The sequence below is a fragment of the Leptodactylus fuscus genome, chromosome 8 (genome assembly GCF_031893055.1).
Source record: "Leptodactylus fuscus isolate aLepFus1 chromosome 8, aLepFus1.hap2, whole genome shotgun sequence".
In the NCBI taxonomy this organism is placed as follows: Eukaryota; Metazoa; Chordata; class Amphibia; order Anura; family Leptodactylidae; genus Leptodactylus; species Leptodactylus fuscus.
Window position 1 is genome coordinate 14316890 of NC_134272.1, and position 1065151 is coordinate 15382040.

A 1065151-nucleotide genomic window follows, 5' to 3' on the forward strand; every position below is an offset into this window, starting at 1 on the left:
AATTTCCTCCCATGTTGAACATTATGTGATGGTTCTTCTCACCAGCAGAGGGTGACTTGAAGTTTTTGGGCCCTAGTAGAACATCTCTACCATGGGGCCATTGAAGAGTACTCTAGTAATGGGCAAACCTTGCAAGATTTGTTGTGCACATATTTGGAAGGTTCACTTGGAAGATTTGGCCGAGAAATGCAATTATTTGGCTGCTAGATTCATGCCAGGAAAACCCAAAAAGTTTTTGAAAAATTTACAATACCCTGTCTACTTACGAATATGTGTTGGCTTAACCAAGCGAGATTGGTCTTGCGCATATTTGTGAGGTTCATCCACCAGATTCATTTCAGACCAAACTTGCTCACTCCAAACCTGGAACTGCTTCAGACCCCAAGGAACAATAAACAGAGGCCAAAAATTTCTGGTGTGGCCAAACAAACTCACCTCTCCTGGGTTCTGTTGCGTCACCATCATCTCTGACCTCTTCAACCTCCCGAAAGACATCAGAGGTATTGAGGGACCACATTCAAGACGTTGGTGTGCCCTGAGGGTACCAAAGAGAAGGTCAGAAGAGAGCCAAAGACGATGGAGCGCCACACCGGATGCCGCGATTGAGCCCAGGAGAGGTGAGTATGACTATTTGTTCACCTCCCCTGGATCTGCACTTATTATACTGCATCTGCTAACAATAGCAGTCCAGATCAAGAAGTTCGGTCTGAAATAAACCTTGATGAACCCACAGAATATAATAGGGGTTTCTGGGTGGTGAACCCCAAAAACTTCAGGTGCAGCCAAACCCAAAATTTTGGGAAAATTTACAACAAACCTAAACTATTTCACTCATCTCAATTTGGAGAAGTACCCTTGGGCCTGCTTAGATACCAGGACCGGGTATTACTGCTACCTCTGCACCCCCCCGAATTCTATACTAATTATAGGCAAAGCCATGTTCCCCCTAATGCCAGTTGTGTCCTTCTATGGGGTCCCCTGGAGGGTGAAGATGAGAAATTTCTCTGTACTCGCTAATAACTTGGCCTGGCGTCCTCTATTAATGTTCAGATAACGGCGGTGGATTTCGACGTGTTTTCCCTCTAAAGCTAATTATGTGTCTCTATGACAGGACGGGCGGCCCGCTCCCTCGCTGATGACATTCTTTTCAAGCTTCTCTCATTTTTATCTTCCACTTCTCCCCATTCTCGCTCCCTCTTTACCGCTGCTTCTTCCTGCCGTAATTTCGCTCTTTTCTTTGTTCCTTATCTTCTCCTCACACGTGTCTCTTACTTTATTCTCTTATTCTGCCAGTGGCGGAAAAAACGAGGAAAAAAATCCTTCTCCACCTTCTGTTTTAACATGATGTAACCTTGGAGGGATTCCTTCAGAGGATAATATTACTGGAAAGGTTGTGGGAAAACCTAGATGACAAGGAGATGTCCAACATTACAGCTCCCATATGAGATGCCACACAGCTTTACCTGACACCAGCCACAGATTTACTATATTACTATTTATTGTATTATACTCCAGAGCTGCGCTCACTATTCTGCTGGTACAGTCACTGTGTACATACATTACATTACTTATCCTGTATTATACTCCAGAGCAGCACTCACTATTCTGCTGGTGCAGTCACTGTGTACATACATTACATTACTTATCCTGTATTATACTCCAGAGCTACGCTCACTATTCTGCTGGTGCAGTCACTGTGTACATACATTACATTACTTATCCTGTATTATACTCCAGAGCTGCGATCACTATTCTGCTGGTACAGTCACTGTGTACATACATTACATTACTTATCCTGTATTATACTCCAGAGCTGCGCTCACTATTCTGCTGTTACAGTCACTGTGTACATACATTACATTACTTATCCTGTAATATACTCCAGAGCTGCGCTCACTATTCTACTGGTGCAGTCACTGTGTACATACATTACATTACTTATCCTGTATTATACTCCAGAGCTGCGCTCACTATTCTACTGTTACAGTCACTGTGTACATACATTACATTACTTATCCTGTATTATACTCCAGAGCTGCACTCACTATTCTGTTAGTACAGTCACTGTGTACATACATTACATTACTTATCCTGTATTATACTCCAGAGCTGCGCTCACTATTCTGCTGGTGCAGTCACTGTGTACATACATTACATTACTTATCCTGTATTATACTCCAGAGCTGCGCTCACTATTCTGCTGGTACAGTCACTGTGTACATACATTACATTACTTATCCTGTAATATACTCCAGAGCTGCGCTCACTATTCTACTGGTGCAGTCACTGTGTACATACATTACATTACTTATCCTGTATTATACTCCAGAGCTACGCTCACTATTCTGCTGGTGCAGTCACTGTGTACATACATTACATTACTTATCCTGTATTATACTCCAGAGCTGCGATCACTATTCTGCTGGTACAGTCACTGTGTACATACATTACATTACTTATCCTGTATTATACTCCAGAGCTGCGCTCACTATTCTGCTGTTACAGTCACTGTGTACATACATTACATTACTTATCCTGTAATATACTCCAGAGCTGCGCTCACTATTCTACTGGTGCAGTCACTGTGTACATACATTACATTACTTATCCTGTATTATACTCCAGAGCTGCGCTCACTATTCTACTGTTACAGTCACTGTGTACATACATTACATTACTTATCCTGTATTATACTCCAGAGCTGGGCTCACTATTCTGCTGGTGCAGTCACTGTGTACATACATTACATTACTTATCCTGTATTATACTCCAGAGCTGCACTCACTATTCTGTTAGTACAGTCACTGTGTACATACATTACATTACTTATCCTGTATTATACTCCAGAGCTGCGCTCACTATTCTGCTGGTGCAGTCACTGTGTACATACATTACATTACTTATCCTGTATTATACTCCAGAGCTGCGCTCACTATTCTGCTGGTACAGTCACTGTGTACATACATTACATTACTTATCCTGTAATATACTCCAGAGCTGCGCTCACTATTCTACTGGTGCAGTCACTGTGTACATACATTACATTACTTATCCTGTATTATACTCCAGAGCTGCGCTCACTATTCTGCTGGTACAGTCACTGTGTACATACATTACATTACTTATCCTGTACTGATCCTGAGTTACATCCTGTATTATACTCCAGAGCTGCGCTCACTATTCTGTTGGTACAGTCACTGTGTACATACATTACATTACTTATCCTGTATTATACTCCAGAGCTGCGCTCACTATTCTGCTGGTGCAGTCACTGTGTACATACATTACATTACTTATCCTGTATTATACTCCAGAGCTGCGCTCACTATTCTGCTGGTGCAGTCACTGTGTGCATACATTAAATTACTTATCCTGTATTATACTCCAGAGCTGCGCTCACTATTCTGCTGGTGCACTCACTGTGTACATACATTACATTACTTATCCTGTATTATACTCCAGAACTGCGCTCACTATTCTGCTGGTACAGTCACTGTGTACATACATTACATTACTTATCCTGTAATATACTCCAGAGCTGCGCTCACTATTCTACTGGTGCAGTCACTGTGTACATACATTACATTACTTATCCTGTATTATACTCCAGAGCTGCGCTCACTATTCTGCTGGTACAGTCACTGTGTACATACATTACATTACTTATCCTGTATTATACTCCAGAGCTGCGCTCACTATTCTGCTGGTACAGTCACTGTGTACATACATTACATTACTTATCCTGTACTGATCCTGAGTTACATCCTGTATTATACTCCAGAGCTGCGCTCACTATTCTGTTGGTACAGTCACTGTGTACATACATTACATTACTTATCCTGTATTATACTCCAGAGCTGCGCTCACTATTCTGCTGGTACAGTCACTGTGTACATACATTACATTACTTATCCTGTAATATACTCCAGAGCTGCGCTCACTATTCTACTGGTGCAGTCACTGTGTACATACATTACATTACTTATCCTGTATTATACTCCAGAGCTGCGCTCACTATTCTGCTGTTGAAGTCAAACTAGATATGGCTGAGAAACATCTAAGCAGTCTCCTTACAATGTATACAGGTATACAGATTGCGTCTCTCTGTATAGGTACCTGATGCTCTGTATTGTATTTCCCCGGAGATAAGCGGCTCATGTGACCAGTAGACGCAGTGAACATTTTCAGTAAATATCTCTGGTGACATTAATTTGATATTTGCCTGTTATTAGGTCTTTTTGGCCGCACGTTGAGTCCTCAGGTTTGATCCGGCATTAATCTTAGTTGGCCTCAATGAATCTTGTCATGTACCTGGTGTGATGGATGAGTTACCGCCATGTGGAGCCTCAGCATACGGACAGAAGAGATAATTACAGAGAGGCGGCGTGTAGTAAATAGAGGCTGCAGGAGAGCGAGGGGGGCAGCAGAGGAAAGGAGAGATTTTTGTCCACAATCTTGATATTTGCAGGAAAGTCCCTTAAATTGGGCATAAAAGTCATACTACTTTGGGTTAAATGTGGCGTTCCTGGTGCTTTGGGCGTTCTTGTGCATTATAGTGTATGTGGGCCACTAAGGGGGCATTATACTGTGTTCTGGGCATTATGATGTGTGGGAGACAGTAAGGGCACTAAGGAGAAGGACATCATACTCTTTTGGCACCACTAAGGGGACGTTAGACTGTGTAAGGGTCTCTTAAAGGGGCTTTATACTGTGTGTTGGACCAGAATAGGGACAAACTGTGCTGGAGGCATCAGACTGTGTGGGGGCCACTAAGGGACATTATATTGTGTAGTGGCCACTAAGGACGCATTATATTGTGTAGTGGCCACTAAGGGCACATTATACTGTGTGGGGGCCACTAAGGGACATTATATTGTGTAGTGGCCACTAAGGACGCATTATACTGTGTGGGGCCACTAAGGGACATTATATTGTGTGGTGGCCACTAAGCGGACATTATGGCGGACCACTAAGGGGTATTATACAGAGTAGCGGACATGGCACCCACTATGAGGTATTATACAGAGTATATTTCCATAGTGCTTGAAGCCTCCTCCTTAGAGAATGATCTATCACTCTCTGGCTTTCTCTGTCTGGCAGCTTCACTGACCTTTCGTCTTGTTATTACACGTAGATCTAACCTGTAAAATGTTGCGCCTCCTTGGGGTGCCCTTTCCTTTTATTACACTGACTAATAATATCAGGTAGAATTGCCGGGCAACATTAAGACCTGCAAAGCTCAGAAGGCGTATGGCGGTGGCTGAGTACGATGTAACAGTACAAGCTATTAATATCAGGTAATGTATCTGGAGTCTTATATTCATCATTCTTAACTTAGGTTTTATAGAATGTGATTAGTCTTTATACACCTTGTCATACACATTATACCGCCTCATATAGACAACTGCTATCTTACATATACGCCAAATATAGACCCATATATAGCTTTGTATGCCACAATACCAACACATGGGACCTGGCATTATATCATATCCTTCTTATAACCACGTTCATTCCTAAAACCATTATTATAATACCATTATATAGTGTAAAAATAATAGTGCCATATAGTATTCCAATATTAGTGCCACATAGTATGCAAATAACACTTCCAATAATGCTACCATACAGTGCCCGTATAATACCATGATACATTATCCAAATAATAGAGCCTTACTTTGCATAAATAATAGTGTCATACACTATGCAAATAACATTTCCAATGATGCCAACACACAGTGCTAAAATAAAACTGTAATACAGTGTCCAAATAGTACTACTAAACATCGTCCAAATAACAAATATAATACTGCCATCCAGTATACAAATACCAGTTCCATTAATGCCACCATACAGTGCCCAAATAATAGTATTTTAAAGTACCCAAATATTATCCAAATAACAGAGCCTTATAGTGTAAAAATAATACCGACATACAGCATTTATAGAACATTTCCATAGATTGAGCAAATAATGCCACCATATAGTTCTTGAATAATACTGCTATACAGTATTACACCATATTTTGAGCAAATAATGGAGCTTTACATTGTACAAACAATCCTATCATACAGTATCTAAATAATGTATCCAAATAACATCACTAAACAGTGTCCAAATGATACCGTTATACAATGACAAAATAATACTGCCATACAGTACTTAGATAATACCGACATATAGTGTCCAAGTGACTAATCAAATATCACCTCCATTCTAGGTGTTCAAATAATACAGCGGGATACAGTGTTCCAATAATACTGCTATACAATGCCAAAGAACACCACCATACCTTACACAGAAGGAACAATTATAGCAGTGCTCTGTAGTGTCTAATGATAAGTGCATTAAATGTCTGAAGAATAGCTCTATACAGCACACAATTAATAGTGCCATACAATGCCCAAATAATAGTGCCGTGCTCCACTGAAATAACAAATGGAGCAGTGCTAAAGTCACTGATGTTGGAGACAATGCCGTAGGGACTACAATTAGGACTTGTCCATGGGCTAGTATGGATGGTGTAGGCCCTGAGTTATATGTTTCTTTAGCTCCGCCCATAATATATAATACCGTAGAACTTGTTCTAGTAAAGCAAAAGGCAACTGCACTGACTCGAAGAGTTAACAACGGCATCAAGGACTTGAATTAGTCACCTAGAAGATATTAGGATCCCATCTGTCCATTGTTCTACTGGGTTTATTTTCATGCACCAACACTCGGCGGCGGCGGGATAACACTGAAGTATATGGCGGTATATGATAATGTGTGGCTTTAAATGTCTAAATAGAAGTGTCAGCAGAGATTAGAAGCTGCGGAGGAGACAGATGAACTTTCCCAATGATGCCACGTATCATCTCGTACACAAGGCTCTCATTTAATCTTACAAGGGGATATGGCTTGTGCCTCGTGGCTCCTCTACTGATGACCAAGGTCTAAACACTCAGGTACTGTTTGTCACAATGGCTATGGCGCCCCTGTTCACAACTCTTCTCCGCAGGTCCTACAACAAAGGAGTTAACCCAAGGACCCTACAAAGAAGATGAGTACTCGTATTACATCCAATGTCATCTGAGGGCCTTCCGTCTTCCATTGACTTGGGGGTCTAGACTTTATGATGAATTACAGTATATAGACAATGGAAGTGCCATCCAAGACAATGCAATGTGTGTGAGCCAAGAAAACATGGTGGCATCTGACTGTAAAGCAGCCAAAGTATTGTGCTGGGATAACCTGTAACTCCTGTAGGGATGTTCTCCCTGGTTCCTCTTAGGACACAACCTCAAAAGACAGTCCACGTGAGGACCATCAAATTATTGGGTAGTCACCAGTCCTGATCTGTAGTCTAGGCAAGTAATGATGAAGCCAGTACTAAAGTGACATCATCAGTTCTGGTGGCCTTTACAATAAGATGGCCCCACATCTGGTGGTGTGACTCTGTATACCAAAGCTTTAAGGTCATCTAACTCTCGGGAGATCAGAAGACCTTGCAATGTTGGGTCTACATTCACTTACGACTACACCATGTATGTGTAACATCTGGGTTGTCCAAACAATTCAGATCTCTGGTGGCTTTGGGGTGTGCACCCAATGTTGGACTGAGGTTCCTTAGGCCCGCCAGATAAAAAGATTTTGGAGGCCCAACCTCCAACCAACCCAAGGTAATAGATCATAGTACCCTTCAAATGTAGGTGGACCATTATTGTATTAGAGCTGAGACCACCAGAGGATATCTGGTACTCTGGTAGGCCAATCCAACACTATGTGACCCACAGATGAATGGTGGGCCAAGCTCACCATGGACCTCAGATGTAAACCATTGTAAAGGATTAAGTTAGACATGGCTGCTTTCCAGATCACTACTCCCATCCTCCCCTCCCCCAGCACTACTCCTATCCTCCCCTCCCCCAGAGCCGCACAGAAGCTTTTAAACATTGCATCCTCTTATATTGATCACTTTGCAATGTTCCTAATCCCATTTTGGCGGCCGGGCCGACTCCTCCGCTCTTTCTTCACCACAAGGTTCATGAATTTCAAATTGCAGAGCAATCTGAGAAATAAAATGATCTTCCCCTCTATGGCTAACCTCAGGCCAGCAAAGGTCAAGGGTTAAAAGGCACATTAGTAAGTATGGAAGCCCGGAGATTAGATTTATATTCATTGGCCGCATATAAGAGTGCTCCCCCCATCCTCACAATGATGAGAGCAGGACTTTCCGGTGATATTAAGTCACTAAGAATGTGAACCCAGAGCATACAAGAGCGGTGCGGGCGCGGATACTATGTGGATTACAATTCACAATACTGTATTAGGGTCAAAGGAGACTCTGACGTCTGTCTGCTGCTTAGAGGAATATACGGCTTGGGAAAACCAACAGTTACGTGGCAGATGGCCCAGATATGGGGTGCACTGGCACAGTTAGCAACCTTCTATGGATAAAAGTCCATTCCGACCAGATAAATTGCTCCAGGAGTCTCAGTTCATCAGGTTCTGGTGCCAGAAAGAGAAAGAGGTCAAACAATTGGTATACCAGCCAATGACTTGGGATCCTGGCGGTGACGAGGGATCCTGCCAGTAACTAGGATTTCTGCCAGTGACGTGGGATTCTGACAGTTATGAGAGATCCTGCTAGTGACTTGGGACCCTGATGGTGACTTGGGATCCTGATGGTGACTTGGGACCCTGACAATTATGAGAGATCCTGCTAGTGACTTGGGATCCTGACAATGACTTGGGCTCCTGACTGTGACTTGGGACCCTGATGGTGACTTGGGATCCTGATGGTGACTAGGGATCCTGCCAGTGACTTGGCATCCTGACAATGTCTTGGGTTCCTGACTGTGACTTGGGGCCCTGATGGTGACTTGGGATCTTAACGGTGACTTGGGATCCTGATGGTGACTTGAGATTCTGACGATGACTTGGGATCCTGGTGGTGACTATGGATCCTACCAGTGACTTGGGATCTTGACAATGACTTGGGCTACTGACAGTGGCTTGGGATCCTATTAGTGACTTGGGACCCTGACAGTGACTTGGGATCCTGACGATGACAAGAAATCCTGCCAGTGACATGGGATCCTGCTGAATATGCCACTAAGAGAATGCAGGTTGTCTGGTATCTGGTGCCCACTCCAATTACACCACACGTGGTTTCTCTGGGCTCAGTTCACCTTCCCCTACGCCAAGGGTGATCAGACTTTGAAATCGTAGAAAGTGGTGATGTCATGGCCAAGGAATAGACTCTATACACACAGGCATGTTGTCACCAGCGTTGACTGAGATGTTTGGCACTACACAGGTTAAGATTAGTTGCTCAGCAGTAGGAAACAGGATCAACTTCAGCGGTACTCTCAATAGGACCAGAAGGCTTCTTGAAAAATTATGGTGCTGGGGTACATACGGTGATTGCCCAATTCTGACAGAGGTTTGCATCCAGCACTCTCAATGACCGATTCACAGGGTCACAATACCCTTTGGGACGGGCTCAGCTCAGGCATTGCACCGCATAGATGGAAAGCTGGAAGGTAACAACGGCGTTCCAAACAGAAGACCCAAAGGTGCAGGAAGGGAAAATCTCACTTTTATATGAGAGTCCATCCCATCTGCCATGACTACAAGTGGTCAGGACGTAGCAATGCAAAGACTGTACACTGGGTAGCACCAATGGCACACGGCCAAGGGACGCAACCAGATGGTGCCCATTTGAAGAGACATTGTGCTACCCTCTTTCTAGAAAAAACAAGACAAAAATGGACGCAATAAAGTGACAGTACAATAAATTACAAAAAAACACAATAAGATGCACAAAGCACTAATATATACACAACACATTTGCACAAGCCAATCTTGGACAAGGACCAAAAATACTCTTCCACCTAAGGCCATTTTCTGGAAGGCGGTGGCTCCTACCATTTTACACAGAGAGGACACTGAAACCACCATTGACAGTAGAAGTTAGCTACTTCCTCCCTCACCGATGTCAGCATTAAACTTCACTTTACAGAATTTTTTTTTTTTTTTCAACTTTTTTGGAATAAAAAAATTATAGGCTTTAGATTCTGGTCGGACTGCTGGGATAAACTTCTAATCCCTTATTCTAGAAACTTAATCCCAGGTATTAAGTGGAAAGGAGACTAGAGACAATTGGGTTAGATGGCCACAGCTTTACTACAAGTGATAGGCGACATGTTGTAGATTGGTAGAAGTCCGAATGATTATAGGAGGCGCCATTCATTTCTATGGGACTATTGGAGAGGGTCAAGTCTCAGTGACTTTCTGCAGATCCATAGAGATGATTGGAGTGGAGTCAAGCCTGTGCGACTAATGCTCTAGTCAGACGGAGTTACATGGGATTGCCATTCTCCCCCACCAATCTACAACAGATGGGAAAACCTTTAACAATTTGTTTCAGGTCGAAAAAGTTCCTCATGAACTGGAAGTGAAATTATTATATACTGGGTTCTCTTCAGACCCCAGTGTACATTAGGTGGAGGCCAATTGGAAGTGTAAAAATATCACCAACCCTCACCTCTTCTGGGCGTCTTAGCCTTGTCCAGTATTTCTTCTGAGTCCTCTTCTGGTCGCTGCTCCCTTTGAACTCAAAACTTTTGGAAAATTTGGGTTGAATCTGATGAATCTGGAAGGGAAATTATATATACCCTTTAGACCAAAGATTATATTAGGTGGAGGTCCATTGGAGGTGTGAACAAATCACCTTCCCTCACCTCTTGCAGGCCTCTTTGCGAAGTTCGGCGCTTCCTCGGGGTCCTCTTCTGGCCTTTGCTCCCATTGAACCCAAAACTTTTGGAAAATTCGGGTTGACTCTGGTTTGATCTTAACCGTTTCACTCATCTCTATTCCCTATTCCAATCATAATGGGCCCCCAAATCTTGAGGGCTCTGACATGCGCCTGGTGGTGATGCCACTACTGAGCTCCTCTCAGGGTTGGACTGGTAAATCATTAGTTTTTGTCTTTAACACTTTATGGCTCCTTTAAGACGTTTTCTTTGGTGCTAAAGCGCTAATGTTTCGTTTTATGGATCATTTGCGTCATGTTAATGGTGGCGGAGCTGGAAGCCACATGACACATCTCGCAATTATAGCAAACAATGAATACATGAAATAATACGTATCTCTGCACCGACGGATTAAAATGTGAACCATTCCCATAATGTTCCTGCAGAATCTCACCGAAGACTGCTCCGTCTCGCAGTCTCGTAATGGACGTCTCAAGAATTATCTCTCGAAATCGGTACTAAGAAGATCTGAGCCTGCAGGGACCTGACTGTAAGAGCTGAAATTGGGAAAAGATTGGGATTTATTTATGTAGAGGTAGAACGGAAACTCTCAGATGACTCTGTCTTATGGCCACGGGGAGGAGGTGGGTCGTCTATGGTCCTTATTGAGCAATGGATCAGTATAACAAGACCTGAAGAAGGTTCTGGTTATATTTATAGGCGAATGGTTAAAGATGACATCAATGGTGCCAATATGGCCAAGAGTGTATGGCACAGGTAAGAGAGGGGCCAGGGAGCACCAAAATGCCCTTATGAAATTGTCAACTGGTAGCCTGTGGTTAGACAAGGAGCGTTTTGTTGCATTTCCTACATCAAAGGCACTGTAGCACTGGAATGGAAGTGAAGTGGACAACTAGTCTTGACCATGACTATGGATGATAAAGAGAAGGTCCTACCACCAGGAACCCTCCTCTGTTAGCCAATGTGTAGAGCTTCTATGTCAAACCAAGCTCATCTTTATATTACATGGTTGGCCATGGTGAGGACATGCAATGAAACCAGTGCCACCACTGAAGTCCTGCCTACCCACATTGACCAATGCCTGCCCATCATTTTGAGTAAAGCTCCAGTTTTACCTACGTCATTCAGCCATTGGCAGACAAGCGTGGCTGGCCACTGATGACAGCTGATCACAAGGCAGTGATGGGGGAACCTTTGGGGATTCATTTCGACCCAAGCATCATAATATTGGCGTGTTCCACGTGACCGGTAAGAAACAGGCCTCCGCTGTGTCACCAGAGCACGTGACATCAGAGAAGACGCCGTAAGAGACTAGAGGTAAGGAAAGGTGAATATGAGGGGTTTTTTATATTTTGTCCGCACCTCCCCCTGAATATGATATTGATTCATGGGTGGTGAACCAATAAAATTTGGGATTCTGCCAAACATGAAATTTTTGGAAAATTCATGGTGAACCTGGTTTGTTACAAGCCGGTATCATCGACCTGTTGTAATGAGACAAGCACTTTAGACACTCTTGACGAAGGATCCAGCAATTGGCTGTGAACTGTAGGAAAACTTGGCAGTAAGAGTTTAGTTTTTCTGCAGCGCCACTACAGGGGAAATGAAATATTACACAGTGTCACTTGATATGAATGAGATTTCTGTATAATACAGGGGGAGAACAGGTCCTCCAGAGTGAGAGATGCCCTTTGAAACCTCTCTCCGTGCTGGCTAAGAGATGAGGACCCTGATCGGAGGACTCTGACCAGAGGACCTTGACTGAAAGATCCTGACTTAGGGTTGAGCGATCGGGTTCGGGAAAGATCGGATTCCCGATCGGCGATCGAGCAAATTTCACAATCAGGATCGGCTGGAAAATTATTGGAAATCGGATTTTAAAATTGATCCTGAAATCTCAAAATCAGCTCAACCCCATCCTGACTAGAGGACCCTGACTGAAAGATCCTGACTGGATGGAGGACCCTAACTGGAGGACCCTGACCAGAGGAAGCTGACCAGAAGACCCTGAGAATAGGACCCTGACCACAAGATCCTGATCGAAGGACCCTGATTAGAGGACAGTGACCAGAAGACCCTGACCAGAGGACCCTGACTGAAAGATCCTGACTGGAAGACCCTAACTGGAGGACCCTGACCAGAGGAATCTGACCAGAAGACCATGACCAGAAGACCCTGAGAATAGGACCCTGACTACAAGATCCTGATCGAAGAACCCTGATTAGAGGACACTGACCAGAAGACTCTGACTGAAAGATCCTGACTGGAAGACCCTAACTGGAGGACCCTGACCAGAGGAACCTGACCAGCAGACCATGACCAGAAGACCATGACCAGAAGACCCTGAGAATAGGACCCTGACCACTAAATCCTGATCGAAGAACCCTGATTAGAGGACACTGACCAGAAGATCCTGACCATAAGCCCCAGACCAGAAGACCCCTCTTCTATTAAATTGCATTTTTGTCATATTTTATCTAGATCCTTCAATGCAAATGCATCTGTCCCAGTATAAATTCCCCTTAGGTCTTTCTTAGGGTTGTTGGTTACCATCTAAAAAGCCACAGATAGCAATAAAATCCTCCCGACAAACTTTTTCGCTCCATTACAAAAAGAAAAAGAAAACCCTGAGCTCAGGAGGTCTCTGAAATCTACTTCAAAAGCGAGTGAATGGCATGAAATATTCAGCATCCGCCTTCACCGGGCTTTAGAAGATGTACATAAACCTGAATCTACTTTTAGATTATGATTATTCCTGTAGCAGGAGGCTTCACTGTACCGGCAGTAGTGCAGCCTGCGCAGCGCAACCTTCTGGGCACGCTCAATACATATTGTATAACTACAACTCCCAACATGTCCTGACAGTCCGCAGGGTTGTATAGATAGTCTTGTACACTTAGTAGCAGCCACTTTGTATGACAGCGGGTTACGTGTCCCGGGAAAGGGGCTATTACTCCAGTCACAGTTCTGATTTATGGTATTGGAAACAGTCAACAAGTATGTAGTGGGCCGATTCTTCATATCATTGTACAGATGTCTTGTCCCTCGATGTAAACCCATACTTGCCAACTCACCTACGAACCACTAGAGCAAGCAGACGCCAAGCAAGCATGGAAAGCTGGGATCGAGGCCCACAGCAAAGATCAAACTTAGATTTCATAATGGGGCCAAGCTTTGCCCCCAAGGCAACAGGGCCTAAAATTTGCCCCCCGAACCCCAGGACGGTTTCCGATCCCCTTGTTTGGTGAGGATGCAATTCCGCTTTAGTAGGATAACTTGAGGGGCTGTGGTCGCACACGGGTGACAACATTGTGATGGGGTGTTCTCGGAGAACAGGGTGGTCACTAGAAGCCATGTCCTCTAAAAGGTTCATCGTCGTTCCCCTTTTATACCATCAAATGTGTTACCCATACCCCCTTTTTAAACTTGACCAGCACAAAAAGTTCCCAAGTCCCATATAAAGTGACCCAAAATATTTGCCTGCTCTGCTAAGAGCCTCATTTTTTGGGAGCAAGTGTCCCATAAGGTGTCTCTTCCCAGTATGAGGAGACTGGTACTATATACAATACGTTATAATTGGGACCTGAAACAAATTTAGCATTGGGGCCCAAGAACTTATACCCTTTCGGGTGGCCACCCAATAGGCAAGGGGAAGGGAACAAGCAAGGCTGGGCCCCCTATCTGTCCGAGGGCCCCAGAACACGGTTTTGTGCTATGATACATATGCCAATGCCGTTGGTCTTTGTAGTGTCCACTATGTAGGTTGGCATCGCCACCTATAGTTATGCACCTGCCAGTGCAGTCTCTGCCATCTCCTAGTACATGACCTTTCACTGATCCCCTGTCCACAGCGAGACGTCACGTTCATGTTCCAGGAACTATATTACCGGGGGTCGGAGATAAGACACTTCCCAAAGTCGCCATCAGGCTGATAAGCCCGCAGCAGCACAATGATGACAAATAGCCACTTAGACTCAGCTCCGCCATACACGTAATGGAACACAATCCCGGCCGGCGGCGGCGGCGGCGACTCTCATCTCCCCCCGCATTACAATAGACCTGAGCCTTTCCTTCCTGGGTATAGTCCTCGCCCTTAGAATGGTGCACGGGGCATGTAGTGCCCAGCAGCACCAGACTGTGCCGTGTAGCAGAGCCGGACAGCGAATCCATATTTCATGTGCGGCTTCTTCGCTCTCATTACTTTGATTAATTGCTATAATGATTCTCATTTTCCCCTAAAAGTCCCAAAATTACTTGCAAATGTAAGTCCTTGAGTCGTCCTCCTGCGCCCGGCCTCTTAATATTCTCTTCAGCCATCCTATTAGTTATATCTATTTCTGGCAAAGCTCTGCTGTTACAGTGGTGGACACCCAGCTTTCCCGGGATCCTGAGTGGCTAATGTTTACTTATGCAGTAATGCATTCCAAGTCCTTTGTATTAATATCCTATAAAGGGGTGTGACACCCCCTAGTGGATGGATTGATTGTTACTCAGCTTTCTTAGAGCCCTGATGCATCAGTAAGATGTATAAGTAGTCTCGGAAAGCTGGGTGAGAGCAGTAATGGTTGTACTGGTTATCATCCAGCTTTCCCTGAACTCGGTATGAGTACAAACTAGGAAAATTTGCATTCAGGAGTCCAGGAAAGCTGAATGACTCCTATGACAGCTAATTTCCTAAAGCATTAATGCACCAGTATAAAAGCAAAGGATGTATTTAGCTTGTCAGGAGTCCAGGAAAGCTTGGTGACAATTTATGTTGAAATTGGTCATGGTGGCTGTTCTGGTAGTCACCCAGCTTTCCTAGCCCCAATAACCCTGGGCTGGGTATAGACCCACTCTTGCCCCTGTCTCAGTAACCCAGGGCTGTCTATAGTCCGGCTCCTGCTGCTGCTACATGAAGTCTTTTCTCTGCTGCGTCTCCCAGGACTGGATGATGATATTATAAAAATGGATCAATGTGAGATGAACGGAGCATGAACCGCGGCAGCGTCTACCGAGAAGATGAAGATGACCCTGCCAGACATTTCTGTGCATCTATTTCAGACTGGAGCTCCACAAACCCTAACCTGCTAACCCTAACTAATAATCCTAATCCAATAACCCTATTATCTTTAGCCTACTAATCCTAAACATACCTTAATCCAGCTAACCCTATTCTTCTACTAACCCTAACTCTACTGATACTAACTCTTAACTACTAATTTTAACCCTACTATTTCTATCCTACTAACCCTAACCTATGAACTTTAACCCTGCTAACCTAACCCTCTATTTACCCTAAACCTACTAACCCTAACCCTGCTACTCTAACCCCATTAGCCCGACTCCTATTAACCCTTAACTACTAATCTTAACCCTACTATCTCTATCTACTATCCCTAAAAATACTAAACCTAACCTACTACCCCTTACCTTAATTTATTCTTCTAATCCTTAACTACTGACCTTAATCCTACTACCTTATCCCTATCCACCTAATCTTAACCTAATACTTACCCTGTTAACCCTAACCCTCTACTAAAGCTATTCCTAATAACCTTTAACTATTTACCTTGATCCCACTATTGTTATCGTACTGTACTTACCCTAACCTACCCACCCTTACCCCAATAACTCTTACCTTCTACTATCCCTAACCCTACTTATCCTTATCCAAATATAACCCTACCAACCCTCACCTATAATCTTGTATTAACAAACCCTAAACCATGAACCCTACTAACTGTGACCCTCCACGAACTCCAACCCTACTAACCTTAAACCACTAACCTTGCTAAGTCTGAAGTAGTAACCCCAATTTACTTTGCCTCTACAATCCCTAACCCTACCAATACTACCCATGTACAAACCATAACCTTACCAATCCTACCCATGTACAAACCATAACCCTACCAATCCTACCCATGTATAATCCCAAACTATACCAATCCTACCCATATACAATCCCAAACCCTACCAATTCTACCCATGTACAAACCATAACCTTACCAATCCTACCCATGTACAAACCATAACCCTACCAATCCTACCCATGTACAATCCCAAACCTTAAAAATCCTTCACATGTACGATCCCAAATCCTACCAATTCTACCCATGTACAAACCATAACCCTACCAATCCTACCCATGTACGATCCCAAATCCTACCCATGTACGATCCCAAATCCTACTCATCTACGATCCCATATCCTACCAATCCTACCCATGTAAAATCCAAAACCCTACCAATCCTACCCATGTACAAACCATAACCCTACCAATCTGAACCATGTACAATCCCAAACCCTACCAATCCTACCCATGTACGATCCCAAATCCTACCAATCCTACCCATGTACGATCCCAAACCCTACCAATCCTACCCATGTACGATCCCAAATCCTACCAATCCTACCCATGTACGATCCCAAACCCTACCCATGCACGATCCCAAACCCTACCAATCCTACCCATGTACGATCCCGAATCCTACCAATCCTACCCATGTACGATCCCAAATCCTACCAATCCTACCAATGTACAATCCTTAACCTTACCAATCATACCCATGTACGATCCCATACCCTACCAATCCTACACATGTACAATCCCAAACCCTACCAATCCTACCCATGTACAAACCATAACCCTACCAACCCTACACATGTACAATCCCAAACCCTACCAACTTTGAACTGCTAACCCTAATTCTAGTATCTCTTACCTAATAACCCCAACTCCACTAATCCTTCCCTACTAATCGTAACCCTCTACCAGTTATAGCCCGAACTACCGTCCCAAGTTGTCCATTGGGATGAGCTATGGCCTCCTTGTGCATTAGGGATCGGTCACATCTGAACAACAAGGTCACGTAATGTCACATACATCGGTATCTAGAATTAAAAAATTTCCGTGAAAGGTAAAAATTGCAGATGCGAAATTGTATATTCAGCCGTCAGGTCAAAACATGGAACTAAATAGTAAAAGCTTCTCTAATAAAACTTGTGCATTATGTTCTTGGTGTGGTCTTCTTCCTTCCAGAAATACTTAAAGAAGGGGTCACGGCGACCCTGAAAGACGTTGCATTATTCACATCTATTACCTATCAGCAGGCCGTCACATGGATTACATTGTGTGATAATTCTGGTCATAAAGTATGTGACTAATGTGACGTGTGTCGGGGTCGGCCTTAGTGACCGCCATTATTCACAGATATATGAGCGCTTTGGTCTGAGTCACTGAGCACAGACATCACAGATATGACATAGGAGTCACATTGACCCCGAAAGACGTAGCACTACGGCCATATTTTACTGCAAGGCCGATCGTATTTCACAGCTTCCCGATTACTACGAAATAATGTCACACTCCCTCCTTGGGTCTCTGATAGGGAGCGGTCTGGTATCTGAATTAGGTTCGAGGTCTGATCTGGTGGGTCGTAATATGTTTTTGAATATTTTTGGGGTTGTAATCTTGGTTATGAATTTATTTAAGGGTCTGATTTGGGAACCTTAATAAATTTTAGGGCATGATATGGGGTCTGAATTCATTTTCCAGTTCCAGTCTTGGGTATGAATTTAGTTAGGGGGTCTGGTTGAATTAATTTAAAGGGATCCTATCATTAAAATGTTTGTTTTTTTTTCTGACTAACACTTAGGAATAGCCTTAAGAAAGTCTATTCTTCTCCTACCTTTCGATGTCTTCTCCGTGCCGCCGTTCGGTTAAAATCCCGGTTTTCTTCAGTATGCAAATGAGTTCTCTCACAGCACCGGGGGCGGGCCCCACCACTCAAACAGCACTAGGGGCGTCCCCAATGCTGCGAGAGAACTCTCCAGCGCCACCTCTATCTTTGCCTGCAAAAAGCCTCTCCCCACATCTTCTTCCGGCGCTGGGGGTCAAACTTCTACGCATGCGCAGTCAGCTCTGCAATTGGGACTCGGGTAAAGCCGACTGCACATGGACGCAGCCATTTTTTTGTGGCCACTTACACGCCTGCTCGCGTAAAAAAATGAGGCCCGATGGCAGAGACGACTGCGCATATGTAGAAGGAAGAAGACGTGGGGAGAGGCCGTTCCAGAAAAAGATGGAGGCGGCACTGTAGATTTTTCTCGAAGCATTGGGGAAGCCCCCAGTGCTGCAAGAGAACTCATTTGCATCCCAATAAAACTGGGATTTCTACCGAACGGCGGCGCGGAGAAGACATCTAAAGGTAGGAGAAGAATAGCCTTTCTTAAGACTATTCCTGTATTGGTCAGAAAAAAAAACAAACACATTTTAATGATAGGATCGCTTTAAGAGAATTGGTTTGGGATCCAAATGAATTTTTGGTTAATTCAGACCCCAGATCCTGTATGCAATCCTTCCAATTTTATGAGTTCCAGTATACAAGAGTGCCCTCTTACCTTTCATGGGGCCCAGCCAGAAGTTTCCCATAGCGCCCCATCCATTCCAGTGACTGTATTGGCGGATGACAACTGAGGAGTTAATCTGCTTTCTTTTAACTAAACCTAACAGGACGCGTTCCATGCGTTGCGGACGAGAATTTCCCTTGTTCCTCCAGCGATGTATTCCTCTCCTATTTATTCCGCCTTGCTGCCTTTCACAATAAATGATCCTTTAAATTTTATGTATTTATGTAAAATTATTTCTACAAGGCGGCTCCTCGCGGATGCCATCCTATTTGCATAGTTACACTGTAAATCCCACATTTGCATTTTGATCTTTCTATAAGGTAGACAGGGGCCGCACGGTGCGATGTTCGGCCCAGGCCTCCCCTTATGGAATTATTTATATTGCCCTCTCGCAGAGTCAAATGCAGATTAACCCCCGCGATGGGCCGTTGGGCGGAGAAGGGAAAAATATTCATTGGTAATGAGATCACACAGAGACTACGGTGGCTCACTTACCTGAGTAACATGCTCACTAATACTATCAATTGACTCAATCTATATCACGTAATAGAAGCTTAAAGGGGAACTCCAGCTCTGGTGATTGAAGTATACCAAAAAATATTCTTTAGCTAAATGGAAACCATCAACAAGTTGGCAATTTGTCCTTGATGGATCTTACTGCGGGTCTTTTGGCGTTCAATGGATTATTCAGCAGGCACCACCTATAGAATGTCCAATTCTGAACCGGAAATATGTGAGGTTTGTCACCCAGGAATCATTATTACTCTTTGGTATCTCTTCAGACCCCAGAGTATAATCGGAGGCCCAGCTCTGATACCCACTTTCCCTTTCCTCTCCTGGGCTCAGGGGTCACGTGGGGCACTTGGACATCATGATGCTTTGACACAAACATCATGACTTTAACATACTGTTTTGGCCTACTGTGTATGATTATCCCCTGATCCTGGTCTATAGTCTCTCACTTTGCCAAATCAGTATCCCTACGCTATGCTGAGGAGGCCCAATAGGCCGAAACAGTGCTGTCCATAGCTGGGAATCTGTTCCCTTTGCAATAGAATTACTAATTTGGCAATTAAATCCGCATCATGATATTAGACTATTTAACTGAGTCCTGCATGATGTTAAGAATGCTGCCCTCTAGAGGGCGGTGTACAGAGTGCACTGTTCTCCTAATTACATCCTGGAGAATAAATTTGCATATTTTTTACCCAAGATCAGGGTAGCAAAGGACCGAGTAACGTAAGAGAAGAAAACACCTATGCCACGTCATCCGGCTCCTCCAGTAACAATATGACTGGCAGCCGCTTGGCACGTATAGCAGCAGAAGTTGGCTGGAGCCTCTAGTAGCCATGACTATATGGAGGGCAGCGGGCCGCAGTTGGCTGGAGCCTCTAGTAGCCATGACTATATGGAGGGCAGCGGGCCACAGTTGGCTGGAGCCTCTAGTAGACATAATATTATGGCGGGAGCAGATAAGATTGTGGCGTATATGGCTCACTCATCAACTCAGTCACAGCAGAATGATGATGACAGTGATACCTTGACTTTAAGCCAGTGCAAAGCACATTAGAAGCGTTCTTCTTCCTCCTCTGTTTCCAATATCTACATCTGCCTAGTAAAAAGGTATAATTTTTTTTGCCCATTTTCTTTATTTTTGGAGGGGGTCTGACACCCTGGACCCTTACCAATCAGGTGATATGAAGAGAACGTGGTGTTTTTGGAGGGGGTCAGACACCCTGGACCCTTACCAATCAGGTGATATGAAGAGAACGTAGTGTTTTGGTGAGTGGCACAGCGCCATACATTGTATACTGGCTGTACTTGGTATCACAGTTTAGCCGTTTCATTTGAATGGGAGCTGAAGAAGGGCCATGTGGCCAATGAATGTGATGTCACATGACTGTAAACCTGGAGCAGCAGATCCACAGGGGTCCCTGAAAGGTTTGCTTATATCTAGTGAGCGCACAGTGGTCAGTGCCTTAACTTCCTGCAATACCAGACATAACCTGTAGACAAGAGTGGCACTGTTTCTGTAGACAATCCTTCTAAGAACATATGAAGCAGTTATTACTAGAAATGGATGCAACAGGTAGGTCTATGGCCCTATGTATTGATCGACACAATGCATAGGTTTGGCCTCTTTATTATTACCCCCCCAAGACATCCCTAATAGAAATCCAAACCACAACCGATTGCTCGCAGCAACAGGAGTCATTTCTATCCAACGCTTTTCACAGAACAATATACCGCTCTTGATGGTTCTTTATTACCGTCATAGATTGTGGATATGGAAACTCATCGGAGGCATAGTTTCCGAATTATACTAATGTTCCTCTATAGACGTCTGGAGGGCCATCAAGGCTCATAGCCATAAAGATGCTTTAGCAGGGACCATGAGGTTAAAAATACACATCGCATCTACTGTAAATACACATGAAATCATGTCATTATTCTTTCATGTTTCCTAATGTGCACTTACTATGTTTAGACTGCGGTATAAACTACTGTACCATATAGTCCAACGACACTGGACTACGAAGGGTCGGCACTGGAGGTATACGGGCCTTGTGTGGTCCGGTGTCTCTCTATGGCCCCCATAGGCATGTCCTTGCTCTCCGCTCCTCATCACAGTTCCTGTTGCAATTAGCAAGGACTGATGACATCATCAGCAGATAATATGGCCTGATGACATCACCACCATTGGAATAGACCGGCTACAGCTCTAACTGTTCTGTTATATTGGTGATTTCTATAACACGGACACCCTGTCTATCCCAGTACGTATACCAAGATCACTACAGGCCTAGGTCGGGATTCTGTAATATCAATTATGAGGCCTGAAGAACTAAGCCCCACCCCCTTGACAGTTTAGACTCTTTGCAGTCAGGTTTGTTATGCGATCCCTTCTTATTTCTCTCGAATGACCTAGGCCTTATGTCGATGTGTATAATATGGGATATACTATATCTAGCCCACTGATGGACATATTGGGTGGATAGGTGAGTTACGTAGCACACTGTAGGGTCTAAACAAATTCACAAAGTTGGAATGTTTTTGGACACTTGCACCTTTACGTCTTGCTGCATTGCTCTCCAGGACTGCTGCGGATATCCTTCCACGGCAGCACAAGTGCCCTGCTAACCCATATCCCATTCACAAGCCACAAATCACTTCTTACATCATAATTATTTCACGTTTAGTATATGAAAACCTTCCCGCCGAGATAAAATTAAGAAATTGCAGAGAATGTCAGGAGTAAATAATAATCAGATTGTGGGAGCAGCAGGGAAATGCTTAGAGAAAGAATAGCAGTCTCCTTACATTAGGAGGATATTAGGAGTTACCGCAGGATTTATGTCCCTGGGATCAGAATATGCGGATTTATGTCTGAAGAAATCCCCAGACGTCTCCCTGTCTCCTCACACACAGAAAACACAAGGGACATGATATAGAGTAGGCGAATAGAGCCAATGGCCATCACTGGGAGAGAGGTCAGGATGGGACAGGCCAGAGGACAAGATAGCTAGGAGCAGTGGAGTAACTAGGAATGGCAGGGCCCCAAGGTGAACATTTAACATGGGGCCCCCAGCCCTCTGACTCCACCGACACTCCCTATTTCCCCGAACAAACCATATTCCTGCACACACAGTATTATGCCCCATAGTGGTCCCTGAACACAGTATTATCCCCAATAGTGGCTCCTGCACATAGTATTATGCCCCATAGTGGCCCCTGCAGACTGTGTTCTGCCCGTAGTTTCCCCTGCACACACTATTATACTCTATAGTGGCCCCTGCACACACTATTATGCCCCATAGTGGCCCCTGCACACAGTATTGTACCCCATAGTGGCCCCTGCACACTGTATTATCCCCAATAGTGGCCCCTGCACACAGTATTATCCCCCATAGTGGCCCCTGCACACACAGTATTATCCCCCATAGTGGCCCCTGCACACAGTATTATGCCCCATAGTGGCCCCTGCACACAGTATTATGCCCCATAGTGGCCCCTGCACACAGTATTATGCCCCATAGTGGCCCCTGCACACAGTATTATGCCCCATAGTGGCCCCTGCACACAGTATTATCCCCCATAGTGGCCCCTGCAGACTGTGTTATGCCCCATAGTTTCCCCTGCACACACTATTATACTCTATAGTGGCCCCTGCACACAGTTTTATGCCCTATAGTGGCCCCTGCACACAGTATTATGCCCCATAGTGGCAACTGCACAAAGTATTATACCCCATTGTGGACACCCATGAACAATTATTATACGCTGGGGTCTTTTCAAAACCCAGAGTATAATGATCGGATACCTGGGGGGGGGGATACAAATAGAGAAAACACTGTTACTTACCTCTCCCTGGCTCCGGCGCTCTCCCTGCTCTCCCCGCTGATTTCAGCCATCTTCAATGTTGGACCAGATGCCACCTGACCCAGGTCCGCATCACAACACATAATGACGCCGGTGAGGTCACCAAACAAGGACAAAGCCTGCCGGAGTGCAGGAGTGGTAAGTAACACTGTTTTTTATGTTCCCTCATCTCCGCTGGCCAATGATCATTATATTCAGAGTTCTGTAAAGACCCCCGAATATATTAATAGCAGTGTTTGTGGGGTTCATGGGCCACGGCCTCACTTACCGATCCCCGGTCCTGTTCACTATACACCCTTTACAATTACTATACCACTTCACGCATACATTTTTGAGCCTGCCGAAGACTCTCGACTCTTGGCCACCATCTTCCTACCAGAGTACGACCTTCTTTAAGTGGTTCTCCACCATAACTTTTCAACTTGACCCAAGTATGGTGAGGTCCGGATTTCGTCCTATTTTTGGACAGTCTAGGACAATATCACTTTTGTTGAGCTTACGATGAAAAGTTTTTGCAGACCAAGTTCGGTATTCTCAGGTCGCTTACAGCTCTGGGGTGACACAAGGCGACCAATCTTGATTTTTAGAGGTTTTATCTCGCTGAGTTCATTCAACCGCCTGTTCCCATCTCTGCAATGTATGTTTTAGTCATTGGCATCTGCAGCACAATGAAATATATATAACAAACAAGCCGAAACCCTGCAACCTCATAGAAAGGAACTCCTGCCATACAATGAGCCCTGCGCCTGGCGAAAACTGAATAACACTCAGAGGATAATCAGCAAATGTAATGGATGTAACCTTTATATGCGGATTCTCCCTATCTCCAAGTTCCCCGGCTTAATACCTCCACCCGGAGGAGCTCAGGAGATGTCATTAGGCACGCTCGGCTCTTCACAAATCTTGCTGACTGAGGTTCTTTACAGAAAATATGTTGTGGTTTTTTTGTTTTTTTTTCGACTACTGAACCTGATATTCACAACACCTGCTATAGAGTCAGCCTGTCACCCCTGTGATTGGAATAAAGGAACCAGCCGGAATATTATTTTGGCTGAGTTCCTGTCAGCTCAGAATTGCTGTCACCTGCTGTTTAACGCAAATTCAGGATTTTCTCTGTCTCTTTTAATACAAGGACTAAGCTTTTCTATGTATCTCTATAGCACTCACTACCTGCAGATAGGAAAGAGAAACAAGTGCTGTATACGCGGAGGTAGAGGTGTATAGATACTAAAATACTAACCACCTTATACAAGAATATAACTACTATAATACTGCCCCTATGTACAAGAATATAATTACTATAATACTACTCCTATGTACAAGAATATAACTACTATAATACTTCTCCCTATGTACAAGAATATAACTACTATAATACTGCTCCTATGTACAAGAATATAACTACTATAATACTTCTCCCTATGTACAAGAATATAACTACTATAATACTGCTCCTATGTACAAGAATATAACTACTATAATACTACTCCTATGTACAAGAATATAACTACTATAATACTACCTCCTATGTACAAGAATATAACTACTATAATACTACTCCTATGTACAAGAATATAACTACTATAATACTGCCTCCTATGTACAAGAATATAACTACTATAATACTACTCCTATGTACAAGAATATAACTACTATAATACTACCTCCTATGTACAAGAATATAACTACTATAATGCTGCCCCCTATGTACAAGAATATAACTACTATAATACTACTCCTATGTACAAGAATATAACTACTATAATACTGCCCCCTATGTACAAGAATATAACTACTATAATACTGCTCCTATGTACAAGAATATAACTACTATAATACTGCTCCTATGTACAAGAATATAACTACTATAATACTTCTCCCTATGTACAAGAATATAACTACTATAATACTGCTCCTATATACAAGAATATAATTACTATAATACTACTCCTATGTACAAGAATATAACTACTATAATACTTCTCCCTATGTACAAGAATATAACTACTATAATACTGCTCCTATGTACAAGAATATAACTACTATAATACTTCTCCCTATGTACAAGAATATAACTACTATAATACTGCTCCTATGTACAAGAATATAACTACTATAATACTACTCCTATGTACAAGAATATACCTACTATAATACTGCCCCCTATGTACAAGAATATAACTACTATAATACTGCTCCTATGTACAAGAATATAACTACTATAATACTGCTCCCTATGTACAAGAATATAACTACTATAATACTGCTCCTATGTACAAGAATATAACTACTATAATACTACCTCCTATGTACAAGAATATAACTACTATAATACTGCTCCTATGTACAAGAATATAACTACTATAATACTACTCCTATGTACAAGAATATAACTACTATAATACTACCTCCTATGTACAAGAATATAACTACTATAATACTACTCCTATGTACAAGAATATAACTACTATAATACTGCCTCCTATGTACAAGAATATAACTACTATAATACTGCTCCTATGTACAAGAATATAACTACTATAATACTGCCCCCTATGTATAAGAATAAAGGACTATACTATTGTCCCTTACTGCTTGGGGACTATCACTACACATCTTGTCTTGCTGCCAGATTGTGTCTTTCAGCTCCTCCGTCTTCTAGTCTTTGTGTTTGTTGAGCCTCTTGTGATAATTCTGGAGCTGGTGGTTTCCTTCACTTTATATTGTTCACTTGTTTATACTTGACAGTGTGGGTAAACATTGGAGATGACAGCTGCTTTCAGTGACTCCTGTGTGGTTTGCACTCGCCCACATGTACACAGAGATGCCGAGTGGATGGTTAGATGAACTGGAATAGACCATCACTCCTCTTCTCCTATTACATTGTTCATTACTTCTGCTCCTTTATTGATGACCTTGTGGACAGAATTTTACATATTAGTTCTCATTCTTAGAGACTTTAGTGTTGCGGTCTATATGTAGCAGAGCTGAGTTTGTCATTTGGCCCATTGTCATCTGCCAATTGTTATAGGGCTGTCGCAGATTTAGGATTGTTGAAGCTTTGACTCACCTTGAGGGTCTACTGGCCCATACCCGCGGCTGGCAGCCTTATCTACCTGCCCTGACTTCCCCGTAGATGGGTCTATTCACTTTACCTGAATGATAATGTTATATTTATAGGTACCTCCGATGTCATATATAAGGGGAAATCGAAAGATCAGATGGGCTCAAATCCAACCGGCTCCACCATTAGGGAATGATGAGATTGTCCCAATATATGTATAATGGCCACTGTAAGAGGGTCCCGTCTTGAAATCCATGACCTCACCTGCTTATTCTTGCTCCATACATCTTCTTCCTAAGGTTTCTGGCATAGGAAGTAGCTGTCTTGAGTTATTTCCAGCCATATTAGCCTTTGCGGCCACAGTTTTCTGTCATTCGGTCACTCAACCTCACCGAGAATACCCCCTCCCTCTCTGACTACAAAGTTGTAGTCAGCTGTATTAAGAGATTTCTACTCTTCCTATACTGCTTATTGTGTAGAGACATTTCTTCTCCTTCCTACATCCTAAGACATTGACCCCAAACCACTTTCAATCAATTCTTGAAGGTCTTTGTCAGACATTTTTGTTCTCATGAGGTCAACTGCTTTCACTCATTCTCTCATGGAATACTCCCCCTCTCTGACTACATCGGTGAAGATGGAAGTAGCTAACTTCTTCTCCTTCCTACATCCTAAGACATTGACCTCAAACCACTTTCAATCAATTCTTGAAGGTCATTGTCAGCCATTTTTGTTCTCAAGGGGTCAACTCCTATCACTCAATCTCTCATGGAATACTCCCCCTCTCTGACTACATCGGTGAAGATGGAAGTAGCTAACTTCTCCTCCTTCCTACATCCTAAGACATTGACCTCAAACCACTTTCAATCAATTCTTGAACTGTCGTTGTCAGCGATTTTCATTTTCATGGGATCAACTCCTTTCACTCGATCTCACATGGAATACACCCCCCCCCCTGACTACATCAGTGAAGATGGAAGTAGCTAACTTCTTCTCCTTCCAAAATTCTAAGATATCGACCCAGATGTAGCTTTCTGTCTAAAGCAGACCCTAAACCCCCAAGAATTATATGTTTCAATCAGAGTTTCCAAAAATAATTATTTCATGCCGCCATGTTAGTCTTAACAGAGCATTTTTGTGTCATTTGGTCACTAAGGGAATCCTCCTCCCTCCTTGTCTCCGTTCTTCCTGGCAGTCGATAACATCATGGCATGGTATACATTGTATATAGATGTCATTGTCAACCATTTTGGCTCTCGATGGACTCATTTCTCTGTCACCCAGCCATACACAGAATACCCCCCCTCCTCTCTGACTACATACAGGTAGTCAGCGCTTCAGTGAGGGATCTCTCCTTTTCCCGTACTGCGTATCGTACAACAATACTTATTGACTCAGAAGCATCAATGAAGATGGAAGTAGCTAACTTCTTCCTACGTTCTAAGAAACCAACTTTTTATAAGACAAACACCAACCCGCGAGGTCTCTTATCAATCTGCTCAATCAAATCTAGATTCCAAAAAATTACCTTAAAATAGATGGTGCCGCCATTACCTACGCGGTAATTTATCTTGGAGCGTGCCTGGTAATTATATAGGATGTTCCTAGGATGGCAGGAGCGGCGCTCATTCTAAATAAAGTCTATTTTTAGCTTGGGAAGCATACATAGAGTCTTAATAAGCTCGGCTCTACGGTCACACAAGTTTATGTTGGCAGGTTAGTCAGAGTCGTGGTGGTAGAGCGGACTCAAGGACGTCAAGTCACCCCAGGTCGCTGGAGAGATAATGATCACGTCCTCCGTCTTTTTATAGATGTGCCTGGAAGAAAATCTAGGAAAAAAGGGAAAAAGAAGTTTTTGCTTTCCTAAGGTGACTTACTGTATATAGCAGAATATACTGTATATTTTCACCTAGCTTTTCCGAAATCTTGAATGGCAAGTTACGGTAAACTATCACTACCCCCTACAGTTATCCCTACTATGAAGGTGTCACTGATAGTCTCTGATATTGACATTCAAAAAGTTGCTAGGTATTAAAAACATGATTACTTATAGGCCTAAAGTCTGTAAGATAGAAGACGTGATGGTTCCAGGTGAAGGTCCTGAAGATGTCCTTGTTGTGTGGGTGACATTGTGGGGTCTTCTCCCACCCATTGTTTAGATTCCTCTTTGTATGTTGAGAAAAATCAGGTCTTATAAGCTAAAATATGTCCAAGGCTGCCGAGACTCATGGACTTTGTGTTGTGTTTGCTTCTTCAAAGATCCTCTGTAGGTTGTTGGGAGTTGACCCAATGGAAAGACAAGTTGGTCAAGTCAGATTATCACTAGGCCCAGAACCCAAACTAGGTGATCACAGGGGAACAAAATGGAGTCGTTCTGAAAGGTTGAAATACTTTAAGCATTTCCCATACTAACAAATCATAAAATATCCTATGACTGACCAAAAATGGAGCCATCTCACACATCTGACCAAGAATGGTGCCATGAATTACACCTGACCATAAAGGGTGCCATGTATTATAATTGTCCAAAACTGGTGCCAAGTCTTACAATTGACTAAATTGTTGCCATGTCCTAGGACTGGCAAGTAATGGCGCCATGTCTTACAACTGGCCAAAAATGGAGCCATATCCTATGACAGACCAAAAACGATGCCATGTCCTATGATGGACTATAATGGGGCCATATCCTATAACAGACCAACAATGGTGCTATGTCCTATGATGGACTATAATGGTGCCAGATCCTATAACAGACCAACAATGGTGCTATGTCCTATGATAGACATTGGACATGTCATGTCTTACAATTGACTAAATTGGTGCCATGTTCTAGGACTGACAAACAATGGCGTCATGTCTTACAACTGGCCACAAATGGTGCCGTATCCTAGAACAGACCAACAATGTTTCCACATCCCATAACAGACCAACAATGGTGCCATATCCTACGACTAACCAAAATGGTGCCATATTACATAACAGACCAACAATGGCGCCATATCCCAACAGAGACCAACAATGGTACCATATCATACAACAGACCAAAAATTATGACTGACGAAAACTGGTGCCATATCTTACACATGACCAAAAATAATACCATGTAGAATAACGGAAACAATATTGCCACATCTTACTATTGCACTTTATTAGGAAAGGGTGGCATGTGGTATGATGGACCAAAACTGGTGCCAGGTCTTGTTACTGAGAAAAAATGGTACCTGACCAAATCCGGCGCCACGTCTTACTCTTGACCAAAAATGGTGCCATGTCTTAAAACTGACCAACACCAGCACCCTATCTTCCAACTGACCAAATTGATGACATGTTCTAGGTCTTTCCAACACTAGTGCCATGTCCTAAGTCTGACTATTACTGGTGCCAGTTCTTGTAGCTGATGTATAGTATGGACAGTTCTCTCTACAGGCATACTGTATAATGGTGCCTTATTCTAACCCATGATGTTTCCAAGAAGGTATTCTACCCTACAACATACCCAAAGTGGCGACAATTACTACAAAATAGTGCCCTGTCCTACAAGGATCCAAAATGGTGCTGATCTTCAGTTCTAACCCCTCTCCCGTGAGGACCATTGTGTACAGAATCCCAAAGATGCCTCAGTATTCAGTAGTAGTAGTATTTTCATCAGCGATGGAGCTACACATTGGCTTCACCTCCAGCGACAGGTCTGAAGGCTAAAAGCCGCGTGATAGATGCTGAGTGGTGTTCATTAACTGCTTTTAGTCCTGAAATTAGCAGAATGTTGATGGTTTTTGTAAAAGCGTGGGGGAGGGGGAAGCCATATCTATGGTCTACCCGGCACTTCCCGACAAGCCGAGTGTTACTGTATTAATGACTTTTTCACATGTCCATTGCTTTTATCTTGTAGCAGAATCAGCCGCAGCCATTGTGATGATTATGTCCTAGAGGCCGGTCTTAAAGGGCAACTCCGCTTACAGCTGTAATGACCATGAATTGCACAAGAACCCTCCCTAAGTGAGCTGGTAAAGGGACTCCATGAAATACATTATGCTAATATCTCTTCTCACATTCTGAATTTCTCTCTTCAGGATCAATTTCTACTCGGGGAGGAGCTTCGGTCTGTGCTCATTGTGGCCCCCTAGCGAGTTAAAACAGTATTTTTTTCTATGAACTACCAATAACAGTGGAGGACGGGGCGTCATTCTAAGTATATTTCTATTCTTGAGGAATTTGTTGTCACTTCACAAGACTATTATATTCTTCATAGGGTCCATGTTGGATAAAACTGTTATTTTGTTGACCTTAAAGTAAATGGGGAAAGTGTTTATAGGGGTACTCTGATAACTGTATATTGGGGTACTCTGGCACTATTTATAGGGGAACTCTGGCACTGTTTATAGGGGAACTCAATAAACTTTTACTCTGTTACTGTTTATGGGTGTGCTGTGGCATTCTTTATAGCAGAACACAGGGACTGTTTTTAGGAGTTCTGCACTGTATATAGGGGTATTTGGTACTCTGGCACTGTCTATAGGTGTGTTTTGACATTGGTTATAGGGGTACTCTGGCACTTTATGTCTTTCTGGACCTGTTTATAGGAGCACTCTGGTACTATTTATAGGGTACTCTGGCACTCCTTATAGATGTTTTCTGGACCTGTTTATAGGGGTTCTTGGGCGCTCTTAATAGGGGTACACTGACACTTTATCGGTGTGTCCTGGCACTGTTTATAGGGGTACTTAGATGCTTTTTATAGGGGTACTCTGACACTTTGTAGGTGTGTTCTGGACCTGTTTATAGGGGTACTTAGATGCTTTTTATAGGGGTACTCTGACACTTTGTAGGTGTGTTCTGGACCTGTTTATAGGGGTACTTAGGCGCTCTTTATAGGGGTACTCTGACACTGTATCGGTGTGTGCTGACACTGTTTATGGGGTACTTAGGCGCTCTTTATAGGGGTACTCTGACACTTTATAGGAGTGTTCTGACACTGTTTATAGGGGTACTTTGGCTCCCTTTATAGCGGTACTCTGACACTTTATCGGTGTGTCCTGACACTGTTTATAGGGGTACTTAGGTTCCCTTTATAGGGGTACTCTGTCACTTTATCGGTGTGTGCTGACACTGTTTATAGGATACTTGGGCACTCTTTATAGGGGTACTCTGACACTTTATCGGTGTGTCCTGACACTGTTTATAGGGGTACTCTGGCACTGATTTTGGAGATACTCTAGTACTGTTAAATAAGGATCACCTCATGTGCGGCCACGTTGATAGAATTTTTACCTTAAAGGGGCGGCCTCTTCCATATATTTCCTCAGATGTAGTGTATACGGTATAATGGCCCATTTACTAATATACTGTGTATGACGTTCAGGGCCGACGTCTGCCCCCCTGGTCCAGAACATGCCGCATTATTGGTATTTTACTACAGCGCCCCCTTCCTCTAGGTGTAGAGGGTTAAACATGTCCTAATGGCCATGTGGGTCTGATAAGTGGAGCTGGTAGTGATCCTGTCATCGGTCGGCGCTGGCCGCCCGCCGTATCTTATATAATATAATTACCCGGCTCTTTATGGCCTCACAAATCATCGGTGGAGCCGGCAGAGAATCTTTATTAAAAAACACAAACACGTCTAATCAAGTATGGCCGCCCCTAACCAAATCCCACGTCAGATCTATTCACTGATCATACTTGACGTGTTGTCTAGCACAGACATGTCTGCAGACTGCTACCCCCCATGTAGCCATATTGGTTGTCACCCAGCTTTCCAGGAATCGGCAAGATAAGGGATATGCTGTACATTGATAAGACTTTGATAATCCTGAATATTTGATAATCCGGCAGCTGTCGGCTCCCATTGATTTTACTGGATATGTCTTTTATATGAAGTGATATGTGACGCTGAGTTTTTGTCACTTTAGATGGATGTCAGACGCAGACGTTGCTGTTCTCTGAGAGCTGATATATCGCCAGATGTGCCGGGATGTCACACCGCCAATCACAGTCAGTCAGATTCTCGCACTTGACAACTTTCTTCCCATGGGGTCCGCATTACATATGTGCCAGAGAACCGGATCTGCTCCTTCAGCTCTGGAAAAAAAAAAAGAAGATAATCCTGACCTTACAGTGTTTGCTTGAAGCAGATGATCCGGGGTCTTGTGGGATCCTGGTCACCGACCCTGTAGATCTGTGCAGAATGAGGATAACATCACCAAAGGGGGTCACAAATTTATCCAGGACATCTCCTTTTAGTACGGGAAGTTTAATGAGTTGTTATCACTGGGGGGAAACTGGTATCAGACAACAGGTTTAATAAAAAATGGGGTAATACTGGTGCGCTGAACGTCAGAATAATAATACCGCTATATACTGCCAAACACTACTTCAGTCCATTGCACAAATAGTACTGACATATACTGCTCAATAATACTGTAATACAATAGCCAAATAAAACCAATATACAGTGGCAAATATTACTTCAGTAGCATAGCCAAGGAATACCGCCAGATAATGCTAACTAATACTTCAATGTGATAGCCAAATGATGCCGCCATACAATAGCAAATAACACATCAATACATTAGTCAACTATAACCACCACATAATGCTAAAAAAAAACTGCTGCAATACATCAGCCAAAAACCAGCACCATATAATGCAAAATAATGCTTCAATATAGTACCTAAATAATACCGCCACTCAATACTAAGTAATACCTCAATACATGGGTCAAATTAAAAAAACCATGCAATGCCAAACTATATTTCATTATATTTGCCATATAATGCTAAATAACACTGCAATGCAGTAGCCAAATAATACCACCACACAATACCAAATAATACTTCAATATACTACCGAGATAATATCACACCATGCCAAGAAATAATTCAACACATGAGTTAAATAACACCACCATCTAAAGACAAATGACAGATAATACCGCCATACGATGCCAAATAATACTTCATTATACTACCAAGATAATATCACACCATGCAAAGTAATACTTCAACACGAGTTAAATAATACCACCATCTAAAGACAAAAGACACTTAAATAATACCGTCATACAATGCCAAATAATACTTAAATATACTACCGTGATAATATCACACCATGCCAAATAATACTTCAACACTTAAGTTAAATAATACCACCATCTAAAGACTAATATCACTTAAATAATACCGCCATACAATGCCAAATAATACTTCAATATACTACCGTGATAATATCACACCATGCCAAGTAATACTTCAACACATAAGTTAAATAATACCACCATCTAAAAACTAATATCACTTAAATAATACCGCCATACAATGCCAAATAATACTTCAATATACTACCGTGATAATATCACACCATGCCAAGTAATACTTCAACAGATAAGTTAAATAATACCACCATCTAAAGACTAATATCACTAAAATAATACCGCCATACAATGCCAAATAATACTTCAATATACTACCGAAGTAATACCATGCAATGCCAAAATGTCCGCCTGGTCTTCGCAGTGCTCCCACCCATATGTTACATGCCTGGACAAGTGTGTGCCGCTTCTCCTGGCAGATGTGAGATGACGCTGCGGGTGTGTGTGAGATATAACACTGGGGATGAATTAGGAACACATGGGACCCCCAGGCGATGTTCCACTTTCCGCTCAGTATAGCCCCCCCCCCCCCTTCCTGTCCAAATTTCAACAATATGTAAAGCGTCTTAATAAAACACATCTCAGTCCCGCCATCCATATAATATAATCTGCAGCTCGCCCGCCGCGCACACGCTGTGACATTCACGAACGGAAAATCCGTGTTTGATCCCACAAGGGAACGTCGGTCTCTATTCTTCCCCCCGTCTAGTAATCTAGTAAGCTCATCACCATGGCTGTCAGGATCCGACAGAAATACAAACTCCAGGCCATATTTAAAGGAATGTTCCAGTTTTATGTAGATAAAAAGAGGAATATTCTAATATCATAAAAAATCCCGCTAATAATGAGTCGCTGTCCTGGCCTGACTGTAATGGTGATCTATGGAGGGTTATTGGGGAAACTATGCGGAGGCTCTAGGACCCTGTTGGCACCTCTGGTTGTCAATGGCAGGACATGTAACGGGCCGACGCCATGGCCGGCGCCATGTGACGCCAAATATCCATCTACTGAGAACATGGAAATGTTTCAGGCAGAGATTTGAGTGTAATGAAGGCGCCACCGGTGTCTAGATGGTGGACATGGGAACTGCAGGAGATGCTTGTGCTGGTTGGTGGATCATACAATCCTCTCTACTGATGATTTGTCTGGGCCGTCCTGTTCACCATATGGTGCCCTCACATAACCACCGCCCCAATACCTCCTAACACCTAGGTAAGAGCTTTATAGATGGCAGAAATTCATCCGACCAACCTGCTTGTCTCCATCCAATGGTGCCCCCTCTCAAAACCTGCCAACTGTGCAAAATGTCTCCAGGCGCATCACAGACATGTCTAGTAGTCACCGATCTGTGCACTACCCAAAAGTAGCCTCTGAGAGCCTTTTTATAGGGCAGCATGAGAAGCACTATTACGCCCTCTTGTGGCAACATACAGTATCTGATCAGACCTCATCTGTAATCATTTTCATATCTGCCTGCGATATAACTGCCGAATACGTTTTGCAGCAATCCGACATTTCCATCTGGGGGCGGTATTTATTTTTTTGTCAATGTGGGTGCTTCAAATTCTGCCTGCAGCCACCACTAGGGGGAGCTTACTAAATACTGGGTTCAATGTATGATCAGTATACAGTGAGCTCCCTCTAGTGGTGATTGTAAGAAGTCAGAATCAATATCATTTGTTACCTCTTTTTCCCTCAGACAAACTGATCCACGTGCCTGAAGGTTACAGCGAGAATATAACATATTTCCCGCCAGAGATCAATGTTAAGGTAAAAGTGTTAGGAGTGTAGCGATCTGGAAGAACACTGCTGTCTATGACAGGCCACAGGGCCACCGCCATCTGTGATCAATACAATGTAATTCTGATATGAGGAGTCCCATCTGTACAATGGTCCTGATGAAGGACATAGATCACACCGAGTCTATGGGGAAGGCAGGAGGACATATTTCTGGGGCTGTTTAATCAGGAAAATGGCGGGTGGGGTACAATACAGATGAAAATACATCTTACACCGAGATCCATAAATCCATAGAGCACGACAGACGGTTCATTAATATGACCTACGGGAATGAGGAGTGGGACTGATCAAGACGGATGGGGGAGGTGCGGCTGAAATATGTACACACATACTGTATATACATACACACGCACATGCATATATACACACATAGATGTACATACAGTATACATACACACATATAAATGCACATACATAGATACCTACGCATATATTGTACATACCTACACGTACAGTATATACATACACACATACATCCCTAGTACATACACACGTAGATGTACATAAGGTATATACATACACAGTCATACATAAATGCACACACATACAGTCCTATGAAAAAGTTTGGGCACCCCTATTAATCTTAATCATTTTTAGTTCTAAATATTTTGGTGTTTGCAACAGCCATTTCAGTTTGATATATCTAATAACTGATGGACACAGTAATATTTCAGGATTGAAATGAGGTTTATTGTACTAACAGAAAATGCGCAATATGCATTAAACCAAAATTTAACCGGTGCAAAAATATGGGCACCTCAACAGAAAAGTGACATTAATATTTAGTAGATCCTCCTTTTGCAAAGATAACAGCCTCTAGTCGCTTCCTGTAGCTTTTAATCAGTTCCTGGATCCTGGATGAAGGTATTTTGGACCATTTCTTTCTACAAAACAGTTCAAGTTCAGTTAAGTTTGATGGTCGCCGAACATGGACAGCCCGCTCTCAAATGATCTGAAAACAAAGATTGTTCAACATAGTTGTTCAGGGGAAGGATACAAAACGTTGTCTCAGAGATTTAACCTGTCAGTTTCCACTGTGAGGAACATAGTAAGGAAATGGAAGACCACAGGGACAGTTCTTGTTAAGCCCAGAAGTGGCAGGCCAAGAAAAATATCAGAAAGGCAGAGAAGAAGAATGGTGAGAACAGTCAAGGACAATCCACAGACCACCTCCAAAGAGCTGCAGCATCATCTTGCTGCAGATGGTGTCACTGTGCATCGGTCAACTATACAGCGCACTTTGCACAAATAGAAGCTGTATGGGAGAGTGATGAGAAAGAAGCCGTTTCTGCACGTACGCCACAAATAGAGTTGCCTGAGGTATGAAAAAGCACATTTGGACAAGGCAGCTTCATTTTGGAAACAAAAATTGAGTTGTTTGGTTATAAAAAAAGGCGTTATGCATGGCGTCCAAAAAGAAACAGCATTCCAAGAAAAACACATGCTACCCACTGTAAAATTTGGTGGAGGTTCCATCATGCTTTGGGGCTGTGTGGCCAATGCCGGCATCGGGAATCTTGTTAAAGTTGAGGGTCGCATGGATTCCACTCAGTATCAGCAGATTCTTGAGAATAATGTTCAAGAATCAGTGACGAAGTTGAAGTTACGCCGGGGATGGATATTTCAGCAAGACAATGATCCAAAACACCGCTCCAAATCCTCAGGCATTCATGCAGAGGAACAATTACAATGTTCTGGAATGGCCATCCCAGTCCCCAGACCTGAATATCATTGAACATCTGTGGGATGATTTGAAGCGGGCTGTCCATGCTCGGCGACCATCTAACTTAACTGAACTTGAATTGTTTGTCCAAAATACCTTTATCCAGGATCCAGGAACTGATTAAAAGCTACAGGAAGCGACTAGTGGCTGTTATCTTTGCAAAAGGAGGATCTACTAAATATTAATGTCACTTTTCTGTTGAGGTGCCCATACTTTTGCACCGGTCAAATTTTGGTTTAATGCATATTGCACATTTTCTGTTAGTACAATAAACCTCATTTCAATCCTGAAATATTACTGTGTCCATCAGTTATTAGATATATCAAACTGAAATGGCTGTTGCAAATACCAAAATATTTAGAACTAAAAATGATTAAGATTAATAGGGGTGCCCAAACTTTTTCATAGGACTGTATATACACACATAGACATACATATAGTATATACATGAACACACATATATACACAGAGGTATATACAGTATATATATATATATACACACACACACACACACACACACACACACATGCACATACATAGATACCAACACATATCAGTTGCATACCTGCACACACATATAGATAAGTACAATGATAGATAGGGAAATATATGCAACAGCTGGGGGCAAAGATTTACACTGTGCAGTTCTAAGCCCTAGAGGGCGCTATCTTACTAACTGCTAAGGATTGAATGTCATCATGAACCAAGTTGATAATCAGTTGATTCACACAGCAGGACTGCAAACTACTGGCAATACTAATTGTCTCCATATTACTGGAACTGCAAAAAGACCTGATGACGTCACAGTCCTGCAACCAATCACATCCAGGGGCGGAGCTTTTTAAATAATTCTGTGTATGGAAGAAGTTGTGCAGGGATGTAAAGAGGTAGCAGTGCTATGTGTAGGGGAAAAGTAGATGTAACAGGGCTGAGTGTGTGTGTGTGTGTGTGTGTGTGTGTGTGTGTGTGTGTGTGTGTGTGTGTGTGTGTGTGAGTTGGAAGAATTACAACCTAGTGTGTGGGAGGAAATGTGGATGTTGCAGTGCTGAGTGTGTTAGAGAAAGGTGAATTTTACAGATGTGTGAGGAGCACCTGAAGGCAGCAGAACTGAATATATGGAGGGAACAGGCTGTATGCAGGGGGAAATATGAAAGTAAGAGTTGTGGGTGTACGGCGGAAGCACAGAGTTAGCAGTGGAGTTTTTGCAGGAAGGAACACATGGGGCAGGAGTGTCGTTTATGTGTGTGTGAAGCATGAAAGTAGAGCTGTGGGGGGAGAACCTGGAAATAGTAGAGCTGTGTGTGTATGTGTGTGAGTGAGAACATGGAGACAGCAGAGCTGTGTGTCAGGGAGAACATGGAAGTAGAATAACTGTATGTGAGAAATAACACAGAGCTGTATGTGTAGCTGAACATGAGAAGAAAGAAGAAGACCTGAGGCAGTATACAGCTGAAAAGCATAATTGAGGATGAATATAGCTGCACTGGGTCATCCCAGCTACAACCAGCTCCCCCTAGTGGTGGCAGCAGGTAAACAGAAATGTATTATTTACCTCTATGGCTGTGTGAGGGATATTAGGGGCTCTTTTTTGCTATAGGTCCATATGAGAACTTGTTATAATGTTCCTAGTGCAAAACTGATTGGAAGTATACAGTATGTAGCTTCTGAATATTGTCTGTGTACAATGAGATGATAGATAGATAGATAGATAAGAGATAGATAGATAGGTAGGAGATAGATAGATAGATAGATAGATAGATAGATAGATAGATAGATAGGTAGGAGATAGATAGATAGATAGATAGATAGATAGATAGATAGATAGATAGATAGGAGAGATAGATAGATAGATAGATAGATAGATAGATAGATAGATAGATGATAGATAGATGATAGATAGATAGATAGATAGATAGATAGATAGATAGGAGATAGATAGATAGATAGATAGATAGGAGATAGATAGATAGATAGATAGATAGATAGATAGATAGATAGGAGATAGATAGATAGATAGATAGATAGATAGATAGATAGGAGAGATAGATAGATAGATAGATAGATAGATAGATAGATAGATAGATGATAGATAGATGATAGATAGATAGATAGATAGATAGATAGATAGATAGATAGATAGATAGATAGATAGGAGATAGATAGATAGATAGATAGATAGGAGATAGATAGATAGATAGATAGATAGATAGATAGATAGGAGATAGATAGATGATAGATAGATAGATAGATAGATAGATAGATAGATAGATAGGAGATAGATAGATAGATAAGAGATAGCTAGATAGATAGACATACAAAGATCTTTGCAGTTTCTAGGGTTGGATTCACACCTGCGCTCGTTGCCCATTTGGGGATTCCATCCCCAATTCCGCTTGAAAAATGTGGAGCGACCAGGTTGATACTTTGTGGACCCCATTTGGTCTATAACCACTTTTTAAGCGGATTGGGTTCTGAGAAGGGAAACCCAAGTGGTGATGTGACCCTAGAGTTGTATGATATATTAGTATAACATAACAGTTTATAATATAAAGCAACTAATATAATATAATAAACATATAAAATACAGGACACAATGAGGAGGCTGAAAGGAAATACCTTACTAGTGAGACGGGGGAGGCTAACGTCACTTATTGATCTTTCTCTAATTGATCACACAAAGAAAGTGTCCGCACCGCTCAGGATTCATCTCCTGTGATCAGGATAATTAGTATTGTCCTTAAATATTCTGTCCATAGTCTCCATGGGTCACCGCAATGATGAATCAAATGCCAGATATAATAGAAGAGACACCAGTGCTACATTACTGAGAACACAGAGACGGTGCAAAATAATACATAGGAGCAGTATTATAGTAGTTATATTCTTGTACATAAGAGGTAGTATTATAGCAGTTATATTCTTGTACATAGGAGTAGTATTATAGTAGTTATATTCTTGTACATAGGAGTAGTATTATAGCAGTTATATTCTTGTACATAGGAGCAGTATTATAGTACTTATATTCTTGTACATAGGAGCAGTATTATAGTAGTTATATTCTTGTACATAGGAGGTAGTATTATAGTAGTTATATTCTTGTACATAGGAGTAGTATTATAGTAGTTATATTCTTGTACACAGGGAGCAGTATTATAGTAGTTATATTCTTGTACATAAGAGCAGTATTATAGTAGTTATATTCTTGTACATAGGAGCAGTATTATAGTAGTTATATTCTTGTACATAGGAGCAGTATTATAGTAGTTATATTCTTGTATATAGGAGTAGTATAATAGTAGTTATATTCTTGTACATAGGAGCAGTATTATAGTAGTTATATTCTTGTACATAGGGGGCAGTATTATAGTAGTTATATTCTTGTACATAGGAGCAGTATTATAGTAGTTATATTCTTGTACATAGGAGCAGTATTATAGTAGTTATATTCTTGTATATAGGAGCAGTATTATAGTAGTTATATTCTTGTACATAGGGGGCAGTATTATAGTAGTTATATTCTTGTACATAGGAGCAGTATTATAGTAGTTATATTCTTATATATAGAAGGTAGTATTATAGTAGTAGTATTCTTGTACATAGGAGCAGTATTATAGTAGTTATATTCTTGTACATAGGGGGCAGTATTATAGTAGTTATATTCTTGTACATAGGGGCAGTATTATAGTAGTTATATTCTTGTACATAGGAGCAGTATTATAGTAGTTATATTCTTGTATATAGGAGCAGTATTATAGTAGTTATATTCTTGTACACAGGGGGCAGTATTATAGTAGTTATATTCTTGTACATAGGAGTAGTACTATAGTAGTTATATTCTTGTACATAGGAGTAGTATTATAGTAGTTATATTCTTGTACATAGGAGCAGTATTATAGTAGTTATAGTCTTGTACATAGGAGCAGTATTATAGTAGTTATATTCTTGTATATAGGAGCAGTATTATAGTAGTTATATTCTTGTACATAGGAGTAGTATTATAGTAGTTATATTCTTGTACATAGGAGTAGTATTATAGTAGTTATATTCTTGTACATAGGAGTAGTATTATAGTAGTTATATTCTTGTACACAGGAGTAGTATTATAGAAGTTATATTCTTGTACATAGGGGCAGTATTATAGTAGTTATATTCTTGTACATAGGAGCAGTATTATAGTAGTTATATTCTTGTACATAGGAGTAGTATTATAGTAGTTATATTCTTGTACATAGGAGCAGTATTATAGTAGTTATATTCTTGTACACAGGAGTAGTATTATAGTAGTTATATTCTTGTATATAGGAGCAGTATTATAGTAGTTATATTCTTGTACATAGAAGGTAGTATTATAGTAGTTATATTCTTGTATATAGGAGTAGTATTATAGTAGTTATATTCTTGTACATAGGGGTAGTATTATAGTAGTTATATTCTTGTACATAGGAGCAGTATTATAGTAGTTTTATTCTTGTACATAGGATAATAATAATAATAATACATTTTATTTCTATAGCGCCAACATATTCCGCAGCGCTGTACAATTTGTAGGGTTCAAATACAGACAGAACGATACATTACAAAGAAAATCATTTCACACAATGGGACTGAGGGCCCTGCTCGCAAGAGCTTACAATCTATGAGGTAGAGGGGGTGACACAAGAGGTAGCAGGGGCGGCATTGCTTATACAGAGGTCAGACACTTTTGTAATCGAGGTGACTGTCATTGCATAAACATAAGACTTTATGAGCCGTCGACAGTCGTGTCCTTTAACATGTGGATGGAGCTTGGACCTATGCAGTTATCATGAGATGACATCATATCATGTGGGGAAATGTGGGAGCGGAGACAGAGGAGGGTTAAGGGTTTACGTTAGACATTGTGATAGGCCTGTCTGAACAGATTATAGTAGTTATTTTCTTGTACATAGGAGCAGTATTATAGTAGTTATATTCTTGTACATAGGAGGTAGTATTATAGTAGTTATTTTCTTGTACATAGGAGTAGTATTATAGTAGTTATATTCTTGTACATAGGAGCAGTAGTATAGTAGTTATATTCTTGTACATAGGAGCAGTATTATAGTAGTTATATTCTTATACATAGGAGTAGTATTATAGTAGTTATATTCTTATACATAGGAGCAGTATTATAGTAGTTATATTCTTGTATATAGGAGTAGTATTATAGTAGTTATATTCTTGTACATAGGAGCAGTATTATAGTAGTTATATTCTTGTACATAGGAGCAGTATTATAGTAGTCATATTCTTGTACATAGGAGCAGTATTATAGTAGTCATATTCTTGTACATAGGAGCAGTATTATAGTAGTCATATTCTTGTACATAGGAACAGTATTATAGTAGTTATATTCTTGTACATAGGAGCAGTATTATAGTAGTTATATTCTTGTACATAGGAGCAGTATTATAGTAGTCATATTCTTGTACATAGGAACAGTATTATAGTAGTTATATTCTTGTACATAGGAGCAGTATTATAGTAGTCATATTCTTGTACATAGGAACAGTATTATAGTAGTTATATTCTTGTACATAGGAGCAGTATTATAGTAGTTATATTCTTGTACATAGGAGCAGTATTATAGTAGTTATATTCTTGTACATAGGAGCAGTATTATAGTAGTTATATTCTTGTACATAGGAGCAGTATTATAGTAGTCATATTCTTGTACATAGGAGCAGTATTATAGTAGTTATATTCTTGTACATAGGAGCAGTATTATAGTAGTTATATTCTTGTACATAGGAGCAGTATTATAGTAGTTATATTCTTGTACATAGGAGCAGTATTATAGTAGTCATATTCTTGTACATAGGAGTAGTATTATAGTAGTTATATTCTTGTACATAGGAGCAGTATTATAGTTGTTATATTTTTGTACATAGGAGTAGTATTATAGTAGTTATATTCTTGTACATAGGAGCAGTATTATAGTAGTTATATTCTTGTACATAGGAATAGTATTATAGTAGTTATATTCTTGTACATAGGAGTAGTATTATAGTAGTTATATTTTTGTACATAGGAGCAGTATTATAGTAGTTATATTTTTGTACATAGGAGCAGTATTATAGTAGTTATATTCTTGTACATAGGAGTAGTATTATAGTAGTTATATTCTTGTACATAGGAGTAGTATTATAGTAGTTATATTTTTGTACATAGGAGTAGTATTATAGTAGTTATATTTTTGTACATAGGAGTAGTATTATAGTAGTTATATTCTTGTACATAGGAATAGTATTATAGTAGTTATATTTTTGTACATAGGAGCAGTATTATAGTAGTTATATTTTTGTACATAGGAGCAGTATTATAGTAGTTATATTTTTGTACATAGGAGTAGTATTATAGTAGTTATATTTTTGTACATAGGAGCAGTATTATAGTTGTTATATACTTTACCGGGGTTACACTGATGTAGCTGATATCTTCAGGGTACTATAGGGCAGTACAATATATATGGCTGATTTTAGTCTCTGATTTCCAGTAATACTTTAGGCTTTAATGTAATCATCAATGATTTGTCTTTTTCCTCGGAGCTGCTCTCAGAATATTTTCCTTTATGACTCTGATGTAAAATACAATCCTATTTTCCTCCACCTGATCACAGAATAGCCTGGCTGACCGGGGGCATCATTATATGTCGCACAGGTTGATAAGTGTCGTCCTCTTGTCAGCGTGTGAGTAAAGTCTAAGAAGGAACCTGCGTCATCCATTCTGGGGTTGGAGAGAGAGTCATACAGCGCTTTAGAAAATATCCATGAATAAAGCCATGATATGTACATGAAGCCGGAGCTATCACTGCGCTCTCTCTCCCCATGTTACCAGCTATACGCCTAGCCTCCTGGTATATCAGGGTCAGGATATAACTACAGTAAATAGCCATAGTGCTATCATTTAGTCACAGAGTCATCCAGGCTGCACAGGAACTGATAGTCTCTGCTGTTTCCTCCCCCTCCCTGACTCCGCCCACTAGGATCACACAGATTCTGTACAACAGTTCTATAGTCTTTCAATAAAGTCGGAGCCTTTTGTGAGCTTTATTTTGTGTGTACGGAATACGTATGACAGGATTTTGTCGCACAGAATATTATATTGTCACACAGATTATATTGTCACAGAATGTTATATTGTCACACAGAATATTATATTGTCACTCAGAATATTATATTGTCACAGAATGTTATATTGTCACACAGAATATTATATTGTCACACAGAATATTATATTGTCACTCAGAATATTATATTGTCACAGAATGTTATATTGTCACACAGAATATTATATTGTCACTCAGAATATTATATTGTCACAGAATGTTATATTGTCACACAGAATGTTATATTGTCACACAGACTATTATTGTGATATAAGGGTTGTTTTCGTTGCTCAGGCTTTTATCCTGTTACACATCTTGTACATTTGCTGATACACAACACATCACATCACAAATTAAATCAGTTTGTCACAAAATAAAATTCAATGAATGAAAAATCAATTCTGTAACCACAAAATAAGTGATGTGCGCAGGTAAATGGTGGGAGTATTTTTGTGTATATGTGATGGATTTTCGTCACTTTGATACGTTTTGTGGTTCTGAAGTATTTTTCTGTATTCAGTTTACAGAGGTCCCTGTGAAGGAGCGGCACAGGGTTACGAAACAGCCCCAATTCTGTGTACAAGCAGATTGGGTTGCTCGGCTGTGACTTCTCAGTTCTTCGCTTTGGTGTGATCCTTGAAGCAATGACACGACTTACTTGTTACTTCATGACTTATTTCTTAATGGCGCCAACTACTGGTCATGAGGAGACGCACAGCCTGTCACTGTCACAGGTTTTGATCAGGCTACTATGTAGATGTAGCAGGGTTGAATTTGTCGTTCGGTTTAGCTGGTTCTGAAGATTGTGTGTATTTTGTAAAGCCATATGACAAATCTTTGCTACCTATAGGTGATGTTTACCTCCGTTATGCTTTACACTGCAGCTCTGCTTGTTCAGATTGGCTTCAGTGTATGTGCACAAGCCCTGCCAATGTATGGGGAGATGGTGTCCGTTACAACAAGGACAGAAAATGGCAGTTCTACACTACAGCCAACTAAGGATCTGGTGCGGAAAAAGAAGTCATCCCCTCCCCCATGAAGATGTCTGTGGCAGCTGGATCCACAATCACTCTGTCTCCTGTCTAAATCAGGCCCGTGGCACACCAGCCACACAGAACCACTCACCTGCTCAAATACTCTGTGCTGCTGTGAGAATGCTGATCGCTTATGCATTATTCTTCCATTTCAATATGCATCTTGCTCTTTGCAGTGACCCTCACTCTAATGGGAAGGGGGGGGGGGGGGGTCATCTGTATTATCTTATTATAGTGGAGTTGTCTATAGTGTACCGCTCCTTTATATACCCTATTATATACCTCCTTAAGGGGCCTTGCAAATAAGTTGCCCCCTCTGTTCTATCAGAGCTACACGGGGCCGCCGGTTTGGCGATTGCCCCAACAAGTCCACCAAAAGGAACTGATTTTGGTGATAGGGTTCCTAAAAGACCCCCTAGAATACAGCATCCATTTCAGATATTCGGGGATTTGCAAGTGACATAGCAAAATCCCGGGGGACAGTGATGATTGAGTTTGGTTGTATTGCCACCTAGTGGACCAAGGTTCGTGAAATGTCACAATGCTATCATAGGGTTAAACCACAGCTATGCTGTAAAACTCATTTCCACGCCGCCGCTGTCTATGAACTTTCCCCAGCATCTGTAATATACATTATACATCCCATTTCCAGCTCTTCCGGCCTGAGCGTTCATGTACAGCCGTGTACTGCGACTCCCATCATCCTATAGCAGTGTAATAACCCCGCTGCCGGATTAGGATCCCATCCAGATGTCACCTTGCAGGCAGCGCAGGGGTTAATGTAAGGAGCTTAGCGGGATGCTGCTGCCTGCGCTTTCACACTGCTGTCCTCCGTCTGCAGACATGTGAGATTCTGTTAATGAGAGCTGCAGCTGCTGGATCGGGAATTAACCTCATCCTGGCCAGCCCGTTGGGTCCGCATTGGGCTGGGGGCTACTAAATATGGGGTGCTGGGCTCCCTCTTGCCAGTTGGGTAATGTGAAACATACAGGAAACAGCAGGGACCTCACCGGCCTTATATGGGACAGATTGACCTTTTTTGGGGCCCTTTGTGTCCACATTGGGCCAGGGGCCAATGTGCAAAAGGGAAGGACTACTAGATATTGGGAGCTGCACTCCCAACCCCTTTCCGGAGAGGTAATGTGAAGCTCCCATTGTGTATCAGGGTCCTTGCTGGTCTCCTTGTATAGGACAGAGTGACATTTTGGGGGACCCCTGAGTCCAGATTGGGCTGGTGGCCAAAGTGCAAAAGCAAGGGGCTACTAAACTTAAGGTGCTGCGCTCCCTATACGTTGCTAGTGGGGTAATGTGAAGATACCAGTATAAACTGGGCTATGGCACAATGTGCAGAAACTAGGGGCTACTAATAATTGGGGGCTGTGCTCCCCAGGTCTTGCTGTAGGGGCCACATGAAGCCCCCAATACATAACATAGACCTCACTGGTCTCCTCCTATAGGTCAGAGTGACCTTTATGGGGCTCTCTGGGGTCAAATTGTGTGTTTTAAAAGCTAGGGGCTACTTAAAATTTGCAGCTGCAATCGCTATCCATTGCCAGAGGGGTAACATGAAGCCCCCAGTGTATAACAAGGACCTCACTGGTCTCCTCAAATGGGACAAAGTGACATTTTGGGGGCCCGGCTAGGGATGTACCACCTCTGTCTATAAGCGCTTCTTGTAAAAGTTGGATGATAACCAAGATGGTGTTCATCCAATGGCATCCACCTTGGAAAGGCAAAGCAAGTGATGACTTCTATGGAGGCTGTGATAGCCATCCGCAGTATCGGATTGGCCCACCAGAGGGCTCAGGGTCTAACACAATAATGGTCCAGCAGAAGACACCCAAATTTGAAGGCTACTATGGGCGATCTCCTAGAATAATTTCATCTGGTGGCCTCAAGGAATGTCAGTCCGATACTGACCACTCAGCTTTCCCAAGAACAGATGCCGTTTGCATAGAGTGATTATTGGGGGCAGGGCAGTTGAGTCGTCGCCATCAGCAGTTGTGTAATTCCCCCGCCATGTGCTGAGCTCGGCTAATGAAGAGACTTCCCGACCTTGTGCGCAGGGATATCTGTCATTATTCCAACCCGCAGAGGTTATCCTCCGAGGATATGAAGCCGCCCCGGGGGGTACCATGTCACTACTTTACCCCTGAGGTCGGGAAGCCGCAGCTGCTGCAGAACCTCACAGGGGACTCACCTGTCAATTAACGCCTTCTCTGCAAGAGTATTTTGGGAATTGTTTGGGTTGCCATCTACAAGCAGTAGGGTGTGTTCACACATGGCAGATTAATGGCATACATAGATGTGGCTTTCAGACTGCCTATGTATCTCCAACAAATCTGCTACATGTGAATAGATGGATGGATAGATAGATAGATAGATAGATAGATAGATAGATAGATAGATAGATAGATAGATAGATATGGGATGGATGGATGGATAGATATGGGATAGTTAGATAGATAGATAGATAGATAGATAGACAGATAGATATGGGATGTATGGATGGATAGATATGGGATAGATAGATAGATAGATAGATAGATAGATAGATAGATAGATAGATATGAGATGTATGGATGGATAGATATGGGATAGATAGATAGATAGATAGATAGATAGATAGATAGATAGATAGATATGAGATCTGCAGTGATCTCACTTCCAGGCTGAATGTGGATTAGATGTGAATTTCAGTATGAAAATCTGCATCAAATACTGGATGTGTGAATAATATGTAGAAATAAATAATTACTATAAATATAATATTAACATACAAAATAATAATAAAACTAATAAAACAATAAATAAAAATATAACTAATAAAACAATATACATAATAATAAATAAAGAATGGCAATAATATATGTGAATAGCAATAAATACAAACAATAGTATAAATAATAATAATAATAATAATAATAATAATAATAATAATAATATGTGATATAATATTAAGAATAATGATATCCATAATAAGAAAGGTCATAATATACTTAATAATAAATTAAAAAATGATGGTAATAGTAATAATAATAATAATAATAATAATAATAATAATAATAATAATAATAATAATATATAAAATCATAATAATAAGGAACAATAAATACAAATATAAATCATAATATACATAATAATACACAAAATTATATTCATTTAATTATTAGTATTTATTAGGACAGAAATAATATACATAAGAATATTAATAAGTAACAATAGAAATACAAATATAAATAAAATAATAAGAATATTAATAATATAATATAATAATACATAAATGCTAAATGTAAATAATTTATAACATAATTAAAAATAAACAGGAATAATAATAAACATAGAACAAGAGAAATGCTAGATAATAATGCTGCTGATGAGGATGATGATATGTGCGATATGTATATGATACATTTATAAGATATGTATGTATTATATGTATGATATGTATATGACATGTATGATATGAATATGATATGTATGATATGATATGTATGATATGATATGTATGATATGAATATGATATGTATGATATATGATATGTATGATATGTATGTTATGATATGTATGATATGATATGATTTGAATATGATATGTATGATATGATATGTATGATACCTGAGGCTCTGGCAGTGCCCCCTCCCCTCACTAGGCACATGCTGTAGGGGTGAGGATTGCAGCTCTGGGGCACATGTGCCTGTTACATGGTGACAGTCTCCAGCTGCCTGCACCTAGGGGATGAGACAATGTAAGGACACGTGTTTTCACCTGAGCCCCCCTGGGGGTGAGAGGCAGCAGTCTGCTTGGGGTGAGGTGGGGGAGGGTCAGCCTTATAGACTAAGCAGGACAGTTGTCACCTCCATGCAGGGATGAGAGGTGTCCTGCTCCTAAAATCTGCCCCTGTCCATCCTCCTCCTCCTCCTCCTCTCCCCCACCTCCCCCTCCTCACTCCTCCTCCCCTCCCTCTCCTCTAGTTGTGCTTTCTCTCCTCCCTCCTGGTACATGAGGACAAGTTTCCTGCTCAGTTCTCTTAAGGCTTTGCTGGGATGAGGAGTGAAGGCTTTCCCTACTGCAAGGAGCTTGAACTCCCAGATCCCCCTGCACCCCCCTCCTGGTAACAGCATCCAAGACCCCCCACCATTATCACCACCACCACCCACCCCCCTTGGATCAAACAGAAGAACCCTTTATTTTTGGATTGTGCTGGATTTACCAACCCTTGGATTCTACCCATCAAGGCACACACCCTGCCCACTGCCCCCCACCTGGCCCCCCACCACCTCTGGATATACACCTGACCTGGAGCTCAGGGGGGGCCTCTTACCCCTTCCTCCAACCTCCTCATTATTACTTTGGGATTTCATGTAAAGTGGAGGTGAGCTATGCTTTTGGGAAGCCAGGAATCCGTTAAATTAAGGTAAGGGGCATGGCTGGCACCCTATGGGCACCGCACTGGGGGGGTCGGTAACTTGTGTATTACTCTCTTCCTTATACCCGGCACCAGAGCCTTTGGGTTACCATCACCATGTGCCATTGAACGAATAGGATGGGGATTTTGTTTAACCCTAATATTGCCAGATGGCACCTGTTTTGGCAAAAGGGGTGGGTTAGCTCTTTTAACCCTTGTGTGACACCTAGGTGTAGGGGTTACCATCATCAACTGCTATGGGACTAGTGAATGGGTACGGTCCTTTAACCCTTGTGGAGCCGAGTGGTACCTGTGTTTGGGTTGCCATCTTAGACCGGGTGAAATACTTTAACTCTTCTGAGGCTGGGTGATACCTAAGTGTTTGGGGTACCATCACTGATAGACAGGTGGGTCAGGTCTATTAACACTTTGGGTGCTGGTGGAGGTGGGTAGGGTCCTTTAACAGTTTCGGAGCTGGGTGGCACCTAAGTATTTGGGTTACCATCATCATGAGAGTTGGATATGGTAGGGGGGTAAGGTCCATTAACACTTTGGGTGCTAGTGGTGGTGGATATGGTACAGGGGGGGGAGTAAGGTCCTTTAACACTTAGGGTGCTGGGTGGCACTTGAGTATTTTGTTTGCCATCAGTGAGGTGGGTAAGGACCATTAACACTTAGGGCACTGGCTGGCACTTGGATGTTTGGGTTACCATCGCCATGTTATATAGAGCGGGAACGTTGGGTAAGCTCTATTAACACTTAGGGTGCTGGATGGGACTCGGGTGTTTGGGTTACCATCAGGATGTCATGTAAAGCTAGAAAGAGGGGTAAGGTCCATTAACACTTAGGGTGCTGGTTGGCATCTAAGTCGGTCACCGTCAGCAAGTCACATAGAACTAGAAAGTGGGTAAGGTCCATTAACACTTAGGGCGCTGGATGGGCACCAACTAAAAAGCTGGGTAAGGTCCATTAACACTTATGACACGGGGTGGGTGAAGTCCTATAGTGTATAGGAGTAGTAAGGTGGAAAAGGTTTTTTTTTTTTTTTTTAACCCTATACAGTCCATGCCTTTCAGATCCAGCAGGCTGGCATGGCTTTTTAACCCTTCCAGTTCTGCCTTGATACAAACGTTGCGTTGGGTAGTGCAGAAGACACAGTGTTGTTGGTGGAGCTGATACATTGTATCTTGTTATTGTAGAGGGAGGGGTGAGGTGGCATTAATTGGTTTATGGAGTCTCATCATTACCAGTAAAGGGTCTGGCAGGGGAGGGGGGGGGGATGGAGGGATTTTATGGAAGGCTTAAGTTAACTTATTTAACATGCACATATGTTATACCCCAGCAAGCCACATCAGGAACCAATTCCCTCTCCCCAGCCCGCTCAAGTCTTCAGCCTGTTTTTCACTTTTCACAAACACATCTCTTCCTAATTTGGGCACAAGCAATCATTATAAGCCTTCATATAACAGGGCAATGGCGAGAGCGGCTGGGAATATATTGTATGTATAATATGTGTCTACTGTACATTGACTGTCTGTAAACTGTATACATTACATCGCTAGCCTGGGCATACTCAGTGCTCTTCAGACAGCATACGCTATATGATCTATAGGGTCATTATAAATATATGACTCTATGATGTACACAGGTATATACATTCTGTATCGCATCTGCCCATAGATCATGTACACATTGTATATGCTGCGCTGTATATTCATATTTCATAAGGATATTCTGTGTATACATTGTACATTGTCTGTGTCTGAGGAAAGATACCGGGTAATATATGGAAGGATTGTATATACATCCCTCATGTGCTGTATACTGTAACAAAGTATATATTCAGTGTCTAGCAGCCCCGGAGTAGGGTATGGGCTCCATATGTTGCGCACATGTCTATACCCTTTAAGTACCACTTGCTATGGGTACCATATGTTCAAGGCTTGTTAAAGGGAATGATTACATTTCTGGAGATGGTAGAAACAAGGGCTTAAGGCTGGTGGTCCTGCCAGGAAGGCATTGGGATGACTATTAGGGAGTGCCCGCTGCCAGACAAAGAGCCTCAGATACTTTTCTTTCCGTCATGCAGATATCATCTTGAATATCCCGAATTGTGGGCACACATGGACATGGCACGGCTCTTACGTAGCGGGTACCCTATTATAACCCCCTCAGCTGTTATTACATTACACCACATCTCCTGATTCTTCTGTCTCAGCCACGGGATCCGTCTCTTCCTCAATAATCTTTCCCATTGTCTTCCTTCTGTCCTTGTCTTATTACCATCCTTGAAATTTATGGTCCTCCTTGCAATCTCCTTTGTCTCATTTATATTTACGGTATTTCATTGACATTTTGTAGCCGTCTACTTCTTCTTGTTAGATTTTATTGGTTGGTCAGCGTTCATTTTGGATGTATTTTAGGATATGCCAGGTTCCTCATAGAAGAACCGTGAAGGCTTCTCATTGGGGATGGGTGGGCCAAGGCTTCTGAGGAACCTTGGCTTGATAGAATTAATGACCCCTCACCTAGACCATGGGGAAGTGATATAAGGTGTGAACTACCTTCACCTTATTCATAATGTCCTGCCTTGACACTAAATTATCAGTAGAATCTGGAAATCTTCTTACTGGACGTGTCCCTCAACCAAAGATGAAGAACACTTCAACATAAAGCAGTCTAAAGTCTTGTTATTCCTTTCGTCTTCTGGAACACCTTGGTGACTTCCAGCTTGGATACCATTGCTGGTTGTCTAAGTAGTCCACTCCCATAAGGCAAATCCGCCTTGGAGATAGGAGCTAGAATGGTGGCCTAATAAGATATGTTCTAGCTGTTCGAGAATTAGAAGATTCTTTGAGACAACCACCCAAAATTGCCTAGGAAAGTGGTCTTCTCGAAGAAAATGGCCAGCTTATGTAATATATGGTTGGAACTGAAAATCTGTGACAACAAATAAGGTCTGGATAAGGGGGTGATCTTCTCGAAGAGGTTCTCTTCTTAAGGGGCTTTCTGTAAGATTAAGAAATGGTCAACAATAATTTGGGTAAAGGAAGACATTGGGATCTTTCCAGGTGACTTGAGGAGATGTTCTTTGGGTGGTTGGTAGAGATGATGTCTTATTGAAGGAACCATCAACATTGACCATTGAAGTGGACAAGTCTGTTGATCATTGTGCTGTCTCCATTCCATTGACCTACCTATAGACCTTAATGTTCTCCTGTGTTCTTCTTCTTCAGGTGCCGTTTGCTATCATGACTGATGGCGAGAGAAGAGAACCTTTCCAGCCGCTGGCCGGAGATGATATCAGGGTTCCTATACCCCCCATGCCACCGGTGGGGGACCCCGGTGAAGAAGAGGATGGGGGAAGTGCAGAGAAATCAGCTCTGGGAAGTTTGGGCTCAGGAGGATCTTCGAGCAGAAGTCGGGAACAAGGTCAGGGCTCTGAAGAAGATGAACAGGTTCCGTACCCAGCGTTGGCTCCCACTGTCTTCTTCTGTCTTAAGCAAACCACCCGTCCACGCAGCTGGTGTCTGAAACTGGTCTGTAACCCATATCCTTTCCTGGGAATTCTGTAACCTTCTCAGCATCCCTCATCCTCTCATGTAGGAGGTGGGACCTGGTAGGAAGGATGATGATGATGGTGTTGGTGGTGAGGATGATGGTGGAGATGATGATGGTAGTGGTGATGATGATGATGATGTATTTTCTAGAATCTGTCTGTTCCAAAGTTGACTTATGTGGATCAAAGTTTATGCTGAAGGAACAGGGTTTCCAACAGGGGGAGCATGCTGACTGCTAAGGGTTTTCACGTTGAAAAACTCATGCAGTAGAGCTGAATTTGTCGTTTAACTCTTTGAAGCCACGTCCTTCTTGTGGTAGATCTCTGGCATAAAATAATACAGTAAATTCTCCAGACATTGAGTTGTACCATATGGCAGATTCATTCCTGCTACATCTAGGAGGATGGGAGTTTATTGTAAATTTACAGTCGGAGGAAAGCAAATAAATTTGGTCTTGATGTGGGAAACCCTGATCCTGTTTGGTTGGAAAAGACGAGAATGCTTTTGGTGACTTCCTTTGGAGAAGGCTTAGCTCTCCACATGGGTTTATGGTTCTTTACATTGCGCTTTGTAATGATGTTTTTGAAAGGATGTGGAACTTGTTCAGATCAGATGGATCGTGTTCTGCATGGGCCGACCTTGTGGAGTCTTTGATGTGAAAGGTCTAGGTTGATATGGCCGGATTTATGAGAAGCCTGAGAAGGCCAGTGACCAAGGATGGCAGAGATTGTGAGGCTCTATCTATCTATCTATCTATCTATCTATCTATCTATCTATCTATCTCACATCTATCTATCTATCTATCTATCTATCTATCTATCTATCTGTCTATCTCATATCTATCTATCTATCTCACATCTATCTATCTATCTATCTATCTATCTATCTATCTCATATCTATCTATCTATCTATCTATCTATCTCATATCTATCTATCTATCTATCTGTCTGTCTCATATCTATCTATCTATCTATCTATCTATCTATCTATCTATCTCATATCTATCTATCATCTATCTATCTGTCTGTCTCATATCTATCTATTTATCTATTTGATATCAATCTCATTATCTATCTATCTATCTATCTATCTATCTATCTATCTATCTCCTATCTATCTATCTATCTATCTATCTATCTATCTATCTATCTATCTGTCTGTCTGTCTGTCTATCCATCTCCTATCTCTATCTCCTATCTATCTATCTATCTCCTATCTATCTATCTATCTCCTATCTATCTATCTATCTATCTATCTATCTATCTATCTATCTATCTATCTATCGTATACAAAGATCTCCTTGTCTCCTCTATCTCATATCCGATATGAATCTTTCCCCTTATGGAGCCATCACATCTAAATATACCTCCCACCTGGCGCCATAATTTCGGCCGTCTTTTTGTTGACGCGGTGCTAAGCTGATCCTATACCTATATTGAATTGCGCTGCACGGGGCAATGTTATTGTCATGCTAAGCATCTGACCTGTGTCTTAACTTTTAGCAATCGATGTTCCTGATATACGTAGCAGAGCTGACATTGTCATTGATTGCGCAACCTAAACCCAATTGACAAACCCAGCTCTGCTACCCTGACGCTTTTCCGTATCCTTTGTGCACGGCAGAAGCATATCTAGCATTCTAGAGATTCTTATCCTCAGCATTGCTGTGGAGACTGAGAGTTTCCCCTCTGTATATAGATATATATAGATGAATGTTGCAACATCATGGCCGTACCACACACAGTCAGCGGGTGACAATAACCAGTCTAACCAGCAATGGCGGGGTATTTTCAATGTGCATCGCCCTGGTAATGACTGGGAGATAATGAATGTCATGTAAACAGCTCGGAGGCTGATAATAATTCTCGGCTAGATGCCTTGTATATAAGAGGCTGCAGGGAGAGACAACTTTTTCCATTATATGAGAGTGATTTAGTAGGAGCGTATCCGAGCGGCTTCCTAATTGTGTTAGCGATGGCTGGCGCTCGCTCAGCACGCTGAGAGGGACGCTGTACGCCATTAACCATGCTGTCTCCTCGGCCCCTTTAAACAGCGTGACATCATTAACTATACGGTGCCCATATCGCCATATTAGGCAATAGCCAGCGCGGGCTGGTGGGGTAAAGGGAAGAGTTTAGTGATACTTTGTAGCGTCTCGTAGAGGCCAGGAAGGAGCAGGCCTCCTGTTTGGTGAGCGGCGCAGGCAGGGATTGTATATAGAGCGCTGTCTTTTATACACATGGATGGACCGTCTGCTTGTCTGCTTCATGAAATCCAGGAAACATTTCTGCTGATTGATGGCCTGTTCTGATCCAGACTTTGCATGCAAAGACCCCATTCCCCCTCTGGGAGAAATCAGATCCTGTTTTCTCCATCCTGTCCTGGCTATGTGTGAAAACGCCGTGTCAGGATCAGGCACGGGTGACTCTGGGAAACAGGCTGGGTGGAGGTGGAGAGGAGATATGTCACGAAAACAATGAGGCCCCTATCACCACGCTACTAAGCACACCTGCCTCCATCCATCCCATGACTATGTATAGCGAGGCTTTGCTCTCCAACATTGCAGGACCTGCAGAGATGACATCCTGTGCAGGTCCTCAACATCTGTTGATAAGGGGAGATAGGATATATGTCACAAAAACAATGAGGCCCCTATCACCGCGCTACTACCCACACCTGCCTCCATCCATCCCATGACTATGTATAGCAAGGCGTTGCTCTCTAACATTGCAGGACCTGCAGAGATGACATCCTGTGCAGGTCCTCCACATCTGTTGATAAGGGGAGCCACATGTAAAAGAGGGCCCTGCTGACCCCATCCTGTTATAGATATAACATGGTCCCTATAACAATGAGGCCCTTATCACTACGCTACTACCCACACCTGCCTCCATCCATCCCATGACTATGTATAGCAAGTCTTTGCTCTCCAACATTGCAGGACCTGCAGAGATGACACCCTGTGCAGGTCCTCAACATCTATTGATAAGGGGAGATATCCTAACCACACCTAAAAGAAGGTCCTGCTCACCCCGTCCCATTATAGATATAACATGAAGTCCCTATAGCAATGAGGCCCCTATCACCACGCTCCTTACCACACCTGCCTCCATCCACCCCATGACTATGTATTCCAAGTCGTTGCTTTCCAGTTTTGCAGGACCTGCAGAGACGACATCTTGTGCAGGTCCTCAACACCTATTGATAAGCGAAATTTTCCTCACCACACCTAAAACAAGGTCCTGCGGACCCCATCCCATTATATAGTCTACCTCTTTGCTGTCTAACATTGCAGGACCTGTAGAGACCCCATCCCTGTGCAGGTTCTCAACACCCATTACGATAAGGGGAATTGCCTGATCTAGAAGGGGCCCCTTATCTCTAGGGTTACTAGAGAAATCAGACTGGAACGCCATGCTAGATTTCGCCCATAACCATTGTGGCTGACAGCAGAGAGTAATAGCCGTCAGTAAAGATGAATTCCTCCATTTACCTTTGCTCAGTAGGTGGTAACAGAGGACAGTAACTTGCTCTGAATAATAGAGCGCATGTCTGATATTAGTTGGGCCTAGTACGTAGCAATTGCTTTTGTTGTCCTCGCCATAGAAGTCAATGCAAGTTGCTCGCAGCGATGATTGGTATTGACTTCTATGACTTGAATATGTATCTTGTGTCTGGCGACCACATTGTAAGGAATATATCATCACTGTGATCCTAGTTATATACAGGGGGTGCAGAATACATCTCCAAAGCTGAGATATGAGGTGCTGTTCGTTACGGTCGCACCCTCTTTAGCTTTTCCAGGACCCGTCCGGATTCTGGGATTTGTTTACCCAAACACCCATGAACCAGGCCTCACCTGCCGGACACGTGTTGGGCTCAGTCTGCCCCGGCCTATGTGTCCAGCTGGTCCTAACAGCGGTCAAGGATCTAAAAAACTCATCCCTAGTAGCTGGAATAATCCCCACCATTCCTGACCGGGAGGGACGGATCTGGTTTCAAAGCAAAAAGATGCAGCTGCCCGGGATGTCTGTGCGAGGGGCAACCACGAGGAGACCACACTGGGGATAGCGGCCAAAGAGACACCATAAACATAGGGAAACTAGGAAACGTCTTCATTACAGGCTTAGAGGAAAGTCCCGGTGTCTTCTCCCCACATACCGAAAGTAAAAAATATTCTGTCTTCAAAAAATGGATTTTCCGTGGGAATAAAAAATGCAGAAAATGAAATTTTCAATGGGTCATCTTCTGTGGAAAGCTTTGAGGAACATATATCGCAAGGCACCATGGCAAGACAAGTGGCCACCAACACTAGGACTGGACCAAAGAGAACTTGTTGTGAAACATTCCTTCACCTTCCTTCTAGAAGTTCGGGCCTTACCTTCTAGGGGGGCCTGCACCTCCTGCTCTTTTAGGGTGATCTGAACCTCTTGTGGTTACAAGAAATTCTATATATTTGCAGTGGCCAGGACAAATAGTTTTAGGTCAGTCTGATCCTCTTGCTGTTTAAGAATAGCCAGAAACTCTTTCTGTTTTAGGGTTAACAGAACCATTAACCATTTTAGGACGGCCTGTACATAACAAGACTTTAGTATGCCATGTTCCTCTTCCTATTTTAGGGGAACAGAACCTCTTTTAGTTATAGGGTCAAGAGAACCTCTCATTGGCCTGGACGTCTTGCTGTTTTAAGGTAGCCAGAACCTCCTTTTGTTTTAGGGTGACCTGGATTTCTCGCTACTTTAGGGTGACCTGTACACCTTGCTCTTTTATGGTGGCCGGTAACTCTTTCTGTTTCAGGGTGGCCTATACAACTTGCTTTTATACGGTGGCCGGTACCTCTCACTGTTTTAGGGTGGCCTGTACACCTTGCTCTTTTACGGTAGCTGGTACCTCTCACTGTTTTAGGGTAACCTGTACACCTTGCTCTTTTACAGTGGCCGGTACCTCTTACTATTTTAGGGTAACCTGTACACCTTGCTCTTTTACAGTGGCCGGTACCTCTTACTATTTTAGGGTGGCCTGTACACCTTGCTCTTTTACAGTGGCCGGTACCTCTCACTGTTTTAGGGTGGCCTGTACACCTTGCTCTTTTATGGTGGCCGGTACCTCTTACTATTTTAGGGTAACCTGTACACCTTGCTCTTTTACAGTGGCCGGTACCTCTCACTGTTTTAGGGTGGCCTGTACACCTTGCTCTTTTACAGTGGCCGGTACCTCTTACTATTTTAGGGTAACCTGTACACCTTGCTCTTTTACAGTGGCCGGTACCTCTCACTGTTTTAGGGTGGCCTGTACACCTTGCTCTTTTATGGTGGCCGGTACCTCTTACTATTTTAGGGTAACCTGTACACCTTGCTCCTTTACGGTGGCCGATACCTCTCACTGTTTTAGGGTGACCTGTACACCTTGCTCTTTTATGGTGGCCGGTACCTCTCACTGTTTTAGGATGACCTATACATCTCGCTCTTTTACAGTAGCCGGTACCGCTTACTGTTTTAGGGTAACCTGTACACCTTGCTCTTTTACAGTGACCAGTACCCCTCACTATTTTAGGGTGACCTGTACATCTCGCTCTTATATGGTAGCAGTTACGTCTTACTGTTTAATGGTAGCCTCTACCTCTTGCTGTTTTAGTGTAGCCAGAACCTCTCTCTGTTTTAAGGTTGCCAAAACTACTTTAAGGTGGTCTGTACCTCTTACTATTTTAGAGTGCCCTGAATTTCTTGTTGTTTTAAGGTGACCTGAACCTCAAAAAGTTTCAGACTGACCTTTACCTCTTGGCCAACCCTTCCTTCATGGGCTACATAGCCGTCTCCATTGGTTTTACTAATAGTCCAGAAATCCAGAAGACTGAGTGGCCTTTAGTATAAAATTGGTTTTGGGACCAGAACGTCGCCATAACATATAGGATTGTCTATAAGGTTGTGTAACTTCCCCTACAATACACTATACAGGGAGCTATGTGACACTCCGTGCCTCGCGCCTCTGCTATTCCTGCGATTTCCAGACAAATTCTAGATATCCCATCTAACGCTTTATAACACACATTTCCCAGACCTTTCTCATTGTCTGCTAGAATACATTACACAGAAGACAGAGGCATCTTGTTTTGCAGCATAAGTGCGGCTGTCAGGTCTGGTTTAGCTTTTGTTCCCGCGTTCAGCGCTGTGGCATTGAGATGACAAAAACACATTGAGTGCTTGAATTGGCATAAGATTGTGTTTTTAAGATCATTTCTCCCTAACTAAGAGGCTTCAATGTGTTTGAAGGTTCTTTTCATTGCAAAGTTTTGCTGCGGAATTTCGAGGCTGTTAAACATTCGGCCACTAGAGGCGCTGTCCCACAGTCTTTACCTGCTAATCCCAATGCATGCAATTGCACTTAAAACTTGTTATGTGAATCCAGCCTTGGAAGAAAACAGCCGTATGGGCAAATGTGTCACCCTGAGGTGTCGCCCACTGCAGCACTTCACTATATAGGGTGACTGTAATGCTGGATAACATGGGTGTTACATCACCATCTGACAGCTGCACACAACAACTCGAAACAATAGTCTGTGCCACAAACACTGCAATATGCTGCAGGCTGTAGTATTGTCAGAGCTGTTGTCCTGGCAGGGGGAACCAGAGGCGCGGACTCATTGTAATATTACAATATGGAGATCGCTGCAAAGGAGAAGCCCCAGTGACAGCAAGGTGGCCACAATCCAGACTTCAACCGAGTTCTGTGACACAGATAGTACTACCTTCCTTTCTTTCTCTATTAATGTGGCACAGATAGTAATGCCTTTTGTAGTAAATAATGTGGCACAGATAGTACTACCTATTGCTGTTAATAATGTGGCAGATAGTACTACCTATTGCTGTAAATAATGTAGGTACAGATAGTACTACCTATTGCTGTAAATAATGTAGATACAGATAGTACTGCCTCTTGCTGTAAATAATGTAAGTACAGATAGTACTGCCTCCTGCTGTAAATAATGAAGGTACAGATAGTACTGCTTCTTGTTGTATATAATGTGGCACAGATAGTACTACCTATTGCTGGAAATAATGTGGTACAGATAGTACTGTCTCTTGCTGTAAGTAATGTAGCACAGATAGTACTGCCTCTTTTTGTATATAATGTGGCACAGATAGTACTGCCTCTTGTTGTATATAATGTGGCACAGATAGTACTGCCTCTTGTTGTATATAATGTGACACAGATAGTACTGTCTCTTGCTGTAAATAATGTAGCACATATAGTACTACCACTTGCTGTAAATAATGTGGTACAGATAGTACTGTCTCTTGCTGTAAGTAATGTAGCACAGATAGTACTGCCTCTTTTTGTATATAATGTGGCACAGATAGTACTGCCTCTTGTTGTATATAATGTGGCACAGATAGTACTGCCTCTTGTTGTATATAATGTGGCACAGATAGTACTTCCTCTTGCTGTAAGTAATGTGGTACAGATAGTACTGCCTCTTGCTGTAAATAATGTAGCACATATAGTACTACCACTTGCTGTAAATAATGTGGTACAGATAGTACTGTCTCTTGCTGCAATTAATGCAGGTACATATAGTACTGCCTCCTTGTATATGACAAAGATAATACTACCTTCCGTTCCTTGCCTATTAATAATGTTGTAAAGATAGTTGCTGTAAATAATGTGACACATATATTACTGCCTCCCTGTATATGACACTGCCCACCTCTGTCCTATGTATATAATCTAGGTACAGATAGTACTTCTTCCTAGCAAATAATAGAGGTAAAGTCCAGATTGTGCTGCCTCCCTGTTTCTCCCATGTAGATGATATTGGTACAGATAGTACTCCTTTGCTGTAAATAATGGAAATACAGTACAGATGGTGCTGCCTCCCTGTTTCTCCCATGTAGATAATATAGGTACAGATAATACTTCTTTCCTATAAATGATGGAGGTAAAGTCCAGATTGTGCTGCCTCCCTGTTTCTCCCATGTAGATAATATAGGTACAGATAATACTTCTTTCCTATAAATGATGGAGGTAAAGTCCAGATTGTGCTGCCTCCCTGTTTCTCCCATGTAGATAATATAGGTACAGATAGTACTTCTTCCCTGTCTTTAAAGAAAAATATGCTTATCGAAAGTCATCATATAACGGGTCACAAGGCGAATAACATCCTCTCATCTCGCCACGCATCTAGTAGTCCATGGGAGGTCTTCAGTAAGTCCCAAGGCAGAGATGTGGAGAGCAGGTCACCATATGTTGTGTTCACAGGTACGCACCATGTGGTGCCGCAGCATTGCGGTGTTATGTCAGGACTCTGTCCATGTTTTTGTAGGTGTCAGGGAGAACGTTGTGCATAAAAATAGAGGCTTTCATATGGGTTGTAGGACCTTTAAGAGGACATCTCTCCAGGTCCCAGTGGGCACTATTAGGATCTGTTCACATCTGTGTTGTGGCTTATAACGGGGTCCATTAGATGATTGCATCTCCCACACAGATGTGAATAGAGCCTTATGATGTGAAATAACATTACATCTAGTCATTAGTTTGGGACCCCATGCGCCATTGCTTTGCACCCCAGGTTTTTGTTTCGTGCAAAAACTTGCACCAATTGCGTGGCTTTTTTGCACCGGTAAATTGGGGCAAAGGTCATATTAAATTCCCCCATTGAGTAGGGTCCTTGGAATATTATTAGTGTAACACTTGTTTGTGCATCTCGCCCTCTGTAGAGCAAACACAATATGAGCCTGGCCCTGATGGATTTGATATTTGCACACTTTCCACCAGCACCCGGCCATTTGCACTGCTCTGATTGTTTGCACACGTGCTTTGTTTGCTCGCTGACATCCCCGGTCCGGCTATTAGGGTGATTTATCGATGCAGATAAAACCCTTTAAACAACTCGAAATACGCATTTAAACTCGGTATCAGTGATGAATGCCGCTGTCTGAGCAAACACAGGCCTAGAACCTTGTACCTAGGATGATGGAAGTGTGAGGCGGACCTGAGGAGCCAAAGGAAAGCGGAGAAAGTGGGTTGATGACTGTAGAGAGTCATCCACTGAGTCATGTGTGCACATAGCATGCACTAGTAGCTTTTACTGCTTTTTTGGGGGGGATTTTGTTGGTTCAGATATAACAGTAGAGTCCCCTGGGTGGTGACTGTCATGGTGAAAGGAGGGCAGACACTTGTAGACTGTATAAGAACGGGTTATAAGAAGTTACTGTGTAAGGTCTCATTTACATGGCGTCTTGTACCCACGATTAAGGATGCAGTCAGACAACCATGATGTGGCCATCAGACCCCGACTCCTCAAATTGCCCAAATGTGAACTGGAAGTAGTCTGGGTGTTGTGTCCTAATGCTCTCCTCTCCTTCTCTTTTCAGTTCCTCCCTTATTTGTCTCATCTACTGATATGGCTCTTCTCTCCTTTCTTTCTATCTATCACTCCTGCCTTAAAAGTTGATCCCATCTTATTCATTGTCTTCAATGTGCCCTTCTTTCTTCTTTGTTCCACTCTCCTTCTCTGCATCCTCCTTTCTTTCACTCTTGCCTTCTCTTCCTCTCTCTACTTTTATGTTTTCCTTCATCACATTTGCAATCCTCCTTTCTGCTTTCTCCACCGTCTTCATCTTTCCTTCTTTCCTTTCATATATTACGCTCTTTTCTTCATTACTCCTCTACCTTTCTTTTTTGGCTCTCTCCTCCTTTTGTACCTGGCTTCTCTCCTCTCCTCTTCTTTCTCCTGTCAGATCATCTCTTTTTTCTCCACTACTCTTCTTTCTTCTCTCCTTTCCTCTTCCCTTCTTTCTTTTATCCTCTCCTTTCCACACTTCTCCACTTCAATTTTTTCCCTTATTCTCTACTCTACCCTTCTTTTTCCTCTTCTCTCCTTTCCTCTTTTGTCCTGACTTCTCCTCTTCCTTTCTTTCTCTTCTTCTTTCTCCTCTCTTCTTCCCTTCTTTCTCCTCTTCCCTTCTTTCTCCTCTTCCCTTCTACCCTTCTTTCTCCTCTTCCCTTCTTTCTCCTCTCTTCTTCCCTTTTTTCTCTTCTCTTCTTCTTTCTCCTCTTCTCTTCTTTCCTCTTTTGTCCTGACTTCTCCTCTTCCTTTATTTCTCTTCTCTTCTTCTTTCTCCTCTCTTTTTCCCTTCTTTCTCCTCTTCCCTTTTTTCCCTTCTTTCTCCTCTTCCCTTCTTTCTCCTCTTCCCTTCTTCCCTTCTTTCTCCTCTTCCCTTCTTTCTCCTCTTCCCTTCTACCCTTCTTTCTCCTCTTCCCTTCTTTCTCCTCTTCCCTTCTTTCTCCTCTTCCCTTCTTTCTCCTTCCCTTTTTTCTCTTCTCTTCTCCTTTCTCCTCTCCCATTCTTTATCCTCTCTTATCCTTCCCTCTCCTCTTCCCTTCTTTCTCCTCTCTTCTTCCCTTCTTTCTCCTCTCTTCTTCCCTTCTTTCTCCTCTCTTCTTCCCTTCTTTCTCCTCTTCCCTTCTTTCTCCGCTCTTCTTCCCTTCTTTCTCCTCTCTTCTTCCCTTTTTCTCTTCTCTTCTTCTTTCTCTTCTCCTCTCCCATTCTTTCTCCTCTCTTCTTCTTTTCTTTCTCTTCTCTTCTTCTTTCTCCTCTCCTCTCTTATCCTTCCCTCTCCTCTCTCCCTCTCCCTGTCGCTCTCTCTCCCAGTCTCTGCTCCGTCCTCGTCCTCCCTTCTTCCCTTCTTTCTCCTCTCTTCTTCTTTCTCCTCTCCTCTCCCATTCTTTCTCCTCTCTTATCCTTCCTCTCTCTCCCTCTCCCTGTCGCTTTCTCTCCCAGTCTCCGCTCCGTCCTCCTTCGTCCCCTCTCCCTTCCTCTCAGGTGGTGAATAATGTTTTGTTAGCTGATTTGTTAAGGCCTTGACATTATGTGCGATTTCTTCACATACAAAGGAAAATTTTCGCCTATCGCTGCTCAGCTACGTAACAAAACCAGGATCAAGGAGACACTTTCTTCCAGCACTAAAAGTTTTTTCTGTAGCTTCTGACATTTCAGATGCCAAAAGGTTCAGTCCTCAAAATACAGAGATTTTTTTTTTTTTGTACAAGGCCGGCTCACCCCTGTCTTTCCTCCCATGTTCAGCTGTAGGGGACACAGAACTCATTCTCCTATAGAACCCTCTCTTAGAATTTAGGTTCTATCCCAGTACTATCCAGTCTTTTAAGGAATCGTTGGTCACGCGTCTTTGGGCCCAAACGGTCAGTGCGACACTTCATCAAACCTCACACCGTACCAATTCTTACATCAAAACAATAAGTGCACATAAGCGACTTCTTACACAACATCCACCCTCGTGTTTCTTATAATATCTGATTTATGAGCGGCCCTTGAACACTAAACCATAGAAATCACTGTTCCGTTGTGTCAAAACTGAGATGAAAGTCTGAAAATAGCAACCATTAAGGAGCCGGCGTTGTATATACCGTGTCAGTCCTGCTGTTATGATATTAGATGTACCTGAGGTTAGAGAGCGACAATAAACCTGTCACGGTGTCATACGACTGGGGGCCCATTAGGACGTTGTTTTTGCCTTATCCCCCAAGCCCACATCTGAGGGACGGGGGTAAGCGGCCCACCTGCACCACAGCTGCTCTAGCACAATCGCAGCTATTTATCTTGGGAAGTCTTCTCCTGGCTGACAAACAAGCGTTTACGGAGCTTTTGACAGAACCTTCAAAACGTGACATCTTTTTTTTTTACCCCTAAATCTCCCAGCACATGGCTACTGATGCAAGACTGCGGAGTAAGGAACAGGCATCAAACTGCTTTTGAAGCGTGGTAAAGGACGATGAAAGAGGAACATTAAAAGGAAATCATGAAATGCTCCCGGTGCTCGGTGGCGTTCTGCATCGGCCTGCTAGAAAAATCATTTGTTAATGCAATTAAACAGAATGGGAAAAGCAAAAATGGAGGCCGCGATCTGTATGCGGAGATGATAGAAAATAGTCTAAATATTTGGGGCGAGTGTGACCACCACAGTGGTGACAACGGCCATGGGGAGCAATGGAAAACAAACCAAAAAGTTATGGGCCAGTCCACACTTTTAGGACACAATGCCTTGGCTGTCAATCTGTAACCAATGGTGGGCCCCCAAGATTCATAGTACGAAAGGGTATCGGCCTTGTGTCCCCAGGACAAGTGAATACCTAGAACTGCTACAAGAGGGGAAGTCCAAATTAGTTTCTCTAGCGCCACTTTTTGAAAGGTAGCGCCCTATAAGTAAAGATGGGGAGAACCAATTTGTAATGAATTATGTTCATTACAAATTTTTTGAAAAAAGTTTGGCCAAACCTGAAATTTTTTGGGTTTTGTCTCAGACGAATCCAACAAGGAAGATTATTATACTCTGGAGCCTGTGATTGGGCATCAGTGGTCACGCTGGGGCATCAATGTCATTGAGTATTGTCTTTAAAGGGTCATGCCCGACTTTCAAGAAGCTTTGTGACATGACTTGGGATGAGTCAAACCAGAAAATCCTTTCCGAGACAACTGTTTAGGGTTCTTGCTCCTCATCGGTGTAGGTCAGGGTATTTGTTGGCTAGGTTGAAGGCAGAAGGGCTACTGTCTTGGCAGATGACCTTTGTAAGTGTACAGAGACTTAAAGGCCACATACATGCTCCGCTAAGAATACAACCTCATGCAAGTGCAGCTTTAGGCAGGATGCCATGTTTAAATCTCTCCTAGTGTGGGCGTGTCCTCTTCCCTGTTAGCTCCACCCACTGTCATTAGAAATGTCAACAGTAATGTACTGGAGTTTTTTAAGACAAGGGCAGGCAATAGGGCCGATGTGGCACTAAAAACCTTATGCGCTGGTTCTCCAGACTATCTGAAGAGTCCCAAGGTTCGATTCCCAGTCCCGATCCCGATTCCATGACCCCCCCCCATGAGATAATAGCTGTATATGTGTTCAGTTTCTAACAACCATGTCTCATAGTTCATTACAAGTAGTGAAAAGTGACGTTCTTGCTTTATTTTATTTGGACACTTGGTGCCAGAGGGAATAAAAAAAATGGACCTGTAAATTCCGTAGTGCGTTGCTTTATGGCCGAGGTGGTTTTATGTGACTGGTGTTTGTTTTGAAGCCAAGGTATATATATATATACAGGAGACGCTGTAAACACTCCATTCCCTGGTTTCGTCCCACCACCCTCCTCCGGCTTTGTGTTTCGCAATCTGTAGCACACAGAGCGGCGGTGAACGGATGGCGTTTAGTCCTCCAGTCTTCATCACCTTCATTATTCAGTGTTCTTGGCACATTACGAGGTTTATGCGATACAGTCGAGCGTGTTCCTTGTAATGTTTGGTGATAACTATGTGTGACTGCTTTTTATTATTTCAGTAAAATGAACAGGTTTTTGCATTGCAGAGGTTATAGGCGTGCACAGCGCGTTACATTTCGGTTTATACACAGTGCTGCGGGTATACAGCATAGACAGCAAAGTACTGGGGGAAATCGGAAGGCCACGTTGCGGAAATGCAGCTTTTTTGTTGTTGCAGATTTTGCTGCGGTTTTTTGAGCCAAAGCCAGGAGTTTTTTTTTTTAATGGGGAGCCCATGGACCGTTTCTATGGCCCCATATACATAACCACGACGTGCACAGGTATATGTGGGAATATGGTCTTGTTCATTGAAAGGTAGGGGTCTGTGGAAAGTCCGATAGATGTCACCCATCTGATTTCCGTTCCATTTTGTCACATGGTCACGTGCCTTTCGGTTTACATTGCCGTCCTCTTATGGGACAGAGGATCTTTGTTAGATGTCAGGGTTCAACCTCAGGCTCTACACCTCTTATATATGGTTTGTCTAAAGGGAGAGCAAATGGGGCATGCATATGGGGCCTCCACCATCTTTATGATCTATAGGGTTAGCATGCCGCCCACTTTTGGTGCCCCTGCGTTTGGAGAATTCAAAGGTTTCTTGACAGCTGAAATAGCGTCCCAAATTTGGTGAAATTTTGTAAATTCCAGCAAATTTGGGAATGTCCTGGGCTAAAATGGGGTTTGCTGTCACCAAAAGTTTCCAATTCCTATCAGTTTAGGAATGGTCTTGGGATTGGGTCTTAAACGTCTCTATTTTACGAGAGTGAATTTTGGTAAATATGGTGGAAATGTTCATGCGTTAAGTCTAAAGGAGTCAATAACATGTTTGTCTTCACAACCCCCATCTCTTGACATCTCTGTGGAGGGGGCTATACACAGTAAGGTTTAGGTCAGGTCCGATTCCAGAGGTCGGAGGGGGATCCCCACTAAATTTGTTGCCCATAAGTCTCCACCTCCTGGCCCTGCCCCTATACCCGCACCATTCTTCTATATTCAATGGATATTGAAGTTACTCTAATATATAGGAACTCCTGCAAATGGCACCTGGATAGAGGTCGTTCTCGGATTTGTACGCCGCCTCTTACATGGCGATCGCCAGCCTGAACCGCTATAGTGTATCTTCCATTTAAATGTCACTCTTTTGACATTTCCATAGTGACTCGTCGTAATGTCAGCAAAGGTCGCAAATCAACAATTTCCGTACAAGTGCCAGCAAGCACCGCGGAGTCTCATCCTGGTAATTAACACGGAGCAACCTCAGCCACCCCGCGCAGACCTTGGTTCATAAACAAAGCGGCCTCCCCGGGGAGTTCAGACACCAGCTGGCTTCTGACTGAGAGAGACGAAAACCTGAAGGATTGTATTCTGTGTGTCAAAGTGAAAATGTAACCAGAGGTGAGACGGAAAAGACAAAAATATCTAATCATATAAGCGTCCATATTGTTTTTAAGGGAGCTTGGCCTGTTTTTGCTCTAGCAACCAATCAGAGACCAGGTTTCATTTTTACAATGTAGGTTAGAAAATGTAAGCCGGACTCTGATTGGCTGATTTCTACACTGCACTGGGAAAATGAAAGTAAAATTTGAAATCGGTTGCTAGGGGCAACTTAGGTGCACTAGGCCCAACTCTAGGCCTGTATAATAGATAGATATGCAGTTCCTTACAGTGTATCTTCAGACATGATGGCAAATACATACCTCCCAACTTTTAAAGAACTGAAAGAGTGAGAAAATGGGCAAATTTAGCCCCGCCCACTTTTGTGTTGACTCCGCCCATTCTCATTAATTTTTCATGAGCCCGCACACAGTATAATCCTCCTACAGTCACCCGTAAATTATATGTCCCCCCTCTATCTCTCCCCCAGTTTCATATACACCCTTCATCTGCCCCCAGTTTCATGTCCTCCCTCCATCTCTGCCCCCAGTTTCATGTCCCCTCCATCTCTGCCCCCAGATTCATGTCCACTCCATCTCTGCTCCAGATTCATATCTTCTCCATCTCTGCCCCCAGTTTCATGTCCCCTCCATCTCTGCCCCCAGTTTCATGTCCCCTCCATCTCTGTCCCCAGATTCATGTCCCCCATCTCTGCCCCCAGATTCATGTCCCCTCCATCTCTGCCCCCAGATTCACGTCCCCTCCATCTCTGCCCCCAGATTCATGTCCTCTCCATCTCTGCCCCCAGATTCATGTCCTCTCCATCTCTGCCCCCAGATTCATGTCCCCCATCTCTGCCCCCAGTTTCATGTCCCCTCCATCTCTGTCCCCAGATTCATGTCCCCCATCTCTGCCCCCAGATTCATGTCCTCTCCATCTCTGCCCTCAGATTCATGTCCCCTCCATCTCTGTCCCCAGATTCATGTCCCCTCCATCTCTGCCCCCAGATTCATGTCTCCACATCTCTGCCCCCAGACTCATGTCCCTCCATCTCTGCCCCCAGATTCATGTCCCCACATCTCTGCCCCCAGTGTCATGCCGTCCTCTCCTTCATCTGCCCCCAGTTTCACGTTCCACCTCAGTGTACACATTAAACTCACCTTCTCCTCACTCCCCCGTCGCTCTCTCCGTGCCTCTCTCTCTCACTCGCACACAGTTGTAGACGCGATGTGACGTCATCATATCGCGTCTACACAGCCAGTAGGTGGCGTTCAGCGGCGAAGCAAGGAGCTGAACTGTGACAACTCCTTGCTTTAACCGTGTATGTGTTCAACTCAGATCTGCGTCCTCAAAGATTTCACCAAATTTTTCGTGACTATTCACGACGAATCCTTAAAACATGGCTCAGCAATCTTCAGTCTGCTAACTGCTGTGAAACTACAACTCCCAGCAGGATTCATTCACTTCTATGGGAGAGTTGACACGGTGGGAGTTGTAGTTTCACAATAATTGGAGTTTCGCACGTTCGCCCCTGCCTCAGAAAAAAATTGTGTGAAAATTGCTTTTACTCCCTACGGATCCAGTTTGCGATAACGGCGACGTTATTAACTCTCGCTGTCACATGATGGAAAATCAGTGACAGATACGTTATCACTCACCAGTTCACAGAAATTTGCACAAAAAGTGTAAGAAGCTGTGACTATATGTTCACTAGGGCTCTGCCATACATCCGGGTCAGCGACTCCGTTAATATGCAAGTCACAGACTGCACAGATAGTCTATAAATGTAAATTAATTGGACAAACATGACCGCGTTAGCCGTAACGGAGGATAACATAGTATATAAAGTACCGCCATTCTACCATGCATAATTACTATAATAAAATATTGCAGTGTCACATCGGATAATAGAATTTAATGACGTTAATATCACTGCGACCCCTCACAATTATTACTGTCCTCTATGTGTCTGATAACCTTCTACAGCTACTAATGTCACTGACAAAACCGCTGAGATAAATATAGGTAATATCCCTTTAAATATTGCAAGCTTATGTTCCTATAATGTGTAGTATTAGATTGTATACTCAAGAAGGGATAACAAGAAAGACATTAACTGCCGTGAAGACCGTAGTGATAAATAGTGCTTAAGAGGTTTATCCTCTACTGAACACTATTATATATATTACATATAGATGCAATCTACTATACTGATCTTCTATTATACTCCAGAGCTGCGCTCACTATTCTACTGGTACAGTCACTGTGTACATACATTACATACATTACATTACTTATCCTATATTATACTCCAGAGCTGCGCTCACTAGTCTGCTGCTACAGTCACTGTGTACATACATTACATTACTAATCCTGAGTTACATCCTGTATTATACTCCAGAGCTGCACTCACTATTCTGCTGGTGCAGTCACTGTGTACATACATTACATTACTAATCCTGAGTTACATCCTGTATTATACTCCAGAGCTGCACTCACTATTCTGCTGGTGCAGTCACTGTGTACATACATTACATTACTTATCCTGTATTATACTCCAGAGCTGCACTCACTATTCTGCTGGTACAGTCACTGTGTACATACATTACTTATCCTGTATTATACTCCAGAGCTGCGCTCACTATTCTGCTGGTACAGTCACTGTGTACATACATTACATTACTTATCCTGTATTATACTCCAGAGCTGCGCTCACTATTCTGCTGGTACAGTCACTGTGTACATACATTACATTACTTATCCTGTATTATACTCCAGAGCTGCGCTCACTATTCTGCTGGTGCAGTCACTGTGTACATACATTACATTACTTATCCTGTACTGATCCTGAGTTACATCCTGTATTATACTCCAGAGCTACATATGGAGTACCGTATTTTACGGACTATAAGGCACACTGGACTATAAGCCGCATTGCCCATGAGCGCCTTATAGTCCGTCTTGGTTCATGTATAAGGCGCACCGGACTATAAGCCGCAGTCCGGTGCGCATTATATCTTATTGAAAGCGGCGGCAGGCAGACTTTGCCAGCGGCCGCTTAACCCCCCGCGTGCCAGCCGCTTCTATTGGAAGCGCTCGGCAGGCGAGGAGGGGCTCTATCAGCAAAATCATGCTGATAGAGCCCAACCGTAAACGTTAGATTAAACTACCCCCCCCCCCCCCCGTTTTAAAATAAAAGCCTGAAACAGAATGTGAAACTTACCGAGCGGTGCAGGGTGGGCGGGCATTCAGGCCTCCTCTTCCTCCGATGTTCCGTCCTCCTCCGGCGCTCGCAAGCTGATAATGGCCAGGGCACATGAGCAGTAGAAGCATTATGATATTGCGCATGCGCCCCGGCCATTATCAGCGAGTGCCGGAGGAGAAGGACGGAACATCGGAGGCAGAGGAGGCCTGAATGCCCGCCCGCCCGCCCTGCACCGCTGGGTAAGTTTCACGTTCTGTTTCAGGCCGGCGTGACAGCAGGGCTGCCGGACACTTCCCATTCATTTCTATGGGAGCCGGCATGCGAGCGCTCCCCATAGAAATGAATGGACTGCTTTTTTCCATTCATTTCTATGGGGAGCGCTCGCATGCCGGCTCCCATAGAAATGAATGGGAAGTGTCTGTCCATTCATTTCTATGGGGAGCGCTCGCATGCCTGCTCCCTTAGAAATGAATAGGAAGTGTCCGGCAGCCCTGCTGTAACGCGGGCGTGTACGGCTGTGATACACGCCGGCGTTCGGTAGTGTGAATGCACCCTTACGGTGCCTTTTATGTATGTATGGAAGCGGCACGCAGTCTTTGCCGCCGCTTCCATCCATATATAAGCCGCACCGGACTATAAGCCGCACTTACGATTTCTGAGGAAATCGTAGGTTTTTATGTGCGCCTTATAGTCCGGAAAATACGGTACATTATATTATATTATATTATATTACTTATCCTTCAGAATAGTGAGTGCAGCTCTGGAGTATAATACAGGATAAGTAATGTAATGTATGTACACAGTGACTGCACCAGCAGAATAGTGAGCGCAGCTCTGGAGTATAATACAGGATAAGTAATGTAATGTATGTACACAGTGACTGCACCAGCAGAATAGTGAGTGCAGCTCTGGAGTATAATACAGGATAAGTAATGTAATGTATGTACACAGTGACTGCACCAGCAGAATAGTGAGTGCAGCTCTGGAGTATAATACAGGATGTAACTCAGGATCAGTACAGGATAAGTAATGTAATGTATGTACACAGTGACTGCACCAGCAGAATAGTGAGTGCAGCTCTGGAGTATAATACAGGATGTAACTCAGGATCAGTACAGGATAAGTAATGTAATGTATGTACACAGTGACTGCACCAGCAGAATAGTGAGTGCAGTTCTGGAGTATAATACAGGATGTAACTCAGGATCAGTACAGGATAAGTAATGTAATGTATGTACACAGTGACTGCACCAGCAGAATAGTGAGTGCAGCTCTGGAGTATAATACAGGATGTAACTCAGGATCAGTACAGGATAAGTAATGTAATATACTGTATGTACACTGTGATACTACGGTATTTTTTATAAATCCAATCTCTATATGAAATCTCACGTCTTCTGTCCTACGTCTCAGAAACACATGATTGTCTCCAAGGTCCCTACGGACAATGAGGAGGCGGTAGGCGGCGATTATTGATGGACATGTAACAGATGTATGTATAAAGACCATGTGTAATTAACTCTGTGTATTCCATTATACGGCTTACACAATCCACTAATCAGTTTAGGTTTTTTGCATTGACCTCCTGTGACGGGCCCGTGACATTTTAACCATAGGCAGTCTTATGTAAATGACCCCTGGCCCCTTTTACAAGGTTTTCTTCCTAGTCGGAGTCCATTGCACATTAGGTACAAATCCCTGAATTCCCCCGGTGGTTGCTATTAATACATTTGCCTCCTAATCCCGGCTAAGCCCTGTTGTGATGAATGGGGAGCTTTATACCCTTTTCAGGCTCATATCCCACAGATCTAATTTTTTCCACTTTAATTGTCAGATTGGAATATGTTAAGGGTACAGGCGGCCCATATTGAGAGGAGGACGCCGGGCAGATGAGATCCCGGTGGGATGCGGCTCATGTGCAGCTTCCCAATGCAGATTTCGTGCTCTTTTGTCTTTATTATCCTGCGTTATCCTATGCAGGTCCTTTACATTTTGTGTATGGTTTGGTCTTTGCATGGACTCTCGGACTTGCTTGAGAAGTCGGATCCGGGTTTGTAGCCTAAAGTGGTGTGTGGGGCAACTGGGAACTGGGCACCAACCAAGTGGGGGCACCAATTTGCCAACTGAGATTCAAGACTTGGACTAGTGGTCAGTCCCTTTTTAGAGCCTATGATAGACCTTCAATGCTTGACTGATGGGGGTCCGACCTCTTGCTTTACTACCTAAACTCATGAAACCTCTTTAATATTCTCAGTTTTAATCTGGCCTTCAAAAGGCGGTGTCTAGAATGACAAAAATTCGACCAGTTTCTATCAAAAACAGCGCCACTCCTGTCCATCAGTTAGGTCTGGTATTGCAGCTCGGCCCCATTCACTTGCACAATACAGATGAGTGGCAATACCTAACACAGCAAACCTTGGACGGGTACTGCACAATTTTTGGGGAAAAAAAAGCAGCCAATTTTTTGAGATCTGGCCCACGATGCTGTCAGCCATTTTGTGGGTGTGGTTACTACTTATACATACGAATGCTCCTGGATTGCCCGAGAGGCTCCCGAAACCTTCAGGACTCCTGGAAGAGAAGGCAAATCTCCCAGGCCCAGTGGGCACCTTGTGGATATGGTGACATTTTTTGCGGCCGGATCACCCCTTTAAGCCCATTGCTCTGATTCATGGATCACTCAGAGCTGCTGCTATTCCCCAGCATGGTTTTTCACCCCCAAAATGGCTGCTGTCAAGGTAACGGCTCCACTTCGTACATACAAAGAGGAAACACTGTACTAATAGAAAGAATAACACATGATACAATCCACGGCCTAATACACATTAGCAGCATTGTCCCGGCCTCCTCCATCCACCACTTACCTAATAATCCCTTTTACATTTCAGCGAGCGAGATTAAGACGAATCTGAAGCGTAAGAACAGCGAGAGGCGATTCTAGCATTAGCGGTGAGGAAGGAAATGGAAGGAACGGAGACTTGATCCTGACGGGCGGGTTTACGGAGTTACGTAAGGGGCGGCTAGAAGTGGCAGGGGCTGAAGGGGTTAAGGAATCAATATAATAAATCATAATCCTAAATGAAATATAGAACAGGCGCGAGGGAAGGTCAGCAACATACGGGAAAAGTGGAGCGGTTGCCCATAGCAAACAGATAGCTCACCGCCGAGGTCTGGAATGTGATGCTTGCTATAGGTAACGGCTCCACTTCCTCCATATTGTCCTGTTTGTCCTCTTATTAGACAATCCTGGGATGGACGTGTCCCCATGTCGTGGACCTCCCAGTGAGCAAAGGACCGAAAGAGGGACAAAATCTAAGGAGTGATGAATTTTTTGAATAAGCCACGCCTCCAACTCCACCCATGTCCATTTCTACCGCCACACAGTATAATGCCCCTGGAATAGTGTCATACATACAGTAAAATGTCCCCCTCTCAGGCCCTCAATGTATAACGCCTCCTTGTGGCTCGTACAGTATAATGTCCACCCTATCGCCCCTAAAGTAATGTCCCTTACTCTGTGGCCTCCGCAGTATAATGCCCCTCTATTGTGTACTTCACAGTATATTGTCCCCTTCATTCAGTGGCGTAACTAGGAATGGCGGGGCCCCATGGCGAACTTTTGACATGGGTCCACCCCCCGACCGACACCGACCGAACCCCTCCTATGCATTCCTGCGTGCTCTATTATCCCCCATAGTGGCCCCTACACACAGTATTATGCCCCATAGTGGCCCCTTTACACAGTATTATCCCCCATAGTGGTCCCTGCACACAGTATTATACCCCATAGTGGCCCCTGCACACAGTATTATCCCCCATAGTGGCCCCTGCACACAGTATTATACCCCATAGTGGCCCCTGCATACAGTATTATGCCCCATAGTGGCCCCTGCACACACTATTATCCCCCATAGTGGCCCCTGCACACAGTATTATACCCCATAGTGGCCCCTGCACACAGTATTATCCCCCATAGTGGCCCCTGCATACAGTATTATGCCCCATAGTGGCCCCTGCACACAGTATTATTTCGCTTAGTAGCTCCTGTACACAGTATTATCCCCCATAGTGGCCCCTGCACATAGTATTATGCCCCATAGTGGCTCCTGCACACAGTATTATGCCCCATAGTTGCCCCTGCACACAGTATTATCCCCCATAGTTGCCCCTGCACACAGTATTATACCCCATAGTAGCCCCTATACACAGTATTATCCCCCATAGTGGCCCCTGCACACATTATTATCCCCCATAGTTGCCCCTGCACACAGTATTATACCCCATAGTAGCCCCTATACACAGTATTATCCCCCATAGTGGCCCCTGCACACAGTATTATACCCCATAGTGGCCCCTGCACACAGTATTATCCCCCATAGTGGCCCCAGCACACAGTATTATCCCCCATAGTGGCCCCTGCACACACTATTATGTCCCACTGTGGACACCCATAAACAATTATTATACTAGGGTCTTTTCAGACCCCAGAGTATAATAATCGGAGGCCCGGGGGAATAAAAACATAAAAAACTACTGTTTCTTACCTGTCCACCGGCTCCTACGCTGTCTTCTCCGCTGCCGTCCTTCTTCAATGACGTCGGAAGTCACATGACCGGGGACGCAGGCCGGGTTCAAGTGACGTCAGAGACGTCAGACAACTAGGAAGTAGGCCTGGCAGGATCGTGGAGAGGTAAGTAACAGTGTTTTTTATGTGTCTTACCTTTCCCGGTCCGCCAATCATTATACTAGGGGGTCCGAAAAGATCCCCGAGTATAATGATAGCAGCGGTAGCGGCTGTCACCGGGCCCCTAATGTCCCGGGCCCCGTGGCAGCTTCCTCTGCTGCTATGGCGGTAGTTACGCCACTGCCTTCATTGTTTCCATTATTGTGTCCCTAAAGTATAATACCCCCCTCCTGTCTGTCCATACGGTACAAATAATACCCCCTTTTCGTGGCTCCCGCAGTATAGATAATGCCTCCTCCCCGTGGCTCACATTGTATAATGTTGGAGAGGACACATATGGCGTTGAAGTAGGGATATACTTCCCGCTTACCGGGACAGCACCCAGAATCCAGGACTGTCCCATTGAATCCAGGACAGTTGGGAGGTTGCTCCTGATATTTCCTAGTTTTTGGTTAGGACTCGCCCCTCTGACATTTAATATGGCTACCCTTCCATGCCGAAACTCCCGTCTAGCCTCCTACTTATTGTCCCTGGTTTATTTTGTCACATGCCAAAAATTCATGTGAAAATTTTTGGAATTGGCCAGTCAAATGGTCCCGGGAATTGAGGCGGATTTCAGTACGGAATCCATGTGTGGTACTCACGTGGACTCCGCATTGATAAACGACCTGTCACTTCTTGACATGGGTTTCGTATCCGCGTGGAAAATCACGCAAATCACCGGGTGGCAGATTTTGGCACAAACTACGCTTTAGAATCTGCGTGAAAAATACTGAGTGTGAACGTAGCCATAGCGTGCCTCGTCTCTCGCCTTCTGGCAGATGCTGGAGAGATTTTTTTCCCGTTTTTCGTTCCTCGCGACGGCGGATGTCTGCACATGTGGAATAATGCTGCGTACATGGAGTTGTGAGTATTGACTGGTTACTAGGGGAACCTCTTAACGAATCTCTGGAGTTCCCTTTTACCTTGTCAGAGACTCAGAATCCTGGCAGGATCCGGGGAACACAAGTTTCGCCGCAATAGAGTTACCATGGCAACCAGTCACTAATACCCAGCCCGGCTCTCCCACGTACAGTCAAATGAAGCTTCTCCGTACATTTTTTTTTTCTAAATTGCGCAGGGATTTCTTTTATTCGGCGCGGGTTATTGTCTTTTTCAGCATTTTTCTGCAGGAAGTCTTCATCGTTATTAACCCTTAAGAAATAAAACCTCACGATGCGTGACCGCGCTGTACCGTGTCGAAGGGGTCAGGGGTCGACAACACAGCGATGTGACCCGCGGCTAATGAATGATCCTATTAGAGTTATACGGTGTGGCGGCTTCATTCATTATAGCGCGGTTACATAATAATAGGACGTGTGTGGCGGCTGTAGATAATAACCTGACTGGTAGAATATTTATCATCTCGGAATCTTGGAGTTTATTATAATCCAGGAGACATTATAGGAGGAGAAGATATGGGGTAGATGATGGGGGGACAGAATTAGGAGCAAATCTGACTGTCGTGAACGCCCTCTGCATCTTACCCCAGAAAACTGTATGGTACTATTACATTATACCGTATACACTGTTATTACAGTGTACTGTATGGTACCATTATTAGATTGTACTGTATACACTATTATTACAGTGTACTCTATGGTACAATCATATTCTATTGTATACACTATTATTACATTATACTGTATACACTATTATTACAGTGTACTGTATGGTACCATTATTAGATTGTACTGTATACACTATTATTACAGTGTACTCTATGGTACAATCATTATATTCTATTGTATACACTATTATTACATTATACTGTATACACTATTATTACAGTGTACTGTATGGTACTATTATTACATTATACTGTATACACTATTATTACACTGTACTGTATGGTACTATTATTATATAATATTGTATACACTATTATTACACTGTACTGTATGGTACTATTATTATATTGTATTGTATACACTATTATTACAGTGTACTGTATGGTACCATTATTAGATTGTACTGTATACACTATTATTACAGTGTACTCTATGGTACAATCATTATATTATTTTGTATACACTATTATTACATTATACTGTATACACTATTAATACAGTGTACTGTATGGTACTATTATTATATTATATTGTATATACTATTATTACAGTGTACTGTATGGTACTATTATTATATTATATTGTATACACTATTATTACAGTGTACTGTATGGTACTATTATTATATTATATTGTATACACTATTATTACAGTGTACTGTATGGTACTATTATTATATTATATTGTATACATTATTATTACAGTGTACTGTATGGTACCATTATTAGATTGTACTGTATACACTATTATTACAGTATACTCTATGGTACAATCATATTCTATTGTATACACTATTATTACATTACACTGTATACACTATTATTACATTACACTGTATACACTATTATTACAGTGTACTGTATGGTACTATTACTATATTATATTGTATATACTATTATTACAGTGTACTGTGTGGCACTATTATTACATTCTACTGTATACACTAGTATGTCAGGGCACTGTGTGTTACTATCATTACATTATACTTTATACATTATTATTACAGTGTATGGTATGGCACAATTATTACATTATACTTTATATACTGTTATCACATGTACTGTATGGCACTATTATTACATTATACTTTATATACTGTTATCACATGTACTGTATGGCACTATTATTACATTATACTGTATACACTATTATCACAGAGTATTGTAGGGCCCTATTATTAAAGTGTGCTATATCATCACATTATAGTATATACACTATAATTACAGTATACTGTATGGCATTATTAAGAGTACGGTATGGCAGTATTATTACAGTGTTCCGTATGGTATTATTTGTACAGCATACTGTTTCATATTATTATTACTGCTTAATGTATGGATGTATCATTACTGTGTTCTCTATGGTGCTATTATTACATTATACTATATGTACTGTTATTGCAGTCTATAGTATGGAACTATAATTACAGTGTTTTGCATTGTACTATTATCACACTGTATGGTACAATTATTGCATCATACTGTATTATTATTATTATTATTATTATTATTATGACACTATTATTATTGTATTTTCTATGGTACTACTATTACAGTGTGCTGCATGACACTATAATTACAGTATTATATGGAACTATTATCACAATAGTCTGTATACTACTATTACAGTGTACTAAATTCTATTATTTAGACAGTGTACTGTATGGTACTATTGTTATAGTGTACTGTATGACATTATTATTAGATTGTACCATATGGTACTATTACTACAATGCACTGTATAGTATATATGCCCCTGTTGTTTGGGGAATATATTACGGTACTCTTATTGCTGTGTCCACATCAGGAATCTGTTACAGATTCATTGCAGAAAACATAGCACTACATGCGGTACTATTTTTCCGGTGAAAATGAATACGCCTTCGCAGAACTCAATAGACTACGGTATATTATATATCAGTGAGGTCTATTGTGCATTATTGGTATTCACCATCCTAAGGATTTGCCAATACATTGAGGTTTTTATTTTAATCACAGGACACAATTCAGATGTGAACAGAGTCCTATATGGGCACTGTATGACGGTACATGTCCTGTATTCTGTTTCTGTATATCCGAAATGACAGCTTTTAAGTTCTGGATATGTCGCATATTCTTACATCCAATATTCTAAAGACATTCCCCAGCACTCACACTGTATATACATACTGTATATATACTGTACAGGTAATAGGAGAACTATCGCTCTCCAGACAATGAGGAGATGTAGGGCGGGATATATCTATCTGTATAATAACCCGCTCTCCACAATCCCTGATGTCACAGGCAGATTAATCTCCGCTGTTGCTGGTTATTAATCTAGGACACGTGAATAATGAGCCATATTCACACAGGGTTGCCTAGGACCGCCAGGTATACCGAGAGAGAGCGGGATCACAACCGATAAGGAGAAGAATCTGATTGGAGGATAATAGATCGCACCGCATAGAAGGACGGCACATGTTTACTTACTTATAGGCCATAATTGTCACCAAAAAGTGTTTGCACGACATTACCCACAGAGAATCAATATTACAGAACACAGCGCGATGTGACATCATATACCGCCTGTTATCACTGAACTTGTTGACTTATATGTCAGCCATGACAAACATGTATCAAACCGCTGAACCACCGCTATCAGCGCCAATACAGACCTGTGGACAGATGTCATCTGTTACTGTATATAGAATAGTGAGCGCAGCTCTGGAGTATAATACAGGATAAGTAATGTAATGTATGTACACAGTGACTGTACCAGCAGAATAGTGAGCGCAGCTCTGGAGTATAATACAGGATGTAACTCAGGATCAGTACAGGATAAGTAATGTAATGTATGTACACAGTGACTGCACCAGCAGAATAGTGAGCGCAGCTCTGGAGTATAATACAGGATAAGTAATGTAATGTATGTACACAGTGACTGTACCAGCAGAATAGTGAGCGCAGCTCTGGAGTATAATACAGGATGTAACTCAGGATCAGTACAGGATAAGTAATGTAATGTATGTACACAGTGACTGCACCAGCAGAATAGTGAGCGCAGCTCTGGAGTATAATACAGGATAAGTAATGTAATGTATGTACACAGTGACTGCACCAGCAGAATAGTGAGCGCAGCTCTGGAGTATAATACAGGATAAGTAATGTAATGTATGTACACAGTGACTGTACCAGCAGAATAGTGAGTGCAGCTCTGGAGTATAATACAGTGTTTTCTTCTTGTTTAGTGCCCATTGGATATATCTATAGGACGTGTAACAGTACACAGTATATCAGACGTGAGCATTATTGTGGACGCTTCATGTACCTTCCTTCATCCTCCCAAGCAAAAAAAATCCGTAGACACTTGCCGTCTGGTACGTCTAGGACGTGGCGAGTTTGTCACCGTAAATCATTGCGATGAGGGGAAGCGCTTATCATATGCAGGAAATCCCAGTGTTTTACGGCTCTCAGACTCATTGTGAGAAATTAATTAACATTGTCAAATCGTTAGCGAGATGTACGATGCCACTTACATCCCTGGAGCCTAAAAAACAGATTTTTTTGGCTTTATTCATTTTTGTGCTAAAACCATTAGTGTTTGTTTCTAGGTGACATGGCATAAGACGAGGAGGATAGTCACAGGGCTTACTATATATTAGGGTGATTTCTCAGGCCGGGCCCTTGGGTCCTGTGGGCCTCTTGGGACCATCGGCGGTAGTTTTTGTGGTGCTGAGGTGTTGCAGCAATTGTTAGTGCAGGTTTTTGATATTTTTGATTTTCGGTACTATGTGGGAAACTTCAACATGGCGGCTCAGTTGTCTGAAGATGATAAAACGTGACCAGTCAGATTAGTCATTTTAGGTGAAACTGACCTCAGATCTGGACATTTGGCCATACAAGGGGTTAAACAAAGATGAGGGAAAACCGTCCTTGCCTCCATGACAGGGAGATGGATGAAACAGATGGTAAAAATTCCCTGAGCACTCGGCCCGAGATGTTTTTATGAGGTCCCAAATGTTTTAGATTGTCCTGGGAAGAGATCCCCGGGGCCGGCCGAGGGTGCGCCACCTCCCATTCAGAAATAGCCACTTTGATGTGACTTTTTGCTATCTTTCTTATTCTGGACTGTGGGAAACCGTCTGAAAGGAAAATGGGGGAACCGCAGAATGAATAATAACCCTGGAGCCGGAGCTGGGATCCCATCGGTGCGGACAGCATTGGGGCTATCGAGCGACGTTCCTATAATTCGGTCCCTGTCATCCGGCTGGATTAGTAGATTTATTATGGACTAAAAGCGGCCATCACCCTACATAGCTCCTGCGGCTGACAGCTATCCCCCCCAGTCGCCTCACTTTCCGAGTGTGCATGTGTCCTCTAAAGAGAGAGGGGACTAAACTGCTTGCAGACACCCTTAGCATCGACTTATCTCCCCTGAAAATAATTGGATCAGGTCTGTCGATATCCAGAAGGCCCAATTTTTCCCTGACATGAGTCAGGACGCCCTCATAGATGTACATTAGAGAGTCGGCCATGTCTGTTGAAGTCGTCGGTTCTACCAACGTTCATCTAACGTGTATAGTCGTCTTAAAGGGGTTATCCATGATTAATAAACATGGTCGCTTTCTTCTCAGGAAGTGACATCACATCCATTGGTCACATGGCTACAGAATTGGACTGAGCTTCAAAATGGCCGTGTGACCAACAAACATGATGTCACCTTTGCGAACTTTGGGGGCATTCACACGGAGTAACGCCGGGTGTGTATCACAGCTGTACACGCCGGCGTTACGGCAGACTGCCGAACACTTCCCATTCACTTCAATGGGAGCGCTCGTAAGAGCGGCGTTTACGAGCGCTCCCATTGAAGTGAATGGGAAGTGTTCGGCAGTCTGCCGTAACGCCGGCGTGTACGGCTGTGATACACGCCCGGTGTTACTCTGTGTGAATGCCCCCTTTCTGTGCAAAGCTCTGCGAGAAGAACCGCGATGCGTTGCCGCTGCAGTTTTTGGAAACGCTTTTTTGCTGCAGGACGCTACGCGGGGCCTTAGACTGTTGTTTTGGATTATTTTCCGGTCTTTCTACCCCAATAACTAATGTTTCTCCACTCTTCTATGACTGTCCCATGTGGAATATTTGGTAATCCTGTACAGACAGATGGTATATAAGATCGTCAAGAGTCGCAGGTACTTGTAGTTCTACAATAGTCGTCACTCTTACAACCATGTTCACACCACATTTTTTTCATATAGTTTTTGACCCATATTCCAAAGTGCCTAATCCTCGATCTGCAATAGATCTGTGACAAAAATCCAGCAATCAGACTTTCTGCTTTTTAAAATACATGCTGGAATATAAACTGTTGTGTGAACAGAGCCCTACATAGACTACACTGTATCCTTTGGTAGAATCTCGGCTTCTTCACAGAATCTCTCCACATCTTCATCTTGGCGCTGATGTGTCGCCAGGGAACCGCAGACAGATTGATAATTCCCCCCCCCCCCCCCCCCTGCCGACCAGCAGCACCCGGGAGCTGACTACAAGAACTGTAACTTGATTTCAAGCTGAAAACTCACTTTGTTGTCAGCAGCATCTTGTAGGAACATGGTAAAGAGTCTCCAGGGCTGTAGAAGGGAAGATGTATGTAACTGGAGGGAGGCGGCAGACGCACAAGACGGGGGTTGTGGATGCTGCAGAGATATTTTATAATTGGTCTCATTAAAATTGTATGCGGTCAAAACATATACAAGACCATAGGAGCGGATTATAGGAGGGGGGGAAAGGAATCCTCAACATTTACGGACTCCCCATCACCCCATCTGTATTGTATTTACTTGGTAGCTGCACCAGCAGAATAGTGAGTGCAGCTCTGGAGTATAATACAGGATAAGTAATGTAATGTATGTACACAGTGACTGTACCAGCAGAATAGTGAGCGCAGCTCTGGAGTATAATACAGGATGTAACTCAGGATCAGTACAGGATAAGTAATGTAATGTATGTACACAGTGACTGCACCAGCAGAATAGTGAGCGCAGGTCTGGAGTATAATACAAGATAAGTAATGTAATGTATGTACACAGTGACTGTACCAGCAGAATAGTGAGCGCAGCTCTGGAGTATAATACAGGATGTAACTCAGGACATGTACAGGATAAGTAATGTAATGTATGTACACAGTGACTGTACCAGCAGAATAGTGAGTGCAGCTCTGGAGTATAATACAGGATAAGTAATGTAATGTATGTACACAGTGACTGCACCAGCAGAATAGTGAGCGCAGCTCTGGAGTATAATACAGGATAAGTAATGTAATGTATGTACACAGTGACTGTACCAGCAGAATAGTGAGCGCAGCTCTGGAGTATAATACAGGATGTAACTCAGGATCAGTACAGGATAAGTAATGTAATGTATGTACACAGTGACTGCACCAGCAGAATAGTGAGTTCAGCTCTAGAGTATAATTCAGGATAAGCTGTGTAATGTATGTATACAGTGATTATACAGTGACTTAGCTTGTTATGTAAATTAGGCCATTGCATGAATTGGAATATGCTGTGTAAGGCTCCACATAGCAGGCTGCAGGCGTTGCAGTAAAAACTGGAATGGTAACACATCATGGTTTTTCTCACAGGGCTTTTAACAGAACTTTCTGCTTCCCCTATACCTATAGGGAACCCGCCGGTGTTTCCATAGTCTATAATTGTCATGCTGCGATATCCAAAACCACATCGTTTTTGGAATTCGCAGCGTTTCCGCTGCACATATTTTTCTGCAATGTATACCGATCCACTTTCCTATGACTGCGTTTACGCCACATTTGCCCCCTGCCTAAAGTTGGGCATTAATAAGCCTGTCATTCTGTGCGATATATAGTACAGTGCAGTATACAGTATATGTGACTACCACAGTTTCCCTTATGACTCTTTCCCATAGCACAGGTGTCGTCTGGCGGCATCGGCGAGGCATGCAGAGAGTTAATAGTTGGACGGTTGCAGCATATGCTGTGTGTGTTCTGCTCTGTGGGATTGCACGGCGGGGGATTCGCTGCCTGTTACATGATTCAAGATGCCTTCGGCCCTGTGAAAAGCTGCAGAATATTCCTTGTTAAATCAGACATTACAAAGGATTCCAGGACTCACCTGGCATTTAAGCGGGGAACGCAACGTAAGAGTGAAATCTGATTGTAAGTGTATAAAGTTGTCAACCGAGAAAATAAATCCCCTTCCTCCATATTCCTCCCCCCCCCTATAAATGTCCCCATTATTTTTGCAGAGTCCACCTTTCTGAACCAGTAAGATGTGTTTCATGTGCATTGGATAGATAGGGATTGTGGTCAGTTGTCTGACAGACAACCCCCAGACAAAGATAGCCGTAGCCTATACTCACTGACTCCGGGCCTACGGACCCTACAGCCGTGTGCGTTGGGCCTACAAGTATGTTCACATGGCAGTAAGAAACATTGGAAAAAGTCCAAAAAATCCCCTGATTTCTGCCCTGGTCCCCCCGACTAATCCAGGTCTGGACACCCGTCATGGTTCAGCAGGATACGCCGGCGACTGTCATTGACTCCCCCTCCTATCAATGGCTCCATAGATACGAGATTGTTGGCGAATCGGCAGGATCTTGAGACAGAAAATTGTAGGCAAGATTTAATGGGGTCGTAGTCATTGTGGAAATTAATGTCCTCTCAGTGGATGACCTTCCTCGTAGAAGACACATGACTGACACCTCACCCGACCTATGGTGTCCCCTCCGCTCATGATGCCCTGAACTTCCTAGAAGATGTGTATTCATGAGATTAATGAAAACCCTATTATCTGCTGCGGACAGATGGCAGATTACCAATGCCGAGTGTGCACTCGCTCTAATTACGGCCTGCCTCTGATACGCAGCTCGGATCATGGCCACCCATTAGTGCCTTGTCATCAATAGGAACCTACAGATTTTTGGGAGCAGAAATAGGGATGGGCTGCATGGATCGTACAGGACGGAGACATGATTTTTGCCCCTCGGTAACTTTTTCCATATTGGGAAGCTTCCCACCGCTCTCTATTATAGGATCACGCTGCTTCTCCTTCTAGAAATGTCAGAAATGAAGATGATTCTCCCTTACATGGCCCGAGAATGATGAGAGTGTTTTTCCTTGTTGGTGTCTTTGGGTCATTCATAGCTAGAGATACATGGGATCTCCTGCTGCGATGGCCGCCGACCCATCGTAATAACTCCCAGCAGGCAATGACAACTTTCAGCAGGCACTGACTACAATTTCTACAATGTCCTGACCACCAGGGGCGTAACTATAAGGGGACACAAATGACTGCTGCACCGAGGACATGCTTGCTGACATTTCAGGGAGGATGGCCAGAAGATCAAGGCCACATGTCTTTTGGGACATGACATGTCCCATTTTTGAGGGGCTTACCACCAACAACTCCTAACATGTCCTGATTGGGCACAAGTCGCAATGAGATTGTTTGGGGAAAAATAGAGAAGAGAAAAATAGAGAAGTCAGAGTCAGTGGATTGGACCGCAGACCCCACAGCAGTATCTATGTAGGACAGCTTGTATCTTAGTAATTTATGATAGCCTGTATCTAGGTAGCTTTAGGATGGCCTGTATCTAATTTTTGGACTACCGATATCTATCTAATATCCGATAACCTTTATCTAGGTAATTTTCAGATGTCTTTTACCTGGACAATTTTAGAATAGTCTGTTTATAGGTAGTTTTAGGACAGCCTATATCTAGGTAGTTTTAGGACAACCTGTATCTAGGTATCTTTAGGACAACCCATATCTAGGTAGTTTTAGGATAGTCTGTATCTAGGTATATTTAGGATAGCCTGTATCTAGGTATATTTAGGATAGCCTGTATCTAGGTAGTTTTAGGACAGCCTATATCTAGGTAGTTTTAGGATAGCCTGTATCTAGGTAGAGTTAGGATAACCCATATCTAGGTATATTTAGGACAGTCTGTATCTAGGTATCTTTAGGACAGCCTATATCTAGGTATATTTAGGATAACCTGTATCCAGGCAGTTTTAGGACAGCCTATATCTAGGTAGTTTTAGGATAGTCTGTATCTAGGTATATTTAGGATAGCCTGTATCTAGGTAGTTTTAGGACAGCCTATATCTAGGTAGTTTTAGGATAACCTGTATCCAGGCAGTTTTAGGACAGCCTATATCTAGGTATCTTTAGGACAACCTATATCTAGGTAGTTTTAGGATAGTCTGTATCTAGGTATATTTAGGATAGTCTATATCTAGGTAGTTTTAGGATAACCTGTATCCAGGCAGTTTTAGGACAGCCTGTTTCCAAGTAGTTTTAGGACAGCCTGTATATAGGTAGTTTTAGGATAACCTGTATCTAGGTATCTTTAGGATAACCTGTATCTAGGTAGTTTTAGAATAGCCTGTATCCAGGTAGTTTTAGAATAGCCTGTATCCAGGTAGTTTTAGGATAGCCTATATCTAGGTAGTTTTAGGACAGGCTGTATATAGGTAGTTTTAGGACAGCCTATATCTAGGTAGTTTTAGGATAACCTGTATCCAGGTAGTTTTAGGACAGCCTGTTTCCAGGTAGTTTTAGGAGTATATTCAGCATAGCTAGGCATTCTGTTATATAGCAGATACGTTCCTGTACCATGTAATACATGTACTCTAATAGTGACCATCCTGACCGGGAGTTACGAGATTGCCAGGCACCTAGAAGCAACACAACCTACAAAACATTCCGGCTTATTAACTGATCAGAAAATGGGCGTGGCTTTCTTAAAGGGACAGTATTAATAAACATTTCAAGTTCTCCAGTTACAATGAAAAGAATGGAACGATATAGCAGAGTATTTGTCGGAGACTTTTGACCTGTTGTAAGAAGGTGAATGTAGATATGTTGGGTAAGTGGAGGAATGTCAGATAATCTGAGGATTTATCAGGTGCTAGAGGAGATTATATGTCAGGCCTAGTCCTGTAATCTCATCCTCAGCTTCTAAATGGCACCTGAATGAGATAAAGTAACTGCGAGTAGTGTAGTCTGGGATCAGCAATGGATTAACTGCGACCTAATCCTGCGAACTTCTCCTCTGTCACTCCATATATGGGGACGCCATGATCTCAGGGCTTTCGGGTCAATGTCCATTAACACCTCCCCCAGCGCCCTGTATCCACAAAAGTGAAAAATTTCCAAAAATACCCATAGTGCTTTGCCTATCAAGGACATCCTAGGACGTGAACGGTGGTATAAAACGCTTCATTTTGGGGGGCCCCAACTATAAATAGGGCGTTTGCCTGATGTGTATTGGATATACTTTTGCGCCTCCAGTTCTATCCATTGTTTGATGTGTAACATCTATTTTCCCGGTCATTAGTTTTCATTTTAAAAACACACAGCGTAATAACACAGCTCATCATCCATTGGCGTCGCTGGATTTTAATCATGTTAAAAATAATAAAAACTCAGCGGGGAGCGCGTCTTAAATGGGAATCTATTACTTAAAAACGGAGATATCATTAAGAGATTAATTTTCTGATGCATACGTGATAGGAATGGCGGAATCCATACAGTATAAAACATTAAAAAATAAATATAATGTGGAAAAAAAATGTATTAAAAAAAACAACAAAAATCCTAATAATGAGATACAGAAATAAGGACGTCTTAAATGGGAATGTATTACTTATGGAGATCTCATTAAGAGATTAATTTTTGTATGTGTAAAGAATGGGACTTGTACACCATAAAATATACCGTATATAGAAATTATAAATAATATTTGAAAAAAGTATAAAAAAACAACAAAAATAAAATAATAAAATACAAAAATAAGAGTGTTTGAAATCCTTACTAATATTCTAAATGTGAATGTTTGTGTGTCTGGATGTTTGTTCCGCAATCACGCCGAAACGGCTGAACAGATAACACCCAAATTGGACACATACCTAGAATGGGTCACGGGTGGGAGGCCAGGGTCATGGGTGAGGTCGGGGGGCGGAGTCAAGGGTGGGGGGTGGAGAAGAGGGGAGGCCGGGGTCGCGGCGGCCGCAGGTCAATGGGAAGGGGGGCAGGTGGAGTGCGTGGGGGGGGGGGGGAGGGGGCTGCGGACAAAGTCGCGGCAATGCTAGTATGAATATATTACTTGACCAAAACATCTTAAGGACTGTAACTACTTCTATACCACATCTATAACAAGTCTATAAGGGGGGTGAATACTTATGTATTGGACCCGTAGTTAGGATTTTTTGGATAAATTAATTTCTCTAAGTCTTCCTTGGATTCCTTCAAAGAACGTTCACCTTCGTCACTTGTCACTTGCTGAGTAAAGAATCCAATAATCTCCCTTTAATGCAGATATTTTTATTTGTAATAAGAACGCCGATGTTTGTTTTCCGCCAGTGACATTTGCGACAATATTTCATTGGGAAATCAAATAATCTGACGCCCGTGGCAGCGAATGAGACAAAGAAGCTCCCGGGGACGTTGTGGTAATTTTGCATGAGATAGAGTTCAGAGGGAGAGAGTGACAGTAGGACGATGAGAGTAGATAGGAAGTGGAGCGGGGGCTACTGGCAATGAGAGCATACGTCTATGTCTTATTGTTAGATGTATGGGAACTCAAGAGCCAAAGCCCTTTTTGGGGGATCGGGGGCTAGAGAGGTGATCCTACTGCTTTTTGATTGTTAGCACGCAGATCACTGTTTATTCACACAATAACATATACATTTAGGCTCAAGTGTTTCAGCCTTGGCCTTCATGTTGTGTTGTTTACCCAAAATGCATGTTTAACTTTAAAGAAAACCATTCGCCTCCTCCACACACTCCAATTATTTGCATCCTTTGACAGGCACCGCAGCACTGATTCCGATGCAGTTGGAATTTTTTCTCTAGCCCCAACCGCTCCTGAGAAATCTGCTGTTTGTTTCAGGTAGGCGGTCCTGGGATGATAGCAGAGAGTCTGGGACCCGCCCACCAGATAGCAGAGACCCTAGGTAACATGTTAGGTGTTGTAACTAACAGCAGATTGCTCAGTAATGGTGTGGGCTACAAAAAAAATTCCAACTGTGTCGGAATCAGTGAAGTGGCGCCTACTGAAGGATGCAAAGAACTGGAGTTGGTGGAGATGGTAAAATGTCCCCTTTAACCCCTTAAGGACCAGGCCATTTTTTGGTTTCGCATTTTCGTTTTTCCCTCCTCACATTTCAAGAGCCATAACTTTTTCATTTTTCAGTTCACAGAGTCACATGATAGCTTATTGTTTGCGGGACAAATTGTACTTTGTAATGGCACCATTCAATATGCTGTGCAATGTACTGGGAAGCTGGAAAAAAATTCAGAATGAGGTGCAATTGGAGAAAAAATGCATTTGCGCCATTTTCTTATGGGTTTAATTTTTACAGCATTCACTGTTTGGTACAAATGACATGTTACCTGTGTTCTACGTGTCAGTACAAACGCGGTGATACCAAATTTATATAGTATTTGAAATTTTTTGATACTTTTAAAAAAATGATAAACTTTGCAAAATAGAAAAAATTTTTTGTGTCATCATGTTCTAACACCTGTAACTTTTTCATATTTCCATGTATGGAGCTGGTTGTGGTGTCTTTTTATGCGGGACAAGATGACGTTTCTATTGATACCATTTGGGGAAAGATCCGATGGTTTGATCACTTTTTATTCAATTTTTTATAGGAGGCAAAGTGTTGAAAAAAACGCTTTTTGGCTGTTTTTATTTTTTTTGCCGCTACGCCGTTCGCAGTACGGGATAAATGTTTTAATATTCTAATAGTTCAGGCATTTTGGAGCGCAGGGATACCTAATATGTTTATGTTTAATGTTCTTTAATTACTTTTATAGCTAATCTAGGGAAAGGGGGGTGATTTGAACTTTTATATTTTTTTTATTTTTTTAATACTTTTAAAAACTTTTTTTTTTCTTCTGTTACATTTATGATCAGACCCCTTAGGTACCTTGAAACCTAGGGAGTCTGATCGCTCATACTATTCACTGCAATACTACAGTATTGCAGTGAATAGGAAAATCGCAGCACTTCTATTAGAGGCTGCCTCTGGCATCGTCTAATAGATCTCGGGCAGAGACAAGCCTGGAAGCCTTCAATAGGCTTCCGGCTGTCAGAGCAACCGATCACCGCCCTCTTGTGACGTTCAGGAGGGCGGCGATCGGCGAAACATGGCGGCGCCCATGCCGCCGGCGCCGTTTACACACTGCGGTCACGTTTGACCGCAGTGTGTAAAGGGTTAACAGCAGCGATCGGCTCGGGCACCGACTGCTGCTGTTAGTGGCAGGTCCTGGCTGTATTATACAGCCGGCATCTGCCGTGTATGGAGCGAGCTCAGCGTGTGAGCTCGCTCTATACATCCCCATGCGACCCATGACGTACAGTTACGTCAAGGGTCGCTAAGGGGTTAACTTTATATGTTTTGATTTCAAGTAATTTTCTGCCATACTATTATTATAGAACACGTTCCTTTTAGGAGAAAGTTGGGGGCAATCTATTTATAATGGGAAAAATTCCCTGTTGTTGCCCGGTGATCCTTCTAGTCGATTGCCCCTGTTTATGGCTTATATAGCAATTCCACAAACTAGTACAATGTTAGGGGCCACACGGTGGCTCAGTGGTTAGCACTGCAGCTTTGCAGCATTGGAGTCCTCGGTTCAAATCCCGCCAAGGGCAAAAAAACATCCACAAGGAGTTTGTATGTTCTCCCCGTGTTTGCATGGATTTTCCATCCCATACTCCAAAAACATACTGATAGGGAAAAATGTACATTGTGAGCTCTATGTGGGGCTCACAATCTACAATAAAAAAAAACAAACAAAAAAAAAACTAGTACAATGTTGTAAGAGCGTATGGAGACATGTTTGGACATTGTCTGCTATGTATGCCTCAGATAAGTTGTGCTTTTCTATACTAGAAAGCCGAGTGCTGACCTGTGGAATTGCTATTTATGCAACTAAATTAATAGACCCAGCAGAGCTGATGCTTTGGATCCATTGGGACTGTTTTTGGCAGCCTGTGGTCACTTAGGACTTCATACTTAGATCCACAAAGAAGGAAGTTCTAATAACATCAGTATAGAAGGGAATTGCTTGAAGGGCAGTTCCATGTTCCAACTATTACGAGCCGTTATACATTTGTGGCCCTTTAAATATTCCAATTGGGGCTTACTTTCTGGCACATGGTGGCAGCCGCAGCGCTGCCAGCTTTTTGTTATGATGTCGGATCCAGGGGTGACAGCTTATTATCTCTGTGTAGATGTTCAGGTGCCAACCAGACCCTGCCAATAAACTGCGCTGTGTAAATAATCCTGACACAGTCAAGGGCACATCTCCTGAGTAAACCTGGCATTTATAAAACCTCCAGACACCGGGGTCCCTACTGATTTTATTACCTTCAAATAAATCTATTTTAATAGACGTCAGAAGAAACAAAAGACGTTGGCGAGGAACTCGGTGCCTCATGCCTCAGTCATGGCAGGAGCTATTAAACCTTTAAGCTATATTTCCCTGCATTCTATGCCTGCACATAACACGTATAGACCATATATCTTCATAGATATCAGTAGAAACAAACAACATTGGTGAGGTACCCGGTGCCTCACGCCTCAGTAATATCAGTGATAAGCCTGCAGGTACATGATATGTGTAGACCATATGTATTCATTTATATCTGTGGAAATGAATGACATTGTTGAGGTGTATGTGTGTTTACAAAGTATGTGTGTTTGGAAGTTTGTGTGTTTGTGTGTTTAGATGTTTGTTCCTCAATCACACCTACACGGGCAAACGGATTTGTTTGAAAATGCGCACATACATACCTTGGGTCCCGGATTGAACGATAGGCTACATGGAATTCCCGTACACCACTGCAATTTACTCCCGTGCCCGGTGTTTCTCACGGTTCAATTCGCTGCAGGACCTGGCACGCTGTAGGACCTGGGATGACGTCATCCCAGCCCTTTCAGCAGCTCACCTGATTGGGTGCCGCTTCTCTATGTGGGCGGAGTTATCGTCTGGCCGCCGTCCACACCAACATGGAGTCTCTGAGAGGTCCGGAGCATCCTGCACAAGGGCCTCTACTTTCGGGCAGTGACAAGTCCATACGCTGCCCCACCTGTGTGGCCTCACCACGGGTAGTACTCTGCCACGGCCGGACAGGTGGTCGCCTGTGCCGCGCTCTGGAACGCCAGTTCGGCCAGCTGTTCTGCAGCGTCTGCCGTCTCTGGACACTACAAGTCGGAAGATCGGTGCACGGGAAGCCCAGGGTGTGGTGAGGACGGGGCCACAGGTTGGTAGGGGGAAAGCGGACACACGGTCGGCATGGTCTGGTGGGGGAAAAAGGGGGCACAGGGTAGGTAAGATGGGGGAAGGGGGCATGGGGTAGGAGGAAAAAGGGGGCACGGAGTAGATAAGAAGGGGGAATGGGGTTAGGGGCCCCGTTCCTGGGGGGCAAAGGGGCATGAGGTGGGAGAAAGGAGTGACCACATGGGAAGCGGGTAGGGAGAAAGGGGGGTGGCGGGTGCCAGGAGGGACAAGAGGTAAACAGTTCCAGCGGGCCGCAGGGTGGGCCCCGAGGGTCCATGGACCCACAGATGTAGGAAGGACCCGCTGCGGACACAAGGCAAAGGAACAAGCCTGCACACCACTCCAGCTGGGTCCCGCAGGGGGTCGGGGTTCTGCGGACGAAGTCGCGGGTAAAAGCTAGTATTACATAAGACATACTATAAATTAATAGAAACCAGTGACATTGCTGAGGACTCCCAGGTCTCTTGTTTCAGTGATTCACGAGTAACATTGAGGGCTGCTGTGTATCTGTGGACAAGTCCAGAAATGCATAAAACCATCAAAAAATCTAGAGTTTACTGCTATTTTTATTCCATTCCCATTAATATATAGTACATTAAAGAAGACCTTTCACCATCTCCACCAATTCCAGTTCTTCTATCCTGTAATAGATGCCCCTCCACTGATTATAGCGCAGTTGGAATTTTTTCTCTAGCCCGCACCGTTCCCAAGCAATGATTGAAGTTAGTTTTGCTGCCTGATGTGCTAACTAGACTCCCTAATGTCAAGCGGGTGCCTTCTCCTTCCTGGGTTACTTCACCCACTTGACATTAGGGAGTCTAGTTAGCACATCAGGCAGCAAAACTATCTTCAATCATTGCTCGGGAACGGTGCGGGCTAGAGAAAAAAATCCAACTGTATCAGAATCAGTGGAGCTATGACTATTAAAGTATGAGCGACTTGAACAGATATCCATAGATGTGAATTCTTTCTCTTAGGTATCTTGTGCCTTATGCCTCACATAAATCACCAAGTAGAATTACCCTGTTTTTTATGTTAGTGAACAAATAATTGTAGATTATATGGATTCATAGAGGTTACTAGAAATAAATAAGGATCCTAGTGATGAGGTACCTGGTACCTCGTGCCTCAATAAGATGAATACAATAATAACATACAATGAATTTTCTGCATATTATGCTAGCAGTGTTCCAGAGTATTGTCCCATATTATAGATGTCAACAGAAGTCAATGATGTTATTGAGGCACATCATGCCTCGCGCCTCAAAGGTTTCCACAAGTTAACAAGTTTATTGGCTATGTTTTTCGGCATGTTGTGTACATGGACAATGTGGTTGAGTGGGCGACCGGTTAAACGTACTTATGAATACTTGTTGCCAACTTGTAACGATAAATGTACCGTTCAGCAAATAATGATGATTAGCGGCTCACACCTGGACGGCCGCGCTAATCCCCCTCCATTTGCCCAGCTGTAAACACTATAAATTGGCTCCAAGTGCCAGCTCTTGAGATTACTTTGCGTCTAATTCCGCTCATAAGCCGCAGCTTTATTCCGGTACATTCGTTCACCGTGACACGCCATTTTCAAAAGGCCAACATCTGCCGCCTCTTATAGGGCTTAAAAAAAAAGCAAAGAACAAAAAGTCCCAAAAAGTCGGTGAGTCTCTTGGAGGATCTTAGGAAAATACTTGACAGTGTTCCCAGATTTTAGGACAGAGACGGAGCCTAATGCGGCGTCTACATTATGATCATTAATGATTATTTCTGTTTCTGAATATGTTCCGCCATCTTGGTTTTCACCCAGCTTTCTCAGGAACAAATATAACTACTCTAGGACCATGGCAACTAGTATAGGACCATGGCAACTAGTCTAGGACCATGGCAACTCTTCTAGGACTAAGGCAACTAGTCTAGGACCATGGCAACTAGTCTAGGACCATAGCAAACTAGTCTAGGACTAAGGCAACTAGTCTAGCACCATAGCAACTAGTCTAGGACCATGGCAACTAGTCTAGAACCATAGCAACTAGTCTAAGACTATGGCAACTAATCTAGGACCATGGCAACTAGCCTAGGACCATAGCAACTAGTCTAGGACTATGGCAACTAGTCTAGCACTATGGCAACTAATCTAGGACCATGGTAACTCGTCTAGGACCATGGCAACTAATCTAGGACTATGACAACTAGTCTAGGACCATGGCAACTAGTCTAGGACTATGGCAACTAGTCTAGCGTCATGGCAACTAGTCTAGGACCATGGCAACTAGTCTAGGACCATGGCAACTAGTCTAGGACCATGGCAACTAATCTAGGACTATGACAACTAGTCTAGGACTATGGCAACTAGTCTAGCGTCATGGCAACTAGTCTAGGACCATGGCAACTAGTCTAGGACCATGGCAACTAGTCTAGGACCATGGCAACTAATCTAGGACTATGACAACTAGTCTAGGACTATGGCAACTAGTCTAGGACTATGGCAACTCGTCTACGACCATAGCAACTAGTCTAGGACTATGGCAACTAGTCTAGCATTATGGCAACTAATCTAGGACTATGGAAACTTGTCTAGGACCATGGCAACTAGTCTTGGACCATGGCAACTAGTCTAGGACCATGGCAACTAGTCTTGGACCATGGCAACTATTCTACAACCATGACAACTAGTCTAGGACCATAGTAACTCGTCTAGGACCATGACAAATAGTCTAGGACCACGGCAACTAGTCTAGGACCGTGGCAACTAATCTAGGACTATGACATCTAGTCTAGGACCATGGCAACTAGTCTAGGACTATAGCAACTAGTCTAGGACCATGGCAACTAGTCTAGGACCATGGCAACTCGTCTAGGACCATGGCCAACCTTACTAGTCCCAAAGGCTCCAGTCTCTGCTTCTGAAAGTCCTGGAAATGTATTCCTATGTCAGGGAGCTCCTACTGATTGACTGCAAAATGTATTCCAACCCCCAGACCTAACTCTGGAGTGCACCCCTAAATAAATTCGGACCCCAGATCAAACCCTTAGATTAAATGAAGATGCAGTGTGGACCCCTAAATTATTCAGACCCTCAGACCTCTCCTGTCTTCTCTTCTTTCCAGAGCCATGGCCAGCACACATGTACAGTACCAGGAACATGCATTCATTATAACAGTTTATACAGTACATAGGGACGCATATGAGCAATATACTGTATGGCGGGTTTCCTGAGCAAGCGGGATAGTGAGTATATGGCAGTCCCCTCCATACATGCCTGCATAAAGGTACACAGAAAGCATCTGGACAGGGCGAAGTTCTCATCGGTGGCCATTTTTGGATCTCTTGGAAAAGCTTTTTTTTTTTTTTTTTTAAAGGATGACGTCAATATTTAAGTTAAGACGACGAGTTTGCGGCGAGGTCTGGAAGTTGTCACGCCGCAGTTGGCCAGATGATTGTGATTTCAAGTTTTCTATACGATCTAAAAATATCACTTTATGGGAAAACCTTCCTGGGAGGAGGGCGGCAGAATTCGTGTCCCGAGTCACATGATCAGTCCTGGAGCCTTGCAAGACGGAACTTATTTCCTGCAATCTCCTCCAGTCACATCCAGAGCTGTTTGACAAATTTTGCTAGTTGCAGTTGGAAACCGACTACAGTTAAGCTCCTCCCACAATGCACTGTGGTAACTAGACGCCAGCAGAATTCTGAAAGCAGCTTTGGAGGTGTATGGAGAAGAAAGTGCAGATTTGGAAGTGTATGGAGAAGAAACCATCATAAACCTAAGAATCAGCATGAGAGCAAAAGACTTATAAACTGACTCAACATCTTTCATTGATTTTTACTGTATGTGACAGTGAGCATAGAGGCTAATATCCAGCTTTCCCTACAGCCTGAATGGCTTGTAAATGAATTAGATTCCTATCTGTTTCCCATTTTGTGTGTCAGTCTTCACTGCAGTCCTGGCATGTTATTCATGAATCAAGATGAGCAATTCCTATAGCTCCTTGTTGATAAGGGATTGCAGTAAAGCAAGGAATTATGAGAAGATGCTGAAAAAAGGGAATCTAAGCAATAATATGAGGTCTCCATCTCCTCCAGGGGGTGACCGTAGCCCATAGATGAACAGCTGGGGATCCTGAGCAATGAACATCACAAACAGCATATGAGCCTTGTCTAATAAACAGCAACATATAACCGCACATCATATAATTGAGTCATGTATAGCTTGGCATGGTGCCCGGCCTATAGATGTATAATGCCAGCATCAGAAATATGGGCTGGAGGCTGAAGGATAGAACACAATAATCTCAATGATCACACCTGCCAGTCAGAGATCTGACCCATCACTGCTGTATGTGAACTGACTATTCAGGGAAGGAGGTGACCGGGCGATGGCGCTCTGTGCATACCCACATCGGGCAACACCAGGCGATTCACAAGAGAACGGACCTGCAGCCAAAATCCAAGGGACCATATGACTCCACATCATCATCCCCCCATATAATAGTTCTGGGTCCCTTTTGTGCCACAGAATCCCTTCCTATTTACCAACTGCAATGATAGGGAGGAAAGTGATACGTTTCTCCTTTCTGACAGTGGCAGGCTGTGTATCATCAATCTTCTCACTCCAGTGCACCAGGGTGCAGGGGGGATACATTTACGATGCACAGACTGCTAGCCAGAAAAGGGGCATCAGAAATGTTTGGGGGGGAGGTGACCTGTGGGCCCCCCTGGTATCTGGGCCCAGAGGCAGATGTAGTCGCTATATTCACACCAGGCCCCCGAAGTCCCTCAAATTCCACCCCGAGCCGGACCCTTTACCGTCTGCACACAGTAGTCATCCATCATGACTGGGGTACACCAGGGTGCGAGCCACCTGTGATCCAGAACTTTTGATCCTCCTCCTGAAAGACTAAATTCTCGTCTGTCTCGGTAATTTCTAAGCAAGCTGCAACTCACAATGCCGGAACAGTTACCTGTCACGCTGAAGTTATTCTGCAGAATGATGGCCCCAGGCTCTATGGAAACCTGTATCCGAGATGTCTACTCCTCTTAACATCTGGAGATGCTTGCCAAACGCGTCAGTGGCAGCTGAGAAACAAAAAATATCTGAGCGCAAAACCCACACAGCAAAATTGTTTACTGGGAAAACGCGATCTCTGCGGTAGATGAAGGGTTTGCGGTTTAAGTCAAGGCTTCCGAGAAGTGTGTCTCGGTTCTTCGCCGTTGTCAAGATCTCTGCTTGCTCTCAGGGGCTGCATTCTCTGAGCAGAACATTTTTCTGAAGGTTTGCTACAGTGTATCAGTCTGGACTGTAGGCTACTTGGCTTACAAAGGGTTGTCTATACTGGATACAATTGTGGCAAGTGTGTAGACAAGGAGCCCAGCATATTACCTCAGCAGATGGTCTTAAAGGGAGTGTGCCACCAGATCACACCATGTCCCTACACCCTGCAGATAGATAGGTTAGGGTCACCTGAATCAAACGGTGTTTTCCCCTTGTGAATCGCAGGCGATAGCTGAACGTTTACCAAATATGTAAAATTCCTTTAAGGGGTTTTCTGGGAGTTAAATATTGATGACCTATCCTTGGAATATCTAATCAGTGGGAATCCATTACCACGGACCCTCACAGATCAGCTGCTTGAAATGGGAGTGGCCCCTGGGTGAGCTCCTCTTTTGCTTCACAGGCCCAAGATGTCATATCCACCTGTGCAGCAGCTCAGTCTAGTGGTTGGGGTTCAGCTGCAATACCAAGCACAGCCACTGTGCATCGTACGGCGCTGTACTTCAAATCAAATCAAATCAAAAAAGCTTCATTGGCACGTCCGAATAGGTATTTGGCATTGCCAAAGCTAGTAAGTGAGCGGTGGGGAGTTGGATTTGGGTGGGTGAGTGGTGGGTATGGGGGGTGGTTTGGGTTATAACAGTCCATGGAGTCTCATCTTCCTCTTCGTTGGTGACCGCTATATGGGGAGGTGGGGTTCGAGTGGGGTGGGGCGGGTGTATTGGGATAAATATAACAGTCCGTGGAGTCTCATCTTCCTCTTAGTTGGTGGCCGCTATATGGGGAGGTGGGGTGGGTGGGTGGTTTGTGGTATAACAGTCCGTGGAGTCTCATCTTCCTCTTGTTTGGTGACAGCTGGACACGTATTGGGCAGCGATCTCCACTCTGGCCTCTTCTTCTCCCAGTAGGATGTTGAGTTTCCTCTTCTCTGTATTCAGTAAAGAGGCCGCAGTGCTCACCCGAACGCTATTGTTTCTTTCAATTGCTGATCGCGGGGGTCCCAGGTGACGTTCCCACTCCAATAAGATATTCATGATGTCATTTGTATTACAATCCTTTTACAATCCTTTAATTTTCAGAAGCTAATACGTTCTGGATTTAGAGATTTTCTAGATTATAGGATTGTCACAGAAGGGAATCAAACAGGCCAAAACTAAAAATGACAAAGAAACAAGATCCGGATCGAATCGGCCTTTCTGGATCACCAAATGCATGTTTTTTAGGGGGAAAAAACCCTAAAAAATATTCCGAATGCAAAAAAATTCCATCAAACCCTCAATAAATAATACATGTAAGTCCGAATTCATAAACCTTCAGCCCGGGCGTGCTTCCCCTTTAAATCCCGTCCTCAGCTGCTCACCCCGCGGGCGATAAACAGTTAAGGCTGGATATAATAATGTTGTCCCGTATAACCCCGCGTGCTTTATTGCTTTCATAATGTCTTGTAAGCATCTCCAGCGGTAAGGCAATAATTAAAAAGCAAAAAAAAAAAATTCCTACGACCCCCTCACCCCCACCCCATGGGCGCCGCAAAGGGTGATCGCTGCCCGGGCACTTGGCAATAAAATGTGTCATTTAGCAGAGCTCGGATTTACCCGTTGTGCGTTTTCAGTCCATGTGACAGTCACATGCTAAGGGGGCGCCGTGTCGCCCATCAACCATCAGTCATGCAAGCGGAGGCTTATGGAAATAATGAGGCCGGCTGCGGGAGTATGGGTAGCAGCTCTGCTCGCTCGCTCCGTCTGCCCGTGCTTGCAGGCGGTGTAAACTGCTTACTCAGGGAGACAACACTCGCAATTGACAGGTAATTGCCCCGAGCCAGATAAAATTGTTTAAATCAGGCCCCGGCCGCGAGGGCGAGGAGACTGCAAAAGTGACACGTAGCGGGGTCACGGCAAAATGCACAGGGGGCATATCCATTATCCTTCACCCGCAACGTGCCCCCTGTCCTTGTCTGACCAAATATTGCATCCGTTAAAGGTCACACAAACACTGCGGCGCTGGGAGTTTTTTTTAAAGGGGAACACCGCGTCCTGAATGATATCTATATATGGTTTTCTGATACTAGAACATAGAGGTAAGTGATAACGTTGTAGTTCCTGCAACCAACACTAGGGGAGCTTAGGAGCATAGTGGATACAGTGGTATTAATGAGTTCTATGTATACAGTGTAAGCTCCCCCTAGGGGTGGCTGCAAGTGACCAGAGTTTGAACATCACATAGCAATTCCTTTAAAGGGTTTTCCTGGATTTCAATATTAGTTCCTGCAACCACCACTAGGTGCATACTATATTATTATTGAGTTCTGTGTATACAGTGTATTCAGTGAGCTCCCCCTAGTGGTGGCTGCAAATAACCAGAATGTGAAAAGGTGGAGAAGTATCATTTAGTTCCCTAAAGGGGTTATCTAGCACTTATAGACTAGTGACCTCTCCTTAGGGTAGGTCACCAATATGTGATCAGCGGGGGTCCAAAACCTCAGCTGGTTGAAGAGGCCGCAACATTTGGGTGATCACTGCACCTCTTTCTTTGAATATCATACATTGTATAGTGGCTGTTCTTGGTATTACAGCTCACTTGCATGGGACTGAGCTGGTGCTGTACCATGTGGCCAATCAATGTGATACTGATAGGTCATTAATATATAAGTCCCTGAAGTCTCCCTTAAAGGCATATTCTGCTCTTGTAAACAGGGTTGCCAACTGTTGTCTAGTCACACAAGTGCGGATCTCTCCATTCACTTCCATAGGGTTTCGGAGAATAGGCCAGCCTCAATTATCCCGCCTCAGCCCCCTTCCGTTTTTCCCACTGACCATCTGAACAAGCCAGGACACAGTGTGTGAGTCTCCTGCAGCTCTGTGAGCGGTGTGGTAAGATCCATCTGCCTGTTAGTATACAGAGCCACATACCTAGGCGCTGTGGAATTTAGACATCCGTAGGACCTATGAACACTCCGCATTCCTCACTAGCAGTGATGTACTATTTGTATATGAATTCGCAACGGAACCAAGAACCGCCTTAACCCTTCCTGTCCCAGACGTCTCGGGAGATGTTGACTCGGTCTCGGCCTTGTTTTTCAATGAACTATTATTCTAGAATCTTCATCCTTTCCGGTTTCGAGTAAATTTAAAGGGAGACTCCATTTATAACAAAAAATTCACTGTTTTAATCTACGCAACGATCCGAGTCATTTTGCCAATTCTTTGCTTTACGGGTTTTGTACCGGTTTTGAGTTATTTCATGTTGATTTCTGCGCTCCTAGCAAAATTCTGCAGGTTGGGTTTGGGAACAGACAACAGTTTAGCTCCGCCCGCCCTGTGTCAGTCTTTACTGTATATCTGGCATTCTATTCATGCATCAAACTGCTCTGAATGAACCGATCTCTCCCAGTTGTTGTAGATTTTATATCACCGTAGTTTTCTTATTTTTGTCACCCTGACCCATATAACGCGAGGGCCGTAAAGAAATACCAGAGACGGAATTTTTTCTTTAAATTTGTGCAAATTTATTAATATACAAGCAATAATCTGCCAGTGACTACTCTGATGCCTCGGGGTGGAGCAGGAGATTTGCATGGTACCTCAGCGTTATTTGTGTCAGGGGGTTAGGGCCCGGAGAAGGAGACGCGTCTCAGGGGCCTAGCGCTGGGAATTATCCGCACCGTGTACGGTATTATAAGCTGTCAATCACGGATTAGCATTTAAATGCAGCATTATACCTGGGAGCTGACAGCAAATCTCTGCTGCCGTATCTGCGGCCCGCTGCCAACACCGTCACAAACCGATCTCCCAGCAAGCAATATTCATACTGGGACCTCCTGCGAAATCTAGGGCACCTGGTGTCACCCTCGGCCGTCACGACGGGGATTTCTTCAGGTGCCTGTCATTTCAGGGAAAGCTGGGTGACAACCCCTAGACGTTCCCTATTTAAATATAGTAAAACCAATATGGCAGCCGTCTTAGAGGCCCCTATATGTTTAGGGGGTTGTCTGTAAATACAGTACAGCAGGATGGGTGCGCTTTATGGCAGGTGTAATCCAGAGTACTGTAGTCATGTAGTCAGACTGACCCTCCCCCAACTGGGAAAATTTGGTCACACATATATACACCCCTCTCTGTCATTGTCCGCCATGGTCTCCAGCAGCGCCGTCATTCAGAGCCCTGGTGGGAGGACCTTTATAATATTATTTAGTGTTTGCAGCAGGGCCGAAAAGTGAGATGACGAAAACAGGAAGTGACAGCGTAAAGTCAAATTCTGATATCTTTGGGTCAGGAATCGGTTGGTGGGATGCGACATTTCCTTGTAGCATCAGAAATCTCTGGCAAGAACACAGATGTGTGAATTGGGCCTTAATCTGCCCAATAGTAGTTAAGTGAAGACCCATTTTTTATAACAAGAGGTATATAGGAAGCAGGTCATGTTAGATGGCGGTATAATCCCGCCTGTCTGGTCTCCAGCAGCACAGTGGAGCTGTCACTCATTATAACTCTGCCTTCTGGTATTAACACAAAAACCTACACTCACCAGCCACTTTATTAGGTACACCATGCTAGTAACGGGTTGGACCCCCTTTTGCCTTCAGAACTGCCTCAATTCTTCGTGGCATAGATACAACAAGGTGCTGGAAGCATTCCTCAGAGATTTTGGTCCATATTGACATGATGGCATCACACAGTTGCCGCAGATTTGTCGGCTGCACATCCATGATGCGAATCTCCCGTTCCACCACATCCCAAAGATGCTCCTCTATTGGATTGAGATCTGGTGACTGTGGAGGCCATTGGAGTACAGTGAACTCATTGTCATGTTCAAGAAACCAATCTGAGATGATTCCAGCTTTATGACATGGCATTGCATTATCCTGCTGAAAGTAGCCATCAGATGTTGGGTACATTGTGGTCATAAAGGGATGGACATGGTCAGCAACAATACTCAGGTAGGCTTTGGCATTGCAACGATGCTCAATTGGTACCAAGGGGCCCAAAGAGTGCCAAGAAAATATTCCCCACACCATGACACCACCACCACCAGCCTGAACCGTTACCGATACAAGGCAGGATGGATCCATGCTTTCATGTTGTTGACGCCAAATTCTGACCCTACCATCCGAATGTCGCAGCAGAAATCGAGACTCATCAGACCAGGCAACGTTTTTCCAATCTTCAATTGTCCAATTTCGATGAGCTTGTGCAAATTGTAGCCTCAGTTTCCTGTTCTTAGCTGAAAGGAGTGGCACCCGGTGTGGTCTTCTGCTGCTGTAGCCCATCTGCCTCAAAGTTCGACGTACTGTGCGGCGTTCAGAGATGCTCTTCTGGCTACCTTGGTTGTAACGGGTGGCTATTTGAGTCACTGTTGCCTTTCTATCAGCTCGAACCAGTCTGGCCATTCTCCTCTGACCTCTGGCATCAACAACGCATTTCCGCCCACAGAACTGCCGCTCACTGGATGTTTTTTCTTTTTCGGACCATTCTCTGTAAACCCTAGAGATGGTTGTGCGTGAAAATCCCAGTAGATCAGCAGTTTCTGAAATACTCAGACCAGCCCTTCTGGCACCAACAACCATGCCACGTTCAAAGGCACTCAAATCACCTTTCTTCCCCATACTGATGCTCGGTTTGAACTGCAGGAGATTGTCTTGACCATGTCTACATGCCTAAATGCACTGAGTTGCCGCCATGTGATTGGCTGATTAGAAATTAAGTGTTAACGAGCAGTTGGACAGGTGTACCTAATAAAGTGGCCGGTGAGTGTATGTCATAACCGTCTTTACAGCAAGGCCAAAAAGAGAGGTGGTCAATATACAAATTGTCAGACTATTGTCAGTGGTGTGATCCTGTCTGTCTCGTCTCCACCAGCACAAGGACATTGTCGTTCAATCATTATACATCTGACCTAGTGGCATGATCTGATGGACATTCAGTCTTTACAGCAGGGCCGAAAAGTGAGATGTACAAAACAGGGAACGTTAGAAATTATCAGTAGTGTAATCCTGCCTATCGAGTCTGACATTGTCATTCAGTTTATTATACTTCTGGCCTACTGGGATGATCTTTGTGTTAACGTTAAGTCTTTACGGCAGGGCCGAAAAGTGAGATGTACAAAACAGGGAATGTTAGACTATTGTCAGTGGTGTAATCCTGCCTATCTGGCCTCTGGAAGCACAAGGACTCTGTCATTCAGTCATTAAACATCTGTTCTAGTTGGATGATCCGATGAACATTCAGTCTTTACGGCAGGGCCGAAAAGTGAGATGTACAAAACAGGGAATATTAGACTATTGTTAGTGGTGTGATCCTGCCTGTCTAGTCTCATGCAGTGCATGGGCATTGTCCTTTGGCCTAATGTTACCACCTTTATGATAACGTTAAATCTTTACAGCATTGCCAAAAAGAGAAATGTACAATCCAGGAATTGTTAGGTTATTGTCACTGGTGTGATCCTGTCGGTCTCGACTCCAGCATTACATGGACATTGTCATTTAGTTATCAGAAAACTGGCCTAATGGTGTAACCTTTGTGATAACATTCAGTCTTTACAGCAGGGCTGAAAAATGAGATGTATAAACCAAGGAATGTTAGATATTATCACGGGTGTGATTCTGCCTATCTAGACACCAGTAGTACATGGATGTTGTCATTCAGTTATTATAAAACTGACTTAATGGGGTATCCCGTGTGATAACATTCAGTCTTTACAGCAGGGCCGAAAAGTGAGCTGTACAACACAAGGAATATTAGACTATTATCATTGGTGTGATCCTGCCGATCTAGTCTCCAGCAGTACATGGATGTTGTCATTCAGTTATTATAAAACTGGCCTAATGGGGTATTCTTTGTGATAACATTCAGTCTTTACGGCAGGGCCGAAAAGTGAGATGTACAAAACAAGGAATGGTAGACTATAATCATTGGTGTGATCCGGCCGATCTACTCTCCAGCAGTACATGGATGTTGTCATTCAGTTATTATAAAACTGGCCTAATGGGGTATCCCGTGTGATAACATTCAGTCTTTACAGCAGGGCCGAAAAGTGAGATGTACAAAACAAGGAATGTTAGACTATTATCATTGGTGTGATCCTGCCAATCTGGTCTCCAGCAGTACATGGGCTTTGTCATTCGGTTTTTAGAAAACTGGTGAAATGGGATGACCTTTGTGATAACATTCAGTCTTTACAGCAGCGCCGAAAAGTGAGCTGTACAAAACAAGGAATGTTATATATTATCAGTAGTGTAATCAGTACATGGACATTGCCATTCAGTCATGTAATACTATTCTATGACTAGGCAGATTTGCCATTCCGGAGTCTCAGAAAGCGGGGTGCCGCCGAGCTTTCAGTGTATTGTTTAGGCTGCGTTACATCCTTGGATAGTTTCCGACATTTCATCTCTCACTTTTCCGGTTGAGGAGAAAGCAAATAAGAAGAAGGATTTTACTGGGAACGTTCTAGAAAGCAGCGGAGCCGCACATCTGACAATCTTGCTCATCTTGACAGACGTGAAATTCTCCTTACAAATTGTGTGGGGATGCGGAGTGCGCAGTGTAGTGGGATAGGGGGATTTCTTTAAAATAATGTCTGGTTGCTAGGCAACTATTGTCATCATCTGGGGAATTTATGTGGAAATTGCAGAGTCGAGAATTTAGGCGAGCGGCGTTATTAACACCCGGTAATATTTATCTAATATTCCTCGCGATGACCACGGGCAGGTGAAAAATTGTGTTAACCCCTCGCCTGCTAGTTTCTAGAGTTGACCTGAAAGGGGTTGTGCCAGGATGTGGATGGAGGATAAGAGTCTTATCGGTGGTCACACTTCGCCATTCACGAGAATGGGTCCCTTGGGGCCCCGTCTAAGCGGATTAGGGGGTCACACAGGTGGGTCTAGGTTCCATTCACCTCTATGGGCCTTCCAAATACCAAAAAACTTTTGGCTATGACTCCTGTTCCCATAATGGGCGAGGGGTCCTAGTGGTCAGACCCTCACCTATCTGGTGGAGACTTGATACACCAATCTTGGCGGCTTTGTTCCAAAAACAGTGCCACACCTGCTCACAGGTTGTGCGTGGTATTGCAGCTGAACTCTTCACCATACTTGCCAGCTCTCTCGAGGATCCCACTAAAGGGGCGACCCCAAGTCACCCATAGAAGTGTGGGAAAATCTGAATTTGCCCTATATATGTAGGATTTGCAAACTATCATTGTGTCAGTGGTGGCAGAATGAAGGCGTTGGGTCTCGCTCCTGTATAGCGCCATCCATGCATGTGTGGCTATGTCTGGTACTGCAGTTCAGCCAATACCAAGCCTGGCTTCATTAATATGAGTGTTGTCATGCAGGCACGACTACTGCCCCTATGTAATTGTAATGGCGGCCATATTGGTTGTCACACAGTTTTTCCACATTAGCGGAGTTTTTTGGTTTTGGCCAGAGGGGGTGACATGTGCTACCGTCTTAGGACATAGCGGAGATGCTCGGTGAGGACAGTACCTTGAAGATTAATCAAGTTGCGAGACTGAAGGGGCCGGAGCCGCGGCGTAGTTAATGGTTTTCAGTGTACAGCAGCTGGTTGTCATTAGAAGAGCGGCAACAACCAGCTGCTGCTTCAGAGCTGTAATCACATGGATGGATCCGGAATTGAGTTCAGTCGCAACCCCCCGATCTTCGCCTACGCTCGCACTACAAGACCCAGCATGATCTACTACTCACCGAGCTGACCATTTACACAGGCATTGCACTGACTATAGTACATTTAAAGGGGTTCTCCAGGACTATCCTCAGGACAGGACATCAATATCTGATTGGTCGGAGTCCCCCATCTGAATGTGGGGACCAAAATGAGCCAGCACCTCATTTATTTTATTGTATAGTTTTAGCGCCACATAGATGGCTGTGGTTGTGCCTGGTATTGCAGTCCAGTTCACTTGATTGGGACTGATCTGTTTTTAGCTGCAGTACCAGTTACCGTCACGACTGGATGGATGGCGCTGTGATGGGTAAACAATGAAAAGTACCAGGTGCTTCCTGGAGCAATGCAGCCCTTTACTTCAGGTGATTGGGGGTAGATTCCATAAATTGGTCCCCCATCGATCAGCTATTTATGGCCTGTCTTAAAGGGGGTCTATAACCAGCACCCAGCATATGGACTTGTCCCTACAGATAGATAGGTTAGGGTCACCTGAATCAAGTGGCGTTTTCCCCTTATGAATCGCTGCCTCCGTTGCCAATATATCGCTGTTTATCCGATATGCAAATGAGCTCTCTAGAGCAATGGCGGCGCCCCTGTTGTTCAAAAAACGAATTTACACCATTGACAAAATAGCGATATCTCGGCAACGGAGGCAGCAATTCACAAGGAGAAACCGCCACTGGATTCAGGTGACCCTAACCTATCTACCTGCAGGGCTGGGTTGATATTCTGGGGTCTGGGGTCACTCCCTTTAAGAATGGTTCCCTTTAACCGTTTATATTCTGAACTGGGATAGCATGTCCAAACCCAAAATACTACAAAATCAGCTCTGCTGTGTTAGAACTCATAGCCTGACGAACGTGGTAAGGAATGGGCCATAGGATAAATGGATGCCTATGCCGAAACCAACTGCAACAAACCCTCAGCTGTAAGGTTTACATAGAGTGCGCAATATATAAATGGAAGGGGCTCTGTGCCTTTAAGGGCAGGTGGTGAAATCTACATAGTCATTATCAGGTAGATCATATGACCGCGCCGCATCTGCTACATATAGGCCATACTGTATGTAGGGACAGCTGACCTCGAATAACCGCCACCGAACACTCAGCTGTCCCGTAGTATCAGGAAATCCAAGACTTACTAATCCTCGGGGTGAGATTTGGATACGGCCCCCCACCTGTCCTTGTAGGTGGGCCTACACCCGTATACCAGGGCAGAAGGGGTCACAGAGTATATACATGGGGTCATTTACAGAGCAGATGGATATAGGGCCCGGCAGCTGAAATACCATCTCGGATCTGTTCTCTCTTCTTGTCTCCATCTTTACGGAACTTGATGATATTGCTCAGGAGTTTAGGAAAGATGGGTGACTCCAGTTCTGTAGGAAATAGGGACTAGTATGCGGGTAAGGGGAGGGCGAGAGTGTTGTCCAAAAGTGGAGTTCACCTTTAAGAATTGGCCGCAAAAATAAAAAATTCCTTTAAATTCTAAAAAAAAAAACCAAAGATACTTCTCGCGTTCCATTAGAGGAAGCGCAGGTACGACTCTCATTATCAGGGAAGATATAAACGCCGGGCAATTACATCGTAGGACGCCACGAGGGGTCCCTGCGCTTGTGTGGTGGTGACAGGTTATGGATTGCCCGTTCCTGCAATATTTGCCGGCAGTGGAGCAGAAATAAAGACCTTCTTCAGGTAAGGATAAGTATAAACAGCAGGAAGTCCAGCGCCCCCTGCAGGTCATACATCTCTGACAGGGAAATTCAATCACCTCGATTTGCAAGATAGTTATGAAAGCTAGGAAAGCGGAGAAGAGGGGGGTGTTTACTTATGCAACGGCGTCAGTTGTCGGATGTAGCAGTGCAGGAAAAAGTGGCGCCATCTAGGGGCCGTTATTAGGAATAGAAACATACCAATGTGGCCACAAACCGATGAAGCAATGCAGAGATAATCATCAAGTGCACTGAGGGCGGGGCCTGATTTGCCAAAATTTCCTCAAGACAGCTGCAAGTGCTCCGACTCTCTTCTAGTATTGCCACCCAATGTCACACTTTAAGCTGTGATTTTGACATTTTCAGCCTCTGACTCTGCCAAGGAAAATTTAATAAATCAGGCTCCGCCCTCAGTGCACTTGCAGACTATGGGCCTTTTCCCACGATGTAACGTGGCGCTCATTCTGATACGTAAACACATGTCAGAGTGAGCGCTTCAAAAAAAGAATCCCATTGACTTCAATGTGTAGCGCGCGTAAGACGGCATCCATTGAAGTCAATGAAATTCTGTTTTGAAGCGCTCACTCTGACACGTGTTTACGTGTCAGAATGAGCACCGCGTTACATCATGGGAACGGGTCCTAATTTGCATTTCCATAAACGGATGATTATCTCGGCATCGCTTCATCAGGTCTCCTTTTCCTGTTGTTAGAGGTTACTCTGTTTTCTATGCTGCCCCCTACTGGAGTAAAATTGCGATATATTTTGCAACTTTTTGAAAAGTTACGTTCAATAAAAAATGGCATAGATCAACTTGCCAAGTTAACCATGACATCTTTCCCATCCACTATTATAAAGTGGACCGAGAGATGTAAAAAGTTGCAAAATTGGGCACAAAATTGCCCCAAAAAGGTTGCAAAAACTTATTTCGCAACTTTTTGAAACCAGAAAATGGGCGTGTGGGGCTTTCAAGGCTGAGGAATTGGCGAGCAGATGAGCTGGCGCTCTAATATCTGCAGATTTGGTGTTTTTTTTAAGCAGATTCCTGAAAGCTGGGACTTCACGCGGCTGCCGATGAATCAAACATGAACAGGTTTTTGGGTGTTATAAACATGGACGCGGGATGGAGGCAGTAGGAAGATTTCCCACGTTTCTCGGCTCGGCGTGCCAGTCTGCGGCAGGGGCGCCAGCACCTTGTACTGTCAAGTGTTGTGCGTCTCTGTCAAGCGGTTTAGAAAGGTAACGAGTAATCATTTCTAATAGGGAAAAGGTCACTGCAACCTGTGGCAGCGTGTTACGGTGCGTAATTGGCTTGTTTGTCTATAAAGTTCATTGTGGTCAGGATTGTCGCCTGGAAACCGGCACAATCCAGTGCTAGAAGTGAAATAGATGTCTGACAGCAGCCTGACATGTCCTTGCATTACACAGAGTTTCCTGTGAGTTAATTCAGAATTGTGTAATACCTCATTTATCCTGCGGAGGTGCTGCAGGGAAATCGAATGCTTGCTGCCTGATATCTCTCACAGTTTACAGCTTAGTTCTGTGGGCATCCTTCAATCTTGCCTCCAGTCTAAGAGAAGAAAAGGGATTTTCCAAAGTGGACAACTCCTTTAAGTGCGAGAATTTAGAATTTTGGTGTTTAAAGGGGTTCTCAATATGGCGTTGAGAAGGAGGCTACTAAGTTGTACCTAAAGAAATTATCTAAGCAGTGCTCAATAGAGTCCTCCAAGTCGCGTGTAAAGTGGATCTCCCGATGGTCCCTGGGTGGTGCTTATAAAGGGTCTCCGGGGTTCTCCAAGTTGTGTTTAATGGGGTTCTTGAGTTTAAAAGAGGCCCCCGAATCACGTTGAGGTTATTTAAGGATTTCTTCTAGTAGTTAGTTCTAGTAGATGATTTTGAAACTGTTCCCAGGGGTGTATAAAGGGGGTCAACAGATGGTGTTTAAAGGGGTTCTCCATGTGGTATTTAAAGGGGCTCTCCATGTTGTGATTAAAGATGCTTTCCAGGAGGTGTTTAAAGGGGCTCTCCATGTGATGTTTAAAGGGACTCCAGGTGGTGTATTTAAAGGGGTGCTCCTGATGGTGTTTAAAAGGGTCCTCTGTGTAAAGGAGCTCCTCAAGAGGTGTTTAAAGGGGCTCTTCATGTGCTGTTTAAAAGGGACTCCAGGTGGAGTATTTAAAGGGGCGCTCAGAGTGGAGTTTAAAAAGGGACTCTCCAGGTAAAAGTTTTTGGCAATGGCGTGTGATCTCCAGCAAAGTCTTTCTGCATGGCCTTATATGTACACAGACCGTAATCTCCTGGTAGTCACCTGTATCATTTCAACAAACTTTATTGATAAACCTTCCCTGTAAACAACGTCACTGACAGCCGATCCAAAATAAACCGGGCCCGAAATGAATAAACAGAAGAGGATGACGTCCGGCCTGGGAGTGGAAGGGTTAAACAGATCGCAGCTGTTTCGGGCCTGCGCCATATTTTACAGCCCCCGGTAACACAACAATGGAGAATGATGAAGCGGCTTCATTTGGTAGCAGCCAGGGGTGTCAGAACACCCCGCCGTCACTTTCATTTGCGTTACATATTTCCCTGGCTCGCCCTCGCTGGCTCCGCATCCCGCGCTGCGCAATTAACTCCGTAAGTGACAAAGGGTCCGGCATAACATAATGTGAACATCGCCAGATAGTACGGCCATGAAATCCCAGCATGCTGAGCGGGACCACTAAGAGTTATCGCTGGAATTCACAGGGCGGCCATGTTACGGGGCAGAGAATTCCTACAGTGTCAGGTTCCCGTCAGGACTTTTTAAGGGAATAGTCGATGTGTGACGAATTTTGAGAATATACCCTAGTTCTAGGAACATCCCTTATGGTGTGTGAGCTCAGGTTGCCTAGCCACCACTTCACTTCCTGCCTGGGTGACCATCGTTCCCATCCTGTAGCTATAGGGACTGCAGTGGTCATAGGAAGTTCTACCTGCTGTGCAGTATACTGCCTCTCCAGGTTACACTGACTTGTTTCAGGCCTGAAAATTGCACAAAAATATAGGATGTAAAACAGACAAGGGGGGAAACCGCGCGGAAATGAGATTATAGATGTTGTCTATGTATGAAGGTGGCAACAGGTTCGTGGAAAATGGAGGGAACTGGAGCGAATAGTCATAAAGGGGGTGGAGTTTGACCAAATTAGTCCCTAAGTTGGTAGTTTGTAGGTGTTTCATGGGAAAAAGAGGGCAGTCCCTCGCGTTTCAGGTCATTCTGGGGCAGGGCTTAAAGGGTAGGTCCATGGATTTGATAGGGGTCATTTGACTACATGGGAATAAGAGGGCCCGCCCCGCATTTTTCAGGCCATCCTGGGGCAGGACTTAGAGGGAATGTCAACGGATTTGATAGGGGTCATCTAACTACGTGGGAATAAGAGGACATTCCCACACTCTTCAGGCCATCCTGGGGCAGGACTTAAAGGGGATGTCTGTGGATTTGATAGAGGTCATTTGACTTCAAGGAAATAAGAGGGCAGTCCCACACTTTTCAGGCCATCCTGGGGCAGAGCTTAAAGGGGATGTCTGTGGATTTGATAGGGGTCATCTAACTACATGGCAAAGGGAGGACATTCCCACGCTCTTCAGGCCATCCTGGGGCAGGGCTTAAAGGGGATGTCCGTGGATTTGAAAGGGGTCATCTAACTTTATGTATATATCTGATAATAACACATCTTAGCCTATTAGGTGCTGCTAGTAGTTTCTTGGGCCCACCCTCCAACAAACCCCTAGGATATAGACCACTCTACTTTCCAAATTTGGGTGCCTTCTTCCGGACCATTATTGTGTTAGAGCCTGGGCCCCACCGGAGGATCCTCAGGTACTCTGGACCAGTACTAGCTGTCCAACAACCCCCATCATCCTCTCCTCCACCCAGTAACATAATGGGACATCTTATGTATTGCTCCAATTTAGAAGCTTCCCCTAAAGCATGTTATTTGCTTCCAGTCTGAACAGTATTCTATCATTATTGGGCGCTGATCATTAAAGGGATCCACGTTATAGATCTATACCTGTGTGTTTCATGGGCACGTTCCCTAGACGGCTGGCATATAGGAATGCGGGCACAATAATGGCAGCAGCCGTGTCAGAACGTATCACAGACTGCGCGATCTGGTGCCCATCTGGTTCTCCTCGCAGCCTCTGAATTATAAATGTCTCTGTGTGTATTTGGCTTTACGAAGATTCTAGATAGCGAAGGCGCGGAAACTGGTAGTGCGGAGACATTCTGGTGTTATGGGCCCCGGGAATTGGGGGGCCCAGGAGCGACTGTGACACTGTTACCATCAAGGACCTGTAGGTGGCGCTGTCTTTTACGATAATACATTAAATGGAATGTCCAGTCTTATATCTTTGGACAATAGGTCACCTTTTATATAGACTTTGCGTTTCGTTTTAACATGGGAAATAAATGTGTTAAAAGAGCCACTGCGTTGAAAACTGCGTCAAAACTGCATTGTGTGAATACAACATTAGGATTCAAAGTGTTATGAATTGCCGGAGATCACCTTGACTTGTCTTTGTCGGTTCTTGCAAAGCAGACAGTCCGCTCATTTACTAAAATAAGTTACAATAATCCGGATCCTCCAAAGAATTGTCTTTTCCGTCTCTTAGTCCAAGTCGTAGAAAATCTTGCCATGATGTCGGCGTAGATTTGGACTCTGCTCCCGACCCCTCTGACCATCGCAGCCAATCCGCTTCAGTCCTGGTTTGTCTAATTACAACTCTGAAGGGAACAACCGCAACCGAAATTAATGAGACTGAGTGATTGCCCACAGCATCGACAGATGTAAACAGCGGCACGTCGTAGTAATCTATACCCGGCGGGACCGCCTCACAGGTCAGAGCGACGGAAGGGTCAGTGTCCTGCCAGACAGAGGGTCCCTGCTTGTGTTATACACTGACCCCACACAGATGGGGAGAGGGCTGGGATTTGTAATGGAGTAGAAGATATCAAAGCACATAAAATAATATTATTATAATAATGTAACCCAAGTATCATACAGCGCGATATACCGCCAGATTTATATAGCATAGATCTCTTACTACTGCCCATAAAATCAAAAGCTTGTTGAATATATTGGCCCATAGGAGGCAGTATTATAGTAGTTATATTCTTGTACATAGGAGTAGTATTATAGTAGTTATATTCTTGTACATAGGAGTAGTATTATAGTAGTTATATTCTTGTACATAGGAGTAGTATTATAGTAGTTATATTCTTGTACATAGGAGGTAGTATTATAGTAGTTATATTCTTGTACATAGGAGTAGTATTATAGTAGTTATATTCTTGTACATAGGAGCAGTATTATAGTAGTTATATTCTTGTACATAGGAGTAGTATTATAGTAGTTATATTCTTGTACATAGGAGTAGTATTATAGTAGTTATATTCTTGTACATAGGAGGTAGTATTATAGTAGTTATATTCTTGTACATAGGAGCAGTATTATAGTAGTTATATTCTTGTACATAGGAGCAGTATTATAGTAGTTATATTCTTGTACATAGGAGCAGTATTATAGTAGTTATATTCTTGTACATAGGAGCAGTATTATAGTAGTTATATTCTTGTACATAGGAGTAGTATTATAGTAGTTATATTCTTGTACATAGGAGTAGTATTATAGTAGTTATATTCTTGTACATAGGAGTAGTATTATAGTAGTTATATTCTTGTACATAGGGGCAGTATTATAGCAGTTATATTCTTGTATATAGGAGTAGTATTATAGTAATTATATTCTTGTACATAGGAGTAGTATTATAGTAGTTATATTCTTGTACATAGGAGCAGTATTATAGTAGTTATATTCTTGTACATAGGAGCAGTATTATAGTAGTTATATTCTTGTACATAGGAGCAGTATTATAGTAGTTATATTCTTGTACATAGGAGTAGTATTATAGTAGTTATATTCTTGTACATAGGAGTAGTATTATAGTAGTTATATTCTTGTACATAGGGGGCAGTATTATAGTAGTTATATTCTTGTACATAGGTGCAGTATTATAGTAGTTATATTCTTGTACATAGGAGCAGTATTATAGTAGTTATATTCTTGTACATAGGAGCAGTATTATAGTAGTTATATTCTTGTACATAGGAGCAGTATTATAGTAGTTATATTCTTGTACATAGGGGCAGTATTATAGTAGTTATATTCTTGTACATAGGAGTAGTATTATAGTAGTTATATTCTTGTACATAGGGGGCAGTATTATAGTAGTTATATTCTTGTACATAGGGGGCAGTATTATAGTAGTTATATTCTTGTACATAGGAGCAGTATTATAGTAGTTATATTCTTGTACATATGAGCAGTATTATAGTAGTTATATTCTTGTACATAGGAGTAGTATTATAGTAGTTATATTCTTGTACATAGGGGCAGTATTATAGTGGTTATTTTCATGTATATAGGGGCAGTATTATAGTAGTTATATACTTCTACATGCTCGGCAGTGTTATAATTCTTTGCATATTCTCGCACGTTATACATAGTTCCTCATTATACAGTTTTACATAAGGTACAGAGAATATAAATTTTAATTTTGATCTAAAAAAAATGAATATAAGACATTTGGCAGACTTTATCGTATGTAAATGTTTTTATTGTTTCGCTCGCTGCGCCATTGAAGTTAATTGCAACTGAGACTGGAATCGCTCTTGACATAAGTGTCACGTGACTTGCAGCAGAATATCATAGTACTCGGAGATGACAGATGCAGATCTTCCTGAAAGAAAGAGAAATAAAGCAAAGAGAAATCATAAAAACAAAATTTCAATGGGGGAGTGTAATAATGAAGCGGCAGATAGCGAGCTTGTAGTTGGCTTTGCACTTGTGAAAACCAATCTGCTTGCAGACTTAGGAAACATGATGTTTTCCTACCGAGGAATAATTGTCAATGGAGGATGGTGAAGAACAGAAGAGGCGGCAGATTGCTGAGCCGGGGAATCAGATGGAACTTTGGAAAGTAGAGCCCAGAAGAGAATAGCAGATAACTGGATGGCGTTCAGATGGGCAAACTTCACTGGAGCAGTGAGAAATTTCTACTTAAAAGGAAGAGTTTGGTGTTTGATGCCAGGCAGATCTGATCCCAAACTGCACAGATCCATTAGCATGCCATTAACCGAGGAGTTTTCCTGTGGATTTGGAAGAATGGAGATGTCTGAATAAGCGCTACTTATCGTATTAGACTGCAAGCGTCACACTTACCCAGGTTATAGGTGACCATACACACTTCATGTTGCCTTAGACTATCAATTTCAATGGGACTAGCTGACCATTGAATGCGTATGAGGTTGTCCTGACAGTCCTATGTGGAATTTGAGTGAGGCATGTTCTCCGGATATAATGGAAAGCTCTCTGAGATCCAACATAGGTATAAGGAGTAGTGAACCTCACATATGACAAGTTCTCTAAGGTTATAATGAGTCGGGGTCTTATGGCTGACATGAATGGGAAACTATCTGAGATACAACATATATAAATAATGAGCACTTGACTTCCTCCCTATAGGATGAGTATAATACCTACTACGCAAGTTTGGAAGGTATCAGAGATCCAACCTTCTTTAGAGCTCACATATGACAAGTTCTCTAAGGTTATAATGAGTTGGGGTCTTACATCTGGCATGAATGGGAAGCTATCTGAGATACAACATGGAAATAATGAGTGGTGGATGTATTCCGTATGTGTATGGGAGATCTAACATGCGTATAATGAGTAGAAGTCCTACTACACAAGTATGGTGAGATATCACAGATCCAACATGGGTATAATGAGTAGAAGACCTACTATAGAAGCTATGTAAGGTCAAGCTTGAGTAAAATGAGCTTGGGGTCTTACTTCTGACATGAATGGGAGACTATCTGAGATACGACATGGAAATAATGAGTTGTTGACTTACTCCTTATGTGTACGGAAGATCTAGCATGGGTATAATGACCTACCAGACAAGTATGGAAGGTATCAGAGATCCGACATGGGTATAATGTGTAGTAGACGTGCTCTAGACACATACGTGAAGCTATCTAAAATAAGTTGGCTCCTACTACTATCATGAATGGGAAGCTATCTCAGATACAACGTGTAAATAATGAGTGGTGGACGTACGGGAGATCTTGCATGGGTATAGTGAGTAGAAGACCTACTACACAAGAATGGAAAAGTATAGGAGATCCTACATGGGTACAATGAATAGGACACCTCACGTTTAGGTGAAACATGAGTATAATGTCGGTGTCGGTGATCCAACATGGTTGTAATAAGTAATAGATCCATGAATTGTAAGCTACCTGAGATCTAGGAGGCTTTACTCTTGATATGTAGGAAGCTACCTGAGATCCAACATGGGTAAAATAGGTGAGGAACATATTCCTGATGTGTAAAGGGAAGCTATCTGGGATCTGAAATGGAAAGAATGGTGAATGATGGATATGGGAAGCTATCTGAGATCTACCATATGTATGGTATATGTTTAGAATTTTCTCCTGAAGATACCTGTGATCCATCCAGCAAGGCTATCACAAGTGGTGGACATATTGTAGACCTTCATAAAAACGTATCTGAGATCCATCATGGTTGGAAGGAGAGGTGGCTTACTCCTTTTGCATATTGGAAGTATATCTAGGTCACGGGTATGAATAATGGGTGATGGACTTACTCCAGACATTCATAACCATCGATCCATAGTGAAGGGATTACTCCAGATATGTATTTGAAGCTAAATTCTACAATGTAAACAACATGGAGGCCAGCCATGGTATCGTATGAGGTAGACTTTCTCAGAGGACTTCTTCCAGATACCCAGAAACCTACATTATTCACATTGAATCCACATGGCTATAGGTATGAGGGTCTTGAAGACGTTAGTAGTTTCTCTGATCAGATGTGGTCAAGGTAGACAAATCTCTGGGACCACATAATAGAAGTGTCTCCTTTTTAGAGTTATTCTGTATTGTTGTCCATGAAAGGTCTTCATAGCTATCACTTACGTGGTCCATCCCTGGTCATAGTTGTAATAAGTGGTGGTAGACCTCATCCAGACATCAACTAAGGAAATCAACTAGATTGAGTCTGAGATGTTGGGTGTTGGACCTTGAGGTCTACAATGTATGAACATGTTTAACAACCTTATAATAGGGAGACCAAGAGCGTGAAACCTCCAAGAACCTTAGGTCTGGCCAAGGCCAGCCATGACGTTCTGTCTACTCAGAATCCATTGCTAAAAACCATGAAGCTGTGATTGTGTTACCTTGTAATAAAAGAGCGCGGTGAAGGAAAAGATGAAGAAAATGATATTGTGTGTCCTGTCATCTCTCCGGTACGGGAAGCGATGATGTTTTACGAGATCATACGATAGACTTCCATCTCCAACATTACATTTTCTCCATCTTGACAGATGGTTCCTACAACCCTATGGAAAATCTCTTCTTGCCCTGCAAACTATTCAATCCGGCAGAATATGTGTGATTAATCTGCCATGTTGTGTTATGATCAGCCGAGCATGTATTAGCATTAGACCCAGTGACACGTCTATGTTACAGTGTGATTTATGTCATACAACATTAGATGTAGAGCGGCTGGTGGATGACAGGAGTTATAGTCTGTGTAGGGTCTGTGTGATTCACAGGTGCCTCATCTCAATAGACACAAATAACAGTCTCCTGGCTGAGAAACGTATCTAGGCCTAGCATGTGTGATCCTGTCTGCTGAGCCAAGTATCTAAGCCTATCATGTGAGATACTGTCTCCTGACCTGAGCCATGTATCTAAGCCTGTAACATGTGATACTGTCTGCTGAGCCAAGTATCTAAGCCTATCATATGTGATACTGTCTGCTGAGCTCTGTATCTAAGCCTATCATGTGTGATACTGTCTACTGAGCCAAGTATCTAAGCCTATCATGTGTGATACCGTCTGCTGAGCCACGTATCTAAGCCTATCATGTGTGATACTGTCTCCTGACCTGAGCCACGTATCTAATCCTATCATGTGTGTTACTGTCTGCTGAGCCAAGTATCTAAGCCTATCATGTGTGATACTGTCTCTTGAGGCACGTATCTAAGCCACGTATCTAAGCCTATCATGTGATATACTGTCTGTTGTACTTGTTCATTCTCTCATGTGTGATATTTTCTCATGTATCTAAGCCTATTATGTTGAATACAGACATAAGGTATCTAAGTATATTGTGTATATGTCTGAGAGTAAAGGCAAGAAGTCTTGGAATCTTCATGAAGGGGTTAAAGGGGTTGTCCAGGATTAGAAAAACATGGCTGCTTTTTTTTCCAAAAATAGCGCCACCGCTGTCTGCAGGGTGTGTGTGGTATTGCAACTTAGTCTTTTTTAGGGCGTAAATTAATAATAAATCTCCCTCATTCATTTCAGTGGAGCAGGGCTGCAATAACGGACACAACCCACAGACAGCTGTGGCGCTCTTAGGCTGCGCTCATGCGGTGCTATTGCTAAGAAAACGTATGCGGTTGTTATTTAATATCACATGCTTTTTTGGGGGGGGCTAAAAGGCAACATGTGAACCCAACCTTCGCACCGTCGATGTCAAGGATCCCGTCTGGCCCCGTGCGGGGGACAGTAATGGGGTAACCACTTTCTCCCCTAAGGTCGGCCATGTTTGGCAGACTGTCCTAGTGGCCCATGGCAACCAATCACAGCGCAGCTTTCATTTTCCCGGAGCAGATTATATCATGGAAGCTGCGCTGTGATTGGTTGCCATGGGCCACTAGGACAGTCTTGCTTTTAGGCCCCATTGTTTTGGTCGCGCAGTGAATATTATCAGAGCAGAGTTCACCGAATTATGGACGTAACGCGCCGCTACCGAGGACGCCACCGCCACCCCGCACTCTTTTAGGGACAGGGCTGAATTCCCACTGACAGGTTCTCATACATTTTCATCACTCTTGTCATTTCTTCTGTGCCGCCTGGACATGTGTCCACGTAAAGACGGGCGAAGGTTAGTCAGGGGTTATACGGCGAGGACCGCGGTGTAAACACCAGGGGGAGACAGCGACGCGTACACTTAACCCCTTCATTACACATCTCGGATAGTTCAGCGCTATGTTCCCTATTGTATATTGGTGTATCTAAGCCTATCATGTGGGATACAGTCACAGAGAAATATACAGTATATTCCCTATCCTGTGATGTTACTCAGGGACAGCGTATCTAAGCTCATGACGTGTGATAATGTCTGTGGTCAATATGGGTTTTAAGTTATTGACCATTTAGTTGGTGTATCTAAACCTAATAGGTGTGATAGTGTCTGCTGAGCCACTGTATCTAAGCTTATCATATGTGATATTATCTGTTCAGCCACAGTATCTAAGCCTATCATATATGACTTGGTGTATGTGATATTGTCTAAATGTATCCAAGCCTATCATGTGTGCTATTATCTCAGTGTATCTAAGCCTATCGTGTGATATTATCTTAATGTATCCAAGCCTATCATGTGTGATATTATCTTAATGTATCCAAGCCTATCATGTGTGATATTGTCTAACTGTATCCAAGCCTATCATTTGTGCTATTATCTCAGTGTATCTAAGCCTATCGTGTGATATCGTTTTAATGTATCCAAGCCTATCGTGTGATATTGTCTAAATGTATCCAAGCCTATCATGTGTGCTATTATCTCAGTGTATCTAAGCCTATCGTGTGATATTATCTCAGTGTATCTAAGCCTATTGTGTGATATTATCTCAATGTATCCAAGCCTATCATGTGTGCTATTATCTCAGTGTATCTAAGCCTATTGTGTGATATTATCTTAATGTATCCAAGCCTATCATGTGTGATATTATCTTAATGTATCCAAGCCTATCATGTGTGATATTGTCTAACTGTATCCAAGCCTATCATTTGTGCTATTATCTCAGTGTATCTAAGCCTATCGTGTGATATTGTATTAATGTATCCAAGCCTATCGTGTGATATTGTCTAAATGTATCCAAGCCTATCATGTGTGCTATTATCTCAGTGTATCCAAGCCTATCATGTGTGCTATTATCTCAGTGTATCTAAGCCTATTGTGTGATATTGTCCAAATGTATCCAAGCCTATCATGTGTGCTATTATCTCAGTGTATCTAAGCCTATTGTGTGATATTATCTCAATGTATCCAAGCCTATCATGTGTGATACAGTTTCCGCTTATCTTATGTGTGACATTTATATCTAAACCCAGCATGGATGCAGTCTGTTCAGCGGTGTATCTAAGCCTATCATACGTCAAGCAGTTTGGTTGTATCTAAGCTTATCCTATGTGATACTATCTCATTGTATCTAAGCCATATACTGTATCGGAGAATCCCCCCACACTACACCCCCCCATGAAGTAATGTTCTGTACATAGTACAGGGTTGGATAACCTTGTCCGCCATGCTTTATACCCCCGTGGACGCTCTTGGCACTGCTACATGCCCAGACATTACGTGAACAGATGCACCTGGTGAAAATTTAATGTACAAATCTGCTTCCCTGCACTACATCCCGGGGACCGCCCGTCGGCCGTAGCTTTCGCCGTTTTTTTTCCTGGCGCTGGTCTGTACTGGTTCCTGCAAAGTTCTAGTCGTACAGATGTAGCAGAGTTGGATTTGTTACCAAACCTTGCAAAGCGCTGACTTTTTGACTATAGTAACATCACCTGTCCTCCCTGCAGGTCGGTGACCAGCCGGGCTCTGCTACATCTGTATGTGTCAGGTTTTGTATACGGTTTGGCGGTGCGGATGGCAGCGCGGTATGTTTGCTCCTTATAAGTTCAGCGCCGGAGGCAGAGCTGACACGCGGGGAATGTGTTCAGACTAAATAGTGATGAAATCCTGCCCTGCTACGCCATTCCCCCGCTCGGTGACACCGCTGCGCCCTGCCGCTCTGCCCAGGGAACCAGCGTTGTTTGTACAAGAGGCCTCGGAGTTTTGCGCACATCCTACACCCACAATGCACCGGGCCGGTCTCATGGGTGTTGTGATGCTTTATGTGTTTTTCCACCATTTCTTAACCCTTTCCGTGCACAGGATGACAAGGACGGTTATCCTGGAACTTTCTAGAAATGATATCTATGGCTACAGGACATATAGCCTATCAAACACAAGCCTATATCTTTCCACTACTCTCTGCTTTTATCGGTGTGTCAGTCTAAACTGCAGTAATTGCATTCTATTCATCTCAGTATACTGGTACTGGTAGTTACAGCAGTTCCAGATCCACAAGTTGTAGACCACAGCTCCTCACTGCAGCAATGGCATCCTGTTCATGGACCAGGTGGCTCAGGATGAGCAGTTATACGATGAAATGAACAGAATCTGCAATTTATGGTTCTGCTGCAATTCTAGTATTTTATTTGTGAAACAGGAAGCTCAGGATGAACAGTAATCTACCAAGAATGTCCCTAGTTTGCAATGGATGGCGTTATAACTGTCTTCTACTGTAGTTCTGACATTCTAATCATGAAACAGGCTGCTCAGGATGAACAGTGGTCTATCTGAAATAGCCGAGTTCGTACTTTTTGGAATTATTACCGCTGTCTATTTGTAGTTCTGGCATCCTATTCATGAACCGGGAGGCTCAGGATGAACAGTGATCTTCACTTTAGCTGAGTCTCTACTGTAGTTCTGGCATTGTATTCATGAAACAGAAGGCTCAGTATGAACAGTGATTTCCACTGTTAGGGTTCACATCTACGTCAGAGTCTTGGTTGTGTATAACCTCACCGTCGTTCGGAACGTTCTGGGATTCTACTCATGAACCAGGGAGCTCAGTATGAACAGTCATTTCCATTTTATCTACCATCATTCTGACATCCTGTTCATGAACCAGGAGGCGCAGGATGAACAGTGATCTTCACTTTAGCTGGCTCTCGACTGTAGATCAGGTATTCTATTTATGAATCAGGAGGCTCAGGATGAACATTAATCCCAAGGAATGATCCTGGATCCTGCAAACTGTGGCAGTGCTGTTCACTGAGGCTCTAGGATTGCATTCATGCACCAGGAAGCCCATGATGAACAGTGATCCCCCCCCCTCCTCCATGTCATAGCTCTGGGTCTTATAGTAAGAGACCCCCAGGCTGCAGCCCACCACCAGTCCCCGATCCCACCAGTCATTCACGACAAAACATTAGAAACTTTTTGGAACTTTTTGACACCGATTTTCGCAGCTTTGCAAAGTCCCCGCCATGTAAAGCGTTCTCTTCTATTGTTATTTAACTGTTTAATTTAGTCAAGGGGGAAAAAATAAAAATGAAAACTTACCTATAAATAATAAAGCGAATCCATGGGATACGGCGCGGGAAATCGCAACGGGGACGGTCGGATTTCTAAAGAAAACGCTGCGCAGTGTAAGGCTAATGCATTTCCCTGAGAGACGGTAATTGTGCATTATATATACATTTATTATACGCACAGCCGAGTGGCGTGTTACTTTACAGCTGTCTGGTTAACGCTTTCTTGCCCGGGGCTGTCTGCCGGCAGCTGTCTCGGCTGGTGGCGTTTCACGGACGGCGCAGGAGCAAGGGGGTTAACGGTCTGCTCGGCGCTGCGGTAGACGGTAATGACTGTGTACGCTCCTCGCATGTCCCTGGTTTTAATTGTTGTTTAGTTAGGCAGACTGCAGGCTGTAATTAGAAGAGAGCGTAAACTTCAAGATCGTGTCAATGTGTCCAGTGCCAGCAGGCTGGTAGAGGTGGTAGCGGGGCAAAGCTGCCAGCTCCCGTCAGAGATTACGCCTTAGAGAGCCGCGACGCACCAGGTGGCTTTATATTCTGGCCCGTACTGTTGCTAGGGCATCCAGCAATCTGAGGAAGAACCAAAAAGCAAGTGGTCTGTATCCCAACAGCATTCCCGCAGGACAGTTGAGGTATTACACAGTGCCTATCAAAAGCAATGAAATGTTTCCTCCAGAGAGAAGGACTCTCCTTGTAATCACTCTCATGTAAGACTAATAAATAACAATATTTCTAGAGCACCCAATGATCTCAGAGGGAACTAGAAAGTTAATGGGCTGAATTCCATCAGCACTCCCACAGGGCAATTAGGGTATTACACAGTTCCTATTGAAAACAATGAAGTGTTGGGTCCTCCAGAAAGAGAGACTCCTTGTATTCGCTCTCAGATCAGACTAATAAATAACCATCTGCTACTCATAGGATGAGAAATGTGGCTGTATCGGTGTCAGTCTATACTGTATGGCTGGCATTCTGTTTATGAACCAGGAGAATAAGGATGGAGTTACTAAACTAAGTGCACCAGACTTCCAAAAGCCCGACCTATGTGCCTTGCATCAAATTTATTACGATAGAGTAATTTTTCAGCCTTGGCCAACAGGGGTGTGGCTTAGCAGAGAGTGGGAGTGGCTTGCCTGGAAAAGGTGACAGTGCCGCATATTCACTACGAGGCTCTGACCAAAATCACATCAAAAAGTGATCATACTTATGTGTTTTAGGCACTTTGATCACATTATTTGGTCAGAGGGCGTGGCTTGGCTGAAAGGGAGTGTAAGTTACTGAAAGGGGGTGGGCCTAAGAGGTGCCAAAAATGCAGCAAAATTCTGCTGCAAAATGCTGGCCTAGAGTAAGCCAAATAGATGAATACAAAATCGGCAGCGCTTCAAAAGCTTCAGCTAAAAAACAGATGGATTTATTCCAAAAAAACAGCAACGTGTCAGTCCTCACATCACAGGGCCGAAACATTGCTTTATTGGAATAAGTCCAACTGTTTTTTTTTTTAATTGAGGCTTTTGGAAGAATGCACCCAAACCCATAAAGGGTTAATACACAGTTCTTTTCTACATAGATAGATAGATAGATAGATATATAGATAGATGATAGATAGATAGATAGATAGATAGATAGATAGATAGATAGATAGGAGATAGATAGATAGATGATCGATAGATAGATAGATAGATAGATAGATAGATAGATAGATAGATAGGAGATAGATAGATAAGAGATAGATAGATAGATAGATAGATAGGAGATAGATAGATAGATAGATAGATAGATAGATAGATAGATAGATAGATAGATAGATAGGAGAAAGATAGATAGATAGATAGATAGATAGATAGATAGGAGATAGATAGATAAGAGATAGATAGATAGATAGATAGATAGATAGATAGATAGATAGATAGATAGATAGATTGGAGATAGATAGATAGATAGATAGATAGGAGATCGATAGATAGATAGATAGATAGATAGATAGGAGATAGATAGATAGATAGATAGATAAGAGATTAGATAGATAGATAGATAGATAGATAGATAGGAGATAGATAGATAGATAGATAGATAGATAGGAGATAGATAGATAGATAGGAGATAGATAGATAGATAGATAGATAGATAGATAGATAAGAGATAGATAGATAGATAGATAGATAGATAGATAGGAGATGGATAGATAGATAGATAGATAGATAGATAGATAGATAGATAGATAGGAGATGGATAGATAGATAGATAGATAGATAGATAGATAGATAGGAGATGGATAGATAGATAGATAGATAGGAGATAGATAGATAGATAGATAGATAGATAGATAGGAGATAGATAGATAGATAGGAGATAGATAGATAGATAGATAGATAGATAGATAGATAGATAGATAGATATTAGATAGATAGATATTAGATAGATAGATAGATAGATAGATAGATAGATAGATAGGAGATAGATAGATAGATAGATAGATAGATAGATAGATAGATTGGAGATAGATAGATAGATAGATAGATAGATAGATAGGAGATAGATAGATAGATAGATAGATAGATAGATAGATTGGAGATAGATAGATAGATAGATAGATAGATAGGAGATCGATAGATAGATAGATAGATAGATAGATAGGAGATAGATAGATAGATAGATAGATAAGAGATTAGATAGATAGATAGATAGATAGGAGATAGATAGATAGATAGATAAGAGATAGATAGATAGATAGATAGGAGATGGATAGATAGATAGATAGATAGATAGATAGATAGGAGATGGATAGATAGATAGATAGGAGATAGATAGATAGATAGGAGATAGATAGATAGATAGATAGATAGATAGATAGATATTAGATAGATAGATATTAGATAGATAGATAGATAGATAGATAGATAGGAGATAGATAGATAGATAGATAGATAGATAGATAGATAGATTGGAGATAGATAGATAGATAGATAGATAGATAGGAGATAGATAGATAGATAGATAGATAGATAGATAGATAGATAGATAGATTGGAGATAGATAGATAGATAGATAGATAGATAGGAGATAGATAGATGGATAGATGGATGTTAGATAGATAGATAGATAGATAGATAGATAGATAGATAGATAGGAGATAGATATGAGATAGATAGATAGATATTAGATAGATAGATAGATAGATAGATAGATAGGAGATAGATAGGTAGATAGATAGATAGATAGATAGATAGGAGATAGATAGATAGATAAGAGATTAGATAGATAGATAGATAGATAGATAGGAGATAGATAGATAGATAGATAAGAGATAGATAGATAGATAGATAGATAGATAGATAGATAGGAGATGGATAGATAGATAGATAGATAGATAGATAGATAGATAGATAGATAGATAGATAGATTGGAGATAGATAGATAGATAGGAGATCGATAGATAGATAGATAGATAGATAGATAGATAGATAGAAGATAGATAGATAGATAAGAGATTAGATAGATAGATAGATAGATAGGAGATAGATAGATAGATAGATAGATAAGAGATAGATAGATAGATAGATAGATAGATAGATAGGAGATGGATAGATAGATAGATAGATAGATAGATAGATAGATAGGAGATGGATAGATAGATAGATAGATAGATAGATAGATAGGAGATGGATAGATAGATAGATAGATAGATAGATAGATAGGAGATAGATAGATAGATAGATAGATAGATAGATAGGAGATAGATAGATAGATAGGAGATAGATAGATAGATAGATAGATAGATATTAGATAGATAGATATTAGATAGATAGATAGATAGATAGATAGATAGATAGATAGATAGGAGATAGATAGATAGATAGATAGATAGATTGGAGATACATAGATAGATAGATAGATAGGAGATAGATAGATAGATAGATAGATAGATAGATTGGAGATAGATAGATAGATAGATAGGAGATAGATAGATGGATAGATGGATGTTAGATAGATAGATAGATAGATAGATAGATAGATAGATAGGAGATCGATAGATAGATAGATAGATAGATAGGAGATAGATAGATAGATAGATAGATAAGAGATTAGATAGATAGATAGATAGATAGATAGATAGGAGATAGATAGATAGATAGATAGATAGATAAGAGATAGATAGATAGATAGATAGATAGATAGATAGATAGGAGATGGATAGATAGATAGATAGATAGATAGATAGATAGGAGATGGATAGATAGATAGATAGATAGATAGATAGATAGGAGATAGATAGATAGATAGATAGATAGATAGATAGGAGATAGATAGATAGATAGGAGATAGATAGATAGATAGATAGATAGATAGATAGATATTAGATAGATAGATATTAGATAGATAGATAGATAGATAGATAGGAGATAGATAGATAGATAGATAGATAGATAGATAGATAGATTGGAGATAGATAGATAGATAGATAGGAGATAGATAGATAGATAGATAGATAGATTGGAGATAGATAGATAGATAGATAGATAGATAGGAGATAGATAGATGGATAGATGGATGTTAGATAGATAGATAGATAGATAGATAGATAGATAGATAGGAGATAGATATGAGATAGATAGATAGATATTAGATAGATAGATAGATAGATAGATAGATAGATAGGAGATAGATAGGTAGATAGATAGATAGATAGATAGGAGATAGATAGATAGATAAGAGATTAGATAGATAGATAGATAGATAGATAGGAGATAGATAGATAGATAGATAAGAGATAGATAGATAGATAGATAGGAGATGGATAGATAGATAGATAGATAGATAGATAGATAGATAGATAGATAGATTGGAGATAGATAGATAGATAGGAGATCGATAGATAGATAGATAGATAGAAGATAGATAGATAGATAAGAGATTAGATAGATAGATAGATAGATAGATAGATAGGAGATAGATAGATAGATAGATAGATAGATAGATAGATAGATAAGAGATAGATAGATAGATAGATAGATAGATAGATAGGAGATGGATAGATAGATAGATAGATAGATAGATAGGAGATGGATAGATAGATAGATAGATAGATAGATAGGAGATGGATAGATAGATAGATAGATAGATAGATAGGAGATAGATAGATAGATAGATAGATAGATAGATAGATAGATAGGAGATAGATAGATAGATAGATAGGAGATAGATAGATAGATAGATAGATAGATATTAGATAGATAGATATTAGATAGATAGATAGATAGATAGATAGATAGATAGATAGGAGATAGATAGATAGATAGATAGATAGATTGGAGATAGATAGATAGATAGATAGATAGATAGGAGATAGATAGATAGATAGATAGATAGATAGATAGATAGATAGATTGGAGATAGATAGATAGATAGATAGATAGGAGATAGATAGATGGATAGATGGATGTTAGATAGATAGATAGATAGATAGATAGATAGATAGATAGATAGATAGGAGATAGATATGAGATAGATAGATAGATATTAGATAGATAGATAGATAGATAGATAGGAGATAGATAGGTAGATAGATAGATAGATAGATAGATAGATAGGAGATAGATAGATAAATAGATAGATAGATAGATAGATATTAGATAGATAGATAGATATTAGATAGATAGATAGATAGATAGGAGATATATAGATAGATAGATAAATAGATAGATAGATAGATAGATAGATAGATAGGAGATAGATAGATAGATAGATAGATAGATAGATAGGAGATAGATAGATAGATAGATAGATAATCAGATAGATAGATAGGAGATAGATAGATAGATAGATAGATAGATAGATAGGAGATAGATAGATAGATAGATAGATAGATAGATAGGAGATAGATAGATAGATAGATGATAGATAGATAGATAGATAGATAGATAGATAGGAGATAGATAGATAGATAGATAGATAGATAGATGATAGATAGATAGATAGATAGATAGATAGATAGATAGATAGATAGGAGATAGATAGATAGATAGATAGATTGGAGATAGATAGATAGATAGATAGATAGGAGATAGATAGATAGATAGATAGATAGATAGATTGGAGATAGATAGATAGATAGATAGGAGATAGATAGATGGATAGATGGATGTTAGATAGATAGATAGATAGATAGATAGATAGATAGATAGATAGATAGGAGATCGATAGATAGATAGATAGATAGATAGATAGGAGATAGATAGATAGATAGATAGATAAGAGATTAGATAGATAGATAGATAGATAGATAGATAGGAGATAGATAGATAGATAGATAGATAGATAGATAAGAGATAGATAGATAGATAGATAGATAGATAGGAGATGGATAGATAGATAGATAGATAGATAGATAGGAGATGGATAGATAGATAGATAGATAGATAGATAGGAGATAGATAGATAGATAGATAGATAGATAGGAGATAGATAGATAGATAGGAGATAGATAGATAGATAGATAGATAGATAGATATTAGATAGATAGATATTAGATAGATAGATAGATAGATAGATAGATAGGAGATAGATAGATAGATAGATAGATAGATAGATAGATAGATTGGAGATAGATAGATAGATAGATAGGAGATAGATAGATAGATAGATAGATAGATAGATTGGAGATAGATAGATAGATAGATAGATAGATAGATAGGAGATAGATAGATGGATAGATGGATGTTAGATAGATAGATAGATAGATAGATAGATAGATAGGAGATAGATATGAGATAGATAGATAGATATTAGATAGATAGATAGATAGATAGATAGATAGATAGGAGATAGATAGGTAGATAGATAGATAGATAGATAGATAGGAGATAGATAGATAGATAAGAGATTAGATAGATAGATAGATAGATAGGAGATAGATAGATAGATAGATAAGAGATAGATAGATAGATAGATAGATAGGAGATGGATAGATAGATAGATAGATAGATAGATAGATAGATAGATAGATTGGAGATAGATAGATAGATAGATAGATAGGAGATCGATAGATAGATAGATAGATAGATAGATAGAAGATAGATAGATAGATAAGAGATTAGATAGATAGATAGATAGATAGATAGATAGGAGATAGATAGATAGATAGATAGATAAGAGATAGATAGATAGATAGATAGATAGATAGATAGATAGATAGGAGATGGATAGATAGATAGATAGATAGATAGATAGATAGGAGATGGATAGATAGATAGATAGATAGATAGGAGATGGATAGATAGATAGATAGATAGATAGATAGATAGATAGATAGGAGATAGATAGATAGATAGATAGATAGGAGATAGATAGATAGATAGGAGATAGATAGATAGATAGATAGATAGATATTAGATAGATAGATATTAGATAGATAGATAGATAGATAGATAGATAGATAGATAGGAGATAGATAGATAGATAGATAGATAGATTGGAGATAGATAGATAGATAGATAGATAGATAGATAGGAGATAGATAGATAGATAGATAGATAGATAGATAGATAGATTGGAGATAGATAGATAGATAGATAGATAGGAGATAGATAGATGGATAGATGGATGTTAGATAGATAGATAGATAGATAGATAGATAGATAGATAGATAGATAGGAGATAGATATGAGATAGATAGATAGATATTAGATAGATAGATAGATAGATAGATAGATAGGAGATAGATAGGTAGATAGATAGATAGATAGATAGATAGATAGGAGATAGATAGATAAATAGATAGATAGCTAGATAGATAGATAGATATTAGATAGATAGATAGATATTAGATAGATAGATAGATAGATAGGAGATATATAGATAGATAGATAAATAGATAGATAGATAGATAGATAGGAGATAGATAGATAGATAGATAGATAGATAGATAGGAGATAGATAGATAGATAGATAATCAGATAGATAGATAGGAGATAGATAGATAGATAGATAGATAGATAGATAGGAGATAGATAGATAGATAGATAGATAGATAGGAGATAGATAGATAGATAGATGATAGATAGATAGATAGATAGATAGATAGGAGATAGATAGATAGATAGATAGATAGATAGATAGATAGATGATAGATAGATAGATAGATAGATAGATAGATAGATAGGAGATATATAGATAGATAGATAGATAGATAGATAGATAGATAGATAGATAGGAGATAGATAGATAGGAGATAGATAGATAGATAGATAGATAGATAGATAGATAGATAGGAGATAGATAGATAGATAGATAGATAGATAGATAGGAGATAGATAGATAGATAGATAGATAGATAGGAGATATATAGATAGATAGATAGATAGATAGATAGATAGATAGGAGATAGATAGATAGATAGATAGATAGATAGGAGATAGATAGATAGATAGATAGATAGGAGATAGATAGATAGATAGATAGATAGATAGATAGGAGATAGATAGATAGATAGATAGATAGATAGATAGATAGATAGATAGATGTTATTATCTCCTGTCCTGTATTATGATCCTGTCCCTCGGTAACAGACTATGAAGCAGATGGGTGACTGACATGGCGGCTGTTTCCCGGGGTGACATTCGCCTTCTCTTCGCACACATGTGTTTGGGTGGACAGTTTTCTCGTCAGGGATCCGCTCTAGTGATGGTGACCCCGCAGCAGATCCCTCACTACCTCTTACACCATAGGATCTAGTGGCGGGATCCTTTATCACCTTATGGGAGAGGTCGTTGACGGCCCCGCTAACAGTTGCTCCTGCGCTGTCTGCCGCCCTCTCAGCACCGTGACAGCGCAGGGAAACCCCTCTACTCGTCTCCTAGAGATCCCCCATAATTGGAACTCCACAAAGACCAGCGTTCCTTTAATCTTGTTCTATCAGCAGCTTGAAACTATGGCAACAAAAGCAGATTAAAGGGGAAAAATGTAATTATTCAAAGCGCGCGTCACACACACAGATTCTCGCCCTTCACAGCCACGACGGAAAGAAAATAACCGGAATAAAAAAGAGATTGTCATTGTTTTTCCTGCTAACATCCTGCTGGTTTTTTCGCTGAGAAAATCTGCTCTGTGATATACTGGTTAACCCTCTCCTTCCTGGGGGAATCTGCGTAATATCAAGACACGGCGGTTTTCATGCAAGGGTTTAACTCTTAAAGGGAACCTCCATGTTTCCACCTCGATCAACCTTCTGGGCCGGTGACTTTCTTAATAATTATTTTTTTGCATTCGCTGCTTTTTTTTTTCTGATACAGAGCACCATATACCTGCATAGACTGCAAGTAAAATGATAAAATTCTTACTACCTGCAGCCACCACTAGAGGGAGCTTACTGCATACTGTGTTATCATTGAGATCTATGTTAGCTCTCCCTACTGGTGACTGCAGGTAGTCATAATTTTATCATTCTTATCTTAGTACAAAGGGTTTGGAGCTCTGTATCTGTATCCTTATTGGGCAAAGCAGTGGCTGCCCATGTCATGTCATCTTCCATGAGGCGACCTGAGGCAATGGTCTCAGGTGGAGACTCATGGATTAAATTGGGGGTCATATGCTGTGGTGGGGCCAGATAAAGGGGGTAATATAACATGTGGGGAGCCAGAAAATGGGAGGAATATAGCAGAAAACGGAGGCCATATACCGTGGGGAAGGGGCAAAGAAAGGAGGCCATATAAAGTATGGGGGTCCAGAAAAAGGACTTTGTATATCTTGTGAGGACCAAAAAAGGGGATGCTCTACTATGTGGGGCCAAATAATGGGATTTTTTGATCTGCCATTGGGGAATGTCCTAATTATGGCCTCCCCATCACGCAAGCAAAGATAGCCAGGTTGGGTATCTTTTTTTAGGGGGTGGGGCACCGTTCTACAGTTGACATGGGTTTTTTTGGATCAGAACCTGAGGCGAAGGCTGCCAAAAACCGGGTGGCCGTGACTGAGAGCTGGTGCACTGCATCAGCATCCAGCCACGCACTCTGCTCCGGATTAGGCCCAATGAATGGTGGATGTGTCTTCAGCCCGAATCGCGAGGCGACTCCGCCTGAAGAATGAGCATGTCGCTTCTTTTTTTTGGGAGCCGGAAGAAATGGCTCCCGGATAAAAGACCTAAGTAGCTCCCATTGATTTCAGTGGGACCTGTCTTTTTGGTCAGGGTTTTGAGGTGAATACAGCCTCAAGACCCTGACCAAAAATCTCTGTGCGAACTCCCCCTTAGGCCGCAGAGAGGCTAGGAACCCCCAGATGTCACCCCCTTTTTAAGAGTTCCAAGTGAGCTGACAAATATGGTTCTAGTTATTGAGCTATGATGTCATCATGTCACAATCCAACCAGTTCAGTGACCAGTAGGACCAGCGAGGACCCGTTGTGACCAGAGGGGCTACTGGTTTTGGATTTTTGAAGACCAGCCATAAGCCAAGCTTGCAAAAACTACAACTCCCAGCATGCCCTGACAGACTATGGCTGTACATCTATAGAATTAATTAAAAGTGAATGTATATCGTGCGATGTCCCAGTTATGTCTGAAGGCAGTTTCTTGAGATTTCCTGGAAAGATTTGCAAGCGTCAAGGTGATAAATAAATAGACGTAGCACTCGGGGATTATCCGCAGTTTTACTCCACAGGAACCAGCGGCCAATCAGGCCGGTGACGTCTCTTATCCTTCCTGCGTCTATTATGTCCTCGGGGATCCTTCCCAGGCAACAGCAATAGCCATTACGTGTCACGCAACACCCACCTCTCTCGTCTTACCTTATAATAATGTCTTGAGGAACCTCTAAGGGACACCCCGGGAAGTGTCTGTACCCCCATGGGAATGCTGGGACGTCATCAGGCCTTGGTGCCTATTCACAATGGACGTGTTTTAACAAATTGCTGCGTAGAACAAAGAGTTAAAAATAGTAGGATTTTGGTAACCTGGCTACTGGTAATGAGGAATTTTCGAGGGACAATGGCTAGGTTGAAGGCACTGGGCCCTTATGATTTGGGAACAGTCCCTCAAGACACCCTGCCACTCTGTATCCAAATAATGGGAACATTTTGGTAAATTTTTCCTAACATTATGGGCCTAATTTTTGAAACAAAATTTTTAAGGAACTTTTGACATTTCATAGGGAATTTTTGATTGATGGGGTGCCCACCGGTGACCAAAGTGAAGGAACAGAAGTGCTTAGTTGGGTGCCCTCAAGTGATGTTGGGGCTCATAAGAATGTCTTATAGTCCATAAATTGCTCACCGATAATGGAAGATGGGGCACAGCTCAGCATTTAGGCAACTTTTTTGTTTTTGCGATAAGTGGGTCCCTTCTCCCGAACCCCATTGATCAAAATTTTTTAATGTGTTTAATATGACACGTCAAAAGTTTTTAGAAAGTTATTGTAGGTATACCCACAAGTCATTGTGTGACCAGGTTTAGATACCACCATAGGCACCTTTACCAAAGATGCCCCCAACCTTGCCCTCGAAGTCTTATAGATGTCTCTGTAACGTGAAGTATGGCCAAATCCTTAGAACACCAAAGGGTGCTGGTCTTACCATTGTGGATGGTGAGGCAAGCTTGGGAGTCCCAGAAAAGTAGAGCCCTTGGCACTCTCAAGGTAGTTAGGACGCTGAGGCCTAAGACTAACAAAATACCCATGTGGGCGAAGAAGTCAACTGAGGAGAAGCCAGACTCCACAAGGAGTCCGGAGTGGTGAACATCACAAGATTGTTTCAATATTTGCAAGGTTCTTCCACAAGTTTCGGCTTAGTCCGGTTCGGAAGTGCTATGGTTATATTCAGGTGACGGCCTAGACCTCTCCTGGGCATCCGGTCTTCTTTCCCAACATTCGCTCTTCACCTCTGGGCTCTTGTGGCCACTTATGACCTCTGAATGTCTCTGACGTCACCAGCCCTAGGATCACCACTGAGGCCTGTGATCGGGCCTCAGCAGTCACGTGGGGTGCGCCGATGTCATGACGCTTTGACCCAGCAGGTGCTGCGATGGAAGGCTGGACACCCAGGAGAAGTGAGGTATGGTGAATAGCAGTGTTTTCTATTTTGTCTGCACCTCCCCTGGTCCTCCGCTTATCATACTTGGAGGAATGAAGAGTTCCCAAAATATAATAAAGATTCGTGGCCGGAGAACCCCAAAAATTTCAGGATTCAATTTTTTTTTTTTTAACAAATTCCGCCCCATTACCTACAAGTTACACCGTAAATGTCTCATCCTCAGACAAATGCCTCAGGCATTGGGCCTTCTTTTTCCACATCGAGCACCGGGAAAGGGGTACCACTTTGATTTTTCGGGCGCCCCCCTTTTTCTACGTAGGCGAGGGTTGCAGAACATAATCAGCCTTACCCTGTGGTGCCCTCACACTTGGCTGCAAACGGTTGGCACGACACATGCTATAGGTGTGTACGATCTCCAGACAGCGGTACAACATAAAAAGGGGCACAGCACGCGGCCCTCGCTGCTGACAGCGGCAACGAAACTAGGTCAAAGTGATTCTTCACTGCCACAATTGCAGTCATTTCCACAAAGTGGCTGTGGGAGACGACTAAATCACAGACTTTTCTGCTGCCGCCTGACATTAACCCAGCACCGGCACACGACGCTGCAAAATACTGTCATTACATCTCCAAATTTTAGGGGTCCCCATAGTAGGTTCACAAAGTTACTCCAAATGTTTCGGCCCATCGTGCTCGTATTCTATTCAACAAATACCTGCTGACGTTGGGAGCTTCGTGTAAATCCGCCATGTCAGTCTTCACCGTAGTTTTGGCATTCTTTTCATGAACCAGGAAGCCCTGGATGAACAGAGCACCTACGAAAAGGCAATGCAGCTCCTATAACTCATCTTAGGGTTTCCTTGTCTTATTATAAGTACGGTCGTCCACTTCAGAGCTGCAGAGGCGTCTCGCTTTTTATACGGCGCCATGCCACTCTCATGTGGGCGCAGCGCTCTCTCTAAAAGTCACTTTGGGCTGTGTCTGTGTGAGACTTTAATTAAACACCCCGTGTTGTATCTATTAACCTTTAGAAGGCGGACACCTGTAGCGGAGCACCAGTGGGCGCAGAATCAGACCGGGCGCGGGCAGGACGGCGGCGCTGACACCATGTATACAATCAAATAACATTACACAGAGTCATGTATCCTGCTATGACCGAGATTGTGGTGACGGTAAAAGCCTTTAGACAGCGCACGCCGACCGCCATCATTTACTCGTAACCTTTCACGGATGCAGCTGGAATTCTTGTAATCCTGCAATATGTTTAAAGGGATAGCGTGCCGCGGATACGGGGAGTTCATGTGTGAGGCCGTCTCAGTGTATCTAAACCAGTCATGGGTGATGTTTAATCCGTGTACCTAAGCCTATTATATGTCATACTGTCTGCTGTGCTATGTATCTAAGCCTGTCTTCTGTGATTCTCTGTGTATCTAAGCCAATTGTGGGTGTATTATATGTCATACTGTCTGCTCTGCTGTGTATCTAAGCCTATCATGTGTCATATCGTCTGCTGCACTCGTGTATCTAAGCCTATCATGTATGATACTATCTGCTGAGCTGTGTATCTAAGCCTACCGTTTGGGACACTGTCTGCTGTACTGGTGTATCTAATTCTATCTTGGATGCTACTGACTACTGGGCCAGTCTATTTAACACTATCATATGTAATACTATCTGCAAAGTTGTGTATCTAAGCCTATCATGTGTGATACTGTCTGCTGATCTGTGTATCTAACCCTGTGATGTGTGATTCTGTCTGCTAAGTTGTGTATCTAAGCCTATCATGTGATACTGTCTGCTGAGCCATGTATCTAAGCCTTTTACATGTAATGCTGTCTGCTAAGTTGTGTATCTAAGCCTTCCATGTGATACTGTCTGCTGTATTGGTATATCTAATCCTCTCTTGTCTGCTACCCCTTTGTAATTTCCCTGTCTGCTGTATCTAAACCAGGTGATACTCTCTGACTGCATTTATTCATATCCTATAGAATATTGTCCCTAAAAAATCGGTGTATCCGAGCTTATCACGTAGATACTGCCCTTTAGGAACAGAATATGTAAACCAATAATGTGTGGTACTGCCTGAGTTCATCTAGTCATATTGTGTGTGATATTCGGTGTATCTAAGCCTTTTATATAACAGTCTGGGTGTTCCAATAGTCCAGTGTCCTGCTGCTGAGACCCCCAGCGATCAGCTGTAATCTGTACCAGAATTCAACAAGTGTTTATTTCCCCAGCAGCACTTCCACAGGTGAGATAGGGTATTACACCATTTCCCTCTAAAGCATGTACAAGCTGGGTCCTCCAGTACTAGGACAGAAGAGCTTGCAATCAGTTTAGTATTCTCTATAACACTACAGACTAGTGGATACCTCGTGTGCCGCCACGTGTGATGAGCATCTACTTGACCGCCTGACAGCTAAGTGGTTAATGGAAGTCGTCCATTGCTGGCAGATAGCGAGGAGCTACAGCTCAGGAGGGATCAGGCGCTGCTGAGTCTCCAGTCTTCAGTGCGGCCCCTGATTACTTCTACCGTGGATCAGCGGCCGCCGCGTCTCCTGAACAGCTGGGACGAGTAATTTAATGTGTTACATTTTTATTGAGAGCTAAACCTACAAACAGCTGAAGTGACGGTCCATAGAGACGACCGGAATCCTGCGAAGACCGGTCACATGGCGCTCCGCAGATGGAGAATTTATAATAGCGATTGTGCCAACCCCGCTCCATATTAATTATCACCGCACTGTCTGTGTATTCCTATTGTTATCTTATTTAGAGACACCACTAGAGATGGGCGCAATGTATACCCACTGATACTGGTATAACGTGGGCGCAGTGATACACCCTATGTATACCCACTTATACTGGTATAACCTGGGCATAGTGATATACCCAATATATACCCAATGATACTGGTATAACCTGGGCACAGTGATACACCCTATGTATACCCACTGATACTGGTATAACCTGGGCGCAGTGATACACCCAATATATACCCAATGATACTGGTATAACCTGGGCACAGTGATACACCCTATGTATATCCACTGATACTGCTATAACCTGGGTGCAGTGATACACCCTATGTATACCCAATGATACTGGTAACACCTGGGCACAGTGATACACCCTATGTATACCCAATGATACTGGTATAACCTGGGCGCAGTGATACACCCAATATATACCCAATGATACTGGTATAACCTGGGCGCAGTGATACACCCAATATATACCCAATGATACTGGTATAACCTGGGCGCAGTGATACACCCTATGTATACCCAATGATACTGGTATAACCTGGGCACAGTGATACACCCTATGTATACCCACTGATACTGGTATAACCTGGGCACAGTGATACACCCTATGTATACCCACTGATACTGGTATAACCTGGGCGCAGTGATACACCCTATGTATACCCAATGATACTGGTATAATCTGGGCGCAGTGATACACCCAATATATACCCAATGTGACTGGTATAACCTGGACACAGTGATATACCCAATGATACTGGTATAACCTGGGCGCAGTGATACACCCTATGTATACCCAATGATACTGGTATAACCTGGGCGCAGTGATACACCCTATGTATACCCAATGATACTGGTATAACCTGGCGCAGTGATACACCCTATGTATACCCACTGATACTGGTATAACCTGGGCACAGTGATACACCCAATATATACCCAATGATACTGGTATAATCTGGGCGCAGTGATACACCCAATGTATACCCCATAATACTGGTACAACCTGGGCGCAGTGATCCACCCTATGCATACCCACTGATACTGGTATAACCTGGGTGCAGTGATACACCCAATATATACCCAATGATACTGGTATAACCTGGGCACAGTGATACACCCTATGTATACCCACTGATACTGGTATAACCTGGGCACAATGATACACCCAACGTATACCCAATGATACTGGTATAACCTGGGCACAATGATACACCCAACGTATACCCAATGATACTGGTATAACCTGGGTGCAGTGATACACCCAATGTATACCCAATGATACTGGTATAACCTGGGCGCAGTGATACACCCTATGTATACCCAATGATACTGGTATAACCTGGCGCAGTGATACACCCTATGTATACCCACTGATACTGGTATAACCTGGGCACAGTGATACACCCAATATATACCCAATGATACTGGTATAATCTGGGCGCAGTGATACACCCAATGTATACCCCATAATACTGGTATAACCTGGGCGCAGTGATCCACCCTATGCATACCCACTGATACTGGTATAACCTGGGCACAGTGATACACCCAATATATACCCAATGATACTGGTATAACCTGGGCACAGTGATACACCCTATGTATACCCACTGATACTGGTATAACCTGGGCACAATGATACACCCAACGTATACCCAATGATACTGGTATAACCTGGGTGCAGTGATACACCCAATGTATACCCAATGATACTTGTATAACCTGGGCACAGTGATACACCTGATGTATACACCATGATACTGGTATAACCTGAGTACAGGTGTGTATAACTATATATCCTGTATATAGTGATATGGACCATGTTGGTATAACCCGGGTTTCTCCTGTATATAATTCTATATGTACAGCTGGTATAACTCATACATCTTCTTGTATATAGTGATATGGACCATGCTGGTATAACCCGGGTATATCCTGTATATAGTTCTATATGTATACTTGGTATATAACTTGCTGTATTAGGCCCGGGTCTTTGTACAATCTGTAAATCTTGCTATATGAGATGTGTAGGTGAGGAGCGTTCCCATCATTCAGTAGTAGATACCACGTCTAATCCCGCAGGATATAAAGCTGTTTTCTGGGGCTTTGTATCCGCTCCCCTCCAGGATAATTCTCTCTATATTCCTGCAATGTGTCTTTGCTTCTTCATCATCCATAAATCTTCAGGATCCATGGCAGCTTTCCTGTGGTCTAGACAGGTGAACTCTGAAGAAACCCCATTCGTCATTCCCAATCTGCTGCAGGACACGGCTTACTAAACTCAGCAGGGACCGCTCATAGGGCCGAGCCAGGGGGATGGGGCGGCAGTGAAGAGGTTAAATGATTGATGGCCGCGCTCCACCTCTATTACATTATAGCCTAGTAGGTGCTGGGATACGTCTCCTGCAAGTTTAACAAGGTCCATGTAACCCATGTGATGGGACCAGTGATTGAGTAGCTACCTGTATATATATATACTCTGGGGAACCCATCCATATGTCATATAAGGGTACATAGCTATCAAAATGGAGGACCCCTTTCTTAGATTCCCACTAGGGACATTTTGAGAGAATGCGACAAAAGTGCGGTATCCAAGTTGTTGACAGATTACCTATAGGTTCCGGCTATGGCCATGTGTGATGCCACATATGAAGTCATTTTGGGTGGTTTCGGCTATTTATTGCAGCTGAGGGATGGTGTGAGGTCATGGCGGCAGTTTCCTGTGTAGGATAAACCAGCGCACGCCGAGGTGGAGGCCGGAAACACAAAGCAGGAGCTCCGAAGACCAAAACAGCCTTCTGTGATCTCTGTATCTCAGGACGGATTCCTGACAACCTGCATCTCATCACGAATGATACACAGCCCAGAGCCATCGTATTAATATCTCAGGAGGAAGAGAACCGGCGCACAGGCTGACCTGCTCCAAATACGCCAAAAACTGCTTAACACCTTCCCTGCCGGATGGGACTCAGGCCACGTCATCTTGTTGGTGCTCCTTGGAACATATCAGCTGGTTGTCACAAAACAAAATGACGGTGATAGACTCAGGGAAATGTATACTGTTTCTTAAGCACAAGTGTGTGGAGGTGATGGAGCCTGATGTAGAGGTGCACTGAGGTGATTGGGCATGGTAGACAGGTGCAATGAGATGATGGAGCATGGTAGACAGGTGCACTGAGGTGATGGAGCATGATAGACAGGTGCAATGAGGTGATGGAGCATGGTAGACAGGTGCACTGAGGTGATGGAGCATGGTATACAGGTGCACTGAGGTGATGGAGCATGATAGACAGGTGCAATGAGGTGATGGAGCATGGTAGACAGGTGCACTGAGGTGATGGAGCATGGTATACAGGTGCACTGAGGTGATGGAGCATGATAGACAGGTGCACGGAGGTGATGGAGCATAGTAGGCAGGTCTACTGAGGTGATGGAGCATGGTAGACAGGTGCACTGAGATGATGAAGCATGGTAGACAGGTGCACTGAGGTGATGGAGCATGATAGACAGGTGCAATGAGGTGATGGAGCATGGTAGACAGGTGCACTGAGGTGATGGAGCATGGTATACAGGTGCACTGAGGTGATGGAGCATGATAGACAGGTGCAATGAGGTGATGGAGCATGGTAGACAGGTGCACTGAGGTGATGGAGCATGGTATACAAGTGCACTGAGGTGATGGAGCATGATAGACAGGTGCACGGAGGTGATGGAGCATAGTAGGCAGGTCTACTGAGGTGATGGAGCATGGTAGACAGGTGCACTGAGATGATGGAGCATGGTAGACAGGTGCAATGAGGTGATGGAGCATGGTAGACAGGTGCACTGAGGTGATGGAGCATGGTATACAGGTGCACTGAGGTGATGGAGCATGATAGACAGGTGCACGGAGGTGATGGAGCATAGTAGGCAGGTCTACTGAGGTGATGGAGCATGGTAGACAGGTGCACTGAGGTGATGGAGCATGGTAGACGGGTGCACTGAGATGATGAAGCATGGTAGACAGGTGCAATGAGATGATGGAGCATGATAGACAGGTGCACTGAGGTGATGGAGCATGGTATACAGGTGCACTGAGGTGATGGAGCATGATAGACAGGTGCAATGAGGTGATGGAGCATGGTAGACAGGTGCACTGAGGTGATGGAGCATGGTATACAGGTGCACTGAGGTGATGGAGCATGATAGACAGGTGCACGGAGGTGATGGAGCATAGTAGACAGGTGCACTGAGATGATGAAGCATGGTAGACAGGTGCACTGAGGTGATGGAGCATGATAGACAGGTGCAATGAGGTGATGGAGCATGGTAGACAGGTGCACTGAGGTGATGGAGCATGGTATACAGGTGCACTGAGGTGATGGAGCATGATAGACAGGTGCAATGAGGTGATGGAGCATGGTAGACAGGTGCACTGAGGTGATGGAGCATGGTATACAAGTGCACTGAGGTGATGGAGCATGATAGACAGGTGCACGGAGGTGATGGAGCATAGTAGGCAGGTCTACTGAGGTGATGGAGCATGGTAGACAGGTGCACTGAGATGATGGAGCATGGTAGACAGGTGCAATGAGGTGATGGAGTATGGTAGACAGGTGCACTGAGGTGATGGAGCATGGTATACAGGTGCACTGAGGTGATGGAGCATGATAGACAGGTGCACGGAGGTGATGGAGCATAGTAGGCAGGTCTACTGAGGTGATGGAGCATGGTAGACAGGTGCACTGAGGTGATGGAGCATGGTAGACGGGTGCACTGAGATGATGAAGCATGGTAGACAGGTGCAATGAGATGATGGAGCATGATAGACAGGTGCAATGAGGTGATGGAGCATGATAGACAGGTGCACTGAGGTGATGGAGCATGATAGACAGGTGCACTGAGATGATGGAGCATGATAGACAGGTGCACTGAGGTGATGGAGCATGATAGACAGGTGCACTGAGGTGATGGAGCATGATAGGTGCACTGAGGTGATGGAACATGGTAGGCAGGTGCACTGAGGTGATGGAACATGGTAGACAGGTGCACTGAGGTGATGGAGCATGATAGACAGGTGCACTGAGGTGATGGAGCATGATAGACAGGTGCACTGAGGTGATGGAGAATGATAGACAGGTGCACTGAGGTGATGGAACATGGTAGACAGGTGCACTGAGGTGATGGAACATGGTAGACAGGTGCACTGAGGTGATGGAACATGGTAGACAGGTGCACTGAGGTGATGGAGCATGATAGACAGGTGCACTGAGGTGATGGAGCATGATAGACAGGTGCACTGAGGTGATGGAGAATGATAGACAGGTGCACTGAGGTGATGGAGCATGATAGACAGGTGCACTGAGGTGATGGAGCATGATAGACAGGTGCACTGAGGTGATGGAGCATGATAGACAGGTGCACTGAGGTGATGGAGAATGATAGACAGGTGCACTGAGGTGATGGAGCATGATAGACAGGTGCACTGAGGTGATGGAGCATGATAGACAGGTGCACTGAGGTGATGGAGCATGATAGACAGGTGCACTGAGGTGATGGAGCATGATAGACAGGTGCACTGAGGTGATGGAGAATGATAGACAGGTGCACTGAGGTGATGGAGCATGATAGACAGGTGCACTGAGGTGATGGAGCATGATAGACAGGTGCACTGAGGTGATGGAGCATGATAGACAGGTGCACTGAGGTGATGGAGAATGATAGACAGGAGCACTGAGGTGATGGAGCATGATAGACAGGTGCACTGAGGTGATGGAACATGGTAGACAGGAGCACTGAGGTGATGGATGGACAGTTGTTTTGGGCTAATATGATCGTACAGGTGGTTGAGATATTGGTATACATGATATACAGGTGCGTTGAGATGATGGTATACAGATGTGTTGGGCTAATAGACTATGATGTACAGCTGTATCTGGAGAGATGGGTGGACCATGATTTTGGGAATACTATATGGTGAACAGATAGAGACCTCTCATACATGTAGTCCTGTCTATCTTTTCCTGGCCCCAAGGACTCTCTGATGTCATGTGATCGCGGGCTGGGTAATGAGACTGCTCCATAAACCACCACTAATGGATCAGAGCGGTACCACCGCCGCCATTACTCCACCTCACCTTGAGCTGTCTCCAGTGCTTGTATCGACTGGTGGAGAAGACGACCATTCCCAGTGACCCTTCTACTAATGGATGGTAAACGAAGACTTTGGGGAGGTCGGGTTATCTAATTGTCTATTGCTGCTGTCTTCACTATATGGTGCTATTATGTGACACTAGCCCATACAATATACTGTATAATACCTACAGGGGCTTGATGGCAATTGCCGTCGTCTCCCTATTAACCCTTCCCTGATCTAATTCATGTAATTTTGCCGTCATGTATATATCCGTCATGTAAGCCTGACGGATATATAATACGGACTAGTATTCTGCCAGAGGGCGCCATATTTTCTTGGATGAAAATACCTCCATGACACACCATACTTAAGTACTGCTATGTTATTTTATGTAGATTCATGAGAAATAAATGTAGGTTCATTGGGGTGCCATATAGCAGCAGTACAGTTTAGGCTCATGAAGGCTCATATTGGTACGGTATGAAGGATCGCATGGGACAGTATGGATATAGGCCCTAAGAGAATCACAGAAGTACAGTAAGGGCCCATGGAGACATATGAGGAGGCCAACGCAGATACAACATTGATCTATGATGGCTCACAAGGGTTCAACTTTGGACCATGATGTCTTAAAGGGGTATAGTGTGGACCCAGTGAGACTCATAGGCGTATTATATGGCCTAGGCCAGTTCACAATGGTACAGTATGGTCTCATGGAGGCACACATGGGTATCATTTAAGCCAATGGAAGGTCTCATGGGTAAACTTATGGAACCAGAAGGACTCATAGAGGGGCACCATAGGAACAGTATGAAGGTCTACAGGGAAGAGTTAAGTAAGGGCCATGATAGTTTACAGGGGTACATCATACTGGGGAACACAGGGGTTCTGGGGAATCATAGGAGTATAATATGATTCCATGGAGGCACTCATGGGTAGAGTATGGGTCTATGAAGGTTCCCATAGGTAGAGTATGGACCCATGGAGGTTTATAGGGGTATTACATGGGCCTATGGTGGATTAAATCCATACAGTATGGGCCATGGAGGCACTTATGGTAGATCATGGGCCTATGGAAGGTCTGATGGGTAAAATATGAACCCATGAAGGATCACAGTTAGGATGTGGACCCATGGAGGCTTACATGAGTATAATATAGTTCCCTAGAGGATGAGAGCAGTACAATATGGTTTCATGGAGGCTTTCAGACTCATGAAGTCTCCCTGGGTACAATGTGGACTCATGGATGCTTATAGGGGTATTAAATGTGCCTATGGAGGATCACAACGGTAGAGTATGGGCCCATGGAGGTACTCATGGATACAGAATTGGCCAATCAAGATAAGGGTACATTAAGGGTCCGTGGAGGTTCACAGCTGTATACTATGAGCCCTTGGAGGCTTCAGGGTACAATGTATACTCTCGGTGACTTATATGGCTATTATATAGGCCCGTGGAAGATTACAACAGCACAATATGGCTCCCTAGAGGAACTCATGGGCACAGTATTGTCCCACCAAGGCTCACAGGGATATATTACATCTCCATGGAGTATTACAGGGTATAATATGGGCCCATGATGGTTTAAAGGATGGACTTTTGGAGACAATATGGGCCTATAGCGACTCACATGTGTAGCGTGTGGGCACATAAATCTAGATGAATGGTCTGAATCGTGTATCTCAGCGTGATCATCTCACTTATACCCGGGATACGCGATTACATTTTCTTCCACTCGCAGTAAATGCCCATCGTCGATACGACATCCATCATTTTTCCTCCTCATGGCCCAGGACACGGCCTCGGTACGCGGCGCCATATAGCGTCCTCGTCTGTAAAGACTCAAATCAATGCTTTCTCCACTTCATTAAAAACACATTGCGATGACACCATTAAGAAGTTATGATTTCTGAGAGCGACTGCGAGCGTCCTCGCTCACTGATGGAGCCTCGTAAACCGCGCCGTAAATAATTTATTGTTATTATTATTGAAAATTCCTGGTAAACTTCACACATCTCGACATCGGATGATTGAACAGCGTAGTAAACAGCCATCTGTGCTCTAAAGCTGCTCAATAAGAAATAAGTGCGAAAAAAAAATTTGCAAAAATTTTCAAAAAAATTGCACTAGGAAGCCAAGCTGAGATACCGGCGGCGCACAAGCGGTTAATGCAGCGGTCGCTTCCATAGGAGACCCATAGGGGAGAGTCACCTTTTTCGTGATGGATGACTGAATGTAGACGTTGGCTCGGGATTGACCAGATGGTGGAAGGAAAAAAAAAAAAAAGACCTCAAAAAAATTAATAATTAAAAGAAAAACATTTCCAGATTTTCTCCAAGGAACAAGGAGTGAATTCTGAATTTGTCTTAAGTGCTCTCCAAATATATTGAGTCTTACAGACGAGATTCGCAGCTTTCTTGCCCAGAACACGACATTTTGCTTTCCTTGTCACATTATTTTTTATTACTTTTTTTTTAATATATATAATATAATCTCTCCTCCTCCTCCTCCTCCTCCTCTTTCTCCTCGTTTTTTCTCGGGGTAAATATCCACAGGAATGTTTTATAATAGGGAGGGGCTAAACCAAGAAAAACTGCAAGGAATCTTTCATATTTATGAAATCTGGAAAAAAAGTGAGATTACCAAAAAATAATTACCAAAAATTCCATGGTAAATATTCCCAGAAAAGCCCCTGCAGGAAAGAAATGGAGTGGCTGTCAATGTTATGGGGGAACCTTGATTGTCACTTTCATGGGGCACTATGGCCGTCATTGTTATAGGAGAACCGTGACTGTCAGTGTTGCTGTCACTGTTGAGGGCATTGTTATGGTCACTGTTCTAAGGTCACTGTGGCTGTCACTGTTGAGGAAGCAGTGGCTGTCATTGTTATGGGGCTACTGTGGCTGTCACTATTTTGGACATTGTAGCTGTCATTGTTATGGGGCACTGTGGCTGTAACTGTTGAGGACACTGTGACTGTCAATGTTATGGAGATAATGTGGCTGTCACTATTAGGCACTGTAGTAGTCAATTTTATGGGACACTGGGACTGTCTCTATTACGGGGTCACTGTGGCTGTCACTGGTGAGGAAGCTGTGGCTGTCACTATTATGGGAGAACTGTGGCTGTCATTGTTATGGGGCTCTGTGGCTGTCACTGTTGAGGACATTGTGGCTGTCACTGTTATGGGGGAACTGTGGCTGTCATTGTTATGGGGCTCCGTGGCTGTCACTGTTGAGGACATTGTGGCTGTCACTTTTATGGGGGAACTGTAGCTGTCATTGTTATGGGGCTATGTGGCTGTCACTGTCGATGAAGCTCTGGCTTTCACTGTTATGGGGGAACTGTGGCTGTCATTGTTATGGGGCTCCGTGGCTGTCACTGTTGAGGAAGCTGTGGCTGTCACTGTTATGGGGGAACTGTGGCTGTCATTGTTATGGGGCTCCGTGGCTGTCACTGTTGAGGACATTGTGGCTGTCACTGTTATGGGGGAACTGTGGCTGTCATTGTTATGGAGCTCCGTGGCTGTCACTGTTGAGGAAGCTGTGGCTGTCACTGTTATGGGGGAACTGTGGCTGTCATTGTTATGGGGCTCCGTGGCTGTCACTGTTGAGGAAGCTGTGGCTGTCACTGTTATGGGGGAACTGTGGCTGTCATTGTTATGGGGCTCCGTGGCTGTCACTGTTGAGGACATTGTGGCTGTCACTGTTATGGGGGAACTGTGGCTGTCATTGTTATGGGGCTCCGTGGCTGTCACTGTTGAGGACATTGTGGCTGTCACTTTTATGGGGAACTGTGGCTGTCATTGTTATGGGGCTCCGTGGCTGTCACTGTTGAGGACATTGTGGCTGTCACTTTTATGGGGAACTGTGGCTGTCATTGTTATGGGGCACCGTGGCTGTCACTGTTGAGGACTATACTTCTGTTGTATATGTAATAAGGACACAATGTCCATAACCCGTTTACTTCCTGCGCTCCAGTTGAGCTGTCACTAGACACCTGTCGGCGGTCACACTCTCTTTCCTTTATACTTGCTCCTGGAATTGCAATAACTGTTGATATTACGGAGTATGAAACGCGTGGTAGACAGTGTGCGCTATGATGCTGCCGCCGCTGCCGGATAATTCCTCTGTAATTACACCTAACGTGCTTCTGGGAAATAAGTTCATATTACAGAAGGAAAGGTTAATATCATGTAGGGCAGGATCCCTGCGAGCACCACACCGCTTCGGAACGCGCTGGGCTCTTAATCACTGTGTACACTACGCAGATACAACTGGTGGTTGTAGTGTATAACAAGGATATTACAGGAGGCTGCTATAAGCTGATGTACTCCAATTCAGCACATTTACCCACTGAACCTATTGAAATTCGTTTCGACAAATAGTCATGGGTTTGTTTGTTTGCTTTGTTTCTGGAGTTTCTTCAGACCCCGGGTTGTAATATGGAGGCCCAGGGGAGGGCGGTAAAATAATAAACACTGATAGTCACCTTTCCTCCCCTGTGCCAGGGCTCCTTTGAGGGCCTCAGCGGTGACATGGGGTGCACTGACATCATGACACTTTAACACAAGTATCATGATATCATTGTGCCCCACGTGACTATTGAGGCCCATGATTGGGCAGTCATCCAGGAAGCCGGAGGAGACCAGACGACCACCAAAGAGGATAGGTCATCGATATCATCTTGATTTGGGGCCCAAAAAACCCTTTAGGCCCAAAACTTTTGAAAAATTTAGAACTAATCCAGTTGACGCAGAAGTAGTCAGCTCATCTCTATCAGCTGTATTCACTAGCTTTGTGATATTATGCTTGGACTTACTGCTGTGATAGGGGCAGAGAGAGCTGCCTGATACATAGTCTGGATACATTTTAGTGAATACGCCATCTTCAGTTTTTTTGTCCTAACGTCCGACAAGAGTTGCCCATTACGTGAGCCCATCTTGATGGACCTCTGGCAGTTCTGAGACACTTGGTCGTCGTCTTCTCTGGAGGAACACATCACTATATCTATTAGTTGTGATTGAAGGCCTAAGCCTCAGTGACAACAATTTCATCAGTCCAGACAGGACTAATCTATAGCCGAGATGTACATCTGTATTGTGAGGATTATGTGCTGTAAGAACCAGGGATATGTCATTATTGATGTTCAGATGGTGACCGCAGAGATTATTTGGAATCGATCAATATGGCTACCGCTGAGTCCAAGATCTATCAGGGGTTTCTACAGTTCAACATCAGTAGGAGGTGGCATGTGTGTACCGAAGATAATATCAGAGAGAAATATCTATCAATGTTTTATGTACCAGAAAAGTAAGGATAGATAGATAGATAGATAGATAGATAGATAGGAGATAGATAGATAGATAGATAGATAGATAGATAGATAGATAGATATGAGATAGATAAATAGATAGATAGGAGATAGATAGATAGATAGATAGATAGATGATAGATAGATAGATAGATAGATAGATAGATAGATAGGAGATAGATAGATAGATAGATAGATAGATAGATAGATAGATAGGAGATAGATAGATAGGAGATAGATAGATAGATAGATAGATGATAGATAGACGGACAGATAGATAGATAGATAGATAGATATGAGATAGATAGATAGATAGATAGATAGGAGATAGATAGATAGATAGATAGATAGATAGGAGATAGATAGATCGATAGATAGGAGATAGATATAAAAAAACATTTAATCTAACTGCTTATTTGATAAAGAAATTTGTTCCCCATTGTTTTAAGATCTCTTACCACTGTCAGTGTCAGTCTTTACTGTCATGCCGACATTCTATTCATGAACCAGGAGGCTCGGGATGAACAGTTCTATACGTAGTAGGGTGTTTGCAGTGTGCTGGAGCGTAATAAATACTAAGGATATAATGAAATTTAATATAAGACTACGCAGTGAGGAAATAATTGGTAAAATTGCGCACAGTGGTAACGTGACCGGCGTTATAAATGCCACAAGACATTAATTCCATTGTTACCGCGGTGGCGGTGGCGGCGGCGGTCGGGTTATTACATCTTAAATATGGCCACATAATTACATTTCCTTGTTGTATGTAAATTGTATGAATCCCATCACGGTTATGGTTCAGGTGCGGCGCGCACGCTACGCTGTCGTGACCCGGTTCTGCGCTCTCGCCCGCATTGTTAGAAACGTCGGCTCAAAAAAACAAATTAAATGTCATAAAATAAATTGATTGTGTATAAAGCGTGTGAGACAAACGAGAGGAAAGCTGGCGGAAAGATCTAGAGAAATGAGACTGAACATGTCACTCATGTCCGGAGCAGGGCCACAGAATCTCGTAGGGGAAAATTGTGGCCAGAGACTGGTGAAAGAAGGGGAACATATATATATATATATATATATATATATATATATATATATATACTGATCATACTCTGTGGTCTGCCTGCATCACATGTGTCACCATATGTAACAGGCGCCAAGACCTTGGTAATTGTACAGCATATTGGGAGATTTTTGCACCAATAACTGAAATGTACTACAGCTGGGAGTGAGAAAACGTGTTACACAAGTATCTATCTATCTATCTATCTATCTATCTATCTATTATCTATCTATCTATCTATCTATCTATCTATCTCCTATCTATCTATCTATTATCTATCTATCTATCTATTATCTATCTATCATCTATCTATCTATTATCTATCTATCTATCTATCTATCTATCTATCTATCTATCTCCTATCTATCTATCTATTAGCTAGCTATCTATCTATCTATTATCTATCATCTATCTATCTATCTATCTATCTATCTATTATCTATCTATCTATCTATCTCCTATCTATCTATCTATCGATCTATCTCCTATCTATCTATCTATCTATCTATCTATCTATCTATCTATCTATCCATCTATCTCCTACATGTACATAGCTAATAACCGGTGTCCATATGAGTATTTCTGTCCTTCCTTCCTGTGGCTAATTGGCCGCTGTTCTGACCTGTCTTTGGCTTCAGACCAGCGCTGCGTATTTAGCATATCCCTTAATGGGGACCGCACAGGCCAAAGGCACAACAAGGATGTGATAGATTGTTCTACTTGACAAGGGCCTGGATCACAGCTTGTGTGACTGATAACTTGTATGGAAGAGATGTAACAGGGCCGGTCTGGACACCACGTGGCATTACAGACCAGTAGATTGTCAGCTCTGCAGGTCAGGACAGTAAACCTTATGTTATAAGCCCCTGATAGATAGATAGATAGATAGATAGATAGATAGATAGATAGATAGATAGATAGGAGATAGATAGATAGATAGATAGATAGATAGGAGATGCATGGATAGATAGATAGATAGATAGATAGATAGATAGATAGATAGATAGATAGGAGATAGATAGATAGATAGATAGATAGATAGATAGATAGGAGATAGATAGATAGGAGATGGATAGATAGGAAATAGATAGATAGATAGATAGATAGATAGATAGATAGATAGATAGATAGATAGGAGATAGATAGATAGATAGATAGATAGATAGATAGGAGATAGATAGATAGATAAATAGATAGGAGATAGATAGATAGATAGATAGATAGATAGGAGATAGATAGATAGGAGATGGATAGATAGGAAATAGATAGATAGATAGATAGATAGATAGATAGATAGATAGGTAGATAGATAGATAGGAGATAGATAGATAGATAGATAGATAGATGATAGATAGATAGATAGATAGATAGGAGATAGATAGATAGATAGGAGATAGGTAGATAGATAGATAGATAGATAGATAGATAGATAGATAGATAGATAGGAGATAGGTAGATAGATAAATAGATAGATAGGAGATAGATAGATAGATAGATAGATAGATAGATAGATAGGAGATAGATAGATAGATAGATAGATAGATAGATAGATTATAGATAGATAGATAGATAGATAGATAGATAGATATTACGATAGATAGATAGATATTACGATAGATAGATAGATAGATAGATAGATAGATAGGAGATAGATAGATAGATAGATAGGAGATAGATAGATAGATAGATAGATAGGAGATAGATAGATAGATAAATAGATAGATAGGAGATAGATAGATAGATAGATAGATAGATAGATAGATAGATAGGAGATAGATAGATAGATAGATTATAGATAGATAGATAGATATTACGATAGATAGATAGATAGATATTACGATAGATAGATAGATAGATAGATAGGAGATAGATAGATAGATAGATAGATAGGAGATAGATAGATAGATAGATAGATAGATAGATAGATAGATAGGAGATAGGTAGATAGATAGATAGATAGATAGGAGATAGGTAGATAGATAGATAGATAGATAGATAGAAGATAGATAGATAGATAGATAGATAGGAGATAGGTAGATAGATAGATAGATAGATAGATAGATAGATAGAAGATAGATAGATAGATAGATAGATAGATAGGAGATAGATAGATAGGAGATAGATAGATAGATAGATAGATAGATAGATAGATAGGAGATAGGTAGATAGATAGATAGATAGATAGATAGATAGGAGATAGATAGATAGATAGGAGATAGGTAGATGGATAGATAGATAGATAGATAGATAGATAGATAGATAGATAGATAGGAGATAGGTAGATAGATAGATAGAAGATAGATAGATAGATAGATAGATAGGAGATAGATAGATAGATAGATAGATAGGAGATAGATAGATAGATAGATAGATAGGAGATAGGTAGATAGATAGATAGATAGATAGATAGATAGATAGATAGAAGATAGATAGATAGATAGATAGATAGATAGATATTACGGTAGATAGATTCAGTTATTACCATTGCTCCCCCTCTGTTATGTCCTGTAATTATGTGTAATGTCTTACTATGTCAGTGAATGTCCCATAGAATGTTCTATAGTAGTCAGTTTTGTATGTGAGATATGATGGACCTGTCAGTGGTGCGGCCGCCTATCGCTCTTATCATGATTAGAGGAGCCATTTCCATATGTAATCAGGAATAAAGTGCTGATATAAGGAGATCATTTCCTGCATTAGCTCACGTGTCAGCCATCGCCATGTGTACGGCCGGAGCTCTTACATATTACTAGCAGGTTGATGTCTGTAGAGTAAGGCCTGGTTCACATCTGCATTTGGTATTCCATTGGGGAGTCTGCTTGGGTACAAACCAAACGGAATACCAAACGCATTGACAAGTGGTGAGCGACGAAAGCACATGGACCCTATAAACTATAATGGGGTCTGTGTGTTTTTCGTGCAGTGTCCGCATTCAAGCAGCACTTTTCTCTCCGCATGCTTCGTGCAGATATCGTGCGGAAAACCCCTGTGGGGTCCGTGTGCTTCCATTGCTCACTGCTTTTTAATGCATTCAGTATTCCATATGGGGGGGATCCCCAAGCAGACTCCCCGAACAGAATACCGAATGCAGATGTGAACCAAGCCAAGCATCTATGATTACAGGCCAATCCCTGCAAGAAGCTGCACTGATACATTGTAACAAACTGATGGTGTTTACAAAGATTTGCTCTTCTATCTATCTATCTATCTATCTATCTATCTATCTATCTATCATCTATCTATCTATCTATCTATCTATCTATCATCTATCTATCTATCTATCTCCTATCTATCTATCTATCTATCTATCTATCTATCTATCTCCTATCTATCTATCTATCTATCTATCTTCTATCTATCTATCTATCTATCTATCTATCTATCTATCTATCTCCTATCTATCTATCTATCTATCTATCTATCTATCTATCTCCTATCTATCTATCTATCTCCTATCCATCCATCTATCTATCTATCTATCTCCTATCTATCTCCTAACTATCTATCTCCTATCTATCTATCTATCTATCTATCTATCTATCTATCTATCTATCTATCTCTTATCTATCTATCTATCTCCTATCCATCCATCTATCTATCTATCTATCTCCTATCTATCTCCTAACTATCTATCTCCTATCTATCTATCTATCTATCTATCTATCTATCTATCTCCTATCTATCTATCTATCTATCTATCTATCTATCTCCTATCTATCTATCTATCTATCTATCTATCTCCTATCTATCTATCTATCTATCTATCTATCTCCTATCTATCTATCTATCTATCTATCTCCTATCTATCTTTCTATCTATCTATCTATCTATCTATCTATCTATCTCCTATCTATCTATCTATCTATCTATCTATCTATCTATCTCTTATCTATCTATCTATCTATCTATCTATCTCTTATCTATCTATCTATCTATCTCCTATCCATCTATCTATCTATCTATCTATCTATCTCCTATCTATCATCTATCTATCTATCTATCTATCTATCTATCTATCTATCTCCTATCTATCTATCTATCTATCTATCTATCTATCTATCTCCTATCTATCATCTATCTATCTATCTATCTATCTATCTCCTATCTATCTATCTATCTATCTATCTATCTATCTATCTATCTATCTATCTATATATCTCCTATCTATCTATCTATCTATCTATCTCTTATCTATCTATCTATCTATCTCTTATCTATCTATCTATCTATCTATTTATCTCCTATCCATCTATCTATCTATCTATCTATCTATCTATCTATCTATCTCCTATCTATTATCTATCTATCTATCTATCTATCTATCTATCTATCTCCTATCTATCTATCTATCTATCTATCTATCTATCTATCTCCTATCTATCTTTCTATCTATCTATCTATCTATCTATCTATCTATCTCCTATCTATCTATCTCCTATCTATCTATCTATCTCCTATCTATCTATCTATCTATCTATCTATCTATCTATCTGTCCGTATATCTATCTATCTATCTATCTATCTATCTATCTATCTCTTATCTATCTATCTATCTATCTATCTATCTATCTATCTATCTCTTATCTATCTATCATCTATCTATCTATCTATCTATCTATCTATCTATCTATCTATCTCCTATCTATTTATCTATCTGTCTGTCTATCTATCTCCTGTCTATCAGCAGGGATGTTGAAGTGATGAGTAGCTGATATAACTAGAGTAGTAATGGTGACCATATTGCAGTCACCCAGCTTTCCTGGGATCAGATGTACCCTAGAAGCAGCTCCGTATACCCTGAGGCCTCCCGAAGACTCTCTGCTCTATAATTATATCCTGGGGATTAGGACAAATTACCAGATTGTAACACAAAGGAAATTAGTAGAACAAATTAAGAAATCTGAAGGTTGTGCAGGACATGGGGGGAGGGGGGGCAGACCTAGTGGGCGCTGAGCAGCCACATTGGGCACTGGTGTCAGTTGGCGTCATGGCCTGGCCCCTGGCACTGACTAGCTGGGATTGTTCTTGTCTTCAGCACCATGGACAGCAGCTCAGAGACAAGGAGCAGAGTGTAAGACAGGAGTCACGTCTGCAGGGGTCTGGGAAAGTTGGGTTACAATATAACCAATATGTCTGCCGCTACAGCTGCTATAGTAGTCGTCACTCAACTTCTCTAGGTTCCTGAATGGTAAATCTGACTGATATATCTAATGCCAGAGCCGAGATTGGCACATGCAGCAGCACTCTCAGCTTGTGTTCAGATGTAGCAGAGCCAGACTGTTCTATGGAGTTTATAGAAGCAGCGGTGCTATTGTGGTGCAGCAGAGCTGAGTTTGTTGTTGAGTTATTGTAGAGCCTGGTTTCTCAGATCAAGAACAGCAGATGTAGCAGAGCCAGGATGCAGCAGATGTAGCAGAGCCAGGATGTAGCAGAGCCAGGATGCAGCAGATGTAGCAGAGCCAGGATACAGCAGATGTAGCAGAGCCAGGATGCAGCAGATGTAGCAGAGCCAGGATGTAGCAGAGCCAGGATGCAGCAGATGTAGCAGAGCCAGGATACAGCAGATGTAGCAGAGCCAGGTTGCAGCAGATGTAGCAGAGCCAGGATGTAGCAGAGCCAGGATGCAGCAGATGTAGCAGAGCCAGGAAGCAGCAGATGTAGCAGAGCCAGGATGCAGCAGATGTAGCAGAGCCAGGATGCAGCAGATGTAGCAGAGCCAGGATGCAGCAGATGTAGCAGAGCCAGGATGCAGCAGATGTAGCAGAGCGCGGATGCAGCAGATGTAGCAGAGCCAGGTTGCAGCAGATGTAGCAGAGCCAGGATGCAGCAGATGTAGCAGAGCCAGGATGTAGCAGAGCCAGGATGCAGCAGATGTAGCAGAGCACGGATGTAGCAGAGCCAGGATTCAGCAGATGTAGCAGAGCGCGGATGCAACAGATGTAGCAGAGCCAGGAAGCAGCAGATGTAGCAGAGCCAGGAAGCAGCAGATGTAGCAGAGCGAGGAAGCAGCAGATGTAGCAGAGCGAGGAAGCAGCAGATGTAGCAGAGCCAGGAAGCAGCAGATGTAGCAGAGCCAGGAAGCAGCAGATGTAGCAGAGCCAGGAAGCAGCAGATGTAGCAGAGCCAGGATGCAGCAGATGTAGCAGAGCCAGGATGCAGCAGATGTAGCAGAGCCAGGAAGCAGCAGATGTAGCATGGCTAGGTTTTGAGTGTATGAACAGATGCGACAGAGCTGAGTGTGCCTGAGCTGAGTTTGTCAAATGTAATGCCTTGGATTTTTCTAATGTAGCAGATGTGATTTTATCAGATGCGCAGAGCTGAGTTTGTTGGATAGCCCCGATGGATGTTTGCTGTGAAAAAAGACAGATTTTTCAGCTTAGTTTATTGATTAAGCACAGCAGAGCTGTATATGTTAGATGCATCAGAGGTAAACTCATCCCATACTTCGTGCACAGAGCTGAGTTTGTCATGATGATATTACAATGTGTGGTTTTACATGGGACTGCAAGTGGCTCATGTAACTGCAAACTCAGCTTTGCTATCTGATGATATATAGTATACTATATTGTCATATGTGGATGCCAGGTGAGACCCCCTAAATATGCCCCCACACACACACACACACACATAGAGGAGAGGCTCCTGCTACACTATTCTGCGCACATCAGCTCTGCTACATCCAGACGCCTCACACTATTATGTAACTGACCCGGTGCACGCCAATTAACTTCCTAAACTCCAGACCCCCAAGCAGATGTGTCGCCCGCTCCGTTATTTCCGCCATGTTTCTCCAGGACTCCTTGTTATCTGGCGGCATTATTATAATAACATGGCGGAAATAAAGGATAATGAGACAGGAGGATGGTGGGGAGAGGAGGGGGCGAATCTGTGGACGGGGGGCATCTGTAACACCGGAGAAGTGCACATGACATCATCTCATTCTTGGGAAATTTAGTCAGTGCCACACAGCTTTCCCAGACTCCTGAATAGAAAAATCTGCCTAATGATGGTGCTCTATGGGAAGAGGTGCTTGTTGATATTTAGTCAAAGGCAGGGTGATATAACTTTTAATTCACTCCACCTTCCTAGAGTCCTGAAGGGCAATTACAATTCTCAGAGAGTTGTCACTCAGCTTTCCCAGACCCCAGAATCAAAAAATCTCCTTAATTTTGCTACTATATGGGAAGATGCATTTGTGCATAATTTAGCATTCAGGACCCCAGAAAGCTCAGGTAAAATTACTTGGCGGTCACTCCACTTTCCCAGAGTCCTGCATTCTCAGAGAGGTGTCATCCAGCTTTCCAAGTCTCCTGAATAGCACATCTGTCTCATTTCACAGCCATATGACAAGATGTATTTGTGTATAACCAGGCACACTTGCCTTTTAAGACTCTAGAAAAGCAGAATGATATTGCCTGTAGATCACTCCTCTTTCCTAAAGTCCTGAATGGTAATCATATCCATCCATTACCATCCCTGGTATAGAGGATATCACTCACCTGTTCTAGACTCTCCATACAACCCTGGATAGAGAATGCTCACTGTTCAGATAATCACATTTCCTTTTCAGGAGCCCGGAAAAGTTGGATAAAACCATATAAGCCACCCACAAAGTGTCATCACCCAGCTTATCCACACCCCTGAATAGCCTCTTTGACTCATTCTACATCTGCACAGTATTAGAGACTGTAATAAGTCACTGATTTGCCATTTGGGAGTTTGGGAAAGCTAGGTGACACTTGACAATTACAGTACTTATAGTTCAGCTGTCATGATGACTTCCATGTTATTCAATACGAATCTGGATGAGCGGCAATACCAGGCACGGCCTGTGCACAAGGGTGGCACTGTTTCTGGATAATGTAGATGTTTTGTATTGTTGTGCAAGCTCTATACTAAACTATAGGATGATGTATATGGGCAGGAACCCCTCGCCCTCTCGCCCCCTCACCGTTGCCGCCTCGCGCCATCTCACGACCAGTGAAGTAATCTATGAAGAGAAACGCGCTCGGTAGGAATCCAAGCTCTGGGACAAATTAAAGCAGATTCTTATCATCAAGGGGCTTATCATGGCCGCCGCGCCGCGTCCTAAAACTTAATTATTGGGATTAAATGCTTCTTTTTAAACTTATCTGCTTCAAACGGCCGGACTTTAATTAAATCTATTGAACTTTTGCGCAGTTCCGTATTATAAGCGGCAATTTATACTCGCGGTTCATACGTCAGCCAAGACCGGGCCAAGATAGAGATTGCATAATCTCCCTCAGAAGTTGGCACAAAAGTAGGTCCGGAACAGAGCGCCGCAATGTACGTGTCATACACATGTGTGTATCTGCAGTCCTGCTCACACAGCGGCACTGTGTTACAATGTATCAGTCGAGAGTGAGAGTGAGCTTGTGCTTTTGAGAGTTTATAATGATACATTGTAACAAACAGACTGGAGAAGACACAATCAGCTGGATCAGTATTACGCTGGGACTTCCCGCTGTGATAGGGGCAGAAAGAGCTGGGTATGAAGGTGAATTCTGTTTGGTTGATGGCTTGAATATGGCCCAGATCTGCCCACTACTCCGGGAATAAGTATAGGCCCAGGAGAGGTGCAATAAAATAAAAATGCTTCCCTCACCTTTGGGTGTCTTCTGCGTGTTCCCTGGTGACTCCGATCCTCTTCTAGACCCTTCTTTGACATTATGGACCTCTGGGAAGATTAGTCCTCAGTAGTCATGTGGAGTGCACCAATGTCATGCTGGTGAGACCCCAGAGTATATTAGTGGTTCATGGGTACAGGGGCTTAGCTATAGGGGTGCAGCAGTAGCCGTCACTATCGGGCCCTGGACCCTGAAGGGGCCCCAAAGGTTCCTCTGCTACCTAAAATATACCACTATTCTACTTGGCACAATATAGGTGGGGGCCGTATTATAGATTGTCCATTGTGGCCCAGAGGCAAACCAAAAATTTGTGCTCGACCAAATCTGAAAATTTGTAATGAACCCGACCCAACTAATCTCTACTAGTTTTTCTAGCTATTTCACAACTACTTCTCCCAGCATGCCCTTGGCAGCCGCAGGATACCACAGACTGTCATCGTTTCATCCAGTGTCCCTTTTTGTGCTGTTTTTGAGTCTTAGAAGTCATATTCCCCTCTGATCAGGATTATGCTGGGACTTCCCGCTGCGGTAGGGTCAGAAGGAGCTGCCAGACATGGGTGGGATTGAAAACTGGACTCTGATTGGTTGAGGCCGTGACTTGTGTGTCAAAATAATGAAAAATGAAATAAAAAATTTACAGCAGAACGCTTGCGCCCGAATCCCCTAGCCATCTCCCCTCTAGCGGCGTCCTATAAGCTGTTTGGGATTTCTGCCACTTGCAGATAAGAGGTAAAGCTTTCCCCCGGCCCCTGCTGCGTCTTCAGCCATCACTTGAGACTCGGCGTCTTAGATGGCTCCTTTGTATTATTCCCTCAGCCGCCATCTACTGCCAATAAACGTCTTTTCTTACGGAGAAATTGCCAGCGCGGCGCGATGTTATCAAGTAGAGATGTCAGCTGTGATTAAATCATGTTCACCTCAGTGTACAAGCGAGACATGAGGGAGACGGAGAGGTAGTCACTGGCGTAAGTCACATTACTGGCCGCCCCTGGATCCCTGCAGCGCCCCCTAGTACTAATGGGGGCATGTACAATTATGCAGGAGATTTGCAGAAATTCCCAGAGTCCTTGTCTGCCCTCAAGTTTCTATAAAATGCTATTCGGGTGATTTGGGAAAGCTGGGTGATCACCAATATGGCCGCCATTAGAGACTCCACAAGGATAGTTACCAAGTTTTCCCTTGACAGATTATGAAGTGTATTTCTCCATAATTATTCCATTCAGAACTCTAGTAAAGCTGAGTGATGTCCCATGCAACCCTTTTAGTGGTCATTCAGCTTTCTAAGCGTCCTGAATGGCAGTATGCAAAGTTACGAAGTAATATGAGGGTGCATTTATGTATTAATGGACCATTCAGATCTCTAGTAAAGCTGGAGTTTCATTAGTAGTCACTCAACTCAGCTGTCTTATAGTCCTGAATGGCAATTTACCTAGCTGTGAAGATAAGTAACTCTAGAAAAGCTGGGTGATGGCCCCTGAGTGGTCACTCAGCTTTCTTAGAGTCCTGAATGACAGATTTGCTTAGTTATGAAGTAATATGGAAATGTATTTCACTAGAGCAAGGCCAGTCATAGCTCTAGAAAAGTTGGGTGAGGCCCACTGCATTCTTAATGGTTGTCACTCAGCTTTCTTCAGTTCCTGAATGGCAGGTTTGTCCAATTATGAACTAGTGTGGAAATGTATTCCTATCAAACGGAGTCATTCACAGCACTAGAAGAGCTGGGTGAGACCCCCTGTGTTCTTAATGTTGATCACTCAGCTTTCCTAGAGTCCTGAATGCCAGCAAAGAAGTATTATTATGGTGTTTTCGTTATTACTAGATCATTCAGAGCTTTAGAAAAGCTGGGTGATATCCTTTGTGTTCTTACTGTTGGCCACTCAGCTTTCTTAGAGTCCTAAATGGCAGGTTTGCCTAGTTCTGAAGCAGTCGGGTGAATTTTTCCATAACTTGGCCAGTCTAGAAAAGCTGGGTGATTTCACCTGCAGCCTCATTGGTGGTGATTCAGCTTTCTCAGGGTCCTGAATGTCTATGTCAGCTAGTTGCATGCATGATCCATTTTTACCCTCCTAAGTGCAGTGTTGATCTACATGCAAAGTTGAGATTGAGCCGATGCATCCGGACTTGTCATGAGTTAAAGGGGATCTCCACCCGAAATAGTTTTTGACTGTATCAAGAGAGTAAATTGGGGTGATCCCTAATTCAGTGACATCCTTGTGGGTCCTTATGGGGTCAGAGACAAACCCGCCTCATCCCTTTTTATCAATCTGTGTAAGCTTTGGGGACACTGGTTCTCATTGAGGAGAGACTGAGCACACATTGCCTCATGGGAAACAGATATGCAAATTAGCTCCACCCCATAACAACTTGAGGCTCCAGAACAAAACTCCCTTCTGCCAAAGATGGACATCTAGGAATGGAGTCAAACTCTGGACCATACCATTGTAGTAAAGGGGTGTTGAGGAATAAACCAACACCGAAAAGGGAGACCTGATATTAATTCTTTTCACGGGTCACCCCTTTAGGGTCAGATCCTTAAAGTAGGAGATTACCTTGGAAAAAAGTGAAATGTTTGGCCACTGGCCGATGGAAAGTAGATATCCGTCACTCCGATGGCGAGGCCGAGGCTCAGTGTATAGACATGCCTGGCTCGCAGTGCAGTATATTAGTGCGGGCGCTTCTGTGCCGGGATCCTGAGCGCTCTTATTAACTGACTCATACGATTACTGCGGCTCCGACTACTGCGGAAACATTGATAGACTTATCTGCCATCTTTATAGGGACAGACATTGGCAAATAAATGGAAGATACTGATGCATGCGGCTTCCTGCGCTTCCTGCGCTCCCTCCGCCGCTTCCTCAATGCAATTGGACACGGGCAGTTTGGATTCTCGCTGGATGGGGGATTAACTCCGACTCTGCCAGTCCCAGTGCCATGCTGATCTAGGCACAAAGTTGGCATTGAGCTGAATGTATCCTCACTTAAAGGGGATGTCTATCCAAAAACTTTTACTTCATCCAGAGACTAAATTGGGGTGACCCATAATATATTTACAGATGTGTAACTGATATAAGTAACTTCTATTATAATACTGCCGTACTATTACAAGGTCAAAACTTTGGAGCTACCGGCCCTTTAATTATATAATGGTCAATGCTCCTTAGGTCAGCAATACGTCCAGGACAATATATTGATCTGACTGTAATTCACCAATACACAGCTAATGATTTACTATTCCCCAAACTATTCATTATCTGCTTCATATATCTGATTCCAATGCTGGGACCTATGGGAGTAATTAGCTCCGCCCCCAACCACTGACATTATTATATAAACGGTACATATAGAATTATATACAGTATATACCCAGGTTATACCAGCGTGGCCCATATCACTATATACAGAAGATATATAATTATATACCAGCTGTACATATATAATTATATACAGTATATTCCCAGGTTATAGCGGCATGGTCCATATCACTATATACAGGAGATATCCTATTAATATTATAAATGTGAAAGTTTGTGGGTTTGCATGTTCGGATGTTTGTTCCTCAATCACGGAAAAACCGCTCCACCGATTTGGCTGAAATTTTCCACAAACATAGTCATTACACCCAATTAAACAATAGGCTACTTTTCGTCACAATAGCGCACATACGTTTTTCCCAGGACCCCCACAAACCCCAAACTCACACCACCATCTCTGCAATCTCACACACTTTGGACCATAGCAAGCCACAAAATTCCTATTGCCCTCTACAGCCTCGCCCCTAACCCCACACAATCTCATACACATATACTTTACCACTTTGCCCCTCCCCTTAACGATTCTCCAGGAGGCTCTCTTTAACGCTCCGGAGCAGCCATGTTTGCCAACCCCCACCGCTCTGACAATCCGCAACACCGCCCACCCATGTCAATACCCCTAGGCGGTCTAATAAATGCAAAAAAAAAAGTTTAAAAAAAGTTAAAAAAATATAAAAAAAAAAATAAAAAGGATTAAAAATTCAAATCACCCCCCTTTCCCTAGAACACATATAAAAGTAGTTAAAAACTGTGAAACACATACATGTTAGGTATCCCCGCGTCCGAAATCGCCCGCTCTACAAAGCTATACAAATATTTTTCCTGTTCGGTAAACGCCGTAGCGGGAAAAATGGTCAAAAGTGCCAAACCGCCATTTTTTCACTGTTTTGATTCTGATAACAATTTGAATAAAAAGTGATCAAAGCAATAACATTTCCCGAAAATGGTAGAATTACAAGGTACACCCAGTCCCGCAAAAAAAGACGCCCTATACATCCCCGTATACACACGTATACAAAAGTTACGGCTGTCGGAATATGGCGACTTTTCAAAAAATAATATTTTAACACAGTTTTGGTTTTTTTTTAAGGGGTCAAAATGTAAATAAAACCCTATAAATTTGGTATCCCCGAAATCTTAATGAAACACAGAATACAGGGGACATGTCATTTTGGTTGCACAGTGAACGCCGTAAAACCAAAGCCCGTAAGAAAGTTGCAGAAATGCATTTTTTCTTCAAATCCACCCCATTCTGATTTTTTTCCCTGCTTCCCAGTACGTTATATAGAATAAATAATGGTGGCATCATGAAGAAAAATTTGTCCCAGGAAAAATTAAGACCTCATATGACTCTGGGAGTGGAGAAATAAAAAAGTTATGGGGTTTAGAAGGAGGGGAGTCAAAAACGACAATCAAAAAATGCCATCGGCGGGAAAGGGTTAACTTCAAATCCCTCTGTCCCAAAGTCACTATATAAAGTTTCTCACAACACCGTATATATAGCCGCTCAAATACAAAGTAACTGCAACACAAAAGTCTCACGTATTCTCTGAATTACAGCAAAAACAAGATACAAAGTTACATTTCATATCCCATACCTTATACACAGTATGAAAACCTTACCCGTGCCTGTATATACCCACTGCTACAATCACCGCAGACGAAGTCGCGGGTACCAGCTAGTATAACTATATACCAGATGTACATATATAATTATATACAGTATATACCCAGGTTATACCAGCATGGTCCATATCACTATATACAAGAGATATATAACTTATACTAGCTGTATATATATAATTATATACAGTATATACCCAGGTTATACCGGCATGGTCCATATCACTATATACAAGAGATATATAACTTATACTAGCTGTATATATATAATTATATACAGTATATACCCAGGTTATACCGGCATGGTCCATATCACTATATACAGGAGATACCCAGGTTATACCGGCATGGTCCCTATCACTCTATACAGGAGATATATAACTATATACTATGTGATGTATGGCCTATTAGTGATGACACAGATAATGGCGGGCCTATATACTTTGGCGTATTCTTCTTTCTCCCAGCGGACGTCTCTCTCACATAATTAATCCTGTCAGATGTTTATTCTCTTTCATCCCGGTCTGGAACTCGGCTTAAATGTCTTTCATGACTAGCGCGGGGCGGCAGACGGATAAAACATTGATATTTCGGCTTTTATACCGACAGGTCGAGATAAGATGGAAAAAAAATTATATAAAGAAAAATGAGGTGAGGAAAGCGCTGGGCCCGGGCAGGATAATGCGGGCGGATGGAGCGGCCGGACCCGGGGGTATCTTGGTTTTGAATAACGATGTGGATCCGCCAGGAGCTGTCAGCGTGCAGATCGGCAGTCAGATAAGGCGGGGGGGACACGTCGTGCGCCTTCTGTATTTACAGAAATATTAAGATGTTCTGTGATTTTATGTTTTTGTGAAACATCAAAGAGCCCATGTTGGCATCTGCTTTCCATTGCTTTTCCAGACACATCATGATGTAGACAAATAGAGTTAACTCTGTCGGGGCACAATCTGGTGAGGCCTAGCGTGTGACAACCAGTGTCGGCAGCCATTTTGTAGGCTGGGCTTAAGGTCAAAGGTTGTGACCTGCACCATGACTAAGTCTCAACCCTCCATAATGATCCCTAAGGCTACAAAGTGGAAACTATAGAGGTTAACTTGAAGCCCCAATCTGGTATCAGGGCCCCCACTTATGCCATTTTGGGTCATATTCTGGGGCCCCACAATCAAGAACGGTCCATAACAACAAGTGGATGTCTCCAAGTCAGCATCATATAGGTCGTCTTTAGCTACACCAGTGGGGTCCATTAGTCATTTGCCAAATTTCCCAAAATAGGCTCCCACACAAAGGGGGCGACGTCTTGGCATCTTGAAAAAGTGGACGAATGTCTCAGGCCTAGTGGAATGCTCCTTAAGTGGACAGGGCACTTTATGTGCCGGGTACTACCCAATAAAAGGGTGCGACCACCACACTTCATGCCAACGTTACAAAAAGAGGGTGTTCTAAACCCCCCAAAAGGGGAGGGGCTATTCACGTTTGGATATGTTTGGGTATCCGCCACACCCAGGAACACGTGGCAAGTAGACCATTAGCATATCAAAATCTGGGCCCTCCTAAGGATCATGAGACAGACCCTCTCACCATGCTCGGACCTTCACACTGTTCGATATCGGCTGTATATCTTATGAATATGTTATCAAAAATATCAATCTAACGCTTGGAAAGCTGGGTGACTATCAATATGGCCGACTTTATCACCCCAACAAAGGTTGTCATTCAATATTTCAAGTTAAGCCAAAGTTTTAGGGATATTTATAATATATAATTTCGGAAAAAATGGATTAAAAAGACATAATTTGACCACCACTAGGGGGAGCTCAAGAGGTTACTGCATACAGTCTATAGACATGCTGTTATGTGACTCTACTTTTATGCAGGGGATATGGAGGTCGGGATCACAAAAACATAGAAAGATATATGAAGAAATTCATCAGGGGAGAATGATGGACGGAAAACCAACACAGGGTTAAACAGTGGAGATTGACTGAAGTCCAGAGTTTATACTGTAGTCCGTGTTCTGTTACACTGGGTGAAATCACGTGGCGGTATAATCGTCCTGTACACACTGTAGAGGTTCTCAAGTGTTTTATAAGCAAAGAAATAGATGGATATATATAAAAAAAAAAAAGTTTTGAAACTTGATGCAGGAACGTTCCCCGCGCTCGCTGGACGTCTGACTCATTGTTATGTGTTGTTTAGACGCAGAATTATTAGAGACTCGCTTCGCCGTCCAAGTGACGTGTTTATAGAAAACAATAGATTCCCAGACAGGATAAAATAAATCAGCTTTATGAATTTTCTGAGAAACACTTTCTCAATCCTCTCCAGTCAGTACATTGGAATTCAGGTGGAAATTTTTGGTTAAATTAATTTTATTAAATCCAGGAAGGAGCACAAAAGATTCTACAAGGTGATGACCGGACTGGAAGAAGCAGCCACTGCGGTGTTATATACTGCCCATAGGGGGCGACAGAAATACTGAGCATAAAAGTACTCATATATACTGCCCCCTGTATTCATTAGAATACAACTATAATACTGCTCCTATGTACAAGAATATAACTACTATAATACTGCCCCTATGTACAAGAATATAACTACTATAATACTGCCCCCTATGTACAAGAATATAACTACTATAATACTGCCCCCTATGTACAAGAATATAACTACTATAATACTACTCCTATGTACAAGAATATAACTACTATAATACTGCCCCCTATGTACAAGAATATAACTACTATAATACTGCCCCTATGTACAAGAATATAACTACTATAATACTGCCCCCTGTGTACAAGAATATAACTACTATAATACTGCCCCTATGTACAAGAATATAACTACTATAATACTGCTCCTATGTACAAGAATATAACTACTATAATACTGCTCCTATGTACAAGAATATAACTACTATAATACTGCTCCCTATGTACAAGAATATAACTACTATAATACTACTCCTATGTACAAGAATATAACTACTATAATACTGCCCCTATGTACAAGAATATAACTACTATAATACTACCTCCTATGTACAAGAATATAACTACTATAATACTGCTCCCTATGTACAAGAATATAACTACTATAATACTACTCCTATGTACAAGAATATAACTACTATAATACTGCCCCTATGTACAAGAATATAACTACTATAATACTGCCCTCTATGTACAAGAATATAACTACTATAATACTACTATGTACAAGAATATAACACTATAATACTGCTCCTATGTACAAGAATATAACTACTATAATACTGCTCCTATGTACAAGAATATAACTACTATAATACTGCCCCTATGTACAAGAATATAACTACTATAATACTGCTCCTATGTACACGAATATAAGTACTATAATACTACCTCCTATGTACAAGAATATAACTACTATAATACTACCTCCTATGTACAAGAATATAACTACTATAATACTGCCCCTATGTACAAGAATATAACTACTATAATACTACCTCCTATGTACAAGAATATAACTACTATAATACTACCTCCTATGTACAAGAATATAACTACTATAATACTACTCCTATGTACAAGAATATAACTACTATAATACTACCCCTATGTACAAGAATATAACTACTATAATACTGCTCCTATGTACAAGAATATAACTACTATAATACTGCTCCTATGTACAAGAATATAACTACTATAATACTGCTCCTATGTACAAGAATATAACTACTATAATACTGCTCCTATGTATAAGAATATAACTACTATAATACTGCTCCTATGTACAAGTATATAACTGCCATATAGCTAGACAGACAGATAGATAGATAGATAGATAGATAGATAGATAGATAGATAGATAGATAACAGATAGTTAGACTGTTTAGTCTGCTATATCTTACATTACCTATGCCTTGTATGATGTTATTCTGCATTATGATTTGGTTATTTCTACCATTTAACCCCTTCAGTCTGGATAGTTATACATCACTTAGTGACTGAGACTTTCTAAACAAGTATGTGCCCCCGCATCTTGAAGGTGAAGGCAGACAAGTCTTTGTATGTAATAGATAAATGCTAATACATTGTAATTCATGCAGATACGGCTCATACATATGTATCACTGGAGGAAGGTGCTCGGCCCTGACCTGCCTGTTGCTCTGAGGGGCCAGAAGTGAGGGCTCCAGAAGAACTTAAGACGTTGACTGTATTCCTACCGGGCACAGAGATCATCCAGAGACGGGCGTATTAACTACCTGGACAAATAATTGTTTACTTCTGATGAATTGCTGATTTATTAGTGTTGATGACTCTTAAAGGGACTTTTCACAAGACTCCAGCATATCAACCCAACCCCGCAGATAAATAGGTTAGGGTCACCTGAGTCAGACAGTGTTTATTCCTTGTGAATCGCTGTCTCCATTGTCAAGATATTACTGTTTTTGGTCCAACAAGGGAGCGGCCATTGCTGCAAGAGCTCATTTGCATATTGACAAAAATTGTAATATCTTGGCAACGGAGGCAACGATTCACAAGGAGAAGCCGCTGATTGGTTCAGGTGACCCTAACCTATCTATCTGCAGGGCCGGCTCAATCTGCTCGGTTTGGTCACACACTCCCTTTAAGGGATTTTCCTCTTTTATCGAACTATTCTTGCAAGAGTTCTGTCATAAATCTCCTGTACTTATAGAGAAATTGCGCCCTGACCCCTTCCATCCTTGCAAGGCCTTACTCCCCCCTTGCTGCAGGGGGAGATAAGCGGCCGCCAAAATCAAACAGTGCTGATTATCTCCTGAAGCAGTTCTTATTCACTGGTATTCCAAACTTGGCGTATCAATCTGATATTTTTCTGGGTTATAGCCGTCAGAGTCCAGTCCATCATGGCCGTTCACGCTTGCAGCGGAATATAGTATCTCAAGCAGTAGACAGACTGGAATAAGACGCCGCGTCCTCCTAGGATATCAGGAAGATGGAGAGTCTTCTTTCTAGCGAGGCAGCCCCATTTATTACCTGTCCGTCATTAGTCATCCCGCTAACAGCTCCTGCCACATGCGGCAGCTGCGCTATAAAGTGAGGCGCTGTTTACCGTGTTTATGTTACCCGCTGCTGGTGCGCGATCTATCCACGGCGCGGTGATGGATTATACACAAGGTGGCAGATTTCCTGCGGCATCAGGGTAGAATCAGCGACCAGACCCGTAACAAGTGATAACTCTATGTGATGTGTCATGGCAGTGTGTGTCTGACCGGGAGGTGGCGTGTCGTGGACAGATGTGACACTAACGCCTCGCCGCTGTCCCCGATCCTTCTAGTCTGTGACATCTATTTGTCTACATACCTGTCCTCACATCAAGTCACTGCCCTGTCCAATATAGATCTGTCCTAGTGATTGTACAGGTCACCTCTCCGAAATAATATTATCTCTGTACTGTGACATCACTGTGTGTATTATCTCTGTACTGTGACATCACTGTGTGTATTATCCTGTACTGTGACATCACTGTGTGTATTATCCCTGTACTGTGACATCACTGTGTGTATTATCTCTGTACTGTGACATCACTGTGTGTATTATCCTGTACTGTGACATCACTGTGTGTATTATCTTGTACTGTGACATCACTGAGTGTATCATCTCTGTACTGTGACATCACTGTGTGTATTATCTCTGTACTGTGACATCACTGTGTGTATTATCCCTGTACTGTGACATCACTGTGTGTATTATCCTGTGCTGTGACAACACTGTGTGTATTATCCTGTACTGTGACATCACTGTGTGTATTATCTCTGTACTGTGACATCACTGTGTGTATTATCTCTGTACCGTGACATCACTGTGTGTATTATCTCTGTACTGTGACATCACTGCGTGTATTATCTCTGTACTGTGACATCACTGTGTGTATTATCCCTGTACTGTGACATCACTGTGTGTATTATCTCTGTACTGTGACATCACTGTGTGTATTATCTCTGTACCGTGACATCACTGCGTGTATTATCCTGTACTGTGACATCACTGCGTGTATTATCTCTGTACTGTGACATCACTGAGTGTATCATCTCTGTACTGTGACATCACTGTGTGTATTATCTCTGTACTGTGACATCACTGTGTGTATTATCCCTGTACTGTGACATCACTGTGTATTATCCTGTACTGTGACATCACTGTGTGTATTATCCCTATACTGTGACATCACTGTGTGTATTATCCCTGTACTGTGACATCACTGTGTGTATTATCTCTGTACTGTGACATCACTGTGTGTATTATCTCTGTACTGTGACATCACTGTGTGTATTATCTCTGTACTGTGACATCACTGTGTGTATTATCCTGTACTGTGACATCACTGTGTGTATTATCTCTGTACTGTGACATCACTGTGTGTATTATCTCTGTACTGTGACATCACTGTGTGTATTATCCTGTACTGTGACATCACTGTGTGTATTATCCTGTACTGTGACATCACTGTGTGTATTATCTCTGTACTGTGACGTCACTGTGTGTATTATCTCTGTACTGTGACATCACTGTGTGTATTATCTCTGTACTGTGACATCACTGTGTGTATTATCTCTGTACTGTGACATCACTGTGTGTATTATCTCTGTACTGTGACATCACTGTGTGTATTATCTCTGTACTGTGACATCACTGTGTGTATTATCTCTGTACTGTGACATCACTGTGTGTATTATCTATGTACTGTGACATCACTGTGTGTATTATCTCTGTACTGTGACATCACTGTGTGTATTATCTCTGTACTGTGACATCACTGTGTGTATTATCTCTGTACTGTGACATCACTGTGTGTATTATCCTGTACTGTGACATCACTGTGTGTATTATCTCTGTACTGTGACATCACTGTGTGTATTACCTCTGTACTGTGACATCACTGTGTATTATCTCTGTACTGTGACATCACTGTGTATTATCCTGTACTGTGACATCACTGTGTGTATTATCCCTGTACTGTGACATCACTGTGTGTATTATCTCTGTACCGTGACATCACTGCGTGTATTATCCTGTACTGTGACATCACTGCGTGTATTATCTCTGTACTGTGACATCACTGAGTGTATCATCTCTGTACTGTGACATCACTGTGTGTATTATCTCTGTACTGTGACATCACTGTGTGTATTATCCCTGTACTGTGACATCACTGTGTATTATCCTGTACTGTGACATCACTGTGTGTATTATCCCTATACTGTGACATCACTGTGTGTATTATCCCTGTACTGTGACATCACTGTGTGTATTATCTCTGTACTGTGACATCACTGTGTGTATTATCTCTGTACTGTGACATCACTGTGTGTATTATCTCTGTACTGTGACATCACTGTGTGTATTATCTCTGTACTGTGACATCACTGTGTGTATTATCTCTGTACTGTGACATCACTGTGTGTATTATCTCTGTACTGTGACATCACTGTGTGTATTATCCTGTACTGTGACATCACTGTGTGTATTATCCTGTACTGTGACATCACTGTGTGTATTATCTCTGTACTGTGACGTCACTGTGTGTATTATCTCTTTACTGTGACATCACTGTGTGTATTATCTCTGTACTGTGACATCACTGTGTGTATTATCTCTGTACTGTGACATCACTGTGTGTATTATCTCTGTACTGTGACATCACTGTGTGTATTATCTCTGTACTGTGACATCACTGTGTGTATTATCTCTGTACTGTGACATCACTGTGTGTATTATCTCTGTACTGTGACATCACTGTGTGTATTATCTCTGTACTGTGACATCACTGTGTGTATTATCTCTGTACTGTGACATCACTGTGTGTATTATCCTGTACTGTGACATCACTGTGTGTATTATCTCTGTACTGTGACATCACTGTGTGTATTACCTCTGTACTGTGACATCACTGTGTATTATCTCTGTACTGTGACATCACTGTGTATTATCCTGTACTGTGACATCACTGTGTGTATTATCCCTGTACTGTGACATCACTGTGTGTATTATCTCTGTACTGTGACATCACTGTGTGTATTATCTCTGTACTGTGACATCACTGTGTGTATTATCTCTGTACTGTGACATCACTGTGTGTATTATCCCTGTACTGTGACATCACTGTGTGTATTATCCCTGTACTGTGACATCACTGTGTGTATTATCTCTGTACTGTGACATCACTGTGTGTATTATCTCTGTACTGTGACATCACTGTGTGTATTATCTTGTACTGTGACATCACTGTGTGTATTATCTCTGTACTGTGACATCACTGTGTGTATTATCTCTGTACTGTGACATCACTGTGTGTATTATCTCTGTACTGTGACATCACTGTGTGTATTATCCTGTACTGTGACATCACTGTGTGTATTATCTCTGTACTGTGACATCACTGTGTGTATTATCTCTGTACTGTGACATCACTGTGTGTATTATCTCTGTACTGTGACATCACTGTGTGTATTATCTCTGTACTGTGACATCACTGTGTGTATTATCTCTGTACTGTGACATCACTGTGTGTATTATCCCTGTACTGTGACATCACTGTGTGTATTATCTCTGTACTGTGACATCACTGTGTGTATTATCTCTGTACTGTGACATCACTGTGTGTATTATCTCTGTACTGTGACATCACTGTGTGTATTATCTCTGTACTGTGACATCACTGTGTGTATTATCCTGTACTGTGACATCACTGTGTGTATTATCTCTGTACTGTGACATCACTGTGTGTATTATCTCTGTACTGTGACATCACTGTGTGTATTATCCTGTACTGTGACATCACTGTGTGTATTATCCTGTACTGTGACATCACTGTGTGTATTATCTCTGTACTGTGACGTCACTGTGTGTATTATCTCTGTACTGTGACATCACTGTGTGTATTATCTCTGTACTGTGACATCACTGTGTGTATTATCTCTGTACTGTGACATCACTGTGTGTATTATCTCTGTACTGTGACATCACTGTGTGTATTATCTCTGTACTGTGACATCACTGTGTGTATTATCTCTGTACTGTGACATCACTGTGTGTATTATCTCTGTACTGTGACATCACTGTGTGTATTATCCCTGTACTGTGACATCACTGTGTGTATTATCCTGTACTGTGACATCACTGTGTGTATTATCTCTGTACTGTGACATCACTGTGTGTATTATCTCTGTACTGTGACATCACTGTGTGTATTATCCTGTACTGTGACATCACTGTGTGTATTATCTCTGTACTGTGACATCACTGTGTGTATTACCTCTGTACTGTGACATCACTGTGTATTATCTCTGTACTGTGACATCACTGTGTATTATCCTGTACTGTGACATCACTGTGTGTATTATCCCTGTACTGTGACATCACTGTGTGTATTATCTCTGTACCGTGACATCACTGCGTGTATTATCCTGTACTGTGACATCACTGCGTGTATTATCTCTGTACTGTGACATCACTGAGTGTATCATCTCTGTACTGTGACATCACTGTGTGTATTATCTCTGTACTGTGACATCACTGTGTGTATTATCCCTGTACTGTGACATCACTGTGTATTATCCTGTACTGTGACATCACTGTGTGTATTATCCCTATACTGTGACATCACTGTGTGTATTATCCCTGTACTGTGACATCACTGTGTGTATTATCTCTGTACTGTGACATCACTGTGTGTATTATCTCTGTACTGTGACATCACTGTGTGTATTATCTCTGTACTGTGACATCACTGTGTGTATTATCTCTGTACTGTGACATCACTGTGTGTATTATCTCTGTACTGTGACATCACTGTGTGTATTATCTCTGTACTGTGACATCACTGTGTGTATTATCCTGTACTGTGACATCACTGTGTGTATTATCCTGTACTGTGACATCACTGTGTGTATTATCTCTGTACTGTGACGTCACTGTGTGTATTATCTCTTTACTGTGACATCACTGTGTGTATTATCTCTGTACTGTGACATCACTGTGTGTATTATCTCTGTACTGTGACATCACTGTGTGTATTATCTCTGTACTGTGACATCACTGTGTGTATTATCTCTGTACTGTGACATCACTGTGTGTATTATCTCTGTACTGTGACATCACTGTGTGTATTATCTCTGTACTGTGACATCACTGTGTGTATTATCTCTGTACTGTGACATCACTGTGTGTATTATCTCTGTACTGTGACATCACTGTGTGTATTATCCTGTACTGTGACATCACTGTGTGTATTATCTCTGTACTGTGACATCACTGTGTGTATTACCTCTGTACTGTGACATCACTGTGTATTATCTCTGTACTGTGACATCACTGTGTATTATCCTGTACTGTGACATCACTGTGTGTATTATCCCTGTACTGTGACATCACTGTGTGTATTATCTCTGTACTGTGACATCACTGTGTGTATTATCTCTGTACTGTGACATCACTGTGTGTATTATCTCTGTACTGTGACATCACTGTGTGTATTATCCCTGTACTGTGACATCACTGTGTGTATTATCCCTGTACTGTGACATCACTGTGTGTATTATCTCTGTACTGTGACATCACTGTGTGTATTATCTCTGTACTGTGACATCACTGTGTGTATTATCTTGTACTGTGACATCACTGTGTGTATTATCTCTGTACTGTGACATCACTGTGTGTATTATCTCTGTACTGTGACATCACTGTGTGTATTATCTCTGTACTGTGACATCACTGTGTGTATTATCCTGTACTGTGACATCACTGTGTGTATTATCTCTGTACTGTGACATCACTGTGTGTATTATCTCTGTACTGTGACATCACTGTGTGTATTATCTCTGTACTGTGACATCACTGTGTGTATTATCTCTGTACTGTGACATCACTGTGTGTATTATCTCTGTACTGTGACATCACTGTGTGTATTATCCCTGTACTGTGACATCACTGTGTGTATTATCTCTGTACTGTGACATCACTGTGTGTATTATCCTGTACTGTGACATCACTGTGTGTATTATCCCTGTACTGTGACATCACTGTGTATTATCTCTGTACTGTGACATCACTGTGTGTATTATCCCTGTACTGTGACATCACTGTGTATTATCTCTGTACTGTGACATCACTGTGTGTATTATCCCTGTACTGTGACATCACTGTGTGTATTATCTCTGTACTGTGACATCACTGTGTGTATTATCTCTGTATTGTGACATCACTGTGTGTATTATCTCTATACAGTGACATCACTGTGTGTATTCTCCCTGTACTATGACATCACTGTGTGCATTATCCCCTTATTGTGACATCACTGTTTGTTATCTCTATACAGTGACATCACTGTGTGTTATGGAGTGGGGCCCTATTATAAGTTTTGGTATGTGGCCCCATAATTACATATTACGCCCCTCTATTATGTCAGTTACCATCTGTAATAGTAAATATGGCGCTGACACAATTTCTAGTGTACTGACTCATTTTCTGGGCACACAACCTTCAGCGACATGGAGGACGGCCTGTAATCTGTATGGAGTAATAACATAAGGTGAAGATGATCCCCGGTCACGCGGCTGGCATTCAGCGACTCACAGGTATGACACGTGAGACCACGGGCAACCTTCTGCAAAGGGCAAGATGGCTGCTGTTATCTAACGTTTGCAGGGCCGGGCACTTAATCACTCCAAGTCTAATTGTCTGTCAGGGAGAGCCCTTTACTCCGGTCCTAAACTCATTTTTCATTTCCCAAAGGAAGGGAAGGAGGAGGAATCCAGCAGCAGGTAGATAGGACGAGGTAACGTATTCTCCTACCAAAGTGACAACCATTTTGTGACTTCCTGAGCCGCCACGGGGACACCCGTTACTTAGCAACTGGACGTCTAGCAGCCAATGTCAGATCATTTCTGGCAATCTGCGGGCCTCTCGCTGCCTCGGTATCTCGCCTTATTTCAAGGAACGACATATGAAGCTTTTTAATATTTCATGGCAAATATTTAGGAAAGGCCTTATGAAAGGCGGCCATTTTATATGTGGGGGAGGGGAGAAGCTGAAGATTTTACTCTTCACGGAGGGTCTGCAGAATTACTCCAGTTCTGTGTGATTAGACCGATATCCCATAGCCCTAATACAATTAACATAGGTGTAAGACCAGTGTCAGTAAGCTGCCTGTAAAGTTGTCATATTCTAAAGCTGCGCACGTAGCCTGGACTTTTCACTGCCTCAAACAACTCCAGTTCTTCCGATCCTTTAATAGGCGCCGCTTCACTGATTCTGTCGTAGTTGGAATTTTTTCTCTAGCCCCCACCATTCCCGAGCAATCAGTACAGTTAGTTTTGCTATCTAGGCTCTCTAAGCTCTAGTGGGTGGTGTTAGGCAGGACTAGGTAAGGGGGCGTGACTTAGAGCTCTGACACTGTCTGCCTTTGATTGGTGCTCTCAGTCACGCCCCCTTACCCAGTCCTGCCTGACTCCAGACACTTGCCATTAGGGAGTTTAGTCAGCATATCAGGCACCAAAACTAACAACAGTCATTGCTCAGGAACGGTGCGGGCTAGAGAAAAAATTCCAACTGCGCCAGAATCAGTAGAGGGCCCCCTATGGAGAACTGATGTGAAGGTGGTAACAGGTCCTGTAGCATGGCTACATTTATCCTATGCCCTATTTGGGTTTGCACCGTCCCCTTGCCTCCATCTTGTTTTCATCCCTTTATGTATACCCCAGATTCTATGATTTGTATTAATATTCCTCATTAGCCGTGCGTATCTTGGTACAATATGTTACGAGCCTCCCTCTTGCTGTATGTGTATGCGGTTCTCTTGGTAAGTTCTGTGGCTGGCGATAGCCTGAGCGGTGTGTGTGTGGGCGTTGTGTGGGCCAAGGACCAGCCGTCAGCTCAGCTGTAGGAGAAGGATTATTGTGACACCGCTCTGAAGTTTCCCAGTATCATCTGCTATTATGACAGGTACAAAAAAAAACGAGAGAAAAAATCAAAGTGCAATGAAACAGGACAAGTCACTCTACTTGGTGGCGCCATGGGCAATTAGCGGGCAACCGGGCACCTACACAGTCCTATACAATATTCATATTCCATATGGCGCAATGGGGCGGAAAATGATAGATAAGATCGTCGAAGGGTGCCCAATTGTATGGCCCTCAGGGGAATATCACAATGCAGAGGATAAGTGGAGTATTAGCACCACCGAGATCGCGGTCACATCCATTTTTGGCAGAGAGCACCTGACAATAGACCCCCATCCTCGTATTCAGCCCCATTAAGATGGCGGCTCGGACGTGCAGGTTATGGCAGGTGCGTCTTTAGTTCTGTGACTTATTACTCTATTTTACCACTGACGCCGAGGAGACAAGAAAAAATGCACGTGGTACCTGCGGATCCAGGCCCTGTCTGAATTCGCTCCTCTCGTGGAAGGAACAAAATGGCCCAAGAACTCCTGAGGCGTCGCAGCGCCATCATCAGCCGGACTTTCTGAAAACCAATTAAAATGATAGATTATAAAGGTGCAGCGGCGAGACGTGCAGGAGCGGGAATATATTCATCAGGATGACAGAATTATGTAACAGGCCCAGGGACGTACACATACAAAAAAAATAACACCTACTATACAAGGGACAGACTATGTTGTCCTCCAAGCCTGGCTTATATATTATATGGTGAAGGAAACAGTCAGCAGTGCAATGATATAGCGGTCACTAGACCCACTATGATAGACGGAATGGAAGGAGACATTGGCCCAGGGGGTCTCTCCTAATAATGGGGCCAGCTGCGGTATTATATGGGCACTGTAATTCTGTATTTACAAGACGGTACTATTAATAAGCACATTTTGTTTGGTACTATATGGCAGTATTATGTGTCCTTTGCATGGCTTATTTATGTAATCCGCAGCACTATTAAGTGGCCACTATAGGGCAGTATTGTTTATTCACTCATTTCCATGAATAATTTAGCCTCATATTACTGTATTGTAGCATTACTACATGTGCATTATATGGACGTTTTATGTATTAATTGAAGACTATTATTAATTAATATTATATTATAATTATTATTATCATTTGACACTATTAAATGAGCTCTCTATGACAGTATTATTTATTCACCGAAAGGCGCTGTTAGTGGGTAATAAGTGGGTACATTATAGTATCATTACATGAGCATGGTGTGGAAGTTTTATGTATTAATTGAAGAGTACTATTAATTAATATTATTATTATTATTATTATTATTATTATCATTTGACACTATTAAATGAGCTCTCTATGACAGTATTATTTATTCACCGAAAGGCGCTGTTAGTGGGTAATCAGTGGGTACGTTATAGTATCATTACATGAGCATGGTGTGGATGTTTTATATAGCTACTACATGGTAAACTACAACACTATATGGATGGTAGTATTATGTATTGAATGAATTATTATTTTAGCACTATATTGCAATATTACATGTGCACTGTGTGGCAGTATTATGTATTAATTCAATGGTACTGTTATGTAAGAATGATGTGATAAAGTTAACTGAGCACTGTATGAGTGTATTTATATACTGAAAGGTGCTATTATGTAAGCACAATATGGCACTAATAAGTGGATACTTCATGGTATTATTACTGGAGCACTGTATCACAGTATTACATATCTACTAAATGGCCATCTAGAACACTATATGGAGGTTTTATTTATTCAATGAATGCCATTATTAATTAAGCTCTATATTGCATTATTACATGTGCACTATATGGCAATACGATGTGTTAATTGGAGGTAGTATTATGTACAAATTATATGGCACTAATAAGTGGGTATCATTACATGATCACTGTATAGCAGTATTATGGACCTGCTTAATGGTGTATGTATGTAAGCAATCTACAACACTATATGGTGATATTATATATTCAGTGCATGTCAGTATTATGTAAGCACTATTCTGTATTATTATCACATGTGCACCTTATGACAGTATTAGGTATTCACTGAATTGCGCTATTATGTAGCATTTTACAACGTTACTAAGTGAGCACCATGAGTTGGTATTATTTATTCACTGGGTGGCAGTAATGTATACGCATTGTATGGCACTATTATATGGATCCTACATGGTATTAATATGTAAACACTGTGTGGTAGTTTTATGTGTCCATTAAATGGGGCATTAAATGGTCAATATATGGTTGGCTGTGCGTATTTTACCGCAATGTGTGGAGGGGATTCGCAGGGACTGTAAAACGTTGCGGCTTTTCTGTGGTCCCGGCCTTAGACTTGTTTTTGCATTTCTCTGCTGGCTGACAACCATTGTGACACTATTATGGCCCCTAAAGAGTAGTCACTGACCCAAGCAGATTGCAATAACGTATAGCAGTGTGTCATTGTATAACTAGGCAGGTTATCCATTCAGGAGTCTGGGAAAGCTGAGTGACAACCACCATGAAAACCAGAAATCCATGGAGAAAGTGAACCGCTCGCCGTTTTCGCCCATAGACGCTACCCCTTTAAGAGAGGCCCATTTTTCACTGGTGGGAACCATCTTGTCACCTCTGATTGACTTGCTTACCTAAGGTTATCGCCCTGCAATTACCCCCGGCACGTAGAGGAGCGCAGGGCGACTTCTCCCTGAAAACTTCCATTCGCGGCTGAGTATTAGTGAAGGCATTTTGAGCGCCTTTTGTATATCTGAAATATAGATTAGTATAAATATTTAAAGTCCTTTGTAAGTTGTTTGGAGCTGACATAGACTGACACGTACCAGAACCGCCCCGCGCCGCCAGCACAACATGCAACCACACTATGGTCCCCTGAGAGCCCGCCAACAGGGGGCACCACGGGAATGGGGACACCTACAAGATTCTGCTGTAGTGCCCCCTTTGTCTGCAGGCTGTGTCTGGTATTGCATGTGTCAGTTCTCACTCCAGGTCAAGGCTGATAGGTTTTTCCTGCACTGATACATTGTAACAACTTATCAGCACAGGGGGAGACTTGTACTGCGGATTGTATAGGCCGGATACATTGTAACAAAACCTCAGCTGTGAGCAATAAGATGTCAACTACAGGACGTGGACAAGAAGGTTCCTACTCACTGACAACAAGCAGAAAGTGACAGAACAGCCCATGAGACAGAGACCAGTGATGTGACAGCCCCGGTCAGGAGGAGATCTCTTACTCTTTATTATCTGACTCTCTCGCCTGCTCTCTTTCTCTGTCTCTCTCTCTTTCTCACTATTTCTCCTTCCATCTCTCTCTATCCCGCTATCCCTCCTCTCTCTCTCCATCTCTCTCTGTCTCCCTGCCTGTCACGCTCTGTCTCTCTCTATCCTGATATCTTTCCTGCTGTTTCTCCCAATGAAGAGACCTCACATGACAGCAGATGACATAATGAAATGTTCTTTAGATTTTCATATTATCAGAAGATCTGTGGACATGGCGGCAGTGTGAACTGCGCTCAGTGTGTTTCATGACCACTAGTAGATTGATCTGTACTCTGTGAGATGGATAGATGGATAGATAGATAGATAGATAGATAGATAGATAGATAGATAGATAGATAGATAGATAGGAGATAGATAGATAGATAGATAGATAGATAGGAGATAGATAGATAGATAGATAGATAGATAGATAGATAGGAGATAGATAGATAGATAGATAGATAGAAGATAGATAGATATATCGATAGATAGATAGATATATCGATAGATAGATAGATAGATAGATAGATAGATAGATAGATAGATAGAAGATAGATATATCGATAGATAGATAGATAGATAGATAGGAGATAGATAGATAGATAGATAGAAGATAGATAGATAGATAGATAGATAGATAGATAGATATATCGATAGATAGATAGGAGATAGATAGATAATAGATAGATAGATAGATAGATAGATAGATAGATAATAGATAGATAGATAGGAGATAGATATAGATAGATAGGAGATAGATAGATAGATAGATAGATAGATAGATAGGAGATAGATAGATAGATAGATAGATAGATAGGAGATAGATAGATAGATAGATAGATAGATAGATAGATAGATAGATAGATAGATAGATAGATAGATAGGAGATAGATATAGATAGATAGGAGATAGATAGATAGATAGATAGATAGATAGATAGGAGATAGATAGATAGATAGATAGATAGATAGATAGATAGATAGATAGGAGATAGATAGATAGATAGATAGATAGATAGATAGATAGATGAGACATACCCATAGATAGATATCAGTGACATTTCTGTAGGCTACGTTATATATTATATCCGCCTTGCTGGGTCCCAATAACCTGTTATAATGAATATTGATCACTGACCAATGATCTGATACAAGTGTTTGGGTCCTGAGATATCAGATAATGGAGCCCGCCAGGTATCATCAGATCTCCCGGTACCGTCATGTGGTCACCTCGTGTCCTCCTCCTCCTTCTATCTTCTGTGCTGCCTTTCTTTTCTTTCCAGGACAGCTGGATACTGGCCCTTACAGCTCCCATGGGGTTGTCACCCAGCTTTCCTACATTCCTGATATTCATGTATTTCAGTGGTTTAATATAATTAATCTATAAATATGAATTATATCCCCCCCCCCAGGTGAGACATGAGTCGGGGGCGGGGCCATAGCAACTTTTTGCATTTCTTGTTCTTTTTACAGGTCATGTGGGGTCAGCTGAGTCACATCATGTCACTGATGACAATTAGAGGGCTCCTATATATCTGATGGGATTCTATTAGATTCTGCTTGGGACCCCCTCCCCCATCCACTTAGTGACCCTTTGGGGATATAATGATCACTCTGCAGTTTTAATACAGTCACAGGGGCCAGATGTTCAGCGCAGTTGTCTCAATGACACCGCGGGCCGCGAATGGTGTCCTGGGGGGAGAGGGCGAGGAGTAATGAGCTACCAGGGAAGGCATGTACTCCAGGAAATGAGCAAATACACCATCACAATAGGAGACACGAATTAAAGGGGAGTTCCATCTGGAGTCTAAGTCATGATCTAGATACATTAGACATTCCTCAGCTACAAGCTAAAGATTCTCCAAACATCAGGACGTGTAAATCACCATTTTTTCTTAGGTAAATGTCTCTCCCATTGTGCCTGAGCCTGGAGCACAGATTTCACATTGTAAGTGCAAGGGGAGGGGCTTATTCCTGAGCTGGTTGTCACCCCACGCTGAGTAATGCAATGCCATAAGGGAAGGTGAAAGAGTCCTCACCATATTACATACAACATGTATGATAGATATGACAGAGGATAGATGGAGAGAAAGATAGATAGATAGATAGATAGATAGATAGATAGATAGATAGATAGATAGATAGATAGATAGGAGATAGATAGATAATAGATAGATAGATAGATAGATAGATAGATAGATAGATAGGAGATAGATAGATAGATAGATAGATAGATAGATAGATAGATAGATAGATAGATAGATAGATAGGAGATAGATTAGATAGCTAGATAGATAGATAGATAGATAGATAGGAGATAGATAGATAGATAGATAGATAGATAGATAGATAGGAGATAGATAGATAATAGATAGATAGATAGATAGGAGATAGATAGATAGATAGATAGATAGGAGATAGATAGATAGATAGATAGATAGATAGATAGATAGATAGATAGATAGGAGATAGATAGATAGATAGATAGATAGATAGATAGATAGGAGATAGATTAGATAGATAGATAGATAGATAGATAGATAGATAGATAGATAGATAGATAGGAGATAGATAGATAATAGATAGATAGATAGATAGATAATAGATAGATAGATAGATAGGAGATAGATAGATAGATAGATAGATAGATAGATAGATAGATAGGAGATAGATTAGATAGATAGATAGATAGATAGATAGGAGATAGATAGATAGATAGATAGATAGATAGGAGATAGATAGATAGATAGGAGATAGATTAGATAGATAGATAGATAGATAGATAGATAGGAGATAGATAGATAGATAGATAGATAGATAGATAGGAGATAGATAGATAGATAGATAGATAGATAGATAGATAGGAGATAGATAGATAGATAGATAGATAGATAGATAGGAGATAGATTAGATAGATAGATAGATAGATAGGAGATAGATTAGATAGATAGATAGATAGATAGATAGATAGATAGATAGATAGATAGATAGGAGATAGATAGATAGATAGATAGATAGGAGATAGATTAGATAGATAGATAGGAGATAGATAGATAGATAGATAGATAGATAGATAGATAGATAGGAGATAGATTAGATAGATAGATAGATAGATAGATAGATAGATAGGAGATAGATTAGATAGATAGATAGATAGATAGATAGATAGATAGATAGATAGGAGATAGATAGATAGATAGATAGATAGATAGATAGATAGATAGGAGATAGATTAGATAGATAGATAGATAGATAGATAGATAGATAGATAGATAGGAGATAGATTAGATAGATAGATAGATAGATAGATAGATAGATAGATAGATAGATAGATGTCTCTCTGACTCTTCTATGTCACTATCCAGTCCTGATCACATATTCTGGGCACTGCATTTACACAACTCACATTAACCCCATGTTTCACCTCCCAGATGTTGGCCATGGTGACGGAACGTTGTATCCATTCTCAACGATCAGGATCATTTCAGTCTGATTTCACACAGTTATTGTGCGGGAATTATTAGTGTCAGCCGGGTGATTCTTGGCAGCGCCGCACATCGTAAAATTCAATTCTTTCAATTTTTTTTTTCTGCAAAGTCAGGTGAAATGGAGTTCACATAGAGTAGACGTGAAATGTACGATGTAGTCACAATTATACCAGTAATGAGACCTGTGACCTTCATATGCTGGAGCCATCTGTAATAATATAGTCTATATACTGGAGGGAACGGACTGGGTATAGTCTGGTCACTAGGGGGGCAGTATTATAGTACTAATATTCTTGTACATAGGAGTAGTATTATAGTGGTTATATTCTTGTACATTGGAGCAGTATTATAGTAGTTATATTCTTGTACATTGGAGCAGTATTATAGTAGTTATATTCTTGTACATAGGAGTAGTATTATAGTAGTTATATTCTTGTACATAGGGGGCAGTATTATAGTAGTTATATTCTTGTACATAGGAGCAGTATTATAGTAGTTATATTCTTGTACATAGGAGCAGTATTATAGTAGTTATATTCTTGTACATAGGAGCAGTATTATAGTAGTTATATTCTTGTACATAGGGGCAGTATTATAGTAGTTATATTCTTGTACATAGGAGCAGTATTATAGTAGTTATATTCTTGTACATAGGAGCAGTATTATAGTAGTTATATTCTTGTACATAGGAGTAGTATTATAGTAGTTATATTCTTGTACATAGAAGTAGTATTATAGTAGTTATATTCTTGTACATAGGGGGTAGTATTATAGTAGTTATATTCTTGTACATAGAGGGCAGTATTATAGTAGTTATATTCTTGTACATAGGAGTAGTATTATAGTAGTTATATTCTTGTACATAGGAGCAGTATTATAGTAGTTATATTCTTGTACATAGGAGTAGTATTATAGTAGTTATATTCGTATAGGTGATCTGGTCTAGTACAGTATAGACATTATATATGTTCTGGTCCCGGTATAATTCCATTACTGCTGCTGGTGACTAAGCCTGATCTTTTGTACAAGTCATTGAAAAACTTTTTTTCCCTCTGAAAACAAGGTGAAAGCGGTTGCAGATAAAAGCCTCCTAAGTGCTGTGTGTTATTGTACAGCTGTATATTTGTAGCTGTTGTCGGTGTTGCGCTCCCTCCTGAATTATACGCTGCAGTCATTCACAGCAGTCAGATCAGGACGCGCAGCAATGGCTTCTCGTGTTATTGGGGAAAATGGACGTTAAGCAGCACAGCAAATAACTAGCGGCCATATGTAACCTTACCAAGAAGAACACCCTCTCCTATGGCCTCTACTATATCTGGTATATGCTGTAGTACAGATGTAGCCGTTGACGTGTCAGTTATCCAGGCTCGGGATCTGATGATATTGTAATGTCGCTATAGGTCTCGGCTCTGTTATGGCTAGATAAACACTATATGACGGTTATATACCCGTACAGAGGGTGACTATTCATGGAAGGTTCACCTGCCTGTTTCTCCTGCTGCTATTATACTTTGGGATCTGTTCACACTCCACAATATAATAAGTGGAAGCCCAGGCGGAGGAGTAATTCTAAATTCCTGGGCCCCTATACAAGATCTGTCATGGCGCCCCTTCCTACCATCTAGAATTATGGGATATCTTAGTCAGAAAAACCTTTTGGCCCTCTCAGTCCAGGTCTTGATAGCCACTGCGACCTCTGCACCCCCTATACTCACACACCTGGGCCCGGGGGGGTATGGGGGTGCAGAAACCATTAGTCTCACCTTGTTTCACCTCTCCTTGTGTCCTTTACGTTGTCCCTTGGAGTCCTCTTCCAGCCTTTACTGGCCTCCTTGGTGACGTCACTGGTCCTTTACATTAAAGTGTCATGTGACCACTAAGGCCCAATCGTAGGCCTCAGCAGTGCTCAGGGTCCAGTGACGTCACCGAGGAGGACAGAAGAGGATGGCAAGAGACTGCCGGACACTGCAAGAGACTGAAACAAGGCGAGTATACACGGGTTTTAGGTTTCTGCACTTGACCTGGGCCCAGTTTTCAGACCCCAGAGTGTCATGGCGGTCCGTGTGCGGTGAACCCCAGAAAAAGAAGCTGAAACTTTTGGAAATTTTTGGTTCATTCAAAACTTGCTTGTTTATCTCACTATACCTTCACTGGTACCAGTGGTCGCCTGATTCAGATTTGGAGCTTAGCTGCAGTAGCAGGGCACGGCCACTATATAGTGTGTGGCGCTGTCTGCTTCTGAGTCACTCAGCAGATCGGTGGGTGCCCATTGTCAGTGAATGGACAGTCACCAGCCATTATCAGCTCATCATGGACAAGCCCTTTAACCCCTTTAGCCCAGGTTGAAGCGGCAGGCTCTTTTATGGCAGATGTAAGGGTTAAACCCGCTGAGTCCCGCCGGTCAATCAATCATGATAAAGCGAAGAGTGCGGTTTTGCTGTCATTGATAAATGTGCCTCCCCGGGCAGATAGATGGAGGCCTTATTATTGTAACGCTCTTCGGCCTCACTAGAGAACTCTTTTATCAGCTTTTGAGTGAATTAAGCCAAATTTCGTGGCCATTCCCTGCCGAGGACGGGCCCGCCGCTCCCTCAAGCATGGTATGAGAACAGGTTCTCTGAAAATGTTATTAAAGGGGGGGCTCCTGGGAATATTAAGCCATGGAAACAATTCGCTCTACAAGCCCGGCCAATCTAAATGCAGTTTGCACAATTGCATCTGTTTCGGTGCGGGGTTAACCTGTTCAGGGAATACGGTGATTGCGCCAGAAGACGGCGGCGGCGGCGTGTTATCACCTGACATGGTTTAGTGCTACAAGTCTGTTTTACTATGGTGTAATGAAGTCTGCAGAATATTCCCCCGGATATCGAGACAATTCCCCTACAAAATGTCTAAAGATTGTTAGTAAAATATAAGCTGATTCTACCAAGGTATAAACATTCTATCATCTATCTAATATATCAATCTGCTGAATCTATCCACTCGTCTACTCAATCCATCTATCTATCTGCTGAATCTCTCTATCTGCTGAATCTCTCTATCTGCTGAATCTATCTATCTATCTATCTATCTATCTATCTATCTATCTATCTATCTATCTGTCTGTCTGTCTGTCTGTCTGTCTGTCTGTCTGTCTGTCTGTCTGTCTGTCTATCTATCTATCTATCTCTCCTATCTATCTATCTATCTATCTATCTATCTATCTATCTATCTATCTCCTATCTATCTATCTATCTATCTATCTATCTATCTTTCTATCTATCTATCTATCTATCTATCTATCTATCTCCTATCTATCTATCTATCTATCTATCTATCTATCTATCTATCTCCTATCTATCATCTATCTATCTATCTATCTCATATCTATCTATCTATCTATCTATCTATCTATCTATCTCCTATCTATCTTTCTATCTATCTCCTATCTATCTATCTATCTATCTATCTATCTATCTATCTATCTCATATCTATCTTTCTATCTATCTATCTCCTATCTATCTATCTATCTATCTATCTCATATCTATCTATCTATCTATCTATCTATCTATCTCCTATCTATCTATCTATCTATCTATCTATCTATCTATCTCCTATCTATCTATCTATCTATCTATCTATCTATCTCATATCTATCTATCTTTCTATCTATCTCCTATCTATCTATCTATCTATCTATCTATCTCATATCTATCTATCTATCTATCTATCTATCTATCTATCTCCTATCTATCTATCTATCTATCTATCTATCTCCTATCTATCTATCTATCTATCTATCTATCTATCTCATATCTATCTATCTCATATCTATCTATCTATCTCCTATCTATCTATCTATCTATCTATCTATCTATCTATCTATCTATCTATCTCCTATCTATCTATCTATCTATCTATCTATCTCCTATCTATCTATCTATCTATCTATCTATCTATCTATCTATCTATCTATCTATCTATCTATCTATCATCTATCTATCTATCTATCTCCTATCTATCTCCTATCTATCTATCTCCTATCTATCTATCTATCTATCTATCTATCTATCTATCTATCTATCTATCTATCTATCTCCTATCTATCTATCTCCTATCTATCTATCTATCTATCTATCTATCTATCTCTCATCTATCTATCTATCTATCTATCTATCTATCTATCTATCTCCTATCTATCTATCTATCTATCTATCTATCTCCTATCTATCTATCTATCTATCATCTATCTATCTATCTATCTATCTATCTATCTCCTATCTATCTATCTATCTATCTATCTATCTATCTATCTATCTATCTCCTATCTATCATCTATCTATCTATCTATCTATCTATCTATCTATCTATCTATCTATCTATCTCCTATCTATCTATCTCCTATCTATCTACCTATCATCTATCTATCTCCTATCTATCTATCTATCTATCTATCTCCTATCTATCATCTATCTATCTATCTATCTATCTATCTCCTATCTTATATATCTTCCAAATATTTAGATAAAAGTGTAAGAATGTGTCACTTTAATCCATAAGCAGTAACGTTTCGCTTCTCCTAAAGAATCTTTCTCACACTTTCTCTGAGTCTAGCTTCACACCTGCACTGACTTTTCTCTGCGCCAGTTTTAGGACAAAACCGGCAGAAATATGACAGCCACCCAGAGGGTCCCATTATAGTTTGGGGTCTGGGGGTGTCTCGAGGTCAACGCAGTTTTAGAGGACGGGCTCTCCGGCATACGTGTCACCCTAGCCTTATGTGGCAACAATAGTTCTGTCTCTCACCAGACTGGTCACCTATAGCAACCAATCACAGTTTAGCTTTCATTTTCTATACAGCCCTGGGGACATAGACCAGGGCCTATGATTGGTTGCTCGGTGCAACACGGACACTTTATCACTGGGACCATTTTGATACACGCGGCCTATGACCTCTCCATTCTACAAGATGGCCGCCATCCGTGGGTTATTTTCCATCTTATTCTTTGATTCTTTTCCCCCAATTCCCCTCCTTTCAGCCACGTCCTTCATTATGGGATTGTATAACAAGGAGTTTAATGTGATTTTTATTAGGTTTTTTTTCCCATCTCCTACCAAGGTCACAGATTAGGCCCTCGAGCCCCGGTTTTCGCTTCCCCCCTTCAGAGACAAGATGATCATTTGGATGATTGATATTTAATCTGAGGTGATAAAACATTCATGTTCCTAATTTTATCCCGACCGCCATGATAGCCGAGATATTATTGTAATTGATTTTCACATTTCATAATGTGGCCCGTAAAGGCGGGGGGGCCCGAGCCGTCAATTTTCCCGTAGTCCCCGGGACTTAATTAGTTCTGTATAAATTAGACATTATAGAGACACGTAAGACATAGATGTTACAGTCATGGCGAAACCTGAAACAACGGGCGCCATTAACCCTCACATTACACAGAAATTAGAAAATGGAGATTTAATTGTTTTTTAGGTGTTTTTGGTTCACTAAGGGACACAACTTACTAGACTTCGATTAGTCATCGCTTGTAGAATTTTTTCTTTCTTTCCAAATTGCGGTAAAAAAAATCACAAATTGCGCATTCAAAAACATTTTCCAAAAAGTTGGCATGGAGGGTACTTTGTAGTACTTTCTAGGGTGAAGATCCGTGAACCAGGTAGACTTTAACATCATGATCGGTACATAACTTTTTTGGGCACCCCAATTACTCATCTTAATTCTTGACAGGTAAATCCATCCAGCTATCCTTAAAGAAAAACTTTCACAAAACTTTCATCGATTTGCACCCTTTAGTAGGCGCCGTTCTACTGATTCTGGCACAGTTGGAATTTTTTCTCTAGCCCCCACCGTTCCTGAGCAATCGATGTGGTTAATTTCAGTACCGTATATGCTTCATTAGGTGGGCGGTCCTGGACTGGAACAGGTAGTCTAAGACTGCCCACCTGTTAGAGACCTGCTCAGCATATTGGGTGCTGAAACTAACACTGATTGCTCGGGAATGGTGGGGGCTAGAGAAAAAATTCCAACTGTTCCAGAATCAGTGGAGCAGCACCTATAAAAGGGTGCCAAGGAGTGGAGGTGGTTGAAGGTCCCCTTTAAGAATTGGACATGTCAAATCCAAGAGGCCCAATCCTTTCTTCCTGTTTTCCACTAGTTGGATAACTTTCATTGAAATCCATTTTTCCTCATCTTTATCTGTTGTCCTTATCCTCAACTACTCGCTAACAATTGTAGTGCTTATGTGGCCCCCAAAGGGGATAAAAACCTCTGATATCCATAATATCATGGTAAAAATGGTACAAAACCATCTTCAGTCTGGTAAATCATGATATCTTACTCCTAACTCCTAGCGTATAGCCTTCACATCTGGCCCACGCTCCTCACTTTATCTAGATATTATAATTGTGTCTTGGTTTCTTTATAATTCCTTCCCTGCACAGCCGCCGACGTCTTTGTCTCAATATGGCGGCACATTTAGCAGGAACGAGACAATGTACCCCGTTTCTTCTCGAGATCTTCGGAATATATTTCCCATTATGCTTTGCTCTCTTTATCTGTGATGTGATAGAACAATGGTGTTCTGTGCGCGGCGGTGTCATGTCCGTCGGAGGAGAGGGCTCGTTACGGGGACAGATGAATGTTACGGCGGCGGCTCGCTCCTCGTACACGCCGCACATGATGTTCTGATTTGAATTTGGGCAGATGAGACACTGTTCAGACTTTGTACGTTTGACACGAGGAGATTGTATTTTCCGAGGAATAATAATGATGTAAAATGGCCGAGAGAGTTCTTGGCTGACAGACGCACAAAATCCGAAGCGCTGCAGACCCCAGATCTGTCACAGGGGAATTAGAGTCTCATTATAGGACGCTACATGTTATGTCGGCACATTCTGCTTAAAGGGCAACTCCATTTACTGACACGTCAATATCAGTGCGGGCCCATGAAGGCTGACATCTGTATATGTACAAGTACATACCGAACATGTCATCTAATAGGGATGGAGCATGTTGTATGAGCAATATAATATCTATCTATCTATCTATCTATCTATCTATCTATCTATCTATCTATCGCCTATCTATCTATCGCCTATCTATCTATCTATCTATCTATCTATCTATCTTTCTGTCTCCTATCTATCTATCTATCTATCTATCTCCTATCTATCTATCTATCTATCTATCTATCTATCATCTATTTATCTATCTATCTATCTATCTATCTATCTATCTATCTATCTCCTATCTATCTATCTATCTATCTATCTATCTATCTATCTATCTATCTATCATCATCTATCTATCTTCTATCTATCTATCTCCTATCTATCTATCTATCTATCTATCTATCTATCTATCTATCTATCTCCTATCTATCTATCTATCTATCTATCTATCTCCTATCTATCTATCTATCTATCTATCTATCTATCTCCTATCTATCTATCTTCTATCTATCTATCTATCTATCTATCTATCTATCTATCATCTATCTATCATCATCTATCTATCATCATCTATCTATCTATCTATCTATCTATCTATCTATCTTCTATCTATCTATCTCCTATCTATCTATCTATCTATCTATCTATCTATCTATCTATCTATCTATCTATCTATCTATAAATCTACCTATCTATCTATCTATCTATCCCATATCTATGTAATCTTCTTTCCATCCTTCCTTTCCTGACTTGCAGATACAACTGTCCGTAGACATTTCCACCCAACCACGTAACTCGCACCTTTCCCTTGATGGCAGATGTTGGGGGACATAAGGATCGGACATGTTGGATTTCAGTTGCCCGATCCTTTGGTTCTTGGGCAGATGCCAGTATAGTGCCTGCCCAGCCAAGTGTGCATGTACCTGGGGGAGTCAGTCGATATCGCTGTCTGCCATTGTCTTCTCTGTATGTCTTCTTACAAGGCGCCATCGCATTTCCTCAAAGTGATTTTCGTCCCTCTGACTGTCACTTTGGTAAGTTCTGTAATGGACGCCTCGTGCGATTACATCCCCGTCTTCCTCTATTCCTCATCCATACCCAGAATGTTCCGCCTTTGTTATATTCCTAAAAGGCGTCTCCCCCTCCCCTTGCAATTAACATGAGGTATGACCCCAATATAACACTGTATAGAAGACTCCGCCATATTTCACCGGAAACACCCTCAGTGCAGATTCGAGGCGAGAATTAATACCGTAGCGCCTACAAATCTCTTTTTTTTATGTTTTCTTTAGAAAAAAAAAATTTTATGGCGCTCTGCGACGGCCAGGGGTGATAATTCTTGGCCCTTATTAGATTCCTAGAAGAATAAGTGGCGTGGTTACAATTTGTGAGTTTTTACAGCAGATAAAATTGGGATTTTAGAAAAGCATTGTGTTAAAGGGGTTGTCTAGGTTTAAACAAAATATGGCTTCTTTCTTACGAAAACAGCGCCACAGCTGTTTACAGGCTGCCTGTAGTATTGCATCTGAGCTCCACTGACTGCATTGGAGTTGATTTGCAATACCAGTCGCAACCATAGACAGGTGTGGCGCTGTTTCTAGAAGAAAGCAAACATGTTCTTCTGATTCTGTAATAGACTATGAGTGGTAGCTAGTAGATATCTGAGTGCTGCTCTGGAGGTGAATGGAGTAAGTAAAGCAAAGTGTATACCATGCTGTTTATAATGGGGGCCCTGATGCTTTGCAATGTAGTATATATATAGCTTGAATCAATGGGCGCTGCAGAGTGTGTGGTGTGAAGTTTAGGGTCAGGTAGAGTTGCCCTTTAAATTTTCCACAGTCACTGACCTTATTGTCTCTGAAGGGGTTGCCAGGGTTAGCAAAATAGGAACAGCGCCGCTCCTGTTCATAGATCGTGACGGATATTGTGGTCTGGCTCCATTGAAGAACCGCAATACCAAACACAACCTATGGACAATGGTGGCGCTGTTTCTAGAAGAAAGCGGCCATATTTTTCTTAACCCCAGACAATCCCTTTGAGGCTGTTTTTATGGAGTCCTAATAAATGTGAACACGCTCCAACTCCAGACCGCAGGGATCACAAGATGTGAAGCACTTCCTTCCTTCCTTCCTTTGAGGTCTCTCTTCACACATTTCATCCTTATTGTTTCCAGAACTTTCCAATGAAGCGTTTAATTTCACCACTGATGGAACGTCTCAGCCCGGCCCTGCTATTAGAGCTGGTGGGCGCCCCGAAGACTATTGGCACCGAGGGGCACAGATGACTGCAGGCACTGCCACCACTTGTACGGTACCCAATGATTTAGGATAGGGATACACCGCGACATGTTACATGACAAGAAGTTACACAGAAGACGCAACGCAGAAAATACAAACCTGCTAGATTTCGGTGGCAGGTTGCTAGTTGCATGACACTTTTTGCCGTGGCCTTTGGTGGGAGTCGCATGTTGCAAATCTCAGCTCTAAAACATTGCGTGACAATAAGTTGCAGACGTTTCAAGCAAATTTTTGGTCGTGCAACTTTTTGTTATGCAACACATATTGCCACATAGCCTTAGGGCCCCTTCACACGGTGTAAGCGCTCGCTTCCCATTGAAATCAATGGGCTCTGCTTTGAAGCGCCGCGCTCGGACACGTGTATACGTGTCTAAATGAGCGGCGCACTTACGTCATATAAAGGGGCCCTGAGTCTTAGATTTTCGGCAGCTGTCATGTTACATGCAGCAACGCAACACCATAGAGAGGCATTGACATTTTTGTCGCAACTGTCTCTGTGTATCTCCAGCCTGAACAAACCTGTTGGAGCTCAGTTTCAGGTTGCGACTTTGCAAGTTGCATACAACTATTTTACCATAGACTTCAGTGGAAGCGACACGCAACTGCGACTCACACGTGACATGTCAGCAACTTGTGTGTGTTTTTAGGCAAGGCTACGTGGTGACTTTGACCGCAACTCCCATCACACCTCCAAATATCTCCATGTGGTCTTGTGACTCCTTCAATAACATGAGTAAATTACATTGCAACAGTGAGAGTGATGCGATCTTTAGTCACAAAATTTGAGCACAGTTGGATTTTTTTTTACGACTAGTCGTTGCAATCGCAGCATTCTCGGCGGCCCCATGTGACTCTTTACACTTACCTTAGTGAAGGAGGACGGCCATTTTTGGTTGTGTAACGGGAGTCGTGAGCTGGGTGGCCATTGGGTTGTCACCCAGCTTTCTCAGGAACAGATCAAACCCAACTGAATCTATTACAAGTGGGAGAATGCACATACGAGCTTAATACACAACAGAATCAAGTACGAGAGAACGCCTTCACTGTAAAGCACAGTGGATACGGTATGACTATGAACCCTATATACGTATAAAGTTACTTCTTTGTCCTGGAACTTTCGTCTTAGTAATTCCACTGCAGATTTTGCTTTTTTTTTTTTTTTTTTTCTGACTCGTGCCACCACGCTGAGGCGTACAGTGAATATCGGCGGCAGCGCACAATATGAGGCCATGCTCCTCCGGGCGACTTCGCAGGAAACAGAATTAGAAATTTAGATTGTGCTGAATGCAAGACGAGGAGTCTGAGAGGAGACATCTGTGCTACATTAGTGAGTGAGGACGTCTCTCGCTGGTGCTGCGCCGCATCGATCTGTTTCCTAGACTCACAGAGAAGCGAAACGTCAGCCATTGTACTACACAGCGCTGAGTCACTGTAACGCGCTATATGTATTTGGGGGATCATTGCTACCTTAAAGGGGGCTTCCTGTCAAGTAAAATCTGTCTTCCTGCAGCCACCACTAGGGGGCCCTTACGGTATACAGACTTCAGCCTTATGCACATGACCATATAGCATCCATTATTACAGATAGTATATGGCCCCATTCATTTCAATGGCCGCATGCATACAGATCCGTGTGGGGCTGTAGAACCGAGTTGCAAAAAATGGAGCAAATCCTATTCCTGTCCGTTTTTGTGACCCAGTCTATCTATTCTATAGATATAGGGCCTCGGGAAAACATGGATGACACGACACATTTCCTACAGATCAGTAGGCGCAACATCACTTTATACAGCTCTCTTTGAACCCAATCCATCTTCCGTAAGTTCTTAAAGGGATATTCCCGCGATGGCGTATTACTAGGATATGCCAGTTAGTGGGCGTCCGACCTCTGAGACCTCCAATGATCATAGGAATTAAGAAGTCACAACATATTTACCAATTTTTGAAGTTTAAGTCCCACCCCTGAACTACATGTGTTTTGGGGGTAGCCACACCCCATTCCCATAATTCCCACCTGTGGACCACCTATAGGCCCGCCCCTGAGCTTGCCCTTAAATTATAGTTGCCAACATTTGCTGGCAGTTGTCCAGGAGGGACAGCACTTTAGGAGTAGCCACACCCCTTTTCTGCTAAGCCCTGCCCATTTTTGATGGTGCACCACACCCCCTTTTTCTGACGGACATTCCATGTCAATGTTTAAAGACGGGAGATTTGCACCTTTTCCAGACGGTCTCCCCTTATTTTGGCAACTTTGGCAAGTATCCTTTAAACCAAGTGGGACTTTTTTAAGCTCCTCCCCATTTCGGGCCTGGACATTCCCAAATTTGGACTCTTTCCAAATATTATGATATGGGCTGTCCCAGCAAACTGGAACTGAAGCCACTTGAGTAGAGTCATGCTATGGTGCCCTAATCCTTGTCGAATTGACCTAGGCCACGCCTACAAGATGGCCGCCTCACCGTACGAAGGTGATAGTTCACTTTAAATACTGTTGCCGGCAGCGATAGCATCTCAGTGCCCCTCAGAAGCCGTTCAGGCTCGTACGGATTGAATCTTGCTGCGGCCGCTGATGTGTTACATGGAGGTGGAAGCCGTTTAGTTCCCTTCGTTAGGTGATAATGAATTTTCTGTCTTGGGAGACAAATGGAGTGGAACGCGGTTTATTCTAATTCCTTTTCTTTCTTTTTCACACGCGATTTGTTGTTATCTGCAGACTATGATATTTGCATGGTGTTAATTGCTTTTTTTTTTTTTTTCGTGCGTTGAGATTGGAAAACTTTCAAGGAAGTTAAAATTGATTCGGTTCTAGGTCACGTCCCGCTAGATGGTGAAGGCTCCGCGTTACGAGGCCTGCGAGGGACAATGTCATTAACATCTCTGATTCCTGGCTTCAAAAATAACGGCTGGTGTGTAGACTTTTTATGGGTTTTCGGAATGTTTTTGTTCTCAATTTGTTATCTAGCAGTGGCCATTAAGGCCATGGGGCACCAACGTTCCTCTTACGTTTGACCATTGGTGGTCTCTTGGGGTCCATCATCTCTGAGATCTTGGCACATCTGTAAGATCATGTGCTGAACACTATGGCCATGTCCATTTTAGAGATTGATGATTGTTCTAAGTTGAAAATCCACCACCAATGGTATTGACTCACAGGTCAATAGATATCCAAGGGTGAAATTCAACTATAATAGAAATATTGGAGGGTCTGGCTACTCGAATGGGCCCATAGGGACTGTGGGCCCGAGCATAGACAAGGGATTCAGTTTACTTGGCTTTCAATGGTTGAGCACCCCAGCGGTTTCATTCTGGAATTGATGGCTCACCCAGTCCATAGAACACCACCATTGGTATCTATTTACAGGTCAATAGATAGCTAAGGGTGGAAATCATCCATAATAGAAGTACATAATGAAAGTTCCTCCTGTGTCTGACCATGGGTGGCCTCTTAGGTCTGTCATCTTGGAGATCTTGAGTTAGGCAAATCTCAAAGATCATGGAATGACCAATGTGGCTGTATGGTTGTCGTAATTGTTGGCCGACCCAACTTAAAGACCACCACCAATGGTATCAACTCATGGTTGCCATAGATATCTAAGGGTGAAATTCAACCATGATAGAAGTATTGGAGAGTATGGCCACCTAATTGGGCCAGTAGGGACTTTCTGTGGGCCAGAACATACACAAGGAATTAAGTTTACTTGGTCTTTGGTTGAGCACCTTAGCTGCTTTATAAATTGGTGGTTGACCAATATCATAGACCGCCATTAATGGTATCTACTCATAAGTCAGTTGATATCTAAAGGTAGAATTCATCCACAACAGAAGAACCATGGAATATGCTTTCTTGATAAAGCCAATAGGGACTTCTTTTGGGCCAGACATCCCTACTAAACACGTGTAATTCGGTTTAGTTGGCCTTTCATGGTTGAGTGTGTTGGCTGTTTTATTCAACAAACTGGTTTTGGCCCAGTTTATAGACTCAAAAGCCAGCAGATATCCATAATAGAAATATTGTAGGGTACGTCTCCTTGGTCAATCCAGTAGGTAATTCTAGTAGGCTGAATTTCCCCATGGTGGGACCATTAAATGATTATTTTACGTCTTATCTTAGGCTAGACATCCTTATGAACACATGGAATTAAGTTAAGTTGGCCTTTGATGGTTGAGTACCTTGGCTGCTTCGTAAATTGGTGGTTGATCTCATGGACCATCATCAATGGTATCTACTTTAAGGGTGGAATTCATCCATAGTAGAAGAACTATAGGGTATGGTGGTTGAGTACCTTGGCTGCTTTGTAAATTGGTGGTTGATCTCAATGACCACCATCAATGGTATCTACTCTAAGGGTGGAATTCATCCATAGTAGAAGAACTATAGGGTATGGTGGTTGAGTAGCTTGGCTGCTTCTTGAATTAATGGTTGATCTCATGGACCTTCATCAATGGTATCTACTTTAAGGGTGGAATTCATCCATAGTAGAAGAACTGTAGGGTATGGTGGTTGAGTACCTTGGCTGCTTCATAAATTGGTGGTTGATCTCAATGACCACCATCAATGGTATCTACTTTAAGGGTGGTATTCATCCATAGTAGAAGAACTATAGGGTATGGTGGTTCAGTAATTTGGCTGCTTTGTAAATTGGTGGTTGATCTCATGGAACACCATCAATGGTATCTACTCTAAGAGTGGAATTCATCCATAGTAGAAGAACTATAGGGTATGCCCATGTGATCAGACCGTAGGTTCTTCGAGTGAGTCAGACATGACTATCAAACACATGGAACTTAGTTTACTTGGTCATTATTGAAATATGTTGCCAAGTAGAGGACACCTGACCGTCTTTTTGTGTTCTCCTTAACTAAACTGAATGAGAATTATCAACGGGGCTCTGGGCTATCCATAAGATCTTGGTCCTCTAGATCCAGGTCTAATGGAAATACAGTATATGGAGAATGGGGGAGGAGGAGAAGGAAACCACCAGTGATGGTCCATTTTGGAACCCTTCCAGATCAGAACTGATGTTGCATGTTTCCATAGGCAGCCTGCAAAATTCTATCTGCAGCTTTGGCTGTGACTAGAGAAGGCAGCGAGAAAAACAACCTTTCATCCTTATGTAGATTTATCTGGTAACACGTTGACGGACGTGAAATTAAACTCTAGCCCTGGAGTTAATAATTCGGAATATGTCAGTACAATATCTATCCATATTTATGTAACGTGTTCCTAGCGTGTTCTCTTACAGAAGGGCCGATAATTTCCGTGAGCCTGGTAATACTGTGTACTTAATCTTAACAATAAAGTTTAATTAACAAGTAATTAAGTTGATGAGCTGTGGCAGCGCCGAGATCGGCAATAATTGTGTTATTGACATTTTAGGCAGCAAAAAAAATCTTTTATTTTCACAGCGCCGGATGCGGGAAAGCGTCGCTTTTGGATTGTGTCGGTGCATTTTTTAATAGCGCGTTGACTCTAATGTCCTCCAGTAATGGGGGGACAGATGCTGTTTACTGCTCACGACTGGAGCGTTATGTAGCGATCATTCCACCGCAAATCTAGTGAAATCTAAGGGCTGGTCCCAAGAGCTTGCACTCTAATCTGTGTCTAAAGGGTAATTCCCCTTTAAATCAGGTTCCCCGACATGGGAGTTCTGGAAGAAGATGATTCTGTCTGCGTAAATTGTAGTTTTCTACAAAAGAAAATTTTGGTAAAACTTTTGCTTCACGGATCCCAACTTGACATGTTCTTCTCTATTCACGCCTAAAGCAAAATTCTGAATGTCAGCTTTATTAGGGAGCGGTGCATTGTGGGAACGTGAATGACGGGTTTATTGTTATAGTTTGACAGAGGGTGGAGCTACACTGCTGTCCGTTTTGCGAAGTTGCAAAAAAATATTTATTGTGTGACTTGCGTGCGAATTTATGATTTGCAAGCAAAGTTGCTGAGTAGTTGTATTCTTATACCGTAAGGATTCCTAGTGAAGATTTTCATCATGATGGGTCCATTTCCAGGTGTAATGATCCCCGCGGCGAAGCCCAGGTGCTGCCAACGGGCTTTGGAAGCGGCCATTTTGAGGTATGAGATAATAACACAGGCCCCGAGGGAAATTACTGCCTGAATTTTTAATTATCCCGTATTACGGGTGACTCCGCTGTGTATACATGGCTGGTACAGTGTTCACCCATTATGGTTATCAATAGAAGAAATGCGACATTTTGTGTATATTTTCACTATAGGGGATATCATCCTATGTGGGGAGTTGTAAGGGGGCATTATACTGTGTGGGGGGGAACTAATGGTGCATGGTGATGTATTGGGGCACTAAGGGGAGGTTATACTGTGGAGGGGGCGCTGTTGGAGCATTATACTGTGTGGAGACACTAAAGGGCCATTATACTGTGTAGGGAACACTAAAGGACCATCAATTATGTTGCGGGAACTGGGGCCCTTGGGGGGCACAACGGTGAGGCGCTAAGGGCAGGCACTATACTGTGTGGGGACACTTAGAGGGCATTATATTGTTTTGGGGCACTAAGCAAGCATCATCATGTGTGGCAGCACTAAGGGGCATTATACTGTGTGTGGGCATCATCATGTGTGGGAGCACTAAGGGGCATTATACTGTGTGGGGGGCATCATCATGTGTAGGAGCACTAAGGGGCATTATACTGTGTGTGGGGATCATAATGTGTGGGAGCACTAAGGGGCATTATACTGTGTGAGGGCATCATCATGTGTGGGAGCAGTAAGGGGCATTATACTGTGTGAGGGCATCATCATGTGTGGGAGCACTAAGGGGCATTATACTGTGTGGGGGGCATCATCATGTGTAGGAGCACTAAGGGGCATTATACTGTGTGTGGGGATCATAATGTGTGGGAGCACTAAGGGGCATTATACTGTGTGGGGGCATCATCATGTGTGGGAGCACTAAGGGGCATTATGCTTCTTGAGGGCACAAAGGGGGCATCAAAGTGGATGGTGGGCGTTAAGTGTTTATCATACTGTGTGTGGGGACACTAAGGGGGCATTATACTTTTTTGGGGCACTAAGGGGCTGTTATGCTGTGTAGGTAACGGTAAGGGGCATCGTAATGTGCGGCAGCACTAAGGGGCATTATACTGCTTGAGGAAACTATGGAGGCATCATACTGTGTGGGGACACCAAGGGGAATTATACAATTTGGGCATGCTTACCAATATTTAGCTTGGGAAAATAGGGACTATTGAACCCCTGCCCCCCGGGACCAAAATTATGGAACCACTCACTTTTCGGCCATTTTAGCCACACCCCTTTTTTGTCTATAATCTAACCAAATTTTTTGGGATTGTTTCAAAAATTTGGGACTATGCGGGAAACTAAAGAGGTACTATACCGTGTGGGGGAACGTAGGGGGCATTATACTATATGGGGAGACTACGTGTGACACAAACAAGGGCACTATTCCTTTCGATATGTGGGGCTGTGTTACAAATGGCACGTAATAGATGGTCGGAGGGTCCTGTTGCAGATTTTGGGGCTCTGTATATATTTGCGGGCGCCAATATTTTTGCAACTTGATTTTTTGGGGCTTATAATTCCATTAAAGGGAAACAACAGAGACCCGAGCCCTCAGTCTGCTATAACATGTCGCGACCCCGACAAAAATCACATTTCAAAAACTTTCCCCGAAAGTTTTTCTTACAGAAATTTGCTCGTCGCACGGAGGGCGAAACAGTTAAATGAAAGCGATAATGTGGCCCGTGAAAAATCCCCTCGTCCTCCTATACAATGAAGACGCGTTCTGCTAATATCATCAAGGCCTTGGCAGAGCCGGGAAGAGGGATCATGGCAACTGAACTTTAATTGATAGCGCACAGTTACCATGGCGACCAAGGCCTGCGCAGGACCGAAGCCACACACACGGTAAACAGATGGAAAGAGGATGAAACAGCAGATGATCAATTCCCCGACATTACCTACAGATGTGAGGCCGCGCACAGCCAGCAGAATTGTAATGATACAAGTTTATGCGGCGCGGACCCCAGCGGAGGCCATTATTACCGCGAATATGGGGGACCGGGTCTGTAGTATCCTGTATGTAAAACATACACTGACATGTTTCCTTTCAACTGGCATCTGATAATCCAGAAAGTGATAATCTAGTAATCTGGGATTTTTAGCATTTATTGAATCTCATCGGTGCCAGGTTTATAAGCGCTTTTCAGGGTTATCAATTGATGACCTATCCATAGGGGGTCTGACATCCAGGACCCCGCTGATCCGCTCGAGACTAGTTTTTGGGTCACTTTAGAAAAGACCATGCACAGCGCCATACATTGTATAGTGGCGGTAGTTGGTACTGACGCTCAGCCCTGTTCACTGTTTTCCAGGATTATCAATTGATAACCTATCCTTAGCGTAGAACATCGCCATGTTCATTGATCACATGACTTGGCAGACCTGTGATCGGACCCTAAGGATAGGTCATCTATTGATAAGCCTGGAAAACCTCTTTCATGTCAGGGAATGGGGCTGAGCTGCAGTACCAAGCACAGCCACTATACATGTTATGGCGCTGTGCTTGGATTTGTATGAAGAGGCTGCAGTGCTTACTCTGACTGATGCTGAGGTCTCTTCAGGGAGCTGATCGGCAGTCTTCAACTTATGGTCTATCAACTTTTGAGTAATTGATCTGTGGGGTCCCAGATATTGAATCCCCCCCCCCCCCCTCCCAGACAATAATAATCTATCCTCAAGATAGATTCATCTCCTGCATCTACGACAGGTAGCAATGAGATGCTTTGTAAACTTTGGAAATCAATGCTAAAATTCTCCCTGCCAGCCCCTGCCACTAGAGGGAGCTCTCTACACACATATTTCTACATAAATAGAAGCAATAGATACCCGTCAGTAGTGACTCCCCCTAGTGTCGGTGCCTATAATGGCAGATCAGCCTGTTTTGCAAGGTGATAGAGAATGGAATAATGTGGAAGGGCGTAAAAAGATTGATATCACCAATATGGCCGCCTGTCTTGTTCATGGCGCCACTTTAGGAACAGACAGCATGTATGACGCCTGATTTCTCCGAGTTTTCACCCACCAGGTCATGTTCTGTCCCGACAAGCAGCATTCATTCAGTGAATAACACGGCCATGTCCGCAACTTCCTTCCGCCATCCTTCTGTAAATGATTATTTGCCAGATGGAAACGGATGTGGATGATGATGATGATGGTGAGGGAAGTGTTCACATCAGACAGACACTCGTTTATCTGATATTTGTGTGGTCTGTGCTGTATTCTACATGTGAGGTGGAGGGTGGAGAGTATTCAGCTCTAACCAGAGGAGCTCACACTCTAATCCCCCTAAGGCCTTGTTCACACACGCACCATGGATTCTGTCCCATTCGTATTGCAGTTATATTTCCTATTCACATAGACTCCAACACAGTTGTGAACCTGATACATACTATATGGGGGGGTTCCCAGAAGTAACATATTGCCCAAAAGTAATTAAAGTGATACCGTGCCTTTAAGAAACATTGACAATTACGGTAAGTCCTCAGATAAAATCTAATATCTCCGCTATACGACATCATTACTTATTACTGTCTGCACATGGTCACAGCACTGAAAATATACCATGACCTTTTTTTTTTTTGCTAAGTGGAAACTGTCAACAAGCAGGATCTCGTATGTATAATCTGAGACTGGGCCTTCTGGACCTGGAACAGAGAATAAACCAGAGCACAAGATACAAGCACAGCGCTGTATAATATAGGGGATATATAGGATATGTAGATACAAATATGGTGATGGTAGATGGATAGATAGATAGATAGATAGATAGATAGATAGATAGATAGATAGATAGATAGATAGATAGATAGAAGATAGATAGATACTGCAGAGCGCCTCCTTGTGTTTGTTTGTGGAGTTACATAGTTATCAGTTGTGATGGTGTGTGACTGGATGTATTGGTGATCTGTACGACTTCCAGCTTCAGTACAAGAATATCTATCTATCTATCTATCTATCTATCTATCTATCTCCTATCTATCTATCTATCTATCTATCTATCTATCTATCTCCTATCTATCTATCTATCTATCTATCTATCTATCTCCTATCTATCTATCTATCTATCTATCTATCTATCTATCTATCTATCTATCTCCTATCTATCTATCTATCTATCTATCTATCTATCATCTATCTATCTATTATCTCATATCTCTCGGCTCAGTCTCATTATTTCTCGCTGCTCTGTTTCTCATTATACTAATGATTTAATCTTCTTTCCTCCATCCCCCTATGGATATTTCGCCTCTCCCATGTGTCCGCTACTTTTCCAGCTATATTTTCCATACAAGTCTCTGTCCTGACACGTCTCATGTAATAACAGAATCCCCCCCCCCCCTTCCCTATCACATGGGACCTTACATGGACATCAGTGAGGTCAATAATTTGAGGTAGAAAAGCTGGGTTGACAACAATCAATATGGCTGCCACTGCAGCTCCGGCACCCACCTTTCCCTGACTATAAAGTGTCAACCTGCCTAGTGATGTTTGTGCTATAGTGTACAAGTGTGATCTGTATCTATCTATGTGATGTTTTATACAAATTTTTCCACAATTTCCATTAATTTTCCTTAACTCGTTTCTCCACGTGGTTTGAGCACGTCAGCATGCTGGTCATTTTGCTGAATTGCGTCACCCTCGGAATGTTCCAGCCCTGTGAAGATGTGGAGTGTTTGTCAGAGAGATGCACAATCCTTGAGGTAAGATCACACTGTATATTTACCTGTAATCCTGAGTTGTATCCTGTATTATACTCCAGAGCTGCGCTCACTATTCTGCTGGTACAGTCACTGTGTACAGACATTACATTACTTATCCTGTATTATACTCCAGAGCTGCGCTCACTATTCTGCTGGTACAGTCACTGTGTACAGACATTACATTACTTATCCTGTATTATACTCCAGAGCTGCACTCACTATTCTGCTGGTACAGTCACTGTGTACATACATTACATTACTTATCCTGTATTATACTCCAGAGCTGCGCTCACTATTCTGCTGGTGCAGTCACTGTGTACATTCATTACATTACTTATCCTGTATTATACTCCAGAACTGCGCTCACTATTCTGCTGGTACAGTCACTGTGTACATACATTACATTACTTATCCTGTATTATACTCCAGAGCTGCGCTCACTATTCTGCTGGTGCAGTCACTGTGTACATACATTACATTACTTATCCTGTATTATACTCCAGAGCTGCGCTCACTATTCTGCTGGTACAGTCACTGTGTACATACATTACATTACTTATCCTGTATTATACTCCAGAGCTGTACTCACTATTCTGTTAGTACAGTCACTGTGTACATACATTACATTACTTATCCTGTATTATACTCCAGAGCTGCGCTCACTATTCTGCTGGTGCAGTCACTGTGTACATTCATTACATTACTTATCCTGTATTATACTCCAGAGCTGTACTCACTATTCTGTTAGTACAGTCACTGTGTACATACATTACATTACTTATCCTGTATTATACTCCAGAGCTGCGCTCACTATTCTGCTGGTGCAGTCACTGTGTACATACATTACATTACTTATCCTGTATTATACTCCAGAGCTGCGCTCGCTATTCTGCTGGTGCAGTCACTGTGTACATACATTACATTACTTATCCTGTATTATACTCCAGAGCTGCGCTCACTATTCTGCTGGTACAGTCACTGTGTACATACATTACATTACTTATCCTGTATTATACTCCAGAGCTGCGCTCACTATTCTGCTGGTACAGTCACTGTGTACATTCATTACATTACTTATCCTGTATACAACATGTATAATCACCTATCTATCTATCTATCTATCTATCTCCTATCTATCTATCTATCTATCTATCTATCTCCTATCTATCTATCTATCTATCTATCATCTCTCTCCTATCTATCTCCTATCTATCTATCTATCTATCTATCTATCTATCTATCTATCTATCTACCTCCTATCTATCTATCTATCTATCTATCTATCTCCTATCTATCTATCTATCTATCTATCTATCTATCTATCTATCTATCTATCTATCTCCTATCTATTATCTATCTATCTATCTCCTATCTATCTATCTATCTATCTATCTATCTATCTATCTATCTATCTCCTATCTATCTATCTATCTATCTACCTCCTATCTATCTATCTATCTATCTATCTATCTATCTATCTATCTCCTATCTATCTCCTATCTATTATCTATCTATCTCCTATCTATCTATCTATCTATCTATCTATCTATCTATCTATCTATCTATCTATCTCCTATCTATTATCTATCTATCTCCTATCTATCTCCTATCTATCTATCTATCTATCTATCTATCTATCTATCTATCTATCTATCTATCTATCTATCTCTCAGGTACACGTCTATGTCCTGTGGTTACACCTGCAGAATGTTCCGCTCTGACATAAATCTTTTGGGATCTTGTTGTATATTTAAATCCTATACAGAAATAGCCGCCTTGTATATTATTAACATCTCACAATCCTCTAGTCACAGCACAAGCAGCCCCGGTGCAGTCCGGACCTCTGGGGGAACAATTAAAGAAGAATAAAAAGTTTAACCTGTTCATCTCCAGTCTCTGCACTTCTATGAGACCACATATAGATGTAGCAGAGCTGACCACGCGTGTTCTCTGCAGTTCTCTGAGATGACGTACAGATGTAGCAGTGCTGACCTCACGCTGCTCCTGTCTTCTCTGCAGTCACATACTGTATGTCCCCTTTACCTTTTACTACCTTGTAAAGTGTCTCTGCAGTACGGTGATATAGTGACGGACATAATCCATATTCTCCTACATTATGGCAGCTCTCTGCGGACTCATATATTAAGGAGGTGACAGGGTCTTCATTTATTGGCGGACCGCGCCACAGAATCACAAGGAATATTCTTCATTGGCGACGCATCATTAAAGGGCAATTAAAGGGGATGTTTGCACGCTTGTAAATAAAGTTGATTGAATCTAGTGCTCCATAAATGGACTCTGCATACACTTACACTTTGTAACAAATCTACCCAGTAGGTTGTCCTCTGCTGCCGATCAGGGCTCTGGATAAGCTGAGTGTGAGATATAATATTGGTTGTCACCCAGCTGTGACTACCCCCAGGTGTATGATTACTTGGAGGTCCCCTTTAAGTGATGTGGGGCTGCAGTGGTATAAATATCAGGGGGCTTTGCCGCTCCTATCAATCTCACAGCTGCCTTGTTTGTGACTGTACGGGCAGCTCTGACTGCTGACTACTGGGGTGCATTGTGTAGTAATTAGACAGCGCCCCCTCACTCTCACTCCTGTTATTGTTTGTAACATGAGGTCAGGTTAAAAAAAACGCCATCCAGCCTTATGTTCCTGTCTGTCGCCTCCAAGTACAGATGTAGCAGAGCTGAATAACTATTCCGCTGTACAGCTTCATGCTCAGCTATGTTGCTCCTGACAAACTCAGTTCTGCTGCATATTATAATCCCAGTTTTCCCTAATCTAACCATTCCAGTTCCACTTCTGCTGTATCCTACAAACTCAGCCCTGCTACACTATCTGACAATCCCAGCTCTGCTAATCTATCAGCTGTTCATTCTGATCATTTCACCTCTGCTACATCTGCATCCTCTGTACCAGACCTTCATAGCACTACTAAAATTGGTCCTGCCATATAGAGCCAGATGTGATCATTATAATTACCCACGTCTAGACCAGATCTACTACCCCGTCCATTTTATCTATAACTATCACAGCTCTGCTACATCTCTAAGGTACATGACAATCCCAGCTCTCCTACACCAGCTTTCTTATATTACACAATTCCAGCTCTGCTGCATCTGACAACCTTATTTCTCTTCTGACAAATCTGCGGTCACTATTATATTTGTATTACACCAAAAAGTCCCGTTTTGCTACCTCTTATATCTACTGTACCTAACAAACCCAGCTCTACTACCTAGTTTTGCTGTAGTGGCAAAACTCAGCTCTGCTTATCAGTCTCACTCCCGCTGCATTTACTATTCTCTGCGCTGATAGGTTTGACAAACTCAGCTCTGCTACAATGACCATCCCATTTCTGATACATTTAACATTCCTAGCTCTGCGATAACAGACAAACTCAGCTCTGCAGATCTGACAGTACTAGTCTCTGTGCTGCCACATGTGACAACCTCAACTCTGCTACTCTGATCAACCAGTCTTTGATGCAGTTAACAGCCCTGGTAATGGAGAATCTCAGCTCTACATATCTGACATTCCAGCTGCATTTAATGTTTTCAGCTCTGCTACACGTGACACTCAGCTCTGCTACACGTGACACACTCAGCTCTGCTACACGTGACACACTCAGCTCTGCTACACGTGACACACTCAGCTCTGCTACACGTGACACACTCAGCTCTGCTACACGTGACACACTCAGCTCTGCTACACATGACACACTCGGCCCTGCTACATGTGACACTCAGCTCTGCTACGCTGACCATCCAATTTCTCATAGATCTATAAATCTTAGTTCTGTTGCTATAGAATAACTCAGCTCTGCATATCTGACAGCGTAATTCCTGCTGCATTTACTCTTCTAAGCTCTGCTACATATGACAAACCCAGCTCTGCTACTCTGACCATCCAATCATTCATATATCTAACAGCCCTAGATCTGCTGTAATGGAAAAACTAAGCTCCGCCTATCTGACAGTCTCATTCTTGCTGCACTTACTATTCTAAGCTCTGCTACACGTGACACACTCAGCTCTGCTACATCTGTACATTTCCTCTACTAATAAAGCGCCCGCATTGTAAATCTATAAATCAGTCCTGTAATCCATTGCGGGGTCCCGGAAGTTCAGCCTCGGCTCTTCGTGTCTACTGACTGGTATTCTGGGGCCAATTAAGTTGTCGTTGCGCTCCTCTTTCCGATTGTTAACACGTTCGCATTTTTCGCCGTTTTCTTGGCTGTCGTCACGCAGTACGACCGAGCTAAATATATTTCTGCTCTGAAAAAAAGAAAAACCAGAGCCGTGTAGGACAAAGGGAGCCGGGACTCCTGGCAGCCGCCTCGACAGTTCACATCACCGCGTGTTTATTGGCAGCCGCTTTAAGGAAGGATTAAAAGTTCACGTAAACAGCGGCAATCGTGGCGAAGAAAACACGGAAATATTGTTATTGTGCCGCATAAGGCCGCTGCCACTGTGCCCTCACATACCGCGCCACGGTTTCCAGTGTTACTATGTGTCAGTGTGTACTGTAATAATATAACCTAGCGGCACTTAAAGGGGAACTCCAGCTAAAATGGGGGGGCAAGTCTCATTGGTCAAGGTGGCGATAGAAAGTTCTAACCCCTTTGGCACCGCACAGAGATTTCCAGTGCTTAAATTGTGTTTTAGCAAAAGCCTCCTATAGATCAGTTCTGGGATATTGGACCAGAGATCTCTAAGGAGTGCCAAAGGGTGCGTTGCAGGCTACAAATCCCTGCTGAGGTTGCTCAACTTAATAGAAATCTCTGAGCAGTGCCAAAGGGTCCTGTTGCTTAATAAAGACCCGTCATTCGGGAAGTTGGTGGTTGTCCCAGATTACACAGAAATGTTACAACCTATTTAGGTCTCTGTAGATACATCAGACCCCTTTGGTACCGCATAGAGATTTCTGTTACTGGAAAACCAAATCAATGGATCTTAGCCCTGAAATCTCTGAGCAGAGCCAAAGGGGTCTGATCTATCTAAAGAGACCTAGATATAGGTGGGAAGATGAGATTTGTGACATGCGTATTCTGTGTCCACCGCTTATTTCCAGAATGATAGATCTCTACAAGACCTTTTAGCATGACTCAGATATTTCTATTACTTAAACAAACCATCAGTCAAATCAATACTAGGAATTCTAGTCTACTAACCCAGAAATCTCTAAGCCATGCCAAAGGGTGTGTGTAAGTGTGCAGTCTGAGGCCGCCTGTGACTTTTACTGAAGGAGCAAACCCTCTTGTCACTACGCAGAGATTTCTGACACTGGAAATGTACACATCATTCTCAGCAAAAGGCATATAAGATCAATGAGTCTTCACCCAGAAATGTCTAAGCAGTGCCAAAGGGGTCTGGTCTATCCATCAAGACCTAGATACAAGTGAGGAAATGTTATTTGTCAAGTGCATCATCGGAGGCCAGCACTAGGAATGCTAGGACTCTATTAAGAGATCAGACCCTTTGGAACTGCATAGAGATTGATCTGAGAGACCCTTGACATGACATCTGGGATGAGGAGATGATCCGTGAAGTGTGTACTCTGGGTCCACCACTCATTTCCAGTATGATACGGCCCTATAAAGAGACAAGACCCTTTGGCACTGCTTGGAGATTTCTATTACATAAATTCGACATACTATCATTCAAGCCAATACCAGTCTATCTAGTCTATTAGCCCAGAAATCTCTAAGCGGTGCAAAAGGGTGTGTTGAAATGTGTAATCTGCACCCCCACTAATATTCTGAATGATACTTTAGTTCTCTGTAGAAGACAAGACCCTTTGGCACTGCCATTGACTTCATTAACCCTTTGCTTAGAATGTTTTGTTGCCTTTTCAATAACAGAAATCTCTTAGCAGTGCCAAAGGGGTTTGAGCTTTTTCTATGAATCCATTGCGGTCACAGATCACATACTTCTCCAGCGGCATCTTTTCACTTGTATATAGCACACTATGGAGAGTCAAACCCTTTGGCACTGTTCAGAGATTTCAGATATGAATGGCCCTAAATACAAGTGAGAAGGCGAAATGTGTGACCTAGGACCCTCAGAACGAAATGGCTCTGTAGGAAGAGCGGACCCTTTGGCACTGCTTAGAGATTTCTGGGGTTGAGCCAAATCCAATGATTCTTTGCTTATAACATTTTACACCAGAAAACTGCATTAGAATAATAATAAATGTGTTAAGTGTTTGAGATCCGAAATCTCTGAGCGGTGCCAAAGGGATCTGATCTATAGAGGCCTAGATGCAAGTGAAAAATGACTTTGTTGAGTGTGTGATTTGGGACCACACTCAATGTCCTGAATGACGGACCTGTTAGGAGATCAGACCCTCTGGCACGGCGTGGAGATTGATCTGAACAACCTTCTGCTTAGAATTTTGAATATTGAATTTCCTGTAACAGAAATCTCTTAGCAGTGCCAAAGGGGTTTGAGCTTTCTATAGAAATCAGTAAACAATCTATGTATATTGGAGATTGTGTTCTGATCCCCCTTCTTTGGGGGAAGCCATTGTCCTTGCACGCCTCACTTCCTGAGCACTGTCTGCTATTTACACCCATAAATTCCTATAGACATTTATGAGACGTCCAGTCACCTCCATCCAAGGTCCGCGCCCGCCCCAGGTATAAAACCAGAAGTTACTGTAACAAGCTGTGACGTATTGATTTCCTATAATTCATACCGCCCTATAGTTATATATAGTGAGTGTGGCCCCCGGCATATAGAGGTCACATGGATACTTAGAATGTTCTTCATTACCCGTATTATCCCGTACGGTTGTGTAGGATTGTGAACCTTATCCGGGGCTCCCGCCATTCTCCGTCCATCCAGAGTGAGTCACTTACAATGTCACCTCATCCCGCTGACTAGCCGCCGGCGATGCTGGGGAATTACGGTATTACTACAGGAGGTAGCGCACCGCCGAGAAAGCCAATTGTAAATCGTCAAGTGGTCGAAACGCAAGTCTGTGAAACGGAGGCATTATAATGTGTAGGAAAAAATCAATGGGAGACTGGCAGCTAAGTATGCAAGGAGGGAAGGGAGTGGGTGGATGGATGGATAGATAGATAGATAGATAGATAGATAGATAGATAGATAGATAGATAGATAGATAGATAGATAGGAGATAGATAGATAGATAGGAGATAGATAGATAGATAGATAGATAGATAGATGATAGATAGATAGATAGATAGATAGATAGATAGATATATAGATATGAGATAAATAGATAGATAGATAGATAGATAGATAGATAGATAGATAGATAGGAGATAGATAGATAGATAGATAGATAGATAGATAAATAGATAGATAGATAGATAGGAGATAGATAGATAGATAGATAGATAGGAGATAGATAGATAGATAGATAGATAGATAGATAAATAGATAGATGATAGATAGATAGATAGATAGATAGATAGATGATAGATAGATAGATAGATAGATAGATAGATAGATAGGAGATAGATTAGATAGGAGATAGATAGATAGATATGAGATAGATAGATAGATAGATAGATAGATAGATAAATAGATAGATGATAGATAGATAGATAGATGATAGATAGATAGATAGATAGATAGATAGATAGATAGATAGATATGAGATAGATAGATAGATAGATAGATAGATAGATAGATAGATAGGAGATAGATTAGATAGATAGATGATAGATAGATAGATAGATAGATAGATAGGAGATAGATAGATAGATAGATAGATAGATAGATGATAGATAGATAGATAGATAGATAGATAGGAGATAGATTAGATAGATAGATAGATAGATAGATAGATAGATAGATAGATAGATGATAGATAGATAGATAGATAGATAGATAGATAGATAGGAGATAGATTAGATAGGAGATAGATAGATAGATAGATAGATAGATATAGACAGACAGAGACAGACAGATAGAAGATAGATAGATAGATAGATAGATAGATAGATAGAATATAGATAGATATGAGAGATAGATAGATAGATAGATAGATAGATAGATATAGACAGACAGACAGATAGAAGATAGATAGATAGATAGATAGATAGATAGATAGAAGATAGATAGATAGATAGATAGATAGATGGATGGATGGATGGATGGATAGATAGATAGATAGATAGATAGATAGATAGATAGATAGATAGATAGATAGAAGGGAGATAGATAGATAGATAGATAGATAGATAGATAGATAGATAGATAGATCGTAATTCTCATGGTTTCTAACAGGAGGACCATCACATTGATGTAATTTGGGTGGTCATAAACTTTTGGCCTCCCGGAGACAACCCCGATAGAAGATGTAAGAGGCACCGCAGCAGTTACTACATGGATTGTAAAGGGGATCTCAGACTACTCACAGGTTCTACTTATTTTCTTCTACACATTCATGTAGAACTTTTCTCGGTCCTTTCATGTTTTGTCCTCCCACCACCAGTACAGAAGATCTCATGAATCCAGCCAACATGGAGTGTGCGTATAGTTCTCTGCCTGCAGTGTGATGGGTGCAGTGGGCCGTGCAGGTGTATCAGTCTCATAGGAAATAACAAAAGTTGGTCTTCTAGAAGTAAATTGAATCAATGGTAATAAGGATTTGTCTTTTTTTCTGCCCCAGGCATTTGATGGCTTCATCTTCGCTTTCTTTGCGGTGGAAATGGTCATTAAGATGATAGCATTGGGCATCTTTGGGCAGAAGTGTTACCTGGGAGACACGTGGAACAGACTGGATTTTTTTATCGTCATGGCTGGGTGAGTAGTAAATTATGTCTGGGGGGCTTAAAGCTACTTCACTGCTATCATGTTGTAAATATCTCCTGGACATGGTGGAAAAAGGGTGATAGGGTCTAAACATAACCATACTCACTAAATATGTCACTGATCAGATTACACTGTGCACGGAAAACGATGACAATTGCCCCGAGCATATATGTAATACAGTTCTAATAACCAAGAGCTAGATATCTTTACTACAACAAAATTACCATAATATTGCACCTATAGGCAAATTAATGTACCAGTATATAACTACTATAATACTGCCCCCTATGTACAAGAATATAACTACTATAATACTGCCCCTATGTACAAGAATATAACTACTATAATACTGCTCCCTATGTATAAGAATATAACTACTATAATACTGCTCTTATATACAAGAATATAACTACTATAATACTACCTCCTATGTACAAGAATATAACTACTATAATACTGCTCCTATGTACAAGAATATAACTACTATAATACTGCCCCCTATGTACAAGAATATAACTACTATAATACTACCCCTTATATACAAGAATATAACTACTATAATACTGCTCCTATGTACAAGAATATAACTACTATAATACTGCCCCCTATGTACAAGAATATAACTACTATAATACTACTCCTATGTACAAGAATATAACTACTATAATACTGCTCCTATGGACAAAAATATAACTACTATAATACTACTCCTATGTACAAGAATATAACTACTATAATACTGCTCCTATGTACAAGAATATAACTACTATAATACTGCTCCTATGTACAAGAATATAACTACTATAATACTGCTCCTATGTACAAGAATATAACTACTATAATACTGCTCCCTATGTACAAGAATATAACTACTATAATACTACCTCCTATGTACAAGAATATAACTACTATAATACTGCTCCTATGTACAAGAATATAACTACTATAATACTGCCCCTATGTACAAGAATATAACTACTATAATACTACCTCCTATGTACAAGAATATAACTACTATAATACTGCCCCTATGTACAAGAATATAACTACTATAATACTACCTCCTATGTATAAGAATATAACTACTATAATACTGCTCCTATGTATAAGAATATAACTACTATAATACTACTCCTATGTATAAGAATATAACTACTATAATACTGCTCCTATGTACAAGAATATAACTACTATACTACTGCTCCTATGTACAAGAATATAACTACTATAATACTACTCCTATGTACAAGAATATAACTACTATAATACTGCCCTATGTACAAGAATATAACTACTATAATACTGCTCCTATGTACAAGAATATAACTACTATAATACTGCTCCTATGTACAAGAATATAACTACTATAATACTGCTCCTATGTACAAGAATATAACTACTATAATACTACTCCTATGTACAAGAATATAACTACTATAATACTGCCCTATGTACAAGAATATATCTACTATAATACTGCTCCTATGTACAAGAATATAACTACTATAATACTGCTCCCTATGTACAAGAATATAACTACTATAATACTACTCCTATGTATAAGAATATAACTACTATAATACTGCGCACCATATAGAATACTACTACTACTATATTATTGCAGTCTATTGAGTATTTTGGGCCGCTCCATATTGGTTTCTATGCCTCTCCCATCATGCTTTGCTGCGGTTTATAGTGTTAATAATCCATTTCATGATGTCTCTGCCGCTCTATTAGCTGACAGTTTCGTCACAGTGGGTAGAACAACAATATCTATAATATCATCTTGTGCTAGTGAGTTGTGACTGTTTGTTGTGTCCTGTCAATGGGAGATGTTAGAAGATTTTGGACTCCTGGAGACCTCTCGCTGTAGCCTCCGCTCGCCGCTCTTCCCCTCTCGTGCGGTGTATCACAGCAGCAGTTTTGGCACAGTTATCCTTTAATATTTCGCCAGCTCTGATGTTTGGCTCTATCAGGCTCTGCGGCCATTCCATCCAATGAGCGGTCTCATAGTTTGTGCTAATTTGTTTGTACGGTTCTCGTCCTCCTTATTGCTGCGGCCTCGCAGCTGCTTAGTCACCGAACCTCCTGTAAAGTCTGTTGTGTTTTTCTTTCTTAATTCCGACAGTAAATTCCAGGGAACGTTCTGATTGCCATAAGAGGACACGATGTCTGTGCCAGGAAGAGAGAGACAGGCAGGGAGAAGAGCGAACCGACCGGGGGAGTTGTTTATTACCGAGCTGCCATCCGGTTATGTAAAAAGCCATTACAAAAAAAATCCAAAAAATGTACAAAAATAGACAAAAACACGTAAAATACACAACAATCCACAAACACATATAAAAATACTCACACAATACACATAAAATGCACAAAATGTAGTAGAAAAACAACCCCCGCTGTGGATAACTATCTACCTAGGACCCAAATGGTCCATTTGTAGGGCTGGAAACCAGATTTGTAAGGATTGCCCAAAAATTGAGAACGACTTCTGTGTGGCCATAGATGCCCCTGTTCTCTACATGTGACGTTTGGGCTTTTGGCTTCCAGCCATAGTTGGCCATGTTGTAGTCACGAGACCTATCAGGCTGTACACAGAGGTTCAGTGTCACAATGAATCCCACCCCCGTGGTGTCCCCAATGGCCACTGCTCGCTTGAATGTGGATGATGAGAGGGCATTATACTCTGTTAGGGTTGAATTGGGGGCATTATACTGGAAGCATGGTAATGTGTGGGTGCGGAGGGCATTATACTATGTGGGGTGTGAGCTGCCTAGGGGTATTATACTTTGTGTGGGGGCATTGTAGTGTGTGGGGGCCAACTTGGTGGTATTATAATTTGTGGGGTCTGGGATGTGGGTAAAGCATTATACTGTGTGAGCATAGTACTGGTGGAAGCCACAATTGGACATTATACTGTGTGTGTGTGTGGGGACTGAAGGTACATTATACCATGTGATGGGCATTATACCATGTGATGGGCATTATACCATGAAGGGGGCATTATATTAGGTGGGCACTGAGCTGGGAGCATGGCATTGTGTGAGCGCTGAGGGCATTATACTATGTGGCGACTGAGCTGGAGGTGGGGTGTGAGTTGCCTAGGGGAATTATACTTTGTGGGGGCTGAGCTGGGGGCATTGTAGTGTGTGGGGGCCAACTTGGTGGTATTATAATTTGTGGGGTCTGGGATGTGGTCTAAGCATTATACTGTGTGGGTATAGTACTGGTGGGAGGTGGACATAATACTGTGTGGGGGGAGGGGGCTGAAAGTACATTATACCATGTGAAGGGCATTATATCATGAAGGTACCACTAGGGGGCATTATATTGTGTAGAGCAACTGAGAGGACAATATACTGTTTATGGGCATTAAGGAGAGCATTATACTATGTGGGGGCACTAAGAGGGCATTATACTGGGCATTATACCTACCAGCCTCCCTACAGTGAACCCCGTCTGGAAAATTCTACATAGGCCCTGGGACACCCATTCTATATACAGTCCTATGAAAAAGTTTGGGCACCCCTATTAATCTTAATCATTTTTAGTTCTAAATATTTTGGTGTTTGCAACAGCCATTTCAGTCTGATATATCTAATAACTGATGGACACAGTAATATTTCAGGATTGAAATGAGGTTTATTGTATTAACAGAAAATGTGCAATATGCATTAAACCAAAATTTGACCGGTGCAAAAGTATGGGCACCTCAACAGAAAAGTGACATTAATATTTAGTAGATCCTCCTTTTGCAGAGATAACAGCCTCTAGTCGCTTCCTGTAGCTTTTAATCAGTTCCTGGATCCTGGATGAAGGTATTTTGGAACATTTCTTTCTACAAAACAATTCAAGTTCAGTTAAGTTTGATGGTCGCCGAGCATGGACAGCCCGCTCTCAAAGTGATCTGAAAACAAAGATTGTTCAACATAGTTGTTCAGGGGAAAGATACAAAAAGTTGTCTCAGAGATTTAACCTGTCAGTTTCCACTGTGAGGAACATAGTAAGGAAATGGAAGACCACAGGGACAGTTCTTGTTAAGCCCAGAAGTGGCAGGCCAAGAAAAATATCAGAAACGCAGAGAAGAAGAATGGTGAGAACAGTCAAGGACAATCCACAGACCACCTCCAAAGAGCTGCAGCATCATCTTGCTGCAGATGGTGTCACTGTGCATCGGTCAACAATACAGCGCACTTTGCACAAGGAGAAGCTGTATGGGAGAGTGATGAGTAAGAAGCCGTTTCTGCAAGCACGCCACAAACAAAGTCGCCTGAGGGATGCAAAAGCACATTAGGACAAGCCAGCTTCATTTTGGAAGAAGGTCCTGTGGACTGATGAAACAAAGATTGAGTTGTTTGGTCATACAAAAAGGCGTTATGCATGGCGTCCAAAAAAACAAACAGCATTCCAAGAAAAACACTTGCTACCCACTGTAAAATTTGGTGGAGGTTCCATCATGCTTTGGGGCTGTGTGGCCAATGCCGGCATCGGGAATCTTGTTAAAGTTGAGGGTCGCATGGATTCCACTCAGTATCAGCAGATTCTTGAGAATAATGTTCAAGAATCAGTGACGAAGTTGAAGTTACGCCGGGGATGGATATTTCAGCAAGACAATGATCCAAAACACCGCTCCAAATCGACTCAGGCATTCATGCAGAGGAACAATTACAATGTTCTGGAATGGCCATCCCAGTCCCCAGACCTGAATATCATTGAACCTCTGTGGGATGATTGGAAGCGGGCTGTCCATGCTCGGCCACCATCAAACTGAACTGAATGCGAATTGTTTTGTAAAGAGGAATGGTCCAAAATCCCTTCATCCAGGATCCAGGAACTGATTAAAAGCTACAGGAAGTGACTAGAGGCTGTTATCTTTGCAAAAGGAGGATCTACTAAATATTAATGTCACTTTTCTGTTGAGGTGCCCATACTTTTGCACCGGTCAAATTTTGGTTTAATGCATATTGCACATTTTCTGTTAGTACAATAAACCTCATTTCAATCCTGAAATATTACTGTGTCCATCAGTTATTAGATATATCAAACTGAAATGGCTGCTGTAAACACCAAAATATTTAGAACTAAAAATGATTAAGATTAATAGGGGTGCCCAAACTTTTTCATAGGACTGTACATGTAGACACTCCCCCGCTTTACCCATTCATCTATCTTTCTGTCTTTCTGTTATCACAATCGCTCCATGTCTTCTGTATCTACTGACATAGTAATGGCCACATGACAATACACACATATATATATATATATATATATATATATATATATATATATATATATATGTATATATACACATTCTATGCAGATATAGCCCAGTTTGAAGGGTTCATATCCTTCTCCCATTTACAGCGCCCTCTTCTGGCTCTGGTTTTTGCTGGTTGCCCTCTATCGGCCATAGCCTGATGCACATAATGGAAATACCTTCTTTGTGGTGGGGCCTCGCCTGTCCAGACGTTGCGTGCACTCGTCACTATTCACACTGCACTTAAACAGAAAAGCAAGTTTCTAATTACTCAGCGAGCGCGGAGCTTGTCCAGCACATTGTGGGGTAATTGCAGATTCTAACAGCTCGAGCGTCAACATAATAAGTGGCTTGTTTTCTGCAATAAGTGGACTTGGAAATAATGCAGCTATTACCGGGATACGCTGATAAGCCGCCAGCACCAGAGCCCTGAATGCGCCGCTTTTCTTTGGCCTATTCACTTGGCTTTCATGAATTCATTACACTGAGCACACTGGCGTTAGGCAGGAGGCCACCGACTGGGAGATACAGGGGCATCTAGGTACCAAGCTGCCATAATCCTATTTAGTCAGTCATTGTAATACTGTATGGACCTGGGGTAACAGAGACGTGGAGACTTCCACTGACTTCCACAAGGCCAAAATACTCATCTCCTGCTGCCTCCAGTACAGAACTCCTGTCCTGGCACTGTCATCCTAACCTTGATATGAATAGCTACATGGTATCTGTCCCTACCTACTCCACTGCTGTGCTCCCTAATAATCTCAGGTCACTGCCTCCCACCAGATCAGCACACTCATCTCCTGCTGCATCACTGCCCCCACTGTCATCCTAGCCTAGCTCCAACTGATTGTAATAGTTTCCTTCTCTTCTACTCTATAGCTTTACTCTTACTGTTGTCACTATCTGGTCACTGCTTCCCACAAAATCAACAGGCCCATCTAATGCTGCTGTCATTGCCTTAGTTAGGAGTTCTATCTCTTCCTCCAGTGTGATCCTAGCCTTGATCTTAATGGTCACAATGTTTTCTATCCCTTCCTATTCCATAACTTCTCTCCCTGCCATTCTCAGGTCACTGCCTGTCACAAGATCAACACACTCATCTCTTGCTGCTATGATCATTGCCCTGGTTAGATTGGTTATATGTAGAGATGAGCGAGTACTGTTCGGATCAGCCGATCCGAACAGCACGCTCGCATAGAAATGAATGGACGTAGCCGGCCAACGTCAAAGCGGAAGTACCAGGTGCTTCCATTCATTTCTATGGAGCGTGCTGTTCGGATCGGCTGATCCGAACAGTACTCGCTCATCTCTAGTTATATGGTGTTCTCTTCTCCCACTATCAGCCTACCTTTGATCTGTAGGGTTACCACCTTTTCTATCCCCCAGCTAGTCCAACTTCACTACTTTCCTTCTGTCCCTTTTATCATTCCCTTGACCTGATTGGTTAGAATGTTCTGTCTCCACCCACTTCACCATTCCTCTCTGCTGACATCATCATTTCCTTGATTTGATTGGTTAGAATGTTCTGTCTCCACCCACTTTACTCCTCCTCCTGCTGACATCATCATTCCCTTGATTTGATTGGTTAGAATGTTCTGTCTCCACCCACTTCACTATTCCTCTCTATGGACGTCATCATTCCCTTTATTTGATTGGTTAGAATGTTCTGACTCCACCCACTTCACTACTCCTCTCTGCTGATGTCATCATTCCCTTGATCTGATTGGTTAGAATATTCTGTCTCCACCCACTTCACTATTCCTCTCTGCTGATGTCATCATTCCCTTGATCTGATTGGTAAGAATGTTCTGACTCCACCCACTTCACTACTTCTCTCCTGCTGACATCATCATTCCCTTGACCTGATTGGTTAGAATGTTCTGACTCCACCCACTTCACTACTCCTTTCTGCTGATGTCATCATTCCCTTGATCTGATTGGTTAGAATGTTCTGACTCCATCCGCTTCACTCCTCCTCTCTGCTGACATCATCATTCCTTTGATCTGATTGGCTATAGTATGATTTAGCTCCTCCTACTGTACACATATACTTTTTGGGCCCAAAGGGTAACAGGGGCCCAACACAACTCAGAGATAGAAGTTTTACATGTCCTGAGCTTCTTTGCCGCATTAAGCCATTGAGGCACAACCTGTAGCCAAAAGTTGGGGAGGGGGATACTGGTTAAGGACTATAAGCCCCCCTGCTACACTTAGGTGACCTTCCCCTTTAAGAATATACGTGCGGCCTCTACACCATGCACTATCTCTACAAGTTTACTGCCACAAAGTAAAGTTTTCTTAAGTCTTCAGAAAAATCTTCTTCCCATATCCCCAGAAATGAGGACACACGGATACCAGGCGAAAAAAAAGAATCACTTCCCCAGAAGAGCGCGCAGAATGGCAATCAGCCGTGAGAGCGAACGCCGCACCGCCGCCGGAGCAGAAAATAACCACAATAGCTTGATTGCTGAGACGTATAGAACAAGGCAGGGAATCAATACAATGCACATCTAGATATATATTGGGAAATAATACCCCTCATTATGTGCGAGCCGCCCGAGTGCCATTCACCGTCATTATACCATTGTCAAGGCAGCAACATATGCTGTAGTGCTGTACAATTACTGCCTGGTGACTGCGGTATGGGATATAGAGAGCATGGGTGGTAGCAAGTGCTTATATCCAGAGGTGTAGACGGGAGCGCCTGGGTCTCTAAAATGTCACAGAACATACCTGCTGATTCTGCTAGGGGGGCACCATGTCTGTCACTGGTATAATGGCAGTATACAGGCTCTGTTATGGGGGAACTGTACGAGCTTTACTATGGAGTAATAGTGCAAGTTCTGATATGGGGGAACTGAGTAGTCTTTTTTATGGGGGAACTGTATTGGCTTTGTTATGGAGTAACAGTGCAGGTTTTGATATGGGGGAACTGTTTTGCATCTGGTTTGGAGGAACTGAACTGACTTTTTTACAGGGGTACTGTGCAGGTTTATGGAGGAACTGTGTAGGCTATGTTATGGGGTACTGTACTGGCTCTGTAATGTAGGGACCATGCAGGATCTGTTATGGAGGAACTGTACTGGCTCTAATATACACATTGTGCTGGCTCTGTTATGGAGGCACTGTGGCTGTCACCGATATGATGCCATTGCAGCGGCTCTGTTATGGAGGCACTGTGGCTGTCACCGATATGATGCCATTGCAGCGGCTCTGTTATGGAGGCACTGTGGCTGTCACCGATATGATGCCATTGTGCTGGCTCTGTTATGGAGGCACTGTGGCTGTCACCGATATGATGCCATTGCAGCGGCTCTGTTATGGAGGCACTGTGGCTGTCACCGATATGATGCCATTGCGCTGGCACTGTTATGGAGGCACTGTTGCTGTCACCGATATGATGCCATTGCGCTGGCTCTGTTATGGAGGCACTGTGGCTGTCACCGATATGATGCCATTGTGCTGGCTCTGTTATGGAGGCACTGTGGCTGTCACCGATATGATGCCATTGCAGCGGCTCTGTTATGGAGGCACTGTGGCTGTCACCGATATGATGCCATTGTGCTGGCTCTGTTATGGAGGCACTGTGGCTGTCACCGATATGATGCCATTGCAGCGGCTCTGTTATGGAGGCACTGTGGCTGTCACCGATATGATGCCATTGTGCTGGCACTGTTATGGAGGCACTGTTGCTGTCACCGATATGATGCCATTGCGCTGGCTCTGTTATGGAGGCACTGTGGCTGTCACCGATATAATGCCATTGCGCTGGCACTGTTATGGAGGCACTGTTGCTGTCACCGATATGATGCCATTGCGCTGGCACTGTTATGGAGGCACTGTTGCTGTCACCGATATGATGCCATTGCGCTGGCTCTGTTATGGAGGCACTGTGGCTGTCACCGATATGATGCCATTGTGCTGGCTCTGTTATGGAGGCACTGTGGCTGTCACCGATATAATGCCATTGCGCTGGCACTGTTATGGAGGCACTGTTGCTGTCACCGATATGATGCCATTGCGCTGGCACTGTTATGGAGGCACTGTTGCTGTCACCGATATGATGCCATTGCGCTGGCTCTGTTATGGAGGCACTGTTGCTGTCACCGATATGATGCCATTGCGCTGGCTCTGTTATGGAGGCACTGTGGCTGTCACCGATATGATGCCATTGCACCGGCTCTGTTATGGAGGCACTGTGGCTGTCACCGATATGATGCCATTGCACCGGCTCTGTTATGGAGGCACTGTGGCTGTCACCGATATGATGCCATTGTGCTGGCACTGTTATGGAGCTGCTGTGGCAGACTTTATTATGAGGCCACTGAAGCTGTCGCTGGTCTGGGGACACTTACTAGACTTGCTATTCGGACATTGTGGTTGGTTGTATTGTGGGGGTGCTGTGTACGTCACTGTTATAAGCCCCCTAGGGCTGCTCTTGTTATGAGGACACTATGACATATAGATAGGTGGTGAGTTACCATATTTAACTGTTTGAGTTCTGTAACCATAATGTGTCTAGATTGCTAGTTATTACGTGAGGTTACTGTACAGGATGACCATTGACCTTTGCTCTCTTCCTCCTAGGATGATGGAATACTCTCTGGACGGACACAACGTCAGCCTGTCTGCCATCCGTACTGTCCGAGTTTTAAGGCCGCTAAGAGCCATTAATAGAGTCCCAAGTAAGTGCAATGTCACTGTTTATATATTTAAAGGGCACTTACCCCTTAAAATACAAGTATCAAAGCTGCTGTGGGCCCAGGGAACAAGGGGCCAGTGCTATATACTATACACCATGTGATATGTATTCACAGCTCTAGGAAATGTAAGTAGTAATGGAACATGGGAAGGGGTTACTACTAGGGCTGCCTGTGGGGATTCTTAAAGGGAATCTCCCCTTTTTACCCCCTGTGTCTGATTAATGTGTTAATATACTTTTATAATAGCTGAAACTCAATTATTCTGATACAGAGCTCCAAATCCCCTGCATAAGACAGTTATTAACATTAAAATGTTTGCTATCTTCAGCCACCACTAGAGGGAGCTTACTGCATACTGTTTATACATTGAACTCTATGATAAAACTGTATGCAGGAAACTCCAGCGGCTCCCCCTAGTGGTGGCCATAGGCAACTATAATTTTTTTCAATAAAATCTATCTTTGCAGGTGAATTTGAGCTCTGACCACTATATAGATTATACTCCACACTATAATATTCTTGTTAAAGGGGATGTCCTCTCATTAGAAAGGACCAAACTGATTACAAGGTGTCCCTCTGGGCCTCTAAAGCTTCAGTGGTCAGCTGTACTACATAGGGTAACTCAACAGTAGGTGTTCAATTTCCCTATAGTGTCCCCACAGGGGAAGTGAAGTATAACACGGATCCCATTGAAATCAGAATGTCTGTGCTGGAAGTTTTAAAGAGGACTTTTCATGTCTTCAGGCACGTCTTGCTTTATATACCACAACGGCTTTCCTGTTATGTGCCCCAGAGCAAGAGATATCAATGCTGTTACCGATATCTCTTCAATGTCAAAAGGGCGTTCTTAACAGTCTTGTCGGTCTCTGAGGAACTCCCTTCCTGACAGCACTATCCATAGCCCTGTACTGTCAGAGGGAGCATTTTTTACCACCCAGCGATGACGCTAAGCTGTGAAGAACGCCCCCCATACTAGTCTATGAATGAGTACAGTCAGGGGGGCGTTCCTCACAGGTTAGCGTCATCGCTATGCAGTAAGGAACGCCCCCTCTGACAGTACAGGGCTATGGACAGTACTGTCAGAAGGGCGTTCCTCACAGCCCAGCAAGACTGTCAGGAACCTGCTTCTGACAGTGAACAGATTTTGGTAACGGCACCGATATATCTCTTGCCCCGGGTCACATAATGGGAAAGTTGACAGTGCGCTGAATTCAGCGCACTGTCGGCGTTCTAGCGGTATATAAAACCGCATATGCCCAGGGACATGAAAGGTCCTCTTTAAGTCCTCCAAAGTGTTGCATGCTCTTTGTAACCTCTTTAAAGGGAGTCTCTCACCAGAACCTGACCCATTTACTCAGACACACAGAAGGATAGGGCAGGGTCTCCTGAATCAGACAGTGTTTCCCCCTTGTAAATCGCTGCCTCTGTTGTCAAGATATCGCTGTTTTTGTCACTTTTCAAGGGAGCTGCCATTTCTCCAAAAAGCTAATTTGCATATGGACAAAACAGCGATATCTCGGCAATGGGAGGAATAATTCTTAAGGGGGAAGCACTGTTTGATTCAGATGATCCTAACCTATCTATCTGCGGGCCTGGATTGATAGGCTGGGTTCTGGTGCCACACTCCCTTTAACAGGATTTAATATGAAGTACAAGTGCACAAGTAGTAGAAGTCTTGGGACTATGAGGTCATCTGCCGCAGAATTAATCAATGCCATTAGAAGAGTAATTAACTTCCACCCAACACTCTATACAGATCAGTCCTCGGGAACAGCTGTACCTTCCCTCAAACCAATTAAAGAAACAGCCCAGTAGGATGGCAGAGTCCAAGTCGCATGAAGGCGCATCATCTGTGGAGGACGGGACCTAATAATGTCCAGATGTGCGGGGCCCTTCTCAGCTGATGAGGAAATGTAATATAAGGAGGAAATAGACTGTAAATAAAAAGCTGTCAATGTGTTTTAGTCACTGGCTAAACCTACACAAGGACTGTAGTCACCACACTGCCACCTACAGGTGGGAAGAGTAAATGTCTACATAACTGGACAATAAATAATGGCACCATAGTGTGGAATACCCGGATATGGCCGCCCCCATGATCAGAGACAGAAAATAGAATTAAAAAAATCAGAAAATGAAAACAGAGAAAAGTGATAGACTTAATAAATATATTTGAAAAAAATTGGTGACACTTTCCCTTTAAATGGACCCAAAGGGTAAAAAAATGGTAGACGTGTCCTTGTGATATGCTCCCTGTATCTCCGGCGTGTAGCCGTGACTTTGACACAGTTTGGAGCGGTAGTAATAAGCCGAGCTGCTGACACGTACAGGTTGAGGGAGCTCTGACATTGTTATAATGTCACTTTGTCTCCGTTCCATTATATCGCTCTCATCCAGCGCGGCGGCGGCGCCCGGTGACAAGGAGACGCCATACACTTCTATCAGGCGTCACCAGCTTCTGTTGTGTTTCCAGGAGCCTTAAGGGGGTAAGAGATTTTATTCAGGAGGACCTAATATATCTATACAGTACACGGACAGCCCATTGATTTGAATGGGCTCCATGTAGTTCTCAGTTTCACCTGCGGGGGTGCTGCAGGGAACTGAAACTGATTCCCTTACCGATTACAGCTGATAAATTCCCGCACAACTATTGTTAATAAGCTCATTTTAAGGGACCCCCTAAAGAGAACCCCCAATGGTGAATTACCAGCCCCACTGGTTCACAAGATGTTGGTGGTAGTCGTCCAGTCCGTGCTGTGTTCCCTTTTATTTCATGTACATAGACGGCCTGTGTCTGCTGTGTCATCACGGCTGATATTAATTGTAATAGGCCATTAACGCTACATATCTTGGCCCGGCGGTGGTGCGCAGCGCAGTACGTCTGTGTGGGGGCGGACGGATTTAGAACAGCTTATACTGTTTATTTTGTGTTTAGTTTATTGAGTGCTCGTCCAACAGAAAGCAGCTATTTGTTTTCTTGGTTTTTCTGTTTGGTCGTCATGGTGCTCAATCCGGGCTAAAAATATTGTTTTTTAGGATGTGCTCCGTGCACAAAAACATTCACCGCTAAATTCAAACCTTTGTCCTCTCCATATAAAGTATGCATGGATGAGTCCCTTAATATGATGGGGGGCAGATTATCAGATATTCTGGATTATGGGAGAAATCTTGTAATTCTGGCACTAGTTTACAGGAGTGGGAGGAGTTTATAGAACTGCTCATCCTGATCTACCTGGTTCACCAATAGTATATCAGTATACAAAGGCCTGAAAAAACAGGTCTGACTGTAGATATAGGCCCTCTAGGACCACCACCTATAAGGGTCCCGAGACCCTCATCCAACAATGCAAAGTTACCGAAGCACATGGACCTTATTAAGGCGAGGAGTCACATATGTTACTCAGCCTGCTGTCTCCTTCTTCCCAGATATTTAGGGTATCCCAAAAAGGCATACCCCTCATTCGTCCCAGTTTTTACGCAGTTTCCTGCAATACGGCAATGATAGGGGAGTGGCTTATGCAACTATACATCAAAGTGGTGCTCGTGGGAGGTTTCTGCACTGAGCAGGGGTGGGGCTTAAAATGTGTCCCAAATAAGAATTCAAGTGTTGAAAAGTAGGCATACTGGGTTAAAGGCCCCCTAATTTTTGGGATGAAGGGAGACCATCACCTTTTAGACATTTTGGGTATATCTTGTAGTCAGATTACTCCTTTAATGCAAAATCAATCCGAACATCACTTCGTTCTGGGGAACGGCAGACGTCGAAAAGAGGAGGAGCCAGCGCCCCAGAAGGAAGTGATGTTCCGTGCCCAGGAGATCCGGACAGAAAGACAGATAAGTATGATGGGGCGGGGGGTGTTAGTATAGGTGACGTTCTGTTCACCTGCAAATAGAAATCTGGAGTTCCCCTTTAAGTGTTGCTATTGCTCGTGCCATGTTCCGCTTTGTATGATGCCGTGTCTTTGTCTTTCTCCGCAGGTATGAGAATACTGGTGACCCTGCTGTTAGATACTCTGCCTATGTTAGGCAACGTCCTTCTCTTGTGTTTCTTTGTGTTTTTCATCTTCGGGATTGTCGGCGTCCAGCTCTGGGCGGGTTTACTCCGAAACCGGTGTTTCATTGACCAAGATATTGCAATGTAAGTCAATTCACCTCATTGTCACTGTATAAGTCAATCCATATTGTTAAAAATTATGGTTGTTGTTTTTTAGTCCCCCAGCTTTTCTATACTCCTGAATGTTAATCTGTCTCAATGTGCTGTGATAAATCCACTACACAGTGTATGGAGCTGTTGGCTTCCTGCTCTGTATACTGCGCTGATCAGTGGAGGTGCCATTAACCATCTGATATCCTAAGACTAGGCCATCAATATCTGGTCTTGGATGACCCCTCATTGTCATGGAGGATTTGATCACTGATCTCTCCGCTCTTGCCGTGTTAGGAGCATCTTCCATGGTGATGGTAAGTCGGAGGTGACAGCTGTCAGCCACATGATAAGGAGCCTAATAGAGTCATACAGTTCCTTCTAAATACATGTAGCAACCACTAATAGCCGTATACCCCTATAGGCTTCTGTAGAAGGATACGCCAGCCCCAGGCGCAATTCTTCCTGACATGTCATCCCGGCACATATCATTCTACAGAAATAGCCGACTTTCACCTCCAGTGGCTGAAAAATAAGAATGGAAAGTGTCTGTAAGAGATTAACATTAGCATTAATCCACTTAGAGCGTTGCGATGGGGAGGCTAATCCATCCTCAATGAGGAGGACTCCGAGAAGAGGCCATTAAGGAGATTATGTGACTGCTCTGTATGCGCCAGCCCGCCCCCCGTCAGAGATAAGGAGGGGACAGAGGGGTAAGAGTGGCCCTAAAGGTCAGAGATATGGGCACCATTATACCCTATATGGCGGCCCTACAGAAAGGCAAAGTGAAAATGTGAGTGAGTGGGTAATAAGAGGCGGACATATCAAGTGTCACTGATATGGCCTTTACTGTAATCTCACTCACAGCAGACCGGGGTCCTGAGAGATCAGCAGAATGTTCTGTCTCAGCTTCACAACTTCTGTCTGAGATATCCTTGTACGACCCCAGCCGTCTACACCGTGGGGTCACCAGGCCATGGCTGACCCTATACTAAAATGTCAGGCCAACCTCCAATTTACTCTGTAACAAAGGAGGAAACTAATGTCACCATACTGCCCAAATAATACATAATAGTGTCATAAAGTACCAACGTAGAGTCTGGATAATAGTGGCCTATGTCATATAGTGTATACACAATAGTACCATACAGTGCCCTCAATATACTGATATACGGTGCCTACGTAATAGCACCATACACTTCTCTCGTAATACTAACCTTTAGTATAGTGCTTACATAATAGTGTTATATCTGCCCTCATAATAGTGCCACGATACCTACCATACATAATACTGCCATATAGTGGTTACATGATAGTATAATACACTACTCTCATAATATTGCCATGTAGTTCTTAGTTAATAGTGCAATAAAGTAACCATATAGCACAACCATCTAGTGAGTCCTACAGTATATGCACAGTATTACCATATAATGCCCTATAATACTGCCAGACAGTGGCTGTAACAAATCATACATCTCTGTTATAATACTGTTATACAGTGCCTGCATTATATAGCCAGTGACTTACGTTGTCAAAATAAAGGTGTCATAATCTGCTCCGTAACAGTGCCACATACCTATATAACACTGCCATACGGTAGCTACAACATAATAGTATTGTACTCTTCTGTTATAAAACTAACATATAGTGCCGACATAATAGTGTCATAGTCTGCCTTCGTATAATAGTGCTATACACCTATATTATAGTGGATATATAATAGTATAATTCATTTCCCCTACAATATAACCATACACTGCCCACATAATAGTGTCATAGTGTACCTTTGTATAATAGTGCTATATAACAGTCATACAGTGGATATATAATAGTATAATACATTCCCCCTACAAAACAACCATACACTGCCTAGATAATAGTCTGCCATCAAAATACTGCAATATACCTAAATATGCCATACAATGGCTACATAATAGTATGATGTGTAACGTGCAGCGCTGCTATATGGCGCCTATATTATACTAACATTCAGTGTCTTTCATATTGTTTCGACATAATAGTGTTATAATCTGCCATCATAATAACAGCACAATACCTACATAGTATTACTATATAGTCACTACATACGGTATGTATTTTATACTGCCATACAGTGTATGGTGTACCTGACTGCATAACACCACCATACATTATACACATACTAATGCCATACAATGGGCACTGATATGTGTTTTTTTGGGTTTTTTTTATGTAGATTGTGAGCCCCACATAGAGCTCACAATGCACATTTTTCCCTATCAGTATGTCTTTGGAATATGGGATGGAAATCCATGCAAACACGGGGAGAACATACAAACTCCTTGCAGATGGTTTTTTGCCCTTGGCGGGATTTGAACACCAGGACTCCAGCGCTGCAAGGCTGCAGTGCTAACCACTAAGCCACCATGTGGCCCCTTACACTAATATGTGTTTTGTGACATAACCCCCCCCTAGGCTGTATTACTACGCTGGTAGATCTGGCCGCTCCGCACCTCTCGGCCAGGCTGGCAGTGCCCGTCTATCTGCTGGGGTTACCGCTTGCCCTTCTCATCTAAACAGTAAGACTTTGCAGATTCCCCGGCTGCTTGTCACCAGAGCCCTGTACACACTGCAGGCAGAGAAATCATTTACATTCCACTTTCCCTCTCAAGCGGCTCAGGATGAAAAACATTTTGGAAAGGTCAGAGAGATGAGTTAAGTTGTGCCATTTAAATGCAGATATACAGAGCTGCGGTGTAATGGGAGCGCGGGGCATCAGATATCGACACCCGCACATCACTCATATAGAAAAGCAGCCGGTACAATGGAAGGAGAATAGAGGAAGCATCTAGGAGCCAGACAGTCTATAGAATCTTAAAGGCGTCCTCCGAAAAATATAATATAAAATCTGCATAAAAGTTGGGTCACTTCGCAAATACATCGTAATACCAATGAAGATTCTATGTTATACTCCAGAGCTGCATTCATAATTCTGCAGCCCCCTGAGGTCACCCTTCCTTAGTGTGTCTAAGCAGACTGGTTCCCCAAAAGGGATTAGGACAGTAGGGCCCCCGCCATCACTAGCTTTTGGCACCGTAACAGGCACCTGCAGAATGTTCAGTGATCGATGTAACCGCTACATCTACTATATTGGTGTTAGTGACCTCGTAGACACCATCCTATAGACAGATATGTCCTGAGGATGGTTCTTCATCATAACCCTCAGTACATGACGGATACGCTTCAGTTTTTCCACTACAGATTGCGGCTGCGCTTGTTGTTCGGCCTTAGATTTCCCACACGGTCGCCTACTCCTGTTACTCATTCAGTGCTAAGCAAAACAGATTCTCCTCAGATCAAGCAAGACAAAAACTATTGAGTCTATGTAAAGGCCAGGCTAGTCCAGGGACATGAATGGAGGCCACTGCCTCCGACAAGGTCAGCACACTCCAGTCCTGCTGCTGTAATCCCTACAACTCACCTCCTGCCGCTGTAATCCCTACAACTCACCTTCTGCTGCTGTAATCCCTACAACTGACCCCCTGCTGCTGTAATCCCTACAACTCACCTCCTGCCGCTGTAATCCCTACAACTCACCTTCTGCTGCTGTAATCCCTACAACTGACCCCCTGCTGCTGTAATCCCTACAACTCACCTCCTGCTGCTGTAATCCCTACAACTCATCTCCTGCTTCTGTAATCCCTACAACTCCCCTCCTGCTGCTGTAATCCCTACAACTCATCTCCTGCTGCTGTAATCCCTACAACTCACCTTCTGCTGCTGTAATCCCTACAACTGACCCCCTGCTGCTGTAATCCCTACAACTCACCTCCTGCTGCTGTAATCCCTACAACTCATCTCCTGCTTCTGTAATCCCTACAACTCCCCTCCTGCTGCTGTAATCCCTACAACTCATCTCCTGCTGCTGTAATCCCTACAACTCACCTCCTGCTTCTGTAATCCCTACAACTCACCTCCTGCTGCTGTAATCCCTACAACTCCCCTCCTGCTGCTGTAATCCCTACAACTCCCCTCCTGCTACTGTAATCTCTACCACTATGTGCTTAGTTACTGAGAGTTCTATCCCTGCCTCCTCTGCAACTTCTCTTCAACATGATTGGCTTCTGAGTGTTTTATCCCCGCCCATTTCTAAATAATCTCCTGCTGTTGGGATACAACTCCCCTCCTGCTGCTGTAATCCCTACAACTCACCTCCTGCTGCTGTAATCTCTACAACTCACCTCCTGCTGCTGTAATCCCTACAACTATGTGCTTAGTTACAGAGAGTTCTATCCCTGCCCCCTCTGCAACTTCTCTTCTACATGATTGGCTTCTGAGTGTTTTATCCCCGCCCATTTCTAAATAATCTCCTGCTGTTGGGATACAACTCACCTCCTGCTGCTGTAATCCCTATAACTCACCTCCTGCTGCTGTAATCCCTATAACTCCCCTCCTGCTGCTGTAATCTCTACAACTCACCTCCTACTGCTGTAATCCCTACCACTATGTGCTTAGTTACAGAGAGTTCTATCCCTGCCCCCTCTGCAACGTCTCTTCAACATGATTGGCTTCTGAGTGTTCTATCCCCGCCCATTACTAAATAATCTCCTGCTGTTGGGATACAACTCCCCTCCTGCTGCTGTAATCCCTACCATAGTCTGATCAGTTACAGTGTTTTATCCCCGCCCCCTCAACAACCCATCTGCCGCTTCATTGGCTACTCAATGTTCAATCCCTGCCCCCACTGCTGACACAGCTAAAGATCTCACCTAAGATCTTATCTCCTATAGACTCCATTCATTCCCTTCCTGTATATAGCTTCCCTGACTTGATGGAGCTAGAGGACACCTATCATTTTAGTGGGTTGTGGCCCTACAGATTCTGTCAGTCTTCTGTATGGCATATCTAAAAGTAAGAATCCCCCTTTATTGCACGTGACTTTCCTCTTCATTACTCTGCATTGCAAAATGTAATACTGGCAGCATCCAAAAATTTACAAAAATTTGCTTTTAAGAAAGTCATAATCCTAAAGGAACTTGAAGATCACGGGGAACCTACTGGTGTGACATAGCCCTATAGGTGTCCCCCCCTCCGGCCATCTTGCTTGGTGCTTGTAATAGTTAAACCTCTCCCCAGCACTGGGAACGCACTCACTTGGGCCGTAAATTATACCGAAATTATTTTGTTTCCTTGTAAGTCAGAAGTTTCTTTATTTTCACGTCCGAGCTTTTCCATTTTGGTGCACAAAGAAGTTTTAGGACAAATCTCGGACTATTTCTGTCTGCGCTGCGCCCACAGATCTGTCTTCTGTATTGTGCCCGGCAATTTCCCTTCAAGCAGACAAACACCTTCTGTTCTCACTCTATCAAATCCCGGAGATTGCCTTAACCCCTTTATAACCTGAAATACCGCCATCACCCTCTACTGGAGTACAAAACTTCACGTCTTCTATCTGCGGAGGATAATGCAGACCGCTGCAGATCTGTGCTACATAGTCGGGTTGTGCTGACCGCAGTAAAGGGGCTCTCTGGGGGCCGAAATATATTAAAAGGAGAACTAGTAGTGGAGGAGAATGGCGCATAGGAAGTAAAAGACATGCCATTGCTGTCCCCATTGTTTACACTGTTGACGGGGCACGAGTGGCAGCTCCGTTACACCATCATCCTATGCAGGGAGACCAGAGTTGTCCTATATTACTACACACACATATATATATATATATATATATATATATATATATATATATATATATATATATATACAGTGCCTACAAGTAGTATTCAACCCCCTGCAGATTTAGCAGGTTTACACATTCGGAATTAACTTGGCATTGTGACATTTGGACTGTAGATCAGCCTGGAAGTGTGAAATGTACTGCAGCAAAAAAGAATGTTATTTCTTTGTTTAATTTTTTTTTAAAATTGTGAAAAGTTTATTCAGAGGGTAATTTATTATTCAACCCCTCAAACCACCAGAATTCTGTTTGGTTCCCCTAAAGTATTAAGAAGTAGTTCAGGCACAAAGAACAATGAGCTTCACATGTTTGGATTAATTATCTCTTTTTCCAGCCTTTTCTGACTATTTAAGACCCTCCCCAAACTTGTGAACAGCACTCATACATGGTCAAGATGGGAAAGACAAAGGAGCATTCCAAGGCCATCAGAGACAAGATCGTGGAGGGTCACAAGGCTGGCAAGGGGTACAAAACCCTTTCCAAGGAGTTGGGCCTACCTGTCTCCACTGTTGGGAGCATCATCCGGAAGTGGAAGGCTTATGGAACTACTGTTAGCCTTCCACGGCCTGGACAGCCTTTGAAAGTTTCCTCCCGTGCTGAGGCCAGGTTTGTCCGAAGAGTCAAGGCTAACCCAAGGACAACAAGGAAGGAGCTCCGAGAAGATCTCATGGCAGTGGGGATATTGGTTTCAGTCAATACCATAAGTAACGTACTCCACCGCAATGGTCTCCGTTCCAGACGAGCCCATAAGGTACCTTTACTTTCAAAGCATCATGTCAAGGCTCGTCTACAGTTTGCTCATGATCACTTGGAGGACTCTGAGACAGACTGGTTCAAGGTTCTCTGGTCTGATGAGACCAAGATCGAGATCTTTGGTGCCAACCACACACGTGACGTTTGGAGACTGGATGGCACTGCATACGACCCCAAGAATACCATCCCTACAGTCAAGCATGGTGGTGGCAGCATCATGCTGTAGGGCTGCTTCTCAGCCAAGGGGCCTGGTCATCTGGTCCGCATCCATGGGAAGATGGATAGCACGGCCTACCTGGAGATTTTGGCCAAGAACCTCCGCTCCTCCATCAAGGATCTTAAGATGGGTCGTCATTTCATCTTCCAACAAGACAACGACCCAAAGCACACAGCCAAGAAAACCAAGGCCTGGTTCAAGAGGGAAAAAATCAAGGTGTTGCAGTGGCCTAGTCAGTCTCCTGACCTTAACCCAATTGAAAACTTGTGGAAGGAGCTCAAGATTAAAGTCCACATGAGACACCCAAAGAACCTAGATAACTTGGAGAAGATCTGCATGGAGGAGTGGGCCAAGATAACTCCCGAGACCTGTGCCGGCCTGATCAGGTCTTATAAAAGACGATTATTAGCTGTAATTGCAAACAAGGGTTATTCCACAAAATTAAACCTGGGGGTTGAATAATAATTGACCCACACTTTTATGTTTAAAATTTATTAAAATTTAACTGAGCAACATAACTTTTTGGTTTATAAGATTTATGCATCTGTTAATAAATCCTGCTCTTGTTTGAAGTTTGAAGGCTCTAACTTATTTGCATCTTATCAAACCTGCTAAATCTGCAGGGGGTTGAATACTACTTGTAGGCACTGTATATATATATATATATATATATATATATATATATATATATATATATGATCTATCTATCTATCTATCTATCTCCTATCTATCTATCTATCTATCTATCTATCTGATATATCTATCTATCTGATATACTGTATATACAGATAAATACACAGCAAAATCCTCAACTAATTCCTCCACAATAGTATATTTACCGTTCTTTGTGTGTATACAGTATCCTTAGGGCAAGTTCACACATTAAGGATTTGACACAGACTTCGGTGCAAACTATCCCGCAAACCATGCCAATTCTGGTCCACACCCTCTGCATGCTGTAACTCTGTTGGGGTATAACACCTGGGACCAGCGCCGCACCTCCCATGAGGGAGCTATGCCACGGCCCCAGGAGGGGCGGCATTTTTTCTTACCTAAGCCAGTCCAGAAAAAGCTGTCCTGGACTGACTTAGCGTCACCGCCTCCGCAGCCCGGCACGGGAAGCGAGTGGTGGATTGGGGAGGCCCTGTGGACGCAGCGCTGCTCCAGCGGCCTCCTCTCACGCTCAGGCAGAGAGCAGGTCCTCTCCCTGCCTGCTCTCTGACTGCTAACGCTGCTCCGCCACGCCCCCTTCGCTCCACCCCGCCTGCTCCTCCCCACCCCCTCCGCTCCGCCCCCTCCTCCCGGGGGGGGGGGGCGGCTTTCTGTTGTCCACCCTGGGCGGCAAAAAAGGTAGGTTCACCCCTGCCTGGGACTCTTGCGGATCAGCTCCCTGAACACTCTTTCTCCATTACAAGCCAAGTGTCGTCACGTTTAACAATCATATGGGATGTTCATAGCTCAGTCCCATTCTAGTGAATAGGCCGAGCTGCCATACCAAGCTGCGAAGGATATCGCCTTGGCACACTTCTCACTTTCCACTCATGCCTCGTGAGTGTGATGAGTTCATAGGATAATACAAAATGAGCTTTATATAACTTGTATGTTTATTAACCCGTGTGGGTTGGTACTAGTCACTAATATATACAGGGAGACCTATCAGTAGATGACAAGCAAATACAGATAAAAGCACAAAACAATACAGAAAATAAAATTCATCACACAAGTACAGCCACTATACAGTGCCTGTTTGTTTATGAAGAGAATGCAGCACTCGCCCCCAACAGCTGATAGGCGAGGGGCCCGGGTGACACCCAATGATCTTCAATTGATGAGAGTCCTTGGCTGACGCATCTTATATGACAGCGTGCCCATACGGGCTTTGTAAGCACCAGGCCTGGGTGTTTCTGCTCCCTTTACGCCCACGACATTAACCCCTCCATATCGGTAGCCGCCTTTCTCGACCATTCCTAAATAGTAAGACATTTTCGATGCCCAATAAGAGCTCAACTTTCGTCTCTTAAACTGTCCTGAAAAAATATTGGTTGCTTTGGGCAACAGACAGCATTACTATGAGACAGCTTTGTAAATGAAGAACTTGGCACCTCTGCCATGTCCTGTGTGAATTACGTCCGGCGAGGACTCCTGCTTCTATTTTTCGGTGTCATGGCTGCTGTTACACTCCCTTCTCTGACCTCCCCTGTGTATATCATCCCACAAAGCCACCATATTTGGGACACATGTTCTCCTCTTCCTAGAAGTTTCCTGTGTGTGGATTGAAGACCACACAGAAGATGGCACAGACAGCGGAGATTGCAAAACAAGGCCGCATACTGTATATGAATATACTAGAGGGACAGAGCGCCCCCTAGGAATACTAGGACCCCCACCTGCGTCTTAAAGGGAGTGTCACCAGAACCCAGCCCTGCAGATGGATAGCTTATGACCACCGAGTCACACAGTGTTTTCCTCTGTTGCTGAGATATCGCTGGTTTTGGCAATATTTGGAGCAATGAGGGCGGTGCCAATGACCTCTATGGAGCAATGGTGACACCATGTGATTCAGGTGACTCTAACCTATCCATCGGTAGAGCTGGGTTAATTTAGTGGGGTCTGGTGACACTCCCTTTAAGGATAATTGATATCACTGCATACCGCCATGTCTCCACCCTTCAGCAGACAACTTGGCCCAAGTCCATACCGCCATCCCTGGACTGGGTAATATTCATAGAACTGACGATGTCTGTGGCATGCTGTGACTTGTGGTTCATTCACAGAAAGAAAGCGCATGAACTATCCTATACAAGGATGTAGGATCGGCTTCTTCGGTTAGGGAGATGTATTTCTACATTGAAATAGTGCGACTCGTCAGAGAAACAACTGTGATAAACACCGGCTGTTACTGGGTTTTCTCTTGATATAAACATGGCTGATATCCCCTAATTTGGAGAAAATCCCTCGAACGATGAAAGGAAAACCTCCTGACAGCGGATTCCTGAGAAATCGAAACGCATCATCTGTGTAACCGGTTCTAGGAAAAAACATCCTACATCTTATTATTAGTATTAGTGTTTGTTTTGCGGTGTCACCACTAGGGGCGCTCATATATTTTCATCCCTTTCCCTCTGTTTTCTTAGTAATATGGAATAGATATTACCATTAACCCTTAAATAAAAGATTATAGCTCAGTGGCTTGAAGGGGAAGATCACAAAACAGTTTGAGTCATTGGGACGTAAGGGGTTAAAGGGGTATACCCATTGCATAAAGCGATAGACTATTGCTAGGCATGGGCGTAACTAGAGGGTGTGCAGAGGGTGCGGTCACACCCAGGCCAAGAAGCCTTAGGGGGCACATAAGGAGTCTCTTCCCAATATGAGGAATCCAATACTATAGATGGCACATTATAGGTGGGGGGGCCTGTTGCAGATTTAGCATTGGGCCGAGAAGCTTCATGTTACACCTCTTTTGCTAGGATATCCCATCTGACTATAAGGACCCCCCACCAATGTAGAGAAAAAGGGGGCTACCAGTTAAAAAGTCACCTGCAGTTCCATGCACATCCAGATGGTGGGAAGTGCCATTGTGCAGGTAACAGTGTAGGGTCCCATTTGATCTCTGGATTGGTTGTGGTCCCAGAGGACCATCATCATTAGACAAAATAGGTGTACCCCTTTAATTATTTGAGCAGTGGTATGAATGAATTCAGTGGGTCTGAAAACCTATGCTGACCTAGTCCTACATTCATAAACACGCCCCCTTTTACTGGCCCCTCCCTCTTTCTGCAGAGCACACCCCTTACGTGATCACAGCACAATCCTCTCTATGTGCGTTTGGACACTGGGGTTGCACCGCGTGACGATGATTTTTCTATGATGAATAACATGGAATCCTATCCACCAAAGAGGTTTGCCAACTCTTCCAGTAATCTTATAGGTCTCCCGTTTTTCTGAACATTCTTGGAGACTTGATGGGTCTCTCTGATCTGGTTGCATTTCTCCTTTAAGTAGGCACCAAAGATTGCCTTGTCGAAAACTTCCTCGAGAAAGTTTCTCCCCCCACCGGGCGCCTCGTCCACGAGAGTGATTAGCTCTACAACAAGTAGGCGCAGAGCTCTATAATCAGAAGCTGCAGGAGCTTATTTCAGGAATAATAACTTTGTATATTGCTTTCTATTGTACAAAGAGTTTCATCCTGATGAGATTGCAGCGTCATTTTCCTTGTAGCGGCATAAACATGAAGCGACTTGTCCATCAGCAGCAAGGAAACTACACAACGGTGCACCGCTTCATCACACCGTGCATGCACCTAAATTACCAGGGATGGTATACAGCAATATAACGGTAAACTCTTGGATGGAAGAGGGGTAGTAGATCCAAAGTTTATCCAAAATCCTAACATCCTGCTTGTCTTCCACAATTTCTGAACACGGAAAATGTCTGACTTTCAGCATAAGTTGAGATTTTACATTGTCCCTAGAGACTGTCACATCAAGACAAGACGCCATAATGCAGAGACCTTGGTGTCCTTCAAGATCCTGAACCGGTGTTTATCTTCTCTGCAAGACTAATAGACAACGTTTTACGGTGTAAAACCAATGGCACAACTACACAATACAATTCCATGCAGAGGGGTGAACCCATGGCAGGACCCGTACTGTGTATTATTTGGGGGGCTGGAAGATTGGACATTAATATTTCCGTAGTCTCAATTGGTTAAATTGACAAAATTGTTCATAGAGTCTAATGTTTGTTGCATTAATATAGATATGTGAATAAGAAAAACTGTAAAAACTAAAAACTTATTTTGGACCGTTTCACAAACCTACTCCAAAATTTGTTAGAGAGTTGAAGAATTTTTCATTAAACAGTGATCAAACTTTATTTACAGAGACATGGAAAACCCCCTCACAATACTGAGGCCTGGACAGGTTTCAGAAAAGGGCCGAGTAAAACTCCACGGGCCTGGGTCCTGTTATTACAGCTTAAATACTTGTATACTCTCTTCTGAGCACATGTGTTAATGTTTTCATTGGAACCAAATGTTTATTATATTCTCTATAAACCAATATACTTCACAGGAAACAGCAATGTGCCCCCCACCAGCTCTGGAATATCAGTCCTCACCGCAAGCTCATGTTCTGATTTATGAAAGACATGAATTCAACACTTTGTTAGAGCGGAAAACAACAAGATCCCCTTCTAGTCTTAGATACTGGATCAATGCCCAACACAGTCCTAGGAAGAACAACACAACAACACCAACTCTAATATAATACTGCTCCCTATGCACAAGAGTATAACTACTATAATACTGCCCCTGTGTACAAGAATATAACTACTATAATACTGCCCCTGTGTACAAGAATATAACTACTATAATACTGCCCCTGTGTACAAGAATATAACTACTATAATACTGCCCCCTATGTATAAGAATATAACTACTATAATACTGCCCCTATGTACAAGAATATAACTACTATAATACTACTCCTATGTACAAGAATATAACTACTATAATACTGCTCCTGTGTACAAGAATATAACTACTATAATACTGCCCCTATGTACAAGAATATAACTACTATAATACTACTCCTATGTACAAGAATATAACTACTATAATACTGCTCCTGTGTACAAGAATATAACTACTATAATCCTGCTCCTATGTACAAGAATATAACTACTGTAATACTGCTCCGATGTACAAGAATGTAACTACTATAATACTGCCCCCTATGTAGAAGAATATAACTACTATAATACTACTCCTATGTACAAGAATATAACTACTATAATACTGCTGCTATATACAAGAATATAACCACTATAATACTGCTCCTATGTACAAGAATATAACTACTATAATACTACCTCCTATGTACAAGAGTATAACTACTATAATACTGCTGCTATGTACAAGAATATAACTACTATAGTACTACCTCCTATGTACAAGAATATAACTACTATAATACTACCTCATATGTACAAGAATATAACTACTATAATACTGCTCATATGTACAAGAATATAACTACTATAATACTGCTCCTATGTACAAGAATATAACTACTATAATACTGCTCCTGTGTACAAGAATATAACTACTATAATACTACCCCTATGTACAAGAATATAACTACTATAATCCTACCCCTATGTACAAGAATATAACTACTATAATACTACTCCTATGTACAAGAATATAACTACTGTAATACTGCTCCGATGTACAAGAATGTAACTACTATAATACTGCCCTATGTACAAGAATATAACTACTATAATACTACCCCTATGTACAAGAATATAACTACTATAATACTACTCCTATGTACAAGAATATAACTACTGTAATACTGCTCCTATGTACAAGAATATAACTACTGTAATACTGCTCCGATGTACAAGAATGTAACTACTATAATACTGCCCTATGTACAAGAATATAACTACTATAATACTACCCCTATGTACAAGAATATAACTACTATAATACTACTCCTATGTACAAGAATATAACTACTATAATCCTGCTCCTATGTACAAGAATATAACTACTGTAATACTGCTCCGATGTACAAGAATGTAACTACTATAATACTGCCCCCTATGTAGAAGAATATAACTACTATAATACTACTCCTATGTACAAGAATATAACTACTATAATACTGCTGCTATGTACAAGAATATAACCACTATAATACTGCTCCTATGTACAAGAATATAACTACTATAATACTACCTCCTATGTACAAGAGTATAACTACTATAATACTGCTGCTATGTACAAGAATATAACTACTATAGTACTACCTCCTATGTACAAGAATATAACTACTATAATACTACCTCCTATGTACAAGAATATAACTACTATAATACTGCTCCTATGTACAAGAATATAACTACTATAATACTGCTCCTATGTACAAGAATATAATTACTATAATACTACTCCTATGTACAAGAATATAACCACTATAATACTGCTCCTATGTACAAGAATTTAACTACTATAATACTGCTCCTATGTACACGAATATAACCACTATAATACTGCTCCTATGTACAAGAATATAACTACTATAATACTGCTCCTATGTACAAGAATATAACTACTATAATACTACCTCCTATGTACAAGAATATAACTACTATAATACTACTCCTATGTACAAGAATATAACCACTATAATACTACCTCCTATGTACAAGAATATAACTACTATAATACTACCTCCTATGTACAAGAATATAACCACTATAATACTGCTCCTATGTACAAGAATATAACTACTATAATACTGCTCCTATGTACAAGAATATAACTACTATAATACTACCTCCTATGTACAAGAATATAACTACTATAATACTACTCCTATGTACAAGAATATAACTACTATAATACTACTCCTATGTACAAGAATATAACTACTATAATACTGCTCCCTATGTACAAGAATATAACTACTATAATACTACCTCCTATGTATAAGAATATAACTACTATAATACTGCTCCTATGTACAAGAATATAACTACTATAATACTGCCCCCTATGTACAAGAATATAACTACTATAATACTACCTCCTATGTATAAGAATATAACTACTATAATACTGCCCCCTATGTACAAGAATATAACTACTATAATACTGCCCCCTATGTACAAGAATATAACTACTATAATACTGCTCCTATGTACAAGAATATAACTACTATAATACTACCTCCTATGTACAAGAATATAACTACTATAATACTACTCCTATGTACAAGAATATAACTACTATAATACCGTCCCTGTGTGCTCTCTGTCCTAGGTTGGTCCTGGGTATCTGACAAATGAGGGAGTGTATGACAATAGCTGAGCTGTGTAGCATTGTGTCCTTGTGTTATTAGGAACACATTGGAGCCGGTTTCTCTCCAGGACACACATTATATTAATAGTGATGAGTAATTATTCTTATTCCCGGTTTTGTTGGTTTTCGGGGGTGGAGGTTCCATCTTAGTCAGACCTTGGAGTTCTGGATGAGTTTACGCTAATATTCATTTTTTTCCAGTGACCATAGTATTAATATGAAGCAGTATAAGATATATGTGACACTTATAAGCGATATACGTTGTATTGCGAGATGTGTTACACACTACCGTCACATGACCTTCCTCTGTGCTGCTGTGGACCAGATATTGTCATGAGTAGACCACAACCTTAGCAGCTATGGAGAGCCTCATCTTGAGGTCATCCAACCAGGGCCCCCTATTTAGGTTGGGAAGCCCCCATACACATTGGAGTATGGCTAATCCCACTGATTTCGGGGGGATTCAGCTGACTAGCTTACATGTATGACTCACTTTAAGGTCTTGTATGATTTGTTTCAGTAAGGCACTGAAAGGGTGAATTGAGTCAGCGGGGCTGCATGGGTGGGCCGCCATAGTATCTGCTGTCCTTCACCGGGAGGCGTTCTCCGGGCAAAGATCCATCATGTCTGAAATAAAAGAAAAAAAGAAAATTAAAAGGACTCAAAAATTTGTTTCAGTTGCCGAGACGGCCCTTGTGGGGTTTTCTTCCTTATTAGGTTACACCTCTGGCTACAATCTATCACAAAATCACTAGGTCCTGTATTTAATGGGAACGTCTTTGATGGATTGGGATGGACCGTAGCCGATTTGGCAGAAAGAAGCCCGAGAGGGAAAATCCTATGTCTCCCGCTCTTATTTATGTGTGTCCTGCCCTAATCTGCCTCACCTCAAAGGGGACGGGTGTAGTGCGAGCGCACGCTCACCGCAACTGTACATGGGCTCTGGAATATCTCACGAAACTCATGGAGATGCTGCATTAAAGGATTTTCCAGAATCTCCAAATTTTTCTGCTGTTCTGATAGTTTGTTACAGTGTATCGGTGTAGGAACGCAACTGGTGGAGCATTATTAGACCGGAAACCCTCCATTGCAAGAGGTAGCCATTCACTGACAGCAAGCAGAGGTAATGAAAGTGGTGAGGAATTGAAACACATAGCTATAACATTGCTTAAAGGGAGTGTGTCATAGACCCCCATCATATCACGCCAGCCCCACAGATAGATAGGTTAGGGTCACCTGAGTCAAACAGTGTTTTCCCCTTGTGAATCGCTGCCTCTGTTCCCGAGCTATTGCAGCTTTTGGGGCATGATGGGCGCCGCCATTTCTCCAAATCGCTCATTTGCATATTGACAAAACAGCAATATCTTGGGAACCAAAGCACCGACTGAAAAAGTAAAAACACTGTTCGATTCAGGTGACCCTAACCTATGTATCTGGCGGGGGTTAATATGCTGGTTCTGGTGACACATTCCCTTTAAAAGGCTTAGAAAAACATGGCTGCCCACAGTGCAACACTCCTCTATACAGTGTATGTAATCTCAAAAACAAAAGGGGACACCGAGCCAACCGTAGTGTGATAACTTCTAGATAGGCAAATGTTCAAATGATGAAAAAGGCTCACCTTGGAGGGTTGTGGATAATATCACAACACTTTTTGTACATGCATATGTAAAATTCCTTCTCCTAGGTCGAGGCAGCAAAGTTCCTGACACCTCGCAGGTGTAATATTGTGTGGTATAAGGACCAATGGCTCAGATTTCTTCTGAATCCGAAATTAAGGAACTGCGCTCTCTTATTTTAGTGGTTAAAAGTACACGATTTTATTGACTTCAGACAAACTTTCACACAACGCGTTTCGGGCGTTACACTACGCCCTTCCTCAGGTGTATTAGTTTCCGTGACCGCTGGGCTGGTTACTGGGCTGTCCAGCTGAGACGCACATGTGGGTTTTGTTTCATACTGAATGGAAACGACACATCCCCTTAATTGGTTGCATGCTCATTGTGGAATTTTTATGAACAATTTGGGAGGGAGACAAATATTTCTGGGATTTTTTTTTTGTCCCTGTGTCACTGTTGTTAATAGATTGGATCTGCTCTACTGGTTTCCAGTTATTCTAGAGTGTCAGATCCCATGATCATGGCTTGGTCGGCCTCACGCCCATGCTACATGGCGACTCAGGAGTACAGCGCCGGACAGTTGTGCTTCTCAGTTAATCTAGCGTAACTTTAGCCTATTTATGCAACCATCTTGCAACTTTTACATCCAATCTAATTGTTGTGAGAGTGTCATGTTGTGTATATTCTGAAGTTACAGGGCGCCCATGCTACATGGCTACTAGTAGATGTACAACACTAGATGATTGTGCTTCTCAAGTCACTTAATGCTACTTTTCCAGAGTTAAAGAAAGTAACTTTATCCTATATGCACAACCATCCTGCAACGTTATCCATCCAACTTGACTGTTACACTGCTGCATAGCAACTTCATATGTATGATTCTGGATGGTTGCACATCTCTATTCACTAGATGCTCCTTTTCATAGTTGAAGTAGGGTAACTTTCTCCAATTTTCACAGCCATCCTGCCACTTTTACTATTCATCCTGTATACTGTGATGTAGTATCACATTGTGTATACAGTCTTTTGAAGTTACTTGGCTCATGCTGCATGGCAATTCCAGGCATCTATTCGACACAGTTGTGCTTCTCCAGTCACTACATGAAACTTTATCCCATTTGCGCAACCATCCTGCAACTTTTTCCATCCAACCTGACTGTTGTGCCATAGTGCCACATTGCAATTCCAGAAGTACATCTCTGGATGATTGCACTTCTCCGGTCACTTGATGCTACTGTTGAAGAGTTACAGAGAGTAACTTTATCCTATTTTCACAACCATCCTGAGACTTTTACAACCCAACCTGACTTGTGACATAGCATTAGATTGTGTCTACAGTATTTTGAAGTTACTGGGGTTCCATGCTGTGTGGCCATTTCAAATGTACTGGATGTCTGGATGGTTGCACTTCTGTAGTCACTTGATGCTACTTTTGTACAGTTGAAGCAGCTCACCTGTGTCCTATCTGCTCAACCATACTGCAACTTTTACCATCCAATCTGATTGTTGCACCAAGTACTTACACTGTATATCATGTATTATGAAGTTACTTGCGGTGTAATGCTACATGACAATTCCAGACATATGACTTTTGACTTGCAAAGTAGACCAACTTTATCCTTTTTGCACAACCATCCTGCAACTTTTACCATGCAACCTGTTATGTGAAGTTACTTATGCCCATACTACAAAGCAATTTCAGATGTAGAACATCACACAATTACACTTCTCCAGTTACTTGTATCTACTGTTGCACAGTTGAAGCAACACAACTTTATCCTATTTGCACAACCATACCGTCCTGCAACTTTTACCATCCCATCTGACTGTCGCACCATAGTGTTACTGTGTATTGTATATATTAGAGCTGTGTTAATAAAACCATAATGACGCAGGGCATATAGATTTGCATGAAAAGGGATGTCTCTTGTTTGGAGGTAGTCGTAGTCAGAAGGGGCGGGGCTTAAAATGAGAAAATCTGATGGTCCTAAACCTATGAATACTTCTTGTTTTTTTGTCTCCGCAGCAATTACAATCTCACCTCCCTGAGGCCGTATTATCAGGTGGATGATACCGAGGATAACCCGTACATCTGCTCATCTCACCGAGACAATGGGATGTTGAAGTGCCAGGACATTCCCCCCAAAATCGACTGCTCCAATTTCAATTTCCCAGAATTCGGCAGCAGGAACAACTGTGACCTAAACCAGTACTACAACGTATGCAAACCCGGAGATCTGAATCCTCACAAAGGGGCCATTAATTTTGATAACATTGGCTACGCCTGGATAGCCATTTTTCAGGTGAGTCTGTATTTTTGGAGATGGGGGCCAATTTAGGAAGGTTAGGGCCCCAATGGAATTGTAGTCAGGGACTAGTACCGTTATAGCCCAGATAACACATTCACTTCATTAATGCAACTATTGCAGCCATGGGCCCAAGGGTGTTGCCACTAGGGGGCATTAGATGGTACCATATCAGTATGGGATCGGTAAGAAGACGCCTTTAGGGTTGCTTTTTAGATTTCAGTCTTCGTCTTGCCCGCTGTCACTTCTGATTCCTTTACACTCTCCCGTCAGATACGTCCTAATCGCATTTCACTCATCCCTAACGCGTTTTACATGAATTGTCGCAATTTCGTGCTCCTTCATTTAATTACTCATAACTGTGTTGTATATTCCGTGCGGATCTCTTCAGTCATAACGAAAAGACACATTCCCCGAAGAATACAGATATACTGCGGGGGTTCTTAAAGGGACAATAGAGTCTTAAAGGGTACAGTTTTTTGTAACACTAAAGGGTTTTTCCAAAATTTACATATTTCTGACCTATCCTACACCTGAGACCCCCTGTGATTATCTGACTGAAGAGACCGCAGTGATCAGGTAAGTCCTGCTGCCTCTTTACTGAACACCAGGCACAGCGCTGTATATCGTATAGCGGCTTGTATTCACTTGAATGAGACTGATACATTGTAACAATATAATATTGGAAAAATATCAAAAACTACTCATTTACATAAGACCGAACAAACTTTTCTTAAAGGGGTTGTCCTATAAACAATACTGCCTAGCCACATAAAAGGTCATAGTTGTCTGATGGTGGCATTGAGCCCTCCCCCTCCCTCCTCCCTCTGACCCGACTACAGAAAACGCAACCTACTGAGAAGCTTACTGCATACTGCTTATACATTAAACACAATAGAACAGTAAGTTCCTGAGCTCCCTCTAGTGGTGGCTGCAGGAACTAGAATTTCATCATTTAACTCTACGTCTACGCAGGGGATTTGGAGCTCTGTATCAGAAAATCAAATCTGTGACCACCTTGAAGATATAAGGAAATAAATCAGCACAGAATATTCCACCTGGAGTTAAAAAGTAGGCGATCCCTTTAAGGAGTCTTAGCAGAGATAAGCGTGTTAAGTACATGTTGTGTTTTGAGCCGCTGTGTCTGTGCTGGGCTGTAGGGTTGAGGATGGCGGCGTGTTGCTGTTCGGAGCCCCTGGACGCGTTTCAGCTTCTCTTTCCATATGGTTGTGAATAAAGAAGAATGTTATAGCTCTGGGTGTAAATGCAGATAATACCGCCACCGAGAGAACCAGAGATTGACAGCGCAGATCAAACCGCCAGGAAATTGACTGCTCAGTGTTATGTGGAGACACGGCCGCTCTTACCCTGCTGAAATTTATAGTTGTGCAAATTCAGAGGGAGCGGGAGCCATTTATCATTATGGGTAATGAATAGTCCTGAGCCCGCCGCCCTCATACACCGCACAGGGGTCTGCACTACCCAACAAGCACGGCTTAAAAAAAAAATCTCAAAAATTTCACATTTTTTGAGATTTTGCTTGGTCTGAGAAATCTGGGTGACAAGCAAAATGACCACTGTTGCGGCTTTCCTGAAATCCTGAATGGCAAGTCTGCCCAGTTATACGGAGATTGCCTGAAGGAATGTATCAGGGTCTGGGAAAGCTGGATGGGAACTACTAATGACTGACATATAATACTGGTGTCTTCATATGTGCCATACAAGGACCAGGGTATAACTGCTACATCAGCGCCCCCTAGAGCGCTTTACTATACCATGGCCAGGGTATAACTGCTACATCAGCGCCCCCTATAGGGCTTTACTATACTAGGACCAGGGTATAACTGCTACATCAGCGCCCCCTATAGGGCTTTACCATACAAGGACCAGGGTATAACTGCTATATCAGCGCCCCCTATAGGGCTTTACTATACCAGGACCAAGGTACAAGTGTTACAACTCTTCAGGGAGTAACATATGCCCCCTTTTGTGTGTGATGCGTTGCATTATATTACATACCCTGACCCAAACTCTAACCTCTAACAATAACCCTAGCCTTACACCCGCTATATGGTGACCTAATAGACCACAGCGCAAAGATGGTGGCTACAGTAATGCCACAGGGGACGACACGTTTCCCATTTGTTATTGTCTTCGTGGACTCATCTCCTCGGCAGATCCTCTTAGTGTAATTAATAGTCAGGACCGCGGCGGTAACGTCTCGTACGGTATTCTGTCGGCCTCGTAACCTGAAGGTAGAATTAAGCAGGAGCGTTGTCAGGGCTGCGCCGTAATTATGTACATTATCTTCCAGCACGACATTGATGGATCAGTCGGCGCCACGTTCTATACTAACTGGATATGTAGAAGTGTGAAGTATCTATCTATCTATCTATCTATCTATCTCCTATCTATCTATCTATCTATCTATCTATCTATCTATCTATCTATCTATCTATCTCATATCTATCTATCTATCTATCTCATATCTATCTATCTATCTATCTATCTATATCTATCACCTATCTATCTATCTAGCTAGCTATCTCCTATCTATCTATCTATCTATCTATCTATCTATCTATCTCATATCTATCTATCTATCTATCTATCTATCTATCTATCTCATATCTATCTATCTATCTATCTATCTATCTATCTCCTATCTATCTATCTATCTATCTATCTATCTATCTCCTATCTATCTATCTATCTATCTATCTATCTATCTATCTATCTATCTATCTGTCTCGCTCTCTATCTACACATTCATCCATCTCTTTTATATGTACTTTTATGAGCCGATGCTGCACAATCTGTTGTTCATTTGCTTTTACAGCACAAGGTTAGGGAGTAACATTTGAAGATTTAGGATTTTCCTTGGCTCACTGAAGTCCTAATCTGCACCCCTCCTTTCCTGGGAGAACTCCCACAAATCATCCAGATGGGCAGTGATGTGACAGACAGTGAGCGGGAGAAAATGGAAGAGGGAGAGCTTTCATTTAGGGTTGGTGACAGCGCTGCTAATCAGATCAGACATTACATGCATGAGGTGTGTGACAAAGTAGTCCGCTGCGCCAGAGACATCCCGCCGCCTGCTGCCGCGTACAGGCACAGCGCTGTCTACTTGGATGGGTTGGCTACCAACTCCAGGCATTGTACCAACACCCTATCTAATATTTTTTACCTCCCTCCCCCCAAAAAATAAATAAATAAATAAAAAGAATTCGGTTAAAAATTTTGTTAAAGTGCTTCTCTACTTGGTTTTACCCTCTTCCCTATAAGGGTCCCGTGACTATAAGTAATCACAGTGTTGTGCTGTGACGCCCAGAGATCATCTGTAATCTGTAGAAGAACCTGACGAGTGTTCACTATCACTACAGCTCCCCCACTGGTGAAATAAAGTATTACATAGATTGCTTTGAAATCAGCGGACTGCTTGTGTATTGCATAGACATCCCGGGTCCTCCAGGAGTGAGGGACACTCTTTACAGTCACTCTCTGCTCCCGGTAGGGGGAATCAAGACCCCAGTTCTCATGATCCAGTAGTCAGTCCCACTGATTTAGCAATTCCCCTATCCAAAAGGTAGAAGATAACATTATTAGCTGAACACCCCTTTAAGTTTTTATAACGTGTCTAGTCACTATATAACTATAAGGATACTATCTGTCTAGGTAATCTCTTTATCCTCCAGACTGTTAGCCCTGATACATTGTAACAATGCTTCCTCTGTGTAAGTCTATTAAATTGGGACACATTGTAGCCTTTGAATGTAAACAAGAAAGATTTCACTCATTGACAACAAGCTCTAGAAACATATGCACAATCCCTTTAACGAGAACCCTTTACCATCTCCACAAACTGAAATTCTTTTCATTACTCAATAGGCTCTGCCTCACTGATTCCGGCGCAGTTGGAATTTTTTCTCTAGCCCTTACCGTTCCTGAGTAATTGTAGTTGTTAGTTTTAGCACCCATTAAGTTAATTAGGCTCCCTGCTGCCTGGTGGGCGGTTCTAGAATAGAGCTGGTAGTCTGAGACCGCCCATCTGAGAGTAGGGATCCTAAATAGCCAGCACCAATTGCTCAGGAATGGTAGGGGCTAGAGAAAAAATTCCAACTGTACCCGAATCAGTGGATTGCAGCTATTCCAGGGTGTAAAGAGGTGAAGGTAGTGAAGTGTCTCCTTTAAGGGTCAGCAATCACAATATCCGCATCAGGCAACTCTCACTATGTCACTTACTATCACCAAATGTTCCCCCTTTGTCGCAATCTCCGCTCTGTACGCACTTCCACTGTAAGTAAACCTATTACCTTCCAAATACGGTATCTAATCACATCTACCTGCAGGCCTAATCCTCCTAATTCCTCCAAATTGATAGGGAATCAGGTGGATTAAGCAGAGCTGAGAAGTGAAGCGCTGGGACCGGAGGCGCAGATACAAGCTCTGACTACTGGACAGAATGAAGACACTTTTCCTTGGCACGTCACACAAGACGGATGCGTCCCGTTCCACCAAGCTCGCTAATGGAGACACAAATTACACGCAAATTGCTGCTGGCACGAAGAAAATCCACATCGTATTTCCTGGAAATTCCCGTGATGTAGTGATTTCATCTTCACTCTGCTATTCCGTAATCTTATTATGGCTGAGGAAATAAAAGTGTAAAATGTTAGTGTTACTAGCCACAAGATGCGCCCTGCACGTGATCTTGATGTAGCAGAGTTGAGTTTGTTATTTAGTGTAATACATGTGCTATCGGTGGTGACCGCTCAGGTCACATACAGCAGACCCATATGATATGGACAAATATAGCGGAGCCGCATTTGCTATTTGGTCCAATTCATGTGTTTTCTTGTGGTTTTTAGCACCACAAACATTGTCAGGCTTGGTAGATGCATTTCGTATTGTCAGATGTAGCAGATTGAAGTTTGTCATTTGGTCTGTTTCATGTGTTCTATGTGGTTATAGCACTACAGCCAAGCAGATGTACTTGGTATAACAGATGTAGCAGAACTGAGTTTGTCATTTGAACTAATTCATGAGTTTTCAGTGGGAACAGCTTGGGATAGACTTGATGTAGACATAGTGAAATGAGTTTGTCATGTGGCCCAATTCTCATGTTGTTTGTGGTTCCGGCGCTCTGCAAGATGCACTTGATAGAGACTGAAGTAGCAGAGCTCAGTTTGTCCTTTGGCCCAGTTCCTGTGCTATCAGTGGTTTGACATAGGAACCTTGTTCACGATATCATTCCTTACTGTCAGCAGGACACACAGGCTAAGAACATAACCTAGTTAGCTCTGCTACATCTGCTGTTAATTATATTAATTTACAATGTGGTGGTAATGGATATTTAATAAGAGCTATTTAAAACCGAGGCCAGTACAAGGTGAAATAAATGGAATATACGTCAAATGCTAAAATGAATTCTTGTCTGGAACTTGGGAAAGCTAGGTGACAGCCTCCAGCTGTTGTTCTTTAATTTAACTATTTGTGGGTCAACCTCCATTCACCGCTGCCATTGTAGTTAGTGTTCAGACATCATCTTCTTTGGTAGCGATGAGTTACTAATAAATCTATTTATATTAGAGGTCTGGGAAAGGCCACGTAATCCAAGAGGGAGAAAGCCCTGTCCATGGCTGCGTTCTCAGAGCGGCGTCCGTGGCCACGTGATGTGGCGAGTCCGCATCTGTCACTGTTCACTTTCCCAGGTTGTAAATACTCATGCAGGCCTGAGAAGTCCCAAACTGTAGATATAACACTCATCTCCATTCGCTACCGAACTTTAGCCTACATAATATCGCCATATACTGTAAAGGTAATACTGTCATATACAGTCCATATAATATCACCAAGACAATACGGCCAAATATAGTATAAACTATATAGTTCCAAGGTAATAAACATCCTATAACCTACCTACACTGCCAAATAGCGTCAAGATAATACTTACGTATACAGTCCATATAGTTCCACTTTATACTGACAAGATGATAATGTCATATTTAATGTATAAAACACCACCATATACAACCCATATGACACCACCATATAGTTCCAATATAATAGTCGTACATAGCCTGTATGATACCACAGTGTAATACTTCATTTGTCCTCTGGGGTTGCTGCAGGGAAACTGAACACCTCCTATAAAAGCCCCATACTGATTATATCTGATTTCTGGGGGTCCTAGTAGGTGGGTCAACCAGTCATCAGCTTGAAGACCCTCCTAAAAGGGACTGAGTGGGTCGGATATACTCTATATAACTAAAATGGAAGCTTCTCTTTAACTGTGCGGGATCTGCATGTGGATGTCTACCAGTCTGTGGGTTGGGAGGGGAGGAAAGGGGGAGCGATGTGCTGGGAAAAAAAACAATGATGCCAAATTTAGAAAAATAAGCAATTTCATGGTCCTTGCGGCGTTAAAAAAAGAACAAAATGCTGATTATGCAGCGTCCTGAAAGTAAGGATGAAATATGCGTCTCCATAGAGGCAGACCCCAATGTTACTGCGCAAAACACAAACACCACATGAGGTCTTCTATGGGACGGAGGCGGCTGTTTTTCATTGTAGATACTGAGCGGTGTACAACTGCATCTGGTTTATGTCCCGAATGTCTACTATTTTGTGTATCTACCGCCATCTTGGTGCAGGCCACCAACTTTTAAAGAAACATCTGCAGTAAATACAAATGTAGTACACAAGCCCATTAACTCCAAGGGTCTAGGGTACTGAGAGGGTTAATACCAACCTCCCTGGTGGTCTGGGGCAAGTAAAACATAACTTGACCATATTTGGAGGCCTAGGGTAGCAAGGGGGTAAGTATTACATCTAGTCCCATTAATTGGTCTCCTACCGACCAGGTGACAAACATGCTCTGAACACATCAACATATTTTGATACCAGTCTGACAAATGGTTAAATTTACTTTGTGTATATTGTGAGTTCAGCCTTAGAAATCCCTGGCAATCATCTGTTGTAGCTAAAAGAATCAGCATCGACCCCTACAGATAAAAAGCAGAATTACATACTGGCTATTCAAATCAATGGCAGAATCTTATGATATATAGGCAAGTCAGTGAGAGTCAACTATGAAATACTATGTCCCATGTACAAGAATATAACTACTATAATACTGCCCCCTATGTACAAGAATATAACTACTATAATACTACCTCCTATGTACAAGAATATAACTACTATAATACTGCCACCTATGTACAAGAATATAACTACTATAATACTGCTCCTATGTACAAGAATATAACTACTATAATACTACCTTCTATGTACAAGAATATAACTACTATAATACTACCTCCTATGTACAAGAATATAACTACTATAATACTACTCCTATATACAAGAATATAACTACTATAATACTGCTCTCTATGTACAAGAATATAACTACTATAATACTGCCCCCTATGTACAAGAATATAACTACTATAATACTGCTCCTATGTACAAGAATATAACTACTATAATACTGCTCCTATGTACAAGAATATAACTACTATAATACTGCCCCCTATGTACAAGAATATAACTACTATAATACTGCTCCTATGTACAAGAATATAACTACTATAATACTGCCCCCTGTGTACAAGAATATAACTACTATAATACTGCTCCTATGTACAAGAATATAACTACTATAATACTGCTCCTATGTACAAGAATATAACTACTATAATACTGCCCCCTATGTACAAGAATATAACTACTATAATACTGCTCCTATGTACAAGAATATAACTACTATAATACTGCTCCTATGTACAAGAATATAACTACTATAATACTGCTCCTATGTACAAGAATATAACTACTATAATACTGCTCCTATGTACAAGAATATAACTACTATAATACTGCCCCCTATGTACAAGAATATAACTACTATAATACTGCTCCTATGTACAAGAATATAACTACTATAATACTGCCCCCTGTGTACAAGAATATAACTACTATAATACTGCTCCTATGTACAAGAATATAACTACTATAATACTGCTCCTATGTACAAGAATATGACTACTATAATACTGCCCCCCATGTACAAGAATATAACTACTATAATACTGCTCCTATGTACAAGAATATAACTACTATAATACTGCCCCCTATGTACAAGAATATAACTACTATAATACTGCTCCTATGTACAAGAATATAACTACTATAATACTGCCCCCTGTGTACAAGAATATAACTACTATAATACTGCTCCTATGTACAAGAATATAACTACTATAATACTGCCCCTATGTACAAGAATATAACTACTATAATACTGCCCCCTGTGTACAAGAATATAACTACTATAATACTGCTCCTATGTACAAGAATATAACTACTATAATACTGCCCCCTATGTACAAGAATATAACTACTATAATACTGCCCCTATGTACAAGAATATAACTACTATAATACTGCCCCCTGTGTACAAGAATATAACTACTATAATACTGCTCCTATGTACAAGAATATAACTACTATAATACTGCTCCTATGTACAAGAATATAACTACTATAATACTGCCCCCTGTGTACAAGAATATAACTACTATAATACTGCTCCTATGTACAAGAATATAACTACTATAATACTACTCCTATGTACAAGAATATAGCTACTATAATACTGCCCCCTATGTACAAGAATATAACTACTATAATACTACCTCCTATGTACAAGAATATAACTACTATAATACTGCCCCCTATGTACAAGAATATAACTACTATAATACTGCCCCCTATGTACAAGAATATAACTACTATAATACTGCTCCTATGTACAAGAATATAACTACTATAATACTGCTCCTATTACAAGAATATAACTACTATAATACTGCCCCTATGTACACATATATAACGACAGTAATTCTGGATTATGTTTAGGTGTGAACTAACCCCAATTGTATTTTTTATGCAATTTCTTTTCTTGTTCTAACATTTGCTCCTCTCTTCTCCCGCAGGTTATAACCCTGGAAGGGTGGGTGGACATCATGTACTATGTCATGGATGCACATTCTTTTTACAATTTTATATATTTTATACTACTTATAATAGTAAGTATCAGATTTGTCACATTTGTCTACCAGATGTTGGGAGTTCACCAATTTTTCTCTGCAAAAACTTCTCCAGGTTGTGACATCACTTTATGCTCTGGGATATATTTAGTCCTAGAAGTGTCGCTCTGAGTTACTTTATTTTCTTTCTCCAATGTCTTTTAGATTTCACAATGATTGCAGCTTGTTTTGTGCTGTCTGTTACATAATAGGTGGAAGGGCCGTTGCTTGGCAATAAAGGATTTGGTCAATGGGTGACCACTGAGAAACAGCATTGACACTTATATGGAATTGAAATGGGGGTGGAGCATACCAGGGCCAGTCCATGCCGATCACTTGGCGATGGGGCCCGTGGCTATTTTGGGTTATAGTCAGTACTGGTGTAAATTCAGGAACATTTTGATTCAGCATTCAAGAGGTTAATGTGAAATTACAGCCTATAATACCCACAAATTGTTTCCGTGTGTAGACAGAGACATCTCTAATTAGGATCCCGCCGTCAAAAACAATGTAACAAAAACATTTGTTTTTGTTTACAAGTTGTGTTTACACAGGCGCAGGCGAAAAAATGGGTAAAACTCGGAAGAATCCCCTTTTTTTTTTTTTACCAAACACTAGAAAATACTGTAATTTAACAAATTAAGGTCATATTCACATCTGCATTGGAGTCTCCGTTCGGAGCTTATGGTGCCGAGTCTGTCAGAAATCTTAGATAAAAAAATCCTGCAGTGGACAGGAGAAGGCAGATGTGAACACACCCTTAGAATTTTAGAGTTACTTTCCCTACATGAATCCTCCCGATCGGGCTTCAGATTTTACACTCTATCCAGTCCCTATGTATGTTCCGTTTTTGACAATCATGTACCCTAATACATCTAGGATCACACCCGCGCTTGCGTTCTTTGGGTCTGCTTCGGGACCCAAACAGAAAAACAGAAATCCAACAACAATACCCTGGCGACAATAAAGAATCACGGAGTGGGTTTCTCTCAAGTCCCAAACCAAGATCAAGAGAAGAGATTGTCACTAGAGATGAGTGAGTAGTGTTCGATCGAATACTACGGTATTCGAAATACTCGTACTCGATCGAACACTACTAGCTGTTCGAAGTTTAAGGTTCAATGCAGAACCAGCTTTGATTGGCAGAATGCTATACATTCTGCCAATCAACGCTGGTTCTTCTCTTACATTTAGAAGTCTTCTCCATGCAGCGTCCCCGCGGCGTCTTCCGGCCGGAATTCACTCTGCCTAGGCATCCGGCCTAGGCAGAGCCGACTGCGCATGCACGGGCATGCCCTCGCATGCGCAGTCGGCTCTGCTCAGGCGTCGGGCCGGGCAGAGCCAACCGTGCATGTGCAGTCGGCTCTGCCTAGGCCCCGATGCCTAGGCAGAGTGAATTCCAGCCGGAAGACGCCGCTGGGGCGCTACGTCGGGAGAAGACATCAAGGAGAATCCAGCCCGACCGTCACTCGTGGATTTGGTAAGTATAGTTTTATTGAATGTTGCGTACCCCTGAAACGAGCATTTCCCCCCATAGACTATAATGGGGTTCGAAATCCGTTCGAACAGTTGAACAGTGTGCGGCTGTTCGAATCGGATTTTGAACCTCGGACATTTTAGTGTTCGGTTCGCTCATCTCTAATTGTCACCACTAAGATGTTTAGAAAAATCTATAAAACTCTGTAAAACTTTGAATTATTTATATTTACAAAAATGTTTAGCTTTGAATAATCTACAAATTTAAGTAAAGTTGTGTTAATAGGAAAACCCCTTTATTATTAACATTATGTTATGGAAGCACTGCTGTAGAACAGTACAGGAATGGACTATAAATCAATGCCATATGAATAGTATGGTTCCTATAAACATAAAAATATAACTACTTCTCTGGATAGTTTAGTAAATATCATCCAAAAACACCTCTAATGCATAGTTAGGGAGATGTATATCATCTGATAAGTCTGTGGCCAGTTATGCCCATCAGGGGTTGTAGCCTCACCCATTGCGGTCCCTAAGATCAAAGCAAAGATCAGGTTTGTTGAGGAGCAGAAGTCTGGTTATTTTATTATATATAGAATAATATATTTAGTATCTCATTTCTACAATCCCTGAGAGTCAAAGATTTGGATCTCTCACAGTATTTTTGTACGATAAATAGGTTTTTGCAGTTTTTTTGTTAGTTATTCTATACTAATGCTTACATGTTCTCTTTGGGTTTGCTAAGGCTCTTCTGTGTTTCTCACTACATAGCAGCTATCATTTCACAGATGCTCTCCCCCTCTCTCACCTGTAATTTATGGGAAGAATATGCAAATCTGTCTTCCATGATGTAATTAGGAAGTCAGGTGCCTCAGTGTTGCAAACCAATAGAGGGCGCTCACTGGAATGTGCAAGCCTGTCTTCCCTGATGTAATTAGGAAGACAGAATCTCAGTGACATAGCCCAATAAAGGCTGGCAGTGCAAATGTGAGCTGGGTCCCCTACGTAGTAAATGTAGTGCTGGCCACATAATTCCAATTGGTGTTGGCCTGAATGGAGCGGTGGTCTGAAGTACAGTGCTTGGCTTTCTCCGGTACTCCCATTGAAATGAATGGATGAAAGCACTGCCAGAACACCAATCCATTCAGAATGGACCTGACTGTATATTTGTTTGGTGGGGCTACAACAAGTGGGACTCCTTATTTGAAGAGGCCCCAACTCACTATCCTGGATAAGGTAATCAATAAGTAAGTGACCCTTATGAGAAGACCCCACCCAAATCCTTTGGACCCGCCAATGATTATGTTTTGCCTAAGGCTACCCTTAGTCAGGTCCCTCACGATTTGAGAAGGTCACCTGTTAACATGTACACACATTATATTGTGGTGCTTACACCAAAAAGCAGAGTGGAAGGGAAATTGTTCTCCTTTGGGACACCTTTGATATGTCTTCATGCGTTTCGATCTCATAGACACTTATTGTGATGTTGAACATTGTGCTCAGCAGCTTCAGATCTCCTTTCAAGCCATTTTTATTTTCAATGGTTTATTCCCTCAGGTGGGTTCTTTCTTCATGATAAACTTGTGCCTGGTTGTGATAGCAACACAGTTTTCTGAAACGAAACAGCGGGAGAATCAGTTAATGCAAGAGCAACGGGCTCGATACCTCTCCAACGACAGCACAATCGCCAGCTTCTCCGAGCCGGGAAGTTGCTACGAGGAGTTACTAAAGTACATCTGCCACATCTTTAGGAAAGTCAAGAGGCGGACGCTAAGGCTATATAATAATTGGCAAAACAAGAGGAGGAAAAAAGTCAACCCTAACAGTACCATGAATGGACAGGGCCGGGGCCGCAAGTGCAAACGTAGAATCACTTCCATCCATCATCTAATTCATCACCACCACCATCACCATTATCACATAACTAATGGTAGTCCTCGTGGACCCAGGTCAAGTCCTGAGATATGTGACTTGGAGATGAAAATCATGAAGCCAAAAAGTCAACTTAGGCTTCTTCCCCCATCCCCAAGTCATCCGAATACATCACCCAATAGTGAGTCCGTCCATAGCATCTACCATGCGGATTGCCACCTAGAGGGACACCAGTTAAACCAGTTGAAATCCTGCAAGTCTTCCAATGCTTCCTCACACACCAAACTGGATGTTGAGCTCAACCACACCAACATGAACTATCCCACCATCCTGCCTTCCCCCACCCTTAAAACCAGCCCAGCAACCTTGCCGAAAGGGAAAAGAAGCGGCAGTACACCAGCTAGCTTGGTAAACAGCCCAGTTAGCTTGAATGCTGAGTCCTACGGAAAGATCCATCATCTAGTGGGAGAACATGGTAAGAAACACATCATGATTACTTTTGATTCTGTGAGTCAATGGTCAGAAACCACAAAGCTTGGTGGGAGGTTCCACAGGATATGTCATAAATGTTGGATAGATTTGGGTTTCACCTGTGAGGCCACCACTCTTTCTATCAAGTGTCAGACTGGCCACCAGAGTACCAGAGGATCCTCCAGTAGACAGGAAAATACCCAAATTTGAAGGGTTCAAGGGTCTACAACCATAGGGGTTGTTGGACACTGGACCCCTAGAACTGTTTAATCTGAGGGCCCAAGGAGCCCCAGTCTGACACTATCTGCAGCCACATTTTTGGGTTTTCTGTGACTCCCATAGTAGTGAATGGAGAGAGATAATCACATGTGCAGCCATTTCTCCAGCTGGGGTGGATGCGGCCGGTCCCGGTACCATAGCGCTTTACAGTCAGAAGGGCGTTTCTTACAGTCTGTTAGGAACGTCCTTCTCCACAGCAGCGCCTATCGCGTTGTAGAGTGTGAGCGGGGAGGAACGCCCCCTCCCTCTGCTCCCAGTGCTCGTCCATAGATGAGTATTATCAGGAGGGGAGGGGGCGTTCCTCCCCACTCACACTGTACAGCGCTATAGGCGCAGCTGTGGAGAAGGACGTACCTGACAGACTGTAAAGAGCTACGGTACCGGACCGATAGCTCTTCACCTGGGGCACAGATCAGTAAAGCCGATAGTGAGATGAATTCAGCGCACTGTCGGCTTTCCAGCAGTATATAGAACTGCCTGTGCCCAATCTGATGAAAGGTCCTCTTTAATATTGCAGCAGCCTTATAAAGATTATGTCTTGAGCACCAGCAGTTTTATCTATTAGTCATGTTCCTTACTCCACTACATTGAGCAGAATTGAGCAGGATTTTTGCAAGGATAGTCATTGAAAGTGAAGAAGCATCTTGAAAGTCACTTGTCGGGTGCCAAAGTTAACTTTCAAGTGCGCTACTAGGATATTTCATACTAACAGACATATATCAACTGCAAACTGTATCTGGAGAACCCAGAATACCTGTATATTAGGCAGAAATGCCACTGATCTTAAAGGGGTTGTCCCATCACAAGGATCCTATCTATACTGCTAGTTTATGTGGATTTAAGACTTTTCCTAAATGCATTGCTTTATCAAAACTGCTTTGTTTGGCCGCTATCTTAATTTATTCACTTCATTGTTTACACTCCGTTTCTATGGCCCTTGGGATTATCTGCTCATTTGTCAAGTGATGTAGCTGCCTGCTCTCAGGGGGGGAGGGGCTTTGTGCTGCTTATGTCTGACAAGTAACAGAGCTCCTCAGATAGGGGAGGGGGAGGTGAGAGCTCCAGGATTTCTGAGCTCTTATCAGTTGATTTAATTGAATTTGGCTGATAAGGGCTGAGATAGGGAGTCCGTTACCTCTATATGTAATGCAAACTGACTCAAATCCAGCTCTGCTACATCAGCTTCACACTGTGGTAATTCATTTACAACCAATCCCGTGCAAGTGAAACCCCGCCCACCAATGTGCTGAGAAAAGCAGGAAGTGAATAGAGCACAACAGCCTGCAGGTTGGTGAACAAGCGACATGGGAATACCCCTTTAATGGACGTCATGTAATTCCTTATTTCTCCTGAGGGGGTGCTACAGGTAAACTGAACACTTGCACAGTAATTGCTGCTAATAAGTTAATATCAGTGTCTGATATGTTTACTAGACTCTCTAATGTCAAGTGGGTGATTTTGGGCGGGAACAGGAAAAGGGGGCGTGACTCAGAGCTCTCACACTGTCCACCTCTGATTGGAGCTCTGAACCACACCCCCTTTTTGCACCTCCCCCAAGATCACCTACTTCACTTTAGGGAGCTTAATACATATCAGGTACCAAAACTAACAACATTGATTGCTTGGGAACGGTAGGAGCTAGAGAAAAAATTCCAACTGTGCCAGAATCAGCGACGCAGCGACTATTAAAGAGTTGAATTTGGAGGAGTTGTTGAAAGGTCTCCTTTAAGGGTTATGGTGCAGGTTTGCATAACTGCTGCAGCTTTACTCATTGTCCGGTGCACTTTACACAAGTTGCTACATCGGCTCAATTCTCGGTTTATTAAGTATTCATGCTGGATTCTTGACTTGGCCGGGTCTGATCTGGCTTATATAATAATGGCTGAAGGTAATAATCACAGTTGTGAATAACTCATTACTCTGCCCCGCAGCCGAGTGGAAGGAAATCACGAGCAATGGCTTCATAGCATGGGAACATAAACACTTAAGTATAATTGCATACATTTGCACTACATAAATAGTTGCGTGGTGATCTGGAGAGAAACAGCTCCATTAAAGAGAGACTAATGTCTAATACCGCCACTCTGCTGAGGAGATCGTGCACCGCTCCTGCCTCTTTTAGGTTAGAAGCAAAGTACGGAGTGTTCTCCGCCGCTTGTCACCCCTGTCGTGCTGTCACTATGCACCATTTACAAAATCCTGTTAACATCGCTTCACATTTACGGCAGCTCAGGGGTGCCCCTCGACTGCGAAAATACCAGGCACCTGCGCCCTGTCATAACGTGACATTGTCAGAGACTTTGAACCGTAAGATTTGTCCTGCAGAGACGCGTTGTAACACTACAACTTCTGCAAAGTGGACAGCTGTCTATATGATATCAAGGTCTGGATTTCCTAGATAACCAGATCCTGAGGTGACAACGGCTGCACTTCTAGAGATTCCTTCTAGGTATCCAGGTGTACCTGGCCCACTATAGAACCAGAGACCCTTCTGATGGGCCCAAGCTCTAACACAAGAAAGGTCCAGCAGAAGACACCCAAATGTGAAGGCTACTATGGTCTATCTCCTAGTAGTTGTTGGAAGGTGGCCCCTAGAATATATTCGGAACTTCAGTTTGACACTGGTTGTACCTTGGCAGATGATTCTAGTTTCTCAGTTTTGACATGTCGTAGTAATGTCCTACGTTGCGATCACTAGTAGTCCAGGTGGTGAAACCTCCAGAGACAGAAACATTCAGCTGAGCATTGTGTCCCTTAGGTCTCAAAGAGTTGACCAAGAAATTTATGGGGTCATAAACAGTCTAGAGTCCTCCAGACCTCGTGACCATCACAGTCATGGTTCCAATCTAGATGTAAGCAAATGTTATTGAGTAAATAAAATGGCCGCCCCCCTGTCTTCATGCGTACGCTACCACCTCAAGATCAATTTCTCCCGGGACTTGGAAAATCAAAACAAGGCAAATTTTCAAAGTCTCTTTCCGTCATGTTCGGCTCGCCAGTGTTTATCTCCTAAACATTCCCTCAGGGATGGCGGCACCTATAAGCCGCTGTTCGGATCTCTTCATTGACAGCACATATGTTTAGATGAAAGCTGCGGACTGATTTGCATGTGTATAGTGAATTTAATGGAATCCGCGGCTGTGTCAGCACTGCTGCTTCCCCCACAATGCTTACAGAAACGCTTACATTCGGCAGGCAGCAATATTAACTCTGTATTAAAATCTTCTTAGGCAAGAAGTCGGATTGTTTGAAGTTTCGTGTCCTTTAATAATCCTGGTTTCTTGGATGATGTATGAAACAAATGTAAGGGTTTGATGGATGGTAAACGATCAACAGGTTCCCTTTTAAGTCCAGTATAATAGGCAACCAAGTAAACATAGGCCATACTTGCCAACTCTCCTGGAACGTTCAGTAGGCTCCTGAAGTAAGGGGTGACCTCTCGGAGCCTCTCGGAGTTGGCAAATCTCCCAGGCCCAGTGGATGAAGGAGCTCTCTGTCTCTCTGTATACAGTATGATGTGCCACAAAGGGGCATGGTCTCACCCAAAAAAGGCCATCACCCCCACTGTCCAAATGTTTGGGCTCTGACTAACTTGCGAGCTCCCACCTAACCACAACTCAGCTATGACCCTTCATTAAGGAATGATGGGTGAACCTGGTTTCCAATGTCATGCCGAGTATTTGGTTACCCTACCTGATAGACCCAAAAAAGCTTCATAAAGATCATATTTTTTACCCAAAATGTAGTAAGGTGTCCTTAGGGGTTCACAAATATACACGTAAACGTACTAAATGGAGGCTGTCACATAGATTTTATTTTGGGGGGGAGGGTTGTGCTCTGGTCATTTGCCCACATGGGGTGCAGATATTTCTGATGGTGGTACTTATACACCCCCAGGACCAAGAAAACTTCCCTCAGCCAATCAAGAACAACAAAAAGTTCACGTATCAGAATTCTATTGAAAGAATAGCAGATGTGAACAGAGCCCAAAAGATGTACCACTAGGTCATTATAACATTATTTTCCTTCCCTACTTCTTACAGGCCTCTGCCGAAGTTCCAGCAAATTGTCAAGTTTGAGCGTCCCCTGTTCCTTGCCGAGTCCTCAGCCAAGCCAGATCATCTGCGAACTCCAGAACTGTGCTTACTGTGCCAATCTTCTGGAAAACCCAGACCTGGAACTCAGCGACTCTGACAGCTGCGAGTCAGACACCAACGGAGTGTACGAGTTCACGCAGGACTTGAGGCATGGAGACCAAAGAGATCCCGTCCAGAAAGGCAAGACATTCAAGAAGAAAGAGAAGGAGGCGAATAAGATCTGCAAACTCTGGAAAGAATTCACCAACCGGCTGAAAAGGATCGTAGAGAGCAAGTACTTCAACCGGGGGATCATGATCGCCATCTTGATAAACACCCTCAGTATGGGCATCGAGTACCATGAGCAGGTAGGTGAAGGTCTGCAAATTTTGTCTTATGTTGATTCACATCAAAAATTTTTGACATGTTCTCATCAGGATTCACTGGTAGATCTTCCAAACCTATTGCACGACCAGAAAGCCACCAAGCTGCACTAGATGATGTAGGTAGGACTTTTGGCGAACCGATGGGTGCCTATCTATGGTCCCACTTTTTCCCTTGTCCATAATATTCAATGGTGGAATTTATTTGGACCTTATGGGCATTGAGCACCATGAACAGGTAGGTGAAGGTCAACTAGCTTTATCTTAAGTTGGTTCTCATCAAAAATCTTGACATGTTCCCACCAGACTAGGTTAGGTTTTATTGTCAGATACTTAAAAAGTTATTGCAGATCCATAAACCCACCAGGCTGTATTTGTAGGACTTATTTAGATGATGTAGATAGGACTTTTGGCAAGCCAACAGGTGTCTATCTATGGGTGTCAGTCTTCCTAATTTGGGAAGCGAGCGGTGGATTGGGGAGGCCCTGTGGACGCAGCGCTGCTCCACCGGCCTCCCCTCACGCTCAGGCAGAGAGCAGGTCCTCTTCCTGCCTGCTCTCTGCCTGCTAACGCCGCCCCATCCGCTCCGCCCCCTTTGCTCCGCCCTGCCCCCCTTTGCTCCGCCCCGCCTCCTCCTGTCATCCGCCTCAGGCGGCATAAAAGCTAGGTTCACCCCTGGATGTAAATCGCTTTGACTATTTTTGTCTTATTGACCAGGTAATTTACATCCATGACTTAATGTCCGCTCCGCAGAGTCACATTGAATTCATGTAATTCAAAAATTTCCAAAAAAGGGTTTCCTCTCTTGGATCTTCTCCTGCTTCAGCTTGAGATTTCTAATCCCCGGGAGGGTTAGACAAGGACACGCACATAAGGATCTCTTAGCGTTGCGAATTACACACAGAGTCACACGAGAGCCGTTAAATTGATGCAGAATTTCGAGGAAATTTGCCGCAATTATATTGTGCAGACATCTTTTTACTTGTGGCCGCAACAGCAGTCGCCCCAAGTGAGCTCCATTGTTACTAATGAGGACATTGCGGGGTCCTCCTTGTTAGGAGAAGGCGATACCTAAAAGGTTAATTGGCTTTTCTTTCTCCGAACGCCAGAAAATGAAGATGAACAGGAAACATTCAAGGAAACAAGACTCGAGAAGACGAGACCCGCTCTTTGTTGTGGCTTCCAGCAAATTAAATCAACTTTTTTTTTCGCAACCGCGGCTATGACAAGTGCTTTACCCGGGCGGATGGGATTTATTGCATATCACATCTCTTTTTGTGCACTGCCATTTCCTAAGGGAACCTCCGTAGTCATCAGCTTGTCTTAGAAGCGTGTACATCTGCATTTTATCCAGTCTCCGTCTTCTCTGCTAAGTGTTTGGATTCAGCGTAGTCAGGTCTACAAAAAGAACTCAAATATTTCAAATATAAAATCGAATTTTAAAAACATAAAAAATAATTAAATTTTGTATGAAATCTCTCTATTTTTTTTAGATTATATATATTTTTAATTGTATTATTTGATCATATTTTAGATGATATATTTTGTATATTTTTGATACGCACACATCCCCTGTTTTGTCAAGTTGTTGTTCCCTTTCCTGAAGAAGTTTGGCCACAACCAATATGGCCGCCATTTCAATTCTTAAAGGGATTTGTCACTCAACTTGTTTGTTAATGTTGCTCTGCTAGGCAGCGGTATATGTTGAAGCTTGGTGGCAATTCCTATGGGATGGGTCATGACGGCCATATTGGTTAGTCCTTTTCATTTTTAGGAGGCAGGTAACAATGTAACTGGTTACTCGAGAATTGATAATCCGTAATCCCATGTCGTTTTTAGATATCTTATAGTAGAGAAGTTTTTAGGCTCCTCCAGTTGAGGACAGAAAGTCACAAACCATGTCAGCCATTACAGAGGCTACGACGTTGCTGCATCTGGTCACGTAGTCAGCCATGGCATAGAAGTGTCCACAAACCTTCCCCTGCTCTGTTCACCTCTCCCTGTCCGTCTTGTGTATACACTCACCTAGGCCCACCCCTGTGCGTTTTTATCTTATATATAGGACACCCCACAACATACAGCATTAAAATCACACGTAGTGCATATGACCCCTTAATACACCCCAAAACTAATACAAATCATACACCGGGCATCCCATTATATATACGTCTTCTATAGAGACCTAAGACAAGACCCCCTTATATACAGACCCCAGACACTCCCATATATTCAGATCTCAGACCAGAGGAGTAACATGAAGTTACCAATGTAAAATTTGTACCCGGCCCCCCAATTATGATGTTTTATTTATAGTACTGGTCTCATATTGGAAGAGACTCCTAAGGCTCCATGGCCCACACCCTCTCTACCCCCTCAAGTTACACCCCTGCCCCAGACCCTTCTGTATATCAAGACCCTCACATATATGCAGACCACAGTCCCTTCCATATATTCCGAGCACAGCCAACCCACAGACGTGCTTCCTGATCCATTGGATGCAGCAGTCAGATAGTTTCTGTAGCGTTCCCTTCTCTGAGAATTTGGTAATTCTTGGGAGATTTGTCAACTCTTCCAGGAGTAGGGTTGCCCGAGACTCTTGGAGAATTGCTAAGTAAGCCCTTTGGCCTCAGCTCCAGTGCCTACTTGGAGAAGTACATAACACCCACATGACAGCCCATCAAAACCCTACAAGGTCACCATGCGGAGTCCTCCTTTAGAGTTGGCAGTCGTTTTAATGGAAATCATAAGAGGGGACCTTGACCACACGATCACAGCAATGGTGGTCCGGATGAGCGCTGGTCTGTATTCAGAGGTGGATTGAATGGTTTAGTATCCACAATAAATACCCATGTATAAGAAGATGAGCGCAGCTAATGGGCCGCCAGCACTCTACAGATCCCCATTGTTCGCTGAGCTGCTTTCGCACACAGCTTGGCTTCCGCCGAAGAAAATAGGAATATTTTATTAAAATGCTAATGAAAGATTTAGCTTTTAAGTGGAAATAAGAAGCGGCGTTTCTCCCGGCTTTTCCCTGTGCTTGGACTGATGTTTTTGTATTTTGATGCGTCCGTCTTTTGATGGGGCCTCCTCTCGGAAGGAATCCAGGCACAGAATCTAAATGAGCGCATTGTTTGAGGAGGTGCCCGCGACTTTCCTCAGAAGATAAACTTCATTCTCGTGTGCCATGGAAATTCATTCCAGACCCGCAGACCGGTCCTGAGCAATGTGGCTGCGTGACGGTGCCGGATTGTCTTTTATCTGTAGGGTTTTGGATTTGGATGTGTGTAACCCTTGAAGCTCTTCAGAGTCCATGGCAAAGCTGGAGGAACATTGATGTAGCTGACAGGAGTATATCATAGACCAAAACTGCCAGGATAACCATGCTATCAACAATGCATAGGTTTAGAGAGGGCTAGATAATGTAGAGGTTAATGGTAAAGTCTCTGGTGGTCTAGGGCATTGAAGAGGTTCATCCTAAAGTTCCTGGTAGTCTAGGGCATTGAAGGGGTTTATCCTAAAGTCCTTGGTCGTCTAAGGCATTGAAAGGGTTCATCCTTAAAGGGATTCTACCATTAAAACATTTTTTTTTTGTGGATAAGACGTCGGAATAGCCTTTAGAAAGGCTATTCGTCTCTTACCTTTAGATGTGTTCTCTGCCGCGCCGTTCCTTAGAAATACCGTTTTTTACCGGTATGCAAATTAGTTCTCCCGCAGCGATGGGGGCGGGCCCCAGTGCTAGAAGTTACGACCCTGCGATGGAAGAAGACATTGAAGATGACGTGGCAACGAAGAAGGAGGCAGCGCTTGGAGACACTTCTCTGGCAGCGGTGGGGACGCCCTCATCACTGTTTGAGCACTGGGGTCCGCCCCCATCGCTGCGGGAGAACTAATTTGCATACCGGTATAAAACGGTATTTCTAAGGAACGGCGCAGCGGAGACCACATCTAAAGGTAAGAGACGAATAGCCTTTCTAAAGGCTATTCCAACGTCTTATCCACAAAAAAAAAAAAAAAAAAGTTTTAATGGTAGAATCCCTTTAAGTTTCTGGTAGTCTAGGGCATTGAAAGGGTTCATGCTAAAATAAGTGGTGGTGTAGGACATTGAAGGGGTTCACCCTAAAGTCTTTGGTGGTTTAAGGCATTGAAGGGTTTCATCCTAAAGTTAGTGGTGGTCTAGGATATTGAAACGGTTCATTCAAAAGTCCTTAGTGTTTTAGGCTGTTCAAGGGGTTCATACTAAAGTCCGTTGTAGTCTAGGGCATTACAGGGATTTATCCTAAAGTTCCTTGTAGTCCGGGGAAATTAAAAGGTTCATCCTAAAGTCAGTGGTGGTCTAAGACATTGAAGGGGTTCAACCTAAAGTCCTTGGTATTCTAAGATATTGAAAGGGTTCATCCTAAAGTCCCTGGTGGTCAGGAACATTGAAGGTTTACACAATCTACTTTAAGTAGCTCCTGGATATTCGGTCAAAGGGCGCTCTGGGCAATAGCCCGGTTTTCCAGTCCCTAAAACCTTCTTAACAACAACCTCTTACCCCAGGAAACGGGATGTGTCAGGATAAGGATCCAGTCACTCTGAGCCATCACAACACTGGGAACTTGCAAATTCCTCAAACGTCTCATGTGGATGCAGTGGTGGTGGGCATGTGTGGCCATTTCTCCATTCACTTCTTTGGGAATACCACTGCTCACCATTCTGACAGTCACAAGAAGAGAATAGAGCAATAGATACATAAGCACCCTGCCGCGTCAGTCACACTGAGCATTTGGGGAACTTACGGTTGTCTGATTGGACCCCAGAGATGACATGGATAGGGAATAAGTGTTTGTAGTGGGACAACCCATCCTAGCTGCCTCCAGGTGGCGCTTACTGCTTGCCTAAGTTCGGTGTATTATTAGTATGCAGTAGGCTCTGTAGCTCCCCCTAATGGTTACTGCAGTCACTGAGAATTATATTACAGCACAGTGTAGGGGATTTGTAGCCCTATATCAGATAAACTAAGCGACAAACTCTTTAAAGATATATTTGACAATAAAAGAGCAGAATTTTTTGAGCCGTTGCTCATTTTTTCACTTTATTATAGAAAATAAAAAGAAATTAGGAACACAAATCTAAGTAGGAGAGAAAGCAATCGCTGACTAAATGCTGTCTCTTACTCCAGCAGGCAAAACAGAGTCTATATGGTTCTTATTAGATCGCCATAGCCGCTGAGCTGGAGGGATTGATTTAGACGTGGGCTGATATTGATTCCTGAAGCAGGAGTGGGAGTTCGCAGACTATCTCATCTTGAAACACGTAACTCATATGGTTGCGTGTTGTATGTTAACTGCTGGTAAACATGGCATTTTAATCTGCCGCTTTATATCATCAAATGCCGTTTTCGCCCATCTGTCATTGTGTGATGTGTTTTGCACCGACACGAGGTGTGAATGTGGAGAGACAACAGGATTATTTACAGGTGAAAACATCACACCCGCTCAAGCAGAGCTGTATCCAGGGCTGATATATACATGTATAAACAGTAATGTGAACTTACATACATTGTACCGCTATACTACACACCTTTATAATGCAGCTATGCTACATACATAAATAGCACCACTATGCCACACATGCATATAGTGCGGCTATACTGCACATATACAGAGTATTGCTATATAACATAAATATAAAGTGCACATTTTCTGCATATAGTACTGTTATGCTACACACATATATAATGCAGCTATTCTGCACATATAAATAGTACTGCTATAATATGCACATGTATAATGAGACGACTGGCTGTGAAGCTACTACACACAAATATAGTACCGCTATACCATTTACTTATATAATGCAGCTATACTGCACACATACATAGTGCTGCTATATCATACACATACATAATGCAGTTATGCTGTACACATAGATAGTACCACTATACCATCCAGCGTCCGCCAGATATAACCGGAGTCAAGGGGATTTGTACCATAGATGGAGACCAATCCAGTGTCAGCCACTTATGACCGGGACCAGGGGATTTAGTATCATAGATGGAGACTCATCCAGCATCAGCCACTTATGGCCGGACCAGGGGATTTAGTATCATAAATGGCGACTCATCCAGCATCAGCCACTTATGACTGGGACCAGGGGGTTTAGTATCATAGATGGAGACTCATCCAGCATCAGCCACTTATGGCCGGGGCCAGGGGGTCCCTCGTGTTTTGCTGTTTACAAGCAACGATCCACAACATCCATATGACACGTCAGTCTTTCAGTTGCAGGAAAATCTCCTTAGTAGCCAAATTAAAAGAGAAAACAGATTGCATTCATCCACGTCTACAATGCCAGGGGGCGCCGGTGTCGCGCACAAATGTGGATTAATGTCTCTTGTTTACAACTGTGGGCTAGACGTGAGTCACCATGATAGGAGCAGACTGGAGCGAGGATACGACGATGGAGGGAAGGACATGGGACGGGCTTCTGTTGAGTACCAAACACCCCCCCAAAAAATGAACAGATGTTGGAAGAACGTCATGAGGGATGGATGGGGGGGTGCAAACTTTTGTAAAGATGATGACATGTAGGAATGAAGACTTAGGTGGCAATCAGCTGGAATAGAGAACATCTGCGGACATCTCACTTTACCGGCTTGAGGGAATCTAAAAAATCCCTAATTAATCAGTTCTTCTCCAGTCTCATGCAGATACAGCTAAGCCCCCCTCCCCTCCTGGGGCCCCCATTCATTTCATATACAAATCCACACTGAATGTCGACAATCACAATAGGCCTCGGAGTGCAATCTACAGACGCTCTGTGTTCTTCTCGTCATCCAGATGGATTCGGCTTTGTATATGGATCGCCATATTGTGCTATAACTTATGCAGATTAACTGCTGCAGGGTGGGCGTGAACTACATGTGTACGTATGCACTTGCGTAACTATAGAGGTCACAGCTATGATCCGGACCCAGAAGTCAGGGGGGCCCACAGGTCACGCTCAGCACACTGGGGCTGGTGAAACCTCTTTGATCTCCTTTCTGTTTCCCTTTGATGTCTGGCAGTCTGTGCATTGTATCCCTGGTGTACTGGAGTGAGAAGATTTATAATACACAGCCTTCCACTGTCAGAAAGGGATGAAATTAACCTTTTCATGGTAAAATCAGCAGGTTATAATCAAAGAGGGATTCTGCGGGGGAGGCTGTGGCACAAATGAGGACGTGGCTGATGGTGGAGAGTAGAAGTTGGAAGGGGAGCGCAAGCTGAGCTTTGGCACCAAGGCCTTGAGCCTTTAGTTAGGCCCCTCGAAGTATGTAGTCCTGCAGACTGAGACCGGACCTTTAGTCCTATGGACATAATAGGCAGGAAGAAGTTTGTCCTTGATGCTGTGAAGGTCAACCAACCTCTTTCTGAACATGTCATAGTCATATGAAATAGGGGGAAAATTGGTAGCAATTCGGTCTATTTGGATCAGATGTTATAAGGGTAGGGCGTCTTCTGGTTTGTACTTTTGGCATTATATAATCTAAACATACTCGCCTATCTCCAATGCTTCGTTGTTCAGTCCTTGTTCTCTGATACATGACCATAGAAACCGGTGTCAACAGTCTTGCTCCAGTGACTGTTGAGGCCACGACTGGGTCCTGGTGGTCACGTGAGCCTCAAAACGCTTCCGCAACGTCAAGTATTGGCACGAAAGAGAAAGGCAACTGCGAACGACCAATAGAGAACCAGGAATAGGCGAGTGTGTCTTTTATTTGCTCTAAATCCTGGACAACCCCTTTAAGGAAAACACTATTTTTCTTCCACGACTGCTGGCCTACCCTGGATCAAACATGGCCCATTTCATTGTGCCAGAATGTAATTGCAAAATCCGATTAGCTTAATAAAAGCAATATTATGCACACAATAAACCAGAGCAATCGGAATACGTTCCAAATCCCGTGAAGCTTTTCATGGCGTCTGAGTCTCGGAATTGGCCCCATCTCCCTCCGATGATAGACCGAGCCTCAGCCACCCGGACGTAATGCACAGTAGTCAGGTTCCTAAACATGTCATTACAAGTCAATCATGGCTCCTTCAATCATCCGTCTCCCCGCCGCACACCCAGCTTCATTTCTGGACTTCTTCATTAGCGATGGGTGGCTCGCCGTCATCGCAGTCATTAGAACAAGTGCTTGCTCTGTTGAACACTCGGGCAAATCTAATCCTGTTAAATGAGAAGCTTGTTTTCTGTCTCGGTTTCGGGGAGACAAATAACCGGTAGGGTCATCTCAGCCACGAGTCTCATTATTATTTTAACCCTTGTCTGGCAGTCGGTCTGGTCGAAGGTAATTACCGGCGAAACCGTCTATTAATTAGACTGCTGAGCTAACTGTGTATCGTTACCTGGTAATTATTCTTCACTCGGAAGAGACAGCCGCGGCCCCTCGTGCCTCCCCCCGTAGATAAGACCGCCAATCCACATAAACACATAGTTTACATTCATATATGGTGATGTATGGAAATTAATATTGTTCCTCAAAGAAGAATTTTTAGAGACGGGAACAGGCTTCACCGTGTCGAAGAATGCTTTGGATCTAACACCCACACACCTAGAGATTTTTCTAATGGGTTTGCTCTTTATGCCATCCCTCAAAAGAGGTGATTTCGGTTACTGTTTCATTTAAGATCACAAGCATAAGCGAGGTCGCCGTAGAAAGTCAAGGTCTATGACAAAGACGAACAATAAAGTTAAAAGGGAATAGAGTTTCTGGTTGAAGGATGTCTATGGCTGCGGGCAGATTTCAGTCGATATAAACCTCGGAATGAAGCAAGATAAGTTATTTATGAGGCCAGGAGGTAGACAATGTTTACGTGGCCGCATGGGGCTCCAAGACGTAAATATTCCTTTTCATTTTCTTAACCCGATGCACATGACAGATTTCAGAACTAAGTGTTGGGGTTCTCTATGATATATTATATCATAATACTCTTTGGTTTTCGAAAATGTCGAGAATAAGGTCATCGGAGATCTTGAAGATCAAAACTAGAGTTTATTGACCTTTCATCCAGTAGGTCACCTAATACCTTTGGCTCTTTGGTATTACATGGTCCTGAGCCTTCACTAGCCCACCTGATGGACTCATAAGATATCCTGTCAATCACCAGTCTAGCATCTTCTTCTTGACTCACCGGTGGTCACTTCTGCTTTCTTGTGTCAATGGCGTCCTCTTCCTTATTGACCTTATGGTCTTACTTGTCAACTTCGGGTTCTCACTTTGGTTTTGACTGTATCTCATGTTGTCCCTTAGGCCACCAGTGGTCATGGTCTGTCAGGGAAGGTTTCTTTCTCGACGAGTTTGTGAATCAACAGAATGTGGAAAGATGGAGCAGCCCAAAAATTGTATTCCCAATAAGAGGACAGCTGTATCCAAAAGCAGCCCCCTACGAGGTTATACAGGGGTGAAGGCCACCACAATTAGTCTCCAGGCATAAATCCTTCTCCAGACTCTCTCAGGACTGGGGATCTTCTATTTGCCTACCTTCAGGTAGACCTACTTCTCAGTGGCTCCGTTTGGGTGCCGGACTTAACTCAGCCACCAAACAGGGGATAACTCCAGAATATCTGACTCTCCAACTCTATTCCCTACCCCTTCTTATACCCCTAAGTGGGGTGACTAGAGAGGCAAGTTCCAGTTGTCCCGCAACCACTGTAGGAAGTGCAGGGGACATCTCCAACAGAACTGGCACCAAAGGTGGATCTCCACAGGTGGCCCTCACTAGAGGATGAGCAACATTCAGCTATGGCCAAACAATACTGCCCCTATGTGCTCAGTTCCTGATGTGACAAACAGGACATGGGACAATTCACCTCAGCACAGACAACAAAAGCGATACAAACCAAAAATCACGGATAACAATAGAGATATAACATAACACACCATCACATCCTCCAAATACATTTGTTGGCTACACCTTTAGTTTTGACCCAACTCTTTTGTTGTCATTTCTTACTCAGATTTTCCGGTTTCAAGGCTACTTCTGTTTGGTGACTGTTTGGTGACTATTCCGAACACACCGTACCTTTGTTGCCAGTTTACACTTCATCCTTGTTTACTCACCTTTTCTTGGACTTCCTTAGACTTTGGACCCCAGTTTAACATGACCTGTTTTGATTCTACATGGGGCAAAATTCTCTAATTCCGGGTCAAATCTTTTTGATATTGATATATTACGGCACTATAGTCATGATCTAAAATCAAATCTAGAGCCAACAACCCATTGTAATCTATACTCTTATACGTTGTCATGATACACATCAAAAAGTTTTACTTGCAGTACTACGTTTGACCATATGGTGTGCTGTTAAGAAGACCTATGTTTACCTATACTTTGTAACACAAGTCGATCATTCACTTTTGAGTAGTGGTATTTATCTATAGCACCACCTAATGTTGGGAAGAATCAGTGTACTATTTTAGATTACCAATACCTATGGAGGATAGAGGGGCACAGTGCGCCCCCTACATTCTATATACACTCCCAAAAATTTTATATTACGTCTGCGAACCTTAGTGTATGGTGAGAGGTTTTCTTTATTTTCTCCCCTAAAGCCACTGTAAAAAAAAAAATTCTTTAGTTTCTAGTCATGCATCATTTCGTACAGAATTTTTCTGAAACAGCAACAAAAAAAAAAAATTTCAGCTGTACATTTCTCCAGGCGGCCAACCAACCAATATATTTTCTGGTATTTATGCCTTACTGCCTGAATCTATTGCATTGTCAATAAAAGCCGTTTTGCTAAAACCAACAGCAGTTACATTCCGTGAAAACACAAGATTACAGAGCGGCCCATGCCCCCACCCCCCAACCCGCCTAAATCTCCAAGCACATTTCAATTTATACCGTTCTCCATCCTTCATCCAAATGACTTTCTTGTCACATTGAAGACAGGTAGAAAGTTACTTTGCAGAATCCTGGGCGATTATTAAATGCGGGAATCAAATGGGAGAAGAGGAAAGCCGAGAAAAATGTAAAAAAAAATAATCAAAAATAAACAAAAAGTTTACGTAAAAGCAAAAGGTTATCGGGACTTTGAAATGAAAGCCTTATCGCCCGCTGTGAGAAGACGTCTTTAATTAAAAGCATGGCTAAGCAGAGGATGTCGGAGGGTTTAATTGCCGTAGTCTGGTCTCGTCTTGTAGATATTTTGCGGTTATTGACTCATTTTTCTTCTGTAAATTAGACGGTTGAAGTTTTGCTACCGAGACTCTGGAAGCAATAAAGCGCATGACGTAATAATAGGACTCCCACATAATGGCAATTTGTGGGGTATGATGCTAAGATCGGCAGTGAACGTACTGTACGGTATGATTCTCTTTGGGACCAACGTCATACTGAATTTTCCAAAAACATCCTGTATCATGTCCTACCGAAAAGCAGAAACTGCATGTTACCAGCTCGGGAACATGACATGACCTATTAGGATTTGGGTCTTGTTCAAGAGAACAGTCAATTCATAGACACGAACAAAAAGTTTAGATGTCAAAGGGGCTCTCCAGGGATAGAAAAACATGGCTGCTTTCTCTCAAAAACAGCACCGCCCCAGTCGACAGGTTGTGTGTGTCATGGTAGCAGAACAAGAAGTTCAAAATTTGTAATGGGGCCCCGACCTACCTTGTTACATTTAGAATCCACCAGATTTGGAGCACGTCTTCACTTACTAAAGTCCACCACCATCTCCTTGGTGTTCCCAGTATTAATCCTGAGGTGAAACATGGGCACCTGGTATGATCACAACTTTTATGCCCTAAGCTATTACTAAACATCTGGAAAGTTTTGAAGTGCCCTTTTTACATGGCTGGAAAAAAAAAAGAAATACCTCCTTTACCTACTGGCTGGCAGAAAATTCTGAAAAGCCTAAAAAATTCCAGTGTCCAACTTTTTGACCAGCTATTGCGTATTAGCCTGAAAAAAAAGAAAAAAACGCTGATGGCAAATTTACCAAAATTTTGGACAAATCTTGTAAACTTTTTGTAAAAATTCCATCATGAACTGGCTGAAAATTTGTCGAGTCTAATTCCATTTCTTGTCTACATCAGCTTGAGTGTCTGTTCTTGGTAATGAGAAGCAGTGACTTCCTGCCCGCTTTATAGAGTGGGTAATGCTATGGTTTCACAGCACTTTGTTGGCACGGAAGGTTTCATTCCTCTAGGGCCTGGTTAAAAAAAAATGTTCTTATTTATACAGAGGCCAAAAACGCCAACAAAGTCACTTGCTTGTAATAAAAGAAGAATGTCCTTGGTCAGTTATGTTTCTCGAAAGCCATAAAAAATACAAGAGACTGAGCCTTGTAAATGTCCTTCATCTTCACTGCCATAGCTGTGCTTACATAATGATGTGTTACCTCCGCATAAGGGAAAAATCAGCCATGTTTGTTACATAAGAAGCAAATTACATGTGATTAATCCTGACTGAAAATACAATACACTTACTACTGATATTACAGCGAGAAACCATCAGGTCTCACCTAGGAAAATAGCAAAAAACTATAAAGACTAGTACTAGTTCTAACACTAATACAACTCCTATATAGTTATTAGAATAGAATATAACTACTATAATACTGCCCCCTATGTATAAGAATATAACTACTATAATACTACTCCTATGTACAAGAATATAACTACTATAATACTACTCCTATGTACAAGAATATAACTACTATAATACTACTCCTATGTACAAGAATATAACTACTATAATACTGCTCCTATGTACAAGAATATAACTACTATAATACTGCCCCTATGTACAAGAATATAACTACTATAATACTGCCCCCTATGTACAAGAATATAACTACTATAATACTACTCCTATGTACAAGAATATAACTACTATAATACTACTCCTATGTACAAGAATATAACTACTATAATACTGCTCCTATGTACAAGAATATAACTACTATAATACTGCCCCCTATGTACAAGAATATAACTACTATAATACTACTCCTATGTACAAGAATATAACTACTATAATACTACTCCTATGTACAAGAATATAACTACTATAATACTGCTCCTATATACAAGAATATAACTACTATAATACTACTCCTATGTACAAGAATATAACTACTATAATACTGCTCCTATGTACAAGAATATAACTACTATAATACTACCTCCTATGTACAAGAATATAACTACTATAATACTGCCCCTATGTACAAGAATATAACTACTATAATACCGCCCCTATGTACAAGAATATAACTACTATAATACTGCCCCCTATGTACAAGAATATAACTACTATAATACTACTCCTATGTACAAGAATATAACTACTATAATACTGCCCCCTATGTACAAGAATATAACTACTATAATACTACTCCTATGTACAAGAATATAACTACTATAATACTGCTCCTATGTACAAGAATATAACTACTATAATACTACCTCCTATGTACAAGAATATAACTACTATAATACTGCCCCTATGTACAAGAATATAACTACTATAATACCGCCCCTATGTACAAGAATATAACTACTATAATACTGCCCCCTATGTACAAGAATATAACTACTATAATACTACTATGTACAAGAATATAACTACTATAATACTGCTCCTATGTACAAGAATATAACTACTATAATACTACTCCTATGTACAAGAATATAACTACTATAATACTACTCCTATGTACAAGAATATAACTACTATAATACCGCCCCTATGTACAAGAATATAACTACTATAATACCGCCCCTATGTACAAGAATATAACTACTATAATACTGCCCCCTATGTACAAGAATATAACTACTATAATACTACTCCTATGTACAAGAATATAACTACTATAATACTACTCCTATGTACAAGAATATAACTACTATAATACTACTCCTATGTACAAGAATATAACTACTATAATACTGCTCCTATGTACAAGAATATAACTACTATAATACTGCTTCCATGTATCTGTATATAATATATATATATATATATATATATATATATATATATATATATATATAGATCAGTGGGTATCTGTATATATTATCTATATGTTGTATATAGAGTATTGTATATATGTTGTATATCCTATTATTAATATTATAAATTTGAAATGTTTGTGGGTTTGTGACTTTGGATGTTCGGATGTTTGGCGGTCAATCACGCAAAAACCGCTCCACCGCTTTGGCTGAAATTTTCCACAAACATAGTCACTACACTCGATTGCGCAATAGGCTACTTTTCGTCACAATAGCGCACATACGTTTTTCCAAGGACCCCCACAAAATCCAAACTCGCATCACTATCTCTGCAATCTCACACACTTTGGACCATAGCAAGCCACAAAATTCATATTACCCCCTACAGCCTAGGTCTGCAACCCCTGGCACACGTGCCAAGAGTGGCACTCCTGCCATATTTCACTGGCACACCAGCAGCACAGGACCTGCAAGAGTTAAATGAAGTCCGTGCTCTGCTAGAGCTGAGGCATAAGGACACTCCCCTTTGAGAGGGGTGCAGGAAACCCAGGGGGTGGAGCTTAATCGCTCAGGTCTCTGCCTGCTATAGTGATAGCTCCTGCCGTCTGCACCCTGCAAACGTTCCCAGAGGAGGAGAGGAAGCTGCTAGCAAAGTGAAAGTAAGAAACACACAACTACCTTCCTTTACTTCCTATTCTCATTAATGTCAGCCATTTGGGGTTATTAGTTTAGTGTTAGTAACTCCATGTGCCTCACATTAATAGGAATAAACCCCATCATGTCCCTCATATTAACCCCTCTGTTCCTCACATTAATAGGAATAAACCCCATCATGTCCCTCATATTAACCCCTGTGTGCCTCACATTAATAGGAATAAACCCCATCATGTCCCTCATATTAACCCCTGTGTGCCTCATATAAAGGTTACTAATATGTGAGACATATGGAGGTACTAATAAAAGACCTCAGTAATGAAGATACTTATTACTTAATTATTACCTCCAAGTCTCTCACATATCAGTAACTAGAGATGAGCGAGTACTGTTGATCAGCCGATCCGAACAGCACGCTCCATAGAAATGAATGGATGCACCTGGTACTTCCGCTTGGACGTAGCCGGCGCGCTTAACCCCCCGCGTGCCGGCTACGTCCATTCATTTCTATGCGAGCGTGCTGTTGAGATCGGCTGATCCCAACAGTACTCGCTCATCTCTATCAGTAACTCTTACACAGGGGTTAATGTGAGGGACATGATGGGGTTAATTGCTATTAATAAGAGGCGCATGGAGTTACTAAACTGTCATGCACAGGGCCAGACTTTATGTTGCTTGCTCAAGAGTATCCTGTGCCCAAAACTTACATGTACTGGCGCAAAATAACAAATCATACAATGTCGTATATCGAAGTATATTAACCTGAAAAACCTCTGTCCCAAACACACTATGTACAGTTTATACCAACACCGTATAGCGGCTGAACTACAAATTACATTCAATAAAAAAGTCTCATGTGTTCTCAGAATTACCGCAAAAACAAGATACACAGTTACATTTTATATCCCATACCTTATACACAGTACGAAAACCTTACCCGCGCATGTATATACACACTTCTACAATCACCGCAGACGAAGTCGCGGGTACCAGCTAGTAGTATATAGAGCCCTCGGTATCTGTATAAACTTCCTCTGTGTTGTAGATAGTATATAGAGCCCTCAGTATCTGTGTATATACTGTCTATATGTTGTATATAGTATATAGAGCCCTCGGTATCTGTATATACTACCTATATGTTGTAGATAGTATATAGAGCCCTCAGTATCTGTATATACTACCTATATGTTGTATATAGTATATAGAGCCCTCAGTATCTGTATATACTACCTATATGTTGTAGATAGTATATAGAGCCCTCGGTATCTGTATATACTACCTATATGTTGTATATAGTATATAGAGCCCTAAGTATCTGTATATACTGTCTATATGTTGTATATAGTATATAGAGCCCTCGGTATCTGTATATACTACCTATATGTTGTAGATAGTATATAGAGCCCTCAGTATCTGTATATACTGTCTATATGTTGTATATAGTATATAGAGTCCTCAGTATCTGTATATACTACCTATATGTTGTATATAGTATATAGAGCCCTCGGTATCTATATATACTACCTATATGTTGTAGATAGTATATAGAGCCCTCAATATCTGTATATGCTACCTATATGTTGTATATAGTATATAGAGCCCTCAGTATCTGTATATGCTACCTATATGTTGTATATAGTATATAGAGCCCTCAGTATCTGTATATGCTACCTATATGTTGTATATAGTATATAGAGCCCTCGGTATCTGTATATACTACCTCTATGTTGTATATAGTATATAGAGCCCTCAGTATCTGTATATGCTACCTATATGTTGTATATAGTATATAGAGCCCTCGGTATCTGTATATACTACCTCTATGTTGTATATAGTATATAGAGCCCTCAGTATCTGTATATGCTACCTATATGTTGTATATAGTATATAGAGCCCTCAGTATCTGTATATGCTACCTATATGTTGTATATAGTATATAGAGCCCTCAGTATCTGTATATGCTACCTATATGTTGTATATAGTATATAGAGCCCTCAGTATCTGTATATACTACCTCTATGTTGTATATAGTATATAGAGCCCTCAGTATCTGTATATACTACCTCTATGTTGTATATAGTATATAGAGCCCTCAGTATCTGTATATACTACCTCTATGTTGTATATAGTATATAGAGCCCTCGGTGTCTGTATATACTACCTACATGTTGTATATAGTATATAGAGCCCTCGGTATCTGTATATACTACCTCTATGTTGTATATAGTATATAGAGCCCTCAGTGTCTGTATATACTACCTACATGTTGTATATAGTATATAGAGCCCTCAGTATCTGTATATACTACCTCTATGTTGTATATAGTATATAGAGCCCTCAGTGTCTGTATATACTACCTACATGTTGTATATAGTATATAGAGCCCTCGGTGTCTGTATATACTACCTACATGTTGTATATAGTATATAGAGTCCTCAGTATCTGTATATACTCTCTATATATAGTATATAGAGCCCTCAGTATCTGGATAACATTTTGCTTTGCTGTAATTTCGTTACTTTTCTTAATCCTTGTCAAATTAAAAAGGAAATAGTGTCTTTATCTTGGTGAGAACCCCAATTATAGATAGTGGCGCTGAGTAGTCTCTAGAACAGAAGGTTCCCCCGGAGACACATTTTATTTTAATGTCATTTTCTCTCCGGTCCGGACGCCACCACTGAATACCGCCACAATACATTCCCTGCAATTTGCAGTTTAATATGTTGCTTAACAGATTTTCCGCCATACAGAGGACGTTCAGGTCACTGCAGAGCGTTACAGGAGACCCCGCGCTAAGCAACACCAGGAAAACCCTCTAAAACTAAGAGAAAGTCACCCACATGAGTGAAATCCTCACCCATTAGATCAGGTGACGGGTGACAACCACTAAGGGCGGCCATGACACTTTCTTCAAGGAGACCTGACCGGAGCATTTTCTTGGATACCTTGTATGGATCCAGATCACCATCCACATCCATATCTACAGTTATGTGAGTAGTTTGGGGTACATAGATGACGTTTTTGGTGATTCGGATCCAGGACCCAGCAAATATCAGAAAATGCCATTTTTTCACCAGAATTTCTCAGTTGTGCAGCCTCTGGCTTTGGGCCTGTAACTCCAATTGCTCATATCTGAGCCTAGAAGTCCGGGATTGATAGACGGTTTTCACATTTGCAATGTGTATTCACCGTTTTGTTTTTTTTTATATCTTTTACATAACGCCAGGCTGGGTGACATTCATCCATCTGACATCCCGAATTTGACTCCTATTTTACCCATTTCTTTTGTTACTGTCAGAAGTCATTTCTGTAATTTGTGCCAGTAAATTCTTCGGTATTTGGCAGCCCCCGGACAGCTGGCAAGTCTGAGAATGTCTCTCGCCCGAACCAGACATATATATATATATCCTGTATTTGTAATAGCTACTGTATCTTCGTGGCTCGCCGCCAAGCGCACGGACCAGGCCGTATCCATCGAGCAGCCGACACACTGAAACGCAGCCAAACCACTGGGCATCTAATTAGCTCCTTCACACTCGGGCAGAGCGCGCTCCTTCATAGAGGACATGTCGCAGGCTGAAAAGACTCCCATAATCACATCGGAAGGGAAACTCTCTCCGTGCCAAAAAAAAAAGGGGCGGCTGAGAGATGTAAAGTGTCTCCTCTATTACCGGCTCGAGTGATCTCCGCAGCGCTCTCCTCGCTATGGGGGGGCCGCGAATAATTCATGCAAAAAAATTCAACTCCCCTTATCAAGGTCAGGCAGAAAAAGAGGAGAAGGAATGGAAAGAAATGAATGGGATTTTATTATAATATATATAGGGGGCGCCATGGAGAGAATGGTGCGGTAAGTCTATGCACATATAGACAGAAGAGGGATTAGTCTGTGCCCATGTTGGGGGATGAAAAGGGGGTAACAATGAGCAATTGGTAATAATGTACAAGGCTATGGCGTATGTTGGCGTATCTGAGCCCATCATGTATGATCCTCCGAACTAGTACGTATAAGCGTCTGACATTATACCATCTGCCAATGCGCTGCTGTATCTAAACCTAGTGTGTGATACTTAACACCAGTAATCAGTGTATCTAAGCTGTCATGGTGTGAAACAGTTAACCATTATATGGAAGGTTCTTGTGTTGTCTTGTTTGAGTGAGCTGGTGTATCTAAGCCTTGTTGCGTGGTGCCATAATTAGCGTATCTAAGCATCCCAATGTGCTACAATGTGAGGTTCTTGTGTTATAGTGTCTGACAATTAGCTGATGTATCTAAGACCATTGTGTGTGATACTCTGAACCGGTATATCTAAGCCGTACCTCTGTGCTACTATGAATCAGTATACGTAAGTTTCTCATGTTATATATAGTGTCTGACAATTATTAGGTGTATCTAAGCCTAGTGTGTTTGATGCCTTGAATAGGTGTATCTAGAACTCACCACTCATTTCTAAGCTTCATATATTATACTGTCTGTCAATTAGCTGGTGTATCTAAGCCTGTGTGTGATACTACTGGTATATATAAGAATCTTGTCTTATACTGTCTGCCAGTGTATCTGAGCTTATCATATGAGATCCTCTGAAGCAGTGTATCTAAGCTTCTTCTGTTATCTGCCAATTAGCTGTGGTATCTAATCCTATTGATGATAATACTCTGAATCTATATCTAAGCCCTATATGAATGCTTGTGTTATACTGTCAGCCAATAAGCTGGTGTATCTACGCTTTAAGCTAGCGTATCTAAGCCTTTGAAATCCATTATTGTCTGGCCTATCCTATGTGATCCAGTGTATCTAAGTCTATATGTGTGATACAGTTGAGGAGATTCACACAACGCTGCAATGTCCTCGAGAAACGCATATAACACTATAATCTACAAGGACATTGTGGTGCTGCGCAATGTACCAAGCCGATCATATGTGATTCATATACATGTGTCTACTATCTACTGATCCCTTGTACATAAGCCTGTCCGCCGAGCTGTGCATTAAAGCAGACCCCTTAAAGGGACCCCTTTAATTCTTTGTGTCATGCTCCGCCCCCTAGGCTCTGCACTAGACATAATACAGTGTACATTACATTGGTTGAGGTTGGCTCGGCCTTGACTTGTGTCTGGTCACCCACACTATTGGGCCGCTCTGCTGTGTATTATGCCGCTATAATGATGCATTATAACCTTAGTGCCTCTTCCCTGTAGCCAGAAGAGCTGACCAACGCCCTGGAGATCAGTAACATCGTCTTCACCAGCATGTTTGCCCTGGAGATGCTCCTGAAGCTCGTCGCGTTTGGAATCTTTGGATACATCAAGAATCCGTATAACATCTTTGATGGGATTATTGTGGTCATCAGGTGATTGGTTCTTTCTGCTTCTGTTTTTCACATGGTGGAGTTTTCCTTTAAATCCCACCCCCTCTCCAATTATAAGTCCCCTTAACCAAAATGTTATGTATTCCTTAGTGGATAACCAAATCCCAAGATAAACTATTTAAAGGAAAGCTCCAGGCAACGCAGAAACACTTTGTTATGTCTAGAAGATCTGAGGGGGTGGGGCAGGACCAGTCTCTGGTTGTCTTTCAGTTCTTGTGTCATGCTCCGCCCCCGCTGACCCTACACTGGGTATAACATAGTGGATCGACCTTGCAATTTTTGTATATTGTGCCTTAAAGGGAACATGTCCAAACCAACAGCAGACTGCTCAGGAACAGTACGGTCTAGAGAATAAATCCAACTACACCAGAATCGGTGGAGCAGAACCTATTAAAGAATGTTGGAGCTGGTGGAGATGGTGAAAATCCTCTTTAAAGGGGATGTTCAACAGTAGAAAAACATGGCTGCTTTCCTTTAAAACAGCTCCACATCTGTCCCCGTATTGTGTCTAGTATTGCAGACCCATTAAAGTGAATAGAGTTGGGCTGCACTACCACATACAACCTGTGCACTGGGGTGGCGCTTACTCTAGAAGAAAGCAGCTATGTTTTTTTTTTTGTCCTGGACAACCCTTTCATGATGTCCAATGACAGATCTCTACAAGGTCAGATTGACCCACCAGTGCAGCAGAGCATTAATTTTGGTGAGCCCAAGGACCCACAGTCCGGTAAGGAAGCCTTGTGCAGGTGCCTTGATCTTAGAAATCTACCGCAAGGACAATTTCCCTTTAATAAGATGAATTTGTATAAGAAAGACGTGAGAAACAATCTCCGGCACCATTACACTGAATGACATTTTCCCAACTTTTTTCTTCTTCTACCGCGATGACCCCTCTACGCACTAAAAAGATTGTCTCTCCTTGGAAAGTCAATACTCATTTTCTGCGACTGAACCAGATGCTATACGCTGATTATATAATGACACAACTTTCAGATGAAATTGGCTTCTTAAATTGATTCCCTTGTTAGAAAAATACAGACAGTCCCACGTAGGTGGAATTGTCCAACGAGATCTGCGTATCACAGAGCTGATACGTGGCCAAGGAGGCCTAGGACATGTTGGTGCTCAGATCCAGAGAGTCATCAGAGATACGACACGATCACTGACCTGGTACGCCCTGTGATCCTTAAAGGAAGTTGTCAGAATCGACTGAAAACAATATTACTTGTTTAAAATAAATAGAAAGAAAAAATTCATCTAGTGGTGTAGCGTAATTTTGCACTGCCTATTTTTAACATTAAAGTAAGTTTTTGAAAACTTTTGTCACCCGCAGTACCACTTCTCACCACTTGGCAAAACAATGAATATTTTCATAAGATCTAGCGCAACAGCGCCACCATCATTGAATTCTGAAACATTTCATTTTAGGAAGTATCATTTAAGGAAATATAATCGGCCATCCTATGTGTTGTATTACGGGACAGATGGAGGGCCATTTCACGCTCTTTAGTTCTTGGTGCTTGCTACGCTCAGTCATCATCGTCAGTATGATACCTATAGGATATAACCAGTGTAGAAGCTTCTGCTGTTGCCTCATTTCATGCTGCCCACCATATCCTCTCTCCCCATAGTGTTTAAGTTGTGACTAGTGAATTGCCTGTAGGTTGCCATTGATGGAGACACTTACCGCTATACTGCTTTCCCATCATTCAGTGTTTGGGAGATCATCGGACAGTCAGATGGGGGTCTGTCTGTGCTCAGAACATTCCGGCTGCTTCGTGTGTTGAAGCTGGTCCGCTTCATGCCAGCTCTGCGCCGCCAACTGGTGGTCCTGATGAAGACCATGGACAATGTGGCTACGTTCTGCATGCTTCTCATGCTCTTCATCTTTATCTTCAGGTACTGGATCATTTCTGCTACATCACTATTGCCTGTCAGTTCCATCTCGGCTTCTATATTATAACTTGCCATCATCCACAGCAAGACATAACTCGTAATATTCATATAATAGTATTTGATGTTAACTTCATTTTATCAGTAGGGTCTTCAAAGTTCTTCAACCACCCCCTCCCTTGCAAGGATCCATCAATCTGGTGATTGACTAATATTACTATGTTCTTTGCTCCTTGTAGCATTCTTGGTATGCATCTCTTTGGTTGTAAGTTTACTCTGAGGACAGACAATGGAGACACTATTACTGACCGAAAGAACTTTGATTCCCTTCTTTGGGCCATTGTGACAGTTTTCCAGGTAAGAACATTTCTACAATCTCCTTCTAAGTGTTTTCAGATGTACTGTATATCCACATAGGAAAGTAGGGAAATCAGAATCAAATTCATAAAGCAGAAGAAAAATCAAAATCTGATTAATAAGTCAGTAAAAAACCAGAACCCGATTAATAGGACAAGTGGAAAATCAGAATCTGATTATTAGGGCAGTAGAAAAAGAAACAGAATACGATTAATGGAGCAGTAGAAAACACAAAACCCGATAAATAGCAGTAGGAAAATGAGAATCTGATTAAGGACTAGTTCCCACGGGGGCAAGGAGGCGGATTTTGACAGCGGATTTCGCCTTAAAATCCGCCTCCATACAGTGGTGGCCACTGTAGACCACTAGCGGAAAAAAGAAGTGAGCTGCCCTTTCTTCAGGCAGCAGCAACCTCCGGAGTCGGCCCATTCATTTGAGCTGACTCTGGAGGCGGAAAAATCCGCCCCACCGCCCCCGTCTGAACGAGCCCTAATAGGGCAGTGGAAAAACCAGAATCTGATTAATAAGTGAGGAGAAAAAAACAGAACCCGATTAATAGGTCAGTTGAAAAATTCAGAATTGGATTAATAGGGTGGTAGAAAAATCAGAGTTAGATTATAAGGGCAGTAGAAAAATCTGATTAATAGGTCAGGAGGAAAATCAAAATCTGATTTTTAGGGCAGTAGAAAAAAAAATAGAATACAATTAATAGAGCAGTAGAAAACAGAACACCCGATAAATAGAAGTAGGAAAATGAGAATCTGATTAATAAGGGAGTACAAAAAAACAGAACCTGATTAATAGGTCAGTAGAAAAATCAGAACCGGATTAAAAGGTGAGTAGAAAATTCCGAATCGGATTATTAGGGCAGTAGAAAAATCGGAATCAGATTATTACGGTAGCAGAAAAAACCCAGAATCTGATTAATAGAGCAGTAGAAAACCCAAAACCCGATTACTATAGCTGTAGGAAAATGAGAATCTGATTAATAGGGCAATAGAAAAAAACAGAAGCCAATTAATAGGGCAGCAGGAATATCAGAATCTGATTATTAGGGCAGTAGAAAACCCAAAAACCGATTAATATAATAGTAGGAAAAACAGAGTCTGATTAATAGAGCAGTAGAAAATATCTAATCAATAAGGCTGATTAATAATTGAAAAAAATCTGATTCATATTGATCGCTGTAGTCAGGCTTTTCAGAAACCTTATCATAAATTTTGTGGTTGTTAAGTAGCGAGCCTCTGACCACCAGGGCTGCGATCTGTATTAGCAATTTGCTGACATTGGAGAGGAGAAGGAAGAAGTTGGCAGAATTCGTGAATATGTCACAGCTCGGTGTGCAGTAGTAATCAGATTTTTCTAAATGTAATTTATTTCTTCATATCTGTTCAAATCGATGTTGAAGTAAAATTATAAACTTGGTATGAACAAGGTGTTACATTGCAGATGGACCCTCTGTGATGTCCATATACTTGAATAGGGGATATCATCAGGGGTTGTCTTTAAGAGACAATCCCTTTAATGTTCTAGAAAGAACAGAAACATATCTGAATAGGAAACAGAATAGGATGAATAGAAAAAATTATATCAAGATAATATCTGACGTGTTATTCCATGTTCTAATCATTGGGGTCACGTCCAAGATCACTAATCCCAGAATTAGTATTTATTCATTGATTTGTCTTGGCCGCAAAGTAAAGAAACAGTCGGCTGCTCCGTGGAGAGAAGCATCAAGAATTCCCGCATTCATCTGAGTCTTTTTGAAGAGGATTTAGAACAATCTGTTGTTAGAACCGCGGCCATATTTCCACAGTGGGCGCTCAAAGCCTAATTAACTTCTTCATTAAAAAAATAGCTTTGATGCTTTCCAAGTGGAGGCAGAAAATCTGATCGTGGCACCGACACCTCAAATGTAAGAAAGTAACCAACCACAAATAAAAAGAGAGGAAATTGGATTCTGCTTTATCCTATCATAGAGAATCAGAATCAGCTATTACTGTCAGATGACTGTCACTCTCCATGCTGATATCTGGTTGGATGGAAGCCAATGCAACTGGGATTGATGCAAGTGATGATCAAGAATACTAGATTTACTTTATTTTGGAGCCTTTATTGATTGTAAAAGTATAACTACTCTAATATTATCCCATATGTGCAAGAGTATAACTATTATAATACTACCTCCTATGTACAAGAATATAACTACTATAATACTGCTCCTATGTACAAGAATATAACTACTATAATACTGCTCCTATGTACAAGAATATAACTACTATAATACTGCCCCCTATGTACAAGAATATAACTACTATAATACTGCTCCTATGTATAAGAATATAACTACTATAATACTACCTCCTATGTACAAGAATATAACTACTATAATACTGCTCCTACGTACAAGAATATAACTACTATAATACTGCTCCTATGTACAAGAATATAACTACTATAATACTGCCTCCTGTGTACAAGAATATAACTACTATAATACTGCTCCTATGTACAAGAATATAACTACTATAATACTGCTCCTATGTACAAGAATATAACTACTATAATACTGCTCCTATGTACAAGAATATAACTACTATAATACTGCCCCCTATGTACAAGAATATAACTACTATAATACTGCTCCTATGTACAAGAATATAACTACTATAATACTGCTCCTATGTACAAGAATATAACTACTATAATACTGCTCCTATGTACAAGAATATAACTACTATAATACTGCCTCCTATGTACAAGAATATAACTACTATAATACTACCTCCTATGTACAAGAATATAACTACTATAATACTGCTCCTATGTACAAGAATATAACTACTATAATACTACTTCCTATGTACAAGAATATAACTACTATAATACTACCTCCTATGTACAAGAATATAACTACTATAATACTACCTCCTATGTACAAGAATATAACTACTATAATACTACCTCCTATGTACAAGAATATAACTACTATAATACTGCTCCTATGTACAAGAATATAACTACTATAATACTGCTCCTATGTACAAGAATATAACTACTATAATACTACCTCCTATGTACAAGAATATAACTACTATAATACTGCCTCCTATGTACAAGAATATAACTACTATAATACTGCTCCTATGTACAAGAATATAACTACTATAATACTGCTCCTATGTACAAGAATATAACTACTATAATACTGCTCCTATGTACAAGAATATAACTACTATAATACTACTTCCTATGTACAAGAATATAACTACTATAATACTACCCCCTATGTACAAAAATATAACTACTATAATACTGCTCCTATGTACAAGAATATAACTACTATAATACTACTCCTATGTACAAGAATATAGCTACTATAATACTACCCCTATGTACAAAAATATAACTACTATAATACTGCTCCTAGGTACAAGAATATAACTACTATAATACCACCCCTATGTACAAGAATATAACTACTATAATACTCCCCCTATGTACCAGAATATAACTACTATAATACTACACCTATGTACAAGAATATAACTGCTATATAATGCCCCCTATGTACAAGAATATAACTATAACTACTGCCCTGTATGGTACTTCATGACATTATTTGGAAATATACCGCCACTTCATGTAGTAGATGATGATTTCCCGTACTTTATGCAGCTTTGTCTATGTTTCTTTATCTTTCAGATTCTTACCCAGGAGGACTGGAACATGGTCCTATATAATGGAATGGCCTCCACTTCATCCTGGGCGGCTCTTTACTTCGTGGCTCTGATGACATTCGGAAATTACGTCCTGTTTAACCTCTTAGTGGCCATTCTGGTGGAGGGATTCCAGGCTGAGGTAACCTTACAGGCCAACTTTTTTTTAGGCTTACCAGTGAGTACACAGAGGCAGCCGTTGTTGGGACAAATGCATTTCGTTCAGCCATGATTGACCTTTTATAGTACTGCTATATAGGGTGAGCTTTGTAAATTGGTGTCCACGTGATGATGAGAGATTACTGACAAGTGTTACTGACATACAGATGGCGTTCTAGGCCCTGCTTCCATTATAGTAATGTAAGTAGATAAGATATAGCTGTATACTAGATAAGTATACAGCTGTAGGTTGTGCTCAGTAGTATATAGGATATACCGAGAAGGAGATGTCTCCTGTTCACGACTTTGTCTGAAGATAAAGTCAAGAGCATTAAGTGGGCCTGATATATCCATGTCACTATAATACCGTAATCTACATGCACATGATAAGCGCGGCTGGCACTGTCTGACTACTGTGTGAGTTATGGGCCCGAAATGGAGCCTGAAATGGATAATAAAAATTACAAGACTTCCAGGAAATGAGGCCCCCCTCCCCAGACCCCCTCCTACAATGCTGACTATACCCATTTTTCTGCGAAGTGGGAGAAATTTGCCAAGCGATGATCTAAGCCCCACAATAACCTTGAAGCTTAGAGTGGGGGGCGGCACGGAGGGGGAGGGGGTTTAAGACAGTCTTTAGCACCTCGTTAACATCACTCGAGACTCTGACTAATTAAGAGGGGGAAAAAAAATCGTTTAGTCATCAAAGTATTCATCAATTTTGTGAAGTTTTTACAAGATCGCAGAAGGAACGGACATTAATATGATAAATGGCACATAGCCCCCTCAACAGCCGGGCACATCGAGCATCAAATTAGCGTAAATGTCCGAAAAAGATAAAGTCGTTGTATGGATGTAATAAAGTAATGGACTGTAGTATGTGATGTATTACTGCGCTGAGCACATCCGAAAATTACATTAGGAGATAAGGAACTGAACGATTAAAGGAAAGATTCGGGTTTGGTCTTTTTTGTTAATAAAGTTTCCTTTGTTTTGTATATAATCTCCATAAACATAAAACCTCCAAAAACTGTTGGCCGAAAGTTTATTTGGTTGACTGGTATTACTCTTGACTCCCCTAAACACACACACACTCGGCTTGGTTGAGTGTGCTTATGTTTGTAATGAGTGGGGGGTTGTAGGTCACTGTCAGACATCTTTGTTCTCTCCAAACAGTGTCTTATCTACCCTGAGTTATGGTGTAGGGCCCCGATACTCATAGGAGGGTCAGCCACTTACTAACTTATCTCTTGTGTCCATGAGTGTTCCAGTTTCTCTGCATAATTTGATATTTGGGTGCCATGTTTGTTTTTTCCTCCACAATGCTTTCTCTTTCATGTTGTTCCTCATTGCTAGTGTGAGTGGTACAGGTAGAGTACAGTACTATCTGTGCATACATGTTTTTCTGGAAGAGACAGGTAGGCAGTACTATCTGTATATACATCTTTTTCTGGAAGAGACAGGTAGGCAGTACTATCTGTATATACATCTTTTTCTGGAAGAGACAGGTAGGCAGTACTATCTGTACATACATCTTTTTCTGGAAGAGACAGGTAGGCAGTACTATCTGTACATACATCTTTTTCTGTAAGAGACAGGTAGGCAGTACTATCTGTACATGCATCTCTTTCTGTAAGAGACAGGTAGTCAGTACTATCTGTACATACATCTTTTTCTGGAAGAGACAGGTAGGCAGTACTATCTGTATATACATCTTTTTCTGGAAGAGACAGGTAGGCAGTACTATGTGTGTGTACGTACTTTACAGAATGGGACAGAGAAATCATGTTATTACCTACATGATATATGAGTAGAGAGGGAAGTAGTACTGTCTTTGTCTACATTGTGTACGGTGAGAGGCAGAAAAGCTGTAGTGTCTATATCTCTATCATGTACATTTAGAAGTAGGGAGGTGGTACTATGGTGGTGGTGGCTATGTCATTTATAGCGAGAGACAAGGAGACACTACTATCTGTGACTATGTCAATTATAGCGAGAGACAAGGAGACACTACTATCTGTGACTATGTCATTTATAGCGAGAGACAAGGAGGCACTACTATCTGTGTCTGTCATTTATAGGAAGGCAGTACTGTCCATGTCTATGTCATTTACAGGGAGAGACAAGCAGGCAGTACTATCTGTATCTTTGTCATTTACAGGGAGAGGCAGAAAACAGTATAGTTTGTGTCTATATCATCTAACAAGGAGAGGCAGAAAAATAGTCCTGTCTGTGTCTATATTGTGGAAACACATGCACATTGAGAAGTAGGGAGGCAGCACTATCTGTGCCTACATCATTCACATAGAAAGACAGGGAAGTACTACTACAAGGAGAGACATGTATACAATAATAATTGTGTCTAGATAATTTACTGGAACAAACAGAGAAAAAGGACTGCCTGTGTCTACAACACCTACAGAGAAAAACAAGGAGGCAGTACTAGCTGTACCTACTTCATTTACAGTGTAAGACATTTAGGCAGTACAGTCTATGGCCACATTTACAAGGAGAAACAAGGAGACAGTACTATCTGTTCCTAAATAACTGAAAAGCATATGAGTATATAACTATATCTGTATTGAAGCCAGTCTCAACAGATGATAGGATAGCAGGTGACCTCCATATCAGCTTATTCTACATATATACAGGGTATGTACCCCCCCACAGATTTATAAGATCCATAAGCCACAGATAAGCGAGTGGCGGACTTATCACCGACACTCTACACAGTTAATCCCAGAATCAGCAGGACTGTGTAAAACAGATTAGAGACGTTTCATCCATCAGGTAGAGATAAAAGTGCAGAACTTGCAGACGCAGCAGAAGTGAGATCTGTGTTGTTCTTGTCAGATGTCAGACGAGTCCATCTATTATATGATCCCATCACTCATCCTTATATCTGTACACCAGGGGGATGCCACAAGGTCAGAAACCGACGAGGACAAAATCTCCACCAATTTCGATGAAGATTTGGAAAAGCTGAAGGATTTGCGGGCTACAGGTGACAACATTAATGTACTAGGTTCCTGGATTAAGAAAAATGCATGGGCTGCAGTACCAAAAACGAGGATTCAGATTTGGGTTATCTAGTTCTAAAATTTTGTAGTAGAAAGGGGTGAGATACAATGAAAATAGTGGTACTTGCCGCCCCCTGTCCTCCATTCTGGGGCATTGGGTCCTCTGTTCCATTCCGTGGCTGGGCTGGAAGTCAAGTGGCTCAGGTGACCTCTGTGGCTAATCATTGGTCTAAAGGGTCACTCACTTCCGGCCCAGCCAGTACGGGCATGGAATGGGATCCCAACTCTGGGATGGAGGATCAAGGCTAGGTGAGTATCCCTTATTATTTTATTGTAACCCACCCCAGCCCCTCTGTGTTTGCCTGGGAAACCCCCAAGAGTCCTATAACAGATGTTCCCATTCACTGACAGCAGGTATCGATCGTGAGACATTCATTATATGATTTTTGTGCTTTATGACATCAGGACCAGAAGGTCACTTTAACCAATCTTTACCCCTCTGTCCTCTCAGAGATGAAGATGTATTCACTTGCAGTGACCCCGAATGGACACCTGGATCCTCGCTGTGCAATGCCCCCTCCCATCATAATGCGCACAGCCGCCACACCCATGCCCACTCCAAAGAGCTCTCCTTGCATGGACTCCGTACACACCTTTGTGGATTCGAGAAGGGGAAGCAATGTGTCCATGGATCCATCGGTCTGTGATCAGAAATCTCTGGTGGGTTTCCATTCTTATTGCCTGAGACTCCTACCCACGGTAGTATAAGTCGCCACAAGTCATAAGTAATATCACTTTTGGGAATTTTTTTTAGATGTTTTCGGATAAGATAGCAATGAATAATGGAGTTGTGTCCATGTGATAGCTAACTGGATGAAGGATTTGCCAAATCTATGTCAATTTATTTTTGTTAATTGTATTCCTCCCCTCAGGCCAGTGTCCGGAGCTCCCCATGTGCACCTTGGGGCACCTACAGCAACTGGGGGAGTCGCCGCTCCAGCTGGAACAGCCTAGGTCGGGCACCAAGTATCAAGAAGAGGAGCCAAACTGGAGAAAGGGAGTCACTACTTTCCGGGGAGGGCAAGGGCAGCACCGATGAAGATTCTGATGACTGCAAGTCCAGCTCGGTGGGCAGGATATCCCTCCATCGCCGGGCAGGATCTCTAGACACACGGGGGTCTTTGGACATTCCAGAACTCCTCCAGGTGCCCACCTTACGACACTCACTTAGTGTCAGCCCTTTGGCCATGGTGCCTGCAGACTACCAAGACTGCAACGGAAAAATGGTGCACGTGCCCAGTGACCTGTTTGTGAGAGTGGACAAGCACAAAGAAGACCCGGTGGACTATGAGGACGACCTCGAAGATGTGAGTCTTTAAATGTCACCTTCTAGGTTAGGGCAGGGTGTATTCTGGTCGCCTGTACCGAGGAGTCGCTCCATGCAGCTCTCATTCAGAGGAATGTATCCATATCTGAGCTCAGCATTCTTAATTACTTCTTCGTTAATGGTTCGTCTGGGAAGGGGAAGATGTGGAGTAATATACATTCATTGTTTTAATCCTTCCATAGTGTGCTTACCGCTGCAGTAACTAATTAATACTCATTGAATCTTCTCTTACAGGAAATACAGCGCAATTATGTTCTATTCGCCGGTTACATCACATTCCGCTAATTAATCACCACGTTATAATAACCAGAACTGAGATTTTTAATTCCATCTCCATTTACCCTTCCGTTTCACAGTCTTATACCCGGTCTTAAGATTAAAAATTTCCGCTTGTTGTTTTGTTGTGGTATGCTGGCCCGGCTGGCAATCTTGTTGTGGTCGAAAGACCTAGATGACAGACTCTAGATGTGGAGCTTGTAGATTATGGCTATAGCTCTAGACCTCCTTTAGCCCTTTGGTCAGCTCTTGTGCTGGGCTACTATATTCATTTTATGTGTGTTGCACTGATGTACCTACTGGGTCCAAAAGCCAAAAAGGGGCCCGCAAGCCACCCTTAACACACTAAGGCTGGTTAGACTTCTTTGATCTCCTTTAATAGTCAACAGTCTGGACCCAGATAAAGAGGGAAAGGGAAATGTAAATACTTCCAAATGTATGGATAGAAGATGGCTGAGGGTCTTGAGGAGAAATGGTACGGGGGAGGGGGGGGCTCAAGTTGAGCTTTTGCCCCAGGGACCATGAGCCTTTAGTTAGACCCCCCCTGATGTGATGAGATGGAGAGCATTACCAGTGGACCTCATTGCCTCGTCTTCTATGTTTGCAGAGTTACTGTTTCCGTCTCCGCAAGATGTTAGAGCCTTACAAACCCAAGTGGTGCAAGACCCATGAAGATTGGTCACTTTACATGTTTGCTCCTCAAAACCAGTAAGAGTCATCTATAGAGTCCATAACTCAAGAATCACCTTCTAAACACCTTCTAAACCATCTCATGTCTTTCCATCATGATCATCAACCCTATTTGTCTCCAGCATCCACCTGCTAGACCATTGCGACATGTATAATGTCTATTATCCACATCTTAATGTATAAAACAAGCTCCCTTCCCCTTTACGAACACCAGCCACCCATCTCCATCTACTGTGTGCATGAAAACCCTCAAGTATCTCCAACCCAATGACCAGTTTGATCTTAGTTCCAACTATCAATTTGGAAATACCAACTACTGTATTATTGTCATTATTCTTATTACCATTATAATTAACATACTAAAAAAGACCATCCTTACCCTACTAGCAATACCATCCTGGCCATACCAGAAAGACCATCCTTGGATGGTGCTCCATGTGATACTTTTTTTGGGTGCCCTCCAACCATATGATAAATAGTCCAACAGTGTTGTCACTGACATATATTGCAAAAATAATACAGTGCCTTAGGCTGGAAATACTTGGATTTCTATTATATTATTTTCGACACCCACATACACAGGCTCAGTATGCATTGTGAATGGTGCGAGGGGAGTAAGCCGCTGCCAGTCTCCTGTGCCCCCTCCAGACTTCTCTGCCTGTGGCTTATGTCTGCTCAGAATAAAGGATTGAGCATGACGAAATCCAAAATGCCCCATCCATCTTTCCCTCTACATCTACCATTGGGGCATAGTCAGGACACCCCTATACATATTAGATGGTTGGCCGACAAAATCATTGGGTTAAGCCAACATTATTTTAATGCTCCAAATAACACCTCACTGACTTGGACTGTGCGACCCCCACCTACTAGGGAATATCTCTGTGGGAACATTTTTTTCAGTATCTCATTCACCTTGTATGTGTTTCGTCTATTCAGCACATTCATAACGTACACCTTATGGTTGAACCACCATGCACAATGCGACCCCATCTCTGTAAGTTCCCATCTATCAGCTTCATCATAGGCATCAGTTGTCACCATCACTTTCACCCCTCCAGTATATAATACAAAGCTTATATTGACATATTGTCTCTTTGGCTAGGTTTCGTATGATGTGCCAAAAGGTTATTGCCCACAAGATGTTTGACCATGTGGTGCTAGTCTTCATCTTCTTGAATTGCATCACTATTGCCTTAGAAAGACCAGATATCGACCAAAACAGCATGGTAAGATAACTACAATATAGACCCTGGCAGGGTCCGAATGGGGTTCCTTGGGCCCAACAGATAAAATGATTCCTCCAACAACCCCAAGGACCATAGTACCCTTTGAATGTAGGCGTCTTCTGCTCGACCATTATTGCTTTAGAGCCAGGACCCACCGAAGGATCCTCTGGTTTGACACTACACCTTGGTATCCTGGTGGGACGTGGTGTTGACTTGAGTTGGCCACGATTGAATCCGATGTCTCAATGGATCCTCCTTTTCTTTCTTTCCCTTTGTCCTGGAGGGTGAGAGAGGAGGTAGAGAGCAAGATACTGATGAATGCTGAGAAATTAGAAATCCGACTCGAGATTCGAGATATTAACTGTATCTGATGAGTAATGGTAATGAGCGGAATCACTGGAAATTGAGAGGAGAATCTCAGAAAATTGGTTTCATTATGCCCCTTCTCATCCTAGGTGGAATAATGAAATGTTAGATGATAAGATCTTCTGCTCTATTTAACAGAATTAGTTGGTGCCGAGTGCAGTAATTCTCATCTCATCACTTTCTTTGATACCTTGTTTTATTTACAAAGGAGCGAATATTCCTGAGCGTTTCCAATTACATCTTTACGGCGATCTTTGTTGTGGAGATGACCATTAAGGTAACGTAAAAGTCTTACTGACCATCCGTCTATGAGAAGGTTCTTGTGTCTTCTGACGACCATTTCTCTGTCTCAGGTGGTCGCCTTGGGTTTCGTCTCAGGAGAACACGCTTATCTTCAGAGTAGCTGGAACGTGCTGGATGGAGTCCTGGTGTTTGTGTCCATTATTGATATCATTGTGTCCTTGGCATCTGCTGGAGGAGCCAAAATCTTGGGGATCCTGAGGGTGTTGAGGCTTCTGCGGACTCTACGACCATTGAGGTACAGGTTTATAAACTAGCAAGTCATCTACTCCCCAAAAGGGGATCGTACCCAAGTCTCCACTGCCAATAGATAGGGACTCCACCATCCTCACTGCCCAGGCTGGTTCCATCTAAGTATCTGTGTCATATTTACCTATGTATGTCCCTTACAACAGCAATTATGTCCTAATCACCAATTTTATAGATGGTGCTCTTGGATCCCAATTTTTTGGATCTCCTGATGGTTGTTCGCCAATCTTATCCAGGTGATCAAAGGTGGAGACCTGCATGTAGTTCTCTCATTGAAGAGTCACTGCCATGACTGTCATCTACCTGACCAGTGTGTTAGAGGCACATTATTGCACCCACATTATGGCTGTGGGATCCCTATGATGCTGTCAGTTCAAGGTAGATGCTAGAATGGCGTGGGTAAAATCAGATGGTGCCTAGCATGCTTTGGATCCAGTAGGTAGCGCTGTAACTCTTAATATGATTCACCACCTGCTGTATCCGCGTCAAACCAGGAGGGTTAGGGTTGCATACAGGGGAGACGTAGTTAGTCTCTACTTCAAAAATTCAACACCTGAAAATGCAGAGGCAGCGCCACCTACTGGATCCATGATTTAAACCACTCCATTTTACTCTCAACCATCAGTTCAGATCATTTGACCCATGCTAGGGCTGAGACACTCAGCTGTAATATGGGAGCAAAAATGCACCCCTAGTATTCCCATATTAAACTGTCATAAATCAGTGTAGAGAGGCATAGATATGTGTGGCTCTTATATTAAGTAATTTGGTATGGGTCACCATCACATTTCTGTCCAGGGGTCTCTACCACAGACATTCCCTGCATCTGCTCAACTTTTCCTAAAGAATTTGTCTTCGGGATAAGATTACGAAAGAGGTTTCAAGGCAAAGATAAGAGACTCTTCCAGGTAGAGACTTGCCTTCGGCCTATACAACAGCTCAGGACCTCATGGCCTAAAGAGGGTTTTATATCTCAGGCCTGAGTACCCAATAGATCTTAGGGGTAGAGAGGTGTTTCCCAGATATCACCATTTACATCATCCAGTCCCGGCTTCTATTACCATTAAGTATTCCTAGACACATAGGATAGGAGTAAGGTACCGGTCGAGGTCTCCGTACTGCTGCAGTTCATCCCACCCGCCTGGAGACACGACGCTGCTTTTCTGTATTTGATCCAATCCACGCCCTAATCAGATGTTGCACAGTCTTTTTACTTTCTTGGCACGGGTTCTCCTCCTCTAATAGGATCTTTCAGCCCAGCGCTGTATTTTGACATGAATGAATATAATTTTATTGTCAAGGGCAGAATGTGCTTGCCAGCAAGAATCTCTCGGTATTCCATTAATGTAATTTGTAAGTAGGAATGGCAGTATTTTTCCAGGCTTTCACATACGCCATCCAGATCTACCATTATAAAATATACGTGCCGCTAATTCTTCCAGGAACAGATAAATCATGTCTGAAGGGGGCGCAGCGAGGGTCAGGTGGCAGATAATTGGCATAACCCCCTCAGCAATCATGACTGTACTAACTAGAAGAGCCCGAGGAGCAGATTTTAAGTATTTGGACTTATTTTAGGTTATTAGAAGTTCTTCATTCATATATATATAGGTTTTACAATTTATTCTGGTTGCCCTTGGAAAAAAACAGCAGTTTAGCACCACTTGTTGTCAGACATGTGACATCCAGGAACGGAGCGTGCTGATCTTGTTGGGAGTAGTGGACTGAGTTGTACGTAAGGGAAGAACAGGGTCCTCCAACTAGAGATGGGCGAGCCTTTACAGATTTATTGAATTTCAGATTTGTTTCGGGACAAATTTGTTTGTCACAAGCCAGCAGTGATATTATTGTACCCTGGAGTATACTAAGTGGAGGTGTCGAGAGTCATACTCGCTTTCTTCCACCCCTCTTGGTTATCTTCGCAGCATCCAGCACTCCCTCTCGGTCCTGTTATACGCCCCAGGAGACCATTGAGGTCTGTGATCACTCAGGGCACGATGACATCATGATGCTTTAACCTAAGTGTTATGATGTTGAGGTGCCCCATGTAATCACAGAAGACACCCCATGAATGACAAACTCCCAAAGTTGTGGGTTTGGATCGAAAAGGGCCACCAGTGATCAGCTGTGAAATGTATGAAAACTAAAATGTAGTTCCTCTGCAGCGCCACCACAGGAGAAATTAGGAATTACAAACTACCTATAGTAATCAATGGGTTGTTTATGGTCTGGGGATAATGTCACTCCCTAAGAAGAGACCACCTTCTCAGGCGTATGGAGTCTTACAAAAAGCCATTTCAGCTCCACGGCGGGGATTATGGGAAAAATATGCAAGTCTGTTTCCCAAGATGTAAATAGGGAAACAGTGCCTCTGTTTGCTGCCCTCTAGGGGTAGTTCCCTTGAACATCATGCCCGACTTTCCAACAAGCCTTTACTGCTATGATGCGGGATTTTGCCAAGTCAGTATCCCAGCTGTGGACAGCGCTGTTTTGATCTAGTTGGACTCTTCAGCACAGCGTAGGGAAAACTGACTTGGCAGAGGTGAGAGACTTCTAGATCAGGTTCTGGGGATAATGTCACTCCCTAAGGAGAGACCACCTTCTTAGGCATATGGAGTCTTCCATAAAGCCATTTCAGCTCTAGTAATACTGGACAAGACAGGTCCTTCAGAGCAAGGGACAGTCTTAGAAACTACTAAGAGATGAAGATGCAGAAGGGGTGACCTCATCTAATAAGTGAGAATCCCCTAATAGAGTGTATAATAAAGCATTTTCAAAACTGGACAATCCCTTTAAGCCTTGTTCTTACTAAATAAACTTTTGGAGAAAACTTATTCTCATTGAAAATGGTAAAATACTGAACCGTGTATATGTAGAGCTTATATCACCCGTGGGAACCTATATGACCATTAGGAAGAGTCTGATCATCTCCAAGGAGCTATGAGATGGGGTTAATAATAGCAGTTCTTTTCCGTCTCCTTATTTCAGCAGGTTAGGACTTGCATTTTCCCCTGTCATCTGTAGTTTTAGTAGACGCTGTGAGCAGTGAGCTAGAATAATTTGGCAAAAAGCAAAAGCCCTGGAATTGTTTGGTGACCTCTCAGTTCCCGGGAGAGAGACTGAGACTCAGGGACTCGTTACAGTGTTTGTTCACAAACAGATTCCTCAAGTCCACAGAGGCCGACAGTTCAAGACAGATACGCACATCGCTGGTGGATGGAAATAGCATGCAGGACTCTATGGGTAGACATTACGAGACCAGGCATAAACAGTCAACAGCGGAGAAAGCAAAATGTACATTAGTGCACTCAACACAAAATATAAAAAAATCATAAAACATATCTCACACATCCTCCTAGTCAGATAAAGTGAAGATCTGTTTTGGGGGTTCCATTTTGGAAGTTTTGTTCTGACCTCCTCCTCTTTGTATCCTTACCTCAGGGTCATCAGCAGAGCACCAGGACTGAAACTAGTGGTGGAGACATTAATTTCTTCTCTTCGACCCATTGGAAATATTGTCCTTATCTGCTGCGCTTTTTTCATCATTTTTGGGATTCTGGGAGTTCAGGTATGTGACTGAGTGATCATCTTCATTGTAGTAAAATTTTTCATTTTATGACTTTGTCTTCTATTTTTGGACATATGGATGTCCCTTGGAAAGAATTAGTAACCACAAACCAGCATACGTTGTTAGGAGTCCAGCTATGGAATACCATATTATACAAAAATCTGCTTTTCTAGTTAAGTTCAAATTCACCACCCAAACCAGTTGACACCAAGATATGCCAAAACCTACTAATAATGTCTGCCAAAAAACCACTTTATTAAATTTGTACAAGCCATACCAAGGTCCTTACTACACGAGCCAAAGCTATATCTACCTACTACATGCCAAAGTTCACAAATACTTAGTTAGATCCATGTAAGTCAAGGGCCACCAAAACTGTCTCAATTTGCTGTCTACTTCCCAAGATCAATCCAATCTATACCATCCCTTATCATGCTTTAGAAGGTTTTCTTAAGTTGATGTTGGTACGGTTGTACCAACATCAACTAGAGATCTAACGACCAAGCGATATCTACATCCAACTATACCAAACTAATATCTATCAAACCTAGTTCCAACCAAGCCAAACCTGGATCCAGGTATACCAAATTAAGATCCTGCAAACCTAGTTCTGACAAATCCATAACTAGATCCAGCTATACCACACTAATTCCCACCAAACCTAGCTCCAACCAAACCATACCTAGACCCGGATATACAATATTAAGATCCTGCAAACCTAGTTCCGACAAAAATATACCTAGATCCAGGTATACCCAATTAAGATCCATCACACCTAGTTCCAACCAAACCATACCTAGATCCAGCTACGCCAAACTAAGATCCATCATACCTAGTTCCAACCAATCCATACCTAGATCCAGCTATACCAAACTAAGATCCATCAAACCTAGTTCCAACCAAACCATACCTAGATCCAGCTATACCAAACTAAGATCCATCAAACCTAGTTTGGTATACTTGGATCTAGGTATGGTTTTGTCGGAACTAGGTTTGATGGATCTTAGTTTGGTGCAGCTGGATCTAGGTATGGTTTTGTCGGAACTAGGTTTGATGGATCTTAGTTTGGTATACTTGGATTTAGGTATGATTTTGTCGCAACTAAGATTCATCAAACCTAGTTCCGACAAAACCATACCTAGATCCAGCTACACCAAACTAAGATCCATCAAACCTAGTTACAACCAAATCATACTACCCAATCCTAGGACCACTCTATGCCAAACACTCCAAATTTACTGCAACCATTTCAAGATCAATATCAAAGCCTACTCCAACCATACCTAGATCCAACAAAATAAAACTAAATTCCACTTTACTCTATGGCCAGTCCTCTCTCTTCCCGGTAGATGGTTCGTGATTGATTCTGATTTTCTTGATTCTAGCTTTTCAAAGGCAAATTCTATTCCTGCGAGGGTCCAGATGTCCGCAATGTCACCAACAGATCCGAATGCATAGGGCCACGCAATAAGTGGGTGAGGCGCAAATACAACTTCGATAACCTCGGCCAGGTAAGTGAAGAATCTGCTGTTCCCAGTTTGGTTATGAGTCAGTCAATAACCTTTTTCGGTCAGGTATGGAGCCCATTGCACTAAACTGCTTTATATCCAGTATGGTAACTTGTTTCCAGGCTTGGATTATTACTGGGAAACAAACCAGAGCTTCACTGAAGCATGCAGCATAATGTTATTGGTTTCTAGTCGATGAGCAGGCCGCAGTCACTTGAATATTATTTGTCCATATGGCTATGCTGCAGTAGTATACACAATGAAATGTAAGAACTGACCTGGAAATATGAAGAGAAACTCATTTTGACAACATTTGTTACAAGGTTGAGAGACATGGCTTTCTCTTGAGTTACATTTCATCTCCATCTCTATTCACATCTAAAGCTAAATGAAGAGTTTGATGGTTTCCTCTTCTTTGGTTTGGGAATTAGTTTCATTCACTCCAGTGACTGGAAAACACTTCCCACCGTAGATACCAATTAGACATCATTTTTTCCATCAGGCTTGACCAGAGACATTTGAAGGTTCTCCACCATTGGCAATGTCCATAACAGAACAGATCCTATAAGGGTTTTTTGGGTACCTAATCGTTAATTTCTTGTTTTCTCTTTTTTCTCTTAAGGCCCTCATGTCACTTTTTGTTCTGTCGTCCAAAGACGGATGGGTGAACATCATGTACGATGGACTTGATGCAGTGGCCACTGATGTACAGGTAAATACGGCAATGAACACACTGAGTTAGTTAGATGTTTTTATAGGGTTGTACCCCTACTTGGATATTAGAAATCCCCCAGACCTGAAGAAGAGCTTCTTACCTTTGGTCTTCTGAATTTATCAAGCCATGAAGGTCTTTGGTGACCTCATATTCTAATCATTTACTGTATAACTGACAAAGTCTACTATTAGGTCTACTGTTACGTCTACATCCATTCTATGTATGGAATAGCACACTAATACTTGACTTCTGGGTTTCTCTGAATTTATTATGGCCAGCAGTTTTCTCAAGCGTCCTGGCTGATGTAATTCACCATATATAACCTCTGAGATCTGATCATCACTGGTAAGTCTCTAGGCTTATAGGTTGGACTTGATGGATCTGTGTCTTCATCCAACCTCCTCTACTATATTACTATGAAAGAAAGGTGGACAAGATGTTATGCCAGATTTCTCGTGCTAGTCTATGTCGATGATCTTAGCAAGGGCATAACAAGTAACGGCCATATTTCCATTACCTTGCAGCCAATCCGGAACCACAACCCATGGATGCTACTGTACTTCATCTCGTTCCTCCTCATTGTCAGCTTCTTTGTGCTCAACATGTTCGTGGGCGTGGTGGTGGAGAACTTTCACAAGTGCCGCCAGCACCAGGAAGCTGAGGAAGCCCGTCGTAGAGAGGAGAAACGGCAGCGCCGCCTGGAGAAAAAGCGCAGGAGTAAGGCGTTGTATATGTCTGGTCGGTAGACTGTTTACCAAAGAATCTTTCTGAGCCCTGCCTGCCGCCGTAGTCCAACTAGAGCTTAAGCTACGTAGAGAAATTCGTAGTGCGGACGACCCAAAGAAAACTTTTTGAGATGGAAACAGGATGCATCCCGAGTAGTCAGTTATTGAGGGGGACCGGGTGACCTGCAGGAATTTGGTGTCATGCAGCAAAAAGTTACTGTTTCTAGGGAGAGAGCGTAGGACTATGGTAAAACATTGCAGACATCCTCTAGGACTTTAGATCAACTAATCCAAAGATTAATATTAATTTTGTCCATTATCGCTTTGTTATCTTAGAACTTTTTTTTACACATTTAGATATATTAATGGTAATGGAGAAGTGATGGATAAATCCCAAGTATATGCAAATATATTATCCAATATTAGTATATCGTATCAGTGAGGGTCTGGGAGTTGGGACCACAACTGATGTCCCGAATAAGAGAACGGCAACGCATAGGTTATAATTAGAGTCCTGATATCTTTCCATGACTACCATGGAGTTTGTTGGAGAGGAGCAGCCCTGTGCTGGAAACCACTTATTTAGGACATTGTTGAAGGTTTGACCTCCTGGACCCCCATCATGCGATTTCTTGAGAGACTGACATGTTAGATGACCGTACTACCTAACATGTAGAGGTGTATCTAAAGTTACCAGATCTATACAGACATACAAGTCCAAATAATTTTGAGTCACCATAGATATTGGGGCAACATCTAATGCCTGTGGCCACCTCCAGTCCATATGTGTGTGTCTGTATATGGATCTCGTAACCCTAGGTGGTCCATATCACTATGGCGCAGCGGTGATGTATCCCATATGCTTAAGCCCTTTACCTAAGCTTATACGCAATAAACCCAATGCAAGTCCTCTCAAGCGCCATAATCTCTTGCATTGCTGCTTTACTAAACTTAACTTTGCACCCTGTGCCCATTTTGAGCCCCTGCATGTATCTCCTACTTGACCAGACCTTTGGCTGACCTTGAATGATGCAGAAAGACACCCGTATTGAGCTCTGCTAGACAAAGGAGGTTGTGGCCTACAAGCTAGTGCGTCACTCATGGCCTTTGATGACTGACACTCACTCTGCCGCCTTTTCCTCTCAAACCTTCGTAGACGCAACTAGAACGTAGAATGTTAGTGCATGACCCTGCATGGAAAACCCAGGCTGCATGTGGAACGTAGGCCGAGCAGAGAAAGCAATGCACTGACTTTAACATGTTACATGTATGGTATCCCATAATTCTTATTCTTATGGTGGCAATACACCTTAGATGTTGGATGACAACTATTTCTACCGACTTCCCCATATTCATGCTCACTCAGCTTGGAACGTGCACATGGTCTCAACGGGGAGGAGGGCGCAAGCCGCTGTCACACAACTCTTTCAGCGGAATACTTTCCCTGAGAATGGAGGATTGGACATATTGCAACTTAACACATCCAATCCTTCTTTCCCACAAGTCGGTAAACAACCATACGCACAGGATAGTCGACCAGTCCCACTGATAATGGCAGCTTTGGCAGATAGGTGCATACAGGTGAGGGTTAATAATTGGGTGCAAACTGAGAGTCATCAGTGACATCACAATGCCAGGGTGATGATGTCAATGAATATGGGACAATCTACTTCTCAACCGAAGGTCATCAAAGTCATTTAGTAGACACGTTAACTGGGTCCTTCTGAACTTTTGCTGTAGACAGACACATGTCAATCACCCTACTGTTCATCGCTTTAAAACTCTATTAATAAGGGGCTAAAAAGCATGTCTGATGTTAATAAGACTGGATTTGTAGCAAAACTTATCACATAATGATGATCAAACTGAAAATCGAAAAATCTTTGGTGGTTGGAAGAGCTCAATATTGTCCCAGCTGCCATGTATAGCCCAACAAATATTGGATAGAGAATCTAACCATGTTGGGAACCATTTATCATAGGTGAAGTCCTACACAGAAGATAGGTTGGGATGCTCACTAATGTCCGGTGCAAAAATACTAGGCATCACGCAGGATTCCTGTATTACTAGATCGACCAAATGCAAAAAATCCCCACCCCTCAGTTCTGGTTGTAAAGAAGGCTACGTCAGAGAAATCCTTTAAAAGGGTTGTCCAAGACTACATATTGATGTCCTAGCCTTAGGATAGTTGTCAGTATGAGATCGGTGGTGGTCTGACACCTGGTGCTCCAACCAATCGAAATCGGAGGAGTTGCAATGTTATTAAAGGGCTTGTACATGATTAGAAAAACATGGCGGCTTTTGTTAAGAACCGGAACCACACTGAGCCATTAGAGTGTGTGTGGTATTGCAGATTAACTCTGTTGAAGTCAATGGCACAAAGCTGTAGTACCAGACATAGCCTATGACCAGATGTGGCACTGTTTCTGGAAGAAAGCAGTTGTTGATTGCCTACAAGTCACTAGGTATGACTCCTGCTTATGTATAACTCAGGTACGGGGAGGAATGGGTGGACATATATTCTGATTACCCCCCAAAACCATGCTGCGATTGTCAATCTCTACTGACGCATACAACGTAATGCATGGCCTGTTAGCGTTAAAATAACCTACCCAGCGTGCTTAGCTGCCATTACCATGAGGGATTTCAGAACGAGGCGTTAATATCTAAATACAATAGCGCTTGTATATGTAATTTAAGGTCACTTCTCCGGCGGTCTCCCGGGGTTTGCCCATCGAGAGGAGCTCCGCAGTGTGATCCTATCTGGGTGATTGTCTTTGGAATGTGTTTATTGCAGAGAAAGTTGAAATGTAATGAGATAGGACTGGCACGACTGCACAAGACAACGCTGCAGGACATCCTTCAAATAACAAATCCAAAAAAAAAAGTCCATCAGGGTAAAAAAAAAAACAAAACAATTGTGAGAAATTATCCTAAATATGTTGAAGGGCTCCCTAGACAAGCAGCCGCATTACATTCAGTGCAGGGTGACTGCCTCCAAGCAAGGGCAGGACGACAGTCTCCAACTGGCGGAGGGAATAGGAGACTTGATTGGTTTTGATTTTAACCTTATGAATCTCCTTCTTCCACTTACAGACAATTTGCGTTCCGTCTTTAACCCCTTCATGTCCCGCAGGCTCACAAATCACTGCGGTCTACCGGAATAGATAGAGGGAAATACAGACGAGCTACAAAAGGAAGGCACAGTTTATGTAGTGAGGAGAAGATAAGGCCACCGGCAGCAAATTCTACTTGTTTCTTGGCTTCATGGACTGATTCCGTACAGCTCAAATTAGTTCATTGTCGTCCTAAGCACCGGCTCATAAACTTCTCTATAGTCTGTGGCTGCTGTATAGATATATCAAAGAGGTTCCCGAATACAATGTAAACAGCAAGTCATCCAAAGTAATACTAAAGGGATACAAGACTTCTAGCAGAGAAGACCTTTGTGCCCAGGGCTACATAGATGATTTGTATCAGACCCCCCCCCCCCCCCCCAGGATGAGTTGCACCTTTTTGACGTGAACCTAGTCAGTGACCTAAGATTATCGAAGCTTTGGACCTTCACTTCTAACCATTTGGTCTTCCAAGCTTTGAGTTTCTTGGTGGCTTTGGATCTTTTAAGCTTTGAGACTACTGAGCTTTGGACCTTCTTAACTCTAGGTCTTTAGAGCTTTAGATGTTTTAGGGGTTGGAACGTCTCAGCTTTGATTCCTTTGAAGGTTGAGGCTATGAGGCTATGGACCTTTGGATCTTCTTAGGGTTAGCATTTCTGAGCTTTGAATATTGCGAGATTTGGGTCTTTTTAGGGTTGGAACCTCTCAGCTTTGATTCTTTTGAAGGTTGAGTCTATGGACCTTTAGATCTCCTTAGGGTTGGAACTTCTGAGCTCTGACTCTTTTGAGGTTTAGTTCTTTTGGGTTTTAGATCTTTGTGTTTTTTGAGATTTCAATGTCTCGACATCTGGTTGTTCTAAACTTTGGTATTTTACAGCAATAAATCGTCTGATCATTAGACTTTTTAAGCTTTAGGTTCTATCCTACACGGAGTTTCATATATTGTACTGTTCAATGTCAGTTGTGACAGTAACACATTTACCAATACTGCATACCCACTAGATACCTAGGAATACCACATTTCTATGAGAGAAGACCTTTAAGGTCCAAGCTACATGGATGATTTGCGTCAGAAGCCACTTTATTGACGATAAACTAATCCATGACCTAAGATTTGCTGAAACTTTGGACTCTCATTTCTTTGTATCTTCTGACATTTGGGTCTCTCATGCTTTGGGTTCTTTGAGATTTGGTTTGTGGTGGCTTTGGTTCTATTAAGCATTGAGTCTTCTAAGCTTTGAACCTTCTGAATTTTAGGTCTTGGACTTTAGATCTGGAACAGTCTTACAGTTGTATCTTCTGAGGGTTAAGTTTATTGTGTTTTAGATCTTCTTTGGCTCTTCTGAGATTCATTGCCTTCTGGTTGATTCTTCAGAGCTTTATAGATGTTTTATGCTTTGGGTGGTTGAGCTACATGGACTTCCATACATTATACTGTTCAATATAAGTCGTGACTTTAATGCATTTGCCGATATTGCATACGTCGAAGGAGCTGAGGCCTTAGCATTAAACTACATTCTAGTGTGCTTGTGAATTTCACATTTTTGTGGAGCAATATTTGTGGACGCACTGATTCATGTAATGGCATCTTCTTGTCCTATAAGTCTATCTTAGACCAAATAGCTTTTATATAGCCGCAGTAACATTCCTGTCAGGGATGTGGAATAGAATTCACAGTTGGCTTATTTAATACAGATCTGTTTCTTTATTCATAGTGACAGCGGCATCACAGATAATCAGTAAACACTTTAGTGATAGCGCTCAACCGGACCAACCTGTATACTGCCTGCAGCCTTACAGGAACATCGTGACATATAGAATTATATATGGGAGACACTCAGGTTATACCGGCATGGTCCATATCACTATATACAGGAGATGTATATCTTATACCAGCTGCACATATATAATTATATACAGGAGATACCGAGGTTATAACGCATGGTCCATATTACTATATACAGGAGATGTATATCTTATACCAGCTGTACATATATAATCATATACAGTATATACCAGGTTATACCGGCATGGTCCATATCATTATATACAAGATGTATAAATATTAAAGGGATTCTATCCATAAAACTGTATTTTTTCTGTCTACCACATCAGAACAGCCTTAAGAAAGGCTATTCTTCTCCTACCTTTAGATGTCTTCTCTGGGCCGCCGTTTGGTACAAATCCCGATTTTCGTCGGTATGCAAATGAGTTCTTTCGCACCACTGGGGGCGTCCCCAATGCAGCGAGAGAATTCTCCAGCGCGGCCTTCATCTTCGTCTGGAACGGCCTCTCTTCGCATCTTCTTCCGGTGCTGGGTTCAAACTACGCATACCTGCCGGCCACAAGAAAATGGTGGGCATGTGCAGTTGGCTTTGCCCGAGGCCTAGAAGTTTTAACCCAGCGCCGGAAGAAGACATGAAGAGAGGCCGTACCAGACAAAGATGAAGGCGGCGCTGGAGAATTCTCTCGCAGCATTGGGGACGCCCCCAGTGCTGCGGGAGAACTCATTTGCATACCCAGTAAAACTGGGATTTGTACCGAACGGCGGCCCAGAGAAGACATCTAAAGGTAGGAGAAGAATAGCCTTTCTTAAGGCTATTCCAACGTGATAGGCAAACAAAATTTACAATTTTAATGATAGGATCCCTTTAACGTGAGAGATATAAATCCGGATTTGCCATATTCCCCCATACATTAGTTTACCCCCCCCCCCCCCATGTATATAACCCTGCTGTGTAGCAGTTTATCTCCTGTTGCTGTATATAACCCCGGTGACAGAATATATCTTGATTCCTTCACTTATTTTGTGCCTTGCTGAATGTAGACACAAAATGTCAGATGTAAATGCAGGAGCGCTCAGTATAACTTCCTACAATCAGAGGATTATTCATCACTTCAGTATTGTTTAACCAGGGGGGTTGGGGGGGAATCTGATATTTACTCCATAAAAGTAGAGCATGGCCTTGAAAATCCACGTCAAGCCGCCAGAGATGCGATTGTTTGCTAAAAATAAAACCACAATAGTTTGTTTTTAATTCCGAATTCGTGAGTCCCATTGTATCGCGTTCAATAGCTGTCGCCCTCATTGCGCTTTGTAACCAAACGACTCCTAAGACACAAAGAAAACGTCTGCCGCAGATTTATCTCCATAAGATTATTTAGAGACTGATCACAATTGTCACTTAGCAAATAGCCTAACGCCAAAGAAAACGATTATCCCGGCTAATCCATCAGAAGCAAAAAGTTTCTCTTCTTGTCATCGCTCCTTGGCGATTCTTTGTCTTTTCTCTTTTCAAGATGGGACCCGTTCGTCATAGCATTGTATGGAGAGTGGTCTACAACAAAATGGCCGCTGCTTTATAATTGGATGAATAAGCTATGCACTTCATAGAGGAAGGCAGTTCCAATGAGGCCACTGGACAGGTGTTGGCCTGGCCCTGGTTGGTGCCTACAAATTCAGGAAGCCCCTCTGAAGACAAACTACATAGTTAACAAGCAAGGGGATAAGAACTTGGCCAAGCCACAGAGCTCCTGGGCTCCAATACAGATCTGTAATAGGGCCCCCAAATACCATTTATATAATATTGGAGTCCTACCTTGCGTTGCGACTGCTCTGTCTGTACTCTTATAACTACACCCCTGGCCTAAGGGTTAAACACCTTTTGGTCACTGTACTATACTTGCCTAAAATTCAGGTCGGCGAATAGGAATTTTTAAAGGGGAAGTTTAGGTTTTAGGGCAAGCTTAGTGGTGTCCAGGGTAGGAAAGCTATCCTCCTTCATCTATTACTGCTTCACTTTCCTTCCCATGCCGGGACACACCACAAGCAGAAAGGCCACTAAGACCAATCAGGGGCCACAAGGGTTGTTGATATGTGACGTCACCAGTCCCTCTCCAGAGACCAGTCATGTGAGCCTCTCCGCTTCTAGTGGGGTGAGTCCCAGCATGTGGTAGGTGAGTATTTTTTATATTTTACGCCCACCATTGCCACCCCTAAATTTGCCCTAAATCCTTGAAAGCCCTGACCTGAGACTGCCCAAAACTGGATGTAATTTCCCCTTCGGGCGGACTTTGCATAACCCCTACCCCATTTCAGACTGGGATAGGCCTTAACTACCCACATTCATTTATTACTGGAAATTTTGGAAATGAATGCTGTCCTGTAATGGCAACTTAAAAAACATTGTGAGGGTGACCAAGTATCATGCAACTTTTTGATTCTACAATGTATGGGAAGTTTTGCCCGTTCTTCCATGCTAGGAGTTGTAGTCGTAGGAGCTCACACGAGAATGGAGCCCCGTTTGATTATTGCTATGTAGGTCACTGCACTCTTGATCCAATAGATTCACACAAGGGACATCCCATCATGGTGTTCTCGTCGTATTGACGGTAATACTCAGATTACCAGATTACGAGGACTGTGTTTTATTTACTCCCCGATCCTGGTTCGCCACCCTTGCCCTGTTCGATGACATTATCTTCTGGTAATACGATAATCCACATCAGACGACTTCACCTGTTTCCATTCAGACTCAATCATGTTCCCCGGGAAAAAGATTTGCAGCGATTCTTTGAGGCAGCATGTTCCATAAAAACAATTGATCCGCTCTCCACGGGATTATCATCAGCTCGACCAGCGAAAATTACAGCTTTATATTAACCCTTCTCTACTTGTGCAGCATCTTCTCTCAACTTTGATGAAGCCTCAGACTGGCCTTGTGTATACCTGTTTTAGTTAAGTTGGCATTTATGGGCTGTCATCCATTTTGATCACTTCTTCTGATACGGTTTCCCTAATGCAGACTACATTTCCCATAATGATACTGGTTGTTCAGACATAGATGGGAGAGGCTTTCCACCTACCTGTACATTTTCAGAATATGCTATGCAATATAACTTCAGCCTGTCTTCCCTGTCTGGATACACTGGAGGTTCTGCACACAGCACTCACAGATCGTGTACACAGGCAATGTGAGTCAGGGGAGTTTTATAATTCTGCAAATAGTCATTGTCTGTATTCAGTACTATATAACTGCAGTCCTGGTACCTTAGATAAGACAGGAATTATATTTTTAGCAACACTGGAGGGGCAAGGAGGGCGGAGCTTGGTGGAAAGAGGAGGAGTCTGAGATGTATCAGGTGGTAGTTGATAATTGATGATTCCTGTAGTTTGCAGGAAGTCAGTTATGTGGGAAAGCTCTGGACTGGTAGTCAGACTGGTGATCCCATGACCCACGTGGCCATAGTGAAGGAGACAAGGTATGCTTATATAGCTCTATTAAAGGGGTTTTCCAGGACTTATATATATCAATGGCCCATGTTTAGGATAGGTCATCAATGTGTGATCAGTGGGGTACAACATCTGGGACACCCACATATCAGCTGCTTAAAGAGGCCATGGTGTTCCTTCTTCCCTGTGCCGAAGACTCACATTCATTGTTCATATGGTACAGCAGCAGCTCAGTCCCATTCAAGTGAATAGGGCTGAGCTGCAATTCCAAGCACAGCACCTACAGAGGATTGTCTAGACTGGCTACAACTGTAACAAACCCTCAGCTGTAGAAGTATCAGTCAGTATAGTCTCTGGGTGTGAACTGTAAATCCCCCGCAGTCTTCTAGGCCTGTTTCATACATTGTAAAGTCTAAGTTTTTCATAAGAATCGACTAAAACTTTACAGAGATATTAGCGGGAGGTGTTCGGCATTAGGTGCGGCGCGGTCGCTGTCTGCTCCGGACCACTTTTAATGAAGACTGCAGACAAGTGATGGACGGATATAGATTTTACTGAGGAGGAAGGAGATCGATTTTCTCGCAGCTAATGGTGCTGTCAAACCGGTGTCAAATATTTTTAGGCAGAATTGCTCCAGGATATTGTGGTCTTGTAGGGAGGGACAATCGCTTTAGATTTAAAGGGGAAGTGACATCCATTTTGGGAACGGATTGTACTGATACGAAATGAATCATGTCAATGTGCGGTAAGGCTAGCAAAAATTTGTTGGAATTAATTTTGTGACATTGACAAGCCAATGCCAAGGCCTGGTGGTACGTGTAACCTCGGGGGTATACTCTATGCCTTTGGGGGTGCTCACACTGTCCTCTTACTGTGCTATTAGTGTGGTCTAGTCAAAATATATTCCTCCGGATCCCCACACTCCATGCTCAAGCAACCTTGGACAAGCCACACAGAGAGTGACATAAGTTGCTGCCGGACACCTTGGCCTTTCAGTTGGCAAGATGCCGTCCCTTTTCCCAAAAAAAATCTACCATTGGGGGAGAGTACAGAAACCACCACACACATTACATGGTTGGCCAGTCTAGGCGGTACTATTAAGGCACTGAGATACATCTCCAGGATGATATTGAGCTCTTCCGATCATCAGAAGTGTCCAGAACCCACCCAGGTTTCTGTAATTCACTACCCGAATTGACTTGTTAGGACACCACCCTTCAAAAATGTCTTAATTTAGTTATCACAGGTGAAGGATTGCAGGCTCTTACCCATGTTGTAGGCTGACTCAGAAAGATGTGTGCAGTCCTTTGTGTTGTGTATTGTTTGATGGTATCCATGTTTTCTGGGAGCATGCTATGCTTACCATAACTTTGCAACTCGGAGATGTGACCATGACTAACCACAGAACAGGACTCTGCAAGTTCTCCAACCTTCTCCAATATGAAGGTGGCTATTCTGTGGACCATACTATAATATGGTGGGGAGGGGACAGGTTGGCTTGGTGCAAAATGGGTTACCAGACCACAGAATGGTCACCTTATGTCTGTATCTATGAAATATTTCTATAGTTAAAAGAGCATTAGGAGGCTCTGAGAATTGCTCTACATCCTCCTCCTCCTCGGCCACGTCTCCCCAGCAGAGCACGCAGCCGGTGTCAAGCTTTGCATGACCTTGTTTTTGTGTTTTGCATGAGAATTGTTCCATGAACTTGGTGAGGTGATCATTGGATCTAGATGACCTGGGGCAAGGAGAGAAATTTTTGGTATAACTATAGGTTGGCCATTAATGGTGCAAGCATGTCCACAAGATCAAGGAAGACGGCCATTGACAAGTCTACCATTTTTTGATCAAGTTTCACCTACCTTGAACCTTTGAATGGCTTCCATTGTCATGAACGGTGCTTGTGCTAGGGTGCTAACCTTAAGCCCTGCTACCTTCTCGGAAATTGCAATGGTCAGTGCCGATGCCTTCTCATCCAAGGAGAGTAATGTGGTTTAATAACTGGCCAAGTGATGGCATAGAAGTCATGTTGGTGTGGACCCCTTCTTCAGTGAAGGCAGAATGCATCCTAACAAATCTTCCTCAATCTTGCAAAATTTGACCATGTATAGCCACCTGGAAATCAGCCATTCTTTCTTGTAGTTGCCAGATGAGAATTGAGTACAGGGCTGTGGAGTTGGTAGGCCAAACAAATATCTGTGAGTTTGACACCTCTATTTTTCTTCCACCTGGCTCCAACGTCTGCTCTGGCTCCAACTCTGACTCTTTTATAAATGTTTGTCAGCCATGGTCAGAGGAGGTGCAAAGTTACTCTCCTTCCCGAACAAAAGCCAGTTATACATCAAGAGAGGAACGGACCACAAAAAAGAGGTCTCAATGCCCTTGAAACAAGACCCTCAGATGACATGTAATAATATCAATAATTGTATAACATAATATTTAATAACAAACCATGTTATATTAAAGTCGTAGTCTGAGTCGGTAACTTTTTTCCAACTCCACCCAAAATGGGCCAATTCCGTGACTCCTACTCCACAGCCCTAGATTAATAGGTAGCTATACACTGTTTTGGACTGGCCCACCAGAGTACCAGGCCAAGACTAACACCAATAATGGTCCAACAGGAGACACCTAAATTTGAAGAGTACTATATTCTATTTCCTAGGGTTTGTTGGAGGATGAATTTTAGATTCCTAAAATTAACATGTGTGTTTGGCTTGACAAACATACACAATTGGATTTATGGTGAAACATGAAGGATCTCTCCAACGTGGTCAAGTCTTCTCCACCATGACCAATTCTTGCTCTCCAGAAGTGGGTGCTCAAGGTGCTCTAGGAGCCCTCACCTCCAATAGTCCACGTCTATGGTTGGACTTGATGTGGTCTCCTTGCTCCTCACTAGATCTAGTGATCATTGTCCCCATCTTATTGTATTCTTACCTTGTAACTAACCAGATAAGTTTAGACCTAAGGAGGTTACGGCAAGTTATAGCAAGGGAGGATTTTGGACAATGGGTGGGTGTTCCCACAATGTACAGTAGGTATTGTCCAGGTGCCAGGACCAATTCCATCCTAATATATTACACTCAGTTATCTCATATATTTAGTCATGAAGCGGAATGATCCTAATCAGGCCGAGGAGCTTTCATCTCTTTTGGGTAATTACTTGTCGTTTTATCTACTCCAGAGCATTAAAAATACATTAAATCTGTGCCGATCCCCGGCTGTAAAAAGTAGATGAAATGATGAAGCATTTAGGCTGGTCCTAAAATACACGGTAAATGTCTGAGAATCCAGAGAGAATTTCTGATGGTCTGAACCTTTAGATAATTAAAAAAAAAAACCTAATAATAATTACGGTGAGATTGTAATAGAGGTAAACAGTAAATAGGAACATTCCAGATCCAGGTGCCCCAGAGGATACAGGTCTGCACTATCATGGGGTCACTGAGTCCTAAAGGGGCCATAAACCAGAGAGTGAATCGAGCCCAGGTCCACAATCCTAGAAATACAGAGGTCCGCGGTCCTAGAACTATACAGGTCCACAGTCCTAGACGTATACAGCTCCATAATCCTGGCAGTATACAGGTCCATAGTCCTGGCAGTATACAGCTCCATAGTCCTGGCAGTATACAGCTCCATAGTCCTGGCAGTATACAGGTCCACAGTCCTAGAGGTATACAGCTCCATAGTCCTGGCAGTATACAGGTCCACAGTCCTAGACGTATACAGCTCCATAGTCCTGGCAGTATACAGGTCCACAGTCCTAGAGGTATACAGCTCCATAGTCCTGGCAGTATACAGGTCCACAGTCCTAGATGTATACAGCTCCATAGTCCTGGCAGTATACAGGCCCATAGTCCTAGACATATACAGCTCCATAGTCCTGGCAGTATACAGGGCCACAGTCCTAAACATATACAGCTCCATAGTCCTGGCACTATACAGGTCCACAGTCCTAGACGTATACAGCTCCATAGTCCTAGCAGTATACAGCTCCATAGTCCTGGCAGTATACAGCTCCATAGTCCTGGCAGTATACAGGTCCACAGTCCTAGACGTATACAGCTCCATAGTCCTGGCAGTATACAGGTCCACAGTCTCACACCATTGTCTCACATGGCAGCTAGTACTAAGCTCCAATACATCTTGGAAACTTCTTCTACTGCATTCTTTGCTTTTGCAGAATTCCTTCCCAATGATCCTAAACTATTGAATACCCAGCATTAAATAGATAAGTGTCCCTCTGGTATTTTATCTGTCAGTACCCCTAATGCCAACTTTCAGGTCTTATAAATGCCATTAGGACCAAGGCTGGCAGACCACGGCATGACCTTATTACGGTATATCTGACTTCACCATGCCGGGCACCGTCAAGCTTATGAGCCTTGTAGAATACATGAAGGGCCAAGCTGGGAACCCCGGCCAGCTGGAGCCCCATTCCAGCTTTTGAGTGTTCATTTGGACGTGGGCGCTCGCACAGGTCTGCACAATGTCTAGCCCTGGCACCGTTCTCCAGCGTCGCTGACATGTCTTGTTCCCTGTCAGTTTGTTGCCGTTCTTTCTAGAGAGACACTTGAGAATATTTGCAGAGTTATTTTGAGCGGCATTCACGAGAGCAGAGCTATGTATTTCTGGAAGCTCTTATATTGGACATCTTTTTTTTTTTTTGCTTCGCCCACTTGAGCCAAGTTCCTATAATTTGTTTGTCTGGGCACATTAACTGCATAGTCGCCAATGTCCAGGGTCAGGGCACAGATAACGGACATGGCTCCGGCTCTGTTTCACCTGCAAAATATTCACGGACATATACAAACAATGTAAAACCAGAGGGCCAGGCAGTGTCTTCATGAGTAGTGCCACCCGGTTAGCCCATGAGTAGTGCCTAACAATGTCTCCATGCGTAGCGCCAATAATAAATGGCACCACCCAGAGTAGTGCCAATCAGTGACTTCATGAGCAGAGCCATCCAGAATGACCCCATGAATAGTGCCAACCTGTATCTTCATGAATTACGTCACCCAGAGGTGCCCCAAGGGTAGTACCAATGTGTATCTTCATGAATTTTGCCACCCAGAGTGTCCTCATGAGTAGTGACAATCGGTATCTTGGAAAGCTGTTTTTGGGAGACTCTATAATCCTCAAAGATCTCCCCTTTTTGAAGGAGACCCCAAGACATTCTGCTACATATGTGCACTCATCAGTGGGATAACCTCCTAACACAGGATTATCATGTGTACTTTTCAGATTAGCCTAGCCTAGTGTCTGTCTGTGTATGTCCATCTGTCCATCTCCATGTTTGCCAGCTGTTTGTGCTTTTTGATGTTGGACATCACCAAACTGATGATATTTCACTTTATGGCTCTTACATTTTCCACACAGAGGCCCAGAGGAGACCATACTACGCCGACTACTCCCCGACACGGAAATACATCCACTCACTGTGCACCAGCCACTACCTGGACCTGTTCATCACCTTCATCATCGGCATCAATGTTATTACCATGTCCATGGAGCACTACAACCAGCCCAAGGTAGGTAGTGGGGAGCCAAGGTGTAATCCCCAGATAGGACAACATCCTATGGACTGTGTGGTCAGTGACAATGCCGGGGCTGGTTTGTAGAGGGATATACAGGACCTCACTCACTTTTGGTATATATATTTGGAGTGTCCACCAACCATCGTTCCTACCCAGGCCAGTTCTTACTATCCAGTTGTTAACATTACAGTCAGATAAGGAGAGCTGGTGGACCAGCAGGTACAAGCTGGTCATCATCATCTTGTTGGTCTCTACTTCTCGAGTGGACCACCATTGGCTTCATCCGCATTCACCATCTTATTCAGGTGGAGAGGTGGCCACATTTGCACTTGGCTCTCTCCATTGAAGTCGAAGAAGGCCTTCCATAAATCCCATAGACCAATGGAAAGGACCATGGTCATGTGATAGTGGTCCAGCTGTAATAATGGCGTATATTCTGACAACAAAGTGGATGTCACCTTCTTGAGCTAATCAAAGGGGTAATTGGTGGTCAAAGGGGTCATTGAAAAAATAAGTCTAGACACCAGGGTTGGTGGTTTAACCAACCACTGGAGGCTAAGAGGATCATGGGTGTAGCGGTTTCCATAAATCCCATTGACCAGAGGATTGGACCATGATCATGTAATAGGGGTCCAGCTGTGATAGTGGCTGCTTATGACAAGATATTGGATGTCACCTTCTTGAGCTGATCAATGGGGTAAGCGGTGTCCATGTGGTAAAAAAAAAAGTCTAGACACCAGGGACGGTGGGTTAACCAACCACTGGAGTCTAAGAGGATCATTGGTGTTGTGGTTTCCATGAATCAAATAGACCAGAGGATTGGACCATGATCGTGTAATAGGGGTCCAGCTGTGATAGTGACTGCTATTGACAACAAAATGGATGTCGCCTTCTTGAGCTGATCATGGTGATCAGTAGTGTTTATGTAATCGATCAAAAGTCTGGACACCAAGGATGGTAGGATAACCAACCACTGAACACCAGAAGCTATGACATTCAACCAGGAGAAACAGAGACTGAGCCATATGGCTTGGTACCAATGACCAGGGCCACAAGAGCTGGACATATAGAAGAGTAATTGACCACCATTGTGAGTTCTCCAAAGGATCATTGAATTATGCAGCACCTGGTGACTATGGGCCCTCATACTATTGTTGAAGAGGGGCCACTACTGTATTTTTGTTTTAGTACAGCCAAGAAAGGTTTCATTGGTTGCTGTAGATAATATTTCTGATTTCCTGAAGATTATTCAGATCACCATCACAATACTAAGTCATTGCCGAAGTTCTGTTCCTGCCCCCCATCTTGTACAACCATGTTGTTATGCATAATTCATGTAGCCTTTTATGTCGGATTACGTAAATGATCCTGCCAATCCATCTGCTTCTCATAATATATTGGCCTCATTTGCTGTTTTTGAAGTATTTGGCCAGACGATAACAAACAAAAAGAGAACAGAAGAACAAGTTCTGGTGCGATTACACACATCCTCTCTATAAGTGGGGTCAGGCGGTTCAAGGAAGGGTTTAATCTCTGCTAAACCAGATGGGATCATGTTTATGTGAAAATAGCTAATCTCTGCATGTTCATGTTCTCTCCTAGTCCCTGGAGGAGGCTTTGAAATACTGTAACTACGTCTTCACCATCGTCTTTGTGTTCGAAGCTCTGCTCAAGCTGGTTGCCTTTGGTTTTCGAAGATTCTTTAAAGACAGGTACAGTTCAACACAACCAAATAGTAAGGGTTAAAGGGCAATGCCAGTCACTTCCTATGTGCAAGACTATAACTACTATATTACTGCCCCCTATATACAGGAATATAACTACTATAACACTGCCCCTATGTACAAGAATATAACTACTATAATACTGCTCATATGTACAAGAATATAACTACTATAATACTGCTCCTATATACAAGAATATATCTACTATAATACTGCTCCTATGTACAAGAATATAACTACTATAATACTACCTCCTATGTACAAGAATATAACTACTATAATACTGCTCCTATGTACAAGAATATAACTACTATAATACTACCTCCTATGTACAAGAATATAACTACTATAATACTGCTCCTATGTACAAGAATATAACTACTATAATACTGCTCCTATGTACAAGAATATAACTACTATAATACTGCCCCTATGTACAAGAATATAACTACTATAATACTGCTCCTATGTACAAGAATATAACTACTATAATACTACTCCTATGTACAAGAATATAACTACTATAATACTGCTCCTATGTACAAGAATATAACTACTATAATACTACCTCCTATGTACAAGAATATAACTACTATAATACTACTCCTATGTACAAGAATATAACTACTATAATACTGCTCCTATGTACAAGAATATAACTACTATAATACTGCTCCTATGTACAAGAATATAACTACTATAATACTACTCCTATGTACAAGAATATAACTACTATAATACTGCACCTATGTACAAGAATATAACTACTATAATACTGCTCCTATGTACAAGAATATAACTACTATAATACTACTCCTATGTACAAGAATATAACTACTATAATACTGCACCTATGTACAAGAATATAACTACTATAATACTGCTCCTATGTACAAGAATATAACTACTATAATACTGCTCCTATGTACAAGAATATAACTACTATAATACTGCTCCTATGTACAAGAATATAACTACTATAATACTGACCCCTATGTACAAGAATGTAACTACTATAATACTACTCCTATGTACAAGAATATAACTGCTACAATACTACTCCTATGTACAAGAATATAACTACTATAATATTGCTCCTATGTACAAGAATATAACTACTATAATACTGCACCTATGTACAAGAATATAACTAATATAATACTGCTCCTATGTACAAGAACATAACTACTATAATACTGCTCCTATGTACAAGAATATAACTACTATAATACTGCTCCTATGTACAAGAATATAACTACTATAATACTACTCCTATGTACAAGAATATAACTACTATAATACTGCTCCTATGTAGAAGAATATAACTACTATAATACTGCTCCTATGTACAATAACATTACTATAATACTGCTCATATGTACAAGAATATAACTACTATAATACTGCTCCTATGTACAAGAATATAACTACTATAATACTACCCCTATGTACAAGAATATAACTACTATAATACTGCACCTATGTACAAGAATATAACTACTATAATACTGCTCCTATGTACAAGAATATAACTACTATAATACTACTCATATGTACAAGAATATAACTACTATAATACTGCACCTATGTACAAGAATATAACTACTATAATACTGCTCCTATGTACGAGAATATAACTACTATAATACTGCTCCTATGTACAAGAATATAACTACTATAATACTGCTCCTATGTACAAGAATATAACTACTATAATACTGCTCCTATGTACAAGAATATAACTACTATAATACTGCCTCCTATGTACAAGAATATAACTACTATAATACTGCTCCTATGTACAAGAATATAACTACTCTAATACTGACCCCTATGTACAAGAATGTAACTACTATAATACTACTCCTATGTACAAGAATATAACTGCTACAATACTACTCCTATGTACAAGAATATAACTACTATAATATTGCTCCTATGTACAAGAATATAACTACTATAATACTGCACCTATGTACAAGAATATAACTAATATAATACTGCTCCTATGTACAAGAACATAACTACTATAATACTGCTCCTATGTACAAGAATATAACTACTATAATACTGCTCCTATGTACAAGAATATAACTACTATAATACTACCCCTATGTACAAGAATATAACTACTATAATACTACCCCTATGTACAAGAATATAACTACTATAATACTACTCCTATGTACAAGAATATAACTACTATAATACTGCACCTATGTACAAGAATATAACTACTATAATACTGCTCCTATGTACAAGAATATAACTACTATAATACTACTCCTATGTACAAGAATATAACTACTATAATACTACTCCTATGTACAAGAATGTAACTACTATAATACTACTCCTATGTACAAGAATATAACTACTATAATACTACTCCTATGTACAAGAATATAACTACTATAATACTGCTCCTATGTAGAAGAATATAACTACTATAATACTGCTCCTATGTACAATAACATTACTATAATACTGCTCCTATGTACAAGAATATAACTACTATAATACTGCTCCTATGTACAAGAATATAACTACTATAATACTACCCCTATGTACAAGAATATAACTACTATAATACTGCACCTATGTACAAGAATATAACTACTATAATACTGCTCCTATGTACAAGAATATAACTACTATAATACTACTCCTATGTACAAGAATATAACTACTATAATACTGCTCCTATGTACGAGAATATAACTACTATAATACTGCTCCTATGTACAAGAATATAACTACTATAATACTGCTCCTATGTACAAGAATATAACTACTATAATACTGCTCCTATGTACAAGAATATAACTACTATAATACTGCCTCCTATGTACAAGAATATAACTACTATAATACTGCTCCTATGTACAAGAATATAACTACTATAATACTGCTCCTATGTACGAGAATATAACTACTATAATACTACCTCCTATGTACAAGAGTATAACTACTATAATACTACCTCCTATGTACAAGAATATAACTACTATAATACTGCTCTTATGTATAAGAATATAACTACTATAATACTGCTCCTATGTAAAAGAATGTAACTACTATAATACTGCCCCTACGTACAAAAATATAAAACATTAGATCCTTCCCATACGTGCCTGGCATTACCCTTTATACTATATCACAGTGTACTCTACTATTATGTATCAGGTGTTTATATAATTTCTATGCATTTGTGTTGGTTTATTCTATATAATAATATAGTCACAAGCTTTCTCCGGCCTTCTGTTTCTGGATTTAGCTCAAACCCTCCAAGTCTCGCTTGCACCTAGATTAGCAGAATCATAACTCTGCTTATCCCCTTACAGAGACTGAGGTGAGGGTATAAGGGGTCAGGTATTATTTATGACATTTATGTTCCACTGCAGCAGCGCCTCCCTCCCCTCCCCTCCTCTGTACAGTACTGCAGGTGTGCTCTCCCTATTACAGCTGCTTTATGCCTCTATTACCATTGAATACAATGTATCCAGTATCTCTTTGTGAAGCTGAGAGGAATCTCATCTGCGCTCCCTGTGCCGGGGGGAGATGCTGTGAGTCACTAACCTTTTTATTATCCAAATCGACCCTGAGCAGTTATACTGCGGAGCAGGAGAAGGCGGGATAGGTTTTAGTGTGTGTGAAAAAGGCACCTTGAGACGATAAATGCTGTGAATAAATACTTGAGATTTGTAAAGTGAGATGAGTAACACTCAGATTATCAAAACCTACAGGACGTCTGGCGTCAGAACATATCAAACCGCGATAATACTAACGTGGCCGCCCTACGGCTGAGGCTCCTCCGCCATCTGTCTGCACTATATAGGACAGGAGCAATGTTGGCCATATTTACGAACATAGAATAATTATTTTCATGGAGACTGTTTTTTTTTATGTAAACTCCGCCCACATGTACATGTCACACCCCATAGCGACATCAAAAGTACCTCCACAACAAGCACCATCACAGTGTCAGTGTTGTGCCACCTACTGGGCACATCCTTCATCAACGGATAGCTGAGAAGCAAAATTTTTTGCAGTTGGTTTTCCCAACAGCTCGCCAACAGGGCACTCAAGGTATAGCAAGCCATCAATGTTAATATTTTTCTGCAAGTGGATTATATCACATCTTACTATATAAAAGGGATACTGCAGGACTACGATGTTAATGGACTATTCTTAGGATAGACAATCAATATTAGGGTGGTAAAGTCTGACCCCCAGCTGTTTGAAGAGCTTGGTGACCACCACTTCTTCTACTCAGGGCAATGACATCAAGTCCAGTGGTCACATGGTTATACCAGAACTGTAATACCAAGCGTAGCCACTATACAATGTACGGTGCTGTGCTTGGTAATAGTAAACAGTTTGCTGGAATTGTCCAAATACAACATCCCCTTCAATCAGCTGATCTGGTGGTTCCGGATGTTGGGCCCCACTTATCTGATATCAATGACCTATCCGAAGGACAATTAATCAATATCATAGATCACAGAAAATCCCTTTAAGTTGCACAAGTTCTTTATCAGGATGATTACCACGTTCAGAGAGTTACAAAGAGTGTCTCCTCCTCTGGAGGACCCATCATGTCCATGCATCTTTTCATAACTGTGTAATGCTTCTTTTTTCCTCTAGTGGTGCTGTGGGGAAGTTATACACTTCCTTCCAGGATACCGGTCTATTATTGATAATATTAAGACTTGCCTTCTGATACATTAGTGACAGCCGAGGCCCTGGCAGCGGGCCAGCCGTCCATCGCGCTGCCATATCCAGCCCAGCCGATAATGACATTATGTGTGACTCGCCCTCAGAGCCGGCTGTGATATCTCGGCCACATCTTCCCGTCATGACGGCGCTCGACTGATGTCCTAATTAGAATTCACCACGACGAGGGCCGCGAGGTTGACAACGCTAATTTACACGGGTGTCTGATAATCCGCGAGGCTCGGACGGGAGGACGCAATCAGGAGCCGATGTTCTTTCTTTAACACTCGGAGACCTAAATACATCATCTTCTCAGGCTCGGGATCCGAGTTGTCAAACTGATGCTTATTAAGATTAATTTAGTAGGAAGCGGCGCTCGCTCGTCGCTCGCATCTTATAATAACGGACAAGCTGTTGATTTTCTTGTGTTATTTCCAGGCGACTATTGATTCCTGTCTGTAATCAGCAATTATTGGGGCAATCCACACACCTGCAAGTCATTATCTCCTTAAGGAACGGCTGTGAATACACTTAAAGGGCCCACGTCTCCTTGTATGTGGGAATGGTTGTAGGTCAATCAATATGGCCACTATTACAGGAGCAGAAGAGTTGTGTATGAGTAGTGTTATTGAATGGACCTGTATATTCTCTTACAGGTGGAATCAGCTGGATCTGGCCATTGTTCTGCTCTCCATCATGGGCATCACTCTAGAGGAGATCGAAATCAACGCCTCCCTACCCATCAACCCCACCATCATCCGTATCATGAGGGTGCTGAGGATCGCCAGAGGTGAGATATCTGATACTACATTATATGTATGTAGGAGATACAGATGTCATGGCGGTAATGTGTCCATATAACCTCATGTCTGCTTGTCCTTGCAGTGCTGAAGCTTTTAAAGATGGCCACAGGAATGAGAGCCCTGCTGGATACGGTAGTCCAGGCCCTGCCGCAGGTAACCAAAAATACTACACCAATAATTCTGCCAGTGTTGTAAAATTCATCAATCTGTTCTGATCCACATAATGGTAAAGGTAGTATTATAAATATGAGGTAGTATTATTGTAGTTGTATTCTTGTACATAGGAGTAGTATTATAGTAGTTATATTCTTGTATATAGGAGTAGTATTATAGTAGTTATATTCTTGTAGATAGGAGTAGTATTATAGTAGTTATATTCTTGTACATAGGGGCAGTATTATAGCAGTTATATTCTTGTACATAGGGGCAGTATTATAGTAGTTATATTCTTGTACATAGGAGTAGTATTATAGTAGTTATATTCTTGTACATAGGAGCAGTATTATAGTAGTTATATTCTTGTACATAGGAGTAGTATTATAGTAGTTATATTCTTGTACATAGGAGTAGTATTATAGTAGGTATATTATTGTACATAGGAGCAGTATTATTGTAGTTATATTCTTTTACATAGGGGCAGTATTATAGTAGTTATATTCTTGTACATAGGAGTAGTATTATAGTAGGGCAGTATTATAGTAGTTATATTCTTGTACATAGGAGCAGTATTATAGTAGCTATATTCTTGTACATAGGAGGTAGTATTATAGTAGTTATATTCTTGTACATAGGGGCAGTATTATAGTAGTTATATCCTTGTACATAGAGGGCAGTATTATAGTAGTTATATTCTTGTACATAGGAGCAGTATTATAGTAGTTATATTCTTGTACATAGGAGTAGTATTATAGCAGTTATATTCTTGTACATAGGGGCAGTATTATAGTAGTTATATTCTTGTACATAGGAGTAGTATTATAGCAGTTATATTCTTGTACATAGGGGCAGTATTATAGTAGTTATATTCTTGTACATAGGGGGCAGTCTTATTTCAGTGATGATTTATAAGTACTATGTACAGGCGATCACTTGCATTCTCATGACTATGGAGCATTAATGTTGTACTTCTGATCATGAGGAATTACTGCGCTGTTTGTTTTCGCTGACGTTGTAGCCATGGAAGCTCACCGGATTCCTTAGGATTTCCACAAATACTTCCTGGTGCCACGCTCCAACAGAACTATTTTTAGATCCGCTCGATGACTTATTTCCATTAAGTTAAGACGTCTTTGTGTAAACTCCTATTAGATTCTCTGTTCTAGGCCAGGCTGAGGGTAGAGCGAAAAAAAACCCCCACTACGACAGGCCAGATTTCATCTTTATAAGGAATGAACATTGTCCTGCAGAGAAGATGTGGGGAGTTGTCCATCAACATCTGCTATTTAACCCTTTATACATTACCAGCTTATAGTCAATAGTGCCCACAACCATCCTCATCAGCTAAGGTGAAAACACTGGATGAAAACCAACATGGCCGCCATTACAGCTTGCATCGGAAAAGCAAGATGGCAACCAATATGAACACTATGACAGCTCCATGACCTGGAAAAGCTGGGTTACAGTTCATTTAGAAGCTCAATCCTATTGGTTGTCACCCAGCTTTACCAAAATACATAAGGTATTTCTCCTTAGAAGCCACAAAACCGTAGCAAGTTCTTATAGGTGATGTTTTTAAAGGTGTTGTCCAGGATTATAAAGACGTGGCTGCTTTATGTCAAAACAGTGCCACACCTGCTTACAGGTTATGTGCGGCATTGAAGTCCCATTTACTGTAATAAAGCTGCACTGCAATACCAGACGCTGCCTCTGGACAGGTGTGGCGTTGTTTGAGAAGCAAGCATCCATGTGTTCCCTAATCTTGGAGAGTCCCCTTTAACAATCTAATCAGTCAATTATAGATATGTTTATGGGAACGCTGGGTGACAAGTAAGTAGTATAGTTATCCAGCTTTCCAAGACTCCTGAACAGCAAATATGTCCATCTTTTTACCTGTATGGATAAAAATAATGTTTGTTGAGAAGTGAGGCGTTAGGTGTCTCACGCCTCACACGGTATAGGGGACAGCACTTGTCTCTGAGGACAGTATACAAAGCAATGTATATAAGAGTCAGCGTATACACCAGCAGGGTGGGGGATACACAATCCTCTCTGTCAGGATTCTCGTAGCATCCACGTCTCGCTCGGTCCTGGTAGATGGGATTATCCCAGGAATGACATTTTTCACATTATAAATATACACATGCCGTCCGCGTTTGGATGGAGGCCACGAAGTGCATGGGAAACGGCGCTCATAGACATTAACCCGTCACCTGCCGCAGGGCGGTCATACTCCTGATCATAAAAGACTCTTGATATAGTATACGGTATATTCCTAATACAAAGACATATCACTGGCCCATATAGGACTGCGGTATTTACACTAACCAGATAGTGACCTAACCTGCTATATAGGTGACCATCCCCCCCCTCCCTTTCACCCCTGAGTTGACTAATGGTGGCCTCACATGGTTGAGATCCATGACTAAATCCATGACCCTATATTACCCAAATAATACCATACAGTGTCTATGTAATGCAACCGTATAGTTTTCAAAATAATACCACTATATAGTATCCATATAATAACACCAAGCAATAACATATTGTGCCCAAATAATGCCATACAGTGTCTATGTAATGCAACCGTATAGTTTTCAAAATAATACCACTATATAGTGTCCATATAATAACACCAAACAATAACATACAGTGCTCAAATAATATTAGCAATATTGTGCCCAAATAATGCCATACAGTGTCTATGTAGTGCATCGATAGTGTTCAAATAGTGCTACTATATAGTGCCCAAATAGTACTACAGTGTGTATATAATGCCACCATACAGCGCTCAAATTATAACACCCGCAGTACCAAAATAGATATCATCATATATTATCTGTAATGCAGTGACCAAATGATAGCACCATATATCAGTGCCATATGTGATGACCATATAACATCCATATAATAGCACCATATAATGTGCAGATAGTAAACCATGCCGTGCACAAATACCGCCATACAGTGTCCCTATTTCAATAGGAGAGAGCTGCATTACCATTCACGGTCACTGCCCGTACCAAAGCGGTACACGACCCCTACAATCAGACGATCAGTAGAGGTGCCTGGTTGTCGGACCGCCACTGATCTGATACTGATGACCTGTCCCAAGGGCCTTATAATACTGGGGGATGGGTGTGCACTCCTAACAACAAAAATGGCACGAAAATGGTGACAAATTACAGACCTGAGCGGAGTGACCCCAATACAAATAATAGCACCATATAGTGTTGAAATAAAAAATAGCCATACAGTGTTCATACATCGCTGCTCAGACCAATAAGTGTCTGTTCACACTGCATTTGCAGTATATATTGGGAGGATATACAATGTATGTCTCTATAAGGCCACTGCACCTTACACTGGTTGTCACCCAGCTTTCTCATATGACTGAATGACAGATTTTCAGTCCGATATCGGGGCATCATGAGGAAGATCTGGATTGTAAGAAAGCTGGGTGACAGTAATCAGGCAAGGACACATCTAGCGGTATTCACATGTAGTATCACTGAGTCACGAGCAGCTGGGGAAGGAGACTGTGGCGTTCCTGCCCTTGCGGCAGCTTGGCACTTGTACAGATTTCCTGAGAAATCCTTCTTGACAGGCCTCCCTGGGTATTATGTGCTCGGATGACTGAAATGCCATGGTGTGGGCTGATGGTGCAGAAATAATGGATGTGAGGAAAATCAGAAGAGAGATGTGCAAAATTAGGAAGCCAGTACCCGCCTCCGGCACTCCTCTACTGGAGAGGGACATTATGTCTGCAGAGTGCCACTGTGCTGAATACCTGCCAACACACAGAGGAGTGTGCCCAGCTAGGGGGCAGCACAGGAGTGGGTGTGAGCGTCCCAGAGATCAAGGCAAAGCGGTCATAATGACATAACCCTGTATGTGATGTCCTCACCAGGGAAGGGTCATTGTCCTGTACCCCAAGTGTCCCATGTATCATTATACTGCACCCCAAGTATCAGTGTGTCATTGTCCTGTACCCCAAGTGTCAGCGTGTCATTATCCTTTATCCTGAGTGTCAGTGTGTCATTGTCCTGTACCCCAAGTCTCCAGTGTGTCATTATACTGTACCCCAAATGTCATTCTTCTGTACCCCAAGTGTCCACATGTCATTATCCTGTACCCCAAGTATCAGTGGGTCATTATCATCTACCTCAAGTGTCCGGTTGTCATTTTCCTGCACCCCCAAATGTCAGCGTGTCTTTATCGTATACCCAAAGTGTCAGTGTGTCACTATCCTGCACCCCAAGTGTCAGTGTGTCACTATCCTGCACCCCAAGTGTCAGTGTGTCATTGTCCTGTACCCCAAGTATCAGTGTGTCATTGTCCTGCACCCCAAGTGTCAGCATGTTATCCTGTACCCCAAGTATCAGTGTACCTGGCTATCATACCCCATAAACCTACTACACAGTATACAATAGATGATCTAACCAGACTAGTAAAGTTTCTATGACTACAACCTTCTCACCAGCCCTGGACCCTCATGAATAGTCATATAGAGAGAGGTGATGTCGCTCGTCAATAGTCCTGTAAGTGATGGTAACCTATATGTATACCCGGACCCTCATTACTCTATGGTGGTGTCAGGTGGACACATCTTAGATCGACTTCATTAACATGCACGGACGAGGACATCTCCACGGCTGTCATCTTTCTTCAGAGTCCTTGAGCCGACCTGCTAGTTCGCACGATACAACTAAATTAGCTGTGGTAATAGGACATCTCTTGGTGGCCTTCCTCAATGAATATCAAGTGACTTGAGACGGACGAGCGTTTGCTTCCTCGGCAATCATCTTATTAAGGCCGGTGAAGGAATATATGACAGCTGTCCTTCACTCACCGGGCCTGAACTCTTCATTTTATCGTAAAGGTTGAAACTTGGAAGTTATTGGCAGGAAGTTGTCTGTTCTTCAGCTTCTCTCGTCCCCCGAGTCTTCTCTGACCTTTGATGTCATTCGGTCCATCAACATTTTCATCTTCTCAGGTCTTAATCCCATCCGGTGGAAAAACGTTTCATATATTTATGGAAAAAAAGAGATTGATCTCTTGGTTTCTCCGGTTGTTGATGTCAAGTTTTTAGTTATTTTGTAGGGTTGGAGAGGTGAAGGAGATTGAAGGGGATTTCAACTTTTTGCTACCATCTGTAGATCAGCCTTTCCATACTTTTTCAATAGATCTTAATATCAGGAAGACGAAAGGTGTAAGTAGGGGGTAAGAGAGTTGGGTAAGACCAAGAAACCACTCAAGGTTGGTCATCGTAGTTACATACCAGGATTGGAAGGCATGGTGAACATCTACCTCAGGGTGAAGGAAAGCCTAGCTTCGACACTGAGGACTATATTGTCTTATATGCAGATGGATTTCCTAAAGTTGATATGCTATACATGGTGTGGTCTACTGTACCAGTCTTTATGACTGACCAAGGAATGGTTTACCCTTGGGGATCTCCAAGGGCTTTTAACAAGAGTGATCTTCCAAGGTTGATCCAGAAGTGGTTCCAATCAGTGGCTTACCAATGGTAATCTAGTAGTGAGTTTGTTAATGGTGACCAAGTAATGATTAACCAAAGTGATCTACCTACTGTATGTGTTATAGAAGGTACACCCAATAGTGCTTCCCAATAGGACGTTTGACAAGGGAGTCCAACTAGAGATGGTGATATCCAAGGCCAATGCCAAAAAGCATTGACCAAGACATGATTAGCCAATGGTGACCGCCAAAGGACCTTTCACAAATGGTGACCAAGTAGTGATTTACCATTGGTGGTCTACAGGAAAATTTCACAGTGGTGTTCAAATAGATACCAATGGTGATCTCCAAAGGTATTTCACAAGATGATAATCTCCAAGGGCATTACACAAGGGTGACCCGTGGGTATCTAAAAGTACATTTCACGTGGGCGACACAGGAACAATTGTTGATCCAACAAAACTTTGCTAACCCACTAGTGTTTTCCATGTCATTTATCATGGATGATCTTCCAACCCTACACAACACTGGAGGTCTACTTACCATTACACCACTTAGTACCCTTCCTATCGTAACTTTACCTCGTGTCTTCCTCTGCAGGTAGGAAACCTAGGGCTGCTCTTCATGCTCCTATTTTTCATCTATGCTGCTCTGGGAGTCGAGCTGTTCGGGAAGCTGGGTGAGTAAACCAAAAGATCTTCAAAATCTTGGATCCCGATTGTTGTGGCAATCCTATAAAAAAAAACATTTTAGTTAAAAATAGTTTGAGCTGGCGGTGGTTCAGCCCTATCAGGAAACGTTCTGTGATCCTTAGAAGATTAGAAGCCACATCTGCTCATTATCGGTGGATTTTCTGTAGATTTTGACGTTGGAGATTATTCCCAGCTGTTGATTGTTCCTGCGAGGTTCGTGGAATGGACTTATCAATAAATTCTTCTAAATTAGGGCCTGTCACCATAAAATCACATTTTCTAATTAAAGCTGACATTACGAGGTGGAGGCCACTATTCCCCTTTGGCAGCGCTACCCAAAATGTCCTTGTATATGTCGTAATTTAGATGGCTGTGTCGAATAACGTACAGTACATAAAAGTCAATTTCTTGAACAGAAAACCTACAACCTGAAACTATGAAAATAAGAGGAGAAGAGTAGTACCCAGTAATATGGAAACACTGGAATTGAGCAGATGATGGGTATAGTTGGTCACTTTTGCAATGCACGCAAAGCCTTTCAAAGTTGTACAATACCAGATCTAGAAGGATTAACTTGAATCCAGACGAACTTTACCCAAGGTGGACAATGCTGGGAGCCTAGAGCTATACAGTGGGTATAGACTACTGATTCAATAAACTGGGTTGACTTTGGGCTACTCCTGAGGTATTGTGGTTTCCTGGTATTCATCATTACCAGGTTGCTACCTCTAGGATCAGTCTCAGTGTTAGTGATAGCTGAACTAAGTGACTCATGAGAAACTGATGCATAGCACTGACGGGACAGGTAGAGATGTGGTCAAAGGACAATCTGAGGTCAGGGCAGGCAGAGTTCGTGCAATACAGTAAATCAGGCATTAGGTTAGGGTAGGCAGCACAGGGTCAGTATGATAAGCAGACTGAGGTCAGCACAGGCAGCACAGGGTCAGTATGATAAGCAAACTGAGGTCAGCACAGGGTCAGTTTGGTAATCACGCTGAGGTCAGGGCAGGCAGCACAGGGTCAGTATGATAATCACACTGAGGTCAGGACAAGCAGCATAGGGTTAGTATGACAATCACACTGAGGTCTGGACAGGCAGCATAGGATTAGTAAGATAAGCAGACTGAGGTCAGGGCAGGCAGCACAGAGTCAGTGTGGTAATCACGTTGAGGTCAGGGCAGGCAGCACAAGGTCAGTATGATAATCACAATGAGGTCAGGACAGGCAGCATAGGGTTAGTATGATAATCACACTGAGGTCAGGACAGGCAGCATAGGATTAGTATGATAAGCAGACTGAGGTCAGGACAGGCAGCATAGGATTAGTATGATAAGCAGACTGAGGTCAGGACAGGCAGCATAGGATTAGTATGATAAGCAGACTGAGGTCAGGACAGGCAGCATAGGATTAGTATGATAAGCAGACTTAGGTCAGGGCAGGCAGCACAGAGTCAGTGTGGTAATCACGTTGAGGTCAGGGCAGGCAGCACAAAGTCAGTATGATAATCACAATGAGGTCAGGGCAGGCAGCACAGGGTAAGTATGATGAGATTGAGGTCAGGACTGTCAACACAGGGTTAGTATGATAATCACATTGAGGTCAGGTCAGGCAGCACAGGGTCAGTATGATAACCACTCTGAGGTCAGGGCAGGTAATACAGGAACAGAGACAAAAAAAACAGGCAAAGGTCAAAGACCAGAGGCCACACTACATAGTAAGCCAAAACATCCTCAGAAGAATTAGTAAGCTAGGAACCTTTTCACTTTGGCTGCCATAGGGAAAGGTGCCTTAAAGGGAATTTATGAGCAAAAAATGACCTAGTTTTAACCCCAGTTAAACATCCTATTTAAGAATTTAGGAAAGTTTACATTGACAGGCAAGATGGCCTCCATGACAATAGAATAAAAAAAAAAAAAAAAAAAATTAAAAATTGGATGACACTTTACGTTTAAATACCTTACAGCTCACTGTGATAGGCTCAGCACAAATTTGACCCTTTAAGAGCCAGAGTGTTCATGCCTTACAGGAGCGCCCACTAGACAGAGGGGGGGGGGTAGTCACTAGAGAGCTACCACGGAGCGCATCAGAGAGCATGGAAATTTCGTCAGCCGTGACCGCAGGGTGAGCTGAGATGCCGACGGCCACGGCTCTCGGATGATGAACAATGCAGATAGCGCGTTTCAGTCTTGTACCGACTACTTTGGATTCAGGCTGAGTGCTTAAAGTCTGCTCCACCTGCGCCTTTAACTCATTGGTGGGAAATAAGTCCTGTTACATGACTATAACAAGCAGTTCAATCATTAAGTGTTAATTGGGCCAGATATTTAATTGATTAAAGACCTGATTATGGATGAAGGGGAGACGATAAACCGCGCCAGACCCAAATACCGAGGGCGAGCGAGCGGCTTCATTACATGGGTTTTCTTCTGCTTGGTGCTACCCTTCACCGTCCTTAATTATTGACAGGCTTCGGAGCGTCTCCCTCTGCGGACTCCTCTCCCGCACATTTATAGCCCTGGCAAATAAATAGCTCATTACCGAGCTGGCAAAAACCATGTCTGCCCGTCCATAATGAAAAGTTAATGGAGCCCTGGAATATTGAAGAGGGACACTTCACTTTGTAGTTTGCATTTATGAAGGTCTTCAGAATTTGGGACGGAAGGTGTGAGGCCTCCTGATGGGAAGTCTAGCTCCCGGCCCAGGCTGATGAATACAGAGGGCGGCCGATCCCACAAATTTATTATACCGCAGATTTATGTTATAGATACATAAACCATCTGTCTGCTTTACGAGTCTCTCCGACTGCCAGAAAGACCGGACATGCATTAACTGCGCATAAAAGTCATAGATATATGTCTGTATGGAGAGGAAGTCACTAAAGCTGACTGCGGAGCTGAACTCCTTAACCCTTCCCATGCCAAAACAAGGGGCCGTGAGATGTAAACATTGGCTCTGCCGACGGTATCGCACATATGGGGTTACATACTCTTTAGTCGTTATCACTTTGTGAGCTTTGGTACATGTGGACTGTATCGGGAGAGGCTTCCGAAAAAGGGGTAACTCGAGAATCCCAGAAAGCCGACGAATCTCGCGTGCCTAGAAGAATGTGTCCACGTCTTCCAGGTTCTCTATTATTCTATAGGTGAATTGGGTGCGTTAAGTGCCAGTCACGTCACAAAAAGTGGGTCACACATAACAGGCTTAGATACACTAATATCATATCACACATCATAAGCTTAGATACACTGAGAGAGGATCTCACACAATGGTCTTAAACACACAGTTCCGCAGACAGTATTTGATATCATAGGCTTATATACACTCGCTCAGCAGACAGTATCACGTCATATACTTAGCTTCACCGCCTCTAGAAACAGTATCACAGATGACATTGAGAGCACAGTATCTTATTTTCTCCAGAAAAAAATGGTATTTTACACGACAAGAAATCGTATATACAATTCCTGCCTAGATTGGTGTACAAATTACTATGTATAGTTTATATAATGTATAGCAGAGAGATTCGCTGCCTCCTGTGGTCATTAGTGGTACTGCATCATTTGCATCTGACACAAGGCACGTGATACTGATACACAGGGTAAAGGAGTAAAATCCTCTCCACTGGTGCAGGGATTAATAAAGTGTTCCCTTCTCCCCAGTGTGTAATGAAGAGAACCCCTGCGAGGGTCTCAGCCGACACGCCACGTTCGAGAACTTTGGAATGGCTTTCCTGACGCTCTTTCGTGTTTCGACAGGAGACAACTGGAATGGTATCATGAAGGTAAGGGGCCACTCAAAAGGTGGGATATCAGAGCTGCAGTTAAAGGGGTTGTTTCCCTTTCATTATACCCCATTGGGGTATATGGATGTCATAGAAGCTGACCCCACTTTAAAAAAAAGAGTGTCTCTCACATTGGAGGACTTGGCCCTGCTACAGTTATACAGTAATGCATTCAATGGTACGGTTGCCACGTAATACTGCATAGCCCCAGCAGAGGCCGCTGTAATTATTGGCTGTACCTTTCCCGATTGGCAACATCTGATCGACACTGGTTTTATAAGCTGGACCTGCAGTAAAAAGCTGATACCAGGCCAGTTTATATGTACTGTAAATGGAGTCTTGATAAGACAGCCCCTTTAAGATACATGACATGGACCAACCCCTGCCTTGTGGGATGAATGATACTTTAAAGGGAGTCTCCCTTTTACACAATTTCTACTTATTAGAAGGGTTCCTTAAAAATAAGCAGATCCTAAGGACCCTTAGAGGTCAGCTGTAATCTTAGCAGAAACTTGGGAGTGAGTGTTGAATGTGCCTGCAGTGCCTCCACAGGTGGGATTAAGTATTACACACTGTTTATACAAATCAATGGATTTTCTGTGTAATGCTGGACAGGATGGGTCCTCCAGAGGGAGAGACACTTTTTGTAACTACTCTGACCCTGAGATTACTATCCCGAACTCGGACCCTCCTCCCCCACACCTGTTAAATCAGGATTCCCAAACAGGGTGTATGACAAAGGCCCCTTTAAACACCTCCAGCAGGATTGTGTTCCCCGACGCCTGGCAGAGAGGAGCTGAATATTTTTATGATTCATTATGTTACTAAACACCAGGGGATGAGAAGATACTGACATCATTAATATTTACCTAAAGACACCTCCACATCAGGCTGTTCTGGATGAGTCAGATCCTCCGTCATCTATGGCAGAAACATATAGTGAGGACCCCACTGAGAGGGAGCGACACCACTTACATGTTCCTAAAGAGAGCACGATCTGCCGTGCGTGATATATTTGTGTGATATATTAGTGTATAGAGTTATAGTGATGTGAGCCTTGGCTACGTTGCGTTGGTGGGCTGCGTTGTCCATGATGTCACGGAGTTTCCGGGAAATTGACTGTCAAATGAGTTGGCTTCCTTGCCAGTGATGTCATCTAGATTTCAGAGAATGGGTAGTCTATAGAGATGAGCGAGTAGTATTCGATCGAATACCTCGCTGCCATAGGAATGCGTGTAAGTGGTCGATCACCATTGGGTTAAGCGCATCGAATATTTGATGTGATCGGCCGCTTACACGCATTCCTATGGAAGCGAGGTATTCGATCGAATACTACTCGCTCATCTCTAGTAGTCTACATTATCTAAGGTGTTTGAGGGTTTCCTAGCTAGGCGTAGATGGCCTGATCAGGATTTTTTACACACACGAGTGAACACGAGTCTCTAACGTCAATGAAATATTCCTATGTGACTTTTCCCACTTCCAGGACACACTCCGAGAATGCAACAGCGATGACAAGCACTGCCTCACCTACCTGCCCATCATTTCCCCCGTCTATTTCGTCACCTTTGTCCTCATTGCGCAGTTTGTCCTGGTGAACGTCGTGGTGGCCGTCCTGATGAAGCATCTTGAAGAAAGCAATAAAGAGGCCAAAGAAGACGCAGAGATGGATGCAGAGATTGAGCTGGAGATGTCAAGAGCCGTCACCCCAATCTGCCCTGTAGGCTCTCCAACCTTAGACGGCAAGGCAATTGGTGGTGGCCAAGTGTCAATGAAGAAAGAACTACCAGTGCTGTTGACGCAAGCCAGGGTAAGGATACAACATGTGATATGCGCCCTGGTAGTTTGATTTGGGGCAATGGGGTCCATTCTTGTGGTTAATTCATGCTTGTTTCCTTAATTTTGCACTGAAGGGGGCACTGAGCCACGAGAATGTGACTTTATTGATTCCCGATCCATTGGATGGTTCAATTCTGCGGAAAGAGAAAAGACCAGGCTCCCCTGTGCCCTGTCAGCAGGCCTTACCACTTCCCCTCCTGCCCTGCAGCTTTGGGCCTGAGGTGAATCCCCGCACTCTGTTTATATGTCCTGTGTGCTACCTGCAAGCAATGCTTTCCGTGGCTTCCTTGCTGCATCTCACTTCGAGAAGGGTCATAGTTCATAGGGGTCGAGAGAAGGGAAGGAAGTCGCCTACCACTGATGTGCCACCACTGAGGATCTATGTGCAACACGCTTTGCTGACGTTATTGTCTGTCATGTTTCATGGAGTGATGAATCTCACTGTTTGTGGTTGAGTTCCTGACTATATCTCTGCTTGTTGAGGGTGAATGGAAACAACGTTGAGACCTGGGAGACTTCGAGAAACTGGAATAAAGTAGATTAGAACATTCCAGAATGTGTCACTGAACAAGACGGGACAACCCAAACCTTGACTATATCCGAGCTAATGGTTTGTCTTTTCCGCAGGATGATGTCTACTTGAGGGACGGAACCGGATCCCAAAATCTACTGACGGTCAGAAAGGTCTCTGTTTCCAGAATGTTGTCGTTACCCAATGACAGCTACATGTTCCGTCCTGTTCTGCCAGCAAAGTCATCTTACCCCCTGCGGGAAGTGGAGGCCTATGAGGACAACCATCCAGAAGGTATGATGATGCTACACAATCTCAGGTCATAGTTTCAGGACTCAGGACTTCTGCTCCTTATTAGCAGTCCCCTTGAAGACCATATCCCTATGCAGATTCTCACCATTAATCAAAATGGGGATGAGACAATCCTGGAATGGGTCCCTGTGTTCCAGTAGCCCCACATCAGTCATATGGGCTGCCTTTATGGGCTTGAGGCGAATAAATTATCTGTAATGAAGATATTGTCTTCTTTGTGGGATCCTTGAAAGTGATGGCCCTTTATTTCAATTTTCTTACAGTAGAATCACATCCCTCGGTCCACTCCCTACCAAATGAACCTGGCAACTCTCTGAAAACACCAATGGACTCTCAACCTCTGCCCTCAACAACCTGCCATGTGGACAACGATGACATGCCTAAAATTCCACCTCCACGACCTGCTTCCAGATCGCCGAGTCTGAACAGATTGCTGAGACGGCAGGTATTGGTGATCATTTTTGGTAGATACTTTATGTTAGGGTTGCTATCACCTGTAAGCTGGTGGTCTTCACCCAATTAGGGTATACTGGGAGTTGTAGGTTCACAACAGCCGGAGACGGAGAAGAGTTTCATCTTCATGGTTGTGTCTTTTGTTTGTTTCCTAGGAGGCTGTACACATGGATTCGGTTGACTATCATAATGGCGATTCCAAGGATAGCCTTCAACTTGAATCAATGGAGAGTTCAAAGCTGAAAACACCTTCACCCAATAACCATCTTGCACCGAACATGCTCTGCCCAACTCCCCTATCTCTGCAGGGAACCCCACAATCTTCTCCCAAACTATCTCCCCACCATAGACATTCCAGTGTCCATACTCGCAAGCATACGTATAGCCAACACAGTATTCCTAGTCGCCCTTCCAGTGTGAGCAGTGACAACACCAACCCAGATGAGTCCACATTAGAGTCTTCTGATCCCGCCGATGAAGAGGTCAGCCACATAAACAGCTTGGCCACCGGCTGGAGAGGACAATCCAATCATAGAAGTCACTCTGTTTCGCCATTCATCTCCCAAGTTTCATCTCCTCCTTCTCCACCACTACTTAAGAACTGCAATAGCACAGCCAGCCTGGTCGGTACCAGCAGCAGCAAAGACTTGAAGAAGTTTTACAGTGTTGATACTCAAGGATTTTTAGCAAAGCCCGTATGGGCAGAAGACCAAAGGAGGCACTCGATCGAGATCTGCCCCTCCATTGATGATGATGGAGACTCCTGCTTCGATCTATCCATCGACGACAAGCAGGACTCTTCTATTCTCATCCAGTCTGACCCAGAGTATATCAATGGGGTTCGAAGGAAGAAGAAGATGAGCCCGCCTTGTATTTCTATAGATCCTCCCATGGAGGACGAGACCGGCACAGCTTCACGTACCAAAGCATCGGAGAACAGCATGTTACGAAGGAGGACACCGTCGTGTGAATCCAACGCATACAGGGACTCTTTAGATCTTAGTGATAACCAGGCTGTAGAACAGCAATCTAAAACCGAAAGGCGGAGCCAAGCACCTTGTCGCAACGAACACTTGGTCATTCCTGGCTACGCCTTCGACCAGCGGGAGGCAAATAGCTTCTCAGAACTTTTAACCGAGGGTGGATGTCCTTCTTCTCCATCCGTAGTCATTATGGACTCCAGGCCTGACACGGGGGCCTTAGAAATTAAGCAACTAGACCATCTTCATAGCAACAATTCTGAAAAGAACAGAGATTTTACGGACGTTAAGAGTTCTTTAAAAAATCCTGCACTAGTCGACGCATCTAACACATCAGGCGAAGTGACGGATAAACCGTTATAGCTTTTACGGATACAAGGGCTTGTGACTTTGACGAAACCACTGGATAGACGGGTCTAAGAAAGCCCCTTTGGGTGTTTAGGGTTTTCAATAATCGGTTGGGAGATTTCACACATGGGAGGATAGACAATGGCTGATGGTTTGAATAAAAAAAAAAATAATAATAAAAATTTTTTGATTTGTTTGATTTTATAAACGAAATACGGAGACAACTTCCCATATAGCCTCAATCACATTGATTCGAGTTTTTATTTTAATGGTTTTTGTTTTCTTTTTTTTTTTGTTTTCTTTTTTTTGGGAGGGGAGGGTTGTTTTTATATTTTTTAGTTGGCACTTTTTTATTGTGCAGAGACACAGTATACAGAAGTGCTGACAGATGAAGACTTGTACAATATCTGTATATCAGCAGTATAAATAAAATAGAAATAATGTATTTGTGGAAAGACGCCGTCCTTATTTATGCCGTGCGCCAAGTCGGAATCCCTGTGTCCGGTGTGCCGTATCTGGTGGGGGTCTGAGGGACTTTGGCCCACACTTATTAAGCGGTTTACACCAGTTTTTGCCATAAACTGAGACAAAAATGGCAAGTTTTTATGTGCACAAAATTTGGGCAAGAATGTGGTTTCTAGACAATCCCGAATGCGCCATTTTTTCTAAAAGGCGTGCAGATTTTAACTTGGTGCGAGTCACTTCATCTACTGCTGTCTTAGTAAATGTCGGCTGTTGTGGTTTACTTCTTCATGGTATTGTTGTATTAATGGAGCGAAGACTCATTTCAGTCTTGTCCGGTTCACATAACTAATGGTCACCAATACAATCCCGTACATCATCACTACGTGCTGCACATGACCAGTACATAGACTACATGATCAATACATATCATACATCACCAGTACATAGAGAACATGATCAATACATATCATACATCACCAGTACATACAGTACATATCATACATTACTAGTACATAGAATACATGATCAATACATATCATACATCACCAGTACATACAGTACATATCATACATTACTAGTACATAGAATACATGATCAATACATATCATACATCACCAGTACATAGACTACATGATCAATACACATCATACATCACCACTATATACCGTACATTACCAGTACATACCATACATCACCACTATATACCGTACATTACCAGTACATACTGTACATCACCACTATATACCGTACATTACCAGTACATACCATACATCACCACTATATACCATACATTACCAGTACATACTGTACATCACCACTATAAACCGTACATTACCAGTACATACCATACATCACCACTATATACCGTACATTACCAATACATACTGTATATCAGCAGTATGTGCCATGCACCACAAGTACATACTGTACATCACCACTATATACCGTACATTACCATGATATACCATACATTACTAGTCTATAGCGTACATCACCACTATATATCGTACTTCCCCACTATATACCGTACATTACCAGTACATACTGTACATCACCACTATATACCGTACATTACCAGTACATACTGTACATCACCACTATATACCGTACATTACCAGTACATACCGTACATCACCATGCTATACGGGGTGGGGCGACACAGGCAGCCGTTTAAGCCTCGGGAGAGCAGACTGTGCCAGCACTGTGCCCAGGGGGCCCTAAAAGATGAGGCCCACTGCCTGCTACACTGCACCAAATACTCAGCTTTGAGGGCCGTCTACTTCTAAAGACTCTTTGCCCACATCTCGGATTTCACCTCTGAAGAAGAGAAGAGAAAACTCTACATCCTACTGAGAGAAGAGGAGTCCACTATGGAGATCACTGCCCAATACGTGTCCAGCTGTCACCAACTGAGGGGAAAATGAGACCCCCAAGGACTATTATACCCCAATACTGCCCCTTCTAATCAACCATCCACCCCCGTACGTCCCAACCCAACTCCATACCCACCACTCTCTTTGCTTTGGCAATGCCAAATGTCTATTGGACATGCTAATAAAGCTTTTTTGATTTGCTATACAGTACATTACCAGTACTTACCATACACCACAAGTACATACCATACATCACTGCTACCATACATCACCAACACATATCATACAATACCAATACAAACCATAAATCACCACTACATACAATAAATACATACCACATATCACCAGCAGATATTGTACAACACCAATACATACCATACATCTTCCCTGTATACCATATATCACCAATACATACTGTACATCACCAATACATACTGTACATCACCAATATATACCACACTTCTCCAGTATATAGCACACATCACCAGTACATACTGTACATCACCAGTAGTTGCCACCAATACTTATATTCTCATTGACCTGGAGATGGTTAAGCCTACGATGTGTGTATGGCGGGATGTCATGGGCGTTGTAATGGCGGAGTATTAATTAGAAAGATGACTTGTCGGCTCAGCGTTATCTCAGGACAACAGACCTTTCCACGTCAACATGGCTGCATTCAGAGGCTGATAAGTGACGCTCTCGCCTATGACTTGTCCTGTCTCGGCTCTGAATGTTATTAAACAGACACTCGAGAGACTGCGGCATATGAGACGTGTAGATCAGTAATGACGCGCGATGCACGGTCTTTTATGGTCCCAATATCCCAGGTCACCTGACTCCATAATCCACAACAGAGCAGGCCTCACAATAAAGATAAGGAGGTGCCCCCTGCTGGTGCCGGCCCATGTCATCACACTGCACCATCCCGCTATACTACTTTATATATATCATTTATAGTCAAAAACACCACTGGATTTAACCAAGAGGGGAGCAAGAGGGATTGTACTAGTAGACGTTGCCCTCCTACATTTCCATAAGCCCTCGTCTGCCATAGTTACAAAACTGTTGGCCAATGCCAACACCCAAAGAGCCATGTTGTCAATGTGTTACTCTGCAGCAAAAGACGGGCAAAAACTCGTACTCATTGAGGTCTATAGGTTGACTATAGTGTAGACTTGCCCACCTAAATACACGACAGGCCACAAACTGGTCCTGTGTGTTCCACATGACAAGTGGCCACCAAGCCAGATGTTATAGCATCACCCATAGAGTAGTTATGGTGTCAATAGTATCCATCCATGGTCCAGTATCACCTCCATCACGCTTCAATCTAAAAATCCAGATGTCTACTATGGGATTGAGAAGTTACGAGTCACATGATGTCCATAGCTTGGAGTTTCTGGTGGCCAGTGGTATCACCATCATTGATGGATTATCGAAGCCATCCCTATGACGGTGTATCATCAGTATTCTTTACAGAATCCATCCCTATGGCTAGTTCCTTGTGGCCAATTGTACCTTCTACATTCTTGGTTGTTGGGTGGTCTACAAAGAGTCCATTATGGGATGTTTGGTCCAAGGTGGACAGTGGTATCTTCAGCGTCCTATCAATGGGGGCCATTGGTAGCACCATTCTAATAAACTGATCGGAATATACCAGACCTGCAGATCCCTGGTTTCTTGAGCCCACAAGAGAGGTGAATGACCTCCATAATGAAGTCATGACTAATACAACAGCCCAAAGGACTAATCTCTATGGGCTTATGTTTGGTCTACAATTCTCATGTTTTCCAGGCCAGGCACCTGGCAGTTCAGCTCCATCAGTTACTCTGACAAACACGCCATGTCCACGCTCAGTACACATCCTCGTGACAGGTAGTCATTAGGGACAGCTCCAACCTTTTATGGATGCTTTGCATTAGCGGAAAATTGATTCTTGCTGACTTTATTAGATCTCGGAGCTCTGCATTTATGTGTTTACTCTGTTAAGGGCTCTACAGGCCGGGCACGTGGCAAGTGGCTGTTTACTCCGCTGTCCTAGCAGATCGGGGTTAATGCATTACAAATGGATATACCTACAAGGGGTGCGGATATACAACCTCCAATGGTGAACCTAGGGTAACAGATTAGGTAACCTGCAATTTGTCTGTAAAGAGGACCTGTCTCCACGTATGAAAAGTCCAATGACATCCCCTATGTGATCGGCGCTGTCACCCTAAGCATTTGGCTGTTTTGTTTATCCAAATCCGTTCAGCTATTCCACAGATATAAGCCGTTTAGTGTTGATACAGATTAGCGTCTAGTAGCCAAGTGGGCGGTAACATGACATACACCAAACAGATACCCTGGCCCAAGAAAATCACAGAATTACCACCCACTGGACCAATATAGCCCAATCTGCATCTATATTAACAGGGCTTATATCTTTGGAATGGCCAATTTTGAAAAAGTATTGAAAAGAATGTCCAATGTCTCTTAATACATCAGATTTGTCTCAATGATCAGTGGTGGAGCTGGTTAGTTTTGTACATGTAGTAGGAGACGCTTCACTAGTCTGTTGTTGTCCCCATATAATCAGGGGCCGGGTGTTGATGGATGACGTGCACACACCCCATTACTATACATGATGGTTGGGGGGTCACAGACCATTAGACAGACTCTCATACGATCAGCTGTGCGGACTCTGCAGCTCCTGGTGGAAACTTCTGCTGGTCCTGTCTGGTGTGATATTATAGATGAAAACAAAGCAGATGTCTGCAGGGAATGAAATCGTGACATTTTACAGGCACTCAATTCTTAAAGGGGTTGTCCAGGATGAGCGTTTTCTTGCAAAGGGGCCAAAAAAGGTGAAACAGTCATGTCATGTGCAGCAGGGACTTCAGCTTGAAGACCAACAGGACTGGACCGCGATAGGAGACACCAGCTCACCAGGAACGTGCGAGTTTGTGTTGTTTTGGTTTTTTCATCTTTCCCCTCCCCCTTGCAAAAATTACCATGGGGTGATGATTTTGGATAGTATGATTGGCTACATGGTATCGTATGACATATCCCCATCTACTTAAAACATCATTTCCTGTTGCTATAATCACAGCTATAACCTGATTGGTTACAGAATGTACTGTCCCCTCCCACATCACACCTCACTTCCTGTTGCTGAAATTACTGCCATGATCCAATTGGCTAAGGAGTGTTCAACTTCCTCCCACTTCTCCAGTTTCCTGTCACTTAGATTAAGCCGGCGAGTTGATTGGCTAGAGTCTTCTATCCCCGCCCTCTTAATGTGTCACTTCCTGTCCATGTGATCAACTGGCTGACCACCCATATAAAAGCCAACATGGCTGACTCCTAAGTAAAGACTACATCATCTCAGGGTACAAGTAGAGGCGATGTCCACGCCTGCCTTGGATTTACCATTTTATGGGGCTAGGAGTAGTCAAGGGTCAGTGATGTCACTGTGAGGCCGGACCTTTTGTGGAGGGGGTGCACAATACTAGCACGGCGATATATGTAATGAAGTCTCTGCCCTCTATGCTCTATGTAGAGCAGTCTCAGAGGATTGTGTATTATCCTCAATTAGCCATAATTAGACAAATTACATATCTGAGATTAAGGCGTCTTTAACATATTAGGACAAATCCTGGGTCTTATCTACTGTTTATATCTGGATACAAGACTCCAGAGATACAAGCAGAATATTCGGCAGATCGGATGTTATCTTATTCTGCGGTCCTGTCCAAGTTCTCTGTGAGAAGTGACCTCCATAGAGACGACAGTCTCCTGAACCGCAGAAGGGGTTGAGATGAGTTCCCCGGGGGCCACAGCTGAATTAAAGGGGGAAAAAAATCTTTGATTTTCAGATACTGAATCCCACACTTGGGAGTACTTGTTCTCCTTGTGGAGATCCAGCTGGGATAGAATGTTACCACCAATGCTCCCTGGGAAAAGTATGCAAATTAGTTACAGTATATCTCCCTATAGATGGCGCTAAAGACACAATTTTTCTTTGTTCTGGAGCACAACTAATTTCTATCCTAGATCCTAATGGGTACTTTGTGGTGACTATCTATAGTACCCCTGTTTCCCCGAAAATAAGACAGTGTCTTATGTTAGATTCTCTTCCGAAATATATGACCTGTCTTAATTTGGGGGATGTCTTATGCAGCGGCTGGAGCGGGGGACAATCGGCAGTCATGCCAGCGCTTCCTTAGCGGAGCGCCGGCATGACTGCCGGTTGTAGGTGGTCCAGGAGGTGAAGGGGGGATGTCTTATTTTCGGGGAAACAGGGTATTATCTATTCTTGAACCAGTTTTAATGGATTCCCCCAACAGGCGCACGACTCCACCTCCTATAATCCCACCCCGCTTAGCCCACTGTCTAAAATACTGGCAAGTGGGTTTAGAGGCTCATAAGTGCCACAGTGTGCCCAAAATGTACCAAGTTGGGGATATTTTTGGCCACTTTTATGGCACAACCAAATGTGGCCCAAAAACGCGAAGCCATTTTTCAGGATCGAATAACCACTAGGTGGCGGTGTTATATTAGAATTCATTATTGCTTTGTACACGACTTTCAAGAAACTGAATATCCTTGCACTGTTCTCCTTGGTTAAGGTGTTCCAGTGTCTTAAAGAGACAGAACAGAAAGTACAAACTTAGATATAATCAACTACTTGGACTGATGAAGGATCTCATGTCTGAATCACTTCAGTGACTAATACAGGATTAATGTGATAAAAGGATATTCCAGAGGTCACTTTGGATCTTCTGACATAAAGTTAAGTGTCTACTTGGAAGTAATCACCTTCTATTATCCTGATAGCTTAATTAAATCCTTCATCAGTTATCTGCTCGCTCCGGAGCCCGCCGTGGCACACCTAGAACACTCACATCCAATTACCCAGCCTGGCATCAACGCCGCAGCTTGATTACATGAAGAGAGCCGGTTCCAGTCCCTGGAGTTGTAAGAGTCCGATTCATTTCGCAATTCTCGTTCTGAAGAGTGTTGGATGTGAGACAGCACTCTGCGGAATGAGACCGCTCATCAAGCATACAAATCCTGACAGAGCTATGATGACTGTGCAGGGAGAGCGCCAGGAGGAGCTGGCAAAGAATGAAGAAGTATCAAGGGAAACTCAAGATACATTTTCTATATACTATGTGTCACACAAGAGAAGGTGAAGGGGTCTCTGTCTATGCTAAAGTCCTGCAACCTATAGACAAGAAGATACATTAAAATTCCTGGTTCTGGATAAAAACATAACTACTGTACCACTGTATAATACTGCTATATAACAAAGTACTATAATACTGCTCCTATGTACAAGAATATAACTACTATTAGGCTGCATTCACACGGAGTAAACGCTGGCGTTTTTTGTGTGTTTTTTGCACATAGCGCCGCGTTTACGCCGCGTAGCGTCGCGTTAACGCCGCGTATACGCCGCGCTATTTAGCAGTGGCGTTGCCCGGCGTTAACGCGGCGTATACGCGGCGTTAACGCGACGCTACGCGGCGTAAACGCGGCGCTATGTGCAAAAAACACACAAAAAACGCCAGCGTTTACTCCGTGTGAATGCAGCCTAATACTGCTCCCTATGTACAAGAATATAACTACTATAATACTACTCCTATGTACAAGAATATAACTACTATAATACTGCTCCTATGTACAAGAATATAACTACTATAATACTGCCCCCTATGTATAAGAATATAACTACTATAATACTGCTCCTATGTACAGGAATATAACTACTATAATACTGCTCCTATGTACAAGAATATAACTACTATAATACTGCTCCTATGTACAAGAATATAACTACTATAATACTGCCCCCTATGTATAATAATATAACTACTATAATACTGCTCCTATGTACAGGAATATAACTACTATAATACTGCTCCTATGTACAAGAATATAACTACTATAATACTGCCCCCTATGTACAAGAATATAACTACTATAATACTACTCCTATGTACAAGAATATAACTACTATAATACTACCTACTATGTACAAGAATATAACTACTATAATACTACCTCCTATGTACAAGAATATAACTACTATAATACTGCCCCCTATGTATAAGAATATAACTACTATAATACTACCTCCTATGTACAAGAATATAACTACTATAATACTACCTCCTATGTATAAGAATATAACTACTATAATACTACCTCCTATGTACAAGAATATAACTACTATAATACTACTCCTATATACAAGAATATAACTACTATAATACTGCTCCTATGTACAAGAATATAACTACTATAATACTGCTCCTATGTACAAGAATATAACTACTATAATACTACTCCTATGTACAAGAATATAACTACTATAATACTACCTCCTATGTACAAGAATATAACTACTATAATACTGCCCCCTATGTACAAGAATATAACTACTATAATACTACCTCCTATGTACAAGAACATAACTACTATAATACTACTCCTATGTACAAGAATAGAACTACTATAATACTGCTCCTATGTACAGGAATATAACTACTATAATACTACTCCTATGTACAAGAATATAACTACTATAATACTGCTCCTATGTACAGGAATATAACTACTATAATACTACTCCTATGTACAAGAATATAACTACTATAATACTGCCCCCTATGTATAAGAATATAACTACTATAATACTGCTCCTATGTACAAGAATATAACTACTATAATACTGCTCCTATGTACAAGAATAGAACTACTATAATACTGCTCCTATGTACAAGAATATAACTACTATAAGGGTAAGTTCACACGATGTAACGTTGAGCGTGATCTGGCACGTATACACGTGCCGGCAGATGACGCCCTCAAAATGCTCCCATTCATTTCAATGGGAGTTAGGAGCGTATACGCCGAGTTATTTTGCACCCGTGATTTTGCGGCTGCAAAATCACGGGCGCAAAATAATGTGGCATATACGCTCCTAACTCCCATTGAAATGAATGGGAGCATTTTGAGCGCGTCATCTGCCGGCACGTGTATACGTGCCAGATCACGCTCAACGTTACATCGTGTGAACTTACCCTAATACTGCTCCTGTGTACAAGAATATAACTACTATAATACTGCCCCCTATGTACAAGAATATAACTACTATAATACTGCCCCTATGTACAAGAATATAACTACTATAATACTACTCCTATGTACTAGAATATAACTACTATAATACTGCCTACTATGTACAAGAATATAACTACTATAATACTACTCCTATGTACAAGAATATAACTACTATAATACTGCTCCTATGTACTAGAATATAACTACTATAATACTGCCTACTATGTACAAGAATATAACTACTATAATACTACTCCTATGTACAAGAATATAACTACTATAATACTACTCCTATGTACAAGAATATAACTACTATAATACTGCCCCTACACACAAGAAGGTAAATACTATAATATCAAGGACAGAAAGATGCATTTCAATAAGACTTATACACACTTGCTTGCTGTATTATGATTGTGAGTGCCCCCTGGTGGTACAGGAAGGCAGAATTGTATTATTTAAAGGGATTTTCTGGCTTAGTGGGTGTTTTTCATACTGATGTCTTATCCTCAGGACTGGCCATCAGATCAGCGGAGCGCCCCCTCCCACACTGGCAGCCTCCAGCGCCAGAACCTATTCAGGCTCAGAGCTGGGATCAGTAGGCTACGATCACTGCGCAGCGGCCATGTCAGAGTACTGCAGCTCTACTTGCATTCACTTGCCCTCTGCTTATGATCTTGTCCCCGGTTTCGGTGCTGGACATGGCCTGGAACAGCTGATCGTTGTGACAACCCATTAGTATCAGGCATGGACCCCAACTTATTGTGCTCTTTTAACTCTATGATTGTGTAAAGGGAAGCAGGGGATTTGGAGCTTTGTATCAGAAAGGACAACCCTCCTCCTCCTACAACAATATGATAAAAAAGTTAGGGATGAGACCGGGAGACATAATCGATTGATGCCCGGGGATGGATCTAGCAAAGTGTTTGGTTTTTATGTGTACATTATGGCGGTAAACATCTCATTCTGCCTGGTAATACATGGCCCCCCTGCAAAGTCAGATGGCGACACATATGGGGGACTCTCGCAGAGCGTGTGATCCAGGAAAAAGCTCTTACCAGCATCAAACATGGAGCGTGGGGAGGTCGTGAATATCACAGCGATCGCTCTGGGCCTGGCTGCAAACTTTGTTTTCGCACATGATTTTTAGAGAGATCTGAAATTCCCTCTGCTCATGTGTTATCATTATATTACACGTATCCGGCGCAGGCTAATAGGCATGTCTGATGTATCTACAAGCTCAGCGTATGAATAATTTACAGGATGCAACCCGTGAAAACGAGAAGACTTAACGCTTTCATTGCCAATGCTGTAAAGACTATAATATGACAACCACAGAAGAGCTCAATTCACCGAACATAGAGACATCCTGTACAGAAACCACTAAGATAAGATAAGATAATATACTGTCATTTACTACGTCACTAAGTACAAGCGACAAAAACAGACAACTGGGCACAAAGAATTCTATAACCCGGCCAAGCAGTCATTTCTATACACATAAATATAACTACTATACTACTGCCCCTATGTACAAGAATATAACTACTATAATACTGCCCCTATGTACAAGAATATAACTACTATAATACTGCCCCTATGTACAAGAATATAACTACTATAATACTGCCCCTATGTACAAGAATATAACTACTATAATACTGCCCCCTATGTACAAGAATATAACTACTATAATACTGCCCCTATGTACAAGAATATAACTACTATAATACTGCTCCTATGTACAAGAATATAACTACTATAATACTACTCCTATTTACAAGAATATAACTACTATAATACTGCTCCTATGTACAAGAATATAACTACTATAATACTACTCCTATATACAAGAATATAACTACTATAATACTACTCCTATGTACAAGAATATAACTACTATAATACTACTCCTATGTACAAGAATATAACTACTATAATACTTCCCCTATGTACAAGAATATAACTACTATAATACTGCCCCTATGTACAAGAATATAACTACTATAATACTGCCCCCTATGTACAAGAATATAACTACTAGAATACTACTCCTATTTACAAGAATATAACTACTATAATACTGCTCCTATGTACAAGAATATAACTACTATAATACTACTCCTATATACAAGAATATAACTACTATAATACTACTCCTATGTACAAGAATATAACTACTATAATACTACTCCTATGTACAAGAATATAACTACTATAATACTGCAACTATGTACAAGAATATAACTACTATAATACTGCCCCCTATGTACAAGAATATAACTACTATAATACTGCTCCTATGTACAAGAATATAACTACTATAATACTGCCCCCTATGTACAAGAATATAACTACTATAATACTACTCCTATTTACAAGAATATAACTACTATAATACTGCTCCTATATACAAGAATATAACTACTAGAATACTACTCCTATTTACAAGAATATAACTACTATAATACTGCCCCCTATGTATAAGAATATAACTACTATAATACTACTCCTATGTACAAGAATATAACTACTATAATACTAATCCTATGTACAAGAATATAACTACTATAATACTGCCTCCTATGTACAAGAATATAACTACTATAATACTACTCCTATGTACAAGAATATAACTACTATAATACTAATCCTATGTACAAGAATATAACTACTATAATACTGCCTCCTATGTACAAGAATATAACTACTATAATACTACTCCTATGTACAAGAATATAACTACTATAATACTGCAACTATGTACAAGAATATAACTACTATAATACTGCCCCCTATGTACAAGAATATAACTACTATAATACTACTCCTATTTACAAGAATATAACTACTATAATACTGCTCCTATGTACAAGAATATAACTACTATAATACTACTCCTATATACAAGAATATAACTACTATAATACTACTCCTATGTACAAGACTATAACTACTATAATACTAACTCCTATGTACAAGAATATAACTACTATAATACTGCTCCTATGTACAAGAATATAACTACTATAATACTGCTCCTATGTACAAGAATATAACTACTATAATACTAATCCTATGTACAAGAATATAACTACTATAATACTAACTCCTATGTACAAGAATATAACTACTATAATACTAACTCCTATGTACAAGAATATAACTACTATAATACTGCTCCTATGTACAAGAATATAACTACTATAATACTGTCCTATGTACAAGAATATAACTACTATAATACTAATCCTATGTACAAGAATATAACTACTATAATACTACTCCTATGTACAAGAATATAACTGCTATAATACTGCTCCTATGTACAAGAATATGGATTTTTTGTGTAAGATACATTTTCATGCTCGTCCCTGGTTACCTGGGCATTCCCAATGTATTCGCTGTGTGAGTATCTTACTGTCAGCCTCTCTCTAGTCCCTGCAGCTGTTGGTATAGTTACGGTACGTAGGTGAGTTGGGTGGCGGCATTGTTCCGGTTGGGAGTTCTAAAGGTTTCTTGAGTTACTCCAGTCAGTTCTTGCAGTTTCTTCCAGCTTAGATCTATTTATCATGTGCAGGGTTATACGGTATTGTACATTCATCTCGCCTGTCACCTGGAGTTATGGAGAGGAACCGCACTAGAAAATCCACAGAAACTGCTCGATGTGGTCCAGTAACAGACCCGTCACTCACTGTACCCATCCTCTGTGTACCGGCTTCTGCCCCCAGTATATACCCTCAGTATTGTCTATGATATATTGACTGACAGCAGGACGTAGACTGGGGTGACATTTAGTAATAGGAACACAGTGGGCGCTCTTTTTGAAACCAATGGGTAGCTGGGCAATGTCCGAGGGCCTGGAAAATTAAAGAGGCCCCAAATGTGTGGTATCCGTTCATAAGTAAAGAAATGGCACGGGGGATGAAACTCCATGTTGATGTTACCCTACATGCCCAGCACACTCCCTCCTGGCAGGTGATGCCCTCAGCTTACCCTGTTCCTTTGTACTCTTATGCCCCCTCCGCCATGGTCAGCCTACCTAGCCCCCGGCCTCACGTAGGTCCCTATCTGTTCCTGTGATGTCTTTCCTTAAGCTCTCCTCGTCTCTAATTCACCTCAACTCTAATATTTAGGCCTATCCAGGCTGTGAGTATACCACTAAGTATGGCGGAATAGGCCTCAGGCCTAACTACTACACAGACCAGCAGCAGCCCCAATAGTCACCCAATATTAGCGCCAAACCTTACTGCTTGTACTGGCAGGTACTGGTCATGGCGTCCCCATAAACTGCTCTGCCTGGGCCTACTCACCAACAGCACTGCCCTCCCTTATGGCCGACAACAGACCGTCAATCCCACGGGCCATCCATGTCAGTCTGTATCCTGACTCATCATCATGACAACCTACAGGGATCTCTTCCAACCCCGTCATATAGTAATCAGAGGTACCGAGGAGGGGCTCATCTTCTGGCACCTCTCCTGGGATCCCTGGCAGCGTCCGGCACTCATTCGGGGTCCTCTTCTGGTCACCGGACCTGGGAAACTTCTGAGGCCTGTGATTGAGGCCTCAGGGGTCATGCGGGATGCGCCGATGTTGGCCTGAAAGAAAACAGATAAACGAATCTCGCGATTATTTGCAAAACGAATCTGCCAAGGTTCGCCCATCTCTGGCAGTGCAGTGCGGCCTTGTTACCTGTGTAGAGATATTGAGGTCGCAGGCATCGTAATGCCACCAAAAAGTAGACCTCATTTTAAAAGCAGAGAGATTTGGCAAAACGGAGGTGTCTATTGGCATAATATTGGTGGTTAGCGCTGCATCGTGCCGCTCCTCTGTTATTCTTCTGGGAAATATATGAAAAAGAAAGTTAACGGGTCCCCCAGTGATTCGAGGATGGGTGACCATGTGAATGGGGCTCTTGTGCAGTCGTGTAACCAGCGCTCCATTCATTTCTAAGATTATAGTCCCAGCAGCCCCACAGAAGTGAATGGAGCGCCGATCATATAAGTGCACCGGAGCTCCATTCACAAGGACTCTTTTCGGTCACACGCCCTGATCACTGGCCCCCAATGATCAGACACTTATCCCTTCCTTAACTGGACAACCCCTTTAAGACCCTATGCACATGGGCAAATCCAGGCCAAAAAATCATGACCCTAGGTTTTGGACCTCAGGACTCCCCAGATCATAGCGCTCTATGCTGCTAGGACCCCTTACCGATCCACTGTCTCCTACTAAAGATTGTATGGACACCTAGTGTCATAGATCTATGATGGGGGGCGTCCCGATCCCCTAATTGGGTTCGGTACAAGCAATCTAACCAACGTACGGACCAGCCTGGATTTGCATATAGGAGTGAAATGGTGAGACCCCGTGGTTAACCTCATTATACATTTCCAGGAGGAACAACAGAGGAACAACAAATCCCAAAAAGCTGCTTCACGAGGAATATAACTGCTAACACAGACATGTCAGGTGAGCGGACGGGTCCTCTTTAAGGGGAATTCCTTTTCAACATGTCAACCTGCCGCTGTCACTCAAAGCTGACAAAACGCGACGACATGAAACATCCAATTACCAGGCCCGGGCTCGGTGTTATTACCGCAGGCCGTACAGGACGTCAATCATTCCGCTAGAGAAACAAGTGTTTACTGGGAAGAGCTAATTCGGAGCCCTGTAATAAGGTGTTACTCCGTGCTGCGCATCCCACATGCAGGGGGACGCAATGTTCCTTGCCAAGTTATAAAGAATTACCATTAGCACAGGCCATTAACCGATGCAGGTAAAGATGGGGGAGGGGAGCCCCATTTGCATTTTAATCTTTGCATCTTCCTATTATTTCGGTAAAAATCTTGAACATCAGATGACGGCCTCCGTAGTGCCGCCTGTCACGAGAACTTTTACTTTAATGAGTTTTACAAACTTGTCTGATTAATTCCATGTAGTGACTCAGCAGTGGCTTCATCTCGGCTTGTTCCTTCTCAGCTCACTGGTCTACACAGGCGGTATTATTTACTAAGTCATTTATATATTAGAAATCTGCCTCATCCCGTTGTGTTATTATAGCAGAATGTAACAGGAATAGGGACAGAGGAGGGCGGTGGTGGGAAGATGGTCAGATGGGACTTAGTCAGGCTGGATTCACACTTGCGTTGGAGTCTCTTCGCAGGATTCGATTAAAATCGGCGAGGGAGAAAAGCTTCAGTATAAAACCGGCGAAAACCTGGAGTACCCCAATATAGTCTATTGGGTCTGTGAGATTCCCCGTGTAACCTAGTGTCATAGAGCGCAGTTATGTGGGTTCAGCAGTTCTGTAGCAGTTACATTCTTGCACATAGGGGGCAGTATTATCCTATTAATATTATAAATGTGAAAGTTTGTGAGTTTGTGGGTTTGTGTGTTTGGATGTTTGTGGGTTTGTGTGTTTGGATGTTTGCATGTTCGGATGTTTGTTCCTCAATCACGGAAAAACCGCTCCACTGATTTGGCTGAAATTTCCCACAAACATAGTTAATACACCCGATTAAACAATAGGCTACTTTTCGTCACAATAGCGCACATACGTTTGTGCCAGGACCCCCACAAAACCTAAACTCACACCACCATCTCTGCAATCTCACACAGTTTGGACCATAGCAAGCCACAAAATTCATATTGCCCTCTACAGCCTCGCCCCTAACCCCACACAATCACATATACAGATTCTTTACCACTTTGCCCCTCACCTTAACGATACTCCAGGAGGTGCTCTTTAACGCTCCGGAGCAGCCATGTTTGCCGACCCCCACCGCTCTGACAATCCGCGACACCGCCCACCCATGGCAATACCCCTAGGAGGTCTAATAAATGCAAAAAAAAAGTTTAAAAAAAGTAAAAAAAATATAAAAAAAAAAAATGAAAAGGATTAAAAATTCAAATATATTCTTGTACATAGGAGCAGTATTATAGTAGTTATATTCTTGTACATAGGGAGCAGTATTATAGTAGTTATATTCTTGTATATAGAAGCAGTATTATAGTAGTTATATTCTTGTACATAGGAGTAGTATTATAGTAGTTATATTCTTGTACATAGGAGCAGTATTATAGTAGTTATATTCTTGTACATAGGGAGCAGTATTATAGTAGTTATATTCTTGTACATAGGAGCAGTATTATAGTAGTTATATTCTTGTACATAGGGAGCAGTATTATAGTAGTTATATTCTTGTACATAGGGAGCAGTATTATAGTAGTTATATTCTTGTACATAGGAGTAGTATTATAGTAGTTATATTCTTGTACATAGGGAGCAGTATTATAGTAGTTATATTCTTGTACATAGGAGTAGTATTATAGTAGTTATATTCTTGTACATAGGAGCAGTATTATAGTAGTTATATTCTTGTACATAGGAGTAGTATTATAGTAGTTATATTCTTGTACATAGGAGCAGTATTATAGTAGTTATATTCTTGTACATAGGGAGCAGTATTATAGTAGTTATATTCTTGTACATAGGGAGCAGTATTATAGTAGTTATATTCATGTACATAGGAGCAGTATTATAGTAGTTATATTCTTGTACATAGCAGCAGTATTATAATAGTTATATTCTTGTACATAGGGAGTAGTATTATAGTAGTTATATTCTTGTACATAGGAGCAGTATTATAGTAGTTATATTCTTGTACATAGGGAGCAGTATTATAGTAGTTATATTCTTGTACATAGGGAGCAGTATTATAGTAGTTATATTCTTGTACATAGGAGCAGTATTATAGTAGTTATATTCTTGTACATAGGAGCAGTATTATAGTAGTTATATTCTTGTACATAGGAGCAGTATTATAATAGTTATATTCTTGTACATAGGAGCAGTATTATAGTAGTTATATTCTTGTATATAGGGGGCAGTATTATAGTAGTTATATTCTTGTACATAGGAGCAGTATTATAGTAGTTATATTCTTATACATAGGAGGTAGTATTATAGTAGTTATATTCTTGTACATAGGAGCAGTATTATAGTAGTTATATTCTTGTACATAGGAGCAGTATTATAGTAGTTATAATAGTAGTTATATTCTTGTACATACGGGCAGTATTATAGTAGTTATATTCTTGTACATAGGAGTAGTATTATATTAGTTATATTCTTGTACATAGGAGCAGTATTATAGTAGTTATATTCTTGTACATAGGAGCAGTATTATAGTAGTTATATTCTTGTACATAGGAGTAGTATTATAGTAGTTATATTCTTGTACATAGGGGCAGTATTATAGTAGTTATATTCTTGTACATAGGAGTAGTATTATAGTAGTTATATTCTTGTACATAGGAGTAGTATTATAGTAGTTATATTCTTGTACATAGGAGCAGTATTATAGTAGTTATATTCTTGTACATAGGGGCAGTATTATAGTAGTTATATTCTTGTACATAGGGGGCAGTATTATAGTAGTTATATTCTTGTACATAGGAGTAGTATTATAGTAGTTATATTCTTGTACATAGGAGCAGTATTATAGTAGTTATATTCTTGTACATAGGAGTAGTATTATAGTAGTTATATTCTTGTACATAGGAGTAGTATTATAGTAGTTATATTCTTGTACATAGGAGTAGTATTATAGTAGTTATATTCTTGTACATAGGAGCAGTATTATAGTAGTTATATTCTTGTACATAGGGGGCAGTATTATAGTAGTTATATTCTTGTACATAGGAGCAGTATTATAGTAGTTATATTCTTATACATAGGAGTAGTATTATAGTAGTTATATTCTTGTACATAGGAGGTAGTATTATAGTAGTTATATTCTTGTACATAGGAGTAGTATTATAGTAGTTATATTCTTGTACATAGGAGGTAGTATTATAGTAGTTATATTCTTGTACATAGGAGCAGTATTATAGTAGTTATATTCTTGTACATAGGAGCAGTATTATAGTAGTTATATTCTTGTATATAGGGGCAGTATTACAATAGGTATAGTCTCATTTCAGAAGAGGATTGTGCTGATCTAGTGTATGGTAGGAGCAATATCATGCTTAATGACCAACGTTCCATTCATTTATATGAGGGTGCAGGGATGGTGCTTTCCTTCAGCCCCATAAAAGTGAATAGAGAGGCGTTTATAAAAGCTTTTTATTCACATGAAGCATACATGGGACGTTTCAGTCCCTCACACTCCTGTTTGCTGGAGATCCCAGTGGATCGATCAATTGCAACTTGATATGTGATAGGTGATAAGTTTCTTTAGTGGCACAACCCCTTAAGGCTCCTGTCTAAACTCATGTAGTGGGCTTGCAGCTTAGGCTATCACGTCTCTAAGCCAACACTGACATCCAGTGGCCATAGGGAATATTACATAAATAATATTTATGTCTTACCAAATACTGGTTCTTTTGTTTTGCAAAAAAAACTCACATAACAGGCAGATTCTTATAATAACGTAGTTCTTTCTCGTATAATGAAGAGACATCAGACAAGTCTGGGGATCTGGAATCTCATGGATCCTGAGGTCATGTGGCGAGCACAACACGATCACAACAGGAGACCGAATTCCTGGCAGGATTTGAACCCAGGACTCCAGCACTGCAAGGCTGCAGTGCTAACCACTGAGCCACCGTGTTGCCCCAGCACATTTTTTTTAACAGGCCATTACCTATTTTAACAAACCCCCGAGTATAATGATTGTTGGGCCAGAGGAGGTGAGACAACATAAAAAACAGTGTTACTTACCTCTCTTGCGTATCAGCAGGCTTTGGGCCTATTTTGGTGATGTCATAGTCGTCATGTGGCCCAGGCCAGTGTCATGATGCTGGCCTAGGTCAGGTGATATCTGTAGCAACATTGAAGAGATCACTGGGGAGTGTGCTGGTGCCTAGGAGAGGTAACAATGATTTTTATGTGTATATCCTCCCGAGTCTCCGATCATTATACTCAGAGTATACTGTGTGCAGCGGCCACTATGGGGGATAATACTGTGTACCGGGGCCACTATGGGGCATAATACTGTGTGCAGGGGCCACTATGGGACATAATACTGTGTGCAGGGGCCACTATGGGGCATAATACTGTGTGCAGGGGCCACTATGGGGCATAATACTGTGTGCAGGGGCCACTATGGGGCATAATACTGTGTGCAGGGGCCACTATGGGGCATAATACTGTGTGCAGGGGCCACTATGGGACATAATACTGTGTGCAGGGGCCACTATGGGGCATAATACTGTGTGCAGGGGCCACTATGGGGCATAATACTGTGTGCAGAGGCCACTATGGGGGATAATACTGTGTGCAGGTGCCACTATGGGGCATAATACTGTGTGCAGGGGCCACTATGGGACATAATACTGTGTGCAGGGGCCACTATGGGGCATAATACTGTGTGCAGGGGCCACTATGGGGCATAATACTGTGTGCAGAGGCCACTATGGGGGATAATACTGTGTGCAGGGGCCACTATGGGGCATAATACTGTGTGCAGGGCCCACTATGGGGTATAATACTGTGTGCAGGGACCACTATGCGGTATAATACTATGTGCAGGGACCACTATGCGGTATAATAGTGTGTGCCAGAATGCGGTTTGTGCAGGGGAAATGGGGGGTGGGGAGTAAGGTTGGGGGCTCCATGTCAAATGTTTGCCTTGGGGCCCCGCCATTCCTAGTTATGCCACTGCCCTAAAGATATCCCTAATGGAAACCTTAATCTGAAATATGGACCCTAACACAAACAACAGGACAGAACCAGGACCCACAGACAAGGTCTGCTGATCTGCTGGGAGAGGGACATTTGCTGTGACTATCACCCAGCAGTGGTCTGTATAATAGCTGATGCCAATGATTGGCAGGTTTATCATTGATCGACGTTCTTTCTATAGCGCCATCTGCTGGTGTAAATGCAATTTTAGTTAGAGCCATGACAGGAGCCACAGTAGATCAAAGAAAGATCTGATAAATCTCCTATAGTAATTGGCAAAGATCATAAACCTCCACCCAGCTCTGAGATTCATAGGAAGATCCCAATCCTGGGAAATCCCTTTAAATCCTACCCTGGTAGTCACGATTTGCAGCCAGCTCCTCCTTCTTCACCATACTGAGCAAACATGAGAATAACCCAAAGGAGGTCATATGTTTATCCCCCGGCCAGATCCTGACAAAATGATAGGCTCCTCTAAACCTTCTTAGGATAGGTCATCCACATATATTCGGCAGGGATCTGACACCTGAAACCAACTGTTCGAAGAGCTGACAACAATTGTGAATGCTGCGTCTCCTCTGTGGCGATATCCTCACGTTCATCGGTCACATGGTACAGCAGCAGATCAGTCCTATTCAAGAGAAAGGGACTGAGCTGCAATACCAGGTAGAGCCACTATGATATGTACGGCGCTGTGCTTGGTATTCAACGATGAGGCCACAATATTCATACAAATGCTGTAGCTTCTTCAACCATCTGGGGGTCCCAATATTTAAGTTGTGACTATATAATTCTCAGAAAACCCTTTTAAGCCCCTGCCTATGTAACTTAAAGGGATCGGCCACACTTCTTTATTTTTCAGAACTTATGCAAACAGCAGACGAAGTGACTTACTTGGACATTGCCGGGACAGTGTGTGATCCGATATTCTGCTTTCAACTTGTTTACTGCAGTGAAGATAGCGGGCTGTGTCCCATCATGATACCTTAGGAAGGTTCCTATCCGTCTGCTACCTCCATTGAATAACCCTGGCATGCCACTTCGCATGTGCCGCGTCCCTTCAGCCGCTATAATATGTCTCCCGAACTGAATGCTGAAAAAAAACACATAAAATATGTCACAACTATGAGCTGGCCTATATTTCAGGTGTACGGCTTAGCGGAGGGCGCGCCTACGAGACATTTGTGATGCATGGGTCACATCTGCATTTGGTAATCCATTCAGGGAATGGAATGGAATACCGAACGCATTGATAAGCGGATTATATTCTATGGGGTCCATGTGCTTTCACTGCTCACCGCTTGTCAATGCGTTTGGTATTCTGTCCCCATGCGGACTCCCCGAACGGATTACCAAATGCAGATGTGAACCAGGCGTAAGACGTCATGCACATTGTGGAAATGCAGCTTTTTTTCTTGTAGATTTTGCTGAGGTTTTTTGAGCCAAAACTAAGAGTGCATTGAGCAGAATGGAGAAGTATAAGAGCTTACGACATACAGTGCCTTGTGAAAGTATGTGAACTTCAAACATAAAGATATAAAATTTTAATTTTTGGATGAAGAATCAACAACAAGTGGCACACAATTGCGAAGTGTAACAAAATTTATTGGATATTTTAAAAAAAAATTAACAAATAAAAAACTGAAAAGTGGGGCGTGCAAAAACCTCAGCAAAATCTGCAAGAAAAAAAGCTGCATTTCCACAACGTGGAGACTTAGGCTAGTCTTACATAGCTGTCATGTAAGTCTGCAAATGCGGACACATTATATTCAATGAGGCCTCTTACACCACTGGATATTTTATCCTTGGTGTGGCCGGGCCACAACCATGGTCTGCAATTTATAGCACGTCCGTAATGGCTGTGAATTGCGGCACTGCATGGACTCGCCCATAGAACTCTATGGGCGTGTGCGGCAGGACAGGGGCGTCTGCGGAGTCTATGTTGCCGATCAGCAACCTGCGGACCGTACATTCAATACGGTCGTGTAAGACCAGAAGCTGATGGTAATAAAGGGTCCTGAGACTGGCCCGGCCTCCCGCATGGTACTGTATCAGAAAAAAAACATGTCACCTAGAGCCTTGCCTTGAACACAGGAATTATCACAAATTTGGGTAGGACTATACATCAATAATGGCCATCAAACGCCACACAGCCAAAGGTGGAGGAGGGGTGTATCTTCCATGAGGTGACCTGAGGCTCAGGGGACACCTCATAGAATAGACTGGAGGGGCGGCATTTTTTTTTAATTGGCCGCTACTTTCTATGTTATTGCAATAAGCAGCTGCCGATCATTTTTACTCACCTTTCCCCAGTCCAGTCCTGGCCGCCCTCCGTAGGTGCTTCTACACGTCACAATGCTGGATACGCTGGGACACTACGTACAGCGTCCTGGTGTTCAGTGTCGGGTACAGCGCCCCCCAAAGGCAACAGCGGAGAGCGGCCAGGACAGGAGTGTTGACAGGTAAGTACATATTAAATGCCACTACTCTATAAGGGGGAAAAAGGGGTGAGATACTGTATTAGGGCTCATTCACACGGGCATAGAGGGGGCGGATTATGGCGCGTAACCCACATCATAATCCGCCCCCTCACAATGGCGGTCTATGGAGAATGCCTCATGGCAGCAACCTCAGCGGTCAGACCATTCATTTGAGCTGACTGCAGAGGGGGGAGACGCGACAGTCATGGCAGGCGGGTTTTGACCTGAGAGTGACTCTCGGTGCCAAAATCCGCCCTATCGCCCCCAATACATAAAAAGTATCATATACTGTGGGGGGCCATAAAAAGTGGGGTCATATACTGTGGGGGGTAAATAAAGGAGGCCATAAACCCTGTGAAGGGGGGGGAAAGGGATGATATATTATATGGGGGGCATATAAAGCAGCTCATACACAGATCATGTGGGGACCTAGAAGAAGAGGGGGCTCTTATACTAGTGGGGGCCAAATACTGACCAGCACACCTAGACTAGTCCCCGGACCGGTAGCCATTGGTTCAGTCACATTATCATGGATGGCCATCTTTTCCAGGACAGTGACCTCTATCACATGATCTGTAGCTCAGTCTGCTCTATAGTACAGCACAGAGCGGCAGACGCTGCAGGAAGTTTGTCTCTCCGGCTCGCCGTAGCTCCCCGTTGCTATGGTCGGCGCGTCCCTTAGTGACGCCCCGCTCTGTATTGAATCTCCGCCACTTTCAGGACCTGTATTGAGCCCCGGGGTGTTTCCTTCCGGTCTCGGTACCGGCCATGGCTTCCAGCGCGAGCGTCTTCCTCCTGAACGTGAATGGACAGATTGAGAGCGCCGAGGTGAGGCCTAGTCGTGTGGCGGGAAGGCTGGGGGGCAAATGTAAGGAGAGCTGGGGGGCACTGGGAGGGTGGGGGCAGATGTAAGGAGAGCTGGGGGGCACTGGGAGAGTGGGGGCAAATGTAAGGAGAGCTGGGGGCACTGGGAGGGTGGGGGCAGATGTAAGGAGAGCTGGGGGGCACTAGGCGGGTGGGGGGCAGATGTAAGGAGAGCTGGGGGGCAGATGTAAGGAGAGCTGGGGGGCACTGGGAGGGTGGGGGCAGATGTAAGGAGAGCTGGGGGGCGGCACTGGGAGGGTGGGGGCAGATGTAAGGAGAGCTGGGGGGCGGCACTGGGAGGGTGGGGGCAGATGTAAGGAGAGCTGGGAGGGTGGGGGCAGATGTAAGGAGAGCCGGGGGGCGGCACTGGGAGGGTGGGGGCAGATGTAAGGAGAGCCGGGGGGCGGCACTGGGAGGGTGGGGGCAGATGTAAGGAGAGCCGGGGGGCGGCACTGGGAGGGTGGGGGCAGATGTAAGGAGAGCCGGGGGGCGGCACTGGGAGGGTGGGGGCAGATGTAAGGAGAGCCGGGGGGCGGCACTGGGAGGGTGGGGGCAGATGTAAGGAGAGCCGGGGGGCGGCACTGGGAGGGTGGGGGCAGATGTAAGGAGAGCCGGGGGGCACTGGGAGGGTGGGGGCAGATGTAAGGAGAGCTGGGGGCACTGGGAGGGTGGGGGCAGATGTAAGGAGAGCTGGGGGGCAGCACTGAGAGGGTGGGGGCAACAATGTACGGGGTACTAGAGACAGGGCAGGGTCATATTAGGTGGTTGTAAAACTATAACTCCCATCATGCTATGATAGGCTGCAGTAGTCAGGGAATGATGGGAGTTGTAGTGTACGACTGCTGGAGAACCACAAGTTAGGAAATCCTGTTGTAGCATTTTGTAGAAGAGGTGATTGGTGGGTGTCACTTGTATGGGGGGCTGCCGCGCACCCCCAGGTATGTGCCCCTCTTCTGACCGCCGCTCCGCCGCCATTACCCATCATGTCTCCCCCTCCTCTGACCGCCGCTCCGCCGCCATTACCCGTCATGTCTCCCCCTCCTCTGACCGCCGCTCCGCCGCCATTACCCGTCATGTCTCCCCCTCCTCTGACCGCTGCTCCGCCGCTATTACCCGTCATGTCTCCCCCTCCTCTGACCGCCGCTACGCCGCCATTACCCATCACATCTCACGTCTCTACTTTTTCTCTTCCACCAGTTTCCGGAGTTTGATGATCTCTACTGCAAGTATTGCTTTGTCTATGGACACGACTGGGCGCCCACCTCTGTAAGTATACCGCCCTGTATGGTCCATTCACACCTTCAGGATTTCACACTGACTTCTTGCAGTTTGTGTCAAAATCCATGAAAGGCTACACTGCAACTTTTGGGTACGACTCCTGTTGCATGACCGAGATCGCCATGTTGGCCCACTGGCTCCTTCATTGTTGTAAATGACCCTAGGGCACCTAACTTGGTTGTTGCAAAAAACACTGCAATTGTATTTATATAGAAATCGCAGCTAACGTTGTCACGTGGCCCAAGCCTAAAGTCCAAAAATGTTCTACATTCCCTGTACGTGAATAGGATTTATACAACCCTGTTCACATGATGATGAAAATTTCTGTGCAGGCTTTGGTCAGCAGTTCGGTAGCCAATAGTCAGTGGTGTGATCTGTACTGTGCATGAACTAAGAGGGACGCCTAATATGCAGGTCCAGAGCGTATTATACTGTACAGACTTGATGGAAATTCCTTCTCTGCAAGGGATCAGATATGACCTATCTGACAAGTGTGAATATACCCTTATGTCTCTTGTCTATGTTGTAGGGATACATTAAGTAATGGACATGTAAGATATGGCGAGACATATTGGTCCTCAGCTCAGGCAAACTAGAAAACCCATGGGGGGGGGGATAAAATAAAAAGTGATATGTACCTACCCCCCACCGCTACTCCAGCATAAAGTCCCATTTACCATCCTGTGCCAGCATCGGCTGCACCATTAGTGACTACTGTGGCCAATTATGGACCCAGCCCAAGTTTTCTGGTTTATCATTGAATACAGGTGCCATTGCCCCCATGTGTAAAATCCATCCCCTCACCCTGCAGTCGCCTTTACAAATATTGACAGTGACCTGTTCTCTGGAGTTCACTGAATCCGAACCTGGTCCTGTAATAGGAGATTCTGCTGTAACTTGTCATTGCCTGAAGTGTCTTCCATCTTAGATATTCCACCATCAGCTCCAAGCAGTATATTTGAAAAGCGGAAGCAACCACAGAAACTCATCCATGAAGGCAGAGAAAAAACATATAGTTATTGAGTGCGGAGGAGCCGAGTGCAGAAAAGTCAACAACACTCTCAAGACTCAGTAACTGCAGAGGCCAAATCCTCTCTGGTATCAACATGAGCACAAAACTGTGCCCGCTGGGAGATTCATGGCAAGACTGTATCAACTGTAGGCAAGACTTAAAATACCAAACACCATGCCAAGTGTCAGATGGAGGGGTGTAAAGTACAATGCCAAGTGTCAGATGGAGGGGTGTAAAGTACAATGCCAAGTGTCAGATGGAGGGGTGTAAAGTACAATGCGAAGTGTCAGATGGAGGGGTGTAAAGTACAATGCCAAGTGTCAGATGGAGGAAGGTAAGGTACAATGCCAAGTGTCAGATGGAGGGGTGTAAAGTACAATGCCAAGTGTCGGATGGAGCGGAGTAAAGTACAATGCCAAGTGTCGGATGGAGCGGAGTAAAGTACAATGCCAAAGGGGCCACACGGTGGCTCAGTGGTTAGCACTGCAGCCTTGCAGCGCTGGAGTCCTGGTGTTCAAATCCCACCAAGGGCATAAAACTATCTGCAAGGAGTTTGTATGTTCTCCCCGTGTTTGCATGGATTTCCATCCCATATTCCAAAAAAAGACATACTGATAGGGAAAAATGTACATTGTGAGCTCCATGTGGGGCTCACAATCTACATTTAAAAAAAATAAAAAATAAAGTACAATGCCAAGTGTCAGATGGAGGGGTGTAAAGTACAATGCCAAGTGTCAGATGGAGGGGTGTAAAGTACAATGCCAAGTGTCAGATGGAGGGGTGTAAAGTACAATGCCAAGTGTCAGATGGAGGGGTGTAAAGTACAATGCCAAGTGTCAGATGGAGCGGTGTAAAGTACAATGCCAAGTGTCAGATGGAGCGGTGTAAAGTACAATGCCAAGTGTCAGATGGAGGGGTGTAAAGTACAATGCCAAGTGTCAGATGGAGGGGTGTAAAGTACAATGCCAAGTGTCAGATGGAGCGGTGTAAAGTACAATGCCAAGTGTCAGATGGAGCGGAGTAAAGTACAATGCCAAGTGTCGGATGGAGCGGAGTAAAGTACAATGCCACGTGTCGGATGGAGCGGTGTAAAGTACAATGCCAAGTGTCGGATGGAGCGGAGTAAAGTACAATGCCAAGTGTCGGATGGAGGGGAGTAAAGTACAATGCAAAGTATCGGATGGAGCGGTGTAAAGTACAATGCCAAGTGTTGGATGGAGCGTAGTAAAGTACAATGCCAAATGTCGGATGGAGCGGTGTAAAGTACAATGCAAAGTATCGGATGGAGCGGAGTAAAGTACAATGCCAAGTGTTGGATGGAGCGGAGTAAAGTACAATGCCAAATGTCGGATGGAGCGGTGTAAAGTACAATGCAAAGTATCGGATGGAGCGGAGTAAAGTACAATGCCAAATGTCGGATGGAGCGGAGTAAAGTACAATGCAAAGTATCGGATGGAGCGGAGTAAAGTACAATGCCAAGTGTCGGATGGAGCGGAGTAAAGTACAATGCCAAGTGTCGGATGGAGCGGTGTAAAGTACAATGCCAAATGTCGGATGGAGCGGTGTAAAGTACAATGCCAAGTGTTGGATGGAGCGGTGTAAAGTACAATGCCAAATGTCGGATGGAGCGGTGTAAAGTACAATGCCAAGTGTTGGATGGAGCGGTGTAAAGTACAATGCCAAATGTCGGATGGAGCGGAGTAAAGTACAATGCAAAGTATCGGATGGAGCGGAGTAAAGTACAATGCCAAATGTCGGATGGAGCGGTGTAAAGTACAATGCCAAGTGTCGGATGGAGCGGTGTAAAGTACAATGCCAAGTGTCGGATGGAGCGGAGTAAAGTACAATGCCAAGTGTCGGATGGAGCGGTGTAAAGTACAATGCCAAATGTCGGATGGAGCGGTGTAAAGTACAATGCCAAGTGTTGGATGGAGCGGTGTAAAGTACAATGCCAAATGTCGGATGGAGCGGTGTAAAGTACAATGCCAAGTGTTGGATGGAGCGGTGTAAAGTACAATGCCAAATGTCGGATGGAGCGGAGTAAAGTACAATGCAAAGTATCGGATGGAGCGGAGTAAAGTACAATGCCAAATGTCGGATGGAGCGGTGTAAAGTACAATGCCAAGTGTCGGATGGAGCGGTGTAAAGTACAATGCCAAATGTCGGATGGAGCGGTGTAAAGTACAATGCCAAGTATCGGATGGAGCGGAGTAAAGAGCAACATTGTAAAGCAACATTTGTGCCAGCTTTAAAGTTTGCTGGAGGAGTATCGCTATAGGATTGTATATCAGGGGGCGGCCTCGGCTCATTGGTCCCAGTGATGGAATATTTTAATGCTTCCACAAACATCGAGCCGAGTCCCACTGATACCCAACATCCGTGTCTGACCTCCCAAATGTTTTTCTGCATGAATTTCCCAGAACAATTCTCACAGACACCTCCAACATCTTGTAGACAGCCTTCCCAAAAGAGAGGAAGAAATAGGGGAGCATTAGTATTAATGCGATGGCTATAGAAAGGGTGTCATAAAGACTTGTGTCGGTGTAATGTGTACACGGCCCAGTACTGTTCTCCTGTAGTAGACATCCGATATGACAAGTGTGAATATAACTGGCCCAATACTTTTCTCCTTCTAGTGTCTGTCAGCAGGAAACCTTCATTTTTTTCCCCATAGTGACTGCTTGTGTTTTTCCAAAGACTCTTCCATGGTCGGCTGAACATTGCATTGTGCCCTGTGACATATATTCTTCTGGCTTCAGGCTTTCTGTGCACCCCTCCCCCCATTTAGTGCACCTTTTCTTACTCCCTAAGGCCCTGCTGAACAGATTGATGCTTCATACACCTTTTTTCAGATGTTATTGTGCAATTTTATTTTCTCTGTATTTGTATATCACTGCAGTGAAGTGCCCTATGGTGTAATGCACGGTACTACCACTAGTTGTCGCCTCACTAATACTGTGTCTATTCTCGCTTCTCACTTTCAGGGGGTGGAAGAAGGAATATCCCAAATTGCTTCTAAAAACCGAAGAGTGAACCAAAGCATTGTGTGGAACTTCCCTGTCGAGATCACATTCAAAAGCACCAACCCGTACGGCTGTAAGTACTACCATGAGATGGCCAGAGATGGCCAGAGATGGGAAAGTTGGTCCTTGGGGCACGTCAATCTGTGACCTACGTGCCAAGGGCTTGTTATGATGACCTAATATTACCATTGCGGGTAAGAACTCTCTGGACCGTAGAAGGCAGAGCCCTGGACCTGGGACTATCTATGTACATGACATTCCTGGAGCATAGGATATCCCAAGACTGCTCCGGATATGTCAAGTTGTAGTTTTGCGCAAAAAATTGCACCTTTTAAACTCTGTGTCGCCTTCACCACTTTCCCAAAAAGAAGGCATGGAAAGAGCGCATAGAGTGCCCTACCAAATTAATCATCATTTACACCCGAAATCTGGTATAATAAATGATGGGGGAGATAACACCAGATACGTTTCCTCCAGGCACACAGCCTTTCTAATGCCAGTCTTTATAAATCTGCGCCAGTGATGCTAGAGCTTGTCACGCCTACATCCTACCACCAGATGGCGCTCACTTATAGCTTTTGGCTTTCTGCTTATGAGTCGATAGTAACTGCTTATTATATTCAGTTCTCATGTTAGACTTGAGTGTATATGGGCTGTCCTGGGAAGGACAAGAAGTGGTTAAAAAGTGCCATAAACAGGGTCTTTATCCTGCTGTCAGCTAAGTGTGACATTTCTTCATGTTACCATAGTCCATCCAAATCCGTCACGATACAAATGCTATAGGAGTAACACAATCTGTCCACGAGTCGATAGCGATGACCTGAGATATCAGATCCTTGAGGATGTGATATCTCCTTGGAATTAGCTGTGCGGAGCTGGAAGCATACAGCTCAGTACACTGTGTAATGGCCGTGCACCGCACTGGATCCTCTTCATTCTCAGGGTCTATGTCCTGGACAGGGACCACAAACTAATAGTAAATTAACCTTCCAGCTTAAAGGGATTGAACAGGACGATGCCGAGTTACATCCTATGGCTCCTACAGACTCCTATAGTGACCGGGTACCAGCACTGCCCATATGCCCCGGTACAGGCGAGGTGACCTCCTCCTTGTGAGTCTTGGCATCGTTCTGTACTTTATGCTAATTTCCTTCCTTATAAATAAGTAACCTTCTCCTCTTTGATGGGATCCATCACATCGCCCTCTCCGTGGACACGCATGTCCATCACTGGCTGCAGCCGTCCCGGTATTTCATGTTGTTCCTGGGGATTAGTCTGTTGCCGGCTGATGAGAAGTCTTCTTAGAACTGGCGGTATTGATTGTGAGCGGAGCCATCTTGAGAGGTCGCACGTACATTCTTTCATATCCCGGCGTCTTCATCTGCATCTGATGTTCTATACAAGTCCTTGTTCCTTTATGTCTGCACTTAGTACTTCAGATCCTGCTGAGGCTTTACCAGGCCCGCCGCCTCCTCTCTGCGCACGCTTTCTCGCAGACTTCCCTGCAGCTCCAATACATAGACTACATGTTAAACACGTGAAGTGCATCGCTATCGAGTCTGCCGGTGTTAACTCCTTGTAGACGTGGCATTATCCTAATAGACTTTGGTTTAATTTCTTATCATTTTCAAGACCTCTGCTTGCTGCCAGTGAATGGAGCTGTTCCCCTCTGTTTTAGGATGATCCATTTTCCTAACCTAGTCCTCTTCTAACAGCTGAAGATTTGTCACAGAGGATCAGGTAAACACAACAGCAGCACAAACTCTTCCCCGCTCTATGCTCGGCTGATTCACGTTTTAATAGAGGAACCATCTGCATTTCCATTCACTTTTGGTATAGCATTGCTTTGTGGGAACCCACAGTCTGACCCTATCCAGATCAGTTGGCGTCAACTGCAGTTCCCTGCACAGACAGTAGGGGGGGACACTGATGTGCAGAGATAACTTAGCAGGGCAAACAGCACTAGAGCCAGTTCATTCTGGCACCCACCGATCATCCTAGCAATATGACATCACTAAAAGGGGTATCATTAAAATCACATTTTTTCTTGATACACATAAGAATAGCCTTAAGAAAGTCTATTCCTCTCCTACCTTTAGATGTCTTCTCCACGCCGCCGTTCAGTATAAATCCCGGTTTTCGTCTGTATGCAAATGAGTTCTCTGGCAGCACTGGGGGCGTCCCCAATGCTGCGAGAGAACTCTCCAGCGCCGCCTTCATCTTTTTCAGGAACAGCCTCTTCACGCGTCTTCTTCTGGCACTGGGGATCAAACTTCTAAGCCTCGGACAGTGCAGACTGTGCATGCCCGGACCACTTAGAAAATGGCCGCTTACACAGTAAGTAAGCTGCCATTTTCTTGTGGTCTGTGGGCTCTTTCCGAGGCCTAGAAGTTTGACCCCCAGCGCCGGAAGAAGACGCGTGAAGAGGCCGTTCCTGAAAAAGATGAAGGCGGCGCTGGAGAGTTCTCTCGCAGCATTGGGGACGCCCCCAGTGCTGCCAGAGAACTCATTTGCATACAGATGAAAACCAGGATTTGTACCAAACGGCAGAGAAAACATCTAAAGGTAGGAGAAGAATAGCCTTTCTTAAGGCTATTCCTACGTGTGATCAAGAAAAAATATGATTTTAATGGTAGTATCCCTTTAAGGGTATTTCATGCGCTACCAGTAGAGGTCAACAGTGAGCACAAGGGAACCTGCAACATGTGCTCTGTACTATGATGGGAGTATCATTGTGGTGCATGCCACTAGGTCTTTTTAGATGTGCCCCTCACCTCATCCACATCCCTTTTCTGTTCCAGGGCCTCAGATCGTGGTCAGTGTCTATGGGCCGGATGCCTTTGGCAATGATGTAGTGAGGGGCTATGGAGCTGTTCACCTCCCCTTTACCCCAGGCAGGTAAGTGTATCCGTGCATCCTATTGCACCTATCTATAAATAGGATCTGGGTGAAGATGACCTTTAAGAGAAACCTTGCCGGGGTTAACGCTACTTTTTTAGGATATGAGTAGGAGGTAGAAGCCTGAGTCACTGTAATGTCTCAGTCTGGAGCTGTCAGATCACGTACATCGATATGCCGGATTATTTCGTAAAGCTCTAGTACACACAGCTGTAATAGCGCAGATAAATCATACTCGGCACAGGTAGATGCAGTCAGTATGGCGGATTTACTCCATAGAGGTCAAGCTTTCCCCAGCGCTGATCACTATGGGAAAGCAGAACAGCGCAGTCTGGAGGGCGCCCAACAAAACACGCTGCAAACCTGATTATTGCCAGTCTTAGATGTTCTGTTATTACCAGCTGTGCCCATGTGGGCCTTGTTCTTTAATGAGGCATCTGTGCTCTATGTATTAAGATGGATTAGGTGGAGCGGAGGTTCACTGTAGCTTAAAGGGAGTGTCACCAGAACCAGCATATCGCCCCAGCCCTGCAGATAGATAGGTTACTGTCACCAGAACCAGCATATCACCCCAGCCCTGCAGATAGATAGGTTAGTGTCACCAGACCCAGCACATCACCCCAGTCCTGCAGATAGGTTACTGTCACCAGACCCAGCATATCACCCCAGCCTGCAGATAGATAGGTTACTGTCACCAGACCCAGCACATCACCCCAGTCCTGCAGATAGGTTACTGTCACCAGACCCAGCACATCACCCCAGCCCTGCAGATAGATAGGTTACTGTCACCAGAACCAGCATATCACCCCAGGCCTGCAGATAGATAGGTTACTGTCACCAGACCCAGCACATCACCCCAGTCCTGCAGATAGATAGGTTAACGTCACCTGAATCTAATATGTTTTCCCCTTGTGACTCGCTGTCTCCATTGCTGAGATTCCTTTTTTTTCTCAGTATATATATGAGCTGTTTGGAGCAACAAGGGTGTTTTCGCTTACCTCTATGGAGCACTGTCAGTACCTTTATTGCTTCTCAGAGCTCCAAAGGCTTTTTGCACTTGCCTCTCCTTTTGTTGTATGCCTGCTTTATATGACTTGCTTAAGTATGTCGGTAATCTACACGGGCCATCAGTCTCGAGAAGACGACAGATCGAAACTTTCCTGTGACTCGTGGGCTCAGACGCCGCTGACCTTATGGAAGGAGATGCGGCTGAGCGAGAAGCTTCACATTATATGCAGTAAATGACATTTCTCTGGATCCGCAGCTTTATAATGAGGCGGATAATAACTATACCAGAGTCCATGAGGGCAGCCAACATGATCAAACACTACCTGGGAGCCGCGAGATAGACCGGAGCGGCGGCAGTGATGTTACTACATTATCCTGACATACCGCAGTTTATAAAGATATGGTGGTGACTTTCATGTATACAGAGCACATTATAGTCCATGTATTATTATTCATTACACCGGCACCTCCGGAGCCGTCCGCATTACTTCTGTCCAATCTCCTGGTCACCATCCAGAACTACATAGACTGGGTCATCAGTATGGGATCGATGGTGGTCCGACACCCAGAACCCCGTCACAGTGCATATGGGCGCTTCAGCCTCATCCCTATACTGATGACATCACATTCATAAGTCACATGGGCCAGCAGCTGCCCAGTCCCATGTATGTGAATAAGGATGAGCTGCAATACCAAGCATAGCCACTACGTGATATATGGCGCTGTGCTTAGTAGTCAGTGAGGAAGCCTCCAAATGCTGTGGTCTCAGGTCTGGTCTTCAGTTTACAGATCCCTGGGCTCTTTGTGAAGAGGTGACCACTGTCATAGACATTAGATTGTCAGCAGGTTGGTTCACAGTTACCTAATAGTAATTGTTTTTTGTGATTATCCTTCTTTTCTAGGCATAAGAAGACTATTCCCATGTTTGTGCCGGAGTCTTCCTCCAAACTTCAGAAGTTCACAAGGTAAAGTGACATCACCATCTTACATAACATAAGTGGCCACTATAATTACAGTACAATAGTCCTGATATGGAGATCTGTGGCAACACAGGTTGGCATTGGGTGGATATTCCCGGATCTTCTCATTATCCCAGTACTAACTCCACACGGTCAGCACTTTCCACAGTGTCCTCTTGGGAAGATTCTTGTACTTGCCTGTCACAGCTTAAGTGATGGACTTGTAGGAAGCTCATTGATGAAAGAGTCGTTTAAGTCAAGGAATAAGCAACCTTTGGCATCTCTAACTCTTTCCATTGTGCACACTTGGTCACCAGATCTCAGAATTCCCACAGAAGTGACTGGAGCGTGCTGGGGTTGGGGTGATGTGGTGATGAAACCAGTGTGGAGCAGTTGCCTTGTTATTGCAAGTAGTTTTGTACTCCATAGAGAGAGGCCAAACCAGGGCCAGCCCCGACTCTACTAGTTCTTGTAAACCAAAGATGGAGGCTCCACCAGGCTTGTACACCATAGATGGAGGCTATACCAGAGTTGTACACCATAGATGGAGGCTATACCAGGGTTGTACACCATAGATGGAGGCACCACCAGGCTTGTGCACCATAGATGGAGGCTATGCCAGGCTTGTACACCATAGATGGAGACTCCACCAGGGTTGTACACCATAGATGGAGGCTATACCAGGGTTGTACACCATAGATGGAGGCTATACCAGGGTTGTACACCATAGATGGAGACTCCACCAGACTTGTGCACCATAGATGGAGGCTATACCAGGGTTGTACCCCACAGGTATAGGCTCTGCCATGACTGTTATCTATGAATACACAGGATTGAGAATGTAAAGTCTGTTTTAATTAGTTCCTGGTTTTCTCACATGCCAAGCATTTGCCTCCCCCCATACATTGCTGTGATGTGCAGAGTCTGTATTCATAACCCAGCAATGTCACTGGCTCCTAGACATCAGATAGTACCTCAATGATGTCACTGATTCCTAGACAATGGTTAGCACCACTATGATGTCACCAGTCCCGAGTGTTTGGGTGATATCACTGTTAATAATGGCCAAGGTGTAAAGTACTTTCACATCATGTTGTGTTCTGGGATGTGGATGACAACCAGTGCCGGTCAGTCCCATCCAGTCCGTAGACTTTAGGAGAAAGTATAAGACGACGCAGTTGTCGGCCATGTTTCTTATGTCATCTGAGTCTGAGCACACAGGACAGAGAAGACAGATGCCTTATATGTCTTTGTTACCAGGAGGGAGGGAGAAAGGACCTTGCGACAAGTCAATGTAATATCTTGTTCAGTGAGGTCACAGGACGGAACAATCATTTTCCCTGCGCATTGGCTGAATCTCAAGGCAAAAAACAACCTTTAGAAATTTCACAACAATTCAGTACATCACATCCCCCGTATTTCTCCGCAACGCTGCATTATGTATTAGAACGGCTGACCAGATGAATGTCGGATTCCTTGTAATATAAGGTGGCTCATTGTGTACCAAATGAGCTGCAAAACAAGAAAAACTTTTCTTGAATATGACATTGGTTGTTGTCTGTATAGTTCTCGAACTATTATACACTGTTATACAGTAATGCCCCAGGAAGTGAGTCTAGTCACGCGACCACACAGCCGGGCTTGGCTGGAGGACACTGACTGACCTGTAGCTTTAAGAATTTCCAGCTTTAAGGTCCAACGTTGTTCACACTGGACGCTGTAGAAAAGCTGCACACGTAATTCGCACAGACTTTGACCTACGTGCAGATTTTAAATCCTTAGTGTGCCGATTTATGGTGCGAGTTTTCAGTGAGAATTTTACCCTTTTCAGGTAATTCCAATGACACCTCGGTGATGTCACTAGTTCCTACGGTGAGGTCACTAGTTTCTAAAATTATAATAGTGACCCATTGATGTCACTAGTTTCTAAAGGTATAATAGTACCTCAGTGATGTCACTAGTTTCTTCAGTGATGTCACTAGTTTCTAAAGGTAAAATAGTACCTCAGTGATGTCACTAGTTTCTTCAGTGATGTCACTAGTTTCTAAAGGTATAATAGTACCTCAGTGATGTCACTAGTTTCTTCAGTGATGTCACTAGTTTCTAAAGGTATAATAGTACCTCAGTGATGTCACTAGTTTCTTCAGTGATGTCACTAGTTTCTAAAGGTAAAATAGTACCTCAGTGATGTCACTAGTTTCTAAAGGTAAAATAGTACCTCAGTGATGTCACTAGTTTCTTCAGTGATGTCACTAGTTTCTAAAGGTAAAATAGTACCTCAGTGATGTCACTAGTTTCTTCAGTGATGTCACTAGTTTCTAAAGGTAAAATAGTACCTCAGTGATGTCACTAGTTTCTTCAGTGATGTCACTAGTTCTAAAGGTATAATAGTACCTCAGTGATGTCACTAGTTTCTTCAGTGATGTCACTTGTTTCTATAGGTAAAATAGTACCTCAGTGATGTCACCAATTTCTTCAGTGATGTCACTAGTTCTAAAGGTATAATAGTACCTCAGTGATGTCACTAGTTTCTAAAGGTAAAATAGTACCTCAGTGATGTCACTAGTTTCTTCAGTGATGTCACTTGTTTCTATAGGTAAAATAGTACCTCAGTGATGTCACTAGTTTCTTCAGTGATGTCACTTGTTTCTATAGGTAAAATAGTACCTCAGTGATGTCACTAATTTCTAAAAGTAGAATGGGACCTCAGTCATCAGTTCCTAGACATCAGTTGATACCTCAGTGATGTCACGGCTTCCTAAATATTTTATAGTAACTTGGTAATATCACTGGTCATCAGATAGTACCTCAGTGATGTCATACACATTGAATAGTTCCTCAGTGAGGTCACCAATTCCTTGACATCCATTATTACCTTAGTGATGTGACCACTTGGAAGCCATCAGATGGTACCTCAGTGATGTTCCCCGTTCATAGAAATCAAATGGTATCTCAGTGATGCCAACAGTAACTAGACCTAGTACTACTTCATGTCTAAGAAGACGTGCCATCACAGAGGAGTACCTTCTTCATAGACATCAAGTATTACCTCAGTAATGTCACTGCTTCATAGACACCAGTGATGTCACCAGTTCCTAGACATTGTATACTATCTCAGTCATGTCACTAGTTCCCAGCACCTTGGTGACATCACTTTATTCTACTTGTAGTTGATTGCCTTTGCGACTTCTTGCGTTCATAAATTCTGTCTGCTGCAGCCACCACTAGAGGGAGCTTATGAGGTTCTTACATACTGATGTTTGAGTTCAGCGCATAAACAGAATGCAGTATGCCCCCTAGTGGTGGAGGCACCTTGAATTGTGCCATGTAGCCTTGGATGTAGGATAATTTAATCCCGTCCCTCCCATAATTCCTCTGGGAAATGCTCAGCGTGTCTTTTATACTGCGCTCTCTGTTGGCGGCTGTCACATTGTACGGAGCACAGAGAACATTGTGTCATGTTGTACTGAAGACTTTCAATAGAAATCCAAATAAAAAAACCCGCACAAAGGATGTATGGGAACGCTCGTATGTCTCCGTACACCATGAGACGGACCCTGACACTGGTGCTTTGACTGACACGTGGCTGTGTAGAGCGAGGCACAATCCTCGTGCGCCTCAGTTATGTCACGGCGGGGCCTATTAGCACCCCTTCAAATTCTAAGCTATTGTTAGGGGAAACGGCATAAATGGCCTCCTATTGCTGCTACTGTACCTCTCATTAATCCTACACAAAGGGCGCCCCCTGCTGTGACCGGGCAGCCGTGCCATTGAGAATAATTCTGTGGCAGATTACAGTGGGCGGATTTTAAGCCTTTTTTTTTGCTTAACTTGAGTCTTATTCTGTTTTTCAAGACACGTTAGTTATTTCAATGGATGAATGACTTAAGTGCTCCACCGGGAGGGGGCAGCACCGCTTTATTCTCAATAATCACGTGTCATTTGTCCCATTTTCCTTTTATTTTAGGCATTCTGTCGGGACAGAATCTATGCTAAATGATTCATGAGTGGAAAGCTAGAAGGACAGTGAAGACTGACACTGGCCTAGGCAGAGCAGTAGAGGTGTAACTGCGTGAAATATATCAGTAGTCGCTGACTACTCCTGTGGGTACTGTATTGGCTTACACTAGTGGTTGTCACTGAGTAGAGAAGAAAACATGAGATTATTAAATCTGGGCCCTTGGGGTTCTGCCACCTGGGACCGTCACCGATCAGCACCACGGCCTTGTCACTGAATAGTAAGCATGGCACTGTACATTGTATAGGACTTCATACTAATAATCTGTCCTTAGAATAGGTCCTGAGACCTGCATAATGATGTCACGTACAATAGTCACATGGGACAGCAGCAGCCACCATCCCATTTAAGTGAATGGGGCTGAGCTGCAATACAAAGTACAGCCTCTATGATGTTTATGGCTCTGTGCTTGGTATACAATGAAGAGTCTGCAGCACTCACCTGAACGTTGTAGCCCCTTTTAACAAGCTGATCTATGGGAGTGTCCCAACTGATCACTTATAAGTGACCTATTCTAAGGATAGGCTTTCAATATCTAGGGCCTGGGAAACCATTTTCAAGGGATCTTATCACTGGATGCCCTTTATTTTCTCCCTAACACATAGGAATAGCCTTAAGAAAGGTTATTCTTCTCCTACCTTTAAATGTCTTCTCCGCGCTGCCATTCGGTAGAAATCCGGGTTTTCGTCTGTATGCAAATGAGTTCTCTCGCAGCACTGGGGGCGTCCTCAATGCTGCGAGACAACTATTCAGCGACGCCCCCATCTTCTTCTGGAACGCCTTCTCCCTGCATCTTCTTACGTCCTGGGTTTCAATCTTCTAGGCCTTGGGCAGAGCCAACTGCACATGCCCGGACCAAAAGAAAATGGCCGCTTACACAGTAAGCTGGTGTAAGCGGCCATTTTCTTGTGGCCCAGGCATGCGAAGTCGGCCCTGTCCGAGGCCTAGAAGATTGAAACCCAGGACGGAAGAAGACACGGGGAGAGGTCGTTCCAGAAGAAGATAGAGGTGTCGCTGGAGAGTTCTCTCGAAGCATTGGGGAAACCCCCAGTGCTGTTTGAGAGGTGGGGCCCACCCCCAGTGCTGCGAGAGAACTCATTTGCATACCGAAGAAAACCCGGATTTCTACCGAACGGCAGCGCAGAGAAGACATCTAAAGGTAGGAGAAGAATAGACTTTCTTAAGGCTATTCCTACATGTTAGGGAGAAAAAAAGGGTATCCAATGATAGGATCCCTTTAAGGAACTAAAATGCAATACCAGACTCGACCACTACCAAAAAATGGCACTGTGCCTGGTAACTATAGAAGGGGATGAGGCTGAACTGCTGATCGTGGGGGTGCAAAGAGTCAGACCCCCACCCATTTGATATCAGTGACCTATCCTAAGGATATAGCTACAATTTATAGACCAGGGAAGGGGGATGTTACCTTTAACCCATTGCTACTTGGCTCATGAACCCATAAACGCCCAGTTGTTACATGTTCATATTTATCAGGCTGTTTGGATGGTAATAAGACCCAGTAGCTGGTGACCCTGCTTGCTGACGGTTTCCCGCGATGATCTCTAGGAGCCCCGTTTCGTCTGTAGAATAATAATTTCCTGTTTGTAGCTTTTCTATGGGGCTGACTTTCCCTGCCGCACATTGATAGCCTCAGCATGATGCGCTCACAGCTTTATTAATACTCGCTGAAATCACAGGAGATCTCTTTGTAATATTCCAAATGAAGTGAAGAACATCAGCAGATTATCAGCATTGTGGCGAGCGCGGAGCTGAGACGTCTTGTGGTATTTGGGGCTGTGTGGGAGGATTCGGTAAAAGGGCAGGCATGGAATCCCGCAGAGAAAGTTTTTTGATATGAGGGAGAGCGAGCCCGGAAATCTGACTGTTTACGTCCTTGTGAGCGAGCGGGAATCGTATTTAGTCCGCCGCTGCGTGTCTGCGGCGTGTGACAACCTGTTATTTAATGAGGAGATAACTGCGGCTGTACGTTGTCACTGCACGTAATAGTCAGTATAGATGGAAACCATCAGGATGCGTATATATATATACGTCAGCGCTCGCGGCCGCGTCACTTTCTAATCACTGACTGATGGGACTCGCTTCGATATATCGACAAGGGGATGTCGAGGCCTCTCTGATCTGACATTGGTCACACAAGTGCACTTGGAGCAATTGGCTTGCCGAGGCAACCGTCCCAATGCTACTTGCTGATTCTCGATACAACTCAAGGCAACCGAATGCCCAGCGTGTTGTATTGAATGTCACATCTGCCTGGACATCCCCTTTAAAGAGGACCGTTTACCACCTCCATTAACTACAGTACCTTTCATACATTTAAGCGGGTTGTTCGGTGGGATTCCGACTGCACCCAGAGACCGAACATGGCAGACAGACCAAAAGGCCCCAGGTAGCAGACGTACTAACACAACAGAAGCCCTAAGGGTCAGTTCACACAGAGTTTTTTTGGTGCTGATTTTGACACTAAATCCGCCTCAAAATCTGCCTCCAAAATAAAGCCTCCCAATATTGGGAGGCTTTTTTTGGAAGCTGATTTTTAGGCGGATTCAGCGTCAAAATCGCCGCCAAAAAACTCTGTGTGCACTGACCCTAAGGCTGAGTTCACACAGGGTATTTTGGTCAGGATTTTGAGGCCGTATCCACCTCAAAATCCTCACCAAAAAGACGGCTCCCATTGAAATCAATAGGAGCCGGTCAGTTCTTTTTTCCGGGAGAAGTTTGTTTTAACACCCGGAAAAAAAAAGCGAGATGCTCATTCTTCAGGCCGAGTCGCCTCGACACCTGAAGACACTCCCTCCTCCCGACTAGGCCTACTCATTTGGACCTAATCCTGAGCGGAGTGTGCACTGCACCGGCATCCAGTCGCAGCATCCGCCTCAGGTTCCAGACCAAAAAAACCCTGTGTGAACCCGGCCCAAGAAGTCAGGAGGCCAAAGATTTACTGCAGGAGCTTGAAAACCACAGGTTATCAGAGATGCATAAATGGCGGAAGCCCAAACACCACAGGTAGCAGAGATATAACAAAGGCCTGTAGGCCAAATATTCACAGCAGAAGCCCAAACACCACAGGTAGCAGAGATATAACAAAGGCCTGTAGGCCAAATATTCACAGCAGAAGCCCAAAGGCCACAGGTAGCAGAGGTCTACCAGACCCGTAGATCATACATTCACAGCAGAACCCTGAATGTAGGTAGGTAACCCTATAGGTAGCAGAGATACAAAAATGGCGTAGACCCAAACACCACAGCAGAGATTTAGCAAAGACCTGTGGGTCAAATATTCACAATAGAAGTTCAAAGGCCACGTGTAGCAGAAGTATAGCAGATAGTAGAGACCTGTAGGCCAAACATTCACAGCAGACGCCCCAAGTCCACAGGCAGCAGAGGTATATCACAAGAACGTATATATCTACACTGGGATACGTGACAGAAGGGCAAATTCATCTGAAGAATTACAGACACGACTGTGGTTTCAGACAGAAGGACAGCGTCCATCCAAAAAACAGACCCTGACAGCTGAAGGTTGCTCATCCAGTTGTTACTAGAGAAGCAGACTTCTATACACCGAGGCGCACAGGGATTGGCAGGAGGAAGACACAGGAGCACTCACAGAGGTAGTACAGAGAGTCGGGGTCACTCCTTTCCTCTGGTAGTCTTTCATTTTTCCTGTGTGTAAGGGTCACCCTTTAGAGATTATGTAAATACAAGACTAAAAAGCACAGAGGCGCCTTTAAGGTCTGTACTAAAACTCTGGTATACGGCAGGATTTTGGTCCGTGCGGGAGCTGTCAGCATCGAGCACTGAAGCAGAAATAAGTAGCTGAGCCGATAGGGTTATCTCACCATTGTCTCGCTTTTTAACAAGCATCTGGTTTAGGTTTGGGATTTTTTTTTTCATCTCCTCAAGGAAACCGCTGAGGGCGCCGCACGTAGCAAAGCATTTAGCGCCCAGCATGAGAACCATCCGCACCGGCTGCAAATTGAAGCATCGGTGTCAGAAACGTTGTCATTAGTGTCATTTTACTCGCACCGTCATCCGCTAAGCTCTGGGATCTGCTAATCTGCTAATAACCTCAAGAATCAGAAGCTGGGGGAAAAAAAAAAGTTTTTGTAAAACTTCTTCTCGGCTTTTAAACATTCCTTTTACGCTTTCTGCTGCGAACCATAAATCATGTCTCTGTTTTCTACATTCGATTTTCACCTAGGGGTCAGTTCAATGAGATCTGCTTCGGGTGGTGCTAATGTTGTGAATGTGCCGGCCCTTGGGTATTCTCTAGACATCCAACTCACTTTTCGCTGTATAGTTCTTCAGTGGTGAGAAATCTTAGCGATAACATCATCTCTACTCCATTCACAGCCAAAGCTGAGTGCATTTCTTTGAAGTGTATTTTTGGATATCGGATGACAGCAAGGGGTGTTGATAGTCGGTGCTGATGGACCCCTGTTTCCACAGAGCTGCCTGTTAAAAGCAGCTTTGGAGGTGAACGGAGGATAAAATATGATATAACTGATGTAAAGGGCTAATGGAACTTCCCACACCTGCGGTATTTCATATGATCTGAGGCACTGCCCCTGCGGTATTATATCTGATCTGAAGCTCCTCCCCTTTGGGGGTTTCATCTGATCTGAAGCTCCGCCCCTGTAGGATTTCATCTGATCTGAAGCTCCGCCCCTGCTTTCTTTCTTTACTGGATGTTTAAGTATGTGCAGTGCCGCACCTCCCATGAGGCGACCTGAAGCGACCGCTTCAGGCGGCGCTATGCCAGGGCCATGGGGAGGGCGGCATTTTTGCTGACCTAAGCCAGTCCAGGACAAGCTGTCTTGGACTGGCTTAGGGTCACCGTCACTGAGCGGTGGATTGCTCCAGTGACCTCCCCTCACGCTCAGGCAGAGAGCAGGCCCTCTCCGAGCCTACTCTCTGCCTGCTAAAGACGATCGCTCCGTTCGTCCCCGCCCCCTTCGCTCGGCCACGCCCCCTCCGCTCTGCCCCTTCCTGGGGGGGGGGAGGCGGCTTTCTGACATCCACTTCAGGCGGTAGAAAGCCATGGTTCACCCCTGAGTATGTGCCACTGCTTTGAAATTGACCTTAAAGGGATTGTCCTTAGTATAGGCCATTTATGGGCCGATAGACATCCCCGCCTGGATCACCTGTTCAGGGTTGCTTCTGATGTCTGTACTATACAGTGTACAGAGCCAGAAGGTGATGGCTCAGTAGATGGTATAGTGGCCAGGCCCCGTTACTGCATCTCAGCCAATGGTAGTCGAGCCGCAGCACCATCACCAGGCATTGGAAGTAACCCCAGACCTCTGACCCGTGCAAGACCCGGCTGATCAACTACTAAGGATAGGCCATATAACAAAAAATTCTGGACAACCCCTTTAAATAGGAGAAGATGCTCAACTTTCTTTAATGTATCGTCCAGATCTTGAGCTCCACTTCCTCTTCTCAGGAAGTGACATCACATTCATTGGTCACATGACCACGTTGCAGATCAGTCCTATTCGAATGAATGGTGCTGAGCTGCAATACCAAGCACAGCCACTATATAATGTAGAGAGCTGTTCTTGGTGAGTAGTGAAGAGGCCTCAGAAATCAGTATTATAGTCCTGGACATCCCCTTTAAGAAGAGCGGCATTGAACAGAAGATCATTTGACCATCAGAAATCTGAGTTACGCAAAAGCCGTTCAGGCATTCTAGAAATCTGTGTGGGGCGAACTGAAAAATAGATCAATATCGGGTGAATTCCTCCCCTCCTGCCACGTCTGTTGTATTTCTCATGGCTTATTTTAGAACTCATGTTTTCTCTATTATTCCTCCTGGAAATAATACAATGAATAAACTGACAACGGGACATTGACAACCTGCACAGCCTGACCGACCACACAGGGACACGCTCAGTTAACCAGGGGAATAGCAACGCCCAGTTGTCAATTTAAATGTGAATTTCCAGGAGCTATAACAGAGGAACAGCACAAGAAGAAGATGCTCCAGAATTGTTATTTGATGGCAAATACAATTATTTACTTGTCAGGAGCATTGACAGATCCTTTAAGGTTTTTTTTTTAATAACCTGAGTATTTCCTTGCCAAACCTGTAACACGTTCTGTCTCCCGCGTCTCGGTGGGCCGCCGTTGTCCCCGTCATTATCACACAGCAGCGATAGATAACTTCACCAGCTGCGATTCCAAGGACTTTATTTTGCATTTATTCCAAAAGAGACAAAGAATGATGGACAGCTCGGCCCGTAAGGGGGAGCGCTGACATAATCACTCTGAGAGCCCAAGCCGGGCCGCTGCGTGGGCGTACTGCTGACCTATGGCCGTCGCCAATACACTGGCACATCGCCTTGTCCAAAAGTGACAAAAGCAAACAAAGGCAGGAAATGAAAATCAAGGCCAATTTAATTCTGTGATTGGAAGCGCCACATGAAAGTGAAGGAAATAATGCGCCGACCGTGGCGAAGATACTGCGGAGCAAGCTGATGACTAGTGCCGGAACAGCATTTCTACGACACCTGGGAGCCGGCGACTATTCCATCTGTGACTATGAGGTGAAGGGAAGAGAAATGCAAAAATTCTCTGAACACCTGCACTATGCTGCAAAACATCATGGGAGCTGGGTCCTTGCCCACTGGGTCTGGTCTCTTCTCAGGGTTACTTGTTGCCGATGCTGGACCTAAGAGATGGGTCACTGACATGTAAAGCCTTTTTCTACTTTTTTACAGTATGTCACTGTTCAAGGGGTCGTCTGGCAGATAGAAATGGAGGGCCAGATTTGGTGTGGGGGCCGACCATTCAACCTGACATTCTCTAAACCATTTAAGAGGACCTTTCGCATCCTCATAGATTTTTTACGTCATGTGAATCCGGAGGAAGAAGCTGTAGTTGCAGGATGATAGATAGGTGAGTATCGATACTTAGCTTACGGCTTACAAGCTCTACCAGTAGCAGAATGGCGCCACTTCTTCCCGATTCTGCCTATCCAGTTTTAACGCTTGGTTCAGCAAAACTGTGCGGCCTCCGTACTTGTGCGCGGCCTCCTCTATCTTCTTCAACCTTCAATAGGACGCATGTGCTGCACATTAAGTCTCGATGACGTAAAGTTCGGTGCATTGGGGTCCCCTGGTGGCTAATGAGGGAAGAGGAGGCGTCAGGCAAGTGCGGGGATAAGTAAGTTAATAGGATGCACTACCGGACCTCCACTGCCTATTAAAATAGGCAGTGGGGATCCGGTAAGGCCCACTAAAAGCAACAGTGCTGGTGGGCCGGGTGAAATTTTGAACACTGGTCATACTTTGGACATGCCTGGATTAGGGTCATCTGAATCAAACGGTGCTTTCCCCTTGTGAATCGCTGCCTCCACTCCTGTGATATCTCCAATTTCGGCAATATTCATAGAGCTCTTGACATCGCCATTGCTCCAGAGAGGTAGGTGACCACACCCTCATTGCTCTAGAGAGGTAGATGACCACACCCTCATTGCTCTAGAGAGGTAGATGACCACACCCTCATTGCTCTAGAGAGGTAGGTGACCACACCCTCATTTCTCCAGAGAGTTAATTTGCATCCCTACTATTGACGCTTGTGTCCCCCTGCCAGTCTCTACTTCCTGCTCCTCCCCTGGCACACAGGAAGCGCTGCGCTGCCAATCACTGAATAAGGCGGGCACTGCTGCAGCCAATCATTGGCCACAAAGTCATTTCCTGTGTGTCGAGTGGGATCAGGAAGTGGAGACCAACAGGGGACACAGTCAGAGCTCGGGGTTGTTTTAAAATTCTTATTTTATTTTTTATTTTTTTTTTAAACCATTCTATTCTTTGTTTTTTGTTTAGTTTTTTTCAAAAAATTCATGTGGTGTGTATTATAGTAATTTTTTTCTCCATTTGCAGCCAATGCTACTTAAAGGGGAAATTGATATAGGTGGTCCTATTATTGACTTCTGTGATCTTGGACCACTCCATAGAGTCATTGGAATCGTATCATGCATTCCAGGGGTCCGTGGGCCAGGACCATGGGGGGGGGGGAGGGTTTTGCCGATCTGCAGGGTGGCGGGCTGGATACTTTGCGCTAGGCCTTGTTGCTCGTTTTTATTCTAGTTGCATTGAACACCAAAAAATCATAAAATAAGGAAAAAAAAAAAATAAGAAAACGAACAGCAGCAACTTTACAATAAAACTTAATTAAAAATTTTCTATCACTTTGTTTTTCCACCTTCTATACAGATTATACATCTCTATGGCAACAAAAAGCGAGAATAATTCCGCACTCTGTGCTTGAGCATTCGGTATCTTAGGAGACGTATACGAGTGACTACAAGGCCAGACCATGGAGACACATAGTCCGTATAAAAGCCGAAGTTCTAACATGGTTGAAATCTTGTAGCCACTTGCAAAGTTGGTGTTACGGCGCTGAGAATAAAAAAGAAGAACATGGCCTTTATAATTGAGGTGTTGTAATGCTACAGGCGCAGCAGGCAAGGGATTGGCACGCCTCACCAGTCACTCAGGTACTAGGACGGGTAATAGATTACTATCTTAATCAAACAAGCCGAGCAACAAGCTCTGTATAATATTCCATTCCATTTATTGATTGCCACGAGTACATCCTCCAGCGGGCACAAGGTTAATACGTAGCGCAGCGTCTCGGCTCCCACGCCATCATGTGCGGTCTGGTACGTCGCCTTGTTATAATGAACGATATCACAGAAAAACACTTGTGACATTTCTTCATGCCAGCCTCTATAGTCTAACAGATTAATACCCAGCAGGGGAGGCTCGCGCTGCCTGATATCTGTGTTTTAAGAATATTTTTCCTTTTTAAATTTTTTATGTTCCGGCATTTAGAGTCGTTGCGAAATGCTGAATATTTTACAAACATGAATGATGGCCAGAATTCTTATTATGTTCCCTTTAATATAGTAACTACAAAGTTATTACAGTGTTTTTCCCTCTCTCAGACCTGCCAGAAGGTTGATGAGTGTGAGATCTCAGGACTTTTTACCAATTCTTTTTTCACTTTTTACCGCCAAGTCTTTGCATACTTCAATAGCCGTCGTTCCACTGATTCTGGAACAGTTGGAATTTTTTCTTTAGCCTGTACCGTTCCGGAGAAATCAGTGTTGTTAATTTCAGCACTAAATATGCTAATTGGGCACTCTACTGTTAGATGGGCGGGCCTGAGCTGCAGCAGGTAGTCTGAGACCGCCCACCTCATAGTAGAGAGCAAGATTGTGTTGAAAGGATCAGAAGCGATTGCTCGGGAACGGTGGGGGATAAAGTAAAAATTCCAACTGTGCTGGAATCAGTGGAGGCGTGCTTAGTGAAGGATGCAAAGTGGTGAAGGTGGAGAAAAGTCCCTTTAATGCTCAATGTCAATGTGAGGCAGGTAAAGGTATTTTCACTCATAGCTCCAATTGGCTGGTCGTGATCTCTCTTGCGGTTTATATAACTTCTGTCCATGCGTAATGATTATCTTCGTTGTGACTTTTCCCTTCTGGTCAGGAGACCAATACACATTAAATATGATGGTTACAGCCACCAAACAGCCCTACGATTTTGGAGGACTACACCCCTCTTCTTCCTTATGGCACGTAGCTCAATAAACAAAATCATCAATTTTTTTTTTTTTACCACGTGGCTCCAAAAATTAAGGTAGAGCTAAAAAAAAAAATTTCCCAAGTGAGCCAGGATGCCCTGAAGGCTAGAGGTAATGACCCTTAACTAGCCACAATAGACTTGCTTGATAGAGTGTTACTAACTGGACGATGTATGCCATCTTGGGCTATCTCACCGAAACCAACGTGTGACGTTAACAGTGTCATTATCAGCTTTTACATTCTGACACCGATTATACAAGTCCCCGGTGGAAAGTGACACTAAATTAGGGTCGTGACAACACGACGGCTGAGCTGCGATGATGTTGTTAGGAGCTGGCACGCTACTCCATCAGCAGCGACAAGCCACCGTTCCCCTTCAAACGAATCAGGCTGAGACGCCGCTCGCGCTAATAGGTGGATTAGCGGTTTTGGCAGATGCAAGCTTCTGAATTGGCCGACAATTTGCTGGTTGGATCTTGCAGAAAGCAGTGGGATATGGAGTTTAGTCCCAGAAATGTAACAACAAATGATGAGTGTTAGAATTCCAGCGAGTTACCTTATTAAAGACTGCCATCCCCGGAGGTAACAAGGACATCGATGACAAGCAATAGAGATGTGTAACACTACAAAGATGTAGATCATACACAACGCCATCAGACAATGATATTTTGCAAAGTACTTTGATATGAATTATGATTGTTGTTGTGGGAATAGCCCTTGAGATGTTCAGTAACTTTTTAGACAACTAAGGCTGGATTCACACCAGCCTTCCATCCCCAAATCCACTTGCAAATCCCCAAATCATGCAAAGTGGACTTTTCTCTCCGCCTTTTTGGGACAGACCCCATAAACCCCAAGCGGACCCGAATAACTGAAACCCAAGTGCAAGTTTTAACTTAGAGTTAGTATTACTTAATAGAGCATGTGATTCTGAACCAAAATACAATGCACTTTATTTATAAATGTTGCAGTTTTTTGCCTCAAAAACCTCTCTAAAGTTCCCACCATTAGGTGTCTCCCTTCTTGCTCTTCACTCCCTGTTACTAGGAAATTCTGTCTTTAGAAAATCGCCGACTCAACATGGGAACATGGTGAATAGAGGGGGAGAGGGTCAGGTCTGTCTTCACGGCCTCTACAAGTTTCCGCATAGTTTTCCCTGCCTGTACACTTCCTAGAGGTATCTACAGCTTTTCACAGCTCGTATCAAATGTAAGGAGTCTATCTACTTCTGACTAGCTTCTTGTGTTATAGATGGAGGGATGTTACTTCTGACTAGCTGCTTGTGTTATAGATGGAGGGATGTTACTTCTGACTGGCTGCTTGTGTTATAGATGGAGGAATGTTACGTCTGACTAGCTGCTTGTGTTATAGATGGAGGGATGTTACTTCTGACTGGCTGCTTGTGTTATAGATGGTGGGATGTTACTTCTGACTAGCTGCTTGTGTTATAGATGGAGGGATGTTACTTCTGACTGGCTGCTTGTGTTATAGATGGTGGGATGTTACTTCTGACTAGCTGCTTGTGTTATAGATGGAGGGATGTTACTTCTGACTAGCTGCTTGTGTTATAGATGGAGGAATGTTACGTCTGACTAGCTGCTTGTGTTATAGATGGTGGGATGTTACTTCTGACTAGCTGCTTGTGTTATAGATGGAGGGATGTTAGTCATAGACAGCAAGTAGTTTTTCTTATTGTGCCCAGATCTCTGGATCTTTTTAGCTGCATCATTTGCAGTACCTGGATCTCCTATATATGTTATTTGTTGGCTATTATACAGTCACTCCTGGCAGAGTTCCATGTAAAGAAAGCAGTATTAGTAATAATGGATAGGGGAAGGGCAGACTGTTTTGTATTGTATACACCCCCTGCCTCAGGGAGAAATGTAAAATGTGCTGCAGCCATAATGGGGCTAAGAAAATCCGAAAAACTGATAGGAGATCATGGGTGAAGACTTGTACAGTCAGAACAGACTGCACATATTACAACTCTAAATGCAAACTTGGGTACCCTTTAACTATTTCTGCTGAGCCAACAGTGATCTGTATCAGTCATAATGACTTCCATGCAGACCATAGCGTATCGTATGTGTGTTTAATCCAGCAATTCTTTAGGACAGGCGTTGGAGTCGCCCCTTAAACTTCCTATCATTGTTAGATCCTCTTGATCACATTCGCTCTCCATCTGTGGGCGCGGAGGAAACGTCTCTCAATTGTCTTGAACTAATTTCACAATACAATATTTTCCGCCGATGTGTAACAAGGCATCTACTAATTATATAGGCTTAATGAACCAATTAGCTGAACAACAGGTACGACTCGATGCCTAAATTCCAGTACATTCAGTCGTAGACGCCGCAGGAATCGGGGACTAATCAGGAAGTGTAATCATCTGCCATTAAACCAGAAATATCATTATTGTCGTTTACCAAATTATGTAAATTTAACCCATTGGAAGAAGAGTCGGTGTCATGAAGAGCTAAAGGCACAGGAGCTTAAAGGAATTGTCCACTTTAGTCATTTAGAACAACTTCACCTTCACAAACCACAGATTGATTAGGTGTACTGATCCATGTTGGATTGACTTGGTTTTCCTACAGCACCCCTACAGGTCGATCAGAGCATTACACTCCAAAGAAGATGATCGTTAGATATTATATAATATAGGGACATGTCAACATCATGGTCTCCGTGATAAACAATTCTAACACAGAGATATGTTCTTCTTATGTACTTTTTAAAGGGATTGTCTGGGACTGTGATATTAAGCTGCAGTTCCTCTTCTCAGGCCCATGACATCACAGCCATTGGTCACATGACCAGTAGGATTGAGCTGATCATGAGATTTCAGGATCGATTTTAAAATCCGATTTTCGATCATTTTCCAGCCGATCACGATCGTGAAGTTTGCTCGATCGCCGATCAGGATCCGATCTTTCCCGATCGCTCAACCCTAATGACCAGTCAATGGGGTTGAGCTGCAATACCCGGCACAGCCACTACAGAATGGGTGATGCCGTGCTTGGTAAGTAACTATGAGATCACAACAATCAATATCCTAGGTCTGGACAACCCTTTTAAAGGTGTTATCCAGTTTCTATCCTTAGGATGGGCCACCAATATTAGATCTGCGAGGGTCCGACAACTGAGACCCCTGGGGTCAGCGTGGCCCCTGGTAATGTTTACACGCTGCTCGCTGTTCGATTTGTTACTGCTGTGGATTTTGATACTGCTGCACCGTTCCTTTGCAGTCTATGAGGCAGAGCTGCAGTACCCAAACCAGAGGCAAGCTGGAATCTGTGGGAGACCTTTGGCACTAAGTGTTGAATTTTCCTGCACTGCCCCTACAGGGGACAATAGGTATTACATCTTTTTTTTTTTTTTTTTTAATTGAAATCAGTGGGTTGTTTGGATACCGGCAGCGACAAACTGCCTTCATTATAAGGGGATCCATGTCCTTGTTGTTCTCATAAACTGCAGAATCTGCGTCGTACATGAATCTGTTCTGTTTATCTAACACATTGCCCAGACACCATGGCTTTCATCATTTTCCTCCAATGTGCTGTTTTTGTCAGAAAAAAAAAAAAATAGTGCTGTTTTTTTATTCGGTCAAATGTGACAGGACCTGCCACCAAGGCTCCTGATGCAGGTGTGAACAGAGCCTAATAATCTCATTTTTCATAGCGCCACCGTTGCAGTTGTAATATTTGCACTGCGCGAGTCGCGCGAATCTTCCCAGAGCCGTACACTGCCCGCAGGCTACAGACTGGCTTACTAAGCATTTTCCTCCCTCACACAGCAGCCCCGTAGGTCTTGCCCTGCGTTACATTGCGGCTGATCCATTGTGCGAGGACAGGATTATTCTGAGAATCTTCTTTGTGTCGGGCGGCTGGACGGCCTGATAACATTACCAGCAGACTATTACTAGCATCCACTTCTCTACGGCGTCATCCAGCCCGTTTCATCTCCTTTTCCGTTCCGATAAATGTAAGTCGTGACGCACTGCAGCATTTTCGTGTCAATGTGAGTCAGATTAGAATTGGAGAGGCTCCGTCTATAGACGTAAATGTATAATCAGACGTATTTTAGGATATATCTTCTTTACTTTTTTACGTATTTCCTTTTTTTGGCTCATTCTGTGCAGTAAAACGTATCTGCTGCTACGTGGAAACCATAAGCAAGTTGCTGTCGATGGATCTGATATTCTTATTCGTCTTTGTATCATCCTGTTGTGAATAAAATGGGACCTGATTGGTTTATTCACACCTTAGTTAATATATAAGGAGGGATACTATGTCGCCTTAAAGGAGTTTTTTGGGGCGAAATATATATCTGCTGCTACATAGAAACCATAAGCAAGTTGATGTTGATGGATCTGACGACCCTGTTTGTCTTCTGTTGTGAGTAAAATGGGATCTGATTGGCTCTTATTATATAAGGAGGAGTATTATGTCTCCTTAAAGGGGGTTTCTAGAATATTTCTCCTTAAAGGGGTTCTAGACTAAAGATATTGATTAGTGAGGAATCCGACTCCCCCAGACCAGGAAGTAGAGAGTGCTGTTTTCTATGTGGTGGCCTGACTAGGTACTGCAGATCAGCGCCCATTCATTTCAGTGAGACCTAAGCGGCAGTGACTCCGTTTCGCCACTATACAGAGAACGGCGCTGTCTGCTTCCTGTTCCATTCTCGATCAGCTGCTGAGCAGAGCTGATCGATGGGGGTGTCAGACCTACCGGATCTGATATTAGTGACCTATCTTGACAAGCCGTCACCTTCTGATACAGAATTTCCAAGTGTCAGTCTATTATTAGGCTTAGTGGCCAGAGTGAAAATTTCATGTTGTAGTCTTTTTGTATTTTTCTTTCCGTTTTGATATTCATAGTGAAATAGAAATTGAATATGAAAAAAATTTGGAAAAAAAGAACCCACGTCAGATTCTGTTTACTTTGTAAATGGTTCAGTGTCCTGCGGGTGGCGTTGTGCAAGCAACATGACTGCGCCTAATGAGGCGATGACGGGGGCGCCTGGCGGATCCTCTAATCCTCGCTCTCTAATACATCTCAGTCCGTTGGTAGTTTGGAAATTAGCAAAAAAAATGTATTATACAAGATGTTCTGAGTGTGAACTCGGCCATTAGCGCTGACAGCGGCGTCATCCGGAATATGTAAATACCGGCATTAAGACAAATGGGCTCCGTGATTAAAGGGACGGCCGCTTTTATGCCTGTTATCAGGCGTTCTGCAACAGATGCAAATCACATCCTTCTATCGGAGAGATTTTTTGGCTTCTTATGTAATTGGCCCTAATGTGTTTGATATCGGGAAATGAGATTATGGACGGTGTATGCTCTGTAGGGAGTTAAAGGGGTATTTCAACGCCTTAAAGTTCTGTGATGACTTTATGATAGTGGGGTCCAACTTATGAGATCATCGCAATCCTGTGACTGGAGCTGCAACAGCACCACCCCCGTCATCTGGTTCTGCAAGGAAGTGCAGTTGGCCTCAATCATTGTAAAGTGGACAGAGCACTGTGACCCCTTCAATTTCGGGATCGTAGGGGGTTCCCAGACGTCATAAAATGATGGCATATCCCATTCAATATGGACTATATTGGAATGTCCTGAAAATTGGACCCCCCCTCCCTTTCCGGACAAGTGGGAAAATCTCTTGATCCCGTTGGGCTCTCTCTCATATTACAGTTGACATCAGCACTTACTTCAAGTTCCATCTTGAGCTGCTTAGCCTGCACATTTTAATTATTGGTTGTCACAGCTCCGCCCACTGCTATCACCACTGATCTACGTGTTGTTCTTCTGATGTCTCACATACTATTAAAGTGTTTGACCACTTGGGACCATGTCATTCTGTATGAAGGGTCTTCTGAAAGGAACTGAGCATCAGATGTTCTATTATTAAGTGTTCAATTTCCCTACACTGCCTCCAGAGGGAAAATGAGGCATTACACAATTCTTATTCATATCAATGGCCTGTCCACATAACACATGAGCATGGTCAGGTCCTCCAGAGTGAGAGATACTATTTGGAGACTTCTATTAATTCAATCTTAGGGTGAATTTGGAGAAAACCAGAGAACTCCATTAAGTCTATAGAGAGGTTTTTAGAACATTTTTTTTTGTACCTTTAACCCTAGTGAGTGAGTCCTTGCAAATACACATGAGGTCAAATGTCACAGTGGATTATATGGCATCGTGTGATTGGTCCGTAGGGTAAGAAACAATGAATGCTATGTGTCTGTCTTATAAGTCCTTGTCCTTCTTTCACAGCTGGCTCACCGGTCACCGTCCAGAATTCACAGACCCTAAAGTTGTGGCTCAGGGAGATGGTCGAGAAGGTAAGTCTGCTCCAAATATTTGTCCTTAAAGGGACACAGAAAAAAACGCAGTGGGGAACGTGACATCACGTTCATCAGTCACATGGCCTGTTCACAGCTCAGTCCTATTCAAGTGAATGGGCCGGGCTGCAATGCTAAACACAGCCACTATACAATGTATGGCGCTGTGACCAGTTTTAATTGCTGACCTGTCTTTCGGGTAAAGAAGGAGATGAGCGAGTACTATAGCACGCTCCCATAGGAATGAATGAGAGCGGCCGGTGCGCAGGGGGATAAGTGTCCGGACGCCGGCCCCGGCTGCGTCCATTCATTCCTATGGGAGCGTGCTATTCGAAACTACCGTTTGGAATAGTACTCGCTCATCTCTAGACTCGCTAAAGATCATTGTAACTCATGACTGTTTCCATAAATGGAAACCGTCATTAGTCACTTCCTGATCTTGTGCAGTCCTGTGAAGGTAGGGTCGGGCCTATCATGAGCTCATCTTGGATGCTGTATGTGCACCTCCATAGCACAGATGGCATGGCCCGAGTTCCTGGTGTTTCTTATTAATCCTGGGATCTGACTCAGATCAGGGCGTCACAATCTGGACGCAGTTCTCAGTAATGACTATTTTTGACTATGTGATAAAAATTGCATCTCAAGCAAATCCAGAAAATGAATGAAGCGCGGAAAACAAAGACATTTGCCACGTAGTCCTTATAATCTTCAGTAGAAAAAAAAAAATAGATTTCTGCCTGGAACCCATCAGCAAGTAGGCTAGTGGCTGTTAATGGATCTTGTCATGTTAGATTTGTTTTTACATGACTTTCAATTACGTTTAATGGCCATTGTCATAGCCTTTATTATACGGAGGTCGACACAGTCTGATAATAATATTAATAATCAGGTGACGGGGGAATTAAAGGGGTTGTCTGGGTGGAGAAAAACATGGCGGCTTGCCGTGCAGAAACCACTGAGGTTAAAGAGGTTTTCCAGGCCTGATAGTGGATGACCAATCCTTAGGATAGGCAATTGATTAAAGATAGGCATGGGCCCGACACCCAGTTCCCAGGTCGATCAGCTGTTTCAAGAGACGACAGTGTTCTGGAGAGCAATGCGGCCTCTTTACTACTTACCAAGCACAGCGCTGTACATTGAATAGTGGCCGTGCTTGGTATTACAACTCAACACATTCACTTGAATGGGATCGGCAACCATCCAGTCCGCAGAGGTCCCAGGTGTCGTATCCCTACTGATTTTCAATTAATGACCTATCCTAAGGTTCTGGAGACAGGGGCCGGCATTGGAAGCAGGAAATATGAGCAAGCGTGATGGATCTGGTGACTTTGGCAAGGGCCAAATTTTGATGACAAGTCAGAGCTTGTTAAAATGGCAGGACTTGTGCGGTGTTCACGGTATGTAGTGGTTAGTACCTAACCATAAGTGGTCCACGGAAGGACAACTAGCCCACGCATGGCTTCAGAAGGCTCATTGATGGCTAGTCCATCTGGTCCAATCCCACAGGAGATCTGCTGGCGCGCAAATAGGAAGGTGACCGTACACAGAGGACATCGCAGCTCGCTTTATAGCCACCAACCAGTCAGAGTGCCCACGCTAACCCTGGCCACCATCCAATGGGCACATAAACAATGGAAGGTGTCTGGTCTCGTGTCGCATTTTACGTCATGGAGGGTCGGGTGCATGTGTGAGTGCGTTTCTTCTTACCTGGGGAAGAGATGGCACTAGGGAGCGCTATGGGAAGAACAGACTGGCAGAGGCAGTGTGATGGTCTGGGCAATGTTCTGCTGGAAGCCCGGGGTCCTGGCATCACATGAATGTTTTGTACAAACCAAATGCCCCCTTCATGGTAGTGCTGCCCCCTAATGGCAAAGATTTCTTTCAGCAGGATAATGCCCCGGCCACAACACAAATATTGTCAGAGGAACATGACAAAGCGATCAAGGCCAAGACTTTGCACCAAATCTCCCAGATCACAAGCCAGATCCATGGAGGCCACACCAAACAACTTGAAGGATCTTCTGGTAACATCTTGGCCCCATATAACCAAGGACACCTTCACAGGTCTTGTGGTGTCCATGTCCATGCCTGTGTTTACCTGCGAACGCTTCCAAGGACAGAATTAGACAATAGTTCTCTTCCTGCCGTGTGGAGGAAGGTCACCTTCACCAAGCGTGTAGTGCCCACAGGACATGAGCGCCAGCCTGATAGTGCCCATAATTTGTCTAATCCATTAGCGCAGAACCAGCACGCCGCCCCACGCTTCATTATAAGAGAATTACACAAGTCTTTAATTACACCATCAGTTTTTCTTTTTTGTTCTCACGTCAAGCTGCTAAATCATTTACCGCAGCCACATTCACCCACCGCAGATGGTAAACTAAGCAGACTGTAACCGATTGTACATCAACTGGCATGGGTGGCAGAGCATCTATCTTAATACATGACAGTGTGAAGGAGGCAGATCCATCACTTAGGTGGTGTCAGCGTCCAGGGAGTATAACAGCTTCAGTATTATTTATATCTCCATCACATCTTAGAAGATGACAATTATAATATCTGAGAATATATCACAGGTAACAAAATCACACCGAACACATCATAAAGTTATATGGCTATATGTGATGTTTCATTCTACATATTCATGTCTATAGTCTACTACAGAGGAGCAGTATTATAGTAGTTATATTCTTGTACATAGGAGCAGTATTATAGTAGTTATATTCTTGTACATAGGAGCAGTATTATAGTAGTTATATTCTTGTACATAGGAGCAGTATTATAGTAGTTATATTCTTGTACATAGGAGCAGTATTATAGTAGTTATATTCTTGTACATAGGAGCAGTATTATAGTAGTTATATTCTTGTACATAGGAGCAGTATTATAGTAGTTATATTCTTGTACATAGGAGTAGTATTATAGTAGTTATATTCTTGTACATAGGGGGCAGTATTATAGTAGTTATATTCTTGTACATAGGAGTAGTATTATAGTAGTTATATTCTCGTACATAGGGGGGCAGAATTATAGTAGTTATATTCTTGTACATAGGTGCAGTATTATAGTAGTTATATTCTTGTACATAGGTGCAGTATTATAGTAGTTATATTCTTCTACATAGGAGCAGTATTATAGTAGTTATATTCTTATACATAGGAGGTAGTATTATAGTAGTTATATTCTTGTACATAGGGGTAGTATTATAGTAGTTATATTCTTGTACATAGGGGCAGTATTATAGTAGTTATATTCTTGCACATAGGAGCAGTATTATAGTAGTTATATTCTTGCACATAGGAGGAGTATTATAGTAGTTATATTCTTGTACATAGGAGCAGTATTATAGTAGTTATATTCTTGTACATAGTGGGTAGTATTATAGTAGTTATATTCTTATACATAGGAGTAGTATTATAGTAGTTATATTCTTGTACATAGTGGGTAGTATTATAGTAGTTATATTCTTATACATAGGAGTAGTATTATAGTAGTTATATTCTTGTATATAGGAGCAGTATTATAGTAGTTATATTCTTGTACATAGGAGCAGTATTATAGTAGTTATATTCTTGTATATAGGAGCAGTATATTAGTAGTTATATTCTTGTACATAGGAGCAGTATAATAGTAGTTATATTCTTGTACATAGGGGGCAGTATTATAGTAGTTATATTCTTGTACATAGGGGGCAGTATTATAGTAGTTATATTCATGTACATAGGAGTAGTATTATAGTAGTTATATTCTTGTACATAGGGGGCAGTATTATAGTGGTTATATTCTTGTACATAGGAGTAGTATTATAGTAGTTATATTCCTGTACATAGGAGTCGTATTATAGTAGTTATATTCTTGTACATAGGGGGCAGTATTATAGTAGTTATATTCTTGTACATAGGGGGCAGTATTATAGTAGTTATATTCTTGTACATAGGGGGCAGTATTATAGTAGTTATATTCTTGTACATAGGAGCAGTATTATAGTAGTTATATTCTTGTACAGGGGTGGGCAATTAATTTTCCCATGGGGCCGCATAAGAAATCGAAACTATGCTAGAGGGCCGTGCTACGGCAAATTTAGCTCCACCCACTTTTACGTTGACTCCGCCCATTCTCAATCATCTTTCCATGTGCCCCCACAAAGTATAATCCTTCTACAGTCACCCGTACACTATATGTCCCCACATTATAATGTTCCCTTCCAACTGCCCCACAGTATTAGGTCCCTCTCCTGGTGCCCCAGTATAAACTGGTGGAAACTAGAGGGGACACGAAACTGGAGCAGCTGGAGGGGGACATTAAACAGTGGGGGTAGTTGGAGGGGGGGCAATAAATTGACAGCTGGAGCAGGACATGAAACTGGGGGCAACTAGAGGGGGACATTAAACTCGGGAAGCAGACATTAAACCGTAGGGGTAGCTGGAGGGTGACATTAAACTGGGGGCAACTAGAGGCAGACAGGTCCCCCTACAGCTTCCTCCACGGTTTAATGTCCCCCAGTCTAAGTGCCCTCTTCATCTACCCCCCAGTTTCATGCCCCCCCCCCTCCATTTCTCACTCAGTTTCATATCCCCCTTTATTTTCCCCATTTCATGTCCCCCCTCCATCTCTCCCCCAGTTTCATGTCCCCCCTCCATCTCTCCCCCAGTTTCATGTCCCCCCCTCCATCTGCCATCTCTGCCCTAGTATAACATTCCCCTTCCATCTCTGCCCCTAGGTTGCTGAGACACACACATACAGATAGACAGACACATATAGACACACACATATATAGACAGACACAGACAGACAGACAGACATATAGACACACACACATATAGACACACACACACACACACACTCTCTCTCTCTCTCTCTCCACGCTGCAGCTCACCTTATATCTCTCAATACTTTATGACACGCTCCACATCTCCATCTTCGCCCGGCACTAAGACACGCCCCCTAGACACGCCTCCCTAGTCAAAGCTGTGCGGGCCGGACTGAAACAGTCGGAGGGCCGGATATGGCCCGGGGGCCGGACTTTGCCCAGGTCTGTTCTTGTACATAGGGGCAGTATTATAGTAGTTATATTCTTGTACATAGGAGCAGTATTATATTAGTTATATTCTTGTACATAGGAGTAGTATTATAGTAGTTATATTCTTGTACATAGGAGATAGTATTATAGTAGTTATATTCTTGTACATACGGGCAGTATTATAGTAGTTATATTCTTGTACATTAGTGTAGTATTATAGTAGTTATATTCTTGTACATAGGAGCAGTATTATAGTAGTTATATTCTTGTACATTAGTGTAGTATTATAGTAGTTATATTCTTGTACATAGGAGCAGTATTATAGTAGTTATATTCTTGTACATAGGGGCAGTATTATAGTAGTTATATTCTCGTACATAGGGGGGCAGGATTATAGTAGTTATATTCTTGTACATAGGGGCAGTATTATAGTAGTTATATTCTTGTACATAGTGGGTAGTATTATAGTAGTTATATTCTTATACATAGGAGTAGTATTATAGTAGTTATATTCTTGTATATAGGAGTAGTATTATAGTAGTTATATTCTTATACATAGGAGTAGTATTATAGTAGTTATATTCTTATACATAGGGGGCAGTATTATAGTAGTTATATTCTTGTACATAGGAGCAGTATTATAGTAGTTATATTCTTGTACATAGGAGGTAGTATTATAGTAGTTATATTCTTGTATATAGGAGCAGTATTATAGTAGTTATATTTTTGTGTATAGGGGGCAGTATTACAGCAGATATATTCATGCTCAACACACAGGATTTTCTATAGCATTTGAATGAGTATAAGAATGTATTTCTCGTGCATTGTCGGTGGGTTCTCAGCAGATTCTCTGCGGGTTTAGAAGTATAGGAATATTTCAGGGATTTGTAAGACCTGACAACCTAGTGGCAGATGTAACAGCAGATGTCAGAGGCTGGAATGCTAAACCTTAATTGCGCATAGAGTGCCTGGCAGACTGACTGCATTGTGGGGGTTAAATAATCTCCAGTATACGCCCATCATTTCAGCTGTCATATATACGCACAGGCTAATAATGCCGCTTCTTAGAACCATCACAATACTTCTCTGTGGTTATAGCGGAGCCTCCTGTAGTTCTATGACTTCCGGCGCTGACTTTATCCGCTATATAGTATATTGTCTCCTGCTGTCTCGGCTGATAGGCACATATTCATATTTCCTGCCTTTGCTTGGGATATTGTTCTTCATACTGGAGGGAATGGTAGAATTTACCTCCGGCATGTATTAATAATTACAGGGGTGTTCCTCCTTGGACAGCCGCCTTCTATAAGGACTTCTTGAGACCATCAGTCATGCCCGGGCTCCTATTTAGCTGTTTTTAGAGATATCTGTTGCTAAGGAAGCCGGATTACAGCCAAAATGGATGCCCGGACCTCTATGACAAACATTGGAGGTGGAGAATACAGCGCCAGTCTTGGCTTTCTATACTGGCCAAGGCAGAGAATTTCTCCTATTAGCCAGAAAGCAGTGCTGTAAAGAGTGTCTCCCTCCATGGAAGATTCGGTATACCCATGCATGACAGGGTCACCCATTAACCTTCTTTCAGTTCTAGTAAATATTTGCTTGCACTGATTTTAAGCATCATGCTTTTCTTATACTCTAGTCCCACCCAAAGCAAAGACTGTGTAAGATCACATGAGTATGGGGAACTGTTAGGTCACATGACTGTCAGCAGTGTAGAAGGACCTTCATCTGTTTCCAAGAGCAATCAGCAGGGTTCTTGTAAGCAGCTTTGGATGTGAATAGAGAATACAGCATAATATATCTCGATAACATGTCTAAGAAGTGGAGACTTTACAACAGCTGATCTTCAGGGGTCCCAGTATCTGAACCCCATCATTCGGCTACATTCCTTCCATCTCCATATTGACTCTCCTTTGTATCTTTGCAGTCACAAGGGTCCGTTCTCAAGGATTCCTCACCCTTTCCTTCAGCGTCGTGACCAAGGACCTGAAGAAGCTCGGGTACTCCACCAGTTCTAGCGAAGCACCAAACTCCGTGGTAACCCCTAACCCATAATATACACACAGAGCCAAATCAGATACCCAGCCTGTCACCCCCTCAGATTGGGCATGCTTAACATTCAGTGCAGGGCACAGGCTATCGATCTAGAGGGGAGCTGGGGGATGTTTTCATTTTTGGATCCGACGAGAATCTCAATATAAGGCAGCCACGCAGCAAAAATCTTGAAACAAATTGGACTCCCAGATTGCTTCCATGAGATGCCAACGTGTGAGTTGTCTTCTGACAGGATCTGACAGCAGGACTTCTTAGGACATTGCTTTTGTAACCAAAGTGCAATTTTTAGGTTTAACACATTCAACTGCGTCTTTATTTACCCCTATTCTGCAAAAATGCTTTTGTGTACTCCTTTTAAAGGAGACCTTTCATCACCTCCACCAAGTCCTAATTTTTGCACCCCTTAATAGGCGTTGCTCCACTGATTCCGGTGCAGTTGGAATTTTTTTTCTAGCTCCTTCTGTTCTTGAGCAGTGGGCCCTCCTAGGCTGCAGCAGACAGTCTGGGACCGCCCACCTGACAGTAGAGAGACTAATTAGCATATTGGTGCAAAACTAACAGCACTGATTGCTCGGGAACAGTAGGAGCTAGAGAAAAGATTCCAACTGTGCTGGAATCAGCGGAGCGGCGCCGAATAATGGATGCAAAGAACTGGATCTGGTGGAGGTGGTGAAAGTCCTCTTTAAGTCACATGCTTTCTTATACTCTAGTCCCATCCAAAACTCATACTGTTCGCAGTGTTGTGGTAGATCACATGACTATGAGACACTGGTAGGTCATGTGACAGGCAGTAGTATAGATGAGAACAACCAGCAAAGTAGCTTTGGATGTGAATAGAGCATAAAATGTAATGTAACTGAATCAGTATATTGGTATAGAAACTTGTCTAAAAAGTGAAAACTTAACAACAAACCCAAATTCTTCCAGATCCCTTTATAATACGGGCCGTAAATAAGACGCACTGTTGCAAAGCCTGCTGGGTAGATGAGGCCCCAGAGCTGTCATTCGTGATCCTTCTAACTAGATTTTAATAGATGGCCGGCATAGTGGATTTGGCAGGACTGTAATAGTCGCTGTGCCAACTCTACCTGTGCTGTGTACGTCAGGGTGCCAGGGGCTGGGGTGTAATTGGCTTCTTCAGCTGGTGCTTTCCTTTTCCCGCACTGAATGGCCTCGGGAAGTAAATTAATGACCCGCTTATTTACCATAATCATCCGATTGTTATCCGCCTTGTGTTCCAGAATATGGCACACCAACTATTACACTCAACTATTCCCAGCATGCATCTGGAATATGAGCTGATTGGTAATATTGCTGGCATAGGTGACATCATTGCTGCTTAGACTTACAGACATCTCAGCAGGTGGCCGAACAAATAAAGCGGCTTTGCAGATATTACTCGTTAAAAAAAAAAGTCCTACCGTTTTGTGTCTAAAGCTGCCATGCAGATCTATACATCGCCATGTTAACAGACAACAAACAATTCTACAGTTATATGTACTTGGAAGGCTACCTTCAGGCAGGTAAGTTCAGTTGTAAAAAATGAGCGCAGATTACAGGGCTACGATACTGAGCTCAGGAAGTGACATCATGTCGCATGGCGATGCTGCAGTGAAGCCCAATCATGTGAGTTGTAGCTTGGCCATGTGACTGACAGACATGAGTTCACTTCCTGTGACTAGCAAGTGGAGCTCAGTATCGTAGTCCTGGACAAACCCTTCAAGCTAGGTTCACACTACTGTATTTTAGTCCATTGTTCTGATCCATCACAGTTTGTGCAGGACTAAAACATGTGAAAAGTCCACTGTGTAAACTTGCCCTACTTGTTCTCAGAATCCCACTCATACAGCAAATGTATATTAAAGAGGACCTTTCATGGATTTGGGGACATGCGGTATTATATACCGCTGGAAAGCCGACAGTGTGCTGAATTCAGCGCACTGCCGGCTTTCCCGATCTGTGCCCCGGGTGAAGAGCTATCGGTCCCGGTACTATAGCTCTTCACAGTCAGAAGGGCGTTCCTGACACTCTTTCAGTCCTTCTCCACAGCAGCACCTATCATGCTTTGCAGTGTGAGCGGGGAGGAACACCCCCTCCCTCTGATCACAGTGCTCATCCATAGACTAGTATTATCAGGAGGGGAGGGGGCGTTCCTCCCTGCTCACACACTACAGTGCTATTGGCGCGGCTGTGAAGAAGGACATTCCTGACAGAGTGAAAGGAGCAGAGTCCTGCATTTGGGACTCATTTAAGCTCTTATTACTTAGGCCTGGAGTCCTTCTTTAACCCCTAGCGTGGTTAGACGCCTCATACAGGGCCTACACCTCATGGCTGCCCTCAGTCATGTTCTAGGGACACACAGTCATATCCTATGTTATATGGATTTTTCCAGATATGGATTAGGAATGTACGATCCCATAAGGGTGATGTTCCCTGACGTGTCCGCTAGTATTACTATAGTTTACGATGTTGTTATATACTGTGTATTTGTGTTTTTATGCAACTTTTTATTGTATATTTTATCTTTTTCATTTTATTGTCTAACAAACTGAAGTGAATGTATTTTTTGTAATTAAAGATAAAAGTTTGTAAAAAGTCTTGTTTTATTCTTTGCATCGTGTGCATGAAACCGGTGTCCACAAGAAACACTTGGAGGTTGTCATCTTATTTATTACTAGTGACAACCATCTTACTGTTCATAAAGATTCCTTTATTACTATTACTAGTGACCACTTCCTCTTGATCATGAAGATCACTGATTGTTTGTCACATCCCCTATTACTAGTGATGACCATATTCCTGATCATAAAAAATACTGATCAACTGTCACTTTGCCTAATACTAGTGACAACCGTCTTCCAGATCATAAAGATCACTGATTGTCATCTTATCTATTACTAGTGACTGTCGTCCTGATCGTAAAGATCACTGATTTACTCTCACCTTATCTATTACTAGTGACAACCGTCCTGATCGTAACAATCACTGATTTATTGTCACCTTATCTATTACTAGTGACAGCCATGCTCCCGATCACTATCATTGACATCGATCCTCTTGATCGTAAAGATCACTGATTTACTCTCACCTTATCTATTACTAGTGACAGCCGTCCTGATTGTAAAGATCATTGATCGATTGTCTATTACCATTGACAGCCACGTGCCCGATCATTACCATTGACATCAATCCTCTTGATCGTAAAGGTCACTGATTTACTGCCATCTTATCTATTACCAGTATTCATAAAGATCACTTATCGATTGTCACCTTATCTATTACTAGTGACAACCATCCTGATCGTAAAGATCACTTATTTATTGTCACCTTATCTATTACCAGTGACAGCCACGCTCCTGATCATTACCATATCGATCCTCTTGATCGTAAAGATCACTGATTTACTTTCACCTTACCTATTACTTGTGACAACCGTCCAGATCGTAAAGATCACTGATCGATTGTCACCTTATCTATTACTAGTGACAACCACCCAGATCGTAAAGATCACTGATCGATTGTCATCTTACCTATTACTAGTGACAACCATGCTCCCGATCATTGACATCGATCCCCCCGATCATAAAGATCACTGATAGATTAACATCGTAATTTGCCGCTGCATGGTGGTTTCTTGAGGATCTTCTCCTCTGGCCATCTCCATGACTTCCACTATCTCAGACATTTCCATCTCATTATGCAGAACCCCCAAGACCACCTGAGGTCCCCGATCACCTTTGGTCATCTAGGATTACTCTTATCCTGATATCACCCACATAGTCCATGTAAACTTATCAAGGCTAATACTTTGCTTTTCCTTCCGACCCTCCCTCTCATTCCTCCTTTCAATTTCGATACTGGAAAATATCATGTGATTTATTTATTTTTTTCATGATGAACAAAAAGAGAAGTCTGACCCTGATTTATTCTCCCCGTAAAATCAAAGAAGAAAATAGCCGAATGCCTGTTCTCCTTGCTCGGAACGCCATCTTAATGGTAAAATATGTTCTTTTACTCCGCGGTACAAGATGTTTCAGGTCACTGTGATTACAGCTCCTTTTATTCTGCCGAATTCTTCTCGGCTTTTATTAAAGTTGATAAAAAAATATATTACAGCAGAATATCGTTACATAGATGTTTAAGACTTCTTACTGCTGAAGTTTCCTTAGAGTAGTTTCTCTGTATGATGTCCATTCATTGTTTGTTTATTTATTGGACATGACGAAGGCCATGCAATATACCTGCTTTTTTTTTCTCCCAGAAACAGTGCCATCCTTGTCTATAGGCCATGTCTGGTACTGCAACTCTGCGTACCAAAGAGTTATTCTATTGCCCAAAGTTATAGGATATTGCTAGTAATGTTCCTACCACCGATCCTGCAAGTTAAGGGATTGCACCACGCTACAGGGAACTGTATCACTGCTCCCATTCTGTACCTCCACCCACATCACTTATTTGCATCATTTAATATGCACCACTCTACTGATTCAGACAAAGTTGGATTTTTTTCTCTAGCCCCTACCATTCCTGAGCAATCAGTGCTGTTAGTTTCCGCACATAACTAGGCTGTCTACTATCAAGTGGGCGGTCCTAGACTACAGCAGATGGACAGGGACCGCCCACCTGATAGTAGAGAGCAAAGTTAGAACATTGTGTGCTGAAATTAACTGCACTGATTGCTCAGGAAAAGTGGAGGCTAGAGAGAAAATTCCAGCTGTTCCAGAATTAGTGATGTGGCACCTAGTGTAGGATGCAACGAGAGAGATTTATTGGAGGTGATAAAACATCTCCTTTAAGAAGCCCTTACATTCCTGGACATAAAGTGATGATGTAAACTAGCCATGCACCATACTTTTTTGCGATGGAAAGTGCCAGAAGATGTAAGCCCCGCCTACATGACCCCTTACAAACAGGAAGAGTCTTCTCCGAAGTTCTGCTTCTCTCCTCACCTCCATGACTTTTTTAAATTTAAGATTGTAGCTTCTTCCAAGGGGTTAACAGACAAGTGATTGATTCCTTAAACATTCCTCCGATTTGCAAAAATCCAATTAAGAGACGTCTTTGTTCCTGCTAATATTTTTATTGAAAGTGTATAAAACAAAGGGTATAATAAAATCCATCAAGACTAAAAACAATAAGTAAAAAGTCATCGAGCATACAGAACAGATTGAGCAGATCAAGACGTTCGAGGCAGAAACAGCCGTCAATAGATGTCAAACTGACGAAACTCCGCACCGTAAAGCCAAGGCCAAAAGGTTTGTAACTGACTCAAATTTTGTTTTTCACAAAATATGCTACTTGTTGTTTTTCAATGTTTTAGTCACGTTTCTATGGTTACTGAAGTTCAATTATAAGCTTTTCGGACATATTTTTGACAAATATATCAGGTTTCTGTAAGGACGCAACATTTCCAGTGTTAACCCTTATTTTTCAAGACCTCTGCAGTTCTCCCTGGCGTCCCGTATATCAGCTTCTGAGCCAAGTCCTGACTGTTGGCATGTCCTTCTTGTCTAACCAGTGCTTTTCGGCTTTTTTCACATTTTCTGGATTGACCACAGGTTCTCAGTGAGATTGCAATCTGAGAATATTCCTGGCCAAGGGCCCAAAATTACAATGTTTTGTTCACCAAGTCACTCCAAAATGGGCATTTGTGGCCCAGGCTACTAGCTATCTCACCCTTTCCTTAGGTCTTGTTTTGTCAGAAGTCCTTGCCAGTTGCAATGGCCTCGATCCCTTTCCTGAGGCCGCTGATTTGCTTGAGCGCTCAGCTGCCTAAGGAAAGACAACTGGGATCTTCCAGAAATTCAGAATGACTGGCAGATCAAGACAGAGAAGCAGCAGGATCAGACCCAGCTGGGAGACACCAGACCACCGGGGACAGGTGACTATGATTTTTTGGGTGTTTTTCCACGATCCTTTGCCTAATTTAAAAAAAAATATATATATATATCCTGGCCAACCTCTTTAAGTTTTGGTGCCTGATGTGCATTTGAACCCCTGTAATGTCAGATGGGTAGTGTCAGGTAGGGGGTGTGATTCAGAGCTTTAATCAGAGGCAGCCAGTGTCAGAGCTCAGAATCACACCCCTTGTCTGCTCCTGCCTGACACCGCCCACCTGACAGTACAGAACCTAAATAGCGTATCAGGCACCAAAGCTAACAGCATCGATTGCTCAGGAACGGTGGGGGCTACAGAAAGTGTTTCAACTGTGCCAAAATCAGTGGAGCTCACACGTATCAATGCAATACTTTATTGATGACAAGGGGTGGGACCCTAACTTTAAACCAATGGGACAACAGCTGCATCCCTATCTCTAAAATCAGTGGAGCAATACCTATTAGTTGATTGAAAGAACTGGACTTGTTGGCGATGGTGGAAAGTGCATAGATTTGTTCCCCTTCAACTTTTTAGATTTGTTTTTCGGAGATATGGAAAATAGACACAAGTGTCAAAAATGTCCCCTTTTTGTATTAGGATTTATACTCTTTATACATATTAACAAGATTTTGTTGTGTATTGGAGTCTCAGTAAACCTTCCCTTTGGATTACCAAGTTAACCTGTGAACTGATAAGTGTTAAAAATCAAAAATTTTGACGGCAGAAGACGTCTACACCCTCAAGCTCCTTAAAGTTCATCTGGATCCGGCTGATTTCCACCACTCTATCCTTTCCCCTATCTACGCTTCTCACTCTTTCCTCCTAATTGGTTCCTTATTCCTTCCCATTATCTTATTACTTGTACAATTTCTAGTCTTATCTTTATAGATATATTGACTTTTGCGTAGGAGGAATTTTTTTTTGTCTTCCATTGTTGTCAACTTTTTTGACGCTAGAAATTATCTCTCTCGGCTTGTCGCCTTTTTAATGGAATTTTTGTGTATTATTTTATTGCTCTTTGATATTTGAGGGGTTTTTTTGCTGTATTTATAGTTTATATACCTCTTTTAGATTCTTTTTGTGCGTCCTTATCTTAACAATCCGTTCTATCGGATTGTCTGCGTTCCTTTAGTTTCAGGATTTTCATTGGTCTTTTGCCAGTGTTGCCTCTTTCTGTATACTGGGACATCCCTTCTGTCAAGCGGTTATGGCTGATATTGCCACTCAGTCCTATTGAAGTTAAAGGGATTGGTGAGGTATTTTTTCGTATCCTATCCTAAATAAAAGATAAAGGAGTTAGGTTAAAAGCCTTCAGCACTAAAAGAGCCTCAAGATATATAGACTGTCTAACATACGTTAAAAAAAATTCTGGCGTTTGGGCTTCCAGGCAGTGACCTGTTTTATGTTAATCTGTTGGTGAGATAAAACCTCACAACGATGCTGCAGGTGAACATTAAGTAGGACTATACGGTTAAAAATGTGAGATTAGATGGCGGCTATGGACATAAAGTGAAACCTTGTCCTAGTATCATGTGAATGTCACTGTGACTTATACGCAGTGCCCCCTAATGGCAGTGACCTTCTTTACCTCGACTGTAAATCGGTTGGCCAGGATTTTTTTTTTAAGGATAGCACATAAACATTTGGTCGAAGGGAGGGCAACAGCTGGTTGGGGTTGCTTCCAACACCCATACTATTCACAGGGCAGAGCCTGGAGGAATTGGCTCCAGTCCCTGTATAATGGCAATGCCCTAAACATCTAGTCGGTGTGGGTCGGATAGTTGGTTGGGGCTTCCTCTGACGCCCGTACTATACATGGCATGGATTGGTAAGGAATTGACTCCGGCCTCTGTATAGTGCATGGGTACCAGTACTGCAGTTCAGCTCCAGTTGAAGTGGTCCAAGAGGCCACTGCCTTTAGGAGGCACCAACTTTGTCAAAGTAACATTCATCTAACAGGACAAAGCTTCCTAATGGCAGAGGACCACTTTATGTCCATAGCCGCCATCTCCTCACACATTATTCTGATTTCATAGTTAACCTTTTCTGATTACCATGATGTTCACCTGCAGCATCGCTGTGAGGTTTTATCTCATCAGTGACCATCGGCATCTCCTGGAGATTTACATACCCAGCTACTTACCTGAGATCCCAAATCCCCTAGATTAGAGAGTCCTTGCATCTCAGGGCTCTTTTAGTACACAAGTACATTGTGTAATTTCATCATCTTCTCTAGGATTACTCTGTCTTTTATTTACAGAAAGGACATTTACTGAATTATAATAAGATTTCTACGCCATGGATGGAATATAATCTCCTTGGTATAGAGAACTGGGGTAATCCTCTTACTCTGTATATAGTTAGTGCCACTTCAGACTAACCTGGGTATAGTATTGGCTACTTTTCGTAGTCTTTTCTTATCTTTTATTGCTCTTGGACTACATCTTGTCTTATACTCCAGTCACTTCCAAAGCTGCATTCACAACTTTAGTTTTCAGCTAGCTAGTGCCTCAGACTGATTTTTTTGTGGTTATTATATTTATAGATTTATTTCTTAACCCTCTGATATGTTGTCACAGCCCCCTACCAATCAGATTTTAATGGCGTCTCTTAAGGAAAAGGGAAAAAAAAATCATGGATAACCCCTTTAATATCTCTTTATAGGATTGGATCTCTGTTCTTACTAATACAGAACTTCACATTTCCTTCATAAATCTAAATGATAAATTTGTAACTCCTCCACTAGAGGGAGCTCTTAAGCTCGCTGCATATTGTATGGAACTCAGTCTATAAACAGCATGATCCTAAGCTCCCCCTAGTGGTGACTACAGGCAGAAAGAATTTTACATTTTATATCTGCTATCTATGCAGAGGATTTGGAGCTGTGTATCAGTCAAACTATAAAAGGAAAGCTATCAAGATATATTATAAAATTGATCGGCACACAATGCTTTATCTCTTTAGATGAATGCTTCCATATAAAGGTCTAGGGTGGACATTCCCTTTAAGATACATTTATATCAATTTTATAAGAACATTTTTGTTACAGAAAGTAGATTTTGTGTATAGCACATTATTTGCGCCCCTGGAAGGCCAATTGTAATAGCCATTTTTATCTATAAAAGCCACTTCACGGAGTGTGACTTGTATTTTAGCAGTGATCGAAATTCCATTCATCTCTATGACCGTCCGACCTCCTAGTAATGCCTCACCCTGTCATCGGAGGGAAGATTATTGCAGACAAGTGAATCGATCTACACGACCCTCCGTATACAGCAGCCCATAGAGGACAATGGAGGATTCATTCGCTGGTTTGTTTCTCTTGGATTTTCAGAAAGTAAAACCTCTGACATGTCTGATTGATTCTTCCATAATTGCAAATTGATTTGCGAATTGTCAAGGCTCATATTTGTACTCAAGTAACCCTTAGGAGTAATAGTTTACAGAAAACTTTATGTAATAATTTCTGCATAATACAAATAAGTGGTGAATTGATTTTTATCATAGAATGTGAAACGGCAAACGTTTTAGGTCTGAAGCCTGGAGAATAGTGAGCGCAGCTCTGGAGTATAATACAGGATGTAACTCAGGATCAGTACAGGATAAGTAATGTAATGTATGTACACAGTGACTGCACCAGCAGAATAGTGAGCGCAGCTCTGGAGTATAATACAGGATGTAACTCAGGATCAGTACAGGATAAGTAATGTAATGTATGTACACAGTGACTGTACCAGCAGTATAGTGAGCGCAGCTCTGGAGTATAATACAGGATGTAACTCAGGATCAGTACAGGATAAGTAATGTAATGTATGTACACAGTGACTGTACCAGCAGTATAGTGAGCGCAGCTCTGGAGTATAATACAGGATGTAACTCAGGATCAGTACAGGATAAGTAATGTAATGTATGTACACAGTGACTGTACCAGCAGAATAGTGAGCGCAGCTCTGGAGTATAATACAGGATAAGTAATGTAATGTATGTACACAGTGACTGTACCAGCAGAATAGTGAGCGCAGCTCTGGAGTATAATACAGGATAAGTAATGTATGTACACAGTGACTGTACCAGCAGAATAGTGAGCACAGCTCTGGAGTATAATACAGGATGTAACTCAGGATCTTATTAAATGAGTTGCATATGATATGTACAGAGTTACACAGAGTCACAAGGAGTCTCTATAGCTCTGTATGATGAGGTGATAGATGCTCCATGTGTGACTGTCGGTGTCTCTGTGTGGTGCTCTACTATATCTCTTACCCTGTGTTACCATATGAAATCCCATAAAAAACCTACCCATAATAAATTGGACATGTACAGGGGTGCAGTAGTTCTCTATAGATGTACTTTGGACATTTGACTATTTCCATGGTGCCGTTATTAAGGACATCATGTCACAATGATAACCATTACACGGTGTCCTCTGCTCCTGTTGCTCTTGTTTCTTACTTGACAAGTACTTGGTGCTGTTTTTCTGTAAGATGAAATGTGTCCTTACATTCTTCCTTTTCTCAGTTATGATAGGTATGTTACGCTTCTCTTCGCCTGCAGCCTTCACATCCACTCTAGCCGGGGCCATGTGGGGCTGAGACGCAATGTTCAGCTATTTGTCACCACCTTGTGCCTCGCTTAGGTCAGGTTGAGATTCAGCTGTTGAGTTTCAAGGGCCATTGATATAAGGTGTTTTTTTTTCTTTTCATCTCATCGCATAGATTCTAGTCTTTAAGTGTAAATCCTATTTTATTACATTTTTTTTGCTATTGTGAATATTTTTGTAATCTACTTTATTAACCTATCAAACTTCCTTTAAATAGAAAACAGGCTGTACACTTCCCATTAGCAATGCTGTAAGCATTGTCAAGGAGACTCTGCGGTTCTCAGCCATGGTACCTGATGTACCCCCTGGAAGTGGGAGATTTATTGGGTGCTCAGCTTCTGAAACTTTGGGGCACCATCTTCAAATATTGAGGCAGTACTTGGCTTGAGAAGGTTGAGAAACATCAAGTTAGAGGGTTTCTAAGTAGAAGGTTACCACCTGTTTTATATTAAAAAGGAAGTTAGATAGGTTACCATGTCAGTATTGGGAGTTACACTTGAAGGAAATGTAAGGCTTATGTTATATATGCAGTACATCACTTGTCAGCTATTACAGAGGATCGTATCCAAAGAAATTTACCTTAAACTCATTGGGTTGGGGGTTCGCTTCACAACAGCTCTTCTAGGTGTACTGATAATAACTGCAGCACATTCACATTACACTGGTGAGGCCGCTGCCGCCAACAAGAGGCATGCTGCGCATGCGCTGGGCCAACAACTGCAGTGACTATACCAGTGAGGTCAGAGAAGATGCTGTCAGTCAGGTCAATGGGGGGAGGTCTTGGGCAGGGTTTACGAGTGAAATCCAGAGCACTTGCTAGGATTGGACCTTGCCACCTAATTTACATTAAAGTAACCTAGCTCTGACCGCTATGAGCATATATTACATAAAACCACACTTGTCGTTAGCTGTTCCTATTACTAATTCATGGGGTTCACAAACTAAAAATATGGGAAGAATATGCAAATCTGACTTCCATAATGTAATTAGGATGCCAGTGCCTCAAGTATGCACACCAATAGAGGGCGCTGACTGAGAATGAGCAAGTCTGTCTTCCATGATGTAATTAGGAAGACAGAGTCTCAGTCAAGCACAACCTATAGAGGGCGCTCCGTTTAACATCATGCCGACAGCTCAGAGGCCTTTGTTTGCAATGATGTTGGGATTTAACCAGATACAGTCTTCTCAGCCAAGGACAGCTGTTTCTATGTACTTGCATCTCGTCAGCTTGGCGCAGAGAGGACTGATCTGGCAGAGGTGAGAGGCTTGTGCTTGACTGAGACTCTGTCTTCCTAATTACATCATGGAAGACAGACTTGCACATTCTCAGTCAGCGCCCTCTATTGGTGTGCATACTTGAGGCACTGGCATCCTAATTACATCATGGAAGTTAGATTTGCATATTCTTCCCATGTTCCTTTGCAGTGGAGCGCTCATGGCTTAATAAGACTCCACACACCTATATGGTGGTCTCTCCCTATGGAGTGACGATATCCCCTCAACCCTGTCTAAGCCTCTCACCTCTGCCAGATCAGTCCTCTCTGCGCCATGCTGACGAGATGCAAGTACATCGAATCAGCTGTCCTTGGCTGAGAAGATTGTGTCTGGTATAATCCCAACATCATTGCGAACAAAGGCCTCTGAGAAGGTCGGCATGATGTTAAAGGGAGCGCCCTCTATAGGTTGTGCTTGACTGAGACTCTGTCTTCCTAATTACATCATGGAAGACAGACTTGCTCATTCTCAGTCAGCGCCCTCTATTGATGTGCATACTTGAGGCACTGGCATCCTAATTACATCATGGAAGTCAGATTTGCATATTCTTCCCATGTTCCTTTGCAGTGGAGCGCTCATGGCTTAATACGACTCCAGACACCTATATGGTGGTCTCTCCCTATGGAGTGACTATATCTCCTCAAACTAAAAATAGCTATGTCTTTACCCTACGGAAGCCTCTGATGGACCAAAAGTACCCCCGTTCTTAGTAATAACTGGTTTATCAGCTACAGACTGCTCCATCCTGTCTGCTGTCATTATGGCCACAGACCTTGCGGTTATTGCTCAGCCGACCCCAGGCTGCTGATTGTTTCGTAGAAAACAGTCAACACCCATTTGTCCGCCTTGATCTTTAGGTGATACATGAGGATTTCCCTCTTTCCAGGGTTCAGCACTTGGACAGCTCCGAAAACTCCTCATCTAGAAAATCGAAAGCCCAGTGGCCATGAAGGGGTTAAAAGTTGAGCCCCCTGTAAGAGCAGCCGACACTTTGATTCCTCAAGGGCCTGTCTCAGGAGATGGGGCCGAGCACCTCCACTCTCAGCTGAGGGCCCTCTGGTAATCCCCACCATTGTCCCGCCGCACATAAAGCATCTCTCGCAATTATTCCAATTCATAGAGAACATGACGGCGGATGCAGAGAAGTATTGTGCTGGAACAATAGCGGTAAATAATCTGTGGATACAGCCTGAAAGACGGAATATTTAATGACTGATTTCTGCAAGATCAGAAGTTTTTTTGTTTTACAAACTTTTTTGTTTTTGTTGTAAAACGTCAGGAAAGATGAGAAACGCATTAAGATGGATAGGGCAGATATGGAGCATGATAATGACATGACATGGCTGTACGGAAACATGGCACTACTCGGTAGCTCTGTGAGGATATACAGTGACATTGTGGTGCTATAAGGTAACTCTATGAGGATATATGGTGACATTGTGGCGCTATAAGGTAACTGAGGATATATGGTGACATTGGGGTGCTATAAAGTAATTCTATGAGGACATATGATGACATTATAGCGCTACACGGTGGCTCTAAGAGGTTATACATTGATTTTGTGGTGCTATAAGGCAACTCTTTGAGGATATATGGTGACATTGTGACGCTATAAGGCGGCTCTAAGAGGATATACATTGACATTGTGGCGCTATAAGGTAGCTCTATGAGGATATAGAGTGACATTGTAGCGCTATAAGGTAACTCAATGAGGATATATGGTGACATTGTGGCGCTATAAGGCGGCTCTAAGAGGATATACATTGACATTGTGGCACTATAAGGTAACTCTATGAGGTTATACATTGATTTTGTGGTGCTATAAGGTAGTTTTATTAGGATATACGTGACATTTTGGCGTTATATCGTAGTACTACGATTCTGTAAATGAAGTTGGAGCCAATTTAAGGGCAAATAATGAGCTATATTGTGTCATTATGAGAGTAAATGATTACATAATGCAGCTATATGGTAGTATTGTGTGGCTATATCAGGACATTATAAGGGCACCCTTAGGTTACATAATGGTTTTTGTTATATGGCGACATTATGATGTGATAGATAAGATTACAGGCTCTATGGCAGCATTATGAGGGTAAATTGTTACCTAACAAAGCTATATGGCGACATTATATGGTATTTTAAGTGTCCTTGAGTTTACATGCTGGTTCTTTGTCCTATGGCGGCATTATGATACTATAGCTGAGATCAGGGGTTTTATGAAAGCATATTCAGGGTTATATAGTAGCATTTTGTGGGTAAATTGTCACATAATTAAACTATATGGTTGCATTATATGGAATTATAAAGGCACCCTTAGGTTACATGACGGTTCCTTGTTATATGGCGGTATTATGATACCATCGATGAGATTAGAGGCTTTTTGTCAGCATAGCTGATTCTATGTTGTAAAATTATGATGGTGGCATTATATGGCGATATCACAGCACTAGCAGGGCATTTTGAGACTACAATAGGGTCAATGAGAATACATGGCGGCATTATTGTGGTATGATGAACCTATATGGTGGCTCAATGACAATATATGTTGGATTATAATATGTTGCGACTAGCCACGACCACTATAGGAAAAACTAACATTGGCAGTTTGTGTTCATGAATACCGTTCTAACCATTACGCCATTTTCCTGCCATGGGGCGGTTACTAGACGACCCCCAGTATTGGTATCGCGTATCGCTCCATAGTCGCCTCACTGACATAAGAGGGAATGATCGTGTTGGTGCAGATTGCAGTAATTGTTATTGGCAGGTACAGGGCGCTCTGCCAGTCGGCACCCGGTGACAGTTTGCGCTGTCAGTCTCCCCGTAACCCTTTCAGAATCAGATTACGCCGTCACTATAATAAATGTCACCGCCGCTCCGTACAGAGATGCTAATAATGTCAGATCTGCAGATTTCAATCCTCGGCTTATGGCACAGAAGGAAGGTCACCAAGAGCAGGGAGGGTGGCAAGACGCCATGTGGAAGATGGATTGACTGGGCAGAGGAAATGTAGAAAACTGCGGAGTAACTTCATTAACTTTCTGCATATGCCTCGAGGTATTGAGCTAGAAGACGCCAGCCACCCGCGGGACGTAAGTAGGCGCTGCGACTTTATAAAACACATCTATAACTCTGGGCCTGGGGTATTGCTAGTGCCAGTCTGTACAATCCTCAACATCGCAGCAGCATAAATCTCCATCCTGTCCTGCTGCTTTGTTACTGTGTGTCGGCGCAGTTGTGCGGAGTTCAGGCTGTTATCACACAGAGGATCTCTTAGACTGGATACAATTGTCGCAAACCCATTTGTAGTCGCTGACAGCAAGCAGAGATCTGGTGAGAAATTGAAACGTAAAAGTTGACGTTGTACATGGATTGAAAGGAGTCTATGGAGAGTTAAATATGGATGACCTGTCTTTAGGATAGGTCATCCATATCTCATCGGTGGAGTCCGACTCCTGGGACCTCAATAGATCTGGTGAGCGCCACTTCCACTTTGCAGGCCGGTGATGTCATGTTTAGTCATCACATGACCTGTTTGCAGCTCAGTCCCATTCAACTGAATGGGGCTGAGCTGTAATACCAAGCACAGCCACTATACAAGGCATGGCGCTGTGCTTGGTACGGAGAGAGGCAATTGCTTGAATACAGTATTCTCTTTAACCAGATGACTGATCACTAATATACTCTTGGAAAACTAAAGATGACATCATGTAGGGTGTCCATGAACTTCAATGGACCCTGTGATTCCCAAAATTTAGAGTGGTTTGTTCATGAGTGAACATGTAGAATCCCCAAATCTGCAGCAGGTCTCCATTATTGGCGAAGGACCCCTCTCCCCTGATCGTCCCTGCAGCTCCTTTAAGCAACAAGTGTCTCTGCAGCTGCTTCGTCCTACACCCAGCTCGCCCTATTGTGTATGTCAGGACATTTTGCTGCGCCTGGCATGTGATATAGTACAAAATACGTGACTCATCCCTTACGTCGCTGTGTATATTGCTGCACGCTATGGAGCTGGACAATTTATACGCTTACGGTTCAGGGGCTTTTATGCATCAAAATACAAAGCAAACCTATAAAAGCGCCGGGTAATTACAGAGACAGAAGTGGCGCTGTATGACATGTCGTCTATATACCAGGATCAGGAGCTTCAGGACTATAATTACCTTGACATTCGACGTAAACAAAGTATAATTCGTTCTAACCTAGATAGAAAAACTAAATTGATGTGTTCGGTATTGCTTATGAAAAACCATAGATGAGGATTTGCTGCTTTGTTCATCCTGAGCTTCCTGGTTCATGAATAAAATACCAGTGCTACAGTAAAGACTGACACACAAGCAAAGCAGGTATACGTGCCACTTCTTCATCTCCTCTAAACCCAGCGACCCCGGTGTAGTAGGAAAACACACGCCGCCTCCGCCATTTACCATACAATAAATTTCCGATTCTTCTCCGCGTACAATTCATCATGTTTTTTTTATTTCCGTAAAAAATATGCAGCAGAGTTTCACAGATCATACAATTATTATTTCTAAAGACAAAAAAAGTCGTACAATAAAAGCTCGCCGCTTCCTCCCACGCTTCCCTCGTCTTTTGTTTCCGCAGTGTTACAATGTGGCGTATAAAAAAAAGAAAAGAAGACAAAGGGATGGCAGCGTTACGGTGCGACACCCGCGGCGACTATTTACAGATGCCACAAGGTCGGTGGAAACTGCAATATAATTGCAAAAAACTTCATATTGACGCAATATATAAATGGCGCGCACGGTTGACATTCAGATCGTGCGCTGGAGCGGCTGCAGCCGGGGATACAAACCACAGGACATGACATGTACATTCTGTGACCTACTCCAGAGAGAGGGAAACATGGACGTGGGGGCTAACTGTGTGACAGGGGGGGCTAGGAGACTAAAATCTGGCCACGCCCATTGGTCATAGTGTATCATTATGACCGTAGTCATACTGTATATAATGTCATGTCATATCTATAGAACATGAGACAAAATAACAGGACAGTAGAGCATCTATCAAAGGTGACTCCGAAAACGACTCAGGCCCCCTCCCTCCTGACAATGAAGACACTTAAAGGGTATTCCCCTATCTTAAAAACTGTTGGCGTATCACTAGGATATACTGTCACTTTATGGTTAGTGAAGATCTGGCCTTTGGGGATCTCATTGTTGAGGTTCCCAGAGGTCAGACCTTGGCAATATGTCATCTCTTTATATGCTGAGGCCAGTCTATAGTACTGTGTGCATACACTGCGGCCACTAGAGCTGGATGCCCCACAGCAGCTACTGTATAGACAGTCATTATCTGCTACTGGTGGGCTTTCCAGCTCTATAACCGGTGTCGGGCCCATAGCAGTAGAGGGCTCGGAGCTAAACTGTTTCCATCACTTGCCATGATTGTGATATTGTGTATATCTAGTTAAATACTAGCTTCACAAATCAATATACATTTAGCTCCCCCTAGTGGTGGCTCAGTTATGGAATTTATCATCACACAATTTTAGATCTAAAAATTGTAACGGTGGGCATCAACTCTCAGTGGGTTTGTTCTGGATTTCCGTACATGCTCCTAAGCTAACCTCAGACAGGACAAGTACGGGCAGAAAATCAGGAACCGACTATAGCAGCATTGTCTTGGCTCTCGAGAAACGGGAAATGCAGATCCTTCAGTTTCCTTTCCACCATGGGAGCAGTTGTCCTCTAAGTGTCGGAGTGTCTCTCGACACCTAAGTTCGTTCATGGCACAGAAACCGACAGAGAAATGTAATTGTCTATGTTGTTGGAATACATCATGCTCAAGGAGGTCTCTTGGGTTGGGACAGAGCATATCCTGACGGAAGGGCTGACCTCACTGGTGGCGTGCCGCTCACACCGCCTCTGCTGCTGCCCTGGGCACACCGCCTTAATCAGATGCCTCTTGAAGGTGTCACTTAAGACGATGTAAATGAAGGGGTTGATGCAGCTGTTCGCGTAGCCAAGGCTGATGGCGACATTGTAAGCGTACAGAAATATGACGGTTGGATGTTCCACCTTCAGGTGCACCAGCTGTAGGATATAATATGGCGCCCAACATATAAAGAAGGCCGAACAGATCGTCACTGATGTTCTCGTGATCTTCTTCGACCGGACTCGGAAATTCCTTTGCGGTAGAGGAACCACCACACACGAGATATGCTTTTGGATCTTGATGTAGACCACACAGATGATGAGCAGAGGGATGACGAAAGCCAAGAAGAACTGATAGAGCGTGTACCAATAAATATCGATGGACAAGTTGGGCAGGATGATGCCACAGCCAGCATTGCCATCTGGAAGCTCGATGAGTTGAGTGTACATGAAGACCGGGATGATGGTAATCAGAGAACACAGACACAACAGCAGGATGACCATGGCGGCCGCACAAGTTGTCCTCACGTACGAAGAGCGGATGGGGTGAACCGTGGCAAGGTAGCGGTCAACTGACATGGCAGTGAGGATATAAGTGCTGGCAAATTGGCTATTGGCATCCAAAGCGGTAATGATTGTACACATGGTGGCCCCAAAATGCCAGACTCCATTGCCCAGTAACTGGTGGATCAAAAAGGGCATCCCAAGTAAGAAGAGGAGATCGGTCACTGACAGGCTGACAATGAAGATGTCGGCGATGTTGTGGTTTCCCTTTGGCTTTTTGGTTATGGTGTAGATGACGATGCAGTTCCCGATGGTGCCCACCAAGCATATGATCCCAAAGATGACTGGAAGGACGATGCTGTCGTGGTCCTGTCTTCTACTGAACACTGGAGAGAGAACAACAGAAAATATCAGTATCAGCATAAGATCCGTCATCCACAATGTTTGATCCCACACATAAAGGTTCTTATTGGGAAAGTTCCTGCCTCTACATACCTCTAATTCACACAGTGATGTCACAGTGCAGGGATAATACACACAGTGATGTCACAGTACAGAGATAATACACACAGTGATGTCACAGTACAGAGATAATACACACAGTGATGTCACAGTACAGGATAATACACAGTGATGTCACAGTACAGGATAATACACACAGTGATGTCACAGTGCAGGGATAATACACACAGTGATGTCACAGTACAGAGATAATACACACAGTGATGTCACAGTACAGAGATAATACACACAGTGATGTCACAGTACAGGGATAATAAACACGGTGATGTCACAGTACAGGGATAATACACACAGTGATGTCACAGTGCAGGGATAATACACACAGGGATGTCACAGTACCGGGATAATACACACAGTGATGTCACAGTACAGAGATAATACACACAGTGATGTCACAGTACAGAGATAATACACACAGTGATGTCACAGTACAGAGATAATACACACAGTGATGTCACAGTACAGAGATAATACACACAGTGATGTCACAGTACAGAGATAATACACACAGTGATGTCATAGTACAGAGATAATACACACAGTGATGTCACAGTACAGAGATAATACAGTGATGTCACAGTACAGGATAATACACACAGTGATGTCACAATACTGGGATAATGTTGATCCCCGGACAGTTGGTGGCCACCACATTGGGGGGTTCTTTGCCTTCCTTTGGAACTACTCGGTAGGTTTATAGGTTGTACTTTCTCTAACCTTATCTGCTCTTACGAGCTGCCTTTTAGAACTGACAGGACATGGGCTCCTTAGTTTTTGGACTCCACAGCAGTTTTATGCATGCTACCCTGGGATCTACTCACGTGATCCCACACACTGCTTGCCCATGCTTACCGGTCCAGCTGGCACTCCGCCTGCCTCTGCTGTAGGTAGCAGGACACTTTACATTCTGCAGGCATACAGACAACTTCACTTACAATATTTTACTGTAAATTGCCTAATTATATTCTTGTTGATGTTCGGATATTACACAAAGACAGCTGTATGTGCCGGGGCCCAGCGCTCCTGGATAATGTGCTGTATCTAGTGGGAACCTCCATTCAATAAATATTATTAAAGGTCACGCATCACGAGAAGACGTTCACATCTGTGCCGTCTGTGCAGCTATGTGTTTGCACCAGGGACGGGATATAATACAATGAATGGAGAGCAATGTTGTGTAATGAGACAGTCTAATCTTTACTGGGAATAACTGGATTTCATTATATACCTGGAAATATCTGACTCCTACATACAGACACTGGGTGAGTCCAAGTGACCCTTCTGTCTACCCCACATTCTGCTTGAAAAGACTAGTTCATATAAATAGTGAGCGTAGCTCTGTAGTTTAATACAGGATGTAACTCAGGATCAGTACAGGATAAGTAATGTATGTACACAGTGACTGTACCAGCAGAATAGTGAGCGCAGCTCTGGAGTATAATACAGGATAAGTAATGTAATGTATGTACACAGTGACTGAACCAGCAGAATAGTGAGCGCAGCTCTGGAGTATAATACAGGATAAGTAATGTAATGTATGTACACAGTGACTGTACCAGCAGAATAGTGAGCGCAGCTCTGGAGTATAATACAGGATAAGTAATGTAATGTATGTACACAGTGACTGCACCCGCAGAATAGTGAGTGCAGCTCTGGAGTATAATACAGGATAAGTAATGTAATGTATGTACACAGTGACTGTACCAGCAGAATAGTGAGTGCAGCTCTGGAGTATAATACAGGATAAGTAATGTAATGTATGTACACTGTGACTGTACCAGCAGAATAGTGAGTGCAGCTCTGGAGTATAATACAGGATAAGTAATGTAATGTATGTACACAGTGACTGTACCAGCAGAATAGTGAGCGCAGCTCTGGAGTATAATACAGGATAAGTAATGTAATGTATGTACACAGTGACTGTACCAGCAGAATAGTGAGCGCAGCTCTGGAGTATAATACAGGATAAGTAATGTAATGTATGTACACAGTGACTGCACCCGCAGAATAGTGAGTGCAGCTCTGGAGTATAATACAGGATAAGTAATGTAATGTATGTACACAGTGACTGTACCAGCAGAATAGCGAATGCAGCTCTGGAGTATAATACAGGATAAGTAATGTAATGTATGTACACAGTGACTGTACCAGCAGAATAGTGAAGCGCAGCTCTGGAGTATAATACAGGATGTAACACAGGATAAGTAATGTAATGTATGTACACAGTGACTGTACCAGCAGAATAGTGAGTGCAGCTCTGGAGTATAATACAGGATAAGTAATGTAATGTATGTACACAGTGACTGCACCAGAAGAATAGTGAAGTGCAGTTCTGGAGTATAATACAGGATAAGTAATGTAATGTATGTACACAGTGACTGTACCAGCAGAATAGCGAATGCAGCTCTGGAGTATAATACAGGATAAGTAATGTAATGTATGTACACAGTGACTGTACCAGCAGAATAGTGAAGCGCAGCTCTGGAGTATAATACAGGATGTAACTCAGGATCAGTACAGGATAAGTAATGTAATGTATGTACACAGTGACTGTACCAGCAGAATAGTGAGCGCAGCTCTGGAGTATAATACAGGATAAGTAATGTAATGTACGTACACAGTGACTGCACCACTTATCTACCCTACAGACTCCTCTATTGGGCATGTATCTGAGCGGTTATTCTCAATGTTGACTATAGGGGGCTCCACTTCTCCACTTATTGTCCCCTGTAATGTCTTAATCGGAACATAATTGTGTCATCTATTTGTGTTTGGTAACAGACCTGACCTTAATTCTTCTTCATTCACACAAAGAATTACCTGCGTCTCAGACACATTGATCCCTGTCCGGGGGATCGATATTTATCTACACATACAATCTTATGAGCCGGCTTCTTATATTATATCAGCTCTTATGGGTAGACAGGAGGAGTGAGCAAGAAAATCTCTCTCTGAAATTTAAGAGAATTTCCCCTTTTCAGTCGTCTCCTTCTTTGTCTTCTGTTTCTAGGAAAGCTGTGTGACAACCAATATGTCCGCCAGTAGGAAGGTAGTCAACAAGCCATTCCATAAACCAATGCTAGGAACGTTTTGGCAGTAGATATCTACAGATATGGACCTGCGAGTTCTCAGTAAGTTCACACTTTGTTGCACCCAGGGCACTTAGCCAGTGTCCACTAGGTGGCGGCCCTTAGCAGTTGCCCCTCTTGTCTTACCACATTCCTCCGTCTGCTACTTAAGGGTCTGTTCTTAGTATAGAGGATTCTGGAAAGGATAATATTTCGCAGATATTTCTTTTTCTGCCCACAAGCCGCCATGTATTTGCCCTGAGCTTTAATATTACAAAATCAACATTGTCCAAATGATTGGAAAGTTGTTTTTTTAGATGAAATTTTATGAGGTGAAATATTGAGTTGACACAACTGACAGAAAAGGCAAAAGACTTTTTAACCCATATCATAAAGGCGTTTTATAGTTCCCATGGTTACAAGAAATTGAGAAATGAACTCGCATTCATAAAAACATCCGAGCCCGCAGCGGGAATTTTAGGGGGTTAACCATTTCATGTCCGGGAATGTCCAATATGCGACTATGGCTCACAGTGATGTAGATGCTAATTCCTGCAGTGTTTATTAACATTTATAGCTTATTAATGATGTAATTCTAGGTATGATATAATAGTATCAGCCCATCTACATAGTAATAGGTGATGTTTCGGGCTTGTCCCAGACCCTATTCAAGTCTGATCAGTATGGCTGGTTCTATAGTGATAGGGTGGAGCAGATCTAGTACCACATAATAGCAGAAAGTACAGGATCACTAATATCAAATCAATACATCCGGTAATATAAACTGCATAACAAGACTATGGGGATTCCCAGAAACCTTAATAACTATGTCTGTATTATGAGAAGTCTCTCCCCGCATCAAACTCTCTATAACTGTGACATTTACATCTAGAATTTAACAAGTGATATAAACAGTCAATATGTCCGCAAGAACGAACTGGAGTAATAATCCATCGACATACAGAGAAAAAGAATATAACTACTATAATACTGCCCCCTATGTACAAGAATATAACTACTATAATACTACCTCCTATGTACAAGAATATAACTACTATAATACTGCCCCCTATGTACAAGAATATAACTACTATAATACTGCCCCTATGTACAAGAATATAACTACTATAATACTGCCCCTATGTACAAGAATATAACTACTATAATACTGCTCCTATGTACAAGAATATAACTACTATAATACTGCTCCTATGTACAAGAATATAACTACTATAATACTGCTCCTACGTACAAGAATATAACTACTATAATACTGCTCCTATGTACAAGAATATAACTACTATAATACTGCTCCTATGTACAAGAATATAACTACTATAATACTGCTCCTATGTACAAGAATATAACTACTATAATACTGCTCCTATGTACAAGAATATAACTACTATAATACGACTCCTATGTACAAGAATATCTCTACTATAATACTGCTCCTATGTACAAGAATATAACTACTATAATACTGCCCCCTATGTGCAAGAATATAACTACTATAATACTGCTCCTATGTACAAGAATATAACTACTATAATACTGCTCCTACGTACAAGAATATAACTACTATAATACTGCTCCTACGTACAAGAATGTAACTACTATAATACTGCTCCTATGTACAAGAATATAACTACTATAATACTGCTCCTACGTACAAGAATATAACTACTATAATACTGCTCCTACGTACAAGAATATAACTACTATAATACTGCTCCTATGTACAAGAATATAACTACTATAATACTGCTCCTACGTACAAGAATATAACTACTATAATAATGCCCCCTATGTACAAGAATATAACTACTATAATACTGCTCCTATGTACAAGACTATAACTACTATAATACTACTTCTATGTACAAGAATATAACTACTATAATACTGCTCCTATGTACAAGAATATAACTACTATAATACTGCTCCTATGTACAAGAATATAACTACTATAATACTGCCCCTATGTACAAGAATATAACTACTATAATACTACTCCTATGTACAAGAATATAACTACTATAATACTGCCCCCTATGTACAAGTATATAACTACTATAATACTGCTCCTATGTACAAGAATATAACTACTATAATACTGCTCCTATGTACAAGTATATAACTACTATAATACTGCTCCTATGTACAAGAATATAACTACTATAATACTACCTCCTATGTACAAGAATATAACTACTATAATACTGCTCCTATGTACAAGAATATAACTACTATAATACTGCTCCTACGTACAAGAATATAACTACTATAATACTACCTCCTACGTACAAGAATATAACTACTATAATACTGCTCCTACGTACAAGAATATAACTACTATAATACTGCTCCTACGTACAAGAATATAACTACTATAATACTGCTCCTATGTACAAGAATATAACTACTATAATACTGCTCCTACGTACAAGAATATAACTACTATAATACTGCCCCCTATGTACAAGAATATAACTACTATAATACTACTCCTATGTACAAGACTATAACTACTATAATACTACTTCTATGTACAAGAATATAACTACTATAATACTGCTCCTATGTACAAGAATATAACTACTATAATACTGCTCCTATGTACAAGAATATAACTACTATAATACTGCCCCTATGTACAAGAATATAACTACTATAATACTACTCCTATGTACAAGAATATAACTACTATAATACTGCCCCCTATGTACAAGTATATAACTACTATAATACTGCTCCTATGTACAAGAATATAACTACTATAATACTGCTCCTATGTACAAGTATATAACTACTATAATACTGCTCCTATGTACAAGAATATAACTACTATAATACTACCTCCTATGTACAAGAATATAACTACTATAATACTGCTCCTATGTACAAGAATATAACTAATATTATGCTATTATGATACTTGACTACAACCAGGAGGAGATTCTTGTATTTCTGAGTATTTCTCTATGGGGAGGATATCTTATAAATCTCGCAGTTCTTAGATTATGTTTATTGACCTTTTCAAGATAAAGAAAAGTGCAAAATCCTCTTCAATAACACCTGAAGGTTTCCCAAGCCTTACAGCAAATAAGGGATAAGATATGGCGGAGATGTTATCTCATTACACATACACATTAGGAATGGCGCACAACTAGAATTTAATAGAATTTCATAGGAAGTCGCTCGATCAGGTGCAGATGAAATTTGGGTTGACTTGAGCTGATATTAACGCCTGCAGTCTACGGGCCAGTGAATATGGCATGGATGACACCCAGATAAGTATGGCCAAGCCACAAATGCAGACAGGTAGGAAGGATGGGAAGATCCAGGGCGTCTGCATAGGTGCAGATATTCCCTATGAAGGTGCAATTGTATATCTACAGTGCCTACAAGTAGTATTCAACCCCCTGCAGATTTAGCAGGTTTACACATTCGGAATGGTTTTTTTTTTAAATTGTGAAAAGTTTATTCAGAGGGTCATTTATTATTCAACCCCTCAAACCACCAGAATTCTGTTTGGTTCCCCTAAAGTATTAAGAAGTAGTTCAGGCACAAAGAACAATGAGCTTCACATGTTTGGATTAATTATCTCTTTTTCCAGCCTTTTCTGACTATTTAAGACCCTCCCCAAACTTGTGAACAGCACTCATACATGGTCAACATGGGAAAGACAAAGGAGCATTCCAAGACCATCAGAGACAAGATCGTGGAGGGTCACAAGGCTGGCAAGGGGTACAAAACCCTTTCCAAGGAGTTGGGCCTACCTGTCTCCACTGTTGGGAGCATCATCTGGAAGTGGAAGGCTTATGGAACTACTGTTAGCCTTCCACGGCCTGGACAGCCTTTGAAAGTTTCCTCCCGTGCCGAGGCCAGGCTTGTCCGAAGAGTCAAGGCTAACCCAAGGACAACAAGGAAGGAGCTCCGGGAAGATCTCATGGCAGTGGGGACATTGGTTTCAGTCAATACCATAAGTAACGTACTCCACCGCAATGGTCTCCGTTCCAGACGAGCCCGTAAGGTACCTTTACTTTCAAAGCGTCATGTCAAGGCTCGTCTACAGTTTGCTCATGATCACTTGGAGGACTCTGAGACAGACTGGTTCAAGGTTCTCTGGTCTGATGAGACCAAGATCGAGATCTTTGGTGCCAACCACACACACGGCGTTTGGAGACTGGATGGCACTGCATATGACCCCAAGAATACCATCCCTACAGTCAAGCATGGTGGTGGCAGCATCATGCTGTGGGGCTGCTTCTCAGCCAAGGGGCCTGGCCATCTGGTCCGCATCCATGGGAAGATGGCTAGCACGGCCTACCTGGAGATTTTGGCCAAGAACCTCCGCTCCTCCATCAAGGATCTTAAGATGGGTCGTCATTTCATCTTCCAACAAGACAACGACCCAAAGCACACAGCCAAGAAAACCAAGGCCTGGTTCAAGAGGGAAAAAATCAAGGTGTTGCAGTGGCCTAGTCAGTCTCCTGACCCAATTAACCCAATTGAAAACTTGTGGAAGGAGCTCAAGATTAAAGTCCACATGAGACACCCAAAGAACCTAGATAACTTGGAGAAGATCTGCATGGAGGAGTGGGCCAAGATAACTCCCAAGACCTGTGCTGGCCTGATCAGGTCTTATAAAAGACGATTATTAGCTGTAATTGCAAACAAGGGTTATTCCACAAAATATTAAACCTAGGGGTTGAATAATAATTGACCCACACTTTTATGTTTAAAATTTATTAAAATTTAACTGAGCAACATAACTTTTTGGTTTGTAAGATTTATGCATCTGCTAATAAATCCTGCTCTTGTTTGAAGTTTGAAGGCTCTAACTTATTTGCATCTTATCAAACCTGCTAAATCTGCAGGGGGTTGAATACTACTTGTAGGCACTGTATATGACTGGGATGTCGGTCAGTTCACCCAAAACTATGACCAGGGATGATGACAGCTAAAAAAAACTTTGCATATTTTGATAGCAAAATGAATATCTAAGATATTCGGAAATGTATCTCATCAGAGAAAAATGCTTCTTTCTCCACATACCAGGCTCTTTTCCTAAACTCATCACTCATTCTAAAATCTTTAAAAAAAATCTATCTTGGTCTCCCTAGATGAACTGGCAGCTCATTGAAGATTACAGCAGTCTATAGATAGGGGTGATCCAGGAGCCAAGTGAGAAAGAAGTTGAGACACAGACCTGGTGCTGCAGCTAATAGTAAGTTTTATGTCTCACCTAGACAACCCAGAGAATGCTTGGGTATGGGCTGAGGTCAGGGCTGGCAGAGATCATGCAGAGTCAGAGAGTAGGCAGTAGGTCAGGATAGGTGGCGCAAGGTTGGAGCTCAGGAACAACCTGGATCAGAGTTAACCAAGTAGCTGTGCAGGCTTAATTTGTACAGTCTAATTGTTATGGAAGGTCATCAGTATCAGATGGCGTCATCTAACAGCCTATATACCATCTGACTGATGAACAACTTTGGGTCCTACTGTAATATATTATTATGTAAAATCTACCCCCTACCCCTTATAATGAGCCATGGCTCCCAGCCCCCACCCTGATTCTCCTATTTTGTGCTGCGATATAATTTGCTGTATTTCCATAGCGGGTTGTGCCGCACCTGGTGAAGCAGAGACTCATGTTCTCCTCTGTCCGCACTAAGAAAGGCTCTGCATGCAGGCACGTTCCCTAGCGGTTGTCATAGCAACTGAGTTGGTGTCAAAATTGTAAAGTTATCTTCTCTGTGCCGGCCTCTTATACTGTTAAAATTTGATCCGGCAGCTGTGTATACAGATATATATATATATATGTGCCGTATATACTGACTACACGTCTCAGCATGGTCCATATCACTATATACAGGAAGATGTATAACTTATACCAGCTGTACATATATCATTGTATACAGGATATACCCAGGTTATACCAGCATGGCCCATATCACTATATACAGGAGATATACTGTATAACTTACTAGCATCTGCCCGCGACTTTTATCTGCGGGTTGGTGTTGGCGCTGAGCTTCTTATATTTAGCCAGTTGCTGTTGTGGATGATCCTCCTGCTCCCGCGTCTCCGCTCTGCTACATCGCAGCATACTCCGTTGTATGTACATCTCTGCATATAGAGAGCGTATTTAGCTGTTCTACAGTGCTGTGTAAGCTCTGCTACATCTGGACATTTGGATTATAGGGGTGTTCTTATGTCAGTGTGTGAGCAGCTTCTGTGTTGGAAACGGCTGAACGGATGTTGTAGAAATTTGCCACATTTCGATCAGCCTGCTCCCACGTCTCGGCTCTGCTACATTGCTGCATATGTATAGGATACCCAGCTGTATGTACATGTTTGCATATGGAGAGCCTATAGAGGTGTGCTACAGCGCTGCCTAAACTCTGCTACATCGGGCAATTGTTATTACAGGGGTTTGGTTATGTGACTGTCTGAGCAGCTTCTGTGTTACAAAGGGCTGAATGGATGTTGCTGAAATGTGCAAAAGTTCTATCAGCCTTCTCCCGCGTCTTGGCTCTGCTACATCACTGCATATGTGTAGGATACCCAGCTGTATGCACATGTTTGCATATGGAGAGCCTACCTAGCTTTGCTACAGCACCGCGTAAGCTCTGCTACATCGGGCAATTGTGATTACAAGGGTTTTGTTATGTGACTCTCTGAGCAGCTTCTGTGTTACAAAGGGCTGAATGGATGTTGCTGGAATGTGCCAAAGTTCTCCCCCATCAGAGGCACAACAACACATTCCCCGTCGTACTCACTGAAACTCTACACCTGATATACTCCTCTTGCCCACACACAGCCTGCATGTTCTGTAGTCTCCTGATCTTCCATGAGACTCCATTTTCTTCGGCTTTCACATTGTGCAGCTTCATCCTATATAGCTCCGCCCACAAAATAGTGTGTAGCTCCGCCCACTGCCTAGCATGATCCCATATTAGAATGGCTCAAGGACCTGTGATGATGTCATCACAGGTCCTTTAGTGTTGTGTGAACCTACATTCCTTCACTGCGGTCGTGTAGTGATGTCATTTACCGGGATAAAAAGTAGCCTATGTTATAATCGGGTTCCTATCTATGTATGTGGCAAATTTCATGCAAATCCGTTCAGCCGTTTTTGCGTGATTGAGGAACAAACATCCAAACCCACAAAAGTAGGATAGGATAGTAGGATAGGATACTAGCTGTACATATATAATTATACACAGTATATACCCAGGTTATACCGGCATGGTCCATATCACTATATACAGGAATATACTCAGTTCAATGCTTCTTGCTTTATACCTCCGTATTCATTAAACTGTGGCTAATCCTGGAGGAGATAATGGCGGCTGAGCCTGGTGTATGAGCAGGACGTATTATCGGCTGGCGCGGTATAAAGCGGAGTACAGTGCGTGTAATATGATTGTGGCGTGTGTATGGAATTACTTGTGATGTGGGATGAGACACTTTAATCTGTGTCCAAGGAGTTTACTAGGAATTAATTCTATGATAATCCATAAATTCAGGCCCGTCGGTGGTGGAGGAGGGCTCATGCGGAGTTATCGACTGTCTTAGGCCCTTTGTATTCCACTTAAAGGGGCTTCCTACCACGGCTGTAAACCTCAGAAGTCAGGCCACCGGGACCTTCAAGTGTCCTAAAAATGGATGGTTGCCATGGCAGCCACCTCTGCATTGCGGTTCCCAGAAATGACGATACAGAAATACTATCACCCTACCGGCAAGGGTTAATGGTAGAATTTTACTCTCAGACCCTTCCCCAAACTATATGCAAATGAGCCTGGTTTATGGTTTTTGTCATTTGGTCGACCGGCCTGTGACACAAAATGGCCGCCAGCTTATCCTTCACCAATTCTTTCATGTAGGCCCGAAATTCTACATAGAAGTGATGGGGCCCCATTTCAAGATTCGGAATAGGCCTCATTATGCGCCTAAAGGTGTAGGGGAAGGGGGGTCACCATCTACATCAATATCTATATCCTCTCACTCCTGTATAGCGGCCGTTGTGCCTGTATATATGTAGATGATGAGATGGAGCCATACAAGGTCTCCATGACCTCACCTGAAAGTGAAGGGACACTAGTGCAGCCTCAGGCTTCGGGCCTGTAACATCAAGTTCTCATATCTCAGCCTAGGAATAAGTTATTAACACGCAGTCTTCACCTTTTTGGGACATGACAAAGTGACGGGACTTTCAGGAAAATGGTGACGTAAAAGAGATGCAAAAATGTGCGTCTTTATCAGGCTTTGTACACTGCTGACTACTCCCCTTCTCCTCTTCTTCTCTACCACCGTGTCAGTCCTTACTGTAGATGGCATTTTATTCATGAAGCCATAGGTAACATCTGCTCTGCATTTGCCAGGACTGTCCCTAATTTTTGGTGATATTCCCTACAAATTTGGTCAGATTGGACCCAAAAAGGGGTTGTGAAACTCCACCTGAATTCGGCGGGTACATTCAGTTTATGGGTAGGTTGTCCATGCTCATGGCGGGGTGTGAGCATCCGAATTTTACATACAGTGGGGGGGAAGGGGGTCAGCTGCTAAATCGGATGACCTGCAGTAACTACAAGAAATCTTGAGATTGTTCAGCAGTGTCACTTAGACATTGTATAGCAGTGCTATTAGGTGACGTTACATATTGGTCACTGTATGTTGGTATCATGTGAGCACTATATGACGGTATTCACATTGACATTGTTATGGCAATGAGTTGTGGGAAACAGCCTGGACAGGAGGAGGGCCCGGGTTTGTCCCTGGCGCGATGGTCCGGGCTTGGCCCTGGCGGGATAGAGCCACACTATATAGCATGTCCGGCTGTGAAGGTGAGATGTTCTGCAGCCCTCTGGATGTTTTTGTACCGTCATCTATTCTGTTTATTTCACTATTAGCAGACCAGGGGTGAAGGGGTTAATCCGAGATCCTTCCGTTTCCTACATCATCAAGTGCCAATTAAATGAATTTCGCCACCCCTCCCCCACCGCTATAGACTTTGTAATGGACGGAACGATCTTTGAAGGAGAAGGGCCGCGACTTCTAATCAAAGAGATTCTCATAAAAATTGCCTCCGCCACTTAATGTATTGGCGGCAGCGGGCTGTTTAATAGGGACACGTCCTTATGGAGCGCCGCCTGTATTGTTATGTCTGCCGCAGACGTATAGCGAGCTGTCACCGCCAAGGGATTAAGGAGCTGGTGACTCATCTAAGACATACGGGGCATTCTGGTCGATTAAGTCACAAGATTACCCGAGCTTTCACAACAAAAACACATTGGGGGCGTAAATGTCATTTCATATACAAGTTCTCTGCATGAAATCAGCTCACATTAGTAGGACAGGACAGAAAAGCCCGTCCTCACAGGTCACTGCCTCCTCCAAAATCAACACACTGCTCCCCTGAAATACTCTGCGCTGCTGCGTGACCCTATTTCTTATCAATTGTCCTTGTCACAGGCAATTCCATTCTCACAGGTCACTGTCTCCTCCAAAGTCAACACACTCCTCTTTTCTGAAATACTCTGTGCTGCAGCATGATCCTGGTTCTCATGAACTGTCTTTCTCAAAGGTCACCCGATCCTCAAACGACACTGTCTCCTACAAAATCAACAAACTCCTTTTCTGAAATACTCTGTGCTGCTGTATAACCCTATTGTCACAGGTCATCCCACCCTCAAAGGTCACTGTCTCCTACAAAATCAACACACTACTTTTCTGAAACTCTCTGTGCTGCTGCATAACTTTATTTCTTATCACACTGTCTTTGTCACAGGCAACTCCATCCTCAAAGGACAGTGCTAGATACAAGATTAACACAATCCTCCTCTGAAATACTCTGTGCTGCTGAAAACCCTATTGTCATATGCAAAATCATCCTCACCAGTCACTGCCCTATACAAGATCAGCACACTCCTGAAATACTCTGTGCTGTTGCCCATCCCTGTTTCTCATCACACTGCCCTTCGTTATGACAAGCCCTTTACAAGATAAAAACAGTCCTCTGCTGAAATACTCTGTGCTGCTATTTCTCAAGACTCTGCTCCTAATCAGCCTGTAATCACTTGAAGGAACCGGTTACTGCCCTTCATAAAAGCACCACAATCTTGTCCCAAAATAAGGAACTAGACACTTCCCTTCATAAAATCAACACAGTCCTGTCCTGAAATACTCTGCGCTACTGAGAGATCCCTATTAGTCATGATACTGCTCTTGTCACGGGCTCATGCCTGGAAACCCGAGGTTTGTTCCTAATAAAACTACAGGGAAAGTGTTTGAACACTTCCCGGAGAACCCTTTTAAGTGAATAGGACTAAGCTGCAATACCATACACAACCTGCGGACAAGGGTGGCGCTGTTTTAGAAAATTGCAGCCGTGTTTTTAAGTTCTTTATATGTTTTAGTACATTGAACTTCAATGTCCAGCCATTTATTACCACTTGTCATGGCTTAAGAAGGGGCTGGGGATGAACCTGCGACAACTGCAGATCTAAGTGCTAAATATATAGACCGGTTGTCGCTCCCCTCCCCCGCACAGCACTGCAGCCCCACCCGGAGTATCGTTGTATATGTACTCAATCTCTTCAATGAAAGCCTGCCCGCTGAGAACGCTAATAGACATCTGTCTCTTAACCCACGAGTGACTGGTTAGTATCTGGACGGCTTCCAGTTTGGAGACATTTGCAGATAATTAGAGACTTTTATACCGCTCTGCGATGCATTTCTGGGAGATTTAATGAAGGGATATAGAGGCGGTATCTTCTGGGGAAAATTGGATACCAGCATCTTGTGGGTGCTCACTCCTGATCAAGGGTCTTTAATCTCTGCGAGATAGAAAACGCAGAACAGGCGAGAGAGCTGACAATGCCTGGGGCGAATATACTGCGAGATAAACAGACCCTTAAAGTGCCGCCATCATTAGGCCTCGCTTTACCGTAATCCTGCTCCAATTAATTTTTATAGCAGCTGGAGCTCCAATTTATTCTGATACAAAGCACCAAATCCTCTGCATGGACTTAAAATGATATGCTAAAATTCTTTTTACCTGAAGCCACCACTAGGGGGAGCTCAAGACTGATTTATTATTGACCTAAATCAATGCACTGAGCTCCCCCTAGTGGTGGCAGCAGAGAGAAAGAATTGCATCATGCATCGCTATGACTGTGTGAAGTGAAGTAGAGGAGAACGCTGTATCACCAAGAGCAAAGGCTTGTGATGTCGTCTCAAAATCTGTGGGGGTCGCAGTGTAATAGGCAGAAGACCCCTTTAATCAGGCAATATACCAAAAACAAAACAATTACCAATCAATGATCATGAATTACCTGCAGATGGCGCTCCAGTAGTTGTCAAATTGGAGTCATTATAGATGCACAGGCCCAAATGGGCCCAGTTGTCCACGTCAGCCATCTTTCTGGAGCCCTACAAGATAGAAGTCAATATTTTAGTCCCAGAAAATCCCTTTAATAAGAGGTCTCCTTTAAATTTAGGTAACATCGATCATAGCCAAATCAGTATGAGGCCCATCCCTCTTTTTCTAATTGCCTTTCTGTGAAATTGTACTTTTTGTGATTTATTTCTAGATTTAGATCCCTTACTGAATGTTTTGCTCTTAAAGGGCAACATCGTTTTTGTTGTCTGTGTTATTCATGGCATTAGAAATTATTTTAGAAGACATTGTACGCCCATATCTGGGCACGTTCTGGTCTACACCCCCTCTTAAGCTGGATACAAATGTCATATACTTACCATAGTTGTGACTGTCTGTGCAATGTAGAGGCTTCTCCACTATTAAATAGCAGCAGTGACATCTGCTGGTCATGCAGCAGTACTGCACATTGTAACTAATATCATGCATAGGTTTCCAAAAACTGAAAGCATTTGTCACAAGAGTTTGTGACAGTGGGCAGGTCTGTCTGAAAAGCCTCATGTGACCTCATAGACGTCATTATCCACTACTGAGGGGTATATAGATTGACCATGCCTCGGTCTGGAGTATACAAGAGTCTGCTTCTTGTCTCCTGTAGACTTGTATAAACCATATCCTACAGTATATACCACTTTAGTCAGATGGAACTGAGAAGCAAGGGGTTAACTGATTCATACAGAACTGCAACATTGTTGCAGTTTGTCTGTTTTTCAAGCTGTGTTGTAGCCAATTTAGCAAAGGTGGGAGGGGCTGTGACTACTATACTGAGAACACAACTTTCCGCACTACCAATATAACTTCTCTTCACTCTGCTTTTCCAAAGGGAAATCTGTAAAATATGTCACAGAAACCATTTACAATCCTTCTCCTCTTTGTCTGGACATTCTGATCCTTCTATAACATTTTTATGTGGACGTTTCTTTAAAGAAAGCTTTTGTGGCTGTGAGGAGCTTTATGATGTCTTCATTGTCTATTACGCTTTAGATCAATCTGCTGAATTCATCAGGTTTCTAATGTGGTGAATATGCAAATCCTGAATGCTGCGACTTCAATAGCGGAACATCTGGTGGGAAGGATCTATGTACAACGGATCTAAGCCGGTCTACTCAGTCTGCAGGAGGGCTGGGGGTCACCTGTGATATCCTAAAATCTATTTTACTGCGCAGTACTGGACATTCCCATTGAGCACCAGTGACCATCAGCTCTGACGTGTAAAGACCCCAAACAGCGCCCCATATCTCAGCTTCTAGATTCCCAGTGAGTACGGTGTGAAGGCTATAGGTTCCATCTCTATGGACAACTCTTATCTAAGCTCAGGAACTTCTTGCCGATGTCGTCTATAGACCCAGACTGTGGATACATTGCAACTTTCCTAGCTTTATGTAGCAGAGCTGAGTTACACACAGGTCATAGGGATATTGGAATGTGTTATTTGTACATTTACATGGGACTGCAGGTAACAGTATGACGTTCACTCTTAAGAGTTATCATCAGGCATCTGTAGACTTCAATGACAAATTCAGCTCTGCTACATTCCCAAATTCTTTGCTAAGCGACGATTATAAAACCCCAAAAATCCAATAACTAGAAGACCCCGACCCTCTCCAGTACAGTCTAGCAGTAAATACCTTGTGAGGACGCTGCCGCCTCTGGTCCTGCGCTCTCTCTCTGTGAATGAATCTCGCCGTCTCTCCAATCACTGCACTACTGAGCGACAATCAGGGTTTTGTGTGATCCTGGGCAGCGTGAAATGCAGACAGCCAATGGGGGCACACAGCCCTGCAGCCACCAGCAGGCGAAAGGCAAAGCATCAGTGCACGCATTCTCCATGCTACCCCGCCAGGTGACGACTAAACTTATACAGCAGAGGACGGTGCCAGCAGATGGATGTATACATCATCCCGCATAGCAGACGGCACCATATATAGAGCCATCGAAAACTATTCTGAATAAAGGGGGGAGCTGAGCTTAAAGGCAGGGACTACTATAGAAATCATATTCTTTACTGTCCTACATTGCTGTGATGGCAATAGTACTTATATTCTTGTATATAGGAGGTAGTATTATAGCAGTAATATTCTTGTACATAGGGGCAGTATTATGGTAGTTATATTCTTGTACATAGGAGTAGTATTATAGTAGTTATATTCTTGTACATAGGGGGCAGTATTATAGTAGTTATATTCTTCTACATAGGAGTAGTATTATAGTAGTTATAGTCTTGTACATAGGAGCAGTATTATAGTAGTTATATTCTTGTACATAGGAGCAGTATTATAGTAGTTATATTCTTGTACATAGGAGCAGTATTATAGTAGTTATATTCTTGTACATAGTAGCAGTATTATAGTAGTTATATTCATGTACATAGGGGCAGTATTATAGTAGTTATATTCTTGTACATAGGAGGTAGTATTATAGTAGTTATATTCTTGTACATAGGAGCAGTATTATAGTAGTTATATTATTGTACATAGGGGGGCAGTATTATAGTAGTTATATTCTTGTACATAGGGCAGTATTATAGTAGTTATATTCTTGTACATAGGAGCAGTATTATAGTAGTTATATTCTTGTACATAGGAGCAGTATTATAGTAGTTATATTCATGTACATAGGAGTAGTATTATAGTAGTTATATTCTTGTACATAGGAGTAGTATTATAGTAGTTATATTCTTGTACATAGGAGCAGTGTTATAGTAGTTATATTCTTGTACATAGGAGTAGTATTATAGTAGTTATATTCTTGTACATAAGAGCAGTATTATAGTAGTTATATTCTTGTACATAAGGAGCAGTATTATAGTAGTTATATTCTTGTACATAGGAGGTAGTATTATAGTAGTTATATTCTTGTACATAGGAGCAGTATTATAGTAGTTATATTCTTGTACATATAGGGCAGTTTTATAGTAGTTATATTCTTGTACATAAGGAGCAGTATTATAGTAGTTATATTCTTGTACATAGGAGGTAGTATTATAGTAGTTATATTCTTGTACATAGGAGTAGTATTATAGTAGTTATATTCTTGTAGATAGGAGCAGTATTATAGTAGTTATATTCTTGTACATAAGAGCAGTATTATAGTAGTTATATTCTTGTACATAAGAGCAGTATTATAGTAGTTATATTCTTGTACATAGGAGCAGTATTATAGTAGTTATATTCTTGTAGATAGGAGCAGTATTATAGTAGTTATATTCTTGTACATAAGAGCAGTATTATAGTAGTTATATTCTTGTACATAGGAGGTAGTATTATAGTAGTTATATTCTTGTACATAGGAGTAGTATTATAGTAGTTATATTCTTGTACATATAGGGCAGTTTTATAGTAGTTATATTCTTGTACATAAGGAGTAGTATTATAGTAGTTATATTCTTGTACATAGGAGGTGTATTATAGTAGTTATATTCTTGTACATAAGAGCAGTATTATAGTAGTTATATTCTTGTACATAAGGAGCAGTATTATAGTAGTTATATTCTAGTACATAGGAGTAGTATTATAGTAGTTATATTCTTGTACATAAGGAGTAGTATTATAGAAGTTATATTCTTCTATAATAATTTGTATTGACAAGTATATATCGCTGAACTTTGACTACTCCGCTGCGCTCGTGTCTTGGTGTGAGATGAGTATTACCGCTTCTCCATTATACCTTTAGTTGAGGAGAAAACAAATTGTCGACGTTCCATTCTCTCCGCTGACCTTTCCTACTGACTGTCACCTGCACTTAGAATTACATTAGTGTCACTGAGTTCATTTATCTCCAGCTGGTTAAAGTCATCAGCCTTCTGTTCGCTGCTGATTGATCTACCATTCAGGACTATAGGAGAGCTGGGTGTATTGTAGTAGAGTCATGGTTTTGGTTACATAAACTTTCCTAAAAACAGAATCATATGAAAAGTGGAAAACTGTGAATTGGTTCTAGTTAATTTTTTCAGAATTTCCAATGGTTGTCTATTCAGATACATTAGATAATAACTGAACTGGTGATGTCACTACAATGATGATGTCACTGAACTGATTATGTCAGTACATTGATGATGATGATGTCACAACACCAAAGCTGTCACTAAATTAGTGATGTAACTGAATTGATGACGTCACTACATTGATGATATCACTGAACTAAGTAATTGATGGCACAAATAATACCACTGAACTGATGATGTCACTACATTGATGATATCACTGAACTGATGATGTCATTGAAATGCTGATGTCATTAAAATTGCTCATACACTTTAAAAAGCTGTCAGCTAGACAATCCTGTGGCAGCAGCGATTCCTCCTGACGTCCCTGATACACATGCATACTATGAACAGCCAGGTGTGCGTGTGTTCTCAGTGGGGAGAGCTGATAAGCTGCTGGCAGGTTCCTGCAGAGGATGGAGCGTGTTGACATCCAACAGTCTGACCTTCATTCCCCTGGCAGCTGCTGTCGGGGGAGAGTATGTTGTCCCCCATTAGATATTTGGATGAACCTGCCAGAATCGTTGGGTTTGGCAGACTTTCAGGCTTGGCACCATCTCCGGTTACCCCTGTGTACACATATGTGGTTAATCTCGTTTACACGGCGCGGTAATAATCGATGGCGGTCTTTTGTGCGGCCTCGCCGCTCTGTTCTGGATGGTCCTGAGGCATCACCGAGGTATTTAGTATTCTGGAGGATCCTGCAGAGGAAACAGACGGGATTTTAAGACTGACGTCTGCAGCGCAACAATGACTCAAACCCAGCGTGAAAAACGCTGCTCACATTATCCCAAATTCATACAGAAGGGAAGACAAAAAAGTGAATGAGCCGCGGGCGCTCCTGTCACACCGCCATTGGATCCCTAGAGCATAGAAATTAAATAAACTTCTGCTGCAGTGGATGGGGGGGCGGGGTGCTCCATGTTCCCCCCTTCTTCCCTATATGACGGGTGGCAGACGTCAGCAGGACACTCTGCAGAATACAGGCTCCTGTAGGAGAATCACTCAGTGCTGCACTGCTGACAGGTCGGCTCTATTAACCCTTAGTTCTGCTACTTTACAATATATTTCATCTTTCAATTCTTCACCATTGTCAAGATCTCTGCTTGCTGTCAGTATATAGCAAAGTCTTCTTCTGGTTTCTAACATTGATGCCCTATCCTTAGGATGGCTCATCAATATTGGATCTGCGAAGGTGCAATACCCAAGACCCCCGCAGGTCACCGGTAACGACAAGTGTAGGTGCTGCAGCACTGTTCCAATGAAATCTATGCGGTAGTGTTGCAGTGGCAGTCCCTACACTCGCCGTTACAGCTTGTACCAAGAGTGAGCAGGTATGTAAACAATGCCGCAAACCGTTCTGTCGCGGTACGGTGACCTGTGGGGGTCCCAGGTGTCAGACCCCTACAGATCTAATATTGATGACCTATCCTAAGGATTGGCCATCAATGTTAGATACCAGATAACTCCTTTAGAAGTATTAAAACTGGATTTTTTTTAGATTGTTATACGACTGTAGCAAACTCTCAACTGTGAGAAGTTATCGAGGTTTATACGGAAGGTTTAGGCCTGAACAGGTTTTTATCCTCCGGATGTAAACCAGATTGTTCCTGTTCATGGACAGCAAGCAGAGATCTTAAAAATAGGACAGATTTCATAAGATTTTGCACCAATTTTTATCTTACACGGGGGACTTTATCTTCCACCACATTCAGTTTAAAAAACGATGGACACCCGACGGCCCCCATTCTATCCAAGGGGCTTGCCAGTCTCTGGGTGTTGCCGTTGTCTTAGCGTTCCGCCTCTCCGTTGTTCTCATCCCCCAACGGACCCAGAAAACAGATAAGCGACGTTCGTGTGAACCAGGCGTAAAAGATGCGGCTCAATAGAACGTGGAGTCTCCTGTTACTTTAATATGAAGCGCTAAGACAGGGCAAGGACTGTGGCTCTGGCCCGGCAGAGGGTGAGCGCGTTTTTGTGCTCTCACAGGGTGTAGCGATGAGTCACTAATCTTCACACGGTGCGGAGTGTGACTCATCCTGCGTGAGATCAAAGCTCTTCGTATCTGGCTCAGGGAAGCACAGCAGATATGCAAGATGGATCCTGACGTATAAGATTTATCCAAACCAAAAATAATTGCCGCTTCTCTCCCCGGCGTCTATTTATAGGGCGGATATCACCAGAATACCAGAAACGGGAAACCCTTGATAAGATGAGTAATGATAGAGCAGAGTAGTCAGGTGGAATTGGGGTGAAACTAGAGCACCTTAGTATAGCGAAGGGTCCCCTCACCGCAACCACACCATGGCTGCCACCTTGTGGGATGTCAATGTATTCCCCCTGCCCTCTGGTGCACTGGAGAGAGAAAATGTATGGTACACAGCCTTCCACTGTCAGAAAGGAGAAAATTAACCTTTTATGGAGGGAAGGGGGGATTAACCCTTTATTGTGCAGCAGCATAGAGTCAAGGTGGGATTTCGTGGTGGGGCTGTGGCACAAAGGGTCATGGCTTCTAGATGAGGGGACCCCTTCATGGCGGTCTGGGCCAAAATAGAGGAGGAGTTGTAAATGTAAATGCTGCAAAAAGTTTGGATGGGACATGGCTGCTGGTTATGAGGAGACGATGAGCTTTTACACCAAGGCTTGTGAACCTAAACTTACTCCCCTGGAAGGGGTGGCCTTGTGTGTGCTATGTCATAACAGACTTATGTTAAGCATGGGCGTGTCTAGTGGGAGGGGCTAGTAGAGCATGCATGATAAATACTGGGTGCCAGGGGGGAGGTGCCTTGTTCAGGGTATTTAGATAAAGGGCAACAATATTTCTTGGAATTTCCTTTAATTTTAGTAGACGTCTTGGAGAGAGACAGAGAAGACGTGGAGAGACTGACTCACAAATAACTCCCCATCCAAAGCAAATAGAAGGTTCCCATCTGTCAGAGCCGAGAGGAATGCCGAGCCATCATCATGAGGGGACGCAATATATTTATATTGATAGGGCATGAGGGTGACCTTTCAGTGATGGATTCGCCATCAAGTCTTAAGAGTAATATCCTCCGATAAGAGCCGAGTGCAGAATTCTCCGAAGTAGCCGCAACTCTGACCTGATTCTCATTGACCCCCCCACCCCCACCCTGACCAGTACGGGAAGACGAAGGAAGGAAGATGTGTCCTCATATCAAGTCCCCTCACGAGTGCGCCCTTTAGCGCTCCAGATAATTTCTCTTTCCTCTGGGAGTTCCTGGTTTTAAGGAAAAGATAAGTGATAGCTTCCGTATGTAATGGCCCTCCCCCCTCCCTCCCCTGCCAAAACTACGAGGTCAATGGATAGGATTCTAGAGGACAAATGACACAGGATTATTTTATGCTGGCTGAGTGGGCGGGCTCTGTCTGGTGCTCTGACCAATCGGATGTCCGTCCCTTCTCACATAGACACTGAGGGATTCAGCAGCTGCATCTCCCTCCTCTCCCCTCCTCCTTTTTTTGGTACAAACCAGGTTTCTGAATATTTTCTCTAAGCAGGCAGGAAAATATCACACTTCTCCAGTTCTGTTGGTTAATATGGGAAACAGTCAGTAAGGTTGGTGAGAAGCCTGATGAAGTGCATTTAGCACGAAACGGTCGTCGCTTCATTTCTTCTACATCCCATCTACCCTACCCCCGTCTGTAAATGCTGTTCAAGTGCCTATTTTTATGGAAGATTATTAAAGTTTGGTGAATTTTACTACTGGCTGGTGAGTGCCCTGATTTTTTTCTATTTTTTTTTGCACTATATTGGACTATTTGTTTAACAGTGAGCACCACCTGAATGCCAGATCATCTAGTTTGAGATCCAGTGATTTGGTGTATGTTCACACTCACAGAACGGTGCCGCTGCTTTTGAACTTTTTTGCATAAGGTTGGTGAGAGGTTTCATTGATTCCAATAATGGAGATATCCTGATAATGAAGGGTCACACGTGTATATACCCCATTCACATATATATGACCACTTCTTTGCTGGCACCAATCAGAGCCGGCATTTCGGCACAAACTAAGCCAACTAAGGGCGGTATAAATGTAGAGTAGACAGTCTAGAAATAGGCCAGAGTTATCATCCAGCTTCAGTCACTGTGATAAATCTGGTGGAGTATCAGACTGTATAACTATTAGTGTCTTCAGGTCTTACCACGCCTCAAGAAACAATGCCAGAAAGTGAGAGCCCTCCTAATCATTGCCTTGTATCCCTAAAGCCAGGCTAGCAAGTCAGTGCCCCCATACTCAGTGTCAGAGTGCCCCCATATACAGCGCTCCCCAGAGAGCCCCATAAATACTGCCCCAGCCAAAGAGGCCCAGTAACATGAAGGCAGCCAAAAAATCTTTGGAGGAAAATTTACCCCATAACTACCCATTTAACTCCGTCCTCTATCTATGATTCGTGGTAAACCCTTCACCTCCTGGTGCATTGCCCTATTAACCCCCTCCTATCTTAATACTTTACCCTATTAACCCCGCCTGTCCTGATACATTACCCTATTAACCCCTCCTGTTCTGATGCATTGCCCTATTAACCCCTCCTGTCCTGATATATTACACTATTAACCCCTCCTATCTTAATACTTTACCCTATTAACCCCACCTGTCCTGATGCATTGCCCTATTAACCCCTTCTGATATATGACCCTATTAACCCCACCTGTCCTGATACATTACCCTATTAACCCCTCCTGTTCTGATGCATTGCCCTATTAACCCCTCCTGTCCTGATATATTACACTATTAACCCCTCCTGTCCTAATACTTTACCCTATTAACCCCTCCTGTCCTGATACATTACCCTATTAACCCCTCCTATCTTAATACTTTACCCTATTAACCCCACCTGTCCTGATGCATTGCCCTATTAACCCCTTCTGATATGACTCTATCAGCCCCTCCTGTCCTGATGTAGTGGGCTATTCCTTTGATCCATGGGGCTGCTCCGGAGCGTAGACTCCTCAGTACGTCATGGCTTTAGCCTCAGGTTCTTCTTATCTCTGAAGATCCTCCACGCTGTGGTACGTGCCTGGAAATCCTGATGTGATTGGATCCTCCTGTGACTGATGATTGCAGATTCCCTTCCTATTCCCGCTGAGGTTACTTCCACGTGAGATCTTCTCGTTGGCGGCCTCGGGGGATGATCACCGGGGACGATGTTTCCGTACATCAGGGAATTTGACAAATATCCCTCTCATTTAAAGGGACACGTCACAGCTGTCTGTCAGTCAGGGATCTGGGAAAGCTGAGTGACAGCCCTTTACAGTACCCAGCTTTCCTATATCACTACATACTATGGTAATGTGTAGGGCTGACCTAAATCAAAACCGCAATTAATTGGGTAATTTACCTCGATTGATTAATTGTGATTATTTAGGTCACGACCCCTAGAAGCCCCTTTTGCAGGTACGAGGACATGTTCATCTCACGAGGTTCGAGCAGCGGTTTCGTTCAGACTGAACATGGTCAAACCGAAACTGCTATTATAGTCTGAGGTCTCATCAGACCCCAAAATATAATAATCGAAGGCCCCGGGGAGGTGACAAATATAAAGATCAGTGTTACTCACCTCTCCTGGGCTCCGGCGCCGCTCCCTGTTCTCTTTGACACTTCTGCCTAATGTCAGGGACTGCGAGGCCTGTGATTGGGCCACAGAGGTCACATGGGTCATGCAGCGCTGTGATGCTTGCGTCTATGCGCCACGATGCCACATGACCGGCTACGTTCTATTCACTGGCCTTGTGGTCCCTGATATCAGTCAGAAGACAGCAGGGGGCTGCGCCGGAGCCGGTTATCATGGATGACATAAATTTTTGGTTATTTTTCATTCGTCCAGCCCTAATCACACGTCACTCAGCAGCCGGGACACGATGGCCAAGATCCCAGACATCTGCCATAAGACGCATCGCCCTCATTTACTAGGCGCACAGCGATATTACAGAGGTGACATAATAAATATTACCAGGAGATGGCAGCATTGCAATATGATTTTATATGTACAGTCTACCGGTATGGTACTGCATGTGGGTGCACTGTGTGAAGAGTGTCAGACTACACTGTATGTATGGGATGTGTGGCTGCATTGTATGTATGGTATGTGCAGCTGTATTGTATATATGAGGCATGCGACTGCGCTGTATATATGGGGTATGTGGCTGTACTGCATATATGGGGTATGTGGCTGCACTGTATATATGGGGTATGTGACTGCACTGTATATATGGTATATGTGGCTGTACTGTATATATGGTATATGTGGCTGTACTGTATATACGGGGTATGTGGCTGTACTGTATATACGGGGTATGTGGCTGTACTGTATATACGGGGTATGTGGCTGCACTGTATATACGGGGTATGTGGCTGCACTGTATATACGGGGTATGTGGCTGCACTGTATATATGGACACTGTATATACAGTCCTATGAAAAAGTTTGGGCACCCCTATTAATCTTAATCATTTTTTGTTCTAAATATTTTGGTGTTTGCAGCAGCCATTTCAGTTTGATATATCTAATAACTGATGGACACAGTAATATTTCAGGATTGAAATGAGGTTTATTGTACTAACAGAAAATGTGCAATATGCATTAAACCAAAATTTGACCGATGCGAAAGTATGGGCACCTCAACAGAAAAGTGACATTAATATTTAGTACATCCTCCTTTTGCAAAGATAACAGCCTCTAGTCGCTTCCTGTAGCTTTTAATCAGTTCCTGGATCCTGGATGAAGGTATTTTGGACCATTTCTTTCTACAAAACAATTCAAGTTCAGTTAAGTTTGATGGTTGCCGAGCATGGACAGCCCGCTCTCAAATGATCTGAAAACAAAGATTGTTCAACATAGTTGTTCAGGGGAAGGATACAAAACGTTGTCTCAGAGATTTAACCTGTCAGTTTCCACTGTGAGGAACATAGTAAGGAAATGGAAGACCACAGGGACAGTTCTTGTTAAGCCCAGAAGTGGCAGGCCAAGAAAAATATCAGAAAGGCAGAGAAGAAGAATGGTGAGAACAGTCAAGGACAATCCACAGACCACCTCCAAAGAGCTGCAGCATCATCTTGCTGCAGATGGTGTCACTGTGCATCAGTCAACTATACAGCGTACTTTGCACAAGGAGAGGCTGTATGGGAGAGTGATGAGAAAGAAGCCGTTTCTGCACGTACGCCACAAATAGAGTTGCCTGAGGTATGAAAAAGCACATTTGGACAAGGCAGCTTCATTTTGGAAACAAAAATTGAGTTGTTTGGTTATAAAAAAAAGGCGTTATGCATGGCGTCCAAAAAGAAACAGCATTCCAAGAAAAACACATGCTACCCACTGTAAAATTTGGTGGAGGTTCCATCATGCTTTGGGGCTGTGTGGCCAATGCCGGCACCGGGAATCTTGTTAAAGTTGAGGGTCGCATGGATTCCACTCAGTATCAGCAGATTCTTGAGAATAATGTTCAAGAATCAGTGACGAAGTTGAAGTTATGCCGGGGATGGATATTTCAGCAAGACAATGATCCAAAACACCGCTCCAAATCCTCAGGCATTCATGCAGAGGAACAATTACAATGTTCTGGAATGGCCATCCCAGTCCCCAGACCTGAATATCATTGAACATCTGTGGGATGATTTGAAGCGGGCTGTCCATGCTCGGCCACCATCTAACTTAACTGAACTTGAATTGTTTGTCCAAAATACCTTCATCCAGGATCCAGGAACTGATTAAAAGCTACAGGAAGCGACTAGAGGCTGTTATCTTTGCAAAAGGAGGATCTACTAAATATTAATGTCACTTTTCTGTTGAGGTGCCCATACTTTTGCACCGGTCAAATTTTGGTTTAATGCATATTGCACATTTTCTGTTAGTACAATAAACCTCATTTCAATCCTGAAATATTACTGTGTCCATCAGTTATTAGATATATCAAACTGAAATGGCTGCTGCAAACACCAAAATATTTAGAACTAAAAATGATTAAAATTAATAGGGGTGCCCAAACTTTTTCATAGGACTGTAGCTTCCTCTCAGATACAGCAGCTTATACAGCAGTTTGCCCAGTTCTCCTGGCTACGTATAAACCGCCATGTCTCTGCCTTGTGTGAACATGACCAGCGCAGGAATAGTCAGACAGCTGAAAGGTCTGGACTGGCAGGAATATGGCGCCCAGTCCTCAGCGCCAGGCTGTAGCCATGCCAGGTGTCACCCAGCTTTCCCAGGAACGGATACAAGAATCAGCTGAAGCTCTCCTCTAATCCGCAGTTATAATGATGTTCCAGTTCGCCCAGTTGGGGGCAGACGTTTACTTAATGTGTTTATGTCAATTAATTGACAGCGACTGCGGGAAGCCTCTTGATTCGCCATCTTAGCTTTAACCCCATGAGTCACAGTCAGACGCAGAACGCTAACTGATGCACCGTGCGCACAATGTATGTTATCTTGCGTTGCGCCTTACAGAACGCTCCTAATTGTCTTCATAATTTCGCTTAGTCTGCCGTCATAGCCCCGGCAGTTCGCCATCATCTCCGTCAGACCACTGCTGGGAGTATACGTGATATAGTCATATCTTTATATTACTTTATTCTTCTCGCCATGGGGGGGCGCCGCTTAGTTCATAAACAATGGCAATATCTTCCATTTAAAGGGATCACTCACATTGATCCATAGATCTGTAATATAACAAGCAAATTCTCATGACTGCAGCGCCATCTGGTGGATCACAGGTGAACATCAGCTGGTGATATGAATAATTGGCCGTCATCCTCTTGTTTCCCATTATTATACCATCCATCCTTCATCTTCCCATGTATGCACATGTGTGCTTATACTCTATACAGTGCCCAGTATGAACAGACAGAGCTGCAGTGTAAAGTATGGTGGAGAGAGAAGATGTAGACGTATCAGCAGCAGAGCTCAGTCACCGAGCTTTACACTATTCCTATGGAGCAGAGCCGAGAGACCCCGGGGGATTCAGTACATGATGTATCTCACATGATGAGCTTAGATACAGCAGTTCATATAAAAGTGCAGCGATATATGGGGGGGGGGGGTCTTCAGATGTCTGCACTCTCCCCCTTATGTGGACAAACCTCACAACTTTCAGAGGACAGGAGGAGGGATAAAACCCTGTGTGCTCCTGACTATGGCCACTCTAGCCCGCCATATCACACCCAGTCCTTGTGTACACACACAGCCTGGAAGTCTCCATAGTGCCCCCACTGTATAACATCCCTAAGGAGGAGACTCTATAGCACTATCTGAGCATCATATCACAGGATCTGAACAGTGTACAGCACTATCTGGGCATTGTATGTGGCACTACTTGGCAACATATGGTATCTGGGTACTGTATGGTACGGTACTATCTTGGCAGCATATGATACTTTCTAGGAAGTGTACAGTACTATATGGTCAGTCTACGGTACTGTCTGGGGTTGGGCAGTGTGTGGCACTATCTGGGCAGTGTATGGCACTATCTGGGCAGTGTATGGCACTATCTGGGCAGTGTATGGCACTATCTAGATCCTACTGGGAGAAGAGGAGTCGATTATGGAGATCGCTGCCCAATATGTGTCCATCAGCCACCAAATGAGGGGAAGATGAGAACCCAAGGGCTATTATACCCCAAATCACCCACCCATCCACCCTACGCCCAACCCTTCCCCCCTCCTCTACATGCTTTGGCAATGCCAAATGTCTATTCGGACATGCCAATAAAGCTTCTTTGATTGATTGACTGTATGGCACTATCTGGGCACTTTATGGACTATTTGAGTACTGTATGGCACTGTCTGGATTATCTGGGCACTGTATGGCAGTATGGCACTATCTGGCCAGTGTATGGCACTATCTGGGCAGTGTATGGCAGTATGGCACTATCTGGGCAGTGTATGGCACTATCTGGGCAGTGTATGGCAGTATGGCACTATCTGGGCACTTTATGGACTATTTGGGTACTGTATGGCACTATCTGGGCACTGTATGGATTATCTGGGCACTGTATGGCAGTATGGCACTATCTGGGCACTGTATGGCAGTATGGAACTATCTGGGCACTGTATGGCACTATCTGGGCACAGTATGGCACTATCTGGGCACTGTATGGCAGTATGGCACTATCTGGGCACAGTATGGCACTATCTGGGCACTGTATGGCAGTATGGCACTATCTGGGCACAGTATGGATTATCTGGGCACTGTATGGCAGTATGGCACTATCTGGGCACTGTATGGCAGTATGGCACTATCTGGGCACAGTATGGCACTATCTGGGCACTGTATGGCAGTATGGCACTATCTGGGCACAGTATGGATTATCTGGGCACTGTATGGCAGTATGGCACTATCTGGGCACTGCTCATGTTCATCAGTTTTACCTTATGATTGACCGCTCTGATCACAAATACAAAACATACACAACTATGTGGCGGGTTTATTATTTAGAAAAGGGTTTTTTTTTTCCCAAACAAATCCTACTTTGATTAGACAATGGCCAAACCTGAGTAACATACATGTGCGTGTGCCTGGTGACGTGTGCGCTATATTTGGACACATACATACAATACACTGCAGATTATAATTAGATTCCTAGAAGGCGGCGATAATCCCGGGGATTAGGGAAGTGCTGGGCAGATTACTGAGCTCTCCTGTGTGGCCACTCAGAACGTCAGTACCATAGTCCTGCCACTAGATGGCGCTCAACACCAACGTTTCCCGATTTCATAAATCCCAAGAAAAAGCTTCAGATTTTTTAACCCTTAGTTTTCGGGATTTTTTTCCCCGGTATGGTAGTGACGCTGCTTCCAGCTCAAACGTTACCTGTACAGTATATAGAAACGTATGTTATTTGGCACTGTATGGCAGTATTATGTGTTCAGTGTATAGCACTAGTATGTGGGCACTGTATGGAACCCTTATATAGGACTTGTATACCGCCACTATATAGACACTGTATGGCACTATGATGTAGACATTATGTAGGTAATAGGTTGGCCCTATTTGGAAACTGGCACTGTTATGACATTATTGAACCATTATGTAGGCTCTGTATGGCACTATAGTGTTGCATTATGTAAACTCTATTTGGAACTTATGTGGCTCTGTTATGAAGACACTTTATGGACCATTATGTAGGCACAGTATGGCAGTATAGTCTATTATATTGCATTATTATGTAGACCCTAAATGGCACCTTTATGTAGACACATGTCATTATTGTGTAGTCGCCATATGGCACTATTATGCCGTAGACAGTGTATGATATGTTACACCGCCATGGTAATTGAAGTATAGGGTAATCTATGAGTGTGTGTGACCAACCGCTGTGATCCCCACCTACTGCTAAAGCTAAAAGGTCCTTTTCTAGAAGGGTGTTACTAGATGGCAGCATTATGTGAGCACTCTATGGCAGTATTATGTTGTCATTGTAATATTGTGTCAGTGGTGTTTTACAGAATTGTGCAGGTACTGCATGGTACTATTGTGTGAGTATTGTATGGCAGTATTATGTGGACACTGTCAGTATTGTGTCAGTACTGTATGGCAGTATTGTGTGGGTACTGTATGGTACTATTGTGTGAGTATTGTATGGCAGTATTATGTGGACACTGTCAGTATTGTGTCAGTACTGTATGGCAGTATTGTGTGGGTACTGTATGGTACTATTGTGTGAGTACTGTATGTCAGTTTTATGTGGGTACTGTATGGCAGTATTGTGTGGGTACTGTATGGCATTATTGTTTGAGTACTATATGACGGTATTGTGTGGATACTATATGGCAACATTGTGTGGGTACAGTAAGGTAGTATTATGTTGTCACTGTAATATTGTATGGGTGATGTATTACAGTATTGTGTGGGTACTGTATGGCAGCATTATAACACATAATTATTGGCGCCATACAGTTCTCCCTGCTGCTAGTAATGTCACCGCTGACCACCTAGTCCAGGCTGGTTAATAACTCTTGTGTTTTCTGACACGTCCAGATAATATGATCACGAACCGCGCACAATGTAAGGATAAGCGGTGGCGGTGGCGGCCCTGCAGATCTCACGCCTCAGTCAATCCTTTACATGAGTCATTTGAGGTAATTGTGGTGAATTGTATGTGACCGCTCCCTCCGGCAGGACGCAAATCACTGTCAATTACCCCGCCTGATTCTTAATTGCTGCGGCTTGACAAGTAATCCATAGTAAAGTGGAGACTAATGGCAGACGCAGGAAAACCGCCGCCGCGCTTATCCCTCACCGCAGGACAGAAAGAAAAGCTAAAAAACTGAGAAAAGACTATAAATCTAGAAATATTAGTCTGGGAGAGAGTAGGCCTCAAGTCCAAGATGGCGTCTCTGCTGCGCGCCCGCCATGTGGGGCCCTTACATAGTACAAATATAAGGTGGCAACAAAAACTTTTTCGAGTCCATTTGGGGCTATGGCTAGCGTCTGTTAAGACGCATGGGAAAAACAGGGTTAAAAAAATTTTGGGGATGTTTTAGCCCCACCCACAATCCAAGCAGGGGCGTACCTTTCACACCCAGGACCGCCCACTTTGGGGAGTTATTTTATGTAAACCCTGCCCCTTCTGTGGTTGGCCTCATCCCTTAAAGCCGATTTCCTGGGAGTATTGGCAACTTTGGGTTAAAGGGGTCCAGGAAGGTAAGATATTGGTCCTGGTTAGAGCTTGTCATCATGGTTACCAAACCTGCAGAATTCTGGACTTAGCTCAGGACCGGAACAGAGAAGGAAACATCACACACAGCTAGTCACACACAGAGAGGGGGAAATGGGCGCCCTGGCAAATGTACTCCCACCCTCTTTTAATTGACTCCGCCCATTCCCATCCATTTCTGTTTGTGCTCCCCACACAGTATATAATGCTCCTACAGTCACCCTAATATTATGTACCCCCACATTATCATCTTCTCCTCACACTGACCCCACAGTTTAATGTCCCTCTCCAGGTGTCCCCATTTAAACTGGGGGCAACTAGAAAAAGACATTAAACTTTGGGGGGAGCTGGAGGGGGACATTAAACTGTGGGGGGGGCTGGAAGGGAACATTGTACTGGGGGCTGCCCCCAGGTTTAATGGTCCCCTCCATTTGCCCACATTTTAATGTCCTTCTCCATCTGCCCCCAGTTTAATGTCCTTCTTCATATTCCTCCAAAGTTTAATGTCCCCCTCATATGTCTCCCCAGTATATTGTCCCCCTTCATATGCCCCCCAAATTTAATGTCCCCCTCATATGCCTCCCCAGTATATTGTCCCCCCTTCATATGCCCCCACAGTTTAATGTCCCTCTTCAGCTGCCAACTTTTAACATAACATTGATACTCACCTCTCCTCGCTCCCCTGCCTCTTGTCCTGGGAGCTGCAGGCGCATAGTAAGTGACATCATCACATCGCGCCTACAGCTCCTGAAGCCAGAGCACACAGGGCACAGTGGTGAGGTACAGGCTGTGCGCTCCTGCTTCTCCACTGTATTCAACTCATCTGCGTTCTCTCCAGAGTTGAATCCGGGACATACCTCTAACCGACTGGGACCATGGGACACAACCCAAAATCTGGGACTGTCCTGCAGAATCTGGGACTGTTGGGCGGTATGCCTATTTATAGTCTACATATAGTCCGCCACATAATAGTCAGAATCTCTACAACCATCACTACAAGGCTGTGTAGACCCCATGTGCCGCTATAGGGGTTTATGTACCCGAGAGTCCAATAATCTGTGTATAATCTGTATATGTAGCAGAGCTGAGTTTGTCATTTGGCATGAATTGTGAGTTATTATAGTGAACCGAAGAAGCAAATAACACAACAAGCTCTGCTACATCAGTCATATAATGTGTGTGACAGAGAAAGGGTGCATGCACACTGAGTAACGCCGGGCGTGTATGAGAGCCGTACACGCCGGCATTACAGCAGACTGCCGAACACTTCCCATTCACTTCAATGGGAGCGCTCGTAACAGCGGCGTTTACGAGCGCTCCCATTGAAGTGAATGGGAAGTGTTCGGCAGCCCTGCTGTAACGCCGGCGTGTACGGCTCTCATACACGCCCGGCGTTACTCAGTGTGCATGCACCCAAAGAGACCAGACACGCCGATCCCAGAGAGGTCGCTGTTACCTTGTAGGAGATTACACCTCTCATCCTCCCGCCACAGAGTCCACGCCAGGCGCGGTCATAGAAAAGTCGCAGATTTCATCTTGGTAAAAATAGGATTTTAAGTGAAGGGGTAAATACAAAAGAAAAAATAACTTAGACTTCGCAGAGCCAACCGGTACACAGAACATGTGACAGCGGGACACGGCGTCCGCCATACAATGCAACAATACGTGAGATTTACACCCCCGGCTTCACACAGCGACGACAACGCACAGATTACAGTTTTCTAATCAAAAAATGAAAATGAATATAAAAGAAAAAAAAAATTTTTTTTTTTCCTTTTACATTCAAAAATCAAACAAAAATAGCGCAAATCTCGCCGCGTGAAGCCGACTATAAGAAAAATACATTGTAAATATAATTCAAATAGAATAATTTTCGAACGTCCGGTTTTACAAATTCATTGTACAAATAGTTTTGTTTTGTTTTATCCCTTTCGCAACCTTGTTATCCGTCAGGCCCGGGCTCCGCAACGACAATACGCGAGAGAATTATTGCACTAGCCGATTGTGGTGGAGCGCAGTACAAATAGGAGTCTGTAGGGGGCGCATGAAATCACATATGTGTTTTACGTGTCTGACACTGTGATCATCGCGGTTAATAACGTAAAATGTATATTCTGTCAGCGACTAATCGGAGATCCTTGTCTGGCCAAAGGGATTTCCCAAAAATTCCTCGTAATTTCAGATTTGCACTGTGGGTGGCGCCATTTTCTAGATTTCTTAATTATTCGTATTACCGAAGATCCGGACTCTAAACCGCACCGGGCCGCTTTGTCTTTATCCGGCCGCCATTTCTAGTTATATCTGTTTCCGAGAAAGCTGAGTGACAACAGTATGGCTGCCATGGTCGTCAGCGAGCGGTCATGGCGGCCATATTGGTGATCACCCAAATGACTAAGAAACAAGACAGAAGGAGACGTTTGTAAGATGGAGATTTAATGGCGATTTGTAACGCGCTGTCAAATATCTGAAAGGATAAAAATATAAAATATATATTAGGTGATATTACCGCCGATGAGCGGGCGCAACGATGGGGTTTGTTTGCTGCCTGTACAGACAGATTGGAGTGCTCACCCACAGCAACCAATCAGAATCAAGCTTTCACTTCACAGAGGTCCGCTGAGCAATGAGAGCTGGGATCTGATTGGTTGCGATGGCCGACGGCTTCACTCCTCCTTTGTACCCGTTTTTAAGAGCGAGACCTCAGACACTCAGACCTTTACCCTGATCCGACAAACGTTCCGATCCCTGATTGGCTGTCATGCTGAAAGCCGTGATCTGATTGGTTTGTGTGGGCAAAGAGGTGGTCAACATCGCCCTCATGTGTTATAAGCATACTAGCCAACCTCCATGGCTACGCCCCTTTTCTTGTGGTGTGGGCACTAAATGTACTGGCCACGCCCCTTTTCTCATGACGTGCTCACTAACATTATTGGCTACGCCCCTTTTCTTGTGATGTGGACACTAAATGCACTGGCCACACCCCTTTTCTCATGACACGCTCACTAACATTATTGGCCACACCCCTTTTCCTGTGATGTGGATGCTAAATGTACTGGCCACACCCCTTTTCTCATGACGCGCTCACTAACATTATTGGCCACACCCCTTTTCCTGTGATGTGGGCACTAAATGTACTGGCCACGCCCCTTTTCTGATGTGATTGGCCAGTAAAGCACCCCAGTCACATACAGCAGTGGTCGCCTCCCCCGCAGGAGCTTTGCCTGCTCTGCCAGGGTTTCTGGACGGGGGCGGGTCTTATTCCTGTCTGTTTTGCAGCATTGCAGGAAATGAATGGCTACGGACGGCGCGCAGATCTCATCCATGTCCTGCCTGATATTTCCCCACGGGCCTGTGAAATTTGGGGCTAAAAACATAAAACTGAAATTTCTAAATCCCTGAAAATCCCCAATTCACTCATATAAAATCTACCCAGAAAAGGAAAGCAGATGAGATGGCGCCGGGCGACCAATGGCGGCTACAAGAATGTGAAGAAATGAGTGCGGGGGTGCGGCGGCCATGACAGGGGCCGGCGCTGCTCATCCACAGCAACCAAGCACCTGACATTTCATGCGAGCAGTGATATGATTGGTTGCCATGGACAACACCGCCATTTTGTCTTTCATACTAGATGTCATACATGAGCCCCCCTGTGGGGGGCGTTACTATACCCCATGGACAGCACCAGGGCACCAGTCAGAAGATTAAAGCAGCAAAAGGTTATTCTCCTACAGGCAGCCATTTTGTCAGATGTGTAAATGGTCACGAGTGCAGGCGGTCACTATGTGCGTGACAACCGAGTGAGGCCGGGGCTAGAGCGGCAATCCACAGACATGACGGTGGGACCCGGGTACACGGACACAGCGCACAGACTGCACTCACAGGACACTTAAAGGGGATCTCCAATTCAATGCAAATAAAGCTTTAGCATCTTTTTAGCATGTTTACATTCTCGGATTGCTGTCAGTAAATGGAGACACAACTGCTTACTGAACTCCTGCACAGCTGAAGATCTGTTACAATTATATCCTGGCTAGACAATCCTCTGAGAGCTGTACATATCAAGAGATAATCCTCTGTGTGGTATACATAGCAGGGAATCCTCTCTGAACTATACATATTAGATGACAATCCTCTGTGAGCTGTACACATTAGCGGACAATCCTCTGTGAGCTGTACACATTAGCGGACAATCCTCTGTGAGCTGTACACATTAGCGGACAATCCTCTGTGAGCTGTACACATTAGCGGACAATCCTCTCTGAGCTGTACACATTAGCGGACAATCCTCTGTGAGCTGTACACATTCAGCGGACAATCCTCTGTGAGCTGTACACATTAGCGGACAATCCTCTGTGAGCTGTACACATTAGCGGACAATCCTCTGTGAGCTGTACACATTAGCGGACAATCCTCTGTGAGCTGTACACATTCAGCGGACAATCCTCTGTGAGCTGTACACATTAGCGGACAATCCTCTGTGAGCTGTACACATTAGCGGACAATCCTCTGTGAGCTGTACACATTCAGCGAACAATCCTCTGTGAGCTGTACACATTCAGCGGACAATCCTCTGTGAGCTGTACACATTAGCGGACAATCCTCTGTGAGCTGTACACATTAGCGGACAATCCTCTGTGAGCTGTACACATTAGCGGACAATCCTCTGTGAGCTGTACACATTAGCGGACAATCCTCTGTGAGCTGTACACATTCAGTGGACAATCCTCTGTGAGCTGTACACATTAGCGGACAATCCTCTGTGAGCTGTACACATTAGCGGACAATCCTCTGTGAGCTGTACACATTAGCGCACAATCCTCTGTGAGCTGTACACATTAGCGGACAATCCTCTGTGAGCTGTACACATTAGCGGACAATCCTCTGTGAGCTGTACACATTAGCGGACAATCCTCTGTGAGCTGTACACATCTGTGAGACTACCCCTTTTTTCGGGCGTCTACTGTATGTTCCGGGAGAGCTGTCAGATTCAAGATATGTGGAATACAGACTGTTGAGCTCACAGAGGATTGTCTGGACTGAAGGTGCATGATACCTCCAAATTTTTCTATGTAAACAAGAATGTCTCCATTGACAGCAAGCAGAGATTTTAAAATGGATGAGGAACAGAAACACAAAATATTGTAAAACGTTGCAGAGCTTTTCATTAGCCATTGCTCAAGCTTCATTTACATCGAAGACCCCTGGAAAGGGAAAGTGTCGCCAGAAAATCGCCTGTTGACATATTTTTGAAGAATTTTTGGTGAAGTTTTTAAACATTTTCTATGTTCTTATCTATATTTAAATAAAATCCTAAAAATCTTGCACTTCTGACTCCTGCCACTAAGCCAAACTGGGACTTCCTGTTTTCTTTGCAGCAGTCACCTCACTTACAGCACACTGATGATCACAGCGATCACGGATATGTAGATACAGAATCCAGCAGTCACTATGGGCGATATCTCATCTCTCCCATACAAGTCATTGTGTCTATGACCCAGGGTCCATCTCCAGTAGACAGGAAGTCACGGAATATTTTAGGTTTAGTGGTAAGAGTTGGAATTGCAAGATTTTCAGTTTTTAAAATATAAGTAAGGAAAATTTTAAAAATTCATTTAATCCAAAAATTTGATTCAAACAATTGGTCATTTCCTGGCGACACTTCCACCCTACCTCACCTTCCAAGATGGCTGCCTACACTACACTGTTAACTCAGGGGCCATATTAGAAGCACCTGTCAGAAACCTGTCTCCATTACAGGCGCATTCAAACCCAAAGGACATTTCGGAGGGTGACATAACCGTGTAAGTCATGTTATAGGCACACAATGCGTTCTCGTCAGCTCCGCATCGCTGCGGTTTTGCTTCACGTAACAGGATGAACTTTCTGTCTTTAGAAATTCTCAGTCTGAACCAGCGTCTCCCTAAAGGGACAACTTATAACAATCCATATTCTCTTTTTCCTTCCCCAGTGTGAGCGATGGCGCCTCGGTGGAAAAGAAGACCACGCCCACTTGGATTGACCTGACAAGCGACAGATGGGGAGGCCGAGGTCCAGCTTTGGTGTCCATGTTAGGTCGGATGTGATAGAACACTTCAATTTCATCATCCATAGCTAGAGGCTTGCCCCTCGGGCCCGCACCACCCCCACCCTGCAGGACGGAACCGCCAGATGTTACTCTCAGGGCTGGAAGGAGACGACAACAGTTTAGCGGTGTGTAGTGTTTACTATACATAATAGACAATACCCCGTGGCCTTCATAGCAAGAAGGGATTGGTGGCGTTCATGGCTTGGGCTGTCGAGGGTGGGATGGCCGAGCTGTGATGGGGCAAGGTGGCTGCCATGTTCATGTTAATCCCAAGTCCTGATGGCGGCATGGCGGGTAACGTGGACATCCCCAATAATGGCGGTGGTACGGCGACCTCTGGAGCCATGGCTGGCACTGTGTTGAAGGACGGGCTGACTCCCATCATTGGGCTGGAACGCAGCTGGTTAAGGGTGAGAGCTTGCGGCTGGTTCACCTGGAAAGGGTTGACGACTGGAGTAGATGCTTGTACAGGGGCGGCTCCTGAAAGTACAAAAATGATAACTTTATAAGTGTCACCATGACAGTCCCAGACATCGAGGAGCCCCCTCTACTGGGCATGTGCAGCTTTACGGCCAATCGCATGGGGTTGACTCTATTATGTGATTGGCTGCATACCTGCACATGCCCAGTAGAGGGGGATCCCTGCACCCATCATAAGCATTAATACCAAGAAATCTGGGAGGCCGAGACCTGCACCCTTTACAATCAGATCAGGCCTGGTGTTAGTAGTGCAAACTAAAATACACTGGGGAAATCTACCAGTCTTAAAGGGGTTTTCTAAGACAATATTGGTTGAGCAGACGACTGGCTGAGCGCCCCCCTCAGGCTCTTGGGCCTAGTTGCAATTGCTACCTGTGCACCCCCTGTAGACGTCTAGAAATGGATGAATCGTTGTACTGCAAACCTCCGGAGATTCTGCAGCAAAATCCGCACATTACAGCGCCTAGACAATGGCGTATGTCCGAGCCTCCTGTAATATACGGCATAGTCTGAACGTATACGTCTTATCCACAGGATGTGAACAGGGCCCTGAGCAGCCTGAGAAAAGAGATGCGCGAGCCCCTCGTATCTCAGGAACCGGAACGACACACGAAATGATTAAATTGTTCTAAAACAAGAAAAAGCTGCCTGTGAAGTTCCTGTGGGCCGGAGCCTGGGCCGTGAGAGGCCTCTTTATGCGCCTCTGACTGCAGGGAGTGTGGGCGGCTCACAAGGTATTTCAGGAATCCCTAATGTAAACAGGTCATTTCCGATTTCCAGGCAGACAGGAAAAACACAGGAAAGAAACTTTCTCCTGTATTAAGAGCCGGTGGCCTGGTGCCAGAGCCAATTATAAGGTCTCCGTGAAAGCGGGGCGCCTCCTCCAAGGCCACGGCTACTCACATGGGCATCCCAGGAGGCCGGGGGGGCAGATCACAGGACACTCCAGGAGAAATGAACTCACTTACTATTCAGCACTGCAGGAATGGAGGACGCTACAAAGCAACACAGTACGCCACCACTCTTACATAGACCCGCCGCAGACACTAAAGGGCTTTGTCCTCTGCTGGCCCAGGGGTCACATCCCCCTTCTATTTTACCTGATCAGTATTCACAGGCGTCTTCCTACTCCTTAAACCATTTCTACCATACACCATAATCATCATACCAGTACCAGTCTACACACATATATTTAAAGGGGACCTCCTCTACAGCTCCGGTCCTTAATTTTGCATTTCCTAATATATTTTTATGGCAGTCAGAGCTCCTTTTTTTTCTGATACAGAGCTCCAAATCCTCTGCATAGAGTTAGAATTTGTAATGTAAACTGTGCTACCTGCAATCACCATTAGGGGGGGTTTAGGGAAGTCAGATCCCATTACAAGCTTATCTTTAGCTCCCCCTAGTGGTGGTTAAAGGCAGGAAGATTTTTAATTCTAGCTGTGTGATTGGAAGCAAAGCACTTAGAACCCTGTATCAGAATAATCTATCGTCGCTGAGGGCGTATGTGATATATTGTAGATTAAAACAACTGCCACGAGCAGGATAGAAGGGCTGGAGTGAAGATGTTTTTGGTATTATATAAGCCTAAAATCAGGTGATGTCAGCAAGAAGTGTGAAGTCTTCAGCACTACTACATCTGACACACTCAGCTCTGCTACACAATCACTACATCGGTCACTTGACTCCTACCTGATGCCAAGAATGGGTTGAACGTGGGGGCAGGCGGAGCAGGCATGGTGACCAGCGTCTCCAGGTTCACTAAGGCAGCGTTAGGTCCCAGGAAGGACTCTGGGGTTTTGCGAGCTATGGTCTGTTTGCTGGTGCTGGTGGTCGTGGTGATCTGTGAATCGAAGAGATCGGGGCTTGTGGTGCCGCTGCGCAAGGATGGTAAAGTCGATATGGAGTCGGCTGGAAAAGAGAGCACAGACTGTAAGAAGGACATACAAGGATTCTATGGTGACACCGCCCCCGATACATCAGATCGAGACATGTTATCAGCAGAACCTCTCAGTAGTGCAGCCTCAGGCTTTGGGCCTGTAACGTCAAATGCTCAAATCTCAGCAAAGAAGTGAGAGATTAAGAAAATGTTTTTCACATGTAATTATATAGTAAAGGGCCTTCTGGGAGATGTAGTACCACAACACCTGGCGCACCCCCTACCCCCCATATAAAGAACTAGCTGTATGTAATTTAAGGTAAAGTCCCATCTGCGTTACATTACATAACAAGCCTTCTGTCTTCAGATAAGCGGCCTCTTCCTTTCCTTTCTGCATGTCCCAAAACTACAGAGCACATGTGTGACCCCTGACCCCGCACTCCATGCAGAGCTGCCGTACATCTAACGCCAGCCATTCTACCAGATGTTCGGCTCTCCCGCCACCTGGGATGCATCACATTTCACCAGGCACTTTCCAGGAAGAGAATTCTTGCACGGTCTCGGCCGCCAGAGGAATGTTCTGGATGTAGAACAAGTTGTGTTTCAGTCAGTAAGAAGGGCGCACGTACCCGATGAATCCGCAGCTACTGACTGATGGCACCAGAGCATGATGGGAGAGTGAGGTGTGGGAGATGGCCGCCTACAGGGCAACATGGGAAGGACTGGCCGTATTCATGGAATAGAAGCAATGGGGCTGTAGGACTAACCATGAAAGTACTGACTGTAGGGCTGTGTACAGGGGACTGTTGTCACAAGAGCTGAGAAAGCGATATACACAGGGGACCGACAAAGCACTAGTCACCGGACTGGCCAAAGGGCTTTCAACAGGTGAAATAACAATGGACTATTCACAGGACTGACTACATTGCTCCACACAAAAGAAGTGACTAGTGGACTAAGCACAGAACGACTGACACTGCCATGCACATGGGGACGGACTGTAGGAAAATACAGAGGAATACGGACAAAGGACAGGACTGATTGTAGGACTAGGCGACCAACAAAAGACTGTTCACAGGATGGACTGGGCACTGGACAACTGACAGGACTTCACAAATCTGCCAGTAGGACTATGCAATGGATGACAAGGGACTGTTCACAGTACAGACTGTAAGACCAGACACTGGACGACAGCTAAAGGACTGTTCCCAGGACTGACTCTAGGAGCTCTGACCACATTGCTATGCACCATAATAATAAGGACTGGCGAAGGACCAGCACCTGTCAGGACAATCCCCGCGCGATCGTGACCCCTCACAAGTGACATTAGATATACCGTACACCAGTGTCGTCCTTTATAGGTCACCAATACAATAGTGATCACATACAGAGTCCGACACACCCCATTATCTATGAAGGGGTCCTTCGGGTGTCCGTTCTTTAACACTTGATGAACAATTCTGACTTGCAGGACTTTTTAGTGCAGTGATTTTGGACGCACACTGCAACGGAGACTGTAACACAGATGTGAACACAGCCTTATGAAGATTCTTTATCAAACTTCAAAAACTTCAACTTTATTTATTCTTAGGCCTCTGAATTGTGCGCGGCCTACCTGATACTTTGGAGGAGGTTCGCAGGCTGTCGAAATCAGAGAAATCATCTTTTGCCGTCCCGTTTAAATTGTTGAAGGGGTCGAAAGAGGAGCCTCCTGTTGGGAGAAACCAAAGTGATATAAAGGGGTCCGCAAGAGCTTTGGGCAATACTTTTACAACGTTTCTCTATGTAGGGTTCCTCTTCTCTATGCTCATCGCCTTCCTACCTGTGCTTGTACTTGTTTTAACCGCTGGAGCAGGAGCCCAAGGGTCCGCTGTGGAATTAGCCGCCTGTGCAGGGGCCCAAGGATCCGTTTTTTTTGGAAGTGACTGCGTTGTAGAAGCCGAACTTGATCCCCAGGGGTCACTATTGGCGGTGGGTTTTGTTCCTGCTACATAAATAAGTATGTCACACAAGGTTGGGCTACAAAGAGTCAATCATTACATATATAGAGACGTCGTCACAGCCCTTCCCCCTCAAAAAATTCCAAAAACATAGCTCCACCCGGCCCTGCATCGAGGATGTATGTGGTAGTATTTTTTGGGTGGAGTTCTTGTTATAAGGTGGGTCACCATACAATGTGGGTCTGTCAGGTAGCTGTGAGTCAGACGTATGTTCAGACACTGCTGTGTACGTCCTGGAAGCCCCCCCACCCCCACCTCCCGAAATTCCCAAGAGATATCTCTCTTCTACAACACTGTGACCTTACATGGAGGAATGCGTCAGAATCGCCAAGAAACTTTCCAAATGAATGATGTCATGTCAGCCGCCTCCAACACTAAGCTCCTGTGTATCTGCCGAGTAACCCGAGGGGCAGGTGGACAAATAGCTAACCACAGAACAATAAGCAAATGATCCCGATACACTGTAACGCCTCTGCTCCAGAGACAGCAGGAAATATACTGTAGTACTACAGCAACCACTAGAGAGCGCTGCTCTTATGCATCTTCCCTATGTAAACCACAGGCCTTCTAAATGCTGATGTGGATTCTTCCCATGTACTGTGATGACAGATCAGGAAACGGAATATTTCAGTCTCATCTGACAACTACAGATCTGCTACTATTGACAGTGGTAACCGCACCGGACGCCCTTCCCCTGTAATAAAGGCTTTTACAGGGGTTCAAAGAGTATGAAGAATTCTGGGGACTAGGGAGTCCCAATATTCAGTCTATTCTGTCCTAGAATTGCCCCATTCTATCACAATGCAGGTTGTCTAATAGCAAAATAGTAATAAACTGATACAGTGTGCGGAATATCCGACTCTGATGGTGGTCGTCACTAGTGTGCAATATATTGTCCGGCTCTGATGGTTATACATAGGAGCAGTATTATAGTAGTTATATTCTTGTACATAGGAGTAGTATTATAGTAGTTATATTCTTGTACATAGGAGCAGTATTATAGTAGTTATATTCCTGTACATAGGAGCAGTATTATAGTAGTTATATTCTTGTACATAGGAGCAGTATTATAGTAGTTATATTCTTGTACATAGGGGCAGTATTATAGTAGTTATATTCTTGTACATAGGAGGTAGTATTATAGTAGTTATATTCTTGTATATAGGAGTAGTATTATAGTAGTTATATTCTTGTATATAGGAGTAGTATTATAGTAGTTATATTGTATATAGGAGGTAGTATTATAGTAGTTATATTCTTGTACATAGGGGTAGTATTATAGTAGTTATATTCTTGTACATAGGAGCAGTATTATAGTAGTTATATTCTTGTACATAGGGGGCAGTATTATAGTAGTTATATTCTTGTACACAGGGGGCAGTATTATAGTAGTTATATTCTTGTACATAGGAGCAGTATTATAGTAGTTATATTCTTGTACATAGGAGCAGTATTATAGTAGTTATATTCTTGTACATAGGAGTAGTATTATAGTAGTTATATTCTTGTACATAGGGGCAGTATTATAGTAGTTATATTCTTGTACATAGGAGGTAGTATTATAGTAGTTATATTCTTGTACATAGGAGTAGTATTATAGTAGTTATATTCTTGTACATAGGAGCAGTATTATAGTAGTTATATTCCTGTACATAGGAGCAGTATTATAGTAGCTATATTCTTGTACATAGGAGCAGTATTATAGTAGTTATATTCTTGTACATAGGAGCAGTATTATAGTAGTTATATTCCTGTACATAGGAGCAGTATTATAGTAGTTATATTCCTGTACATAGGAGCAGTATTATAGTAGTTATATTCCTGTACATAGGAGCAGTATTATAGTAGTTATATTCCTGTACATAGGAGCAGTATTATAGTAGTTATATTCTTGTACATAGGAGCAGTATTATAGTAGTTATATTCTTGTACATAGGAGCAGTATTATAGTAGTTATATTCTTGTACATAGGAGCAGTATTATAGTAGTTATATTCTTGTACATAGGAGTAGTATTATAGTAGTTATATTCTTGTACATAGGGGCAGTATTATAGTAGTTATATTCTTGTATATAGGAGTAGTATTATAGTAGTTATATTCTTGTATATAGGAGTAGTATTATAGTAGTTATATTGTATATAGGAGGTAGTATTATAGTAGTTATATTCTTGTACATAGGGGTAGTATTATAGTAGTTATATTCTTGTACATAGGAGTAGTATTATAGTAGTTATATTCTTGTACATAGGGGGCAGTATTATAGTAGTTATATTCTTGTACATAGGAGTAGTATTATAGTAGTTATATTCTTGTATATAGGAGTTGTATTATAGTAGTTATATTCTTGTATATAGGAGTAGTATTATAGTAGTTATATTGTATATAGGAGGTAGTATTATAGTAGTTATATTCTTGTACATAAGAGCAGTATTATAGTAGTTATATTCTTGTACATAGGGGCAGTATTATAGTAGTTATATTCTTGTACATAGGAGGTAGTATTATAGTAGTTATATTCTTGTACATAGGAGCAGTATTATAGTAGTTATATTCTTGTACATAGGGGTCAGTATTATAGTAGTTATATTCTTGTACATAGGGGTCAGTATTATAGTAGTTATATTCTTGTACATAGGAGCAGTATTATAGTAGTTATATTCTTGTACATAGGGGTCAGTATTATAGTAGTTATATTCTTGTACATAGGAGCAGTATTATAGTAGTTATATTCTTGTACATAGGGGGCAGTGTTATATATAGGAGGCAGTATTGTAGTCACAGGTCCTAGCTTTCACAAGCAGCAGACAGGTCCACAATGAAAACCAGGTAAAACAGCTTAGGGTGCGTTCACACGATGTAACGTTGAGCGTGATCTGGCATGTATACGGCGTGTCAGAGTTTGAGCGCTCAAAAAGATCCCATTGATTTCAATGGGAGTTACGAGCGTATACGCCACGTTATTTTGCGTCCGTAAAATTACGGGCGTAAAATAACGCAGCGTATACGCTCGTAACTTCCATTGAAATCATTGGGATCTTTTTGAGCGCTCAAACTCTGACACGCCGTATACATGCCAGATCACGCTCAATGTTACATCGTGTGAACGCACCCTAAGGGTGCATTCACACTACGGAATGCCAGCGTGTATCACAGCCGTACACTGCGGCGTTACAGCAGGGCTGCCGGACACTTCCCATTCATTTCTATGGGAGCCGGCATGCGAGCGCTCCCCATAGAAATGAATGGACTGCTTTTTTCCATTCATTTCTATGGGGAGCGCTCGCATGCCTGCTCCCATAGAAATGAATGGGAAGTGTCCGGCAGCCCTGCTGTAACGCCGGCGTGTACGGCTCTGATACACGCTGGCGTTCCGTAGTGTGAATGCACCCTAACAACAAAAAGACACACAAACATTTAAGGACATACCAAATGACTGCCAGGGGTCTATGGCAGTGGAGGAGGCAGCTGATTTTCCCCAGGGGTCTTGCTGGTTACTTGATGCTGTTGCTGATACTGCTGCCCAGGGTTCTGTCTTCTGAGGGGCCTGGGCTCCTGAAGGTAATGCATCCATGAGGTCCAACAATGACGTCTGTGGTTGCTGTCAATAGGAAATAAATGATGGGTTAAAACAATAGTGACATTTTTTTCTGTTCATTGTGATCTTTTTCAACAAAGTCGCTCACAGTGTGGGGGAAGGGTAATGACAACCACTCTCAGCTGTAATGTCTAACCACCCGAAGGACAGGTTTGTGTTTTATGGGGTTTTTTTTTTGGTTTTTTTTTAAAATGAAAGCTAAATAATACCTTAATGTAGATGATAGAAGGCTGATATATATATACATATAGATTATAGAAGGAACAGGCCTGAGGCCCAACTGCCCAAATCCAGAGAGACCCTAATATAAGACGTGGCCAGTGATGATCCTGTTATTGATCTTACCGATTTCTTTTTTGGGGCTTTGATAGTGTCCTTTCTGCTTTCCTCTAACGCCATCTGAAGTCGTAAGTCATCTCCTCGCCGGATACGCTCCTCCTGTGTACACAGACAATACAGTGTGAACTGAGGCAAATGACGGGAGAATCTGCCCCTATGGGGCCAGTGGGGACACCTCATACTTAGGGGTTTATTGGAGGCCAGTAGAGAGGACGGCCCTGCATAGGTACACACCATCCATAAGAGGGGGCTTCAGCAAATGTGTGGGGGGCCTAGGAGCTGACTCTCATGCCTAAAAAGTTTCAGGTGCTGAGCAACGCCGGGCATGCCGAGACGTAGTACAACTACATACATGACAAGAGTCTAGATTCGCTTGGACATTCTTGGGAACCAGACCACAAAATGTATGGGGGTTGTATATAAACCCGTCTATGAACAGGTTGGCGCTCCTGTAGCAGCAGTCATGTAATGATAGCTCAGTGGTGTTATCTATAGAGGTGTTACCTTATATTGTAATCTTGTCTGTTATGAGAGTGAAGTAATTGCTGCAAAGAAAACCCCTACAGAACTGGCGCGTATCAGTCTATTATTAGGCTTAATGGTCAGAGTGGAAATTACAGGATATTGTACCATTTATTTAAACTATAAATAGCGATATAAAAATTCTTTATAATTTTATCAAATAGACCTTAAAGACGTAAGATAAGAAAAATAAAAATTCTGATGCCACTTTCCCTTTAAATGCCCTGATTTTGCCCATACACACATTGGCACTGGTGTAATGCTATACCCATGCTCACCTGTTCGGCCACCTCTCTGCTCATGGCCAGCGCCAGCTGTAGCTGTAGCTCCTCCTCTCCACTCGTCTGGGGTCGAGCCTGTTCTAGCTCCGAAGACACTCGGGGGGAGGTAGCTGAGGACCAAAAAAAAATCACAATAAGACCAAATCACTTGTGTGTATGACAACACACTGACTGCAAGGACAACATGAGGGAGAGCAGTGCATTGTGGGAGCTCAGCTAGAGGTCACATGTCTGACACAGGGGTGGAGCTAAAACTGTTGTCTGTTTCCAAGGGAAACCAGCAGAGGATTGAAAGCCGCTCAGAGTAGGAATTGTGAAAATCGCATAAAAACTTAAAATTGACACAAAATCAAAATTTTTTGCAGATTTAGGATTTTTATATTTCAGTATTTTCAAAAGCCGAAAAGTTGCACAAAATGATAATAGACAGGAGGCCGATACATAATCCCTAAAAACTACAAGTTGTGGGTCCCATTTTTGTCAGCGCTCTCTGTATTACCCAATGTCGCCATGATAAGACTGAACCACAATGGAAGGCTCCTCCTACTGCGGACATGTTGTTACTAAGGGTCCTGAAGTTATCGGGACACTCCCTACGTTTCAGGAACAGTCCTTGTCAGAAAATGGGTGGTTCCTGTCAATTTTGGGGTGTGATCTGATGGTCAGGGATGATTAGGGGAGGAGCCAAACTCTCGTACATGTCCCCAGTTTGTTTGTTTTTTATAATTTCTGAGAGCGCCCACATCCCCATAGAAGTCAATGGAGTGCCGGTCACAATAGCGCACTGGAGCCTTTCAGGCCCCGTCCTCTGATACCTGTGGATAGGGGAGAAGTGTCCCTAACCGGACAACCACTCTAAGGCCAGGGTCACACAATACAATTCTCAAACACAAAACGTCCAATTCATTTCAATCGAAGGTAAAAGCTTAAAAAATAAGCGTCCGGGTTTTCCGTGAAAGGTCCGGTGTGAACCTAGACTTTGGTTGGTAGATACGGGTACGTACAAGTCCACATCTCACGTTGGTATATATGTTATGTTACATAGGTGGATTTTCCAGTCAGGAATCTGGGAAAGCTGGGTGATCCTCTCTTTGGGAGTTGTAATAGAAACCATATTGGTTTTTACCCAGCTTTCCCAGAAACCGATATCACAAAGAAACAAAAGAACACGGCTTACGTATAATATAAGAATAACACAAACATTCTAGAGGAGAATGTATTAGAGTTCGGTATAGCCCAACCCCCACCCCCTCCTCCCGCTGCCCCTTCCTTGTGCTTATGTTATCCTGAACATCTAGTCCCAAAACCGTGGGAAACTGAGCTGTGATGGATGGACAGGCGGTACAGACCGGGCAGCCGCGGGCGCACACAGCCGGATGCCTGGCATTATCACTGGGATGGAATTACCCAAAATATACCCCCACATGGTACTTTTTTGCCTCCTCAAAATACAGTAAAGCCCCATAGACAGGAAGCGAGGGCAGGGTTCTGGCATGTGCCAGGTCACAAGGCCTCATTCCCGGAATTCCTGTGACAAGGACATAGCGCTGGGACTGTGAGCGGACGGGCGGTGCGGCCCATGGGTGTCATACCAATCACAATACCATGATATCTGGGGGTACAGGCGGTGACGAAATGGCGGCCACCTCTACCACCTGGGCATCTCCGGACACTTGCCCACCAGGCCGGCCCCAGTGACCTTATTACGGCCGCCTCTCCCTTCTTCCACTGCACAAGTTCCAATGACTCCTATGACTATGGGAAAATGTATCACCCAGAATTGAAGAAAAGCAGAGTAGCCGCCCCCCGGGGAAGCTATAACGGCACCCAGCTTTGCCAAAAACACAGAACACCCAGAAAAATAGCTTTTTGGTTTCAGGCTGCGATCCAGTCTGCACCACATATTGGGGGTCTGCTATGCAATGAGTAGGTCTGCAGGCCGCTGACAGGTGTGGGCGACATCCGATCATTGGATCATACACCTGTTACCAGCCGCTATCTGCCCACTCCCGTTTCTGGGATTCCCCCGCCCCCACAGGCCGGTTTTTCCCGCTCGTCTCCAGCACATGAGAAATGTCTTCCAGATTCTGCTAATAACTAAAGCAGGATTCCCAACACGCCATCTGCTTATTCCATGTGCCAGGCCCGCCGCCACCGGGCCAGCAGGGAGATGGCATATGTGGGCACCTGTCAGACAGTCAGGCCTACTCAAATCCTCCGAGGTCAGGGCTGTATTTAGGATTACTGCACAGATTCCCCTGCCGTATGTGCAGATGTATGGATTAGCATACAATATAGCATATAATCCATAATCTGGTGATAAATAATACGGTATTCTATATATTAGTATAATCTGGTGTAATTCAGCACTGTATCATTTACCAACATATTACATTTATAAAATATAATGTGGTGAAATAATTTGGTGATATATAATCTGACAATATATAACCTGGAAATATATAATCTAGTAATATATAATCTGGCAATATATAATAATATATAATCTAGTAATATATAATATAATAATATATAATCTAGTCTAGTAATATATAATCTGGCAATATATAATATAATAATAAATATATAATCTGATAATATTTAATCCAATAACATACAATTGGTTGATAAATATTTAATCATTTTATTTAGAAGTCTTTTTTTTCCGACTCCACAGCCCTACATATATCAATCCTAAATCTGGTAATAAATAATCAGATTATGTAAAACATATAAAGAATATGGTGAAAATAATCCAGTAAAATATAATATGGTGATTAAAAAAAATAATAAAAAATAATCTGGTGAATAAAAGAAAACAAAAAATCAGTAAAACATATAATCTGGTAATACATAATACGAGGATAGATTATATCCAGTCAGACACCTCCTAGGGTAAGGAATAATACCGCACATATAATATGGTGATAAATAATCTGGAATTTGTAGACATGAGGATGTAAACAAACCATTGTGCCCGAATGACGGGTCTACCTGGTGGGATCTAATGGCCCTTGGTATCAGAGCGGCTCCTCACTGGTGGACTATTCCCCTCTGCATCTGGCTACGACTACGACACAGTAAGATGGTATAGTCCTTGGAACAACCTCCTCCTGTGCCCCCTACTGGCAGGAAAGCACAACACCCCTCGCTTTACGTTATCTCCCTAACCTCAGTTCTTCCATAGGAGGGCGGTGGACCCGCTTCTAACCCTCTACATCGGATATAGATATATAGGAAACAGTCAGCTACTCCGGAGGTGTCCTGACCGTCCTCTTCTCCACCGTCCCCGAGAGGGGCAGTAATAATGTGCTGGCCCTTTAAGAACAGATTACATAGACTATCCCCATGACCAAATGGTCTGCTCCTCTATGGACGACATCCAGTCTCCTGACTCTGTGTCATACCATTCAGGAGGTCATGGGTTAATATGTGGGAGACTTACGGTACAGTATGGGGGAGGGCGGTGATACCAGACCTGCCCTGGTGTCCTCGGTTGGGTTTCATTTGACTCATTTATATATATATATCATCCCTTGTGAGCATTTACGTGTTTTCCAGGATTATGATATCGATGACTGATCCCATTAGCCCACCACCAGGCGCCCCCACTGATCAGCTGTTTGAAAAGGCTGCAGAGTTCAGTAGAGTGCTGCAAACCCTTCACTGCTTACCAAGCACGGCGCCTCACATTGTATAGTGGCTACACTTGGTATTGCTACTCAGCCCATCTGAGTAGTAATACTCAGTATAATCTCAGTATAATGCGCTCACAGGGCACTGCCAGTCCATGCCATGCAAAGCTCTAGGTTTCCCGTCTTTTCCCCCGCCATATAGTTTGCACATCCTACACCACAGCCCATCACTTAGCAGGATTCCCAGATTAAAGGGATTTTACATTCAGCGCAGTTTTTGGTTTCTCCTGCTGCGGTGTCGTACACGGGGAGGTCACGTGGCGGCACAATAGGAGCCAGTCTGGGGAGAGCGGGTACAATCAGCTGCTTATGTGAGCTGGCATCAGCAGGCTACTCATGAAGAGTGGGTCTGTGTATTGAGGGAGCGGTGGGTGGTGGGGGGAGGGGAGGTACCATGCAGCTCTCCCGCAGTGGCCTTACACAAGCAAGCATGCAGCGGAGGCCTGTAGGGCGACACACTCACCTGATAGGACGTCACACATGACTGGAGGGTGCGGTGAGATAACAGAAAGACAATGGATGAAGGGAGGACACAAACATCATGTGATTAGAGAAGGGAAGCAGTGATGTCATCAGATCCTCATGTGATGTCATCACTGCAGCCACTATATTATCTTATGTTATCAGTGGTTATATATGACCTCAGACTCCTAAATATTTGTCTGTGCATCCCCACAGTTACCCGTCATTGCAACCTGTCACCTTGAATTCATCCCCTGCAGTGTGACTAGGCAAATGTGCCTTTCAGGACTATAGGAAAGCTGGTTGAAACATTTACTGGCGACCCCTTGCCTTTATAATACAAAAGTGAGTGTGAAATTCTCCATCTTCCGGATGGGCAGCGCTGGTAGTGGCGACTTCTTTGAGAGATACTTAATCCGGTCTCGGCGAGTCGCTGCACAATGTGTCAAAAGACCTGTAAATTGGATTATCTGGGGGTAATAATGGCGGAGGAGGGTGGAGCGCGGGATTGGTGAATTCTGACACCATATGTATAATAATGTCGCATTACACATACAAAAGTGATTGTACATTCACCACTGTATCCACATGACATGTTCTTCTCTGTTCACCTCTAAAGCTGCATTTAATATTCTGCCACCTGGAGAGGAGTGTATTATGGGAAATCAGCTGACAGCGGCACAGTCGGGGTTAAGAGCTCAGGTCACATGACTGATCATGGGGTAGGGCTGCTATCTAGGGTAACTAGGAGAATCTCCAAAGCAGCTTTGGGTGTGAATGAAGAGTATAAGATAACATACAAAGCCCGGAGACCACCCTGACTGGGCAAAGGGATCTCCGGGGCATGTGAGCACCGCCACAGCCTGTACAGTCACGTCATACAAGTATAAAACATGGCTACTAATCTCCTCCGATCCTGACAGAGCAGGAGAATGGGAAGTAAAATACATCACTGCACCTCCACACAACCCCCCACCCCTCACTGCCCCCCATTGTCCTCTGTCTCCCACATCTATCAAAGCAAAAGTAAAAAGGAGCAAAAATTGTGGGTTTATTGCTTTAAAAAAGGCTCAAGTGTCTTCAGATGAAATAATACATTTCTGTATGAGGCAATAAATCCTAAATGTGTACTATCTACGGAGTGCCGCCTGGTCCTGCACATTGAGGCTGGCAACCTGCTCTTACTAGTGATGTCCTTGTTTGGATGTCTATCTATCTATCTATCTATCTATCTATCTATCTATCTATTTATCTATCTATCTCCTATCTATCTATCTATCTATCTATCTATCATCTATCTATCTATCTATCTATCTCCTATCTATCTATCTATCTATCTATCTCCTATCTATCTATCTATCTATCTATCTCCTATCTATCTATCTATCTATCTATCTATCTATCTATCTATCTCCTATCTATCTATCTATCTATCTATCTATCTATCTATCTATCTCCTATCTATCTATCTATCTATTTATCTATCTATCTATCTATCTATCTATCACCTATCTATCTATCTATCTATCTATCTCCTATCTATCTATCTATCTATCTATCTATCTATCTATCTATCTATCTATCTATCTATCTCCTATCTCCTATCTATCTATCTATCTATCTATCTATCTATCTATCTCCTATCTATCTCCTATCTATCTATCTATCTATCTATCTATCTATCTATCTATCTGTCTATCTCCTATCTATCTATCTATCTATCTATCTATCTATCTATCTATCTATCATCTATCTATCTCCTATCTATCTATCTTCTATCTATCTATCTATCTATCTATCTATCTATCTATCTATCTATCTCCTATCTATCTATCTATCTATCTATCTATCTATCTCCTATCTATCTATCTATCTATCTATCTATCTATCTATCTATCTATCTATCTATCTATCTCCTATCTATCTATCTCCTATCTATCTATCCATCTTCTATCTTTCTACATTCATTCATATTTTGTGTGACCCATAAATAAAGATTATTGTTCCCATATTAGGATTCAGCCACGCAGCGGTTCTGATGGCGCACAATGTATTACCTACATATAAAGTCAGATATTCTTGTGCTATATACATACATGAGGCGCGGCTCTAATACTCACATCCATGGTAAGATGCCGGAGAGCCACCAGATTTCCCGTAGTCTTGTTCGGAGTAGCTGGTGGACAGGTTGGGCTGGCTAGAACCACGTCCAAAACTGATCTGGTTGTTGCTCCCGACGCCTGTGGCCACCTGAGCCATTCGCTCTTTGGTCTTCAGTGCCTGGGCCCTCTCGCCCTTCAACCTCTCGTCGTCTTTCAAGAGGCTCACCAATTGCTTTGACTTTTCCCTTACGTTAATCCCTTGGTCTTTGCCGTCCCGGTCGATGTACTGGAAGTCTTTGAGCGTCTGTATGGCAAATATGTTTTCTTTGCACTGGTGGGAAACTCTCTCCGATCCGGTCTTGATGAGATAGTCCAGCAGGGTCAAGGCTTTGTAAACGTGTCTCCAGTTCTTCCCGTGGTCATTGAGCCTCTTCCAGATCATGCTCATAATTTCCGAAAAAGCCACCACGTTATAGGTCAAATCGGCAATCTCCGTCATGAGGGAGCTGGAAGGACCCCATGGATCGTTGGAGGTGGCTTCTCTAACTTTAATCTCCGCCTCCGAATAATTATTTACAATGTTCTTCATCTGTCTCCGTATGGACGAGGTCGTCATTTTTGTAACTGCTTAAAAATGTTAAAAAAAACTTAAATTTTTAAGTTAAAAAAAAAAATAAAAAAAAATCACAAAAAGTCTGCGATCCCCCGGGTCCTGACGTCAAAACCCAAGTAAGGAAACCCTCTGAAGGAGAAGTCACTGAGTGTTTCCGCGCATGACGAGAAATCTGGTCCGACTTTGGTTAAAAGCATCTCCTCATCATCCCAGAACCTAAAAGGGAACAGAAAAGAAATATCAGGGGTGTAAAGATCACTAAGAATATAATAGAGAAAAATTCTAAACAATTTTTAAAGGGGAGGTCTGGCCTTGAAGATCTATTTGGAAACTGTTGGGGGTTAATAGAGAATGGGAACTGCTATCGAAATTTAGTAACCATAGTGTAGAACTCCATAAAGCTAGATCGGTGAAGTTTGTGGTCCACTTTACGACTTGTGCGTACGCACACTTTGAGATTCACAGTATTGTAAGCGGCCATTTTCTCGTGGCCTGTGGGCATGTGCAGTCTGCTCTGCCCGAGGCCTAGAAGTCAGAAACCTGAGCCGGAAGAAGAGGATGAAGGAGACACTGCTGACAAAGATGGAGGCGGCGCTGGAGAGAGTTCTCTGGCAGCATTGGGGACGCCTCCGGTGCTGTTTGAGCACTGGGGACCACCCCCAGTGCTGCAAGAGAACTAATTTGCATACCAACAAGAACTGGGATTCCTACGGAACGTCGGCATGGAGAAGACAACAAAAGGTAGGAGAAGAATAGCCTTTCTTAATGCTATTCCGACATGTTATTCATAAAAAAAGGGTTTCTATGATAGGATCCCTTTAAGGTTAAATTGCCGTGTTGGCACCTTGTGATAAATTAGTGGGTTTTGGGCTGCAGTTTTGGTCTGTAGAAGGCTGGCCATCACTGGCCGAGGAGATAGTATGGGGTGTGACATTCACACATACTATTAATGGAGAAGTATGCCTAACAACGGCGACGCCTGCGCAGATGTGAAGCTAACCTAAATGTGTTGGATACAGTATTACGCTATGCACTGTCTGGTGCCTTTCTTTTCTTTTATTTAGGTTCCCTGTGTGAAGGGTTTTGTCTCCTTTTATATGTAAGACACCAGACAATGGCTTACATAACAATTACCCTATCACATATACACAATACAGTGAATACAATGGCTCCCCCTAGCTGCAGGAGTCATCCTATTCAAATGCCCTGGTATCTGTCCTGACATCCCACTATTGTCCTGCCCCAGGTCAGAGGCAATGGGTCAGTGCCCACGCGTTTAGCATATCAAAGGCCAGTCCTGATGGAGGGCGGTCAGTAAATACTCCGCATTGTGTTTTCTGTGAGGAGCTACTGTGGTGCTAATAATATGTACCCTGCATGCCTGACCGGCCCCAGCATTGGACATGTCTGATCCTTTCATTCCCTGGAGATAAGCGGTGCCATGGATGGCGGCCCCTTATCTCCAGCCATAGGAATAATATCTTGTTTAAAGGAAATACGTCACTAGAGAAATGTATTTTATAAACTAAGTTTTTATGTTTTTTACACAATTTTCCATGTCACGATCAATATTTAAAAAAAAATATCTCTGGCCACTAAGCCTAATAATAGACACTTCCCAATTCTGTAGAGTTGACCCTTGCAGAAGTCTCCTCATTTACACCACAGATGATATTACAATAGAAGATAACACCTCTATAGATAACTCCACTGAGCTCCAATGAGTCTGCTCTGAGTCTATTGCTGCCTATAGCCATGACTGTGCTGTAAAGCTGTGAACAGAGCAGAGGACGAGGTCAGGCAAGATGGCCGCCCCATGATCATGGACGGAAAATAGAATTTAAAAAGAGAAAATAAAAACAGGTTAGAAAATGGTGATAGATTAAAGGGTTTGTCCAGAAACAGCACCACACCTGACTACAGGTTGTCTCTGGTATTACAGAACAGCTCCAATGAAGGTAAAAAGCGGCAATACCACCCACAACCTGTAGACAGGTGTGGCGCTGTTACTGGGGAAAAATGTAGCTTTGAATGTGAACGGAGAATGAAACCCTGCCATAGAAATCTCCGAGTGACAGCGGCTGTAGCTGAGCCTGCGCTCCTGGGAGATTTAGCTCAGGGCGTCCTCCGATCTTCTGACATCCCCGCAGGTGTTTACAGGAGCACAAACCCTCCAAGGACCGCCATACTGTCTTATTATAACTACCCAGAATTCCCCCATTCCTAGATGACAATATATAATAGCGTTGTACACCTTGAATAAACCTGCCTAGACGATAAAGTTGTTTTTGTTGAAGTGCAAATTAAAGGGCCCATTGCATAGAGCAGAGAAGTGCAAATAATGGGACCAGACAGTGACAGATAACAGTCCTTACACTGTCCTGGTAGTCGCGATCTTGGGCATCTTTGTTTTTGATTTGTCCGCAGCAGGAATCTGTAGTCCGTGTGTTTATATCAGTGGTCATTGTTCAGACTGACAGGAAAGTGCAGACCTGCTATGGCTTCTTTTCTAGGTACAGGATCTTCCATGGGGCGCACAGACAATGCACAGGAAACCAATAAAGGGGTAACTCCTGGCAACAATGGAGATTTCATCTTGTGCTCGAGGCGTTGTGCTCTACTTGCCCCCAAAGTTTCGCTGGAAGGCGCAGCTCTGTTATACAGATCCCTGACAACTTCATACAGGGACAATAATGACACCTGAGCAGCGCTGTCACAAAAACAAGGAATTGGGGATCAATAAAACGTGACATTTAAAGGGGTTTTCCTACTTGTTGACTAGTGATCATCCGCCGGTAAACCTGGTGGTAAAGGTTCAATTTCCCCACAGCGCCACCACAGGGGAAATGAAGCATTACAAAATGTCCATTCACATGAATGCGTAGGACAGGGCAGGACTGGTCTTCCAAAGCTAAAGATGCTCTTTGTGAACACCTGCCATGGTGCCTAAGAGATGGGGGTCCCAAACAGAGGACCCCCCAACCCATTAATGTATTATGTCACAATAGGGTGTATTGAAATGGGTTCTCAGAAATCTACGACAAAAAAGAGATACGTGACAACCAGTAAGGTGGACACTACAACTTCCAAAAAGGTTGTCATGTGGCCAACTAACTAATCCATCGAGTTGTGGTGCGATACAGGCGTGGGGGGTGACATGACGGCCATATTGGTTGGTTACAGGATTAGGATTGTTGGGGTCGGACACCAGGCTTCTCCCCAGAACTTGCCATACATAGTGCCATACAAAGTGGCGGCCGGTTGAACCTCCTCTAGTTCTGCCATTCAACTCCAACTCTCAGCCTGCACCAGGGATGTGCTGCAGAACAGGTGGCGGTCTACACGTGTCCGGCCTAAAGTTACGGTATTGTTTTTCTAATAGGTTCTCATGTAATCCAGACAGGAAGGGAGACAAGCGAGCATTGTAAAGTATTGAGGACATGCTGAATACAACCTCCACTGTTTCATCGTGGACACAGAGAGCGCTTCATGTGGCTCTGTAAATGGAGACATTCATGGACTATTCTGGACTGAAGAAACAGCCCTGCCCGCCTATGAGGGCGCACAAGACTTCCGACTCTTGTAAAGATTGTGTCTAGATTACTGGTTAGGAAAGGGTGAAAAAAAATTGGGTTAAAAAATTAAACATGAAAGGCATTTTGCAGATCTTTTTACCCCAAGGAAGAATGACATGACCCATGATATCCGTGACCATTCAGCAGATCCACAAACATACATATGGCCATATAGTGCACAGTATATATACTTATTATACCTAACCAGCTTATACCAGGTGCTCAGCTTTGGCCCCTGCACAACTTCTCCATCAGCTAAGAGCATTTCTATTTCCCTTTCCTTCTCCGTCCATGCCCAGACAGTCATGGTGACTTGTTCAGAACCCTCCCATCCCCTGTCGCTGCCCCTCACATAGGAATCATTACCCCTTTTATGCCACAGATTCTGACAATACGCTGCTGACCGACTGCTATTTCTGGCATTAAAGTAGTCGTTCTCTCCTTTCTGACAGTGGAAGGTTGTGTATCATAAATCTTCTCACTCCAGTGCACCAGAGGGCAGGGGGGATACAGTTACAATGTACAGACTACCTACCATCAAAGTAGATCAGAAAAGAGCTCAAAGAAGTTTTATCAGTCTTAGTTTGGTGAGGGGGACCTGCGGGCCCCCCTGGCTTATAGGCCCGGTCACAAACACTACAACTTATAAAGTTACACCAATGCTTATGGGCCTTCTAAGGACAAAGGTGACGCCGGTTATCTATAGCTCCTATATAGGATGTAATATGCCCATGTGCCACATCCTATCATGCCTAGTGACGTCAGCCATAGGCTATACCCTCCCTGATAACGTGTTCATCCACACTGCAGCATCAGATGACATTTATTTGTCACCCTCTTTACTGTATATTGCTCTGTGGGTTCATTATTCTCCAGATGCAATAAAGAGGAACTTACAGTAATTGCAAAAACCACAAACCCCCCCCAGGACTATACTGTGGTCAGGAGCCAGGGTGGAGTAGGGTGAGTGGGGTGAAGCGGCTGTCACTTCTCCATGATCCTCTATTCCGGTACATGGACTCACTAACGGTTTTAGTAGAGTTATCATTTAATGTCATGTATGCAAGGTATAGCGTCAAAAGGGGAGGAGCTATGACAACCTATCATTATCATTGATGGCGGGGATCAATAACACAAAATGTCATGATTTTTTGGCCACTCCATATCAGCAAATCAACAAACTTAGATTTTAGGGAAAAGCTTCTACTTCCAAAGACCCCTTCACTAAACAGAGTCCAAAAGATCAAACAGGACAGATTTAAAGGGAGTGTCAACAGACCCCAGCCCTGCAGATAGATAGGTTAGCGTCAGCAGAACCAGCATATCACCCCAGCCCTGCAGATAGATAGGTTACTGTCAGCAGAATCCGCATATCACCCCAGCCCTGCAGATAGATAGGTTACTGTCACCAGACCCCAACATATCACCCCAGCCCTGCAGATAGATAGGTTACTGTCACCAGACCCAGCATATCACCCCAGCCCTGCAGATAGATAGGTTACTGTCACCAGAATCAAACAGTGTTTTCCTCTTTGGAAATATGCAAATAAGCTCTTTGCTCTAACAAAGTTGTTGCCATTGCTCTACAACTCATTTGCATATTGATAAAAATGGCAATATCCAGAAAAGGGAAGTCAATGATTCACAAGGAGAAAACACTGTCTGATTCCAGTGACCCCAACCTATCTATCTGCAGGCTGGGGTGATATACTGGGGTCTGGTGACAGTAACCTATTTATCTGCAGGGCTGGGGTGATATGCTGGGTCTGGTGACAGTAACCTATCTATCTGCAGGGCTGGGGTGATATACTGGGGTCTGGTGACAGTAACCTATCTATCTGCAGGGCAGGGGTGATATGCTGGTTCTGGTGACAGTAACCTATCTATCTGCAGGGATAGGGTGATATGCTGGGTCTGGTGACAGTAACCTATCTATCTGCAGGGCAGGAGTGATATGCTGGGTCTGGTGACAGTAACCTATCTATCTGCAGGGCTGGGGTGATATGCTTGTTCTGGTGACAGTAACCTATCTATCTGCAGGGCAGGAGTGATATGCTGGGTCTGGTGACAGTAACCTATCTATCTGCAGGGCTAGGGTGATATGCTGGGTCTGGTGACAGTAACCTATCTATCTGCAGGGCAGGAGTGATATGCTGGGTCTGGTGACAGTAACCTATCTATCTGCAGGGCTGGGGTGATATACTGGGGTCTGGTGACAGTAACCTATCTATCTGCAGGGCAGGGGTGATATGCTGGGTCTGGTGACAGTAACCTATCTATCTGCAGGGCAGGGGTGATATGCTGGGTCTGGTGACAGTAACCTATCTATCTGCAGGGCTGGGGTGATATACTGGGGTCTGGTGACAGTAACCTATCTATCTGCAGGGCAGGGGTGATATGCTGGGTCTGGTGACAGTAACCTATCTATCTGCAGGCTGGGGTGATATACTGGGGTCTGGTGACAGTAACCTATCTATCTGCAGGCTGGGGTGATATACTGGGGTCTGGTGACAGTAACCTATCTATCTGCAGGGCTGGGGTGATATACTGGGGTCTGGTGACAGTAACCTATCTATCTGCAGGGCTGGGGTGATATGCAGGTTCTGATTAAACTCCCTTTACGGACTGAAACAAAAATTTTCCAATTCACTGGCGAGCAAAAAGCGGAAAATGAAACACAAAGTATATTTAGAAACTTGTTCTGAAGATCTCATATAACTCACACATAACAGTAAAATCCCTGTGAATATGATTAATATCCGGTAAACTAATGCTCATCCCTTATTTTGAGGGCCACTTCCAGATGCGGGCGATGCTTGCAGTGTCTTTATAAGGACATTCTCTCTGACTTCTGCTTCCTGCTGGATAGCAAAGCAAGTCATAGCAGGTTCCAGAGGCTCGCTTGTCAGCAGAGCGCCACACACTTTCTTGGGCCGTCTCCAAACACATGGAATTTATTCTGACGTAGGAATAATGTCTACAGCAGACTGGCAGCAAACTCAGGATGTCACAGATTTAGGAGAACCAGCAGAAGACACCAAATACACACACTTGTCCAATGACCCTCCAATACACTGTCTGCTGCAAAAGGGTTGTCTACATTACATGGCAGCATCCCGAATAAATGACTTAGGTAGGACAGGAATCCTATAACACAGGACACAGCTGTATTCACAATTCTGGAGGTGTTAGAGCAGAAATGTCCTAGCACCCTGCACCCTTCTATATACTGTATAATATTATATTGCCACGTATGTACAAGAATATAACTACTATAATACTGCTCCTATGTACAAGAATATAACTACTATAATACTGCTCCTATGTACAAGAATATAACTACTATAATACTGCTCCTATGTACAAGAATATAACTACTATAATACTGCTCCTATGTACAAGAATATAACTACTATAATACTGCTCCTATGTACAAGAATATAACTACTATAATACTGCTCCTATGTACAAGAATATAACTACTATAATACTGCGCCTATGTACAAGAATATAACTACTATAATACTGCTCCTATGTACAAGAATATAACTACTATAATACTGCGCCTATGTACAAGAATATAACTACTATAATACTACTCCTATGTACAAGAATATAACTACTATAATACTGCTCCTATGTACAAGAATATAACTACTATAATACTGCGCCTATGTACAAGAATATAACTACTATAATACTACTCCTATGTACAAGAATATAACTACTATAATACTACTCCTATGTACAAGAATATAACTACTATAATACTACTCCTATGTACAAGAATATAACTACTATAATACTGCTCCTATGTACAAGAATATAACTACTATAATACTGCGCCTATGTACAAGAATATAACTACTATAATACTGCTCCTATGTACAAGAATATAACTACTATAATACTACCTCCTATGTACAAGAATATAACTACTATAATACTGCCTTCTATGTACAAGAATATAACTACTATAATACTACTCCTATGTACAAGAATATAACTACTATAATACTGCTCTTATGTACAAGAATATAACTACTATAATACTGCTTCTATGTACAAGAATATAACTACTATAATACTACTCCTATGTACAAGAATATAACTACTATAATACTACTCCTATGTACAAGAATATAACTACTATAATACTGCCTTCTATGTACAAGAATATAACTACTATAATACTGCCTTCTATGTACAAGAATATAACTACTATAATACTGCCCCTATGTACAAGAATATAACTACTATAATACTGCTCCTATGTACAAGAATATAACTACTATAATACTACTCTTATGTACAAGAATATAACTACTATAATACTACTCCTATGTACAAGAATATAACTACTATAATACTGCTTCTATGTACAAGAATATAACTACTATAATACTACTCCTATGTACAAGAATATAACTACTATAATACTACCTCCTATGTACAAGAATATAACTACTATAATACTGCCCCCTATGTACAAGAATATAACTACTATAATACTGCTCCTATGTACAAGAATATAACTACTATAATACTGCTCCTATGTACAAGAATATAACTACTATAATACTACCTCCTGTGTACAAGAATATAACTACTATAATACTGCCCCCTATGTACAAGAATATAACTACTATAATACTGCTCCTATGTACAAGAATATAACTACTATAATACTGCCCCCTATGTACAAGAATATAACTACTATAATAGTACTCCTATGTACAAGAATATAACTACTATAATACTGCTCTTATGTACAAGAATATAACTACTATAATACTGCTCCTATGTACAAGAATATAACTACTATAATACTGCACCTATGTACAAGAATATAACTACTATAATACTACTGCTATGTACAAGAATATAACTACTATAATACTACCTCCTATGTACAAGAATATAACTACTATAATACTGCACCTATGTACAAGAATATAACTACTATAATACTGCACCTATGTACAAGAATATAACTACTATAATACTACTGCTATGTACAAGAATATAACTACTATAATACTACCTCCTATGTACAAGAATATAACTACTATAATACTGCACCTATGTACAAGAATATAACTACTATAATACTGCCCCCTATGTACAAGAATATAACTACTATAATACTGCTCCTATGTACAAGAATATAACTACTATAATACTGCTCCTATGTACAAGAATATAACTACTATAATACTGACCCCTATGTACAAGAATATAACTACTATAATACTGCTCCTATGTACAAGAATATAACTACTATAATACTACTCCTATGTACAAGAATATAACTACTATAATACTACTGCTATGTACAAGAATATAACTACTATAATACTACTTCTATGGATAATAATGTATAACAATGGGGCATCTGCTGACAGATTATTCCTTTAGATAACATGTACATGGACCCACATTCCACTTTACCCTCAGACTTTTCTTATTTCTCTCTTGTCGGCGGTGTAAGACAAATATTTAACCTGTGATTTTGTGATGCGTTGAGGATTACAGGCGGTTGGAGTACAAGTAAATAAACCTGTCTCAGGTGACATATATATGTATATATCAGGCTCTGCTCTGTGTACTTTTTTACCAACAAGACTTTACAATGTTTTTCCACAATTTTTCATTAATGAACATGATGAGCATATCTGCCCGATGCCATGATTATTTTCCGTGACGTCTAACAGGTTGCCAGGCAACACAACATCAGTGCCTCTTTAAATCCACAAGGCCCCTGTTATATCTGCTCTCAGACTCCTAACTAAACTTGAGATGAAGAGCATCTCATATACATGGAGGACAGGGAATATCTACACACAGAGTTATTACTGTGTTTCAATACCATCCACTGAAGGAGGGAAACTGACCATGATCAGTATTCTTGATCTATCTTGAGTTACATCCTGTATTATACTCCAGAGCTGCGCTCACTATTCTGCTGGTGCAGTCCCTGTGTACATACATTACATTACTTATCCTGTATTATACTCCAGAGCTGCGCTCGCTATTCTGCTGGTGCAGTCCCTGTGTACATACATTACATTACTTATCCTGTATTATACTCCAGAGCTGCGCTCGCTATTCTGCTGGTGCAGTCACTGTGTACATACATTACATTACTTATCCTGTATTATACTCCAGAGCTGCGCTCACTATTCTGCTGGTACAGTCACTATGTATATACATTACATTACTTATCCTGTATTATACTCCAGAGCTGCGCTCACTATTCTGCTGGTGCAGTCACTGTGTACATACATTACATTACTTATCCTGTATTATACTCCAGAGCTGCGCTCACTATTCTGCTGGTACAGTCACTGTGTACATACATTACATTACTTATCCTGTATTATACTCCAGAGCTGCGCTCACTATTCTGCTGGTGCAGTCACTGTGTACATACATTACATTACTTATCCTGTATTATACTCCAGAGCTGCGCTCACTATTCTGCTGGTACAGTCACTGTGTACATACATTACATTACTTATCCTGTATTATACTCCAGAGCTGCGCTCGCTATTCTGCTGGTACAGTCACTGTGTACATACATTACATTACTTATCCTGTATTATACTCCAGAGCTGCGCTCGCTATTCTGCTGGTACAGTCACTATGTATATACATTACATTACTTATCCTGTATTATACTCCAGAGCTGCGCTCACTATTCTGCTGGTGCAGTCACTGTGTACATACATTACATTACTTATCCTGTATTATACTCCAGAGCTGCGCTCACTATTCTGCTGGTACAGTCACTGTGTACATACATTACATTACTTATCCTGTATTATACTCCAGAGCTGCGCTCACTATTCTGCTGGTACAGTCACTATGTATATACATTACATTACTTATCCTGTATTATACTCCAGAGCTGCGCTCACTATTCTGCTGGTGCAGTCACTGTGTACATACATTACATTACTTATCCTGTATTATACTCCAGAGCTGCGCTCACTATTCTGCTGGTGCAGTCACTGTGTACATACATTACATTACTTATCCTGTATTATACTCCAGAGCTGCACTCACTATTCTGCTGGTGCAGTCACTGTGTACATACATTACTTATCCTGTATTATACTCCAGAGCTGCGCTCACTATTCTGCTGGTGCAGTCACTGTGTACATACATTACATTACTTTCTGTATTATACTCCAGAGCTGTGCTCACTATTCTGCTGGTACAGTCACTGTGTACATACATTATATTACTTATCCTGTATTATACTCCAGAGCTGCGCTCACTATTCTGCTGGTGCAGTCACTGTGTACATACATTACATTACTTATCCTGTATTATACTCCAGAGCTGTGCTCACTATTCTGCTGGTACAGTCACTGTGTACATACATTACATTACTTATCCTGTATTATACTCCAGAGCTGCGCTCACTATTCTGCTGGTGCAGTCACTGTGTACATACATTACATTACTTATCCTGTATTATACTCCAGAGCTGCGCTCACTATTCTGCTGGTACAGTCACTGTGTACATACATTACATTACTTTCTGTATTATACTCCAGAGCTGTGCTCACTATTCTGCTGGTACAGTCACTGTGTACATACATTACATTACTTATCCTGTATTATACTCCAGAGCTGCGCTCACTATTCTGCTGGTGCAGTCACTGTGTACATACATTACATTACTTATCCTGTATTATACTCCAGAGCTGTGCTCACTATTCTGCTGGTACAGTCACTGTGTACATACATTACATTACTTATCCTGTATTATACTCCAGAGCTGCGCTCACTATTCTGCTGGTGCAGTCACTGTGTACATACATTACATTACTTATCCTGTATTATACTCCAGAGCTGTGCTGGTGACTGCTGGTACAGTCACTGTGTACATACATTACTTATCCTATATTATACTCCAGAGCTGCGCTCACTATTCTGCTGGTGCAGTCACTGTGTACATACATTACTTATCCTGTATTATACTCCAGAGCTGCGCTCACTATTCTGCTGGTGCAGTCATTATAATTCAGGATCAGTACAGGTTATAACACAATAATTATAATAACACTTTATATAAGTTGCAGATTGCTGGGGCCGCCACTGATCACGAAATTCTTTTACTCCCTGTTATAAATAGAGGCCGCAGGAGAAGAGCTGGTACCACCCCGCTAGAATGCCACCTAGTTGCCCCAGAAAACGCACAGGCTGTAAATGTAGATAGCAACACATGATACAAGGCGACTCATAAGAAACATCATTGTGCTGGGAGCGATCCTCCAGGGCTTACATCTCCTTGGTGCTTTCCCTACACAAGAACACAGGGAACGCAAACACTGAATCTCACTGGTGCTCCCTATGTGTAATCCTGGGCGCCACAGAAGATCTGCCCCCAGTCCAACCAGAGATCTGCTACTCAGAATGCTGACTGGTCTATCTATTATGGGGGCAGGCCGAGGTTGTGTGTATATTCTGGCAGTGCCATGCTGGTGGTTACCTAGCCTTCCCTTCCAGCACTGAGGTCAGATCTGGCCATGGACAACATCTGCTCGGATTTTGTTTGTCCTCTGTGAGCTTTCATGAGTTTCCATAGGTAGTCGCTACAATGGCAGACCTACTGATTGTCATCCAGCTTTCCCAGAAACAGATATAAGAGAACTGACTCCTTGTAATAGGGTAATGCTCCCCTACCCCTCCACAATCTCTACAGTCCTCTCCATCTGCCCAGTGTTTACAAGCCTAACCCACACGTGTGTGCTGCAAATCACAATCCCTAAAGTTACGAGACAAACACAAATTTCCTCCTTTACACGGACGTCACCACCTTTAGCAAAGGATTACGTGCCAAATACTTTACATGCAAAACGAGACCGATCAAAACACCCACACCCCTTCCCCATCCAAAAATGTAGACAAAAATGCAACAACATATTTTACTCCAAAAATAAAATAAAAAAAAAAAAAACAAGGACGCCTATGGCAGGTTTTTCTAGATTTTACAGTTTACAACAGGTTTGGACGTAAGCGAATAAAAAGTAAAACACGCAGGAGAGATCTGTCCAGCACACAAGTGGTTAAGGAGTCCTGGATTGAGAAGAAGGTGAACATTACCCATACAATGTAACAATACAGGGACTACAATGAGTCTGATACCAGGGAGTAAGTGTTGTCACAACCTAAACTTCCTGCACACAACCTTCCCCCCACCTCAGGCCATAAGACCCTCCAGGGAACAAAAGGTTACAGAGCAAGATGGATCCAGCAATCTTATCCCAGGACTCACTAAAGTATACACCATGGTACCCACCATACATATGAAAAGTAGCAGCAGCTTCTGCCCCTGCAGGTGGGCACGGGTGCCATGCTCTTGGCATAGGGTGGGGTAAGTTCCATGGAATAATATAGGAGTTGCAGAGGTAGCAGTGTCTCCAGCACAAATAGTTCCCTGTGCCAGGAGGTATTTTAGGGAGGGAAGGATATTTTAACAAGCTGTGAGCTACATGCCAGCATACTCTGCCCACTGGAATTCTTGAGATGGAAGGGCATGGTGCAGGGAGGGTAGGCCTGGTGTGCAAGTTATAGACAGGAGGAAATCCACAGATACAATGTATCAATATAAGAATACTAAGAAATAAACAAACAAGGATGGAGGAGGAGGGGGTGCATTCCCACACCCTACACAAGAGGCCTCCTGCTCCAGACAGCTCATGCAACAGGCCCCTGGGCATCTGCAGGGTGGCAGAGTAGCTGAGGACACCCTCTCTCCCCACCACATCTGCAGCTCTGCATGTAAACACCCCAACCCACACACCCTAAAAAGGAAAAGCCACCCACACTCACCCCACAAGACTCTCTTCTTCCTGCAGGGGTCTTCTCTGTGCCAAGCAGGGTCTCCTATGACTGTGTGCAGAGGGGGCAGGGAGGGTGCTCCTCTCCCCCCACCCCTCCCAGCTCAGGGTGAGACCTCAGAGGGCCACTGGTGAGAAGGGATCGGGTGTCTATTGAGCCCCAGACGGGCGGCAGGGAGATGTGAGGCAGCCAGGGAAGGATGAGGGGAGGAGAGAAGGGAGGAGGGAGAGAGAGAAACAAGAGCCTGCAAGGAAGGGAGGGGGAGAGCAGGGAGGAGGAAGGGAGAGCCAGGGCTGGGGGTCCTGATTCCATACACCCCCTGGGGTGCCAGCCACACTGCACACTGTGCTGGAGGATGTGTCAGCTCACAGGGCTATATGGCGGATACACTGACACATTGTATATAGTCATAGGAATGGACATGGATTATGAGATCACTGGATCGGATTATGGGGGGGGGGGCACTCTGATACTATGCATAAGGAGGCATGTTATGTAAATATTCTATAGCAGGGGCTGGTTGTGTAAGGCATAGCTGTTGTGGAACCACAAGTCTCAGCACCGCCAGGGCTACAGCCACAAAGAATTGACAATTGTTGCACTAAGTGCCCCTTATGGGAATGTTATAAGGAATATACAGGGTTCTAATGGTAGTGACACGGAAAATGATATTAATAAAATATCAGGATCAGTCTGTGCAGAGCATCATGGGAAACTGCTGCTAAATGGCGCAAAGGAGGTGAAAGCAACAGGCGAGGAGAATTATCAATGTGTAATGTATAGGGGTACCAGCAAAAAGGAGGACTCGTGGGGTGGTTCATGTGCCCCAGGGCTCGGTGCCAGGGGTTTCCCACAAGCCAGTCAGCCTTGGCCAGGGTATTTAGCTATAGGGCTAGTGTTTCTTGTGCCCCAGGTCTCAGCACTAGGGAGTTGCCAACAACTTCTCAACCTTGGCATGAGTATTTATATATAGGGCTAGTGGTTCATGTGCCACAGGGGTGGCAATAAGCCATGGCCAGAGTATTTTAGTGGTTCATGTGCCCCATAGTGACGTGTTAGGGAAGTGCCATGGCCAGGGGATTTATATGGGATTAAACACAGCTAGTGGTTCATGTACCCCAGGACGCAGTGGCAGGGGGCGCCACTCAGGCTTGGTCAGGGGATTTATATAGACGACTAGGGCACAGAACTGAATTTTTAGCCCAGGTGACAGAAAGCCAGATCCCTCCCGCCGAGATAAATGTCCCTTTAAATCGGCGGGCGCTCCAGTCTGGCAGGCCGGCTCGCTGCATTAATCCCCATCTGCTATCCGATCGCTCACCAAGGTTACTCTGCCTTATCCAAACACATTTTATAGGCCAATACCTTTACTTTATGTGATTATTATTTCAATGACAAATATAATAAAATAACCGTTGTGGGGCCTGGCAGTGACATTGTAGAACGCTGATAACGGCCGCTTTCACATACGCCATTTATATTGTGTTTTTGCTCACATTGTACCTTACTAAATTAGGGATTAAGTCACTGTCATGCACACCTCAGGTTACACAGCTGGACATTAAAGGGTTTTACAGCAATTTGGACAAAATCTGTAAAAATTACTATATGACCGCGATACGTGAATAAACCCGAACCCTGTGAACAAGGCCGAAAAGGGATTTCCAAGCAAAAGTATAGATTATGCCTTAAAAGTCTAATGGTAGGTGACCCCAGACATTAGGCCCATACTGATGCCTTCAATGGGGGGCGTCTGACTGCTGGGGTCTCATTTATATTGTCAGACCCCTGGCTTTTTGTCAAATGGGTGTTGTTCTTAGCCTAGCAGGTTACATAGGCCTGTGCAATTCTTGATGTGGCATTTAGCTGTGATGGGCCGTGTTATACAAAAACATGGATGATACTACAGCAGCCCCTTACTTGCTGAGACCCTCACCAATGGTGACACAGGAATTTCCTAGCAATGGTTCCTCAACCTGTGGGCATTAAGGGAAGCCAAAAAGAGCAAATTTGATGTCACTACCAGGATATAAGTCAGTGAGCGTCTTCCACTGTCACATTATTTCCTACTGTCTTTAAGCTATAAAGGTTTATGGAAAAGCTGGGTGACAGACAATAGGACCGCCATTACAATAGAATCTCACCCAGCTTTCCTAATATCCTGCAAGGGCATGCATAACTTGACCAGCATCTATACAGTGACCCACCATTATAGGCAGATTGTAACCGTGGGGTGTTGTGATTTTTTCCTTCATAGGTGGAGTTCCCCTTTAACCCTCCTCACCTCCACAGTCCATCTGATGACAGCGGCCAGACGGAGAACAATCAATGGACTCGCCGGAAGATAATACTGTGTATAATTCAAGTGATAATGCCAAGGCCGATCATCCGGGGGAAGGGGTGGTGGTCTCTGGGGGACCCCCACACCACCATTAGCCTGTTTTTTTATTTCCTCACTTCCCAGACAATAGAGGATGACAGTGAAGAGATGTCGCCAGCAGTCTGAACTAATGGAGATATAATAAAATCAGACAGCGGAGGCCGGGAAGGAGCTGGAGCTGCGGCATTGACCTCCCGGTAACTGTGTGCAATGTGAGCTCTGGGGGGTTTGATAAAAGGTTTGTGGTTATGGAGTGATCTGCCCGGGGGGCACTCGGGGGGGCCGTAGATTCACCATCAAACAGCTGTGCCCCTCAAGGGCTTCATGACAGACAGGAGGTAGGGCTGGCAGCATGGCCTCCAGTAATACAACTGGTATGTCAGACACATGGCCTGTGTGGTGGGAAAATTCAGGGCCGCAGGAAAGTATCCAAAAATCTTGTATTTTACATGCCCTGCAATTCGCCTTGGGGTTCTTCAATTCCCGCTCTCACCAAATGCCGCCTGATCACTACACCTTCCTTGGTGGTGCATAGCTAACTTACCTTATGTTATTATTTCGGCATGGTCTGGAGGTATTATATGTAGACTAATACTATAGCACTACTATTTGTGTACACTGTTTGGCACTATTATGTGTTTACTGTGTGGCACCAATCTTATAATTATAGGGCATGTTCTATAAAATATTGTGTATGGGGGCACAAAGGGGGCAGTATATTGTATGTAGGAAACACAGAGGAGGTAGCATATTCTGCATGACAGTATTAAGGGGACTGTATTATGGGGCCACAAGACATCATTTTTCTTGGGGTCCACAGGGGGTACAGAGGTAGCAATTACTACTTGGCCCTGGAGCCTAAGGGAGCCCAAAAGTCTCTTACAAAGTAAGAAGACATCAATATTATAGATAGCACGTGGTAAGTGGGGCCCCTGTTACATATACAGCATTAGGGCCCAGGAACTTCAAGTTACACCTCAGTATACACCTGTTGTGAGCTTGAGGTCTGCGGTTGTATCCATGTTCTGAATTTGTATATATAGCATCCATAATGGCAGTGGACGCCAACCTGGGTCTCTCCACCTTTTGCAGACTATAGCCTTAAGGGAGGGGTTGTAGATGACAACCAACTGGAGAGATACAGATTGGATACTCTACTTAAAGGGATGAGTGTGCTCCGCAGGCCTATATGTATATTTTAAGGTATCTATATAGTCTCAGGCCCCCAAGGTCTCATCACAGGGCCAAGTTATACCCCATTATACCTGTACGTGGATTGTATGATTCAGGGTTATGACCTCTATGTTCCTCACCAAATCCCAAGGTCATCACCACACCCGATACATGTTTAATGGCCAGCTGATGGTTCCAGGGTTGTGACCCCGTGTACAGCCATTGTGTTGAGCTTTGCACTAATGTGTCCTTGGGAATTATACACATATGTAAGTGTCAGCCAAGAGTCCCTGCATCTAAGAGCCTGCAGATGGGGAGGGGGCGGAGGTGGATAAGGAAATCCCAGCTCAGCTACCCTGGCCATATCTGCAGTATCACTCCTCTGACCACAGGCCCCTCGCTGCCCCCTGCCAGGCAGCTCAGTGACAGTCACACTGACATATCATTTACTTTTCGGTCTCATGCCATTCGATTAACACATGCCAGCTCTCCTTTTAGGGCCCGCTTATGTTTATAGAGCAGCTTCTAGTTCCTCTTTCCTCACTATGGGATTTAGTTTACCGTAATCCCCTGCAAGACAAAAACCAGGCCTGACCCGGGCTGTAAACACTGCTAGAAACGCGGCTAACCTGAGCCTCAATGTACAGAATAGACTGTTATCTGCCTGTGAGGAGGAGCAATAGTAATATAATAGTAATATGTAACATATAATAGTAATATAATAGTAATATGTAACATATAATAGTAATATAATAGTAATATGTAACATATAATAGTAATATATAATAGTAATATGTAACATATAATAGTAATATAATAGTAATATGTAACATATAATAGTAATATAATAGTAATATGTAACATATAATAGTAATATAATAGTAATATGTAACATATAATAGTAATATATAATAGTAATATGTAACATATAATAGTAATATAATAGTAATATGTAACATATAATAGTAATATATAATAGTAATATGTAACATATAATAGTAATATATAATAGTAATATGTAACATATAATAGTAATATAATAGTAATATGTAACATATAATAGTAATATAATAGTTAGAGATGAGCGAACACTGTTCATGTATTCGATTGAATATCAGGCCGTTCGAGGTATTCGATTCCAATCAAATACCACGAGGCAAACACACTAAAAATTCGATTCCCCTCCCACCTTCCCTGGCGCTTTTTATGCACCAATAATTGTGCAGGGGAGGTGGGACAGTAACTACGACAACAGAGGCATCAAAAAAAAAATCGGAAAAAGTAATTGGCTGGCTAAATCAGGTGACCTCCAATTTATACAAATAGTGCATTTAACATTCGGTTAATTTGAGACTGTGAACTATGTGACTGTGAGACAGGGATAGATGTACTGGCAGGGTTAGCTAGGGATTACCTTTATTTAGGGGGGAATGTCACTCATCCAGCTCTTTGGGGCTCTATCTGGTCGGGATCCCTGTCAGCTTGCGATATGCGGGAGCTGACTTTTTCCCATAAGAATACATTGACCAGCGTTGATTGGCCGAATGCCATACAGAGTACAGCATTTAGCCAATCAATGCCGGTTCTGCCGGAGGCTGGTCTGTGAGGAGGAGGAGTGTAAGATCGGACCACAATGGAGACTGCTGTGGACCGATCTTAGACTCCGCCTCCTCCAGCAGAACCAGCGTTGATTGGCCAAATGCCAATGCCTCTGTATGGCATTTGGCCAATCGATGCTGGTCAATGCATTCCTATGCCGAGATGTAGCATTTGGCCAATCAACGCTGGTTCTGCTGGAGGAGGTGGAGTCTAAGATCGGTCCACAGCAGTCTCCATTCTGGTCCGATCTTAGACTCCACCTCCTCACAGACGAGCCTCCGGCAGAACCAGCGTTGATTGGGCGAATGCTATACTCTGCATGGCATTCGGGCAATCAACGCTGGTTAATGCATTCCTATGGGAAAAAGTCAACTCCTGGATATCTCAAACTGACAGGGATCCCGACGTAATACAGTGACTTGGGCATGTTAGATGCCCAGAGACATGCTTCCCCTGCTGTCCCAGTTGCATTCCAGGGTGTTGGCATCATTTCCTGGGGTGTCATAGTGGACTTGGTGACCCTCCTGAGTCGAAGAGTGGGATCCCCTGAAACGAGAATTTTTTCCCCATAGACGATAATGGGGTTCGATATTCATTCAAATAGTCAAATATTGAGGGGCTATTCGAAACGAATATCGAATATTTTACTGTTTGCTCATCTCTAATAATAGTAATATGTAATATATAATAGTAATATGTAATGGCCACATATAATAGCAATATATAATAGTAATATGTAACATATAATATAATAGTAATATAGAATGGTCAGATATTATAGTAATATATAATACTTACATAGAATGATTATATATGATGGTGACGTATAACAGCCATATATAATGGTCACAGAGAATAGTAATATAACAGTCACATATAATGGATATATATATCCCCTCATAGGAGACTTGGACAGGGGTTGTCCAGATGATATACAGCATCAGCCCCCCCTCTTACAGAATTGATGGGGTACTGTAGCATCAGGACCCGCCTGTATCCTTCCAAACATCTACAACACCACAACTTTTAAGGGTCACTAGGGGATGCGACAAACAGAGCAGCGGGAGATGACATATTGCTGGTGCACATAGTATCCATATAGTACATGAGTATGCTGCATCTAGGTGATAACCTTAATCTGCCTGTGTCACTGTTCATCCCTTTCCTTGCCCCCCTACCCTATAGATAAAGCCTGCAGTAAAGTCATCACATTCCTTTCATGTTGACAATCGTACCACCACCATACATTGTACATCTGTGCATTGTCAGCTTCCTGGAACATAAATGTATAGATAAAAATCATGTGAAATAATATCATCGAAATAATAGACGGAAGACGGGCAGCGCACCGGATTCACTACTAGGGCTTCACCGGCCACTGATAAAAGCTTATGGAGATTAAACAGCAAAATGATGTGCCCAGAAATGCTGCAGTTTGTGCTCCAGAGCTGCCTTCCTGATAGGAAATTGCAACCACTGCCAACTATTTTACAAGGATAGAGCTGAGAACAGCCTCAGGGTGGATGCACTGCCTGTCCCCGGGGGATCCCGTCCTCTTACCCACAAGTGTCCTAGCTTGTCCGATTCACACAACCAGATGACGTTCATGTGGCCAAGAGGTGATTTTCTCTTCATAAACTGTCCAATGTACCCTCAAACTGGTTGTGCTCCGAGCTATCCACCACCCTGGCAAGCGACCCTCCCTCCAAGCTGGCCCACTCACTGAGAGCCCGGGTACAGGCCTTTACATAGGGAGCCATTCCTGCCCTGAGTAACCTGAGTAACACCTGACATCATAGGGGAGCAACAAATAACGTCTCCCGCGGTGCAACTCACAAGGCCTCTAGGAATCACTGCACAATCCAACCTCTAGAAAGTACCCGAACACTGATCGTGCAATGGCCTGCACCAATTGCACATGATACAAGGTGATACAAGGTGTTATCTCCTATTGCACTTCTATCTGTAATGTAAATTAGGTGACTGTTGCAAAGAAAAAGCCCTACAGAATTGGAACGTGTCAGTGTATTTTTAGGCTTAGTAGTCTGAATGAAAATTTGCAAGATTTAGTTGGTTTTTTTAAAAAAATATAGATATGGACATGGAAAATTCTTGAAGAAAATAGTTAACATGAAAATTTGGTTTAAAAAAAAAAATAGGTAATTTTCTGCTAATACGTTTGCTTAAACCAATGCAACAGGATAAAAGTTGGTGTGTGCACCGTCTTCCACCCTGCTCCCTTGTCCTACCTTCCTCACTTTTGCATGTTACTCTATAGGGACACTATTAATAGGCGGTAAGGGACTTACCGTGACCTAGGGAAGCCATATGACGGCCTACAGTACGCGAGGGAGTTAGGCTTTGTTCACATTTCCTCTATCACTTCCATATTCGGAGCAGAAAACCAAAATGAACAAGGAGCGGAATCTGTCACGAGTGACACCAATGGCGCCTGATGGACTCTCTGTCATTGCACTGGTAAATACAGTCTACACTTTGTTACAAATACGACAGAATCAGGAACGGATATTCCTATGCAGGTGTGAACAGGGCTCAAGCATTTCCATTGGCTCCATAGGAAGTGACAGCGATAGTCTGACACCGCACTAGACTGGGCATCGCCATGTGTTAGTTTAGCATGCGTGTTAGTAAGAGGTTAATCCATCAAGCTAGCCCAGAGTATTGGGCATGGGTCCCGTGTCTGGGAATGCATTGCCTTAGCAGGGGGGGCATTCATGGCCAATGCGTAGCATTCATGTGGCTAATATCTGTGCCACCCACCTGGGTCTTTTCCTCCTTCCCTTTCCTTTCATGCATTGTGCATTTACAGCGCTGCCCTTGGCTTCTGACACATTAACCAGATGCCCAATTAGTCTGTGGCGTAACCAGGAATCATGGGCAGTCCTGGCACCGCTCCCAGTCTCTTGTCCACTGCCGGCTTATCTATAGAGATTCTGTGCAGGAAAATGGAAGGCTGAAACCCGCCGATGCCTCAGGAAGACCTATTATTTCTCTCTCTTCCTTCCTGACGCCCTCTTCCAAAAAACCTGGCCCCCGAATGAGTCACCCCCATCTGTGTTGGCAACTTGCAGAGCCTTTTTCTAGAGATCGGCCCATATGGAAACCTTCATGAATGAGTGGTGAGGGCCACAATAATCTCTGTGTAGTGCGGGGTCCGTCCGCTTTCTCATGATGTCACCTGCTCCCTTCGGCTATGACGATGATGACACCTGAACGCTGTCTTATTGGGCGAGAGAATACCCCATAGATCGGAGTTATAGAAGATCCATTGTTTAAGTAACGCTATTTGTCCTACAATGTCATGGGCTGTAGAAGAGCTTCAGGTATTCCTTAATACTTGTGGCCTACAGCTGAGTTCATTCACATTCTCTTGACTCAGGAATAGAATGGTAGGAATGCAGTGAAGACTGACACTAGTTAAAAAGCAGCAGAGAGGGGCTAAGTAATGGTACAGTTCTATATAAAGCTGTGTGGATGTTCTTAGAATGGAATAATCTTAGTAAAATCATCTTATTGGACTATTTATAGTGCCCGGGTATTGTAGGTGGTGTCTGGACAGTCAGGGACAGGGCAGCCTCAGACAGCTACACAAATACGTACTGTAAGTGATGTAACATGACCAAGATCTAGGCACAAATATACAACATTAATGAGACTATAGTATAGTACAGTATTCAAGCATCATGCACGGTCGTACAGTATATCTGTTCACACAAGATGTTCTAAGACTATTTAATAAACTTTATGGGGATTTTTTCTCATCATTTTCAAGATTTGAAGATTGTAAGGTTCAAAGGTACGAGCCCTACAGCCGCACCAGCTGGACTCAGTGAGTACCATGACATTACTGGAGCGGTATTATCACTGCAGGGACACTGATTAATGTGATTAACATCATCAGTATAGTGACATCATCAGTATAGTGACATCACCTAATGTACATTGTCAGAGAGGTGACATCGCTTTATGTGACAGCATCGATATATTGACATCAACTAATGTGACATCACTGCAGCATTAATATAGCGACATCATCTAACGTGACATCATCAGTATATAGTAAAATCACCTAATATACATAATCAGAGAGGTGACATCACTATTTTGATGCTGTCACATAGTGTTAGCAACTAAGATGACATCACTGCATGTGACAGCATTAATATAGTGACATCATCTAATGTGACATCTTTAGTGAGGTGACATCACTCTAAACCAAAGCATTAGTATAATCCATGTAACATGTAGTGATATCACTTAATGTGACATCATCAATGAGGTGATGTAAATTTATATGACATCATCAGTAAAATGACATCACTGTACATCAGTATTACTAATGTGACATCCTCGGACAGGTGACATCACTTTATGCCACAGCATCAGTATAGTGACATCACCTAATGTGACATCATAGTGCAGTGACATAACTTCAGGGCCTGAAGAGAGTACATGGTGTAGTGATCAGGGGTGTCCACTTTTGGAGAACCCCTCTAATCATGTGCAACTTTTGACACAACTCTGCTTGCTGGCAATGAACATGTTTGTGTACTTTCAGTTTCGGCTTACAGAGAGGAGCGGTGCGCTGTGATGTCATCAGGACAAAACTTCAACCATTCACCGACAGCAAGCAGAGGTAGTGAAGGAATGGAAATGCAAGGAATGGCAAAAAGTTACAAAAACTTTTCCATAATGTCTATAAAAGGTTTTGGTTCTCTGAGACTGACGCCTGACGCAGCAGGTGACCGGGGATCGCCTATGGCAACTAATATGAATAATAGGGAGACTCACCGTCTGCAGCGTCCAGCACAGCAGATGACTTGTGAAGTGCCAGTCTATATTTAGCTCCGTACCACCTTGCATCCTCGGAGGTGACAGCTGCCATTGACTTGTCAGGCCATGTCGTGTGTCCCAGCAGCCTGGGACGTGCGCAGGTCACTACAGTCCTGCCATTACAGCCTGCCATAAAGAAAGTGCAAAAAAATTGCCTGACTGTACTGCTGCAGCAAAGCATCTAGCGGAATAACAATCACTCACCATGTCAACCTAGAGCAACCACAGGAAGCAGTGTGGTGACATCTGTCAGCGGTCGCAGGGGCGCGTCTCTTCTCAGCCTACAATTTGTGTCTCTTCTCACACATGACTTGTCACTATAGAAGAGAGCGCTCTTACCGGCTGTGACCTATAAATATAAGCAAATTATTTTGCAAATTCAAGTACAAAAGTTTGTGCGCCTGCCCATGTGTTACCTGCATACTGCACCGGAGCAATTCACTAGAAAATCCAGAAAGTACCTGAAAAAAGGAGTAATTGTAACTAGGAAATGTTATGTCCACACTTCCCACTCTCTCCTACAAACTGACAGTGTGTCGGTTTTCACTGTAGTGCTTGCATTTTATTCATAAGTAAAAATTCTCAAAATGAACCAGCATCTAGGGCTTACAGGGCTTCCATAATAATGCACAGTATTAAGAAGTATGATAAATGTATTCAGAGGGAAAATACAGTATTTCATCATGTAAGGGCTGTGGGTCATTGCACCAGGACAGAGAGGTAGGAAACCTTATGATTTTGTTGTGAGCCCTTTCTCCATGTACCTTGTTGGCTATACTACATTGGATGGAGAAGTCTTTATACTTACTGAGCGGTAATATGAGCGAATCATTAACCTGCTGAGGCGGCCGCCGTGTGTTGCTGTGATACTTCACTACTGCTAGATCCACATCAGGACTGGAGGAAGCTGCTCATGTAATATCCCCAGAGTCCTCTTAAAAGTAAAACAATTACAATTACATTTTTTTACTTAACACTCCTTTTCCCTCCAAGTAAAATTTACCTCGAACCTTCATATCCCAGTAGACTAAAAAGGCAGATGCAGCTGCTGGAAACATCAATGGAGCTGGAAAATGTAGATTGTACGTGGTAAAGAGATTATGCAAAATCTTACAAATACCTTTTTGCATATAGAATATTGCACCCTTATGTACACAAATTTTACTACTATAATACTGCCCCCTGTCTATAAGGATATAACTACTATAATACTGCTCCTATGTACAAGAATATAACTACTATAATACTGCTCCTATGTACAAGAATATAACTACTATAATACTGCTCCTATGTACAAGAATATAACTACTATAATACTGCCCCCTATGTACAAGAATATAACTACTATAATACTACTCCTATGTACAAGAATATAACTACTATAATACTGCTCCTATGTACAAGAATATAACTACTATAATACTACTCCTATGTACAAGAATATAACTACTATAATACTGCTCCTATGTATAAGAATATAACTACTATAATACTACTCCTATGTACAAGAATATAACTACTATAATACTGCCCCTATGTACAAGAATATAACTACTATAATACTGCTCCTATGTACAAGAATATAACTACTATAATACTGCCCCCTATGTACAAGAATATAACTACTATAATACTGCTCCTATGTACAAGAATATAACTACTATAATACTGCCCCCTATGTACAAGAATATAACTACTATAATACTGCTCCTATGTACAAGAATATAACTACTATAATACTGCTCCTATGTACAAGAATATAACTACTATAATACTACCTCCTATGTACAAGAATATAACTACTATAATACTGCTCCTATGTACAAGAATATAACTACTATAATACTGCCCCTATGTACAAGAATATAACTACTATAATACTGCTCCTATGTACAAGAATATAACTACTATAATACTGCCCCTATGTACAAGAATATAACTACTATAATACTGCCCCATCCTTACAAGTGTATAATACCGCTGATGTAGTAGATATTGGCTGTGGTTCTTTTGTTCTGTTGCTTAATGGATAAAATATAATAAAATCTGATGAGATAATTTGTGACTATAAGTGAATATATTATTTCCACACAGGCTTTTCTCTGTCCTGACATCCTGTGTATATAGGTACATGTAAGTACATGAGGGATACCAACTACTAATCGCTGGAGGCTAAACGACGTGCTAGACAATTCGTTGTGCCAGGACTCGCCCTCCACCTACGTGCATAGAACAGACCCATTACCACTTTCCGCCGACTGTTATTTCTACTGGAAATGAGCGGTTACTTAATTGTGAGTTCATCTAGAATCACAGGGGGAATCTATGGATGAGTCAACCTGATATTCTTGGCAACATCAATTCACAAAAAAAAAAAACAGTGATATCACTGAGGTGTAAGACATCAAGTACAGCACCTTATATATCAAAATCTAGAAAAAAAAAAAAGTGTCATAAGAAGTCATGTTAGAGAGTGAAGAACTTTCTAGAGAGAACAAAGTTGGGTTCAGTCGTATTGAGGAAATAACTAAACTGGAAGAGAGTCCTCTCACAAAGTAGTCATATTAAATATTACATGTGATTAGACATTTTGGTGAGTCTACAAGACGTTGGGTTCATATTAAGATCATGTAAAGAAATGGAAGAGGTTTTGTTGGGAGATCATAAGGGGGGAAAATTCATATTCGAAGATCAAGTATCTGGAAATGATTATATTGCAAAACCAAGCGGTGGAAGAGGTCATAACAGAAGATCAGGAGGTAGAACAGATCCTGTTGGAATACTGGGAGATGGAAGAAGTTCTAATTGAAGATCAGGAGGTAGAACAGATCATGATGGAATATTAGGAGATGGAAGAGGTCATAACAAAAGATCAGGAGGTGGAAGATGTCATGTTGGGAGATCAAGCACAGGAAAAGCTCTGGTAGTTAAAAGACTGAGATCTAGTACAGGTTATGTTGGAAGTTTAGAAAGTGGAAGGGGGTTAAAATGGAAGTTTGGAAGGTGGAAGAGGTCATATTGAAAGATCAAGAAGTGGAAAATGTCATGTTGAGAGCTGGAAGAGGTCAAAGTTGGAAGACGGAGAAGAGGAAGAAGTCTTGGAAGATCAGGAGATGAAATTGGTCATATAGGAAGATCAGGATGTGGAAAAGGTCACATTGAAAATAGGGACATGGTCATGTTGAGTGCTGGAAGAAGCCAATGTTAGAAGACAGAGAGAAGGAAGAAGTTTTGGAAGGTCAAGAGCTGGAATAGGTCACGTTGGAAGATCAGGATGTAGAAAATGGGAATAAGGTCATGTTGAGAGCTGGAAGAGGTCAATGCTGGAAGATCTGAAGGTGAAAGAGATAACTTATGTAATCAGGAGGAGGATGAGGTCATGTTAGAGAATGTTACGATGTTCTTGGGATGACTGCATTAGGGCCAGGGGGTCTGTATGTTTTAGAGTCCTCATACAGGTGGCTTATGGGTAGAACTGATGCACAGCTGTTCTCATAGTGTGTGTACACAGTGTGTTATACCTTCTATCTTTGTGCTCGCAGCTAGTTCCTGTATTGGAGTCCTAACAATGGCCGTGTTCAGATGACTGCACTTGGTGAATTACATATGAATGTGACAATGGATGTCAGTGTGAATACACCTCCCCCCAGGCATCTATACACTCCGGGTGTGTCACTCTGGAGACACACCCAATCCTCCACAGGCCGCACTGCTCCATCACAACAATAGAGGGAGCAGGTGTGCCACATTCCTGGGCGCTTCACAGTAAACACATTACTTGGAGAAGAATCCAGACAATTTAACTCCTTCACTGCCGCCGCTACAATCACTTATATAACATTATCAATATGGCGGCATGTCCGCTATGTCCTACTTATGTTTGCTAGAAACTTTCAGTTACAATTTGGTATACCCAACTGAAGATAGAAGTGTACAATCTAACTACACATCCCTCAACACCTCCTGCCACCTCCAACTCAAGAACATCCATCGAATCTGCTCCTTCCTCACCCCTGAAACCACTAAGATGCCAGTCCAGGCCCTCATTATCTCCCGCTTAGATTACTGTAACACCCTTCTCCATGGACTCCCAGCTAACACCCTCGCCCCCCTCCAGTTCATCCTAAACTGTGCTGCCCACTTATTTCACTTCTCCCCCGTTCTTCATCAAACGCTCCCCTCTGCCAATCCCTTCAATGGCTACCTGTTGCCCAGTGAATAGAGTTCAAAATACTAACGCTGACCTACAAAGCCATCCACAACCTGGCCCCTCCATATATCTCCAACCTAATCCCCCGCTACCTGCCCACACGTAACCTCAGATCCTCCAATGACCTCCTACTGCACTCTGCTCTTATCACAGTGGTCTCCAAGATTTCTCCCATACATCCCCCAGACTCTGGAACTCCTTACCACGATACATAAGACTGATCCCCACAATCACAGGCTTCAAGAAGGCCCTGAAGACTCCCCTATTCAATAATACTATCACCACACCACCATCTGAACACTCTCTACCACCACCTTCTGTCTCTATCCCTCTCCCCTCATAGATTGTAAACCTTTGTGGGCAGGGCCTTCTACCCCACTGTGCCAGTCACTCACTGTTAGTATTAGATGTGTACTGTATGTGAACCCTCAAATGTAAAGCACCATGGAATTAATACAATAATGTACAGCACCATGGAATTAATACAACAATGTACAGCACCATGGAATTAATACAACAATGTACAGCAACATGGAATTAATACAACAATGTACAGCACCATGGAATTAATATAATAATGTACAGCACCATGGGATTAATACAATAATGTACAGCACTATGGGATTAATATAATAATGTACAGCACCATGGAATTAATACAATAATGTACAGCACTATGGGATTAATATAATAATGTACAACACCATGGAATTAATACAATAATGTACAGCACTATGAAATTAAAATAATAATGTACAGCACTATGGGATTAATATAATAATGTACAACACCAATGGAATTAATACAATAATGTACAGCACCATGGGATTAATATAATAATGTACAGCACCATGGAATTAATGGTGCTATATTATTAATAATAATAATAATAATAATAATAATAATAATAATACAGAGACGTGACCCCTCTACATCCCACCACTTCGGTCCCCTACACCTGTGCCCCCTATAGATCCAAAGATATGACCTCCTGTCCATTCCACCCTTCAGGTCCCTGTACCTGTGGCCCAACAATCCTGAGACATGACCTCCTGGATGTCCTACCACTTCAGGCCCCTGCACCTGTGGCCCCTGCCTTACATCTCAATGATATTAGGTGACAGTAAAAAGCATTTTTAGTCACTAAAAGGTCTGTGTGACCCGAGCATTATGCGAGCCTGGTCCTTCGATCGCACACATCACTTAGCACAGTCGTAGGTCACCGGGCCGCAGCTGCTCGCCCCCTCCAGGGATCTATACACCTCTGATCTCCTGTATTATTCAAACACATCATTAGCAGCTAAGATCATTCACTCACTGCCAGTGTAACCCCCAGGGGCCCCGGGGCCGACACATGACATCATGTTCTTAGCAGCACTTAGATCATTCTTTATTAGATTATTTATCGGTTGAGATAATGGAAAAAGTCAATAATGCATCAGTGGTTTATCTGGAGATGACGCGAGATATCACATCCACCAATCCGTCTGCTGCTGTCACTCATCTGGAAAGGCTGTGGTTTATGGTTCCCTGAAATGGTGCAACGCTGGTATTGGGCAACTGGCATGATATATTACTGTAAATATAAAACACGATGGGTGGCGGGGGGATGAAACATGTATTATGAAGGTCCAGCAGGGGGCGACAACAAAACCTTCTATTGCTCATCTGCAGAATTACCAATATGACATTTCAAGTATGTAACATTAAGATTTTATTTGGGCTTGGTATAATGGTTTTAATTCCAGGTCGTGTAGCGCTATTATGTGGGCACCATATGGCAGTATTATGTAAACTCTGCACTGATGTATTATATCAACTCTTTATTGCAGTATGTAGTGTTTGGTATAATGTAATATTATGTGGGCTTTGTATTGCCGTATGAGTGTGCCATCTTGTTATATTATGTAAGTACTGTCTTACAGTATTATTTAAATACCATATTGCAGTATTTTGTGAAACTGCTTTGTAGTATTATTATGTGGGCCTTGCATTGCTGTATTATGTAGGAATTGTATTACCAGTACTATGTGATTACTGTCTTGCAGTGTTATAAGAGCACTGTATTGCTATATTATATGGACCTGCACAGCCATTGCAGTACTTTACTATGTAGACACTCTAATGTGGTGTTATATAAGCATTCTATTACAGTATTGTATAGTCATTGAATTACAGTAGTATGTGGGGAGTATATTGCCGAAAAATGTGAAGCCACATAGTAGTATTATGTGGGCACCATATTGAGGCATTATGAAGGAAATGTGGTACACTACTTTGTGGTCACTGTAATTCAGTTTTATGTAGGCACTGTATTGCAGTGTTATGTGGAGCTGTATGGTGGTATTATGTGAGCACTGTATTGCAGTATTAGATGGAGATGTATGGTGATATTATGTGGATATTGTATTGCTCTATTATGTAGGAACTCTATTACAATACTATATCATTACTGTATTGCAGTATAATGTGGGTACTGTACTGTCATACTATATAAAGCTGCATTTGTGTTATGTGGACAATGTACTGCCTGCGGTATTATATTGGTGTTTTAGTACTGTGCTATGTGACAATCTAATGTTCTGTTACAGTACTATCTGGCCATTGTATTACTGTAGTATTGCAGTTTATGGTAGTATAATATAAGCTTTATATTGTGAAATGATGTAGGTATTGTGTTGTAATACTATGTGGATTCTGTAATGCGGTATTATGTATACATTGTATTACAATACAATGTGGACCCTGTATTAATAGATTATGTGGGTATTGCATTAGACCACTAAGTCGCTCCATTATACGTAGTAGTCTTTAGGCTAGTGCATATAGTAGAAAGGACAGTATACAGACAGGCAGGATTGTCTATTGCTACAGAACAGAAGCAGTTTTTCCAAATTATTATGAATCACATCCATGAAAATCGATATTCCAAGAGTCTGGAAGGGATTAGAGCCGATCCCTGGGTTTATGTGACTGCACATGGCTTTAATACATGGAAAATAACTGAGCAAACGGCTGGTAAGGCGCTGGCAAATAAATGCTGCCCTATGTGAAGATTAATCATACAGCTCCCCCTAGTGGCCCAAGTCATCAACTACATGTAATGTATCATAAAAGATGGCTGCACACATGAACTTTTTATATAGATGTTTTTACATACTAACAAGCTTTATTCAGGGTTATTCTTTCTACCTGATAAATGGTCAATAACACCGAATAGATTGTAAGCCTCGGAGACCGATCAACGGGATTGTGTTTGAAAAGTTTAAACAGATAATGGACTTTCTTGCAGTACCTATTAGTGATCACTAGGTGGAGCTATGAGAACATTTTGTTAAAATAGAATCTGGAGGGAAAAAAAAAAAAGCAATGAGGGCGGGTTCACACCTGCGCCCGGTCTCTGTTTTGCAGGCTTCCGTCTTTTGCCCAAGAAACTGGACAGGAGACGGAAACCGGCGGTCAGTTTTCAAACCCATTCATTTGAATGGGTTTGCAAAGTGTCCGCCCGTGAGCGTCTTGTCTCTGTGGCAAAACATTTTTTTTTTTTAACCAGACACAAAGTCCTGCATGTCCGAGAGATTCTGGGTTTTCTTCAAGGTGGCTTGGATAAGGGATAAGGGCTTTTCCCTTGCTAAAATTAAGGTACAGGTGGATGATCCACCTATATTCAGCAAATTGTTGCCGTCGATGGTTTGCCTGCTCCGGCGTTTTAGCAGCTCTCAAGCTGTCCTGCTGCTGAACTTGTTCTTCACACCGTGCCTGTGATTGTTCCGGCATCTCAGCAGCTCTCTGGGACGCCATGTAATGAGCGTGTTGTTGGCGTTGATGATCGCCTGCTCCGGCGTTTCTGGCCTGTCACTGAACTCGTTCCTCGCGCTGTGTCCGTGATTGCTGCGGCATCTATTCCAGGTCTAAACCTGGAATAAGATTTGATCTTGGCACAATCATTAAGTCTGTTGATCCACAATTTATTAATCCCTGGGATCCACATCCTAAAATCAACCTCCCGGTTGTCAGACTATTTAGAGAGTCTGTATTTTCCTCAGTGGAATCCTCTCTCCTTGCAGCCTCCATGGATTTCTAATCTTGCCTCTGCTTCTTGCATCTGCTCTCCGTCTTTGGATAAGTCAGGTAACACAGGATCTGAAGTCCGGCATCACAACAGAGGAAACTTAAAATTTTCTGCCGCTAATGAAAAACGCAGCTTTTTCAGTCAAGATAATCTGGTACACAGTTTATGGAGATACTTAAAGAGAATGTGCGGGCATAAAAATAAAAAAGAACACCATACTCGCGTTTTCTTAGTGTTCTGCCGGTCCAAGCCCCCACCGCATGTGACCACTGAGACGTGACGTCACCACCTAAGTCATCTCAGTCCTCCTTCAACATCCAAATTCATGGAGAAAGCTGCACTGGAACCAGTCCCATGAAATCAACAAGGAAATGGAGTGAACTCCAGAGATTTCCTGGTCTTTAAACAAGTGGAGTCTTGTCATAGATTTGACCTATCTCAGCAGATTCCTGTCAAAGGAAAAGTTCAGAATGGAGACCTTCCGGTCACTGCTGACAGTTATCCGAGAGGGAAACATTATGTTCTCAAATGACTTCTCAGACGTAACCTGTATAATACCGTACTGCAAGCTCATCGCACATTTCTAAGAATTGCCAGACAGAAGAGGAATATTACATTACCAGTTCAGATGTCTTCCATTTGCGATCACCTCAGCCCCTCGAGCGCTTATGAAAGTCGTCTTACTTCCAACAGTAACAATGTCTTCAGGGCATCACAGTCACACCGTACCTGGACGGATGGCTCTTGATATCGCCCTCCAAAGAATTGGGTCTTACTCATCTTCAGAGGACTCTGAAGATTCTTGAGGAACATTGTTTTCTTGTGAGTCAGAAAAAATCCCAACTTTATCCAGCACAAGAAATGAAATTTTGAGGATTTTTTTTAGTCAACTAAGACTCCATGATGGTTATAGGAATCAGAGAATCATCAAAGAAGTGTATTTCCTCCAATCTCTTTCATATCGAGAGCCCTGAAAAAATTCTGGATGAGAAAGCAGAAGCGATGGCAGTAAGGCCATATTGGCCCCATCGGGTATGGTTTTCTCTCATATTATATGTTTCGAAAGGCAAATTCTGGAGGCTTCCCGTATGAGAAGACTTACTTCTCCAGAATTTCTTGCATCCACAAGTTCACTCTATAATTGAGGACCTGGAAACTGACTGTGAAGCCTCGAAGAATTCTGGCTTTTCAGATGTGGTAATAACATTGGTGTCTGCACAAAACCTTCTACTGTTTCAGCATATAATAGACTATAGAAAATTTATAAATCCTCCAATATCACAAGATCAGACGTTATTCTTCAAGATTGCTCAATAGAGGCTTAAGATATAACACACATTTCCCAGCCATTAATGCACAACTCCAGTCAGTCTTTTCCAGCCGTTCTCTTGTCAGGAGATTCTATAAGGCAACCAGAAATATAAATCCGGTAGTATATAAGCTGGTCCCAACATGGGATTTACCATTGGTCCAGAAAATCTTATTGGGCCTCCCAATTAAGCCCATTCTTCAAGCAAGCTTGAGGTATATTTCATTAAAAACCTGCTCTCTAGTCCCAATTATGTCGACCCAGAGGATCAGCAAATTACAAGCCCTCTCCTGTAGGGAGCAACCCTCACCAGAATCCTTCAGGGCACGCTCTACTTCAGCCATTTCAGCATCATGGGCAGAGTTTGACAGAGAACCGTTGGACCAGATATGCAAAGCAGCAACATGGTCATCTCCTACTATGTGTATTATACACTACAGGTTAGACATAATGGCCTCTGAGGATTAAGCCTAAAGGAGGCAACAGAATCCCAACCAAAGTAGCATTGCTTTGTAAGTCCCAAAGGTTTACTGCAGATGGATGAACAGGAAAGCTGAAATTTACCTACTACCTACTATACAAGTGCTCAGTGTGTCAGTAGGCCTGTTATAGGTGGATCCTAATTGATTCATTAATGAGTATTGCTTGTTAACCTGTCTCTTCTATTTGTAGCTAGGAGAATAATATCCCAAGGGTGTACTGCCGGTGGACTACAGGAAGTGCAAATTTTGGTGAACAATTTTAAGCTACACTCACCGGCCACTTTATTAGGTACACCATGCTAGTAACGGGTTGGACCCCCTTTTGCCTTCAGAACTGCCTCAATTCTTCGTGGCATAGATTCTACAAGGTGCTGGAAGCATTCCTCAGAGATTTTGGTCCATATTGACATGATGGCATCACACAGTTGCCGCAGATTTGTCGGCTGCACATCCATGATGCGAATCTCCCGTTCCACCACATCCCAAAGATGCTCCTCTATTGGATTGAGATCTGGTGACTGTGGAGGCCATTGGAGTACAGTGAACTCATTGTCATGTTCAAGAAACCAGTCTGAGATGATTCCAGCTTTATGACATGGCATTGCATTATCCTGCTGAAAGTAGCCATCAGATGTTGGGTACATTGTGGTCATAAAGGGATGGACATGGTCAGCAACAATACTCAGGTAGGCTTTGGCGTTGCAACGATGCTCAATTGGTACCAAGGGGCCCAAAGAGTGCCAAGAAAATATTCCCCACACCATGACACCACCACCACCAGCCTGAACCGTTACCGATACAAGGCAGGATGGATCCATGCTTTCATGTTGTTGACACCAAATTCTGACCCTACCATCCGAATGTCGCAGCAGAAATCGAGACTCATCAGACCAGGCAATGTTTTTCCAATCTTCAATTGTCCAATTTCGATGAGCTTGTGCAAATTGTAGCCTCAGTTTCCTGTTCTTAGCTGAAAGGAGTGGCACCCGGTGTGGTCTTCTGCTGCTGTAGCCCATCTGCCTCAAAGTTCGACGTACTGTGCGGCGTTCAGAGATGCTCTTCTGGCTACCTTGGTTGTAACGGGTGGCTATTTGAGTCACTGTTGCCTTTCTATCAGCTCGAACCAGTCTGGCCATTCTCCTCTGACCTCTGGCATCAACAACGCATTTCCGCCCACAGAACTGCCGCTCACTGGATGTTTTTTCTTTTTCGGACCATTCTCTGTAAACCCTAGAGATGGTTGTGCGTGAAAATCCCAGTAGATCAGCAGTTTCTGAAATACTCAGACCAGCCCTTCTGGCACCAACAACCATGCCACGTTCAAAAGCACTCAAATCACCTTTCTTCCCCATACTGATGCTCGGTTTGAACTGCAGGAGATTGTCTTGACCATGTCTACATGCCTAAATGCACTGAGTTGCCGCCATGTGATTGGCTGATTAGAAATTAAGTGTTAACGAGCAGTTGGACAGGTGTACCTAATAAAGTGGCCGGTGAGTGTATGTTTCTATTTATGAGAATATATAACTACTATAATACTACTCCTATGTACATGAATATAACTACTATAATACTGCTCCTATGTACAAGAATATAACTACTATAATACTGCCCCTATGTACAAGAATATAACTACTATAATACTGCTCCAATGTACAAGAATATAACTACTATAATACTGCTCCTATGTACAAGAATATAACTACTATAATACTGCTCCTATATAAAAGAATATAACTACTATAATACTACTCCTATGTACAAGAATATAACTACTATAATACTACCCCTATGTACAAGAATATAACTACTATAATACTGCTCCTATGTACAAGAATATAACTACTATAATACTGCTCCTATGTACAAGAATATAACTACTATAATACTGCTCCTATATAAAAGAATATAACTACTATAATACTGCCGCCTATGTACAAGAATATAACTACTATAATACTACCCCTATGTACTAGAATATAACTACTATAATACTGCTCCTATGTACAAGAATATAACTACTATAATACTACTCCTGTGTACAAGAATATAACTACTATAATACTGCTCCTATGTACAAGAATATAACTACTATAAGGGTGCATTCACACTGAGTAAACGCTAGCTTATTCTGAACGTAAAACACGTTCAGATTAAGCGGCGTCTAAAGCAGCTCCATTCATTTCTATGGGAGCGGGGATACGAGCGCTCCCCATAGAAATGAATGGGCTGCTTCTTTCACTCCGTGCAGTCCCATTGAAGTGAATGGGGAGTGCCGGCGTATACGGCAAGCTCTGCTCATGCCGGAGCGTACACGCCGGCACTCTCCATTCACTTCAATGGGACTGCACGGAGTGAAAGAAGCAGCCCATTCATTTCTATGGGGAGCGCTCGTATGCCGGCTCCCATAGAGATGAATGGAGCTGCTTTAGACGCCGCTTAATCTGAACGTGTTTTACGTTCATAATAAGCTAGCGTTTACTCAGTGTGAATTCACCCTAATACTACCCCTATGTACAAGAATATAACTACTATAATACTGCTCCTATGTACAAGAATATAACTACTATAATACTGCTCCTATGTACAAGAATATAACTGCTATAATACTGCTCCTATGTACAAGAATATAACTACTATAATACTACCCCTATGTACAAGAATATAACTACTATAATACTACTCCTATGTACAAGAATATAACTACTATAATACTACTCCTGTGTACAAGAATATAACTACTATAATACTACTCCTATGTACAAGAATATAACTACTATAATACTGCCCCCTATGTACAAGAATATAACTACTATAATACTGCTCCTATGTACAAGAATATAACTACTATAATACTGCCCCCTATGTACAAGAATATAACTACTATAATACTGCTCCTATGTACAAGAATATAACTACTATAATACTACCCCTATGTACAAGAATATAACTACTATAATACTGCTCCTATGTACAAGAATATAACTACTATAATACTACCCCTATGTACAAGAATATAACTACTATAATACTGCCCCTATGTACAAGAATATAACTACTATAATACTGCCCCTTATGTACAAAAATATAACTACTTTAATACTTCTATATACAAGAATATAACTACTATAATACTACTCCTATGTACAAGAATATAACTACTATAATACTGCTCCTATGTACAAGAATATAACTACTATAATACTGCTCCTATGTACAAGAATATAACTACTATAATACTGCCCCCTATGAACAAGAATATGATATGATAGTGTAATATATGTGATTAGATATAACCCGGGGACAATCTCTCAGTGACCCGCTGTGATGTATTTGGTATCTGGGCTCTTGGCTGTTACCCTCGCCGTCACAAGCCCTGGTGTTTGGCAGACTATTTTATAGTAACATCCTGTTTGTCTTTATCTGTTGAAAAAAAGGTTAAGACTTTGTGTGAGAGAGAAGTCTCTTCCTTTGCAGACTCAGCAGAGCGGAGATAAAACTGCAGCTACTGCTCGAGATTTCACATTCTCAACAGAAGAGACCTGAGAGCGGCTGTAGGTAGGGGAGGTAAGTTATCCTGGTGGTCTGTGTGGGGCACCTGCTTTTATCTATCAGGTGTAATATTAAAGGGGTCCTCCTGCATGTTATAAGTGAAGTTGAGGGAAGAGAGTGATGGCTATGGGTGCTATACAGCTGTATGGATACATCAGATCTGCATGCATGTGTATGGATAGGTTGAAAAAGAATAGTTGTTGGCCAGGTGCATTGTTGATGCATGTCACAGAAATCAGTTTTACCTGTAAAATTGTGCAGCCATAGACATGCAAGACTAGAATATGTGGACCAGGGGGTAGGTTGGGAGGAATAGCTGCTGTCGGAGAAGTGGCGGGTGAGTGTATGGTGTAAAATGTCAAAGAACAAAATATGGTACATACAATGCATACAATGTATAGACCGCTATATAGTGAATACTATGTAAAGATTGCTATATGGTGCAGCATACAATGTAAAGATCGCTATATGGTGCATACAATGTAAAGACCGCTATATGGTGCATACAATGTAAAGACCGCTATATGGTGCATACAATGCATATGGTGCATTCCCAGCACTAAGCTTACACCTGGGTATTGCTATGCATGCAGGTGTCTTATATATATCAGTATGTGTTCACCAAATAGTCAGCTACACCTCACAGACACTAGAACTGACCCCAAACCATAAACAATTTGCAGGGACACTCCGGTATTCACAGTCAGTTCCTAATGTTATTTTTTTCCTCGTGTCCTAGGCCCAGGGTAGCGACTTCTTCTCCGGGTACACAACACAGTATTGGTAGCCCCCTCTGAATTTCCCAGGCCCGGCCTCCAGCCTTAGACATGCATGAATTGGTTTCCACTTGCTCTGTGCACTTCTGCAGCCCTTGAGAGCCCGGGGAGGTTGTCACCCACCCACAGATTTTCCACCCGTGCATATGTCATCTGCTGCTAGTGGTCACTTAACCCACTGAGTGTCACAGGCTCCTCCGACCAGACGACATGGAGGCTGTAGCCATATACAACTTTAAGACCACCGAGAGAGACGAGCTGCCATTCAGCAAGGGAGACACACTGAAGGTAAGTCGCCTAACCCCCCCTCCCCATCATGTGATATCTATATGCTATATGTAGTAGTGCAGCTATACAGCTCCCATATTAAAGGGGTACTCCATATAGAATATACATGTCTGTGGGGTTGCTAGACTTGTCTTTGCTTGCCATGTCTGCTGTGAAACTACAACTCCCAGCATGTCTATAAAGAACAATTCTTGGTTTTATACTATTACATAAATGACTTTATCGCTATGCCATATGGACGAATCCACAGACCCTGATCTTGATGGTTCCTAAATAAAATGCCAGGATATCAGTGAAGACTGACACATACAGGTAGAACGTGCAGGGACAGGAGGATGGTGATGTCCATTATTCACACACAGAAGATTTGTGACAGATATGATCATGGCCCACCATGAACATGTGGAATCGGATCATGTGGTCTTACCTTTAGATACAGCATGGTGGAACAAATATAATGATGCTTTATATAAAATTAGTATAAAAATACCCAAAACTGATGGAATAGAGAAGTGAAAGAGAGATGATAAGTCATTTCTGCTTTCACATGGCTCAGCCCCTGCTTGGTACTGAGGGTGCGGTGTGCAGGGCTCACTGTCTGCGGCAGGATTATGTTTTTGGCTCACCCCAGCAGGGCCGGAGATGATGGGCCGCTGATCGCCACCCTGGGCCCAAGAGACTCCCAAGATGTTACTGATTTTACAGGTTCCTTGGTGGCATTGAGTATTTGGCCCCTCACCTTCTGTCTCTACCCCTCCTCCCTGGCGGGCAGGGCCCTCTATCCCACTGTGCCAGTATTATATCTATTTGTATACTCTGTGTACTGGATGTAACCCCCAAATGCAAAGCGCCATGGAATCAGTGGCGCTACATAAATAAATAATAATAATAATAATTAGAATTTGGCATTGAAATGGTTAATTATGAGGAGCAATCGGCTTCATTGCTTTACTAGTCATGAGCCAAAAATATAAAACCTCAGCACAAACAGGATGTTTCCTTTCCGTCAGGCCCAGTACACAGCTGCGCTATTCTTAGAGGTTTACATTGTGTTTACCTGTCCTGTTTTGTCTGGAAGATCAGACCTGAAATGTCATGTGCCATTGTGTCCATCAATACACTGAGAGATGTGGTCACACCAGGGCAAGGTTGCCTGAGGGGGGAGCCACTGAGTCAAAACTGAAGTCAGGCCTGCTGGTAGGGTTTACAGGGGTTATCTGATATTAGATAGATAGATAGATAGATAGATAGATAGATAGGAGATAGATAGATAGATAGATAGATAGATAGATAGGAGATAGATAGATAGATAGATAGATAGATAGATAGATAGGAGATAGATAGATAGGAGATAGATAGATAGATAGATAGATAGATAGATAGATAGATAGATAGATAGATAGATAGGAGATAGATAGATAGGAGATAGATAGATAGATAGATAGATAGATAGATAGGAGATAGATAGATAGATAGATAGATAGATAGATAGATAGATAGGAGATAGATAGATAGATAGATAGATAGATAGATAGATAGATAGGAGATAGATAGATAGATAGATAGGAGATAGATAGATAGATAGGAGATAGATAGATAGATAGATAGATAGATAGGAGATAGATAGATAGATAGATAGATAGATAGATAGATAGATAGATAGATAGATAGATAGGAGATAGATAGATAGGAGATGATAGATAGATAGATAGATAGATAGATAGATAGATAGATAGATAGATAGATAGATAGATAGATAGGAGATAGATAGATAGATAGATAGATAGATAGATAGGAGATGATAGATAGATAGATAGATAGATAGATAGATAGATAGATAGATAGATAGATAGATAGGAGATAGATAGATAGATAGATAGATAGGAGATGATAGATAGATAGATAGATAGATAGATAGATAGATAGATAGGAGATAGATAGATAGATAGATAGATAGATAGATAGATAGATAGATAGATAGATAGGACTACAATTGCTCACATATATATATTAACTCCTTCTTCTCTTTCAGATTCTTAATATGGAGGATGACCAGAATTGGTATAAGGCAGAGCTTTATGGCATGGAAGGTTATATTCCAAAAAATTATATCAAGGTGAAGCCTCACCCGTAAGTAGTTATATTGCATCATATCTATAATATTTGCAATCACTAAAGATAAGGAACAGACAAACCGTCTCCTCCATACTGTGTCTCCTCTGCTTTTTGGTAAATTCTGAAAATCTTTTGTATTTCCCTGAACTCATAGTCATCTAAATAGGAAACCGAAACCACAAGGACCAGAACTGAGTCTGCAACATGTATAATAGTTATAGAGAGGAGCAGATATACCAACAGCTGTGTGTATATATACTAGGTGATACCCAGGTTATACCGGCATGGTCCATATCACTATATACAGGAGATATATAACTTATACTAGCTATACATATATAATTATATACAGTATACACCCAGGTTATACCGGCATGGCCCTTATCACTATATACATGATGTTATATGTCCTCTGTGTTCCCTCGTACAGGTGGTATGGTGGTCGGATCTCCAGACAAGTAGCTGAAGAGAACCTGCTGAGTCGGAGGTTTACAGGAGCCTTCTTAATCCGAGATAGTGAGAGTTCTCCGGGCGAATTCTCAATCTCTGTGAAGTAAGTCAGACAGATTTGTATATATTATTTTGGTTAGGCTATTCAGCTGCTAGACTATTCTTGAAGCCTCGCTGTATAAAGCTGCACTTGTGCGGCCACCTCTCCATTCACTGCACTCTGGGTCTAGAGACAGATGTGGGTCACACAGCTATGTGGTGCAATCTGGCAGAAAGTGTTCACTTTTCCTGCAGTGCCTCCTCAGGAAAGATTAGGTATTACATAGTTCTTACAGTGCAGGCTCCTCCAGGCAGGGAGCTTACAGATGAGGGCAATCTTCTTAAAAAAAATTCTGATAACTCCGTGAGGGATAGAGGATGATAACATGTTCATGGGAACTATAGGATCCCACCATTAGGGGGCAGTATAGGAGCACAGATAACCTCCAGAGGTAGAATAACACCTTGATGAAATTATCTGGGACCTGTTTCTATTGCTTTGTATACATGACATCATGTGTTATAAGCTGAGAGCATATGTGTTGGGTATGCTGCCCCCTACTGGGCAGACCGCTATTTCCCCTGTTCGACCACAGAAGGGTTGGCCATGCACCTATTAGTTATACATTGCAGTTCCTGGATTATCAAATGCTGAATTAATGTAATTTCACTAAACAAAGGGGGCGGGTCTGACAACGTAGTCTGCTCTTAAAGGGCCAGCAGCCTATATAACTGTGTTTGGTGGTGGTGCCCTTTAAGCACTTTTTGCACTTGGTCTCCGGAGAAAGAATGAAATAATTCATGTCCCCAAACAACAAGTAAGAAGTAGTGAGAGGCCTTCAGAGTACAAGTTCTTATCTGGAGACATATTGGCTTTGGCACCAAGGACTGGTTACCATCACAAACCACTTACAACAGGAACGCAACCTACAAATCCCCATATTAGAAGAAGACAGAACAGAAATGTCATTGCCCCAGGGACACCCAACCTGGTGGTGGAGATCACAAGGTATTTGCCGTATCTGCCCGTGTGGAGTTCCTGCTCTCCCAGCAGGGGTCACTATCATCTGAGGTTGCGGGTGGCCCAGCTTTTCTAGAGAAGGGCATAATATAATGACTATTGGCAACCCAGCGCTGGCCATGTGTCTTCCTCTACAGTAATAAGCCCGGAATGCACGCCATACTATGCCACGCCGCGCCGTGACTCTCTCATTGAGCCCGTATAATTGTTATATTTAACCCTTGATGTGATGCCAGGCTTTGGCGAGTGTCCGGATTAGCTCTGGATTTCGTAGCGATGTCTGCTCCACAATCTGATTCACTCCAATGAGAGTTTCATTCACCGATTTCCAGTGAGTCAGTGTCTAAATAGGCAACACATTAATCTCCCATGTCGCAAACACCGGTGATCACCGCGGCCGCCGCTGACTTGTAATTGGGTATTAATTGCCGTCACGTTAATAAACAATGTCTGTGTGTTATTATCCAATGACTGTTCTGCTCCAGGCCCGGACTGGCGTACCAGAGGAGATACAGGGTGATGTATAAGGTCTGTTATGCCCCCCTAATAATGTCAGGCAGCGTGGGGCTTCATAATGGTGCGAGAATGCCCCCAAAACAAAGTCACAACACCTACAACAGTGCCAGCCAATGTGCCCCATAACTATGCCACAGGGCCAACCACAGTGCCCCCCATGAATAAATGGCAGAGGGGAATAAGGGATGGCACAAGCTCCTGAGCTCCCCCTTCTGGTGTCCTTAGGCAAACAAATGTTATTCTTTAAAGAGGTTATCGCAGAGCAGACACCAATGGCATATCTGATAGATATGGGTCCCACATTAGGAATCTACCCCATTAGCCTCCCTCTGTCCCACTGATAGCCAAGTCCAGGCTGCCAGCAAGTTGTCGGGTTCACAGAACCAGCTGAGCTCACTATTATAACTTCCTCAGATGTGAATGTTGTCTGACGTCCTGTCCTATCACGCTCCATTGCAGCGCTGCCCTGTGTCTAGTCTTAACATGAACCCGAGATCTGAGTCACTGGAGCAGGATCGGGAAGCCAGAATTACTAACCCTTTATAAATACCGCCCCCTTATGGTGACCACCTATACACCCGGGCCCCATGAGTCAGGTTGTTGTCCTGAATCTGCCCCAGGTGGGTGACGACACTAATATCACCGGTATAAATTACACCTGAATTGCATATGGGGTGGAGTGTGTATATGCCAGAGATAAATCTGCGTATGGCGCCGCCGCTGCCATGGGAGGTGACATTATCTACATGAGGTGTCTCACCTTATCATGTAAATCTCTCCTGAGTTATTCCTTGGGAATCGATAGCATTGCTAAGAATAGAACGACGACTAGGCTCATAGCCCTGCCATATAATCACCAGTTCCTAGTAGTTGGCTCTTAAAGGGATTGTTCACTTAAAGGGGAGCTCCACTTAGGAGAATATGTTTAGAAATTACATAAACATACTCATCAACATTTGAATCCCGAATTATGGGATGTTTTAAGTGCAGCCCGGTCCACCGAGAAAATCCCATAAATCCATTATATGTAAATTAGTGTAATCTCCACCCCTTTGTACACTGTTCATAGGAAAGTCTCTACATGAATATTGTAATTGTTGGGAAGTATGTACAAATAATTCCAAATCATAAAGTTTAAAGGGTTTCCCACTGATCTGTGGAAAGGGAATGAGTGTTATTAGTGGAAAGATCCCTTTATATTTATAGGATTGCTACAAAAACATCCTAGTAATAACCTGTAGGGCTGTATGATATTTTAGATACCCTGTTCTTTAACCCAGAGTACTACTAGCAGAACATACTACCACTGGGGAAGGAGCAACATCATCATCCTATGGGGCTTTATAGAGACGTACTGACCGGTAATGAAGTGAATAATGTACTTGGGATTAGATAGACAACTTACTGTTATCTGCAGCATCACGTTTCTGCTTGTGTCTATGCACTTCTCTCACTTGACTCTTCCCCCCATAGAGTTCTATGAAGACATGTAATCTAATTCCTCTGTGAGCTGAGAGTCCAAACAGGGGCCCATTTTGGGACGGTCAGGAGCCCGATGAAGATCCCGATCGAGTCCCTGACAAGTGCATTTGGATAGGTTAAATGAAAAATAATAGTCAGGCTTGGGGCCCACTGGGGAATTCCCCGGTTCCCCAGTAGACCCGTCCGACCCTGATTACAGGAAACCAAGACTGATTCAGCGGAGATGTCAGAGTGAATGTCAGTTTGAGGGAGGGGGGCAAAAGGAGAAAGAAGCATTTCTCTCTGATAGGCTATATTATGAAGTTACTTATATTTTCTTGTATTATTAACTTGTGCAACGTTTGCTGTAAAGTTACTGACCCTTTAAACACTTCAAAAAAAAAAAATCTGCAGCTTTCTAATAGTCATTGGGGGGAATTTATCAAGACTGGTGTCTCCTATGCCAGATTTGATCTTGTGTGTGTGTGCAAGTGAGATCAATTTCAAGGTTTTGTGCCACTCCAGAAACAAAGTTCATTGTCATCTGGAGGAGCTTCAGTAAGGGGGAGGGGCTTAGTTTTCTATAGCACACAGCAGTGGGGGAGAGCTTCTGCTGCTGCCAGTTGCCTTGCAGGCATGGACCGGTTTGATCAGAAATAGATTTTGTACATATTTTAGCTTCCTGTGGGTTTGATACTGTCCCACAGCTATAGCCACATTGCTTGCCTCACTAGTCACTAGTACTTCCATGTTCTATGTCTCCCATACGCTTTGTATGTTATAAGCAAGGAGTTTATTCAAGGTTTCAAGACCCAGGGCGGAGGCTATTCATGTACAAGATGGTCTTGTGACTTTTCCCAAAAACATTCTGATCAATACGCAATGATTGTTTTCATCCAATTCCAGTCATTCCTCCCTGCAGGGCTGTCCGTGGCAGCCCTGACAGCACCAGCTAATTGCTCGATGACACTGATCAATCACAATGTTCCCGTCTGCAATCTCTTTGCGCCTGTTCGGAGACTTCACTAACAAATGAAATTCTGATTTATGACGCTCCACCTCATGTCACCTGCCACAACACATCGCTCAGGTCCCCGTATCGTGGCAGTAATTAGCTCACCGCCAATCTCCATAAAATATAAACAGACGTAGTGTTATTGTAAGGGAGCAGAGTCAAAAATAATAATGTTAAGTCATCTGTGTAGTCATCCAAGGATACATTGTGGTCCCTGGCGAACTAACAAACAATCCAAGGAGTCAAACTGGGTGACGCCAGGTGGAAGGAGTCGTGGTGAGGAGCAGAGCTCACTGCCTTGGGGGCAAGGGGGTCACATGGATTTTATATGGTGTTATAGGCTTTGAAACCAAAACAAAGACAGTATACTATAAAACTATATTGCCTTTCATGGCCGATATAAATGTAGGACTCCACATAAGGTTATCCCCAGCACCCATAGGCAACCATGAACAATGGACCTGTTAGTGGAGTCCCTTGATATTAAAAAGATCAAAAAGTAGGAACCCCCAGCGATCATCTGTAGTAGGTAGAGAAACTTGGCAGTAAGTGTTCCATTCCCCTACAGTGCCACCGCAGGAGAAATTAAGTATTACAAGGTGTCCACTTTGAGTGGATCACCTGAACAACGCAAGACAGGACAGGTCCTTCAGAGTGAGAGATGATGTTTGTAACTACTCTGTATTCTCGCCAAGACATGAAGATCCACCACCACCTTCTAGTAATTCATAATGCCCTAAAAGGGTGTATGGAAGTGGGTTTTGTAAACTAAACACCCCATTTAATATTGTATGTGCTGACTTGGTTGCTTGAATTTCCATCAACAATATGACTGATATTCCTACATAAGGTTCCAACAAACTCTTCAAGCCTTGGAACGTTCACTTTTGTAGTTGCCTTGGTCCATCTTGGTGCTGGTCACCCTTTTCACCAGCTCCTTGCAAGTTTTCTGTTCTTTTCCAATGATCCCTCTTTTTGACATCCTGGATATGATAGACCTTAATCCTGGCCATAAGATCTTCTAATGGTGGAATAGTCATGGAGTAAGGTTGACACTGGTTGACTGTGGATGTGCCAGATGACCATCTTAGATGTATGGTGGCCTCCAAACTCAGCCTTTGGCTGCACATGCTGAAATCTAGCCTGGAAACCAAACATTCTCTACATGAGAACCTGGGCAGGAAGTAAGTAAAAAATAGTCCACTGAAAACCCCTTTAAGCCTTCCCCCAGATGTGTCTTCAGTGGATTATTTTCCTCTGCCCATTGAAAACGCTAACACTAACACAATGATTGTCCTCAAAGGTCTAGGAGAAGACAACCCCAACTGAAGATGACTTTGTGTCTAATGGGGTCTATCAAGTCTATTTTTTGAGATGATTCACAAATAACGTTTTGGACCTTGCAGATGATACATCCTGTGCTCTCGTGCATGGTGGGGCCTCAACTTTTCTTGTCGCCATATTGAACCACCCTGACTCCGGTTGGCACATACAATTACATTTTGGGTGGAATTGCGCTTTTGCAGATTACAACCACCTCTATAACCAGAGTTTATAGGTTTTTGCCCTTGGATGTGACATGGTGGTACCCCCTCCAAGGCTTTGATCCATGATGTCCCGGCTTAACCACATCAATGCTAAGACTAAGCTGTACATTGTGTTTGACATCTTATAAAACATTTATGAGGACTGTCATGTAGCAGTGAGCTCATCGTGTCGACATGCCTTACAGCTGGTGCCCAAGCTTCATGCCTACCGCTGACACAGAATTTGCTTTCTCTACTCCCCCACTCCCGTATAGACAGATTTAGTAGCATAAACAAACGTGTAACCCACTGGGTGGATCCATTAAACCTACTTGAGTCATCCTCATCCAAGCCATACTCACTGCCTGCTTGTATCACCTCCAGTGGAGACTCTTCCAGGGCAGATCCCTGTGGCTGTCAATGCCCTCCAGTCCAGATTTATTGCTATCAAAATAAAGTCAAGAACCTGATAACCAAGAAGAACAATGTCTTATTGTATAGAAAGTAGATCTGTAATGACGTGAACTGCTGACAAATCTTCTGTAGCAACTGCTCAGTGTCAGACTGGCCCACCAGTGCACCAGAGGATCCTCCGGAGGGCCCAGGTTCTAACACAATAATGGTAGAAGACACCCAAATATGAAGGCTACTATGGTCTATTTCCTATGGGTTCTTGAGAGTGGGTCCCCAGAATTATTATGTCTGGTCAGCCCAAGAGCCAAACATTGCAACTGCTACCGGGCCCTGAGGGGCCTCAAAGGCCTCTTTATAACAGAAGAAGATATCAGTATTATAGATGACACATGGGAAGTGGGGGGACTATTACATATCCTTCATTGGAGCCCAGATGCTTAACGTTATGCCTCTGTCTGTGAGCTAAACACATAAGGAACACAAATCTCCCTCCTGCCCAGATTGTTTGTCACTACGTATCAGGCTTCTTAGCTCACAGAGCATTGCCTAGACTTCTTTTTATATGACGATAAAACTTTACATGATCATAGAAAATACACATTTTTCTATCTGAGGTTCATAGACTTGGTAGTAGAGTGGCTGTCATTTTTACAGTGGCCTCCTTCTTCCTGATCAGTAAGATTATTCAGTAATGACATTACAAATGCTTCATGGGAATTGAATATGCAAATACGTTATCTTTGGAAAAAGGAAAACCTACTCTAGTGCCACCTTATGGATGGTAGCACCCTATTGATCAATGCCTGTTTTTTTCCCCCCGAAACCTAATGATATGATCTGCCAGAATACCTCATCCAGAAGGAAGAGAGAACCATCCGCAGATGGCTGTTATGTGGTTATTGCCCCTCATCAGAGTAACGCAGGGGACTACAGCTGTCTACAATGGGTCTCTCTTTGTTTGAGAACAGATATTCTGGTTTGGTTTTAATCCCAGACCGTACCACTAGATTTCTGGAAAACCAAGTCGTAATCTCTAGTGAGCTGCCAGCTCGATGTTCACCCTAGATCTGTCAATGAGCAATAAGACATGTGCAGTCAGTAATTATAGAAATCACGCAGCAGGAAATATAAGAAATTCCCCTTGTGAATGAGGGCAGTACAGAGCAGGTTACAACAGCATCCAGACAGAGCTGAGATTAGTCACCGGGAAGTTTTTTTTTCGCTGAGCTGGCCGGGGCTGCAATCTGCACACTATTGACTACACGGGTGCCTGATCACGGGGGCGGCCATTTTGCCTGAGCCTATATTGATTTGTTTAGTCCATAATTTCCACTTTCATCTGTTTGTTTCTCTCCTTTGAGTATCTGGGTGTCTGTCTGTTTTTAGGAAAGGAGATGACAACCGATATGTCCGTCATTACCATTCCTACAGGGTTGTAAACCCAATTTGATGGACATGCTTAACTAATGAATGCTGATCCCTGATCTTATTGGCTACTCCATGCACCTCTAAGGACATCAATGACCAATGGAGACCAGGGAATTTTACCAGTCCCATCTGGACACCAGAAACTATACCCTACCCGATGGCGGTCTGTGAGCCGTAGGGTCATTACTCCATATAGAGATTTGAGCCGTAGGGACGTGCAGTTCACTCTACGGGTCATTACTCCATATAGGGATTTGGGGAATTTATAGTGAGATCCCCTTCACATAGTGATCACCCCAGGGGCTTCTATAGACTTTAATCCTCCCATAGCTGTGCTTGGAGTCACTTCACACATCAATGATATTTCACCTCTAGGAAGTTCTAAGAAATGTTCTGTGCACAGGGAAGTAAAGAGGAGCCGCCACTTTTTGGATAATCCGTCCTGACAGCGGCGTATTTTCTTTACCTGTATTATGTCACTGTTATGTCATTTCTGTGTCAGATTAATTTCCATGGCTCCTCTGTTTATTTATAGGAATATAAGAAATGGCCCAATATATGTACAGATGTAGCAGAGCCGTGTGGATATAATGTGTGATCTGTGGTTTTGCACAGAACTGCAGATCATTCTACTGGCATGCTTGCCAACTCTTATGGATGGTCCGGAAGGTTCTCAAAAACAGAAGTGACCCTCCTGGACTCCGAGAAGAGTGGAGAGAGTGTCCCCACATTGGCTGGGCTTTCAATTTTGTAGGCATGTTATGTGCCAGTCATGTCATCAAAAGAGGGATTGAGCGGCACGTTAACCCTGAAAAAGAGGAGAGTAGGAGGGCAGGGAGGTGGACTAGTAGTCATGGCTGGGCCTATGGTGGTTGTAGCCCTTTGTCACTCTTCAGTACTGTCCTGTGGACTGCTCAGTGACCTAATGGAGAGAAATATCATCTACCTATCCTCAGCCACATTGGTCCAGTTAAAGTTACATCAATCAGAAACACATCAAGACATAATAAAACACATTAAAGTCCAAGTATATAGTATAATATGCAACAGTCGTGATCCCTCTGGGGTACAATTCACACCCTCAAGGGGAACATAGCCTCCCCAATAGGAGAAGTGGCCTTGCTTTTATGCCTCTCTCCAGGACATCCACTCTGACATTTTGGCTTGTTTTCTTAAACATAGCTGACTGTCAGTAGGACCCACCGATCTTGGCAGGACAAGACAACCATCTAATGTGTGTCTATAGGCCAATCCTTTTCTTCACAGGGGTGATAAATCGCCCCTAAAAAATGACAGCAGATTATGTATGGTTCATACTTCGTAGTCATCACCAACTTCAATTCTTTCTAAACCTTGCTGCAGTCCTATGCAAGTACATGAGCCACCATCTGAGTCCTCCCCTGGAGCAAGCTGATGTTCATTTCACAGCTTCAGTCGGCTTCTGTGGAAACTTCTTTCCATAAGTCGTAGCTACGTTGTCATTAAGGAGAACACGTTGTCATTAAGGAGAACAGTAGCAGACTTGCTCAATCCACACCCACCCAGATAATCCGCAGGATTTGTACCGTCTTTCTCCAACACTAGAAGGTGTTTTCTAATGAAGCCACAACAACCATCTCATCATTATGTCACGGCCAGGAGTTTAATTACAACAAGTATCACCCTGCCTACAGCCAGAGATAAGAAGGTTCCCAATGCAAAGTGTATACCAGGCCGAGCCACACTGGCTATGTATCTCTTATAATACTGGTGTCTTCTTAGGCCCCAAGCAGAGACCTTTGGGCTTCCTTTGACACCAGTTTCAGATTGAAACTGTTTTCTCTGCATCAGTGTCAGACTGAGGTTCCTTGTTCCAACAACCCCTAGGAAATAGACTGTAGTACCCATCAAATTTGGGTATGTTCTACCATTAATATGGTAGACCCTGGGCCCACTGTACGATCCTCCGATGGGCCAGTCCGACACCGCAGTTCCACAGCAGTGGTTTCCAACTATTACAAAACCATATTTCCCAACAAGCCTGCTCGGAGTTTGGCCGTAGAGATGCAGGTTGGAGATCATTGCTCTAACGTGCCTATATACTTGAGGCATATACATTTTGGCGCTGCAATCCAGGGTCATGGTCACTACTACAACAAGATGGCTGCCGCTGGTGTTTGTCCATAAAAAGAGCAGCGAGTTTGCTATGTGTTTTAAAGCTTGTAAGAGGCTTAGACCTGATTGTCTGTTTTTATTATTACCAGTATGACAATGTCATTAGCGTTCCGGTATAACTGGTTTCCAAGATCATTATCGACAAGCTGTGTATGTCAAGCTTGGATTTCTCTGTGGTTTTAGTAACTTAAATAACATTAGGACTGGTCATCGTATCTCATAGTTCTCCTCAAAAGTCAGAAAATGGGACACAAAGTGCTCTGGTGACCACAAAATCCATCCAAAGAGTCAGAAGTTCTCAGTATCTCAAATCTTTTTGCTTGTTCTTTATTGTCTCTCCAGTTATGGCCACCACGTACAACACTTCAAAGTATTGAGAGAGCGAAATGGAACGTACTACCTGTGGGAGACAAAGTTCACCTCCCTGAATGAGCTCGTGGACTATTACAAATCAAATTCCATTGCCAAAAGCCACCTAGTGCTCCTACGAGAAGAAGAGGAGAAGGTAAAGATGTGGGTCCTATGACAACTAGGGGAGACACATGATTGTCTGTACTTCATCACTAGACGTCCAGCTGTTGTCAGTATTTCATTATTCCCTTGTCACTAATTAGAAATGAAAGTGAAATCTCTGATACTTTGTAATCTGCCGTCCAACTAGTCTACAGGTGAGAGATAAAGGAAGGAATGTGAGATAGGACATTACCGCCGGGCTCAGGTTTGACTGATATAATGTTATTATCAGAATCACATGTCCACGCATTCTGAGAAGTCTCAGGATTCTGCTACTCAGCTTCTAACCACAAGACTTAGGCCTGTTCACAGACCCCACTGCGGTTCCATTATTCTGGTTATAATGTTATTATTAAAACGATTCCCTGAACTCATCTAATATAACATTTTTGGGTCACTTAACGTCTTCATTACTGGCAATGATTATATGTATTGTGTCAGGGGCTACTACATTGCCTTGGGTAGATGTGAGGAGAACCTGTGCCTTATTGAATTGCACAACCTTCAACAAGATTCCAATGGTGTAACTACTGTGTAGCTTAAAACCATAAATGTTAGTGTCTCTGTGACCTAAGAAACCCTTGTACCAGGAATAAGACCAGATGTAGAAGGCATATTTGCAGACCTCATTGCGGTTCCGGTTTTCCAGTAAGCAATAATATTCCTATATTTGCAGTATCATTCCCTGGAGTCATCTAATATCAAAGCTAACATTCATCTAATATGTCACTGCTGGCAAAGGCTACTGTAATACCTAGTGTAAGCGATGCTGAGGAAGACCGGGGACCAATTGGATGTTACACATACTGCCAGTGCTGCATCAAAAAAATAACTAAGACAATAACATTAAGCCAAGAAACAGTTGACATTTGCTATGAACGGATGTGTAGAAGGATATGAGCCAAGATTCATGGTAGCACAGTAGCCCCATAAGTTCCTTTTCCTTTAATTCCTGAGAAGTCTCTGTGTTAGGAGTCAATTCTTTTCAGACCCCCCCCCCCCCAAAAAAAAAAAAACATATCAATAAATTGTGCTACACATCTACTAACCACAAGACTTATTAGGCATATTTGCAGACCCCATTGCGGTTCCATTTTTCGGGTAAGTAATCAGATCTCTATTATAATATTATTATCAGGATTATTCACTGGATTCGTATAATATTAAAGCTTTGGGGAACTTAAATTTCCACTGGCAGTGCTTATGGGAGGTTGTATTGTGTCGGTGCACGCTGGCAGAGAGTACCATAATGCCTAGCATTGGCGATGCTGAGGAAGACCTGTGACCATTGGATTTCACACAACAATCTAGTGCTCCATCTAAACATTAACTAAGTCAAGAAACATCAGACTTTCACTGTGAATGGTTAGATTTAATCCAGACTGCATGGTTGCAGTGGTAACCCCATAGGTCTCAAAGTACAGCTTAAGGTCATAGATATTAGATTTCTTATATACTGAGAAGTCTCAGTATCAGAAATCAGTTGTTTTCGTTCCTGTGTGGTAGATGTGGTAAAACCCCTCACATCCCTTTGTACAGCTTAAGGTCAGAGATATTAGTTTCTTTATGTTCTAAGAAGTCCTGTTTATCAGAAATCCACAGATTTTAGAGTAATAATGTATATCAATAGACAGAGCCACCCATCTACTAACCAGGAGACTTCCGAGGCATATGTGCAGACTCCATTGCGGTTCCCCTTTTCTGGTTTCTAATAAGTAGTATCAGGGGAACCTCAGAGATTGTCAGTTGACATTTCCCTTTCGTATTCCTGACATACCACAACATTTTTTAAGAAGGCTCCATGGCTCTTGTGTTACATGCACATATTTTTCTAAAAGCATGTTTTCTCCTATGTGTGCACTGAGTGAACTGCCGAGTATATAATATGGGCAGGTCACAGCGCCTGAAGCATGTAAATAAGTGTAATGATTACTGTGCGAATTTTGTGTCTGAATACCTCCCTGCATTATATGGCTAGGGATTGTCACCTATAAAAGGCAGCGCTGGCCCGTGATTGGCTGAGGTATTATAGCAGAATAATGACAATGATCTGCAGCCAGGCCTTTTATTACACCCTGGAATGTGCTTGTAAACACAGCAACAAACAAAGGAACAGAGACAAAAACTTTCAACTCCTCATATTCTATAGGCCATTATATCGGGTTTTTACCGAGCGTCATCCTTACATCACTGTGTTATCCAGTAGGATGGTTGTTTTTATGTTTGGATATGGTTATTGTTGGTATTGGATATGGTAGAATCAGTGATGGACTGAGGTTCCTTGGGCCTACCAGATAAAAAAAATTATTCTGGGAAACAGGGGTGTATCTAATGAGGGTGCAGAGGTAGCAAATACCACCGGACCGAGGACACTGAGGGTGCCCATAGGCTTTTTTGCAACATAAGAATACACCAGTTTTAATAGATAAGTGGAGCCCCCATTACTTATTTTGCATTGAGGCCCAAGAGCATCAAGTTATGCCTATCCAACAAAACCCCAAGGAAATTGACCAGAGTCTTCTGCTGGACCATTATTGTGTCAGAGTTTGGGTCCTCTGAAGGATCCTCTGGTACTCTAGTGGGCCAATCTGACAATGTATAGGGTGATGGTACAGACTAATTTGGCCCTTTTAGGCAGAATCGGCCTCACATTATGCTTTGTGAACATACCCTTAGGCGCTCTCTCTCTCTCTCTCTCTCTATATATATATTAGTTAGCTGGAGCTCTTTAACACATTTTTTATATTCATACATAAAAATGAGAGCATGGAAATATATATGAAGTTTCACTTCTTGTATCGTACAGCCACCGCCTACCGCTCGTTGCGCTCATGGGAACTTGGAGGTTGAAGCTACAGGTGGGAGCAGTCTGGCATGACAGACATATTAACTCTTATTTCATCACCACCGAGATCTGTCTTAGACTACGTTACCATGTGCACTGGGGGTCTCACTGTCTGTCTTACAAGTCCAACCTTTTCAGCTGGCAATGTCAGAGAGAAAATATTACAATATTATATTATAATCCAATGGGGTCTCTTCTTGGGTGCTGTTGTTGTCTGCCATTATGTAAGACACAATAATGAAATAAGGTTATATAACATCACGTATACTATAGATGTATATAATGATATGTGCAGAAAACTGAAGAGGCAATGATAGAGCCAGAAGTCTGAATATACTGTAGTTTCTATAGCCTATACATATAATTATATGCAGCTATATACATGATGGTATACACCCATATGTTATGGATATATGTTCTACAATTAGATGTAGTATGTTGTCCATTCTTCTGATCCGGTTAGTTTATGAAACACTATTATTTGTTGCCTGTATGTGTGGGCGGAGTTAAGTGGTGTACTGGCCCTTTAATTGATAACATTATGGGGTTTTCTCATGGGAATACATTAAGCTACAGGAGTCTATGCAGAGTATACTAGACTTCACTTGGCAGACACGTGACCAGAATATTAAAGTCTTGGATACATGGGTTTTCATCAGTTCTTGCTCTGTGATTACTGCCTCATGTCCCCGGGCCCCTGTGTTATTGTGTACATGTGATATGTACCCTGTGATATAAGTGGAGGCATGATGATTATACTTGGCATCCTCCAGGATCACCTCATACCTGGCAGGACGTCAAATCTTTAACATCTGTTTTTCAGAAATAATTAAATTACAATAATGAAGAAAAATGAAGCTCCCTCCCCGGCCGCAGGGTACAGTCTGTACCGGGACTGTGCAAATTAAGAGGCAAGATTGACGGCTGTGAATTGTCAGCGCCGTATCTGACATGTGCTTGTGTACTGAGGAGCCGAGACATCAGGGAATATTGTGTACAGGACTGGGGGCATAGCAGAGGCTGAGGTGGGCGGCCATAGTAAGACATGGGGAGGCAGGTGAAGGAAGCATTATATTGTCTGGGGTCAGTAAAGGAGTATTGTACTGCATTGGGTAAGGAAAGGGGTATAATACTGTGTTGGGTCAGTAAAGGGGGCATTATAATATGTGAGGGCCTGAAAAGGGGGCATTATACTGTGTGGGGTCAGTAATAGGGCATTATACTGTGTGGGGTCAGTAAATCAGACATTATATTGTGTGGCATCAATAATGGGGTACTATACTCTGTGGGGTCAGTAATAGGGTATTATACTGTGTGGGGTCAGTAAAGGGGGCATTAAACTGTTTGGGCTCAGTAAAGGCCTATTATACCGTGTGGTGACTACTAAGGGCACGTTATACTGTACGAAACAGTTCTGTACAAAATATAGGGGGGGGGTACAGCATAGGAAGCCAGACAATATAGTGCAGCATGCTGAACAATTTTGCCCAGATGATTTTTTTGACCTGTAAATGGGGGAGGTTTCTGTAAAGAAGGGGTGTGGTGTAAACATTTTGAATAGGGTAGACCCCTGACAACTTTGCTCAGGCCCCCAGGAAATGCCAAATCCATCACTGTGTTAACCTGGGAATTTTTCTGATGCCAGATTAGGAGTCAGGAAAGATTTTTTTTCCTTAAGATGAGGACCATTGTCTTCTGCTTTGGGGGATAGGTACCCTGCCTACGAATCATCCTTGGAGGGTAATAGACTGAACCCAATAGATGTGCTGCATGTCTGCATTACATACTGTGTTACTATGATATATTTATGATCATGACCTTTATACATAACAAAAAAAATCCAGATTTTATAATAAAATGTGATTTTAGGTTTTCTTTTATGGTATTATAGGTAACTTTTCTATGTATTTCCAGCCTACTTGGCCTAACATATAAATTACTGAATAATATCATCCATCAGTTCTATATAGATAAAAATCAGGATAAGAATAAATGATCAAGCTTATGTTAGTAAAGCACTCTCAATATTTGGGGTGACATGTGCTCCCATTACAGTACCCTATTTACTGAACTCAGTATTAAAGAGGACCAATATGTATCCCAATATTCTTATGTAAGAACACTTCTCAACCAATCTGTACCAAGATCGCATTAAAGGGGTGTTCCCATCTCAAGGAATATATTTAAACTTGCAACTTATTCTAAGTGAAGTGTTTCACTCACTACATTGCTCGATTTGTCAAATACTGCTTATTATGCCTCCTCAGTATTACCAGCTCATAGGTTTCAGGCCACCTCTGCTATATAGAGGCAGTGGCCAGGCTACGGATGTCAGTCCCTGCTCCCGGCCACCTCAGTTCTCTTATCTTTACTGTGGCTAGTGACTAATGGGGCCTCGGTTAGCTCTGAAAAGTACATTTAGGCTGGTCATACACAGCCGTAATGTAAGTCCGCAATTGAGGGTTTTCAATTGTGGACACATTATATTCAGTGCGGCCTCTTACACCGCCAGATATTTTATCCGTGGTGTGCAGGGCCTCCGCACTGAATAGAGCAGGTCCGTAAAGGCCTTGAATTCACGGCACAGCATGGACTCGCCCATAGAACTCTATGGGTGAGTGCGGCAGGACACGGACGTCTGCGGTGTCTATGTTGCTGATCAGTGACTTGCAGACCGTAAAATCAATATGGTCGTGTAAGACCAGCCTTAGCTGCTGAGGAAAAGTACAGTACTTAATGTCTGTTATCTCTGTATGTGAGTCAGTGTGCAGTTTAGTCTGGGGAACACACTGCAGCATCATGCCTACCCATCAGGAAAGAGTAGACAGGAGGAAAGCTGAAACCAGTGGCTTAACATTCAGCTTATAGGCCCAATGCAAAATATATAATGGGGCCCCCACTTATCATGTGCTATCTATAGTACTGGTGTGTTCTTATGGGGTAGAGGTCTTTGGTCCCTCTGAGGTCCCAGGCCGGTAGCAATTGCTATTTCTAAGCCCCTAGGTGTAACAGCTTTAAGCCCTCACTTCATTGCTGAAAGTGGTCATCTGTGTTAAGAGCTTCTGAAGGGGTTGTTATAGGTAGGCTGTCCATCATAATAAGTCCCTGGGTCGAAGTTCGGGAAACCCTGTGTAAATCCCTTGATCGTTTTTGTTTGAGGGTCAGATCATGCTACGGCTATTAAGGCTGGGTAGTATTACTTAATTCAGCAAGAGACTGGTTGATACATATTTTTGCTGATTTTGCTCCATGTATAGGGAGTGGTAGTTATCACGTGTTTGGAGAAGATGAAACGTCTGGGAGCAGCCATAGCCTTGAGCTCCCCAGGAAGAAACAATTTTTTTTATTATTGTGTTGTCTCGAATCACGTGTCTTTCACAAGAGCAAAACAAAAAATGCAGCAAAGCAAAAAATATTTGAACATACTTGACCATTCCTTCCCATGGATGTCCCCAATTTTCTCTTAATCTATGACTGTTGGTTGTTAATCCCTAAATCGTATGAGGACATCAGTAATGTTCTGTCTTCTGTCCCTGCAGAGAAAAAAGCAGTTCGTCCAAGCTCAGTACAACTTCTTCTCGGAGAAATCTTCAGAACTGTCGTTTCAACGAGGAGACGTCATCGAAGTCATGGATAACTCTGATCCCAACTGGTGGAGTGGAAGGATTTCAGGAAGAATTGGGCTTTTTCCAAGGAACTATGTTAACCAGATTAACCAGTGACCTCCATGGTCAGGATTATACATGTAGAGGACTATGATAAGAGGGGGCCAGGAGGTGAGAATGGCCTCTAGGCAACTGAGATAAGGTGGAGAACATTACAAAGACTTGTATCTTCTCTTCATTCTTGCAAGAGACTTTCACATTTTTTTGGGGGGGGAAGAGTATCTGGGTTTATAAGGTTTTGGCATATAATGGGTATGGATTTGCCATTTAGACTTGGTCTCCTACCTATTGTCTACCAGACTAGACCTCCTAGTTTGAAGCCTTTCATCAATTGGGCTACATAGCCACACCCTGCTATCATTTTATTGCTTCTATAGAAGAATGGAGTAAAGCCATGTACGTCCTAATGGAGATCACCACAAGAAAAGACGGAAAGACAAGGGTCGCATGGGACATCTATAGTCTATGGTCATCATGTTTCCTCCAATAGATGCAACCTGGTGCATTCCCTATATAACTCTGCCATATATGTTGCCATTAACAATGAACGCTATACTATAAATAGGTCACATTAGCCCCCCCTAGCACTAGCTAGATGTCATTACCATTCTAAGTAGGTTGTTTGGTCCTTGTCTAGAGGTTACTTTCCTTCAGGAATGAGTGGTGTCTTATGTGAGCTTCTGATTGTGAGCAGGTAGGTTGTGTAAGTGCACACTATAGTCCTTTTTGAACAGTACTTGAGGGACACAAACCAGAGGAACCCACCAAAAACCAACCCCAAAGTGATGAAATGATGTAAACCAAAAATGACAATATTGAGTCTGTTCAAATGTCTCAGCTGTCAATGTGTCTTGCAAGGAAAAACCCATGGCTCCTTTATACAATATACTTGTCTTACCTGGGACAATGTGGGTGTCTGCAGCTGTGCGGGTGAGAATTGGGCCGATGGTGATTTCTGGAATCCCGGGTGAACTTCCTCTTTCAGTATCTTCTTTTTGTTATGCAAAGTAGACTTGACTTTAACTGCCAGAAATAGATTGTAAGCTCAGATGCCGACTGGAAAAATATGACATCATGGGACTTTACAACAAAATGGGTTTTACAGATGACTTCATACCATTATTTAATGTACCGCACATATCAATAAATACTTTTATTAAACGGGTTCTGCTTTTGTTCAGATAGAGCGCCCCCTATCTCTTGACTATAGGCTGTAGCAGGTATTGCAGCTCATTCTTATTTAAATGCATATAAACTGCGATACCAGACATGGGCTGTGGACAGAAGAGGCGCTCTTTCTGGTCAATAAACTTGACAGATAATATCACTATCACTTGTGGTCACTTTCATGATACTTTCCTGAAATTTATTTGCCTCGATGTTTAAGCACACTATGAATAACTCTTTTTTTTTTTTTTAAAGTGGAATACCCCTTTAAGACAATCGGAAACCTTCTCACATAACATACCAATAGTGCCAAACTTACCCCATCGACTTGTAATGGCTTCTGTCAAGGTGACTGCCATCTTGACATGAAGAATAGTGCTGCATGCTGTACTAATCTTTGCTAAACGTGGAATACCCCTTTACGATCCTCTTCACATCTGTGAACACTTAACATGGAAAGCATCTCGCACAGATACCATTGACTTAACATGGATACATGGGGTTCTGTCCAGGTCGCCGCCATGTTTACGTGAAGAATAGTGCTGCAGGCTGTGATGTATTAAGACAAGCATTGAATCTAGATCAAGAGAGGTCATTATTCCGCTGTACTCTTCCCTGGTCAGACCACACCTGGAATACTGTGTACAGTTCTGGGCGCCTCAATTCAAGAAAGACATCGATATATTGGAGCAAGTCCAGAGAAGAGCAACCAAAATGGTGGAAGGTCTGCAAACCATGTCCTATGAGGAGCGGCTAAAAGAACTGGGATTGTTTAGTTTGCAGAAGAGAAGGCTGAGGGGAGATTTAATAGCAGTCTATAAATATCTGAAAGGTAGTCACAGTGCAGAGGGATCTACCCTATTCTCATTAGCACAAGGAAGTACAAGAAGCAATGGGATGAAACTAAAGGGAAAGAGATACAGATTAGACATTAGGAAAAACTTTCTGACAGTGAGGGTAGTGAGAGAGTGGAATAGGCTGCCACGGGAGGTGGTGGGCGCTCCATCAATGGAAATCTTCAAGCGGAATCTGGATAAACATATAGCTGGGATGATTTAGGAAAACCTGCACTCGCAGGGGGTTGGACCCGATGGCCCTTGAGGTCCCTTCCAACTCTACCATAAGAAGAATAAGACTTGTCATCAGATATGACAGCAATGGCTATGGACCCCTGATGCAGATGTGAACAGAGCCTAAATATCCTTTCCAATTAGGCAATAAGAAGCAAGAAGAGATGGACCCAACACCATAAAACATTCACCGCACTTTAATGATTTACTGGAGCAAAAATATTCAGGGGTAATAAACTCAGGTCATCCTTGTACATGGAGAAAGTAAAAATCTGTCCCTGGTGATACAGGTGGAGCGAGTGCAGGTAAGTTATCAGCCATCTGCCCTCCACAGAGGGTCTGTGACACTTGTACAGTCGCCCCTTATGACATACATAACATGCTCAGCTCACTGCTTCATTGTTACAAAACCTATAATTGCCTGGAAATATTTGCATATTAAGCGAGGGCCTGGCGATGGTAATCGCCCTAATGGGGAGTCATTGTCACAGGTTCAGCCGCTTTACACACGGCTCAGCAATTTAGTGATTTGCTTTCATTAATTTAATTCCACTTTATTTCCCTAAGTAGATCCCGGATCCTCTCATCTTTCCCAGGGAGCAGTTTTTGGCAGAAGGACCAGAGAAATGGTAAATGTTATTATAAAGGTGCAGGCATGGAGCCAGTAGCACAGCACCTAGTCTCCGCAGCTTTACGAGCCTCCGTCTGGCACTGAGACAACCTCCATAATAATGGAACATGGCCGCACAGAACAGGCCAATAGATTATTATTATGGATTCTATGGGTCAAGTTTCCAACAACTGAGACGTCCCCAATCTGAGAACCCTCTCTTTACCCCTCCCCCCACACACAATTTTTGTAGGATATCTAGTCAATACAACAATAAACCACTGAAGGTTTTTCTAAGCACTTCTGCAATAATGTAGCAGATGTATAAGCCGCCCTTGTGGAATACTCTGGTACTGCGGCTGTCACTTCTATAGGGCACTGCTGCATTCTGGATTTGCTATTAGGTTCTGCACAGTGGCGTAACTAGGAATGGCGGGGCCCCGTGGCGAACTTTTGACATGGGGCCCCCCCACACCGAAGATCTCGACCGAGTCCCTCCTACGCATTCCTGCGCGCTCTATTATGTTCCATAGTGGCCCCTGCACACAGTATTATGTCCCATAGTAGCCCCTGCACACAGTATTATGTCCCATAGTGGCCCCTGCACACAGTATTATGTCCCTTAGTGGCCCCTACAGGACTAAATACTGTCACGTCACCCGCTGACCGCTATACCAGGACAAATTGTGGATAAAAAATCTGGTCATGTGCATTACAATTTAGTAACTCCATGTGCCTCATATTAATAGCAGTTAACCCCATCATCTCCCTGACATTAACCCCTGTGTGCCTCACCATAAGAGTTACTGATATGTGAGAGACATGGAGGTAATAATAAAGTATCTTCATTACTATTACCCCCATATGTCTCACATATCAGTAACTCTTATGGTGAGGCACACAGGGGTTAATGTGAGGGACATGATAGGGTTAACTGCTATTAATATGAGGCACATGGAGTTACTAAAACACAAGTAATCACCCCATATGCCTGACATTAATAAGTAACCCCAGTATGTACCTGTGTAGCTTTAGTTTCACTTTCCTTCTTCCTTTCTTCCTCCAGTGCAGGATGGCAGGAGCTCGGCAGGGATAAGCCCCGCCTCCTCCTCTCATTGGTGGGCAGGGGACAGGCAGAGAAAGGGAGGGGGGAGAGCGTCCTGAAGCCCTGACAGGAGCCAGAGCTGCAGCTCCTGTGTCTCAGCCGTTGCTGCAGCTTCGGGGCCCCCTGTTGGTGGAAAGTATTCCACCAACAGGGGGCCCCGATCATTATACTCGGGGGTCCGAAAAGACCTCCGAGAATAATGATAGCAGCGGTAGCAGCTGTCACCGGGCCCCTGATGTCCCGGGCCCTGTGGCAGCTGCTACCGCTGCTATGGTGGTAGTTACGCCACTGGTTCTGCAGTTGTCATTGTTACAGGGGGACAAGGGTTAATACTGTCATGGACAAGTGTGGGAACTTTTCACCACCTCCTCCATTTCCACCTCTTTACATCCTTCAATAGGTGGCGCTGCACTGATTCTGGTATAGTTGGATTTTTTTTTCTCTACCCCTCACCGTTCCTGAGCAATCAGTGCTGTTAGATTCAGCACCCAATATGCTAAATAGGCTCTGTACTGTCAAGTGGGCGGTCCTGAGCTAGAGTGGTCCGCCCATCTGAAAGTAGAAAGTCTAAATAACATATGAACATTGGACTGAGGGGGATTTATGAAGACTGACATTTTCAATGACAGTCTTTAAAACCCCATCACTGGCAGAGTATACGCCTCATTTACGACAAGGCACATTCCTCCTTGTACGTGCAGGGTACCCCCGATGGATCGAGCGCATTAAGGGAAATCTATGACAGATTTCAGCATCATTTACACCAGATTTCTGCATATTAATTAATTGAAATATTAATAGGTGGCTCTGCCCACTGCACGCCATTGGCTGTTTCAGGAAAGTGGCACAGGCGGCTCAAATCTATGCTGCAATCCTGAGATTTGCACCTTTTTTGAGGACACTATGGCTGTCTCTATTATGGTGACTATCTGTTGTGGTTGAGGGCACCTTAAAAGTTTGTCCCTGTGCCGCATGTCGTTCACCCAGTTTCCCATATCCTATATCAGACAGCTATGTGTATGTGGTAGTTAATGTTTTATAGGATTTGACTTTTGCCCTATAAAGATCAGCTGTTCCCTATTTTGAGCGCAGATTTCGGGTCAGTGACTCATTTGGTGTGAAGACTATTTGAGACACTCCATGATTTCTTGGGAGTCATCACCATAAAAAGCTGCCACTTAGAGCCCCTGTTATAAGTTATGAGCAGAGGCAGCGCCATTAATAACACCTTTTTATTTAATAATTGTATTTTATGACTGTACACAATCTCAGGAATGTAACCGCGCCGCCTCTTTAGCCTTGGTGGTCCGCCATCTTGGATTCTACTTAAAAAAAAACAACCATGCGTCATGTAGTCTGAGATTACCAGAGCAGGACTCTGTATTCTGCTGACACTTAGATTGTATACTGTATAGTCTTTGTTTGGGTATGTGATTCACCAGGCAGTAATAGGCTGAGCCATGGCACAGGCGGCCAGTGGATGCCGCTATATTGAGGTATATTGCCAGCTGTAGAATGGATTGACCTCAACCGTTACCATGTATTGACGGTGACAGTGAAATGGTTAATTTAATGGCACTTATGGGTAATATTTACTCTGCTTTTGTCCTTCAAGCAAAATACGCATAGAAGAAAATGTTGACGCACATGAGAATGATGGCATTAATACAGCAGACCCGAGCCCAGAATGGGTCCTCTTTAATGCTTCTTTGTTGAATGGGAGTGGGAGAGTCCACTGTTTCTGGGGTAGATTTGCACAACATGTTGCTCCAGGTACGACTGCGAGGGGAAGAGTTGGCCGGGACTGTCCAAAGAAACGAGACAAAAAGAAAAGCTGATAAAAATAATAAAGTCAAATGGCATCAGGGAAACCTGGATCCAGCACCTGTGGTCCTGACCCAACTGTTCTGTATGACCCAGACTACCCCATAACATCCTGATACCACTGGTACTAGTACATAAGCTCCTGGCACTACTAGTACCAGTATATAAGCTCCTGATATCACTAGTACCAGTACATAAGCTCCTGATACCACTAGTACCAGTACATAAGCTCCTGATACCACTAGTACCAGTACATAAGCTCCTGATACCACTAGTACCAGTACATAAGCTCCTGATACCACTAGTACCAGTACATAAGCTCCTGATACCACTAGTACCAGTACATAAGCTCCTGATACCACTAGTACCAGTACATAAGCTCCTGATACCACTAGTACCAGTACATAAGCTCCCGATACCACTAGTACCAGTACATAAGCTCCTGATACCACTAGTACCAGTACATAAGCTCCTGATACCACTAGTACCAGTACATAAGCTCCTGATATCACTAGTACCAGTACATAAGCTCCTGATACCACTAGTACCAGTACATAAGCTCCTGATACCACTAGTACCAGTACATAAGCTCCTGATACCACTAGTACCAGTACATAAGCTCCTGATATCACTAGTACCAGTGTATAAAGCTCCTGATACCACTAGTACCATTACATAAGCTCCTAATATCACTAGTACTAGTGTATAAAGGTCCTGATACCACTAGTACCAGTACATAAGCTCCTGATACTACTAGTACCAGTACATAAGCTCCTGATACCACTAGTACCAGTACATAAGCTCCTGATACCACTAGTACCAGTACATAAGCTCCTGATACCACTAGTACCAGTACATAAGCTCCTGATACCACTAGTACCAGTACATAAGCTCCTGATACCACTAGTACCAGTACATAAGCTCCTGATATCACTAGTACCAGTACATAAGCTCTTGATACCACTAGTACCAGTACATAAGCTCCTGATACCACTAGTACCAGTACATAAGCTCCTGATACCACTAGTACCAGTACATAAGCTCCTGATACCACTAGTACCAGTACATAAGCTCCTGATACCACTAGTACCAGTGTATAAAGCTCCTGATATCACTAGTACCAGTACATAAGCTCCTGATATCACTAGTACCAGTACATAAGCTCCTGATACCACTAGTACCAGTACATAAGCTCCTGATACCACTAGTACCAGTACATAAGCTCCTGATACCACTAGTACCAGTACATAAGCTCCTGATATCACTAGTACCAGTACATAAGCTCCTGATACCACTAGTACCAGTACATAAGCTCCTGATACCACTAGTACCAGTACATAAGCTCCTGATACCACTAGTACCAGTACATAAGCTCCTGATATCACTAGTACCAGTACATAAGCTCCTGATATCACTAGTACCAGTACATAAGCTCCTGATACCACTAGTACCAGTACATAAGCTCCTGATACCACTAGTACCAGTATAAAGCTCCTGATATCACTAGTAACAGTGTATAAAGCTCCTGATATCACTAGTACCAGTACATAAGCTCCTGATACCACTAGTACCAGTATAAAGCTCCTGATATCACTAGTACCAGTACATAAGCTCCTGATATCACTAGTACCAGTATAAAGCTCCTGATATCACTAGTACCAGTACATAAGCTCCTGATATCACTAGTACCAGTACATAAGCTCCTGATACCACTAGTACCAGTACATAAGCTCCTGATACCACTAGTACCAGTACATAAGCTCCTGATACCACTAGTACCAGTACATAAGCTCCTGATATCACTAGTACCAGTACATAAGCTCCTGATACCACTAGTACCAGTACATAAGCTCCTGATACCACTAGTACCAGTACATAAGCTCCTGATATCACTAGTACCAGTACATAAGCTCCTGATACCACTAGTACCAGTACATAAGCTCCTGATACCACTAGTACCAGTACATAAGCTCCTGATACCACTAGTACCAGTACATAAGCTCCTGATACCACTAGTACCAGTACATAAGCTCCTGATACCACTAGTACCAGTATAAAGCTCCTGATATCACTAGTACCAGTACATAAGCTCCTGATATCACTAGTACCAGTATAAAGCTCCTGATATCACTAGTAGCAGTACATAAGCTCCTGATACCACTAGTACCAGTACATAAGCTCCTGATACCACTAGTACCAGTACATAAGCTCCTGATATCACTAGTACCAGTACATAAGCTCCTGATATCACTAGTACCAGTACATAAGCTCCTGATACCACTAGTACCAGTACATAAGCTCCTGATATCACTAGTACCAATACATAAGCTCCTGATACCACTAGTACCAGTACATAAGCTCCTGATACCACTAGTACCAGTACATAAGCTCCTGATACCACTAGTACCAGTACATAAGCTCCTGATACCACTAGTACCAGTGTATTAAGCTCCTGATACCACTAGTAACTTCTCATATCACTGGTACCAGTCACACCTGGACCCACCTTCATTCTCTGTTGGGGCTGAGTGGCTTCGGGTAGACACTTTCCTCAGTGTGATCTCAGGTAGGCTTCTTCCCCGGGGAATTGTCCACCAAGTAAGGTTTTTCACCTATTGAGAAATTGAGACATTTTTAGATCCCTGCTCTTCTTAATGGTCCTTCATATTGTAGATATATTAACCACATATGTCTATTTAATTATTTGTTGGTGGCCATGGCTATTCTACCATATAATAAAGTGGCTGTGGGTATTCTTTTAAACAAGACGTTTCTACATCTTAAGGTGGATAATTCTTCTAGACAGGACTCTTCCACATCTCTTGGTTGCTGTGGTTTTTCTTCTAGGACTCTTCTACATCTTAAGGTGACAGTCTATTCTTCTAGACCAGACTCTTCTATGTATTGCAGTGGTCGTGGCTACTCTAAGGTAGGTCTAAGATGTATGGACAACCTTACTCTTTCCGCAGCTGACTAGGGTGGTCTCCATAAAATAACCTGTTGCTTGTGTAGCATTGTCCATATGGCTATCCACTAACAATGCACATTGTCTATGAGAGCCTATAGGGATTAGGGGAAGAAAAGTTGGGGAAACTGGAGAGGGAAAATATTGGTAACATTGTAACAATTACAAATGGAGGAACAACAAAAACACAAAACAAGAGGCTCTTTAGTTTTTGGCACCACTTTTTGGTATTAAACCTAGCGCTATTTTCCCTGGCACCGGTTCTAGTATGCTTGGCATGAGATTTGGATTAGGCGGCCCTAAAACATGTTGCTGCTTTCTACTTGTACCAATTGCTGGGTTGTTTTTCTTGTTTTATGAGCTGCGCTGGAAAAATACTGAAAAATACAATACAAAACCTGAAAAAAAATATAGCAAAAAAGACAATTTCCCCAGGCGTTCACCATCTAGGACCCTTCACCAAGCATCAGAGAGGATATGTGAAGGCTGCAGTACATACAGTGGCTGATAACGGTATGCTAATATTATTATTGAGCACTGTATGGTGGTATTATTAAGCCAATGTATGGTATCACCAGGAGAGATGGAGGGGTGTGCAGGGCCTAGGTGACTAGGTAACTAAATTATAACTAAAATGGCTGCTGTAACTTATATACATCCGTTCTCAGAAGAGGTTAGAAGAACTGGCTGATACAGAAGAAAGCAGCGTACGGTGATATAATATAGGGAGTTCTCGTATCTCACAGAGTAGACCCGGCTGCTTATTATAGCACCACACTGTGTTTCTTCCGCCACCTAATGGGTGTTTGTGGTTCCCTCAAGCAGGATGCCATCTGCGGCTCCGTTCCTTCCCCTCACCTCCTTCCTGTATGCTACTCAGGTGCATGTTTGGCAGACACGATGGCCTCCCCTCTTACTGCCGTATACCTTAATACCTGATGACATTGCACTGTATGGAATACAGAATACACCGACTCCATCCCATGTGATGACATCATCCTATATTACCACTATTCACGTATTACCCACTTATGATGCTGCACTAAGGGGTGGGTTGATAGACCCCCAGTCATACGGCACTATTTTTATTACACTCTCAGTCTGATCTAGTATATTTATGGATCTGCACAATTGGGTCATTCTGCAAAACTGTGACAAAGCTGTGTGAACGCGGTCTAAACCAAATGTTGGAGGAGGGGGGAATCCTATTTATAGTGATGTAAGTGTCAAATTCTGCAACTACCTGCAGAGAGCAAAGACTGGCACCGACATTCCACCTACATGACTAGGGGGCTTGTAAAAACGCGAAGGTGCGCACAATCTTCTCTGCCTGTTCATTACAGGGAGATCATGGTCTCCGGTGTCGGTATTATATATCATATTAGTGACCATGGAGAGCTAAGCATGTGGCGTATATATTAACCTATAGCACAGAATGAAGGTGGATTGTCTAGGCACACAAGCTGCCGTCTTCTGTTATGTTGGATGGATTTTACCTACCTGAGAGTGGAGCGGCGGCTCCGTTAATAGACTTATCCCGACTACTACTCCCACTGTCAGTGCACATAAGATGATGGCGAAGTGCAGGTAATGAATGTCCTTCAGAATGGACGGCCGCTCATCCTCGACACCACACCGAGGGATGGGATAGACAAACTCCATAATCATCCGAGCTAATCCCACCACCAGGCCGACCATGAGACCCCAGAATGCCCCCTGTGAGGAGAGACAAAGACGTGATGTAGTCAAGTCATAGGCATCAGACTACCCATGGAATATATGGACCTACATGCACAGACGTGGTCACAGACTGTTCCATCTGCCATGTAATAGACTGCCTCTCCATGCTACACAGACTTGTTTTAAAGGGGTTGTTCAGCCACAGCAAATTGTCCCCTATCCACAAGATTGGGGTAACTTGCTGATTGGTGGTATCCCACTGCTAGTATCTGCATAGATATCAAGAACCAGGTGGGGAGTTGCACCCCAGTTACGACCAGGGCGTACTCAGCTTTCCCCATTCAAATAAATTGAGTGGCGTGCACTGTATGACCCCCAGTTCTCAAAACCAGTAGTCGGCAGACATCCACCAATCGGCATGTTACCCCCAATCCCGTGGATGGGTGTAACTTGCTGTGGGTAGACAGCCCCTTTAAGTTCCTAACACTAGGAGCAGACAAGATGGAAACGATGATCAAACCGTCTTTGACGTCCTTAGCAACCAATTAGAGATTTGATCATTTGCCTAAAGATTCCAAAAATGTGTGCACCAAGTTCTGGAGGACCTTCGGGAAAACACGAATAACACAGGTTGGATTTTTTGTTCGATCTTATGGGTTTTACCAATAGAAGACAAAGTGGTGTACTCAGTTACCCTCGATCTGTCTGATAGTTGGGTATAAATTTAGGAAGCTAGCTACTTCCTCCCTCACTGTTATTGTCATTGAAATACATTTCCCATAATCCCTTGCTTTCCAATCTATCTATCTATCTATCTATCTATCTATCTATCTATCTATCTATCTATGTATATATGTCTTGTACCTGATAGCGCCCAACCAGTCGTTGATTCCATATCCCGCCCTACGTTCTATAGGTATCGAGAATCTGGTGGAGGAGTGAAACAATACAGGGCTATAGGATAGAGACTACACTGATTGCAAAGTTGCTTCACTTTTTTATACAATAGAAGCCGTGTTGCAGAAGCATTCATTCCCTAATACTAATATGACTTGGGATTTCGGGATATTATTCTGAGCTAAAAAGACTGAGTCAATGGATTTTACCATCTACAATTTGGAGGCTATGAATATGTCTGTAAATGAGCAGATCTCGTGTAATACTCCCACTTTTATCAGGGGAGGGGGATTAATGATAGGATTAGGATTTATTCTGAACCCAGGAATCTACACACACCTGTTTTCACAATGCAGCAATTATGGTAAATGAAGGTGACGATTCTCTCTGTGCTCCTGATGCAGCCAGTCACATTATGCTGGATTATGGAGCCTTGCCTCTGGTATGCAACGCCTGTTAAATTCTGACAACCTGCAGGACGGCCCCGTCCCAGGGTGCTGCATGATACGGTGCACTGATCTGAGGACTATATAATCGCTCTGACCCCTAGATACACATCTAAGGACAGTAATATTACATCTACCTTAGAAATAATAGAAAATTGTACAAAGTAATAATAACAAGCGTCCAATTTCCCTGCAGTGCCTCCACTGGAGAAACGGAGTATTACATAATTCCGATTAAAATTAAAGGTCTGAACGTGCAATGCATTCTTGAGAGACTCATTGACTTTGTTATGTATTCGACTCTTCCCTAAGAGATGATCTCTCGGAACTGGAGAGAAAGACCACGGTAAAGGATAGACCAAAACCAGCAGATTTTTCCCTTTCCCCATTGAAAACACAAGCATGCTCAGTCAAGCCCAGAATGCGTGTGCATGTATAAGTCAGGAGGAATAGCTGTTGGATGAACAATCATTTCTCTGATACATACTGAATATATATGGAATCATCTCTTTGCTACAAGTCGCAGTATTTTCTTAATACTGGTGGACAGAAAAAGTTGAACAGTTGTCCATAGCTCTAACAGACCTGTCCATGTATTACATAGTCAGTGACTGAATGGCTGGAATATGGCAAACTACATTCACAGTGACTGCTAAGGGGACATTTATGGCTAGCCAGAGCTTCCCCTGCAATCACATATGTGCTGTATGACAACCTCTAAGGAAGGGGTGGGCAATTAATTTTCCCATGGGGCCACATGAGAAATTATAACGGTTCTAGAGGGCCATGCACGCTGTGGCAAATTTAGCTCCACCCACTTATCCGCTGACTCCGCCCATTCTCAATCATTTTTCCATGTGCCCCACAAAGTAAAATCCTCCTACAGTCACCCTAATATTATACCCCCCCACATTATAACGTTTCCCTCCAAATGTCCCACAGTATTAAGTCCCTCTCCTGGTGCCCCAGTATAAACTAGCAGAAACTGGAGCAGCTGGAGGGGACATTAAACAGTGGGGATAGTTGGAGGGGGACATTAAACTGGGGTCAACTAGAGGCAGACATGTCCACCTCCAGCTACCCCCCATGGTTTAATATCTGCCTCCAGCTGCCCCAATGTAAAGTCACCCTCCATCTGCCACCTAGTTTATTGTCCCCCCTCCATGTGCATTCAGTTTAACTGCCCCCCTACATCTGCCCCTAGTTCCCTCCTCTTGCTCACACATGCTGTTTCTTCTCTTTATCATCCAGCAGCCTTCATTGCCGGCAGCTTGCATCAAGCACACAGTTCCGTGTGGCTCCAACCACTAACAAGTCATAGCCTATCCTGGTGATAGGCTGTGATGACATCATCACAGGTCCTTGAAAAAACTTCCACTAGCTATGCGGGCCGGATAGAAGCAGTCAGAGGACCGGATGTGGCCCGCGGGTCGTACATTGCCCAGGTCTGCTCTAAGGTGTGGTCTTCATGAGGCATCCCCTCCATTGTAGTGTTCGTACAATTTTGGTGCTTTTGAATAGAACAGAGGTCAAACCTTCACAGTGCAACTAGCTCTTTTAACCCTTTGCTATCTGCCTCTCCACTGACTCTGATTCTCTAGCCTGCACCGTTCCCAAACTATCAGTATGGTTAGTTTTGGTGCCTGATATGCTAACTAGACTCCCTAACGTCCAGTGGGTGATTTCAAGAAGGAGCAGGCAAGGGGCGTGACTCAGAACTCCAATCAGAGAGTCCACACCTTGCCTGCACCCACTAGGCATTAGAGAGTCTAGTTAGCATTTCAAGCTCCAAAACGAAGTGATCTGATTGCTCAGGTACTGTGGGGCCTAAAGAAAAAAGAATCAGTGAAGGGGTGGCTATTAAAGCATAGCAAGAACATGAATTGGTGGTGAAAGGTCTTGTTTAAGAGGCTATACAGCTAACTAACCCTAGACTTTTTAGGTGAAAGGTATCGATCTATAGGTGTAAAGGGACACAAAGTCTATATTAAGCAAATGGAGAGTCTTAGCATGACATCATTGTTAAAGAAGCCACCTGACAAGATGGACTGTGCTATTTTGTCTACTTAGGATTAAACCTTGTATCTTCAGTGTAATTAAATATCTAACAAATGACATCTACTTCCAAAATAGTGAAAACTCGCGGCAAGAAAAGAAGAGCAATCCGATTAATGACACCGCCGTGAGGCACTCCCCAGTCATCCTCATTTAAGGCTTTATTGTGATTCTCCAGTCATCGGGCTCCATGTTCACATTCTCTGTGACTGGTGACCTTATTTACTTGAACAGAAAGTGACTCTGTGCATTGTGTGTGCTGCATTGTGTTCAGTGGGTGCGCCCTATTGTGGTATGTCTATTGTTTAGTATTGTGTGTACAGGATGGGCACAGATGGGGTTTACCTGTTCGTTGGCTCTCTTCCAGAACACTGCCAAACCAAACACAGCAGTGACTGGTGGTGCCAGGTAGCTGGTGACGGACTGGATGTACACATAGAGCTGCCCGCTGTTAGCGTTCTGAAGGATGGGGATCCAGACCACACTGATTATCACAAGGACCACCGTCACTATCCTGCAAAGAGAATGGGGAAAATATGGAAATGTGTGATGGGAAGTCGCAGAAACCTCAAAATATTGTTTTATTCTGTCAAATAAAGCGGTGACTATTTTTGGTCATTGGTTATGTTCAGTCTCTGGCTATGGTCTATTCTTTATTATATTTGGCCTTTGGCTTTGCTCCATGCTTGGTTATGATCTACCAAAGGTAATGTTCAGTCTTTAGTTTTGTGCTCTATATTCGGTCTTTGGTAATGGTCTGACCTCAGATAGGTTTAGTCTTTGGCTTTGTCCTCTCCTTGGCTATGTTGTCTTTGCCTATCTTCTCCCTTTGGTTATGTTCAGTCTCTGGTTATGGTCTATTGATTATTATATTTGGCCTTTGGCTTTGCTCCATTCTTGGCTATGGTCTACCATAGGTAATGTTCAGTCTTTGTTCTATCCTTGGCAATGTTTAGTCTTTGGTTTTGTGCTCTATATATTCGGTCTTTAGTAATGGTCTGTCCTTAGATAGGTTTCGTCTTTGGCTTTGGCCTATGATTGGCTATTTTGTCTTTGACTATCCTCTCCCTTTGGTTATGTTCTGTCTTTGCCTACGGTTCTATCAATGGCCATGTTTGGTCTTTGACTTTGTTCTATGATTCTCTATGTTCAGTCGCTGACTACTGTTCATTATTGGTTTGGCTATTTTTGGGGTGATTTCCTTCAATAGTTTAGTTCCTAGCTCTGTGATAGACTAGGTTTAGCCATTACGCTATGCGCTATACTAACCTCCCCCCACCAGTGCTACATTTTGACCTTGCTTGTTCTTCCCTTGGATACATTCATTCTGCATCTTTCTTCTGTCTTTGGTTCTTTCCTTGATCTTTTCTTCCATTGGTTAGTTTCTGTCTTCAGCTCTTTCGTTGGCTATAGATTTCCCATTCCTCGGCTACATGACATCGTTGGCGATCCCACTCACGGCAGCTGTATTTGATAGATGAGGATACTCTTCCGTTTTAATCATTGGATCCATCTTACGTGCCACATATTTGAGCGGTGATGTGCGTGTGTCACATTCTTTGTGTTGAGTGACTTAATTTTTTTTTGTTTGTTATTCTTCTCTTACGCGGCTCCAGCATGCTCCACATATCATTCATTCCAATCATTGGTATTCCTGGTGGAGAGTTTATGCAATGTCCAAGAGGAAACCTGCAGGAGCGAGCTGTCTATGTATCTTATCTGACCTTATCATTTACAGGTTGTTCAATAGTTGATTATTATTATTATTTCAGTACACAGCGCTGAGCCCTTCATTACAGATACGCCATCTGGTATGCTACGGCAACATGTAACCCAACTTTCCAGAAATACAATACAGTGCAAAAATTTCTGGCAGGTGTGGGGAAAAAAGCCGCAAAGTAAGAATGCTTATAGAAATAGAAGGTTTAATACGTTTATTTTTGTGAATTAACGAAATGTAAATCCCATCAATATTTGGTGTGACCTCTGCCCTTTGGAGGAGGAGTCTTGGAAGTGATGCTATGGTCCCCAAAGATATAGCCCTGATCTCAACATCATCCAGTATGTCTGGGGTGACATGAAGAGACAGAAGGATTGGAGCAAGCCGACATCCACAGAAGATCTGGGCTTAGTTCTTCAAGATGGTGGCAGGAACAACCTCCCTGCCGAGTTCTGCCAAATACTGTCTGAAGGTACTGAGAAGAACTGATGGAGGGCAAAGGGTAAAGGTCACATCAAATATTGATAGGATTTATATTTCTCGTTTGTTAATTGACAAAAAGTAAACGATTAACCCTTCTATTCTGAGAGCATTCTTACTTTCCCCACGACTTCTGCACATTACTGGACATGCAATAAATATTTCGCAGGCGTTGGTTGTCTTATGTCATTAAGTAAATTTACCATAACCAGTACCTATAGCTCTACATGACATCTATAGATATAGATGACATGTGAACACAAAGCGATGGTTAGAGATCTTTCCTGGTTCCAGGATCAAACAATAGCACATTTACTATAATGGACTGAAGAAGAGGTTCAAGGACCTGGGATGGTGTAAAATGACGCCCTAGGCTCGAGACGAGAGCCCTTCACCCAGACAAGAGATCATCATATATGACAAATAGCAACTGATGTATGTACAGACTATGGAGGCACTCACTCTATTGAGACGGTGGGATTACATCTCATACATATGGCGGTATTATAGTACCAAGTTCTCTACACTTCCATGAAGTCCTACTTATTTCCTTCATAAGTTATGTATCTGTGGGACTAGGGTTGTGGTTTAGTTCAGGGCACGTTATAAGAAATACATAACATCATTTACTAGCTGATGCCAGGTTAGAACATGCATACATTTTGCGTATCCAGCGAAAATGGTGCCAAACTGTAAGCAAAGGGAGACTTTAATTAATTTGCAGACTGCATCACGGTTTGATACTTTCTTTTTAATTAAATCCAACGCTTTACCTACCAATTAGACCCACTGGCAGCATCTGGCATTGAGGAGGGTACCACACTAGGCGCCAAAGTCAACCCCCCCATCGTACACTCCCTAAATACAGCGAACGGGAAGCGTGAGCTGTTCTCTTAGTCTGGTCTCTCGTCTTTGTGCCAGTGTCTAGACACTGCCAAGTTTTCTTCCTTTACAGCTGGGTCGTCCTCAATTACAGAGAAGTTTAATTGAAAGCCCTGCGCGTGAGACAAAAGCTGAAAACAATTACCGAGGTGTGGCGTCGTATATTTTAGTGGCTTCCTTCACCTGGGTGGAATTAAAACGCTCTTGAATGTCGGGGTGTGCCCCACTGACAATGCTTGGTGGGGAACCTGAATGACATGACAACCTCCAGGATCTCACCGTGTCTTTCATCGCCCAGGTCTCAGCATCAGCGCCGTATTTATTAAGTCTTGTGTCTTTCCGCCACTATTTTGGATGCACTCAGTGCTAAAACAGTCTTGAAATAGGAGGCATGTCATATAAGACGCCGACTTCTGGCAAATTGTTTTATGCTAAATCAGGCCTCAAACCCCAGCCGATTCCTGTCTGAACTTGACAATCCTTTGGAGTTCCCTTTATGCCTCCAAACAGTAATATTGCCCCTTTGGTGTAATACACAGTAACAGGGTCCATTTGTGCCAAGCACACTTTCACATTACGACCCCTGTCTGGCCCCTAAGAACCCAAGGTCTCCCTTCACATTAGTGATACCCCATTATCATCCCCTTAGATACAATAATGCCATATACACAGTCCAGTCCCATTAATGTCACTACCTGTCAAAATCTAGAATAACCCCCTTTGGCAGAGCGGACCGCTGCGAGACGTGCGGGAAGAGAGGGGATGTTGTGATGATGTTCACTGGGACGTTGAGCCATGCCAACTCCAGTGCCGTGGCCAGTTGTGCTAGGTTACGCGGTTGAGCATCCATGGTGCGAACAACCCGATCGAGGTGGCTCCACAGATTCTCAATTGGGTTCAAGTCTGGGGAATTTTCTGGCCAAGGGAGTACGGTAAACTCATCCTGGTTCTCCTCGAACCACGCACGTACACTGCGAGCTTTAGGACACGTCGCATTGTCCTGCTGGTAGATGCCATCATCCGGAGGAAAAACATTTCACATGTAGGGGTGAACATGGTCCGCAAGGATAGATGCATACTTGTGTGCCTCCATCGTGCCTTCCACAATAATGAGTGCACCCAGATGGCTGATGACACGTGGCTTCTGCGACTGTTTTTTTAACGTTGAGGTCAAAAGTGGGCGGTGGTCACGTTAATATGACTGGACTGTGTATGTGTATCCCCACATAGTAAAGGCATCCCATTAATGTCCTCTCTCTCTATATATATATATGGTGTCCCTATAAAGCATTGATGCTCCCTCAGTGCCCCTGACACTGTCAGGATGTCTTTTTAGTGTTCTCAGACAGTAAGGATACTCCATACAAAGAAAATGTGCCCCTCGCAAAGTATGATGCCTCCTTAGTGCCCCCACAGTAATAATGACTGCCACACAATAAGAATGTGCACTTAGTGCTCCATCACAGATAGATTGCCCATTGATGCCCCCTCATATTAACTATGTCCCCTTAGTGCTCTTAGACAGTAATCATGCCCTCATAGTGCCCCCCACATAGTATTATTGGTGCATTTACCCTCCTTATACATCCCTATCGGGGCTTCACACTGACAATCCGATTTAAAGGGATTCTCTTAAATCCTGATCTTCGCTGCTGATTGCTATTTATGTAACATTTAGTGATGAAAGGAACTTTCCTTTAAGGAATCATTATTATTGTTATTTTACTTTATGACTTCTATTCTAAAATAATATATACACCCGAGCTATAAGCCCCGCCCTCCTCGCCATGATTCATCATCTCCCCGGCCGCTTAGTCATCCTATTTTTTTTTCTCAGTCTCAACAACACTCCTTCATTTAATTCAATTAATATAAAAGCTATCCAGGTCAGCTGGCACACACGCCACTCTCCGTCACCCACATGCACGAGAAGCGGGCGTCACCTGGATGTTGCAATACTGATAGACTATTAATAATGCCAGCAGCTAAGGATTCTGGGAGATGACACATGCAAGATAAGTGCATAGTGCCCGCTTACACACTGGAGGAATGTATAAATATAGGATTCTTATTGTGACTAGACGTGTCCTCACAAATTATCGAACCTCAGGAGGTGGGGACGACAGAGGTGGAAAAGTAGGCGAGTTAGTCTCTGTTCACATCTGCGCTATGGTTTCCATTCATGATCCATCACAAGACAAACACCAACAATGAGGTCCAAGCTGTCCGCCATTTTGACAGGACAATGACACATGCAGCACTATTTCCCCTAACAAACATTAGGAAATCTGTGATGTAAACTCCAACAGGTGACAATTTCCAAGTCCAAGTATAGCTGCCCATCCAGACTGGGATGACTGGAGACAGTGAACCCTTATGCCTGCGGAGTATAAGGGAATCCCTGATACTCGCCCTGGACTCACTGTTTGGAGCCATAAGGTCACCATCCTCACAGTATGTTCTAACTGGTGAAGGCTGGAGACAATGGACATTGCCTGAAAACCAGGAACTCGATCCAAACCAAAGTGACAACCAAAGGACAAGATGGGCCATACACCATACATGAAGCCCGTAGTCAGGAATGAAGTTGCTAGAGACTGAACACCTAGGGAAGCTATGAACAGCCCTGACAGCTGTAGAGAAAAGTTCTCATGACATCAGAGATGAAGAGAACCATCCCACCAAACCATTTACCAATAGCTTCAGCGGGAAGGTACAAAATAAATAGAAAGGAAAAGAATGGGGCAGAATCATGTTGGTAACTAAAAGTCTAGTGAATACAGATGTCCATGGTGATGTAGAGACATGGCACTGGAACCCATGCAGCTTTCTTAGAGTCCTGAATGACAAACCTGATATGTGGAAAGACATCATTGTATAAACAGGGGTTTGGACTGATGTGGGTGACCCTATAAGTGATGTAAGGGCAGCCATGTTGATGTCAACCACAGACTGTTCTTGGCCAAAGCTGAGGAAGATATACAGCTGCCATAGCCTTCTTCTGCCACCTAGCTCAGGGGCTACCTGATAGGATCTCTACGGGGACACTAAAAAGCAAAATGAACTACAAACATCGTAGGAGAAACAATGATAAATCCCTTTAATCCAGCACTAATTAGATGAAATGCGCATTCACACCTCCTATAATTGGAGCCACTGACATCATGTGACAGATATGTTAATTGTTATTAATAACCATTGTCCCGACGTAAATTAGTCACATCAGATAATGTTCTAATGAATTACAGGACAGAAGCAGAGACAGTGCAGGACAGGCGAAATACATGGAGGATTATCTATAGAGGTTACCTATGTACGAATACCTGCACCAGCATCATAAAAGCCCAGCACCGGAGCGGGTCATGTGATCAGCTGGTGACCGCCATTTGTAGATAGTGGGCATGTGTGTGCACAGGATTATTTTCAAAACAGCAAGATGGATGGGAGACACCATGTGATATATCATGTGACTCCACAGAGACATCCTAGAATGGATGGGCTCCTAGGGGGTGTGTGGACATGGCAGGCCCTCACATTTTGGATTCTGGCTATTAGATGCTTGTCCCCCATTAAAGGTCAATTCTTCAGATCATAATTTATATATATTCATAAATATATTCTCACAGTGATTCCTGGCACTGACTTTCTTGCTGCCTGTGACCATTCCTGTCTATACATTTCAGGGAGCAGACTCGGTCATGCAGCGACTTGTTGGCGGTATTTAGCATTTCTATCATGTCTCCAGTTATGATGGATATCTTTTGCAGAGGTTTGGCATTTACGGCACAATCTGTCCTACATGTGTGATCTCCCGGCTGACGTCAATGATAGGTGATGGTAAGATCACTGCTGACTATATACAGAGCAAAAGTATACAGAACAGTCACCGGGGTTAGAGAATGACCACCATAGGGACCTAGAAACTGAGATTTTGAGTGTATATGAATAGTGGTCAGGGCTCTTTTTTTACCTAACACAGAGCTCCAAATCCTCTGCTGTTTTACCATCAATTTCTGTGGCAGATTTTCAATGTGAACTTTACCCCTTTCTGTGCAGCAGGGGTGAAATCGTGCGGACATTTGCAGGTTACATTTATAGATTTTGCGGCAGAGTGTCATAGATTTGCACCATTTGTACACCTATCCAGGACAATAACCTTATGCAAAGGCCACAACCGTAGTGGTAGGTGAAGCCCTTACTAGCCCTAGTGTTGGCTCTTACTCAGGGTGGTTCAGTGCCTTTTTACCATGAAATTCCCATATAAACTGCACCGCTAAAGCAAATGTAACTTTCCTTCCCTCCTCGAATACTGAAGGGACATCCTCAATTTTAAGACCCCTTCTTCCCCATGGTAGTCCCTGTTCTAGTTGGTTCTTATGACTACAGACATTAGGATCACTGACCGCTATGACATCATGATCGGACCCAGTCCACAATGCCCCCGCATCACTATCGCCCCTGATCTATGGAGGCAGCATTATAATCACATATCTACAACCTCTGCCGGTCCAGCACCAGACACAACATGAAGCTTGTCAGTGTCACAACGGCATGTGAACTGGTCTGGGAGGACGATGGCAGCCGCCGGGTCACGGCATGTCATTATGGCAGTCAGATAATATCTGACTGATGATCTGACTAATGACTTATTCCAGGAAAGGCTAAATAATAGAGGTCACTGCTAGCACCAGGTAGATAGACACACCCATTATTACCAAATATTCCAAATATTATGTCCAAATATATGAGAGAAATCGGAGATAGGATGTTATCATGCATCTTTTATGGGGTCACGGTGGTTGTGGCTATTATTAGAGGATATTACTAATATCTGTGGTTATCACTAGTAGGGGTGCACTACACTTATTATTAAAGGTTACTATGGATGTCTCTGTTATTAGGTGACTGTGGTTATGATGGATATGGTTATATTTGGCTACTATAAAGGGCACTAGATACCACTATTATGGAGTTACAGTGATTGTCATAGTAAACTGCCTATTATATGGGGCCCTATAGCCGTCACCCATATTGGTGCACTGTGGCTGCACTGTAATGATTATACGGGGCACTATTATTAGAAGATATTACTCAGGTCAGTGTTATGGGGCACTGTGGTTATCACAGTTATGGGTGTACTATGGTTATTATTAAAGGATTCTATGAATGTCAATGTTATGGGGTCACTATGATTATCACTGCTATTATAAAGGGTACTAGCTATAAGTGTTATGGGGTCACTGTTATCATAAACTTTGCCTATGGCAGTGGCGTAACTACCGCCATAGCAGCAGAGGGAGATGCCACAGGGCCCCGGACATTAGGGGCCTGGTGACAGCCGCTACCGCTGCTATCATTATACTCGGGGGTCTTTTTGGACCCCCAAGTATAATGATTGGCGGACTGGAAGAGGTAAAAAACATAAAAAACACTGTTACTTACCTCTTCACGATCCATGCAGGCTTCGGCCTGACGTCATTGAAGTTCGACTACTTCGGAGGCCGACAGCATAGGAAACGGGAGATAGGTGAGTAACAGAGTTTTTTTTATGTTTTTCTCCCCCTGGGTCTCCGATTATTATACTCTGGGGTCTGAAAAGACCCCAGAGTATAATAATTGTTTATGGGTGTTCACAGTGGGACATAATACTGTGTGCAGGAGCCACTAAGTTACATAATACTGTGTGCAGGAGCCACTATGGGGGATAATACTGTGTGGAGGGGCCACTATGGGGGATAATACTGTGTGCAGGGACCACTATGGGGGATAATACTGTGTGCAGGGACCACTATGGGGGATAATACTGTGTGCAGGGACCACTATGGGGGATAATACTGTGTGCAGGGACCACTATGGGGGATAATACTGTGTGCAGGAGCCACTATGGGGGATAATACTGTGTGAAGGGGCCACTATGGGGGATAATAGAGCACGCAGGAATGCGTAGGAGGTGGTCAGTCGAGATCTTCGGCGTCGGTGTCAGTCGGGGGGCATGTCAAATGTTTGCCACGGGGCCCCGCCATTCCTAGATATGCCACTGGCCTATGGCTATCAATTTTACAGGGTTTCTTACTATCAGACACTATGGATGCCATTCTGTGGGCCACACGTTGCTTGTTATACTGAAGGCTTCATATAAAATAAACCCATTAGTGATTAGTCTGTGCCGTGGTGATTTATCATACAATATGTCATTAGACTAATTAAAATATCTCAGAATAGACTAGATACAAGAAACCAAACCTCATTCCCAGACTGACCAGACTGGAATGAACCAATTTCATTGCAGCTTCCCTGAGGCTTAGCACACATTACTGACACAGAATGGCAGGGCTCGGCAGGAACGCACGCAATGTCACACTAGTTGATACAAGGTATATGTGACACTATTTTCAGTGCCTATGGTAAATCTGTAGAGGGTGAATACATTACAATTAAATAAAAAAGACTTTGCAGCTTCTTCCCCAGTGTCCTCCCAGACAGTGCACGCACAATCGACAAGATATCCAGAGTCTAGTTTCAAAGTGTTATGGGACATTTTACAACATAAAAGGACCTGTCCATTCCAGCTTCTTTCCTTTTGTTCACTCAGACAGTACACCCACAAGTCCAGTTTCAAAGCCTTGTGGCAAGTTTTACCATATAAAAATTGTACCATATAAAACTTGTCCTTTCCTGCTTCTTTTCTAGTATCCTCCTTGGAAGTACAACCACAATAGACAAGATACCTAGAGTTGGGGGCCACACGGTGGCTCAGTGGTTAGCACTGCAGCCTTGCAGCACTGGAGTCCTGGTGTTCAAATCCCACCAAGGGCATAAAACCATCTGCAAGGAGTTTGTATGTTCTCCCCGTGTTTGCATGGATTTCCAACCCATATTCCAAAGACATACTGATAGGGAAAAATGTACATTGTGAGCTCTATGTGGGGCTCACAATCTACATTAAAAAAAAAAAAAAAAAAAAGATACCTAGAGTTTAGTTTCAAAGCCAAATGGGAAGTTTTACAATATGAAAATAATCTTGTCTTTTTTAGCTTCTTGTCTAGTGTGCCCCTAGGCCAGTGATGGCGAACCTTTTAGAGACCAAGTGCCCAACCTGCAACCCAAAACCCACTAATTTATCTCAAAGTGCCAACATGGCAATTTAACCTTAATAATGTGCGGATTCACAATTGCACACAATTATAGACCTGCAAAATATGGTCATATGAATGGGGCTTTATAGCGCTTTCTGCTTCACTGTGACCCCCACTCAGTCCAATATGCTCCACAGTGGCCCCCACACAGTACAATCTGCTCCACAGTGGCCCCCACACAGTACAATGTGCTCCACAGTGGCCCCTACACAGTACAATCTGCTCCCCAGTGGCCCCTACACAGTACAATCTGCTCCACAGTGGCCCCTACACAGTACAATCTGCTCCACAGTGGTCCCCACACAGTATAATCAGCTACACAGTGTCCCCCAAACAGTACAATCAGCGCCACAGTGGCCCCCACACAGTATAATCAGCTCCACAGTGGCCCCCACACAGTACAATCTGCTCCCCAGTGGCCCCTACACAGTACAATCTGCTCCACAGTGGCCCCTACACAGTACAAACTGCTAAACAGTGTCCCCCAAACAGTACAATCAGCTCCACAGTGGCCCCGACACAGTATAATTTGCTGCACAGTGGTTCCCACACAGTATAATCTGTTCCACAGATGGGTGCCCAAAGAGAGGGCTCTGAGTACCACCTCTGGCACCCGTACCATAAGTTCGCCGTCACGGCCCTAGGCAGTACATCCAAGAGGGAGAGAGAAGATACCCTGTGTCTAGTCTCAAAGGCTTGTGGGTAGTTATCCCAAATAAAAAGGACTTATTCCTTAAAGATTCTTGTCTCATGTCAACCCAGGCAGTTCACCCACAAGATGGAAGATACCCAGAGTCAATTATCAAAACCTTGTGAGAAGTTTTACTATATAGAATAGGACCTGTCCTTTCCAGCTTCTTCTCTAGTGTCCTCCAAGGTAGTACATTAAAGAGAGGGAAGATACCCAGGGTCTAGTCTCAAAGCCTTGTGGGAAGTTTTACTAAATAAAAAGGACTTATCTTTTCCAGCTTCTTCTCAAGTGTATTCCCAGGCAGTACATTCAAGAGAGGTAAGATACCCAGAGTCTAGTCTCAAAGTGAAGGTTTACGTCTTTCGAGTCCCTACATAACATTCTCTAGACATCTTCTATATATTGTAGGAACTAATATTTGATGGAAGTTACATCTTCCCACTACTCTTTTTTTTTTTTTTTTTTTTTTTACTCACAATCTTCCCAGCAGTTGACATGATCTTCACCTTGATCTACAGATATGAGACTAGTCTACACACGATAATAACACCCCGGTGTAAAAGGAAAGAAACCATCTATAAATCACTTTCCTGTAACTCACTTACACATGGCTTGTCTCCCCACCCCATCACAGAATTACTAGATATAAATCTTCAGATATCTCGTAAAAGGCTGCAGAAAGGAAGGATGTCAACTAATCTGCACATCACAAGGTTCAGTCCGTAAACTGAGAGCGGAGGGGCTTCCCATACAGATAAAGAGCCACCTAAAATCATAATCCCCATTAAATGAGACATCCTCTGATTTAATTTTACTCTTTTTACATGTCTATACACATTAGAAATTGAGAAAACGCATTGATTTTGGTGGGGCCAGTAAGCCATCTAATGTGTACAACGACCATTGTGACTCTTCCCCTAATAATAGATAATAGGGGCGTGGACTGAGGTGTCTAGAAACAGCTTTTTACCCTTTCCCTGTTGAAAACACATGCACACTTGGCCAAGTCCAGTATGGATATCTATGGGCGGGTTGGTAAGGAAGTGGTCACTCAACTATGATTTAGCCAAGTTACGTAAGGTGTGTGGCCAGCTCTAGTTTTACCTATATCTGAGGAAACTGGATTTCATCAAGAGTTCCCAAAGCCAGGAGTTGTCAACAGTTTCCCCAGACTCCACCAAATTCTGATGAAATCGTACACTAATGATTTTATAGCATAGGGTAGAAATAATACTGGACAGAGAGTGATGTTTTACTTAAAGGACAACAAATGCCCTTCAGAACAAACAGAAGGGAATATGGAAGCAACCATGAGACCCTCCTATGTCTAAGTTCTCAGCACTGATGGTCTATGAGGTCTCCTCACCTTCCCACCAGAAGTAGTTCCTTCTCGTTGGCGTTTTTCCTGATCTTCCTCCATATGTCCATAGTGAACAGAGTGCTGCTGCTGTTAAATATGGAAGTCAATGAGGACATGAGAGCCGCCATCATGACTGCGATCATCAAACCACGAAGACCTTTCAGAATCATTGGTGGTGACCATGAGAAGGAGAGGGGGGACAGGAAGACAAAACAAATGAAAGAGTGATCAAGAAAAGATGATTTGCAAAGTTAGGTCTTAACTCAATTTTTTTTTGTATCCATGAGTTATTCCGCTCAATCCTTGAAGGAATAAGCTTGCTTCTCTAGAATACAACTCACAGCCATAGACCGATCCATCATCATATCTATTAGATCTTCTCTTACCGCTTGGCATCAGCTCAATCACCAGCTTGGGGTATGCAATATTGGAGCAACCAACTTCAGCCCCACACACTTTGACACACTCCTCGGGCACAACGCATCCAACGGTATCTGGAAGACATAAAGTTTCAGATATAAGATGACGGATTACACGACCACACGGCTGTCTATACTGAAACATCACCTATCATTTGGGCAGGCAGATTATTATTTTATAAACTGAAGAGACTTTGTCAGACGTGAAGTAAGAAGGTTCTGAACTCTCCAAAAAGTTAATGTCCATTAATATACAATCCTTTGGTTAGACCAGTTGAGCATCATTTACCACATGGATCTATGAGACCTTCTCAAATACCAAACCCTGTAACCAGTCAGTCCTCCCTTTGCTAAGACCATGACCATATCCATGCACTTGGGATCCAGAGAGGGGCAGACCTTCATGCCACCATCAATACGGACAGACCCTCTGCCATCTATGGTCCACTTAGAAGGACCATGTGGATCAATTCTGGAAGGTTTCAAGCTTTTATACGTCAATCTAAGTGACGCATGGTTGACTCCGGCAGTCTAAATATTTATTAGGTATCAGATGTAACCGGTTTATAGTGAAAAACTCCAGTTCTTGGCCAAGATTCATGTTTGATCCTGGATTACTTACTAGCTCTGCTTTCTGTTTTTCTCCAGAACTTCCCTTTCTAGTCGATATGTTGCTCCCGTCCTGTCCATGATCACAGCCGTTTGTCTACCTCGGTGGTGAGCAGGTGCTAGATGGTGCTATAAAGCTGGCCAAGTGCGATCCTGTCCATTAATCTCTCTCCAGCTCAGAACTTGAGAAAGAATTTGGGGATTTGAAGTTTTTTGGCACCATTGTATGAAATCTTTGTTCCAGATAACAAATCCCAGACTAAAGCCTCAGCACGTAATATTCTCTGGCAGATCAATGTTTATGTGCTGTGCAGTCGCGGTTAACTATTAAGTTAGCTAAACACATTAGATAATTGTGCCGACAGCTACCTTAAGGGCACCAAATAATTGGACGTGTGAGGCCTAGGCGCAGAGCCAATAGGTAATAGAGACCAAGGAACTAAACCAACAGGTCCTCACCCACGGCCTGACTTAAGATCTGATGAAGGGGTGGTTTTTTACCAAGACCCCGATATGCACCATCTTCTATCTTCAATAAAGTCCGTGTTCATATATAAACCTAGTTCTGGCTGTCTTCTCTAAGGGAGAGCGCACCCATATGGTTGTTTGGTTGCATCCTGTGGATCGTAACATCCCAAACCTGTGATTAATTCAATTATGGGAACAGTGTGGCTGTATCCACTGAGGTGCAACTGTGACCGGCACTATTATAGGAACAGAAGTCTCTATTATGGGGCACTGTGAAGGGCTTGTTATGGAGAGACTGGTTCTATTAAATTTTTAATATATTTAGTTTATTTATATAGCACCATCATATTCCGCAGCGCTTTACAGACATTGTCAGTCACTGTCCCATATAGGGCTCACAATCTACATTCCCTATCAGTATGTCTTTAGGTCCCCTTCACACGGAGGATACGCTGGCTGATTCTACCAATGAGGGTGTCGCACAGGGGAAAGGCTCTAGTAAAAGTAATTCCAGTCATTCTGAGTGCAGGTTTTTCAGATTCACTCAGGTGTGTAATTGAGGTGTTGTGGTGGGTGTGTGAGGTGAGGGTGAGGTTTGGGGCCTGTGCCGGCTGTTTAGTTAAAGAGAGATTATACAAGAAAATCACATGACACAAGAATGGCACGTATAACACTTTACAAGATAAACACAGGAGACATGACCAGGCAGAGGGGCCGGAAACCTAAAAGAATTGGGGACCGGCCTCCGACCGTCATCCAATGTGTCATACAATAAACTTATGAAGTATCAGCAAACAGGATACAGTGCAGTGAGTAAAGACACAGGATTCAGTGCAGTGAGTAAAGACACATGATTCAGTGCAGTGAGTAAAGACACAGGATTCAGTGCAGTGAGTAAAGACACAGGATACAGTGCAGTGAGTAAAAGAAAAATATTCAGCATAGACAATAAGGTCCAGGGTTCAGTAAAGGGCACAGAATTTAGTGTAGGGAGTAAAGGGGCAGGATTAAGTAAAGGCACAGGGTTCAATGTAGTGAGTATGGGCACCGGATTCACCATAGTGAGTAATGGCATAAAATTCAGTGCAGTGAGTAAAGGGACAGGATTCAGTGTTCATTAAAGTCACTGGATTCAGTGTAGTGAGTAAAGGCACAAGATTTAGTGTAGTAAATAAATGTACTAGACTACATTTAGTGAGCAAAGACACCAAATTTAGCGTAGTATAATAGTAGTGAGTACAGTATTCAGTGCACTGAGTCAAAGCATAGGATTCAGTGTTCAGTAAAGGCACTGGATTCAGTGCAGTGAGTAAAGGAACAGGATTCAGTGTAGCGAGTAAGGGTTCAGGAATCAGTGTGCACTTTATTATATTGCAGAGCAGTAATGTCTCTGTTATTGAGAAGGCAATGACAATACACCTCATACACAAAGTAATAGAAAAGCTGACCTTGTGACAATAACATGCTATTATGCCGCTATCTGGCAGTCCGCCATATTGCCAGAGATAAGGAGTGCAGTATTGAGCTGTTGTCATCACCTATGAACACATCTCTAATGCACCTTATATACGGCTGATACAGAGGATATCCACATTCCACAGTACGGCTGTCAGGAATATCACCAACTTCTCTGACAAACCTCATTTATTGCATATCCATATGATAGATAGATAGATAGATAGATAGATAGATAGATAGAGATACATGTATATAGATATGTGTATAAGTACCTCCACCTATGGGGAAAGTGAGGGCACCAGGTCTCCATACTGCAAAGTCAAGTGGAATTGGGGAGAAATAGCTGTAAACCAATACTTCTATAGCCCACAGCTATCTGGTATGACTTATCACCAATTTCTGCTGTCACTTTACAGGTTTTAGTTGTATTATCTGGTCAGACTGGTTTGCCCATTATCGGTGGTCTTATCTAAATGATGTCATTCACACAACCCATAAAGTAATAAGTCCTGGGGCAATGGAAATCCTTTATCTTCTGCAAATCCACAGACAGTGAGGTCAATAGCGATATATATATATATATATATATATATATATATATATATATATATATGTATAGCGTGTGGTATCTCCTTATATACAGTGCTGCCTTATTATCAGATGTCACAGATATAATATCACAACTAGTCAGTGGTGTAGTTATGGGGGAGCAGAGCTTGTCGTCATACCTGGATCCTAATTGGGCCCATTTTAACACATTGGTGGGCCCAGTGCAAAGGTTTTGTAGGTGGGGCTCCCCATCACTACCACTTAGACATAACTGACCCATACAAATTATAATGCCCCACAATTTCAAGTCCCCTCCTGGTGATATAAGGGTTCAAGCAAAGAAAGAAAAAACTAAAACTTAAGTCGCCGTTCCCCTGTTCTCTTCTGTCTCTGCTCCAGAGGCTTCAGGGAGAAACAGACGCAATGTAAGTAACATCATTCATCACACCTACTGCTCCCAAGTCAGTGCAAGCAGAGTCGGGGCGAATGGTGAAGCAGAGAGCGTACGGCCCCATTCTTCACCATTGTATTCAACTCAACAGTAGTCTCAGCGCTCTTATATGGAAACCCATATGGATCAGTGACTTGATACCTAACTTCCAAAAGATGGCGATAGAGCAAATTTTCCTTTTCCACCACGGATGACTTATTTGCATACTCTATTATGAGGACACTCTGGCTGATGTTATTTATCTATTACATGGGCACTGTTATGAAGCATTAGGATAGCACTATTATGGGTCACTCTGACGCTGTTACAGACAGGGCCGTGGGGTTGCTAGGCCAGACCACTAAGGGAGCCTTCACACAGAGTTTACGCTCCGCTCATTCTGACACATAAAACACGTCAGATGAGCGCATCAAAATGATCCCATTGATTTCAATGGGTGCCGGCTTATGCGCGTATCACATTGAAAGCAATAAGTAAAAAAGCCTCCCATTGATTTTAATGTGTAGCGCGCGTAAGCCAGCACCCATTGAAATCAATGGGATCTGTTTTGAAGCACTCATCTGACACGTGTTTTACGTGTCAGAATGAGCGGAGCATAAACTCCGTGTGAAAGCTGATAATATGTAGTTTTAATATTATAGTATAAAAGAAAAAAAAAACTAAAAAAAAAATAAGATATAGGTTATAGTTCACACACACATATAGAATATATATATACACTAGCTTAGTACAGACAAATAGGATAATATGTAGTTTTAATATTATAGTACAAAAGAAAAAAATGGAGAAAAAAATGTAAATAAAATATAATTTATAGATCTCACACACATACACTAGTATATATAATAGGAATATAGTAATATAATGTAACCCCTCCCCCATCTATAAATAAGAGTAGTATTATACACATAGTATATATAATAGGAATATAGTAATATAATATGACCCCGCCCCATCTATAAATAAGAGTAGTATTATACACATACATATAGACATAGTATATATAATAGTAATATAGTAATATAATATGACCCCGCCCCCATCTATAAATAATAGTATTATACACATACATATAGACATAGTATATATAATAGTAATATAGTAATATAATATGACCCCGCCCCCATCTATAAATAAGAGTAGTGTTATACACACACATATAGACATAGTATATATAATAGGAATATAGTAATATAATATGACCCCGCCCCCATCTATAAATAAGAGTAGTGTTATACACATACATATAGACATAGTATATATAATAGTAATATAGTAATATAATATGACCCCGCCCCATCTATAAATAAGAGTAGTATTATACACATACATATAGACATAGTATATATAATAGTAATATAGTAATATAATATGACCCCGCCCCCATCTATAAATAATAGTATTATACACATACATATAGACATAGTATATATAATAGTAATATAGTAATATAATATGACCCCGCCCCATCTATAAATAAGAGTAGTGTTATACACATACATATAGACATAGTATATATAATAGGAATATAGTAATATAATATGACCCCGCCCCCATCTATAAATAAGATTAGTATTATACACATACATATAGACATAGTATATATAATAGGAATATAGTAATATAATATGACCCCACCCCCATCTATAAATAAGAGTAGTGTTATACACACACATATAGACATAGTATATATAATAGGAATATAGTAATATAATATGACCCCGCCCCCATCTATAAATAAGAGTAGTGTTATACACATACATATAGACATAATATAATAGGAATATAGTAATATATGACCCCGCCCCATCTATAAATAAAAATCTTCCCCTTTACCTCTTACATCGTTGTCCTTGTCTTTATTCTCATTGGATCTCCTTGTAGTAAATGTTGTTCAGGCCTCGATGTCCTTTCCCAGCACTCGGGATCTTCAGGGGTTTCCAATCTCACTTAAGTCATTTTACCTATAGATGTCTATAGGTGGTGTGAACAGAGCCCTAAAGGGTTGTCCGCTCTTTACCATCCCTTCCTGTAACCTGTGGTCGGACCTGACTGCAGCCGTTCACTTTCCTTACAGCGCCTCTAGAGGTAATGAAGTATAACACACTTCTCACTATCATCACTGGGTTGTCCATGGACGTGTTGGGTCTTCTAGAACAAGAGGCTCTGTTTTTTAGTCTTTTTCCATTCTGGGTAATAGTTGGGGGCTCTGGCTGGAGGACCCCCCCTCTATTACCTCAGAATTCCCTGGGGCAGTATGAAAATGGGTTTTCTAAGAGAGACAGTAACTTTATTGGTTATATCATAAACAGTGGGGGTTTGTTACAGTGTATAAGCCCAAATGTCACACTGGGTTCACACCAGCATCCGGTCTCTGTACTCAGGTTTCCGTCTTCTGCCGGCAGAGACCTGTCAGACCGTGTCCAGCCGTGAGCACCAGTGAGCGTTTTATGCTCTCCGTGGCGAAACCGTTTTTTTTTTAACCGGACACAGAGTACTGCATTTCCGACTTTGTGTCTGGTTAAAAAAAAAACGGTTTCGCCGCGGAGAGCATAAAACGCTCACAGGCGCTCAGAGCCGGACACTTTTCAAACCCATTCAAATGAATGGGTTTGTAACATGTCTTCAGGTTTCCGTCTCCTGCTCAGTTTCGTGCAGACAATGGAAACCTGCATAGCGGAGATCGGGTGCTGATTTGAATGAGTCCTCACCAAACTTCTACAAACTTTTGAACGGTAAATGTGTCCAGTTATTTGGTGACATATCCTCTGCTCCTAGAAGGGAGAGTCCACTCTGCTTCACTGTTTGGCCCGTCTCTGCTCCCGCAGTCTTGTGAGCAGTCGGTGTGATGTAGTGAAGTCACTGAAGTCTCCAGGAGCAGAGACAGGAGAGAACACAGGGGGATCTGGGAGAGGTATTAGTTTTTTGGTGTGATTGCTCAATATTTGGTGCCACATGAAGAGCAACAGAATATTGTGGGGGAACCAAAAGATACACATGATACTGTAATGTATTACAGAAGGTAATGCTTTCTTCAGGCGGATTCTGCGGCTGAGTCAGCCCGGTGTCCGCCTCGCGACAGCACCCTCCGGACTAGGCCTTCATTTGGGCCTACTCCAGAACGGGAAGTCGCGACTGTCGGAAGCCGCAACAGTCGCATTTTGGTCGTATTCTCACGCAACTTCCACATCAGAATCAGGACCAAAATACGCGGTCCCGTGCGAATGAGGCCTTAGGTTTATACTATTGTTCGTCTCCTCATGGGGACCTGACAGACAGATAGCCTATCCGCTAATAAAGCGGTTATCCGCGGACCCCAAGACTGTAATGCCGTGACAGACTTTTCTCTAATGCAAATCTGAACCTCGCCTAAAACTTCTACAAACTCGTGAACAGTAAATCTGTCCAGTTATGTGGTGACATTATGGAGGGCACTCTGGCTGATATAGTTATGGGGCACTGGCTCCATTATGGGGGGGCTCTGGCTGATAATAGTTATGGGGCACTGACTCCATTATGGGGGCCCTCTGGCTTATATAGTTATGGGGCACTGGCTCCATTATGGGGGGGACTCTGGCTGATATTGTTATGGGGCACTGACTCCATTATGGTGGCCCGCTGGCTTATATAGTTATGGGGTACTGGCTATATTATGGGGGCCGTCTGGCTGATATTGCTATGGGGCACTGGCTCCATTATGGGGGGACTCTGGTTTATATAGTTATGGGGCACTGGCTCCATTATGGGGGGGCTCTGGCTGATATAGTTATGGGGCACTGGCTCCATTATGGGGGGGCTCTGGCCGATATAGTTATGGGGCACTGGCTCCATTATGGGGGGACTCTGGCTGATATTGTTATGGGGCACTGGCTCCATTATGGGGGGGCTCTGGCTGATATAGTTATGGGGCACTGGCTCCATTATGGGGGGGGGCTCTGGCTGATAATAGTTATGGGGCACTGGCTCCATTATGGGGGCCCTCTGGCTTATATAGTTATGGGGCACTGGCTCCATTATGGGGGGGGCTCTGGCTGATATTGCTATGGGGCACTGACTCCATTATGGTGGCCCGCTGGCTTATATAGTTATGGGGTACTGGCTCCATTATGGGGGGGACTCTGGCTGATATTGTTATGGGGCACTGACTCCATTATGGTGGCCCGCTGGATTATATTGTTATGGGGTACTGGCTATATTATGGGGGCACTCTGGCTTAGATAGTTATGGGTCACTGGCTCCATTATGGGGGCACTCTGGCTGATATTGTTATGGGGTACTGGCTATATTATGGGGGGACTCTGGCTCGCACAGTCGTCTCTTCCGTGAGGTGTCGTCGCCACCACATCCCGAGCCCAGCACAGCCCGCGTCCGCTCTGAGGTAAAGTACGTCACATGACGTGTAGGAGGCGTGGCCGGACGACATGGTAGGCGGGGCCAGGCTGAGCCGCCGCTGCTCTTACCTGTCCAGTCCGGGAGCGGCAGTCGCACACTGCGCGGAGATCCGGGACGGAGACCGGCTGCGGGACGGCGGGGACCATGGGGCAGTGTGAGCGCCGGGACAAGAGCAGCAACAGCGCCGGACAACACTAGATCCCACTCCGGTGATCCCCTCTATCCAGTGCTTGTACAGGGATCTAGTCCTGGAATCAGGATCCGCTTCTGTACAGAAGACTTGCATCAGCCAGGATTGTGCACTGCTCACACAGACTACACGAAAGTCCTTCTGCAGGGATCTAGCGGATCTGAGGATCCCTCACCATGGCTCTCTCTCAGATCCAGTGCCTGGACAATAACAATGTTAACTGGAGATCCAGTGAGACCAAACCCGAGTTCTTCTACAGCGAGGAGCAGCGGCTGGCGCTGGAAGCCCTGGTGTCCTCTGGCCAAGATGCCTTCTACGAGGTGGTCAAGAAGGAGAACATCAGAGACTTCCTCTCCGAGCTGGAGTTGACCAAGGTAGTAAGCCGGGTGGAAGCCTTCGACCCCGACTCTAGTCACCCCAGAAAAAGTGGGGACAAGTCTGAGCCGGAGGGAGAAGGAGAACCCCAAGAGGGGGCCGAACATTCCTTGGAATATTGGCCGGATAAGTCGGACTGCTCCATCCCGGAGTTGGACTTGGGGTGGCCGGACACGGTGGCCTACAGAGGAGTGACCCGGGCAACGGTATACATGCAACCGCCCATCGATGGCCAGCCTCATATCAAAGAGGTGGTCAGGAAGATGATCTCATCAGCCCAGAGGGTGAGTAACTATTCGGCCGTCTTTATCTGTGCCCAGAAGTTTGGACACCACAGGGGTCTTCTGTCAGGGGAAGGTCCAAGCTGCAGGAAAGTTTCACAAACTTTCTACAACTAACTACATCAAGACTGATTATCGTTTATTAATGGAGAATTCAGAACAGACTCCTAAACTCATTTAGAACCTACACCAGATCGCAAAATTAATCAGACCCCCACAATTAATAATTTCCCAGACCCTAAAATTAATTCAGACCCCAAACCTGACCCCTAAAATCACTCAATTCTCAGAACAGCCCTTAAAATTTCATTTAGAACCCTAAAATGAATCAGACCCCTAAAATTAGTTCAGACCCCAGAATAACCACTTAGATTGTTCCCAGACTGGATTCCTAAATTTTATTAGACCCCAGACCTGACCCTAAAATGAACTCAGTCCTTGGATCAATCCCTAAATTAATTCATCTACCAAACAGAACCCCTAAATCAATTCGGACGCCCAAATAAGCCAGATTAGATCTCAAAATTTTATTACGCCTCAGTCTTGACCCTAAGATTAATTCCGACCTCAGACTATGATGAGACCCACATCAAGTAGGCCCCATGTGATGTTCCCACACTGGTCTATACAAGGTATCATGGGCAACCTACCCCCTATTGTAGACAGTTTGTACCACTAGGAGGGTGGCATAGGTACGCATATAGGGCTAGTATGGTTGGTGTCCATATGTGTAGACCTAAGTCCCTATGGATTTCCAATGCCGTTCATATACGCACGTTACAATATCACTCCACACCTGGACATCAGTGACACTTTGGTATGGAATGTGGAACGTCTCTGGGGTATTAACAGATATGAGAAGACGCTACGTTTCTCATTCCAGTAGGATCATCCCGGCTTCCTGTATATAGGTGGAGCCCTGTTGGTTTCTGTTACCACCTCGGTTCCTAGATTTAGGTACCAGCACACCGTAATAGGCACGTTCATGGGATTAGAGGAAGTGTCGCCACTAATAATATGTGGAACGTTTTCTGGGAAGTGTCAGGAAAGACATTTTTGGAATCTTCTTTCGAGTACATTGTGTATGGTACAGTTCTGTCTGACCCTATAATTTGGTAAGAGTCTACAGAACGCCACCATTGACGTTACGACTTGTTGGTTGATAGGTGTCCAGTACTAGGTTTGGCAGTCCATGGGGTATTAATTCTCACGTTATGTCCCTGTACTTTGATGCCCTATATCGAGCAGTTACTTGTATTTACCCGCTTTGTGGTTTTATATCGTTGATATGAGCGTGGCGTGCTGGATCACGATCTGTGACGTGTTAAGGCACGGCCCGTGACTTCATGCGGTGACTCACCCGCGTGATCTCAGAAGAAGCATGGACATGTACGAGAATGCCGACAGCATGGTATTTGTATAGGTGATGTCAGGAGGAAGGTAGCTTGTCTGCCAGTCCGACCTTTCACCAGTTGACATCAGATCCGCAGACTTCCTTCGTCTTTAGTCCATTCGATGCAGTCCTGAGTAAAGGTCACTTACTAGGAGATCATTATTAGGAACACTACTTTGTCATTCTTATTGCCCAACTCCAGACTGGAGTTCCTTCTGAATCTGCCCCTGTGTCTGTCTACTCAGCATGTACTAAACCTCACATCTGGATATAAAATAGAGGGATACAAGGGAATAAACAGTTGTCGATAAAGTTGATTGAAACAAGTACTCTGTGTGTGTCTGTCCAGCCTTCTGTGGTCCCTGAGAAAGAAATCTCGAGGACTGCGAGTACCGGGACTGTGCTTACATACAGCTTGTCCATGGCTTACATGTTATGGACGCCCCAGTGACCAAATGCTACGGTTAGGGACCGAGTTTTGGGTAATCTAGATTTACAGTCCCTCGACATTGATGGCTATACTCGTATAAGTTGTATATATAGTCCTACAACATCAACTTTTCGACTGATGGCGATGCCATATAAAAAAGTTGGCGTCTATGGTCAGCTTGGCCTGATTTGATCTCTTTTGGGAGATTTTACTGGGTGCCCATTGCCATACCCCAAAAAATTGAGATCTGTCTGTGGTCTGATCTTTTGGGGTTTCCACTGTGTGCACCTATACTTATCGCTGTACCCATAAAGTTGGGGTCTATGGCCAACTTGTCCTGGTCTTATCTGTTTGGGTTTCTACTGCTTGCACATGTATCTACTGATTTACCCAAAAAGTTGGCATCTATGGCTGCCTGTCTATGGTCTGATCTTTAGGGGTTTTTATCACTTTCATGTGTACCCATTGCTGTACCCAAAAAGTTGAGATCTATGAACCACTTACCCTTGTCTGATCTCTTGGGGTTTCTATGCTGCCTGACTCTGGCCTGATCTGTTGGCATTTCCACTGGTCACACACGTACTTGTTACTGCCCCCAAAAGGTTGGCATCTGTGGATGACTGGTTCTGGCCTTGCGATTTCTACTGGTCACACTTCTACCCATTGTTGAACCCAAAAAAGTTGGGATCTAGAATTGCCAGGCTCTCATCTGTTGGGATTTCTACTGCTCACACCTGTACCAAAAAAGTTGTACAATTCCCTACAGAGGAGAACTGTGTGTATGCACAGGACAGTGGTCAGACAGGGGTGAGGATGTATTTTACTTGCTATGTATGGCTATAGTAGCAGCATGGTGTGTACAGTGACATAAGCCGAAAATGAGAGTGACATTCCTGAGCTGTGTTACTTTTTTTTTTTTTTATCGGTCTGTGAAATCAGGGGAAAGAGCGCCCGTCTAGTTTATGGCGTTGGAAATACAGAAAATATTTTCTCTGTGTTATCCGGACAACGGGCTGTGGATATATACAGGCTGCCATAAAACAGTCATGGATAGACCGGATAACTGCGGGGAGGAGGGGTGCTCTCAGGCTTGTGTACCCTGATCAAATCGGGTCGGGGGCAGCCTGGTGCAATAATCCATACGACCAAAAATCGCCACATAGACGATGATGCTTTAAAGTATGAGGAGTTTTCTATGGGAAGAATAGACGTCATGTACATGAAATGAAGAGACAATAGAATACAAGTCCCTGTAGAACAGAGCTGATGAAAGAGAGAGATAGATAGATAGATAGATAGATAGATAGATAGATAGATAGATAGATATGAACTATCTATCTATCTATCTATCTATCTATCTATCTATCTATCTATCTATCTATCATCTATCTACCTATCTATCTATCTTATATCTATCTATCTATCTCATGTCTGCCTATCTATCTATCTATCTATCTATCTATCTATCTATCTCATGTCTGCCTATCTATCTATCTATCTATCTATCTATCTATCTATCTATCTATCTATCTATCTCCTATCTATCATCTAATCTATCTATCGTCCCCACATATATGCAGCTTCCTTGTATACTAGCGTAGGTGCAGCTACATCCCAGGTTACAGTGAGTCTTCACCCTGGATACGTCTAATCTTTTATACAAACATGCCTGTGATATAATAAGGACACGTCACTATCGGATAGCTGTCCCTGTGTAGTGTGTGTGGGGGGTCAGACTGTGACATGTCAGCAGCTGCGGAGTTCTTAGTTCTTTCCCAGGACATACACTGGTTGTCACCCAGCTTTTCCAGGTGCCTAGTTAGGTAGGAATGCCCCCTCTAATCCTGTATTGCTACAGAGCCAGGTAGATTTGCAATTTGGGGAATTTTTCTTGCTAGTTGCACCGATTTCCCTAGTCTGATAATACTGGACAATTGCTTATAATACAACTCACTAGTATAATGTGTAAGCTGGGACTGTGATGTCTGGTGGGGGTCTGATCTGTGGCCTGTGATCCCTGGAGGGGCTGTGACCTGTGATCCGCAGTGGGACTGTCATCTATGGCATGTGATCTCAGATGGGGCTGTGATCTGTGTCCTGTGATTTGCTGTGGGGCTGCGATTTGTGATCCAGTGGGCCTGTGATCTTCCGTGGGACTGTGATCTGTGGCCTGTGATCCCCAGTGAACTTTCTCCTATCACGCTATCTCTTTATCTGTTCCCGGAATATTATATGCCCGGAAATAATAGGACGTGCCGCACATAGCGGAGATTAACCCTCGTGAATCAGCAGATAAAATCATTACTTCTCCATAGTCCTGCTGTTTGCTGGGCCCGCCGTTATGTCATGGCCCTGCGCTGCGAGGACCTGGCGCCCACACCGCCACTGCACAGCTGCTATTCCTGGAATGTGGGCTGGGGAGTTTTGTTGCTGTATTACCCTCCATGCCTCACTGTTTCTTGCTCAATATCTTTAAAGGGATTTTCCATTTTTTTGACATCAATAAAGTCTAGTCATCATATAGTGAAACGTTCTGGAACTTTCTGATAGACTATGTGTACGTTTGTACTTCTCCAGTTGTAAGATCTCTGCTTGCTGTCTGTGAATGGGGACATTCTAAAAACCTGTCCAAACGTAAACGTAACACTGCTCACATCTGAAGGTTTGCTACAATAGTATCCAATTTACACAATCCTCTGAAAGTTAAAGGGGTTTTCTGATCATATCCTATATGATCGGTGGGGTCTGACACTTAGGTGTTATCTGATTTAAGAGACTGCGGGGTTCAGGTGATCGCAGCAGCCTCTGCGCTGAATAATAAGCACAGCGCCATGCATTGTATAGTGGCTGAGCTTGGAATTGCAGCTGAGCCCATTGACTTGAATGGGACGGAGCTACACACATCCCTGGCCTGTGAAACAGACTCAACACAGACTCAAGCGCTGTTGTTATTGGTACCAGATCTGTGTGATCTCGGGTGTCAGACAGGTCCCATTATATCGAGATTGTTTGTTACAATGTTTCAGTGCAGGTTCAAAGTATCGGTCTGGAATTCATGTAGTTTAGCTCACAGAGGATTGTCTAGGTGGGATACAACTGTAGCCATGAGCAGTGTTACACGAGGTTCACACTAGTCTCAGGCTGTCCATTGTTCTGCTCCATTGGAGGACCAGAACAACAGAGCGGTATTATATTGCTGTGTGCTGCACTATTTTGTCCACCATTCTCCAATGCAGGAGTGAACACAGCCCTAGGCGCATTTTATATACTGTATATATATATTTGCTCACTCGCAGCCATTACCCTGTGTGCACTATGGGTGTATTGGCATCTAATCGTTGTCATGTGATGCGTTAACTCTACAAGCTCATGTCACGGGGAGCGACTATATCCCGGTTACTAGGTGACCCGCTGTATAGTGCAGGCATTCGCTGGCAATGACGCTTGCAGAATTATAAAGGAAGTGCTGAGCTGACCCCAGACGCTGACACCCTGTCCTGGAATGTGCAAGCGGAGGATTAGGATGGGCAGAGACGGCAGAGACTTTATAGTCAGAGATCTGGTAGGTCGGATCACCGCTTCGGTACAGTTTTGGACGTCCCTAATCCTATAGGGTGCCCCCTCTCCCTCCTCTATGTTATGGACTGGACATCACATGGCAAACGAGTGAGTCAGGCCCTAGCCAGAAGCGGAGATGAGCTGTGCTGTAGGATTGATGACGCGACTACATTCTACACCAGACTGATGGGGAGGGGGCTCTCGCTCACACCTGGTTGTGCTAACCACAGTCACAATCTACCACTTGTCCGGTCTATAATGGGGCTGCAGTTTGCTATAAAGTTGATGACAAACTCTTGCGCGCTGTGTAATGGCAGACGCAGCGGACTCGCCTCATCCGGCCCGTTCAGGGTTGTGATTTTAATAAACTTAATTATCCCTCCTGGTGGAGGCGGAATAGGTCATGTGATCATACCTGTCCCTACAAGCGCCACCCACGCCGGCCCGGGAAATTCTCACCGATATAATTAGTCATTTTTGTAGGTTTCAAAATCGCTTAGAGGGAGGCTTTTTTTTTTTTTTTTAATAACTTTATTTGACTCTACTGGGCGCCCTCAAAACACCTTCCTGTGGTCATGTGACCTCGCACAGCACCCCGGTCATATGACTGCATAGCCTAACCGCACAGGCTTGTCAACACAAGGTGGGGCCAGAGGTAAATGAGAGAGATATTAAATATTTTATCCAGAATGATAAAAACATGGATGTTTTCTAACAGATACAGCGCCACATAGATCTACAGGTTGGGCCTGGTATTGCAGGTCAGTGTGAGCGGTGGGTTTGTTCGACACCCAAGTGAATGGAGCTCAGATGCAATACCGAGCACAGTCGCTATACAATGTACTGTACATCCAAACCAATCACAGACTGATGACCTATCCTAATCTGGAGAAATCCCATCCTACAAATACAACTTATCCACAAGTGTCTGATCACTGGGGGTCCTACTGCAGGGACTCCCACCCTCACAAAAAATGGGGGTCCTACGTCCCTGTTTGAATGAAGTGATGGTTATATTCTATAGGACAAATGGAGATAACGTTCGCTATCTAATGGTTAGGATTCCAAGCGGACCCCGAAAAATGGAAACCCTATGCGCTTAAAACCTTACCTGACCCCATCCGAAATTGGCAGAGAGAAAAGTCCTGTTGGCAAGACTCTTCTTTCCACATATTCTAAACAAAATGGAGGACTGAGTCCCTGAATGGTCCCACAATGCTAGTGAGGCTGTAGCTTGAGAATGGCGCTTGAGTCCAGTTTTAGAGAAAGGACCCCTTTAAAGGGAGTGTGTCAGGAGAACCAGTATACCAACCCAGCCCCGCAGATAGATCGATTCAGGTGACCCTAACCTAACTGTGTTATCCCTTGTGAATCGCTGCCCCCGTTGATGAGAAATCAGTGTTTTTGCCAATATGCAAATGAGCCCTGTCGAGTAATGGCAGCTCCCTCGTTGTCCAAAAAGACTCATTTGCATTTTGGTAGAAAGGTGATAACTCAGCAACGCAGGCAAGTGGAAAACACCATTGTACTCAGGTGACCCGAACCTATCTATCTGCAGGGCTGGGTCTGCTGAAACATCCCCTTTAACCCCAGAAATAAGCACCGACTACTTGTCACATGATAGAGCCTTTTGGATTCTGAATTTGCCATGTTTATCCCGTTGACGTCAATGATGAAAACCATTGCAACGAAAAGGAGGTTAGAAGCCGGCGAGCTCCAAAGTCAACAGAGGACGACATGGGCCAAGGCCAAAAGAGCACTGATCTGTTTTGGTAAATCTGTTATTCGGAGCAGACACAGAACACGAGAGGTGTTTACCAGTCACGATAAGAGCTGTAAGGTCAAGGCCTGCAGCGGCCGACTGTGAGGTGGAGACCTGGCTCCTGAGACTAGGAAATACAGACAGAGCCTTGTTTGTGTGCTAGGCCCGGGCCGGGCTAATCCTCCGGTACACACTGATTATTTTCTATCTTTATTTCCTTTGTGTGTAAGAGCAAAGTCTGAGTAATAATCTCCAGGGCCAAGAAAGAAACGCAGAGACTGCAGCGGGAACTCTTACAATCTTTGTAGGGCATCGGATACGGACACTTCGAGGGAATTTCCACCCAAAACGAAATGATATCATATAATAGTGAATGAAAAGTACATGAAAAATTAGAGCGGTAGCCAAAGTTTCATGACTAGGTCTGTTTTACTTCCTGAGATATTGGCATTTTTTTGTTCAGCTGCAGCGGCCATTTTAGCAAGTGTGAAAGCAGGAAGGGCGGCCATATTGGTCGTTTTCTTCAAATTAGTTGCTCAGAAACTGACAACTGCCTATGATAGTGTCACCGTAGTCTCAGCAGCAAAGGTACACCCTTGGCAAGAAACCTATTTTAAGGTCATAGCCAATATGGAACAATCCCTTTAAGAGCAATGATGTTGCCTATAGTAATCAGCTCAATCCGAGCTTTTAATGGGCAAGTGAATCGCTGGTTGGGCATATGTAAGTCTGCAGTATTCAGTCACCTGTACCCTAGCCAAGTAACGTAGGAAGAATACTCCCACCATTCTTATCATCCACTCCCTTCTAGTCCGATATCAAAGCACAACTTTATTGACACATAAGATTGGTAGAACGCCCAGTGTCCACAGCACGGTATAAGAAAAGCAGCGCAAACAATAAATGGTTGGCACCTTGGCTGGCACAGACTCTGAGTCCACAACTTTTAGCTGGGGTAAGAAAATCCTCGGTGACTACTTTTTCCCCTCCATGTTACAGGAATCATAGAGACTGCTAATGCAGCTCTACAGTGGGAGGACTCCAGAAACAGCTCCTCATATCTCAGCTTCCGGGACCCCTCTGAATGTGATATGAGGGGAGTAGGATATTGGAGTAGGTGCGCTCACACCCGCATTGGCAGGTTTTTAGTGGAGTTACCTTTTAAGATTAACCAAGGGCCCCCACCCCCGCACAGTGCCAGCTGTTTCCCTGACGGCTATATTGTTGTAGGGATAATTGCAGGGGATTACCTTGGTAAATATGACCCTTCTACTTTTGTCTTCAGGTCCTATAATCTCCCCATGGACGCCGCTTGTTTATGGCAGTATCTGTCAACAGTCGAAAGCAGCCCATGCACGATCTAGAATTTGTGCAGCCCACGGCTCATCTGTGTAGCCCACAGCGCTTCCTCCTGGCGCTCAATTGGGAGAGGGGAGTAAGCTTCTACCCAATTTACTCCCCTTAGAACAGAAGTATGGGGCAACATTGGATAGAGGAGAGTCGGGACTCCACAAAACATCTAGTTGGTTGGATCCACCATCGACAGGTTTGGCCAACCTTAGGTTACAGCTACATGACATCTCATATTGTGTGTCCGAAGATCGCCGCGTCGTCCTTATATAAGTGAGGGTAGTGAGACTACGACTTCTAGCCACAAAAAGATATTTTTGGAGACTAGAAGTCACAGTCACCGCACCCTCAGGGCACTGTGTGATAGCATTCAATTACATTAGTGAAGGAGTCACAGGACGACACGGCAATCTCTGCTCCTATAACAGGAATTGCAGCTAAAGTCAATGTGTAGTCCTACCCTTGCTGTTACATGTATGAGGATCAGGATATGCCATGGAGACCCAACCTCCATGATCCTAAAAACAGAGTGAAGTCCTTTGTCAATTCTCCTGCAGAGCAGCGCTCCTGAACATCCACTGTGCAGGGAACTGCAGCACAGCTCCGCTATCTTAGTCACATCCCGTCACTTCCTGTACTAGGAAACCCCCTTTAAAGACCCCGTCACCACTTCCTCTAACTCTTTGCATTCTTTAATAGACATGGCTCCTCTGATCCCAGCACAGTTGGAATTTTTTCTCTAGCCCCCGCCCTTCCCGAGCAATCACTTCTGTTAGTTTCAGTACAATTATTCACTCTACTATCAGGTGGGCGTTCCCAGACTACTTGTTCCATCCTAGGACCGCCCACCTGACAGCACAGAGCCTAATTAGCATTGGGTGCTGAAACTAACAACCCAGATTGCTCAAGAACGGTGTGGGCTAGAGAAAAAATTCCAACTGTGCCAGAATCAGAGGAGCAACACCTATTGAAGGATGCAAAGGATGGACATGGTGGTGGAAGGTCCTGTGTAATGACAGCCCAACCTGTAATGCAGCGCAGAAAAAGTTAATTTAAAGCCCTCCGGCGCTCCCTGTCTCTCCCAGGGATTTCTCTTGTCAGCAGCCTGAGATGGCATCTCCTCACATAAAATAATTATATGCTGGGCAGGAGCGAAGCTTCCCGTTCTCGCCCGGCTGAGCGTCAATTAAACTTTGGCGGATCGTTTCGAGTTCTGCTCTGGGCGTGTGAGAAAATGACACAGATGAAAGATATGGTGTGAAGTAGGTTAGAAAAGAAACGCGATATTGCTGCGTACGGGAGAAGCTTGGCACCGCAGCAGTCTGAAAGTTTATGGTACGTTCTTAGTCACGTGACATTTTCTCCTCCACTCGCTCCGAAAGCTAGATGCGGTATTCTGGTGCATTGTGGGAAATGCACCAGTCACATGTCTGACAACAGGTGGAGCTAACTGCTGTCTGTCTCCAAGGGCAAGCAGTTAAATTTGAAAGCAGCTTTGGATGTGAATGGAGGAAACCGCATGAAATATGGCAAAATCATGTCAGCGGGCGGCTCAGTGGTTAGCACTTGTAGGAGTCCTAGGTTTGTATCCAGCCAAGGACAACATCTGCGAGGAGTTGGTATGTTCTCCCCGTGCTTACTTGTACGCGTCTCCTGGTGACCGGTGACTTGTCATCCAGACTTATAGCAACATACACTATGTCATTGTGCATTGTCAAAACATCCACCTTAGCTGTGCAAACAATGGCGGACACCAACGCTTTCATGTTGCGTACTTGCGACAGAAGAGGTAACACACACACAAACAGAATTACACGCCAGCTTAACCCCTTAAGGACAATCTAAAAACGGAATCCAGCACATTAAAACATGTGACGAGCGTTCAATAGATATTTTAGATTTTGTGTCGCAAGTTGAGCCACATTTTCCGTGTAAGTGTATGGGGGGCTTGTTTTTTTTTTTTTTTGTGGGGTGACTTGTATTTTTCAATGGTTCCATTTTAATAGAGGGCATGAAATAAACAGTCAATAGTTTATGTTTTTGAGTTCCAAGGGTCAGAACTTTTTGATTTCTCTGTTCTGATTTTTGTTGTTGTTCTATGTGGACTTGTTTTTTGTGGGACAAGTCGTATTTATTTAATAGGATTTTCTCATCTTGGGGTATATATAAATTATTACCTATACGTTATAAACTTCCCTAATAAAAGGTGTCGTCCCCCCTGTTGGTTGATGTTTAGATACATGTTTTACTAATAAAGCTGGTTGACAACCAATATGGCTGACAGCACACTATTACTATCTTAAAGATAAAGGATACAGTAATGGGGTCATATTGTGGATTTTTCAATCAGAAGTCAAGGAAATATGAGCAACAACTTCCATTGATATTGTAGTGGTGGCCATATTTGTTGTCACCCTTAAAGGGATCATGTGATGCTATTTTTTAACTGCCATATTTTTCAAGAATTTTTTTTATAATTTCTCATAAAATTACCATGTTGCTATATATTTTTACCATAACCATGCCCTTCAATTTTTACTCTGGCCACTAAGCTTACTAATTGACACTTGATTAACAATTCTGTAGGGATATTCTTTGCAGCAATCACTTCACTTACATCACAGACATGTAGTCATGATATGTACGTAGACATGATTACAATAGAGATGTTATCTTATTGATTACATTACATCACTAATGACAATAGGTGATGTCACAGCTTAGCTCCTCCCCCTCCCATAGACCTCAATGAGTCGGCTCCAGACCACGTCAACCTATGGCCATAACTGTGCTGTAAAGCAGATCACTAAATGCTGTTAACAGGGCAGAGGAGAAGCTCTGGCAAGATGGCTGCCCCCATAATCATGTATAGAAAATAGAATAAAAAAATACAATCAGAAAATAAAAACAGGTTTAGAAGAAAAGTGATATATTTTTCTATCTGGGTCTAATAAATAATGGAAAAAAAATTGGCGACACATTGTCCGGCATTAGCCATGATGGGGCATAGTGGACGCTTATGGGGCATAAACCAATACCTGGAAGGGACCCCACTCTCTGTGTTTATATACCCAATATATGGTGACTATGGAAGATGTCGGATCTTGCTCTTATTGAATCTCGTTTTAACCCTGTTCTCTCCCACAGGTCATTGCGGTGGTCATGGACCTCTTCACAGACGTGGACATATTTAAGGACATGCTCGATGCAGGATTTAAGAGGAAGGTGTCAGTGTACCTTATCCTCAATGAGTCAGATGTGATGTATTTCCTACAGATGTGTGAGAAGACTCAGATGCACAGAGGACACCTCAAGGTGAGTGACGCTTCCACATGTAGCACAATTTGGAATTGTTGGTCGCTCCCCTATTTAAACCCCTCTGTAAATGGAGAAACCTGGACTCTGGGGGGGATTTGTTATCTTCACTGATACATTGTAGCAAACCCTCGTCTGTGAGAAGCATTAGTAAGGGTGTAGCTATAGGGGGTGCAGTTGTAACCGCGCCCTGGACCCTAAAGGGGGTCCCTCTGCCACAGAAAATATACCAGTATACTAAATGGCCCAAGGGGCCCCATTACAAATTTTGCATTGTGGCCCAGGAGCTTCAAGTTATGCCTCTGAGTATTAGATTTAGGCCTTTCTGTCCCATAGTGATGACATAATGCAGCCCCAGCAGGGGTCCCGTATACTCTATGCACACCCCAGTCCTGGTATTTAGTAGGGACATGCAGGACGGGGCAGGTCTGCGCTATATAGCATGCCATACACACTTTAGAACAGGTGAGTGCATGCCGGGATTCCTGCTTTAATCTCTATGTGGAGCAGAGGGGGCCACCTGCCCAGTACGCCGAATTCTGCTGCTCCTGCGTGTGAGGTGTTGGCCGTCTCCTGAGCACCCACGGGTGCCTCCCTGCCTGTGAGGTGTGCTTGTGAGGACATGTGTATAAATAGCGCTGTAGCCTGCGATGTCTGCGTTCTCTTTAGACATAAGGGTAACCAGGCATATGGCTGCAGGGGTCCCTTCCCTCGCATTCACACCTCAAGTGTCTTCCTGGCGCGGTTGGGTGTGTTGTAAAGTGTTTGCAATGGCGGAGTAATGAAAGCAAGACAGACATTAATAATCGTAAGTAGACTGGTAAAAGTGACACATGAATGAGATGACATGATGAAGCGATTGTCAGTACAATGCTGAGGGTGATGGCTGTCATGATGTCAGATACTGGAGATGTATGCCGCCTGTCTGGCGAAGAGGAGCAGATAATGGGCAAACGCCTAGGGTCATGGCCGCGTCATAAACAACGCAACATGAAGGGCTGTGGCATGACTGTTTAGTTCTGACTGATCTGTGGGGGTCAGTTGCTCAATGGACGACACATTATATGGAACCCCCTAGTTCAAGACAACAAGTAAGTTGTCCTCTATTCTTGCCGATCGGTGGGGGTCTCAATCCTGAGCATAGGGTTATCAGTAGAGATGAGCGAGTAGTACTCGATCGAGTAGGTATTCGAAATACTCGTACTCGATCGAGTACCACTCGCTATTCGAATGTAAAAGTTTGATGCAGAACCAGCATTGATTGGCCGAATGCTATACAGTCGGCCAATCAATGCTGATTCTTCTCCTACCTTTAGAAGTCTTCTCCGTGCAGCTTCCCCGCGGCGTCTTCCGGCTCTTCATTCACTCTGCCAGGCATCGGGCCTGGGCAGAGCCGACTGCGCATGTCCGCTTGTAGTGCTGGCATGCACAGTCGGCTCTGCCCAGGCCCGATGCCTGGCAGATTGATTTCAGAGCCGGAAGATGCCGTGGGGATGCTGCAAGGAGAAGACTTCTCGGAGGATCCAGCTCGACCCTCACTCGTGGACTTGGTAAGTATAATTTGATCGAACGTTGCCTACCCCTGAAACGAGCATTTCCCCCCATAGACTATAATAGGGTTCGATATTCGATTCGAGTAGTCGAATATTGAGGGGCTACTCGAAACGAATATCGAACCTCGAACATTTTACTGTTCACTCATCTCTAGTTATCAGTATGAAGGGAGCATTAACTTGCACATGTGCTGTTCTGCTGGAGATAGTTGAGTATAGTACTAGGCTGCCTCTGCCTGACCCATGTCTGCGCAACCGGCTACGACATTCGTACAGGTAACATGACCCCCTGATCCCAGAGGTTGGACCCCCACCGACCAGTCAGTTATTACCTGTCCTGTGGAACGATGAAAACCTAAAGGGAACCAGTCAGGTCTATTTAGTCTTATCGATTACATTTCTGGTGCTCCCGACCTGCTTCACTGCAGGTCTGGCACGTGCGCCCTGAAGTTGGAGTGTCTGACTCTGGCAACTCTGAGCATCTCCGCAGGCTCCCAAAATACATTAGCTGTCCATAAGAACCCACTGGTGGTTCAGTGACATAAGTAGCCCTTGCAGGTTCCCTTTAACTTAACCCGTTCCACTCCTTTAAGGCCCTTCTACATCATATAATGACTCTACACTCAGCACATACACCGAGCGTAACCATAGGGCCGCACTCCAGATGTAGTAGATATACGAATCCATACAACTGCAGTATATAAAGTAAAAAAATATATACCAAAAAACTTTAGGGACTAAAGAGGAGAATTGATTAAACCTGCAGATTTTGGCCAACTGTTTTATGTATATGGGTCTCCCGACTCTCCTGAAACTGTTGACGTTGTCAAAACCGAGTGTGCATGTGTATGGAGGCTGAACAAGCCATGTATACGTTGTCCTCATAAAGGGAAGCAGAATGACCCTTGGTGCCCTCGCTGCGCCCACCTACATTAGAGAACACCGTGGCCTTTAGTTTAGCAAGTACAAGGTGATGTTGAAACAAACAGCCCCATGGCAGCTCCTCCTTTATCCCCTGTTTGATCTGACAGCTATGAAGATGTCACCGTTTTCACCTGCACACCCGGCAGCGAGATCACATACAGATCTGGAGATGAGGTGTAAGGTTTCATGTGCCTCCCAACAAATACCTCCAGTACAGCTTTACTACAGCCCTGAATGGAGAAACAGCGTAGTTATAAGGTAGTGAAAGAAATAGAGGACTATACCAAGAGACCTAGGCAAACTTACCACTCAGGAGCCTGGGAAAGCACATTGATTCCTGTTGTTGGAGTACGTTGTTACCCAGCTTTTCCAGAAACGGATATGATGAGTAGAAGTTATAATAGCTTCACTAGACACTTGAATGATAAATACATGCCAGGCTCCTAGGTTTACCTGGCGTAAGGCTTGCCAACCAACTTTCCTAGTATCCTGTATGGTAAATACATACTAGGCTCCTGTACTGCTTCTTTCTCCATTCAAGACCCTATATGAGCTGGTTGATGACCGAGGCAATGGTGTCACCTAGTCGTCCCCCAGCTTTTCCAGAAATAGACTGAGCAAATGTAAGCCTTGCCACCCAGCTCTCCTAGAACCCTGAATGGCAAATCCCATAGGTAATGTTGTGATGCATCTCATGCTCTTGTACTGTTGCATTTATCCATTCAGGACTCTAGGAAAGCTGGGTATTGCCATTTTGAAGGAGCCATGTTATCATCCACCCTTTCCAGAAATGAACATACAAGACTTGACTTAAGAGTTGTCACCCAGCTTTCCTAGACTCCTGAATAGTGAATACATCTCGCATTTCCTTTTCCCTGAATGTGGGGGGAATCCACCAGAATGTACGCAGAGAAGTCTATGTCCAGAGGGCAGGGTGTGGACTGCAATGTGTAGAATGTAGATGGGGAGGAGCGGGCACTGTTTGTTTGGGAGAGCAGGACTTTGTCATTTTTGGAGGAGGTGAAGCGCGTTCCCTCGGACAGGTCCACAATGTTAAGCTTCTGCTGCCTCTCTTATCAGGTGATACGTAAGTGCGGCGTCTCATCGTGAGGAATGACGCCATCTGTGCAGAAATCCATCTCAGTCTGACTGGCTATATGGACGCCATTTTGTCATATAGTTATTGTCTCATGTGAGTGCCTTGTATCATAGTCACGTATCGTGTGTACTTTTAGGATTTTTATGCCTATTCTGGGCACTTTGCCCACATTACCAAAACAAAATGGCCTTTATTTGTCAAAACTGAAAGAGAAACTGCCTTGTTGCTTCCAGTAACCAATCACAGCACAGCTCTCAATTTTCTATAGCAGTTTAAAAAATGAAAGCTGTGCTGTGATTGGTTGCCAAGGGTAACACAGAGGGTTTTGATAAATGAGGCCCACCAAGACAGTCTTGAATAAGAGCGACATTACAGATGTGGTAGCGGCGGCGGGCACCGCACATGGGCTGCCGGGCTATGCCTAGACTTTCCGTTACTTCAAGTGATATATGGGCTCATCCTATGTCCTGGCGTATAGGGTAAACAGAAGCCATAAACATGAACAAGTTAGGAAATGGATAGAGTTGCATATTAGGTGCAGTCTTTGGCCATAGTAAGGGGCATGTCAGGATGATGGGGCAAGTCAGTTGAGGGCCCACACCAGCAGGGGGCCCTGTCTTCCAGAGCGGTCAGGAATATGGCCATATTGTAATGGACGTGTCCCTGAAACATGGTCTGTGTGTTCGACGCACTTCCCGACTGTGGTTTGGCTGCACCAAAGTCATTGCATCCTACTGATCTACAAGGTTGTCAGTTCGAGTCTGATCACAGGTCTACTGTCCATTAGTTATTTGAGCATGGACACTAGACCTGGGGTTGGGTTTAGTTTGGTTCAGTCGTGGGCGTTGAGGGACATATGGCTGTCACATGTGTTCCCGAGCTGCACATGGATGACAGCTGCTCCTCTGTCCTGATACCTGTGTGATATATAAGCGGTATATGGCATGTGACTTATGGCCGGTATAGCGCACACCCTTGTTTAAGCGCTTACAAGCCTTGCAACTGTCAGAGCCGTCAATATAACAATAAATTCCTTGGATTATTTCTAGATAAGATTCCAGTGAAGGTAGAAAACATTGCCGCTTGTCATGTAATGCGCTTTATAAAATCTATGTATTATCAGAAGATTCTTTCTTGTATGGCATGCATGATCAGAGGACAGCTATTCCTCCCAAACCCTCCATATACCTGCACACTGGGCTCAATTATCCCCCATTACTCACAAGCACTATTCCGTTCACATGGGGGTAAAGGGAACCCCTGTTGTCAATATGTTGGGAGTCACTGTGTTTCAGACACTTATTATATATCCTGTGGAGATAGGTTTCTTAAAGGGATGTAGCCATAGAGAGTCCATAGTCTCATGGTTATATTGACGACGTTCCCATAAGACCCCTGAAATGAGCAGACCTGAAACTAATTAGTTATCACCTGCCTGTGCCCAACTTTTATCCTATGCCTGTATTGGGTGATATGGATAAGACAAGTGGGTGGAGCCTGATATGTATCTCCGCCCATAGGTGACATGGAATGATCGTCTTCAGTTGCTACAATGTAGAAACCACACATATATATGATTTATTTATACGTCCTCTCATTAGATATGGTATGTCGTACCTTCGTCCTCTGTTTAGATTTAAGGGCGAGTCGCCCATGACATCTGTAGAGACACAAGAATTAATAACACTCCATAGCCGAAGGGGACACCCTATCACGCAGGGACGCTCTGGTTTCAGGTCTGGTTACATAGTTATGACGACATATTTTTACAGGTTAACCCTTCTGCTGCTGTACAGCATACTTCTACAGGCACTTGGCACAATGGTGCACCCTCCTTTGTAAACAGATCTTCCCGTGTCGGATTACGACACCCGGTGGTATCATGTACATTTCCTCAGGGACCTATTGTGTCTCATTGTGACTCATCACTCCTATCTGACATGGGATGATAGGCGGAGAGGACGGGAACGGATGTTCGGCGTATATTTAGAACTTTAATTAAACGTCTTGATCACAACATTGATGGAACCGACCACGAGATGTTCGGAGACGTTTACTTAGATGTGGTTACAAGTCGTCTCATTGTAAGAGAGAAATATTTAACCGTAACGTGACCATACGCTGAAGAGTAAAGTCAGCTGAGCTTGCGAATTTCGGTGGGACTGGTTGACTTTCTTATGCGTGGGGGGGTTTGCCAATGGAGGAATGAAGGATTTGACGTGTTGGATATTAACATGCTCGATCCCTTGTCCCCTGAAAGATAAGCCTACTCTCCTCTCACCATTTAAGATGCATGCTTGGCCGAACCGAGAGTGCATGTGTATGGGGAAGATCCGAACTAATAGTTGTCAGTCTTTGAAGGTGTATGGCCAGCTCTAGAGTCGGGGAACAACAAGATTATTCTTTATGCTCTCAATACTAAATATTCTACATAGATCAAATCGATGGTATATCTTTATATGCCCTCACAAACTGCAGCTATTCCCCCAGCACTGAGAAAAACACCCCTAATCTGTGAACCATAGACACCCTATAAGGTCCAGGTATCATGGGTATGGGATCCCTCCTCTGTACATTACAAAGTGGCCCAAACCCACCAATTTTGGCTATGTTCACATCTCTGGCTATGTTCCTATTCTGACCCTGAGGGGTCTGGCAGCATTTGACGCCCCTTTGCCTACCGATAACACATGCATACTCGGCAAGCGTCGAGAGACTTTCTGTAAGATCACTTCCAGCTCCTGCAGACTTGACTAGTCCCCACATTATACAGAATTCATTTCCAGATGTGTCCCTCCTTGCCGGGTTGTGTAACACTTTCTATAGACTCTGTAAACGATCCTGCGTTGGTGGCGTCGATCCAGGTCATTTGTATGGTACGCTTAGTCATTTCACATGACATCCTGTTTTCTTTTCAGATTCATTGTCGTTCTGCCCCACGCTTCTCGAATCCACCAAATTAACCTATTCTTTTTTTTTTTTTCCATTATTTTGCAGAACCTCAGAGTCCGTAGTGTCGGGGGATCAGAGTTTTACACCCGATTTTGCACCAAGTTCAAGGGATCTCTGGGACAGAAGTTCATGTTTGTGGACGGAGATAAAGCGATGTGTGGGTCTTACAGGTAAGGAGATACAAGTACGACTGCGGAGGGTGGGGGTAGTAGTAGATGTATTAGATCACAATGGGTGTGGCAATACATTGATCAGTCATAACATTAAAACCACTGACAGGCGGAGTCAGTAACTGGTTATCTGTAGACAATGGCGCGGTTTTGGGAAAAAACGTTATACGGGGGGGTATACACTATATGTACTAATCCTGCTAAAATGCTAACTTTTATTTAACCTTTGCCTTCTAGCTTCACCTGGTCGGCTGCGAGGATTGACCGAAATCTGATCACTGTGCTTTCTGGCCAAGTCGTGGAGAGCTTTGACCGTCAATTCCAAGAACTTTATCTCCTGTCCAAAGGAGTCAGTCTAAAAAATGTACCTATGGAAAATGAACCAGAACCGGAGCCAGTGATACAAACTGTCTCCATACCCACTGGACCCACAGAATCCATTGCCAAGAAGCTAATTAATCCCAAATATGCCCTGGTTAATGTCAAGAGTGCCAGCGACACAGGCAAAGATTCCAAGCAGGAACCGGAGATCGCCAAGAAGATTCCCGTCAAACCACGAGCATCTGCGTTTGAGCATCCGTTAGACAATCATCATATCCATCCAGCTCTGCAAGACATGGAAAGAGCTGATATGTTTGAGTATCTACCCACGTGGGTAGAGCCCGACCCCGAGCCTGGTAGCGATATCTTAGGCTATATTAATATTATTGACCCCAACATCAGGAACGCACAACCCTCTCAGATGAACCGAATCAAGATTCGAGACACGACTCAAGCCACAGCAGATTTCTTGCAGCAGACCAGAGAGAATGAGAAGATGAAGCAACAACAGGAGAGTCCATCTTCAAGCAGGAACCCCTCCAGGCAACCTAGCCAAACTCAAGAAACCAGTCAAATCAAGAGCAACCCAAACCAAGAGCAGTCAAGACTAGAGAAGTCCAAGGAGCATAGCAGTGGTCATCCTTCCAGACAGACCAGTCAAGAAAGTCCTAAGAAGAGTAGTGTGTCAAAACAGGATAGCCATGATGGATTTTCCTTAAGTAGAGCGCCGACTGAAACTTCGACGGTGAAAAATGACACAAGAAAGCAGCCAGACGAAAAATCAGTCAGCTCTGAAGTTCAGGCGGTACCTTCATCACCACGGCCCCCAGAAGGCATCGCAGCTTTAGCTACAAATGTTCACCTTTTGCACAGGAACATAACTGGTGACAAGCCACCTCCAGTGCCAAAGCCTAGGACAATGCAAGTCACAGACTTCATCAGCATGAAGAACGCCCTAAACGCTAAATCTCTTAAATCCAGCACGTCGATAGAAGAAAACACTGTGCCTTCTGTCAACGGGGTGGACGCCGAAGGAAGGGAAGCCGAAGAGATAGACCTCCTCATTGAAAATGGACCTAATGACAACGATCAAGACGAAGATGACGCCGGCATGTTCAGGCCGAGCCCCGGAGAATATTCATCCAGCGGCTCCGGTTCTCTACCTCCATCCAACGCTTCCTCCATGTCAGAGGAATTATATCCATCGACATCCCTGCAAAGGAGGAGTTCCGAACGAATCCCTAATGGAGATCGTCCTCCGCTTCACAGGAAGCTCAGTGATAGCCACATTAGTAGGGGGAACTTCTTGGGTCATACCTTGATGGAAATGAATCCTCAGGAAAATGGCAAGAAGAGAACCATGCTGGAGGACTATGTCCTATCTAGTAACTCCTTACAAAGGAAAGACCGAATTTATCCTTTGGACCCTTCTCAGGTGTGTATTGATGTCAACGATGGTCGTCTTCCATTGTCCGATATGGCGGATGATTCGTAGAATGTACTTTATTTAATATTGACGGGTTTTAACTAATGAAGTTGACTTCATCTGCCCCTTAAATAGAAGCCTTACGACCAATTGACCATCTCAGGTCCACTTGTCTATGGATGGACATGTTGGTGGAGCTGCAGTGGTCAACCTTACATTGTACGGACTATCTACATGTTGTAGACAAGTTCTTTTCTGAATGTCTGTATTTTAATGGGTGCTCTGACTTTAGTCATGGCCGCTCTGACCTCGGCCTTAGGATTTTAAGAGAAACTATGAAGCTGTATATTTGGTACAATTGCACAATGGGACTATGGTTGGCGGATATCCTTTCAAACTTCAGTATTATACCAGAAATAAGTCAATGGCCGTGTACATACGATGGGACTCTCATGGTTGGTGTTGACAATAGTAACCAATCGGATCACTGCATCCATTTGGCCCAAACGTCTGGTTTTCCGTACGCTCTCTACACTCCTCTCCACAAATTTTACAGTATAAATCTACATAAAAAGTTGAGTAATTTAGCAAAATACTGTTTTTGTTCCAGTTTTGAGTTCATGTTATTTTCTTCATTCAGAATTCTGCAACAGTTTAGTTCCTCCCCACTGTCATACAAGTGACAAGGGGGAGGAGCTAGCGGAATCTGTTGCTAGGACAGATTCCTTCCAGCAACAAATGCACTGTAGCGGTGCTTTCCAACTGCTGTGAAGTTTGAATGCAGCTTTAGATCTGAATGGAGTAGAAAGCATGAAGATACACAGAAATGGCTAAAAGATCGGTAAAGCGATTGATAGACAGAATTGCTCTGCGTTTTTTTGTAGATTTTAACTGCGGGTTGGAATAAATTGATGTCTAAAAGTGGAATGTTCTCTGAGTAATGCACTTCTTCTATGCTGCCTGACAGGTTTAGGATAAGAATGTTTACATAAAACCAATAAAATGGCCGCCCTCTGGATCTTCTGATGTTTCCGAGCCTTTCTTTAAGCTAAAGCTGCCTGCGGGCGGAAATCCCTGAACAATACCTACAATGATATTTCCCTGACTCCACAGCAGCTGGAGGCTAATGTCTATGTCCCCGTATTGTATAGCATGTGTCCAGATGGTCTACCGGTCCCAGCATTCATTGCTCTGGTCGTCAGACTAGCTAGTCCTGAAAATGGGCCTCACGTGTGAGAACGGGTAGAGATGGGAGCGGGAGGATCCATAGAACAGTAAATAGTTCCTACAGATGACGACTTCCCTAAGCTATGGGTGAGGCTGGCACATTAGGAGACCTCTGCCCGCCGTTTCTGCCCTGAGCTGCACACTGCGTTCCTGTTTACAATGGCACATAATCATCTCTTATTTCATTTTTTTATTATTGAGAGTTTGTATACACCTGCTTGGGCATGTTGCAGGGATGGTGGTTATCTTGGCAGCGTCTTGTGCCCTGTCTCTGTTACTTTTAGTCAAAGTCTGGTCTTGTTATATATTTATTTCTCATCCTGGTGTCTTTTTATATGGCCAATGAGTCTTGGGGCCCCTTAAACACCAGGGCCCAGGTTCGCTACTTCTGCAACCCCTATAGAGGCAATTAATAAAAATATCAATGGGGTCTATAAGAGTCCTCCATTATGGTGTGTAACATACCCTATAATGTACCTGAATACTCCGTTCCTCTATGCAGACCCTCTAATGATGACTGATACCCCACATTGCAAAACTGATGCACTTCTAGCAAAGTCTTGGGGTGCCCTGAGCAGTAAGGCGAGGCAAGCAAATATTCGCTCATAGGGGAACGCTTTCAACCGAGTAATAATATATCGCTATTGTATGCCATCACGTGATTGGTGGAAATCTGATCTCTGGGACCCCAACTGATCCAGATAATGAAGAAATCAGAGCTGCACAACCTTCACAATTTTAGGAGGCATTCACATGGAGTAAAGTGGCGCTGATTCTGCCACGATAACTCGTGGCAGAATCAGCACTGATAAAAAAGACTCCCATTGATTTCAATGAGTTCCGCGCGGAAAACAGAACCCATTGATGTCAATGGGAGTCTTTTTTTTATCAGCGCTGATTCTGCTGCGAGTTATCATGGCAAAATCAGCGCCACTTTCCTCCATGTGAATGCCCTCGAACGCTGAATATTGGAGGTCCTGTTCACCCAGTTGTGCAGGGACCTATGACCACCCCTATTCACATTGATGGAGCCGTTCTCTGCTTGTGTAGGTTTATAAAGGGCCATGGTGCTTAATTCTTCAGATTGGTGGGGGTCCCGGAGGACAGACCCCCACCATAATGTAGTATTGGCATAAACATCACGTTATGAGATAGTAATACCCCCACTAAGGGAATCCCCCATGGCCCGTAAATTTCACAACACAGGCAGTATAATAATAATTAGAGATGAGCGAGTACTGTTCGGATCAGCCGATCCGAACAGCACGCTCACATAGAAATGAATGGACGTAGCCGGCACGCGGGGGGTTAAGCGACCGGCCGCCGTCAAAGCCGAAGTACCAGGTGCATTCATTCATTTCTATGGAGCGTGCTGTTCGGATTGGCTGATCCGAACAGTACTCGCTCATCTCTATTAATAATCCGGTATTAGGATTATTTTTGGCCACAGGTTTGCAGGTAATTGACACTACAGATTTCATGGATTAAAAGATGTAATTCCGTTATGACATGTGATAAAATTCTCCCGCTGCGTTGTTAGCACGCCCAGAATGACTTCCATAGAAAGGATGTATAAAGGCGTCTGGTTTATGACTTAGTGAGAAATGGCGTTTGATGATTTCCTTCCGACCTCTCTAAGGATCACTTGCCGCTTTCACACCCTTCCTGGTGATTTAAGGCTTTACACGTCCCAGAGAACAATACTTGTGTGACACAGGTTATCATGACTTTTTATACTGGTGACTTTTCAATAGGCAATTTGGGTTTTGTGTAAATCATCAAAAATAGATTTTCATTTACGACACTTTTGTAGCATAAAAGATGGCAAAAATCTTGAAGTTGGAGGAGATTTTTGCGTAGACACAAGGATCCCGGGATGATGTTCCTAATTCATGACAGGGCCTAGCCTTGTCGTGAATTAAGCACGTCCTCCACTGGTGCAGGGGCCATAAAAACCAGAGCACAATACGCCAGTCTTTAGGAATCCCCCCACCTCTTTTGTGTTTCAATTTCTTTGCATTTTCAAGATCTCTGCTTGCTGTCAGTGAGTAGGAGCATTCTAGTTTATTTACACTCCTATTCTGAAACCTATACAAGCCCAATAGTTCTCACAGCTGAGGGTTTGTTACAATTACAACCAGTTCCTATGGAGCAGGTCCTATACCTGATCGTAATTGTAGCTCTGTCAATGCATGTAAAATATCACTGAGGATTAGGATGTTTTAGATTGCCCTAAAATGTAGCCTACCTGTCATGTCTTACACAGTATGAGAAGCCATTTTGATTGTCTATTAAATATGAGATAAGGATCCTGAGAGACATGGCTGCCTCTGTTGTTCTAATGTGACAGGTACGCCTTAAACGATACTATAAAAAAAGAAAAATAATCAAGGACCGCATAGCAAATTGCCATGGTTGCCCATCCTACCTGGGTACAGAGCCCGGCTGATCATTCCTGGCATGATGATAAAGATCATGGGTAACATTTTCAGATAACTGGCAAGGATAGACCCGGCTTTCGCATGGCTTAAGCTCTTGGCTGAGAGCGACCTCTGAACGATGACCTGATGAGCAAGAATCCAGACAAGTTAGCCATGAGGGGACATGACAATATACCACCTAAATGCCAACTTATAACACTATAATTATTCATTATGTGCTGCCCCCTAGTGACAAAATAGGTATGTCTCCATATACACAGATGCATTGTGACGAACACTGCACCTGTGTCATACAGCGTCTTATAGATCTGACTCCTGTATATCAGCATGGTATAGCAGAGCCTTGAGTATGCTGCATGTTAATGCTCTTCTGGGGTGGGGTCTGTGTATAAGGGGAGGGCGATCACTGACTACTAAATACTCTATTTACACATCTATACTAACCCCCTATCCTTCTCTTCCTGCTCTTCAAGGGGAAACCACATTTCCATTACAATACAAACGGCCCCAGCGGAGGACTCGACAGGTTCCATTCCCATCCTGACACCAGAAGCATAGGCAAGGGCAGGGTCAAGAAGGAGAGCATGGAAGGTCCTGGAGCATACCGTCAGCTAAATACAAGGTCTGACAGCCAGGGGGCGAGATCAGGATACTGGAACGGCAAGGACTATGGAGGCAGCTATACCAGTCCGCTTTCTCATAGTCCTGCACCAGCCGACACCGCGAGCACACCATTTGGAATTCCCTATTCTAAGCTGTCCCAAGCCAAACATCTGAAGAACAAGATAGGAGCCAGCAGCCTGGACTCTCGAAGAAGGGGGCATGGCATCCCCGGACACAAGGACCTTTAAATAAGCTCTCATGAGAAGTGGCGTTTCTTTTCCGTAGTCCTTTATAAAGGGCCCAGGTTCATACTGGCGTGTCGCCATACTGAGCGGGCTGTGTGCTGTATACTATGACCAGTGGTCGGGTAATGCCAGCTGGGGTGTAATACGGTTCCTGGAATAAGCCATTGGTGTGCTGCTCGGCCTGACTGAGCCAGAGGTGCCTGCGCGCCCCAGAGGTGCATGTGCTTGGTGAGGCTTGGGGATTACTTATGATGGCCATCGCTGCTGGGGCTGCAGGGTCTTCTGCTCTGTTTACATTCTTATGTTTGGAGACGCTATGCATTTTACTAATATTATAGGGTTAACCCTTGGTGGGTCTAGTCACCCACTTTCTGACAGGGGACCGTAACCACTTGAATATGTGGCAGATATTTGTTGTGTGGGTGAGCGTTAGTTTAGAGTGTAATGAGAAAGTTTAAGAAAGTGACTTAAAGGGGCACTCTGACGGCAGCATCTGTCCCTTTAAGAAAATGAGTAGGTATAAAGTGCACCTTCTAAATACACACAGCCGTAAGCAGCCATATTTGTGAATACCTCCTGAGACAAACTATGTGCGCTGGGTGTTTACCCAATCTTTCATAACCATGCACATGCCATTTTATTTTTTTCCATCCAAGGGGTCTCATCATAGTCAACCCCTTTAATAAAAAATGGTTTCTTGACATGACTACTCTGTGGGCGCCATGATAGTTGTGCTGCTCTTGTCTTCAGGATTACAAAATGGCTTCCTCCACTGTCTGTAGATGCACTTGGTTTATTTTTTTGTCACTTTGATGGTAACTGCAAGTGTTAGCATTTTTAGACCACCTACGGTGGCGTTCGTTCTCTTCTCCATTTTAGCGATGCGAGTTCTCTGAGAGGGTGCGATGACCATCCAAAATGGCGACTGTTAATAAGTCTGTTAAGCTTTTACGTTCTCTCCACCTGGTTAATTTCCGATTTAGTTTACAGTTTAGCTGTATGTATGTGAATATGTAACTTTATGTATATATGTGTGTATGTATGTATGTATATACTAGTCCGGGGTGTGCAGACTATTGCAACTCACAGGGTACAAAACTCAGATGTACCTCATTACCTAAGACATCCCTAAGGCTTCATTGACACTTGTTTCGGTGCTACTTGGCCGCTGTGGTATTTCCGTATTCATGTTACATTACATAGAATGGGATTATAAGAAGTCCTGTTCACACTATGCAGCACATGCCACGTGTTTTTTAGGACATGCTACATACAGCGGCCTAGCCTATCCCTCATGTCTTATGACTTCCTACGTGGTAAAAAAAAACACAGTACAGGGATTGCGGTTCCCCATAGAACCGGTACATTTCCTAAAATGGCTTCTTTCTGTGAAAAAAAATGAGCGCCAATGATACGAGACAATTTTTCCGTTGTGCTAATAATAGGCGTCTTACGCCATTATATCTACACATTAATGGCAGCCATATTGGGCTGATATTCCGTTACTCCATATTGAGCATTCAATACATTAGGCCTTATACCAGGGTTGCCTATAGGAACCAATCAGATTCCAGCTTTTATTTGTCCATCAAAGGTTATGAAATGAAAGAAGTGATGTGATTGGTTGCTATGGGCAGCTTTACCTGGTGAAGGTGTTATCCATAGCAACCAATCAGCTCACTGCTTTTAGATTAAAATCTGCCGTGAATAAATAGAAGCTGAAATCTGATTGGTTGCTACAGGCAATGGCTCCATTCTATGGTGCCAGGCCGTAACAGGCGCTGCTTGCTGCCATTTATAGGCGAGGTGACTCATAGGCCATGCCCTCTCGGTAAATATGGCACACCAAACTCATGCCGGAAATGTTTTGCCAGTATTACCTGAGAGCATTTGTTGCTAGTTCCTTGCACAAAATGGTTGCTCTGTTCCTTGTACAAAATGGCTGCCTGTACCTCTTGTATATAGTGGATAATTACTTAATGTTCTGTTTCGGGTAGGCCCAATGTGATTGTGTCACGTACCACCTCCTACACGTATACAGGACATGACCATACGATCACCTCAGGCCTACACAACAACAGGAAGCACCAACGCATAAGAGGGCAATATGATATGACCACAACATGGCCGCCAGGTGATGTATACAGTCCTTACGGTTTCATTACCTGATCTGTGCACCAATACCAGGCGGCGAGGATGGTTAACCCAAACGTCATCCCTGGCCAAGGAAGGTCACCATTGACCGGATCACGGAAAAGATGCATGGCGTCAGAGCGGGGAAGGTGGCAGGTGGTATTCGGGACAATCAGGGACGGGATGGCGGCAGCGTACCAACTTTCTAGATTTTGGTAGCCTCCGATTTTATTGAACGCTATAAAGACAAAAACATATGTAAAGGGTTACACACTAAAACGGATTTTGTCCCCTTCCCCGAGACTTGGCAGCCATTTTGTGGAAAATATCTGTGACAAATTCAACTGATGACATCATGATGAACGATCGGTGGATCATACGTGGGCGACATTTCTCAAAATAGGAGGAGTTGCCCATAGACACTAATACGAGGCAGCTTTCAGTTTTCCAGAGCTGAGCTCTGATACTTTGCTATGGGCAACAACACTACTAAAGAAGGCCTACTGAGCTGACAAAATGGCGGCTATAACCATTTGGCGCACGTTTATGTGGATAAAAACTCCCTTGTCATTGTAACTCGTGATGTCTGTTGGTAAATACACAGAGTCCATTATGTTCTGTCTGAGAGGATTAAATCCACTTGTGTCAGGTGAACGCTTGGCGGTCGGCCATGTTACTGTATCTGACATCCACGATTGTCTGGGGACAATTCTCTGATACCATTTAGTTCTAAAAGCCCCGGAGCTGTATTGTGTGAGAACAAATGGCTTCTAATATGGCGGCTGATGACTGAGACCAAAGAGATGTCTGAATGTGTGCGTAAACTAAAATGGCTGCTCGTTCTGCAATTTACATCCCATATGTTGTAATGGATGGAAAAGATAATTCTCATTTTCCTGTAAGTTTAGGCAGATTTTTTCTCAAGCACCAAAGATCAGCAGAAAATGTTCTCTTGGTTTCTCAGGTTCCAGCTGTGACAATCTGCAAAGACCGAAGACTATTTTTGTATGTTGTTAAATGGTTTTTAAGCTATGTTAAATATATACTGTATTTAATACCGCGTCCTGCGTGACCTCATTTATATTAACCGCTGCTATTATAACAAGTAGGAGGTAAAACAACCACAAAACATTGTTAAATCTGTGTGGGAGTCCGACATACTGTCCCCTGTCTCAGCCAAACATCATGGAGCAGATGACAGATGAAGAGTTAATGCCTTCAGTGATGTCACAGTACAGGGATAATACACACAGTGATGTCACGGTACAGAGATAATACACACAGTGATGTCACGGTACAGGATAATACACACAGTGATGTCACGGTACAGGGATAATACACACAGTGATGTCACGGTACAGAGATAATACACACAGTGATGTCACGGTACAGGGATAATACACACAGTGATGTCACGGTACAGAGATAATACACACAGTGATGTCACGGTACAGAGATAATACACACAGTGATGTCACGGTACAGGGATAATACACACAGTGATGTCACGGTACAGAGATAATACACACAGTGATGTCACAGTACAGGGATAATACACACAGTGATGTCACAGTACAGAGATAATACACACAGTGATGTCACAGTACAGAGATAATACACACAGTGATGTCACAGTACAGAGATAATACACACAGTGATGTCACAGTACAGGGATAATAGACACAGTGATGTCACAGTACAGAGATAATACACACAGTGATGTCACAGTACAGGATAATACACACAGTGATGTCACAGTACAGAGATAATACACACAGTGATGTCACAGTACAGGATAATACACACAGTGATGTCACAGTACAGGGATAATACACACAGTGATGTCACAGTACAGGGATAATACACACAGTGATGTCACAGTACAGGATAATACACACAGTGATGTCACAGTACAGGATAATACACACAGTGATGTCACAGTAAAGGGATAATACACACAGTGATGTCACAGTACAGAGATAATACACACAGTGATGTCACAGTAAAGGGATAATACACACAGCGATGTCACAATACAGATTTATTAGACACAGCATTGGCAGGATACACCCTTGCCTTAATCTATATACATACGTAGATGACTTTCAGCGCAGTTTCCAGGATCACACTTTCGCCGTGCTCTCCGTCGTTCAAATCTGCCGTGGGACCCGAACGAAGAAGAGCCTACTTGCTAAAACAGCTGTTACCCGCAGACACCCATGTAACCGGCAGAGAGATAAGTCCTTTGTGCAAAACTTTTCTATCAGTGACGATTTTCAGCGGAATCTGTAAGAGTCTCATATTGGGCCCCTGATGCCGATGTGAACGCGGCCTAATATCCTGTACATACAATGTATACACTGGGATTTCTCCTGTAATGTACATTACGTGGACACAAAGGTCCCTATTACACCTCCCCAATGTACACTTCTGGCTTTCATTCAGCAGTATCTCACAAGGAGTATTACTACAGATTGCGCTGTTCCATTCATAGCCATATAGACATATACGTGGGTGCCTATGGGTGATGAAACCCCATAAGTGCAAGTGTTAGATCAGCTATGACCACAGTCCAGATCACTCTCTACCCTTGTGGATCTGCAACATACATGACGTCTCGTCTCCATGTATACACACAGTATATCGGGTCACTCTCCGGGGTGATCGAAGTCAATGATGTTTTGCATGTTCACATGGAGTTCTCATAGTCAGGACTTTCCTGTTTTAATCCAAATACAGCGACCTATAACAGCTCTGCTTATGTCACTGAGTACCCATGGAGTGGACATCTTAATGCAAATCCTGCAAAATAAAGCAGGTGCCATGTGCAAATACCTCTTTGTGTGTTTCTTCCCAATGCAAAATCTCCGGCAGGATACAGGAGCAAATAAACAGAAGGGTCACGTGGTGACATCATCACATACTAATGTCCAGCATGTACACATCAGTGCAGATAGGGGGGGCCCTTCTCTGATTCCTCCAACTCCCTAATTCCGGGAACTAAACCAGATTCTTGTCCTTCGTCATCTCCCAACTAGAGATGAGCGAACACTGTTTGGATCAGCCGATCCGAACAGCACGCTCCCATAGAAATGAATGGAAGCACCTGGCACGCAGACTTTGCTGGCGGCCGGCCGCTTAACCCCCCCGCGTGCCGGCTGCTTCCATTCATTTCTATGCGAGCGTGCGGTGAGTGTGCTGTTCGGAACGGCTGTTCCGAACAATGTTCGCTCATCTCTACTCCCAACCCATGGGGTCAATGTCATCTCTAGCAGATCCCTCTATGGTGGGTCAATACAGTCTTGAGTTTACCTGTGATGGTCAGGATAATGGCGCCCACAATCATGATCACCGTCTGTAGTGCATCGGTGTAGATGACGGCAGCCAGACCGCCTGAAAAACAACATGGAAGATACACAGTGGATATATACATGAGTGTAGACGTGTCAGGTATAGTATGCGGATCCTTTATAAAACAGGTAGGGGATTAATACTTAAGAATGAATGAACACAGGACGAGATCAGTGGTGCGTTATATTCAGGTCCACCCACGGATGCCCTCACTGGCCAGTAATTCTGCACTTTCTACAAGACCATGCGCCAATTTGGAAGCTCCTCTCATTTTATGAGGCAAATCCATAATAGAATTGTAAAACAGGACTGTATTTCATGTGTAGTGTAACGTTACTGAATTTCTTTCTGACATTTATTGTGAAGTTATGTGCTCCCCTCCAGAGCACTGACCTCAGCTTTGGTTCTCTGATGCCCACAATGTGTCTGGTATGAACTGGAGGTCAAACTCACAATGCAAGTCTATTAAAGCCTACACAGACCAGCAGGGTGAGTTTTACCACCTGTTCATACAGGAAACACTATGTGCAACAGAGGCCCAAAGAAGAGGTAATTGCTCCGGTGGGGATCACATAACTTCACAATAAATCTATCAGTAAGACATTCAGTAACATTTCACAAAAGGCTCATTGTGTAGTATAATTTTTCCCATAGATTTGCATTGCGAGTTCTTCTAACTGATCATACAGAAAACACTGTGTGTATCAGAAGAGCGGAGAGGAGGTCAGTGCTCTGGAATGGAGCATCTAGCGTAACAATAAATCTGTCTGTAAGTTATTCAGGTACAATACGCTACACAAAGGCTCATTGTGTAATATATTGTTTCCCGCAGACCTGCATTGTGAGTTTGATCTCCAGTTCATACAGGAAATAGTGTGGGCATCAGAGGACCAAAGATGAGGTCAGTGCTCTGGAGGAGAGCACATAACTTCTCAATAAACCTGCCAGTAAGTTGTAATAAGTTTGCTTGTAGTGTTTTATTAGGTCTGGTTCACATTTGCATCAGTAATCCGTTCGGGGGAGTCCACATGGGGACCCCCCGAATGGACTGCCAATCGCATTGGCAAGCGGTGTGCAGTGAAAACACATGGACCCCATAGACTATAATGGGGTCCGTGTGCTTTTTGTACGGTCTCCGCACGAGGCATGCGGACAGGAAAGTAGATCGTGCACTATGTTTCTGTCCGCATGTTCCATGCGGAGGCCATGTGGAAAGCACATGGACCTCATTGTAGTCTATGGGGTCCGTGTGTTTTCACTGCAGGGGAGGGGTCCCCAAGCGGACTAACCTGAACGGATTACTGATGCAGATGTGAACCAGGCCTAATAAAACACTACAAGCAACCTTATATTCAAGGAGTGGGGACAAACAAAAAAAAAATGACTGGCGTTCAGGATGTCCAGGATTATTTTCTTCCTTCTAGAGGAGAGCTATTTTGCATACAGTTTTCCCATGAAGTAATACCTGTAAGACTCCAGCTGGATCTTCTCATTAAGTATCTATACACCCTTGGATACAGGATTAGAAACACATGATTAGCTCCAAAAACAGCTCCACACCTGTCAAAGGGATTTATCTGGAATTTCAGCTCAGCAACATTAAATTAAGACGCAATACTAAAAACAAACTGTGCACAGGTGTGGTGCTGTTCTTAAAATAAAGTAGCTATGATTTTCTGATCCCCTATACTAGGGTATGGGGGATCAGAAACATTTAGGGTCATCAGTTTGAACAGTAGTGTCGTATGTCTTACCTGCGATGGTGTACATTGCAGTCACCACCAGCATCAGCACTGTGGACAGGTAGAGGTTCCAGCCCAAACACACCTGTACAAATAGAGCCCCCGAATATAGGTCCGTCTGCAAGCCAAAATACAGAGAAGGATTTAGAAGACATTAGGGTTTGCAAGCCTCAGACCATCCAGAGCTGAACTCATAATACTGCTAGTAGTTACAGGAATCAAAACCGGATAAATAATGTAATGTATGTACACAGTGACTGTACCAGCAGAATAGTGAGCGCAGCTCTGGAGTATAATACAGGATAAGTAATGTAATGTATGTACACAGTGACTGCACCAGCAGAATAGTGAGCGCAGCTCTGGAGTATAATACAGGCTATAACCCAGGATCAGTACAGGATAAGTAATGTAATGTATGTACACAGTGACTGTACCAGCAGAATAGTGAGCGCAGCTCTGGAGTATAATACAGGATAAGTAATGTAATGTATGTACACAGTGACTGTACCAGCAGAATAGTGAGCGCAGCTCTGGAGTATAATACAGGATGTAACTCAGGATCAGTACAGGATAAGTAATGTAATGTATGTACACAGTGACTGTACCAGCAGAATAGTGAGCGCAGCTCTGGAGTATAATACAGGATAAGTAATGTAATGTATGTACACAGTGACTGTACCAGCAGAATAGTGATCGCAGCTCTGGAGTATAATACAAGATAAGTAAAGTAATGTATGTACACAGTGACTGTACCAGCAGAATAGTGAGTGCAGCTCTGGAGTATAATACAGGATAAGTAATGTAATGTATGTACACAGTGACTGTACCAGCAGAATAGTGAGCGCAGCTCTGGAGTATAATACAGGATGTAACTCAGGATCAGTACAAGATAAGTAATGTAATGTATGTACACAGTGACCTAACATTATTTGTATAATAATTCTATATATGAACTCTACAACGGGTTCAGAAGTCTCCTTTTAGCCTTTATGATGGAATGCTACATGTGGAAGTGTACGGATAATCTGTACCTAAAAGTCTCTATGCTATTTTTCTACCTTTATCTTTTTCCACATATCTGTCATATATCATAGATATGTTGTCTGAGCAAAGTTCAAAGTTTGCAGTGAGCAGTATATCCTGGTACATCCATAATAGGATCCTCTTAAAGTTTATAATCAGCATCATTGTAAATAAAATTAAAAAAAATTAAATCAGAAAATTACTTGGACTGTGGTCAAAAATCGTGCCATTTTGCATGCATGGGCAGGAGTCTTGGCTTGTGTTCTTCATAATGGTGCTCCCTCCCCCCTATCACAGCATGCAAATCGCAGCAAAAAAGAGAAGCTGCAGCTGCCGCCCCCTCCTCTCCCCTCCTCATTCAAGGTGAACTTTTTGGTAACTGGGGAGGTATTTGAACGCTTTAGAATTTTTTTCTGTCTAGATTAAGGGATTTCTTTGACAATATGTAACCATATATAAATCGGAATTATCGTGTAATATCACATGAACCACCCCAAGCATCATATTACACAGTGCAATGGATGCGAGACATGAATTCTGTCTCAACCTGTTATACGTAACACAAAATGGCACTGAATAATGCAGACACGCAAGACAATATGTCCTGCGCTTATACATATATATATGACGGGTGTGTCCAGACATCTGAAATAAAAGACATCTAAATACCACAACAGGGCGTGAAACAGTACCCCGAAAACAAGGCTGCGTGTGAAAGGAAAAGCAAAGTCATCAGCAGGTAAACATCTGTGTCATCAGCAGGTCACACGTCTACGTAAAACACTTTCAATTGCGGTGGAACTACAAATCCCATCATTATATAACGATTCACTGAAAAAGGGTTTTCCAGGACTTGAAAACCATGTCTGATCTCTTCCAGAAACAGCGCCACACCAGTCTAAAGGTTGTGCCTGGTATTGCAGATCAGCTGTATTGACGTGAAAGGGGCTGAGCTGTAATACCACATACAACCAATGTAGAGATGTGGCGCTGTTCCTGGAAGCAAGAAGCCATGTAGGAGATTAGAGCTACCTGGAGATCTCCGGGACTGGTATTCTGGGATAGGTGACAGATGGCGGCAGCGGTTGTTAGATAGAGCGCCCGGATTTCATTTGGTTGTAAACCTCAATTTAATTTGTGTTTTGAAGAAACATCATTAGTATTTTATGAGAATTATACGCGACGCCTGGACACCTGCTGGAGAATAATACCAACCATAGCACGGCCATACACCTTCCTGCAGCGCCCACTAGTGGCATGGAACAGTATTACAGGGGATGAGAATTATTTTAACTCGTAATCTATTGCTCAACGGCAGGTATAGTATATATAGTGTATCTAAGCCTATAGTGCATGGTACTGTAGCCGAGAATTTGTAGCATTATTATAATTATAATCTATAATGAACTACTAAAAAGGTGTATCTGAGCCCATCATATGTGACACTGTCTGTATCTAAGTCTAGGATATGATACTGTCTGCTGAGATAACATTATCAGATGTCTCTAAACCTATAATGTGCGATACCACCTGCTGAGGTGTGTATCTAAGCCTATTGTGCATGATACGGTCTGATAAGGTGTGTATCTAAAGCTATCATGTGTGATACTATCTTCTACTCCGTATAGTTAAGCCTATCATGTGTAATACTATATAGGTGTATCTAATCCTGTTGAGTGTGATACTGTCTGCTGAGCCATGTATCTAAGCCTATAATGTGTGATACTGTCTTCTGAGCTGTGTATCTAAGCCTATAATGTGTGATACTGTCTGCTGAGCTGTGTATCTAAGCCTATAATGTGTAATGCTGTCTGCTGAGCTTACCATGTACCGTATGTCTGCTGTGCTGCTATATCTAAGTCCTGTTGCGTGTGATACTGTCTGGTATGCCATGTATCAAAGACTAGCATGGGCTTAGATATGTCTGTAGATCTGTGTATCTAAGCCTGACATGTGTGATACTATCTGCTGGGATGCGTATCTAAGCCTATCATGTATACTGCCTGCTGAACTGTGTATCTAAGCTTATCAAGTGTGATACTGTCTGCTGTGTTGCTGAATCTAAGCCTATCATATGTGATACTGTCTGCTGAGCCTTGTATCTAACCCTGCCATGTGAGATCCTGTATTCTGAGCTGCGTATCTAAGCCAATCATGTGTGTTATTGCCTCAGTGTATCTAAGTCTATGATTTCTATATACTGTCTGCTGTCCTGGGGATGTATATAAGCCTGGATGTGATACTGTCTGCTGATCTGTGTATCTAAGCCTATAATGTGATACCTCTATGCCATGATGTGATATATGAGGACATCACTGGATGACATTTAGGTGACATGTGACACATTCTCAGAATTCTCCCAGACTTTCCTCCTGAGCATCCTGAGGAGGTGACGGGTGAATTCTGAAGATCCCTTTGACCTACATTCCCGTGTCAATCACATGGCCAGGTATGTCTGGAGCCGAGCCATAAATGTATGATCAGGACTAGGCCTGGACTCTTATGTAGTGGATCAGTGTAATGAATCATGTCAGACAGTTGTAAGTAGTCTACATTACTAGATCATGACAGATTGTCGGTGCAGCTCTGGATCTAACTAGAGAACAAGTTGAACATTTACCTTCACTTAACAGTGTAAAACTACATATCGTGTTCTCTCAGTTCTGTCCTTTTACCTTCAACCTGAGACCTAAAAACGCTCCTATATTTGGTAATAAGAAACTGAATGCAGCTCTGGATGCAACTGGAGCACAAAACATTGCATACATCAAATCAGTAAAAGTGTCCACTACATCTGCTTATAATGTAAATTATTTCATCTCATCTTCTTAAAATCATTGTTGGAAATGTATGAAGACTGGAGTTGTGAATGCCAGTCCTCATACCCCTCGATGATGAGAAGGCGAACATCTCCTCATAACTGAAGTGCGACCTCCGCTGAGACAGAAGTCTGCAATACATTCTAAAAAGTTGCAATGCTCTTACAACTTTTTATACTTTGTACACCAGAAAACTGTGTACTGTGACATCACTGTGTGTATTATCCTGTACTGTGACATCACTGTGTGTATTATCCTGTACTGTGACATCACTGTGTGTATTATCTCTGTACTGTGACATCACTGTGTGTATTATCCTGTACTGTGACATCACTGTGTGTATTATCTCTGTACTGTGACATCACTGTGTGTATTATCTCTGTACTGTGACATCACTGTGTGTATTATCCTGTACTGTGACATCACTGTGTGTATTATCCCTGTACTGTGACATCACTGTGTGTATTATCCTGTACTGTGACATCACTGTGTGTATTATCTCTGTACTGTGACATCACTGTGTGTATTATCTCTGTACTGTGACATCACTGTGTGTATTATCTCTGTACTGTGACATCACTGTGTGTATTATCTCTGTACTGTGACATCACTGTGTGTATTATCCCTGTACTGTGACATCACTGTGTGTATTATCCCTGTACTGTGACATCACTGTGTGTATTATCCCTGTACTGTGACATCACTGTGTGTATTATCCTGTACTGTGACATCACTGTGTGTATTATCCCTGTACTGTGAAATCACTGTGTGTATTATCCCTGTACTGTGACATCACTGTGTGTATTATCCCTGTACTGTGACATCACTGTGTGTATTATCTCTGTACTGTGACATCACTGTGTGTATTATCTCTGTACTGTGACATCACTGTGTGTATTATCTCTGTACTGTGACATCACTGTGTGTATTATCCCTGTACTGTGACATCGCTGTGTGTATTATCCTGTACTGTGACATCACTGTGTGTATTATCTCTGTACTGTGACATCACTGTGTGTATTATCTCTGTACTGTGACATCACTGTGTGTATTATCTCTGTACTGTGACATCACTGTGTGTATTATCCTGTACTGTGACATCGCTGTGTGTATTATCTCTGTACTGTGACATCACTGTGTGTATTATCTCTGTACTGTGACATCACTGTGTGTATTATCCCTGTACTGTGACATCGCTGTGTGTATTATCCTGTACTGTGACATCACTAGTGGTATACACATCCTTCATTATTACTGAGCACTCACAGAAATCTTAGTGAATACAGACAGCAGCAGGGAGAGCGCAGACAGATACATCTGAATCCTTTCTCCCCCAAATCTTCTCTGCAGATACTCCGGCATGGTGACAATCTGTAGGAGGACAGAACATGGTCATTATATACACACATGGTATATTCTCCATTACTGAATATAGAGATGGCCGCATTATTCAATCAATTACATGAATACAAATGGGTGACCAATCACTTACATATTAATCTTTTCATTGATCTTTAGCTTGCAGCACCCAAAATCAGCCATCTGGTGGCGCTGCATCACCAATAATACAGGTGAGTAATGCCCAGTGATCATTACACTAAATATATATATATATATATATATATATATATATATATATATATATATATATGCACACATACTGCTATTGTTGCTAGGTTACAGAAATTTTCCATTGATTTTGAGGGGGATCTCCACAGTGACTGGTAAATCTTCCATTGGTTCATGCAGTACTAGACCTGAGCACCAGATGGCGATGTAATAAAAGGTTCATTTATTCTAAGGCATGTAAAATATTAGAAAATAGCCAAGGGTGGGGAATGTGATAGGGGGGAGAACAGAGAGACCCCCAACTGTGTCATATACCTAGCCCCAGACATAGCTGTGTTATGAATATATATATATATATATATATATATATATATATATATATATATATATATATATTGTATATCCTGAGTACTTACCCCTGAGGAGATGTAAACTGGGACAAAGATCCAAGCCAGAGCCAATAAAATATATGTGGCCTGTAATATAAAAATCACATACATATATACTTGTCCTCAATGCACTGTATTCTCTGTATACTACGAAAGCATCAAGGGACCAAGAGTGATTAAACATTAGCTCCACTTTTACCTATCGGGCCCCAGTCCCTCCAGAACCGTCGTATCCTCTAGTGTCCCAACCTGGGGCTCTCCAGCATTTGCAAAATTGCAACTCCAAGCTTCCCAGCAGTTGTACTTTTGCAACAGCAGGAAAGCAGTCCACAGGCACGTGGCACCACAATTCTGCACCCTCTAGGTCACTTTATATTTCTTTATCTGCATACATTGCTCTGTAACATGAGTCAAATCATGTTTTATACTCTAGTCGCATACAGAGCTGCATTCACAATTTACAGAGGAAGGAAAATAACCTATGCAATCCACTACGTGATGCACCAGATGGGGATTCAGTACATTACAGGATCTCAGAACTTATAAATCAGAATCCGACTGCTTCAGTTTGTTATTCATTAATTCCAAGGAAAATTTACTGCAGCTTTGGAGGTGACTAGAGTGTAATAATAATAATACATTTTATTTATATAGCACCAAGATATTCCGCAGCGCTGTACAATTTGTAGGGTTCAAATACAGACAGAAAGATACATTACAAAGAAAGTCATTTCACACAATGGGACTGAGGGCCCTGCTTGCAAGAGCTTACAATCTATGAGGTAGAGGGGGTGACACAAGAGGTAGCAGGGGCGGCATTGCTTATGCAGAGGTCAGACAATGTTGTAATAGAGGTGACTGTCATTACACAAACATAAGACTTTATGAGCTGTCACCAGTCGTGTCCTGTATGTGCATATTGTGCCTGGACACATAAAGTTAGCCTGAATCGGCATCATATCATGTGGGGTAATGTGGGAGCGGGGACAGAGGAGGGTTAAGGGTTTACATTAGGAATTATGACAGGCCTGTCTGAAGAGATGCGTCTTTAGTTTACACTTGAAGCTGTAGAAATTGGGAGTTAATCTGATTGTCCGGGGTAGAGCATTCCAGAGAAGTGGTGCAGCTCGGGAGAAGTCTTGTATACGAGCGTGGGAGGTTCTGATAATAGAGGATGTAAGTGTTAGATCATTGAGTGAGCGGAGAGCACGGGTTGGGCGGTTGACAGAGATGAGGGAGGAGATGTAGGGAGGTGCGGCATTATGGAGAGCCTTGTGGGGGAGGGGGATAACTTTATATTTTACTCTATAATGAATAGGCAGCCAATGTAGTGACCGGCACAGACCCGAGGCATCGCTGTAGTGACTGGCACAGACCAGAGGCATCGCTGTAGCGTCTAGCCTGATAGATGAGCCTGGCCGCTGCATTCAGAATAGATTGTAGAGGGGAGAGTTTAGAGAGGGGAAGACCGATTAGTAAGGAGTTACAGTAGTCAAGGCGAGAATGAATCAGAGAGACAGTAAGTGTCTTTAGTGTATCTCTGGTACGGAAAGGGCGTATTCTGGAGATGTTTTTGAGGTGGAGGTGACATGAACGTGCGAGTGATTCAACATGAGGGGTGAAGGAAAGGTCTGCGTCAAACATGACCCCGAGGCAGCGGGCATGCTGCCTAGGAGTTATAGTAAGGCCTGAGACTGCAATGGATATATCAGGGACAGATCTATTAGATGGTGGAAACAGCAGTAGTTCAGTCTTTGGGAGATTCAGGTTCAGATAGGAGAGGACATGATATTAGAGACAGCAGAGATTAGAGTGCAGAGAGCGGAAACCAGATTGTAAGAGGTCAAGCAGAGAGATAACGGATGAAATGAGAATAGACCAAGCGTTCCAAGATTTTGGAGATAAAGGGAAAGTTAAAGTGTAAGGCTGACTCTGGATCAGCACAATAACAGCTAAGTTTTTGGTCAGATTTACACTGTATTAGGGTGCATTCAGACTACGTAACGCCGGGCGTGTATGAGAGCCGTACACGCCGGCATTACGGCAGACTGCCGAACACTTCCCATTCACTTCAATGGGAGCGCTCGTAAACGCCGCTGTTACGAGCGCTCCCATTGAAGTGAATGGGAAGTGTTCGGCAGTCTGCCGTAATGCCGGCGTGTACGGCTCTCATACACGCCCGGCGTTACGTAGTCTGAATGCACCCTAAGGGTTGTACAACACCATTCCTTTAAAGCATGGCACAAGAGGGCAACTGGTGAGAAAGCCCAAACTTTCCCTGGTTTGTTTATCTCATATTGTCCATCTAATCTCTTACATTCCATTCAAATCCAGCCACGGCGATGCCACCTGCCGCCCCAGTGCCCGCCAGCCCGATAAACAGCCCCGAGCCTTCACTGCTGGCAAAGAGAGAGGCGCCGATCTAGGAATAGAACACAAAGCCAGAGAGCGGATTAACCATGTGCCACGTGAAATGTTGTCACCCAGCTTTCCCACACTCCTGAATAACAAACACCACTTCCTACCCATAATTCCTTGCTGCAAAGAACCAGTAACCCACTAGGGACTTGATCACTTGACCACTAGACACCAGGGACTGGAGCAGTAACTCACTACACACTAGGGATTTCAATACTTAAAGGCGTTCTCTAATATTGATCACCTGTCCTTAAGATAGGTCATAAATATTGGATGAGTGGAAGTCAGACACCTACAAACCCCACAGATCAGCTGATGGAAGGGGCTGCAGTGTCTCGACCAGTGCTGTGGCCTATTCACTACTCACAAAAAACAGCGCCATCCATTCTATAGTGGCTGTGCTTGATATTGAAGCTAGCTCTATTTATTTTGAATGGGACTGACCTGCGATCTGGCCACATGACTGATGAACCTGAAATCACATGGCTAGTGAAGAGGGAGCGTCAATACCGTTGCAAACAGCTGATCCACAGGGATCCAGGGCGCAGAAGCCCAGAGATTTTCAATTGATGACCTATCCTAAGGATACATCATTTATTAAAGCCTGGAAAACCTCTTTAACCACTGGACACCAGGACCAGAATACAAGAACTGCTATCGCTGCACCGATTCACTAGTGGACGTTTGCTGTCGTGCTTTCATGTCACCAGCAGGGGGAGCACGTGTGCACATTTCATTGCCTCTCTGGGGCTTTTCTGTGCCAAGGAGTTGAATAGGTTCAAAAGGCAAAAAGCTCCGACTAATCCGTCTTACAAATCCGAATGAATCCTTACCCTTGTAATTTCCAAGTCTGGGTGTTAACCCCTTCTGTAATATAATGTACTTTGCTTCCACATCTACAAATAATGACTTATACGTGTCTATAATATATATATATATATATATATATATATATATATATATATATATATGTAGAAAACATTTGCTATGACATTTGCTGTATACACTCACCGGCCACCAGGCCATATTCCGCCCTGCGAGGAAATAACCGCTCAGCGTATTCCTGCTAACACGACAAGACGACTAGAAGAGAAGGAAAGTCATGAGCAAACAGAAGACGTCTTATAGGATTCTCCACTATATTTGTGTCATGTTCTGGGGCAGATGATTGGATCCCAGGTGTCACCTGTAGTCACAGCAGGGCAGAGATTCTTCATGGCAGGGCAAATTCTAATAGGGTAGGAGAAGAGAAGCAGCGGGGGGACAGGGACTGGGGCAATAAACTACTGGACTCCAGGGACTGGAGCAAAAACCACTGGACACAAAGGATTGGGGTGATAAACCACTAGACACTAGAGACTGGAATACTAAACCCCTGGACACAAAGGATTGGGGTAATAAACCACTAGAGACTAGAGACTGGAATACTAAACCCCTGGACAGCAGGGACTGCAATACTAAACCAATGGATATCAGGGACTGCAATATTAAACCACTGAACTCCAGGGACAGCTGAAGTAACCCATTATACAAGGGGATACTAAACCCTTGGACAGCAGGGAGTGCAATACTAAACCACTGGACACAAAGGATTGGGGTAATAAACCACTAGACACTAGAGACTGGAATACCAAACCAATGGATATCACGGACTACAATATTAAACCACTGGACACCAGGGACTGCAGTAATCAACCATTGGACACTTGGAGCTGGGTAACATTAAACCACTAGACAGCAGAAACTGGGGTAACAAACCCTTGGACACCAGGGAGTGCAATACTAAAGTACTGGACTCCAGGGACTGGGGAAGTAACCCACTAGACCCTTGATGGCGAACCTATGGTATGGGTGCCAGAGGTGACACTCAGAGCCCTCTCTGGGCACCCATCCGTGGAACAGATTATAGTGTGTGTGAGCCACCGTGAAGCAGATTATACTGTGTGAGGACCACAGTGCAGCAGATTATACTGTGTGGGGGCCACTGTGCAGCAGATTGTAATGTGTGGGGGCCACTGTGCAGCAGATTATACTGTGTGGGGACCACTGTGCAGCAGATTGTACTGTGTGGGGGCCACTGTGCAGCAGATTATACTGTGTGGGGGCCACTGTGCAGCAGATTGTAATGTGTGGGGGCCACTGTGCAGCAGATTATACTGTGTGGGGACCACTGTGCAGCAGATTGTACTGTGTGGGGGCCACTGTGCAGCAGGTTATACTGTGTGGGGGCCACTGTGCAGCAGATTATACTGTGTGAGGACCACTGTGTAGCTGATTATACTGTGTGGGGGCCACTGTGCAGCAGATTGTAATGTGTGGGGGCCACTGTGCAGCAGATTATACTGTGTGGGGGCCACTGTGCAGCAGGTTATACTGTGTGGGGGCCACTGTGCAGCAGATTATACTGTGTGGGGGCCACTGTGCAGCAGATTATACTGTGTGAGGACCACTGTGTAGCTGATTATACTGTGTGGGGGCCACTGTGCAGCAGATTGTACTGTGTGGGGGCCACAGTGGAGCTGATTGTACTGTGTGGGGACCACTGTGAAGCAGATAGGACTCTGTGGAATCACATTGGAGCAGAAAGCTTTATAGAGCCCCATTCGTATGACCATATTTTGCAGGTCTGTAATTGTGGATCCGCACATTATTAAGGTTAAATTGCCATGTTGGCACTTTGTGATATATTAGTGGGTTTTGGGTCGCAGTTTGGGCACTCAGTCTCTAAAAGGTTCGCCATCACTGCACTGGGCAATAGAATACTAAACCGTTGTACTCCAATGATTGGGGTAATAAACTACTTGAGACTAGGGACCGCAATACTAAACCCTCTGGGTACCAGGGACAGCAATTCTAAATCCCTTGCTAAACGGGAGGAGGGGAAAATAATCCACAAAGCAATAGAAAACTAAACCTCTGTATTCCAATGCCTGGGGTAATAAACCACTGGACACGAAATACTAGAATACTAAACCACTAGACAGTAGGGACTGGGGCAATATAACAGCGCACCAAAGATTCCAACAATGAACCAGCAGACTTGAAGGAATCGACCTCGACACTGAAATACTGAAGCGCTGGCGAAGAATCCGAGTGATGAAGTATTACATATTGGAGACCGGGTCAGTAAACCAGTGACTGGGGCTGTAGCGTTTGGACACAACACAAGAATATCAGTATAGTAGTGATTTACCCGGCCATGGGTGCTCAGGGTGTATCAAGAGATATATGATCAGGTCATGGATCAACAGGGTAATGTATGTAATCTATTGCTCCCTGTTATCAGGCAGTGTAGTCAGATAAATATGTATTTAATATCAGGTTCAATGAGAGCCATATACAGTAAGCTCCTGAGCGCCCCCTAGTGGTGGCTGCTGACAGTCAGTAAATGCCCTTCCAATGGGAGACCCATGAAGAGTAATAGTAACAGGTTATCTATACCAATTGTGTACCATAGAGAGATCAAATACACAGAAAGAAGACCTGACAAAGCAACGGGGGTTTCCTTGGAGCAAACACAATGCCAAAAAGAAGACATCCACATGTCAATGTAGCAGAGCTGAGAATGTCACCACATGTCTTTGGCTTGTTAAGGTCTTAGAGGGGTCCCATCAGAAGCTGTAAACTATGGTTGGGACCCCTGACTGTAAGGGACCCATGCAGGAAGATGTGGGCAAGACATCTGCCAGCTGCCTATGGCCACCAGGTTTAAGATACTCTGTCCACTAATGTATGAAAAGTGGTAAAAGTTGTCACACGCTGCGAAATTACTGCAAAGATTACCGCAAGTACTTAAAGGGCCACTGACACTAAAGGGCTTATGACAATCCAGTAAGGTTATAGGAGAAGATGGAGATAGATAAGGGTAGGAAGTTTTCTGCCTCTCCCCAATCCGACATGGCTGATAACAGAGAGCAATAGTTTGCATTCCACGGCCAATTCCCTCAAGGTAGATCCCATAGATAAAAGAGATTTCTTACCCAGATGCCCACCGCCACGTTGAGCACAAAATAAGCCACGATCACGATGATATCGGAGATGTTGAATTGCGCCATGGGGCTTTGCGTTATCGTGGCGTTTTGCTCCATGGTTTGCATGCTGCTACTTCCCGGTACAGAATGGGCAAAGCAGCAGGGTCCGAGGGAGAAGTGCTGACTCCAAGGATCGCGCCAGCAGGTTGGGGTAATTGATCATTAATCCAGCTGGACAGTCACTAATGCCGGAGGCTTTCATGCAGATATAAAGGGACACAAAGTGCATGGCACCATTTATAGTCGGAGTCACGACACAACCTCAACAGACAGCAAATCAGGAGCCGGGGTCATCCCCCACCATTCCACTCTGCTTCTGGACCAGTTAAGGGGATGGCGGTGTAATTCTCCAAGAGTAGACTCCAAAGGCTTTAGCTTGGTGCAAGCTGATCACTAAGGCATAGGCTGGTGACATATACACAGGACTGTGCCCGGGAGTGTCAACTGGTACACAAATGGGCCCTTGTGGGTAGTGGATGCTCCATATACAGAACAAAATGGGCACACGCAACCAGCTGATGCCACAATGGAGTGGTTAAAAATTGATTCTCCCTGTAGTGGCAAGTAGGTGGCGCTACCTTAGTGGTCTGGTGGCTCTGTCAGCCAATACACCCTACTGCATGGTCCAAATGGTAAACTATGCGGGGTTGGTGCCTAATAGGAACAGTTACTGGAGGTAGCGCCACCTGCTGGATTCACGATAGGTCAGGGAGAACCTACAATTAGTCACTGTATTTGGTATTTACCTGAACAACAGTGGCTCCGGAGCAAAAGGCTCTGTCCACCAGTACTGCAGTTTGGTTCCATTCACTTGAATAGGATCTGCAATAACCAGACACCACCACTACACAGTGCATTGCGCCCTCTGCTTCCAGCTCTGTCCACTGTATAGTTCATGCACCAGCTGTCAGACCCCTAGTGATCTATTAGTGATGGCCTGTCCTAAGGATAGATCATCAATATCATTAGACCGGAAGATCTCTTTATAGGGACTGTACAGACTGTGATATTGAGGTCCGCTTCCTCAGGCCAGTGACATTACGTCCATTGGTCACATGGTCATGCAGCAGCTTGGCCCCATCAATGGGGCTGAGCTACAATACCAAGCACAGCAGCTATACAATGGATAGCATCAAAGCAATCCAACCTCTAAATCCGTGTGCGGGAGTAAAATTTTCCAAAACTGTACTGACTTACATTGTGCTGCGGCTTTTTATGGCATCTTCTCCCAGAGCTCCATTCTGCCATCTGATGGGTTGCAAAAATGCCCTATAAGACCAAGGCCCCACATGGAGTAAGTGCCGGGGTATCCACACACTGTATACGTGCACCGGTGGTTTCCCTATAGGTGGAATGGAAGCAGAAAAGCCACAGAAGAAACCTCTGCAGAGTTACTGTGAAAAGCGCTGAGGGAAAACTGCCATGCGTTGCCGTCTCCTCCGCCGTTTATCCCGCAGCGCTTTTCTGCTGTGGTCCACGATATGGGTCCTTAACCAGTCGGTAGAACACAGTGATGGCGGATTAGTGAATATTACATTACTAGGTTAGATACACACAGATAAGCTGACCCTTCCACAGGGTGAGAAAAGCAACTTTGAGTATTAAATAGACCGCAGAAAGCCGTAAGACTGTGCCTGGAGTCAGTACGTAGTGAGACCCGATCGGCAGGGGTCTGGATCACATCCATGTTATGCCGGGGCTCCTGCACTCACCAGGTTTGGGGATTTCTACTTTCTAAGAGGAATGTGTTACCTGGAGGTGGTAATAGGGTTAACCGATAACTACAGCCGCAGCAACGGCCTAGAGAAGCAGGAAACCATTAACAGGTTGTGCTCGGCAGCCATAGGAGCGGGTGTAATGTAACACTGCACTGTATCAGAACAGGAACATGGCATCATGGCATACCTGGAGTAAGGCTAGGTTCACACTTGCACCAGGCTTTCCGTTGTTTATATCCACCATGGGAATGGAACAATGGAAAGCCTGTCCACTAAACCAGCTGTTACCCACAGACACCCCCAGACTATTAGGGGGGTTTTATACTGAAACCAGCAGAGAGAAAGGTTCTCCATAACTATTCTCTCTGCCAATGTTCTGCAGAATCTCCGATGCAGATGAAGCCTTAAGGGTGCATTCACACTGAGTATACGCTGAACTGATTGTGAACGTAAAATACGTTCAGAATAAGCGCATACAAAGCAGATCCCATTCATTTCAATGGGAGCAAGCATATGCGCATATCACATTGAAACCAATGGGGGGGGGGGGGGGGACAGCCCATTCATTTCAATGGGGAGCGCACGTATACTGGCTCCCATTGAAATGAATGGGATGTGCCTTATACGCGCTGATTCTGATCGTGTTTTACGTTCAGAATCAGCTCAGCGTATACTCAGTTTTAATACACCCTAACTCTGCAGAACCTGGCTTATACTCCAGTCATATCTACAGCTACAGTTAGTCTTGCTGGCTTGTCTCAAAGTCAGGATAGTGAGTGCAGCTCTGGAGTATAATACAGGATAAGTAATGTAATGTATGTACACTGACTGCACCAGCAGAATAGTGAGTGCAGCTCTGGAGTATAATACAGGATAAGTAATGTAATGTATGTACACAGTGACTGTACCAGCAGAATAGTGAGCGCAGCTCTGGAGTATAATACAGGATAAGTAATGTAATGTATGTACACAGTGACTATGCCAGCAGAATAGTGAGCGCAGCTCTGGAGTATAATACAGGATAAATAATGTAATGTATGTACACAGTGACTGCACCAGCAGAATAGTGAGCGCAGCTCTGGAGTATAATACAGGATAAGTAATGTAATGTATGTACACAGTGACTGCACCAGCAGAATAGTGAGCGCAGCTCTGGAGTATAATACAGGATAAGTAATGTAATGTATGTACACAGTGACTGCACCAGCAGAATAGTGAGCGCAGCTCTGCAGTATAATACAGGATAAGTAATGTAATGTATGTACACAGTGACTGTACCAGCAGAATAGTGAGCGCAGCTCTGGAGTATAATACAGGATAAGTAATGTAATGTATGTACACAGTGACTGCACCAGCAGAATAGTGAGCGCAGCTCTGGAGTATAATACAGGAGGTAACTCAGAATCAGTAAAAATAATACATTGTATGAAATGTAGCTTGTATCTATTGATAGACTGGTGCTCACAATTGGACATAACATTTAAATCCACAAGTGGTCATAAAACCCTGACTGGTAAGATACAATATAGTATGTGACACTATATTATGACAACTACTCCCCCCATCCTCCTCCCAGTGCTGCTGTGCTGATGACTCTGCAATGACAACATGTTCCTTTACACTCCATGCACAGTATTGGATACCGTCCAGTATATATCCGTGTAGGATGTATCAGAGGGAATGGCAGAATTTGCTGACAGATCCACAAACACAGTAGAGATAAGGGAGCGTCTTGCGTTGTTGAGGTTGTGACTCATTTCTAATGAAGCGCAGTAAAATTAAGGGCCAGGAAACATGCAACTAGTGCAAATTGGCGTAATGGAGCAGAGGTCACGAAAAACACCTACAAGGCATAACACCTGTACACTCAGCACAACGCAGCGGAGGACATCTGTGCACCAGATATCAGGCAGATGACACCTTATCTACAGGGATCTGCTTTACACATTGTATTTAGCTACAGATATCAGCAAAACACAAGGCAATGGATCACGTAATGGGGATGAGCCTAACCAGTGTGGGATATTAAACAATGTATCATCCCATTGACAGTCCCATCATCACAGGCAGTGCAACAGTAAGGCCCGATTCACATCTAAGCTCAGGTTTCCGTTTGGGGAGTCCGCTTGCTGGGACACCCCCAAATGGAAACCTATATACATAAAATAACAAAAACTGGTGCAGCGGGAAGGTGCGGAGTTGGTGGAGGTGGATACAAAACTCTGATCATCATAGACCTCAATACTTTTGCACATATAGGGACACCTATAGAATTCGGCACCTGAAAGTGAAGCTTTAGGACTCTATAGTAAAGCTCGGTCCTGGCTGCTGGGTCTGCTGTAGCCTCTGCCTGTTTCTAAAGGACACCTGCAATCAGATAGGGATGTCTTATATAAGTTATACATCTATGATCCATACTATATACAGACAGACGACAGATAGCACCCCTTCTTCCCCACCCAGGACACTAACAATGGCCTGTCACTGGTTCGGCTTAGGCCGGATTCACCCGACCAAGTCCATTCCAGGACTCTCTCTAGGTATCAGCTGGATCTTCCAGCCTGAACTCAATTTACTTGTCAGGACAGCTGGGTTTGGACTGGTAAATCCGGCTGATGCAGAAGACTGAGTTGTGTATCCAAAACTAGGACATGACAAAGCGGCCTTACATCCTAGTCACACCCAAAGACCTTTTTAAAGAGCCAGACATGGAAAGAAAGCCTAAGTTTTGTACCTTTAAGAGGAGCACCATTGCATGGCCTATAAGGTTGCATTTATACCACAGACAAACATTGCAGACACTTCTCATGCAGTCTATGGTTTAATTTCTTAAAGGGGTCAAGCCACAAACGATGTAGCACAAATTGCTGATGGGTGGGGGGGTATGACTGCTAAGATCCTGAGGACGGGGGTGCGCAGCTTAACTCTATTATGAATGCGGGGAAAAGCGGCTGAACCCCTGGTGGGCACAGACTTCTCTCTGCTCCCATTACCTTCAATGGAAGATAGCGAATAATCTAGGCCTTGTCTATCTCTGATGCTAACATAGAAGTGGATGAGAGCAGAGGGGCATCTGTATCCACCAGGGGTTCAGAAACTGCTTTTATAATGGGGGGGTACAACACAACATATTCTCCAGATTGTGGGGGCTCGGTATTCAGGCCCCCACCAGTCAGCGATCTTCTATCCCAGGGGTAGGGAACGTACGGCTCTCCAGCGGTTGCAAAACTACAACTCCCAGCATGCATACTTGCTCTGCTGTTCTTGGAACTCCCATGGAAGTGAATGGAGCATGTTGGGAGTTGTAGTTTCACAGCAGCTGGAGAGCCGAAGGTTCCCTACCCCTGATCTATCCTATTGAGGAAGAACAAATATTAAGGCACAATCTAAAGCTGAGAAATTAATCGAAATAGAAGGTAAACCAATAGAACCGACATGATTATGTTCACGTTGGTTATTACAATATTTGCAAGGTTGCACCATTATACTACGACGTCTCTTCAGAGCTCAAAGTAAGAGATCAAACATAAAACAGTGTGACTCACCTCTCCTGGGCTCCGGCGCAGCTTCATGTCAGAGACCGCTGAGGCTGTGATCGGGCCTCGGTGCTCATGTGACATTGCGATGCATAGATACAAGCATCGAGACGCTGCAAGACCCACATGGCCGCTGAGGCCAAATCACACAGACCGCAGTGGTCTCTGACGTCAAGACTGTAAGAGAGCAGGGAGTTGTGCCGGAGCCCTGGAGAGGTGAGTAACTCTCTGTGTTGTGTTTTCTCACATCCCTGTGCCTCCTCTTATTAAACTCTGCGGTCTGAAGGGACCCCAGAGAACATTGGCAAATTCAGTTTGGCCCAAACGAAACCTAGCAAACTTCGCCAGATGAATATCGCAAGGTTCACCCAACACATTCCCATGCTTTAAAAGGGGGCATGACCTAAATAATCACGATTTTTCACTTGTAATAATCAAAACAGCATGCAGTTATAACTGAACTCACCTGCACTGTGCGAATGCATCCTAAGACAGGCCACTGTCCGAAAAAATAACATCCCACCACCCCCACATCTAATATAATGGAGGTCACCCATTCCTCTATGTGTCAGACGGCTCTGCCTTGGTCACCTGATCCTCCATACCTTTGTGCGGACAGCAAGGAGTTAATGAGGTCTCTGCTTGTGGCACGACACCATCAAATAAGAGAAAAATTCACACAAACAAACATTTTATTACATGTTCCCTCTTCTTCTGCAGAAAATAAATACAAGAGCATATTGTGTGTATGCTTCCAAAAAAAATTAAAAAAATAAAATAAAAAAAGCATCACTACCGAGGACCCCGATCCCCCTCCCCCATCAACATGGCAGCAGCTCTTCCGATCAGCGCAGGGGGTGAAGCCAAATTTTACACAAGGAGGAAAGGGGGGGGGGGGGGGGAGGAATCATTGGTATAAAAAAAAAAGTTGCGTGACGCCCTTGTGCTGCTCAGGGGGCCTGCCATATATTGATCCACACATACTACATTGCTCAGCAATGTTTCACAGGCCCCTGTCTGTGATCGGGGGCGGCCTATTAACCCCTCACTGCCTGCAGCAGAACATTAAAAGCTCAAAAGCAGCAGCACTAAGTACACAGTACAGAAGCAGGACGTGACCATACAGTATTTAGAGATGCTAAGCTCATCCTGACGTTCCTTCCTATCACCTTACATGGCTGACGGTCATGAGGCGATTATTTACTGAGCTTGAGGCCCCCAAAAGATCCAAAAATATTCTACAACTTTGCAGCAGATACTCTGTGCACCCAACAGCCTCCGCTTGAGACATATATGTTGTAGGGTCCTGTCAGCGACGTACTGGTACGACTGGTTTGTGCACCGAGACTGCCTGGCCCTATGTACGAAAACCCTATAGAAAGGGGGAAGGATATATGCATTTATAAATAACCCGCAATTTTCATCCGCCACATCTTGGCGCCATTTTTACCATAAGCAGTTTCGTACGTGAGCCCGGATCAATAGTGGCCTTGCTCCAGAGAGCGGGATTGATCTCCATCTACAAATATATAAACCTAGACAAACTAATAACGGGGATAAGATAAAGCACATTCCCCTAAAATACAGAAGACAAACCCGACAGATAAAGCTCAAGTCATTAAATTCATATCTGTATCTGGGAAAGCTGGGTGACAGACAATATGGCCACCATTACAGCTCCCAAACTAGTGCAGTGATACATCCCCTTCTTCATTATTCAGAAACATAATTGCCATTGGGGATCTATGGAAAGCTGGGAACGCTAAAATGGTGAGCTCACCCATCTCCCCCAGACCAAACAGTAGGGGGCGACTCAAGGACTTCACTACTGCGTTTTCTTATTTTCGGGTAGGTGCGGCTCTCCTCTAGTATTGCTGCTTTACGAGACGCCCCAAGTGCATGTAATAAAGGCAGACTTGTTCTGTGTCATTTGTGTGTGTGAGAATTTTGTTCACAAAAATTAGCAAAAAAAACATAAAAACAAGAAAAAAAAATTCCCCAAAGAAGTTGGGTATATCGGTGAACCTACAGGTAGACAGCCTGGAAAAGAACGGCTTTTGTTTGAAATCTTAAGGTAAGCGCTTATACGGCACAGAGAGACACTGTACAATTCCAGTTTTGGCCCTTGGTATAATTCCTAAAAAATATATATATATTTATAATAGACAAAAAAAAACGGCAGAAGATTAATCATCCACTCCTATATTCCTGAACAGGTACGACATGGACTCTCCGTTGTGGATGCGGCGGATGGCTTCGGACAGGATCATGCTGATGTCCACCGTCTTGATTTTGGGGCACTGCAGCTTTTGGATTTCGTGGGGGATTGTATTCGTGACAACTACCTGCGAGAGGAAAGAATATGGAAATTAGGAGAATGAAAGGATTTTTGGAGCTAATATACTCCTCAGCTATCGTTACATCAGATTAGTGGGGGTACAAAATCCAGCACCCCCCAGCAATAGGCTATTTGAAGAGGCGAAGACATTGCGGTCTCTATACCGCTTACCAAGCACAATACTGTACATCATAGTGGTTGTGCTCGGTACTGTAGCTCAGCCCCATTTGCTTGAATGGGACGAAGTTACGAACAGGTCACGCAACTGATAAACGTGACATCACATGGCCTGTGAGGAGGAAGTGGCGTAATAAAGTCCCACTGGTTCCTTAAGAAGTGATCTGTGGGGGTTGCTGGATTTCCATAGGACTCACGCACACACTCAAGCTGAGTGTAGGCCGAGCTGGGGCTAATTTTTTTTAACACCATGTGCTTGGATGACATTCGATGAATACCCATGCGTCTTCCGTGATGAACCTACTTCTATGGGAGCTTTTGATCTGTTTCAACGACACGGGATAGGACCTGCTGTATAATCATAGGAACAAAACGGAGCACCAGATGTCACTCTTGTTCATGCGCGTGGGGTCGCGCTCACTTGGTCAGTGATTGTGAGCCAAAACAATGGTAGTTTTGGAGACTACTCAGATATAAAATATAGAGGAAAGATTTGCCCCTGTTCTGTGCTTTCAACCTGCGCCTGGTAGCGATGCACAAACACTGAAGCAACTCACTGACCAAACACGGACTGTGATCATAAGGCCTGATATTGATGACCTGTCTTATGGAAAGGGCAACAATACTTTAGTGACAGAGACTTCCTTTAATGAGAGGAGGGTACCAGAAACCTAGTGGTGTTATTGTGTTACAAATCAGACGTTAAGCAAAAAGGAACTTTCCCTTCATGGGGTTCTAGGTAGACTCTAGGACTTGCAAATACTCTGAGGCCCTGGATTTCTGTGTATGTTCATAGTTGCAGAATTCAGGGTTGCCGGACCTGCAAATGCTCTGAGGGAGCTTGTGAAGCTGCAAGTTCAGAGCTCAGCAGGTGTTCATTGTACAGCTGGATTCCTTCTACCCCTCTCAACACTTAAAGGGGTATTCCGATAAGAAGCTAGCCTCCATAAAGATTAACGTGATAGGTGGGGATCAAACTACTGGGATTCCGTAATCACGAGAATGGGGTGTGATTCTGCCCCCGGTTTTATGGAACAGCAGGTTGGAAATGCTTGTCGCTGCTACAATAATTTCAATGGTTTTGTAGTTCATTGTGCATGTCTGATCTGATGCTCCAGTGAAACTGGGGTGTAAAACACCACATTCTCCTGTCTGTGAGGTCCGAGCAGGCTATTCTGTGGATAGGGGGTAATTTATGGTTACTGGAATATCCCTTTAATGCTGTAGTCTCCCTCTCTTCAGGGATAGATTTCCTGCAGAGTGTGAACACCACTAACCTGCCCTTAGTGGAGATGTCATAATCCGGGCAATAACACGTGGCACAGAGCGCACAGCCATGGAGAAGCCTAGGCCTGCACAGGGTAGTCACCAAGTGACCGGATATTTTCAATCCATACTACTTATACAGCTGTTTCCTTTTCATTTTTGACAAGACGGGAAACTGGTGATGCTGCGCAGACTGTTTAACCAGTAGATGTAAAAAAAACCCAAAAACCCCCAAACAATCCCAACTATAGTAACGTCCTCTCACCTCGTCGATGGCTGACTCCTCTATTAACCTAGGAGCATCTGAGGACAAGAGCCCGTGAGTGGCCATGACAAAGATTTTATACGCTCCTCGTTCTTTCAACGTGTCGGCCGCGGCTAGAAAACTGTCTACGTCGTCGATGATGTCGTCCTGTGGAAACGATAAGACCCTGATGTCGAAACACTGGAAACCTGAACGTGCAGGTGCTAAAACAGGGTGCTAATAGGGGAACAACGTTGCATAGGCTGCTTGCAGGAGTCCTCGGCCCAGCGGGTCCTCTCCCCAGGTCAGGTGCAGATTTTAAGCCAATCACAGGAGTGCTCATCTATCATGTGATTAGTTAAAAGGACACATGATGTGTAAAGGGGACCTCCACCCAGGAGAGACTTTTGGCTGTCATGTAATTCTGCAGTTATGTCTTGATAAAGTAGAACTCTGCTTTCCACTTCTGCTTCCCCATATCACAATAGGACACTCTGGACCCCCTGCTAGTGATACTTACTACAATGATGGCTATCCTCCCACCGACATCACCAACCACAGTAATAGGAGGCTTCTCTTTGGGAAACATCACTGCAATAAAAGAAAAAACAAGGGAAAAAGGGTCAGGCTGAGCGGTAAGAAGACGCTTTGCTCTTCAGGTGAATATTAGATGTGGCTGACATGGGCAAATATACTTAGCTGGTCAATTCCATAAAAAAAAGGTTCTGGTCCCAGTTACTGGAGCTGGAAGTGAAGATAGCCCATCCTATAGAATAGTGCCCCATACTATAGTCACAATAAATGGTTTTCTATTCTACCTTCTTCCACTAGATGGTGCTGCATAGGGTGTAGGGCAGACCTGGGCAACGTACAGCCCGCGGGCCATATCCGGCCCTCTGACTGATTCAGACAGGCCCGCATAGCGTGTCTAGGGAGGCGTGTCTTAGCGCGGGCAGGACAGTGCAAGAAGATGGAGACATGTGGTGTGTGTCCTAAGGTACTGAGAGGGGAAGGAGGGGGGGATGTGAGATGCAGAGTGGAGTGTGTGTGTCTGTCTCAGCAACCTAGGGGCAGAGATGGAAGGGGAATGTTATACTAGGGCAGAGATGGCAGATGGAGGGGGGGGGGGGGACATGAAAAGGGGCAGATGAATGGAGATATGAAACTGAGGGAGAAATAGAGGGGGGACATGACACTGGGAGTAGATGAAGGGGGCACTTAAACTGGGGGGACATTAAACTGGGGACAACTGAAGGGGGCATTAAACTGTGGAGGAAGCTGTAGGGGGACCTGTCTGCCTCTAGTTGCCCCCAGTTTAATGTCACCCTCCAGCTACCCCTACGATTCAATGTCTGCTTCCAGCTGCACAATTTTAATGTCCTACTCCCGCTGTCATTAATTTATTGCCCCTTCCAAATACCCCCCCTGTTTAATGTCCCCCTCCAGCTACTCCAGTTTCATGTCCCCTCTAGTTTCCACCAGTTTATACTGGGGCACCAGGAGAAGGACCTAATACTGTGGGGCAGTTGGAAGGGAACATTATAATATGGGGACATATAGTGTACGGGTGACTGTACGAGGATTATACTTTGTGGGGGCACATGGAAAGAGGATTGGGAATGGGAGGAGTCAACGTAGAAGTGGGTGGAGCGAATTTTGCCACGGCGCGGCCCTCTAGCATAGTTTCAAATTCTTATGCGGCCCCATGGGAAAATTAATTGCCCACCCCTGCTGTAGGGTGTATTGTGGGACACTATGGAGGGCTCATGGGTTATAAACAAGGCAATTTTGGGCACTAGGCAAAATACATCATAGTTATTGAATGTAGATAAGACCACAAGAGAGGGTTAAACAGCTATAATCCAGTCCTACAAGACAGTCTTCCTCCAAACCTCATGTCAACATTTCATACAGGCAGAAGAGAAAGGAAAGCCAAGCTGCACAGACATTAATCCTTACTTGGAACCAAATCTTTCCAATCTGTTATTAGGATTATGGTCTAATCCTTCAGCCTCCAGAGGGGAGAACAAGAGGTTTTCTTCTGACAAATGCTGCAGCCTAATTCAGGCCGTATGGAGATGTGGGTCTTATACCTGGATCATCTATTATACAGGGCGGTGCGGGGCACAAGTCATGGGCAGCGCCTCCTAGTCCTGCTCTGTTTCTTATTCCCATATATGACGGAGGAGACCAATCAGGCGGGGGCGATTCTCAATCACCACGGCCAATCCGCTGTTAGCAATGGCTGCCGCATCTATAAGGGCTTTGCTACGTTTTCAATGTTTACAATGTGGCATTGACATGGTAGTGGCGGTCATGGCATTGCAGTCGACCTACTGTAAACACTGAAGACGCTGCAGGAGTCCCAACCACTCGCCGAGTCCAACCCCACAGATCTGATACTGATGCTTTACCTGGAGACAAGTGCTCAGTATTCAGAACCTGGAGAATCCTTATGGGGATGTGTTCCTTACAGCTCAGGTCCGGTTTACATCTACAAATGGGTTTCTATTTGGGGTGTGCGCTTGGGGACCCCGGAATGGAAACCTATTCTGCACAAAAAAGCGATTACCTTAGGAAACCAGCAGACTCCATAGACTATAATGGTGTCCAGGTGGTTTCCTGAGGACAGAAAAGCTGCTTGCAGAGATTTTCTCTTTGCATTTTTCATGCAGAGAGGGGAACGGAATGACCCGACTAAAGATGTGAACCGGACCTCAGCATCAGTGCTGGGCAGTCAGGAACGCTCTGACAGTACAAGGCTATAGGGTACAGTCTGGGGCAGTGGGCATTCCTCACAGCTCAGCGATGATGTCACCCCTTTGACAGTAAGGAGATATCGGTGCCAAAATTAATGGCAACAGCATCCCCAGCACTGCGGGCACCTACCGAGATATGGATTCAGTGCAGTGTTGGCTTTGTAGCGGCATATAAAACCGCACATTGATGAGGACATGAAAGGTCCTCTGTATAGAAGCTGCAGAGTTCAGGTTAGCACTGAAGGCGCTCCAGGATTTATTAAGCGCAGCGCTGTACACTGTACAGCCCATGTGACCTACATACATGACATCATATGGCCAGTCAAACAGAAGTGACTCTTAGGGAGTGCGGCATCAATAACCTAATCTGCGGGGTCCCGAGAGTCTGACTACCAGAGACTCATTATCTGTCTTTGGAAGATCTTTAAGCCCCCTGACACAATCTCAAGCCTGTCCGCCCATTGGCCCTTATTGGCCCCCAGTGGTCACCGTACAGTACAGGGCTGCTCACAGACACAGGTAACGTCACGCTGCCAGGGAGTATACAGCCAACAGTCTGCATCGAGTAGCAAACCTTACACGACCTGGACACAGCGGCACTGGCGGCATGAAAGATTCATAACGCTTGTATTAACCCCTGGCTGATCATTACACTGATGTATTATAGCCTATGTCTAAGGAAGTGCAGCAAATCATCACTTTGTAACCCCTACAGTGCACTATATAAGAATGAAGGCAATACCGCAGCTCACACCTGGGTGACCAGGTACCGCGCAGTCGTCCCTTCATCTCAATACCTTCACATGCTGCCAAGGCGCCCAGATTAAAGAGGCTTATCTTGATGATAGAATCCCTCCAATGCCGTTATCTCATGTATTACTTTCATACTGAATGTCTCCCTCCATCTCTGGCAGCCGACTACATAGTCACTTCTCAGCTATGCTGCCATGTAGTGCAGAGTCTCTCTGAATCCCGATAATTCTATTGGCTGCCCTGCAGTGGAAAGAGGATCAGTATGGAGAGACCTGGCTATGGGGAGAGTGACTGAGCATGTGCGAACACCAGCACTCCATTTAACAGGTGGATGTGCTCCCTGCTATAGAGTATAAACACCAGGTGGCACCATAACATGTAACTGTCAAAGGGATTCTACCATTAAAAATCACATTTTTTTCTCGATCACACGTAGGAATAGCCTTAAGAAAGTCTATTCTTTTCCTATCTTTAGATGTCTTCTCCGCACTGCCATTCGGTAGAAATACTGGTTTTTGCCAGTATGCAAATGAGTTCTCTCACAGCACTGGAGGCGGTCCCTTGCGCTCAAACAGCACTGGGGGCGTCCCCAATGCTGCGAGAGAAATCTCCACCGACGCCTCCATCTTCTTCAGGAACAGCCTCTCTGCGCGTCTTCTTCCGGACTTGGCTTCAAACTTCTAGGCCTCGGGCAGAGCAGACGCGCATACCCACAGCCACAAGAAAAATGGCCGCTTACAAAGTAAGCGGCCATTTTCTTGTGGCCCGGGCGTGTGCAGTCGGCTCTGCCCGAGGCCTAGAAGTATGACCCCGATGTTCCTGAAGATGATGCAGGCGGTGCTGGAGATTTCTCTCGCAGCATTGTGGATACCTCCATAGCAGTTTGAGCGAAGGGGACCGCCCCCAGTGCTGTGAGAGAACTCATTTGCATGCTGACAAAAATCGGGATATCTACCAAACAGCGGTGCAGAGAAGACATCTAAAGGTAGGAGAAGAATAGCCTTTCTTAAGGCTATTCCTACATGTGATCGAGAAAAGAAACGTGAGTTTAATGGTAGTATCCCTTTAATGCTTCACTGGAGCCTACAATAATAGCATGAAAATAGCAAATATTGTTCACTCTTTATGGCCTACACTATGTAATGGAGGAATTGTCATCCGCGAGTTTCCTATAAACCTGAACATTTGGCTGTGAATATAATACCTAGAGAGGAGGAAGTGGAGGTGGTAAGTAAAGCGCTGAGGAAACAATAGGAAAATCAAATCTCATCAGTCCACCAATAAAAGACACCAATGGGTAAGATGTGCAGATGTTAGTATCGTGTGTATCGCCCGTCACAAACATCTTAAAGGGTTTGCCCAACTTTTTTTTTTTTTTTTTTTTAATGTTTAATAGGGCTACTGAAGAGTTGGACAACTCCTTTAAGACCGATCTCTCCAGCACAGATGGAGCGGGTCACTTTAAGTCAGCTTTAAGGTAGCCTGGACATCTGAAGCTCCATTAGAAGAGTCCACCCCTAGGGGTTCACAGTAGTTACCCTCACATGCCAGCAGATGGTGTTCGGTATTCTGGTGCACAATATGGCACCCACGGGACAGTGCGGGAGGATAAACTGAACCGTCACGCTCCATAAAGCTCTTCAGAACTTCGAGTGATTTCTACCATTGGATTATGTAGGTCAGCATTTCAGTACAGGCACCATATGAATAAATCCTGCATGGCGGGAAATACTGCATGAGGTGTGAACAAGCTCAAACATCTCTAGATGGCAGTGAAGAAAGAAGCCAGAAGTCAATAGCTCCCTATATAATTCCCGTTCTTTGGCTACGTCCACCTTCACATCCAATTTTGTTTTTTCATCTCATAGTCCCTAAAAAGAAAAACGAATCAGCTCTGTATTAATACTTCATCGAAAAATAACCCGCCGTTTTGTCACTACAGCTCCTAGGCAGGCCCATGTGTCGCGATGGTAACAGACAACAATTCCCCGTACATTTCCGGCTATTGGTCCCCTAAGTTATTCTTACGTACATTTGGTGGGTTAGTCAGAACTGACGGATACATAGGAGAAGGTATAGGGGCGGGATGGGACGACTCAGGGCTGGTCTGTAGTCTGTTACCATCGAGACATAGATCTGTATAGGTGCTGTAGACATTATGACCTACTGAAAAGATGCTTTACTTCCAATTTTAGATACACGGAGACAGAAATAATTGACTGTGAGGGTGGACATAGCCTTTATGGGAGGATGGAAAGCACTATTGACTTGCAGCGCTGGGTTCCTGGAATCAATTCTGACCAATGGCGACATCTACATAGGGTCTGCATGTTTTATTGGATTATCCTGAAGGTTCACATACTTTTCTAGGACTGTCTGCTAACTGATAATCGGGTGACATTAAGGCATGACCATGAGAAATTCTACTTACACGGGATCTCCAATGATGGGTGAATGGCAGCGATATTCTTGACAGCTGGCGGTGAATGTCTTCCGTCTACCAAGTCGGATTCTGCGTCCTGAGCTTCTCCGTGTATAACTGCGATTCCTAGTCGTAACCGCTCGGCGAAAGACTGAGCTCTGCAGAGGGGGAGGAAAGTCATATTATTACACATATGTCCTCTGAGAAAGGGGACTATAGGAATAGGCCTGAGACATGATACGAAATTTAAATGGACACCAATCTCATCTGCAAGATAAAGGATAGGAAACAGAAATGTCGAGATTGTTGAACCTACAACCTCACCACAGACCCCTAAGGTGAAGGCTTCTCTCAGAGCCACATCGCTTTCCTCTTAAAGGGATTCTATATTCTGCCACACTGTGGAATGAACGGGTACTGCAAGATGTGGAGGAGGAGGGGGCGTCATCCTTCTACCATGGAATACAGGCAAAACATGAGGAAAGAGACTCGTTCTCACCGTTTTGCAGAGGCCGGAGATTTGGCTACAATAACTGCATTTCTGTAGTCGGGAATCTGTATAGAATAAAATACAGGAAAATTATTTATATGCACAATGTATAAAATATTCCCTAACATTGTATGTGGCCTATATATTATATTAGAGGTATTATAGTATTTAAGGTATACTCTTGTATACAGGCGGCAGTATTAATATAATACTACTCCTATATACAAGAATATAACTACTATAATACTACTCCTATGTACAAGAATATAACTACTATAATCCTGCTCCTATGTACAAGAATATAACTACTATAATCCTGCTCCTATGTACAAGAATATAACTACTATAATATTGCTCCTAAGTACAAGAATATAACTACTATAATACTGCCCCTATGTACAAGAATATAACTACTATAATACTACTCCTATATACAAGAATATAACTACTATAATCCTGCTCCTATGTACAAGAATATAACTACTATAATACTGCTCCTATGTATATAAAAAAAAAAAAAAAAAAAAGTACAGAGCGGTAGACTAAGACTGGCCTAACCTTAGAATACGCCATCAATATCACAATGGTGGGGCCTCGACTCTCAGCAGGGCGCTCTTGCAAGCCTGGGTCCATCTACATGCAAACCATACTGCAGCTGTGCGTGGTATTGCAGGTGAACGCCATTCCATTGACCGGGCGAAAGCTACAATACTGTGTGCTATTGCTACTAACCAGATAGCAGGCAGGTAGATGGACCAAAGGTAAAGAGCAAGGAGGCTACAATGCTTACAGAACCACCAGAGCCCCTCCAAATAGCTGATCAGCTGTCATTCTGAGGGACATGCCTCCCCTGATCTCAAATCGATATCCTATCCCGAGAACAGATCACTGATATCCCGATCCCTATAAACCCCTCACATTTTGCTTTGTACTTGCATTGGAGGTATACGTCAGGTGTATTCTATAACGTACACCTCTGACAGAAGGGCATGTCGCTCTATAGGCACACTATGATATAGGTTGGACTTGGACTCCTATCGTAATCTGCCTATAAAGGGGATTTTCACATGGATGAATTTGGAGCTGAATCGGAGGCAGATTTCACCTCAAAACAGGCTCCAAATTCTACCTGAAATCTGCTCCTCATTGATTTCAATAGCAGACAGAGACTCATTTTTTCCTGTATCGGATACCGCCTGGTAACTCCCATTGAAAATAATAAGAGGCGGAAAAACGTTAGGGCTCATTCACATGGGGCAAGAGGGGGCGGATTTTGGCGCTGAATGCAGATCATAATCCGTCCCCTCACGATAGAGGTCTACTCCTATATACAAGAATATAACTACTATAATACTGCTCCTATATACAAGAATATAACTACTATAATACTGCTCCTATGTACAAGAATATAACTACTATAATACTGCTCCTATGTACAAGAATATAACTACTATAATCCTGCTCCTATGTACAAGAATATAACTACTATAATACTGCTCCTATGTACAAGAATATAACTACTATAATACTACTCCTATATACAAGAATATAACTACTATAATACTGCTCCTATGTACATGAATATAACTACTATAATACTGCTCCTATGTACAAGAATATAACTACTATAATACTGCTCCTATGTACAAGAATATAACTACTATAATACTACTCCTATATACAAGAATATAACTACTATAATACTGCTCCTATGTACAAGAATATAACTACTATAATCCTGCTCCTATGTACAAGAATATAACTACTATAATACTGCTCCTATGTACAAGAATATAACTACTATAATACTACTCCTATGTACAAGAATATAACTACTATAATACTACTCCTATGTACAAGAATATAACTACTATAATACTACTCCTATGTACAAGAATATAACTACTATAATACTGCTCCTATGTACAAGAATATAACTACTATAATACTGCTCCTATGTACAAGAATATAACTACTATAATACTACTCCTATATACAAGAATATAACTACTATAATACTGCTCCTATGTACATGAATATAACTACTATAATACTGCTCCTATGTACAAGAACATAACTACTATAATACTGTAATTCCAAAAAGGGGGCACCCTTTTTGGAATTATTGTAAAATTGGCAACCCTTGATCCAGTGTGTTCTACTATAATACTGCCCCCTATGTACAAGAATATAACTACTATAATACTGCCCCCTATGTACAAGAATATAACTACTATAATACTGCCCCCTATGTACAAGAATATAACTACTATAATACTGCTCCCATGTACAAGAATATAACTACTATAATACTACTCCTATGTATAAGAATATAACTACTATAATACTGCTCCAATGTACAAGAATACAACTACTATAATACTGCCTCCTATGTACCATAATATAACTACTATAATACTGCTCCTATGTACAAGAATATAACTACTATAATACTACTCCTATGTACAAGAATATAACTACTATAATACTGCCCCCTATGTACAAGAATACAACTACTATAATACTGCTCCCATGTACAAGAATATAACTACTATAATACTGCCCCCTATGTACAAGAATACAACTACTATAATACTGCTCCCATGTACAAGAATATAACTACTATAATACTACTCCCATGTACAAGAATATAACTACTATAATACTCGCTCCTATGTACAAGAATATAACTACTATAATACTGCTCCTATGTACAAGAATATAACTACTATAATACTGCCCCTATGTACAAGAATATAACTACTATAATACTGCTCCCATGTACAAGAATATAACTACTATAATACTGCTCCTATGTACAAGAATATAACTACTATAATACTGCTCCTATGTACAAGAATATAACTACTATAATACTGCCCCTATGTACAAGAATATAACTACTATAATACTGCTCCCATGTACAAGAATATAACTACTATAATACTGCTCCCATGTACAAGAATATAACTACTATAATACTGCTCCTATGTACAAGAATATAACTACTATAATACTGCTCCTATGTACAAGAATATAACTACTATAATACTGCTCCTATGTACAAGAATATAACTACTATAATACTGCTCCCATGTACAAGAATATAACTACTATAATACTGCTCCCATGTACAAGAATATAACTACTATAATACTACTCCCATGTACAAGAATATAACTACTATAATACTCGCTCCTATGTACAAGAATATAACTACTATAATACTGCTCCTATGTACAAGAATATAACTACTATAATACTGCCCCTATGTACAAGAATATAACTACTATAATACTGCTCCCATGTACAAGAATATAACTACTATAATACTGCTCCTATGTACAAGAATATAACTACTATAATACTGCTCCTATGTACAAGAATATAACTACTATAATACTGCCCCTATGTACAAGAATATAACTACTATAATACTGCTCCCATGTACAAGAATATAACTACTATAATACTGCTCCTATGTACAAGAATATAACTACTATAATACTGCTCCTATGTACAAGAATATAACTACTATAATACTGCCTCCTATGTACAAGAATATAACTACTATAATACTACTCCTATGTACAAGAATATAACTACTATAATACTGCTCCTATGTACAAGAATATAACTACTATAATACTACTCCTATGTACATTATTATACATATGTGACACTACTTTGGCCCACATGAAACACTATTAGTGCAGTAGTCATTGCTGGTAGAACGTATTATTACTTTTGGCAGACCATATACAGTATTTTCCTCAGCAGGGGCAATAAAGAGCACAACATGAGGTTCCCTGCAATACATTGATGTCAGTTGTATACACTCGCTATATACTTATCTGTCCCTATAATTCTCAGTGGGAATGAATAATAACTCTAAGTATTAAAATAATAAGTAACATGGAGGTCATTCACATTAGTCTAATTTTATACCACTGATAAAATTCTAATGTTTAACCCCAAAACAAATATAAAACCTAACAAACAAACCAAGTCAATACACAGAGGGGTCATTCTCCGCACCCTACAGAGGTGGGCCATTCATGCCTGTAGTAAAGAGGAGACAAGCGAGTCCTAGTGCAGGTATACGCTACCTCTACCCCTGCAGTCGGGTCTCTGGCCTGCAGTAAATGAGATGTACGCTCATTGTTCACTCAGAAACACGATCGGCCCCCGGCGTGCCAGCGAGAACATTTAACATGCACGGCTTCCTATATCTGTGCTGTAATTACGCAGCAGAGAGATCATCTGTCATCTCTACCACGGACTCTCGCAGCTAAAAACAGTAACCTGTACGACGCACTTGCAGATCCAGATACATGGCTATCATCTGACTGTGGGCAGGTATACGGGGCCGCTAGACTTCTGCAGTGCAATGTGCAATAGACAATGCCGGTCACACCTGATATGGCCACAATATAGCGCGCTCCTCATGTGTCAGGCCTTGTAATATCCCATTCATCCGTTCAAGTATGCAGATGATAGAGAACAATTACTCATGGGTCACCCAGCTTTTCCTGGAGCCGGAAACGGCATGTAATTCAGGTGTGTTAATCTTATGGGGTCTCTGAGATTGGATCCCAGAAGAATTTGGTTTCCCAAGAACACGTATCCCCTATCTATAGTGTTTATCACAAGCACAGGACTGTGATCAGTGGGAGCCCTACCCATCAGACATATATCCCCCTTATGTGAACAGGGACCAAGTGTTGAAACTTCCTGTGCATATCCTTAGGATCCTATGCACCCTGTATGTTTTTTGTTTTTTTTCTGAGTGGGAGTCAATGGGTGATATACAAGTATCTGCACACCCTTAGGGGCTTCCATCAAAAATGTACATCAGCACATACCCCCGACATATACCTCTGTTGTCGGCAAGAAAAAAAAAAAAAAAGTACAGAGCGGTAGACTAAGACTGGCCTAACCTTAGAATACGCCATCAATATCACAATGGTGGGGCCTCGACTCTCAGCAGGGCGCTCTTGCAAGCCTGGGTCCATCTACATGCAAACCATACTGCAGCTGTGCGTGGTATTGCAGGTGAACGCCATTCCATTGACCGGGCGAAAGCTACAATACTGTGTGCTATTGCTACTAACCAGATAGCAGGCAGGTAGATGGACCAAAGGTAAAGAGCAAGGAGGCTACAATGCTTACAGAACCACCAGAGCCCCTCCAAATAGCTGATCAGCTGTCATTCTGAGGGACATGCCTCCCCTGATCTCAAATCGATATCCTATCCCGAGAACAGATCACTGATATCCCGATCCCTATAAACCCCTCACATTTTGCTTTGTACTTGCATTGGAGGTATACGTCAGGTGTATTCTATAACGTACACCTCTGACAGAAGGGCATGTCGCTCTATAGGCACACTATGATATAGGTTGGACTTGGACTCCTATCGTAATCTGCCTATAAAGGGGATTTTCACATGGATGAATTTGGAGCTGAATCGGAGGCAGATTTCACCTCAAAACAGGCTCCAAATTCTACCTGAAATCTGCTCCTCATTGATTTCAATAGCAGACAGAGACTCATTTTTTCCTGTATCGGATACCGCCTGGTAACTCCCATTGAAAATAATAAGAGGCGGAAAAACGTTAGGGCTCATTCACATGGGGCAAGAGGGGGCGGATTTTGGCGCTGAATGCAGATCATAATCTGTCCCCTCACGATAGAGGTCTATGAAGACCGCTAGCTTACTTTTTTCCGTGAGCGTCATGTTGTCGTGCACTGAAAAAAGAAGCGAGCTGCCCTTTCTTCAGGCCGATTCCGCGGCTGATTCGGGCCCGACGTCTGTCTTGCAGCAGCACCCTCCGGACAAGCCCAATCATTTGAGCCTACTCCAGAGCGGGAAGCCGCGACAGTCTTGGCAGGCGCATTTTGGCCCCATTGTGGTGCGGCTTCCAGCGTCACAATCAGGACCAAAATCTGCCAAACCACCCCCCGTGAGAACTAGCTCTTACCTGGCTGGTGTGGAATTTACAAATCCTACAGTGGAATTTGGTCAAGCAAAAAAATTCGACTTCAGGGTGGACATTTATTTTACACTGGGAGTCAATGGAGTGCAGTGTGTCCAGGACAGAGATTACCGTCTACCGTCCACTCACCTCTTCTTGGATGTACTGTAAGAGGAAAGGAGATGCTCGGAGATTGTCCACGGGGATATTGAAGAAGCCCTGAATTTCCTTCTGGTGCAGGTCCATGGTAATAAGGTGAGTTAACCCTTTGTGGAGAGGCAGAAGACAAACGGTGACACGGTAGTATACGGTAAGAGAGTATCGCGGGAGATCAGAGACGGTTCCTCAGAGTTATCAGTCAGCGGCTTGGATTCCTGCCTGGTGACTTTGCTTAATCCAGATCTTAAGTTACATAAAGACAGGGAGCCAAGTTTATACAGAGGATCGAGCGGGCAAATAAACAGAGGCTAATGGATTTCTCTATAGACCGTGATGGAAGAATTCCCACAGGGCTACTTGAAATGTCTCCAGACGTGATGCTGGGGTGAGGTGCGCTACATGGATGTGAAGGAGCTAATCTGTGTCAGTCTCCTAGAAAGCAGCGGGTGGCCGGGAGCAATCCATTAACTGTAACCAGATCCACAGCGGTCTGGCAAAACCTCCCTGAACACTACAGAAAAATCAGAATTTACTGCAATGACCCCCAATATTTGATAGTCATGAGGATCCGAGAAGCCGAGATGAATGTTACTCACAGTAATAGGTGGTGGACGCTCTACTGACTGGTCTTTTTTAATGCAGTGTCTCCATAAGGACTAGTTAACATTTCCAGGAGGATTAATAAAGGAAGAGAATACAAGCATTGTTCTGCCCTCTGTTACTCCTCTTGAAAATGTACGGACAAAATGGACAAACAAGCTGGCACCCCTATCCTAATAGGAATATTAACATCCAGTTGCATATTCATTTATGCACTGCTTTGTGATGTTCCTCTGTAATTCCTCCTGGTAGAGTCCTAATAATATACAGTGTCATGGGGACTGCAGTAGAACAGCCAAGTCCGCATATGGTTAGCCACTGTCAGCTAACCCGCTGTGATGTCTGTGATGTACAAGTCCCATCCACAAACTGCGGGAAAGCGCTTTTTTCGGTGGGTTTTTTTCTGCAGTGTGTGAACCAGCAGCAAGTCAATTATTGTGACGGATTGAGCTGCATATTTTTTTGCATTGCAAAGGCTGAACGTTGACCGAGGCTTTTGCTGCAAGAACTAGCCAATCTGGGCTGGCTTTTGCAACATGAAGGCCACCACCGACATCCTGCACTGGAGCCATTACATGTGACCCTATCCTAAAAGGTGTAGTTATATCATGGCATTTGGATTTTGCGGGTGGTCCTCCACCAATCCGAAGGCGGCCTATAACATGTCAGCTTTTAGGTACACACACTTGTTGTGTATATCTTACCAGCTTTGCACATCATGGAGGCTAAGAGCTTGGAGACGATGGATCCTCTCTTTCTCATCTTGCACTGCTTGCTGTAGGGGAAGTAAGGGATGACGCCGCTGATGGTCTTCGCACACGAGGTCCGGCAGGCGTACACCATGATTAAAAGTTCCATGATTGTCGTGTTCACATCCCTGTAGACATAGAAGAGATCAGACAATGAATATAGCTAGGATCCTGCCATCTTGGCTTCATTCTTAAAGAACGGAATGTAAACATTGCCCCCCTGCCCAATTACATAACACCCCTCTGCTTTGCCCGCTGTTCGATCAGCTCAGGCACATCCCCATATAAGGCCGTCTCTGAGCAGTAAAGATGAATTATTACACATCGTATTCACAGAGTGAGCTCATTTCTGATATTCCTCTCAATCCTCTCGGGCCAAGTTTCTCGCGAAAATATTAACGCTTGAAGCCCCAGATGAAGATGTAAACTTACGCAAGGCGTCCCCTTACTGTCATCACTTACTTGGAAACCGTCTGAATGATAAAAACGTCCTTTCCTCGCACCGATTCTTGAATCTGAACACGGGTCTCTAGGGATTTAGAAGAGAGGCAACAAAAAAAAAAAAAAAAAATATGGAACATTCCACAGCAGGAAGTAAACAGGTCACTTTATAAGCGCGTATCTTATCAAAGCCATAATTCAGAGTTTACGACGATCGGTCTCTTATGGGCGCAAGATGTCGCTATAGCTAGTGAGTTAAAAAAAAATCTGAAAATTTTGCCAATCCTTTGGCAAGAACTAATAGGTGTAGGAAGAGGATGGACACGGAGGCCTGCATTAGCTGTCCGCTGCTGAGACAAACTGTACGTGCTACACGATTACGGTGCTGGAAGAGGCATCGCCTTTGTCAATCCTCTTAACATGCCATGGTAGATGCGCACTGTGGAGTCTAAGGGGTTAAACTGCAGAAGCAGCATTATATGATCCATGCAGATAAAACTGCAGTCATGGCATCACCCACCCGATGTAGGTAACTGTACACCCAGTTGAGTTAATGTAGTGCTAAACGGACACAGTTATATCCAATGCCCCGAAACTAGACGGGCTTAAGAGCTTACAACGTATTGATATGTATTAAAGGGGTTTCTGGGACTGCATGTTGATGACCTATGAATGGATTAGGTTAGCAATACCTGATTGGTGGGGGTTAACTACCTAGGAACCTGGCAGATCAGCTGTGTGAAGAAGGCCCTGCAATCTTATCCCTGCACTGTTTATCAGTCACATGGTATAGCAGCAGCTCAGTCCTATTCAGGCAATGAGGATGAGGCGCAATAACAAACACGGCCTCTACATTACGTATGGCGCTGTACTGGGTATTCAGTGCACAGGCCGCAATGTTTGCATGAGCAGCCTGTTCACTGAACATGTTAGTACAGCGCCATACATAAGGTAGAGGCTGTGTTTGGTATTGCAACTCATCCCCATTGCCTTGAATAGGACTGAGGGCCGGTTCACACATACTGATGTGTTCCGTCCGGAAGGAGTCCGCATGAGGACTCTCCCAGACGGAATACAAGCGCAAATGCAAGCGCTGTGTAGTTCAAGCGCATGGACCCCATAGACTATAATGGGGCCCGTGTGCTTGCCACGCACTGCCCGCACAAATGATTTATGCAGGCAGTGCGTGGCACGCACACGGACCCCATTATAGTCTATGGGGTCCATGCGCTTGCAGTTGCGCTTATATTCCGTCCGAGGGGGTCCTCATGCGGACTCCTTCTGGACGGAACACATGAGCATGTGTGAACCGGCCTTGAGCTGCTACTATATCATGTGATCTATGGGGGTCCTGGGTGTCAGTGCCACTTAGTACAGGTTATAGCTAGGTCATCAATGTGTAAGTTCTAAAAAAAAAAAAAAAAAAAAAAAAAATCCTGGTTAAAGAATATCAGATTGATGTTTTTTTTTTTCACCTTGCACCCTCACCAATCAGCTGGCAGATCCTATGCTTGGAATAGAGGATTACTTGGGGTGTCAGCCGCCACCAATGAATACTCCATTATTATATTCTATAACATAGCTGTCTATTCTAAACTCCTCAGGTCCCCCTGGTGGCAACTGCCGGCTCTTTTACATATATTTCACAAACCAGATCACAAAAAACCACTTTAGCTCTAAAGCCCGACCCAACACGCCAAGTACACGCTCGTAAAACGACAATTAAAAAAAATTCCTAACACGGCAGAGTTAGAGCGGAGCCGGGCGGATTAGTGCAGATGTGAGCCGCACAGACACAACATCTCCGTGCTGGAGGCGACCCCATCATCAAGGTCGCAGGACCCGAGACCCAATTATGTGAGTGTACATCACAACATGGCCACGTCCTGCAGAAGAGATGAGGAGCGACGGGCTGCAGGAGAAGGGCAGATTAATGTTCATTAACTAATGAGGGCGGCCATCAGCCTCATTATGGAAATTAAAAGTAACCCATGGACAGCTGCTCATCGGGTTACGCAAGGCCAGGGGCCGCTCAGCGCTATTACATATTGATTATTCTCTGCCTAATGTGCTCTCAGATTTCATGTAAATTTCCACACGCCTGCATGAGGCATCACCGTGTTCAGTACACAGCTCCAATGCAGGCCTATGTGCCCCGTGCAGTCCTAGGTTCTCTCCTTGACAGTAACCTATCCTTGCAAGATGACTCCACACATGTAATCTGTATCCTTGGACAGACATAGGTCTGCACAGGTGCTGCATACAAAAAAAAATAGAAGCCGCAGAAGATTCCAATAGGCTACAAATAAGGGAATTGCTGTTTACCAAAATTACCAGCATTTAAAGGGATTGTCCACCTATCGTATTTACTAGCAGGTAAACGCCAGGAGTCATCTATGTCCATCTTACCATCAACATCGGTGCAGGAGCTAGACAATATGGAAAGAAAATCCATCAGTGCTGGGCTGACCTGGGGGATTGCTACAGCTCCTGAGGATGGGGACGGTGTATTGCTGCATCCTCCTCCCTGCACAGCAGCGCTCCAAGACCCCGGCACAGCAATCACTTAAAGCAGTTCTCCAGATCAATATGTGCTCATGGGGGTCCAATGCTTGGCAACCCTGCCGATCAGCTGATCTGACGAAGCCATAGCACTCACTAGCACTGTGGTCACCCATAGATCACTTGGTACCAGACACAGCCCCTTCAATATGTACGGCATGGTGCTTGGTATTCCACCACCTGACTAGTAGGGCTAGTAGGGCTTCCGGATGTCACCTAGACCAAGTCCAGGAAAATCCCTTTAAATGGAGATGAGCTCTAGCTCCCTGCAGAGCAGAACCCAATCCAGCAAAGGGGGATCCCGGACAAAAAAAAAAGATTAACAGGACGTCCAGATTTTAAAGCCGGATTATCAGAACGTCACTGTATATCTTCATCTAAGCAGGCAAACATGAACTATAGACCGTAAAATACATGGCAAATCCTAAAGTCTTACCTCTGTTTGGTTCCTGGTATACCAGGACCTTGCCAAGCTCCACCCCAAGGCGTCTGGAAAAATTAAGCAAAGAAATATCAAATAAGTAAGTGACCCCAAAGCAACCTGGCTGCCATGCAGACTTACAATGCAGATTACAGCGGACATAGAATACTAGGCAAGTGCTTATAGATGACTAACATATAAGGTGCCTTGCGTGTTATGTGGTGCACTAGGAGGGAGTCTTAAGAAACGGAGAAACACCTTGACGAGTGTCTCAATGGTGTCACGGAATATTCTAGAAGCAAAGAAGCGATGTCTGAGGTTTAATTTGTCAGTATAGAAAGTAATTTCTGCTTCGTTATAAAAGGTTTCCAACAATGACAAGTCAGAAAGTATGAGCGAAGAAGAAGAGGCAACAGAAAACCGCCATCTAACTGAAGGTCAGACGGAACGACAGGACATCACGTCCCAGCGGCTGCAGCAGCATACGTACTCCCCAATCTTCTTGGCCAGCTCGATGCAGGAGGCATTGGAATTGGCAGAGAAAAGCACCAGGCCACCCTTGGTAACGTTCATCTTGGGAGTGTGCGGCTGTCACATACAAACGGCAGGACCCGCTGTCCTCCTACAGAAGAGAGAACACAGGACATATGGCGGTATAAATACTCAGAGGAGCAGGAACAAACCACATGAGAGTAGTGTTATACAATGCAGGTAAGAAGTAGTGAGAACGCAAGTTACATACATGTACACAATATAAGAATATAACCACACAGCGCAGGAAGCAACCATCTCAGTTCTTCTACAGAAGGCAGTATTATAGTAGTTATATTCTTGTACATAGGAGTAGTATTATAGTAGTTATATTCTTGTACATAGGAGCAGTATTATAGTAGTTATATTCTTGTACATAGGAGCAGTATTATAGTAGTTATATTCTGGTACATAGGAGCAGTATTATAGTAGTTATATTCTTGTACATAGGGGGCAGTATTATAGTAGTTATATTATTGTACATAGGAGCAGTATTATAGTAGTTATATTCTTGTACACAGGGGGCAGTATTATAGTAGTTATATTCTTGTACATAGTAGTATTATAGTAGTTATATTCTTGTACATAGGAGCAGTATTATAGTAGTTATATTCTTGTACATAGGGGGCAGTATTATAGTAGTTATATTCTTGTACATAGGAGCAGTATTATAGTAGTTATATTCTTGTACATAGGGGGCAGTATTATAGTAGTTATATTCTTGTACATAGGAGCAGTATTATAGTAGTTATATTCTTGTACATAGGAGCAGTATTATAGTAGTTATATTCTTGTACATAGGGGGCAGTATTATAGTAGTTATATTCTTGTACATAGGAGCAGTATTATAGTAGTTATATTCTTGTACATAGGAGCAGTATTATAGTAGTTATATTCTTGTACATAGGAGCAGTATTATAGTAGTTATATTCTTGTACATAGGAGCAGTATTATAGTAGTTATATTCTTGTACATAGGAGGTAGTATTATAGTAGTTATATTCTTGTACACAGGGGGCAGTATTATAGTAGTTATATTCTTGTACATAGTAGTATTATAGTAGTTATATTCTTGTACATAGGAGCAGTATTATAGTAGTTATATTCTTGTACATAGGAGCAGTATTATAGTAGCTATATTCTTGTACATAGGGGGCAGTATTATAGTAGTTATATTATTGTACATAGGAGCAGTATTATAGTAGTTATATTCTTGTACATAGGGGCAGTATTATAGTAGTTATATTCTTGTACATAGTAGTATTATAGTAGTTATATTCTTGTACATAGGAGCAGTATTATAGTAGTTATATTCTTGTACATAGGAGCAGTATTATAGTAGTTATATTCTTGTACATAGGAGTAGTATTATAGTAGTTATATTCTTGTACATAGGAGCAGTATTATAGTAGATATATTCTTGTACATAGGAGTAGTATTATAGTAGTTATATTCTTGTACATAGGAGCAGTATTATAGTAGTTATATTCTTGTACATAGGGGGCAGTATTATAGTAGTTATATTCTTGTACATAGGAGCAGTATTATAGTAGTTATATTCTTGTACATAGGAGGCAGTATTATAGTAGTTATATTCTTGTACATAGGAGCAGTATTATAGTAGTTATATTCTTGTACATAGGAGCAGTATTATAGTAGTTATATTCTTGTACATAGGAGGTAGTATTATAGTAGTTATATTCTTGTACATAGGGGGCAGTATTATAGTAGTTATATTCTTGTACATAGGAGCAGCATTATAGTAGTTATATTCCTGTACATAGGGGGCAGTATTATAGTAGCTATAGTCTTGTACATAGTAGACAGTTATATTAAAGGAGTTTTCCCAGGCAATTTTTTCTTTCTTTCTTTTAAAGCTCTGTTAGTGCTATTCTAGAACACAAAAGTGCACCCATATACCTTTAGCAGTGTTTTAAGTGATTTCTAGGAGTCTGTGGGAGCTCCTGGTATCTCCTGCATTTGGTTATTTGGTGGTAGTTTACTACTATGTAACTTCCTGTGCACCTTTATCCCAGACAATCCCTTTACGATCTTACAAACCTTTACTAAATTGCACTTTCACAAATGCTATATAAGTTCCTGCCTCGCACAGTCTGTGTGAGACATAAAGGGTTATTAGATACTCGCAGTGCACACAAACAGATCCCTGCATCAGTAAATAATAACCGCAGGCTTAGCGATGGTGACAAGGAGAAAAACCTGCTACAGCCACGTGCAAGTTACTGTCATTTGCACCTGTAAGTGATAAGTGAGGTACGGTACGTGTAACGTTCTGTACAACTCGCTAAGTGTCGCAGAATAATCTATAAGGTGACAATGAACATAAACACCTACTAGCAATGTACAAGGAACAGTCCATATTACCAATCACTATAGGCTACAGCCATTGGTTCTGCTAAAGGAAACGGCTCATCCAGAGTGAAGACTTGCTTAAGGCTCAGACTTTTATTTAAAGGGTATCTACCACCTCCCACAAATATATTCAATATTATCACCGTATTACAGAGCACATTACACTGATAGACATCATACCCCTATTTGTGCTTTTATTGATTTGAGAAAAACAACTTTGAAATCCTATGCAAAGGAGTTAGTTGGTGCACTGGGGGCGGGCCTTCAGCTCCCTGGAGCACTGCTCTTCTCACTCAGACCCCTACCATCACCTGCTGCACCACCCCATACAGTGAGAACTAATCTACTCCCCACTATCACATCACCCATCCTACTTGAGCATTGCTCCCAGGAAAGTAATGTTATCTATATACACAGCGACTGTACCAGCAGAATAGTGAGCGCAGCTCTGGAGTATAATACAGGATGTAACTCAGGATCAGTACAGGATAAGTAATGTAATGTATGTACACAGTGACTGTACCAGCAGAATAGTGAGCGCAGCTCTGGAGTATAATACAGGATAAGTAATGTAATGTATGTATACAGTGACTGCACCAGCAGAATAGTGAGCGCAGCTCTGGAGTATAATACAGGATAAGTAATGTAATGTATGTACACAGTGACTGTACCAGCAGAATAGTGAGCGCAGCTCTGGAGTATAATACAGGATAAGTAATGTAATGTATGTACACAGTGACTGCACCAGCAGAATAGTGAGCGCAGCTCTGGAGTATAATACAGGATAAGTAATGTAATGTATGTACACAGTGACTGTACCAGCAGAATAGTGAGCGCAGCTCTGGAGTATAATACAGGATAAGTAATGTAATGTATGTACACAGTGACTGCACCAGCAGAATAGTGAGCGCAGCTCTGGAGTATAGTACAGGATGTAACTCAGGATCAGTACAGGATAAGTAATGTAGAATATGCTGAGCTAGATAACGCCATCTTGACACTCCTCACACAATACTCCCACATCTATAACCCACCCTATACATGTCTGAAATGTTTCTCTTCTATATACAAGGTGTTGTACATGTGATACACTGTAACATTGCTGGAGATTATCGCCATGAAACACTTATACAGGAATGACAATAACGCAGACCCGGCTGTTGAAGGAAACGTGTGAACATGTGCAGATATAACAAGTAGCGCGAGGTATATGACAAGGTTGCAGCCGCCAAATTTTCCCTTTGGCATCAGCTGTTTATAAAGACGGAAATGGAAGGAATGTAAACAGAGAGAGAGAAGTCCTCGTGGAGGGCAGATCTCTATTGTACGAATATATCAATAGCCTGCAGGCGAGCAGTGACACTACACAGACACCCCACCTTGCTACCACCGCCCTCCCCATAGCCGTGTTATAAGCATGTGACTGATAACTAAAGTCATCCTGTTACTAATACAGGGAACAAAGTGTATTCTCTGCCCATCGCATTCTCCTGCAAGACAGATTGAGCTCACTGAGCGCACAGGCAGCAAAGTTCATCTTCGGAGAGGAAGTCGGTAGCGGCACCCTTCCTGTCCTGACCAAAGATCTGACAGAAGGAGAGCAAAGTCTATCACATCAGGCCGATCTATGTATAGAGATGTATATCACCTTCTTATATACAGCACTGGTAGAAAGCTCAGCGGCTTTTCCTCTAGATGTAACCTGGTTAATACTGCAGAATGACAGGCAACAACCTGGTCTGACGATTGCCAAACTATTGTCATTTCTCACCTGATAGCACGGTAACAATGCAGCAAAGGTTGACTGGCATGGTCATTTAGATGTGATTGCCAGGGACCAAATCGCTAGCAAACAGTCAGTCTCAGATTAGTCTTATTCAAGTATTTAGCTCAAGGAAGAAAGGGTTAAAGAGGACCTGTCATGTCCTCGGGCACATGCGGATTTATACACCGCTAGAAAGACGACAGTACGCAGAATTCAGCCCCGTTCAGTGCCCCGGGCTGGAGATATTGGCGCTGTTACCGATGCCTGCCCACTGTCAGAAGGGCGTTCCCGCCAATCTAGTTGGGCAGTGGGGAACGTCACCCGCCCTCACCGACAGTACTGCTCTATAAACCTGTATTGTCAGGGAGGGGGGTACATACATACATCATACATAATGATGACCTATTGATATCTGATCAGCGGGAGTCCTCCACCTGGAACCCTCCCTGATCAGCAGGATGTAGAGGCCACAGCATTGAGGCAAGTACTGTGACCCCTTTACTGAATACCAAACACCGCACTATACGTATTGTAGGGGCTCCGCTTGGTATTGTAGTTCTGCCTATTTTGCTTGAATGGCCGCTGCCATAAAGCAAGACTGAAGAACATGACGTCATTGGGAAAGAGAGAAGCTGCGGCCTCCTCAAAGAACTGACCGGCAGGGGTCCAGGGTGTCAAAATCACACCGTACTGCTGGAGGGACCCCCCTTCAAGAAGGCCACCATCATTTCGGGTGAACCAGGACTAGTGATTTTATACATGCCCAATCCTTTGCTCATGTGGCCAATAAGTCACAGCTTCTACCCCTCTCCTTACTGAGTGTGCATGTGTATGGAGGAATTGGGAGGAATAGCTGTCAGAGGAATAAGATTTTGGTTTCTGTATAGACCAGCCGTTCGCTCCATGGTTTCTATTTATAATGTTATGCAGGAGCACGTTCTGCCGAGCCCCTATGGACTGCACAAACCACATGAGGTACGGTAAGTTTCCATCATGGTTGTGATATTTTGCTGCAGACGGTGCTAGTCTGGCCTCCAAAAATAATAAAATCCCTCTGTGTGAACAGAGCCTTACTGCTACATTACTATTAGGTGGCTTATGACTCACATTTTCCCCCCCGGAAAGTACTAGTTGCGGCTCTGGGTTTGTGTGGAGTAGAAGACATGATGTAACTGAAGAGCGGCACAATATTTGCAAAAATATTCCATGCAAATATGAGCCACGAATACGTATTTAACGACTACAAGAAGGCAGGAAAGCAAAACGCTGCAAAGATAGAATCGTGCAACAGCCACTTGGAATCCAGCAGCGATTGAAGTCACCGTTCCTTGCACACGATGCAGATTTGTTCTTTTATCTGGGGTTGAACTTTCCATAGTTTTGACTTCTGCACGGTTTACAGTGCAAAGATTTCACAATAAGGAGCAAAGAAAAAAGCAACCGAGCAGCACTAATGTGAATGTAAAACGTAAACGGCCGGGTGACAAGGGTCAAAGACGCCCTAGCAATCCAATTGTACGCCTGACAGTGATGGATACAGAAAGGGAGAAGGTGTATACAATATGCATTGTTCTAAATCATATTCAGAATGAGGGCCGAGACCACGTAACAATTAATAAAACCGCCATCTACGGAAACACACAAAGCAAGCGAGAATTTACCCGGAGCAGATTCTCACTGATAACGCCAGTGCCAGGTTAATATATGACCGATCACCTTGGTCCAAGGGCCAGAAAAACACTTTAGAAGGTGCAGAGAAGAAGGGGAGGAGGGGCGAATATATACACACAGAACAAACCCTGAGCAGAGAAGAAAGTGTTATAAGAGGGGTGTCCAGCCATAGCCATAAACCGTAACAGGGTCACTTAGATGGACCTCAGACCCAGGACAACAGGGCACTGCAGGGAGCAGAGGACTTGGGTGAGACGTGGAAGGACCTACAAGTAACCAGAAGTGTCATTACAAAGGAAATGCAGAATCACCAACCTCTATGGCAGTGTCTAACATCTTACCTATGTCCTAAACTCAGAATATGGAGAAACATTACTTATCCTGTATTATACTCCAGAGCTGCGCTCACTATACTGCTGATACAGTCATTGTGTACATACATTACATTACTTATCCTGTACTGATCCTGAGTTACATCCTGCAGAATAGTGAGTGCAGCTCTGGAGTATAATACAGGATAAGTAATGTAATGTATGTACACAGTGACTGTACCAGCAGAATAGTGAGCGCAGCTCTGGAGTATAATACAGGATAAGTAATGTAATGTATGTACACAGTGACTGCACCAGCAGAATAGTGAGCGCAGCTCTGGGGTATAATACAGGATAAGTAATGTAATGTATGTACACAGTGACTGCACCAGCAGAATAGTGAGCGCCGCTCTGGAGTATAATACAGGATAAGTAATGTATGTACACAGTGACTGTACCAGCAGAATAGTGAGCGCAGCTCTGGAGTATAATACAGGATAAGTAATGTAATGTATGTACACAGTGACTGCACCAGCAGAATAGTGAGCGCAGCTCTGGGGTATAATACAGGATAAGTAATGTAATGTATGTACACAGTGACTGCACCAGCAGAATAGTGAGCGCAGCTCTGGAGTATAATACAGGATAAGTAATGTAATGTATGTACACAGTGACTGCACCAGCAGAATAGTGAGCGCAGCTCTGGAGTATAATACAGGATAAGTAATGTAATGTATGTACACAGTGACTGCACCAGCAGAATAGTGAGCGCAGCTCTGGAGTATAATACAGGATAAGTAATGTAATGTATGGCTTTTCTGCACATTAATACTATAAAGTCTGGTTTTCTTAGCCCGTCTGGCTCATTTTCAGTCTGGTATCAGGATGGGGCTGAGTGTTCAGAATTGCGGCTGCACATCAGACACATAACCCTGAATAATACATCTACATCCTGATGTCAGACTATGACACGATGCTGAAAGCCAAGATATAAACAGTTGGTGAGAAGCAGCGATGGAAAATACTGAAATACCTGCCTAGGTAAACAAATCACTACATGAATGCTGATGCTTTACATGACAGGACAGGGGTGACTGGATACCGAGGGGATCAACAATGGAAACTACAATACATTACAGTCCAGGGCTCGGCGTTCACTCACAGTTTACCGCAACTCGCACCACAAATATCACTGCATGAAGAAGTCCCAATGGAAAACATTCTGACATACTCCATTAAGAAAACAAAGACTGTGGCACAAGTTACGTAACCCTAGAGTAGGGGGTTGGCAACCATCAGTGCTCCAGCTGTTGTAAAACTACAACTCCCAGCATGCATACTTGTGCTGCTGTTCATGGAACTCCCATGGAAGTGAGTGGAGCATGCTGGGAGTTGTAGTTTCACAGCAGCTGGAGAGCCGAAGGTTACTGACCCCCAAGTTTAGCAGTCAGTGTTGATCCCAAAACTTGTCCCTGACCATACGCTATCTCCATCCTATAATATACACAACCACTGTTCATCCTGATCTTCCTGGTTCATAAAACAGGATACCAGCACTGCAAGAAGACTGGCACATACACAAATCAGGCCGTAGGAGAAATGAAACTAGCGGGGACGAGATCCTGAGGGTGTTTGGTGTTGCAATATTTTCGATCTACATTCCCTATGAGTATTTTTGTCAAAAACAGGAACACATCCCATCAGAGGGAAGTAGCAAATAACACGTCTGCCGGCCCCCGTGTAGTAGGAGGAGGAGATCAGTCACATGGCTGGGTAAACTAAGAAGAGACTGATATTTATACAGGAGATACGCTCCAATGTACATGTATCAGGATCATGTGATACAAAGTATATATGTGTGGTTAATGTGTGTCACAAGTGATGGATAAAGAAAGCTAAAGCGCAAGTCTCCAACCTGTGACTGAGCAGCTGCAGAGGAACTACTAGTCTCAGCATGCCCTGACAATACAAGCGAATGACTGACCCCGGGCAACAAGGCCACATTACATTACTTATCCTGTATTATACTCCAGAGCTACGCTCACTATTCTGCTGGTGCAGTCACTGTGTACATACATTACATTACTTATCCTGTATTATACCCCAGAGCTGCGCTCACTATTCTGCTGGAGCAGTCACTGTGTACATACATTATATTACTTATCCTGTATTATACCCCAGAGCCGCGCTCACTATTCTGCTGGTACAGTCACTGTGTACATACATTACATTACTTATCCTGTATTATACCCCAGAGCTGCGCTCACTATTCTGCTGGTGCAGTCACTGTGTACATACATTACATTACTTATCCTGTATTATACCCCAGAGCTGCGCTCACTATTCTGCTGGTACAGTCACTGTGTACATACATTACATTACTTATCCTGTATTATACTCCAGAGCTGCGCTCACTATTCTGCTGGTGCAGTCACTGTGTACATAAATTACATTACTTATCCTGTACTGATCCTGAGTTACATACTGTATTATACTCCAGAGCTGCGCTCACTATGGACATATATGGCTCATCATATCCTTTACCAGCAGGATGTAACTCAGGATCAGTACAGGATAAGTAATGTAATGTATGTACACAGTGACTGCACCAGCAGAATAGTGAGCGCAGCTCTGGAGTATAATACAGGATAAGTAATATAATGTATGTACACAGTGACTGTACCAGCAGAATAGTGAGCGCAGCTCTGGAGTATAATACAGGATAAGTAATGTATGTACACAGTGACTGCTCCGGAGTATAATACAGGATAAGTAATGTATGTACACAGTGACTGCTCCGGAGTATAATACAGGATGCAACAAGGTTATATGTGCACAATGAAATAACTTTTTATGGAGATCAGTTCTATATATAACCTGTAAGTTATATCTAGCCATGAATGTTTACTATAAATTCTCAATAGCGTACTTGCGGTAAAATTACCGTCAGCGCGCCAGAAAGCTTTGGATCCATACTGCACATTCTAGAAGTTTATTAATATCTTGTGTCATTGCCAAAACAGGGGCCTGAGCAGCGGGATCGTGAATTACAACCACTTCCTTCTAATGCACATCAGACCAGAGCAGAGAGAGAGCAATTGGGTTATTACAGAAACCAAGTGCATACACAGAGCGGTGCAGATAAAAGCCCCGCGCCCTCCTATCACTTAACCCTTACATACGCTATAATGTCACCTACATTGCACAATAATAACAAGCGTGCTGCTCCAAGTGAATGCAAACCGTATGCAAAGAGCAAATTCATAACCCGAGCTGTCAGTGCAATGGCACATCTACAAGAGGGCGACTCAATGACAAGTCTATTGGTTTTTCTGGGTGCAGAGGCTGAAGTAACGCATGACTGCAGGGCTGGACTGCACAGGGTAGAGCCATGGAGACACACAGGTCTGCACGGGAGCTGTACACACAATACGATAGAGTGTTGTTACTTTAGGAAGAGACTTGGTTGCAGAACTGTACACACCCTTCAGCAATATGTGAAGCAAATGACAGATCTAACATACAAAGAACATATATATTAAGTGCCTGATATGAAGCAAATATAGCACCTGACTGATAAACAGCGCCTATAGAGCCTGACATATACTGTGTAAACGGGGATGACAAATATAGTATATAGTGACTGGTAGGGCATGTAATACACCCAACTCATTATACATAATGTAATCTACTATAAGTCACTGACAGATATTAGTAAGGTGCTATATACAGACATATAGCATATATAGCACTGTACTAATACAACATAGAGCATCTATTAGCAACTGAACTGCCCCCTTTGTTTTTTTCCAAATGTTTTGGGCACCTTTTTCCTTTTCATATTATACACAAGATATATATACACATCATTCACTAATATTAAATATAGCATATGATTATTACACGCCCCATCTGACAGCTATACCATATCACTGGTCTAATATATACAGCATCTTACTACTGCAATACCAGATATAGCCACATACTATTATTATATATGGCAAATGATTTGCCATGTATATAGTAAGTGTATTATATATAGCACCTTACTAATAATATACTGTATATAGCGACTGACACGTATTCCAAATATATCATCTGAAATATACCATATATATACAGCACAAGAGACATTATATATAGCATCTGACATGTACTATATATATATATATATATATATATATATATATATATATATATATATATATCATGTGGGATAATATATATAGCACATCTGACAGATATACCATTTATATAACACCCTAATATTATATACAGCAACTGTTGATATATAGCAAGTGACTGTGTATATGGCACCTTACTAATAATATATACACAGCATCTAATGTTATATATCACCTGACAGATATACCATATATACATATACAGCACGAGAGACATTATATATAGCACCTGACATGTACCATATAAATATATGTGAGATAATATATATATAGCACATCTGACAGATATACCATATACATACAGATATAGCATATATACAGCATAAGAGACATTATATATAGCATCTGATATATATATATATATATATATATATATATATATATATACACAGCACATCTGGCAGATATACCATTTATATAACACCCTAATATTATATACAGCAACTGTTGATATACCATGTATATAGCAAGTGACTGTGTATACGGTACCTTACTAATAATATATACAGCATCTGATATTATATACCACCTGACAGATATACCAGGTATATACCATGTGAGACATATTATATATAGCATCTGACAGATACATCATGTATATACCGTGTGACTGATATTATACACAACATCTGAGTGATCTAGCATGTATATAGCCCCTGTATACCATGTCATACACACAAGATGCTCATATATGGCCAGTCCCTGTATAACTGTGCAGCACATGACACACACATCATCTCTAGTGGATAACACATACGACTGATATACAAGGCATGGAGCAGTGCACGGGGATCACACGCCGGATGGAACATGCATGGAACATGTAAGGCACATGACACAGGGATGTCGGAGCAGATAACTGACAGAATACACAGTACCACACACGTAATGGTCATGTCACATGTACCACACACACACCCACCCACCACTACACTGACATACGTGACACAAAGTGATGTCGCTCTCGTCTGTTTGCAGCAGTTACCTGTCACCCCCGCCCTCCAGTGACCTCAGCCCCGCTGCTCCCGGTTCCCGGTCTCTGCCTCCTTCCCTCTCACTTGCGTTCAGACACTGAAAATGGCGGCGCCACAGGAGCCTGGGGAGCGCAGATAACATCGATCCGAGCACAGACTGCCCCCCCTCAACCGCCCAGTGCATGACGTCACAAGGCAGAGGCACTGTCAATGGCAGGGAAGCGAGGTAAGGAGGAGCGCCGAGCACATGGATCTGAAGGCAGAACAAGCTGTGGTGTATAGGGACAGTATGAAGTATGTGCGGTGTATGGCCTGTGTCATGTGCACTATGTATACCATGTATACTAGATATATCATTGTATGTAGTGGAAGTATTATTATAGTAGTTATATTCTTGTACATAGGAGTAGTATTATAGTAGTTATATTCTTGTACATAGGAGTAGTATTATAGTAGTTATATTCTTGTACATAGGAGTAGTATTATAGTAGTTATATTCTTGTACATAGGGGGCAGTATTATAGTAGTTATATTCTTGTACATAGGAGCAGTATTATAGTAGTTATATTCTTGTACATAGGAGCAGTATTATAGTAGTTATATTCTTGTACATAGGAGTATTATTATAGTAGTTATATTCTTGTACATAGGGGGCAGTATTATAGTAGTTATATTCTTGTACATAGGGGCAGTATTATAGTAGTTATATTCTTGTATATATGAGCAGTATTATAGTAGTTATATTCTTGTACATAGGAGCAGTATTATAGTAGTTATATTCTTGTACATAGGAGCAGTATTATAGTAGTTATATTCTTGTACATAGGAGTAGTATTATGGTAGTTATATTCTTGTACATAGGGGGCAGTATTATAGTAGTTATATTCTTGTACATAGGGGGCAGTATTATAGTAGTTATATTCTTGTACATAGGGGGCAGTATTATAGTAGTTATATTCTTGTACGTAGGAGCAGTATTATAGTAGTTATATTCTTGTACATAGGGGGCAGTATTATAGTAGTTATATTCTTGTACATAGGAGCAGTATTATAGTAGTTATATTCTTGTACATAGGAGTAGTATTATAATAGTTATATTCTTGTATATAGGAGCAGTATTATAGTAGTTATATTCTTGTACATAGGAGTAGTATTATAGTAGTTATATTCTTGTACATAGGAGGCAGTATTATAGTAGTTATATTCTTGTATATAGGAGCAGTATTATAGTAGTTATATTCTTGTACATAGGAGGCAGTATTATAGTAGTTATATTCTTGTACATAGGAGTAGTATTATAGTAGTTATATTCTTGTACATAGGAGGTAGTATTATAGTAGTTATATTCTTGTAAATAGGAGTAGTACCGTATTTTACGGACTATAAGGCGCACTGGACTATAAGCCGCATTGCCCATGAGCGCCTTATAGTCCGTCTCGGTTCATATATAAGGCGCACCGGACTATAAGCCGCAGTCCGGTGCCCATTATATGTTCTTGAAAGCGGCGGCAGGCAGACTTTGCCAGCGGCCGCTTAACCCCCCTCGTGCCAGCCGCTTCTATTGGAAGCGCTCGGCAGGCGAGGAGGGGCTCTATCAGCAAAATCATGCTGATAGAGCCCAAACGTAATGTTGTGAAACTTACCGAGCGGTGCAGGATGGGCGGGCATTCAGGCCTCCTCCTCCGCCGCTTGCTGATAATGGCCTGGGCGCATGCGCAGTAGTAGAAGCATTATGATATTGCGCATGCGCCCTGGCCATTATCAGCGAGCGCCGGAGAAGGACGGAACATCGGAGGAAGAGGAGGCCTGAATGCCCGCCCTGCACCGCTCGGTAAGTTTCACGTTCTGTTTCAGCGTGACAGCAGGGCTGCCGGACACTTCCCATTTATTTCTATGGGAGGCGGCATGCGAGCGCTCCCCATAGAAATGAATGGACTGCTTTTTTCCATTCATAGAGCGCTCGCATGCCGGCTCCCATAGAAATGAATAGGAAGTGTCCGGCAGCCCTGCTGTAACGCCGGCGTGTACTGCTGTGATACACGCCGGCGTTCCGTACTGTGAATGCACCCTTACGGTGCCTTTTATGTATGTATGGAAGCAGCACGCAGACTTTGCAGCCGCTTCCATCCATATATAAGCCGCACCGGACTATAAGCCGCACTTACGATTTCTGAGGAAATCGTAGGTTTTTATGTGCGCCTTATAGTCCGGAAAATACGGTATTATAGTAGTTATATTCTTGTACATAGGAGTAGTATTATAGTAGTTATATTCTTGTACATAGGGGGCAGTATTATAGTAGTTATATTCTTGTACATATGAGGTAGTATTATAGTAGTTATATTCTTGTCCATAGGGGCAGTATTATAGTAGTTATATTCTTGTACATAGGGGGCAGTATTATAGTAGTTATATTCTTGTACATAGGAATAGTATTATAGTAGTTATATTCTTGTACATAGGAGCAATATTATAGTAGTTATATTCTTGTACATAGGGGGCAGTATTATAGTAGTTATATTCTTGTACATAGGGGGCAGTATTATAGTAGTTATATTCTTGTACATAGGGGGCAGTATTATAGTAGTTATATTCTTGTACATAGGAGCAGTATTATAGTAGTTATATTCTTGTACACAGGAGCAGTATTATAGTAGTTATATTCTTGTACATAGGGGGCAGTATTATAGTAGTTATATTCTTGTACATAGGAGTAGTATTATAGTAGTTATATTCTTGTACATAGGAGCAATATTATAGTAGTTATATTCTTGTACATAGGGGGCAGTATTATAGTAGTTATATTCTTGTACTTAGGAGTAGTATCATAGTAGTTATATTCTTGTACATAGGAGCAATATTATAGTAGTTATATTCTTGTACATAGGGGGCAGTATTATAGTAGTTATATTCTTGTACATAGGGGGCAGTATTATAGTAGTTATATTCTTGTACATAGGGGGCAGTATTATAGTAGTTATATTCTTGTACATAGGAGCAGTATTATAGTAGTTATATTCTTGTACACAGGAGCAGTATTATAGTAGTTATATTCTTGTACATAGGGGGCAGTATTATAGTAGTTATATTCTTGTACATAGGAGTAGTATTATAGTAGTTATATTCTTGTACATAGGAGCAATATTATAGTAGTTATATTCTTGTACATAGGGGGCAGTATTATAGTAGTTATATTCTTATACATAGGAGCAGTATTATAGTAGTTATATTCTTGTACTTAGGAGTAGTATCATAGTAGTTATATTCTTGTACATAGGAGTAGTATTATAGTAGTTATATTCTTGTACATAGGAGCAGTATTATAGTAGTTATATTTTGTACATAGGAGCAGTATTATAGTAGTTATATTCTTGTACATAGGAGTAGTATTATAGTAGTTATATTCTTGTACATAGGAGTAGTATCATAGTAGTTATATTCTTGTACATAGGAGTAGTATTATAGTAGTTATATTCTTGTACATAGGAGTAGTATTATAGTAGTTATATTCTTGTACATAGAGGGTAGTATTATAGTAGTTATATTATTGTACATTGGGGCAGTATTACAGTTGATAACCATGTCCTGCCTAGTACTTGTGTGTACATAGGCGATTCCTGTCCAGAGCACATGAAGATCTTGCTCTTACCATCAGGTTATTGTGACGCTTTGCACAGGGTAGAGGTTAGCGGTATCTATCCTGGAACTGGTGGAACTAGTACAGCAGCTATTGTTGCGATGAGAGGGGGTGATAAAAATCTTGCGCACCGTCAAGGTTTTCACATTGATGTCACTAGATATTTGGATGTTTCAGGATGTTCTCCCCTGACAATAGATTCTGGCGGGCTCCATTCTTTTGTCTAGCATTACAAGGACATGCAGACATGTTGATATGCAGAAGTAATGGTGCCCTTGGCATATTTTTCTGAATTTATAAGATTGAAAAAGAGATGTTTGAGGCCTAGTTCACACGGAGTTTTTTGGTCAGGGTTTTGAGGCCGTAAATGCCTCAAAACCGGGACCAAAAAGACGGCTCCCATTGAAATCAATGGGAGCTGCGCAGGAGCTTTTTCCGGGAGCCGTTTCTTCCGCCTCCCGGAAAAAAAAAGCGAGTTGTTCATTCTTCGGCCGAGTCGCCTCGCGAGTCAGCCTGAAGACACGCCCTCTTCCGGACTCGGCCCATTCATTGAGCCTGATCTGGAGGCGGGTGCGCAGCTGGAAGCCGGTGCCGTGCACCGGCTTTCAGTTCCGCAACACGTTTTATGGATCGGAACCTGAGGCAGCCTCCGCCTCAGGTTCTGTTCCAAAAAACTCTGTGTGAACTAGGCCTTAGTATAGTCTTTATACTAATAGCATGGTACCAGTCTGCCAGTCATGGTGCGGAGGTCCCTTTCCTGTTCCTAGACAAAAAATTAGATGCAATTACAAATGTTTAAGTGACAACCAAGAGGTATTAAGGATTACAAACAGGAAACAATGACAAAAAAAAGCTGCAGCGCCACATCTGTCCACAGGTTGTGTGTGAAAGTGCAGCTCAACCCCATTAGCTTCCATTAAGCTGAACTGCAATACCAGACTTAACACATGCACAGGGATGGTGCCTCCCTGAGAGAAAGCAGCCATGTTTTTCTTATCCTTTATCACTTTTCCCACATCCATTGTAGTATTATGTTGACTGTAGGGTCTTTAAATATTACAAAGTGGAGACCTAGTGGCAAAGCCCAAGACCAGCGTCGGCACTGATCACAGGCATTAACCCTTGTGATGGCCAGCGGCTTACTGAAGGTTTTCAGGCTTCACATTACATTGATTATTTACAGGCTGTGCTGAGCAGCCTGTAATAGAGCTATAGCAATTGTACAATACATTGCAATACATTAGCATTGCAATGTATTGTATTGGAGATCAACCCCCCCTAGGAGATTTAAAAATTGAAGAGCTCAAAAGAGCTGAACCACGTTTTTTGCCGTTCTCCTCCAATAAAAAGCGATCAAAATATCTGACACTCCCCAAAATGCTGTAAACTAAAAGTACATTTGACCCCACAAAATGTATAATACAGGTGTCAACCGTGAAGGTGCTGGATTTCTGCCCCCCAACGTCCAGCCCTTTGATGACATCTTTTCAGCTCTCAGACCCCCAACATGGTCAGTTGAAATCTGAGGCCCATTGATTTCACATTACAGGGGTCCACCAAGGACTATGACATCAGAGCGTCCATTTAAGTTACATTATGACCTTTCTGGTGTTTGGATTTGCCATCCAAAAGTCTATTTATAACCTTTTGTCAGGCAAAAGTCTATTTATAACCTAAACTGTAGTCTGCACTGCCCCCTACTGGATGGTGACACGGCTAGCAATGGGGGCTAATTTCATTGCTATGAGTAACAGACCCCCTTTCACTAGCCTTGAGGAATCTCCTCCGGTAATATGTAAGATTTCACGATGCATCTATGTGACACAGTATAGCATTCAGACATGGAGGGGTTAAATAAGATGCATTTACATGTAGTGACTGATATGACTAATAGCAGAGAAAATCACATGGGAAGAGCCCCCTCTACTGCCATTGTTCTGCTATAACAGCCAGATATTTACTGATGAAAGAGTTTTCCGACCATTAGAAGTGATGGCAGATCTCTATGGCCTTGGCTACACTGCAGATTTTAGTAGCGCTTCTGATTTTTTAACAGCTATGGTCCACAAAACTGCAAATTCAAATTTTTGCATTGGGCGGTTATAAGGCGAGGAACCCAGTGTTCATAAATCTGAGCCAAACACAGTACAGGGATAATACACACAGTGATGTCACAGTACAGGATAATACACACAGTGATGTCACAGTACAGGGATAATACACACAGTGATGTCACAGTACAGGGATAATACACACAGTGATGTCACAGTACAGGATAATACACACAGTGATGTCACAGTACAGGGATAATACACACAGTGATGTCACAGTACAGAGATAATACACACAGTGATGTCACAGTACAGGGATAATACACACAGTGATGTCACAGTACAGGATAATATACACAGTGATGTCACAGTACAGAGATAATACACACAGTGATGTCACAGTACAGAGATAATACACAGTGATGTCACAGTACAGGATAATACACACAGTGATGTCACAGTACAGAGATAATACACGGTGATGTCACAGTACAGAGATAATACACACGGTGATGTCACAGTACAGAGATAATACACACGGTGATGTCACAGTACAGAGATAATACACACGGTGATGTCACAGTACAGAGATAATACACACAGTGATGTCACAGTACAGAGATAATACACACAGTGATGTCACAGTACAGAGATAATACACACAGTGATGTCACAGTACAGGATAATACACACAGTGATGTCACAGTACAGAGATAATACACACAGTGATGTCACAGTACAGGGATAATACACACAGTGATGTCACAGTACAGAGATAATACACACAGTGATGTCACAGTACAGGGATAATACACACAGTGATGTCACAGTACAGAGATAATACACACAGTGATGTCACAGTACAGGGATAATACACACAGTGATGTCACAGTACAGGATAATACACACAGTGATGTCACAGTACAGAGATAATACACACAGTGATGTCACAGTACAGAGATAATACACACAGTGATGTCACAGTACAGAGATAATACACACAGTGATGTCACAGTACAGGGATAATACACACAGTGATGTCACAGTACAGAGATAATACACACAGTGATGTCACAGTACAGGGATAATACACACAGTGATGTCACAGTACAGAGATAATACACACAGTGATGTCACAGTACAGGGATAATACACACAGTGATGTCACAGTACAGAGATAATACACACAGTGATGTCACAGTACAGGATAATACACACAGTGATGTCACAGTACAGGGAAAATGTCAAAAGTCATGCGGCAGAGAATGTTTAAGACACATAGTGGGGTTAATGATGTGTTTCATAGTAAGACAGGGTTTCTGGGAAGGATTTTGACGCGGAAAAATCCTGACCTAAAAATCGTCTTCCATGGAAATCAATGGGAGCCAGCCATTTTTTTTTTTCCGCAAATGGTTTGTTCCCACACGCAGAAAAAAGAAGCGACCTGCCCTTTCTTCAGGCGGATTCAGCTGCAGACATCCGCCTCCTTCCCTCCCTCCCTCCCAGGCCCATTCATTTTGGCCTAATCTGAAGCAGAATGCCGCGACTACATGCCGGCGCATCCAGATTATTGTAATGAATATTTTGCTGAGGTTTATCGACCCCCCATTGACTTCCATTCGGACGGGGGCCTTGCTTCCATGCTGATTTTTCACCAATAACTGACATATTATTTCCTTTCCGCGGTTCTGAAAAAACCTTTCGAGGAAAAAACTCGCCTATCGAACAAGTGTTTTGGTACTTTCCAAATCCTTATGTAAAGTGCTCAGTGTGAATATACCCCAAGGGTCCGTTCCCACAGTGCGGTACCACCAATGATTGTAAGATACAAAATGGCGGTTGTATATATGACCGCCACACCGTGCACACGCCCTTTTAGGGATTGCTATTCTGGTAATTGTCTACTTCGCTCTGCCCTTAGAGGGACTGTAAGATGTGATGTGATATGTACATGTTATTGTTACTCAGTGTCTTCTATAGGCTGTCTATGTGTTTATAGCAGGCTTTGAGCTTTCTTGGCCCCCTATAGACAGATCACACCCTCCATTGTGCATCCTTCCTGTCACACCACAGAATTTAGCAGGTGAGTCCTCCAGCGGGAAATTTGCTGTTCCTTCATTGGCTGACGTGAAGTAGTACTCAGCAGTGATTGGTCAGTTATCTCGCGTGCTGCTTGGTGATTGGACTGTGATATTCAGTACCTGGCTGTGATTGGTCGGGCTTTGTGCCGGCTTTTACAGTGTGGGAGAGAATTCAGTGAGGCCGGGATAGGAGTGAGGGCAGCGGCGGGGAACGTGAGTGACCGGGAAGGGGTGACCGGAGGGGAGATGACCGGCTGGGTGTCAGACAGAGGGGCGGGGGGCGTTGTGATAGGTCTACCCAGAGGAGTAGGGGGCTGTGCGTGTATAACACGTGTTCTTTGTCCTGGGACACAAGTTGTCAGGAGAGGCGTCTCTGTCCTTGGGAATAGGTTGTCACTGTCCTGGGAAATGGGGGGCTGAGTCTGTCCTGGGACACGGGTTGTTGGGTGAGGGAGAATGCCTCTGTCCTGGGATATGGGTTGTCAGGCGGCTGCTTCTGTCCTATTGCATGGGTTGTCAGTGTCCTATGACGCATATTTTCAATGCTCCCATCTTGTTCTGGGAAAGCTGGGTATAGTATTGCAGATGCACACTTGATAGTCACCCACCTTTCCTCTGAGAAAACGTTGTACCTCCCTGTACCGTAGCTGTTGTACGGGCAGCCATATTAGTGGAGACCCAGCTTTCCCAGAAGCAGATATAACAGCTGAATAACATTTTAGTTTGACTGTGGGAATGATTTACATCCTTTCTGGCACTTAGAGTGTTAACCGCGCCATGTACAGCTGTTGTCCTGCTCGCAGACCTTTGATACCATGCGAGACTTGGCCAATTTCGCTTGCAGCCTTCTCCCGCCCTTGAAAAGTTAATATGTAAAACTTGTTTTCGGCCCCCATGACCGGTCCTAGCGGCGTGGTGAGACTTGTGGTCTGACTCTTGTGAGCGTCTTATTGCCCTGAGGATATTGCAGGAGACATACCTGTCAGGTCAGTGACCCTGTCATTATGGGTAGTGTCATTGATCTGCTGCATATAAGGAGCTGACTACCAGGTGAGAGGCAGCGGGTACAAAGGTGGGTGCAAAGAGCTTCATTTTGGGGTTCAGCCGTCCCTGCATTTAACTTAGTCTTCCTTGGACCTCTATGGAGCAGGATAAGGGGTGCAGAAGTTTTCGCTGCACCCATGTGCCAGTTTTGTTCAAGTCTTTGCCTCTGCCATCATGCTTGCTGTCAGTGAACCAAAACCTTTCTTCTCACAGCTGAGCGTTTGTCACCGTTGTATCCGGTCCAGGCAAAAATCATTCCCTCTGTCCTAATACTTTGTAACAATGTATCAGTGTATTGAATGAGGATTACCTAAACAGGATTGTCCCCATTCATTGACAGCAAGCAGAGATCTTGAATTGAAACCCTTTCTAATATTTTTTGCTTAGGGGTGAAGTATCTAAGGCAGGACCATGGCGGACTCCCCGGTGTTCAATGGCGGGCACAGCGACCTATGGGCATCTCATAACCAGATGGTACTGGAGCCACTCGAGACAAATGATCCAGAGGTAAGGAATTGGGACCTAGAAATCCAAGTTATTCAGATGAATATAAGGGGTGTCACCCAGCTTTCTATGGACCCTGAATGTCCTAGAAATCTGCCGTATACCATATTGCAACCCAAAATAGTTACATAGGCTGTGCAGGAGGGAAATGGAAGCTAAATGTAATTTAGGGTTTATAAAGTGATGATATATTGCTAGGGTATACCATCACTTTGTGATTGTAGGGTCCCCCTCACTAAACTGGAGGCGGAAGGGGCACAGTGCTGATTTAGCTTTTCCCTGACCCTTAGGGTCAATGCACACGGAGTATTTGGGCGCAGATTCTGACACGGAATCTGCATCAGAATCCGCGTGGAGAAAACGCCTCCCATTGACTTCATTGGGTTCCTGAAAAAGGAACCCATTGAAGTCAATGGGAAATTTTTTCTCTGCACAGATTCCATGTCAGAATCCGCGCCCAAATACTCTGTGTACATTGACCATTACTTAGAACTACAGCCCCTGTCCCTCCATTCATGTCACAGACTATCAGGTAATATACTATTAAAGGGGGGGTCCCAACATCTGGGATCCCCGGAATCACTTGTGACTGTAGCATTTAGGCGAGTGCTGCAGCCTCTTCACTGAATAGCAAGCACAACGCCATACATTCACTTGAATGGGACTGAGCTGCTGCAGTACCATGTGACCAGTGAAGTTAATGTTACTTGTGTTGCTCCCCCAAGCAGTTGATTTCTGGGAGTCCCGGGTGTTGAACCCCCACTTATCAGATATTAATGATCTATCCCAAGGATCGTAGATCAATATTTAACTCACCGCTTTAACTCAGTTTGGGACTGTTTTAGTCAGGTGGCGGATGAAGGATGTGCAGTGTGTTAGGGAATCGATAGATTATGACATATTTAGTATCGCTTGTACAGATCAATCATACTTTATTATTCATTTGCAAAAGGTATATCAGATTATCCGTAAGGAGAAGCACCGGCAGCGCTACGGCCTGGAGCTCATCGCCTCTGAGAACTTTGCTAGCTGTGCGGTTTTGCAGGCTCTTGGCTCATGTCTGAACAACAAGTATTCGGAAGGTTACCCTGGACAGAGGTGAGAGGGCGACACCAATGTGTTATATTATAAGGGGCAGGGCTGATCCTGCCTGATAGATATGGACTCCTATTCTTGTAGCTGCAGCAGAAAGCTTTGCTGGTGATGGCAAAGGTCATCGCTGCCACCGTGCTGATATTTAGGGTCCATTCACACTGAGTTTTTTGGCAAGGAAAAATCCGCTTCAGGAATTGGGAAATGTTTTTTTCCTTCAGCGCAGTGTATGGACCTTGAAAAAACCACTAGCGGTTTTTCCACGCGGTTTTTCCACACGGTTTCTGCCAATTCTACATGGATTTTCCGCTTCTCATTGACTGTGTTGGGTTTTACAGCTGGAATCCACCTGAAGGAAGCTTTTCTTTCCCACTAGCAGGGAAAAAAAGCTAGCGGAAACCATAGAACTCTATAGGGAGGCGCCTTTTCCATGTGGATTCTGACAAGGATTCAGCGCCAAAATTCTCACCAAAAAACTCTTGTGTGAATGGACCCTTAAAGGCTAGTTCACACGTGGGCAAAGGGGCGGATTTTGACAGCGGATTTCGCTTCAAAATCCGCCCCTTTACAATGGTGGTCTATGCAGACCGCCGGGCTTCTTTTTTCTGCTAGCAGCGGGCTGCTGCTAGCGGAGAAAAGAAGTGACATGTCCTATCTTCAGGCGGAAGCCGCGGCACGCTGGACCGCGGCTTCCTTCTAGCGGGAGCACCCTCCTATGTCGGCTCATTCATTTGAGCCGACATAGGAGGGGAAAGCCGCGACCGCGATGGTCGCGGCAGGCGAGTTTTGACCAGAGAGAGACGCGGCTCGCCGCGTCTCTCTCTGTGTCAAAACCCGCGCATACGGTTCACATGTGAACTGACCCTAAAGGGGTTGTCCAGAATTAGGAAAGGGTATCCACTTTTTATTAAAGGTGTTGTGCAGCATTAGAAAAAACATGGTTGTTTCCAAAATCAGTGCCACACTTGTTCACAGGTTGTGTGCAGTTCAGTCCCACCTTAGAGAGGACCTTTTATGCAGAACTGATATCCCTGCACTGCTAGAGGGGTCTTTACAGCTCAGTGTCAAGGAACAGACCCTCTGACCGTGCTAGACTACGGATGAGTACTGTCACGGGCCAGCTATGACGCTGAGCTGTAGGGCAGTTCCCCTGACGGTGCAGGGATATTGGTGCCGAAATTAACGGGGGCATATACCGGCTTTCTAGCAGTATACAGCTCCACTAATGTGAAAGGTCCTCTTTAATGGAGCTGAGCTACAATACAAGACACAACCCATGGTCCGGTGCGGTGCCGCTTGCGACTGTTATTGGTTCTGTATGGATTGTGTTTTGTCTATGCAACTTCCATCCAATCTTATACGTCTTCATCCTGACAGACTACAAACAAACCCTGTGTGTAGTCAGATTTTGCAGACTTGTTGCTCTACTACATCTGCCCCTTCTTCTATACACAGTAGGGGGACTATAATGTTGTCTCTTATATGTGACCTCGCAGGTATTACGGCGGCACAGAGCATGTGGATGAATTGGAGAGGCTGTGTCAGAAGAGAGCTCTGCAGGCGTACAGTTTGGACCCCCAGAAATGGGGGGTGAATGTGCAGCCGTATTCAGGTGAGAGGACATGAAGACAAAAATTGTACAGCCATTTATTTTGCTTTAATGATGTTTTAGGCCAAGTCCACACATAGCAGACTTTTTCCACCAAAGATTTTGCAGCGTATCTGCGCCACAAGTCATATGTATTGTTATGGATTTTGCTTTGTGTTTTACCCTTTGCATCGTGAATAAACATCTTTCCCCTTTCATTTCTGGTTCCAGGTTCCCCTGCAAATTTTGCAGTTTACACTGCCCTGGTGGAGCCTCACGGGAGGATCATGGGACTGGATCTGCCTGATGGGGGTCACCTTACCCATGGCTTCATGACCGACAAGAAGAAAATCTCTGCCACGTCCATCTTTTTTGAATCCATGCCATACAAGGTGAGCAGGTCCTTCCCAAGACGCCCCATGTACATGGACGAATCAAGATTAGAAAATCCGTTCCTTATATTGACTTCATTTCCCAGCTAAATCCAGTCCAGACAGCTGGACTGTCTGCATCATAATGACCTATGAGGCCAGGAGCCCCCGCGTCCCCCTGTTCTGTATATAGCATAGGACAATGGAGTTGCAATGAGGTGTCATAGAACACTATGATACAGGAAATCTGGGTCGCCAGATTGAGTCCAGATTTCTCCATGTGCATGAGGACTGAAACAGATCCAGGATTAGAAAACCAAGGCTGCTTTCGTTGCGTTCAGATACAGTGCCAAGGCCTGCCCACAGGTTGTTTCTGGCATTGTAGCGCCATTGAAATGAATGTGGAGGAGCTGCAGTACCTCGCACAACCTGTGGACAGGTGTGGCAGCATGTGCATATGTTTAATTTGTGGGATGCAGCGACCTTTACACTGTTGTGATGATATTGGTGAGGATGAAGCTACAAGGATTAGTGTGATCAATAGGGATCGTATATAGGTGATGAGTCCAACAACCAGCAGTATTTTTTTGTTTTTTTTGGTTAATCGCTCATCTCATTCGCAGGTAAATCCAACCACTGGTTATATCGACTACGACAGGCTAGCAGAAAACGCCCGCCTGTTTCATCCCAAACTAATCATCGCCGGTAAGTACTACGACTCCCATCATCTTATCACATCTTATTACTGACAAGGTTGCAAAATTTTAACAAAAACTTTTTTTTTTTTTTTTTTCCCTCAGGTGTCAGCTGCTACTCCCGGAATCTGGACTATGCCCGGATGAGGGCGATTGCTGATGAAAACAACGCTATCCTCATGGCTGACATGGCCCATATTAGCGGGTTGGTGGCGGCCGGTGTTGTGCCTTCTCCTTTTGAACACTGTGATGTTGTCACTACCACAACCCACAAGACCCTGCGCGGCTGCCGTGCCGGCGTCATCTTTTACCGAAAAGGTGTGTTAACCATCTTTAAAGGGGTATTCCTAGTCCACAGGTTGGTGGGAGTCTGAGCACTCAGACCCCATTGATCAGGAGAAGGGTGGAGTATTGCCCCCATTCTGAATGGTCAGTTTTGACAGCAGATAGCCAAGTGCTGTAGTTCAGCTACCCCCAGTACCAGTGTGTGCACGCTGTCCAACCACTGCTCCATTCAGAACCCGTGGACAAAACTGTCCCGTTCTTCTGATTGGAGGGGTCTGACCCCCACTGATCTGCAAGTTATACCCATCTTGTGAATAGAGCTGTAAGAAACACGGCTGCAGAACTGACAGAATTTCTTCTTCAGGAGTCCGCAGTGTGGATCCAAAGACTGGGAAAGAAATCTTGTACAACTATGAGAGTCTTATTAATCAAGCTGTGTTCCCAGGCCTACAAGGCGGACCTCATAATCACGCTATTGCAGGTACCGCCCACCTCCGGGGTCTTACCTCATATTTTCTTTGACAGGTGGTAAATGATGCCGCAGACACTTACATTCCACATCATGACTTTTACAGGTATTGCCGTCGCCCTAAAACAAGCCATGAGCCCAGAATTCAAGTTGTACCAGACACAGGTCGTCTCCAATTGCCGAGCATTGGCGGCTGCCTTGGAAGGATTTGGTTATCATATTGTTACTGGTGAGAAACTAACGTTAAGATTATTATATGATGGAAGGATTTACAAAGTTGATGAGCAAGATGGTAATCTAAGAAACCAATATAGTGGGAAGGGTCTGTCAAGGAAGGGATTGTTTACTTTGAGGAGGTCTGCAGAAAGCGTGAAGTGCTAGGTGGCATCTGCTCTCTGCAACCTGCTAATAGGGCCTATGGATAAGGATTGTCCTCACATTTAAAGGGGATTTTCAGGAGTTAAATATTGATTATGTAATCAATATGTGTTCAATAGGGGTCTGACACCTAAGACCCCCCCCCCCCCCCATCGTTGAGCTGCTGCCTCTTCACTGGATACCAAGCACAGCGCCATACATTGTATAGTGGCTGTGTTTGGTATTGCAGCTGAATAGGACTTCGCTGCACGATGAAGCCTGTGAAGCAGAAGCAACGCTCACCTGAGCATCAGATCGGCCTGTTGGCCCCCCCACCCATCATTTATTGATGATCTATCCTAAATATGTCATTAATATTAAACTCATGGAAAATCTCTTTAAAGTGGAATTTCCATGACAAACCTTATCAAGGGAAGGCACCTGGTTTGCATTACTAGAAGCCATCTTCTCCTCCATCACTTTACAGGAGGTTCTGATAACCATCTCATTCTGGTTGACCTGAGGAACAAGAATACTGATGGAGGAAGAGCGGAGAAGGTCCTGGAAGCCTGCGCCATTGCTTGTAACAAGAACACCTGTCCAGGTAAGTGCGCATCTCGGGGAGGTCCAATGTAAGGAAGCTATGGATGGAAACTGAAGGCAGAAAATCTGTACCCAGAGGATTCAGATGTACGCCGAGGCAGGGGGTACCATTGTGAAATCCATTTATGGGTGAATTTATACGTGGCAGACCTGTTGCAGAAATTTTAGTAACTGAAAGTTAGTTTTGTACATGAATGTGTAGAATAGGACAACCATTACAATCTCACGTATAGACTTTGCACTGTGTCAGTGAGAATTTACATTTGCAATCTGTGCCCCCAACAGGTGACAAGAGCGCCCTTCGTCCCAGCGGCCTTCGTTTTGGGTCCCCAGCCCTGACGTCTAGGGGATTTAGAGAGGACGACTTCAAAAAAGTTGCACACTTCATTCACCAAGGTGGGTCGCAGTATAGTTATTAGGATTTTCCTCTTTTTGATGTCCTCTTTACTCTGTGCAGCATGAAAAGGATAATGGATTTCCCAGCTCGAAACCCGGACCCCTTACATTATTGTGACCTATCTTAGGAGTCTCTGCCTCACTGCGGCTCCACTGCCCGGTACTGTGTATAGTATGGGGCAACAAAGCCATGGAGAGGCAGGGATTCCTAGTATCATGGGGTCACTGCAAATAGTCCCATAAATGTTGTGCCCATCTTCACTGTGCTTTATTTTTTTAGGTATCTTGCTCACACTGGAAATCCAGAATGAAATGAACCCCAAGGCAACCCTGAAGGAATTTAAGGACAAACTAGCATCAGATGGCAAACACCGGGAGAAGATCTCTGCCCTGAAGGAGGAGGTGGAGCAGTTCTCAGGCTCTTTCCCTATCCCCGGCCTGCCTGACCTGTGAATATATCCAGCTCTGGCCTCCGTTCATCATGGACGAAGGGCTGTATCTATGTATAAGAGATGGTTAGTATCCCCATGTGGTTGATCCGATGCCACAGTCACTGCTGCTCTACTTAGGAAATAGATCCGTACACTGGATAAGGCTTATGAAACATGGCTATTAATAGGAAATGCGATTTAATACTGTCCCGGGCACATGATTCAAGAATCAGAAATGCTGGAATACGACATCATGCCTTAAAGTGACTTTACAATTGGGCGTTTCCACGCATTGAACGGCATCTGAACCATGGGTTTGGGGTACCAGTCAAAAGCGTGTGCCTTGTACTAATAATAATCTGGCACTATATGATGGTAGGTGCTAGAATGGCGTGTCTACAAGTAGGTTCTCTCAGGCCTGGCATGTATCCAGTAGGAGGCGCTGCCTCTGTCATCTTTTTTGACCATTACTATTATGCTCTGCCCTCTGTGTCCTTGTCAAACCAGATAGGTTAGATTTAGGAGAGGTGTATTTAATGGGACTTGGCAGAGGGTGTGTTAGGTGTAACAGCGGATGGAGCTGAGGCAGCGTCACCTACTAGATCCATGCCATAGCAGGACCTACTTTGACCCACTCCATTCTAGTATCATCCCTACATGGTCCTACAGTCCATGAATCTAATGTTACCACACTGTGGTTATATCCAGGGTCCTGATGGTTCAGATGTCTCTGTACTGCACTACTGCCTCTGCAGCGCTATCATTTTAGATGTTTATATTACGGTACTGCCTTTCCTGATGGAATAAATGGTTTCTTTATGTGTAAATATAGACCAATGTTTTGTTCTGGTCACAAGTTAGAAGAATAGACTATTTCTGGAATATGATTTCGTCTTCTAGAGGTACTTAAGAATTTGACAGGTGTGATATTCAGGAGCCTCAGAAAGCTAGGTGGTAATCATCCAGCTTTCCTACAACCAGCTACCATAGAAGTGCAATAAAAAGACAGGTACAGCTGACACGGAGATAAAACCATCATTTATTCCAGCGTGACAACAGATTTCGACAACACAGATTTTAGGTTCATGCAGCGTGGTGTGAGCACAGATGGGTCCTCGCATGCACCAATATAAACAGGGAAATCTTTGGTACACCAGCTCGTTCTGCGACTACAACTCCCATCATCTTCTAGTTGGTGTAACAAAGGTTTACATGAGTCCCTTATGGGGCCGTCACTGCAGGACGGGGAAGCAGATGTTCTACAAAGGTCTGTATTGCTGAAGAGCTTGGAGCTGCGGTCGTGGTTTGAACCCTGAGTGTTATGTTCGTTCCAAGTAGAAGGCACTGGAGGAGTTAGGTTACCTTGCATTAAAGATCCTGGCGCGAGGCCCTAGTCCTCCAGTGTGCTTTGGCTGAAGGACAGGAGTTAGCATGGATGCATGTCTTCTCTTCTTCATACAAGCTCTTGGTGCGAGTGGTTAAATAGCGTCGACAAGGAGCAGTAATGTCCAAAGCAAACGGATTCACAGTTTTATAAAGAAATCAGATCTATAAATAGAGTTCACATTGTGTCAATTTACAGAGATGATACCGATGAGGAGACTGAACCAAAACACCAGCAGTTATAAAGCGGGTATCGGCTCACAACATTCAGATTCTTTACTAAACCACTAGGGGTGTCCTTCCCTTCAGTCCTTTGGATAAGGGTAACTTGCCAATTGTTGGGGTTCAGACTGATCACATGACTGGGGGTTCTGGTTCCCTGGCAGGTCATGTGCGTTGCTGCTTCAATCTATATGGCTATCTTTGGCAGTCCCCATAGAATAGAATGATGCCGCCATATGTGCAACCTGCTACTACATTCATATGGGGAGTACAAAGGAGCCTATTCGTGCGATCTGTGGGTGAGGATCACCCCTTTAGGGTCCGTTCACATGGAGGAAAATGGTGTGAAATTTCAGCACTGAAAAAAATAGCCCCCCATTGACTTTGATGGGTTGCTTTTTCTCAATGGGAGGCTTTTTTTTTTTCAGCTTCACCAAATTCCTCTGCGTGAATGGACCGTTAGGCTGAGGCCCCACGTTGCAGAAACCTTTTTTTTTTTTTGCAGATTTTGCTGCCATTTTTTGGGAGCCAAAGCCAAGAATGGCAACAATAAGAAATATCTAGGAAGTTCTACCTACTGCAAAAAAAACCCCTGTGCTCCGCATATAATATAAAGGGGTCCGCCGGGTTTTGGCAGATAGAAAAGTAACTTCCTCTCTGCTGATTTTAAGCAGAATCTGGGACGGAGTGCTAGTGTGAACCTGGTGTAAGAATGATCTTGAGCAGTCACATGACCACAAAGGCCAGGACTCCTATAAGGCAGGAAGAAGTCCCGCTTTGTACAAAACTGGTCAGATATCAGTAATGTGTGACTGACCTCTTCTGTGTTTGCTGAGGCTTGTAGTCCCACAGCCAGTCTGATTGGTTTAAAGTGTTAAGACCCTGTAATAGCCGAGACTCCCGACTGTAGACAACGTGCTCACTGTCTGCGCAGGAAACCGGAGACAATGGGGAGTTGTGCGGAGGAGCTGAGATCTGCACCAACAGCTTGTGCTTGGCAGCGATCACTTCCACTCACTTGAGTTCAATCTTATGACGGACATAATGGCACACAAGAAAACTAGGGCTCTGGCTACTGTGCAGCTGCAAGTCCTGGCTTTAAAGGGGAAGTAGCCAAGTCTACATGAATGGAGAACCCCTGGCAAAACTGATAAAGGACTATGTCTAGTGCAGGCCTGAGGGGCGGAGCATGGACAGATGTCCCCACCCACCATGACTCCAAATGCCCAAGAGGGTGGCCCGGGGTCTTTGCACTGAATGCCCCTCCCATCAGAGCATAGGAGGAGGGGCTAAGGCACTGCCTCTTGAGCATTTATAGTCACGGCCTTAAAGGAGCTTTTCTCAGACCTACATATTGATGTCCTCTCCTTATTCTACATCATCAACATATAATTGGTGGGAGTCCGACACCAGCCACTGATTGAAGAGTGCTTTGGCCTCAGACAACAAATTTCGTGGGTTACATGGTACACTCAGTCCCATTAAAGTGAATGGGGCTGAGCTGCAATACCAAGCGCAGCCACTACACAATGTACAGCGCTGTGCTTGGTATTGAGAGTAGAGGCTGCAGCGCTCATCCGAATGCCACGGCACCCTCAAACAGCAGATCCCATACTGGTGACCTCTCCCTAAGGACAGATGACAGACTCCCATTAATCAACAAGGCCAACGAACAGGAAATAGATGTAATGAAATTACGCGGCGACCGACACTTGGCAGCGTCACAAGACGAGCCCACATGATCCTCACAAGTCGTCTCAATTAGTGCAAATCAATGACATGGAGAAGGAACAAGAGACCTCGTGACCCGGATGACGGGCGGAGGAGGAATCCTAAACTACCCAAAAAAATAAAATACGAGATGTGGGAACCTAGATCAGAGTGCAAACGCTAAATAATACTGAGCATGCAAGGATATGGCTGAGAGGGGGCGACACTGGCTGAGGTCAGAGGGACACTAACCCTAAAGGAGTCGGCTCCAACCTGTGACTAACAGGACCGGACATCCTGCAGAGTTACCGAGCTAAAAGCCTTTGGTTGTCAGGGCATGCTGGGAGTTGTAGTACATGGACAGTTCTGGGGGGAGGGGTCAACGCACATTGGCTTTCTGGCAGGATAGAATACCGCACATCGATGGCGCCCTCTGCTGCAATTATTAAAACTAGTTGTCAGGGCTGCAGCGTTATTCATATAAACTAGGTAGCTGGATGCTTTAATAGCGCCCCCTAGTGTCATAAGAACTAAAATGGCAGGATTTATAGGACGGATGGATGACAAGGAGGGGCTGCCTCTACTCTGTACAAAGGGCTCAGCACAGTCCATGCTTTAAAGGGGTTGTACCAAGTCATCCCCTTTGGCACCCCAGCTGCTGTGAAACTACAACTCCCAGCATGCTCCATTCACTTCTATGGGAGTACCAAGAACAGCAGAGCTGGTGTGCATGCTGGGAGTTGTAGTCACAATAGCTGCAGCGGTGAAGATTGCCGAGACTGGAGATATGTGACAAAGGAGAGGGGAGCTTTAAAAGTGGCTGATAAAAGGGAACAGTAGATACAAAACTAATACAAGGGTCTGTTCAGATGGTGGTAATGAGACGGACACTGCCTCAGATTCCTGTGCACTGACACATATCAGCCCCAGATGAACGGGCCTGGTCAGCCAACTGTCTCGCAACGCAGAATCCGCAGCAAGATGCATCCTGCTTCAATCTGTACCTCCCATTGAATACAATAGGAGCAGATCGGGTCCTGATTGTGAGACCGTACCCACCTTAAAATGAGTGCCCCTGAGAAGCCCGACTCTGGGGTTAGTGTCCCTTTGCCACTCTACATGGCTCCTTTATCTGTCAGTCTAGGACCGTGGTCTCCATATACAAAACTACAACTCCCAGCATGCTCCATTCACTTCTGTGGGAGTTCCAAGAACAGCAGAGCAAGTATGCATGCTGGGATTTGTAGTGCCCCTGCCTGGAGACCACTCCTCTAGGTCCTCAGTAGTACACACTGGCAAAGACATAAAAGATATCACATAAGTGACAAACAAAAAAAGGCTAAGAAAGTAAGTGAACCCTCAGACTACTTCCTGGCCACAGTGCAGACCTACCATGCCTTATACATCCACAAGTGTCCATGGGGGAGGGGAGGGGGGGGGGGGGATCTGTTCGGTCAAATCTTGTATAAAACGCTGGGGATATAGTCAAATCTGAGCACCGGCAGCTGCTGCGTCCCCGATTCCCTTAGGTAATGCATTTTGAGGAGCTCCGAGAGGTATTCTATGATCTTACTGTCCTCGCGGGTGAGGCCGAGGAACTTCCGGAGGAAGGCGTTCCTGCGCTGTGCTATAGACTCCTCGCTCTCCTTCTCCCGGATGGCCAGGTGGACGTGATGGCAGAAGGTGAAGAGGAAGGCCATGGCGCTGAGCTGGGTCAGCTTACTCTGCACGTGCATGTAGTAGGTGCTGCCCTTCCTAATCTGTGTGCGGTGGTCTGCCATGGGGTGGAGGAAATGCCCTCGGTACACCGGGCACCGCAGCGTCTTGTTGTCGGCGTCCAGGATGCTGATGTATCGGCTGTATCGGCTCAGGGAGTGGACGGTATTGGATCCTGCTGGCGAGACCCCCCTGTAACAGGAGAAAGATAATGATGTAATGGGTACAACAGACAGGGGGCGCATATTAATGGGATCAATCCAGAACTTGGTACAGGTCATGAACATCAGATTGGTGGGACCCCGACAGATCAGCAAGTAGAAGAGAATGAAGTGTTCAGGTGAGCACTATGGCCCCTTCATAAATATCAATGGTAGCGCCATCATCTGTATCGTGGCTGTGCTCGGTACTGCAGTTCAGTGACTGATGAACATGATGTCATAGGTCTTAAAGGGCTTTTTGTCGCATAAAATATTGATGACCTATCCTATAGCATGGTTAAAGAGGCCACATTTGGGCCCTTAAAGGGGGTTGTCCAGGGAACGTGAAAAAAAAAAACAAACCAAAAACCCAAACATAATCTCTGGAACCAGACAGTGATGGGAGACACCGGAGATAGGGGACGTGGTTTTTTTTTTTTTTTTTTCTTTCTGCTTCCCATAATTCCTGGACAACCCCTTTAATTTAATACCAAGCACAGCGCCATACATTGTATAGTGGCTGTGCTTGGTATTGCGGCTCCGTCCCATTCCGTGAGCTACTGTTGTATGATATGACATCTTCAGTACAGGGAAGGGGCCACAGTGCCATCACCTCTTCAAACAGCTGATCGGTAGGGGTGCAGATGTCAGACCATAGTGATGTCCAATCCTAAAGATACAACATCCCAGAAAATCCCTTTAAAAGATTCAGTTTATTAAGTATAGGCTGACGATTGTAACAGGCAGCGCTGCAGTGTAAAGTATTAGAAGCCTGCAGAACTTCTCATGATCCAATGAATGCGCACCGCACCCGTCTTGAGGCGAGTTACAGCGGAGACATCTATTGGGCACCCGGGCGGGCACGGTATACACAAATCCTCTCTCTGTGACCTCTACCCACCCCCATCTGCCATGTCTTACTACAATGTTGAAGGAACAGAGCAGGTTTTAAGGAGGCGGTGGCATCTTTAAGGTTGTATAATGGCTTCCAGGAGGGCCATCTGGTACAGATAATTCAGAAATAATCCAATATCGGGATGTGGGAGAGGATTGAGTTTACTGTAATATCAGTACAGAGCACGGCCTGAGGGTAGAACTGTAAAAGGAGATTAAAATCGTGGGGAACTACAACACCCAGCATGTCCTGATCTTTTCCAGGAATTAAATATCGATGACCAACATCATGTGCTTGGGTGCACGCGCCACTTCTCTTTCACAAGCCAGCGATATCACATTCAACATGTGGAGTGTTGCAGCTCAGTCCCATTCAAGTGAATGGGGCTGATCTGCAATACCAAGTACTGCCACTATACGATGTACGGCGCTTGGCATTCAGCAAAGAGAATGTGAACGCTGTGGTTTCTTCTAACAACTGATCGGTGGGGGTCCTGTGTGTCGGACTCAATATTAAAAGGGTCTTCCGGGATGCGGCAGAGGTGCAAGAGTCAGACCTCACTGATCTGAGATTGATGGCCTAATAATACTCTTGACCCTACAATCCTATACATAAGGCATAACAAAGAATCGGTGTAGTGTAGAGGGCTCCTTTAACACAGTAAGGAAACTAAGTCTCTGGAGAAGTTGCGGACGGCGGGCGCTTCCCTTTCAAGTCTGGAAAGTTCTACAGTAAACGAAATAATAAAAGAAAGGGGAAATGAAGTCCCTCTTACTCCTCCTGAACACCCACAAGTATAGAGCACGGGCGAGCCCTACTGATCCCACTGCAAGGTCAGCCTGAAGATACAGGCCCAAAGGTCAGGCTGCACTACTGAGACCTTCTAATGACAATAGGTTTGGTTGTTCCTAGAATATACGCGATCCTAGGAGGCCCTCACTTGGTGTGGCCCCTGTAGTTGGCACTGACTGCACCCCTAACATGCCTGCTTGGACATATACGCATAGGGTGAGGCCTAAACCTAGGAGCGCATGCATTCTAGGAAGCGCCCAACATGTATTGGGAGATAGGTCGTCATTGAGATCAGAAGTAGATGGAAAAAGCCTGAGGCTGCACTACTGCAAGACACTAGGCCTCGATTTCCCCATGGTGGGACTATTAAAATATTATCTCATCTTATTTGAACGACCGTGATACAAATCGGCAGACGAGATTCACGTTAGTGTAAACAGAGCCTAAGGCTGGGGCTACATTACAAAGTCGTACATTGCTGTGTGCACTGAGCCTAATGAAAGGAAATGTCGTTGGGTTGCAACTTGCAAGTATTTGATACAATTTTAGCAATCGTTTGCAAGTTGTAACGTGACTGCATTTACTTTCAGTAGCCTTAGTGGCAAGCTGGGTGTCATGGTCCAAGTCGCCTTGTATCCCTAGCCTTAGAATACAAGCTATGTCTTGGGGGGGGGGTCTTTACCTCTGAAGACCAATCAGCTTCCACTTCTGGAAATCCATGACGTGCAGTGGGGAGGTCACCCATGGCTTGATAGGTTTGGCAATATGTCCGTTATTGGGGACAAACACGGACAAAGCAGTCACTAGTTTTTTCACAAAGGCTTCCTCTTCGCCCAGCACTACCAGGGTCCTGCCAATGAGCAGAGAGTAAATGGCTGGGTGGGAGAAGGGGTACTGCCTAATGAACATCAGAGCGTTGTGGCCAGCTTTCCTCTTTTGGCGTTCGGTCAGGGTGGTAATGGGGGGAGGGGAGGGTGTCCTATCGGAGCAGGTGGAGGTGCTGCTCCTGTAGCTGGTAGAGTCCTCATCCAGAGGCGTTTTTTCGGCATCCTTACTGCTTAACAGGTGGTTGGACTCTGGAGGTGAGGAGACTTCCCCAGAAGGGTTGTCCACATCTTCTACCGAGAACTTCACCTGCCCGAAGGTCTGGTTCACGTGCCTACCAGGCTGTGGTGGGACACTCACTACAACACCATCTCCGGGCACAAGAGCGCCACCTAACTCTTGAATGTTTGGACTATCTGCCCGTATACAACAAGCAGGGTCCACCGTCATGTCACCCTCGTTAGCTTTTTCGTCACCCTGCGTGGCACCGAATTCATTGGCACTTTCTTCATCTTCAGCGGTGGTTTCCTCTTCATTTATGGCTATTTGGTACGTGGCTCGAAAATCTTCGGGGATCACAGTTTCAGAGGTACAAGTGCTGAGAACTTCAATGCTGTCTTCACTGATGGTCCTCCGGTTACCCACCTTTCTTCTCGACTGCGGACTAGGATTAAGCCTCAAGCACGGTTGGCTCTCAGAGTGGATAAGGAGTGTAGACTTCTCTGTCCTTAAGACCTCAATGCTTTCCCCGCTACTTATACTCCCTTTGGTTTCTGCCTCAAGACACTCTGAATTGCCTGGAAGGTCACTAAGAACCGTTGCATCTTGATCATCATCGAACAACTCTTGTTCGATTTTAATTGGGACGGATTCCACGCTGGACTTGTAGGACTCCATACTGCGTGAAGGCTTCATGTTCAGGCCTTCAGCAAACTTGGCGCTTGGCACGTTTTGGTGGATTCCCAGGGTGTCTGAATATTGGCGATTGATCAGCTTAGGATTCCAGGTCGAGACGTCCTCGAAGAGAAAGTTTGCAATGGCCTGCTGCCCCAAAAAGGTCTGGTCAAGATGGTTCATGATTAAGTAGCTCACGTCGCCCCTATAGCGCTTCTCGATGGTGGTCAGCAGTTCTATCGTCTGCGTGAAGAAGTAGAGGTCCACCAGTTCCTCCAGTGTCTTCAGTTTTTTATCAAAACACTTTGAGGACTTTGCTTTTATGAACTTGGGGGTGTAAGAAGGTCTGGGGGTGAACATCTCAGACTCTTCAATTCCGTTGTGGACATCCGGTTCAATGTCGGGCTCGTCTGTGGTGCTCTCGGGCACATACGGCTGGTAGTCCTCTCCTTTCAGGTGTCTATAGGGGTAGGACTGGATCTGTTTCAGGAGGTCTTGGTGTTCGATGATGGACTTCTCCACATTGGCGAGCTCGTTGGCCTTCTCGATCGCCTGGGTGGTGTAGAATCCAGTGTGGTCAGTCTTCTGCTGCTCCTCCATCTCGTTCAGCAGGACCGTCCGGGTATAATCCAAGTCCTTGAGCTTCTTCTCCAGCTCGTTGGCGAACGCTTTACGGTTTCCAGTCTTCAGACATTCGGAGGCTTTGGAGAAGTCGCTGGAGAGCTCCAGGAACTGCTCCATGATCTTGTCTTCGTCGGTGGAGATGTAGGCCATGCAGAAGGGGCGCACGAAACCTCGCGCCTCCAAGTCGTACAGGGTCAGGTGGTGCACATAAGCAAAGGCCCCTTCCTTGGAGTCCCCCAGAACCACCTTAGAGTCCTCTACAAAGTTCAGCTTGGGGTAAGAGGAGCCAGGGGGGTGACCCACAAAGGAGGCCTGGTAATCCACCGACATGATGCGGAGGGAGAAGTAATTGAGGTCAAAGGCGCCCCGGACCCGGGGGTCGTCGGGGATGGTGAGAAGCGGCTGAGGCCCGACCTGCTCCGAGAACTCCGAGATCAGGATGAAGTCCCGGCTGAATTGGGCCCCCGAGAGCCGAGACCAGGGGCTGCTCTCCCCCTCCGAGTACGGGAAGAGCGGCACCGAGTATTCCTCCGGCAACCCCGGGGAGATCTGCAGCGGGTAGTCATACTCCTCGTCCCGGGTAAAGGCCACCAAATCCGGCGACCCGATCATCATCCCCCTCCCTGCGCTCCGCTCCTTATCACAAACACCTCACACGGAGGAAGCCATCTTGGATTGCGAACCACATGACCTCTGACTGACGTCACGGATTCCCGGGGAACACCGCTAGGACGGACCCGGGCAAATATCTGGAACGGCTCTGATGGAACTGAATACCGGTTCCCGGGGGTTACCGACCTCCTGCATTACTGATAACGGGAGAAAACCGGAGAGTAACGCATTAGTGGGGGATGCCGGGAGTTGTAGTTTTGGAACGGTCACGTGATCAATGTTGGCGGCCGTGATTTGTACGGATACGGAGGAGGGTCATTCTAGATCACGTGACGTCACACCACATCGAATATCGCTGCGACGGTCAACATTGCGATTTGGACAGTTTGCGATTCGATTACCGGTCGTTACAATCATTATTTGTCCCTTAGAAGAATGAAAATCGTGAGAGTCTGAGAATTTGTAGTCCCGAGTTGATCACGTGATCCTTGTCATTGCTTCAGCCGCCTACGGGGTGAGAAGAGGGTCATTCTGAAGCAGCTGGCGAGTTACAGCGCGGGAAAGGACGTAAAGTGTAATTATTATATAGCAGCTTATTAGTACATGGCTCATTATAATGGTAGAGACGTATGGAGTGGCGGGTAGTCATGTGACTGGAGGCCTAAAGGACACAAGTCCTTATAATGACACGATCTGATCTGTCAGGTGGGTGTCCTGGTCTGGAGTTACACCGGGTCTGGTTCCCACAGTTCTGTTATAAACAGGACAATGTTGTTCCTTCATTAGTCACTGACTATTTATCATCCTTCTGTGTTTACCTTGCACTAAGGCTTTACAGTTGCTGCATTATAAACTTTTATCACATGTCAGAAGTTATAATAGATGAGGTCTGGGGGCTGAGACCCCTCTGATCACTATCATGAAGGGGCAGAGGCGCCAGTGTGATATGGCGAAAGATTTATATAATGGGAGATTAACAGTATGCATTGATTATGTCTGATCTGTAGGGATCTGACTGCGGAGACAGGCACAGAGCATTGATTAGTTATGTCTGATCTGTAGGGATCTGACTGCAGGGACAGGCACAATCATTTATTAATGATGTCTGATTGATGGAGATCTGACTGCGGGAACAGGCACAATCATTGATTAGTTATGTCTGATCTGATTCTGTAGGGATATGACTGCAGGGATAGGCACACAGCATTGATTAGTTATGTCTGATCAGTGGGGATCTGAATGCGGGGATAGACACAATCATTGATTGATGGAGATCTGACTGCGGGAATAGGCTCAATCATTGATTAGTTATGTCTGATCTGTAGGGATCTGACTGCAGGGACAGGCACAATCATTGATTAATAATGTCTGATCGGGGGGATCTGACTGCAGGGACAGCGCACAGGGAAAATCAGGCAGATCTGTCACAAGAAGATAAATATTGGCCACAGGACAATCCCTTTAATTTAGGACTGGCCACCTATTTGAAGAGAGAATCCAGCAAGGACTGTGCCTTCGGATGAGCTCTGGGTGACCCTGTGACTATATGATGGCTTTAGAGTTACTAAAAATGGCGGCCACTGCTAACCTACCTCCAGTTCATGAAGAAGAGCAGAACAGGGGCCTGACTAATGGGATGTGGAAATAGATTAAGATCTCCGGACCAATAATTTAGATTTTTGAAGACAGATATGATATGAATATATGATGTGGATGAATCCGAGTGTCTTGATGTTTGTACTCATTCCTTTCATCATTTCTTTCACAGAGATGTTTTGACTCCTCAATTGACCCTCTTGGCCTCCTGTAGCAACATGTCCGCCGCCAGCCCCATCACCTGCCGTCTTCTCCCGTTATGATCTTCCAGAGAAGTCTTTTAGTTTTTACCAGACAACTGACACATATCAACCTCCGCTCCTGTTCTCAAAGCTATGCAAACATGTCGCTGAGAATCCCTGTCCAGAAGGTCCTGTGTGTGGCCGAGAAGAATGACGCTGCTAAGGGCATTGCAGATATCATGTCTAACGGGAGGATGAGGAGGGTGAGGTCACCTGTGGACAATGTTTTATCCTCCTCTTCTACTATCCGTGTCTGGAAAAGCTGGGTGACAGTATGGCCTCTAGTACAGTGCCAACAGTGTTTGTCACTTCAAAGATTGTCTTCTCTATGTTATGGAAGTTGAGTGGCCTTGTCTGTGGAGCCATCCCTTGTCACCCAACTTTCCCAGGTGTGAATAGGTAAGGACGTGGCTACGATTTTAGTCCTTTATGTTTATTTTGCAATTTCTTGTTTTACAGAGAGAAGGATTTTCAAAGTTTAATAAGATTTATGAGTATGAATATCATCTTTTTGGAAGGGTAAGTGATCGGGACGTGACGGAGAACATGTATAATGGGAACGATAGAGGCTAAAATGCCGTTGTGATGGGGATCCAGTAGGTGGCGCTGCCTTGGCTTCTATATCCTCTCAGCCATTCACTGACAGCCGGCAGACGTCTTAATAGCGCACATTACCAGTAGGTGCCATTTTCTAGGACTTCTACCAGCTCTTTACGTTATATTTCTACATGATCATATCTGGTCTCCGCAGGACGTCTCCGTTTTTATGACTTCGGTGTCCGGACATTTGTTGGCGTTGGATTTCCAGGGTCACATGAAGTCCTGGTCAGTATCGCTCCGCAGGTTCTACATTAGATCATTCCAGTACTGAGCCCCTTTTACACTTGCAGCCATTGGACGTCTGATCAGCCCTGTCTGTGGAGCTTACAATCTAATGTCCTTGGACCGTAAACGTGACCGTTCTGATAAGAAAACCCTCCAGCTGATGTAGTTAGTATACGGTCTAGTAATCTATACTCAGTATATGGCGGTATTGACATGCAGCACGTTTGTGCCCCGTACTTGTTGTAGATGAGGGAGGCACCAGGCCCAGTATGTAATATGTCATTGTGTTGTATTACAGGCACAGCTGTAACCCCCTGTCCCTTTTTGACGCAGAAGTTGAGAAATTTTGTCCCAATGATTTTCTGAATATTAAGGTAAATCTTGCTTTGAAATGGCGCTTTCTTTAAGTAATCCTGTTAAAAATGAAGAAGCTCAGCTGGAGACCAGCAGGGAAAGCATGCCATCATTATGGTGGTTAAAGATACCTGGAAAACCTGTAGCAAATAGGTAGGACTTCTAAGACATGGGTGGGGGTGGCACAGGAGACAACACAAAGCATCTGAATGTTCATGGAGAGCAGATTACTAAGGTGGTAAATAGGGAGGAGGATGAATTGCACAGTCTGTGTATAAGTGTACAGAGAGGAGGAGACTCGTGTCAGACTGTAGGGGCAGATCATACACTCCTCAGCATCAGTGTCCGGCGTCACTCATGAGTTGTAGACGGAGAGTGAGTCCAGGAATGAATCTTTTCTCATACCTTATAGCTAGTCATGGCTGCAACATCTTAGATACAGAGCCTTCCCCTCCAGCGCACGTAATTGCATTCAATGGGGCTAAACCGTCTGCGGCCATCCGCTGAATCTTCAGCTTGTTGACAAATCTGTACTATATACTGTATTTTCACATTGGAGACAAAGCAAGGCAACCGCAAGTCTATTCCTAACACAACACTGTGGTCGTGCTGACGTGTTGGAGATTTTGGCTTCTTCCTGACATTGTTTATGTGATTGCAGAAAACCCTGGAGCGGGAGGTGCGGCAGTGCCAGGCGCTCATCATATGGACGGATTGTGATCGAGAAGGGGAGAATATAGGCTTTGAGATCATCCATGTCTGTAAAGCAGGTATTGTGTGTCTATGTACTAGCCATACTTTGTCCTAAACATTAACCCCATCATGACTTCATCCTTCTTTTCTGCAGTAAAGCCTAACCTGCAGGTGTTCAGAGCCCGCTTCTCTGAGATCACCCCCCGGTCTATCCGCTCGGCCTGTGAGAACCTTGGCCCACCTGACCAGAACGTCAGTGACGCTGTGGATGTACGAACGGAGCTGGACCTTCGGATAGGTGGGTACAAGCTATTGAGAGCACAATATGGAGACCCACCAATGTATGCTCTGGTGTTGACCAGTCTTCTGCATCCTGTATTCATAGGTGCTGCATTCACCCGGTTCCAGACTCTGCGCCTGCAGAAGATCTTCCCCTCTGTGTTATCCAGTCAGCTCATCAGTTATGGGAGTTGTCAGTTCCCCACGTTGGGGTTTGTGGTCGAGAGATTCAAAGCCATCCAGGCCTTTATCCCTGAGACCTTCTACAAAATCAAAGGTATGTGGAGAGTGACCACAGGGATCTTCCTTAATCATGGGTTCCTTTCTTAAAGGGTGTGTCACCAGAATCCCCCCCAGCACATCTGCTCACCCCCCGCAGATATATAAGTGAGGGTCACTGGAATCAAATGGTGTTTTCACTTGCAAATCGACGTCTTTGTTGCCAAGATTTTTTCGTCAATAAGCAAATTACTGTTTTAGAGCAATGAAGGTGTTGCCATTGCTCAAAATAGCTCATTTGCATATTGACAAAACCAGTGATCAATTTTAGATAAATGTATTATTTATGTTTTATGAAAAATGTAAAGGGACAGTCAAAAATTAAAAAAACATGGCTACTTTCTTCCAGAAACTGCACCGCATCCGATCTTGGGTTGGTGTTTGGTATCGCAACTTAGGCTTTTAGTTCACACAAGGGGCGTACGGGCGGATTTTGGCCATATTCTCACGTGGGAAGCCGTGTCAGAATTTGGCCAAAATCCGCCTGCCGCGACTTCCGACAGTTGCAGCACTCCAGTCCGGCGTAGGCCCAAATGAAAGGGCCTAGTCCGGAGCGTTCTGCCACAAGGCGGACGCCGCAGCTGAATCAGCCGCATATTCCGCCTGAAGAAAGGGCAACTCGCTTCTTTTTACCGCTAGCAGCAACATGCCGCTCATGGAAAAAAGAACACTAGCGATCTCCATAGACCACCATTGTGAGGGGGCGGATTATGACGTGGATTCCGTGCCATAATCCGCCCCCTTTGTTCTCGTGTGAACAGGCCCTTATACTACACATGACCTTTGGTTAGGGGTGGCGCTGTTTTTGGTTGGTATGCTGACTTTTCCTGTGCATCCCCTATAGTCCTGTCAGGAGACCGCTGCTCCTTCTGTTATGTCCTGCTGCCTTGTCTAACCCTATTTTATTACCATACACTTATATGATGTTCTTTGCACTCAGTGACTCATGAACATGAAGACGGGATCGTGGAGTTTAACTGGAAGAGAAATCGTCTTTTTAACCACACGGCCTGCCTGGTCCTCTACCAGATCTGTATGGAGGTAGGGTCCTCACTGTGCGTACAGACCCCAAATTCGATCCCCTTGAACCAAGATAAAACTCCCAAAAATGAATTAGACCACTAAACTCATTCTGGTACCAAACTCTTAAAGGGGAGTGTGTCCGGTCAAACATATTTCCTTGACCAATAGTAGAGCTTTGTAGGGACTTTAATAGGAGCAGAAACACATGTTTATGGATAACAAAGCAATGCAGAGATAATCAGCTTTTTATGGCTATGCAAATCAGCCTCAAGTGCACTAGAGGCGGGGCCTGATTTACTTGATTCGCTTCCAGACAGCCACAAGTGCTGTAAAAGTCCTCTCGAGTTGCTGCTCCTATAGCGGAGGAATGACATTTGCAACCTCTACCTGCGTCACAGCTGTCTGTATGCAAATCTAGCAATTGTGCCCGCCCCCAATGCACTTGCAGGCTGATTTGCATATTCATAATAAGGTTATTATCTCTGCATTTCTTCATCAAAACTTACATTCTGCTCCTATTAAGGGTCTCTACGCAGCACTATTATTGATTTTGAAGGTATTTTGGACCTGACACATTCAGAACACAAAAAGTCATCTGATCCCCAACTTAGACCATCAGAAATGATCAGACCCCTAAACTCATTTTGAAACTGGACCCTTAAACTTATTCAGACTCCAGATCAGGCCACCAAAAAGGATCAGACCTCTAAACCCTCTCTGCTTTCTTTCCTAGGATCCCACAGCTACAGTTGTTCAGGTCGGGAGTAAACCAAAAAGCAAATGGAGGCCTGTAGCTCTGGACACTGTGGTAGGTGGTGGGATACGACTTCTCTATCACATATGATAGACCATAGTTTGCTGGCATTGCCACGAGGGGCGCTTGTAAAGAAAAACTGTGTTTTGGATGACCCTAATGTCCGCCCTTTATGTCTCCTCCTTCCTCACCTCTGTGCAGGAGATGGAAAAGTTGGTTTCGCGGAAACTGAAAATCGGGGCGAAAGAAACCATGAAGATTGCAGAGAAACTTTACACCCAGGGGTAACTACAAGGAAAACACTGCAAAAAGAAATTGGTTGGTTTGACCAGTGCAGGCTTCCGTACAGTAGTGAACAGACTCATAGGAACTCTGTATGTTTGTTGCCTACTTTTTAGTCACAGGTCTGTGTAATATACAAAGGCAGTCTACTATATAGCAGACAGGGAGCACCGCTGTATGTGAAGCTTCATGTGCTTATATAATAATATGATGGTAGTCGCTTGTTAGCAGAATCCCTGTCATTATATTTAGCATATAATAATTATTTTTTTTGTCATAGTTTTATCAGCTATCCCCGCACAGAAACCAATATCTTCCCTAAGGATCTGAACCTCGCAACACTGGTTGAGCAGCAGATACATGATCCCCAGTGGGGTGGATTTGCACAGCGTATCCTGGAGAGGGGTGGGCCAACCCCAAGAAATGGAAATAAGTCCGATCAAGCCCATCCCCCTATTCACCCTACTAAGTATACCAACAGTCTGCAGGTGAGCGCTATAGAGATATTACCATGGTCATGATATATAACTATTATAATACTGCTCCTATGTACAAGAATATAACTACTATAATACTACTCCTATGTACAAGAATATAACTACTATAATACTGCTCCTATGTACAAGAATATAACTACTATAATACTGCTCCTATGTACAAGAATATAACTACTATAATACTGCTCCTATGTACAAGACTATAACTACTATAATACTACTCCTATGTACAAGAATATAACTACTATAATACTGCTCCTATGTACAAGAATATAACTACTATAATACTACTCCTATGTACAAGAATATAACTACTATAATACTGCTCCTATGTACAAGAATATAACTACTATAATACTGCTCCTATGTACAAGAATATAACTACTATAATACTGCTCCTATGTACAAGACTATAACTACTATAATACTGCTCCTATGTACAAGAATATAACTACTATAATACTACTCCTATGTACAAGAATATAACTACTATAATACTACTCCTATGTACAAGAATATAACTACTATAATACTGCTCCTATGTACAAGAATATAACTACTATAATACTGCTCCTATGTACAAGAATATAACTACTATAATACTACCTCCTATGTACAAGAATATAACTACTATAATACTGCCCCTATGTACAAGAATATAACTACTATAATACTGCTCCTATGTACAAGAATATAACTACTATAATACTGCCCCCTATGTACAAGAATATAACTACTATAATACTGTCTCCTATGTACAAGAATATAACTACTATAATACTACCCCCTATGTATAAGAATATAACTACTATAATACTGCCCCCTATGTACAAGAATATAACTACTATAATACTGCTCCTATGTACAATAATATAACTACTATAATACTGCCCCCTATGTACAAGAATATAACTACTATAATACCACCTTATTGTGTTTATACACAGGGTAATGAGCAGCGAATCTACGAGTTTATTGTGCGCCACTTTTTGGCTTGCTGCTCCCAGGATGCTCAGGGCCAGGAGACCACAGTGGAGATAGACATTGCTGCTGAGAGATTTTTTGCTCACGGGCTTATGGTCATCGCCAGGAACTACCTTGATGTTTACCCATATGATAAATGGAATACTAAGGTAACTATGGTGGTATTTTTAATGTGGCTCCTCTCAATTTTGCAGTAATATTGTGCCCCTCCCCCAGTCAGCATATTCACTATTTTGCAATGCTGTTAGATCATCCCTGTGTATGAGATGGGCTCCAGGTTTCAGCCCACAACGGTGGAGATGGTGGATGGAGAGACCAGTCCTCCGCAACTGCTCACAGAGGCAGATCTCATCGCCTTGATGGAAAAACACGGCATAGGTGAGATGTTGTAGATCAATGCACTTTCTGCAGGTGATGCCGGACACTAGATACAGCCTATAACCCAAGTGTGTCCTCATTGTCTTATATAGGGACAGACGCCACTCACGCCGAGCACATAGAGACCATTAAATCCCGCATGTATGTGGGCCTCACACCGGAGCAGAGGTTCCTCCCAGGACAGCTAGGGATGGGGCTGGTCGAAGGTGAGAAACCATTGTGGATATTGTGCTGTGTTTTCTTTAATATTGATGGAATTAAAGGGATTCTCCAGGAATAAAGTATCAATAGGAGATCAGTGGTGATCCAAATCCCATCATCCTGGCCAGTGATCTGTTTGAAGAATTCTGAATGTAGAGAACGAACAGAGCAGTGCACTGTATAGTGGCTGGGAACCGGACTGAAATCCCAGTCCCATCCGAGTCAGTAGGGGTTGGCTTGCAGTACCTTTCTTGGCCACTATACAGAGCTGTGCTAGTTATGGTACTGTAAGGCAACTGCGAACAACAGGGTTTGCTAGAAGTTGGAGTACAGAATAAAGTTCTACTGGAGTCCTTTCTTACTCCCGGTTACTCCCTGACCCTTCCTTCTTGTCCAGGTTTCTCCCTGACCCTTCCTGCTTGTCCGGGTTTCTCCCTGACCCTTCCTTTTGATCCAGGTTTCTCCCTGACCCTTCCTTCTTGTCCAGGTTTCTCCCTGACCCTTCCTTCTTGTCCAGGTTTCTCCCTGACCCTTCCTTCTGGTCCAGGTTACTCCCTGACCGTTCCTTTTGGTCCAGGTTTCTCCCTGACCCTTCCTGCTGGTCCAGGTTACTCCCTGACGTTTCCTGCTGGTCCAGGTTACTCCCTGACCCTTCCTGCTGGTCCAGGTTTCTCCCTGACCCTTCCTTTTGATCCAGGTTTCTCCCTGACCCTTCCTTCTTGTCCAGGTTACTCCCTGACCGTTCCTTTTGGTCCAGGTTTCTCCCTGACCCTTCCTGCTGGTCCAGGTTACTCCACGACCCTTCCTGCTGGTCCAGATTACTCCCTGACCCTTCCTGCTGGTCCAGATTACTCCCTGACCCTTCCTGCTGGTCCAGATTACTCCCTGACCCTTCCTGCTGGTCCAGGTTACTCCCTGACGTTTCCTGCTGGTCCAGGTTACTCCCTGACCCTTCCTGCTGGTCCAGGTTTCTCCCTGACCCTTCCTTATGGTCCAGGTTTCTCCCTGACCCTTCCTGCTGGTCCAGGTTACTCCCTGACCTTTCCTGCTGGTCCAGGTCACTCCCTGACCGTTCCTGCTGGTCCAGGTTTCTCGCTGACCCTTCCTGCTGGTCCAGGTTTCTCCCTGACCCTTCCTGCTGGTCCAGGTTACTCCCTGACCCTTCCTGCTGGTCCAGGTTACTCCCTGACCCTTCCTGCTGGTCCAGGTTTCTCCCTGACCCTTCCTTATGGTCCAGGTTTCTCCCTGACCCTTCCTGCTGGTCCAGGTTACTCCCGGACCTTTCCTGCTGGTCCAGGTTACTCCCTGACCCTTCCTGCTGGTCCAGGTTACTCCCTGACCCTTCCTGCTGGTCCAGGTTACTCCCTGACCCTTCCTGCTGGTCCAGGTTACTCCCTGACCCTTCCTGCTGGTCCAGGTTTCTCCCTGACCCTTCCTTATGGTCCAGGTTTCTCCCTGACCCTTCCTGCTGGTCCAGGTTACTCCCTGACCTTTCCTGCTGGTCCAGGTCACTCCCTGACCGTTCCTGCTGGTCCAGGTTTCTCGCTGACCCTTCCTGCTGGTCCAGGTTTCTCCCTGACCCTTCCTGCTGGTCCAGGTTACTCCCTGACCCTTCCTGCTGGTCCAGGTTTCTCGCTGACCCTTCCTGCTGGTCCAGGTTTCTCCCTGACCCTTCTTTCTGGTCCAGGTTACTCCCTGACCCTTCCTGCTGGTCCAGGTTTCTCGCTGACCCTTCCTGCTGGTCCAGGTTACTCCCTGACCATTCCTGCTGGTCCAGGTTACTCCCTGACCCCTGATGCTGGTTCACCTACCCTCTCCAACTTTTGCTTATTTAGCTACCCATGCTGACGCCTCCTGCTGGTTAGGTCCCTCCCTGACTCTTCCCTCTGGTCCGGGTCTGTTCTTTCTTCTTGCTGGTCCCATTTCCTCCCGGACTCCATCCCACTGTTCCTTACCTTATGACTGGTTCCCTACATCTGAGCTTTCTTCCTATGTCTTCACCTCTTGTTCCATTTCATGAAGGTCTATGTTATAGGGTGATGCAGTGCGCCCCAATTCTAATTACAGCCTCCCTCGCCATCATCATTATCATAATGTGACCCAGCTATATAACTTCACCCCATCACATTCTGTTGGCCACTTCTGTAGGATATGATTCCATGGGTTTTGAGATGTCCAAGCCGGACCTCCGCGCTGAATTAGAAGCCGACCTTAAGCTGATCTGTGAAGGCAAGAAGGACAAGTTCACCGTCTTGAGACAGCAGATAGAGAAGTACAAGCAGGTCTTCATAGAAGCTGTGGCCAAAGCCACCAAGTGAGTAGCCCCCTATATACCATTATCTTCACAGCACCAGTTCACTGGTCACTTATACAGGATGTGTCGCCCTCTGCAGGCTGGATGAGGCACTGTCTCAGTTTTTCGGACAGGCCGCACAACATGTGGAGCAGCAGGAGATTTACGCCGAAACACCGCTTCCAGTACGTAAATGTCCTCAGTGCAACCGGGATATGGTTCTGAAAACCAAGCGAGATGGAGGGTACGTAGCTCTGTCATAAGTGTCTTCCCCAATGTCCAGTAACTTGTAGTGCCTCAGTCTCCTTAAAAATTCATCTAGAGTGAAAAAATAAGTGGAGGAGGGGGATGAAGCTGCAAGTGAGACTACACGCTGTGAGAGGGGAGGAGGAACAGATGTGATTAGCTCAGAGTGTGACCCATTACAACAGGAAGGGCTCGCCCATTCAGCTGGCTTATGTAGATAGAGAATATGCATTATCAAAAGGCAGAAGCATGTAAGACACATAGTATGTGTCTGAACAGTGTCTAATACATGTCTAAGAAGAGTTCTTTATGGCTTCATCTTTGTCTTGTATTCAGGTTTTACATTTCGTGCCTGGGATACCCGAGTTGTAAAACGTCCGTCTGGTTCCCCAACTTCGTCTTGGAGGTGTCACGAGACGAGAGTGTGTGTGACGTTTGTAGGCCTCATCCGGTGCACAAGTGAGTGGACTCCTTGTATACAGTATATACTTGTTCTCAGGATCGGTGTTGCTGTCATTGAATGGAAACATTAGAGGTTTTCTTGGACTTACATACCGATGACCTGTGATTAGTGGTTAACTTTGGGCGTGAAAATAATAATACACAGTCATGTAACTAAGTGCTTGCCTTATTCCTGCTTCCATAGCTGCAGTTTGTTACAGTGTATCAGTGCAGTCCTCATTGAGCCTGACGCCGCTGCATGTACTCCTGTCCCAGAATTCGGGTTGATTTATGACCCTTCTATTTCCCCCTCTAGGTTGAAGTTCAAGTTTAAGCGTGGCAGCGTCCCACCATTGATGCCTCTGGAATTTGTGGGGTGCATTGGTGGTTGCGATGAAACACTGCGAGAAGTCCTGGACCTCAAGTACCTACATGGGGGCAACAGAGCAGCCCCTCCGTCTGCCCCAAGGGAGAGCAACCACCTGCAGGTGAACCAATCCAACAACCGTATGGGTAATTCAAGAGACGGACAAGTTGGCCGCCAGCCACCTGCCAGGAAGGAGAAGCCGAAACTGGTGACACCCGCAGCCCCGGCAAGCCGAGCAGCAAGCACCGAGAATAATGAGGTTGTCTGCAACTGCGGGGTTAGCGCTGTGCAACTGACCGTACGCAAGGAGGGGCCCAATCAAGGACGGCCATTTTATAAATGTGATGGAGGAAACTGCAACTTCTTCCTGTGGGCGGATCAGGAAGGCGGAGCTAGCAGGAGTGCCCCGCCCCAACAGAGCTCTGTGGGACGTCCTTCTAACTCATTCACCAGTGCACGAGAATCTGTAGGGTTCAGGACTGGAGGGGGAAGCGGAGACGTGGCATCTGACGGACAAGCAACCTGTATGTGCAACCAGCCTGCCGTCACTCGTACGGTGCAGAAAGATGGCGCCAACAAGGGCCGACAATTTCACACGTGCGCCAAGCCCAGAGAACAACAGTGCGGCTTCTTCCAGTGGGCAGATGAGAACGTTCCACCAGGTAAGGGTTCTGTGGGCGGAGTTAAGTTGGGATGGAAGCCCCGCCTATGAGACAATGGAGAGTTGAGTGAGCGTTCATGTAGAAATTACAGAATTTGGGGAATCCTTTTTAACCCCTTGTGTTTCTCCAGGAGGTTCTGGCGACTTTCCCACTGCGTTTGGAGGAGGCTCCGCAGCACAACGAGGATCTGGCGCAAAGAGCAAACGATCTGACTATAACGCTCCAGACCGAGGACCGACAGCCAAAAAGCCACGGACTTGTGGTATATGTCACCAGCCTGGACACAACAGAACCAGCTGCCCCCAGAACAGATGAGGAGAGTATTGCACCGTGAACAGTGTGCACAAGAATGGAGTATCCTCATCCTGTCGGCTCTATCTGTTATATAGATGTCTTATGTTTTGCAACTTGCTGGACTTTGGGTTCTTAAAGGGATTTTCCAGGCTTGTGGATATGTCCCCAGTTGTGTCTAACATCAGGGACCCCTGCAGATCAGCTGTTTGCAGAGACTACAACATCCAGGTGAGCGCTGCTGCTGCATGTTCACACAAAACCAAGCACAGCACCATACATTATATAGTGGCTGTGCCTGGTATTGCAGCCCAGCCCTAGTCACTTGTGAACAGGCCATGTGACTGATGTCTGTGAAGTAGAAGCGCAGTTGCCGCTTCATACAGCTGATCCATTAGGGTCTTAGATGGTGGACCCCTGCCAATTGTCATTGGGCCATCTATCCTGAGGATAGGTCATCGATTAACAAAGCCTGGGAAACTCCTTTAAGGTCTTTTCTTGATCTGCAGACTGAGAAGGAACAAAGGGGCACCAGGCTTGGCAGAGCACAACCCACAGTTGAGGTCTCAGCACCTGGACCCCACTGATCAAAACTTCTGCCATGTCAAACCTTATCTACAATGATGTCTACTCTGAGGTTCAAGCACTGCCAAGTCTCTTTGCCCATTCTTTGCAAACACAGACTAGTCACTAGGGACTTGCTGCCTATCCACCCCCATGTAATAGACTGGTGGTTAGGTAGTCATCCCTAGGAACAAGACTGTCAGACAGGACTCGGCTTACCAGGATTGACTCCATACAGGAGGCAGAAATCAGCCAGATTCGAGTGTCATCCCCATGTAAGACATTAGAGGGCAGTAAGGTTCTGTATGTACTCCAGAGCTGGAATCATTACTCCTTATTAGAGATGAGCGAGTACTGTTCGGATCAGCCGATCCGAACAGCATGCACCATAGAAATGAATGGATGCACCTGGTACTTCCGCTTTGACGGCAGCCGGCCGCTTAACCCCCTGCGTGCCGGCTACGTCCATTCATTTCTATGCGAGCGTGCTGTTCGGATCGGCTGATCCGAACAGTACTTGATCATCTCTACTCCTTATATATCAGCCAGAAGAGGCTTCAGGCCGAGGGGTCGCAGCTCCCGAGTTCAGTTCGTCTTTTACTACAAGTTCTTTATATGTGTATGTCTGTTTTTAAAGTGGAGGTTCAACGTAGAAAATCCATTTCTATACTTGTAATTAGGGAATTCTGAGTTAATGGGGGTCGGGGGTCTCCATCTTTAAGGCACCCCTTCATTTTTTGTCCTTTTGAGCAACAGTAGAGTGGACTCAGCATCATCGTACATTACACAGACTGCCCATTGCTGACAGTGATACGCTTGTAATGCTTCATTTATCCTGTGGTGGCGCTGCAGGGAATGTGAAAAAGAAACCTTTTAGGCTGGGGTTTTAAGTTATGAATACAATGGCATTAAGGGGAGTGTCCAAAGTGGACAATCCCTTTAAAGGGGACATGTATAGGTGTGTGTTCACGTCACATTCAGTATTCAAAGAAAGCTGGGTGATGCGGTTTTTCTTAAAACACATAATTATGTTGTAGCTCGGGGGTAACCGGAGTGACGGTCATCGCCGCTCCCACCCAGCTTTCCTAGAATCCTGAATAGCATACTTAGTGTACATATTATGGAAGCCATCTTACACACCCAGCTTTCTTAGGGGCAGATGTAAAAGATAAGTTTTTTTTATATCACTCTGATGCCCCGATCCTCAGCTGAAGGCAGATTTTGGATTATTACCGTAACCGCTTTTTGTGCGGCTTTTGTTCAATCTTTTGACACTTTTTTCTGTGTTTTTGGTTTTATTATAGTTGAATAAAACTGTATATAAAGTAACGTGGATCATGTTCATGTCTCCTATACCAGAAGTCACCACCAGGGGGCGCTCACAGCATACAGATTAGACATTGAAACTCCTGAGCTCCCTCTAGTGGTGGCTGCAGGCAGACAGAATTGATCATTTACTTGTATGACTGTGCTGGGGATTTGGAGCTTTGTCTCAGGAAATGAAGCTACAGCGAGTCTTAGGATATATTCAAAAAAATCAGCGCATTCTGTGCCAATTTATATCCCTGGACATAAATCTTTTAGTCCTTTCCCTTTAAAATGTAAAGTCCTGCCTTATTGTATCTGGACTTACATTGGAGACGTCTTCATCCCTGCCGATGGACAAATATGGCGATTTCATTACGTAGATTTAGAGATTTTGGAGACTGGACAGAGCAAAATATTCACATGTCGTTGCCCAGATCTTGGCTGAGGAGTCTGGAAAGCTGCCATCAGATCCTAAAATAACTCCTCTAGGCCAGTTGTTCGTCACCGCACCCCTTCCCTTCCCCCACACTGTTCAGCTGGACCCTCTGATCATGCTATAACCTGCCTGCCCATGTGCTCAGCTAAGTGATCATCCATATTTAAAGGGCAAACAGGTCTCCTTTAAATTATGATCTCGGAACACATATATATGTTGTGTAGACACGCCACCCGTTAAAGGGGTTGTCAGGACTTTAATATTGAGCTTCTCTTCCTCATCTCATGCCACTAACATCATGTTCATCACATGGCTATGCCGCAGCTCGGTTATATTCAAATGAATGGGGATGAGCTGCAATACCAAGCATGGCCACTAGACAATGGATGGCGCTAGAAAACCTCTTTAACTCGGGGTCACTCAGTTTCCTCTCTTGTTGTCTGCAAGCCCTCATAGCACAGGGGAGAGGAGGTGGAGGGACCCGGGGATCAGGTTCTGGTTCCAATCACCTGACCCTGTGGTCAGAACCAGTCTGGTTTCTCCACATCCATATGAATAGAAGATGGAGCTATAAGAATATAACCCTGGATTGAGCGAGTGAGTAAAAGAAATGCCCCGGACAACCCCTTAAAGAATCCCCTGAAGTGAGATTTATGACTGATCAGTGTCTACACAGTCCACTTTTGAGCTCCCCCTAGTGGAGGCTGCAGAACATCACAATTCCTACCTTTACTTTTAGGTCTGTCCATGCAGGGGATGCAGCCCTTAATGGACATATCATCCTACTCTGTTTTGGTACAGATACTTGCACATAGACACGCTCCCTTAAAGGGATCCTATCATTGGATACCCTTTATTTCTAACTAACATGTAGGAATAGCCTTAAGAAAGGCTATTCTTCTCCTACCTTTAGATGTCTTCCCCGCACCGCTGTTCGGTAGTAATCCGAGTTTTCTTCAGTATGCAAATGAGTTCTCTCGCAGCACTGGGGGGCGGGCCCCAGCGCGCAAACAGCACAGGGAGAGGGCGTTCTAGAAGAAGATGGAGGCGACGCTGGAGCGTTCTCTCGCAATATTGGGGATGCCCCCAGTGCTGCGAGAGAACTCATTTGCATACTGAAGAAAAACGGGATTTCTACCGAATGGCGGCGCTGAGAAGACATCTAAAGGTAGGAGAAGAATAGACTTTAAGGCTATCCCTACGTGATAGGATCCCTTTAAGTTTGGTGGCAATTACACTACTATCAGAGTCTACACATGACGTCCCTGACCCTATACACACCCTGGATACATATACTGATACACTGTATATAGAAATGACCTCCGTACACACCACAGTCCAGAGAAAACCTTTATTATCACAATTTACTAAAAATAGAATCTGAAGCAGCAAAATCCACAATAAGAAGCAGCAGCCGAAGCCTCAGCCCAAGAGGACGGGACCCCGGGACAGACCGGTAGCAGGTAATATGGCTGCCCCACCACGGTCATCACTGCGTACAACATCAAGTCTCATTTACAATGGTTGGCATTTACCCCCCCCCCCCCCCCCCCCAAATAGAAAAAAGTATCCCCAAAAATCCTTGAGACGTTCCCTTCTCCCCATCTCATTCTGAAATGTATCTGATTCTGGGAAAGCTGGGTCACTGTCAATAGGGCAGCCACCTAACTCTCCCAGAGTCTAAAGTGGCGGGTGAAACAGAACCACCGCCATAATCCTTAAGAGAATTGTACGGGCAGACCCGTTGGTGTGACCCAGCTTTCCCAGAGACGGAAGATGACGACTCAAGGTTTGAGGATTTTCTTTAGATTTTGGGGACAATCCTCTATAAATTTTGGCACGTCGGGTGCGGATTATAGAAAGGGAATGAGCGTTACTTATTGCCCCATTGTGGGTCATGACACTACAACTCCCAGCATGACACCAAACTACAGGGTCAATATCAAGTCAAATCTGAACCATTGAGGCGAACCCTACAGATTATCCGAGTATAGCGGTGCCTGTGCCCATACAAGTAACCGATATCCACGTACATCATATATCATACTCCATACACACCCAAAGCTGCATTCAAGAACCTGGAAGCTCAGACAAATACTACAACTCCCATCAGAGCATCATATGGCCGGTAACTGACCAGCAGGGCTATGAAGTCCTGTAGCCAAAGAGCTAACAGGAAAGTCACAGAATGCAGCTCAGGATGTAACTGGAGTATACAAGATGTGCAGCCTGGCAGCTAACAAGCTCAGAATGCAGCTCTGGATGTGACTGGAGTAAATCGTATATTACCAAAATTATTCCTATAGGTTTGCAAGCAGAGTCTTCACTACTGCCCCCTAGTGATATAACCAGAAACCAAGGTCGTGTACTGTAGCTCCACCTTCTTGTGCATGTAGTACCCGCAGTGGCGCCATACTGTGTGCAAATATATGTGCTTAGTGTATATATAGCTATATACACACACCCTGTATAGTCTTGTGCCCCCTATAACACTGGCTCCACTGCGGCACCTGCAAGATGGCAGAGCATGCTGGGAGTTGTAGTCCAAGACGGCCGGGGCTTCACTGGCTAAGAAAGCTTTACGAACATTTGATTAATATGGCGACGAGGGATAGGCCGAGCCTGGTTAATAGGGACGTGCTGCCTGACAACCACTTAGAAGACATGGTAGTTGTTAGACGGTTCGTCCATAGTAAGCAGACTGTCAGGCAGGATACAGGTGAACTGGCCTCTGCCTGCCAACAGGGGGCGCAGCTTTATTGTCCAGATTTTCTCATAATACTTTTACATGGACCATCCCTTTAATAATGCTGAACCAGAAATTCATCTATTGGTCACCGACCAATCAGAGAGGGAAGTCGGATGAGGCCCTTGTAATATATGGCTTATAATACACATGTGGAAGGCAGGGACGCGTAGCCAGAAGAGTCAAAATGGCGGGTTATATACTTCACCCACACAGTGAGGGCGGCCATATTGACCATATATAATCAAGGCCTAGATATCAGTCTCATAAGTATATCAGTTTCTGGGAAAGAGGAGTAACATTCAATATGGTCGCCATCACAGAACAACCCAGCTTTCCTACAATCCAGCATGAGAACAATATATCCTGACTCAAGGAAAGCGAGGCAGCCATATTGGTTGTGACCCAGCTTTCCCAACAACAGATTTTTCTAAGAAATGACTACGCGGCGACTTTGGCCATGACCAACCTACTTCCTTAATCTTAGTCAGTGGAGTCACATTGCGCCCCCTAGTGTGCCGTGACATCTTCTCCAGCGCAGCTCAATCTTTTGGCGACTAGAAGTTGCGATCACGGCACACCAGGGGTTGCGATGTAACGCCATTCACTGACATTAGACCTGGCGATCTTTAGGAGTCACTTCCATAGTTGTCGTGTTGCCCTAACCCTATTAGGACCCCAGCGATGCAGCCGCCACGAGGATCCATTTACACACACCATCAAATGTTAATGAACATAAAGAAACCCCCGATTAGTGCAAAAAAACGAGTGTGCAAGACATTAAGAACATAAAAAAACCACCAAGGTAGGAAATGATAAGCGGCGCCTTATTGGTGACCGCTTATCTCTGGATTAGTAGAATATCACAGTAGGAATCTCTGCAAACATCTCACTATTATAGCAGCAATTACTTATGTACATACGTAGCCATTGATAGTCAGCGACAGTTCCCAGCAGGCATTGCTTGACTGACAGTATGACTAATCGAAGGCTGATCTGAATTTTAAAGGGACGGTACCCTTTATCGTCTCCTATTGAAGCGCTGGATTCAACCACACGATGGCAATACAATTGCCTGGCACTCACTATTGGCTAAGGTGCCCGTCTGTGTACGCCACGTCGCCGTTTCGGGTCTGTATAGCGCTGGCACATCAGAGATAAATAGAAAGGCAGCAAAAAAGAAATTATAGATCTGCGTAGGAGAGTAAGGCCCTATGCAAGTAAAGCTTAAAGGGATTGTCTGGCCCCAAATCGAGTTTTCATACTGAACACCTGTGCACAAGATGGACCCTGAATGATTGACCTGATACCCGGACCCTACACAGATCAGCTCTTGCAGCCGAAGCAGTGTCGCTCCTATACAAGTAATAGGATTGCATGCGCCACCCATGTATTAGCGGCTTCTGTCACCGCTCATGTGTTTAGGGTCCGGGTGTCAGACCCCTCCCCCAAGAGATGACTGGGTGACCTATCCCGTGCATTAGTCATCAGTATGAAAACTCAATTTGGGGCCAGAAAACCCCTTTAATTACAGTGTCCTGGAAAGTTCTGCAACGTTCTAGTAGAAATCGTGTTCAATTCTTTATCATTCTTCAAGATCTCTGCTGCTGTCAGTGACCGGAACCCTAATGATTTACTTCCCAGGGCTGATCATGTGCAGCACAGACAGGTGAACGGCTTGTTCTAATGCAGCAATACTATGAAGCTTTCCACTCACTGACCACAATCAGAGGTACAAACTGACCCAAAAATTCTATCAGAAATTTCCAGAACTTTCCATGATACAATGACAATTCCGTAGAGGATTATGGCAGAACATTCTCCGCATTCGGGGCCCATTTTTAAGTCCAAAAATCACAACAATCTCACTTTGCCAGCAATGAGTTGGGGTCAGAAAAAATCTGATACAATCCATATCCAATCTCGTCGATCTCCTCCTCCGTCAGGTGACAGAACAAGTTGACTTTTTCGTTAAAATAGCAGGGGAGGGTCCCGATCCCCAGATACCCGATGAGCGCCTCTAGGATCTGAAGGAATCGGTCGGACATAGCTGACTCTGACCAATCAGACGAGTCGTTACTGAGGTGTAGGAGTACGTGTCTTAAGTGTGTTGCAGACAGATGGCCAAGTCCTGAGCGTCGGCGGCAGATGCTTCTTAGTAAGTGCAGACACTTCTGCCGGACGCCGGAATCGCCGCTGTCCAGCTCCTGGAGGCGGAGAATCTCCTCGCGGTAGTAGCTCGGTCGCCAGAGGTTTTCGGCCGGGGCGGTGGAATGGGAGTACGCCAGAAGGACGAGGTCTTTGGTTTCGGCTGCTGGAAGGATGTTGATGGTCATCCGGAAGTCCTGGCGAATGACCTCTAGTCTAAGGTCATCGGAGGCAATAACCGGCCGTATGCTGCAATCCAGGATCGTCCCGATGGCCGGCCAGTTGATGGACGCTGTGATGGCTTTGTGCAAGGACTCCACAATTGTCCTCGTGGACAAGTAGCCCCCCAGCATGAACCGATCCCACAGACTGCTCCCCCGCACCGTGTACTCCAGATTAACCCTTTTAATCATCCAGAATTGGGGGTCATTGAGAATAGTTTCATGTCCTGGTATGAAGGTCCACAGATCCGGCTCAAGAATCAGGGGCAGAAATACGTAAGCGTGGTCCAAACTGCTAACGGGGAGACCGTTCCCCAGGGCGCCCCCTAACTGCAGGACAGAGAACGGCATCTCAGGGTGTTTGGCTTTCAGGAAGTCCTGCAGTTCACTCATGATGTCGAGCACCAGCTGCTTCACCACCTGCGTCTCAGCGTCCGGCACAAGGGCTTCATGGGTGTAGTAATGGAGGAGGGTCTCCTGTAAGGTGAGGCACATGGGGGTCTCCTCAACAACAGGGGGCTGCTCAGGGGTCCTGCTCGAAGCTGCCACATCTGTGAGGGCAAAAATAAAACATTTCTATCAACCACAATGTTCATAGCACCCCAAAACTTTCCATTGACTTCTGCTTTATAATTAAGTTACTGATTCTATACTGTAGTCACATCTAAAGCTGCAAGAAGAACGGAGATCAGATTTGTATTTGACCGGAATCAGAGTGACGTGTACTGTATAAAGTGAGATTAATAATGTGACCTGTGATGGGCTTGCTGGGCTCGGGGGCTGGTAACGCAGCGCTCAGGTCGGCACGCTTTGCTTTTCGCAGTAGTTTCGGGGAGGCCTTCAGCAGCACGGCTTCCTTCCAGCTTTCCTCTATGGATTTCTGTTCTATTTTCCCATCTGTATCTTTCTCGTCGGGAGGCGACGCTGCTCGGTCAATTAGCTGCAGACAAGAGGAACAGTATGAGCCACAGTCATGTGCCGTGTCAGCAATGAGGCCCTTAAAGGGCCCCTGACCCCATAGATTTATATTCTGCAATTACACAGGGACACGTGGGGCTTCTCCATTAAGTAGAATTTTACAGTTTAAACCTTCATATACTGATATTTAGATTCTCACCCGCTTTACTGCCAGTGTGGCAATGCCCAACATCGCTGCGCCCCCAACACCGAGCACCAGCCTGGCATTGGCCAGTAAGAAATCCACCACACCGCTGAGGCCATCGTCTGACTTCTTGCCTTTCCTCTGAAGCGGCATTTCAGCCATGATAACACTGAAGGGGAAGCAAGAGAAGATCACGTCACATGTATACAGGGCTGGAGCGGCCAATATAACTATAGTATCACCGTGTATGCGAGGGTAATACACACAGTGATGTCACAGTACAGGATAATACACACAGTGATGTCACAGTACAGGATAACACACACAGTGATGTCACAGTACAGGATAACACACACAGTGATGTCACAGTACAGGGATAATACACACAGTGATGTCACAGTACAGGATAATACACACAGTGATGTCACAGTACAGGATAATACACATAGTGATGTCACAGTACAGGGATAATACACACAGTGATGTCACAGTACAGAGATAATACACACAGTGATGTCACAGTACAGAGATAATACACAGTGATGTCACAGTACATAGATAATACACACAGTGATGTCACAGTACAGAGATAATACACACAGTGATGTCACAGTACAGGATAATACACACAGTGATGTCACAGTACAGGATAATACACACAGTGATGTCACAGTACAGGATAATACACACACATGCTGGGAGTTGTAGTTTAGCAGCAGCTATAAATCCAAAGGTTGGAGGTCACCGCTCATTGTAGATAAACAGGAGCACAGAGCAGATTATATGTTATCTGTGATGCGGTAGAACACTATGTACTATATACCGTGTACTATATACCATGTACTATATACTGTGTGCTCTGTCCATGGCCATGTTATAATTACAGGATGGATACAGACATGACTATATATACCAGTGTGATAAGTCTGAGCCACCCACACAGATCTGGGCTGTGACTACTCCCTATAAATAGTTATTGCGCCCTCAAGGGATGCTGGGACTTGTAGTTCTACACACCATGTATTTGGCAGCCCTCCCCACCATCCATTACACCCATCCCCGTCTCCACATCTATGAACATTCCGCCGACCCCGAGTCCTCACCGGCCCTTGCCGCGGCCTTTGCTGCTCTCCCTGCGAGCAACGTCCGGGTGTCCGCTGGCAGAGCGCTCTGACCAATCACACGCCTCCATTCTACTTGCTTTCCAATCACAAGTGACACAGGAAGCCCCACTACCAATCACAGGTAAGGTGAAGTGCACTAGTCAATCAAGAAGGAGGTGAAAACAATCAGCCAATCACTGACGAGACAGGAAAACTTAACCAATCATTAGCGCATTTATTAAAAACAACTTCTCAAAATAGAAGCTCCGAAGTCCAATCAGTGTGCTGCGTTCGCCTGACGTCATTGGTTGTCATGTCGGGTTTGGAAGACGTCAGTATTTGATCTCTGGGTCTTCTTATTGGCTCCCTGGCCTGTCAATCATCCTGTGGACTGAGGGCTGTGACAGTGATTGATAGCTGGGGAGAGGCGGGGCCGGAATGTGGTCGGGTTAGGGTGTGTCCCGCTGCTGACAGGACGTTGTGTAGGGTTGTGTGAGCGGAGGGGGCGGGGCTTAGCCGCTTCCTGCTGCTCAGTCCAGACAGACCCTCCCTGGAACCGGGACATGGCGGCTACCGGGGTGCTGCCCTTCATCCGAGGGGTGGACCTGAGCGGCAATGACTTTAAGGTGAGAGGCCATGGGGGACGGGGGAGAGACTGGGGGGCACCCAGAGGGGGCCTGGGGGGCAGTCATATCAACTTGTATGGGTGTAGACAGTGCTGGGTGCTAGGCCTGTGTATATGTGTGATATATACTGTATATATATACATGTGATATTATATGAAGATACCCCCCGATTGTCATGGCGCCACCTCCATTTACAAGTCCCGTGATGAATCTTTTAGTCGCCAGAAATGGTCACATGACTGTTACGCTTTGTATCCAGTCGCTAATGGTTGGTATGAGCGCGTAGACGTGGTCACATGACTGTTACGCTTTGTATCCATTGGCTAATATAAACCATGATGGGAGTAGTGGTCAGCCGCAACGTTTTGGTGGTCGCCGTCACCGCTGGGCTCAACAGTCACTGGTAAGATATTTATTAATCACATGTGGACAGACGGTGTGATGGGAAACGGCGCCAAATATTACATATCGGAAACACCCGAACATCAGGATTGTAGGTTGTGCTGGTTTCACCATCTGTTTCTGTTCTGGATCATGGGGATTGGCGCCAGTGTATATATAGTGTATATAGGTATAGTTCTAGGTGTGTGTGTGTATATATATATATATATATATATATATATATATATATATATATATATATGTCTGTATGTCACCTATGTACACACACACACTATATATATATATATATATATATGTATATATATATATATGTGTGTATCTGTTCCTACACAGTCATATTCATGGTACATACACACCAGTGCAGTTACATGAGCTCTCTATTCCTACATGCCTATAAACACGCACATATGTAATATGCCTTCACATGTACAGCATGTTATTACACCTACATAAAACCCTGTTCATATTATGCTTTGCGTGTCCACTAGTAGAAGCTCCTGGTGTATTCATACGGACATGCACTCATAAACATATTCATATCCTCCTATATAATGTACATGACATATCCCAGTATCAGTTCTCTTTGCTCTGTCCTCCTCCTCCTCCCCGCTGACGTGCTGCCACTTCCTCTGGCTGTCACTATATTATATTTAGCCTCTTGTATCCTCCTGGAGATGGAGGGCGGCAGCTGGGGACAATGTACACGTGGTGAGCACATAGGAGCCGACATTGTATGAAGAATAACCTGAATCTGGGCCCCTATAACGTGTCCTGGTTGTGGGGTCGGTGCGCTGTCCCAGCTCAAGGTTCCTCCCACACTCCATGCACATACTTGAGATATTTGGCTTCCTCAGTGTCTGTGATGGGGAGATTAGATTGTGAGCCTGTGGACAAGGACAGGGATTGCAGGGGGGGGGGTGCTCTGTAAGCTGAGACGGACTCTCTTATTATAGGGTTTGCAGTGCACTGGGTATGTCACATAACCTGATGTGCCAGGAGAGTCTAATCAGACTATATGGATACCCTGTGGTATAGCTAATGTAGGGTCAGAGGGTGGAGAATCCGGGGGTCCTGCTCCACCCTATTAGACCCCGCACTAGGTTGCTGAGACCAGCTAAAGAGGTGCTGCAGCAAGTGTCGTTGTATAACATGGACATTAAAGGGGTCACCCAGGCTGGACTGTTTGCAGAGCCCCCCAGCAATGAGCTTATAGTCAGGGAGTAGGTGGGAGTCCTCCCTCTGCAGCTCCTGTCCTTGTCCAGAGGCTCACAATCTAATCTGCCTATCATAGATACTGAGGAAGCCAAATATCTCAAGGACCTTCATGGAGTGCGGGAGGAAACACAAATCAGAACATTGTCTCCTCATCCGAAAGACTGATACACTGTGACGCAGCATTCCTGTACAGCGCAGGAGACGGACACAGAGCGGCCTTGTATAGAGCACCTGTCGTGTGCACACAATGGAGGCAGCCATGCAGACACTTCTCTGGAGCTTCTTTAGGAGTCAGAGCATCACTACGGATCATCTTACCGTATTCACACCTGTCTGACAGTATATACCGGCTGTGGGCGGGGCTTACACTATGTGCTATATGTATGGGCGCCTGTATGCTACCCCTGCTCAGCTCTGCTACATGCAGTTTATTTCTTAAATACAAGCCTCTGTATTACAGCCTGGTCTGATGAGGGGAGGGGGTAACACTGGTCTATTACCCCCTTATACCCAAATGGTACCTATAAAGCGTGTGTATATTGTATGTGGCGGTTATTGCTGACCTGAGCTGTGACATTAATTACAGGCCTCGCTACTCCCTGAGCGTCCGCTCCACCCCTGTGACTCACTTCTTAGTCTATAGCCCTCACTAGTCCTGTCCTCAGGTTAGACTCGGGAGGGGAGGGGGGGGGGCTATTCTCTTACACTTTTGCTAGTTTTGTTACAAAACTACAACTCCCAGCATGCCCTGACAGCAGCTACTGCTTTCCCTGTGATGTGTTTTATGAAGAGCACCCCCACCATGACACGGTCATTCGCCCCTCCATAAAACCTCACCCCCCTATGAGGCCCGAGCCACAAGTAACATCTATTCATTACATAATAAGAAGTTCTAAGACTTTCCATCTGCAAGATCTGCTTGCTGGCAGTTGATGGTTTGTTACAGTGTGTCAGCGCCGTGCTGTAATACTCAGCCAATTCATTCACCTCCATTTTGTCTCTCTCCAGGGCGGATACTTTCCTGAACATGTCAGGTCTATGTCAAGCCTGCGATGGCTAAAGCTGAACAGGACGGGGTTATGTTACCTGCCGGAAGAGCTGTCCTCCCTGCACAAACTGGTAAGAGGAGGGATCAGTGACCCCCTACATAGGTGCTGTGCTGGTGACAGCCATTGCTGGAAGTCAATACATAGGGGTGGTCGCCCATCTTTCCCCAGCACCTGAATTACATGAGTCCACACGGCTATGCAGTCATGTCTTCTCCTTCCTCTTGTGCTGTTCATGTTGTGTTTCTGGCCAACAAATATAACTCCTTAATCATGGCCGCCCTCCCACAATCCCCTGCGTTTTAATTAGGAGCCCTTAGGGCACTGTTTACATTGCTGCGCCGGGTGTGTCACATGCTTCACCTGCTTTTTAACCCCTTCCCAGTCTGTGACTGCAGCATGATTTCGAGGTGCTCTGCACATTTTTGTCACGATGATCGGGAATACCTGGGATTGAAGAAACCGCTGATCCCAGCAGTTAACCCCTTCACTGGCTGAGCTCATATGACCATCTGTCACTCATCATCCATGGTAGGATAAGATCAACGGTCTCAAATGGCTATAGAATGGCTGATGCAGATGAGACCCTCTATGTCTTCATTTACTGGGATGTAAAAGACAGCCGTCGCCCTTGGACGGATGAGAGCAATGGACTCTATAAGGCGGCCATGGGAACTTCACCTTAATGCCAGTATTGTAAGACAGCTTGCCGCCTCTTGTTTACTTTCCCCGCTGCTTGATCTTTTTTGGGAGAGGGGTCTCAAGGGTCCTCCAGACGTAGGCGGATCTCCCTGCACAGTCTACAGGGCTGTAGTGGAGTCTATAGGTGAGATCACACTGTATACACTTCCGTTATCTGAATTGCTTCCTTTATGAGATAACCAGTAATGGAGGAAGGCAGTGCCAGGGGAATAAGATTTCCTTCCCTCGCCCTGCAGCAAATCTTGTGCCTATGAAGCAGCAGGCTCAGGCTGTGTAGTACATCATTACACGTAGACTGAGCGCTGGTTCAGATCACACCTGCCCTAAAGCAGCAATTCCCATAATAGAAATATATATATATATATATATATATATATATATATATATATATATATATATATATATCCTGCAAAACCTAAAAGAAATGATCAGACTACACAGGGCTTGTTTGTAGTCTACCATGGAGACACATAGGACTACAAACAAGAGTAGGAGAGTTTGATTTGGAAAGTTGCTTCGTCTTATTGTAGACCTATTGGAGCACTGCCATTGTTTGGGGCTTCACATTAACCCTTTATGTTCTTCCTCTCAGGAGCACCTGTCCGTGAGCCACAACAGCCTAACCACGTTACATGGCGAGCTGTCGTCCCTACCCTGCCTGCGGGTAAGTATCCCTGCCCTAATCCCTTAGGGGTGGTCTGTACTACTGCGCAGATACACCCGCCATACATTTTACATTAAATCCAGGCGTGACTTATTATCTTTCCTCTTTGTTCCCAGGCCATTGTAGCTCGAGCCAACAGCCTGAAGAATTCTGGGATCCCGGATGACATCTTCCAGCTGGACGACTTGTCCGTACTGGTAGGTGACTGCTGCGGAGTTATATAGGGTAATTCTGCAAGTACCATAGTGCTGGAAGTGTGCCACCTTGTGGCCATCAGGAGGCGAAGCAGCCTGATGTACCATCCAGATCATCTGATACATTGACTATTGCCCCCAGCAGTTCAGCAGCATTAGACCCATAGAGTTTAATAAAATAAAATGCCGTGTGCTAATATATTTCTTGTTAATTTCCAATTTGTCTGTAGACATTTGTTGGCAAAGTAAAAAGAATAACTTTTTCTTGTAGGACCTCAGTTATAACCAGCTGTCGGAGTGTCCACGAGAGCTGGAAAATGCTAAGAACATGCTGGTGCTTAACCTCAGCCATAACAGGTGAGACGTCTCCATGTAGAGTCGTAGTACATGGCGGGCTGCAGCGATAAAGCGCCACTTTTCGGAGGTTTCCTCTGTGGACTTTCTGCTTCCATTATACCTATAGGGAAATCGCCATCGTGTCCTTAGGTATAATTGACATGCTGCGTTTTCCGAAATCCCTAGCAGCCAACAATAAAAGCTGCATTGCTACTGTCTTCATCTATGTCTTGTAATTTGGATAAAGAATCCCTTTAAACTCTCTTAGACCGTGTGACATGATGCAGAATTATAACCAATGTCTCTCTTTCCTCCTCCTCAGCATTGACAGTATCCCCAACCAACTCTTCATTAATCTGACCGACCTGCTATATCTGGATCTCGGTGACAACAAGCTGGACAGTTTACCCCCACAGATGCGGAGACTGGTGCACCTGCAGACCCTCATCCTCAATAACAACCCCCTGATGCATGCCCAGCTCAGGTCAGGGCGCTCTGTCCGTCTCTGTAGGTCAGGCCACTGCTCCGGTGAGCACATGTCGTAACGGCTGCTTCTCTATTCTGTTAACAGGCAGCTTCCTGCAATGGTTGCCCTGCAGACACTGCATTTAAGGAACACACAACGAACACAGAGCAATCTGCCTACATCCCTGGAAGGCCTTACTAATCTAGCAGGTAAGCAGCTCTTCACGGAGTCGTCATAATCTGAGGAGGGGTCCAAATTCTGGAACGTCTGATATGCGATATTGTGTGCAAGTTTACTTCCATTTATTATCTTCTTGCAGATGTCGACTTGTCCATGAATGACCTTTCCCGGGTCCCTGAGTGCCTGTACACACTTGCCAACCTAAAACGTCTGAACCTCAGCAGCAACCAAATCTCTGAACTGTCCCTGTGCATCGATCAGTGGACTCAGCTCGAGACCCTCAACCTTTCCCGCAACCAGCTGACCTCACTTCCGGTACGTACTGGCTTGTGAGAAGGAATGAGTAAGGGGTTACAGTCAGTATTATGATCGGATATTGATATACCTATACCTTAATGCAGTATTCTTCAGCCTGTTGGAAAACTACAACTCCCAGCATGCTCTGACAGCTACGGGCAGGCTGCAGAGAGTCACATGTTGGAGGACACTGCCTATGTACATGGGGCTTTCTTATTCTTTGTTTGTGCTTTGCTTCCAGTCTGCTATCTGCAAGTTATCCAAGATGAAGAAACTTTACCTAAACTCCAACAAACTGGACTTTGATGGGATCCCATCCGGAATCGGGAAACTCTCCAATCTGGAGGAATTTATGGCGTCGAACAATAACCTGGAGCTGGTCCCGGAGAGTCTGTGCAGGTAATGCCTATGGGAGATGCGGGGCCTCACTGAGAGAGGGTGATACGAGGGGTTAATGGATCTTGTCTGTTCTATTCAGATCAAGCAAATTACGCAAGCTGGTCCTGAATAAAAACCGCCTGGTCACGTTACCGGAGGCCATCCACTTCCTGCCGGACCTAGAGGTAGGTGTCACCACCCGCATGTTACATGAATGAGAATATTTTGTGTCGTTAAAGGGATATTTTGTGTTATTGTTAAAGGGGTTTTCCCATTTCAGTAAGTTATCCTGTATCCGTATGATAGGGGATAGCTCTCAGGTCAGGGGGGTCAAACCACTTAAACCCCCACTGATCAGGAGAATTTAGTTCTGTCCCACATTCTGAAAGGAACGGTGGCCGGGCTGGTACATGCACGCCTCTATTCATGTGGGGGTGTTGGATACAAGGTGGGGATCCTCCTTTAAAATATTCATTCAAAAATGTCTCCTTATATTATTCTTTATTGTCATTCCAGGTCCTGGATGTAAGGGAGAACCCCAACCTCGTGATGCCCCCCAAACCAGCAGACCGCACCTCCGAGTTCTACAACATTGACTTCTCTTTACAGAACCAGCTCCGCCTGGCAGGGGCATCCCCGGCCACTGCCGCCGCTGCTGCCGCCGCCGCAGGGGGTGAGTGACCTTCTGTGGTGGTTCATTTTCTTTTAGCCTGCTTTTTGGGTGGGGGGAGTGAGGGGCTCAGCACTGAGAACAAGGGCAAAGTATTAACCATTAGGTAAACTTTCAGCTGCAAGTGCAACAAAGGATTCCTCAGCAAGGAAGATGCGACTCCGGAGACTGAAGGACTCCAACAAGGATGACCAGGCCAAGCAGGTGCTAAAAGGGATGTCAGATGTGGCTGAGGAGAAGAACAAGAAGATACAGGTGAGCTCGAAGGTCACCTCCAAGATGTAAGGGGAAGAAATACTGTATAAGATTGTAAAGCAAGTAGTGTTAAGGAGTATTACTGCACCCATGAGGCCATACTGTGACCAATGGTGGTGCCTATAGCCTCATACACATAGGACTTCGTGTGCGGCCATATATGAGGATCTTGCAGTGGTTCTCTGCATTTACCCCTCCCCCCCCCCCCCCCCCTCCTAAATTATTCTCACTTCTTCGCTCTTGCTTTCAGGAGAACGGTGACATGAAATACACTGATCTGAAGACCCGCCGGTGGGATCAGGGGCTGGAGAAGCCACATTTGGATTATTCTGAGTTTTTCACTGAAGACGTAGGACAGATCCCGGGTGTCACCATCTGGCAGATTGAAAACTTTATCCCTATCATGGTGGACGAGGCTTTCCATGGGAAGTTCTATGAAGCTGACTGCTACATTGTGCTGAAGGTGGGGATGTGCTGTGTTATTTTCGTCATTAAACGTGGGGGTCCTGGAGATCAGGACAAGCTGGGACTTTGGGATCTCCATCGATCCTTGGAGTGAAGGGCCACGATGCTTCACTGACCTATCACAGACTTCATCCACTCTACACTATTGACCCATAAATCTGATTTCCCTCCTGTAGACATTCCTGGACGATAATGGCGGCCTACACTGGGAGATCTATTACTGGATCGGACAGGAGGCCTCACTGGATAAGAAGGCCTGTTCTGCCATCCACGCTGTGAACCTGAGGAATTACCTGGGGGCCGAGTGCCGCACCATTCGGGAAGAGATGGGTGACGAGAGTGAGGAGTTCAGTCAGGTGAGATACAAATACCATTATAAGATATCTGACAAGTGTGAAGGAATCTTGTGCTTTACCAGCGCTCCTCTGATCTGTCTTCAGGTGTTTGACAATGAGATCTCTTACATAGAAGGCGGATCAGCCAGCGGCTTCTATACAGTGGAGGATTCACAGTACATCACCAGGTGAGGGCAGCACAGAGTTTCCCCTCTCTTCTTCATGTGCATCCAAGTGCAGGGCATGCTGGGAATCCGTCTTCTAAAGTGATGACATATTACTAATATGTGCAACCCATTATGAAGGGTAGGGGTCTGACCTTAAAGACCCTCCTCATTCATTTGGAGATTGCAGGGGTCATAGTTCAGCTCCCTCATGTGAATGGGATCAACAGACACTTCTGTGCAGGGAAAACCCAAAATCGTTGCTGTGGCCCCTTATTTTCCGGATTGATGGGGTGCGAGAGATAAGACCACAATGATCATAAAGCATATCCTAGTATAGGGTGGTGTAAAGGTATGGAGACCCCTGTATAAATGGAAGACGGTGGTGTAGCATGTGCAGGGCTAGGCGATTCATCAGAAAAATAACCGATAATCTACTTGGTTCTAATATGGCAGCTTTCAAAATAGCCACAATGTTAGACCCCCGCCCCACACAGATCTGCTCTTTCCAGTTATTCCGGGATCTGTATACCCTTTGGACCACCATGTATGTATTTCTATGATGGGAGTAACCCTTTAGTATGTTATGTGGGGGGTCAGTCTGTTAGTATTCCTGTTAGAAGCTGACCAGGTGGAGGCGCTCTTCTCTTGAGCTCAGGTTCAGGGTTTATATGTTTGTTTGTTTAACTCCTTCCAGACTCTACAGAATTTATGGCAAGAAAAACATCCGCCTGGAGCCGGTGCCATTAAAGGGCTCCTCCCTGGATCCCCGGTGAGTGCTGTCACCTCTGTAGGAATATCAGTCCTTGTCATTGGGGCGGTGGGGTCACTAATCTGACGTGGTGTATTTCAGGTATGTTTTCCTCCTGGACCATGGTCTAGAAATTTACATCTGGAGGGGATCTCAAGCCACGCTCAGCAACACTACCAAAGCCAGGTAAGAGCTAGCAACGAGTTCAGCTACAGGATCATTGAGTGTGTAACTGGTTTGCCAGCCTAACAAGTGTGTATTCCATGTTGGTCACCAGATGGCGCTATAGCAGTAATCCACTGTGTGTGCCCCTGTGTCAAAAGTAAAAGACAGCAAATGGTTAATAATATAATGTTATTCCTCATTATAATAACATATGTACAGTATATTGTACAGAAGATATACACTGCCTGTGTATGGATACTTCCAGCAGGGGGCGCACACTTCTGGCCCCTGCACTTGTGCTGTGGGATCTTCTCAGGTTACTCTTTTCTTCCACAATTATCTTTAGGCTGTTTGCTGAGAAAATCAACAAGAACGAGAGAAAGGGGAAGGCAGAACTCTTATCACTTACAGAGGAGCAGGAGACCCCAGAATTTTGGGAAGTTTTGGGCGGGCAGCCGGATGAGATCAAACCATGGGTGCCTGAGGACTTCCAGCCAGCTCGCCCCAAACTTTATAAGGTATCGTGATGGCAATTAAAGCAGAGAAGTAGCTGCTGTGTGATGTGGCCCAGAGCCCTGCGTGTGGACGGCTTGTCATTGGTCTATAATCTGTCTTATGCGCTGCCCCCTGTAGGTTGGACTGGGTCTGGGATATCTGGAGCTGCCACAGATTAACTACAAGATCTGCGTGGAGCATAAAAAGAGACCGAAAATCGATCTTATACCAGAGATGAGACTGGTAAGAATTCAGATCCTCTATATACTACACCACACAGGACAGATCCTCTATATACTACACCACACAGGACAGGTCCTCTATATACTACACCACACAGGACAGATCCTCTATATACTACACCACACAGGACAGGTCCTCTATATACTACACCACACAGGACAGATCCTCTATATACTACACCACACAGGACAGGTCCTCTATATACTACACCACACAGGACAGATCCTCTATATACTACACCACACAGGACAGATCCTCTATATACTACACCACACAGGAGAGATCGTCTATATACTACACCACACAGGACAGATCCTCTATATACTACACCACACAGGACAGATCCTCTATATACTACACCACACAGGACACATCCTCTATATACTACACCACACAGGACAGATCCTCTATATACTACACCACACAGGACAGATCCTCTATATACTACACCACACAGGACAGATCCTCTATATACTACACCACACAGGACAGATCCTCTATATACTACACCACACAGGACAGATCCTCTATATACTACACCACACAGGACAGATCCTCTATATACTACACCACACAGGACAGATCCTCTATATACTACACCACACAGGAGAGATCGTCTATATACTACACCACACAGGACAGATCCTCTATATACTACACCACACAGGACAGGACCTCTATATACTACACCACACAGGACAGGTCCTCTATATACTACACCACACAGGACAGGTCCTCTATATACTACACCACACAGGACAGATCCTCTATATACTACACCACACAGGACAGATCCTCTATATACTACACCACACAGGACAGGTCCTCTATATACTACACCACACAGGACAGATCCTCTATATACTACACCACACAGGACAGATCCTCTATATACTACACCACACAGGACAGGTCCTCTATATACTACACCACACAGGACAGGTCCTCTATATACTACACCACACAGGACAGATCCTCTATATACTACACCACACAGGACAGATCCTCTATATACTACACCACACAGGACAGATCCTCTATATACTACACCACACAGGACAGATCCTCTATATACTACACCACACAGGACAGATCCTCTATATACTACACCACACTGGACAGGTCCTCTATATACTACACCACACTGGACAGGTCCTCTATATACTACACCACACAGGACAGGTCCTCTATATACTACACCACACAGGACAGGTCCTCTATATACTACACCACACAGGACAGGTCCTCTATATACTACACCACACAGGACAGATCCTCTATATACTACACCACACAGGACAGGACCTCTATATACTACACCACACAGGACAGGACCTCTATATACTACACCACACAGGACAGGACCTCTATATACTACACCACACAGGACAGGACCTCTATATACTACACCACACAGGACAGGACCTCTATATACTACACCACACAGGACAGGACCTCTATATACTACATCATACAGGACAGATCCTCTATATACTACAGCACACAGGACAGATCCTCTATATACTACACCGCACAGGACAGATCCTCTATATACTACACCGCACAGGACAGATCCTCTATATACTACACCGCACAGGACAGGTCCTCTATATACTACACCGCACAGGAGAGATCCTCTATATACTACACCACACAGGAGAGAGGACAGGTCATCTATATACTACAGCACACAGGACAGATCCTCTATATACTACACGGCACAGGACAGATCCTCTATATACTACACCACACAGGACAGATCCTCTATATACTACACCACACAGGACAGGTCCTCTATATACTACACCACACAGGACAGATCCTCTATATACTACATCATACAGGACAGATCCTCTATATACTACACCACACAGGAGAGAGGACAGATCCTCTATATACTACACCACACAGGACAGATCCTCTATATACTACACCACACAGGACAGATCCTCTGTATAGGACGCTGCATTAGTATATACTTCCATATAAATGTGATGCATCTCATTGTAACTTCTTATTTTGCAGCTTCAGAGCCTGCTGGATACCAAGTCCGTGTATATCCTGGACTGTCAAACAGACATATTCATCTGGATTGGTCGGAAGTCTTCTCGCTTGGTCAGAGCAGCTGCATTGAAGCTCGGACAGGAGCTGTGCGGGATGCTGCACCGACCCAAACACTCCATGGTGATCCGGAACCTAGAGGGCACCGAGTGCCAGGTATGGCGGGCAGCATGGCGGACTGCTCGGGGTAGTGGTTTAGAAATCTTTGGCTGCAGAGAAGCCTTCATTCTGTTTCTGGTTCCAGGTGTTCAAATCCAAGTTTAAGAACTGGGACGATGTCCTGAAGGTGGACTATACCAGGAATGCAGAGAGCGTGGTGCAGACCGATGGCCTCCAGGGCAAAGTGAAGAAGGATGCAGAGAAGAAGGACCAGATGAAGGCCGATCTCACCGCACTCTTCCTGCCACGCCAGCCCCCAATGCCAGCTTCAGAGGTGAGGATAGGAAACTGCGCCCCCATGTGTGCAACAACTGCTATGACATGCCTTCTTCCCTCCACTACAGCATTCATAGTGTCTGGCTCACAGGTCGCTGATGATTTTCCTTATCTTTCAGGCTGAGCAGCTCACTGAGGAATGGAATGAAGATCTGGATGGGATGGAGGGATTTGTACTGGAGGGGAAGAAGTTTGCTCGTCTACCTGAAGAAGAGTTTGGCCACTTCCATACAGAGGATTGCTACGTGTTCCTGTGCAGGTAATAGGGAAGCCATGATCAATACCTTGCTGGTCACTTTCACACACATGGCTGCAGAAGCTCATCCACAACTTATCCCCCCAGGTATTGGGTTCCAGTAGAGCACGAAGAAGATGAAGAACAGCAACAGAGCAAGAAGAGGAAGGTGAATGAAGATGGGGAAGAAGACGAGGAGGAAGAGGATGAGGAGAAGCAGCCAGAGGAAGACTTCCAGTGTGTGGTCTATTTCTGGCAGGGCAGGGAGGCCTCCAACATGGGTTGGCTCACGTTCACATTCAGTCTACAGAAGAAGTTTGAGAGTCTGTTCCCAGGGAAGCTGGAGGTAAGTTCTCCTATGAATACCTTGTGGCACCGTCATGTCTCCTCCTCTTCCTCAGTCTCATCCCTTCTGTTCTGCTCTTTCAGGTTGTCAGGATGACGCAACAACAAGAAAACGCCAAGTTCCTCTCTCATTTTAAGAGAAAGTTCATCATTCACAAAGGGAAACGGAAGATGAGGGATGTGGGGCTGCAGCCGAGCCTGTACCACATGAGGACTAATGGCAGCTCTCTGTGCACAAGGTATGGAGGGGGGAGGGGAGAGTCAATATGGTGGAGACAGAGTGTGATTGCTCCTGGTGTCTGATCCTTCTGTCCTGCACACACAGGGTTATACAGATCAGCACAGACTGCAGCCTGCTCAACTCCGAGTTCTGCTTTCTGCTGAAGGTGAGTCCTCAGAGGTCTCCATGATGTCTCCTCCTAACTCTCTGCCATGTTCCCTCCTCACACTCTTGTATCTTTCAGGTCCCCTTTGAGAGCACCGCTAACCAGGGCATTGTGTATACCTGGGTGGGAAGAGCCGCGGACCCCGATGAGGCCAAGCTCGCTGAGGACATCATGAATACCATGTTTGATGACACGTATAGTAAACAGGTGCGGAGGACGTATTGGGGTGTTCTATGGTGACTCGGATGAGTTAGTAACCTATTAACGGGTCATCAATTAATATCACTGCAAAGAGGTCACAGTGTTTAGGTGTGCGCTGCGGCCTCTTCACTGCTTACTAAGCACAGCGCCGTATTGTATTGTGCTAGGTATCACAGTTCAGCACATTCACTTGAATGGGACTGAGCTGCTATCAGGCCATGTGACCTCAGGGGTCCTGGGTGTCCGACTTCCCCTCCCCAAGGATCTTCAGTGGATAGGTCATCAATAAGTCCCACAAACCCCTTTTTTAATTTCTTCATCAGGTTATAAATGAAGGCGAGGAACCAGAGAATTTCTTCTGGGTGGGCATCGGAGGCCAGAAAGCATATGATGAGGATGCCGAGTATATGAAGTTCTCGCGGTTATTCAGGTACGTGGTCAGACTAGATGGTGTTCTCTATACCAGCCAGTGACCATGGGGAGCTGCCCATGTTTGGCCCCCAACACCCTGCACCATAAGGGTATGTCCACGTGAACGGGATCTGCACTGGATAACCCATCATGGACCCGCAAGGTCAGTTCATTCTGTATTGCAGAGGAGAAGCCCCATGTGGATGTAGCCCTAAAGGAGTTGTACCATTATAGGCGCCCTAACCTTAGGGGATAAGTGTCTCATTGCTGGAGGTCTGACCACTGAGACACCCAGCTATCAGAGCAGGGGCCTAAAGGTACCCCTGCCTCCTCCCTGTGAATGGAGTGCCAGTGCTGTGCGCCCTATAGAAGTGGATAGAATGCCGGTCATCACAGTCCACTGATGCTCCATTCATAGGAAGGATGTAAGAGAACTTTTAGCCCCCTACCCCCTTCTCCAGATCGCTAAGGGACCCCCAGAGATGTCACAGGGATAAAAGTCTGTAATGGATCAACCCCCGTTCCTGTTATAGAGTAAATGATTGCATTTGTTCTGCCTGCCACTAGAGGGAGCTCATAGCCCACAGACAGCAGCAGAGCGGTAATAGTCATCTTGGGGCCATCATTACTGATGTTTTCCTGATCTATGATCAATTTCTTACTTAACCCTTTCATGCAGATGCTCCAATGAGAAGGGCTATTTCTCAGTGTCTGAAAAGTGCTCAGACTTCTGTCAGGACGATCTCGCCGACGATGACATCATGCTCCTGGACAATGGCAAAGAGGTGAGTGAGGGCACCGCGCCAGCAGCGTGTCAGGCCCTTGTTATGGGGGATTCTGGCTGAACGATAATTGTTTCTCTGTTTCTAGGTCTACATGTGGGTGGGCAGTCAGACCAGCCAGGTGGAAATAAAGCTCAGCTTAAAGGCCTGTCAGGTAAGTGACCTCCCCTTCCTATTTCTGAGAGCCTGCTAAGCTGCAGTGTAAAGCATAAGGGATAGAGCGGGCCCTGCAGCCTCTGATGAGATAAAGCATGTTGTGTAACCATACCCTGGTTCTCCCTCCAGGTTTACATCCAGCACATGAGAGCCAAGGATCCCGATCATCCCCGCAAACTGCGCCTGGTCCGTAAGGGAAACGAACCCCACGCCTTCACCCGCTGCTTCCATGCCTGGGGTGCCTTCCGCAAGCCGCCATCCTAGGCTAGTCCCTAAAGTATCTCAGAACTTGTACCTGGGCAGCAGTGGCTGCTTACTGCTCCGGCCTGGCAGCAGCGCTTGCACAGAGGATGTTAATATTATTTAATCCTTCCTGGCTCCTGAGGGCCAATCTTTACTGTACAACAGCTGGGACAGGACTACGGCCTTAAGGACTGCACTACTGCTAAGCTTCTCTTCAGTGACTCCATTTCTACAGTGTTAATACAGAGGGGGAAGGGGTTTTGCACACTAAGGGGAATATTTAAAAAGATGTATCATCCAGAACTGTAACCAAAGCTGCGGCCTCCACCAGCGTGTTCAGACTACACCGCCGGTCACGGCTGGGTCCACTCCACTGCTCCCCCTGTAGGACAATCTTTATCATAACTTTAGCGGACAATAACCTCAAGGGGTTGTATGGGATTAGCTAAAACAGCGCTATACCTGGCCTTGGGCCATGTCTGGTATTGTAATAATTCACCCAACCTGAAACCAGGTGTGGCACTGTTTTAAGAAGATGAGTGTTTTCCTAAACCTAGACAATCCCTGTAAGATAGGAGCACGTGGCCATAACCAAAGATCACAGTATTGCCCTGCGACTGTCACTAATGTCATGAAATGGAGTTGTATCGTACCCATGAGGCTGCTGCAATCCTTCCCAACACCCCATAACTCCATTCAATTACATTAGTGAGTGACTTGCAAGGCCTTATCAATCTTTGGTTGTGCCATAGGACTTGTGTAGCCTTACCCTATGGGACAGCCCTACCAAACATTAGCACTTGGGGCCACGATAGCCAGTGTGTTATATCTAAGACTCAGTTCACAAATGGTGGCTACAAGACGCTCCTAACCCACAGCTCAGCCAGGACAGGTGACCCCAGCTTTAGGCACAGCAGTGGCGGGAGAGGGGCGCAGCACTCATGGGAGCTCCTGACCTGTGGGGGAGGGGGGGTAGGTTTCATATAATGAAGCAGTTTACTATTGAATGCAGGTTCCCACCATGGTAGCAGTCATATCCCAGGTGTTGCATCTGCCCAGGTCTTCCTGGAGAAGGCGCTAATGTCCATAGACTTCTATTCACGTGGCCAGGACTCCAGAACAAATCACTGTTATAAGAAGGGCTGATGAATTCATGAGGGCACTAGAAGAGATATGGCCACTAGGGGGAGGCAGAGGTCACTGCCCACAACCAGGGGAGGGGGAGTAGACTTTACTGTATGAGCTTTATATTTTAATAAAATTTGCACTTCACTTTCAAAGCAGTGTCATGGATTTATGTATGCCTGCCTATATGATGTATGTGTTATCTATCATACATGTTGCAGGGTTGTGGTTAACAACTATGTACAACAATGTGACTTCATGTTCTTGCAAAACAATCCCTTTAAGTCAATGGAAGGTACACCAGAGACTGGATGGCAGCAGTCCATGCACCAGCTACAGGACCTGGCCCACTAATGCCACTAGGGGCAGTGCACAACAGATATTAGATTAGAGCTCCCTCTAGTGTCAGCTGTTGTCAGACAATTGTGTCACTTTTAACTATCACTAGGGTTCGCAACTCTAGTCCCATGCACTTGAATGAGACAGAGTTGCAGAAAGGCCAAGTACAGCCACTATACAATGGCAGACACCGTGCAAATCAGACAGCTAAATGGCAGAAGGCCCAAGTGTCCAATCTTCACTTTATGATCCAACTTAGGTTGTTTTTTTTTTTTAATTCTCTCCCCTCCATAACACATAGGACTATTCTTCTCCTACCTTTAGATGTTCTCTCCCAGTAGAAATCCCAGTTTATCTGTATACAAATAAGTTCTCATGCAACACTGGGGGCGTCTCCAATGCTGCAAGAGAACTCTCCATCACCGCCTCCATCTTCTTCAGAGCCGACTGCACATGCCCACGGCCACAAGAAAAATGGCTATTTACACAGCTTGCTGGTGTAAGCAGCCATTTTTCTTGTGGCCGCAGGCATGCACAGTCAGCTCTGCCCGAGGCCTACAAGTTTGAACCCAGCTCCGGAAGAAAACACGCAGAGAGGCCGTTCCTGAAGAAGATGGAGGCGATGCTGGAGAGTCCTCTCGCAGCATTGGTGACACCCCCAGTGCTGCGAGAGAACTCATTTGAATACAGATGAAAACCAGGATTTCTACCAAATAGCAACGTGGTGAAGAATACTTTCTTAAAGCTATTCCTACGTGTGAGCAAGGAAAAAAAAAAAAAAAGTGATTTTAATGATAGGATCCTTTAAAGGATAATCAACTTCCCCTTTAACATTACAGAAACCCCCAGCTTAACCCTTCACAGAGAAACAAACTTCTTTATTCTTCTTTTAATAAAAACCAGTTTTATATCTAACAAAAAAAAAAATAAGATTACATCCTAAACAGAAAAATAAAATCCATGTAAATTGGATAAATTCTTCAAAGAATCTTGTCAAAGACAATAATGTTAGCAAAATAACCCCCTCCCCTCCCCCATAGGAGATAACCCGTGGCTCCATGCTGCCATCCTCCAGTGCCATGCTGAGACCAGTAGTTCCTTCCCGATGCAGGAGTCACACGGCGGTTCCAGCACTTGCCCCATCTCTCGACCTGCCCCGTGTTACAAATCCTAATCGATTCGAGGAAAAGCGGTACCAAAAAATAGCCTCAAAAATGGAAGGCAAGGCGTACAAAAATAGATCTAAGAGCAGAATGGTCACACACAAAAAAAGAAGGTTGGATTAACCCCTGAAGTGCTGCAGGGGTCCATAGCTCACAGTTGCGTACAATTCGCAGTCCATGACGTGTAATGAGTTCTGGGCCCGGAGGTCACATTCACATTAATGTCACAGCCAGAGGTGGTGACTTTTTGGTCGCTGACAAGCAGGGGGTGGGTGGTAGCGCGTTCCCTTTCCATGCTGTATTATTAAGCGAGCGGGTTATTGCTGGGTTATGGGGTTTATCAAATCGATGCAATGTCATCTGTGCAAGATACGGAGCGGGATACAGAGCAGCAAGTCCATAGGAGAGAATCGCAGAGAAGTCACATGACCAGCGCCCCAACCTTACCCCCCTCCCAAGGTCCATGGTGACAAACCGATCCCAGGCCGCTGCAATACTGACACAATGGTGAAACGTCACAATCCTTAATGGTCCGTGTAGCAGAGAGTCTGTGTAAAGGCTCAAGTGTGGCGGAGGGGGCCGCGGCCCGGAACGTTCTGGAAATACGTAGAAAACATTAAATGGACCAGCGCAGACCAAGACGTATGGAATGAGGCACAAGGCGGTGATCAGCCACCGATACAAAAGGCAATGTCATGGAACCAGGTATAGGGGGCGCACCAGTGCGGGAGGCAGGGGCACTGGTGTCATCAGGACAAGGCTTGTAAAGTCCAAGGTTGTGATGAAGAAGCCGCCATGAAGAGAAAAGATGTAAACCAGGCCAGAGAGGTGAGGGGGCTGCCGGCAGACCGGCCCTGCAAAAGAGGCAGAAAAGTGTTAAAGGGATGTTGAGTATTAGGAGATTGGACGTGACGTTACTAGCATGAACAGGAAGTGGTACGCAGTCATGCTGCAATACCAAGTACCGCCACATCCATTGTACAGCGCTGTGCTTGGCATGTAGTGAAGAGGCTGCAGCAGTTAATGTCCTGGACAACCCCTTTAACTGTACAACATATAACCTATAAGAAGTGCATGTAAAAGTGAACCCTCACAAAGCACTGGCCGGGGCTCCTGAACCCCAAACTACAACCGAGCACCTCACAGGCGATTCTGTATGTACACTAAGACCCCATGGGGGTAATGGCACCCACCTCATTTGATCAGGATCTCTGAGGGCCGCGTCTCATCTGCAGAATTCTTCATGTTTTTCTCCGACTCTTCATTGGATCTGAAAATAAATAGTTAAGGGTCAAACCTCAGCGCTATAGAGTGGTGAACCTGTACACCAAGTGGGGGCAGCACTGAGCTCCCAGACATTGCTATCCATACAGGGAGTGACAGTATGGAGGGGTGACCATTAATGGAGACTGGGAATGTGACGGTGTGATGGGCCACTATAATATGTCAGGTATTGCTAAGTGGTGGTGAAGAGGAAGCCATTACACTGCCAAGGCGTTACGACAGTCCTGTGTGACTTCATCTATCGTCAGTGGATGCAATGACGGCACAGAGGCGTTATCTTCTATTGTGATGCGGTCTATGATATACATGAGGCGACTACTACAATGAAAACCTGACAAGTGTCAGTCTATTATTAGGCTTAGTGGCCAGAGTGAAAACTATTGTTTCAAAAAATATAAATTGATAAAGTTTTACATTAAGAAAAACCTTTAAGTCATTTTCTTGTGACACATTCCCTTTAAGGAGAGACAGACATTGACAGTCAATAAGGGTCAGATAGGACCCCACAAGTTACAGTGTCGCTCACCCCAGCATATCCCTCACATCCTCCACTGTGATGTCCCCGGTGGTGTCCAGCGTGGTGTCCGTGCTGTTTAAGGGCGAGTCCAGAGGAGAGGGCGATAACGTGCTGCTGTGCTCACAGGAATTCGCTAAAATAAAGAGAAGGGGGAAAGGTTACACCCCAAAAAGCCCACAACTACCTGGGCATCTAGCAGGGGGTCACACTGACCTTCAGACACGAGCGGGGCGCCGTCACACTCACGGAGGATGTGCGTGCCGTTGGCTTGGTTGTTTTTGGGGGACAACGTCTCCTTATTACTGAAAGGAGAAGAAGAGGAAGAGATCAGCAAGACAGGCGAGGGGCCCGACCTTGTGACCCCGGGGCCAGAACGGACTCTGGTGAATCCCACTAAGAGGGCCAAACATGGCGCCGCTCACCTGAGATACACCGGATCATGGGGTCTGTCAAATTCCACCAGACACAACGGCTCTGTGATATTTTTGGCACTGAGAGAAAACCGCTCAAACTCCGAGGGCGAGATCAGGTAAAATCCTGAGGGAAAAGGAGAAATTTTTTAATTAACGTTTTTAGCCAATATATTGGACGCCACTCAGCTTTCCCAGAATAAGACGACAAAGCATTAAGTCTCGGCAATGTCTGACCTTGGCCATACTTTGTGAACACACATGATGCAATCCCACTGATGTCCTCCTTGCGGATACAGTCGTAGCGCACCTGAGGCCGCAGCCCCGGGACACTGAAGATGTGGATGTCTCCAAGGTTGGTCAGACACGTCAGGCAGTTCTCGGAGTAATCCTCGGAGGCAGAGCTGGTAAAACTGGCCAGAGCCACCTTACGTACCCGGCAGCCTTCATGGGCCGTCAGCTTGAATTTGGTCTTGGCACTGACTTTGGGCAACGTAAAGACCTGGAGAGAAATAAATAGATACACAAGGTGCGCTCAATGCCAGTCTGTAGCGTAAAGCTCTATACCTAATCCTTATAGGGGGGGGGGGGGGGGATCTGGACAACTCACCTTAAACTGCTCCTCCGAGGCAATGAGCACGGAGTGTGTTCCCTGCATGTCGGGAGCTTTCGCCAAATCACGTGACACCTCAAAGGGTTCTGGGAGAGGATTCCCCCGCCCGTCCAGAACAGCAATGGAAACTACCGGCGCCCGATGCATGAGCTGAATCTCCTTCCCCAGTACAGCTTCAGTAGAGCGCTCAGCGAGCTTCTCCCTCGAAGGGACCTCCAGCGCATAAGCAAACACCGAGCCCGAGTTAGTGCCCGCCCACATTGTGGGGCCGTGGTGGACAGCTATAATAAGAGCAGATAGTCACCAGCCTAACCATGTACTGTGGTAGATAGGGGGCAGTATTCGCATGATATTCTTGTACATAGGGGGCAGTATTATAGTAGTTATATTCTTGTACATAGGGGCAGTATTATAGTAGTTATAGTCTTGTACATAGGAGCAGTATTATAGTAGTTATATTCTTGTACATAGGAGGTAGTATTATAGTAGTTATAGTCTTGTACATAGGAGCAGTATTATAGTAGTTATATTCTTGTACATAGGGGTCAGTATTATAGTAGTTATATTCTTGTACATAGGAGCAGTATTATAGTAGTTATATTCTTGTACATAGGGGCAGTATTATAGTAGTTGTATTCTTGTACATAGGAGCAGTATTATAGTAGTTATATTCTTGTACATAGGAGCAGTATTATAGTAGTTATATTCTTGTACATAGGAGCAGTATTATAGTAGTTGTATTCTTGTACATAGGAGTAGTATTATAGTAGTTATATTCTTGTACATAGGAGCAGTATTATAGTAGTTATATTCTTGTACATAGGGGCAGTATTATAGTAGTTATATTCTTGTACATAGGAGTAGTATTATAGTAGTTATATTCTTGTACATAGGAGGTAGTATTATAGTAGTTATATTCTTGTACATAGGAGGTAGTATTATAGTAGTTATATTCTTGTACATAGGAGCAGTATTATAGTAGTTATATTCTTGTACATAGGAGCAGTATTATAGTAGTTATATTCTTGTACATAGGAGCAGTATTATAGTAGTTATATTCTTGTACATAGGAGTAGTATTATAGTAGTTATATTCTTGTACATAGGAGCAGTATTATAGTAGTTATATTCTTGTACATAGGGGCAGTATTATAGTAGTTATATTCTTGTACATAGGAGGTAGTATTATAGTAGTTATATTCTTGTATACAGGGGAAGGGATTGGCTTTAGCATGAGACAACCTCTTACATTTAAGGAACCACTTCTTACCATCCCGCAGAAAGGTGTCAGCAAAATACAGACAGCGCACCACACCGGAGAGAGAGTCATCTGCAGATCGTGGTTCAATCCTCCGCTGCACAGGCGCTATATCTAGGTCATGGGGGCCCGGCTGCTCTGCCAAGTGTGCGTTCGCCTCTTGAAGCTGAGAAAACAAGAGCAACAACATTTCAAAACAAGGTATGCCATTTTCGGTCTGGGGAAAGCTGGGTGGTCGCTTTTACCAGAACTAAAGCACATGATGGTTACATGGAGCAGATGCTGCCGGTGGTCACATACCCTGCTGTTGGGGCTCGCAGTGTTCAGCCTCTTCTTCCCAGACACTCTGCTTTTCCTTATCCTTCGGAAGGACTGTCTGAGAGATTTCTTCAGAGACTTGACCCTGGACAGAGGCCCCTCCATAGCCAAGGAATCATTTGGATGTAAGGTGCACCTGTAGTGACAGAGCAGCCATTATGTGAGACCAGGCAGCAGACAGGAGCGCTCCCTCCCCCTCCTCAACTACCCTCCTGGGACTGGCACAGTCAAAACAAGCAACCCTGACAGGATACATTATACCATAGTGTCGCAACCGCTAACAAACCGCTCTCCGGTTTAAAGAGCTTCCACCATAAACCACTTAACGTATCAAAATACAAGACATCTCTGTGTGCCCAGGACCAACACTGGCATAGAGACAGCACAGTGAATTATTAATGGGGGAGGGGCAGCAGCTTACACAGTGATGGAGCGGGAAAGACTGATGCATTGATAGGACACTCCACAGCTAGACACAGTCGCCCTTGGGATTCTGGGAAAGCTGAGTGACTGCAGCATTCTGGTCATTACGCAGCTTTTCCATATTCACATAATCTGATGAGGATTCTGGGACTTTTATAATTTGAGAGAGAGGCCGAGAACACCGGGGAAGAGTTGGCGACTCCTCCATGACCATGTACGATTCTACCAGGAGATATTACCTGGCCAGGACAGGACTTCTCTTGTGATAGTCGAAGAGACCGAAGCCATGGCTGGTGCCGAACGCCACCAGATTCCACTCCGAATGCAGCGAGACGGCGGTGACCGCGGCCGGCGGCATACACTGTACCAACATGGTGGTCTGGAAGCCAGGCGGGAAAAACAAGGAGCCATTTCTGGGGGTCAACCGGTCATGGCCTTTCCATGTGAAGCCCTCGCGGTCTTGTAGGAGGTCGATGGTGGCCACGCTGACCAGGTGATCAGATTTATCGTCATTCAGATCCATGACGAGAACCTACAAGAGACGATGGGAGTTGTCACCACTGACCAAACAGCGGACGCCTTATGGATTACTATACAGAACGCTTGTCAGAATTTTGCCGATTGCCATTGGAAATAGCCAGGATTAGCTCCGCCCTCATGTCAGTCCTGCTGTAGTGCACTCCACACCGACTCTGGTCAGCAATTACTTTCAGATTTTGCAGGACATGAGCCAGATTAGATCAGGCCTTATACAATCCCTGTAAATTATTCATCTGCTGACATCAGGGGTTTACTAGCTCCACACGGGAGGGCCATTACCTGCCCCGCGGTCCCCGCCACCACCAGCTTGCTGCTGTACTTGCACAGAGCGATCTTCTGGATGCCCAGCCGGGGGTCATCGCTGTAAGGGTCAAAGCAGCCGACCTACAAGGCAACGTACAATATGGTGAGAACCGTATAATAGATCATCAGTACTGGTGTGCGCACATTGAGGCACTTTGTCTCCTGCCAGCAGAGGGCGTTGTGGCTACAGCTGGAGGATTACACTTATTGGGCCTCATCATTGACAACGAAACGTCAAGTCCACGCCGGGGCCTCCTCCATCTTGTATTTACATAGATTAAACTGTTTACTCTACTCATATGCCGTCCTTGGCACTTTCATAGGTTTCCTGTGATCAACACATTGCGCTCTGAAAGGTCACATGACCACGGCATGCCGTTGTTGCATGTCGTTTCTGTCACTTTGGGTGTGAATAGAGAAGAGATGATCTATAGCTCTACACGACAAGTAAAGGGACGCGGTTAGTGACTTAACCAGTTATGTAGATTTGGACTGTTTAAGGGACCGGTGCCAATAGCAAGGTGGACTATAGGAAGGATCAAGCATCTACTTTTGCCTCTTAGTTTACACATAGCGCCCCCCCCCCCCCTCCCCCACCAAGTGTGACATCATGATACAGGTGGATTCGGAGACTTGAGTTTGTGCCAGACATGTCATAGGAGGAACACGAATAGCAACAAATCAAGAACATTCCTGAACGCTCCTCCAAGATCTCAATGAACTCAAAGAGAAGGAGCGAGCGGGAAAAGACAAGATGCAACCAAATCCCAGGGCAGAGTCAAGATCAGCGTGCAGCAAATACTCCGACCATTCACGATCTGTGCCCCAGGTAAAGAGCCATCGGTGCCGGTACCATAGCTCTTTACAGTCAGAAGGGCGTTCCTGACAGTCTGTAGCGCTGTACAGTGTGAGCGGGGAGGAACGCCCCTTCCCTCTGCTCACAGTGCTCGTCCATAGACAAGTATTATCAGGAGGGGAGGGGGGCGTTCCTCCCCTCTCACACAGTACAGTGCTATTGGCGCAGCTGGGCAGAAGGACGTTCCTGACAGTGTCAGAAACACCCTTCTGACAGTAAAGAGCTACGGTACCAGGACCATTAGCTCTTCACCCGGGGCACAGATCGGGAAAGTCGATAGTGCGCTGAATTCAGCGCACTGTCGGCTTTCCAGCAGTATATAGAACTGCCTGTGCCCCAAACCATGAAAGGTCCTCTCTAAGTTCTGGTTTATTATTACAAGGCTAACGTTCAGGATTTGCATGGACATCCCCTTAAGCTGCGCACACCTTGCGGAACGGCGGCCAGTCCTCATCTCCGCTCTGGTTCAAGCTCTCGTTGTGGTCACAGTCTGTCTGGAAGATTCCGGCGGTGGAGAGTCTATAGAGCGGTCGCAGAGCAACCCCAGAGGCGTCCCAGAAGCGCACAGTGCCGTCTTCATGTCTGGAAGACAAGGGAAAGTGATATAAGGCAGGGAGTTGGCGGACAATACAATGGCTCCTCGGAGGGATTATATACAAGGATGGAAAGAGAGAGTCATGAGCGGAGAGCCTGTAACACTACATGAAGGGGATAAGCAGCGCTCCACGCCCGGAATCAGCACACCCCTTCACACTTCTCCCCCGCACATCTGGACTTGTGCTGACCCCCGACCCTACACTCCCAGGCTCCTGGGGTTTTGCTCCAGTCCCAGGATCTCTGTTTAGTTTCTGGCTCAGCTCAATAAAGGAGGGGCCCGGAGCCCACACACACAAGCCAGCGGTACTCCCCTGCAGCTCTAGATAACATAGGAAGGCCTCCCGTCCAGGACTCTGGATTATAGGACCTAACCCTGGATTCCAGACGCTGCCGTACAAGACGAGACATCCTAAGGGAGCGGACATTGGGAGACAGACAGCAGCTAGATGGGGGAAACAGGCTCCAGTTCATTTTAAGGTTTGTACATTTTTAAGGGTAGGGAAGCGTAGTCTATTAGTCCCTGTTAGCAGCCAGCTGAGGCCGATCTCTTGCCAATACACCAGATTACAGGCATACACTTAGCGCTCCATGGTAATCCTTCCCATAAACTGCTCATCTCCAGAACAAATCCCATCTTATCCTTACCCTGTAAGTAGAAGGCCCCTCTGGGAAGGCTCCTCGGCCAGACTCTTCCCACCGTCTATGGGCCAGCTCTGTAACACAAAGCAGCACTTAATGACCTTCGCAACAGACGGACTATTTCATCCAAGGTGGGTGAAGTCCATGTATTTTTCATAGGGTCTACACATAATACTCACCACGGATGAGAAGTGCGGGTTCTGCTGCTCGCCCGCAAGAATTATCCGTTCCCAGAGCTTCAAGGTGACATTGGAAATGTGATAGGAGCAGGTGATGGCTGAAGAGTGGAGCGGGGCAAGATACGGGGCAGGGATGGTGGGCCAACCCGGGGTCTGAAGGTCAATCACCACCAGCTCTTCCTCCACCAGGACCACCAGGGCTGTGGGATTGTCATAACCTAGAGGTAAGTGGAAAGGAAGAAAAATGGTAAAGCTTGGGGTATTACATCCATTGTCAGGACAGAATCCATGGTCAGAACTTGTGGCCGAAGTACGGTCCTATAGTAAAGCTGCGTAGCACCTGAGCTCCCACAATGCACTGCTCTCAGGTGACAAGTCAATCTAATTGAGGATTTTAGCTTTAGACTTGGAGGAAAAGCAGATACTTCAAGGACCCTATAAGATGCAGAAAAGTAAAGAAACTACAGTTTGGCACAGGAATGGAGATTTTCGTACCATCCTCACTCTTGACAGGAGACACGGTGAAGAAGTCGATAACGCGAGATGTGAAGTCCAAGGTGACCAGATTCTTTCCTTGCATGATGGTGACGCAGTGTCGGTCCCCGTAGCTGGCACGAGGCATGCCCCCGCTGAATATGATAAAGTGATTCCTGCAGCCGACGCAAGAAAGGAAGGAAATGTCAAGACATAAGAAGGAAGTGTATGAATGGGGAGACTAGCAAGTAAACAGCTGAGCGGCAAATACAGGTGGAGGATGAGGGTCCCCGACGTCTCATCAGGGGAGGAAGTTACCCCCAAATCTCAGGACATCAGCAAAACAGAACAAGAAAGCGGCAATGACTTAAAGAAACTCACCCGCAGCTGCTGGACTGCCACTGGATCTTACTGATGGCTTTGCAGGGAAATGGACCTAAGGGAACAACAATGTAGTACTTTAAAGAGGATCTGGCGGCCATGTTTTATACCACTACCTTGCACATGAGCCATAGACCATCGTGCATACATGAACTATTAGACCCTATGCACACAGACCGATCCAAACTGGAAAGTCTGGTGTGTATATCGGTCAGATTTCCCAGCACTCCCTGCCTCACAGGCCAGTACTGTATATAACACAGGACAGCCGAGTTGCAGGGATTCTTCCCTGACAGTTCGGGCGAGACCCATTTGTTGTAAGGACTGGACTTTCCCTTCCAGATTCATTTATGCGCACAGTTTGGAAACCACCCGAAATTCATGACAGTCACCCAAAACCCTGGACCAATAGAAATCCATACAGTAGCAACTTTTGTTTCTAGAAGACCCACCATAGGGTATAGTAGAGGTCACGGGCTGCGACGTTGTGGAGGAGTTGCTGCTCTCGGCCCACACCATGTACCCGCCATCACTGTGAGAGCTCATGAAGGACGACCCGTTGCTCTCATAGTACAGACTCTCCAATTGCTGGGGGAATAAAGTGAGGAGAAAGCCAAAATTAACATTTTCCATTGATTTAAAGGAACACTCCAGTCAAAAAAAAAAAAAAAAAAAAAATCTGACAATGTTATATCTAGTGTGGGGTGGAGAATGAAAGACTTTGGTGTCATGCTCCGCCCCCTCAGGAGTCTAGAAGGATTTATGAGGAATCTCTAGTCACCTGGTTTCCCAAAAAGTGATGCTCCACTTTCCTGGACTCTCGGTCCCATAAGGTCACCAGCCCCCGGCTGTATCCGATCAGCATCTTGTGTGGCTGCTGCGGGTGCTGCTGCAGAGACTCAACGGGACCAAGCGTCTTCCCACATCTGTACTCGTCTGGAAGGCTGTAATTTAGGGTACAGGTCATCAGGGGGTGCAGAGCCGCCACACAATGGAGGCATCACTATAAATGGTGGTAGCCATCCTGCACCCCCACACCCCACCATGACCCCCTTACCTCTGTACTATCTCATCCTGCAGCAGGGTTTGGTCCTCCAGAAGTTTCAAGCTCGGGATTTGCACAAAATAGACTCCGCCTCCTTCCGTCCCCAGAGCCGCCATGTCACAGGAAGCTGCCACCAGGATCACCGTCACGCGGGTAACACTGGGAGGGGAGCTGAAGAGAGAGAGGTGAACAATCAGGATCCGCACAGTGACCCCTGCCCCATAAAGAGGCGGCCTATTACATGCAAGGTCTCCATACACATAAAACCCAATTCTTAGCAACCAATCAGATTCTAGCTTTCATTTCTTAACAGCCCTTTAGGAAATGACCGATAGGTCCTAAATGGTTGCAATGAACAACTGCTCCATCTATCCATTGCATCAGTATTGACAGTCACCCCTGGGGACCCCCATAACTAAGTCTAAGGTCATCCCTTCCCATGAACATTACCACACATCCGAATCATAAACCCAAATTAAAGAGGCAGGGGGGGTAACGGGTCTGCCGAATCAACCCCAACCTTATATACAATAAGCTTCATATTCCCAAGGGCTGAACTGACTGACACCTTACAGGGGGTTATCCAGAATTAGGAAGGCAAGTAGCTTTTTTACAGCACCACACCAGTTCACAGGTTGTGTCAGGTATTGCAATCCAATCCTATTGAAGTGAATTAGGCAGAGCTGCAATACCACACATAACCCTGGTGTGGCGCCGTTTAACAAAAAGTAAAAAGTTTCCTAATTCTTAACCCCATTAAATATGAGATAAAAAGTGGCATGTAATAGAGATAAGAGATCCACAGCCCTGCACCAGGGACACCACGAGCTTCCACCATAGTGAACATCTCCCCCTCCTCACGCTTGTATACTGTCACTTAATGGTGGGGGATATGGGGAAATCATGTAAAGTCAATGTTAGGGGCCACAGACCCCCGGCTCCTTGGATGGGTCCAGTCCTCAGCATATGGAGGGGAACTAAAGGAACACAAACGTCCCGAATCTGTACACAACTTGGACACAATGTAATTGGTGTAGACATGGGGTCCCCCTTAGAGCTCGTCACCATTACCGCAGATTATTTGTAATTTAAGAGAAGGTTTTCACAGCTAGACAACTTTATACATCCCTCATATGAACTATTGAAGTCTTCACTTTAGAATGCAGCTTTGGATGTGACTAGAGTTGATCAGATAATCTGTTTTCTGGATCTGAACGCTGAACTTGCGTAAGTAATAACACGCCTTTAAGACGTAGGGTCAACCCCATGATATTTCAGAGACCCCTCTCCCCATTGTAAGGACTCTCCAGCTGTTGCGAGACTACAACTCCCATCATGCCCCAGCAGCAGAGACACATACACAGGGGTAAGTTATTCTACCTGACAGACAAGCGTGAGAGAGAAAGAAGGGGGGTGTGAGTACTTAGCGCAGTCGAACCCTGGTCGGCCTGGAAGGAGGAAGCTGCGGGTCTCCTCTAGGTAGGAGCAGCCATCTTTCTGCTGCAGTTCCCACAGGTGGATGGTGTTATCGTCCAGCAACGCAAGAAGACGACCCTGGAGGAGAGAGCAAGGGTTAATACCAACAGGGACGAAGACGGGATGGCTGCACCTGCTGCAAACACTAGCCGGTGCTGTAGAAATACAGGAGAAGACTCCATAGCGGATGTACCGTTCAGGGGAATGGAAAAGCTGGGTGTCAACACCAATGAAGGAGCCAATTTTGGTTGTCACCCAGTTTGTCCAAAACAGAAGTAACACACAGAGAACGAGTTTACCTGTCCTGGCAGGAAGTGCATCTGGGTGACGGTGGCGGTTTCCTTGTGCAGTCCGGTGAACTCCACACCAGGCGCCCCATATCTGAGGAGGTCAGAGGTCAAGGAGATGAACGCGTCTACACTCAGAGCAGAGAGGAAACGAAGAATATTTATAGAAGTGGAAGCGATTGCATGCTGGGCCGCTGTATATCTAGTGTCCAAGAGCACAAGGTCACATATACAGGATGGGGGGGGGGGGGGGTATTATATGGGATTCCGCTACGACATCTGATAATCTGGCATCTATCTATATTTTACACACTCACTGTAGGTATATGGGTGCACACGTGTATATGTGTCATATATAAACAGTCCTATCACACAATTATAGACACATGATATTTACAGTGCACAAAGTCGGCCATTTTGCCAACCCAAAACACACACAAGGATATCCTAGTAGTTTTGACAGCAAAAATTATATGATATGAAGTGTCCATGTTGCATTGTAACCAATGATTCCAGACTATAGGATAGCGCCACCATCAGACAAACAATACAACACATAGTCAAGTACATGTTATAGGAAAGGTCATCTGCGGCCTGCACTGAAGAGCTGAGCCCATGGCTGTGCCATACTACATCAATACTAGGTAAAGAAGGAAACAAGTCTGCTCCACCTGCAGCAACCGCCCCAAATCTGCAGTATCCAAGAGAGCCCCTCAACGTTATTAGGCCTCGTAAATCAAGGGACAGGGGCGGCCATGTGAACAGAGCGCAAGTATACGTAGTAAATCAGGCGGACAAACCCATTCACAGTCTAAGGACAGCTGGAAAGCAGCCAGCGCCAAGAACTACTGCAGAGAGAGGAGGGAATGAGAGGTGCCGAGCGGGGCAGAGATGCCAACCACTGACAGGAACATACCGTAACTGGTGCGACCGCCATTACTACAGAGAATAAGGCAGTACAACCTATGTACTGGAATATCACTGCCATCATGTGTCAGGGTGGAGAATACTGTCCGTATCTTGGAAGCAGCTTACACTATTGTTCAATGTTACGTACAAGAATATAACTACTATAATACTACTCCTATGTACAAGAATATAACTACTATAATACTGCCCCTATGTACAAGAATATAACTACTATAATACTGCTCCTATGTACAAAAATATAACTACTATAATACTACTCCTATGTACAAGAATATAACTACTGTAATACTACTCCTATGTACAAGAATATAACTACTATAATACTGCTCCTATGTACAAGAATATAACTACTATAATACTGCTCCTATGTACAAGAATATAACTACTATATTACTGCTCCTATGTACAAGAATATAACTACTATAATACTACTCCTATGTACAAGAATATAACTACTATAATACTGCCCCCTATGCACAAGAATATAACTACTATAATACTGCTCCTATGTACAATAATTAGCAGTACTACGAGAATAGATAAATGACAGGTTATGACTAAATAAATATATATATATATATATATATATATATATATATATAATCTCCATCCATCCGCTATACACAGGAGTAGTCGCTCAGTCTGTTATAGCGGCCATAGATCTCTGTTCTTAGAAGTCCTTGTATTTTGCTGTATAACAGAAGTTTGACGCTCTCAGATTCAGGAACAGGTCACATCAGAGGCCTCTGTCAATTGCAAATGTTGCCATCAATCTTTCAGTAGTGCAGCCTCAGGATTTGAGCCTGTAATTGCATACAATCAGATCTCGGCATAGAAGTTACTGATAACCTTATAGGTTTCCCCCCAGTCTCGCCTGCAGATGTTATAGATAGAGGGGTACGCTGCAGCTTCCCACGACACTGGTTACCATAACAGGAACCTTAATTTTAAGGGGCGAGCAGATGACAGGCCCGGTCCGGCTTACACAGCAAGTGCCTGGGAACAGAACAGGTCTTCCTGGAGATTAATATTCTGCATGTTCAGCACTTAATATGAATCCAGTCATTTTAGGTAATTGCACTATAAGCAGTTTATGGGATAGCCATGTATTCTAGAAGTTGGGGGCCATTTTGAAGTCTCTCACCCAAGAGACCCCCCTCCTAACTTTGACCTCGAGTCCAGCGCTATTTGGGGTAGATGTTAGTCCCTGAAAGGCCCTGTATGACACATAGGCAGTGGCTGTAACCAGGCCGGACATCATCGGTTGTCAGACCCCCCCACCCCACCCCGGCCGTCAGGCCCAGCTGCAGACACACAATTGTCCTTTGTGCAGGAGAATGAGCGGCTCTATGCAGGACGAGTAATGGAGCGGTGACCTGGATATTCCCATCTCCCTGACAGCTGTGTAAACGCCTCATCCCGGGGACCTCAATGCAGCCCCTTATTATCGGGGAGATAGCCATCATATGTGGGGACGGGGCCAGAAGGAAGGTGACATTACAGAAGGAGCGATCTATGCGGAGATATTACCCCAGGGGCCCAGACAGGAAAACGGGGAGGGGGTTGTAGTGTAACGTCAATAGTTGTGGCTCAGCCCAATGAGGAGCTGAAGATCAGGATAGTCGGATAGAACGTACATGGCACTGGGGATGATCCAGTCTGTGATGGGAGATCAGATATGTCTGGAGATAAGCAGCTGCCTACTACATCTAGCACGCTTATCTCAAGAGCAAAAGAAATCTTCAAGGATGCTGGGGGATGGCTGGCGTCAATGCCCATTGCTGTTGGGTAACAGACCTTATGGGTGGGGGCAGTATAATATAGTAAATACTACAAGTCCGTCATCATTACTTGAATAATTAAGGGCCCAACAAAGGTTTCATAGAGCCCAAGGCAAGACGCAGCTGTCCGACAGCGCCTGCTACATTGGGTGCCCCCTGATTGTGCCCCTTCCCATCAAGCCACATCATTGGCATCTCCATGTCAACAAGTACCCTGAGGTCTCGGACAGGGAGGAGAGGGGGCCACGTTCCGAAGCAGACTATTCATGGGGAATGTTGCTTAGTGACACCCCCCGCCCCACTGCTCTCATCAGAGCGGTCACCCAGAACGATGCCAGGGGCTTAACACCACGCCAGACTAGGGCAGGGACAGACAGGGAGATCATTGCCAGGGAATACAAGCTCAGACAGATAGCCACACTTGCCATTCCCTATTGTAAGAAAGCTGGGTTGGAGTCATGACCACCACACCGGCTTCATCCTGCTTTTTAGGATCAGCTATACCAGAGAAACTGCTTAAACCCACCTATACCCGAACAAGAGAACCAGGAAGGCCTTTCAGTCCTAGTAATGAGGTGAGACGGCTAAATACACACCCGCTGTACAAGGAAGACCCCCACCCACCCACGACAATGGTTTATGTGAGAGGAGGGAGCGGCCATTGTGCCCCCCCCCCAGTGGAACAAAAGTTAATGACCTGCAAAACTATTTAAAGAGTCACTGAATCTATCAGTCACAGCGATTGTTTTCTGTTATCAGCCATGGGTGACTATAGTGTGCTGCACTGGGAAAAGTGACAGTGAGTGCAGAGAATTGCTGAGACCCCGACCAAAGATTCGACTATTAGAATACAGCTCAATCCAAGAGTACAGAGCCGTGCAACAACAACATGGGGGAGCGCACTTGGATTATAACATGCCCATCACCTGGAAGTGCCAAAATAAGATGCCCCACATGCAAACCCAGTACCCTCTCCCACAGAGACCCATGTGTAGTACAAAGACTTCAGAACTGGTAAGTGGGCAATGCCAATGTGTGAGAAATTGGATGTCCGAGGGAGTTCACAGGTGACCATTACCCACGTTTGGGAGGGGGCGGGCGACTTCTCCATCACCCGCCAGTTCTTTGACTGTTGGAGAGATCACTCCGTGCCCGATCGTTGTAATAAAGGATACATTTTGACCGCTCCAGATTTTGCACCGATCGCCATAATCCGCAACACAGGGTCAAAGGCGAGAGAGCTGGGCTGGTTGGGGAATCCATGTTCTACAGTCTGAGGAAGAAGACAAGTCACAGGTGAGAACAATGCAAGACAGAAGACATTGCAAGCCATCCCCTCCCCCATAAGTGATTGAGATAAGCGGCTGCCAAGCACATCTGGAGCTGCTAGTCACAAAATCTAAGGGTTTGGTCTGCCTGCAGGGGATAGGTGGGCTACAAATCCCACTGACATCTGCAGGATCAGCCAACACATTTGGCAAGGTCTCTGCTTGCTGTCAGGGAATGACACACACACACTAAATACGTCCTGACAATACAGCTGCTTGGCCTGTACCAGAGCACTCAGGTGCAGGGATCTTCAAGGCCCAAATCATGACCCGTCATATCAGATTTAACCCTCCTAAAAGTTCCTCCTCGTTCCTAAAAAACATTCACCTTAATGGACTGGAGCCATATTTTTTTGTTATTATTTCAAGAAGATCTTGGCAAAACCTCAAGACGAGCCCCATCTGCAGAGTATAAACACGCCAACCCTCGCTTCACGTGTAAACAGGGCGTCGTGTGATCTCCGCAGCGGAGTTATCGCCCCTCGCCCGCTAATTGGCACCTCGGCCCTGACCTGGGGCACTAGAGGACGACACCTGGCCATAAGATGGGCTCATTAAACTCCAATCCCTCTCCCTGCCTGGATCCTGACCTCCGCCGAGGGAGCAGAGCTGGGCGGCCTCCAGCAATGTACGGAGCGCGGCCAAAAAAACATGAGGAAATGCTGAAAAATAAGTAATGATGAAAATAAGGCGAGAAGGGAGGGAAGTTATTCCTTCAAGGAGCAGGTTGAACGATGTGACTTCTCTCCCCCTGGGTGAGATCACAAAACAGCTGCATCCGCCATGAATCAATTCTGTCCGCAACAATCTGATTCTAATTATGGGAGAGCGATACAGCCAACCCCCCGCCCCAAAACAGATACAGAGCGTATACACCAGACATGGAGGAGAGCAAGACATAGGGACGCTCATAGACCCACCATGTATAGGTGGAGAGGTAGGTGGTCATGTCCGGGATTGTGGCTGCAATGCCACACACAACCTGTGGACAGGGGTAGCGCTGGTTTTTTTTTTTGGAAGAATGCAGCTTGAGGAGCCAGCAAATGCATATAGACACATGCAATGCTTTATTGCTCCTGGGCTGGGGGCAATGGAGGAATCTGAACACTGGTCACCAGATTGCAATGGTGGAACAAATTGGGATCACTTTGTAGCATGGCGACCCTTCTAACAAAGGACAGGGTCACGTGACCACGCAGTTTTTGACGGCCAAGGTGTTGCATGGTCATGTGGATAAAACCTTAGACCTCACACCAGGGGCCACTGATGTTTTTAGGGGCCCCACCACATAGTTCCCAGACGAGAGGAAATGAGTAAATGTCTGTCCCTGTACACACTGCGCATCATCGGCCTTTCATACAACCGCGGTATCAGGACTGATGAGACAGACACGTGTGCCGTCACTTTAATTGCAGATTGTTTGCTGAATACGATACTCAGATGGCGATACGATAAACGTCTGTCAGGACCTGCAGACGCCATCCCGAGACAACGCTGTGAGTAAACATGAGGTAACGGTGAGATCGTCTGCACCAGATGACTGCCTGCAGGTCGTACACATCACAATATCTGAATAACATGCCAGAACTGCAGTACACACTGACACCGTATACAAGGGAGAGGCCTCATGTAGTCTTCAGTAGGATAGCGAAGAGCTTAGCCAAAAACTTAACCCCCCCTCCCCCTATGATCACTGATATTAGCAGGAATCAGCTGAAGAACGCCGGAGTGCCCCTTTAAATAGCACATACAGTCCTATATATAGGGACATTGGCCTGTAGAGGCGACTTGTACCGGATGTCATTTCATGGATGGATTATGGGTGTCAGATCCTGTCGCAGCCCCACAGCTGGCCGGTGGCCGCCGTTCCCAAAGGGTCCTGGAATTACTAAGGAATTTCTAAGGCTTGGTCAAGGAAGTTTAAGTAAAAACAGCAGTGTCCGTACAATGCGGATACAGGGGGGAGAAGAAAGTGAGGATGTATACAAGACATACGGGGAGACTATAGGACGTGCAGCATCTACGAAGAGGAGCGGAAGTTTCCATAAAAAGCACTGCACCCCCCCATAGACAAATCTGACAACTAAAGGCATTGGGGGGATGGGGAGAAGTTTAGGGCCGACTATTGTTCCCATAGAGCGTCTAATCCAGGACGGCAGTAAAATGGGGCTTTTGTCTTCTATAGAGAAAGTGCACAATACCCCAAAGAGGAGGGGACGGTGGGTCATTACTGCAGCTCCAGCCATAGAAACCGGGCCGAGATCAGAGGGACCCGACCACAATGCCACCCCGGGAAGAGGGGCCTCTGCTCAGTGACCGGAGGTAGCCTGGCCAACCTTAACCACTTAGGTGCCGACAGAAGGCTGCAATGCCATGGAGGTTGAGGTGCAAAGGGTTGTCAGCACTGGAAACGAAAGGGTTAAGAGAAGACCCAATGTGCACATTGATTAAATCCATGAAAGGATGAAGGATGACCAACAGGCGTGGAAACGGAGCAAGGCATTACTAGTGGCACACCAATAAAAGAAAGCAGAATAAACCGGGCCCCAACACCATAAGGGCCCACAAAATAAGGAGGGGGTGAAGAGAGCTTATATTACTATTCAGTGACATATCCAGATGTCAAAGCAGTGATCCCTTTAAGCCTCAGACCTCATATCCTAAAAAAGCAATGCATATCATAATGTTTACACCAGGCCCCTATCCCTTTAATTCCTTATCTGTAAGGCAGGGTTTATTTTAGGGTTAAAGAGACCAGCAGTCATGGAGAGCGCACAAGATGACAGGTCATATCCAGATCTCCAGAAACAGAGCGTACAACAGGTTCATAACACAAGTCCTGCCAGCGAAGATGTCATACATATATAATGGAAGAGGAGAAAGAACACCGTAAATAATTCACAAGTCCGTGTATAATGGAGAGCAACCAGAAGAATAACAGGACAGTATTATAGTAGTTATATCCTTGTACATAGGGGCAGTATTATAGTAGTTATATTCTTATACATAGGAGTAGTATTATAGTAGTTATATTCTTGTACATAGGAGCAGTATTATAGTAGTTATATTCTTGTACATAGGAGCAGTATTATAGTAGTTATATTCTTGTACATAGGGGCAGTATTATAGTAGTTATATTCTTATACATAGGAGTAGTATTATAGTAGTTATATTCTTGTACATAGGAGCAGTATTATAGTAGTTATATTCTTGTACATAGGGGTAGTATTATAGTAGTTATATTCTTGTACATAGGAGCAGTATTATAGTAGTTATATTCTTGTACACAGGAGCAGTATTATAGTAGTTATATTCTTGTACATAGGAGCAGTATTATAGTAGTTATATTCTTGTACATAGGGGTAGTATTATAGTAGTTATATTCTTGTACATAGGAGCAGTATTATAGTAGTTATATTCTTGTACATAGGGGCAGTATTATAGTAGTTATATTCTTGTACATAGGGGCAGTATTATAGTAGTTATATTCTTGTACACAGGAGGCAGTATTATAGTAGTTATATTCTTGGACATAGGAGTAGTATTATAGTAGTTATATTCTTGTACATAGGAGCAGTATTATAGTAGTTATATTCTTGTATATAAGGGGCAGTATTATAATAGTTATATTCTTGGACATAGGAGTAGTATTATAGTAGTTATATTCTTGTACATAGGAGCAGTATTATAGTAGTTATATTCTTGTACATAGGGGCAGTATTATAGTAGTTATATTCTTGTACATAGGGGCAGTATTATAGTAGTTATATTCTTGTACATAGGAGCAGTATTATGGTAGTTATATTCTTGTACATAGTAGTAGTATTATAGTAGTTATATTCTTGTATATAAGGGGCAGTATTATAATAGTTATATTCTTGGACATAGGAGTAGTATTATAGTAGTTATATTCTTGTACATAGGAGCAGTATTATAGTAGTTATATTCTTGTACATAGGGGCAGTATTATAGTAGTTATATTCTTGTACATAGGGGCAGTATTATAGTAGTTATATTCTTGTACATAGGGGCAGTATTATAGTAGTTATATTCTTGTACATAGGAGCAGTATTATGGTAGTTATATTCTTGTACATAGTAGTAGTATTATAGTAGTTATATTCTTGTACATAGGAGCAGTATTATAGTAGTTATATTCTTGTATATAAGGGGCAGTATTATAGTAGTTATATTCTTGGACATAGGAGTAGTATTATAGTAGTTATATTCTTGTACATAGGAGCAGTATTATAGTAGTTATATTCTTGTACATAGGGGCAGTATTATAGTAGTTATATTCTTGTACATAGGGGCAGTATTATAGTAGTTATATTCTTGTACATAGGGGCAGTATTATAGTAGTTATATTCTTGTACATAGGAGCAGTATTATGGTAGTTATATTCTTGTACATAGTAGTAGTATTATAGTAGTTATATTCTTGTACATAGGGGCAGTATTATAGTAGTTATATTCTTGTACATAGGGGCAGTATTATAGTAGTTATATTCTTGTACATAGGAGCAGTATTATGGTAGTTATATTCTTGTACACAGAGGACAGTATTATAATATAGGTACCAGTATATTCTTGTCGTCTTTGGAAGGATAAATACTGTAATGTTGCCCAAACTCTTAACAGATTACCGTATATAAAGTATAAGCCATTAGGTGGCGACACTGAGCTGAGGTTATTCTGACTGTACATCCCTTATCTGATCAGTGAGGCCCAGACATGATTTTCATACTAAGAGTTATTATAATGTATTTTGCTAAACCCAATTTCTAGCAGTACAGGGTCACTAAAGATGAATTATGACATAGTAGGAAGTTGTTACCAACTCTGCCTGGAATTGTCCTTTAAGAGGTTTGGGGAGGAGGAGGAGGCTTTGTTTATGAGTTCATTGTATAGGACATCGGCCTCCCAGCTGTCTGACGAGATCTATTACAACACCAGAGTCTACTCTCAGGCTGAGTCAGGGAAGTGGCACTCCGCGGGGTGTGTAGGAGGGATCCAGCTGCTGCACCCAGGACTATAGGAAGGAGGGAAAGAGGGATATTAATAAGAGGCGAGGAAGAGAAGGCAGGAGGGAGTCCGCTGATCCGTGTGCCAGGGCTCGGGGCCCGTGCTGGGTCCCTGTGGGCCACCTCTGGCAGTGCACATGTTAATCATACTATCAGTGAAGGATTTCTGCGCTGCTGCGATCTGACATGATTTGCCATTTTATGGACTTTCTTAAAAGTTAATGTCTTGCAGCTGTGGAGTCACAAGATGAACAGGGAAGACGTCCACGCCGGGCCCACCTTCCCCTCCATCTGCGCTGACTCCATCACACTCCAGATCAGTGCAGCAGCCATTGCCAGACTACAACTCCCAGCATCTGGCTGACATTACAACAGCCACATGGGATAGATCACTGCAGAACAAGGAATAGCCAACACTCTTAGAGTCATTAAAACTCAGCTTTACCAGTCTCCTGAATGGAAGATCAGCAATGGACTTACCCATTAGTTCTCAAGCTTTGTACACCAAAGCAGACCTTGCCCTTCAGGAGTCTGGGAAAGTTGGGTATAAACCTCTGTGGGAGTCAGGCGGCCACAATAGTTAACAACTTCATAATATTTACTGGGGGAAATTTTCTAGAATACGCCCATAGCCAATCCATACAGACACTACAGGCCGCAGATAAGTGACCGAGCCGCTCAGACAGTGTCAGCATTCATTAGGAACACAATAAGATGATAGAGGACTAAATCCTCAGAAAGACAGGATGCCATACGGTGCCAGGGGGGCGCCAACCACCAAGACATCACTGGGCATGACACATACTGTATATTACGTTAATCCACAGAAAAGGTGCAGTACTGTATATATTACTGATCCTACATTACATCCTGCATTATACTCCAGAGCTGCGCTCACTATTCTGCTGGTACAGTCACTGTGTATATACATTACATTACTTATCCTGTATTATACTCCAGAGCTGCGCTCACTATTCTGCTGGTGCAGTCACTGTGTACATACATTACATTACTTATCCTGTATTATACTCCAGAGCTGCCCTCACTATTCTGCTGGTGCAGTCACTGTGTACATACATTACATTACTTATCCTGTACTGATCCTGAGTTACATCCTGTATTATACTCCAGAGCTGCGCTCACTATTCTGCTGGTACAGTCACTGTGTATATACATTACATTACTTATCCTGTATTATACTCCAGAGCTGCGCTCACTATTCTGCTGGTGCAGTCACTGTGTACATACATTACATTACTTATCCTGTATTATACTCCAGAGCTGCGCTCACTATTCTGCTGGTGCAGTCACTGTGTACATACATTACATTACTTATCCTGTATTATACTCCAGAGCTGCCCTCACTATTCTGCTGGTGCAGTCACTGTGTACATACATTACATTACTTATCCTGTACTGATCCTGAGTTACATCCTGTATTATACTCCAGAGCTGCGCTCACTATTCTGCTGGTACAGTCACTGTGTATATACATTACATTACTTATCCTGTATTATACTCCAGAGCTGCGCTCACTATTCTGCTGGTGCAGTCACTGTGTACATACATTACATTACTTATCCTGTATTATACTCCAGAGCTGCGCTCACTATTCTGCTGGTGCAGTCACTGTGTACATACATTACATTACTTATCCTGTATTATACTCCAGAGCTGCCCTCACTATTCTGCTGGTGCAGTCACTGTGTACATACATTACATTACTTATCCTGTACTGATCCTGAGTTACATCCTGTATTATACTCCAGAGCTGCGCTCACTATTCTGCTGGTACAGTCACTGTGTATATACATTACATTACTTATCCTGTATTATACTCCAGAGCTGCGCTCACTATTCTGCTGGTGCAGTCACTGTGTACATACATTACATTACTTATCCTGTATTATACTCCAGAGCTGCGCTCACTATTCTGCTGGTGCAGTCACTGTGTACATACATTACATTACTTATCCTGTATTATACTCCAGAGCTGCCCTCACTATTCTGCTGGTGCAGTCACTGTGTACATACATTACATTACTTATCCTGTACTGATCCTGAGTTACATCCTGTATTATACTCCAGAGCTGCGCTCACTATTCTGCTGGTACAGTCACTGTGTATATACATTACATTACTTATCCTGTATTATACTCCAGAGCTGCGCTCACTATTCTGCTGGGAGTCAGTTAGGGCACACACCGTGGTTACAGTAAGATGACAGCTGCAGGTAAACATGGTACAGAAATTCCACGCAGAAAACTCTACAGTGTGTGTTCCCCATGTTTCCCGGCCTTACAGGACATCCTATAGTACAGCAGATATTGAGCTGTTCTGGGTGGGTCTCACAACAAGCTTGCTGACAGTTTCCAGTACGGGTGCCCAGACACAATCAGATTTCAGTTTGGAAGCAAAAACCAGACGTGGACCATGAAGAGATAATTTTAAAGTGATTTTCCCACGAAAGCAAGTTACCTCCCATCAGATCACAAGCCCCCTACTGATCAGATTAATAGGGCAGTGTGCACACCTCTCCATTTCAATGGGTGTGCTAGTATTACCTGAAGTGCAGTGCGTCCCCATCTCCAGCACTCCCATAGAAATGAATAGAGCGGTGTACGAGGTGCCCAACTACTGCCGAGATCACCTGATCAGTGGGCGTCCGAGTGGTTGGAGCCCACCAATCTGCAAGTGATCCTATATCTAGTGGAGAGCACCCCCTTTAAGGACAGGCGATACTCCTCCTGTACGGTCTACCTGGACACCATGGTCATGTCAATGGCCGCTAACAACAATTCCATACAGCAGAGGGTCCCTGATGCATCAGTCTCCCTCCGTCATCTTCCATTCCTGCCCACAATAGAGGCGCCATCTCTTAGTATCTGCCCTGCACATCCTTGGGGGGCGCTCTGGTTCCTTCTCTTTCAAACAAACCAAAGAGACCTAGAACCTCTCAGAGCCGAAGCTGCAGCCTGGACCAGCTCTCCTCACATTGGGTAACAGGTGGTAAACATACACACACCCCCACACCCCCCGGCGGCGGCAGGTTACCGCATTCTGGCTTTTCACACGATCAGTACACCCGGCCCTCACCACTTCCTGAGCGTTCTCCTTGTACATTCTTGAGACTATTCGTGGCTCCTCTTCTGCGTTCTTACATTACACCTGTTCAACAGTATTGAGGTCTGACCCAGAACTTACACGTGGCAGCAAGTCGTCACTGTGACCCCTATGACCTGTCTGACATGGTAAATTATCCTAGTGGTCTCCCGCATGGACTCCTATATAGAATATATGCATAGAAAAGTCAACAATACATATTACATCCTGTATTATACTCCAGAGCTGCACTCACTATTCTGCTGGTGCAGTCACTGTGTACATACATTACATTACTTATCCTGTATTATACTGCAGAGCTGCGCTCACTATTCTGCTGGTGCAGTCACTGTGTACATACATTACATTACTTATCCTGTATTATACTGCAGAGCTGCACTCACTATTCTGCTGGTGCAGTCACTGTGTACATACATTACATTACTTATCCTGTATTATACTCCAGAGCTGCACTCATCTCAGAGCTGAAATCTCACTGTATTCCTTGCTTTTCAATTGAAGGCAGTTGGTGGTCTCTACCTCAAACACCTTATAGTAAGCCGATGTAGTGAAATCCAACATCCTCCTGCAATGTAGAAACTCAGCAGTTAGGGATGTGTGTGATAACAGCACCAGCAGAATAGTGAGCGCAGCTCTGGAGTATAATACAAGATGTAACTCAGGATCAGTACAGGATAAGTAATGTAATGTACGTACACAGTGACTGCACCAGCAGAATAGTGATCGCAGCTCTGGAGTATAATACAGGGTAAGTAATGTAATGTATGTACACAGTGACTGCACCAGCAGAATAGTGAGCGCAGCTCTGGAGTATAATACAGGATAAGTAATGTAATGTATGTACACAGTGACTGCACCAGCAGAATAGTGAGCGCAGCTCTGGAGTATAATACAGGATAAGTAATGTAATGTATGTACACAGTGACTGCACCAGCAGAATAGTGAGCGCAGCTCTGGAGTATAATACAGGATAAGTAATGTATGTACACAGTGACTGCACCAGCAGAATAGTGAGCGCAGCTCTGGAGTATAATACAGGATAAGTAATGTATGTACACAGTGACTGCACCAGCAGAATAGTGAGCGCAGCTCTGGAGTAAAATACAGGGTAAGTAATGTAATGTATGTACACAGTGACTGTACCAGCAGAATAGTGAGCGCAGCTCTGGAGTATAATACAGGATAAGTAATGTAATGTATGTACACAGTGACTGTACCAGCAGAATAGTGAGCGCAGCTCTGGAGTATAATACAGGATAAGTAATGATTGTCTTCCTTGATTGCAGAATATGTGATAACTGATAGATGGGGGTGATAAGAATAAATGTATACAGCACTCAGCTATCTGGGTGGATGAGCATGGTACATGCTCTCCTTTTGGCTTCAGTTATTTATATTGTGGGACTTCCCCTTTACTTTCTATGTTGATTAAATATTATGGTCTGTACTTAGACATCTAATATAAAAATACAGAGGGGGGGGGGGTAAATAAATAACCTACATACACCCACAGTATACCACAGACCCCCCCCCCATACTCCTCCAGTATAGTAGTACACCACAGACTCCCCCCCCCCCATACTCCTCCAGTATAGCAGTACACCACAGACTCCCCATATTCATTGATACCAAGGCACCTGGACTAGCTGTCTGCATTGTCACCCCCTTCAGCCATGTCTGCCCCCTGTGTTTGGGTCCTGATACCCCCTTCCCCCCCCTCTGGTCTACTTAGAGGTGCAGGGGATGGGGGGTCTCACGTGACCACAGCACAGCACCTTCTGGAGCCCACCAGACACTGAAAGCCTCCCCAAAAATAAAGCACTTTACCTATCAATAAGGGTCCCACCATTCACAACCCCCGGTCCACACAATACCTGCAAATAATGGGGTCCACACTGCACCCAGCCCCCTAAAGATGGGGTACACTGCACAGACAGGCCTTAGTATATAGGGGTGCTCACATGCAGACCCCCACATGATGACAGCGCCCCCCAGTGTCCTTTACACAGTATTAGGTCTCACCCATACCGATATAAGAGGTCACAGTGAAGCCTCCCTACGACACCCAGGCTGAATATATTGGGGTACACGTGACCACCCCAGCCCTGAGGGCTCCCCCAGTCACAGTCCCACTGGGGGCCCCCGCGCACCCCGGCCCCGCACCTTGTTGAAGGCGAACAGCTCCTGCTTGATCTTCTCCCGCTGGGGGTCGTGCCCCTGCCGCCTGAAGCGAAACTTCATCATCTTGGCCGGCTCCCTGCGCTCACACCGCGGCCGCCACTCTCCGCAGCCAGCGCTCACTCACACCAGCGGCCGGGCAACTTGATCCAGCCCGGGCTGTGATTGACGTGCGCCTCAGCCAATCACAGGCGGCGGATCCTGACTCCCCTCTCTACGGGTAATCTGGCAGCCGCGGCTCCGCTGAACAGATTCAACCCGGGCGTGTGCGCATGCGCTGGTCGGCGCAAAGCATTATGGGAGATGTAGTTTCTACGAGAAGTTTTGTTTAGGTTTATAGTATCCACATCCTGGTGCTGCCCCTACAGCTGCTGCCCAGGGCCCATGTAGTTTACCCCTGAGCCCACAACCTGACACCCTCCAGCCTTGTGAACTACAATTCCCAGCATTCCTTCTGATGACATGTAAACACCAATAGCATACAATAAAGTTTTATCCATAATATGATGAAGAATTCATCAAAATTTCTAATATACCGGGGGAATTTACTAACCTTAGTACAATGGTTTCCAGGCATAGATGGGTGCCGCAGTGGCGGGTTTGTTACACGTCTTTTCTTGCGCCATATCATTCGCGGCAGTGACAAATTTATTCTAACTCACACCAGAAAAGTATCATCACAACCGATTTATTAACGTTACACCCAAATCCGCCTCAAAGTCTCCGATTGGAACCCCCAGCACTGAAATAACAGGCATCCAAGTGACCCCATTACCCCGTCATAGTCAATGGGGTCCCTGGGTCTGTTGTTGCCGCCATTAGACCGCTTTCCATTCTTTGGGTCCTCCAGTAGACAGGAAAATCGGAAAAACCGACGAAGATGTGAACACAGCATAAGAGGCCGGAGACTCTTGATAATATAAATGCACATCGCGCCAGTTGGTGACTTTATTAAGGCGGACGTAGGAAACGCCAATCTGAATATATTCCCCCATTATATATCTATCAATTCTGCGCCGTTTCCAAAGGTTGAGGTGTCCACTCGCCCCAATGATCATTGTAACGTCCATCAGCCTCGCGTCAGAATCAGCGCTGAAAAATAAGCCTACCATTGACTTCAATGGGTTCCGTTCTCCGCACGGAAAACGGAACCCATTGAAGTCAATGGGAGGCTTTTTTTTCAGCGCTGATTCTGACCCAGATTCCACGCCAGAATCAGCGCCATCTTCCTGCATGTGAATGAACCTTAACTCATGGTGGATGGAAAGATCAGCAGCACTAGGTATACAGTATTTCTCATCATCATAGCTGCGCCTTCATGGAAAAGGACTGAAACGGCTTGCGTTAGTTTTTACGACCATGATAAAGGAGTTATAGGGGTTGGCCTCAAAGTTACCCCCTATTCATAGGACAGGGAATCAGATCATTGGTGAGGGGCTGACTGATGGGACCGTCGCTGATCATTGGATCAGGGATCCTTCACCCTTCACCAAATGGAGCGCCAGCATGAGCGCCGCTATATATGGGGCAGACTCCGACTCTATAATTAGTATAATATGACCGCCATTGCCACTTAACAGTTTCATGAGAAGTTTAATGGGGGCCCTAAATGGACACCATTTCCTGCCCATAATAGGTAGCTGAAAGCCATTTGGGCCCAATTCACACAAGCGATATTAACGGACGTCACTCAATTGATTTCAATAGGGCTAGTCACATGTGTTTTTGATAGTCCGTTCTATCAGACCCTCAATAAGTAACACATATCCTATTTGCGTCCATTTTCACGGATCCCTCAATAGAGACTATGAGGGATTCATGAAATCGAGTACCCACGGCCCAAATTTGTGATGGTCTGAACAGAGCCTTACAGTATCGTAACTAAAGACGTTTTATGAAACCGTCATAGCTAAAATCTGCCCCTGTTGATGTTACCCCTATGGGTAACACAGACAGCGTTTCGTTTGGACTGTTTCGTTATCCTTCACCATTGTATCTGGAAAAGCTGGGTGACAACCAACATGGTGACCAGGACAGCAAACACAAGGATTGTCCATCATCTGTCCCAAATTCACGTCATCATTTCTAGGGATCCTCACGGGGTTGTCATCAAATATCCAAAATGGCTCCCACAGAGTTGTCCCATTCTATTCCCAAACTCCTGAATGTCCGATGTAGTAACACCGACCCCCCCTCCCGCATCCTACTCAGATGTTGCCTCAATATTTAAAGGATTTGTCCATGTTTGCTATTGTCTTGTTACAGTAGGTAGTCTATGGCGTGCTACATCTTCGCGTTGGGTTTCTACTCTTCGGGTCCACTTGGGGACCCAAAAAACAGAACCCCATAGACCCGGGTTACCGCATAGACTACAATGGGGTCCGTTGGGTTTCTTCCTGGTATCCACGGTGTATAGAGGCTGCAGAGGTAGCAGTCACACCCAGGTCATAGTGTCCCAGGAGACGCCATTAATATAAGCAGTATATGGCGGCTCTATCACAGATTTGCAGATGGAGCCCCATGTTACCCCTCTATAGCTATTAGTCTGGAGGGGAAAGACATCATCTAGTGGTTAAAAATGGTACTGCAGCTGTGGTTCATCCACAGGACAACCAAACAGTGCCCCCTTATGTTGCAAGAGAGTATTGCAGCATAATGGATAATAAACTACACCAAATGGTCACATTATTAGAGACCCCTGGTGGGGGGCAGAATTTGGGGCAGTTAGAAGGAATGGATGGACCCTTCCTGACAGATTCAGCAGGCCATACTGGCGGAGGTGGAGTATTGGTGGGGGAAGTTTTACTTGGTGCACACGGTGTCCTCTGATGCCTGTAAAGGAGGCCTGGTTCACATCTGCATTCTGTATTCTGTACTATTATGATGCTGTCTATATTGTATATGAGGTGACTGCTGAAAAGAAAACCTCTGCAGAATTGGCAATTGTCTGCTTATTATTAGGCTTGGTGGTCAGGGTGAACATTGCATGATATAGTTATATATATATATATATATATATATATATATATATATATATATATATATATATATATATATATGAAATATTTAAAAAAAAATATCACCATAAATTCTTAAGACGTACGCTTAACATAAAAATTTGGCGACAAATTCCCCTGAAGCAGCAAAGGGAAGCGAACCCTGATGACAATGCCCCCAGCGCTATCTCAAATCTGTTTTTATTTTGAACACAAAACGCCAGACAATGGAATATTAGTCTTGTGATTTCCTTCCACGTGTCATCTCATGAATCATATATGTGTCTTGTTTGCAGAAGTTCAGTTTTAAAGGAACCTTGAGGACGAGTAACCGATAACCATTTCCTGAGGGTTACCCATTATATCCAGGCTTCTGAAGATACGGAAACGTTATCATTGTGTAATGAAATATTCAGCAGCTTCTAATAGATGTTGTGTTTCAGTTCCTTGCCAGTTTTAAGATCTCCGCTTGCTGTCAATGAGTGGAAACAGGTTGCAAACCTGATAACTTTATCACACTAGTTGTGGCCCTGTCCTCTTGTATGTGCGCCCCTCACCATAACAGCTCCAAGGGTGATAGGACGTAATAGTAGCCACCTATAGGTCCCAAAAACTAAGGGGGCCATTTCAGCTCGGATATAAGGTGCAGCTAGTAATAACTATGGCAGTACATGTAGAGAGCTATGGACATAAGTACCAGGAGAGCAGACATGGACCAAGGAGGCAAATAGAGGTAAGATTCTGATAGTGATGGGTAAGATGCCATCTAACCTCCCAAATTTTGTTTTGGAGCCCCATAACTAACCCCTGCTGTGCGCATGATCTCTACTTAGTTGTATTATTTTTTTGCTGTCATACGGTATATATTTTTACTATCTGAGGTCACAGTTACTGTACATTGATTATATGTGTGATATATCACTATGTATTATCTCTGTACTGTGACATCACTGTGTGTATTATCCTGTACTGTGACACCACTGTGTGTATTATCCTGTACTGTGACATCATTGTGTGTATTATCCTGTACTGTGACATCATTGTGTGTATTATCCTGTACTGTGACATCACTGTGTGTATTATCTCTGTACTGTGACATCACTGTGTGTATTATTTCTGTACTGTGACATCACTGTGTGTATTATCTCTGTACTGTGACATCACAGTGTGTATTATCCCTGTACTGTGACATCACTGTGTGTATTATCTCTGTACTGTGACATCACTGTGTGTATTATCCCTGTACTGTGACATCACTGTGTGTATTATCCTGTACTGTGACATCATTGTGTGTATTATCCTGTACTGTGACATCACTGTGTGTATTATCTCTGTACTGTGACATCACTGTGTGTATTATCCTGTACTGTGACATCACTGTGTGTATTATCTCTGTACTGTGACACCACTGTGTGTATTATCCTGTACTGTGACATCATTGTGTGTATTATCCTGTACTGTGACATCATTGTGTGTATTATCCTGTACTGTGACATCACTGTGTGTATTATCTCTGTACTGTGACATCACTGTGTGTATTATCCTGTACTGTGACATCACTGTGTGTATTATCTCTGTACTGTGACATCACTGTGTGTATTATCTCTGTACTGTGACATCACTGTGTGTATTATCTCTGTACTGTGACATCACTGTGTGTATTATCTCTGTACTGTGACATCACTGTGTGTATTATCTCTGTACTGTGACATCACAGTGTGTATTATCCCTGTACTGTGACATCACTGTGTGTATTATCCTGTACTGTGACATCATTGTGTGTATTATCCTGTACTGTGACATCATTGTGTGTATTATCCTGTACTGTGACATCACTGTGTGTATTATCTCTGTACTGTGACATCACTGTGTGTATTATCTCTGTACTGTGACATCACTGTGTGTATTATCTCTGTACTGTGACATCACAGTGTGTATTATCCCTGTACTGTGACATCACTGTGTGTATTATCTCTGTACTGTGACATCACTGTGTGTATTATCCCTGTACTGTGACATCACTGTGTGTATTATCCTGTACTGTGACATCATTGTGTGTATTATCCTGTACTGTGACATCACTGTGTGTATTATCTCTGTACTGTGACATCACTGTGTGTATTATCCCTGTACTGTGACATCACTGTGTGTATTATCCCTGTACTGTGACATCACTGAGTGTATTATCTCTGTACTGTGACATCACTGTGTGTATTATCTCTGTACTGTGACATCACTGTGTGTATTATCTCTGTACTGTGACATCACTGTGTGTATTATCCTGTACTGTGACATCACTGTGTGTATTATCTATGTACTGTGACATCACTGTGTGTATTATCTCTGTACTGTGACATCACTGTGTGTATTATCCCTGTACTGTGACATCACTGTGTGTATTATCTCTGTACTGTGACATCACTGTGTGTATTATCCCTGTACTGTGACATCACTGTGTGTATTATCTCTGTACTGTGACATCACTGTGTGTATTATCCTGTACTGTGACATCACTGTGTGTATTATCTCTGTACTGTGACATCACTGTGTGTATTATCCCTGTACTGTGACATCACTGTGTGTATTATCTCTGTATTGTGACATCACTGTGTGTATTATCCTGTACTGTGACATCACTGTGTGTATTATCCCTGTACTATGACATCACTGTGTGTATTATCCTGTACTGTGACATCACTGTGTGTATTATCCTGTACTGTGACATCACTGTGTGTATTATCTCTGTACTGTGACATCACTGTGTGTATTATCTCTGTACTGTGACATCACTGTGTGTATTATCCCTGTACTATGACATCACTGTGTGTATTATCCTGTACTGTGACATCACTGTGTGTATTACCTCTGTACTGTGACATCACTGTGTGTATTATCCTGTACTGTGACATCACTGCGTGTATTATCCCTGTACTGTGACATCACTGTGTGTATTATCTCTGTACTGTGACATCACTGTGTGTATTATCTCTGTACTGTGACATCACTGTGTGTATTATCCCTGTACTGTGACATCACTGTGTGTATTATCCTGTATTGTGACATCACTGTGTGTATTATCCTGTACTGCGACATCACTGTGTGTATTATCCCTGTACTATGACATCACTGTGTGTATTATCCTGTACTGTGACATCACTGTGTGTATTATCCCTGTACTGTGACATCACTGTGTGTATTATCCCTGTACTGTGACATCACTGTGTGTATTATCTCTGTACTGTGACATCACTGTGTGTATTATCCTGTACTGTGACATTACTGTGTGTATTATCCCTGTACTGTGACATCACTGTGTGTATTATCCTGTACTGTGACATCACTGCGTGTATTATCCTGTACTGTGACATTACTGTGTGTATTATCCCTGTACTGTGACATCACTGTGTGTATTATCCCTGTACTGTGACATCACTGTGTGTATTATCCTGTACTGTGACATCACTGCGTGTATTATCCTGTACTGTGACATCACTGCGTGTATTATCCTGTACTGTGACATCACTGTGTGTATTATCCTGTACTGTGACATCACTGTGTGTATTATCCCTGTACATCACATTCATTATATATTACGTATATCACATTACTAATCTTTCCTGAACCTGGAGCTGACTTCGGTTGTGTACTTGTGGTATAATGGGGCTCTATGGTTACTTGTTGTGTCTTAGGGCAGACATGATGTGACTTGCTGGTGAGGTGACATCTTATGACATTGCCAAGGTCACCACAAGCTCTTCCTTACTACAATAACGCCCATCTTTGTCTCCGCAGATTCTCTGCACCTGTAATAGGTGAAGCTGAACCAGCCAAGAGCGGGGGCACATACTTTTCTTCTTGTAGTATTTTCCTTTGGATACTCGTCTGTAAACAAGATGTTGATACCTTGGTCCATGTAGTGTTGTGTGATGGAGCCGTTAGATTGTCAGCTCCTCTGGCACAGGGACAAGTACTGGGATGGATGTAATAATGCTGTAGATGATATCATGGGGAAGGATCAGATGTTTGTCTCGGTTTGTCCCTCCCTCTTCCTGTAGTCGTCCCTCGTGAGGTCAACATCTGCAGACGATTAAATGCGCAGCGATCCTACGAGAAGCAAAAAAATAAGATAACAAGATCAGTAAATTCCTTGTGGTTTCATTTCATTTCCAGTTTAACCTCCGAGATTTGGGTCGGACGCCATCCAGGACGCTTAAAACGAAAATCCTCCATTATTAGGATAATTGTTAAAGTGAATTCCCCCCTAAACGCTATCCAGCTGTTTCATGGTTATACCTGTTTCTGGGAAAGCTGGGTGACAGCCATCGTTTTAGCTCCGACAAGGCTTTAACCCAACTTTCCTGAGTGATAATAAAAAAATATGGGGGATAATTTTGCCTGAATAGCCATTTGGGAGAAAGTTGGGTGAAAACTACAATGGGAGAACTCCGCTTTGCCAGAATCTCATCTAAGAAATGGTTGAAGGGAATGAAGGGACTGTGTATTGCTAGGACATGACTTCATAATGCGTGGGGGTCCGACTTGTCCTAAGGGGGGCTGCAGGACTGATTTAGCATGGAGTCCCCTTTAAATCTTCTGCACTGTATTACCCTGACCACCAGGGGGGGATACAGTACTAAATCAGCACTACAGCCCCCCATATAACCTGGATCATTGGGGGTCCCAGAGGTCGGCCCACCACCAATCGTAAAGTCATGGCAAAATTTGTACCAGGCCCCCGACTATAATGTATGGTACTTGGCTCATAATCTTGGGAAGAGACATCTGAGACCCCCTAATGCGCCAGGGCCTGTGTGCGACCTCACCCTCTGCGCACCCCTTAGTTACGCCCCGGGTCATGGTCTGTCCTACCATATGCAATCACCTTATACATTGGGAATACCCCTTTAACCCTTGCCGACACCTTCCGTAATAGCACTGAACAGGGAGGTTCGGCAGAGTTCACCATGTCCTGAGTTCCTACTCCTAACCCTCTTAGTATAATTGGGGGGATGTTCGGGGCCTAATTGGCATTAATGAAGCGATATCAGGCCGCGGTGATCATGTGACCTGTAGTCCGCGGGAAGCCGGTAGCATCTGCCATCAAACGTCTCGGTGAGATTATAATTAGGTCAGGAAGAAGCGGCAGTGGTGTCTGAGTGGCAGATTAACCCCGCTGATTCTGGACTAACGTCGCCAGTCCCATCCTGATCTGGCCGCCATGTTTATGTACAAACGCACCATACGGGGTGGTAGATATACCGTATATACTAGACAACGTGGGGGGATTCACAATAGTGTCATACAAAGCAGCGCGCAATATGTTTGCCGGTATGCTCCAAATATAGACCCCCAAAATAAGACATGTAGAGAAATGTAACTCTATATACCAGACCCCTAATATATAGAGACCACAGATATTGTATACAGACGCCAGACCCCTTATATACACAGACTGAAGACCGGGTCCTTTATCTATATAGCCCACAAATCAGGCCCATCATGTATACAGATCCAGGACCAAACCCCTTTCTATGTACAGACTGAAGACCAGACTCTCCATGTATACAGATCCCAGTCCAGGGGCCACAGATCTTCCTCCATATATACACACACCGGACTCATTCCATATACAGAGTCAAGACCAGACCCCTTATGTAAGCAAATACCTGACCCCCCCATTGATAGAGATCCTAGAACAGAGCCCTATATAGAGCCCCGTGTCTACAGACCCGCCATTCACACAGATCCAGTCATCCAGACCAAAGGTTGTCACCCAGCTTTCCAAGATTCCTGTATTTCAATGTATGACTTGGGAGAGCTGGAGAACAACCCAATGGGAATTATATGAAGAAGAATAATAGACAAAAACTAGAGTTTACTAAATGGCCTGTGCTAGGAACATTGGAAAGTTGTTGTCATCCCGATTCCATAGCTTCATTGATCTGCGACACTGTGATATGTCCATTTAAAGGGGAACTCCACCCTCATCATCTTTTCAAGGGTTGCCCATATTGTTTTAAGTTTATGTATATCAGTAGAGGAGCCTAAGACAGAGGAAGGGAATATATTATATATAATATGTACGCCTTGTGATGCCGTACTAAGGCCATACATATATACAGGATTAGAGTTGTGACCTGCTACTATACCCTACACTACAGATAAGCTCATAGTTATTTGGCGCCACCTAGTGGTGGTCTGTTCTGATTGTCTCTATCACTGATCTGACTCACAGACATTGTATAAGTCACTTACATCACAAATCCTAAAACACAGAGGTTACTCCACATTTAGGGTCAATGGGCAGAAATATATAAGTTGCTTTATTTAGCCTTTGCTCAAAACTGCAGACAGTGTATGATGAGAGCTGGAGGGTAGGTAGGTGCCCAAAGCCTGTGCACCATGGGGGGGGGGGGGGCTATTTAGATACAGCCTGGTGCAGTGAACTGGATCTGTACCCCAGGTGAATGAAGGCCGAGCTGCATCTTTAGATATTGCCACTTCTCCAGAGGGCGCTGCTGAGTCTTCTGCACCCACACACATCCGTCCTGCTGCTGACCCCTGGACACTTACCATCTATGATGTGAGCATGCCTAAGACTTCTAAACATGGCAGTCTGTGGGCAAACACTGTGCCCAATATATGCCAATAATTGGTGTTCGCTCTAATATCCCCAATTATGGTTGACCAGACTTCTTCCCATAGCGTATGCCATTGTTTAGTGTAACACAGAAATGAATGAGGAAAGCTACAGACATATAGCACATAAGCTCACCACGCGAGTGTATTAAATCTAAAAGAACTGCGCTCACTATTCTGCTGGTGCAGTCACTGTACATACATTACATTATTTATCCTGTACTGATCCTGAGTTACATCCTGTATTATACCCCAGAGCTGCGCTCACTATTCTGCTGGTGCAGTCACTGTGTACATACATTACTTATCCTGTATTATACCCCAGAGCTGCGCTCACTATTCTGCTGGTACAGTCACTGTGTACATACATTACTTATCCTGTATTATACCCCAGAGCTGCGCTCACTATTCTGCTGGTGTAGTCACTGTGTACATACATTACATTACTTATCCTGTATTATACCCCAGAGCTGCGCTCACTATTCTGCTGGTACAGTCACTGTGTACATACATTACATTACTTATCCTGTATTATACCCCAGAGCTGTGCTCACTATTCTGCTGGCACAGTCACTGTGTACATACATTACTTATCCGGTATTATACCCCAGAGCTGCGCTCACTATTCTGCTGGTGCAGTCACTGTGTACATACATTACATTACTTATCCTGTACTGATCCTGAGTTACATCCAGTATTATACTCCAGAGCTGCGCTCACTGGAAACAATGCATGGACCACATTCAGCAGTACACAAGATCACTGCCCCGCAAAGCCTTAAATAAAAGAAAGGGGCTGGGTATTAAGAGCCATATTCCTGGCCTGGGAACATGTACTCAGCAGAGCTGCTTCTATGGTACAACTCATATGGCGGTTTACTTTGTTACTAGCACGTAATACTGTATTTTGGGTATGGAGACCCTAAAGAGGACCAGGTATCATTTACCACCACCATAGACCTGCACCCACTGACTGAGCAGGCAGGAAACTATAAATACACTGGTCCCGTTAAAGGTTAATGTGAAGAGCAGCGGGGTTACTGCAGAGCAGCCGACAACAGGACGGACTTCGTTACATCAGACAAAGCCCAGAGGGAGCGCTGATCCGGGGCTACAGCATTACACAGCATGGCAGAGAGGCTGCAGATTGGGAAATCCAACTGGAGGGGGGTTATGGAGGCACTGCCACGTAGGACTAATTATTTCTATGATCTTGGCACACAGAGGAAGTTCAGGGCTTAAAGGGATATCCCAAGAAGATGTTTTTTTTTCCTTCTGTCTTGAATGGGCCTGAGAGTGCAGTACCTTTCCTGACCATTACACAGTGTATGGCGCTGCGCTCATCCTGGTACACTGACTGATACCAATGGCTAATGAGTAGGGGGTGCAGCTTATTAACCCTATAAGTAGTGATTTAGGAGTCCACACTCCCTTTAATCCACATTCCTTTCAGTAGACAACCCCTTTAACAATTCAGCTCCCGGCGCTCATATAAACAGGATCTCGGCGATTTCAGCAAAAACAGAATTTAATTGGATAATTTACAGACGACTGGAGGCAGTACAGAATAAAAACCGATCTGCTCGTATACTTTATTATTAATTATTAGTGCTTATATCACTAGAAATAAAACATCTGGATTTCTCTGGAACATTTAATCATTGCAAAAACATTTAAGACGATGCCTAAATTTGTTTCTTCTTATAAGAAGGGGGGGTGGGGGTGAGGCAGCAGCAGGACGGTGCGGGTACCCGCTGGCGCCTCTTCGCCACCTGTGACTTGTATTTTCTCTCCTGTATTTCAGGGACAGAAAAAAATTAAAAGAAAAAAATGCAAAACTAAATAGTGAAAGGTAGTAACCACACCGCTGCCCTCCCCCCCTAACCCCTTCCTGAAAGCCTTGGGTGTAGGTCTCCTTCAAAGTGAGCGCAGGTCGCCGGGTAAAGGGACGGCCCCATCGGGCGTACTGCTGACCCACATACAGATAAAAAGGACAAACAAGCTGGACAGCGAGACTGGATCCAGGACATGGTGGTGCATCGACTCAGACAAGAGACAGGACTGGGCCTTCCAATGCAGCCGTGGTAGAGGAAGAAGTTATATATATATATATATATGTAGTTCCACAGTCCACCGAGCGGGGCGCAGAGTCCTTGGAGGAGATGCCTCAGTGACGCCTCATTTTAACTTTGCGGGCTGGGCTGTCCTCGTCCTCTCCTGTTTCTGTATAGCTGTCCACATAATCATAAGGCCTCCGCCAATAGTTCTCTGAGCTGAAGTTGCTTCGTCTCCTTGGTTTTGGTAAAAGCACCGACCTTCTGTTCTCCTCTTTATCCATTTCCAGAATGCGGGGTCTGTGGTGGAAGACGACAGGGGGTCAGGTATACACAGATAGACATCTGACTATGGCATCCCCCCCCACCCCCATTCATTGAAGAGACAGATATGTCCTGCACAAGTGGGAAGAGCTGCAGAAAGCTGAGTGATCACCTTGTCTGCTGCTCTCGTGGGTTCTGCTGCTAACTTTCTAACAAGGTGATGCAAAAGGTAAGTAATAATAATAATGCAGGCAATGAAGAGGACAGCGAGGCTCATGGCGGCACAAGAGAAAGCTGTGCACCTAGGAGAGCTTGACATAGGGAGGAGCATCAGTCTGTCATGGACCCCTTACAACGGCTGAGTATGCTTATGAAGTGGGACAGCGCTTGCAGCAAGATGCAGCCAAACTCTGTCCCACATTGGAAGGATACTTGGTCATGTGCCTAAATAAAAGTTAGGAGGTAGAAAAAAAAACCCAAAAAACTAATACTCCCTCAAATGGCAAAATTGCCTGAATTTTATCCTGTCTTTTTAAGTTTTAGTCCTCCCCTAACATGGAGCATCCATGCAGCTCCATACATTGCATCAGTGATCTATGATACCTGGAGTCCTGCCTTGCCATGCCCCATACTATATATAGCAGACAGGGGAGCTGCAGTAATGCAGGGGCGCCAGGTAGCAGACTAATTCCAGTGCAGGGTCATCTGTGTGCATGGTGCTCTATAGCAAGTCACTTGTAGAGATATGGAGCTGCCACGACCCGGCACCTCTACCACACAAAGGGCATCATGTAATAGCCACGTCCCTACTGTCTGACTAGACTCCGCTCATAGATCATACAGACGGCCTCAGATTACACCTGACAGTACAGAGCAGATTACCACGTGTTGGACCCCACTGATCTGTTATTCATGTCCATAAGGACAGGTTATGAACATCTAGTTTGGAAGAACCTCTTGAATTTACACTCCACTATGAGGCAAGAACCTCCCTGCCTTAGAGTAACAGCATCCTGTAATAGAGAATAAGGAATAATCTGGACGGAATATTTGGGTCATTTTAGTGCCGAAGTCCCACACACACAGCTTTGCCATGCAGAGACAGGCAGCATGTGCTGAACGAGGCCTCAGTATGTGACTGTATTACGTATATTCTCTCTCATAGCCATCAGTGAGGCTCAGCTTTCTGCAAGGTTTACACCAAATTCAGCAGAAAAAACATGAAAATCAAAAGGCTTAGAGAAGTGCAGTAGGGGGCGCATTACAGGGGTCGTACAGCTCAGTAACGCCATCACACCGGGGATACCCATGGAGACCGCCGCTTACCGGTGAGCTGCGTCAGGGTCAGCCTTGCGGTGGGACCGCTTTGGTTTCAGGATATGTTGCCGGTTACTACCGGATAACCTCTCAGGCTGATAACTGCCGCTCAGGGACTTTGTCTCCAGCCGGGGGGCTTCTGTCCTTGTTCTGTTATACAAGAAAAAAAAACAATAAGTCAGAACAATTCCAATAGTAAACCGCTCCCTGCATTTATATATATATATATATATATATATATATATATATATATATATATATTTATATATATATATATTATATATATATATATATATATATATATATATATTTATGTATTTATAATGTATATATAGATACATCCCGAATAAGACACTGAGGCGTGCCAGGCTAAGAACCTAAAATCAGTCAGCGCCTGTATCCGAAGTGTAGATACACAAGTCTGTAAGATGCATTGGTGATCATGTTAATGGATTAACCTGGGAGTTTTTTGTTTTTTTTTAAATGTAGATTGTGAGCCCCACATAGAGCTCACAATGTACATTTTTCGCTATCAGTATGTCTTTTTTGGAATATGGGATGGAAATCCATGCAAACACGGGGAGAACATACAAACTCCTTGCAGATGGTTTTCTGCCCTTGGCGGGATTTGAACACCAGGACTCCAGTGCTGCAAGGCTGCAGTGCTAACCACTGAGCCACCGTGTGGCCCCCTAACCTGGGAGTTTTACCCAACCTAGTATTGGGGGTTCAGGGCTGGGTCACGTGATCAGAACCAAGACCCAGTTGCTCAGCCTTCTCCCCACATTACACTACAGCTACCTGAGCTAATGGGGCAGAACCAAACCCCATAGCCTAGCCAAGCACCTAAGAGGAGGGAGAGCGCCCAGGGGACAGGTTGTGATCACCTGACCCAAGGTGGGAACCACCCAGGATTACCAGTCCAAGAATGAAACACCCCTTGGAAGCAGCAAGCAAATTACGACTCCCTGGACAACCCCTTTAGCCATGGTTGGCCCTTAATGTATTTGGGAGAGGTCCACTAATTCTTATGTATTATAGTGTCCGAATCCTGTCCCGGTTATAGGACCAATGACAGGGACTTACAGTATCAGATCGCTTATGAAGCTGCTCGCTTGGGATGAGATCCATGGCCGTAATCCTTTACAAGAAACTTTAACCCCTTCTCAATTATAATTCTGACTTAAAGGGGCATTTTTATCTGAGAATTAGGACAAGAAATGCCATCAATTATATGGCTTCCCCTTTAAGCATACCCGCAGCCTAAGCTCGCCGTACAAGGCCCTATACCCGATGAATAACGCTTCCTCCCTATGAATGTGTCCAGGAGAGCTCCTGCAGGATGTTTCACCCTCCTCTCACGTGGTTTGTGGATTTCACACTGCCCGAGGGGAAACTCCTGATCTGTTCTATAAGGCGGCCCATGTGCCGGTGCTCAGAGACTGCGAGCGATCCCCCGCTCGCTTCAATGCCCATCTAACATACGCTGCATGCAGGGGCAGAAGCGGGTACGACCCTGGTGCTCTAAGGGCACTACCGATAGCCCTCCGCCATGGCCCGGGTGGTGCCGCCATGTATTGTACGGATTATTACTTACTTCCTAAGTATTACCACAGCGCGCCGCTCCTTGATGTCCTGCGGTCGGATGCAATGTGTGATCTCATCGGCGGCATATCCACTGTAAGAAAGACACGCACGGTTAGCCAAAGCGACAGCGTTATAACGGTCACATACGAACAACGATGAGCGCCGGCGGTCTACTACACTTCCTGTCAGTCTCATCGAACAATGGCTGATAACAGAGAACAATGGGTTGGATTCAAGTGTATGAGGAAGGAAGGATATAACCGCACAAGGATACAGATGATTGCCTTTCCTTGTCTACCACATTAAGAGAAGGCTGCCCCCTGCAGGACGTTTTACAACCATCGGCAGCCAGTCCCAGGAAGGTTTATCCTGTAGTAGAGGCCGCCGTCCACGTTCGCAGATACATTATGGAATCAATGTACGCACTTGTCTTTCTACGTTCACACAACATGAAGTGTATTGCATCAGCAGCAGATCAGTGCACGGTCCCGGCTCATGAGCGCCTCCTGGTGTAGGGGAAGGATGTCTGCAGTTTACCCATCCCGTAGTATCCAATTCTATAACTGCATGCACACATTACACTAGCAGGGGACGGCACAAATCCAGGGCCTGCTCCTTACGCTGGCACCAAGGCTGCAGATCCTATTTCACGCCTCCAACTTTCCTATTACGGACACTGAGGACGAGTCACAAGTGTGTCCCGAATTGGAAACCAGCACAACCTGGGGCCCCCGGGGCAGTCACAGGGATACACAGAGAAGTCAGGAGACGCATGGCATCAACAGCAGGCATCAGCAGTTGGGCAACGTGTTAGTAATACTGCACTGTCAGCCATGTCCTGAACCAGGAAGCCCAGGATGAACAAAGGCCTATGGAAATCCTGGAAGAGACAACTGTTAAAGGGACGGTTCTACGAGGATCAGCCTGTAAGGAACATGCCCAATTCTGAAATACACAAAAGCAATCTCCATAGTAAGAGTCCTGTCAGTGACATTAATATGCCTCATCAGGGAGCAGCCAGCCCACGTAAATTGGTTTTAGGCTTATATGGTGCGCCCGTCTTACCCGTCACCATCAGTGGCCCTCTGATGTTTCCTGCCACTATAATACAATGCCAGGCCTAAACCATCTGGAAACGGGGGGGGGGGGGGGGGGGGGGGGGGGGGGTTACAACTCAATAAAACCAGCAGCCTGGACAGATTACAGGAGGAGCCCCCAGAATACACCTGACCCCCTCCCATCAGGAAGTGGTTGGTCCGGTTCTGAGGAGAGAATAAATATAATCCAGATATAATCCGGATTAGCGGCTAATCTCTGTGCCCTCTGAAATTGGATTACATAACTGCTAATAAGGTTATTCTATAGGAACACGACCTGTCACGTTATGATGGGTGCCCTTGTCCGTGGGCTCTCAGACTGGCACATGCCAATAGGGGCGCTGCTCACGCCTGCCTATAGGGAAACACCAGCTACAAGTTTGTTTTACAGGAAGCTCAAAATACGCACTTGGCAGCGGCACCTGCACCTGGAGCCTCCATTATATGGTGCCCTCCCCCACACACAGGGGTGCAGGGCCAAGTCACTGACATTTGGCTGATGTGTGACCGTATGAGGAGAGGGGAGGCCGAGCAGGCCTAGTATTGGTTGGCATCTAACACGGTCAGGGCATGCTGAGACTTGTGGTACACCAGCTGTTAGGGGTCTATGGCTGCACCCCAATGGTTAGATGAAACCGGGACCAGTCATGGTGGATTCCAATATGGCCACTCCTATGTCCTAGAGTGTGATAAGCGGCATCAGACGTGTCTGGCGGCTGCTCATCTCCCGTTCTATGCTCCCCGACATATGCCACGTCATACCCCTCCCACTCAATTACAACACTTGGGTTTGGCTGAGCCCCCTGTGCATGCCAATAGGAGGATGGGGGTGACAGCTGTCAGACATCATCTCCATGGTGGATTTTATAGCCCCCTACTCACGTGAGTCAGAGTCACAGGCAGGGGGAGGTGACCCAGTACATATTGGGAGGGGGGGTGTTAGTATCACAGCGTCATATCCACCTGACAAGCTACGCACATCCTCCCCCCACCCCCCGTATAATGGGAAACATCAGCTAAAAGGGTTTCCCCATTAACATTTATGGACAGGATACAGTGTAAGGGTCTGACCTTCGGGACCCCCATTGATCATGAGATCTGCCCCCTCTTAAATCCCTTGTGTGAATGGAGAGATTGTGGCCATGTGTGAACGCCGCTCAATTCACTTCCATAGAAGGCAGTGAAGAGTCTCACAAGCGCACACTCCAGTAGTCACAGAGGGGACTCAGAGACCCCCAATCTCATGATCAATGGGGGCAAAGAGTAATGGCGGCACGTAGCTTGTGGTAACAGAACCAGGTGGTCTAAGAGGGGGAACTATCATGGACAGGTAGGAAGGACCATAACTCAGTAAGAAGATTGGGAGGAGGGGGCTCATAAGGAACACAACTCCCAGCCAGCCAAGGGTAGGAGGGGGAGGGGACAAACATCACTGGGGATGAAGGACCACAGGTACCAGCCGTGGAGGAGAAGGACTACAAGTTCCAGCAAGTGACAGGTAGGAGAGACAGTCAATACAGAGATTACAAAGTGGTAAGAAGAACCACAAGTGCCAGCCATTGAGGGGAATATACAAGGTGGGGGAGGGGCAGAAGAACCACAAGTACCAGCCAGTGCGGTGAGGACTATTAGGAGATGTCTTGGCTACTACCAGTCCAAAGGAATCTCAGACAATAAGACAATTGGAAGGAGGAAGAAGCTGAGAAGGACCTGAAGTCCCAGCCAGTGAGGAGAATAGAGACCACAGAAGTGACTGGTGTGAGGGTCACAAGGACTACAAGTCCCAGCCAGCGAGACTAGATCTACCAGGAGCCTGCAGGGGGAGTCTGACCTGCGCCGCCCGAGCAGTTACCTGAGCACGGTGACGCTGCCCCGGCGGACCGGCAGGAAGAGCACGGGCTCGGACACCCGGATGGGCTTGAACTGGAACTTGCAGCCGAAGCAGAGCGCGGAGTCGCTGAAGAAGGACACGGAGACGATGGGGCGCTCGAAGATGTGGATGGGGTCCACGTGGGAGACGATGCAGCCGCCGGGCTGGTAGTCGTTGATGACGGCGCTGTTGACGAAGCCCTCGGGGATGACGCGGTGCTCCACCAGGCGGCGGATGACCAGCTCGTGCACCCACTCCGGGATCTCGTCCACCTCGCCCTTGGGGTAGAGCCGCTCCTGGCCAGGGCCCCGCTTCTGTAGCTGCGCCCCGTACGTGTAGCCCTCCCCGAAGAAGTACTTGTTGCGTAGCGGGGCCCGGTCCACCGTGTGCTCCCGGTACAGCCCCTTCTCGGCCCGGGACACCACCTCGTCTATCTTGGCCTCGATACGGGAGCACTCCTCCGGGGAGAAGAGCCGGACCTGGCGGATACCGGAGCGCACCTTGCGGGCTTCCTCCTCCTCCTGCTCGGACAGGGCCCCCTCCTCCTCAGTGTCGGACGTCGGCTGCTTTCGCTTCTTCATCCCAGTCGGCGGAGGCGGCGGGGGATCCCGGGACAGAGACTGCAGCTTCTCCCGTAGGTCGGTGTAACCGCTGGAGGACATTGCTCACCCGGGGCTGGACACGGGCATGGCCGAAGGTTCAGGTAGTCAGGGAGCCGCTGCCATTGACCGTCTCTTTCCCGTCCACACAACCGGAGAAAACGGCTCTCGCTGCGCAAGCGGCCCGCCGCTGTGACAGGCCCGGTATGAGGGGATCCTCACTGGGATTGGTCAAATGGGATGCCAATCAGGCCGGTGGGCGGGGCAACAATGTGCCGCCTCGAGCCTGTGTAAGACCCGGAGATACAGGGTTGTCTCCGTTAATGCCTGCCCCTTTAATGACGTCTTGGCGTTTTAGTTGCTTACGTAAGAGAACGGAGCTTTACAGTCAACCGTTAGACGTCCTCCTAAATCATTCATTTCACCATATTTTGGAGGGTCCGCGGCTTAAGAATTATTCGTTTACAATCAGGCACCCAGGGCACCTTTTGTTTTGGTGCTGCACTATAGTGTCGACGTGACTAGAGTAACGTTTTCCAGGGCGTGGAGTACAAACATGGCCGCCGATGAGCAGCTTTCAGGTGTACCAAGATGGCTGCCGATTGACAAGCCTGCTTGTGTAAGGGCCCAGGCCGGCTTGAGGTGATTTTCCCGTTCATTGGTTCAGGGCCTCGAGGTGTAGGGCTGTCTTCAGCATTGCCTGCAGTGTTAGCTTAGCCCCATTTATAACGTTCGTAAAGAGGAGCAGAACAATAAACGGAGATCAGTGACACGGATTGACGGGACATATTTTCAGTATAGTTCGAGCAACCTCAGAATCAGAACATTTTACTTTAGGATTCGGCGCCGAGGACACCTTTCATTTGATGCCACACTATAGATGACGTAGGCGGGCGAATGGATTGCAAGGAGTGGAGTCTGAAGATGGCTGCAGGGATGGGGTTTGGTGGACCAAGATGGCTAAACACTTCTAAAATCCAACATCATAGTTTATGAAGGGAGCTGAAAGTTATAGTGCAGTGACTTAATGAGGCTAAAGTGTAACTCTACCTACAAAATGGTTTCTGATTGATAAATAAATACTACCGTATTTGTGAGCCTGGAGAAGAAATGGCGCCACGGAGACGGAAATGTTTAGACGACAGCCAGAAAGTGCGTCAGTGCCCCCTAGAGAGCCCCTATAATAATGCCAGCTAGAGAGTGCACCTATAAATGGTGCTAACAAGAGAGTGCCCCTATAATAACGCCCCCTAGAGAGTGTCCCTATAATAATACCCCCTAGAGAGTGTCCCTATAAACAGTGCTAACAAGAGAGCGCCCCTATAATAATCCCCGCTAGAGAGTGCCCCTATAATAATCCCAGATAGAGAGTGCCCCTATAAACAGTGCTAGTAAGAGAGTGCCCCTATAAATAATCCCCACTAGAGAGTGCCCCTATAAATAATCCCCACTAGAGAGTGCCCCTATAAATAATCCCCACTAGAGAGTGCCCCTATAAATAATCCAAGCTTGAGAGGGCCCCTATAAATGGTACTAACAAGAGAGTGCCCCTATAAATAATCCCAGCCGGGGAGTTCCCCATAAAAAGTGCTAGTAAGAGGGTGTCCCTATAAATAATGCCAGCTACAGAGTGCCCCTATAAACAGTGCTAGTAAGAGAGAGCCCCATAGAAGTGCACACAAAGACATACTGAATTTAGGGAATTTAGATTGTGTTCCCTAAAAATATTACAGTGACTGACAATGTCTGTAAAGCGATGCAGAATAAGTAAGAGAAATAAATAAATAGTAAGAAAGTGCCTCTAACTGCCAGCTAGAGAGGGCCCCTATAAACAGTGCCGGATAGAGAGGGCCCCTATAAACAATGCCAGCTAGAGAGGGCCCCTATAAACAATGCCAGCTAGAGAGGGCCCCTATAAACAATGCCAGCTAGAGAGGGCCCCTATAAACAGTGCCAGCTAGAGAGTGCCCCTATAAACAGAATAAAAAAAGAAAGTGTTCCAATAAACAATTTAAGCTATAGAGTTCCCCTATAAACTGTGTCAGATAGAGAGTGTGCCTATAAACCGTTTGAGTGCTATAGAGTGCCCATATAAACATCACCAGCTAGATAGTATACCTAAAGTATAAACCATGCTAGTAAGACAGTATACATGTAGTACACGTGACCTCACTTCCATATGACTTCTGTATACATGTAGTACACGTGACCTCACTTCCATATGACCTCTGTATACATGTAGTACTCGTGACATCACTTCCATATGACCTCTGTATACATGTAGTACTCGTGACATCACTTCCATGACTTCTGTATACATGTAGTACACATGACCTCACTTCCATATGACATCTGTATACATGTAGTACACGTGACCTCACTTCCATATGACATCTGTATACATGTAGTACACGTGACCTCACTTCCATGTGACTTCTGTATACATGTAGTACACGTGACCTCACTTCTATGTGACTTCTGTATACATATAGTACACGTGACATCACTTCCATATGATATCTGTATACATGTAGTACACATGACCTCACTTCCATATGACTTCTGTATACATGTAGTACACATGACCTCACTTCCATATGACATCTGTATACATGTAGTACACGTGATCTCACTTCCATGTGACTTCTGTATACATGTAGTACACGTGACCTCACTTCTATGTGACCTCTGTATACATGTAGTACTCGTGACATCACTTCCATGACTTCTGTATACATGTAGTACACATGACCTCACTTCCATATGACATCTGTATACATGTAGTACTCGTGACATCACTTCCATGACTTCTGTATACATGTAGTACACGTGACCTCACTTCCATATGACATCTGTATACATGTAGTACACGTGACCTCACTTCCATGTGACTTCTGTATACATGTAGTACACATGACCTCACTTCCATATGACATCTGTATACATGTAGTACTCGTGACATCACTTCCATGACTTCTGTATACATGTAGTACACGTGACCTCACTTCCATATGACATCTGTATACATGTAGTACACGTGACCTCACTTCCATGTGACTTCTGTATACATGTAGTACACGTGACCTCACTTCTATGTGACTTCTGTATACATGTAGTACACGTGACCTCACTTCTATGTGACTTCTGTATACATGTAGTACACTCTTGCTATAAATCTTTAGTATTTAGGTGAGTAAAGTCTTCCAGTAACTCTCGGCTCCCCGGGTGCCCATTTACCTCACGTGAGCACATCCAAAGCAGTAAACTCTTCCCCCTGTTGGCGCGCTGGCATCGTCGTGTGTTCTCCTTGTCCTGCTTTGAACTTCTCGCTTTTTCTCCTCGCTGCCCTGCCAGTTTGATTAGGCCGACACGAGCGGCTTCCCGATGCACTGTGACAGGTTCACTGTTCACACTAAATCACCCTTTGTCATTCTCTCACAAGCCTCGGGCAATGCAGGGTTAAAGCAGCGTGAATGGGCATGTGCCATTACCGCTGCATGGCTGACCCCCAACCTTCGCTTTCCAGACTTTTCCCATACGGATTTCTGTCTGGAAAGTTCTACACCTTTCTATTTTACTCTGTCCAGATCTCTGCTTGCTGTCACTGAATGGAAATTGTTTGCCTTTAGGAACCGCTGAGACCCCATCAATTTTGAGGTCCCTTGTACCGCCATCTAGCGGGCGTTATCGCAGGTGCACTGCCGCTCCATTGAATGCTGCGAGACCGGCGGAGATAGAAGAGGGGAGACTGCTGCTCCATTCAGGAGGAGGAAACAGGGACCCCCTTTCTCATAATTGGAGCTGCACTTCATGGGAAATTGAGATGTCATGTGACATAATGTTCATCGGTCACACGGTCAGTTTGCAGCTCACTCCCAATCAAGTAAATGGGCTGAGCTGCAATACCGAGCACAACCACAATACAATGTACGGCGCTGTAAATGGTAAGTAGCGCAGAGGCTGCAGCGATCACCTGAACACCGCGGCCTCATCACAGAGAAGACTGACACAAGCTAATAATGGCGCCAATTCCTTCGATAAGTAAAGTATTTGCCACCAATTTTCCCTTAAATCCAAAAAATAAACTTCCAAGTGTAAGGTTTTGGTAAAACATTTACTGATCAGTAAATAAAAGACAAAAAAAAAGACAACCGAGTGATAAAAACATTACAAAACTGAATGTCAGCGACACATAATATACACAAGCTATAAAACCAACAAAAAGTTTAACAAAATTGACTATAAAACAGGACAAACGTCTACGGAGTAGAAAACGGGGAGTCCCAAAATAGGCCATTGTGATATGTCAATCGGACACAAAACCAGGCCCTCTCTGACCCGTGACCGCCCCTTTAACACAATAGTCTCTGTATGAGACACCATGAATAGTCACAGTCTATAAACCAGTATTTGCTAAAAAAAAAAAAATTACCGTAAATAATACAGTTATAAGACACGACATGGTTCATAAATCCATCAATTCCAACGATCTTTATATTCTGCGTTGATCCAGAAGAAGGAAGTTCTGTAAGTTGGATGGTTAGAAATCACTGCCTGCAGCCACCACTAGAGGGAGCCTAGGAGCTTGTTTAATTATGTAGTGCCGTTACCAAATAGTATGCAGTGTGCTCTGGAGCTCCCTCCAGTGGTGGCTGCGGCCAGACAGTATTTTATCAATTATTGCTGTATTTGCAGGGATTTGGAGCTTTGTATCAGAAAATTTTCACTTTATACTATGAAGATATATCAAAGTGGTTTTCTGGGGCTTAGATATTGAAAACCTAACCTTAGGAGAGGTCATCAATGTGTGAATGGTGGACCCCCAAAGACCAGCTAGTTCAAGAGGCTGTGCTGAAGACTCATCACTGAATATCAAGCACGGCACCACATATTTGATAGTGGCTGTGTTTGGTATTGCAGTTCAGCCCCATTCACTTCAACGTGACATCAATAGCAGAGGGAAGAGGAGCTTCGCAGCCTCCTCAAACATCTGATCAGTGGGTGTCCTATGTGTCAGACCCCCGCCATACACCTATTGATGACCTAATCCTATCTTTTAAGGCAGTTCTGATTGAATGCTGGCTACTATATTGGATTATATACCTTGTACATGGCAGTATACCACTTTTAGGACATATCAATCAGGTAGGCATACAACTGGAGTCGTTGGGGTCCACTATTGGGATTCCTCCCCAAAACAGGAACATTTTATGTCACCAGGGCGTCAGGGAAATGAGAAAACACTGTCTCATCTGTTGTAGGGTCCTCTGTGGAGGTCTAACATATGTTTTACTGGGACACACTAGGGGGCACCAGTGATCACAACTGGACGTGTTGATCATGATCGAACTGATTGCAAGCCAGTTTAGTGTTAAGTCCACATTTGCTAACATGGTGGTGCCAATGGAGAGCAGGAGCCCTGCACATGTGCACACCATGCATGGCCTATGGATCCGACCTGTACCGGGGCCCCATGGCAGCTGCAGGGGTTGCATCTATGCCACGTACCCCTTTACCATGGTCACCTCTAGCACCATACCCTCCTTCAGAGCAGTAGTTCAGCTCATTCGTATTCACAAGTCATCCAATGCCCAGGTCTAAAGTGCACAGTGACCCTGCTGAGTCGGCCATCATGGCGGCAATCAGAGCAGCGTGATCTCACTGGGTGGGAGTGTAAGCCGCTTATCACGGCTGACAAGAAGGTTCTCCATGTGAACTGCGACCACTCTGCATAACTCCAAACCCTGCAAGAAAAGGAGGTGAGATTAGAAGATGCACAGAAGTAATACGCCCCCTAGAGATGGGAATGAAAATGATGATCTTAGATGTCGGTGACTCTAACCCTGATCTCACGTAGCCAGGGAAGGGCGGCACTATTATAGAATATCTGGCCGTAGTGAAGATGTCGCCATGTTTTATGGTATAGTGTATGGTAGAAAGCCACATCCCATCAATACTGGCCCATCACACTTATCGGTCCGATCAGACAGAATATTGGACTGTATGAGGCCAGGTTGACCGTCTATGGTCCAGTGGCGCCCTCGTCTGATCTAATGATGAGGTTAATGAATATTGATGAGTGATAGATCTTAGAACGTACCACTGCTACCAGGCCTCGGGGTCCGGAGGAACGTCAGAGGACAGAAAGAGACATGAAAGATCACAGCAGGAAGCAAAAGAAGACATTATAGCAAGGCCAGATATCAATTGTCACACACCATAGATCAAATTTTATTTACATCAAGTCAGAAGATCCCTTTAAAGAGAACCTGTCACCAGGTCTGAATAAGCCCACTGACATGCATCATCCAATCGGCGCCATCACCCTGAGCATTGTGGCGTTTTATTTATCCAAATAGGCTATTCCACAGATATAAGCCTTTTTAGTGTTGATGTAGATGTCTACTAGCCAAGTGGCCAGTAACACTGTGGTTTCATGTCATACAGTGTTACTGCTCACATGACTAGTAGACGTTAATTTACAAGAATACTAAAAGGGCTTATATCTGTGGAATAGCTGAATGGACAACCAAAATACTTAGGGTGATGTTGTCAATCAGATGATATATGGCGTATGTTTATCAGGGGACATGTCCTCTAAGAGGCCAGGAGACTCATGTCTTCAGATACAAATATACAATATGGGGGGGGGGCTGAAATGTTTTCTAAGTCCCCATATAAAGCAGATTTTCCCCCTATACTATAACTGAATACTATCTCCTGTGTAGTTACGTTTCTAGTGTTATATTACGCAGTGTATAACAGGAAGCCGCTGCTTTACCTGCTCCAGCTGCAGCTGTGTCACCCGCTGTGACATCATATCACCCAGCATGATGTCAACATAAGGATAACTGAATCCCGGCGCAGGGCGCTGCGTCCTCGTGCTCTGGATATCCTTCAGAGGGAACGTCACCATCAACTCCTGGAAAACAGCGACAAACGTGACAGATCAGAGACTGTATCCTAATACAAGAGCTCCGGAGACCACCAGAGGGTCCAACTGTATTATCGTGTAGGGAAATCCATGTTAAGGCCGAGACCCCACATTGCGGGAACGCAGATTTTGCTGCATTTTTTGGACCGTATTGCTATTTATCTATAGTAACCTTGGGATAGGTTAATATATAATGGTGGGGGTGTGACACCCTGGACATCCACAGATCAGCTGTTTGAAGAGGTCACAAATACTGCGGCCTCTTCCCTGCACCAATGACATCATGTTCATCAGTCACATGGTACGGCAGCAGCTCGGTCACATTCAAGTAAATGAGGCTGAGCTGCAATACCAAGCACAGTCACTATACCGTGCGGTCCCAGCACTCACTGAAACCAGCTGATCTGTGGGGGTTCCAAGTGTCAGACCCCTACCAATCACATATCGATGACCAATCCTTAGGATAGATTATCAATATTTGTCCTAGAAACCCCCTTTAATTAATTTCTAATATAATTTTTGCTCCAAAACTCTTGTTACATTATATCCGCGCTCTTCATCGCAATATACTGTGCGGCTGTGTCATTAGGATTGTTCCTTGGTATTAGATATTTCCATTCTCTAACAGCAAGCGGAGGTCGTGGTAGGTTAAAGGTGGTGTGTCAAAGTTATTGAACGATAATTTTGCGATAATTGCTAAGTCATACTGCCGACAAATGTATTGAAGCAGCATATGGCGGTATACAGAGTACACATGTATGTAATACAGCCCCATAAGGCCTCTGCATGCCACCGTATACATAGGATCTGTGTATGCGGCATTGCTGTGTGCATGGACTACAGTCCGTCAGCCCCAGCCTTAGGTACATACATGGGTTTCTTTGTTGAGGAAGTTCAGGCCGTTCTGGTTGATGGCCAGGATACACGGAGAGATGACCATGTTATTGCTGCAGCTCTGGATGTAGAAGAAAGAGGAACCGAACATGGGGAAGGCGCTGACCAGACCTGCGAGAAGACAAGACAGCGAGAAGATAAGACAGCGAGAAGATAAGACAGCAGCCTTATATGACTGTCCTAGGTAAAGCTGGACATATTGGCCAAACCCTCTCATAGTGACAAGGCCCTGATCATCTAATGTATGGGGGCGCTTTGATTCTTCTCAGGGGGATCAGGCATGTCAGCAGGCATGGTTGGTCCTTACCTAAGAACTGAGCCCGGCCCTGGTGAGGACTGAGCGGCTGGATCTGCTGCATGTGCTGCATCACCATGTTCAGCCATGACTGAGGCTTCACCACCTTGTAGTACTGACTGGGGATGTAGTCCTGCACCTCCCGGCTGTAGAAGAAGGGGCAAAGCACAGATACACTCATATAGTGAGATACCCCTAGTGGTGGCAAGTATTACTACAACCATAGAGACGGGAATCAGCCAAAGTAGAAAGTGAGATAAAAATAAGATGTGTCTCATAGGAAGGTGAACGATCAGGATCAGAGAAAGGATGAATATACAGTATATAATAATATCTCAGGTAACATGAAGACCGGAGGAGGAATACGCACGTAGTAGGCAGGTAGACGCTGTCCTTGGCACGATGCTGCAAAGCTGCCAGTCTGGAGATCTGCTGAAACTGCTGCTCAGTGGGTTTAGCGTGAGAGAAGACGTTAAATAGTCCCTTCAAGTAATCTGGTAATACCTGCAGAGCAACAGCACAGTGTAGATTAGTGCCGAGTGTCAGGGTGTCATTACCCCGTATCCCAAATGTCAGCGTGGAATTGTCCTGTACCCCGAGTGTCAGCGCGTCATTGTCCTGTACCCCAAGTGTCAGCCTGTCATTATCCTGTACCCCAAGTGTCAGCCTGTCATTGTCCTGTACCCCAAGTGTCAGTGTGTCATTATCCTGTACCCCAAGTGTCAGCGTATCATTGTCCTGTACCCCAAGTGTCATTGTATCATTGTCCTGTACCCCAAGTGTCAACGTATCATTGTCCTGTACCCCAAGTGTCAACGTATCATTATCCTGTACCCCAAGTGTCAGCGTATCATTGTCCTGTACCCCAAGTGTCAGCGTGTCATTGTCCTGTACCCCAAGTGTCAGCGTGTCATTATCCTGTACCCCAAGTGTCAGTGTGTCACTATCCTGTACCCCAAGTGTCATTATCCTGTACCCCAAGTGTCAGCCTGTTATTATCCTGTAGCCCAAGTGTCAGTGTAATAGCTCAGAGAAGACATTATGATGGCCTCCATTTCCATATCTTTGGGCTTCCCCTGGATATATAACAGGGTCACTTCCCCCCATACCTGGTTATAGTGCATGGTGACATATAACTCATTCTCAAACTTTAGTGGCTGCGCCCAGATGACCCGTCTGAACCAGAACATGTAGTTAGTGTCGATCTGCTCCATCTCTGCAGACACGTCCAGGATATACTCCTTCCTATTAATGGGTCTCACGTTCTGACCTGGTTATAGGGGAAATGTGACAATAAATGTGACAACCAGCTACCTGAACCTACATGTGCTCATGATGTAGACTCCACTGAAACCTAACATGTTCCTTCCTTCTCTTACCCCGATTGGTCACAGCGAAAATGGCATATTCATTATAGGCCTCGTCCCTGTGAACCCCCATCTCTGTACAGATCTCCTCTATGACATCGAAGGCCACCTGCACATATAAGAGAGCGTGATGAAGAGGATGCCATATAACTACATGTACTCAAGATAACTCCAAGTATTCGGACTTGTATGTAGAAGTGACATATTGTACAGTTAGTTTTCCATTTGCTTTCACTTACCGAGCAAGTCTTTATCTTGAGATGTCGCTCAATTCCTCCGGGCAGTAGAAAGAGCTGCCTCTTGGAGCTTCTCCCAGCCTGCGGGCACATAGACATCAATGGGTGATCTTCAGTATGGATTTTACACTAGTAAAGAATGTATTTGACCACTGCAGTGACCCCTTACCACCATGGCTTTCAGCTCCATCGCACTGGGGTGTTCAGATCGCCCTCCATATTGCAGGGTCTTACGCAGGTTCTGCTCACAGGCTTTTGCGATCCCTGGTTAAGGTGAGTGTAGGGAGTAAAAGACTTGTAAGGAGATGTATATATGGGACAGGGGCACATTAAACCAGACGACTGTCCGATACAGTTTATGTTCCTTGATGGTATAGAGGAGCATAGGTTAATATATTCTGGTTACCTTGGAAGTGCAGACCTGGACTCCGACACGTATCCTGGAGGAACTTAAACAGGTATGGCTTGAGGACTTCGGAGCACTTGTGATAGGCGGTGAGGATGTAGAGGAGTCGCCATCCTCGCTGACCACTGTCCCTATAATAGAAACAAAAATTACAGGTCACTGGACCATCCAAGTGTATCATATTTGGGGGTAAAGCACCACAATTCCTTAGTGCATGGTTAGACCTCTTTTGGGGCAGGAGGTTTAGGTGACTTACGTCTTAGTGCTGGTGTTGTCGGTTATCTGCTTGATGATCTGACAGTAGCCTTCATCCTTCAGCACCTCATGGTCCCCGCACAGCTGCAAAGACAAGGAGCAAACAGTCCAGAAAATAGATTCTTATAGGAAAATATTAGCTATGAATGAGCGGCCATAGAAAAATCCCCCGTACCTTCAGGACTGTGCACACCACGTCCAGCTCGGACTGGCCCTTCATCGGGGCGTCCCCCATAAACCTCATCACAGCTGCAGCAGGAAGAATATGATATGTTAATATATAGGATACATGTATCTATATGGAGAAAGATAATACTATGACGCTAGTGTATGACGTTATATAATGGGGTGATATTATATACCAGGAATCAGTATTGTCCTTACCTAGGAACAGTTCGGAGGCGATTCTGTTCATGCTGCTGTCACTGAACTCAATAAGTGACTCTTGGATGGGGTTCTAAACAGAGAGTGGGATTAATATAACAATGATATAAGACTCATCTCTCCAGCCTGCCGCTACACCTACCAGCAGGCCCTGTGGTTCATATATTAATCCTGAGGCTCTCAGACCAATTCTTTGCATCCTTCAATAGCTGCCGCCCCACTGATTTTGGCGCAGTTGGAATTTTTTCTCTATCCCCAACCGTTCCCAAGCAAATGGGACTAATGCACATTAGCCTCTCTATTGTCAGGTGGGCGGAGAAAGTAGCCTAAGACGGCCCACTTGACAGAATGCAGCCTAATTAGCATATTGGTACTGAAACTAACAACAACGATTGCTCAGGAACGGTGAGGGCTAGAAAAAAAATTCCAACTGCGTCAGAATCAGTGTAGCGCCACCTACTGAAGAGTGGAGGTGGTGGAAGGTTCTCTGAGCTGTGGCACAACTCACATGAGATGCCATGTTTCTATAATAAGGGAAGAGTGTTCTCATGCTATAGGTACATGTCAACCCACCTTGGTAAATTTCACCATATCAGCCGGGTCTTTGAACTCACGACTTTTCTTCGATCCTTGTTTAGGAGATTCCCTGGAATAACAGGAAGAATTATATTTGGTATCATTTTTGCTATTTAAGGAAGATCAAGGAGAGTGCCATGTAGAGTCAGGGGCGGACATAGGCAACCTATTGCCAGTATAACATTGATCCATTTTTTGGGTCGTGGCAACCTTAGGTGCAACCTATCCCTTTCCAACTGCAGGCTGACATGGGAATTTTTAGTTGTGCTACGAAAACTGCTACCGAAATCATTGTGTAGTCCCAGCCAAGAAGAGAAGAAAGCAGTGGGCCCACTCCCCACACGTGACATGTCCGCTCATGTGCCGAACCCCCCCCCCCCCAAGTCATAACCTATGCCTGCTATATAAATAGGATGTTGGATTTACCCTGATGCCTTAGCCGCCTCCTCTTGCGCCAATATCCTCTGACCCTCTCGGAAATACTTTTTGGCAAAGTCCACCATGTTATAGCCACTCCCCTGTAGCACGATCTCTGAGGTTTCCGCCTCTGTGTACTCGTCCAGACTTTCAGCATATTCACTTGGAGTGGGCGACCCCTAGGAAATAGAAGGACTGCGCGTTTATACCATCTACGTCTTAAGGAGACCTCTACAGGAGTCCACGCGCCTGCCCTAGAGGCCACCATAGTCATTCCACCAACTTACATCTGTTTTCTTGTCAAATTCATGTGCCACGGCTGTGGAAGCCACCGCTACAGCCACCGCCGCAGATGCAGCCGCTCGACTCTGGCGATTTCTTGGCTCTTCTTTGCGATCAGCTGGGAGGTTGACAAAATCTGGAGCCGCCACCGGCTGTACACACTCGACTGGGAACAATCCTGCCCGGCCATGAAGAGCCCCAAATTTCCAGCCTATGGTGGAACAGATTGTATTAATATGTACAAGTATTACTTTGAGTATTTTGGAGATGGTTTGTTCAGTTCTATGTGCCAGATCTGACTATGTCGCCCTAACTATCACATAACAAGAAGATGTATCTGTAGAGGGCGCCAGTCAGAAGAGACACTGTGAGCTGCACACACGGAGGAGATGGTCATGCAAATGGGGGTCATTCACACCACAGATCACATTAATAGATCAGTAGGACACGCCACAAGAACCCACCGAAATCCTGAGTGCCACGTTTCAGCTCCTCCAAATACATCACCTTCTTTCTAACAACACAGCCATAGTTTTGGCCTGTACCCGGATCCACAATGAAGCATGAAAATGTACAGAGAATGTTAGAAACACAGAGGTGACCTTATCGAAATCTAGAGCTGGACATATACAGCCCAAACATCAGAGGTACACAGATACAAATCACCATATGTCATCACAGGGTCACCACTAGGTGGAGCTCACTGACCTTTCTGTAGACCTTCCAGAGGCTGCAGCCGAATTATGTCTCCTTTATGGAAGCTCAGGAAACTTTTGTCTTCTGTCACGTAATTTTGAACGGCAACCACATAGTTAGAATCCTGAGAATAGAAAGACATGAGGATAACTAACAAGCAAATGGCAAGAAGTGACTAGTGCTGTATAGTATATAATATGTCACTGTGTGTATTATCCCTGTACTGTGACATCACTGTGTGTATTATCCTGTACTGTGACATCACTGTGTGTATTATCCTGTACTGTGACATCACTGTGTGTATTATCCTGTACTGTGACATCACTGTGTGTATTATCCTGTACTGTGACATCACTGTGTGTATTATCCTGTACTGTGACATCACTGTGTGTATTATCCTGTACTGTGACATCACTGTGTGTATTATCTCTGTACTGTGACATCACTGTGTGTATTATCCTGTACTGTGACATCACTGTGTGTATTATCCTGTACTGTGACATCACTGTGTGTATTATCTCTGTACTGTGACATCACTGTGTGTATTATCCTGTACTGTGACATCACTGTGTGTATTATCCTGTACTGTGACATCACTGTGTGTATTATCCTGTACTGTGACATCACTGTGTGTATTATCCTGTACTGTGACATCACTGTGTGTATTATCCTGTACTGTGACATTACTGTGTGTATTATCCTGTACTGTGACATTACTGTGTGTATTATCTCTGTGCTGTGACATCACTGTGTGTATTATCTCTGTACTGTGACATCACTGTGTGTATTATATCTGTACTGTGACATCACTGTGTGTATTATCCTGTACTGTGACATCACTGTGTGTATTATCCCTGTACTGTGACATCACTGTGTGTATTATCCCTGTACTGTGACTACACTGTGTGTATTATCCCTGTACTGTGACATCACTGTGTGTATTATCTCTGTACTGTGACATCACTGTGTGTATTATCCTGTACTGTGACTACACTGTGTGTATTATCCCTGTACTGTGACATCACTGTGTGTATTATCCCTGTACTGTGACATCACTGTGTGTATTATCCTGTACTGTGACATCACTGTGTGTATTATCCCTGTACTGTGACATCACTGTGTGTTTTATCTCTGTACTGTGACACGACTGTGTGTATTATCTCTGTACTGTGACATCACTGTGTGTATTATCCCTGTACTGTGACATCACTGTGTGTATTATCCCTGTACTGTGACATCACTGTGTGTATTATCCTGTACTGTGACATCACTGTGTGTATTATCTCTGTACTGTGACATCACTGTGTGTACTATTCCTGTACTGTGACATCACTGTGTGTATTATCCTGTACTGTGACATCACTGTGTGTGTTATCTCTGTACTGTGACATCACTGTGTGTGTTATCTCTGTACTGTGACATCACTGTGTGTATTATCCCTGTGCTGTGACATCACTGTGTGTATTATTCCTGTACTGTGACATCACTGTGTTTATTATCTCTGTACTGTGACATCACTGTGTGTATTATCTCTGTACTGTGACATCACTGTGTGTATTATCCCTGTACTGTGACATCACTGTGTGTATTATCTCTGTACTGTGACATCACTGTGTGTATTATCTCTGTACTGTGACATCACTGTGTGTATTATCCCTGTACTGTGACATCACTGTGTGTATTATCCCTGTACTGTGACATCACTGTGTGTATTATCTCTGTACTGTGACATCACTGTGTGTATTATCTCTGTACTGTGACATCACTGTGTGTATTATCTCTGTACTGTGACATCACTGTGTGTATTATCCCTGTACTGTGACATCACTGTGTGTATTATCCTGTACTGTGACATCACTGTGTGTATTATCCCGTACTGTGACATCACTGTGTGTATTATCCTGTACTGTGACATCACTTTGTGTATGTTACAATATACAGTGTCAGTGCATGTAAGAGCTATGAGCCTTGACTCCAGAGGCCATACAAGCTGTACCATGGGGGATATTAATAACCATCTTATTCCGGGGCTTGTACGCAGCATCTTAACCTCTGAGGACACGCACCTTCTTGAACTCCATTAAGAAGCAATCCACCAAGCTCTTCACCTGACTGGACCTCGATGAGAACAGTATAAGCTTCTCATTGGTCAGGTTAAACTCCAGCATGTTTTTGGAGAGCACAGTGACAAACATGATATCTGTATAACTATATAGAGAGAAGAAGAAAGATATTACTCCTTGGAGACTGGATTTGTGAGAAGGCAATTATGGGCCATTGCCCCTTCAAATGTAACACATCAGCAACATCGGCCTTCAGCAGAACTTCCAAAAACTGATTCCAAAGAGAGTACTCAACATTTTTGTGCCTAGTTCTGCCCCCTAGTGACGAAGGGTTATACAAGTCTATGTACAGACATGCTGGTGTGTAGTAATTGTACATACCTGTAACTCCTCAGGACTCGCAGCTGTTCCGGGGTGCTGCCTCCGCTCTTCAGCATCTTCAGGAGCTTTATTCCAGTATGAGAAACCCCAAGAATCTGTACACCGGTGCCAACACTGCCCTATGGAGGAGAAGGGAGATGCCGTCATATCCTCGAGTCACTGGTCAGAGTTATAAAGATATTCTATAGATATTACTAGAGAAGCCTACAGCAGCTGGGAAAAGCCTGGAGAAATAAACTTCCAATTCTTCTCGGGCCGCCGCCACAACTTTTTTTTTCACCATGTCATCTGCAATGGCATTGACAGAATCCAACCTGTATTCCGCTGTGGATAACAAATACAGACGTGTTATACTACAAACTGGAGTATATAATACCTAGCAGAATAGTGAGCGCAGCTCTGGAGTATAATACAGGATAAGTAATGTAATGTATGTACACAGTGACTGTACCAGCAGAATAGTGAGCGCAGCTCTGGAGTATAATACAGGATAAGTAATGTAATGTATGTACACAGTGACTGTACCAGCAGAATAGTGAGCGCAGCTCTGGAGTATAATACAGGATAAGTAATGTAATGTATGTACACAGTGACTGTACCAGCAGAATAGTGAGCGCAGCTCTGGAGTATAATACAGGATAAGTAATGTAATGTATGTACACAGTGACTGCACCAGCAGAATAGTGAGCGCAGCTGTGGAGTATAATACAGGATGTAACTCAGGATCAGTACAGGATAAGTAATGTAATGTACACAGTGACTGTACCAGCAGAATAGTGAGTGCAGCTCTGGAGTATAATACAGGATAAGTAATGTAATGTATGTACACAGTGTCTGTACCAGCAGAATAGTGAGTGCAGCTCTGGAGTATAATACAGGATAAGTAATGTAATGTATGTACACAGTGACTGCACCAGCAGAATAGTGAGTGCAGCTCTGGAGTATTATACAGGATAAGTAATGTAATGTATGTACACAGTGACTGTACCAGCAGAATAGTGAGTGCAGCTCTGGAGTATTATACAGGATAAGTAATGTAATGTATGTACACACTGACTGTACCAGCAGAATAGTGAGCGCAGCTCTGGAGTATAATACAGGATAAGTAATGTAATGTATGTACACAGTGACTGTACCAGCAGAATAGTGAGCGCAGCTCTGGAGTATAATACAGGATGTAACTCTTATTGTTATATACCAGTATCAGCCTACACCATGGCATGCAGTATTTAGGGTTCCTCTTGCACACATTTTATAACGCCACCTACAGCCTATTCATTGAATACACAGCTAGTGAGATTTGAAGAAAAGTGGAGGATCCAGAATTAAAGGGGAACCACAGAATAACCCGAATCCTGGTAATGAATCACTTCCAGGACTGAGGCTTAGCTCACCTAAGAGCGTTCTCATTCTCTGTCTCTCCTCCTGGTTGATCCTGATGCAGCTCTCCGACAAGGTGTCATTGATAATCTGGGATACAACATAGGTTATAGCAAATGAAATAAGGCAAAAGTGGAAATACAAGGTCATCGTTCTGGCTAGCTGGGTGATGTGGAACTACAATCTCCAGCCTGCCACCTCAGTAAACAGTCTGTACATGTTCGCCATTTACAATTCTACTGCTAGACATGAGCTTGGGCTGTAGAATATTCACCTGCTTGAAGACGAGGTCCAGGATGAGAGGGTTGTTCATGCTGTCTCTGGGGTAAAAGACCTGGAGAACAATAAAACCCAATTAAAATCAGATATAAAAATTTCAACAGAGGTTTTTCTATTATCATTGCTATTATTTGATAAAATGGCTGACAACCAATATGTGACTGTATTGCTGACCACCACACTTTTCTGCAGTCCTGAATGTGCCGGGTTTATGCAGTGATCCCCTAATAACATCATGTATATTAGGGCCAGTTCACCGTTCAGAAGTCTTAGAGGACAGCCCAATATGGCGGCCATAATTGGTTTTCTGCCATCTCACCTCTTTCCTGATGTAGATCCTCCAGGACACATTGCTGTAGGTGTAATACTCCTCGCTGTACTGCCGGTGTAACTGGGTCTGGATATTTTCTTGCTCCTCTGACAACTCCCGTGAGATCGACACTGCAGAGCACAGAAATAATGACATGAACGCACATAAAGATGACCCCATAATAGTCATCCTTATCCTTACTAATATTATAAATGTGAAAGTTTGTACGTTTGGATGTTTGTTCCACTATCATGTCGCAACGGCCGAACGGATTTCAATGAAATTTGGCGCATACCTAGACTGTCACCCGGAAATGAACATAGGCGCCTCAGAATCCATGTATATCGATGGGTTTTCTGACCACGGGCACCGAATTCGCGGTCTGTGTAGGCTGAAGGACCTCACATGACATCACCACGTCAGGCGCGGGGCTCCGATTGGACCAGGCCACTGCGGGGGCGGAGCTATACAGCCACAAGCCGGCCGCACACTGACATGAACAACATGGCGTTGTGCATGCTGGCAGCCGAGAGTCGCACATGCCAGCATAGCTGGAGCCCGGCGCACAGTGTGGACTGGTGAGTCCGCCGGGACCCTGGGGGTCGGCAGTGGTAGACAGAAGGGTGGGGAGGGTGTGTACATGTAGGAACAGGGTGGCAGAGGTGGTGTGGGAAGGGGGAGGGGAAGGGGCCCAGAGTCGCAGGTTCGGAAAGAAGGCGGGAGCAAGCGAATGGGAGAGCGGGTAGGGAAAAAAAGTGGAGAGTCCACGGGCCAGAGGAGCGGTAGTGGGCCGGTGTGGCACAAGGTCGAGGTCCATCGGCGCACTGGTGTTGCACGGGCCCGCTGCGCCCACGCAGCAAATGCAGGGGGTTCGGGGCGGCACTGCAGGTGGGGCACGCAGGGGCCGCGGACAAAGTCGCAAGTATAGCTAGTATATTATAGAATTGCATGTAGAGTGATTCTATAATATACTTCTATTCTGGGAAACTTTCCCTTTAAGAGTGAAGGTGACCCTATCATTCCCATAGCCTTCCAGTTCTGTACCACAGATAGATTACAGACTGCTACCAATGGCGGCATGTATTCTGCTGATGGTTTTAGAGGGTAGCACTGGGGTAGATGATCTTTGTCGCTTCCCTTGTCCCAATTCCGACAACAGACGTATATCAGGATGATGCTGAACGTGCACTTGCCTTTCTATAAGTATAGGGTAACTGGTGCCCACCCGATATGAACATGGTCTTGAGGTTCTTGTATTTTGTTGACAGACCCATCATGTGTCTTCCACTACCATCCCATAGGAGGCGCTAGAGGTAGCTCTCCTTTTTTAATCTGCATACCATTTGGGCCTGCATGGCTTTTATGTCTCCCTATACCTATATAGGTGGTCTCCACCAGGACCCTCAGTATGTAATACATGTCATAATACAATATAGAGGACGTACCTACAGGAGCTGTGGTGGGTCTCACCGCGCTGACCGGGGGCGGGCTGGCCGGCTTCTTTTGTTTGATGCTGGGAGTGGGTTTTACCAAAGCGATCGTGTCTCTAGAAGCCTAAATCATAAACCAGCATTACAATGTAAGACTATAAACCAGAATTAAAGGGAATGTCACCACATTGACTGATAGTGAGCTCTAATTCCTCTTCTCAGGCCAGTGACATCACAACCATTGGTCAGAGGACCAATGATGCAGCTCAGCCCCATTCAATTGTATGGGGTTGGACTGCAATACGAAACATCACCACTACACCATGTATGGCGCTGTGCTTGGCATGTAGTGAAACGGCAGCAGAAATTAATAAAAAAACCCTTTAACAAAAAATAGGGAATAAGTGTTAAGTTTTGGGGGTTCAGCTGCTAAACCCCAAGAAGTCACGATGACAGGGGTGCTATGTGAATGGTGGGGCACATATGTGACCTCTGCTCCAGTTCTCACTCTCGTCACCTTGCTGTATACATAAAATCTGGAGTACAAACTATAGTTATCTCTACTCAGCTAGGGTTGTCATGTTATAAGATATTTTAGCTGCTTGGACCCCATTGAACAGCTGCAATCTGTGCTGTAGTCAGTGTTCAATGCCCCTGTAGTGCCCCCGCAGGGAAGTTAAGGCATTACACTATTTCTATTGAAAGCAATGTCCTGCCCATGTAGTAAATGGATGTCTTAGGTCCTCCAAAATAAGAGACACTCTTTATAGCCCTTTATATTATAAGGACAACTTTCAAGGATTACCTTGGGAACATAAGACATATTGGAGACTGGTGAGGGTCCTACAAGTGGTCGGTTAGACATCTGCCCCCTAAGTATCTTCAAAGCTTCTTCATGTGGGTCCATTTTCCTTCCAAAAATTTTAGGGGGATCCTTCCTACAAACCAAAGAAATATTTCCTATATCCAAACCACAGCCATCATAACTATAGCACTGGTCAACATTGACCCCTAAATTTTGAGCTTACCTTACAGGAATGGGTGCAGGCCTGATCCCTGGCGGCTGCTTGTATTGGCTTATAATATCCTTGATGTTGTGTGTTGGGTCAGGGAAATGTTCTGAATTTAGCACGGTGTGATGGATGAGTTCTTCAGGCCTGCTGGGGCTGGAGGGGCCTGCAGCAGGACATGACAATGAAGGACAAGGCTATGGTCACTTGGGACACCCCTATACCACAACCTGTTCAATACAATACAGGGTAAACTTACCAGGTCTCTGACTGAAGGAGCTACCCCGGGTCGGGGACGTCTGGGTCCTGTAAGATCCATTTACTACGTTCCTCTAGGGCACAAAACAGAATGTAGAATTAGATGAGGCAAATCCGCCTACAACTGACTAGGATTTTGATGGCCTACCATTAGGATAGGTCATTAATAGGACATTGGTGGGGGGTCTGACTTCTGGAATCCCCACCGATTAGTTGTTTTAAGAGGCTGCTGTGCTGAGGGTCGGGCCATTGATGTTATGTCACACGCCACATGGTCATAGTGCAGATCAGTCCTATTCAAACACATAGTATTGAGCTGCAATACCAAGCACAGCCACAATACTGAGCATGGCACTGTGCCTGGTAAACATTGAAGAAGCTGCAACAGCCAATTTGATGGAACAGCCTCTTCAATCTGCTGATCGATGGTGGTGCTGGGGGTTTAACCCCCACCTATGATGCCATAAACCCACAAAAAATCAATATAGCACTCCCATAAATCTCTCTATCCAGTAGGAATGTTATCTCCGTCAATCAGATTGTGTAGGTTCATCAAGATCTCTGGAGCGCCTCCCAGTTACCTGGCTTGGCATCCCAGTCCGGGGCATTGGCGCTACTGTAGGGGTCACCCTGTAAGAACTGGTTCTGCTGGATGGAGACTTCATGCTGGACATGGAAGGACCTGCAGGACCGGCAGGAGAACTGCTGACCATTTGCTGCTGCAGAGCCATTGCTTGCATGGTCATCTGCTGGGCCTGGGGGGAGGAGATAAGAATGAGACAAGTGAAACCTTTGACAAGAGAATATATATTTCAGAATTATTGACTTCACCATAATAAACCTACCCAAAAATAAAGATGATGAACTTATAAGGAGCCCGACATTACAACCATAGTCAGCCATTATAGAGGCCATGTACCTGCATACACATATACACAGGCCAGGCTGTTTCTTCCCTTTTCTTATCTATGTCAGTCAGTTATAGGTTTTTTTTGCAGTTTTTGGTGGAAGAATATGTTAACAGGATTTCCCAGGGTATACCTCTTATACATACCTAGGACGACATACACCACTGTGTAGCTACGCAGTAGCATGCATTGCCCATAGGCTCACATATAACATTGCTCATAGGCTCCCATGTTACATCACCCTTAGGCTCCTATATTACATTGCCCATAGGCTCGCATGTTACATTGCCTGTAGCATGCATTGCCCATGTTACATTGCAGTAGCATGCATTGCCCATAGGCTCACATAGTACATTGCTCATAGGCTCCCATGTTGCATTGCCCTTAGGCTCCTTGTGAGTTCACACTACGTAAACGGCAGCTTATTCTGAACGTAAAACACGTTCAGAATAAGCGGCATATAAAGCAGTTCCATTCATTTCTATGGGAGCCGGCATACGAGCACTCCCCATAGAAATGAATGGGCTGCTTTTTTCACTACAGCTAGGCTCCCATGTTACGTTGCCCATAGGCTCACATATTACATTGCCCATAGGCTCCTGTGTTACATTGCCCTTAGGCTCCTATATTCCTTTGCCCATAGGCTCCTGTGTTACATTCCCCATAGGCTCCTTACATTGCTCCTAGGCTCCTATGTTAAATTGCCAATAGGCTCCCATGTTACACTGCCCATAAGCTCCCATGCTGTATTGCTCCCTAGGCTCCCATGTTATATTGCTCATAGACTCCCATGTTACATTGCCCATAGGCTCCCATTTTACATTGCCAATAGGCTCCCATTTTACATTGCCCTTAGGCTTCCATGTTACACTGCCCATAAGCTCCTATGCTGTATTCTCCCTAGGCTCCCATGTTATATTGCTCATAGACTCCCATGTTACATTGCCCATAGGCTCACATATTACATTGCCAATAGGCTCCCATTTTACATTGCCCTTAGACTCCCATGTTACATTGCCCATAGGCTCCCATTTTACATTGCCCTTAGACTCCCATGTTACATTGCCCATAAGCTCCCATGTTACACTGCCCATAGACTCCCATGTTACATTGCCCATAGGCTCCCATTTTACATTGCCAATAGGCTCCCATTTTACATTGCCCTTAGACTCCCATGTTACATTGCCCATAGGCTCCCATTTTACATTGCCCTTAGACTCCCATGTTACATTGCCCATAAGCTCCCATGTTACACTGCCCATAGGCTTCCATGTTACATTGCCCATAGGCTCCCATTTTACATTGCCAATAGGCTCCCATTTTACATTGCCCTTAGACTCCCATGTTACATTGCCCATAAGCTCCCATGTTACACTGCCCATAGGCTTCCATGTTACATTGCCCATAGGCTCCCATGCTGTATTCCCCCTTGGCTCCCATGTGTAGTAGGCCCCTTATGTTGGATACCTCTGTATGAATGGAGTAGGAGACTGCCCTAGTCCAGACAGCACAGATAACATATGCAGAATTCTAGGACATCCTTTTGGCCTTCTTTGGGTAAATGAGGTCTATGGATATGATTTGTGTATATGTATGGAGCTTTCCTAGCACATAAGGCAACCGTACACTGCTTTGCATTGTGTATGTCTCTAACACTGCCAGGCCTTATGGCTCTAGCTATGCCCTTGTAGGCAGTGCATACTCGGTGACTGTCATCCTGGGTCTACTCACCAGTAACATGGCCTGCTGGTTGATATACGCTTGTTGCTGGGCATACATACTTTGCTCTACAGGAAGAAATGAAGGATTTGTGAGATATATAGAGGGCTGGAAACACTCTCACTGCCAGCGGATTTACCCTCACCTGTATGTCGGGACGCTTCACCAGGTAAATTGGATTCTCCAGGTACCTGAGCGCCATCCCTGCCTCCGACTCCTCCGCCACCCTTCATTTTCTGGGACATTGCCGTCAGCTTTTCCAGATCCTACAGAATAGAAGAGATGCAGGTAAGTGTCCTATACTGTACAGGGATGAGCTGGAACGTGATATCTGACAAAGGGCGAGATGAAAGAGATCAGGTGACAGCAGGAACCATTGTGCCTACGTACGTCCGCCCTGCCAGGACTGTAATATAACGTATTATACAGGCAGTGAAAGCTATAACAGAGGGAGAAGAGTTTCCATGCCCCTATGACAACACCTCCTGCCCTGTTTTAATAGTTCTAGCAAAAAATAAAATTATATGAAGAAAAAAGATGGTTGCCGCGAGGCCCAGATACTTAGTGATAGCCTGATAGAGTGCAGAACCAGGAAGTGTTGTCATGGGGACAAAAGCAGAGAAATAGTAAAATCTTTGGGTATGAGGCCGATGGCCAGGATGGCACGCAACAGCAGACGGTGTATGGAGGGTGTAACAGGATATAGCAATGCCATATGTGGATGGACCCAGCTCGCCGATGCTCACGTAGTATCCGGTGTCAGATGGGTACCACTTATGGGTCCTGCGTTATGTGGTGTTGTCTTCTCTAGTCACATCCAGAGCTGCATTTAAACCTATCCTGCTTTCCCCTTAACTTTTATGGTCTTGAACCTCTATAATCTCAATAAAGGTTGTATTTTTCTTCGGGACAAACATGGCGGCCGATACAATTCTGAATACATTGGACAGATTGCAGGTCTCCACCCGGATATCGCATCATGCCTTACCCCATTTCCATAGGACAGAACAGGATCAAACAGGCTGTCTAAGTAATGGTCCATGCCTTTCTGAGTAGGGGGCTCACTGAGCGTGTCGGATTCTGTAGGCATGGAGAACACTGATCAGTCATCTAATACCATCATTGCATGTCCTTATATATCATCAGACATCACAGGGTGCGGCCCCAAAGCCAAAACTATTATATATTACATGACGATTGATAGAATACTGTTTGCCTGCAGTGATACAGCCACCACTAGGGGGAGTTTGTACAGCTAGTATACAACTCATCTGTGTGCAGTGAGCTCCCCCTAGTGGTAGGTGCAGTTCTGATATTGTACCTTTAAGGTACAATACCTATAAAATATGTTATATATCCATTATATTACTGAAATCAGGCATAGAACACAAGTTTATTACAGTTTTCCTCACCGTGACTGTAATAACCCTCTGACTCCGGCACACCCTGTGGGGGTAAAGAAGGCGCTTTCATCATAGGCGGAGGAGGGACGGTCTCATCCACGTCTGACTTGTTCCCAAACACTCTATGGAATAAAAGAAGACAATAGTCAAAGCTGGAGCTGTTGTGTATTACGCATGGGGAGTCTTGAAAGGGAAGTGATAACATTTGTGAGCCGGTTGTCGCAGTCGGTATATGACTTGTTCTTTCATTTACACCATGACCGTGTGCATTGATCAGTGCGGTCGGTTTGTTTTCAGTGATATACGTACGCGCTACGCCTTTCTGTGGTCTCCTGTGCAGCTTCGGAGGTGATAAAATAGGATTTCTGTCTGGGAAATTCTCTGGGTAATTCCACATTAGAGATGAGATCCAGGACGTAATCATGGCCCGCCAGCTCTGACCACTGCCCGCCATCCTTAAGACATACCGACCATCCCCTCCAGCCTTCAATCACACCCCTACAGGAAAAAAACAGATTTATACTTGCTTTTGATATTCAGGAATAGCTTCCAGAGCATGCTGGGAGTTGTAGTTCTGCAGCTGCCACAGGTTGGAGAGTCCTATGCTACAATATCACTCTGCATTTGGCGGCCTGTAGGTGGCGCTCTAGAATATGATCCTGGGGCTTTAGATAGAGTTTTAGATTATGGGTGTAATAGTGGTAAATATTATATGACGAGATCTCAGAACAGACCTACAAAATACATGCAGACCCCTAAATACGTACAGATCCAGGCTAGATCCCTAAATATAGACACCAGACCAAACCACCTAAACACATACAGCCCCAAAATAGACCACTAAACACATACAGACCACAGACAGGACCCCTAAACACATAAAGACCCCAACCAGCTACCCTAAACATAGACAGACCCCAAACCAGATCCCTAAACACCTACAGCCCAAACCATCTCCCCTAAACATATGCTGAACCCAGATCAGACCCCAAATCCAAACACAGACCTCAGGCCATGACACCTAAACACCTACAGACCAATACAAAATACGGAAAATGTATTAACTAATAGAAAACCCAGACCAGACACTACGTAATAAATACGGACCCCAGACCCCTAAAAATGACAGAACCTGGAACATCTGAAAATACAGACTCATGTATAAACATCCCTGTCTGCAGACCCTAGACCCATGATGGCGAACCTATGGCACGGGTGCTGGAGGTGGCACTCAGAGACCTCTCCGTGGGCACCCCTCTGTGGAACAGATTATACCGTGTGGGGCCAGTTTGCAGCAGATTACACTGTGTGGGGGCCACTGTGAAGTAAATTGTACTGTGTATCGGCCACTGTGGAGCAGATTGTACTGTGTCGAGGCCACTGTGGAGCAGATTGTACTGTGTATAGGCCACTATGGAGCAGATTGTACTGTGTATAGGCCACTATGGAGCAGATTGTACTGTGTATAGGCCACTGTGGAGCAGATTGTACTGTATGGGGGCTCTTTCACTACTTTTATCACATAGTATCTGTTTTATAGCAGACAAGTGATATTATTACAGACCGTCTGTAACTGTCCACAATTGTGGATCCGCAGTGTTAAGGTTAAATTGTGATAATTTAGTGGGTTTTGAATTGTAGTTTGGGCACTCGGTCTCTAAAAGGTTCGCCATCACTGCCCTAGACCCTCATCCCCCATTTATATACCCCACACTCTACCTATTTACAGACCGCACACCAGCAATTCAGATACTTCTCCCCACTCCTGGGCTCTCCTGCCCTCACAGCTGTGCAGATCATGTCCTGCCACCATTTGGCTTCTATTTACACTGTCAGACATACCTGTCTTCAGCAACCTACCTGTGTCTAAGGACATCCCCTGCTAACTCCTCTCCATCAGTCCAGGAATGGATGGGGCACAACATCTTTGCACCTTGAACACATACAAACATATGGTCAGTGCCGTACCTTACACTGGTCGTCAGATCCACAAAGTGTCCAGGCTTTGATTCTAAAGCAATTGTCAAAGGAACGTTCCAAGCAAGACTGAACTACCGTGCTATACCTAAGACCAAGCCAAAGGGAGCGGAGTATAGCTTGTCATGTTCTGCCCTCGCAGACTCTCAAATTAGCCAATTTCACTTTCGTACCATCAAAGCAGTAAATGTCCAAGGCCATGTTGGCCCTCTCTCTGCTTGCTATCCACTCCATTAAGCAGGGCGGGAAGGTCCTGGCAGTTTCGGAGCCCTGCTGAGATTTCTGGATTGCCAGGATGAGCTTGTGTTGGCAAATGGGTTTATAGCCATTGTAAGCGTAGTCCGAGACATACCTGGAAAATATGGCAAAACAACAAAAAGTACAAAAAGCGCAAAGATAGAAAAATATCTCAGAGATTGGACTGTGCTCAGGGAGGTCAGAGGTCTTACTTCAGAAGATACTTGTCCAGGTTTGGGGATGGAGCAAAGCTGCTGAGACAAGAGGCCAGGAGGTACCACCCCCGCTCCTCGTTGTTTGGGTTGGTGTTCCTCCAGACCTGGTTGGCTATTTGGGCCAGTATCTCATCCCGCAGTCCCGTATTGGACAAACCCTTCTGGATGATGTAATTGCCAAATAAGATCTCCTGGGCCCCGTCAAGAAAAGGGTCACCCATGAATCGCAACACCTTGTTGGTAAGGAGACAAAACGTTGATGTTAAAGCAGAGCTGACAAATACCTGAATAGTCTGTGCTTTTTATTGTTATATGTTTTATTATATGGGCCTATATGTATATGACATGGACAAGTACTACTCTCTTCCTGTAAATACTATAGGCACAGATATTACTCCCTACCTGTCTCTTCCAGAAAAAGATGTATGCACAGATAGTACTACCTACCTGTCTCTCCCTATAAATGATATAGGTATATATGCTACTGCCTTCCTCTCTCTTTCCGCAAATAATATGGGCACAGATACTGCCTCTCTGTTTCTCCCTGTAAATGATGTAAGTATAGATACTACTGCCTCCCTGTCTCTTCTCGTACATAATGTAGGTACAGTTAGCATGGCCTTCATATCTCACCCTGTAAATGTTGTAGGCACAGATAATACTGTCCTCCTATCTCCCCCTGTAAATTATATAGACACAGATAGTAGTGCCCTCCTATCTCTCCCTGGAAATAATATTGCCACAGATAGTACTGCCTACCTGTCTCTCCTTGCAATGATGTAGGCACAGATAGTACTGCCTTCCTAACTCTCCCTGTAAATGATGTAGACACAAATATTTCTGTCTTTTTGTCTCGTCCTGTAATATATATATATATATATATATATATATATATATTCAGATATTGCTACCTTGCCATGTGTGCCATAAATGAAGTAGACGTAGATAGTACTGCTTCCTTGGCTCTCTCTGTAAATCGTGTAGGTACAGATAGTACCGGCTCCCTATCTCTCCCTGTAAATGATGAAGGTACAGACAGTATTGCTCCCTGTCTTTATATGATATAGATTCAGATATTTCTACCTTACCATATTACTCTATAAAGGTAAGCACAGATAGTACTGTCTTTCTGTCTGTCCCTTTATATTATATACAGTAGATTCAGATATTACTACTTTACCAGATCTATAAAGGTAAGCACAGATAGTACTGCCTTCCTGTCTTTACAGTGAGTGTCACATTTTCTATTTTATTATTAGTTCATAAATAAGAATATTCACCAGCTTGAAGGAAGTAATGGCTTGTGGCTTCAGATCGTCTTCAACAGGGAGCAGTGAGGATCCAAGTACCATTGCTAACATCCCAAACAGAGGTTCCTGCAAAATTTTGCAAAGTCTTAGAAATCATTACAAGACCAGGATGGACTGAGTGACCAGACAGTCTGTCCATGACCATGGGCCAAGGAACTAATATCCATTGTCTCACACAGAAGACAAGGCTTACTGGGGCAGGACCTCATGTGTATGTCACCAAGGGAGGCCAAGGGCGCTGTCAGTCCACCTATGTCTCCATATAAGTAGATTGGTAATTGCAATTATGTCACATCTTACCCTGAAAAAAACTCGCACATATTTGAACATGGGGTAGTTGTTGATGTCGAGGGGCAAGGTGAGCTGGGTGAAGTCCTGCACCCTTGGGACATGAGTAGGTGTCACATACTCCAGCATGATGGTCTTCTGAGCTGGGGGAGGGAAGAGAAGCAAATTATAATAAAACAGGGTAAGTCACTATTGTCTTGGTGACCTTGTGTGAATATGACATACATTGATATATTTCCATTTACACACAGAGCTGGCACAATGTACAGAAATCTCTCAGTAGTGCAGCCTCAGGCCTCAAGCCTGTAACTTCAAGTGCTAATATCTCACCATTGATGTGGGATAATATTTTTTTTTCACATTTTTGACATGTACTAATGGACATTTTCCTGGCAGGTCTCCCTTTGTGTCCCACTATTCAGGCTGAGATGTATTACCTGAGGCGTTGCGGAGGAGGCCGGACAGCTCGGCGGGGATCTCTAAGTGAGTGACATTAAACACTTCTCTCTTGGTCAGCTCCTGGATAGAGAAAATAAATGGTCATATCCAAAAACATAAAAAGTGACGGGTCCGTCGATCACTTTAATAAGAAGGCTTGTATGATCCCATACACTTGTAGGGGCGAGTCTGTGCCGCAAATACGGACAGGAAAGGAGCTGCGCCATATGTTATGGATGGTCACTGATCTGTAAAACCTACAGACATACAGATGACAACTACGGTTGTGTGTATAGGGACTTAGTCATATCGGTTTCTCAGAGGTCAAGCTTTTCCAGACTCCTGAATGGTAAATCCATTCCAAACCATGGCTACTGATTAAGAAAAGCGGAGTGTCAACCCCTGTGGAAACTGTCATGGTGGCCATGTTGGTTGTCACTTAACTTATGTAAAAACAATAGGCATAGCCAGTGCTACCCAATCCAGCACTCACCTGCTCTGCCTTCAAGCGCTCTTCTTCTGCCAGTCTGCGAGCTTCTGCCTTCATCTGCAAGTGAGCAAGACAACACAGTAGTAAGACATCGGCCCCTCATATAGTATATTATACCTGCGCCATCTATTGTACCTTAAATACACCAACATGATGCTCAGTGATCTCCAGCTGTGGAGCAAAACGCACACGCTTCATCCTGAGCTGCTGTGTTGTGTGCCTGTCACCTCACGGCGGGGATAGGTGTGGTGTCACCGCAGCCCAGGGAAGGTCATACTTATTAATAGCCCTCAGGAGAAAAGGTACTCAGGTACGAGAGTCCTCCCGCATCTGCCGCACCTAACCGTCACTCACGGGATTCACTAATCCTGTCTAATACTGGAAACTTAGATTAGACATTCTTAGGCTTCGTTCGCATCTGCATCGGTAATCCGTTTGGGGGAGTCCGCATGGGCACCCCCTGAACGGACTACCGAATACATTGGCAAGCGATGTGCAGTGAAAGCACACGGACCCCATAGACTATAATGGGGTCCATGTGCTTTCCACACGGCCTCCTGCGGACAGAAAATGAATGAGCCGACATAGGAGAGTGCTGCCGCTGGGTGTCCAATTAGGGTATAGGAAGTCATAAAAGGAGAGTCTACTGCTCAGGACTCCCATGGTTAGCCACAATGAAAAGCCACTCCTAGGACAAGTTACCACAAGGCGTAAACTGACCCCAGTATGACACGGCCACCTGCTGAATTTTTGAACCCACTAAAGTGGTTGTAGGAGTTTAGAAGAACATGGCTGCTTTCTTCCAAAAATAGCGCCCCACTAGTTCATTGGTTGGTCGTGGTATTGCAGCTCATCCTCAACTTCCTTGGCACAGAGTTATATTGGGTACAGTTATATTGGGCACCATCCTGACCTTTACTGTGTATATATCTACGCCTGCTCCTCACTCACTGACTCATTTCGGACCGGTGTAGTGATGTATACACACCGACTGCACCCCGCTGTTTATACACAGAGCTATACGACACCCACTGGACTTTGAGCCCTAGACAACAATGCTGCCCACAATGTAAATCGCAATGGCATCCTACCCTCAGGTATCTTCTCCGATTCACGTACATATGGACCAGAGCTCGAAATTTCAGCATGCTCTTTCTCCAGTTGTGGAACTTACGCCTGCAAGTTATAAAACTGCATAAATACCAAATTCACACAAGATGGAAATTCCTACATACAGAAGAGGAGTCTAGTAATTAAGATGGGTCTCTGTAGTAATACTGACATTGGGGCCCCTGCTATGTATTGGATCAGGTATGCCCACCAGACTAGTCGCACCGTATAGAATGGGTTGGTGGTCTGTTTCCTCCTATCTGTTTCTAATGTTGTGCAACCTGAGTTAGGCCCAGAGGTATAGCTTGAAGTTCCTGGGCCCCAATCTAAAATCTGCAATGGGGAACCTTCCTACTTTGCGCCATTAAGAATAGTGTTATATTTTATGTGGCAAAGGGACTTTTGGGGTACCCTCAGGGTTCAGGGCCTGGTAGCTACGCCTCTGGCTAGGCCCTCCTCCTCATTGGGGCTCCGCAGCAGCTTGTAGAAATGGGTTGTCTTAAAGGGAGTGTGTCACCTGAATCCAGCATATCATCCCATCCCTGCACATAGATAGGTTAAGGTCACCTATATCAAACGGTGTTTTCGACTTGTGAATCGGTGCCTTCAAGATATCGCCATTTTTGTCAATATGCAATTGAGGTCTTTGGAGCAACAAGCGCACTGCCACTGCTCCAAACAAACTCAACAATATGAAAATAATACATGTACCTCGCCAAGTAACCACGGGCCAGGGCCTGCAGTTGAACGATCCTGTAGCGGAGAGTTGCGTAACGTTTCCGGGTCAGGTACCCGCGCCCATAGCGCTGAAGAGTCACCGCTGCCTTGTTAAACAGTTGGTCTCGCTTGCTCTCTAGTTGTTGGTAGAGATTCTCCTTCATAAAGAGCTAAATTGGTGGAAGAAATGGGAGGCAAATTTAGTGTCTTCTGATGGGTGTGAAGGATCGGTACAGGGACTCTGTAGTCCCTACATTACCGGCAGATACCCAATCCATCGCACTACGGAGATAAATGAGTTAAAGAAGAAATGTTGTCATAAAACTTATGTCACATGATACAACACCGGCAAAGAACCTTAGAGAAAAACGATGGGCTGGAGCTTTCCCACCCTCAATTTTGTACCTACAAATCCCAGAGGCCTCAGTAAGTACAAGATGTAGGACAAGTAGGTAAAATAAAGAGTCACCTTGGTCACTCCGATGCAGTACATAGAGGGGTGAACCGAAGGACACAGTTTTCTCAACACGGTGACACATATGGGGCCATCAGGACGGATATTACGCCCCAGGTCCATGACGCAGCGATACCTGGAGGCGAGAGGTCAATGGTTGGATTATCACATGACTGCTGGAGACCAGATAGGCAGGATATACACAGAAGGACTGGTACAAGCTGTGCCCACAGGTCTCTCCGAAATCCTTCAAAACCGGCTTACCTGGTGAGAAAGATGTGGAAAGGTATCCGAACGGGAAATCCCTCCTTCCGAATTCTGATGGTCTCTAAAATACCAGAATATTTCAGCTGACTGGTCACAATGTCCGATTCAAAGAGGCAAGGCTCCTAGGATGGAATAGATAGTGAATGGTCAAATTGGCTGCGCCTTGTAAATTACAGTATAATATTATAGTAATGGATTTACGGCAATGCATAGAAAGAGCCTGTGAGTCCTGTTTGCCCCACCCATGCATAGAAAGAGCCTGTGAGTCCTGCTTGCCCCGCCCATGCATAGAAAGAGCCTGTGAGTCCTGCTTGCCCCGCCCATGCATAGAAAGAGCCTGTGAGTCCTGCTTGCCCCGCCCATGCATAGATAGAGCCTGTGAGTCCTTCTTGCCCCGCCCATGCATAGAAAGAGCTTGTGAGTCCTGCTTGCCCCGCCCATGCATAGAAAGAGCCTGTGAGTCCTGCTTGCCCCGCTCATGCATAGAAAGAACCTGTGAGTCCTGCTTGCCCCACCTATGCATAGAAAGAGCCTGAGTCCTGCTTGCCCCGCCCATGCAGAAAGAGCCTGTGAGTCCTACTTGTCCACCCAATCAGAGACATCCTGTGAGTCCTGCTTGCCCCACCCACGCAGAAAGAACCTTAATTAATACTGCTTGCCTTGCTCACACATAGAGAATGATAGCTCACCATGTATATAAACACAGAGAAAAACTGTTTATCCCTATTACATGGGCGGGGGTAGCAGGACTTACTGGATTTCTCTGTGTGGGCGGAGCAAGCAGGCTTTCTTTCTCTTTCAGCCTTTTTAAATGAAAATACGGACTCAAACCATAGAAAACTATATATCTTTGAGTTCAGCGTCTCCCCCTCTGTCCTGCTCTGGTCTCGCATAGAGATATGAAAGATGCACTTTAACCAATTATAGGCCCGTTGATACTATTATATTTTATAAAGATTTGTAATTTTCTTACCTTTTTGCTGTTGGGTTTGATGCATCGGACAAAAAATGGATTACACCTGTCGGGAGAAAACACATGTTCCTTACAAGGGGAATAGAATTCATCTATTACTATGTTATATCCTCTGGGTTACGAGCAGACACAGCTTAAGCATCACTACATTGTGTGGCCTGTACCAGACAGTACCTAAGATCTCAGCTTTCTGGGCCAGAATGAGGGCAAGTTATGTCTTCGGAAGTGGGGGTATCTTAGGAATGGGTGATAAGAGGAGGTTGGATGATGATGTTCTGGTGCTATGGACTGTATTGGGGTGACTTTAGTAAATTAGAGGAGACTTGCGCTCATGACATAGTCCGTGCTGATGCCCAATGGCTCCTCTCAGCTCAGTGATGCTACAATCTAATTTTACATAAGGACACCTCTGCTCCATACCTCTCCATCTTCTCCACCAGCTCCAGGAGGGATTGTTGGAACTTTGCAGCCACGGTCTGTGCCTTGATCTTGCGGGTCACGGTACTGCTTTTACCCATCATGCTTTTCTGCTGAGCCAGCACCTGAGCATGGCTGAAAAACAGGTTGGCGACCACCTGAGGAAGTGAAGAAGGAGAAAACGGGGATCCATCAGAATAGTCCTAGGTCCGTCCCAGTAATTTCCCTGTTCTGTTTTTGTGGCCTCCACCTTGTGACATGGATGGTCATTTCCTTACCTTAATTTTACTGTTAACAAAAAGGTCCAGAACGTCCTGTCTCACCTGGTCGTAGTTTTTATCCAAGAATTTGTGGACCTGAAATTAGAAGGGATTGTCTGATAGAGAACTATGACAGAGGGCGTGTAGGATTTGGTTCTGGAGTGACATTTCTTTGAGCTCTGCGTTGCGCCATTCCTCTGTTATTCCTCATGGACACAAATTTAAGACAAACTGGCACCTTTGGGTATGACCAGCTGGGGGGGGGAGGGTGCTCCTAATGCCCTGTTGTCAATTTAGTCATACATTTCCAGGAGGAATAACAGAGGGACAAGCCAATGCAGAGCTCTTAAAAAATGTACTAAGGAATTATTACTTTATGGGATATACAAGCCTTTCCTAAGACAGACAAGTCAGGAGAGTTGGCAGGACTTCTTTAATGAACCGCACAGCACTACAGTCCCCATCGTACAGCTGAGACCAGTATCTAAGCCTAGCATGTATGGTACCAAGTCTGTGTATCTAAGCCTATCATCTACAATCATACCTGACAACATCAGCAGAAGCATCTCTGGTCGAGACTCTATTGCCAAAACCATACGCCTTTGGGGCAGGTCGCTCCTATTTGTAAGGTGAGCACACAATCCGCCAACCCCATCTTGTTTTGTGACGCGTGCCCATGTCACACTCAAGATGACAGATGCAGGAGTACTCCATCGCACCCTGGAGATTTTCTGACACTCCTGTGACTTAAGGAGGTCACTCCTATTCTCATGAGTCTCGCTGATGTTTTAGGAGTGTATAATGCAGTCTCAATGTATCCAAGTCCATCATGTGCGACAGAGTCTCAGGCTATCTGTGATGCTGTCTAAAGGCATATAAGTCTACCATGTCTGATTCTTTCTGTACGTACAGTGTATCTAAGCCTATGATATATCATAGAACAATAATTCTGTCATGATTTGACCCCTTTGTCCACCAGGTAGACATGGAGGTATAACAGGACATACCTGGTAAGTAACTTTACCAGCAAAATGCTTGATCCCGAATTCAGGGAGAGGCATCTTTGGCTTGCAGTACAGCTCGTTGGTGCCATGGTGGTAGTGACACTTCTGGAGAAAGGTGTGGTCTGTGGCCTGGAAGACAACAGAGAAAAATGGCGGACTGAGTGGTCAGACAATGGTGAGGGCCTCACACACCACCCCCTTCAATCCATTGTCCTTGATGGGGCCAAGCTATGAGCCCAGTGTCAGACTGACCCACCAGAGTCCCAGAGGATAGGACTCTAAACATAATAATATCCAGCGAAGACACCCAAAATTGAAGGGTACAATGGTCAATTTCCAAGGGCCTCAAAACCATTTTATCTGGTGGACCTAAGGAACCTCAGTCCAGCCCTGTATGTGCCATAGTAAAGTAGCACTAAGGGGGGTCTCTTGTCCAGGATACCCAATAATCTCACAAAAGGGACTGTGAAAACGAAAAAATCCCTTTAAATTATTTAGCATTACCTGTGGGAAGCCGCTCTGGTCATCCAAGATCCTGAGAATACCATAAGGTTTCTGGGAGATCAGATCTATACAAGATTGGTTATCCACAAAGGAAATTTCCCTCCAGTCTATCTGCTCGCGGATGTATTCCTCCTGTGAGAGATGCATAGCAAGAATTATGGAGTTTTCTTTCTAACCTTCCCATTACACATGAATGCTGGGCTTGGCTGAGCATGCATGTGTTCTCAATACAAAGAAGGGAATGGCAGCCAGGTATCTCCCTTGAGAACAAGGGAATGGGTATGTTGAAATCCTAGAACCCGATTCTACTTTCCCCTTGGGGGAGAGATAGGACAACCTCTATGTACATTAGATGGTTGTCTGCTGCACAACGCTTGACCTGACGTCATGGCCCCCGATCCCGGACACTTACCTGCTCCTCTTTGAAGATAATCTTATTGAAGAAGTACTGCAGATATTCGTTTGCATAATTGATGCACAATTGTTCGAAGCTGTTAAAGTTCAGGTCCTGTGGGTTAAAGGACGGGGCTATTACAGGGGCAGGAAAGACAATGCAGTCTGTGGCTATTTTACTATATTGCAACCAAGGTCAGACAGGGCCACTAGAGTCACAGAGTCAAGACTCTAACATGGTAATAGGCCCTAAAGGTCCAGCAGAAGACAACCCCATCGGATGTGGCGTTGGACCATCCATTTCCATGAAGGTGCTAGTCTTATTGGCCCGCTGACTACTGTTCCTTCCATCAATGCTTGCAGTTTGAAACTTCCCCACTAGGTGTCAGCAGAGTTCACTGCTGGGGCCAAGACAGGAAAGGGTCAGGGATTTCTTAATAATTGCAGAACAAAGGGGAAACGAGAAGTCTCGCCGAAATTAGATAACCTAAAAAGATGGCAATAATTCAGATGGTAATAAATCTGTGTAATCCCATTACCTCAAAGCCATAAATGTCCAATATGGCAATGGACAGGGCGTCTTGCTTGGGGTAGACCAGCTTGTTAATTCTATCTGTCAGCCAGCTGAAGAGCAGCGAGTATAAAATCTTGGCAATTGCATCTCTGTAATACACAATAACAACTGTCATAAATATCCCTTTACGCATAGCAGGGGTTAAAGGGGTTGCGCAGGACTTGAAAACACAGCTGCTGTCCAAGGAAGTGACCTCACGTCCATTGGTCAAATGACATCACCACATCTCCGTCCCATTATAATGAATGAGACCGAGCTCCTGCAACCAACCGTCATGATGTTACTTCCTAAGAAGAAGAAAGCAGCCATGTTTTTGAAGTCCTGCACAACTCCTTGAAGGAGGCAGACCAATGTATCACTGACTTCTGCTCACCTGGCATCAACAGCGCTGTCCACCGTGAGGGGCGTGAAAATTTTTTCTCTCATGGTCTCCTGAAAAAAACAAGAACAAGCAAGAGCTTAAATTGGATCTGTCTCCATATTGATTTGGATTTGCTACTATTACTGGCTGTCTATACGTACAGTCACTTTATATGTGATGGCTTTCTGTAGACCCTCATGGGATATCTGTAGTAATTCGGACACCACTCGTATCTCACTTGCACTCACTACTGAAGCCACCTCCTGGGATTCAGTCTGAAAAAAAGCAGCTCCATGTTAGCGCTGACAGCTCCGGAGGACCGCCGACACTTAATGCAGTCTAAGGGACTGTTCACACTTAAAGGAATCAGTGTTGGACTGAGGTACGCTGGACCCACCAGGTAAAGTAATCCTGAGGGCCCAGCCTACAACAACCCCTAGGACATGGACCATAGTGCCTTACGAATTTGGGTGTCTTCTGCTGGACCGTTATTGTGTTAGGGCCTGGGCTCACTGGAGGATTGTCTAGTGCCCTAGTGAGGAATGGGCACAGATCCGCGCCAAAAACAGGTTTTATAATATACAGTCCTATGAAAAAGTTTGGGCACCCCTATTAATCTTAATCATTTTTTGTTCTAAATATTTTGGTGTTTGCAACAGCCATTTCAGTTTGATATATCTAATAACTGATGGACACAGTAATATTTCAGGATTGAAATTAGGTTTATTGTACTAACAGAAAATGTGCAATATGCATTAAACCAAAATTTGACCGGTGCAAAAGTATGGGCACCCTTATCATTTTATTGATTTGAATTCCCCTAACTACTTTTTACTGACTTACTGAAGCACAAAATTGGTTTTGTAACCTCAGTGAGCTTTGAACTTCATAGCCAGATGTATCCAATCATAAGAAAAGGTATTTAAGGTGGCCAATTGCAAGTTGATCTCCTATTTGAATCTCCTCTGAAGAGTGGCATCATGGGCTACTCAAAACAACTCTCAAATAATCTGAAAACAAAGATTGTTCAACATAGTTGTTCAGGGGAAGGATACAAAAAGTTGTCTCAGAGATTTAACCTGTCAGTTTCCACTGTGAGGAACATAGTAAGGAAATGGAAGACCACAGGGACAGGTCTTGTTAAGCCCAGAAGTGGTAGGCCAAGAAAAATATCAGAAAGGCAGAGAAGAAGAATGGTGAGAACAGTCAAGGACAATCCACAGACCACCTCCAAAGAGCTGCAGCATCATCTTGCTGCAGATGGTGTCACTGTGCATCGGTCAACTATACAGCGCACTTTGCACAAATAGAAGCTGTATGGGAGAGTGATGAGAAAGAAGCCGTTTCTGCACCTACGCCACAAATAGAGTTGCCTGAGGTATGAAAAAGCACATTTGGACAAGGCAGCTTCATTTTGGAAACAAAGATTGAGTTGTTTGGTTATAAAAAAAGGCGTTATGCATGGCGTCCAAAAAGAAACAGCATTCCAAGAAAAACACATGCTACCCACTGTAAAATTTGGTGGAGGTTCCATCATGCTTTAGGGCTGTGTGGCCAATGCCGGCACCGGGAATCTTGTTAAAGTTGAGGGTCGCATGGATTCCACTCAGTATCAGCAGATTCTTGAGAATAATGTTCAAGAATCAGTGACGAAGTTGAAGTTACGCCGGGGATGGATATTTCAGCAAGACAATGATCCAAAACACCGCTCCAAATCCTCAGGCATTCATGCAGAGGAACAATTACAATGTTCTGGAATGGCCATCCCAGTCCCCAGACCTGAATATCATTGAACATCTGTGGGATGATTTGAAGCGGGCTGTCCATGCTCGGCGACCATCTAACTTAACTGAACTTGAATTGTTTGTCCAAAATCCCTTCATCCAGGATCCAGGAACTGATTAAAAGCTACAGGAAGCGACTAGAGGCTGTTATCTTTGCAAAAGGAGGATGTACTAAATATTAATGTCACTTTTCTGTTGAGGTGCCCATACTTTTGCACCGGTCAAATTTTGGTTTAATGCATATTGCACATTTTCTGTTAGTACAATAAACCTCATTTCAATCCTGAAATATTACTGTGTCCATCAGTTATTAGATATATCAAACTGAAATGGCTGTTATAAACACCAAAATATTTAGAACTAAAAATGATTAAGATTAATAGGGGTGCCCAAACTTTTTCATAGGACTGTATATATATATATATATATATATATATATATATATATATATATATATATATATATATATTTTACATGGGGACTATATACACCCATGGGTTCTTACCTCATATTTCTCAAAATAGACATTCCCCAAGTGGAGGATAGAAGAGAGAATCCGGAAGATGCTATCCTGGTCCTCTGTGGTGAAGCTGAGAGATTCCATGGCATTCAGGAGTCTTCGGAAATCTTCGGCATCGCTTTTAGAAGGAATCTCACAGTTACCTCCCTGAATATGGAGACAGTCAACATATGGCATATCCAACCACAACCAAGCAAAACAGCTTCTGTGTACAAAACTTTGCCTATATATGCAGATCCTTATCTTACCCATAGGGGGCAGGATGGTATTGATAGTCTTGTACATCATAAGGACGGTCACAGATGCCCCAAGTTCACCCACTCACAGAGCTAGACTTAAAACAAGGGCCATTCCCAACCCACCATGGATATGTCCCACAGTCCATACAGACCATATGGGACTTCAAATTTTGTGGTGAGGTTTCACTAGCCACACACCCTTTTAGGGTAAGGACTACCCAAAATTTTCTGGAATTACTGCTGAAGATTAGGGATGGAGCAATCATTGGCTGGGAGCAATACAAAGTAACTGGCAATAATTCTAAAAATTTGGGATTGTTGGCGAGTATGTCACAGTTCTAGGTAAGGAGTCAACAAGCGGTAAGCCCTGGGGGTCCCGGGCCACTACATCCGTGCTCGTATGCCATACTGTACCTGATTTAGATAGTAATAGGTCTCCGCGTCCTGAAGGTAGAACGCCTGCTTCTGCTGAGAGGGGAGACCAGCCAACATCTCATAGAAAATGTGGTAATTCCTCTCATTTTTGGCCTGGAAATAAACCATATTAGTCATAAGAGATAACTGTCTCTATGATAGAGTCAAAACTTAAAATATGGAGGACGGGGGTTACTACTGTGAATATGGAGGGCCAAGATTGTCAATACACATATGTTCTGGGGTGTACTGGTTCTGGTTACATTTCATGGTTACGTTTTCATGAGAAAAATTGGGGTGCTGGTCCAAGAGAGCGAGGGGAAAGGAAAGAATTACCTGAAATACAATTCTGGATTTTTCAAGCAGGTATTGGGATGTTATGGCACCACAAATCACTCCCCTGTAGAGAAGCAACATGTCAGAAGATAAAGGGCCGTACATGTGACAATACATAGGTAAGATATAATGCTCTGTGTTTACTCACTCCTCCAGATAAATTTCCACAAATTTTCCAAACCGGCTGGAATTATCGTTCCTGACTGTTTTGGCATTTCCAAAAGATTCCAACAGAGGTGTCGCCTCTAGAATCTGAGTACAAGAGTAAGGATATGAGAGAGGATATAGAGCTTCACACATACAAGTCACTACTAGGATACAGTATATATACTGTCATGCAAATATACATAGATGTGCATGAATGAGGGTATATCCGAATACTTATATGATGAGTGAGGATGTACATACTATATACTACAGAGGAAACCCCGGCAGAGGGTCCACAGAGACGCACTCCACAACCGAATGGCCCTGTCCCTATTTCAGTGATATCACAGTACAGGGATAATACACACAGTGATGTCACAGTACAGAGAGAATACACACAGTGATGTCACAGTACAGGGATAATACACACAATACACGTGAGCAAAGGTGGCACTACTCAAACAAGGATTTCAGTCCATACAGGAGGCAAAAATTGCATACGTGGTGGTGCTCTAAGTCCGAAAAATACACAGTGTATATAACAAAGAAAAAAGTTGCTTGGCACTCACCACAGTTGTTTAAAAGTTGTAAACTTTATTGATGAAAATCCATAAAAACTTTTAGGACAGGAGGAGGCACACTGGGAACCGAGCGACAGCTGTTTGTACGAGCTTGAAAAAGTATATCTTGTATACGAAACAGCTGTCGCTCGGTTCCCAGTGTGCCTCCTCCCGTCCTAAAAGTTTTTATGGATTTTCATCAATAAAGTTTACAACTTTTAAACAACTGTGGTGAGTGCCAAGCAACTTTTTTCTTTGTTATAATACACACAATGATGTCACAGTACAGAGATAATACACACAGTGATGTCACAGTACAGAGATAATACACACAGTGATGTCACAGTACAGAGATAATACACACAGAGATGTCACAGTACAGGGATAATACACACAGAGATGTCACAGTACAGGGATAATACACACAGTGATGTCACAGTACAGGGATAATACACACAGTGATGTCACAGTACAGGATAATACACACAGTGATGTCACAGTACAGAGATAATACACACAGTGATGTCACAGTACAGGGATAATACACACAGTGATGTCACAATACAGGGATAATACACACAGTGATGTCACAGTACAGAGATAATACACACAGTGATTTCACAATACAGGGATAATACACACAGTGATGTCACAGTACAGGATAATACACACAGTGATGTCACAGTACAGGGTACAAATACATATTTGATAGATATATTGATAGATCTCACTGATCTGAAACACAAAGTAAGAAATGAAATATCTAACATACTATACCTCTATCTGCAAAATCCAGTAAGATGTAGATATAGAAAAGAGTGAGATATGGTTAGACCAGCGTTAAATTTTGATAATACAACATGCTCAAGTAAATTATTATAATATTGTTTACCAGTAACTATCTGTTTTAATGTGGCACCTGCCACAACGTGTACAAACAGTTTAAAGATAAATAAAAATATAAAAAATATATAAAAATTAAAAAATACCTCCTAGAAAATGCCTGGAGGTCTTATCCCAGGAAAAATGTACACTGACTAGAACAAGGATTCACCCACCTGGTTTGTCACACCGCGCCTCTGATTAACCGCTACCAGGTAACGCAGAACCAGCTTAGTGGCCTCTGTTTTACCAGATCCACTCTCACCACTGATAAAATATAGTAATAGAAAATGCTAATGTCATCAATAAAGTACGGAGAATATCTAAAATTACTGAAATAAGGCAGTTATATGTACAAGAATATAACTACTATAATACTGCCCTATGTACAAGAATATAACTACTATAATACTACTCCTATGTACAAGAATATAACTACTATAACACTGCCCAACTATGTACAAGAATATAACTACTATAATACTGCCCCCTATGTACAAGAATATAACTACTATAATACTACTCCTATGTACAATAATATAACTACTATAATACTACTCCTATGTACAAGAATATAAATACTATAATACTGCCCCATGTATAAGAATATAACTACTATAATACTGACCCTATGTACAAGAATATAACTACTATAATACTGCCCCCTATGTACAAGAATATAACTACTATAATACTACTCTTATGTACAATAATATAACTACTATAATACTACCTCCTATGTACAAGAATATAACTACTATAATACTACTCCTATATACAAGAATATAACTACTATAATACTGCTCCTATGTACAAGAATATAAATACTATAATACTGCCCTCTATGTACAAGAATATAATTACTATAATACTACTCCTATGTACAAGAATATAACTACTATAATACTACTCCTATGTACAAGAATATAACTACTATAATACTGCTCCCTATGTACAAGAATATAACTACTATAATACTGCTCCTATGTACAAGAATATAACTACTATAATACTGCTCCTATGTACAAGAATATAAATACTATAATACTGCTCCTATGTACAAGAATATAACTACTATAATACTGCCCTCTATGTACAAGAATATAATTACTATAATACTACTCCTATGTACAAGAATATAACTACTATAATACTGCCCCTATGTACAAGAATATAACTACTATAATACTGCTCCTATGTACAAGAATATAACTACTATAATACTGCCCCTATGTACAAGAATATAACTACTATAATACTACTCCTATGTACAAGAATATAACTACTATAATACTGCCCCTATGTACAAGAATATAACTACTATAATACTGCTCCTATGTACAAGAATATAACTACTATAATACTGCCCCTATGTACAAGAATATATCTACTATAATACTACCTCCTATGTACAAGAATATAACTACTATAATACTGCCCATATGTACAAGAATATAACTACTATAATACTACCTCCTATGTACAAGAATATAACTACTATAATACTGCTCCTATGTACAAGAATATAACTACTATAATACTGCTCCTATGTACAAGAATATAACTACTATAATACTGCTCCTATGTACAAGAATATAACTACTATAATACTACTCCTATGTACAAGAATATAACTACTATAATACTGCTTCCTATGGATAATACTGTGGAAAATATTCTTCAGATAATAAGTCACCTCCCAGCATTCTGCATTGGGTACGGTAAGTTCTCCGCTCACCTAATGATAATACACTGGTTGTGTTTGGCATCCATCAGTTTGGTGTAGGCTATGTTTGCAATAGCGAAGAGATGTCTGTAAAGAAATAATACCTTCATAGTGAGTAATCCATCTCTAGACGTTCAGTTTCGTTCTGATACATGGACATGTAAAAGGATTAATCTCTGTCGCCACCATTACCGGGAATGTACGGGATCACTTTATACAGACCTAATAAACCAGAGTACAGGCAGCTCCCTCTAGTGGTGGCTGTGGACTTACAGAATATATACAGAAACATGGCTGGCCAGCTAGCTGTAAGAGGGGACAGAGGAACTGAAATAAGACACGCAGGATCAGACTACCCAAAGTAAGACCACACATCGGCTTGTATGGGGACTGTATACAGTAGACAAAGCCGCGTTTCTTCATATTTCATTTTAGATGCTTTTGAACAATAAAATATGTTTGCATAATTGTATTTTCCACCAAGATGTCATACAGGGACAAAATCCAAGGTGTCCACAGGGAGCGGAAGAAATCTGCCATATTAGAAGGATGTACACAATCCATAAGAGGAGGAATGAAGACGACTTACGGAGGAGTTTCTCCCAAGGCCTTCCCTTCATAATACAACACATGGTCCGTCCCATAGATATTCAGCATCCTATATGGGTTTAGTGAAAGCAGGATGCTACCAATATAGGTCTAGGAGAGGGGAGGAGAGGTGTGTTATTGTCATCTTCAAGAAGGCTCCAGACCTTAAGATCTGTAAAGACGCCCGCCATATGTATACTCACATATATCAGCTCTCGATCAAACCTTTTTTTCAGGTTGAGGAGGACGGACGCTTCCTGTAAGTCCCTGTGAGAGGAGAATGGATCCATCACGCCATATCCCAGCGGTTCGTGTAACTTTGTGCTATACATAGAGCATGGGCGGGGATACCAAGAATACTACATAGAACCTGTATCTCATGACACGCCCCCTTAGGTCCTGCACCATCTATAGCACAGTGTGTTACCATAATATACAAGACCTTACCAACATATATTGAGGCCTCAGCGATACTCACTCCAGTTGAGTCAAGTCCTGGACTCCATTCTCATCCTGCTCTTGGCTCGGCCCGGTATTCTGAGGGCTCCTCATGGGTTGCATCTTGGGTAGATCAACAAAAATGTAAGAAGATTATCAGATTCAGGACAAGACATCCTATGTTGGACTGAGACTCCTTGGGTTCCTTAGCGGGATCTACTTACCCATTACAAGCTTATTCAACCACTGGTTACATGCAGTGTAAAGAATGGTGGTTGTAAACAACTGGCACGCCCCTTTAAGACAATTTTGCCTAACCACTTTGTACAAAGACATAATTCCATTCATAAATGCATTAAATGTAAATGTTCCTTGTGCAGAATGAACAGGGGATTATTCCAGTTGTCACCACTGAAAGCCTTGCATATTTAAAGGAGATGTCCAGATTTACAAAATCATAGCTGGTTGCTTCGAGAAACAGCGCCACACGTGTCTACAGGTTATGTGTAGTATTGCAGGTCAATGCCATTCACTTTAATAGACATGAGCTGCAATATCAGACGCAGTGGTGGGGCTGCTTTTGGAAAAGGGCAGCCATGTTTTTCTAATCCTGGACAACTCCTTTAAGATTGTTTCTAATATTCCTTCTACTTAAAGACAAATCCCCTGTCACTCAGGAGCAAGTGAAGAAAACTGCATGCCGTGCTGTCCTGGAGTTGGAAGATGGACGCCCCATGCCACCGTACCAGGGGACATGTGCCAACATGGTAGCCACACTAGTGTCCCCGGGATTAGGGTCCCTCCAAAGTCCCATATACTATCCTATTGCACCATACTACTACATTCAGTCCTATTGAGAATTTACAATCTCTAGATTTAGGGTTTCAGATGTGTTAGACTCTGTTCACACTACCACTATTTTGGTGCACATAGATGATATGTTATTATATTGTGCTGTAATTTTTTATTATAATAATGCACCAAAATTGTAGCAGATTTACATGCACCGCAACAGTCCTTTAATCCAGCCTCAAGCACATCTCATAGTCATTGACCGGTAATCCATCATCTGCAAGTAGATTTTATGCAAAAAAAAAATTTTTTTTGCACTTGTTTTTTTTTATAGCTGAGACAATCTAATCCTAAAAGTAATTTCCATCTCCTCCCTGACCATTGGATAATCCAGAATGTGCCATAATCCAGATTTTTATGCCTCTCTTTGATGTTGGTTGGATTGAAGGAGTTTTTGGTACATTGCAGAAATATTCTTTAAATCCAAAAAAAAAGTTTTGCACCGGTTCACCCTAAACATTTGGCATGTATGGAGAATATAACCCCCTCCACCTTTATAACCCATATAATAGTACTCAGAATATACAATGTATATACAGTAGTAGGTACATAGTATGCCAAATGAAGGGTTAAATCAACCAAGAACACAATGATATACTTAATATACTAAGTCTCACCATGTACCAGTCCCAGAGCTGCGTCGTATCAAATATAATGTAGGTGAATATATGTATATAAAGAATACATACCCAGGTTATATCGGCATGGTCAATATTACTATATACAAGAAGATATGTAACTACCAGCTGTTCATATAGAATTATATACAGTATATACCCAGGTTATACCGGCATGGTCCATATTACTATATACAAGAAGATGTATAACGTATACCAGCTATACATATATAATTATATACAGTATATACCCAGGTTATACCGGCATGGTCCATATTACTATATACAAGAAGATATATAACTACCAGCTGTTCATATAGAATTATATACAGTATATACCCAGGTTATACCGGCATGGTCCATATTACTATATACAAGAAGATGTATAACGTATACCAGCTATACATATATAATTATATACAGTATATACCCAGGTTATACCGGCATGGTCCACATCACTATATACAAGAAGATATGTAACTACCAGCTGTTCATATAGAATTATATACAGTATATACCCAGGTTATACCGGCATGGTCCATATTACTATATACAAGAAGATATATAACTACCAGCTGTTCATATAGAATTATATACAGTATATACCCAGGTTATACCGGCATGGTCCATATTACTATATACAAGAAGATGTATAACGTATACCAGCTATACATATATAATTATATACAGTATATACCCAGGTTATACCGGCATGGTCCACATCACTATATACAAGAAGATACAGTATATAACTTATACTGGCTGTACACATAGAATCATATATAGAAGATAGCCAGGTTGTATCGGCATGGTATAACCCGGTGGACCCTATTATAGTCTATGGGGTCGGGGGGGGGGGGGGGGGGGCCTCAGGTATCTGCTTTTTAAGTGGACGGGTTTTCCATCTTTTCGTTCCCATGTGGACCCGAATAAAGGAGAGGGGAAAGCTAATGTGCCCCTAGCGTCAGATGTACATGTTCCCTCCTGTGACCTCAGCTGCCAAAGCTTTGCCTCATCCATTTCCTAATTAAATATCTCCAGTCGCTTCTAAGGCCATGACTTGGGCCGGGATCAATTCTCCACATTTACATAAATCCCTTTGTGCGGTGGGGATCAGAGCACGACCTCCCCTCCGCCACTGACTCTCCTTTATGCCGTATAATAAGCCGTAAATCACAGTGTATTGTTCTCCTGTCAAATCATAGCAGATTGTAACCGATAACCACAGAGGACCCAGGGCACAGATTAGACTGCCGGGAGGAACAACCAAGAACGTCAGCAGCTAACACAAGACAGACACGGGGTTACCCAAAGTTTACTGAAAGCAATCTCCTATCTATCTATCTATCTATCTATCTATCTATCTATCTATCTATCTATCTCCTATCTATCTATCTATCTATCTATCTATCTATCTATCTCCTATCTATCTATCTATCTATCTATCTATCTATCTATCTATCTATCTATCTATCTCATAAAGAAGCACCAGATTTATCATACAGCCTGAGCCATTGTGATAAATTTGGCACATCTTGTGACCAACTTGTCTACCAGACTTTTTACATGGGTGGTCCAGATTTTTAACACTAGTTCCCTTCATTGTCCTGCACAACCATGTTTAAGATCAGCAGACAAAAGGGCAGAAATGTATCCTAATGATTTCTAAGGCCACTAGCAGGTTGTATAACACTAGAACACAAGATAAATAAGTAACCGTACCGTGTTAGTCATCGGAGGCCTCCCTCTTGTGCCGACCATTTGTTGCCAGTGTCTTGGGGATCGTGTGCTGCCATGTCTAATATAATTGGCAACCTTTTCTTTGGCCCTCTGTGAACCTCTTCTAAGAGTTTCGGTATAAGGCATACGCATGGGTTTATCTGGTGGCCACATTCCTGGCATCTCACGGAAATTCCCTGCATGGTGCCTGGGCCAAGGCCTTCTCCGTAGACTACCACGTCCTCTAAAATTTTCCATCGGATGAATTTGAGGCGTGACCACAGCATATCTTCCATTACCATCTTCATAGTCACCATCATAGTATTCTGTTGGATGTTTCGGTGGACCATGCCACATGCTTGGATCTCTTGGAAGTGGATACCGTGGGTGTGAATGGTTGGCACCAGCCAAAGTTGGAGATCCCCGAAATTTTAGATGAATACTAGATCTTCCATTGAGGGATCCATGGCTTGCTTGGTTCAATGACTCAGACATAAATCCACCTAAAGACTTTAACCCAGGCTGAGGAGAAGAAGGTCTTGATTGGCCAATGTTTCCAGGATAGGACATGGGGTTCCAGTTGGGTGGCTGGCTTGGTGAACTTCTCATGTCATCATGAGGATGTCTAATATTTTGTTGGGAGGGGGGTATAAAACTACCTGCTCCAAGATCTCCTCTCATAGAAAACGATGGAGACTTTGGCTTCTGAATCTGGTTACCTGCCATCTGGCCAAATTTTTTCACAAATGGATTTGAAGAAGCTTTTTCTGGAAGACGGCTGGCTACTTGGGGCTCTTCTCTGCGTAACATTTGTTGTGATGGTGGGGGACCCTGAGACATTCCAACAAGTGGCTGTCCAAATCGCTTCCAGTGTGGACTTTTAGCACCTGGTGCTGGGTCAGATGGTGGCATCATTGAGTGCTCATTGATGTCTCTATTTATCATGTGACTGCTTCCTTGCCTATTTATTAGTTGGGAAACTGGACCTTGAGAAGACCGATTTAAAGTCCCTCTCATGCTACCGGGTCTTCCCATCACTGGTGACCGTGTAGGATTAGAAAATGAAACAGAATTTGCAGAAGGCTCATAAGATTCTCTTGGTGCGTAGAAACCTTGCTCATGTCCTTGGGGTGCAGGATTTGGTGGCACTGACCTTGCAGCTCCTCTCATACTATTATGTCTTGCCATCAGGGGAGATCTTGGGGGATCATAAGAAGGTGGAGATTGTGAAGAACTTGCTTGAAATTCCCGGCCAATAGAATTGTCACTTCCTTGCCTTGAAGAGTTTGATAAAGGTCTTGGTGGATACAGACTGGAAGAACTTTTAATGCTGTCATATCTGTTCAATAGTGGTGACTTTCTCTGTTCAGATGGTGAACTAGATGTTCCAAACCTATTTTGTGGCCGTGGAGACATCATAGGTGACGGGTTAATGTTACCTCTATTAGGTGGCATCTGTGACATTGGTTGTCTTGATGCTGATGGATTTAGTGGGTTCATATCCCCAGTGCGTCTTAGATGTTTCATGAATGGATTCAATGTTAGTGGTTTGATTTCTCCTCTTGCCTCAGATTCATTCCCCCACCTTTGCATAGGATTCTTTGGTCGGTCAATGCCTTTCCCTACCATTCTTCTTCCTATTTGAGGGGACTTCTGTTGTGCAGCTTGACTTTCAGCATGAAAATTGGAACTTTCGAAAGTTTTTCTCATTGAGAGTGGCGATTGGGACATTGGAAAGTCTTTTTTTGCGAAACTACCAATTCTTTGGACCATTGGACTTGCTGAGGGCGATGTAGAGCCACTTCTTGAATTCAATGGTGGTTGAAGAGTTGGAGGACCACCATGATTATTTCTAAAACTGTTTCCTCTATTCATGGTAGGTAGTGGTGATGAGGGGACAGGACTCGTATTACTTGGAAATCCAACAGTTGGTGGATTGCTAGAACTGGAAGACCAATGTGTCATCCTTGTAGGTGATGGTGACCTTGGAAAATTTGCTTTGCCTAGCTGAGGTGAGGATGGCCTACCTCTCTGTCTGAAAGAGGAACGAACCTCAGAGAATTTCTGTCCATCTTGATTCTGAGAGAGAGTATTAGATCTGTTCAAACCAAATGCATTCATACTAGGCTTTGGAGAGAGTGGTCTCTGCCTTGTGGAAAGGTTAGGAGATGGAGGCATAGAGATTTCTTTTCCTTGGTTACTAAATTTTGGAACAGTAGAAGGCGATGGTGGGAATCTTTGCTTGGAGTGCTGTAAAGTAGGGCTTGATCCAGGACTTCTGTTAGGAGATGATAGGGTGGTTTTTCTGAAAGCATTTGGTGAATCCATACCGGCAAGTTTATGACCAAATCGTTTGAGGTATGGTAAGGTAGAATTTTGCTCATCTGCCAAATCTTTCTGCAACGACTCTAATCGATAGTCATTATTAGGATGCGGCATCTGAACTCTTTTTAGGGATGGAAGTGGAGACTTTGGTCTTCCTAATGGCGCCTCTGCAAAGGGATTCCTCGGGGGTGGAGAAAGGGGTTGTCTTTGAAACTGCTGCTCATTATGTTTCAAGATTGGCTTAGGGCTAAGTGATTTTTTCATAAACTGTCCTAAAGGACTCCCGAATGCTCTAGGTGAGTAATCTTGCAAATCTGGCTCCTGGTAATTGTCTTGATATTGGGGTGCATACCCTTTTCTTCCTATTGGTTTTGTAAACAGCAGCTTTTGCACTCCTCTCGCATGCGGCTGTGTAATATTTCTTTGAACTGACTTTGCAAAAAGAGATAGTCTTGGATTTCTAGGCTGCTGGGGCAGAAGCAATGATTCTTCTTCACCATCTTCTTCATCTTCTTCTTCATCAAAATCTGTAAATGAAATATGCGGAGAAGGAGGTAATGGGACATCTAACCTCTCTCGGCCAAAAAGTTTTACCTGTGGTCTTGGGAACAGTTTATATTTCCTCTTTTGAGATAAGCTTGAAGAGTCTACTACTTGTTCTTCTGATTCATAGTATGGAGGATTATTTTGTTCCATTGCTTCCAGATCCTCTTGTTCCATGATATCATCCATCGGTTGGGCATATGGGTTTAATGGCTCTGCATATGGGGATACCATGTAGCCACCGTTGTTCATTGCACCCTGGAAGTTATTATAGCCATCTGTTTCTTCCATGTCAGAATAAGGATGTTGTCCATCAAAATAACCAAACTCACTCTCACTTTCCTGAAGGTCATATGGATTCATTGGATCCTGAGGATAATTCATCTGATCCCCGTCATAACCATATGATGAATATGCATTGTGTGGATGATGAACATCTACTTCATATTGAAAATACGAGTTCTGGCTCTTTAGAAGGTGACTGCCTTCATCGTAATACTCCATGTTATCTTGATATGAAGTGTAGTCATCTTCCATAGGATACCCTGAATAATCATCATACTCATCATCTACTCCACCGTATTCTGAAAACTGACCATTATGTGCAAATGGAAACTCCTCATCTTCATGGTAGAATCCATTGGGATCAAAACCGTATTCTTCATTGTCGTAGTTGTAATACTCTAATGTGTCATCATGTCTTCCAGGCCCTTGTTGTAAATATCTTTGCGTTGGGAATCTTTGGTGTCGATAGGCTTCAAAATTCTTAGGATGTCCATAAACATCTTCATTTTGGCCATAGAATCTGTGAGCGCCTGGAAACCGTTTCAGATTCGCCCTATATCTGTCAAGTTCCTCCTGGGAAGGAATAGGCAACTTTTGTGCTCCCATCCTAGTAAGCCAAGCATCTTGTATAGCTCTCTCGTTCTGAAAGTATCTAGTTTTCTTGGACAGAAATCTTCTGGTCAACCAATTGGCAGCTGCTGATACTTTAGTAAGGACTTTAGCTTTAGGTTTGAATTTAACTTTTGCTTTTTTTCGACCAAAGAACCCTCCGAACATCTTTCCGGGTCCTTTCTTGTCTGTAGGGTCAGGTTTTGGAGCATTACCTCCTAATCTAATAAGTAAAAACGAAGGCCTTGATTTGGACCCATCACTGGCTGGATTAGGTTTTGGCAATGGTTTCTTGGAGCTCTTCCGTAATCCCACCATGAGTTTAGATGTTTTTTTCAACATTGCGGCTGACTTCTTTTTCTTATCAAGTAGAGAAGAAGCGGCAAACTTATTTCTTAAACCCATGAATAGTTTGGATGCCGTCTTGAAGTGACCTTTCTTCGATCTTTTTGGTTTGAGCTGGCTGAATTTCATAAACATCTTAGATGTTGCCTTCAGACTCTTCTTTTTCTTCTGAGGAGGAGCAGCTGCTGCTTTTTTGGCCGCCAGTCCAGCCATGGCCTTGGTTGCCCCTTTCAGTTGAGCTCTTGATTTTGGTCCCGTTACTTTTGCATCTTCTGATTCCTCTGCTGCTCCTTTTCTACCTTTACCTTTGTTCATCCCAGCCACTGCTTTAGAAGCCCCTTTTAAGGCGGCCACACCTTTTTCTCTTCCTCTCCGACCTCTAGCCGCCGGTACAATATCTTCATCATCTTCTTCTTCCTCATTTTTACCACGTTCTACCTCAGAGACTTCCTCCTCCTCTTCTTCCTCACTTGTTATTTCTTTCTTGCCTTTCTTGGCATCTTTCCCTTTCTTCGGCTCATCTTTTTCTTTACCTTTACCCCCTTTCTTCTCATCTTTGCTTTTAGGGTCAGGCTTGGTGGGTGATGCTCTTCCACCACCTTTCTTGGCTGGTTTTGCATCACCTTTTTTGCCACCCATAATAACTTTCCAAGCTCATGCTAATGCTCCCATCTGGATACTAAATGGTGGAACTTCTGCGCCGTCCCTGAGATTATATGCGGCAGTGCACTGTTCAGAGTGGAGGCAAACAGGAGATCTCTAACTCTACGAACTGAAATGCTCATGCTGTTAGATGATACGGAGAGCGAAATAAAATAGCAACGTAAGCGCAACCAATGTCTTTGCCTTAATTAAGGAAAAATACTCCGTGCTTCTAGGTGGATGCGAGAGCAATGCATGATGCTCATGAATACCAAGATCACTGCAGTCAACATCTTCAGTTACCTTGATCGTGTCGTTATGTGGTATCCAAGTCTCCCATCCTTGGTTCCCAAGAAAAGTCCTTTCTTAAGATGTCCCTTCTTTGCAGGAATCCACCCAACTCTTCTCCAGTTTACGTCTAGAAAGTCACATTCCAGGGAAACCGATAGATTCATGTAAGTCCAACATTCTTAACAGAGACTTGAGAAATCCAGCGACTCTCGGTATAAGTCCTGGGGGGATTCCTGTTACATTGTCATCAAGCCGTAGTGACGCTTCTGCAGAGCACTGAGAAGTCGGAAGCCAAGATATAGTGGCCGTTCTCTTGTGCTGTAACACTATATTCTTGGCTCAGTTTAATATGAATAATGCAAGTAGCCTGTACCATTCCTACTTTACCGCCCTGAGACTTTTCCAACGACAGGACTTAAGTGCTAAGACGCGAAAACCCGAAGGAACCATGAGGAGGCCATGTATTAACCCTTTAATGGGTGGTACAATTCAGTAGTTTACAGAACATAGCAAGACATGGTAGCGACCAGATCTAACTTACTAATGCAGAATTGTGGGCAAAGGTATAAGTTGTAAAAAGATCAAATATATGTGTATATATACTGTATATACTGTATGTACTGTATATATGTGTGTATATGTGTGGCCTGTATTGCATGAGCATATTGGTAAGCACACTGCCATATTGTATTCAAGAAAAAAAAAGTTAATAAGTCCTAACACTGATATCTACAAGGCAGGAACCCAAACGACATAAGGGTACATTCACACATGCAGGTCTTGATCAGAATCTGTTCAGGTTTTATAATGCAGTTTTTGAAGACTTTTCACCACCTCCGCCAACTCCAACTTGTTGCATCCTTCAACAGGCGCTGCTCCACTGATTCTGGCACAGTTGGAATTTTTTCTCTAGCCCCCACCATTCCTGAGCAATCACTGCTGTTAGTTTCAGCACCAATTGTAGGCGGTCCTGGGCTGCAGCAGGTGGTCTGAGACCGCCCACGTCACGGTAGAGAACATAATGGTACTGAAACTAACAAAAATGATTGCTCAGCAATGGTGGGGGCTAGACAAAAAATTCCAACTGCTCCGGAATCAGTCTAGCGGCGCCTATTAAGCAATTGAAGTTGGTGGACATGGTGAAAGATCCCTTTTACATGTATAGGGAAGCACAGAAGACTCCTGGGTCCTGAATTGGTCCAGTCAACTAAAAAGGACATTTTGATCACCATGTTTTCTAAGAAATTGCTAAGTTTTCTCCAAAAACGGTGCCATTTTCCACAATTATGCACCATTTTTTATGGACTGTACACAGTACCAAGCACTGGGGGCTATTATACGCTTTGTCATTTTTCTAATACCCTCTTAATAATTTTCTGCCGCGGGTAAGATGTGAAAAATTTATGAAGGCCATGGATTCAGGTCTCGCTTAATTCATACAAGTTTAATCAGAGATGTTTCCAAATTTGTCTTTTGTTTTGTTTGCAGAGATCGATTTCTCATCTCAACAGGAAATATATTGTTAAAGACGTCTGGGAGAGCGCCTCCAGCAACCTGCACGCCTGCTCAGCTGTGAAGGTAAGCTGTCACTCACCGAGACCTAGCCGGCTGCACAAGGCTGCAAAGGGGCCTACAAGAGCCCAAGAAAATCTTAGCAGATGCAGGGCCTACTGGGTTTCGGGGGGGACACATGGCAATCTACACAAATATAAGGGATAGAAAGCCCACATGATCATGCAGGTGGTCCTACCATAGACGTAGATGTAACCAACTTTATACTGATGTTTATTGCCACACAATTGGCCAACAATGTTTTTGGCCACCTTGATGGTGCTGTCAGCCATAACCTTCCTGCCATATCATCCTCTGACTTCTATGCTGCCACCTTAGCTCTGCAATCTACAAAGTACAAGGAGCACAGAGAAGACAACTGAGTCCCAGCGCAGGCAGGGCCATGATATTGCAAGTTCAAAGTAAAAATATGGGGGGCATCAGGGAACAATAGAGGGGGCATTAGGGGACATTGGAAAAATAATAATATGGGGCACAGAGGGCATTGGGAGAATAATAATAAGGGGGCTTTAAAGGACAATAGGGGGGACATCAGGAGACAATGGGAAGGGAAATAATATGGTGATGCACCATGGGCATTGTGGGAATAATAATAATATGGGGGCATCGGGAGACATTGGGGGATAATAATATAAGGGGACATCATTTATATAAGGGGAAGATTAATGTGGGGTTCCACCAAGGAGTGTAGCTTGACATGACAGGGGCCATGGTCTGAAAAACTTTGAGTCCCACCCCAGCCCTGACATGAAGTCTTCATCCATGATGATTTCCGAGCGTCCTGACTGGTAACATATCTAACCATACCGTGATACATCCTAACTTCCATTTTGCAGAAGCCAGTGTGGGGTTTGAGATAAATGGGTGACAATATGACTGCCATGACATATATTGTAAATCTTCAGATTCTAAATTTCATGTATATTAAAAAACGTTTAAAGTAAACGCGTAGAGGCAAATGTGTAAGACACTACATCCTAAGGTAACTGTGTAATGTTCTCAACTTCACTAGGTCTTTAAATAGTTAACTATGCGATCCCATCTCTCATGTTACTCCATAAATTTACATTTTGACTTGCACCCTATTCTTTGTGACCAGGCTGCCCTCGTCTTCCTCATCAAATATACAGGGGGTGATGTCAGGGGCTGCTTAAGTTGCACAAGGAGATGTGTCTTGTCCTTCCGTGAACGGCTGAGCAAATCCAGACCCGATGATGTCATACATTAGAAAAGCTAAGCGTATGACTAGTGGCCCTGGGAAGGGTTCTTGTGGCAAGGGGTCTATTTTTAGATGTGCCCTAAGGATAATCTTATAAGAAGGTGTCCTAGAGAGCCCTGGGGAACCTCAGCAGCAAGTGCTCAATTTTCCTGCAGTGCCCCCACAGGGAAAATGAAGTATTACAAGGTTCCTATGGAAGCCAATGGGCTCTTTGTGCTATGCATGGACATGCTGGGTCCTCCAGCGAGATGGACACTAATCCTCAATATGCTCACTCAGCTTTTTGTATATAGGCACAATGGAAAGCACTTATTTGCAACCATTCTGTCTTGTGTATAATGGGGTTGTTGTAGTTTTGCAATAGTTAGAGAGCCACTGACTGGGAATCTGTAGATTATAGGTTTAACCCACTCCTCCCCTGACTACTAAGACAATGTCTCCTGTAGTCTGTCATATGATCCCCTTGTACATTTACCTATATAGAGATGGCATCCAGCGGTACAGTCATGTCTATGTCACCTCTATACAGGTACACGCTAACATGCAGGTCATGTGATACAAGCCTTGATGACCCCTGACCTCCCACTTCCCAAACTAAGCCATTAATAATTAGTATATCCAGATACATTAGTAACAACGGCGACAGATATACAATGAGAATGAAGCTCAGTTATTCTATAATGAAAGTTTCTGTATACTGTATATGAGTACGTGAGGAATAACACTATTTCTGACCATTATATGACTTTTATTCTGCATTTTCAGCTGTATCTCTAATTCTCAGTTCTCCCTGAGCTGGTAGGGGGAGATGCTGCTATGATGTTTCCTATAGACAACATATGGAGAAAACAGGAGACTCTGCTCCCTCTCTTACTCACTCAGAAGCAGCAGCACCATATAGAGGACACTATAGAGAAGTACTGAGCAGTACGGATATAAATACAGCACTTGAGGTGAGATAGAAACTTACTACTCTAGTAGCTGCAGCAGCCTCTCAGTATCTGTTTCTCTACTCTTTTCCCATTGGGCTGCACCTCTCCTCTCCATAGGCTTCTATGGGCAGCCAATATCTGATCCCTCAGTGATCTGACAGTCCGTCTTGGAGAAACCAAGAAGGATTCAGAATGAAATTGGTGATGCAATTTAGAAACTACATTACACAGTTTCTTATGTTCGCCTACACTATTGATTTATGCAGTTTGTTCTCAATATCTCTGCTTGCTGTCGGTGAATGGGAACATTCCTTATTACATCAAGCGCACACCCAATATTTGGGAATCCAGTCTGCACAATCCAGTGCGAGCTCAGCTGCAGACAAATACATTTTACTTGCGCTGATACATTGTAACAAACTATCAGCACAGATAATAATTGGTGCTCACAGAGAATTCTCTAGACTGGATACAATTGGAGCAAATTTGCAGCTCCCACTTACTGACAGCAAGCAGAGATCTGGAAATATAACATATAACAGAAAGTTGCATGCAATGACCAACATGTCGTCTCTGCCAAAAAAAAATGAGTCTTTTTCCTGCCGGTATCTTTCCTTCTCTCTGTAGCACCTGCCCCATGCACTCCCTGTTCTGCTCATAGATGATGTGGGGGTGACGTGACCCTAAATTTCTCCTAATATTACCTGCTGGCTGGCTCTAGGCTCCCCTCCAGGGATCACTGGTGATACAAGGTGCCTGCGGTCCAGGGATCAGACATGACAGTCCTGTTTGTCCAGACATTGTACATAAATCCTGAGCATGCCCTGTCACTGCTCAATCCCCAGCCGCTGACAAGCTACACGTCACCAGTAAATACAATGGCCTGACATGAAAGGGACCTGCATGTGCCTTATTTACATTAAAAAGAGTAGCATGCACTGCGCCAACATCTGTAGTCAGGGATCTGCCTCCCTGCCCGCTGTCACCTGGTGCTCGGCGAGGACAATGCCGGAGAAGACACAATAACAGCAGCAGAGTTATTGATATTCTACAGCTCCAGGCCGCACCATGCAGCCGCCATATCCACAATGACATCATATCATCATTTCCAGCTGCTATGTGTGATAGTATATGCTGAGCTGGTGTATCTAAGACTATGATGTGTGATACTACTGTATGCTGAGCTAGTGTATCTAAGACTGTGATGTGCATACTTCCCAACCGTCCCTGATTCTGCGGGATAGTCCCAGATTCCGAGTTGTGTCCCGCGGTCCCGGTCATTGACAGGTATGTCCCGGATTCAACTACTCTGCGTCTGGAGAGGACACAGAGGAGTTGAATACAGTGGTGAAGCAGGAGCGGACAGCCCGTACCCCACCACTGTACCCCTGTGTACTCCAGCTTTGGGAGCTGTAGGTGCGATGTGATGATGTCACTTACATTGTGTCAGTGTGGTTTTTTTTAATGTTAAATGTTGGCAGATGAAGAGGGACAATAAACTGTAGGGGCAGATGGAGGGGGGCAATACATTGGGAAGGCAAATGAGGGAGACATTAATTTGGGGGGCAGATAAAGAAGGACATTAAACTGGTTAGCTGGTGGACAATATTAAAATGGGGGCAACTGGAGGAGGACATTAAGCTGAGGACAAGTGGTGGAAGACAATAAACTTGGGGCAGCTGGAGGGGGACATTAATGTCGCCCTCTAGGTGTCCCCATTTTAATGTCCCACTCCAGCTACCCCCACAGTTTAATGTCAGTCTTGAGCTGCAAAAGTTTAACATAAAAAACACTGATACTCACCTCTCCTCACTCCCCTGCTGCGCAATTTGCGGTCTCTTTTCCCGAGAGCTGCAGACGTGATGTGAGTGACGTCATCACATTGCGCCTAGAGCCGCCGAAGCACAGAGTGGGAACAGTAGTTAGGCAGGAGCTGTCCGTCCTGCTTCACCATTGTATTCAACTCATCTGCATCCCCTCAGGACATACCTTCCGCCGAAGTGTGACATCACTGTGTGTATTATCCTGTACTGTGACATCACTGTGTGTATTATATCTGTACTGTGACATCACTGTGTGTATTATCCTGTACTGTGACATCACTGTGTGTATTATCCCTGTACTGTGACATCACTGTGTGTATTATCTCTGTACTGTGACATCACTGTGTGTATTATATCTGTACTGTGACATCACTGTGTGTATTATCTCTTTACTGTGACATCACTGTGTGTATTATCTCTGTACTGTGACATCACTGTGTGTATTATATCTGTACTGTGACATCACTGTGTGTATTATCTCTGTACTGTGACATCACTGTGTGTATTATATCTGTACTGTGACATCACTGTGTGTATTATCCTATTAGCTCTATACCCCTCCCCCTCCTGTACCCCTCTATGATATAATCTCCAGGTATATGGAGCTGATATACTGGTGTATATAATCCTGCCGTACTTCACTGCACTCCCCATCATACTAGTTGATATACAGTAATTATATAGTAAAGTATGAGTACACCCAATACCGTCTTCAATAAACTTTATTTATACATCCCTGTAAGAACCCTTTAACCCCTGCAGCACCGCACTTCCACCCCCCTCGCACCCTATAGACCGCAGCACCACAGGCGACAGGTGGTGACACCTTTAAAGACTGTACATTAAAAAGTGAGGCCGCCTGGAAACACAAGCTTCCCGTAACCTAGAGCCCATCGCTTCGACAAACAAAAGCCATTGGTGCGGACGGATCAGATATCCGCAGAACAGCGCTTACCTTTAGTACAACTCCCACATGTCCACAAGGGCTGCAGTCCTAAAGCCGGCCGCTAGCACCTCCCCCTCCGCTAGTGTCCTGTATATGTGATTATAGGGTTAGGAGACCCCTGGAGCCATGGCTCGGGCCCCGCACACATACACCGCACCCTGGCCTTCGCTCCTTCCCAATGCATATTTGATGACAGCTATTATTCTCAAATCAGTCATGGATGGAGAGGGGACCGCAACACTGCACTTAACCCTTCACCTGCTGCACCCTCCAAGAAACCTGAAGGAGCCATTGTAGGATAATATAATGGCAAGTCTAAGTAATATTTCTACACATATTACATCTGGTGTCACATCCAGACCATGATATGGAGATGAGCGGCACTAGAGGCGCTGCTTATCACTGCAGAGATCACCTTGGCAGGGCATTTCTTCCCCTCTGCCAAATAATACACTCCACCCATGCCGCAGAACATTATAAGGCCCCATTCACATCGGTGTTCAGGTTTCTATTCGGGGAGTCCACTTGTGGACCCAGCGCATTAAAAAGAGGTTACCTGGAAAAACTGCGGACCCCATAGACTATAATGGGAAAAATGTGGAGGTAAAAGTGCTGCTTGTAGGACATTTCTCTCCGCATGTTTCATGTGGAAACCACATGGACCCCATTATGGGGTACGCGGGTTTCCCAGGTAATCACTCTTTAATGCGTATAGGTTTCCATCCACATGTGGACTCCCCAAACGGAAACCTGAACGCAGATGTGGTCATACACTCCCCATATGCTGCAGAACCTCATAATACACACCTCAGCTGCTGCAGAACCTTATAATACATACCTCAGCTGCTGCAGAACCTTATAATACACACCTCAGCTGCTGCAGAACCTCATAATATACACCTCAGCTGCTGCAGAACCTCATAATACACACCTCAGCTGCTGCAGAACCTTATAATACACACCTCAGCTGCTGCAGAACCTCATAATACACACCTCAGCTGCTGCAGAACATCATAACACACACCTCAGCTGCTGCAGAACATCATAACACACACCTCAGCTGCTGCAGAACCTTATAATACACACCTCAGCTGCTGCAGAACCTCATAATATACACCTCAGCTGCTGCAGAACCTCATAATACACACCTCAGCTGCTGCAGAACATCATAACACACACCTCAGCTGCTGCAGAACCTTATAATACACACCTCAGCTGCTGCAGAATAGCATAATACACACCTCAGTTGCTGCAGAACCTCATAATACACACCTCAGCTGCTGCAGAACCTCATAATACACACCTCAGCTGCTGCAGAATTGCATAATACATACCTCAGCTGCTGCAGAAAAGCTGAATACACACCTCAGCTGCTGCAGAACCTCATAATACACACCCCAGCTGCTGCAGAACAGCATAATGCACACCCCAGCTGCTGCAGATCATAATACACACCTCAGCTGCTGCAGAACATCATAATACACACCCCAGCTGCTGCAGATCATAATACACACCTCAGCTGCTGCAGAACATCATAACATACACCTCAGCTGCTGCAGAATATATTCATAATACACACCTCAGCTGCTGCAGAACCTCATAATATTCACTCCCCAAATGCTACCAGACACATATACACCATGATACCTAATACAGTATTTATGGACATTGTAGACTTCTATGGACATTACCAATACGGTGAGTTTTATAGGACTTTTTCCTCCACCAATTTTTAGGTGAAACTGTGACGGCGACTCCTATACAGATGTGAACATGGCCTGACACCTGTGCACAAGAGAGAAAGCCATGAAACATTATAACACCAGGTTCACACTAGATCCAGGTGTCTGCTCTTCTGACGTCAGAGACGCTATAATAAAAGTGGCATCGTTGCCTGAATATATTGCGGCCATAGTTATACCATAGGTAGCGACCAATTGCATAGTAACGATATACTATGGAATAAGAAATCGGAGTGGTGCCGCAGTTACCCTGAAATAGCAGGGTGGGTAATATCAGAGCAGGTATAAGGTTAACAGCGCACACATGACACGGGTATCTGGCCCGGGCGAGACCCTGCACCTGTCAGGGGACACCTGCTCTGCATCACACAGGATAAAGCCTGCAGGATGTTCTATAGGTTTTCATAGGAACTTATAGAACTGCAAATTCCTACCAGCCCCGCCATAAACGCAGCGCCGATCACTGTTAACCCCTTAGTGTCAGGGGTACTTTTGGAATTTATGACCCGATGTCACAACAATAATAATTCACAATAATGCTATTATACTGGGAATGGCTACCATAATATGGGAGCAAAATGGCGGTCACTTCTGTGAAACTGACCAACACATATGGCTATATTCACACAAGCGTAAGTTTTTCAACATTAGTGTGAACCTAGCGTCAGACATCAATTCATTTTTCCGTCGATGACACAGACCTTTTGATCTCTGTTGGGTCCGTGTGTCAGAATAATAAGGAAAATGGCGTAAATGATCATAAATCCGGTGAACACGCACCATGACCTTCCAGGTAAAATAGTGAGAACCACACAAAAGTGGAAAAAAAAAAATCGCAAATTTTTACACAAAAACTTGCGACTTTCGAGCCTTGTATACCAGAAAACTGTTCTAAAAACAACCGTGTGATGGACATTAGAAAACCGCCATATCATGGGGATAAAGCCTTAGGGTGAATTCACACATGACAGATTTGTTGGAGAAGTTTCTGCTATTGTCCTGTTATCAATTGGGCCGGCGGCGCAGAAAGAACGCTATCCAGATAAATTTTAGTCATAGAGTGTGAATTCACCCTTAGGCCGTAGCCCCGTGTTGCGAATACGTGTTTTTTGTGTCAAAGTGATGGGAATCTGCTCGTTCCATCCACACATTGCAGAAAAAAAATCTGCAGCAGAAATGCTGCAATTTCAAAAAAAGTTGCCTTTTTGTAAACCGCGACATTTCCATTAGACCTACGGAAACATTGGCGGTTTTCATATAGGTATAATAGAGACAAAGTCACCAGAGGAATGGCGCTGTGGAAAAAACGCAATACATTTCCACCGTGGTCTTTCACGCAATGCTTTTTGACTATGCTTCACTAGGTAGGGCCTTGGCCTTATGATGACAGCCCTTGGCAATTCATCACCTCAGGTAAGATAAGATGGCCGCGCCTCAGCACAATTCTTAACTCTTATCATTACTTATAACTAGAGATGAGCGAACACTATTCGAAACAGCCGTTTCGAATAGCACGCTCCCATAGAAATGAATGGACGTAGTCGGCACGCGGGGGTTAAGCGGCCGGCTAAGTCTGCGTGTCGGCCGCTTCCATTCATTTCTATGGGAGCGCGCTATTCGAAACGTCTGTTTCGAATAGTGTTCGCTCATCTCTACTTATAACCACCAATTTTGGTGTATTTTTCTTGGTTCTTCCACTTCACCATCTGTATCTTCACTTTCGCCTCTCAGATCTTCCATTTTCCAGTCAGAACTCCTGCACATGTTCAGCCCCGCTCCTCCATTTCTCAAGGCCAGATTTCCTGTCAGTTTTGAGGAGGCCATACCCCAAACCCAAAAACCACACCTTAGGCCGCCCGCCGAGGTACCAACTTTATGTTTATTTGTTATAAACCAGAAAATATTTCCAGTCTCCATAAAATAAAAAAAAGTTGCTTGACGTAACATGGCGGTGTTTGTTCGGTTCCGGTGACAACAGAATCCTTTCTAGAGGAGACCACGATAAATCCGTGACTTTGGTAATGGCGGATATGATGTTGTTTTGTAGCAAATATGTTGTTTGTGTTGTTTTTCATGAGTTTTAATCAGAACGTGTAAGGCAGCAGGAAATGGCTTCTGTGTAACAGCGCTGTCGGCCATTTTATTTCTTGACTATTTGGATGACGTCCTCATGTTCCATGTTGTGGGTCAGTCCTACTCGCTGGGGGCTGTATTTGGTGCTGGTTCCCTATAAATACAGGAAATACATTATACGTCATCCGATTTATCCGGATTCTTCTTAAGTGTTGAGTAGGTCTGGTGTAATTGTCTTGGAGGCCGCCGGGCCTTATGGATATATTATCACTTTACCTTCATATTGATATTTACCGTCCATGTTGTTTTTTTGTTCTTATAGCAGGACTATTTTTAATGTTATTTATTAAAAGTTACATTTTATATATATTTCACAAGAATCTATTCCATTTCGACTTTCTGCTTTTGATATTGAATGGAGTATATTATCTGATTTTGTAATTGGACTTCTAGTGTAATATTCATGGCCAAATATGTAGATATATTACTTATCTGATACTGATCCTGAGTTACATCCTGTATTATACTCCAGAACTGCGCTCACTATTCTGCTGGTGCAGTCACTGTGTACATACATTACATTACTTATCCTGTATTATACTCCAGAGCTGCGCTCACTATTCTGCTGGTGCAGTCACTGTATACATACATTACATTACTTATCCTGTATTATACTCCAGAGCTGCACTCACTATTCTGCTGGTACAGTCACTGTGTACATACATTACATTACTTATCCTGTACTGATCCTGAGTTACATCCTGTATTATACCCCAGAGCTGCACTCACTATTCTGCTGGTACAGTCACTGTGTACATACATTACATTACTTATCCTGTATTATACTCCAGAGCTGCGCTCACTATTCTGCTGGTACAGTCACTGTGTACATACATTACATTACTTATCCTGTATTATACTCCAGAGCTGCGCTCACTATTCTCTATGACTGTGTCCATACATGTGTTACACCCAGTGTTATTCTCTACAGCTGCTCTATGACCCCCTGGGCACTGATGAATGTGCTTTTGATGCAGTTGGATGACACAAATAGTGACAGTCCCGTCTATGGGGCTTCCAATACATTCCTATGACAAGGAGCAGGATAGGACTGTTCCACTGTCCACAAACTTCTTGACTGTTTCCAGTAACACCCAGCAGATTTATGATTACAGCTCTGGAGTATAATACAGACTTTATCTTGATCCTATAATACATTAATGTTACTATTACAAAGCAGCTCAATTTTTTTAATCCAGCGAGGGATGAGGGGTCATCCTATATATCTATCATAGCGCATTATGCTGTTTAGTAAGTTCACCTGTAGATACTTACCCACACTAGGGCGTATTTAAACTGGCTGGCGAGCGTTCTGTGAATCCGATGACACTGGTACACAACAAAATAAAACAATATTAACAACCATGTAGCCGTCCACTTATCAAGCCCCATGACTCTCCCCATGATTTTCAGTAACTCAATATTCACCTTTCCCCGTTCACTCCTCTCTCTGGTCCCGGAGTCTTTAAGGAGCAATGAACGCGAGATGTAAGTGACTTCGCACCTCCTGCTCCCTGGACACCGGGAGCAAAGACAGTGGCCGTGTGGTGAAGCAGGGAGTGGACGGCTCCCTACTTCATCACCGTTTTCAACCCCTTGGCACCCAGACAGCAGGACTGTCCCACTGACCAAATGGGCCCTCTGCTACAGTAGGGACCGGTGAAAGTGCACTATTGGCCCTATGGTTAAAGGACCAATAGTTAGAGAGCTATGACTTAGTAACATCACTTATAAAGTCGTGTGCTATTGTTCTCCTTTTTCAGCCATCTGACACCCACAAGCAGGAGGAATCCTTACCACGTGTTCCACAGAAGCGCCTTTCCGGAGGATGATGGCATCTCCAAAATCCGGCCTCTCTGTAAAGATAGTTTACAGGTATTTAGGACTAGTATTGAATACATAAGAAAAAAATAAATTCCTGTGCTCATTATAGAACCCCTCCCCCCCCCCCCAAAGTACTCTCTGGACTGGATCCAATCTGATACAAGAAGCCCCTTGTAATACAATCTTGGATAATCCAACTCCTGGACACCCAACGATCAGCTGCAATCTATGAAAGAACCAGCTAGCAAGTGATCAGTTTCCCTGCAGTGCCACCACAGGAGAAATGAAGTATTACATGGTGTCCACTGAAATCAATAGTCTGTGCATGTATCACATGGATGTCGGGTCCTCCAGTGTGAGAAGAGCCTATGTAGTATAGTAGTTTGAGCAGTGCAAACAGTAAAGGGGGGAGGGGGCTTTATTAACCCATGCTGAAAAACTTAGCCAAAAAACTTACGTCCTCGCTTTTTAGTGTAGATACAAGTTAGTGCCAAAGATTCCCATAGCATTTCCAGCAGGTAGTCCAGGTTCAGCTTCATCCCACAACTAAAAGACACAAATGTGAGGGGTGTGATCAACGTGGCGCCATAGAATGAATTATACACACGGCGCACCAGCCTCTGCGTACTGTATATATATATATATACTGCGCCCGCCTCGCATACTCCAGCACTGGTCCTCACCTGATCACCACGCTGTGCGGCTGCCGGGCCAGCCTGTCCACCTCCTCCATGGAGATCTGGTCTATTTTGTTATATACCTGTAGAGATGACAAATAGATCACAATCTCATACTATTATAGGGCCCGTCCAGTATTACATAAGACGTTCCTTGTGTTTCTGATCTTCACTGTATCTCCAAGATCTCTGCTCACTGTCAGTGAATGGAAACAATAAGGTGGATTTATCAGGTCACTTACTACTCCAGGAACATTTAGGTGCACAAAGATGGATCTGATGTAAGATCCTTCCGATCAGGCTTTCTCTGTCCTGATCCATGAGAGGTCACACCGTATGTGATTACAATGTGTGCCATATTACATGTATGCCCGCTGCTGGTTCACAATGACTGTCAGTACTCAGTATGAATAGAGGACTTCACACTATTGGGGTGCAGGTGGGGGTTGGAACATCTTCTGCTCTACATGGGGTAAGGGGGCTCTCTGCACCAGGAGCTGGCTCAATGCTGGCGGGGAGATGAGCAAACACTCAGTGCTCCAATGTGTGGGGGTGGGGGACCTTATACTTAGACAATACTTGACAAAAATAAATGTTGTCTCCTGTTCAGATAGTTTGTTACATTGTGTCAGTCCAGTTAGGCGACATTCACATGATACAGGGCCGTTGCTGCAGAGTCCGTCAAAAATTACGGACAAAACAAGTTTTGCAAGCATGATGGAGGAAACAATGGCTACCTAACAGACCCCAGTATAGTCCCTCGGGATCGTTCCTGCCCATCATTAGACGGATCCGTTTTACTGGTTAAATCTGCTCTCCTGATCCTATGACGGCAAAGGAGAACAGACCAAAACAGTGCAGATGTGAACACAGCCTTAATGTGTATCTCACTGACAACAATGGGAATCCATGTACCAATATGGACATGGCAGAGGCTTTTGAGTCTACCAGAGGGGGGTGCAGTCAAAGGACCCCAACCCATTTAGTATGGACATATCCACACCAAGCAGACGGCTAGCGCAGGAACGGTCTGGACTCACATAGAGACAGGGCATGTACACTCTGTTCCCCACGATCACATCGATGAAGTCGTCTGGGCTGCAGTCCTCCCGGAACAGAACCTCTGCATTGAACATTTCTGGAAAAGGCTTATTAAGGTCCATTGCACAGATCATTATATACTGCCATCTCATGTAGCATACTATAGGGGTCAGCCCCGTAGTAACACTAGAGGAAGTATGTGCTGATGTCGCAAATGACCACATCTCCTGGGCCTAAGGGTCCGATAGGAACCCAGGGAAGGTGGGATCAAGCCAAATTCTGCTCTAGATACAGATATATACATAGATACTATATACCGACAAGCAGGAAGGATACTGTATTCATGTAGAATGAGCTGCACCAGTTTCTCGGAGCACTGGGTCAGGGGGACGGTCGAGTTGAATGAGATGCCTCCTCCTTTCTTGGGCTAGAAGACGTAAAAGAAACATTTCCATCATTCCTTTAAAATATACTAATGTAAGATTTAAAGGGCAACTCCGCATACAAATGTAATTTAGTAACAACTGACTAAACATGGGGACAGGCCAGGTTCTGCTCACATCTATGGCTTCAGATAAGCGGTCTGGGCACCGCTAATCTCCCTTCTGTGACCAACCATTATAAACAACCTCCATATTAAGGAACACTCATCCAGACCAGAGATGGTCTCTCGCTCGGTCCCTGACAGATGGAGTCTTCGTGACAATGTATTTTTAGCACCCACTTACCTTAAAGTATATATTGGGCTTCTTCTTGTTTAGCCGTATACCTACAGACTCCAACTCCTTCTCTAATAAGGACCTGGTGAAGGAAGCACATATCATCAATATAGATATGACCACAGGGGTGCACAATCTCCATAGATTTAAGGGGTTGTCCAAGATCTGATGACAAATCCACAGGTGGGTCGGGGTCTGGGCACCAATGAGCTGATGTGGCCAGCAGCCATATATAAAGTATACATCTGGACAACCCCTTTAACCTCTACATCAGCGTGGCCTACTCACCTCTGGACTTCACCTTTTGTGGCATCCAACATCATGATGACCACATCCGACGTCCGAGCGACAGCAATGACCTGGCGACCTCTGCCCTTTCCTGCAGTGCAAATATAAGAGATGTATATGGTACACGGCACATTATGGTGGTGGCAGCAAACGTGACATCACACCTGTAGGAATCTGATCACAAGAGCTTGCACTCACCTTGTGCTGCACCTTCAATGATTCCCGGCAGATCCAACAGCTGGATGTTCGCTCCTTTATACTGCAATACAGAAATGTATCACTGTATGAACAGTAGCCTGCGGCCAATACAATCATAATATAAGGGGTCTGAGCTGTAATACCAAGCACAGCCACTATACTAAGTACGGCGCTATGCTTGATAGGTAATGAAGAGGCCGCAGGGCTTCTTCAATCAGCTGATTGGTAGGGGGCCTGGGTGTTGGATCCCCCACTGATAGGTCATCAATTATTAAAACTGGATAACCCCTCACCTCAATCACTCCTGGGATGCAAGTCAGTGTTGTGAACTCATAGGACGCCGCCTCGCTCGCCGTGGAGGTCATCAAACTCAGAAATGTGGACTAAAAGACAAAAACATTCAGGATTTATACTCTAGTCACTTCCAAAGCTGCATTTACAGTTCTGTGCTATACTCAGCCGTCTCCATCGCATCCAGAGGGTTTGAATGAAGACGGAGTACTATGCTCAACTACTGCTCCAATAATCCGTCTTCTCACTTGTGTTCTAGTAGTGGGATTTTTGGGTAGATATCCCTGGAAACCCCAGTATTTGGACGCCCCCTGACTTATTATCTACCTAGTGGTGAGATGATATAGATTTGAGGGCAGAGTACCCCTTAAAGCAGGGGTAGGGAACGTACGGCTCTCCAGCTGTTGCAAAACTACAACTCCCAGCATGCATACTTGCTCTGCTGTACTTGGAACTCCCATGGAAGTGAATGGAGCATGATGGGAGTTGTAGTTTCACAGCAGCTGGAGAGCTGAAGGTTCCCTACCGTGGCCTTAAAGGGATTGCTGCAGCCTCGTCACTACTTACCAAGCACAGCGCCACACATTGTATAGTGGCTGCACTTGGTTTTGCAGCTCATCCCCATTCACTTGAACAGGACTGAGCCACACTATGGTTATGTGACTAATGTCCCTGGCCTGACATATGGAAGTGGAGAGGAATAGTCCTGGGGCACGCTGCAGGTCCTCACATCTCACTACTGCCCCCAACTGGCTTAGATTATGCAAGAACATAGAGTTACGTAGAAAACACCACATCCTCTCCAATGCAGGACAGCAGAGCACAGGGAATTATATGATCCACTCTATTAATATGCACAGCGTAAATAATGAAATTAGGGATGCAGCTTTGGATGTGACTGGAGTATAAGCTTTGACTTATTCCTATACATTGATAAGATTACGTTGAGTATAAGTGTATGCATTGTAATAAGGGGTGCAGGGTGTTACCGACCTTACCCACAGAGGGGAACCCGATCAGTGCCACGCGGGCATCTCCAGATTTCATGACATCGAAGCCTTCTCCTTTGCCGGCAGCAGATTTGGACGGCTCCAGGAGTTGGGCTCGGTACTTGGCGAGCTTGGCCTTCAGCAATCCTAAGTGATACTCAGTGGCTGGAAGAGATGGAAGGAGCAGAGTAAGAGGAGACGTCACAGCAAAGCGGCCATTATGGGTAACCAGTCACATCGGGACTCCCCTCTACATACAGAGCGCCCCCTATTGTGCACAGAATGACACCCCAAACATAAGAGAATCCGGGGGCTGGGGGCTTGTCACATGCCTCATTACTAGTGGCCCTCTGATATAGTGAAGGGCCACATCTTATACATGTAGACTACCCCATCCTGATCATTATGGCCCCCACTGTATTAACCAGTCCATGGCACCCCCTCCCAGTACTGTCCCTTTAAATGCTGCCCCTGCTCTCTCCACGTGTGACCCCGTGCCGCGCCTGATCCCGGCCCCTCACCCTTATTCTTCTGGGTCCTGGCGATCTCCTTCTCGATCTCGGAGATTTTCTCCAGGATCCCCATGTCTGCGGCCTCAGGACTGCAGCCAGCACAGACAGGCAAGGAAAGGAAGCGGGGAGCTCAGGAGCCGGGGAAAGGCGGGGGCTTCTGTCTGACGTCATCATCCGGCGCTCGACACTGCGGCGGCCATGTTTAGTGAGGGCATCCGGCTCTTATCACGTGTCTCTTCATGTCTTAGGGCATGCTGGGAATGGTGGGTTAACCATTTGTTTACAAACAAACTCAGTAAGGTGGAGAGGTTTTATTTATTTATCCTAAATTTGGCTTCCAAGTATATCCTAGAACTGGTCCCAGAAAATGTATATACCCCCCCCCCCCCATCATGGGGTAAATGTGGAAAAATTACTCATGTCATGGGACATGTATGTGGGATATGTACAATAACACTGCCCCTATTATAGGACATGTACATGGGGCATATACGGTAAAACTACCCATGTCATGGGGCACGTATGTGTAATATATAACTACCCCTAACATGGGGCATGTATATGTAATATGTAACTACCCCTGACATGGGGCATACATGTGTAATAGATAATTACCCCTGACATGGGGCACATATGTGTAATATATAACTACCCCTGACATGGGGCACATATGTGAAATATGTAACTACCCCTGACATGGGGCATATATGTGTAATATGTAACTACCCCTGACATGGGGCACATATGTGTAATATGTAACTACCCCTGACATGGGGCATATTTATATGTGTAATATGTAACTACCCCTGACATGGGGCACATATGTGTAATATATAACTACCCCTGACATGGGGCACGTATGTGAAATATGTAACTACCCCTGACATGGGGCATATTTATATGTGTAATATGTAACTACCCCTGACATGGGGCACATATGTGTAATATATAACTACCCCTGACATGGGGCACGTATGTGAAATATGTAACTACCGCTGACATGGGGCATATATGTGTAATATGTAACTACCCCTGACATGGGGCATATTTATATGTGTAATATGTAACTACCCCTGACATGGGGCATATTTATATGTGTAATATGTAACTACCCCTGACATGGGGCATGTATGTGTAATATATAACTACCCCTGACATGGGGCACGTATGTGAAATATGTAACTACCGCTGACATGGGGCATATATGTGTAATATGTAACTACCCCTGACATGGGGCATATTTATATGTGTAATATGTAACTACCCCTGACATGGGGCATATTTATATGTGTAATATGTAACTACCCCTGACATGGGGCATGTATGTACGTTATATATGGTAAAACTACTCCCGTCATGGGACATGTATCTGAGATCTATACGATAAAACTAGCCCTATGATAGGGTATGTATGTGGGCTATATATGGTAAAACTACCGATGTAATAGGGGATGCATGAGGGATATGTACATAAAAACTACCCCAACATGGGGCATATACAGTAAAACTTCCCCCATTGTTTCTGGGCCCTAACACCTAAACTCTCCACCTGACCCCAATTATGATGTACCTTATATAACAGTGCACTTCTACGGAGAAGAGTCGCCTCCTGGGCGTGACTGCACCCGCTAAAGTTACACTTATTATAATTTCACTATTATTTATTCGCACGGCAAAACCACCTGCATCTTAGGACACGGATGGACAATACAATCCCAATATACTTGTATGATATATTCACAATAGCTGTTCTCTACCATTGGACACCATTTCTTGTTATATCCTCCCATCCTGCACTAGATTTTTAATTTATTTTTTTTTTTGTTTAAGGCAGATACCATAACTTACTTAGTCAAAAATATTAAATTAAATTTGTTGGAAAGTGTTGAAATGCATTTCGAGCTAAGAAAGTAACCTTTCACCTCTTCCAACACTTCACATCCTTTAATATCCGCCCTCCACTCAGTTATCAGGTGGGTGGTCCTGGGCTAAAGCAAGTAGTCAGGGACCACCCACTTGTGAAACACAGTCCGTGTGAAACACAACTGCACCGAAGTCAGTGGAGGGGCACCTATTAAAAGATGTGAAGAGTTGGATGTGATAAAAGGTGACATTTTATATATATATATATATATATATATACACACGTCCTGACCTTCCCTGCAGCCAGTGTTCACGTGTACAGGGGATCTGTAATGAGGGGCTTCCCTATAAACCAAAGCTATCTGTGGTTTATTGAATGAGATTTGACGCACCCGTAAAGGTCACATGACTGCACAAAAGTAGTTTTCATGTATTAACCCAATATTGCCCATGACGACTTTGAGGACTTCATCAGTCTATTACTATTAGGCTAAGGCTACACGGAAACATTTGTTGTGCCGTTAAAAACTACATGACAAAATATCGCTCAACATTAATGCAGCGCGATGAGATTTTACTGTGACAGTTGCAATTTTTTTTTTTTTATAAAAAAACCCATACCTGTGTCCACCTGCACACATTTACAGCAAAGATTGTAAAGACAGCAGTCACCTCACAAGAGACGCGACTGCTGTGTCTGGGAGCGGCGACACCCATTTTTTATTTTTTTTTTGGGGGGGGCACTGGCACTATTTTAAGTTGCATGCCAAATGTCACCATGTTTTAGCTCTAGCCTTAATATAATCCCCCCCAAAAAAAAAATACTTCCAGGCAGCAACCGCATGGAAGCAAGAAAGCTACTGTAATATGCAGGAAAGAAAAAAATTGCACTAGTCCTACCCTTACAATAGCTGGTTCTGTCTCAAGCATCCCTGACACTGTAAGGGTTGGACTATTTTTGCAGCAGATGCCGTCACCACTTGGTAGTCTTTTTCGGCACCACGATTCGTCTAGTTCCGTATTTTGGTGCATACATGCGTCTCCTCTGGCAGAACTAAGATGTTGGGCTTAACCCTTGAAGTCCAGTGGTTATGCACCTGATGCTACAGAGCTCCACTGCAATGTAAAGGGCTTGTCCAGGATTTGAAGTAACCCATGGGGTAGGTGTAAAAGAAAAAAGCGACACTTACCTGTCCCCGGCCCCCCATTGTCCGCTTTTAGCCCCGATTCTGTCGCATGCTGATGGGGCGGAGGGGTGTGGATCATGTGACCGCCAAATCTGATCTGAGCATGTGACAGAGAGGGGATCAGGAGAAAACAACAGGAGCATGTCTTTTCCCTTAAGTTTCTTCAAATCCTGAACAATCCCTTTAAGGCTGAGGTCACACATTGCAGAAAACCTGTTTTTTTTTTTGTTTTGTTTTTTTGAGCCAAAGCCAAAAAGTGGCTTCTAACGGAACGAGAAATATATATTTGCCTTCTTTTAACCCTACAACTCCCCCTCTATCGCACGGTACAAAGAAAGATAGAAAAACTTGACCTCTCAATCCAGTCTAATTTGTGAAGTTTTGTTTGCAGGTGAATGAAACAATTGAAGCGACAAGTCAGCAGTGTAACAGCAAGAGGTTTTTTTTTTTTCTTTGATGTTTGCAACGTAGGAAAAAGAAGAAAAAAACAAACTGAAAAGATGATGGTGATTCTCTGTAAATGTGCAGCGACGAGAAGTCTCAAGCGTTTTGCAGGAATCAGAGAGAAAAGCCAGCCACGCTTTAATCCATGACACATAGCAAATACGACAACAACTCCAAACAGCTCCTCGCAAGCAGTGAACAGTCCGCCTCGCCGCTGGTCATTACCTCTTCAGCCGCAGGGACTACACGCTGCCTGTCATGACCAAAGTCTGCCAGCAGATGGCGCTGTTCCCTCGTTTAGGGGTCTTTTTTAACCCCTTCCGCTTTGTTCTAGACCCCTCGAGAAGCAGGATATACATAGTTCATTAATGAGACTGAATAAAGCAGGGGGTGCAATGCATTTCCATCACCTGGTAAGTATACCCTGGAAAAATAGGCCGCCACAAAATACGTCAGTGAATCTTCAGCAGCTCTCAGGAGGCAATCCATAGATTTTATACTTCTGATTAAATATATGTGTATTTATAATATATATTTATAGATATAGAAAAAAAAAAATCTGACATTTCCCATTTTCAATGTGAAAACGGGGAAATGTATTGTAGTCTGGAAAAAGCTTTCCTTTTGACATTGGGAATTAGGGGGAAAGAGACCAATAGATTTGCTATATGGAGGAGGGGGTAGATCCCTAGTGGTGGAGTGTACAGCTCATGTACGATCTGCTGAGAATCACAGACCCCCAGCTGTCACTCCGCAGCACCCCCTTCTGTATAGGGGTGCAATAATCCATGTTGGGGATCCATAGGGTGTATTAGGGATTAGTGGGAGGGGTGGGGAAAGAAATCAAGCCGGAGCAGTAATGTCAAGCAGGAAATTAAAAAAAAAAAAATTAAAAAATTAAAAACCAAAAACAAGGGAACCCAGCGGATTAAAATAAAAACTGTGCACAGTAGTGGGCGCCGCTGCACGCGTCATTGCTTTAACACTCATACATTCTTCTCAGAGTCTCTCTGACAGTAAAGAAACAGCAGGCTTCGGTGCGGACAGCTCTGTTCCATCTGTGTGGTGGCGGCAAAGGTCAGGCTTCTGTCACCGGAATTCGTAGATAGGTGCACTGTGTTCTGGGACGTGGGTCAGGTTTAACGACTGATACCTGCAAGGTGAGGAGAATGGACGTCAATGGAGGCTGTGAAGATTATTATTTATATAGCGCCATTAATTCCTTGGCGCTGGACATTATTATATTCCATGGTGCTGTACATTTGGGGGTTACATATAGTACACAAAATATACAAACAGATATAATACTAACAATGAGCAACTGGCACAGTGGGGTAGAGGGCCCTGCCCGCGAGGGCTTATAGTCTATGAGGGAAGGGGATAGAGACAGAAGGAGAGGGGGAGACTGTACAGATGGCGGTGCGGTGATAGTGTTATTGGAGGTTGGAGGTCTTCCTGAATAGGGGAGTCTTCAGGGCCTTCTTGAATCCTGTCATTGTGGGGATCAGTCTTATGTGTCTTGGTAAGGAGTTCCAGAGTATGGGGGATGCACGGGAGAAGTCTTGGAGACGGTTGTGTGAGGAGCGGATGAGGGCAGAGCGGAGTAGGAGGTCATTGGAGGATCTGAGGTTATGTGTGGGCAGGTAGCGGGAGATTAGGTCAGAGATATATGGAGGGGACAGGTTGTGGATGGCTTTGTATGTTAGCGTTAGTAGCTTGAACTCAATTCGCTGGGCTATAGGTAGTCAGTGGAGTGACTGGCAGAGGGGAGCAGCCGATGAAGCTTGGGGGGTGAGGTGGATTAAGCGAACAGCGCAGTTTAGGGTGAACTGGAGGGGGGCGAGGGTGTTTGCTGGGAGTCCATGGAGAAGAGTGTTGCAGTAGTCTCAGCGGGAGATTATGAGGGCCTGGACGAGCGTCTTGGTAGTTTCAGGGGTGAGGAAGGAGCGGATTTGGTGGATGTTCTTGAGTTGGAGGCGGCAGGAGGTGTTGAGGGTTTGAATGTGTGACTCGAAGGATAGGTCGGAGTCCAAGGTCCAAGACATCGGACCCGTGAGACAGGGGTAATTGTGGTTCCATTAACTTTGATAGATGGGTCAGGTGGAGGGGCCACATTGGGTGAGGTGAAGATGATGAACTCCATTTTCTCCATGTTGAGTTTGAGAAAGCAGGAGGAGAGGAAGGAGAATACCGCCACTAAACAATCTGGAACTCTGGCCAGCAGGGAGGTAATGTCTGGTCCAGAGATGTATATTTGGGTGTCATCGGCATAGCAGTGATATTGAAAACCCATGGCGTTTGCTACAATGTGTCAGTGCAGTCCAAGGGATCAACCTGGAATCTGGGCTGTTCAGGTTAGAGCTGCAATTTCCAAACTTGCTGAAGGCAAGACCCACTGTGGGCAAGCATTTTGTTTGGGAGATGTAACATCTCTATCCCACATCTGTCCCATCTACTGATCTGCCACCCGTCATGCATTCATCTGACAGTACCCCTATACGCCCTGCCATTATTCACTCACCACATCTGTTCAGCCACCCCTGCCAAAGATATTCATAGATTAGGGATGAGGCCATGTGACCCCAAGCCATCTCTTAGCAGCTATATGAGAAAGCAAGCAGAGATCGTATCGTATGAGCTACAGTGTCACTATACCAGGAAGCTGCAGAACTCCTCGGCATACAATGCTTGGCATGCATTTACATATCCCATACTGAATCTTTAGGCCTGGGGTGTGAAATAAAATAGTGTGCCTGGTGGTAGAAGGAGTCTACAGTGTATTACAGAGCCCCAGGCGTTCCTTGTGGCACCCTCTGCTTCCTCCATAAGATGATGCATCTGGTACTAGGAGCAACGCAACAAGAACAGTGCCCTCTTGTGGCCAAGGCCTGAAAAACCCAAGCCACTATGACGCAGAAGTGAGCAGCGACCTCAGCGAGGAATGAGACAGAAATAACACACAGACTCGCAGTCCTCACCATTCTGAGCTCCGGTGATAATAATAACCCTCTATGGATGCTGCTGACTTCTGGAAGCAAATGTAGTAGAAGCCGGCAAAGGAAGCGCCGCTGATGTCTTTGATTGTGTGATCAGGCACCAAGAACTGCTCCTGCGGGGGAAGAGAGGAAACCCTGTATAAAATGCACCATTAAAGGAATTTTCTGCACCGTCCCCCTTTAGAAGGACATACGCAGTTTGCCTATAGGACACAGGGGTGAGTTCGCACCTTCCACCTCATGAAGACGTAGTCTCCTGCTTTCAGTTCCTCGAACCCAAAGTCATCAGCATTGAAGGTTTTTGCGTACTGATAAAAAGCCTGGAACTTGCCCTGTGGAGAGACATGACAGGTCAGTGCCGCGGCCCCAGAATACAAGACGTACCAAGCGTCCAGCCTACGGGCCATGCTCACCCAGTGCTTCCGGTCCACGTCTTCATCCGCGTCCCACTTTCTTGTAAGGAAAGGATGTTTCCTACTAATTATCTCCCCTTCAAAGAAGGTGGTGAGGGTGGGGTACTCCTAGGAGAAGAGCAGGGGGTGTTATTGGTGTGTATGGTACCCCATGTGTCCCCAACTCTGCAGCATCACAGCACGAAGGACAAAGCAAAGTCAACAAGAGGTCTCATCTCCACATGTAGCATTGCACCCCCTCGAATAAAGGGATTGTCCGACACCCGGTATAACGGATATCAGTGAGGGTCAGACACCCGGACCCCATATCAGCTGCTAGTAACTGTATATAAGGAATATGGTTGGAAGCAATAGTGAACGGGAGCGGGGCTGCAGTATCAGGTGCCACCACTACAGTGTACAGAGTCAGAAGAGTGTATGGAGCTGTATACTGTATAGGTGCTTCTGACCGTATACTTTGTGGTAGATGAATTACCCGACCAGTGCGGGGTCCAACACTGCTGACCTCACACTGATGCTCTGACCTGTATCCAGTTTCCAGGGGTGTCAGACAACCCCAATAACTTGTACCCCTTTATTACAGGGGGCCTAGACTAGGCGGATGTCCCACCTCAAAATGACCTACAGCAGTGATTTCAATCTCTGGATTGAGGGGCAGCTGAAGAGTCACAGGTTGTGGGGGGGGGGGATCAAGGCCCTACCGCATATGAGAAAAGGGCTACAAAAACCCTATGTGTATATGGGGCTGGTAGCTTCCCAAACACGGGGAACATACAAACTCCCGTCATCCTAAGCTGGATTTGAGCCCGGGATTCCAGCGCTGCGAGGACTAGGACCCCAATGACCATGAGGTAGGGGGTCCTTTGTACTTTGATCTGAATGGGGCAGCAATGACCATGCCGGACCACCGCTCTTATAATCATTGGGGGTCCTAGAGATTAGACTCGCACCAGTCCGTACGTGATACGTTTTAAACATGACAGCCCCTTTAAGAAATATTTTCTACAATTGACAACCATTCAGCTTGTTCCACCATCTAGAGCGGCCCCATTGCATGGTGGGTAAGGGGTTTCTATAGTAACAGCGCAGGGGATCTCAGTACGATAAGATTTCGCGCTTACCTCGGTAAGGCCTTTTATCTTCAAGTATCCGCACAGATAAGCGTTCTCCATGTCCACGTGCTGAGGAGAAGAGGAGGAGACGTTAGATGGCGCCGGGGCAGACCCTCTAATAGAACAGTCTATGAAATATACCCCTATGTGCCCCTATGACAACACCTCCTGTCCCAATATCCTATACTCATAGAGACACTGGATCACCGTGCCACCAACCAGATCTACCCTTACAGGCCCTGTGTTGTTAGTATGCCTAGAAGTGTTGTCATAGGGACACACACAGAAGATTCTTACAGGTGGCTCAAGAAATCGTTTCTTCTCCTTTAAGTGTGAGGAAGTCTTTCTGATAAGACTGAAGTGATCCTACAGTCTCAGCTCCTTGTAGATTATGGTGCTGCCAAGAGCTGGAACAGCAGAAGCCGCGAGGAATCGCTGCAGGTACCGACTGCAACTACCATAAAGCACCAGCAGCGAGAAGGAGGAGATACACATATATGGAGAATTCCTAAAAAGCAGCTCCCGACACTGAATAGCCTGCCCCGGGGATCAGCACTGCAGCGGTGGACTACACATCCCAGCATGCACTGCCTTGGCAAAACTCCCACAGGAGAGACTGGAGCATGCTGGGAGTTGTAGTTTCACAATAGACAGTGCCCAAGCTTGCTGACCTAGACCTTTCATGGTTCCCAATCCCTCTGCCTCCAGCTTACACAATCCTCTATGGGCTGTACACAGCCGCACCTCCTGCTCTGATGCTTTGTTACAGTGTATCAGTCCGGACCGTTCCGATGACTTTTCCTGTAGCCATGTATTCGTCAGTGACATTTCCCGGATGGTTCGCAGATCTCACCATGACTAATGCCTGGTCACACATACGGAGCCGGTGACCCCCCCACCCCCCTCCCCTTAGACTTCCCGGTCTGGAGTAATGTATAATCTATAATCATGATGCAGCAGTGAGGACAGCGGGCAGACAGCGGTGGGCTGGGGAGGGGTCACACGAGGACAGGAGCAGACGCTGCTATCCAGGAAAGAACACAGAACGGCTCCGGCACTATGATAGTAATGATGAGAGGCTGTAGAGTAAGGGGGGGCGGTATACAGGTATATATACCTCTGCCATACTCTCTTAGGGTACCCCAATGCTATTTTTACAGAGGGGGGGTCCAAATAACAGGTTATGGCAATAAACAAATGCTCAGCCACTGTTAAAGGGATTATCCATCATGAAATCCCACGTCCAGAAGACTGCCCCCTGTGTGCAGGAACTGGAAAAAACAAGGTATTCTATATGGAGGATGTTTAGGGTATGTATAGGAAGCATCCCTCATCTGTAACTGGAGATATATAGATGGATCTGGGCAGGATAAACAGGGACAGGTATACACAGAATATAGATGGTGTACAGTCCACATACTAGAATACATATAACAGAGATATACAGGGAGAATATAGAGCATAGCTATAGATACAGTAGGGAGGAGTGGTATACGGGATAGACAGTATATGGGTAGTATACAGCAAGAAAGAATTGTATCTATCCATCAATGCAGGGTAATAGGGGGCAATATAAGGTGGGGGGGGGATAGTGGAAGACTATAAGGACATGTAATATAAGGGGAAGCAGTATACAGCCATGCAGATGGTAACGCCTCAGTGCAGGGGGTCAATATAAGAGGGAACTGTTGGGGCAGTATACAGCAACAGATGGGGGTAGAATCCACTGCTATGGGGGAATCCTGGGATGAAGGAGGTGGGGGCAGTATACAGCCAATATTCCCCACATTTAGAGAGGGGTAGTATACAGTAAACGGCTGGTATCCCCCATGCTGGGGAGTGTGGGGTGGGGGTGTCAGTAAACGGCAGACAGCTGGTATCCCCATACTGGTGGGCAGTATATGGCAGACAGCTTTTACCAAGGAGCACTATACAGCTGGTATCACACTAGGGGGTAGTATACAGCTGGGATCCCCTACACTGGGGGGCAGTATACAGCAGACAGCCGGTACCCTCTACACTGGGGGGCAGTATACAGCAGACAGCTGGTATCACACTAGGGGGTAGTATACAGCTGGGATCCCCTACACTGGGGGGCAGTATACAGCAGACAGCCGGTACCCTCTACACTGGGGGGCAGTATACAGCAGACAGCTGGGATCCCTTACACTGGGGGGCAGTATACAGCAGACAGCTGGGATCCCCTACACTGGGGGGCAGTATACAGCAGACAGCTGGGATCCCTTACACTGGGGGGCAGTATACAGCAGACAGCTGGGATCCCCTACACTGGGGGGCAGTATACAGCAGACAGCTGGGATCCCTTACACTGGGGGGCAGTATACAGCAGACAGCTGGGATCCCTTACACTGGGGGGCAGTATACAGCAGACAGCTGGGATCCCCTACACTGGGGGGCAGTATACAGCAGACAGCTGGTACCCCTTACACTGGGGGGGCAGTATACAGCTGGGATCCCCTACACTGGGGGGCAGTATACAGCAGACAGCCGGTACCCTCTACACTGGGGGGGCAGTATACAGCAGACAGCCGGTACCCTCTACACTGGGGGGCAGTATACAGCAGACAGCCGGTACCCTCTACACTGGGGGGGCAGTATACAGCAGACAGCTGGGATCCCCTACACTGGGGGGCAGTATACAACAGACAGCTGGGATCCCCTACACTGGGGGGCAGTATACAACAGACAGCTGGGATCCCCTACACTGGGGGGCAGTATACAGCAGACAGCTGGTACCCCTTACACTGGGGGGCAGTATACAGCAGACAGCTGGGATCCCCTACACTGGGGGGCAGTATACAGCAGACAGCCGGTACCCTCTACACTGGGGGGCAGTATACAGCAGACAGCCGGTACCCTCTACACTGGGGGGGGGGCAGTATACAGCAGACAGCTGGGATCCCCTACACTGGGGGGCAGTATACAGCAGACAGCTGGGATCCCTTACACTGGGGGGCAGTATACAGCAGACAGCTGGTACCCCCTACACTGGGGGGCAGTATACAGCAGACAGCTGGGATCCCCTACACTGGGGGGCAGTATACAGCAGACAGCTGGGATCCCCTACACTGGGGGGCAGTATACAGCAGACAGCTGGGATCCCCTACACTGGGGGGCAGTATACAGCAGACAGCTGGTACCCCCTACACTGGGGGGCAGTATACAGCAGACAGCTGGGATCCCCTACACTGGGGGGCAGTATACAGCAGACAGCTGGTACCCCCTACACTGGGGGGCAGTATACAGCAGACAGCTGGTACCCCTTACACTGGGGGGCAGTATACAGCAGACAGCTGGTACCCCCTACACTGGGGGGCAGTATACAGCAGACAGCTGGGATCCCCTACACTGGGGGGCAGTATACAACAGACAGCTGGGATCCCTTACACTGGGGGGCAGTATACAGCAGACAGCTGGTACCCCTTACACTGGGGGGCAGTATACAGCAGACAGCTGGTACCCCTTACACTGGGGGGCAGTATACAGCAGACAGCTGGGATCCCTTACACTGGGGGGCAGTATACAGCAGACAGCTGGGATCCCTTACACTGGGGGGCAGTATACAGCAGACAGCTGGTACCCCTTACACTGGGGGGCAGTATACAGCAGACAGCTGGGATCCCTTACACTGGGGGGCAGTATACAGCAGACAGCTGGGATCCCTTACACTGGGGGGCAGTATACAGCAGACAGCTGGGATCCCTTACACTGGGGGGCAGTATACAGCAGACAGCTGGGATCCCTTACACTGGGGGGCAGTATACAGCTGGGATCCCCTACACTGGGGGGCAGTATACAGCAGACAGCTGGGATCCCTTACACTGGGGGGCAGTATACAGCAGACAGCTGGGATCCCTTACACTGGGGGGCAGTATACAGCAGACAGCTGGGATCCCTTACACTGGGGGGCAGTATACAGCTGGGATCCCCTACACTGGGGGGCAGTATACAGCAGACAGCTGGGATCCCTTACACTGGGGGGCAGTATACAGCAGACAGCTGGTACCCCTTACACTGGGGGGCAGTATACAGCAGACAGCTGGGATCCCTTACACTGGGGGGCAGTATACAGCAGACAGCTGGGATCCCTTACACTGGGGGGCAGTATACAGCAGACAGCTGGTACCCCTTACACTGGGGGGCAGTATACAGCAGACAGCTGGGATCCCTTACACTGGGGGGCAGTATACAGCAGACAGCTGGGATCCCTTACACTGGGGGGCAGTATACAGCAGACAGCTGGTACCCCTTACACTGGGGGGCAGTATACAGCAGACAGCTGGTACCCCCTACACTGGGGGGCAGTATACAGCAGACAGCTGGTACCCCCTACACTGGGGGGCAGTATACAGCAGACAGCTGGTACCCCCTACACTGGGGGGCAGTATACAGCAGACAGCTGGTACCCCCTACACTGGGGGGCAGTATACAGCAGACAGCTGGTACCCCCTACACTGGGGGGCAGTATACAGCCGGTACCCCCTCGAGTACAGGCCGCAGAGCCCCCCGGCATGGCCTCACCTGCAGCACCACCTCCACATCGTACGAGTTGCCTTTGCTCTTCTGGTGTCCCCGGAACTTGGAACCGCTGTACAGCAGGGTGGTGGCCACCCCGGGCTGCTGCGTGTTGATGGGAGGTGGCGGGATGAGGGACGACGAGCCGGAGGCCGTGCTGCTGGCCACGGTTCGGACCGGCATATCCAGGGCCGGCCCCCCCGCCGCTGGGCACAGCTCGTCCCACAGGGCTCGGCCGCTTCTCCGCTCCCGGCCTGAGCGCCTGGGCCTCTCCACGACCGAGCGCAATGATTGGCGGCGTGAGGCCACACCCATAGTGTTACCGGAGCGCTGATTGGTCGAGGCGCTGAGTGTGGGACTCCGGGAGATGTAGTCCGGGCTGTGCAGGGGAGGCCTGTGATTGGTGGAGCGCAGGATGTGTCGTAGGAGGACAAGCCAGGGTCACCAACATGGCGGCGCCCAGAGAATGAAGTGCTGGAGGTAAAGCAGCATGTGATTCATCCTGTAGCCGGCTCCTGTCACTGATGTCCAGCAGGCTGTGTATTGGATGATCAGGTACCTGCGGGAGGGGATACATGTCAGGCTTGGGTCTGTCCCTTTAATACTTTTTCATATCTGAGGATTTGTCACAGTTGCATCCTGTCTAGACAATCCTTACCAGGCTCATACATTGTAACAAAGTCCCAGCACGGAAGGCTCCTCTAGACCGGATATGGTTGTAACTAATGGTCTGTGCAGGGTTTGTCATGTGACATTCCTATGAACCTTCTATAACACAGACTGACCTAATATACCCACATCCCAGACCGCCCCTTTAAGGCGCACAGCTGTGCAGTCTAATATTTACAGCCTATTTTTCAGTTTCCTAAATTAAGTGCCAAAACCCAGTAAGGATGTTGCCGAGTTTGCACCGTATGCTGGCGTCACGGTCCATGGCGCTGAACAGCGGCCTGTGCCGGGGGTTGTGCGCCCTGGAAAGCACGGTTACTCAGAAGAGGTCCCAAGCTTCCTCTGCTGGTGAGTACAGAGCTATGCAGGGCAGTGATTTAAAGGAGTCGTCCATCTCATATTTTCATTACCTAATAGTGCTGCCAGTGCGCCATATACATCACAGTACTGACCTCTGCCCAGGTCCCTGTTTCCAGCAGCAGCGGTTCTGTTAGTCTGTACACTGGTCCCTGCCTGTGCTCGGTGACCACTGTAGCCAATCACAGGCCATCACAGTCAGGCTGTTTGTGAAGAGGTCACCACTGAGACCTGGGGACCTATAGGCAGAGGAGCTGCTGCGGCTGCGGGGGAGGTGACTACTGGTTTGTTATGTCTATGGCCGCCCTAGCAGCAGTATTGTATAATAAAAGTATAAGTCGGCCATCTCCTTTAAAGGCGTATGCTAGTTCATTGTTATTGATGACCTATCCTCAGTGGGGGTCTGACATCTAGGACCCCTGATGATGAGATGCAGTGCCCGCGTTAGTGTAGTGACTCACAGTGGCCATGCAATGTAACTACAGCCTCATCCTCTACACATCTATGGGACAAGGTTATAATTACATCACATGGTCACTGCAAAACAGATAGTGTACAATGTATTATTATTATTATTATTATTATTATTAAAGAAGGGGTCACTGCACTGCACTAGGCACTGCAGCCCCTTCAAATAGCTGATCAGTGCCCATCCCAGGTGTTGGACCCCTACTGATCTCTTATAGATGTCCTATCCTGAGGATAAGAATCAATACAGAATGGACTGGAAACCCGCCTTAATATACAGCATACACCCCAACTATGTGATGCTCGCTCTGTAGATTTCTATGCTGAGATCTGATGGATGTTTCTGTTTCAGAAAGAAAGAAGTTCTATGAAAGTGTCACCATCGCGCAGGGTGAAGGTGAGTGGCTGCCGTCTGTATGCTGGGTGCTGGCTAGACTTATTCTGCTGCAAGCCTTAAAGGGAGTGTCACCAGAGCCCAGCGTATCGCCCCAGCCTAGCCCTGCAGGTAGATAGGATAGGGTCACCTGAATCGGATGGTGTTTTCCCTTGTGAAGCGATGCGTTGCAATGACATCCCCTCGTTGTGCCAAAGAGCTCACGTGCTGTTTGACAAAAAAAAAGGCGATGTCTCAGCTCAGAGGTAGCGATTCACATGGAGAAAACTGTGTTTGATTCACATAATCCAAATGTATCTATCTGCAGGGCTTGTTTGTCTTATGAACACCACTCATCCCCCATCCACAGGCTCTAGACACTTATGGCCATACTGACTTTCCATAATATCCCTTACAGTGCGACCATGAGATTGGAATCGTCTGTCCAGGGTGTGGCAGGGATGTTTTATATTGGACTGGATAATTCCCATTCTCTGGGTTTTCTACCCGTCTGAATATGAGATAATGTGATGTCACATTTAGGTGGATATGAGATTAACCTGGATCACAGGAAGCTGAAGACGCCCCAGGGAAAGATCTTCACTGTCCCCAGCGAACCCTTAGCAATAGCTGTAGCTACTGAGTGGGACAGTCAGAAGGAAACCATCAAATTCTTCACAATGCATCTGGTAACGATGATACAATCCTGTCTGTGTATCTATCTATCTATCTATCTATCTATCTATCTATCTATCTATCTATCTATCTATCTATCTATCTCCTATCTATCTATCTCCTATCTATCTATCTCATATCTATCTATCTATCTATCTATCTCCTATCTATCTATCTATCTATCTTGTATCTATCTCCTATCTATCTATCTTGTATCTATCTCCTATCTATCTATCTATCTCCTATCTATCTATCTATCTATCTATCTCCTATCTATCTATCTATCTATCTCATATCTATCTATCTATCTATCTATCTTGTATCTATCTCCTATCTATCTATCTATCTCCTATCTATCTATCTATCTTGTATCTATCTATCTATCTATCTATCTATCTCCTATCTATCTATCTATCTATCTATCTTGTATCTATCTATCTATCTATCTATCTATCTATCTATCTATCTATCTCCTATCTATCTATCTATCTTGTATCTATCTCCTATCTATCTATCTATCTATCTATCTTGTATCTATCTCCTATCTATCTATCTATCTTGTATCTATCTCCTATCTATCTATCTATCTTGTATCTATCTCCTATCTATCTATCTATCTATCTATCTATCTATCTATCTATCTATCTATCTCTCACCTCCTCTTCTTCCCGTCACTCCGCAGACCACGCTGTGTAACACGGCTCTGGATAACCCGACACGTAGGAATAAGGATCAGTTTATAAGATCCTCATTGAAGTACCTGGATACAGATACAATATGGTACGTTCTTTCTGTGACTCCGTCTCCGTCTGTGAACCGTCTCCATTCTCCTATTCATATAATAACACCTTCCTAAACATCATTCTCCTGAAATACTCTGTGCTTCTGTGTTACCTTTTCGGTGCTGAATCATTTTGCTGCTCTTTACCTTGTCACACATAGCCCTGTCCTCACTCATATCATCATATGATAGGACTGGTCACTCTTCCCGTAAAATACTCTGTGCTGCTGTGGTGCAATGCTTCTGATACCTGTTTGTAGCTCCCTCGTAAAACACAGCCCTGTCCTCACTATCCTGCCCCCTGCTGTTGTATTAATGTGATCCCCTTCTTTCCTGCAGTTATAGAGTAGAGGACCCCCCCGGATTAGTAGAGCTACAGACAAATGAATGGGACCCTGTACTGAAATGGGCAGAAAACAGGTGAGAAGGTGCAATGTCCTGCCATGTCATGACCTCTGGCCGTTTATGCTCTGCGCTCCGCTAACCTGGCTCTGCTCCTCAGGTACGATGTTGTGATCGGCTCTTCCACCAGCATCATGGGTCCGGTGATTCCAGATAAGACCAAGGAGGTGTTTCATCGCCATCTGGCCTCCTACAACTCCTGGTCATTGATAGGTCAGTGATGCTGCGGCAGGAAGACTTCTGTACAAGCTCTGTGCAGTCTGCGGCGTCTCCTCTGTAACTCACTTGGTGATTTCTGCTCCTCAGGCATCGAGTTCATGGTCACTCAGCTGAAGTCTCTTATTCTGGCTATGGGCCTTGTTGACCGATTCCTGACCGTGCAGAAGGCCGTCCTGCTGTCCCGCTTGGAGGAGGAATATCAGGTAAAATAGCTGTGCCACTTAAGCACAGTTGCCCTATGTGTCTGTGACTACTACTGGATATCTCCTCACTAGTCACTATAATGCAGGGGTGCACTTACTTTTAGTTTGAGGTCCTCATTGCCAGATTTGATTCCTGGAAAGGACCTCAGTCAAACTCTGACATTGTATATTGAGAGGTGTATGGCTTAAAGGGCTAGGTCATCAATATATGATTGGTGGTGGTCCCACATCTGAGAAATCTGCCTCTAAGCTATTTGAAGAGGCCACAGCGTCCTGTAGAGCTGCGGCCTCGCCCTGTGCCTATGACATCACATGATATAGTACAACCGCAGCTCAGTCCCCTTGCAAGTATTATGGCGCTCTGCTTGGTATTGAGTGAAGGGGCCTCCGTGCACAACCAAATGATGCAGCCTGTCCAGCCGTATAGGTGTCCGGTGTCAGGCCCCATCAGCCATATACTGATTACCTATCCTTAGGATATGTCCTGGAAAACCCCTTTAAGCTGGTCATAGCTATAAGGTATCTGTTGGCCGAGAGAGCTGTCTTTTCCTATGGCTAACTTTGCTTCCGAGTCAGGGCATGCTGGGAATTGTAGTTTTGGAACAGCTGGGGAACCGCAGGTTGTGGACAACTGTACTGTATCAGAGTAGAGAATTTCCAGAATGTTCTACCCCTGGTGCCGCAGTACTGATGTGACGTTTAGTGTCCACCCTGCAGTGTGATGAATATTTAACCTTTTAATCTCTGGTCATAGATCCAACGCTGGGGAAACGTGGAATGGGCTCATGACTATGACCTCCAGGAGTTACAGGCCCGCACGGCCGCAGGCACCTTGTTTGTCCATCTCTGTTCCTCAAGCTCCACCATTAAACACAAGCTCCTTCAGGACTGACCCTGGAGATCCACAATATGAGACTATCACACGGCTCTGTAACTTATACAATATCCAGTAGTGAAAAACATCACAATTCACAAGCCAAATAGTAAAAAAAAAGTCCTACCGTTGTGTGTATGTAGCACCTAGGCAGAACAATGCAGTACAGTCAGCTATCTGCTACTCCTTGAGAACATACATTTAGAAGATAACATGTAACAGACAGATGAAGGAACCTAAATGGCAGGATCAGACGACACTGGGTCTATCTGTAGTCTGTAACCATCGAGACACATAGTCTGCCTGAGAGCTGGAAACACTAAATAGAGGATTTCTAGTCAAGACTATTTGCAAAGTTGCTTCATCTTCTCCTACAGATGTGCTGGAGCGATAAGGAATATTCCTAGCTGAAAGGATGAGAACCGAACATTTTTTTTTTTTCATTTCAATTTTTATTCTTTTATAAGTTAAAAAAAAATAAATAACCAAAATGAGTAAAGGGTTAATGCGTGGTGCGCTGTGTTCTCTTTCTCCACACACATTACTGGACCTGTAGTCCTTCTTCGCTGATGTGTACAAAGGATCAGTCAGATCACTTGCTGATTGGTGGGGGTTCTACCGCTGATTTTGAATGGGGCGGCAGGACAGACAGCGAGCCCCAATGTAATAATTTCAATGGGATTATCAGACAGCTGAAGTAGGGGATAGGGGCTAACTGGTAGTGATATGATACCCATGTGCTGGCAAGTGTGGATTTATGACACCAGATCGTCACCGTTTCCAGACTACACCAGGTCTGATCAGGGAATGTCATGTGACCTGTAGCTGAAAGCCGCTCCTCGCGGACAGATTCTCATATCTGCTCATGGACGTCTAGGTTGTCCAGCTCGTCTCTCATGTGATCAATGTATATGTTGATTTCTGCCACCCGCTTCCGATTCCTCTGTATTTCTTCCTGTTGAACCTGGAATTCGAAATATATAATAAAATAATCCCTGGTTGGGTTGTGGCCTGTCAGTGTGACATCACCGGGGATATGATCACATGACCAGGATGTGCACATGCATGCCATAGCCTTGGACAGACCGCCACAAGGTGATATCACCTGACCTTTCCCTAGTGACGTCACACTGACTGACTACATGCAACCATAATATACTGCAGAGCCGTAAACTTCCCCATGACTGCTCTTCCTGGCACCAGCAGCATATCACGGGTACTATAGAGAGGAGTTGTAATAGCTGCCAATGTAGAGAACACAGATGTACCTTTATGGGCAGCAGTGAAATACTCCTGGGGCAGCAAACCACCATGAGATGGATTTATAGGGTTGTATAGTATTAGGAAAACATGGCTGCTTTCTTCCAGAAATAGCACCACACCTCTCCATGGAGAGTACCTGGTGCTGAAGTTCGGTTGCACTGCCATCAATGGGGTTAGTGTATCTATCATTGCAGATGAGCTCTATTGAAGTAAATGTGGATGAGCTGCAATACCAGACACAACCTGTGGACAGATGTGGTGCTGTTTTTGGAATAAAACAGCAATATATTTTTAATACTCTTCATCCCCTCCCCCTTCTGGCTATTTAGACTCTCCCCACATAACCTACAAACAAAGTCTCACCTTTTGTAACAGGTTGGTGGCCCAGTTGTTAATTTTGGTGACCAGTTCATCTTCCCGGTTGTCGATCTTCAGCATGTGTATGTCATGGGAGGCGCTGACCGCATTGATGATTGTGTCTTTGTCTACAAATAGCTGTAGAACAAAAGTGACAGTGAGCAGTGACCCCAGCCTAGCGGCTTTGTCCACCATGCTTTACCCTGCAGCTATGAATGTCCAGATTACATGGCATGTATAACAGGCATCAGACTAAGGCAGTGGTCGCCAACAGTAGCCGCAAAACTACAGCTTTCCATCCTAGTTGACAGGCTTGGAGTTGTAATTTTGCACCCACTGGAGAGCCACGATTTGGTGACCTCTACTCTAAGGTTTAGGGGATACGTTACCGCTCGTAGTTCATCTGTCATGTCCTCATCCATCTCCCCCTTCAGTACGCGCTCCAGCATGTTGATGCACAGCTCCAGGAGATGCTCATGATGTTGGTTCTCCAAGTCTCTGATCTGAGCCATTGTATGAGACCGAGTTAAGGCAACCTCTGTGTGTACAGAGATGAAACACGCCGACCGTATCTGCACTCATGGATCCCCGTTCGCTGGGCAATTGGAAGTTCTACGGTTCCCTGATATCAGCCATTTTTAAATATCTTCAGTGATGGGAACCTCCAATGTTACAGAGATTAAAAAAATAACATGGCAGCTTTTCGTTTCCTACAAATGGCGCCACTTTTGTCCATTGGCTTTGTAGGGGATTGCACTAATTGCACACAGTATTGGGGACTGCTTTTGATAAGGGCTAATTCCCTACATGGAAGGAGAGAAGTGTCTGCCATACTTGCTTGGTAAATAAAATTGGATGGGCCATAAATTAAAATTCCTTAAATAAGGCTTGAGCATTGTATATGGAAAGGTGATGGAGTTTTCTACTTTAGTGTATTAGTTCTTTGTGGTTTCCTGCTGGGAACCTTCACTGTAGAGGATGACGGTACGTCTGGGTCATGTGACTGGGTATATGCTCGTATAGCTGTGCCACCCTCTGAGACTATATTAGTATTGGGTATACTAGAAGGCAATAGCTCCTGTTACCGGGGAACTCCTTTAATTCCGAGGTTTTTAGTCACCACCGATTGCAGACTTATGTCCTCAGCTGTCTTGATCACAAAGGATATAGTCCCTGCACTGTCTCCAGGAATGTCGACACCAGTTCTCCGATATTCCTCTCGTACTCCTTATTGATTTCCTAAATGGAGGAAAATATCCAGGTCACTACTGGCCCAAACCTACAGTAGCATCAGACTACTTCTCAGCTCTTGAGACAAGGTGAACAATAACACCCAATTTTCAATTTAAGCCATACGTTTCCAGGAGGAACAACTGAGGAACATCACAATGCAGCATTCTCCAGTGTTGAATTGTCATCTGTAAAGGAGAGATGACAGGTCCTCTTACCTCGAGCTGATCCACCAGCTGTATCTCCAGGTTCAGCAGTGCGTCCATCAGCTGGCTCACATCCTGACTGTACTCCAGGGACTTGGCATCAATAATCTGCTGCTCTGTGATCTGGGAGAGTTCATTCAGCAGCTGCCGGGGGAGTAAAGAATACATGGACGACTGTACGTGATGGGATGTCACATTCATTCATCGCATCGCCTGTTTGCAACTTAGTCCCATTCAAGTGAATGGCGCTGAGCTGCAATATTAAGCACAACCACTATACAATGTATGGCGGGCGCTGTGCTTGGTATTCTGTGATGCTGTGGTCTCTTCAACCAGCTGATCAGCAGGAGGCCTAGGTATCAGTCCCCCATCAATCTGTAAGCCTGGAAAACTCCTTTAAGCCTCTGAATCCAGGATAACAGCCTCTTCCAGACTCCTTGTATCTTTCTTACCTCATTGCTCTTGGATTCAAGTTCTCGGATATTTTTGGTTCCGGCCTCCTGGTTTTCCATCACCGCCTCTTGCAGACATTCATTGAATATGGCCATCTCTGCCTCTCTCTTCTCATGATGCTTGAGACCGAACTCAAACAGATTCTGGCAGACTTCAGTGCACTTAGTCCTAAAGGTGACGGGCAGGTTAAGGAGTCACGTGGGTAGAGCTTCTAGTACTGGTACCATGGCATGAGTAGGGGCAAGACAAGATCAACAAGACTTAGGGGGTCAACTAAAGAACGACTCATACAGTGCTAAGATATATAGTTACATACATAGTGGATGAGGTTGGATAAAGACATCAATCCATCAAGTCCAACCTATAACCCTACAATCCCCTACAGTGATGATACCACTATATAGTACCCAAATAGTGTACTACATAGGAAACAAGCCCTGGACAACTTCCTAGTTTGTCACCTTCTAAAGTGCCCCAGGTACCAGATTACATTAATAAAGGTGTTTGTCATATTGAATATGTGTCTGATCGGTTGGGGGGTCAACCAACGAGGCTCCCAGCGATCACTAGAAAGGGGGTCCCCTCCCTATCTGAATAGAGGTGCAGTTGTACATGGGCATCCTTATGGGACCAGCAATGAGAAGCAGCAGCGCTCCGCTACCTCCAGCCCCATAGAATGAAATGGAGCAGCAGCATTATGCACAAATGATACTCTATTCAAGGGGAACTCCACTAATGGGGTCCCAACCATTGGGGATAAGTTTTACTTTATTGCATAGTGAAAGGATATGATTCCACAAGTTCTGCTATAGCAGGAAGGGTCGACAGTCGGGTTCCTTCCACATCCTCCGCATACATACTCTCAAACAAGTAGGGGCCATTCAGATACTCCATGTAGGCGGCCTGTGAACAAATGGATGGTACGATGGAGGAGGGGCAGAGAACACAAAAATATTACTGGGAACCTAGAAGGGTTGGGGTTCACTCAGGCCACTGTGAAAGCAGGTGTAGGGAGGTGTGACCACCACCCCCAAACACAGTAAAGGACCACATTATGCTTTATGACCTGGTATAATTTGGGGGAGTACCTTGTGCCTGTCCAGCTCTTGCTGAATCGCCTCCTCTTTTTCTCGCTTCACTCTCTCCAGGGTCTCGGTGTGATTCATCTCCTCGATAGAGTACTGGTACTTCACATTAGCGATGTCTCTCTATGGTACAAGATGGGGGAGGTTAGTGTACACCACGTGAGTTTTTATGAGAGCTAGAACCTTAATGGGATTCTCCACGTTGGACAATTCATATTGTTAGAGGGTCCCTTGAAAATAAGCTGATCGTGACAAGTCCTGTTGCAGGGACACTCAGCGATCAGCTGTAACCTGTGGTGAGATCCAGCAATAAGTATTCCGTTTTGCTCTAGCGCCATCCCAGGGGAAATTAAGCATTACACAGTGTCCATTCAAAATAATGGAATGTCTATATAAAGCAGGACAGGATGGGTCGTCCAGAGCAAGAACACTGTTTGTTGTTGCTCTATACTTTGGCTAACAGATTGTGATCATAAAGAAGAGACCAGGAGCTGCAGATATTTGATACTGATATCGCTTGGCGTCCGGCACCTAAACCTCACACTGATCAGCTGATGCATCAACCAGAAGCCATATCCTAAGTATATGGCCAGAAGTGAATGGGCGCCCTCACTACCCTGCACAGAGCTGTATACACTGCATGAGGCTTCCAGTACGTACATTGTAGTGGTCGCCTCTGGAACTGCAGTCGCACTCCCATTCATTTGAATAGGGTTGGTCATCAGTATCACACATCTTCAGATCCTGGACAACCCCATTAACTCAGAATTCCCTGAAATGCTGTATGACAAAACTTAGCGACAACAGCTAGTGACAATAAAAGGGTTGTCCTTATCCACAGGCCTGCAAAGATCCGTATACATACTATATTCTCATCTATGAGCCTGAAGTCCAGGTACACCAGCTCTGGCAGATGAGCCGCTACAAATAACTTATAGTTTTCATCTTCGGACAGAGGATTTCCTGACAGGTTTAGGGTCCTGAGCTGCTTGAATCTGCGAAGATAGGCGAGCTGTAGGCAAAACAGTGACATGTTACTAGGCTATCATTTCTCAGGCTTTCTATTTCCATTACATAAATCAATATATTTTGGTGCATGTACACATAAAGAGGTAAACGGGGTTAAAAAACATGGCTGCCTTCTTCCAGAAAAGTAGAAAACCCCTTTAATACTTGACAATACCAGAACCCAAGGGAATTATTGGCTCTTACATTCTCCAGTGACGTCAGGTCGTTGCTTCCTATGGACAGGACCTGCAGATTCTTAAGGCTGTCCATGTTCTGGAGGACTGAGATGCGGTTATTGTACAGACTGAGATCCTGTAGCTTAGTGAGCGCGTCCAGACCTTCAATCACCTCAATGTTGTTGAATGACAGGTCTGTAAGAGGTCACATCATGGCTGATTAATAGCGTCACGCCATGACAGTAACAATTTTCTGCAAATAAATTGATCAGGATATGGTACAGAATAGGATCACTAGATTACAATCTTCTGGATTACAGGATGCCATACTTCTATAGTGTTTGTGGTTGTATTATGTGCAATGTCCATGGCAGAGATAACAGCAGTATACAGGAAAGCAGCTTACTCACCAAGCCAAACCAGGTGCACTAATGTATCCAGCCCATGGATCTTCTCAATGATGTTGTTGTCCAGCTGTAACTTGGTCAAATGGTTGAACTGCCAGAGATTATCAATCTTCAGGATGTCTGAAACAGAGGAATCTGTATTATTCCATCGGCCAAGTGTCACTGGACCCTGAGTGTAGGCTGCAGAATGGCTTAGTCTCAGTACTGGACTGTTATGTCATTTTGGAACAAGCTCTTTAGGGGATAAAAGCACCCTAAATGTTCTCTTTTAAATATCCTCCAAATTATTCATGCATAGTGAAAGTGTGATCCTTTAGGCGGCTATGGGGACCATAATAGAGAGCTCTCCCACAATTACAATAGGATACGTAGAAAGTGTCTGATCAATAGGGGTCCCACCAACAAGATACCCATTGTTCTGCAGAATGAGGGTCTTGCACCTTCCATTTGAATTTGCATGAGCATGGCCACTCCATTCACTCTCTATGGTACTGACCAAGATCATACAGCGCAGGCGCAACTGTTTAAAGGGGTTTTCCGGCCCCAGGTGTTTTTATACTGATTACCTGATAACTAGAGATGAGCGAACACTGTTCGGATCAGCCGATCCGAACAGCATGCACCCATAAAAATGAATGGAAGCACCTGTGACACTGACTTGGCCGGCGTCACAGGTGTTTCCATTCATTTCTATGGGTGCGTGCTGTTCGGATCGGCTGATCCGAATAGTGTTCGCTCATCTCTACTGATAACCCATCCATATCTGATCAGTGGGGGGCAACACCTGAACTCTGCACCAGCTGATCCGGCAGTGTCCTGGTGCGGGAAGCTACTGCACAGGACAGGACTGGAAGCAGCTCTGTCCACAGTATAGCAGTGGTGCCAGTGTGTTGTGGCTCAGCACCTCTTACTTGAATAGAAGCAGAGCTGCTTCCAGCCCTGTCCGGTGCAGAAGCTTCCCGCACCAGGACAGTGCCGGATCAGCTCGTGCAGAGTTCAGGTGTTGCCCCCCACTGATCAGATATGCATGACCTATCAGGTAATCAGTATAAAAAACACCTGGGGCCAGAAAACCCGTTTGTACAGCGAAGGCGCAACAGTTTAATCTAAGCCAGTACCATAGAGAGTGAATGGAGTAGACATGCTCATGCAAATTCAAATGGAAGACGGAGGACCCTCATTCTTCGGAACAAGTGTCGGGCCCCCACTGAACAGATGCTGATGACCTCTCCCATGGATAGATCATTAGTATAAAACACCTCCTGAAAGTCAGAAAACCCCTTTAAACGGGGAACAAGGATTTGTGATTGGTGGGGGTCTCTACAATAGAACCCCTGCCCATCGCACAAAGATCCATATCACATTATATTTGCAGGCAGTCCTGCACTTTCAGACGCAGAGGCGCAGGTTTGCGAGACCTCACCCAATTTGGTGGTCACAGAAGCAGAACTTAAAGGGGTATTCCCATGACGCTTGTTTACCAATCTGCAGGCTGTTGTGCTCTCTTCACTTCCTGCTTTTCTCGGCACATTGGTGGGCGGGGTTTCACTTGCACAGGATTGGTTGTAAATGAATTACCACAGTGTGAAGCTGATGTAGCAGAGCTGGATTTGAGTCAGTTTGCATTACATACAGAGGTAAGGGACTCCCTATCTCAGCCCTTATAAGCCAAATTCAATTAAACTGACTGATAAGAGCTTAGAAATCCCGGAGCTCTCACCTCCCCCTCCCCTATCTGAGAAGCTCCGCTACTGCTCCCAGCCCCTCCCCCCCTGAGAGCAGGCAGCTACATCACTTGACAAATGAGCAGATAATCCCAAGGGCCAAAGAAACGGAGTGTAAACAATGAAGTGAATAAATTGAGATATCGGCCAAACAAAGCAGTTTTGATAAAGCAATGCATTTAGGAAAAGTCTTGAATCCACATAAACTAGCAGTATAGATAGGATCCTTGTGAGGGGACAACCCCTTTAAGATCAGATCTACAACACAACATATGAAGTCTAGATTTCTTACTTTTGAAATCGAGCCGTAAACTGGTGACGTCCTTAAAGCTGATGCCCTCCATCTTGGCGATGCGTCCGGCTTCACCCCGCGGGCCTTGTTCCTCCACGGCTTGTCTCAGCATCTCATCGTCTATGACGTTGGGCTCCGCTGTGTCGTACATGGCGCTCGCCTCCAGCTGTGATAGGACAGGAAGATAAGAATAATTGTCATACGTGAGATGGGGAAGGCGTCCATTCACTGACAGCAAACAGAGATCCGGAAAATGGCGAAGAATCAATGGTAGGGATTTCTGAAACACAGGGGCTTGCTGGTACTTGTAGTCCCACAGCGGTTTATTGATCCTGCTGTGGTATAATACAGGATGGGATTAGTTTGAGGCCTCGCCCTATCAATCCTCGGCACTATATGGAAATAAGCGGAAAAAACACACAAATCTCTTTTAATACCTGTCCTATGCGCAGAATTTGCAACGCGTTTTCTTGTTGCTAAGGGAAACGGCTCACGTGATTAGTAGTGACCAATGGATGAGCTGGTTTAGGAAAGAACATTGGGTCACATAAAGCTTTGTTATTCAAAATGCGCTAGCCAATGGGAGCGGCTTGTTGAAGGACGTCAGGGGAAGGTGGGCGCTCATCGTGACCAAGCAATGTCATGGACCATCGGCCAATCAGCAGCAAGGGGCGGGCTCAGTTTCTGTCATCTTCACGGGGGCGGGATAAGACAATATTTAGGGCAGTTTAGCCTCCATGATGATTGGTTGTCATGTCTGTAAATTACAATAACTGGCAGGTGTATTGTCCAATAATATGTCTGCGATGCTCATTTTAGCGAGTGGTGGGCGGGTCTTTAAGTTGATTGACAGTAATGTGGGCCAATGAGGATAGAGTAGCAGTAAATTCATCCAATTGTCATAGCGCGTAGGCGGGACCTCGCCTTGTCTGTGTGAACCATTGCAAAGGCCGGCTGTTTGTTGTCATCAAGATGGAGTTTCTACTGGGGAACCCGTACAGCACCCCGGTGGGGCAGTGCATCGGTAAGACGCCCGCACATCCGCCTCTGTCCCCTTTACTCTCTATGTATGGGCCGCGGGGCCCTGTAATTCCCGGTGTGTGGCACTGTCACCTCTGTGCTGCTGCTCTACCCGTATATATTGCTGAATACACCCCTATATACTCACTGGAGCACCGTATACCGCTCTATACACCCTCATATACTCACTATGTACCTATATACTGCTCTATACCTCTATATACTGCTATCTATCTCTATGTGATCGCTATCTCCTCTCTAAATGTCTATATACTGCTGTATACACCCCTATATACTCACTGGAGCACCGTATACCGCTCTATACACCCTCGTATGCTCACTGTGTACCTATATACTGCTATATATCCCTCTATATGATCGCTGTAATCTCTATCTCCTCTCTAAATATCTGTATACTGCTCTATACAGCCTGATATACTCGCTATATACCTATATACATCTCTATACCTCTATATACTGCTATATACACCCTCATATACTCGCTATATACATATATACTGCTCTATACAGCCTGATATACTCGCTATATACCTATGCTATATACACCCTCATATACTCACTATATACCTATATACTGCTATATACACCCTGATATACTCGCTATATACCTATATACTGCTCTATACACCCTGATATACTCGTTATATACCTATATACTGCTCTATACACCCTCATATACTCGCTATATACCTATATACATCTCTATATACTGCTCTATACAGCCTGATATACTCACTATATACCTATATACATCTCTATACCTCTATATACTGCTATATATCCCTCTATATGATCACTATAATCTCTATTTACTCACTAAATATCTATATACTGCTCTATACACCCTCATATACTCACTACACCCCTATATACTGCTGTATATGCGCTGATATATTCACTATGCCCCCATATACTGATATATATAATATTCTCCTATATACTGCTGCATATGCCCTGATATACTCAATGTACCCCTATATACTGCTGTATACACCTTGATATATTCACTACACCCCCATATACTTATACTTACTATTCCCCTATATACTGCTGTATATGCCCTGATATACTCACTATACCCCTATATACTTATTGCATCTCTGTATATTTCTAAATATCCTACTGAATGCTCACACTAACGTCTATATACTCCATATAGTGCTGTATACCCCTATATACTTACTTTATTTCTTTATACTGCTGTATACTTCCTATATACTAACCATACTCCTATATACTGCTGTAAATGATCCTGCAGTGTTTCTTTCTTTTTAGTTGCTCTGATTCCTAGGATTTCTCTATCTGCCATGAGCTTGTATGTGTTTTCCTCTCTTGTTATATACTACTGTACCATCTATGAAACTGTATCACTGAAATTTCCCCATTGTGGGACTATTAAAGGATTATCTTATCTTATCTTATCCACCCTGCTTTAGTCACTTTATCAGATATAAATGCATATATGCTGCCATATACACCTTTGTATTTAATATACATCTCCTGTGTACACAGAGTGTGTGTATGTATATGTGTGTGTATATATACTGTATATATAATATTCTAAATCCCTCCTCTGTATACTGTGCTGTATACACCCCTTCATGTACAGTGTGTACTTCCTCCTATAGATGTGTATACATTGCATCCTTGTAGCTCTCCTGTATACAGCAGTGTGCCCCCTGTAGGCCGAGCAGTGTATCCCTCCTCCTATGTGCATACAGTATATGACTGCATTCTTCCTATCTGTACAAAGGCCACCTAAGTGAGCGGATATAGCGCAGTATACGTTTATTTACAGTGAGACCCTACAAGTGATGTATACCGCTGTGTGGTCGCACTATAGACGCGCCAATGCTATGTGTGTATATATTGTATACTTTAACTATTTCCTGTATACTCAATGTAGATATCCTCCTGTATCTGATATACGCTGTGCATAGCACTGCTTTTTTTTTTTTGGGAACATGCTATATATTCTATATGTTCTGTAACCAGTGGGGGCGCCAGAGGGCATTACTTCCATGGGCTTGCTAGGAAGTCTGACATAATGTTGTTCTGTTGGCACTACATGGGCACTGTGTTGGTTTTGTGTTGTGTTGGCTATTTTCTTCCAGAAACAGCACCACCCTGGTCTAGGGGTTATGTCTGGTATTGCAGTTTGTCTCTATTGAGTACAGCTGAGTTGCAATACCAAACATAACCTGTGGACAGAGGTGGCACTGTTGCTATTATTTGACAATTAAAAGGGGTTTTCCAGAACTAAAATCTGATCTCCTGAACACTGCGGCCTTTTCGAACATCTGATCCTTGGGGGTCATCAAAATTTGGTCTCTGAATATCGCTTTATGGTTTGTTGCAACTCTGTATTTAATATGTTACGCTTCAAGCTGAACGTTGCTACATCTGTAGGTTGGCGCTATGCGGGTATTGTGTTGGTTTGTGCTGGCACTATATGGCAGGTTATGCCGGCTTTGCCTTCTCTCTGCACCATCAGGGGCTGTGCTACCAGACTACAACTCCCAGCATGCCTTGACAGCGGTAAGCCCCCCAGTGTAGTGTTCACCACTAAAGTCAATAGAGCGAGAGCCCCATCCCCCTGCAGACTATTGCACCATGGCAGGAGCTGTATGCCTTCCTATTAGTCGGGTTGCTTTGATGTCACGGGTGTAATAATAATAATTACCAGGGCGAAACGTCAGGAATCCATCGTATACGAGGCCACGTGCGGGGTTATAGGTGCGGCCGAATGTCACAACAGAGTGTACAGGGCCTAAAGGGTAACTCCACCCAGAGGAGACAGCACCCCCGACCTCTCCGCCTGGACCGTAGGTGCACCTGCAGGAGTCCGGCCATTACACTCGGGTGCCTTAAGGCTGGACTTCCCCTTTAAATAGTCCAGCACATCTACATTTACAACCCCCCATGGGAATGTTTAGTGAATTACTCCATAATATCTGACATTATCTTTCTGGGCCTTGGGAAAGCTGTGTTGTGTTCAGTGTATCCTTATATACTGCTGTGTATACCCCCACTAAGCACCCCTATATACTGCTATATACTCATCATACCCTTATATACTGCTATATATACCGCTGTATACTCACTGTACTCCTTTATACTGTTGAATACCTCTATAGACTGCTGTGTATATCCCTTATATACTAAGAATAACTGTGTATAATACAGTATACACCCCTATATTCTCACTATACCCCTATATACAGCTGTGCGCCCCTATATATTCACCATACCCCAGTATAGACCCCCTATATACTCACTATACCCATACATTCAGCTGTGTGCCCCTATATATTCACCATACCCCTATATAGACTCCTATATACTCACTATACCCCTATATACAGCTGTGTGCCCCTATATATTCACCATACCCCAGTATACACCCCCTATATACTCACAATGCCCCTATATACAGCTGTGCCCCTATATATTCACCATACCCCAGTATAGACCCCCTACATACTCACTATTCCCCTATATACAGCTGTGTATCCATAGATACTCATCTGTACTCCTTATATACTGCTGTTTCTACCCCCATATACTCATACACCCTATATACTGCTGTATACACCCCTATATACTCATCATACCCTTATATACTTTTATATATTCCCCTATATACTGCTGTCTTACCTCTATATTCTTACTATACCCTTATATACTACTATATATTCCCCTATATACTGCTGTATTACCTCTATATACTAACTATACCCTTATATCCTGCTATATATTCCCCTATATACTTACTATACCCTTATATCCTGCTATATATTCCCCTATATACGTCTGTCTTCCCCCTATATACTTACTGTACCCCTTTATCCTGTTGTGTAAACCCCATATATACTATTTTATCCTCCTATATACTGCCGTATACACTCCTTGTACTCACAGCCCACCTATATACTGCTGTATACACCACTTATATACGGTTGCCTACTCATTGATGTTGTGGGGTGATTACCACTATGGTTGTCCCCAGCTTTCCCCAGCTCCTGAGCAGCAGATTGATGGCAGGGGCTGTATTCCTATATCCAGAGATTAGTCATTCTTGGTCTTGGGAAAGCTGGGTGAGCTGTAATGAGGTTCTATTAGTGTCCCTGAGTGATGACAGGCGCGGCGCTGCAGTCTCGGGGACGGTATAACTCCTCCTGGCAGTGATGGATAGATTTAATCACGTCTCATGTTCTGCCTGAGCTATGTGGTGGATGGCAGCGCACATGGGCCGCGCACGCACATCGGTAGCGCACAGCTCTGCACCTCCGTGTCCTCCAGCTCTGCAGTCCTCTGCTGATCACCAGCCGCCGCTTATCTCTGCTGCATCTCCTACAGCCCTGGATATTTAAAGGGACAGGACCCCTAAAGATTAGAATAGTTGGGGAGGGGCTATTGGTGGGACAGCTGGGTTATCCATCACTAGGGTCACTATTATAGCTGAACTGAGATGATCACCCAGCTTTTTCATAGTCCTGAATGACAGACCTACCTGGCTATGAAGCAAAGCATTCATTGTATCCGGCAGAGTGATCATTCAGGACTGTGAGAAAGCTGGGTGACCATCTCAGTTGGAGCTGCAGCGTGAGATCCATATCAGAGATCACACAGCTTTCCCAGAAACAGATAAAACCCATTTGCTTCTGGGAAAGCCGGGTGGTCGGCAGTATGACGATGTCACCTAGATTTTCCTAGTGTTGTCTGTCACCCAGCTTTCCTAGAGTCCTGAGTAGCATTTTGAGTGCAGGATGTGTCGCCGCACAACTAGGTGGTCACTGACTACTCTTGTGGGAGTTGTAATGGCAGCCGCATTGGGTCAAATGAGGTTGTCACAGCTCCGCCCCCTTTTTTTTCCTTCTGTGCTTGGACCAGTTGTTTTAGGGGTGGGGGGACCCCTCAGGATCCTGCTGCAGCGGGGTGGAGCGACGGCTGACTAAACGCTTAGCAGAGACTTTCCTGAGCTCCTGTCTGTCCTCCAGCAGATGCTGCAGCAGAGCTCCCCTCCATTGTGCTGCAGCCGGTGCTCAGCGTCGCCTCCGCTCATCCACAGCCCCCGCTGGCAACCGGGGGGTTAAGGCAGCAGCAGCAGCGCCTGATAAATGGGGCATCGGTGAAGGTGGGGGATTAGATGAAGAGCCGGGCGCCTCGGCCTCCGCAGGGCAGTCATGATAACTTTGTACTGGGTGATGTCCACGCTGCGGCTGGCCTGGAGATATATCGTCACTGCAGAGCTCAGGGCCATGGAGTGGAGGCCGCCGGCGCTGATGGGTGCGTTATGGGGGGGGGGGCAAACCATGTATAGCTAGTTCTCTAATGTATGTGTGTGTGTAGGCTCCACAAAGAAGTTCTGCAGCAGCTTAGATCACCTGCTTTTGTAGGTAGTGAAGCAGTTTCTGACTTGGTGTAATTCCTTTCTTGCAGGGTGTCTGGCTGCCCCTCCTGCCCCCATACCCATTACCATACCTATTAGGAGAGGGGAGATGAAATATGTGTAGGTCCCCCCATCCTTCCCCCTCGCCCCAGTGATGGAGCTCCCCCCCCCCCTCTCGCCCCAGTGATGGAGCATCTCCCCCCCTCCTCTCCTGTGATGGAGCATCCCCCCCCCCTTACCCCAGTGATGGAGCATCTCCCCCCCCCCCACACTCGCCCCAGTGATGGAGCTTCTCCCCCCCTCCTCCCCAGTGATGGCGCTTCCCCCCCCCCCACTCGCCCCAGTGATGGAGCTTCTCCCCCCCCCCCCCACTCGCCCCAGTGATGGAGCTTCTCCCCCCCCCCCCCCCACTCGCCCCAGTGATGGAGCATCTCCCCCCCCCCTCTCCTCGCCCCAGTGATGGAGCTCCCCCCCCCCCCCCAGTGATGGAGCATCTCTCCTCCCCCCCACTTGCCCCAGTGATGGAGCATCTCCCCCCCCCCCCCCTCTCCTCGCCCCAGTGATGGAGCTGTCCTGACTGTGTCCTGTTCACACAGCTGCAGTGTATCCACCATTTGGCTCCTCTTCTGTTGCCTCTGGACAGACATTGCTCCCACCCAGCTTTCCTAGAGTCTTGAATGGCAATCCATAGTACTTATACAGTGATGCAGGACATTAAGGAATATAGATAAGTTAGATGACATGGCTGGCATTAAGACTTTGACATCCAGCTTTCCTAGAGTCCTGAATGGTAAGTTCCTATGTATTTAGCAGTATGAAAGAATGGTGCAAAGCAGAGTTTCTATTCAGGACTATAAGGCTATAGATAACCAGGTGACGTTACCAGCAGGTATTGTTACCCAGCTTTACTGGAGTCCGTAACAGCAAATCTTACCGCTTATCCAACATTAAAGCTTCCACAGGGACCATCACCCAGCTTTCTGAGAGTCCTGAACGGCCAATCTGTCTACTTATACACATCCTCTGCTCCCATGTAACTGCTAAACTAGGCCTCTTAAGAAAGTTGGGTGATGACCCCTGAGAGAGCTGTAATGGAGGCCATATTGATTGTTACCACACAGCTTTCCCAGGAACAGATAACTGGAAAAAATGGTAAAAATCCAAATCCATTTATTTATTCATTTCTCTATTTCCTCTAGAAAAAGCTACGGACGGCTCCCTGCAGAGCGAGGACTGGACGCTAAACATGGAGATCTGTGACATCATCAACGAGACGGAGGAGGGGTGAGTGAGCGGCGGCGGAGTCATTAGTCAGAGGCCAGAAATACCTGCTCGGAGGGACGACCTCACCGGTGACGTCACCAGGGGATGTTTACTGCAAGTGCTGACCTACAGAACAAGGCATTATGGGTGGTGGATAGTTGTGAGCCGTGACCTCGCCCTTAAAAACATGGCTGATGAGGGTTAAAGGGGATACAAACTTCTTTTGCAGTGAGCTCAGGGCATTGTATACACCTACTTACTGTATAGCAGACAGATTTACCCTGCAGGGGGCGCAAGTGTCATTCCTCTGCCTTCCTTGGACATAGTGTAGCTGGAGACATCATAGAGATCTGGCGCAGAGGAATGAGACTTCTGCCCCCTCGTGTATTCGGGGTGCCCCCATAACTGATATACTCTTTCATTCCCTTTATTTTCCTAGGCCAAAAGATGCGATTCGAGCCTTGAAGAAGAGGCTGAACGGTAACAAGAACTACAGGGAGGTGATGCTGGCGCTGACGGTACGAGCCGCGGGCCCCGCCGTTTTCTCATACTCTTTTGGTGCCAGTTCTTCTCCGTTTTTAGGATCTCTGCTTACTGTCAGCGAATGAAAACATTCACAATTGCGACAATTGTATCCAATCTAGAAATCCTGATACATTGTAACAAAGTATCATTGGTGCTATGGCTTTGTAGATGGGAGAGCTTTGTCTGGACTGGATGTAACTGTAACAACCCTCAGCTGCGAGTGCTCCATCAGTGTTTTCGGTCACAGACGATGAGCGAAGATCTTTAACGTGGTGACAGATAAGGACATATCGCCATTTCTGTTTTTCAGGTGTTAGAGACTTGTGTGAAGAATTGCGGCCACCGCTTCCATGTGCTTGTGACGCACCGAGACTTCATAGACGGGGTCCTGGTGAAAATCATCTCTCCTAAGAACAACCCCCCCACCATTGTGCAGGATAAGGTCCTGGCCCTGATACAGGTGAGCGGGGGAGGGGGGCTGCTCCCAGTCTGGACATGTGGTGTGAGCTAGATAAGTCTGAATAAGGATATAAATGACTCTCCTGTCTCTCTCCCTCATGCTGATTCTCAGCCTTGTGCTTGCTTTCTTCCCCTTTGCCCTCTCTTTCCTGTGCTCGCTTTCTATACCTCGGCCCTATTCTCTTGTGCTTGCTCGCTTACCTCTCTTCTGCTCACTTGTATTGGATTTCTATACCTTGCTCCCTTCTTTCTTATGCTCTATACCTCACCCATGCTTTCTTGTGCTTGTTCTCAATACGCAAATCTATTCTCCTGGATGGAATTAGGAGAACAGAGTGCACTCTGTACACCACCCTATAGAGGGCAGCATCCTTAACATCATGAACGACTCAGTTATAAAGTCTTTTAATCATGATGTGGATTTAATTGCCAAATCAGTATTTTTCTGTCCCAAAAGGAACAGATTCCCAGCTATGGACAGCGCTGTTTCGGCCTATTGGGCCATCCTCAGCATAGCGTAGGGATACTGATTTGGCAGAGTGAGAGACTATAGACCAGGGTATGGGGGCACTCGTCCACATTAGGGAGAGTGTGAGCCTACATAGGCAGTACGGTCTCTCACTCTGCCAAATCAGTATCCCTACGCTATGCTGAGGAGGCCCAATAGGCCGAAACAGCGCTGTCCATAGCTGGGAATCTGTTCCTTTTGGGACAGAAAAATACTGATTTGGCAATTAAATCCACATCATGATTAAAAGACTTTATAACCGAGTCGTTCATGATGTTAAGGATGCTGCCCTCTATAGGGTGGTGTACAGAGTGCACTCTGTTCTCCTAATTCCATCCAGAATAGATTTGCATATTTTTTACCCATAATCCCTAGCAGAGCAGGAATGACTTGTAAATCTCCGTACTGCCTATGTAGGCAAACACTCTCCCTGATGTGGACGAGTGTCCCCTGACCCTTGTTCTCAATACGTCATACTTACTTTTTATACATCTCCCCTGCTTTCTTATGTGCACTCTCTATACCTTGTCCATGTTTTCTTGTGCTTACTCTCTGTACCTTGTCCCTTTCTTCTGCTTGCTTTCTATTTCACCCCTAGTTTCTGCTGCTCACTCTCTACATATCACTTCCTTTTTCTTCTGCTTGCTCTCTATAGCTCACCTCCTATTTCTTCTTCTTGCTGTCTGTCTTGGCCCACTTTCTTCTGCTCACTATCTGTGTATCGCCCCCGCTTTCTTCTGCTCGTTATCTCTGTCTCATCCCTGCTTTCTTCTGCTCGCTCTCTCTGTCTCGCCCCCGCTTTCTTCTGCTCACTATCTGTGTATCGCCCTTGCATTCTTCTGCTCGCTCTCTCTGTCTCGCCCCCGCTTTCTTCTGCTCACTATCTGTGTATCGCCCTTGCATTCTTGTGCTCGCTATCTCTGTCTCGTCCCTGCTTTCTTCTGCTCGCTATCTGTCTTGGTCTTGCTTTCTTCTGCTCGCTATCTGTCTTGGTCTTGCTTTCTTCTGCTCGCTATCTGTCTTGGTCTTGCTTTCTTCTGCTCGCTATCTGTGTATCATCCCTGCTTTCTTCTGCTCGCTTTCTGTGTATCGTCCCTGCTTTCTTTTGCTATCTGTCTCACCCCCACTTTTTTTCTTTCCTTGCTTTTGCACTATATTTGTAAATCTCGTTAATAACTCATTAGACTAGTAGCTGATAAATAAGACATTTGCTCGTGTCGTAACTCCCACCCTCCATCTGTTGCTGGGCGGCAACGTGAGGTTTCTGTGGGCAGATCGGATGTCCAGTGTAATGTTATTCCCGGGCAGATCACTGGGTTACTGTGTCACAGAGCGCTCGCTGTGCCGTGTTCCTCGGCGGCCGCAGTACCCAGCGGGCTCCCCTCTGTCAGTAAGGTAAGCTGCATTTCCACAAGATTTTTGCGTGTGGCCCTTTAGTGATTCCCCTTGGCAGTGACCCCTACCATACTGTTGAGCCAATGACCGGCCCTCCTCAGGTCAGCCACTTCCAGGTGCCACGTTGCTGCCAGTGTCCTATGGTGCCCTCCTGCCATCTTTATTTGCTGTGCGATGGTATTACACCTCCAGGATTCCTTCTGTGTCCTGTTACTCTCCGTTCCTCCCTTCCAGGCTTGGGCAGACGCGTTTCGGAGCAGCCCCGACCTCACTGGAGTTGTGCACATTTATGAAGAACTGAAGAGAAAAGGGATTGAGTTTCCTATGGCAGATCTTGATGCCCTGTCGCCAATACACACACCGCAGAGGGTAAGATTGTGGAGACCTCTGCCCATAAAGGGATCCCCTGACAACTCAGTTTACGTTAGGAAAGTTACCAAGGACGTAGCTATGCCCCCTAGAAGGAGTCTGTGATGATATCCCTTTAAGAAGATGCCCCTCGCTCTTAGAAGCCTGTAGTGTTCTGGTGGCTGCGTCCTTACAGGCGTAGAGCACAGGATCAATAATTCATGCTTGTAGTGTATCGGGGACAAGGACTCCTTCCCCGCTCTCCGTCTTAATGTGCACTCTACATTATTAAAGGCCATAAGTGCAGCGAGCGGCCGGAGCACAGTCTATATAGTAAGAGGACTCGGAGGTTTCTAGATCATTATGACAAGGCACACCACTACAGAAATCCCATTAGCTTAGGGTGACCATACTTGTGTAGACGCCGGATCTTAGGAACTGAGCGTCCATTAATTTCTGTGTGGTTAATGTGTTGTATTTTTGGCTCTGCAGAGTGTCCCAGAGGTGGATCCCGCTATGAACATGCATCAGTCCCAGTCCCACCAGCGGGCTAGCTCCGGCTCTTTCTCCTCCTCTCAGGCCCCGTACACCGCCCCAGCAGTTCCTCCGCCAACTGTGGGTGGTCCGATCACTGCCAACTCAGAACAGGTAATCTGCAGGGGTGGAAAGAGGGGGGCTCGGGAATTTAAAGGGGGGTTTTCTACAGATGATCAATCCACAGGACTAAGCAATAGGAGCAGAGCTGCAACCCCCCGGAATTATCACTATACAGTGGACGAGGCTGCACTTCTGTGCCTAATATAGGAATAGATCCTGAGCTGCAGCCCCCTGGCGCTATCACTATACAGTGGACGTGGCTGTACTTCTGTGCCTAATACCTGACTAAAAGCAGAGCTGCTTCCATCCCCTTCCAGTGCAAAGTAGCTTCAGATAACCCGATCAGTGCAGGGTCTGGGTTTCGGACCCCCACCCATCAAATACTTAGAAACCTAGAAATTCCTTTAAGGCCAGGGCTCCAAGGGCCGGAAATGTTGCGTTTTGCCCTTGGTCTCTTACAGTATCTGCTAACTGGATAGTATGCATGCGAATCCCATGCCCACTTTGCAGTAAAAACTGCTGCGAGGACACGCTGCAATTTCCATAACCGTCGCGGTTTTTTAAATCGCAGCATGTCCATTATATTTCTGGAAACACGGCAGCCTACCCGTAGATATAATGGTAACAGTCTGCAGAGGAAAACTCTGTAAACTTTCTGTTCAAAGCGCTGCGGGAAGAACCGCGATGTGTTCCTGCCACGTTTTTTCCTGCAGTGCTTTAGTGCTGTGTATTGTCCCCTGGGGCCTTAGCCTAAAGCCTTGGGGGAAAAAAAAATCCAGTGTTTTCATATTCTGGGTGGATCCATATTGGCAGCAGACAGTACACAAGTAGGTTGGATCAGCAATGCACGCAGCATCGCTATATCTGAGATTACAAAACTTCTATGGTAGGCGGAGCTTTTGCAGTAGGTGGAGCTATGGCAGAGGCAGACGATACATTGCACTGGTAGACGGGGCCACAGTAATAATACCTTACACTGTAATAGCGCCCCCTTGGTTAGCTGTGGGAACAGCTGATGACTCCTGTCTGCTGCAGATAGGACTCCTATAGGGATGATTCTCTACTGCCCCCTGCAGTTCTCCCCTGTACCGTGCTGTATGTTGCCATCCTCAGTTGCAGGACTCTTCTTTGCGCCTCTCTCCATCTTTTCGCCTCCCCTTGACCTCCTTTTCTCTTCTTGCCACCGCTGCCCCCTGTTCACACTTCCAGGCTCCACTTCAGCCCCATCTTCCTGTTCCAAGCTTCCTATAGCAGTGTGAACAGTGTCGTAGGGAGCTGACATCTGAGGGCTCGTGTACTGTAGGGCGGCACTCGTAGTATCTGGTATTCTTATAATGTCTGTCACTTACTCCGCAGATCGGCCGCCTGAGAAGCGAGCTTGATATCGTCCGTGGGAACACTAAGGTCATGTCTGAGATGCTGACTGAGATGACTCCTGGCCAGGAAGACGCTTCAGATCTGGAGCTGCTGCAGGTAGGGGGCGCTGTGTAATAATGAAGGGGCAAGAACATGATGGGATAGGAACTGAACTGGGACTGTCTGTTTCTATAGGACCTGAACAGAACCTGCCGGGCGATGCAGCAGAGGATTGTGGAGCTTATCTCTCGGGTGTCCAATGAGGAGGTGACCGAGGAGCTGCTGCATGTCAATGATGACCTGAACAATGTCTTCCTCAGATATGAGCGGTGAGTGAGGACGGTTACAGTCCTGGCATTGACACGAGCCGGACATGTCGCATCATCCTGACTTATGACATTTCTCCTTCTTCAGGTTTGAGCGCTACAGATCAGGCCGCACCGCACAGAACACGAATGGGGTAAGACTGCGCCGGTGCAGATTCTCGCCATGTAGCTCCTCCTACCTATAGCCTCTGAGTGTCTGTTATCTGTGACTGTGCAGGTGCTGAATGAAGTCACCGAGGATAATCTAATAGACCTGGGGCCAGGATCCCCTGCAGTCGTGAGTCCCATGGTGGGGAGTACCGCCCCGGCATCACTAACCACCCAGCTGGGGGGACTGGGTGAGTAATTCTATGTTGTCTTAGGTACAACGTGAATAAGGCTAAGGCCCCACGGCCGTAAGCGCTGCAGGAAGAACCGTGGCGTGATCGCAATGCTGTTCTTTCCATAGCGCTTTGAAGAGAAAGTTTGCGGAGTTTTCCTCTGCTGACTTTCTCTTCCCATAAGCCGCCAGCATTTCCATAGATATAATTGACATGTTGCAATTTGCAAAGTCGCAACGGCTTTGCAAATCTCACCGTGTCCGCACTGCGTTTTTTTTCCGCAAAGTGGGCATGGGATTCACATGAATCCCATCCCTTTTGCTTGCACTGTAAAACGCCGCGATTTTTCCCACTGTGGGCAAATCGCAGCATTTACGTCCCGTGGGGCCCTGGCCTAAACCTACAAGGAGAGAAATCGCTGCAGAAATTTAGTTCAGGGGTTTTCCAGACTTATTAATTGATTGCCTATCCTTAAGGGTATGTTCACACGGCAGGAAATGGATTCCGCGCGTGAACATACCGCAAATAACAAAAACAATTATTTAAAGGTGTTTTCTGAGTGTTACATATTGATGGTGTGTCCTCAGGATAACTCATCCATTTCAGATGAGTGGGGGGTCTGACACCTGGGACCTTCACAGATCAGCTGGTTGAAGACACTGTAGTGTTCAGGTGATCGCTGCGGTCTCTTCACTTAATACTACGCACAGCGCCATTCATGATGTACTGGTTGTGTCTGGTACTGCAGCTCAGCCACATTCATTTGAATAGGACCTAGCTGCAGCTGTATCATGTGACCAATGAATATGACATCATCGGTAGAGGGAAGAGGCCGCACCACTTGGAGCTCCGCAGATTCTATACACAGCTGATCAGTGAGGGTCCCAGGTTTTGGACTCCCCACCAGTCACCTGTTGATCCTAAGGCTACGCCATCAATATTTTAGTTCTAGAAAATCCTTTTAATATAAAATAAAATAATTTAAGTAAATTAGGTTTATACAGGACTGAAGAATTAAAAGGATATTCTGGTTATTTCTTGTTAAACCCTATCCACAGGTCCATGTACATCTGAGCAGTCTGGTAAGAGCACTAACACTTGTTTGCCAGTAAGAGTACCCATCATGTTAATCACCCAACTTTCCTAGTTTTCTGAAGAGCCTGGTAGCCAATCCCAGTCAGGGTGAAGTGACATGACTACAGAAGATGTGACCTGCAGCATTGTCTATAGTCGTTGTCCCCTGTCACCCTGGTCCTTACTTATGCCCCGCTCTCTCTTTCAGATGTGGGGTCTAATACTGTGAGCTCTACCCTCAGCGCCATCCCCAGCACCAACCCCCGGGATGACTTTGACATGTTTGCACAGACAAGGAGCAGCTCCCTGGCCGATCAGAGGAAGGAGTGAGTATGAGACCTGGCCATGGTGGTTGCTTTCCTCTATATCACACAGGTCATATCTTCTGAGGCCGGGTCTATAATATTCTTATATATACCAATCCCATAATAATTCTTTTGAGCTGTCGGAGACCTATATACAGATGTCGGAGACCTATATACAGAGCTCCAGGCTCCCTATACAATTTATTAAAGGGGTTTCACGGCCCCTAATGCATTATGCTTCTTGATGATCTGTCCACAGCATAGGTCATCAGTATCTAATCGATGGGGGTCTGACACCTGGACCCATACAGATCAGCTAATCTAGCTGCCAGAGGCTGTTGCGGTGTACGGGGAGTGCGTGTATTCTGCTTCTATTAAAATAATAGCAGCGGTGCAGAAGAAGAGCAGAAAGCGTCCACTACAGCAGCGTCTGGCACCTGGAGGATGTCCTAGTAGCTGATCTGTGACAGGTTGGGGCATCAAAGTCCCAAAAGTCACATTCTGATGACCTATCCTGTGGTCCAGCACTTTTCCTAATAGGGGTGGGACTTTTCAGGGGGGGCGTGGCTTCTCATAGCCTAGCAGATTTACTATCATATATACAAGTAACTGGGGTAAGTCCTAGCTCCAGTCTTCACCAGCTCCTAGCTGCTGTAAGGTTATGGCACAGATCAGTGGGGATCCGACATCTGAGACCCCTGCAGATCAGATGCTCCCATTGATGCGATATTGGTGAACTATCCTAAGGATAGGTTACAAGTATCCTAGCCCTATTTTTTTTTTTTTTTTTGTGAAATTTTTCTTCTTCCAGCCACCACTAGGGGGAGCTCAGGAGTTTGCTGTTTGAACCATACATCGTACAATGTTAACTATACTATAGCTTGCTCATGTGTTGCATATATGTAGTTGACCCTTTTCTATCTGGCAGTGTGACCTATGAGGATCCCCAGGCGCTCGGCGGGCTGGCGACTGCTTTAGATGTGCGGCAGCAGAACACGGTTGGGGTATGTAGCACCCTGCTGGACTCTTCACCCTCCTGTAGTTTGTGTAGCTGGTGTTGATGGTACAATTACAAAATGCTTGCAATTCCGCTCAGAAGCACTAGGTGGTGACAGATGAGTGAGCAGATCTAACTGCATCAAGAGACAATGGCTGCTACAGCTAACAATACCGCACAGGAGCACTAGGGGGAGCCAAACACGTGCATTGATCTAATGGACAAGTGCTGGTGCTTATGTGCAGGATTGTGTTCCTGCAGCGCAGATCAATGTATGAGAACACGTCCCCTGCGCTGAGGTGTCTATTGATCCATCAGGTCACGCCGCTGTGGGTGTAGTATTGAACATTAGTATATACCGCCATTGTGCTGAGCTTAGCTGGGCTGTATATCTTGTAATAAATGTCAAAGTGCAATAGATGATGTGCATGGACTACAGATACCGGGCTATAAGAGAGACAGTCAGGGAGCCGCTGATATAAGATAGATAGATAGATAGGTAGATAGATAGATAGATAGATAGATAGATAGATAGATAGATAGATAGATAGATAGATAGATATAGATAGGAGAGAGATAGATAGATAGGAGATAGATAGATAGATAGATAGATAGGAGATAGATAGATAGATAGATAGATAGATAGATAGATAGATAGATAGATAGATAGGAGATAGATAGATAGATAGATAGGAGATAGATAGATAGATAGATAGATAGATAGATAGATAGATAGATAGATAGGAGATAGATAGATAGATAGATAGATAGATAGATAGGAGATAGATAGATAGATAGATAGATAGATAGGATGTAGATAGATAGATAGGAGATAGATAGATAATAGATAGATAGATAGATAGATAGGATGTAGATAGATAGATAGGAGATAGATAGATAGACAGGGTCTGGGGGGTGTACATAGTAACAGACGTTGAGGTGTCTCCCCCAGTCCAGGCTTCTGCCCCCTCCTGGACCTCATAGACTCCAGGCCTGGTCTCTCTGTGTCATGGTGTATAACCTCTCTCTGTTTTTCTGCTGCCATTGTCCTTCTCTGTGCTGTGAAATATTTGGGTTATGATCCAGAGGAGAGGTAGAGCTGGGAGCTCAGCCATGGAGCCCATAGACAAGTGGCTCATTACTCAAGGAATGGTGAGCAGTGCGCCAACCATTAGACTCCCCTCCCCCCATAACCACCTGACCACCCCCCAACCCATGACATCTCACCAGCCTAACCGAGCAGAGACTGTGAGCAGCCGGATATCTGACCGTCCCCTCTCCCATATATTGGTTGTGGGGTTGTTGTGTGTGAGTACAGGGTGACATAGGCAGACCCTCAGCCTGTAGTGGAGATCTGCACATGACGCCATATTGCCTCTCTCCCCCTTTCAATGAAATTTGGTCACAATTCAGAGTATGACCTTCTCTGCCATGGTGTCTATGGAGGCTCTGCAGCCTAGATGTCCATGACGTGATTCCGCAGCTCTGTAGACTAGATACCCTGCACGGTAGGTGGGTTACTATGTGGCGGTTTGGTGGTGCTCACATTCCCAGGACACACAACTTGCAGGTATCCGGCTGTGGCGACCTCTCTGTTATCCTGATCCTCAACATCTGTATCTGGAATCCTGGATAAACACAAGTTTTGATAGAAGAAATATCTATACCTATGTTCTCTGATCAGGTGCTGTGTCTAAAAGTTTTGCAAAATTTGCTTCTATGCAGACCAATGTGTCTCCATGATAAGAGACCACAAACCAGCCCTATGTATTCTGTCTCTGCGGTCACGGGTAGACTTTTGTTTCGGGAGATAAATTGGTGGACACCGTTGCACCCACTAAATCAGGGATAGGGAACGTACGGCTCTCCAGCTGTTGCAAAACTACAACTCCCAGCATGCATACTTGCTCTGCTGTTCTGGGAACTCCCATGGAAGTGAATGGAGCATGCTGGGAGTTGTAGTTTCACAGCAGCTGGAGAGCCGAGGAACCATTGGGGAGCTCTCGGAGGGGGGGGGCATATAAGGGGATACCCTTCCTCCCACATAGGATTTGACCTGCAGGCGGGGATCTCTCCTTTCCTGCGCCCGTCTCCCGGCAGCCGGAGTTACGCTTCTTATCAGAGGAAGCAATGGCGGGCGATTACCTCCAGCACTTGTCACTGACAGGTCCAAATTCCCCTGTGATAGCGCTTGTGTCTACACGACTGATTCCCGACTAAAGTCCTCGACACGTGTGAGGGTCATTGGTCCTGGTCACACGCTCTTCTATAAACTGTACTGATGCGATCCGGGCGTGCCTCAGCCAACCACAAACGGTATCCTGGGATTTGTAGTCCTACACAAGTGGCTGCTTTCTTCAGCTGTTTCAGAACTACAAGTCCCAGCATGCCTTGATAGTGTTGGTCAGACCGTGCTGGGAGTTGTAGTCCAGGCCTCTGGTATCTGTGATACATCAGGGACCGGTGTGAATAAGCTGAGTGGGCACTTGGATGTGTCGGGTTATCACCTCGCATCGGTGCAGCAGGAAGCCGGTGACTACCTCGGACCTCGTGTGACCGGCTTTGCCACGCACACCTCTTACGGCATAGCCACAGAAATGCAAACTTGTGCTTATACACGGAGGGAGGATACGCTGCCCGTAGCGCTGTCACTGCCCGCTAATCTCCACAGACACCACAACCAATAACGTATTTAACCCTTGTATGTCTCTTGTGTCTGTGTATATCTAATAAGTCAAACATTAAAGGCGTTTCTGGGCTAAAATTATTGGTTCCGTATCCTAAGCATGGGTCTCAGTATCAGAATGGTGGGGGGTCCGGCACCCGGCACTGCCATGAATCCGCTGTACGCAGAAGCTCGTCCACAGAGAATGGAGCACTGCTCTATGTGTAGTGGCTGAAGTGATGATCTGCAGTACCTGGTCTGGCCACTAGACGGAGAATGGGGCTGTCTGCTTCCTGCTCCGTTCACTGTATATTGGCACTGTCATTAAGATAGGTCATCAATCCTGGAAGTGGAAAGCTGCTTAAATGAGATTTCCAGGAGTTAGATATTAGATTGGCTCATCATGGTCTGATTGGTGGGGGTCTTATACCCGAGACCCCAGAGATCAGCTTTTCAAAGCAACCGAGCACCACTTCAGTGTCACAGGCTGGTGACATCATGTTCGTTGGTTACGTGGCCTGCTTGCAACTGGGTTCCATTCCAGTGAATGGGGCTGAGCTGCAATACCAAGCACAGCCACTATACAATGTACGGCACTATGTTTAATAAGCAATGAAGAGGCCGCAGCAAACAATGAGGGTTCCAGGTGTCGGACCCCGACCCATCACATAGTCATGACTTTTCCTGTGGATAATTCATCGGTATTATAATCCACCAATGAATATGAAATTGAGGGCATTTCCTATAGCGACCAATTCCCTTACAATGTCGCCCAATTGATGAATGGGTAGTGGGTGCCATGTTTAATATGACACTTCTGTGACTTCAGGGTACTGTGATTGTACAGAGAATCATGGCTGCCAAAGGGGCTGCTTTATATCTCCTTAAGAATGAGCGCCACCCTTGTCTGTAGGCCATGTCTGGTATTGCAGGATAGCCCAATTTAAGTAAGTCCCATACCCCTTATGGGTTACAGCATTTGGGACATCGTCAGTTCTGAAGAACTTCTGCCGGTCCATGAAGGCCATCATGATGGACGACTAATGTGAGATCTGCCCTATACCATAGGGATGTACTAATGTATAGGCTCATATAACATTATAACTGACCACGTGGCTGTGGCGTTACCTCCATCCTCCATGTTCTTTCCCCTTCCTCATCTCCTGCACATTTTATGTTGTCACATTTTACTCTTTTGTTTCTTCTATTTCTTTTCTCCATTTTATTTATTTTATTTTGCTTCATTTCCCCCTCCCCCGCTCTGCCATCCCACCACGCCTCATGCTTCTGGATGTATTTTGGCTGCACGTGCTTGCCGTAGATTCCCGTGGCGCAGGCCTCAGACATGGATGACCTAGAGGAATGGCTCGGGACAGACGTGGTGAGATGATCTTCTGCTCTTCGCTCACGCTAGCTCTAAGTGTTTAGTGAGAAGATGATATGGCAGGGCCAGAAAGGTTTATACCCAACTTTCCTAGTGCCCTGATTGGCAATGTTAGTCACTGTGGACATTTGCCATTCAGGAGGCTAGGAAATCTGTGTGGGCTGTAATGGGGGAATCATTGTTGTCACCCAGCTTTCCTAAACACAGATATAACTATTAATGATGTCATTGGTGGGAGGGACTAATAGAGATGTATAGTATATGATGTCATTGGTGGGAGGGACTAATAAAGCTGTCTATATTATATGATGTCATTGGTGGGAGGGACTAATAGATGTATATTATATGATGTCATTGGAGGGAGGGACTAAGAGCTGTATATAGTATATGATGTCATTGGTGGGAGGGACTAATAAAGCTGTCTATATTATATGATGTCATTGGTGGGAGGGACTAATAGATGTATATTATATGATGTCATTGGAGGGAGGGACTAAGAGCTGTATATAGTATATGATGTCATTGGTGGGAGGGACTAATAAAGCTGTCTATATTATATGATGTCATTGGTGGGAGGGACCAATAGATGTATATTATATGATGTCATTGGAGGGAGGGACTAAGAGCTGTATATAGTATATGATGTCATTGGTGGGAGGGGTTAACAGTCATATAAACTGGATGTGATGCCATTGGTGATAAGGATTGAGCTTTAAATGCGGTGTGATGTCACTGGTGGGAGGAATTATCAAATGTAAGTATGGTATGATGTCATTAGTAGGAGGGACTACCAGATGTAAATATGCTGTGATATTATTGGTAGGAGGGATTATCAATTGTATATGATGTGATGTCATTAGTAGGAGGGGCTACCAGATGTAAATATGGTATGATGTCATAGGTAGGACACAACTGTATTCTCTTGTGGTCCAGGTGTACAGTGGTCACCGCTCTGCCATTCTGTCTCTCCAATTTTTGATTTTTTTTTTTTCTTAAATAACGTAAATCTTGTTTTTTACAGAAGGGGGAAGAACTGGAGGAAGGAGTGACCAGCGAAGGTACGTCTATCTAGTATCTGTGTCCTGTGAGTCCATGATCTTCATAGCACATAGGCTTGTACACCAGCAGGACAGAGGCAGTCCGATGCATGGTGGCCGAAGGGCAGTGGAGGCCAAAGCGGTTTGATGGGAGGGCAGAGAAGGTCAGTGGAGTGAGTTGAGGGATGGGAAGGCCAGTGCAATGTGGCAGATGGGCAGAGAAAGCCAGTTTAGGTTGTGGGCAACGCTGGTTAGCACTGCAGCCTTGCAGCACTGGAGTCCTGGCTTCGAATCCTTCCAAAGGCAACATCTGCAAGGAGTTTGCGTGGGCAGTGCAGTTTTACGGGAGGGCATTGAGGCAGATGGATTTTGATAGGACTTTATAATTCAATCTTCCTTTTTGCAGAATTTGACAAGTTCCTGGAAGAACGAGCCAAAGCTGTAGATCGCCTCCCGGACCTGCCCTCTCCACCCTCTACAGAGCCTTCCCTGACAGTGAATCCCGCAAACCGGAAGAAGCAGGAGCGAGTTGACGACACCCTGTTTGCTTTGTAAATAATGGCTGTATAGCTCCCGCCGCTCTCCTGCCGCATACAGGCCCCTCATACCCTACACTACACCCATCATTGATAGGAAACTGATGGGGGCGCACATGTTGTGGACTGCAGCATCAATCCCTAGCTCAATGGCACGTGTCCATTCACAGGGAAGTACTGACATCACTGAGTGCACGCGGTTTACAATATGGCTGCCTCACTACATTAAGGCTCATCTGATTAACAAGACCGCCCCATTCTGTGACATGTCATCCCAGCATCCTAGATTGTAGTCACAGATGCCCCCCCCCCCCCCCCTCCATTTTTGGAATGACCCACTCTCTCTTTAATGAGTGGCCTGTACCAGTAGTTACGGACAGGAGGGCATTTAGGCGCCTACCCTGCTACATAGTATTCTCCGGTATTGTTCTTCTAGGTGGCGCTCTACACATTCCTTCACTTCCTTGTAAATGGTCCCTTCCCCTGCTCCGCCGGTAATTGAAATAGCACTGCATGTCTCATCTCTCGGGAAACTCTGTTATCTGTTCATATATATATATAAGTATATATAGAGGTGTATATAGAGCGAGGGGGTGAGAGTGAGAATATAATGTATACCTGAACTGCAATGTTTGCACAGCTTTCTTACCTCTTAGACAGGCGTCCGCCATTCCATACCGTATGATTTCTGCATATTACCCACCAGTACCCTGCAGGCCCGTCATGGCGGACATCAGGACAGCATGCACATGGAAGCCTCTCTTAACCCCTTGGATGCCATATTTTTTATTTCTGCCAGTTTAGCACGCGGGGTGACGATGCGCCTCGTTCATGACCCTGCTGCCGATGGATTGTAGTACGTGTTCTGTTGTTTTCTGTGGCTCTGGTAGTCGTCACTACACTGAATGTCAGCAGCCTGGCCCCCGACACACCACTGTCTGCCATAATTTAGGGGAGAAGGGTCTGGCTGTGGCCTTGAATGTTTGGATGTCTTTAGACTATATACATATATATATATACTGGCTCCTGGGAGAGGGGTGTGAGGCACTGAGTGTCTCCATCTTGCACGGCATGTTGGTGTAGCATAAAACAGACATGGCCGTGATGGTGCTCTGTGTGGTGTAGTATAGCAAGGGTTTTATATTAACATTTGTTAATATTTAAAGGGGCGCTCTTGCTAAATATTTAAAGGGAAACTCTAGTGAAAATGGAAAAGAATCGCCCGTTACATAGTGTTTATAGGTGTGTGATTTCTGTTACAGTACGGTTTCTACGTCGTAGCAGTTTGTGACTGTTCTCGTATTCCCGATCCAGTCCCATCCTATAACCTACCTATATGTTAGATGCCTTGGCACGACTGTGACAGCCAAATGCCCACCTCTACCTAAGGTTCAGTGTGCCACTTATGCTTCTCTGGATATATGGCAGCTCCCCTCTAAATGCCCTCGTGACCCCTTACAAATGGACTCTTCAGGGCTTGTCTCATGATGACATCCCCTTTAAGAAATGAAGCCAGTCTGATGATGAAACTGATCACCTGTCTGGCGTTGGAAACCCCCATAGTTTGACCCGATCCTGTATTTGATGAGTAGGATTACATGGATAGGGTTATCACTAATACTTAAAGGGAGTGTCACCAGACCCCGGCCTATAGATAGGTTAGGGTCACCTGACTTGTATGTTGTTTTCGCTTTAAGAATTGGGGCCGCTGTTACAGAGACATCACTGTTTTTGTCAATATACAAATGAGTAATGGCGGCGCCCGTATTGCAGCAAAGCACCCATTTCCGCATTGGCAAAAACAGCGATATCGCAGCGATTCACCAGTGAACAACACTGTCTATTGGTTGGGCTAAGGTCTGGTGACACTCCCGTTTAAAGGGGCGTTCCATCTTGGGTAACTGGAAGGGTTTGACACCTGGGACCCCCACCGATCAGCTGTCGGAAGAGAGTGCAGCGTTCGGGTGATCACTGCGGCCTCTTCATTCCTCCTGGATTAGAAGTAGATGATGCTTGTAAATACCGGTATATTCCCCAGAGACCTCGCACCTCCCTCCCCCCTCTCACAGCGCCAGGCTGCTGTCCCCGTAACACGCTACAACTAACCTGTATATTAAATATCTTAAATTATTTTATATTTTATACATGCCGACACTAATTGTAGATTAATGTTACAGAGATTATTTATTTGTCGCGTTCCCCCCCCCGTGTATCTGATTTTTAGGCTGTGGAAGAGAATAAATATTTTAGTCGATGATGTCGTCTGTAACAAGGTTATTAACCCCGTCCGCTATATTCTCCTTCCAGTATATGTCTGTCTGCTGGAAATGTCCTACTGTAGAGACGATAAGTAAGAATATGTCCAATAAATCCGTAACAAACATCCGCTATATGGCGTCTTGTTTCTTTTTTTAGTTTGTTGGAATTATCGACCTATTAATAGATCACAAGTTACAGCATTAAAAAGTCATAACCCACAACTAGAATGCCTGTTTGATATAACCAAGCCAAAATTGCATTGAAAATTCCAAATAATTGGAAACACATCAAATTTTCACAATATGGTAACATGTGAACAGAGTCTTAGTCACCACATACCACTAGGTGACAATTCAGGTCATTCGGAGCAGATCAGCCCCCCCTCACCTGACTGTGACCAGATTAGAGACGGCTCAGCCATTGGACACGGGCCGTCATACCAGTGCGATTTATCCATATATTATTATCTGCATAATCTTAAAATTCCCAAGTAACTATAATACAAATGTGTACGAGCCTTTACCGTATCCACAGCAATATGTGTGTGAGCCAATATATAGAAACGCTTCATGTGCTGGAAGGAGACCTGGAGAGGGAAAGCAGCTGCATGCAGAGTGCCACTTTATATAATGATAGCAGTACAACGTAGATAGGGAAGCTGCCGAATATATACAAGCATTACTAATAGTAACACCACAGGAACATAATAGAGGTAACTACTATAATACTGCCCTCTATGTACAAGAATATAACTACTATAATACTGCCCTCTATGTACAAGAATATAACTACTATAATACTGCTCCTATGTACAAGAATATAACTACTATAATACTACTCCTATGTATAAGAATATAACTACTATAATACTGCCCCTATGTACAAGAATATAACTACTATAATACTGCCCCTATGTACAAGAATATAACTACTATAATACTGCTCCTATGTACAAGAATATAACTACTATAATACTGTTCCTATGTACAAGAATATAACTACTATAATACTACTCCTATGTACAAGAATATAACTACTATAATACTACTCCTATGTACAAGAATATAACTACTATAATACTGCCCCCTATGTACAAGAATATAACTACTATAATACTGCCCCCTATGTACAAGAATATAACTACTATAATACTGCTCCTATGTACAAGTATATAACTACTATAATACTGCTCCTATGTGCAAGAATATAACTACTATAATACTGCTTCCTATGTACAAGAATATAACTACTATAATACTACTCCTATGTACAAGAATATAACTACTATAATACTGCTTCCTATGTACAAGAATATAACTACTATAATACTGCTCCTATGTATAAGAATATAACTACTATAATACTACTCCTATGTACAAGAATATAACTACTATAATACTGCCCCATGTACAAGAATATAACTACTATAATACTACTCCTATGTACAAGAATATAACTACTATAATACTGCTCCTATGTACAAGAATATAACTACTATAATACTACTATGTACAAGAATATAACTACTATAATACTACTCCTATGTACAAGAATATAACTACTATAATACTGCTCCTATGTACAAGAATATAACTACAATAATACTGCTCCTATGTACAAGAATATAACTACTATAATACTGCTCCTATGTACAAGAATATAACTACTATAATACTGCTCCTATGTACAAGAATATAACTACTATAATACTGCTCCTATGTACAAGAATATAACTACTATAATACTGCCCCTATGTACAAGAATATAACTACAATAATACTGCTCCTATGTACAAGAATATAACTACTATAATACTGCTCCTATGTACAAGAATATAACTACTATAATACTGCTCCTATGTACAAGAATATAACTACTATAATACTGCCCCTATGTACAAGAATATAACTACTATAATACTGCTCCTATGTACAAGAATATAACTACTATAATACTGCCCCTATGTACAAGAATATAACTACTATAATACTACTCCTATGTACAAGAATATAACTACTATAATACTGCCCCTATGTACAAGAATATAACTACTATAATACTGCCCCCTATGTACAAGAATATAACTACTATAATACTACTCCTATGTACAAGAATATAACTACTATAATACTACTCCTATGTACAAGAATATAACTACTATAATACTACTCCTATGTACAAGAATATAACTACTATAATACTGCTTCCTATGTACAAGAATATAACTACTATAATACTGTTCCTATGTACAAGAATATAACTACTATAATACTACTCCTATGTACAAGAATATAACTACTATAATACTGCCCCTATGTACAAGAATATAACTACTATAATACTACTCCTATGTACAAGAATATAACTACTATAATACTACTCCTATGTACAAGAATATAACTACTATAATACTGCTCCTATGTACAAGAATATAACTACTATAATACTGCTCCTATGTACAAGAATATAACTACTATAATACTGCTCCTATGTACAAGAATATAACTACTATAATACTGCTCCTATGTACAAGAATATAACTACTATAATACTGCTCCTATGTACAAGAATATAACTACTATAATACTACTCCTATGTACAAGAATATAACCTTACACAGGTGCTCCATTCACAAGGGGGCTTTAGGGGGACTTTCAGTCCCCCCCATCCTCCTGATCAATGGGGAATTTGGCCTTTTATTGTGGGTAGGGTTGTGTCCATAACGGAGCAATGCCTTTATAGAGGTTATCCAGTTTATAATACCGATATACTATCCTTTAGATAGATCATCAATATTAGATCTGAAAGAATTTGCTCTTCAGGGTCTGGGTAGCCCCTGGTAATGTTTGTATACTCACTCACCATATGAGTTGTTGCAGCAGGTTTCGGTAACGCAGCACTGTAGTCCCAAAACCTACTGCTAAACTTAGTATAGCAAGTGAGCATGTAAACATTACCAGGAAGTCTCCACATGTGAACACCGCCTGAGGGAGCCTTCACATGGAGTTTATGCTCGCTCATTCTGACACGTAAAAAACAGCTCCCGTTGACTTGAATGGGTGCCGGGATACGCGCGCTCCCCAGTGAAATCAATGGGAGACTTTTTTTTTAACCTATTGCTTTCAATGTGATACGCGCGTATGCCGGCACCCATTCACGTCAATGGGATCTGTTTTTTACACCGCTCACTCTGAACGAGTTTTACATTCAGAATGAGCGAGCGTAACCTCCGTGTGCAGGCTCCCTGACGCTGGCCCTAGTAATATAGATTCCTATTAGCAAACCGAGCAATGATAAGACTGCTAAGGCTCAGTTCACATCTGGAGATGCCATCAGTGTCTGCCTGAAATCTGAGAAGTTAAGAGTCCCGCACAGGGGACTTCTTCCTCTGCCGATTTCAGTTTTACAACAACGGGCCGACCCCATTATAGTTAAAGGGATCCTCAGAGACCCCAGAACGTTGAAGAGGGGATGATAATGTGAACACGGCCTAATAATAATCATCCAATAAAATTAGATATTTTTTTCCCCCGCTTTTGTTCTGACGGGTTAATGCGCTGATAATAGTGAGCGACAGCGTCATTATGAAAAGTGCCGTCACGTAAGAACACTATTTGATGGCATCATCGCCTGGTCCAAATATGAGCAGGGAACCTTTATGTCCATGGCGTATACATGTGCACTATACTGACCGGCGAGGGGGTGAGGTTAATGTTTTGGATTGATCTTTTTGGCTGACAGCGATCTATATGACGTCTCACCACTGCAAACTGTTATAAGTGATAATTATTGGCGATTATATAATTATTGTGGTTTATTATATGCAGCACATAGACAGCCATGACACTGCCCCTCCATAGGTCACTACAAGATATATACACTGCCCCCCCCCCCCATACGGCACTACAGGACATATACACTAGCCCCCCCCCCCCCCATATGGCATTACAAGACATATATACTACACCTCCAAACGTCACTACAAGACATATACACTGCCTGCTATATGTCTCTACAGGACATACATACTGTCTCCCATACATCACTATAGGACACATACATTGCCTTCCATATGTAATTGCTGGACATATATACTGCCCCTCCATACGTCACTACAGGATATATACACTGCCCCTCCATAGGTCACTACAGGACATATACACTGCCCCTCCATAGGTCACTACAGGATATATACACTGCCCCTCTATAGGTCACTACAGGATATATACACTGCCCCTCTATAGGTCACTACAGGACATATACACTGCCCCTCCATAGGTCACTACAGGATATATACACTGCCCCTCCATAGGTCACTACAGGATATATACACTGCCCCGCCAAAGGTCACTACAGGATATATACACTGCCCCTCTATAGGTCACTACAGGACATATACACTGCCCCTCCATACGTCACTACAGGATATATACACTGCCCCTCCATAGGTCACTACAGGATATATACACTGCCCCGCCAAAGGTCACTACAGGATATATACACTGCCCCTCTATAGGTCACTACAGGACATATACACTGCCCCTCCATACGTCACTACAGGATATATACACTGCCCCTCCATAGGTCACTACAGGATATATACACTGCCCCTCTATAGGTCACTACAGGATATATACACTGCCCCTCCATAGGTCACTACAGGATATATACACTGCCCCTCCATAGGTCACTACAGGATATATACACTGCCCCTCCATAGGTCACTACAGGACATATACACTGCCCCTCCATAGGTCACTACAGGATATATACACTGCCCCTCTATAGGTCACTACAGGATATATACACTGCCCCTCTATAGGTCACTACAGGATATATACACTGCCCCTCTATAGGTCACTACAGGATATATACACTGCCCCTCCATAGGTCACTACAGGATATATACACTGCCCCTCCATAGGTCACTACAGGATATATACACTGCCCCTCCATAGGTCACTACAGGACATATACACTGCCCCTCCATAGGTCACTACAGGACATATACACTGCCCCTCCATACGTCACTACAGGATATATACACTGCCCCTCCATAGGTCACTACAGGACATATACACTGCCCCTCCATAGGTCACTACAGGACATATACACTGCCCCTCCATAGGTCACTACAGGATATATACACTGCCCCTCCATAGGTCACTACAGGATATATACACTGCCCCTCCATAGGTCACTACAGGACATATACACTGCCCCTCCATAGGTCACTACAGGATATATACACTGCCCCTCCATAGGTCACTACAGGATATATACACTGCCCCTCCATAGGTCACTACAGGATATATACACTGCCCCTCCATAGGTCACTACAGGATATATACACTTCCCCTCCATAGGTCACTACAGGATATATACACTGCCTCTCCATAGGTCACTACAGGATATATACACTGCCCCTCCATAGGTCACTACAGGATATATACACTGCCCCTCCATAGGTCACTACAGGACATATACACTGCCCCTCCATACGTCACTACAGGACATATACACTGCCCCTCCATAGGTCACTACAGGACATATACACTGCCCCTCCATAGGTCACTACAGGACATATACACTGCCCCTCCATAGGTCACTACAGGACATATACACTGCCCCTCCATAGGTCACTACAGGATATATACACTGCCCCTCCATAGGTCACTACAGGATATATACACTGCCCCTCCATAGGTCACTACAGGATATATACACTGCCCCTCTATAGGTCACTACAGGACATATACACTGCCCCTCCATACGTCACTACAGGATATATACACTGCCCCTCCATACGTCACTACAGGATATATACACTGCCCCTCCATACGTCACTACAGGATATATACACTGCCCCTCCATAGGTCACTACAGGACATATACACTGCCCCTCCATACGTCACTACAGGATATATACACTGCCCCTCCATAGGTCACTACAGGATATATACACTGCCCCTCCATAGGTCACTACAGGACATATACACTGCCCCTCCATACGTCACTACAGGATATATACACTGCCCCTCCATAGGTCACTACAGGATATATACACTGCCCCTCTATAGGTCACTACAGGACATATACACTGCCCCTCCATAGGTCACTACAGGACATATACACTGCCCCTCCATAGGTCACTACAGGATATATACACTGCCCCTCTATAGGTCACTACAGGACATATACACTGCCCCTCCATACGTCACTACAGGATATATACACTGCCCCTCCATAGGTCACTACAGGATATATACACTGCCCCTCCATAGGTCACTACAGGATATATACACTGCCCCTCTATAGGTCACTACAGGACATATACACTGCCCCTCCATACGTCACTACAGGATATATACACTGCCCCTCCATAGGTCACTACAGGATATATACACTGCCCCGCCAAAGGTCACTACAGGATATATACACTGCCCCTCTATAGGTCACTACAGGACATATACACTGCCCCTCCATACGTCACTACAGGATATATACACTGCCCCTCCATAGGTCACTACAGGATATATACACTGCCCCGCCAAAGGTCACTACAGGATATATACACTGCCCCTCTATAGGTCACTACAGGACATATACACTGCCCCTCCATACGTCACTACAGGATATATACACTGCCCCTCCATAGGTCACTACAGGATATATACACTGCCCCTCTATAGGTCACTACAGGATATATACACTGCCCCTCCATAGGTCACTACAGGATATATACACTGCCCCTCCATAGGTCACTACAGGATATATACACTGCCCCTCCATAGGTCACTACAGGACATATACACTGCCCCTCCATAGGTCACTACAGGATATATACACTGCCCCTCTATAGGTCACTACAGGATATATACACTGCCCCTCTATAGGTCACTACAGGATATATACACTGCCCCTCTATAGGTCACTACAGGATATATACACTGCCCCTCCATAGGTCACTACAGGATATATACACTGCCCCTCCATAGGTCACTACAGGATATATACACTGCCCCTCCATAGGTCACTACAGGACATATACACTGCCCCTCCATAGGTCACTACAGGACATATACACTGCCCCTCCATACGTCACTACAGGATATATACACTGCCCCTCCATAGGTCACTACAGGACATATACACTGCCCCTCCATAGGTCACTACAGGACATATACACTGCCCCTCCATAGGTCACTACAGGATATATACACTGCCCCTCCATAGGTCACTACAGGATATATACACTGCCCCTCCATAGGTCACTACAGGACATATACACTGCCCCTCCATAGGTCACTACAGGATATATACACTGCCCCTCCATAGGTCACTACAGGATATATACACTGCCCCTCCATAGGTCACTACAGGATATATACACTGCCCCTCCATAGGTCACTACAGGATATATACACTTCCCCTCCATAGGTCACTACAGGATATATACACTGCCTCTCCATAGGTCACTACAGGATATATACACTGCCCCTCCATAGGTCACTACAGGATATATACACTGCCCCTCCATAGGTCACTACAGGACATATACACTGCCCCTCCATACGTCACTACAGGACATATACACTGCCCCTCCATAGGTCACTACAGGACATATACACTGCCCCTCCATAGGTCACTACAGGACATATACACTGCCCCTCCATAGGTCACTACAGGACATATACACTGCCCCTCCATAGGTCACTACAGGATATATACACTGCCCCTCCATAGGTCACTACAGGATATATACACTGCCCCTCCATAGGTCACTACAGGATATATACACTGCCCCTCTATAGGTCACTACAGGACATATACACTGCCCCTCCATACGTCACTACAGGATATATACACTGCCCCTCCATACGTCACTACAGGATATATACACTGCCCCTCCATACGTCACTACACCCTCCATAGGTCACTACAGGACAATATACACTGCCCCTCCATACGTCACTACAGGATATATACACTGCCCCTCCATAGGTCACTACAGGATATATACACTGCCCCTCCATAGGTCACTACAGGACATATACCACTAACATATACAATGCCCCTCCATAGCTCACTACAGGATATATTACACTGCCCCTCCATAGGTCACTACAGGATATATACACTGCCCCTCTATAGGTCACTACAGGACATATACACTGCCCCTCCATAGGTCACTACAGGACATATACACTGCCCCTCCATAAGGTCACTACAGGATAGAATACACTGCCCCTCTATAGGTCACTACAGGACATATACACTGCCCCTCCATACGTCACTACAGGATATATACACTGCCCCTCCATAGGTCACTACAGGATATATACACTGCCCCTCCATAGGTCACTACAGGATATATACACTGCCCCTCTATAGGTCACTACAGGACATATACACTGCCCCTCCATACGTCACTACAGGATATATACACTGCCCCTCCATACGTCACTACAGGATATATACACTGCCCTCTATAGGTCACTACAGGATATATACACTGCCCCTCCATACGTCACTACAGGATATATACACTGCCCCTCCATAGGTCACTACAGGACATATATACGGTCCTTATAGACACTTGTGTAGGAGAAACACAAAAACAAATTCCTCTCTCCCGAGCGTTGGCGGAAAAATCCGAAGCAGCAGAACCACGTGACCAATCAGTGTAAACTCCTCGGAGGACCACATGATGTAATCAGAGCTCGGCGGATGACGCAGCCTCACCCCACTCGCTACTCGCACGCTGATTGGACGAATCTTCTCGTTCTACAGGCGGGGTTTTCCCTTGCTAGGTCAACCAAGCCTGTAGGTTGAAACCCCACCCCTCGTTGTGGATTGGCTGAAGAGCAGTAGTTTATGCAAAGCAGGCAGCGATGAATATTCAGCAGCGAGTTTCATTTCTGAGGCGGGTTGTGTGTATGTCTTGCGCGCCCTGCTGCATGGACTTCCTTATAAGGCGAAGGGGCGGGGCTGAGTGAGAAGCGGGCCTCTTTTAACCCTTACCTCGCTGGGATAAAGTTTGTGTTAATATGGTGCCAATCCCTGGCAACATGGCAACCAAAAATTTTAATTTTGGATTATAGAAATAAAGTTTTAGAATTTTTTTTTAATATTGATATTGCTGGGGTTCATTTAGGCTACATCCATGCAACTGCTGATCTTTCGTTGCGAACTTTTGTACAACGCAGCAGATTATCCACTGGCAAATCCGTGGCGACTAATCCTGGGTGGACATACCCTTAAAGGGGACTTCCGATCTCAATGCTTATGGCTAGATCCATAGTATATGCCTTAAATTCATGGGACCCTCCTATATCTAAAGAATGGGGCCCCATCTGTTCCCGAAATTAGTGGAGGGAGGCCGCGCATGCGCAAACTCTTTATTCACTCGTGGGCGAAAGTGACGAACCCCCGCCATCTTATGTGGCCGAAGGGCCCACGATTTTGAAGGTAGCTACCTGCCCAAGATATTTACCAGGATTGTTTCTGAAAATTCGGGACTGTCCCTGGAAAAACTGGATATTTTGTAACTGTGAGGGTGATTTATCATCCATAGGGTAAAGCATTAAAAAAAATTGCAATAAGATCGCAACATCTACCAGCCTAGACACCAAAATAGTCACATATTAAGCCAACTTAAAGGGGAAGTCCACTCTGGTCACCCCATTATGGGGTACAATAAAAAAAGGATTCCCTGTAGGGACTGCTCCCTATGGAGCGTAAAGCTGAGCGACCAAATAAGTGGCTTCTAAGCGAAGACTAACCCTTTAAGATCTAAGCGACACATACTGGGTTGATCTGATGTATAGTGCAGGGGCAGTAGGCGCCAAACACAGCACAAGTTCCTTTTTAGGGTATATTCACACAGGGTGGTCGATGATACATTTTCACACATCCTATCACTATAGGACTATATGTGGATGCTAGGCTCCGCCCCTAGGACTCTTTAGAACAAGACTCTTCATATTTCAAGCCAGAGCTTGCTTTATAGCAGGGCCTTATAGTAGGCATAATGGCGCCAGATCGGTTTAGTAGAAACAAGTGTTGGTGGTAGGTTCCCTTTAAGGGATATACGGTATTTAGTGACACATGTTACAGCATTACATGCCTGCCATTCCACAGCACAGCTGACCAGATGTTGGCCGATAAGAGGAGGATATATATGGAAACATTACACAAGGGAAGTGACGGGAGATGTTTTGCATCCAGGTCATTGTCTGATATTGGGCTTGTGTAAAGAATCACTTGTTAACGATTAACGTGCGGGCGTATACATTGGACTATGTATGGATTTGTATACTGTCTGCACCGCACGAGTGAAAATAACATTAGAGTTGCAGAAACAAAATCGTTTTTGTTTTTACAGTATTTATATAGAATTGCGTAATCTCCACCCGTAGCGGCCAATCAGAGCTCAGCTTAATGTACTAAACAGCACTGAAAGCTGGGCTCCCATTGGTTGCTGTGGTCGGCAAAGTCACGCTCTCCACTGTTTCGTGAATGTACCCACTTAAGCTTTTCTCTCCATCGATATCCTACGACCCCTATTAAAGGGAGTGTCACCACATGCAACATAACCCAGCCCCGCAGATAGATAGGTTAGGGTCACCTGAACCACACAGTGTTTTTCCCCTTGTGAATTGCTACCTCTGTTGCCAAGATATCACCGTTGTTTATATGTAAATATGTAAATGAGCTCTTTGGAGCAACGAGGGAGCCGACATTGCTCCAGAAACAGCTCATTCCTTATTGACAGAAATGTCGGTACTATTTCGTTATCGGGCCAGCAGAGGTTATCAGCACCAGCATTGGGACTGACATCCGAGGACTGACTGCTGGCCCGATGCTTGTGCCCAGCTCTCCTTCCATCTGCCCCATACCCCTCTCTGGCCCAGCTCTCCTTTCATCTGCCCCGTACCCCTCTCTGGCCCGGCTCTCCTTCCATCTGCCCCGTACCCCTCTCTGGCCCGGCTCTCCTTCCATCTGCCCCGTACCCCTCTCTGGCCCGGCTCTCCTTCCATCTGCCCAGTACCCCTCTCTGGCCCAGCTCTCCTTCCATCTGCCCCGTACCCCTCTCTGGCCCGGCTCTCCTTCCATCTGCCCCGTACCCCTCTCTGGCCCGGCTCTCCTTCCATCTGCCCAGTACCCCTCTCTGGTCCAGCTCTCCTTTCATCTGCCACGTACCCCTTTCCCCGCCACACAACTAGGCCTGACCGACATTACTAGTCGCCAGGACGCTGCAGGAAGTTTGTCCCTCCAGGTCGCCATAACTCCCCGCCGTTACTATGGTCGGCGCGTCCCTGAATCTCCGCCGCCACTTTCAGGACCCTTTATTGAGCCCTGGTGTGTGCTGTTTTCTTCCTTCCAGTCTCCGTTCTCTGTACCGGCCATGGCTTCCAGTGCGAGAATCTTTCTTTCCTCCTGAACGCAAACGGCTAGATTGAGAGCGCCGAGGTGAGGCCTAGTCGTGTGGCAGGGAGAAGGGGTATGGGGCAGATGTAAGAAGAGCTGGGGGGCAGCACTGGGAGGATGGATGGGGGCATCGATGTACTGGCTACTAGACACAGGGCGCCAGCATTGGGCCAGCAGTCAGTCCTCGGGGCGGGCCAGAGAGGGGTACGGGGGCAGATGGAAGGAGAGCTGGGCCAGAGAGGGGTATGGGGCAGATGGAAGGAGAGCTGGGCCAGAGAGGGGTACGGGGCAGATGGAAGGAGAGCTGGGCACAAGCATCAGGCCAGCAGTCAGTCCTCGGATGTCATTCCCGATGCTGACTGCTGCTGTCCCGGTGCTGATAAGCTCTGCTGGCCCGATAACGGAATCGTTTCGAAATGTCGATATCTTGGCGATGGAGGCCGCGATTGACAAGGGGGAAAACACTAAACCCATCTATCTGCAGGACAGGGTTGATATGCTGAGTGTGGTGAGACATTTCCTTTAAACTCTTTAGTACTTCTCCTGTGCTGCACCTGATCTGTAGAATTTACTGATCTAACATTCTCATTTTCCAAGGGCAAGTCATATTGACCTACAACTCCCCCTACGGAGAATCCATGCTGGCGTTCATTTATTAGTCTGCCATTTTATATAATCTCATGGTGGTCTAACAGGAAATGAATCCGGATGGCAGGGTCTATGGTATCTCATCTCTGCGGCTCTGAGGTGCCCACATTGATGATGATTTGAGTTGATGATGATGTCACTGTTTTTAATTACGTCATCAGCAGAAGATGAAGTAACAAAGCAACATATTATCCTTAATGTTATATCTGCCAATCCAGAAAATCCAACAATTTCTTGACAGTTTTGCTTACAAGCGACTTTTAGATCCTCCAGAACACTCGATAATCCAGTATCCGATCACATTGATGCCAGATTACAGGAATGTTATTGTATAATGTAATATGATATAAAGTATTGTAATATAACAAAGTGCAATGTGACGTGTTACATAGTATCAGATGTGGCTGCCGTTTCTTGCAGGGTGAGGGTTAACAAGGCTCCTGGACTTGCTGTATACAGGCTCTGCTTGCAGTACAGGATTGGGGGGGGGGAGGTGAGTCCAGGATATTATGGGAGGAAGGAGGCAGGGCCAGGATATGGGGGGAGGTGGCTGGGTGCAGGGGGTGTACTGGGCAGAGCCTGCACCTCAATGCGCCTCCTACTGCCTTTGCCAGCTCCAAGCAGCTACAGTTTGCCTGAACTTCCTTGGTGCTTGTTCTAGATATGGGGGGGCTTTCACATTAGACCCCCTACCTGTGACCAGTCCATTACAAAGACTTCCTATGGGAATAATGCCCATGCCTGGTACAGGCCAGAGATCTTGAGGACCCTTCCTGGAAGAAGAAGAGGAATACAAAGTATCAAAATGAACGGCATTGCATTTGATGAGAGCTCCTTGGACCACCTGGACCCCTCGCTGTCTCTGCATGAGAGCAGTGACATAGACAACGCCTTGCTGAGCGACATAGATGGTAGGTGACCTAGACAACTTAATAGGCGCCAGGGCTATAGTGTGAGTGACAGGTGGCAGCAAGAAGCCTTAAAGAGTTGAGTGCTGCAGGACTGGGGACCTTCTGGTGTCTTCATTGCATTGTTTGGCCTTTGCTTATGTGGTTTTTGTAAGGATGTCGCGCGTTTCGGGACACGTGACACGACTTTCCTGTGCAATTTCAGCCACAGGACTTTCTTTTCGCGCTATAGGGTGTCGGGCAGTCTTGTAATTTTTTTGCAAACTACTATGGACTACATTTGCGGCAAAGTCCACGCAACGTCCAGCCTTACACGTTCCAGTGCGTGGCACAAGTCGCCGCCCTGTTACTTGTATTTCATATGGTAATTGCTGGTGATGGGGCAAGAATTTTAATGCTACACAGGGAACATGTTTATTGTAGTACCACGACATGCTGAGGCTTATAGTTCTACAGCAACTGTACTGCTATGGGCTTATAGCTGAGGCTATGGCAGCATTTCTCGGACACGATCCACAGAATTAGGAAGGGTCGGAGGGATGTAGGGTGTCTTTAGGATAAAGGGTGTATTTCTGGTTCTCCATGTGCGTCTTGTCTATGTGGAATCCTGAAAGCTTCCTAAGGGCTGCTGGCTGAGGCTCCGCCCCTTTAGTGACATCACGTCGGGTTACTGTCGGTCAGTGTTCTAGTGCTGAGCTGTTTGTCAGCAATACCCTGTACATGGGCGCCGGGCCGCAACGCAAAGGGGTAGAGGTGTAATGTGAAGCTCCTGGGCCCCAATGTAAAATATGTAATGGAGCACCCATTTACCCTCTGCTATCTATATCACTAGCGCCGCCTTATGTTGTAGGGGGGTCTTTGGGCCCCCTTTAGCGACAATGTTGTAGGGGGGTCTTTGGGCCCCCTTTAGTGACAATGTTGTAGGGGGGTCTTTGGGCCCCCTTTAGCGACACCCCTGTGCAGTGATTCTTATAAAATATTTAGTTGACACAGCATCGAGAAATTTTAATTTCTGCATCTCTTCCCCTTAAACTGAAATTACGTTTTATGCAAAGAAAATTGGGTAGCGAAATTTCTTCCGCCGTCATGACTTTTTGTATTGTTTACTACCAATAGGTTATATACTAGACCCCGAAATAAAATTGCTCCTAATCGTGTCTCCATGGTTTCTAGGATCTTCAATTGGGCAAGTACATAAATATATATAAGTGCGAACGAATGGCGGAGGCAGATAGAATTATCCGTAAATATGTTATTATGCTTTTGGCGCGGTCGTATTCTGATGTTGGTTGCGTACCAACGCCGTTGGTTTGGCGCCTTTACCATTTTGCTCTGGGGGAGGGCCTGGTTGGCACTGACAGGGTTAATCAGACATTAAGCTGTATCATTTTATTGGCTGGATTTACGATCGCCCCGTCGGCCGCCGTTCTTTGTGTGGTGTTTACTATAAGGTGGCTGCAAGAAGTGATTTTTACACTTAAGGTTTATGGGGCGAGGGTCAGGGGACTCTAACTATATCTCATATGACCCTATAGATCTGTCGGACATGACATGTGACCTGAAGATCAAAATGGAGTTCTATAATTTACATAAATGTCATGTGGGGGCGCTTTTTATTTTTTACAATAGTAAAAACTTAGTAATTTCGGGTCATGGAAAAGCAGCGTGACCACCAATATGGCCGCCACATCAGCTCATCAACCTTTCGTGTAAGAAAGTGATGTCTAGGTGTGTTGTAATACAACTCCTGTATGATTTGCCTTTCCGGACTTTAGGAAAGCTGGGTGAGAGTCATATTCATGGATGGTTTTTAGCTATGAAGGCGCTTTCCTTCTCAGTCTGCCGGGACCAGTTTAGTCCATTTGTGCTATGTCAGGAGATTTTGGCCGCACAAAGCCCCATGTTTATCTCAGGTACACATCACAAAGGCTTTGCCGAGCCAGGTTTCCTGCCCCTGACTAGAAGCGTCCAGAGGGGGTATTGTCCAGCTTCGGGGTTGTAAACATGGCTTTTGTAGATAGGCCCGGCCCTTCCTGAGCACAACAATAACACAAACTGTGCCCAGATAGTTGGTTTATACGTGCCAAGTGTCAGTGGGCTGATTGCCCCTTCCCATACCAGCTTGATGCTACCAGGCCGCAACGCAATATCTGTATTAGGGCCCCCTCAACCATCACATGACAGGAACAGATGGACCCTCTCAGCCCGTATGGCCATAATACATGTCCAGTGTCAGTCTGAGGGTCCATGGTTCCACCGGGTTAAGTCATTTTTTGTGGTCCACCATCCAACAACCCCCAGGAAATAGATCATAGCACTCTTCCAATTTTGGTATGTTCTGCTGAAACGTTATTGTGTTTCCTCGGTACCTTGGTGGGCCAGTCCGATACTGAACTTGTCTATGACATGAGGGGATCCCTGGCATGGACAAAGGGCTGGGTAAAAAAAACGAATCCAACATGGTTGATCCCAGAGGCGTAACTTGAAGCTCCAGGGCCCCAGTACAAAATCTGTAATGTGGCCCCCACTTACCATCTGTATGTATCATCTTATGTAGAGAAGCCTTTGCGCCCCCTTAGGTCCCAGGGCCTGGTATTGACTACCCCTGTACCCCCTATAGTTATGCCCCTGGCTGCTCCTCTTTTGCCCTGAGAATGTGGCTGTTGTTACAAGTTAGTGCGATGAATACCAATAAAGGGGCTGGGCGTCTTCCAATATGGCCACCATGATAACCATGAATAGAAATTCTGATCGCTTACCTATTCAGTAAAACATCCCATACTCTTGTTTTACTAATTAGCTAAGCCATGACTTTAGTTACGGTATATCCATTCCTCAGCGACACCCAATATGGCTGCCCGACTTCATTCACCTTAGTCCTTTCACCCTACCAAACCTTGGGCGCCGTACTGTCAAAATAAATGTTATTGCAGTTGAAAAAGCAAATATCAGGGCAATGTCTGCTTCACAAAGGTCAGACTAGTAGAGTAGTGGACACTGACCTCTGCTTCGCCAAATATTGGATGTTCTATATTCAGACGGTGCAGCAGAGCTGAACGTGTCATTTAAAGGGAATTCTCCAATTTATTAGGGAGGCTGGTGCCTAGTAGTGGGCTCTGCTGGAAGATGGGGGCAGCTGTGGAAATTGAGCGGTGTCACTAAACCTGAAATTTGCAATACACCCGGGGAAGGATGAAATGGGCGCCAAAAACAAACATGTTCCTTACATGCAGGTGGCAAGAATTGCATTATTGCATGGTAAAGTTTTGCATTACATATTATCCTATTGCCAAATTGCAACCTCGGCTCTGCTACGTTTCTTCCTATATATACGTCAAGTCTCAAGTTTTATTAATTTGGTAGATGATCCTGCAATGTCGGTGGCATTGCACAGCCTCGTGGCCTTTTCCCGCACAATACTTGTGTATAGGTGAGTAGTGTACGGCCGCCTGTGAATGTCCTATAATAACCCTAAGCACCAGTGAACGCTAGTAACCTTGAAAGACAAGGCTGGTTCCTCCTCAGTCTATGGCCAGGCTGGGCTGCTTCTTATATCTCGCCCTGATTGGCCCTCCGCAGTCACCTCATCTCACAGCTCTGATTCATTCTCCTTTCCCCATAACTCCATCCACTAGAGGTGGAGCCGCCGCACAAGAAGGAGGAGGAAGAGGAGGGTGTGGGAAAATAGAAACAGCACTAGATAGATGCACAGGACTCCAGGGCATTGACTTGTCAGATCTGCAGCAGCAACAGCATTTAGTGCAGCATCTCTTAGGTGTCTGGGAATGAGAGACTAAGGGAATTCGGGGAGCCTGGCTCTTCCCCCCTTGTGCAGCGTGCCCATGGAGTGCACTTTTGAAGGTACAGAATCATCTCGAAAGACCTTTGTAGATTTCTGCACCCGTAACTTAGTTTACTGGGCAAAAACAAATCAAAATGGAACTTTGTTTTTTTAAATTTACTTAAAAAATATAATTTATCATACCGTACTATTTCTTCTTATAAATATACTGTACATGTGACTTTGGTATCACTTTGGTACCCTGTAGTATATACCCTTAGTATACACTTTATTATATGATATCGTTGTACTGCTTTTTTATACATTTGGGGCCATCAGAGGTGTAACATGAAGCTCCAGGGCCCTAATGCACGATCTGTACCAGGCACCCCAACTATAATGTACTGGTCTATTCACGTTGGAAAGAGACCCCTTATGGAGTTTAGGTGCACCCTCTGAACCCCTCAAGTTATACCCCTGGGGTACATACATTTATATATATATGTATATATATATATATATATATATATATATATATATATGTAACGCCTAAAGTATTATAAAGGTAACTACTGTATATATTGTCACCTGTACTCATTGGGTACAGGGTTAGCAGTCACAACCAGGCCCGGGTGCTTCAAGCACATTTATATTGCACATGGTAATTGCGGGCCTCATTACAGATGTTGCATTCGGGCCCCAGAAATATATGTATATATATATATATATATATATATATATATATATATATATATATATATATACACCTAAGAGATCATATAAGTCTTCCAACCTTAACCTGAAATTTTCGTATAAAATAAATAATCCATTGACATTTTATTCTCCCCCTTAATCCATCGTCTTGTCCCAAGAATAGTATTATAGTTATACAGAAACATTAGAAATATTCAGAATTTCTGCTGATTGTCCCAATATCCTATTAGTAGGGTATCCCCTGTAGTTTAGCGCATAAGGGCCTGCCTCTTGGTTTTGTGAGGGGTCAATGTAATGGCAATAGAGTCAGTATAGTGGTGGCAGCAGGGTCAGTATAGTCGTCACTATAACGACGACAGGGACAGTATAGTGACAGCAGAGTCAGTATAGTGGAGGCAGGGTCCTTATAGTGGTGGGAAGGACAATATAGTGATGGCAGAATCAGTATAGTGTTGGGAGGCAACTGGAGTGACGAAAGGGCCAGTATAGTGTGGGTAAGGTTTATATAATGGCAGCACCAGGATCAGCATAATGGCGGTAGAGTCAGTATGGTGGCTGCGATGTCTGCACAGGCAGTGATATATCTCTATGCTAATTCTATAGGTATCTACCAGTGTTTCAGAATTTCAAATAATCCTATAAACTTCATATACAAAAAACTGCTGAAGCGAAGTCATGTAACTAGTGGAACAATGCTCCCACCCGGAGTCACTGTAATGGTCAGAATAGGAATAGGAGGTCTCGGCGAATCCTGTGCAAATCAGTAGGGCCCCATTTTGGTGGGGGTGATGGTCTCCTGATGTTTCTTGTCCAGGGGTACAAGGCTCTTACACATTGCATCTTGTGTCATCCCTTCACTTTTTCCATGACAGTAATGCCGGAGGTATCTGAAGGCTACTTATCTCCAACCTATTGAAGAAACATAAATGGGAGGCGAATGAATAGTCGTTGTTATGGTGAATTTGAGACTGATGGCCAGTTATTTCTGTGCCAAATGGCCCCTGTTTCTAATGGGTAGGGGGGTGGCAGCCCCCATTGTCCACAAAATAGCCTGTAAAACTAAAGTGAATGTATAGGTCATTCATGTTTGTCTTCTTTGTCTCTCCAGATATGCTTCAGCTCATCCACAATCAGGACAATGACTTCTCCGGGTTTTTTGATGGCCCCTTTGGATCGGTCAGTGCCCCCACTCAGGATGTGGCCCCTAATGTGGACCTTGCTGGAGGTGCAGCGCTCAGCTCCCTGGAGGGATTATTGGCAGCGCCTACAAACTCAACCCCTATGAAGATGTTCCCCCATTCCACGCCTAATTTCCAAAGTCCACCTACTGTGTCCCAACCACAGGACAATCTCACACAGCAGCTGAAACTCGGGGTGCAGAACTTGTTGAAGGATGAACCCATGCAAATCTGTCCCCCTGCCCAACACTCACAGAGCAAACCGCAACCGACAGCGGTGCCACAGAAAATGCAGGGTATGACTTTTGGAAAGAACTTGGTGACACCCATGCAACCTCAGTATAACACCCAGCCTGTGACTGGATATGCTGAGCAGCCCCCCTACACAGGTAATAATGGGGTGACTGGTTGGGTTGTCGATAGCCATGCTGCAGGAAGACTATATTATCAATGTGGATTTTTCTGTAATATATAAAATTCCATATTTTGCAGCAGCACAAAGCGTTCCGTCTCAGCCGAGTACTACAGGTCAGCCTTTGCAGAGCATCTCAGCCCAGCCGCTGCAGAGCATTGCCACTCAACCCTTGCAATGTGTTGTAAGCCAGACGCTTCAGAACGTTGTGACCCAGGCCCCAGCCCTGCAGACTGTGGCTGCCCAACCTCTGCAGACCCACTCTTCACCCCAACCCCTGACTATCAACACCCAGAGCCTGTCACCCCAGTTCTTGACCACCACCAGTGCAGCTTCCATAACCTCACAGATCCAGCAGGTTCCGGTGAGTGAGTAGTCCTTGACAGGTTTTTAGTTGGTGGCCCCATGAATAGTGTTATTGAGTTGACCTCTCTTGGCAGGTTCTGCTCCAACCTCATTTCATCAAAGCTGAGTCTCTGCTGCTTACTGCCGTGAAGGCTGACACAACGGGGATGACCGGCGTCAAAACCACACCGACCAGCACCACCATACAGACTGCTCCCCTGCAGGTGAGTAGCTTAGAAGTAGTCCAAATGCACCAACCAGGCCTCTCTCCCTGCCCGCAGGCTCTATGTACATAGCAAACCTCTTCAGCCAACAAAACCCATTTAGAGTAAAACACAAATCAGTATACTAAACACAGAGGAGGGGGATGCAGCTGCAGGTACAGAACCACTTACATAAGTAGGGGAATGTTCCAGGCAAAACCATATTTTCTGACTTCATTAAGCTATAAGATGCCCCGCCTATAAAGCTTCTGGCGCTCAGACTATGACACTTGATGATGAAGACATCTCTGCTAGATCTGGAGTCACAGCCATGAGGGGAAGCCAGAGAGCACTTGAGAAGTTTATAGTATAAGTGCCTTTCAGGCAAAGCAAATACTTAAAGCACCCCCCCCCCGACTCAAAAAGCTAAAACGGACAAGGTCAATTTCCTCAGCACTTTTCCTTGCATACAAGCAGCCCGTATCGCTTCTCCCTAAATCCCTATCAGAATGACTGTAAGGAGGGGAAGATAGGGTTAACTGTGAATTGCATAGGAGTACATAGGACCCTGCTTCATTCACTGCTGCTTTGTTCCTAATTTTTAGACCCTTGTGAGCAGCGGGACCATTTTAACCACCGTGCCAGTGATGGTGGACACTGACAAACTCCCAATTAACCGTTTGAATGCCAACGGCAAGATGGCCATGCTGAACAGTAAAGGAGAAAAACGGACCGCGCACAATGCCATAGAAAAACGCTACAGGTCTTCTATCAATGACAAAATTATTGAACTCAAAGATCTTGTGGTGGGAACGGAGGCCAAGGTACGTGACAGACCCAAAAACACAGCCAGCGCTTATGTAACGATGTGATGGCCGATCAGTCACATCTTTGTGGATCTTTAATGGTGGTAAATGGAGATTAATAGAAGATGGTGATCTCAGTTCTGCTTTTTCTGTTTGTAGCTGAATAAATCGGCCATTTTGAAGAAGGCCATCGACTATATTCGCTATCTGCAGCAAAGCAATGTGAAGCTGAAACAGGAAAACATGATGCTGAAAATGGCAGCTCAGAAAAACAGTAAGGGCGACTTTCTGTCCGTACGTGGGGGATTCATTTCATATGAGTTTAGGACGGTCCATCATTCACTGATTCACATGACATTGCTTGGGTTATAGTCCATAAGGCACCATTTTATGAGCTAGTGAACTGGTGTGCTCACAGAACTTTAGTCTTCCCCAAAAATCTGAGGAGGGAGATGCAGCTGCAGCTTGTCTCTCTGTGTCTGAGACTGCATGCTGTGAGAGGGGAGGAGGCGGAGCAGAACAGAGGAGAGCACTAGACTAGAGAGCCCCCTACTCAGCACTGCAGGGTGTGTGTTAAGTCTTTTGGTAACACCTAACCTGTTCCTCTGCAGACACGTTAAAGGATCTTGTCGCCAACACCGGGGTCAATATAGATGGAATGAAAGCAGAAATGGATGTCCTCACTCCACCTCCGTCAGATGTTGGTTCCCCATCGCACACTGGCAGCCCCCTCTCTCAGTGTAACAGTGACTCAGAGCCGGAGAGCCCCTTCAGCGATGAAGCCAAGGTGACCACCTATGTCCCCCCTATATTCACTATATACCCTATTTTACATAAACAATTACAGTGGACAGTGGAGGGGTAGCATTTTGGGAGGAAACGATACATGGGGTGTAGCATTTACCGCCAGAGAGCTAACTATCCCACTGTACATTGATGTTTTAGGTACATGTCAAGCAAGAGATGCCATCTCCTCCCAGTACCGGGATGCTGGATCGGTCTCGCATGGCCCTTTGTGTTTTCGTATTTCTCTGCCTTTCCTTTAACCCTTTGTCATTCTTGATGGGAGGATCCTCAAGTCAGGAGGCCGCTGGCAGTTCCACTTTTCATGGGAGTGGTAGAAGTATGCTGGGACTCGGCTCAGGTAAATTCTGTATATTCTGAAGGATTTGGGGGTGCTGCCTGGATTAGCACGGTCTATATGTGATGTATCTTGGCTCCATGCAGAGACGTCCTCGTGGTTTAGTTGGTTAAGTCCATCTGCTCTTCTCTGGCCCATCAACCTCATCATTGTCCTGGCCGTGTTCATCCGGCTCTTCATCTATGGTGAGCCCGTCACACGCCTGCACTCGGAATCGTCTGTGATGTTCTGGCGTCATCGTAAGCAAGCTGATATCGATCTCTCTCGGGTAAGATGAAAGGAAATAACCTTAAAATGTGATATCAGTGGGAAACAGACAATAAAAGGAGATTCTGGTTGTATTTCGGATGCTTTCCAATTACTAGAGCTCTGCTTTGTGTCAGTGAATGGAAAACCTGCCCTGATCATGTCCTACAGGCTGAGCTACATAAGGCTAGCACACATGGAGGAATTTGGAGAAGAATTTGAGGCTGTGTATTTGCTTGCTGATTAATCCCAGACACAATGGGGTTAATCACCGCAAGTCTTGGGGTTGGATCGGCCAGGGAATCCACGGCAAGATTGAGCAGGGTGCTTCTTATTTTCTTTGGACCTCTGTGTGGACCTAGCCTAACTTATTGTGGCTCTTTGTAGTAATTAATTTCGCCACTGTGTGACCTGGACAAGGTCAAGGCAGGTGTTCCGAACGTTAAAGGGGTTCTCCGACCCTCTGGCAATTTTTTATATTGATTGGTGGGGATCTGACACTCCGCACAGATCAGCTGTAGTTCTAGCTACTCTGCACAGGCCTAGCACAACAGCCCCATTCAATCTATAGTGGTGGCACCTGGGTACTGCAAGTCTGTGCCTATTGAATGGAGTGGATCTGCAGTAGCTGGATCAATTGATCTGTGCAGGGTCTAGAATGACCCCTTAGACCACTGAAGGGGGGTGTAACACTGCAAGATAAACTGATACTGCCTATAGGGTGGCCTCCATTTTCCTAGTAGTGCCCTATTAAAGTACACACAACAATAACATTTTGCTCCGTCCTTCCTCTAGGGTGACTTTGCTCAGGCCTCGTTTCATCTCTGGAAAGCCCTTAAAGCCCTAGGAAGACCCCTGCCCACCTCCAACTTCGATCTTTGCTGCAGCCTTACATGGAGCATCATCCGCTATGTATTACAGCGTCTGTGGGTGGGCCGCTGGCTGGCAGGTCGGGCTGGGGGCTTCCGCAGAGACCACCAGCTTAAAGATGACGTGCGGAATAGCTGCATGGAGGCGGCTCTGGTTTACCATCACCTGCACCAGCTGAACATGACAGGTAGGCCTGGGAGCAAGGCTATGAGTGAAGTGACCATGCTGCATCAGTGCGGCTGGAGGACATGTTGTCTCATCCTGTGTTTGTGATTAGGGAAACATGCAGGAGGTCACCTCTCCGCTATCAATATGGCTCTGAGTGCGGTCAATCTAGCAGACTGTGCAGGAAACACCCTCTCAGTGGCGACGCTGGCGGAGATCTATGTGGGGGCTGCGTTGCGAGTTAAAGCAAGCCTGCACCGACGCTTCCATTTCTTAGCGGTAAGGAAAGCAAAGTCACCCCCCTGTGTGGGACCATATATGTCCACTGAGCATTACCGCCATTTCCCACCTACTTGGGTCTAAACTTGTCTCCCCTTTAATCCCGCCTACAGCGCTTCTTCCTCTGCAGTGCCCGCCAGGTGTGTTTGGCACAGAGCGTGTCCATCCCTCCTGCCATGCAGTGGCTGTGCCATCCTCTAGGACATCGCTTTTTCGTAGATGGTGACTGGAGTGTGAGGAGTTCTCCCCGAGACACGATATACAGCACCGCGGGCAGTACAGGTGCGCATATAACGTACCCCATATACCATTAAGTAGAGTACACAACCATGTAGTTCTAGCCTTCCAGATTGGTAATGGCCTGTGTTTTTTCTTTGGGGGCAGTGGACCCTCTTGCTCAGGTGACTCAGGCTTTCCGTGAACATCTCCTGGAGAAGGCTCTGTATTGTGTGGCCCAACCGGAACAAAGCAAACCGCTGACGGAAGGAGAGGGGTGAGTCTATAGATTGGGTAGATCTTATTCTGATACGTCCGCCATGTTTCTATGCGTATACTTATTCTGTTTCTTGTCCCCCATAGTGAGTTCTCTGATGCGCTGGAATATCTACAGTTACTGAATGGTTGCTCCGATGCCGCGGCTGTCACCAATCACACCTTCTCTATCAGTTCCAGTATGGCCGCTGTCACAGGTGAGCTCCACACACACATATGCGTCGCGTGACAAATAGTTGTGCTGCAGTTGAAGTACTTAGGTTATGGCTATATGGGACTTGGACATCGTGTGACATCGTGTAGGCTCATCCTGCAGCTCCTTCACTAATATTAGAATGGGATCACATTGTGACCTTTGTGTTGCCATGTCTGTGACTTCTAGTTGCTGTTTTGGTGACTAGAAGTCGTAGTGGTAGCACCCTAGAGGTCACATTGCGACTTCATTCAGTAACATTAGTGAAGGAGTTACATGGCGACTTGGTAATCTTTGGTCACACATTGGGAGACAAGGCCCAAGTCATTGTGTAGCCTGAAACAGTTGTGCATCTTACTGTCATGCAACTTTTTTTGGCTGTAAAAACATGTTGCATGTTGCACGTGACTTTTTGTCATACAACATGTCTCAGTGTGGCCCTAGCCCAAGTGTCAGACAGTACATGAAAAACTTAGAATTTTTCACTTTTTTCTTCACATTTTCACATCACACTCTTCTTTTCCTTCGCAGGCACAGATCCAGTCGCCAAATGGTGGGCGTCCATCATTATTGTGGCTATTAACTGGCTGCAAGGAGACGATGAGGCGGCACAGAGGTTATACCCGGTGGTAGAGTACATGCCCAAGTCACTTCACGCCTCAGAGTGAGTACAAAGGGTTAATTCCAAAATGTGTGTTATAGTATTGTATTATGTTGTAGTTGCTTTCTCTCTTTCCAAGGGGCTGTAACCATTAAAGGCGTTATTCAGGACTTACATATTAATGATCTATTAGGATCAACCTGTGATTGGAGGTAGTTCATCGGTCACATTGTACAGCAACAGTTAAGTCCCATGCAAGTGAATGAGTCTGAGCTGCAATACTAAGCACAGCCACTATACAATGTACTGTATGACGCTGTGCTCGGTATCCAGTGAAAAGGCCGCAGCAGTCACCCAAATGCTGTGGTCTCTTCAACTAGCTGATATGTCATGACCTATCTTATCTGAGCTAAGTTCATGGTTTAGTTGTCAGTCCAGCTACCAAATAAGAAGATGACATAAGATGTATTTAATCACATACTGATATACATAATAATATACTGTATACATATGATATATTTAATTATATACTGTATCTTCTATAGGAACATGTTGCCAAAAGCTGCTCTGTACACCTTCAAAGCAGTGCGGACTCTCTTTGGGAAGCAGGACAGCACACAGGTCAGCCTGGGTCAGTGTGAGAAGGCCAGCGGATTCCTCCGAGACAGCCTGAACGCCAATACTTCTACTAACAGCAATGTGGATAAGGTGAGGAACAAATGGGGTAAAAGCCTTCATGGATTCTACAGATCTGATTTTGCCAAGGACAAACTCTGCTATCTCTGTGGCTGTGGTGCATTGTAGTTGCATTGCATGTTCTATTCTCTATGTGCAATGTATCTGCAGTGCAGTACAGAGGCAGCGTCTGACCTACGACCCCTAAACCATGGCTAACCATGCGGATGGAGTAAGAGGTAACTACAGAACCTGTGTTAATATCACATAGGGTGTGTGTGTGTATGTGTGTGTGTGTGTATAGGAGGATGGAAATCTGCATACATAGATTTTATTGCCATCTATCTATCTATCTATCTATCTATCTATCTATCTATCTATCTATCTATCTATCTATCTATCTATCTATCTCTATCTGTCTGTCTGTCTATCATCTTTCTACACTTACATTTACATTTTTATATTCCAGTGTCTGTAATTGTGACCCTGATGATTGCTGCGGAGCGCTCTCTAGTGGTTATATCTTACAGATGTTTTTTCCTCCTTCCATGTCTCAGGCAGTGCAGTTCCTCATGTGTGACCTTCTCCTGGTGACCAGGACCAATATCTGGCAGCAACAACAGCAGCAGAGCCCTACAGGGAAGCAGCCGAGTCACATCCACCCGGCGTCACCCCAGGAGCTCAGGGGCTTCCAGCTAGATCTCAGTAGTTTACGTAGATTAGCACAATCCTTCCGGCCCGCCATGCGCAGGGTGAGTGCCATGTGGTAGGACCCATCATACTGGGGTATCATCATTGTATGAATTGCATTCTAAGATAGCAAATGACCCCAAAATGCTTTTATTATTACCATCATGGTGTCCCATAACTCAGCTTTTACAATGGGCTTTGTTGTGATCTTTCAGGTCTTTCTTCATGAAGCCACAGCTCGGCTCATGGCGGGTGCAAGTCCAACACGGACACACCAGCTGCTGGACCGGAGCCTTCGCAGGAGGGTAGCTCCTTCAAGTAAAGAAGGTAGGTTACTAAATGACATTGAGCCAAAGCTTGTAGCATCATGGACAACATCGGCATGTCGTGTTGACGCACACATGCCGCCATGTTGATGCACACATACCGCCAGTGTGGTCCTGTATAAAAAGTGGTGCAACCAGTAACATCCCTCTCTGGCAAAAACAAATGACACCTCGAAGCCGATTATGTCTCTGTGCACCATTATTTTTATACTTTAGCCGTATCCTCCTGATTAACCCTTCTGACACATACTGAAAGGGTTAATAAAGCATGATAACAGAGAGGCAATGCAGATCAATTATCTCTTTCTAAGTGGAAACATTTAAAGGGCTTTTCCCAAGGATAGGTCATCACTATATGATTGGTGGGAGTTCAACACCCAGGACCCCCACAGATCAGCTGGATAAAAAGGCTACAGCATTCAGGTGAGTGAATACCAAGCACAGTGCCATACATTATATAGTGGCTGGGCTTGGTATTGCAGCTAAGAAACATTCACTCAAATAGGACTGAGCTGCTGCTCTACTGCGTGACCGAAAAAAGTGACGTCATCTTCACCTGGAGTCCAGGATTTGGAATCCCACCAATCATATTTTGATGACCTATTGTAATTATAGGTCATCCATATATAAATCCTGGAAAATCTCTTTGATGGAGGGGTCCCGTAAGAGGTCTTAAATGTTTCCCAGAAGAAGAGATCTAGGATCCTGTACTGTAACCCAGCTTGATGACACGTAGTGCATGATATTAATACTAATGGCGACTACCTTGTTGGTGGATTGCTGCTTATTGGGAACTTTATTAATAAGGTGACATGACCATGTTAAAATAGGTGTCAAAAACGGGACCCAAATAGAGGCTTAAATAGATGTGGGCAGATATGAGTGTCAACTGAATGTAAATTTAAAGGGGGACATAAACAATGCGGAATGGTGAGGGTCCTGAAGGTCGGTCCTCCAATGATCACACTATGATATCCTATCTAAGGATCCATCGTGGTCACTTCGGCCTGTTGCCAAGCAAACAGCCCAAATTAATTTTGGTGTCGTTTAGCAACTGTGGAACATATAGGGAGGGAATATTTAAATTTCCCATCATACATTTTGAATGTATCACAAAAGTGCCATGCCTGTTAATGTACATCATGGCTTTGCATTTCAACACCGTTAAAAAGTCCATGCATGCTGCTTGGACCCACCGAGGGTAAATTCACATGTTGCAGATTTGCTGCCCAAATATCTGCGACTGAAAAACAATTCTGATAATCCGAATGCGGTTGTTTTGGAGGTAAATGCGTAGGGATGCAGGGATTTATCCGGCTTTACGAGCGCTCCCATTGAAGTAAATGGGAAGTGTTTAGAAGCGCTCGCGTGTATGGCTCGGAGTGAGACGAGCGCTTATGCCGTGTGAAGGGGCCCTAAAGTTGTGCCTTTCCACAATTCATGTCACAGAGGAAGGTGGGGCCCAAAACTGGCGCAAATTATAATTGAGCTTTATGCCCGCCCCTGGCACACCACTTCAAGGTGCATCTTAATAAATTCCACATATATCACTCTGGCACAGACTGTAGGACTAGACGCCATTATTAATACATCGGCCCCAAGGATCTATGCATGCTCCATTCATGTGAGTGGGACAATTGCAACCAATCTGTCGCATGTGAATACACCCTCATGCTTGCCCATCGGGTCAGATGTCTCCATTTTCATAGTGTGCAATGCATGTCCTTGGTGTGGGGCAGATATACGAGGTGTTAGAGCAGTTGATACTGAAGCTACTTCTCTTTCATTTGCAGATATAACGCGGCTTGTTAGCTGCAGCGTGACCCTCCCGACCCTGCCCTGTCAGTAACCGTCCATCAGTGACGACACTTAAAGAGAACTGTCCCGTACATGTCGGGTTCCACTTTTCTGCCCCTTGCAGCATGGCGGACATGTCTGAGCAGAGAGAGGAGTCTATGCAGGAAGTCGACACAGAAGGGACTTTTATTTTGTGTAGCAGAGAAAATTATATTGCAATATATTTGTTTTTTCTTTATTTTTTGTGTGTACGGCTGCAATGCAGCCCCAGAAACACAGGAGAGGAGGATCAGTTTTGACAAATAATCTTCGTACGGGTCCCTTATTTGGTCACAACGTGTGGACTGGACCAACTCGGAGCCATTTTTCCACCATATGCCGGGGTTTTAATATCTAAGGCCCTGCAGTAGGCATAACAGAGCATATCTGTTTATCTTCGAGGGAGCCTTCACGTCTCCCTTACAGTCTGACCCAAGAAGTCAATGGTTTTTTTTGTATGTCACATGCGATTTGTGTGTAATGGAGGCAGACGTCATGTATGAGTGCGTGTTAATATATATATATATATTATATATTATATATCTGGCGTTGGATCTTTCTATTAAATCACTTTGAGAAGAATTGACTGCAGCTGCCTCTCTGTGTAATACACATGTATAGTGGTAGACAAATATGGCCGCACCCCCTAGGGTCATCGATAGAGGGCAGACAGTTGCCCATAGCAACCAGACAGATCAATGCTTTCATTTTCCAATCTGTACTACAGATATAACATCTAATACCTGATTGGTCCATAGAAACTAATCATCTCAACTCCAACCAATCAGAGGCCATATCACATTTATATATTCCAGCTTGGAAAATGTAAGCTCCACTCTGATTGGTTGTTATGGGCAAAGAGGCCTAATGTGTGCAAGTGAAGCCAACATCACTGTTCAGCAAATAAACTTTATTGGTCGTATGGTGAAAAGTTTTATATCATTTTTAATATACTTTTCAGAATCTCTGCTTACTGTCATTGAATGTGAACTTTTATTGTTTACTGGCGGGGGAGGAAACATTGTCCTGGTTACATAGGTGTTTAGTTCACTGGGGGTACAAGATAATGGCACATTGATATTTGGGGTTCAGGACAATGACACGCTGAAACTTGGGGTACAGGGAAATGACGCTGACACTTGGAGTACAGGATAATGACACGCTGACACTTGGGGTGCAGGACAATGACACTTGGGGTGCAGGACAATGACACTTGGGGTGCAGGACAATGACACTTGGGGTACAGGACAATGACACTTGGGGTGCAGGACAATGACACGCTGACACTTGGGGTGCAGGACAATGACACTTGGGGTGCAGGACAATGACACTTGGGGTACAGGACAATGACACTTGGGGTGCAGGACAATGACACGCTGACACTTGGGGTACAGGACAATGACACTTGGGGTGCAGGACAATGACACTTGGGATGCAGGACAATGACACTTGGGGTACAGGACAATGACACGCTGACACTTGGGGTACAGGATAATGACACGCTGACACTTGGGGTGCAGGACAATCACATGCTGACACTTGGGGTGCAGGACAATGACACACTGATACTTGGGGTACAGGATAATGACATGCTGACACTTGGGGTGCAGGACAATGACACACTAACACTTGGGGTATATGATAATGACACTTGGGGTACAGGACAATTCCACACTGAGACTTGGGGTGCAGGATAATGATATGCTGACACTTGGGGTATATGATAATGACACTTGGGGTACAGGACAATTCCATGCTGACACTTGGGGTACAGGATAATGAAAAGCTGACACATAGGGTACAGGACAATGACACACTGATACTTGGTTTACAGGACAAGCACACCGGACACTTGGGGTACTGGACAATGGCATGCTGACATTTGGGGTACAGGATAATGACACTTGGGGTACAGGGCACACTTATACTTGGGGTACAAGACAAGCACACCGGACTCTTGGGGTACTGGACAATGACATGCTGACATTTGGGGAACAGGATAATGACACTTGGGGTACAGGACAAGCACACCGGACTCTTGGGGTACTGGACAATGACATGCTGACATTTGGGGAACAGGATAATGACACTTGGGGTACAGGACACACTGAGTATCAGTGTACAAGACAAGGACACCAGACACTTGGGGTACTGGACAATGGCATGCTGACATTTGGGGTACAGGATAATGACACACTAGCCATAGAAATGATAACTCACCTTCTCCTTTCCACATTGGCTGACTAGCAGAGCATCAGTTTGTGTATATGGAGCCTCAGCCGTGTGATGTGACTTGCGATGTCCTGTGAATATTCTGTATTCCTCTCTTTCCACCAGGGGCCTGTGAGGCGAGCCTACCAACCCGGGAGCATGCTGAAGCTCTTCTCTTAGCTTGCCGCTACCTACCCCCTACATTCCTATCTGCCCCAGGACAAAGAGTGGGCATGTTGGCTGAAGCGGCCCGAACCCTGGAGAAGCTTGGGGATAAACGTACGCTTCAGGACTGTCAGCAGTTTATCCTGAGTTTGGGCAGCGGGACAGCTGTAACGTCCAGTTAGGAGGCTTCTTCAGACCTCTCCTCATAGCCCCGCCATTGCTGTGGGGACACATACAAGACATGGCCTGTGACTGTCACAGCTCTCTTCAGTATTTGCTTGTTAAGCATTCACTAAGATTTAATGAGAGGCAGCCATGTTTAAATGGTTGCCAAATATTTATATAGCTCCAGATGGTGATTTTACTGTGCGTCTTTGGTTTACACCCAGTGGAACGGCCATTTTGCAGGTAGCATGTATTAAGAGTGCAGCCTAGCGATGGATACCACTTTCCTTAGCTGTCAATCATATACTGAGTAAACAAAATGGCCGCCTCTCTACTATGTGTAGACGACCGGGACCCCACAGAGACTTCTGATCAGATAGCAGCTTCAGTCGACTTCTTATTTTATCCAATGCAACTTTGTTTATGAGTATTAAAGGGCCCATGCACAATTTAAAGGGGTTCTCCAGGGGTTGCCCAGTTTAACTGGTCTGACGCCCAAAATGGTTTTTAGATGCTGGTGAGGGCAACTACTCTAACAGCCTGTACTGGTTGGATAGTCCACTACACCATATAGGAATGTCAGCCATTTTGTTCAGAATCCTTGCAAGGTTACCGATATAAATGCTCATGTCACAAAAGGAGCGTAGATTTAGAGAAAAATGGCATGACTATACAAAATGTTTTGCAGCGCTCTTTATGTACTGGGACTCCTGGATATCGGCATATATATATATATATATATATATATATATATATATATTTATTCCAAACCAAAATGGCTGCCAGTAGTTGCTCTCCCTTCTAGGAACAGCAGGGCGCAGCTCTCACACCCCTAGTAATTATTCTGTGTCTGATAGTCTTTTTCGGTAGTGGTCTGCAATCCGCAGCCCTCCCCTGTATTCTTGTACTCCATATATCTCATATTATACGTAATTGCACTATATAGTCAGACTTGGACCATCTCCATATCAAAAAATTTTGCATAACTAATCTCTAGCCATGTTGAATGAAGTTTGGTGGACCCTCTTACTATCAAGCCCTATCAAGTGGAACGCGACGTAAAGGTAAACCCAAACCATTCTACATGGGTATATTTTATGTGCACCCGTGTTCACCAGGGCGGTCACTTTCATCATGAACCATCATGCTTTACAACGCCACATTCAGATGTCTCATATCCGGGGTGGTCCTAGCCCCCTGGCTATTACTATGACCTCCATTAGGTCCAGTTCTAAGTTGACTTCTCACCATGTACATACACCAGACCCACCCGACTACTGGGGCATCACCAGATTGTACGACTTCTTCTCAGATCTTATTTTCTTAGCCTTTTTTGTACAGAGGATTTTATTCTGAAATATTTATAAGTTTCTTTTATAAGGAAAAAAAAAAATAATAAAGTAGTTTTTTGCTTTGCTCCGGAGTCTTCATTCATGGATCTCACCATAGAATGTAATGGCAGTACTTTGTTCAATGAAATGTGAATTTAAAGGGGAAGTCCAGCTTGGGGAACCATTTATCAGTAGGCTGGGCACCTAGATCGCTGCTGGGACCTCCCACTTTTTGCACTGGTAATATAGAGAGAGTCATCAAAAAACCCTTGGCCGTTGCTGTCTGTGATCCTACAATGATTTAGGCTTTCACGGACTGGACGACAGATGCGGAAAATGGCCACGAAAACCAAATTAAATTACCTGTTTTTGACATCCAATATGCATCCATGGGGCACGGATTCCTAAAAAACTAAGGTATATGAGTGATGCATGCGTTCAGCAATATGATATCCCACACGTTCCATCCAAAAACACAGACATAGACTCTCATTGAGTTGAAATGAAGTGTGTATAGAGTCTCACAGAACACATACAAGCAAGTTTTAAACTCCTGTAAAAGAGCTGTGCAAGAAGGAAAATCAGGCTGCCTTTGTCTAAAAACAGCGCCACACTTTTGCACAGGTTATTTGTGGTATTGCAGCTCTTCCTCATTCACTTCTGCAATACCAAACTCAACCCATGTTTTTCTAATCCTGTATGACACCCTTTAAATACAGTCACCTGGGAAGGCTCTTTGGCTTAGTGTGATCCATAGCCACCCTGCTATGAGGCTCCTGGACAAAGGGAATTGACATAGAATCGAAATAAAGCGGTTAGAGGTGTACAATGATGAAACACCTATAGGGGCCACTATTTTAATCTCATGTCATTGGATGGCGCCACCTATATCCAGATTTACACAGGTTTCAATCCATTGTTTCCACCAGGCAAGGCAGGAGTCCATAGTCCAGACCCTTTTTCTTGTACTAGTAAATTCAGTGCAGTGTTCTCTGTTATCAGCCATTTCTGCCTGAAGATAAGCAGTCTGTATCCAACTTGCATGCTTAATGCACACTGCCACCTGCTGTCTCTATATGGAATCACACCTCAACATCTGTCATTGCGAATCCCGTCAACGCTGAAGAATTTTGAAGGGTGTTTCACCATACCCCCAAGTCTATCCACCCTGCCCTGCAGTTAGATAGTTTAGGTTCTGCTGAGTCAAACGGTGCTTTTCCCATGTGAATCGCTGCCTCCGTTGCGGAGATATCACCTTTTTTGTCGGTGTCAATGAGAGCTTTGAAGTAACAAGGGCGCCGCCATTACTTCAAAGACCTAATTTGCATATCAATAAAATGGCGATAACTTGACAACGGAGGCAGCGATTCACAAGAGGAAAACACCGTTTGACTCAGGTGACCCTAACCTACCTAGCTGCGGGGCTGGGTTGATACGCTGGGTTGTGGTGACAGACTCCCTTTAAGGACACTAGCTCGTATTTTAAAGATGGCCGACACATAGACATACCACGAACGCTTCATTGTAGATTTTATTGACATTCCCAATAGCCTCTTTTACTCTTAAAGAAAATAAACATCTTTTAGAAAGCTCGGTACACACAGTCTTCAGTGTGAAGCAAATTTACTAAAAAGAACACTAGCTTTAACCCTTAAGCTGCCGGCCCAGCCTGCAAAAGCGCGACGTTTGCGGGCCTTTCCGGCAGCTGCAGGGTTAAACATTTACAGTCTTCATATATTATATATATGCATATGTATACACATATATATATACACACACCATAAAATGAGGCATTGTCCATACTTTTGACTGTCAAACACTTTGTATTTACAGCAGGAATCGTGTCGGCGCTGAGCCGCAGAGGGCAGCGAAATGTCGCGGTTTAGTGGTCAGCTGACTTCTTGGAATGTGGCCCCCGTGGCCCAGCAGTAGTCGATGCAGTTTTTTTAAATTTTTTTTGCCGCTGTGTGTTGCTGATAATGTGCTCCACTCCAGAATCATTGAAGAAGTAACATGACTGGATGAAAGGCCGCAAGAAGCGGCGTGACGAGATGAACAAGTGTACGAGAAGCGGGGGGGAGGGGGCACTCAAAATGGCTGATGACAGCACAAAATAAGACACGAAGACAAGTACCATGGCGGGGGGTTGTCAGATCAGATGAGTGATGTAGTCTTAATACATAGAACATACAACAGCCGGGAAGAAACATTCAGAAATCCCTTTTGGTTGGTAGTGATCTGTCTCTTTTCTTGCAGGAAACGCACAATTTGAGGCGCAGATATCCAACTGGCGGCCATCTTGTCAACCATCTTGACAAGCTGTGCCCTCCTCTAGCAGGTGTAGGGTTCCACTGGATGTGAGACCAATGTCCGTGTCACAGTCTGAGCTGGGTATTGGAACACTACAACTTCCGCCCTCTTGCTTGCCATGTGTTAGGAGCAAAGGGTTGTCGTCAAACAAACTCTGGTTAATAGTTTCCGACTATGGGCATAATCCAGAAACCGGCATCGTCACCGGCCGTATCAGTGCAAATTCCGTGTCAGCTTTATTGCGCCATGACACAACCGCCATCCCGATGCGATCCTGGTGTAGGCCCTCGGATTTCTCGCCTTTCTTACGTCATCATCTGTGTGAGGAAACGCCTCCTTTAAGACACTAGGGACCCCTTAATCCTGCACGGTCAACACATGGGCATGGTAGGGCCTGAACCAACTGTAGTTACGATGGAGGCTGGCAGCTTATACTCCCCTGCTTGGCGCTGTGACAGTGCTGAGGAGTGAATGAAAGATCCAGGGTGTGATGGCGGTAATGTTTACTTCAGAGACGGTTACACCAGGTGCCTCTGTAAGACAGAAAAGGGGACGCTATGGTGAGATAAATATGGCCGTGTAACCCCTTCATGACAGCGAGTACAATAGGAAGTTCAGCCACATGGATGGTTGCCTTACAACAGGCCCCATAGGACCAGAGGTGACTACACTACGCTCCACGCTTACCGCCTAAAATACAAAAGAACGGAAATTTCACCGCCAATCCCTCTGTTAACCGAAGCGGGAAGTATTGGCTAGATAGATATCTATAACACGGGGTAAAAATGAGAGAGGGGCAGAAGTAGTGCAACATTACGGGGCAGATTTATTATCGAGGCCTAAAAAAGTCGCTGATTTTTTTTGCGCAACTTTTTTTTACGCCACTTTCGTGATAATGCGGTGTCCAGTGGGAGGGGCTATTGGGCTATTTTTAACATTTGTGTCAGAAAATTGTCGCAAATTTCACTTAGATAAAGGGTGCGCCACATTTATGAGGAGTTGGGCGCCATCATGTCATATATGAGGCACACATTCTGGTGGCTAGGGTACTAATATTGTGTTTTTGGTGCGGCACAAACGTTTCTTCTGCGGCCAAACTGTGGATTTTGTGCCATGTGGGGCCCCGGCCTTACGCCGCCCTCCCCGGTTTCCTTAAAGGGGATATGACTATAAACATAAATGACTATGAGAGGGCATTCACACGGAGTAACGCCAGGCGTGTATCATAGCCATACACGTCAGCGTTACGGCAGACTGCTGAACACTTCCCATTCACTTCAATGGGAGCGCTCGTAACAGCGGCGTTTACGAGCGCTCCCATTGAAGTGAATGGGAAGTGTTCGGCAGTCTGCTGTAACGCCGGCGTGTACGGCTGTGATACACGCCCGGCGTTACTCCGTGTGAATGCCCCCTAAATGAGTTGTGGGGGCAGATATAGGATGACAGGTGTGTTCAGTGTCAGTCTTCATATATTCGGCACCAGCGGGTGCGCCTAATTTATAAAGGGGTAAATGCCCCCTCATCCATTAGGTGCACCCTGTGACAGGCCGTGAGCTTGCAATGACATCTACACTAGCTTGTAGATGGCGTACACTTCAGGGATCATACATCTGGTATGGCCAGCGATCAGGAGGCGAAAATTTTTGCTCATATACCCAATTTACACAAAAACTTGTGACTTTTACACCATAAGGCTGGTGTACGAGTTGTAATAAATTTCCCCCTTTGTTCTCCCATAAAAGTGCTGTTTCCAACCCAAAAATGATGTAATTTATAGCGCAAAGCTGCCCTCTGCTGGACAGGCCTGGTATCGCTTTAGAAAGCGAGAGTTTAAGCTTTCGAAACTAGAAAATGACATTCATTGCAACGTGATCCTGGAACCTGGAGCCATTTTGTAGTCTATGACCAGTTCTTAAGTAACACGTTAACCCCTCTGACTCTAAACCACATCATTTTAGGATTCATCCCACAAAATGACCATGGCCTTGTAATGAAGGATTTATTCCCTGAGCCTAGAAAGAGACCTGGGGTATTTGGGTTCATTTTCTGAACCCCTTTAAGTTCCAAAAACGTAAGAATAATATAGGCTCTACAATACCTTATGTTTAGGACATCTTAATGAGAAGTTCTCTTCATTTAACAAGCAACCTAGAACAGAAAACAATCAAAATATTAGTCTGCAGATTAAAAATAATTCACTTAAAGGGAGTGTCACCATACCCCAGCCCTGCAGATAGATAGGTTAGGGTCACCTGAATCATACTTGTGAATCGCTGCCTCCGCTGCCACGATATTGCTATTTTTGTCAATATGCAAATGAACACAAGGGCGGCGCCATTGCTTCAAAGAGTTCATTTATTTATATATTCATACAAACAGCGCTATCTCGGCAATGAAGGCAGCGATTCACAAGGGACAAACACCGCTTGAGTGTCCTAGAGGTGTCAGTCTCTAAATTTAGCAGATGTGTTCACTTTAAAGGGGTTATCCACGGAGTTAAAATTAGCTTAATTCATTTGGATGATGGACTTTGAGGGTTCCGGCCAGGTTACGACGCTCGGGTCATGTATTTGGAACCGGCCCCCAACCCTAGATCGGCTCCATTTCTTCTTCCCTGATCCCCGCCCCCCACAGTACAGGTCAGAGTGACCTGGGAGTTGGTACTGATCACGTGATCTGGGGTTCAGAACCAGGTCGCAAACCCTGGATCCATCATCAAGATCCCAACGGGTGAATTAAGGTCATTTTAACCCCTTCCTACTAGCACATCATTTTCTCGTCCCTCTGACGGGTAAAATCCTCCGTAATGTTCTGTATTTTCCATACAATAAATTAGGCAAAAAAAAATGTGTAACTTATGTCGGACTCTTCCAGAATCGGCGTAGCTGGGTATAGCCCGGGGAGCTGAGCCGCTGAGTATACAAGCTGTACGCCGCTCATGTAATTGATTTCCTTCTCCTCCCGTTGTTTCTGGACTTGGAGAAATGTCAATGTAAGCCCTGGGACGGGGGGAGATGTAAGACACGGGGAGTACGACTGCAAAACAGACCACAGAAAAATAAGAAGAGACAGACTATGAGCGCTGCTCCCCAAATCTCCTCTCAGGGGGCGACAAAGCAAGACGGGGAGATGAGCTGCTTGTCTTGTTTTACAAGCGGAGAGGCGGCCAAGAAGTACAGAGCGTCTGGACTGCCGGGCACGCAACTCATCAAATAACTCACTCCATATTACTAGCGCTAGTGAGAGCGAAACCTCCTTAAAGTGAACATGCACCTATTATTATCATGTCGTTTTAAGGCTGGGGCTACGTGTCGTGCAATCTAATATCGTCATATCGCCTTGAAACGCCATCAATGACGTACATACATGGCAGACCTCCTGACAGTCCTGGATTCTGGGGGCTGTCCCACTATCCTGGGCACAAGAGATATGGCCGCCTGCATCTCCTTCACCGTTCAGCCCCTAGCTCTGCTCTCAACAGCTGGGATATAACAGAGCCTTACAGTGTTGGGGGTCACAAAAAGAGTGCGTTACGGTTTGGGGGCTACAATAAGGCGGCATTACAGTGAGGAGGACCAGAAAAAGTGATAATTGTGGGAGGCCACAATGACAGAATAATATATTGTGGGAGCAACAAGAAGGTGAGGGGGCCCAATAAGTGGGATTATACTGTAGGGTCCACAGTCAGGGGTTATAATAGTGTGTGCGGACTATAATGTAGGAGCATTATACTGTGAGGGGGGGGGGGCACAATAAGGGGAACTATAATGTAGGGGACATGACAAGGGAGTATTATACAGTCTTTGAGCCACAAGGAGGGAATATTACAGTGTTGGGGGTTGTAAGGGGGACTTTATATTGTGTGAGGGCCACAAGGGGGCATAATACTGTGTAAGGGCTGATGGGGAGACATTATACTGTGTGAGGGCCACAAGGAGGGGACATTATACTGTGTGGTGGCCACAAGGTAGGGACATTATACTGTGTGGTGGCCACAAGGTAGGGACATTATACTGTGTGGTGGCCACAAGGTAGGGACATTATACTGTGTGGTGGCCACAAGGGGCATGATACTGTGTAAGAGCTGATGGGGAGACATTATACTGTGTGGTGGCCACAAGGAGGGGACATTAAACTGTATGGGGACCACAATAAGAGGGCGATACACTGTGGGGCTACAAGGGGGGCAGTATACTGTGTGAGGGGCACATAAGGGATCATGGATGGGGAAGAGGCGTTGCTTAGTAGGTGTACATTTGCTGCGACTTGCTATGCAGACCTCTCCCCTCTTTTGGACCTCTGGAAGTACTGCTCAATTTTTAGAAGTTGCCATTGCAGTGTCTTTAGGGTCACACTGCAACCCCATTTTCTGACAACCAAAATTCTGTACTGGTTCAATTCACACTATGTCTTCAGTGTGGTCAGAGATCTGTTTTCCCGATACAAAGTTCCAAATCCTCTGCACAATTGTGATTCAAGATAAAACTGTAAATATATTCAGCTGCCACTAGGGGGTCCACAGCCCACTGTTATATATACTGTTAAGCTCCCCCTAGTGGCGTGATTGTACTTAACCCTTAGATTCCACTTACCGTCTGATGCGCGCACAGCTGAGATATAAGGAGCTGTTTGATGGAGACCTTCATCAAGGTAGAAAATCAGAAGTGAAGACCCCAACAAACAGCCCTCTATATCTCAGCGTCCTCGACTCAACATAGGGACTGAGTGACATAACACTTTAACAATTTGACATAAGGCAGTGAACCAGAAACAAAATCTATTCTACCCAGAATGCAGTGCAGCGCCGTGACTCACCTGCCTCGGTGGCGCACGTGTAGTGGTAGGTCTGCACGCAACCCTTGTGGCTGCAGCCCACAGTCGCTCCTGGCTTCTGACACCTGGGACAGAGCTGTAAGACAAGGAGAGGAGTCATTTGTCAGACAAGGTCGTTCTGGGACAGGTTTATACAAGGTCAGCGCAAAAATATAATAAGCCGAAGGTGATTCACCGCCATTCTATGTCACTACCCAGAAGCCTCAGCGGCAGTTCCATGGGTTTCTTCTGTGCAGACTTGTCTGAGAATGTCAACATGCTGACAACCGTCTAATCTGCAGCTCACTAAGAAGACGGCAGAGGATACGCAGTGTCTGTACCCGGAAACTTCTAGAATAAATCTACATAAAAAGGACCTAGCCTGCATATGGGCATTACAATAGTGTCTGTATTATACTGCAGAGCTGAAATCACAAGTCTAGAGGAAATCAATCATCCAGAATTCTCTGCTTGTTCAGTGTCAGTGAGCGCAGCTCTGGAGTATAATACAGGATGTAACTCAGGATAAGCAATGTAATGTATGTACACAGTGACTGTACCAGCAGAATAGTGAGCGCAGCTCTGGAGTATAATACAGGATGTAACTCAGGACCAGTACAGGAAAAGTATTGTAATGTATGTACACAGTGACTGTACCAGCAGAATAGTGAGCGCAGCTCTGGAGTATAATACAGGATAAGTAATGTAATGTATGTACACAGTGACTGTACCAGCAGAATAGTGAGCGCAGCTCTGGAGTATAATACAGGATAAGTAATGTAATGTATGTACACAGTGACTGTACCAGCAGAATAGTGAGCGCAGCTCTGGAGTATAATACAGGATAAGTAATGTAATGTATGTACACAGAGACTGTACCAGCAGAATAGTGAGCGCAGCTCTGGAGTATAATACAGGATGTAACTCAGGATCGGTACAGGATAAGTAATGTAATGTATGTACACAGTGACTGTACCAGCAGAATAGTGAGCGCAGCTCTGGAGTATAATACAGGATAAGTAATGTAATGTATGTACACAGTGACTGTACCAGCAGAATAGTGAGCGCAGCTCTGGAGTATAATACAGGATAAGTAATGTAATGTATGTATATAGTGACTGTACCAGCAGAATAGTGAATGCAGCTCTGGAGTATAATATAGGATAAGTAATGTAATGTATGTACACAGTGACTGCACCAGCAGAATAGTGAGCGCAGCTCTGGAGTATAATACAGGTTGTAACTCAGGATCAGTACAATATAAGTAATGTAATGTATGTATATAGTGACTGTACCAGCAGAATAGTGAGCGCAGCTCTGGAGTATAATACAGGTCACAGCTATCTTTCTACTTGTTTTCTCTGATGTGTTTAGGCTCATACCCCTACTGTCTATAGGTCTGAGGCTCAGTATCTCACACAGTATCTTATGGTTGGGTTGGACATGCGGACAATAGGTCTGTGTTCCATTGTCAGTCCATACAGCTGCATTACATGTGATGTTTAGTGAGACTGAGCCAATACGTGTCAGTAAAACCACATGTACACCAATATATGCCAAGCATAGTGTACAAACGAGAGCTAAACAAAGCCTTACAGGACATGTACAGTATATGCGTCTGATATTAATATGGGCCTGTACAGCACATGAACAATATGTAGCATCCCTTGAGGGATTTGCAGACTAGCGCCAGCTCTTGAGTGCGTCCCCTAAAGGGTAGCGGGAGCTGTCAGAGGTACAAGAGTACAAGAGCTTCTCCCCAAGCATAAGATCTTTCTTGCCATGTTAGTACTGGGAATAAACTATACATTTGGGATAGAGTTGCCCTTTAAATAAAGGATGAGCAGGAACCCCAGTAAGCCATCCTCTGTGATGTTTGTGTAATCTCTGCACTACAGATGTAGCGGTGCCTTCCAACTTCATCAAGTATGATCACAGTGCAGCAAAAATTCTGCGTGGGCGTCATAACCCTGTGGATCTGAGCTTTGATGCAGATGGAAAAATCTGGGGCACAGAATACAGATGGAGGTACAGGGGCAGAGTACTAGGATTATGGGAGGGAGATGTTGTGCATCTTCTGCCAGTGCTGCTCAGGATTTCCAGATTTCTGATAGAGAAGAGACAGAAGCCCAAGGAGGTGCAATTATTACGACAGACATAATTAAAGGGAGTGTGTCACCAGACTCAGCATATCAGATAGATAGGTTAGGGTCACCTGAATCTAACAGTGTTTTCCCTTTGTGAATCGCTGCCTCCGTTGCCGAAATAACCGCCACTTTTGTCAACATGCAAATGAGCTCCAGGGCGCCACCATTGTTGCAAAAACTTCTTTTGCCTTTTGACAAAAATGGCTCTATCTCTGCAACGGAGGCAGCGATTCACAAGGGGAAAACACTGTAAGATTCAGGGGATCCTAGCCTATCTATCTGCAAGCTGGGTTGATTTGTCAGGTCCTGGTGACACACTCCCTTTAAGGGACAATCCACCCAAAGGCATCTTTTCATATGACAACAGTGGTGGAGCGATTGTTAGGCCTTCCCATTGATTCAGAGAATCCCACTGTGTCGTCCCTGTACATTCACTGGCCATATGGTAGCCATAATCTTCATATTTATCACAATGTGTTTCCCCTTTAAATTTGTTAACTTTTTGGCTAAAATCGTGATGACAGTCTTGCAGTGTGGCGCTAACACAGAACATTATATAAAACCCTTTTATGCAATCATTATATAAGACTGTACTGCTGTACAATGAGTATAGACGCCTGTGAGGATGCAGTAACTTGTCCTGGCCACTAGGTGGTGGAATTGTCTTATAGCGCAGATCTTACCGCTTCACCACAAAATTAAAGGGGAAGTGCAATTTTACTTTACTGCTGCAACCTGTCATGTCAGATGTGGCTAGATGGGTATTTTTTTTGCATATTTTTATAGGAGTTTTATGTAAATTAAGCTTTTTTACTGTATCACGGTCATCAGTATATGATCTGTGGGGTCTGACACCAGGGCTCCGCTCAGATCAGCAGATCCAGTAGCCCCAGGGGCTAGAAGCTGGTGAAGTGTACGGGGAGCGTGTGCAGCAATGTTCCTTTTCAAGTAATAGGAGCGGTACTGCAATTCCCCAAAACCGGTGGACGCAGCTGCTTTGACTCTCTTATTGCTTAAACAAGAGCAGCCTCTGTATGTGCTCCCCGTGCACTGCAGCTGCCGAAATCCAAACAGCTGATCTGTGTGGGCTCCAAATGTCAGACCTCACAGATCAGATACTGATGACCTATCCTGTTTGTAGGTCGTGGGATGAAAAATCAATTTGAGGTGAGCAAAACTCCTGCCTTGGTTATTTAGCTCAGGCCCGGTTCCGATCTGCTTTCGATATTCCGTTCGGGAATAGACTATAGACTATAATGGGGTCCGTGTGGTTTCCGCACAAAGCATGCGGAGAGAAAAGTGCTGCTTGCAGGACTTTTGTCTTCACATGAATCGTGCGGACACCGCACAGAAACCACACGGACCCCATTATAGTCTATGCGGTCCGTGTGGTTTCTTAGCTAACCGCTTTTTATTGCATATAGGTTTCCATTCTGGGGGTCCACAAGCAGAATAACAAGCGCAGATGTGACCCGGGCCTCACAGTACAATGTCTAGACTGGATCCAATTGTAACAAACTCTCAGCTGTAAGATAGACTACATTTGTTGGCATTTTTTATGCTAAGCCTTGATTCACATGACGGTGATATAAAACATCTGTGAAGCCTGTACTTTGTTCATGGTCCTCTCGTACCCAGGGGGCGTCTGTTTTCACGGATCTCTCATCCATTTGTGTGCACTGAGGGATCCGTAAAAACAGGACATGACCTATTTTTTGTTAGTCCGTTAAAATGGGCTGTCAAAAACAGTCGGCCGTGTGAATAGCGCCCATTGACATATAGTGAACTTAATGCAGCCGTGTGACCGACATCATACCACCGCTTGTGTGAATGCAGGCTAATGACTTATCCATCAGAATCTGATCGCGTGAGATCGACACCCGGGTCCTGCACTGATCATCTGATCCAGCGATCTCTGGGTTTAGCTCTGCTTCTATTCAAGTAATAGAGCTGTAGTACCCTGGCACCACCACTACAGGATGGATGGGGCTGTAGCTCTGAACTTGTTACTTCAATAATAGCAGGTACCCAATGGCAGCTGGATCAGAGGATCAGTATACTGTTCAGGTGTTGGACCCCCATAGATCAAGCACTGATTTCCTATGCTGTTGGAGCAGGAAACCCATTTAAGCTCCCATTTACTGATAGGCTCTGTACACTGTGTAGCAACTAGGCCGAGCTGTTCAAGTGATCAGTGGGGATTCCAAGTATCAGACCCCCACAAATCTGACCTCTTCTATGTATAGGCCATCAATGTGTAGTCATGGACAGCCCCTTTAAGTTCCAAAAATTTCAACGACAAAAACTCCTAAACATTTGACTGCGTATTTCAGTGTTACTCACTCCAGAGGCCGCCATCTGTATAGCTTCATGGACACCATAAAGTTTTCCGGCCACTAGGTAAACTCCGCTGGTCCACACAGCACAAGCTTCATGGACCCAGTGCTCCTGTGTCTCGGCCTCCGGTGAATGAGACTCGGAGCTTTTGCTGCAATGGTGTCTCCTGGGCTTCTCAGTGTCCGTCCCCTCTGTCTTTTTATTACAGCAGTAACAGCTGGGCAGCTTCCTGAGCATTGCACGGGAACTAGAGCGGAGATTGTTGTGTTTGACTACGTCAGTGGTTCCACTGTCCGTGCAAGACGTCCTCCCGCTCCCTGCTGTGCAGACAGAATCTACTGTCTTGGAGGACTTCTCTGTTGAGGTGTCCTCTGGTTTGACTTTCTCTTTCGGCCTTGTTTTCTTGTTAGGTAAACAGTCCATGGGGTAATAGGGGCCGCAGAGATCACCCAAGTCTTTATAGTTGGCAGGGCAACGGCACAAGCAACAGAGAAGACAACCAGAGCTCACCGACTTGCAAACGAGAGGCCCCAACTGCATCCTAGAAGAAAACGGCAGAGAGCCTTGATTGGAAAATGTGACCGAGGGAGACGAAGAGTGGACGGCGCTTCTCTCCTTCAATAGTCGCATCTCATCGCCAGCAGAATTGACGACCGTGCAAGTGGTAACGAAGGCATTTTTTTTCTCCATCTGAATATATGGGGAGAAGAGCCGGACTCTGCTTTCAGCCCGAACTGGTTTGGAGGACACATACTTTAATTTAATTTCCGGCTCTTTGGGTACAACCACAGGAAGGTTTTGCCTCTTTGACTGTCGCTTGGTTGCAGGGGCTTGGCTGGTGGACCTGCTTCGAGGAGTATACTTGCGTTGCTTCTTGGTGTAGCCATTGAAGGTTGGATACTTTGCTTTTTTCCTAGGTCTGGTTTGGGACAAGGGTTCCCCAGATGTGTCGGGCAAACTGGAACTCTCTTTGGGCCCAACCTGTTTGCATTCACTTGAGCGGAACTTACTGGTCAAAAGAACGCTGTCCGATAGAGCTTTATCTTTAGATGTAAGGAGCACAGATGGAGAAGAACCAAGAAGCTTCTTTGCTGTTGCTTTAGAAGTGCCTGGGGAACTTTTGGATCTCCCTCGCCTGAACTTCTTTTTGGGGACAGAAATAGGCTTTTTGGGACCAGGACAGTTGCCCTCCTTCTTGGTTACATTTTGTAAGCCGGTCTCTCCATGGAGTGAATTTGGAGCTGCTTTCTTCTTGTAGAGGTGTTTTCCTCTAAGGGACTTATTGCTGGGACCTTGACAGTTTCCATGATGTGGTTCACGGTCCAACTTCGAAGAATCAGTACGGGACAAATCCTGGGCCATCGTCTTTGCGTTAACATCTGTGGTTAGTAAAGCGCCATCTTTCATTTCCCTTCCTTGGGCAACACTACTCAAACAACTGCTGTTAGAAGCCAAAGAATTCATTGTTCCCATCATGGCCGCTCCTTGCTTCTTTTGATTTGGTGATGTAATTTTTTGAACAATGGCTTCCAGTTTCAAGCCTCTACCTTTTCTCGGGGGCAAAACCTTCGTCTTCATTGGCCCATGATATGACGCACGTGAGGGCACCTTCAGACAAACCTCTTGGGTTACTCTCACCGCAGGGGCACTTAAGATGACCTTGCAATTCTTCTTCGACGCTATTGCTATCTTGACCTTCTTCTCTTTTTTGATTGGCTTAATTTTTTTGAATAAGTTGGGAGGGGTCTCCGACTTTTGCTCTTTAGCCTTTTTGCCACGTATGATCAGGTTTCTTTTTTTGGCCGGAACAGGAGAAATTAAACTTGACTTCCTCTTCAGAGAATGCAAGGGTCGCTCGGGATTTTTGACATTTATTCCCACTGCTGCGTTTGCGAGTTTCATCCTTTTCCTGACTTTTGGCATTATCTGAAATGTATCTGCGGCAGAGCAATTGTTGGCGATTATTTTCTTTAAAGATGAACGCTTCTTAAGGACAAAGTTCATTCCCTTCTTTCCTCTTCTTCGCTTTGCCGGGAAGAGCTCCTGTTTCTTGCTTCGTGACCTTAGAATCATGGATCGTTCATCCTTCAGAATGCTGAAGCCATTTTCTTTCGTCTTCTGAGTGCTGCCGAGGATTGTGGCTGAGTCATTTTGTAGAAGGAACACGTTTTCATCATTAGACGCCGGTACCATTTTCAGGGCATTCTTCCCACCTCTCCTTCCCGTCTTATATGGGGCTCTCTCCTTCTCACCGAATGCCCCTTTCTTTTCTTGAAGAGGAGTCTTTAAACCTGTCCCACATCCTTGAAGTTCTATTTTGGCAGTAGAGGATCGGGTGCACATCCTTGCCTGTGTCACTTCGGTCACTGGAGCCTTACTGATCACTGCTATTTCTTTCACACTTTCTGTCTGGTCCTTATGTTCTTCACTTTCACCTTTACTATCCGATTCCTTTGGAATTTGGTCAAGAACATTAGGCTGAACAGTTTCGGCAATTTTGCAATGACTCCTTCGACCACGCAGAGATTTCTTCTCAATGACTTCTTCGGGTTTTGTAGTTGGCTGATTATTCATTAATTCAGGTTTTTTTTCTTCTGTCTCTTCAAGGCTTCCTGGTTCTAGCGCATTGTCTTCAAGGTCTCCTTCAACTTTTTCTTTTGTGTCGTCGATGTGCGGTATTGTGGATTCAAACCAGCTTTTCACTTTCGACTCTGTTTCAACAGCGGGACCGAGCAACATGATAGAATTGCAAGACAAATGCGAAGGTGCTACCAAATTCTCCTTCTCTTCTGTGCTTGGATTTTCTATGGACTCTGGTGTGTTAATGGAGGATAATGCTTCAGAACCCCTGGTAGGTTTTGTTATGGATTCATCATAAATAAAAGATTTTCTTTCTGAGAAGTCACACAGCGAGGAATAGTCTTCTGGTTCTAGATTTGACTCCTTTTGGGACGGTAGATCGGGTATATCTTGGAAGTCATCTTCAGTGTAACAGTCTCTGGTGTCTTCCAACCACTTTACATTGTCTTCTTTGCTATCTACGGGGTAAGCAATTTCTTCCGCACCCTCTTTATTGAACTCTTCTCCCGAGTCGTTTTCCAGAGGTGTCTCAACATCGGGCACATCAATTTGACTATCAACTTTACTTTCTTTGCTCTGAAACAAACCTTTTTGGAGATCTGAATGAAGGCTTAGCTCAATTTCTTTCCATCGAAGGCAAGACTCGGCCATGTTTTTATCTGGCCAGTCAAAGGGATCAGAATTTTTTGCACAATTTGTGTTTGCCACTGTATTTGAGTAACTGGAATAGCTGGCGCTAGATGTCACGGGCTCCACATTCTTTTCCGGGCCCAGGCCAACAGAATCTTTCTTGTTTTCTTCTGCAACTGTTTCATTAGATAACTGAAATTCCTTCTTCTCGTAGTAGTCCTCTTTGAAGTCATCATGGTTTCTCAGAGGGGTTTTTTCTGGGGCAACTTTCTTCAAAGTTCCCGTAAAGAGTTGTGCATTCTCCTGATCTGACCACGTGTTTTTGACCACTGATTCCACACAGGTGTGGTCAGGAAATGGGGATTTGGGTGAATTATTATCCATTTCTGGAGAATCGACCCAAGCCTTTTCTGCTTTCTCATTATCAATAGCATCTTGAAGAGCAATAATTTCTGTAGACAACTCCTCTTGGGATAGAGCATTAACCAGTAAGTGCGGGCATTCTCTCTCACTGCTCACCAGTTTTGCAAAGGTCTCCAAGGGAAGGTTGGCATGTATGCTCTGAAACGAATCATCAGACTTTGTAGACATGTTGTCAGGTGATGTCACAGAACATGTGGACAAGGACTCTGGCTTCATTTTGGTACTGTTGGCCCTGGCTGGGCTTCGTCCAGGCCCACAATATAAGTAATTCCTCTCTAACTGGTCATCAGAACCACTAAGATAGTCAGTATCTTGAACCTCAGCATGGACGGACTGAGGGGTACCAAGGGTCTCCGAAAGAGGTGTCCCCATTGGCTCAGATGAGTATGCACTGCTCTCTGAACTACAATGTTGTCCTTTCATTTGCTCAGGAGTCCTCGGAGAAGTCTTAATCGCCTTCTTTTGTGGAATTCCAGACTTGGTCATAAGAAGTTGTTGAACGGTTGTCGAGATATTCTCCACCTGCGATGTGAGGGCTGTAAGGCTTTGCAAACTGAGGTCAGACAGCAAGGTCTCTGGGATTTTGTCATTCTGCAAACTTTTTGTTTGAGACTCTGGACTGGAGGTGCCCGTAGGTGAAGGATTTAGGAGAGGCATATAGTGGCTGTGATCAGAAATACCCATAGGGAATGTGTTGGCGTTATGCTGTTGCTGGTTGTATTGAAAGTTCTCAATGTTTGGCATTAGTGGAGAGGGGGTGGAACTATAAGATGGGGATCTGCCCACGGACCGGGCTGGAGAATGGCTGGCACTTGGACTGAATGTTTGATAATACTGTTCTGGAGTTCTGCTGGGAGTCTCGGGTTGACAATATGCTTGGCCTTGTTGGCTGTAATGTTGTCCATGGTATTTGGCCATGTTTTGGTAGTGCAAAGTTTCCTGTGTATGGTGGCGCTGTGTTTGCTCAAAGGAAGCTATTCTGGATGACTGGTAGCCATGCATGGATTGCACCCTTTGTCCAGTGGTAGCCATAGCACGGTCATGAGGAGGGTTGGAAGGGGCTGTGCAACTTTTAAAGGTATGAGATACAGGGCTGCTCCCTGGGACGGAGGAGTACGTGGAAGTGGGGAAATTCTGGTTGAAGTGAGATGACTGGGTAAATGGCAAGGGGGAAGATGGGACGTCATTCTGGACCTTCTGCCGTGGAAGCTTAGTGTAAGGAAGATTTGGTTGTTGAGGGTGGTGTAGAGAGTGAGAACGGAAGGGTATCTGTCCAGTTGGATCTTGGTACGCTCTACTTTCTCCAGGGGTCTTCTTTATTACGTTTTCTTCATACTTTGCCCCTCCCAATGCCTGAGTTTGTCCCCAGTTTTGCATGCCATCTTCTCCGGTATACTGTCCCGGGTATACATTGCCCTCAGGGAAACTAGCAAAAGAAACCCTGCCTTGAAGCTGTTGGACATTCATGTGCTTGTCACCACGGGGGTATTTCTCCCCAGTATTGTTCTCGTAACCTTGATAGGACGTCTGGGCATAGTACCCTTTGGTCATCTGTCTCTGACGCACACAGTTGAGCCCCGGGTGACTTTGATGCCTGTAATTCTCCAGGCGTGAGGAATCCTGTGAAGATGGTTGGTAGTTCTGTTGGTTGCCGTGGAAACCACACCTTTCCCGAAAAGACTGCATGACTTGCTCTTGTTATCTGTAGAAAAAAATAGAACAGGAGAGATTCAGATACGAGGCTTTCACCTGCTACCACGCTAATCCTGCTACCCTGTCACTGCCGGCTTACCGACTTATAGTCACTGCTCCGTCCAAATGATAGGAATCCCTTAAGTTCAACCCAAATCTGCAATTTCCTGTCACGGGGCCTGATGTGCATTCATCCAGACAGCTTATCCATTCACACCCTATAACTGTAAAATGAGGCACCTCAGACCTCACGTCTCAGCCGCTTCCTATCAAATAAACAGACTATAGGTACCAACTTCCAGATTCACTTTAGACAGTGGCTGTGGAGTCTGTAGGCCAAATCCGACTCTCACTCCTTCACAAACGGAGCAGCAAAGTTCTTCTAATTCCGACAAAAAACTAGTGATCGAATTCCGATGAAAGTAAATCCATGCATCTAATAATATAATATCAATCGATAATCAATTTATTTTGAAGTTGACGTCAGCTCTGACTACGACTACACCAACACTCAGACCCCGACTCTACAATACTGCTTTAGGGCTGTGAAATAGCACGATTTTCATGACTGATGGATATCCGAGGGTATCAGTTTTCACGATCTATTGAGGGATCCGTGAAAATGGGCCGAGGAATGACATTCTATTATTTGACGAATCAGACACTCGGTTGCGTGAATAGATCTGCTGATCTCAATGGGGCTGTGTGCAATGTGTAGCAATTGGCATGAGCCTCACAGGGTCAACACCGTAGGGGGTTGTAGGGTTATAGGTTGGACTTGATGGACTGAGGTCTTCATCCAACCTCATCTACTATGTAACTACGTGAATAAGCTCTTAGACTTTATCTCCAAAAACTTTTGGCTGAAATATAGTCATACTCACGACCAGTGTACCACCTGGTTGCAATGTCTCCTATTGGGTTGATAATAGGAGTTGCATTACAACCAGGCAACCTAAGTTCTCCGACTACAAATCCCAGCATATCCTGACAGATGGGAAAATACAGGCTGCCTTCACCAGACGAGAGACCTATCAAGCACAAAGTCTGCCCACGTTCCTCAGTGAGTCTGTGAACGTGCCCACCACGCCGGCACCTGTGCCCCTCATTAGCTAAGGTTACCCAGTACTTTCCTATAGAGCCTGCACCAGCAGGACAGACCGTCCTCCCTCCCCCATGCAGTCAGCTGGTTCCCTCCCAGTGATTTGTGCAGGGGAAGATCAGCAACATTTTACATGATCTATGTTTGAAGCTGCACAGAAGGTGCTTTGGTGGAGCCAGACGCTGCATACAAATGAAATGTAGAGGAGTGCAAGCCATTCGTGCTGCTGCAACGCTGCCAATATCACAAGGTGCAGGATGAATTCCAGGCAGCGGCTTATTAGTGCTTAACCCCTTCTCCGCTATGGGGTGGTGGTGGGGGGGACTGCGCGCTGCAAAATAAGGTTCCTCGACAGCTCTAAAAAAAATAAATAAATAATGGCACGAAAAATCTACTCCACTCTACAGGGCGCCTTTTATTTCCTCCCTATGTATCTTCCCTAAAAGGTCTGGGATTTTTTTTTTTTTTTTTACTGTGAGAGGGGGGAGGGAGGTGGAGACGCCGGAGTCAGAAGCGATCAATTAATATCCAGGCTCTATAAAAATCTATCTACGCCACAGAAAAAAAAAAATAAAAAAAATAAAAGGCAAGAAGCACTCACAGGAAGGATCCGACGGCAATCCTTTCACAATCTCTGTGTGAGATTTCACCGGCGGGATGGAGCTGAAAATTAGCTATTGTGTGATGCGAGGGCAAAAAAGGAAAGGGGGGGAGGACTATTGCAATGCAATACAGGGTAGGGGTTAATATTTTGCGGTACACCGTGTATAGGCAGGATGAAAAAGGCCTGTGAATTTCATAGGTTAACCAGAGAAGGACAGGTTAGTCCTATACAATATAGGGGTTCTAGGCGTAAAGAAGCGGAGCACGACACTTTAATATGGCGTTAAAAGTCGGCCCCCGCACTCTGATCTCGGCGGTGGAGCCTGCGGGCAGCCGTCATTTGTTTACATGTGCTCCCTGCAGGATTGATTGGTCACGTCTGCTCTATAAGGATGGGATACATACAGGGAACGCATGTAAACAAACAATGGCCGCCCGTTCAGTCACGCTCCCCGTGGTTGGAAATTTAACCCTTTGGGGGGCAGTCACGTGTTCTTAAGGCACAAAGGGGATGTCTGTAAGACCTTTTGTGTCCTTTGCCGGATTGTGATGGCCCTTTAAGTACGTCAGGGTGCTTGATGTAAGATGGAAGATTTTGTACAGACCTTTATAATTCAACTGCCTGTAATAATAATAATACGACAGATATGTTGCTCGGAGTAACTAAAAAATGCGCGGATCCATAGAAGCTGATTGATGCACCGACCCTATTCTGCCATCTTATATTGCCATTTTTCCATCAACATCCAAGACGGACCTTGTTGCTCATACAAACCAATTGATGCCCGTGATCGTATTCCACCCGTTTTCCCTCAATAGTAAAAACGTCTTGCCATGGAAACCGACTTACGCACTGTCCCTATTCCCTGATCTTATTGCGCTATTTTTCTCTCCGTTTCCTTAATAGTAAAAATGTCTTTGTTGCCGATAGCGACCCCTTGATAAGGAGCTTTCATTTCTTGAACCGCTCCGGAAAAATGAAAGGCGAGCTGTGATTGGTTGCTCGGGGCCACAAAGACGCTCTCGTTATTAGACGATTTTGATAAATGAGGCCTAGTATAATAGTGGCGTGGCGTGCGGCGGTATATGGAGGGCTCCTCGCCGTCGTGGGTCCTGATGAGAGTCTTTCTGTTGTAGGCATTGTGTGCGAGTAAACATCTGTGCATTTTGGGTGGAGGAGGGGGACGGAGGGAGCGCAGTCTGAGGCCCCAGTAATTGCCTTCTGCTGCGGGCTGATCTGGTGGTGAAACGGTGAACGTCTGAGCAGACGAGCTGTGGCTGAGTAGAGCTGACACACTTTTACCCGTGTAGCATCCTCTGCCCTGGGGTCTGTAACTCCCACACCTGCTTGTGGCAGAACAATCAGAGCGGAGAGTGAGAGGAAGCACAGACAAGCAACGCCGCCTCGGGATACCTGCTGATACAGGGAAAGGAGATGAGACATAGAGAATTAGCGCTCCGCACCTCCTGCCGACCTCCGGGAGCACGGAAAATGACCAGAGGTGTCCTATAAACCGCAAAACATAGCAATATCCATTCCATGCTGGATGTAGCAGAGCTGGATTCGTCCGTTAAACCTCAGACTTACATCATCGATGGTAGAAATGGCTGTGAAAAATGGACGTTTTTCATGTCCGAGGGGCCCCCCATTTCCGAGATCCCTCATAGATTGGAATCTACAGGATCTGTGTAAATACGTAAAAATATGCAAATCTATTCTCCTGGATGGAATTAGGATAACAGAGTGCACTCTGTACACCACCCTATAGAGGGCGGCATCCTTACCATCATGAACGACTCAGTTATAAAGTCTTTTAATCATAATGTGGATTTAAATGCTAAATCAGTATTTCTGTCCCAAAAGGAACAGATTCCCAGCTATGGACAGCGCTGTTTCGGCCTATTGGGCCATCCTCAGCATAGCGTAGGGATACTGATTTAGCAGAGTGAGAGACTATAGACCAGGGTATGGGGGCACTCGTCCACATTAAACGAGTGCCCCCCATATCCTACGTAAAAATAGGACAGGAACATCAACAACAAAAAACCAAAAACGCCATGGAAATCGCTCGTACGTTAAAAATACACACAAATGTCCTGTTTTAACAGTCGTTCGCCATCTGTTCTGTTCCCGTTTTCGTTGGGATTTCATTGGTCTTTTTTTTGTTTGACCCAATCTATTACAGGATCTGTGTATATACATAAAAATAGGACAGGAACATAATCCCCCCTCCCCAAAAAACCGCCATGGAAATAGCTGATACACTAAAAATACACACACACACACGTCCGGTTTTAACAGCCATTTGGCATCTGTTCCGTTCCCGTTAGGATTTCATTGGTCTTTTTTTTTTCTTTCGACCCAACCTAGTGATCTGTTTTTAATGGGTGTTACGGTAAATCCATTTTTGCATTTTTTAAAAATGGAACCATTGATTTCTCTTGGGTCCATATGTTTGTCAAAAAGGACAAATATAGAACATCACAGTAAGTAAGTGGCCATTTTCTTGTGGCCTGTGGGCATGCGCAGTCAGCTCTGCCCAAGGCCTAGAAGTTTAACCGCCAGCGCCAGAAGAAGACGCGTGAAGAGGCCGTTCCGTAAGAAGATGGAAGCGTTGCTGGAGAGTTCTCTCACAGCATTGGGGACGCCCATACCGACGAAAACCGGGATTTATACCGAACGGCGACATGAAGAAGGCATCTAAAGGTTTCTTAAGGCTATTCTGTGGCGCTATTTTTTCTGGCAAAAGGATGGATACTATATGGACCTCAGAAAGACGACAACGTAGATGAGAACACAGGACTGAGTTTGTTGGATATGCTCTATTATGTAATGGCTAGAACACGTGTCCGGTTTCATGATCGTAATATGAACAGGTCTGTGAAAATACGGAATTCCACACAAATCAGCAATGAAAAATATGGCGCTGTAATGTGAAGAGAGCCCAAGCCGGTCTGTGATACGGCAGGAATAAGGTGGTCACTGTTATTCCTTTCCCTGACTGCAGTCAAGATCTAAAATGGAGTCATGGAGTCAAAATAGACATTTATTACCTCACAGGGCGGCCATTTTGGTCTGCATATACCCCCAGTAGGTCATCAGACTGGTGCACTGTTTGTCAGTACAGATACATATGGCGGGTACAGCAGCAGATTATCAGCACAGCTCTACAATCTGGGCCTGTCAGCCCGCTCCTCCGAGGAAAGGTGGCCAGGATCACCAGACACAAGGCGTCATGTGTTTGGGCTCCTAGCCATGCTTATTTCTTCTGCATTTTGGTCCAAGACGTTACCAATCTCTTGTCAGGAGGTTTTCACTCCCAGACTGTCTCACAATTGCCTTTCCCTGGGGTCTTTCTTTAACATCCTTTGGAAACAGATGGTCCCTTTAAGATTCAGATAAAAGGAACATAATCTTAAACTGCAGAGGAGTGCGGGAAAGGCCTGCAGGATACAGAAGATCCCTCATATGTCTCCGAAAATCCGGGAGCTCAATACCAGTCTGGAGGAATGCTGGGAGCTTGGCCAAGGTCCATGAGAGGGGGATTCGACATACAGGATGCACGGTGTATACCTTCCATTCTCACTAGACGTATAGATCATACACATACAATGGCTTCCATCTTCACAGACATACATACTAGGGCATTAGGGGTTAATGTATGAAAGTTCTGGCTCAACAGGAAAGTGCAAGTCAGGTTAGAAATTTGCAAAGTCGTGCACCCGTCCTTTAATCCGGCAGCCCTGAGCAGCCTATTTATATGCACTCCCTCCTCCGCCTCATTCCTGTCTGTGTTTTCTGTCCTCCCCGATCTGCTGTACATCTGCCAAGTCTGTTTCCCTTCCGCCTTTGCATACTTTCTTTGCACAGATAACTTTCAATGATATCCGCAGGTTTCTGAGGGAGTATCCTGCCCCACGGCCACGTGGCCTAAAAATTTCGGGCCATTCTCATATCATAACTGCATATTAGAGAACAGGTCACTTCCACCAACAAAGTCAACACACTCCTCTCCCATAATACTCTGTTCTGCTTAGGACCCGGCTCCTTCCACTGTGTACACCTTAGCCTGTAGCCTCTCATAAGGTAGGTATATTCCTTTTGTTATTATTATATTCAGTGGAACAGACAGGGCACAGAATCTAAATAACTCTCAGATCACTCCTCTGAAATACTCTGTGCTCCATCCTCTCCTCTTGATCTGTGACATCCCATTCATCTCATCATGATAAAGATAAAAGTATGTCAGGTCACTGCCTCCTGCAAAATCGGCACATTCCTCTCCTGAAAACCTCTGCACTGCTGGGCTCGCAGCTCTATTCACTCCTTTCAAATTGAGACATTGCATTTGTCTCCTCACGACAAGGCCATGTCACATACAATCCTGTCCTCGCTAGCATTATCATGTACATCAGGTCACTGTCTCCTACAAGATCAGTACACTCCTCTACTGAAATACTATGCACTGCTGGGCTCGCAGCTCCATTCACGCCTCTCAAATTGTAATATCCCATTTGTCTTATCATGACAAGGCCTATGCCACATACATCCCTGTCCTCATTAATATTATTACGTATGTCAGGTCACTGTCTCCTACAAGATCAGTACACGCCTCTTCTGAAATACTATGCGCAGCTGGGTTCCCTGCTCCGTCCGCTTTCTCAATCTATGATATCCGACTTGATATCCATTCCAGACAAGGACCATGTGATATACATTCCTGTCCTCACTTGCATAATAACATATGTCAGGTCACTGTCCCCCGCAAGATCACCACAAATTTGGGCTCGCTGCTCCATCCACACCTCTCAAACTGGGATAGATATCCCATTTTTTTTAACCACACCAAGGCCCATGTCACATACAGCCCTGTCCTCAATAACATGACATACATCAGGTCACTGCCTCCCACAAGATCAGCAAACTTGACTCCTGCTGCTGTAAAACAGTTCTCTGATCTGATTGGTTCTTCTCCTGCTGTTATGCATTTACATATGATACGATTGGCTAAAGAGGTTGTTCTACATGTAGACCATTCGATGCAGCAGACCTCGTAATAATCTGCAGGGGTATTTTTAGAGCCACATGCTGCATCTACTCAATACCCTTGCTTTCCCTCCATGCTCTTGACACTGTGCAGACTTGCCACCAGGGGTTATGCAGTCTCCTTACGGCGTTTTATTAATAAATCCATTACGCCGTCATATTCCTCGCAGCGTGCTGTGCGCTTTATATATTTAGCATGGAGCGGGCATCACGGGGGGCATCGGGAGATCAGAGCAAGAAGCAGCCTGGCAGTGAGGATGTGGAAATGCTTTGTGGCGTGAAATTTTATGGTCAGGATCCACCCCGTGAGATAACGCTGGGCCGCTCGGCTGGCACTCCGGAGATACTTACTGATGAAAAATGAATTGCCGTAATTATCTGTAACTTAATGGCGTATAGGAAGACGTAGAGGAAGAGCTGACTCAGCGCATGAGCAGGAGACGTACAAAACTGGAAGACGCGGTGGTCTTTGACTGGCATCTTTACCCCCCTGTTCCCTGGTATATAACACCAGCGTAGAATCTGGGCACCGAGACCCTAAATAATCAGAACACTCCTGCATATGTGACTGTGGTGCAACAATCAGGTCCAGGGACTGGTGGGCATTTGTCCCCTGCAGGTCATTCTGCAGAAAATAATGTACCCATCTATAGGAAGGATCACTATAGAGCAAGTTTTACATCTCAGCCTTTATATCAGGCCTCTAGAGAGAGATGACTAAAGCTCAGGTCCCAGGACGGATGGGCATTTGCCTCCTTCAGGCTGTTTTACGGGGGATTAGCATGCTCATTGTAAGATTTAACCAATTTTTTGAGGAGTCTTCAGTAGTTGATACCTTTTTTAATGGCTAACTAACAACGATGACATTGCGAGCTTTCGGGACTACGAAAAAGGTCCCTTCATCAGGCTGGTATTTTTCCTTAAGATTTAACCTGCCTAAAAGGCAAATGTACCATAGAAGAAGACTCTGCAGGCCCCTGAAGACTTAACAGTATGTACCATAGAAGAAGACTCTGCAGGCCCCTGAAGACTTAACCGTATGTACCATAGAAGAAGACTCTGCAGGCCCCCCAAGACTTAACCGTATGTACCATAGAAGAAGACTCTGCAGGCCCCTGAAGACTTAACCGTATGTACCATAGAAGAAGACTCTGCAGACCCCTGAAGACTTAACAGTATGTACCATAGAAGAAGACTCTGCAGACCCCTGAAGACTTAACAGTATGTACCATAGAAGAAGACTCTGCAGGCCCCTGAAGACTTAACCGTATGTACCATAGAAGAAGACTCTGCAGGCCCCCCAAGACTTAACCGTATGTACCATAGAAGAAGACTCTGCAGGCCCCTGAAGACTTAACCGTATGTACCATAGAAGAAGACTCTGCAGGCCCCTGAAGACTTAACAGTATGTACCATAGAAGAAGACTCTGCAGACCCCTGAAGACTTAACAGTATGTACCATAGAAGAAGAAGACTTAACAGGCCCCAAGTTCCGATCCCAGGACTGTTGGACATTTGTCTTCTTCAGGAAGTTATATGAGGACTTAGGACACTCTTAAAGGTCTGACCCACAGATATAGATAATGTGTCTGTGGCTTTGAAGCCGATATAGAGCCTCTGATGGGAGAACACAAGGTCAGATCTTGAGACTGATGGGGATTTCTCTCCTTAAAGACATTTTAATGTGGTTTAGGGTATTTATGGTAAAGTTTGACCTGCAGATAGGGTTCTGCCCATCGAGATGATATAAGGCCTCTGGACTAAGACAGCTCAAGTTCAGGTCACAGGACAGATGGGCATTTTTGTCTCCTTCAGGTCATTCTAAGGGCGAGTAGGGTGAAGTAAGATTTGACCTGCAGAAAGGGTGCATATACCAGAGAGGAAGACTTGGCAGATTATTTTTAGGCCCCGAGAGGGAGCGGTAACAAATAAAGACCTTGGGGTTAGCGAACATTTGTCTCCTTCAGGCTGTTTTTTGAGGATTTAAGGTTTGACATAATGATACTGAGATAGTATAAGCGCCTTTGAAGCTAATATAGGACCTCTGGTAAGAGAGGACCCAAGGTCAGGTCCTGGGACTGATGGGCATTTGTCTCCAGGTCATTCTATGTGACCTGTAGAAAAGGCCAAGTACCATAGAAGGAGTCTTGGAGGCTAATAAGGGACACCCCCCCCCCTTCCTCACGAGAGACAGGGCCCATGACCTTTTTTTGTCCATGGTCCCAGAAGACTCCTAGCCTGCCCCCAACTGGTGAGACATCTGGTAGTGAGTGATATATCACATGCTGCACTGGATTCCAATTTCTTTTTTTAAAGGGATATTTCAGACATTCCTGCAATTCTACCTCCCACTGGGTTGTTTCTTATAGAACAGGAGAATCCCTTTAAGACAGTAGCCCCCCCCCTCCCCCCTTGGCTTGGAGGATATTTTTAGAGGCCACCATGATAGATTATAGCATGTGACGTTACCATGGTCCTCCCGGGATAGTGGAAAATATTCAGAAATTATCCGTAAAAGATCCAAATAGGCTTCATCCGCGTTCAGGTCACAGAACGCGATATAAATAGCCCAGGTTGCCCAGCGAGCATACAGCCCATATGAGATAAATTATTCATCCTCTGCCTCCCGGCTCAGGCCTGACTATTTATATCAGGTTCCTCCTGGATTCTGAGCAGAGACGGAGTCCGTCACCCATTTACTGCGAAGGTTGTCACGTGACCGCCTTTTCTCAGGGTATCAAGTTGGCAGCACCTGACCTGCCATCTGGAGTGTCATGTGACCCCCTTCTATACTTTCTAAATCTGAGACGGGTGTAACGTTCTCCCTCCACCAAGATCCATCCAAACAAAAACATTCACATTGACATCCAGAGACTGAAAACCTGAACTGACCTATTGCTGCAAATTTACTACAGTGTATCAGTACCGACAATCCTCTGCCATCTAAACACATATAGTTTGTTACAATGTATCAGGGCAGTTAAAATGTATTAGGGTAACAGCACACAATTGTGTACATGTAGTTGGGCTGGGGCTCTGCACCCCAGAAAGAACCCTGATTTTCCATGCGCCTTTTATACATGACTGTAAATTTCACGGTCCCATGTGCGGCTGCAAAATATAGAACAGGTCCTATTTCTGTCCTATTTTGCAGCCCTTGCTTCCACGGCTCCTATTCATTCATCCCTTGTGTGTTGCCCATTCTTTTAATTTACAGCCCGATCGTCTGCAACCGGCCTTAGGTCTCTCCTGGTTTTCGGCCTCCGTTTGCAAGCAGGATTTTGTTCATTCACTGACAGCAAGCAGAGGTCAAGCAAGATGCCTGGCAAGCAAGCGACGTTTTCATACCGCCAAATCCCAATGAGCCCCACTGCCTTTAATAGGAACTGCGGGAAGAGGGCGGCAAGACTACCACCGCAACGTGAGCCTCCAAAAGCGGGACTGCAGCCGCTAATCTCATTCATAACCCTGCACGTATTCATATCCTTTTTTTGGCGCAGGGCACGCACAGGCCTTTGTGTACGCCTGACGGCCACATGACAGGAAAATGACGCCTATCTCATTCACCTCACAGCGAGGAACGGCGGCCCCGGAATTCAAGGAAACGATTGTGCCGTTGTGCGAAATGTTCTCCTTCTGAGACAAGCGGAGGCAGCGAGACACAAAAGAACCCCCCCAAATCATTCGCCTGTTCCCCGGGGGGACATAGTGACACAGCCTGAAGAAACGCGACCTCCATTTTGATCCCGCCACACAGCGGCACGCAGATGAATATCTTAGTGACAAAGGAGGGATCTGTGCCCCCTCAGAGTTCCCGCAGAGGCTACGGGCTTCTTACTGCCTGCATGCTGTTTGCTCTGTATTCTTCCGCCTAATCCACAGACATCGTATTGTACAAATTCCCTGGCCAGATTTCCATTATCTGAATACAGACCCATCCTCCTCCCCCGTCTGGATGTTCATTCCCACCGCATGGCTGAGTAATTTTGCCACTGATCGTTGCAGCCAATGAAACTGAGAATTAGAGATATTTTTCACCCCGGCCAAGCTTTAAAAATAAATCTGAGCAGAAATCCCCCCGTGCCAGGAATACGCAATTCACCGTTTTACTGCAACAGCTAAAATATTATGTTTTGCAACCTTCGCGCAGCGCCAGATATATGTAGGAAGGAGACAGCGCCCCCCCTCCCATGCAGACACATGACTGGGAACAGAGAGCGGGGACGGTCACATTATATACGACTCTACAAAAGCAATACATTATATTAAGATGAAGGGCAGATTTATCATCTCCATATTACATTTAAACATACAGTCTGCCTAAAATACCACGCCGCGGGATGTCGGAGCTTAAAGGGTAGGTCTGACGTCGCAATGCATCGAAACTGGAAAAGGAAGCAACTTTGCGAACAGTCTCCTACTGCTTTGTGTATACAGCTCTTATGGAGACCAATGTGCCTCTATGGTAACAGACAACAAACCTTGTGTAGTCTGAGCCAGCAGTCAGTTCTCGTTCATAGGTCTCCGATTTCTACTTGACGTATGTAGATTCATAGGAAGTCGGAGACAGAAGAACAGAGTACGATTGCAGGATCAGACTACACAGCGTTTGTTTGTTGTCTGTTACCATGGAAACACATAACTCTGCATAACCGTTGCAGGAATAAAATAGTATAGAATTATAATCAAGACAATCTGCAGAGCTGGCAAAAGTGATTGTAGGGCCTTGTTATCTTCCATCCCCATATAGGACAGAAGGTAAACCGAGCGCTGCTAGTCCAGGAGAAACTTAATTTTGATCACTTGGTCCAAAATGGCTGATGGCAGACTTCACTTCTACCTGATGAATATGTGTTCAACATTTTCAGCTGTGTATACTATTCTGTACTTATCCTCTAATGATTATGAGTTATATCCAGTATTAAACTCCAGAGCTGCGCTCACTATTCTGCTGGTGCAGTCACTGTGTACATACATTACATTACTGATCCTGCATTATACTCCAGAGCTGCGCTCACTATTCTGCTGGTACAGTCACTGTGTACATACATTACATTAGTTATCCTGTATTATACTCCAGAGCTGCGCTCACTATTCTGCTGGTGCAGTCACTGTGTACATACATTACATTACTGATCCTGTATTATACTCCAGAGCTGCGCTCACTATTCTGCTGGTGCAGTCACTGTGTACATACATTACATTACTTATTCTGTATTATACTCCAGAGCTGCACTCACTATTCTGCTGGTGCAGTCACTGTGTACATACATTACATTACTTATCCTGTATTATACTCCAGAGCTGCGCTCACTATTCTGCTGGTGCAGTCACTGTGTACATACATTACATTACTTATCCTGTACTGATCCTGAGTTACATCCTGTATTATACTCCAGAGCTGCACTCACTATTCTGCTGGTGCAGTCACTGTGTACATACATTACATTACTTATCCTGTATTATACTCCAGAGCTGCACTCACTATTCTGCTGGTGCAGTCACTGTGTACATACATTACATTACTTATTCTGTATTATACTCCAGAGCTGCACTCACTATTCTGCTGGTGCAGTCACTGTGTACATACATTACATTACTTATCCTGTATTATACTCCAGAGCTGCACTCACTATTCTGCTGGTGCAGTCACTGTGTACATACATTACATTACTTATTCTGTATTATACTCCAGAGCTGCACTCACTATTCTGCTGGTGCAGTCACTGTGTACATACATTACATTACTTATCCTGTATTATACTCCAGAGCTGCGCTCACTATTCTGCTGGTGCAGTCACTGTGTACATACATTACATTACTTATCCTGTACTGATCCTGAGTTACATCCTGTATTATACTCCAGAGCTGCACTCACTATTCTGCTGGTGCAGTCACTGTGTACATACATTACATTACTTATCCTGTATTATACTCCAGAGCTGCACTCACTATTCTGCTGGTGCAGTCACTGTGTACATACATTACATTACTTATTCTGTATTATACTCCAGAGCTGCACTCACTATTCTGCTGGTGCAGTCACTGTGTACATACATTACATTACTTATCCTGTATTATACTCCAGAGCTGCGCTCACTATTCTGCTGGTGCAGTCACTGTGTACATACATTACATTACTTATCCTGTACTGATCCTGAGTTACATCCTGTATTATACTCCAGAGCTGCACTCACTATTCTGCTGGTGCAGTCACTGTGTACATACATTACATTACTTATTCTGTATTATACTCCAGAGCTGCACTCACTATTCTGCTGGTGCAGTCACTGTGTACATACATTACATTACTTATCCTGTATTATACTCCAGAGCTGCACTCACTATTCTGCTGGTGCAGTCACTGTGTACATACATTACATTACTTATTCTGTATTATACTCCAGAGCTGCACTCACTATTCTGCTGGTGTAGTCACTGTGTACCTACATTACATTACTTATCCTGTACTGATCCTGAGTTACATCCTCCAGAGCTGCGATCACTATTCTGCTGGTACAGTCACTGTGTACATACATTACATTAGTTATCCTGTATTATACTCCAGAGCTGTGCTCACTATTCTGCTGGTGCAGTCACTGTGTACATACATTACATTACTTATCCTGTATTATACTCCAGAGCTGCGCTCACTATTCTGCTGGTGCAGTCACTGTGTACATACATTACATTAGTTATCCTGTATTATACTCCAGAGCTGCGCTCACTATTCTGTTGGTGCAGTCACTGTGTACATACATTACATTAGTTATCCTGTATTATACTCCAGAGCTGCGATCACTATTCTGCTGGTGCAGTCACTGTGTACATACATTACATTACTTATCCTGTATTATACTCCAGAGCTGCACTCACTATTCTGCTGGTGCAGTCACTGTGTACATACATTACATTACTTATCCTGTATTATACTCCAGAGCTGCGCTCACTATTCTGCTGGTACAGTCACTGTGTACATACCTTACATTACTGATCCTGAGTTACATCCTGTATTATATTCTAGAGCTACACTCACTATTCTGCTGGCACAGTCACTGTGTACATACATTACATTACTGATCCTGTACTGATCCTGAGTTACATCCTGTATTATACTCCAGAACTGCACTCACTATTCTGCTGGTGTAGTCACTGTGTACCTACATTACATTACTTATCCTGTACTGATCCTGAGTTACATCCTCCAGAGCTGCGCTCACTATTCTGCTGGTACAGTCACTGTGTACATACATTACATTACTGATCCTGAGTTACATCCTGTATTATATTCTAGAGCTACACTCACTATTCTGCTGGTACAGTCACTGTGTACATACATTACATTAGTTATCCTGTATTATACTCCAGAGCTGCGCTCACTATTCTGCTGGTGCAGTCACTGTGTACATACATTACATTACTTATCCTGTATTATACTCCAGAGCTGCGCTCACTATTCTGCTGGTGCAGTCACTGTGTACATACATTACTTATCCTGTATTATACTCCAGAGCTGCGCTCACTATTCTGCTGGTGCAGTCACTGTGTACATACATTACATTACTTATCCTGTATTATACTCCAGAGCTGCACTCACTATTCTGCTGGTGCAGTCACTGTGTACATACATTACATTACTTATCCTGTATTATACTCCAGAGCTGCGCTCACTATTCTGCTGGTGCAGTCACTGTGTACATACATTACATTACTTATCCTGTATTATACTCCAGAGCTGCGCTCACTATTCTGCTGGTGCAGTCACTGTGTACATACATTACATTACTTATCCTGTATTATACTCCAGAGCTGCGCTCACTATTCTGCTGGTACAGTCACTGTGTACATACATTACATTACTGATCCTGTACTGATCCTGAGTTACATCCTGTATTATACTCCAGAGCTGCACTCACTATTCTGCTGGTGTAGTCACTGTGTACCTACATTACATTACTTATCCTGTACTGATCCTGAGTTACATCCTCCAGAGCTGCGCTCACTATTCTGCTGGTACAGTCACTGTGTACATACATTACATTACTGATCCTGAGTTACATCCTGTATTATATTCTAGAGCTACACTCACTATTCTGCTGGTGCAGTCACTGTGTACATACATTACATTACTGATCCTGTACTGATCCTGAGTTACGTCGTGTATTATACTCCAGAGCTGCACTCACTATTCTGCTGGTGTAGTCACTGTGTACCTACATTACATTACTTATCCTGTACTGATCCTGAGTTACATCCTCCAGAGCTGCGCTCACTATTCTGCTGGTACAGTCACTGTGTACATACATTACATACTATACTCATACATGTTTTATACTCCAGAGCTGCACTCACTATTCTGCTGGTACAGTCACTGTGTACATTACATTACTTATCCTGTACTGATCCTGAGTTATATCCTCCAGAGCTGCACTCACTATTCTGCTGGTACAGTCACTGTGTACATTACATTACTTATCCTGTACTGATCCTGAGTTATATCCTCCAGAGCTGCACTCACTATTCTGCTGGTACAGTCACTGTGTATATACATTACTTATCCTGTATTATACTCCAGAGCTGCACTCACTATTCTGCTGGTATAGTCACTGTGTACATACATTACTTATCCTGTATTATACTCCAGAGCTGCACTCACTATTCTGCTGGTATAGTCACTGTGTACATACATTACATATTATACTCATACATGTTTTATACTCCAGAGCTGCACTCACTATAATATTGTGAATCCACAGGCTCCACTCAATCCAAATCTCCCTTGCTGCAGCTTGTGACTGGAGGGATAAAGATCAGAGCTATGACAACACAAGGAAAGGTGCGGCGCTGTTTTTAGAAGAAAGACGCCATGTTTTTCTATTCCTTCTATGTCTATGCAGGCGATCCGCAGCGACTGCTGTAAAGATATAATAAGAATTGAACCGGTCGACAATTTTAGACCTTTGTGAATTAATACGAAGTAAATGGATCTCGAGGGTGACGTTTGACTTTAATGTCCTGGTCTTAGGTGTTCGCTGGTGGATTAGGGATACTGGTCCCTTTAATAAGAATTAACCCTCTACGGCACGAGACAAAGGAATAGTCATGGTCTTAGCTTGTGCGTTTCGCTCCTGGTACACAGTGGACGCTGCTTGAAATGCTCTTTGTGATGTCATAGCTCACTTTGGCCTGCCATTAAATCACTAAGCTGGTCCCTTTGTACCAGGAGACAATGTCAGATGGACTACACAGAGGTTTTGACGCCATCACAGTCACAAATGCCAAATAATGGCCGACTTTTAAAGGGATTGCTCATAGGAAACTGATCAGCAATGGAGTCAATACATGGAGCTGCTATGGGGCCTGCGGGATTGCAAGTTTAGATGGACTCCAATGATCCGGGCCCTGGTGCCTGGGGGGCCTAAAGGTTTCTGCCACATAACAAAACACCATTATTATAATGGACCACAGTTACAGATTTTGTACTGGGGCCCAGAAACTTCAAGCTACATCTTTGGATGAACCCCCTTATGTTCTTAAAGGGGAAGTCATGGGTAATCTTATTCCATTGATCCTATAGGAGCCAGGACTGCAGTACTTCACATCAACTACAAAAAAAAAAGTGAGCTCTATATATGTGGTATATAGATTGTATAGAAAGTGATGAGGTGTAATAGGAAGTTATTGCTGGCTAGGTGGTGGTGGGGGATCGGGATAGGGGCGCCATTTCAATTCTTCCTAATATTCCCTATATATTATATCAGTCATATCAGAATCCAGATGTCCCCTTCCCCCGTATCTGTGAAATGAAATGCCGAAAGCCACAACGTGGCAGCATCGGAATGAGTTTGGCACCAGCAGCGGCCCCCGCTCCCTTTAGACGGAGGGACAGGCAGGCAGAATTGGTGTTGTTGCTATGGAATTAGATTAGAATCCATCATAAAAGGATGAATAGACACATCATAGCGTCTCCGCCGCAGCTGCTGATTGTATTACAGGGGAGGATCCGCGCTCATCCTGAGCTACACAATCAGGGAACGATATGAAGAGACGGGCACCTGGGAAGGAGGGGAGGAGGGGGCCGCAGCACGGGCAGTGTGGTAGTGAAGATGAACACAGTAGGCATGGGATAATCTGCGGCACGGCGGCGGGAACACGCAGAACAGCTTGTCATACATACCAGCCTACACCTATTACACGGACACTGTTGCATAACTACTCTGTTTTCCAAGACAGACCCTATTTTTGGATCCAAATCTCTCTACCTTCTTCCTTTCCAAATTCGTTCGAGTGTATTTCCACCCCCAGACAACTCAGCATGATGCTTTTCTATGTCTAACACTCTGTTAAAGTGGATTTTTCACCAACTCCAGCTCTTTGCAATATTTGATAACCCCCTTTCCACCGATTCCAACGTAGTTGGATTTTTTTCTGTAGCTGCCACCATTCCTGAGCAATCAGTGCTGTTTGTTTCAGTGCTTGATGTTAGCTAGGCTCTTGACTCTCAGGTGGGCGGTCCTGGGTAGGAGAAGGTAGTCTGGGACCGCCCACCTGATAGTAAAGAGCATATCCATGCTGAGACTAACAGAAATGATTGCTCGGGAATGGTGGGGGCTAGAGAAAAAATTCTAACTGCATTGGAACCAGTGGAATGGCACCTATTGAAGGATGCAAAGAGCTGGAGTTGGTGGAGGTAGTAAAGATTCCCTTTAAGTCTGAGTTCGGGTTGTGACTTTTTAAACTCCTCCTCCTCCTACCTGCTTGGGCTGCCATGACTAAGATATAATGCCCCCAATGCTGTATTTATATTTCTAAAAATATTATTAAATATTAAATTCTAGACCATGTTGCTTTTGCAGTGGGCGCGGTTTTCAGGTAATTAGTAGTCTTGACAGATCTTAAGTCCTGTTTTGGAGGGTAAGATGCAACATCCGATGGCTGTGTGGTGTAGAGATGGCGCCATGGAGAGGCCTACGATAGTGGCTGGTCTCTCCCTCTCTGGTCGTAGCGGTTATAGTACTGCCCTGGGGCCTACATATGGAAGTGACAACGACTATGAGCTGTTGTTTTATTACCCTTCAGTGGCTAGTGGCTGGTCTCTCCCTCTCTGGTCATAGTGGTCATGGTCTTCCCCCAGGGCATACATAGCGAAATGACGATCAATATGAGCTGTTGTTTTACCCTTCCGTCTGAAAGCGAAACCTTCTGAATTTCAGAGTAGGAGTCATAATAAATGATCATATTTCGAGATGGATTGGTGCCTTAAAGGACAACTCAACTCAGTGATCTCCCCATCAAACCCCAATAAAACGACAGCTGCCTATAGGGTAGACCTATTAGTGTCACAAGTGACTATGTGTCCAAATTACTGAAATTACAGAAACCAAGTAACAACAGTGAGGAAACCTTTGGGTGAAGTTCCCTTTTAAAATGTTTTGGGAATTTTATTTTATAATACAGTGATAGTATTTTCAATTTTACAGATACGATGTATATGAAATATATAGATGTAGGGCTTATGGTCCACAAAGATGGTTGGCCTCCAAACCCCTTCCCAATGTGCAGTGAACATTTGTGGGACTCCACTTTATCCGAATCACAGTTATCTGACTGATAATGGAGGGGTTAGTCCTACAAAAAATAGAGGGGCCATATGGGCTAGGCCAGCATGGGGGAGAGTCAAGTAATGAAGGGTTATAGAAAGGTTATTTAGAATTTAGCTCTAGGTCCTCGTTTTGTGATCCTGTTACGGCCAACATGGCTGAAGTACTGACCACGAGCCATCCAAAAACATAAAATTCAGCAGGTTAGGCTACATAATGTCATATAAGGCTGCACCCTGTGGAAATTTTTGCTCTGCATTGTAATAATCATAAAACCCGACATCATCGTTTTCTACCTGCGAATATTATCCAACATCACGCACCCAGCTCGGAGGTCACTGTACACTCCAGCAGCTGTGTTTGGGCGGAGGCCACCACAAAAAGCACTTACTCCAGAAACTTCTTTCAATGCCTTCAAAGCACTGAGAATTTTTTTTTCCTTGTATTTCAGACCAGATTCGGGTTTCTGCTTTCATCAAAACACACAGCCAGACCCACAGGACAAGTACTACAAGCACCAGCAAATGTAAGACCTGTGTTTGGGAAAGAGGGGTAAACCAATATGGGTGACATTAAAGCCACCATGGGGTTGTCAGGCTACTCCCCTGAATAGCAAGTCAATACAATTATGTCATCATATATATGAGATACTGTCGTATAGGACGCCAAGACGAATAGGTGGCAACTCTTGTGGGATCTGCAATGGCAGCCGTATTGGATGTATGAGTCACAATCCTTCAACTTCATTCAGCTGGTAGGGTTTGCTCTCGGCCCACCCTATATGTCCAGAGAGGGTAGTGGACGACTTTCTTAGTATTGGATTAAGGTTCTTTGAGCCCACCTGATAAAATGATTCTGGGGCACGCACAAGAGCTTAACCTGAGGGGGTGCAGTCGCACCCGGGCCCAGGACCCTTAGGGGTAAAATAAGGTATCTTCCTAATATATGTAGACCGATACTATAAATGACACATTATAGTTAGGGGGCCTGGTACAGATAACACACTGGGGCCCAAGACCTTCATGTTACTCCTCTGGGGCCAACAATGTTTTGGAAATAGACCATAGTGCCCTTCAAAATTGAGTGTCTTTTGCTGGACCATTACTGTGTTAGGACCTGGGCCCACCGGAGGATCCACTGGTATCATGGTGGGATTGTCCCTGGATTGGGCAGGGAATGTTAAAGGCCCCATTCACACAGGGAGCGGATTGGCGGATTTTGGTCCCGAGAGCTGCGTCAACAATAGGGCCAAAATGCGTCAGCCCCGACTGTCGCGGCTTCTGACAATTGCGGCTTCCCCCTCCGGAGTAGGCCCAAATGAACGGGCCCACTCCGGAGGGTGCTGCCACTAGGCGGATGCCGGGGCTGAATTAGCCACGGAGTCCGGCTGAAGAAAGGGCAGCTCGTCTACATAGACCTCCATTGTGAGGGGGCGGATTATGATGTGGATTCAGCACCATAATCCGCCCCTCTTGCCCCATGTGAACGGGGCCTAATAGTTCCCACTAGATGGTAGATAAGATAGACAAACCTCCAAACATCCAATCCCCATTCACTGGGCCTTGTCATAGAAACACCAATTTTGGGGCATATTATCAAAAACCATGCTCCCTCAGGGGATGAAAAACAGGACAGTTGGAGGTACATACAGATACAACACTGTAAGAATACATTCGGATATTAGTCAATAGTCAACGGAAATACACGGATCAATAAAAAATTATATGCAATAGGTAAATGAATAAAAAATTTTAAAAAATCCAAAAATTGATTTTTAAATTCATTTTTCAACTATATAAAATGTTTGGCGATGAATGTCCTTCACGAAGGGTCTATTCCGACGCAGTGAATTCCGCGTGTACAGAAACTGGGCCCCAAAGGACAGAAAACATAAAAATTTCAGGTTACCAGTCTGCGGAGAGTCTCCTTCATGTTGCGTCTCCTTTCCAGATCAATGACAATCGTGTCTCCGCTTCACCTGAAGGGACTTAGGACAGCCGAAGCTGTAAATATATCGTCCGGCGAGTCCACAGCACGTACCTGTGCAGAGCATTTCCTGACAGGTCTGCAGAGCATCGGTCCTGTAACTTTATCGGTTGACATCTGTGCAGCGAATCAGCGCTCTCTTGTTCCCTTCCAGTAAACACGCTCTAATCCATCTTACAGGAGGTGTGCAAACACCAGTCAGGAAGTAAAGATCACTACGTGTTAAGGACATGAGCAACGTCACCTCTGTAAAATCGTGACCGCCACATGTGCTGTCAGACGACGGGGGACAAGCTAAAAATATCGGAAAATTTACATGTAGTCACATGCAAACGTACATATAGGTGCAACGGCCGATGGGGAGCAAATCACCGGTCTGTATTGCGCACCATTTTACTTTTACTCCAAATTTTTTGATTTCTGGGTTCAAAAATTTTGAGAAAAATTCCAGAAATTCTTTTTTTTTTTTAAACAACTTTGTTCTCCACGGGACAAGCGGACTAGACTTTCATGTTGCAACATAACATGCTCATGTAATTGCAGGCCTCCTGCAAAGCGAGCCCCAAAAATCAAAATAAGCAGCGCTGTCCCTTTAAGAGTGCACGTTGCTGACCTTGCAATTGATTTCGCGCGACCTCCAGACGGATTTTGAAATCCATGTCACACCAGCTAATGACGTTAAGGGGATGCACTGGCCGCCTGCCAAAAAGTAACAGACCCTGTCACCTCTAAAGAATGGGACAGCTGGGGACCCCTCCCCTGCCAGTTCAAGTATCGTTCCACACAACGAATAGGTGATTGACCCAAGTCATGACCGGAATAAGAATTGGCATTCGCTTTGGACAATGTAACCTTTGACCCCACTTGCACTATAATATACGATGGCGGGATATATGTACGTTATATAGATGGCCTTTCTCTTATTTGCTAATGGTCATTTTTGTAACTTTTTGTAAAATTTGACTTAATATTTTTATTTTAAGAATTTTTTTTCAGTTTGCAATGAGGCTGCATCTGTCTATTCAGTGAGATTCCCCCCACCCCCTTTCTTTTGTACTATAGTCAATGCTATATATTTAGGCGCTTGGTTTTGCTCCTCGGGACACAAATTTTTAGAAGGTATGATGGCCACGTATCTGGTGTAAATAAGTGAAACATGACAAATGGGCAAGGCGTGGGTTCAATGGCGAGGACGTGGACTTGGGACCTGACAAATTTAGTATAATTTACACTACACTTGCCAACATTTTGGGAGTAACCAAAGGGAAAACAACGTGTTCTACGTACCATGAAAATTTTCCCCTATGAAGAGGGCCACAGCCCATTTTGCTCCTTTTTTGGAACGTGACCAGAATATAAAGTTCCAACGCCAAGTATACAATTACTGCTAACCCAGAGGACGTCGGTGCATTCTGCTAGACCCGGGAGCCCTGCCGACTCTTCCCAGAGTCCAGGAGGTCAGCCCTTTATTTGGGTACCTTCCAGATATTCCCGAAGAGTTGACAAGTATGATTTATGTAAGAAACAGATGTAATCTATTGAGTTTCTGGCCCATAGAGGACGCCGAATTTCTTAAGATTCCCTCACACAGAGCAAGACTGACCTATGAAATGCCATTTTTGATGTTTTATTTTCCCCTCTGTGACCCCTTGGGCCAATTCCCTTCACCCTTGTTTCCTGATACAGTTCCTCTGGAGACGGGCATCCTCCTACCCAAAAACAAAGGGGATTAGATTAATCAGTAAGTCACAAAATGGCCGAAACATATTACTGAGTATATAGTCTTCTCTACACCGGGCTGACGAGATGCAATAACATCGAAACGGCCGTCCTCAGTTGAGAGACTATACCTGGTAATAATCCCAGCATCATTGCAAAACAAAGGCCTCTTGGAAGGTCGAGCATGATGTTAAAGGGAGCAGCCTCTATTGGGCTATGTCACTGAGATTCTGTCTTCCTAATTACATGAGTGCACTCTGTTCTCCTAATTCCATCCAGGAGATTAGATTTGCATATTTTTTACCCATAATCCCTAGCGGAGCAGGAATGACTTGTAAGTCTCCGTACTGCCTATGTAGGCAAACACTCTCCCTAATGTGGACGAGTGCCCCCATACCCTGGTCTATAGTCTCTCACTCTGCTAAATCAGTATCCCTACGCTATGCTGAGGATGGCCCAATAGGCCGAAACAGCGCTGTCCATAGTTGGGAATCTGTTCCTTTTGGGACAGAAATACTGATTTAGCAATTAAATCCACATCATGATTAAAAGACTTTATAACTGAGTCGTTCATGATGTTAAGGATGCTGCCCTCTATAGGGTGGTGTACAGAGTGCACTCTGTTCTCCTAATTCCATCCAGGAGATTAGATTTGCATATTTTTTACCCATAATCCCTAGCGGAGCAGGAATGACTTGTAAGTCTCCGTACTGCCTATGTAGGCAAACACTCTCCCTAATGTGGACGAGTGCCCCCATACCCTAATTACATCAGGGAAGACAGGCTTGCACATTCCAGTGAGCGCCCTCTATTGGTTTGCAACACTGAGGCACCTGACTTCCTAATTACATCATGGAAGACAGATGTGAGTATATTATGTAATTTTGGATGATGTCATCACTTAGTGCCTTACGGGTTGCTTACGTTGCAAAAAAAATAAGGGTACGTAGGAAAATGGAGGCAGTTGCCCATAGAAACCAATTAAATTGATGATGTAATTTTTTTTTTTCTGAAAAACGATGGTGGAATGTGACTGGTTTCTATGGGCAACTTCTCTAGTCTTCTTTAGCAACAGTATTGAGAAATGTCCCCCATCACTAAGACGCCTGCCCATGCATTCACAGGGGAGTTGCGACATCACGCGGTGCGTAGTTGTCTGCGATTAAGAGGTGTTAATAACTTCCAGTAGATTGGCCGCCTGCGAGTAGGCGACAGATTCACAAATACGTCGAAGCTCCCGCATTTATCAGGCAATTTTTAGATTTCGCTCGCTGTAATGTTGTCTGTCGCGTCATCTGAAATATTAATGCGTTGGAAATAAAATGTAACACTATAATTTTTTTTCTTTTGTGCACAAAAAGGTATTACGTAGAAAATGGTGATGGGCATCAGTCACACAGCCATGTCGTAGGCCGACTTCATATTTACTGACTGTGAGCACCATGGGGGGCTTGTTGCTTAGTAAAGCCCGCAGCCTCTTCTGCACCTCTTCTTTCAGAGGCGTCCTGTCTAATGGAGAGTTATTGAGAGGAATTCACAAGGCCCCATGAGGATCCGCCGCTTGTTGTAGCAGGCTTTGAAGCTTGCGATCTCATCTCTCCGCCTACACCGGGCCTCTAAAAGGGATTAGCCGCAGAACTACAACACCCAGCATGTAGGCCTCATTTGATGACAAATCAGAATGGGAAGGGGAGGGAGTTATGCTATGTACCTATCAACGCCATGACGTTTACATGTCCATTTGCTGTGAAGCCATATCTACGTGACACATATCTATGTGACTGGCATGTTGTACGCCAGTCTTAATAACGGACCCAACATGCGCAAGGCACTCCTGAATTACCAAGAAGCTCCAGCCCCATAATAAGTCACCAGTCATGAATTGACATAGATTTCCTGTATAATTCATGCCAAAAAACCGCCATGACTTATAATAAATATGTCCGGCTGTGGCGTCCCCAGCCCGCCCCACTCTCAGCCCCGCTGCTTCCACATTTGCGGAAAGTGGCGAACGAGGCGTTGATCGAGAGAGGGTCTTGCACCAAAGATGGGAGCCATATTATCATACATCTACTGGCGTAGCGTTTCACAAAAAAGCACACCACTGCATTTTCTGCTGTTTTATTTTTTTTTCCTGCAATGCGTGGATGAGATTAAATAAAATCGGATTTGCTGGGACTGGAAAATGAGGCACTTTTTTTTTTCACTCGCTGCATTTCTAAAACAGCCAAAAACACTGTGGAAAGGCCGTGCAAAAAAAACGCAATGTCTTACGGTCCAGACAAAGTGACTAAGGTCTTGTTTAACTTCATCATTGGAGAAAAACGCATGCGTTTTTTAAGTCAATTTTACCTGCAAAAAAGATGATTATTCCCCATATTGGGGGGGAATGAAAAAAGGAGTCAAAAAGAAGTGAAAAAATGTGTTTTTAGCGTAATTTTTTTCCCCAACGCGTTTCCTTTCTGCAGCGGTTAGCTATGTGTGGCCTTACTTTAGGTTCACACTTGCGTTTGGGTTTACGTTGTTCGGGTCCAGGAAAACGGAAACCCAATCCCCTGGAACTATATCAAACACTATAATGAGGACCACCGGTCCGCGCCTGAAAAATGCAGAGAGAAAAGTCCTGCGAGCATTTTTCAAGTGGATTCGGGGACAGAACGCAGCTGTGAACCTAGCCTTAGCCATAGACGGAAAAATATAACCTATACACAGGGTTGTCAGGAAAAATCAAGGGTTGATAAAATCATACAAAATACTATGGTAGGGAACCTGACCCGCTTACACTTTTGGATTCAAGATGGCGGCCAGGCAGTGCAGGTTACAGCTATTTTTACCGGCCTAGTACCACGACTAGCAACGCTCTTTGTATTTTCATTATTTTATTTGGATGAAAAAATTAAAAAATTCACAGCGATTGTACCGTAATTAAATAAAAAAAAGAAGCCATTTTAGTCATCAGAAGCGAAGCCTAATGACTCCAATTACGCAGCCCCTTGTCGTACCTGATCTGCATATTTACTCTGCCCCTATTACACGCTGCCTGCCATAGTGACACGGGGAACATCTGGAGAGAGAGGGAGCGAGGACTGCGGGGAGGGTGGGACACGCTTTTGTCAGTGGGGGCAGCGGCGGTGGCGGCTGCAGCCCCGAGATTGACAGGTGGTGATTACCTCATTGAAGACATCGGTAGATGAGATGTCAGGAGCTGCCGCGTCCAAACAGAGAAGCAATTAGATCCCAGCTCCCCTGAACGCCGCGGCGTGATTTATTTATTTATCACTTCCCATCCCTCATCCCGGTCACACGCTGCAGTGTCACATTATTCACCACTTTGCTCTTGTAAGGGAGCGCCGCGACAAAAACCTGGGGGGGGATTTTTTAATAATGCCGACTTTTAACCGTTTTTTTTTTTTTTTTATAAAGCTTTGCCTAAATCTTTATTAAGCCAAAATTAGTCACAGACTGATGATAGGGTTGGTGGCGGTCGCAACGAAATTTGGCCACGGACTAGGAGACCTGCCGCTGCTGGTCCGACCGGTAAATATAGGGAAACCAATGGTATAGATTTTGAGTGGCTTAGATATGACAAAAATTGGCCTTGTTGTCAATAGTTGGTTAGGAATAGCCTGTGGTAGCCATGGTCATCTTTCGAGAGACGCAACGGTCAGACCAATATACAGTCTATTCATTATCGCAATGTGAATCATTATTTAGAATAAAAATATGGTCGCTTTCTTCTACAAAGAGCGCCACACCTGTCTACAGGTTGACTATGGTATTGCAGTTTAGCTCCATGACTTCAATAAAGCTGAGCTGCAATACTACACACAATTGGGTGGATCTCCCTAGTGTATCCACTGTCCATATCTCAATTTATAGGCGACATGGACACTTTTATGTGCCGGTCACATCCCGAATTAAAGGGAGTAGCCATCACATTCCTTTCCCAAGTCATAAAAAAGCGATGTGTCATTCCCCAAAAGGGCTTGGGGTCGATGTCATAGGGGTATGGCCTTGTCCAAAAATTTTCCCCTGCATCATACTTGTCAAATGTATGTACAGTGTTGGCCAAAAGTATTGGCACCCCTGCAATTCTGTCAGATAATTCTTCCAGAAAATGATTACAAGCACAAATTCTTTGGTATTATTATCTTCATTTAATTTGTCTTCAATGGAAAACCACAAAAAGAATTGTCAAAAAGCCAAATTGAATATAATTCCACAGCAAACATAAAAAGGGGGTGGACAAAAGTATTGGCACTGTTTGAAAAATCATGTGATTCTTCTGTAATTTATGTAATTAACAGCACCTGTTACTTACCTGAGGCACCTAACAGGTGGTGGCAATAACTAAATCACACTTGCAGCCAGTTGAAATGGATCAAAGTTGACTCAACTTCTGTCCTGTGTCCTTGTGTGACCACATTGAGCATGGAGAAAAGAAAGAAGACCAAAGAACTGTCTGAGGACTTGAGAAGCAAAATTGTGAGGAAGCATGAGCAATCTCAAGGCTACAAGTCCATCTCCAAATACCTGAATGTTCCTGTGTCTACCGTGCGCAGTGTCATCAAGAAGTGTAAAGCCCATGGCACTGTGGCTAACCTCCCGAGATGTGGACGGAAAAGAAAAATTGACAAGAGATTTCAACGCAAGATTGTGCGGATGGTGGATAAAGAACCTCGACTAACATCCAAACAAGTCCAAGCTGCCCTGCAGTCCGAGGGGACAACAGTGTCACCCCGTACTATCCCTCAGTGTCTGAATGAGAAGGGACATGTATGGTAGGATACCCAGGAAGACCCCACTTCTTACCCAGAGACATAAAAAAGCCAGGCTGGAGTTTGCCAAAACTTAACTGAGAAAGCCCAAAACGTTCTGGAAGAATGTTCTCTGGTCAGAGGAGACAAAAGTAGGAAAAGGCCTCAACATAGAGATTACAGGAAAAAAAGAGGCCTTCAAAGAGAAGAAGACGGTCCCTACAGTCAGACATGGCGGAGGTCCCTGATGTTTTGGGGTTGCTTTGCTGCCTCTGGCACTGGACTGCTTGACCGTGTGCATGGCATTATGAAGTCTGAAGACGACCAACACATTGTGCAGCATAATGTAGGGCCCAGTGTGAGAAAGCCGGGTCTCCCTCAGAGGTCAGGGCTCTTCCAGCAGGACAATGACCCAAAACACACTTCAGGTCAGCACTAGAAAATGGTGGTGAGAGAAAGCCCTGGAGACTTGTAAAGTGGCAGCAATGAGTCCAGCTCTGAATCCCATAGAACACCTGTGGGGGAGGAGAGATCTCTTGGTGGCAGTTTGGAGAAGGCCCCCTTCACATCTCAGGGGGGACCTGGAGCAGTTTGCCAAAGAAGAATGGTCTATAATTCCAGCAGAGCCTTGTAAGAAACTCATTGCTGGTTACCGGAAGCGGTTGTGCGCAGTTATTGTGTCTAAAGGTTGTGCTACCAAGTATTAGGCTGAGGGGGCCAATACTTTTGTCCGGACCATTTTTGGAGTTTTGTGTAAAACGATCAATGATTTGACTTTTTTTTTTTTCATTCTCTTTTGTGTTTTTTTCATTGCAAGCAAAATAAATGAAGATATTACCAAAGAGTTTGTGCTTGCAATCATTTTCTGGAAGACACCGAGTATTATCTGACAGAATTGCAGGGGGGCCAATACTTTTGGCCAACACTGTGTTAGATATTGTGAAACCCACCATCCAGTGCCGCACATGAGTCACCACCTGGTAGCATGGAGATCTATTGTTGTCACCCATGAAACGTGATCACTGTTGCTAAGCAACACATCTAAATTTTCCGGCCTATACTGACCCCCTAGCGGCCTACAATTATTAATGGATATAATAACTAATAACAAGTATTCCTTGGCTTAAGATGGGACAAAAATTTGCTTAATAATGATGGTGCCTTTAAACTACACCCCTCCCTATAAAGACATGCCCCTTTTTAAGCCCCCCCTCCCCTCCAAAATGTGCCATAGAGTAGCAATGATAACGGAATAAATTCTATAGCCTGATATATTTTGCAGAATTATTGCCCACAATGTGTGGATAGTATATCTTTACATCCTTGGTATGGGAGATCCAGCATGGTGGACCCCGACCGGAGAAGCAGACGCAATATGGCTGCCCAGCCACTCGCACCAGTGGAAAGCGAGCTGGTTAATGTGCCTTTTCCAGATGGAGAGGCTAATTTGCATAATAATGGGGTCAATTTGCATATACCTATTCATCGTAGACCCCGCTCCTGCTTCAGTGGTCTTATCTCAGGGACAATTTGGAGGTGACATTTTACCTTGGCGAAATGAGATGCGGATATCCCATACGTGTAATAATCTCCCGCTATCAATTTCAGGAGGTCGCGACAAATTGTCGACTGTTCAATTTTAGAGGCCAAAAATGGAGTTTCAGCGGACCCTTAAGAGGCCGTCTTTTTGTATACTGTACCAGCCAAAATGTCTCTCATATAAAACCCACACGAGACAATGGTACAGTAACCCATAGCAAGCGGACGCCAGATTTCAATTTTCTAACCAGCACGGCAAAGATGGAAGATAACAATGGAATCCATAAATGTGGGGATCACAAATACGGTGACATTACAGAGTTTTACCATTGAAGATGTCGTGAAGGTTGTCACCCAGCTTTTCCAGACTCAGAATTACAGTACATAGCGTTGCATACGTCGCCATTAAGGACGCAATAAGGTGTCATGCGCACGGCTGTAAGTTTTGACCAAGCGATATACAGGCCATTCATACCTATTGTCTCAAGAGCAAGGCAGTATTATGGCAGATTTGCGCGGGGAGCCGTAGGACCAAGCAGCAACATATAGAGCAGGTCCTATCCCTGTCCGGTTTTGAGGCTCAGTCTCATCTATTCTATTGAAAACATGGGTCCAAAATCATCTACGGTCATGTGAATGCAGCCTAAATACTTAAGCTGTATTCACGTGACTGTAAATGGGGGCTATTCATGTGACCGTCTGTTGTCACAAACCGTCACAATATAAGTCATGCCCTATTTCTGTCCGTTTTCACACTCAAATGTATAAGGGATTCGTGAAAGCCGGTGCTCCTTGGGTGCAAAATGTCGTGAAAAATGTCCATCTTGCACCTCGGCCTTAGACCGCATGGATCTTGCTTAGCCTCTACGCCCAAATGTTGGACTCTTTCCATTACCATGGGAGCATCCGTGGCCAGTAAGGATACGAAAGACCCATATGGTCGCCATATTTATCGCCATATTTATCACGGTATGGTTAGATGGTCACAGTATACCAAACAACTGATGTACTACACATACGGCAGACTTGACAAAAATTTGGGCGCTTCCGATATCACAACATGTTGTACAACATAACATCACGATCCCCATCTGGATCCGCCACTGAGCCGATGAAAAATTTAATTTCAAAATTTTAGAAATTCAGTTTTTTAAAAAAAAAAAAATAATTTATGCCACAAATCAAGATTTATTTTACAGCCATGTTATGCGCTATAAATCGAATAATACAATTTTGGATCAATATATTTTTTTTTTAATAGAATCGACGCCGCGGTCCGTGACACAAAATTATGAAAAAATAGCCACTGGCTTAACCCTTTGACTTCCGAGGCCTGACACTACAGACGACTACAATACAAGAATTCTCCCTTAACCCCGTGCACGCTGTCTGACGTCTCTGCGCCTGTCTCTCTCCGCTCCTCCATACGTGTCTCCTCTCTGACGTCTCTGCGCCTGTCTCTCTCCGCTCCTCCATACGTGTCCCCTCTCTGGCGTTCCCTGTCTCTCTCCTCCTCGCCGGCTTCAGCTCCCCTGATGCACATTCAGAGACATATGCAGATCCGTTTTTGATGAGGATGGATGGGGATGGAGCTGTTTTGGCAGCTCGCGGTGTCTCCATGTTTTTGCTTGTCACCTTGTAACCTTCAGGGCTGTGCGTGTCCCACACATAAAACACAAAGGCGTAATGGCTGCGTGTTTTATACAATTATCTCTCCCCCCCCCCCCCATTCACTTCTGTAATGACCTTGTACACAAAACCCTCATCTCCAAGACCCCTCCTCACCACAGGAACCAATAGATAAGACCTCTCATTTGTGTGAGTGGTTCTTTTTTTTCTCAAGAGGTCATTCTTGGTCCTATTCATTCGCTATACCTGGGGCCTAAACAGCCATGACTTTCTGTCCGCCATATAGAAGTAGCACAGCCGAGTTTGTCATGTGGCACAGCTCATTGTGATATTATCTGTAGTCATCCTGCTACATCTACGTGATGTTGTACAGTTGACATCATGGCATCATGGCAGCTGGGCATTATGACTGGGAGATCAAAGAAGTCTATGGGCATCAATGTGACCCTTTCCATTTAGGGCCCTTTTGCAATTGAAACCTCTGCACTCTCACTAAGGGTCTATTCAGACAATGCATCTGAAAAACCATGTGCAGATTTACCATTGTCCAAGCATCCGAAATGTGCGAGATAAATGCGTTTCAGCAACATGTATTACGCAACATAAAGTCGCATAGAAGTCACATGACTATATTAAGAATGTCCACTTATAGGTAAATCACATCTCACACTAAGGTTTATGGTAAAAAAAAAAAAAGTTGCATGCTATGTGTAACCTGCGACAAAGAAATGCATTGAAATTTTAGTTGTGTGACTTCTGTACAACATTATGTTACTCGTCGCTGTGTAGCCCTATCCAAAAAACACTTGTCCCTTATACATGGGAGCCCCTGAAATATCTTACATTGTATTTGTTTACTTTAGTGCCCTGGGTCCATAATCCATACACTGGCTATGAAATCCCCAAAAGGCCACCTTGGGGTGGAAGATATCTCAGTGTAATACCCATAGGCTTGTGTACAGTGTGCCTGCATAGGAGGCTTAGTGTGACTGGTGCCCTAGGACCCAACTATACCTCAAACCGAGCCCCACCATGCCTACAGGATCCCAGTCTCTTCCAAAAGATGTTCTTAATAATCCCAGAGCTCCCACTTCATTCCCGCCATCACCCATTTATCTTGACCTTCCCCCCCAGGGTGACCCCTCTTTTATCTGGTACACCTCTGAGATCTGAACACTGCATAGGTCCAGCACTATAACACCCATAAGTCTGCATACAATGTGACTGTTGCCCTAGGACCCAAACACCTGGAACTGAGCCGAGTCTCTTCCAAAAGATGTTCTTAATAATCCCACAGCTCCCACTTCATTCCCACCATCACCTATTTATCTTGACCGCCCCCCCATGGTGACCCCTCTTTCTTATGGCACACCTCTGAGATCTGAACGCTGCGTAGGTCCAACACTATAACACCTATAAGCTTGTGTACAATGTGACTGTTGCCTTAAGACCCAAACACCTGGAACTGAGCCCCACCATGCTTCCAGGATCCGAGTCTCATCCAAGAGATCTTAATAATCCCAGAGCTGCCACTTCATTCCCGCCATCACCCATTTATTGTGACCCCCCAGCCCAATGGTGACCCCTCTTTCATCTGGTACACCTCCGAGATCTGAACGCTGCGTAGGTCCAACACTATAACACCTATAAGCTTGTGTACAATGTGACTGTTTCCTTTGGACCCAAACACCTGGAACCGAGCCCCACCATGCTTACAGGATCTGAGTCTCTTCCAAGAGATCTTAATAATCCCAAAGCTGCTGCTTCATTCTGGCCATCACCCATTTATCGTGACCTCCCCCCATGGTGACCCCTCTTTCATCTGGTACACCTCCGAGATCTGAACGCTGCGTAGGTCCAACACTATAACACCTATAAGCTTGTGTACAATGTGACTGTTGTCTTAGGACCCAAACACCTGGAACCGAGCCCCACCATGCTTACAGGATCCAAGTCTCTTCCAAGAGATGCTTTTAATAATCCCACAGCTTTCGCTTCCTTCCCACCATCACCCATCATTTATCTTGACCTTCCCCCGGTGGTGACCCCATCTTTCTTCTGGCACACCTCCGAGATCTGAATGCTGCGTAGCGCCAACGCTCCTAACATCACCTTTCCGCCTCGGAATCATTGTTCTCTTTGTGCCCCGGGTGTCAATCACGGCTCGCTCTCGTCTCAGCTGCGCCGCTGTCAAGGCCTTGATATATTTCATCCAACATGCGGCGTGCTAATATTCCCCAGCCCCACACCTCCGACGCCGCTTCTCTTTCAGGTGCTAGGCGAAGCGAGATGCGCTCAGCCACCACCAGCACCACCGCCGCCATCGCTCACAATCTCCTAATTCATCTTATCCCAGCGCCAGAGGTGATGTTAGCTAATTAAGGGCTGTAAACTGGAATATTTTACAGCATTACACGGCTTAACCCATTCAGAGCTGTGAAAGCCTGCGCCGCTGCCAGCCAATGACGGCAGGGAACTGAATTATACCTCCTCTGCTACTGCAGCGGCACTACATACAAAGGCACGCTGCCTATAAAACCTTGCTGGACGGGGTCTATTCAAAAGACAGACAAAGACAAGACGTAAAACGTTGCCTGCTCGTAGTAAATCTACCTGAAAGTTACAATTTTTCATCATGATCCCTCACCCCATGTTACAATGTTTCTTCTCTGTATGGTCTAATGCATCCACTTGACTATCCTATAGTTACATTGTCTGCTGTTCAGTCATTGTATGGCCCCCCTCATTGTATAATAGCTCCACTACTCCTCATTATACAAGTGCCCTCCGTAATCAACAGTGACATTGTCTCTACCGTTCCCTCATTATACCGCCACCTCATTAACAAGAGGGCTACCTTAGCCCCTCATCATGCAGGCAGCTGCCATAAGCAAGCATTCAATTTTCTACACAGTCCTTCCTTGTACACCCACACACACCTAGCACTGACAATATCCAGAATTCACCACCATAAATTGTCAACTACAATCTGATTGAAAACAGCCTACGTTGGTCTCATTATACATTCTCACAATATACAATCAACTCCGTTACCTAACATTATATTGTCTTCTGTTCCCAAATTGTACAACCGTCCTTCTGTAACCAATGGTTCAATTGTAACCTCAAAGTGACACTGACTTCTACTACACCCTTACTGTATGATCAACGTTTCATAGTCAACACTTAGCTTGTCAGATGTTCTCACATGGTACAATCGCCTTGATAAACAACCATTACTACTCCAACGTTCCCAAGTTGTACAACCACACTTCGTTAAGTAACAGTTCGATTGTAACATGCTCCATAACAAAAAGTGACGCTGACATCTCCAACTCCTACTACAACCTAAGTATAGGATCGCCTTCTAGAGTCAACATTAATATTGTCAGTTGTTCTTACCGTGTACAGTCACCTCCATAACCAACCATTACACTACAGTTAGCCAACAGTTACACTGTCCGATGTTCTCCTATTGTACTGTTATCAAGTACAACCATCAATGCTCCCAAATTGTACAACCACCCTTATGTACTAATTCTTCCATTGTAAACATGATCCATAACTAAAAGTGACAATGTATTCTTCAACTACAACCGAATTGTATTACCAACGTCCAAGCCAACAACCACACTGTCAGATATTCTTTCACTGTACAATTTTCCTCCACAACCAAAACTGTTCCCAAATTGTACAACCACCCTTATGCGCTAACAGTTCCATTGTAACATGATCCATAACTAAAAGTGACAGTCATCTTCAACTACAACCTAATTGTATGATCACCCTTCATGACCAACAACCACATTGACAGATATTCTTTCACTGTACAATTTTCCTCCACAACCAACACTGTTCCCAAATTGTACAACCAACCTTATACACTAACAGTTCCATTGTAACACAATCCATAATTAAAGGTGACACTGATTACTTTGACTACCACCTACATGTTTTTTTTTCACCTCTTAAACAGCATTCTATCAGCTCCCCTAATTTACAACCATCTCTTATTACTATTACATTACAGCTCCCAAATTGTACAACCGACCCTTGTAACCAACCTACTACAGCCTAGTTGTATGAACAATTTAGAGTTGTCTCCAACACACATGCACACTTGGACTGATGGAGTGTGCATGTTTTCTACATATGAATAAGAGAGTACTCTATGGGACACCCTATACACACATAACATGGTGTTTCATATCAATAAGCAGAAATATAAAATATCGCTGATGCTCAGGATCAAAAATTTTGTCTTGTCCATACACTCTAGACAGCCCTCCCCCCATACACCTACACACTTGGATTGATGGAGCGTACATGTGTTCTACATAGGGCTAGGGAATAAGCCGCTAGTTGACTTCTCATGGTGGAAGCTTATTTCCTTCAAGAACAATAAAGACCCAACAGCCCGATGTGTCGTCCTCTATGGGTCACCCTATACACATTAGGTGGTTGACCGGCCTTGCTCAAATCGGTGGGCTTAGCACACATTAATCTAATGTGTTTGGCGAGTCCAATTTTTTTTTAAACATCAGTAAATTGAGATCGATAATTTTGCTGCCGCTCAAAATTGGGGTCTCGTCTGGGACCATAAAAACATTGTATAATGGCAATATGATGAAAAAGCTGATTTTAAAAATGTTTTGTCATTGTGCTAGTGGTGTGCTAGCATACTGACCCAATATTTTCTATGGCCCCATACACACGCCCATATTATGGGTCCTATACCTGTCCAATTTGTGGTGAGGGCATGCGTCCATGGACGTTTTCCCATAGATGTGCACGGTTGTATATATATATATATATATATATATATATATATATATCGTCTGTTATTCACATAATGAAAAGACTGCTGTAATTCTTCGCTCTAATGACATCGCACCATGGAATCAAACGTGTAAAGTTTGCCCGAGCACCTTCCCGGCGAGATATCTATCAGAGACGTGACAGTGCAGCTAAGCAAGGCGATGCTTTGAACTTGTTTCTCCTTCCTCTGGGTGGAATAATGAGTCCTGACCCAAGCGTCCTCTGGTTCCCTCCCCCGTCCACCTGCCCTCACCAGCCTGATCAATAGAGGATTCAGACACAATCCTTTTAAGAACCTGGTACCCGCCTAATCCGTCATCTAATGATTTCTATATTCTCCCTCTCCCCGCTCTTGGCCTGTTATCCACTCATCACAATGCAGAATGGGAAAGAAAGGCTGTCGGTGGTACTACACATCCCAGCAGAATGTGTAAGCAGAATGTCTTTCACCAGCTGCACTAGAACTACAAGAACCAAAAAAAGGTTACCCCGTTGCACGGTTCAGAGAACGGTTCATGTTCACATTTGTGTTGCTATTTTTGTCATTGTACTATGAACCCAGCACATCATCAGTGTCCGTCTCACCCTACTGATGGCGTCCGTTGGGTTGCCATCATGGTGTCCATCAAAATAAGGGTGCATTCACATGGCGTGACCTGGCACGTATACGCCGTGTGAGATTTTGAGCGCCGTATACGCTCCCACTGATTTCAATGGGAGTTAGTCTTGTATACGCTGCGTTATTTTGCAGCCATGATTTTGCAAAATCTCACACGGCGTATACGTGCCAGGTCACACGGCACGTTACTCCGTGTGAATGCACCCTAACAAAGCAAAGGGTCTGCATTCTTACCAAAACAATTGCGAAACAGCGCCACACCTCTCCCCAGGATGTGTCTGGTATTGCAGTTCAGTTCACATTGCAGTTCTAATCACATACAACCCATGGACAGGGTGGTGCTGTTTTTGGATGAATGTTTATCTGGACACCCCATTAATCTATGGCTCTGGATACATGGGGGGCGATTTATCAATGCCAGTCTTCATATCCTCTGCACTGACAGAGCTTGTACCTCATTTATAGAAAGCACAGACCCCTTGTATATCAGGTGCACCCTCGGCTGAGTTGTGCGCCTGCACTGAAATTTCAGGACTCATTTACACCCCTTTCCAGGAAGATGGTGCAAAAGTGAAAGAGTCACAATTTTTTGAGTAAAACCCCAAAATGGTTGTACAAGGCATGAAAAGTCTCCCCCATGAAGTCAATGGGCCAGATTTATTATCATGTAGATGTAGACAAATCCCTCTGTCTGTTGCCCATAACAACCAATCACAGCGCAGCTTTCACTCGTCAAAAGCAGAATACTAAATGAAAGCTTTGCTGTGATTGGTTGCTATGGGCAACAAAGGCTCCTCAGGCTTTACTGTCTGCGTTAGGCCCAACTTCTTCAAACTTGAAGGAGAACAACAAGTACCAGCACGTCATGTGGCTTTCTAACTCCAGAAGAAGCTGATCAACAGTCCAGCGCTGACCTAAGGCCCATGTGATGATAAAACCCTCCAGGCCTTCTTTATCCTTCTCATGATGTAATATTACGTTCCTGTGCGATGACAGCAGCCGCATGAATAATACACAGCCATTATCCGGCCTGGTTGTCAGGGCCCAGATGCCGTTTTGGGTCATTCTAACCTTGAGAACATCACAGTAATGGATGAAACCTTGAACTTAGAGACGTTGCGGCCTCACACCGAGACAGACTGCACCACTGAGTCACCGCGAATACAAAGAATACCAGCACAGACTAGATCCACACTTACATGGATACACATTCTATTCTTTATATCCGTTTTTGGGAAAGCTGGATCACGGCCAATATGACAACCTTTATAGATTTCCTTGAGTCCTAAGTGACAACCAATATGGCCGCCACTGCAGCCTCTCACGTCTATCCAGCTTTCTGAGAACTAATATGTTCACCATTACAGTTCATTCAGCTTTTCTAGACTCCTGAGTGAAAACCAATATGCCCACCACTACAGCTTATCTACAGTTCACTCAGCTTTCCTTGAGTCTTGAGTGACAACCAATATGGCCACTGTTGCAGCTTTTCTAGTCAACCCAGTTTTCTTAGAATCCAAAATGACAACTATACGGCCACCATTACAGCTTTAATAGAGTCCATCCAGCTTTCCTAGAGTCCTGAGGGGCAACCAATATGGCCACTGTTGCAGCTTTTCATGTCTATCCAGCTTTCCGAAACTCCTAAATGACAACCGCCATTAAAGCCCTTCTATTAGGGTTCACCCAGCTTTTCTAGAACTCCAAGTGACAAACAGTACGGTCACTATTATGGCTAGAATCGAGTCCACGCAGTTTTCTACCCAGTTTTTCTAGAGCTCAGCGTGACAACTAATATGGCTACCATTAACGCTTTCCTATAGCCCAAAGTGACAAACAGTATGACCGCTAATAAGGCTTTCATAGAGTCCATGAAGTTTTCTAAGAGCCCTAAGTAACAGCCATTGCTGCTTTCCTGGAGTCCTGAGAGACAACTAATATGGCCACCATGAAAGATTTTCTAGAGTTCACCCAACTTTTCTTGAGTCCCAAGTTCCAATAAGAGCACTAACACAGCTTTTTACAGAGTCCACCCAACTTTCCTAAAATCTCCAGTGGCCACCACTACGACCTGTACAAAGAGATATGTAGCTGCCTCGTTAGGCAGATTTCATGTCAACAGGTTACATCTTTACCGGGGAAAGTTGGGTGAAAGATTATATACCCACAATTTCATCTTTGATATTGGATGTCTAGATTCCTGAGTAACAACTAATATGACTAGTATCACAGCTTTCCTACACTCTACCCAGCTTTCTTAGTGTGCCAAATGATATCCAATATGATGGTATTGAAGCTTTCCTGGCGTCCACCCAGCTTTCTTATGAGTCCTGAGAGGCAAATTGGCCTGCTATAAGAGCAGGAGAAGTACTGTTGTCTAAGTAGTAGTAGTAGTTCCTGGGAAAGCTAGGTGACAACCAATATGGCCATCATTCCTGCTTCTGTATTGGATGTCACCCAACTTTCCAAGGGTCTGAGTGGCATATCTGTCTAAGTGGGCAGTTATTTAAGATAAGGATATATATTTCTACATAACCAGATAGAAATTTAGGAAAGCCAGGTGGCAAAACCTGAAAGATCTAAACTGGCAAGTATATGAACCCAGCTTTCCTAGAATCCTAAATGGTAAAACTGAATTTTGAATTCAGTGATATATGTCTTGTGTTTCCCGTCGTACCAGTCGGTAGCAACACAACTGGCCTATCCCCAATGACAACATCCCCGCTCCCCCTCGTGGCCCATAGAGGGCCTCTTGTTGTTGTAAATTCACTCACATTATGGAGCGCCATGTTTGCCAAGAGCGGCGGTCCTGACAGATCATGTATTAGGAGCAGATAAAATATGATGATGGCATGGGCAGTACCATTATATAAATGCCAGAACATAAAGGTCACCATTGTATAATTGCCTGATTTATTACGCCACCATCTATTATTGATGGAATTCAAGCTCTTACAGCATTTCCTCCCAAAATCAAACAAATGACCTGGAAATATCGACTTATGTAGATCTGCATAACTGCTACTAATGGCAGCCATCACAACGCTACTGCTCTGTCTGTGGCGTAGGTGTCAGTCCTCACCGAAGTTCTAGAATTCTATTCACAAACCTTATTAAGCGCGATAGTTCTTTCTCAATGGCTAAGAATATAAAACGTGAATAAAAATGGTCAGGTGAAAATATTTTTGCAACATGACATTTACAGACTCGATGTGGCATACACAAACGTGCGGAAACGTAGAACTTGTGTTATGGCGAGCCGGACGGCGAATCTTCCTGCAGTTTTGCACATGGCAGGGAAGGATCAATAGCAATGTTCATCCTGATGTAAGAGTAGACTGTCAGTGACATACAGGAGGAGGGGGTTAGTAGCGCTGTCCATCCTGAGCACCCTGGTTCATAGACTTTCAGTACATTTACACTGGTAGAGGGGATCAGTATCATTGTCCATCCTGAGCACCCTGGTTCATGAATAGACTGTCAGTACACTTACACTGGTAGAGGGGATCATTATCACTGTCCAATCCTGAGCTTCCTGGTTCATGAATCGACTGTCAGTGTCACGTAAACAGGTAGTGGATATCAGTAACACTGCTCATCCTGTGCTACCTGGTTCACAGGCAAGCTGCAAATAACAGCAATAGCATTGTTCATCCTGAACATCCTGGTTCATGCAATGATACACGGCCAGATGGCATTGCATGCCCTTTGTCATGGCCCTATGACCCTTGTCATCATAATGATGCTTCTTTGTTCTCCAAAATTCCATGATTTCAGGCGAAACCACCCTTGTGGTTATTGGTGCCAATCAGTGCCCCGTCTGTAGTACCCAACTGTAGTCACCCACAATCCAACAAGTCCCGCATGAATCATTCCGATGGGGTCTCCCTTTAGGTGATGCCTAATCTATTTATACTCGCTTTATAGCGGGTACACGGACATCACCTTCTCCCCCATACCCGCAATAATCGTTGAAACCCCCGACCAATCACTACTAATTGGATACCAGCCCCCAATCTGCCCCCTTATAGAGAATGTCAGTGCCCCAGTTAGGCAGCCTATTGCTGGCGCTTTCCTGCCCGCTCCCCTGAGCTAGCTCTCTTTATTATAATGATCCATCAGCGGCTGCCCGGGCAGTGCCACACAGTCTCTCTCTGCTTTTATCCAAAGCAAGGACACAATTCAAGACCCCTACTGCCCGCTCCTCCCGCCCCCTCTAAACTTGCAGGATTGACCTTCTCCAGACAACAAGGCCTTTTTTTTTTTTTTTTTGCTGCAGATCTGCGGCTCTGTGCAGGGCTGGGGATTAATGGAGCCACGTTCTGCAGAGCTGAGTATTCTGCCTTTATGACCGGAACAGCAGTAAGAAGCATCCGCCGGTGTTATAATGTCAGGGCAAGCAGCCAGGAGGGCCGGCCCATCCACCAGACGCCTCGTAATCTGCCGTCCTGGGGTCTTTTACTCCTGGCAAAGACCAAAATTTGAATGTTATCTGACATGAAACCAAAATATTGGAATTTTTTGAAATTTTTTGAAAAGGCAAAAATCTGAATTCTATTTTTGGAATTTTTTTTTATTTTTGAATTTTCAATTCTAGATTATTTTTTTTTTAAATTTCATATTCACCGGTGCCAGGGGAGAACAGGTTATCAGCCGTACCCCTTTTTCTGCTATGTTTAGCCCCCTGCCCATTTGGCTGGAGCAGGGAGAAGTCTCCTTCCTTCTCGCTCCAGGTTTAACTTTCCGTCTCGCCTTCTTCTTCTTGCAGAGGTGACGCAGGAGCCGCTCAATCAAGATCTAATAATTTTTAATTAATGTGCGGATCATTTCGCTGATGTCCTTGGCCACCAGAGGTAATCACGGCCAGGAAAAAAAGATTCCGCTGGCAGCAGTCTGCAAAGTGTCTTCCCGTCCGCCTGGCGTGAGACCGTCATCAGGTCTTGCCCTTAAAGAGCATTTCCCTCCAAATTTTTTTTTTCATTTTTTACCGGTAAAAGCCCTTGAGTCGCCCTCAGAAAACATCCATTCCTTTGTCATATCTGCTTCTCGGAAAGCTGGGTGCCTACTTGGCTCCTGTGGTCCAAAATGGCCCATGTGCTTAGCAACTCTGTGATATACCCCTAGGCTTCAAGAAAAGCTGAGTGACAAGCTTTGGAAGCCATACTGGTTGTCACCCATCTTTTCCTGAAGCGGAGGGCCACAGCTCACATCTATTTCATCCCGATCACATCCACATCATAGTCATTGGTCAAAAATATCCTTTACAAAGGGGCGGGGATTATAGTGACCATTACATAACATCATGGAGGAGAATGCAAACAACATGGGAGGAGGAGGAGGGAGGAGGGATGAATAGTACCCATGCCCAAATTTTATATTTTTTTGGAACAATATGGAGTTCCCCTTTAAGACATCAACATTTTATCGAATGGTCATGTGATCATGAAGCTATGGAAGGGGAACTGGGCCGGTGGGTGAATTTGGCTTTGCCTCACCAGCTGCTCTTTACCACTGGGCAGACTAAAGGGCAAATATATTAACCCCGAAGAGTCAGTGACTGATACTATGCAGAAAGAGATTTAGGTTTTCGTACACATACTTTGTTGCTATGGATGATGTTAACCCTTTACAATATTTAGTGGCCCCTCCATGAATCGTGTGCCTCAGCTTACTAGAGGGGCACCAAGAAATAGGCCTCTAGGGCAAGAATAAGGCAGACAAATGCTTAAATTACAAATCCCTGAGCCTCAAATCCCCTGCATCAACATAGAGGTAATAGATAACATTCTGCCTAGCCGCAACCACCTCTAGAGGGAGCTCATGGCATACTGAGTTTAATGTAGTCAGTATGCTCCTCAGCTCCCTCTAGTGGTGGCTGTAGGGAGAGAGAAATTTACAGCTATATCTATGCAGAAGATATCTGCGGCTATATCCATGTGAATATTTTGACGGGAAGTAGAATTTTATAGATTGTAAGGAATTTAAGTTCCCCTGTGACCTTCTATAGTATATGATACGATATAATGTGATAGAACACACACACATATATATATATATATATATATATATATATATATATGCATATATTATGATATAGTATCATTTAATGTGATATGATCTGATCTGATATATATAATGTGATATATGAAATAATATAATTTTTAATATATGATATGTGATATAATATAGTATACTATAATATGATACACTATATGAAATAATATATGATATCTGATATAATGTGATATGACATATTATTTATGATATGTGATATGACATAATATATGATATAATATGCCACGATATAACATATGACATATGATACAGTACAGATATAATCTATGATATAACGTAATTGATATCATATAAGACACTACAGTATACTGTATATAGTAGTTTTGAGTTGTTGTCACCCAGGTTTGTACCGTGTACGTCTATTAGTGGCCCCTTTGTCTAGCTCGATCATCACATTCGTGAATCAGGAGGATCAGGATGAACAGTGACAAGAAAGTGACTGTAAACAGATGAATAGATTATTGTCCATCATGCTGTATTTGTAGCTCCAATCTATGGGATTTGTACTTGATATAGAGTATACATGGGGTCCCATCATGAACCAGGAGAGCTGCCCGTTATCAGGTACCCCCAATAGGAGAGCATGCCAGTGTGAACTGATGCCAAGCACGGGTGACGTCTGAAAGAAAAATGATCTGTAACTCCAATCTATAGGGGATCCAGGACTAGCCCTTTAAATAGGGTATACATGGGGTCCCATTATGATCCAGGAGAGATGCAGTTATCAGGTACACGCCATAGTAGAGGATGCCAGTGTGAACTAGTGCCAAGCGGGGATGAGGTCTGATTGAAAAGTGGCCTGCAATATTAAGAGAGGCATAAAAATGCCCCCGGCCAGTCACATATGGCCCATGTGCCATCATCTGGACAGCTCGGCGTCGGTCCACTCGGAATGAGCCGCTGGTTGGCACCGCGATCAGTTGCTAGGATACAAGACTTTGAAGAGGATTGCTGATATTGGACAATCTATAGAAACTTTGGAGTCCTTCATGTGTCAGCAGTGGGAAGATGAGGCACTAATCTCCCCGGGATCAAGGGCTGCGTACAGCTACGGATGTCTGCTCTGTAAATGTAGTGTAGCTACCGGGAAAGAAGGGGGGGGGGGGTATTATGATTAACCCCTTCCGTGTAGAGGTCTCGCTGCAGCATACACAACCCGTTTCATATCTTGCAGAGGGGGGAGGGGGGATATGAAGCTTCAAGATAATCTCAAGGCATCAGATGTGGAAGTGAAGAGGAAAACAAGATACAAGCGCAGCCGCATCTCAGGTCAACAACATGACATCGTGTTATGAAGAACTGGAGGCGACGCGTTTCGGGGCATCAGAATGCGTCGGTCAGGTCTGAAAGTCTAGGATCCTGCGTCCTGCAGGTAATACCAATCACTGGTGTCGGTAATAAGAGTCCATTAAGGTGAAAAATGGGGACTGCAAAAAGTTCTATATGCTACGGCCAAAAAAAGAAGGTCTTGTGACCGCGCCGAAGAGCACAGTGAGAATGATGTCATGCTCCAGTGACACGTTAAGTGGCTCCTATATCATCACCCTGGGAGGACTGTCTAAGAGACCCAGGCGGGGGCAATCTATTTTAATGTTGTCACTCAAGTCGTAAAAGCAATAAACCCCCCCCCCCATACATCAAACGCCTATGACCGGCCACGTAAGAGTTAATGTAAGAGCATCGATGATGGATGGATCATCTAATGGCTTGCAACGTTTTAACTCTTCCTTTCCAGCGTCCGAACTTGCAAGGGACAAGGTTGTGGGTAGAGACGTTCTCTCTCTGTGACGTACATTCATCCCCGGGACCACTGCAGTGAATCCCAAATCTAGAATTGGGAACTGGGTGACTGAGCCCCCCCCCCTCCCGTCACCCCAACGCACATTTGTATGTCAAAGTAGATTCCTCGCCAACAGAAATGGAGACCAATTCAGCACTGGTGTCGAATTGTACCCAGTGACCCTAATTGTAGAATGGTTAATGCCAATTGCCCCTTGTTGACAACAAGCCCTAACCCAAAAGCTTACAATCCAATTCATACACCAATCCATATCGTATCAATCAATCGATGTCACGTAGGATCAAGAACGTGCAAGGATCGCTACGACATGCCACCAAATTCATCGACAAGCTCATGGTTTACAAACAAGGACAACTTCCAGGTGTCACCTACAGAACCAGTCCATGAGCAGGTCATGAATAGGACCTCTATGTCCATGGTCATCCTTGGTGTCACCTTATACTTCAGGTGATGAGGACCATCCCAATCGTTGACCACTAAACCATCCTCTGCATTGTTCGGAAAGTCAACTATGAAGAACACCGACCCCTCCACATCCCCCTCCACCAACGATAGCATTGTAATCCCCCCCAAACGCATAGAAATACACATCAGGGAAGATTACGGAAAGGTACCTGAGATGTCTCCTCAGCTTGCACTCTCTCCTCCACTATAGCACAGTGACCAGGTTATGTCCTTAGACGGGAAAAATGGCACAATTCATATTTTTCATCTTCCTCAGCAGCGACCCTTCAATGCTTCTCAGCGGTGATTATTCACAAACCACTGGGGATAAGAGGTAATTAGGAACGGCCGCTGTAGCATCCAGCCTGAAAATGTAGAGGCAGAAGTAGGAGGGGTGTGAGAGTAGACAGCATAGTGGGGAGGAGAGCGCGAGGTTGGGGCGAGGGGGGGTCATTGACAGTGTCTATTGAGACATCAGGTCGGGGGCTTGGATGTGCAGAGATGCTGCTGGCACGGCAGCCTTTGTTTGGGGAGTAGGTGGCGTGCCCCCCTCCCTCTCCCCTCTCGTGTGCTGTGTTTGTGTGGATGAGTGTGTGGCTGCCTGTTTGTGCCAGGAATAGAAAGCAAGGAACTGAAATGCCAACGAGAAGGGTCAGGGAGAGACGGAGAGCTATGCTCTTTGCTTGCTATCCTCAGGAGGCAGAAGGAGATTGAGGGGAGGGGGGGGGGGCGAGCCAGCTCTCGTGCTCTCATCCAGATTCTATTCCCCGGCTCCATCAATAAAACATCCGAAATTCTATCAGTCATTAACTCTTCCAAGGTCACCCATAGAAAGGTGCGGAGATGACCATGGGCAGAGCGGCCAAGCTAAACAATACCCCAAGGAACACGGCGACCTATACTAGACCTCGACATTTTTTGTAAATTCAATTTTTTTTTTACAAAAATTTTCATTGCCCCCAAATTTTCTTTAGAAAATACTATATATATATATATATATATATATATATATATATATATATATATTTATTTATTTTTTAAACTGGTTTCAGATATGGAGAACAAACCCAAATATCTACAAATTGATCCAAAAAATTTTAAAAAATATATAAATTTCTTTTCTTTTTTTTTTAAAATTTCCACCACCCCACAATATTTTTAGTTACCCAATTTTTTTTTATTTATTTTTTAAACTGAAGACATATAGGGACCACAAACCCAACAATTTACTGCTTATTCAGATTTTTTAATTTTTTGCAAAAATTTCCATCACCCCACAATTTCTCATACACCTATTTTTTTAACCGGACATCTACAAGGACCACAAACCCAACAATTTACTCCTCAATCAAATTTTCTTTTTTTATTTCAAAAATTTCCATCACCCAATTTTTTTAAATATTCCTTGTCCTAAATTTTTCGAAAGCACAACTTAAAAACCCCCCAAAAACTAGTTACATGTATATACCTAGATACATGACAATATAGGTACTGCAGATTCGGTCATTCAGACACCTGGGAAAGTTGGGTGCCCACGTTTAGGCTAAAGCCCGACATTGCGGAAACGCAGCTGATTTTGTCGCGGTTTTTTGAGCCAAAGCCAAGAGTGACTACAAATGGAATCAGAAACATATAGGAAGCTTCTTATACTTCTACCTTCTGCTCAATCCATTCCTGGCTTTGGCTCAAAAAACCGCGACAAAATCTGCAACAAAAAAGCCGCGTTTCCGCAATGTGGGGCCCCAGCCCTAAGGGGTTATATTGGATGTCACCCAGCTTTCTAAGGACCAGACATTTTTTGCTGCTGTGTCTGTGTACCAAGAGGATGCCATAGATGTCCTAGATCCTGGCCTAGGATCCCTGCCAATAATAAAACTCCCCTTCATCAGTGTGATGTCCCTTTAAGAAAGGCTGAGATCCCCTTAAAGGGGTCCCCTCTTAAGGGCTAAGAATCCCCTGGTGTATAGGCTCATTAAAGTGACGGCGGCAGACCCCGATACACGTCCTCTGCTCTGTCGCCAGGTGCGACTTTCTCTGATTAGAGGAGACACCAAAGCGACTCCAGATCAGAGGATCCTTTGTGAACGCCCCGAGCACTTTCCCATTACAGATATACACTGAACGCTGTGATTAAAAATAAATTCAACCCAATCTGAGAATTACTGCGGCTCCGCGGCCCCTCTGCTAACCCTACGCCGCCAGATTCAGAATATATACACGCCTTTTGTACCCCGTATACCTTCCAGGCCCCAGATCCAATCCTATACAAAAATGCCAGCAAAATCCCCATCTGACAACTTTGTGCTTCAGCTCGTACTGCTTTTTGTTGCTTTAGTTGTCAATCTTACTATTTTTTGTTGGGGCCCTTAGATACGGCACATATGGTCTGTGCATAAAGTTGTATAAAATGCATATAGGGGGCCCGTGTCATACCGAGGCAGTGGAGTAGTCTGGAGTCAATTGTTGTCAGAGCACCTGGATATGGCTAATATGGTCTTTGCACATATACACAGCAGCGCTATGCCGTATCCAAGGCTGCCTGTCTAATGTGAATGCTCTTGTATACTCCAAGTCACCCTGAACATATATATGTATAAGTACTAAGCGTAATGTTGTGTCAGAAGCCAAGACATATATTCCCAGTGCCCTTGGATATGGCACATATTCTGTGTGCATAAAGATATGTATATATAATGCCTATACGTAATATCAAAGGCAGTTGTCTAACCAGGGATCATTTAATGGAAGTCAACCTAGGTAAATGTTCTATATACACCTATATACAGTAGCTCTATGACGTATCCAAGGCTGTCTGTTCAGCGTGAGTGCTGTTGGATACTCCAAGCTATCCTGAGCATGAAGTATGAAGCGTAATACTGTGTCAGAACCTACGCAGTGGCTAATATGGAGCCATTCATTCCAAGGGCCCTTGAATATGGCATATACAGTCCTATGAAAAAGTTTGGGCACCCCTATTAATCTTAATCATTTTTTGTTCTAAATATTTTGGTGTTTATAACAGCCATTTCAGTTTGATATATCTAATAACTGATGGACACAGTAATATTTCAGGATTGAAATGAGGTTTATTGTACTAACAGAAAATGCGCAATATGCATTAAACCAAAATTTGACCGGTGCAAAAATATGGGCACCTCAACAGAAAAGTGACATTAATATTTAGTACGTCCTCCTTTTGCAAAGATAACAGCCTCTAGTCGCTTCCTGTAGCTTTGAACTTCATAGCCAGGTGTATCCAATCATAAGAAAAGGTATTTAAGGTGGCCAATTGCAAGTTGATCTCCTATTTGAATCTCCTCTGAAAAGTGGCATCATGGGCTACTCAAAACAACTCTCAAATGATCTGAAAACAAAGATTGTTCAACATAGTTGTTCAGGGGAAGGATACAAAAAGTTGTCTCAGAGATTTAACCTGTCAGTTTCCACTGTGAGGAACATACTAAGGAAATGGAAGACCACAGGGACAGTTCTTGTTAAGCCCAGAAGTGGCAGGCCAAGAATAATATCAGAAAGGCAGAGAAGGAGAATGGTGAGAACAGTCAAGGACAATCCACAGACCACCTCCAAAGAGCTGCAGCATCATCTTGCTGCAGATGGTGTCACTGTGCATCGGTCAACTATACAGCGCACTTTGCACAAATAGAAGCTGTATGGGAGAGTGATGAGAAAGAAGCCGTTTCTGCACGTACGCCACAAATAGAGTTGCCTGAGGTATGAAAAAGCACATTTGGACAAGGCAGCTTCATTTTGGAAACAAAAATTGAGTTGTTTGGTTATAAAAAAAGGCGTTATGCATGGCGTCCAAAAAGAAACAGCATTCCAAGAAAAACACATGCTACCCACTGTAAAATTTGGTGGAGGTTCCATCATGCTTTGGGGCTGTGTGGCCAATGCCGGCACCGGGAATCTTGTTAAAGTTGAGGGTCGCATGGATTCCACTCAGTATCAGCAGATTCTTGAGAATAATGTTCAAGAATCAGTGACGAAGTTGAAGTTACGCTGGGGATGGATATTTCAGCAAGACAATGATCCATAACACCGCTCCAAATCAACTCAGGCATTCATGCAGAGGAACAATTACAATGTTCTGGAATGGCCACCCAAGTCCCCAGACCTGAATATCATTGAACATCTGTGGGATGATTTGAAGCGGGCTGTCCATGCTCGGCGACCATCTAACTTAACTGAACTTGAATTGTTTGTCCAAAATACCTTTATCCAGGATCCAGGAACTGATTAAAAGCTACAGGAAGCGACTAGAGGCTGTTATCTTTGCAAAAGGAGGATCTACTAAATATTAATGTCACTTTTCTGTTGAGGTGCCCATACTTTTGCACCGGTCAAATTTTGGTTTAATGCATATTGCACATTTTCTGTTAGTACAATAAACCTCATTTCAATCCTGAAATATTACTGTGTCCATCAGTTATTAGATATATCAAACTGAAATAGCTGTTGCAAATACCAAAATATTTAGAACTAAAAATGATTAAGATTAATAGGGGTGCCCAAACTTTTTCATAGGACTGTATGCTCCATACGCATACATACAGTAGTGCTATGTCGTGTCCAAGGCTATCAGTCCAATGTAAAGGATTTGGGATGCTCTGAATGTAGGAAGAGTAATGCTGCGACAAAGTATTGCTATTATGGATCCAGTTATTCTAAGTGCCCTTGGATGCAGCAGATATTCTGTGTGCATTGAAATACCTATATATATATGTATCTGTATATGTATAGTGTTGTGTTATATCCAAGGCTGTGTATCTAGTATGGGAATAGTGCCCTTGGCTACTACAACAATGCTCTCTATATAAGAATATCCGACATTCATAGGGTAGTCCTATAACATATTCCCATGTTAAATGCCCTTGGATACAGCAGATATACTGTGAGTATATAGAGTATCTGCTAGCGGAATGGTCTGGAGTCACTGACAGTCCCTGCCCTTGTATACTCTGTGTAACCTATATGATGCAATGTCTCTGTGGCTCTCTATAGGTCTAGTCCCCCTTCATCTTTAACCCTTCATACTGTCCCCAAACAATTGTGCCCCTTGAAGATGGCAACTTTGCTCTGTGCACATATATCCAGTACACAGCACTGTTCTGTGTCATATCCAAGATTCTCTATCTGATACAGTCAATTGGGAATTAGTCTGTAAGCTCCCTTTAATTTGTGTGCTCAGCCACTATCTTTATAATACCCATAGGGTCTGTCACCCAACTTTCCCCAGACCCTGAGTGGTCTAAAAATACATACTATTATGTAAAACGATCCTATCTTCTCTATTTAATTGCTCCATCCATGCCTGTGCCAGTCTATACTGCAGGACCGGAATTCTATTCATGAACCAGGGAGCTCAGGATGAACAGTTCATTTCACATTATAATCTATGAAGGCCTTGATTTTTAACCACTTAGGGCCCCGTACCTATGTAATAGGCCCATATAACAAAGGATACGGTATATAGTGCTGACGGTGATGAGCCTTGGTGTATCCGGCTCTTCCTCCCACCCCATACATATATTCCATTTTAATGAACCCTCTTTTTATCAGTGCGTTCTATAGCCGGCTGCTTTACTTCAATGGCACAGTGTGAGCCGCTGGATTCAAGGACAGTTAGAAACTACACATCATTAGACAAGCAGCCGAGATGATGGACCCAAATGTAGCGGCTGCTCTCAGCGGCGAATTAAAGCGGCCACGCGGACCGCTGCAGTATGGCGGAAATTTACATACAATTTCAGGGAGAATTGCAGAGGTACCTGAAATCACCTGAAGTGACTGTATCTGCCGCCGCGACCTAAAAGGGATTAATAAGATCAACTTGATTTATCCTTTAATTCCTCAGAAAGGGGAGGGGTTATGACTACTAGTAGGCGGGGCTACGACAACTTCAAAAAATTCTAAAAAAAAAAGCATCTAGAGAAGCAAAATGGCTCATAGGGTATATAGAGATCTTGACATGGTTTCGGGGACAGAACCCTAAATGTAGAGCGAGCATGCGCTGGTGTGAATCCAGTCTTAGTTAGCCTGTACTCACTACTCTGTTAATGGAAACAGTCAGCAAGATGGAAGGCCTAACTGCTTAGCTGAGCTTCTACAACCCTAGCAATCAATTGTTCAGTGTCATTTGACACTGAACAAGTAATGAATGCTGGGAGACTAAAGCTCTGAAGCTAGCAGAATAGTGAGTGCAGCTCTGGAGGATAATACATGTATGAGTATAGTATGTAAGTGACTGCAGCAGCAGAATAGTGAGCGCAGCTCTGGAGGATAATACATGTATGAGTATAGTATGTAAGTGACTGCAGCAGCAGAATAGTGAGCGCAGCTCTGGAGTATAATACAGGATAAGTAATGTAATGTATGTACACAGTGACTGCACCAGCAGAATAGTGAGCGCAGCTCTGGAGTATAATACAGGATAAGTAATGTAATGTATGTACACAGTGACTGCACCAGCAGAATAGTGAGCGCAGCTCTGGAGTATAATACAGGATAAGTAATGTAATGTATGTACACAGTGACTGCACCAGCAGAATAGTGAGCGCAGCTCTGGAGTATAATACAGGATAAGTAATGTAATGTATGTATACAGCGACTGTACTAGCAGAATAGTGAGCGCAGCTCTGGAGTATAATACAGGATAAGTAATGTAATGTATGTATACAGCGACTGTACTAGCAGAATAGTGAGCGCAGCTCTGGAGTGTAATGCAGGATAAGTAATGTAATGTATGTACACAGTGACTGCACCAGCAGAATAGTGAGCGCAGCTCTGGAGTATAATACAGGATAAGTAATGTAATGTATGTACACAGTGACTGCACCAGCAGAATAGTGAGTGCAGCTCTGGAGTATAATACCGGATACATAATGTAATGTATATACCCAGTGACTGAAGTTGTAGCAGATAAGTGTAGACATCAGAGAGAAGTATCTGCTCATGACCCTTCTGATGTGACACGCCGTGCGCCCCGGTAAGTGCCTTATTACAGCGCAGTACCTCTCTGTCTGCTGTCCCTATTACATTCCAGCTTCATGAGTCTCTGGGGAGATTCTCGGAGTATCTCACTTAGTGAGCTGGAAGATTCTGCAGAGTGATGTACAATGTAAGAGCATCCGATGCCAGGCGACTAATGGTGAAATAATAGGGGCTGGGGGTGTATATATTACGGTTGTGTGCCCCCCTGTGCTGCAGGATCAGGGCTGACATGCAGGCTTGGACCACACGACTGATTTCCCTTCACTGGGTGGTAGGGGGGATCGCTGTGTGCCAGATCTGTCTGCACAACAGATGTAGCCTTGTCCCTTCTCGCACATGACTCACGATGACAGACCCGGCCTTCTCCAGAAGGCCACCAGAGACCCGTAGGAGGCAGCAGTGTGCCCTGGCATGGCAGACTCATTTACAATATGCTGTATTAACATGCGGGAGAAGGCGGCGGGTGTAATTGTGGCGAGCCAATTAAAACCAAGGTTATTATACAAGCCGGGGATAGACGTTACATAGCTGACAGTCTTGTTTACATCCTGATCGTTCTCACAGCTGGAGCTTTGCCACAATGTATTCGGCCTGTACCATAAGATATATTCTACCTGCACTGATACATTGTAACAAAGGAGAAGAACATGAGAGAGATCTGTGCTGCTGGTGTGAGTACTGTCTAGACAGGATAGAACTGTAACAAACCCTCAGCTGTGACAAGTATTATGTCAGTCCAGGTTTCTTGTTATTGATGACAAGCGACAGAGATTTTTTGGGCTCGGTTCACACTTGCACTGGGCTCTCTGTTGTTTGGGGACATGAACGACGGATAGCCGTCCACTAAAAAAGCAGTTGCCCCACCGACATCCATGAACCACCATAATGGGGTCGGCCGGGTGTCCATCGGATTCTGCCGTTTTTATACTGAGACCGGCGGAGAGAAAAGTCCTCCGTGATAGGTTTCCGGCGCATTCTGTGGCGGAGTCTCCTACCTGGCCTTAAAGAGGAATTGAAGCAGAAAGTATATTAGCAGATATTCACAGTATACAATCATACATAGAGAGTAGTGTATCCCAAAAACGCAGGGTCCGACCACTGGGACCCTCACCAATCTGATCTACAACCACTGGACTGGAGGCCAACTGCTGGACCCTCACCAATCTGATCTGGAACCATTGGGGGCCAACTGCTGGGACCTTCACCAATCTGATCTGCAACCACTGGGGGCCAACTGCTGGACCTTCACCAATCTGATCTACAACCACTGGAGGCCAATTGCTGGGACCTTCACCAATCTGATCTGCAACCATTGGAGGCCAACTGCTGGACCTTCACCAATCTGATCTACAACCATTGGAGGTCAACTGCTGGGACCTTCACCAATCTGATCTGCAACCATTGGAGGCCAACTGCTGGACCTTCACCAATCTGATCTACAACCACTGGAGGCCAACGGCTGGACCCTCACCAATCTGATCTACAACCACTGGAGGTCAACTGCTGGACCCTCACCAATCTGATCTGCAACCACTGGAGGCCAACTGCTGGACCCTCACCAATCTGATCTGCAACCACTGGAGGCCAACTGCTGGACCCTCACCAATCTGATCTGCAACCACTGGAGGCCAACTGCTGGACCTTCACCAATCTGATCTACAACCACTGGAGGCCAACTGCTGGACCTTCACCAATGTGATCTGCAACCACTGGGGGCCAACTGCTGGACCTTCACCAATCTGATCTACAACCACTGGGAGCCAACTGCTGGACCTTCACCAATCTGATCTGGAACCATTGGGGGCCAACTTCTGGGACCTTCACCAAGCTGATCAGCAACCACTGGGGTCGCCTGCTGGGACCCCCAGCGATCTGATTTGCAACCACTCGGGGTCAGCTGCTGGACCCTCGCCAATTTGATCTGCAACCACTGGGGGCCAACTGCTGGGACACTCACAAACCTCATCTGCAAGCACTGGGGGCCAACTGCTGGACCTTCATGTTAAATATTATGTTTACAATATTCTCTAGCAGACATGGGGTTAACACTCTACTGACATCATAGTCTTATATTCTGGGGACATGGGTGCGGTTAGAGTACACCATAGTAGAAATCTCCTTACACAGCTGTAAGATGGAAGGTAACACCCCCTCTCATGAATATAAATGAGTAAGAAATACACATGTCTGGGTCTGTCTTTGGGGAAGACCAGGGGAAGACCAGGAGGTCTGTCTTTGGGAACACCAGGGTGGATGGTCCAGGCAGATGGACATCCATGGACGTCGTAACCAACCCAAGTCCACCAACCAGATGACAAGCATGAACCAAGCTGTAACTACAAGATATCCAGATGATTTAACTTCTCTGAAGATGTAAGCTATTGACAATTGACTGATATTTGTGTTATTTGGACATTTTCCCTGTTCCTGTGTTTTCCTTCAAGATATTAATAAACCTCTACACTGATTTATAACAAGCTGACTTCTTCCTATTGTGGATAAGGCCTACAACACGTGACATAAGTCTATCCCACAATTTCAAGGATATTTAACAGTGGACACAAGTCTCACTGGTGAATACAAGATATTTAACACTTCACCAATCTGATCTGCAACCACTGGGGGCCAACTGCTGGGGCCCTCATCAATCTGATCTGCAACTATTAGGGTTCAACCCCCGGGACTTCCAGCAATCTGATCTGTAATCACTGGGGTCTGACCACAGGAACCCTCAACAATCTGATGTGAAACTACTGAGGTCAAACCACTGAGACCCCCACCAATCTGATCTGGAACCACTGGGGTCAGACCACTGGGGCTCATACCAATCTGATGTCAATCGTATAGGGTCCGACTGCTGGGATCCTCACCAATGCCATCTGAATGGTATGGAGGTCTCGCAGTTACGTTGTAATACATACATTTCTATTGGACTGCTGGACATAGTCATGAGCTCTTCCCCACTGATCTGCAACTTATCTCCAATCCACAGGATCTAACTGCTGGGACCCTCACCAATCTGATTCTCCACCACTGGACTCCAACCACTGGAACCCCCACCAATCACTGAAGCCTGATCACTGGGACCCCCACCAATCTGATCTGTGCACTGCCCACCATAGGACCCCAACTAATCTGTAACTTATTCCCGATCCTGTGGCGTTGGTCTTGGGAGAAGACCCCTTTAAACTTTAATATGCAAGTTGTTTCAATTAAAGGGGAAGTGCCACATTTGGTGACAAAGTCCCCCAGACTTCATAGAAATGTATAGCCCTGCTGTCTCCTCCCACCTTCCCTATGGCTCCACCTCCTGCAGCCCATTTCTGTAGAGTATCCAGGTGAAGTTTACAGCAACATTTATGATGTCACTGATGATGTCATGTATTACAGCCATGGTATATCACAGTGACATACTTCATATCACCAGCGGAGGAGCTGTAGAGAATCAATCAGGTTCCTCCACAGCTGATCGATGGGGATCACAGTGATCAGCTCATCTTCAGATCACCTTTATAGCCAAAATATGGGGTCTTTTCATGGGGTGTACCCATAAGAAGGGGATAAGTGTATGATTACCAGGGGGCTGACCGCTGGACCCACAATCCTCACCCATGTGAGTATAGCAGTGGTGTGTATACTCGGCCACCACCGCAGTCACTTCTATAGGACAGCTATCTCTGGAAGGTCAGGCATGCACACCTTCGCTCTATGGGGCACTGATGGACCCTCGCCCTCGTGATCGCTGGAGACCCCCCCAACGGATAGACGCCAAGTGTCTAAACCAGGAAAAACCCTTTAAGGATCAGCCCTAAGATAGCGGTAACAGAGACTGTATTGATTGTCACCCAGCTTTCCCAGACACAGAAATGGTAACTTGGCAGAGAAAGGAGAATTTGGAGATTTCTACCCCCTCCCCAATAATTCTATATTCCGGTGAGGTAAATTATACATGAAAGAAATAATAAAATCTGCGTTCCCAATTAATTGTGACCTTTCCTGCGCCGCCGGGATTCTGAGATAACGCTACGATTTCCGATGATTTTCAGGGGTAAGCGCTCCGCACAAAATGGAACATCCCACACGTCTAATGCGATTTCCTTTCATATCGGCCCCCCGGACCCCCCTCTCTATACCCAGCAGGCCTCATTTTGAGATTCGGCCTGACTCTGACCAGCTTGGCAGCTGTGGGGAGGTTACTGAGATTTGGCTGGATTTGCCCACCCACAGAGATTTGGGGAGGGGGGACCTCACGGATCTCCTCAAGCCAGCTCCTATTTTACATGAAACTCCCCTTGAGAGGATTTAACCTTTGCAGCCGACCCCCCAAAATTCCTGCAATGAAGGCGGAGGCTGTAACTCTGCATACAGTATGTAGCAGAGCTGAGAAGGTTCACTGACACAGATGTGTTACTTGTGGTTTTACATAGGACTGCAGGAAAACCAGCGTAAACAATGCAAAGACAAACTCAGCTCTGCTACATCTGGACATGATATGGAAGCGCAGAGACTTGGCGGAGATGAGTATCGAGCATCAGTCACCTGGGATGGACATAAATGATAGAGAGGAGGGGGAGGGGGCATGTCTTCTCCAGGAACCAACAACATCCTGCGCCTAACGCGACCAATCTGTGCGTGTGACCGATCCTAACTGCAAACATGTCACACGGCTTATAAGTCATTAGCCCATGAGAGACAGAGATGGAGTCTGAGATGCCAATAACGCCACCCCCTGTGGTAGAGCGAGCAGGCTGCGGCGGAGGTCAGAGAACATCAGCGTAGTCAGGGGGTGACAGAGCGAGAAAAGGACGAATCCTACTCCATGTCTGCCATAGGCTGAGAGGTGGGAACAGGACCACAGCAACGTGTCACCGTAACGCCTGATAGCGGGAGAATGGCTCCCATGGTAAATGGTAGAAGTATCAGTAATACTGCAACATATCACTTATTGTAAGAGCACAGTGATAAGGTCAGTCAGTAACCCCTTATATACAGGAGTATGACCTACCAGAAGACACGGCATTAGTATAGTAGTTATATTCTTATAGATAGGGGGCAGTATTATAGTAGTTATATTCTTGTACATAGGAGCAGTATTATAGTAGTTATATTCCTGTACATAGGAGCAGTATTATAGTAGTTATATTCTTATAGATAGGGGGCAGTATTATAGTAGTTATATTCTTATAGATAGGGGGCAGTATTATAGTAGTTATATTCTTGTATATAGGAGCAGTATTATAGTAGTTATATTCTTGTACATAGGGGGCAGTATTATAGTAGTTATATTCTTGTACATAGGAGCAGTATTATAGTAGTTATATTCTTATAGATAGGGGGCAGTATTATAGTAGTTATATTCTTGTACATAGGGGGCAGTATTATAGTAGTTATATTCTTGTACATAGGGGGCAGTATTATAGTAGTTATATTCTTATAGATAGGGGGCAGTATTATAGTAGTTATATTCTTATAGATAGGGGGCAGTATTATAGTAGTTATATTCTTGTACATAGGGGGCAGTATTATAGTAGTTATATTCTTGTACATAGGAGGTAGTATTATAGTAGTTATATTCTTATAGATAGGGGGCAGTATTATAGTAGTTATATTCTTATAGATAGGGGGCAGTATTATAGTAGTTATATTCTTGTATATAGGAGCAGTATTATAGTAGTTATATTCTTGTACATAGGGGGCAGTATTATAGTAGATATATTCTTGTACATAGGGGGTAGTATTATAATAGTTATATTCTTGTACATAGGGGGCAGTATTATAGTAGTTATATTTTTGTACATAGGAGCAGTATTATAGTAGTTAGGCCGGGTTCACACAGAGTATTCTGGCTCGTCATTTGAGAGTATACGGCCTGCAAATCCTCCCGCGGCGTCTACGTACCAAATGACGAGCCAGAATACTCCGTGTGAACCCGGCCTTATATTCTTGTACATAGGAGCAGTAGTATAGTAGTTATATTCTTGTACATGGGAGCAGTATTATAGTAGTTATATTCTTCTACATAGGAGCAGTATTATAGTAGTTATATTCTTGTACATAGGAGCAGTATTATAGTAGTTATATTCTTGTACATAGGAGTAGTATTATAGTAGTTATATTCTTCTACATAGGAGTAGTATTATAGTAGTTATATTCTTCTACATAGGAGCAGTATTATAGTAGTTATATTCTTGTACATAGGAGCAGTATTAGAGTAGTTATATTCTTGTACATAGGAGCAGTATTAGAGTAATTATATTCTTGTACATAGAAGCAGTATTATAGTAGTTATATTCTTGTACATAGGAGTAGTATTATAGTAGTTATATTCTTCTACATAGGAGCAGTATTATAGTAGTTATATTCTTGTACATAGGAGCAGTATTAGAGTAGTTATATTCTTATAGATAGGGGGCAGTATTATAGTAGTTATATTCTTGTACATAGGAGCAGTATTATAGTAGTTATATTCTTATAGATAGGGGGCAGTATTATAGTAGTTATTTTCTTGTATATAGGAGCAGTATTATAGTAGTTATATTCTTGTACATTGGGAGCAGTATAATAGTAGTTATATTCTTGTACATAGAAGCAGTATAATAGTAGTTATATTCTTGTACATAGGAGCAGTATAATAGTAGTTATATTCTTGTACATAGAAGCAGTATAATAGTAGTTATACTCTTGTACATAGAAGCAGTATTATAGTAGTTGTATTCTTGTGTATTCTGTATTAGGATAGCCATCCTGGGGTAGACATGTGACGCACCGTTTAGACTACCGCATCCCATTCTGTGGCACAGTTTAGTCTACTGTATAAATCACTTTGCTCTCCTCATGGGTTACAGAGGGCATAGACCTTGCCAGTCTTTCCCGGCACTTCGCTCCCATGGACACAGCCTGGCATCTCAGAGTCGCTGCTGTGGGGTCATTCTTTCTAATTTTGGCCGCTATGACGCAAGTTTCCCTGGCAGACAAGGTTACTTCCTGTTCACACCTCGAGGATTAGACAAGGCATTAGGAAACCCCTGGAGACATATCAATCTCACTGAAAGCTGGGCCGCTGTGAGGATGATGTTGCAGCCGTGTACTCATAGCAGATAAGTGCTACCTGGATTTTTTTTTAACCCTGCTGGAACAAGCGAATACATTTGTGTCCCATAGTGCTGCGGTAAGAAGACAATTCCAACAACTTTTATATTGCTATCATAGAATATATCAATCCCTGTCCATAGTAACCAATCACAGTTCAGCTTTCACTGGCCATACAGTACTGGAAGGTAGCCATGGAATGTTTGCTAAGGGTAACAAGACCACACAGCCTATCTCTTATAGCATGGACCAGGCCAAATTACCTTCTTATCCTCCTCGCTGTCATCAAAAATTTAAAGAGGACCTTTCACGTCCTCAGGCACATGCGGTGTAATATACCGCTAGAAAGCTGATAGTGCACTGAATTCAGCGCACTATCGGCTTTCCTGTTCTGTTCCCCCGGTGAAGAGCTATCAGTGCCGGTACTGGTTGTTCCTTACCGCCCAGCCATGACGCTGAGGTTTGAGGAATACCCCGCCTACTCCTGACAGTACTCGTCCATAGACAAATCCTCACCGCTCAGCGACATCCCCAGGACTCTTACATTACCTACTGAGGCCGCTGATTCTTTTATGATATAAGGCAAGGACTGAACCTAGGATATAATATATACTGACTAAGCCACAAGTCTTATTAGCTTTAGAACCTCGCCTCTTTTCCTTTTCTCTATAGCAGATTTCGCTCCCTGAATAATGTATTGGCATGTAGAGAGATATTTCTATATGGCAGTATATTGTATGCTGAAATATATATTTATAGAGAGAGATTTCCCCACATACCAATGCATTATACAGGGAACTAGAGACTATTGGGAGAAGAAAGAGGTAAAAGGAAATAAAATCCAAGCAAAGCTAATAGAGCTGGTGGCTCAGTTAGTAAGGAGACAGTGTAGCATGCCTTGTATACATCATGTCCTGGGTTCATTTCCCTAATAAACTATACTATAGAGGATATGGCATCCTCCTCATTAATATTCACTGCCATGAAGTGACAGATTGGTGGGTTGGACCAAAAAAACTGAAAAAGATCAGATTAGATCTCTTGGACTAGATCATGTAACATTTTTCTTGATGTCTTCTGTGCCAGCTGAGGGTTCCTTTTATATGGTACGGGAGAAAACCCGCAATCGTACGCCACACGTGACTCAGATGTCTATATTATCAGGTTCTCAGACTATCGGATTTCCAGATGATCAGAGTCTCAGATTATGGGATTTCCAGATTATCAGATTAAGGACTATCCACAATATCAGATTATTGGATGCCGGATTACATGATGTTTACTATATATTTTAGAAACGCCCTTGATTTTTTTTTTAATGTGCCACTAACAGGGGAGCGTCTCCTTTCACCTCGGTTGTTTTGTCTCGTTCTCAATGTCACTTTCCCTGCCTCCCGTCCTCTCCTTCCTCTTGATTTCCGTCCCCGTCCTCTGTGAGTGTCCCCTCTCCTCCTCCTTCTCGCTGTCACGCCGTATGCCTCTCGCTCTCGCGCATTCTATCTCCACGTCAAATTGTAAACTCTCTCCAGAACAAAATCAGAATCACGGCTGATACCACCGTTACCTCCCTGCCCGTGACAGGTACATCTGCAATTTCACCACCCGCCAATTTTCCGATAAACCTCGCCCTCCGCCGCGTAAAAACCGAATAACCTCCATTTTTTTTTATATAACAATCTGTACTTAATTTATCCAAATTTATCAAAATAACAAAAAAAAAAAAAAAAAAAAAGAACCATCCTATACGCTTGACAGGCTGCGTGCGGATAAATCAGAGGTAATTCGCCGCGCAGGGAACGGCGGCTGCTACAGGCTTTTTTATAATCTGTTTTTTTTTTTTTCCATGTGCGGGAAGATAAATCCCCCATTTTCAACGTCTGAACATAATCCAGTTATTTACTCATAGTTTTGCTACGAAATCAAAGGGCTTAAGCTGTTTTCTAAGCGATGTCTCGCTCACAATATCTGCTGATATCAATCCCAAACCCCCCTCGCTCACGGCCGACCCTCCCCTCTGACACGACGCGACCCCCGAACCCCGCAAAAAAAAGTGCAACCGTTTTCCTTTCTGAACTTGGTGGGCTCGGCTGGCCAGGCAGTGAAAGGGTTAAGTTTATGATCCCAGATTAGACGCCAGATCCCCGGATAACGGGAGCATTGTGGCGCCCGAAAATGGACACGTGCGGCGCCATTTAATAAATCCGTCACAGCCTCTTGTGAGCTGTGTGTGTACAGGAGGCTAGGGAATATTTGTCACTAGATACAGGGAGGGAAACACGTAGATCGTTGCAATTCCTGACGCACCGATGCCATGTTGGACCGCCATATTTAAAAACCTGAAAAACGTCTACGCTGGGTTTTTTCCAAAAATAACTGAGATCTATAGAAAAATACTTCTGTGGTGATTTTCAATGATACTAGGAATTGATTTGAAATCCGTAAATTATGGCGTCCTGACCTGACCACCATTTGCTTTTCCATAAATGTCACTCCCTATACTTACAGATAAGAGAGGAGTCCATCCAAGAAATAAAATTCAACATTCAACTTGTTGGAGTAGATACCCGAGCAACCAATCAGATTCCTTGTTGTGTTCTAGAACAGTGGAACTACAAGTCTCAGCATGACACGACAGCCTCTTTAGTGTGAGATCCTCTTGCACAGCCCCTAGCAGATCTTCCCGCCTGTCACAGAGCTGCGCTTACTCAGCTACAGACGCCGGCGTCTGCACCACAGTCCTTGGCAAAACGCACCTGTCAATCATTGTTCTGTTCAGCATCAAAACCCCTTACCGGCAATTGACCGCCGTGATGATCTGCAGGCTCAGAGAGCGGCCGCAGAGCATCGCCATCCCTCTCTAACGGAGAGAAAACCCCCAAAAACCTTCAAAAATATACCATTTTTGACTAAGCTGATGGGTACGTATTGCTTAAAAACCCTGTTTTTCCAGATTACAATTTATTCAATAATTTACAAATTTTTGCAAAATTTTTTTTACATTTTTTTTTATTTTCTAAATGGCTGAATTGTCACCTCAGCACAGATGCTTGCGATTGATGAATTATTCGCCAACCGTGGAGGGTTATTTATGGGATGAATGGGAAGAACGCAGGCGAGCGCAGGTTTAAGAGCTCATTGTATGGAGGAAAAAAAAAAATTGAGCGTCTCATCTTCTCCTGGGAAATGATTTCAGCCTGATCAATAGGAGCCTGAAGAAAGGGGCTGGAGCTGCGTACGCCATGGAGGCGAGCGGCCATACATAAAGCCTTGCAGCGGCCGCTGGCGCACATTCTATTATCATCATTATCGCCTATGGTTCACTGAGGACTCTGCCCAACCTCCGAGCCCAATATCCCTCCCCCCACCTCCTGCCTGGGACCCCGGACGTGAGCAGAAATAGCCCACCTCATCTAGCGGCGGAGTTGGCTTGACAACCCCATCTTTATTCCCATTGTCACTCCCTTCAAGCGGCGCTTAAAAGGAGCCCCCAACGAGCGAGTCGGCGCGTTCTCCGGCTAATTACCAGCAGCCAGCTGATGACAAGCTCAACTACCTGCAGAGCAGACCCTACGAGCCGTGGACTGAGCGGTGGGGCGGTCTTCCCCCCCCCTGTAGACAGCATCTCCGCCTGTGAGTGACAGGACGCAGAGAGCGGGAGGGGGGCGGAGGGCGGGCGACTCAACCTGCTCCTCGCCACGAATTTCACAGACCAGTGAACTGTCAGCCACTCACTGACTACAAGCAGAGGTCACGCTCATACTCCACGAGAGCCCATAGGAGCGAGCCTATTAAAGGGCAAAATAAATCTCACCTTACTGTGTCAGTCACTCGCATTCTATTCGGGAATCACAGGCTTAATGTAAAAGTGGGCAGCGTTTAGGGAGGACGCTGAAAAAATTGGGAGAAAAATAAAATTTTATGTTATTGGCCTCCTAAAATAGCAATATACACTCACCGGCCACTTTATTAGGTACACCATGCTAGTAACGGGTTGGACCCCCTTTTGCCTTCAGAACTGCCTCAATTCTTCATGGCATAGATTCAACAAGGTGCTGGAAGCATTCCTCAGAGATTTTGGTCCATATTGACATGATGGCATCACACAGTTGCCGCAGATTTGTCGGCTGCACATCCATGATGCGAATCTCCCGTTCCACCACATCCCAAAGATGCTCCTCTATTGGATTGAGATCTGGTGACTGTGGAGGCCATTGGAGTACAGTGAACTCATTGTCATGTTCAAGAAACCAGTCTGAGATGATTCCAGCTTTATGACATGGCATTGCATTATCCTGCTGAAAGTAGCCATCAGATGTTGGGTACATTGTGGTCATAAAGGGATGGACATGGTCAGCAACAATACTCAGGTAGGCTTTGGCGTTGCAACGATGCTCAATTGGTACCAAGGGGCCCAAAGAGTGCCAAGAAAATATTCCCCACACCATGACACCACCACCACCAGCCTGAACCGTTACCGATACAAGGCAGGATGGATCCATGCTTTCATGTTGTTGACGCCAAATTCTGACCCTACCATCCGAATGTCGCAGCAGAAATCGAGACTCATCAGACCAGGCAACGTTTTTCCAATCTTCAATTGTCCAATTTCGATGAGCTTGTGCAAATTGTAGCCTCAGTTTCCTGTTCTTAGCTGAAAGGAGTGGCACCCGGTGTGGTCTTCTGCTGCTGTAGCCCATCTGCCTCAGAGTGCGACGTACTGTGCGTTCAGAGACGCTCTTCTGGCTACCTTGGTTGTAACGGGTGGCTATTTGAGTCACTGTTGCCTTTCTATCAACTCGAACCAGTCTGGCCATTCTCCTCTGACCTCTGGCATCAACAACGCATTTCCGCCCACAGAACTGCCGCTCACTGGATGTTTTTTCTTTTTCGGACCATTCTCTGTAAACCCTAGAGATGGTTGTGCGTGAAAATCCCAGTAGATCAGCAGTTTCTGAAATACTCAGACCAGCCCTTCTGGCACCAACAACCATGCCACGTTCAAAGGCACTCAAATCACCTTTCTTCCCCATACTGATGCTCGGTTTGAACTGCAGGAGATTGTCTTGACCATGTCTACATGCCTAAATGCACTGAGTTGCAGGCTGATTGGCTGATTAGAAATTAAGTGTTAACGAGCAGTTGGACAGGTGTACCTAATAAAGTGGCCGGTGAGTGTATATATATATATATATATATATATATATATATATATATATGCGCCTCGAGCATCCAATTATTGGCATCTTATGGGGTCCCTCAGACACCAGTTGTGTCCGTTTTTGGACTATGTGCCCACCAGAGGTGCAAGAAGATATAAAATATGGCTTGTCTATAACACATGGAGGAAATTTATTAAGACTGCACAGTCTTAAAGGGGTTGTCCTGGTTATTGATTTCTGTGTCCTCTTCAGTACTTGCCAAGAACAGCGCCACACATTGTATAGTGGTTGTGCTTGATATTGCAGCTCAGCCCCATTTATTTGAATAGAACTGAGAGGTATTATGGTCATGTGACCAATGGACGCCATGTCACCTGAGAAGAGGAAGTGGAGCTCAATATCACAGTCCCCGACAACCCCTTTAATTCATTCCCCAGCTGGTACATGATGCGACTGAATTATCAAAATGATTATGATGCGTCTTCGCGAGGTCACATGCTCCGGCATTAAAATCTATACCAGTCAGAAATCGGAATAGACTTTAAGTATAGTAAATCTGTTAGGCCTAAGCGTCCCCATCATGGCCCACCTCAATCTCCACCCAATTATCTAAAAAAATAACGAACACGCCAAAAAATGAAGAACCTGGCACACTTTCCGGCACTAACTGCTGTTGCAAAAAAAAACCACCACTTTTACACCAGAAAACTGGCATGCTTATGTTAGTAAATTCCCCTTAAAGATTAAAATTTAAAGGGAGTCTGTTACCAAAATCCAGGCCATCACCCCGGCCTTCCAGATAGATAGATTAGCGTCATCTGAATCAAACGCTGTTTCCCCCTTGTGAATCGCTGCCTCCGTTGCTGAGATATCGCTGTTTTTGTCAATATGCAAATGAGCTCTGAGTAATGGCGGCCTCCTCGGTGTCCCAAAAAGCTTGAATGCATATTGTCAAAACGCCGATATCTCGCCAACGGAGGTAGCGATTCACAAGGGGAAAACACTGTTTGATTCAGGTGACCCTAACCTATCTATCTGCAGGGCTGGGTGATAGGCCGGGGTCTGGTGACACACTCCCTTTAAGACAGGAAATATACAATGCAGAGCAATATAAAGTAATGTAAAAGATAATTGAATGTCATAAACACAATAAATCCTGGTGTCTCCCAGTTCGGTCCGGCCCTGCTGTTCTGATGTCTTGTTTTGTTGGAAGTCCCCGCTGCACAGTGACGTCTCGTGTCCCTTTCCTTAGGCCTCACTTGCTACGTGGACCTTTGCTGGAAGAAAACATGGGAGCAACAGGAGCAAACTATGCTGGGAGACACCAGAGCACCGGGGGACAGGTGAGTATGGGTTGTTTTTTATTTTTTCTTTCACCTTCTTGGCCTGATATAAAAATTATTTTTTATCCTGGAAAATCCCTTTAAGAGAAAGCGCACACAATGCATTTTTAGCCACATAAACCCATGTCCAAATCCCTGGACACTCATGGTGCGGCAACAGTGTGCGGCCATTGACTACTGTGGGTAAGGGGGGGCCTCAAAGGTATCAAGGAAGTGGCCAATGTGTCATTATCTTTTTGCACTTTTGGTGTACGTTTTGGGCCCATGGTGCCAATCACTACGCCAGGATACAAGGTCAAATGTTACCGCATGAGGTCAAAGTGCGTCAGATGACACTTTACGACACTGCTGTGATACGTGAATCTTCAGCTTATCCCTGACTCCAATGTGATTGTATTACACGTTTGTGCCCCCCCAGTACCTGGCAAGCCCCAGTCTGGGCACTGTAATCATGAAGTTCCCTGGTAATGATAGCTGTGCACACGGCCCTGCCCCCACAGGTGCAATTAACGCCACCGTTCACACTCATTAAGCTCTGATGTACCTCATTAGAAGAGGAAGATGTAATGTAGAGGAGACGGGCGGACGATAATGGCCTCTACTTATGAGCGGCTCTATGCACACATCTACACATGGATACCAGGCGTTCAACCGGTCCACACAGCTTACAATCTAGACAAGACATGGCCGAACCAATGTAAACTAGTCACCCAGACAACTCCAATAGGAACTAAGTAGTCACTAGACTGGTCCAATATGAGCTAAGTAGTCACTAGACCGGTCCAATATAAGCTAAGTAGTCACTAGATTGGTCTAATATATGCTAAGTAGTCACTAGACTGGGCCATTATCCGCTAAATAGTCACTAGACTGGTACAATATGAGCTAAGTAGTCACTAAACTGGTCCAATATGAGCTAAGTAGTCACTAGACTGGTCCAATATAAGCTAAGTAGTCACTAGACTGGTACAATATGAGCGAAGTAGTCACTAGACTGGTCCAATATAAGCTAAGTAGTCACTAGACTAGTAAAACATCAATTAACCAGTTACTAGACTGGTATAATATAAACCAACTAGTCACAGGACTAGTCCAATAAACTAAGTAGTCACTAGACTGGTCCAATATAAGCTAAGTAGTCACTACAATGGTCCAATATAAGTTAACCGGTCACCACACCACACTAGTCCATTATAAAAGAAATAGTAACTAGACTGGTCCAATATCAACTAAGTAGTCAGTAGACTGATCCTATAGGCTAACTAGTTACCACACTGGGCCATATACGCTAACAAGTCACCAGACTAGTCCAATAAAAACTAACCAGTTACCAAAATAATGGAGTCAGCAGAGTGGTCCAAATAAACCTCTTATTGGTCACTGTGTTGGTCTAACACACGGCTTATAGTCTTCAGATGGGTGCGATACAAGTATATTACAGTCTCCGAGCTGGTCTAATAATGAAGTATAACTAGTCACCAGGTAGTTGGATATGAGCCCCATACCAGTCATGAAGCTGGCCAAGTATAAATTATAAATAGTCACCAGGTCTCCGGAATACTAACCTTTTCTTAGTCCCTATGTTGGCCCAGGGGGATTATTGTACTAGTCACCAGGCTGACCTAATATAAAGCTATTACTAGTTGGCACAGCGGTCCTATATAACTAGTCACCAGGCTGACCTAATATAAAGCTATTACTAGTTGGCACACTGGTCCTATATAACTAGTCACCAGGCTGACCTAATATAAAGCTAGTACTAGTTGGCACAGCGGTCCTATATAACTAGTCACCAGGCTGACCTAATATAAAGCTATTACTAGTTGGCACATTGGTCCTATATAACTAGTCACCATGTTGGCCTTGTACAAATCGCTGGTCCACAACAAGTTCCTAACTAATAGAACTGTTACCGATCACTACACTAACTAGCTGCAATGATAACAAGCAGTGACCCCATAGGTGGTCCTACATTCTGAGCCGCGAATCAGCTCAGAGCTCCCCCTAGTGGTGACCGCAGGCAGCCGAAATATGACCACTAAGGCTGTGTGAAGGTTCAGCAGTGAATCCAAAAAGTGGACATACCGTTCCGATACCTAGGGTCATTATTAGTGACATGCATATTACAGATTAACCCTTTATAGGAGTATTTACCCTCCGAGGAATGTTGCATCAGATAAAATATTAGCCCAATAAATGGATTGTGACGGTCTCACAGAACGGGGAACAGTCAGTCTCTCTGGTTCATCTTCGAAGGGTCTTGACGTTCCCCGGTAAGATTGAGCAGCCAGAATATAAATCCGTCTGATTGTTCTGTGCTGGGATGTATTGCGCAGTCTATGTAAAGCACACATCCCTGGCTGCATGGCGTGCTATGAGACCTCCTTAACTGGAGAAAGAGCGAGAGGAGGGGGGGGGGGGGGATCCCAGACTACAGAAAGGTACATTTCCCATAGGGCCACTTGCAAGCTCATTAGGAAGGAAGTGAGGCTGATGTATTTGCTACTGCGAGAGGAAAAAATCAGAACGGTGAATGGATGAGAGGAAAGACAACGATGGCGCTAAGCCCCCGACACCTCCTCAATTATTCCTTATTTCTCATCTGCATCCAAAGCTTTATCGAAGAGTGTGCAACAGCCAAAAACATGGTGGACACACAACAGTCACCCCTAAATAGCATCCAATGGATTACACTAACAGGACTATATGGGTTATATAAGCAGGATGCTTAGCTATAGGTTATCTTCATTTTTAGGCTGGGCTTAGTTATAGGCTGGGCTTAGTCATAGGCAAGAATCAATGATAGGCTGCGCTTAGTTATAGGCTAGACTCAATGATAGGCTGTGCTTAGTTATAGGCTACACTTAATAATAGGCTGGGCTTAGTTATAGGCTACACTTAAAAATAGGCTGTGCTTAGTTACAGGATAGACTCAATGATAAGCTGTGCTTAGTTATAGGCTACACTTAATAATAGGCTGGGCTTAGTTATAGGCTAGACTCAATGATAGGCTGGGCTTAGGTATAGGCTAGACTAAATCATAGGCTGTATTTAGTTATAGGGTACACTCCTACAGGGTACAGTCATAGGATGGATTTAATGATAGTCTGGGCTTAGTTAGACTACACTCAATGTTAGGCTGTGCTTAGTTATAGGCTACATTCAATGATAGGCTGGGCTTAGTTATAGGCTAGCACATATAACATGGTAACAGCCATTAAATATAACTGGAATAGTATAAATGGCTACCAAAAAAGCACTGTGTAAATGAAGCCTAAAGACTGCACTCATTTATAGCCGTTCATTTTAAGGCTGTTTAGTTATAAGCTGCTTTCATTTAAAGGGGTTCTCCAGCTCTATGACATTGATCTCCATTTCCTCTTCTCACGCCCATTGTTCGCATGGCCATGCTGCAGCTCAGCCCCATTCATTTGCAATACCAAGCACAGCCGCTATACAATGTACAAGGGGAGATTCGTAAGAAGTGAAAGGCTACAGCGATTATTATCATAGTCCTAGACTTACCCCTTAATGGCTGCCTATATTTACAGGATGGGTTTATTTTTCGTCTGTGTTTGATTGTCCTGAAATTTTTTTTACCAGAATGGTTGGATGAATATTGTTGGGCTAAGGAAACATTTAGCGAAACGCAGCTAAAAAAAACGGAGGAGCAAAACGCCTTTTACCTTTCTGCCACTTTTACTGGTACTGTTTCCGCAACAGCCAACAAAAGCTGTGTATTTATCCTATAGCTCTGTTCATCCTGAGCTTCCTTGTTCATAAACATAATGCTAGAGGTACAGTTATGACTGACACAAAGTAATAGGATAGAGCAATGTAAAATGGTATTTGTCACGAAAGGTCTATGGAACACTCCGTAACAACCCCTTATTGGTACCATAATAGTGACCACTCCATGGGGACAAGGGCAGCCCCATAACTATATGGCTGCTATGTCTTCTTCTTCTATCCTTAGCCTTCCCGCCTTAGTCCTTGTCACCCAGCAAGGTTGTCAACTTTACTACAGTGTCTGCAACGCCACTCATCCCCCCAAGGGGTTAATAAAAACCTCTCTCTCATTTTCCCCCCCTAAAGGGACCACAGGGACGTATGAAAGGGCCTGTAAATAAGACGTGTTACTCCTTTATCAAATATTTAGGGCATTTTTGCTCTCCATTCCTGCTCTGACAAACTCAAGTGCAGGAGAAGACTCAATTAACGTGATATATTAGCAATATATTTATGGGATTTACTGACAGATGACGCATAATCGGCTCCCCAGCGGTCTCCGGGAGATGATCTGGCGAGTGGCAGCAATTCAGTGTCTGCTGCAGTTTGCTGTATACGCTTCCTGTCCCAGCGGGAATATGTCAGAAATAGGGGAAAAATGAGCATGTGAGCTAAATATAAAACACACTGTATTTTACATGAGGCTATATACAGAAGCCAGCACTGTGCAGATATATCTATAGATACAAGGGCGATGGGTACAGGAAAGATCTGACTCCTATCTATCTATTATCTATCTATCTATCTATCTATCTATCTATCTATCATCTATCTCCTATCTATCTATCTATCTATCTATCTATCATCTATCTATCTATCTATCTATCTATCTATCTCCTATCCATCTATCTATCATCTATCTATCTATCTCCTATCTATATCTATCTATCTATCTATCTATCTATCTATCTATCTATCTATCTATCTATCATCTATCTATCTATCTATCTATCTCCTATCCATCTATCTATCTATCATCTATCTATCTATCTCCTATCTATATCTATCTATCTATCTATCTATCTATCTATCATCTATCTATCTATCTATCTATCTATCTCCTATCTATCGATCTCCTATCTATCTATCTATCTATCTATCTATCTATCTAATTATACCTATTCTATACCTAAATGTGTGGAGAAATAGATAGATATGAAAAAGAGGTATGAGACAGATAGATAGATAGATAGATAGATAGATAGATAGATAGATAGATGATAGATAGATAGATAGATAGATAGATAGGAGAGAGATGATAGATAGATAGATAGATAGATAGATAGATAGATAGATAGATAGATAGGAGATAGATAGATAGATAGATAGATAGATAGACATGAGATAGCTAGATAGATAGATAGATAGATAGATAGATGATAGATAGATAGATAGATAGATAGATGAGAGAGATAGATAGATAGATAGATAGATAGATAGATAGATAGATAGATAGATAGATAGACATGAGATAGCTAGATAGATAGATAGATAGATAGATAGATAGATAGATAGATAGATAGATAGGAGATAGATAGATAGATAGATAGATAGATAGATAGATGAGAGAGATAGATAGATAGATAGATAGATAGATAGGAGATAGATAGATAGATAGATAGATAGATAGATAGATAGATAGATGATAGATAGATAGGAGATAGATAGATAGATAGATAGATAGATAGGAGATAGATAGATAGATAGATAGATAGATAGATAGATAGATAGGAGATAGATAGATAGATAGATAGATAGATAGATAGATAGATAGGAGATAGATAGATAGATAGATAGATAGATAGATAGGAGATAGATAGATAGATAGATAGATAGAAGATAGATAGATAGATAGATAGATAGATAGATAGATAGATAGATGATAGATAGATAGATAGATAGATAGGAGATAGATAGATAGATAGATGATAGATAGATAGGAGATAAATAGATAGATAGATAGATAGATAGATAGATAGATAGATAGATAGATAGATAGATAGATCGATAACTGGAGTTTTTTCAATGACTGTCAGTGTATGTCTCTTATTTCACCTCAGACAGCTCTCCCAGCCCAGACTCCCACTTATTTCTAGAACAATGGCGCTGTGCTCCTCAGTGATACATATTGGGGACTGCCATAACTTGCCACCTGGGCCCCTCACTCATCCCTATAGAAAGCCTTGTCTCTCTCGCATATGGCGGCCCCTCATAATAACAATCATTTTCTCCATTTCCTTTTCCTGTTGACAAAGAAGAAGGAGAAACTGAAAAAAAAAAATGTCTGCAGGGTCTGTCAGCGAAGACAGGAATCAATGCAGCAAGGCGTTTCGCTGGTCCTCTAAGGACCTGAGAATAAATATCAGAACTTCCTGGCGATTCGGTCTCACACACACACGGTGCGCCCCGCTAGCGCTGAGCTAGGGATTAGCTGTTCCTTTGCAGAAGGTGCCTGTTCCCCGTGCGCTACAGAACAGAAGATGAATGTGTTGCAGAGGCATGAGCCTTCTTGTCGAAGGCTTTTGTCATTTCTCTACCCAGCCGTTCCGAGCACACCAATTAAAAAGAGATTAGCGGGCTCCGTGCCCCACACACATCCTCTGAAACACACGCAGCAGACTGAGCGCACACATAGCTGCTGCTGGGCAGGACAAAGTGGGCACATATTGTAGCCCTATTAACACTATGTGCGTCGTGACCGAGCCTCGAAACGCGCCGTCGGGTGACACAAACGATGGGGAGGGCAGAAGCCCATTATGGGTTATTATTTTTCTACCCCCAGTGCGGTACTGAAATTGGTTTAGAATAACGTGATGCGGTTTCTATAAATTTAAAGGGGACATTTCCCAGCCCCCTCCCCCCAAAAAAAAACACTAAACCAATATACACAAAATTTTAAAATGTAATATGTCAAAGGGGGTATTTCTGAGTATCAGGAAGTGCACTGATTCACCTGTAGGGGGTGGCGTTGTTGTTGATCCCCCAACGATGCCCACGCTGCATTGAACTCAGAGCCGTAACTTGAAGAGCCAATACAAAATCTGTTTAAGGCTAAGACGCCATGTAGCGAAACGCAGGAAAAAAACGCTACACAATAAAACGCGCCGGAAAATGGTTTTTTTCCTGCAGCATTTTTCATTGCGTTTTGGCAGAGTTCTCCTCTGCGGACTTTCTGCCCTTATTATAGCCATACAGAAAGCGCCGACGTTTCTCCGCAGGTATAATTGACATGCTGCGATTTTTAAGCATTTTTGAAAACGCACATTTTACGCCATCAAATTTTTTTCTCCAATATGCAGGCGGGATTAGCATTCACTTTGCAGGTACAGTAAAACACAGTTTTTTCGCAACGTGGGGCTTAAAGGGGTTTTAAACATATTGATAACCTATCATTATCTGTTTGTCAAGGGTCAAACACCCTGGACCCTCGCCGATCAGCTGCACTCACCATGGTTGCTTCCCTGAGCTGATGACATCATGTTCAGTGGTCACCTGGTACAACATTAAAGTGAATGGGATAAGCTGCAATACGAACACAACCACTATACAATGTATAGCGCTGTGCTTGGTATTCAGTGTAGCATTCAACCAGCTGATCAGCGGTGGTCCCAAGTGTCAGATGCCTGTGATCACATATCCTATCTCAAGGATAAATGATCAGTATATAAGCCCTGGAAATCCCTATTTATAGCACTGCTGCCCTCTTTTGTAGCAGGGGGATCAATGACTCTGCGGCCCAGATGCAAATGTCATCTCTGTACCCCCTATAGTTACATATTTATCAACTGTCCTAAATTGGCCAACAATGCCCCAAATTTTCAAAAAGAATCCCAGAACGATTGGCTTGTCCTGTCTATAAACGGGGGTTGTATACAAAAAATTGTGTTTTCAGTTTTTTGGGGGCAGTCATAGAGCAGCGCCCCCTTATTTTTGCTGATCGGTGGAGGTCCTATGAAATATATCCGACCTATCCTAAGGAGAACGCTCTACAATGATCGGTATATGTCTGACCGCTGGGTCCTCTATCACTCATCTGCTGTGATTCGAGGGCCCCTAAACCTCAGAGCCATGAAACATACAGCGCCCCATATCTCAGCGACGTGGACCCCTCGCTGCCTGACGTACAGGGAGGGAGATATCGGGGTGAGCTGCAGTCACGGACTTTATGTAGAATACAAGTCTCCGGCTCAGAGGAGCCCGTAATATACAGAAAAGAAGAAAAAAATGAATCCAGATGTCTGGCCGATGGGGTTTCCTTTGATCTCGCTATTTCACTTCACCTCACGTTTTATTTTCCCGCAATCTATAAGCGCCATTTATTTCAGGCTCCTCCACGTCTAATAAATCTCCGGCTTTATATAATGGAGACTTAAATGATTCCAGGTTTTGTATAAAAGGAGAAGAAAATGTGCAGTTAAAAAAAAAAAAAAAAAATTAAAAAAATCGTGCGGTAACTCATAGCAACCGGGCGGCTTTGGCGCTCAGGAATGCTGCGATTCGAGGAACTTTATATCAGTATATACAAAGCTCTGGTTTCAATCTAAAAGCAGGGGGATTAACCCTTTATATCTTTCGTAGGCGAAAATAGGGAAGGTGGGCCTAATATAGATTCGTGGCTGTGACACATTTCGGAAAATTGACGTAAACAAGGCAGGGAAGTGGAAGACGGTTTGGCAACACTTCAGAGAATTTGGAGGGAATTTACTAAAATGCAGTGAAAAAGTGGAGCAGTTTTTCTGGGTTCGCTGCTCCAGCCTGTCTATGGCTTCTGTGATAGGTCTCTATGGCCTACTATGTCACAGGCCCAAATACTAACTCCGGCCTACGTCACGTCAGTCACACCAAAGGTCGACATGGCGCTAGATTCTGCTACACACCGCCCCTCCAATTTCAGACCACATCCTCCTAATCCGCCATGAGGCCTGTGTTTTCCGAATTCCGGATTAGTAAAATTTCCGAATCACAGGTATTAATCTGAAAAAACACGAAAACTTGGTGATCTTCAGTAGTTGATACCTTTTTAATGGCTAACTCATAATGATGACAAAGGTAGGTATTAATCTGGTAATACTAATTTTACGGCCTGTTGTTTTTCATGGCGTCAAAACACGACGGGTAATTTCTGTTTTTGTTTTTTTACAGGCAGCTGGAGATAAGACGGGCGACACCGCGGTGACACCATGTACCGCGTGCTCGAAACGATAGAGTTGGCAGGCACTGGCGTAGTCTATTAGCTGGCAGAGCACAGTGACACCGCCGCGCCTGCATCCTACCCTCCACAAAAAGCGAACGAGACTTAAAGCACCAGCTGCAGACGCCGCTCTGAGACCTCCACATGGACGGCGGGCGGCGGATATCAGCCCCAAGGACGGTAACAACACATCTGCCTGGCAACGGAACCGACAGAAAAATCTGTCGCCGGCGTGGTGCTATCAGCCCAGGATCACAGATGAGAAGGCGGCGAGCGAGACAAAGCTGCTTTGTACGAGGAGAGCGTTCAGCTCTGCTGCAGAGTCCTGCTCATACCATCAACTCCCCGCTGAGATGCACTGAACTCTATCAAATGATTCAGAAGCTCCTCGCCGTCCCCTTCTAACGCTCTGCAGCCTGGCGACGTAGTGGAACGCGGTCTGGCGCCCGTGACAATGTTCTAGTATAACCTTAAAGGGCATGTTCCCTATTATGACAAAAGAAATCCTCAGTCAATTACAGAGATGTCAACCCGAAAAAGACCGTCACGGTGCAAATATTAAGCAGCGGTAAAAAATGGGAGTGGCCTTATTGAAGGGGTATTCAGTCAGACCCCCTTATGTAATATCTGACCCCAGACCAGATCTCCATATTAATATTCGACCACACGTCAAACCATGTAAATAATATCACACCCACAATATTAATATCTGACCCCAGACCCCCCCCCAAAAAAAATATTCAGATACCAAAAAACCTAATTAATTGTAGACCACCCAGACCGCCCGCGTATATTTAGATCTCAAAGCAGACCCCAAAATAAAGAAGACCCCAGACCAGACACCCATAAATAAAGACCAAAGGTTTAACCATCTAATTAATACCAAACCCCCAATATTAATATCAGACCCCAGGCCGGACCCTCAAAAATATTCATATCCTGAAAAACTTAAGACCCCTCAAGACTGCCTGCATATATTCAGACCCCAAAATTAAGACAAGCTCAGACCAGACCCCCATATTAAGATCAGACCAAAGGCCAGACCCCAAATTAATATGAGCCCAAAGGTAAATCCCTCTAAGTTAAATCAGACCCTCAATAGTAATATCAGAAACCTAAATTAATTTTAGACCCCGGACCCCCAGATTAATATCAGACTACAGGCTAAACCCTGTAACATCAGACCTTCAATGGTAATATCAGACGCCCAAATTACCGTATTTTTTTTGGGGAAAGAAGGGTGCGTCTTATAGTCCGAATGTGGCCACAATACAGACCCGGCATCCACTGTAATAGAAAGGCGGATGCCGGGGAGGGTTAGACGCTGGCACATGTGCCGGGGCCTGAGACATCGCTATGCTCCTGCCCTGCTGGAAGTGGATTACAGTGGATGCCGGGTCTGTATTGACGACCCCCCCCCCCAAGTGTAAACTACCCCCCGGGGGCCGATCCCCACCGGCCTGTAAAGTTGCGGGCCGGCTCCTGTGTAGCAATATCGCAGGAGCCGACCTGTTCGGGTGACAGCCGGGAGCCTACTGAAGACTCCCAGGCCTGTCATTGCTACATTACCATTGCGGCTAGACGATGACCAGCCGTAATAGTAATATAAAGAATGTCCCATAGACGGCAATACAGTTGTAGCCCCCGAACCCCTAAAAATAGATGTTTTTTTCAGTATTAAGGGGATGTGCTGCAGGGAAGTGCCATGTCACCTGTCTAGGCCATGATGAATGACCGAGGGCTGACAGAAGGAAGGATCACATCCAGGAAGCTTTGAAATCCCCGTGATCGACACCTAGAAGATCATTTAGTGAGCACTACAGCGCCCTCTAGTGCAGGGAGGTATTGATGAGATGTAGATTAGACAACAGCTACTGTTTCAGTGTCAGGTTCACTTTAAAATATCTTACCAGGAATAGTCGCAACTTCACAACCCTATATCCAATGGTCAGGATATATAAAAGGCGGGTGGGCTCATCCTCAAAATATGTCAGACGTTCATGAGGGACGGTTTTTGCCCAAAACAATTTAACCTGGTATTCAGGATCAGCAGGTTGAAGATGAAAGGCGCCTGGCAGTAGTATATAATATCTCCTCGCTGTAGGAGAACTCTGCCCCTGTGCAGCAGCGTGTGAACTATTGCTTTCTGTTATCAATCATTTCTGCAGATGTCATCTAAAAGTGACTGACGGCAACGCGCTTCAGTGGCCCAACAGACAGACAGTATTTGCACGGGGAAAACAAATAGCCTGCACCTCCTAGATTTATCTCTGACATGTTAGGCCTTGTCCCCCTCTAAAGCTGTAGGGGCATTTGGCCCCTGAGGTATTTCACTAGGGGCCCTGAGGACGTTAGGTATTCGGTCATAGAATCAAACCATAAATTTACCTACAAGCGAGGGATGTAAATATCTATCATGATGCCGACCCATGCAGGCGGGCCCGCAAGAAAAAGGGGCCCACCTGAGACTGGCGCTATACCCAATTCCTATATGAACCAGGAAAGGGCTCCATTTTTAGAATGGGGGGAAGTGCAGGATGGACCGGAGGCTAATTCCCCCCCTTTGAGAGGTGAGACGGGCGAACAACCCATAGTACATTTACGTGTGATGGCGTGTGACAGACCATCAGGGGGCCCCATTTTGGATTTGGCTACCCCTCTGCTCTATATACGCCACTGCTGCAATAACAAGTCTGCACTGCTGTATCATAAACATGCCGGTATCTGAGTCACTACAAGATTTCCTGGGGCAGCAGAGCTAACAGAGTGCACCCCCCTCCTTTCCTTAGCACACACCCCCCCCCCCCTCAAATCAGACATGGGTTAATCCAGGTGAATCTCTCCATGTGCGGTTACATCCGCCTGAGAGATGGGTTTTGTGGTGAGATCCATGGATTTCACTGCCCAGGAACTCCCGAGGACATGATTTTAAGCCGCAGCCCTACTGTGCCTGCCTCTGATTACCGCGAGCATGCGAGCAATTTAACCCCTTCAAATCGACTTCTACACTGAGTGTTACTTAAAGAAGCCAAAAGACATCTGCATGTAAAATTCTGCAAACAACAGATATAGCAAAATTTATTATGGAATTTACTTTACATAGGGGGCAGTATTATAGTAGTTATATTCTTGTACATAGGAGCAGTATTATAGTAGTTATATTCTTGTACATAGGAGCAGTATTATAGTAGTTATATTCTTGTACATAGGAGTAGTATTATAGTAGTTATATTCTTGTACATAGGAGTAGTATTATAGTAGTTATATTCTTGTACATAGGAGCAGTATTATAGTAGTTATATTCTTGTACATAGGAGCAGTATTATAGTAGTTATATTCTTGTACATAGGAGTAGTATTATAGTAGTTATATTCTTGTATATAGGAGTAGTATTATAGTAGTTATATTCTTGTACATAGGAGTAGTATTATAGCAGTTATATTCTTGTACATAGGAGCAGTATTATAGTAGTTATATTCTTGTACATAGGGGTAGTATTATAGTAGTTATATTCTTGTACATAGGAGTAGTATTATAGTAGTTATATTCTTGTACATAGGGGCAGTATTATAGTAGTTATATTCTTGTACATAGGAGCAGTATTATAGTAGTTATATTCTTGTACATAGGAGTAGTATTATAGTAGTTATATTCTTGTACATAGGAGTAGTATTATAGTAGTTATATGCTTGTACATAGGAGCAGTATTATAGCAGTTATATTCTGGTACATAGGGGGCAGTATTACTGTAGTTATATTCTTGTACATAGGAGCAGTATTATAGTAGTTATAGTCTTGTACATAGGAGCAGTATTATAGTAGTTATATGCTTGTACATAGGAGCAGTATTATAGTAGTTATATTCTGGTACATAGGGGGCAGTATTACTGTAGTTATATTCTTGTACATAGGAGTAGTATTATAGTAGTTATATTCTTGTACATAGGAGTAGTATTATAGTAGTTATATTCTTGTACATAGGAGCAGTATTATAGTAGTTATATTCTTGTACATAGGAGCAGTATTATAGTAGTTATATTCTTGTACATAGGAGCAGTATTATAGTAGTTATATTCTTGTACATAGGAGCAGTATTATAGTAGTTATATCCTCATACATAGGAGGCGGTATTATAGTAGTTATATTTTTGTACATATGAGGTAGTATTATAGTAGTTATATTCTTGTACACAGGGGGCAGTATTATTGCAGTTATATCTTTGTAGGTAGTATTACAATGTTCCCTACCATGTAGCTCAGGAATAATTACAGCCCCACAAATGTAATATCAATAATGACTATAATTTCCCTTTAAGAGGAAACTGGACACTGTTGTACATTTCCTCAGCAGAAGAACATGCAATCTAAAAAATATGTTTCCAGCCGCTACCCGGAGACGTTTCTAATATTATACCTCCTTCCAGTTCCCTCTGTACAGACTTATGTCATTTATTTCTGCAACGTGCAAAGCTCCAGACGGCAAACCGCAAACAACTGTGCTGCTGACCCAGCCGTACCCTCTCAGGAGGTTACAGACCGGGCCATTTGGCCTCCCCAGACTGCTGCCTGCTAATGCCTCATGTTCCACTGATCTAATCCCTGAACAATTACGCTGTCTGAGAATTTGAGGGATTCTGGAGTGATTGCAAATTGTGGGGCGCCAGGCGTGCAGGGGTTAACAGGCCCATGCCTAGATATATATATATATGTATGTATATATAGTTTTTTTTTTCTTCCAGATATTTCCATCTGCGCTGAAGCACTCGGCCCTCTCAATTAAAACCGCCAAGGATAAAAAAGTCCGCTTAGTGTTACTGAGAGATTCCAGTATAGATTTCCTTTGCTCGCCTCAAGGGAATAATAAAAGCCGTCTAGTTCTTTTATCAAAGCCTCCTCACTCCTCGCTCTCTGGGGGGAGAAGACTGGCTGAGAGTGGATCGTACAACCGACAGCTGCTCACATTAAACAGCTGAGAGTGCGGCGGGCCCGAGGAGACTGGGATGAGAAGGGGCTCTAACCTGCTGACCATACCATCATCTGTCCCGGGAAGTTACGGGTTAAATAGGGAATCGATGGGGATCTAACCTGAGGCCCACATTTACATATATAGAGATAAGTGGCTGCCAGATCCTTATTTCAGAATGGAGAGGTAGGGGTTACATCCAGGCCCTGTAGCGGACTTAAAGGGGGGGGTCTCTCACCAGACCTCAGCCCTGCAGATAAATAGGTTAGGGTCACCTGAATCATTAGGTGTTTTCCACATGCGAATCGCTGCCTCCGTTGCTGAGATATGGCGGTTTTGTCAACATGGAAATAAGCTCTTTGGAGCAACGAGGGCGCCGCCATTGCTCATGAGCTCATTTGCATAATGACAAACACAGCGATATCTCAGCAAAGGAAGCAGCGATTCGCATGGGGACAACGCCGAATGATTCAGGTGACCTTAACCTATCTATCTGCAGGGCTGGGTTGATATGTTAGGTGCTGGTCACACACTCCCTTTAAGGGGATGTTCACGCATAGGAATTTGACAGTGAAGCTGAGGCGGAATCCGTTTCCCATTCCTTTCAATGGGAGGCGGAAAATATACTTTGTCAAAATCCGCTCTCAGGATCCGTCATTCGTCATTGCCCAAAAAACATAAAATACTCTGATCCAAATTCCGCTTCAAATTCAGCGTCAAAATCCACTTCAAATTCCTAGGAGTGAACACCACCTAAGGCTGGCTATACATAAGTGGCTTTGGTGTATTTTTTACAGTGAAAAAATCGGTTAAAAACACTGCAGCCAGATGGTACAGGTCACCTAATAAAAAATTCAGAATAATCTGACATATGGAATTTTTCTTTGGCACTTTTTTTTCATTACTTTATTTTTTCAAAAATTTTTGCAACTTTTTTTTTTTTTTTTTAACAAAATTCTGATACTTGTTAAATTCTGCTCCACCATGTCTATGCCCTTGAAAGGGGCAGGCCAGTAAATTTTTTACAAAAAGGTTCAGAAATTTTTTTTAAAAAAACTAATTCTCACTTCACTGATCCCCTGCTCCTTCCGTTCTGCTGTGTCCGGGGCCATCACCAAGCTTGGTCCTTTCTGGAATGTAATTGGCTGAGAGGTCACCATAAAAAGGATGATAAAGTGCAGAGACCAGCAGGGGAACGAGGAAGCAGTGGGGAGCAGCAGGGGATCAGAGAAGTGACTATCACTTGTTTTTGTTTTTAAGCATTCTGAGCCTTTTTTGGATCATTTTTACTGAGCGGACTTCCCCTTTAAACACCCAAATGTACACAGGTTCATTGGAACTTGGCATGAAGTTCTATGGTGTAATAAGCCAACACCTTTGGCGCCAGGAGTAAAAAAGAAAAAAAAAAAAAAAAAAAAAAGTTTAAGAAGTCAAAAATTCAACCTCTGACCTCTGCAGATTTTCGAATTTGACAGATTAGGGTGCGCCATATAATCCGCTCTTCTGGCCATCGTGGGACAAGGAAAGTGGATTGAACAATAAAACAGATCTAACGGCGGATCACAATGAATCCTGGAGGACCGCATTGACTCTTAGGGCCCGAAACCAAAAATCGGGCTTGCCGAAAATTTTTGTCTAGATGGACGCCGATTCAGATGTGAACTAGGCCTTACAACTTTGGTAAATAATACCGACATCAGACTTGTCTATAGGAAGTCCTCCGAATTTACCAAAATGGAGGTGGAGAACCGTGTATACTAATGCATGTAGTCTGTGACCAACCAAATCTTTGCTCAAATTTAGAAACTATCCATGGAATAGGCCATAAATGTCTGAAAGGTACAGAGCCCACCTTGGAACCCTCACAAATCATGACAAAGGGGGTCCCACAATCCCCACCAGGAGCCGCTTTTTGCCATTGAAATCCATAAGAAATAGTTGTAGACGGCCATTTTGAAACAGGAAACCGGGGTCCCTGAGGTAACTAACCCTCCGCCCCAGGATCAGCCTTGACTGGTCAAAAAAGAGTTGCGGGGGTGTCAAATATAATCCCACCCCCCATCGCCATATACCGAAACTGGCGATTTTATACATAGCAACCAATCAGATTCTCGCTTTCGTTTTTCCAGACAAATGGGACAAGCGATCCGATTGGCTGCTGTTTTAATCTCCTTTGATCGAGCCGGATCACAACTCTCTCCATGGTAACCAACCCAATGGCAGCTCTCGAGTCAAAAGAATATAAAGCATGTGATTGGTTGGAACGCCAATGGCTTCTAACAGGAGCTAACATGGCCACCGTTTTGTCTCAAATTAAAGGTCAGAAGTCAAGATCCCTCCACTTCTACACGATCCATCTTAGCCTGTTTGTCTCTGGGGTCCACGGTAGTCTGACACCAACCTCCTAAATGATCAGCGGCTCAGACTATTGCTCTGATCCCGACCATGCTTTACACTGCAGCTTTGCTTGTTCAGATTGCCCGCTGTAAACCAGTACATACAATGAATATAATCTGCAAACAGCTAGTAAAAATTACCGTAGGAGGAGCCTATGGTTTCCTTTTTAAAAAAAAAAAATCTATGTTTTTTTAGCGGCGAGCGTTTTCCGTCGCGGTGAATACTTCCATTTCCCACATTTTCCTGTAATTTCGTATACAGCAGGGCAACAGTCGGATAGAATGGCAGCCACAAATATACCGTAGGCAACAATCCCAAAGGTAAAGCCGTCTCTGGTGGGCACAGCAAATTAGGTCATTAGCCGAGCTCCCAAGACGTGTTCACACTGCGCTGTAATACATATATATCCATACACCAGTCACAGAGGAAATACGGGGAGGTACAGGTACAGACCCCCACCTGCTCCTCTCACACCTGCCACCACCAGCGCCACGTTCCCTGGGGTCACCCCAAAATTCAGGTCGCAGATCTGTTAACGTCAACAAATTTATATCCTGTTGGTACGTTATAACGCTACATAGACAATGGTACAAATGAGGGCGCTAGCCCTTTAAATGAGGTCCTATAAATGGCTCGAGTAGTCCCGGGGTCCCCCTTTCCTAATCCTAAACAAAATTGAACTGAGGATGCTGAGGTATGGGGTGCTGTAGGTCAGATCCTAATACTGGAGAGTTGGTGGTCACCAGTAAGTGGAAAGCAAGTTTTCTTGCGGTGATTAAAAAAGAAAATAAAAGGGTCAGAAAATGACTTGGAGGCGCCCCAAAAAATGACCCTGACAAACAGCACCCCATATCTCAACTTCCCAAACTTGGATTCATGTGACATGGTAAAGAGGAAGGACAATGGGGATTACAACCAGCTAAACAAAAAAATTCTGGTAAAATTGGCGTCAGTCCTAATAACCTATCACATCACACCGATAGGACTAAGGGAGCTGAGGTATGGGGTGCTGTATGTCACATCCTAATACTGGAGAGTTGGCGGTCACCGGTAAGTGGAAAGTACCGTAAGTTTTCTTGAGGTGATACAAAAAAGTAAATAACGGGGTCAGAAAATTACCTGGGGATGCCCCCAAAATGATCCTGACAAACAGCATCCCATAACTAAACTTCCCAAATGTGAGATGGTAAAGAAGAAGGACAATGGGGATCACATCAAACTACACAAAAAATTCTGGTAAAATTAAGTGTTGGTCCTAATAAACCCATCACGTCATACTGATAGGGTAAAGGGAGCTGAGGTACGGGGTGCTGTATGTCGGATCCTAACACTAGAGATTTGGTGGTCACCGATTAAGGGGTCACTGTAAGTTTTCCTTCTAGCGGAGTTAATAAGACAATAAAGGGGAAGAAACCCCCCCCCAAAAAAAACAAAGACCCTCCAATAAAATGCCCCTGACAAACAGTATCCTATATCTCAGCTTCATGGACTTGGCTTAAAGTGAGACGGTAAAGAGAAGAGATAATGGAGATCACTTTGGGCTAAAACTGGGCTAATGACCCGTCACGTCACACTGAGGGCTCAGGGAGCTGAGGTCCGGGGTGCTGTTTGCCAGATCCTAATACTGAAGATTTGGTGGTCACCGATTAGCAGAATTACAAAGCCATAAAAAGAGGGAAAGAAAAAATAAAGAGGTGACCCCCAACCAACCCCCAAAATGACCCAGATATACAGCATCCCATATCTCAGCTTCTGTAACATTAGCATTGAGGATTGCTACAAACACACTTCAATGTTCTAGTTGTCAGGGAAGCGACGTCCCCAAACAGCGTGTGACCCCAGATATATAGGGTGACCCCATCCAACAGCGTATTATCGTAGTCGCGGGGGGGGGGGGGGGACTCAGACCTGGGAAGTTTGTGTAGGACTACAATGCCCAGCACCCCTGGCTGTGACTAATAGACGCCAGGGCTTAGTCACTCAGTGGCAGCCGGGCATGACATCACTGAGCAGACAAGGATAATCTATCATCTGTACATGACAAGTGCAGGCAGAGCAGGCTGGCACTGGGATCTGCCCCTGGCAGGCAGGCTGCTGCCCTGTGACAGGCACAACACATATATACTGTATTCTGTAGAGAAGCTGCACTCACCTCTCAGCACCTCTCAGCTCCTCTGTCCTGGGGGTCTGGGGGTGCAGGTAGCCCCAGGCCATGTATGGTCCAGCAGGCAGTGCCAGGCTCACAGGTAGTGAGGGCAGTGCCAGGCTGCAGTCTGCTCAGCAAAGCTCCTTCAGCTCCTGTACAAAGGCTTCCGGAGGAGGCTGCAAGGAACAGAAGGGGGAGCCAGGTGTCTGTGCATGCCAAGAGCGCCCCCTGCTGCTGCAACTGCGCCAGCGCCACATTAACCCATTGTACTGCAAGCAGGGGCACAGGACTACAAGTGCCAGCATGACACAGGGCAGACTGCAGGGGCTTCATCTGTGTCACACCATAGGCTTAGATACACAAACACAGTACATGACAGTATACTGAGAAGTGCTGGAAACAAGGCTTAGATACACTGAGATATCAATGTCACCTATGACAGGCTTAGATACACTGAGATATCAATGTCACCTATGAGAGGCTTAGATACACTGAGACAATATCACACATGAACAGCTTATACTGAGACAGGTTTAGATACACTGAAGCTGTATCACACATAATAGGTTTAGATACACTGAGTATTCTCTAATGGTTCAGTATCACATAAGCGTTCGGCTCTCCATCGTTCAGGTGCCCAAAACACAGAGGGCCTGTCCACCAAAAAAAACCCAGTTACCTGCAGACACCCGGGCGTAGGACTTATAGGCGGAATCTGCGGTGGAGTCTCCTATGGAGATGTGAACCTAGGCCTAGGCTTAGATACACCAGTGGGCAGTAACACTCATGTTAATATGGTAGATGAACTGTCTCTGGTAGGGACCTCTAGTGCTGCCCCCTGTGAGGGACAATGAAGGGCCGGACCCTGCTGTAATGACTGGTGAGCCCCCTCCCTACCCCGCGCTATCACTGTTATATGCGCTGTGGCTGTCATTGTTATAGGCGCTGTGGCTGTCACTGTTATAGACGCTGTGGCTGTCACTGTTATAGACGCTGTGGCTGTCACTGTTAGAAGGCGCTGTGGCTGTCACTGTTATAGGCGCTGTGGCTGTCACTGTTATAGGCGCTGTGGCTGTCACTTATAGGCGCTGTGGCTGTCACTGTTATAGGCGCTGTGGCTGTCACTGCTATAGGTGCTGTGGCTGTCACTGTTATAGGCGCTGTGGCTGTCACTGTTATAGGCGCTGTGGCTGTCACTGCTATAGGTGCTGTGGCTGTCACTGTTATAAGCGCTGTGGCTGTCACTGTTATAGGCGCTGTGGCTGTCACTGTTATAGGCGCTGTGGCTGTCACTGTTATAGGCGCTGTGGCTGTCACTTATAGGCGCTGTGGCTGTCACTGTTATAGGCGCTGTGGCTGTCACTGCTATAGGGCGCTGTGGCTGTCACTGTTATAGGTGCTGTGGCTGTCACTGTTATAGGCGCTGTGGCTGTCACTGTTATAGGCGCTGTGGCTGTCACTGTTATAGACGCTGTGGCTGTCACTGTTAGAAGGCGCTGTGGCTGTCACTGTTATAGGCGCTGTGGCTGTCACTGTTATAGGCGCTGTGGCTGTCACTTATAGGCGCTGTGGCTGTCACTGTTATAGGCGCTGTGGCTGTCACTGCTATAGGTGCTGTGGCTGTCACTGTTATAGGCGCTGTGGCTGTCACTGTTATAGGCGCTGTGGCTGTCACTGCTATAGGTGCTGTGGCTGTCACTGTTATAAGCGCTGTGGCTGTCACTTATAGGCGCTGTGGCTGTCACTGTTATAGGCGCTGTGGCTGTCACTGTTATAGGTGCTGTGGCTGTCACTGTTATAGGCGCTGTGGCTGTCACTGTTATAGGCGCTGTGGCTGTCACTGTTATAGGCGCTGTGGCTGTCACTGTTATAGGCGCTGTGGCTGTCACTGTTATAGGCGCTGTGGCTGTCACTTATAGGCGCTGTGGCTGTCACTGTTATAGGCGCTGTGGCTGTCACTGTTATAGGCGCTGTGGCTGTCACTGTTATAGGCGCTGTGGCTGTCACTTATAGACGCTGTGGCTGTCACTGTTATAGACGCTGTGGCTGTCACTGTTATTGGGCGCTGTGGCTGTCACTGTTATAGGCGCTGTGGCTGTCACTGTTATAGGTACTGTGGCTGTCACTGCTATAGGGCGCTGTGGCTGTCACTGTTAGAAGGCGCTGTGGCTGTCACTGTTATAGGCACTGTGGCTGTCACTGTTATAGGCTCTGTGGCTGTCACTGTTATAGGCGCTGTGGCTGTCACTGTTATAAGCGCTGTGGCTGTCACTGTTAGAAGGCGCTGTGGCTGTCACTGCTATAGGTGCTGTGGCTGTCACTGTTATACGCGCTGTGGCTGTCACTGTTATAGGTGCTGTGGCTGTCACTGTTATAGACGCTGTGGCTGTCACTGTTATAAGCGCTGTGGCTGTCGCTGTTATAGGCGCTGTGGCTGTCACTGTTATAGACGCTGTGGCTGTCACTGTTATAGGTGCTGTGGCTGTCACTGTTATAGGCGCTGTGGCTGTCACTGTTATAGGCGCTGTGGCTGTCACTGTTATAGGTGCTGTGGCTGTCACTGTTATAGGCGCTGTGGCTGTCACTGTTATAGGTGCTGTGGCTGTCACTGTTATAGGCGCTGTGGCTGTCACTGTTATAGGTGCTGTGGCTGTCATTGTTATAGGCGCTGTGGCTGTCACTGTTATAGGCGCTGTGGCTGTCACTGTTATAGGTGCTGTGGCTGTCACTGTTATAGGCGCTGTGGCTGTTCCTGTTATAGGCGCTGTGGCTGTCACTGTTATAAGCGCTGTGGCTGTCACTGTTAGAAGGCGCTGTGGCTGTCACTGCTATAGGTGCTGTGGCTGTCACTGTTATAAGCGCTGTGGCTGTCACTGTTATAGGTGCTGTGGCTGTCACTGTTATAAGCGCTGTGGCTGTCACTGTTATAGGCGCTGTGGCTGTCACTGTTATAGACGCTGTGGCTGTCACTGTTATAGGCGCTGTGGCTGTCACTGTTATAGACGCTGTGGCTGTCACTGTTATAGGTGCTGTGGCTGTCACTGTTATAGACGCTGTGGCTGTCACTGTTATAGGCGCTGTGGCTGTCACTGTTATAGACGCTGTGGCTGTCACTGTTATAAGCGCTGTGGCTGTCACTGTTATAGACGCTGTGGCTGTCACTGTTATAGGCGCTGTGGCTGTCACTGTTATAGGCGCTGTGGCTGTCACTGTTATAGACGCTGTGGCTGTCACTGTTATAAGCGCTGTGGCTGTCACTGTTATAGACGCTGTGGCTGTCACTGTTATAAGCGCTGTGGCTGTCACTGTTATAGACGCTGTGGCTGTCACTGTTATAGACGCTGTGGCTGTCACTGTTACAAGGCGCTGCGGCTGTCACTGTTATAGACGCTGTGGCTGTCACTGTTATAGACGCTGTGGCTGTCACTGTTATAGGCGCTGTGGCTGTCACTGTTATAGACGCTGTGGCTGTCACTGTTATAGGTGCTGTGGCTGTCACTGTTATAGGCGCTGTGGCTGTCACTGTTATAAGCGCTGTGGCTGTCACTGTGGCTGTCACTGTTATAAGCGCTGTGGCTGTCACTGTTATAGGCGCTGTGGCTGTCACTGTTATAGACGCTGTGGCTGTCACTGTTATAGACACTGTGGCTGTCACTGTTATAGACGCTGTGGCTGTCACTGTTATAGGTGCTGTGGCTGTCACTGTTATAGGCGCTGTGGCTGTCACTGTTATAGGCGCTGTGGCTGTCACTGTTATAGGCGCTGTGGCTGTCACTGTTATAAGCGCTGTGGCTGTCACTGTTATAGGCGCTGTGGCTGTCACTGTTATAGACGCTGTGGCTGTCACTGTTATAGACGCTGTGGCTGTCACTGTTATAGACGCTGTGGCTGTCACTGTTACAAGGCGCTGCGGCTGTCACTGTTATAGACGCTGTGGCTGTCACTGTTATAGGCGCTGTGGCTGTCACTGTTATAAGCGCTGTGGCTGTCACTGTTATAGGCGCTGTGGCTGTCACTGTTATAGACGCTGTGGCTGTCACTGTTATAGGCGCTGTGGCTGTCACTGTTACAAGGTGCTGCGGCTGTCACTGTTATAGACGCTGTGGCTGTCACTGTTATAGGCGCTGTGGCTGTCACTGTTATAAGCGCTGTGGCTGTCACTGTTATAGGCGCTGTGGCTGTCACTGTTATAGACGCTGTGGCTGTCACTGTTATAGACGCTGTGGCTGTCACTGTTATAGGTGCTGTGGCTGTCACTGTTATAGACGCTGTGGCTGTCACTGTTATAGGCGCTGTGGCTGTCACTGTTATAGACGCTGTGGCTGTCACTGTTATAAGCGCTGTGGCTGTCACTGTTATAGACGCTGTGGCTGTCACTGTTATAGGCGCTGTGGCTGTCACTGTTATAGGCGCTGTGGCTGTGACTGTTATAGACGCTGTGGCTGTCACTGTTATAAGCGCTGTGGCTGTCACTGTTATAGACGCTGTGGCTGTCACTGTTATAAGCGCTGTGGCTGTCACTGTTATAGACGCTGTGGCTGTCACTGTTATAGACGCTGTGGCTGTCACTGTTACAAGGCGCTGCGGCTGTCACTGTTATAGACGCTGTGGCTGTCACTGTTATAGGCGCTGTGGCTGTCACTGTTATAGGCGCTGTGGCTGTCACTGTTATAGACGCTGTGGCTGTCACTGTTATAGGTGCTGTGGCTGTCACTGTTATAGGCGCTGTGGCTGTCACTGTTATAAGCGCTGTGGCTGTCACTGTTATAGGCGCTGTGGCTGTCACTGTTATAAGCGCTGTGGCTGTCACTGTTATAGGCGCTGTGGCTGTCACTGTTATAGACGCTGTGGCTGTCACTGTTATAGACACTGTGGCTGTCACTGTTATAGACGCTGTGGCTGTCACTGTTATAGGTGCTGTGGCTGTCACTGTTATAGGCGCTGTGGCTGTCACTGTTATAAGCGCTGTGGCTGTCACTGTTATAGGCGCTGTGGCTGTCACTGTTATAGGCGCTGTGGCTGTCACTGTTATAGGCGCTGTGGCTGTCACTGTTATAGGCGCTGTGGCTGTCACTGTTATAAGCGCTGTGGCTGTCACTGTTATAGGCGCTGTGGCTGTCACTGTTATAGGCGCTGTGGCTGTCACTGTTATAGGCGCTGTGGCTGTCACTGCTATAGGCGCTGTGGCTGTCACTGTTATAAGCGCTGTGGCTGTCACTGTTATAGACGCTGTGGCTGTCACTGTTATAGGCGCTGTGGCTGTCACTGTTATAAGCGCTGTGGCTGTCACTGTTATAGACGCTGTGGCTGTCACTGTTATAGGCGCTGTGGCTGTCACTGTTATAAGCGCTGTGGCTGTCACTGTTATAGGCGCTGTGGCTGTCACTGTTATAGACGCTGTGGCTGTCACTGTTATAGACGCTGTGGCTGTCACTGTTATAGACGCTGTGGCTGTCACTGTTACAAGGCGCTGCGGCTGTCACTGTTATAGACGCTGTGGCTGTCACTGTTATAGGCGCTGTGGCTGTCACTGTTATAAGCGCTGTGGCTGTCACTGTTATAGACGCTGTGGCTGTCACTGTTATAGGCGCTGTGGCTGTCACTGTTACAAGGCGCTGCGGCTGTCACTGTTATAGACGCTGTGGCTGTCACTGTTATAGACGCTGTGGCTGTCACTGTTATAGGCGCTGTGGCTGTCACTGTTACAAGGCGCTGTGGCTGTCACTTTTCTATGACTCTCTTTATGGGGCTATTGCTTCTCATGGCTTCTTCTTCTTGATGTCACACGGCCTTTGTGTTCCACTTACTATCTACTATCTATAACACTTGTATTGTACAGAGGCCTATGGGGCCCCTGAGGCTCACGGGCCCTGTAGTGACTGCTACCTCTGCACCCGCCTGTGTGTAGTCTCACTTGAGAAAAAGGATCATATGGAAACTGTGGCCCTCCTCCTCCTTTATTAGTTTCTTATCGGCCCCATATGTTTCTATCACATTAGCATGGCCAGAAATGACGGCCATCCCTGCAGTGACATCGATCAATGGCGCGTCAATCAATAACACACAGATCACGTAAAATTCCTGAGTGACAGAAAATCTGTACATGTCTGGTGGACAGGATGGAGGAACAGGTGGGGTTTAAACGTCACCTTCACTGCAACCTGCAGAGGGCGCCAGAGGGGTGGGGGCAATGACAATGGCGCATGGAGACAATGGATTCTTCTTTCTAAATATCTTATAACCCTGACCAGGGGCGAACAGAATACAGAGCCCATAATGATCAGTAGAGGGTGTTATACAACATAGAGACTGGTATATGGAGGGTTGGGAGACCCCTTTAAGTAGTGACCTGATGTAGCTGTCTCCTATTACTGGAGCGCCTCTATTCTGGCCATTATTACAGACCACACATTTATAGTATATGACATTTCTGCGCCATACGTCTGTGTGAGCGGAGAACCCCTTTAGGAAGAGAAATGACTTATTCTGTTTCTATAATCTGCTGCCATCTAGTGGACACATGGAAATGTACAGTGCTGCAGATATCCTGGAATACAATGACACATATCTGCTGTACCAGTCTCTTATTATGGTCCCCCACAATGATCCTGCCTTCATGTCTTATCCTATTTATATGTCATCAATACTATAGTTGGAAAACCCCTTTAATTTAGAACGTAAACCCCCATTCAAAGCGATTGTCCAATCCACAATATAGGTAAGAAAAACACCCGATCACTGTGACCACAATAACTAAAAATAGGCTCCTGCAACGATCACTGATCAGATGTATATCACCTGTCCTTGAGGGAAAACCCAGGGATGTAATAAGGAGAAACGGGGCCCCATAGCAAACTTCTGATCGGGCCCCTCTACATATCCATTATAACGCTCCCTCATTCACTTTGCTGGCCCCTTTACTGGACTCACACATTATAATGCCCCCTTTACTTGGCTCACACAATATAATGCCCCCTTTACTTGGCTCACACAATATAATGCCCCCTTTACTTGGCTCACACAGTATAATGCCCCCTTTACTTGGCTCACACAGTATAATGCCCCTTTTACTTGACTCACAGTATAATGCCCCCTTTACTTGGCTCACACAATATAATGCCCCCTTTACTTGGCTCACACAGTATAATGCCCCCTTTACTGGACTCACACAGTATAATGCCCCCTTTACTTGCCCCCCCCCCCTTTATGGCTCCCACACAGTATAACGTTCCCATTACTGGTTCCCACACGATATAATGCCCCCTTAATACCCCACACACAGTATAATGTCCCCTTCACTAGCTCCCACACATCATACTACACCCTTTACTGAACCCCACGTAGCAATGACTCCCTTTACTGGCCCCAACACAGTAACCACCCACTTAATTGACCCCCATACAGTGCACTACCTACTGTACTGACCCCATTCATTATACTGCCCCTTTATTGGCCCCTAAAGATTGACATTAGGGAGCCCAGCCCCCATTTGCTTTTACTTTTGTTTGTTTTCAACAACAGCGACATTGTCTTCGCCATCGCCGCTCCTGCCCACGGCCGCCTCCACTTCACTCTCAGCCTGTTGCTGTATATAATGTTTTGATGCTGAACAAGTTCGGAATATAACGTGTGGTGCCTTCTGGAGGAGCAAGTGGAGGAAGATATGAGCAGGAGTGGGTAAGCTAATATTGGCATTGCCTGCTGGAATAACCAAGCACAGCAGGCCTGATAAAAATAATAAAGAATGGGGGCAACACGATGGCTCAGTGGTTAGCACTGCAGCGCTGGGTTCCTGGGTTTGAATCCCGCCAGGAATAACATCTGCAAGGAGTTTGTATGTTCTCCCTGTGTTTGCCTGGATTTACTCCCTTTCTACAAAGACAAAAGGGCTGACAATCTCCCTAAAAAAATAATAAAGACTAAAAGCAGCAGAGAGCTGGGCCCCCCTAATGTTGTGGGCCCCATAGCAGCCAATATAGCATTAGTACTGCCTTTGGGAATACTCCTTTCCTCCACCAACTCCAACCCTTTAAATCCATTAGTTTTAGCACCCAATATGCTAATTAGGCTCTCTACTGTCAAGTAGGCGGTCCTGATCTGTAGCTGTACTGCCTACCTGGCAGTAGAGGGCCTAATTAGCATATTAGGCGCCAAAACTAAAGCAGCGATTGCTCAGGAATGGTAGGGGCTGGAAGAAAAATTCCAACTGTTCCGGACACAGCGAAGCGGTATCTATTAAAGGGATTGGAGGAGGTGGGGAAAGGATCGTCCTGAAATAGATAAATTTTTTTAGATATTTTTTAAGTTTGCAATAGTTGAATTAAGGTAAGTTTCTGACATCATCAAGACGCAAAGAGAGACGAGACATGAGTAAGTGCTTTATTCTGTGACCTTTCCATGGAGCAATGTTAGGAGCCTGTATGGGAGAAGGAGCCGCAGGCAGCGCCGTGATGATGTCATCCGCCTATATATAGCAGGTGCCACACAGTGCTTAATGGCCTCACATGAGCCGCCGGGAGGGGGGCTGCGGACACGCTCTCAGCTGGGAAGGAACATTACAAGCTGGAAATGGGAAGTAATTGGTTCCCAGCAGACTGGATGATGAATTATTGAAAGTAGCTGGGTGTGACTAATGCGGCCATTTGTCAGAATGTGATGTCAGACCGGTGACCTCATGCGCAGCTCTTGTATGTACTGAGGCGTTACACAGGAGGGGAAAGATGGAGCTCAGATACGAAATATATATTATCATACCCGTCATGTGAATATATTAGAATCTATGAACTGGTCTAGGTGGGGTATGATAGTACAATGCCCATACAACACTACCAATAGAGAATAGGGCAATTTGGGCACCCACGTGGTCCAGATTTGATATGGGAATAGGGTGACTCCAGTATGTAGGACAGGATGCATCATACAGTACTCTGCAAAGTCCATACCCCATGGCGGCCATGACCCTTCAACATTGGGACAGTGGGTCCTATTCTCTGGAGTCCCGATATGGGCAATCACTTTCTATGTGATCTATAGGAACCTCCACACTGTACAAAAAGTGACACCTCTAATGTATGTACTGCTACCAAGAGTTGGGTGGATATTTATAAGGCACGACCCCTTTTTGTGGCAAGGAATTGCCCAAATATTCCGAGATTGTTTCTGGAACTTCAGACCTGTCCTAGCAAATTCTAGATAGTTGGCCACTATAAAAGGGGTTTCCAGGGTGATCAATTGATCCTTAGGGGTAGGTCATCAATTAAAAATGGAATAATAGCGGTGCCCCACAAATCCCGAATCCACTTCACAGATCTTGCGACATCACATTCACCAGTCACATGCCCGCTTTACAGCTCCGTCCCATTGAAGTCAGTGGGCTGAGCTGCAATACCAAAACCAGCCACTATACAATGTACGGCGCTGTGCTTGATTTTGTGTATAGAGGCTGCAACGTCTCCTAATGTTACGGCCCTGATTGGCGATGGTCCCATTGGTTTTCAGTCCTAATGGTAGGTCATCAATTATTAGAGCTTGAATTTGGGAGGAGGATACCCACAGAATTCCCATCGATCAGCTGTATGAAAAGGCGTTGCTTCCATTTTACATGCCCTTGTCACATTGATGTTTTCCTGAAAAGAGTTCTACTTATATATAGTCAAGGGGGTGGGGCTTACTTCTGGCTCCTTGACTGGCACTTTGGTGGGCACCATTAATGGGAGCCTCTTCTTCTGACTGGTTATCCTTGGCCTGACATTGGCAATCCATGGAGCCCCTTTATTGTAACCATAGCAACCACTGAGGAATTTTAAGTAAAAAGGATGCGTATTACAGAATAATAGAAGGTTCCTGGCACCGCAGCCATCGTGAGATGAAACGCAATATATAGAACATGTCATCCTATAACCTATGTGGAGTTTTTGCCCCCCGGTCTCCGTGCAGGAGCCGGTCTGGAGAGGAGGCCAATTAACGGTATTAGGTCTCATTAGCGGTAATAGGCGAGTGCTCGACGCTCTGACAGATGAGCTGATTATAATTCTCTTACATCACCTTAATAAAATGAAGCTTTGAAGCACGGAAAAAGCATTATCTCATTTTCCTATCTGCGCGGCGAGCGCCAGATCAATAGATATAAGGAGATCTGTGACAAAAATGGAAAATGTGGAGCCGCAATTAACATAATGCGTTAAAGGAGAAGCAACAGATCTTCATTACACGTGTTGGTTAAAATCAGAGGTCTGTGATCCTCGCGTGATACATTATAAGTGTCTGTCCTCTAATTTACAGTATTATACAGAGAGAATCTCTAGGAAAAGGTGAATCACTCCAAGATACAAGATATTACTTATATTACTGAGCCTGAGTTACATCCTGTATTATACTCCAGAGCTGTGCTCACTATTCTGCTGGTACAGTCACTGTGTACATACATTACATTACTTATCCTGTATTATACTCCAGAGATGCGCTCACTATTCTGCTGGTACAGCCACTGTGTACATAGATTACATTACTTATCCTGTATTATACTCCAGAGCTGCACTCACTATTCTGCTGGTACAGTCACTGTGTACATACATTACATTATTTATCCTGTATTATACTCCAGAGCTGCGCTCACTATTCTGCTGGTGCAGTCACTCTGTACATACATTACATTACTTATCCTGTACTGATCCTGAGTTACATCCTGTATTATACTCCAGAGCTGCGCTCACTATTCTGCTGGTACAGTCACTGTGTACATACATTACATTACTTATCCTGTACTGATCCTGAGTTACCTCCTGTATTATACTCCAGAGCTGTGCTCACTATTCTGCAGGTGCAGTCACTGTGTACATACATTACATTACTTATCCTGTATTATACTCCAGAGCTGTGCTCACTATTCTGCAGGTGCAGTCACTGTGTACATACATTACATTACTTATCCTGTATTATACTCCAGAGCTGCGCTCACTATCCTGCTGGTACAGTCACTGTGTACATACATTACATTACTTATCCTGTATTATACTCCAGAGCTGCGCTCACTATTCTGCTGGTACAGTCACTGTGTACATACATTACATTACTTATCCTGTATTATACTCCAGAGCTGCGCTCACTATCCTGCTGGTACAGTCACTGTGTACATACATTACATTACTTATCCTGTATTATACTCCAGAGCTGCGCTCACTATTCTGCTGGTACAGTCACTGTGTACATACATTACATTACTTATCCTGTATTATACTCCAGAGCTGCGCTCACTATTCTGCTGGTGCTGTCACTGTGTACATACATTACATTACATTACTTATCCAGTATTATACTCCAGAGCTGCGCTCACTATTCTGCTGGTACAGCCACTGTGTACATAGATTACATTACTTATCCTGTATTATACTCCAGAGCTGCACTCACTATTCTGCTGGTACAGACACTGTGTACATACATTACATTATTTATCCTGTATTATACTCCAGAGCTGCGCTCACTATTCTGCTGGTGCAGTCACTGTGTACATACATTACATTACTTATCCTGTATTATACTCCAGAGCTGCGCTCACTATTCTGCTGGTGCAGTCACTCTGTACATACATTACATTACTTATCCTGTATTATACTCCAGAGCTGCGCTCACTATTCTGCTGGTGTAGTCACTGTATACATACATTACATTACTTATCCTGTATTATACTCCAGAGCTGTGCTCACTATCCTGCTGGTGTAGTCACTGTATACATACATTACATTACTTATCCTGTATTATACTCCAGAGCTGCGCTCACTATTCTGCTGGTGCAGTCACTCTGTACATACATTACATTACTTATCCTGTATTATACTCCAGAGCTGCGCTCACTATTCTGCTGGTGCAGTCACTCTGTACATACATTACATTACTTATCCTGTACTGATCCTGAGTTACATCCTGTATTATACTCCAGAGCTGTGCTCACTATTCTGTATGCGAACTATAAAATAGTGCTCAGAGATTGGCTGTTCCCTTCTAAGCGGAGCAGAGATCCTCTTCATTCTTCTGTTTGGCTATACATCGTTGGCAACAGAAATGCCATTTTTAGACACTTTTTCTAATATTTTAAAGAGGTTTTCCAGGATATGTCATCAATATGTGATTTCACACCCAGGATCCCACATATCAGCTGTTTTTGAAGTCTGCAGTGTTCCGGTAAGTGCTGCGTTCTCTTCACCAAAGAACAAGCACAGCGCCGTACATTGTATAGTGGTTGTGCTTGGTATTGCAGCCTCATCAATCAGATATTGATGACCTAGTCCAAGGATCAGTGACATAACTAGGAATGACTTGACCCTAAAGCAAACATTTGACATGGCCCTCCCCAACCCCCTCCCCTGCACAAACTGCATTCCTGCGCACACTATTATGCCCCATACTGATCCTTGCTCAAAGTATCATGCTCCATAGTGGCCCCTCCACACAGTATTATGTCCTATAGTGGCCCCTCCACACAGTATTATGCCCCATAGTGGCCCCTGCACACACTATTATGCCCCATAGTGACCCCTGCACATGGTATTATGCTCCATAGTGGCCCCTGCACACAGTATTATGCCCCATAGTCGCCCCTGCACACAATATTATGCCCCATAGTGGCCCCTACACACAGTATTATGCTCCATAGTGGCCCCTGCACACAGTATTCTGCCCCATAGTCGCCCCTGCACACAATATTATGCCCCATAGTGACCCCTGCACACAGTATTATGCCCCATAGTCGCCCCTGCACACAATATTATGCCCCATAGTGGCCCCTACACACAGTATTATGCTCCATAGTGGCCCCTGCACAAAGTATTATGCCCCATAGTCGCCCCTGCACACAAAATTATGCCCCATAGTGGCCCCTACACACAGTATTATGCTCCATAGTGGCCCCTGCACAAAGTATTATGCCCCATAGTCGCCCCTGCACACAAAATTATGCCCCATAGTGGCCCCTACACACAGTATTATGCTCCATAGTGGCCCCTGCACAAAGTATTATGCCCCATAGTCGCCCCTGCACACACTATTATGCCCCATAGTGACCCCTGCACACACTATTATGCCCCATAGTGACCCCTGCACACACTATTATGCCCCATAGTGACCCCTGCACACAGTATTATGCTCCATAGTGGCCCCTGCACACAGTATTATACTCCATAGTGGCCCTTGCACACAGTATTATGCCCCATTGTGGATCACCCATGAACAATTATTAGTGTATAATATTCATGGGTGGTATAATGATCGGAGACCCAGGGGAGGATACAAACATAAAAAACTTACTTGTCTCTGGCTCCGGCGCACTCCCCACTACTTTCGGCTATCTTCAATGTTAGACCAGACGCCACGTCAGCCAGGCCTGCGTCGCGATGCATAATGATGCCAGCCTGGCCTGCGTGACATCTGTGATGTCACCAAACAAGTCCACAGACTTCCGGAGTGAAGGAGAGGTGAGTACAGGGCTTCTTATTTTCCCTCACCTCCCCTGAGTCTCCGATTATTATACAACGGGGTCTGAAAAGACTTCAGAATACAATGATTTAGTGTTTCACGGGCCCACGGCCTTACTTAACAATCCCCGCTCCTGTTCACAGCCACCTCCGCTTTCCGAAGGGGAAATGCAAGTGGCCGTGAGCAGGAGCGGGGATAGGTAAGTAAATAGGGCTGGGGTTATACTCCAACAGGTAGACAAAACATCAGGGGTCCTCTGGGCCCTCTAATGTCCCAGCCCTGTGGCAGCCACTACCTCTGCTACCCCGCTATTTACGCCACTGCTAAGGATAGTTCATCAATATAAATACGGTATATATATGGCAGAAAAATTCTCTGGCAAAAAAATAGGTAATAGGGAATTTCTTGGTGGGGTCTAAGGCAGTAAAGGAGTTAATGTTGTATTCTGTAATTTTCTAGGGCAATGAAGGACAAATTGGTAAATTCATGTTTCAGGCCTATAATCTTGGAAAACTGGGTGTCCCAGTTCTCTACCCCAGAAGGCAGCCCCAGCAATCTGGGAATCTCCTGCACTTCATGTCGATGTGCCTTGCATATCCGAGACTGGGATTCTCAGTTTTTGATGATTCCATAGTGAAATCCCCATAGAAAACAACATGTACCCCAAATTATGTTTTAGACGTATCCTGCACCCCTACCACCACCCACAACGTACAATTCTGTATTTTTTTCACTACTACTTGTACCATTCACTTCTTCCACTAGATGGCCCCCTTTGCTTGCTGTATTTCCTTCAGCAGGAGCGGTCTTGAGTTTTTGGGCATACATTTACAGTGAGGGCTCTGTTCACACTGTCTTCTTCCGTACAAGGTTGAGAAGATATCTTTACCCCTTTTAATTCATTCACAAGTAATTGTATATTTTTTAATATGTTACATAAGAGTTTCCTGACAGATTCAGAGATTTTCCTCTATCGGGGGTGAAATTCATTATTATTAAAGGTGAAACCAATATGTAACTGGGATAACTGGTTGAAGCCGAAAGCATCCTGCGCATCTCCTTAAAGGGATAGTTTAGTGGAACACTCATATCTAGGGACTGAAGGGACACCAGATAAGCAGTCCCCATATCCTGCGGCCACTTAAAGGAACACTCCAGACAAAACTGAAACATGGCGGAGAAATTGACTATTCCTTCTAGGGCAGAAAACAGGCGCAGATGTGGAGCATCTTTTACTTTTCACTTTTTACGATCGTGGGTGACGCAGGGCGGTATTGTGTCCATATTTGTATCTTTTCCAGGATGTTTGAGATATCTATACCATGTAGACGGGATGGGCCATAACACCGAACTCCAGAAAGGGGTCCCTTAAACCCCCCATCCAACAGATATAAAGATAGATAGATAGATAGATAGATAGATAGATAGATAGATAGATAGATAGATGATAGATAGATAGGAGATAGATAGATGATAGATAGATAGATAGATAGATAGATAGATAGATAGATAGGAGATAGATAGATAGATAGATAGATAGATAGTAGGTTGTTGCTTAGCGACAGGCCTTAATGGCGTAAGGGCAGCCATGTTGGTGGTCACTTAGCTCATATATATATACAGTCCTATGAAAAAGTTTGGGCACCCCTATTAATCTTAATCATTTTTAGTTCTAAATATTTTGGTGTTTGCAGCAGCCATTTCAGTTTGATATATCTAATAACTGATGGACACAGTAATATTTCAGGATTGAAATGAGGTTTGTTGTACTAACAGAAAATGTGCAATATGCATTAAACCAAAATTTGACCGGTGCAAAAATATGGGCACCTCAACAGAAAAGTGACATTAATATTTAGTAGATCCTCCTTTTGCAGAGATAACAGCCTCTAGTCGCTTCCTGTAGCTTTTAATCAGTTCCTGGATCCTGGATGAAGGGATTTTGGACCATTTCTTTCTACAAAACAATTCAAGTTCAGTTAAGTTAGATGGTCGCCGAGCATGGACAGCCCGCTCTCAAATGATCTGAAAACAAAGATTGTTCAACATGGTTGTTCAGGGGAAGGATACAAAACGTTGTCTCAGAAATTTAACCTGTCAGTTTCCACTGTGAGGAACATAGTAAGGAAATGGAAGACCACAGGGACAGTTCTTGTTAAGCCCAGAAGTGGCAGGCCAAGAAAAATATCAGAAAGGCAGAGAAGAAGATTGGTGAGAACAGTCAAGGACAATCCACAGACCACCTCCAAAGAGCTGCAGCATCATCTTGCTGCAGATGGTGTCACTGTGCATCGGTAACAATACAGCGCACTTTGCACAAGGAGAAGCTGTATGGGAGAGTGATGAGAAAGAAGCCGTTTCTGCACGTACGCCACAAATAGAGTTGCCTGAGGTATGAAAAAGCACATTTGGAGAAGCCAACTTCATTTTGGAAACAAAGATTGAGTTGTTTGGTTATAAAAAAAAAAGGCGTTATGCATGGCGTCCAAAAAGAAACAGCATTCCAAGAAAAACACTTGCTACCCACTGTAAAATTTGGTGGAGGTTCCATCATGCTTTGGGGCTGTGTGGCCAATGCCGGCACCGGGAATCTTGTTAAAGTTGAGGGTCGCATGGATTCCACTCAGTATCAGCAGATTCTTGAGAATAATGTTCAAGAATCAGTGACGAAGTTGAAGTTACACCGGGGATGGATATTTCAGCAAGACAATGATCCAAAACACTGCTCCAAATCAACTCAGGCATTCATGCAGAGGAACAATTACAATGTTCTGGAATGGCCACCCAAGTCCCCAGACCTGAATATCATTGAACATCTGTGGGATGATTTGAAGCGGGCTGTCCATGCTCGGCGACCATCTAACTTAACTGAACTTGAATTGTTTGTCCAAAATACCTTTATCCAGGATCCAGGAACTGATTAAAAGCTACAGGAAGCGACTAGAGGCTGTTATCTTTGCAAACGGAGGATGTACTAAATATTAATGTCACTTTTCTGTTGAGGTGCCCATACTTTTGCACCGGTCAAATTTTGGTTTAATGGATATTGCGCATTTTCTGTTAGTACAATAAACCTCATTTCAATCCTCAAATATTACTGTGACCATCAGTTATTAGATATATCAAACTGAAATGGCTGTTGCAAATACCAAAATATTTAGAACTAAAAATGATTAAGATTAATAGGGGTGCCCAAACTTTTTCATAGGACTGTATATAGACCTTTCTTGTTTTCTATGGATAACCTACTATTTACACCTCTATTTTTATTTTCTTTAGTAACGTCTCTCTATTGTATTAGGTTCAGATTTCTAACATCGATCGGCCATAGTGAAATACGTAACCCCTGCAGGGCAGGCGATGGGTGACGTCCTCCGCCTGTGTACGGATTCTCAGCATCCAGGTTCATTTCACTGCCGGTAATAAGGAGTTTTATCTCCAGCTGCTCCTGAAGGCTACCAGCAAATGATGGCTGGCTATATGAAGTGGGGAGGGCAGGACGCCCCGCAGGTCGCTCTGACAGTAATAACGCATCTCCGAGATATGTATGTACACAGACTATGGCGGTCAGGGCACAGTGACCTGCAGCCTGATGTGTAGGCCTCAAAGCCTGACCCATGAATGTCCCAGCCATCCATGTCAGGAGCTGATCTAATAGTCTGGAGGAGGAGGACAACAAACGCAAAGTCCTCTCCCTGGTGACAACCGAATTCTGCTGAAAGGATATTATCTTAAAGATTTTATAAAAAAAAAATTCTATTTTTGTTTTTTATTTAATTTGACTTAATTTTTTTCCTCAAAAATTTAAAGGGGTCTTCCAGGATTGTAAGGGGGAATTCACACGGAGTAAAGTGGTGCGCAATCTGGCACGTATACGCGTGTCAGAAGTCTCAAAAAAGATCCCATTGATTTCAATGGGAGTTACGATGGTATACACATACCTCCCAACCGTCCCGATTTCCGCGGGACATTCACGATTTGGGTGACATGTCCCACGGTCCCGGTTGGAGGGAGGTATGTCCCGATTTCAACTCAGATCTGCGTCCAGAGGACACAGATCTGAGTTGAACGCATATGCGGCTGAAGCAAGGAGCTGACACGGGTCAGCTCCTCGCTTCGCCGCTGCGCGCCTCTCTCGCTGACACAATGCGGCTGAAGCGAGGAGCTGACCTGTGTCAGTTCCTCGCTTCGCCACTGCCGCCGGTCTTGCTGACACATATGCGGCTGAAGCGAGGATCTGACCTGTGTCAGCTCCTCGCTTCGCCGCTGCCGCCGGCTACTGGCTTGTAGACGCGATGACAAGGTCAGCTCCTCGCTTCAGCCGCATATGTGTCAGCAAGAGAGGCGCGCAGAGAGCGGCGAGGGAGCGGAGGAGAAGGTAAGTTTAATGTGGCGGTGGAACGTGAAACTGGGGGCAGATGAAGGAGAGGACAGCATGACACTGGGGGCAGAGATGGAGAGGATGGCATGACACTGGGGGCAGAGATGGAGAGGATGGCATGACACTTGGGGCAGAGATGGAGAGGACGGCATGACACTGGGGGCAGAGATGGAGAGGACGGCATGATACTAGGGGCAGAGATGTGGGGACATGAATCTGGGGGCAGAGATGGAGAGGACGGCATGGCACTGGGGGCAGAGATGGAGGGGCCATTAATCTGGGGGCAGAGATGGAGGGCACATGAATCTGGGGCAGAGATGGAGGGGACATGAATCTGGGGGCAGAGATGGAGGGACATGAATCTGGGGGCAGAAATGGGGGACATGAATTTGGGGGCAGAGATGGAGGGGACATGAAACTGGGGACAGAGATGGAGGGGACATGAAACTGGGGGCAGAGATGGAGGGGACATGAATCTGGGGGCAGAGATGGAAGGGGGACATGAAACTGGGGGCAGATGAAGGGTGTATATGAAACTGGGGGAGAGATAGAGGGGGGACATATAATTTACGGGTGACTGTAGGAGGATTATACTGTGTGCGGGCACATGAAAAATCAACGAGTGGGCGGAGTCAACACAAAGGTGGGCGGGGCTACACGCGCCGCACATTTTGTCCCTCTTTCAGTTCTTCAAAAGTTGGGAGGTATGTATACAGCGTGTAATTTTGTGCCGTATACGATCGTAACTCCCATTGAAATCAATGGGAACTTTTTTGAGTGCGCAAACTTCTGACACGCGTATACGTGCCAGATTGCGCGCCACGTTACTCCATGTGAATTCCCCCTAATATTGATGTCCTGTCCGTAGGATAAGCCATCAATATGTGATAGGTAAGGATCCTACACCCAGGACCAGGCGTGACCGTAGCCTCTCTGCTGCCTAAGGCTACCTATAGAAAGGCGTTCTCCCCAAAAAATGTTTGGGGTTCATCACCCATGAGGCACTCCGACCCTACAGTATAACAATAAGGGGAGGCCCAGAAGTTGAGGAAAAATAACACTTATACTGACCTTGTGTTACCTCGCCTGGCCATCTTCAAGGTGTCCTACGGCACCCAACATCCTCCACAGGCCGACATCTGATGTCACGCACCTCAAGGGTCAATGCTGAGGCCCAACCACATGGGGTGCAATGAGTATCCACATACCATTCGGCGCCCGCCCCACGTGATCACTGAAGTCCAATCACTTGCCTCAGTGGTGACCCCTGCAGCGCGTAACGTCAGACGCAGGCGGGAAGAGGACGCAGGAGGACCACTTGATGCCCAGGAGAGGTGAGTAACACTATTTGCTGTTTCTACTCACCTGCCCTGGTGCTGCACAAGTTCGGCCACTACCTATTCCATTATTCCAATAGACAGCCGACGATATTTTATTCAATGGTCCCCGCTCCTGTTGCATCTGCCCTCCGCTTCTGCCTCCAGGGCACTGCAGCGCCCTCTGGAGGAAGAAGCAGATTCCGGACTGGACAGGAGTGGGGGATCAGTGAGTAAAATATTGGATTGCAACAAGAGCTGCCCCCTGAGGATGTCACCTCGGGTCGTCTCATGGCAGGTACAGCACTTCCCAGGACCCCCACAGATCAGCTGACAGTGTTCGAGTGAGTGTTGTGGCATCTTGACAGAATAGTGCCATACACTGTATAATGGCCATGCTTGGTATTGCAGCTCAGCTAACTTCTGGATAGTAAAATGGTCACACAATTGGAATTGCATAAACTTTTGGGGTCAGGACATGTGGATTTGGGACTGTATAGAATTAATGTGAGATGTATATATGAAAATGTTAGGGAAAAATAAAAAATAATAGACCTAATAAAATATATATACACATATAATATAAAGCTAATGTAATATACAGTATATACAGCATTCATAGATATACATATATACAGATATTAGAATCTAGTAACTATACGATGTGTGCAGCGTTGCGTAGCCTTGTGACAGACTCGGATGTTCTGGACGTCCCAGTCCTCGCTGCCCATGATGTCACCAGTTGCAGCCAGTTCAGATTTGGTGTCCTTGGACCAGGCTGACGTCTGTTCCTCACACGTGTCCCGCAGGCTGTCTCGCCTCCTGTCATAGATTCTGCAATACTCTGCAATCTATAGCGTGGCGTGTTACGTTTGTCATTGCCCCATTGGGTCGGTCAGTATTCAGACTTCTACTCTGGAGCCTCCACTTATCACACAATGTTACGGACCTCTATTATATCTCTTGTGGCGTGACGAATAGGCCGCTGTCACCCAGCTTTCCCTTAAGAGACTGGATGATGCGGTGCCTTTTGGGACCTCTATGTGTACTGTAAGGCGGCCATAATGGTTGATACCCAGCTTTCCCAGAAGCAGATAAAATTAAGAATTGATTAACGGGACGGATTGTTCTTTGTACACAAGTCTTTTGAGATGATGACGTGTGGACTGTCTGCCTACGTAGCGACCACCGCCCCCATATATCACACATGTAAAGGTTCTCATCTCATTGCAGCTTTCACCATAGTCACAAATCTGTCAATGAATTTCACACCTCTCCTGCTGATAAACCCGGGTGACGCAGCCGAGGCTGGAGCCGTCCAGTCACATGACGCCGCTTATTAATACAGCCGGGAAGTTGGGTGACTATTATACTAATTATAGCTCATGTTCTGTTTCTGGGAAAGCTTGGTGATAACCAACATGGCTTCCACTACAGCCCCGATAAAGCTAATTACCCAACTTTCCTAGTCCCACTTAAGCCATATTACAGAAAATGAGGACCTATCAATACATAACTAGGCTGGTTTGTCAGGATATTGGGAAAGATGGGTAACATAGTCTTTCTGAACTGTAATGCATACTTGTCGACAGTCAGGACTTTGTGATACAAAGCACCAAATCCACTGCATAGGGTTAGGTGATAAAACTTTGTATGCCTGTAGCCACCACTAGAGGGAATAATAAATCCGTATACAGTAAGCTCCTGAGCTCCCCCTAGTGGTGACTACTGGCAGACAGAATGTCCTCAGGTAACTCTAAGTCAATGCAGAGGATTTGGAGCTCTGTTTCAGAAAAACTGAGATTCAACTTCTATAAAGATATATTAAGAAATAAATCTGCACTGAATATTGTATCTAAATATGACATTTATTAAAGAGTGAACATGTCCTTTAAGACGAGAGTTAGGGCTAAACAACAAGAAGTGGAGTCTAAGAAACTGGGTGTTCTTTCACCCTTCACCTCTGCAAATTTCTGGTGCATAGATGAACTTGGAACCCGGAAGTAGTAGTAGTCAGATGGGGCTCTGGTCCAGGCAGGTGGAGTTTGTTCATGTAGGCAACAAAGATCAGGATGAGCAGAGTACAAGCCAGGTTAATGCCAAAGTGAACAGTAACAAACAGAACAATGCAGACATGGGAACCGTTAAGGGATCATATTGTTTAGATGCATGATGGGTAAAGGTCCTTAAAGGGAATGTGCCACCAAAAACCAGCATATCAGCACAGCCTGCAGATGGATAGGTTAAGGTCACCTGAATCAAACAGTGTTTCCACCTTGAGAATCGCTGTCTGCGTTGCAGAGATATCACTGCTTTGTCAATATACAAATGAACTCTTCGATACAACAAGGAGGCCGCCATTGCTACATAGTACCCATTTGCTTATTGATAAAAATAACAATATCTCGGCAATGGAGACAGATTTCCTTTAAGAAACCTGAGGCACTGCAGCATTGGCAAGAGTCGGAGGAGATTACTGAGCACAGTTCCTTTAAGAGAAGAAGAGCATGACATACAGCCAGAACGTTGTGCCACTGGAAGAAGATGCTGGAGACCTGGTGAGGTTTTATGTGCCTCGTGCCTTGGTCGGTTCAAGCAGTCTGCATATTGTATACAGTGCACAATATGGCTGCCTCCGCGTCTGCCTAGTTGTACACATGGACAGGTCTGGTGTAAAGGGTAATAGTATTCTCTGCTTGGATCGATATGAATCTCGCTACTTGTCTATTTTTCTCCCCGGGCTCTTCAGCGCTGATCTAATCACTGTAAGCGCCATTGTGTGAATTGACGTCTTTTCCTCAGGCCACATCTAGAAGAACCTACATGTTGTTCTTGAACTTCAGGATGTATCACAACACAGCGCAAAGCATGCTGGGAAGGAAATGACCATCAATAGTTCTGTTGATTTTTCTTACTGCTCTGCCCCCTTGTCTCAGTTCTGTGAGAGGAAAAGTATCAGAAAAAACATTCGGTCACGTACAGAGGTCATCGCAGTAAGACGAGGGCTCTTCAGATGGCTTTGTCGGAACAGCGAAGGACAATACCCAACAATTCTCCACCAAAATATGGAAAATCCCAAGAGCTTGTTAAATAATATCACCATACAGGGCTTAAATAATATACTGTACAGTGCTAAATAACACCAAACAGTGCTTAAATAATATCGCCATACAGTGCTTAAATAATACACCACCTAATGCTTAAATAATATCACCATACAGTGCCTAGATAATACACCATACAGTACTTAAATACATCATACAGTGCTTAAATAATACACCATATAGTACTTAAATAATACAACACACAGTGCTTAAATAATACCGCTATACAGTGCTTAAATAATAAACCACACAGTTCATAAATAATACCACCACACAGTATATTGCTTAAATAATATCACCACACAGTGCTTAAATAATACACCATACAGTGCTTAAATAATATATCATATAGTGCTTAAATAATATACTATACAGTGCTTAAATAATACACCATACAGTGCTTAAATAATATACCACCACACAGTGCTTAAATAATACCACCATACAGTATATTGCTTAAATAATATCACCACACAATGCCTAAATAATACACCATACAATGTTTAAATAATACCATCATGAATTGCTTAAACAGTATCACTACACAGTGTCTAAATAATACACCATACTGTACTTAAATAATATACCATACTGTACTTAAATAATACACCATACTGTACTTAAATAATACACCATACTGTACTTAAATAATACACCATACTGTACTTAAATAATACACCATACTGTACTTAAATAATATACCATACTGTACTTAAATAATATACCATACTGTACTTAAATAATATAGCATACAGTGCTAACCCCCCCCCCCAACATGCAGTGCTTAAATCATGTCACCGTACAATGCTTACATTTTACCATCATGCAATACCCAAATAATACCTCCGTACATAATGTAATCTAGTAACACTGCTAGACAATGTCTAAATAATACTGCTATACTAATGATAATATGATTTGTGGATGTTTTAACCCTGAAGTGCAGGTTATACCCCCCCCAGCCCTAGTGCTCAGGCACGGTGCCAGCTATGGCAATGCCTGGCAGGTTGGCAGCAGAGGACTTAATTAAGTGACCCCGTGTGTTTTGCTTTGTTTACAGAGTACACAGTGTGGCGGTTTCTGTTCCAGCTCCACATTCCTTCATACTTAGGAGGATTTTTTTCTATTTTTTATTATGAGTTTTAATGATCGACATTTACTTGAGGATTTTTAATCAACATTTTTCTGGCCCGGGGTTTGCACATTATTGTTTTGGTCCGTGGAGCTGTTTTGGTTCTTGCATTACATACTGTACAGTGGAGTCTTGTGCCTCGACCATGTGACACTAATGATAAATTAGGATTTAATTATTTGCCCCCCAGTTGCAGTTCCTGGTGAGGGGGTTTCATGGCCCCATCTTCCCTCATGTTGACTCGGCATAGGAACGTACTCTACATACAAATAAAAGTTAGATGAGAAGTACTGATCCCCACCCAGCTTTCCTGAGTTGCAGTACCAGGAGCAGCCACACTTGTATGTATGGCACTGTGTAGCTTATAAAGCTGCAACGCCTGTAACTCGCACTGTACAATGCAGCTCTGCTTGCTCTGACAGGCTTCTGCATATGAGCACAAGCCCTCCACAAACACAGCAAGTCCTCAGTACATGGAGAGCTGATTCCATTACAGTGAGTGCAATCTGTTTGTTGTCTCTAATCTTGACGCGGGGAGGAGGAATATAGTCCACTCCTATTGAATATGGCTAACGGGACCACCTACCACTTGAACACCCCCCACCCCTTTTCCCAATAAGACACATACACGTCTGATTGGATTTAAATTTGGCCTGTTCAGGCCGATTTATTAACAAATAACAAAGTACGAAAATACTGTATAAACATTACAACACCGCCATCCAACTGGGCGGTGTATAAATACCCCCCCCCGAGTAAACCTTCACAAAGTGAACCCCTTTTAAGTGCAAACTAACAACACCCCAGCCAATCCCACCGTGGGGATAGGCACCACCCCGAATCTGCCCAGGCGCAAGGACACCAACCTCGAGCAGAACTCAACAATCTGCAAGCATAAGCCTGAGACCCCATAGGGACCTGAGCCCAACTAGGAGACACCCCAGGCTTGAACCTTACCCCACTAGGAGCCCCATACCACAGATGAGGCCGTAAAACAGCCTGTTAGGCCTCTAACCCCCCAGGCCACAGACTATCGGACATGACCCCTTATGACCGAGAGTCCCGCCACACAGCCAGAGCACGCTCAACTCCATCCCTCAACCCAAGCATCCAAATATCCGTCCCGATGGCGTTCAAATGAACACCGTCGCGACGTAAATGTTCAACCGAAGGCACCTCCAGATCCCTATGGCGAATCACCAACCCACCATTGCGCACTATGAAACGCGCCACCTCGCGATTCACCTTAATGCGCGTCTTCTCGATCCGCACTGCAGAACGGGCATGGCGCCACACAATATCGGACCAAACAACCAGGAGGCCCGGGAACTCAGTCAGCAAACGTAATACATCAAACTTGATATCCCTGATCAAGTCACGGGACGGCCGGGCACCGAGATCATTGCCCCCAACATGCAGGACCAGAACATGCGGGGGAGAATCAACCCGGCAGTAAAAGTGAAATTCAGGCAAAACCCGGCTCCACGGCATGCCACGAACCTCGATCCATCGGACAACGGCCTCCTCCCGACGTAGACCCAGCTGCCGCCCATCAGGGCGAACCTCAGCGCGCAGAGCCCCCCAGAAGACGTATGAGTGGCCGAAAATCCAAATTAAACACGGACCTAAAAAAGAAAATAAAAACAACTGCCACCGCAAGGAACACAAAGCACAACAAGACAAAAACAACAAACAAACAAACCACCAAACACTCCTTATGGCAACAAATGAAGGCGCACGTACAGACGGAACCGCTCTGATTCCCATCGCCCGATACGCCGTACCACGTCATCACCCAACCCCCAGCGCGCCGCCTCCGTGGCAGCGCCGATCCGAAACGAATGTGTCCCGAATTCACCCGGGACCTCCCCCAAGCCGCCAAGGCCTTTTTAAAAACCGCACAAAACTGGAAGCGCGAAAGCGCTCCACCGCCCATGTGGCGCAATAGGGGACCAGGTAAAGACCCCCGAACCCTCAGAAAGGCGGAAACACCCGAAACCGGACAAGAAGAATCCCCGGGCAACCCATACAAAACCACCAAACGACCCCGGCCGACCGGGTCCGTCTTAGACCGTCGCAGGAAGCACTCCACGCGATCCCCAAACAAAGAAACCTCACACAATTGCAAACCACCACCTGAAGCCACGGAACCACTCACCAGTTCACCAACCCGAAACGCCCCGAAAAAGGCCAACAAGAAAGCAGCCCGAAACAAAAGAACCTCGTACTCATCAAAGCACAAGGCAGGCAAAACACCCAACAACCGGCCCAATAAATCAAAAGACACCGGCCGGCGGAGATCCCGCCGACCGGCACCCCGCCGAAAACCCCGCATGGCCTGGCGAACAGGAAAATCCTTAGTGACATCCCGCACACCCTGCAAACGAAACAAAAAGGCAAGGCCAGCAAGACGCTGGGACACTGAAGAAACAGACCCACCCTCACTAAAAGCAACACCCACCCACGACAAAACCAAACACAATCGATCCCCGTCACTCAAATCGCCCCCCAGCCCACCAGACAAACCTTCCCAATCCTGCCAAACCTTCGAGTAACGCGCCCAGGTCGACTCAGATACAGACCGCCGAATCAGATCCGCTGCTGAACGGAAACCAGAGACCAAAGATGAGGCGGGCAGTCCTCCCCCACCGGAGCCGCGTCCGGGGCCAACTCCCGAAACCTGTCGAACTGAAACCGTGACAAAGAATCAGCAACAGAATTAAGGACCCCAGGCACATGACGCGCCGACACAAGAACATTCAACTCCAGACACCGCAACACCAAGTGACGCAAAAGTGACACCACCGGGGGGGAGGACGAGGACTGCAAATTAATCAAAAACACCACTGCACTATTGTCACAATGAAAGCAAACACGCCGATCACGAAGGCAACTGCCCCACAATTCGACAGCAACCAAGATCGGGAACAATTCCAACAGAGCTAAATTTCTAACCAAACCAGCCTCAACCCAAGCAGGCGGCCAAGCCCCCGCGCACCAACGACCACCAAAATAAGCCCCAAAGCCCACCGACCCAGACGCATCGGTATGAAGATCCAACTCAGGACTAGAGACCACTGACGACAACCACAATGAACGGCCATTAAAACGACCCAAGAAATCGTCCCAAACCAACAAGTCCGCCCGCACCGCCGCGGTCAACCGCACCCGATGGTGAGGCGCCCGCACTCCTGCCGTCAGAGCAGCGAGCCGCCGACAAAAAACCCGGCCCATCGGCATAATGCGACAGGCAAAGTTCAACTTGCCGAGGAGCGACTGCACCTCGCGCAAACGCAACTTGCGAGCCCCCAAAAATTGACGCACCGAGGACCGTAAATCCTCCAACTTGTCAGCCGGCAGACGAGACTCCATACGCATGGAATCCAACTCAATCCCCAAAAACTTCATAACCACCCCAGGACCCTCAGTCTTGTCCGGGGCAAGGGGGACCCCGAACAAATGCGCCATGCGCTCAACCGTGCGCAACAACACCAAACAGTCAGAAGAATCCCCCGGGCCAACACACAAAAAATCATCCAAGTAATGGATGATGGAGGACAAACCCGACATGTCCCGGACGGTCCATTCCAAAAAAGAACTAAATGCCTCAAAGTAGGCGCAAGAAATGGAACAATCCATGGGAAGACAGCAATCAATATAATACTGACCTTCCCACATGCAACCCAACAAATGAAAGCTATCGGGGTGGACCGGTAACAGACGGAAAGCCGCCTCAATGTCCGTCTTGGCCATAAGGGCCCCCGGACCAGCCCACCGCACCAGAGCAACCGCTCTGTCAAAAGACGCATATGTAACCGTAGACAACTCAGGAGCAATCCCGTCATTAACCGAGGCACCCGCCGGAAAAGACAAATGGTGGATGAGCCGAAATTTATTCGGCTCACGCTTCGGGACCACCCCAAGAGGAGACACCCGCAAATTAGGCAAAGGAGGGGCCTCAAAAGGCCCCGCCATACGTCCCAACTCCACCTCCTTTTGCAGATAATCCCTGGCCGACTTCAAATTACCCGGGCGAAAAACGGGGGCGCTCGCATCAAAAGGGATGCGAAAGCCAACCCCAAACCCCTCTTCCAGCAGGCACGCCGCAGCCCTGTCCGGATACCTACTTAGAAAAGGTTGCATGACCTCGACCTTCACTGGAGTCCTCCCTCTTCTCGCCAACTGACTCACCCGACTTACTCTTACCTCGCTTAAAGCACTTGTTAAGCCCGTGCGCCCCGCCACAACCGGAGCACTCGTGCTTAAAGCGACAGGTGGCACCGAACTTGCACAGCCCTTCGTTATACATCCAACAGAAACCCTTCCGCTGGGAAGCCGGGGATCCGACTGTTGAGCCAGAACCCCCGGCGCCCCCACGAAAGGACCGGGCAGAAGGCGCCGTCATCAGACGCATCCACAAAGCAATATCCTTGTGGTCCCACCGCAGCCCAGGCCGCACCGCCTTACGTTGTCGGAATTGCTCATCGTAACGGAGCCAAGATACCCCGCCATACTCACGATGAGCCTCCCCAATCGCGTCCATATACCCAAAAAGAGCGGAGCAATGCTCCGGCTCCTTCTCCCCGATCACACTTGCCAATATAGCATAAGCCTGAAGCCAATTGAGAAATGTGCGAGGGATTAAACGGTAACGCCGCTTTTCCTCATCTTCCTTCTTGGAATCACTGGGCTTCACCCTATCCAAATTGAACTTATCTAAGGGGAGAAGGGAAAAAATCTCCACATACTCCCCCTTCCAAATCTTTTCTCGCACCTCCTGCTTAAGGTGCGCCCCGAGAGGACCCTCAAAACAAACGTACACCTCCCCTTGCGCCCTGTCATCCATACGCACCAAATCAACCGCCTTCTCCTTGTCCTTAACAGGAGTCAGCGCCCCAGCATCCGCCGACGCAGCGGCAGAAACACCCCCACTAGCGACATCAGCGTCCCCCGCCGGGATCCCAGCAGCCCCCACAACAACCCCAACGGACCCTACAACACCGCCGGACCCTACCACCAAACCAGAAGCCCCCGCAGAAGCACCCCCAGACTCCACAACAGACAGCACCGACGCCCCAGGGGAAGCAACCACCCCAGACCCCGCTACACCAGGAGCCCCGGGACCAACCCATGCCGCGGCCGGCCCGACGCCACCTGACGACACACCCACTAACTGACGCAACAAAGACACCACCTGACGCAAATCCTCCCCAGAACTAGAAGCCCCACTAGAGGACCCCAACACCTCACCCCCCACCCCGCTACTCACAGAAACAGGACCCCCCCCCCCCCCAACAGAGCCCCCCAAAACAGAAGAAGGAAACCCCGCAATCTCACCAGGCTGCACCACGGTCCGCCCCGGATCAGCCGCCACCGGTCCAGCATCCTCAGGAGCATCAGAACGCTGTCCTTCTTCCCCACTGGAATCCCCGTCATCAGCATCGGAAGGAAGGGGCGTGGCTGGCGCGCCGCACAATCGCCGCCCTGCAGGAGATGAGCCAGCCCCTACTTCAGCCGGCCTCTTCCGGCCCAGGCCCGAACTCCCACGAGAAGAAGGCCCGGCCTCACCAGCACCGCAGGCCGCCCCATCGCCGGCACTCTCAGACGCCGTCAGCAGGGAAGAGCCAGGGAGACGGGCAGGAGAGCCGACCCTGCCCGCTACAGCCACGCGCCGGGCCCGCCCCCCTGAACCACGGGAGGCAGCCGCTCTGGTCCGGGACACTGAAGAGGAGGGGGGGACGCCACTTCCGAACCCCCCTCCGGACGGCTGCGGCCCGTGCGCGGATTCCTCCCGCGCTCCGGGTGAACCGCGGGAGAGCTGGCCCGGGCACCCGAAGCCGGAGGGTCCCTTCTGGGGCTCCGAGATGGCCGCCGCGCCGCCCGCCCCCGCTCCGGTGAGTAGCGCTCCGGCGGCCGTGACGGCCAGGGGAGGAGAGCCCTGGCCAGGGGGCAGCCGAACCTCCGCCACCAGATCATCCAGGACCCGGTCGCCGTGGACCACCGCCGCCGCCTGCAGCAGGGCCCTCAAAGCAGCAAGGTCAGCCATAGCAGGTAAGAGACGTCCACTTCAACCTGCTCACGATGCTGGACTGACCCTAGCACCCCCACCCCCCTCCTTAAGTCACCTCCGACTCCACCCCTTATTTTCCCGCTCCCAACCGTTGAGTTAACCCTTTCGTTCCCTTAATCCTCCCCCCTGTCATGCCGTCCCCAGTCCCCAGGGCCTAGGGCCTCTTCTTTCAATGAGCAACTGATCTAAACAGACAGGACTGCAGTATAAAGCATGAGGGACTGGTAGAGCTGCAGCCTGATCCTCTGATAAGACACGAGAAGTATTACAGCTTTTAAGGTAGAGTCCATGTTCATAGCTGAGCAGATGCAAAGGGTTAAGATGAACAAGGCTGCTGAGCTTACCCGGCATTAAGAAGTTATATATTTTAGTTCTTAGGACAAAAAACAAAACAAAACAAAAACTGGAAAGTCAGCTGTAACAGAGAAGATAACACCGCCATTATACCAACAGCACACTGATACTCTGTGTAGTGAGAACAGCTTATGGCTGCAACAAGCCTCAGGCCCTAATGTGAACCAGGCCCCAGTGTCAGTGTGAGGAGCTCGTGGCTGACTGTACGGGTCACGAATATTATCTGATGGGTCTGAGAGTAATAAATCTATTAGCAAATGATCAGCAGCAAATTCCTTAGACAGATGAGGGTTACAAAAACATCCAGAGACTAAGTAGTCCAAGAGACTATTACTTATTCTTATACATAGGAGCAGTATTATAGTAGTTATATTCTTATACATAGGAGCAGTATTATAGTAGTTATATTCTTGTACATAGAGGGCAGTATTATACTAGTTATATTCTTGCACATAGGAGCAGTATTATAGTAGTTATATTCTTGTATATAGGAGCAGTATTATAGTAGTTATATTCTTGTACATAGGAGCAGTATTATAGTAGTTATATTCTTGTATATAGGAGCAGTATTATAGTAGTTATATTCTTGTACATAGGAGCAGTATTATAGTAGTTATATTCTTGTATATAGGAGCAGTATTATAGTAGTTATATTCTTGTATATAGGAGCAGTATTATAGTAGTTATATTCTTGTACATAGGAGACAGTATTATAGTAGTTATATTCTTGCATATAGGGGGCAGTATTATAGTAGTTATATTCTTGCATATAGGGGGCAGTATTATAGTAGTTATATTCTTGCATATAGGGGGCAGTATTATAGTAGTTATATTCTTGCATATAGGGGCAGTATTATAGCAATTATGTTGGCGTCTATTGCATTCTTTCTTTGTACACTGGTCACAGTATAAGTTCTGCTACATATTCCTTCTGTATGTGTGTTCATTAGAATACCGCAGGTTCCATAATATATGAGTGTAAGTGCCAGTAATAATATTTCCGAGACTTGGGGAGAAGTATGGGATAATTTTCCAGAACTTTGTCCATACACAGCACAGGAGAACAATGATGAGGTCTGTGAAGTAACCGCCTCTGTCCCTGGCAGCTCCAGCACACAGATCATCGGGCAGCAGCGGGCAGCAATGTGTGTCAGCAGTGTAATTAATCTCCATCATTAAATAGGATTACACAACAGATCTTCTCCGCACAGACACAAGTCACCTCCATGCACTGCAGCGTGTGATCTGATACAATGATCTGGCATATCATTATCTATGATGGTGTAGGGGAGACGAGGTGCACGCCGGTTCCACTCTGCATTATCCAAACAATCTAATGTTATTAAGGACACAGCATGTGATACAAAGTGTTGACTGTAAACTCTCAGCTATGTAACAAGAGGATTATTCAGACTTATTATCATCCATCACCTTATCAAGGGTCAGAGATCTCTGATAATTCTATATCTGGGCTGTCATCACAGACCCCACACTAGATGGCACTATATGGGTTAATAGCTGGCAAGTGACTTATAGGAAGAGGCGATTAAAGGAAATGCTTAATTTCTTAGCATATTTCTATAGCATTGAGAGCTAAAAATTTTCTGATACAAAGCTCCAAATTCACTGCAAAAACGTAGTTAAATGAAAAAATCTAGTTGCCTTCGGTCACCACTAGAGGGAGGAGAGGAGCTAACTGTTTTCTGTATATCCACTGAATTTTCTAATATGTGGCTAAGCTCCTGAGCTCCCCCTACTGGAGGTAGCAGGCAGAAAGAATTTTATTATTCAAAAGGATTCTCCTATTATTAACCATAAGATAGGACATAAGAGTCTTGTTGAAAGTTCCCCTGTACAGAGACATACCCAAAGGGGCTGTTTCATGGTTTACACCACCCCCTTGCTGATGATGGCCGACACCACTGAACTAAATGAGGACTGAATGAAGAAAGCGGAGGGCTGGTGCTGATCAGAACTGGCTGAAATGGTTATTGGTTGCAGTGGGCCGGGGACTGAGCAGTGACTGTCAGTACTTACCACTACTAGGACTTACCACTCTGTCTGTGCACCAGGGTCACTAGGACATGGGCACAAGGACCAGAGAAGAAAATCCCAAAAATGGTGAGAACTAAGAAATCATACTCATCTCTATGGTTTGTGGACCTGGTGGGACTATAGTGGCTGAGGGCATTATACAGTGTGGGACGTGAAGAGACTATATAGTGTAGGACCAGGGGAGACTATTCAGTGTGGGGCCTGGGGGGAGTATAGTGTTGGACCTGGGGAGACTATATAAGTGTGGGACCTGGGGGGGCCATAGTGTGTGGGACCTAAGGGCATATATAGTGTGGGACCTGGGGAGACTATACAGTGTGGGACCTGGGAGGACCATAGTGTGCGGGACCTAAGGGCATATATAGTGTGAGACCTGGGGAGACTATACAGTGTGGGACCTGGGAGGACCATAGTGTGCGGGACCTAAGGGCATATATAGTGTGAGACCTGGGGAGACTATACAGTGTGGGACCTGGGGGGACCATAGTGTGTGCGATGTGGAAGAGGCGCTCTTGTTTTGCTTCCAAAATCTGAGCGACATCTTGACTCGCCAGCGTCTGCAGACCCCATATGTAAACAAGTCCTTCTATTTCACAGGGCAGGAGATTCGCTTCTCTATTTCTAGTCTGTTTCCATAACAATATTAGTACAATCCATTAATAATAACAGGGCTGCCGTGACTGTCGTGTTGCAATCCTAATGTGTCCAACGTAGCGGATTGAAGCCAATTAATTGAGACGGGCAGGTAATGGGCGAGCTGTGCCCTCATATCAAAGAGCCGTATTGTTTACTTGCCATATTAACCTAAGGAGATGGATGTGCTTGGTTGGAACATTTGCTCAGAAGACATAAAGCTTTCACCACCGGGGACGTATGCTAATGTTATTCACTAAAATCCCAGAGTACAACAGTGCGAGTACTATCGGCTGTTTATGTTCCTGCCTGCATGACTATTGTCGTAAGGGCCGGAAGATTCTGGGTCTGAGGGACTAGTGATACCATGAATAATAAGTATAGTTCTAACCTGTGACTAAAATGTCTGTAACTAGTCCTATCCTGCATCTAAAATGTCTGTAACTAGTCCTAACCTGCGACTAAAATGTCTGTATCTAGTCCTATCCTGCGACTAAAATGTCTGTAACTAGTCCTAACCTGCATCTAAAATGTCTGTAACTAGTCCTAACCTGCCACTAAAATGTCTGTAACTAGTCCTAACCTGCATCTAAAATGTCTGTAACTAGTCCTAACCTGCCACTAAAATGTCTGTAACTAGTCCTAACCTGCCACTAAAATGTCTGTAACTAGTCCTAACCTGCATCTAAAATGTCTGTAACTAGTCCTAACCTGCATCTAAAATGTCTGTAACTAGTCCTAACCTGCATCTAAAATGTCTGTAACTAGTCCTAACCTGCATCTAAAATGTCTGTAACTAGTCCTAACCTGCCACTAAAATGTCTGTAACTAGTCCTAACCTGCCACTAAAATGTCTGTAACTAGTCCTAACCTGCCACTAAAATGTCTGTAACTAGTCCTAACCTGCATCTAAAATGTCTGTAACTAGTCCTAACCTGCATCTAAAATGTCTGTAACTAGTCCTAACCTGCATCTAAAATGTCTGTAACTAGTCCTAACCTGCCACTAAAATGTCTGTAACTAGTTCCAACCTGCGACTAAAATGTCTGTAACTAGTTCCAACCTGCGACTAAAATGTCTGTAACTAGTCCTAACCTGCATCTAAAATGTCTGTAACTAGTCCTAACCTGCCACTAAAATGTCTGTAACTAGTTCCAACCTGCGACTAAAATGTCTGTAACTAGTTCCAACCTGCGACTAAAATGTCTGTAACTAGTTCCAACCTGCGACTAAAATGTCTGTAACTAGTTCCAACCTGCGACTAAAATGTCTGTAACTAGTTCCAACCTGCGACTAAAATGTCTGTAACTAGTTCCAACCTGCGACTAAAATGTCTGTAACTAGTTCCAACCTGCGACTAAAATGTCTGTAACTAGTTCCAACCTGCGACTAAAATGTCTGTAACTAGTCCTAACCTGCGACTAAAATGTCTGTAACTAGTCCTAACCTGCGACTAAAATGTCTGTAACTAGTCCTAACCTGCGACTAAAATGTCTGTAACTAGTCCTAACCTGCGACTAAAATGTCTGTAACTATTTCTAACCTGCGACTAAAATGTCTGTAACTAGTCCCAACCTGCGACTAAAATGTCTGTAACTAGTTCCAACCTGCAACTAAAATGTCTGTAACTAGTTCCAACCTGGGACTAAAATGTCTGTAACTAGTTCCAACCTGCGACTAAAATGTCTGTAACTAGTTCCAACCTGCGACTAAAATGTCTGTAACTAGTTCCAGCCTGGGACTAAAATGTCTGTAACTATTTCTAACCTGCGACTAAAATGTCTGTAACTAGTTCCAACCTGCAACTAAAATGTCTGTAACTAGTTCTAACCGGTGACTGAAATGGCTACAAAAGGTCCTAACTGGGACTCAAAATGCCATTAATGGATCCTAACCTGGGACTAAAAATATATGCAAAGGGTCCAAGCCTGGGAGCAACAAGGTCTTGCAAAAAGTCTTAACCTTGAACCAAAAGTTCCTGCTTAGTGTCCTCTACTGGATAAACATTGGGTCCTTGTACCTGGGTAATTGGGTCCTGCAATAGATCTTAACCCCGGACCATAAATATCTGCAATAGGTCCTAACCTGAGATCAAAAAGGTCTTGTAGTGGGACATAACCAGGGACCAAAAGGTTGACAACTGGTCTACACCCTACTGTCATCACAGGTGTATTTCAATGGACTGAGTCCTCTGGACTTAGGCAGGACCCCACACCGTGCCCTGTTTTTGTGATGTGACATAAAGTGCCCATATTATGTATATGATATAACTGGGAGCCCTGTGGATCCAGGAGCATTGTGCCGGGCCTGCTCTTCCAGGGTGTCAGGAGGTCTTTTGTGGGAACCTCCTAGATGTCCCGGGAGAGTTGCCAAATGTTGACCATGCGGCCCTCTCTCCTCTATAGATGTTGTTGTTTCCTTGGCTCTGTCCCTGATCAATAGTCCCCACCTAAAGCCGCCAGAAAATCTCCATGTTTAATTAAATACTAATAATCTGCAGCAAATTAAGAGATTTTTTCCAACACAGATTTAGAAGAAAAATCTGGAGAGAGTGAATAGAAATAGCGATCGGCTTACTGTTTCCAAGTCACATCTCGCCGCCTCTCGGATTAATCCTATTCCATAAACCTGGGTAAATGAAGCCGTCATTATATAACGTAGCTGTGAGTCAGAGCCAGCAGCGAGATAACGTCTGAGCCGCGGCCATCGCCAATGGTAGGCTATTGTCTGCTCATAGTTATCAAGACAGCTCATGTAATCTACAGCCCCGGGGCCGCGCACCTATTTGTGTCTCTGTGACATCAGAAGGGGTTATGTATTACTATTATACATAATATGAGTGCAGGATACAGTAATATAACAGGAATATCACCTGGGGTCATGTACTTACCCTAAGTGAGGGGACGGAGACATGCCAAGGGATCATCATGGTATGTATTTTTCAATGTGGATTTTAAGCAGGGGTGAAACCATATCAGGCCCCACCCATGCCCATCTAATCAGATCTATTTTCTCCACTATCCATGTTTTATTTGGCTGTGCTCTGTCCACCATCCTTGGCCTCCTACTCACTTCTGGTCTATCCACTACCCTTACCCTCCTGTTTGGTTCTGCTCTGTCCACCATCCTTATCCTCCTACTCACTTCTGGTCTATCCACTACCCTTACCGTCCTGTTTGGTTCTGCTCCATCCACCATCCTTGGCCTCCTACTCACTTCTGGTCTATCCACTACCCTTACCCTCCTGTTTGGTTCTGCTCCGTCCACCATCCTTGCCTCCTACTCACTTCTGGTCTATCCACTACCCTTACCCTCCTGTTTGATTCTGCTCCGTCCACCATCCTTGGCCTCCTACTCACTTCTGATCTATCCACTACCCTTACCCTCCTGTTTGGTTCTGCTCCATCCACCATCCTTGCCATTCTGCTCAGTTCTGTCCATCCACCATCCTTACCCTCCTGGTTGGTTCTGCTCCATCCACCATCCTTGCCATTCTGCTCAGTTCTGTCCATCCACCATCCTTACCCTCCTGGTTGGTTCTGCTCCGTCCACCATTCTTGCCATTCTGCTCAGTTCTGTCCATCCACCACCCTTTGACCTAACATTTTTATCTGCACCCTATATCCATATGTCCACTCGCTTCACCCCAGATCTTACATATAAATGGGCTACAAATAATATAAAACCCAAGATTTTCTTCACTTGGGGCAGTATTTCAGTTGTATCTGAATATCTTGGCTAAGGTAGACTGGCTTGTTGGCACCTGCACTAGCTGGACACATGCCCCACAATGCCCTCCAGGCCAGCTATGTCATCATAAAAGACTTAATGCCAGTAGTTTGCTTATTTGGGCTACTCCATGAATGAGTCGGAGCTATGCCCATCATACCGTGCAGCCATACAACTTTCCTCGGTAACAATGCCCTCACTGTCTAAGTATTGTATAATGGCTGGCACATACCAGCACTATGGAAAGAGACGCTCACTCACCTCTATAACAGGACAAGTGTCCAAATAATAGGGAGTAGTCGTCTCTCCGTGCGTCATCCCCTGTCATCACCGCTCTTCAATAGAAGGTATTCTCCTCTATGCCACTAGTGACGGCCATGAATGCCAACAGTCCATATGAGGGTTCTCTATAGACAGGACTTGTGCGGCCCACATGGCAACAGTCTAGGCTGCAGGGGAGGCCACAGCTGGCAATGGCAGATCATAGAATCTATTGTATATAGTTTTGGACTTTTCTTTATTAATTCGAACACTGTATGGTGGTATTATTTGAGCAATGTATAGTGGTATTATCTGAGCACTGCATGATGGTATTTTCTAGACTTTGTATGGTGGTATTGTCTGAGCAATATATTGTAGTATTATCTGAGCACTGTATAGTGGTATTATTTGAACACTGTGTGGTTGTAGCAATAGCAATTTGTAACCATAGACATCACCGCACTGTCCACGGCTGTATGATGGTATTATTTGCGCATTATATGGTGGTTTTATTTGAGTCCTGTATGGCGGTATTATTTACATACTCGATGGTAGTTTTATTTAAGGACAGTGTGAAGGTATTAGACACTGTATGGTGGTGTCATTTGAGAATTGTATGGTGGTGTTATTTGAGTGGTATTATTTACATTCTCTATGGTGGTCTTTTTTAACTATTGTATGAAGGTATTAGTTAGACCCGGTATGGTGGTATTATTTGAGCACTGTTTGGTAGAATTATTTGAGCACTGTCTGTTGGTGTTATTTGAGCACTGTTTGGTGGTATTATTTGGAGCACTGTTTGGTGGTATTATTTGGAGCACTGTTTGGTAGTATTATTTGGAGCACTGTTTGGTGGTATTATTTGGAGCACTGTTTGGTGCAATTTATCTTGCTATTTATATAGGACTACTTCATGTTTCTGGCATCTATAAATATACCACAGAGTGTGACATCATCCTATGTGTGAAATTATTATACACAATGGTAGGTGTCATTGCTAGTGGTGGGGCCAGTTATAGCAAAAAAACAAAACAAAATTCTGTCTAAAGCATGTTTCATCTATGCCTGGCTTCTACTATGACAGTGACTTTTGTGTTGTGTTCAGTGAACCATAGTGTCATCACATCCGCCATATGTCTGCCAACCCCCCCCCACCTCTTATCATTGTCCCATCGATGGTCATGATAATTGTCTGGGCTTGTTTTAGGCCTGCGGAACATCAAACATCCATGAAATAAAACCATTAAAAGGTAGAAAAAATAAGTTCTTGGAAATGTCGGACAATTCAGAACATCTACATTACTGTCATTACTACGAAAACCTGATGAAATTAATGCCGCTGCTTGCTTATCGGTTGCCAACCAACAAAAGTGTTGAACTTTGGACATCGTCCAATGGCTAAAAGCTGTACTGCAAATCGAAAGAAGTCAATAAAAACTGATTCCTTAGAAGCGATGATCTCACCGGACCATGAGCCCTCTTGGTATGCAGAACAGAACTGTCCAAGGGCTCTCTAGAGAGTGGTGTCCATTGCGGTGGACATTGTGAGTCAACCAGGTAAGCACAGAATGGCCGGGACCTTCAATGAAAGAAGAAGCACTCTACTCTAGATAATATAGTGGGGGCCCCACATAGACACTACATATTACCTATGTATGTCCTTACCAGACACTGAAGCAGGTAAAGTAGACATACCCTTGAAGATCCATGACCAATCTCTAACCAAAGAACATGGCCTCCAATTTATGGAACATGGTTGGGTCAACCATTGTCTCTAAACTTAACCTGACCTAGTAACAGTAGAAAATTTCTTCAAGGATAAACTAATATACAACATTTCAAGATGTTGCCCCCCAAAAGTCCACCACATAAGCTCCTTCCCCAGCCAAACAGAGTGATCACCTGACACCGCAACAGCCCTGACTCCTAAGAAACTGCAAGTGTCACACTTCGAAAATATCAGAACTTTTTGGTTGATTGGTGTCCCAAAGGGTACCGATCACAGATCTTACTATTACAGTTCTGATAGGACAATGTGAAGATGTTTTAATCTAGGGATGGATTGGTACTGCCAACCCCTTCATTCTCATCAAATACCAATAAGAATATTGTCGGCAAAGGCTCCGTAGAAAGTTTTGCCTCGTTTGGCAGCAAGAATATTCGTGCACTTCAAAGTGAAGGACAGCACGATGGAAACCAGACAGAACATATTGCCCATTGGGCACCCATATTATCCATTCTACTATGGATCCAAAAGGGGTCTCCTACGGAGATTAGGGGGCTATTCTTCCATTGAACATACCACACCAGTATGGACTTGTATGAGATCTTTCTATGGCTGGTCATAATAAGGTCACTATGACATCACCTGTCATTGAGCTCGTAATGATGCAGAGACATTTTTTCACACCCAGTGTCAGTAAGTACCTTACGTAGCGGTTGTAAGTGAACTTTTGCCGTACGTGTTACGAGTCTAGTCTTGCAACATCCAAAGTCACCGAACTTACCAAATAAGTCAAGAGACTACAATGGGAAGTCGCCATCGGTCAGGGGTCTGCATGGGGATCATACAGGTGACAAATCCTAAAAATAGTTCTACTCCAGCACAATGTCTGCAGAATGTAAGACAGATAGTAACAGCTGCTTGTTCTAATTCAGGAAATCTGAATTAGAAAACTTTCGATCGGAGTCCAGACGTGCAGAACTCCATAGCAACATGACACACGTCTCACTTTACTTTCTAAGTAACGTTTCATGATAGGGCGGTAGGAGAGTCTAAGACCACCAAAGTCACTTCTAAACCACTGATAAGGTATCATAGGGGCCATCTTGGTGCCAAGACAATAAACTTTTATTCCATATGCAAGTAAAGTTTTGGGTGCCCCCGGGCGTGACTCGTCTATACACTGTCTACCCACTCCATATCCCAGAAAACTTCAGAAAGATTCCACAGAGAATAAAAAACCATCAAGTCATTTCCATGAAAACTTCACAGATGGGATCCCAACGACGACGTCAAGAACGTTCTGACTCTCGGTCGTGAGTCAAATTTCAGAAGGGAAAAAGTAAAAACCATCAGAGTCTGATTGGTCACAAATCAGCTATTAAAAGAACGTTACAAGGCAAGAAAATCAAACAAGGATTCCCCTGCCGCCAGACATTTACCGAGAGGATCAGAAACGTGACAGATCTTACAATGAAACCCAGAAGGATGGGTGGGAGGATGGCTGGGGCCCCTACCCGGGACACGACTGTCACGACGCGTCATGGGGATACACTTACTACTTTCAAGCATGACTCTCAGGAGCGTTCAACAATCATTAACGTTACATTCTGATGATTATAATGAGGGGTAAAAATAAACCATCGGCGTTCAGCTGAATCACAGCATCGTAACGCTTCCTTCCGAAACGAGTGAGGCAAGCCATTTATTATAGTAACATAGAGTAATTGATAAAGTAAACCTCCGGAGTGTGAGGCGGTGTCTGTCCTGCCTGTTCCTTCTCTGCAGGATATGAGAGGTGGCATTGCCATTGACCAGTTCCAAGTCAGCTGTGATGTCATTGGTGGCATGGCTATTGTCCAGTTCCAAGTCAGTTGTGATGTCATTGGTGGCATGGCTATTGTCCAGTTCCAAGTCAGTTGTGATGTCATTGGTGGCATGGCTATTGTCCAGTTCCAAGTCAGCTGTGATGTCATTGGTGGCATGGCTATTGTCCAGTTCCAAGTCAGTTGTGATGTCATTGGTGGCATGGCTATTGTCCAGTTCCAAGTCAGTTGTGATGTCATTGGTGGCATGGCTATTGTCCAGTTCCAAGTCAGTTGTGATGTCATTGGTGGCATGGCCATTGTCCAGTTCCAAGTCAGCTGTGATGTCATTGGTGGCATGGTCATTGTCCAGTTCCAAGTCAGCTGTGATGTCATTGGTGGCATGGCTATTGTCCAGTTCCAAGTCAGCTGTGATGTCATTGGTGGCATGGCTATTGTCCAGTTCCAAGTCAGCTCTGATGTTATTGGTGGCATGGCCATTGTCCAGTTCCAAGTCAGTTGTGATGTCATCGGTGGCATGGCCATTGTCCAGTGCCAAGTCAACTATGATGTCATCAGTGATATTGCCATTGACTAGTTCCAAGTCAGTTATAGTCAGCCAAAATAATGGCGCATCTTGCTTAATATGTTCTCCCTCTATGTTGAATTGTTATGAAATTTATCATCCCATATTAAAACAATTGTGGTAAAATTTTTGAAGTGGCAAAAACAGTAGGTGGGACTTCACAAAATAGGCAGGATTTAGTGGAAGGGCGAGGCCTCTCGAGGACTGCCAGGTCTATTCTAATACGCACACCAATCATACCAGGAGAAGTAGGCACAACATATACTATGGGGCGCACTCGGAAGTGGCCTCAGAGATTAGGGGCAGTCAGTATGAAGGATGGGAGAAGATATAGAGCGGGCAGATGGAAGACCATAATCATAGTCCTTCCTTGGCTCTTACTGATGGTTTTGTGGGCGTTCTGTTGTGCCCCTCTGGTTACTCTTATGGCCTGGGTACCCACGGCCTCATAACAGTAGCGTTGGAGATACTCCAGACCTTAATAGACGATCCCTAATTGAATTACATTTCTATTTTCATGCGCCGCTGAGAAAGTTTGTTGTTCGCTCCTATGGGGATATTTAGATTCTATATCTGACAATCCTAATTTGGCTTCACATCCATCCTGACATCTAGACTCGGCGACTCAGAAACTGGTCTGAATTATAGCTAAGTCTACGTCAGCGCCAAGCTGGTGTAAATTTAAGTTTCTAACCAACGGAGGGTTAAAGAGGGCTACATTTATTGGGGCCCATAAACATGGGGCAATTTGTACTGGAAGGTAATATCGGGACATCGGCCAGATTACATGGTCAGAACCTAGTTAGGAGCTGGGACTTCTTGCATCGTAGTCACAGTAGGGCCGCGAACAGGGGCAGATTTGGCATTGATGGGGCTCCATACAAAGTTATGTCTGAGGGCTCCGATAATACTGCCCCTTTAGTGCTTCACACACAGCTTACTGCCCCCTTAGTGTGACTGATGGTCGGTATGTGGTCAGTGGAGGCTCCTCTGATCCCTAGAGCCCCATACCATTGCTTAGTAGAAGGCAGGAACCCCCAGATCACTATGATACAAGGAGTCTTCAACTGGGAAATTCGACCAACGTCAGACCAAATTTTCTGGTCTGGATTACCCTGTGTGCATGGGGGCTCAAGAATCAAGAAAGACCAGTCTAGATAGCCCTCCCCAATGCTGGACAGTGAGGTTTGTCCCCTTCATTCTCAGAATCAGTGGGGGCTCTAAGTTCAGACCCCCACCAATGACGGTATTGCATGGTGAGGTGTCACTATGTTAGGAAATGGTATTGCCCCTTTAACAGAGGGGGGGACATGACATGGACCTTGCTAGCTCAGCGGCCTCCTGAGTGTTTGGTGTCCATCCTACCAGATGAGGACAGACATTACCAGTTCTGAGAAGTGTGTATTGTGCGGCACTCGCATCATGCCAGGACTGTTTGTTGTCGCTCCTTCTGCCGGAGGAGACTGGTTCCCGGCCCTGACACAGGTCACAAAAGTTCTTACCCCGCTCCTGGGGCTAGAGGTGGGGCTAGAGGTGTTTATACAACAATTCAGGGTATTGGATGTAACTCTCCGAGCCGTAGACACCATTATAGTAAATATTATGTCTGCGCCGAGGTCACATCGTACAGTAGGCAGTGAGATATAGAGAATAACATGTGAAATGAGGGAAGATTAACAGGGGCGGAGCTGTGACAACCCACCAATTGTGTCATAGGAAAGGGAGGGGTCATTACACTTAAAGGAATTGTCAGGGTTGCAAATTCTATTTACAGAGGATTGACTGGAGGTCGGAGCCCTATCTGCTTATTTTAAGGAAACCTTTCTAACGAAAAACGATATAAGCAGAGATTTCCCTGACCTCCGACCTTGTGGAGGAATTTGGGTGCTATCCTCATCCTTAGTTTTATGGACCCTGCAGGATCGCCCTCCGTATGTCATACAATATACTTCACTTTTTCGTAAAACGTCTTTTTCCTGGTAAACTCGTCTCTGTTTTTCTCACGCTCTCGCGGCGCTGCCTGGGGTTTATGGTTACTGGGAAATCATATTCTGTGAGGAGGGGGGGACACAAAACACACAAGCGCACATGCCTGGGGCCCGGCCATACTTTCATATACCTGTTCTGTCTGGATAGCGGGACAATACAGCGAGTGTGCAGAGCTGAAAAGCATCACAGAGCGCAGTGTTCTGCAAAACACAACACATGGCTGCCATTTTCTAGGTATTGGCCACAATACAAGCGCCTCATTGTTACCCCCCCAGCCCCGGGATGTGCATGGTATAAGGCGAACTTGTATGATCTTTCTTTGTAACACATGTAAAAACAGGCGCCATGTAATGTCCTGGACAACAGCCAGTGGAGTAGTCACTACTGGCACTGACTCCAAATGTGCGAGTGTTTGTAGGACCCCCTCCATGACCTGTTCAGGACTGATGTGCCTAGTGATGCACCATTGTTATTAGCTTCTTCTGAACTCAGTGACATCAGAATGACCCCGTATCAGTGCGATCAGAGTGACCCCATATCAGGGTGCTCAGAGTGACCCCATATCAATGTTATCAGAGTGACCCCATATCAGGGTGCTCAGAGTGACCCCATATCAGTGTGCTCAGAGTGACCCCATATCAGTGTAATCAGAGTGACCCCATATCAGTGTGCTCAGAGTGACCCCATATCAGTGTGCTCAGAGTGACCCCATATCAGTGTAATCAGAGTGACCCCATATCAGTATAATCAGAGTGACTCCGTATCAGTGCGATCAGAGTGACCCCATATCAGTGTAATCAGAGTGACCCCATATCAGTGTGCTCAGAGTGACCCCATATCAGTGTAATCAGAGTGACCCCATATCAGTATAATCAGAGTGACTCCGTATCAGTGCGATCAGAGTGATCCCATATCAGTGTGCTCAGAGTGACCCCATATCAGTGTAATCAGAGTGACCCCATATCAGTATAATCAGAGTGACTCCGTATCAGTGCGATCAGAGTGACCCCATATCAGTGTAATCAGAGTGACCCCATATCAGTATAATCAGAGTGACTCCGTATCAGTGCGATCAGAGTGACCCCATATCAGTGTGATCAGAGTGACCCCATATCAGTGTGCTCAGTGACCCCATATCAGTGTAATCAGAGTGACCCCATATCAGTGTAATCAGAGTGACCCCATATCAGTGTAATCAGAGTGACTCCATATTAATGTGCTCAGAGTGACCCCATATCAGTGTGTTCAGTGACCCCGTATCAGTGCAATCAGAGTGACTCCGTATAAGTGTGACAGAGTGACCCCATATCAGTGTAATCAGAGTGACTCCATATTAATGTGCTCAGAGTGACCCCATATCAGTGTGTTCAGTGACCCCATATCAGTGCAATCAGAGTGACTCCGTATAAGTGTGCTCAGAGTGACCCCATATCAGAGTAGCCCCAGGTTATACTCAGAGGGTGCAATAACGGGGCAATGAAAACCCTGGTGAACTGTGGCATCACCCCAAATACTCTGCATGACACCCCTACTTCTATCTAACTAGAGAATAACAATAGTATACATCTCCCCCTCCCTAGTACAGGACACCTCAGGTAATGTTTATACCCAGACACCATAGTAAAGTCTTATTTACGGAAGGGATCTGTGGCTTGAGATTTCTAGGAAGGATAGTCTGTCAGGGACAGGGGGAGGGGGGAGGGGTGCTCTACCTGTGTGCAGGTGCTCAGAGAAGTTTGGAAGGAGAATGTGTAGTATAGTAAGCTGCCAGTAGGTGGCAATGTGTGCATGTAGGGAAAAATACAGGTGTAGCTTCTAAATGCTTCTGTCTGACATCGCTGCCAATACATGTGGCCAAGTGTGAAACCTAACACTATAACTACAAGGCGTCTATTAAATATCGGTGTTAGATATTAATTGATAACTCTGCTTAATGTCAGTGCATGGAGACATTCTTGTGAATATCCTGAGACATAATTTATAGCTCCTGGGCCCCCCCACTCATGGCAGAAGGGCCCAGGTGCAACTTCTACCAATGCGCCCCCTATAGCTGAAATCTACTACTGATTTAATATTTCTCGCATCTGAGGATTTGTTACTGTTGAATCCAATATGGCTTACTGACAACTGTGTTGTTGCCAAAAAGTGACAACTTTTGGTCTGAGAAAATGGCGCTCAGGGCGGTTCTCAATAAAATGAACCATAATGTAGATAATGTAGTTGAGAAAACCTGGCCAGGTTTAGAGAAGCTAATATCCAGTGCTATATTGGCTTTCTAATACTGGTTGACCCTTAAAGGGGACCTTTCACAAACTCCAACTCTTTGCATCCTTCAGTAGCCCCCCCTCCACTTATTTTGGCGCACTTGGAATTTTTTCTCTAGCCCCCACCATTCCTGAGCAATCTGTGCTGTTAGTTTCGGCACCCAATATGCTTCTACTAGGCTCTCTACTGTTTGGTGGGAGGTCTTAGACTACCTGCTCTAGCCAAGGACCGCCCACCTAGCAGTAGAGAGCCTAATTAGCATACTGCATGCTGAAACTAACCGCAGATTACTCAGGAACGGTGGGGGCTAGAGAAAAAATTCCAACTCTGCCAGAATCAGTGGAGCGCCAGCTATTGAAGGATGCAAAGAGTTGGAGTTGATGGAAGTGGTGAAAGGTCCTCTTTTAAGGGTTAATTTTCTTTAATAATGTTATACCTTAACTACCAATTCCAGCTATTGATGTGCATGCAATGCATAGAGTGATTGATAGGGGGAGCTAGAGATCCAGTGTAAAGCCTGCTGGTGAAATCTCAGTTTTCTGCCATGCTTTAGGATACAAAATCAAAAGAAAACAAAAACTGGACTGATACTGCGGCCGTCCTACTACTGAGGCCATGACGAATACTGGCAGCCCTGGATCTAATATTTATTGGTCAATGTAAATTTATTGCCATGGTGAAAAATTGCTAAAAATGTCCACAATGTCCTCAAAGTGACAAAAACATAGGAAAACTGCTGCCGTTTACATTAGAGGATTGTGCAGATGTTCTATAAAAGCCAAGGTAGTAGATACAAAGATACCTAGGATATACAGTACATGGCGGGCCCAGTTTATTGGGTAAGAGCGGTATCTATCTAAGATCAACACTGGAGGGCGCTATTGGAAATAATGCACACTGTCTCATAGGATACTGTCCAAGAGGGTAACACTATATAGGAATCCTTCAAAGGGGGATCACATCACGGAAGGTGGTAACACGGTGGGTAACCCTATGTATAATATGATCCTGTGGGGTAACACTATAGACAATAGGATAATCCTTATCCTTACTAATATTATAAATCCTTACTAATATTATGTGAAAGTTTGTGTGTTTGAATGTTTGTTTCACTTTCACGCCGCAACGCCCGAACGGATTTCAATTAAATTTCGCACATACCTGGAGTGGCACCCTGAAAAGAACATAGGCGCCTCACAATCCCCGTATGTTCCCGGTTTGGCCATCTGCAAGCACTGAATTCACGGTCCGTGTAGGCTGCAGGACCTGAGCTGACGTCACCACGTCAGGCACGGGGCTCTGATTGGACCAGGCCACTGCGGGGGCAGAGCTATAGAACTACAATCCGGCCGCACGCTGACATGAAGAACATGGCGTCCTGCATGCCGGCAGCCAAGAGCTGCACATGCCGGCATCGCTGGAGCCCAGCGCGCGGCGTGGACTGGTGAGTGCGCCGGGGCTGCGGAAGGGGTAGACGTAACTGTGCCAAACTCCCGCAAGTATCTGTGCCGTGCGCTGTGCATGGCTGCAGCAGCTGCGCCGCACGGTCTGCTAACCCTCTGCACCCCGGTAACCTCGGCACACGGGGAGCCCACAGTGGGGTAGGGTGAGCCCGGGGTCGCAGGTTCGGTTGGGGGTGTTGTTTAGGTAGGGCAAAAACGGGGCACAGGGTGGGGGGATGTGTAGTGGGGGGGGTGTAGGGGGGAAGAGCGGCTGGGGTGGTGTGGGAAGGGGCCCCAGGGTTGGAGGGAGTGAGAGAATGGAGGAGCGGGTAGGGAAAAAAGTTGGGGGGCCAGGGGCGAGAGGAGAGGCCGGAGGGGCGCAAGGTGGGGGTCCATGGGTGCACTGCTGTTGGACGGGCCCACTGCGCCCACAAAGCAGAGGCGGGGGGTTGCGGCGGCACTGCAGGTGGGATATGCAGAGGGTGAGGGGGCCGCGGACGAAGTCGCGGGTATAGCTAGTATAACATAGGGTAACACTGTGAAGGACACCACTACAGGCTAAGGCCGGGATCACATCCGCGTTGGTGTCTCCGCATGGAATCAGTTTCTGTGATCTGTCTTAAGATCATAAAATCTGATTAGAATGGGTCGTTGATTTCAATGGGTTTATAAAACCGTCCCCCGCTGTGCGATTGGAGCATTTCCACCGTATATATGCTCCTCTGGACACAGACAACACTTTTGCTCCGTCAAAAAAATAAGATTATGCGACGAATATCAACGAATCCGTTTTTTTAACATTGAGGTCTATAGAAAGCGGACACAAACAGATTACCAGTTAGTAGTAGTGATAGTAAATCCGTTTGTGTCTGTTTTGCAATCTGGTTTTCACTCTTCGTTCCTCTCTGTGCATGCTCAGAATGAAAAAAACAAATCTGCCAAAAACGGATACAGAACGACAGTTTTTTTTTTTACGAATACCAATTGACTAAAAGACAGATTATGGTTTGCGCTCTGCAACAGTTTGTGAATGTTTTTTGATAAATCTGTGGTTTTTTTATATGTAAAAAGTGGATATCAGGTGCAGAAGTGAACATTGCGTGATATAGTCAAAGGACTATCACTGTGTAAAACATCATCATAGGGGATAAGACTGTGCAACACACCATCATAAGAGATAACACTATGTAGCACACATCATCAAGCTGCTGAGGTCAGCACTGAACTGAATTCACTGTATCTTGGTGAAGAGATGGTGATCCCATGAGGTAAGATAAGCCTTGAGTTGTCATAGGACACTGAACAAGATCTCAACAACTGGTATGACATGTATCTTTATGGAATACCATTAAATAAGACGCCATTCTCTTTGTCTCTTGTACAACAGAGTGTTGTATTCCATAAAGGGCACGACTGCAGAACTAGAGAAGTCACTGCAAAACTCCGGAAAAACAGGGCACGACTCTGATCATTGCAGAACATCAATGTGTGAAAGGTCCTGGGAGGACAGTAGTGAAGCTTCTTCTAATATGCTTCAGAATGCTCTTAGAATTTCACCTTAAAGGGAGCGTGTCACCAGACCCAGCATATCAACTCAGTCCCGTAGATAGATTAGGGTCTCCTGAATTAAACAATGTCTTCCCCTTGTGAATTGCTGTTTTTTCAATATGCAAATGAGCCCTTTGGAGCAATGAGGGCAGGGTCTGGTGACGTTAACCTATGTATCTTGAGAGCTGGGATATGGGTGATATGCTGGGGTTTGGTGACAGTAACCTATCTATCTGCAGGGCTGGGGTGATATGCTGGGTCTGGTGACAGTAACCTATCTATCTGCAGCGCTGGGGTGATATGCTGGTTCTGGTGACAGTAACCTATCTATCTGCAGGGCTGGGGTGATATGCTGGGTCTGGTGACAGTAACCTATCTGCAGGGCTGGGGTGATATGCTGGGGTTTGGTGACAGTAACCTATCTATCTGCAGGGCTGGGGTGATGTGCTGGTTCTGGTGACAATAACCTATCTATCTGCAGGGCTGGGGTGATATGCTGGGTCTGGTGACAGTAACCTATCTATCTGCAGGGCTGCGGTGATATGCTGGGTCTGGTGACAGTAACCTATCTATCTGCAGGGCTGGGGTGATATGCTGGGTCTGGTGACAGTAACCTATCTATCGTCAGGGCTGGGGTAATATGCTGGGTCTGGTGACAGTAACCTATCTATCTGCAGGGCTGGGGTGATATACTGGTTCTAGTGACAGTAACCTATCTATCTGCAGGGCTGGGATGATATGCTGGTTCTGGTGACACTAACCTATCTATCTGCAGGGCTGGGATGATATGCTGGTTCTGGTGACAGTAACCTATCTATCTGCAGGGCTGCGGTGATATGCTGGGTCTGGTGACAGTAACCTATCTATCTGCAGGGCTGGGGTGATATGCTGGGTCTGGTGACAGTAACCTATCTATCTGCAGGGCTGGGGTGATATGCTGGTTCTGGTGACAGTAACCTATCTATCTGCAGGGTTGGCATGATATGCTGGGGTCTGGTCACACTCTCCCTTATAAGTCCATATTCTTATGAATACTCTCTTATTGGCTGGGCGGCCATCACTATTTGTCTTCCTCTCTTTCACGGTTCATACTAATACATTCTTATTATATAATTGATCCTGCCTCGGGCTGTGAATCCTTCTTCATCAACCGTCCGCCAACACATAGTAATGGCTGAGACCTGTGGAGGAGGTGACGTTGCGGAGATCACAATGATTTATTCCTGTCTCTCCTTATGTTACTAAGCACCGGCAATTAAACTAGGGTAAAAAATTAAGCCAGAAATCCCATTGTCATTGACCTGTCTATAATTATCATTGCCATTAATAACGAAGGAAATCATTTCATTATAATGTACCTTTATACCAGGAAATTACTGAATTCAATTTGTGATTTATCTATTTCTAGACGTGAAATAATCCTGTAAATCGCTGTAGACATAAAAGTTGATCTATACTGAATATACAGTAGATGTAACAACTGCCCAACATGGCACCTGAAGGTGGAGGCGAGGGAGTCTCTAAGAGCCGGCTCGCCCACACCTAGCGAGGGACTGGTATTATTCACTACGTTTAAATATGTTTTATGTTAAAGCTAAAGTGGTTATTTGTTTTAGTTTTTCTCTAGAACTGATGTCATATTTCTGACCAGCTGGGGAGAGCGCCATACAGATCAGGTGTTACTCCCAGGAGTGTGTGAGCTGGATTGGTTACTCGTCATTAGGGTTGAGCGATCGAGTAAATTTCACGATTGTGATCGGAATTCCGATCACGATCTTTTTAGGCGGAATCAAGGTCGGAGGCATCACTCACGTCTCCCCTCCCAGTACCCGCCCACACTCTCCTAAGCCACAAGCCCCGCCTTCTTCCTAGGTCTGTAACACAAACCTGGGAGGTGGTGGCAGCGAGGCTAGAAGAGGAGCGAGAACAGTGGGCAGCGGCAGCGATCTCTGCAGGTAAGTGTTAGCTACTAGAGATGTTAGCTAGTGACTAGTCACTAGCTAACATTGTTAGCTTTTCCCACAATGTTTGGTCGGTAGCAAAGCATTGTGGTAAATAACCTCCGACCTCGATCCCGCCTAAAAAGATCGGGTTTGGGGGGGCCACACGGTGGCTCAGTGGTTAGCACTGCAGCCTTGCAGCGCTGGAGTCCTGGTGTTCAAATCCCGCCATGGGCAAAAAAACCATCTGCAAGGAGTTTGTATGTTCTCCCTGTGTTTGCATGGATTTCCATCCCATATTCCAAAAAAAGACATACTGATAGGGAAAAATGTACATTGTGAGCTCTATGTGGGGCTCACAATCTACATAAAAAAAAAAAAAAAAAAAAAAAAAAAAGATCGGGTTTGGAATTCTGATCGCGATTGTGAAATTTACTTGATTGCTGATCGGAATCCGATCCTTTCTGATCCTGATTGCTCAACCCTGAATGATGGTTGTGAGAATGGCAACTTATGTCCATAGGCTTTAATGCTGATCTGCAGGAGGTCACAAAACAGCTGAATTGGAGGGGGTCATGACAGTCAATCACCTTCAGTCTAAAATTGAACAGCTTTTATCTACAAGAATATAACTACTATAATACTATTCCTATGTACAAGAATATAACTACTATAATACTGCTCCCTATGTACAAGAATATAACTACTATAATACTATTCCTATGTACAAGAATATAACTACTATAATACTGCTTCTATGTACAAGAATATAACTACTATAATACTGCTCCTATGTACAAGAATGTAACTACTATAATACTGCTCCCTATGTACAAGAATATAACTACTATAATACTGCTCCCTATGTACAAGACTATAACTACTATAATACTGCCCCTATGTACAAGAATATAACTATTATAATACTGCTCCTATGTACAAGAATATAACTACTATAATACTACTCCTATGTACAAGACTATAACTACTATAATACTGCCCCTATGTACAAGAATATAACTATTATAATACTGCTCCTATGTACAAGAATATAACTACTATAATACTACTCCTATGTACAAGAATATAACTACTATAATACTACTCCTATATACAAGAATATAACTACTATAATACTTCCGTTAAGTACAAGAATATAACTACTATAATACTGCCCCTATGTACAAGAATTTAACTACTATAATACTACTCCTATGTACAAGAATATAACTACTATAATACTGCTCCTATATACAAGAATATAACTACTATAATACTGCTCCTATGTACAAGAATATAATTACTATAATACTACTCCTATGTACAAGAATATAACTACTATAATACTGCTCCTATGTACAAGAATATAACTACTATAATACTACTCCTATGTACAAGAATATAACTACTATAATACTGCTCCTATGTACAAGAATATAACTACTATAATACTACCTCCTATGTACAAGAATATAATTACTATAATACTACTCCTATGTACAAGAATATAACTACTATAATACTGCCCCCTATGTACAAGAATATAACTACTATAATACTGCCCCATGTACAAGAATATAACTACTATAATACTACCTCCTATGTACAAGAATATAACTACTATAATACTACCTCCTATGTACAAGAATATAACTACTATAATACTGCCCCATGTACAAGAATATAACTACTATAATACTACCTCCTATGTACAAGAATATAACTACTATAATACTACCTCCTATGTACAAGAATATAACTACTATAATACTGCCCCCTATGTACAAGAATATAACTACTATAATACTGCCCCCTATGTACAAGAATATAACTACTATAATACTGCTCCTATGTACAAGAATATAACTACTATAATACTGCTCCTATGTACAAGAATATAACTACTATAATACTACTCCTATGTACAAGACTATAACTACTATAATACTGCCCCTATGTACAAGAATATAACTACTATAATACTACCTCCTATGTACAAGAATATAACTACTATAATACTGCCCCCTATGTACAAGAATATAACTACTATAATACTGCCCCCTATGTACAAGAATATAACTACTATAATACTGCTCCTATGTACAAGAATATAACTACTATAATACTGCTCCTATGTACAAGAATATAACTACTATAATACTGCTCCTATGTACAAGAATATAACTACTATAATACTGCTCCTATGTACAAGAATATAACTACTATAATACTGCCCCTATGTACAAGAATATAACTACTATAATACTACCTCCTATGTACAAGAATATAACTACTATAATACTGCCCCCTATGTACAAGAATATAACTACTATAATACTGCTCCTATGTACAAGAATATAACTACTATAATACTGCCCCTATGTACAAGACTATAACTACTATAATACTGCTCCTATGTACAAGAATATAACTACTATAATACTGCTCCTATGTACAAGAATATAACTACTATAATACTGTTCCTATGTACAAGAATATAACTACTATAATACTGCTCCTATGTACAAGAATATAACTACTATAATACTGCTCCTATGTACAAGAATATAACTACTATAATACTGCCCCCTATGTACAAGAATATAACTACTATAATACTGCCCCCTATGTACAAGAATATAACTACTATAATACTGCTCCTATGTACAAGAATATAACTACTATAATACTGCCCACATGTACATGACATAATGTAAGATGGATACTATAAATACACCTGGCCCGTGGTCTGATTTCCTCTCCAGTAATAACCGCCATACAAGGATTCTATTCTTTCCTCTCGTGTATCTTGTAAATAGCGCAGAATATTCGGATAACAATCGTCTCTTTTCTTCACTGCTGTGAAATTATATTATACGGCCCAAATATTACAAATATACAGCAAATAGCAGCGAGGTTCCTGGAAGCCGCATGAGATGAGACATTTCTCCTCTGCAGGTGACATTACACAATTTCTTATCGTTGCCAAGTAAAAATATTTGAATTTCATCTTTTAATTCGGGAAAACAAAAGGTTTTATTGAGACCCGAGAGGACGAGTCATGGATTTCCGGCTCTGAGTGTCACATACTAACAGTGGGAAAGACAAGTGTTATTCTTTGGATTCCTGTAACTGGCCCTTTATGGAGGGCGACCACGTGATTGTGGTTACAAACAAATTGTCTTTTCATGTGCTGGAAGACGGGAAGGTAATTTTTCCAAATTTTGATCTTCCAAAACTTTGTAACTTTGTAACAGTTGCCACCTGGCCCAATCAAAATTAGGATTTTGGCCCCTTTAATGTAAAGAATTCATAATATTTTGGGAGATATGGTATAACGTGAACAATTCCTTTAAGTCAAAATTAAAGGAAATCTTTCCTTCCAATATAGGCATCCATTGGCTTTTTCTGGTACCTGCGGCTAGGATTAAATGCATAGGGTAGGGTAATATGCTTTAAGGGAGACTGCATAGAGAGAGCTATAGTTACAAACCATATATAAAAGGGGCGGAGTTGTGACAACTTTTTAGTCTCAAAAAGACAGCGGTGGTCACCAGTAATTCATGTAGCAGAATGACTAATGAGTTAATATGGGGGATCCCTTTATCAGAACGTAAACTATGGGATAAACCAACAACTCTAGTGATCTGCATGGAGTTCCCCTTTAAAGAGGACCTCCTTCAATAAGCTCCTCTCCACTGATACTGGCATAATTGGACTTTTCTCTCGGACCCCCACCATTCCTGAGCAATGGGTGCTGTTAATTTATGCACAATTATTCTCTTTACTGTCAGGTAGGAGGTCCCTGTTTGTCTTCTCAGGCCAAGGCCCACCCACCTGACAGTACAAGGCCTAATTAACATATTGAGTGCTGAAACTAACATCACCAATTGCTCAAGAACGGTAGGGGCTAGAGAAGAAATTCCAAATGTGCCAGAATCAGCGAAGTGTTGGAGGGAAAGGGCGTGAGCCAGGGGAGGTGGTGAAAGGTCCTCTTGAAGTTTACATGAACTTTTGAGGATTATCTATACCATGTAATGGAGTCTAGTTTATTAATATTCTCCCCAGACAGCAGAGGTTTGTGTAATCTAAGGAGATGGTGATGTTGATCTTCACATGAATCTCATTGAGAATATTGTTATAGGTTCCAGGAAGCCCACCTGCATTCTAATCCTCAACTGCATCACAGCCACTCCATCCTGTCCATCATCATTATTGCCATATGGAAATGTACATCTTCCATCCACTTGAGTTGTAATCATATCACTCCACAAAGGATTAGGAGGTTGCTCAGGTTCACCGTGCGCCTGCCCCTAGGACATGAATTTATTAATGAGCATTAATTGAGATTATAGACACCTGAGTCCTGTTATCAGCTAAACATGTTCTCCCCAGGTCACCGGCAGCAAACGGCTCCAGCCATGACGGATATGGACATACAAAAGTTGTACTCACTACATTTTATGGAAAAAAAAAAAAATACTAACGCCCGCGTTTTAGGCGTAATCAAATTTTATTGATCATTTTCTTTTTTTAAAACAAAACAGAACAAGAATAAAACATAATTTAAAAGGAAAAACAAGCTGGAGCCATGTCGTGAATCAGTAGCAAAAAAAACCCAAACCCCAACCAACCAAAAAATAAAACGTAAAACACTAACTACTATAATACGGCTCCTATGTACAAGAATATAACTACTATAATACTGCCCCTATGTACAAGAATATAACTACTATAATACTGCCCCCTATGTACAAGAATATAACTACTATAATACTACTCCAATGTACAAGAATATAACTACTATAATACTGCTCCTATGTACAAGGATATAACTACTATAATACTGCTCCTATGTACAAGAATATAACTACTATAATACTACTCCAATGTACAAGAATATAACTACTATAATACTACCTCCTATGTACAAGAATATAACTACTATAATACTGCCCCTATGTACAAGAATATAACTACTATAATACTACCCCTATGTACAAGAATATAACTACTATAATACTACTCCAATGTACAAGAATATAACTACTATAATACTGCCCCCTATGTACAAGAATATAACTACTATAATACTACTCCAATGTACAAGAATATAACTACTATAATACTACCTCCTATGTACAAGAATATAACTACTATAATACTGCCCCTATGTACAAGAATATAACTACTATAATACTGCCCCTATGTACAAGAATATAACTACTATAATACTACTCCAATGTACAAGAATATAACTACTATAATACTGCCCCCTATGTACAAGAATATAACTACTATAATACTACTCCAATGTACAAGAATATAACTACTATAATACTGCTCCTATGTACAAGGATATAACTACTATAATACTACTCCTATGTACAAGAATATAACTACTATAATACTGCTCCTATATACAAGAATATAACTACTATAATACTGCTCCTATGTACAAGAATATAACTACTATAATACTACTCCTATGTACAAGAATATAACTACTATAATACTGCTCCTATATAAAAGAATATAACTACTATAATACTGCTCCTATGTATAAGAATATAACTACTATAATACTACTCCTATATACAAGAATATAACTACTATAATACTACCTCCTATGTACAAGAATATAACTACTATAATACTACTCCTATGTACAAGAATATAACTACTATAATACTGCCCCCTATGTACAAGAATATAACTACTATAATACTGCCCCCTATGTACAAGAATATAACTACTATAATACTACTCCTATGTACAAGAATATAACTACTATAATACTGCCCCTATGTACAAGAATATAACTACTATAATAATGTTCCTATGTACAAGAATATAACTACTATAATACTACTCCTATGTACAAGAATATAACTACTATAATACTGCTCCTATATACAAGAATATAACTACTATAATACTACCTCCTATGTACAAGAATATAACTACTATAATACTACCTCCTATGTACAAGAATATAACTACTATAATACTACCTCCTATGTACAAGAATATAACTACTATAATAGTACTCCTATGTACAAGAATATAACTACTATAATACTACTCCTATGTACAAGAATATAAGTACTATAATACTGCCCCCTATGTACAAGAATATAACTACTATAATACTGCCCCCTATGTACAAGAATATAACTACTATAATACTACTCCTATGTACAAGAATATAACTACTATAATACTGCTCCTATGTACAAGAATATAACTACTATAATACTACTCCTATGTACAAGAATATAACTACTATAATACTACTCCTATGTACAAGAATATAACTACTATAATACTACTCCTATGTACAAGAATATAACTACTATAATACTGCCCCCTATGTACAAGAATATAACTACTATAATACTGCTCCTATGTACAAGAATATAACTACTATAATACTACCCCCTATGTACAAGAATATAACTACTATAATACTGCCCCTATGTACAAGAATATAACTACTATAATACTACTCCTATGTACAAGAATATAACTACTATAATACTACTCCTATGTACAAGAATATAAGTACTATAATACTGCCCCCTATGTACAAGAATATAACTACTATAATACTGCTCCTATGTACAAGAATATAACTACTATAATACTACTCCTATGTACAAGAATATAACTACTATAATACTACTCCTATGTACAAGAATATAACTACTATAATACTACTCCTATGTACAAGAATATAACTACTATAATACTGCTCCTATGTACAAGAATATAACTACTATAATACTGCCCCCTATGTACAAGAATATAACTACTATAATACTGCCCCCTATGTACAAGAATATAACTACTATAATACTACCTCCTATGTACAAGAATATAACTACTATAATACTACTCCTATGTACAAGAATATAACTACTATAATACTACTCCTATGTACAAGAATATAACTACTATAATACTGCCCCCTATGTACAAGAATATAACTACTATAATACTGCTCCTATGTACAAGAATATAACTACTATAATACTACCCCCTATGTACAAGAATATAACTACTATAATACTGCCCCTATGTACAAGAATATAACTACTATAATACTACTCCTATGTACAAGAATATAACTACTATAATACTACTCCTATGTACAAGAATATAAGTACTATAATACTGCCCCCTATGTACAAGAATATAACTACTATAATACTGCTCCTATGTACAAGAATATAACTACTATAATACTACTCCTATGTACAAGAATATAACTACTATAATACTACTCCTATGTACAAGAATATAACTACTATAATACTACTCCTATGTACAAGAATATAACTACTATAATACTGCTCCTATGTACAAGAATATAACTACTATAATACTGCCCCCTATGTACAAGAATATAACTACTATAATACTGCCCCCTATGTACAAGAATATAACTACTATAATACTGCTCCTATGTACAAGAATATAACTACTATAATACTACCTCCTATGTACAAGAATATAACTACTATAATACTGCCCCCTATGGACATGAATGTATTGCTCACTATTATCTCATAGCTGGTTCTAGTATCTTCTCTTGCAGGTGACAATTTCTATAGTCACTCAGATTAATCTTTCTCGGATCTATTTTTACCGGTCTTACTATTATCCTGCAGCGTCTTCTTTGTGGCCCGGTGTTCGGTTGCTATGACATCACTGTTATAGTCATGTTTCTGAGCTCCCATGATGCTTGTAATTTTCTTTGACATCATTCCTTAGGTGATTTCTTGTTTTCTATTATTACGGTGAGAATTGGGATTATGGATTTTATGGTTATTTAATGTTTTTCGTTAATTCTCTAATTAGATTTAGATGACTTTTCTTTCTTACATGTTTTATAATTCAGATCTCATCTGTCAGCCCCTGTACACAGTATTATGCCCCATAGTGGCCCCTGCACACAGTCTTATGCCCTATAGTAGCCCTCGCACACACTAGTATGCCCCATTGTGGCCCCCACACGCGCTATTATGCCCCATAAGGGCCCCTGCGCACACTAGTATGCCCCATAGTGGCCTCTGCACACAGTATTATCCCCCATAGTGGCCCCTGCACACACTATTATGCCATTGGGCTATGCGTCTATGCTGAAATCGACACTAACTTCAGAATTTTTGACTTAAACTGACACATTGTAACAAATTCTAAGCTGTGAGAAGTAATAGTAGTAGTAAATGTGTTGCAAGCCCTTGGTCGCAGGCTGTAATCGCTCTCGTCTCCTGATGTGGTGACAATATATGTAATTATCTGACATTAGACGCCATTTACGCACTTAGGCCTGACCTTGACATGATTAGCAATGGTTTTAACCCCGATCCTTCCTTTAATGGCCCTTATATAACCTGCCTCCTGCTGGTGCCTCATTGTGTGTTGTTAACCCTTTAGGACAATGGTGGTTGTCACCTGTCTGATACACGTGAACATCTTCGTGAATCTACCGTGACCCGACCATTAGAGCACAATCACTATTAGTAAATTGTGGTACACAAGGTCACGGTGATACGCCGAGTCTTTGTTGTCTGCTATGAAACAACGCTACTTGAAGGAGCCCATTTCGCCATCAGTAGCAGGTAGGAGTAAACCGCCCTTGAACTCTCTAGAATGAAAGATGAAAACTTTTGCAAAAACACATTGGAATAAAAAGATTTATAATGCAATAATTTCACCCCCTAGAGCTCATGTACGGTACCATTTTGGGGAAGATGATAACTGGCTATTAGGCCGTCACTCCCATATGTCACCTGAGACGTCTCGTGTCCTTTCCTTAGGTGGTTGCGGTCACATGGAGTGAGAACCTTCACTAGGACAAGACCAGACCGCAGTGGGAGACTCCGGAGCACTGAGGCAGGTGAATATGGGTTATTTTTTTTACCTTCCCCGGCCTCCTTGCGGGAAATTATATTTCCTGGACAATCCCTTTAAATTGTCTGATCTTCACTTCAAAGCAAGAAATGGAGGAAGGTTACTGCTGCAGCAAGCTGCCTCCCAGCCACAGACCAAGCCCCACCCGTTGCACCTAGTGTTTCATGTGCACTAGCACTGGAGGGAAGAGGCAGTATAGATGCTTCCTCCATTGCCAATTCAGGGGCACAAGATGTAGATAAAGTGAAAGACACTTATCTTTATGGTAACAAAGTTTCTGCTGCAGCAATTTGCTTCCCAGCAACAGACCAAGCCCCAGTTTTTGTTATCTCTGCACTAGCACTGGAAGATGTTTCCTCCATATCCAATACATGGCTACAAGATTTAGATAAAGTGGAAACGCTTACCTCATTTGATCTTTACTTCACATTACAAAATGGAGGAAGGTGACTGCTGCAGCAAGCTGCCTCCCAGCCACAGACCAAGCCCCACTCTTTGTAGGAAGTAGCAATGTAGATATTGTCCCCATACCCAACAAGAGTTAGACAAAATGGAAAATCTTATCTTCCTTGGTCTCTGTTTCAGATGAGGAAATAGAGGAAGGTTTCTGCTGCAGAAAGCTGCCTCCCAAAGACCAAGCCCCACTCCTAGCAGTTATTGTTTCATCTGCATTAGACATAGATGTTTCAGAGTCAGATCTAGATACTAAGGTGCAAGCTACAAGCTTTATCCCACTTACTTGAATGAATTAAGTTGGGCCTGCTATTGATGACTTATTGTAAGGTTACCAATTGCATAATCGTGGGCAACCATGTTAAGGCGGAGGTTTGCTTCTAACTATTGAGTATTATATTGTAGTCAATCAAATTGTATTCACCTAGACTGCAGCTGTAACTCG

At 43.9% G+C, this 1065151-nt stretch overlaps 23 protein-coding genes across 42 annotated transcripts; 10 read left to right on the forward strand and 13 right to left on the reverse strand.

Moving 5' to 3' along the window:
* Positions 1–203279: 203279 nt before the first annotated feature.
* On the forward strand, positions 203280–338720 carry CACNA1H (calcium voltage-gated channel subunit alpha1 H). The gene is made up of 33 exons (XM_075285187.1): positions 203280–203405; positions 212062–212195; positions 222052–222149; positions 226146–226305; positions 244519–244795; positions 253798–253890; positions 256927–257716; positions 262035–262435; positions 282291–282442; positions 284174–284359; positions 284593–284710; positions 288416–288571; positions 291502–291592; positions 292120–292328; positions 292541–292975; positions 293879–293979; positions 295067–295190; positions 295765–295833; positions 295910–296094; positions 299547–299673; positions 301059–301184; positions 301804–301893; positions 302421–302634; positions 316353–316504; positions 318113–318222; positions 323607–323740; positions 323836–323906; positions 329991–330069; positions 333742–333863; positions 335350–335673; positions 336330–336507; positions 336789–336970; positions 337134–338720. Exons 1-33 carry the CDS (start codon positions 203313–203315, stop codon positions 338319–338321), a joined length of 6969 nt encoding a protein of 2322 aa, XP_075141288.1. The 5' UTR covers positions 203280–203312; the 3' UTR covers positions 338322–338720.
* Positions 327640–737505, reverse strand: LLGL1 (LLGL scribble cell polarity complex component 1). 3 transcript variants are annotated; one of them, XR_012717375.1, is made up of 24 exons: positions 737327–737505; positions 726866–726963; positions 722992–723073; positions 722640–722770; positions 721229–721387; positions 720953–721115; positions 720624–720759; positions 720172–720226; positions 719812–719966; positions 719317–719534; positions 719144–719211; positions 718330–718483; positions 717022–717126; positions 716442–716734; positions 715762–715915; positions 715474–715627; positions 714202–714485; positions 713829–714093; positions 713604–713718; positions 713395–713483; positions 713191–713314; positions 712574–712650; positions 711369–712234; positions 327640–327649 (listed from the first exon to the last, which is right to left on the reverse strand). XR_012717375.1 is itself a non-coding variant. In XM_075285190.1 (23 exons), exons 1-22 carry the CDS (start codon positions 737405–737407, stop codon positions 712575–712577), a joined length of 3144 nt encoding a protein of 1047 aa, XP_075141291.1. In that variant the 5' UTR covers positions 737408–737505; the 3' UTR covers positions 711137–712234; position 712574. The 3 variants fall into 3 exon arrangements, 2 of the variants coding, with proteins under 2 accessions (XP_075141291.1, XP_075141289.1); XM_075285190.1 differs by lacking the exon at positions 327640–327649 and having other exon boundaries at positions 711137–712234; positions 722655–722770; XM_075285188.1 differs by lacking the exon at positions 327640–327649 and having other exon boundaries at positions 711137–712234.
* On the forward strand, positions 361060–400503 carry B9D1 (B9 domain containing 1). The gene is made up of 7 exons (XM_075285630.1): positions 361060–361258; positions 362492–362560; positions 366569–366680; positions 369409–369505; positions 371416–371478; positions 391386–391453; positions 398404–400503. Exons 1-7 carry the CDS (start codon positions 361199–361201, stop codon positions 398529–398531), a joined length of 597 nt encoding a protein of 198 aa, XP_075141731.1. The 5' UTR covers positions 361060–361198; the 3' UTR covers positions 398532–400503.
* On the reverse strand, positions 416017–433404 carry LOC142217037 (melanin-concentrating hormone receptor 1-like). Its single transcript, XM_075285200.1, has 3 exons — positions 433352–433404; positions 431620–431716; positions 416017–417073 (listed from the first exon to the last, which is right to left on the reverse strand). The coding sequence occupies exons 2-3, from the start codon at positions 431702–431704 to the stop codon at positions 416034–416036; spliced, it is 1125 nt and encodes a 374-aa protein (XP_075141301.1). The 5' UTR covers positions 431705–431716; positions 433352–433404; the 3' UTR covers positions 416017–416033.
* On the reverse strand, positions 453092–493987 carry EPN2 (epsin 2). 5 transcript variants are annotated; one of them, XM_075285197.1, is made up of 9 exons: positions 483847–484135; positions 469831–470641; positions 463551–463663; positions 462757–462849; positions 462243–462414; positions 458638–458802; positions 458431–458523; positions 456629–456847; positions 453093–454936 (listed from the first exon to the last, which is right to left on the reverse strand). In XM_075285197.1, the coding sequence occupies exons 2-9, from the start codon at positions 470426–470428 to the stop codon at positions 454626–454628; spliced, it is 1764 nt and encodes a 587-aa protein (XP_075141298.1). In that variant the 5' UTR covers positions 470429–470641; positions 483847–484135; the 3' UTR covers positions 453093–454625. The 5 variants fall into 5 exon arrangements, with proteins under 5 accessions (XP_075141299.1, XP_075141298.1, XP_075141296.1 ...); XM_075285195.1 differs by lacking the exon at positions 483847–484135 and adding an exon at positions 493820–493987 and having other exon boundaries at positions 453094–454936; positions 458431–458526; XM_075285194.1 differs by having other exon boundaries at positions 453094–454936; positions 458431–458526; positions 483847–484134.
* On the forward strand, positions 508432–527844 carry GRAP (GRB2 related adaptor protein). The gene is made up of 5 exons (XM_075285991.1): positions 508432–508550; positions 510583–510680; positions 511096–511218; positions 521032–521194; positions 527587–527844. Exons 1-5 carry the CDS (start codon positions 508473–508475, stop codon positions 527767–527769), a joined length of 645 nt encoding a protein of 214 aa, XP_075142092.1. The 5' UTR covers positions 508432–508472; the 3' UTR covers positions 527770–527844.
* Positions 532894–607414, reverse strand: SLC5A10 (solute carrier family 5 member 10). Its single transcript, XM_075285203.1, has 15 exons — positions 607186–607414; positions 604217–604288; positions 603105–603209; positions 600815–600874; positions 600096–600200; positions 595000–595105; positions 593207–593287; positions 589927–590132; positions 586901–587036; positions 554187–554294; positions 553807–553957; positions 541877–542045; positions 537954–538169; positions 535995–536100; positions 532894–533468 (listed from the first exon to the last, which is right to left on the reverse strand). The coding sequence occupies exons 1-15, from the start codon at positions 607300–607302 to the stop codon at positions 533275–533277; spliced, it is 1932 nt and encodes a 643-aa protein (XP_075141304.1). The 5' UTR covers positions 607303–607414; the 3' UTR covers positions 532894–533274.
* FAM83G (family with sequence similarity 83 member G) lies at positions 562255–590949 on the forward strand. The gene is made up of 5 exons (XM_075285193.1): positions 562255–562995; positions 574633–574800; positions 581374–581498; positions 581736–583254; positions 587387–590949. The coding sequence occupies exons 1-5, from the start codon at positions 562513–562515 to the stop codon at positions 587762–587764; spliced, it is 2673 nt and encodes an 890-aa protein (XP_075141294.1). The 5' UTR covers positions 562255–562512; the 3' UTR covers positions 587765–590949.
* Positions 613165–645771, reverse strand: PRPSAP2 (phosphoribosyl pyrophosphate synthetase associated protein 2). 2 transcript variants are annotated; one of them, XM_075285275.1, is made up of 11 exons: positions 645669–645771; positions 634340–634471; positions 633865–633917; positions 630888–630954; positions 630381–630553; positions 629068–629183; positions 622949–623004; positions 622459–622607; positions 617036–617106; positions 616537–616683; positions 613165–614835 (listed from the first exon to the last, which is right to left on the reverse strand). In XM_075285275.1, the coding sequence occupies exons 2-11, from the start codon at positions 634420–634422 to the stop codon at positions 614677–614679; spliced, it is 1074 nt and encodes a 357-aa protein (XP_075141376.1). In that variant the 5' UTR covers positions 634423–634471; positions 645669–645771; the 3' UTR covers positions 613165–614676. The 2 variants fall into 2 exon arrangements, with proteins under 2 accessions (XP_075141376.1, XP_075141377.1); XM_075285276.1 differs by lacking the exons at positions 630888–630954; positions 645669–645771 and having other exon boundaries at positions 634340–634467.
* On the forward strand, positions 653593–662074 carry SHMT1 (serine hydroxymethyltransferase 1). 3 transcript variants are annotated; one of them, XM_075285543.1, is made up of 12 exons: positions 653593–653639; positions 654858–654977; positions 655927–656072; positions 657563–657678; positions 657886–658046; positions 658649–658730; positions 658826–659038; positions 659370–659486; positions 659581–659703; positions 660319–660435; positions 660720–660830; positions 661111–662074. In XM_075285543.1, the coding sequence occupies exons 2-12, from the start codon at positions 654882–654884 to the stop codon at positions 661281–661283; spliced, it is 1455 nt and encodes a 484-aa protein (XP_075141644.1). In that variant the 5' UTR covers positions 653593–653639; positions 654858–654881; the 3' UTR covers positions 661284–662074. The 3 variants fall into 3 exon arrangements, with proteins under 3 accessions (XP_075141644.1, XP_075141646.1, XP_075141645.1); XM_075285545.1 differs by lacking the exon at positions 653593–653639 and adding an exon at positions 653855–653872; XM_075285544.1 differs by lacking the exon at positions 653593–653639 and adding an exon at positions 654333–654412.
* SMCR8 (SMCR8-C9orf72 complex subunit) lies at positions 662300–671202 on the reverse strand. The gene is made up of 2 exons (XM_075285192.1): positions 668862–671202; positions 662300–666484 (listed from the first exon to the last, which is right to left on the reverse strand). The coding sequence occupies exons 1-2, from the start codon at positions 671135–671137 to the stop codon at positions 666031–666033; spliced, it is 2730 nt and encodes a 909-aa protein (XP_075141293.1). The 5' UTR covers positions 671138–671202; the 3' UTR covers positions 662300–666030.
* On the forward strand, positions 671645–685803 carry TOP3A (DNA topoisomerase III alpha). Of its 3 annotated transcripts, none has more exons than XM_075283877.1 (20): positions 671645–671708; positions 672903–673175; positions 673432–673491; positions 673724–673797; positions 674096–674171; positions 674813–674921; positions 674999–675142; positions 675230–675400; positions 676343–676443; positions 677159–677233; positions 677381–677463; positions 677742–677949; positions 678906–679091; positions 679191–679320; positions 679413–679526; positions 681670–681835; positions 681915–682058; positions 682397–682519; positions 682818–683530; positions 683661–685803. In XM_075283877.1, the coding sequence occupies exons 2-20, from the start codon at positions 672990–672992 to the stop codon at positions 683843–683845; spliced, it is 3048 nt and encodes a 1015-aa protein (XP_075139978.1). In that variant the 5' UTR covers positions 671645–671708; positions 672903–672989; the 3' UTR covers positions 683846–685803. The 3 variants fall into 3 exon arrangements, with proteins under 3 accessions (XP_075139978.1, XP_075139980.1, XP_075139979.1); XM_075283879.1 differs by having other exon boundaries at positions 671653–671701; XM_075283878.1 differs by having other exon boundaries at positions 671661–671839.
* On the reverse strand, positions 687709–693551 carry MIEF2 (mitochondrial elongation factor 2). The gene is made up of 4 exons (XM_075286077.1): positions 693450–693551; positions 692362–692515; positions 691998–692184; positions 687709–691795 (listed from the first exon to the last, which is right to left on the reverse strand). Exons 1-4 carry the CDS (start codon positions 693536–693538, stop codon positions 690741–690743), a joined length of 1485 nt encoding a protein of 494 aa, XP_075142178.1. The 5' UTR covers positions 693539–693551; the 3' UTR covers positions 687709–690740.
* FLII (FLII actin remodeling protein) lies at positions 693963–710033 on the forward strand. The gene is made up of 30 exons (XM_075285027.1): positions 693963–694075; positions 696701–696811; positions 698033–698104; positions 698221–698301; positions 698570–698655; positions 698957–699118; positions 699206–699309; positions 699420–699595; positions 699819–699976; positions 700056–700140; positions 700472–700628; positions 700744–700880; positions 701131–701343; positions 701522–701701; positions 701786–701868; positions 702542–702616; positions 702698–702781; positions 703107–703278; positions 703394–703498; positions 705524–705715; positions 705804–705992; positions 706114–706253; positions 706338–706575; positions 706659–706813; positions 706900–706960; positions 707039–707167; positions 707485–707591; positions 708252–708357; positions 708443–708508; positions 708640–710033. The coding sequence occupies exons 1-30, from the start codon at positions 694013–694015 to the stop codon at positions 708772–708774; spliced, it is 3822 nt and encodes a 1273-aa protein (XP_075141128.1). The 5' UTR covers positions 693963–694012; the 3' UTR covers positions 708775–710033.
* A 10980-nt stretch (positions 737506–748485) lies between the features above and the next one.
* On the reverse strand, positions 748486–755994 carry ALKBH5 (alkB homolog 5, RNA demethylase). The gene is made up of 4 exons (XM_075285201.1): positions 755147–755994; positions 752208–752288; positions 750620–750760; positions 748486–749329 (listed from the first exon to the last, which is right to left on the reverse strand). Exons 1-4 carry the CDS (start codon positions 755824–755826, stop codon positions 749143–749145), a joined length of 1089 nt encoding a protein of 362 aa, XP_075141302.1. The 5' UTR covers positions 755827–755994; the 3' UTR covers positions 748486–749142.
* Positions 755995–761041: 5047 nt separating this feature from the next.
* On the reverse strand, positions 761042–807203 carry MYO15A (myosin XVA). The gene is made up of 64 exons (XM_075285304.1): positions 802461–807203; positions 799310–799392; positions 799035–799098; positions 798833–798942; positions 798256–798330; positions 796694–796784; positions 795077–795180; positions 794929–794992; positions 794593–794706; positions 793925–794086; positions 791797–791910; positions 791648–791706; positions 791240–791363; positions 790720–790815; positions 790308–790439; positions 789807–789932; positions 788818–788895; positions 788543–788697; positions 788123–788168; positions 787147–787271; positions 786898–787018; positions 786423–786598; positions 785693–785777; positions 784605–784658; positions 784111–784192; positions 783686–783816; positions 783356–783451; positions 782073–782308; positions 781797–781975; positions 781507–781579; positions 779956–780144; positions 779656–779768; positions 779232–779323; positions 778389–778509; positions 778256–778311; positions 776198–776371; positions 775618–775690; positions 775377–775524; positions 775154–775286; positions 774364–774472; positions 772928–773049; positions 772604–772663; positions 772344–772419; positions 771158–771273; positions 770950–771068; positions 770572–770713; positions 768518–768629; positions 768274–768348; positions 767815–768020; positions 767537–767706; positions 767108–767180; positions 766535–766607; positions 766326–766399; positions 766152–766234; positions 765896–766026; positions 765659–765753; positions 765493–765570; positions 765266–765362; positions 764996–765156; positions 764257–764390; positions 763899–764032; positions 763569–763702; positions 762545–762685; positions 761042–761507 (listed from the first exon to the last, which is right to left on the reverse strand). Exons 1-64 carry the CDS (start codon positions 807201–807203, stop codon positions 761406–761408), a joined length of 11814 nt encoding a protein of 3937 aa, XP_075141405.1. The 3' UTR covers positions 761042–761405.
* Positions 807204–817591: 10388 nt separating this feature from the next.
* Positions 817592–824539, reverse strand: DRG2 (developmentally regulated GTP binding protein 2). Its single transcript, XM_075286046.1, has 13 exons — positions 824413–824539; positions 823896–824056; positions 822905–822994; positions 822612–822672; positions 822414–822504; positions 822135–822207; positions 821743–821833; positions 821406–821503; positions 820372–820448; positions 820146–820234; positions 819662–819720; positions 819140–819193; positions 817592–817958 (listed from the first exon to the last, which is right to left on the reverse strand). The coding sequence occupies exons 1-13, from the start codon at positions 824474–824476 to the stop codon at positions 817872–817874; spliced, it is 1095 nt and encodes a 364-aa protein (XP_075142147.1). The 5' UTR covers positions 824477–824539; the 3' UTR covers positions 817592–817871.
* A 3335-nt stretch (positions 824540–827874) lies between these two features.
* GID4 (GID complex subunit 4 homolog) lies at positions 827875–837240 on the reverse strand. The gene is made up of 6 exons (XM_075286031.1): positions 836961–837240; positions 832428–832487; positions 831307–831414; positions 831124–831225; positions 830876–831006; positions 827875–829050 (listed from the first exon to the last, which is right to left on the reverse strand). Exons 1-6 carry the CDS (start codon positions 837135–837137, stop codon positions 828987–828989), a joined length of 642 nt encoding a protein of 213 aa, XP_075142132.1. The 5' UTR covers positions 837138–837240; the 3' UTR covers positions 827875–828986.
* A 141-nt stretch (positions 837241–837381) lies between these two features.
* ATPAF2 (ATP synthase mitochondrial F1 complex assembly factor 2) lies at positions 837382–842470 on the forward strand. Its single transcript, XM_075285649.1, has 9 exons — positions 837382–837509; positions 837816–837971; positions 838801–838845; positions 839365–839510; positions 840179–840276; positions 840617–840697; positions 840780–840892; positions 840986–841101; positions 841856–842470. The coding sequence occupies exons 2-9, from the start codon at positions 837848–837850 to the stop codon at positions 841991–841993; spliced, it is 861 nt and encodes a 286-aa protein (XP_075141750.1). The 5' UTR covers positions 837382–837509; positions 837816–837847; the 3' UTR covers positions 841994–842470.
* A 358-nt stretch (positions 842471–842828) lies between these two features.
* Positions 842829–850327, reverse strand: DRC3 (dynein regulatory complex subunit 3). Its single transcript, XM_075286029.1, has 12 exons — positions 850177–850327; positions 848164–848280; positions 847782–847948; positions 847435–847581; positions 846573–846692; positions 846275–846387; positions 845484–845658; positions 845044–845175; positions 844764–844834; positions 843985–844108; positions 843602–843733; positions 842829–842939 (listed from the first exon to the last, which is right to left on the reverse strand). The coding sequence occupies exons 1-12, from the start codon at positions 850325–850327 to the stop codon at positions 842829–842831; spliced, it is 1560 nt and encodes a 519-aa protein (XP_075142130.1).
* Positions 850328–851096: 769 nt separating this feature from the next.
* On the forward strand, positions 851097–874087 carry TOM1L2 (target of myb1 like 2 membrane trafficking protein). 7 transcript variants are annotated; one of them, XM_075284967.1, is made up of 16 exons: positions 851097–851200; positions 857809–857893; positions 858312–858390; positions 858708–858857; positions 860994–861128; positions 861600–861755; positions 863061–863177; positions 863256–863389; positions 863475–863520; positions 863604–863724; positions 864989–865106; positions 866014–866089; positions 867169–867234; positions 870069–870128; positions 871153–871189; positions 871575–874087. In XM_075284967.1, the coding sequence occupies exons 1-16, from the start codon at positions 851149–851151 to the stop codon at positions 871721–871723; spliced, it is 1581 nt and encodes a 526-aa protein (XP_075141068.1). In that variant the 5' UTR covers positions 851097–851148; the 3' UTR covers positions 871724–874087. The 7 variants fall into 7 exon arrangements, 6 of the variants coding, with proteins under 6 accessions (XP_075141068.1, XP_075141070.1, XP_075141073.1 ...); XM_075284966.1 differs by lacking the exon at positions 851097–851200 and adding an exon at positions 856295–856506; XM_075284969.1 differs by lacking the exon at positions 867169–867234.
* A 12575-nt stretch (positions 874088–886662) lies between these two features.
* SREBF1 (sterol regulatory element binding transcription factor 1) lies at positions 886663–905207 on the forward strand. 2 transcript variants are annotated; one of them, XM_075285224.1, is made up of 19 exons: positions 886663–886955; positions 892556–893014; positions 893118–893401; positions 893478–893606; positions 894191–894409; positions 894551–894665; positions 895003–895178; positions 895337–895535; positions 895619–895800; positions 896574–896835; positions 896926–897092; positions 897206–897374; positions 897477–897585; positions 897672–897781; positions 898309–898441; positions 898924–899086; positions 899611–899805; positions 899959–900070; positions 904243–905207. In XM_075285224.1, exons 1-19 carry the CDS (start codon positions 886850–886852, stop codon positions 904461–904463), a joined length of 3510 nt encoding a protein of 1169 aa, XP_075141325.1. In that variant the 5' UTR covers positions 886663–886849; the 3' UTR covers positions 904464–905207. The 2 variants fall into 2 exon arrangements, with proteins under 2 accessions (XP_075141325.1, XP_075141327.1); XM_075285226.1 differs by lacking the exon at positions 904243–905207 and adding an exon at positions 901863–902800.
* Positions 905208–907300: 2093 nt separating this feature from the next.
* RAI1 (retinoic acid induced 1) lies at positions 907301–1005639 on the reverse strand. 2 transcript variants are annotated; one of them, XM_075285222.1, is made up of 6 exons: positions 1005541–1005637; positions 966618–966812; positions 917390–922718; positions 912903–912996; positions 910186–910235; positions 907301–908620 (listed from the first exon to the last, which is right to left on the reverse strand). In XM_075285222.1, exons 3-6 carry the CDS (start codon positions 922700–922702, stop codon positions 908606–908608), a joined length of 5472 nt encoding a protein of 1823 aa, XP_075141323.1. In that variant the 5' UTR covers positions 922703–922718; positions 966618–966812; positions 1005541–1005637; the 3' UTR covers positions 907301–908605. The 2 variants fall into 2 exon arrangements, with proteins under 2 accessions (XP_075141323.1, XP_075141324.1); XM_075285223.1 differs by lacking the exon at positions 966618–966812 and having other exon boundaries at positions 1005541–1005639.
* Between the last annotated feature and the right edge of the window lie 59512 nt (positions 1005640–1065151).

What these genes read in the sequence shown, in the direction of transcription:
- CACNA1H (XM_075285187.1), top strand. Translation starts at nt 203,313, where the DNA reads ATGCTGGTCATTTTGCTGAATTGCGTCACCCTCGGAATGTTCCAGCCC. An exon ending in GGGATTATTGTGGTCATCAG is followed by an intron (nt 282,443 to 284,173) that starts GTGATTGGTTCT and finishes CCCATCATTCAG; the next exon opens with TGTTTGGGAGATCATCGGAC. An exon ending in TTGGGATTCTGGGAGTTCAG is followed by an intron (nt 299,674 to 301,058) that starts GTATGTGACTGA and finishes TCTTGATTCTAG; the next exon opens with CTTTTCAAAGGCAAATTCTA.
- B9D1 (XM_075285630.1), top strand. Translation starts at nt 361,199, where the DNA reads ATGGCTTCCAGCGCGAGCGTCTTCCTCCTGAACGTGAATGGACAGATT. An exon ending in GACAGATTGAGAGCGCCGAG is followed by an intron (nt 361,259 to 362,491) that starts GTGAGGCCTAGT and finishes CTCTTCCACCAG; the next exon opens with TTTCCGGAGTTTGATGATCT. An exon ending in AAGCACCAACCCGTACGGCT is followed by an intron (nt 366,681 to 369,408) that starts GTAAGTACTACC and finishes TTTCTGTTCCAG; the next exon opens with GGCCTCAGATCGTGGTCAGT.
- LOC142217037 (XM_075285200.1), bottom strand. Translation starts at nt 431,704, where the DNA reads ATGGCTGACGTGGACAACTGGGCCCATTTGGGCCTGTGCATCTATAAT. An exon ending in TACTGGAGCGCCATCTGCAG is followed by an intron (nt 417,074 to 431,619) that starts GTAATTCATGAT and finishes TTCTCTCTCCAG; the next exon opens with TGTTCAGTAGAAGACAGGAC.
- EPN2 (XM_075285195.1), bottom strand. Translation starts at nt 470,428, where the DNA reads ATGACGACCTCGTCCATACGGAGACAGATGAAGAACATTGTAAATAAT. An exon ending in GCAGAGAGGTGGCCGAACAG is followed by an intron (nt 462,850 to 463,550) that starts GTGAGCATGGGT and finishes CTGTGTACACAG; the next exon opens with GAGGAGCGTATCCGGCGAGG. An exon ending in TAAAACAAGTACAAGCACAG is followed by an intron (nt 458,527 to 458,637) that starts GTAGGAAGGCGA and finishes TTCTCCCAACAG; the next exon opens with GAGGCTCCTCTTTCGACCCC.
- GRAP (XM_075285991.1), top strand. Translation starts at nt 508,473, where the DNA reads ATGGAGGCTGTAGCCATATACAACTTTAAGACCACCGAGAGAGACGAG. An exon ending in GCAAGGGAGACACACTGAAG is followed by an intron (nt 508,551 to 510,582) that starts GTAAGTCGCCTA and finishes CTTCTCTTTCAG; the next exon opens with ATTCTTAATATGGAGGATGA. An exon ending in GAATTCTCAATCTCTGTGAA is followed by an intron (nt 511,219 to 521,031) that starts GTAAGTCAGACA and finishes TTGTCTCTCCAG; the next exon opens with TTATGGCCACCACGTACAAC.
- FAM83G (XM_075285193.1), top strand. Translation starts at nt 562,513, where the DNA reads ATGGCTCTCTCTCAGATCCAGTGCCTGGACAATAACAATGTTAACTGG. An exon ending in TGCACAGAGGACACCTCAAG is followed by an intron (nt 574,801 to 581,373) that starts GTGAGTGACGCT and finishes ATTATTTTGCAG; the next exon opens with AACCTCAGAGTCCGTAGTGT. An exon ending in ATCCTTTGGACCCTTCTCAG is followed by an intron (nt 583,255 to 587,386) that starts GTGTGTATTGAT and finishes CTGCTCTTCAAG; the next exon opens with GGGAAACCACATTTCCATTA.
- SLC5A10 (XM_075285203.1), bottom strand. Translation starts at nt 607,302, where the DNA reads ATGCAAACCATGGAGCAAAACGCCACGATAACGCAAAGCCCCATGGCG. An exon ending in ACGTGGCGGTGGGCATCTGG is followed by an intron (nt 604,289 to 607,185) that starts GTAAGAAATCTC and finishes CTTCTCTTCTAG; the next exon opens with TCGTCTTGTCGTGTTAGCAG. An exon ending in CAGCCGGGCTCTGTACCCAG is followed by an intron (nt 554,295 to 586,900) that starts GTAGGATGGGCA and finishes TATGTCTTCCAG; the next exon opens with ATACCGTTGGATGCGTTGTG.
- PRPSAP2 (XM_075285275.1), bottom strand. Translation starts at nt 634,422, where the DNA reads ATGAACGTTACCAAGGGTGGCCTGGTGCTTTTCTCTGCCAATTCCAAT. An exon ending in ATACCAGGAACCAAACAGAG is followed by an intron (nt 630,955 to 633,864) that starts GTAAGACTTTAG and finishes CTAAATCCCTAG; the next exon opens with AGACCCGTGTTCAGATTCAA. An exon ending in AGGAGTCAGCCATCGACGAG is followed by an intron (nt 614,836 to 616,536) that starts GTGAGAGGACGT and finishes TTCCTCTCGCAG; the next exon opens with GTAGTTGTCACGAATACAAT.
- SHMT1 (XM_075285543.1), top strand. Translation starts at nt 654,882, where the DNA reads ATGGCGGACTCCCCGGTGTTCAATGGCGGGCACAGCGACCTATGGGCA. An exon ending in GAAGGTTACCCTGGACAGAG is followed by an intron (nt 656,073 to 657,562) that starts GTGAGAGGGCGA and finishes GTGACCTCGCAG; the next exon opens with GTATTACGGCGGCACAGAGC. An exon ending in TGGTTATCATATTGTTACTG is followed by an intron (nt 659,704 to 660,318) that starts GTGAGAAACTAA and finishes ATCACTTTACAG; the next exon opens with GAGGTTCTGATAACCATCTC.
- SMCR8 (XM_075285192.1), bottom strand. Translation starts at nt 671,137, where the DNA reads ATGATGATCGGGTCGCCGGATTTGGTGGCCTTTACCCGGGACGAGGAG. An exon ending in AAGCTGATTGGTCTTCAGAG is followed by an intron (nt 666,485 to 668,861) that starts GTAAAGACCCCC and finishes CTCCTGTTACAG; the next exon opens with GGGGGTCTCGCCAGCAGGAT.
- TOP3A (XM_075283877.1), top strand. Translation starts at nt 672,990, where the DNA reads ATGATCTTCCAGAGAAGTCTTTTAGTTTTTACCAGACAACTGACACAT. An exon ending in ATGATTTTCTGAATATTAAG is followed by an intron (nt 674,172 to 674,812) that starts GTAAATCTTGCT and finishes ATGTGATTGCAG; the next exon opens with AAAACCCTGGAGCGGGAGGT. An exon ending in CATCCATGTCTGTAAAGCAG is followed by an intron (nt 674,922 to 674,998) that starts GTATTGTGTGTC and finishes TCTTTTCTGCAG; the next exon opens with TAAAGCCTAACCTGCAGGTG.
- MIEF2 (XM_075286077.1), bottom strand. Translation starts at nt 693,538, where the DNA reads ATGGAGGCGTGTGATTGGTCAGAGCGCTCTGCCAGCGGACACCCGGAC. An exon ending in AAAGGCCGCGGCAAGGGCCG is followed by an intron (nt 692,516 to 693,449) that starts GTGAGGACTCGG and finishes CTTCCCCTTCAG; the next exon opens with TGTTATCATGGCTGAAATGC. An exon ending in GCCCAGCAAGCCCATCACAG is followed by an intron (nt 691,796 to 691,997) that starts GTCACATTATTA and finishes TTGCCCTCACAG; the next exon opens with ATGTGGCAGCTTCGAGCAGG.
- FLII (XM_075285027.1), top strand. Translation starts at nt 694,013, where the DNA reads ATGGCGGCTACCGGGGTGCTGCCCTTCATCCGAGGGGTGGACCTGAGC. An exon ending in TCCTGGACAATGGCAAAGAG is followed by an intron (nt 708,358 to 708,442) that starts GTGAGTGAGGGC and finishes CTCTGTTTCTAG; the next exon opens with GTCTACATGTGGGTGGGCAG. An exon ending in TCAGCTTAAAGGCCTGTCAG is followed by an intron (nt 708,509 to 708,639) that starts GTAAGTGACCTC and finishes TTCTCCCTCCAG; the next exon opens with GTTTACATCCAGCACATGAG.
- LLGL1 (XM_075285188.1), bottom strand. Translation starts at nt 737,407, where the DNA reads ATGATGAAGTTTCGCTTCAGGCGGCAGGGGCACGACCCCCAGCGGGAG. An exon ending in TGCACTTCCTGCCAGGACAG is followed by an intron (nt 722,771 to 722,991) that starts GTAAACTCGTTC and finishes TCTCTCCTCCAG; the next exon opens with GGTCGTCTTCTTGCGTTGCT. An exon ending in TGACACCTTTCTGCGGGATG is followed by an intron (nt 714,486 to 715,473) that starts GTAAGAAGTGGT and finishes CTCTTATTATAG; the next exon opens with CTGTCCACCACGGCCCCACA.
- ALKBH5 (XM_075285201.1), bottom strand. Translation starts at nt 755,826, where the DNA reads ATGTCCTCCAGCGGTTACACCGACCTACGGGAGAAGCTGCAGTCTCTG. An exon ending in GCTGTGGTAATACTTAGGAA is followed by an intron (nt 750,761 to 752,207) that starts GTAAGTAATAAT and finishes CTTGTATAACAG; the next exon opens with AACAAGGACAGAAGCCCCCC. An exon ending in GACCCTGACGCAGCTCACCG is followed by an intron (nt 749,330 to 750,619) that starts GTAAGCGGCGGT and finishes CTTCCACCACAG; the next exon opens with ACCCCGCATTCTGGAAATGG.
- MYO15A (XM_075285304.1), bottom strand. Translation starts at nt 807,203, where the DNA reads ATGGGTGGCAAAAAAGGTGATGCAAAACCAGCCAAGAAAGGTGGTGGA. An exon ending in TGGACCTCGTCTTCAAGCAG is followed by an intron (nt 772,420 to 772,603) that starts GTGAATATTCTA and finishes GTTGTATCCCAG; the next exon opens with ATTATCAATGACACCTTGTC. An exon ending in TGGAGCTGAAAGCCATGGTG is followed by an intron (nt 765,571 to 765,658) that starts GTAAGGGGTCAC and finishes ATGTGCCCGCAG; the next exon opens with GCTGGGAGAAGCTCCAAGAG.
- DRG2 (XM_075286046.1), bottom strand. Translation starts at nt 824,476, where the DNA reads ATGGGGATCCTGGAGAAAATCTCCGAGATCGAGAAGGAGATCGCCAGG. An exon ending in CAGGACCCAGAAGAATAAGG is followed by an intron (nt 824,057 to 824,412) that starts GTGAGGGGCCGG and finishes CATCTCTTCCAG; the next exon opens with CCACTGAGTATCACTTAGGA. An exon ending in GCGCTTCTGTGGAACACGTG is followed by an intron (nt 819,194 to 819,661) that starts GTAAGGATTCCT and finishes GTTGTGTACCAG; the next exon opens with TGTCATCGGATTCACAGAAC.
- GID4 (XM_075286031.1), bottom strand. Translation starts at nt 837,137, where the DNA reads ATGCCGGTCCGAACCGTGGCCAGCAGCACGGCCTCCGGCTCGTCGTCC. An exon ending in AGATAAAAGGCCTTACCGAG is followed by an intron (nt 831,415 to 832,427) that starts GTAAGCGCGAAA and finishes CTCTTCTCCTAG; the next exon opens with GAGTACCCCACCCTCACCAC. An exon ending in ACGTGGACCGGAAGCACTGG is followed by an intron (nt 831,226 to 831,306) that starts GTGAGCATGGCC and finishes GTCTCTCCACAG; the next exon opens with GGCAAGTTCCAGGCTTTTTA.
- ATPAF2 (XM_075285649.1), top strand. Translation starts at nt 837,848, where the DNA reads ATGTTGCCGAGTTTGCACCGTATGCTGGCGTCACGGTCCATGGCGCTG. An exon ending in CACCATCGCGCAGGGTGAAG is followed by an intron (nt 838,846 to 839,364) that starts GTGAGTGGCTGC and finishes TGTCACATTTAG; the next exon opens with GTGGATATGAGATTAACCTG. An exon ending in CTGAAATGGGCAGAAAACAG is followed by an intron (nt 840,698 to 840,779) that starts GTGAGAAGGTGC and finishes TCTGCTCCTCAG; the next exon opens with GTACGATGTTGTGATCGGCT.
- DRC3 (XM_075286029.1), bottom strand. Translation starts at nt 850,327, where the DNA reads ATGTACGACACAGCGGAGCCCAACGTCATAGACGATGAGATGCTGAGA. An exon ending in ACCTGACGTCACTGGAGAAT is followed by an intron (nt 847,582 to 847,781) that starts GTAAGAGCCAAT and finishes TTTTGCCTACAG; the next exon opens with CTCGCCTATCTTCGCAGATT. An exon ending in ATAGCAGAACTTGTGGAATC is followed by an intron (nt 845,659 to 846,274) that starts ATATCCTTTCAC and finishes CCTGCCCGTCAC; the next exon opens with CTTTAGGACTAAGTGCACTG.
- TOM1L2 (XM_075284966.1), top strand. Translation starts at nt 856,404, where the DNA reads ATGATAACTTTGTACTGGGTGATGTCCACGCTGCGGCTGGCCTGGAGA. An exon ending in GTCTTCCTCAGATATGAGCG is followed by an intron (nt 863,390 to 863,474) that starts GTGAGTGAGGAC and finishes CTCCTTCTTCAG; the next exon opens with GTTTGAGCGCTACAGATCAG. An exon ending in CTGGCCGATCAGAGGAAGGA is followed by an intron (nt 865,107 to 866,013) that starts GTGAGTATGAGA and finishes TCTATCTGGCAG; the next exon opens with TGTGACCTATGAGGATCCCC.
- SREBF1 (XM_075285224.1), top strand. Translation starts at nt 886,850, where the DNA reads ATGAACGGCATTGCATTTGATGAGAGCTCCTTGGACCACCTGGACCCC. An exon ending in CTGATATCGATCTCTCTCGG is followed by an intron (nt 895,801 to 896,573) that starts GTAAGATGAAAG and finishes TCCTTCCTCTAG; the next exon opens with GGTGACTTTGCTCAGGCCTC. An exon ending in AGCTCCTTCAAGTAAAGAAG is followed by an intron (nt 900,071 to 904,242) that starts GTAGGTTACTAA and finishes TCTTTCCACCAG; the next exon opens with GGGCCTGTGAGGCGAGCCTA.
- RAI1 (XM_075285223.1), bottom strand. Translation starts at nt 922,702, where the DNA reads ATGCAGTCTTTTCGGGAAAGGTGTGGTTTCCACGGCAACCAACAGAAC. An exon ending in TACAGATGGCGGCCTCTGGA is followed by an intron (nt 912,997 to 917,389) that starts GTGAGTAACACT and finishes CTTGTCTTACAG; the next exon opens with CTCTGTCCCAGGTGTCAGAA. An exon ending in CACGTGCGCCACCGAGGCAG is followed by an intron (nt 910,236 to 912,902) that starts GTGAGTCACGGC and finishes TTTCTGTTCTAG; the next exon opens with GTTGCTTGTTAAATGAAGAG.